This window comes from Antechinus flavipes, chromosome 4 (assembly GCF_016432865.1).
Source record: "Antechinus flavipes isolate AdamAnt ecotype Samford, QLD, Australia chromosome 4, AdamAnt_v2, whole genome shotgun sequence".
NCBI classification, from domain to species: Eukaryota; Metazoa; Chordata; class Mammalia; order Dasyuromorphia; family Dasyuridae; genus Antechinus; species Antechinus flavipes.
The window spans coordinates 175,834,084-176,987,516 of record NC_067401.1 but is presented as its reverse complement, the minus strand read 5'-3'; the positions used below and the strand labels follow the sequence as shown (position 1 = coordinate 176,987,516).

The 1,153,433-nt window shown below is 34.9% G+C and overlaps 3 protein-coding genes and 4 pseudogenes across 6 annotated transcripts; 2 read left to right on the top strand and 5 right to left on the bottom strand.

The window, feature by feature from the left end:
• Positions 1-220,623: 220,623 nt before the first annotated feature.
• On the bottom strand, positions 220,624-494,055 carry MAP2K4 (mitogen-activated protein kinase kinase 4). 4 transcript variants are annotated; one of them, XR_007953396.1, is made up of 14 exons: positions 493,782-494,055; positions 459,378-459,410; positions 386,847-386,943; positions 368,212-368,386; positions 355,276-355,395; positions 343,683-343,802; positions 341,572-341,623; positions 333,416-333,543; positions 310,751-310,828; positions 307,286-307,434; positions 303,140-303,185; positions 301,196-301,296; positions 224,798-225,079; positions 220,624-221,492 (listed from the first exon to the last, which is right to left on the bottom strand). XR_007953396.1 is itself a non-coding variant. In XM_051995559.1 (12 exons), exons 1-12 carry the CDS (start codon positions 493,876-493,878, stop codon positions 301,183-301,185), a joined length of 1,209 nt encoding a protein of 402 aa, XP_051851519.1. In that variant the 5' UTR covers positions 493,879-494,051; the 3' UTR covers positions 298,776-301,182. The 4 variants fall into 4 exon arrangements, 2 of the variants coding, with proteins under 2 accessions (XP_051851519.1, XP_051851520.1); XR_007953397.1 differs by lacking the exon at positions 459,378-459,410 and having other exon boundaries at positions 493,782-494,048; XM_051995559.1 differs by lacking the exons at positions 220,624-221,492; positions 224,798-225,079 and having other exon boundaries at positions 298,776-301,296; positions 493,782-494,051.
• LOC127559219 (39S ribosomal protein L4, mitochondrial-like) lies at positions 238,352-238,871 on the top strand (annotated as a pseudogene).
• A 27,323-nt stretch (positions 494,056-521,378) lies between the features above and the next one.
• ZNF18 (zinc finger protein 18) lies at positions 521,379-546,741 on the top strand. Its single transcript, XM_051995556.1, has 7 exons — positions 521,379-521,457; positions 530,191-530,678; positions 532,038-532,218; positions 532,775-532,866; positions 543,505-543,589; positions 543,999-544,106; positions 545,943-546,741. The coding sequence occupies exons 2-7, from the start codon at positions 530,298-530,300 to the stop codon at positions 546,725-546,727; spliced, it is 1,632 nt and encodes a 543-aa protein (XP_051851516.1). The 5' UTR covers positions 521,379-521,457; positions 530,191-530,297; the 3' UTR covers positions 546,728-546,741.
• A 1,720-nt stretch (positions 546,742-548,461) lies between these two features.
• On the bottom strand, positions 548,462-1,129,527 carry DNAH9 (dynein axonemal heavy chain 9). The gene is made up of 69 exons (XM_051995550.1): positions 1,129,129-1,129,527; positions 1,116,512-1,116,708; positions 1,111,746-1,111,904; positions 1,109,145-1,109,275; positions 1,104,180-1,104,391; positions 1,097,128-1,097,361; positions 1,055,936-1,056,103; positions 1,049,112-1,049,228; positions 1,047,852-1,048,002; positions 1,027,803-1,027,917; positions 998,561-998,629; positions 978,695-978,821; positions 976,397-976,652; positions 974,566-974,807; positions 973,365-973,500; positions 958,270-958,463; positions 957,752-958,176; positions 941,782-942,004; positions 937,412-937,578; positions 935,329-936,199; positions 914,072-914,202; positions 913,672-913,798; positions 903,222-903,374; positions 897,593-897,718; positions 889,315-889,554; positions 888,539-888,699; positions 882,198-882,354; positions 878,553-878,657; positions 870,146-870,303; positions 867,782-867,920; positions 855,082-855,369; positions 853,002-853,212; positions 846,599-846,726; positions 837,232-837,340; positions 836,220-836,367; positions 809,673-809,847; positions 790,241-790,414; positions 789,750-789,957; positions 782,085-782,250; positions 779,769-779,871; positions 777,403-777,642; positions 774,105-774,266; positions 769,744-769,940; positions 736,361-736,523; positions 734,391-734,514; positions 732,642-732,784; positions 730,339-730,500; positions 729,880-730,113; positions 716,013-716,273; positions 705,592-706,017; positions 696,321-696,440; positions 685,769-685,957; positions 676,754-676,989; positions 669,895-670,017; positions 666,834-667,038; positions 646,989-647,153; positions 642,564-642,704; positions 631,515-631,685; positions 622,706-622,828; positions 603,983-604,176; positions 602,712-602,860; positions 585,891-586,018; positions 584,250-584,477; positions 583,155-583,346; positions 577,604-577,795; positions 566,978-567,148; positions 560,645-560,827; positions 554,105-554,494; positions 548,462-548,701 (listed from the first exon to the last, which is right to left on the bottom strand). Exons 1-69 carry the CDS (start codon positions 1,129,525-1,129,527, stop codon positions 548,474-548,476), a joined length of 13,440 nt encoding a protein of 4,479 aa, XP_051851510.1. The 3' UTR covers positions 548,462-548,473.
• On the bottom strand, positions 649,513-651,930 carry LOC127560739 (high mobility group protein B1-like; annotated as a pseudogene).
• Positions 813,972-818,404, bottom strand: LOC127560738 (heat shock cognate 71 kDa protein-like; annotated as a pseudogene).
• Positions 841,611-845,185, bottom strand: LOC127559216 (nucleophosmin-like; annotated as a pseudogene).
• Positions 1,129,528-1,153,433: the final 23,906 nt, after the last annotated feature.

Here is a 1,153,433-nt window from a genome sequence, read left to right as displayed (position 1 = left end):
AATGCTGATGATTTATGTGGATTTATTCTGTATCCTACAACTTTGCTTAAGTTATTAACTCTTTCTAGTATATTTTTAGTTGATTCTCTAGAATATCTGCAAAGGTGATCATTGCTTTCCTTATTATCTATTTTAATTCCTTTAATTTCTTTTTCTTCTCTTATTGTTAAAGCTAATATTTCTAATAAAATATTGAATTATAATGTGATAGTGAGTAATCTTGTTTCTTTTCCCCTTTCTCCTCCTACATTTTTATAAGATGGGTCAATTTTCTATATTAAACTAAAAAAAGATGAATCAATTTGAGCTGTATTTAAGATTTATCTTTATTAAATATACTTTTTTCTCCTGTGATTATGCAAATATATATGTATGTATGTGTATTTTTTAAAATTTCAATGGCACCAAATGTTGTATATAAGGTTTTATTCATTTTAGAGAGGTAGTGGCCAGAAACTGGAAACTGAGTAGATGCCCATCAATTGGAGAATAGCTGAATAAATTGTGGTATATGAATATTATGGAATATTATTGTTTAGTAAGAAATGACCAACAGGATGATTTCAGAAAGGTCTGGAGAGACTTACACGAACTGATGCTGAGTGAAATGAGCAGGGCCAGGAGATCATTATATACTTCAACAACAGTACTATATGATGATCAGTTCTGATGGACCTGGCTATCTTCAGCAATGAGATGAACCAAATCAGTTCCAATGGAGCCGTAATGAACTGAACCAGCTACACCCAGTGAAAGAACTCTGGGAGATGACTAAGAACCATTACATTGAATTCCCAAACTCTATATTTTTTCCTGCCAGCATTTTGGATTTCCTTCACAGGCTAATTGTACAATATTTCAGAGTCCAATTCTTTTTTACATGTATACTTTTGGTCATGTATACTTACTGTGTATCTAATTTATACTTTAATATATTTAACATCTACTGATCATCCTGCTATCTAAGGGAAGAGGTAAGGGAAAGGAGGGGAAAAATTGGAACAAAGGTTTGGCAATTGTCAATGCTGTAAAATTACCCATATATATAACTTGCAAATAAAAAGCTATTTAAAAAAAATAACAAAAATATAGGCTGCCCGGATTAACAGAGGAGGAAGTAAATTGCTTAAATAGTCCCATTTTAGACAAAGAAATAGAACAAGCTATTAATCAACTGCCTAAGAAAAACCCAGGACCAGATGGATTTGCATGCGAATTCTACCAAACATTTAGAGAACAATTAACTCCAATGCCATAGAAACTATTTGAAAAAATAGGGAATGAAGGAGTCCTACCAAATTCTTTTTATGACACAGACAGGTATCAATATCTTGATATTGATACCTAAACCAGGTAGGATGAAAACAGAGAAAGAAAATTATAGACCAATTTCCCTAATAAAATCTTAAATAAAATATCAGCAAAATGATTACAGAAAATCATCCCCAAAAGAATACACCATGACCAATTAGGATTTATACCAGAAATGCAGGGCTGGTTCAATATTAGGAAAACTGTTAGCATAATTGACTATATCAATAACCAAATTAACAAAAACTATATGATCATCTCAATAGATGCAGCAAAAGCATTTGATAAAATCCAACATCCATTCCTAATAAAAACACTTGAGAGTATAGGAATAAATGGACTTTTCCTTAAAATAGTCAGTAGCAATTATTTAAAACCACCAGTAAACACCATATGTAATGGGGATAAACTGGAATCATTTGCAATATGAGTGAAACAATGTTGTCCAGTATCACCATTACTATTCAATATTGTATTAGAAATGCTAGCTTCGGCAATAAGAGTTGAAAAAGAGATTAAAGGAATTAGAGTAGGTAATGAGGAAACCAAATTATCACTCTTTGAAGATGATATGATGGTATACTTAGAGAACCCCAGAGATTCTATTAAAAGTTACTAGAAATAATCCACAACTTTAGCAAAGTTGCAGGATACAAAATAAATCCATATAAATCATCAGCATTCTTATATATCACTAATAAATTCCATTTAAAGTAACTGCTGATGGTATAAAATATTTGGAAATCTATCTGCCAAGAGAAAATCAGGAACTATATGAGCAAAACTACAAAACATTTTCCACACAAATGAAGTCAGATCTAACCAACTGGAAAAGTATTAAGTGCTCTTGGATAGGCCAAGCAAATATAATAATGATGGCAATACTCCCTAAACTAATTGATTTATTTAGTGCTATACCAATCAGACAACCAAAAAAACTATTTTAATGACCTAGAAAAAATAACAACAAAATTCATCTGGAAGAACTAAAGGTTAAGATTTTCAAGACAACTAATGAAAAAAATCAAATGGAAGTAGCCTAGCTGTACCAGATCTAAAATATATTAGAAAGCAATGGTCACCAAAACCAATTGGTATTGGCAAAGAAATAGAGTAGTTGATCAGTGGAATAGGTTAGATTCAAAGGACAAAATAGTCAATAACTATAGCAATCTAGTGTTTGACAAACCAAAATCCCCAGCTTTTAGGATAAGAATTTATTATTTGACAAAAATTGCTGGGAAAATTGGAAATTAGTATGGAAGAAACCAGGCATTGACCCATACTTAACACCATACACCAAGATAAGATCAAAATGGGTTCATGATCTAGGCATAAAGAATGAGATTATAAATAAATTAGAAGAACATAGGATTGTTTACCTCTCAGACTTGTGGAGGAGGAAGGAATTTGTGACCAAAGAAGAAGCAGAGCTCATTATTGATCACAAAAATACAAAATTTTTTATTATATTAAATTAAAAAGGTTTTGTATAAACAAAACTAATACAGACAAGATTAGAAGGGAAACAATAAACTGGGAAAACATTTTTACAGTCAAAGTTCTGATAAAGGCCTCATTTCCAAAATACATAGAGAAATGACTCTAATTACAAGAAATCAAGTCATTCTCTAATTGATAAATATTCGGAGGATATAAATAGAAAATTTTCAGATGATGAAATTAAAACTATTTCTAACCATATGAAAATATGCTCCAAATCATAATTAATCAGAGAAATGCAAATTTAGACAACTCTGAGATACCACTACACACCTCTCAGAGTGGCTAAGATAACAAGAAAAAATAATGCTGAATGTTGGAGGGGATGTGGGAAAACAGTGACACTAATACATTGTTGGTGGAATTGTGAATACATCCAGCCATTCTGGAGAGCAGTTTGGAACTATGCTCAAAACATTATCAAACTGTGCATACCTTTTGATCCAACAATATTACTGCTGGACTTATACCACAAAGAGATCTTTAAAAAGGGAAAAGTATGTGCAAAAAATGTTTGTGGCAGCCCTTTTTGTAGCAACTGGAAACTGAATGGATGCTTATCACTTGGAGAATGGCTGAATAATTTATGGTATATGAATGTTATGGAATATTATTGCTCTATAAGAAATGACCAGCAGGATGATTTCATAGAGGCTTGGAGAGACTTACATGAACTGATGCTAAGTGAAATGAGCAGAACTAGGAGATCATTATACACTTCAACAACAATACTACATGATCAATTCTGATGGATGTGGCTCTCTTCAAAAATGAGATGAACCAATCAGTTCCAATTGTTAAGTAATGAAGAGAATTAGAGAAAGAAGTATGAGAAAGGAGTGTGAACCACAACATACCATTTCCACTCCTGTTTTTGTGTGCTTGCATTTTTTATTTCCTTCTCAGGTTTTTTTTTACTTTATTTCTAAGTCCGATTTTTCTTGTGCAGCAAAATAACTGTATGGATATGTGTACATATATTGTATTTAACATATACTTTAACATATTTAACATGTATTGGTCTACCTGTCATTTAGGGGAGGGGGTGCGGGGAAGGAGGGGAAAATTGGAACAGAAGGTTTTGCAAGGGTCAATGCTGAAAAAGTACCCATGCATTTATCTTGTAAATAAAAAGCTATAATAAAAAAATAAAAATAAATAAAATAAAATCTTCTATAATTTTGCTGATATAAAAAAATTTATTTAACTTTTTTATGAATTGCATTTTTATGCCATTTGAGGAATATAAATTTAGTACTTATATTTTCACTGTAATGATTGATTTAATTGTAATGGTTTTTCCTTCATTTTCTTCTCTTATTGCATTATTGTAATATCTTCTTTTTTTGCATTCCTCTTAATCTCAGATAATTTTGTTGTGGCCTTTCATTTTTACTCCCCTTGATTCTTTATAAGGTTTTGCTGTTTGTTTCTGCTTTTCTTTATTCATTATGGAACCCTTTTTCATTTTGTTGGATTACTTCATTTATTCACATTTGATTTTATAATTGTTAGGTTTTTGTTTTACTCCACGAATTTCTGTTGTATTTCTATTGTGTTTCTGATCTTTTCCTCTTTGAATTAGTATTTTGACTTTGCAATTAGTTTGGTTATGTGGAAGTCTATTCTTCAAAGTCTGCTCCTCCTTACTACCTTATCATAAGTTATTTGAATTTACTTAAGTTCTCCATTTTCTTTCATGAAATTAGTTTTCTAATTCCCCTCTTTTTGTTCCTTCTCTTTTCCTGCTCTATTTCAGAATTTCTAAGATTGTGTTTAGCTATTATTATTGTTTTTATTTCATATATTTACAATTTCTTAGTTTGGCCCGATTAATTAATTAAATTAATTAAAATGCTTAGCTATACATTATCTTTTAAAAACTACTTTAGATTCATTTCCAAAGTTTTTGTACTTTGACTCATTGCTGTCATTTTCTTTAATGAAATTTCCTCATATATATGTGTGCAATCATATGGTCTTCATTTAATTTAGAAAAATTTTTTCATATATTTGTTATTTCCTCATAGTCAATAAATGATGTGTGTAAAATCTTTGTTTTTCTGCATTGCATTTGCTTATAACATTTTATATTTTAGACATGGTTAATCTTTATGATGATGCCATGTTTAGTTGAGAATATGTATATTATTTTGCATTCTTTTTCAGTAATCACCAGAGATCTTTTATATCTAATTTTCCTGCTGGTGTTTTTCTTCTTTAAAACAATAATAGTTCTCTCTGAGAGCAGGTTTCTTGGGGATGTTTTCTGGAGGCAGCCTTAGTTTCAGTTGAAAGTAATAATTACCCAAATGCAGCTAGCTGGCAAAAATGCAAATGTTTATTTTCTCCTTCCAAAATAGCCCGGTTAGTTGAGGCCTATCTATCTGCTTGGTTCTAAGAGCTCTTGCAACTTTGTCCTTTGCTTCTGCCTCTGCTTCCTTCAGCCTCCAGCCAGCCAAGTGGAAAATGGAATGAATCTCTCTTGCCTCTGAGAGAGGGCTTCTGGCTCTCAATCTCCCAGAGTGCTCTTTGTCTGTCCCAGCGTGCTCCTCTCCAATCTAATTCAGCTGAACTCTCCCCGAGAGCCTCTGTCTGTTTCTTATATATGAGAGAGTGGGATTGTGGGATATCTCCCAGTGTGCTCTCTGGCCCTAAGAGCTTCAAGGGAGGTGTGAATTCGATTATCTCATACTAAACCCTGAAATCTCCCAAATGTGTGAACTGGAGTTCTGACATATATGAGTACTGATGTGAACACAAGCATTGTACCAATTAGTTCTACTTAGTACCTTGTTTCAGGTTCTGGCCCAAAACATCTCCTTGTAAAATCAGATCAATAATCTATCAATTCTAATGAATTAGCAGTTTGTAAAGATTCCCACATTTTCCCAAAGGCTTATTCAATTCCTTTAATTGTTTCTTGTTTATTTATTTTTGTTAGATTTTTTTCTAGACTTGAAAGTTGTACATTGATATTCCCAAGTATTATAGGCTACATTGTCTATTTGCAGTTAGATAGAAAAGCTGATAGAATGTTGTACTTGGGGTCAAGAAGATTTGAATTTAATTCTGCTTTAACTTACTAATTAAACTTTGTTGTTGCATTAGGGAAATGCTGGTTCTATCATACAAGGCAATGTAATAGACAGACACAATTTTATTGGGATTTTGCCACAGTTAAAAGATTCACTAAAGCTTCCAAACAATTTTAGAACACCAATTAATATTAAACATCAATTAATATTAAAATTCTTGTCTAGGCACTCTGCTTGGAGTTGGGAAAACAAAGACAAAATAAAGCAAACAAAAAACAAAAACAAAAGCCAAAAGCAAAAAAACAAAAAACCTATCTTCGAAGAGTTTACAACTGATTGGTGACTTTGCAACAAGGAAATATGCATAAAGTTTATGTAAAGCATATAAATAGTGTGTCTACATACATACATATATATGTATGTATGTAGACACACACATATATACATACATGCAAATATATATGAGATAAATCTAGAAGACAACTTTGTATTCTAAGAGATGGAAGTGAGAAAAGAATGCATTCTATGCCTACCTTCCTCTGGAAACAAGGTCCAGCAGTCTATTTCCTCATAATACTGAAAAAGAATGTTAGGAGGCAGGATTCTGGCAGAGTAGATCAGTAAATTTCAAGCTCTCCAAATTTCCCCCACAAACAAAACAAATTTCCCCCTCAGAGTAAACATAGACTGGCAAAAAATCATGAACAATAGTCCTCCTAAGTCCTCCTAAGACAATACAAGAAGTCAGACAAATATCTCCAGGCTACCTCCACAGAAACACCAAGTGGGGAACCCTGGAGCTAACTGAATTTGGCTGGGCCTCTGCAGGAACCGTAGAAACTCTCACCTTCCTGACTGCATGTAGAGTTAAGGGTCAAAATCTCGGAAGATTGAGGGAACCTTGGCTGTTTAGGAATGTCCGGCCCAGCTGTGCTGCTAAGTCAACAACCTGGCGAATGTGAAGGCAGTGGGGCAGAATTACTACTGGCTACTGGCACTTGCAGGAAAGTGGAGCTCTTGGTTTGGGGTTACAGGTTAAAGGAGAGAGCTGACATGAAGGTAGAAGCACAATTTTCCCACCTTATGATTAGAGGTGCTTACACTAATACTTTTCATTTTTAAAAAAGTGAATCAGCAAAGAGAAACGCAACCATGAAAATTTGCTGTGGGAATAGAGAAAACCAGGATTCATTTTGAAAGGACTTTGAAGTAAAATAAGCTGCTTCTTCCCTAAAGAATAATGTTAAATGATTTTCTGCCCAGAAAGAATTCAAAAAAATTTTAAAAATTAAATGAGAGACGTTGAAAGAAACAATAAAAAATAATCCAAGAAAAACAAGAATATTACAAAAAAGAAGTTAACCAATGAGAAAAAGATATATAAAGTCTTAAAAATCAAAATAACTATGAAAATCAAAATTGGACAAGGGGAAGCTATACAAGACCAAGAAATAACAAAACAATATAAAGAATGAAAAAAAAACACAATAGAATGTGAAACATCTTATGAGAAAAACAACAGATCTGGAGAACAGATCAAAATAAAATATAAGCATATTTGAAGTACTTGAAAGCTGTGGCCAAAAAAAAGAACCTCAACCACAACAATGCAAGAAATGATTCAAGAAAAATTTCCCAGAGTGATAGAACATGAGGAGAAAATAGAAATAGAAAAAAATCTACTGTTCACCACCTCAAAGAAATTCTTTGTGGAAAACACATAGGAATATTATTACCAAACATGAAAACTCCCAAATCAAAAAGAAAAAATTCCAAGAAACAAGAAAAAATTTCAAATATGCTGAAGCTACAATTAGAATTGTACAGGACTTAACAGCAGCCATTAAAAAAGATCACAGGTGCTTATATATCAGGAATCAAAAGAACTTAGCCTGTGCCCAAAATATCATGTCCAGAAAAATGATTTGTAATATTGAATTTTTAAAAAGGTATTCAACAAACTTGCAGATTTTGGGGACTTTCAACCAAACCTGAACTCAACAGAAAATTTAACATATAACAGCCAATATCCAAGATTAATTTCAAAAAACTCAACAAGTGTTTGACAAATGTTTGACAAAATGTTCATGTTTTTTACATGGAAACATATATTATATGTTTAAGACTGATATCAGCAATTGGGTAGCTCAAGAGAAAGATTGAGTCAAAGTTGAATGTGATCTTACTTTAAAAAGCAAAACTGACCTAGGAAAAGATAAAAATAGAAATTGTTATATAAATGAGGTGCAAAGGAAGAACAGACATAGAGGCATTAGAGGGGAGAGGAAGGCTCATAATTTTGAAAATCTACTCACATCAGGAAAAGGTTAAATAAGCAACACTACATATATGCCATAAAAAGTATAGCACCTTCCAAAATCTATAAATAAATTAAGGGGGAGGGATGGGTGTGTTGAAAACAAAGAGTGGGTGATGAAGACAAGAGAAGGATTCATGGATGAGTGAGTTAAGTGAGAGCAAGAGAAATTAAGGAGTAGAATTAAAGTAGAAGAGTTAGCAGGGTTAGGAAAGAAGAGATATTCTCAAAAGCTACAACAAGGCTCAGGAGTAGAATTTATTAGAAGAAAAAAAGTAGAGCTCATAGTAATTGATCTCTAACAAAGTCAAACTTAAAGATTCAATCAAGAGAGAAATCTACACTATATGTCAGCCATACTAATATTTTTAGATGCATGTTTACTTATAGATAAATGCATGTATGTGAGTATATGTAGGTGTGCATAGATATACATATGTATAAATATATGTCTATGTGTATGAGTCTGTGTGTGGGTGGGCGTGAATATATGTATATATATGTATCTATCTAAATATATATATATACACATTTATGGGAGCATTTACATGTGCATGAATTTATCTATGTATCTATGTATTTATAAATATACATGTGCTTAACCATAGCCTGCTTGGAGAAAGGGGGAAGGGAATAAAAGAGGGTGAAGAATAATGCAAAAAAAAAAAAAAAAGTATGCAGCAAAGAATAAAAGAACAACCTATAAGGAAGCAAAGGAAAGATGGACATTCATGAATATAATTTCCTCTACTATTGTATATTCTTTCTTGAATAGGATATTCATTGTTATATTGTATATTGTATAATATATAAATAACATAATATAAATAATATATCATATAAAATATGATATATGATGCTATTATTAAAACTATATATTCAAAGTATATTTCTATATGTCCTAGGTTCAAAGGAGTAAGTAATCTGAATCAATGAGGATTTGAAATATCAAGAGTAAAAATAATCATTCATTGTCTGCTATTCATTCCATGGAAATTCCATCCTTCTACAATATATGGCTGTAACAAATTCCATTGTCCTTACTTCTATTATGAAAATTATCATTTGTAGTGGCTAGAAACTGGAAAATGAATGGATGCCCATCAATTGGAAAATGGTTGGATAAATTGTGGTATTTGAATGTTATGGAATATTATTGTTCTGTAAGAAATGACCAGCAGGATGAATACAGAGAGGACTGGAGAGACTTACATGAACTGATGCTAAGTGAAATGAGCAGAACCAAGAGATCACTATGTACTTCAACGATACTGTTTGAAGATGTATTCTGATGGAAGTGGATAAAGAGAAGATCTAACTCAGTTTCAATTGATTAATGAGGGACAGAAGCAGCTACACCCAAAGAAAGAACACTGTGAAATGAATGTAAACTGTTTGCATTTTTGTTTTTCTTCCCGGGTTATTTATACCTTCTGAATCCAATTCTTCCTGTGTAACAAGAGTACTGTTTGGTTCTGCACACATATATTGTATCTAGGATATACTGTGACATATTTAACATGTATAGGACTGCTTGCCATCTGGGGGAGGGGGTGGAAGGAGGGAGGGGAAAAATCAAAACAGAAGTGAGCATAAGGGATAATGTTGTAAAAAATTACCCTGGCATGGGTTCTGTCAATAAAAAGTTATAATTATTCAAAAAAAAAGAAAATTATCGTTTATAACAAATAGATTTTGAATGACTACTCTTGAAACCATTTCAATACATATGCTAGCACAACATACTTTTTTAAAAATTTTTTTTATTTAATAACAACTTTACATTGACATATTCCATGCCAGGGTAATTTTTTAAAATAACTTTTTATTGATAGAACGCATGCCAGGGTAATTTTTTACAGCATTATCCCTTGCATTCACTTCTGTTCCGATTTTTCCCCTCCCTCCCTCCACCCCTTCCCCCAGATGGCAAGAGTCCTTTACATGTTGAATGGGTTGCAGTATATCCTAGATACAATATATGTGTGCAGAACCGAACAGTTTTCTTGTTGCACAGGGAGAACTGAATTCAGAACGTATAAATAACCCGGGAAGAAAATCAAAAATGCAAGCAGTTTATATTCATTTCCCAGTGTTCTTTCTCTGGGTGTAGCTGCTTCTGTCCATCTTTGATCAATTAAGGCTCTCTTTATCGAAGAGGTCCACTTCCATCAGAATACATCCTCAAACAGTATCGTTTACATTGACATAATCCATGCCAGGGTAATTTTTTACAACATTATCCCTTGCACTCGCTTGTGTTTCAATTTTTCCCCTCCCTCCCTCCACTCCCTCTCCTAGATGGCAAGCAGTCCTATATATGTTAGATATGTTGCAGTATATCCTAGATACAATATATGTTTGCAGAACCGAACAGTTCTTTTGTTGCACAGGGAGAATTGAATTCAGAAGGTAAAAATAACTCGGGAAGAAAATCAAAAATGCAAATAGTTCATATTTGTTTCCCAGTGTTCTTTCTTTGGGTGTAGCTGTTTCTGTCCATCATTTATCCATTGAAACTCAGTTAGGTCTCTTTGTCAAAGAAATCCACTTCCATCAGAATACATCCTCATACAATATCGTTGTCAAAGTGTACAACGATCTCCTGGTTCTGCTCATCTCACTTAGCATCAGTTCATGCAGGTCTTTCCAAGCCTCTCTGTATTCATCCTGCTGGTTATTCCTTATAGAACAATAATATTCCATAACATTCATATACCACAATTTACCCAGCTAGCCACTACAAATAGGGCTGCCACAAACATTTTGGCATATACAGGTCCCTTTCCCTTCTTTAGTATCTCTTTGGGGTATAAGCCCAATAGAAACACTGCTGGATCAAAGGGTATGCACATTTTGATAACTTTTTGGGCATAATTCCAGATTGCTCTCCAGAATGGTTGGATTCGTTCACAACTCCACCAGCAATGCATCAGTGTCCCAGTTTTCCCACATCCCTTCCAACATTCCTCATTATTTTTTCCTGTCATCTTAGCCAATCTGACAGGTGTGTAGTGGTATCTCAGAGTTGTCTTAATTTGCATTTCTCTGATCAATAATGATTTGGAACACTCTTTCATATGAGTGGTAATAGTTTCAATTTCATCATCTGAAAATTGTCTGTTCATATCCTTTGACCATTTATCAATTGGAGAATGGCTTGATTTCTTATAAATTTGAGTCAGTTCTCTATATATTTTGGAAATGAGGCCTTTATCAGAACCTTTAACTGTGAAGATGTTTTCCCAGTTTGTTGCTTCCCTTCTAATCTTGTTTGCATTAGTTTTGTTTGTACAAAGGCTTTTTAATTTGATATAATCAAAATTTTCTATTTTGTGATCGGTAATAGTCTCTAGTTCATCTTTGGTCACAAATTTCTTCCTCCTCCACAAGTCTGAGAGATAAACTATCCTATGTTCCTCTAATTTATTTATAATCTCGTTCTTTATTCCTAGGTCATGGACCCATTTTGATCTTATCTTGGTATATGGTGTTAAGTGTGGGTCCATGCCTAATTTCTGCCATACTGATTTCCAGTTATCCCAGCAGTTTTTATCAAATAATGAATTGTTATCCCAAAAGTTAGGATCTTTGGGTTTGTCAAACACTAGATTGCTATAGTTGACTATTCTGTCTTATGAACCTACTTTTTTCCACTGATCAACTAATCTATTTCTTAGCCAATACCAAATGGTTTTGGTGACTGCTGCTTTATAATATAATTTTAGATCAGGTACAACTAGGCCACCTTCATTTGATTTTTTTTTTCATTAATTCCCTAGCACAACATTCAATAAATAACTTTAGTCTACAAGGAACTTTCCTGTTTCAAATCATGGAAAAACAAACTAGAGCTATCTTTAGTTACTGTACTGTTTCACTCACGTCATTCATGGCTCTAAAAATATAACATATCATTGGATTCTTGGGATTCTTTTAGTTACATTCTGAACTGAGTGGCATTTAAGCCTGGATAATTAATCTGTGAGTTCAAGACCATAGCCCATCATTCCCTAGGACTGACTATCAGACTGATTACATTGCTGGCTTGGTTTGGAGCTATAGATTATTTTTTTTAATGACATGTTTGAGCAAAAAGAAAAAAAAAAGTTTTGGGAACATAGACCAGTTCTCAGAGAGCCAAATTTATTCAAATGAAACATATCACGGGCCCAACTGACAGCAACTTTGCTGGGATGTCCCTATTGAATAAGAAGTATTTGTGGTTATCTGAACTGAAGGGGGAGTGGGAATTAAAGAATCAAATAGAAGTCCATAATCAGTGGAATCTCTATGTCATCATGGGGACTTGTCCAACCTGTTTTGTAAAAGTCACTTTTACCTGATTATGTGCCAGAAGCACCAAATGTTAATTTGATCACATTGACCTTGTGGTATATAGCCTGTGTGCCTCAGGATGAGGAGAGAGGCCAGGCTATTTGTATAGCTGATGTTTCTTGGAACCCCTAGGTAATTCAAAAGATAATGATTCACAAACACCAAGGTGACAGCTTTATGCCGAGTGCTAAACAGGATCACATTTTGACTCAGAGTCCTTATTAATATTAATATTTTTAGATTGGATATGTATGTACAAATAAAACTATCAAAAATTGGTTAAAGAATTAGAAAAGTAATAAAAAGTCAATCTCAAGAAGAGTAAAGAAAAGAAATAGGAACAAAGGGAGCATAGTAACTTCACTATATCTAGCCATATCATTCTCAGGATGCTTGCAAATCTAGAAGGTTTTTCTGACACAAAAATATTAGTGATAACCTTATCTTCTGACTTGCCATATTGCCACATTTCTTGGTTAAAATGACTATATTTAAATAGTTGATGATTTGAATACTTACATATTTTTTTTCATGTTTTCTAACAGATACCATAAAGCACAAACAATTCTCAAACTGTCATAGGGTACTACTATGCTCCCTTTGTTCCTATTTCTTTTCTTTACTCTTCTTGAGATTGACTTTTTATTACTTTTCTAATTCTTTAACTAATTTTTTGATAGTTTTATTTGTACAGCATTAAATAAATAATTTAGGTAGTATTGTCATTTTTATTATGTGAGCAATATTTCCCATTTATTTATGTGTGCTTTATTTCTTTAAAGAATTTTTAAAATGCTCTAAATCACTATTGATTAGAGGAATGCAAATTAAAACAACTATAAGATACCACTACATACCTCTCAGATTGGCTGATATGACAGGAAAAGGTAATAAATGTTGGAGTGGATGTGGAAAAACTGGGATATTAATGCATTGTTGGGGGAATTGTGAACTGATCCAACCATTCTAGAAAGCAATTTGGAACTATGCCCAAAGAGCTATCAAATTGTGCATACCCTCTGATCTAGCAATATCTCTACTGGCCTGTACCCAAAAAGATCATAAAAAAGTGAAAAGGACCCAGATGTGCAAAAATGTTTGTTACCGACCTTTTTGTAATGGCAAGTAACTGGAAACTTAGTGGATGTCCGTCACTTGAGGAATGACTGAATAAGTGAATATTCATAACATATAAATGTTATGGAATATTATTGTTCTATAAGAAATGATCAGGAGGATGATTTTAGAAAGGAATGGAGAGACTTTCATAAACTGATGCTAAGTGAAATGAGCAGAACTAGCAGATCCTTGTACAAGCAACATCAGTATTCTACAACAATAAATTCTAATGAACATGATTCTTTCCAACAATGAGATAATTGATGATAATTCCATTGATCTTGTGACAAAGAGAGCCATCTACACTCAGAAAGAGGGCTATGGGAATTGAATGTAAATCACAACATAACATTCTCACTCTTTGTTGTTCTTCGCTTGCATTTTGTTTTCTTACTAATTTACTTTCTTTTTTGATCTGATTTTTCTTGTGCAGCAAGAGAATTGTAGAAATATGTTTACACATATTGGATTTAACATATATTTTAATATGTATAATGTATATTGGATTGTTTGCCATCTAGGGGAGAGAGTGGGGGGGGGGGAGGAGGAAAAGCTGAAACACAAGGCTATGCAAGTATCAATGTTGACAAATTATCTGTGCATATATTTTTAAATAAAAAGCTTTAAAAATTAAAAATAGAAAGACTAACAATTAATAAAACACTTTGATCAGCAAAAAAAACAATTAATTTTGTTTCTTTTTCATGCAATCTTAATTATGTAACATTTATGATTATATATCACATAATTGATTTTAATTTTGTTAATTTCTTAATTTTCAGAATTTCTATTTGGGTATTTATTTGAAGTTTTTAATTTGTTGGTTTTTTTATATTTTTAATTATATTTTCAATATTTTGAGCTATTCTTTAATTTTTTGTTAATAAAAAGATTTTAGAGATATACATTTTCCCTTCCAAATTCTCTCTCTCTACCAAACATTTTAGTATCATCTTGTTATTTTCATTATCTTTAATGAAAGTTTCTATCATTATTATTATTATTGTCCCAACAATTTTAAAGATTATTAAATCTCAGATTAATTTTTAATATTTTTCAATGTTCTTTAATTAATATTTGATTGTGATAACTAAAATATTTATATGAAGTTTCTGCCTTTTTGCATTTGTTTTGAATTTTTAATGTCCAAATAAGCTATTGATTTTGATGTGACATACACTGTTAAGAATATGCATACTTCTTTTACATTACATTCAGTAATCACCACAGGCTGATCACATCTTTTTTTCCCTAAAATTTTGCTAATGTAATTATGTTTTTTTTTCTTTTTTGATGTTGTTTGGATTTATTTGAATGTGATAGGAATAAATTAAGTTAGTCAATTATACTTTTATTGTCTATATTTGTAAGTCATTTACATTTTCCAAGCTACACCATTAAGGATATATATATAATATTAAAACTTGTTCATTTTCAACATTACTTATTACCAAAATGTAATTTCTTCCTTATCTCCTTCAAGTAAGTCTTTTGCTTTGCCTAAAATCACAATTGTTATTCCTCATTTTGTGCACGTGTATTCAGGTGAGGCATGATAAATTTGGCTCAAATCATTTATTTTAATTCTAATTGAACCTTCAGGTTTCAAGTGTGCTTCTTGTAAACAACATATTGTTGTATTTTGCTCTCTCTCTCTCTCTGTCTCTCTGTCTCTCTCTCCCTCTTTCCCCATGTGTGTATATGTGTTTTCTGAACTTCTTTGACAAGTTTGGGTGAAAATAAAGTCCAAGTAAAGTCTACTGCTTTCATTCTTTCCATATTTGTTTATAGCTCTCATTGGACAACTTATGTAAGTATCTAAGTTCATCTGTCTTTTCCCTCTACTTGCTTTTAATGAATCCCCCTCCCTTTGCTTTTTTCTTATGGTATCTTCAAAACATTACCAAATTATGTTTATCTTCTGTCTGGAAGACAGAACTGTTATGTTTCCAAAAGAATGTTTTTAACATCTACCCTTCATTTAAATATAAACAATTCATCCTTATAAAGTCTTGTCTGATTAATCATTTTTAGTTAACATTTAATTTTTGTTCAACTATCATATTAACATTTGTTTCTTTTCATCTCTGTTTTTAATAGCAATATTTGAGAAAACACTTGATTTTATTTTGGAAAAGTGTGTATATGGATACACATACACATACGTGTGTGTGTGTGTGTGTGTGTGTGTGTGTGTGTGTGTATGTAGGTGAGGGTAGGTATATATACTTACAGGAAGATACTTAGTTTTGCTAAATAAATTACTATTTGTCTTTTAAAGTACTTTTTTCCCATATTCTCTACTTTTTAAAAGTGGTAGTTGATAAATGTTGTGCAATTGTGATTGTATTTCTTTGCTATTGAAATTCTTTCTTTCTAGCTACTTATATCTTTTCTTTTGTCTAGAATTTTGGATTTTGGCAATTATATTCTCAGGGAGGAGTTTTTTCTCAAGAAAATAAATTGTAGATTCTTTTTAGTGTTAGCTTGCCATCTTCTAATGTCTAGATGACTTAAAAATAATTTCTTTAATTATTATATCCTGATTCTTTTGGAGCAAAGAATTTAAGGAAGTGTCATAGACTTCAAGTAATCCAGTGAAAGTTATCTATCTTCCAGTTCAGTTTTTAAACTATGAGATATTTTACACTTCTCTCCTTTTTATTTGTTTTAAGAATTTTTGTTGTCTTCTGGATAATTAATTTCAATTTAGTACATTCTGATTTTTAAGGAATTATTGCTAGGATAAGGCTTTGTAACTTTCCCGTTACTATCTTCCAGTTCAGTTTTTAAACTATGAGATATTTTACACTTCTCTCCTTTTTATTTGTTTTAAGAATTTTTGTTGTCTTCTGGATAATTAATTTCAATTTAGTACATTCTGATTTTTAAGGAATTATTGCTAGGATAAGGCTTTGTAACTTTCCCGTTAAGCTGTTGATCACTCTTTCAATTTTCTCCTTCACGGTGTTCTGTCTCTGTCTCTATCTCTATCTCTGTCTCTCTGTGTGTATATGTGTGTGCACATGCATACTTATATCATTATTTCAAAGAATTCTAATTGTTCCTGTATGTAAGTTTTTTTTTTCTTTAAAGTTGTTGTTACAGGTGTTTTTGAGTCATTCTCCTCTTCTCTGTTTGTGTCTTGGTCATCCCTGGCATTACAAAAGTCCTTTATGTATTGGGAGTTGAAGATAGGTATTTGCTTGTTACTGAGACCTCAAACCTAAATTACATGTCTTTTCTATTTTGAGGGCCAAATCACATTTAAGAGCTTTACATGCGCTTTATAATCTTCAGGCATTTTCCTTCAAAAAATGTCTTTTCTTGTTATCAACCTGATCTAAAGTCCTTTCTTTTGATTAAGGAGAGAAAGGAAGGAGTGAACTTTTCTTTAATCCTCAGTTTAATCCTCTTTGATTTGAGAGAAATCTTTTCCCTAGTATTTAACATCTTCCAATTTCACATAAGTCCCTCTAGGGACTACTTCCTGCTAAGTCATTTGTTAAAGAATTTAAACAAACGATCATCTTGAGTTGATGTCTCTTTGTTTTATACTGAAATGTTTCTTTAGTAAAGATCATTTGTTTGTATTTTTACATTAGAAATGCATACTAGAAGCATGTCTTGCTTTCATTTTCCAGGGTCTAATTGTTAGTTGAGGTCTTTAGTGTATTACTTTCATTTTTTCCCTCAAGTGAACTCTTATATGATTCTGAAAGTCTGAATCTTTCACTTTCATTATCACTTATTGAATGCAGTGGAATCAATCACAGATAGAAACAGGAGGCCACATATTGATTTAGTTTTAAAATATAATAATATTTGTTTTACTTTATTTTATTTTGTTAAATATATCACAATTACATTTTAATCTTCTTTAGGTCACAGTTAAGTGTGTTATGGACCAATACGACCAATGTACTCAATGCATATGTGCCAACTTCTATCTAAAGGGTTGTTTGGTAATTGGGTTGGTGGGATAATGGAAAGATAAAGTTGAACATCATCTTAATTTATAATTTAGGGCACAAAGACAACTAGAATTCCTGGAAGAGATGCGATGTAAAAAACTTACCCAATAAGCTCCCTGAGAACTAGGATGGATTAAGTAAAAATTAACTTCATGAGACAACAAGAATATTAAAATACATTTAAAAGACTCAAATAACTGAAAAAAATGAAAGATATCTCTAGAAAAATAAGTGATCTACAAAAAAATGTTAAGAAGAGATCATCTAAGAATTATTTTAGTATATCAAAAACATGAATAAAAAAGGCTCTCTATGTCATGTTTCAAATAATCAGAAAAGAAAACTGTCCAGGTTCCTTAGGATCAGAGGGCAAAACAAAAATAGAAAAAGATCATCAGGTACATCTCAAAAGAAATCCTCAGATAAAAACTCCTGGGATCCAGAGCTTCCAGATTAAAGGAAAAATACTTTTAAGAAATCAAAAAGTAAGAATCCAAGTACCAAGCAACAATAGTCAGTACACAAGACTTAACAATGTCCTTGATGGGGACTTCCGGCCATGATGGCGGAAAGGAGGCACACAGCTCTGTAAGCTCCACGTTTTCTCTCAGAATCCATTTCATTACAAGCCTCTGAATTAATGCTTGACTGAAAAAACCCCCACAAATAGTTACCAAGAGAAGACATCCTTGAAATTCGCCAGGAAAGGTCTGTTTTTGCTTGAGGGTGGGGATGGTTTTAGATTGGGCCCAGGCTGAGGGCAGGCAGTGGCAGCGAGAGCACGGGAGGCAGCTCACAGCAGAGCAGATCGGAGAGGGGGTGGGGTGTGATCTCAGCCATCTCTGCTGGGGGAGCTTTGTTGCAAGATTGGATACTTTGCTCTGGCAGCAAGTCAGTAGCCCAGCAGAGAAGCTAAAAACACAGGGGGAGTGAAGAATACAACCCCAAACAGCTCGAGTCTCTTGGGACCTGGCCACCCCTCTCCCACAGTGTCTCAGCATGCTCTCGGAGTCTCAGAGAGCAGGCTCAGCACAGTCTTGCTAGTGCCTCGCTGCTGCCCCCGCAGTCTGTAGAGGAAGCTCGCTAACATCACCCAGCCACTCCCCGCCAAAAAAGCAGACTCCATTTAGGGATTTTTCTTTTTTTCTTTTTGCTAGTTTGTCTTTGATTCTTCTCTGACAAAATGAGCAAAAAATTGAAAAGGACCTTAACCCTTAACAGCTTCTATACGGATAGAGAGCAGACTCTAAACTCTGAGGAGACTAAAAACAGACTGTCTCCAGGTGAATCCCCAAAGGAGGAGATCATCTGTTCCTCATAAGAGATGAATCTCATAGAGGAAATTAAAAAGGCTCTCATAAGAGAGCTAGAAGAAAATTGGAAAAAGGAGAGGGAGGTGTGGCAAGAGAATCTGGAGAAGTCATCCCACTCATTTAAAGACAGAGTGGATAAAGAAATCAAATCCTTGAAAAATAGGATTAGTGAACTGGAAACAGAAAATAGCTCTCTAAAAAATAAAATTGGCAAAATGGAAAAAAATTCCATAGAACAAAAGAACTCAATTGGACAATTAGAAAAAGATATTTTAAAAGTGAGTGAAGAAAATACTTCATTGAAAATCAGGGTCGAACAAATGGAATTGAATGACTCAAGGAGACAAGAAGAATCAGCCAAGCAAAACCAAAAAAATTAAACAATGGAAAAGAATGTGAAATACCTTCTTGGGAAAACAACAGACCTGGAAAATAGATCCAGGAGAGACAATCTGAGAATTATTGGACTTCCAGAAAAGTATGATGAAAAAAAGAGCCAGGAGACTATTTTCCAGGAAATTATCAAAAAGAACTGCCCAGAAGTCATAGAAACAGAGGGTAAAATAGACATTGAAAGAATTCATCAATCACTTACTGAAAGGGATCCTAAAATCAAAACACCAAGAAATATAGTGGCCAAATGCCAGAACCTTCAGATGAAGGAAAAAAATACTGCAAGCAGCTAGAAAAACCCAATTTAAATATAGAGGAGCCACAATAAGGATCACCCAGGATCTAGCAGCATCCACATTAAAAGATTGAAGGGCCTGGAATATGGTATTCCGAAAGGCTAAGGAACTTGGTATGCAACCAAAAATAACTTACCCAGCTAGAATGAGTATCTTTCCCCAGGGAAGAAGTAAGTGAATTTCACCTATTTTTGATGAAAAAGCCAGAACTTAACAAAAAGTTTGATCTACAAATATAAAACTCAAGAGATATCTAAAAAGGTAAAGATTAATCTTGGGGGAGACTTCTGGCCAAGATGGCGGAGAGGAGGCACACAGCTGTGTAAACTCCACGTTTTTCTCTCACTATCCATTTCATTATAAACCTCTGAATTAATGCTTGACTGAAAAAAAAAAAAAAACCCTACAAATAGTTACCAAGAGAACCCATCCTTGAGACTCGTCAGAAAAGGTCTGTTTTTGCTCGAGGGCGGGGACGGTTTCAGATTGGAAGCAGGCTGTGGGCAGACAGGCAGCGGCAGCGAGAGCACGGAAGGCAGCTCAGAGCCGAGCAGAGTGGAGAGGGGGTGGGGTGTGATAGCAGCAGTCTCTGCGGGGAGAGCTTTGCTACAGGATTGGATACTTTGCTCTGGCAGCAAGTCAGCAGCCCAGCAGAGAAGCTAAAAACACCGGGGGGTGAAGAATACAACCCCAAACAGCTGGAATCTCTCGGGACCTGGCCACCCCTCCCCCACAGTGTCTCAGCATGCTCTCCGATCTCAGGGCGCAGGCGCAGCACAGCCATTGCTGTCCTGTTAGGGCCTCACTGCTGCCCCCGAAGTCGGTAGAGGAAGCTTGGTAACACCACCCAGCCCCTCCCACCTCCCAAAGAAAGCAGCCTCCATTCAAGGGTTTTTTCTTTTGTTTCTTTGCTAGTTTGTCTTTGATTATTAGACAGAATGAGCAAGAAACTGAAGAGGACTTTAACCTTGACAGCTTCTGTACAGATAGAGAGCAGACTCTAAATCCTGAGGAGACTAAAAACAGACTGTCTCCAGGTGAATCCCCAAAGGAGGAGATCATCTGTTCCTCAGCACAGATGAATCTCATAGAAGAAATTAAAAAGACTCTCACAAAGGAGCTAGAAGAAAAATGGGAAAAGGAGAGGGAGGCTTGTCAAAAGAGTCTGGAGAAGTCATCCCACTCATTTAAAGAGAGAGTGAATAAAGAAATCAAATCGTTGAAAAATAGGATTAGTGAACTGGAAACAGAAAATAACTCTCTAAAAAACAAAATTGGCGAAATGGGAAAAAAATTCCATAGAACAAAAGAACTCAATTGGACAATTAGAAAAAGATTTTTAAAAAGTGAGTGAAGAAAATACTTAACTGAAAATCAGGGTCAAACAAATGGAATTGAATGACTCGAGGAGACAAGAAAAATCAGTCAAGCAAATCCAAAAAAATCAAACAATGGAAAAGAATGTGAAATACCTTCTGGGGAAGACAACAGACCTGGAAAACAGATCCAGGAGAGACAATCTGAGAATCATTGGACTCCCAGAAAAGCATGATGAAAAAAAGAGCCTGGAGCCTATTTTCCAGGAAATTATGAGAGAGAGGGTAAAATAGACATTGAAAGAATTCATTGATCACCTACTGAAAGGGATCCTAAAATAAAAACACCAAGAAATATAAGTGGCCAAATGCCAGAATCCTCAGATGAAAGAAAAAATACTGCAAGCAGCTAGAAAAACCCAATTCAAGTATCGAGGAGCCACAATAAGAATCACCCAGGATCTAGCAGCATCCACATTAAAGGATCAAAGGGCCTGGAATATGATATTCCGAAAGGCTAAGGAACTTGGTATACAACCAAAAATAACTTACCCAGCTAGAATGAGCATCTTTTTCCAGGGAAGAAGATGGACATTCAACGAAGTAAGCGAATTTCATCTATTTTTGATGAAAAAAACCAGAACTTAACAAAAAGTTTGATCTACAAATACAGAACTCAAGAGAAATCTAAAAAGGTAAAGATTAATCTTGGGAACTATATTTCGGCTATAAAAATATATAAAGAATACATGTATACCTTGTTCTAGAAACTAGATGTGGAAAGGACATTGTACCAGAAAAAGGGTAAAGTAGGGGTACTACATCTCATGAAGAGGCAAAGGAAACCTATTATATCTGAGAGAAAGAATGGAGGGGGATGAATATGGTGAGTATTTTACTGCTTTCAGAATTGGCTTTAAGACAAAAATTTAGACATATTCAATCTATGGTGAAACTTCTCCCACCTCATTGAAAAGTGAGAAGGGAAAAGTGAAAAGGGAAGGAATAAGCTAAGTGGAAGGGAATACGGAAACTGGGAGGGAAAGGGGTAAGATAGGGGGAGGAACTCTAAGGCGTGGGGAGGGATACTAAAAAGGGAGGTTTTTGAGAAGCAAGGGGTGCTCACAAGCTTAATACTGGGAAGGGGGGTAAGGGGGAAAGAAGGGAGAAAAGCATAAACCGGGGTTAACAAGATGGCAAGTAATACATAATTGGTCATTTTAACCATAAATGTGAACGGGATAAACTCCTCCATAAAGAGGAAGCGGTTAGCAGAATGGATTAAAAGCCAGAATCCTACAATATGTTGTTTACAGGAAACACACCTGAAGTGGGGAGATACATGCAGGATAAAGGTAAAAGGTTGGAGCAAAATCTTCTATGCTTCAGGTGAAGTCAAAAAAGCAGGGATAGCCATCCTGATCTCAGATCAAGCTAAAGCAAAAATTGATCTAATTAAAAGAGATAAGGAAGGGCACTATATCTTGCTAAAGGGTCGAATGAATAATGAAGCAGTATCTATATTAAACATATATGCACCAAGTGGTGTAGCATCTAAATTCTTAAAAGAGAAATTAAGAGACCTGCAAGAAGAAATAGACAGCAAAACTATAATAGTGGGAGATCTCAACCTTGCACTCTCAGAATTAGATAAATCAAACCACAAAATAAATAAGAGAGAAATCAAAGAGGTAAATAGAATACTAGAAAAATTAGATATGATAGATCTCTGGAGAAAATGTAATGGGGACAGAAAGGAGTACACCTTCTTTTCAGCAGTTCATGGAACTTATACAAAAATTGACCATATATTAGGACACAAAAACTTCAAACTCAAATGCAGTAAGGCAGAAATAGTAAATGCATCCTTTTCAGACCACGATGCAATGAAAATTACATTCAACAAAAAGCCAGGGGAAAGTAGACCAAAAAATAATTGGAAACTAAATAATCTCATACAAAAGAATGATTGGATGAAACAGCAAATCACAGACACAATTAATAACTTCACCCAAGAAAACGATAATAATGAGACATCATACCAAAATGTATGGGATGCAGCCAAAGTGGTAATAAGGGGAAATTTCATATCTCTAGAGGCCTATTTGCATAAAATGGAGAAAGAGAAGGTCAATGAATTGGGCTTGCAACTAAAAATGCTAGAAAAGGAACAAATTAAAAACCCCCAGTCAAATACTAAACTTGAAATTCTAAAACTAAAAGGAGAGATCAATAAAATGGAAAGTAAAAAAACTATTGAATTAAACTAAGAGTTGGTTCTATGAAAAAAACCAACAAAATAGACAAACTCTTAGTAAATCTGATTTAAAAAAGGAAAGAGGAAAATCAAATTGTTAGTCTTAAAAATGAAAAGGGAGAATTCACCACTAATGAAGAGGAAATTAGAGCAATAATTAGGAGTTACTTTGCCCAACTTTATGCCAATAAATTCGACAACTTAAATGAAATAGAAGAATACCTCCAAAAATATAGCTTGCCCAAACTCACAGAGGAAGAAGTAAATATCCTAAACAATCCCATTTCAGAAAAAGAAATAGAACAAACTATCAATCAACTGCCTAAGAAAAAATCTCCAGGACCAGATGGATTTACATGTGAATTCTACCAAACATTTAAAGAACAATTAACTCCAATGCTAAATAAACTATTTGAAAAAATAGGGATTGAAGGAGTCCTACCAAACTCCTTTTATGACACAGACATGGTACTGATACATAAACCAGGTAGGTTGAAAACAGAGAAAGAAAATTATAGACCAATCTTCCTAAGGAATATTGATGCTAAAATCTTAAATAAAATATTAGCAAAAAGATTACAGAAAATCATCCCCAGGATAATACACTATGACCAAGTAGGATTTATACCAGGAATGCAGGGCTGGTTCAATATTAGGAAAACTATTAGCATAATTGACTACATCAATAACCAACCAAACAAAAACCATATGATCATCTCAATAGATGCAGAAAAAGTATTTGATAAAATCCAACATCCATTCCTAATAAAAACACTTGAGAGCATAGGAATAAATGGACTTTTCCTTAAAATAGTCAGGAGCATATATTTAAAACTGTCAGTAAGCATCATATGCAATGGGGAAAAACTGGAACCTTTCCCAATAAGATCTGGAGTGAAGCAAGGTTGCCCTCTACCACCATTATTATTCATATTGTATTAGAAACACTAGCCTCTGCAATAAGAGTTGAGAAAGAGAGTAAAGGAATTAGAGTAGGCAATGAGGAAACCAAACTATCACTCTTTGCAGATGATATGATGGTATACCTAATGAACCTCAGAGATGCTACTAAAAAGCTATTAGAAATAATTCATAATTTTATCAAAGTAGCAGGATACAAAATAAATCCCCATAAATCCTCAGCATTTTTATATATCACCAACAAAATCCAATAGCAAGAGATACAAAGAGAAATTCCATTCAAAATAACTGTTGACAGCATAAAATATTTGGGAATCTCTCTACCAAAGGAAAGTCAGGAATTATATGAGCAAAATTATAAAAAAGTCTCCACACAAATAAAATCAACTTCAATAATTGGAAAAATATTAAGTTCTCTTGGATAGGCCGAGCGAATATAATAAAGATGACAATACTCCCTAAACTAATCTATTTATTTAGTGCTATACCAATCAGACTTCCAAGAAAATATTTTAGTGATCTAGAAAAAATAACAACAAAATTCATATGGAACAATAAAAAGTCGAGAATCTCAAGGGAATTAATGAAAAAAAATCAAATGTAGGTGGCCTAGCTGAACCTGATCTAAAATTATATTATAAAGCAGCAGTCACCAAAACCATTTGGTATTGGCTAAGAAATAGATTAGTTGATCAGTGGAAAAGACAGAATAGTCAACTATAGCAATCTAGTGTTTGACAAACCCAAAGATCCTAACTTTTGGGATAACAATTCATTATTTGATAAAAACTGCTAGGATAACTGGAAATTAGTATGGCAGAAATTAGGCATGGACCCATACTTAACACCGTATACCAAGATAAGATCAAAATGGGTCCATGATCTAGGCATAAAGAACAAGATTATAAATAAATTAGATGAACATAGGATAGTTTATCTCTCAGACTTGTGGAGGAGAAAGAAATTTGTGACCAAAGATGAACTAGAGACCATTACCGATCACAAAATAGAAAATTTTGATTATATCAAATTAAAAAGCCTTTGTACAAACAAAACTAATGCAAACAAGATTAGAAGGGAAGCAACAAACTGGGAAAACATCTTCACAGTTAAAGGTTCTGATAAAGGCCTCATTTCCAAAATATATAGAGAACTGACTCAAATTTATAAGAAATCAAGCCATTCTCCAATTGATAAATGGTCAAAGGATATGAACAGATAATTTTCAGATGATGAAATTGAAACTATTACCACTCATAAGAAAGAGTGTTCCAAATCATTATTGATCAGAGAAATGCAAATCAAGACAACTCTGAGATACCACTACACACCTGTCAGATTGGCTAAGATGACAGGAAAAAATAATGATGAATGTTGGAGGGGATGCGGAAAAACTGGGACACTGATGCATTGTTGGTGGAATTGTGAACGAACCCAACCATTCTGGAAAGCAATCTGGAATTATGCCCAAAAAGTTATCAAACTATGCATACCCTTTGATCCAGCAGTGCTACTACTGGGCTTATACCCCAAAGAGATACTAAAGAAGGGAAAGGGACCTGTATGTGCCAAAATGTTTGTGGCAGTCCTGTTTATAGTGGCTAGAAACTGGAAATTGAATGGATGTCCATCAATTGGAGAATGGTTAGGTAAATTGTGGTATATGAATGTTATGGAATATTATTGTTCTGTAAGAAATGACCAGCAGGATGAATACAGGGAGGGTTGGTGAGACTTACATGAACTGATGCTAAGTGAAATGAGCAGAACAAGGAAATCATTATACACTTCAACAACGATATTGTATGAGGATGTATTCTGATGGAAGTGAATTTCTTTGACAAAGAGACCTAACTCAGTTTCAATTGATAAATGATGGACTGAAGCAGCTACATCCAAAGAAAGAAAACTGGGAAATGAATGTGAACTATTTGCATTTTTGTTTTTCTTCCCGGGTTATTTTTACCTTCTGAATCCAATTCTCCCTGTGCAACAAGAGAACTGTTCAGTTCTGCAAACATATATTGTATCTAGGATATATTGCAACATATGTAACATATATAGGACTGCTTGCCATCTGGGAGAGGGAGTGGAGGGAGGGAGGGGAAAAATCGGAACAGAAGTGAGTGCAAGAGATAAAATTACCCTGGCATGGATTCTGTCAATATAAAGTAATTATTAAATAAAAATTTAAAAAAAGGAATCAATGATGAAAAATTACCCATCATATATCTTGTAAATAAAAACCTATAATAAAAATTAATATAAAAAAGAATCTCAACCCTGAAAAAAAACTTACCCTGGCATGGATTCTGTCAATAAAAAGTTATTATAAAATAAAAAAATATATATACACAAATATAAAGGAAATAAAAGCTACCATCCCAATATTATAAGTGATTTTAAATTAAATATAATTAATAGAACAACATCTTTCTTGCTTTGTATTATTACAAGTAATAAAGAACCATGTGATTGAACATATGTGACCCTGAAAAAAAAATGTCCTTGATATAGGAGCAGAGCTAGGGCCTCCACAGCAGTGCAAAGACAGTCAGATTTGGGGGTGACTTTTCTTGCAATATTGTGTCGTGTCTTTGCATATGCTAGGCAAGTCATTATCAATAGTATGGAAAATGGGCAAGAAATATTGAGTGAGCTCAGGTTTGGGATTTGCTTTTTTTAAAAAATCTTTTGGATTCGGGGTGTCCTATACCATTCAGACAATTGAAGTTGCTTTATGTTGGGACAAAATTTCTTTTCAGAGAGTTTTGACAGGTTGTATGTATCAGGGAAAATTTCTAGCTCTCCATCTTTTTCCTTACATGACTTAGAAGTGAGAAGGAAGTCTTAAGAAAAGAAAAATAGACAATGACAAAAATTACAGAAAAGTCAAGAAGAGCAAAAAGTGAGAAAAAGCCTTTGGATTTGGCAGTTTAACAATAATTTGTAACTTTGGAGAAAACCGTTTCATTTAAATAATAAAGTTAGAAGTCAGACTGAAGAGAATGATTAAGAGAGAAACTGGGTTTTTTGGTTGTTTGTATTTTTTGTTATTTTTGTTTATTTTCTTTTTAGAGTTTGCTTACAAATGTGGATCTTAAACATCTCTTTTTCCATAGTAACTTCTAAACATGTGGTCTTATTTGTGCACTTTTGAAGAAAATATTAGCGTCTTGTTTCTTCTTGATTTGCAGTGTCTGTTATATTGCTATTGCTTTCTCTAGATATTGAATGCTGGGCCTGGAAATTTTAGTGGGCCTTAAAGTATTGTATCTAGAGTGAAGTATGATCACTAACACCCCTCCCCATCTGAGCTTTGCATGCTCCTGAACCTAGTTTAGATCTAGGAGACACAATTTCAGGCTTGCTCCTTGTTAGAGATCAATTTGATAAGTGCTGATCCTAGTTCTTATCTGTTAGATGAAAGTTTCAAAAGATTCAGAATTATGGGATTTTCCTTGGTCTCATTTCCCTGTCCTAGTTACTCAATACAGTCACTAGTCTAGGTTTATGGGCTGAATATAGTTCCTACTCAATTTAGTTACAAAGTTGCTGACAACATTCTGTTCCCTACTTGATAGGCCCAAGGTAATATTAGTTGCATGACTCTGCTACTTGGCCTTTTATATAGCTTCAGTCTCTTTCCTTGTCCATTCTCATAAAAAAAAATCCATTCAGAGAGCAGAGTGACAGTTGTCTGCTTTCCACTATTTTCCATATTGGATGTATCTCTGCTTCTTACCCTATGATATAGCCACCTGTCCCAACTTGGTCCTTATGCTAGAAGGCTCCAAATAGACCTTTCTAGATGGAACCTCTCACCAGTGTTTTTAGATTTCTAATTATCTTCCTATGTTAACCTAAGTTGCAATAAAAAATGACCTGCTGTGGTTTCTTCTTGGATTTTTCTAGCATGATTGGCATGGAGCTTCCTTCACCTGTTGCATTTATTAATAGCAAGCTGGAAATTACTTATTCATCTTATTCCACTATCTTCCGCATTATTCATAGGTCTTAAATAGTGTTCTGAAATTGCTTCTGCCACCATGATGATCTTTCTTTCTTAAACAATAATACCTTTTCTTTTATATAACTTACTGTGGATTTCTGATACTTGAAGAATATACTATTATATGTTCTGTCAGAATTATGGTAGTATGTAATACTAGCTTTTAAAAAAAAAGCTCTATTTTAGCATATTAGTTGGATTCATGATTCAATACTTAAAAAGGACTTTCTGAAATTTTAGAGTAAGATGTGCCTATTTCCTTTTCAAAATAATTACTATCATTTTTGTGATCCATTTCATTGTTAGGTAGAATGTAAAGAGTTTTTATTAACTGTGAAGTTTAAACATGTTCTAGTCTTTTAGCTTTTCCTTCTTCACATTTAAATATTACTTAATTTGTGCTCTCATTTCATCTCATCTATATTTAGAAATTTGAGTTTGTTTTTTTTTTTCTTTTTTTTTTTAACAATTGTCCTTTGATGATGTGGAATATGTTGCTGTGTACTTGGAACTCAAAAGATATTATTAACAAAAAGGAGTATAATGTCTTCATAACTAGTAAAATGTTTTCAATTTTGCTATATATAGAATTGTGCATAATAAAATTATTCATATCCTCAGTCTATTTCATCGACACTCATGGTTTGCTTCTTTAGTGGTTAGCATCATCTGCACTGATGTATTTTCAGCTAGTTGGAGATACATTAAATTTTATTTGAACTCAAGACCTCTACAATCTTGCAAACATTTTTAATAACACTCAACATGCTGTCTGGGCTGTCAAGTGACACAACAGATAGAGTGCATGATCTAGAAAGGAAGACTCATCTTCCCAAATTTAAATCCTTCCTCAAACACTTACTAACTGCTAGATAAGTCATTAACCACATTTACTTCAGTTTCCTCATTTGTAAAATGATCTGAGAAAGAAAGGGAACCACTGTAGTATTTTTTGCCAATAAACCCCCAAATACAGTCATGAAGAGCTGGATATGAAGTAACCACCACCACAACCACCTTTTGTTTGTTCAAGCTCATCTTGACTTTTTGTGATGTAAAAATATGAAATAGCAACTCTTCACTTTGATAACATTCTCACATCATTTTATCATTCAAAGCAACAGTCATTTTTATTCTTGAGAGAATACTACTAACCCAACCAATGGTATCATCAGAGTCTGATTGGTCTTTATTTCAAAGTTCTTGCTAAACTTTTCATGTTACTATAGCTGTCTCAAGATAGGAAAGCTTCATTATGTATACACTGGCAAATATAATTTTATTGTGCATTATCAAATCCTCACAATATGGATATTCATTTGGACTTAGAAACATTTGTTACAAAGAACTAGAAATAATTTAAAATGTACACTTAACAAAACTCTTTAATATTAATACAATACTATCTTATTTGTGGTGAAACTATGGGAAAAATAGGGAGAAATTTAAGTAAAGGGAGAAAGTAAGTATTAAGGAATCTTTCCTTAGAAATATATTCATGAGATAAGTATTAACATAGTAGACTAACAATAGAGCATTAAATCCAAATGTGCTTGTGCCAGCCATTAGAATAATTAGAAAGAGAAGGTATTTGCCAAGAATTGCAATAAGGAAAGCAGTATTTTAGAAATAGAAGACTGGCTCCTTTCCTAGTTGTGTGATTATAGAAAAGTCACTTAAACTCTTTGGGCCTTTAGATTTAAGGAGTTGCTCATTTCTGACTTAGAATCCCATGTTCTTTCTAAGCCATAAGATTATAGATATAAACTCTTGTGGGAGTCACACTCTGAGGCCCAGTGGTCATATATGCCCTAGGTCATAGTCACTTTCTTGTTAAGATTTTTAAATGTCAGAGTTTTATGATAAAAGTTGACAAATAGACCCAGGCTGAGGCATTCCAAGCCTACCCTTGGCAACTAATGCTCTTGTCTCTGTGATGCTATCAATAGGCCTGAACAGTACTTTTCCATTTAGAATTTCTGGACTTAACAGGATCCACTTCAAGCTATTTATAACCCACTAAGCATTTACAATGATTATTTTGGCATTATAGATAGAGTACTTTCTTATTCTCTACACACATAAGGGAATATCTTCATAAGTTTGGAGAGTCCACTGTAGAAAAATGTCTTTCCTTCCCTTTTACAGAGACTGGAATCTCTCAGCTTATTAGAGCTGTTTATCACCACAGTCATGTTTTATTTATCGATTAAGTTACTTATCTTGTAACCTTAACTCTTTGGAACATAGCTAAAATCCAAGATATTATCACAGAGGCAGCTAGGTGATACAATGGATAGAGTGGCAGACCTGGATTCAGGAATACTCATCTTCCTGAGTTCAAATCCAGCCTCACTAGTAGCTTTGAGATCTTGGGCAAATCATTGACCCTGTTTGCTTCAGATTTTGCTGCTAGTATTGCAAAAGTGAATTCTGAAAAGGTGTCTATGACAACGTGGATAAAAGACAGGCGACCAAAAAATTTATAATGGGTCACATCCATTTGCCAGATTTCATTGGCTCTCAAATCACGAGTGTTCTTCCCTGGAGGCAGTGTAGGAGCATGGAAAAGAAGGCAAGCTGTACAGGCTTTTACTATACTCCTAGCTTCCTCTCTTGTTATTCCAAATTGTAAATGTAAAGCTCGAGGAGCCTGATGATATTTAGAATGAGATTCTTGGGCTTCTTGAGATAAAGGAGTATTGGCCAACATGGTTAGAAGGCTATCTGCCTTTGAATTACCATAAAAAATAGGACCTGGAAGTCCACTATGAGAGTGGACATGCAAGATATAAATCTTATCCGGATGCTGTCTCACTTGCTCTTGAAGTTCCTTTAAGAGATGATATATATTGGAAGCTACAAATTTTATTTGGGCTGTGGCAATTCTTTGTACCACACCTACTGAATAGGCCAAATCAGATATTATATTTGTATCTCCTGGATGATAAGTAAGAGCTAGAATGATTGCATACAATTCATTCTGCTCAGTGGAGTTCTGACTACTCTCTTTATAGTTAAGTTCCAAGAGTATACAGTACAAGTATTATGTTTGGATGCATCTGTAAAGAAAATTGGTCCTTTAAGAGAAACTTTAGAAATTTTTTCTTCAAGAATCCAATGCCAATTATGTAATAGTCTGGTTATCTTTAATGGAGAACCATGTGTAAAATTTGGAGCCATGGCTAATAAAATTTACCACTCTGGGATGGTCTCACAGCACACAGTAATTTGTGCATTGGTATATAAGGTGTATATCTTGTCAGGTCTTGTCCCAGATAATTGTACTGCTCGCTTAATGGCCTTTAATAAAATTCTAGCCAAAGGAGCAAGGCTTTGTTCTGGTTGTGCCAGGAGGTTCACCCACTCTATCACACTGTCTCCTTGATGAAGGACTGCTGTGGGTGCCTCTTGTGTGGCAAAAACTGACATTTCCAAGGGTTTTTGAGAGACTCAACCACATTGGATAAATCCAATTCAATTTTTCTCAAAGCCTCTTGAGCTCCTTTTATAAGCTGGCGTGGTGAATTTAAAGCACTGTCTCCCCTTAAAATATCACATAACAGTTGCAATTGATAGGTAGTCAAGCCTAACACTGGTTGCATTCATTGGATATTTCCTATCAATTTCTGAAAATCATTTAAGATGTTTAGCTTCTCTGTTCTTAAGGACCTTAGGGTATACTTCATATCCTAAATATTGAAAAGGAGCATGTCTTTGAATTTTTTCTGCAGCTATGTACAATTTGTAATACCTTAGTGTTTCTATGGTCTTTTGTAGACATGCTTCTAACATTTGTTCCTCAGGTGCACATCCCAATATATCATCCCTATACTGTAATAGCATAACTTTTGGAAATGTTTTTCTTACTGGAGCAAGAGCAGCAGCAACATACATTTGACACAAAGTGGGGCTGTTTTTCATTCCCTGTGGCAAAACTGTCCATTCATATCTTTTATAAGGCTCAGCTAAGTTAATGCTGGGCACTGAAAAGACAAATCTTTTCATATCCTCCTTATCCAGAGGGATAGAATAGAAACAATCTTTAATATCGATGACCCAAAGAGGCCATTCTCTAGGCAATTGAGTAGGAGATGGAAGTCCAAGCTGAAGAGTTCCCATAGTTTCCATCTGTTCATTCACCTTTCTTAAATCAATCAATATTCTCCATTTTCCAGATTTCTTTTTTACAGCAAACACTGGGGAATTCCAAGGACTTAGAGAAGGTTGTAAGTGCCCTTGGTCAAGCTGCTCCTGTATTATATCTAATAAGGCCTGAATTTTGTCACTACCTAAGGGCCACTGTTCTATCCACACTGGTGTATCAGTTTTCCATTGGAACAGGTGAAAGTGTTGGCAGGCCTTCAACAGCAGCCCTGCTTAAAAAACCGAAGTACTCATTTTTAACCCTAATTGCTGTAAAACATCTCTTCCCCACAGATTGATGGGGATTTTTTCAACTATAAAAGGAGTAAAAACTCCTGTTTTGCCTTCAAAAGTCCATCTCATAGGGGCAGCACTAACTTCAGCTGCTATTGATCCTCCTATGCCAGACATGTAGGTGTCTGCTTTAATCTTTGGCCAGTGACTGGGCCAATTGGCACCTCTAATGACTGTATGATCTGCACCTATGTCTACTAATCCTTCTAATGGTAGGCCATTTATATAGATAGTGAGCCTAAGTCGGTCAGCTGTCACAGCTGCTGTCCAGTATATTCCTGGATTTTGTTGCTTGGAGCCAGAATCTGGGTGACTATCACCAGCTTGCTTATTAGGATTCTGTATGAGTAAACCTGATGTTACTACTTCTCCTGGGTGATAAGTCACACATTGTCTACCCGTATTAGTGACTGGGATATTATCTACACATTCCCCAGTTTCCCACATCAGTGTGTGGATGGACACTGTTTTGTACGTACAAAAAGGAGGTGAAATGGTCAAGCCTACTGTGTCTGGAGGTAAGAGATCCATAGGCTGGAGAGGAACAGATTTCACCTCTCCAGGGGGTATCTCAGTTGTCCCAGCTGCATACAGCTCTATTCTCCCCAATTGTAATTCCTTTCTGCCATCAGGTTGCTTCCTGGCTGGTTGACTGTGTAATCCCCTTCTCCCATCATATGGCTTTCTAGCTGATTGGTCATGTCTGGGTACTGGACTTCTAAGCACTCTCTGGGTGCACCATTGGCTGCCATCATACCCCAAGTGTTTTTTGCCTGGAGCCCTGGGGCTGGACCCCTCAACCCATTTCCCTGAATCTGTCTACATTCTGAGGCCCAATGGAAACCTCTGTTGCATTTTGGACATGGGGTATTGGGTCTTGTTCTCCCACCCTGTTTTCTCATTCTGTCTCTATGCCAACATTGAGCTTTCAGATGCCCTACTTTACCACACTGAAAGCATTGATGAGTCTCTCTGGAAGTCCCTTGCCATGTCTTCCCATGTTGGGATCTTGGGAAGTCTGCACCATAGCCTGGCTGTAAAAGGCATTTGTGCCCATTGTGGCACAGCGTCTTATGAGCTCCTCTAAAGAAGCATCCTTGCTCAGTTCTAATATAATTCTTCTGCAAACCTCATTAGCATTTTCCTTAGCAAATTGCCTTATCAAAATGTCTGTTACTGCATTTTCCCCATTTGTTCTTGTGATAGCTGTCTGCAAACGTCCCACAAAGTCAACAAAGGGTTCATTTGGCCCTTGTGTTATTTTTGTGAAGGCCCCACCCTTGTCATCTTTATTGTGGAGAGAAGCCCACGCTTTGATAGCTCATATGCTGCTATGGAATAATTAATCTGTATATTCAGAAAGCCACAAGTAGTTTTGTCCAGGTTCTAGGCATACCCTTGCTATAGATTTCCAGTCATTAGGGGTCAAGATTTCAAAAGCCAAATTCTGTAATAACATCTTAACATAAGCTGATGTAGCCCCATAAAGAGTGCAAGCCTTTTTCAGGTCTTTGAGGATTTCTATATCAAAAGGAGTGTATTTTCTACTTTCTTGACCTGAAGAGTTAAACTGTTGAATCACAGGAAAAATGTGATCTTGGAGTTTTGTTACATCTCTCCCTTCCACCTTGGCTTTAATTAGTCCCTTTTGCAATCTACTCATAGGAGCAGGTGGATGCTGGGGGGGGCGCTGGTGCTGTTACTGCCTCCGCCACTACCCCTCCTTTCTCCATCCCGGAGAGTGGAGTTGATGAAAGAGAGTCAATTACCTGCTCCTTAGGTGGGGCTGCAGCTGCTTTCTGGGGTAGAAAGTCACCATACCCTGGAGCCTCACTTACGTCTCCATTCCCTGTGGGGATAAGGTCATTAATGTGTTCATTGTCTTCCTCCTTTATCTCAGGCTTCCCCATTTGGCTATTCCTAGAGCCTTTTTTCTTTCTTCTATAACATACAATTTTTTAAGGCCAACTGTATTATACTGTATAAATAGAATGCCTCGATGGAAATTGAATGAGGACTGTTTTTGTTGTAATATATGGAGAGCTGTTGCCCAATTAATGTCCAATTATCTGGAGAGTTTTGCTCTAGCTCTAGCACCTCCAAGGGGAGGTGCATTTTAATGTACCCAGAAATCTAGCTATCTATTCCCAAGTTATAAGTAGCCCTTGTCCTTCTAGCAGCTTAAGCATGCTTTCTATAGCGCCACTCCTGGATGGGGGTGAGGGGGTTGGGAAGAAATGGAGAATCTTTAGCTAGCATCTGTCCCATTTCAGCCAAAAAAGGTTACTAGTTTAGTCTTTAAGAAAATAAGTTCCCTGTTTGTCTATGATACTTACCTAAGTTCCTAGTCATTGGAGACTTCTTCAGTGAAGTAGAGTCCTTGGTTCCCATGCTTGGGTGCCAAATGTGATGACCATGGATTTTAAAATCAGCTGGAGTCAGGAATTCAGGTTAAGGGAAAATATTCAATCTTTATTCTTTTTGAGGTGAAGGGGGATTAGCAATGTGAGCAGCTACAACAAGATGCCAGCCAGCAGCCTCCTTCCGCTTCTCATTCCACCCCTCTGCCTCCACCCACCAAAATCATAATTTCCTATACAATACATCAGGACTTGCACAAAAAGTGGGTGGGGACCATTCTTTCTCCAAGCATATATATTAATAGAGTATGGTCCAATTACTATTTAGCCTCACGTGCTTGGGACCTCAGTGCATCAACTTGAGCTTCAGCCCATTACAGAATCTGAATTCAAATTTAGCTTCAAACACTTACTTGTTGTGTGACCTAAAGTTAGTCACTTAACCATTTTCTTCCTCAGTTTTTTTTAACTGTAAGAAGAGGATGATAATAGGACCTCCCTTCCAAGATCATTCTAAGGATAAAATGAGATAATATTTGTAAAGTACTTAGCACAGAACCTGGCACATTAATAAACACTATATAAATTCCAGTTTGGAATTATTATAATTATAATAAATTTGCCTGAGATAATAAGCAACAAGGGAATGAGTAACAATTTTTAACTCAGTTCCACTGTTTTTAGGTACAAGACATTTTTCACTATATTATATAGCCTCTTAATTACCTGGATAGATAATCATGTCTTCTAATGACCTGAGAACAAAAGGATGATCACTATATTATGAGATAACTGTGTTTTAGGCAACTTAGATGATCTAAATTCTTATTTTGACTCATAGATAGTTAGACCAATAGAGGATGAAGAAAAATACTGTTCAACATTATTTTTGCTTTGTTACCATGGAAGCAAATTTTATTCTTGTTGTTTCTTCTTTTTATTTTTAACATTTTAATTTGTTATGTATTTTGAATATTCTTTTCTTCTTCAATTTTGAGTTGCAAATTCTCTCCTTCCTTCCAGATTTTCCCAGGCACTGAGGAGACAAGCAAAATTATATCAATTATATATATGAAATCATATAATACATATTTCCATTTTAGGCATATTTCAAAAAATCAAGAAAAATAAAGGAAGTAAGAAAATATACCTCAATTTGAACTCAGAGTTCATCAGTTATCTCTTGGTAGAGGAGACAGGGGAACATAATAGAATTTTTTATTATGAGTCTTTTGAAAATGTTTTAGATTGTGGCAGCTAGATAGCACATTGGATAGAGCACCAATCCTGAAGTCAGGAGGACCTGAGTTCAAATATGATCTGACATTTAACACTACCTGGCTGTGTAACCTTGAGCAAATCACTTAACCCCAATTGCCTCAGGAAAAAAAAAGTCTTAGATTATCTTATTTATCAGAGTAGTCAAGTTTTTCACAATTGATCATCATTACACCCCTGTTATTATAAACAATGATATCCTAGTTCTCATTTCACTTTGTATCAGTTCATATAGTTCTAATCACATTTTTTTCTGAAACCACCTTACTCATCAATTCTTATGGCACAATGAGTACTTCATCACAATCATAGGTCATAACTTGTTCAGCCATTCCCCAATTGATAAGTATCCTCTTTATTTCTAATTCTTTGCTAGCATAAAAAAGAGCTGCTATAAATATTTTTATATAAGTAAATTCTTTTCCATTATTTTATGATTTCTTTGGTATACAGGCATAGCAAGAGTATTGTTGGCTCAAGAGGTATGCACAGCTTGATTGCCTTTTGGTCAGAATTTAACATTGTCTTCCACAATGACTGAACCAATTATACTGAACCTATTTTTCCAACAGTTCTTAAGTATACCTATTTTTCCCTTCTCCCCTTCAAGGATTTGCCATTTCTGATAGGCATGAAGTGATATCTCAGAATTATTTTAATTTTCATTTCTCTAACCAGCAGTAATTTAATACATTTTCTCATATGACTATAGATAACTTTGATTTCTTCTTCTGGAAACTGCCATTTCATATTCCTTGATCATCTATCAATTGGAAAATGGTTCTTTTTTAAAAAAATTTGACCAGTTCTATATTGAGTATATATTTAATAAATGAGACTTTTATCAGATAAATTCATAGTAAAATTTTTTGACGTTGCTTCATTATTTATGGCACCCTTTTAGCATTTTTCAATCTCTTTTAATTCATCCTCTTTTTGCTTTGGCTTTGTCTGAGATCATGATTGCTACATTTACCTTTTAGATAGATAGCTGTTTCAAATACTATAAGGAAGGAGACAGGGATCTCCCATTGTTTGAAACTTCAAGAAATCTCAACTGGTGTTCTTCAAGGGCCCCAGAACTGTTTGCATTTTTAAACAAAGAACTCCACTAAATTTCATTTCTCTAAAGTAAGCTGCAAATATCAGAACTGCACTACTTCATTAAATGTTTTTAATGACCTTTTGCATCTAGTATATTGATGTTTCCTATAGTCTTGCCAGAATTTGACTTTCTTCACTTTTGAAACATACCCCAGGACAATGAATGATAAAATGTTAGTTACAGAACTTTAAATCCCTAATAAATTTCTTAGTTGTGGTTAGCACATCAGACTATTTAGACATAACCCGTAAATTGTTTGGACTGTGATAGGGGTTTTGGCATTCTTACTGCTTAGATGTCTGAGTAATAATTTGCTGACATAAAATGGCAGTCTTTATCTTAAAGGAAAGGGGACCTCAAATGTCATCTAATCCAACATTTCATTCAAATCACCCTCAAAAGTAAAAGAAAAAGAGAAAGGCATCAAACCTGTAGATATGAATACAATCAGTAACATACTGGCATAATCTTTACAATTTTTAAATTTTCTTCTTTCTTCCTTCCTTGCTTCTGGCCTTTCTCTTTCTCTTTTTTTGTCTCTGTCTCTATCTGTCTGTCTGTCTGTCTCTATCTATCTATCTCTCATTGCAAAGTGATACAATTGAATTAGTTGAGGTAAGGGCTATTTTTATTATGGAGATAGTAACTCTTTCCCGAGTTTTTCATAATTAGAAAGAGCTACATAATCAAGGTCATAGTCACTAGAGACACTTTTGGATTAGACAGGATAAATGTTCTGACATCAAGCCTAAAAGATCTCTAGAGGACAGTCATGAAGTAAATTCTGAACTTAAGCTGCTTTTTCTTTGTTAATTCCAGAAGTGGGATAGAGCCTACTTCCCCATTTCTGGGGTCAGGTATCTTTCAGAATTCCAAATCAGTAGTGCTTTCCCTCTGGTCTACAATTGAAGTTTTTTTTTTTTTTTTTTTTTTTTTTTTAAAGGATGGAGTGTTTTAAAGATTATACATGATTTTGTAACAAAATTAGGTTTTCTAGCATGTAGGAAATATAAATAAGGTTAGAAGAGTATTGTCAAAGGAGAGATACAAACCTAGCTAAAAGAGAATAGAAGTGCAGGAGATAGATAAGTATACTTAAAAATGGAATAGGATAATCTCTCAGGAAAGAGATTGTTGTGCTTACTGATCTGTTACGCCATGCTATGTATCTAGTCATGTTAATTTAGCAATTACAAGAGAATTGGTAGAACAAACTTGTGTTCCCTAGAAATTTTGAAAAGAGTGGATAGATATTGTGATGGGTGCCAATAAAGTCATTATTTAATTCAATGTCTGATTTATTTTGTTATCTTCCTTTTATTGTGTCTCCTTTGCTTTGATTATCTGTGAGTCATTCCTGTATTGTCCATATTAAGAGAAAGCAAGTCAAAGAGAGTGTGGGTGCTGGATTCAGAATCAGAAAACTTGGATTTAAGTTCTAAATATATTGTTTATTTAATAATTATGTGGTATTAATTAAGTCTTTTGATGGGAATGCGTCTTTTAATCCTTTTCCTATCTTTCCTATCTTCTTCTGCTAGTTGTTCCCAAAAATTAACATTCAATCTCCATTGTTGTAGGTTTTTTTTTGAATTCCCCCTTATATCCCTTTCATGATAACCACTTGTAAGAATTCCTAGTTTCCTTCCAAGTCAACTCATTACTTATTATGTTAAACTTTTCTTGTCCTCACCTCATCACCCAACTTCACTATACCTTCCTACTCAGTTGTTAATATTCTCTTCATTCTCAAAATACTTAAGATTTGTGTATATAGCATGATTGCAAAAACAAAGCTTTTCCAGCCTTATGTTCTTCATCTGTAAAATTATGAAAACAATGTTTGTAATCTCATATAAATCATAAACTTCATGAAGATATAAAAGGACTTTATAGATTATGTAGAAGCAAAAGAAACAAGTATGGCACTACTAATAACTCCAAATGAAAGGGAAAAAGAAATTGAAAAAAATATATATCCTGGGCTGAGCTTCCCACTTTGTACCACTGGGTATCAATGTAAAACCCAAGAGTCTGTGATCTTCCTTTCCTTTACCTTTACATGGAATTTTTCATCCAGTAACTTTATTGAAGAATTCTTCAGTGATACCATGCTTCAGTTGTTCATTGTTCCAAGGGAAATCCAAGTGAGCCCTGAGTTCAAGTTTTAGGATTCTGCTTGGGAGAGTTAAAAAATCATTCATTAACCTAACTTGTTACTTAATAGCTCCAGGCAGATACTGACCTACCACATCAGAATGTTAGGTTCTGAAATGTTCTCTGGTTTGGTTTTCTGGTGGTCTCTGGGAGCAGCCTTCATTTCAGTTCAGTAATTACCACAAAGACAGCCAGGTGTTAAAGTCCAAAGTCTTCATTGTCTCCTTGCCTGATGCTGGGCAGCTTTCTGGAGAGCCTTTCAGTCTGGCCTTGGTCTTAGTGGGGGAAGTGCAGGAGGCCAGGCCAGCCACCAGGAGCCTGACTAAAGGTGAAATGAATTTTAGAATTGTGTCCTTGGCTCCAAGAGCTTCTAGTGTACTTGTCCTCTATGGCTCTCAGTCCCTGCTCATATGCTCCACACTGAGTATAAACTAATCATTATATCACTAGGAAACCATTACTTGTTGTAAGATAAAATCAATCATACTTCAGTATGCTAAACCAGATAACCATTGTCTCATTAATTCCACTTAGTTAGTACCTTGTAAGCATCCTTATTTCAAGTTCAGAGTTCTGGCCTATAACAGGTTCTTAGCACAGGCTATAGCACAATATAGCACAAAAGTGAAATACAAAATCCCTAAGGGATATCTCCAAACACCTTTCTTAAAAAGAATCATACCAATAAGAAGTAATTGGAAGTAACTAACATGAGCTTCATCTATACTGTCCCATAACAGCTCCCACTTTCTTTTGTTTTAGAACATAGGTGGTCATGACCTCCCTGACTTCTCAAGGAAGTGAGAATCCCAGAAAGGCAGTGATCACACCTTCCCTGACTCCTCAAAAAAGGGATGAAAACACCAAAAAAGGAGGTGATTACACCCTCCCTAACATCTCAGGAAGGGAGATGAAAATCAAAGGAAAATGGAGAATGAAAACAGATTAGTGAGTTTCTGAAGTGTTTCACCGGAAAAAGGTATACATAAATCCATCAACCTGGGAGTCATTACACAAGCTAGTAGTGATATAATATACATGAATCAACATGAGGAATTATACATGTCTATAAGTCCTAGAAATCGTCAAAAACCAATCTATTGTCCATTACTTCATGTGTCTGGGAATCCAATGATTCCTGCAAGTTTTGAAGTTCTTCAATATTCTCATCTTCTGTTAGGGAATCCAATGATTCCTGCAGATTTTGAAGTACTGCAACAGTCTTAACAACAATTTTTCATCATTTTTCATCTCAAGGAATCCAGTGATTCTTGAAGATTTTGAAGTCTTATGTCTCAGGGAATCCAATGATTCCTGCAGATTTTAAAGTTCTGCAATAGTCTTATCAACAGCTTATTATCTCTGGAAATCCAGTTATTCCTGCTGGTTTTAAAGTCCTGCCATAGTCTCATTATCAGCCATGCTCTTTCAGTGTCAGATGTTTCTTAGCTCTTCTCCTTTGTTTCAAAGTTTTTCTCTTTTTCTGTCTCTCTCCAATGGACAAGGTGAATACTGTTTGTTGGCACCCATCTATTTCCTTCTCCATCTGTAGAAATGCAAACAAACCCTGTCCCTCAAGCAGTTAACCTATCTGGTCCCTTCTATTCACCACTTTCTGGATCTCTCCATATCACTGGTGATTATCTAAAGATAGTGGAGCTGCTCACATTGGACAGTGGCCCTTCCAGTGGTTATAAAAGACAGGTTATAAAACCTGTCTGCCAGAGCCAGTGCATCTTTATTGAAAATTAAAAAAATTAATGGTATAGAGAGTTAAATTAGAAGTTCTTTAGGGTTATCTTTGGCTCCCCCATTCTTTTGACATTCTTAATGTCTCTGTTTCTCCTCTCTATTATTGCCTGACCTTGAGAATTAAAAGGTATGCCAGTGATGTGTAAAATCTGATACTATACACAAAAACGTGCAAAATGATTAGAAGTATATGCAAATCCATTGTCTGTTTTTATTGCTTGTAGCACACCCATGATTGCAAAAGCTTGTATAAGGAATTCAGTGACCATTCGGGCTGTCTCTTTGGCTGCTGGTATTGCAAAAGTAAATCCCAAAAAGGTGTTTACTACAACATGGATAAAAGACAGATGACCAAAAGATATATAATGGGTCACATTCATTTGCCACATTTCATTAGGTCTCAAACCACAAGCATTCTTCCCTGGAGGGAGCATAGGAGCGTGGAAAGAAAGGCAAGATGTAGTGTTTTATTATGCTCCTGGCTTCTTGTTTTGTTATCCCAAATTGTAAGCATAAAGCTCGAGCAGCCTGATGGTATTAAGAATGATATTGCTGGGCCTCCTGAAATAAAGGTGTACTGGCTAACATAGTTAAAAGGCTATCTGCCTTTGAATTCTCATCAAAAATAGGGCCTGGGAGTCCACTATGTGAGTGGACATGCAAGATATAAATCTTACCTGGATGTTTTCTCACTTGCTCCTGAAGTTCCTTAAAGAGCTGATATATATTGGAAGCCACAAATTTTATTTGGGTTATGGCAATTCTTTGTACCACAACTACTGAATAGGCTAAATCAGATATGATATTTACATCTCCTAGATAATAAGAGCTAGAATGGTTGCATACAATTCATTCTGCTGCGTGGACTGAAAAGGAGTTCTGACTACTCTCTCTCTCTCTCTCTCTCTCTCTCTCTCTCTCTCTCTCTCTCTCTCTCTTTTTAATAATTATAACTTTTTATTGACAGAACCCATGCCAGGGTAATTTTTTACAACATTATCCCTTGCACTCACTTCTGTTCTGATTTTTCCCCTCCCTCCCTCCACCCCCTCTTCCAGATGGCAAGCAGTCCTATACATGTTAAATATGTCACAGTATATTCTAGATACAATATATCTGTGCAGAAGCAAACAGTTTTCTTGTTGCACAGGAAGAATTGAATTCAGAAGGTAAAAATAATCAGGGAAGAAAAACAAAAATTTTAGTTTACATTCATTTCCCAGTGTTCTTTCCTTGGGTGTAGCTGCTTCTCTCCATCATTGATCAGTTAGACTTTTTCTTTGACAAAGAAATCCACTTTCATCAGAATACATCCTCATACAGTATCGCTGTTGAAGTATATAATGATATCTTGGTTTGCTCATTTCACTTAGCATCAATTCATGTAAGTCTCTCCAACCCTCTCTGTATTCATCCTGCTGGTCATTTCTTACAGAACAATAATATTTTATAATGTTCATATACCACAATTTACTCAACCATTCTCCAATTGATGGGCATCCATTCATTTTCCAGTTTCTAGCCACTACAAACAGGGCTGCCACAAACATTTTGGCACATACAGTTACCTTTCCCTTCTTTAGTATCTCTTTGGGGCATAAGCCTAGTAGTAGCACTGCTGAATCAAAGGGTATGCACAGTTTGATAACGTTTTGGGCATAATTCCAGATTGCTTGCCAGAATGGTTAGATTCGTTCACAACTCCAACAACAATGCATCAGTGTCCCAGTTTTCCCATATCCCCTCCAACATTCATCATTATTTTTTCCTGTCAGCTTAGCCAATCTGACAGGTGTGTAGTGGTATCTCAGAGTTGTCTTAATTTGCATTTCTCTGATCAATAGTGATTTGACCAAAAATACCTTATCCAGCCAAAATGAGCATCTTTTTCCAAAGATGGACGTTCAACAAAATAGGCGAATTTCACCTATTTTTGATGAAAAAACCAGAACTCAACAAAAAGTTTGATCTATAAATATAGAACTCAAGAGAAACCTAAAAAGGTAAAAAGAAATTGTGGGAACTATATTTCTGTAATAAAGATATATAAAGAATACATGTATACTTTGTTCTAGAAACTAGAAGTGGAAAGGAAATTGTACCCAAAAAAGGGTAAAGTGGGGATACTACATCTCATGAAGAGGCAAAGGAAACCTATTATAGCTGAAAGAAAGAATGGAGGGGGATGAACATAGTGTGTAACTTACTGCCATCAGAATTGGCTTAAAGAGAAAAATTTTAGACATATTCGATTTATGGTGAAATTTTTCCTACTTCATTGAAAAGTGGGAGGGGAAAAGTGAAAAGATAAGGAATAAGCTAAGTGGAAGGGAATACAGAAATTGTGAGGAAAAGGAGTAAGATACGAGGAGGAACTCTAAAGTGGAGGGAGGGATACTAAAAAGGGAGGACTTTGAGAAGTAAGTGGTACTCACTAGCTTAATACTGGGGAAAGGGGGAAGGAAGAGAGAAAAGCATAAACAGGGGTTAACAAGATGGCAAGTAATACAGAATTGGTAATTTTAACCATAAATGTGAACGGCGTAAACTCCCCCATAAAGAGGAAGCTGTTAGCAGAATGGATTAAAAACCAGAATCCTACAATATGTTATTTACAGGAAACACACCTGAAGCAGGGAGATACATACAGAAATAAAGGTAAAAAGTTGGAGCAAAATCTACTATGCTTCAGATGAAGTCAAAAAAGCAGGGGTAGCTATTGTGATCAGGTACAGCTAGGCCACCTTCATTTGATTTTTTTTCCAAAGCAAAAGCAAAAATTAATCTAATTAAAAGAGATAAAGAAGGGCACCATCTCTTGCTAAAGGGTAGCATAGATAATGAAGCAATATCAATATTAAACATATATGCAACAAATGGTGTAGCATTTAAATTCTTAAAAGAGAAATTAAGAGAGTTGTAAAGAAATAGACAGAAAAACTATAATAGTGGGAAATCTTAACCTTGCACTCTCAGAAGTAAATAAATCAAACCACACAAAAAAAAAAAAAAACAAGGAAGAAGTCAAAGAAGTAAATAGAATACTAGAAATGTTAGATGTGATAGATTTTTGGAGAAAACTAAATGGAGACAGAAAGGAGTACACTTTCTTCTCAGCACTTCATGGAACCTACACAAAAATTGACCATATATTAGGATATAAAAACCTCAAACTCAAATGCAGTAAGACACAAATAATAAATGCATCCTTTTCAAATCACAATGCAGTGAAAATTACATTTCATAAAAAGCCAGGGGAAAATAGACCTCATCTCATACTAAATGTGATCTTACTAAATAATCTCATATTAAAAAATAATTGAGTGAAACAGCAAATCATAGACATAATTAATAATTTCACCCAAGAAAATGACAATAATGAGATGTCCTACTAAAATGTGTGGCATGCAGCCAAAGTGGTAATAAGGGGAAATTTTAAATCTCTGGAGGCCTACTTGCATAAAATAGAGAAAGAGAAGGTCAATGAATTGGGCTTGCAACTAAAAATGATAGAAAAGGAACAAATTAAAAACCCCCAGTCAAATACTAAACTTGAAACTCTAAAAATAAAAGGAGATCAATAAAATTGAAAGTAAAAAAAGCTTTGGAATTAATTAATAAGACTACGAGTTGGTTCTATGAAAAAAACAACAAAATAGACAAACCTTAGTAAACCTGATTTAAAAAAAGGAAAGAGGAAAATCAAATTGTTAGTCTTAAAAATGAAAAGGGAGAACTTGCCACTAATGAAGAGGAAATTAGAGCAATAATTAGGAGTTACTTTGCCCAACTTTATGCCAATAAATTTGATAAATGAAATGGAAGAATACCTTCAAAAGTATAGCTTGCCCAGATTAACAGAGGAAGAAGTAAATAGACTAAACAGTTCCATTTTAGAAAAAGAAATAGAATAAGCTATTAACCAACTCCCTAAGAAAAAATCCCCAGGTCAAAATAATTCCACATAAATTCTTAGCATTTTTAGACATCATCGACAAAATCCAACACCAAGAGATACAAAGAGAAATCCATTCAAAATAATCATTGATCAAAAGATAAAACAGACAATTCTCAGATGAAGAAATGGAAACTATTTCGAGCCATATGAAAAGATGTTCCAAGTTATTATTAATCAGAGAAATGAAAATTAAGATAACTCTGAGATACCACTACACACCTGTCAGACTGGCTAGAATGACAGGGAGAGATAATGCAGAATGTTGGAGGGAATGTGGGAAAGCAGGGACACTAATATATTGTTGGTGGAATTGTGAATGCATCCAACCATTCTGGAGAGCAATTTGGAACTATGTTCAAAAAGTTATCAAACTGTGCGTTCCCTTTGATCCAGCAATCTTACTACTGGGCTTATATCCCAAAGAGATCATAAAGAAGGAAAAGGGACCTCTATGTGCAAGAATGTTTGTGGCAGCCCTCTTTGTAGTGACTGGAAACTGAATAGATGCCCATCAATTGGAGAATGGCTAAATAAATTGTGGTATATGAATATTATGGAATACTATTGTTCAGTAAGAAAAGACCAACAGGATGATTTCAGAAAGGTCTGGAGAGACTTACACGAACTGATGCTGAGTGAAACGAGCAGGGCCAGGAGATCATTCTATACCTCAACAACAATACTATATGATGATCAGTTCTGATGGACCTGGCTATCTTCAGCAATGAGATGAACCAAATCAGTACCAATGGAGCAGTAATGAACTGAACCAGCTACACCCAGTGAAAGAACTCTGGGAGATGACTAAGAACTATTACATTGAATTCCCAATCCCTATATTTTTGCCTGCCTGCATTTTGGATTTCCTTCACAGGCTAATTGTACAATATTTCAGAGTCCAATTCTTTTTTACATGCATACTTTTGGTCATATATCCTTACTGTGTATCTAATTTATACTTTAATATATTTAACATCTACTGGTCATCCTGCCATCTAGGGGAGGGGGTGGGGAAAAGCAGGGGAAAAATTGGAACAAAAGGTTTGGCAATTGTCAATGCTGTAAAATTACCCATATAAATATATGCATATATATGTATATATACATGTATATATGTACACATAAATATATATAAAACTTGTAAATAAAAAGCTATTTTTAAAAAAGAGTCAATCAAGCAAATTCAAAATGATAAAAATAAATGGAAAATGTAAAATACCTTATGGGAAAAACAAAACAAAAAAAATCCAAAATAACATAATATATTTGGGCTTCTGTCTACTAAGGGAAAGTCAGGAATTATATGAGCAAAATTACAAAACACTTTCCACACAAATAAAGTCAGATTTAAATAATTGGAAAAATATTTATTGCTCTTGGATAGGCCGAGCGAATATAATAAAGATGACAATACTCCCAAAACTAAACTATTTATTTAGTGCTATACCAATCAGATTTTCAAGAAACTATTTTAATGTTCTAGAAACAATAACAACAAAATTCATATGGAAGAACAAAAGGTTGAGAATCTCAAGGGAATTAATGAAAAAAAAAATCAAATGAAGATGGCCTAGCTGTACCTGATCTCAAACTATATTATAAAGTAGCAATCACCAAAACCATTTGGTATTGACTAAGAAATAGATTAGTTGATCAGTGGAACAGGTTACATTCACAAGACAAATAACTATAGCAATCTAGTGTTTGAGAAATCCAAGGATCCCAACTTTTGGGATAAGAATTCATTATTTGACAAAAACTGCTGGGAAATTGGAAATGAGTATGGCAGAAATTAGGCATGAAGCCACACTTAACACCCTACAGTAAGATAAGATAAAAATGGGTCAATTATTTAGGCATAAACTATGAGATTATAAATAAATTAGAAGAATATAGGATAGTTTACCTCTCAGACTTGTGGAGGAGGGAGGAATTTGTGACTAAAGGTGAATTAGAGATCAATAGATCACAAAATAGAACATTTTGATTGTATCAAATAAAAAAGCCTTTGCACAAACAAAATAAATGCAAACAAGATTAGAAGGGAAGCAACAAACTGGGAAAACATTTTTATAGTTAAAGGTTCTGATAAAGGCCTCATTTCCAAAATATATAGAGAATTGACTAATTTATAAGAAATCAAGCCATTCTCCAATTGATAAATGGTCAAAGGATTTGAACAATTTTCAGATGATGAAATTGAAACTATTTCCACTCATATGAAAGTGTTCCAAATCACTATTAATCAGAGAAATGCAAATTAAGACAATTCTGAGATATTACTACACACCTGTCAAATTGGCTAGAATGACAGGAAAAAATAATGATGAATGTTGGAGGAGATGTGGGAAAACTGAGACACTGCTGCATTGTTGGTGGAGTTGTGAATGAATATAACCTTTCTGGAGAGCAATCTGGAATTATGCCCCAAAAGTTACCAAACTATGCATACCCTGTGATCCAGCAGTGCTACTACTGGGCTTATATCCCAAAGAAGGGAAAGGGACCTGTATGTGCCAAAATGTTTGTGGCAGTCCTGTTTGTAGTGGCTAGAAACTGGAAATTGAATGGATGCCCATCAATTGGAGAATTGTTGGGTAAATTGTAGTATATGAATGTTATGGAATATTATTGTTCTGTAAGAAATGACTAGCAGGATGAATACAGAGAGGGTTGGTGAGACTTACATGAACTGATGCTAAGTGAAATGAGTAGAACCAAGAGATCATTATACACTTCAACAACGATATTGTTTGAAGCTATATTCTGATGGAAATGGATTTCTTTGACAAGGAGACCTAACTCAGTTTCAATTGATCAATGATGGAGAGAAGCAGCTACACCCCCCCAAAAAAACACACTGGAAAATGAATGCAAACTATTTGCATTTTTGTTTTACTTACCGGGTTATTTTTACCTTCTGAATCCAATTTCCTCTGTGCAACAAGAGAACTGTTTGGTTCTGCATCCATATATTGTATCTAGGATATACTGCAACATATGTAATATATATAGGACTGCTTGCCATCTAGGGAAGGGAGTGGAGGGAGGGAGGGGAAAAATCGGAACAGAAGTGAGTGCAAGGGATAATGTTGTAAAAAATTACCCTGGCATGGGTTCTGTCAATAAAAAGGTATTATAAAATAAATAAATAAAAAGAAAATTTAAAAAAAAAAAAAGAAAGAAAAGAAAAAAATGACCAGCAGGATGAATACAGAAAGCCTTGGAGAGACTTACACGAACTGATGCTAAGTGAAATGAGCAGAACCAGGAGATCATTATACACTTCAACAACAATACTGTATGAGAATGTATTCTGATGGAAGTGGATATCTTCGACAGAGAAGATCTAACTCAGTTTCAATTGATCAATGATGGACAGAAGCAGCTACATCCAAAGAAAGAACACTGGGGAATGAATGTAAACTATTTGCATTTTTGTTTTTCTTCCCGGGTTATTTCTACCTCCTGAATCCAACTCTTCCTGTACAACAAGAAAACTGTTCGCTTCTGCACGCATATATTATATCTAGGAAATACTGTGACATATTTAACATGTATAGGGCTGCTTGCCATCTGGGGGAGGAGGTGGAGGATGAAACAACATCAGAAGCCAACATAGTGAAATAGTAGAAAAAATTACAACCATGATTTCCCCACCACACTTATTCCAAACGGCTCTACAAAACAAACATGACTGAACTCTGATTAGGAAATTTAATAACAAATCATAATGAGCCATTTCTCAGAGATAGCTTAGGAGAAATAAAGACAATTTGAAATGTCCAATTGGCAGTGGAAATATGAGGCTAGAACTCAAAAGAAAGGTTAGAGCTGGGAAAATAAATCTGAGAATTATCTTCATTGAAATGACAATTGAAACCATGACAGTCAAGGAGATCATCAAATGGAAGACTAGAGGGGGAGAAGAGACTACAGATCCTTGATGGATCTATATACTTAGTGGCCATGATTTGAACAAAGATGCAGCAAAAGACACTGAGAAGAAGCAGTCATGCAGATAGAAGAATTAGCAAAAATAGTGTCAGGAAAATCTAAAGGAGAAATTGACAATGTCACTGGCTGCAGAAAAGCCAAGAAAGCTGAAGTTAAAATACCTTAGAATTAGCAATATGCAAATCAAAGTACTCCTGTAACTTTCATTTCATACTGATCAGATTACCAAAAGAAGGAAAAAAAAAACTATAAATATTTGTGGGGTTTGGAGAAAACAGGCACATTTACACAACTGTGAATTAATGCAAACATTCTGGAAAGCAATTTGGAAATATTCACAATAATTTATTAAATTATTTTTCTTTAATCCAATGATGCTATTAACAAGGCCTATGACCAAAAGATATGAAAAAAGAGAAAAGACATCTGTATTTATTTTTAAAAATCACTTAGAAAAGCTCTTTTGACATTGGAAATTAAGAAGAGGGAGTCGCCTATCAAATGGGGAATGTCTGAACAAATTAAAGTACATGTAAAATATAATTGTGCTGTAAAAAAATCAGAGCCTGAGACTTCTGTAAACTGATACAGAGTGAAATGAGCAGAATCTGAAGAAGAAAAATTGTATTCCTTTATTTTATTTTATTCAATTGTACTTTATTTTCCTCAATACATGTAAAGATAATTTTCAATATTCATTTTTGTAAGACTTTGTGTTCCCTGATTTATTGTTGGTGGAACTGTGAATGGAACCAGCCATTCTGGAGAGCAATTTGGAACTATGCTCAAAACATTATCAAACTATGCATAACCTTTGACTCAGCAGTGTTTCTACTGGGCTTATAACCCAAAAAGATCTTAAAGAAGAGAAAGAGACCCACATATACAAAAATGTTTGTAGCAGCTCTTTTTGTATTGGCTAGAAACTGGAAACTTGAGTGTATGTCCATCAATTGGAGAATGGCTGAATAAATTATGGTATTTGAATGCTATGAAATATTATTCTGTAAGAAACGATCAACAGGATGATTTCAAAGAAGCCTGGAGAGACTTACATGAACTAATGCTTAGTGAAATGAGCAGAATCAGGAGATTATTATACATGGCAACAAGAAAACTATATGATGTGAACTGATGCTAAATGAAATGAGCAGAACCAGGAGATCATTATATACTTCAACAACGATACTATATGAAGATGTATTCTGATGGAAGTGGATATCTTTGAAAAAGAGAAGATCTAACTCAGTTCCAATTGATCAATGATGGACAGAAGCAGCTACATCCAGAGAAGGAACATGGGGAAATGAGTGTGAACTGTTTGTGTTTTTGTTTTTCTTCTCAGGTTATTTTTACCTTATGAATCCAATTCTCCCTGTGTAACAAGAGAACTGTTCGGTTCTGCACACATATATTGTATCTTGCATGTATTGTAACATATTTAACATGTATAAGACTGCTTGCCATCTAGGGGAGGGGGTGGAGGGAGGGAAGGGAAAAGTCGGAACAGAAGTGAGTGCAAGGGATAATGTTGTAAAAAATTACCCAAGCATATGTTGTCAATAAAAAGTTATTTAAAAAAAAAAGACTATACAATGATCAATTCTGATGGACATGGCTCTCTTTGGCAATGAGATGATTCAAAGCAGTTCCAATTGTTCAGTGATGAAAAGAGCCACAGTTCCCTACAACATAACATTTTCACGCTTTTGTTTTCTTTCTCAGATTTTCTTTTTTCTTTCTTGATCCAATTTTTCTTATGCAGCAAGAATAACTGTATAAATATGTTTACATATATTGGATTTGGCATATATTTTAATCTAAAAAAAAAGATTTTGTACTCTAAATTTTTCTTTCTCATTCCCTTACCACTGCTCTCCCTAAGATACCAAGCAATCAAATATAGGTTAAATATGTGCAATCCTTTTAAAGATATTTTCATGTTTGTTATATCAGAAAATGGGGAAAAACCTATAAAAAATAAAAAAACAAACAAAAATGGTGAAATTTCTATAGAGCCACATTCAGGCTTCATAGTTCTCTTTCTGAACGCAGATGGCATTTTCTATCCCAAATCTATTGTAATTGTCTTAAATTAACATATTGCTGAATACAGCCAAGTCCCATCACAGTTAATCATCACAAAATATTGCTGTTTCTGTGTACAAGGTTCTCCAGGTCTGCTCACTTCACTCAGCATCAGTTCATCTAAGTCTTTCCAGCCTTTTCTGAAATGAGCCTGCTCATCATTTCTTTTTTTTTTTCTGAGGTAATTGGGTTTAAGTGACTTGCTCAGGGTCACTTAGCTAGTAAATGTTAAGTATCTGAGGCCAAGGGACACTAATACTTTGTTGGTGAAATTGTGAATACATCCAACCATTCTGGAGAGCAATTTGGAACTATGCTCAAAAAGTTATCAAACTGTGCATACCCTTTGATCCAGTAGTGTTACTACTGGGCTTATATCCCAAAGAGATCATAAAGAAGGGAAAGAGATCTGTATGTGCATGAATGTTTGTGGCAGCCCTCTTTGTAGTGGCCAGAAACTGGAAACTGAGTAGATGCCCATCAATTGGAGAATGGCTGAATAAATTGTGGTATATGACTATTATGGAATATTATTGTTCAGTAAGAAATAACCAACAGGATGATTTCAGAAAGGCCTGGAGAGACTTACACAAACTGATGCTGAGTGAAATGAGCAGGGCCAGGAGATCATTATATACTTCAACAACAATACTATATGATGATCAATTCTGATGGACCTGGCCATCTTCAGCAATGAGATGAACCAAATCAGTTCCAATGGAGCAGCAATGAACTGAACCAGCTACACCCAGCGAAAGAACTCTGGGAGATGACTATGAACTACTACATAGAATTCTCAATCCCTCTATTTTTGTCTGCCTGCATTTTTATTTCCTTCACAGGGTAATTGTACACTATTTCAAAGTCCGACTCTTTTTGTACAGCAAAGTAACTGTTTGGACATGTATACATATATTGTATTTAACTTATATTTTAACATATTTAACATGTATTGGTCAACCTGCCATCTGGGGGAAGGGGTGGGGGGAAGGAGGAAAAAAGTTGGAACAAAAGGATTTGCAGCTGTCAATGCTGAAAAATCACCTATGCATATATCTGGTAAATAAAAAGCTATAATTAAGAAAAAGAAATGAGGTTTTTATCAGAAACACTGACTATAAAAGTTTTTCCCAGCTTTCTGTTTCCCTTCTAATCTCAACTGCATTGGTTTTGTTTGTACAAAACCTTTTTAATTTAATGTAAACAAAATTATCCATTTTGTATTTCATAATGTTCTCTTAGGAGCAATATTTTATGCTAAAAATTGATATTATTTTAGAAAACAATTTTAAAGACAAATATGATCAATTTAATTCTTCATATTAGTAACTTCGTTGAATACATCTTGACTATTTTTCAGAAAAGCAATGATGATGAATACTACCTATCTATAACTAAAGGTGATGGACTAATATGCAGAATAAAATACACATTTCTGAACATGGTTAATAGGAAAATTTGTTTTGCTTGACTATCCTTATCTGTTATAACATTCTTTTTTCTTCTTTTACTTTTCCTCTTTCTTTTTCTTGGTTCAATGGAAAGTATGTCTTGAATAAGAAAGTCCTGGAGTTCAAATTCAGACTCAAACATAGTGCAACTGTGCAACTGTGAACAAGTCATTTTTTTGCCTCAGTTTGTTCAACTGCAAAATAGAAATAATAATAGTACCTTGTAAGAAGTTCAGAGTTCTGGCCCATAACAGTGTTGAAATTTTATTCTGTTCTTCCAGTCTTCTAAATTTTTGTGGATCCCAAAGTTCATACTCTCTGGAAAGAGGATATATACTGTGCTTATAAAAACAACTTATAAAGTTGTTGAGACTCCCCAGCAACTTTTAGTAGGAAAATAGACATAGTGTTCCTATTTTGCTACATTTCCTCCATTTATATATATTTTTGGCCATATTGGATAATTTGATGGGTATGAGGTAGTATATCAGGGATGTTTTAATTTGCATGTATCTAATCAGATAATTTTTTCTTCTTGGCATTTATAGCTTTGATTTTTTTTTCCTTTGAAAACTTCCTATTCGTACCCTTTTACAATTTATCAATTGAGCAAAGGCTACATTCAGTTCCATATATATTTTAGAAATGAGATGGTGTTAAGAGAAATGTATTGAAAAGATTGCTCAGGGTCACTTAGCTAGTAAATGTTAAGTATCTGAGGCCAAGGGACACTAATACTTTGTTGGTGGAATTGTGAATATATCCAACCATTCTGGAGAGCAATTTGGAACTATGCTCAAAAAGTTATCAAACTGTGCATACCCCACCCCCACCCTCCCACCCCACCTCACCCCCACCACTTTATTGCGTTTCTTCTAATTTTAGTCACACTGGGTTTTGTTTGTGCAAAACCTAATTCTATTTAATATAATTTTCCAACTTATCTCCTATGTTACTCTCTCTTCTTTGGTCTTTGGATTTGACAGGTAATTTATTCCATGCTCTACTAATTTGCTTGGAGTAGTGAATAATGTCCTGAATGAGAAAAATGAAATCCTGCCTCTTACACTCAATTGTGTGACTGGGAAATGATCATTTACCTTCATTTTCTCATATGAAAAAGAAAGACAGTAATTTATTATCTACCTCACAGTCTTGATCCAGTCTCAAGTGAAAAAAAAATTTCAAGTTTTAAAGCATTACATAAAGCACAGATATTATGATTTTGGTTGAATTATCGCATTTGTTCACATTGAGCTTAAACCCACTGAAAGCCCCAGGTCTTGGCTTAAGTTTAGAAGGACATTGGGAATCTGAAGCATCTCTTAAGGACAACTAGAATGGTGAAGTTTATGTCACATGGAGATCTTACAAAGGAAAAAAAGATATTTAGACTAGAGAAAATAATTACCAGGGATGTAACAGCTATTTTCTAGTTTTTGTAGAAATGTAACTTGAAAGAGGTATTTGACTTGCTCTCTTTGTCAAAATCAGTAGAATTAGGAGAAATGAGGGAAAGTTACAGGAAGGGAGGTAGAAATTGTTTGAAAAATGCTCCAAGTTTCTACTTAGAGCTACTTATGAAAAAAAGAGAGTGGGCTGCCTTAGGCAGTATTTCCCCTCATTTGAGCTCATCATAGGTTAGATGCCTACTTTGGGGGAATTGTGTAAAGAGAATTCTTTTTCAGGATCAGATTATAGTAAATCAGGATTCTTAACATTTTTGACATTTTCTGCATCTTGCTTTCATGATAGTGACTGTTCCTCCTCTCCCCTTTTAAAATTTCCTTTTGTGTATTGTTTTCTTCCATTAGATTATAAACTCCTTGATGTCAGGAAGTACATTTCTTTTTTCATATTTATATTCCTAGCTCTAAACAAAATGGTTGGCACACAATAGGTGCGTAATAAATGTTTATTAACTGTGTTAGACTTCTTTGTCAGTCTGATAAAGTCCATAGATACCTCAGAATGCTTTTAACAGCCTGAAATAAATAGGATTAGTTGGTTAATTGTTTGGTCATTGTCCTTCTTTCTTAAAGAAGACCAAAATGACATCACTATGTTAGAGTCAAGTTACAGTGTGTCTGACTGTGGCTAACCAGACCAATATGAGCTTGCAGTGCTCTGCCACAGGTTGGACACAAATAGTCCTATGAACATTTGGGGTGATTTCTCTAATTTTGTGTATCTCATGTTTCTTCTGAGCCAATTCAATTCTACTTTGCTCATAGAACACAGCACCTTCTCTGAAGAAGGCATACCATTCTAGGCAGTTTCTCTGACCTTCTATATAATACAATCATTTCTAAAGTTCTTAAGAGAGACCTTGAGAGTATCCTTGTATCACTTTTTCTGACCACCTTGTAAGAGTTTGCCACATGTGAGTTCTCTACAAAATAATCTTTTTGGTAAGCATACATTTGGCATTTCAAAAATGTGTTCAACTCATTGGAGTTGTGCTCTCTGCAATAGAGTTGGAATGCTTGGCAGTTTATTTCAAAAAAAGAATCTTATTTTGCCAGGTGATCTTCAGAATCTTCCTAAGACAATTCAAATGGAAGTGATTTAGTTTTCTGGCATGGCACTACTGTACTGAACAGGTTTCAAAGGTATAAAGCAGTGAGATCAGTATAACAGCTTTGTAGACTTTCAGTTGTTTGATAGTCAGTCTACTGTTTCTCCTCTCTCACACTTTCTTTTGGAGCCTTTTAAACACTGTGTGTCAATCTCATTATCAATGTGGACATGCCTGGAATGTGTACTGTCAAGGTTAGAGAACTTATTCACAACATTTAAAACTTTACCATTTGCTATACCTGATGGTTCCACATATGAATGGTATGGTGTTGGCTGATGGAAGACCTATGATTTCTTAGTAGACCAAAATTAGCACAAGCAATAGAGAATCAATCCATACTTTGTTGCATCTCAACTACAGAGGTTGCATTGAGCACACAACTATCTGCATATAAAAAATCATACACCAACACTCCTTCCAAAAATTCAGAAACTGCTGAATAAAAAATAAGGACTCCATGGGGAATACCAGCAGGATAGTTCATTCATCTCTAAAAAGATAGCATTCAATTCCACCAAAAATAAAGTACAATTGAAACAGGGGATTCTTAGCTCAGTAAGAAGCCAGATGAAATTCAGTTTTTTTGTTGATAGTAATAATCCAATGCTTTTTTATGGATGCATTTAAGGTTATTTATGAGCCAAAGACTTATGTTGTATCTCAGCCATTTAGTATTGATGGTGCCACACTGACTCATGATTAAGAACATTATCCTAGAGATAAACTGAATACTTCCATAGGGTTCCCAACAGACCATCATCAATTAATTCTGAAGCTATTGACCATTTACCTCAAGTTGAAATCAATTACTCCCTAATTGACATTCCAATTTGTGAATGCCATTAGGTTACTTTTGTGTTGCAAAGCACTGAGTGTTGATTCAATTCCAGCTGAGATTTACAAGTTGTGTTTATTTATACAAAAGCTGACTGAAATTTTCCAAATTATATGGCAAGAGGATATTATGCCTCTATTATCCATCTTTATAAAGATAAAAGGAATATATTGTCCTGTGGCAATCACAGGAGAGTGTCTCTTTTAGTCATTGCTGGCAAGATTCTTGCCAGAGTCCTTCTTAATAGACCAACTCTACAGAAAAAAGGTCACCTACCTAAGAGCCAATGTGGATCTGATACTTTGATACTGTCAGTCATAAGAGCTTGTGGAAAAGTATGTCAAAATTTGGTTACCCAGAGAAATTCATCAGTAAAGTACATCAATTTCATGATGTCATGCTTGCTCAGGTTGTGGACAAATGGTCAATGCTCTTGAGTTTTTCCAATCACCAGTGGAGTAAAACAAGACTGTGTGCTTGCGAATCTGGAATTATGCCCAAAAAGTTATCAAATTATGCATATCCTTTGATCCAGCAGTGTTTCTATTGGACTTATATCCCAAAGAAATACTAAAGAAGGGAAAGGGACCTGTATGTGCCAAAATGTTTGTGGCAGCCCTGTTTGTAGTGGCTAGAAACTGGAAATTGAATGGATGCCCATCAATTGGAGAATGGCTGGGTAAATTGTGGTATATGAATGTTATGGAATATTATTGTTCTGTAAGAAATGACCAGCAGGATGAATACAGAGAGGCTTGGAGAGACTTACATGAACTGATGCTAAGTGAAATGAGCAGAACCAGGAGATCACTTTACACTTCGACAACGATATTGTATGAGGATATATTCTGATGGAAGTGGATTTCTTTGACAAAGACTCAGTTTCAATTGATAAATGATGGAGAGAAGCAGCTACACCCAAAGAAAGAACACTGGGAAATGAATGTCAACTATTTGCATTTTTGTTTTTCTTTCCGAGTTGTTTTTACCTTCTGAATCCAATTCTCTTTGTGCAACAAGAGAGCTGCTCGGTTCTGCAAACATATATTGTATCTAGGATATACTGCAATATATCTAACTTATATAGGACTGCTTGCCATCTAGGGGAGGGGATGGAGGGAGGGAGGGGAAAAATCAGAACAGAAGCGAGTGCAAGGGATAATGTTGTAAAAAAAAAATTACCCTGACATGGGTCAATATGTCAATATAAAGTTATTATAAAATAAAATAAAATATTAATTTAAAAAAAAAGACTGTGTGCTTGCTTCTATGCTTTTTAGCATGATGTTTTCAGCTATGTTGTCAAGAGCCTTCAATGAGAACAAACATAATTAAAGTCCAAAAGCCTGGGTTTCAGTGCTAGCTTTGTAATTAATTGTGTGACTATACTTTCCTTAGTGGAAAAAAAAAATGAAAACAAAAATACTTACTCTTCATGGACTTATTTGTGAGGATAAAGATTGTGAAGTTATTTTTAAAACTTTAAGTGCTATACAAAATCAGTTATGCTCATTTGTAGTAGTAGTAGTAGTAGTAGTAGTAGTCGTCGTCGTCGTCGTCGTCGTCGTCGTCGTCGTCGTCGTCGTAATGATATCTTTAGTAATCCTATATAGAGCTAAAAAACATCATCTGGTACTACTTCTTGCCCAATCCATAAAATTGATAAGGGGTCTGCAGTCAACTTGAAATGTAAGAGAACTATGCTTTGTGAAGCATTACACTCTATTTTTAAGAATTTTCTTTCCTTCATACAATCTGAAATCTTCCTCCCTATAACATTTGTCTATTGGAACACAAGAGAAAACACAAGAGAAGAGACAGACTATGTAAAAGTAGCTATTCTAAAGTACTACCCAAAATCCCCAGAATTATTATTTCAGTTTTCTGCATAATTTGGATTTCTAAGATTTAAAAAAATAGTTTAAAATAAGTGATAGAAAAACAATTTTATTAAATACACCCCCTTTAAAAAAAATTTCATTTGAGCTGAGCATGTTTTTCAAAAATGTTTTATGGATTTGCTGATAGAGAAATTAAACCTAAAATGACAGATTTACATGTATTGTGGTTCATGGTTTTGAAGACTAATAAAGCTCTTTGAGAAAGCATGAGTTTAGAAATAAGTATTGGCTAGGGCTGCCAATTATTTATATTAAATCCTTTTGTTAATACTGAGAATTTTCATTTTCAATATGACTACCAAAGGTCCTGAATTTCTAAACTAGAATGCTATGCTGTTGATCTCAAAGATATTTGGTTTTACAACACACTTAGCTCTTACTGATTAAAGCTTCTTTTTAAATACAGTCTGATTTAAGCAGAAGACACAGAGCATGCACTGTTTAGTTGCAGTTGTTAGATTTTATTTTATTTACAAATCTTAAGCACATGTTGAGTCTAAAAGCATGTCTCCCTAAGCAGAATTGCCCACCCAGAGCTGGATTATTCACAGAATAGTTAGGGATGCAATGGATCAAGAGAGGGTTTTAGAGGTGTGTTTGTGGGCAGTAGGGAACAAGCCAGTAGACAAAGAGAGATTGGAGATGAGTGAGACAGTAGGGATAATAGAGGGGTCAATATGCTAGAAAAGATGGAATGCTATAGGATCATTTGTGCATTTAATGGAGTTTGCCTTTACAATGAAAAGAGTCATCTCTTTATGTGAGAGATGAGGGAAGTATCTGAATAAGTAAGACATGGGAATGTTCTTTAAAACATTTACTCAATTTTTTTTTTGTGAAATCTTAGTGAATTCTTAGTTGGGAGGATGAGAGGAAAGAAAGCCATTAGAAATTTAGGGACCATTGAAAAGGTTTAGAAAAAGCACTGTGATGAAACAGATCGTAGACTAATTAGGGAGTTGTAAAGAGAATTTTCTTGCTACAATGAATGCCAAGTTGAAATTGAATCATCTCATGATATGGAAGTTCCAGGCAAGGACTTAGCAATCATTAAAGTTAGCCTCAGACTAGAGTCATCCCAGAACATAGGTATTGTGGATGGGATTTGGGATGAGTTGGGGGGGGGGGGGTTACTGTCAAAGCATGAGGTAAACAAGTAGTATGGAGTTGTAGCATGCTAGAAGAAGTAACAAAAACTTATCTATGAAATTAAGAAATTAAATTACAAAGACAAAAAAGACCCAAAACTATATCAATGAATGAATGAAGAATTTATAATGCAATTATTATATGCAAACCATGTACAAAGCATGTTGGGGATTCAAATAAGATTCAGAGTCTGTGCTCCCAGGGAGCTAACATTTTAATAGAGAAGTCCACTCTAGAGAGTGAAGTGGGTAGAGTAGGGGCCTAACATCAGAAAGATCCGAGTTCCAAAACAACTTCAGACATGTATCATTACTTGATCTCAGGTAATCACTTAAATCTCTCTTTGCTTTAGCTTCCTCTTCTATAAAATAGGGATAGTAATAACTGCTATCTCCTGATATTATGGTGAATATTAAATGAGATACAATTACAAAGCACTTGGTATAGTGTCTGGCATGTAGTAAAGTGCTCTGTAAGTGATAGCTATGATGAGATGATTATAATGATTAAAAAAAATTCTCAGTTGCAAGACATAGAAATATCGTATGGTCTTTAAGATACAATGGCAAAGTAAACTATAATGCTTCTTTTAAAATTTTATTTCCACTGACAAAATCATATTAATTACTGATGTTGAACCTCTTGATAGTGCCAATAACTATGATGATAAGAACTTTCTTTTCTGGGTTTTAAATAGATGTGGCTGTAGCACCTGTGGGAATCTTTAGAATAACTTTCCAGAATAGAGGCTATGAAAGCCTTATTCCAAAGCCTCTCGAGTTTCATGATCTTGTGTTGTGTCTCTCTAGTTCACAGGGAATAAAGCAGTCAAAGTGGTGGTGGTTGTTTGGTTTTCTTAGCACATACTGTCAACTTACCTCTCCATCACCTATCCCATGGAATGCAGTTGGTTTGCATTTGGTGAGAGTGGCTGGCCAGGTCTCCATTATATTTGTTTCCCTGAATCATTGCTATGAGGTAGGAGTTAGGAACAAGGCCTTTGGTCTAGGGGCACATTGATTCTCCTAGAACTCTTGTGCCTACCTGCCTGTTAGCAACAGTTGGCCAGCAGTTGTTGCTAGTGATGATGAAAAAGGGCTCTTTCTCCTTTCAATGATGGTTTTAGAGGAGTGCTAAAAACAATTTTGGCAGTTTAGAAAAAAGTACTCCTTCTAAAGCTCATGGTTTAAGAATCTTGAACTGTTTCCATCTGGTCTGAGAGGAGATGGTGGCCAGGATGATATTTTGACCTGCCAGAGACTTCCATAGGAATAGGTACCATCTGCCAGTTGTGTTTTACACTGGCCAATTGCAGTTGACAGATGAAAGGCAAAGAGAAGCAGTCATAACATTGATCCTTACAGTGTACTAAGATAAGAACAGATGTGAGTCTATATAAACAAAAACAGCAATCTCAGACTAAAGGGGAACCTGTAGTTTAGTTGCCATGAAGTTACTATGAAACTGCCCAGAAAGCTAATAGTGGCAAGCTGCTGAAACTTCCAAACAGGAACAAACTAACAGGTCCAAATCTGGATCAGGAGCTTGGAAAGCTCAGCAATGAGAACAGAAACAGACCTCACTTTGAATCACATCATTTTGAGAGCATTGAATGGAAGTTCAGACCAGATACTCTACCCAGATGTGCACAGAATATTCTTCTGGGAGATTTATAATCTTAAATTGTCTCTATACATCCTGCCTTTTGCTTGTAGGGACAGCGTTTTCTTTTAAGGTAATACTTTTTGTTTCTCTTTTTCTAGATTGTCCTTTATCTCTTTGTATTTGCGTTACCAAACATTTGGCCTCTCTTTTGTTTCTTTGATGAGGTTTGTCAATGCAGATTCAGGTTTTTCTATTCTGCTTATTATTTCTGCTATGAAGAATATAAATTTGACTATCACAATTCTCATTTTTTAAAAAACCATTAAGAACAATGAATTCCAGTTTGATGCTCTCTTTAAATTTGTCTTGTGTTTTATCTGGTATTGAAACATTTCTCTTTATTTTATGATACTGAAAGAGTAAATTCCACCTACTTACTAATCATGAAAATTGATTGACATCTTATTTCACATCCAGAAAAATCTACTCTCCCCATCTCAACTCTCAAAACTCATTCATCTCCCTCCCAAGGGAGAAAGTTTTTTATCTTTCCTCCAATTAGAAATCAGATGGCCCAATCTTGTATCCTAGTTCATATACTGTTAATTGTTTGCTTTAAGGCATAAAAATGTGTCTCCTCTCCCCAACCCTATTCCATATTTAGGGAATAATAAATCTTGAGAAAGCCATAAGATTAGACTGTTTTCTTTAGGAAATATGTTTGTATATGTATACATGCTTGTATACTCACATATATATAAAGGCATAGATACTATATACACATGTGTTCTATGTACATGAGTATGTAATTGATTTCCAAGTATTTCTAATATGGTAATTTAGGTTTTGAGTATGTTTTAGTAACAAGGTGTCAAAATAACATTGATAATTGTGAAGAAAATAAATTATTTTCTTATTTTAAAGTATATGTCTGAAAAATTTAAAAAACAAGAAAGGTTCATTTTGCAAGTACAAACCTTGGGTATTTTAACAGACTCTTCTATTAGGTATAAAGCTTAGGGAAAGAAAGAAATAATAAGTGGCATATAAAAACCGAAACTCTCTGAAACTTCATGTTTGGAAAAGCAAAGAAATTGTAGTAAATTGTATTAGAAGCAGTTATGTGGCTCAATGTATAAAGTGCTAGGTCTGCAGTCAAGAAGACTTCAGTTCAAATCCAGCCTGAGTCACTTATTTAATTATGTGATCCTGGGCAAGTCATTTAATCTCTATTTAACTCAATCTAGTGGAAAAGGAAATGACAAATCATTTTAGATTATTTGCCAAGAAAATCCAATGTTAGGAAGGTAATAATCAACATGCCTTCACAATAGACTGAATTTCGGGGAGGGGAGAAAGGTGATAGTGAGGAGTCAAAAATGACACTTAGATTTTGAGTCAAGAAACTGGAAAAATAATAGCCTTCTTGACAGTAATAGAAAAGTTTGGAATGGGGAAGTATTATGGGCCAGAACTCTTGAACTTGAAACAAGGTTTCTTACAAGATGCTAAGAAGAATTAATAACACAATGGTTATCTAGTTTAGCATGGTGATTAATAGTTCTCTAGTTCGGTATGATTGATTTAATCTTACAACAAATAATGGTTCTCTAGTGATATAATGATTGCTTTATATTCAGTATACAGTAAATACAGTATACAGTATACAGATCTAATTATAATAGAGCGTGTAAACTGGGACAAATTCAGCCAGGATGGTACTGAGAGACAGATTCATTCCATCGTCCACCTTTGTGATGGCTGGAGGCTGAAGCACAAGCTCTCAGACTCAGAGACATTCATTCCATCTTCATCAACCTCATGGGTGGTTGGCTCCTCCTGCTCCCAGAACTGAGACCAAGGCCCATCTGAAGGGCCTCAAGAAAGCTAACCTGGCCCCAGGCAAGGAGACAATAAAGAATTTGGATTTTGGACTTTAACACCTGGCTATTCTCGTGGTGATTTACTCTGATTGAAAAGAAGGCTGCTCCAAAGGTCTCCAGAAAACCAAGAACATTACATTTTGTCATCCAAACATGGGACTAAGGCTCTACATGTGATCCAGAAATTAGGGTGAGTACAAAAACAGACAAGAAGGAAACTTTGTTAAGGGTTAAAGTGGTGTTTCAGCTAAAATGGGACAAATGTTTAGAAAACAGCCTTCTTCTCCACCCCAAGGAAAATGTGTCAAAAGCATAGTTAAACAAATAAAAAACCAGGGTTTGATTGTAACTTAAGTGCAGATCATTGAACTCTTCGAAATATTAAAACATCTCCTTAGTTCCCTAAGGAAAAAGAATTATATACAGATGAGTGAAAGTTTTAGGAGAGCAACTAAATGAATATTATAATGATAATGTCCCTGATTCAATTCCTAAAGAAACATTCTATACATATAACTTAATACAATTGGCTTCAGGAAATTACATAAGTTATAGAATAAGGAAAAAGAAGAAAGTGCAGGAGGGGAAGGATACTGACAAACGAGGTGAAAAAATGAAGAATTAGACCATAAAAGAGTTAAATACAATTCTGATGAAATTAAGGAATGCTTCAGAGCAGGAGCAAATTAGAGCATTCCCCAACCCCTAACCTACCCCCCTCAACCCTTCATGGGTGGTGGAAGGAGAAAGGGGAGGGGCAGTGACACAATCAGCATCATCTATGAAGCAGCTTATGACAAGATTACAAAAGTCACTAGTTAAAGCAAAAAAAAAAAAAATAAGGACAGGATATATCTAATTTAAAAATAAATGCATACCCTGTTATTGAAGAGTTTGATTCTTCAGGTCAACAAAGGAGAAGAAACACTCCTTTTGATCTGGAAAAAATTAAAGATCTGAAAAAAGGTTGCACTCTTTATGGGTCTACATCTTTTTATGTTAAGATGATATTAGAGAATTTGGCTTATGAAATTTTAATGCCTAGTGATGTTAAACCTAAATCTGATAATTACTGTATACAGAATAGCCCATCAAAACCCAATGAAGAATGGGAGTTGGGCAACAATAGCTCAGCTCCTTCCCTGGGGCCACTACCCAACTTTTTAATTTTAAGCTTGTCAGTTTTCTTAAACTTTCAGGATAGAAAAGGACATCATCCTTGAGAGAAGAGACTCTTTAAGAGAAAATATTTGTTTGTTTGGTAAACTTTTGGTGAACTTTAGTAAAAGAGATAATTTATCTAACCTTAAGTTGCAGTTAGTAGAAATTTCATAATTTCTCTCATAGTTTCAGAGAAATGTGACCCTAAACAAATAGGAGTCTGTAATAGGATAGGAGTTGGAAACTTTTGCTTAAAGTGGAATCCTTCTGACTCAATTTCCCAATTCTGTTTCTTTGTTTCATACTTGATCATTCCTGAGTCTGATAAAGTAAAACTATTAGAATTGGATATAAAAATCTAAACGAAGGAAGTTTTATTGTGTCATGTGTATGCTTTCAGGCTGGGGCCTGAAGAATCAGTTTTGATAGTATACCTCCATATTTTCCTTTTATGATAAATTTCTATGATAAGAGCAAATGGTTAACACAAATTCAAGTATATAATATCTTGCTGTTTTCAATATGAAAATTGTAGTCAATATAACCTAAATAATTTGATGACTGAGTTATCCATTTGTTATAGATATATATGTGTTTGGTGAAATACATTTTTATAGGTTTCCAAAATGAAGTAAGAACAATTAACATGATTGTCCATAAGAATGAACAGATATTTTATTTTTCATTTGAAATTAAAACTGAAACATCCTTAAGATTAGTATATACTGTATGTCCTGTGATACAAATATATTTTATTACCTGAAAATTGCTGCTCAATATACATTGGTCTCTTTACATTTTATAGAAGTCCCTGTGGACCTATCTTTTTATCTCAGATCATCCTAACCTCTATTTGTTAGAATTGTTTTGTATTCTAGATTTTGATCAGTTATAACTGCATTGGCCAGCTTCAAAAAATTAAGTCAACCTTTGGACACTTCAGTCAGGGACACTTCAGTCCCCCTCCATAAAAAGATGGGACCCTGCAAGGGACTCAAATCTATGCCCATTTGTAGCAGGCAGCAATTTCAGAAGATCAAATCATTCCCCTGGCTCCCAGAGGATTTTGAGCCCCATTTGTTTAAAGGGGGGAGAATGGAACTGATTGGCAAATAGATCCCCAAATTATCCAGTCTCTGAATGGATTTCCTGTTACATTGTATTTGGGACTTAGAATGGCACAAATTTTTATATTTCAGATATGGGATTTCATGATGCTTTCAGACCCTTCAGAAATATACTATACAGGATATTTAAAAATAACCACAGAGATTTCTATCTGCAGATGCTATTTTAATGAATGGCACTAGAATCCAAATCATGAATGTATTAGAAGGATATATTCTAAAATGTTATAATTGTGTTTATCCCAATGTCTTACTTCTATTCAAATGTTTTTTAAATTCATTATCTATGATTGTTATTATGGAACATCCATCCTATGTGATAATTTCTAATAAGATTGATAACAATTGGTTCAAGTCAGCAGGTGAACAGGTTTGAGACAACACAAGGAAAATTAGAAAATAGTAGCAGAAGAGATTTATGGCATTACTCACTGATGGAATTCTAGCAGATATATTATTACAGCACTTGCTGTTTCAGCTACAGCTTTTTATAAAAACTGTTCAGACTGCTTAATTAGCAGATAAATTAGCAAAAAAAATTATGTTATAAGCCTTTTAGGACAAATTAATATAGATTATGAGTTAAAACGAGAATTAAACTTAGTGGAACAATCATTAATATGGTTAGAGAATCATGTAAACAATTTGGAATGTCAATGACAGCTTTTTAGCAAAAAACATAGCAAGAAGCAATGTCCATGGAATTGATCCTGATAGTGTATCTAACCAAATATTTAAATGGTTAAAAAGACAAATTATATAAATAATCTGACTTCTGTGCTTTTACATTTTGTTCTTTTTGCATGTTTTATTTTGCTATTGATTAGTTTATTCTGCAATTATTCTCAACTATGAGAACTGAAGTCCATAGACTTCTTTTTTAATTTTAAAAGGGAAGAATGATAGAAGGCCATGAAGTAAGAATCCATTTCAGGTCTTGAATCTTAAATCTGACAAGCAGAGACTGCTTGTCAATATAATAAATTAATAATCTAGCTACTGAAGAAAAATGCAAACATTACTCTTGGATTAAAGTCAAACCTTTGAACTTAGGACAGGAAAAAGAGCTCACAATAGAGACTAAAGGCATTTGGGAGAAAGATATTTGAGACAATGGTATGATAAACTTTACCTTGATGTGTCTCTCAACTATTTACATCTCTGTCTAATTAACCAAGATTTGAGGCATAATCATTTATATCTCAGTAGATCTAGTTTGTTAAAGAAAACTATAGGAACTTCAGAGAGTGTATTTTCTATCATTTCTATGAGTATTTGAGATATAATATATATTTGTCTCTCTGATAAATAAACTTTGAAGAGTCCATAATCAAGACTCTTTCTGCCTGGTCCTGGTAAAAGTTACACCCTTCATTTCACTACAGTAGCTGAACTCCAATAATAGAGCAAAAAAGGACTTTAAAATAAAGTCATCTAGCCGAACTCTCTCATTTTAAAGCTAAAGAATCAGAGACTCAGAAAGGCTGACTTGCCCAAGATTTAACAAAGTAGCTGAACTAGAACCTATATATCTATTCTTATGTTATGTCAACATCAGATGCTGATTTGAATATGGATGGAATTTATCTTGAGACTCTATGGATATCATTTCTTTGCAGAGTAATAAGCAAAACAAATGCAAAGCTTGCCTGCCAAGTTATTTACCTGCAGGTTCAATATTTTGACTTTTCTAGGCAGTTTCTCTCTTCACCTGTTTCTTCTATCCCTGACTCTTCCATTTCTATGCTTGCTTCCTTTTCTGCTTTCTTTTTTATCTGCTCATATCTTATATTTTTGTTTCTGAAGTCTCAAAATCAAAGACCCCATATAAGCAGTGACGCATCTCTAATTTAGGAAGTGAAACTCAAATAATTTATCTTTTAATCAAGTAAATACTAGCAATTATTTGATTTGTATTTTATCAGATACCTTCTTTAAAATAGTTATGTTAATGAACTGAAATACCAGAATTCAGTATACCTATCTTTAATATAGTACTGTGTCTTCAAATAGATATTCCCAGAGTTAGTTTTCTCGTAACTCCTCAGAACATTCTATGTCTCTTCTCAGCATTCTGTCTAAGAAGCTTTCATGATTCTTGTCAAGCTAATTTTGTCAGCATTTTTTTATACAACTGTCTTTTGCTGGCCCTTTCAGAAATCAGAATAACCACATTACAAAGGGATAAAAGGTGAAAATGTCATGGAACTGGATCTGTGGGTGACCTAGTGAGTGGAGGTAAAGGGATGAACTCAAGAGATATTATGAAGGCAGAATTTAAAATTCTTTATAAATGATTGGAAATTTAAGATAAAAGGAAATAAGTAATCCGGGATTATACTGAAACTAAAAATCAGCCATCTAACTTAAACCAAAACACAACTTGCTCTCAAGGAGCTGACAGTCTATTTGGGGAAACAAAATGCAAACAACTTCATGCAAACACGATAAATACAGGATAAATTAAGGAAGGGTAGGAAGTCCTTCTGGTAGGAAGTGGGCATGAAGGAAGCCAGGAATGCCAGGAGACAAAAATGAGAAGGAAAAGTATTCCTAGATGTGGAACAATCATTGAAAATACATGGAATTGGGAGATAGAGAGTTTTGTATTTTACTTGATAATTTCCTCAGCTTTCATGATTCAAATATCATCTCTATGCTACTGATTCTCAAACTTATTCAGTTTTTTCCTCTTTGTTGATTTCCAGTTTTACATTTTCATCTCTCCACTAACCATCTTAAACTGGATGTCTTACTAATTATTTCCCATCTTTTTAGTTAAATAAATAAATTCACTTAGTTCTGATTTTAAATCAACAAATTTATCAAATTATTTCAATAAATAAATTTATTTTAATAACTTGATAAATTAATTCAGTTTTTTTCAATGAGAAATCAACCTTAGTTTTACACAGAAATTCATTTTTCCATTTTGTGGATCATCTTTTTCAAAATAGTGCTTCCAGTTATTCCTATTACACTAGGATAAAATTCTGGAAAAGTCAAAAAACACCATCATCAAATTAAGAGTCAAAATTGTAGCACAAACAAGTCCAGGTAAACGTTGGCCATGCTCAAAGTTGTATGTAATTCATGGCATTTGAATTTAATCATTTCCCTTTTATTAGTGAAGTGTTTAATTGTAAGTTTTCTGTTGGGGGTGCGGTTGGTTGATCTAAAGCCAGTGGTTATTAAAATTTATATAGGGATAGGTGCCCTTTATAACTCAACTTATACATTTGATATTCTTGTGCCAAATGCTCAGGGGGTTAAATGCCCATAACATCAAAGAGGAAGTTGTAGTACATTATTCAATCTTTTATTTGAACAAATAAACTAAATTTTTTTCCTATCTGATATGGAAATGTTTATTTTAATAAAAGAATACGTTTGTTCGTTTTTAGCAAACTACTTTTTTACTGTATCAATGTGAGATATAATTGAAAAGAATCACCATATACTTGATAATTTCCTCAGCATTCATGATTCAAATATCATCTCTATGCTACTGATTCTCAAACTTATTCAGTTTTTTCCTCTTTGTTGATCTCCAGTTTTACATTTTCATCTCTCCACTAACCATCTTAATTTGACATCATCATCAAAAATCAATATTAAGAAGTATTTTGTTAAAGCACTCATGCTTTGCAATGTGATTATAAATAGAAGCAAAAAAAGAAAAGAAAAGAAAAGAAAGAAATACCATCCCTGCCCTCAGGCTCTACATTTTGTTTTTCTAAATAAGCTTTTATTGATGTTTTCTGCATCATCGCAATTTTCCTATTGTTTCTATTTCTCTCTCTTCTAGAAAATAATCCCATAAATAGCATTTTCTTTAAAAAAAATAAAGAAGAAATTACTACAACTGATTAATACATTGAAAAACATTTGATAATAAGTGAAATATATGGTACCTGGTGATCTTCCTAAAACAATGGATTGGGAGTATCCTGTCATACTTTTTCATTCAAGTCATGCTTTGCTTTTATAATTTTGTTGTAATCACTTTTGATATTTCATGTGTGACTCTTCTTTTAATTTACATTAAATTAAATGTAAATTAATTTACTTCTATTTCATTTTATGATTTGGAGTTGTTTAAAATATCTAGTTGGTTTAACAATTTTTGTTTTTTATATTTCTGAAAGCATTTTGTTTCTCTGCTCAGTTTGTTGCCATATAATACTACTTATAACATATAACACTTATATACATATAACACTTATAATACTACTTATAATAGGTTCTGATTTTTAAAAAATTTTCTTCTGTTTGTTTTGTGTGTGTGTGTGTGAGAGAGAGAGAGAGAGAGAGAGAGAGAGAGAAATTTCACATTTCTTACTTGATATTTTATTGATTTGATTTTCTACCTTCTTTTAAATCAAAAGCATTAAAATTTTTTTGGCTTTTAGTTTACATTATTTCTGTGGGTTGGTTGGTTGGTTTTTAGTTTATTTATTATCCTCTAATTTTTAATATCTCCCTTTTTTGACTTTTAAATGTTTGTTAATTTGTTTGGGTTTTTGGTTGACTTTCTAATTTGCTATTGTTTGGGTATTTTTGTAACTCAGTAAATTTTCCTTATAAACTTGTATACTAAGGCATTTTCAGAGATTTCGGGTTTATTTACTTCATTTGAGCATAATGTGATTTACTTTTTAATCCTTTTTTTTAAATTTCTTTTGTTTTGTCAGTTATCATGGTTGCAACCACATTTTTTTTTTTTTTTGGATTCATTTGATGCATACTGTTTTTTCCCATACCTACAATTTTATTTTGTATATGTCTTTGTTTAACTTTTTTAATGTGTTTTTTGGCAAACAACAGATGATGAGATTTTGTTTTCTTATCCAATGTGTCATTCTTTTTTCATGTTACTGGATTTGTTTAGTCTATTTGCATTTTTTTGTTGCATGGTCTTTAATATTTTTGTTGAAGCAGGTACATTTCTCTAGACACATTACCAGATCATCTGCAAATAGTAAAAATTTCATTTTATAACTTCCAATGTATTAACATTGTCCTGTCATTCCTGTCATTACAATTGCTCGAATTTCTAATGCTGTCAAATGAAAGCAAGTATCCTTATTTTGCATCTCTTTTTTAGTGAAAATGTTCCCTTTTTTTTTCTTTTGCATGTAAAGACAATTGAAATTGATTTTAAAAAAATTTGAACTCCATATTCTCTTCCTTCCTTGTTTTTTTCTCAACCCCTCATTGAGAAAGCAAGCAATTTATATATGTTATACATATTTTTCATCTATTTATCTGCCTCCTTTCTTTTTACCCTATCCCTCCTCAAAACAGTTTTCATTTTAACTGTAGCTTCCCCAATCTGTCCTTCCTTTTTTCTGCACCTCCTTCTTTTATCCTCTTCCCCCTCGTGCTAAAATTTTTCTCACATCTATTTTATGTCAGATAATTTATTCCATTCTATCTCTCACTTTCTCCTTTTCCCATGGCATTCTTCTTTTCTTCTTTCTCACTTCTTAGTTTTGTTTCTTGGGATAATCATCCTATTATAGTCACTTCACACCCATGCCCTCTGATTAATCTATACTACTAACTGCCTTCATAATGAGAAAGCTTTTATGTTACATGTATGATTTTCCCATGTAGGAATGAATCCCCTGTGATGTTTCTTTTCACTCTTATATTTGAAAGTCAAATATTCTATTTATCTCTGATCTTTTCAACAGGAATATTTGAAAAGTCCCCCTTTTCATTAAATATCTTTTTTTTTTTTGCCCTGAATAAATATATTCAGTTTTTCTGGGGAGGTAATTCTTGGTTGCAATCCTAGTTCTTTTGCCTCACAGAATATCATATTCTAAGCTCTCTGATCCTTTTTTGTAGAAACTGCTATCCTGACAGTATCTCTATTATATTTGAATTGCTTGATTTTTGCTACTTGTAATATTTTTTTCTTGAGTGGGAGCTCTGGAATTTGTTTGGAACAATTCTGGGACTTTTCCCAGGAGTATTTCTTTTGGGAAGTGTTCAGTCAGTTCTTTCCATTTTTATTTTACTCTCTAGTTCCAGAATATCACAGTTTTTCTTGATAATTTTTTGAAAAATGATATCTAGATTTTTTTATTATAACTTTCAGGTTGTCCAATAGTTATTAAATTATCTGCCCTTGATCTATTTTCCAGGTTATTTAATTTTTGAGATATTTTACATTATCTTCAATTTTTCATTTTTTTAAATTTTGTTTTATTGTTTTTTGATGTCTTATAAAGTCATTAGTTACTCAGTTCTAATTTTTAAGGAATTTTTTTTTGAATGAGCTTTTTACCTCATTTTACATTTGGGCAATTCTAATTTTTAGGGAATTCTTTTCTTCAGTGATTTTTTAATATTTTTTTTCCATTTAGCAAGTTCTGTTTTTCAAGACATTCTTTTCTTCATTGGCTTTCTCTATTTCTTTTGCCATTTGATCTAGTCTATTTTTAAGGTGATATTTTCTTAAGTTGTGTGTGTGTGTGTGTGTGTGTGTGTGTGTCCTTTATCAAACTACTGACTCTTTTTTCATCATTTTTGCATCACTCATTTTTCTTCCCTCTCTTACTAGATTTTAAAAATCCTTTTGCATTCTTCTGTATCATGGGGATAATTTATATTTTTCTTTAAGGCTTTGATTGTAGGAGTTTTGACTTTGTTGTTTCTTCTAATTTGATGTTTTGATTTTTCCTGTCACCATAGTAATTTTCTATAGTCAACATCTTTTTCTGTTGTTTACTCATTTTTCCAGCTTTTTTTTAATCCTCAAAGAGTTTCTAAGCTTATTTTTTTTTAAATTTTTAACTCTACATTATAGTGGGGCTTTCTTTTTGAGTGGAGTGATTATCCCAACCAAACTCCCAACCAAAAGGTATTTTTTTTTAATCTAGCTGCTTTCAGAGGTAATTCTGGGAACTATAAGTGTTCACTTCTTTCAAAGTGGGCATGTGACCCAGATCCAAGTATAGGCAATGCAACAGTCCTACCTGTGTTGCCAACAAAGGGAGCCCTATATATAATCTATCTCTTTCTGACCTATTTTTGATCCTTTTACCATCTCTGAGCTGAGAGATTCAGAAATCAATTGTGCCAACACTGATTCAATCCAAGACCTGCTCCTGGTTTGTTGCAAGGGAGCTGTCTGCATTTAGGGTTAGGGTGGTGCAAGAGACTTTTCCTTGCAACTTTTTGAGTTGCCTTGGTCCAGTAAATTGTTTCTCCCCATCCTATTGTGGGTTCTGTTGCTTTTTTTTGTTTTTGGTTTTGTGTTTTTAGGTGAGTCCCTGCCTTTTCTCTATAAATTCTTTCGTGGGTTCTTATCTAGAATTTGTCTTAAGAGGGTATTTAAAAGGTTTTAGGGAATAACTCAGGTAGGAATTCTCTACCATCTCTACTTTGTAGCTGTGCCCCATCCTAAGAATATTTTGAACACCTTTTTATAATTTAAATGCTTATTTAAAAAAATCTATTTTAAGTTCAGATGTGCAGGATATCTCATCCTAGACTACATTCTGAACTTTATTTCTCTTTGGAGAAATGTGTTCTGTTTAACATTTTCTAATGGGTATAGATTAATCTTGTATTATTTGAATTTACTTTCCTCTTTGAAGGTCTTTCTCCTATCTCCCAGCAGAATTTGTTTTTCTTTTTTTTTTTTAATACCTTTTTATTTACAAGTTATATGTATGGGTAATTTTACAGCGCTGACAATTACCTTTTGTTCCAATTTTTCCCCTCATTCCTCTCACTCCTTCCCCTAGATGGCAGAATGACCAGTAGATGTTAAATATATTAAAGTATAAATTAGATACACAATAACCAAACCATTATTTTGCTGTATAAAAAGAATTGAATTCTGAAATATTGTACAATTAGCCTATGAAGGAAATCCAAAATGCAAGCAGGCAAAAATATAGGGATTGGGAATTCAATGTAATGGTTCTTAGGCATCTCCCAGAGTTCTTTCACTGGGCATAGCTGGTTCAGTTCATTACTGCTCCATTGGAACTGATTTGGTTCATCTCATTGCTAAAGATGGCCAGGTCCATCAGAATTGATCATCATATAGTATTGTTGTTGACGTATATAATGATCTCCTGGCACTGCTCGTTTCACTCAGCATCAGTTAGCATAAGTCTCTCCAGGCCTTTCTGAAATCATCCTGTTGGTCATTTCTTACCGAACAATAATATTCCACAATATTCATATACCACAGTTTATTCAGCTATTCTAATTGATGGGCATCTACTCAGTTTCCAGTTTCTGGCCACTACAAAGAGGGCTGTCACAAACATTTGTGCACATACAGATCCCCTTTCCCTTTTTTATGATCTCTTTGGGATATAAGCCCAGTAGTAACACTGCTGGATCAAAGGGTATGCACAGTTTGATAACTTTTTTAGCATAGTTCCAAATTAGCATTTGCTTTTCTTTAATGGAAATATTAAATTTAACTATGTGCCATGAATTTTTAACTTTCTCTTCACCAAAAGGATTCTTTTAATTATGTTTTGTCTTTTGTTTTCAGATGTTCTGGATAGTTTTCTTATGTTATCTTTTCATTATAGTGTTCAGTTTTTTTTTAATCGTGTCATTTTCTTTGGGGGATCTCTATAATCTTCAGATTGTTTCTATATATATCTTGTCTTAGAGAAATGTATTTGCATTCCTAGTTGTCTTTTCTTTTGTTTCTTTGGTGAGACTTTCCAATAGAGATTCAAATTTTTCTATTCTATCAATAATTTTTTTGCAATGCAAGCCATAACTTCTACTCTCACAATTCTTTTTTCTCTTTTAAATCACTCAGCAGTGTATTGTTCCATATTGCAAAATCTTCAGAGTTCTCTCATCAACTTATTTCAATTTATTTTCATTTGTTTTATAATTGCTCAGCCATATTTGACTTTTTGTGGGGTTTTCTTGGCAAAGATATTGGAGTAGTTTGACATTTCCTTCTTCAGCTCATTTTACAGATGAAGAAACTAAGGCAAACAAGCTTTAGTAACTTGCCAGGGTCACACAGCTAGTAAGTGTCTGAGGTCAGATTTGAACTCAAGTGTTCCTGATTCCAGGCCCAGTACTCTATCTACTGTACCATTTAGCTGCTATTGTTTTGCAGTATTTATTCATAGGAATTTGAACTCATTTATTTACATGTGAAGTCCATTTTCCATCTATTTTTAGTGATTTTCCTGTTGTCATACCTGCTTATGCTTAAGGCCTTTGAGTTTTCTCACCTCTTGAGATTTTTTTGTAATTTAGTCTAATCCCCTTATTTCCCATTTTTTGCCTCTTCCAGCCCCCAGTCTGCTTGTTTTCTCTGGCTCTGACTGAATCTGGCTCTTAGTCCCCGTATATATACTCTACATTGAGAATAAACCAATCATTATATCACAAGGAAACCATTATTTCTTATAAGGTTAAAGCAATCATACTGAACTTAGAGAACTATTAATCATCATGCTAAACTAGATAACCATTATATTTATCAATTCTACTGACTTAACACCTTGTAAGAATCCTTGTTTCAGAGTTCTGGCCCATAACACCAATAATCTTGTGATGAAGAGAGCCATATGCACCCAGAGAGTGGGTCTGAGTGTGGATCACAATATAGTAGTTTCAATACCAATTTCAAAACCAATAAAATAGATAAATCTTTGGTAAATCTGATTAGAAAAAGAAAAGAAGAAAATCAAATTGTTAGTCCTAAGAATGAAAAGGGAGAACTTTCCACCAATAAAGAGGAAATTAGAGCAATAATAAGGAGTTAATTTGCCCAACTTTATGCCAATAAATTTGATAACCTAAGTGAAATGGATGACTACTTTCAAAAATATAGCCTTCCCAGATTAACAGAGGAGGAAATAAATTGCTAAAATAGTCCCATTTCAAAAAATAAATAGACTAAGATGGCAGAGAGGAGGCACACAATTGTGTACCTCCACACTTTCTCTCACTATCCATTTCATTACAAGCCTCTGAATTAATGCTTGACTGAAAAAAAACCCACAAATAGTTACCAAGAGAAGCCATCCCTGAGATTCGCCAAGAAAGGTCTGTCTTTACTGGAGGGCTGGGACGGTTTTAGATCGGGCGCAGGCAGCGGGCAGCGGGCAGCGGGCAGCGGGCAGCGGCAGTGAGAGCACAAGAGCAGACGGGAGAGGGGGTGGGGAGTGATCGCAGCCGTCTCTGCGGGGAGAGCTTCGCTATAGGTTTGGATACTTTGCTCCGGCAGCAAGTCAGCAGCCCAGCAGAGAAGCTAAAAACACCGGGGATGAAGAATACAACCCCAAACAGCTGGAGTCTCTCGGGACCTGGCCGCCTCCCCCTTCCCCCCTCTCCCCCCACAGTGACTCAGCACGCTCTGGGACCTCAGAGCGCAGGCGCACACAGTCCTGCTAGTGCCTCACTGCTGCCCCCTGCAGTCTGGAGAGGAAGCTTGGTAACATACCCAGCCCCTCCCCCAAAGAAAGACTCCAGTTTTTTCTGTTTTTCTTTGCTAGTTTGTCTCTGATTATTAGACAGAATGAGCAAGAAGCTGAAGAGGACTTTAACCCTTGACAGCTTCTATACAGATAGAGAGCAGACTCTAAATCCTGAGGAGACTAAAAACAGACAGTCTCCAGGTAAATCCCCAAAGGAGGAGATCATCTGTTCCTCAGCACAGATGAACCTCATAGAAGTAATTAAAAAGGCTCTCACAAGGGAGCTAGAAGAAAAATGGGAAAAGGAGAGGGAGGCTTGGCAAAAGAGCCTGGAGAAGTCAGTTAAAGAGAGAGTGGATAAAGAAGTAAAATCCTTGAAAAATAGGATTAGTGAACTGGAAACAGAAAATAGCTCTCTAAAAAACAAAATTGGCGAAATGGAAAAAAATTCCACAGAACAAAAGAACTCAATTGGACAGTTAGAAAAAGATTTTTAAAAAGTGAGTGAAGAAAACACTTCACTGAAAATCAGAATTGAACAAGTGGAATTGAATGACTCCAGGAGACAACAAGAATCAGTCAAGCAAATCCAAAAAAATCAAACAATGGAGAAAAATGTGAAATACCTTCTGGGGAAGACAACAGACCTGGAAAACAGATCCAGGAGAGACAATCTGAGAATCATTGGACTTCCAGAAAAGAATGATGAAAAAAAGAGCCTGGACTTATATTTTTCAGGAAATTATCAAAGAGAACTGCCCAGAAGTCATAGGAACAGAGGAAAAAATAAACATTGAAAGGATTCATCGATCACCCACTGAAAGGGATCCTAAAATCAAAACACCAAGGAATATAGTGGCCAAATGCCAGAACCCTCAGATGAAGGAAAAAATATTTCAAACGGCTAGAAAAACCCAATTCAAGTATCAAGGAGCCACAATAAGGATCACCCAGGATCTGGCAGCATCCACATTAAAAGATCGAAGGGCCTGGAATATGATATTCCGAAAGGCTAAGGAACTTGGTATGCAACCAAAAATAACTTACCCAGCAAGAATGAGCATCTTTTTCCAGGGAAGAAGATGGACATTCAACGAAGTAAGCGATTTTCATCTATTTCTGATGAAAAAGCCAGAACTTAATAAAAAGTTTGATCTACAAATATAGAACTCAAGAGAAATCTAAAAAGGTAAAGATTAATCTTGGGAACTATATTTTGACTATATAGATGTATAAAGAATACATGTATACCTTGTTCTAGAAATTGATGTGGAAAGGACATTGTACCAGAAAAAGGGTAAAGTGGGGATAGTACATCTCATGAAGAGGCATAGGAAACCCATTATATCTGAGAGAAAGAAGGGAGGGGGATGAATATAGTGGGTATCTTACTGCCTTCAGAATTGGCTTTAAGTGAAAAATCTTAAGACATATTCAATCTATGGTGAAACTTCTCCCACCTCATTGAAAAGTGAGAAGGGAAAAGTGAAAAGGGAAGGAATAAGCTAAGCGGAAGGGAATACAGATACTGGGAGGGAAAGGGGTAAGATAGGGGGAGGAACTCTAAGGCGGGGGGAGGGATACTAAAAAGGGAAGGCTGTGAGAAGCAAGTGGTGCTCACAAGCTTAATACTGGGAAGGGGGGGAAAGGGGAAAGAAGGGAGAAAAGCATAATCCGGGGTTAACAAGATGGCAAGCAATACAGAATTGGTCATTCTAACCATAAATGTGAACGGGGTAAACTCCCCCATAAAGAGGAAGTGGTTAGCAGAAAGGATTAAAAGCCAGAATCTGACAATATGTTGTTTACAGGAAACACACCTGAAGCGGGGAGATACATGCAGGTTAAAGGTAAAAGGTTGGAGCAAAATCTACTATGCTTCAGGTGAAGTCAAAAAAGCAGGGGTAGCCATCCTGATCTCAGATCAAGCTAAAGCAAAAATTGATCTAATTAAAAGAGATAAGGAAGGGCACTATATCTTGCTAAAGGGCAGCATGGATAATGAAGCACTATCTATATTAAACATATATGCACCAAGTGGGGTAGCATCTAAATTCTTAAAAGAGAAACTAAGAGAGCTGCAAGAAGAAATAGACAGTAAAACTATAATAGTAAGAGATCTTAACCTTGCACTCTCAGAATTAGATAAATCAAACCACAAAATAAATAAGAAAGAAGTCAAAGAGGTAAACAGAATACTAGAAAAGTTAGATATGATAGATCTCTGGAGAAAATGTAATGGAGACAGAAAGGAATACACTTTCTTCTCAGCAGTTCATGGAACCTATACAAAAATTGACCATATATTAGGACATAAAAACCTCAAACTCAAATGCAGTAAGGCAGAAATAGTAAATGCATCCTTTTCAGACCACGATGCAATGAAAATTACATTCAACAAAAAACCAGGGGGAAGTAGACCAAAAAATAATTGGAAACTAAATAATCTCATGCTAAAGAATGATTGGGTGAAACAGCAAATCATAGACATAATTAATAACTTCACACAAGAAAACGATAATAATGAGACATCATACCAAATGTATGGGATGCAGCCAAAGTGGTAATAAGGGGAAATTTCATATCTCTAGAGGCCTATTTGTATAAAATAGAGAAAGAGAAGATCAATGAATTGGGTTTGCAACTAAAAATGCTAGAAAAGGAACAAATTAAAAACCCCCAGTCAAACACTAAACTTGAAATTCTAAAAATAAAAGGAGAGATCAATAAAATTGAAAGTAAAAAAACTATTGAAATGATTAATAAAACTAAGAGTTGGTTCTATGAAAAAACCAACAAAATAGACAAACCCTTAGTAAATCTGATTAAAAAAAGGAAAGAGGAAAATCAAATTGTTAGTCTTAAAAATGAAAAGGGAGAACTCACCAGTAACAAAGAGGAAATTAGAGCAATAATTAGGAGTTACTTTGCTCAACTTTATGCCAATAAATTCGACAACTTAAATGAAATAGAAAAATACCTCCAAAAATATAGCTTGCCCAGACTAACAGAGGAAGAAGTAAATATCCTAAACAGTCCCATCTCAGAAAAAGAAATAGAACAAACTATCAATCAACTCCCTAAGAAAAAATCTCTAGGACCAGATGGATCAAAATCATTAAGCATCATATGCAATGGGGAAAAACTGGAACCTTTCCCAGTAAGATCTGGAGTGAAGCAAGGTTGCCCTCTATCACCATTATTATTTAATATCGTATTAGAAACACTAGCCTCTGCAATAAGAGTCGAGAAAGATATTAAAGGAATTAGAGTAGGCAATGAAGAAACCAAACTATCACTCTTTGCAGATGATATGATGGTATACCTAGAGAACCCCAGAGATTCTACTAAAAAGCTATTAGAAATAATTCATAATTTTAGCAAAGTAGCTGGCTACAAAATAAATCCCCATAAATCCTCAGCATTTTTATACATCACCAACAAAACCCAACAGCAAGAGATACAAAGAGAAATTCCATTCAGAATAACTGTTGATACCATAAAATATTTGGGAATCTATCTACCAAAGGAAAGTCAGGAATTATATGAGCAAAATTATAAAAAAGTCTCCACACAAATAAAGTCAGACTTAAATAATTGGAAAAATATTAAGTGCTCTTGGATCGGCCAAGCGAACATAATAAAGATGACAATACTCCCTAAACTAATCTATTTATTTAGTGCTATACCAATCAGACTTCCAAGAAAATATTTTAATGATCTGGAAAAAATAACAACAAAATTCATATGGAACAATAAAAAGTCGAGAATCTCAAGGGAATTAATGAAAAAAAAAATCAAATGAAGGTGGCCTAGCTGTACCTGATCTAAAATTATATTATAAAGCAGCAGTCACCAAAACCATTTTGGTATTGGCTAAGAAATAGATTAGTGGATCAGTGGAAAAGGTTAGGTTCACAAGACAGAATAGTCAACTATAGCAATCTAGTGTTTGACAAACCCAAAGCCCCTAACTTCTGGGAAAAGAATTCATTATTTGATAAAAACTGCTGGGATAATTGGAAATTAGTATGGCAGAAATTAGGCATGGACCCACACCTAACACCATATACCAAGATAAGATCAAAATGGGTCCATGACCTAGGCATAAAGAACGAGATTATAAATAAATTAGAGGAACATAGAATAGTTTATCTCTCAGACTTGTGGAGGAGAAAGAAATTTGTGACCAAAGATGAACTAGAGACCATTACTGATCACAAAATAGAAAATTTTGATTATATCAAATTAAAAAGCCTTTGTACAAACAAAACTAATGCAAACAAGATTAGAAGGGAAGCAACAAACTGGGAAAACATCTTCACAGTTAAAGGTTCTGATAAAGGCCTCATTTCTAAAATATATAGAGAACTGACTCAAATTTATAAGAAATCAAGCCATTCTCCAATTGATAAATGGTCAAAGGATATGAACAGACAATTTTCAGAGGATGAAATTGAAACTATTACCACTCATATGAAAGAGTGTTCCAAATCATTATTGATCAGAGAAATGCAAATTAAGACAACTCTGAGATACCACTACACACCTGTCAGATTGGCTAAGATGACAGGAAAAAATCATGATGAATATTGGAGGGGATGCGGGAAAACTGGGACACTAATGCATTGTTGGTGGAGTTGTGAACAAATCCAACTAATCTGGAGAGCAATCTGGAATTATGCCTCAAAAGTTATCAAATTGTGCATACCCTTTGATCCAGCAGTGTTTCTATTGGGCTTATATCCCAAAGAAATACTAAAGAAGGGAAAGGGACCTGTATGTGCCAAAATGTTTGTAGCAGCCCTATTTGTAGTGGCTAGAAACTGGAAAATGAATGGATGCCCATCAATTGGAGAATGGCTGGGTAAATTGTGGTATATGAATGTTATGGAATATTATTGTTCTGTAAGAAATGACGAGCAGGATGAATACAGAGAGGACTGGCGAGACTTACATGAACTGATGCTAAGTGAAATGAGAAGAACCAGGAGAGCATTATACACTTCGACAACGATATTGTATGAGGACATATTTTGATGGAAGTGGATTTCTTTGACAAAGAGACCTAACTGAGTTTCAATTGATAAATGACGGACAAAAGCCGCTACACCCAAAGAAAGAACACTGGGAAACGAATGTGAACTATCTGCATTTTTGTTTTTCTTCCCGGGTTATTTATACCTTCTGAATCCAATTCTCCCTATGCAACAAGAGAACTGTTCGGTTCTGCAAACATATATTGTATCTAGGATATACTGCAACATATCCAACATATAAAGGACTGCTTGCCATCTAGGGGAGGGGGTGGAGGGAGGGAAGGGGGAAAAAAAAATCGGAAAAGAAACGAATGCAAGGAATAATGTTGTCATTACAAAGTAATCATTAAATAAAAAAAAAAAAGAAAAAAAAAAGAAATCATATAAGTGTTAGAATGAAGACAAAGAGGAAAGAGCAGGAAGCGGAAGTGCCAACTAAACTAGATGAAAAGGAGGAAGAATCAGATAAGAATGGAGGTAAATACAATTTTGAGTGTGACACTTCACAGCAGGAGAAATTAAATCATTCCACAATCTCATGACCCTCCTTCCTCAATTAACCCTTCATGGGTGGAGGGAGAAGGAGGAGGGGGAGAGGCAGAAAAACAATCAGTACCTCCTGTGAAGCAGAATATGACAAGACTAGAAAAGGCATTAATTAAAGCAAAAAATGAAGGAGAAGATGTATCTGATTTTATAAATGCATATCCTGTGATTGAAGAGCTTGACTCTTCAGATCAAAAAAGAAGAAGATACACTCCTTTTAATTTGGAAAAAATTAAAGATTTTTAAAAGGGTTGCACTCTTTATGGGACTACATCATCTTATGTTAAGATGTTATTATATAATTTGTCTTATAAAATCTTAACCCCAAATGATTGGAAATCCATAGCTAGGATATGTTTAGAACCTAGATAAAATTTGTTGTGGCTTTCAGAGTTTCATGAATTATGTAGGATTCAAGTCCAACACAATAGGCAAACAGGAGCTAATGTACAAATAACTTTTGACCAACTAGCTGGTGAAGGTCAGTATGGAGAGAATTCAGAACAGATTTATTATCCAATAACAAGTGTATGAGCAAATTTCTAAGGCTGCAATAAAAGCTTGAGGTTCCCTCCCAGGACAAAAAGATCAAGGGGAAGCCTTCACAAAAATAGAGCAAGGTCCCAATGAACCTTTTGCTGATTTTGTGGGACATTTGCAAACAGCTGTAATAAGAACCATTGGAGATAATGCAGCTACAGAACTAAAGACCAGACATCTGGGTAAGAAAAATGCCAATGAGGTTTGCAAAAGAATTATATGGGAACTAGACAAAGATGCTCCTTTAGAGGAGATTATAAGGCACTGTGCCACAAGTGGGCACAAATGCTTATTATGCCCAAACTATGATGAACATGGAAAGACAGGATCCCTCTTGGCAAGGGACTTCTAGATAAACTCGTTGATGTTTTCAGTGTGGAAAAGTTGGACATTTGAGAGCCCAATGCAGATACAGAGATAGAGTGAGAGGACAGGGTGAGAGAATAAAACCCAAAACCCCATGTCCAAAAGGCAACCAAGGCTTTTACTGGGCCTCTGAATGTAGATTGACCCAGGGAAATGAGAGGCAGGGCCCAGCTCCAAGATATCAATCAAAAGACAGGTGGGGCATGATAGCAGCTGAGGTTATACCCAGAGAGCTTTTAGAAGTTCAGGACTCTGATGTGATCAACTAACAGAAAAGCAATCAGGATTATAGTTGGGGAGAATACAGGTTTTTTAACCCAACAGGTCAGTGTCCAGTGCAAGCAGCTCCAATGTAATTGCCAGTTGAATAAGGAGAAATCCCCAAAGTGGTAAATAGAAGGGAATTAGATAGGTTAACTGCCTGGGAGAGAGTGTTGGCTTGTATTTCTACAGATGGGGAAGGAATCAGATAGGTGCCAATGAGCCTTATTCACCTTATCTATCAGAGAGAAACAGAAAAAGAGAAAAAAACCTCAAAACAAAGGAGATTTAAGAAACATCTGACACTGAAAGAGCATGGCTGACAATGAGACTGTTAAAAGAATTTTAAAATCTTCAGGAATCATTGGATTCCCTAACACAAGATGAGACTGTTTCAGTTCTTGAAAAACAGCAGGAATCATTGGATTCCTTGAGATGAAAAATTGTTGATGAGACTATATTGAAGTACTTCAAAGCTTGCAGAAACTGTTGGATTCCTGGCACATGAACTAATGGACAATGGATTCCTTTTGGACTATTTCTAAAACTTATGGACATGTATAAATTCTCATGTTGATTCATGTTATTTGTTACTACTAGCCTGTGTTATATTGCTATGTGCTTATGTCATTATGTATAATACCTCCCATATTGATGGATTTATGTAAACCTGTTTCAAGTGAGTCCCTTTAGAAACCCGCTAATCTGCTTTGATTTCCCATTTTCTTTGGTGTTTTCATCTCCCTTCCTGAGATGTCAGGGAAGGTGTGACCACCTTTTTGAGCAGTCAGGGAAGGCATGATTGCCTTCTTTTTAGGGTTCTCACCTCTTTGAGAAGTCAGGGAGGTCATGACCACCTATTTTCTAAATTAAAAGAAAGAGGGAGAAGTTAGAATCTTAGTGATAACTCAATGGAGTTGGTAGGAACAATGTTTGAGTTTACATCTTTGAGAATTCACACATTGGTTCACACATTGGAGTTCACAAGTACGGGAGATGCACAAAACTTTGTAACTTTGTGAATTCACACCTCCCATAATCCCACTCTCAGAGGAGGAGTCAACCTTTGGGTTCACACCTTTAAGAGATCATATATAAGAAGCTCTTAGAGCTTCAGTCTGTCAGTCAGTCAGTGGAGGAGATTGAGTTGGAGTTGAGCTAGAGGCAGAAGCTGGAAGAGCCAAAAGATAAGCTGCAAGCGCTCTTGGAACCAAGGAGGGAGACAGGCCTCTAAGAAAGCTATCCGGGCCCAAGGAAAGAGGCAAGAGTTGGAAGAAGAAAATAAACGTTTGGATTTTATCAGCTGGCTGCATTTGAGGTGATTATTACTCTGACCTGAAACTAAGGCTGCCTCCAGAAACCTCCCCAAGAAACCTGCTCCCAGAGAACCATCATATATTATAGAAAAAAGAAGAGAACACCACAAGAAACAAATGATATTTTTAGTCTTGATTTTGCAGAAGAGGTGACTGAAGAAAATAGAAATTAAGTGACTTGCCTAAGTTCCTATGCTAGTAATTATGAGTCAAATTTAAATTCACATCTTCCTGACTCCAAATAAAATATTCTATCCACTATAACATTTATATTAGATCTAATAAAACAAAACAAAAAGAATGAGAAATTGTTCTAAGAAACACAAAGACAAACACAAAAACAAATCAATCCTAGACAGAATATCAATGAGGATTTGAAATAAAATTTACTATGCACCAAGTAAACAAACAAAAACCAAAAGTTACAAGTACACCTTCATAAAAAGCTGAAACAAAGTTTTTCCACATAACAAACAAGAAAATTAAATAGTGATAAAAAGAATCATAAATAGCAATCCAATTTCAGTATTAAACGTATAATTTAAATATCTAATAGATAAAGGAAGATTAACTGAATTACAAAACATAACAGTGGGAAGAAATTTTAATCTCTTAATTTGGGACAAATAAAACAGAAAGATAAAGGAAATAAAGAATTGAACAAAACAAATTGCTGGGGAACTAAGAGACTTATGGAATCTTCTAAATGGTCTACAAAAAAATATACATTTCCCTGTCAAGTTAATGAGACTAGGACTAAGTCACATGACCTCTGTTCCCAGAGCTGGGAGATCCGGACTGGGACCCTGCGGGGGAGGGGTGGGGTCACATGATCTCTGTAGAGTCACATTGCAAGAAGTGATAGGAAGTTGCAAAAAGTGACCTTTGGAGGGTAGACAACATTGATAACCATTGGTCAAGGATGGTTACTTCCTTTTAGTCTATCCAATGAAGGGGCCTGAATCTTTTATTATTTAAATCTGTGAAGGTGGAAGCTGGCTAAGTTCAGGAACACATGGAGGGAGTTGGAATGGCTCCCAGGTATGTGTCTGGTTCTCTCGCTGCAGGGATTAAATGAAAAACACATCTGGTCAAAGTCTTACAACTGTGGAATTGCATGACTCTAATGTCCTTTCTTTTTCTGGAGGCTTCTTACTGTGAGTTGCATCAAGTTATTCTGTTTCTTGTGCTTGGTTCCTTTTGAGTGTGGAATTTCAATTACAGAGGTCAATTTTCTACTTCTGGGTCAAGAAGTTCTCTTGGTTGTGGCATTGGCTTCTCATCAGACATGCCTGATTCTGGGCTGCATTGGGCTAGACTGAATGAACTAGCTGTTTTGCTATTATATATAATGGCTGCTGGTAGAATGGGTTCCCCCAGCCACCAAATTCTCCACTCTACATCTTTTTTATTTAAGTCAATCGTCTAGAATCCATGAGCTCATTTTGTTATGCCACAGTTCTCTTTAACTGTCCTGACTCAGTTTCCCTGTCTCAGTTTCCTTAACTGTTCTGTCTCTGACCCAGTAAAACTAAGGATTATTCGCTCTCGGGTTATGAATTAGCAAGATAAAAGAGTAGATCTCCTGACTCTTTTAGGGATTTACAATATCCCTTAAAATATTCCAAGATAACCCACAATATCTTTACTTCTTTGTCTCTAGAATTTTTAGGTTTTATGGCTTCCCCTCCCTGATTAAAAAAAAAAAAAAAACTTTCCCTCCCTTTCTCTTCTTTGTCTCCAAAAAGGTATTTAAGAAGTTGGGGTTCTTCCATTCATTGATGGAGAATGGCGTCTGGCAGCTGTATGCTGGACGATGGATTCTTTGGGTCCTCCAGCCCTGGGACCAATATGGATTCCTTGGTCCCAGTATACTTATCTCTGTCTGACTGGATAATCTGAGACGAGAGTCCTGTCCAGTCAATCTTACTCTCCCATTAATAAAATATTAAAACTCTCTAATCTCTCTCCTGCCTCAGTTTCTCCGGCTTTACAATTTGGAGGTCCCACCGAGATAATAGAAACTGAGAACTGGATTAGAGATTAGAGACCACTCCGTCTCCATCTAGGCCTGAGGAGGGCTCAGGACCTGGGTCTGTTCCTTGAGGAAAAAAAAAAAAAAAGGAAGCAGTTCTTCAGCCTCAGTCCGGCCTATAGTGGACAACGAAATCGATTCGGCATTTGATTCGGCATTCGGGAGAGTAAGTCTGTCTGGGTACCTTTTGGGGTACCATCTGGTTTTGGTTCTGGTTCTGGTCTGTTCTGTTGCTAGCAACCTGTGGTCTCAGAATAAATACCGACGGGTTTAAAAATTCTGAGACGGGTATTTTCTGGGACGCTGGAAAATATCCTCTGGGTATGTTATATGTTTGCTTAATATTGTAACTGTGTAGTCTGTGTGATATATGTTCTATGTTCTGTGTGGTTTGTCTGTTATGTTGTTGGTTGGAAAACAACGTTGCAACTGTGCATAGTAAATTGGAGCTCCATGTTTGTTTGTGTGTGTCTGTGTTAAAAGTTAAAATAAGCTTGTAAGAGATAAGGATTCAGCCTCTGTGTTGCAGGCTTAGAAAATATCAAGAAGTTTGAAAAATCTTTCACTCTCTTCTGTCTCTGGCTGACTGCAGCAGCCTGTGAGAAAAAGGGAGAAAAGGGAAAGGAAGAAAAAAAGGAAAAAAAAAATAGATTGGAAGGGATTTGAAAGTTCGGAAAGTTATAATGAATGGAATATCTAGGCATTCTCTGTGAAGGCAGAGTAAAGCACTAAATGGGCTTGGAAGTTCACAGAAGCCCCTTTGGATTCTGGAATGGGAAAAGGGAATTCAAGGTGAAACATACCTCTCTCTGGGGGTGGAGATCCTGGAAACAGCCCCTAGTCTGTTTGCTGATTTAAGAGATTTGTTAAGTTTTAAGAACAATGATTAAGAAATTTGGGAATTAGTTGTTTGAAAAATTTGCTAGTGATTTTAAACTTTTTTTAAGGAAAAGCCTACTAGAGTAAAGAGCAATAAAATTCAAGCTTAGCCTGGCCTGGGCAATAAAAAGCTCTGGAGATAAGATGCTAATAGCTGTTAGAAGAAATGTGGTGGAAAAGAAAAAAAAAACTTTTAAAAACAGCTGTATTAATTTGATTCAGTTTGTTACCTTCTGAAATTTGTTAATATAAGTTATACTTTAAATCCAGCTCTGCTGGACATGTGTGGGTTTTGTGGAGGTTTGGGTTATTCACTATAGGGTGAATCTTATAGGTTTTTGAAGGGAAAAGGAAAGAGGAATGCAGGTGATTTAGGAAGGACTGATTTGTAAGGGAAATTAAAGGTTCGCATGGTGTTAGGAAGGTGAAAGACTTTTGGGAGTAGGTGAAGAGGTGGGGGAAGGAGTCACCCACCCCCACTGCCTTCTGCTACTTTACCAAAGGAGCATCTGGGAAGGAAAGTTCTTTAAGGAGATTGTTTAAGTATGTAGTCAGGGGGAAAGAGAAAGTTGGAAATGGGTGGATTTGGGAAGAAACCTGATATTAGGAAACTGATGGGTTAAATCTTGAAAAGGATTCCCATGTAGGAAATTGAGTGGGGTACCCGAGGGAAGTTTTTTTCCTAGGGGTCAGGAGTGGGGGAAGGGTGGCCATGTGGAATCCTCTCCTCCCCTCTCCTCTCTAAGTATGTTCCTGCCGCTTTTTTTCTTATCTGATTGCAGCAGTGCAGCAAAGTGTGATTTTTAAGGACATGCTTACTTTTAGGTTAATTGATTGAATATTTGTTTCTTGATACATAAATGTTTTTTTGGTTAAAAGAAAATGGTCATAAATGTGATCCATACTTTGGTACGAATATTTCTAAGAGTTTAATTGCTATGTTAAAAAAAAAACCTTCTTGAATTCTTTTATGTGGAATTGGGTGTTTTGTATAAGTTTAAATTGATTATATTGGGTCATCCTGAGGTTATTTAAAGGGCCTCTGAACATAATAGTTTTTTTTCTTTGTCCTTTTGAAAATGTTTTTGTTATGGACAATATGCAATTTGGGATGTTTTTCTATGTATTGGGTATTTTAAAAGCAAACTGATTTGTATGTATAACGTTCACTCATGTAACATCTACCTAGATATGATAATTGTTCTAAGTTGTGAACTTACTGAGACAAAATTTCTTTCTGTTGTTACTGTAAAGTTATGATAAATCTTTGTTTAAGATTTATCAGAAATTTGACTAATGACATCTGTTATTGGAGGTAAAAGTTTTGGGGCTTAGAGTTAATTAGTTAATGCTATTTGGGAGTTTTAAAGCTCCACCCTCTGACAGTTACTGGGACAATTGATTGATAAGCTGTTAAAACTCAACTGCTTATGTTATGTTATAGTTGTGTTCTTGAATTTTTCCTTCTGTAACTGATCTCTCTCTGATCAGAGCAATGGTCAATAGAACTGTTACTGCAATTCAATTATGTCATGCCTTGCTATTTTCAGTCTGGTTATATGTAATCATTGTATCCTAAATGCTTGGGCAACTATTTCGCCTGGTCATCTGTCTGTTACTGGATATTTGTGTTTTGTTCCTTTAAGGTTTCTACATGATAAGTGGACAATTAACAGGGGTCTGTAAGACTGCACCCATTTGCTTGGCTTGTAAAGCAAACTCATCTTTTCACATAGGAAACTGCTGGCCAATTTATTTTGGCCTCCTCATGTTTTGCAGCAATATGATGAACTGAATCTTTCTATCTGAGATTGATCTAATCTTTATGTGTTAGATTTGTGTTTTTATTCTAGATTTTGGTCAAATTACAGATATTGGCTTGCTTCTGGAACCTGGATCAGCTTGGATCAGCTTTGATTGTCAGCATGATGCATCCACTCTGCATGGAATGAGAGCCTCCTATCACTTCACAGCCTGAAGCAGCAGTTTTAAATGAGACCATGGACTGGATCCTGCACCTAGTGTACTTTGGACTGATATGAGTGACCGTGGGAATGGTTGATGACTGACTGTTAAACCTTGCCTAGATCATCTATTACTATGTGTTTAAGACTTGGGATGAGATTTGTTAAAACTGTGTAAGTATTATGTTTTGAGGGCTTTTTAGGAAATGCTACTGTATTAGTCTGTTATGTGTAGGGATTTTGATTTGCTCTTGGGATTTATATGGGGAATGGTCATTTGATAATTCCTTTCCGTGAGGAAAAAAAAAAGGGGGAGGTAGAGATAGAACATTGGGGAAACTGGTATATTTTTTTCAAAATACCTGAAAGAATGGGAACCCCTAGCTTCCTATTCACTTTGCCTTAGGCATTTCTGCCCCATCCCCTATCTCACTTAGTTCAGATTGAATTTGGATGCTTTAGTTTTAGAATCCCTTATTTTGTTAAAATTTCCCTGGCAGACTCAGTTTTGAGATTATTTTTTTTTTAGAAAAGTTTTAGAAATCAGACACCTGTCCTGACACTGGCAGTCTCTCTGATCTGTTTTTCCATTCCTGTAACCCCAGTTCATTAAGTATTTCAGCATTTCAAAGGACCTTGAAGTTTGCCTTGAGGCACCTAAAAAGTTTGGAGTTTGCCTGCCTTGATGGTCTAACTGTGGCATAACATTCCCCAATGTTCTGGGTGGGGACGGGTGGAGCTACTACAAGCCTCATCCTTCCCCCATGGGAAGAGGGCTGCCTCTCTGAATGGGCCTTGGACCCTGCTGCTTTGTAAGCAGAGACTGAATTAAGTGCACAAATGACCACAGACCTAACTGTCCATCTCAAACTGGATTCTCTGGATGAGATGGTGCTCCAGAATTGTAGAGGACCTGACATGCTTGCAACAAGGGAGCCTTTGTACAGCTGTTAACTCTGGGGTTATCAGGGAGAGACTTGCTCTTGCCATATGAGTCCTTACATTTTTTCTAGTTTTATTTTTGGCTCATTTGCTTTATATAAGGTGGGTCAAAGACCTCCTGGGTATCTAGAGGAAGGTGCTAAGATTCAAAGATTTGAATATTTAGGAGAAAGAGTGTGGAATGTTATGCCACAGTTCTCTTTAACTGTCCTGACTCAGTTTCCCTGTCTCAGTTTCCTTAACTGTTCTGTCTCTGACCCAGTAAAACTAAGGATTATTCGCTCTCGGGTTATGAATTAGCAAGATAAAAGAGTAGATCTCCTGACTCTTTTAGGGATTTACAATATCCCTTAAAATATTCCAAGATAACCCACAATATCTTTACTTCTTTGTCTCTGGAATTTTTAGGTTTTATGGCTTCCCCTCCCTGATAAAAAAAAAACTTTCTCTCCCTTTCTCTTCTTTGTCTCCAAAAAGGTATTTAAGAAGTTGGGGTTCTTCCATTCATTGATGGAGAATGGCGTCTGGCAGCTGTATGCTGGACGATGGATTCTTTGGGTCCTCCAGCCCTGGGACCAATATGGATTCCTTGGTCCCAGTATACTTATCTCTGTCTGACTGGATAATCTGAGACGAGAGTCCTGTCCAGTCAATCTTACTCTCCCATTAATAAAATATTAAAACTCTCTAATCTCTCTCCTGCCTCAGTTTCTCTGGCATTACAATTTTTCAGTGAACAGCTAGGCTTCACTTTCAGGATCTGATTTGATTGACAGTAATTGCTTTCCTTCTAACTGGAGTGCTACTGGATTCTTTCAGCAAAGAAAATAATCCTCATCTAGAAGCTTTGCTATGTTTCCTCAAAACCTCAGATCTGAAGCTTGTCTTCTCAAGGTAGAAGGTGGTGAAAGTCTACTATATACAAGTGAACAGTTCTTCCAGGTCTAGAGGTGTGGCTTTCCCGAGCAAGGGACACTACTTTAATTTTAGGGAAGCAAGGTGTTACAATGTATAGAATTTTGGGTGTTGCTTCAGGATCTCTTCCTGAGTTCAATTTTGTGACCCTGGACAAGCTGCTTGCTTCAGTTTTCTCATCTATAAAATGAGCTTAAGAAGGAAACAGCAATCTTTGCCAAAACAAACAAACAAAACCCACCACCAACAAAAACAAATAGGATCATAAAGAGTTAAACACAATAGAAAGTACTGAACATTTACCTTTCCTAGTTTGAACTTTTAGGAGGCACACTCTCATGTCTCATCTTGTTCTTAAGCAAGTAAACAGATGAGACAAATGCACAGAAGTACTAGCCTTATTCACTGAATAGCTATTGCTTCAGTCAAAGGGAGACCTGGGAAAGACCTTAACTTTAAAAGGTCATCTTTAGTCATCTAGTTCTATATCTTACCACTAGGCCCAGATGACTCTGGAGGAGAAAGTGAGGTTGTTGACTTTGCATTGCCCTCCCCCACTTAAATCCAATTTATTCACCTTCCTGACAACAGAGTCCTCTTCCAAGAGTGAAGGACAAACTTCAATTGGAGACAAAAATACTGAGGCAATTGGGTTAAGTGACTTGTCCAGGATTACACAGCTAGGAATAAATGGACTTTTATCACAGTCCCACACCCTTGATTGTAGTCTCCAGTAGAATTCTTAGGTAAAGTCTTTGCATTGACAAAACCATCAAAACTCCATAGTTACTGTATCTAATCTCAAAGCCAAGATTTGAGGGTGGCATCATGCCTTCACCCCAGTTATTTTTCTCTTATAAAAACCGTATCTATTTTCCTTTTTCCTTGCTATAAAACCCTTATGGATTTAATCCATTCTTAGCAGCATAAAAAAAATCTTTGTCTCTTGATTTGGAGGTTTAAGCCTACAAATTCTTTTGAGACATCTCATGCCACTCCCCCATAACCCCAATATACTTTTGGGTTCCAACACCACCAGACCCCAAAACTATCTTTCAGGGTTCATAATAGATCATAGATAAAGAGGGACCTCAGAAGTTAACTAATCTAACACAATTACTTTACAGAAGAAGATACTGCAATTTATCCAAATCTATAGATGCACTAAATGTTACATATGGGATTCAGACAGCCATTGGCTCCTTACTATGCTATTTTCATTATCCCAAATTGTTGTGTTAAGGAATTATAGAAAGACTTGTAGTTAAAAATAAATGTGGGGTCACCTAGATGTTAGAGTGGATAGAGCACCAGCTCTGAAGTCAGGAGGACCTGAGTTCAAATCTGTCCTCAGACATTAACACTTCCTTGCTATGTGACCCTGGGCAAGTCATTATGTCTACCACATAAATCTGCTCACTGAATGGTTACATTGTAGATCACACTGTCTCACAAAATTACACAACATCTAAAATATCTAACTTCAAAATTCAACTCTGACCTCATCTCCTGTTCTCTCCCATTTTCTTATTCACCTTACTTGATATTTACTTTTATTATGACTTCTGGTTCCTTGACTAATCCTTGTTCAAGTCTATTTCCTTATTCTAGTTTTATTAATTTCCATACCCAGTCTTGATCCTATCTATTTTTTTTTATTCATTAACCAGCACAGTAGAATCTTTGTGCTCCCTCTTCTGCAGACCTTCTAATGTCATGGTATCATTTTCACACACACACACACACACACACACACCCCTAACCTCTCCACACCCACACCCACTGATTTTTCCGATTCTTTTCCCAAGTAGAAGTCATCAAATAGATCTGCTTTCACTCATTACAAATTTGGGGAGCACATACATCCTCTGCTGAGTTAACATTGCTGCTCAACAATTCTTTTCTATATTATCAGCTTCTTTTCTCCTTTTGCACAAATTGTTTCAAACTTTTCCATATTCCCTTAAGCTCTCAGACATATCCCTAGACCCCATACTTAGTGTTCTCCTCTACTTCTCAAAATTTATCAATATTATTACTTACTTGCTCATACTCCCTAGTTACAGACAAAGTATTTACATTTCCATTAGAAGCAAATCTTTCTATCTATACTCTTAGTTAAATACCCAGTTACTTTCTCTAAGCTCTTACTTGAATAATCATCTCGGACTATTTTAATCTTTCCTCATTTCTTCACATTTGTCTAAAAGCATGCTTAAAGTCACTTTAATATAAATAATAATAAAGTATAATAAATAATATATGTTCATTAATGGTCAAAAGAATAAAAGATACAAAATAAAACAATTAATTATATTGAAGTATAGATTAAGAAGCCTTGCACTATTCCATGCTACCTCTCTGTTGCTATATTATGTCATTGGCATCCAATGATCATGAAGTCAACTAAAATTTGAAGGTTGTTTTCTTTCAGATAAACAATTGTCTAACCTCTCTCTTCTATTAGGGAAATTGATTTTTTGAGCTCAAATATCAGTACTTGAATCCAGTTCTTTCTGCCTCTATTCTAGTAGTAGTAACACAGTATAATAGATAGAGAATAGGCTTGGGGTTAGTAAAACCCAAATTTCAGTTCATTCTCAATACTATAGGCCAAAGGTATCAAACAATCAGTTGGGCATAATGTCTGCGACATTCCCAAGTGTGCGCTGAACCTATGTAGATTATGACTTTATATCCATAAGGACTTTCAAATGTGGCTGAAAAAGAGGAGTGAATAGATATCTCTGGAATGTCACCTTTTTCCAGGGAAGAATTTGATTCCTTCTAGGAAGACAGAAAGATATTGGAATCACAAGGTAAGTTATCTCTGGTCTCTTCAGAGAAGAGCTACATTACTAAAACAATAATATTTACCATTATATTATTATTGTGGGGTGCCACAACTTATATCCAAAAGTTTGATTCCCTTCCCATTAGAATGTCAGTTACATTAAAAAAAAAAAAAAAACATCAAAATTTGAGCAGGAAATGGGCAGGGGAGAAATATTGTAAGTAAGCTCATTGAGGAAGGAATGAAAATGTCCTCAAAAGATCAATAGAAAATACCCAGTACAATTTAGATTGTGTGATATGTTTGAATAATATAAACCTCAAATGAGAGAGAAAACATAGAAAGGAAGATAAAAGGGTTTCTTTACTCCCCACTTTTGCTGCTGTTTCCATAGCTCACCATTCCCTGTGGCCCAAGGTTAATATGGCTTCTCTGTTCTTAAGTAAACCATGTACACTATTATTATCACTACCTCCTTTTCAAGATATTCACTATCTCTTTATTAATTTTATTCTAAAATTGTACTAATACTCAAAATCATTTTCATTGTTGTTTAAATTTCAAACTGTTCTCTCTTTTCCTTTCTTAAAACTGAAGCACAAACACATGTCCTTCCCCAAGTCTGTAACCTCTTCTTTTTTCCAGTCTCTAAAAGAGCCATCACTCTAGCTCTGATTCCAAGTCTCCTGCTCTTTTCTACTATCATGCTGCTTGCCAAGAACCAGTCAAGAAGGAATCCCATCTCCTACCTTCACACTTCACTTTCCTGACACAAAACACCTCAACTTAATGAGCAAGTCTGGCATCTGTCAACTTTTTAAAGCAAGCATTTCATATGGTTTGCAAAAAAGTAAACAGAGTTCTGAGTAACAAAAGAGTGGCATTTATGCATTCTTTGATTCACTTTAGAGGATGGTGTAAACTGACTTTTTAACCAAGCATTAGGCATGATTTGGACCCAAGCCATTCTGTAATAAACAGTGACATAGTTATATTAAAATATTTACTTAATGTGTTGAAGTGACTTATAGGGAGAGTGGCTACTACATAGAAATTCTAAGTATTAAGGCGTCAGGTGCCACGGCCAGCATAAATATTCTGTGTGCATTTGTTTATAGGAAAACCCCATCTGGATTTGGGTAAAAAAGGAGCTACCCTGTTGACCCCAGTTTTGCTATTGGAAAATATAAGTGTTCACTCATCTAGAATAACTACAGTGGTTAAGTGTCAAATGATAGAAGGAAAGGAATTGTTTTCTCTCAATAAAATCCAGGGTCCCCATTCTGAAGGATGTCATCAGAATGACTTTGGCATTTAAAGACTTAGAAAAGATATGCAGCAAAGGATAGTTCATAATTGGCCCAGCAAAAGTCAGTAAAATTCCAGTATAAGCCATATTCAGACACGTAAAGCTAAGCAGGACAAGATTTGGAAGAATGTTTGTCTAATCCAATGGTCCATCAGTACTCTAAGACCTACCACCAAATGAGAGAATGAATAGAATGAATCTCTTCATTTCATGTTAATTGACTATGTGACCTACCCACACTTAATGATTAAAATAATAACAAGAACAAAATTAAAAACACCAACAAAAAATCAAGGACTTTGTTAAAACAGTGGGCATCATTATGGCGATTCAATTTCAATTAACCTAGGGACAGCTAGGTGGCACAATAGATAGAGCACCAGACCTGAAGTCAGAAGGACCTGAGTTCAAATATGGTCTCAGACACTTAAAATTGCCTAGCTGTGTGACCCTGGGCAAGTCACTTAACCCAATTGCCTCACCAAAAAAAAAAATCAATTAGTCTGAAAACATCAAGTCAATTTGTTTGTTGGTCAGTTTTTATTCATACCAGATCATTTCAATTATGTTAAGAAACTGAAATTGATTTGAGATCTTCTACCTCCTATTCCTTTGCATAACTTATCCCCAGCCTTAAAATGGTCTCCTTCCATGCCGCCTCATATTGGGAATTTTGCAGAAAGTAGATTCTGACTTAAATTTTAAATGAAGTAGCCATTCTCCAATTGATAAATGGTCAAAGATATGAACAGACAATTCTCACACGAAGAAATTGAAACTATTTCTAGCCATATGAAAAGATACTCTAAGTCATTATTAATCAGAGAAATGCAAATTAAGACAACTCTGAGATACCACTACATACCTGTCAGACTGGCTAGAATGATAGGGAAAGATAATGCGGAATGTTGGAGGGGATGTGGGAAAACTGGGACACTAATACATTGTTGGTGGAATTGTGAATACATCCAACCATTCTGGAGAGAAATTTAGAATTATGCTCAAAAAGTTATCAAATGCATACCCTTTGATCCAGCAGTATTACTACTGGGCTTATATCAGATCTTAAAGAAGGGAAAGGGACCTGTATGTGCAAGAATGTTTGTGGCAGCCCTCTTTGTAGTGGCCAGAAACTGGAAACTGAGTAGATGCCCATCAATTGGAGAATGGCTGAATAAATTATGGTATATGAATATTATGGAATATTATTGTTCACTAAGAAATGACCAACAAGATGATTTCAGAAAGGCCTGGAGAGACTAACATGAACTGATGCTGAGTAAAACGAGCAGAGCCAGGAGATCATTATATACTTCAACAACAATACTATATGATGATCAGTTTCTGATGGACCTGGCTATCTTCAGCAATGAGATGAACCAAATCAGTTCCAATGGAGCAGTAATGAACTGAACCAGCTACACCCAGTGAAAGAACTCTGGGAGATGACTAAGAAACATTACATTGAATTCCCAATCCCTATATCTTTGCCCGCCTGCATTTTTTTATTTCCTTCACAGGCTAATTGTACAATATTTCAGAGTTTGATTCTTTTTGTACAGCAAAATAACAGTTTGAACTTTTGTATTTAATTTATACTTTAACATATTTAACATGTATTGGTCATCCTGCCATCTAGGGGAGGGAGTGGGGGGAAGGAGGAACTTCTGGAAAACTGGAACAAAAGGTTGGCAATTGTCAGTGCTGTAAAATTACCCATGCATATAACCTGTAAATAAAAAGCTATTAAAAATTTAATAAAAATTTTTAAATGAAGTGAGAGAAGCCAAGAGGTAGAGGCAAAGAGAAAGAACATTCCTATTATAGAGGACAAGTAAAAAGGCAAAGAATCAGAAGATGAAGTGTTGTGTGCCAGGAACATCAATAAAATCAGTGTTAATGGATTGTAGAATGTAAACGGGAGAGCAAAATAAAAAAAAAAAAAAAAAACCTAGAAATGCAGGAAAAGCTTTGAAATACAAGTTTTTCTATTTTGTTCTAGAGGCAATAAGAAGCCACTGGAATTTATTGAATAAGTCAGTGATAGGATCAGAAAAGTCTTTTAGGAATATCAATTTGAAAGGATGGAATGGAATTGGAAAACACTTGAGGCAAGGTGACCAGCTTGCAATAGTCCAGGTTTGAGGTGAATAGGGCATGAATCATGGCAGAATCAGTGCCAGAGGAGAGAATGTACAAGAGATATGATGAAGGTAAAAATAACAAAACTTGATGACTAATTGGCTATGCAGCAGGAGAGAGAGGGAAGAGACAAGGATAGCATGTAGGTTAATAGTTTGGATGAACTATAGAATAGTAGTACCCTCAACAGTAATAGGGAATTTAAAAAGAGGAGAGGAAGGCAGAAGGAAAAATGGATTGTTTTGAATCTGTTAAATTTAAGATGTCTCTGAAATAGACAATTCAAGATGTCTTAATGGAAGATGTAGATATAAGACTGGAAGTCAAGAGAAAGGTTAGGACTAGTCAAATAAATCTAAGAGCCATATAAATTAATATGATTACTAATACCATGACTAATGATCTCACCAAGTAAAATAATATAGAAGAGGATCCAAACAGAACCCTAGAGGACCTCTTCCTTTAACAGGTGTAATATAGATTGAAATTTAGCAAAAAAAAAAAAAAAAAAGAGGAATAATCAGACAGACAGGAAAAAGCACCATAAACAACTAGAAAGGAGAGAGTATAAGGTCAAGAAGGTGATTGAAGACTCAAAGACTGAAAATAAGGTCAAAAAGAATGAAAATTATGAAAAAGAATTATATTTGATAATAGATGATTAATAAATTTGGAGAAAATAGTTTCAGTTGAATTGAAATGAAATTGAAATGAAATCAGTTCAGGTTAAAAAGTGCAAAGATTTAAAAATAGAATGAGAGGGAAGGGAATAAAAGAACATACAAAGCCTTTTCAAGGAGTTTAATCACAAAAAAATTTAACTTTGTGGAGAACCGAGGAGATATAGATATATTTGTACACAGTAGGAAAGCAGAGGAAAACATTAAATGTTAGTGAGAGTGGAAATAATAGAAGGAACAATCTACTAAAGAAGGATGGTGTTAGCTTTAGCAAGAAAAAAGTCCATCTCTTCTTGTGAAACAGAGTTAAAGAAGGGGATAATGGCAGAAGCATCTGGGTGATATGTGATGAAGAACAGAGGGAAGGGAATCTCTAAGAATATTCAAATTTTCCAGTAATTTTATGAGGCAAGGTTCTTAGCTGAGAGGGTGCTCGGAAAGGAGTGAAAAGATTTGGAAAAGCAGATTTGGTGAGTAGAACAGCAAATCAGCCAAGTATGCGTAAAAATATTATCTTGCCATAATGAGAACCCAGGGGAGATGTTGTTGTTGTTGTTATTTGTAATGGGCTGAGGCTTGAGTTGATGCACTGAGGTCCTAAGCACGTGAGGCTAAATAGTAATTGGACCATACTCTATTAATATATATGCTTGGAGAAAGAATGGCCCCCGCCCACTCTTTGTGCAAGTCCTGATGTGTTGTATAGGAAATGATGATTTTGGTGGGTGGAGGCAGGGGAGTGGAAAGGGAAATGGAAAGAGAGACTGCTGGTTGTTTCTTGACACAGCTGCTCGCATTGCTATCGCGACCCCCCTTCACCTGCAATCCCCCTTCACCTCTGCTGGCTAGCTTCCTGTAGCAACTGCCCATATTGCTATTGCAATCCCCCTTCACTTCAAAAAGAATAAAGATTGAAGATTTTTCCCTTAACCTGAATTCCTGACTCCGGCTGATTTTAAATATGCGGTCATCACAGTTATTGTTTTTCCTTCATTTTTCAAAGAGGACCAATAATATCGCAGAATGATGTCTTGGCTCCTGTGTGAATTGGATTTAACTGAGGCAGAGCTGTACAAAGTTTTCAGTTACACTCTCTGTTCTAGAGTTACTAAAGTGCAGTGGCCAGAATAACTGGCAATAGTCCAGGATGTAGTGGATGACCTTAGAGTCTTAGATGTCTGACCAAGCTGTAAGTGCTCTACAATACATGTTTCAATCACTTTCATCCACTGGAACAAAGTGTTCTCACTCATCCATTCCACTGGGAGAAATCTTCACATGGTTGGGGTGGATACCCTCCCTAATTCATCAATAAGTTTGTGGTCCATTAGTTATCTTCAACCTGTGTGGTGAGCTTTTTCTTCTCAAAAAGCAGCCAGGTGATAAAAGTTCAGATCTTTTATTATCTCCAATATAGCCCGGTTAGCTTAGAGGCCTATCTCTCTGCTTGGTTCCAAGAGCTCTCTCTGAATGTCGCCAAATCCAAAGGTCCGGTCCTTCAGCCTCTGCCTCTGCTTTCTTCAGCCTCCAGCCAGCGCCACTCTTCATGTCATTCCGGTGAAATCTCTCCAAGAGCCTCTGTCTGTTTCTTTTATGCAAGAGGGAGGAATTGTGGGATACGAGAGAGAGGGATTATGGGTTTTCTCCCATAGTGCTCTCTGGCCCTAAGAGCTTTAAGGGAGGTGCGAACTCAAAGTTACAAAGTTTTTGTGAAGCTGGCATACTTGTGAACTCCAGTGAGTAAAGGTGTGAACACAAGCCTTGTATTAATTAGTTCTACTTAGTACCTTGTTTCAGGTTCTGCCCAAAACATCTTCTTGTAAGATTAGATCAAATCTAATTAGTTATCAGTTTGTAAGGATTCCAACAAACCTGGTTTAGCCTGTCCGACAAGACAGTTTTACCACAGTGTGTCTGCTGCACATGCAATAGTTTTTTGGTGTCACAGGTGAGAGTTGAGGGGTAGGTGGATGCTAAAAGTGAATGAACAGGCCTGAAAACAGTTTGGTAAGCCTCACATTAGAGGTGCTAGTTTGCCTTGAACACCTATACACCTCAAAGTCTAAGAAAGAATAATGAGGAACTGCACCCAGAGTATTTTTTTATCTAAGTAGAGAAAAGAGAGCATATAGGAGAGGTTTTATGAAGGTAGAAATGATAAAACTAGATCAAAGAATTGGTAGATAATGTGATATAAAAGATAACAGCAAGTTTTTGAGTCTGAGTGACTAGTAATGCTCGAGACAATAAAAGACAAATACTAAAGACACAAGAATTTTGGCAGTAAAATATGTTAAATTTTTAACATATCAATTTAAGATGTCTATAAGACATCTGTTTCAAGATGCCTGGTAAGCAATTGAAGAGTTGAGACTGGAGTAAAAGAAGCTATGGCTCAATACATAGAACTGAGAAACATTTTTATAGAGTTGATAAATGATATATTTCCTATCTATCACAGGATAAGTGAGAGGAAGGAGAGAAAAAACTCAAAATCAAGCACTGGGTCCCCAAGATTTGCATTTTGACCTGGATGAAAATCCAGGAAGGGAAACTGAGCAAAAGAAAAAGTAGAGAACAATGTCAATAAAACCTAGAAGAAAAGAGTTAAAGAAGGAGAGAGAGATTTAAAGAGAAGTCATAAAGATTGAGAAGGATGAAGATTAAGGAAAAACCATTAGATTTGGCAATTAAGACTTCACTTAAAGAGAGAGAACAGCTTCAGAGGAATGGTAAGTTCAAAAAGTAGATTGTAGAGTTTAGAAAAGGAAGAAGAGAGAGGAAGCAAAAATAGTTTACTATGTTAAAAAGTTAAGCCTCAGAAAGGAAGAGATATATTGGATCATAGCTTCTGGAGATGATCTAGATAGAGTAAAAGTATTTTAAAAATAGATGAGAAATGAGGGTATTTGTGCATGGCTCAAAAAGGAGTGAAGGGAAAATTCCAGAGGGTTGTAAGCAACTCTTTTGTGGTGTTTTTCCTTCTTTAAAATAACACTTCTCTCTGGGAGAGAGCAGGTTTCTCGAGGAGGTTTTCTGGAGGCAACCTTAGTTTCAATTGAAAGTATTAATCACCCAAAATGCAGCCAGCTGGTAAAAATACAAATGTTTATTTTCTCCTTCCAAAATAGCACAGTTAGTTGAGAGAGCCCTATCTCTCTGCTTGGTTCTAAGAGCTCTTGCAGCTTTGTCCTTTGCTTCTGCATCTGCTTTCTTCAGCCTCCAGCCAGCACCAAGTTGAATCTGTCTTGCTTCTGAGAGAGGGCTTCTGGCTCTCAATCTCCCAGAGTGCTCTGTGTCTGTCCCAGAGTGCTCTTCTCCAATCTAATTCAGCTGAACTCTCTCGACTGGGCCTTTGTCCGCTTCTTATATCTGAGAGAGTGGGATTATGGGTTTTCTCCCATAGTGCTCTCTGGCTCTAAGAGCTTCAAGGGAGGTGTAAATTTGGATATCCCATACTAAACCCTGAAATCTCTCAAATGTGTAAACTCCAATGAGTACTTAAATACTTCTTGTTTATATGAGCTCTCTAAAGGTGTGAACACAAGCATTGTATCAATTAATTTTACTTAGTACCTTGTTTCAGGTTCTGGCCCAAAACATCTCCTTGTAAGATCAGATCAATGATATTGAACCATGCTAAATTAGATAATTATTGTCTCTATCAACTCTATGACTTAACAGTTTGTAAAGATTCCAACACTCTTTCTTTTTTTTTTTTTTTTTGAGTCAGACTATAAATGAGTAGTAATATTCTATTTGAGAAGAGCCACTGAAACAGTATTGCAATACTTCCAAAGGGAGGAGCATATGTGCAGGGAGAAGTCATAAATGAAATGAAAACTTTAACAGTTGCATTTTTCTTTTGCTGGAAATGTTTGACTAGGTCAAAACAAACTCAGCACAGTCCATGAGTATCATCTATAAAGAAAGGACAAAGCTCTTGATATGGGACTCAGGGATTCAGTCTCCTTATTTTATAGCCACACCTCATATTTCAGTAGTAAAAGATATTAAATTCTGCAGAAGATAAGCATTAGTAAACCATTTGCTTTGCTAAATGGCAATGCAAATAACATGAAAGTAACATGGGAGATCATAATGAATAAATAGTAATGTATCATTAGGATAGAATGTGTATCCTGTAGACTAAACTTACTTTTTCTTGACAGCGCTAGTTTGGAAGCTTTCCAAAAGCTCTCTAAAAGAGCCAAAAAAGTTAGGGAAAATGGGAAAACTATATACTGTGCTGCCTTCAAGAAAAGATTTCAAAGAATAAAATAGTGACAATGAAACTTTCAATAAGGTTTAATGATCTTTATCCAATAAGTGATTTAAAAACTATCAATATTTTTATATCTCAGGATAATAATATGGCTAGTCCCTGTATTTAAAAGTGAAAAAAAATTTTTTTCATCCATTTTGAAACTGTAGCCTTTGACTCTGTCAGTTACTTTCTTCTCTCTTCTTTCTAGGTTTGTGAGACACCACTCTCCTGGCTCTCCTTCTATCTGGCTTCTTCTTCTCAGTGGATTTTCAGTCTTATCATTCCTGCTAATCTTGAATGTCTCCAAAGGTTTTATCTTGGGATAGATTTTCTTCTCCCTTTATACTATTTCTTATGTTGATCTCATCAACTCCCTTGATTCAATTATCATCTTTCCAAGTGATCATCTTCAAAGGCAGAACTAAAATAATAGTGCACTACAATTGCAATTTCCAGACTTACAAACAAACCACACACAATGTTAGAAAAGTTCTGTTCAGTTGTTTGAGAACTTTCTCAAAGTTTCTGTGTTCACTACAGATCATATGCAGATTTTCTTGACTGTTTTCTGTCCAAAAGGATGTCTTTAGTTGCCTGCTGAGTCAGAATTCTTGATGCTTAAAAAAAGGATTCCTCTCAAGGGAACACTAGATTAGGATTTAAAATGGATTTAAAAACTAAAATTTAAAGTATAACTATGTGATCTTAGACAAATTATTTTTTGAACTTTGATTTATTTCCCTTCAAATAGTACTTTCCCCTCCCAATTACATGTAAAAACAATTTTCAATATTCATTTTTTAAATTTGGAGTTTCAAATTTTCTTCCTTCCCAAGACAATAATTTAACATGACTTTTAATTCCCAAGCCAATTCAGTCCTGAAGATAATCTAAATACAGATAAAGGAAAAAATAATCCAACTTGAGTGACGAATATTGCTCCCACATTATAATTGTCAATATCAGCCCTTAGACACCCTTCAACTTTTGATTGGTTTGTTTTTAGTTTTGTTTTTGTTTGTTTTAGTTATTTTTCCAAAATTTTTCCAAAAGGCCTTGAACAACTCTTTGTATATGCTTTCAATAAATGAAGGTTGAATTGAATATGCTAAATAATAACTACTACCACTAATAATAACCTATATTTTATAGTACAAAATTTTGTGGGACATTGATAGAACAAAAGTTTTTGGATCTTCATAATATCTTGAAACATTTTGTTTCCAGAACAGGATTTTTTTCCAGTCAGGGCATTGGTGTATCTATTAATAATGATGTTTGGTGCTTTTAGTAGTTACTTGAAATGCTTTATTTAGCCACCAAATGATAACACAAGTTCTAGTGCCTCCAGCTCCCTTGGGCATGTTCAAACTCAACTGCTGCAGCAACAAGCCTCTTAAGACACCATATGGCATTCAAAGTTGGAACTACCAGACTCCCACCAATTTCACTATTACTTTTTCAACAGGCTCCATGGGTCTTTTCTAGGTATATGAGCATTCAAAGAATTATTTATCCATTGCCCTTGGCTCTTTTGCTCCATCTTCCTGTATCCTAATCCCATGCTTTCCTTTTAAAACATGAAACCAAAGAACTCAGTCTCAGACTAAAGAATGAAAGGAACAGTCAATATCCCATTGCCTTGCTGCATTGAAAAAGATCTGATATTTCAACTCTCTATCCTTCTTTTCCAAAGTCAATATAGGCTTTGAATATACTTAGAGGATTCCCCCAACTAATTTTGTTCTCAAAGATAAAAAGGGTATGATGGATTCTCTTATTGTTCCCTCTTGTTACTTCAATAGCAATTAACATACATGCTCCTATGCTCTCACTAAATAGAGCTATGGCTCAGTGTCTTCATGGCCTAATAAATGTTTCCCAGAATTTCTGCCAGTCAGATATAACTAATTATCAGCTTAACCCCTGGAAGAGAGATAATGTCCTCTGAGAGAAACAAGACAAAAAAAATAATGCACTGTCCTTTTAAAAAATATTATAGTGACTTGTGATCTATCATAATCCTATCAGTCTTTCCACCTCCACTTACCATCACTTTGGTGCCTCAAGATGTAGGCAATGCAGGCCAAAAATATATACTTGTGGCACCAAGGAAGGCTGTTACAATAAGTGACATAACAGTATTATATCCATTTAACAAATTAGGAAACTAAAATTCAAAAAGATAAAAATATCTGCAAAGTTGCATAATTGTTATTTGGCAAAGCCAGGCTTCTGACTGGAGGTACAATATTTCTTCCACTAGACTGGAAGATGAAGTTTCTATTTATTGTCTGGAAAATAGTAGAAGTTCAAAGGAGTTAAATAAAAGATGGAAAATGGGAAAAATGCCATCGCCTAGTCTTGAGCAAATCCAAAAGGTTTCTGTTTGATGTTGGTTTCTATCTCTGGCTGCTGCGCTCAGCCAATGACAGTGTTGAACTTTTGGGGAGTAAGAAACATCTCAGAGAATCTAAATCTTGGTACCTTCCTAGTTCTTTCTGTGCCTCTCTATTTTATCTCATTCTTCTTTTAGTGCACATGTGCACTAAAAAAAAGTCTTTTTTACTCTGGCTATGAAACTCATGTAACATAAAGCAAGACTTATTCTTTTTTATTTGACAACACTCAGATGATCATAACCTGGATCATAAGAATGTTGGCATATTGGCAGGACAGGCCAGCAGCCTGTGTTGCGTGATTATCTTTATGAGTAAGCACCGTTCAGTCTAACATCCTTTTTTGTTAAATAATACATGGTTTCCCAACTTCTCTGTCTCTGTCTCTGTCTCTCTGTCTCTCTGTTGTGTGTGTGTCTTTTTCTGTCTCTGTCACACACACACACACACACACAACCATTAAATTACTGGTAATTACTATGCCCAGTAAATTATAGAAAGCAGTTATCTTTTTTAGCAAATAACTACTCTGCCATGACTATATTGGACTATTTGTAATCTGGGATATACATTTGGCAAGGAGTGCTATCATGGTTGTGTGAGAGTCTCACAATTCATGGAGACATCCTGGAAATAAGTATAGACTAAATGTTTCTGGGAGACATTCAGGTTTTGCTTCCAAAAATCATTTTGTAAATCAACAGGCCCCATGTTGCTTTTTTTAAAGATCTCTCTAAGAAAGGACTAAATGGGCTTTAGAATAACAAAGAAATTCAGAAATAGAATAGACTGAGGGACTGATAGCTCTTTCTCAATTCTTTGAGTGTTGGTGCATGGCTATTTGAATGAGACTCTTGCAAGCTAATTATGCCAACATAGTTGCAGTATGACAGAAACAAGACAAAACTATAAGGGTAACATTTGCAAATATTTTTGCTCCATAAGACACAGAAGGCCCTTCTAGCAATGTCACCTATGCTCAAAATAGGATCTAAGGAATTAAATTCTTTCCTCAGCAAGAATGTAAAAAATATCTTGAAAGGATTGTGGAAACTTTTTGATATGTAAAGACTTAGAGAAGCCCATAATTCCCATAAATAAATCTATAAAAATATATCCAAAAATGATAAAGAAAGATCAAAAGAATCTCTCCTAGTCAATGTAAAAAACTTGGCTGCCAGAATCATGCAGATAACCTATAAGACAAGCCAGGGCAGGTATAAGGCACAGTAGGAAGTGGCTGGTCCTTTAGTGGGAGACAAATCTGGAGGTAGTCCCAGACCCCTGACAAGAGACTGATCCCAAGGAGTGCCCAGTGCATAGCAACAGGAAATAAATGCAGAGCAGTGGATATAGGACCCTTGCTTGGTCCAGCATCCATGAAGTCCAAAACCAATTTAATATCTGAGAAGAAAAGCACAACTCCACAAATCCAAGTAATTTCACAGGGGAAAGATTGTCCTAGCTACAAGGATTGCAAGAGTATATGAAAGAATGAAATAAGATTCAAAATGGAATAACTAGAAAAACAAAGAAAATTAACATCTTAAAACAGGTCATGTTAAACCTTTACCAAAATTAAACATTACAAAAATTAGTATGGGCCAAACAGAAAACAATCCAATGAGACAACAAGAACTATTAAAACTAGTGAAACAAAACTTGCAAGGAGAGGGGGAGAAAAATAAGTAATATAATATCAAAGATAACTGACATGGAAAATAAGTCAAGGAGAGATAGTCCTGAATCACTAAACACCCTGAAAATCAGAACCAAAAAAAAAGAGCTTGAATGCCCCACTTTAAGAAGCCATAAGTGCCTACATCTCTTAGAATGAAGGGGGAAACTGACCAAAATTCTAAAATGAAAATTGTCAGGAATGTCAATCAAAATTCAGACCTTCAAGGTCAAAGGTAAAAAAAATTGCAAGAAATTTAAAAATTCAGTTCTTTGATTTAGAGAGCAAAATGTATTCCTTTCAGGAAGGGGAACAAGAAATTGGGTGCAAAGGTCAACATCCTCAAAAAGAAATGGATTAGCATTACTTTTGTCTGCACCCTTAAATATCATTAATCTAGGGGAAATAATTTTTTAGATTCAATTTTTCTGACTGGATTCTTTTAATGAACTATGAGGCCCTCAATCTGTGTCTTCACTCTCTTCTGACCAAATACCAGTTTCACATTGAACATATAAAGTCCTATTTTCATTTATAAAAACAAACAGAAATCAGATAAAGTGTACATAACAGACTATCCTCCCATACGGAGCAAGCTAATTGACCTCAACCAAGAAAATCTCAGATATTACACATGAGAAAATTTCTCAGTTGCTAGTGTAGTAAACTGGGGGTAGGTATATGACAGATACTGCCAAGCTTCTCTGTATGTCAACTTTCCCCAAAATTAACTGCAGTTTGGAACCATGTCCCAAAAGTTATTAAACCATTTATTTCCTTTAGCCTAGTGATACCATTACTAAAATTAGGTCTTAGGTAAAGATAAAAGGCAAAATTAGGTATCAGAGAATGAAGAAAAGGACCATATGTGTACAGAATTATTTATAGCACTCTTTTATAGTGACAAAATAAAAATACTTTCAAACAAATAAAATGCACATTTAGTAAGGAATGACTAGGAAATTTTGGCATATGAATGTTATAAAGTATTATTTTGTTATAAGAAATGATGGAATGTTTTCAGATTAAAAACTAGGAAGCAATCTCTGAATTGATATAGAATGAAGTTAGCAGAAACATGAGAAAATTTGTTAATAACAATAAAAACATTATAAAGAAAAATCAGCATTGAAATATTAAAGAACCAGGATGAATGCAATAATAAAAGATGTTTTCAGAGGATTAAACATGAAGCATGCTACAAATGAAAAGAAATGTGATGTACTTAAGTTGTAGAATGAGATACACATTTTACAATACAGACCATATAGGATTTTGTTTTGGTTTATGTTGTATAATGTAATGTTTAGCTTTCTGGAGGTCTTAGGACTAGCCTTGATCTCAGCAGAATAATCACCACAAGAATAGTCAGGGATAAAGTCCAAAATCCTTTGCCTGGGGCTGGGCTAGCTTTCTGGGCAACCTTCAGATGAGTCTTGATCTCAGTGGAGGAATGCAGGAGGAAGGAGAACCTCTTTGGCTGAGTTTGTATATACTCTATGACAATTATATCATTACAATATACTGAGTGTAAACCAATCATTATATCACTAGGCAACCATTATTTGTTGTAAGATTAAATCAATCATAACTATTAATCATCATGCTAAACTAGATAACCATTGTCTTATCAATTTCACTGAGTTAACACCTTTCTACAAAGTTTTAGCCCATTACAGTATAATTGTTACAAGGCTTTTCTATTTTGGGGGAGAAGGGAATTAAATAATCAACTGGTAGAAGGAAGCTGAGAGAGAAAATAAATGCTTTTTTTTAAAATAAGCTAAATTGGAAAAGAATAAATGTTCTAAATGAAACATCTTTAAATTATATTTTAAAGCTATAGATCACCTAGTAGAAGAGCTGGAGGGGAAATTAAATATTATCTTGTCTACCCTCCCTTCATTTTGTAGCCAAGAAAACCAAGATCCAAAGTTGTTATATGATTTGTCTAAGGTCCCATATGCAGGAAATAACAAAGTAATGATTCAAATTCATGTCCTTTTTGCTCTGCACTCCATCTCATTTGCTAGACTCAGCACTCTAACTATTGTGCCATCAGCTACATCATAAAAATAGGTCTCATTTTATGATGCTTTAAAATTTATGAAGTGCTTTCCTTACACTAACCCTGGGAGGTAGATAATACATAAACTATTTTGTTTATTACATTTATAAGGAACCTGGGGTTCAAAGAAATAAAATATCTTGTCCAAAGAGGTGTAGCAAAAGAACAGCTGAGGGAATAGCTGAGGGAGAGGCTGAAGCTAGGTCTAGAGCCAGGTCTTCTACGCCAGTGCCACAGTGCCTACTCCACTTAAGGAATGTGAGTTGAACTGGTCTATGAAATTTAAATTTAAACTGTAATGACTTATGACAGTGAATTTCCAAGATGATGTCATCCTAAAGAGATGTGTAAAGGTTCCTGATGTGATTCAATACCCATAGGAAGGTGGAAAGAGAAAACAGGGAGAGACTGAGGAAAATATTTGATCCAAAAAGTCCTGGAGGAGGGTGAGAATGATGAATTACTCACTCATCTGCAATGAAAAACTATTTGGTGAGACAGATATAGCTGTTGAATGTTGAAAGTGAGTAAAGGCAGTTCAGCAAAGCTTCAGAAAAAAGAATGTCATGAATCACTAAAGGCATTCCTAAGAACTTTACAAGTATATCTGGATGTTGCTTAAGTATTTGCTTTGCTGATTCATAGAACCATGCTAAGGAAGTGATCCTAATCCCTCACAAAAGGGAGCTGAAAGGAAAGTGAATGATCCCTGGCACTGATTCTTGGTAGCTAGAGGCAATAGGAATCTTCCTGGATAGTATACTAGAGCTGCAGTCAGGAAAATGTTAGTTCTCAGACAGTTACTAGTTCTGTGACCCTAAGGAAGGGTCCTCATTTGTAAAATAAGGATAATAGTAGTACTATCAGGGGATGAAGATCAAATGAGATAACATATATGCAGAACCTTGCCAACCTATATAAGTGCTGTGTAAATTTTAAGTAGTAATGTTAATTCTTGTAATAGTAGTGGTGGTGGTGGTGGTGGTAGATGGTGTTGAGGGGTAGTAGTAGGAGGATGAAGAGAAAAAGAACAAGAAGGAGAAAAAGAAGTTCTCAATGAGAAAATCTCATGCAAAAAGAAAGATTTTTTTTAAAAAACCAAGGAAATAAAAGAAATAAAGATGCCATAGTTCAGAGATCATACCAAAAAATTGCCCAGAAAGTTGCAGAGAGCAACTGATATAACCCACAGGAGGCTGATATAAATGCCGAATTCATCCAAGAGGATAATCACTAAATCCTAATTTCAATGTAAAAGAAAAGCAAACATATTTTTTAATCAAAAGCATCATTTTGTATAGTTCAAGGTTACTCAACATGTATAAACAATGAGAGAAAAATCCGAGATCTGACAGAGAAAAGGAAGAGAAATAATAACTTAGCTTGATTATTCTGAAAAGATAAGCATACCATGATAAAATATTTTCCCCTGATAATGTCAAGAGATTTTTATTCTTTTCTTCTAAAAAGCTGGGCACGGCTTTTAATGCAAACCATTCAAACAGCACTCACCCCCAAAAGGGCAAACAATACTTGAAAACAATGATAACTGAAGACTCAGAGTTTGTATGTTAGAAAGATATTCTTAAAAACTAATAAAGTTTTGGGGCAGCTCTGTGGCACAGTGGTTAGAGCACTAGCTCTGAAGTCAGGAGGATCTGAGTTAAAATTTGGCCTCAGACATTTAACACTTCATAGCTGTATGACCCTGGGCAAGTCACTTAAGCTCAATCGCCTCAGGGAGAAAAAAAAAAAACAACTAAAGTTTCAAAGTACCACCTTGTCATTGAGGAGTGGGAAAAGATCAAATAATAAACTATGCATAGTTTTACTTGACAAAAATGTAAAAAATCAAAACTAAATATGAGAACAGCATTTGGCATGGGCAAAGGAAAAGATTTCGGTTTTTTATGATTATAAAGATTAAAACTGATGTGTTATGAGCAAAATTGTGCTATTTCATAAATAATGTAACTTATTTAATAAAGGGGAAACAACAAATGTAATCTTTACTGTTTATGATCTCAAAATCATAAAAAGAACTATCATATAATGAATTAGAAGACAAAAATGAATATTTTGTTTCTTAGAAGAAATATGTGTAAATTATAGATTCAAAATGAAATAGTGTAATAAATTTTCCTGTTTCTACTGAAACAAAATTAGATTTGTGATCATGATTTAGAATCAAGCAATGTATACAATTAAAAGACGAACAAAAAATAGATGGATAATTTTTTAAATTTACATTAATAAATATATGATAGATTGTAAATTCTTTAAGGGACAAGATTGTTTCAGTTTTGTCTTTGCTTTCTTGGAACCTGGCATGGAATCTAGTATATTTTTGCTGTTTTATCATTTAGTCATCTGATTCTTTGTCACCCTAGGACCCATGCCAGGCCCTTTTATCCTCCATAATCTACTACATAGTCACTTCTTATCAACTTGCTGAGGTGGATTTAATTAAATGTACCCAAATGGCAAAAGAACCAATTTCTTATAAATAAAATTAACTGAATTCAAAATGAAAGTTAACTGAAGTGAAAACAAAAAAAAGAGATACAGACAGTAAGGCAATAATTATGATTGACTTTAACATTTCAGTTTCAGAGGATAACAAATCTCATATGAAGGAAAGAAGAAAGCAGAAAGAGGAAACAAAGATATAAAATCCAGTTTGATTGACTAACAAAGTCTATTGAATAGTTATCTTAAGAATTACAGACATTTTTGTAGACATATGGAATTTTATGAAAAATAACCTGCTCTAAGAGGGCTTATAAATAAATGTAAAAAGAACTTAAAACAAGCACACAGAGGAAGACATCTTCATAGGTCACAATATGATAAAAATTATAGCGATAAAAAATATGGAAAAGAAGCAGAAATTAATATGTTTTGTTTTGAAATAATTTAAATTCTTAATAATGAGTGGATTGGAATCTAAACCACAGAAGTAATTAAAAACATTCATGAACATTTATACAATATATATTTGAGTGCTATATAAAGGGTGTGATAAAAAGCGAATAATAATCTTTAGGCAGCAGAATACAATTTATGAGATGCCGCTAATAGTAGTCATTATAGGAAATTTTTTGTTGTTTTTGTTTTAGGGCAGGCAGGTGGCAAAATGGATAGAGTGATGGACTTAGGGTAAGGAAGACTCATCTTCGTGAGTTCAAATCTGATCTCATTTACCAACTGTGTAACCCTGGGGAAGTCAATTAAGCTTGTTTGCTTCAGTTTCTTTATAAAGATCTGGAGAAAGAAATAAAAGTGATACGTTAATATGTTTGGTTGTCATTATTATTCTTATTTCTATTTTAAAAGGCATATATCAAGTAATACTTTCTATATCAAATCTTTCCAAATCTCCTCAACTTCTAGTACCATCTATACCTACATTACATTTATTCTATGTATATTTATTCTAAATTTACATTTATGTAATGCTGACTCCATTGATAGAATGCTTGAAAGCAAAATTTATTTCACTTTCAATTGTAACCCTAACAACTGATATGATGTCTGATAAATAGTAGGTACTTAATAAATGTTTGCTGATGGGTTGATTGAATGATTAAATGGCTCATATCCTAAGATGACAGCAGGGCATAGTAGAAAGATTGCTGGTTCTGGAGTAAGAAGAGCAAGGTTCAAATCTTACTTCTCATGTGGTCTATGTGACCTTAACTAAGTTTCATTATGTATAAATTAATAAGATGGAACTAGATAGTCTCTGGGTTCCCTTCCAACTCTAGGTAGACAGTCCTAGAATCTATTATTGTTTATGGTTAATGTCCAATGAACCAATGTATATGTAGGTAAAATGATAGCTTTTTTGTAAATAATAAAATAATAAATAAATAATAAAATAATTTTTAAAAACTGGAGGCTCACTGAAAGCATCTTTTGGTACTATTCCAGTAACAGATAGAGCAGAGCTATCTTTTTTCTAGATAGCTACATGTATGGGATGTTGAGGGAAGACCAGCACCTCTGATATGAAGGTTTACTGAGCCCTTCTCAGAGCTGCTAATCCACCTTTGGTAATCCACATGTCATTCAACCCTCATTGTGACTCCAAGAATCTATAATATATACAGCTGCTACACTTTTGGCAGGTAGGTTAAACCAAGTTAAAGGTAACAAATAGGCTTCAAACCCATTACTGAGTTAGGGGACGTCTATCTCAAGCATATGAAAACTTCATCTAGCAAAATGGGCAACTGAAAACAATTTGTTTCAACAGTGTGGAGACAACTAAAGTAGGCATTGTAGAGAACTTAGAATTTGGTCATTCATCTAAGTAGCTAAGATCATCCATTGTATCTCAGGTCATTGCCAGTTGTCTTGACTTTTGTCCTGGCATTGAATTCCAAATACCCTGAAAGAGAGTAAGGTTATGTATTGTTTTCCTCATTAGATAATTAGCTCCTTGAGAGAAGGATTTATTTCTTTTCCTTGCTTTTATTTCTAAAGTTTAATATAGTGCCTGGCACATAGTGGGCACTTGAAAATATTTACTAAATTGAATTAATGGCTTTTATATTTTCCTTGAAAAGTCTACATTGGCAGTTCTTGAAAGCCTCTTTTACTTAATACTTCTCTTACACTCTATTTTTTCTCAACATTGCTCTTTTTTGAGATATTCCTAACTCTATTTCTTCTCAATTTCCTTTGCTAGGTCTTAATCCAGATCATGCTCACAAACCATGGCTGTGCCCCCAAACTCTACCCTCTTCAATCTTCTCTTTTCTTCCTACATCATCTTACCTTGTGATCTCATCATTGCCCATGGATTCAATTATCTCCTCTATGCAGATGATTCACAGATCATTTTATTCACCTTCAATTTATTTCCTGACTTCTAAACACCTTTTGTATATCTCAAACTGGATATCCCTAAACTTTCCCTAAACTTTATTATCTCTCTGCCAAAACCTCTTTTCTTTCAAGATTTCTTTTGCTATCCTGGGTACCAGGATCTTAAAAAAAAAATTTATAACTGTGTTTATAATGGTTTCTATTTCCATTTTACGCATTTTGTTTTATGTCTTTATAAACATTATTATAAATTTTATCAATATAAAAATTATAAATACGTAAGATTCACAGCCCTTGTGCACAACCTTATAACCTAATACCTGGACTATTGAAATACCTTACTGGTTGTTGTCCCTGCCCTAAGTCTCTCCATTCTAGTCTATCCTTTTCTTTTTTTTTAAACAGAAAAATATCTGCTTATTTAAACTAAATATAAAATAAGAAAAAATATATAAATATAAAACATTTATATTTTTAAATATACTATAAATGTAATTATATTTATATATAAATATATAAAAAGAAAAACAGAAAAAGGGAAAAATATTGTCATGTTCAGAAAATCAGGGAGAATTCAAAATATGTAGCAAATTTCCATTTCAAGAAAGCATATATAATAATAAAAGAGATTATATTCATCTTTTCTTTGCTTCCTTGAAGGTTATTCTTTTGTTCTCTTCTGTGTACTTTTAACTTTATTCCTTTTTTCCCCTTCCATTCCCCCATGTCTCTCAAACAGGTTGCAACTAAGCATGGATATATTTATGAATGTATATATATACATATAGGAGTGAGGTGGAGGTTTATATATATAATATACATATATACACATAAACAATACACACATCTATATATGCACATATATATACCTATATGCAGATATATATACACACCTCCACAAAAATATAAACATACACATTTATACATACATGCATCTAACACAATACTAATAAGGTTGACATATAATGTAATTTTTCTCTTGATTAAATCCATGAGTTTGACTTTCTCTGAGATAAATGATTACTGGTCCTAATTTTTTTTTCTAATAAATTCTACTTGTTATTGTGTTCATGTATATCTCTTCTTTCCTATTCCTGCTAACCTATCTACTTTAGTTCTACTCCTTAACTTGCCTTACAATAGTAAGGCAAGTAATAACTTAACCTCTTCTCACCCATTCTTTACTCCATTATCTTCTCCCCCCACTCTTTCCCTTCCTTTTTATTCCATTGCCATTAATCTACTTTTCACTCTCATTTATCTGAACACCATTCTGTATCCTATCTTTTCCTATGCCACCTTTCCCATTCCCACCCCTGCCTTTATCCCTTTTCAATTAATCCAAAATGCACTTTCTAAAGTACAACTCTGACCACTTTTCAATAAACTCCAGTATCTGTTCCCTATTATATCCAGGATAAAATCCTATGTTTATCTTTTTTTAATCAAATGTTTTCATCTTTCATTCTTTGGCTTTCTAATCATTTCTACCTTTCCAGCCTTCTTACATCTTTTACCCTTCCATATAATCCAATAATAAATCCCTGATTCCCGGAATTATCACTAGTCATACACCATGGCTAGAACTTTCTCAGTCTTCATCTTTGTCTCTAGACAAACATGGTTTTTTCATATTCCATGGCTTCTTCAAGAAGTCTTTGCTAACCTCCCTAAATTTTATTGCATTTCCTCTGAGATTAACTCCAATTTACCCTACACATATCTTGTATGTACATAGTTGTTTCCCTTAGGTTGTCTTATTAGAATGTGAGTTTATTGAGAGAAGGAAATGTATTTTGCCTTTCTTTGTATTCCCCAGTGCTAATACTTGTATATGTCAAGTACTTAATACATATTTCCTGACCTGACTTAAAGATTTCAGAGATGGGGAGAATAAAACACGTGTACTGTTAGGATTGGGATTAACATTAACATCATGTTTAGATTCATTATTGAAATGAAATGAGGCACTGACACATCTTTGAACAGTTAAGACATAGAGTTTTACTTTGCTCTACATAGCAAGTATATGCAAATAAAGTATATTTAATTTAGTTTCTCTGGATGTAGTCCCCTCATCTCCATTTTTATCATATCTAGTCATTGAGGCATGTTATGGTGGCTTGTATGGTCTTCAGAAATCCAGCAAATAATGCTACATTTAATGATAGTGTTATTGTATCTAGATAGCACTATTTTGTCTATTAGCTATGTTTGTTGCTTATGATTGTTATGAATATGTTTGTACCCTTGAAAGATGTGAGTATCATCTTATATGTAGTTAGGCATACTATCAAGGTAATGTTCTATATAGTGCCATGTCCATTTTATATGCTTTCAATGCACGTTTATCTTGGCTTTAATCAGATCATAAGTTGATGAAAGCTTGATAAAAGAGAGAGCCTATCTTCTAGTTTCCAACTTAGAAAGAAAAGATATTCAATCTCTCTTCAAGTGCCTAAAAGGAAAGATACCTGGGAAGAAGACAATAAGCAGAAAACTCAGTATTTCAATCATGCCCCTATCCTTAGATTACTACATTAGAAACTTCAAGGAATTCCCCCTTGAGTACAATCTGCAGCTTTCTTGTTTAAACTGAGTAATCTCATTCATAATGGGAAAACATTCAGGTATATTCTCATATGTATACCCTATCTTATTTTTGCTCTGCTATTGACTTGAATAACTGGGTTTATTTTCTATTTGATGTTCACACATTTTAATATGCTTTGGTGTCTGGTCATCAGGACAGGGTATGTCAACTCTTGAGGTTTTTAGTAATTCACCATATTGAAGTGGTACCAATTTTTTATGGGTATAGGACTTTATATGCCTTTAGACGAGCAGGGAGACTGAGGGCAATCTAATTCTGGGGACAGTTTTATTGCCTTTTAGAGAAAATTAATCTCTTTAGTGAGAAATAGGGGAACTCATCCTACTACCCGCTTAAATAAATATAGTGTAAGATAAATATATCTCTATTTGTTATGTGTATGCATATGTGTATGTGTATTGTGTTTAGACAGGATGTGTCACAAGCATTATGGTTAGTTGCATATCAACTAGTTAGTATCTAGGTTCAATATTTAAGATATGACCCTCAAATTTTTAGAGTTCATTATCTGGTAAATGTAATAGAATACATATCCAAAGAATCTCAGCATTTTTGGACCAACATCCAACATCTACATGTTGCCAACAAGTTCCACAGCAGCTCCTTCTGTTTATTATGTGTCAAATTACAGTTATATCCACTTGTTTGAAATCAAATAAGAAAAACATATCCAGACATTGCTTTTGACCTTGCTTAGGGGATATGTAATTAAATCTGGCAGTGTATAAAAAGTGAGCAAACATGTAGATATGTGTGTATGTGTATATATATATGTGTGTGTGTGTATGTGTGTGTGTGTGTATAAATTCATATCCATGCTTACCTACATATCAATAATAGAGGATAAAGGTTCCTGGTCACTATCACCCAGCCAAGGGGTTTTTGTGATTGGAAATATCTTGTTGCCTTTCTTTCACTATGTCACTGACATAGGCCTCCCTGACAGAGCACACCTATTGCAGCTATTCCCAAATCTAAACAATTTTAGACAGCATGAGGTCAATTGTAATTCTGCCTAAAATCCAAGTGCTATCACAGTGATTCAGAGTGACTGATAATATATTTTCTGAGGTCTAGCCACAGAATTTGAAGACTCCTCATTGTCTTATAAATAGGAGAAATTGTATTGTTGATATGAGATAAGAGGCATGGTTTTGCAGTCCTGGATTTTATTAGAATGATGTTTTAAAAAATTTTAAGATTACCTATGGAGATTCCCTATCACAATTATGTGGCTTTCCCATTTGGTTTTGGTCTTGCTCTTCACTTTCTTTCAAGGTTTACTCTGGTTCTGTTCATTTTATTGGTGTGGACTTTCTATGAGGAAAAGTCCTCTATTCATATCAATAACTGTTCTGCAACTTTCAGTCTTAAAGGGTTACCTACAGACCTACAAGCTTATGTAACTTTACCAAGGTCACAAAAGAGATAAAAGATAGAACAACAATTTTAATGTAAATCAACTTATTCAAGATCCAGTACTTTCTTCCAACAAGACTTTTTAGTCTATAGTCTAAAGAGATGATTAACAGAAAGACCATGGTGGGACTAATTCCAAGAGTATTTTACTTGCTGACATGCTGCATGGGTCAGATCACTCCCTAGCTGCTCAAGTGTCCTTAGTAGCACTCATTGCTTATACCTCTGTTTCCATTCTTTTGGTATTCAGCACAACCATCTTAGAAACCCATTCAGAAATATTCATCTGAAAGAAGAGATAGGAAGAGAGATGGGGAAAAGAGACATCACTGTGGTCTCTTCTTTAAAATATAATGGTTTTCTCTGGGAGCAGGTTTCTTGGGGAGGTTTTCTGGAGGCAGCCTTGGTTTCAGTTCAGAGTAATAATCACCTCAAATGCAGCCAGCTGATAAAATCCAAACGTTTATTTTCTTCTTCCTTGGGCCCGGGTAGCTTTCTTAGAGGCCTCAGCTTTCCTTGATTCCAAGAGCTTTGGTTGCTAGTCTTTTGCCTTGAGACTTGAAGATTTGAGACTGATATTTGCCATAAGACTTGAAAGCCCTCAGGAATCATTGGATTCTCTGAGAAATGATATGACTGTTACAGGACTTCAAAATCTGCTGGAATCATTGGATTCCCTAAGGCATAAAAAGACTTTTGCTGGACTTCAAAAACTTGGGGGGATCATTGGATTCCCTGATATGTGAAGCAATGGACAATAGATTGTTTTTGGACTATCTCTTGGCTGCTGAAAAAGGTGTATGTGTGACTGCTGTTTACATATACTCTCCTTCTAGGATTTCTGGCAATCTTTTACAACACAATGTTGATTTATATTGTTTGTTATACTGTTACTTGGGTGAATAATTCATGTTTGTTACACCACTGTGGGGAGAGTCATCACTAATAGCTTCTGCATTGTTGCTATGTGCTTGTGTAATACTTCCCATGCTGATGGGTTTGTGCATAATAAGACCCTTGAGCCCAGAAACCTGCTAGCAAACCCCACTTCCCTTTGGTGCTTTTCATCTCCCTTCCTGAGATGTCAGGGAGGGCATGATTATTTATCTCCTTTTTAGTTGAGACTCAACTCCGATTCTTAGCAATCTTCCAACTGAGGCTCCTCCACTTTGAATCCTTTCAACTGATCTTGCTGACTGAGCTCAGCTGTCTTTATGCTCTCTCAAAGGTTGACTCCTGCTCTGAGAGTGGGATTATGAGAGGTGTGAATTCACAAAGTTACAAAGTTAACTTTGTGAATCTCCCATACTTGTGAACTCCAATGAGTACTTAAATACATTAGTGAGTTAGAGAATTTGCTAAGTACCATGCTAAATTAGGCAACTGACTTATCACTTTGTAAGGATTCTAACACATCACAAAGCATAAAACTAATTCTTAACCTCTTGAGGGATTCTTTCTTTTCATTCTAACCTCAGAGTGGCAAGGAGAATTCCTTTTCCATGTCAAATTATCAGAATTTGCTGTGTCCTCCTACTTCTGTGAATTATATAAGTAAACCAAAAGAGTCCCTACAGAAACACGGGGAAAGACAGATTCTCCAGTACTACCAAAAAAAAAAAAAAAAAAAAACACAAAGATTTACAAAGTACTTTTATCCTATCCTATTCTATACTATGAAGGAAATAATCATTCATTTATAGTAGAAAGGCATCTCAGAGGCCAGTTAGTCTATATTCCTCCTTTGATAGATGAAGAAATCAAGGCCTGAGGAGGTTCAATAACTTACAAGTTTACATAGGGAGTAAGTGGCAGAGGATGAATAACTTTTATATTAACTTAAAATATTTTTGTACAGACAAAACTAATGCAGATAAGATTGAAAAGGAAGTAATAAACTGGAAAAATTTTTATATTCAAGGGTTCTGATAAAGGCCTCATTTCTAAAATATATAGAGAAATGACCCAAATTTATAAGAATTCAAGTCATTCCCCAATTGAGAAATGATATGGACAATTTTCAGATGATGAAATTAAAGCCATCTGTAGTCATGTGAAAAAGTGCTCTAAATCAGTATTTATTAGAGAAATTCAAATTAGTTAGCAGTTTGTAAAGATTCCAACAAATCTGAGATACCAATTCATACCTCTCAGATTTGTTGGAATCTTTACAAACTGCTAACTAATTAGAGTTGATCTGATCTTACAAGAAGATGTTTTGGGCCAGAACCTGAAATAAAGTACTAAGTAGAACTAATTAGTACAATGCTTGTGGTTACACCTTTTCTCATCGGAGTTCACAAGTATGCCAGATTCACAAAGTTAACTGTATAACTTTGTGAATTCACACCTCCCTTAAAGCTCTTAGGGCCAGAGAGCACTATGGGAGAAAACCCATAATCCCATTCTCTCAAAAGATATAAGGCCAGTGAAGAGAGATCTATTCCAGAATATTTTCCATTTGGTGGCAGAAGAGAGTTCAGCTGGATTGGAGAGGAGCACTCTGGGGAAGACATAGAGCACTTTGGGAGATTTCAGCTGAATTACGCCAGAAGCCCTCTCTCCAAAGCAAGAGTGATTCAAGAGAATATTTTCCACTTGGCTGGCTGGTGGCAGAAGAAAGAGTTTTCAGAGGAAGAAGCTACGAGTCGAGAGTTCAGCGGACAACCAGATTCGTCTTCATCTCACACCACTGTGGTTGGTAGCTGGGCTCCTGCACTCCCCCCATTGAGACCAAGCTGGTCTGAAAGACTCTCCAGAAAGCTAGCCGAGCCCCAAGTGAAGGAGACAAGAGATTCATTCCATCTTTATGCTGGCTGGAGGCAGAAGAAAGCAGAGGCAGAGGCTGAAGGACAAAACCCTTGGATTTGGAGATATTCGGAGGGCTCTAAGCTAACCGGGCTATATTAGAGACAATAAAAGATCTGAACTTTTATCACCTGGCTGCGTTTTGAGAGAGAACCATTCATCTTAGATTATTGTTTATAAAGAAGACAAGAATCACCACACAAATTGGCTAATATGACAGGAAAAGATGACAGATGTTGGAGAGGATGTGGACAAACTGAGACACTAATGCATTGTTGGTGAAGTTGTGAACTAATCCAACCATTCTGAAGAGCAATATGGAGCTAGGCCCAAAGGGCTATAAATTGTGCGTGCACTTTGATCCAGCAGTGTCTCTACTGGATCTGTATCCCAAAAAGATCATTAAAAAGGAAAAAGGACCCACCTGTGCAAAAATGGTTGGAGCAATCTTTTTTTTTTTTTTTCTTTTTTCTTTTGGTAGTGACAAGGAATTAGAAACTGAGTGGATATCCATCAGTTGGGGAGAATGGCTAAATAAGTTATGGTATATAAGTGTTATGGACTATTGATTATAGTTATATAAGAAATGATCAGCAGGATAATTTCAAAAAGGTCTGATGCCTTTGATGAACTGATGCTAAGTGAAATAAGTAGAACCAAGGAAATATCGTACACAGAAACCACAAAATTATGTTACAGTCAATTCTGATACATTTGTTTCTTTTCAACAATGAGGTGATTCAGTCCACTTCCAATAGACTTATCAAAGAGAGAGCCATCTGCATCCAGAAAGAAGACTGTGGCGGCTGAATATGGATCACAACATAGTATTTTCACCTTTTTTGTTGTTTGCTTGCTTTTTGTTTTCTTTCTCATTTTTTCTTCTTTGATCAAATTTTTCTTGTGCAGCATGATAATTGTGGAAATAATATGTATTGAAGAATTGCACATGTTTAACATATATTGGATTACTTGCTGTCTAGGGGAGGGGATGGAGAAAAGGAGGGAGAAAAAATTTGGAACACAAGGTTTTGCAAGGGTGAATGCTGAAAACTATCCTTGTACTGTAATATATTTTGAAAATAAAAAGCTATTATTAGAAAAAAAATAAAGTTAGCAGGCCAAAGGTGGGTGGTGTGGAGCTATCAACCTTACTAATACTTATTTTTTTTCTCCTTTATTCCTGTCAGGAAAGACTAGGTTTCATTTGTAAAGAAATTCATTATGCCTTAAACATCTTTTCCGCGGGCTAACTGAACTCTTTTACCTCCTGACAGAATACAGGTAGAGATCTAAAGAAGGCTTCCTGAGAGGTTTGGTTTTGGGTTTTTTTTTCCTTTCCTTTTTTTTTTTCCTGAGGCAATTGAGGTCAAGTGACTTCCTAGTTACACAAGTGTTAAGTGTATGAAGTCATAGTTGAACTCAGGTCCTCCTGCCTTCAGGGCTGTTCTCTATCCACTGTGCCACTTAGCTGCTCATCCTGAGGTTTTTAATGTACACCATTGCATTGATGATCAGGCAAGATGAGGCAGTGGCAGAAGTAGCCTACTGAGCAATAAGGAGTGGGAAATCTACTTCATATATACCTTGAGTATCCATTAATCTAGTAACCAAAGATTGCCTAGGGAATAGGTACCAGTTGTCCTGCCAGTTGTCAGATCTCAAGACAGCTATACTCAAATCATGTGACTCTCAACTTGTCACCAAATGGCAAAATGGCTCTCTCCAATCTCAGCAGCAGAGGTTTGCCATTAATGATGAACAGCTGCATGATTGTAAACTAACTGCCCATATCAGACATCCAAAGTTTCAGAAGCCATGTCTATGATAAATCAATGCTATCCTGGAAAGGGAGAAGGATGGGACTAAAAATTATATACATTTCTTACTATGTGTCAGGCACACTAAATACTTTTTAAACTACTATATTATTTGATCCTCACAATAATATTAGGAGGTAGGAACTACTATCATTCCATTTTATAGTTGCCAACAAAAGATTAACGAAAGAACACAAAGTTTAACTGACTTATTAAGATTCCACTGCTTGTAGATATTTGAGGCTGGATTTGAAATTAAGCCTTCCTGATATGAGTCCATTGTTCTAGCCACTGTATTATCATATGTCTCTGGAAAAGGAAAAGGATATTTTGTCCTTGTCTAAGGAGACTTAAAAAATGAACTGATTTTGGAAATAGTCCTGACTGACTCTTGTCCAGTCATTCCTTATTCCTTCTTCAGCACAACTGCCTTAATTTCAAGGTTTTTGCCCCCTCAAAGGACTCCATACATTCTAGAAAAGTAGCTCAGAACCTGCTCAATTTTGGGATGGTTTAGAGAACTCCTTCCCAGAAAAGGCTTGAGGGACACCAAGAAATGATATATTATTGGGAGGTGTTTTGCATTAAAATAACATAGAGGAAGTGAAGTTGTTGCTTTTTAACTATGATGTCACTAGAAAAGAAGGAGATACCTTAGCCGACTTGGTGGTAATTCTGAGCCACTCGATAAGTATGAGGGAGAGTTCTTTTAAGTCACTGTGGAAAAAAGCAGCATCCCTCCTATAGTGACCTCTGTCCTTGCTCACCATCACACCTCATGTCAGGAAAAAAAAAATCATGGCCATACTGAAGGTGTCTTCATTTGTGTTGGGATTCTAATGCTCCTAGTGCTGCTCCAGGTCATCATCACCACTTTGTCTTAGGAGAACCACAATAAATTTCAAAGCTATTTCACCCAAAACGTGAACTGAACTATGAGATTTTGAGACTTGGTCTTTCTGGACAGGTTAGGAAAGGCTTCCAATATTTGGCATTTATATTCTTCCGCATTTTTGTTTTTACCTTGGTTTGATTTCCCCCCTCTAGTAAAATCCTTTCTAGAGAACTATATCAGTAAATGCCTTGAGATCTGGTCCTTCTAAAGGAATAAGGAAAAGCCTTTGGGGATTTTGTTTCCCTTATTTTTGTTTTATTTTGTGGTTGTTCTGGTTTGGTTTTTCTTTTGGTTTGTTAAAACCAAATATACTAATACTAATACCAAAAATACTAATACTTGATTAGTATTACTCATTCTAGTAGGAATGTCCAATAAAATATTCAAGACTTGGTTCTTCTATGAGATGTGTGGAAAAGGCCTCCACATTTTATTTGTTCTGTCTGTTTTTGTTCATTTCCTTTTCCCTTTTTTTGCATCTTTTAATATCGCAAGATAATTATCTAGAAAATGTCTTATAAATATTTGAATGTAGAAAGTCCTCTTGGACCAGGCTTCTTAAACTTTTTCTACTTGTGACCTTTTCACCTGAGAAATTTTTACATGACCCTGGGTATGTAAAATACTGATAATAGATCATAATTTTGCAATTCCCACATTCAGTTACAAGACCCATATGGGGTTACAAACCACAGTTTAAAAAATTCGGTTCTAGAAGATCACTGAATCCTTGCCACCAAGGAGTGGTATGGCCTTGGATCTTGCATACTGATGAACCCTTCCCTAATGCAGTTTCCTGGTTGAGAGGCATGAGCGCATATGTGAGTGCACGACACACACACACACACACACACACACACACACACACTCCTATCTGTGACTAATATGGACCTCTCAACTTTAGTGGATATCTGAGACCAGGAGAGCTAGCTTAATCTTTGCTGACTTGCTAATCACATGCATTTCAAGATGAGGGTACCAGTGTTCTTGAAATGATGTAGAAGAGGAATACTGTGTTCAGAGAAGGAGTATGACTGTATACCTGCTATATATTCTTATTCAGTTGGGGCAAGGCAAACTTCCTTTGTTAAATTTCAGTGACACACATATACCTCATTTAATCCTGACATCAAACCTGAATTTAAAAGGTTGCTAACTTTTGAGCTGTACCTACAACAATAACTGTGATAGCACAAAACAATTTCTTTTGCATTTTCTTCTAAAATCATGACAGTACTTTTTCAGGAACAAGCTACTCTTTCATAAGATATGCATTCAAAATTAAGTTTATGTAAGCTTTAAACATAGTGATAATTTATGAATCATGACCATAGAAAGCCATCCCTCAAAATAATCCATCCCTGTTGATGCCTGAATTTTCACCAATAGCAATTAGTTTCAATAAGGATGAGGATTGTGCATAATTATATATTCTTCAAAGGTTTTCAAAGGACTTTATATCCATCACTGAAAAGAGGACTAGCTTTAGCATTAGAGAACTTGGATTCAAATTCCATTTTTCACACTACCTGTAGGACACTGGGTAAGTCATGATTCTTCAACTTAGTTCACCTCTCCTCAGCTACACACAAAAATGACCATATTCTTAATATTATGTCCACAGACTTTGAAATTCCCTTATCTGATCACATTATATAATTCTATCTTTCTCTGTGTCTTACAACTGAAAACCTTGTTTTTTTGTCTTCATTATATTCTCCAAACCTTGGAAGTCTTCTCAGGCCGTCACCACTGAAATAATTACATTCTCCCTTACCCATTTTGACACTGGTGAAACAATTAAACTCTTACCCTATCTTTTTCTCACAAGTCCCTTGCCCTTCTTTGGCTATCCCTGACCATCTATTACACTTTGCTCCTACTCATACATTGCTAAATCAATTTAGAAAAAGTTGTAATACCATGCTGACTGAGTATACTACAAATTTATGTTTCATAAGCCATCCCTAGAACAAGACAATTCTCCCTAAATAACTTCCTTAATAAGCTAACTATGCTTCTCACCACAGCAGCTTTTATATATCCTTCATTCCTTCTCAAAGTTTCCATAGGTCCCTTTTTCTCGCCCTCTCAGTTAAGAACTTTGCCTCATATTTCACTGAAAAATTGAACCTATTTAATCAAAAGTTCTTCTCCCTCCTTTCTCATCTCAATAATACTCATATACCTGCTACTCCTGACAAAGGAAGAGGCCTTTTTCCTTAACAAGGCAAACTTTTTTTTAAAATTTTTATTTAATAATTACTTTATATTGACAGAATCCATGCCAGGGTAATTTTTTTTTTTACAACATTATCCTTTGCACTCGTTTCTGTTCCAATTTTTTTCCCCCTCCCTCCCTTCACCCCCTCCCCTAGGTGGCAAGCAGTCCTTTATATGTTGGATATGTTGCAGTATATCCTAGATACAATATATGTTTGCAGAGCCAAACAGTTCTCTTGTTGCATAGGGAGAATTGGATTCAGAAGGTATAAATAACCCGGGAAGAAAAACAAACATTCGTTTCCCAGTGTTCTTTCTTTGGGTGTAGCCGCTTTTGTCCGTCATTTATCAATTGAAACTCAGTTAGGTCTCTTTGTCAAAGAAATCCACTTCCATCAAAATATGTCCTCATGCAATATCGTTATCGAAGTGTATAATGATCTCCTGGTTCTGCTCATTTCACTTAGCATCAGTTCATGTAAGTCTCACCAGTCCTCTCTGTATTCATCCTGCTCGTCATTTCTTACAGAACAATAATATTCCATAACATTCATATACCACAATTTACCCAGCCATTCTCCAATTGATGGGCATCCATTCATTTTCCAGTTTCTAGCCACTACAAATAGGGCTGCTACAAACATTTTGGCACATACAGGTCCCTTTCCCTTCTTTAGTATTTCTTTGGGATATAAGCCCAATAGAAACACTGCTGGATCAAAGGGTATGCACAATTTGATAATTTTTTGGGCATAATTCCAGATTGCTCTCCAGAATGGTTGGATTCGTTCACAACTCCACCAACAATGCATTAGTGTCCCAGTTTTCCCGCATCCCCTCCAACATTCATCATTATTTTTTCCTGTCATCTTAGCCAATCTGACAGGTGTGTAGTGGTATCTCAGAGTTGTCTTAATTTGCATTCCTCTGATCAATAATGATTTGGAACACTCTTTCATATGAGTGGTAATAGTTTCAATTTCATCCTCTGAAAATTGTCTGTTCATATCCTTTGACCATTTATCAATTGGAGAATGGCTTGATTTCTTATAAATTTGAGTCAGTTCTCTATATATTTTAGAAATGAGGCCTTTATCAGAACTTTTGACTGTGAAGATGTTTTCCCAGTTTGTTGCTTCCCTTCTAATCTTGTTTGCATTAGTTTTGTTTGTACAAAGGCTTTTTTTTTTTTTTTTTTTTGGAGGTATTAGAGATTTCTTTTTTTTTTTTTTTTATAATAAATTTTATTTTATTTAATAATAACTTCGCATTGACAGAATCCATGCCAGGATAATTTCTACACGACATTATCCCTTGCAATCACTTATGTTTCGTTTTTTCCCCTCCCTCTCTCCTCCCCCCCCCCCAGGATGGCAAGCAGTCCTGTATATGCTAAACATGTTGCAGTATATCCTAGATACAATACATATTTGCAGAACCAAACAGTTCTCTTGTTGCACAGGGAGAATTGGATTCAGAAGGTAAAAATAACTCGGGAAGAAAATCAAAAATGCAAATAGTTTACATTCATTTCCCAGTATTCCTTCTTTGGGTGTAGCTGTTTCTGTCCATCATTTCTCCAATGAAACTCAGTTAAGTCTCTTTGTCAGAGAAATCCACTTCCATCAGAATACATCCTCATACAATATCGTTGTCGAAGTGTATAATGATCTCCTGGTTCTGCTCATCTCACTTAGCATCAGTCCATGTAGGTCTCTCCAAGCCTCTCTGTATTCATCCTGCTGGTCATTCCTTACAGAGCAATAATATTCCATAACATTCATATACCACAATTTACCCAGCCATTCTCCAATTGATGGGCATCCATTCATTTTCCAGTTTCTAGCCACTACAAACAGGGCTGCTACAAACATTTTGGCACATACAGGTCCCTTTCCCTTTTTTAGTATCTTTTTGGGGTATAAGCCCAATAGAAACACTGCTGGATCAAAGGGTATGCACAGTTTGATAACTTTTTGGGGATAATTCCAGATTGCTCTCCAGAATGGCTGGATTCGTTCACAACTCCACCAACAATGCATCAGTGTCCCCGTTTTCCCGCATCCCCTCCAACATTCATTATTTTTTCCTGTCATCTTAGCCAATCTGACAGGTGTGTAGTGCTATCTCAGAGTTGTCTTAATTTGCATTTCTCTGATCAATAGTGATTTGGAACACTCTTTCATATGAGTGGTAATAGTTTCAATTTCATCCTCTGAAAATTGTCTGTTCATATCCTTTGACCATTTATCAATTGGAGAATGGCTTGATTTCTTATAAATTTGAGTCAGTTCTCTATATATTTTAGAAATGAGGCCTTTATCAGAACCTTTAACTGTGAAGATGTTTTCCCAGTTTGTTGCTTCCCTTCTAATCTTGTTTGCATTAGTTTTGTTTGTACAAAGGCTTTTTAATTTGATGTAATCAATTTTCTATTTTGTGATCAGTAATGGTCTCTAGTTCATCTTTGGTCACAAATTTCTTTCTCCTCCATAAGTCTGAGAGATAAACTATTCTATGTTCCTCTAATTTATTTATAATCTCGTTCTTTATGCCTACGTCATGGACCCATTTTGATCTTATCTTGGTATATGGTGTTAAGACAAGGCAAACTTTTATAAATACAAAAATTACCCTCATTCTAGTCCATCTTCTGCAATGGATTATTCCCTTCTATCACCCACATACTTTCACTTATCTTCAACTACTTATCTACTGATTATTTTCCTCTGCCTATAAACATGCCCATGTCAAGCTCATTCTCAAAAAAAATTTCATTATTCCTATTTATCTCTACTAACTATTGCTCCATATTTCTCTTCTTTTTATGACTAAACAGCTTGAGAAGCCTTTCTACAACTGATAATCCCACTTTCTTTCCTCTTGTTCTCTTTTTAACTCTTTCAAGTTTGACTTCTGACCTTATCATTTACTTGAAACCTTTCCCAAAGTCACCAATAATGTCTTAATTGCCAAATATAATAGCTCTTTGCAGGCTTTAAAATGTTCTCCTCCTTGAGACTCTATTTAGATTTCCAGTAAACTATTCCATTCTGATTCACCTCTTACTGTCTGACTGACTATTGTCTCCTTTGTTCAGATTATATCTTTCTGCTATCTGAATCTTTCTTATCTTATTATATCTTACTCCACTGAATTCCCTCGCAATTAAGTCACAATGTCTTCAGTGCTATTCCTTATGCACGATACTCCATTTCCTGACTCTTGCATTTTTACCAAATATTCCCCATAACTTGAATCCTCTCCTATCTCATCTAGCTTTCCTGGCTTCCTTTGGTTCCTGACAAAAATCCCATGTTCTTCAAGAAGCTGATCTTCCTTAATTCCATTCCACTTGTTGATTATTTCAAATTTATCTTGATTTTACATAGTTATTAGTATATTGTTTCCCTTTATAGGGAATATATACAGCAGTTCTATTGCTTCTCCTTTTATTCCCAGCACTTAGTATAGTAACTGGCACATAATAAATACTTAATAAATGTTAATGACTGAATGATGTACTCTCTCCATGTCTTAACTTCCTCATATCTAAAATGAAAGAACTGGATTATATAATGTAGGAAACTGTATTTATTATACTGTTCAGGATAAAAATACATACTATTTAAATCCAACCTTATGTGATAAAAGTTTATACACAACCAGAATTTGATCCTAATAACTCTCTAGTAACATCTCAATTACAGATGGCTATAAAGTGTTTCCAGTTCTTCCAGGTCCTGATTCTACCCAAAACATTCTTGTTTTGTGTTACCACATCCTGAGGAATTTCTGTGTTGGATTACAGTTACTCATATTCACTCATTCAACCTTGCTTTCAGGCTTCCTTCTTGGGAAAATTGCTTAACAGTAATTAATATTAGGGTTCCAGTGTGGGAAACCTTTGTCAAAATCCTTCATAATATAAATCTTCCAGAATCAGGAGTAAGGAAGCCATACTTTCTTTCAGATTCACTGTCCTTTGCCAAATGACCTAATAAATTTCTTTCTAAAACTATTTCAGATTTTGGGACCTGTTCTCATCAACAACAGTAACCTGTGAACAACCTTCTAGTTCTACATCTATGATTCTATTATCTTTAAATATCCCCTAAAATAAACTTTGCCTTTGTCACAATTTTTCCTGGGGTTAGAATTCATTCATATTTGTTAAACTTAGATGTACCCTTGTTTAAAAAATATTTAATTATCAGTCAAAAATGGCTTGTCCATTGTCCGAAATATAACTCATTTCAATAATTTCTATATTTTGTATAGAAATAAAATCACTCAGAGACTGAAAGAAATTCTCCAGTGAAAGAAAAACCTGTTTTGGGACCTAGATGCCTCATCTACTGCACTTGTACTACTTCCTCAGTAATTTCCAACAAGGGCTCATAACCCAAGAAATTCTGAAAAACTTTAGAAACCTGAAATGTTCCAAAGACCTAGCCAGTACTTAAAAAAAAAATCAAATGATTGCAAATGCACACCACTTCAGAAGAAAATAATGAGCATGCTATTTTTGTCCACCTGCATTTTTTATTTCCTTCACAGGCTAATTGTACACTATTTCAAAGTCCGACTCTCTTTGTATAGCAAAATAACTGTTTGGACATGTATACATATATTGTATTTAACTTATACTTTAACATATTTAACATGTATTGGTCAACCTGCCATCTGGGAAAAGGGGTGAGGGGAAGGAAGGAAAAAGTTGGAACAAAAGGATTTGCAACTCTCAATGCTGAAAAATTGCCTATGCATATATCTTGTCAATAAAAAGCTATAGTAAAAAAAGAAAAGAAAATAATGAGTATGAAATTAAATTGTACAGGCACCCACTTAGCCATCTACACAAGAATTGTCTTCCTTAATCTTTTATTTTAGAGGATGAAGTGAAAATCTAAAGCCACCCCCCCTTTACAATGGCCTTTCATTCCCTTTGTAAGCCAGCCAAGAGAATTCCCTGCAAATTCAAACTCTAAACTTCAAAGCTCATTCTGTTCTGAGCTCCCTTCTTTGTTTTGAACCTAATTTATATCATCTGTTTACCAAAAGAAATGAAAAATAAAACAAACCTTGCCTACCAGTAGGAGCTACATAAAATCCTGTCAAAGGAAAAAATATACTCACTCCAAAAACTGAAAGAGACTATAAAGAATTTCTCAGGTAGCTGCCACAGAAGGTTAAAATAGCAAAGACAAATGGGGTACTAGTCTCTTTATCCAAGACAAATAGCCAACACCTTATCTACATCTATGAAAATAAAGGGAAATGTGAAAAGAATATATAAGCTCTAAAGTATTTTATATAATATATATACAAAATATGTATATATTATCTAAGACATATACATATACATTATCAAAAACCAATACAAATTGATTTTTTTTTCTACTATGATCTATTTTGGAGAGTTGCCTAGAATACTTAGAAGTGACGTGTGTTGGTCACAAACAAGTAAACATCAAGGGCATTCCTGGATTTAAGAGCTTCCTGCCTTCAATACAAACTGTCCACTAAATTACAAGACAGGTGGAATGTATGCAAATTTTTTATTGTAAAAATGCATCTATCTAAAAGAATGCTAAGACTAGGACCTAAAAAGAATTTCAACTGTTGTACAAAGATTCTTTATATGTAGCGTGATAGAATGAAAAGAAGACTGGCCTAGATCCCAGAGTCAGAGATCAATGTTCAAAAAATAATGTTTTGAATCTTTTTACTGTTAGTGTGATATAGTACAAGTGGACTGACGTAAGTCACAATTTTTTAAGAGTCTCCCAGTGAATGTCATCCCAATCATCCTTATTCAGGTGCCATAGTAGATAGAGAGCTAATCCTGGAATCTGGAAAACCTGAATTCAAATCTAGCCTCAAACACTTACTAACCATATTGATAGGATGCAGCTTCTATGGAAAATATAGCAGTAATTCTGAACTCCCCTTACCTTAGAGTGCTATTGTTCTAACAATCTGTCTAACAATCTAAATCTTCTGGCCTTAGTATAGTCCCACAAACATTGCTGATTGTCAGACAGATAATCTGTTGGTCAGTGATAACCAAGTTCCTATAGTAAATAAATCACCCCTCAAACCTTCCTGTAAGCCATGAAGTTAGCAAATAAATAACATGAAGCTTTGGTCTCTCTAACTTTATCCTATAAATTTATCTTCTTTCTCCTGGCTAATTCTTTTTGGAACATAGCTCGCTGTTATCAGTGTAATAAATCTCTGTCCCGTAACTTAGAGACAAACTGAGTTTGTGAATTCTTTCACCATACCTATAACACTAACCTGGGGATCCTTAAAATGGTTGGGGTGGTTTTCATCTTCAACAATGTGATAATTTCCTCATCTATAAAATGTGGATGACAATATCTCCCAGAATTGTTGTGAGGTTCAAGTTAGACAATGTGCCAGAGTGTCTGAGGGTTTGTAGTTCATCCAAGGTCACAGAGTTAATTAGAACTCTACAGAGGTGCTAACATCATTGAGGGTGCCCATTTCCTTTCCTGGAGCGAAAATACTCTCCTTACTCCTCACTTCCATCTAGAGATATTGTCCCCAAGGCTCATCATGCTCTGTTGGCTCATGATCCTTCAGAGGTTAAGGAAAAAGATCAAACCTAGGTGAGAAATGAGGGAATAGACATCCTGTCAGCAAAAATTAGAAATAGTAGGCCTCTTTTTTTTTCTCCCTCTATATCTATAGTAGGATTATTGTGAGCTTTTTGTTTTTCTTATCAGGTTACAAATATGTTCTAACCCTTTCTTTTATTACTCTTCCCTACAGTATCAAACATATCTAGCAAATGCAGTTCTAATAATCAATCAATCAATAAGTATTTATTAAATGCTAGGAAAAACCTGCCCTCAAGAAGTTCATGCTACTAGTGTTTCCACCTTTTTTGTTGGTGCTGTTGTTGTTTGCTTGTTTTTTTTCCTTCTTGTGCATTTTTTCCTTTTGAACTGATTTTTCTTGCACGGCATGTCAAATATGGAAATATGTTTAGAAAAAAATAGCACGTATTTAACCAAATCGGATTCCTTGCTATCTTGGGGAAGAGATGGAGAGGAGAAAAATATGGAACACAAAGTTTTGCAAAGGTGAATGTTGAAAACTATCTTTGCATGTATTTGCAAAAAATGAAATACTATTTTTAAAAAGTTCATGTTATAATGAGTGAAACAATATGCAGATAACAAGGAACATATGGAATATGTATAGAGTAAACAGATGATCTTTGTGGGGGAACTACTAACATATAAGAAACCTAGGGAAGGCCTTCTGCAAAATGAAGGATTAGAGTTGAACCTTTTAAGGAAAGCAAGAAAACTAAGGTACAGCTGAGGAAGGAGAACATACTAGGAAATGAGACAAGCAATCCATAGGTATAGAGCTGGAAGCATCATATCACATGAGAGGAACAGAACCCACTATGCAGCCTCCCTAAAGGGCTAGATTAAGACAATGGCTTATGTATTTTCTATATCATAAATCAAAAAGATTTGAGGAGAGGATGAGATAGTTTTTATGACACAGACTGATCAAAGACTGTCATCCAATTTTGAAATTGTCATCCAAAAAGACTTCATTTTTTCAAGAATCTTTATAGGTCTTCTTTTCAAGTGTCAAATTGTCCTTGAATATTGACTCAGAAAACCACAAGTTAATATTATCGATGTTTTGTTGTATTTTCATTAATTTTGTCAAACATCTCTCAAGTACATTTTAATCTAGTTCCTGAATCTGTCTTTTCTTATGCTTTCTATTTTAGTGCAGACAGCTTTCTTTTCATAACTTTGAGTATCAAAGTTCCAGTCATTAATTGTTGGTCAATAGTAGTTCATATTTCTCTTTCTGAAACTTTTACTTACGGTTTCCTCTCATATTCAAGCAACTGAAAACAGCAAATTAAGGGGCAATCACAATTATCTGAGTTGCATTTTATCTGATAGTTTCCAGACTAATGACTCAATTTGCATAGAACCTTAAACTCATATAACAAGTTCTCAATATATTCATTAATTGCTGTGACCAAAAAATTTATTTTCTACTGGACACACTGGAGGTTCTAGAAATACCTATGTCAGGGAACACCTATATCCTTCCAGGTTTGAAAGAATTAATTTTGTTTGTATCTTTGTATCTTTGGTTCTATTTCCCTGTAGCTTCTTATCTGTTTTTGCCAGGCTCTCTCTTAAACATATATGCTCAGAAACACACACAAATCCACTCACAGGCAGACATAAGTGCAGTATCATGTATCATGTTGTGGATTCTTTTTTTCTTCTATTCTTCCCATACTTCTCATTCAGCATTTTACATATATTCTTTGAAATTGTATGGGATATTTTAAAGTAGCTAACTCAATCAAGTATTAAAACCACTGAAAACATGAATCTTGAAGGTGTTCAACAAATATTTGTTTGCCATAAATAAGACACAATACTTAAATTTTCTTAGGTTCACTTTTTTTTGTGTATGTACCCCATATATAGAATAAATATACACTATATATACACACACATATTTTTATATATGTATTCACATACACATAGACATATGAGAGTGATGTCAGGTATAAACAAATTCTCTGCTGGATTCTAGATTTATTTTACGTAACTTGTAAATCCAAAAGCCATGAGGCAATTATCATTTTGATTTTCAAATCCTGAAGCAAAAAAGAAAATTGCCTTTCTCTTCTCACTCTGAAAGTGCTGTATACATACAGTATCACTATGTGCTGCTGTCCTCAAGATATATGTCCTCATTGTGTTGTTGCCAAGAGACATTTGACTAGCACCCTTTCACATGACATTTGTTTGTTCAAATGTAACACAATTCATTGTCTGTGCAAGAGAGTGTTGGTGCCATGATATTAAGCAGCCAATTACTCCTATGTTTAGCATCTCATCAGGCACTCTAACTTTTGGCAGACAGCCAGGTCCTCATACAGAAAGGGGCATAGCGCACACACATGCACACACACATGCATACGTGCCCACTTACACATGAGGGATGTAAGTGACAGACACTCTATCTCTGATAGATGCTTCATTTCTTTTAAATTATTTTCCTACACTACAGTCCCCCGTATAGCCATGTTCAATCTTGTCCAATGAAATGAATTTTTTTATGTGGTTTTTGTGCTAAAGAGATTAAGTCGTTTTCAATAGGCACTGCTTTAATGGAGTCGATAAACTTTTATTGAACTTGAGCACATTAAAATGAAATGTAAACAATAGGTGGTTTGAGGTATTGGCAGTAGTCTCTTCCAATCTAGACCAAGACAACATGCCTTTTCTGGAAAACAACAGCTTTAGGTCCAGGACACTGTATATGTTTAATTAAAATCTATTCCAATAGAATAACAGTATTTTTTAAAAGGGGAACTGAATTTCTGCTATTCCATGGAAGTTTAAAAGAAACAGATTGATAGGAAAAAGTTAGTCACCTTTAAATCTAACTATGAAAATAGAGCTGGTAAAAGTACATTTAAAAAATAGGTCTTTGTATTTTACAGAGATAGTAGGTGATATTTGGTGTTTTACAATACCACTGTCTACTAATCTGTGATCTGTTTTGTCTGTGAATAGGATTATGACGGTGGTTTATTGAATAAGGGCCAAAAATGATGTTAAATAAACAGTTTACACAAAGCAACTAGGCTGAAAAATTCAAACTCAGACTTGTTTCAGATTTTAACTAAAATAAACTTTATTATACTTTCAAATGGACATTTGAACCTTTCAAGGTATGTTCCATTTCTTGCATGTTAAAGGGGGAAAATAATCAGCTGTCCTGATTCTATTTTGGGATGTTGGAACTGTGATTCTAGAGGATACATCAGTTGAGTTTGCTTTTCTTATAACTTTATACTGTTTCTTTGGAGTTGGATAAGGCTTTTAGACACCACTCATCTCATTTCTTTTACAGTAAGACCACTTGAGAAAAGGCTATACTGAAGTAAGTCAAGAAGTAGATTTGGGTCTGGTTCCTCAATCAAAGCATTTTCAAAGCTGATTGTAGTAGCTGAGGTTGTTCTAGATCTTTGTATACCTCTACAGATTCAGTGAAGATGGATAATAATTTAATTATTTTATAAAATTTCTGCTCATGCCTGTAAACTGCATCTGTTGGAATCTTCAAAGGTTCTTAATATAAGCTGATGGATTTCAGCAGTTTTGCAGATTTAGTATTATAGAAACATGATATGCACAGATATATGTTGCCATTTCAATACTTGTATTAAATCAATTACTTTGTAATGCTATGGTTTTTTATGTATTTTGAAAGCCTTACTCTGAGAAGAATCTATCAGTTTTATCAGATTTGCAAAGAGATCCATGACACAAAAATATTAAAAAACAAAACAAAACAAAACAAAACAAAATTAGATATAATTTATGTAGATTTTAGGAAAGGATTTAACAAAGTCTCTCATGTTATTCTTGTGGAGAGATATAGAAGAAAACATAGTGTAATTAGATGAATACACAATGGTTTGGATAGTTAACCAAAAGATTCGTCATTAATAAGTGGACATTAACTTGGAAGGTGGACTCATATATATTTGCCTATAAATTGTTTAACATGTTTATCAATGATCTAAATAATGGCAAACTTATCAAATTTGTAGGTGACATAGAGTTTGGAGGTTGGGATTCTTTAAAAAGTTTACAAATTAGGGAGATAGTGGTTAGAAAGAAATTAGATATATGGATAGGGATAGAGTAAAAAGAAAGGCTGAAGAATTATAATGAGGAAAAATAAGATGGAGGGAAATGCACAAATAGCAATTAATACTTTGAATGGGATGAAATCATCCATAAATCAAAAAAAAAAGCAGAATGTATTAAAAATCAGAATCCAACAATGTTGTTTATAAGAGATTCATTTTAAAATGAGAGACACATAAATAATTAAAATAAAGGGTTAGCGTAGAATTTACTATGCTTCAATTGATGCAAAAAAACATTCACAAAACAACAAACAACCAAGGGATAACAATCATAATCTTAAAGTTAAAGCTAAAATAAATTTAATTAAAGGAAATAAATAGAAAAACTATATTATGATAAAAATTATCATAGACAATGAAGCAATATCAATATTAAGCTTATATATACCAAATACTAAAACATCTAAAATTTAAAAGGAATAGTTAAATGCATTATAGATGAAAATAGATAGTAATACTAAAACACTAGGCAACTTTAATCTTCCCCTCTCAGAATTAGATAAATCTAAGCAAAAAATAAATAAGAGAGAATTCAAGGAATTGCATGGAATTTTAGATGACCTAGATATAATATACATCAGGAGAGATGAATGGGAATTGAAAAAAATTTGCCTTTTTCTCAATGGTTACAAACATTGACCATATATTAAGGAATAAAAATTTTATAGTTAAAAGCAGAAAAGCTAATTGCATCTTTTATATAATAAAAATTATATTTAATAAGTAAACACTAAAAACACAAAATAAAAACTAATTGTAGACAAAACAATCTAATTTTAAAGAATGGATGAATGAACAAATCATAGAATAGCAATTTCATCAACAAGAACATCAATAATGAGACAAAATATTAAACCTATGGGATATAGCAAAAGCAATAATCAGAGGAAAGTTTATATCTCTAAATACTTGTATCAATAAATTAGAAAAAGAGCAAGCCAGTGAACTGAGTGTGCAATTACAAAATAGAAAAATAAACTAAAAATCCCCAATTAAACACTAAATTGAAAGTATGAAAAAGTAAAAGTGAGATTAATAAAATTGATTTTAAAAACTATTGAATTGATAAACAAAGTTGGTTTTATAAAAAAATAATAAAATATTAACTATTGGTTAGTATGATTTTTTTAAAAGAGGAGAAAATTGAATCACTAGCATTAAAAATGAAAAGGGTGACTGTACAACTAAAAACAAATCAAGGCAATTATGAAGTTATTTTGTCCATATATATGCCAACAAATCTGACCATTTAAATGAAATGAAAGAGTATACACAAAAAATAAAACTGTCTATGTTAATAGAAGAGGAAATAAAATATCTAAATAAATCTGTTTTAGAAAAAGAAATCAGTCCATAAATGAGCTTCCTAAAAAAAGCACCAAAATCCAAAAAATTCATAAGTGAATTCTATCAAAACTTTAAAGACTGACTAATTCAAATATTTAATAAGTTATTCAGAATAATAGACAAATAAGAGACCTACCAAATTCCTTTTATGAAATAAATATAATATTGATGTTTAAACCAGGAAGAGTAAAAACAGAGAAAGAAAATTATAGACCAATTTCATTTAATGAACATGGATGCAAAAATCCTAAATAAAATTCTAGCTGGCAGACTACAACAATATTGTACAAAGATTGTACATTGTGACCAAGTGGGATTTATAACAGTAATACAGAAATGGTTTAATATAAGGAAAACTATTGAGATAACTGATTATATCAGTAATAAGAGTAACAAAAGCTTATTTCAGTAGACACAGAAAAATCTTTTGATAAAATACAACATTCATTCCTATTAAAAACATTTGAGGTTATAGGTATAAATGAATTTTTCCTTTAATTGATAAGAAGCATCAACCAGATGTTTAGGAAAAAGGGGAAAAAAGGAACTAATATATTCTAAAATGTTTATAGCAGCTCTTTTTTGTGGAAATTTCAGCTATGCCCATCCTCTGGGGAATTGTTGAACAAATTTTTTTATGGTATATGATTGTGCTGGAAAACCACTATACTATAAGAAATGATGACCTCAGTGATTTTAGAAAAGCATGGAAAGACTTATAAGACGTAATGAAGAACAAAATGAGCAGAACCAAGAGAACATTGTATACAGTAACAGTAATATTATTTTAAGTATAACTTTGAGTAATTAACTCATTTTGACTATAAATACCCAAAATAACTTCAAAGGACCTATGAAGGAAGATGCTATCTGAATCCTGAGAAAAAGTGAAAGAGCTGATAAATAGAAGTTATGTATAGTATTACACACACACACACACACACACACACACACACACACGTGTTTAATGGCAGCTATCTCAGGGTGTGAGGAGTAAGAAAAAAGTTATATGATAACTTTATTATATATTTAAAAAGAAAAGTAAGTTGTACATAATGAATTTTAGTCTCACGTGCGATGCTTTCTTTTTCTTTTCTACTTATCAGATTGGCTAAAATGAAGGGGGGAAATGACAAATGTTGGAAGGGATGTGAAAAAATTGGGACATTAATTCACTCTTGGTAAAATTGTGAAGTAATCCAACCATTTTGAAGAGCAATCTGGAAATATGCCCAAAGTTATTAAACTGTCTGTATCTCAATAATACGCAATATAATATTCAATAATACTATTAGGTCTGCTCCCCAAGATGATTAAGAGAAAGGAAAAGAACTTTATATGTTCTAAAATATTTACCATAATGAAATACTACTGTGCTGTAAGAAATTATAAACTAGTTGATTTTTTTTTAAATATGGAAAGATTTGAAAGAAAAAAAAATAAAGGGTGAAATGAGGAGCAGAATGAGGAGAACATTCTGTACAATAACAACAAAATATTGTTTTGAGAACAACCTTGAGTGATTAAGTCATGGTGACTATTAAAAATACCCAAATTAACTATAAAGGACCTATGAAGAATGATGTTATCTGCCTCCAGGGAGAGAGAGCTGATAAAATAGAAGTATGTATTACAATCTACTCCAGAAAACTTAATCAATTCATTGTCCCCAGAAAACACCTTACACTTGCCCATTTCCGTGACTTTAAGGACAGTATCTTTCAAGAACTTGATCAAATCATAGCATAGTATAACAGTAGTCTGATATGAAGAGTCACAGACCAAAATAATTTGAGTATTCCTTAAAAATCACATTATATTTTTCTATTTTCAATTTCCATATCTTTAAAATGAGTCTAATGCTTGTTCTGGACATCTCACATAATTGTTTTGAGAAAAGCACTTTATGAAGCTCAAACTGTCATATATGTTTGAATTATTATTGTGTTCTTGATATCTTTCCTTGTGTCATTGTCAAAATATTCAGCCTAATTCAATTCCACAAATATTTGTTAAACTTATACTATATGCCAGGTACTAAAAATATTAAGAACAATAAAATAGTTGTTCAAAAGAGTTAAGATTCTATAGGAATGGTTTATCTGCTAGTCTAGATTGGGAATATTTTGGAAAAGTATATTTTATGTGGCATACCTTGTCCTTAAGGATATTCAGTTAAGAGTTGTTTGATAGGTTAATTGGTTAGTTGATTGGTTGGTTGGTTGGTTGGTTGGAAGCTTGAGCAAACCCAAATCAATTTCTGAACTCTGTAGATTTATGCATGAGTCTTTGCTCCTTGTAAACATTTATGGGGGTTGTAATTATTGGCCAAAAAAATAAATAAATGTTTAGATTATATATAAATTTCAATGATTCAAGTTCTCCTTAACTACCACAAATAAATAGAAAATGTTATTTCTATGAAACCAAGATATAGAACACCACAATTTTTAAAAATTCCACTAAAAATGAGTTCAGTAAACCTAAGAACCACTCTCTTTTAGAGCCCTAAACCTCTTCATACATATTAGTATTATACATGACCTAGTAAAGTCATATAGCCATATAATCCAAACTCTGTTCATTATTAAGAAAAGAATTCTCAGAAAAACTTCCAGTCAAAAAATAAAGAAAACAATTTGAGATCAAAGAGAAAGACAGACTTTTGAGACTAAAGATAGGCATCCAGAGTCCTAACAATTTGCAAACAAAAACATCACATAAGGAATTAAAATAATTTTTATGAAATAAACATACAACAATTCTCATTCTGAAAAATTCCCCAGTGACTCTATTGCCCTATCATTTGCTGTAACTGATCATCATAGCAGAATTTAGGTCAGAATCATCAATAGCTCTGACTAAAATCACTTCTTATCTCTGTCTACTTGTTAATTTTATCATTAACTGGAAAGTTTTTTCACATTTTATTATGATTAATGACTTCAAAAAATTGATACACTAATTCAAATCTTTTTTGCATAAAGTTGTGAAAATTTAAAGCTTTCTATCATTTTCTAGAAGTCAATCACTTATAACAAGTAATTTAGTGTGTACATGCACCAACCCATGGGAATCACTAAAGCTTACCAAGTTAGCCAGATTGAGAGTTCAGTCTCTTCATAATCAGGTTTTTTATAATGAATTTGAAGTCTGTGTCTTACCTGCATTTCAAAACCTCAGATTCTTACTAATGATAGAAAAATTTCAAGGGAGGTTCAGAAGGAATGCTATGTACTAGGAATAAAAAGGTGACCATTTGTCAAAAAATTGCAAAGTAATGGGAAAATACAAAATGTAAAAAGATTGGAAAGGAAAAAAGGGGCCAGAATATGGAAGACTTTAAAACTCAAAAAGAGGATATCCTATTTGATAATAGAGATAATAGAAAGTCATAGAGTTGATTAAATAGGGGTAGAGGATGACATGATGAGACCTGAAGTTAGGAATCCAAACTGTATTCTCCAACAATTCAGTTACAAAATGATTGGAAATCTTTGAAAAAGCTGTTGAATTTTTCACCAAATTCAGAATAAAAAATCAATTAGGTAAGATGTATCTCATTAAGCTTCTATGATAATTTGTTTTCTCCCCCACCTAAAAGGGTAGTCTGAGTCATTTTCCCTTCAAATTTATCCCTGAGAAATCTAAAACTAACATAGATCCATGATTATTTGAAAAGAATTGACATTTCTCAGTTATTATAGAACTTTTTCTGCATCAATACACCTCTTAGATTAAAAAGCCATTGTTGAAAGGCTAAATTTCCTAGAAGCCATTTGTATTTCCCATGACTTATATTAGCAATAGTGCTAATACAATATAACATTAATATATATAATATATAATATGATGATAATAATATAACATAATATATAATATAATATTAATAATATAATATAATAATATAGCAAGTTCTTGGTGAGTGACCACCCTGTCTCAATTAAGAGGGCTTCCTTATTCTCTCAACAATATTTAGACAGGGAACTAAGGGTCCCTGAATCTCATCAACTGGTTTCTTCTTTCATTTGACAATATAAGTAGAGATTCCCTTTCCCTAATTATGTTGGGTTGATTATGAATGTGTATGTATTTTGCCAGTGTCATACTTGAGGAAAAAATAAATCTAGGACTCAAGAAGAGAGCCTGAGGATAACCTCCCTTTCACCTGTTCATATATAGTCAGTTCTCCTATGAGGTAAGATATGCATTCCTGAAATTGTGCAATAAAAAATACAGGATTTTTGAAGAAAAAAGGTTAGTACATAACACTCAGAAACTTTGTCAGTGATACATAAATAAAGATAACAACCCAATAAAAACAGCGACACTATATTATTCATGTTAAATGATTAAGAAAAAACTGCAATAAATATCCTGCTCAGCGTTGATAACTGTATAAATATGTATACATATATTGTATTTAAGATATACTTTAACATATTTAACATGTATTGGACTACCTGCCATCTAAGGGAGAGGGTGGGGAAAAGGAGAGGAAAAGTTGGAAGAGAAGGTTTTGCAAGGGTCAGTGTTGAAAAACTACCCATGCATATGTTTTGTAAATAAAAAGCTATAATAAAAATAAACAAATAAATGAATAAATAAGAAAATGAATGAATGAATGAATGAATATCCTGCTCAGGCTGCATCTCATCTTGGACTCTGATTTCCATGAGCCATAAACTCACAAAATCCAGGGAAGGGGCGGATGATTATTGCTATGGAGGAAGTTGAAACACTGTGGACCAATCTTCCTCTACCCCTACCTCCCACTAGACCAAATGATTTATAATAAAGATGATTGTAGCATCTCTTAATGCTATCCTAATCTTGTACCTCCCCTTTGAGCTATTCTTAATGCCCACTAGTCCATGGCATGGCTAGATCACACTTACCCATCTTTGGGTACCCATCCAAATAATATAGAGACAGACCATCAGGAGGTAGGAGTGAAGCAAAAGAAAACTTTATTCTTAGATAGCACATATTTATACTCCCCTGAGGATCTGGGGGAAGGGAGAGGTGCTCTAGAAATCTGGCATAATGGGATTAGCCCAAGAAGAGGGAGGAAGGCATGCTAGGCTTTGAGAGCACAAAGGAGGGAGACATGTTACCTGGGGTCAGACACCACCTCTTGGGGCTATGCCCCACCTCCACATAGGACTCATTTGCACCTCGGTACCTCTCATCCCTCAGGTCCTCCCACATGCGTTGAACTGCATTCCTTGCTTCTAGAGGCTTTTTAACCCTTATATCTCCCCCTCTTTTATTAATAAGACCAAGTGTTCTCATGTTGACGAATGAGAAGCTCTTCCGTAAGCAACTCTAAAGAGGTTTGTTTTTTTTTTAAGAATAAGTATAAAGCATCCTAGCAAAGTAAGCAAAAGCAAAAGAAGCAACAATACAAAAATGGCTACATAGAGTCCATGGGATACAATAGAAGGGGTTGGAAAGGGAAGTATGTTGGATCCAGTCACTAAACCAGTCCATCAAGAGTAGTCATCTTTCTGCTATGAAAGGCATATCTTTCTCTTCTTTTTCAGCCCCTGTTTTAATAGGGGAAATTTTCCTTGTTCTTTCTGGAATCCAGTGGCCTTTCTCATCAGGACCTGGTATCCTGGCCTTCTCCAAAGTACAATGTCCTTCCTCGTCCTTCCAAAGGACCTTTTGAATGTTTCCTGGCACTTGAAGTACAGTTTTCATGGAGTTTAGTTTTCTGTCCTGTCTATAAGATTATGCCAAATGTATCATTCTTGGAGAGAGGCTGGTATCCCTATCCAGGCACAAAAAATTGTAAGTATATAAAGTCTTATCCATATCCACCTATGTGAGCCATTGAGGATTCTGTCTATTTCCTCCCCCTTTTTGTTTAAGAAGGGTGGCCTTCAGAGCACAATGGGCCCATTACACCAAAGGCCTAACCCTGTGGATTATAGGGAATCCCTATAACATGTTTAATGGCAAATGTGGAGAGGAAAGTAGCTATCTGCTTAGAGGTATAAGCTGGCCCATTGTTGGTCTTTATAATATTAGGAACTCTGTGAGAGGAGAAGCACCTATACAAATGTTTAATGACCAAAGGAATGTTCTCACAGGAGACCATTGTGGCCCAAAGGAATCTAGAAAAGGTGTCAATACAGATGTGGATGGCCACCCAGCTCCCATGTGTCACGTCCATGTGCCACAAATCATTGGAGAATAAACCCCGGAAATTAACTCCTTTATTAGGTGGAAGAAGGAGAAACTGAACACACTGAACACACTGGTTCACTATCTGTCAGGCTTGTTCCCAGGTAAAGGCAATGTAGAGAATTACTGGGTAAATGGAGAAATTCTTGGGCATGTTCAGGGAGTGTGGCAACTGTGAGAAGGGAGCATTGTAAAGAGTCTGCCATCTCATTGCCCACAAATATGCCTCCTGCACAACATTGGTGAGAGTATACATGCAGGGTGTAAATGGGATGTTTCCTAGTCTGTAAAATCAGCTGCAAGTCAGCAAAAAGTTAGCAGTTGAAGAGTTCTGAGATTGTAAGACAGAATCCTCATGCCTCTGAGCACTTGGACAGCATATAAGCCAACTGATATGATGTTAATGGGCTCTGAGTATCTCTTACATCCTTTCAAGGTGTCATATAAAGACTGCATCAAAGAAATAGGAATAGGGGCATGAACCCTTAACCATTGAATTTGTCCAACTAGTTTCTGAAATAGGTTCAGAGTATTCATCTTGTCTAATTGTGAGATAGGTATCTGATTAGTAACTGTAGAAGTCCCCACACAGAGTCCCAGGTAAATGATGGGATAGATATGTCAGATCTTTTCTGGAGCTACCACCAGTCCATTTTGATCAAGAACACTCATGGTCTCTTTAAGTAGGTCAGAGAGATCTTTTCCACTGTTCATTGATAACAGTATATCATCCATATAATGCAGTATCATGGCATGAAGCCATGGCTTCCTAATTGGCTCTAGCATTTGTGCTACATACACCTGACAAAAGTGGAGCTACAATAGATCCCTTGGGGGAGAACTTTCCATTGGTAGTGAAGATACCTGCATTGTTTATAGAGGGAATGGTAAAAGCAAATCTTTTCTTATCCTCTAGGACCAGAGGGATGGAGAAGAAATTATCTTGTATGTCTATTACTGTAGATGGCATGTTCGGCTGTAGGGCTCCCATAGCTTCAATAGTAGCATGAACAGCCCTAAGGTCCACTAGCATTCTGAATTTTCCAAATTTTTTTCTTTATGAAAAATACAGGGCTATTCCATGGGCTGGATATTGGTTCTATATGTCTGGCCTTCAACTGTTGTGTATAATTTCACATAAGGTTTGGGCTATAAACTGAGAAAGGCCACTGAGGTACCCAATGCGGGGTGTTAGATTTCCATATTAATAGTGTGGGCGTGATATGAAAAGTGGTGCCCAAACACCCAATGACCCCAATTAAAAATATTGTGGAGCTGATATATAAACTGAGGCCCCACAAGCCTTCAATATGTCCCTGTGCCATAGATTGTACCTGAGACCCACAACCACCAGGGGTTGGAATACTGCCTTTTGTATGCAAACTGCCAGGGCATATCTTCTGCTGCAATCTCTTTAGATATAGCAGCCGTGAGGGCATCCATTTGAAAGGCACTGGAGTTGATATTCTCACATCTCTTTATCATCTCTCTTCCAGGCCAGCCTCCCTATCTACAGTGAGCATGGCCTTCTGGCAGTTAGTATTAGCATTCTTCATTGCCAATTTCTGTATAAGGAGGCTGGAGGCTTCTCTGCCCACTGACCTCTCAATATATTGCCGCCTGTAGGTAGGCCATAAAATCAGGAAAAGGTTCATCTGGGCCTTGTTTAATCCTAGTCATTGAGGGCCTCTGCTTTCCAGAAGCTTGAATTTTGCTAAATTCTCATTGGGGACACTGGGATATACCTGCATATACTGCTGCATCATATTGCATTTGATCCTTATTTCTCTTATACTTTCCAGCTTTCTGTTTTATTTGTCCTAAACTTATCTGGGAATCTCAAAAGCCTTCACAAACAGGCACAGAGGGAGTGGACAAGAGACATATCTCCTCAAGGAGAGCAGGGGATGAGGGAGAAGGCCATGTCTTGGAGATGGAGGCGACCTTCCCTCTGTTCACTTTCTCCTCCCTCATCTTATCACTGTCCTTTTCCTCAACATCATATGTCTCTCTGTTTACTTTCTCATTACTCGTCACTGCCCCCTCCTGTTCCGTCATATCCACTTCCTGCTTCTTCCTCTCTACCCCTTCCTTTTTCATCACATCCACCTTCATCTTCCTGTTTACTTCCTGATTCTTTCCCACAGCTAACTTCTGCCAGCTCCATTTTATGGGCACAACTGGTCCTGGTGAGTGACAATTTACAACCCTTATTTGTTTTATGACTCTCCATTTGCACTTCATTATCTATTTTTAATGGATTGTGACTTGTACCTCTTAAAGTGCCCCCAATCACTTGGTGCCATTCTGGGAAGGCTCCCAAAGTTTCCCAAAGTCATAGGAAGCCAGCTGACTACCTACTATCTCCCACTTTTTAAAATCTATTTCCAATCCTGCTTGTTTTACTATTCTATAAGCTTCTTTCCCTGGTACCTCCTGGTCTGGGACCCTCACAACAATTTGTCCCATTTCCTAACTTTCTACTCACTCACTAGAGCAGAGTTCTATCTCTCTTCCCACCTGTAGGCCTGCTACAAGGTGAGGTCCTACCCAAAATTATCCCTGTTCAAGCGCATCTCTTGTAGAATCTCTTAATGCTACTCTAACCTTGTAGCTCCCCTTTGAGCTACTCTTAATGCCCTCCAGTCCATGGCATGGCTAGGCCACACTCATCCGTCTTTGGGCACCCACCTAGATAACATAGAGACAAACCACTAGGAGGTAGGGATGAAGCAAAAGAGAACTTTAGTCTTAGATAGCACATATTTATACCCCCCTGAGGACCTGGGGGAAGGGGAAGGTCCTTTAGGAACCTGGCATAATGGGATTAGCTTGAAAAGAGGGAGAGAGGCATGCTAGGCTTTGGGAACACTGAGGAGGGAGACATGGTACCTGGGAGGAGACACCGCCTCTTGGGGTTGTGCCCCACCTCTGTGTAGGACTCACCCGCTCCTGGGTACCTCTCATGCCTTGAACTGCATTCCTTGCTTTTTAACCCTTACAATGATGATACTTTTACCTTGACAAAATCCTGAACTTTGCTTGTGGAAGTAACCATCATTAAAAAAGATATACTTGGTGAGTTATTGCAAATTGAAAGAAGAAAAGTTATATCAAATGAAACATGAATGAGTATGGCTCATTGTCCTCTTATCTCTAATGAACAAAAATGTGCTTAAGCAAAATGTAGAATTCACATGATGTTCAAATTACTTCCTCATATATTAAATTTATTGCAATAAGCTTGCATTTTGAAAAACAAGTATTGTAAAAAGACCTGATTTTATTTCCAAACATAAGAAGCCTATGGATAGCCTCCTTATAGCTTGGCAATTTCTTAAATGGCTATTACAAACAAATCCTGTAGATAACAACTTTGTGATTCAGACTATATGTTAGCTTCAATCACAAAAAATCATGTGATTTGGTTCAAATAATCTACTAAGCCCATTTAAAATAGTTAATAGTTTCCAATCTAACTCAAGGAAAAAATACCGTTTGATATATGTTGAGGCTGACTTCCGGCCAAGATGGCGGAGAGGAGGCACACTCCTGTTTAACCTCCGCATTTTTCTCTCACTATCCATCTCATTTCATGCCTCTGAATTAATGCTCGACTGAAAAAAAAAGATACAATTACTTACCAAGAGAAACCATCCTTGAGACTCGTCAAGAAAGGTCTGTTTTTCGCGAGGGCAGGGACGGTTATTAGATTGGAAACAGACTGCGGGCAGCAGCTACAGCGAGAGCACAGAAAGCAGCTCAGAGCCAAGCAGAGCGGAGAGGGGGTGGGGCGTGATCGCAGCCGTCTCTGCGGGGAGAGCTTTGCTACAGGATTAGATACTTTGCTCTGGCAGCAAGCCAGCAGCCCAGCAGAGAAGCTAAAAACACCGAGGGTGAAGAATACAACCCCAAACAGCTGGAGTCTCTCGGGACCTGGCCACCCCTCCCCCACAGTGTCTCAGCACGCTCTCGGATCTCAGAGCGTAGGCGCCACAGCACAGTAGGACCCGTGCCTCACGGCTACCCTGTCCCTCCCCCAAAGAAAGCAGCCTCCATTCAAGGGTTTTTTTCTTCTGTTTCTTTGATAGTTTGTCTTTGATTATTAGACAGAATAAGCAAGAAACTGAAAAAGACTTTAACCCTTGACAGCTTCTATACAGATAAAGAGCAGACTCCAAATCCTGAGGAGACTAAAAACAAACAGTCTCCAGGTGAATCCCCAAAGGAGGAGATCATATGTTCCTCAGCACAGATGAATTTCATGGAGGCAATTAAAAAGGCTCTCACAAGGGAGCTAGAAGAAAAATGGGAAAAGGAGAGGGAGGCTTTGCAAAAGGAGAGGGAGACTTGGCAAAAGGAGAGGGAGGCTTTGCAAAAGGAGAAGGAGACTTGGCAAAAGGAGAGGGAGGCTTTGCAAAAGAGCCTGGAGAAGTCAGTTAAAGAGAGAGTGGATAAAGAAACCAAATCCTTGAAAAATAGGATTGGTGAACTGGAAAACAAAATTGGTGAAATGGAAAAAAATTCCACAGAACAAAAGAACTCAATTGGACAATTAGAAAAAGATCTTAAAAAAGTGAGTGAAGAAAATACTTCACTGAAAATCAGGGTCGAACAAATGGAATTGAATGACTCGAGGAGATAAGAAGAATCAGTCAAGCAAATCCAAAAAAATCAAACAATGGAAAAGAATGTGAAATACCTTCTGGGGAAGACAACAGACCTGGAAAACAGATCCAGGAGAGACAACCTGAGAATCATCGGACTCCCAGAAAAGTATGATGAAAAAAAAAGCCTGGACACTATTTTCCAGGAAATTATCAAAGAGAACTGCCCAGAAGTCATAGAAACAGAGGGTAAAATAGACATTGAAAGAATTCATCGATCCCCTACTGAAAGGGATCCTAAAATCAAAACACCAAGAAATATAGTGGCCAAATGCCAGAACCCTCAGGAGAAGGAAAAAATACTGCAAGCAGCTAGAAAAACCCAATTCAAGTATCAAGGAGCCACAATAAGGATCACCCAGGATCTGGCAGCATCCACATTAAAGGATCGAAGGGCCTGGAATATGATATTCCGAAAGGCTAAGGAACTTGGTATGCAACCAAAAATAACTTACCCAGCGAGAATGAGCATCTTTTTCCAGGGAAGAAGATGGACATTCAATGAAGTAAGCGAATTTCACCTATTTTTGATGAAAAAGCCAGAACTTAACAAAAAATTTGATCTACAAGTACAGAACCCAAGAGAAATCTAAAAAGGTAAAGATTAATCTTGGGAACTATATTTCGGCTATAAAGATGTATAAAGAATACATGTATACCTTGTTCTAGAAACTAGTTGTGGAAAGGACATTGTACCAGAAAAAGGGGAAAGTGGGGATACTACATTTCATGAAGAGGCAAAGAAAACCTATTATATCTGAGAGAAAGAATGGAGAGGGATGAATATAGTGAGTATTTTACTGCTTTCAGAATTGGCATTAAGAGAAAAATTTTAGACATATTCAATCTATGGTGAAACTTCTCCCACCTCATTGAAAAGTGAGAAGGGAAAAGTGAAAAGGGAAGGAATACGCTAACTTATTCCTTAGTGGAATTAGTGGAAGGGAATACGGTAACTGGGAGGGAAAGGGGTAAATTAGGGGGAGGAACTCTAAGGGGGGGGAGGGATACTAAAAAAGGGAGGGCTGTGAGAAGCAAGTGGTGCTCACAAGCTTAATACTGGGAAGGGGGGTAAGGGAGTAAGAAGGGAGAAAAGCATAAACCGGGGTTAACAAGATGGCAAATAATACAGAATTGGTCATTTTAACCATAAATATGAACAGGGTAAACTCCTCTATAAAGAGGAAGTGGTTAGCAGAATGGATTAAAAGCCAGAATCTGACAATATGTTGTTTACAGGAAACACACCTGAAGCGGGGTGATACATGCAGGTTAAAGGTAAAAGGTTGGAGCAAAATCTACTATGCTTCAGGTGAAGTCAAAAAAGCAGGGGTAGCCATCCTGATCTCAGATCAAGCTAAAGCAAAAATTGATCTAATCAAAAGAGATAAGGAAGGGCACTATATCTTGCTAAAGTGTAGAATGAATAATGAAGCAGTATCTATATTAAACATATATGCATCAAGTAGTGTAGCATCTAAATTCTTAAAAGAGAAATTAAGAGAGCTGCAAGAAGAAATAGACAGCAAAACTATAATAGTGGGAGATCTCAACTTTGCACTCTCAGAATTAGATAAATCAAACCACAAAATAAATAAGAAAGAAGTCAAAGAGATAAATAGAATACTAGAAAAATTAGATATGATAAATCTCTGGAGAAAATGTAATGGGGACAGAAGGGAGTACACCTTCTTTTCAGCAGTTCATGGAACCTATAGAAAAATTGACCATATATTAGGACATAAAAACCTCAAACTCAAATGCAGTAAGGCAGAAATAGTGAATGCATCCTTTTCAGACCACGATGCATTGAAAATTACATTCAATAAAAAGCCACGAGAAAGTAGACCAAAAAATAATTGGAAACTAAATAATCTCATACTAAAGAATGATTGGGTGAAACACCAAATTATAGACATAATTAATAACTTCATCCAAGAAAACGATAATAATGAGAATCATACCAAAATGTATGGGATGCAGCCAAAGCGGTAATAAGGGGAAATCTCATATCTCTAGAGGCCTATTTGTATAAAATAGAGAAAGAGAAGGTCAATGAATTGGGCTTGCAACTAAAAATGCTAGAAAAGGAACAAATTAAAAACCCCCAATCAAACACTAAACTTGAAATTCAAAAAATAAAAGGAGAGATCAATAAAATTGAAAGTAAAAAAACTATTGAATTAATTAATAAAACTAAGAGTTGGTTCTATGAAAAAAACAACAAAATAGACAAACCCTTAGTAAATCTGATTAAAAAAAGGAAAGAGGAAAATCAAATTGTTAGTCTTAAAAATGAAAAGGGAGAACTCACCACTAACGAAGAGGAAATTAGAGCAATAATTAGGAGTTACTTTGCCCAACTTTACGCCAATAAATTCGACAACTTAAATGAAATAGAAAAATACCTCCAAAAATATAGCTTGCCTAAACTAACAGAGGAAGAAGTAAATATCCTAAACACTCCTATCTCAGAAAAAGAAATAGAACAAACTATCAATCAACTCCCTAAGAAAAAATCCCCAGGACCAGATGGATTTACATCTGAATTCTATCAAACATTTAAAGATCAATTAACTCCAATGCTAAATAAACTATTTGAAAAAGTAGGGATTGAAGGAGTCCTACCAAACTCCTTTTATGACACAGATATGGTACTGATACCTAAACCAGGTAGGCTGAAAACAGAGAAAGAAAATTATAGACCAATCTCCCTAATGAATATTGATGCTAAAATCTTAAATAAAATATTAGCAAAAAGATTACAGAAAATCATCCCCAGGATAATACACTATGACCAAGTAGGATTTATACCAGAAATGCAGGGCTGGTTCAATATTAGGAAAACTATTAACATAATTGACTATATCAACAACCAACCAAACAAAAACCATATGATCATCTCAATAGATGCAGAAAAAGCATTTGATAAAATCCAACAGCCATTCCTAATAAAAACACTTGAGAGCATAGGAATAAATGGACTTTTCCTTAAAATAGTTAGGAGCATATATTTAAAACCTTCAGTAAGCATCATATGCAATGGGGAAAAACTGGAACCTTTCCCAGTAAGATCTGGAGTGAAGCAAGATTGCCCACTATCACCATTATTATTCAATATTGTATTAGAAACACTAACCTCTGCAATAAGAGTTGAGAAAGAGAGTAAAGGAATTAGAGTAGGCAATGAGGAAACCAAACTATCACTCTTTGCAGATGATATGATGGTATACCTAATGAACCTCAGAGATGCTACTAAAAAGCTATTAGAAATAATTCATAATTTTATCAAAGTAGCAGGATACAAAATAAATCCCCATAAATCCTCAGCATTTTTATACATCACCAACAAAATCCAATAGCAAGAGATACAAAGAGAAATTCCATTCAAAATAACTGTTGACAGCATAAAATATTTGGGAATCTCTCTACCAAAGGAAAGTCAGGAATTATATGAGCAAAATTATAAAAAAGTCTCCACACAAATAAAATCAACTTCAATAATTGGAAAAATATTAAGTGCTCTTGGATAGGCTGAGCAAATATAATAAAGATGACAATACTCCCTAAACTAATCTATTTATTTAGTGCTATACCAATGAGACTTCCAAGAAAATATTTAATGATTTAGAAAAAATAACAACAAAATTCATATGGAACAATAAAAAGTCGAGAATCTCAAGGGAATTAATGAAAAAAAAATCAAATGAAGGTGGTCTAGCTGTACCTGATCTAAAATTATATTATAAAGCAGCAGTCACCAAAACCATTTGGTATTGGCAAAGAAATAGATTAGTTGAAAAGGTTAGGGTCACAAGACAGAATAGTCAACTATAGCAATCTAGTGTTTGACAAACCCAAAGATTCTAAATTTTGGGATAAGAATTCATTATTTGATAAAAACTGCTGGGATAACTGGAAATTAGTATGGCAGAAATTAGGCAAGGACCCTCACTTAACACCACATACCAAGATAAGATCAAAATGGGTCCATGACCTAGGCATAAAGAATGAGATTATAAATAAATTAGAGGAAAATAGGATAGTTTATCTCTCAGACTTGTGGAGGAGAAAGAAATTTGTGACCAAAGATGAACTAGAGACCATTACCAATCACAAAATAGAAAATTTTGATTATATCAAATTAAAAAGCCTTTGTACAAACAGAACGAATGCAAACAAGATTAGTAGGGAAGCAACAAACTGGGAAAACATCTTTACAATTAGAGGTTCTGATAAAGGCCTCATTTCCAAAATATATAGAGAACTGACTCTAATTTATAAGAAATCAAGCCATTCTCCAATTGATAAATGGTCAAAGGATATGAACAGACAATTTTCAGATGAAGAAATTGAAACTATTATCACTCACATGAAAGAGTGTTCCAAATCACTATTGATCAGAGAAATGCAAATTAAGACAACTCTGAGATATCACTACACACCTGTCAGATTGGCTAAGATGACAGGAAAAAATAATGATGAATGTTGGAGAGGATGCGGGAAAACGGGGACACTGATGCATTGTTGGTGGAGTTGTGAACGAATCCAGCCATTCTGGAGAGCAATCTGGAATTATGCCCAAAAAGTTATCAAACTGTGCATACCCTTTGATCCAGCAGTGTTTCTATTGGGCTTATACCCCAAAAAGATACTAAAAAAGGGAAAGGGACCTGTATGTGCTAAAATGTTTGTAGCAGTCCTGTTTGTAGTGGCTAGAAACTGGAAAATGAATGGATGCCCATCAATTGGAGAATGGCTGGGTAAATTGTGGTATATGAATGTTATGGAATATTATTGCTCTGTAAGGAATGACCAGCAGGATGAATACAGAGAGGCTTGGAGAGACCTACATGGACTGATGCTAAGTGAGATGAGCAGAACCAGGAGATCATTATACACTTCGACAACGATATTGTATGAGGATGTATTCTGATGCAAGTGGATTTCTATGACAAAGAGACTTAACTGAGTTTCAATGGATAAATGATGGACAGAAACAGCTACACCCAAAGAAGGAACACTGGGAAATGAATGTGAACTATTTGCAGTTTTGATTTTCTTCCCGAGTTATTTTTGCCTTCTGAATCCAATTCTCCCTGTGCAACAGGAGAACTGTTCGGTTCTGCAAATATGTATTATATCTAGGATATACTGCAACATATTTAACATATATAGGACTGCTTGCCATCTTGGCGGGGGTGGGGTGGAGGGAGGGAGGGAAAAAAAAAAAACGAAACATAAGCGAGTGCAAGGGATAATGTTGTAAAAAAAAAATTATCCTGGCATGGATTCTGTCAATACAAAATTATTATTAAATAAAATAAAATTTAAATTAAAAAAAAAGATATATGTTGAGGCTTCAGAGAGGGAGCAAAAATTCTTTGGAACTTCATTTGCTATTTTTTTTTTTAATTTAAAGCCAGTAAGATGACAGAAAAAGATAATGACAAATGCTGGAGGGAATGTAGGAAAACTGAAACATTAGTGCATTGTTAGTGGAGTTGTGAAATGATGCAACCATTCTAGAGAGCAACATGGAACTATACCCAAAGGACTATAAAACTGCTTATCCTTCAATCCAGCAGTGTCTCTACTGGGTTTGTACCTCAATGAGATTATTGAAAGAGGGAAAAGTAGCCACATGTACAAAAAAAAAAAATGTTTGTCGCAGCCCTTTTTGTAGTGACAAGGAATTGGAAATTGAAAGAATTCCCATCAGTTGGGGAATGGCTGTATGGTATATTAATGTAATGTAGTACTATTTTCCATAAGAAATGATGAGCAGGATAACTTAAGAAAGTCCTGGAAAGACGTACATGAGAACTGATGCTGAGTGAAGTGAATCAAGAGATAACATTGTTCACGGTAATAAGATTATGTAATGATCAACTGTTATGAAGTTGGCTTTTTTCAACAATGCTGTGATTTAAGGCAATCCAATAGTCTTGAGATAAAAAGTGCCATCTGCATCCACAGAAGGAAGTATGGAGACTGAATATGGATCTAAGAATAGAATTTTAACTTTTTTGTTGGTGGTAATGTTTGTTTGCTTGTTTTTTTCCCCTACCTATAGTACTGTCCATCAGAGAATTTGATTATTCTTTGCATACCTCTGAATTGAAGAGATTTTCTCCTTATTTTTACCTTTGTTCTCTGTTGTTTAAATACAAGTAGTTATTCCCCTTAAAAGAGCATTAGAAATATAGTCAAATATTTTCTTCCCTGAGACTATGGAGAGAACAATGTTGTATTTCATTTGTTTTTATATTGTACAGAGTGAACTATTAGCATTGTATGTTTTTATTCTTTCTCCTGGTTAAATTCAGCTGTCCTTTTTTCTACTGATCTAACCCGCAAAAGGGAGAAAAAAAAGTAGAGACTGCAACATTTTCAGCTAAAAGTCATAGCTTTCAAAGGTTATACTCTTACTATCTCTATGTTCCTAATACAGTTAAGTTGGGAATGCAGACAGATAGATAAAATTATTGGGAAATATTTTTAAAACTCTTCTTTAATAAAAGCTTAATTTTTTCTAACTTAAAGCCTTTCCCAGGCCTTTTCTTTTCCCAGGTGTTGTAATCTGAATCATGATACCATTTAAATTTTGATGTAAAAAATATTAATACCATATTCTGTATTTAAGCACAAAGCTATCAGAAGCAATCTTTTAATTTTAATTTACTCTAATTTAATTTTAAATATCCAAGAACTTCTAATTGAGAGAAATAATTAATTTGCGTAGTGATACAGAATGGGCATGAAACAAATGTTAAGTCCTTTCTTAAGGAAAATGGATTAAGTTAGTAACCAAAACTTTGAACAAAGTATACTCCTTATTTAGATAAGATCATTTAATTCCATCAATATAGATTTCAATGGATTGTAGATATTTGTCCATTTAGCCATCTAAGAGCAATTTTCCTTTTCCTTATCCTGAAAAGTATTAGCTCTGGAACCCTGCCAAGCAAAGTGCTCTTTCCTGCTTTCAACAGGAGGCTCTCGTACTAATATTTTGAAAAGGCTCTCAAGGAAGAATCTCTTAGAGTCCTCAAACTACAGCCCACTGAGGACGTTTATGTGGCCCACAGCTTATGGCAAAATCAGACCAGAAGTGACATTCAATCTAAACTCGCATTACCAACGCACACTTCTGGCACTGGGTTATGGCGGCAGATATCAAGGTGAGGTCAGTTTCCAGGCCGGGGTGTGTGGTGTGGGGAAGGGAGAGAGATGGAGAAGATGAAGAATTGATGGCCCATGACCTTGTAATGGCAGCCACCACAACAGACAGGCCGGGAGAGGTACAGTGCATGCTGCGCATGTCATGGCCACTTGCAGGGGGAATTCACTGCAGCAGTGAAGGTCGGAAGCAGAAGCACGAAGACTGGGAGAGAGTGCGGGGAAACAGAAGCATCACAGAGTGCAGCTTGGAGGAAGTTGGGCATTGCAATCTGTATGTCTCTGTGTGGGCAAAGTTATTACTAGTATATTGTTTTTATAGCGCTGTATATATGTATGTATGTATTTTACTAATAGAAATTTGGAATCTCTAGGAAATAATAATGTCAAGAAAAAGAAAAATTAACTCGGATTGTAGAATATTCAAAGAACAATGTACTTATGATTACTTTTTCATGCACTACAAGGAAAGAGCTGTATGTCTGATATGCCAGACACTATATTCTGTGTTTAAAGAATATAATTTGCATGGACACTATGAAACTCAACATAAAGATAAATATGATTGTTTGGTTGGAGAAGTGAGAAAACATAAAATATTAAAACTGAAAAATACACTGACAACTCAGCAAAATACTTTTGTGAAGCAGAAGCAGCTAAATATTTCATCACTGTGAGCAAGTTTTTAAGTTGCCAAGCTAATAGCATTCACTGGCAAACCATTCATGGAGGGAGAATATGTTAAAGAATGCTTTTTTTCTGTTGCCAAAGAGATGTGTCCAGAGAAGGCCGATTTATTTAGTACAGTGAGTCTTTCAGGACCTACAATTACACAGAGGATTGAAGAAATGGGAGACAATCTGCATCAGCATTTGCAAAACTCCATTAAAAAAATTTCATATTTTTCCTTGGCACTTGACGAAAGCAATGATGTTCATGATTCTGCACAACTTCTAATTGTTATTTGTGGGATGAATGATTATTTTGAAGTTATAGAAGAGCTTGCTGCACTGCAGAGCATCAAAGGAACAACTATAGGAGAGGATATCTATGAAAAGCTTTGCCAAACTATGAATGGTTTGGAGCTGGACTGGGCTAAACTAGCCAGCGAGACAACTGATGATGCTAGCATGGTGGGGTCTAAGAAAGGAGTAATTGCTTGCATTAAGCAAGAGATGGACAAACATAACCATTCTCATCCAATAGCCATACACTGCCTCATCTATCAACAAGTGCTGTGTAGTAAATCACTGAAGTGGGACTCTATTATGAAAATTGTGGTATCTTGTGTTAACTTCATTAGAGCTAATGAATTGTTTTTTTCTGACTGCTTGTAATATTTTTTCCTTAGTCTGATAGTTCTGAAATTTGGTCACAATATTCCTTGGAGTTTTTATTTTGGGGTCTTTTTCAGAAGGTGTTTAATGAATTCTTTCAATGCCTATTTTACCTTCTGATTCTGGGCAGTTCTCTTTGATGATTTCCTGTAAAATAGTATCTAGGCTTTTTTTTTTTTTCATCATAATTTTCGGGAAGTCCAATAATCCTCAGATTATCTCTCCTAGATCTATTTTTCAGGTCTGTTGTTTTTCCAAGTAGATATGTAACTTTTTTTAAATTTTTCATTTTTTTGGTTTTGCTTGACTGATTCTTGATGTCTCAATGAATCATTCATTTCTATTTGTTCAGTTCTTATTTTTAATGAGTTATTTTCTTCATTAACTTTTTTACTTCTTTTTGCATATGTCCAATTGAGTTTTTAAATGAGTTGTTTTGCTCTATGGAATTCTTTTCCATTTCACTAATTTTTTTTTTACTGAGTTATTTTCTCTTTCCAGTTCCCAAATCCTTCTTTCTTGGGAATTCTTTATCTTTTCCAATTCACAAATTTTACTTTCTTGGGGGTTCTTTGTTTTCCAATTCACAAATCCTACTTTCCTATGAGTTCTTTACCTTTTCCATTTCACAAATTCTGTTTCCCTGCACTTTCTGGGAGTTTTTTATCTTTTTGAATTCACATTTCAAGAAGTTGTTACTCTCTTGCATAGCTTCTATTTCCTTTCCCTATTTTTCTTCTAGCTCTCTTTTAAGATTTTTTATAGTTTCTTGTGTGATGGGGACCAGGTTACATTCCCCCTTTGGGGTATTGTCTGGAGGCTGTCTGCTATTAGTTTCCTCAGGGTTGAAAACCTTCTCTCTTTCTGTATAGAAACTGTCGATTATCCTTTTGATTTTTTTACTCATTTTTTAAAAAGCGCAAGGATGTTATCAGCTTCCTCTGCAGAGCAGGGATAGGTATATGGACAGTAGCTATCCTGCCAATGTGCTACAAAGAGCAGCTGAGTTGTGGGGGTGCTCTGGGAAAAGCTCCACACCAGAAGTGACTCAGGCCTGGGTCCCCCGGGCCAAGTTGTAGAAGTTTCTTGTGAAGAGCCCCACTGTGAGGATTAGTGACTGCCTTGGGTCTGGAGGCTGAGCAGTGAAACTGTCACTTACCCCCTTCCCAAAAGCCAGCTTTGGGTATTAGCAGTTGCCCTATCCCTCATGGCACCAGAAGCATCTCTGCCTGGGGAGCACAGTCACACAGCAGAATTTCTATTGCCCCAGGCCGAGCCCCCCATTGTGCAGATTAGAGGCTACCCTGGGCTGCACCTCCCTGCCTTGTGGATTTGTGACTGCTGAAAAAGCCCCTGCTGCAGAATGCCACTGCACAGATATGTTGTGACCTGTGCTAGTTCATTCACTTCCAATTTTGGGTGGGTATAGCCACATCCTGTTAGGTTCTGGCATTTTTTAGAGTACCCTCTACCTTTGGCTTTAATTTCTCTGCTGATCTACTGCTTTTCAACCAAAGCAGAACAGCCCAATCTATGGAAGAGTCCTCTCTGGAAATTTTCCAACCACAGAGATCACCTCCACCCCTAGTCTGCTCCAGATGCTAGCCTCTGGTTCTATCCCAGCTTGCACTGGTCTGCTCCTGCCCACTCAGGACAAACCTTTTCTGGACATCTTTCTGATTATCTTCAGCTGGTAAGTTATTGTACTTCCAATCTTCGTAAATTTTACCAGTCAAGTGCTGATTTTAATAATTAGTAATGAGGGTATGAGAGAAGCTCAGAAAGTTGTGTGTGCCTTCTGTGCCATCTTGGCTCCACCCCCTGGTTTCTCCATTTCTCAAAGAAAATGGAATACAGTCACTGTGCTGGATTTTTTTAATAAACTAAGCCACAAGCCAAGGAAAGGAAAAGGCTGTAATCACTCTAAGATTTCATATTAAACTTCTGGGAAGAGTCCCCCATTGACTGCTATAATCCTTTGCTGCTATCCCCATTATCACTGCCCTCTTCCTTGTCCTTCACAGAGATTTTAAAAATTCCATCATAATATCACCCGCTAGTCTTGATCTAATGATAGAATTCTTTTTCACTATTAGATAAACAAACACCCCAACAACAATACAGGAACCAGAGTTTTTTTCTATAATGTCCAGGCTAGCTCTTTGGAGGCGCCTCAGGATCAGTCAGAGTCAATATCAGTCAAAGTCCTTGGTCTTTAGGAGACGTGAAGGAGACAGGCAAGCTGCCATGTGGCTTGTCAAAGATAGATCCTGGACTCTAGAGTCTGGAACCTGAAGACTTCCCTGCTGAGTGCGCTGCAGTAGAGAGACTCTGAGTCTCTCTCTCAGCCCTCCAATCCTTCCCTACAATTACCTCACCACACCACATTCAGCAGGTGCCAATCATGAGGAGAGCCATCACATGACCATAACATCTACATTGAGTATGTACTTCTAGGACTTGTGGACATGTTTATTACATCACTCTTAGCCTGTATTATATTACTATGTGCTTGTGTAATACCTCCCATGCTGATGGATTTATGTATACCTGTTTCAAGTAAGACCCTTCAGCCCCCAAATCTACTAACAATATCTTGTGTGACTCCCCACTTCCCTTTGGTGTTTTTCATCTATCCTCCTGAGAAGTCAGGGAGGATGTGACCACTTGTGTTCTAAAACAAAAGAAAGTCAAAGATGTAGAGGGCTGGAACTCTGAAAAGGTGTATTTGAATCCAGAACAGCAGAGTACTTAAGGATAAGTACTACTCAATGTGAATGTGCAGGCTCAATGTGATATAACAAACATGAATTATGAATTATATATGCAAGTAGTGATATAACAAGAAAGTAGTGATTATAACAAGAATATGAATCAACATGGTATTATAAAAGATTTCCATAAGTCCTAGAAGGAGGGTACATAAATAAAAATCACACATACACCTCCTTCAGCAACCAAGAGATAATCCAAAACCAATCCATTGTCCATTACTTCACATATCAGGGAATTCAATGATTCCTGCAAGTTTTTGAAGTCCTGCAACAGTCTTATTATGTGTTAGGGAATCCAATGATTCCTGGGAGTTTTCAAGTCCTGCAACAGTCTTATCATGTCTCAGGGATTCCAATGATTCTGGAGGGTTTTAAAGTCCTGCATCAGTCTCATTAATAATTTTTGATGTCCATGAGTCAATGCTCAAGTCCAACAAAAGCTACCATGCTTTTTCAGTGGTGGGCACAGTCAGTGATGGAACTGATGTTTCTTGGGTCTTCTCCTTCGTTTCAAGGGTCTTCTTCATTTCTCTCTGATAAACAAGACAAATATGACTCTCCATCTGTATAGACACAAATCAAACCGTCTCCCCTAAGCAGAACTAATAGCAGAACTATTGAAGCAATATCAATATTAAACATATATGCACCGAGCAGTGCAGCATCTAAATTCTTAAAAGAGAAATTAAGAGAGCTGAAAGAAGAAATAGACAGCAAAACTATAATAGTGGGAGATCTTAACCTTGCACTCTCAGAATTAGATAAATCAAACTACAAAATAAATAAGAAAGAAGTAAATACAATACAAGAAAGTTAGATATGATAGCTCTCTGGAGAAAACTAAATGGAGACAGAAAGGAGTACACTTTTTTCTCAGCAGTTCATGCAACCTATATAAAAACTGACCATATATTAGGACATAAAAACCTCAAACTCAAATGCAGTAAAGCAGAAATAGTAAATGCATCCTTTTCAGACCACAATGCAATTAAAATTACATTCAATAAAAAGCCGGGGGGAAATAGAACAAAAAATAATTGGAAACTAAATAATCTCATATTAAAGAATGATTGGGTGAAACAGCAAATCATAGACATAACTTCACCCAAGAAAATGACAATGAGATATCATACCAAAATGTGTAGGATGCATCCAAAGCCTTAATAAGGGTAAATTTTATAACTCTAGAGGGCTACTTGCATAAAATAGAGAAAGAGAAGGTCAATGAATCAGACTTGCAACTAAAAATGCTAGAAAAGGAACAAATTAAAATCCCCCTGTTAAGCACTAAACTTGAAATTCTAAAAATAAAAAGGAGAGATTAATTAAATTGAAAGTAAAAAAAAAACTATTGAATTAATAAAACTAAGAGTTGGTTCTGTGAAAAAAAACCAACAAAATAGAAAAATCCTTAGTAAATCTGATTTAAAAAAGGAAAGAGGAAAATCAAATTGTTAGTTTAAAAAATAAAAAGGGAGAACTTGCTACTAATGAAGAGGAAATTAGAGCAATAATTAAGAGTTATTTTGCCCAACTTTATGCCAATAAATTTGATAACTTAAAGGAAATGGAAGAATACCTTCAAAAATATAGCTTGCCCAGATTAATAGAGAAAGAAGTAAATTGGTTAAACAGTCCCATCTTAGAAAAAGAAATAGAACAAGCTATTAATTAACTCCCTAAGAAAAAATCCACAGGACCAGATGGATTTACATGTGAATTCTACCAAACATTTAAAGAAGAATTAACTCCAATGCTATATATAAACTATTTGAAAGAATAGAGATTGAAGGAGTCCTACCAAATTCCTTTTATGACACAGACATGGTACTGATATCTAAAGCAGGTAGGTTGAAAACAGAGAAAAAATATTATAGACCAGTCTCCCTAATGAATATTGATGCTAAAATCTTAAATAAAATATTAATAAAAAGATTACAGAAAATCATCCCCAGGATAATACATCATGACCAAGTAGGATTTATACCAGGAATGGAGGGCTGGTTCAATATTAGGGAAACTATTAGCATAATTGACTATATCAATAACCAAATTAACAAAAACCATATAATCATCCTAATAGGTGCAGAAAAATCATTTGATAAAATCCAACATCCATCCAACTTGAGAGGATCGAAATAAATGGACTTTTCCTTAAAATAGTCAGGAGCATATATTTAAAACCATTAGAAAGCATCATATGTAATGGAGATAAACTGGAACCTTTTCCAGTAAGATCAAGAGTGAAAAAGTTTGCCCACTATCACCATTATTATTCAATATTGTATTAGAAACACTAGCCTTGGCAATAAGAGTTGAGAAAGAGATTAAGGGAATTAGAGTAGGTAATGAGGAAACCAAATTATCACTCTTTACAGATGATATGATGGTATACTTAGAGAACTCGAGAGAGTCTACTAAAAAGCTATTAGAAATAATTCACAAATTTAGCAAAGTTGCAGGAGACAATATAAATCCACATAAATCCTCAGCATTTTTATACCTCACCATCAAAAACCAACAAGAGATACAAAGAGAAATTCCAATCAAAAATACCTGTCGATAGCATAAAATATTTGGGAATTTATCTACCAAAGGAAAGTCAGGAATTATATGAGCAAAATTACAAAACACTTTTTACACAAAGTCAGATTTAAATAACTGGAAAAATATTAAATGCTATTGGATAGGCTGAGTAAATATAATAAAGATGACAATACTCCCTAAACTAATCTATTTATTTAGTGCTATACCAATCAGATTCCCAAGAAACTATTCTAATAACCTAGAAAAAATAACAACAAAATTTATATGGAAAACAAAAGGTTGGAAATATCAAGAGAACTAAAAAAAAAAAAAGAAAAAAAAAAAAAGAAAGTGTCCTGCCTGTACCTGATCTAAAACTATATTATAAAGCAGTGGTCACCAAAACCATTTGGTGTTGGCTAAAAAATAGACTAGTTGATCAGTGGAATAGATTAGGTTCACAGGACAAAATAGTCAATAACTACAGCAATCTAGTCTTTGACAAACCCAAAGATCCCAACTTTGGGGATAAGAATTCAATATTTGACAAAAACTAATGGGAAAACTGGAAATTAGTATGGCAGAAATTAGGCATTGATCCACACTTAACACCATATACCAAGATAAGATCAAAATGGGACCATGATTTAGGCATAAAGAATGATATTATAAATAAATTAGAGGAACATAGGATGGTTTACCTCTCAGACTTGTGGAGGAGGAAGGAATTTGTAACCAAAGAAGAACTAAAGATCATTATTGATCACAAAATAGAAAATTTTGATTATATCAAATTAAAAATTCTTTGCACCAACAGAACTAATGCAAACAAGATTAGAAAGGAAGCAACAAACTAGGAAAACATTTTTACAGTTAAAGGTTCTGATAAAGGCCTCATTTCCAAAATATATAGACAATTGACTCTCATTTATAAGAAATCAAGCCATTCTCCAATTGATAAATGGTCAAAGGATATGAACAGAAAATTTCTACTGCTACTACTTCTCCTGTTTGATAAGTTATGCATTGTCTATTTGTATAAATGATTGGGATATTATCTACACATTCCCATTTTCCACATCATTATATAGATAGACACTGTTTTGTAAGTACTCTCAGGAGGTCAAATGATCAAGCCTATTGTGCCTGGAGGCAAAGAATCTATAGGCTGGACAGAGACAGGTTTATCTCTCCAGAGGATGTCTCAGTACTCCCAGCTGCATACAAGGCTGTTTTCCCCATTGTAATCCCTTTCTTCCATCAGGTTGCTTCTCGACTGACTGATCATGTCAGGGGTACTGAACTTGTAAAGACTCTCTGGGTGTAGCATCAGTTGTCATTATGCACCAAGTATTTTTTGCCTGGAGCTCTGGAGCCAAGCCCTGCTTCCTGTTTCCCTGAATCAATCTATATTCTGATACCCAATGGAAGCCTCTGTTGCATTTTGGACATGGGGTTTTGGTTCTTGTTCTCCTACCCTGTTTTCTTACTCTATCTTTATGCCAACATTGAGCTTTCAGATGCCCTACTTTACCACATTGAAAGAATTCACAAGTCTCTCTGAAAGTCCCTTGCCAATAGGGACCCTGTCTTCCCATGTTCGGATCTTAGGAAGTCTGCATCATAGCCTGGGTATAAAAGCCATTTGTGTTCATTGTGGCACAACATCTTCTGATCTCATCTAAAGGAGCATCTTTGTGTAGTCCTAGTATTATCCTTCTACAAACCTCATTAGCATTTTCGTTAGAGAGTTGTCTTATCATAATTTCTGTTGCTACATTTTCACTAATGGTTCATATTACAGCTGTCTGCAGATGTTCCACGAAATCAGCAAAGGGTAAATTTGGACCTTGTGATATTTTCATGAAGGCTTCTCTTCTATCTTATTTTCCTGGAAGTGTGCCCCACACTTTGATAGCAGCAGCAGCAATTTGCTCAGATGCTGCTATAGGATATCTGTGCAGTGTCTGTACAAGGACCTAAATCTGTTAGTTGGTCAGAGGTGACTGGTATATTAACTCCAGGTTGCCGATTTCATTAGGCTTGTATTCTACAGAGTTCACTATACTCAGAAAGCCACAAGTTTTGTCCAGGTTCTAAACATGTCCTTGCTATATATTTTCAATCATTAGGGGTTAAAATTTCAAAAGCCAAAATTTTAACATAAGATGTTATAGACCCATAAAGAGGGTAAGTCTTTTTCAGATCATTGATAATTTCTAGATTAAAAAGAGTGTATCTTCTTTTTTCTTGACCTGAAGAGTTAAATTCTTCAATCACAGGATACTTTTCTATTCTCAAATCAGATGTATTCTGCTCTTCCTCTTTGGCTTTAATTATCACCTTTTGTAATTGAGTCATAGAGGGTGGGCAGAGCTTCTATATGGTTGGTGGTGACTGTGTCACTGCCCTTCCCACTCCTCCTCCCTCTACCCATGGAGGGTCAATGAAGATGAAATTGATGGAGGAGAGTCAAGAGCCTGCTCAGATGTAGGCAGAAGTGAAATGAAAGGCAGGGGTGGGACATGATACTCAAGTTGATCTGACTGGCCATGTCCTCCAGCTGTGTTGTCAGTCCCATCCCTCTCTTCCTCTTTCTCATCACATTTCATTGTCTAGCTATGTTATGGTACTCAAGACCTAATTCTCCAAACTTTTCAGCTGTTTTATCAGTACCCTCCTCCTCCTTTTTTTTCTTCTTTTTCCTTATTCTAAAACTTATATAATTCCTTAAAGCCAATTGTATTCTATTATATATATATATATATATATATATATATAGAATGTTTCTTCAGGAATTGAATCAGGACCATTATTTTCATAATATTCAAATGATTGCTCTCCCATTAGTTTTCACTTGTCTGATTCTAATCTTTCTTCCTTAGAGACAAGGTGACATGCACTTTAATGTTTCTAAAAGTCTAAGGATCTAATCCTAAGTGACCATCAAATCTTAGCTCTTCATTAACCTAACTATGCTTTCTTTACATTTCCCTTAGGGTAGAGGAGACTCTTTTCTTGGTATTTGTTCCATTTCAGCTAAGAAATGAAAGTTACTAGTTTAGCCCATACCAAAGTTTCCTACTTTTCTATTTTTATATATTCACCCTATTTCTGGGTGACAGGAACTTCTCCACTGAACTTACAATCAAGTCAGTCGAACTGCATGCAGGTCCTTAGTCCAACACCAAAATATAATGTTCTGGCTAGCTCTCTGGAGGGCCTCAAGATCAGTCAGAGTTAGGATCAGTCAAAGTCCTTGGTCTTTAGGAAGAGAAGATAAGGAAGCAGGCAAGCTGGCTTGTCAAAGATGAATCCTGGACTCTGGAGTCCGGAGCCTGAAGTCTTCCTTGCTGAGCTTGCTGTGGTGGGAGAGACTCTGACTTTCTTCCTTAGCCCTCCAATCCTTCCCTAGGATTACTTCACCATACCGCATTCACCAGGCATTAGTGATGAGGAAACCCATGACATCACCATATCATCTAAGTATATGTTTATAGAACCATTATATCACATTGAGTGGGTACTTAGCCTTAAATACTCTGCTATTCTGGATTCAAGTATACCCTTTCAGAGTTCCAGGCCTCTACATTTTCCCTTAACAAGTAGTCAGCCCAAACTTTGCATGGAGGACTACTAGAACAATTTTAAAGCTTCTTACTAAGGATTCTTACCACTTGTCACAAATCCAGCATATGCAACAATTCTGGTGTGTTTTCAGGGTTGTTGTTTTTTTAATGTTAGGTTGATGCCTTTTTATAACATCCCCAAAATTTCTTTCAGAATCCTAACTTCCCCATTCCAAAGAGCAATTCTATATAATGAATATGAAAAAAAGGAAAAATATGAAAAAAGCGAAAAACTCAACATAATTATTCAACACATTGAAAAAGTCTTAAAATATGTCCAATGTGTGAAACTTGTGAACCTTCCATATCTATAATGGAGCTGGAAGTGGGATTGTTGTTTCATCTTTTTCTTATGACTCATGTTTGTCCTTTGTAATTTTGCAAATCCACTTTTGATTTTATGTGTGTATGCTTGTTCTCTCTATTTATGGTGTTATAGTCACATGCATTTTGGCTTTCCTCACTTTATTCTCCACCAGTTCATGAAGATCTATTTATGCTTTTCTATATTATATACATTCATACTTTTATATGGCACAGTAATATTTCATTATATTTATGCATCAAAATTTGTTTAATTGATGGACATTTATTTTGTTTCCAACTCGTTGCTACCATAAAAAGTACTACTATAAATGTTTTGGTGTTTATGGTAACTTTCTTACTGATAGTTTTCTTACTCTATAACACTAGTACAGAAATATCTAGGTCTGTCACTTTATTCAAAATTCCAAATTTCTCTCCAAAATAGTTGTAGTGATTCACAACTCCACCAAAAATGCATTAATAAATCTATATAAGCCCTCTAATTTTTATTATTCCAATCATTTGTCATCTTTGCAAATTTGCAAAATGTAAAGTGAAATCTCAGGTTTGTTCTGAATTGTATTTTTACTATAATTGAGATTTGTTGCATTCTTTTATGTGCTTGCTAATAATTCACTATTCTACTGAGAACTACTCATTGACCACTTATCAATTGGGGAATGGCTTTTGGTTTTGTGTGTGTGTGTGTGTGTGTGTGTGTGTGTGTGTGTGTGTTGTGTGAAAGTATAGGGGAGGTACATTCATAGCATACACATATAACATAAGTAACCTGGGCCTCCATGACTTGAAGGCCAGGTATATTATATTTTCATTCTTCTTTCCAGGGTTCTTTGTAGCTATTAAAGAGATGGGATCAGGATTACAGACTACACTAATGTTCTCCCAAATGAAGGGGGTGGTCACCTGCACTCCAGTTCCATTACCTGCTAATTTGGTCTTTACTAAATTAGTTTTTACACCGAAATATTAACGTCATGAAATATAATAACAAATATACAAACTTATACCTCTAAACATATGAGACACATAATTCTCTGTTTACATCTCAGTACCTGGGGAGAATTTTAGGTTTAGCTATGCTAAAAATAGTCCCAGATCTACGTCCAAAGTCCATGTAGGTTCTATTTCCAGGCATGATGGACCTTGCATTCAGGTCTGGCTGGCTGTTCCTTCCTAACTTGAAATCTGGCTCTAACTCCCAGCTTCTTGGGGGTCTCCTCCAAAAACTCAAACTGGGAACAAATAAAACAAAACAAAATAAATATAACTACCATCACCAGCAGCAGATCTATTTAAAGCCAAGGTAAAGGAAAAAGAAAAAGGGAAGAAAAGTCTATCCTCTTTCACTTGTTCAGTGCATGGGTTCATGTTGTAGATGAATTGTAATATTTCTCTCTGAATGAATCAGACAAGAGGTGCTAAAAAGAGCAAATCAGAAAAGAAAGAGAATAGCTTAGTTTCATTAGTTGTAAAGTATAGAAACCAACTCACTCTAGACATGCTACAAATTCCCTCAAACATACCTCTATGCTATGTGATCCATATATGTCCAACAATTCTCAGGTTATATATACATACATATTTGTTAATCATTTGTATATCTTAGATCTCAAACCCTGATTTGGGAAATTTGATACAAAAAGTTTTCCCATTCAACCTCTTCTCTTTTTATCATCATGCATTAATTTAGCTTTGAGGTTATTTTTCATAATCAAAGTTATTTCCTTTATCTTTTGGAGTTGTCTGTGTTCCTTGTTTGATTAAGAACATATCTGCTGACCATAGCTGTAGGAGATATATGAGCTGCTACTTTTGTAATTTTGCTTTATATTACAATCTTTAATATTAAAATCCAGTATGGTTTTAGAATATTCCAAAATATGATGTTGTGTTAGCCTAATACTAATTGTGCCTAACAGCTTTCTAGTTTTATTGGTATTTTTTATCAAATAGGGATTTATTTCCCATATAATTTTTATTTTCTAGTTTATCAAACATAAGATTGTTGATTTTCATTCTTTCTGGTTTTTTTCTTGTCTATCTTGAGGTCTCAGGGTGCTATTTTGTATTTTGTACTATCTCCTAATTTCCTTTGATATTCCAGATCTTTTTTTTCCGAAATTATTATTTTACCAAGACCGATGAAGTATTTTTAAATAATTATATTGGTGTAATATTAAAAGTATAGTAACCTTTGCTTGTACTGTGATATTAATTATATTTTCACAGAGTAGACATGGGTACTACATATTCCTCTATCTATTTAAGTTGATTTTTCTTTGAGGAGCATTAAGTAACTAAATTTATATACTATTATATAGTATACTTAGAGAATCCTAGAGAATCAACTTAAAAACTACTTGAAACAATCAACAACTTCTATCTATATTGGTCTACTTATTCAAGACATACTATTCAAATTGCCAAGAAATTACAGAACTAGAAAGAATAAGAATAAAATTCATCTAGAATAACAAAATGTCAAGAATATCAAGGGAATTAATGAAAAAGCAAAGGATAGTGACTTAGCCATCCCAGAGCTAAAGCTATATTATAAAGCATCAGTCATCAAAACCATTTGATACTGGCTAAGAAATAAATAGTGGTTCAGTGGAATAGATCAGGTACAAAAGACACAATAGTCAATGACTATAGAAATATGCTTGATAAACTCAAAGATTCCACAGCTGCTGGGATAAGAACTCACTATCTGACAAAAATTGCTGGGAAAATTAGAAAATAGCATGTCAGAAAATGAGCAATGACCAACATGTCACACCATATACCAAGAGAAGGTCAAAATAGATTCATGATTCAGACATAAAAGGTGCCACTATAAGCAAATTAGGAGAGTGAGGGATAGTCTACCTGTAAGATCTATGGAGAAAGGAGGAATTTAAACATTATAAAAGGCAAAATGGATAACTTTGATTATATTACATTAAAAGGCTTTTGCACAAATAAAACCAATGTTGCCAATATCACAAAGGAAGCAGAAAGCTGGGAAACAATTTTTATAGCCAATGTTTCTGATAAAGACTTCATTTCTAAAATATATGGGAATTAAGTCAAATTTATAAGAATTCAAATAATTTCCCAATTGATAAATAATCAAAAGATAAAGACAGTTTTCAGATGAAGAAATTAAAGCCATTTTAGTTATATTTAAAAAATGCTCTAAATCACTATTGATTAGAGAAATGCAAATTAAGGCAACTCTAGGGTACCACTTCACACTTCTCAGCTTGGCTAAGATGACAGGAAAAGATAATGATATTGTTAGTGGAATTGTGAATATATCCAGCCATTCTGGAGAGCAATTTGGAACTATGCTCAAAAAGTTATCAAATTGGATACCCTTTGATCCAGCAGTGTTACTACTGGATTTATATCCCAAAGAGATTTTAAAGAAGGGAAAGGGACTTATATGTGCCAAAATGTTTGTGGCAGCCCTCTTTGTAGTGGTCAGAAACTGGAAAAAGAATGGATGCCCATCAATTGGAGAATGGCTGGGTAAATTGTGTTATATGAATATTATGGAATATTGTTGTAAGAAATTGTGTAAGAAATGACCAGCAGGATGATTCCATAAAGGTCTGGAAAGACTTGCATGAACTGATGCTGAGTGAAATGAGCAAGACCAAGAGATCATTATATACTTCAACAACAATACTATATGATGATCAATTCTGATGCATGTGGCCCTTTTCAGCAATGAGATGAACCAAATCAGTTCCAATAGAGCAGTAATGAACTGAACCAGCTACACCCCGCCAAAGAACTCTAGGAGATGACTATGAATGACTACATAGAATTCCCAATCCCTCTATTTTTGCCTGCATGCATTTTTGATTTCCTTCACAGGCCAATTGTACATTATTTCAAAGTCCGATTCTTTTTGTACAGCAAAATAACTGTTTGGACATGTATACATATATTGTATTTAATTTATACTTTAACATATTTAACATGTATTGGTCAACCTGCCATTTGGGGGATGAGGTGGGGGGAAAGAAGGAAAAGTTGGAACAAAAGGTTTTGCAATTGTCAATGCTGTAAAATTACCTATGCATATATCTTGTAAATAAAAAGCTATACTTAAAAAAGAAAAGATAATGATAAATTTTGGAGTGGACATGGAAAAACTAGGACACCAATGCACTGAATAATAACTGAAGATCCTGAGAAAAAGTTATCCTACAGGATAATGAGTGAAGTAATGTCTCCAAAACCTAAGAGTGGTCAGGAAGGATGAGACTTGAGAAAACACCATCAATTAGGAAGTTATTGGTAACTTTTTAAAAAGAAGTTTCAGATAATGTGGAATGTTGGAGGGGATGTGGGAAAACAGGGACACTGATACATTGTTGGTGGAATTGTGAACACATCCAGCCATTTTGAAGAGCAATCTGGAACTATACTCAAAAAGTTATCAAACTGTGCATACCCTTTGATCCAGCAGTGTTTCTACTGGGCTTATACCCCAAAGAGATACTAAAGAAGGGAAAGGGACCTGTATGTGCCAAATGTTTGTGGCAGCCTTGTTTGTAGTGGCTAGAAATTGGAAATTGAATGGATGCCCATCAATTGGAGAATATCTGAGTAAATTGTGGTATATGAATGTTATGGAATATTATTGTTCTGTAAGGAATGACCAGCAGGATGAATACAGAGAGGACTGACGAGACTTATATGAACTGATGCTAAGTGAAATGAGCAGAATCAGGAGATCATTATATACCTCAACAATGATACTATTTGAGGATGTATTCTGATGGAAGTGGATCTTTTCGATAAAGAGAGCTAATTCAGTTTCAATTGATCAAGCAGCTACACCCAAAGAAAGAACACTGGGAAATGAATATAAAAATTGTTTGCATTTTTGTTTTTCTTCCCGGGTTATTTATACCTTCTGAATCCAATTCTCCCTGTGCAACAAGAGAACTGTTCAGTTCTGCCCACATATATTGTATCTAGGATATCCTGTAACCTATTTAAGATGTAAAGGACTGCTTGCCATCTGGGAGAGGGGGGGAGGAAGGGAGGGGAAAAATCGGAACAGAAGTGAATGCAAGGGATAATGCTTTAAAAAATTACCCTGGCATGGATTCTGTCAATAAAAAGTTATTTAAAAAATAAATAAATAAAAATAAAATAAAACAAAAAGAAGTTTCAATTTAATGATGAGATCAAAAGCTAGACTGTAATAAGAAGAGAATGAAGAGAGATGAAATGGGAAATATAGAATTTAAACACAAAAATTAAGAGAGATACAGGATGATAATAAGGATGCATGGACGGATGGATGGATAAGTCAAATGAAAATTTTTTTGAAATTTAAAGAGCCCTGGTAATGTTTGCAAGCAGTAAGAAAGTAGCCAGTAGAAAAGAGAGATTAAAGATAAATGTATGCTGGGATAACTGGAAATTAGTATGGCAGAAATTAGGCAAGGACCCACACTTAACACCATATACCAAGATAAGATCAAAATGGGTCCATGACCTAGGCATAAAGAACAAGATTATAAATAAATTAGAGGAACATAGGATAGTTTATCTCTCAGACTTGTGGAGGAGAAAGAAATTTGTGACCAAAGATGAACTAGAGACCATTACTGATCACAAAATAGAAAATTTTGATTATATCAAATTAAAAAGCCTTTGTACAAACAGAACGAATGCAAACAAGATTAGTAGGGAAGTAACAAACTGGGAAAACATCTTTACAATTAAAGGTTCTGATAAAGGCCTCATTTCCAAAATATATAGAGAACTGACTCAAATTTATTAAAAAATCAAGCCATTCTCCAATTGATAAATGGTCAAAGGATATGAACAGACAATTTTCAGATGATGAAATTGAAGCTATTACCACTCACATGAAAGAGTGTTCCAAATCACTATTGATCAGAGAAATGCAAATTAAGACAACTCTGAGATAGCACTACACACCTGTCAGATTGGCTAAGATGACAGGAAAAAATAATGAATGTTGGAGGGGATGCGGGAAAACGGGGACACTGATGCATTGTTGGTGGAGTTGTGAACGAATCCAGCCATTCTGGAGAGCAATCTGGAATTATGCCCAAAAAGTTATCAAACTGTGCATACCCTTTGATCCAGCAGTGTTTCTATTGGGCTTATACCCCAAAAAGATACTAAAAAAGGGAAAGGGACCTGTATGTGCTAAAATGTTTGTAGCAGCCCTGTTTGTAGTGGCTAGAAACTGGAAAATGAATGGATGCCCATCAATTGGAGAATGGCTGGGTAAATTGTGGTATATGAATGTTATGGAATATTATTGCTCTGTAAGGAATGACCAGCAGGATGAATACAGAGAGGCTTGGAGAGACCTACATGGACTGATGCTAAGTGAGATGAGCAGAACCAGGAGATCATTATACACTTCGACAATGATATTGTATGAGGATATATTCTGATGGAAGTGGATTTCTATGACAAAGAGACCTAACTGAGTTTCAATGGATAAACGATGGACAGAAACAGCTACACCCAAAGAAGGAACACTGGGAAACGAATGTGAACTATTTGCATTTTTGATTTTCTTCCCGAGTTATTTTTACCTTCTGAATTCAATTCTCCCTGTGCAACAGGAGAACTGTTCAGTTCTGCAAATATGTATTGTATCTAGGATATACTGCAAAATATTTAACATATATAGGACTGCTTGCCATCTTGTGGGGGGGGGGGGGGTGGAGGGAGGGAGGGGAAAAAACGAAACATAAGCGAGTGCAAGGGATAATGTTGTAAAAAATTACCCTAGCATGGATTCTGTCAATACAAAGTTATTATTAAATAAAATAAAATTTAAATTAAAAAAAAGATAAATGTAGATAAATGCCTTGAAGTATCATGGGTTAGGTGTGATCACAGACCTTAGGCTGTGTACTAAGTAAGGAAGTTTAGAGAAAAAAAAATAGCTGTTATACATTTTTCACCCAGGAAATTTCAGTTCCAACTTCTAGTACAGTGTTCAGAAAAATAGCTAGGACAGGAAAGAACAAAGGGAAGCCTGCAGTTCTCTTACTTTAAAGCCCAATTCCTTGGCCTTTCAGTTCTTTTCTAGGCCATAACCCCTACATTAGCTACAATCTTTTTTCTTTACCTTGATACCTTGGTGAACTAGTTTGACTCTACGATGTCTTTTTCTCTTAAATTTCTTGCCCCCTTATCATATTGTTTATTTTACCCTACTAAGTTTCTGCCTTGGATCAGTCCCACCATCCCTTGCCTGCATTACTATACACAAACACACACACACACACACACACATACACACACACACACACATATGCACATTGTTGAACTAAAATGGAGAAAATCATGAAACTGTGCTAACTGGATCCATGACAAAACTTATGGGATATAACTTCAAATAGTCTATCATTGCTATAATGTACCATCCCCCAAATACCCAGTTTTCCTAATGTGTTCTCTGCAATGGCTACCTCATAGGTAACAATATTATTTTCAGCTTAAAACTTATTTTCCCACTACTCTGCCCTTCTGGTTCTCAATGACACTCATTTCCTTCTCATAACATAGGTTGTCTTTTCTAGAACTGGTTGAGGAGGGGAATTAGAATATTCCTTGCTTTCAAATGCCACTTTCAGGTATTCTTTTTATCACTTACATTAAGTAATCTCTCCTTCTTTGAGGTTCATACAGTCCATATCCATCGTTCAAATAAAAATCCTAATAACTATTTTCTAGCTGCTCATTCTTTTATGCCTCCCCAATTAGTTAACTTTCACTATAACAGCTTTTTATTGGTGGTGTGTGTGTGTGAGGGGGGAGGGTTACTAGCCTGTTTATTCTAGTACTATTCACTATACTTGATTGTTCCATTGAAATACCTGCATTTGCTCCTGAGAAGGACTGAAACACAACACTTGTGTCCTGACTAATCCACCAAGGACAGCTCCCTCAGCTAAGTCAGGCCATTCTCTTCTGGCCAACAATTCAATATTAGAGCTGGGAGAGACTCCAAATCTCCCATAGAAAGAAACAATCTACTACCTGCAGAGTTTCTGAGGAACAGGAAAAGCATCTCATGGATGATGAGTGATATCACACAGTAATGATATCTGGTGCTGGTCTCTGACACAGTATCCAAACTCCTGAGGCATTCTCTTTTGGGGGCCTCTATAATGAACTATGCTATACTAAAGTAGGCTTGTTCCTATCAGAACAGTCAAGGATAATCCTAGTAGCTCTGTTGGACCTTTTCTCTTTGGGGGATAGCCCAGAATACTAAATATAAGGATTGGTGTCTTATGTTTTTCAGTGGAGAATCTAGCCTCATATTTTTAATTACTCATAATTAATCACTCAGATCCTCTCTGCTACTATTTTTAATATCATTTTATGATAGTTTATTTTATTTTATGAGGTGAGACTTTTCCTTACTACCAAACCTCTACAACTTTAAAATACTAGAGTAATATTGATGCTGACTATAAGTCTGAAAGACAAAGGAATCCTTCATACAAAAGAAAGATGAAGATGTGCTTGTATAGTCAAAGAAAGTATCATGAAAAAGGTAAGGTTTGAGTTAGGCTTTGAAGAACTGATAGAAATTAGAAAAGATTCTATTTAAGACTGACAGTACAAACACAATTTTATTAAATCTCAGCACTTGGAAAGAAGCTTTCAATTAACACAATGGAAGAACATGGTGGCTATATTGAAGTCTTCTTGGACAGCAGCTGGGAGGTGTAACAATGGCCAATTATGTCATGAAGTTTCTAAGTAAAACAGACCACTGTGTACTGAGAATTCAAGCTCAGGCTTTCTGAGAGGGATATGTAATATCTAATTGAATTTCTGCCTTTTCTCTTCCATAAATACCTAGCAGGTAATGTGGGGTCTTGTGAGAGGTCTCTCATGCTTCTCTAAGGATCTAATCATCATTTGTCTCTTAGTGCTCATGACTCATCACTTGAATTACTAAAGAAACTTCTAAAGAACTGAGGACTCAATTTTTCTGATAATACAACTTAAAATCACTCAGTAGTACTCATTAGAAAATTAAATATAGTCTACTAAATGTAGCCTAGATATAGAGTACAAGGGAAAATACTGCCATATCATTGTAATCATGAATATTAACACAGACTAATAAGTCATGGAAAATATTTGATGGACAATAAAATGCATACACACTACTTTATTCATAAATACTTTTCCAAGAAAATGTTCAGAAATAACTATTGAACTCTTTCTATACAGCTAATCTTAATTGTCATATAATAGAAAGAATCAAGAGAGTTGGGTTTCAATCCTCTGCTGTCAACACACTGTGACAGTAAATCACTTAAACCATCTGGGTTTCAATTTCCTCATCTATCACAGAATTGTTGCATGAGTATAAGACTGGGGTGCTCAAACTAACCATTTCATTTTAGTCTTAATCCATTAACTAGGAGAGAAAAATATATCAACCATGAATAGGATTTTTATTAAAAAGCCTTTGACATTGCAACATAGTTAAAAACATAATTTGAATGTAATAAGATATATTTGGTTAGTATGAGAAAATTTGATCACACTCTAGGGATCATCTATAAATTAATGGAAACTTTAGATAGAGTGGACTTCCAGAAATGGGAAGAAGTACTAGCTGAAAATTCTGAGAAGAAACTGTGGGAGGAAAAAGGGAGGAGAGAACTTAACCAAGTTTCCTTTCTTCATTCCTTTAGGCTTAAGGAGAACCTTCCTACAACTCCTCGCTCCCAATTGGTATCCAAGCATCATATTCCAAAACAACATTGACTTCAATTTTCCCATCAGTGTCTTTAATAATGGTCCTAGATCAGCTAGCACTAGTATCTGCATCATTGTAAGCTAAAAATAGAATGGATTCATGCTTCTAGAAGGAGTTCAACAAATTGAATACACAATGCTCAAGGCTAACTTCTAAAGAAAAAGAATTTCATCAAGAAAGAGTTGTCCTTTGACACATACGTTCTCTAAGCTTGAACCCATTTTCTCCTCTGTGTGTATTTAGGGGGTATGTATCACAGACATTTAAGAGGATATTATACCAATTGTTCTTATTGTACAATCTTAATAAATACCATTTTCTAATGGAGAAGAGCAATAGGTATAAAGGAAGCACATTTTTGGTGCCTCATTACAGAATCACTTCTGACTCCTTGTGGAGAACCCATAGGATATTAAATGAGATGTAGACAATTGAGTTCTACAAAACTGGATCATCTGTTCTGAATAGGTATTGGGATAAAGATACCCAGAGTTTATTTGGGCTACATTAAATTATCTCTAATGAATCACAGAGAATCAGGATTTATGGTTTTAGGAGTTTTTTAGTGAAGATCATCACACCATTTGGAAATATTTTGTGTTCTAATTAAAATACTTTTTAACATATCATCCTTGTTGCTTTCATTTATATAAATTCATATAATAAAAGCAACAATTAAAAATTTATCATCAACCTGCTGGTATCACCAAAAAAAATTTAGTATGGAGGGAGAAAAGAAGACAATGAAGGACAATTCCATGTGGAATTTAATTTAATTTAATACCCATATCCTAAAGAAAAATCCAGCATAGGGGTCTAAAGAAGCTTCAGATCAAGAAAAAATTAATTTGTTGATTAAAATATTATTGGTAACTTTGGAGGCACGTTAGATTGAATAACAAAATAATTTGTCTAACAATAATTTTGCTCAGCTTCCTCTTTTAAGACAATACTTTGATTGTAAAATTATTTTTACCCAAATTACTATTAGATGATGATATTTATTAACCATCTACTTTCTTCTCTTTTGGCAAAACTTTCTCTAGTTTTGAAGTTTTATGCAACTTCTATCTTCTTTTTCAGTTAAGTGGCTGCTGAATCAAAATCCTCCCTCCTCTCTTTCTCTGTAACTTATTTTCTTTGAATTTTGTTTTTTTAATTTGCTTTCTATAACTTTTTCTAAAAGTAATTTTTTTAGTTAACTTTTTTGTGAACTCTATTTTTCATGTTTATGATTTTTTCCCCTTCCTTAGTCTCTTTGTATTCCTAATGGACCTAAAATTTCAGGTGTACTAAGTATGATCTGTTTCTTTTATTTACTTGTAAATCTTTTCTGTCTATCCTTTTAAACTGTTCTATCTCATTCTTTGAAGGACTGATTTCTAACAGACGTAACAAAAATAGAAGCATGACCTAATGGTAGAAATTTCCTGGCATACCAAATAATTCAGTTCAACTCAGTGCTAAGGAATCTCCTCTCCAGATCCATGCTATTAAGTTTTTTGGATACCATTTGTCCCAATGTTTATTACAAAATTGTTCTATATTTTCTTTTTCTCCTTTGTCACATCATAGTTGCGTGATAGAAAGTTTCATATTTTTTCTCTTCCTATTTTTTAAAACAATTCATTTAATAAAATTGCCTATTCTGTTAATGCTTTATAGAATTCATGTATAAATCTATTTGGTCCTAGAGTTTTCCCTTTTTTTCTTTATGGTTTGTTCATTTTCATAAATGATTTCATTTATAGCTTGTTCATTTCCCTCTCATATTAGATTCCTTGAATTATTTATTTCTTGTTTGTTAATCAGTGTGTATTGTGTTTCTGTAAATGTTCATCCATTTCATTTGTTATTAGTTTTGTTGGAATATAATCAGGTAAAATTGTTTCAGATAGTTTCCCTTATTTTAATTTTGGTTGTGAACACTCCTTTTAAATTTATAATACAATTTTTATTTAAATCAACTACTACTTTTAATTTTTATATACTTTAATTTTGTTCATCTATTCATTGATTTTTAGGATTTCTATTTTGGTGCTCAGTTACTTTTTAAAGTTTTATGTTTTTAGTTGTATTCACAATTTTTTCCATTTCTAATGTTTTTTTTTTTATTTTTCATCGAGGAATCCACTTAGAGATATATTGCATCTTATAAGATCTGATGTTATCTCACTATTGTAATTTTGTCTGAAATATTTTTTAATGTTTCTTTGATTTGTGTTCTTGACCTATCTTTTTTAAAGAATTAAATTACTCTACAATTATTTTTTATTCTTCCTCCAAAAATTTGAACTAATGTTTATTTTATTGTAATCCCAGCAAAGAATGTGGTGAATACTTCCATTTTCCTGCATTTATTCATAAATTTTTAAAATCCAAATTGTGGTCAATGAACAGATGAGAACAGAGGGAATATCAGAAAGAATCACAGATCAGCAAGAAGTATGAAATCATAATTTATAGCTTCATACAGTCATTATGTGCTCTTCTGTGTGTGTGAAGATGTGCTTTTTCTTGGTATTTATGGCCTGAATAAAAATAATAATTTGAAACTTAAAAAAGGAAAATGTAGTGACCTATATATTTCACCTTTGATAGAGATTTGCATATTTGTCATCTTGGGTTGCATCCTGAGTTCTTTTGCTCTTTGGAAACATAATACCATTTCCTACTGCATTTTCTGTTGGATGCAAAAGAGAATTGAATTATTCAAAGTTCTTTTTGTTTGTACCTGAAGTTTTTTCTCCTGGTTGCTTGCAGACTTTATTATTCATCATTGGGATTTTCAATTTAACCATTATGTGTACAAGAGTTTACAGAATGGAATTTGTTTTGTTTTATTTTTCTTAAAGGCAGTCTATGTACTTTTTGGTTGGCACTTTGTATTCTGTGTTCAGAAGTTCTAGTAAATTTTCTTGTATTATTTTTTATCAAGGTTTTTTTTAACATGTTCTCCTAAGAAATCCATAATCATCAAGTTTTCTCCATAATAAGCTCCAAAATCAATTATGTTTAGAGCATTTTCATATGACTATAATAGCTTTAATCTCTTCATCTGAAAATTGGGAAATAACATTTATTCTTATAAATTTGATTTAGTTCTTTATATATTTTAGAAATAAATATTTTTATCAGAAACCAACTGTAAAAAAATTGTTTCCCAGATTTCTGCTTTCTTTTTCACCTTGGTTATGAACTTTATGTAAAACCTTTTAAATTTAACATAATCAAAATTATCCATTTTGCATTTTATAATGTTCTCTATTTCCTGTTTGGTCATAAATTGTTCCTTTCTTGAAAGATCTGACAAATAAACTATCCTTTATTGTTCTAATTTGTTTATATTCTCATCCTTTATGTCTAAATCATGAACTCATCTGTTTGTCTCAGTTTCCTCATCTGTAAAATAAATTGGAGAGGGAAATAACAAACCAGTCCAGTCACTCTACCAAGAAAATCCCATCACTAAAAATCAAACACTTAGAGTTACAAAAAGAAATTCCATTTAAAGTAGTTGCCAACAGTGTAAAATATTTGGGAATCTATCTACCAAGAGAAAGTCAGGAACTATATGAGCAAAACTACAAAACACTTTCCACACAAAGTCAGATCTAACCAATTGGAAAAATATTAAGTGCTCTTGGATAGGTTGAGCAAATATAACAAAGATGACAATACTACCTAAACTAATCTATTTATTTAGTGCAATACCAATCAGACTCCCAAAAAACTATTTTTATGACCTAGAAAAAAATAATAACAAAATTAATCTGGAAGAATAAAAGGTCAAGACTTTCAAGGGAACTAATGAAAAATAAAAATCAAATGAAAGTGGCCTAGCTGTATCAGATCTAAAACTATATTATAAAGCAGCAGTTACCCAAACCATTTGGTATTGGCTAAGAAATAGACTAGTTGAGCAGTGAAAAAGGTTAGGTTCAAAGAACAAAACAGTCAATAATTTTAATAATCTAGTGTTTGACAAACCCAAAGACCCCAGCTTTTGGGATAAGAATTTACTGTTTGACAAAAACTGCTGGGAAATGGAAATTAGTATGGCAGAAATTAGGCATTGAACCATTTAATACCATACACCAAGATAAGGTCAAAATGGGTTCATGATCTAGGTATAAAGAATGAGATTATAAATAAATTAGAAGAACATAGAATAGTTTACTTCTTAGATCTGTGGAGGAGGAAGGAATTTATGACCAAAGAAGAACTAGAGATCATTATTGATCACAAAATAGAAAATGTTGATTATATCAAATTGAAAAGCTTTTGTACAAACAAAACTAATGCAGACAAGATTAGAAAGGAAACAATAAACTGGAAAAAAACATTTTTACAGTCAAAGGTTCTGATAAAGGCTTCATTTCCAAAATATATAGAGAATTGACTCTAATTTATAAGAAATCAAGCCATTCTCCAATTGATCAATGGTCAGTTTTCAGATGAAGAAATTGAAACTATTTCTAGCCATATGAAAAGATGCTCCAAGTCATTATTGATCAGAAAAATGCAAATTAAGACAACTCTGAGATACCACTACATACCTCTCAAATTGGCTAGGATGACAGGAAAAGATAATGCTAAATGTTGAAAGGGATATGGGAAAACTGGGACACTGATACATTGTTGGTGGAATTGTGAATACATTCAGCCATTCTAGAGAGCAATTTGGAACTATGTTCAAAAAGTTATCAAACTGTGCATATCCTTTGATCCAGCAGTATTACTACTGGGCTTATATCCCAAAGAGATCTTAAAGAAGAGAAAGGGATCTGTATGTACAAAAATGTTTGTGGCAGCCCTCTTTGTAGTGGCTGGAAACTGAGTGGATGCCCATAAATTGGAGACTAGCTGAATAAATTGTGGTATATGAATGTTATAGAATATTATTGTTCTGTAAGAGATGACCAGCAGGATGATTTCAGAAAGGCCTGGAGAGACTAACATGAACTGATGCTAAGTGAAATGAACAGAACCAGGAGATCATTACATACTTCAACAACAAAACTATATGATGATCAATTCTAATGGACGTGTCTCTCTTCAACAATGAGATGAACCAAAGTAGTTCCATTTGTTCAATAATGAATAGAACCAACTACACCCAGCCAAAGAACTCTGGGAGATGACTATGAACTACAAAGTATTTCCAATCCCTCTGTTTTTGTCCGCCTGCATTTTTTATTTCCTTTGCAAGTTAATTATTTTAAGTCCAATTCTTCTTGTGCAGCAAAATAACTGTATGGATATGTATACATATATTGTATTTAACATATACTTTAACATATTTAACATGTATTGCTCTACCTGCTATCTGGGGAAAGAGGTAGGAGAAAGGAGGAGAAAAATTAGAACAAAAGGTTTTGCAATTGTCAATGCTAAAAATTACCCATGTGTATATCTTGTAATTAAAAAGGTATAATAAAAAAAAAAAAAAAAGAAAAGAAAATCCCAAAGGGACCATGGAGAGTCAGGCATAAATAACAACAAGAACTTCCTAATTTCACCACTAGTCCCCTTTCCCCAGTGCCATGGTGACAGGAATTCAATCTGATGTGGCAATAAAGATCTATGACAGGAAATGGCCTCAGAGGCCATTTTATCCAACCTGCTCTTTTGGCTGAGCAAGAGCATTGAGGCTGGGCAAAGTGAAATTGCTTGCCTAAGATCACAAACATCATGGGCAGCAGGGAGATTTGAACTGACATTTTTGGACCCCAAATTCCAGTATCTTTCCCACTGTATCAAGATGATGCACCCACATTCCCATGCACCACCAGCTATTTGTCCCAGGTAACAGCAAGCTGGCCTCAGAAAGCAGAGAATTATTGAGTGATAATCATCCCAGGGCTATTTTTTTTAATGGAAAAAACCATGGTGGTTAGAGGAAGATAAATCTTCACTCCTTAATCAATCAGTCAATGGGTATTCATGAAATATTCACTTTGTATGATCTTGGTAATGCGAGAACTGAGAAAGAACACTCCCACAAGAAACGTTTCCCAATAAGAGACAAAAAGATGGACCTGACTTCTTATCTGATTCTCCCAGGAATGCCTGAGGTAGAAGGGCCTTCTCAGGTCTCCTGCTGAAATACAAGTGGGACTTCAAGGCTGGGACACCAACAGTGGGGATCACCGCACCTGCCCGTGTAGCTCCTTGCACACTTGGAGAACTCTTGTTAGAAATCTCCTTGGTTCCAGCTTATATCTGCCACTGGCTTCAACCACTACCCTCTAAGTGTGCCGAGATGAGCCAGTCTCAGTGCTGTCTCCCAAGAGGGTTCCTTTCAAATACCTTAACTTAAGCCTCCCTGCCTTCCCTGTCCCAAAGACTCTCTAAACCAAAGCTGAGATCCTGGCTTAAGGACTGGAAAGGAATCTGGAGGTCATCAAAGCCTGCCAGCTTCTGCTCCCAATAACAGAGACAGACTTTTTAAAAGGGAAATACACTGAAAGCTTGAGGGTGTCCAATAAGTTTCAACCAGCTCAGGACCCCCAGGAGGCAGAGTCACAGAGTAGCCTGGAAGCTAGGGAGGGGCCCCTCTGCACTCAAAGGCAGCAGAAAGGGAGAGCACTTTGAAAACAAAACCCACAGACCCATGCTTAGTCAATTAACTTTGACAGTGACTTGTTTATACCTGTCTAGCCCAGAGGAACAGGATACACATGGGTGTACACATATGTACACACATCCTCTCATCCATAACACACATACCCACATACTCAATTACATAGTAACTACTCACATACACACACACTCACACAGATACATATTCTACACACATATCCTCTCACCCATCACACATATTTCATACACTCATAGACATATTTAGACACATCAACATGTCCCTATATATGTCCATGCACATAGATATAGATGAATAACATACAATGCCCCCTCGTATGTGTGTTCACACCATATACACATGTGTATGTGCATACATGCATATACACATACTACACATAATTTATTTCTACATATAAATACACACAAACATATATATTTTTCATTTCCAAATCCAACACTCAAAAACTATGTGAGGTCTGATCTCTGCCCCCAACTACTAATGCCTTCCCTCCAAAATGACTTTTGTGTGTATCGGTGTCTATATAAAAATCCTTTTGTCTATATCTGCATACATTTCATTAAATAAATAAAATAAATCATGAACTCATTTTGACCTTATCTTGATATAGGTTTGAGATGTTGGTTTATGTCTAGTTTGTGTCTTCTTTAATTATCTACTTTTTCCTCTTCATGATCTTATTTCCCTTGACTTTATCAATGTTATACTGATGACTCACAAATTTTTAGTTCTATAACTTAACTTTCTTGGATTATAGTTCTAAATATTAATAGACTACTAAATAGCTTGCTATTTTTTGCCTTTTATGATTAAATCCTTGAGAAGAACATCTGCAAAAAAGTGAGTCTGTCAGGTTCTATACCTGCAGGCAGCCGAGTCTTAGCTCCTTACTGCCTTCAGTGCACATCCAGACCCGACCAGCATGTTCAACAAAGAGAGTCACAAGTCAGGAGAGATGAGATTAGGAAACACTTTATTAATGCATGTTCAAGCAAGAGCTCACATCTTCCCTCCTTCTCTCTGTCTGTCCCTTTCCTTTTATCCCCTGTCCACCAGAATGTTGCAAAGCCTGCACCAACAAACAGAGGTAAGCAAGATGAAACTTGTATATCCTACAGAGGAAGTTCCAAAGTTCTCGCCTGGGAACAGAGCTACTTATCAGAACTGATGCATGAAACACAAGGAACTTTGCCCTCGAGACCATGTCATGGTGTTTGTTCCTTGCAACCTTCAGTTTGCTCCAGGTCTCGTGTTTTTCCAGGGGAATTGCACAGTCAGCTCCTGACAGAAATCTACTTCCTTTTACTTTGCTTTCTTCTTAATTCCCAACAATTCCATTACCACCCTCACATCAACTAAAACTTTCTATCCAATCTGCTAATTGCCAAATCCAATGGCCTTTTCTCAATATTCATTCTTCTTGACTTCTCTTAAGTCTTTGACATTGTTGATCTTCATTTTCTAAATATTCTTTTCTCTCTAGGCTTTTGAAAATCATTCTCTCTGTTTTCTTGTCCTACCTCCATTCTTTCTCCATCTTTTTTATTGAATCTTCATCCAGGTCACATTAACCATGATTATTCCACAGGGTTTTGTCCTGGGCCCTTTTCTCTTTATGATACTTCTCTTGGTGATATCATCAGCTCCAATGGATTTAGTTATTTCTCTATGCTGATGATTCTCAAATATGTTTATTAAGCTTTAATGTCTTTATGGACCTCCAGTCTTAAAATTCCAAATACTCTTCAGATATCTTGAATTGCATGTTGTGACATTTTAAGCATACTTGAATCAGAATTCATTACATTTCCCCCCAAAGACCTCCACCTTCCAAATTTCTCCATTATTGCCTCTACCATCTTCCCTTTCCCAAATGCTCACAACCCTAGAGTCAAATGCAATCTATTGCTAAGGCCTGTCAATTTCTCTTTTGAAACAACTCTCAAATATACTCTTTCTCTTTTCTGATATTGCCACCACTCTGGTGCAACCTTCCTCTCCTCATACTCAAATTTTTATTGTATGAACTTGCTGGTTAGTCTGACTGCCTCAAATTACATCCAACTTTAATCCATTCTTCATTCAGTCACCAGTGTTATTTTTCTAAAGCATCACTTTGACCATGTCACCGTCATACTCATTAAATTCCAAGGCATCCCAATCATATCAAGAATCAAATCAAAATACACTGTTTGAAGTGCAAAGCCTCTCATAAAAATATCATTACTCTATTTTTCCAGTCTTCTTTTACCTTTATGTACTCTTCAATCTAGGGATACTGTAGTCCTTGCTATTTCATTATTTCATTATAGTCCTCTCTCAATTCTGAATATTCTCACTAGCTAATTCTTATAACTGAAATTCTCTCACCTTATTTCTACTCCTACCTTCTTTGATGTACTAGCTACAATGCTAATTTATGCAAGAAAACTTTGCTAATCTCTCTTAATTCTAGTGCCTTCTTTTCCTAATTATGTCCTGTTTTTCCCCTGTATATAACATATTCGTACATGTTTTTCTCCCAAAGGGAAAGAGACTCATAAATGGAGGAAGTTTTTGGCAATCCTTTGCCAATTTAGGCTGTTGCCTAAATTAAAAGACTTTTTATAGCACTCCAACTGACAAGTGAACAGTAATACTCCATCTAAAAAGTGAAGCATTCCCTAGTCCATAAAGTCAAGGGAAGACTACAACTGCCCACAGAAGAGCAAACCAGAAGACCAATGGTTCAATCTGCCAAACAGTGATGCTGGACCTTAAGAAGAATGAACAGGTAGAACATCCTGTAGCAACTGCCAAGTAGCAGAGTAGCTTTCCCAGTCCTGTCTGACAGCCACTGTCCAGTGGCTTTTTGTAATGACCGTGTATTTAATATCAGCCGGAGTCAGGAATTCAGGTTAAGGGAAAAATCTTCAATCTTTATTGAAGTGAAGAGGTGAATAAGGATTGAGATAGCAATATGGGCAAGAAAGATTGCGATAGCAATATGGGAAAGAAAGATTGCGATAGCAATATGGGCAAGAAAGATTGCGATAGCAATATGGGCAGCTGCGACAGGAAGCCAGCTAACAGAGGGGGATCTGAGCTGAAAGCACTGTTGCAATGGTAAATGCAAGCAGTCTCTCCTTCCCCTTCCTTTTCCACTCCCCTGCCTCCACCCACCAAAATCGTCATTTCATATACAACACATCAGGACTTGCACAAAGAGTGGGCGGGGGCCATTCTTTCTCCAAGCTTATATATTAATAGAGTATGGTCCAATTACTATTTAGCCTCATGTGCTTGGGACCTCAGTGCATCAACTCAAGCCTCAGCCATTACATCTCCCGCTTTCTTTTGTTTTAGAACACAAGTGATCATGCCATCCCTGACTCCTCAAGGAGGTCAGAGCCCCCAAGGGGAGGTGATCACACCCTCCCTGACTTCTCAGGAAAGGAGGTGAAAGCACTAAAAAGGAGATAATCACGCCCTCCCTGACATCTCAGGAAGGGAGATGAAAAGCACCAAAGGGAAGTGGGGGTTGCTAGCAGGTTTCTGGGCTGAAGGGTCTTATTATGCACAAACCCATCAGCATGGGAAGTATTACACAAGCACATAGCAACAATGCAGAGGCTATTAGTGATGATTCTCTCCACAGTCAGTGCAGGCTTGATGTGGTATAACAAACATTAATTATACACCCAAGTAACGGTATAACAAACAATATAAATCAACATTGTGTTGTAAAAGATTGCCAGAAGTCTTAGAAGGAGGGTATGTAAACAGCAGTCACACATACACCTTCTTCAGCAGCCAAGAGATAGTCCAAAACCAATCTATTGTCCATTGCTTCACATATCAGGGAATCCAATGATCCCCCCAAGTTTTTGAAGTCCAGCAAAAGTCTTTTTATGTCTTAAGGAATCCAATGATTCCAACAGATTTTGAAGTCCTGTAACAGTCTTATCATTTCTCAGAAAATCCAATGATTCCTGAGGGCTTTCAAGTCTTATGTCTCAAAGAATCCGATGATTCCTGAGGGATTTAAAGTCCTACAACAATCTAATGTCTCAGAGAATCCAATGATTTCTGAGGGTTTTGAAGTCCAATGATTTTCTATGTCCATGAGTCAAACGCCATAACTGCCACACTCTTTGAATGATGAGCTCAATCAGCAACAGAACCACCAGATGTTTCTTGGGTTTTCTCCTTCGTTTCAAGGTCTGCTCCATCTCTCTGCGATGGACAAGGCGAATATGGCTCGTTGGCACCCATCTGATTCCTTCTCCACCTGTAGAGATACAAGCAAACCCTCTCCCCCAAGCAGTTAGCCTATCTGGTCCCTTCCATTCACCATTTTCTGGGTCTCTCCACATCACCTGGCGATTATCTACAGATAGTGGAGCTGCTTGCACTGGACACTGCCCTTCCGGTGGGTTGTAAAACCTGTCTGCCAGAGCCAGTGCATCTTTGTAAAAAATCAAGAAGTTAATAGTATAAAGTGCTAGATTTAGTAGTTCTCTAGGGTTACCTGTGGCTCCCCCTTTCTTTTATTTTTGGAGCAGCGTCTTAATGTCTCTGTTTCTCCTTTCTACTATTGCCTGTCCTTGAGCATTAAAGGGTATGCCAGTGGTGTGTAAAATCTTATACTGTGCACAAAAGTGTGCAAAATGTTTGGAGGTGTATGCAGGACCATTGTCTGTTTTTATTGCTTGTGGCACACCCATAATGGCAAATGCTTGCATGAGGAATTCAGTGACCACTCGGGCTGTTCTCTTTTGCTGCTGGTATGGCAAAAGTGAATCCTGAAAAGGCATCTACCACAACATGGATAAAAGACAGATGACCGAAAGATTTATAATGGGTCACATCCATTTGCCAGATTTCATTGGGTCTCAAACCACGAGGGTTCTTCCCTGGAGGCAGTGTAGGAGCGTGGAAAGGAAGGTAAGCTGTACAGCTTTTTACTATGCTCCTAGCTTCCTCTTTTGTTATTCCCAAATTGTAAACGCAAAGCTCGAGCAGCCTGATGGTATTTAGAATGGGATTCCTGGGCCTCCTGAAATAAAGGCGTACTGGCTAACATAGTTAAAAGGCTATCTGCCTTTGAATTCCCATCAAAAATAGGACCTGGGAGTCCACTATGTGAGTGGACATGCAAGATATAAATCTTACCTGGATGTTTTCTCACTTGCTCCTGAAGTTCCTTAAAAAGTTGATATATATTAGAAGCTGCAAATTTTATTTGGGCTGTGGCAATTCTTTGTACCACACCTACTGAATAGGCTGAATCAGATAGTATATTTATGTCTCCTGGGTAATAAGTGAGAGCTAACATGATTGCATATAATTCGTTCTGCTGAGTGGACTGAAAAGGAGTTCTGACTACTTTCTTTATAGTTAAGTCATGAGAGTATACAGCACAAATATTGTGTTTGGATGCATCTGTAAAGATAGTTGGTCTTTTAAGAGGAACTTTAGAAACTTTTTTTTTCAAGAATCCATCGCTAATTATGTAATAGTCTGGTTATCTTTAATGGAGACCCATGTGTAAAATTTGGAGCCATGGCTAATAAAATTTGCCACTCTGGGATGGTCTCACAACACACATTAATTTGTGTATTGGTGTAAAAGGTGTATATCTTATCAGGCCTTGCCCCAGATAATTGTACTGCTCGCTTAATGGCCTTTAACAAAATTCTAGCCACAAGCACTGGGTAAGGAGTAAGGCTTTGTTCTGGTTGTGCCGGGAGGTTCACCCACTCTATCACACTGTCTCCTTGATGCTGTGGGTACCTCTTGTGTGGCAAAAACTGATATTTCCAAGGGTTTTTGAGTGACTCTTTCAACCACATTGGATAAAGCCAGTTCAACTTTTCTCAAAGCCTCTTGAGCTTCTTTTGTAAGCTGGCGTGGTGAATTTAAAGCACTGTCTCCCCTTAAAATAACATATAATGGTTGTAACTGATAGGTAGTCAAGCCTAACACTGGTCGCATCCATTGGATATCTCCTATCAATTTCTGAAAATCATTTAAGGTGTTTAGCTTCTCTGTTCTTTAGGGACAGTTTTTGTACTGTAAGCACCGTAGGGTATACTTCATATCCTAAATATTGAAAAGGAGCATGTCTTTGAATTTTCTCTTCAGTTATGTATAATTTGTAGTATCTTAGTGTTTTTCTATGGTCTTTTGTAGACATGCTTCTAGCATTTGTTCCTCAGGTGCACATCCCAATATATCATCCATATGATGTAATAGCATTACTTTTGGAAATGCTTTTCTTATTGGAGCAAGAGCAGCAGCAACATACATTTGACACATAGTGGGGCTGTTTTTCATTCCCTGTGGCAAAACTGTCCATTCATATCTTTTATAAGGCTCAGCTAAGTTAACGCTGGGCATTGAAAAGGCAAATCTTTTCATATCCTCCTTATCCAGAGGGATAGAATAGAAACAATCCTTAATATCGATGACCCAAAGAGGCCACTCTCTAGGCAATTGAGTAGGAGATGGAAGTCCAGGCTGAAGAGTTCCCATAGTTTCCATCTGTTCATTCACTTTTCTTAAATCAGTGAGCATCCTCCATTTTCCCGATTTCTTTTTTACAACAAACACTGGGGAATTCTAAGGACTTAGAGAAGGTTGTAAATGCCCTTGTTCAAGCTGCTCCTGTACTATATCTAATAAGGCCTGAATTTTATTGCTACCTAAGGGCCACTGTTCTATCCACACTGGTGTATCAGTTTTCCATTGGATAGGAACAGGTGAAAGTGTTGGCAGGCCTTCAACAGCAGCCCTGCTTAAAAAACTGAAGTACTCATTTTTAACCCTAATTGTTGTAAAACGTCTCTTCCCCACAGATTGATGGGGATTTTTTCAACTATAAAAGGAGTAAAAACTCTTGTTTTGCCTTCAAAAATCCATCTCATAGGGGCAACACTAACTTCAGCTGCTATTGATCCTCCTACTCCAGACATATAGGTGTCTGCTTTAATCTTTGGCCAGTGACTGGGCCAATTGGCACCTCTAATAACTGTACGATCTGCACCTGTGTCTACCAATCCTTCCAATGGTAGGCCATTTATATAGATCGTGAGCATAGGTCGGTCAGCTGTTACAGCTGCTCTCCAGCATATTCCTGGATTTTGTGGTCTGGAGTCAGAATCTGGGTGACTATCACCAGGTTGCTTATTAGGATTCTGTATGAGTAAACCTGATGCTACTACTTCTCCTGGGTGATAAGTCACACATTGTCTACCTGTATTAGTGACTGGGATATTATCTACACATTCCCCAGTTTCCCACATCAGTGTGTGGATGGACACTGTTTTGTACATACAAAAGGGAGGTGAAATGGTCAAGCCTACTGTGCCTGGAGGTAAGGGATCCATAGGCTGGAGAGGAACAGATTTCACCTCTCAGTTGTCCCAGCTGCATACAGCTCTATTCTCCCCAATTGTAATTCCTTTCTGCCATCAGGTTGCTTCTTGGCTGGTTGACTGTGTAATCCTCTTCTCCCATCATATGGCTTTCTGGCTGATTGGTCATGTCTGGGTACTGGACTTCTAGGCACTCTTTGGCTGCACCATTGGCTGCCATCATGCCCCAAGTGTTTTTTGTCTTGGGCCCTGGGGCTGGGCCCCTCATCCCGTTTCCCTGAATCTGTCTACATTCTAAGGCCCAATGGAAGCCTCTGTTGCATTTTGGACATGGGGTATTGGGTCTGTTCTCCCACCTTGTTTTCCCATTCTATCTCTGTACCAACATTGAACTTTCAGATGCCCTACTTTTCCACACTGAAAGCATCTACGAGTCTCTCTGGAAGTCCCTTGCCAAGAGGGACTCTATCTTCCCATGTTTGGATTTTGGGAAGTCTGCATCATAAAAGGCATCTGTGCCCACTGTGGCACAGCATCTTATGAGCACCTCTAAAGGAGCATCCTTGCACAGTCCTAGTATAATTCTTTTGCAAACCTCATTACCATTTTCCTTAGCAAGTTGCTTTATCAAAATGTCTATTATTGGATTTTCTCCATTTGTTTTTGTGATAGCTGTCTGCAAATGTCCCACAAAGTCAGCAAAGGGTTCATTTGGCCCTTGTGTTATTTTTGTGAAGGCCCCACCCTTGTTGTCTTTATTGTGGAGAGAAGCCCACGCTTTGATAGCATTAGCAGCAATTTGCTCATATGCTGCTATAGAATAATTACTCTGTACTGCGGCATCTGCATAAGGACCTACACCTGTTAGTAGGTCACAGGTGATGGAAGCATGAATTCCACTTTGACTATTTTGTTGGGCTTGTGTCCTACAGAGCTCACTATATTCAGAAAGCCACAAGTAGTTTTGTCCAGGTTCTATGTGTATCTTTGCTATAGATTTCCAGTCATTAGGGGTCAAGATTTCAAAAGCCAAATTCTGTAATAACACCTTAACATAAGCTGATGTAGCCCCATAAATAGTGCAAGCTTTTTTCAGGTCTTTGAGGATATCTATATCAAAAGGAGAGTATCTTCTACTTTCTTGACCTGAAGAATTAAACTGTTGAATAATGGGAAAAATGTGGTGTTGAAATTCCAATACATTTCTTCCTTCCTCTTTGGCCTTAATTAGTCCCTTTTGCAATCTACTCAAAGGAGCAGCTGGTTGCAGGGGGGGAGGTGCTGGATGCTGGAGGAGGGGGGTGCTGGTGCTGCCACTGCCCCCCCCCCCCACACTACCCCTCCTTCCTCCATCCCGGAGGGTGGAGTTGATGGAGGAGAGTCAATTACCTGCTCCTTAGGTGGGGCTGAAGCTGCCTCAGATTCACCCCACCCTTGAGCCTCACTTAAGTCTCCATGCCCTGTGGGGATATGGCCATTAATCTGTTCTTTGTCTTACTCCTTTATCTCAGGCTTTCCCATTTGGCTATTCCTAGAGTTTTTTTCTTTTCTCCTAGAACTTATCCGGTATCTTAAGGCCAACTGTATCATATTGTATAAATAGAATGCCTCGATGGAAATTGAATGAGGACCGTTTTCATTGTAATATGCGAAGAGCTGTTGACCAACCAATACCCAGTTATCTAGAAAGATTTGCTCTTCCTCTAAGAACCAAGGGGAGGTGTGTTTTAATGTACCCAGAAGTCTAGCTGCCTGTTCCCAAGTTATAAGTAGCCCTTGATCTTCTATCAGCTTAAGCAGGCTTTCTATAGTGTCCCACCTGGGTGGGGCTGGGGGTGAGGGGGTTGGGGTGGGGGATGGAGAATCTTTATCTAGGATCTGTCCCATTTCAGCCAAAAAGTTACTAATTTAGTCTTTAAGAAAATAAGTTCCCTGTTTGTCTTATACTCACCTAAGTTCCTGGTCACTGGAGACTTCTTCAGTGAAAGTAGGGTCCTTGGTTCCCACGCTTGGGTGCCAAATGTAATGACCGCATATTTAAAATCAGCTGGAGTCAGGAATTCAGGTTAAGGGAAAAATCTTCAATCTTTATTGAAGTGAAGAGGTGAATAAGGATTGCAATAGCAATATGGGCAAGAAAGATTGCGATAGCAATATGGGCAGCTGCGACAGGAAGCCAGCTAACAGAGTGGGAACTGAGCTGAAAGCACCGTCACAATGGCAAATGCAAGCAGTCTCTCCTTTCCCTTCCTTTTCCACTCCCCTGCCTCCACCCACCAAAATCATCATTTCCTATACAACACATCAGGACTTGCACAAAGAGTGGGCGGGGCCATTCTTTCTCTAAGCTTATATATTAATAGAATATGGTCCAATTACTATTTAGCCTCATGTGCTTGGGACCTCAATGCATCAACTCAAGCCTCAGCCCATTACAGCTTTTCTACACAGTCTGGAAGGATCTGCCCAATGACAGAGCAATCTATCTTAATGAGGCAGTTCAAGGGATAATGAGGCCAATACCTGGTCTCCTTGGGTAGAAGAACTGAACCTTGAGACAAGTTCTTTAGCTGTTGAGTCAAGATGATGGTGAAAAGCCTATTTAATAAATGCACTAAAGGCTACATGTCTTTTTAAAGTATCAACTTCCATAGAGAATATAATGATTTATAGTTTGCTGTATCATGTTTTAAATCTTAGTTGATGTACTTTTATGAATTCTTTGTGTTTTAAGCCTGTCAATTATGAAAACAAGGAAGATGTAGATGGAATAAGTAGTTATATTGAGCCTGACCTGAAATCAGTCTTTCCTTTATCTTCCCTTTTGAGGAAGATATGAACTACACACAAGTTCTGGAGTAGCGTGTAAAAGCCTCAGAGAATATGAGCAGCGACTCCTTTAGGATTTAAATCAGACTTCTTGTAGGGAAAGATTTAGGAGCCCTTTAGGACAAGGCAAACTCTCTTGTTTCCCTTTGTCTGGTGCCAATTTGTTGTTACACTTATTTTGCTGTGGCAATTCTTTATTCTTAGACACCTTTCTTCTGTCCATCAATAATATTAATACTGTCATTTCTGTAGCATTTTACATTCTGCTTAACATTTCTTATACATTACCTCATTTGTACTTCACAGAAAGCCTGTGAAGTAGGTAATGTACATCTAATTATCCTGAATTTCCAGATGAGAAAACTGAGGCTCAGGAAAGTTAAGTGGTTTGCTTATAACTAAACACCTAGTAAGCATCAAAAATAGAATTCAAATCTCACTCTTTTTTATTACAATTCCAGTACTTTCTTCATTATATCATGTTACCAGTCAAATGTTTTAAAGATCTTTCTCAAAGAAACCTCTGAAAAAGTTTAATAACTTGGCAGAGCTACCCTGAGAAACAGGTGAGAAGGAAGGAGAAATGTAAAGAGAGAAAATATGTTCCCCTTAATAACAAGAATAAATTGAGGGAAGAAAGAATCCTGCTGCAAGTTGAAGATCTTATCACCAGGAGAGAGGAAAGAAATAGTCCTGATACATCATAATGTATTCCTCATTTAGATAATTTGGGAAAAACAACTCCTCCTTTCAATAAACCTACCAAAGAAGCTTGGGTGCTAGAACTAGACACAAAAGAGGATCTAAGATTAAAAGGAGGTTTGTATTTTTAATTATACAATGAACTTTCAAAAATAAGATCCATAAAAAACAGATTGGTGAGCTAGTCCCCTAGGAAAGAGAATGACTGCTATATATTTGAGAAGCACTGAATTCCAGAAAATAGGGAACAGAGTGAATAAATTGACAAATGGGGGTACTGTAGAGTCTTAGGACTGGGGAGTAAGACAGAAGTCTAGTTACCAGATCAAGTTACAAATGTTGGAGAAATTGTAAATCTCTTCCACATTTTTTGGAGACATACAAATGGAAGAGTTAGTGAAGAGAATGATTAGCAAATGAAGGTCAAGAACCATCTGCTAGAGAAAAGTAGAACTTTGCAATGAGGCAAACAGAACTTGCTTAAAAATTAACATAGATAAGGACTATCTTCTGGAATAAAGCTAAACCAGGAGGAGGAGCAAGGGCCAAGTAATAACATAAGAGAAAGAAGTAATTACACCTTCTAGAAAAAGCAGTTGAAAACAGTCACTATAAAAGGGTTAACACCTCTGGGATAGAGGCCAGCTATAGCAGTTGAGTACTATTGGTGGAGAATAGTGACCAAAGGAGAGTTCAAGAAACATTCAATGTGATGCAGATGGAAAAATTAAGAAGAGGAATTACAATATCAAAGAGCCACCCCAAATGACATACAAAGGAAGGCACTTAATAACTATTCTGAGTAATAAAGACTATATAGGCCTGAAGAAAAGAATTACTGAGATAGGTATAGTTACTTTTTCTGGTCTCAGCTACAAGCCCTGTCCATTTTTATTCTTAAAAATAAAACCGTTTATGTTTCAAACTTTGTAAGTCTGTGTTCCTGTAAGGGGAGCCAATCATTTATGTAGATAATCTTGATGGAGGTCAGAGAAATGAACATCTCCTTAAGGTGTATCTAACTCCTTTATACAAAGAAGAAACATCTGATATAATCATTACACTAAGCAGAACTTGGTCACAAGTAATATAACATGAACCCAGTTATTAAAACAAGAGTACAAATTCAAAGCAGAAATAGCAAGAAAACTGAAGAAAAATTGATTCACTGGAACAGACCATACAAAGGCTTTTATATTCACTCTGCCTAGGAATCATATTTATTTCATTACCTAAAAAAATGTGGAAGTAAATCTAGATAAAGAGACAGAAATATTGTTGGAGAGGAAAACCCTTTCAATTCATAAACCAACTGAATTCAGATCATCATCACCTCTTCCTTAGATAATTATAGTTTAACTGACCTAGTTTTTCATTTCAATCTATGCTATTGAATTAGGACTATTGGACTATATACTATTGATGGACAGAATCTCTACATTCTACACACCATAGTCAGAAGTCTTCCCCTGCACTATACAAAAACTTTCAATATGGCAGTGTCATTCAAGGCCTTCTACAATCTAGTCTCAATATATTTTTGTTATTCCCTTATTCCCATTTCCCTCCTTTACTCATCAAAATCTCAAGAAAAGATTGATCAAGTACTTCTAATTTCATCTACATAGTTGTTTACTTTCTTTTCATCCATTTTTAAAGGTTTAGTTTAGATTAATCCTTCTTTCATTAATTCTTCTATTATCTTCCAAATGAACATCACCTCTCCCTCCTCCAAAGCTCCTAGCAGTTTCCTAGCATATTTCTTCTACTATTTATTACATTCTGCAAGGTGAAAAACATTGTTTGTACCTCTCTCCTGGTTTCTCCAACAAGTTGGTAAGGTCTGTGAAAACTTATTTATATTTGTATTTTGCACATAGTTGGTTGGCACTTAATGTTTGTCAAGTGACTGATTCTATAAAGCTGACCTCAGGGGAAAGTATACTGTGGCAGATTTGTCAGGTAGGAGAAAAAGAAAGATGGGCTCAGTAAGAAAATCAGTTTAATAAAGTTTTCTCCCTTCAGTCAGAGTGGGGGGAAATGACTCACTAGATCCTGCTAACTAAAATTGGCTTTCACAGAGACTGAAATTCAACAGTAAGATGTTTTGTCACTAGAAATATCCCAACACACACTAATAAGTGAAATCAATTCTTTTCCTTCCTTGCATTTCAATGTATATATGTTATGTCTAAGAGCCAAATTCTGATAATGTCCAGCAGGGAAGAATGAATGGCAAACTCATTAATTTTCCTTTTGGTTTATTCTTAAATTCCAAAGGCTAAATATTAGCTTTAGCCAGACTTCAGGCTTTCTGCAGATGTACTTTCACATGAAAGTGTTAACTGAGTTTGGTTCCTTTGACTTTAGATTCCATCATCCCTAGAATAATATGAAATAAGTGAAAATTATTGTGTCCTCTAGATTTCAAGCTAGATTTCATGATGAATTTACATGTTATTCAAATTTAGAAGTCACTTTTTAAAATTGAAGAAATATAGCAATGAGAGCCTATTTGTGAAGCAATACATTGTTACCCAACACAGCAGGCCATAAAATCAAACTCTTATAGTTAGAAGGGAATGTAGAGACTATATAGTTTAAAGAAAAGTTGGATTTAAAATGATTCTTTGATGAACTCCACAAATAATTATAAATTCTTTGACCAAAATCATGAAATAAGGAAGGGAAAGTCAATAGTTCTTCAACTGTGTTCTTGCCTCTGTTACAATGGCACCTTTCTTTCATTGGTGAGTTCTTCATGCACAATGCATAAAAGTTCTGGGTCTAGAGTTAGAAAGACCTGAGTTCAAATCCAGCTTCAGCATTTACTGTGTAACCTTCAGCAAATCACTTAACCTGTTTGTCTTAAGTTTCTTCAACTATAAAATGGGGATGATAACAACACTATCTCAGAGTGTCATTGTGAGGATCATATGAAATATGTATAAAGTGTTAGCATAGTGTTTGGTACATAGTAGGTAAGCTATTCCTTTTGACCCATCATTAGTGAGTTCCTCCATTTTCTGGAGTCAGTCAATAAATATTTTTTAAGTACTTACTAGGTACTAGACACTGTACTAAGTATTAGGAATACAAAGAAAGGCAAAAGACAATCCCTGACCTTGAAGTACTAACAATCAAATGGGGGTTGATAACATGAAAACAAATGTTGGAATCCTTACAAAGTGTAAAGTCATTAGAATTGATAGAGACAATAATTATCTAATTTAGCATGGTTCAGCATGATTGATCTGATCTTACAAAGAGATGTTATGGGCCAGAAGAAATAAGGTACTAAGTGAAACTGATAGAAACAATGCTTGTAGTTCACACCTTTAGAAAGCTCATATAAGCAAGAAGCTCTTAGGACTAGAGAGCACTCTGGGAGAAAACCCATAATCCCCATTCTTGGATCCCACAATCCCACTCTCGGAGAAGGAGCATAAATAGAGCTTCAGTGAGCCAGTCAAGTGAGTTCCGCTGAAAAAATTGAGGGGAGTGTCAAGTGAGTTCAGCCAGAAGCCCTCTCTCGGAGGCAAGAGAGATTCATTCCATCTTCCACTTTTGTGCTGGCTGGAGGCTGAAGAAAACAGAGGCAGAAGCAAAGGACAAAGCTGCAAGAGCTCTTATAACCAAGGAGAGAGAGGGGGGAGGGAGGGGCTTCTAAGAAAAGTAACCGGCCTATACTGAAGGACACAATAAAAGATTTGAACTTTTAGCAGCTGGCTGTATTTGGGTGATTATTACTTTTAACTGAAACTAAGGCTGCCTCCAGAAAACCTCCCCAAGAAACCTGCTCTCTCCCAGAGAACCATTATATATATATATAGAAGAAAATATATATATAGAAGAAAAACACCACAAACAAATATGTAAAACAAATTTTTAAAAGGGTAAATAGGAAATCACTGACAGAAGGAAAGCACTATTAATAAGTTTCCTGTAAAGAATAATGATTTTAGCTGGGACTTAAAAGGAACTAGAGAAGCCAAGGGTTGGTGAAGAGAAAAGAGAACATTTCACGCATGAAAGATAGCTAATATAAAATTGCTCCAAATAAGGAGATAGAGTCTAATTCAAGAAACCGCAAGGAGGCCAGTGTCACTAATTGAAAAGTGAGGAGAAGGTATGTAAAGTGTAAGAAGCCAGAAAAGTGGTGTTGGTAATAAATTCTAAAAGGCTTTGAATACCAGTAGATTATATTTTATTCTGGAGGTAATAAGAAAGCACTGGGGTTTATTAAGAAAGGTATGACATAATCAGAACTTCACTTAGGAATATAACTTTCGATAGCTGAGTAAAAGATAAATTGGAATGGTGAAAGATTTGGAGGAGCCAGAACAAGCTAGACAGCTACTGCAATAGTTCAGGCATAAGGAAATAAGACTTGAATCAAAGTATTGAAAATAGCAGAGGAGAAAAGGGGGTATATTCAAGAAAAATGTTGCAAAGGCAAGAAATTGGATATGAGTAGAAAAAGGAATGGGGAGATGAGATTGATGCCTAGGTTGTTAATCTGGGAAAACAGCAATACCCTCAATATTAAAAGCAAAATTTGGAAGGGGGAAGTGGTTGGAAGGGAAAGCAATAAGTTCAGTTTTGTATGTATTGAGTTTAAGATGCCTATGAGATATTTCATTCAAGATGTCCAATAGGCAGTTGGATATTTGAGACTGGAGGTCAGCAAAGAGGTTATAACGGGATAAATAAATTAGAGAATCATCAACATAGAGATGATCAAGTGAAATAATATTGAAAGAGAATATGAGGGCCCAGGACAAAAATTTATGGGGACACTTGCAATTAGAAAACATGAAATGAAACTTCATCAAAGACATCTGCAAAGGAGTGGTTGGATAGGTAGAGTAGTATCCGAGATTAGAGGTCAAAAAGTTATTAGCTTTGATTGATTCATTTTCCTTTGTTCTCAAAGAGGATCAAAATGACACAATTATATTAGAGTCAAGTTACAATGCCTCTGACTGTGGATGATGAGACCAATATGAACTAGAATTTTCTGCCATAGGTTGAGCAAAATAGTCCATATTTGGAATGGATTCTCTAACTTTGAGCATCTTGAATGCTTTACAATTCTTAAGAGAAACCTTGAGAGTGTCCTTTTTTGTCTTTTCAGATTACCATGTAAGTGCTTGCCCTGTGTGAGTTTTCCATAAAATAGTTTTTTTTGGCAAGCATACATTTGTCATTCAGACAATGTAGTCAGCCCAATAGAGTTGTGCTCTCTGTAGTAGAGTTTGAATGCTTGGCAGTTCAGTTCAACAAGGACCGTAGTATCTGATATTATCCTGCCATGATCTTCAGAATCTTCTTAAGACAATTCAAATGGATGCACTTGTTTTCCTGGCATGGAACTGGTATACTGTCCAGATTGCACAACAAAAGTATGGATAGATTTTCTGATGTTTGTGCTAACTTTGGCTTAACAGTTAACACCAAGAAAATACAGGTATTCTATCATCATCCACATGTGGAACCATCAGTTACAGCAAATGGAGAAGGGTATCTTTAAAGAACTGCGTGAGGCCTCTCTCTTCATTAATCTACCTCAAATTCCTACAGGCTGAGTTCTATTTGTTAGGGGGCCAGTGACTAGCAAAATTCCATTTAACAACAAATTAATGTTTTCAAAAATATATTTACTTCCAAGCAAAAACAAACAAACATCCCCCCATACACACACCCAGTGCCTTAGGGATATAGTTCCCTATGTCCCCTGGGACTATGAAAGAAATCTTAATCCCTATGTAGCATTATTTCCATCATGTTCAAATGTGGCATAACTGCTAGATAAGCCTCTTTCTCTCCTTTGTATAGATTGGGTCCCAAAGGGTATTTAGTCTTCTGGATGATAAATCTAGATTCTGAAATGCTGTGATGCTGAGAGAAGCTTCATTTCCTTCATACACTGGGGGGATAAATGATGTTGCACCTGGCTATAAAGCTGGACTCTGTAACAATGGGATGCTAAGAAGCCTCTGGATCTTTTGAATTCACATGATTACAGACTCTATTTCCTTCACTGGTCATTGATCTCCAACTAAGCAGGCTAAAGAATAAAGATTGATATTTATATGATGTACTTTTTGAATGAATCTTCAGACAAATAAACTTTCTTCACTATATTGTCAGCTGACAAAAAAAAGTTATAAAATATTTACACATGCTCTAAGATTTTTCCCTTACATGTATGTTTGTATATATGTGTGTATACATAATTGTTTCCTCTTTAGAATGTAAGTTCTTTTGAAATCTCAGTGCTCATCACAATGCCTGACATATAATTATTGCTTAACAAATGCTGATTGATAAGTTCTATGTTCTAGAATTATGTCAAGAATTAAAGCTAGAGACATAGATTTGTAAATATAGACTCCTCTCTCTTTTCCTCTTTTTAAAAATCAATAATTTTGTCCTTTTTCAAGTCTGCCAGATAATTGAAAGATTTAAGTGATCTTTCAAAGATTAATGACACTAAGCCCAATAATGAAATCTATAAATACTTTTAGTATCCTAAGATTTTGTGCTTCTTAAATTCACTAAGCATCTTAAATTCACTAAGGGTAGTAAAGTACTATCTTACCTGGAATTTCGAATAGTATTAGCCATTTTTGTTCTGACCACTCATGTCCTAAGATCATTCTCCACAGCGTAGAAAAAAAAGAAGCAAAATAAGAGCTTAACAGCTCCACCTTTTTTCAATCATTATCACTTTTCTATTCCCCTTGAACAGTGATCCTATTCTTTCTTTGATCCTTATCTTTTCCTCAATATAATTATTTTTAGTTCTATATTTTGTAGACTTCACTTTCCTAAGAGATAAGTCTCAGTTCTCAGCACTATTGTTTAAAAATTATACCATGTATTTGTATTTGTAATTTCTACTTCCATTTTCTTTACATTTCTTTTAAAAATCTAAGTTGAGTAACAAGTTCCCTCTACATAAGGAATAGTAGTATCCATCTTCATCATCCTGCTTCCAATCTGTCTCTTCTCACCTTCACCATCAAGGACAGCAATTTTTCACTTTTCAGAAGGAACCTTTCATTTCCTCTCACAACTACCCATAACTGTCTAAAAATTACCACCAGAGGGAAGTCAATTTGATTGAAATAACAATAGGTCCTCAATGAGAGAGAGGCAGCATATGCCAGGGAAGTCAAATACCAACCTCCACCATGACCATTATCTCACCTCATAGCCAAATCAAGAAAGCCCAGTTTAAAAATACTGTGCCCTCCCAAATGGTCACTATTGACACAAATGTACATAAAGGACAATCGTAAGTATAATCCAAACAACAAGTAAGTATTAGGATTAGCTGAATAAATGTTTTATTCTCATTAGGGAAACTTTAGGATGAGGATAAAATATGAGAACTGTCTAGTCTAACTCTCATTTTAAATACATAAAAACCAAGCCAAAGTCACATGGCTATTAAAGAGCAGGACTAAACTGTATTTAGAAAGAGAAACAAATTTATATTGAGTATGTTTTAACAGGAATTCTACTGATCTTTCTTGGCTTCCTATAGGATTCTTAAGTTTTCATGAGCTCAGTAAGTATTTCTGAATTTTCACAATTCCTCATCTACTCATCAACACATAATTCACTCATTCAGAAATGAATTTTCAAAGGTTCTAGAAAATTAATAAAGAAGTAATACTGAGGCTGCATCATGTGATGCAGCTTGTGACTCAATAGCCAGTCTATTAGAAAACAATCTGTAAAAAGAAATTAAATATCTTTCTCAGAATAGTTCAGGCTAAAAATATTATTATAGTTTCTCCTGAAACAGCTACTGGAAGTATAACATTTATTTTATCTAGGAAATAGAATTTTCTATGCCTATAAATTAAAATTTAGCTCTTGGTTGATATTTCAGAGTACAGGTAGGCTAGGCTTCTAGAATTCTATTGACAGAAAAAGATCTTGAGGAAATATATGCTTGCTGTAGAGAAATGATAATTTTTGCATATATATTTATGTGCATAAGTATATAAACATATCCATATAGTATATGTATATATACACTATGAATATATGCATATGTTGTATATTTTCAGACTCTTAAGAACCCCATTTGGTTTAGGGTTTAGGTTTTTTTGGTTGTTGTTTTTTTTTTTTTTTTTGGCAAAAATACTGGAGTGGTTTGCCATTCCAGCTTATTTTACAGGTGGGAAGCTAAGAAAAACATGATTAAGTAATTTGCCCAGGGTCACACAAACTAGTAAGTGTCTGAGGTCAGATTTGAACTCAGGTTTTCCTGTCTTGAGGCCCAATGCTTTATGCACTATGTCACCTAGCTGCCCCCATATGTGCATATACATATAGGTTTCTCTTTATGTATGTGCATGTTTATGTGTAGATATAGATATTATATATAGACATGACTACTTTAGTATTTCAGGGGAAATATTCTAACAAATTAGACTAATGAGATATCCAACTTCATCAGTATATCAAGTATGATGATATAGGATTGACTCTTACCCTAGTCAGTGGCAGTGTAACAGAGGAAATCCATAATTCAATTCAACAAGCACTTATTTTTAAAATATTTTTATTTAATGGTCAAAGGATATGAACAGACAATTTTCAGATGATGAAATTGAAACTATTACCACTCATATGAAAGAGTGTTCCAAATCGCTATTGATCAGAGAAATGCAAATTAAGACAACTCTGAGATACCACTACACACCTGTCAGATTGGCTAAGATGACAGGAAAAAATAATGATGAATGTTGGAGGGGATGCGGGAAAACGGGGACACTGATGCATTGTTGGTGGAGTTATGAACGAATCCAACCATTCTGGAGAGCAATCTGGAATTATGCCCAAAAAGTTATCAAATTGTGCATACCCTTTGATCCAGCAGTGTTTCTATTGGACTTATATCCCAAAGAAATACTAAAGAAGGGAAAGGGACCTGTATGTGCCAAAATGTTTGTAGCAGGCCTGTTTGTAGCGGCTAGAAACTGGAAAATGAATGGATGCCCATCAATTGGAGAATGGCTGGGTAAATTGTGGTATATGAATGTTATGGAATATTATTGTTCTGTAAGAAATGATCAGCAGGATGAATACAGAAGTCTTGGAGAGACTTACATGAACTGATGCTAAGTGAAATGAGCAGAACCAGGAGATCATTATACACTTCGACAAAGATATTGTATGAGGATGTATTCTGATGGAAGTGGATTTCTTTGACAAAGAGACCTAACTGAGTTTCAATTGATAAATGATGGACAGAAGCAGCTACACGCAAAGAAAGAACACTGGGAAATGAATGTGAACTATCTGCATTTTCGTTTTTCTTCCCAGGTTATTTTTACCTTCTGAATCCAATTCTTCCTGTGCAACAAGAGAACTGTTCAGTTTTGCAAACATATATTGTATCTAGGATATACTGTAACATATCTAACATATATAGGACTGCTTGCCATCTAGGGGAGGGGAAAAATCGGAACAGAAATGAGTGCAAGGGATAATGTTGTAAAAAAATTACCCTGGCATGGATTCTGTCAATATAAAGTTATTATTAAATAAAATAAAAGAAAATATAAAAAAAAGAAAAAAGAAAAAAAAATAAAATATTTTTATTTCATTAACTATTTTCCAATTATATTTTAAATTTTTAACATTCATTTTTTAAATTTTGAATTTTAAATTCTCTCACTCCCTTCCATTCCTCCTTTAATCCTTAAAAAGGCAAGCAATATGATATTGACTATACACATGAAGTCACACAAAACATATTTCCATATATGCTTTGTTGCAAAAGGAAACACAGAGACAAAAAATAAAAGAAGAAGAAAAATAAAGTGAAAAAATTATGTTTCAATCTGTTCATTAATTCACTCACTGGGAGTCAATAACATTTTTCATCTTGTGTCCTTTGGAATTGTCTTGACAGAATAGTTAATTTTTTCCTAGTTAATCATCATCATAATATTGCTATTGCTTTCTGTAACAATGTTCTTCTACTTCTCCTAATTTCCATTTGCATCAATTCATATAAAAAGTCCCAGTTTTTCTGAAGCCATCCCACTCATCATTTATTAGACACAATGGTATTTCAGCACAATAATATATCACAATTTGTTTAATAATTTCCCAATTGATAGGCATCCCCTTGGTTTCCATTTCTTTGCCAGCACACAAAAAGGTTGCTATAAATATTTTTGTATAAATAGGTATTTTTCTATGATCTCTTTGGAGAATACGTACTTAATAATAGTATTTATGGATCAAGGAGTATGCACTGTTTGATAGTGCTTTGGATATGGTTCCAAATTTCACTAGTTTAAAACCTTACTAATGGTATGTCTATACCACTATGTTTCTACATACACCCCTTGCATTTATTATTTTCCCTTTCTGTCATTTTAGCCAATATGTGTGAGGTAGTACCTCAAAAGAATATGATTTTTTTCTTCTAAAAATTTCTTGTTCATATCTTTTGATTATTACCAATTGGCTAATGGCACTTATTTTTATACATTTGAATGAAATGAGGCCTTTGTCAGATAAAAAAAATTATAATAAAAATCTTTCCCAATTTCCTGCTTTCCTTTTAGTTTTGGCTTCATTAGTTTTATTTCTGCAAAAACATCTTAATTTCATGTAATCAAAATTATCCATTTTATTTCCCATGATGTTTTCTTTCTCTTGTTTTAGCCATGGAGAGCCAAGTAAATTGCTAAGAAATTTGAAGAGAAAGAAAATGCTTTCACTAGGTTTTGGGGGTAAGGGAAAGAAAATTGGATTTATAGAAGATTTCATAAAGGATATGTCATTGGAATTGGACTTTGAAAAATGTGAGAGATTTTATCAGAGGAAGATGCATGAAGGAAGTGCTTCCTTCTAGACAATGTATTAATAATCTAGGTGAAGATCCAGGCAAAACAAGAGTTGGTAAGTGATAGGGTAAGGAGACAAAGGAAAAAGAGGCAATGATCTTTCTATGAAGATTCATTTACAGGAATGGAGAAGTGGGAAAATCAATAGCATTTATTAGTTGCCTACCTATGATGTAGTCAAACCAATCTACGTATTCATTCAGCTTCCATTCCTCATCTCTATGACTTTGCATAGACATACTTGTAATACATTTTTTCTTTACTTTCTGCTTCTTAGAACCTGCAATTTCCTTTAAAACCCCAATCAAGGGCCACTTACTATATAAAAATTTTTCTGTTTCTTCTGTCCTACAGCTGCCCTGCCCCATTGCATACACAAAATCACCTTTAATTTATGCTATATATTTTGCATATTCTTGGTTATGCATATAATGTCTTCTCCAGAAAAATGAAAGCTGCTTGACACTAGGAAGAACTGCCATTTTTGCCTTTGTATCTCTAATACCTACTATTATGTCCAGATCATAGTAAATGCTTAATAACTGCATTATGATTATTCATTATGCACAAGTCACTTAACCATTTAACCTCAGTATTCTCATGTATAAAATATGAACAAAAACTAAAGAACTTATCTCATAGAGTTGTAGCAAGTGGTCAAGTAATATTATACACATAAAGTACTACTACTAGTAGTAATATGATAGAACTTAAATTTAGAAAAGTAAATGAGATTTCTATTCACAATCAGCCACTAACTAACTCTGAAATTTTGAGCAAGATACTTCCCTTCTCTGAACTTCAGTTTACTCATCTATAAAAAAGGAGAATTGGACTAGATACTTTATATGTTCTTTTAAACTTTAATAATCCTTTTATGCGACAGGCATTATCCAAGCCATTATTTATAATGAGAAAGGATAACTCATCCATAACTCTAAGTCAAAACAAATAGCTTGGATCTGTATACTCCCAAACTTGATGAAAAATATTTTTTTAATTTAAAGAACCTAAACATTTTATCACTTGTTGTCAATTTCATAGACTTAAAGCAAACTTATAACACAATAGTGCCTATAGATATTGGTGACTTGACATGCCATGAGGTCATGTAAGTTCAAAATCAGTTAAAATAAGGAAATTAGGCACTATGTCTTATTTAAACCTTGTAGCAAGTATAGTGTCTTACAGACTATTAACCTTTAAAAATTGTTTCTCATATTATTTTATCTTTATTTCAACCCTAATAATGAATAAATAATGAATGGATTATTTGTAGATTAAGAAAATGAGATGCAGAAAAGGTTATTTGAACAAGATTACATGGTTAATAAATGGAAAAGTTTGGTTTATAATCCAGTTTTCTTGATTCTTAGTCCAGTGTAATTACACTAATTGAAGCCCTTCCCTATCTCAAGAAGAAATTTAGAATAAAGAATTTTAACTTTATAATACTTGTTTTTCAAGAAAATAAAAATCAATACAACCTCCATTTGGACCATTTTCTGTGTTGAGAATCCCTTGCCCCAAATGAGGATTAAACCAACTGAGTTCTATCCAACCCATGCCATTGCCTAGGCCTTGGTTATGGTTCAAAGCTATTTTCAAACTTAAAAGAGATGCTAATCACAAATTTCTAAATAATACAAGTCAAAATATCCAGTCCTCTAAATAGATGGAATTCTCCTCCCTTCCCCTTTCCTACATGGAGAGATCTACAAACATTACAGAGGGCACAAAGCCAAGAACTTGTTATACTTTCCAGTAAACAAACTAAGAAAATTCTCTGTACAAGCAAAATAATATCAGCACAAATTTAAACCCAACTGAAATTCTGTCTTTGATTCTTTCTGTGTATAGTATGGGTATCACAGACTGAAGTTCTCTGGTAGACTAGGGACCTATTATTTGATTGGTACCAAAAACTATATTTCACCATCAGCTGAAAGCTATGTGTATAGGACAAGGACTATATTTTGCCTTTATTTTTTGTCTCCCTCCATGCCTAGCACAGATTCCTGCACTCAATAAATAATTAATGGTGATTCCATGAATGTGTCAAGCTAGTTATAATCACCAACACCATCTACTGCCGGCTTTATTCTCCTGATGATCATTTCTTCTACTTCTCTTTTCTTACCTATTGTCTCAGCTTTAGTAGCTGCAGTGTAGATTTTTCTGGAAACCCCAAAATATAAAGTGTGGATGTACTTATCATGTTATGTATATGATATGTATAGAATAAGTGTGTGTGTATACATGTTTGTGTGTGTGTGTGTGTGGGGGGGTAATGGTAGTCATCTCTAGGGTAGGGGAAAAGAAATGTACATTATAACTTTATTATATATTAAAATGAATAGCAAATTATACACAATAGATTTGTATTTACATATGTAATATTTTTAAAATTATACTGTGTTATGGAAATACTTGTTTTATTCAATAAATTAAAATTAAAATTTTAAAAATGTAAAGAGAAGCTACTTCATTAGTCAAAAATCTCCATATTCAATTATTCAGCTCTTCAATGGATCGCTTTACCTTTTAACTTTTTATATAATGAAAACAATTACAAAAATCTATAGAAAAAGGAGGGAAATTATACTTTTAAGGATAAAGGTTTCTAACAACAATTCCTATTTCTATAATGCTTTAAGAATTACAAAGCATTTTCTTTACCACAATTCTCCAAAGAAAGTAGTATATTATTATTCCTATTTCAAACTCAAGCATGCTGAGACATGAGCTCAAATCCAGAATTCTTTTTTTTTTTTTTTGCAAGGCTACTGGAGTTAAGTGACTTGCCCAGAGTCATACAGCTAGGAAGTGTTAAGTGTCTGAGACCATTTTTCAACTCAGGTCTTCTTGATTCCAAGGCCAGTGCTCTACTCACTTTCCCATCTAGAATTCTTATAAGTATAATAAGCTTCCTCTTTTGTAAAGACATTAAAGTCTAACACATTCATTTTACATATGCTACATTTCAAATGTATGCTGAGAATCTATGTATTTCAGAATTAGGTTAGATAAGCAAGAGTACATAAAACAATAATTTCTCTTTTCTGGATCTCAATCTGTTCAACCACAAATTGTAAGAGTTCAATTGTAGCGACATCTAAGATTCCAAACTTCACTTCCTGGAACTTGTGACTTATAAATGAAGTCCAAAATGCAAAAAGTCCACATTCACCTGAAATAAAACAGAAATCTACAAAATTCATGGCCACTTTTCTCATGTATTTTCAGAGACTGAAACTGTGTAACACTGAGTTCTAACTCACAAAAACAAAAGTCCCTGGGAAAGATGCCAGCTGGCTCCAGTCAGGATTTGTAGAGAAACCTTGGGATCTAAAGATAAAAAATATGTGGGTGGTACAGGAACATGTCAAAGTATTTGGTTAGTAAGGTTAATCTTTTTTTCTGGCTTGAAGAACTAAATGGGGAGAAAGATTCCTAAACATTAAAAAGTGAGAATAAGGGGGAAATGGCCCACTTTTCTGTAAAGCTACTTTTCAAATGAATGTTGTGGTCCACTGAATGGTAGCAGGGTTTCTCTATAAATCTTTATTGTGCAAGACTCAAGCTGGTAAAAGTGGTGAAAAACAAAATAAGACAAAATTTATTTTGGTTCAGTGTAAGGAAGGATTTTCTAACAATTTTTGAACTATCAAAAAATGAATGATCCACCTTAGTTTCCCAAAATTTGAAATTCAGCAAAAATTTAATAATCACTGGTCAGGAATACTGTTGATAAAAATTCTTGCGTTAGACTAGGGTTAAAGGAGGTGAATTCTACAATCCCTTTCAATTCTGAAATTCTTTGCTTAATGATTAAGTAGAGAGTTTACTGTACCAGAGTAATAGGAAAAGAAGTCAGAATGTGAGAGAAAAGATAGGACAATCAATATAAAAAATAATTGATGTGAAAGGTCAAGAAGAGACCAATTCAAAATCATCAAACTTCCTGAAAACCATAATTTTTATTTAAAAGTTTGGATACTATATTTCAAGAAATAACTAATGAAAACAACTCAGAACTATTACAACCAGAAGGGAAAATAAAGACAGAACCCACCAATCATGTCTTGGATGGGAGGAGGGAAACCTTCCTCCCAAATTCTCATTGTCACAGCCCCAAACTCAGAGTTCCTTCATCACTTTTTTTAAAAAATAATATAAACATCCATAACAAAGCAGGTTGAGCACCACATAGTCATAGTCAAAGTTACCCAACACTTGATAGCTTCTATGATAAATAAGAGATTGTCATAAAATACAATACTTCAGAAAGCAAAAAATCTAGGTTTGAAACCAAGGAAAACTTACTCACTTGAGTATAATGTTACAAAGGGAAAAAGATATTTAAGAGTGAGGACTTTCAAACATTTCTGAATAAAGAACAAAGTTACAAAATGAAGAATACACTAGCACAAAAAGGAAGAAAAAATTGGTGTGGTTTCCCATTTCTCAGAATTGGGTAACATGAAAAGGAGAGCAGATAAACATAAAAGAAGTGGAAAGAGAGTAAGTGGGGGCATCAGATGAACTTCATTCCTGTATCAAAGGCCAAAAGAGAATTTGACTCTGTTCATGATTCCTACAGAATTTAAGACAGAAATACATCAAACTCAGTAATAATAATAATCATTATTATTGCCATTTATGCAATTTTTAACTTATTTTACATATGTGTGAATGTTTTGAAGGTCATTTGTTAAAAATTCTAAATTAATATAAATATGAGTTTACAGAATTAGAATTAGAAAACAAGTACTTGAGAAATGATGCCAAGTTGTTCATAAACACAAAACCCCATTTTTTTGTTTTAATATAGCTTTTTATTGACCAAACATATGCATGGGTAATTTTTCAACATTGACCCTTGAAAAAACTTCTGTTACAACTTTTCTTCTCCTTTCCTCCACCCCCTTCCCTAGATGGCAGGTAGTCCCATACATGTTAAATATGTTAAAGTATATGTTAAATCCAATATATGTATAGATATTTATGCAGTTGTCTTACTACACAAGAAAGATAGGATTTAGAAAGAAGGTAAAAATAACCTGGGAAGGAAAACAAAAATGCAAGCAAACAATAACAGAAAGAGTGTAAATGCTATGTTGTGGTCCACACTCATTTCCCAGTGTTCTTTTGCTGGGTGTAGCTGGTTCTGTTCATCACTGATGAATTGGATCTGATTTGGATTCTCTCATTGCTAAAGATAGCCACTTCCATCAGAATTGATCTTCATATAGTATTGTTGTTGAAGTCTATATTGATCTCCTGGTTATGCTCATTTCACTTAGTTCATGTAAGTCTTACAGAACAATAATATTCCATAACATTCATATACCACAATTTATTCAGCCATTCTCCAATTGATGGGCATCCATTCAATTTCCAGTTTCTAGCCACTACAAAAAGGACTGTCACAAACATTTTTGCATATACGGGTCCCTTTCCCTTCTTTAATATCTCTTTGGGATATAAGCCCAATAGTAACACTGCTGGATCAAAAGATATGCACAGTTTGACAACTTTTTGAGTATAGTTCCAAATTGCTCTCCAGGATGGTTGAATCTGTTCACAACTTCACCAACAAACTGTCCCAGTTTCCCTACATCTCTTCCAACATTCATCATTATCTTTTCCTGTCATCTTAGCCAATCTGAGAGGTGTGTAGTGGTATCTCAGAGTTGTCTTAATTTGCATTTCTCTAATCAATAATTATTTGGAACACCTTTTCATATGGGTAGAAATAGAAAACCCATTATTTTTAACATAAATATTCTCTTAATATTGCTATATAGATACAAACCCTTAAACATTAAATCTCAAAAGAATTTAAATTACAGCTGACTGAAATGGTACTGGAAAGTCACATGGCAGGTAGTTGAAGGCATATTATCAAAAAATATTATTTGTACAGGCTGTAACATAAAAGACAGCAATTGATCAATTTGGCTCTTCTCAGCAATGTGATGATTCAAAACAATTCCAATAGACTGGGGATGGAAAATGCCATCTGCATCTAGAGAATTGTGAAGACTGATTGAAGCACAATATTTTTATCTTTTTGTTTGTTTGCTTTTTCTTTCTCATGGTTTTCTCCCTTTTGGTCTGATTTTTAAATATTTAACATTTTTATTTTTCCTTACCTGTAAAACAATTTTTACATTTGCTCTTAAAACTTTGAGTCTCAGATTTTCTCCCAAGTCATGTTGAAAAACAAACAAACAAACAAACAACAAAAAAAAAACATAGCTCTCCCTCCCCAAGGGAAAAAAAAATTCAAATAAATAAAGTTTTTTTTAAGAGTGTGCTTCAATCTGTATTCAGACACAATCAACTTCTCTGAAAATGAATAGCATTTTTCATCACAAATTCTTCAGAGTAGTCTTAGAACATTGGTTTGCAGAGAATAGCAAAGCCATTCACAGCTGGCCATCCCACAATATTGCTATTATCTTGTACAGGTCCCTTTCTTTTTAAAAAATCTCCTTGGAGGGGCAGCTAGGTAATGCGGTTGGTAGATAGAGCACCAGCCCTGCCTGATGTCAGGAGAACCTGAGTTCAAATCTGACCTTAGACACTTAACACTTCCTAGCTGTGTAATCTTGGGCAAGTCACTTAACCACAATTGTTTCAAAAAAAAAATCTCTTTGGGGACTCATGCTTAGTTGTGGTATTGTTAGTCAAAGTATATGCACGATTTTATTTATGCCTTTGGGCATTTGTCAATTGGGGAATGGCTCTTATTTATGTGTGTATATATATATATTTATATATATAAATTTGAGTTAGATCCCTATACATTTAAGAAATGAGGCCTTATCAGAAAAATGTGCTTAAAAATCCTTTTCTCAATTACTATTGCTAATAGTATTTTGCCCAATTATTCTATTCTCTCTCTCCTTTCACACTGATCCTACTCAAATTTGTTTTGCTACTGACCAGTCCTCCCCTCCTTTTTCTATCATTCTCCTGTCTTCCTTATCCTCTTCACCCCTTACTTTCTTGTACTGTTAGATAGATTTCTATATTCATATTGAGTGTGTATATTTCCTCTTTGAGTCAATTCTGATGAGAGTAAGGTTCACTCATTCTCCTTCCTTCCTCCTCTTTCACTGCACTGTAAAAACTTTTTCTTCTTTTATGCCAGATAATTTATGCCATTCCATCTTTCTCTTTCTCATTCTTCTAGCACATTTTCCTATTCCTTAATTTTATTTTTTCAGATATTATCTCTTCACGTTCAACTCACACCTCTTCCCTCTGTCTATACTCCTGAAGAAGAAGAAATTGAAATAATTAGAAGGCAGTGAAGAAACAAAACTATCATCTTTATAGATGATATGATAGCATACTTAGAGAATACTAGAAAATAAAAAATAGTTGAAATAATTGCCAATTTCAGCAGTTATAAAATGTAAAATAAAATCAGACAAATAACCAGGTTTTTTTTAGTACCTACAAAACTCAGCAGAAAGAAGAAATTAGTTTAAAATAACTGCACAGTATAAAACTCTTGGATTTCTATGTACCAAAACAAACTCAGAAACACAGTTACAAAATACTTTTCACACAAATAAAGTCAAGTCTAAACAATTGGAAAATGTAGTAGGTCAATTGTTTTATAGAGCTGGGAAAAATAATAGTTCATCTAGAAGAAAAAAAGAGTCAAGAATATCAAGTAATAACTGAGGGGAAAAATGTGAAGGAAGGTGACCTAACTATGTATATTAGATCTCAAACTGTATTGCAGTTGTAATAATAAAAAAAAAAAAATCTGATACTGGCTAAGTAATAGAGGAGTGGATCAATAGGATAGATTAGCTACACAATATACAGTAGTAAATGACCATAGTAAGTGAAGTTTGATAGATGCAAAGATCCAAGCTTTTGGAACAAGAACTTTATTTGACAAAAATTGCTTAATTTGATAGAAATTTAGTACAGACCAACATCTCACTTCCTATACCAATTTAATGTCAAAAAGGATCCATGATTTAGACATAAAGGGTATGCCATAAATAAATTAGGGAGTATGGAATATTTTACCTGTCAGATCTATGGATAAAGAAAGAATTTGTGACCAAATAAGAAATAGCATTACAGGATATAAAAGAGATAACTTTGATTACAATTGATTACAATAACTTAAGATAATTTTGATATAAGCAAAATCAATGCAGCCAAGATTAGAAGGAAGGCAGAAAACTTTGGGGAGAAGGTGTAAAGGGCTGAAACTTCAAAAAGTTATACTTGAATCAGACAACCAAGCACTTAAGGCTAATTACCTATTCGATTTGAGACAATGACTCTATTAGCATATATTTGGATAAATGACTCTTTTCATCCTTGGTGCTTGCTGAATGTTTGATGTTAAGATAATGAGAGACAAGGATTGGAGGGCAGAGGGAGAGAGGGCAGAATCACTTGGCTGCAGGACAAGGAAGACAGAGGCTAGAGATTCTGGACTCCAGAATCCAGGACAGATCTTTGGCAAGCCTCATGGTAGCTTGCCTATGTCTTTCACTTCTCCCCCTAAAGACCAAGGACTTTAATTCATCTTGACTCTGGCTGACCCTGAAGCCCTCCAGTGAGCTAGCCCGTAGTTTACAAGAAAGAGAGGTATTTCCAGCAAATCTGTAGTTCGGTGTTTACACTGATTATTGTGGAGGGAAGCGATAGTTAAAACAGAGTTGTAATTTTTTTCCCCCAACTAAATTCATGGATTATACTCACTATACATCCAGGGATAAGAATGCCCATGCTAATAGTTTTAGTTCATTTAAATAATATGAATATGTGAATCAATAGTAGTAATAGCCAACTACTCTCAAATCAACTTGTACTTCGACTTCAAAAACAGACCAGCATATGACTTTATGCCCTAAAGACAGGTCCATCATAATTTCTAATCATCTAATCTAATTCTTTAATATCACTAGGGGCATTCTAGAGGTCATGGGAACAAAGGAAGTTTTGCAACCATATTCTTTGGCTGAGTCCCTCCCTTTATACTATCTCAATCTCTGGAGAGGGGAAGAGGATTCCATTCATAGTTTTACTCAGTTTAACTTATTGTCCCACCAAGTTACAAGAATGAACCTTGCATTCCTCATATAAATCCCACCTGGTCATAGTAGATGATTCTTATAATATATTGCTGTAATCTGCTTGCTAACATTTCACTTAAATTTTTGCACCAGAAAGTTGGAAAATAATTTTACAGCATGTATCTCTGATAAAGGCCTAATTTCTCAAATATATAGAAAATGAATCAAATTTATGTGACTACAAGACATTATGTACTTGATAAATGGTCCAAAAGAGTCACTTTTCAGATGAAGAAACAAAAGCTAACTATATTTTAAAATGTTATAACTCACTACTGATTAGAGAAATGCATTAAAACAATTCTGAAGTACCATCTCACACTATCAGATTGACTAATATGACAAAAAAGGAAGATGATGGAGAAGATATGAGGAAACTGAGACACTAATATATTGTTATGGAATTGTGAATTTATTCAACTATTCTGGAGAGCAATTTGGAATTATGCCTAAAAGCTAATCAAATTGTATGATACCGTTTGATCCAGCAATACCACTAGGACTATTTCCCAAAAAGATCATTAAAAAAGGAAAGGATCCACATATACAAAAATATTTATAGCAGCTCTTTTTATGGTAGCAAAGAATTAGAAATTGAGGAGATGCCTATCAATTGGGGAATGGTTGAACAAGTTGTGGTATGTGATTGTAATGGAATACTACTGTGTATTAGAAATGATGAGTAGGCTGAGTTCAGAAAAACCTGGAAAAACTTACTTGAATTGATGCTGAGTAAAGTGAAAAGAACCAGGAACATTGTACATAGTAGCAGCAACATTGGTCAATGATCACCTGTGACTGATATAACTCTTCTCAGCAATACAATGATCCAAAAGACTCATGATGGAAAATCATGAAAAATTGATGGAGCCTCAACAGCAATTGAAGAATACCGTTTTCATTTTAATTTTTTCTTCATGGTTTTCTTTTTTCCTTTTTTGCTTTGTTTCTTCTTTCACAATATGCCTAATGTGAAAATATGTTTTATGTGAATTGCACATGTATAACTGATATCAAATTGCCTGCTCTCTTAGGGAAATGGGAAAGGACAGAAGAAAGAAGAAAAAATTGGAACTCAAAAACTTATAAAAATGAATGTTGAAAATTGTCTTTATGTGTGGGATTTTTAAAATCCCACTATTTACATTTTTAAAAAACTAAATTAAATTAAATGTTTGCACTAATATTTACTAGGTGAATTGTTCTATAGTTTTTTTTCTCTCTTTTTGCCTCTTTGGTCTCAGTGTCAAAACTGTATTTGTATCATAGAAATAATTTGATAGGACTCTAATTAACTGAAATTAATTGGTTTTTGAATCTTTGGTAGAATTAAGTTGCAAATCCATCTGTTCCTGGGAATTTTTTTTAAGAGAGTTTACTTAAAAGTTTTTCAATTTTTTTCTAATATTTATTTATTTGTTTGTTCTATTTCCTCCTGTGAATCTGGGCAGTTTATGTTTTTGTAAATATTCATCTCTTTCACTTAGTTTCATCAACATCAAAAAAAAAAAAAACTCCTAATAATTAATTTCATCTTCCTTGTAGATGCACTTGCTCTTCTAATTTTTGATACTTAAAATTTGGTTTTGTTCTTTTCATTTTAAATTAAATTAATATTCTCTCATCTTATTGGGTTTTTAAAAATAAAATAGCTCCTAGATTTACTTACTAGTTAAATGATTTTAACTTATATTTTTAATATCTCCTTTGATTTTTAAGTATTTCTACTTTGGCGTTTGAGGATTTATAATTTGTTTTTATTCTAATATTTTTAAATGCATGCCCAGCATATTGATCTGCTGATGTTACTTTTGTCCATTGGTGTGAACATTTGGAGAGATAAATTTTGCCCTAATATTGCTTTGGCCACATCTCACACATTTCAGTATGTTATCTCATTGTTCATTATGTTTAATGAAATTATTATTTCTATGAGTTTTTTGATCCACCCATTTTTTAGGATTAGATTACTTAGTTTCCAATTAATTTTTAATCTTTGCTTCCAAGGCTTTTGCTAAATGAAATTTTAATTGCATCATGTGCTGAAAAGGGTGTATTTAATATTTCTTTTCTATATTTGTTTGTGAAATTATTATGCCCTGATAATACAATGTAATATTCTCGTTAGCATACTGGAGGCCTTCAGATCAGCCTTGATCTCAGCAGAATAATCACCAGAATAGTCAGGATAAAGTCCAAAGTCTTTATTATCTCCCTCACGGTCTGTCTCCTTTGCCTGAAGCCGGGCTAGCTTTCTGGAGGTCCTCCAGATTGGGTCTTGGTTTCAGTGGAAGAAACCAGGAGGCAGGAGAGCCACCAGGATGGTGGTCAAGTCTTCTCTCTCAAAGTGCAGGAGGCAGGAAAGACACCATGAGGCTGATCATAGATGGAATCTCTATGGCTGCTTTTGTCCTCAGTTTAAATACTCTATTACAAGTACATCATCATAGAACTATTACATCACCATGCTAAGTACTAAGTATATGTAAACTAGATAACCATTGTCTTATCAATTCCACTGAGTTAACACCTTGTTGTAGGATTAAATCAATTATACTGAGCTTTAAGTATATTTCTCCAGAGTTTCTACCCTTTACATCCTGCCCTTTATAATACATGATCAATTTTTATGAAAGTTTTGTGAGAAATACATTTATTTCTTTTTATTCCCAGTCTCTATTCTCTAGAAATCTATCAAATCTAACTTTTCTAAAATTCTATTCATCTCCTTAACTTCTTTCATATCCACACATATCAACTTTCTGGCTGATATGTTAAAATCCATCTTTCTACAGGAAGTGTAATCCCTCTTAATTCTAAAGGCTTCCCTATGTTTATTACTTTCAATTTTTCTCATCTAATGTTTTTGGATAATTGTTTGTGTGTGTGTCCCCCAATTCCATTAGACTCCAAAGTTTTTATGAGTTGGGAATGATTTTTTCTTTTCTTAATAAATCTTGCACTTACTGCAGCTTCTCACAAATTACTATTGTTCAGTTGTGTTTGATTCTTCACAATGCCATTTTGGAGTTATCCTCACTAAACCAAAAAAAATTGAAAAAGCAATAAACTAATCTCTGATTTATAGTGATTACTATAAATGTTATTTATACTGAAAATGAAACAATCATTGTAAAAGTCAATTAGAGTTGGTTCCAACAAACCTCTAAACTTTCACGCACTTCATGATACTGCTGATATCTGATAATTCTGATTGTGTAACATTAAAAGGTTCTTTACACAAACAAATCTAATAAAGCTAAGACTAAAAGAAAACAATTAGTTTAGGGAGGTGGGAATCTTGAAGCAAATTTCTCTGACAAAGATCTCATTTCCAAGGTACATAGAAACTGATTCAAATTTATGAGAAAAAGAATCATTCCCCAATTGATAAATTACTTGATATAAAAAATTTTTCTTCAAATAAAGAAATCCAGGCTACCTATGACCATATAAAAAATGCTCCAAATTATTACAAGTTAAAGCAATGCTGAGACTGTTGGTGGAAATATGAATAGACATAAACATTCTGGAAAGTACATGGAATTATGCATGTTTTGGGGGCAGAGCCAAGATGGTGGAAAGGACATAAGCTTTATTCTGAGCTCCCCTTCAACACTCACTAGAGAAGATAATCTGGAACAGGGGTCCTCAAACTACGGCCTATGAGCTAGATGCGGCAGCTGAGAACGTTTATCCCCCTCATGTAGGGCTATGAAGTTTCTTTATTTAAAGGCCCACAAAACAAAGTTTTTGTTTTTACTATAGTCTGGCCTTCCAACAGTCTGAGGGATAGTGAACTGGCCCCATATTTAAAAAGTTTGAGGACCCCTGATCTGGAAGATCGCCAGAAAAGGTCTGTCTTAATTGGGGGGAGGAGGCAGCACAGGCAGAGAGGTAGAACAAAGAGGCCAGTGCATGCTGAGCAGACCAGGGGCAGGGTGTGGTCTCCACAGGTGGAAAATTTGCAGGAAGGACTCTACCACAGGTTGGCTACTCTGCTTTAGTTGCAAAGCAGTAGATCAGCAGAGAAGTTACACAAATGCAAAAGGTAGAGTGTACTCCAAAAGGCCAGAATTTCACAGGACCTGGCTACACCCACCCAGCACTGGGAGTGACTCAGCACAATCACAGCGCAGTCTCACAATTACAATGCGACGCACTCCGCAGCATGGCAGCTCTTCCCAGGGCAGTCACAGCCTATTCACAGGCCAGCCACTGTCCATCTGTCCCTGTTCTGTAGAGGAAGCTGGGAACATCCTTGCCCTGAAGGCAGACACCAAGGATTTTTTTTTTAATGAGCAAAAAAACCAAAGTGAGCTCTAACTATATATAGCTTCTATACTGAAAGAGAACAGATTTCCCACCCTGAGAATATTAATAGTAGATGGTATCCAGATAAAACCCCAAAGGGGGGTATAATCTGGTCCCCACCACCCAAGACTCTCCTAGAAGAAATTTTAAGAGATCTTAAAAGAAAGCTAGGGGGAAAAAATGGGGAAAGGAAAGAGAAGCTCTGCAAGAGAGTATGAAAAAGGCATATAACTCATTAAAAGAAAGATTTGAAAAAGAAAACAATTCCCTGAAATGTGAAATGGAAAAAGTAAAGAACTCCCAGGGAAACCAAATTTGTGAATTGGAAAAGATAAATAACCCCCAGGAAAGTAGGATTTGTGAATTGGAAAAAGAAAATAACTCATTAAAAAAAAATTGTGAAGTGGAAAAAAATTTCATAGAGCAAAACAACTCATTTAAAAATTCAATTGGACATAGACAAAAAGAAGTTTAAAAAAAAAGTAAATGAAGAAAATAACTCATTAAAAATCAAAAATGAATAAATGGAAATGAATGATTAGGTGAGACATCAAGAATCAGTCAAGCAAAACTAAAAAAAAGAAAAAAAGAGAAAAAAATATTAAATATCTACTTGGAAAAACAACAGATCTGGAAAACAGATTGAGGAGAGAGAATCCCAGGACTATTGGGCACCCTGAAAACCATGATAAAAAAAAAGAGCCTAGACACTATTTTTCAGGGAATCATCAAAAAGAATTGCCCAGATGTAATAGAATTAGAAAGTAAAATAGGCATTGAAAGAACTCGCTCAACACCTTCTGAAAGAGAGCCCAAAATAAAAACTCCAAGGAATATTGTGGCTAGATTTCAGAACTATCAGATTAATTTAACAATTTTAGCAAAATGGCAGGATGTAAAATAAACCCTCATAAATCATCAGCATTTCTATGTTACCAACAAAGTCTAACAGCAAGAAATAGAAATAGAAAGTCAATTTTAAATAACTGTAGATAACACAAAATATTTGGGAATCTACCCATATTTGGCTGCCAAAACAAAGCCAGGAACTATGTGAACATAACTGCACAGCACTTTTCACACAGGTGAAATTAGATCTAGACAATTGGAAGAATTTCAAGGGCTTGTGAGTAGACCAAGCTATATAATAAAAATGACAGTCCTATCTAAATTAATCTATTTATTCAATGCCATACCAATTCAAGCTTCCAAGAAATTACATTGTAGAGCTGGGAAAAAAATGATGACAAAATACATCTGGAAGAGGAAAGGTTCAAGAGTTTCAAGGGAATTAATGGGAAAAAAATGCCTAGCTGTACCACACCTAAAACTATATTATGAGGTAGTGGTTGTTGGAACCATTTGGAAGTGACTAAAAAATAGAGGGATGGATCAGTGGAATAAATTAGGTTCATAAGACATAATAGTCAATGATTATAGTGATGTGGTGCTTGATACACCAAGGGACTGCAGCTTCTGGGATATCACTATTTGAAAAAATTGCTAAGAAAATTGGAAAATTGGTAGAAACTAGGCATTAAGCTACACCTGATACCTATACTAAGATAAGATTGCTCAAAATGCATTCATAATTTAGACATGAAGGGTGATACTATAGGCAAATAAGGAAAACAAAGGATAGTCTATCTCTTACATCGGTGATGAAGAAATTTATGAGCAAAGAACTGGAGAGCCGTTTGAAATGCAAAATGTATAATTGTGATTATATTAAATTAAGAAATTTTTGTATGAACAGAGCCATTGCAGCCAGAATTGGAGGAAGAGAGAAAACTAGGGGAGGGAAGGAATTTATATCCAAGTTTCTGATAAAGATCTCATTTCTAAAATATATTGAGAATTGATTCAAATTTATAAGACTACAAGCCATTCCCCACTTGATAAATGGTCAAAGGATATGAACTACAACTTTCAGATAAAGAAATTAGAGCTATTTCTAGTTACATGAAAAAATGCTCTGGATAACTATTTATTAAAGAAATGCAAATTAAGACAATTCTGAGTTCCCCTTTCACACTTCTTGGGTTGGCTGGGATGACAAGAAAGGATAATGACAGATGTTGGAGGGACTATGGGAGAGCTGGGACACTAATGCATTATTAGTGTAGTTGTAAACTGATCTAATTATTTTAGAAAGCAATTTGGAGCTAGGTACCAAGGCCTATAAAACTGTGCATACTCTTTGATCCAGCAAGGTCTCTACTGGGCCTGCGTCCCAAAGAGATCATAAAAAAGGGAGAAGATCCACATGTGCAGAGATGTTTGTGGCAGCCTTTTATGTAGTGGAAGGGAACTGGAGGCTACATTCATTTGGGAATGGCTAAATGAATGTAATTATTATTCTATAGGAAGTGATCAGCAGATTCATTTCAGAGAGGCCTGGTGAAATTTATATGAACTGATGCTGGGTGAGGTGAGTAGAACCAAGAACACTGTACATAGCAACAACAAAATTATGTGATGATCAAGTGTGATAGACTTGGCTCTTTTCATCAATGAGGTGATTCAGAGCAATTCCAATAGTCTTGTGATGGAGAGCCACATCCAGGGAAAGGATTATGGGAACTGAATGTGGATCACAACATGATATTTTCACCCTTTTCGTTGTTGCTATTTGCTTGCTTGTTTTTTTTTCTTTCTCATTCAAACCTGCCCCCTCACCCCTTTTTGATCTGATTTTTCTTGTACAGCAATGATAAGCATGGAAATATGTTTAGAAGAATTACACATGCTTAAACTATATTGGATTACTTGCTGTCTAGGAGAGAGAGAAGGAGGAAAGGAGAAAAATTTGAAACACAAGGTTTTGCAGGAGTGAATGTTGAAAACTATATTTGCATGTATTTTGAAAAATAAAAAAAATTATTACTATAAAAACAAAAACAAAAAAACAAAAGAAATTTGTTTTTATTCACTTTGTTTTTTATTTCAGTTTGTTTCCAATGGGATGGAAACTATGAGGGAAAAATCATTTAATGTTTTTTAATTAGAGAGGGGGATTGTATAAATGTAAAATAATATGTTCACTTGTATGAAGTCACTGTAGTATTAATTTTACTTTTAATAGACCTAGTAATATGTAAGTGTAATGGGAAAACAAATACATCAATTTTTTTTTAATGAAAAGAAATGTATTATATAGTCAACATTTGTCAGGGTGAGATTTCTTACAAAGGGAGTCCAACCCTATACTAGAATGAATTGGTAAAAAGGAAAAACTTGGCCTAAAAGCATTCATTTTAGCAGATGACCTTTCTCTTCACTCCTCATGAGCTACTCTTTTACCTCTTCTCAGTTTGACATAAAGATGGGTCATACTCATGGTCTTGCCATCACCTACTTGCCACCCCACTCCACTGTATGGTATTACTACATGAGATGGTTTGAATTACTTTAAGAGTTTTCAATTAATCCTACTTACCAGTAACTGGCATAAAGTTTCTTAGAGGAGAACCACAGATAATGACTCTCAGAATCTCATGATATCCTATCCCTTTCCTTCATAGTCTGCCTTCTGTAGTCTCCCTTGAATCACTCAAATGGGGAGTGGGATTTAAAGAATACCTTAGGTGTTGATGATAAGGCCCTTAGTGCCTTAGTACTAAATCACACTGTACACTTTTACTAGTACCACCCCAAAAGCTAATCAATAATTATTTTCTTATCAACTCCATATCTCAGAAGCTACCCCCAAATCCATCGGAAAAGATGTTACTACCCACTATTCACCCCAGCATGGCAGGACATTCTGTGATTCTATCCTCCCATATTTCTAGTGTCTATTCTCAATAATGGAAGTTTTGCCCAAGTCAAAATTTATCATCTGCTCAAGCTCATAGTTAACTAGCCTATAGCTGTATAGTTATGTAATAGAGGATTCATAACTAAATCATTCTGATGGAGTTCCATTCAAAAGATGAGACCTAATTGAACCTGTAGCAGACCATGGGAAAAGCATATAAATCCAATCTATCATCCATTTTGGATATTTCACCTTATTTGCAGATCCTCCTCAATCAGCCAGTTGCAGTGGAAATTCATTTTTATGGGACTGAATGCAAATAACTTCCCAGCTCAACCACATAAAAAGGGGTAAAATGTCCCGTCCCGCGGGACTCAGTTATTCGGGGGGTCGAGGAGAACCCAGCCTGAAAGAGAAACGGGCGAGAAAGAAGAGGGAGACCAAGCAAGTTCTTGTCAAGGTCTCACTTTATTGTCCTTAGGATACAACTTATATAGCAAAAGCACGAGAAAGAGAAGTAGGGTTGGATCTGGGAAAGGAACATGGGCTATGACTGGTTCAGTGAACAGGAACATTATGTGGTTACAATTCTCAGGATCGTTTTGCCTGATTGCAATTCTCATAATCGTCCCAGGGCGTGATTCCTTTGCAATAGGGGGGAGAAAGGCACATGGGCTGGGGTCGTCAGCTTCCAACATCTCCCCCTTTTCTCTTTCAAAGGCAAAAGAAAAAAGAAAGAAAAAGAAAAAAAAAAAAGGCTTTTGTCAAGGGCTGGTGGAAGGCCTTTCTTAGGCTATGTGGCCTGTATCCATATCCAGTACCTAAATAACCAGGCCCTTGGGGCCAGGAAAAGGCAGGGCCCCTGTCTTAGGCTATGTGGGCAGCATCCATCCCAGCACCCCAGCAAAGACCCGCGGGGGCGTGCATCTGGAGAACGGACCCACAATAATCCCATCATTGGGTAACCCTGCAGCCGTAAGGTATGATGTTCCTAGGTCATGGGGCCACAATATTCCCATCATTGGCTCTTCCACAGCAATAGCCCAAAAAATTATGAATGAGTTTGTGTCTCCCTGAGACACCTCCACACCCTCGAATACCACAGGGACTCAATTTCGATGGCCATGATAGAAAATCGGAGGCCCTCAGGGGTGACAGTGGAGGATGGGGGATCCTCATGAGATCCATGAGTATCAAGACTGTGGTAATGGATTGCAATAGGTTTTTGCAGGGCCGAGTCGACCTGCATTGGAGGGATTCCAGACAGTGCTCCAGCAGAGGAAAATTCCAAAGGTGAGGAGGCTCATCTTGTATGTTCCTGAAAATAAGCACAATTAAAAGGTCTTCTCAGGGGATTCCCTGGGTGGGTTATGAAGTTTTATTAGACGCTCTGGGAGCCATCTGGCATTTTGTGCTTGTGAATCATAAATGCAGGCGTGTCCTTTGCCCCAGATGAGGACCGGGTCAGGACCCTGCCATCTCTTGGACAAGGGGTCTCTCCACATAGCCTGTGCATAAGTATTGGCTGTGGATGAATGCCAAAGGCGGTCAGTGGCAGATTTGCTGTCAATATCAAAAGTAAGAAAATTCAACACAAACATTGCATGATTTAAAAGAGTTTTAAAATTACTCACATTAGGGTATAACATTTCTTCCCCTGATTGTAATTTTGAGATCATATTTTTTAAAGTTTGATGAGCTTTTTCAATGATTCCTTGACCCTGGGGGTTATAAGGTATGCCAGTAATGTGTTTAATTTCCATCTGGGCACAGAACTGTTTAAAGGTGGAACTAGTATAGCCTGGGCCGTTGTCGGTTTTAAGAATCCTAGGTTTGGGGGCAACAGCTAAAGAGGCAAGATCATGACAGATCACATGTTTGGAAGCTTCCCCTGTCTGCAGAGAAGCAAAAATGAAGCCACTAAAGGTGTCTATAGAAACATGAATGTATTTTAATTTACCAAAAGGTGGATGGTGGGTGACATCCATTTGCCATAGGTCACCAGGGACTAACCCACGAGGTTTTATTCCCAGATGAGGCTCAGGCAAGAAGGTTAGACAGCCCTTGCACTGCTGCACGATCTAGCGCACTTGTTCGGGAGTGATAGAATATTTCAGCCTAAGAGTATGGGCATTAAGATGATGTAAGGCATGGGCCTGCTGTGCGGCAGCAAGCGGGGTGACTGAGAGGGCGGCGGCTATGAATTGGGTAGCTTGATCCACTTTGTCATTTCCCTCTGCTAGCGGCCCAGGGAGGCCAGAATGGGCACGAATGTGACTGACAAAAAAGGGTTCAGTGCGGGCAAGGATTAGGTGCTGAAGTTCTGCGAACAAGGGGGAGGCATTGGTCGAAGGGCGAATATACGGTACTGTTTCCAAGAGGGGGACAGAGTGTGCCACATAGGCACTGTCAGTGTATAAGTTGAAGGGTTCTGTTAACAATTCAAAAACTCTAATGATAGCAGCGAGCTCAACCAGCTGTGCGGAGGTAAAGTTTGTTTTGAAGCATGAGACTTGACCATCAATACTGAAAGCTGCAACGCCTGAGGCTGACCCATCAGTGAAAACTAGCAGGGCGCCTTTGATTGGAACAGATGTTGTTCCCTGTGGGAAGACAACAGGCGTTCTTTGCAAAAATTGAGTCAATTTATCAGAGGGGAAGTGGTTGTCAATAGTTCCCTGAAAAGAAATGGAGCTGGTGGCCCAATCATCATCATTTTGAACTAGCCATTGCACTTGGGAAGTTGTATAGGGGGAAACAATGTGATCGAGATCCCTACCAAAGAGTTTCAAAGCGGCCCCCCTACCAAGGCGGAGGAGGGTAGCAACCAAGTGAGGGTATGTGGGTAGAATTTTGGAGGGAGATGTGGGTAAATGGACCCAAAACAATGGTTTTTGCTGCCAGAACAAGCCTATGGGGGCAAAGGGAGTAGGGAATATGAGAAGCCAGAAGGGTTGATTAGGGGTATAATATCCTATGTGTTGTTCGCGGATGGTGCATTCTACCGTGATCAGGGCTTTTTGTGCCTCAGGGGTCAATGAGCGCGGGGAGAAGGGATCGGGTCTCCTCTTAAGATGTCAAAGAGAGGTTTTAATTCCCCATTGTGAGTTTTAGGTAAGGTCTGAGCCAATTGATATCGCCGAGAAGTTTCTGAAAACATTAAGAGTATGCAAACAGTCGGTTTGCAATTGAAGTTTCTGGGAAAGGACTATGTGGAGATTTTAAGTTAGCAGCGGGCCGCGGACTGGTAGTGATCAAAAAAATCTGCTTCCAAGTCAGGAATTGGCCTCGTGACAAGACTGCTTGAACTACACGAACCCATTCAGAGGGGAGCAGGTAGCCGCTGGGAGACATGGCCTCAAGGGCTGAAAGGGTAAAAGGAGCGTTAGGTCCGTAGGCGTTGACTTCGGCATTTAAGTCTTTTAAGGTTTTAAAATGAAGCTTACGGAACTCCCTTGGAGGGGCGCCTTGTGCAGTCTGGTAACTTTCCTCATTTTCATTTACATCTTCATTGTCATTCTCCTCTCCGCTATCTGAATCACCCTGAGAGTCTGTGCCCACAGCGGGCCCCTCAGCAGAGGATGAAGGGGAATCATCAGTGGGAGGAGCAGTGGATTTACTAGAGCGAGTCATTACAGGAAAGGCCAATTTCAGGTTCTTTGATTTGCTAATAGGGCCCTTTTTGTGAGGCAGCAAAGGAGTAGCAGCCGCTGGGCTGAAGGTGGGAGAAGGATGGTCTTTTTAAGTGAACTTTGCAAGGAAGAAAGTTCCGTAGAGAGCTGTACAAATTGCCATTGGAGGTCAAGGACCTCCCTAAGATCATTTACTTGAGTGGAGAGCTGCTTTTTGGCCTCAATAAGGGTGGTAGGGGGCGGGGCAGGAGCGGAGAGGGCAGGTGCGCAAGTCTGGACTGTATAGGGAGGGGGCCAGTTAGGGTTGTTGTAGCGGGCAGCCTCTTCCTCTAGCACGGCCGTGTCCCCAGGCTCAAGGGTATCATTATCGGGATTCTTAGTAAATATAGGGAAGTTCAGCGATTTGCCTGAGGGCGGGGCTTCTTGAGGTAGGGGGGAATAGAGGGGATCTTTTTGAACGGTAGGCATTTCAATGATTACAGAGGGGGCCTGGAGGGGTTCTTATCAGCTGGGGGGATGGAGGCTACAGATGCCGCTCAAGACAAAGGGCGGAGGCAACATTCCACAACTGACAAAAGCTGTTGTTTGGAAAGATCGTTATGTGCCGATTTTACAATATCACGAATCAAGTCCCAATAAGAGAAAACAGTCGCAGGGACTGCTTCAGAGCCTCCTTTTTGTAACTTGTCATTTAAATCTTTCCCAACCTTTTGCCATTTTCCGGGATGGATGTCTGACCCGTTCACAAGAAACCAAGGGCAGACATCGTCAACAAACAAAAAGAATTTGACTAAATCTTTCTTCTTAACTCTAACTCCTCTTTCCCTAAGGGAGGCTTTGAGGTCCTTTATAAAAGCCTGTTCTTTAGATAAAGAATTTAACTAAATCTTTCTTCTTAACTCTAACTCCTCTTTCCCTGAGGTCCTTTATAAAAGCCTGTTCTTTAGATAACTTATGGCCCATTTCTATGAGATGGACGAAATCAACTTACCGAGGACTGAAACTTCCGTGAGCAGCAAAAGAGGTCCTCACTTCGGGGGCCGGGAAGGGGGCTCAGCAGAGAGCCAGCCAAACCACCGTTAGGGAGAGTCGGCAATTTGTCCAGCTTTCTACCGAGTCACCCTCAGCAGCTGAAACTCAGGCATCAGGGGGTCGCGACGACTTCTCTAGGAGGGGGTCCGTCTGGCGAGGGTCCGTGCCTCGAGCCCCACGTTGGGCGCCACCTGTCCCGTCCCGCGGGACTCAGTTATTCGGGGGTTGAGGAGAACCCAGCCTGAAAGAGAAACGGGCGAGAAAGAAGAGGGAGACCAAGCAAGTTCTTGTCAAGGTCTCACTTTATTGTCCTTAGGATACAACTTATATAGCAAAAGCATGAGAAAGAGAAGTAGGGTTGGGTCTGGGAAAGGAACATAGGCTATGACTGGTTCAGTGAACAGGAACATTATGTGGTTACAATTCTCAGGATCATTTTTCCTGATTACAATTCTCATAATTGTTTGCCCCAGGGCGTGATTCCTTTGCAACAGGGGGGAGAAAGGCACCTGGGCTGGGGTCATCAGCTTCCAACAGTAAAGGCTGATGATACCTCTCTGGAAGCTCTATTAAATTAAATACAATTCTGTATAAGCTTCAGAGTACTTCCAAACGTATGGAACTAGCTTTAGAGCCTCTCAGCATTGGCTCCATCTTTCCTTCTCAGTAATCATTGCTTTAGTGCTTCTATTTGAGCTTCTCATATAATTACCCTAGTTCCTTGTTGAAAAGACCCATTAATATCCTGATTCCCTCAGAGCAGGGATGCATCTTCCTTGTGAAAAAGGGGTTTGTTTGTTTATCTTAACCACTGGTGGCAGTTCTTAGATCTTCTCCCTCACTTCAAATCTCACTTAGGCTATTTTACTACTCCAATTGTCAGCAGAAAGCATTGGAAATACAACCTCTGAAACTGAAACCATTGGATCACAGACCACACAATATATCCTTATCTATGCTTGGTCAGTCCTCTTGCTCATCAGGACCCATTTTCAGTGACAAGGCTGTCCCGTGATTTTTGCTGCACAGTTCCTAAAAGCTGAGTTCTTTGTTTCTAGATTCAAGTGGTCTTTAGATATCCATCAAGTTGGAGGGATCTTTATGTAACTAGGAAGATAAGTCAAGAAAGCTAAGACCCAGTAAAATCCAAGGGACAGCATTGTACCCTTTTAGGGAAAACTAATTCCTGTCATGGAATAATAAAGTTGAGGGTGGGGGTGGGGGAGTGATAAAATTCATTCTTTAAAAGATGTGGGTTTTGTAGTTTTTAATATTTTCTTAAGTGTCATTTTGGGGTAGTAATATCTATAATATTTTTCTCTAAAATGTAATGTTCTCTTGTTGGGGTTTTCTTGTGGTCTCTGGTGGCAGCCTTCATTTCAGTTCAGTAATCATCCCAAATGCACCCCAGGTGTTAAAGTCCAAATCTTTTATTGTCTCTTTCAAAGTCTTGTCTCCTTCACTTGGGGCTTGGCTAGTTTTTTTGGAGGCCTTCCAGATCTTGGTTTCAGTGGAGAAGCAAAGGAGGACTGCTTGCCACCACTTCTCTGGTCTTCCTTTGTTCGCCTTCTGGCTGAGTTTGTCTGAGCTTATATCCTCTCTCATCATAGGTGTGAATCTTGTGGAACTATAGAAAGTACACAGGTACTGAACTAGAGAACTGTTAAGCACCATGCTAAATTAGATAACTATTGTCTCTATCAATTCCATTGACTTAGCACTTTGTTTCAAGTTCTAGCTCATAACAAATATCATCTATATTTTCCCCCATTATTTTAGTTTTTTTTTTTCCCTTTCATATCTTGCAAGACTATGTCACCTCTAGTATGGATTTCATCTGTGTACTTGGTCCAGTTACTTTACCCAAATTTGTCTTAAGTACCATTTCAACTTCTTTGTATAGGGCTCCAGGGCCTGAGGTGATAAAGTCCAAATATCGTGGTTCCTTTGCCATGATGATGAAAATTACTCATTATAGAAATAATGACAATTTGTTCTGTTTTTCATCTATTTGTCTTCCTCTTGCCAGTTTCATCTATTAAAGTTTTTTGGATGCTGTGGCTCATTGGATTTCATGCCAAGCTTTCTTTAGACTTGTTTTTGCTTTTACTGATTTTCCTGTTTTATAAAGCAATACTGATACTTCCATCATCCTTCAGAGTTTTACAAATGAATTTGTATTCTAAACCAGTGTTGTTCTTGTTTGCAATTTCTTGACTTTGGCAAGGAAATCAAGTTTTTTTGTTTGGTTTTGTTTTGTTTTGGGGCTAACATGATTTCTAGGTTTTTTTTGGTGTTCTCCTTGAATTGATTTTCACAGGAAATACTCAACCTTATTTTTTGTGATATTGTACAGTGCTTATATTGATTGCTCAGTGTTTTCTGACACTTCTAGACAAGTACATTCATGATATATAGTTATCAACCTTCTGAGTAGTCTAAATATAATAGTCTGTGTAAAATAAACTTTCATAAAATTAAAAAATTATTAATAAAGTTAAAAGGATGAAGAATGCTTATTATCCAAACTATGACACATAGTTTTATGAGCAACCTTTGTAACTAGTCCAAGAAGAGGAGTGAGCTAGATTATCATTGAGAATTTATATAATGTTTTTAATGACCTTAAAATTTCTTCCTGAAGCAAAGGTCCATCATTTTAATAAAATAGTCTTCCAGTAATGATATGTGGTTATAAATCGGGAAAACCACAATCGATTAAGAATTACATTTCAAAACCATCCATACCACCACCATCTTTGCTTTGTTTCATAGATGCCATTGTTAAAGGAACTAAATTTGAGGTTTCCAAAGAGATCCAAAGAGAACTGCTTTCCAAAAAAAAAGAACTGGGACTAGTGGAAAAGCAAGATTGCCACCAACTACTAAGTGAAATACTGCTAGTAAGTTGTTTCTCATGAATAGAATTGTTTTCCTCCTTTACTCTCTAGCTTCATTGGCTTTCTTAAAGTTGTAGCTAAAAATCTCACTCTCACAATAAACCTTTCCCAATCTTTCATCATGATTTGACTTTGTTATGAGATTACCCTAAATTTATCCTGTATGTTTTGTTTGTAATTATTTTCATGTGAAGATAGGGTCTGTTTTTGTCTGTCTTTGTATACCAAACTTTTTGCACAGTGCCTGCAACATAACAGGTCTTTAAATGTTTTTTGATTTAATTTAGCTTTTAAAATGGGAGAACTGAACTACTTAAACTCTAAGGTCCAATTGCCTCTTTCAATGTTGAAACCTGGGATCCTTATAAAGATTTGAAGCAGGAAAATAATATGATTAGATCTTGAGAAGACAAAGATATTAGAGTTAAAAGATCACTGAAGGAATTAAAAAACGTAGGTTCAAATCCCAACTCTGCTACTACTTACTACCTGTATGATCTTGGACAAGTTATTTAATTTTTGTTGACCCAATGGTGTGATAGGTGCACTGTTCCCCTGATATAACTTCTTTCCTTGCACTTGCAACATAAAGAAAATTTACCTAAGACAGAGGTAAAATGGGGACAAGTTGACCTCAACTTCCTTCTCACAGCTTTTTCCTTTGCGCTCCCACTCCCACCCTACACCAACATAGGGTAGGCCCAGAACAAAGCGGTATCTGAGATCTTACTGGCCCAGGCTTCTCTCCCATAGTTTCTTAGTTGCCTAGGGAAATAAACAGCCTTAAATGAGAGAAGGTCTTTTATTTCAGTGGACTTTCCATTATAATCTCACCCTAAATTGGGGTCTCCAAAAACTCTCACCTTTATTTATCTAATCAAAAAGCCAAGTTATGATGTCAAACCCCCAAGGTTATATTTCCCCTATAAAACATCTGCCCATGGTGTAAATCTTTGCTAAGCCCCTTTTAGGATTAGCCTTCCATGGCATCCCAACAGAAGGTTGGCCCAATTTCCTCATGGTGTCTTTCCCCTTGTTACAGTTAACTCTTTTACTCATTAACTCCTTCCCCCACTAACCCTCTTTTAAGATTAGTTTGCTAAATTTCTCTATGGATTTAGCTTACCAGCCAATGATGTACTCCCACTTCTTGGCATCTTCCCTTTAAATAGTTTCTTCCTTCTGATTAATAATGTTTCACTAGGGAACTTGTCTTTCCCCTTGGTAATTATTAAAAATCACTAATTCTGTGTGCTATTCATATAATAAATAGCAAAACTTTGTAACCTGTGATAGATGTCTTGTCATGGTTGCTCCATGTAATGAACTTTTATAATATTCTTTTTACAATCAATTGCTCTCCTAAATCTATTTCTATTTACCCATGTCACATAGATAAAAATGTAACAGTTTTGGAATTTGAATCCAAGTTATTGAGTCCAAATTCAGCATTCTTTCCATTGCATCACACTACATGGGCAGTCCTTTTACTAATTCATATTGCAACCCCCACCTTACCTTCTTACTTTGAGTGATTCCCATCCATGCTGTTGGATAAACACTTTGTAGAACATCCTAACCCAATGCTTTGAAAGCAATAATCTTTCAATACTTAACAGAAAACAGCACCTCTCATTTTTATTACAAAATAACATTCTCTCTGCACTCATCCATGTGACCATCACAGGAAGTATTTTCAAACAAAAATAATTGTGGAAAATTATTGTGTGAAAAAAATTCAATATGTTGATGTTATTTAGTTATTTTAAAAAATTAACAAACCTCTGCTGAAACAACATGATTCTAATGTTGTAATAAATTTCTCTTTCTGATTTCTTTATTATTGCTTTGGTACTTACAGACAATAAATTTGTAATCCAGAAACATTTTTGAATGATTTCTTAGAGTCTACAATGCTTCTTTGACTTTCAATCAAATTAATAATTAGGCATCCAATTGGTATAGCACATAAGACACTAGATCTGGATTCAGAAAGATCTGCATTCAAATCCAGTCTCAGATATTAATTAGTTACGAAATCATAGGCAAGTCACTTGGCCTCTGTCTAACTTATTTATTGCATTTATAAAATGAAAGTAATAATGACACCTATCTCCTGAGTTTACTGTAAGGATAAAAATGAGATATTTATAAAATCTCCGAATTGACAATTACTTCTAGACATTATTGATTGTTAAGAACCATGCCTACGTGAAGGGTCAAATCAATTCTCCTAGAGTCTCCACAACTGTGAATCACAACATCTGGAGGAGTTGCAAGGTAGCCTTTGCTGACGCAGATGTTCCTTGTGGATGGGGAATGAAATAAATTGGAGAGAAGAAGAGAAAGGTCAGACAATTCAACTGCTTCTCAGTCTCCTTGTATTATCATCCTCTTACATGAAGAGACCATTCTATAGGTTTAAGTTAGACTTCAAGCAGCCACTGGCAGGTGGCTCTTGTATCACAACAATTGATAACTTATTTTTATTTTTATTTTTAAGGAGATTGTTTATAGAGGAGAAGAAAATTTTGTGTTTCTCTACAAAGTAGATATGAACAACATGTCCAGATGAAGCAAAAGAAAAAAAAAAGATTTAGACACCCTCATATTTTGCCACACGTTGTTTGTTGAATACTATTTATTTTAATTAAAATAACAAAATTAAATCTATTTAATTTTAATTCAACAAAATGCTAATTTTGTTAATTGGGGATTTTAGACTTCCCTGAGTCAAACCAAGTCTTTTAATTACCATGGATAGTTTGTATGACTATATCCAGCCTGCACATGAGGAAAAGGGGGCTTTTTTAAAAAATTAAATTAAATTTAATTTTATAATAACTTTTTATTGACAGAACCTATGCCAGGGTAATTTTTTTTTTATAATATTATCCCTTGCACTCACTTCTGTTCCGATTTTTCCCCTCCCGCCCTCCACCCCCTCCCCTAGATGGAAAGCAGGCCTATATATGTTAAATATATTGCGGTATATCCTTAGATACAATATATGTTTGGAGAACCAAACAGTTCTCTTGTTGCACAGGGAGAATTGGATTCAGAAGGTAAAAATAACCTGGGAAGAAACACAAAAATGCAAATAGTTTATATTCATTTCCCAGTGTTCTTTTTTTAGGTATAGCTGCTTCTGTCCATCATTTATCAATTGAAACGGAATTAGGTCTCTTTGTCAAAGAAATCCATTTTCATCAAAATACATTCTCATACAATACCGTTGTTGAAGTGTATAATGATCTCCTGGTTCTGCTCATTTCACTTAGCATCATTCGTGTAAGTCTCTCCAACCCTCTCTGTATTCATCCTGCTGGTTATTTCTTACAGAACAATAATGTTCCATAACATTCATATACCACAATTTACACAGCCATTCTTCAATTGATGGGCTTCCATTCAATTTCCAGTTTCTAGCCACTACAAACAGGGCTGCCACAAACATTTTGGCACATACAGGTCCCTTTCCCTTCTTTAGTATTTCTTTGGGATATAAGCCCAGAAGTAACACTGCTGGATCAAAGGGTATGCACAGTTTGATAACTTTTTGGGCATAATTCCAGATTGCTCTCCAGAATGGTTGGGTTCGTTCACAACTCCACCAACAATGCATCAGTGTCCCAGTTTTCCTGCATCCCCTCTAACATTCATCATTATTTTTTCCTGTCATCTTAGCCAATCTGACACGTGTGTAGTGGTATCTCAGAGTTGTCTTAATTTGCATTTCTCTGATCAATAGTGATTTGGAACACTCTTTCATAGGAGTAGAAATAGTTTCAATTTCATCATCTGAAAATTGTCTGTTCATATCCTTTGACCATTTATCAATTGGAGAATGGCTTGGTTTCTTGTAAATTAGGGTCAGTTCTCTATATATTTTGGAAATGAGGCCTTTATCAGAACCTTTAATTGTAAAGATGTTTTCCCAGTTTGTTGCTTCCCTTCTAATCTTGTTTGCATTCGTTCTGTTTGTATAAAGGCTTTTTAATTTGATATAATCAAAATTTTCTATTTTGTGATCAATAATGGTCTCGAGTTCATCTTTGGTCGCAAATTTCTTTCTCCTCCACAAGTCTGAGAGATAAACTATCCTATGTTCCTCTAATTTATTTATAATCTCGTTCTTTATGCCTAGATCATGGACCCATTTTGATCTTATCTTGGTATACAGTGTTAAGTGTGGGTTCATGCCTAATTTCTGCCATACTAATTTCCAGTTATCCCAGCAGTTTTTATCAAATAATGAATTCTTATCTTAAAAGTTAGGATCTTTGGGTTTGTCAAACACTAGATTGCTATAGTTGATTATTCTGTCTTGTGAACCTAACCTTTTCCACTTATCAACTGATCTATTTCTTAGTTGAATACCAAATGGTTTTGGTGACTGCTACTTTATAATATAATTTTAGATCAGGTACAGCTAGGCCATCTTCATTTGATTTTTTTTCATTAATTCCCTTGAGATTCTCGACTTTTTATTGTTCCATATGAATTTTGTTGTTATTTTTTCTAGATCATTAAAATATTTTCTTGGAAGTCTGATTGGTATAGCACTAAATAAATAGATTAGTTTAGGGAGTATTGTCATCTTTATTATATTCGCTCAGCCTATCCAAGAGCACTTAATATTTTTCCAATTATTTAATTCTGACTTTATTTGTGTGGAAAGTTTCTTGTAATTTTGCTCAATAATTCCTGACTTTCCTTTGGTAGATAGATTCCCAAATATTTCATGTTGTCAACAGTTATTTTGAATGGAATTTCTCTTTGTATCTCTTGCTGTTGGATTTTGTTGGTGGTGTATAAAAATGCTGAGGATTTATGGGTATTTATTTTGTATCCTGCTACTTTGCTAAAGTTATGAATTATTTCTAATAGCTTTTTAGTAGAATCTCTGGAGTTCTCTAGGTATACCATCATATCATCTGCAAAGGGTGATAGTTTGGTTTCCTCATTGCCTACTCTAATTCCTTTAATCTCTTTCTCGACTCTTATTGCAGAGGCTAGTGTTTCTAATACAATAGTGAATAATAATGGTGATAGTGGGCAACCTTGCTTCACTCCAGATCTTACTGGGAAAGGTTCCAGTTTTTCCCCATTGCATATGATGCTTACTGAAGGTTTTAAATATATGCTCCTAACTATTTTAAGGAAAAGTCCATTTATTCCTATGCTCTCAAGTGTTTTTATTAGGAATGGATGTTGGATTTTATCAAATGCTTTTTCTGCATCTATTGAGATGATCATATGGTTTTTGTTTGGTTGGTTATTGATATAGTCGATTATGCTAATAGTTTTCCTAATATTGAACCAGCCCTGAATTCCTGGTATAAATCCTACTTGGTCATAGTGTATTATTCTGGGGATGATTTTCTGTAATCTTTTTGCTAATATTTTATTTAAGATTTTAGCATCAATATTCATTAGGGAGATTGGTCTATAATTTTCTTTCTTTGTTTTCAACCTACCTGGTTCAGGTATCAGTACCATGTCTGTGTCATAAAAGGAGTTTGGTAGGACTTTTTCAATCCCTATTTTTTCAAATAGTTTATATAGCATTGGAGTTAATTGTTCTTTAAATGTTTGGTAGAATTCACATGTAAATCCATTTGGTCCTGGGGATTTTTTCTTAGGGAGTTGATTTCTATTTCTTTATTATATTTGCTCAGCCTATCCAAGAGCACTTAATATTTTTCCAATTATTTAAGTCTGACTTTATTTGTGTGGAAAGTTTTTTGTAATTTTGCTCATATAATTCCTGACTTTCCTTTGGTAGATAGATTCCCAAATATTTTATGCTGTCAACAGTTATGTTGAATGGAATTTCTCTTTGTATCTCTTGCTGTTGGATTTTGTTGGTGATGTATAAAAATGCTGAGGATTTATGGGGATTTATTTTGTATCCTGCTACTTTGCTAAAGTTATGAATTATTTCTAATAGCTTTTTAGTACAATCTCTGGGGTTCTCTAGGTTATACCATCAAGGGAGTTTGTTCTATTTCTTTTTCTGAGATGGGAGTGTTTAGAATATTTACTTCTTCCTCTGTTAGTTTAGGCAAGCTATATTTTTGGAGGTATTCTTCTATTTCATTTAAGTTGTTGAATTTATTGGCGTAAAGTTGGGCAAAGTAACTCCTAATTATTGCTCTGATTTCCTCTTCATTAGTGGTGAGTTCTCCCTTTTCATTTTTAAGACTAACAATTTGATTTTCCTCTTTCCTTTTTTTAATCAGATTTACTAAGGGTTTGTCTATTTTGTTGGTTTTTTCATAGAACCAACTCTTAGTTTTATTAATTAATTCAATAGTTTTTTTACTTTCCATTTTATTGATCTCTCCTTTTATTTTTAGAATTTCAAATTTAGTGTTTGACTGGGGGTTTTTAATTTGTTCCTTTTCTAGCATTTTTAATTGCAAGCCCAATTCATTGACCTTCTCTTTCTCTATTTTATGCAAATAGGCCTTTAGAGATATGAAATTTCCCCTTATTACCACTTTGGCTGCATCCCATACATTTTGGTATGATGTCTCATTATTATCGTTTTCTTGGGTGAAGTTATTAATTATGTCTATGATTTGCTGTTTTACCCAATCATTCTTTAGTATGAGATTATTTAGTTTCCAATTATTTTTTGGTCTGCTTTCCCTTGGCTTTTTGTTGAATGTAATTTTCATTGTATCATGGTCTGAAAAGGATGCATTTACTATTTCTGCCTTACTGCATTTGAGTTTGAGGTTTTTATGTCCTAATGTATGGTCAGTTTTTGTATAGGTTCCATGAACTGCTGAAAAGAAAGTGTACTCCTTTCTGTCTCTGTTACATTTTCTCCAGAGCTCTATCATATCTAATTTTCATAGTATTCCATTTACTTTTTTGATTTCTCTCTTATTTTGTGGTTTGATTTATCTAATTCTGAGAGTGCAAAGTTGAAATCTCCCACTATTATAGTTTTGCTGTCTATTTCTTCTTGCAGCTCTCTTACTTTCTCTTTTAAGAATTTAGATGCTACACCACTTGGTGCATATATGTTTAAAAGTGATATTGCTTCATTATCCATGCTACCCTTTAGCAAGATATAATTCCCTTCCTTATCTCTTTTAATTAGATCAATTTTTGCTTTAGCTTGATCTGAGATCAGGATGGCTACCCCTGCTTTTTTGACTTCACCTGAAGCATAGTAGATTTTGCTCCAACCTTTTACCTTTAACCTGCATGTATCTCCCTGCTTCAGGTGTGTTTCCTGTAAACAACATATTGTAGGATTCTGGCTTTTAATCCATTGTGCTAACTGCTTCTTCTTTATGGGGGAGTTTACCCCGTTCACATTTATGGTTAAAATGACCAATTCTGTATTACTTGCCATCTTGTTAACCCCGGTTTATGCTTTTCTCCCTTCTTACCCCCTTACCCCCCTTCCCAGTATTAAGTTTGTGAGCACCACTCACAGCCCTCCCCCTATCTTACCCCTTTCCCTCACAGTTTCCATATTCCCTTCCGCTTAGCTTATTCCTTCCCTTCTCACTTTTCAATGAGGTGGGAGAAGTTTCACCATAAATTGAATATGTCTAAATTTTCTCTTAAAGCCAATTCTGAAGGCAGTAAGATACCCACTATATTCATCCCCCTCCATTCTTTCTCTCAGATATAATAGGTTTCCTTTGCCCCCACTTTACCCTTTTCCTGGTACAATGTCCTTTCCACATCTAGTTTCTAGAACAAGGTGTATATGTATTCTTTATACATCTTTATAGCCGAAATATAATCCCCAAGATTTATATTTACCTTTTTAGGTTTCTCTTGAGTTCTATATTTGTTGATCAAACTTTTTGTTAGTTCTGGTTTTTTCATCAAAAATAGGTGAAATTCACTTATTTCCTTGAATGTCCATCTTCTTCCCTGGAAAAAGATGCTCATTCTCGCAGGGTAAGTTATTTTTGGTTGCATACCAAGTTCCTTAGCCTTTCGGAATATCATATTCCAGGCCCTTCGATCCTTTAATGTGGATGCTGCTAGTCCTGGGTGATCCTTATTGTGACTCCTCGATATTTGAATTGGGTTTTTCTAGCTGCTTGCAGTATTTTTTCCTTCATCTGAGGGTTCTGGCATTTGGCCACTATATTTCTTAGTGTTTTGATTTTAGGATCCCTTTCAGTAGGGGATCGATGAATTCTTTCAATGTCTATTTTACCCTCTGTTTCTATGACTTCTGGGCAGTTCTCTTTGATAATTTCCTGGAAAATAGTGTCCAGGCTCTTTGTTTCATCATACTTTTCTGGGAGTCCAATAATTCTCAGATTGTCTCTCCTGGATCTATTTTCCAGGTCTGTTGTTTTCCCCAGAAGGTATTTCACATTCTTTTCCATTGTTTGATTTTTTTGGATTTGCTTGACTGATTCTTCTTGTCTCCTCGAGTCATTCAATTCCATTTGTTCAAATCTGATTTTCAATGAAGTATTTTCTTCACTCACTTTTAAAAAATCTTTTTCTAATTGTCCAATTGAGTTCTTTTGTTCTATGGAATTTTTTTCCATTTCACCAATTTTGTTTTTTAGAGAGCTATTTTCTGTTTCCAGTTCATTAATCCTATTTTTCAAGGATTTTATTTCTTTAACCACTCTGTCTTTAAATGAGTGGGATGACTTCTCCAGACTCTCTTGCCAAGCCTCCCTCTCCTTTTCCCATTTTTCTTCTAGCTCCCTTGTGAGAGCCTTTTTAATTTCTTCTATGAGATTCATCTGTGCTGAGGAACAGATGATCTCCTCTTTTGGGGATTCATCTGGAGACTGTTTTTAGTCTCCTCAGGGTTTAGAGTCTGCTCTCTATCCAAATAGAAGCTGTCAGTGGTTAAAGTCCTTTTCAATTTTTTGCTCATTCTGTCAGAGAAGAATCAAAGACAGACTAGCCAAAAAAAAAAAAGAAAGAAAGAAAGAAAGAAAGAAAGAAAAAACCCTAAATGGAGTCTGCTTTTTTGGGGGGAGGGGCTGGGTAGCTTCCTCTACAGACTGTGAGGGCATCAGCGAGGCACTAGCAGGACTATGCTGCGCCTGCGCTCTGAGACTCCGAGAGCGTGCTGTGGGGGAGGGGTGGCCAGGTCCTGAGAGACTCCAGCTGTTTGGGGTTGTATTCTTTACCTCTCCACACACCCGGTGTTTTTAGCTTCTCTGCTGGGCTACTGACTTGCTGCCAGAGCAAATTATCCAATCCTGTAGCAAAGCTCCCCTCACAGAGATGGTGGAGATTACACCCCACCTACTCCCATCTGCTCAGCTGTGAGCTGCTCCCGTGTTCTCGCTGCTGCCGCCTGCCCTCAGCCTGTGCCCAATCTAAAACCTTCCCCATCCTCGAGCAAAAACAGACTTTTCCTGGCGAATTTCAAGGATATCTTCCCTTGGTAACTATTTGTGGAGTTTTTTTTCAGTCAAGCATTAATTCAGAGACTTGTAATAAAATGAATTCTGAGAGAAAACGCGGAGCTTACACAGCTGTGTGCCTCCTCTTCACCATCTTGGCCGGAAGTCTGTCTCAAAAATGGGCTTTTTAAAGAACTAATGATTTATTGATATTCTTCTGACAGCATATGTAAATTTTCAGTTATAAGCAGATCAGTGGATAGCATTGTGAGGAGTATGAGAAGTTAGGTTTTCACAGATATTGTCAAAATAGGATGAAGGGAGGAGTGAAATGTCTTGCTAAGGTATCTCTAACCGACCACTTTGTGAGTCAAGAAATTGGCTAAAAAACAAAGTTCCTGACAAAGGGACCCAAGCATAAACCAGCCCAAACTGACCAGTGTCAATGACAAGGCACAAATCTTTTGATATATAGAATAGGCGAATAAAGAGGATTGTAAATCTGACCAGCTGAAACTGACTAAATTTGACCAACTAACTCAATCTGAGTAACTAACTCAGATTATAAACCTGATCAATCTGAAAGTCAGGGTAAACTATGAACTAATGGTATAAAATAAAGCTTGCTTCTGCTTCTGCATTTGCTATATGTCTCACTCATTAATGCACCTGCTTCTCATGAGAATCGTCTAATTATTCTCTCCCTTAGTTGTAACACTACCAAGCTTGCAACTGGGGAAGCAGTGGGCAATGGCAGTTCATCCCAGGCTTGTTCCCCAACCCTGCTGAATTCCATAGGGTCTTTTGTTAACAGAGTGCTAGTCTCAGACTTAGAAAGACAATCTGAATCTTGTCATAGACATACTTTGTTTGAACTCTGAACAAGTCAAATAACTGCTGTAGATTTTAGCTTCTCTATCCATAGCTAATTCTCAGATTTCTTATGAGCATTAATGAGATACTATATATAAAGCATTGTAGATATCTGAAAAAATGGTATATAGATGCTCTTAGAATTATGAAAGAGAGTTCTGGGTGTTGGAGCAGGCTGCTGCTATGCTTCTGACCCAGCTTGAAGCCTTGGGATGCTGGTTGGGGTCTAATCCCTCAAAAGCCTGGAGCATACATTGACTACAGGATCTCCATTTCCCACCAGCATCCCCTTACTCTGCCCTGAGAGTTCCTAGTTCCCATGCACTAGATGCCAAGTAAGCCTGGGTAGAATTCCTTTGTGACTGTGAATAAATAAATTTGGGCCTGGCTGACATGAACCCCAATGTATTCTCTGTGGTACCCCAGCTGGATATTCTACATGAGACTGCCATGTGGCAGAAGAACTTCAAAAGAACTAGTTATGTCAAAATAAGGATATGGACAGATATGAGAGGCAGTAGGAGGAAGCCCTGGTAGCAGAAAGTTTCAGGCCGGGACAGCCTGGGAGTATCCATTCCCAAATTTGGCAAGAAGGTAATATTGCCTGTGGTCCACAGAGTCTTCTACTAGCTACTACTATATCTTATCTATGAAGGTTTGAATGTTTGCCTTCAAGGTTGCCCTTACAGTCAAGCTGATGCAGGATAATCTTCATATGGTAGATTTCTTGGAGCTGCCAGTGTCAGACCCAAGATATTTGTTAGACCTGGTTCGGCACCAGTGTTAGAGAGACTCTGTCATCCTTGTTGATGTAGATTAGGAGACACCTCAGAATGTTATTTCTGCTGTATCCAACCTGAAGAGCATCAATCTGGTACTGATGGGATACAGCTTCTAGGGGATATGTGGCAGTAACCCTTAGACCACAGGGCTTTGGCAGTGCCCAGTTCCACAAACAATGCTGACTATAGTGAGGTGCATATCAAACCACTCTTCAACTCCACCTCTAAGATCACTTCTCAATTCTACCCTTGTCATAAAATTAGCATATCAATGACATGAAGCATCTGATCTCTCTAACTTTTTACTATAAATTTATCTTTTTATCCCTACTTCTTTGCTAAATTCTTTGGAACTTAGCCTGCTTCAATTGGTATTAAAATTAAAATAAACTTTGTCTCTTGACTTGGAGATGGATTCAAGCCTACAATTTCTTTTGAGACATCAATCTGTGATTTCAACCTATTGGGATCTCCTTTCTGAACCTCAAAATTTGGTGGTCCATACAGGGAAAGTCTGGTCTCCCATGGCTTTATCCCCTCCTTGAAAAGGTAAGCTTCCCATTTTTTTCCTCTCTCAAGCCTACTACAAGCAACTAGGAGAAGACTTGTCTGGGCCATCTTAAGCTCCATGCTCAGAAGTTTCCCTTAACTGGGGATGCCCAGACTTGGAAATTCTTACAATTTTCAGCAAAGAAGCTAAGAACTTTGTGACCTTTCCACCTTCTCTGGGCTACCAGAGGATATGAGGTGCTAGAGGAGATGGCTTTTGGCAAAGAAATTTTATGGCTCCTAGCAAAGATGGAACAATCCTCTTTCATCATTTTTGTCTCTATCATGTCTGTTCTGCGGATTAGATTTTGTTACCTGGAAAGATTTAAAACACAACCAGCAAGAAAAAACTTCTATGTTGTAGTTAGAATGCTAGGAAAGATTTTTTAACATCCTTGACTCCCACCTTAAAAAAGGAAAAGGCCAAATTTTTCTGGCCAGGCTGGGGCCTACAGAAATAAAGTTAGCTAGTTAAAATTATAGAATTGCTAAAATAACATTTTAGCAGATTCTCAAAGTTTTGAGAGCAATGATTAAGAAGTCTGGCAATTAGTCATTTGCTTGACCCTTCTGAAAGAAAAGAAAAAGAGAAAAAACACACTAGGTAAATAGCAGCTTTTTGCTAATCTTTCCTTACCTTATCTGGAGTGCCCTTCTCCTTTGGGAAAGTACCCCAGAAGGTATTAAGGGACTCTTTCCATAAGCCCAATCACTCAGCATGCTCAACTCCCCAGAATCCTGCCTCTCAGTTATGGGATTTGCTAACAAGATCAATATAGCCCAAATCTGTTTGCTAATTCCTCATCTCAGATCAGATTTTTTAAAAAGAATGCTAAAGAACTGTAGGGAAACTCAAATTCTGCCTTGCTTGTAGAAATAGGGGAAGCAGCAATAGCCATGGGGACACCATACTACTTTCTCCAAACATTTCCCCAATCTAGCTTGGGGGAATGGGGATGAAGTGAGGGACAAGCCCCATGGTCATTATTCCCTGAATCCTGACACCTGAAAATACTATCAAAGGAGATTCTGGCACCAGTCACTTCAGCCTTCAGAAGTGACTGAGAAGAATCCGAGTGCCCCTTGCAGCACCCAAGATGGCAGTGTGAGGTGAGAGAGCTAGTCAGCCTCTGCATTTGGTAAACCCACCATTGTTTCAATTGCAGAAATGTATTAGCTATGTAATTTATGGCAAATTATTTTATGTCTGCCCAGTTTTCTGATTTGTAAAAAGAAATAGTGATTGTTGTTGTGAAGATCCTATGATTGCAAAAGTACTTAGCATAAAACAAATGCTATATGAATGTTAACTGCTTTACTGGATATAACTGCTTCATATTTGATAACTTTATGGATTTTTAGATGTGACCAATATACAATGTCCATATTGAGATAATTGTTATGGGCCAGAACTCTCCTACTTAAAACAAGGATTCTTATAAGGTGTTAAGTCAGTGGAATTGATAAAGACAATAGCTGTCTAGTTCAACATGGTGCTTAATAGTTCTCCAAGTTCAGTATGACTGATTTAATCTTACAACAAATTATGGTTTCCTACTGACATAATGATTGATATGTATTCAGTGTAGAGCATATAAGCTGGGACTCAGACTCAGAGCCAGATTCATTCACTTCATCTCACACCACCGTGGCTGGCCTGGCCTGCTGCACTTCCCCCATTGAGACTAAGGCCTGTAAGAGCCAGAGACAGACTCAGAAGGGTTTGGAGACAGAGCCAGAGAAGATAAGCAGACTGGAGGCTGAAGCACAAGCCCGCAAATGCAGACAGATTCATTCACTCCATCTCACACCAGCATAATGGCAGGCTGTCCTTCTTAGCTTCTCCACTGAAACCAAGACTTTCATAAACATTAAGGCCTCTAAGAAAGCTAGCCAGGGCCCCAGGTAAGGGGATTGTGAAGGAGATAATAAAGGATTTGGAGTTTAACACCTGGCTATTCATGTGGTGATTAATTCAACTAAAAAGAAGGCTGCCCCCCCCCCTCCAGAAAACCAAACAAGAACACTACAGATAATGATTTCTGTGTGTGTGTGTGAAGTAATTTGGAAGCAAATTCCCCCAGGACTAGGATAGTACATAGAGGAAAGAGAGTCCTCTTTTTTTCATCTTCCCTCCTCTGACTGCAGCAGGAAGACATGGACAAAGAGGTGAAAGGGTAGAGAAAGAAAATATATTTAGTTCAGTGAAATTTATTTGAGATAGGATAGTAAACGCAGTTTTAAAGGAGCTCTAATCAAAGCCCACTAAAGAGATGTGTAAATTGTGATCTATTTACACTGATTGTACAGTGTTAACAAAAGATTTAAGAGTTTGGGAACTTTAGGAAAACAGAAAAGCAGTTTAATGTTATTTTAAAAACTCTAGCAATAAATAGCCTGCTTTTGAGTTATTGAGAGTCAATCTCCTGAGGGCTCTGTCAGCAAAAAAAAATTGGCGCTTTAACCCTTTCCTGGCTCACAAAAGAGAAATGGTTTGTGTGAATTGGAAAATAATCAAATGGCAATTCAGTTTATCTAGAACATTTAATTAGAATTTAGGGAATCTCATAAACTAAAGTTAAGTGAACTTTAAAATCTGTTCTATCTCAATTTTAAGAATTATCTTGTTTTCTCCTTAAAACAAAAAGGAAACTTATTTAAGGAAATAGAAATCCTCCCTAAGAACTTCCAAAGCTGGAACAGTTTAGAGACAGAATAAACTGAACAACTAAAAAAAAGATAGAAAGTTTTTTTAGTTTTGCTAATATCGTTTTATGATGCTTTGTAAATGTAATCTAAGGAATTAAGTATGTTTTACAATACCTTTGCTAGAAAACTAATAGAAAATTACAGCTAAGACTGGCTATTAAGATAATTTTAAAATTCTTAATTAAGGAAGGGGTGGAGCCAAGATGGCCAAGAAGGCACAAGTGACTTTCTAAGCTCCTCTCATTCCCTTCATAATCAACTATTTAATTCAGCCTCAAAAATAGCTCTTCACTGCTTAAATTCATGAAGATTAGAAGCACTACAACTTACCAGCCAAGTCTATCTGGAAGATTGCCAGGAAAGGTTGGTCCTGAGGGGCCAGGAACAGACTAGCACAGGCAGCGAGAGAGGAGACCAGGGGTGAGGGTGATCTCTGTGACTAGAGAAGTTATAGAGACGACTCTGCTATAGGCTAACTGCTCTGCCTTGACTACAAAGCAGTAAACTGGCAGAGAAATTAAAATGTAAAACAGAGGGTACTCTAAAAAACGCCAGAAACGAGATCTGGCTGTAACCACTCAAACCCGGAAATCACTCAGGCAGACTTTAATGCAGCCCTGCAGCCACATCCTGCAGTTGGGCTTTTGCGGGAGCAGTTACTAATCTGCATAGCAAGGGGGCACAGCCTGGGAAGCCTCTAATCAGCACAGTGGTGGACTTGGCCTGGGGCAATAGAACTTCCCCAGCAGATTGTGCTTCCCAGGCAGACACTTCCGGTCCCTGCAAATCCATCCACTGCTCAACTGCTAATACCCACAGCCCTAGGGCGGGCTTTGGTTTGGGGTAGTGAAACTCTCACTGCTCAGTGTCTAGCCCCAGGACAGTCCTTATCTCACAAAGAGGAGTTTCTTTGCAGGGCACTTTCCCAGCTTGCACTGCTGGCCTGAGTTACTTCCTGGTGGGGAACTCTTTCCCAGAGTACTCCAGTACCTTGCTGCTTTTTGTAGCCTGCTGGCAGGACAGCTACCCGTCCATACACCTTTCACTGCTCTGCAGAGAAAGCTGGTAACCCTCCTGGCTCTGAAGGCAGACCCTACAGGCTTTAACAAAATGAGTAAAAAAATCAAAAGGACGATTGATAGTTTCTATACAGAAAGAAAACAGCTTTTCAACCCTGAAGAGACTAATAGCAGACAGTCTCCAGACAACTGTTGGTCCCCAATACAAAAGGCTCTCCTAGAAGAGACTATTAAAAACCTTAAAAGAGAACTAGAAGAAAAATGGGGAAAGGAAAGAGAAGCTATGCAAGAGAGTACAGAAAAGGCATATAACTCACTAAAAGAAAAATTTGATAAAGTGGAAAAAGAAAACAACTTCCTGAAATGTGAATTGGAAAAGGTAAAAAAAAAACTCCCAAGAAGTGCAGGGAAACAGAATTTGTGAACTGGAAAAAGAAAATAACGTACTAAAAAAAAAAAATTAGTGAAATGGAAAAAAATTCCACAGAGCAAAACAACTCAATTGGACATATACAAAAAGAAGTAAAAAAAGCTAATGAAGAAAATAATTCAATAATTCACTGAACAAATAGAAATGACTGATTCATTGAGACCTCAAGAATCAGTCAAGCAAAACCAAAAAAATGAAAGATTGGGAAAAAATGTCAAATATTTACTTGGAAAAACAACAGACCTGGAAAATAGATCTAGGAGAGATAACTTGAGGATCATTGGACTAACCGAAAATTATGATGAAAAAAAGAGCCTAGATTCTATTTTATAGGAAGTCATCAAAGAGATAGAACCAGAAGGTAAAATAGGTGTTTAAAGAATTCATCAAACACCTTCTGAAAAAGACCCTAAAATAAAGACTCCGAGGAATATTGTGGCCAAACTTCAGAATTTTCAGACTAAAGAAAAAATTTTACAAGCAGCCAGGAAAAAACAGTTCAAATACCAAGGTGCCACAATAAGGGTCATGCAAGATCTGGCTGCCTCAACATTAAAGGATCGAAGGGCCTGGAATCAGATATTCCGAAAGGCAAAAGAACTTGGAATGCAGCCAAGAATAAACTACCCAGCTAAGCTGAGTATTTTTTTCCATGGAAGAAGATGGACATTTAATGAAACAGAGGAATTCGATTTGTTTCTAAAGAAAAAACCAGACTTAAACAAAAAATTTGATCTCCAACAACAGGACTCAAGAGAAGTAGAAAAAGGTAAAATGAGCTCTTGAGAACTGTATTTCTGTTGTGGATATACATAAAAACCGTATTATAATTTGATTTTACCGATATAACATAAAAAAAGGGAAGTAGAAATGGAAAGGGGATAGTGTCAGAAAAAGGGAAAAGGGGAGATAAAAAGAGAGAAACTACATGCGACAATGAGGCAAAGGAAACCTATCATATCTGAGGGAACTTAGAGAGGGGGAGGAACATTGTGTGAATCCTACTCATCAGAGTTGGCAAAGAGGAAATAATTGACCTCTTTGTTTTACACTTCATTAAAAAGTGGGAGAGGAAAATGGAAAAGGAAAAAGTAATAAGGGAAGGGTACAAGAAAGGGGAAGGGATTCAAAGGGAGGAGGGAGGAATACTAAAGAGGGAGAGAGCTTATTGCGTGGACCAATAAGTTTAATACTAAGGAAGAAGGGAAGGAGGGCAAGAAAAAGAAAAGCATAATCTGGGGACATTAGGATGGCAGGAAATACAGAATTAGTCATTTTAACCGTAAATGTGAATGGGATGAATTCTCCCTTAAAGAGGAGGTGGATAGCAGACTGGATCAAAAGTCAGAACCCTACAATATGTTGTTTACAGGAAACACATTTAAAACAGGGAGATACATACAGAGTAAAGGTAAAAGGCTGGAACAGAATCTATTATGCTTCGGGCAAAGTCAAAAAAGCCAGGGTAACCATCCTTATCTCAAATCAAGCAAAAGCAAAAATTGATCTAATTAAAAGAGATAAGGAAGGAAACTACATCTTGCTAAAGGGTACTATAGACAATGAAGCAATATCAATATTAAACATATATGCTCCAAGTGATATAGCATCTAACTTCCTAATGGAGAAATTAAGAGAGTTGCAAGAAGAAATAGACAGCAAAACTATAATAGTGGGAGATCTCAATCTTGCACTCTCAGATTTAGATAAATCAAATCACAAAACAAATTAAGAAAGAAATTAAATAGGTAAATAGACTATTAGAAAAATTAGGTATGATAGATCTCTGGAGAAAACTCCAGACAGAAGGTCTTGACAGAAAGGAGTATACTTTCTTCTCAGCAGTTCATGGAACTTACACAAAAATTGATCATATATTAGGACATAAAGACCTCAAAATTAAATGCAGGAAGGCAGAAATAGTAAATGCTTTCTTTTCAGATCACAATGCAATAAAAACTACATTCAACAAAAAGTTAGGTGTAAATAGACCAAAAAGTAATTGGAAACGAAATAATCTCATCTTAAAGAATGATTGGGTGAAATAGAAAATTATAGACACAATTAATAATTTCACTCAAGATAATGACAATGGTGAGACATCATATCAAAATTTATGAGATGCAGCCAAAACGGTAATAAGGGGAAATTTTCTATCCTTAGAGGCTTATTTGAATAAAATAAAGAAAAAGAAGATCAAATGAATTGGACCTGCAACTTAAAAAGCTAGAAAAAGACCAAATTAAAAACCCCCAATCAATTACTAAACTTGAAATTCTAAAATTAAAAGGAGAAATTAATAATATAGAAAATAAAAAAAAAAAACTATTGAACTAATAAATAAAACTAAGAGTTGGTTTTATGAAAAAAACCAATAAAATTGATAAATCTTTGGTAAATCTGATTAGAAAAAGGAGAGAGAAAAATCAAATTAGTAGTCTTAAAAATAAAAAGGGAGAACTTTCCACCAATGAAGAAGAAATTAAAGAAATAATAAGGGGTTACTTTGCCTAACTTTATGCCAATAAATTTGATAACGTAAGCGAAATGGATGACTACCTCCAAAAACAAAGGCTTCCCAGATTATCAGAGGAGGAAGTAAATTGCTTAAATAGCCCCATTTCAGAAAAAGAAATAGAACAAGCTATTAATCAATATCCCTAAATCAATTAATCCCTAAAAAATAATCCCCAAGACCAGATGGATTTACATGTGAATTCTACCAAACATTCAAAGAACAATTAGCCCCACTTAAATCAAGTAGGTTGAAAACAGAGAAAGAAAATTATAGACCAATCTCCCTAATGAATATTGATGCTAAAATCTTAAATAAGACATTAGCAAAAAGACTACAGAAAATCATCCCCAGAATAATACACCACGATCAAGTAGGATTTATACCAGGAATGCAGGGCTGGTTCAATATTAGGAAAACTATCAATATCATTGGCCATATTAATAATCAAATTAACAAAAACCATATGATCATCTTAATAGATGCAGGAAAAGAACATCCATTCCTATTAAAAACTCTTGAGAGTATAGGAATAAATGGACTTTTCCTTAAAATAATCAGTAGCATCTATTTAAAACTAGCAGTAAGCATCATATGTAACGGGGACAAACTGCAACCATTCCTAATAAAATCAGGAGTGAAACAAGGTTGCCCACTATCACCGTTACTATTTAATATTGTATTAGAAATGCTAGCTTTGGCAATAAGAGTTGAGAAAGAGATTAAAGGAATAAGAATAGGCAATGAGGAAACCAAATTATCACTCTTTGCTGATGATATGATGGTATACTTAGAGAACCCCAGAGACTCTACTAAATAGTTATTAGAAACAATCCACACCTTTAGCAAAGTTGCAGGATACAAAATAAACCCACATAAGTCATTAGCATTCTTATATATCTCTAACAAAACCCAACAATTAGAGTTACAAAGAGAAATTCCATTTAAAGTAACTACTGATTGTATAAAATATTTAGGAATCTATCTGTCAAGGGAAAATCAGAAACTTTATGAGCAAAACTACAAAACACTTTCCACACAAATTAAGTCTGATCTAACCAACCAGAAAAATATTAAATGCTCTTGGATTGGCGAGCAAATATAATAAAGATGACAATACTACCTAAACTAATCTATTTTTTTAGCGCTATACCAATCAGACTCCCAAAAAACTATTTTGATGACCTAGAAAAAATAACAACAAAGTTCATATGGAAAAACAAAAAGTCAAGAGCTTCAAGGGAATTAATGAAAAAAAAATCAAATGAAGGTGGCCTAGCTGTACCAGATCTAAAATTATATTATAAAGCAGCAATTACTAAAACCATCTGGTATTGGCTAAGAAATAGACTAGTTGATCAATGGAATAGGTTAGGTTCAAAGGACAAAACAGCCAATAACTTTAATAATCTAGTGTTTGACAAGACCCCAGTTTTTGGGATAAGAATGCATTATTTGACAAAAATTGCTGGGAAAATTGGAAATCGGTATGGCAGAAACTAGGCATTGACCCACACTTAATACCGTACACCAAGATAAGGTCAAAATGGGCTCATGACCTAGGCATAAAGAATGAGATTATAAATAAATTGGAAGAGCATAGGATAGTTTACCTCTCAGACCTGTGGAAGAGGAAGGAATTTATGACCAAAGAAGAACTAGAGATCACTATTGATCACAAAATAGAAAATTTTGATTATATCAAATTGAAAAGTTTTTGTACAAACAAAACTAATGCAGACAAGATTAGAAGGGAAACAATAAACTGGGAAAACATTTTTACAGTAAAAGGTTCTGATAAAGGTCTCATTTCCAAAATATATAGAGAATTGACTCTATAATTTATAAGAAATCAAGCAATTTTCCAATTGTTAAATGGTCAAAGGATATGAACAGACAATTCTCAGATGAAGAAATTAAAACTATTTATAGCCATATGAAAATATGCTCCAAATCATTATTAATCAGAGAAATACAAATTAAGACAACTCTGAGATACCACTACACACCTGTCAGATTGGCTGGAATGACAGGGAAAGACAATGCGGAATGTTGGAGGGGATATGGGAAAACAGGAACACTGATGGAATTGTGTTGGTGGAATTGTGAACACATCCATCCATTCTGGAGAGCAATTTGGAACTATGCTCAAAAAGTTATCAAACTATGCATACCCTTTGATCCAGCAGTATTTCTATTGGGCTTATACCCCAAAGAGATACTAAAGAAGGGAAAGGGACCTGTATGTGCCAAAATGTTTGTGGCAGCCGTTTGTAGTGGCTAGAAGCTGGAAAATGAATGGATGCCCATCAATTGAAGAATGGCTGAGTAAATTGTGATATATGAACGTTATGGAATATTATTGTTCTGTAAGAAATGATCAGCAACATGAATACAGAGAGGACTGGTGAGACTTACATGAACTGATGCTAAGTGAAATGAGCAGAAACAGGAGATCATTATATACCTCAACAACGATACTGTATGAGGATGTATTCTGATGGAAGTGGATTTCTTCAACAAAGAGATCTAACTCAGTTTCAACTGATCAAGGATGGACAGAAGCAGCTACACCCAAAGAAAGAACACTGGGAAATGAATATTAACTGCTTGCATTTTTGTTTTTTTTCCTGGGTTATTTATACCTTCTGAATTCAATTCTCCCCGTGCAACAAGAGAACTGTTCGGTTCTGCACACATATATTGTATCGAGGATATACTGTAACCTATTTAATATGTATAGGACTGCTTGCAATCTAGGGAAGGGGGTGGAGGGAGGGAGGAGAAAAATCGTCACATTAGTGAGTGCAAAGGATAATGTTGTAAAAAATTACCTTGGCATGGGTTCTGTCAATAAAAAGTTATTTTAAAAAAATTCAAAAAAAATAGTTAATTAAGTTATTTGGAGTTATTGCAGGGGTCCTCAAACTAAGGCCCGTGGGCCAGATGCAGCAGCTGAGGATGTTTATCCCCCTCACCCAGGGCTATGAAGTTTCTTTATTTAAAGGCCCCCAAAACAAAGTTTTTGTTTTTACTATAGTCCGGCCCTCCAACAGTCTAAGAGACAGTGAACTGGCTCCCTATTTAAAAAGTTTGAGGACCCCTGAGTTATTGTCATCATGTTAAACCTAAAATTGATACTCACTGTATGCAGAACAAAAAGGATGAGTCAAAAGACTTATCAGTTCACCTCGAAGTACGTCAGCCCCTTCTCTTTCCCTTAATCTGCAAGCTTGGTAGTTTTCTTGAAACCATCAGAGTAAAGCAAGGTCACCAGCCCTGCGATATGAGCCTGTTTAGAATGTATAGTTTCTAAACAAGGAATGTGTTTGAGGAGAGTAAAACTCTGACCTAAGACAGCCCTGTTAAGTTATGTAAAATCACCAACAAAAAGTTATATGGTCTTACATCCTCTGGAGACAGAAAGATGAGTCTTCAGAAAATGTGTCCTTTCATGTACAAACTCAAATAGTCTTATATACAGAATGTCAATTCTTAGACTCCTGTATAAAACATGTCTTCAAAAAATGTCTCTTTGCAAATCACTTCTCTCTTGAGAATGATATTACTTGCCAAGGAAGTCTTTTCTCTTGGTGTCTCTTTAACAATAAAAGCTTTTTATCACAGCCTTTGAGTTAAGCGAATTTCCTTCTCTGGGTACTCATGCCTTGGAGAACAAGGAAAGCCCTCACCCATTCCTGGCACACCTTTCCTTTGGTACTATGCCCTCATCATTTTGGTGCCCCTTCCACAAGGTTTTTTGTCCATGAGTGTTTTTCCCACTGAGGTAAGTACACCATATCACCCTTCTATAGCAGGGGGACAGCTCAAATTCCTGGGGCACACAGGTGGAACTGTCCAGAGCCTTGCGCTTGTGCAGATTTACCTCTCCAAGGACAGACAAATTTCTGTGGATTGACAAATAGCCCTCTTACTGAGGAGAGCTTTTGTCATCTCTTTCTATCTTTCTGGAGATGCCCAGAGCAGTTGAGAACTATAGAATTGGAAAGTTTGGGATTTGTGGCAGGATAGGTCAGCTTCCTTCCTCTATTCCAGAAATTCTCCCTTAGGCTGTCTCTTAAAAAATAGAGACAAATTCAGCTTGAAAGATTTAAAATTGAAAAAGCTCATCCATTTTTGCAATACTGTCTGGTCACAATATAAGTTAGACAACCAAGAGGCATGGCCAATTAATGGCTCGATCAATTTCACTACTATTAAGGAACTGGAGTTATTTTGTGGGTAAATGGACCGAAATTTCCTATGGTCAGGCCTTCATGGGTCTGTCTGAGGGTCCTAAATTAAGGTTAAATTGTAGAATGTTGCTAGCTAAGTCTACCAAGGAGGAACTGGAGATAGAAACTGATCCCCTGAATGACCCCCTCTTTTTCACTCCTTTGGGGGTGCAAGAAGCATCTGCCCCTCCCCCCACCTCCACTGCTGCCCTCAGTAGAATGCTCCCAAATTGCCTCCAGAGCCACTCCCTTATCATAATGGGGACTTCGGATCCCATGCTATCCAATTCCCCTCCCCGCCCAGAGCCTGACTCTGGATCTACCCCACTGCTTAGTCCTTCTTGGACGAGAAGAGGCACTTCCTTCTCCTCTTCCCACTCACTCCCACCTCCTTCTCAGGACATCCTGCTCCCAAGCCTCCATCTGGAGTTTGATTCCACCATAGCTCAGGACTTTGCTTTGGCTACCTCTTCTAAACTCTGCTGATGGGAGGAGGAGGGGGTGGAGGGGAGAGAAGAAGGTGGGAGAGGAACTCTTGGAGTGCAGATGCTCTTCTCCATGTCAGATCTTTCCTAAATTAAGGAGAAACTGGGCAGAAGATCCCACTAAGTATATTGAGGGATTTAAAGCCATTGCCTTCCAGTACGATCTGTCCTGGGGAGATGTTAATATCATTATCTCCTCTTGTTGTACCATAGAGGAGAAAAAGAGGATCTGGCATCTGGCCCAGAAATTTGGAGATGACATGGCTGCCTCTTCCCCTGGTAGATATCAAGCAGGGGCCATAGCTGTGCCCATCTCAGACCTCGACTGGAACTATCAGGAGGGGAGCAGGGACAGAGAGAAGAAGGATCATCTCCTAATTTGCCTCATTGAGGGCATGAAAAGGGATTAAAAAGCAGGTGACTTATGATAAGCTTAGAGAGATCACCCAAGCAGCTGATGAAAACTCTGCCATCTTTCAGGGTCACCTTGTAGAGGCCATTAGGAAATATACTAATCTGGACCCCACTTCTCCAGAGGGGACCCCTGTCCTCGGCATGCATTTTATCAGTCTTCCCCAGATATGACGGAAGCTACAGAAGTTGGCTCTAGGGCCCCAGACTCCCAAGACTCAGTTATTGGAAGTCCCCTTTGGGGTATTCAATAACAGGAACTGAGAGGAGGACTTAAAGGTCAGAGCAAAGAACAAAGAGCAGGCCCAGATTCTGGCTGCTGCTATTTCCAGGGAGCCCCAGGGTTCATGCTTTAGGTTCAGCAGGCAAGGCCACTGGGTGAGGAATTGCCTTCTGAAAAGTTGGCCTCTAGGCCCTTACCCTAGATTCAAACAGGAAGGACACTGGAAGAGCGACTGCCCAGGGAAGGGGAGGGCCATGGCCCCCAGTCTCACCTTTCAGGCCTCTCAAGACCTGGACTGATGAGTACTTAGATTTGGCTATGGCCCCTCCTTCCTCGATCAGTAATGCTGAACCCAAGGAAACAGGCTGGCAGATTCAGCTGCTAAAGCAGGTGCCCTTTTGCCACTGAGGCACCTTTAATTCCCCAGCTCCCTGATTCTTTTACCCCTTCCTATGGTTCACAGGAAAAAGCTCTCGCAAAAGAATGGGGGTACACCCTTTCTCCCTCCCTAGTTGGTTTCAAACACCCTCAGACCACTTCTTAATCCAGAGGCTAGTCAGTAGAAACTGATCTCTGGTCTCCATCAGGCCACATACTTGGGAAGAAAAGCTCTTCATTCCTTGGTGAAATTAGTTTTCACTGGCCACAAGCTGGGAGACACGATCAGATAAGTCTGCCAAGCTTGAGTTATTAAGCCCCCACCTCTGGCTCTGAAGCCAGTCCAGAATAGAGGCACATACCCTGGTGAGGACTGGCAAATAGATTTCACACATATGCCTCCTTGCAGAGATTTTAAGTTGCTTAATGGTATTTATTGATACATTCACTAACTGGGTAGAAGGCTTCCCTTCTAGTACTGAGAAGATTCCAGAAGTGACTAAGAGTTTGCTGAAAGAGATCATACTGAGTTTTGGCTTGCCCAGCTCTTTACAGAGCGATAACAGGTTGGCCTTCATTTCTCAGGTAACCCAAGGGGTAGCCAAGGCACTTAACATTTCTTATCATCTCCACTCTACCTGGCATCCTCAAGCTACTGGGAAGGCAGAAAAAATGAATCATACACTTAAGAGAGTCCTTACTAAACTCTGCCTGGAGACTAGAGAGGACTGGATAAAGAATCTCCCATGGGAGCTACTTAGAGTCAGAATCACACTCCCTCCCCCCCAAAAAATAATTAAACTAAGCCTTTTGAATTTTTGTATGGGAGGCCTTTCTTAATCAATGACATCCTTATGGATTCTGAGCTGAACGGAGTCATTAAGTTTGCTATTCAGCTCAGTAGTTTTAAAAGGCACTCTTTGAATATGCAAATGAGCACCTCCCTAGGCCCTTGGAAGCTCCAACCCGAATCCCATCTCCTGTCAATCCAGGTGGTATGGTGTATTTGAAAACCTGAAAACCCCAGGGATCTGCCCTTTAGGTGTAAAGTGGAAAGGTCTAATGAGCTGAAACTGAGTGGATGCACTGAGGTCCAAGCACTTAAGGCTAATTATCAATTGGACAATACTCTATTAGCATAGCTTGGAGAAAGAATGGCCCTGCCCACAACTCTGTGCAGGTTTGATCTCTTGGCCTATAGAGGGATTGAGGCAGAATTTAGAGGGTGGAGTAGGAGGAGGTAGGTGGCTCAGAGCAGGAGAAGAAAGAGGAGATTCCTGTGTCCGTGAGCTCTCCTCTTCCTTCGATAAAGAATAAAAATCAAGGACTTTTGCTTATCCTGACTCTGGCTGATTTTAAAGTATCCAGGGTGCTAAAGTGGTCTTCACAGAAAGGTCCATACAGGACATTCTGACTACTCCAACAGCAGTTAAACTGGAAGGATCCCCAGTTGGCCTCATATTTCTAGAATTAAAAATGTTGCTTTTGTTACCTCTCCTTCAGATACCCCAGAGTACTTCTGTGAGCCCATGAAGACCTGAAGTTTCTGTTGCACAAGACACCTGGAAAAACTCTGGATAAAGAATCCACCCAGTGCCTGACTCCTTTCAAACAATTCAAGGAAAGTTGAGCTGCACACTGAGAAAATCTTACAGAAAGCTGCCTGAATGCAAGACATCCAGGAGCAGTTTCTCACCCCCTCCCCAGTCCTCCTCTGGATGGAATTCTTGGATATGGTCTCTAATGGACCCTATACTAACTCCTCTTCTGATTATTATCCTTTTGCATTTTCATATTGCTCATGAGATTTGTTTCCTCTAGGTTTCAAATTGCAAACTTCCAGCTTTTCTTGCAACCTGGGGATCCTGAGACAACTGATGTGCAAACTCCACATCCACGGGATGCTGTGGCTGCTGTTTTCAGATCTTGTTTCTCTCCTCCAAGCACAACCCCCCATTAGGATCAGCTCTATGGCCATTTTTTTCAGCAGGAAGTAGCTATAGAAGACCTGAGACCTTCGACCCCTTTCCCAAAAGAATTTGTGCTTATTGCTTGAGGAGGGAGATGATGAGAGTAAAACTCTGACCTAAAACAGCCCTGTATAATTATGTAAAATCATCAACAAAAAGTTATTCAAAATCAGATGGTCTTACATCCTCTGGAGACAGGAAGATGAGTCTTCAGAAAATGCCTCCTTTCACATACAAACTCAAATAGTCTTGCATACAGAATTTCAATTCTTATAAAATAGATCTTCAGAAAATATCTCTTTGCAAATCACTTCTCTCTTGAGAATGATATTACTTGCCAAGGAAGTCTTTTCTCTTGGTGTCTCTTTAACAATAAAAGCTTTTTATCACAGCCTTGGAGTTAAGCAAATTTCCTTCTCTTCGAACTTGTGCCTTGGAGAACAAAGAAGGCCCTCACCCATTCTGCCACACCTCTCCTTCAGTACCATGCCCTCATCATGTTTACTAGGAATGTAAATGTTAAACAAAATCTCCTATAAGTGTAAATCCTGATAAACTTTTAAAAATAATATTATCTAGCCCTAAGCTGTGATAAATAAAATTTGCATTCAGAGATAAAATTTCTTGGGATTAGAACTGATAGAGTTTTGAATTTGATTGCCTAATCATTAAGCCAGTAACCCACCATTCCAGAGAATTGCCATAAGTTACTTAGAGGGATGCCTCACTGAACTATCATAGTTGGACATCTTACAGTCTTAGTCTCTGCATAAGGTCGGATCTTTCTGACTCAGTTTCCCAGTTCTGTTTCTTTGTTTCCTACTTGATTAGTTGTCAAACAGAGCTATGCTTTCTACTCTCATGTATGTCATGTGTGTGCTCTCAGGCTGAAGCCTGAAGGACTTGTTTTAACACTATTATCATGTCCCTGCTTTTTCTTCTTATAACATATTTCTATAATCAGAGCAAGTAATCAATAGAAGCCATGAACACAATACCAGTATATAGATGACATCTTGATCTGCAGCCCAACCCTGAAGGCTTCTTTGGTAGCTGCAATAAAAACACTTAACTTTCTGGCTTTCTGGGGTGATAGTTTCTTTGTCTAAAGGCTCACTTTGCCTATCAATCTGTTAAGAATTTGGGCCATAAATTAACTCCCACCTCCCTTTTGCTCACAGCAGCAAGGAAGCAATCTTATCACTTCCTGAACCTTCCTCAAAGGAACAGTTGTGTACTTTCCATGGCTGGATTTTGTAGAATGTGGATACCAAACTTATTGCCAAGCTCCTCTGATTCTATTCAAAACCCTGACACAATTACCCTCAAATGGGGCCTGAGCTGTTCAAGGCTTTTTAAGACCTTGAAAGCTAAACTGACCTCTCCCCCTGCCTTCTCCCTACCTAAAGCCTTTGGCTATTTCTCAAATTCTTGGTATCTTTGAGGTGATCCTGCTGCCTTAGAGCAGAGGCTGCCACAGCCCTTTTAATTAAGGAAGTTTCAACCACTGGGGGTTCTAACTCTTCACCAGGTTCAGAATCAGATCTTTAGAATTGGAGAAAGAAATGAGAGTGAACATATACACTGACTTCAAATATGCCTTTAATGTTTTGCATGCTCATGGCGTTATATGGAAAGAAAGGGAACTTTTGACAGTAAAAATAAATAAATAATTCCCCCATTAAATAAGCAGGGTAAATTCTACAATTTTGCAAGCTGTCCATGGATTTAGAGAGATTTCTGTTATGTTTTATAATGGACACCAGAAGGGGGATTCACTTCAGGCCAAGGGAAACACACTTACAGATTCAGCTTCCTGTGCTGCTACTTGTTTGCCCCTGACCATGGTTCCCCACCAGGAACAAGCCCTTGCTAAGGAAAAGGGGTACACCCTTTGTCCTTCAGAATGGTTTCAAATACCTTCAGGCCAACTTCTAATCCCAAAGATCAGCTACTGGAAATTTCTCTTTGGTCTATACCAAGCTACTAAGTTGAGGGAAAAAAAAAAGCTCTCCAATTTCTTGTAAAACCTATTTTCACTAGTCACAAGCTAGAAGAAACAATTAAACAGGTCTGTCTCTCTATCCAATACTGAATGCCTTTTAAACATTATGATGCTTGCATCCTAGGCCACTTGAGTACGCCTTTCTTTCACTATTTATAATGTCACTGTTCTACCCACTGCCCCTATTCTTTTGAGGAAACAAAAACAGGGATTTTTGGAAAATGTTCTTTGGTTTTTACCCTAGGAAAAGCTGTCTGTGAGATATTTATGATAACCTCATTTTCTTCCTCCTCCCCAATTTTCCTCTGGATGACCAGATTCTTGTTTACTGTCCTTACTAATTCCATACTATCTCCATCTTTATTTATTTATTTGTTTGTTTTGCTCATTTTTGACACCTTTATCTCATCAAACATTAAGAAGGAAAGGTTATAACCTGAGGCAGAGTAACTAAATAGCACAATTGGGAAACTGGGTCAGGACATTAAAAGGGAACTGTGGCACACCTTGTTGGCCTTAGTGTCCACAATACACTGAAACACTAGACCTCAGACTTGAATCTCACTACTGTTGACTTCCTAGAGAAGTTGTTTTAGCATAAAAATCATTACAACAGCCCCCTACCCATTCTACCTACTCTATAGTGACTTCCCTTGATCCTCCAGAGTGACTGTGCTTCCCCACTCCTGGCATAGCAAGAGTCACTTTTAAAAATTATCAATGAGATCATGTTTCATGCAAATAAAATATATATATATGTAAAATTTTTGTAGGTTCGGAAGTAGTGTTATTTCTTGTATCCTTCTGTAACCTAAGTTGTAGGTTTTTGTGCTTCATGGGACTGTTGAGAGCAATTTTTAACGTAAAAACATTAGCACGTAAGCAAGGGAGGGAGAGCACTTAGGGAGAACTTGGAAAATAAAAGCTCATGAGAAAAAATATGGCCCAGGTCCATGCCTGTGCAGCAATTAGATTGTCCTTAAGCAGCACAGGAAGGACACAGGAGAATACCATAAATTCTATAGTCAAGTTTCCCAAATGTGGGAAAATTGCAGGGGTCAGAATAGGCAATTTGTAATATCTGTGTCTCTTCCAAGGAAAACTACTTTCCTAATCATGGTATACTCACCCTCATTCCCAACTACCCCATTGCTTATGCAATTATCAGTGTTCTAAGGAAATAACTTGACAGAAAGATAAAATCAAATCTGGTAAAGACTTTAGAGACAAGATTAATCTCTCATTTTAAAATTTAGAAAAGTGGGCCTTAAAAGAGAAGTGACTGGTCCAGAGCCAGATAATTATAATGAGGTCTTAGGAGGTGGTTGGTAGAGAAAGCCTAAAGTAGTGATAAGATTATAATAATTCCTAAAGCAAGGAGGGAAAGGAACTTACAAATCCACTCAATCTTAAGTGAGCCTTTTATTTTTAAAATAGATCTTTTGTTCAAAAGACTTTCCATAGTAGTTTCCTTACCCTCTCCCCTGGTCTTTGGTAACCCCACTTTGCAGCCAAATTCTCAAACTTCCAAGCCAATTGTCTTTCAATTAGAAAGACCAACTGGATATTTTTAAATTAATAATTAATAATTTCATCAATAGTAAGGTGATCCTGGGATTTAAATACCTTAACATCTTGCCCATCCAAGATCATATTTACTTTTTATTAGGGGCTTTGTTAAAATACCATACCTTATGCTGTGATGGTTGTTCAGTTGTTTCAGCTATGTCCAACTGGTTGACCCCACTTGGGGTTTTCTTAGCAAAAATATCAAAAATGGTTTGCTATTTCTTTTTCCAGCTTGTTTGATAGTTGTGGAAACTGAGGAAAACAGGCCAGATTAAACTCATTCATGATGCCAGTATTGACATTCTATCCACTGTGCTACTTAACTGCCCAAAATACAATACTTACCCTAGCCACTTGAGCAGTACCCAACAGGAAAGTCCAGTGTTAAGCTGTTCACTTCTTTCCCAAAGAAAGAGACTGAAGCAACATCTACCACAATTGTCATTCCAAAAAACTGAAACCCAGATCTAATCTTCCATGTACTTCCCTCCATTATGGAATTACTAGTTTCTCATGACTATTTAAGTCATCAGAAGCCATTCATATTACAAACAATTATCATAAGGTTGCATTGTGGAAAGGATATTGGACCAGGATGTCTTACCTGGTGGGAGAGAAATATAATAACTCTTTAAGGATGTGAGAAGTTAAGGTGCTGAAGGGGGTTTAGACTTGTTCAATTTAATTCTGAAAGCAAATGGGTAGAAGTTATAAAGAGGACAATTTGCACATTGAGATAACACTTTTTGCTAACACTTTGAACTCTCCACAAGAAGCTATTGACTCCTTGGAAAGGAAGTGATTTCCCTTCATGGGTAATCTTCATTTCAGGAATTACCAGCTGGCCCTAGTACACCACAGTCTCCAATCATGTGTCTGAATCCTCAGTACTCAGTGTAGCACCTGGTAGGGGCAAGTATTTAATAAATTCCAGTTAGCTGATTGATTCATGACCTAAGGCAATCACCTTTTTTTGAGGGGAGGGATTTTAGCCTCAATTTCCAAAAGGATTAAACTATAAGATTTCAAAGGTCTTTTTCCAGCTCTAGTATTTGCTTGATTCTATAAGGACCCAGGAGACTGAAGTCCTAGGAAACCAAAGATACGTCAAAGAATATGTTCCATGTACTATTCATAGGAAAAGAAAAGTTTATATAAAAAATTTAAGCTTAAAATCTGGCAACATAAATAATCTATTTTTCTAGAGCTACAAACCATTCACTGGTTCAAATCCAACCTCAGAATTTTACAACTGCCTTTGTTTACTAATTAAAACCAGGTAACTAAGTGGGACTATTTATTAATGAGAATTTTACAGTTGTGGTGTTTTTCCTCCTTGATGTCTGGCCAGAACAATGTGGCCTTTTCCAGATTAGGAATCACATTTGAGAAACTAAAGAAAAGGAGGCCTATGGGCTTTCCCCTAAGAGTAAAAGTGTCTCTAGGAAGCTTCTTTCTTATGGAAATTTAATCAAATTTAGAAGTAAATCCATCTGAAAGCACTAGCTCAACTAGAAAAAGAGCAAATACAAAGCCTTTAGTCTTCAAAACATAAAACAAAAGGAATTCTGTTTAAGCAGAGAAAAGGAATGACTCACTATAGTAAGCTTCTTGTTTTGTCAGCCCCAGAAACAGCCAGGACTCCCCCCTGACCTTTACTCTGTCATCCACACCCAAGAGACAGCAACTTGGTTCCATTTGTTCTCTTTGGAGGTAATTAATGAAGTGTGTTTATGTGTGTCTTGCCATAATGTGCTCTGAATTCTGAATTCTAGAGCATTGGTCAGTTGACTTACTGAAGACTTTTAAGACAACAGATCCTTTCCATTTAACTCCTTTTCACTCAGCATGTGCTTTTCCCTAAATTGGACTATTTAACTGAACTTAGATTCGATATAAACTGTGTCCCTTTAACCTTTGCAGGGGCCCTGAAACTGTGTCCCCTTAAATTTGTGAGGGAAGGGTGATTTGGGGTCTCAAGCTCTCTCCTGGGAAAAGCACATCTTTCCCAGACTACATCTTTTCCAAGTTAAATTCAATTGGAGATCTTGGCCAAGGACATAATCATCACCCTTGATTGAATTGGAGATTAGTTCCTGGGAGTAGTTGCTCCCAAGTCAGGCCCTGAGTAAACCCCTCAAAAGCCTCAGAAGGCTAAATAAAGGATGACTCTGAACCTTGAATCTCCACAGACATCCTAACAGGACCTTGCCCACTGCTGAAGATATTTTCTTCTCAGTGTAACACACCTTTGCTATATTCCTTGCCCACTAAGAAATCTGTCTTCCTAGCAAGATGGCTTCTTAGTATAATTAAAATCATCATTTGCCACAAACCTCATGACTGTATTCATTGGGATTTGCAAATTCTTTCTCAAAACCTGCCACTGGCCAAGGGGATACCATTGCTGTTAGGGGATCTCTTTCTCTCTAGTCTCACACCTCATCAGATTTGCCCTTTATTTTCCTTCTGCTGGGCCTTTATTCTTCCCTCCCTCTAAAATATTCTTTTCTCCCAGCTGTGCAGTCCAATTCAAATGATCAATTAAGCACCTATATGTTTTTGTTAACTATTGTCACTCTATTCATGAATGACTACTCATCACCTGATTTGGGGTTTTCTTGGCAAAGAGTGCATTGCCATTTCCTCCAGCTCACTTTACAGATGAGGAAACTGAAGCAAACAGGTTAAGTGACTTGCCCAGGGTTACACAGCTAGTAAGAGACTAAGGACAGATTTTTAACTCAAGAATTCATGTTAATTCAATGCTAAACTGATTACATTCCTTATAGGCCTAGCACTCTATTCACTGCCCCATCCAGCTGCTCCAGCTTGCTAGGCACTTAAAACAGAATTGGCAAAAATGGGAAAAGAGGCACAAAAATTCATTGAAAACAATAATTTCTTTAAAATGAATCACCACAAAACAAGAAAACAAAATGAAAATGAATGGGGCAGATGGGATAAAGTATCTCTCAGTATTGAGACTAGGCCTAAATCACATGATCCCTATTTCCAGAGCAGGAAGATGAGATCTTGGGCCTCAGGTTTCAGAAAGTCACATGATCCCTATTCCCAGTCTTGAACCCTGGGATGCAGGAAGTTAGTGAAGATGCAGGAAGTGATGACTCATAGGAAGCAGACAACATTGGTGACTGTTGATCAAGGATGGTTACTTCCTTTTAGTCTATCTAATTGATGAGGTGCAAATGATGAGACTAGTGGTAATGAAGAGGTGTGAGAATTGGGGTGGGGAATCTCCTCTGGTTGGAGCAGGTCCAATGCGAAAGAATTTGAAAACCTGAAAATCTGAGTGGCAGAAAAGGGAATTTTATTGGCACCAAGAAATCAGCTTTGCTAGGAAGACAGACTTCTTAGTTGCAAGGTCCTGTTAGGAAAATGGCAAAGGTTAACACTGAGAAGAGAATATCTTCACAGTGGGCAAAAGTCCTGGCAGGTAGCATTGACAAGAAAAGAGCTTCTTTGGCAAAGCAAATTTTTGTTTCAGACTTCTGCAAAGATTCAGAGTTCAGAGTTGTCTTTTATTAGCAGTTTGAGGCTTGGTACTGGGAGCTATCTGGGCTAATCAATAGTACTCTCAAACAGAGATCTCCAGTTGAATAAAATCACTTAACTGGGATTGTGAAGGCTTTTCCCAGAGTTTGGGAACTTGAGCCACCCCCAAAAGATCTCAGTTTCAATGGAAGATGATTTGACCAAGATCTCCGACTGGATGAAACCACTTAACTTGGGAAGGGCTTGTCTGGGAATGCTTTTTCCATGGGAGAGCTTGAGATCCCGAGTCACCCTTCTTTTACAGATTAAAGGGGACACATTTCAGGGTTCACCCCCATCACAATGAAAAGGTGTGGGTCTTTTCCTATTTAACCAGCTGTTCTACTTTCTGCTGATTGGGTTCTAGGAGCACATGGCAGGAGTTGGGATGGTTCCTGGGAGTGTCTGGGCCTCTCTCTGCAGGTACTAAATAAATGCTTTCTTTTTGTACCTTAAGATGTCTTTGATTAGTTAATTTGGGAAAGAGGGTTTAGCACCTGTCCCACACAAAAAGAATGAAAAGAAAGAAAAAATTACAGAATATGTCATTGAAAAAACAACTGACCTGGAAAATAGATCAAGGATATTCAATTTAGGAATTATTAAGGAATAAAAGCCATGATCAAAAAAGGAGCCTAGACATCATCTTTCAAGAGATTATCAAGGAAAACTGGCCTAACATTCTAGAACTAGAGGATAAAACAGAAATTGAAAGAATTCACCAATTACCTCCTGAAAGAGATCCTGAAAGGAAAATACCCAGGAATAGCACAGCCAAATTTTAGAATTGTAGGTCAAGGAGAGAATATTGCAAGCAGCCAGAATGAAATAATTCAAATATCATTGAGCCACAGTCATGATATGATATTCTGGAGTACAAAAGACCTAGGATTACAACCAAGAATCATGTGCCCAGCAAAACCGAGTAATCCTCCAGCAGGGAAATACACATTCAATGAAAGAGAGGACTTTCAAGCATTCTTGATGAAAAAGGCCAGAGCTGAATAGAAAATTTTACTTTCAAATATAACCCTTAAGAATAAAAATGTAAACTTAAAGCAAAATCATAATGAATTCAATAATGTTAAACTGTTTACATTCCTACAATGGAATATGATAGTTGTAACTCCTAATAATTTAATCATTTTTAGGATATTTAGAAAAAATATACATAGAGGACAATAGTGTAATGGGTATACAGTGAGATAATTATGTAAAAAAAAAAAAGGATAAGAAAAATGGATGGATTGGGAGAAGGGGAAAAGAAGAGGTAGAATGGGATAAATTATTTCATACAAAAGAGGCACAACAGAGTTTTTATAGTGGGGGAGAGGGAAGATGGTAGGAGGGATTGGGAGGCAGTAGTCAAAAATAAAACATTTAGAAAGGAGAAATAGAATAAACAGGAAATAAATAGGATGGAGAAAAATAAAATCAGTAATCATAACTGAAAAAATTTTCACAACAGTTTCTGTGATAAAAGCCTCATTTTTTAAATGTATAGAGAACTGAGTCAAATGTATAAAAATAAGAGCCACTTCTCAATTGATAAATGAACAAAGAACATGAACGATTTTCAGACAGTAATCAATTATCTAGAGTATGAAAAAAAAATGCTTTAAGAGTCACTATTTATCAGAGAAATACAAATTAAAACATCTTTGAGATACTACCCTATATATACACCTATCAGATTGACTAATGTGATAGAAAAGGAAAATGAAAAATGTTAGAGGGGAAGTGGGAAATTTGAGACATTAATACTATTGGTAGAATTATGTATTGATCCAACTATTCTGCAATTTGGTACTATGCTCAAAGGGCTATAAAATTATAAATGCCCTTTGACCCAGAAGTATCATAATTCTGCCAAAAGATTAAAAAAAAGGAAAAAGGACCTATATGTAAATGTTTGTTTATAGAAATTCTTTTTTGTGGTGGCAAAGATTTGGGAACTTGGGGGAGGGGGAGGGAGGAGGCATTGCCCATCAATTGTGTAATGGTTGAACAAGTTGTAAAGTATTATTGTGATGGAATAGTATTGTGCTATAAGAATGGATGATCAGGATGCTCTCTGAAAAATCTTGAAAGATTTATGTGAACTAATGCAAAGTGAAATGAGCAAAACCAGAAAAATACCGTTCAACATAAGAGCAATATTGTACAATGATCAATTGTGAATGACAGCTATTCTAAGGATTTATGATCTTAAAATAATGCTACCTATCTTCAGAGAAGGAACTGGTAAAGTCTGAATTTAGAATTAAAAAAACATACTTTAAAAAAAAAGTTTTTATGTTTTTAGGGTAGTTTTATCTGATTTTTTTTCATAATATGACTGACATGGAAATATGTTTTACATGACTGACTGCACATGTATAACTTATATGAAATTGCTTGCCTTCTTAATAAGAGAAGAAAAAGAAGAAGAGAATTTGGAACTCAAAATTAAAATAAAAAGAATGTTGACAATTATTTTTACATATAATTGAGGGAAATTTTTAAAAATAAATCCTTACAATAAATAGAAGGCTGAATAAATTGAATGATAATTTTTATATTATTAGTAATTTAGATGAAGGTATATAATAGTGTATAAATTAATTGGAATAACATAAAAGAATTTAATTTGCTGATTTAGACTGAAAATCTAACTTTCTGCCTCAGGAGTCTTCCACTGTCAATGGTATATTCTTGCCTTTCTAATCCAAATCCCCAGGATTGTTCCTTTTGGGCATGGTGCATGTACAGCCAAAAAAAAAAAAAAAAAGCTAATATTGGGTCCAAGGTATTTGCCCATCTCAGGAGGAATATACACTCTCCACCTTACTCATAGATGAAGTTCTTAAGTATAATTGTGAATATTCAGTCTCTCTGTAGGAATGTCTTCTATACTTTAGTGAAATTCCTTACCCTCAGAGAGTGGACAAGTCTGAAATCCCCAGGAAAAACTTTTGTCATTTCCTCAGGTATATTTCCATGGTCAAAATTCCAAGGCAGTATTAGAAAAACTTCCCAAGTTTCCTCACCTGTCTTAAAAACAGGAGCCCAAGTAATATACATTCCAAACATTCACTTTTCTGCCCAATAACCTTAAAATATCCTCATTCTTATATTTTGTTATTGGGAGACCTCTATGTTTTTCAATGGGAAATGCAAGAATTCTCCTCAACTATCCTAGTTTTCATTGTTTCTTGATTTGCTCCATGTGTGCCCATATTAACTTGCCAATATTAATACAATTGTCAAATGCATAGTACTTCAGCAAGTGATCTATTGGATTAATGACATACTTAACAATACATGCAAAATGCATGACTTCATGCAAAAAGTACAAATAATTATAGATTCAAACTTTTAAGAAATTCGCCATATTGATAAATAATAGCAATTGCACAATAGTAGTATCTAAGCCAATAAGGATAAACTTTTTGTTCAGCTTTTTAGTCTTTTCTGACTTTTCATGATTCCATTAGGGGTTTTCTTAGCAAAGATACTAGAATGGTTTGTCATTTCCTTCTCCAGGTTATTTTATAAATAAGGAAACTGAGGCAAATAGAATTAAATGACTTGCCCAGGATCACACAGCTTAGTATCTGAGGCCAGATTTGAACTCAGTACTTCCTGACTCCAGGCCCAGCACTCTATTTACTGTATCACCTAGCTGCCTGCCCAACTTCTAATACCAATATAAGTGTGTGTGTGTGTATGTGTGTATTGAGAGAGACAGATATATCGAGACAGAGACAGACAAAGAGAGGGAGAAGAAAAGGAAGGAGAGGAGAGAGGAGATGAGAGAGATAAATTAGAGAAAAAAGTTGGTTTGGTCTTAAAGTGGTAATCAAGTGGCATCATTTGAAACACAATGGACTGGTCCAATGAGGAAAAGACACCCAACAAGCCCAGAACAGATAACAAAATAGTCTCAGCTTTTTTCGGGGAAAAACTTTTTACTTAACTTTGGTTACTTACTTTAACAATGTTTTTGATAATAAGCATAACCTTCCTAAGTTCACTCTGATTCTCAAGTCACTATATAGCTTCCTAATGTTGAAATTGGGGTTTCTATATTCTAAGGAAATTATAAAAGGACCCACATGTACAAAAATGTAGCAACTCTTTTTGTAGTGGCAAGAAATTGAAAATTGAGATGTTTATCAATTGAGGAATGGCTGAATTAGTTATCATATATGAATCTAATAGAATATTATTCTACAAGAAATGATGAGCAGACTAATTTCAGAAAAGCTTGGAAAGACTTATATGAACTAATGCTGAGTGAAGTGAACAGAATCTGGAGAACATTTGTACACAGTAACAATAAGGTAAGGATCAATTGTGATGGATTTGGCTCTTCTCAACAATGCTGTGATTCAATGCAATTCCAATAGACGAGATAGAAAATGCCATCTGCATCCAAAGAGAGAGATGGAGACTGCATATGGATCTAAGCATTGCTTTTTTTTTTCTTTCTTAGGTTTTTTTTTTTCTTTTTGGTCTAATTTTTTTTTTCCACAACATGACAAATATGGTAATAAACTTAAAAGAACTGCACATCTGATATTCCTATATCAGATTACTTGCTATCTGTCTTTGGGAGGAAGGAGATAAGGAAGGGTGGGAGAAAAATTTGGAATACAAAATCTTACAAAAATATTGAAAATTATCTTTATATGTATTTGAAAAATAAAATATTATTAAAGAAAAAAATTACACCACAATTTAACCTACATCTTTTTATCTTGTTCACAAGAATATGTGAGGGAATTTTCCATGTGTTGCTAAAAGTTAAAGTAGACCTTTGGCAATTTCCTGATGAATCATTCTTGTAAACTTGTCAAAGAAAGAAATTTATATTGATGTGGTATGGCCTGTTTCTGGTGAGATCTTGATGACTTTCTGATTACTGTCTCTTTTTCTAGGTGTAAATTAACCATCTACATTCTACAATTTTATTTGGAAGTCAAAATCAAGCTCACTGATTTATAATTTTCAGACTCCCCTTCTTTGAAAATCAGAGAATTTGTCTTTTTTTTTTTTTCCTTCTAGTTCTGGGTCACTTCTCCATAGATTTTCAAAGATCACTGTGCACACTTGTAATTTGTCTAAGTCTAGTGACTTGAATTAACTAGGGGTTTAAAAAAATTTACTATTTTTCAATTTTCCTACTTACCTTGGTTTCAATTTCCTCTTCACAATTTAGTTCTGTCTCTTCAAATTTAAAAATTATTCTCCTTTAAAAAGATAGTAGAATATGACAATAAAAAAAGGAAAATAATGGATATTGAAGGGGGTATAGAGAAATTAAGATTCTAATGCAATTGTTTGTAGAGTTATGAACTGATCCAACTGTTCTGGAAAACAATTTGGTACTATGTCCAAAGAGCTATGAAACTGAATACACCCTTTGATCCAGCAATATCTCTAAATCTTTATTCTGAAGACAATCCAAAAAAGGAAAATCCTTTTTTCCTAGTTATACAAAAAATATCTATAGAAGTTCTTTTTGTAGTGGCTAATAATTGGAAATCAAAAGGGTGTGTATAAATTAGGAAATAGCTAAATGGGGAAACAGAATTTGGAATTCAAAACTTTAAATAAAAATGCTTTTTAAAATTGGAAAAAAATAGTAGATAGGTTGGATTTAAGTCGGGAATGTAACACTGGTTCAGTATTAGAAAAATCTATAAACATAAGATAATGTATTAAGCAAAAATAAAGATCATATGAGTCAACAAAAAAGAAAAAAATAGCAGAAGCAAAATCAAGAGTGAGCAGCTTTGTCTTCTCTGGGGCACCTATTATTGTCTTTACTCCAAACAGGAGTCCAAGTTTTTTCTTTGAATCTCCTTCCCTCCCCTGAATATTATGTTTAAAAAAATACACCACCCTTTTTGTTGTCCTTATAATCAAGCTCAGATCCCCTGTTGCTCTGGAGCAGCATGCTTTCCTCTGCACTGGGAGCTAGGTATTTCAAGTTGAGAAAACAGCTATCTTCATCTGCTGGATATTCAGAAGAGCTGCAAGCAGATCAAAAAATGATTCTTTGCAGATGGCCAGAGACCAGGCATGAAATGCCAATGAAAAAACAATCATGGGAGGAGTAGGAAACACATTAGAGACAGCAAAAATTAGGAAACTTAACTATGAAAGTGATAGTAAAGGATTTGAAGAAGTAAAATTGCCCACCATAGTTTTTTTTTTTTCTTTTGGTTTGTTTTTGTTTCTTAATTTCCCATGATCCCTGATACACACACACACACACACACACACACACACACACACACACACACACACACACATTTTAGTTTGTAAATAAAATGCTTCCTTCTCTGAGTCTTGTAAACAGAACTATCCTTCAATGATGTTTTCTAATTTTCCAGAAGAAAGGCAAGAATCTCCCCTCCCAATTGTAATATTCTTCATGTCTTATCATAGTCTCTGCTATAAAAGCTTCATCCAGTTGAAGATGCGGGCTAGTGAAGTTAAGTAAATTAATCTCATAGCCCAGGAACAGTCCACATTTAAATTTCTATAATCCAATTCTAAATCCAGTGTTCTTGCCATGGCATTATATTGTTCAGAGATAGATAGGTGGTACAGTGACTAGAGCCCTGGACCTAGAGTAAAGAAAGCCTAAGTTTAAATTCAGTTTCAGATACTTACTAGCCCTCCAATCCTGGGCCAATCACTTAATCCCTGCAAGCCTCAGTTTACCCAAGTGTAAATGAGGATAATAATGGCACCTACCTCTCAGGGACATTATGTAGTTCAAATGAAATAACATTTGTGAATTGTCTAAAACATAGCAGACACTGGATCCTTGCTTATTTCCTTCCTTCTTTACCTCCTTCCCTCCCCTCAAGAAATGATTAGTAGTATTCTATCTCCATTAAAGTCTAAATATGAGAAAATAAATAGGGTAACATCAGAATAGATCTCTGAGTCAAGCAGGATCTTCTCAGTACCTAAGAAGTTCCTAAGAAGGAATGTGTAAGATTATCATTAAGTTAAATATAGATCAGTATTATCTAAGAGTAAAGCATAATGAATGACTTCAAGGAATTCTTCCTATGCAAACTTCATAATTTATCCAACATGTTTGAAAAAGATTGTAATCCAAAGAGATGCATAGGCAGAGAACTATATGACTACTTTGTAGATGACTAGTTCACAGAAAAACCATGAACCTCATCCATTAATAAAGTTGCATACTTTTATAATTTCATAAGCATACTTTTCTTTCTCAGGTTCATTTTCTGCAATGAGGCAGGAAAAAAGGCACTGCACCAGGTGCTACAGAACACATAGAAAAGCAGCCAAAGAATGAAAGCAAGGGCTGTGTAAATATTTTACACTTTTCTGCAGAGCTAAGTAGAAGTAGTTTTCCATCTGAAACACTACATTAAACAATCTCCTGCAATATTCAAATACTGAGGCTTTTCCAAGGGTTTCAGGACTGAAGGCTGGGAAAACTGAGAATAGATATGGTAAAGAGGGCTTACAGAAGGTGATGTCCCTAGAGGATGATGCCTCATTGCATCCCAGCTAAAGGGTTATTTTGACTTTCAGATTGTTCTGAGCAAACCAAAATGTCTATATTTAGCAGCTCCCAGTGTGATGCAGATTCTGTCTGGAGATTTCATGGCATCCTGCCAGTGACTAAATTAGTCTATGGGATATCTAGCACCCTGAGTTAACCAATTATCCTGTGATATTTTTAGTAACAGAAATATAATGTTCATTTAATTGTACTTTTTATGACTTTGTAAACTAATTTCTAAAATAGCTGAGTTGTGTCTCTTCTTAACCCTGTAACTGGCCCCAGATATTGGTGATTTCAATGGAAAAATGAAAGTAATTGTTCATCTCAAGATATGAGGGTGGGAAGGAAGAAGATGGAAGAATGAAGTAGACAAGCCATTATAAATATAGCAAGGTCATTACTTTCTGGGTTGGGATGGAGAATTTTTTTTTCTCATCCATCTCCTCCCTTCTGTCCCACCTTCCCCTCATCTACCCAGTTATTTTGTTATTTCATTATGTATCCTCACTGCCACATGTTGCCACTTTGATGCTTACAGATCTGTGGACTTTTAACTACAGAATAATGTTGACACAGAATGAAATTTATCTGTTTTCTCATTCTTTAGTATCTTGCGCATGTCCACAAATGTTCCAGAGAGGATATATGAAACATCCTAAAAGTTTTTCCACTAGATCTTTTGCATTTCATGGTTGTTAATGAAATACTCAAGCAGTCCATTTGTTACTTGCTATGACTGGCCCACTCTTCTGATGAACTCTGAATCTTCAGAGACTGCATTGTTTGCAGAATCTCATATTCTAATTTTCTCTCTACCTCCTCCTTTTATGCATTGTCTTCCTCCTTTAGAAAGTAACCTTGGGAGTGAGTATAGTCTAGTTTGCTTATATTTGTATATTCTGCAATTAGCACAGTGCCTCATAGTAATAAAATAATGTTATCAAAAATAATTATCTAGTTGAGACTTCAAAGACTATAACAAATAAGTATTACAACAGTTGACATTTTTATAGTGCTTTAAAGTTTGCAAAGAGATTTACATATCATATCTTAATTGGTTCTCATAATAACCTCATTACATAAGAAGTGATATTATTTTGATTTCTCTAGAAGAGAAGGAAACTGAGATTCAGAGAAGTCGATGAAAGTGTTAAGAAATATAAATTTTCTCCTCAGGATTATCTTGGCTAAAAGCCCAAAATTTTGGCATATTATCATTTTCTTTGATGAAACTTTCTATTATTTCTTTTATTTATGGACTCCTTGACCCATGAATTAATTATAATTAAGTTATTTAGTCTTCAGTGAATTTCAATCCTTTCTTCAAAGGAACTTTGTTAAATATGATTTTCTTGTGCTGTGATCAGCAGTGTTTTCTCCATGAGATACTTCTGTCACTGAATTGTTGCTGCACAGCTAAAATTTTCTTTTAAAAACACTGCTGGTTCTAAGTCACTAGAACTATTAACATGGTTATTTTTGCTTTCCTTTCCTGATGTTCTACATATTCTAAGTGGTTTACCAAGTCGTGTAAAAATTTACTTCTCAAAGTGGTAGCTCTATGAAGCTGTTTAAAAAGGAAAAAAGAGGGTACACTAATGGTTAGTAAAGGACATTAATTTTTCTGCAACTGTTTGGGAAGTTTTTCTGCTATAGTTAAGGTGCCATGCACAGTTGAAAAATACATGCATTCTATTCTGTTCCTATTCAGTAATTTCCAGAGATCTATCCAAATTTTCTAAAATTCTATTCAAATCTCCAATTTCTTTCTTATTTAGATTTTGGTTAGTTTGTTGGAGAGGATTATATTGAGATTGGCAACTATTTTTGTTTTGTCACTTTCTATGTAGGACACTGAAATATTCTGATCCAGAGTGTTTCCCAATTTCTTCACCACATTTTAGGATTAGACAGAGAGCTGCAGAGTTCTTTCCTAGATCCTGGTCTGGGCTCCTGTCTCCCTTGTCCTAGCACATAGTTTCAGATGCTGGATTTCCTGACTGTTTTGGATTTTTCTGTTCAAGCATTTGAGATGCTTTTGAGTATAGAAGGACTGCATGGACTCTATAAAAAGAAGGATTCACTGAACTACCCCAAATTTAGTTCCCTCAAGGGCAATTCAAAATGTGGGGAAGTTCTGAATCTAGAGGACGTTAGGACCCTTATGGAAAATAGCAATCATCCAATATTGTTCATGGACCATTTAAAGTTCCTTTTATGTTCTTTGAATGTGTTTGTGGACTCATTTGAGTATTTTTTTCATTTTATGCACTTATATCTGGAATGACATAAAAGTTATCTTGAACTCAATGTGCCCATTAAAACCTAGACACAAGCTATATTCTTAAATTTCCTAGAGTAGGGAGCCAGAGAGATAAGTAATTTTGGAGGGCAATCCTCAAAATTGTATCCACTCCCAGAACTTGGACTACTGAGTACAACATTACACTTATACAATTTGTGCCAGAGTTAAATTGGTATTTTAGTCTAGGTTTTCTCTTGGCAACGAATCAAATTTTACTGTCTCTTTATATGAATTCACTAAGTGTTTATACAGACTTTAGTTGTAAACTAAACTAACTAAACTAAAGGAAAACACTTCCTTGAAGTGACTGACTTTTGAGACTTAAAACCATGTATCATCAACAAGAAAAGAGATGTATTAAAAAGAAGCATTTTTGTATCAGGCAGAAGATTAGAATGTATGAAAAATCGCTTCACAATTTTCCAAATACCGTCCAGCATCCACTCTTGCTCCTATTAAATGATTGCTTTAACTTATTGTTCATCTGCTATGCCTGTTCCAGGTATGTATATTGATGGGATTTGTCAGTCAACTTTACATCATTGCACAAACAGATGATTTTCATTTATTTTATTTTTCCTATATAGATTTTCAGGCCAGTTTTTTTTTTTTTTTTGAGTGATCATGGATTTTTGAACTATCCCTTGGTTATTCATACCAGAAGAGTTAGAAAACAGAAAAATGTACACTAGTTATATCATGGAGGCTGTTCCACATAAGACACAGATTGAAGAAGGATTTCTTTAAAAAAAAAAAAACATATATATATATATATATATATATATGTATGTATGTATGTATGTATTTTGAAATCCTTCTCATATTCCTGTTAGCAGATATAATCAAGATAATTAGACCAAGTTCCACATTATTAAAGGACTCCCTAATGAGATTGATGATTGCTTGGAAGAGACTGACCCATCATATTGACACATATGAGGATTAGCAAAAAATAGTTCACATTTACATAATTCTCTAAGATTTACAAAATCTTCCTTACAAATTCTCTGAGGAAAAAGCTTTATATTCTGTACATAAATGTTTACTGAATTTATTTAATTAAACTTAATGTGAGCTATTATGTAAGCTATTATTTCTCTATGAAAAAAGAGATGTTTCTTTGCTCTGGAAACATGAAAATCTTCCAATGATAGGATTGTTCTGATTTGCAACATATTTGTCCTTTTTATTTTCCTTTTGGAGATGTTACAAATGACACTTTCCTTTTGGTACTTGACAATTTCTATATGGAATACTTAACCTGAAATTCCCAGTGGGTCCTTTCACCCATTAAACCATAGTTTCAAATATAAACTGCCTCACCCAAATTGTTTCAGAAATGGAATTAAAATTTTGAAATCTCAAAAGAAAATATTCTACACCCTCCAGTTATGTTTTGAATGCAATAATAGACTTTAAAAATCATACATGTAAAAAAAAAATCCTTTCTTGCTGATCTGTGAACATGTATCCTTATGGTGATATTGAAAGAATAAATAAAATTAGAATTGAATTTCTTGTGCAAACCAGAGGAAAAATGTAGCATTCCAGTAGAGAACTGGACTTTCCAGAGAAAAATGTAGAGTACCTGGCACCAACAAGTGCTCTCAGGTCTCTCATTCTAAAATTAAAAACAAAAAAACAAACAAAACTGATCCTCATTTGACCCTATCACTTCTAAGGGTATTTGTCTTTTAACTCTCCGTTTCATAGCCAAGTTCCTTGAAAAAGCAGTCTACTTTTCTTGACTCTACTTCCTTTACTTTCATTTAGAAGCCATTTGAAGCATATCAAATCTTCTGACAGGATGAAATGAAGATTGACTGATTCAGGATCGAGAGTTTTATCTGCTCATGAGCACTTCTCTTAAGGCAGTAATACAGAAGATGTTCCAATTAAGTGAAGCAAACTCTAGTTTTTGAAGTAGTAGTTCCTCATTTCTTTCAAATAAACTTTCATATTCTGGAGCATTTCTATTGGTATCGTGTCCAAATCCTCCTCTATTTCTAATATCTTTCTTTTAAGATTTTAGATTTGCTCAAAAAATTTGGCTTTATTCTCTTCAAGTGTTGACAAGTAGTTTCTGGATTCCTTAAGGTGCAATAATTGTAAATGTTGATTTTCTTGATTCTGTGAGAACTGGTACATTTTCTAGTATTCAGATCTAATTGATTTTTTGAGAACGTATGCAATCATACGTTCCTTTTTCATTTGGCCAATTTTGTTTTTTAAGACATTCTTCTCATTGTACTTCCTTTTGCATCACTTTCATTTCTTTTTCTAATTTTCTTCTTTTACTTGATTTTCAAAATGCTTTTAAAGGATTCTCCTGAGACAAAATCTTATTTTTCTTGGAAACTTTGGCCATAGGAGCTTTGACTTTGCTTTCTTCTTCTGTTTGTGTTCCAATTTTCCTTGTCATCCTAGTAACCTTTTCCCTCACATTTCCCCCCATTGTTTGCTTATTTTCTCAGTCAATTACTTTACTTTTAATTCTTTGTTAAAATAAGGGTCTGCTTTTAGAGTGGAGATCGCACTATCTCATGCTTCAGAGCTTTTGTGCAAATTTTAAGTTCTTCCAAGGTGTCATGATCTAAGGAAAGGTATGTTTACTAGTCTTTTGTGAGCACTCTTTCCTGGCCTGAGATTATAATAAAGGTCCTGGCTCCACCATGGCCTGCAGTTCTGATTTACTAATGTTTTTCCTCACCCTGAGACTGCCATCTGGTTTTGAGTAAGGACAAAGCAACAGAATCCTGCCAATGCTGGCAAAGAAGCTCCTGTAATCTCCTTCTGATTAGCTGTTCAACGCTTTTACCATCTGTGGGCTGATTCAGGAGTAGTTGGTACTTATTGCTGATTCAGGATTCCCAAGGCCTCCTCCTTTTTTGCCAAGGCTGCCAATGCTGGATTATACTCAACTCACACCTAGGCGTGACAAACCTTTCCTACTGACCTTTTCAGTTGTTTTGGGCTAGAAAATTTCTCCATTCCAACTTTTTTAAAAAATGGATTCTGACCCTCTAGAATTTGTTGAGTCATTATTTAAAAGTATTTGGATGGGTGTAGGGCGAATTCGTGCAAATCTCTGATGTTACTCGAGCATCTCTCTGCTCATTCAAAATGACTGATTACTTAATTGCTAATCTGATGACCAGTCACTCAGAATATATCCTACCCACTTCATTCACCACTATGTGATTTCTCAGTTTAAAGAACATCTCTTTAATGACGCGGAATGTTGGAGGGGATGTGGGAAAACAGGGACACTAATACATTGTTGGTGGAATTGTGAATACATCCAAACCATTCTGGAGAGCAATTTGGAACTATGCTCAAAAAGTTATCAAACTGTGCATACCCTTTGATCCAGCATTGTTACTACTGGACTTATACCCAAAGAGATCATAAAGAAAGGAAAAGGATCTGTATGTGCACTAATGTTTACGGCAATTCTCTTTGTAGTGGCCAGAAACTGGAAACTAAGTAGATGCCCATCAATTGGAGAATGGCTGAATATATTGTGGTATATGAATATTATGGAATATTATTGTTTGGTAAGAAATGACCAACAGGATGATTTCAGAAAGGCCTGGAGAGACTTCCACGAACTGATGCTGAGTGAAACAAGCAGGGCCAGGAGATTATTACATACTTCAACAACAACACTATATGATGATCAATTCTGACGGATGCGGCCATCTTTAGCAATGAGATGAATCAAATCAGTTCCAATGGAGCAGTAATGAACTGAACCAGCTACACCCAGCGAAAGAACTCTGGGAGATGACTATGAACCATTACACTGAATTTCCAATCCCTATATTTTTACCTGCTGGCATTTTGGATTTCCTACACAGGCTAATTGTACAATATTTCAGAGTCTGATTCTTTTTGTACAGCAAAATAATGTTTGGTCATGTATACTTATTTTGTATTTAATTTATACTTTAATATATTTAACATCTACTGGTCAATCTGCTATCTAGGGGACGGGGTGAGGGGGAAGAAGGGGAAAAATTGGTATAAAAGGTTGGCAATTGTCAATGCTGTAAAATTACCCATGCATCTAACTTGTAAATAAAAAGTGATTTAAAAAAAAAAGAACATCTCTTTAGATCATCATTCATTAGTATGGATTTTCTCTTCCTATTAGAATATAATTTCCTTGAGGACAAGAATTGTCTTGCTTTCCCCAGTCCTTAGCACAATATCTGACATATATAAAATGATAAATAAATAAATAATGTATTCAATTCTGCTATATTTCTGACTCTTTCTTTTTAGCTTTCTATTAGATTACTATCCATCTCTCAAATCCCTAACTACAGATGTATCTTATTCTGTAACTTCTCTAGAAGGTAAAATTAAAAAGAGTAACCAACTGAGAAATGACCAAAAATTCAAGAAGAAACAATAAATGAATTTTGCCAGCTCAAATAAGCAAAAAGAGAGGCAGAACTCTTTAACCATTACAGAAATGATGCAGACAAAAAAGTCAATTTATAAAAGTCTTCCAGTACAGAAGGCTATGGAAGCCTCAAATCTGAAGCTGTGTCCTAAGAGCATGCGGATCCTATATCAAGAATATAGGAAGTAAAGAATACGTGGATCCTGAAGCTGTGCTGCTCTGAGCCTAACTAAATCTAGCTCAAAGGAATATTGGGCTCAACCAAGAGGACAATAATCAAGGTCCATCTTGGCTTAAACCACAGCAATACCACCTTCTACAAATTGCCTTAACGAATACACTGATTCTCAATCCCAGTGTTCAGTAATACAGATCAGAACCAAAGAAAGCTTTATCATTCCTTCTCAAAGTCTACCACAACTGGCTCTGATACAAAGTCCTAATCAATGTAGTAGGACTAGGCTATAAATGAGAATAAAAACACAAGAAAATACCAATAGCACTTACAATATAAACCTAGAAGAAGAGATCTACATAGCATCTACAAGAAAAATCTTAAAGGAAAATCAGAGCTCTGCCATCAGATTTCCTGGAATTTATTAAAGAAATGAAGCATTTTTAACAATGATCACAAAATGAAGTTAAATCTCTAGAGGAAAAAAAGAATTTCTATTTTTTCCATACTTTTAAAGTAAATATACCTTTCATATAAGAGGTCTGGAAAAAAAAAGAATAGAAACAGAAATTAAGTAAAGAATGGAAAGGAGAATAAACAACTTGTAATAGGAGAAAAACGTTACGTAATTAATAGTCTCTATGAAAATTAGATTGAACTACAAAGCTATCGATGAATCCATGAGACCACAAGGAATACTAGAACCAAAGTGAAAGACTGAAGAAAAAAAAAAAACCACAAAAATGTATGATATTTCCTATGAACCACAACAACTATTACTACTACTAACCTAGAAAATATCAAGGAGGGATAATAAAATTTAGACTACCAGTAGATGTTAATCATATAAAAAGTCTACATATTATATCTTGAGAAATCAGAAAATAAAGAAAAAACAGAAAGAATATCGTGACCTACTGAGAGAAATCACATTTTAAATTTACACAATATACTGAAGATAAGTGGGGGGATGGGAAGGAAGCAACTGGATAGGCTGCTTCCTATGGTTAAGAGATCTAGATTTAACACTGAAGTATTTTGCTAGAGTACTGGGTCTGGTACTCTGGTACTGGGTCTGGCTGTGGAGAGTAAAGAAAAAAGGAAGAAGATAGAAAGAGGAAAAAACATGGACCTATGAGAAGAGGGATCACATGATCTTCCAACTGATAGCAAACTGGGGTTGCATTGGAATAGTGTTAAGTTCCTGCACAAGCCCCAGTTTTTCAAACAATGAGGGGGAGTTTCTAAGGTAAGCAGAATCGAAAATCAAAGAATTTAGTGGAACAATCCTGGCCCTTAATCTCTACTAATATTGTGAATTGTCTGAATTGTGAGGGTACATGACAAAATAATTTGCTATGAATCCTAAATTCCTTCATCTAGGAGACTTCAAACCCAATGTAATATAAATTGTAAGTGGAGAGCAATCTGGAATTATGCCCAAAAAGTTATCAAATTGTGCATACCCTTTGATCCAGCAGTGTTACTTCTGGGCTTATATCCCAAAAAAATACTAAAGAAGGGAAAGGGACCTGTATGTGCCAAAATGTTTGTAGCAGCCCTGTTTGTAATGGCTAGAAACTGGAAAATGAATGGATGCCCATCAATTGGAGAATGCCTAGGTAAATTGTAGTATATGAATGTTATGGAATACTATTGTTCTGTAAGAAATGACCAGCAGGATGAATACAGAGAGGACTGGCGAGACTTACATGAACTGATGCTAAGTGAAATGAGCAGAACCAGGAGATCATTATATACTTCGACAACAATATTGTATGAGGACATATTTTGATGGAAGTGGATTTCTTGGACAAAGAGACCTGAGTTTCAATTGATAAATGATGGACAGAAGCAGCTACACCCAAAGAAAGAACACTGGGAAATGAATGTGAACTATCTGCATTTTTGTTTTTCTTCCCAGGTTATTTATACCTTCTGAATCCAATTCTCCCTGTGCAACAAGAGAACTGTTCGGTTCTGCAAACATATATTGTATCTAGGATATACTGCAACATATCTAACATATATAGGACTGCTTGCCATCTAGGGGAGGGGGTGGAGGGAGGGAGGGGAAAAATCGGAACAGAAACGAGTGTAAGGGATAATGTTGTAAAAAAATTACCCTGGCATGGATTCTGTCAATATAAAGAAATTATTAAATAAAAATTTAAAAATAAAAAAAAATAAATTGTAAGGATTAGGAAATTAAGGCTCATTTGCCTTTTCCATAGAGACCCAGACACAAATCAAAATTTGAAGCTCCTAGTGGAAAGTCTAGCTGAGCGCATCAGCCCAAAAAAATGGATTATAGAATATGCTCTAATTGACTTAACTCAGTCTATATAAACAGAAAGCTTTACTTTACTTGGTTCTGAAAAATGATCTACATTTAGATTGGAGAAGAAAAGTTTGAGGAGAGGCACATTGAGGAGAGGTAATTAGATTACACAATATTTTTAGTATTAGAAGAGAGATTGAGTATACTGATTGTGGTTGGCCCCAAGGAATAAAACTAGGAAAGTAAATGAAAAACTTAGGGATGTTGATTTCAACTTCACTTAAGGAAAAAATCCTAACAAAACAGAATTAATTGGAGAGATTTGAGTTTTCGAATAGTAGAAGTCTTCCATTAGAGGTTGTTTGTTATTTTTCTTTTCTTCTTTTTTTTATTATTAAAGCTTTTTTCATTTTCAAAACATGCATAGATAGTTTTCAAGACTCACCTTTTTTAAAAATTAAATTAAATTAAATTTTATTTTATTTAATAATAACTTTATATTGACAGAATCTATGCCAGAGTAATTTTTTACAACATTATCCCTTGCACTCACTTATGTTTCAATTTTTTCCCTCCCTCCCTCCACCCCCTCGCTAAGATGGCAAACAGTCCTATATATGTTAGATATGTTGCAGTATATCCTAGATACAATATATGTTTGCAGAACCAAACAGTTCTTCTGTTGCACAGGGAGAATTGGATTCAGAAGGCAAAAATAACTTGGGAAGAAAATCAAAAATGCAAATAGTTCACATTCGTTTCCCAGTGTTCCTTCTTTGGGTGTAGCTATTTCTGTCCATCATTTATCCATTGAAACTCAGTTAGGTCTCTTTGTCAAAGAAATCCACTTCCATCAGAATACATCCTCATACATTATCGTTGTCGAAGTGTATAATGATCTCCTGGTTCTGCTCATTTCACTTAGCATCAGTTCATGTAGGTCTCTCCAAGCCTCTCTGTATTCATCCTGCTGGTCATTCCTTACAGAGCAATAATATTCCATAACATTCATATACCACAATTTACCCAGCCATTCTCCAATCGATGGGCATCCATTCATTTTCCAGTTTCTAGCCACTACAAACAGGGCTGCCACAAACATTTTGGCATATACAGGTCCCTTTCCCTTCTTTAGTATCTCTTTGGGGTATAAGCCCAATAGAAACACTGCTGGATCAAAGGGTATGCACATTTTGATAACTTTTTGGGCATAATTCCAGATTGCTCTCCAGAATGGTTGGGTTCGTTCACAACTCCACCAACAATGCATCAATGTCCCAGTTTTCCCGCATCCCCTCCAACATTAATCATTATTTTTTCCTGTCATCTTAGCCAATCTGACAAGTGTGTAGTGGTATCTCAGAGTTGTCTTGATTTGCATTTCTCTGATCAATAGTGATTTGGAACACTCTTTCATATGAGTGGTAATAGTTTCAATTTCATCATCTGAAAATTGTCTGTTCATATCCTTTGACCATTTATCAATTGGAGAATGGCTTGGTTTCTTATAAATTAGGGTCAGTTCTCTATATATTTTGGAAATGAGGCCTTTATCAGAACCTTTAACTGTAAAGATGTTTTCCCAGTTTGTTGCTTCCCTTCTAATCTTGTTTGCATTCGTTCTGTTTGTACAAAGGCTTTTTAATTTGATATAATCAAAATTTTCTATTTTGTGATTGGTAATGGTCTCTAGTTCATCTTTGGTCACAAATTTCTTTCTCCTCCACAAGTCTGAGAGATAAACTATCCTATGTTCCTCTAATTTATTTATAATCTCGTTCTTTATGCCTAGGTCATGGACCCATTTTGATCTTATCTTGGTATACGGTGTTAAGTGTGGGTCCTTGCCTAATTTCTGCCATACTAATTTCCAATTATCCCAGCAGTTTTTATCAAATAATGAATTCTTATCCCAGAAGATAGGGGCTTTGGGTTTGTCAAACATTAGATTGCTATAGTTGACTATTCTGTCTTGTGAACCTAACCTTTTCCACTGATCCACTAATCTATTTCTTAGCCAATACCAAATGGTTTTGGTGACTGCTGCTTTATAATATAATTTTAGATCAGGTACAGCTAGACCATCTTCATTTGATTTTTTTTTCATTAATTCCCTTGAGATTCTCGACTTTTTATTGTTTCATATGAATTTTGTTATTATTTTTTCTAGATCATTAAAATATTTTCTTGGAAGTTTGATTGGTATAGCACTAAATAAATAGATTAGTTTAGGGAGTATTGCCATCTTTATTATATTCGCTCGGCCTATCCAAGAGCACTTAATATTTTTCCAATTATTTAAGTCTGACTTTATTTGTGTGGAAACTTTTTTGTAATTTTGCTTAAATAACTCTTGACTTTCCTTTGGTAGGTAGATTCCCAAATATTTTATGCTATCAACAGTTATTTTGAATGGAATTTCTCTTTGTATCTCTTGCTCTTGGATTTTGTTGGTGATGTATAAAAATGCTGAGGATTTATGGGGATTTATTTTGTATCCTGCTACTTTGATAAAATTATGAATTATTTCTAATAGCTTTTTAATAGAATCGCTGGGGTTCTCTAAGTATACCATCATATCATCTGCAAAGAGTGATAGTTTGGTTTCCTCATTGCCTACTCTAATTCCTTTAATCTCTTTCTTGACTCTTATTGCAGAGGCTAGTGTTTCTAATACAATATTGAATTATAATGGTGATAGTGGGTAACCTTGTTTCACTCCAGATCTTACTGGGAAAGGTTCCAGTTTTTCCCCATTGCATATGATGCTTACTGAAGGTTTTAAATATATGCTCCTGACTATTTTAAGGAAAAGTCCTTTTATTCCTGTGCTCTCAAGTGTTTTTATTAGGAGTGGCTGTTGGATTTTATCAAATGCTTTTTCTGAATCTATTGAGATGATCATATGGTCTTTGGTTGATTATTGATATACTCGATTATGCTAATACTTTTCCTAATATTGAACCACCGTGCATTCCTGGTATAAATCCTACTTGGTCATAGTGTATTATTCTGGGGATGATTTTCTGTAATCTTTTTGCTAATATTTTATTTAAGATTTTAGCATCAATATTCATTAGGGAGATTGGTCTATAATTTTCTTTCTCTGTTTTCAGCCTACCTGGTTTAGGTATCAGTACCATGTCTGTGTCATAAAAGGAGTTTGGTAGGACTCCTTCAATCCCTATTTTTTCAAATAGTTTATTTAGCATTGGAGTTAATTGTTCTTTAAATGTTTGGTGGAATTCACATGTAAATCCATCTGGTCCTGGGGATTTTTTCTTAGGGAGTTGATTGATAGTTTGTTCTATTTCTTTTTCTGAGATAGGAGTGTTTAGGATATTTACTTCTTCCTCTGTTAGTTTAGGCAAGCTATATTTTTGGAGGTATTTTTCTATTTCATTTAAGTTGTCGAATTTATTGGCATAAAGTTGAGCAAAGTAACTCCTAATTATTGCTCTAATTTCCTCTTCGTTCCTGTTGAGTTCTCCCTTTTCATTTTTAAGACTAACAATTTGATTTTCCTCTTTCCTTTTTTAAATCAGATTTACTAAGGGTTTTTCTATTTTGTTGGTTTTTTCATAGAACTAACTCTTAGTTTTATTAATTAATTCAATAGTTTTTTTACTTTCAATTTTATTGATCTCTCCTTTTATTTTTTGAATTTCAAGTTTAGTGTTTGATTGGGGGTTTTTAATTTGTTCCTTTTCTAGCATTTTTAGTTGCAAGCCCAATTCATTGACCTTCTCTTTCTCTATTTTATACAAATAGGCCTCTAGAGATATGAGATTTCCCCTTATTACCACTTTGGCTGCATCCCATACATTTTGGTATGATGTCTCATTATTATCGTTTTCTTGGATGAAGTTATTAATTATGTCTATAATTTGCTGTTTCACCCAATCATTCTTTAGTATGAGATTATTTAGTTTCCAATTATTTTTTGGTCTATTTTCCCCTGGCTTTTTGTTGAATGTAATTTTCAATGCATCGTGGTCTGAAAAGGATGCATTTACTATTTCTGCCTTACTGCATTTGAGTTTGAGGTTTTTATGTCCTAATGTATGATCAGTTTTTGTATAGGTTCCATGAACTGCTGAAAAGGTGTACTCCTTTCTGTCCCCATTACATTTTCTCCAGAGATCTATCATATCTAATTTTTCTAGCATTCTATTTATTTCTTTGTCTTCTTACTTATTTATTTTTTGGTTTGATTTATTAATTCTGAGAGTGCAAGGTTGAGATCTCCCACTATTATAGTTTTGCTGTCTATTTCTTCTTGCAGCTCTCTTACTTTCTCTTTTAAGACTTTAGATGCTACACCACTTGGTGCATATATGTTTAAAAGTGATATTGCTTCATTATCCATGCTACCCTTTAGCAAGATATAATTCCCTTCCTTATCTCTTTTAATTAGATCAATTTTTGCTTTAGCTTGATCTGAGATCAGGATGGCTACCCCTGCTTTTTTGACTTCACCTGAAGCATAGTAGATTTTGCTCCAACCTTTTACCTTTAACCTGCATGTATCTCCCTGCTTCAGGTGTGTTTCCTGTAAACAACATATTGTAGGATTCTGGCTTTTAATCCATTGTGCTAACTGCTTCTTCTTTATGGGGGAGTTTACCCCGTTCACATTTATGGTTAAAATGACCAATTCTGTATTACTTGCCATCTTGTTAACCCCGGTTTATGCTTTTCTCCCTTCTTACCCCCTTACTCCCCTTCCCAGTATTAAGCTTGTGAGCACCACTTGCTTCTCACAGCCCTCCCTTTTTAGTATCCCTCCCCCCCCTTTGGACTTCCTCCCCCTATCATACCCCTTTCCCTTCCACTTAGCTTATTCCTTCCCTTTTCACTTTTCCCTTCTCACTTTTCAATGAGGCGGGAGAAGTTTCACCATAAATTCAATATGTCTAAAATTTTCTCTTAAAGCCAATTCTGAAAGCAGTAAAATACTCACTATATTCATCCCCCTCCATTCTTTCTCTCAGATATAATAGGTTTTCTTTGCCTCTTCATGAGATGTAGTACCCCCACTTTCCCCTTTTTCTGGTACAATGTCCTTTCCACATCTAGTTTCTAGAACAAGGTATACATGTATTCTTTATACATCTTTATAGCCAAAATATAGTTCCCAAGATTAATCTTTACCTTTTTAGATTTCTCTTGAGTTCTGTACTTGTAGATCAAACTTTTTGTTAAATTCTGGCTTTTTCATTAAAAATAGGTGAAATTCGCTTACTTCGTTGAATGTCCATCTTCTTCCCTGGAAAAAGATGCTCATTCTAGCTGGGTAAATTATTTTTGATTGCATACCAAGTTCCTTAGCCTTTCGGAATATCATATTCCAGGCCCTTCGATCCTTTAATGTGGATGCTGTCAGATCCTGGGTGATTCTTATTGTGGCTCCTCAATACTTGAATTGGGTTTTTCTAGCTGCTTGCAGTATTTTTTCCTTCATCTGAGGGTTCTGGCATTTGGCCATTATATTTCTTGGTGTTTTGATTTTAGGATCCCTTTCAGTAGGGGATCGATGAATTCTTTCAATGTCTATGTTACCCTCTGTTTCTATGACTTCTGGGCAGTTCTCTTTGATAATTTCCTGGAAAATAGTGTCCAGGCTCTTTTTTTCATCATACTTTTCTGGGAGTCCGATGATTCTCAGGTTGTCTCTCCTGAATCTGTTTTCCAGGTCTGTTGTCTTCCCCAGAAATTATTTCACATTCTTTTCCATTGTTTGATTTTTTTGGATTTGCTTGACTGATTCTTCTTGTCTCCTCGAGTCATTCAATTCCATTTGTTCGACCTTGATTTTCAGTGAAGTATTTTCTTCACTCACTTTTTAAAAATCTTTTTCTAATTATCCAATTGAGTTTTTAAGTGAGTTGTTTTGTTCTATGGAATTTTTTTCCATTTCACCAATTTTGTTTTTTAGAGAGCTGTTTTCTGTTTCCAGTTCACTAATCCTATTTTTCAAGGATTTTATTTCTTTATCCACTCTCTCTTTAACTGAGTTGGAGGCCGTCTTCAGACTCTTTTGCCAAGCCTCCCTCTCCCTTTCTCATTTTTCTTCTAGCTCTCTTGTGAGAGTCTTTTTAATTTCTTCTATGAGATTCATCTGTGCTAAGGAACAGATGATCTCCTCCTTTGGGGATTCACCTGGAGATTGTTTTTTTTTTGTCTCCTCAGGATTTAGAGTCTGCTCTCTATCTGTATAGAAGCTGTCAAGGGTTAAAGTCTTCTTCAGTTTCTTGCTCATTCTGTCTAATAATCAAAGACAAACTAGCAAAGAAACAGAAGAAAAAACCCTTGAATGGAGGCTGCTTTCTTTGGGGGAGGGGCTGGGTGATGTTACGGAGCTTCCTCTACAGACTGCGGGGGCAGCAGCGAGACACTAGCCCTACTGTACTGCGCCTGCGCTCTGAGATCCCAGAGCGTGCTGAGTCACTGTGGGGGAGGGGTGGCCAGGTCCCGAGAGACTCCAGCTCTTTGGGGTTGTATTCTTCACTCCCGGTGTTTTTAGCTTCTGTGCTGGGCTGCTGGCTTGCTGCCAGAGCTCTCCCAGCAGAGACGGCTGCGATCACGCCCCACCCCTTCTCCGCTCTGCTCGGCTCTGAGCCGCCTTCCATGCTCTCGCGGCCGCTGCCTGTCTGCCCGTCTGCCTGTCTGCCCGCAGTCTGCTTCCGATCTAAAAACCGTCCTCACCCTCGCGCAAAAACAGACCTTTCCTGACGAGTCTCAAGGGTGGTTTCTCTTGGTAACTAATTGTAGGTTTTTTTTCAGTCGAACATTAATTCAGAGGCATGAAATGAAATGGATAGTGAGAGAAAAACGCGGAGGTTACACAGCTGTGTGCCTCCTCTCCACCATCTTCAACACTCACCTTTACAACACTTTGTGCTCCAAAATTTTCTTCCCTCTCTTCCCCCAATCCCTCCCCTAGATGGCAAGTAATCTAATATATGTTAAACATGTGCAATTCTATTCATATTTCAATTATGCTGCACAAGAAAAATCAGATCAAAAAGGAAAAAAAAGAGAGAAAGAAAACAAAATGCAAGCAAACAACAACAAAAATTGTGAAAATAGTATGTTTTGATCCACATTCAGTCCCCACAATCCTCTCTCTGGATGCAGATGGCTATCTTCATCACAAAACCATTGGAACTGGCCTGAATCATCTTGCTGTTGAAGAGAGCCACATCCATCAGAATTGATCATTATATAATTTTGCTGTTCTCCTGGTTCTACCTACTTCACTAAGCATTAGTTCACGTAAGTCTCTCCAAGTCTTTCTGAATCATCCTGCTGATTTGTTTCTTATATAACAATATTTCATAACATTCATATACCTTGACTTGTTCAGCCATTCTTCAAATAATAGGCATCCAATGAGTTTGTTACAAAGTAGATCAAGAAGTCAAGATAAATAAACTGGACCAGGAAAAACCCTGTGAAGAGGCTAGAGTGTTTAAGACACTGTTTCATGCAAGAAATCTGTGTAAGAAGTCAGGAGTTATGTAAGAAATCTAGAGGATATGAGATGAGAAGGACCCTGTGAGAAAGGCCTCAAATAGAATAGAGAAAATATTTGAAAGAAAGCCAACAGTGAAAATCCTAGGAAAAAATCTACATCCCTCAACATCAAGAGACTGTTTTAGTAAGCTCTTACATGAGGATTATTGTTTTGCTCTCAGAGTACTCTCTAAGGAAAAGGCATTCTGAACATCTCAAAACTAACAAATAGTCTCCTTCACAAGGTAGTAAAACTTTTTGAAGATCAAAGCAGAAATTGTTGCATACAGCAAATATGAGTATTTACACCCAAATCCAAATCAGAGACAGGGCCTCATTTTGGCTTCTATCCAAAACATTTCACACTAACAAGTACTATTTTCCTACTTTCTAAGTACACATTTTTTTTTTTTTCTCATGCACTCACATTTTAGCACACTGAGGTGTAAATATTTAGGATATGTGAGGATAGGGGCCATTCTATATACAGACCAAAAGCCTTTTCCTGAATTGTTTCAATTTTTATATGGATATGTGATTCATATTTACCTCATTTGTTTAAATTCATTAGACAGGGGTTGAAGTCACAATAAAATAAAATAGCTCTTTAAAAGTTAGTGGAGTCATAAAACCTAATGGAACATTTCATTCCTTAGAGTTGCCTTTGCTATGAGTCCAGAACATCAGCTGCTATGCCACACACACTGCCACACAGGTGTGTCTGGGTCAAAAGACACTAATATTCTACTTAATGTACTTAGAAACAGAAGATTGGCTTATAGGCCTGGTTTTACCACTGACTTGCTATGTGACTTTAGGCAAATTACCCTTTGGGTCCTCCAGTTTCCTTATTGAGGGGACTGGAATATATGACCCTAAAGATATTTTAAAAAATTTCAATCCTATGATCTTATTACCTCAAGGCACCTTCAAACTTTGACATTCAAAGGTTCTACTGAAGTCAGCAAAGTCTACTGAGATAGCAAAAAAAAAAAAAATTACTTAAAAAGGTGCATAAGTCACATAATAATGGCTAATTTGCATTGGGAAAGGGAGTTTTCTCACCAGTAGTTCCCTAAACCAATACATGTCTGTGTCAAAAAAAAAAAAAAAAAGAAAAAAAAAAAAGAAAAAAAAATAGGACATTGAAGAAACTTATTTGATGAACTCTTGCAGAATAAAATAAGCAGAATCGAGAAACTGTTCTCTTATCACAATAATATAAAGGAAAATAATAATAAAAGACATGGGAAGTCAGAATAATATATTGAATTGACCTTAGAGCACTGATAATGAGGCACAAGCTTCTTTTCAGAGTACTGTTCAAGAGTAGAATATTGGTCAACAAACTAAATAATTTATTAAACACTTATGTCCCAAGCACTATGCTAAATGCTGAGAATACAAATACAAGTAGAAATATGATCCTTGCCCTCAAGTAGTTTATTATATTATATTATACATGGAAGAAGACAACATTTAAAAGAAAGCTAAAAAGATGGCTGGTTTGGGCACTTAAAAATGGAGATTCTGGGAGGAAACAATTCAGAAAAAGATGTCATAGGATCAAATTTCAAGGATATTAATTATACATTATTCAACATGATAGTTTTGAGTAACTACGCCTCTTCGTTACAAAAGAGGATTTAATGAGGGGGAATAAGGAGGAAGGAACAAGGAGAGTCCTGGAAATTACAACGAAACACAGCAATAGGAGTAAGAGCCAAAATGGCAGAGAAAAGGTTGCAACTATCCCAAGTTCTCACCCAAACTCCAAACACCTTTAAATAATGTCATAAAATAATTCCTGGAATAGCCAAACCCACAAAAGACCAGTGTAAAATAATTTTCTTGTCAAAGACAACTCAAAAAGTCAGAAGGACAGCTCTGTTGCACCTGGCTTAAGATGGAACACAAGCACAAGCACAGGTCCAGACCCAGCTCTGGCAAACCAGGAGCAGGTCAGAACAAGGGTCTCTTTTGCCATCACCGAGGCAGGACTTTTATTGCTTTGCACATACTCTGATCCCAGTCACAGTCCTGAGGTGAGAAGGAATAGAGCAGAGTTTGAGTCACAAAGGAACATTGGAACAGAAACTCTTGTCAACAATTCCAGGTCAGAATAGAGTGCTTTTATGCTCATTCACAGACCAGAACACAGTAGTAGACACACTTCTTCTTAGATTATAACATCCTGGAAGAAATGAAAATTTACAGGTACCTTTAAGTATCTATGAAAATACCTGCACAAACTACCTGAGGCTTGTGACAATGAACCTTCACCCTGAAGCAGAGCCCTACTTTTAACAAAAAATTAAAAGTCAAAAAATAGACTGGGAAAAGGAACAAACAACAGGAAAAAAAAAAAAACCTATGACCATATATAGTCCCTACATGACAAGGAAGATCAAAACACACACTCAGAAGATAACAAAGTGAAAGCTCCTCTATCCAAAGCCTTCAAGAAAGATGTAAATTGATCTCAGGCACTGGTCCCTCAGACCACGGAAAAGCTCAGAAGGGATCTTGAAAATCAAAAAAAGATAAGAGGAAAAATTGGGAAGAGAAATGAGGTCAATGCAAGAAAATAATGAAAAACAAGGAGAAAATGCACTGGGAGAAAGGGAAAGAGAAAGATATAATGGAATAAATTATCTGCCATAAAAGAGCAAGACAAAGATTTTACAGTGGAGGGAAAAGTGGGGTGGTGGTGCCTTGAGATAAAAGGGAGGTGAATAAATGAGATATGTGTAAACTTTACTTTCATCAGAATACAATCAAAGAAGAAATAACATATACACTCAAATACAGAAATCTACCTCACCCTACAGGAAAGTAGGAGGGGAAGGGGATAAAAGAAGGAGGGATAATAGAAGGGAGAGCAGATTAGGTGAGAGGGTAGAAAGAAGCAAAACACTTTTGAAAAGGAACAGGATAAAAGGAGAGAGAACAGAATAAACAAGAAGAGGCGAATAAGATGCAGGTAAATACCATTAGCCATGTAACTGTGGGAAAAAAAATCTTGAAGCAAATTTCTTTGATAAAGGCCTCATTTTTCACACATAGAAAACTGAGTCAAATTTATAAAGAGCCTTTCCCCACAGGTGATAAATGATCAAAAAATATGAAGTTTTCAGATGAAGTAATCAAAGCTATGTATAGCCATATGAAAAAATGCTCTAACTCGCTACTGATTGGAGAAGTACAAATTAAAACAATTCTGAGGAAATATTCCTTACTTATTATAGATTAACTAATAGGACAGAAAAGGAAAATGAGAGGGGATATTGGGGAAATGAGACATGAACATACTTTTGTTGCATTCAACTGATTCAACTATTCTGAGAGCAATTTATAACAACATCCAAAAGGCTATAAAACCATTGCATAGTCTTTAATCTAGCAATGCTACTACTAGTTATATATTCAAAAAGAGATTAAAAAATACATATACAAAAAGATTTGCAACAGCTTTTTTTTGTGGTGGCAAAGAATTGAAAATTGAGGAGATGGTCATCAATTGGGGAATGGCTTGAACAAATTATGGTATATAATTATAGTGGAATATTATTGTGCTATAAGAAATGATGAGTAGGATATTTTTAAACATATCTGGACTTACATGAACTGATGCAAAGTGGAATGTACTGTGTACAACAAAAGAATTATAAGATGATTGATTGTGAATGATTCAGTTATTCTCTGCAACACAGTGTTCCAAGACAACTTTGAAGAACTTATGATTAAAAAATGCTATCCATTCTCACAAAAAGAACTGATGGAATTTGAATATAGATTGAAGGATTTTTTTTAGGGAGGGGTCTATTTTTTTCATATGGAAATGTTTTGAATAACTGCACACGTACTGAAACTGAATTGCTTCCCTTACTAATGGGGAGTAAGGAGTAGAAAGGGAGGGAGAGAATTTGGAACTCAAAGTTTTAAAAACAAATGTTAAAAATTGTTTTGTCATGCAACTGGGGACAAATAAAATACTATGTTTTTATAAATAGTAATAAAGATATTTGAGGAAAAAAATGGAGAAAAAGAAAAAAAAAAAAAAAAAAACAGAAACCCTAAGGTTTTGTCTGTCAGAGCATTCTAGAAGTAGGCTGAAACAATCTGAAGAGGAAGCAGAGAGATTATTACCTCCCTGGGGGCTGTCAAACTGAAATTCTGACTTACTTTGATGACTGGGGGAAATGGACACTTTTCTGCTCTCCTCTAAATACATACTGTTACAGTTGATATTATATAGGGGTAAGAATACGCAAGGTGAGTTGAAAGAGGAGGATCAAGCATTCTACGCTACATTTACATGAAATTAGATACTTGAGTTATGTTAAAGAATCAAGCTACCTTAAGCCAAAGTAGAGCAGAACAGCTTTGTGGGTTGAGAAATAGAAGGCTTGGGTTTCAATTTCAGCTCTCCCAATTACTAAGAGACTGTGGGCAATTCATTTAATTGCTCTTATCTTCAGTTCTCTCATATATGTAATGAGAGCATCAAACAATATTTTCATTGCCTTTTTGTCAGAATTGTTCAGAAAAAGCACTATAATGAATAAGCATTATATCAATGTGAATTAATATTATTCTTTTTAAAAAACATGCATATCACAGTTGAACTTGATTAACTTATATCTGTGCTCATATTGGTCCTTCACCTTTCTTTAGCCTTATAATACATATTACAGAACTCCTTCCAAATATCATCCATTTTCCCTTAACCACTAATTTTCTTGAATAGCAAAAATATATATTAATGTACACACACACACACACACACACACACACACACACACACAGAGTTTTCCCCTAATAAAACATAAGTTCCTTGAGCACAAAAATTACTTCATTTTGTCTTTTTATTCCCATTACCTCACATAATGCTTGTAAAATAAGGCAAAAAACCAGAAATCTACCAGAAAAAAAACAGTCATACCACCACCATCTACACATCCTCCCACACTAGCCCTTCCTCACACCCCAAAAAGTCAATGGTACAGAAATTTGGATTCACTCAAATAATTAGCAGATACTGGCCAGGCAGCCTGGGAGACATTGATCAGATTCTAGAGGGTGGCCCAAATTAAGTCAAAGCACTTACCATAGAAGTTTTCCCCACTTGACAGCACATCTGGCTGATTCTTTCATCACCTAGGATGCAGGTCACGTTAAATTTTTAATGGGTAATAGAGGGATAGAGGGAGCTGCTATTAAAGGGATGACTATGGTGAAGAGGGAATTTCAATGGCAGGGTAGAATTCATTTGCTCCTTCTAGGTTTCAACTTCTTTGGTTGTAAAATAAGGTGGTTAGACATGATAAGTTTTAAGATGTTCATAAATTAAGAAAGCCAAAGCAGCTGACCAATGAGTGTAAATAATAGCTATAAGCAAAAATGTTGAGATTTGCATCAGCCTCTTCCACTGTTGAGGATGCTTACACATCATAGTGTATAGCTTATTTTTGCAAACTCATTGAGAGCACAGACTGTTCAAGAATAACTTACCAAATGTATAAAAGCCAAATGCTTCTGTCATGAGACATCCAAGTTGCCACCAGCTATCACAACTATAGGGGAAGGGAGTGACAGGAGTTATACTATGTTTTGATTAACCATTCATATTGTGATCAATCATTCACAACAAGCATTTATTGTGTACCTATATTAAATCAAATATGATAAAAATGAAATAGTACTTATTTTCTAGATGCTTACGTTCTTGCAGGATAAAAACCATGTATCTTTATAAGTAAATACCCACCATGGCAGATTTTATGTGATGAAATTGGATCAAATATCCAACTTCAAATAAAATTGAATAGTGTTATGGTAGTGCTTTTGATTTTGGAGTCATCTGGAGTTCAAGAACAGATTGTTGAATGGATGTAGGCAGGACAAACACTGGGTTACATGTGCAGAGGAAGGTACCTTGAATCCACTGCCAAGTCCTAGGACATATCTCTTCACCCTGTCCCTTAAACTTTGTGAACACCTGATACTGATGCATCCTGCTGATTTGATTCATTCTCCCCTGTGGTGATTTTCTTCATTTAAAATAAAATAATATGAATGATGGTACTCTCTTGCCTTCTGAAGTAATTCTCTCCTGGCTCTAGCTCAACTCCGTCTTGCGGCTTCTTCTGACTTGACACCCGGTTAGCTTAGAGGCCTATCTTTCTGTTTGGTTCCATGAGCTCCCTCCAAATGTCTCCAAATCCAAAGGTTTGTCCTTCAGTCCTCCAGCCAACCAAGTGGAAAATGAAATGGATCTCTCTTGCCTTGGAGAGAAGGCTTTGTCCTTTGCTTCTGCCTCTGCTTTCTTCAGCCTCCAATCCAGCTCCAAGTTGAATATGTCTTGCCTCCGAGAGAGGGCTTCTGGCTCTCAATCTCCCAAAGTGCTCTGTGTCTGCACCAGAGTGCTCCTCTCCAATCCAGCTGAACTCTCTTCCGCCACCAGCCAGCCAAGTGGAAAATATTCGAATGAATCTCTCTTCACTGGGCTTATATATGACTCTTCTGAGAGAATGGGATTATGGGTTTTCTCCCATAGTGCTCTCTGGTCCTAAGAGCTTCAAAGGAGGTGTGAATTCACAAAGTTACAAAGTTTACTTTGTGAATTTCCCATACTTGTGAATTCCAATGAGTAAAGGTGTAAATACAAGCATTGTATTAATTAGTACCTTGTTTCAGGTTCTGGCCCAAAACATCTTCTTGTAAGATCAGATCAATAATCTACCAACTCTAATGAGTTAACAGTTTGTAAAGATTCCAACACTCCTCCCTCCCCCCTCCCCACCCCCACCCCCAACCATTCTTGCTGTTGCTAAATAGCAACATAACATCAAATGTCTTTTTAAAATGCTGAATTACTTGTGACTCTTTCCAAGTTTACAATTGACATAATGTCAAATAAAAATAGAACATGCATTTCTTGAATTAGGGGACAAATCTCAGAGATGCTATAATTGGTGATAAAACATAATTGGAATTTCACACAAAAAGTCCTTTGTTACTGCTAACTTACAAATTCAATAGAGCTGTTAGATCCTATGAACACTACCAAAGGAATTTCCAGCAGATAATATAGCTGCATAAGAAAGCAATTCTAGAAAAGAATGCAAAATTTTAACTCCAATTTTTGAAAGTCCTAAAATTTGAAATACTGGCTTCTAGAAGAGCCATTTAACAAATGTTTAGGTGTTGCAACCTATCAGAAACAGGATAAAGGATGTCCAGGTCTTTTCCTAAACAACATTCAAGTTTGATTCATAAAAGACATAAGGACAGAACTACTATTAATAACTAAAATGTACCCTGTATACTAAGCACATATAATGGCTTTAGTGGGGGTTAGCCTGAGCAACAACTTTTAAATATTATAAACTCACAGACATCCCCCTCATTTTATGGATCTGGAAACCAGAGGATGACCTGTATTCCAACTCCCCCATACAATACCCTTTCCCATTCCCTGTAATGTTCTGGTTAGCTTTCTGGAGAACTTTGGACCAGCCTTCATTTCAGCTGAATAATCGCCATGAGAATAGCCAGGGATAAAGTCCAAATTCTTTATTATCTCCCTCACAATCTTGTCTCCTTCATCTGGGACTCGATTAGCTTTCTTTCTGGAGGTCAATCTTGTAGAAAAAGTGTCAATCTTGTAGTACTATATCAAGTACTATGTACATGTACTGAACTAGAGAACTATTAATCACCATGCTAGATAACAATTATCAATTCCATTGAGTTAATGCCTTCTTTCAAGTATACTTCTCCAGAGTTCTGGCCTTTACACTTTCCTAAAAGATGTATCTATTCATCTACATCTACAGATATAGATATAGAACCTCAATCAAGAATGCAAGTTGCTTATAAGGATTTTTTTACTTTACAATTTCTCCTGAGGCCTAAAGCAATGTAGTCACATAGTTACTTAGTACTTACTGACTTACTTATGCTCAAACAAATGCGTCTTGAATTTGATAAACTCTTTACACCTAAAGGATTACTTTTAAAGAATTTTTACAGATCCAATTAATTTATAAAAATTTATTAATTTCTAGGTACATAGATTAGGATGACAAAAACAAAAGTTACTGCCCTCAGGGAGCTTATATTCTACTGGTGAAATAAATTATATACACTTAAAGAAAAGAGAATGCAATTTAAGGAGGGAGAGAACACTTAACAGTAAAGAATCAGGAAAGATTGTAAAGAGAAATTGCCACCTATGCTGCTTTGAAAGAAGACAAAAGCCTCAGAGAGGCAGAAATGAGAAAGAGTATATTTTATAAAGGCAGAGGAGATAGTGTAAAAATGAAAGATACAATACTTTTGAGTTCAAGGCGTAGCTACTAGGTCAATTTATTTGCATTTTATGAAGGGGAGCAATATGAAACAAAAGTAAAAAGATTTAATGGAAACAGCGGAGGAGTAGGGCCAGGATAAAGAATTTGCTTTTCATTATAGAAACAACAGAAAGCAATAGAAGATTTCTGAGGCCAACCTTCAGTCTTAGGAAGATATTCTGCCAATGGGGTACAGGACAAATTGGAAGAGACTAGCAGCAGTGAGACCAAATAGGAGGCAATTGCCACAGTCCAAGTCTAAGATAATAACCATAATGTGACTATGCACATAATGGTCACCTGTAAAAGACTTAAACTCTGAATAGGTGCACTAGAATCAGACAACCAAGCACTTAAGGCTAATTATCTACTGGACAATATTCTATTAGCATATGCTTGGAAAATGGCCCTTCTCACTATTCTGTGCTGGCTCAATCTTTTGGTGTACAAAGGTAATTATAGGAGGGATTAGGGGGTGGAGTAAGACAAGCCAGAGTTACTTTGGAGGGGACCGACAAGGAGAGAGGAGGTTGGTGGTGAGCCTCGTGGAGCTTCGTCCATCTCCTTTATCTCTCCCCCTAAAGACCAAAGACTTTTGCTGATCCTGACTCTGGTTGATCCTGAGGTCAACAGGGAGTTGACCCGGACTTCACAGTCATCTGAGAGGAAAAGAAAATAATTAGATACAGGGAATAAAGAAAATGGAAGGAGTTAAGTTTGAGCCTTCTTTGACCACAAATTATTTACTGATATTCAATTCCCTAATATGTTCTGGACTAGTACTTGACTGTGGAAGGGAGAGAAGGAAAATGAGAGAGGGAAAGGGAGAAGAAGAGATAGAGGAGAAAGAAAGAATTCTCATTTTCCAAGAAGGAAATTGAGGCCCAGAGAGAACTGATTAATCTAAAATCCAAACCCCAAAGAGATACTAAAGAAGGGAAAGGGACCTGTATGTGCCAAAATGTTTGTGGCAGCCCTGTTTGTAGTGGCTAAAAGCTGGAAAATGAATGGATGCCTATCAATTGGAGAATGGTTAGGTAAATTGTGGTATATGAACGTTATAGAATATTATTGTTCTGTAAGAAATGATCAGCAGGATGAATATAGAGAGGACTGGCGAGACTTACATGAACTGATGCTAAGTGAAATGAGCAGAACTAGGAGATCATTATATACCTCAACAACGATACTGTTTGAGGAAGTATTCTGATGGAAGTGGATCTCTTCGATAAAGAGAGCTAATTCAGTTTCAATTGATCAAGGATGGACAGAAGCAGCTACACCCAAAGAAACAACACTGGGAAATGAATATAAAAACTGTTTGCATTTTTGTTTTTCTTCCCGGGTTATTTATATCTTCTGAATCCAATTCTCCCTGTGTAACAAGAAAACTGTTCGGTTCTGCATACATATATTGTATCTAGGATATACTGTAACCTATTCAACACGTAAAAGGACTGCTTGCCATCTGGGGGAGGGGGTTGAGGGAAGGAGGGGAAAAATTGGAACAGAAGTGAGTTCAAGAGACAATGCTGTAAAAAATTACCCTAGCATGGCTTCTATCAATAAAAAGTTATTTTAAAAAAAAACCTAAAATCCAAATACAGCACTAAGTTTCAAAACCACAACTTTTAATTCCATTTTCAACATTTTGATTGAGACATACTATTTTTAATCATTACCCTCCATATTGTTACATTTTTCCTTTTTATTTTCTTTCTCCCTCCTCTCCCCCAGCATCTTTACTTTATTCATCTTGCAATTCTCTATTAAAGAAATTTTCCAAAGGGTCTAGTGACTTTCCACTGATTCTAGAACAGGAACAAGGATTCTTAGTTCTTTTTCCTTGCATCTATCATGGGTTCTTTCATTTCATCTTGAAGCCCATGAAATCCCCCCTCTTCCTCTCCCTCATATTTATTTATTTGTTTGTTTGTTTTTCCTTTCAACTTATAGACCATATGAAATCTATCTACAGACCACTTAGATCTGTTCCAGAATCCTTGTTCTAAAATAAAATGCAAATATTTCTTTGATCTTTAAAATAACCTAGCTTTGGCATATTTTTCTAGCCTAATTTCACAGGTCTTATTCTCACATACTCCATGCTCCAGCTAAAGTCTGCTTCCCAGATATACCTACTTCATCTATTTCCAGGACTATGCATAGGATTTCATCCCTGAAATCCTCATCTTTCTCATCTCTACTACTTGGAATTCCAAGTATTCTTAAAAGCTCAGCTGAAGTGCTACTCTCTCTATGCAAGGTTTTTCCCAATTCATCCACTAGTATACTGTCTCATCCACCCCAATTAATTGCCATCTATTTTGTCATTGTTTATCTGTACATGTTGCTTCTTCCAGGAGAACCTATGCTCCTTTAGGCTGTGACTTCATTTTTGCTTTGTGTATCGAACAAAATAATGTGTGTGGCAACAGTGAACACAGTAAAAATTCATTAAATTTTATTTCTTTGACTTTGAACTCTTTCCTTTTTCCCCTCTTTTATTATTATTGTTCTGTTCTTGCTCTTAATGGCCTTTCCCCCCCATATATGTTTTCAGTGCTCCTAGATTCCATAGATTCTCTCTGCAGCTAACTTATTCTAAAAGTTGATAAAGAAATATTGGACTACCTTGGCCATTTTCATTTATGCCCCATATCTGTTACTTTTCAGCTTCCGAGACCTGAAATGGCACATAATAAAGTAGATGCTTTTAAACTGATTTGGGTGTGAAACAGATAGGTAATAGGTCATAAAGGGGAATAAAAAAAGGATCTGGGATAGTGGAGTCAGGGAAGCCTTATTAGGGATCTATGTCAACTTTATCAAGTATTTCTCTGAACTCCATGCATTGCCATTGGACTTTTAAAAAATACCTATGGTGTAACACATTTTCATCCTTATATAACTTATATAAGCAGCCAAAAGTTATAGGGTGCTAAGTTTAATGGACAAGCTAGAGAATAACAAAAAATAAGATTTAGCTATGAGGATTATTTTTTTCCTGTAACAATTAAAACTGACTAATGGGATAGGGGAAAAAAGGTAATTTCTAAAGAAAACAAAAAAAAACTCTTATTAATGCTTTGGACAGTAGCATGAGTAGTTTGCAAAATGACTACTTCAAAGGGGACAAAACACAAATGTAGGGTTTTCTCTCATGGCTACCTACAATTTCCACTACTGCTTAAAAATACTCTAGTAGAGAAAGCCTAGGTTTGAACATGAGATAACTTGGATTCTAGTTGCAAATTGTGTAGCAATGTAATCATTAAGTTAATTTAAAATAAATTTAAAGTACTGTAAAAAGCATTGCACAGATAACACGGCATTTTAATAAAATGTATATACTTATAAATGTAGTTATTCTTTGTAACAATCTAGAGGTAAATAGCTTCTATTAACTGCAAAATAACTAAAATAGAAATTAAAAGTGGCAGATTGACACTCGTTCAAGCAATCTAAGTAATTTTAATACATAACTAGAAAATAGATGTTAATAAGGGTGCTAATATATTGAAGACATGAATTCAAAAATGAACCAGCAAATAGATGTTGTGGTAGATAATAAGTTGGTATTGTAATCTGGCAAACCTACATTTAAGTTCCATCCATGATATATACTAGTGTGTAACTATGGGAAAGTCAGACTGATCTAAGCAACTAAGACTATAAGTTGCAGAGAAGATGCAAATTTGCATTGGTAGAGAGACTTTATTCATCTGGAGTTCCTTATATCAATAAAATCACAGGGTTTGGTCCCATTTCTATTATAGGTTTAAAACAGTCAAAAGAAAGTTAGATAAGAAGGAAATGTGTTGAAGCATGACATTATGGGGTGTGTAATACTCAGAAATGTACACAATGGATATATAATCCTCAAAAGAACACTCTAAATATTGGCTTTCTTAAAATGTGCAACTTCCCATAATCACTGTGATTAATCCAAACTTCAATTCCAAAATAGGCGTATATTTGATTGAGTGTGATATAACTGCAGACGAAGTCAGATGGGCCTTGGGTAAATAAGAACAAGTGTTTTTTATTTCACCAAAGCCAGAAATATTCCAGAGAGCTGAAGGAACAGAATCAAAATGCTTTTTAGGTATGCTTTATGTAAAACTTCTTCTGTGTCATCATATATGATGCATTATCTCTGGTCTTTGGATAGAGAGATGGCTCTTGAAGAATTGTGCATGTATCATTTCTCTAAATGACTGGAAGTACATTCCATACATATACCATATATAATAACATAGAACACTGGAATAAAAAAGATTCCTTTCTAGATATATACTTGTGTTCCTAACAATTTACACATTATATCTTATCTGAGATTAAGACACAATCAAACTTAGTGTCTAAGTTACTTCAGAATATGGGATAAAATATTCCAAAACTTTGAGAAGCAGATAAGTTGCCAAGACACACAATAAACAATTTGCAGAGAGAGATGGTTCAGTATACTAGGTGTTAGGACCTATAAAGTCTGTATAAGAGAATCTGAGTTGCAATTTTTCTTTTTCTGATTGTCACTTAAGGTTGGGCTGCTATGTAAGTATAACTTATAGTTTTATTGGATCCATCCTCCCTTCTTATCAGGGTCCTCAATTCCTTACTTCAAACCATGCTGTGATTTTCTGGGGAAAATGATAGACAGTATCTATTCTCCCTAATTGAAATTGACTATTTGTAGCCTTTTCTCCCAGAGTGTGATAGAACTGTAGCGAAGGTGCAAGTGTTAAGATGCAAGAGAAGTTCCTTGAATAGCTATGTGAAAAGATAAAATAGCTAACTATCCAGATTAAAATAAGCCAATTTGAAGTTCTTTTCTCAAAATACTTTTAGAATTCTTAGTTTTTCTGTGTGCTTCTTTCCTTTAGGTCCAATGGGCTTTATCAACTTACCAATTCTTCACAGGCAGCTGTGAGAGGAAGAATCAGCATATATCCAGGCCAGTACCTGATTCCAGAGTGATTAGCAAAGGCATCACACACAAGAATAAAGATGACAAATAACAATTACATAGGGATACAGCCCAAGATGAGGTTTCAGGGATAGTCAGGATTCAGTACTAGATCAACACTGCCATCCTGATCCATAGACTCTTCAAGAAACAAATGTGAGTGTAAGAGAAAACAGACAATCGATGATAAGTGACAAATGGACTGAAGTTTGCCTGTGTAAGCATTCTATCACCCAAAGCACAAAGTGACTATTTGAGGAGCTTCAGGGATGACAACAGAAATAGGAAGAAGTAATTGTCACTTCTCAAAGGAGATTTTTCTCTTCTAGCTTAAAGGAGATGTTTTATGGATATTTAGTTCATTTTCACTCTAAACATCTGACCTTAGAAAATGAAATAACAAGGTCATGATCACATCCTAGATTTATTACAACTGACCTGCAGGCAAAAAGGATAGAACTATTACATAAACACTTCGATTCCATGATATATCTTAAATAGAGAAGTAATTCAAACCAGAATACAGGATAAAATATTCCAAAGCTCTGAGAAGCAGATATGTTACCAAGATCCATTTTACAGACAAATAAGGCAATATCCCTGCACATTAGCTTTTTGATAATTTTTATACATTTTTCTATGGTACAAGAAAAAAAAATAATCAGAGCTCACAATGTACAGTTCTTACACTATTTTCACAGTTCGTGAACACTGTATAACTCCCCCCCCTTTTTTTTTTTTAAAAATAAAGATACATTGTAATAAACTCCTTGCCCTTAATAGTTTATAATAATCTATGATTAATACACTAATAAATTGCCTCTTATAAGATCATCCACACAAGAGAATAGTCAGACTAGCTCCTAGACAGTCAGAATTGCTTTCATCTCCATTAGAAAAATAGCAAAGTGACCACGTGCTGAACCAGACAGAAAGAAGTTGACAATAGAAAAGAAAATTCCCCTCAGTAGAGATGCAGGAAAGGGCAATGGCTTAATGCAGTGGAAGGAAGACATACATCCTGTCACTTCTTATGTCTCTGACAAGTAGACATAATGATCAAAAAGGAAGGACCATTTTTAAATTCTGAAATTACAGCATGTAACTTCCAATAGCACCATTCTTTCTTTATTATTCCATTTTCTAATATTAATGTCCATCACAAGCTCTGGAAGGAGAATGAGCAGTTGTTATCATGTTTTAGTTCAGTAAAGTATCCCCTGCAGACTCAACCATGTCTAATACATACTCTAGCATGCCTCTAACCATGCACAATAACTTTTGCTACACACAGTCTAATGTTTAGTGACCCAGGATATAGAGAGAAAATACAACAGCTGACACCCAAAATGGAGTGTCAACTTGTCAGCAAAAAGCAGGAGACTTAAATGGCTTTCTAATATTTCCTGTCTTTGGGCTTTTCTCATTTATGAAGAATTGCAATTCTAGTAAGACATTTCAAATTGGCTTCTGGACAAATTTACTTATAGTAGAAAAAAGAAGAGATTCATTTTATCACACTATTCAGTGTGTCATACTTCCTAAGCCCTATAATATTAAAATATTTCATGAGATATATTCAGGGTTAAAGGCCATTGTCAGAAAAGTTTGGGGAATCACACAAGATGTGTGTGGTTCAAATAGCAGATTAAGCAAATTATAATATAACAACTATAGGCAGCCATATAAAGTGAATATTTCAGGAACTAAAATCTGGGAGAAGAGAAAACTAAATGCAAATTTTGTATGAGAAAAATTTCTACCTTATTATTCAAAGAAATTTGTTCCCCTCTCTATCACTGCATTACCTTTAGAAAAGTATCAGGCCTGGGGAAAAGAAAGAGTCAGACCTGAAGTCACTCTAAGTTGCCTGGGAAAAAATCTTAAGATTAAAAAAAAGAAAAAAAAAACCTTGTTCAACTTGGCTCTCTGCATTTTTTTTCTCTTCTTTTAGTCCTGGGGCTTTGTGGTAGGTGGAGCATCATTTTGGCACCATACTGAATTCTAATAAATCAAAGATTCTTAGGTCAGCACCTTCTCTGACATGTGGCAAACTCCTGGATTTTCCCAATTAAGAAAAGCTGTATTGGGAAAGGAGAAAAAAAAAAAAAAACACATTCTGTCCTGTCTCAGGGTTTTAATGTTAGTCTCTTTCAACGTAACATTTTTTTTTTTTTTTTTGGTAAAGACAGTCACTCTAATTTAATATATTTCATTTGAACAAGAAATTCATTTGAGCACACTGACCCAGAACATACATGGTGACTGTAAAGCAACAGAACATCAAATCAATAAATCTATTGCACTTAGTGAAGAAAGTAAATTCCTCCTTAGTTTTTCAACTTCAGAAGGCGCTGCGTGTATCTCACTGGCCTTGTCAATTCTTCTCATTCAGTCCTACACCTCTACATTTGCACATGGCACACTTATGTTGCCTCCTTCTTAAAACATTTGGGAATTTGAAAACATCATTCTAGTAGCTGCATCTCCAAGTTTTGAGTCTAGAAATGAATTTAAAATGCAATCCAATCACTATAAAGAGATCAATTATACTGACTTCCACGTATCATGAATATGCTCATCACAAAAGGGCAAGATGAGGTCTTTCTGACAGCACTAACACTGTGTGATCAATCAGATATTATAAGGATGCACTTTCTATGTGACAAGAGTATACAGACATGATGGAAATGAACACCAATCTTATTGCACATGGTGTCCGGGCAAGCAATAAAAACACTGTGATGGATGAAAATTCTTTACATCGTGTTTTCTCTCAGCCCTTTTTCTAGAGTTTGACGTAGCAGCAATATCAATCAACATACATGGGAGATGTGGGAGTTGCTGGCATTTGATCCAGGATTTTACAAACGTAGCATGCAACCTCCACCGTGCGCTCTTCATACATCAAAATAAAGGGATGTTTCTAAAAGGCAATCAAAAATTCAAGAATTAATACTTCTGGCTAGAAGAATTCAGAACTCTCTATATTTTCAACACATGTAAAACTACAGGCAAGTGTACAAGTTCAAAATGACAAAAATGTTAATATCTGGTATCAGGTAGAGGTGAAAAGTAAAAATGTCTTGTGTACATGACCACTACTGACACCAACTCTTGCATCACTAGTTCAGGGAAGAGAAATAGCTGCTCTCTGCTGGTAACTGAGATTAGGGGCGTGGGGGGGGGGGGAGGAAGGGGGTGTGGTCAGGCAGCATGCTAAGGCATCAAGGGAAGCATTCTGATAAAAGACTTTTCATTTCATTTCTGGGGGAGCAGGCTTATAATCTAGGACCTTTGAAACAATGGTTGGCTTTCTCCAAAATGGCTGCAGCCAACTTACACTAGAGCCACAGAAACTGATCAAATTAGCAGGATGTCAGCAACTTACCAGTATCTTGCTATCCTTATATTTCACCAGAATTTCTACCTCTTTGACCCAAGCAATTTCTTTTCACTTCTAATTTGGCAATGGCTCTCTTTCATTGCTTCTCTAAACTGACTGGTGCCTTTTGAATCAATACCATGGAGAAATATGATTGAACTTACTATTACTCTTGGACTACTAAGGCTAATTTTTCAACATCTTATTGCTGATTTTACCCAGTACTTCCTCTTGTCAATATTTTCAAGTAACTAGACGTAAATGGATCACTAATAAAAGGTGAACAAATGACAGAGACAATACAGTTACTTAAATATTCAAATGGAAATTGAATCTCAAATGAAATGGCTTCCAGTTATAGAAAATTTGAATATTTAAGTAACTGTATTGTCTCAAATGACAGAGACAATACAGTTACTTAAATATTCAAATTTCCTATAACTGGAAGCCATTTCATTTGAGATTCAATTTCCATATCTGTAAAACATTCTATCTTTAGCCTCAAATCTGTGATCCTGATACATATTCTTCATTTGAATATAAGTATTCTTTTAATGAAGAAAAAATATTATGTGACTTTTTTACTATCTTTTCTTGAGGGGAGAAGAATTTTTAAAGGGATATTTAAAATTATTCTATCACTTATAAATGTGAGCTACTATTAACTACAGCTACACACAAATATTCTCATGATTTTTTATGTTATTTACAGTCTAGTCAATTTGGATAATTTAGATTATTCTGAACTCCTTTTCTTTACTAACAAATAGATAGGATTAAGTGACACAGGTATTTATAGCCATAAAAAACTGGGACACATTGACAGACATTTTAGCTATATGTATCTAGTGCCTCCCTCATATAGATGTTAGTTTTTCTTATTTAAATATCCCTGTTGGGGTGTGTGTGTGTGTGTGTGTGTGTGTGTGTGTGTGCGCACACATGCACACACATGTATCTATTTATCTGCAGGGGGGCATGTAGACAAAGAGACAGGGACAAGGTTTAAGTGGGGAATTGGAAAGGGGAATCTTCCAACTAATAGTGGTGCATATAGCTTCTGTTGAAGGTTTAAACTCCTACAACTGCCAGGATGCTCAATAACTGACAATGATCACAAAGGGAGGCTGTTCCTTAATGTCAGTGTTGGAATTTGGAAACACAATTCTAATTCTATGCTAGCACCAACATTTTCTGAAGAAATACATTTTTAAAACTAATATAGGAAAAAAATACAAAAAATTCCCTTTAAAAATACTTTTTAATGACTACATTCAGTGTCAAATTTTACTAAGCATATCTGCCCAAAAATGTTATTTATTATATTAAAGACTTTAATTTTTGCAAACCAAACTACCCATAAGCTCTAAAGTCTCATACTCACCAGAAGTTCTTTATACTTTGGCCTTTTGGATTCATCCTTTGTAAGGCTAAAATAATATAAAAACAGATTGGTTAAAATAGGGAGTCACTACTATGTTTTCTTTTTCTTATTTGCAATAGACTAATCTTTTTAAAATAAAACATCTTCTTTTGGAACAAATATAAAATACAATAAAAATAAAGCTCACTGCTTTTTTTGTGTAATTCATGATGAGGGTTTATATTCTCTCCTCAAAATAATCTTCCACTTCCTTTTTTAAAAATTGCCAGTATAACAGGTACTTTGGTAGGATTAAAAACTAATTCAGTAGTACAAATGAATTCAGCTTTTATTCCAAAAAACTCCTGAGGGCAACTTACTAATACTGAAGTCTAAGACTAATGTCACAGCAAGCAAATGTCAGAGATGGAAATTCAAATTTAGGTCTCTTGCCTCCTAACCCACTAATTTTTTCACTATTGTTAAAAGTTAACTTTTAGCCCTGCCTTAGGTACAAAATTTATTTCTTTTCCTGGGAATTTCTTAAAGAACACTACAGTGACTCTGACATCTTGATCCAGTAAGACAGGGGTTCTTAAACTTTACTGCATCACGAACCCCTTTCTCTGACTAGTGAATTCTATAGATGTCTTCTCAGAATGTTTTTATATTAATCAAATTTAATACTCAGGATTACAAATGAACAATTTAATTCCCATTCTTCCCCCCAAGCCAAGTTCCCAGACTCAGATTAAGAACCCTTGTTATAAGGGATGGGAACAAGAGCTAAAAGGAGGATGTAGAGAAGTAGCTGATAGAAAGACCAGGTTTAACATATTCTTCAAGTAGAAGAGTGGGGATCAATGTCTCCTTTCATTCATTGTTAAGCATAACTCTTTGCTTAAAGTTCCTGTTGAGTTCTTGTAGGTAAGGATAAGCACATTCATTATGCCATTTTCTCTTTAAAAAATAAAATTAATTCCTTTAGAGGCACCATAGTACAGTACAAAATGTGCTAGATTTGGAATCAGAATATCTGGGTTTGAATCCTGAACTCTGTAACTATTACTTAGATGACTTCTGACAAGTAACTTCCTCTCTTTAGGACTCAGTCTCCTTATCTGTAAAACAAGAAGATTAGATGAAGTGATTTCTATTTCTTCTAACTCTAAATCTTTGATTCTATGATCATCATGTAGTGGGTTGGGAATAGGGAGGAAGAAATGTCTTCATATAAATGACATTGTTCAAAAAAAGGAAAGTACCTGAGATAATGATCTCATCTTACAGATGAGGAAACTGCCTCAGCTAGGTTAAGGAACAGACAGGCAGACAAAAGAGCATAGACTGGCTTTATTACTCCAAATCTAGTAGTTTTTTCACTACTTTTTTTCCTCTATCACTTTGTAAGTCCTATTGTATCCAAAAGAACAATGAAACACCCTCCTTATTATAGAAAAGTTATTTTTCTTTGCCAACAAGGGATGGTTCTGGGACTGAAAGAAAGATCAGGAAATATCCATGTGTAAAAAACAAAAAGTCTTATTAAGCTTTAAAGGAATAAAGATTCCTATCTTTTTTAGAAATCTAAATATAGAAAGATCCTGCTGATCCTCCTCCAATAAGAAGATCCCCTTTGAAGTAATCAATACTCATTTAGATGTTTAGACTCCAGTATGTATGCTTAAACAAGCTATATTACTATCAATGTATTCTTTGTAAATTATAGACTGAAAAAAAGGTGAGATATGAAAAAAGTAAAAAGTAACCTCTTTTTTATTAAAGAAAATGAATAAAGTTCTCACAGCTATATGAAGCTTCTGTGCCTCAGTTTCCTAAATTGTTAATAAACAAGGAATTGGACTCTTCTAGTCATGATCTAGTCATATGAAAAAAAGTGCTTTAACTCATTATTTAATGGAGAAATACAAATTAAGACAACTCTGGCAAACCACTACATACCTCTCAGATTGGCTAAGATAACAGGAAAAAATAATGATAAATCTTAGAGAGGATATGGGAAAACTGGAACACTAATACATTGCTGGTGGAGTTGTGAACTAATCCAACCATTCTGGAAAGCAATTTGGAACTATGCCCAAAGGGCTATCAAACTGAGCATATCCTTTGATTCAGTAGGGTCTCTGTTCCCAAAAGATTCCAAGAGATCATAAAAAAGGGAAAAGAATCCACGTGTGCAAAAATGTTTATAGCTGTCCTTTTTGTAGTGATAAGGAACTGGAAACTGAGTGGATGTTCATCAGTTGGGGAATGCTGAATAAGTTATGTTATATGAATGTTATGGAATATTATTGTTCTATAAGAAATGATTAGCAGGATGATTTCAGAGAGGCCTGGAGACTTACATGAATTGATGTTAAGTAAAATGAGTAGAACCAAAAGAACATGTACATAGCAACAACAAGATTATATAATGATCAATTCTGATGGATATGGATCTTTTCAACAATGAGATCATTCAGGCCAATTCTAATAAACTTGTGTCAGAGAGCCATCTATACCTAGAAAGAGGACTATGGGGACTACATGTGGATCACAACATAGTATTTTTACTTTGTTTGCTTGCCTTTTCCCCCCTTTTCTCTTTTTTCCCCCTTTTTGATCTGATATGTCTTGTACAGCATGATAAATGTGAAAATATGTATAGAAGAATTACACATGTTTAAGATATATTGCTGTCTAGGGGAGGCAGTATAGGGAGGAGAGAGAAAATTTGGAACACAAGGTTTTGCAAGGGTCAATATTGAAAATTATCTTTGCATGTATTTTGAAAATAAAAAGCTATTTAAAAATAAAAATCTAATGTGCTTCAAGAGATCTAGGAAAGCCAGTTCAGTATAAATCGTGGAAATGCTCAGAAAATCAAAAGAATGCTTGTATTAGCTAAGCTTTACCCTGAATTTCACCCAAATATTTTGGTCTTGTTCTAGGGCAGTAGAAAATTTTCCTCATAGCACCTGCTAACTATTTTAGTGCTTCCTAAGTAGATATAACATTAGACTAAGCACTGAGGAGATTTTAACAAATGAAAACAAACTCTTTAAATGAAGAGTTAAGCTATAACATATCTAATAGGTAATGATATTAAGTCAAATGAATCAATGAGTCAATGAATATAGTTCCCAACATTTTAAAATATAGGAATCTTCTTCTAAAATAAAATAAAAAATCATACTAAATATAGTGATCAAAAACACTTTCTATAATTTCATCTTTGTATTCCTAAATAGGAGTTAAATCTGTTATTTAATTGATATAGAACTTCCAAATGGGGAAACTTTTTTTAACCATTTCAGGTCTGAACCTTTTCTGCCATTTCAGCCCAAGGTCACATAGCCAATAGATGTCACAGATTGAACTTAACCTAGGTCTTCCTGACCCAAGTCTAAAGTTGTCTATTCACTATATTACAATCTCTTGGGTACAGTATTATTAAAGGCTTATTGGATGAATCAATTTATATGGATTCATGGACCTGTGCAGTCGTGCTACAAATCCTTCAGTCAAAAGAAAGATAAGAGTTGATAAGCAGAAGGGAATGGAAAGAATGTTCAAGTCATAGAGAAAACATAAGAACCAAACATATGAAAGGAATAATAAATTTGTAATATAAAGGGAGCAGTAAGAAGCAAAAACTGGATGAAAAAGAAAGTAATGCTTTTATTCATTCGCTAATTTAACCAACATTTGTTAATCATCTACTATGTACAGAGCACTGTGTTAAACACTTGAGATTCAAAAGCCCTTGTCCTCATGAAGCTTATAATCTGGAAGGGAGATAATAATCAGGTAACTGTAACATGAATTAAATAAGTATACTAAAAATTTGCAAAGTAGTACAAATGTATTACAGTTAACTTCAAATTCAAGACTAAAGAATTTAGATTTAAATCAATAGGCAATGGGAACCACTTTAGTTTCATTTTTTTTTAAACAGGAAAATTAACATGATCAAATTCCTATTTCAGGATTACTAAAAGGTATTGAGTACAGGACAGATTGAAACTACAATGAAGAGGACAGCTGTTGCATTAAGAGAAACTGATATAAGGATGAGATTTCCAGATAAGGTTCTCTCACATTGGGATGAACTTCAGTATAGCAACTACTATAGTTATATCAAGTTTCATCGTGTTAAATACTCACCACAAGTTGACAAAGTTAATGAAGCTTGGGGAAAATTCCCTTTCCTCGGAATTACTCAGCTGTGGGGGGTCTCCTTTTACTACTTGTGTCAGCTGATCAAATACGCTGTTCCACTTTGGGTAAGGGAATCGGCCCGTAGCCAGCTCATACTGAGGAGAGGAGAGAAGTAAAAGCAACACACGCTCGGAATCATTTAACAGCACATATATGTGGCTTTAAAATCCAGGCCCCCCAAACAAAAATTCTGGAAAGGCTCTACCTAGGACCCCAAGACAAGATCCCAGTAGGGCCAGGGTAATCACTTTAAGGAAATTGTAGCATGAAGCCCACATAAAACTACAATTAAAAATCAGGCAAATAAAAGAAATTTCATATCAGACAAATTCCAGGACTTTGGGCTATAGAGCTACTTTAGAAAAAGGACATGCTTATGTGTAGGTAGAGCTCCTTGAGTCAGATCAGAGATCTAAACAAATCTTGAAGGGACCTCAGGGGCCATATAATCCAACCCCTTCATTTTACAGATGAGGAAACTGAGGCCCAGGGAGGGTGAGTGACTTGCCCAAGGTCACACAGGTAGTAAGCATCAGAAGAGATTTGAATTCAGGTCCTCTGACTCCAGAGCCAGTCTTCTTTCCACTGTATCATGCTGCCTCCAGTTCAGAGACTCCTGAGTCCATCCAGAGTCCATCCAGAGTAGATAGCTCTATCGTGAAGGGCATCTGAGAGGTGAGGACGAGGGAGAAGGTAGGGAAACAGAGTCTAAATGGGTACACCCCGAAGGTGATACAAAACATTCTCTCCATTGAGGGGTTCTCTGAAATAGGTCCTAGGGACTTGGTATTAGGCTACTGACAGCAGAGGTGTACCCAAATCTAAGCAAAGGACTCACATACGAGTCTTGGTCAAGCACTTCCATGAAATGAGGAATGAACACAGAAGATGGGAAAACAAAATATGAACTAAATTCAACAAATAAATCTCTGGAATACCTTGATTTCTTGTCCTGTTCTGTTTTGTTACTACTGGACCATTTAGTTACACCCAACCAGAAGCATACCCTCCACCCTTTACCTCAAAGTAGGTTTACAGCACTGGTATTTATGACCATCCCTCAAAACCATGCAAAACAAAATCTGAATATATCTCACATAAACCCCTAAAATACTTGGCAATCTTCTTATTCTTACTCTTCTCCTACAGAATTATTTTAGAAGGAATCTAGTACTAAACAAGAATTCTTTCTAAAAATATGCAACAAATGGTCATCTAGTATATATATCATATAAGAAGATATGCTTTCCAGAAAAACATGTAAATGGATAAAACAAAGTAGTGACAAAATCTAATTTCTTTGTACTGACAGCTAATTAATGTTTTGGCCAAGATATCATTAGACTACTGAAAGATAAGTACAAAAATTATTGGGGAAAAAGATAATAATTGGAGAGAATAGTACACCAGGAAAACTGTTCCACAGTCCTCCCCAATTTAACAACTTAGGAGAAGTGAGTTAGAATGCTAGTATGCCCAAAACAAAAGGGTAATTTATTATTCAAAATCAGGGCCAGCTTTATAGAGAGGAAGAATTTGTCTTCATGATATGTTTACAGTAGGAAGCTCTCCACCCAACTCCCTTTTCTTCGCTGCCCCTTTACCATGTACTTCTCTACATTGAGCTAAATGTTATTAGAAATTATTTCTTAAACTTTAATATTTATTGTTCTGTACTCTGACTGTTTCAATATACATATAATTCATTTGGAAAGCATACTTCCTTCCCCTTCTTTGTTTGACCCAACAAATTCTATCATCTTCATTCCTAATTTCTGAACATATTTCACTTGAATAGTTTTATAGACCAAAAAGTTCACTGGTTTTCTATTTATCAAATATCTGGCTTTATGTCAGGAACTCTTGTGAAATAAGTTCTCTTGCAGCTTAATCTCCTATATTTCACAGTGGACTACCCAATCCCAAAGGCTGATATTTTATCACTCATTTGCACCTTGGTATGAATAAATTTGTGAGATATTTTCCTGGAGAATAGGACTTAGCATAGACAAAGAAAGAAAACATGAAGACATTCCAGTACATGATAAAGACAAAATTAGAATGGATTTGGGGATCAATATGATCACCAGAATTTTTCATTTCTTCTTTACTAACACTTCTATGAAAATTCAGGATCTCCCCATTCGAAATACCTTACTGCTGCTGTTTTAATGATGATTTACACTATATTCATAAGAAACAGTGAAAACAAGAAACATGATTTGCTAGATGAATAAAGCTTAAGCACTACTAAATGTAAATAAATAGAAATATTCTTCAATAGCTCGGTGATCATTCTAGATTGGGGATTTTAGGGAGTCCACTAAATCATACTCCTTACTAGATATATTTCAAGAAGATTATCACTAGGGGCTGGCTACTAAGTGACAAATCTAAATTTGATTATGGACCCTTTTTTGCAAGGGATTTGAGGATTACGTTCAAATGCAGCTAAAATATATGCCTTTCCCCAAAGTAGGGACTAAAGTCTCATATCACCACCTGCCAATTCTTCAGAGAAAGACCTCTTTAATATAACCTAGTAAGAGTCAAGGTAACATGTTAGGAAAAGCATTAAATTTTATGTCAGGAAAGATATGGGTTCAAATCCTGACTCCAATACTTACCATTGCATGACCATGGGCAGGTTACTTAACCACTATAAATTCAATTTTTCCACATATAAAATGAAGACAATATGCCTGTACTACATACATTAAAAATGTCTTTTACAGAGGAAATTAGATAAGAGTGTGGAACAAACAAAATCCTAAGTAAAATGGAAGTATTAGCTATTATCACTGCTGCTGCTGTTGCCACTATTAGCTAGGCTGGCCACTCAATGACAAATACAGTCCCTTGAAGGATCCATAAAATTAACTTCATAAAGCCAGTACCAGAGAATAGCCCTATTGGCAAAGTCTTTGAGAATTCAGGGTAAACACTATACCATGACAGAGCACTGGAGGAAGGCTATAGTGAATAAACCAAGACACGGAAAAAGAAAAACAAAGATGAGAGAGACTCCCTCCCCTTAAAATTTTCAAGCAAGTGACCGTGTGAGTCTTTTCAAATTGTTTTTATGTATGTAGCAAAGAAAATGACTCTTTAAAAAAAAAAAAATAGAAGAAGCATTTGCTTCCATTTGTTGAGATAAGCTAATTTTATCATAATATTGTAACAAAAGGATTTTAAATCCAGGGACATATCTAATTTGACTTGAGATTTACTCTTTATAGCCATGAGTCCACCAAAAAAAAAAAAATTAGATAGAAAGTATTATATGGATGTCTTCTACATGTAGCAAAACATTGTGGAAAATACTTTTTTTCATGCTTTGTTGTTCTTTTTCAGTTAAAAAAGTATTTAACAACTTGGAAATCAAGTGCAAAATGAAATTATTCAGCATACCAGTGTGATTCCCAGACTCCACACATCAGAACGGACATCGTATCCTTGTCTTGATGCACTTGGGTCTATTCTTTCAGGCTAGAATAGAAATGGAAGCATCAAAGTAATATACAATTTTAACATGGGAAAAGAAAATCAGAATAAATAAGAATATTATGTGGCCTTTTACTAGAAGTTACAATCATTTGGGATTCCATTTTTTTCTCCAAGAAACTCAGAATATTTTTATGAAATTACACTCACTGGCACAATCCACCAGGAAGAAACTAAATATATCAAAATAAGTTGCAAGAAAAACAATATGCATATTTCTCATGCCATTATTAAGGACCAAGAAGCAATTACTATGAGGGTTGGGAATTATTATTCAGAGAATTTAGAGAATATCTGAAGACAACAAAACATTGGTCAAGGAAATTTTAAATTTTATCAGAATCTCTAAGAAAAAGTACTAGAAGTAAAAATCTCCTTTCTTAAAAGTACCATTAGAATGTAGGGTGTGATGACCACATTAGCACCCAGGATACCTTAGAATCAGCTGGAGTCAGGATAAGCAAAAGTCCTTAGTCTTTATTCTTGGTCTTTAGAGGTAGAAGGGAGTAGAAGGGTCTTTTAGGAGTAGAAGAGGGGTAGAAGCAGAATCTCGGCAACCTCCTTCTTCCTCATCCACCACAAAAGTTACTCTGGCTAGTCTTATTTGACCCCCTAATCCCTCCTACAATTCTCTGTATACACCAATCATCGAGCCAGCACAGGATAGTGGGAAGGGCCACATTCCAAGCATATGCCCATAGAGTATTGTCCAATTGATAGTTAGCCTCAAGTGCTTGGCTGTCCTGACCTCAGTGCATCGACTCAAGAGTTTCAGTCCTCTACAGTAGGGTTTGTTTAACAAAATTATAACCTAGTTCACAATAATACTACTAATTACAAAGGAATTTTATAAGATTTAATCCAATATATTGAATTCTTTCAATGTGGATAAACAGAATAAAAAAAAAAAAAATAGGACTGACAGTCACTAACAGTGACTGTCCCTCACAGTAATGGTGCAGTTTACTATAGCTAGTTCCCTGAAAGAATGAATGAGCAGACAGGCATCAACAGGAAAACATACCAGAACTAAAACAGACATATCAACTTATCCCCTGTACCTGGAGTGCGTGGCATAGTAAGAAATTAATCATTATTTAATGATTGAAGACTAGATACAGTTCTGGCTGTTGTGGAAAAATGCATAATCCAAAAGCTAGGAATTAATAGTCTTGTTTACTACATGAGAATATTAATTATTGACATCTTTAACTGTATGCCACAGGAAATTATACTTGGTTTAGTAGTAGCTAATATTTTTATCAATGACTTGAAGAAATAATATGCTTATTAAATTTATAGATGATTTAAAATTGTGACATATGGCTAACATGGTTGGCTATAAAAGTAAGAATATTTAAAAAATCCTGACAGGTTAGGACACTCAGCTAAAAATAAGATGGAATTTAATAGGAATAAAGTCTTACATTAGATTCAAAGAATCAATTTCACTATTCAAAAAGACTAGCAGATCATATCAATATCAGATATCAATAATCAGAACAATATCAAAACATATATCAGAACAATAAATGAGGCTACTTTTCCTCAAAAATTTGTTTTTATTTATTTTTAGAATTCCTTTATTTGTAAATTAAATTTCAAATTCTCTCCTTTCCTCCAATCCCTCTCCCACCAAGAATGCAAGCAAAATTATATATATATATTAGACATGTGAAAACAAGCAAAAGACATTTCCATATTAGTCATTTAAAAAACACAGAAAAATTAAAGGTGAGAAAATTATACTTCAATTTATATTCAAAGTCCATCAGATTTCTCTCTAGAGGTGAATAGCATTTTTTTTTAAAATCATAAGTCCTTTAGAATTGTCCTGTATCATTGTATTGATTAGAATAGTCAAGTCTTTCCCAGTTGATCATCATTATAACATTGTTGTTACTGTATACAAAACTCTCTTGGTTCCATTTCTCTTTCCTAGTTTTCCTAAAACTATACCCTTGTCATTTCTTAAAGCATAACAGTTCTTCATTACAGCCAAATACCACAATTTGTTCTGCCATTTCCAAACTGATAAGTATCTCCTGGATTTCTAATTCTTTTCCACTAAAAAAAAAAAAAAAAAAAAAAAAAACCTGCTATAAATACTTTTGTACATATAGGTCCTTCTTTTTCTTTAATCTCTTTGGATTACAAGAACTCTTTATAAGATTATGAAATTAAAAAGTAAGCACCATTTTATAGCCCTGTAGACATAGTTTTTAAATAAGATTCAACCAACAATTCATTTTATGCCCACTTTGCCCTCATACCCTCAAGCATTTGTGATTTCTGATAAGTGTGAGATGGTACCACAGAGTTGTTTCAATTTTAATTTCTTTAATATAGATTTAAACATTTCAAAAAATATGAATATGGTTTTAATTTCTTATTAATTTCTCCTTCTAAAAACTGCTTGTTTATATCCTTTGACCATTTATTAATTAAGGATAAGTTTGACTCAATTCTACATTCAATATCTGGGAAATGAGGTCCACTAGAGAAACTTGCTTTAAAATTTTTTTGTATTACTTCATTGTCCATGGCATCTATTAGCAAAACATGGTTTGCTTGATTTTCTTTTAATTAAGTCTATTTTTGTTTTTGGTTTGTCTAAGATACTATTTGCTAAAATTGCATTTTTTAATTTTTTTTTTTTTTACTTTAGCAAAAGCATAATAGATTCTGCTTCAGCACTTTATTTCAACTCTGTGACTCTGTTTCAAGTTTGTCTCTTTTATAAAAAATACATACAGTTGGATTCCATTTTCTAATCCATTTTGATGTTTCCTTTTTAGGAATGAGCTCATTCAATTTAGTTATGTTTAATAACTATATTTTCTTACAACCCATTTTATTTTGTTTATTCTTCTCATTCTTTTTATTCTGTCCCCCCTCAAAACTCTTATTTTGCTTCTAACCATTGCTTCCTATAATTTACCCTTCCCTTTATCAAAATACCCCTTGTCCTTATTTCCTTCCTTCCTTCTCCTCATATTTTCCTATTGGGTAAGTTACATTTCTATACCCAACTCTTTTTGTGTGTGTGTGTGTGTGTGTGTGTGTGTTTGTTTCCTTCTTTAAACTAATTCCAATGAATGAGATTTAAGCATTGCCTAACACCTCTGCCCACCCTGAATTTTGCCCTTCACTGTAAAAGTTCTTCCTTGTGCATCTTTTATATGAGATAATTAACCCCATTCTATCTCTCCCGTCCTCTTTCTCCCAAGTCTTTTTTGGGGAGTGAAGGAGAAGAAGAAATCATAATTAATTCACATCTATACCCTCTATGTAAATTCCCAACTAACTCGTCTAATAATAATAAAATTCTTAGTAGTTACATGTATCATCTGTGTGGATATAACTCTTTCATGCTTCTTGATATCTGCTTGAATGCAATTGCTCTTTTCAGCTCTAGTATTTTCATCATGAATGCTTGAAACTCCTCTATTTAATCTTGCTATTTAGTCATTACGATTTTATCCAACTCTTTGTAACACCATTTAGTGTTTTTAGGTCAAAGAGGATGGAGTAGCTTGCTATTTCCTCTTCCCAGTTCATTTTACACATGAGGAACTGAAGCAAAAAGTGTTAAAATTATTTGCTCAGGATCACAGAGCTACTAAGTATCTGTGTATGTTCAACTGAGTTTTTAATTGAGTTTAAAAATTAATGAAGAAAATAACTCATTAAAAATCAGAACTGAACAAATGGAAATGAATGATTGGTCAAGACAACAAGAATTAGTCAAGCAAAACCAAAAAAAAAAAAAAAAATGAAAAAATAGAAAAAATGTTAAATATCTAGTTGGAAAAACAACAGACTTGGAAAATAGATCTAGGAGATATAATCTAAGGATAATTGAGCTCCCTGAAAATCATGATGAAAAAAAGAGCCTAGACACTATTTTTCAGAAAATCATCAGAGAACTGCTCAGATGTAATAGAATCAGAAGGTAAAATAGGCACTGAAAGAACCAAACACCTTCTGAAAGAGACCCCAAAATAAAAACTCCAAGGAATGTTGTAGCTAAATTTCAGAATTATCAGAGTAAGAAAAAATATTACAAGCAGCCATTAAAAAAAACAATTCAAATATCAAGGAGCCACAATAAGGAACACTCAGGATCTAGCAGCTTCCACATTAAAGGATCAAAGGGCTTGGAATCTGATACTCCGAAAGGCAAAAGAACTTGGAATGCAGCCAAGAATTAACTACTCAACTAAGGTGAGCATTTTCTTCCATGGAAGAAGATGGACATTCAATGAAACAGGTGGGCTTCATTTATTCCTAATGAAAAAACCAGAGCTAAATAAGAAGTTTGACCTCCAAATATAGGACTCAAGAGAAGCATGAAAAGATAAAAAGAATTCTTGAGAACTGTATTTCTGTTACATTAAGAGTGCCTGTATAATTTGATTTTACTATTATAATGTTTTTAAAAAGGGAATAAGAAGTGTAAAGGGGATTGCATCAGAAAAAGGGAAAAGTGGAAGTAAAAAGAGGGAAATTACATCTCATGAGGAGGCAAAGGAAAGCTATAATATCTGAAGGAAGTAAGGGAGAGAGAGGAACATTCTGTGAATCTTACTCTCATCAGATTTAGCTCAAAGAGAAAATATTAGACATATTTGGTTTACAGAGAAACTTCTTTTACCTCATTAAAAAGTAGGAGAGGAAAAGGAAAAGGAAAAAGGAAAAGAGTAGGCTAAATAGAAGGGAATACAGACAAAATAAGGGAAAGGTATAAGAAAGAGGGAGGGACTCAAAGGAGGTGGGAGAGAGTCTAAAGAGGAAGAGCTGCATGAGGCAAGTGGTGCCCATATTTATTAATACGGTGGAGAGGAGTAAGGAGGGAAAGAAAAAGAAATGTATAATCTGGGGATAATAAGATGGCAGGAAATACAGAATTAATAGTTTTAACCATAAATGTGAATGGAATGAACTGTCCCATAAAGAAGAGGCGGATAACAGACTGGATCAAAAGCCAGAATCCTACAATATGTTGTTTACAGGAAACACATTAAAAGCAGAGTGATACATACAGAGTAAAGGTAAAAGGCTGGAGCAGAATCTTATTATGCCTCAGGTGACATAAAAAAAAGTAGGGGTAGCCATCAAGCAAAAGCAAAAATTGATCTAATTAAAAGAGTAAGGAAGGAAACTATATATCTTGCTAAAGGGTAGCATAGACAGTGAAGCAATATCAATACTAAATATATATGGCGCAAGTGGTATAGCATCTAAATTCCTAAAGGAGAAGTTAAGAGAGCTACAAAAAGAAAAAGACAGCAAAATTATAGTAGTGGGGAGTCTCAACTTTGCACTCTCAAAATTAGTTAAGTCAAACCACAAAACAAATAAAAAAAGAAGTTGAGGTAAATAGAATATTAGAAAAGTTAGGTATGATAGATCTTTGGAGAAAACTGGAGACAGAAAGGAGTACACTTTCTTCTCAGCAGTTCATGGAACCTATACAAAAACTGACCATATATTAGGGCATAAAGACCTCAAAATTAAATGCAGAAAGGCAGAAATAGTAAATGCATTCTTTTCAGATCATGCTGCAATAAAAACTATATTGAACAAAAAGCTAGGGGTAAAGAGACCAAAAAATAATTGGAAACTAAATAATCTCATCCTAAAGAATGAATGGGCCAGACTTCCGGGGCAGAGCCAAGATGGCGGAGCAGGCACACACGACTCTCTAAGCTCCTCTCATTACGCTCATAACCAACTATTTAATCCAGCCTCAAAAATAACTCTTCACTGCTTAAATTCATGAAGATGAGAAGCACTACAACTTACCAGCCAAAGTCAATCCGGAAGCTCGCCAGGAAAGGTTTGTCCTGAGGGGCCAGGAACAGACTAGCACAGGCAGCGAAAGGCTAGCATCCTGAGCAGACCAGGTGCGGGGGTGATCTCTGTGGCTAGAGAAGTTATAGGGACCACTCTGCTATAGGCTAACTGCTCTGCCTTGATTACAAAGCAGTAAACTGGCAGAGAAGTTAAAGCCTAAAGCAGAGGGTCCTCTAAAAAACGCCAGAACCTAACGAGATCTGGCTGTAACCCCTCAAACCCAGAAGTGACTCAGGCAGACTTTACCGCAGCCCTGTGGCCACATCCGGCAGTTCGGGGCTTTTGCGGGGGCAGTTACTAATCTGCACGACAGTGGGGCACAGCCTGGGCAGCCTCTGATCGGCAATGTGGGGGGGCTGGGCCTGGGGCAATAGAACCTCCCCAGATGACTGAGCTTCCCGGGCAGAAACATCGGGTCCCTGCAAATCCATTCACTGCTCAGCTGCTAATACCCATAGCCCCAGGGCAGGCTTTGGCTTGGGGCAGTGAAACTCTCACTGCTAAGTGTTTAGCCCCAGGGCAGTTGTTATCTCACACAGCTGAGATTCTTTGAAAGGCACTTTCCCAGCCCCGCCCTGCAGGCCTGAGTTACTTTCTGGTGGGGAACTCTTTCCCAGAGCACTTCAGTATCTCGCTGCTTTTTGTAGCCAGTCGACAGGACAGCTACCCCGTCCATATACCTTTCACTGCTCTGCAGAGGAAGCTAGTAACCTCCTGCCTCTGAAGGCAGACCTTACAGGCTTTAACAAAATGAGTAAAAAAATCAAAAGAACGATTGATAATTTCTACACAGAAAGAGAACAGCTTTTCAATCCTGAAGAGACTAAAAGCAAACAGTCTCCAGATGATTGTTGGTCTCCAATACAAAAGGCTCTCCTAAAAGAGACTATTAAAAACCTTAAAAGAGAGCTAGAAGAGAAATGGGGAAAGACACATAATTCACTAAAAGAAAATTTTGATAAAGTGGAAAAAGAAAACAACTTCCTGAAATGTGAATTGGAAAAGGTAAAAAACAGAGTTTGCGAATTGGAAAAAGAAAACGACTCACTAAAAAAAAAAAAATTAGTGAAATGGAAAAAAATTCCATAGAGCAAAACAACTCAATTGGACATATACAAAAAGAAGTAAAAAAAGCTAATGAAGAAAATAACTCACTAAAAATTAGAACTGAACAAATAGAAATGACTGATTCATTGAGACATCAAGAATCAGTCAAGCAAAACCAAAAAAATGAAAGATTGGAAAAAAATGTCAAATATTTACTTGGAAAAACAACAGACCTGGAAAATAGATCTAGGAGAGATAACCTGAGGATCATCGGACTACCAGAAAATTATGATGAAAAAAAGAGCCTAGATACTATTTTACAGGAAATCATCAAAGAGAACTGCCCAGAAGTAATAGAACCGGAAGGGAAAATAGGTGTTGAAAGAATTCATCGAACACCTTCTGAAAAAGACCCTAAAATAAAGACTCCAAGGAATATTGTGGCCAAACTTCAGAATTTCCAGACTAAAGAAGAAATTTTACAAGCAGCCAGGAAAAAACAGTTCAAATACCGAGGTGCCACAATAAGGATCACGCAAGATCTGGCTGCCTCAACATTAAAGGATCAAAGGGCCTGGAATCAGATATTCCGAAAGGCAAAAGAACTTGAAATTCAGCCAAGAATAAACTATCCAGCTAAGCTGAGTATTTTTTTCCACGGAAGAAGATGGACATTTAATGAAATAGAGGAATTCCATCTGTTTCTAAGGAAAAAAATAGACTTAAACAAAAAATTTGATCTTCAACAACAGGAATCAAGAGAAGTAGAAAAAGGTAAAAGGAACTCTTGAGAACTGTATTTCTGTTGTGAATATACATAAAAACCATATGTATAATTTTATTTTACTGATATAACATAAAAAAGAGAAGTAGAAATGGAAAGGGGATAGCGTCAGAAAAAGGGAAGAAGGGAGATAAAAAGAGGGAAACTATATGCGACAATGAGGCAAAGAAAACCTATCATATATGAGGGAACTTAGAGAGGGGGAGGAACATTGTGTGAATCCTACTCTCATCAGAGTTGGCTCAAAGAGGAAACAATTGACATTTTTGTTTTACACAGATTCTTCTCTCACTTCATTAAAAAGTGGGAGAGGAAAAGGGAGAAGGAAAAAGAGTAATAAGGGAAGGGTACAAGAAAGGGGAAGGAATTCAAAGGGAGGAGGGAGGGATACTAAAGAGGGAGAGCTGTGCGATATTAGTGGGACCAATAGGGAAGAAGGGAAGGAGGGCAAGAAAAAGAAAAGCATAATCTGGGGATATTAGGATGGCAGAAAATGCAGAATTGGTTATTTTAACCGCAAATGTGAATGGGATGAACTCTCCCATAAAGAGGAGGCGGATAGCAGACTGGATCAAAAGTCAGAACCCTACAATCTGTTGTTTACAGGAAACACATTTAAAACAGGGAGATACATTATGCTTCAGGTGAAGTCAAAAAAGCAGAGGTAGCCATCCTTATCTCAGATCAAGCAAAAGCAAAGATTGATCTAATTAAAAGAGATAAGGAAGGAAACTATATCTTGCTTAAGGGTACCACAGACAATGAAGCAATATCAATATTAAAATATCCAAGTGGTATAGCATCTAACTTCCTTAAAGAGAAGCTAAGAGAGTTGCGAGAAGAAATAGACAGCAAAACTATAATAGTGGGAGATCTCAATCTTGCACTCTCAGATTTAGATAAATCAAATCACAAAACAAATAAGAAAGAAATTAAAGAAGTAAATAGAATATTAGAAAAATTAGGTATGATAGATCTCTGGAAAAAAATGAATGGTGACAGAAAGGAGTATACTTTCTTCTCAGCAGTTCATGGAACCTACACAAAAATTGACCATATATTAGGACATAAAGACCTCAAAATTAAATGCAGGAAGGCAGAAATAGTAAATGCTTTCTTTTCAGACCACAATGCAATAAAAACTACATTCAACAAAAAGTTAGGTGTAAATAGACCAAAAAGTAATTGGAAACTAAATAATCTAAAGAATAATGGGTAAAACAGCAAATCATAGACACAATTAATAATTTCATCCAAGAGAATGACAACAATGAGACAACATACCAAAATTTATGGGATGTAACCAAAGTGGTTATAAGGGGAAATTTTATATCTCTAGAGCAGAGGTCTTCAAACTATGGCCCGCGGGCCAGATGCGGCAGCTGAAGACGTTTATCCCCCTCACCTAGGGCTATGAAGTTTATTTAAAGGCCCACAAAACAAAGTTTTTGTTTTTACTATAGTCTGGACTTCCAACAGTCTGAGGGACAGTGAACTGGCCTCCTATTTAAAAAGTATGAGGACCCCTGCTCTAGAGGCTTACCTGAATAAAATAGAGAAAGAGAAGATCAATGAATTGGGCTTGCAATTTAAAAAGCTAGAAAAAGAACAAATTTAAAACCTCCAATAAAATATTAAACTTGAAATTCTAAAATTAAAAGGAGAAATTAATAAAATTGAAAGTAAAAAAAAAACTATTGAATTAATAAATAAAACTAAGAGTTGGTTTTATGAAAAAACAAACAAAATAGATAAAACTTTGGTAAATTTGATTAGAAAAAGGAAAGAGGAAAATCAAATTGTTAGTCTTAAAAATGAAAAAGGAGAACTTTCCACCAATGAAGAGGAAATTAGAGCAATAATCAGGAGTTACTTTGCCCAACTTTATGCCAATAAATTTGATAACCTAAGTGAAATGGATGATTACCTTCAAAAATATAGGCTGCCCAGAATAACAGAGGAGGAAGTAAATTGCTTAAATAGTCCCATTTTAGAAAAAGAAATAGAACAAACTATTAATCAACTCCCTAAGAAAAAATCCCTAGGACCAGATGGATTTACATGTGAATTCTACCAAACATTTATAGAACAATTAACTCCAATGTTATATAAACTATATGAAAAAATAGGGAGTGAAGGACTCCTACCAATTTCCTTTTAAGATACAGACATGGTACCGATACTTAAATCAAGTAGGTTGAAAACAGAGAAAGAAAATTATAGACCAATCTCCCTAATGAATATTGATGCTAAAATCTTAAATAAAATATTAGCAAAGAGATTACAGAAAATCATCCTCAGGATAATACATCATGACCAAGTAGGATTTATACCAGGAATGCAGGGGTGGTTCAATATTAGAAAAACTATCGACTAATTGACTATATCAAATAACCAAATTAACAAAAACCATATGATCATCTCAATAAATGCAGAAAAAGCATTTGATAAAATCCAACATCCATTCCTATTAAAAACACTTGAGAGTATAGGAATAAATGGACTTTTCCTTAAAATAGTACCATCTATTTAAAAATGTCAGTAAGCATCATATGTAATCATATGGAATAAACTGGAACCATTCCCAATAAGATCAGGAGTGAAACAAGGTTGCCCACTATCACCATTGTTATTCAATATTGTATCAGAAATGCTAGCTTTGGCAATAACAGTCGAGAAAGAGATTGAAGGAATCAGAGTAGGTAATGAGGAAACCAAATTATCACTCTTTGAAGATGATATGATGCTATACTTAGAGAACCCCAGAGATTCTACTAAAAAGCTATTAGAAATAATCCACAACTTTAGCAAAGTTGCAGGATACATAATAAATCCACATAAATCAACAGCATTCTTATATATCACTAACAAAATTCAACAGCCAGAGATACAAAGAGAAATTCCACTTAAAGTAACTGCTGATAGTATAAAATGCTTGGGAATCTATCTGCCAAAGGAAAATCAGGAACTATATGAGCAAAACTACAAAACACTTTCCACACAAATAAAATCAGATCTAACCAATTAGAAAACTATGAAGTACTCTTGGATAGCTCAAGCGAATATAATAAAAATGACAATACTATTTAAACTAATCTATTTATTTAGTGCTATATCAGACTCCAAAACCTATTTTAATGACCTAAGAAAAAATAACAAAAAAAGTCAAGACTTTTAAGAGAATTAAAAAAAAAAATCAAATGAATGTGACCTAGCTGTACCAGATCTAAAACTATTTTATAAAGCAACTGTCACCAAAACCATTTGGTATTGGCTAAGAAATAGACTAGTTGGTCAGTGGAATAGGTTGGGTTCACAGGACAAAATAGTCAATAAATTTAATAATCTAGTGTTTTTGACAAACCCAAAGACCCCAGCTTTTGGGACAAGAATTCACTGTTTGACCAAAAACTGCTGGGAAAATTGGAAATTAGTATGGCAGAAACAAAGCACTGACCCACACTTAACACTGTACACCAAGATAAGGTCAAAATGGGTTCATGATCTAGGCATAAAGAATGAAATTATAAATAAATTAGAAGAACATAGGATGGTTTACCTCTCAGACCTGTGGAGGAGGAAGGAATTTGTGACCAAAGAAGAACTAGAGATCTTTATTGATCACAAAATAGAAAATTTTGATTCTATCAAATTAAAAAGTTTTTGTACAAACAAAACTAATGCAGACGAGATTAGAAGGGAAGCAATAAACTAGGAAAACATTTTTACATCAAAAGTTCTAATAAAAGCCTTATTTCCAAAATATATAGAGAATTGACTCGAATTTATAAGAAATCATACCATTCTCCAACTGATACAATGGTCAAAGGATGTAAACAGACAATTTTCAGATGAAGAAATGAAGAATCTAGCCATATCAAAAGATGCTCCAAATCATTATTAATCAGAGAAATGCAAATTAAGACAATTCTGAGATACCACTATATACCTCTGAGATTGGCTAGGATGACAGGAAAAGATAATGCTCAATGTTAGAGGGGATGTGGGAAAACTGGGACACTGATACATTTGTGAATGCAGCCAACCATTCTGGAGAGGAATTTGAAACAATGCTCAAAAAATTATCAAACTTTAAGCCAGCAGTGTTACTACTGGGCTTATATTCCAAAGAGATATTAAAGAAGGGAAAGGGACCTGTATGTTCAAAAATGTTTGTGGCAGCCTTTTTTGTAGTGGCTAGAAATTGGAAACTGAATGGATGCCATCAATTGGAGAATGGCTGAATAAGTTGTGGTACATGAATGTTATGGAATATTATTGTTCTGTAAGAAATGACCAGCAGGATGATTTCAGAAAGTCCTGGAGAGACTTACATGAATTGATGATGAGTGATATGAGCAGGACCAGATCATTATGTACTTCAACAACAATACTATATGATGATCAATTCTGATGGACGTGGCTCTCTTCAACAATGAGATAAACCAAATCAGTTCCATTTGTTCAATAATGAAGAGAACCAACTATACCCAGTGAAAGAACTATGATAAATGAGTGTGAACTACATCACAGCATTTCCATTCCTTCTGTTTTTTTCCACTTCCATTTTTTATTTCCTTCTCAGGTTATTTTTACCTTATTTCTAAGTGTGATTTTTCTTGTGCAGCAAAATACCTATATGGGTATGTATATTGTGTTTAACATATACTTAAACATATTTAACATTTATTGGTTTACCTGCCATTTAGAGGAGGGGGTAGGAGGAAGAAAGGGAAAAGTTGAAACAGAAGGTTTTGCAAGGATCAATGCTGAGAAATTACCCATGCATAGATCTTATAAATGAAAAACTATAATAAAAATTTTTTTAAAAAGTAAACAAGAAAAAAAAAACCTGTTTTCTTGATAATTTCTTGAAATACACCTAGGGTTCTTTCTTTGATCATGCTTTCAGATAGTTGAATATTTCTTTTTAAAATTTTTTTATTTGAAAAAACAGAATAAGAAAAAAAAGAAAAACAAAAAAGAGCATATACATATACATAATCACACCCACACACCCCCCCCCACACACACATAAGCAGGTCTTTCTTATCTCTGCTGACTCTTTAATTAAATTCTGCTCCATAATTTGCCTTGCTATTATATAACTTCCTCCCACCCACTAAAGAATCCCTTCCTTGTCTTCTTATTTCACCCTTTGCTTCCCCATTTACCCATCCCTACCCGAGATTTTGGAAGGTACTATACCTTTCATGTTATATATGTAGTGTTGCCTATTAAACTCATTCCCGATGTGAGTAGATTTTCAAAACTACAAGCCATCCTCCCCCCTCTAATGCCTTCCTCTCCATTTCATTTATATAACGTGATTATTTTTTTATCTTAATTCTGTCAGCATCTCTTTTGAGCTACCCTATTGTTGTTATGAATCTTAAAAATATAGCATACATTTCCATGTTAAAAAAACAATTTGTCCAGAAAGAGTTTGTCTATGTTGAGATCCTTAAAATTGAAATATGATACTGGCTTTTTTGTGTTATAATTTCTATTATTTTGGTTGACAGAAAGTCCTGAAAATCTGCAAGTTTGTTGAATGTCTGTTTTTCTTATTCAAAATTATAGACAAATTTACAGGATATGTTTTGGTTGACAGAAAGTCCTGAAAATCTGCAAGTTTGTTGAATGTCTGTTTTTCTCATTCAAAATTATAGACAAATTTACAGGATATGGTGTTTTTGGCCGCAGGCCGAATTCTTTTGATTGTCAGTAGAAATGATTCCAAAACCTGCGGTTTTTTATTGTAGCTGCTGATAAGTGCTATACAATTCTAATTGTAGCTCCAGCATATTTGAATTGTTTTTTCTTGTTTCTTGCAAAATGTTCTCTTTGATCTGGGTTTTTTTAAATTTGGCAATAATATTCTTGTGTGTTTTCCACAAAGGATCTCTTTAAGGTAGTAATCTGTGAATTTTTTCTATTTCTACTTTCCCCTCATGTTCTAGCACTCAAGGACAATTTTCTTGCATTATTTCCTGCATTATTGTATCAAGGTTCTTTTTTTTTTTTTAATCAAAACTTCCTAGCAGTCCAATTATTCTAATTATTTTCTCTTCTTGATCTGTTCTCTAAGTCTATCATTTTTCTTATGTTTCACATTCTGTTCTATTTTCTCATTCCTTATAATCTGTTTTGTTATTTCTTGAGCTCTCATATCTTCATTGGCTTCTCCTTGCCGAATTCTAATTTTCAAAGAATTATTTTCATTTTTGAAATTCTAGTTCCTTTTCTAAGTTGATTAACCCTCCCCCCCCCCCCCGCCCCCATACTCTTCTTGTTTTTCTTGGATTATTTTAAAAAGTTTTTCTTCAATGACTCTCATTTGGTTTTTAAATTCTGAATTGTTGTATCTAGGATATACTGCAACATATCTAACATATATAGGACTGCTTGCCATCTAGGGGAGGGGATGGAGGGAGGGAGGGGAAAAATTGGAACAGAAGCGAGTGCAAGGGATAATGTTGTAAAAAATTACCCTGGCATGGATTCTGTCAATATAAAGTTATTATTAAATAAAATTAAGAAAAAAAATAATTTTTAAAAAATCTGAATTATTCTATAAATTCTCTCTCGGTGGAGAGTCACTTCTTTGGGGTAGAAGGTTTTTTTCTTAAAGTGTCCTCTTCTGAAGATGAACCCTGGTCTTTCTTGTTCCTATAACATGTTTCAATGATGGGGCTCCTTTTTCTTTGGAGGTTCTTTTTTTTTTTTTTTTTTTTAAATAAGAGGTATTAGTGTAAGCCCCAATATCTTTCCAGAATCCTCCCCCCCAGTCCAATAATTATAAAATTATTTCTCGTCAATCTATTTTCTATGTCAGTTGCTTTTCTGATGATAATTTCACATCTTCACCCCTCCCCGACACACACCTCTTTTTTTGCATTCTTTTGAGTTTGCCTTATTGTTTATTGATCTCTTGGAGTAGGATTAGCTTCTTTATCTTCTTTGTGTGTTTTTGTACCTCCTTTTATATTTGACCTATTCTGGTTTTTAAAGATTTCTTCTTTTCAGTGAATTTCTGTGCTTCTTTTTAACTATTAGGCCAATTCTGTTTTTAAGGCGTTACTTTCTTCACTATTTTTATCGCCAATTTTTCCTCTATCACTATTTCTTTAACTTTTATAGGAATCCTTGTGAGGTTTGAGTTCAATGAACATTTGTCTCTTTTTTGGTGACTGTATTTACATTGTTATCTTCTGAGTTTGTCCTGATCTTCTCTGCCACCACAGTAGCTTTTCATAATCAAACTTTTTTTTCTTGTTTGCTCATTTTCCCAATCTATTTCTTCAATAGTAATTTTATTTTAAAGTTTGGCTCTGCTCACCTGAGGGTAGTGAGGCAATGTTTCAAACTTCAGAATTTTTTGTGCTATAGTTTTTAGAGTTATTTCCAAGAGTTTGCACATTTTGGGAACTTCTAAGGCAGTATGATACTGGAAGAGGTGTGCTTAATGTTCTCCTAGTCTTCACCAAGGAAGGGTCTCCCTCACAGCTGCATATGCTTGTGCTTTTTGTTGCTTTGAAACTATGACTAGGACCCCTGCTCTCTTACACCCAATCTCTATTGCTTTTGTCTACCATGGAATTGCAGCCCCCAACTGTATATATGTAATATAGCTGACAATCAGCACCAGCTGTATGCAGAGCCATACAGTTTTTTAAAAATGTGTTAATACTTCACTTGCTCTCTGGTGGTGTCCCCTAGTGATCCATGCTTTTCTGTCTTCTATTTAACATTTTTATGAAGGAATGGATGGCATGTTTATAGAATTTGCATGTTCCCCAAAATAAGAGAGAAAACTAATTTAGAGTATGACAATCAGAATTCTAAAACATCTTGAAAGGTTAGTGAATTGTGCTGAAGGTTCCCCTGTAATCTCATTCTTACCAGCTGACTAACCTCCTTATCCTCTCTGGAATGAGATCTCCTGAAAGTGTGGCTGCAACCACTCTTGCCACTATATATGTGGACTTCAGACAGACCTCCACTCTGGTGAAACCAAGTGCTATTGCCTACTTCTTTAAGTTTCTTAGGAAAGAAAAATCTCACCCTCACTTTTTGTGGGCTCTGCCTCTCTAAAGTTGATTTGAAGTGTTATTTTAAAATTAAAAAGTGTTATTTTTTAAAAGTGTTATTTAAAATTTTTAAATTTGTAGGGGAATGTTGGGAGAATTCAGCAAGGTGATTGCCCTTATTCCACCATCTTGGCTGCCCACCAACTGAAGTTTTTAATGGATTGTAAATTCAACAGGAGTTAGTACTGCAACTTGGTGGTCAAAAAAAAAAACAACTTAAGAAACCTTGGGTTTTCATGGAAACTTAAATTTTTTGAATTTTTGAAAGAGAAAGCCTACATGACTTTATCATTGTCTGCAAACCTAGAATATATCATTCAATTCTAAGAAACACATTTCAGGAAGGCTATTTACAATATGAAGAGCAAACGAGAGACTACGTTCATATGGTAAAGGATATTGATCATGAGATCTGAGATCTGAGAAGGAAATGGAGACACATCTCAGAAAAGGTCAAATTTCAGAGGGAGAAGATGGCTCTTTATATATATAAAAACTACTGTCAGATGGAAGGAAACTAAGAAGACATAAGGAAATAACTATTATAGACAGACATTGCACTAGATACTTGGCATATATGTATAAGAAAGGGATAATTCTTACACAAACTGTGCTTATAGACTATAGATGTATTTATTTAGATAATCTCTTGAACCCAAGACTTGAAATGTTTCCCTATTAAAATTTACTTGTATTAGATTCAGCACAATTCACTAATCTTTCAAGATGTTTTAGAATTCTGATTGTCATACTCTAAATTAGTTTTCTCTCTTATTTTGGGGAACATGCAAATTCGATAAACATGCCATCCATTCCTTCATAAAAATGTTAAATAGAAGACAGAAAAGCATGGATCACTAGGGGACACCACCAGAGAGCAAGCGAAGTATTAACACATTTTTAAAAAACTTAGTTCCAAATTCTCTGTCACTCTCTCTCATTTCCCTTCCTGAAGAAGGCAAAGAATCTGATATAAATTATATAAATACAGTCATGCAAAACACTTAAAGAAAACACAAACCAAAAAACTAAGAATAAAGAAAGTTTAAAAAGTACACTTCAATCTTCATTCAGACTCCAGGAAAAAGAACTGAATAGTATTTTTCATCTTAAGTCCTTCAGAATTACCTTGTATTGCTGAGAATAACTATACCATTCACAAATGATCACAATATTGTGATTCTGTATACATCTCCTTTCACTTTTACATCAGTCCATGTAAGTCTTCACAGGTTCTTCTGGAAGCACTCTTCAGCAATCATTTAATAAACCCCTATTATTTGAAGGGGCTAGGATACATGTTGGCAAGAAAGTATTAATTAGTACTCTTTAAATCTAGCCATCTATTAGTTCTAAATCTATTTAATTGTATTATTTTGTGCAATATATCAAAGTATCTCCCATATAGAAACCTAAATCATTCAGGATCCTCTCTTATTCAATTATCCACTGATAATTACCAAATGAGACATAAAACAAGAAATCTTTGTTTGCAAAAATACCATTCACTACTGATCCAGGTACTCTTTAGGATAATTTGGAACTACGCCCAAAGGGCTGTAAAACTTGCATATTCTTTGATTCACCAGGGCCACTACTGGGTCTATTTCCCAAAGAGATCATAAAAGAGGAAAAAAGGACCCATATGTGCCAAAATGTTTATAGCAGTTCTTTTTGTGGTGGCAAGGAATTGGAAATGGAGTGGATGTCCATTAATTGGAGAATGGTTGAATAAGTTATATGTTGTATGGATGTAAAAATTATGAGCAGGCTGATTTCAGAAAAATGTGGAAAGACTTACATGAACTGATGATGAGTGAAGTGAGCAGAGACCAGGAGAACATAATACAGAATAATGGCAAGATTATGTGATGGTCAGTTATGACAGATTTATCTCTTCTCAGCAATAGACTGATCCAAGACAATTCCAATAGACTTGGGATGGAAAATGCCATCCTCATTCAGACAAAGAATTATGGAAACTAATCCATAGTGGATCAAAGCATACCATTTTCATCTTTTGTTCTGATTTTTCTTTCCCAATATGACTAACATGTAAATATTAAAAATGATTGCAGATGCACAACTTATATCATCAAGAGGGTTTGCTGTTTTGGGAGGAGGGGTAGAAGGAAGAAAAAAATTCAGAACTCAAAATCTTACAAAAATGAATGTTGAAAACTATATTTACATATAATTAGAAAAAATTTTAATTTTAAATAAATTAGAAATAATAATTTCCAAAACCTAAAAATAAATAAATGAATGAATCATAGTTCTGTTCACTGTGAGGGAGAAGCTCTTCAACAAAAAAACAAAGAAGGTATTCCTTTGGATAGCAAGGTCACTCCTATCTGATTACAGGATATGGATTGCACCAAATACTGAAGAACTTCCTAAAAGGGATCTTTAATTACCGAAAAGAATTTACCGAGTCTATCCACACAGGAAAGATAAAGAATGTATGTTATCCATATTTCAATATGCATATGAATAGATATCCTATAAAGCTTATTGAATATCTGGGACAGATAGTACAGATAGGCATAAAATGTAAAAGGAAAAGAATAGGCTGGGTTGCTTTGTAGGAGCTGATAAGCACTGACCTCAAACTTTCCCTAATAGCAAAACTGCATCTTTTCAATCCAAATATTTTACTGGTGTTTATATATAACAATGTGGCCTGGAACACCATTGCCATGAAAGAATATGAGCATCACACAAAGGCAGGAATTACCTCTTATTGTACAGGTAACTGAGTTCAATATGTAAGCAATAAGGGACTCTAAGGAAGCACAGTATCAGGATATCATCAAAAATGACAGAGAGGATGGACTTATCAAATGATGAGATATAACAAAGTACATGGACAGATCAAGTACTTCACAATACTTTTACAATGTCAAGAAAAATCATAGTATTCAGGATTTGAGTACTATAGAGTTGATGTTTCTAATCTTTTTCATAGGACAAGCATGAAGCACTTTACTAACATCTAGGTAAACCATATCAAAAAGATTTCTCTGATCTAGTATAGAGACACTATCAAAAAAAGAATATAATTAGCTTTTCTAAATGATATCATTTAGCCCTTTGTAATCACTGCTCAATCTTTTTAATTACTGCTTCATTTTTTTATATGATAATTAATCATCCTATTTAGTAATATGCTCCAGAATCATCTTAGAAATCTAAGTCAAGTTCACTAGATTATAATTTTCAGATTCCGTTCTCTTCTATTTTTGAAAATTGGGACATTCATCTATCTCCAGTCCTAGAATACCTCAACTATTCTTCACAAATTTTCAGATAGTCAAACACAGTATTTGAAAACAAACTGGTAGGTATCTCCTTGAATCTTGAAAAAGATATATTTAGTACAAATAAGAATAAATACTATATTTATACATAACTAAGGGGCAGCGAGGTGGTGCTATGGATAGAATACTGGTTCTAAAGTCAGAAAGACCTGAGTTTCAAATTCAGTCTCAGACACTGACTGAGCAAGTTCCTTCATTTGTTTGCATCTTTTGCCTCATCTGCAAAATGGGCATAAAATAGCACCTCTTTTGCAGAGTTGTTGAGAATTTAAGAGTTAATCACTTTTAGAATATATTCAAAGTCAATGGGACTGATGTTAAGGAGGATAATCATATTTTCGACAATGTATTTATTTCACTGTCAGAGCAGTTCCGGGCAACTTTTAAATTCCACAAATAAATGCTTGCTTCAAATGAGATATACTGCAACAATATATTGCTGATTATTTTTTCCCGTTCTTCTGGGACAAATAGGGATGTGGAGAGAGGGATGAGATTATGGGGAAAGACCAGGTATAGATTTTTTTTTTTTTAATGTAGTAATTCTATGAACAATGTGATCCTCATAGAATGTCTGAATATTCACAGATGGTAAAAGGAAGAATGGCAGCACAGTTTAAAAAGAATCACTTACCCAAAACACAAAAGTATTATACCATCTTCCTTATTCCCATGTATTAAATCTATTTTTTTTAATATTCAATATCATTTTGCGTCACTAGATGGCAATCTTGCATCAACATTATAAAATATGGACTGAATTTGCATGGAGGCACTGGAAAAAATGGATTAGCATCTGACATTTGGGAATATATAAATCAGATATAAATCAGTTTTCTATAACTTCCAATCATTAGTTGGTATTCTGTCACTTGTCAACTTCCTCTTCCATGCCAGCTTTTCAGATAATACTCTGCTCTTTCAACTAGTCTTCATAACAGAGTCTAAATCCTTCACAAACCTATTACTTTCCTTGGAATAAACCCTACCTTGTTAATTGATCTCTTAAAGTATACAGTTTCCTAAACTGAGCTAGCTGTTGGAGAGATCTGAATTTTTCTATCAATGGAGCCAAGTTAGATGCTAATCATTTTCATATCAACTATTAAAGTCTCACCCCCATCCTCTAATACCATATATGTATGCTAATCTTTTATGGCCTACATTTAGAAATTTATATTTATACTTATTTGCTTAATTTTGGAGGCCTGATCCAGCCTATGCATACTTCTTTTTCTTTTCTTCCCCCTCCTCCCCACCCCGAGACAATTAGGGTTAAATGACTTGTCCAGGGCCACACAGCAAGAAAGTATTAAGTGTTTGAGACCACATTTGAACTCAGGTCCTCCTGAATTCAGGGCTGATCCTATGCATATTTCTTTAAAATTTCTACAAAATCACTGATTGCTATGGTTGAATTGGACCTCAAGTTATTGAGTACCATACTATCTGGCTGTAAATTTCCTCTAAATAAACAACAAATAGTCATTTAAAGTGCTCTTTGCATCAAGGCCTATAGTTAAGAAGAAGCTACTATTATAAGCAATGTGATACAACAGAAATTGGAATCAGAGGCCTTGGAGCAAACATAACTCAACCTTTCTGTCTCAGTTTCCTTATCAATAAATAATAGGAAAAGGCAGAGAGGCAAAGGGAGGTGTCTCTTCCAAGGCCACCCACTTTACCTTGATGTCTTCAATTGTCAAAAAAAACTTTACCTTTCATGGAGTCTATACCTGGCTCTCTGTAAATTCTATCCTTTGCTCCTAGTTTTACTCTCTACGGAAAAGGAGACAAAGTTTAATTACTCTTTCACATGATAACTTTTCAAATCTGTGAAGATAACTATAAAATCTTGACTATGTCTTTTCTTCCTCACTTTGCATCTCAAAACTCTTCCCCAAAGGAGTTACTCTCCTAAGGACATGCTCAGGCTTATCATCACTACAGAAATGCAACTGGTAGTAGGACAAAATCCTTTGCATTCTGCTTCTTGGTGAAATTAAGGATAGCATTAGCTTCTTTGACAACCATATCACATTGATGACTAATAGTGAACTTGTAAACTTCTAGAAATCTCATAATCTTTTTCAGATGAAATGTTAAATAAGTATAACTATAGCTGTAAAGTTGACTTTTTAAAAATTAATAAAGGCAAGAAAATTACATTTGTTCCTATTAAATTTCATCTCCTTAGATTATGCCCAGTTCTCCAACAGTTATTCCTAATAGCTTTGTGAAAAGAAAATAATGATATATTTCTATTTTTATCTAAGTCATTGATTAAAAATGATAAATGATAAAAACTCTTCAATATTACTTACATTAGAGACCTTGGAAATGGTATATAATGAGATGTGAGGCCATGTAAGGCTGGATTTGAACTCAGGTTCTCCTGACTTAGGGTGCCACTTCTCTACCTCCAAGACTTTAGATTTCAACCAATTTTAGATTTTCAAGAAAATTTGAAAAAAGATATTTTTTCTAATTCTTATGAGGGACAGATGGGAATTAAAAGAGCAGAGTAAGGAAATTTAACAAAACAACATGGCTTAGATTATTGTCATAAAGGAATACCCAAAGACTTTCATTCATATGGAAATATAATTATATTAAAATTTTAAATAGCAATTAATACCTATGCTACACAAATTATTTTCAAAAACTGACCAGAGATTACTTTTATAAAAGATACAAATATGGTAGTAACACCGAAAATCTGAAAGGGATAATGCAAATCAATGATGAATATTCATGAAAAATTTTTAAATAAAACTTTAGAAAAAATCTATAGCAATATCATTTAGTAGTTGCCTAAAGTTTCAACTTATCTCAATTAGCCTGTCCCATAAAGAACTCTTTAATCCCCTAAAAAAATTTAAAAAGAAAATCAAAGACAATGTAATTTCTGTTTCTTCTCTGTATCATTGTATAATAGTATATGTAATATTTGTATTATTACTAAAAACTCAAGACTACCAAGTCTGTTCTAAATGGAAATGCTTTCAATACTGAACTGAGAAACAAGAACAGAAGCAGCAGCAGCATCTTCAGCAAACATTTGCCAAACACCTGTATGCAAAGCACTGAGGTTGGCAAGCATTCCACAAACACAGAGTCTTATAAAAGACAGTCTCTGTTTCCAAAGAATAAATTAAATTGGAGAAACAGACTAGCCACAGAGAAAGTTAATAAACATTCACAAGACTACATATAAGTGCTAAATAACTGGAAAAGACAGTACATGATATATGGGTGGGTGTCCCAAGGATGGAAAGTTCACTTTGGCAAATGGAGAATTTGAATTGGGTTAGATGAATTTAGTTAAATGAAGAGAAATGGGGCAGAGCATTCTAGGTAAGTAGTACAGTGTGACTAGAGGACAATCCTATAGAAAGTAATGTAGCAAAAGTTATTAGTTCACTGACATGACAATTTACATACACACCAATTAAGACATTAAACTTACTGCCATATATGGCCTGCACCCAGCATCTCTTGTTTTGGCAATGGAGTCCACAAGTTGCCCACTAATGCCAAAATCACAGAGTTTAATATTTCCACTTCTATCCAGAAGAATATTAGAAGGTTTGATGTCTGTTAAAAAAAAAAATCATTATATAATTGTCAATAAAAGAAAAAATGATAAAAATGGCAAAGTTAAGAACTGAAATAATAAACATTAAATTAATATTTACTAATGCCAATGCTTACTAGCTATGTGACCTTAGGCAAATCATTTCACAGATCAATATTTTCTCATTTGCAAAATGGGGGAAGAGACAAAGAAAATATCTGAAGTCCTTTCTGGTACTAAGACTCAATGAATAACATCAAATGCATTGCTTGATCTACTAATCTCAAGAGAAAGGGGGAAAAAACACATAATACTTTAACATTTATGTCTTTCATTTAGTTAAAAAAAAATAGAACACAGCAAAAGTTGACGTTACAGAATAATATATATTCTATAGATATGAATGAAAAGTGATTTTCTTCTCCTTAAAAAGTGTCACCCTCAGATTCTGAAACATGAAGTAAAGATTTAAAATTAGGAAAACATGATTTTTCCAAATTTCTTTCTTTATAAACCATAAAAAGTAATAAAAGCATAGTACAGAAAATATTCAGGCAACGTTTATGCCTTTTTATAGAAATGAAAGTATGAGCTTGGAACAGGATTTTGTAAAAAACCATGACAATACATTTTTATATAAGCATATTAATATATACAAAGCGGAAAAGAAGTATAGTGTATCAAATATACAAGAAGTCAGAAAGATAGATATGTGTTCAAGTCCTGCCTCTAACATTTATTGGCCTAGTAAAGTACTCTTAGTATGCTAGGTAATTCTCAGTTGTTGAGAGGGAGTAATAGCTACATTGATATGAGTTTTCACATCTGGGAACTACTTATTCCAATGAACTCTGAAGTTTAGTCATTTTCCTCATGCCCCCACACACAGACTTTTGTATGATTTTTAACTGTGTGGGAAACCCTAGTAAGGAGAACTTTCTCTATCAAAGGCAGATGAATAACTTTGCAGCAACCTAAATCTTAAGAAATCTTAAGAAAGCTAAAGATCACACTTCTCTAGGATTTACTTAGCCAATATGACCACTCAATTGAAGTTCTCTATAAAGTTAAAAGATAATCGCTTAATTGACAAATCTTATGATCCTTTCTCAGCCTTAGCCTTCTTGACCTTTATACATGTGATACCACTATTTCCTCTGTCTGAATATTCTCTACACTCTGGAATTTAATCAGCTGCAAAAACTTGCCTTTTCTAACTATGTAATATATCTTTTATTCAATTCCTTATTTCTATTCATACAGTCACTACCTTAGTTCAGGTCCCTATCACTTCACACCTGTCCTATTACAACAATTCTCCTAAATTGTCTCCATGGAGCAAGTTTTTCCCCATTTAAATTTATCTTTCAAGTATCTGTTAAAGTGATTTTTCTTAATCATAGATATGATGATTATGTCACTCCCCTACTCAATGGTTTCCTATTCCCTCTAACTAAGATTATATGACTCCTCTGTTTAGGTCTCAAAGTCCTTACCAATTTGACCCTAATCTATTTTTCTAGCTCCATTAAACAGAGTATCCCCAAATTCCTGCTCCCAAAAGACTGTTTTGATAATGTGTATATTGTATATTGTATATTTATAACTCTCTCTTTTCCCAGTTTTCCTGTTAAATTACTGCCTGATGTTATTATTTTTAAAAAAATTACTGCCTGAATTTCCTTCAAATAGCCAGCACAAAAATATAAATGCAGAATAAACTTTTAGCGGAGGCCAATTGAGAAAACTATCCTTGTGCTTTTTCTACTATTATCTTATACCAAATGGCTTAGTTGGTCCTCAATTTGATGGCCTTAGGCTGAAATTAGTTTCTTTTTTTTTTCCTCAGACAGTTACAACACAGATGACTGAGCCCCTGTCATTTCCATAATATTTTTGCTTTTTCAAAGCTACCTATAGTGCTTTCTCTAACTATGTGAGATATCCCTTTGAGATATCTCTAAATAGGAATGGTAAGCACTAGAATCTAAGAGAAAATTTCTGTGTCAATGACAAGAATGCCTTTTTTTCTTTTCAGTGCCAGTTTGTACTGTGGGGCTATATCCTTAGCCAAACAGGTATTGAAAAAGGGAAACGGAGAGGGGGAGGGGAGGGGAGGAATGGAGAAGAAGGAAAGAGAAGGAGAAGAGGAAAAGGGAAAGAAAAAGAAGAACCTCTAGGTAATAATAAATAATTAGTAAAAATCTCTTGTAAATATTTGTGGAGTCATTTAGAATAAGAAAATCACATTTATCTTCAATTGTTTCTTTTCTTGTTCCATCTTTGAAACCAGAAATCCTGAATAAATTTGTGGTCCATGTGTAATAGAGGCAAGCATAGCAAGATGCTTGAAAGATGACATGGAAACCAAGACAACTTTGGTTTAAGATCTGTCTCTGACATGTATTAGTTGTGTGACATTAGGCAAATCATTTAAGCAACTCTCTAAAGGTAAAAACTGCTGAGAACTTGATGAACCTTACTGGAAAAATATTACTCATTTTTGAGTTTCCTATTCCAATGAAGTCTATGAATGAATGAATGAATGAAGATTCCTAGTACTCAGTTTCTATCCCTACCTAATGGGGACAATTCAGGAAATTCCCCAATCTTCCCATGTTACTGAACCTATACAATGGTCTTTTCCTAAGGACTCCATGTTTGGTTAGCATTTAGTGACATAGGGGTTCTAATTCCATGCTAAGGGCATGCACAAAAAGGTTTATTGTTGGTCTCTTGTATCCTGTGATGAAAGATGAGGGGTTTGCCAAAGAAGACTAGTCATGGAGTCAGGAAAATGGTTGCCTAAAAATTTTTAAATTCCATTAAATTATTTAGGACTAGTCCTCCTGTGGCATGAAAGTGACCCCTAGTTCTAAAAGACTACGCTGGAAAATTTCAAGACAGATTCATTATCTGAAGATCCTGTTTGTTAAGTTCAAAGTAATTCATTCAGTACAAGCTTGGCAACCAGATGATGAATTTTTTTGGTCAGGGTAAATCACGAAATGCATAAAAATACAAAATGCCCCCAGTGGTAAGAGTAGCAGAAAATGGAATACAAAGAATCATTGTTTATTTATTTATTTTTTATTCTACTCCTTGTGAACAAAGTCTATCAAATTCACACATGTTATTTTACAGATTACAAAACTGAGGCCTGGAAAGGTTAAGTGACTTGTCCAAGATCACACAATATAGTAATACAAAGAGTTAGTGTACTCAAAGAAAATAAGAAATATCATTTTATGTGATAACTGATCATCTTGTCTTTCGGTTGTCCCAAAGGGTTAAATCAAACAAAAATAATTGAAGTTTATGAGTCGAAAACTATTTCAGTGTATGAATTAGTAGAAAAGTCTAGCTATACTACAATAGGACTTTCTAAATTAAGTCAACACAAAATTGATATTATATCAATATGAAGTGAAACTTTCAATGTGAAGTTTGGGCTCATGGGAAGATTGAGAATATGCCTAAAAAATAGGTTCAGAATTAAGAAAGGAAAGAGACTAAAAGCCTGTGAGTCATTCCAAAGTTCAACACTTGTACCTGAAGAATACATTTCTTCAAGTTGAATCACAAAGTGCTGCCATGGTGAATACTATATAACATAGAATACAAACAAGCAAAAAACCAAAGTTGACTATACCTTAATAGACAAGAAATGACTGGTTACAGAGATAGCAGTCATCTCAGAATCAGCTGTCTCTGTGCAGTCAGATCATCAACTGTTTAGAGCAAAGGTCAAAATAAATATGAAAGTAGAAGAAAAGATTAAGATGAAAAGATACCCTCTGTGATTATAGCTGCTCCAACCAAAGCTATTTTTAAATAAGTTGATGACGATTAAAAGTAGAATAGTAGAACAATGATTAGGATATTTAACCAATGTAAAACTGTTACAAATATTAAGACGACAAAAAAGCCTAGCAATTGTCTCTGCCAGCAAATACAATCTCACTGCCAAGTTACAGCATCACAGCCAAAGACAACAAAGGTATTTAGAATAAAATCTCATTTGTAAAATATAACTTAGGAGGATGGAAATTAGAATCAATCATACATGACAAAATATAGGGAAAAAGAAGCCAAGAAAAAAAACAAACCTGCAGAAACAGCTTGGCATAAGATCTAGCTGAGGCAGATCATCTCAAGAACATTTGTATATTCAAATAGGACAATAAGAATATATCCAAATTTAGCTAATTAAGTTAAGCACTGGTTATATGCAAGGCATTTGGAAACAAAAGCAAAAATGACCCAGTGCTTGCCCTCAAGTAACTTTTACTATGAGGAGTGGGAATGATATAACATGCACCTAGGTAATATAATAAATACAATACAAGGTTAAAGGTAGATTAAAGATAAAGGGGATAACTAGACAAATTCTCAAGGAAAATCTGAAAAAGAGAACACTTTCCCTTGGGAAGGGGACATCTAAGCTAATGTCTTGAAAGAGAAGGATTATGAACAATTGAAATGAAAAAGAGTGCAATACAACCATCCAAGTAGCCACTATGAATGCATGGAAATTGGAAATGTTTTGGTAAGTTGGGCATTTGGATTAAATAGTAAATAAAAGGAAGCAATGTGAATAAAGGCTAGAGAGTAAAAAGGAGCCAGATTGTAGAGTCTTATTTATGGCAGGCTAAAAAGCTAACATTTTATACTATAAGCAAAATGGAACCACTAAAGGTTTTCTAGAGTCACACAACCAATATATATAAAAGATGGTCTTCCTGGTTTTAAGACCATTTCCATTCACTATGTCATACTGCCTCAAACCTTATACGTTAACATACACTTGTTTTTGTAGTTAGTGTTGCAAAAAAGGGTTTTTAAAATTTAAGTTCTATGAAAAAGAACACATTTTTAATGGTAATTTGTGTAAGGATAATTAGAACAGTAAAAAGGAGATGAAGGATGCATAAAGAACCAGCAAATAAAAACAAGGAAATAGTTTTGACCACTGTGATTTAAAAAACAAACAATCAGAGCACTAGTTTTGTGTGATTCATTCCCATGGAATCAAGAGATTAACATTTATATTTTAATAAAATTTTCTCATCATCATTCACTTCATCCTTCTCACAAACACCCAATACCAATCAGCAAGTATTTATTCTGCTGAGAAGGCTCTGCTGTATATTTTGGCGTGCGTGCGCGCGGTGTGTGTATGTGTGTATGTGTATGTGTGTGTGTATGTGTGTGTGTGTGTGAGATTTCCATTCCTGCCTACATAGAAATAAGGCTAAAAAAGATGAAAGAATAGTGAACAATACAAAATGCATTGTGATTTATATATACATATATATGCACACACACACATATAAATATATATGTATGTATGTATATATCCCTGCCTAATAAAAATGAAAAAGATGAAAAACTAGTGAACAATACAAAATGTGTTATGATATATATATATATATATATATGTATGTATTCCTTCCTAATAATGTTATGCCACAGTTCCCTTTTAATGTCCTGACCCAGTTTCTACAATTGTCCTATTTAGTTACTCTGCCTCAGGTTATACCTCTTAATGTTGATGAATATATATATATATGTATGTATGTATTCCTTCCTAATAATGTTATGCCACAGTTCCCTTTTAATGTCCTGACCCAGGACTACAATTGTCCTATTTAGTTACTCTGCCTCAGGTTATACCTCTTAATGTTGATGAGATAAAGGTTTTTATATCTTTAGGCTATAATCATTCCTTCTTAATGTTTGACAGGATAAAGGTCTACCCATTTTAGATATCAGAATATCAATAAGCTCTCTAGTACCTCCCTCCATTGCGTCATCCTAGGTGCCTCCCCCCACTAGGTTATCCCCATCCAGGTACCTCCCCCATTATGTCATTGTTCTTGTTATCCTATAAAAAATCTTGCTGTCTAATACTCTGGGCTGGATTCTTTGAGACTATAGTCTTGTTCAGCCCTGGGACCAAACATGGATCATTTGCTCCCAGAAAATCTCTCCATTTAATAAACTATTAAATTGTTCTCTAATTTCTGTCTTGCTCAGTTTCTCCGGCATTATAATAGAAATGACTAAGAAAGAGGAAAGACTAGTGTACGATACAAAATGTCTTATATTATGTGCTATGAATTAGTTGATACTGTAGCCCTCTAACTAATCTCCTGGAGATTTCCTTATGCTGGTTTCTTCCTTAAGAACTTTCAATGGCTCCACATTACCTATGAGATAAAGAAACTAAGATTTGCTGAATCTGCCCCCAAACTACCTTTATCAAGCTAACTTGGGCTACTTACTTTTCCCTGAGTTTCCTGTCTTCTACTTCTCTGTTTCTGTTCAACTGGTCCAGTACCTAGAATATTTGTTTAGTGTGGGTGTATATGGGTGGGTGGGTGTTTGGATCTTGTCTCCCAATACTGTAAATTCACTCAAGATAGTAAACTTGCAGGTCCAAACTCCCTTCTTTCATTCATCAATTATGAAATTAACATTCCAACAATATTTGTTTCATTTTTCTACTCCAATTTTGTAAAAACTTTGTAAATCAACTTCCAACCTCAGAATAAAGTTCAAACTTTTTAGTCTGAAATACAGAGTCCTTCACAATCTGGGCCCAGTGTACCTCTTTCACCTAATTCCCACCAATTTCTTGCATGAACTTGCCACTCCATTTTATGTGCTCTATTCATATAGTACAGAATTCAGTAAACCTTGACCTTTCCTACTTTTTGTATCCTCTGATGAAATTAGCATAATGCTACAAAATACATGTCAGATGCTCAATAGTTATATAGTAAATGAGTGATTGAGGTCAAAAGCAACCTTTAAGAGCATAATCCAAATAGAATGGTAAATACAGAAGTCAGTTTTTAAGGAGATAAAAGAATAGGTGGAGAGGAATGGAAGCAGCAATAACAAATTACACATGAACTTAGTTCAGCAGTATAGAAAAAGGCAGATAGAGAATACATTTGAAGAGACTGTAAGGCAAAATGAAGGTATTCTTTTTAAAACAATGACAGATAAGGATATATGGAAAATATATTTACATATATGTGCATATATGTATGTATAAATAGTAATTTAAATAGCCGTATACACACATATATACACATATAGATATTTCTAAAGCCAGAGGAACTTAAACGTGGCAACCCTGTCCCTCTATATTCAGAAATAGATCAAAGGCCAAAGTGAAAGGGCTAGCTTCACAGGACAAAGTAGAGCATTATTTCCTTTGAGGCTAAAGGGAAAAACTACTTATGTTTTTATTATAACAATAGCCAGGATTTATGTAACATTTTAGGGTTTACAAAGCACTTTCTTTTAAACAACCTTGTCAGGAAGATAGCACAACTATTACTATTCCCATTTTACAAATGAGCACTTGCCCATGATCACACAGCTAGAAAATGCCTGAGGTTTGTTTCACACTCACTTCTATGTTCATCATTCTAAAAATGAAAGATTTACTGAAATGAAAATGAGAGTAAATGTGTTCATACTGCATATATTTTATAATCTTAGTAAAGAAAATGATTAAGTTGTCCTGAAACAGCTTTTAGACAGATCATAGAAAGTCAATAACAAGAGAAAGAACAGTAAGTTAGGTATCTCAGAAATAGAGAGCAAAGTCTCCTAATTATGAGAAACAATTTTGTCCAGGCTGACAGACTGATGAAGAAATACAACAATAAAACCTTCTTTTTCCCATTTTAACAGTTTGTGGAATTCCTCATTTGGTGATTTTAGCTTTTTGACTTAGCTTTAAATTATTCACTTATATAGCTATACAGTCCCATATCAAGAAAAACTGATTTACAATGAATGAAAAGGATACCTTAAATACAAATGGTAAGCAGGTTTGAATTGGTTTTCAAACTTTGTATTAGTGAGACTGAGGAATTTTTTTTTTTTTAAAGAAAGTAGACTGTATCTGCTGCCAAAAACCCAAAACAGCTTAAGAAAAATTATATCATAATATATGGCATAATTTTTTATATTTCAAATTAAGAAAAAAATTATTTTCCACAAAGAAAATGGCCATGCCCACCTACCTCTGTGAATAATTTTCAAGTTTTCTTTTAAGTGGTTTAGTGCTTTCACAGTCTAGGGGAAAAAAAAGTGGAAAGAGAAATTAAATATAAGTCAATTAGGAGAACAATTACATTTAAGCATTCTAAGTTTTTAAACGTACTTAAAATATTTGTAACTGGTTATTATTTTAGTTAGAAATGATAACTGGTTGCAAAACTTAGCTTCTTATATTTCTTGCATTGTTTGACAGTTATAGAAAATAACTGATGTGTTTAATAAACAAGTCAATGAAAGTTGTACTCATCAACTTCTTCATGATGAATCTTGAAGCATCTAACATAAGGATTATGCCCTCATCCATCTCACTAGATAAGTTTCTACTTATTTTTTAATTTAAATTTAAATTTAAAAAGAGACAATTCCCAGCATCACAAACTTTTTTTAAAAAAAAACTTCCTGTTTCCTTCCCACTCATAAGAAATAACTTTTTTGTGGTTAAAAAGAAAAAGGAAAAAACAAAATTAACAAAGTTGATCAATATATCAAGAAAATGATATATATATCCTATATTCCTCACCTATTGATCCTCCATCCTCACCCCTGCTCTACCTTTGCAAAAAAAAAAAAAAAAAGTGGTATTTGCTCATAAATCCTTGTGGGGTGAAACTGATTATTTGTATTTTGTAATATGCAGCATCAATTGTTTTGTGGAGTTTTTATTTCAATTAATACTGCTAAACTAATTGTCTTCACTGTTTTCCCCACTGTTTAATTCAGTTTGTATATGACTATTTCCATGCTTCTCTATTTATAATATTCACAATTCTTACAGTACAGTTATATTTCATACATTAATGTGCCACAATTTGTTTAGCCATTTCCCAATTGAAAAGCATAATTCTGTTTTTCAACTCTTTGCTTCTAAAAAAATGCTAATATAAACATTTTTATGTATATGGAGGAGACCTCTTTGGTATTAGCAGTGGAATCTTTGGGTCAAAGACATATTTATTTTATTTATATAATACTAATTGTTTTCTAGAATGGCTACACTTGAATACCTAATGGGTTTCCATAACTCTTGAAATACTGATTATTCTCATCTTTTGCCATCTTTACCAATTTGCTGGTTAATGAGGTAAAGCGTCAGGATTGTTTTCATTCTTATTTTCCTAATTAGTGATTGAAGTATTGTTTCATGTGGTTACTAACAGTTTGCAATTCTTATTCTGAAAGTTGTTTGTATTCTTAGACCATTTATCTACCAACTTTTGGTTTTACTTACTTCTGTTGGATAGCTATAAATCTTGGGTAACAAACAAGTTATTCAGGATTTTTTCCCATTCATATGTCATGAACTTTGTATGCTATTGGTGAGCCCCTGAAGTTATATAAATCCACGCATTTTTATTCTTTTATTGTTCTTGTCTCATTTTGTTGGTTGGACACAGTAAGTCACTGTTTAGATTACTATTAATCACTAGAAAATTAAGTTGGTTAAGGAGAAAAGGAATAGGACTATTGAATTAAATCTGATAACATACAATGTACAAAAGCACAATCAAACAATGCTGATCATTTGAGGGATGATAACTGTAAAGAGTATTTCATAAAATTCCAGGACAAGTTAAAAAGCACAGGTGTCAAGAGAAAAAAAAGAATCAACTAAAATTAATTCTTTTTTAAGTCATAACAAGATTTAATTATGATTCATTGAGTCAGGTGCAAAGTGCATGACAGCTACTAATTCTTTTATACAAGATATCTCAGTTTTACTCCTTTTAAAGGAATAGCTAAAATCAGTTTGTCCCAACCAAACTAGTTCTAAAATAGTCATGTTTTAATTAGGATCTTGTATGAAGATAGAAACTCTGCTACAAAATAATTTAGCTGATAGCCCAGTTGTAAAATTGCTTCTAGGAAAATATTATTCCATCTAATATCATGTTTTTATACACTCAGGTAATACTGTTATGCAGAAAATGTTTGTAAATCACAAATTACTCTCTAATAACTTCTTGCAAGAAGATATGTTGCTGTAATACAGTACATTAATATTTTTTCCAAATTTTAAGAGATTAAATATTTGAAATAATTATTGAGGAATCAACAATTAAAAAAAGATACTTACTGCTAAAGTGATTTTGCCTAAAATTTCTTCTGGAATAACATCATCTAATACACTATATACATATTTGTAAAACTTGTCAAACGAGGTAGACATGAGTTCCATACAGATCCAACAGTCACCCTAAAAAAAAAAAAAAATCCATTATCTTTAATTTATCCATTACCATTACCCAAAGACTTTTTATATTAAATTAGTCATGTTCAATAACAATCTGGTTGTTTTTTTTTTTAACAATACCATTTCCTTCTTAAAATTTTATAACATTATGAAGAAAACTTCAAATAATCTCAACTATTACCTTTCTTTAAAAAATTCATTTTTTAAAAAATTCCTTTTATAAAGAAATTAAGTCTATTTTTATCCTTGATAAACCATAACAGGACCAGGAATATATTTTAACAAAAGAAATAAAATTTAGCCAATTTTAATTTTTCAAATAAGAAATACAATGTCTGTAGTCTCTGGAATGACAGAGACTAGTGCCGATTTCATTGTAAAAAGTCAATAAATTAAAACAAATATTTTGAATTGACATTATGACCTGAAGAGAAATAATATAATTTTTAAAAAAAATCAACCCTTTCCTCTTATTAGCTGAATTTTTCATATATAGTTAAAAAAAAAATTAGAAAGGCTCTTAAAGCTTCATTTTCAAAATGAGAAACTGAGATTAAGTGATTTCAATAATTTATTCAGCACTTAAGCACATTTTATATAGATTTTATAGATTTTACACTAAGTGCCAGAAATATAAATAGAAGCCAAAAAGACAGCCTGTACTCTCAAGGAGCTTACATTTTAACAAGTAAAAACAATACATAAAAGGGAGCTAGGTAGAGAAGGAATGATGAATAGGGAAAGATGGAAAGAAGGTCTAAGCTGGAGCAAAGCTTCTGGGGAAAAGTTGTAAAAGTCTAGAGAATAAAGAGGGGGAGCTGGGAGAATGGCCCCAGTATCTTGTAAAATAAGCTTCAGCCCATTTGGGGATTCACCAACAGAAGTGAGGGCAGAGGGCCTCTCTAGGTTAAGAAGGTGAAAAAGCTTATAAAAAGGAGGTGGAAAAGTGATTATCTTGGATGTGTTTTATTAGAAAGTTAGCTGGGATGTTAAGAGACAGACGAGAATGAAGAGACTTTAAAAACACAACTTCCCTCCCTACCAGCTCTGCAAATAATAGGAAATATTTAAGATTCAGAAAATTATTATCCAGATATATTGTAGAAAATTTGTGACCAATGTAGCCTCACTATTACAAATTGTTTTTTTCCTAAGGACAAAAGAAGAGAAGTTATGTTACAGAAATGCTGTCTTGTAAATACTATCAAATACAACAAGGTCTAAATTGCATCTCTCTAACAGAGAACCCAGGCATAGATCTACCACTACCAAATAGTACAACCTGGAAAGGTCACTTCCTCTGAATCTCAGCTCCTTCATCTATACAACTGAGAAAATATTTATAACCTTTTATAAGAAGATAAAATGGACTAATCCATACTAAATATTTTAAGTCACAGTTTATTACACAGATGTAAGCTAGCTTTAAAACACTCCTATGTTCTCATCTTGTGAAGGTTGTGCCAATGGATTAGAATCTCTGATAGACTTTACTAGGCTAGTGAGACTTCAAATAAAGTTCTGTCAATAGACTATATCTACTTTTCAAGGACCAGGTTAGATTGTGGAGAACTGTAGTAGGATAATCACTGGCTCTCAGTTTTGTACAGTCCATTTTCCATTTCTGTAATTATGAAAGGGAACAGGAGGGCCAAGACCCAAAGTTTTTAAACTATTTGTAGGAATTAACTTTAACTGTTGTTACTAAATATGTCAGATCCTTATCTATCAAGAAGTAGTTATATCACTAAAGAATGTTAACATTCTTCTTATAAGTAAAACCAAAATACAAAAAGGACTGCAGTTGGGTAGAAGTTCTCACAGGTTCTTATGAAACTGATTTGACTGTGTATCCTAACATAAAACATAAAACCTGGTTATCTTATATTGTCCTTTTGCTGCAACAGGGAAGAGTATCAAGTGCTTCAAGAGGGAAAAAAACATTTGGAGAAAAATAATTACAAAGAAATGCAGCCTGTGCACCAACACTGCAGAGGATGAGGAGGTAAAGAAATTCGATAGAAAAGTTTTTAAAATTATACAAATTAAATTAATATGTACTTTCTTCAGTGATAATGCAAAGCTGGACATGGGGAAAAACGTGAATAATATACTGGAAAACATGGTTTCAGAATAAGAAACAAGAGGGGGCATTTATCCTATTTTCTTTAAATACAAACTCACAATGCACTTATACCAGGATATTTATGTCAAATAACATCCCCAAAATAAAAGTGATATATTCTAAATGGAAATTAATAGTTATGAAGGTATGTTATTTTTGAGTAAGCTATCTCTTACAATTATACTACTTAATTAGTAGAGAAAACATTGAAATCAATATCAAGTTAAAAAAATTAAAATGTAACTAAAATAGCTCCAACAAACTAAAACAAACAAATGAGTAGCTACCAAAAGATAGCTACATAGAAAATTACAACTTCCTAATAAAATTTAACTCAAAATCAAGCATCACAACCAGAAGACCAAAAAAAAAAAAAAAAAAAAAGAACTGTCCCAGGCCGCAAATTTGTTCTACTTGTCAGATAAACAAAGATAGCAGCCAAAAACAGCGTTCATTTGGAATATAAAGTCAAGTATTATAGAGGGGAATAACAATTATTAAGAGTATTGCATCATAAAAGCATGAAAAGTAATTAAGGAAAAATGTTTACAGAAAGCTTAGTGATAAATCTAATTAATCCAGATCACCTCAAGAATATTTAAGGATAAAACTGGAAAGATGACTCTAAACCAATGAAAAAAATGGAAAAGATTTATCAAGGTTATTCTAATAATTTCTATCATCAATGAGAGATGGACAACCTATTCATACACTTAACACTACAGTTCCTGCACAGCAGGAAGTAAAAATGGCATTGGAGGGGGCAAGGAGGTAAGAGGGGGGAAAAGATAGGAAAAATAGCCAAATAAAATCCAGAGAAGGAACAGTTAGACCAAATATACATGGAAGAGATTCATGTTGGAAGCAACACACAGGCTTCTAAAAGACAGAAAGTGATTCTGCAATAAGGAAGAGTATCAATTGCTTAGGAAAATCTCGAAACCAAAAAAAAGATTCATATGTTCACTTTTTTATTTTTTACTTTTAATTTAAATTTGAATTTTTATTTTTCTGTTATTCTAAATTTGATAAATACTAGAAAATATGAGGGTCCTTATCACCTGTCCAGGATCCCCTTGCCCAACTAGTTCGGACTCTGGTTTTGGAGAGGAGTATAATCTAATTAAGGGCTGGTATGGGCCAGCGCCCATGCCAATGGTAGGTTGGTGGGATGACCCAGGAAGGAAAAGTGTGGGTTTGTGAAGGTCAGAGGAGGCAGCAGTAGCAGCAAACAGGAAATTATTAACTAACCTGTCCAGTCCTATTTTGTCACAGATCACAGTCTAAGCAGTACAGTTGTATATAACAGGATCAGATTACGGGTCAATTAGAGAATGGCATAGAAGGACTGAAGAGTGTTTTGTGCTGGTTTTTTGAAGTTTTGAAGAACTCTATATATTTCAAAGGGAGATTCTCAGAGTAAAGGAACATTATGAGCTTGCAATAACACTAGTTGGTTATCCTAAATTGATGATCCTGATCAGTAAAAACAGGTAACAGAAGAATAAAGACAGCAACTAAAAGTTCCACCAAATGCTACAAACAAACAAGAAAATTCTGCTCCTTTCTTCTTCATATATAATTGATTTCATGCTATCTTCCCATTCAGATTGTGAGTTCCTTGAGAGCAGGAGCTGGTTTTTTGCTTCTTTATATACTCAGCACAGGACGTGCCTGGCACCTAATAAGTACTTAATAAATGCCAGATTTCTGAATGATCGGTATTTCCATACACAGAAAAAATTGCATAAGTAAGAATTGCATATGTAAACAGAGATAACTATCATAAATAGCTTGCAATCTGAAAAAGAATAGAATCAATTCAATTTAGCTTCAAAGCTGTTTTGCAAGGTTTTTAACTTCCTTTTCTATTGTCTTCAGTACCTTAAAAAAAAAAAAATGCTAATGATGATCCTTTCTATTCACTCTTTGTATCTAAGTTCCTTCTTCCTTTGATATGTCTCTTTCTATTGAAATACATACCACCCTACACACACACACATATATGTAACAAATAATCATAGTCAAACAAAACATTGGTCCAAAAATGAGTTCCCATACCTGAAATCTCCTATCTCTGTCAGGCATATGGCATTATTACATTTTATCATTAGTCCTTGGGACCAGTTTAATCAATGTGATTTAATGTAATGATCAGAATTCTTAAGCATTTCAAAGTTCTTTTTCTTTACAAAATTATACTCAACAAATATTGTTCTACTTCATTTTTTTTAAACAAAGCTTTTTCTTTTTTGAAATGCTTTTATTTTTATTTATTTAAAAGAATGATAAGGCCAACTGGTTTATTTATTGTTTACTTTTTTATATAATAGTGTTTTTTTATTTTTCAAAATACATGCAAAGATAATTTTCAACATCCACTTTTGCAAAACCTTGTGTCCCAAACTTTTCTCCTTCTCCTTTATCTCCCCCCTTCTCTAGACAGCAAGTAATCTAATATAGATTAAATATGTACAATTCTTCTACACATATTTCCACATTTATCATGATGCACAAGAAAAATCAGATGAAAAGGGGAAAAAATGAGAAAGAAAAAATAAGCAAACAATAAACAACCACAGCACAATGATGAAAATATTATTTTAGGATCCATACTGAGTCCCCATAGTCCCCTCTCTGGTGGAAATTGCTCTCTACATCACAAGACTATTTATTGCCCTGAATCACCTCATTGTCAAAAAAACCCAAGTCCATTACAGTTGATCATCATATAATCTTGTTATTGATTTCTACAATGTCCTCTTGGTTCTATTCACATCATTTAGCATCAGTCCATGTAAGGCTCTCCAGACCTTTCTGAAATCAGCTTCTGATCATTTCTTATAGAATAATAATATTCCATTACATTCAAATACCATAACTTATTTAGTCATTCCCCAACTCATATATATCAGCTCAGTTTCCAGTTCCTTGCCACTACAAACAGGGTTCATACAAACATTTTTGCACATATGGATTTTTTTCCCTTTTTTATGATCTCTTTGGGATACAGATCCAGTAGAGACATGGCTGAATCAAAGACTATATAATATTGGATAGCCCTTTGGGCCTAATTCCAAATTGCTCTCCAGAATGGTTAGATTAGTTCACAACTCCACCAACAATGTATTAGTGTCCCATTTTCCCCACATTCCCTCCAACATTATTGTTTCCTGTAATCTTAGCCAATCTAAGAGATATGAAGTGTACTTCAGAGTTGCCTTAATTTTCATTTCTCCAATCAATAGTAATTTTGAGCATTTTTTCATATGACTAGAAATAATTTTAATTTCTTCATCTGACAAGTGTTTATATCCTTTGACGATTAAAAATGTTTTAATATAACAAGTTATTTGCTCTCCCTCTTCTACATGAATGAAATGAAAATGAAATGAAATGAAATGAAAAACAGAAAAATAAAACCTTTATAATAAACACAGTGAAGCAAAACAAATTTCCATAGTAGCCACATCCAAAGTACATGCCTCACTCTCTATCAAGTCTATCCTAAATCATGATTGATAATTGCACAGATCAGAATTCTTAAACCTTTCAAAGTTATTTTTATAAAATATTCTCCTGGTTCTGTTCAACTTATACTTATATTTATTAAATCCCATATTTCTATGAAATTGTCCTTTTTGCTATTTCTAACAAAACATTCTATTTTAATACAAACATATAATATATTTTGTCCAGCCATTTCCCAATTGATGGACAACCCCTCAGTTTACAATTTTTTGTCACCATATAAAGAGCTACTATCAATATTTTTGTATATATGGGTTGTTTTTCTTTCTTTGATCTCTTTAGGGTATAGGTTTAGGAGTAGTATTCCTGGATCAATAAATATGTATAAGATTGAAGCATACTATTTTCACTTTTTTGTTGTTTCTTTTTTTCCTCATAGTTCTTCCCTTTTGTCCTGATTCTTCTTTCACATTATGACAAATGTGATTAATGTTTAATATGATATTACAAGGAAAGCCTGTATAATGATTGACTGCCATCTCAGGAAGGGATCAGAGAAGGTCAGGAGAAGAAAAATGGAAATCAAAATCTTATAAAAGTAAATAACAAAACCTAATAAATATTTTTTTTAAGTAGTATGCATAGTTGAATAGAAATAGCAAATCTGAAACTATACTACAATGCAGTAATCATCAAAACTATTGAATATTGTTATAGCACATGCAGAAATAAGTGAACAACATAACATAGTGAAGCATACAACAGACCCCCAACTATAAAAATGACTCATTACTTGTGATGTTCTTTTTCTTCTTTAAAATAAGTTTTCTCTGGGGGAGAGGGTAGGTTTCTTGGGGAGATTTTCTGGAGGCAGCCTTAGTTTCAGTTAAGAGTAATAATCACCCAAAATGCAGCCAGCTGGTAAAAATGCAAATGTTTATTTTCTCCTTCCAAAATAGCCCGGTTAGTTGAGGCCTATCTCTCTGCTTGGTTCTAAGAGCACTTGCAGATTGTCCTTTGCTTCTGCCTCTGCTTTCTTCAGCCACCAGCCAGCCAAGTGGAAAATGAAATGAATCTTTCTTGCCTTGGAGACTGGGCTTCTGGCTCTCAATCTCCCAGAGTGCTCTGCGTCTGTCCCAGAATGCTCCTCTCCAATCTAATGCAGCTGAACTCCCCTGACTGGGCTCACTGAAGCTCTATTTATGCTCCTTCGAGAGAGAGGGATTGTGGGATGCGAGAGAAAGGGATTATGGGTTTCTTCCCAGAGTGATCTCTGGCCCTAAGAGCTTGAAGGGAAGTGTGAATTCACAAAGTTACACAGTTAACTTTGTGAATCTCCCATACTTGTGAATTCCAATGAGTACTGAAATACTTCTTGCTTATATGAGCTCTCTAAAGGTGTGAACACAAGCATTATTGTCTATCAGTTCTACTTAGTACCTTGTTTCTTCTGGCCCATAACACTCCTTATAGGATTAGATCAATCATACTGACCCATACTAAATTAGATAATTATTGTCTCTATCAATTCTAATGACTTAGCAGTTTGTAAAGATTCCAACAATTACTTGATGGAAAGTACAGAGCAAACTGGAAAACAACTGGGCAGAAAGTTTAGACTAATTTTTCACATCATATGCTTGTTTTAATATAGTGCTTTAAATTTTACAAGAAACTGTATGCATATTTTATCTCACTTAACCTCACAACAAAAAAAGTAGTAATACCAGTTTTAATAGAAGGGAAAACTGAAGCTAAAGAAATTAGGAGTACTTTAGCAAGGGTTACACAGTTAATAAGTATCTGAGGTGGGATTAAAACTCAGATCTCTCCTTGCTTTCATAGCTATTATTCATTATTACCTACTAAGAAGCAGAGATGAAAAAAGAGAACCTTCTTCATCTGAAAGCTACTTTCAGTTTCAGCACTCACATAGGCTATGTACAGAAATAAACACATGAAGCTGTCTAAAAATGGAATGGGCTGTCTTCCAAAATCCTGTATTTTCACCTGTCAGAGATGTTGGAGAATACATTCCTACTTTAGGTAGAAAAATGACTAGATGATTTCTAAGGATTTATGATTTGCAGCAAAGTAACTAGATAAAGATTGAGAAAGAAAGAAAAAGGAGAGGCAATAAGGAAATATTCCATAGGTTGGCACATTCTCTGCCTTTCTTAGTCTGTAATTCTTTTTATTTTCAAGGCTCACAATTTATTTTTGAAATGAATTTTAAGATAATTTTACATTCTGAATGTTTCTGTAGCTATGACTATATGACTTGGGTTTGATAACTTAATTTTGAAACCTAAGGTGTTTGACAATTTATTAGCTAGAGTCTGAGAATTCCTTGTATGATATAGATCTATCAGTTTTGTTTCTTTCCTATTTTTCAATGCTTAGAGGTAATAACATGACTAAAATCAAGCACAGTTTTTGAGCATGAAGTAATTTTTTTATTATTTTATTATCTAACTGAATCCTTAATGCATTTAAAATATCACAAAGAGTTTTCAAAAATCATGACATGTTCCCCAACACAAAACCCCATCTTTTAATGGGAAAACAGGTATAATAGGAAAGAGGTATAAAAATACCAACCAGGAAATTTATCAGAAAAGGAAATGAGAACCAGATACAACCAATGGTCAACCTGAGTATGTCAGAGTTCCCAGGATTTTAAAAAGATCTAGAAATAAGGTCTCCAGCATATAATATCTTAATTAAGGAAGATTTTTGAGAAAGGAAATCAATGTGAACACAGAATCTCACACAAGATGAGAATACATTATTTTTAGAATTCTGTACTTAAAATAGCCCTCAAAGTGACTATTTTCATATACACAAAAAAGAAAAGAAGACTACACCTGAAACTGTGACTATTTTTTAACAGGATGTTTGTATTTTAACATGTATATTAAAAAACAAAAACAAAAAAACTCTGTAAAAGAAAAATCATTCCTCAGTGTATAATAAATTCAAAATATAACTTTCACAACTTTCTTGATCTATGATCTTAATTTCTAAATTTGTCTAAGACTTTCTTAAATATTTACAGTTTTTTTCATCCTTTTACTAATTAATTTGGATACATTTAAAACTGTTGAATAAAAGGTATTTAATTTTTGTTTACTTAAACTATTTTCTTATTAAAATAATGGCTCCTTAAAACTCATATTTTGACTAATTGATCAAATTCAATTGTATTCTTTAAACTTGATGATTATATAAAAGTTTGATCATATTTTTGTTTTATGTTAAAAAAACAAATCAGTCTAACATCTTCAGACTTATGTCTGAAATAAATAAGAATTATTTATTTCTTGATTTGTAAAGTTTAATTAAATATAATTTCCCCAACATAATCACACTGAAATTTGTTTGTTTCTCACTCAATTATTTCTCTTTTTTCTCCAATTTGAGCACTCCTTTTTCATGACTGGAACAGTGGTGTTAAATTAATTTTTAGAGTTTTAATTTTCAAGTATATTGATCGCTGCTTCACTGGAAACAAAGAATAAATGAATGAAATCATCAGATACAATCATCTGATGAAAAGGGGGTAAACTTTAATGACCAAAAAAAATCATGCCAAAAAATAATACCAACACCTTTAAGCTATACCAGATCAGATTCAATAAATATTTATTATTTAGTATCTACTGTATCTACAATTCCAGACATTGCACATATAAATAGCTTTCAGTCAATTAAAACAAATTTTTATTGGACATGTACTATGTGTAAAGAACTATGATAGACACAATGGGAGAATTTTTTAAAAAGCAAAAGATAAAATTCCTTCCCTCAATAAGCTTTTGATTTAGTTGGAGAGATAAAACATATACACATTATAATAAAAGCCTAATAAAAGAGTAAAAAAAAGGGAATAGGCATCCATATAATGGGTATTGTGTATCAGGCACTGTGCTAAGCACTTTTCAAAAATATCTACATTTGTTGCTCACAACCTTGTGAGATGAGTACTATTATTATTTCCATTTTTCAAGTGGAGAAACTGAGATATAGGTTAAGCGAGTTTGGTAGATTCTCACAGCTAATATATGAGACCTGAATCCATCCTAGATTTTCTTTATTGCAGCCCCCATTGTTTATCCACCACATCACCAGCCTCCTCTGGTAAAAACAAAACATGAGCTAAGAAGAAAAGGTTTCATTAGGGAAAAAGAGGAATTAGAATAGACCCTAGAAATTTAAGAAAGGCAGGGAAAAAGTCAATGCATATTACAGGGCATGAGAACAAATTCAGCAGCACAGAATAAGGAATTCTTAAGTTTTTATATGAGCAGGTAGATTGACCAATTTGGCTTTAGAGAAAGACCACTGGAAAAGATCTATGACTATCCAAGTCCTGGAAAACTAGACTAGAAACTGAAGCCACCTTGTATACAATGAGAAATAATGGAATGTCTATCAGAACAATTTATATGAGAGCTGAAGTTTAGGAAATTTTATCTAGTAGTACTGTAGAGGGAGAAAGAACTGAAAATGCAAGAGACCTACAGGTAGCTATTACACTGATCTAGAAATAAAGTAATAAGAATTCCATTATCAGGTAATGAAAGTGAAAATTTCTATCTCTTTTCAAGAAAAATCAAATAGAAGATATATCACAATAGCATGAAATTTCATAAAGAAGTTAAAAATGATTCCAAGGTTTCAAGAATAGGTAAAAATACCATTAATACAAAGTTCCTAGGCCCTCAGTTTTTCCATTTTAAAATTAAAGACTGAAATAGATGATTTTGAGATACTTTCAAATTTTAGATCTTGAGGCTATAAGAATAAGAACTGAGAAATAGCTACTAGGAGAATCATTTTATGAATGGAGTTTCAATAGGACACCAGGGACAAAAGTCAGATTTCAGGGCATTAAGGAGTAAATATGGAATAAATCATGTTGTAGAAAACACCTATTAGACACACTGAATTTGTCTTCCTCAAGAAATACAGAGCAGAAACAGATGCATAAAAACAAACAAAAAAAAGAAGCATAAGGTGGGAATTTATATATAGAATTGGAGATTATATAATTGGAAGGGCAAAGGACAGAGAGACAAGGAAGTCTAGGATGGTGATAGGTACACCTAAAGGTGAAATGGTCATCAAAACTAAATAGGTAATGAAAGAAGTTTAGTTCATCCCTAATTTGAGTATAACAGAAATTATCACAGGGTGCAGTGAGCATACATAAGAGATTCTATGGATTTAGAGTTCTCAGTTTCGTTTTAGTTTAGATTGTTTTCAGAGAAGATTCATTCATAAACTGGTAGACAGAATAGTATTTGGTATAGCCAGATCAACAGGGAACCAGGAAAAAGAAAGCCAAAAAGTATATACAATTACAGCCATGCAATGCTGGAATTGGCTGCATCAAGTAGTGAACTGCTCGTTATTACAAGTAGTGAGATATAAGTTGGGTAAATATCTGTCAGAAGTGTTGTAGAAACATTTTTATACTGAGTAGGAAGATATACTAGGTAATCCCTAAGGTCTCTTCTAGCACAAAGATTATAATTTTTTAAGTGAGGCTGAGTTTTCTCAGATGTTAAATGATAGAGTTGGACCTGATGAATTCTCAAAAAATTGATTTTTTTCTTATGAATATCCACTCAATTATCCCCATGCTCTCGAAGAGCACATATCTACTAAAAGTTTTAAGCAAAAAAAAAAAAAAAAAGAGGAGCTAGATATAGTCAATATAGTTACTTAACCTCTCTCTGTCTACTACTTGTCCTAATATATAAAGCAAGGAAGCTAGACTGATCTCTAAGGTCACTTTAGGTCTAAAGCTATGATCTAATTTTCTTTCATCAGTTTTATATTCATTTGTTTAAAACCACAGATGTTCATTCATACCTCTCTGAAGAGTGCTCCATAAAATTGAACAATATATGGGCAATCACTACTTCGCATCACCACATCCAAGTCCATAAGAAGCTGTTTTTGTTCTTTTTCATCCACTGTAGACCGAATCCTCTGAAAAAAAAAAAAATCATGAAAAGTTATTTCACAAAACAAAAAATAAATCTTTTAAGAATCTGTTTTTAAGACTTCTACCACAAAGATTAAAAACAAGCACTAGTCTGAAAGTTCAGAAATGATACCCTAAAGTTATAAGAAAACTTTCTCAAAATGAAAAATCAATTCAGTATTCATGCTAACTATTCATCAATTCAATATACCACAGACATTTCAGAAATTTCTTTTCTGAATGACTATGGAAATCTGACACCAAAGCACATATTGATGATGGTGAGCGTTATGCAACAAGATATATACGCTATGAAAATTAATGCCCTTATGGCAACTATAAAGAAACTAAGGAAAGGAAATATGAGAAAATTATAATAAATTACATTTTTAGAGATTTTCACAGAAGAAACTATGAGCACATGTAGAGACCAATTAAAGAATGTTAAAAACTGGATGGAGAAAACTCAGTTAATTAAGATAATTTGCTTTAGGTCACAATTATTTAAGAGTCAAAACTGAACTAAAATATACTTCCTCATTAGCAGACTTTTTTTTCCTAGACCAGGGTTAAAAACAAAAACCATTGTGACTTTAGGTAAGACTTTAGGCTAGCACAATCTGGATAGGAGAATGTGGAAATAAGGGAGGATGCTTTTTAAAGTCATCTCTTTCTTCTTAAGCTGCTTTAAAATGGCATGATATACTCCTGGAACATTGTGTTGGTTCCTAACTACTGAGTATAAATAACACTTTACTAAACAATTTTAAGGCAACTGTCATAAACTGAAATAATAAAAAATTATGAAATGCCTACTATGAGCAAGTCAGTGGCTTAGATCTTAAGAATAGTAAAAAGACATCAGCAAAAACCCCAAGAGGTCAAAACAAACTCAAAGTCTTTGGAATGAAACCAGGAGGTATATAGTAAAGCAGATAAAAAACAGGGTAATAATGATTTTTTTAAATCAACAAAAGGCACAGTACTATTCACAGTTTCAACTTTATTAATGCATCTTATATAGCAAGCACCCTAATATAATGCACCTTAAATAACAAGAAAACCAGTAATTTTGTTTTGTATTTTTTTTACAAAATGTCTTCTAAAATTTCAAGGCACTGATCCACAAGCGTCTTGAAAGAGGAAGACAATCAAATGAATTTTCTTTCATAGATGAGAAACAAATGCTCAGAAAAAACAACTGACAATCTCAGAGATTAATGAGAAGAATTAGCTTGCACAGACGGAGATGCTTCTTTTGCTCTAAGACATGTCAAATGAAAGGATTATGATTTTATTGTACATGACTTCTTCACCAGCTATTATCTTTTCTGTGTGGGTGAACTGATTAATCATAATAAACTTATATTTGCAAATCATTTTGTATTTTATTTCCCAAATGAAAAATAAGAGAAAAAAATTAGAACAAATCAGACATTATTCTATACCACTTCCTTACTGTCTATGTTTTTATTCTCTTAATAGCTACAAACTTTGCTTTGGGGATGATATTTATAATCATCTCTCAATCAAAAAGAATATTTTAAAAAGATAAAAATGACTAAAACCCAATAATATTGAAAAATGTTCATAAATTTGTGCTAATTTATGCAACAATTTTAATTATGTTTTTCTGGAAACAAATTTTTCTATTATAACTTTATTAGCACCTATATTGGGAATCAGAATTGCAGAAATTACTGAATAGAGGGTTGGGAAGGGTATTGGGTATACACATGTAATGACCAGCTCCTGTCAGCAATGACAATGAATGATCTAGTGGGATTAAGGAAAACGACTAATACTAATTTGTTGAGGTGATGGGGGAAAAGAGGTTTTTCATCATGTTATTTCTTTAGATATATGAAAATATTATTGCCATGAAAAATTTGTATTGCTATGATCAGTATTAATGTCATAATCATTAGAATACTATATTTCCTTAAACTGGCTCTTTATAAAATTGGTGTATGAAACTTTTAACTCTTTCTCCTCTCGCTTCAATTTCATTATGTGTAAAATGAGGGGACTATATTAAATAACATCTAAGAACCCTTTCAGTTCTGAATTCTGAGTGCTAGGAAACATAATACATTACACGTTGTAGACAAAATTTCAAGCTGTTTTTTTTTGGCTAGTCATAAATGGGCATCTTTTCTAATAGTATATCTATGCTTATCATAGATATACTGGACATACACAAGATATATTTAATAAATGTTCTCAAGGATAAATAAATTGGATCAATAGCTTGGAGGCTAAATATCCAAGGAGACTAGATAATATAGAGCAGAGATAGTAAGTTTATGCTCATTATGCACCAGGTTAAAACATACTGGTTAATGTTTAAAAAATAAATAAAAATATAATACAACACAGATCACGTTAATCTATGATTGACCCACTTCTATTTGAATTTGATGGTATACATTTACTGATACTGTAGTGGTGTAGTGGATACAAAGATGGATTTGGGAGTCAAGAAGAATTAAATTCAAATTATACCTCAGCCTCAATTTCTTCATCTGTCAAAAGGGGATAGTAATAACATGTATTTAATAGGATTATTATGAACATGAAATTAAATGTGTGTATATACATGCAGATATTGTGTATAATATATGAGAGACATACACATACCACTTAACTAATCCTTAGGTGCAATATAAATATTAGCTATTACTATCATATCCAAAAATACAGTTCCAGCAGCAGTAGTACTCATTTCAAAATCTTCATAAGCCTTAATTTTTACTGAGGCCCAGAAAGGTGGCAAAATTTAACCATGGAAAATCCCTGTTAAAAATTATAGTCAACTGTGGCAAAAGATCTATTTCCCTACTAAAAATGACAACATAGGATACCAAGATTGAAGGCATAAGCAGATTGAATTTGCCATTTTTAAAGATTTAATATGAAAAGCTAACAGCTAAGTTTAAGTAATACTTAAATTACCTACATTTTACCCATTTTGTACAAAAACACATTTGTACATATTTGATATTTCAAGAGCATTTCTAAATATACAAAACATATACACACATATATGTATATTTGCATATATTAACATCTTATTTCACTGCTCAACTCAATGATAAGCAGGCTTGAATTGATTCAAATCTCATTAATTAGTATTCTATGATAATTTATATTGAGAATTTACTTCTCCCAAGTAATTTTTCTAAATTGGACTAATAAAGTTTAAAAAAAAAAAAAGGTTAAAAAAAAAGGTCTTGAGAAAAGTAAATCAAATTAATCATCAACCAAGTCTGAATATTTAGAACTATATTAGAAAAATTCATTTGCTCACAATGGAAACTGCAACTCCAAATAAGTATTATATATTCTGCATAAAAATCCCATTCATCTCTATTTGCCAACATTTTCATTACCTAAGTTAAACTACTACAAGGAGATGAAAGTAACATTCTTTTAAAATACTTCAAAAATTCAGAATTTCTAGTAATTACAACTGGATATTTCCCTCAATTTAAATAAGTGAAATTTTTATTGAATTTAGAAAAATTTTAAAGTTGAAAACCAAAGCCCTAAACTAGAAACAGGGCTAAACTATACATAGCACAAATAAAACTCAATTCAACAAATAGTTATTGTGTTTAATATGTACAAAACACTATGCTGCCACATGGTGGATATGGCAAAAATAAAGTGTTCTATATTTTTGAAAAAGGTCAGCTTTGGCAAATAGGACAAGGACAAGAACAAAAGACAGATAAACCTTGAAAGAAGAGTATTTAAGTGTGATAAGGAAGTTGATAATGGGTAAACTCCATCTTTTCAGTACATTCCAAGGCAATGGTTTTGGGGAAACCTTAAGAAGAGAAACTTGATACAGTCACTTCAGGGAATATACTTGAATTATTAAGGGAATAATCAGAGGATCAACTAGTATAAGTGACAATTCAGTTAATTCAATTCAATTCAATTCAATTCATCCAAAATTAAATGTCTATTTTGTGGAAGGCACAATTTGGGCACTAAGTATTAATTTCCCCCAATTTGATGAAGCTTATATGCTACTGGGGGAGGGAGGAAGAAATATAACAAAAAGGGGATAAATTGACATAGGAGAGAACATTAAAACTCAGGGACATTTCACAGAGGTGACATCTGAAGGAAAATAAAGATGGTGAGAGGCAAAGATGAAAGAAGGTATTCCAGGCATGGGAAAGAATTCAGTGGCAGGATATGAATTATTGAATTTAGCGAGTACAAGCACAGTTTAGCGAAAATAAAAAGTATAAAGAACAATTATGTGAGATTAGACTAAAAATAAAATTTTAAGTCTGATTGTGAAGGGGCTTAAACACTAAGTTAAAGAATTTGCATTTCATCTTAGAAACAGCTACTGAAAGTTTGTTGTTTTTTTTTTAAACACACATTTTAAAAAAACAACTTTATAAGTGAAAAATGTGAAAGAAATAGGTGGCCAGCAATTTCTCTGTAAAAATTCTATAGTTTTTAATTAACTCTGTGTCAACAATGGGATATGGCAATTTTTTTTTTAATTGCTATATTCAGTTTTATACAGAGAACAGAAGCAGAAGCAATGGAATAGAGCAGCATATAAGCAATTCTGGCTTGATGACTTCCTAATGATTTGTGAGATTGCACTGACTTCAGGAGCTACATTTCCCTCTAGAGCCATCAGCAGTATTCAAGTAAAATTTTTATATCACTTGACAATTATGTTGTAAAAGGGATTCTTTTTTAGCTATGGGTTAGAGTTACGATAGCCACAGAGATCCCTTCTAACTCTGAAATTCTTTAATAAGGGTCACTCTATGAGTAGAGAGAAAAGGGCAAATTCCAGATATCTTCTGACAACATGACGTTAAGATAAAGGAAAGGGAAGATGGAAAGACCATAAGATGAAGAGATTTAGGATTAATTTTAAAAATAAGGACCCATAAACAGAGCAGGAACCTTAGAGGGTCTCAAGTCCAGCCTTCTTATTCAAAAGATGAGAACACTGAGACTTAAGATGTTAAGTAACTTGCCTAGGACCATACAGTTAATAAGTAAATGAAGCAGAATTTAACCAGGTCATCCTGACTCCAAGTCCAATGATCCACTATTACCTGTAGCTTCTTCTAATAGGCACAATGAAATTTTAAGGGCAGAAGAGACTATGGATAGAGTAAAGTGGGTGGAAATGAATGTGTGACAAATGATAGCTTTGGTAAATATTTCCTCATCAGACACCAGAAATTTTAAATTACAGGGATAAGGAGAGCAGAAAACAGGAATTTATCAGCTATAGGATGAGGATAAAAGAGAATTCATAGAGGCTCCTATACAGAACTTATGATAACTGAGTATGATGGAATAGAAGATCAGTTTCCACATTAAATGTTGGAAAGCTGGGTAGAAATGAGGATGGTATGGAGGAAAGATGGTTTGGGTCAGTTATCTAGTCTAGTAAAAATGTGCAGCTACTGTTTCAAAACTAAACACAAACTGCCAGCTCAATATCCTTATCGAGAATGTTAGAGAATAAAGCACAACTGTGTGACAACCCATAAGTAGTACAACCTGCACGACTCTACCACCCAAACACCAGCCCACAGTCTCCTGTCAGAAAAATGAAGATTAGATGGAGCAAGGTCTCTCTTTTCAATTTAATTTTAAAACTCAAGTTTCAACAATGTCACTTACATCCCCATGTTACAATGCTGGTAAAAGTGATCTTTCTTGCCAACTTTCTCCATGTACCTTGATTCCTCTCCCCTCCTTTTCCAAAAATCTGTCTTGTTGGTCAACCCTCTTTTCTTTAATGTTTTTACTGTTGAATCAACTGCTAGTTCCTTCCCTTCTAGTTACACACAGGCTTAAATCTCTACCTTTACTATTCCCACAATAGGTTAACATCCTCAATCTCCCCTCCCTTTCACAGGCAAATCACCTTAGCTACACACAGGGTATATACACAGGTATATACAAGGTATACACAGTCTATACACTTAATCTTGCCATAACACACATATGTTCTACTACTCTGGTTAAAAATTCCTTTATCTGACCATAACCTATTATTCCCAATAGTTCACCACCTCTTCTTTGACCCTATTAAGAATTTCATTCCTGCCATCACTCAGTACCCCAACTCTGCTTTCACTCTCCTCCCTTTCCAAACTCAACTCAATAGTTAGCCACTTTGACTCTATACTATCTTTCACTGAATTCTGTTAAGGACCATGCCTCAATGAAGGGGCAGGTTAATTCTCTGAGAGCCTCCACAGCTATGGATCCTAACACCTGAAGGAGTTGCAAAGCAGGTGTTGCTTGTGGATTGGGAATGAAATAAACTGGGGATAGAGGGAAGAGGAGGGAGATCAGAGAACACAACTGCCTCTCAGTCTCCTTGCATCATCATCATCCTCTCACATGAAGAGATCCAATCTACAGGTCTGAGACCTCCAGCAGCCACTGGCAGGTGGCCCGTATCACAATAGAATTCCTTGTCCCTCTATCCTAGTACCAGTTTTCTCTTACTAACTCTAAACCTTAACCTTGGATTATTCCCACCATCAGCTTTCTCCATTCATGATCACAAGCTGCTGAACAAAGCTGGAAGAGAAAGGAAGAAAATAAGCATTGATTAAGCATCTACTATGTGCCAGGCACTGTGCTAAGCACTTTACAAATATGATCTCATTGATCTCACAATAATCCTTCAAGATAGATGTTCTAATTATCCCTTTTATGTAGGGTTGCACAATTAGTAGCTGGGATCAAATCTGAACTCAAGTCTTCCTGACTCCAGACTGCATCGTCTATCCACTGTGTCTTCTACCTACTCCTCATAGCTATGCTGACTGGATCCATTACAAATTTGTTATTCACAGTCAGTCCTTTTATTCCTGTCTAAACTGATTCCTTCTCTCTCTCCCTTTTAAAGTACTTATCCAAGGATCATCTCTAGTAGTCTGATAACTCTTGTGGAGAGAATGAGGCAGATGACTTTACACAGATTACTTCGATTCACTTGCAAATCAAGACATTATCCTCCGGATATCAGTAGACCTCTTTGAGAATAAAAGACAAATGACAGAACCTATTCCAAAAGCTTCTCATCTCTGCTTAAAGCTTAAAGTTCTCCCCTGAATTTTCTGCCACCTGAACTGCTTTTAGGTTTCTTTGGAATTCTTTATCACACTCCAGAATTGTGTACCTTTTCATCGTCTTTGCTCTCACTTTTCAGCTTTCTTTTAATATTCTCTTTTCTCACTATACAAGTTCCTTGAGGGTAGGGACTAGCTATTTGTATTTGTATTCCTTGTGCTTAGTACAATGGCTGGCTGTTTTAAAAATATTTATTGACTGACTGGTCCTCTCTTCCATCTCACTGATACCCCAATTAAAGACCATTCTTCTTATTTTACTGAAGGAACAAGAGAAAAAAAAAAACTGAGCCATTGACATTCTCTTCATTTCAAAAGCTTTTGACGTGATTTCACACTCTTTCTTCCTTCCCCTAGTCTCTGAAAAAAGGTGGTCCTTCTCTTTTATTTGTAGTTATTCTCTTCGGAGTCTGTGTCTTGGAAGTCTCTTTCCCTCTAACAGCTCTTTAGTGTGGGAGTTCTTATGTAAATTCATTATTTCAAAATTGAAAATTTATGTTAGGGTCCAACTTTGTGCTTTTCTAAGACAAATATCTGGGCCTTGTTTAGTTATGTGATGCATTCTTTGGGAACTAAATGTTATGTTATTCAAGGATCTCAAGAGCAGTGCTAGCCTAGGGCCTAAAAACTTTCATAAACACAAGAATCTGATATAAGATAAAGTCTAATTACTGTTCTCTGGATTAGAGCTTTGCAAATCTCTGAGTCCACTACAACTACAACTTGTATCAGCTACCTAGAAGACTTTGTAAGTTTAGAGCAACAGAACCACAGGCTTATCCTTGGCCTGAGTTCTCTGCTCTGATCACTCAGCTACAAGTTCAAGACCTGGCTAGAGCTTAAATCAACGACTGTTTCTGGATCAATCAATATAGCAGCAACTTGCTTCTGTTCCTGTTCTTGTCTAGTACATAGCATCAATTCTTTTACTGCTCTTTGCCCCTCTCCATCTTCTTATGCTCATCTTGGCTGAAACCCCACCCCCCCCCTCAAAACTCAATGTTCTTTTTTTTCTGTTTTTCCCTATCAATACTTGGTCTGGTATTCTTCCTATGTCTTTGTTGGCATCTATGCAAGAGACATGGACTGTAATGCTTTCTTCTATTATACCTATTTATCAGTTTCCATTCTAGCATTAGGTTTACTAGTAAAAAGAATAACAAAGAATGATCTTACTTATAGTGGATTTATATTTTAATGGGGGAGACAAGTACATAAAATAATAATATAATACTTATATTTGTTTATTTCTTTGCTGCTTATTTTTTCTAGCCTAGTTTTTTCCCTGACCTTCAGTTTATCACTGACTCTTGGATATTTCAACCTGTATTTCTGACACATTTAACACTCAACACATCTAAAATTGTCATTATTATCTTCTCCATATCCCCCTATCCCCCTCCAAAATTTTTTCTTTCAAACTTCTCTATATCTAGTGAAGGCAAACCTTTTTTCCAGTGTGATTAGCATTCATTTCTCTCACCATCCTAGTTAATTCCACACACTATTGCCAAAATAATTTTCCTTAAATGTGGATCTGCCCATATGATACCTTACTCAACCAACTTCAGTATTTACTTGTTACCAAATATAAATTCTTCTGTTTACATTTTAAAATCCCACACAACATGGCCCTAACATTATCTCTCTCCTGCACTGGGATTCAGCCAATTTGGCCTTCTCTGTTCTCTATTTTCAATGTACCATCTTCTGTTTTCATGCTGTCACACTGACACAGTTCCCCATACCTGGAATGCATTTTTCTTACCTCTCACAAAGTCCCTCTCTTTAAAAATTAAAATAAAGCCCAGATGCCATCCTCTGTATGAATTCTGCCCTAATCTCCCTCTTCTCAATATACTTAAATCTGAAAGTATTTGACAATTTTTACATGAAAGTATACACAAATACATACAAATACACACATTTATATGTACATCACAAATATAAGTATATAAGAACATACATTCTAATATTTATACTGTACATTATTATTTTATGTACTTGTCTCCCCCATTAAAATATAAACCCACTATAAATAAGATCATTCTTTGTTATTCTTTTTACTAGTAAACCTAATGCTTAGAATGGTAACTAATAGGCATTTTACAAATGTTTTGTTTATTTAGTAATGCCCTTTCTCCTGCTGATCTCATCAATGCCCATGAGTTTAGTATCCTATCTCTGCAGAATGCTCTTGAAGCTTCAAACAAAATTTCCCTTAAAATTATCTTTATTTGCTTGCTGCATCTTTAATTGCTTGCTGGTTATTTACATGACATTTACATGTTAAAACTTATCACATTCATTCATCTTCTTTACTCTTAAATCCTTGCCTCCTAACTTACCTACTCTGCTGAGAATCACCATTCTTCCAGTCACCATGGTTTAGAATCTAGGAACCAACCTTGACCTTTTACTCTCTCTCACCATAGCCAGGTGTCTTATTGATTTCACTTATTAGATCTTTCCTATCTTCGTCCTCTCAGTTTAAAGATAAAACCATAATTTAGTCCTTCAACGTTGTTTATCTGGACTTATTTGCTTGGACCCAATGAATCTTTTTTAATCCATCAATGCAGATGTCAATTTGATATTCTTAAGGTATAGGTCTTACTTACTATGTTAACTTCTTGGACTTCAGTCCAAGCTTCAGTAGCTCCCTAATGCCTAGAAGAAAAACATATAAACCTTTCTTTTGCATTTAAACTACTTTATAAATCTGACTCCATTCCACCTTAGCTTTTTAGATTATTCATGTTAACTCCCAATTCTACCTTCCACACATTTTTATGTTCTAGCCATACTGTTCAACTTGCTGCCCTTTATATAGCATTCCATCTCTCATCTCCATGCCTTTAAATAAGCTGTTCTCCATGCCTGGAATGCCTTGCTTCCTCACTTTTGTTCCTTGTGACTTGTATCTTCCTTCACAGCTCACTTCAAATAACATCTCCCCTTTCTCAATTTCCCCAATTATTAAGCACTCCCGCCCTTAAATGTGTTTTATACAGGTATCTCAAGTCTTAGTGCTATTTTAAGATATAAAGCCTTTTTATAACAATCTGTATCTTTTATCATAGTGATAATACAATGTAGATGTCATATAAATGAGGATGAGGTTGATTCATATGTGTACATGTTTATTTCTCCCCAGTAGAATGAAAGCTTATTGAGGGCAGAAATTGACTAGTTTTTATATTTGTATCCCAATGTCAGGCAGAAGTGCTAATGTGCCACATAACGAGTCCTTAAGATGAATCTTCTTGACTCCAGGCCCGATATGCTTATCCACTCACCTGGCTGCCCAAATTACTTATCCATAGTCTCAATTTTTTAGAATGGAAAAGAATACTGTTACAGCAACTAGAGAAACTAATGCCAAGAATATAAGTTGAAACTGCTCTTCTACATATAAGAAAGGATGCATCTAAAAGACATTTAAAAATAACTTTGTTCCCATTTTTTATTTTCGGACTCATACTCATTGAAGCAAATTGTACATACAAATGTACAATTGTAGCTGAAAGAGGGACTAAATGGTAAGTTATCTTCACTACTGCTATTATACTAAATCTATGTGAATCCAAGAAGTTGGAAATGATTACATAGCAAGTCAGATGATCATTATGATAGCACTGAATACAACTATCCAGCAGTATTCTGTTTCTATACAGATGACATTCTAGCTACTTACAAGTCCCTGCAAAATTACCAGGAAGGAACTATTATCCCAAAATTATCTCCCCAAAAGCCTCTCAGATCCCTTTACTAACTCCTCTACAATTAACCTTTAAAAGCTTATTTGCTCATTGATTGAGTGATTAACTTAACTATGTGGTATGTTTTAAATGATAAGCTGAAAAACTTTTAGTTTATATCAGAAGTAACAGGGCACATTACCATAGCTTTTCAAGTAGGAAATTAATATGGTCAGAAAGGTGATTTAAAAATATTATTATGGCAGTTGTGTGAGAAATTTAGCAAGGAGAGGAAAGATTAGATGCATGATTGATTAAGAGGATGTTGCATTGCTCCAAAAGAGCCAAAGAAGTTGAAGTAGGGAGGTTGTTCTGCAAATGGAAAAAAGGAGATTAAAAAATATGGGAGAGGTGTAATTCACAAGACTTTTTAACTAATAAAATGAAGGTTGGGATGAAGAGAGAGAAAATTAAAGAATGACTTAAGGGTGGTAAAACTGAATGACCAGGAAGAACAGTGGTGTCCTAAATATAAAAAGGGAAGCTCATTTGATATAAATTTATAACTCACCTTCCTTTCTACAAGTGTTCCTTTTGCTCCAAAATGGAGTACCTTTTTTAGACATATTCTTTCTACCTAAATTGTTCAGTAAAAACAGACATTTATTATTCTATACATTAAATAATATTGCTAGGCCCACAAAAATACAGGAAGCAGAAACCACTTTTGCTCCTTAGCACATAGATGAAGCACATATAAAATCTCAATTCTAAAATGAAATAGCTATAAGTTTCACATTTGGCAAAAATGAAAATCTCTTGAGCTAACTGAAGCTGGTTCACATACATACCTAATAATCTCACTGGAAAAATGTTTCCTTCTCAAGGTAAGATGGCTCACAGCATATATCTCAAGTAAATTAGCACACAATTTAAAATGTTCTCCTAGGGAATTATAAAATACTTTCCCAGATTATTGTTGTTAATTTGTTTTGTTGTTAATTTGTCTTTTTAAAATTTCACACATTCCCAGGAAATGCCAACAAATCATAAAGCTACAACTGGACTTACTTCAGCATAGACTACTATACCTTCTGACCACTAACATCTAGTTACAGTCAAGTGATAAATTGATATTTTCTCATTTAAATATTTTACTATATTTTGCACAATAATTACCTCATTTTTGCTTGTTTGTGGGGGGAAGAGTTTTCCTAATTAAATTCTCTAATTTCTTAAAAAGGAGAAGATTACCACTCAACTAAAAGTTTATATGAAACTCACCAAGTATTTTTAAGAACTCTATCAACAAAAAAATGTTTATTTTTGGCCAGAAAGGAGCTTTATCATTATTTGTGGGCATTGGGGATAGTGGGGAGAAACAGATGGTATATCACTCTCAAACTATGTAAAATGTGACATGAACATCAACTACACATATTGATATGACTCTAAAGGCCAAGTAACAGGGTAGCCTTCAGGAAGTAAAATCTAGTCAGCAAGGACAGTTTAAGGCTTAATTTATTAGTAGCAAGATAAATTTGGTTCCAAAGACACCATTTCTGCTGTTAACTCTTGCCCTGCCTAATCTGTCCCTTTCATTCTTTTGTAGCCCTTAGTTTGGTTCAGTGCAGTGCTAGTCTTCTCTCAAGAAGTCACTATCATGGTCAATACCCACCCATCATAAGTGGTAATACCTTAAGTTTGACACATATTAAGAAATCCAACCAAAGTTGCATCATACATAAACATTTACACATGCAAGCAAATGTGACAAGGCACCTGTCATATATAAGCTCATCTGAGTCAAAATATTGCAAAACACCTTTGAAATAAACAGTTTGTTAGGAACTATATTCACAATAAATATATCCTTCCCTTAGACTATAACTACAACAGAAACAGCATTATTGCCCCATCAAATTTCACCAGCTAATGGATTAAAGTACCAAAAGTAATTATGGGCATCACCTACTTTAACTGCCATTATTTGCCCACTTGGTTTGTGGACCATTTTGTTGACAGAACCATAAGCTCCTCGTCCAATTTCTCCAAGGTCTTTCAAGTCCTCTGCAGTGAAATCCCAGTGCTGTTCGGGGGAGATCTTCAGTTTTCCTGATGATTCAATGCTGTGTGTTCTCAGTCTCTCTCTGTTAAAATATTGGGAAGCAATTTTTCCACATTTTAAATAAGTTTTAACTTTTTCTTTTTGGTAGCACTGAATAAATGTGTGGGAAGGATTGGGTTTCTCAAAAACTACTAGAACATTCTGACCTCCAGTTTTTAAAAATGTGAATAAATTTTAAAAGACCTATATTTATATTTACTTGCTGTTAACTGTCATGTCTCCTCTACCCAAGCACACAAAATTCTATTTCTGCTTCTAATAAAATTAATTCTGCAAGCTAGTTTGCACTTCAATTACAAAGTTATTTTCTAATTTAACAAAGCTAAATCATCAAATACCTACAAGGATTTTCTGATCTGCAGAATCTCAGGAGATGGAAAATCTTCCTTGAAGAGCATTATTACCCTGCTATATAATCCTGGAGGTTCCATTTAATGCCAATAAGAATGCACAAAATTCCCAAGAATATGCAGAACCAACTGGCCTTACCAAACAACTATCATTTACTTTATTAAAGTGTTATATTTCTTTTTCATCAATTAATGAAGAGAATACATATAGAAAGTGAGCAAGTGGCAGGCAAAAAATAAGCAACAGGAAAGAACTCTATCACTGCAAATTCTCATTAAGGGAAAAAAAAGCTGACTAGAAAATTCCAACTTAGAAATCAAGGGTAAATACAATTTAAAAAAAGTGAACAATGCAACTATGTATTGGTAGAAAGAAAAAATTCATGAAAAATAATGTAATTATATGCACAAAAACATCCTCCTTTACCAAGTCAGTAGAATAATATATCAAAAACAAGGATACACTAATCCAGTACTTAATTAATGAAAAAGTTTCCTTTTTTCTTCAAAGTTTTAAGAATGTTGGGGCAGCTAAGTGGTGCAGTGGATAGAGCATCAGCTCTGAAGTCAAGAGAACTTGAGTTCAATTCTAATCTCGACACTGAATGTTTCCTAACTGTGTGACCCTGGGCAAGTCACTTAACCCCAATTACTTCAGCAAAGAAAAAAAAAGTTTTAAGAATGTTTTTACCTTACTGAAGTCTTTCTTTTTTGATCCCTACTTTTATGTTCTTTGGACTTATAACTTTAAAAGTATTGCTCTTGAGTCACATTCTAATGTAATGACTATTTGACTTATTATTAGTAAGTACTTGAATTGAAAGTTTTAAGCTTGAAAGGTCAAAAAAAAAAATAAAGTAAATCAGTAAGTACAGCACATTTTTATTAACTAGCTCCCCAATGACCATACATACCTTCTAGCACCTGGAACCCACAAAAAAATTCAAAAATTACAACAAAGGCTTATGGAGGCTTTACACACAGAAATTCAAACATCAACACTCAAAAACTGCATATGTGAAATGTGGAGGAAGAAACAAAGCAAGACACTTTGAAAGTTTTTAGTTTTTATCAATGATTCAAAAGAACAGAAAATCTATAGAGCAAAATTACTTCAGAAATAACTTTGAAGAACAAACTCCACTTTCTAGAAGGATTAAACTAATTTATTATTTGTTATTAATCTCTCTCTCACCCTCCAAAAAAGTATTTTGTCTTTTTTCTTTCTATAGTCTTTCAACCTAATTTGAGGTAGGGTTTGGACTAGGATTTTATTAGTCTAAGTAACTCTCAATGAGAAAGGTCCTCTACTAATAAAGGTTGGCAACTTCTATGAAACTTCAAGTCTTGAGTACTTGCCCAGGAACACACAGCCAACATGAATCAGAACTTGAATGAGACAGGTCTGCTGGCTTCCAGGTATAATCCAAACCATTCCTTTGAGCTCAGAGATTCTGTGATTCTGAAATTTTACCTTGTATTTCATGGCTAATGAGCCTATATTACAAACTAAATTTCTTCCTACTTCAATAACAGAGAAACCACTTTCAGAGGCAGCATGGCATGATGGTAAGAGAGGTGACCTATGTCTTTCTTCCAGTCACTGACAAAAATGTTAAATACAAGTTTCAGGACACATTATACCAGGGTCCTCAAACTACGGCCTGCAGGCCAGATGCGGCAACTGAGGACATTTATCCCCCTCACCCAGAGCTATGAAGTTTCTTTATTTAAAGACCCACAAAACAAAGTTTTTGTTTTTACTACAGTCCTGCCCTCCAAAAGTCTGAGGGACAGTGAACTGGCCTCCTATTTAAAAAGTTTGAGGATCCCTGCATTATTCCATTACTAAATGAGCTTTATATGCATAGCATATATGCTGTATCTGGTCATTCAATCAGTTCACAAATACTTGCAAATATACTTAAGCCTTTCCATCTTGTCTACAAAAATGAGTATAATGTAGGCTTAAGAGAAGGGGCAGTCAGTGAAGAAAACAGAAAATGAATGGATGTATGAGAAGAACAAAGTAGGACAGTATAGCCACACTGCTGGGATGTGTACAGGATATGGAGAGACCCCAGTGAGACTACTAGAATATGTTTAAGTACATACATGTGTACACATACACACACACACAACACACACACACACATACTCTCCAAAAGATTATCCTAAGGGCAGTGTGGCATAGTGAAAAAAGAACTGGCCTCATAGTCACAGAACTTCAAAATGTTCCATAGCAGGTAACCCAAAATTATAACTCAGGAGAGATTCTGTGGCAGGTTACGAAAATCTGGAAGTCATGGGCACAGAGCCAATTACAATCAACCGTTAGTGAGGCCACATAATGAAAGTATATGAAGAAAAATGTTCCCAGGATGGCATCTAGAGTAGTGTTCCTAACATTATATTTACAGAACCATTCCACTTGTGTATTCATTCTCCATTAGCTATTTTACTTATATTTTTTATAGAGTCTTTCTTTTCTTTTTTTTTCTGGAGTGATGGATAATTTTTTTTTTCATTTAAGTTATTTATAGTGTCTTTAAATAACTCAAATTTTTCCTAATAATCAAAATTGTTTCAGGATTTCATTCTGAAGAAAAGTCGAATCCCTCCTGGGTTTACTTCCCTAAAGTATTTTTGAACATGAGAGTTTACCTATTCTTTCTCGGAACTCTTTGAAATCTCCTTTCCTAAAATAAAAGGATAGCTTTCCTCTCCTTTATTACAAATTCAAAGATGGGAGTGATTACTTCCCACTAAGGCTTGTGTCCTTGCCAAATTAGTAACTAGATCCTCCTGAGAATCAGGTCCTGAAAAGATTTCTCATCTTCTAAAGAATGAAACTATTACTTAAGCAAAGTGTCAATTTTTTTTTATTAGTAGCTCTGCTTTACAATATTATTCTATAATAAATTTGTCTACTTAATTGACATCAACATTACTACTCTATCTTGCTCTACCGACAAACTTTTCAATTGTTTCTCAGTTTTATTTTATTCTCTAGATCTACTTTTTCTGGCATAGTGTACTACCTTCCAAAGATATAATCCAAAGCCATGTTCTAGTCAAGTGTCTCATTTCTATTAAGTCTCAATGATAACTGTGAGGTGAAATTTATTTCTCTGCATTAAGTTCATATTTCTTTCTTTTTTTTTTTTTTTAAATGTATACTGATCAGATATAAAGACATTTTTGCTGGCTCCTTTCTTGGATTTTGTTGTCCAAGAAGAGTAGGCAATTATATTGCTATTCTTTTCTCAACATTATAGTTACTCTCTTTGAAATACATACTGGTAGAAATGTACAAGCAGCATTCCCAATTCTTTTTTTTTTTTTTTTGGGGGGGGGGGGTTAAAGCCATTTTGATTAGATTTATAAGACTTTAGGCAAATACCTTTTTAGCAGCCTTGCTAGTTGTATTGCAGCCTTGGCTGGGGAGCCTATGATTTTTATATTTTTAAGTGACAGAAGAAAAATCAATTCCTATTCTCAAGATAGGAATTTCATAACAAGCTTTCCATTTTACTTTTTTGAATCAGCTAACAATCAGCATCAAGAATGAAAATGTTACTTTTGCTCATTTTCTTTCCCAAAATGTCATAAAATTCCATCTGGCACTATTAACTTCATTCATGTGAATTACTTCAAGTAAACATAAGTCACCAGGTCAAGATAGTGCCAGAAAGGTTTTGTCTAATCCTAGACACATCATCAGAAATAAAGAAGATTTCTTTATTATTATTAGTATCTCCATAGGAGATAGTAAGGAGACAACAACCATCCTTATTTCTTATTCCATGATTTTTTAGTAGATGATCTGACCTTATAAAACCTATAGATTCAGACCATCATTCCTTAGAGGACAAGCAGCTGTTTCTTTTCCAAAGAGTTCAACTAACTTACTTCCTTTTGTTTGGGGGGGATGGGGACAGGAGCTCTTGTCATTTAGTTTTATCTATTAACCATCTTTGCTCTCTTTTTCCTTTATGTAATATTCTTCCATTCTCCAAACTCCTAAATAAGTATTATTTTTTACCTATCTAGGTTCTTTTTCTTTTGTTTTTATACTGAATCCCTTTTTTCCACTTTAAAATAGAAAATTATAGCAAAATAGTCCTTCAATTCTACTTACTTTTCCATTTTATGAGGGACATAAGTCTGAACTTTAAGCATAATGCCTTGGCAAAAACAACAACAACAAAAAACACCGCACATTCTATGTAGGTCATGGAAAAATTTCTCTATGTTCTCCATACTTTCTAAAGGGAAAATTCTTTGGTGTCTCCAAGACTTCTATAGAGCTCTATAAGCTCCCCTAATCTACTGACTTATCATGCCATTGGTATCTTGACAGACAAACTCAACTTGATTTCTTCAGTCCTGATATAGCATTCTCAAATGTTTATCCTTCTTTTTGTGGCAATACTCCTACTACTACTTCTACTTGTCTTTTCTTCCTCCTTCAGCTCAAGTCTAGGGCCACAAAAATATATATAGTAGGCACAAGCAGGCCTACTACACACAATATACACATACTTTAAAAAATAACTGAAAAAATGGAGTAAAGGATCAGGGATATGCATGATCAAAAAAGAAGACAGTATGGACACACAGTAAGAGTGAGGAATAGGAGGTGAATAACTTGAGCAATTTCCTGGTGTCTTGGGTGGATACACTGAGATGAATTAATGGAAGGAAAATGTCAAACAAAGTGGACTTTCATCAGTGGGTTTTGATCATCACCACTGGAGAGAAGATATAGAATGTTAAGAGTGCAGGTCTGTTTAAGTATTATGAATTATTTGAAAAATTTTTGTCTTCAAAAAAATTTTTTAAAATAAAGCTTTACATATTTTGGATAAAGAACATGCCAATTTAAAGGGATAAGAACTAAATTTAGCATTAAAACTTTTTTTGGAAAAGCGTAAATTTTAACTAAATGATACACTGCTGAATTTTCCCCCAAAAGAAAATCGGCTTGAAAAACTCATGTCAAATCTTTTTATATAAAATGCAGACTTCCTGGGCCCAGATACTGAGATTGTTTTCATTGTATATAGATTTTTTCTTAACAAAACATAAATATAAAAAAAAAAAACATAACATAAATATTTAGTATTTATCTATCTAACAACTAACCATGGATAGATCTAATGATTCACATTAAACTCTGCTATCCTTAACAATATTATTTCCTTTTATATCAAGTTATTAATTAGTCATAGCAAGTATAACATGTTCCCTAAAATATTCAATTAAGCCTATCACCTGCAATATGCTTTTGTCATAAGTTAATTGTCACAATCTTTCATCTCATCTTTCTGTGATGGAGATTAGTCTGAACTTTTTTCACTTTTAAGGAATTTTTCCAGATTTCTGTCTGTGCTGATATAAAATTAAGACAATGAAAACTGGTCAATCATTTCCTGGCAAATAAAGGGAAAGAAATGTCAGATTTTATAGTCTTTGACTCAAAGATCACTGAAGACAACAGCTACAGCCATAAAATTTAAAAATATTTGCTTTTTGGAAGAAAAATTATGGCAAAAAGAAACTAGAAACTGAATAGATGCCCATCAACTGGAGAATGGCTGAATCAATTATGGTATATGAATGTTATGGAATATTATTGTTCTGTAAGAAATGTCCAGCAGGATGATTTCAGAGAGGCCTGGAGAGACCGATGAACTGATGGTAACTGAAGTGAGCAGAACCAGAAGATCATTGTACACTGCAACAAGATTATACAATGATAAATTCTGATGGACATGGCTCTCTTCAACAATGAAATGATTCAAACCAATTCAAATTGTTCAGTGATGAAGAGAGCCATCTACACCCAGAGAGAGGACTGTGGGAACTGAAAGTGGTTTATAACATAGCATTTTCACTCTTTTTGTTGTTGCTTGCTCACATTTTATTTTGCTTAATTATTTTTTTTACTGGTTTGATTGATTTTTCTTGTGCAGCACAATAATTGTATGCATACTTTAGACTTAACATATATTTCTACCAAGTTTACCATATATTGGACTACTTTCCATTTAGGGAAGGGCATGGGGAAAGCGAGGGAACATTGGAACACAAGGTTTTGCAAGAGCTAATGTTGAAGAATTGTCCACGCATATGTTTTGAAAAATAAAAAGCTTTAATTAAAAAAAAAAGTTATGGCAAAGCTGGATAACATGCTAAAAAGCAGAAACATCACCTTGCCAACAAAGGTCCATGTGGTCAAAGATATGGTTTTTCTAAGAGCAATGTACAGCTGTAAGATCTGGACTATAAGAAAAGCTGAGAACTGCAGAAATGACATTTTTGAATTGTGGTGCTGGGGAAGATTTTGAGAGTCCCTTGGACAGCAAGGAATTCAAATCAGTCAATGCTTGCAGAAATTAATTCAAAGTACTCATTGGAAAGGCAAATACTGAAGGTGTAAGTGAAATTCTTTGGACACATAATGAGAAGACAGGATTCATTGGAAAACATCCTGATTTTGGAAAGATGGATGGAAGGGAAAAGGGGACACCAGAGAACAAGATGGAAATGTCATGGACAAATTTCAGGAGATACTGGAGGACAAAACAGCCTAGTGTGTTATAATGTGTTAGTTGGACAGTCAAGAGAGTAGAATCAGTATATTTATTCAAATATAGTTGCCAATGGTCAACAGATCATTATGTAACACTATTACTACTATTTATCTAGCAATTGCAAAACCTCAACCTGGTACTCAACATTTTCAAATTAGTAAAACAACTAGTATCACATCATCAAACCAGATCAAAAAAATTTCTCCACACAAAGTGTGGAGAAGAGTTGATGATGGCTAAATGGACCAGCATACCATGAGGAAGCCATGGAGATCAAATTCAAGTATAAGATAAGACAACTGCTAAATGGCTTTTGTTTCATTCTAAATACCGGCCATAAAACGCAATGTTCTTTGATCGTAGATCAGGGGATTTGTATCCACCTAATTCTAATGGACTTAGCTTTTTTCAACAATGAGGTGATTCAAGGCAATTCCAATGGAGTTGTAATGTAAAGAGCTATCCCTAACCAGAGATGTCTACAGAGACTGAAATGTGGATCAAAACATAGTATTTTATCTTTTTGCTACTACTGTTTGTTTGCTTGTTTTTTCTTTTATTTTCTTTGTTTCCCCTTTTGATTTTTTTTACACAACATGGGAATATGATTAGGAATTACACATGTTAAATTTATATTGCATTGCTTGCTATCTAAGGGGAGAGGGAAAGAGAAGAGCAAAAATTTGGAACACAAGGTTTTGCAAAGGTAAATACTGAAAACTATCTTTGCATGTATTAGGAAAAACAAAAAAAAAATTACTTTTCATCAGAAAAAAAGACAAGAATAGTGCTTTGAGGAGCTACTTAATTGTAAATTCAAACTTCAGCAATAAGAATGACTTCATTATCAGACAGACTTTTGGTAGGTCATTCTGTAGACTTTTACTACATCTAATAACAGTTCAAAGGACTAAAAATGTCAAAAATCATTTTGGAGATAACTATCAGAACAACTGGTTTTTGTAACTGAATTGCTTGATGAGTTTGGCTTGATGACTACTTCTTCATGTAGTATTTTAAGAATTTACCAAATCAGTTTTAAAAGAGCAAGGTACATGATAATTTGGAAAATACAAACAGTTTTAAAAATTCTGTCATGAAATGTCTCTAAAAAAAAAAAAACTAAAATTATATATCAATTGCCTTTTTTAGAAGTAACAGTTAATATTGTACCCAGTATTAGCAGATCAACTATGATTGACAGCTCTTCTCAATAATACAATGACCAAGACAATTCCAAAAACCTCAATGGAAAATGCTATCCGCACTCAGAGAAAGAACTGTTAGGAGTCTGAATGCACACTGAAACTACTACTTTCCACCAGCCCTGAAGTCAGGAGGATCTGAGTTCAAATCTGGTCTTAGACACTTAACACTTCCTAGCTGTGTGACCTTGGGCAAATCACTTAACCCCAATTGCCTCAGCAAAAAAGAAAAAAGAAAAAAACTAAATATTGCTCTGTTTCTTCCTTTATGACACGACTAACATAGAAATGTTTTACATGACTGTACATCTATAACCTATATCAGATGGTCTGCCATCTTGGGGGAGAGGGAATAGAAAAAAATTTATAACTGAAAATATTAATAAAAAATCTTTACATGTAATTGGAAAAAATAAATTACTATTTAAAAAGTAAAAGTTAAATGTAAGAACGATTTTATTATCAGAGGGTATCAAAGGAATGAGGACTGAGAAAGGGTCATCAGATTTGGCATTTAAGAAATTATTGATGACTTTGCATAAAACACAAAGTTTAGAAGAGGTTGAGAGGAGAGAAAGCTGAAGCAATGATAACAGACAGCTTTTTCTTTCTTTCTTTCTTTTTTTTTTAATAACTTTTTATTGATAGAACTCATGCCAGGGTAATTTTTTACAACATTATCCCTTGCATTCACTTCTGTTCCGATTTTTCCCCTCCCTCACTCCACTCCCTCCCCCAGATGGCAAGCAATCCTTTACATGTTGAATAGGTTACAGTATATCCTGGATACAATATATGTATGCAGAACCGAACAGTTTTCTTGTTGCAGAGAGAGAATTGAATTCAGAAGGTATAAATAATCCGGGAAGAAAAACAAAAATGAAAGCAGTTTATATTCATCTCCCAGTGTTCTTTCTTTGGGTATAGCTGCTTCTGCCCATCTTTGATCAATTGAAACAGAATTAGCTCTCTTTATCAAAGAAATCCACTTCCATCAGAATACATTCTCAAACAGTATCATTGTTGAGGTATATAATGATCTCCTGGTTCTGCTCATTTCACTTAGCATCAGTTCATGTAAGTCTCACCAGTCCTCTCTGTATTCATCCTGCTGGTCATTCCTTACAGAACAATAATATTCCATAACATTCATATACCACAATTTACTCAACCATTCTCCAATTGATGGGCATCCATTCATTTTCCAGCTTCTAGCCACTACAAACAGGGCTGCCACAAACATTTTGGCACATACAGGTCCCTTTCCCTTCTTTAGTATCTCTTTGGGGTATAAGCCCAGTAGAAACACTGCTGGATCAAAGGGTATGCACAGTTTGATAACTTTTTGAGCATAGTTCCAAATTGCTCTCGAAAATGGCTGGATGTGTTTACAATTCCACCAACAATGTATCAGTATCCCTGTTTTCCCACATCCCCTCCAACATTCCACATTATCTTTCCCCATCACTCTAGCCAATCTGACAGGTGTGTAGTGGTATCTCAGAGTTGTCTTAATTTGCATTTCTCTGATTAATAATGATTTGGAGCATATTTTCATATGTCTATAAATAGTTTCAATTTCTTCATCTGAGAATTGTCTATTCATATCCTTTGACCATTTATCAATTGGAGAATGGTTTGATTTCTTATAGAGTCAATTCTCTATATATTTTGGAAATGAGGCCTTTATCAGAACCTTTGATCGTAAAAATGTTTTCCCAGTTTATTGTTTCCCTTCTAATCTTGTCTGCATTTGTTTTGTTTGCACAAAAACTTTTCAATTTGATATAATCAAAATTTTCTATTTTGTGGTCAATAGTGATCTCTAGTTCTTCTTTGGTCATAAATTCCTCCCTCTTCCACAGGAATAGACAGCTTTTTCAAAAATAAGATAGGAGCATACAAATAGAGGGTGCTTCAAAAGTCTTAGTGGATAAAATGCCAGCCCTGATGTCAGAAAAAACCTAAGTAGAAATGTGGTCTCAAACACTTACGACCTATGTGGCCCGTAGTAGGTGCTATATAAATGCTTATTCATATCCTCTTTTCCTCTGATGTGGTTTTTGGTAGCCCAGATTTCTCAGTTAGGCAAACTAATGTTTGTTATCTGGTAGACAGAAAGATTAAAAAAAAAAAACAAAAAGCATCCTCTACCTTTGGAGACAAAGTATACAAAAAAATAACTGAATTCAAAGTATATGCAACATACTAAACATTTATTTGCTTAACTGAAGTAACAAGTTCCCACAGAATTTGGTATCAGCTACTGTTAAAAAAAAAAATTATAATCATCATTATTTCCTGAAAAATCTAACTCCATTGATTTAATGAAAATCGTTGTTGATAAAATGTCAACCTACTTATGCTCTTTCATTGGTTCTACTGTGTGACTAGAAAGAAAGATCACTTCATGGCACATTTGATAACATCAACTGAACTACCCATGATTGAGTATTAGCAAAAAGATTACCACTTATGGGCACAAGACTTTGACATAAAAAGTAACATCATCAACAAATTTAGGAGAGCAATTACCTTTCAGACCTGAGGATAGTAAAAGAATTCATGACCAAAGGACAGATAGGATCACAGAAAATAAAATAGAAAATTCTAGAATTAATAAGACCATGAATATAAAATTATAAGGGAAGCAGGTAACAGGAGAATCTTTGTATTATGTATCTCTAATAAAGGTCTTATTTCCACAAAGAGAGATTTGAATTATTGAACCAATTCAAAAATACAATAAAATCCATTCTTCAAATGGTCAAATGATCAAACAGGAAGTTTTCTAAGGGAGAAATCCAAGCTATCAAAAACCATATAAAAGGAAAAGACAGGAATAAACATTGTAGCAGCTATTATGTGCCAGCAACTATAATAAGAACCTTACAAATGCTATTTCATTTGATCCTCATAACAATTCTATGAAGAAATAGTGTTGTCATTCTCATTTTGTAGTTGAGGAAAAAGAGACAAACCAATATTAAGTGACTTGCGCAGGGCCATACAGCTAAGAAGCATTGTGTCTGAAGTTGGATTTGAATTCAGGTTCTCCTGACTTCTATCCACTGCACAATCTAGGTGTCCACTAATGCATACTCTTTGATTGAGAGATATCACTGTGGGCCTATACCTCAAAGGAAAAAGATCCAAATGTAGAAAAAAAAATGTCAATAAGACCTTCTGTGATGGAAAAAAACAGGAAGCCAGTTCCCATCAATAGGAAAAAGCAGAACAAAGTACAGCATTAAAGTAATGGATTTTGCATATAAATATATGTATTTTACTATAAGAAATGATGAAGAGGGCAGTTTCAGAGAGATGACTTGCATGATCCAACACAGAGAAAAGTGAGCCAAACCAGGAAAATACCTGATACAATAATAATATTGTGAAGACAAACAACTCTGAAAAATTTAAGCAGTAAGATCAATGTAATGAATAAGTATTCCAGAGGATACATGGAAAAAACCAATATACTACTCACCTCTTGATGGGGTAAGTAAATTCAGGAGTACAGAATGAGACTTTTTTTGGACATGACCAACGAGGAAGTTTGTTTTGCTTGATTATATATATGTTACATTTTTCTTTTTTCCCCAAATGGGGTAAATGGAAGAAAAAGAAAGCAGGTTTTGTTAACTGGAAAAAAATTAAATTGATAACAAAATTGAAAACACTATAATTACAATGATTATTCTTTATTTTAAAGGACCAGTGATGAAACAGATTTCCCTTTTTTTTGGTAGAGATTTGATGGAATACAAATGAAGAAAGCAAAATACTTTGTCTGACACAGAAATTGTACCAGTTGGTTTTGATTAGTCACTTTATTTTTATAGAGAAGTTGAAAAGGGAAAGCAATGTTGAGTAATGACCCTGGCATAAAAAGCAACAAAATCAATTATGAAAAATTATTATTTCTCTCTTAAATTCAGTAACTATTATTATGATAAAAGTTTTTCTTTTTCCAGTAATCAGCCTCTGCAAATTATTCAAATAGCCTTTCAAAGGAAGGATTGATAATAAGATGAATTTTTGGGCAAAATGCAACCAACTGGGAAAACTAATTAAAAGGTAAAGAAATTCTAGTCTAGAGAAAGTGGTGAATTCCAGTCCTTTAATAGTAAAAGAAGATTCCTCTTCACACATACATACAAACACAACTTTTATCTAAACTGCCTTAGGCAGTTTAGGTAATCTGGTATAGTTAGTATTTGTCCAACATTGTCTACTTCATTCCCTTGCCCCTTTATCCTTTAAAAATCTTTCCCTTCCAAGTCCCCAGCCTTAGATTACTACTAACACCTACTACTTTCACTCCTATTTACCTGTTGCTGAATAAAGTCAGAAAAAAACCACAAAACTGGATAGACTGAGTCCACTACAAATTTAGGTTATGTCATCTCAACTGGACCCTTACCGAAGCAAGGCAATTCTTTTATGCATCCTTAATCTATTCACTAAGAACAGCGAGGTAGCACAATGAACTGAGTGTTAGGCCTGAAGTTTGGAACACTCCCTTTCATGACTTCAAATCTGGAAACTGAGAAAATGGCTTCAATTCACTTAAAATATTGGGGCTATTAACACAGGGTATTCTCCTCTTCATCTCCTATCTTGTTCCTTTACTAGTATTTCACAGTCAATCTCTTATATATGTACAAGTGATCCTGTTCCATCCTATTTTCCCCACCTCTACCTCTATACTCTCATTAATTTTCAGGGAGAGCCCTGCCTACATCCCAACTGTCTACAGACATCTGTTACATTCTATTATTCCCATCCTTGAAAAAAGTCCATTTGATTTATCCATTTATGCTAACTTTTGTCCTCTCTTTTCTCCCTTATGACCCAAATTCCTTAAGAAAGCTATACACAATGGATGCTTCCAAGTTCTTTCTTCTCAATCTCCTCTCAATTCTCTATAGTATGATTTCTTAGTCCTCAATTAAAATCCTACTTCTACAAAAAGCCTTTCCTAAAGCCTCAATTTGAGTGATAATTTGTTTGTATCAGAGAAACTTAGTAGATATATGACCTTAGGTAAGCTATTCTAGACTCTTTGATTCTCAGTTTCTGCACTGATAAAATGGGGATCTACTTATCTCATAGAAATGTTTTAATAAAAATGTCAATCTTCAAGTGTTCAAAAATCTTAATTATTATATCATTATTACTACCTGTAATTTGAGCCTGAGAATCATTCTTTTAAATGTTCTAAATGACATTAAAATATATTTCTTTAAGTGTGAATTAAATTTTTTTTTAAGTTTTATAAAAAAGCACAAATTTAAAGTCAATATAACAGTGGAATAGCAATTATCCAGACAAGATTCTTAACCTGAAGTTGGTAAGCTTGTTTTATAAATATTTTGATGAAATTATTTTAATATAATTGGTTTCCTTTGTAATCCTATGTGTTACTTTATTGTATGCTTTTAAAAACACTATTCTGAGCAGGATCCAAAGGTTTCATCAGACTGTCAAAGAGGTCCATGATACAAAAAAAGGTTAAAAATTCCTAAAGAAATCTTAAAAATCTAGTCTGCTCATTCTATCAAGGAGGAAATAAGTAGATATACCAAAAAGGTAAGTAACATGTCAAAGATATACATGTAGCAACAGAATTTCAAAAGTCATAACATTTCAAATTTGAAACCTCCTGTAAGACTTAAATCTCTCTGGACCTTATTCTTCTCATCCATAAAATGAGAGTTAGATAATATAACATTCTCTGCATTAAGACAGAGATGAGGAAGGAGAGAATTCCAGGCACAGGAGACAGCCAGAGAAAACGTAGAGACATTTATGTGACAGTCTGATCTTTCTAAGGAATTATTTTTTTTTCTCCCTTTTCCCCCATAGTTGTAATTGATAGTTGTAGAGATCAAAGTCCTAATCATCATCACTAGACTCCATAGACCTGCTGCTTCTAATCCAAAAGTACTCTGTATGGAACCAAAATAGGAATAGACTCCCAAAGAGGAGTGGATAAGAAAGACACACATTTGCTATATGTCATGAGTTCCTACCCCCTTTCCATTCTAGAAAGTCTCTGAACCAGGTTGCCATCATAGGAGTCTATGTCAATTATCTATCCTAGACATGGTTCAGCAGATTACTCAAATTTTTGGCCTTCTCATGAAGGATGCTGAGCAGAAACTAGTTGGCAAAGCCCACTTTATAGCCAGAATCAGGAAAATAACTAATACTTACATAGAACTTTCCCATTTGCCAAGCACTTTATATTCATCATCTCATTTAATCTTCAAAACAACCTTGCAATGTAGGTACTATCATCCCTATTTTATAGATAAACAAAATGAGATTTAAGTTAAATGACTTGCCCAAGATCACGATGTTGATGATCATGATTCAAATTCAATTCTTCCTGATTCAATAACAGGGGTGAGATAATTATGTGCTATTGCTACAGATGTCCTGGGTTTTTGTTGTTGTTGTTGTTCTTTATAAAACTCATTTAACTCTATAAATGCAGGTCCTTCACATGATCATTTCCAGCACGTCTAAAGATGAGACAAGTCCATACAGAGGTACAGTTACATACTTATGCTATGTACTTCAATTTTCCATTTACTCATCTTTGAACAGATACAAATACATAGTATATTTCACAAAGAACTTTTAGTCAAGGGTCATTACTCCTTGAATACTATTTTTTAAATTAAGTCCTCCTTTTTCGACCCTGGGTACCACTGACTCTTAAGCTGACCAAAGTTAAGAATGTAAAAAAATTTTCATGTTCTTAATTCAAGTAGTTTGGGAGTTAACAAGTTGCAAAACCTATTACAAATACAAGATCCCAATACAGAGCCATATTAAGTACCTGACCATTTTTTAAAATCTGTCTAACGTTGGACAAGTCTTGGTCTGTTTCCTTATATGCAAAATGAAGCAGATGGATAGTAATGGTCCCTTTCAAACAATAAATTAAAAATCTCAGACAAAAAGTAAAATCCTGTGTTATAATTTGGTAAGAGTAAAATGGCTATTTTCTCCTTGTTCAGAATACTATTTAATTAGAAATATATAGGCCCCTATTTCAAGGATCATGAGTGACTTTCCAGTCACATCTGACTAGATTTCTAAAACACTAAGTTCACAAAAGTGCCATATTTAACAACAATCGGTTCCTCAAGACAAAGAGTGATAATGACGAAAAGAAGAAAATGCTTAAAATAACATGCCTATGAATACAATATAGTAGAAAAAATACTAAACACTGATTCAAATTGGTCTAAATTTGAATTATAATAATATGTCATTTAAACCTCTGAGCCTAAGTTTTCTTAAAACTGGAATAATAATAATCCTCAAATAATTTAGGATTCAAGATTATTTTGGTGAGTTTGCAAACCTACATAAGACTGAATTATTAATAGTTAGGAAACATTCTATCACTAAAGTATATGGGCAGAGCTTTCCTGACATCAAGAACAACAATGATTTCAGGAATTGTTAATATAGTTCTAGGAAGCCCAGAAACTCCTTAATTAAAGAATAAAGAAACATCTAAAAAAATTCATTTACAAAGGTCTTCCTCACCGTTCCTGTTGTCTTTGGTTCTCTGGAGCAAATAACGAAATTAAGTTTCCTGCTCTTTACAATTCATCAGTACAATTTCTGTTGTCAATTTTATTACAATACAACAAATCAAGTTACATATCCTATATGAAAATTCCTATTAATACTGTTTTGTTAATTGTATTGAATTTAACAGAAAAAAAAAGAAAACAGTAGAAAGACAAATATAGCAATTCCTTAATCATTAAGCAATTGATCTGTTTTAATAAAAATGAGTATCATATTTATAATGATGGCATTTGAATGATAGTAAAGCTTTGTAAAGATCATGTATATGTATAAATTGGACTTTTAATGAAAGAAGTAGGGGAGATAGTAATATTTAAAGAGCATTCCTTAGTTTTTTTCTAATTTCAGATGAGATGAATATCCTCATTTTGATAGCCTATATAAGAGTTTCCATGCTTTGATATAATCTATTACTAGAAGTTAAAATATGATTAAAATGATAAGGGATCTCTAAATGTCTTATTACTCAATAAAGGTTCACAATATGGAATATTATGACAGCTAGCCATCTAAGAACCAAAAGAAAATTTCCAAAACAGAGAAAATTTACCCTTAATTCCATGAAATATTTTTTGAGTTATACCAAATTAATAGCAATCTAGTCCTAATGTAATCTGCATTTGTGAAAGGAGTTTCCCACAATAATGAAATTACAAATCCTTTACAAATGAAATGAAATTAAAATATTTTATTGTGATCCAAGCATAATAGATGAAGTGAAAGTGTTTACCCTTTTTAGGTTTTTGTAAAAATCTAACTTGACAATAACTTGATATTGTTTTGATGATGGAGTAAACACCATAGGTTTTAATACACTGAAATCTTAGTAAATAATATAGTATACTCCATCTGTCAGTACATATATATGTTAAAAGAGATTTCTTGGATCCTATTGTATTTTTGTTTTTTATCATGACACTTTTTATTTGCTTACAATTATTGAAGTGGTTCTCATAGTCATGAGAAAATTCTAAAGCTCCTGCATATCTCTTATTCTGGATCCATTCCTATAACCAAACTCACTCGGAAAACTTAATATTCTTTCAGGTAAACATTCACTTAGGTTATGGGACTCCTGCCCAGTTTACCACCTTTTATCAAAGAAGAAAGAAAGGGTACTAGCCATGGGGACCTAACTCCTGAGTTCATGCCAAGTTGTGCAGGATATTCAGGGTAGAGATAAGATAAAGATAATGGAGAGAAACAAGTTGATGAAAACTGCTATCAGAGAAAAAGGAAAGAATAGGAAAAAAAGAGAAAAAAAACACAATGGCAGAAAATTGTGATTAAGGAATAAGATTCAAAGAAAGTAGAAACTAATACAAGAAAGAAAAACAACTCATAAAGCCTTTGTAAAAAAGATAAATAGAAATCCAATCCTAACAACATCAACATTTGATATTTTTTGTTTTTGTAATATAAATTTCATTAAACAAATATTTACTGTCTACTATACATTATTAATTCATAGCATTCAAAGACACTAAACACAGTCATCTTTGTTACATAAGCATAATTATCTGTAGCTCACTGAGAGGTAAGCAGAGTGCCTAGGAGGATATAATCTCAAGAGGCATACTTTGCAAATAAAATCTATGAAGTATATCATGTCATCTATATAGACAAAAACATTAACACACATTTCATCTATCTAATAATGAATTTTATGAGTCAACTTTGTAGCAAAGAAATCCAACATCTTGCTAGGAATTAAATAAGTAATTTTCTTAAAAGACAGATTAAAATGAAGTCTCTGACATTAGCTCAATAACAGATTTTTAATAAAATGCTACAGAACTATACAAGTCATACATATACATTAAACACCAACAGTTATGTGGATATGGCTTCATTTTAGTATTAGTCACATGAGAAAAAGGAGTCTTAAAAGAAAGTTATCTTCCTTACAAAACATGAGGGCTTAATAGACTATCAAAGGAGAGCCAGAAGGGAGAAGAATTTGTGGAACATTATGGTTAACTTTTTCTGTATATGACTCTGAATATAAATAATAGATCTTAATGGAGGTTCAGAAATTAGAAAGTAATACAAGTCACTGGTAGGAACAAACACAATTGTCTTTAATCTTTCTGCTTGTTTTCCCCATTTAAATTTAAGAAAATAAATCTTCAAAATACTACAGTATTATAAGTACATGATTCACATTTGGGTTAAAATAGCAATATAATAGAAGGCCTATATAAGATGACTCCTGGCTTCAGAAAATCTTTGCTATATAATGTAGATAGCCAGAACTCTGGAGAAGTATACTTGAAACAAGGTGTTAATTCAGTGGAATTGATGAGATCATGGTTCTCTAGTTCACATATATACTTAGTACTTAGCATGGTGTGATGTAATGGTTCTCCAAGTTTACACATAATCAGGATGCTGTAATGATGTAATTACAATAAGGTATATAAGGGCTAACAAGGACTGGAAGACAGAAATTCCATCTCCCACTATCCTGGTGGCTCTCCTATCTCCTGCATTCCTCCACTAAGACCAAGAACTATCTGAAGGTCCCCCAGAAAGCTGCCCAGCCCCAGGAGAAGGAGACAGACTGTGAAAGAGATAATGAAGACTTTGGACTTTATTCCTAATTATTATTATAATTGTTCTGCTGAAACCAAGGTCCATTAGGAGGACCTCCACCTAGTTGGAACATTACAATATCATTTCAAAATCCTGCCTTGAACTATACTCACATGTGTGGGTTCTGGACTCCTGAAGGATTCAGGGTAAAGCGTGCTGTAGATTTGAAAGGTGGATTTGCAAAATTCAGCTTCAGTGCTTTACGTTTACCTGGAAAATGCAAATAAGAAATAAAATTAGGTACCACAAATAAGGATGGATTATTTATACAGCAAGAGATATGCAAATGCTCAGGATGACAGAAAAAAACTGGTGTGAGAAGAGGGATGGTTAGTCCAATGAAGAGCCTTATGATTTTTTGTTTTGTTCTCTTTTGATTTTGTTTTCAGTTCCAAATTCTTTCCTTCCCCATTGAAAATGCAAAAAAAAAAAGAACTTTATAACAGCATTTATAGTTATTCAAGAGGAAGGGAGGGTTGCTATAATATCAGGTAGGCAATGCCCTTACAAGCAAGTGAACTGGATTTAAGTGAGAGAAGGATGTACAAAGTCACCTGCCTCACTTTTTCCTCCAAAGGCATCTGGATTTGGTTGGTTTTTATTGTCCTTCATTCCCAAAGTCAAGTTATGGTGGTCCAACAGTGGCTGATCAAGCCAATATGAGCTTGAAATGTTCTGCCCAAAGGTTAGACACAAATAGTCCACATGAACATATGGGCTTGTTTCTCTAATTTTGTATATCTTGCCTTTCTTTTGGGCTAATTCAATTCTGCTTTGCAGAACACAGCACCTTCTCCTTGATACACTGGATAGTCCTGGTCCAATGTCTCCTATGTCACACAACTGATTCTAAATTCCTAAGAAAAACCTTAAGAGTGTTCTTGTACACTTTGTGAGTGCTTGCCCTGTGTGAATTCTCTATAAAAAAATCTTTTTCTCAAACATACACTTGGCATTGGACCCAGTGGAGTTGCACTTTCTGCAATAAAGTTGGAATGCTTAGCAGTTTAATTTGAGAAAGGACCTCAGTATCTGGTAGCTTATGCTGCTAGATGATCTCCCTAAGACAATTTAAATGTAAGCAATAGTTTCCTGGCATGGCGCTGGTAAAATGTCCAAGTTTCACAATCTATTAAATTCCAGGTCTACAGACCTGTTGCAGTGGACCTCACTATTGTATGCTTGTGAAACCTGGACAGTATATCAGTGTCATATCAGGAAATTAAATCATTTCCATCTGGGTCCAGTGGGAGACCTTGTTTTGAGTCAGAGTGATTAGGGTTTAAGGCATGGTCCTTAAGAAAGAACTCTAACTCCAAAGCCCAAGATAACTTACAAGTTTTCGACAAATTTTCTTTGGCCAGAGTATGATACCCTAAGTGGACAGAGAAGGGAAAAAAGAAAGAAAAGAAAGGAAGGGAGGGAGACAAGGAGTCAAGGAGGAAATGACTTCAATATTCTAAACTCAACAGTACTCTATCTGGACAGTGATAGAATGTTTCAACATCAGTTCTTTGAAATTATGGTTGCTCAGGGTTCCTAAGTCTTTCAGAGTTGACTGCCCTTACAATATTGTTGTCATTGTATAATTTGTTCACTTCACTTTTGCATCAATTCATAACTGTCTTCCCAGGTTTTCCCAAAACCATCATCTTCATCATTTCTTACAGCACAATAATTGTACACTACATTTATATACCATAATTTGTTCAGCCTTTCCACAACTGGACACTTCTCTAATCTAAAGCTTTGCCACCACACAAAGAACTTGTATAAATATTGTTGTAAATATGGATCTTTGCATCCCTCTTCGAATTCTTTGGCATGCAGACCTATGAGTAGTGTAGAAACTGGGAAAGAAACCCCAAAAGTCTGGGTTCATAGAAAGGTGTCCTGAGGTGTCTCAAAAGAATTTTCAGGCTTGAATCCATCTCTTTATCCAAGGGCCAAAGTTTATTGTAATTGTAAGGCTATTACAAGTGGACTGAACTCTAAGAGAATTTGGCAGAGGAATTTATCCAGCTTTCCGTCATTGACATGCTAATTCTAAGGCTCAAGAGTAGTCTCCAGAATTTGGTTATCACTATTGTCTCAGGAATTTGGTCACTGGGACTATCCAGAGGCCAGAAGCTTATCTGACAGTCAGCAATGAAGTGAAGAGTGGTCAATTTAGAATCTGATAGAATGTTCTTGGATTGGAAGTGTGGGAATTCCCTGAGGCAGACTCCAAGCCAGAAGATTTAGGATTACTGACTTATTGTTAGAACAGAAGCTCCCTCCCCTAAAATTGGGAGACCACAAAATCATAGTACATCAGTAGTACCACAGGGGTAAAAGGTATTTAATAGCTTTCTGGGCATAGTTCCAAATTGCTTTCCAGAATGTTTGGACCACTTTACTGTTGTACCAATAGTACTTTAGTACACTGTTTTGTTTCCCCTTCCCACCTCCCCAAGTGTGATAGGTATAAGATGGTATCTTAAAAGTTATTTTAATTTGTATTACTTTATTAATGATTTGGGGCACTTTTTCATATTGTGAGAAAGGGATGGGGATCTAGTTTCCCAAAATTATGAAAATTAAATTTTTGAAGAAATGAAACAAATTAGAAAATTCAACCCCCAAGGACATCAAAAAATGTATTAAAAAAAAAAAAAAGGAAATAAACAAGGGCTTGGGATATTGCCTCCTTTATCTTCCCCCACAATGTAAGAGCTTCTAGAGGACAGAAAGTGACTAATGAGGGATGGAGATTCACATTCTGTAATATCTGTAACACCCAAATTAATGAAGAATAAGGGGGCAGGGGAAAAGGGGGAGGTAGGGGGGGAGAAGAGACCATAAAGAATTTGTGCTTCAAAATAGGAAAAAAACACTGCCGTTGCAGTTTCAAAAGTTGTATCTACTAACTTAGGCACACATTCACGCAATAGTGTTAAATGAATCTTTCCTGCATTCATCAGTGACTCAGTGGAGCTCTTCATTAAGACATTTTGTTTCTTACTATATGACTATGGAAAGCTTGAGTTTTGTCCTCTGAACACTGCTAATAGACTTTAGTCTGTTTATAAATAAGGGTTTTTATTCCAACAAGTTTGATTCATTTCCCTATGTTTCTTGAAATAAGACTTTTATCAAACTTGCTGGAAATATTTTCTAAATCTCCTGCTTTTCTTCTGAGAGAAGAATTCTTATTCTTGCTATATCGGTTTTCTTTGTGCAAAAATCCTTCAATTTTATATAATCAAAACTGTACATTTTACTTCTTGTGATTCTCTCTCATTTAATGGTCTTGAACTCTTATATATAGATAAGGATATCATAGATCTGACAGGTAATATTTTCCATATTCCTCAAATTTGCTTATAATGTTGTTCTTTCCCATTATTTTTCAATGTTTCCTTGACCTTTTGTTTGATGCCCAATCGGAGCTTGTGTGGAACAGAGAGATAAGGTGAAGAATTTACAGGAATGTGCAAATTCTTTTTCTGTATTTTATTTTCATTATTTCTGTGTTTCCCCTATGACGTGTGCAGGCCCATATTTACTTGAGCCTTGGCCAGCTAAGCCTGAAGGCCTGATTTTCTGTTTCCCCGAAATAACATTTGATTTCGGGGAAACAGAAACCTTCCATTCCAATTTCTTTGGATACCAACAACCACTTAGATGCCTCCCCACCTTCTCAATGCTCTCTTACTTGTGATATAATCTCTTGTATAAAAGCTGTGTATCTTTACTATTTCTTTAGCCCTCCTACCACGAGCTTTCTCTTTCCCTTATCTTGTGATGGGACCACTCATCTTCCAGAGGCTTAATAAACAACCTTTCTACTTTCTATTTTGAGTGATCTCTGAGTAGTCATATTGGGAAAGTGTCTTCTACATCCCACACCGTTGGGGGCTCTCCAGGATGGGGTCTTTGGGGGAGACAGCTGTGTATACCCCAGACAGGGACAGACGCCCACGAAGTAATTTTCTCCATGGTCTCTGGCTCTGGGTGAGCAGTCTCCCTCCCCTCTTAGACAACAACCCAAGACAGAGATACTCAGTGGAAAGCAGAATTAAAGATTGAAAGAAGCAGAGTCCTGATGGCCCGTATCACAGCCTGAAAGACATTTACACATGTAAACTTGAAGTATAGCTCTTGGGAGTCTGGGGAGGTCTTTTGGTGGGTCAAGGGAGACCCTGAGGGATTAGCCCTCCTAAATTTGTTTTTATGTTTGGACTGCTTTAGACCCCAAGGAAAGGATTTTTCCTAAGGAAGCTCTCAGGTGGCTGCGGGGTGTGAGGGTAAGAAGAATCTCTGCCAACACCTGGACTGGGGCCAAGGTGGTAAAACGGGAGAGAAGTTCAAGAATTTGTATTAGGACATTAGTTAGGTAATTCAAAACTGGGATGAACTTCCCAGATATAAAAGGGAAGAAAACTGGAAGGATGTTCCCAGGACTATTTGGGTATATAAGACTTAAATCTGTATGTAAAAGGTGAAAATAGAGTTCTGCGTGTGTCTGTGTGTGTATATCTGCTTTGCATTGTTTTTGTTCTGTGTTAAAAGTTAGCAAGCTTGTAGAGATAAGAATTCAGTCTCTGTGCTGTAGGCTTAGAAAAATACCAGGCCAAATTGTTGGAATTGGAATTCATTCAGAGTAATAATTCTTACAGAGTGGTTCAGAATGTATTGGTTTTAGATCGTGGTAAGGTAATTTGGGAACTAATTTTGGGCTTCTCAGGAAAAGAAAATCTTTTTTAAAATTTCTCTCACTTTGCCTCTAGCTCACTGCAGCAGCTTTGTGGGAAAGGGGGAAAGAAGGGGAAAAAATAAAAACATAGATTGAAAGTTTGGAAATTATTGAGGAAATAGAAGAGCAGTATCTATCACTTTAAAAACTCCTGTAAGCAAGAAGCCTATTATCAGAACTCTGGCTTGTGGAATCCTTCCAGAAAAAAAATCTCAATGTACAGCAAGAATTGGTGCTTAACTCCTTCCTGGCTCACTAAAGAAAAGAAGTTTGAATGGAATATCTAGGTAGATTTAAGGAAATCTCACAAACTAAAGTACTGGTTGATTTTAAAATAAGTTTAAATTGGTATGTGTGTTAAGATTGGAAACAAGATTGGAAATAAGAAATTTCAAATATTGGAAAGGAGGAATAAAAATAGAGTAAGAGAGGTAAATAGCTGAACACAGGGGCTCTCTGACCTGTTGGACCTATGGGAAAACTAGGCATACTTCTAAAAAGAAAAAAATTGTCCCAGGAGAAGAAAGAAAAATCATTATTAGCAAGTTTGCTTTTATGGAATTAGAGAACAGAAAGTTTAAGAAGGCTAAACTTGGTAATTGTTTATCGGCAACATTTGATTAAGAGTTTGGGGAACTTACTATATTTTAAAGAGGTACTATAATTTTGAAATCGGGGGAAATAATTTTACTGTTGTCTTGCACATGTTAGATTTATTCTGAGTATAAAATCTTAAGAATTGTTTGAATATTAAGGCCTTTACAACTGAAGAGAAAAACTTTTTTTTTAAATTTGGTTGGACTCCAAATTAAAATATAGGTTATTAAACAAAATACCAGTAAGTTTACCTTAGGGGAGGTTGTGTTTATATCTCCCTACTTAAATGGTATATTGTTTTTTAAAATTATTGGGTAATTTGTAAACTATATTATAAGTTTTAAGAAATTTGGTTCAAAGTTAATTGTGAATCTTTAAGTTTAAAAAAAAAAAGATGATTTAAAGAAAAGGAACAAGAAAGATCGATTTACAAAAGCAATTAGTCAAGTAGACAGAGGGAGGAGACAGCGAGATGGGACAGGAGAATGAAGGTGATTTAAGAAGGATTGATTAGTAGGAGCAAAAGATTTCAAGAAGAAATCAGTGGGGAAAAAGAAGGAACTGGTTGGAAAGGATAGTCACAGAGAGACGGCTATGAGACTGATTTATTTTTGGATGGGGGAGAGCAGCAGTGAAAAGTGGCAGCCACTTGGTTCCTTTGGCTAAAAAAAGCAAACTGTCATTTAAAGGGACAGGCTGCTCTTACAAGATGTTAATTGAGTGAATATTTGTTTCTTTAGGTACATAATAGTTATGAATATTAAAGAATATGATCAGAAATGTGATCTACAGTTTGAAAGAATTATTTCAAAAAAGTTTGATGTTTTCAAGAACTTTTCAGATTCTTTTATGTGAAAATAGGAAGTTTGAATTAACTGTATTGATGCCAATTATTTAAAGGGACTCCAAGAATAATAGTTTTTGCCTTCGTCCTTTTGAAAATGTTTTTGTTGTGAACAATATGTAGTTTTGGATTTTTCTGTGTATTGGGTATTTTAAAAGCAAAATGATTGGTATAATATTCAACTTATTCAAGATTCAACATTTATTTGGGTATGTAAGAATTGTGTGAATTTTCTGGGATAAATTTCTTACTGTTACCAATATAAGGTCATGGTAAATAACTGTTTGGGATTTATCTGAAACTTTGGAGATAAAAATCTCTTGGACTTATAGTTAATACTATTTGGGAGTTTTAAAGCTCCACTCTGATGTGCTGAAGGCTGAGTTTTTTTTTTTTTTTTAAATAACTTTTTATTGATAGAACTCATGCAGGGTAATTTTTTACAACATTATCCCTTGCATTCACTTCTGTTCCGATTTTTCCCCTCCCTCCCTCCACCCCCTCCCCCAAATGGCAAGCAATCCTTTACATGTTGAATAGGTTACAGTATATCCTGGATACAATATACGTGTGCAGAACCGAACAGTTTTCTTGTTGCAGAGGGAGAATTGAATTCAGAAGATATAAATAATCTGGGAAGAAAAACAAAAATGCAAGCAGTTTATATTCATCTCCCAGTGTTCTTTCTTTGGATGTTGCTGCTTCTGCCCATCTTTGATCATTTGAAACTGAATTAGCTCTCTTTATGGAAGAGATCCATGAAGGCTGAGTTTTAACTGCTTATGTTATGTTATAGTTATGTTCTTGCATTTTTTTTCTTCCTGTGACTGCAATTCAATTACGTCATACCTTGTTGTTTCCTATGTGATTATATGTAATCATTCTATCCTAAATGCTTAGGCAAATAAGTACTTAGTATGGTCATGTCTGTTACTAGATATTTGTGTTTTGTTTTTAAAAGGGTTCCAACTAATGAGAGGACAATTAACAATAGTCTGTGAAATCTAACTGCTGTTTTATTTATTGGGAATATAGCTGACAGCCGTTTGCCTGCCTTGTAAAGCAAACTCAACTGCTGGCTCTTCATGTTTAGCAGCAGTCTGGTGAATCAAGTCTTTCTATCTCAGACTGTTCTAACCTTGTTAGATTTATTTGTTGTTGTTGTTGTTGTTCTAGATCTTGGTCAAATTACAGATTATTGAACCTTTCCCAAGACATGGATTGGCCCATCTGAAGCTTTGATAGCTGTTAGCACAACACATCCACCCCCTGCATGGAGTGAGAGCCTTCGCCCATTTCTCAACCTGAAGCAGCTGAGATCGAGACTATCACCCCTACTCCTGATGTAATTTGGGCTGATATAGGAGGAGTGGGAAAGTGGTTGATAAATTATTGTTAAAATTACAACGGTATTACTGTTTGTTTAACATTTGGGATGGAAATTGTTAAATTGTGTAACTATTGCTGTTATGGATGCATAAGAACTTTATATGTGGGATGGTTATTTGATGCTTTAGCTTTGAAATCCCTTATTCTGTTGGAATTGCTCTGGCAGACTATTCACAGAATAGTCTGATTGCCTGTTTTTAGGAAATCTCCAAGATATAGATACCTGTCTTGGGACTGGCAGTCTCTAGCCCTGTAACCCCAGTTTCTTAATTGGCATCTCAGCATTCTCAAAGGGCATTTCAGGCCTCTAAAAGTTCAGAGTTTACCTGCCTTGATGGTCTAATTGTGTATACTCTGATAGCTGTACTCAGAAATCTGTATCCTAGTAGCAACTCCTCTTCTATCAGAGGGGACAGATGGAGCTACTCCAGGCTCCACTCTTTCCCTCCTTTGAAATCCCTGACAGACTTAGTGAGCATGATTGTCTTCAGCACTGCTACTCCCTATATAAGCAGAAGCTGAGTCAAGTGCACAAATGACTGCAGACCCCCTAACACAATGAACTGTCCATCTCAAACTGGATTCCCTGGCTAAGATGAGGGCCTTTGTACTGCTGATAACTCTGGGGCAAGAGACTTGCCCTTGTCATAAGTTCTTGCATTTTCTAGTTTCATTCTGATTTGTTTGCTTCATATTTGAGTTGGTCAAAATTATGGTGCTGAGACCTCCCAGGTATCTAGGGGAAGTAATTCAATAATCCAAATACTCAGAAAGAGAGTATATAATGTTGTGCCTCAGTTTCCCTGGATCGTCATCTTTATTTATCTTTGTGTTTTTATGTCAACCAAATGCCAATCTGTTCTGTGATAACTGTTTTCAAGACAGTTGGTAGAAGCAATTTTTATGGTATGAACTTATTGCAATCACTGGTATTATCTGTGGTATTATCACACAGGCTTATTTAAGTACACAGTATGAAATTTTTGTCTACAATTAGTTTCTCTTCAAATTTTTATGGAGTAGTGAGTTGATAGCTGAGAACTCTGGGTTTATCAAACATTAAATTACTGTGCTCATTTGCTTCTGCTAATCCTTAAGCTATTTTACTGATCTACTCTTATTTCCTAGCAAGTACCAAACTGTTTTAATAATTAAAGATTTGTAGTATAGTTTTGAGATCAAATATGACTAGGCCACCTCTTTTCCCATTATTTTTCAATGTTGATATTCTTGATATTCTTATTGATATTCTTAACCTTTTGTTCGATGGCTTTTATTATTATCTTTCTATTTCTATAAAATTGTATTTTGATAGTTTGGTATGACACAAAATAACTAAATTTTGTTATATTGGCTCACCCTATTTTTAAGCAATAAATATTATATTTTTTTAGATCTGACTTCATTTGTTCAAACTGATTTTCACATGATCAACAGATTGAGGACTGGACATTTTCTCTAACTCCTATAATCTCTCAAACTGTGAGAACTGAATGACAGCGTTAGTTTCCAGAGCTACAAAAACTGAATTAGAGAAATCCAACTTGAATCAGAAAAATAAAATTAAAACTTAAGAAGAAATGAAGGCCAGGATGAGGAACAAAGAAATAAAAAAAGAAAAGAAAAATATAACTGAGGTAGGAGTCTCATAATAAGAAAGTGTTATAAAATGTTATTAGAGATGGAGGACCCCTTACTCATGGGGGAAGAGGCACAGATGTAATGATATGATCACAACAGGAGACAGACTCATGTGAAGGAATTATACTCTTCAGAGGATAATACCCAGCCAATAGGAAATCAGGGGAAGGACTGAACTATTTCCAAATAAGATGAATGTCAAAGGAGGAGTAATGAAGTAATTGAGGTAGAGATTTACACTCATGTGTGGAACAGTACAAGCAAGCCCTGAACAAAAATGATTACTCAAACATCTCTCAAAGTAACGATTAGAAGTTTTATTAGAATCTCCCAAGAAGTGGAGATCTGTTCCCTGAGTGTGCAAAGAAAGTAAGCCAATTTTAAAGAGGCTAATAGGTGGTTTAATTAATCAAGAAAAAAAAAATTACAGAAACTATTCACCCACCCATCTCCTGTTAATCCTCCTAAAATCATTGGCAAACTCGGCCTTTATTCCTTTATTTGTCTTTGGACTACAGATAGGCTTCTGTGGTACTAGGGTTTTCGTTAAGCAATAAATATTTCAAAATGATATTAAGAAAAAGGGGTTTGTTCTGCTTCAAAGTTTCTAACCAATCAATTCAATAATCAATTTCTAAGGAGACATATTTAGAGGTAAGTAATATATTAAACCAGAGGGGTTAAAGGTTTCCTAGATTACTAAGAAGATTCAGTCTATTTTATTTCAGGCAAGTAAACAAATAGAGATAGTAAGTTTGAAGGCTTCTCAAATCTCCAGGCCATTAAATAATTAGTCAGGTTCTTCTCTAAGCAGTTAGGTAAAGGTCAAGAGGTATTTTCTACTGGAAAAGTAAATTTTTGCTCTTTTTCCCAGAGCCTAATGCTTAAACAGATCTTTGGTGCCAAATCTTGTATTACCCAAAGTTATATTCTCAGAAGTCTTCAGTTTCTTGTCTCACTCACTCATGTAAAGGGATTACATACTCTAGAAAGATTGTACTCTGGTACTCTGGGGCATCAGGGAAGGGACTTGTGTTTCAGATGTAAAAAAGGATAAGTATTAAGGCATTTCTATTTTAAAGGATTTCCACTTCTGTAGTTGTGTAATTAAAGACTTTTAACTTAATCTCTGCAAAATCCAATGGAGTATTTCTCACAAAACCTCTCCACAACAAAAAATTATCCATTAGAGGTAAAGGAAGTTCATTTGTCTCCATGGTCTAAGACACCCACAGTCCAAAAGAAAGTTAAAAAAAAAAAAAAAAAACAAAAAAAAACTGAAGCTCATTGACTCTGAGCTCACTCAACAGTTCTCGTCCAATTCTCATGTTATAGATAGCAAGAATGTACTAGCAGAAAATCTTAAATAAGATATTAGCAAGAAGATTACAGAAAACCATCTCCAGGATAGTACACTATGACCAAGTAAGATTTATACCAGGAATGCAGGGCTGGTTCATTCTTAGGAAAACTATTAGCATAATCGACTATATCAATAACCAAACAAACAAAAACCATATGTTCATCTCAACAGATGCAGAAAAAGCACTTGATAAAATCCAACATCCATTCCTAATAAAAGCACTTGAAAGCATTGGAATAAATGGACTTTTCCTTAAAATAGTCAGGAGCATATATTTAAAACCGTCAGTAAGCATCATATGCAATGGGGAAAAACTGGAACCTTTCCCAGTAAGATCTGGAGTGAAGCAAGGTTGCCCATTATCACCATTATTATTCAATATTGTATTAGAAACACTAGCCTCTGCAATAGTCGAAAAAGAGATTAAAAGAATTAGAGTAGGCAATGAGGAAACCAAACTATCACTCTTTGCAGATGATATGATGGTATACTTAGAGAACCCCAGAGATTCTACTAAAAAGCTATTAGAAATAATTCATAACTTTAGCAAAGTAGCAGGATACAAAATAAATCCCCATAAATCCTCAGCATTTTTATACATCATCAACAAAATCCAACAGCAAGAGATACAAAGAGAAATTCCATTCAAAATAACTGTTGACAGCATAAAATATTTGGGAATCTATCTACCAAAGGAAAGTCAGGAATTATATGAGCAAAATTACAAAAAACTTTCCACACAAATAAAGTCAGACTTAAATAATTGGAAAAATATTAAGTGCTCTTGGACAGGCCGAGCGAATATAATAAAGATGACAATACTCCCTAAACTAATCTATTTATTTGGTGTTATACCAATCAGACTTCCAAGAAAATATTTTAATGATCTAGAAAAAATAACAACAAAATTCATATTGAACAATAAAAAGCCAAGAATCTCAAGGGAATTAATGAAAAAAAAAATCAAATGAAGGTGGCCTAGCTGTACCTGATCTAAAATTATATTATAAAGCAGCAGTCACCAAAACCATTTGGTATTCGGCTAAGAAACAGATTAGTTGATCAGTGGAACAGGTTAGGTTCACAAGACTGACTAGTCAACTATAGCAATCTAGTGTTTGACAAACCCAAAGATCCTAACTTTTGGGATAAGAATTCATTATTTGATAAAAACTGCTGGGATAACTGGAAATTAGTATGGCAGAAATTAGACATGGACCCACACTTAACACCGTATACCAAGATAAGATCAAAATGGGTCCATGATCTAGGCATAAAGAACGAGATTTATAAATAAATTAGAGGAACATAGGATAGTTTATCTCTCAGACTTGTGGAGGAGAAAGAAATTTGCGACCAAAGATGAACTCGAGACCATTATTGATCACAAAATAGAAAATTTTGATTATATCAAATTAAAAAGCCTTTGTACAAACAGAACGAATGCAAACAAGATTAGAAGGGAAGCAACAAACTGGGAAAACATCTTTACAGTTAAAGGTTCTGATAAAGGTCTCATTTCCAAAATATAGAGAGAATTGACTCAAATTTATAAGAAATCAAGCCATTTTCCAATTGATAAATGGTCAAAGGATATGAACAGACAATTTTCAGATGATGAAATTGAAACTATTACCACTCATATGAAAGAGTGTTCCAAATCACTATTGATCAGAGAAATGCAAATTAAAACAACTCTGGGATACCACTACACACCTGTCAGATTGGATGACAGGAAAAATAATGATGAATGTTGGAGGGGATGCAAGAAAACTAGGACACTGATGCCTTGTTGGTGGAGTTGTGAACGAATCTAACCATTCTGGAGAGCAATCTGGAATTATGCCCAAAAGGTTATCAAACTGTGCATACCCTTTGATCCAGCAGTGTTACTTCTGGGCTTATATCCCAAAGAAATACTAAAGAAGGGAAAGGGACCTGTATGTGCCAAAATGTTTGTGGCAGCCCTGTTTGTAGTGGCTAGAAACTGAAAATTGAATGGATGCCCATCAAATGAAGAATGGCTGGGTAAATTGTGGTATATGAATGTTATGGAATATTATTGTTCTATAAGAAATGACCAGCAGGATGAATACAGAGAGCTTGAAGATACTTACATGAACTGATGCTAAGTGAAATGAGCAGAACCAGGAGATCATTATACACTTCAACAACGATACTGTATGAGGATGTATTCTGATGGAAGTGGATTTCTTTGACAAAGAGACCTAACTGAGTTTCAATGGATAAATGATGGACAGAAGCAGCTACACCCAAAGAAAGAACATTGGGAAATGAATGTAAATTATTTGCATTTTTGTTTTTCTTCCTGGGTTATTTTTACCTTCTGAATCCATTTCTCCCTGTGCAACAAGAGAACTGTTCGGTTCTGCAAACATATCTAGGATATACTGCAACATATTTAACATATATAGGACTGCTTGCCAATGGGGGGGGAGGGAGGTGGTGGAGGAAGAGAGGGGAAAAAAATCGGAACAGAAGCGAGTGCAAGGGATAATGTTGTAAAAAAATTACCCTGACATGGGTTCCTGTCAATAAAAAGTTATTATAAAATTTTAAAAAATTTAAAATTAAAAAATAAAAAGGAATAAGGAATAAGGAATATATTTGACATAATAGGCTCAAGAGAATCTGTCACTTGAACAGAGATAAACAAAATCAACACAAATATGCCTAATTAACTTACAACAAAATAATAGCTATGCATAACATTAAATATATGTAAGCATCATTTTTCTATTGATTTTATTCTATTATGAAACTCTACTCTTGTTATATGTGCTTCATTTTCATGCCTTTGTTATTCACACGATATAATAAAGCAGTCATTAAAAATGTAAAAAAAAAAAAAAAAGAATGTACTAGCAGATCCAACCATGTAACACAGAAAAACCCATTCTTATATCAATTCCCCTTTCAGCTGCAGGCTGTAGAAGTTTGCTCAGGCAATATTAGAGTGGACCCAACTTTTCTGAAATAAAAGTCTGCTACAGGAGTGCAACCATGCAATACTAGGACTGTGAGGCTCTGAACCGAAAGTGAGAGAATGAAAGAGCACTGCAAAGAATTGAAGTGCCAATGCAAGGGGCAAAGAAGTCAGGAACAGAGGGAGTAGGATCCAGGTCAAGGATGAGGGGAATGGAAGAGGGGAAGAAAGGGAACAGAGGGTTGTTGCACATAAACCCCAAAAGCCTGAGGACAAGAATATAGCATCTAATTCAGACCAGTTCTGAATCACATAGGCCTTAACTGGTAGCCGTGCATGAAGCTGAGATGTTTTAAGATTTTCAACTTAAAAAGGGACATCAGAACGTGAGTAGGGGGAAATAAAGAAAAATTTTAAACAGCTAAAATTATTAAAGATCTCAAGAAGAAAAAAATTCAAAGACTCTGAAAATAATGAGATAAATCAATGTGAAAAATATTAACAGAAGGAACATAGCCTCCTGATCTAGTAAGTGTAGGCATCGATGAACAAAAAGTACAAAATGAAGAAAAATGATCCATCATATGAGACAGTTATCTACTTGAGATAATGAAGTAACAACATGCTGTTCCTGAAGGGTTCCAAAGAGAAATGGGAGTGATGAAAGCACAATTTATAGCCTGTACAACAAAAATAATAGCATTAAAAAAATGAATTCTGCCAAATTTTACCAAAGAAACAAAAAGAACAGATTGAAAAAGCAAAATAAATATATGTGAAAGGTAATCTAGAAGGCAAAAAAAAAGTAACATTAAAAGAAAATATTCTCAATATGTAAGCAAAACTTTGATCTTGAAGATAAGATCTGTAAAAATAAGCTAAGAATCACAAGTTTTCCAGAAGAATATGACAAAACAAAAACAATAAAGAACAAAACTAACACTCTAAATATCATAATGTAGGAAATAACAGAAAAGACTGACCTAAAATTTGTGATTGAAGAAAATTAGAGAGCAAGTGAATGAATTCACGGAACAACTCTAGAAAAAAAGAACCCCCCCCAAAAAAAATATTGTAAACCCCAAGACACATAGTGGTTAAATTTAACAACTAAATTCAGAAACAAGTAATACAAGTCATCAAAAGAAAAACCTTCAAAAACAAAGGAAAGAAAACTCAAGTAACACAAGACTATTCTGAACTCACCAGAAAGAGTAGGAGGAAACGGAATAAAGTGTTCTAAAGAGTAATGGAGCTCAGGATACAACCTCACAGTGACATTCCCTGCAAATCAGAACTTAATCATACATGAAAAAAAGATGTACTTTTTATAAAGAGGCATTTGAAACATTTTAAGAAAGAAAAACCACAATTGAAGTGATTTGCTTCTAACATACTCCAAAGAAAAACACAAGAAGTGAGTAAATATAGTGGTCAATAACTGCAACAAGGGAATGACAGCAGATAGACTAGTAAGAAACTTCTTTCTAAATGTACACGTGGTAGAGGTAGAAACAGAATTTTGGTTGTAGCAGTAATAAACTTATATACTCCAAATACCTTATTATACAACTGTTTTATGAGATGACAGTGACACAAATATAACAGGATACTTTGATCTAGCTCTCAGTTTTGGAGTTTAATTGAAAGATAAATAGAAGAGAAAATATAGAATTATAAAAATTTCTGGAAAGAGTACAATTAAAAGATTTGGGGTGTCTTCTAACAAAAAGAGCAAAAGAATATACATCTTTCCCAGCACCACACAGAGGAATGTATAATTACTGCAAATAAATGCAAAAAGGCAGAAATAATTAATAGATCCCTTTGACACCATAAGATAATAAAAACAGTAGTGGGTACCCAGACGTTAAGCAAACTGGATACAAACCCAAATAGAGACTTAACAATGAAATCCTAAATAACAAGTAGATCAAAAAAAAAAAAGGAAATTAGAAAAAACAATTATGTAAAGATAATGATGAAACAACATACCAAAATTTCTGGGATGAATTTAAAGCAGTCCTCAGGGAGAAAATCATATCATTACAAACATATTTTAACAAAATAAAAAAAAAAAGATTAAATGAATTTTTTAAAAAATTAAAAAGCCATCAAATCAATGTGAAATTAAGCACAAAAAATTAGATCTTAAAATTTACAAAGGAAACAAAAATTAGAAATAAAAACACATAGAAATCATAAATAAAACTAAAAGTTGGTTCTTTATAAAAGATGAACACAATTGATTTTTAAACATTTTAATCTGATTAGGAAAAGCAGAAAATTAATCAATATAATAAAAAAAAACAAGATGAAATCACAACAAAAACAGAAAAGATAAGAATCAGAACATATTATAAAATTATAATAGTAATTCAAAAAATATCCAAATTATCAGAAGACCAGATTGAGATCTTAAATAAACCCAATTTCAGAAAAAGAAGTCTAGTTGTAAAGGAATTACCTAAAAAAAACAAAAAAAACCCAATACAAAACAAAACAAAACCCTCCCGCTCCTGATAGACTTAAATTTCTTTAAAAAAAAAAAAGTTATAAAAATTAAGCACCCTCCCCTAAATCTTTCAAGAGATGACTATAAATGGCAATACCCAAACCAAGAAAAGATAAAACACATCTTTTAGATTATCACAAGCCATTATCTTTAATAAACAATTAACTCAAGAATTTTAAATAAAATTCAGTCTTCTATTCCTATCCTATGAAGCACCATCCTTATAGTTTTGAAAGTTCAACATCCTATATATTCAATTAGCTACTAAGTATTGTTGATTGTGATCTTTATGACAACTCTCACATCCATTTCTTTCCCCTCCACTTTTGTTCAGGCCTTCATCATTCCTTTCCTGGACTAGAGACTCTTAATTGGTGTGCCTGCTTCAAGTTGTTCTTCTCTATTCTCCACAAAGTTGTCAAGAGATATTCCTAAAACAGAGGTATGATCATGTTTCTCTGCTGCTCAATAAATACTAAAGATTCCTATTCTTAAGATTAAATAAAACTCCTATGGCATTTAAAGCCATTCACAATCTAGACCCAACATCTTTCCAAGTCTTTTTGTGCATTGTTTCCTTTCACACATCTTACAGCAAATTTGGCATTTTTGCTTTTCTTCACAAAACAGTCCATCATTAATAAAGTCATTTCATGAACAAATAAGAAGAATAAGAAGGAAAATATGTTTCCAAACCAAATGGTACTTCTCAATACTAGAAAATTCTTCTGATACATTTTATGACTTTCAAATTATTTAGTAATATGAGCTTTTCTTTTGAACCAACTTTAATGAAATAAACATTTAAATTAACTATGGTAAAATGCTATCTCAGTATTAAAAACAAAGTATTTTTTGCCCTCAAGGGCCTTAGAATTTCCTTGGATACCAAGAAATAATTTATTTATTTAAATCCTTAATTGGAGACTAGAAATTCCAATTTCATTCTTATTTATGGAAGAGATTGTCTCAAGTTTATTAATGAAATTTAACTTCTTATCTCAGTTTACCTTTTCTCCTGGCAATTTTCATTTTTACTATTTACCTTTATGCTGCAGGTTGCTTTGCAATATTCATTGTCAGAGTTCTCCAGTAAAGTAAGAAGAACTAGTTCTTTTTCTTAGAAGGCATTGAACTTATATATTTAGCTAAAATGGTCAGGAACCATCTTAGCTTATGGATTATCTGAATACAAACAAAACATCAGGGTCAACTAGATGGCACATTGAATAGAGCAGTAATCATGGAGTCATGAGGACCTGAATTCAAATGCAATTTCAGACACTTAACACTTGCTAGCTGTGTGACCTTGGGCAAGTCAATTGCCCAATTTCTGTCTTGCCAAAACTACCACCACCAACACAGGAGGAGAATGGGGCCCCTCAAAGTAACCAGCAGCAAAACCAAAACTGAGAAGTAATGTTCAACTTAACAAATTAAAACTTTAAGGAATGTCTTTTGTTTTGGAAGTCCTTCATCTACTCAAGGTAAAGCCCCCTTTGCTAACTGTTAGAGGAACTATCAAATTTCTCATTTTGTTCCATTCTTAAACCTAAATGACCAAACTGGCATAGCCAACCTTAGCTATTAAAAACTTTTATGTCAAAAGATATATATGTATGTGTATATATATATATATATATACACATATATATATGTGTGTGTGTGTGTGTGTGTATATATATATATATATATATATATATATATATATATATATATATATATATATATATATATCTTGGTTTTATTACTGTGAGAGGAAGTAAATTTTTAGAAAACACTTCTACATTTAGTGACGAAGTGCAATAATTCCTCAAAGATATAGTATCATCAGATAATGCATCCACATAAACTCTAAATCTAAAAGTTCTCTCTCTAGAGTTAGATGGTATGCTTTATCATCTATCTTTTGGAATTGTACTGGATCACTGTATTATAAAACTCCTTCTCAGCTGATTATTTTTACTATATGATTGTTACTCTGTAGATCAAAGCTTTTTTAACTGTGGGGTTTCATTCATATAGGGTCATGAAAAATTTGGCAACAGTAAAATGTATCAAACATTCCACCAAGATTTAATTCTTTGTATAAAAATAAATAAAATATGCAAATTGATTTCATATTTAATAAATGGAAATTACATATATGGCTAAGAAATAAAATAAGTTTATTATCAGCAAATGTTTGTTTGCATAACAATCTTACATACCTAGAATTGCATAAAAATTTCTTGGGTAAAAAAGTGGAAAAAGTTTAAGAAGCCTTATTGTGGATTGTTCTAATGGTTCTGCTCATTCATTTTGCTTTAGTTCATGCAAATTTTCTAGGTTTTTTTAAAACCATCATTTATCATTTTTTTTAGAACACAAAAATATTCCATTACATTCATAAACCAAAACTTGTGCAGCCATCTCCCAATTGATGGTTTTCATTTCAGTTTCCAATTTTTTGCCACCACAAAAAGAGCTACCATAAATATTTTTGTACATTTGGATTTTTTTCATTCTTTTATGACTTTTATGTATGGCCTAGCAACAGTATTGCTGAGTTAAAATATATAGAGTTTAAGAGCTTTTTGGTCAAATTTCCAATTATTTTCCAGAATGCCTGGATTAATTCAGTCTTACCAACAGTACATTGCTTTACCTATTTTCTCATATGAACTCCAGAATGTATCATCTTTTCTTTATTGTCATCTTAGTTAATCAGATGGGTGTAAAAGGGTGCCTCAGAATTATTTTCATTTACATTTCTCTATTAGTGATTTAGATCATTTTTTCAGCTATTACTTTTAATCACATTCTCTGAAAATTGCCTTAATAAGCTTTCATGATTTTTTAACTGGGGAATTAATGATTCTTATTCTTACAAATTTGATTCAGATAATTGATATGACATGGAACAAGCAAATTAATTCATGTTTTATATTGGCTCAACCTACCCATGGCTAAAGAGAAGCATAAAAAGGTAAACAGGAAAGAAAAAAAAGTATTCACATTAAACTGTCTACATCCCTATATGGGAAAGATGATACTTACAACTCTTAAGAATAATAGTTCTATGACAGGAAAACATAATAATGTTGGAGGGTATGAGGGAAAACAGAATATTAATACATTGTTGGTGGGGTTGTGAAATGATCTTATTATTCTGGAGAGCAATTTGAAATTATGCCCAAAAGGCTATAAAACTATGCATATACTTTGATCTAGGTCTATATCCCAAAGAGAAAATTTTTAAAAGGCAAAGATCCCATATATGCAAAAATGTTTGTAACAGCTCTTTTTTTTTTTTTAATAGAGGCAAGGAACTGGAAACTGAGTGGATATCCATCAGCTGGGGAATGGCTGAATAAGTTTGATATATGATGGTAATAGAATATTATTGCTGTGTAAAAAATGATTAGCAGGCTGGTTTCAGAAAAGCCTGAAAAGACTTACATAAACTGATGCTGAATGAAGTGAGCAGAATCAAGAGAACACTGTAATGATTCAAGGCAATTCCAATAGACTTGGGATAGAAAATGCCAATCACATCCAGAGAGAGGATGTCTTAGAGACTGATTGTGGATCAAAGAATAATACTTTCACCTTTTTATTTGTTTTTTTCTTTCTTGTGTTTTTTTCTTTTGATATGATTTTTCCTGTACAACGTGACAATTATGGAAATATATTTTAAAAGGATTGCACAAATTTAACCTATATCAAATTGCTTGCTGCCTTGGGGAGGGGGGAGGTGAGGGAGAGAAGAAAAAGAATCTAGAACACAAAGTTTTACAAAAATGAATGTTGACATTTACATTTATTTTAAAAAATAAACTTGAGGAAAAAAGAACAATATCTATATTAGGGCAGTTAAGTAGTATTCTTCGAGGGTGCAGATATAAATTGACTTTGATCTAATGATTAAAAAATTTATTAAGAGGTGAAAAAATAATTGTCGGGAGAAGAGGAAAAAGGGAGGCAGAATGGGGTAAATTATGTTATATGAAAAGGCATGAAAGATCTATTACAGATCTATTACAGTTACAGTAGAAGCAGTAAGCATTGTTTGAAGCTTACTCTTATTGGATTTAGCTCAAAAATGGAATAACACACACTCAATTGGGCATAGAAATCTATCTTACCCTATATAGAACTAGGAAGAGAAGAGTAAAAGGGAAGTGGTAGCGGTTATAGAAGGGAAGGCAGAATAAGGGAAATGGTGTTCAAAAGCAAAACACCACTGAAGAAGTCCAAGGTAAAAGGAAAGAGAAAAGTATAAATAGGGAAAAATAAAATAAAGGAAAATGCACAGTTAATAAGCATAACTACAAGTGTGAATGGGATAAGCAGAGTGAATAAAAAAACAAGAGTCTTACAATATATTTTTCACAAGAAATACATATAAAGCAGAGAGATAAACACATAGTAAAGGTAAAAGACTGGAGCAAAATCTATTATGATTTTGAAGTTAAGCTAATTTGAAGTTAAGCTGAAATTTAAAAAAAAAAACAAAACAGAAGATTCAGCACCTTCAAAGTTGCTTGGAGAAGTACTTTGAGGAAACTAAGCAACTTCTTGTTAAGGAAAAAAAGACCTGTTATTGACTGGTAGGAAAATGATCAGCAGGGAATATCTGGAACAGAATTCCTTCATGTCGGCTGAGGAATGTCATTATCTGGAAAGGATGAAGCAAGAAAAAAAGAACAAGGACAGACTATTCCAGCAAAGGAGAACCTTTCAGGACCTCATGTTAGATCTAAAGGAAGCTGTAATGGGCTGAAGCTCGAGTTGATACACTGAGGTCCCAAGCACGTGACGCTAAAGAGTAATTGGACCACACTTTATTAATTAATATATATGCTTGGAGAAAGAATGGCCCCCGCCCACTCTTTGTGCAAGTCCTGATGTGTTGTATAGGAAATGACAATTTTGGTGGGTGGAGGCAGGGAAGGGGGAAAGGGAAGCGAAAAGAGAGACTGCTGGCTAGTTTCTTGATACAGCTGCTCACATTGCTATTGCGACCCCCCTTCACCTCCAATCCCTCTTCACCTCCACAAAGTATAAAGATAGAAGATTTTCCTCTAACCTGAATTCCTGACTCCGGCTGATTTTAAATACATGGTCATCACAGGAAGCAGACTCCTAACCCAATCTGGATCTGCTATGAGTTGTCAAGCAATTGCTGGAAAGGAGTGAGTCAGTGTTGTCCCAAAAGGCCAAAAGGCCAAAATTGTAAATTTTTACTAGATAAGTGTCACTTAAAAAGTTTCCTTGGGCCTCAGTTTCCTCCTCTGCAAAATGAGGGGGTTGAACTAAATGATCTCTGAGGTCCCTTCCAATTCTAAAGCTAGGATCCTATATGTGACCTTATGCAAGTCTTTTCCTCTCCCTAAACCTCAGTTTCCCCTCTGTAAAATAAGGATCACTGAGGTTCTTTCCAGCTATAGATTTAGGATCCTGTGGACAGTTGTATGTGAGATTCCTTGGTGAGAGAGAGCCCTGAAGATGTGCTAAGCCAATTTTTTTTTTAAAAATAGTAATAACTCTTTCTTTTTCAAAATACATGCAAAGATAGGAAAACTGCCCTTGGAAGTTTGGAACTTTCATTTACCCTCGAATAACCTTGTGTTCCAAATTTTTTCTCCTTCCCTTAATCCCCTAATCTTAATTTTAAAGCAAAAGTAAAAAAGCGATCTGTTTAAAAAAGTAAAAGTTCTCTACATCTTGATAAAAAATATCATAAAAAATGAAATTAAAATCAAACATAAATCAAAAATATGCACCTAGAGGCATAGTATCCAAATGTCTAGAGGAGAAGCTAAGTGACTTTGAGGAAGAAATAGACAGCAAAACTCAAAGGGAACTCAAAGTCGTCCTCTCGAGAGTTGATAAATCTAACCATAAAATAAACAAGAAAAAAGTTTAGGAGGTGAATAAAATTTTTTAAAAGTTGGACCTCTGCTGAAAATTGAATGGGGATAGAAAGAAATATATATATATATTTTTTTCCTCAGTGGTAAATGGCACCTATGCAAGAACTGACCATGTATTATAATAGAAAAATGATACAATCGAATGCAGGAAGGCAGAAATATTAAATGCATCCTTTTTAGATCATGATACATCAAAAATTATATGTAATAAAGGGCCATGGAAAGATAGATTAAAAATTAATTGGAAACTATTCCTAAAGAAATGAATGAATCGAACAACAAATCATAGAAATAATAATTTTCTTCAGTATAAAGGGGAACTCTGGGTAAGGTATAAGACCCTTCAGCCCAAAGGAAACCTGTTAACAATGTCTGGTTCGGCTCCCCATCTCCCCTAAGGGCTCTCAGCCTTCCTGAGAAGTCAGGGGTTAGTGACAACCTGTGTGGAGATTGAGGTAGAGTGATACCAGGAAAACTACATACAACAGCAAGTTATGTGGTCCCACGTGCACAGTGCTGTTTTTGTTACATTATAAAAATGGGAAAGCCCTTGAAATAAATGGACTCCATTTTTCCCCGTCCTTAGGAGTCCCACCTCATCACTTCTCCACTAGGAAGATATATTTTAATCACCTGGTGTGGAGGCTCTAGAAAGCAATGGTATGTTTTGTCACCCCAACATAGGGACTCTAGAAAGCAGGATATTTTAACCACCCCAGTGTGGGGGCTCTAAAAAGCAACAGTACATTCTGTTGCCCCAACCTGGGGACTCTAGAAAGAAGGACTCAATATTTTAATCACCCCAAAGTTGGGGGCTCTAGAAAGTAGGACATAACACTTAAGGATAATGGAAATAATAAGATAAAATACCAAAATTTATGGGTTGCAGTCACAAGCAATACTTAGGGAAAATATTATATTTCTATAAGCAGATCAAGGAATTAGGCATACAACCAAAAAAGCTAGAAAATGAACAAATTGAAAATCCGCAATTATACCAAATTAGACATTCTGGAAAATCAATAGAAATTTTAATCAAACTGAAAGTGAGAAATCCACTTCACTAATAAATAAAAACAAGGGTTTGATTTATTGGGATGGGGGAGGAGAATTAAACTTTTGGTTAATTTGATTTAAAAAAGAAGAAAATCAAAATTAAATTAAATTTTTTAAAAAAGGGCGAATTCACCGATAAGAAAGATGAAATTAAGGCAATAAGCTCTTAATTAAGAGCTATTTTGCCCAATTGTATGCCAATCAATCTTCAATACAAATTAAATGGAATATTTACAAAAAGATAAAATTGCCCAGATTAACAAAAGAGAAAATAAAATACTTAAATAACTTCATTTTAGGGAAAAAAAAGAATTTGAACACAAACTATTAATCAATTTCCAAAGCAAAAATCTCCAGGACTTTAATAAAGAGGGCATTCTACTAAATTCTTATTATGATATAAAAGTGGTGCTTAATGATAACTAAGAAAGATCTAATAGGGATTAAAAAGGGACATGAATACTGATACAAACATATTAAATAAAATATTAGCAAAGAGATCACAGCAATTATCACCAAGATAATACACTATGACCAGATGGGATTTATACCAGAAAGGTGGGGTTGGTTCAATATTAGAAAAACTATTAGCAAAATTGAACATATCAATAAAAGCAATAACAGAAATCATGATTGCTCAATAAATGCAGAAAAAGCTTTTGACAAAATACAGTACCCATTCCTATTAAAAACACCAGTGGGAATAAATGGAGCTTTCCTTAAAGCCATCAACAAGTATTATCTATAATTGGGATAAGCTTAAAAGGCTTCCCAATAAGATCAGAAGCCCATTATTACCCCTTTTATTCAATGTTGTACTAGAAATGTTAGCTTCAGCAATAAAAAAAATAGATACTACTTAAGAAAAGCTCTGTTTATTCCTATATTTTATAATATTAACAGGAATAAATGTGCTATTTTTCACAAAATAAATCCTCTTTATTTAATCTCCAGCTGATTTTTACTCTTGCCATTGAATACCATTTTTATTGCATTATTATCAGAAAAAAGTTACTTTTAATAGTTCTCTACATTTCTTTATAAGACTTTTATGGTCTAATACAGTGTCAATTTTTGTGAAGGTGTCATTTATACACAAGAACTAAGTATATTCCTTATATTTTCATGCAATATTTCTAAGGGTCTATCATCTCTAACTTTTCTGAAAATCTATCTCCTTACCTTCTCTGTTGTTTGTTTTATAGTTAGATTTATTAAGATCTCAGGAATCAATTGAATCTCAGTTGAGGTTCCTTACTATAATAGTTTTACTGTGTATTTATGCTATGTATAGTATTTATTGTGTACTATAAATCACTGAACTTTTCCTTTAATAATTAATAATTCAAATCAATAATTTAAATTTGATAATTATTAAAGCTAATAATAATTTGTGTGTCATCTGGTACACATGTCCAGTACTGCTATTAATTCATTGTCTATGGTACCTTTCATAATGTAGTTTTCCTCTTTATCTCTTATTTATGTCTACTTTTGTTTTTCCTCTGAGCAATTTCTATCCTTGCTTTTTTCACTTCAGCAGAAACTTATTATATTCTGCTTTAGCCCTTTATTTTAACTCTATGCAAATCTGTTTTCTGTACGGTTCTTGTAAACAGCATATTGTTGGATTCTGGTTTCTATTTCATTCTGCTATCCTCTTCCATTTTGTGAGTGAATTTATTCCATTCACATTCACAATTATGATTGCTAACTACAACTATGTAATTCCCTCCAACCGTTCTTTCATACTTAACCTTGTTCTTTTTATTCTGCATCCTCTTTAAGATTTGTTTTCCTTCTTATCACTGCTCCATTTATTGAACCTCCTTCTTATACTTCTCTTCCTTTCCTCTTTTTTTCTCCCACTACTATGTTGGCCAAGATGAACATCATAATCCAACTATTTATAATGTGTATTTTTTTCTTCCTTCAATAGTTCAGATAAGAATTAAATCAAATGTTGTCCACTCCCTATTATACAGTCTTGTTTTTATGTGGGATAATTTCCCCCATTCTTCCTTTCCCTTAACAGATTCCAGTGCTTTTCTTTTCCCTACTCTTTGGGTCTTCTCAGATAATCCAAATATAACAAATCAACACAGATTCTCTAATAATTAGATTCCCTTTAAGACTCCTGATGATAATAACGTTATAAGGGGTTACATGTATCATTCTCTACCATATAAGAAGGTAATTACTTTATCCTGGTTTAAAAGGTTCTTATGGTTCTCACTCTATTTGAATATTACATTTCTATTCTGTTCTGGTCTTTTCATCAGGAATATTTAAAGATCATCTATTTCAATAAATGTCTTTTTCTTCCCTTAGAAGATTTTACCCAGTTTTGTCAGATAGGTTTTCCTTGGTATAATCCCAGATTCTGTTTTTAGGAATATCATATTCTAAGTCCTCCTTCGCTTTATAATGGTGACTGATAAATCTTGGGCGATCCTGACTATGTCTCCATGAAACTTGAATTCTTTATTGCTGATTACTTGGAATATTTTCTCCTTGATCTGAAAGGTCTAGATTTTGGCTAGATCCCTAGGCGTTCTCAATTTTCATATTCACTTCAGCAGGAAAAGTTGTACATTCTACTTCCAATTTGTACTTTGCCCTCTGATTCTAAGATAGCTATTCATTTTTAAAATATGATGTGTAGGCTCCTTTTTCCCCCCATAGCTTTCAAGAAAGGAACAGAGAATCTTACAATATTTCTCCTTGATCTATGATCCAGATCACTTTTTCCTGTCATAATACATTTTTCTCCTTTTCAGTCTTTTGACTTTTTAAAAATTATTTCTTAATATTTCTCCATTTTCATGGAGTCATTTCTTTCCACCTGATCAATTATAATTTTTAAGGAATTATTTTCTTCAGCAAGGTTTTGTCTCACTTATATAATGCTGTTAATTCTCTTTTCATAATTCATCTTTTCTAAAGAGTTGATTCCTCAAATTTTATTATTTAATGTCTAAAAAGCTTCCCTCCTTCCCCCCCCCCTCCCCTTTTGCTCTTTTGAAGAATCTCTTTAGCTCTTGTTTAACCTCTTCTGGAAATTCTTTTTGAGCTTGAGTTCAATCTATATATTATTTGCAGCTTTGCTTGTAGATGTTTTCATGTCTTCTGTATTTTTGTCTTGTTTTCCTGCCACCATAATAGCTCTTTATAGTTGGATTCTTTCTTTCTTTGTCCATTATTCCAGTCTATTTCTTGGCTTTGGATTTTACAGTCTAGCTCTACTCAATTATTGAGGGATAGGAGAGAGAAGTTATGATTCCTGGCCTGAGCTGCTGCTATTTTCACAGCTCAGTGTAGGATCTACATAGTCTAAATGTTTCCAAAGTAGTGTGAACTGGAGGGAAATTTATTCACATCCCTTCTGCTATGATTTCTGCAAGTTTCTGACTCAAAATGGGTTTATTATTTTGTGTGTAATTGAGTTTCAGTGCACTGCTGCTGGATTGTCACCATTAACTTGCCAGGAGAGTCTAAAGAGTCAAAATGACTGAATTGCTTCTTCTCCTTTGCTCGTCATCTTTTCCCTTGGTTTTTCTAGTATAAGCTTATGTGCTGGGGAAAAAGATTAGAGCCAAATGACTTGGATATGAGCTCCTGGGTTCAGAGCCACACAGGTAAGATTCTGGAATCTGTTTTGAGCTCAAAACTCATCTAGAGCTCTGAATTTGGTTGAAGTTGTTCCTCTCTGACCTGGACATGGCTTTTTTTTTTTTTAATTTCTCAATCAAGATTTAGTTTAACATATTTTCCAGCCTATTATAGAGGAGAAAACACTTACTCCTTCCACTGTCCTTTTAACTCCAACTCTTTTTTAACATATATGGCAAATACCACCACCAACAAAAAGTATGTTAAACCATTTGCCCCCTTTACTTTCCATTTTTGTCACTTTATAAATTTAGATATACATCCTATGCTAAAGAAAAATGTTTGCATTCAGTCATTTCTCTATACTTATGATGATGATGTTATTTATCCTTTCCTTTCAAAGCGGACCAATGATATCAGCAAATGATGTCTTCATTTGTTTGCAAATTGGATTTAAGTTAAGCAGAATAGACAAAAATCATCAGTCTCTCTTCTTGAATCATCAAAATCCAATGGCAAGACCAAAGTCAAAACAAATGACAGTGGCCTGGAGATGCAGGGGATGATCTTAGTATCTTCAATGTTTGACCAAGATCTAAGTGCTCTACCAACATGGAGAAAGTCTTTACGTGCTTTGGATAGACATTCTTCTAACTCACTGATGGGTTTGAGGCCCATAGGTTATGCTCAATCTGTATTAGCCTATATACTGAAATGATTTTACTGGGATCTGGCTGCTGTACATATTATAGCTTCTTGTAGCCATAGGTTCGAGAATAGCAGCTCTGGCTTGAGGGCCTGCAGAGAACTTTTCAGGACTGCTCATATTTAGGATAATGTGTCTCCAAAAGCACACCTACAATAACTGAATGTAAAAACAATGACTTTAATCTTAGAAGTAAAATCCTTATGAGAACAAAAAGGAATTGTATCTAAAGTTTAAAATGTTTGTTTTTAAACTGAGAACAAACATCTATCTTTCCTCCATGAATAATGAGTAAATATAAATCCTGAAATTTTTTTTATGATAAGTCATATCTCCCAAAAGTCAGTAGTTACAAAAAGATGCTCATAGTTTTGTTTACCTTAAAAAAAAAAAAAGATTTTATCAGAAAAAAATGTGTGGGAAAAAAAGATTATATTTGAAGAATTAGAGAGCTGAGTTCCCATTTAGTCTCTTTTGGTGGATTTGAAGCTAAAAAGTAATAATAGCAGATCTCAAATTCGGTTGGAGATAAAGGCCAAAGAATGACTGCTGAAGAGGGACAGAAAACAAAGAACTGTCAATGACTGACTACCATGAAAGGACCACTTAAACTATCAGGACTGCAACGCTTCCTTTCTTCAGACTTCAACAAATTATGATAAATATCATTTACTATGCACAGAGCACTTGATGGAATATAAAATTTAGATTTCTATAAAATAAATTTTTATAAAATAAAGATTTCTTCAGAGATTTCTAAGTTTGAGAAACAAAAGGAAATAGTCCTCAAATTGCTCACACAGTAGCTATAAAATTTATACAATCAGAAAGTGAGTCTTCAAGATAAACTCTTATGTGACAGGAGCCTCTTATTTCTATATAGTCACTTTCTATTCTCTAACTCTGTGCCTCTTAGCTTCCCTGACTTCCTTCAGATTCTAGATAAAATTCTGCCTTCTTTCTTAATCCTCTTTAATGTTAGTACCTTTCCCAGATGACTATCTCCAAGTTATCCCGTATGTTTTTTTGAGTACACAGTTCAATCAATAAACATTAAGGGAGCCTACTATAAGCTAAGGGAAAGTTAGATGGCTCAATGGATAGAGTACTGGGTTTGGAGTCAGGAAGCCTGAATATAAATCTGGCCTCAGACACTTACTAGCTGTGAGACCTTGGGCATATCATCTAATCTCTCACTGCCTTAACCCACTGGTAAAGAAAATGGCAAATCATTCCAGTATCTCTGCCAAGAAAACGTCAAGTGGGGTTACAAAGTCAGACATAATTGAAAAACAACTGAATGACCACTGAATGATAGGAAGCCATTGGGGTTTACTGAGGAAAAGTGTGAAGTAGTTGGACCTGTACTTTACAAAAATCATTTTGGCAGCTGGATGGTATAGGAAAATACTTGAGACAGGCAGACACTTCAGCAAGGATTTTTTTTTTTTTTTTGCCTTTATATTCTCAGAATTTAGCAAAGTATCTAACATGTAGTTGCTGCTTAATATTTGATTTCACAGAGTTGAGAGTGGGAGAAGAGCAACTATTTTATCAAATCTCCCTGATAAGGGTCTCCTATACAAAATAGGCAACCAATATAAATATGTAAAACCCAAAACTGTTTCCAATAATAAGTTATCAAAAGATAAAACCAAAAATATCCTTAAAAGGATGGCAAATTATTGACAATCATATGGAAGAATCTCCTAAATCACTAAAAAAGCAAATCAAAGCATTTCTGAGATTTACCTTCAACTAAGCAAAGTAATAAAGGTAACACAAAAAATTAGGAATAGTCCAAATTGGTGAAAATTTGTAGAAAAGCAGGTAAACTAATATACTTTTGATATAGCTATGAATTGGTCCACCCATTCTGAAGTGCAACTTAAAATCATGTAAAGAAAATGACAATTGCCCATAAAAAGATCTTTCTGACCAAGAGATCTCAATGTAAGGTATATATGCTAACAACAAAATCAAAGATAAAAAGAAAGGTTCTACATACATCAAAATATTATGGTGACATTTTACTTTTATAACAGCAAGGAACCACTTAGATTCCTATTGATTGTTTGTGGTATATGAATGTAATAAAATATTACTGCAATGCAAAAAATAGTAAATATGATAACACAAGGAAATGTGAGAAAATATGAATGGTTACAGAGTAAATAAAACTAAAAAACAATATTTGTATTGACAAATACTGCGAATGGAAAAAACAACAAAACATGATCAATTGTTATGAAATTCTAATGACAAAGTTTGGCCCAAAAAGAAGAATTATGAAAAGATACCTCCAAATCTTAGTTTTGGAAGAGGTTTTTTTGGGGGGGAGGTAATATATGTGGTATTGTATAACCCATATAACATCACTCCTTTTTTTCAACGTGTTGTTTTGTCGAATTACTTTTTCCTTTTTTTTAATTAACTTTTTTTGTTATATGATGGTTCTCTGTGAATGAGATGAGGTGATCTCTCAAGACAGTTGTGAAAATCGAGTAACGGTTAATCTACTTCAGAGTTGGAGTAGTAGTGAAGGTCCTTGAGCATTGACTCAAGGGCATTCCTAAGTCCCCTTCCTACTATTCTCCAATGACATTTTCTCCTTATGATCAAATATAAGTAACTATGTACTTATTGGTAGTTCCCAAGTTTAGAATGCAAGACCCTCAACCAAGGAGGATGATAGTCAGTAGTGGGAAGGGTATTTGCATTAGGGACTAAAGTGTAAAATCTATCCCAAAAAGTGCCTCCAGTTGATTGCATCCTCAACTGGAGAGGCACCTACTTCTCCTTAGAATGTACAATAAACTTTTGTTTTGCTCCTAGAGATCTCTCCAGTTTTTTATTAAATGGTGACCACTCACCATTTGGAGCCACACATCTGGGAGATATTCTGGAAAATGCAAATCATGTTAAGCAAAATCAAACTTTATTTAAAAATTTTAAAAAATAAAAAATTTAAAAATGGAAAGGGACCTTCCTGGAAGGATTTCTGGGTTTTAAAAATGGTCTAAGAGGGGCAGCTAGGTGGTGCAGTGGATAGAGCATTAGCCCTGAAGTCAGGAGTTCAAATCCGGTCTTAGATCCCTATCTGTGTGATCCTAGGCAAGTCACTTGACCCCAGTTGCCTCAGCAAAAAAAAAAAGCTCTAAGAGAGTGGTAGCAAAATCTAATGGAAACAGATTTCTATAGCCTTAGAAAAGTACGAATTAATGTTATGTTGCCTTTTTGTTTATTATGTTTAAACATAATAACAGGTCCAAAAAGATTATCTGTCCTCCTAAATCTTGTGGTCTTACCCAAGTTTCCTAATTCTTATTTCAAATTATTCCCCTTCCTACTGAATGGGATGGATTGATTGAAGTATTTCTCAATATTGTCATATGTTCTCTGTTTCCAGAACTGGGACCTTGGGAGGTCATTTGATCTCTGGAGAGATGAACTTTGAAACTGAGATACAGGAAGTTGTAGGAAGTGACATGACCCGTGGGAGGCAGACAGCATTGGCTACTTCCTTTCACTGCTTCTGTTCTAACAATCCGTCAATGATTATAAAAGTCCTTTGGCCTAAGAATATTTCTTCCCTTAGACTTTAGGGAAAATATATTAGTAATACTGAGACTACTGTTCTAACAATCTGCCTGTCAATGATTTAAAGTCTTCTGGCCTTAGAATAGTCCTACAAACATTACTGTCAATTGGTCAGCAGTAATCAAATTCTGGAGACCACTCCTTGGTTCTTCCCCTAGGCCATAAAATTAGCATATCAATAATGGAGAACTAGATAACCTTGTCTCCTAATCTCCTAGCTTCAGTTTCTTTGCTAAATTCTCTTGAAATTTAGACCCCTTCAATTGGTATTATAATTACAATAAACTGCCTCTGTGATCCCCAATCTTTAGGGGCTCCTTCCCAACCTCAACACAAGGAGTTATTTAAATTTCAAGACAGAAAGAGTAACATGATAAATGGTTATTGAATCCTGTAGGTTTTTTTTAAAGGGAATAAAGAAAAGGTTATTCTTACAAAAAAAAAAAAAAAAAGGCAAACATGGACTTTCTTCTATCTCCCCTCCTCCACATATAAAGTGGGAAAGAAAAAGCCAAATTTCATTGTCTGGGACTGGTGCAAGACCCCCTTTGCCAATTAACTAATCAGAAACAAAGAGAAAGCATTTATTATGGTCACGAATGTTGGCTGCCTCCCACAGGTCAAGTCACTTCCCGCAACTTCCTGTATCCCAGTGTGTGGTTCAGAAATGGTGAGGGGGTCACCATTTAATATTAAAAAAAAAAAAAAAAAAGCTGGAGAGATCTCTAGAAGCAAAACAAAGTTTATTATACATTCTCCTAAGAAGGGCATCCCAACCCATAGAGCAGACAACAAAAGGAAGAAAGCACCTTCTGGGGCAGGCTTAACACTTTTAATCCCTATTGCAATCCCCCTCCCACCACTGACCCTCATCCTCATTGGCTGAGGATCTTACCTTCTAAATAACGGGAACTACCCAAGAAATTGAACTTGACCAATAAGTACATAGTTGCCCATATTTGACTGAAATAGGGAGAAAATTATGTCATGGGAGGATAGCAGGAAGGGGACTTAGGTATGCCCTTGAGTTGATTCTAAAAGTCCTTCAAGCCTACTCAGAAGTCAGTAGAATCTAGTGGCTCTACTTCAGAAACTCTGAAGTAGATGAAGCCTTGCTCGATTTTCACAACTGTCTTGAAAGATCTCACCTCATCTCGTTCAGTCTCCTCTTATTTGTACACTGAGATCTCTTCAAATTTTTGCAACATAATGTCACATTCCCTATCAAATTCCTCATCCCCTTCTGGATCCTGTTGGTCTTCTTGGGCCACTGGCTCCCACCATTGTCCTTTTAACACCATCAATCTAACAGACCTTTCAGTTTTCTCTTCCAACCAAATCATGGATAATGATTTTTGGGCTACTCTGGTTATCAATCAGATCAAACAAGGCATGCAGACAAGGAGTAATATAACATCACTAAGAGCTGTAAGGCCAAACCAAAGGAGCTGCTTCCACCAGCTTTCCCCAAACCAGGACCAAGAGGAAGTATTCACGGTGAGGTCTAAGTCTGTATAGGAACATAAGCAAGTTTCCTAATGTTCTTAATGATTTCTTTTACTAGATTTCCATTGTCATCAATCTTTATACAACATGTTGATAAATTTAGTTTTGCACTAAATCCCCCTTCCTCAGCCAACAAATAATCCAGCACAAGTTTTATGCTATAAAATAGCCTCTCGTTTGAATAGTTTGGTCAGCCAAAAGATCTAGTGCCTTAGCCGTCTGATTAGAGATAATCTCTACAACTGCTTGAAGCCTAATTATCCTATTCAACATTATATATATATGGGTTCTATATCCCCAACTTCCATCTTGAGCCCAGGTGGCTAGCCCATACTCTTTAACTATTCTTTCTGGAGGCCAGGCATCACCCCAGCCATTTGCATCTCCAGTCTGAGTAATGGAGGTATCTAAACCCTGTTTCTCTCTTCCCAAATCATCGTACAACTGAATCCCTAAATATTGGTTTGCCTGTTCAGGAAGAAAGAAAAATTTTGGCCTCATTAGTCCAATATAACAAATAACAGTTAAGAGGTAGCTGAGTATAGGCAGTTAAGCCACAGATCCAATAATGACTCTATGGAGCAGGTTGTTCCCTTGAAAATATGTCTGAACTATTCCTTGTAAAAGGGTAATATTGTTGGTCTCTCGTTCCTAGGGGACCTCCCCCCACAAAGGTGACATACTGACATTTCCATAAACCTTGTTCCTTCCTCCAACTATAATTGGCAACTGGCCATTGGTCTGTTAGGTTAGAGTTACAGCAAAATGTGAGAAACAGAGTACCATGTTTCCCAGGTATCCCTAGGGTGACATTGTACCAATTCCATTGATAACTGTACCCAATGTATATGTTCCCTTTCCTCTTATTCTCTTTTATACAACTTAATATATCCCACTCTATTTCATTACACTCAGTTGATAGCAATATCCTTGCTCTCCTGTTTCTGGGAGGACATCCAAGGTACAACTTTTCCAATCCTCCCCACATTTCAATTGCGGATTCCTTCCCACATCCTGCCAATATTTAGACACTTTCGTATAATCAATTATCTTTGGCTTCATGTCAAATCTCGAATAAGTCCATTCACATACAATATTTCCCAGCTTCAAACCTTGTACTGTCATATTCAAGTATTTCCCTTTCCTATCTTCTGTCAATGGCCACTGATGTTTCTCTTCTAAGTTCCAGAAACCAGTCCCATTATGAATTTGGGATCAGTTACTAAGGATCCAGGCTGGGCTTAAGGGGACAGGTACCCATGGCCATTGGTTGGGATCCACCACAGATCCAACAATTTGATAAATTAAAAGTTCTCTCTATATTCCACATGAGCAGGAAGAACTGGTTCTCATCTCTGGAAGGTAAAGTCTGGATTCTATGGTTATCATGAGGAAATAGGTAAACCCAAAGCTCAGGGAAAGCCCCATGAGGTTCAACTATTATTACACTGTGAAATTAAGGTGAAATTCCCAAAGTAATTAATGTAAGAAAAGAAAAGAAAAATCATACAGTTACAATGAACTGGATTCAAAATTTGTGTCCCATTCAGTGGCGGTCTCCTCCTCAAATGTAATTTGAGGTCTCCCTTATCTTCAACTGTCCACTCGGATAAAGGTGGCGCCACAGGTCCTTTTGTTCTGGTGTGGTGTGTCCAGCCTCTTTCCTGGGTGTGAATTGCAGTGTCTGAGGTCAGTATCACCTGGTAGGGTTCGTCCCTGCACGGAGTCAGCTTCTCATCCTTCCAGGAACAGATCAACCCCCAATCTCCAACCTGAATTCTATGAACAGGGAAACCTAGAGGAGGAGTCTGAGCTATTAACCCTTTTGTTGAAGTTCTTGTAAATGCCTTAGCAATGGTTTAACATATCTCTTAAGAAATAAATCCTTTGTCTCTAAAATAGGGACCCAGTTTCCCATATGATAAGCCTGGAAAGGATGACTGTACAATAATTCATAAGGTGAAAGCCCAATATCTCTACATGGCTTGGTTCTGATTCTGACCACAGCGAGAGGAAGGCATTTAGTCCAAGATGGCTGGGTCTCTAAACATAATTTAGTCAGTTGCCATTTTATTTCTTGATTCGTCTTTTCTACTTTCCCAGAAGAGGGAGGATGCCAAGGAGTATGGAGATCCCAAGTGATTTCTAAGGCCCTAATCAGATTCTGCAATACTTGGGCAGAAAAATGTGTTCCCTGATCCGAGTCTATCCTTTCCACTATTCCATATCTAGGAATAATTTGTTCTAATAAGACCTTACTCACTAAGGCAGTTGCTCGGGCTGAGGGGAATGCCTCCACCCATGAGATCAGATGGTCCACTATGACCAGCAAGTATTTGAGGCGACCCACTGGTGGCAACTCAATCAAGTCCACCTGGATGCTTTGAAATGGTCCAATTCCTGAAGGTTGTCCCTCTTTTGGAATCTGGCGTTGAGCAGCCTTGTTAGTCCTTCAACAAACGAGACAGCTGTCCACCAGTTGTCGGGCCATAGTATATAGGCTGAGGAAACATATCTTGTCAGCACAGCCATCACACAGATTTTGAACATCCCAGTGACTGCCCTGGTGAAGCTGCTGAAGGACTTGCCTCATACTTGCTTTGGTCAGTACCTCTCTGCCATCAGTTAAGAGCCATCGTCCTTCTAAGTTCTCAATTGTTCCAAGAGTTGAGGCCTTCTCTTTTTTCTTCTGGGTAAAACTGGGAGATGGCAAACTAGGGGGAAGTACAGGTATCAAGGACATTATATGAGAAATCTCCTGGTCTCCAGCTACCTTGGCCTCCTCATCTGCTAATCTATTTCCCCTTGCCTCAAAAGAATTTCCCATCTGATGTTCCTTTACATGTATTACTGTTACATTCCTAGGAGCCAGAATGTCTTCCAGTACCTCTCTGACTAGTGTATGGTGGAACAGTTCTTTACCCTTACTATTTATAAACCCTCTTTCCTCCCAAATCCTTCCAAATACATGCCCTACACTCCAGGCATATTTTGAATCAGTTTGAATTTGAACCAGACGAGGGACATCTTGGTCCCTCGATAATTTCAACGCTTGATTTAAGGCATACAATTCACAAGTTTGAGCCGACCAATGGGCAGGTAGATTGCCCTTGGTAACAGTGGAAGTTTTATCTCCATCCACAATAGCAAACCCCTTTTTCCTTTTCCCATCTACCATCCCTGAAGAACCATCTATAAACCAATTTACTCCCCGAGGTATTGGTGATTCTTGTAAATTCTCTCTTGTGTTAGAAAATCAATTAACTCTAAACAACAATATTCCTCTCCAGGGAATGGTTCTGTTCCAGGGGACAAAAAGGAAGGAAGCAGGATTAAGATTATGATTTTGAGTGATAACTAGATCATCCTTTTCTAATAGTATTGCCTCATGTTTCAATATTCTGGAATCTGTGAGCCAAATCCCAGCCCTCTGATTTAAAATTTTTCTTACTTTGTGTGGGACACTTACTATAAGACTGCCCCCAAAGGTGAGCTTCCTACTCTCTTCTACCAAGAGAGGGGGTAGCAGCTACTGCTTGTACACAGGTCAGCCATCTTTTGGCTACCAGATCTAATACTTCAGAAAAGAAAGCTATTGGAAAAGGATCAGCAATGCAACATGGGCAGCTGATCTATAAGCCTCCTTCCCTTCACCTGGAGTGAATTCCCCTTCATTTCATTTTCTCGGCATATTTAATGGGGAATTGTTTGGGTGTCAAAAGTTCTCTTTCCATATAGCCCTCCCATGATCATGCAAAACATGAAAAACGCATCCGAAGACAGTATAGATCTTTGATAAGTAATTCAGGGGTCTAGGACTGGAGTTCCAGAGATAGCCTTGCCTTTCATCAATATAGAGTGTAAAAGGCTCTAGGCAGATTAGTTTTACTTTTAGGGTCCTAAAAAACACCTTAACCTAATGAGGGCATGATGAGATTCTCAGCTTTTTCTCAAAGAACAAAAGGCAAAGAGGGAGTGGGCCCAAGTACTTGGGGGAAGTAAGCCTTTAGATAATAAAACTAGCCCCAGGAAGTAAAAGGGTTAAAAAGATATTAATAGCAGCAACCAAAGTCTGGGCTACAAATTAAAATATCTACATACCACACATGATTTAAGGCAATTTTACTACCAGAGTCAGGAATAATCAGGTGAGTTTTCATTCAAAAGAAGACCACTGGGAAATCAAGTCAGAAGGATCCTATCTCAGTCGAGACCAAGATAGTCCTCCCAATTCATTCCCAAATGCCACCTTCCACCTCCCACCTCTAACAGCTTCTTCTCAGTATCCTGTGGCATATTCGTTCAGATGGTGGAGTTTGATGGCCTATGCAAACAGTCATACCTGAATTTAAAATTCCAAGTAAATATTAGCTGCAGTCCCAAAAGATTTTATCTTCTACAGCAATTATCTTAATCATCAATTATGAATCTAGTTCTCAAGAATCACAGTAAAAGATTCATCCTAGAAAGTTCACAATTTATACAGTTTATCTTTCATATCTAAGTAGACGGTTCTAAGTTTAACCATTACACAGATCATTTTGCCTTTAAAATACTCAATACAAACAAAAATTCTAAATTGCGTGCTGTCCATCCTGTTTCCATATAAAAGAAACTTTTAAGATCTTTCAGATTTAACATCAATACTCTCTTCATTCTAAAAAAAAAATTAAATTTTTGGAAATAACCCTATCAAATTATCAGATCAGATTAAAATACAGCTCTAAGTTTTGTTTTGTTTTTTTTTAATCAAACAAGGAGATCATCATGCACGTAAATAAACATTAAATAGTTTGCTTTACACAGATGGGATCTTAGTAGAAATAAATTACTTTCAGAAAAATTTACAGTTCCAACAAACTTCTTAAGAGCAGCTATAGACTTGAAAAATAAAAATAAAATATTCAGTTATTAACAGTATATATATACATACACATAGGCTGTTGCTTTAAACAATAGAAGCAATTAATATCCAAACCAGCAAGGAACTGCAGTTGTTAAAAAGCCACCATATTTAATGGGGGAGGGGGATTAGATTACCTGACAAGGTCCCTGTCCACGTGGCCACCCTTCCCCCACTCCACCATGCTTCCCGACCCCAACTTATCATAGCTAACCTTTCTAGGGTGCCATTTCCTCCAGGACCCAATCTGCTAGTTCAAGACAGGCCCCAATCTCATGGGGTATCTCCTTTTCCCATGGCAAATGGCAAACTCACTAGGGAACTGTGCCTTTTTCTTCCCCATTTCTGGAAAGTTATTTTCCTCTCTCTTGATCAATAATTACATAGTTGCCCATATTTGATTGAAATAGGGAGAAAATGATGTCAAGGGAAGATAGCAGGAAGGGGACTTAGGTATGCCCTTGGATCTATGCTCAAAGTCCTTCAAGATTACTCAAACTTTGAAGTAGATGAAGCCTTACTTGATTTTCACAACTGTCTTGAAAGAGCTCACCTCACCTGTTTACCAGGGTTCAAAGTTCATCCCTCCAGAGATCATATGACACCTCCCTTCCACCTCACCCCACCCTCCCCAGGGTCCCAGTTCTGGGAATAGAAATCAATACTGAGAAATACTTCATCCTATCTATCAGTCCCATTCAATTTTCACAACATAACTTAGCCTAGAATCAGGACATTCCCAAGTCTTAAAAGAAAACACTTTCTAAGTGTGAGCTGTGAACAAGTCACAACTTTTGTCTTCCTCAGTTTCCTGAGATGAACGGAAAAAAAAAAATCAACAGTTTCTGAGTAATTAATAACCAATTTATTAATTAGGCTACCCAATAATCTATAAAGTGACATACCTTTGGAAAAGTGAGTACCCCTGACAGGCAGAGACTAACCTCAGGTGAACAATTAATGAGGAGGTGGATCAGGAAGTGGGCTAAAAACCTTCAGCTTTTCCAGGAAAATGTGGATTGATTATGAGACTCACCTGACTCCAGCACTCAGGACAAAAGTATCACTTCTCCACCCAAACCCATAGAATTCAATAATGTGGAATGAGGGGCAGAAGAGAAGGATTCAAGAGTATAAAACTAAAGCTTTTAAAGCGGAAATGCATTAGATTCTCTGGGTAGGAAGGTCCTTAGGCAATCTATTCTTCACCAATGTCCTTCAAAGACTAACTGCTGTCCTAAGAGGGGTTGATCCCAGAATGAGGAAATAAAGAAGGAAACCCTCAATTCTAATTCTAATTGATTAACATAAAAACAACCATTTCTCTCCTCAAATGCAGTAAAATGCAGTCAAGGATAGCAGCTATAGTTGTTATGAGGATAACATTTATTTATAAATTTATAAAGTACTATAGTAGTAGTATCCTAGAGTTAGCTACTATGTTAGCACATAGTAGGTATTAAATAGACATAGATTTCCTTTGTTTTCTGTCTACAAGTGCCAGACTTATGGGGGTAACCCTAACATTATCCTCTGACTTTGAGGGGATAGGGAGCCATGGAGTAATTCTTGAGAAACTCTCCTCTGGGAGAGACCCATCTCAGGGAATCAAAATAAAATGGTTCCATTAAGTTATCTTGGTGGGACTAGCTGTACTATTTTAAACTATAATTTAGCTTATTATTTATAATAATTTATATTTAGCTTGAATTTAAGTGGTCTCATTTTACTGGAAATCTACTGAAACTTCAGTTTCAGATTTCCAATTAAAGGGCAATTTACTCAATTCTTTGCAGAGGTCCGAAATGCTACCTACCAGAACCCCTGCCCACTGTGAAGAGAAACTCTTCTCAGTGTTAACACCTGTTTATTTCTCTGCCAGGACTGACTTCTCAGTGCCAATAAAATTTCCTTTTTGTCACTAATATTTTGGGTTTGTTTCATATTGAACCTGTGCCGACCAGAAGGGGATTCTCATACCTCAACTCTGCACCACATCAAGACTACATGATGCGGGTGTGGTCCCTTTAAGAATTGATTTATTCCTTTCTTTCTGATTCCCAACCCCTCCTAGTTAATGTAATTATCAATCCAGGACCTTTTGATTCACAAATTCTAGTCCCTTTGAATTCCAACAGAAGACATGGGCCTATCCCAGCCCCACCCGGATCTGAGCCAACTTGGGACTCCACCCACAGGACCGTTAGCTAAATCTCTTGGGACCCTCTCTTTTGTAGAGGTTCCAAACATGCCAGCCTTATGCCTGGTATGCCAGGACTCTCTGTCCACTGGAAGCCTGTTTCTGATGCCCTCTTATCTCTATCTTCACCTATTCCTTAACTATATTTTAACCTTACTTCCAAATCCCATAATAAACCTCTTTATCAATCTAGCTTTTCAGGCCAATGAATTCCTTTATTGGGGACTCTCGTGCTGCTACTAGATTTCATTTAACTCCGTATCCTTGCACCGAATCCAAAGGGGTTGCAGGGGAACTCTATTTGACTCCCTGTACCCCAAAACCAACAGTAGACCTCAATTAAACCCTAATTTCATTTAGGTACCCCATTATCTAGACCTCATCAATTATATCACCAGGAAACCATTATTTGTTGCGAGATTAAATCAATCATACTGATCAACTAATCTATTTCTTAGCCAATACCAAATGGTTTTGGTGACTGCTGCTTTATAAGATAGTTTTAGATCAGGTACAAGTAGTGTTTGACAAACCCAAAGATCGTAACTTTTAAGATAAGAATTCATTATTTGATAAAAACTGCTGGGATAACTGGAAATTAGTATGGCAGAAATCAGGCATGGAGCCACACTTAACACAGTATGCCAAGATAAGATCAAAATGGGTCCATGATTTAGGCATAAAGAACAAGATTATAAATAAATTAGAGGAACATAGGATAGTTTATCTCTCAGACTTGTGGAGGAGAAAGAAACTTGTGACCAAAGATGAACTAGAGACCATTACTGATCACAAAATAGAAAATTTTGATTATATCAAATTAAAAAGCCTCTGTACAAACAAAACTAATGCAAACAAGATTAGAAGGGAAGCAACAAACTGGGAAAACATCTTTACAGTTAAAGGTTCTGATAAAGGCCTCATTTCCAAAATATATAGAGAATTGACTCAAATTTTATAAGAAATCAAGCCAGTCTCCAGTTGATAAATGGTCAAAGGATATGAACAATTTTCAGATGATGAAATTGAAACTATTACCACTCATATGAAAGTGTTCCAAATCACTATTGATCAGAGAAATGCAAATTAAGACAACTCTGAGATACCACTACACACCTGTCAGATTGGCTAGAGTGACAGGGAAAGATAATGTAGAATGTTGGAGAGGAGGCAGAAAAACTGGGACACTGATGCATTGTTGGTGGAGTTGTGAACAAATCCAACCATTCTGGAGAGCAATCTGGAATTATGCCCAAAAAGTTATCAAACTGTGCATACCCTTTGATCCAGCAGTGTTACTTCTGGGTTTATATCCCAAAGAAATATTAAAGAAGGGAAAGGGACCTATATGTGCCAAAATGTTTGTGGCAGCCCTGTTTGTAATGGCTAGAAACTGGAAATTGAATGGATGCCCATCAACTGGAGAATGATTGGGTAAATTGTGGTATATGAATGTTATGGAATATTATTATTTTGTAAGAAATGACCAGCAGGATGAATACAGAGAAGCTTGGAGAGACTTACATGAACTGATGCTAAGTGAAATGAGTAGAACCAGGCGATCATTATATACTTCAACAACGATACTGTATGAAGTTGTATTCTGATGGAAGTAGATTTCTTTGACAAAGAGACCTGAGTTTCAATTGATCAATGATGGACAGAAGCAGCTACACCCAAAGAAACAACACTGGGAAATGAATGTAAACTATTTGCATTTTTGTTTTTCTTCCCGGGTTATTTTTACCTTTTGAATCCAATTCTCCCTGTGCAACAAGAGAACTGTTCAGTTCTGCATACATATATTCTATCTAGGATATACTGCAACATATTTAACATATATAGGATTGCTTGCCATCTAGGGGAGGGGGTGAAGGAAGGGAGGGGAAAAATCAGAAGTGAGTGCAAGATAATGTTGTAAAAAATTACCCTGGCATGGGTTCTGTCAATAAAAAGTTATTATAACAACAAAGTTCATATGGAAAAACAAAAGGTCCAGAATTTCAAGGGAATTAATGAAAAAAAAAATCAAATGTAGGTATAGCCTAGCTGTACCAGATCTAAAGCAGCAGTTACTAAAAACCATCTGGTATTGGCTAAGAAATAGACTAGTTGATCAATGGAATAGGTTAGGTTCAAAGGACAAAACAGCCAATAACTTTAATAATCTAGTGTTTGACAAACCTAAAGATCCCAGTTTTGGGGATAAGAACGCATTATTTGACAAAAATTGCTGGGAAAATTGGAAATTAGTATGGCAGAAACTAGGCATTGACCCACACTTAACACCGTACACTAAGATAAGGTCAAAATGGGTTCATGACTTAGGCATAAAGAATGAGATTATAAATAAATTGGAAGAGCATAGGATAGTTTACCTCTCAAACCTGTGGAAGAGGAAGGAATTTATGACCAAAGAAGAATTAGAGATTACTATTGACCATAAAATAGAAAATTTTGATTACATCAAATTGAAAAGTTTTTGTACAAACAAAATTAATGCAGACAAGATTAGAAGGGAAACAATAAACTGGGAAAACATTTTTACAGTCAAAGGTTCTGATAAAGGCCTTATTTCCAAAATATATAGAGAATTGACTCAAATTTATAAGAAATCAAGCCATTCTCCAGTTGATAAATGGTCAAAGGATATGAACAGACAATTCTCAGAAGAAATTAAAACTATTTATAGCCATATGAAAATATGCTCCAAATCATTATTAAGCAGAGAAATGCAAATTAAGACAACTCTGAGATACCATTCCACACCTGTCAGATTGGCTAGAATGAAAGGAAAAGATAATGCAGAATGTTGGAGGGGATGTGGGAAAACAGGGACACTGATACATTGTTGGTGGAATTGTGAACACATCCAGCCATTCTGGAGAGCAATTTGGAACTATGCTCAAAAAGTTATCAAACTGTGCATACCCTTTGATCCAGCAGTGTTTCTACTGGGCTTATACCCCAAAGAGATACTAAAGAAAGGAAAGGGACCTCTATGTGCCAAAATGTTTGTGGCAGCCCTGTTTGTAGTGGCTAGAAGCTGGAAAATGAATGGATGCCCATCAATTGGAGAATGGTTGAGTAAATTGTGGTATATGAATGTTATGGAATATTATTGTTCTGTAAGGAATGACCAGCAGGATGAATACAGAGAGGACTGGCGAGACTTACGTGAACTGATGCTGAGTGAAATGAGCAGGACCAGGAGATCATTATATACTGGCGAGACTTACGTGAACTGATGCTGAGTGAAATGAGCAGGACCAGGAGATCATTATATACCTCAACAATGATACTGTTTGAGGATGTATTCTGATGGAAGTGGATTTCTTCGATAAAGAGATCTAACTCAGTTTCAAATGATAAAGTATGAACAGAAACAGCTACATCCAAAGAAAGAACTGGGAAATGAAAAGAAACTGCTTGCATTTTTGTTTTTCTTCCCGGGTTATTTATATCTTCTGAATCCAATTCTCCCTGTGCAACAAAAGAACTGTTCGGTTCTGCACACATATATTGTATCTAGGATATACTGTAACCTATTTAACATGTATAGGACTGCTTGCCATCTGGGGGTGGAGGGGTGGAAAAATCGGAACAGCAGAGAGTGCAAGGGATAATGTTGTAAAAAAATTACCCTGGCTTGGTTTCTGTCAATAAAAAGTTATTTTTAAAAATAAATAAATAAAAATTTTTAAAAAGTTATTATAAAATAAATAAAAATCAAATAAATCAAATAAATAAATGAATGAATGAATCATACTGAACCATGCTAAACTAGATAACTATTGTCTCTATCAATTCCACCGACTTAGCACCCCTAAGAATCCTTTGTTTCAAGTTCTGATCCATAACAGAAGTAGGGTTTTGAAAGAGAACTTCCAGGAAGCAGGGAAGGAAAAACTCTGTATTAGAATTAAAAGGAATTCCAAAGGGGAAGGAGAGAGAAACAGAGAAACAAAAGTGTTTTGTCTACTATGTTTTTCTCAGTCAGCTAAATTACAAAGAAAAAGATCTGACCATTTTAGAATTTAAAAGGTCTTATTTGGTATCTCTAGAAGGTCTTTGCATCTAACCTGAATTTTTCTTAAGCTTTCAAGCTTCTCTCCTAGAGAGGCTGAGAAATAGCCAGGGCCAATGCATGAAGACTTATATTCAGTCCAGACTCTCCAAGGAACAATAAGCTCCCCAAAAATATTTCACCTCATGTTCTAGAGGCAGCCTGAGTTTCTCTCTAAATGGATGCCTACATCTCCCAACCCCCCAGAGTCCCAAAATTCTTCTTAGGGGACTATGGAACAAGAGAGATGAGGCTGAAAGCCTTATCGGTTCTCAGGTATATATCGGTATGCAGCACCCTTTTCCTCCTTCACAGAGTGGAAGGGGGTAGGAGATCAAATGGGTTAGTTTAAGTGGGCTCAGACTCTTTTCTCTGGGGTTTCTGTCAACTATCCTTAATTTGTAAGCTTACTAATTTTCTTTAAACCACCAGTGAAGGCAAGTCATCAGCCCTGAGAAATGAGCTTGTTTGGGATGTATAGTTGCCAAACAAGGAATGTGTTTGTTTACTAAGAATCTGTAAGCTTGTTTATTATAGAAATATTTTCTAATTATTTGTTCTTGCACCAGGATGAGTTTAAACTCTTAACATGTTTTTCTTTTCTTCTTGAGAATGTTAAGATGTTAAACAAAATTTCCTATGTGCATGAAGCCTGGTAAACTTTTGATTACTGCAACTTCATAAGAGTAAAAATAATGTTATCTAGCCCTGAGCTATGATTAGAAGAATTTGCTATTAGAGATAAAATCTCTTAGGACTGTAATTCTTTTGAGATTTGAATCTGGGTATGACTATTAAGTTAAACTATTAAATTAACCTACCATTTGAGAGAAATGCCATAAATTACTAGGAGGTTTGTAATCCTGAGCTGTCACAAGTGGACATGGGCAAGAGCTGGGAGGATAATCTTGGCTTCTGCTCAAGGTCAGATCCTTCTGATTCAGTTTCCCTATTCTATTTTTTTGTTTCCCACCTGATTATTCCTGAGTCTGCCTGCCTATGAAGTAGAATTGTTATTACATAATTGGCTATCAACTGTGAAACAGAGCTAAGAAAAGAGCTAAACTCTTAGGCTAAAGCTTGAAGAGCCTGTTTTTATGCTATTAAAGTCCCTGCTTTTTCCTCTTATAGCAAATTTCTATAATCAGAGCAAGTCAGCAAAAGCCATAAGAACAAAACAAGTATGTAAAATCTTGTTTTCGATTTGAAAATATGTATATTTTACACACACACACACACACACACACACACATACACACACACACACAAAATATTACATCTTAAATAAATGATTATTTGGCCTAGTCATCTGCCTGTTACTAGATATGTATCTATATGAAATTAGGTCCCTAAATTGCCACACTGTATATAGGACCTAAATATTATTTTATTGATTATTGAAATGAAAGTTTAGTGTATTCAAGTTTTCTTAGAGGAATATAATTTATGGAATATAGTTTCAATGGAAAAGTAAATTTTATTTATGTTTGTTACTTATGTGGGAATAACATTTTTGTTTGTATAATATGTCCTGTGACACAAACAAGTTTTCTTTTGAATTATCTATATGAAAAGATTTGTGAAGGCTTTTTAAAATACCTCTGCTATTCTGATTGAATTTCCCCCTTTCTCAAAATTGCTTTCTGGTAATAATAGGGTAAAATCCCTATTAAAAGAGATGATGACTAACTAGCTATTTACAGAATCTTCAGGGAAGACAAACACACCTTCTAAGAATGGGGGTACTCTCTCTCTAGTTGTCTTAGGTTTGTTTTAGCAATTCAGATTCAAATGACCAGCGCTAGATAACTATATTGACCAACTTAATGTCTTTGACTCAATCCACTGGATCTTCAATCAACTCAAACGCCTCCAAACAGGACCCTGTAGGATGACCCAATTCAACACCCATTCTCAGCAGGAAGTAATTTCAGAAGATGAGATCATCACCCCATACCCACAGGACTTTGGATTCCATTTGCTTGGGAGGAAACTGGAACTGGTTGTTGAATGGACCCCAAACTACAAAGTGCTTGATTGAGTTCCCTGTAAGGAATTCACTGATTCTATGAAGGGGAGAGGTTATATCGGGTTAATGATACTCCCCTGCTACAATAGTATTTGGGACTCAGAATGGGGGATATCGGATTAAGATTTGGGTTGATATTATTGAGAAAGATACTCCACAAACAATTCAGTTTGGTGCTTTCCAAATTACAAAATTATAGAGGCTTGATTAGTCACAAATAAGTAGTTATAATAAGTATTTGTGTACTGATAGAGAAAGAAGATTTTATGGAACTGCCATCCAATTTGGGATAATATTTGGTTTACTACAAGGACCGGACATTTCGAAAATGAAGATTAAAGAGTAAGTTATATAATAGGTATAGATCTCTTAGGAAGATTTGGAATCATGTTAAAGACTTAACTGGTGTCCAAGGCAACAGACACCAATGCCTGAGAAGAAATGGTAAAGTACTCTGTAAAGAGTCTGAACAAAAAGCAATTTCTGTTTGTTATGGGTAGCCCCATGCCCAGATAGTACATTCCCTTTTAGGTATAGAAAAATATGAGAGTGAATTCTTCCTGTTCCCAGCATAACATTCCTGGGGAGAACTCCAATGCTTTCCATTCAGTGAGAGAATGAACTGGTTATAATATCTCTTAGCTCTGGTGATCAATCAATTTGCTTCTCATGGCAGGATGAAAGATTCCAAAATCTAGGGACTGTTATGGCAAGTTGTTGGCCTGTTGTGTCCTGCTTTCTAGGGTCCCCAAGTTGGGGTGACAAAACATACTATGCTTTCTAGAGCACCTATGCCGGGGTGATTAAAATATACCTTCCTAGGTATGAGGTGGGACTCCTAAGAATAGTGGGAAAATGGAGTCCGTTTATTTCAAGGACTTTTCCCTTTTTATAACATAACAAAAACACTGCGCACATGGGACCACATAAACCACTTGCTATTGTATGTAGTTTGCCACCTGGTATCATTCTTCCACCTAGTATCACTCTGCTTCAATCTCAACACAGGTTGTCACTGCCCCCTGACTTCTCAGGAAGGCCGAGAGCCAAACCAGACATTGTTAGCAGGTTCCCTCTGGGCTGAAGTCTTATACCTTACCCAGAGTTTTCCCACCTGACTATGACCCTCTACACATACCCAAGTCAGGAATGTAACTGAGGATAAGTGAGGGTAACTGTGGCAATTTCTCGGGCATGAGCATACCCCAAGTAAAGCTTGAGTGATACTGTGGAGGCAGCATTCTGCTTTGTCTGGGAACTGAGTGGGCACTTGTGCACCAACCCAATTGGCTATTCCTTTTACCCTGCCATTGGGAAAAAAGAGAATCAGGAAGAATTAAGTCAAAGATAATAACTGATGAATTCAAGACTAGAAATCTAGTTCTGAATTTGGGTCATTCCTACTTTGGTGAGTAAATATTATTGGATAAGTTAAACCAGAGAGAAAGCAAAGGGAATAGAGAGTAGTTAGATGCCACTAGCAGAATGGCATGGGAAAACAGAATGACTCTAGAAAGGTTATTGGCAAAAAGGAGGAAACATTACAATTAAAGGTAGTTTTACTAGTACAGTCCTGTCAGAATAATTAGCAGAGAATTCAGGAATTATCTGTGTAGAGGTTAAAAAACTGAAGAGGGATGTAAAAAAGCATTGGCCAAATTTTAGGGGTTATTATTAAACAAAAGTATTTTTAAAAAGAAAAAAAGGGAAATTGTGAGAAATGGATAAACATGTATTTGGTTTCCACAGAAAATTAAAGTGGAGAAATCAAATTTAAATTGGAAAGGACAACAAAAAATAATCAAGGATGGAGGTATATCCTCCCCTTTCTAGAATGTAAGCTCCTTGGAAGCAGTGACTATGTAATTAGGGGGTACAGATTTATGTCTTATGACTTCTGTTAAAATCCAATTAATAGGGAATCAGGGGAGGGATCTGTGTTTCAGGAGAGGAAATAAAATGCTGCCTTTGGAGTTTCAAAGGTATGTCTACTGACCTAGGCACCCATTCTTGTAAGAATGTAAAACAGGGACAACTAGGAGGTGCAGTGGATAGAGCACCAGCCCTGAAGTCAGGAGGACCTGAGTTCAAATCTGACCTCAGCCATTTAACTACTTTCTAGCTGTATAACCTTGGGGCAAGTCATTTAACTCCAATTGCCTCAGCCAAAAAAAAAAAAAAAAAAGTAAAACAAACTTTTCCTGCAATCATCAGGGAGTCAATGGAGTTCTTGTAAGATATTTTTGTTTCTTACAATGCCCTAAAGGTATTAAAAGAAAACAATGATTCATAGGTACAAAAATATTTGCAGCAGTCCTTTTTGTGGTGACAAGGAACTGAAAACTAATCATTTGGGGAATTTGAACAAACTATGCAATAAGAATGCAATGGAGTAATGGTATGCTATAAAAATGATGAAAAGGAATGGTTTCACACAAACTAAGGAAGACAAACAGCAGGAGCAATTAAGTGGTATAATGGACAGAGTACTGGCCTTGGAGTCAGGAAGATAACACTCAAAATCTGGGTTCTGACACTTTTGGTGGGACTCTAGACAAGTCATCACCCCCATTTGCCTCAGTTCCTCATCTGTAAAAGGGGGATATGCTGAAGAAAAGGATAAATGATTCCAATGTATTTGCGATGAAAACCCCACTATTATGAGCCAGAACTTAAAACAAGATGATAACCCAATGGAATTGATGGAAGCAATGCTTGGGTTTGCACCTTTGAGAGTTCACAAATTAGCTCACACACAGTTCACAAGTTTGAGAGATTCACAAGAATGAGATTCACACCTCCCATAATCCCACTCTCGAAGGAGGAGTCAACCTTTGAGTTTACACCTCTAAAAGAGCATAAAAAGAGCTTCAGTCAGTAAGTCAGTCAGTTCAGAAGATTGCCAGGAGTCAGAGTTGAGCTAGAGGCAGAAGCTGGAAGAGCTAAAAGACAAGCTGCAAGAGCTCTTGGAACCAAGGAGTGAGATGGGCCTCTAAGAATAAACTAATCAGGCTATATTGAAGGAGACAATAAAAGATTTGAACTTTTAACACCTGGATGCATTTGGAGTGATTATTACTCTGAACTGAAATAAAGCTGCCTCCAGAAAACCTCCCCGAGAAATCTGCCCACAGAGAACCATCATATATTATAAAAAAGAAGCAAACACACCCCACGAAAATTTTAAATGGCCCTTGAGAGCCTACTGCAGTATTTCAATGACAAGAAAGGTTAAAAGAACAAATTAGTGCCTCCCTAATACATTCAAAACATGGAGTAGCTCTCATGAGCAATAAAACAATGAGAAAAGGAGTATTGCAGTATAATCTCAAAAATGACAAGATGATATCTGTTCAAATTCAATGCAAACCACTTAATATCACAATAAAAGTCTAAGCTCCAATCACTGATGCCAAAGAGGCCAAAGGTGATTAGTTCTATGAACTATGAAACAAGACCTTTTTCAAATTATATTTTTTGAAAAATTATCATGTTTATCAGAGGATTAGAATGCTAAAAAGTAGGAAATCAAAAAATAACTGGAATAACAGGAAATATGAAGAGCAGGGCAGAGACTTTTTTGTCAAGGTTACTCAATGGTCATGGCAAACCCTGTTTTTCAACACTTCAAAAGGTGACTTTATACATGGATATCACCAGATGGTCAATATGGAAATCAGATATATCATATCTTTGGAACCAAAAATGGAAAAGCTGTATATAGTCAATTAAAACAAGACCTGAATCTGACTGGGGTTCAGATCACAAATTTCTTATTGCAAAATCCAAACTTAAATTGAAGAAATTGGGAAAACCAATTGACCCATATAGATGACCTAAATAACACCCCTTTATGAACATGAAGTAGAAGTAATGAATATATTTAATAGATTAGATCAGGTAGACAGAGAGCCTGAAGAACTATAGACCAAGTTTCACAATATTGTGCAGGAGGTAACAACAAAAAACATTTCAATGAAAAATAAAGCAAAATGGCTGATAAGCCTTTATGAATAATTGAGGAAAAAAGTGAAAGGTAAAGAGGAAGATATACCCAATCGAAAGCATAATTTCTGAAAATAGTAAGGACAGAAGTTTTTCTTAAATGGACAATGCAAAGAAATAGAAGAAATAATAGACTGGGAAAGCAGATTCCTGTGGTGTTTTTCTTCTTTAAAATAATATAAGATGGTTCTCTGTAGGAGCGGGTTTCTCAGGGAGGTTTTCTGGAGGCAGCCTTAGTTTCAGTTAAAAGTAATAATCACCCAAATGCAGCCAGGTGATAAAAATTCAGATCTTTTATTGTCTCCAATAGAGCCCAGTTAGTTTTCTTAGAGGCCCCTCTCTCTCTCCTTGGTTCTAAGAGCTCTTGCAGCTTTGTCCTTTGCTTTTGCCTCTGCTTTCTTCAGCCTCCAGCCAGCACCAAGGTGAAAGTTGGAAATTTATCTGTTTTGCCTCTGAGACAGAGCTTCTGGCTCTCAATCTCCCAGAGTGCTCCTCTCTGACCCCTGGCAATGTTCCGAAGTAAACTAAATTTGACTGGCTCCCTGAAGCTCTATTTATGCTCCTTCTCTGAGAGTGGGATTGTGGGATACAAGAGTGGGATTATGTGTTTCCTCCCAGAGTATTCTCTGGCCCTAAGAGCTTCAAGGGAGGCGTGAATTCACAAAGTTACAAAGTTAACTTTGTGAATCTCCCATACTTGTGAACTCCAACGATTAAAGGTGTGAACACAAGCATTGTTTCTCAGCTCCACTTAGTACCTTGTTTCTTCTGGCCCATAACATCTCCTTGTAGGATCAGATCAATGATAATGAATGCTAAATTAGATAATTATTGTTTCTATCAACTCTAATGACTTAACAGTCTGTAAAGATTCCAACAGATTCCCTTCAACAAAATTAGCATTAGGGGAAAGATTCATACGAAAATGGGCATGATAAAAGACAAAACTAGCAGGGTCTTACTACAAGTGAAAGTGATTAAGAAGAGAAGGTAAATATATACTGAAAATATATTTTCATCCCTGATAATCACAATGGTGTGATTACTGATCAAGAGCCAGACATCAGAGAATGAAGTCAAAAGTGGGCATTAGGAAGCAATGCTAACAATAAGGCTAGATGACACGATGAAATTTCAACTGAGGTATTTAAAATTCTAAAAAATAATAGAAATTAAAATGATGTTGTAAAAAGTACTGCACTCAATATGCAAGCAGATTTGGAAAATGTTCAAACCACTAAACAACTGCATTAATTTTACATGCCAACAAGATTATACTTAAGATTGTGGAAACTGGGTTTCCGCAATATTTGTACTGAGAATTACCAGAAGGGAAGGTTGATTTTCAAAGAGGAACTAGAGACAAAATTGCCAATCTTCAATGGATTATAGAGAAATCAAGAGAGTTCCAGAAAAAACATCTACTTCTGTTTTGACTATATGGATCACAACAAAATGGGGTAAGTTCTCAAAGAAATGGGGATATCAAATTATCTTATTTCTTGGGATACCTGTATTCAGGCTAAGAATTCTTATTAGAGTTAGAATGGAAGTACTATTTAATTTAAGGCTGGAAAAAGACTATATATTATCAACTTATTTACTTAACTAAAATAAAAGTGCCAGCTTGGTGAACAAAAAGCCAGAATTAAGGAGAAATATTAACAATTTCAGATATGGAGACAAAGACCACTCCAATAGCAGAAAGAAAAGAACTAAGAATTTCTTGATGAAGGTGAAAAAGTAGGGTGTAAAAGCTGGCTTGAAGCTTCACATAAAAAACAAAACTAACCAAAAAAAAAAAAAAAAATCCACCATTCCCAAGACCATATTAACTGGTCCCATCATTTCTTGAAAAAGGGAGGGAAAAAAAAGTGAAAACAAAAGAATACTGAAAGTGCAGCTGAACTTTAAATATTTGGCCACATTATGTTAAAACAGGACTCATTGGGAAAGTTCCTCATGTTGGGAATGGTTGAAGGCAAAAGGAAAAGAGTAGAGAATAAAATGAAGTGTCATTGAAGCAACAAATATGAGCTTGGACAGGCTTCAGGAAATAAAAAGTATAGAAGGAGCCTATGATCTATGCAAGGAGGGGAAGTGTCAGAAAGAATCCTACATGACTAAACTGTCAACAACAATAATAAATATTCAAAAAATCCATCAACAGCAATGATCTAAGTAGGCAGTGAGAAATCTTTAGGGGGAAAAAAGACACATGAAAGGATCCTCCTGCCCTATCCCAGAGTCATCATGTAATTCCTTTTATTTTAAATCACTATTCTTCTATTCCTTCAAGGTAGGAAATCGAGAAGTTGCTAGGAAAAACTTAAGCAGAAAATACACCCTTTCCTTTCTCAGAGGTAAATAAGTATAAGGGGAATTTTCTTATGAATCAAGAGGAAATTGAGGGTATCCACATATAACTAATCTCAACACACCTAAGAATATTATTTATAATTTGGAACAAAAATTTTGTAAGAGTAAATGTTGAAAATTATTTTTGTATGTATTTTGAAAAATAAAAAGTTATTATTATTAAAAAAATCAAATAAAACATGTTTCTCATAAAGAAGCCATTCTAATCAAAGGAGAGGAAAGCATAGGAAAAAAAAGTCATAAAAGAGGTTATGAAGAAGTAACAAAAGGAGTTAATTACTTTGCCAAGAGGAAAAAAACTAGTTATATTAATTCTCTTCTCTGAGAAAAATTCACCCTATTCACGATTTTTTAAATTGTATGTTTGGGGAAGAAAAGAACAGACTGGTATTACACAAGTGATGAGAAAGCTAACATGAACCAGTTAATCCTCTTTAGAAGGAGGATTTTACAGTAAAAACTTATGGCTGGACATAACACTGATCATCTTTGGGAAGAAAAATAATTATACTTCATAGAACTAGAAATATAACTGATGAGTTCTCTAATTCTTCCTTCATGTTATGAAAGTTGCTACTTAGTGATCCAATGTAATCATTCTTTTTTAAAAAATGATCTATTACATTTTGTTTTCATTGAAATTTTATATATATATATATATATATATAAAAATAAAAGATGGGGATAATCTCAATTCACATTGTGAATCAACAGCTGCATCATCATAGCAATGAGCCTGATCAATTGCAAATGTTCATCTGAACCATCAACTAGGCACTTTTCTATTTCTATTTCTATTTTTCTATTTCTACTAATTTCTATATGATAAAGGACTGTTATTTAACATTGGAGTATCTTTCCCCACCATCACATCATGAAGTTGGTTTATAATCTGAGTTTTTCCATTTTGCTCTTCTATTAAATTCTAAATCTTCTAGTTTTTTTGTTTTTTTTTTCCCCTAAAAAGCCACTTCAATGAAAGTAAAATATACTTAATGATTTCAGTAAGACAAATTCTATTATCTTCTCTGTAACCTCTGGCTCATTTATCAATCTGAAGAAGTGCAAATAGCTTTTCAAAAGTCTCCAGTCACTTTCTCATAGTAAGATCTCTCCTCATTAGTGATTTTCATATTATCCTTCTCAGAAATTCATAGTAATTTCTGATGTTGAATTTGATCTGACAAAGGCTTGAAGCAGAAGTGGAAAATGTAGAAGTTGAGAACTCTCATTCTACTTACCCATTTACAAGTGAAGCAGAGACAAATCTCTTTAGACATAGGGTTGCAGAAGTCAAAGCTGGTTTCTACCCAGAATCACAATCGAAAACAAGGACACAGATTTCCACCAGACTGATTTCTTTTTTGTTTTTTTCCCTGAGACAATGGTTAAGTGACTTGCCTGGGATCACACAGCTAGGAAGTGTTAATTGTCTGAGATGATCGATTTCTTAACAGTTTAGGAAACATCTTTACTTTCTCTCAAATGACTTGTATTCATTTGATACATTCATTTCAACAACTTATTGTGAGCCTCATCACCTGCCAGAATTGTGGAGGGTTCCCCCCATTCCCAAGAGTTAGTTGGCAGGCCACAGAATAAAAGGCTGTACCTCCATTACTAGGTACAATGGAGAAACAGGAAATGCTTCTTGTAAAAAGTGTTTTGCTGGCACCTGAAGGACTCTAGTGAAGCCAGAGGTGGAAAGGAGGGAGAACACTGCATGAATGAGAGATAGAATTAAAATGTCTCAAGGATGAAGACAGAAGTTTTTTGTGGAGGGAACAGCTTACTGAAGAGTATATAGGGGAGAGTAAGGGAAAATGAGTGGTACAGGTCATAAGTGTGCTCTGAAGACCAAAATGACATCACTATGTTAGAGTCAACTTATAAAGTTCTTTCTAAACACTCTTCCAATAAACTTCCTTCTGGAAAGCAACTTCATTCACACACTTAAAATGATATTTCTCCATTCATGAAAAAGAGTTGGTTTTCTTTTTCTCACCACTACCTCCTGCAGAGGCAATATAAACTCAGTCCTTAGTTGGTAGTGATTTTGTGCTGATGGACAATTAACTTTTAGAGAAATGCTTAGGATTGCTTTCCTACTCCGGGCTCCCCAAAAGTATTTGTTTTTAATTACTTTAATGGATCAATGGAGTTACTTCCTCAAACTGATGACATACATATGAGATTATATACCCCTATACAAATATGGACAAGTAAATGTTTAAACCTAAAGTATTTTCATATGGTTACATAGATTAATGATTTTAGTTGAAGCTATAGTCAATCTGTGGATCCCATAGATGCCTCTTAAGATTCAAGATAGGTTGATAGCTTCTTCTTATGGTGCTAAGCTCATCCCTAATAATATAATTGCTAGGGTTAATATAGGACTTTAAGGTTTGCAAATGACTTTAAAATATTAACTCAATTGAATTATGCACAATATATGGCAATCAGTTCCTAATAGGAGGAAGAAGGGGAAGAGATGAAACAAAAGAAGCAACAAGAACAAAACAATAATACTCTAAGGCATACATGTTGTCTTAAGGTTTGCAAAGTACTTTACAAATACTCTATGATTATATCCTCACAACAACCTAGGGGAGAGGTACTATGATTATTTTACATATGAAAAAATTGAGAATTTGAATTCACTCTTCCTCACTCAAGATTCATGGCTCTATGCACTGTATCTCCTAGCTAAGACAGTCCTTCCTAGGATAAGCATGTTTTAAATTATGCTTCAGGGAATCTTTGAAGCATTCTGTTTTTTTTTCTAAATTGCAATAATCTCACAAGTATTTGAATATGCAGCTATGATTGCTTTCATGCATAAATCCAGTATAAAGAAATTTACTTAACGGAAATTAGACTTTAGATAAAAGATCAATGAAATGTCTCAAGAAGCTAAACAGTGTGACAGTGTGTCCAAGTCTCACAAAACATAAAATGATTGATCAGAACTGGTTTCTTAGGACCTTTAGCTCTGAAGTATATTAATTCTAGAGATCACTCGCTACCTACTTTTCATTATCATATCATAACATATAATACTATCTCTGTCTCCTTCCATTTCACCAAGTCCTTAAAATCTCCAAACAATACAGACTGCTGTTATCAGTTATTAGTCAATAAACACTTATTAAAAGATTATTTTGTACCAGGCACTGTGTAAGTTTATTTATTCATTTATTTAAAAACAGGTTACAAACATACAGGATTTAGAAGATAATATCAGAGGAAAGTTACTAGGTACAATGGAGAAACAGGAAAGGCTTCTTGTAAAAGGTGAGGGTTTTGTTGGCACCTGAAGGACTCTAGTGAAGCCAAGAGGTGGAAAGGAGGGAGAACATTACATGAATGGGAGATAGAGTTAAAATGTCTCAAGAATGGAGACAGAATTTTTTGTGGAAGGAACAGCAAGGAAGGTAGTGTTACTGAAGAATACATAGGGGAGAGTAAGGCATAGAAAGAATGGAAAGGGAAAGTGAGTGGTACAGGTCATAAGGGCTCTGAAGACCAAAATGACATCATTATGTTAGAGTCAACTTATAATGTATCTAACTGGCTGATCAAATCAATATGAGCTCAGAATGTTCTACTACAATTTGGGCACAAATAGTCCATATGAATATTTGGGATGGATTTTCTAAATTAATTTGTGCACCACATTTTTTTTTTGAGATACTTCAATTCTGTTTTGCTTATACAGAAAGCATCTTCCCTCTGATCATGCCATGCTGGCAGTCCTATACCAATGTCTCCCATATATCATGCAATCAATTCCAAAAGTTATTAAAACTATCAGACTGAATAACAAATTGAAAGTCTACAGAGCCATTTTTTTAAAATAACTTTTTATTGACAGAACCCATGCCAGGATAATTTTTTACAACATTATCCCCTGCATTCGCTTCTGTTCCGATTTTCCCCCTCCTATCCCCCAGATGGCAAGCAGTCCTATACATGTTAAGTAGGTTACAGTATATCCTAGATACAATATATATGTGCAGAACCGAACAGTTCTCTTGTTGCACAGGGAGAATTGCATTCAGAAGGTAGAAATAACCCAGGAAGAAAAAAAAAATGCAGTTTATATTCATTTCCCAGTATTCTTTCTTTGGGTGTAGCTGCTTCTGTCCATTCTTGATCAATTGAAACTGAATTAGATCTCTTTATCAAAGAGATCCACTTCCATCAGAATACATCCTCATACAGTATCATTATTGAGGTATATAATGATCTCCTGGTTTTGCTCATTTCACTTAGCATCAGTTCATGCAAGTCTCGTCAGTCCTCTCTACAGAGTCATTTTGCTGACTTCAGTGATGTATGCCTGTGAAACATGGGACAGTATGCCAGTGTCATACCAGGAAACTGAATTACTTCCCTTTAAATTGTATTAGAAAGATTCTGAAGATCACCTTGCAGGATAAGATACTGAGAAACAGAGGTCTTTTCTCAAACTAAACTGTCAAGCATTCAAACTCTGTTGCAGAGAACACAACTCCATTGGGCTGGTCACATTCTTCAAATGCCAAACAGACCATTTTATGGAGAATAGAACACAGGGCAAGTCTCACATGGTGATCAGAAAGAGATACAAGAACACTCAAAGTCTCTCCAAATAACCTTGGGATAGTTACAAAAGCGGGATGAAAGGCAATGAGTTAGTTTTGCACATGATGAATTTAGGATGTCTATTAAACATCCAGTTTTGAGAACTTGGAGAACTAAGGATGAGGAAGGGAGACAGACAATTTGGAAAAGAGGCAGGATAGATATTCTAGAATAACTAGAATTAATATTCTTCAGAGCAAAAGGCAGCTAAAAATGTGAGACTAGAGGTCAAGGAGGGAGGTTAGGGCTAGATAAGTAATTCAGCATAAAAATGATAATTAAATCCATGAAAGCTTATGAGATCACCTAGTGAAATAATATAGATGAATAAGAGAAGAGAATCCAGGACAGAGCCTTACAACTATGTGTGACCTGGATAAGAATCCAACAAATGAGACCGAGACATAAAACAGATAGAACCACCAGAAAAGAGAAATGTCATGAAAACCAAGAGAGAGAAAAAAAGCACCAAGGAGCAGGTGATTAATAGTATTAAAAATTACAAACAAGTCAAGATCAAGGTTAAGAAAAGGCCACTAGATTTGACATGTAAGAGACCACTTCAGTTGAGCAATGAATTCAGAAGTCAAATTGAAAGGAGTTAAGAAGAAGAAAGTGAAAGAAAAGTAAATAGAGGCATCTGTTAAAGATGGTCTTCACAAAGCATTTAGCAAAGGAAGAGAAAGATGGGGCTATAACTAGTAGAGATGAAAAAATCAAGTAAGAGTTTTTTGAGGATAGATGAGACACGGGTATGTTTGTAAGAGATGCAACCAATAGATAAGTAAAAGAACAGAGATAAATAAAGAGGAAAATCTGGTGGAGAAGGATCAGAATGGAATCACACAAAGAGAATGGCTATCTCTTCATGTGAGACAGTGGAAAAGAAGGAGATAAGCAATAGAATGCATCTAAAGTATATGAAATGAGGAGGAGAGAATTAACTTGGTAAAAATCCTCAATGTTTTCAGTGATACATGAGGATAGATTCTCAGTTGAGGGTGAAACAGGATGATCTGTGAAATGTTTAAGGAAGAAGGGGGTTTAGGAAAATTGAGTGGGATAGTGAATTGATTAGAGAGATACAAAAGGCTTACTTTATTTTAGTAAAAGTACAGTTTAGATTATATTACATAAATTTGTCATTAAGAAATATGAATGATTATGATTAAGTTCTAAGCTATATATTGATACACAGCCCAAATAACATATATGACCATATCTGTGTTCACAATGCCAAAGAATGCTTGTTGGGAGCAAAAGGCCCCCACCCAGGTGCCTTTCTCATGACCCCAGCCCAGGTGCCTTTTCCCCCCCTTGCTGCAACAGACGCGCAGGTGGTCAAACAATTCTGAGAACTGCAACCAGGCAAAACGATCTTGAGAATTAATCTTGAGTTGTCACCACACTATGTTCCGGTTCACTGAACCAGCTATAGGCCCATGTATCTTTCCCAGACCCAACCTTAATAACCCATGTATCTTTCCCAGACCCAACCCTGCTTTTCTATATAAGTTGTATCCTGAGGACAATAAACTGAGACCGTGACAAGAATCAGCTTGGTCTCCCTCTTCTTTCTCACCCGTTTCTCTTTCAGGCTGGATTCTCCTCGACCCCCCAATATCTAAGTCCCGGTGGACGGGACAAGTGGCACCCAAACGTGGGGCTCGAGGCACAGACCCTCGCTAGACGGACTCCCACCCCGAGAAGTCGTTGCGACTCCTGCTGTTTGAAGTTCCGGCTGTTGGTAGAAAGCTGGACAAACTGCCAGCTCCCCTTAGTGGTGGTTTGGCTGGCTCTCTGCTGAACTCCCTTCCCGGCCCCGAAGTGAGGACCTCTTTCGCCACTCACGAAAGCACCAGTCCTCCGTAAGTTGATTTCGTCCATCTCATAGAAATGGGCCATAAGTTATCTAAAGATATCTCAAAGCCTTCCTCAGAGAAAGAGGAGTTAGGGTTAAAAAGAAAGATTTAGTTAAATTCTTTTTGTTTGTTGACGATGTCTGCCCTTGGTTTCTTGTGAACGGGTCAGACATCCATCCCGGAAAATGGCAAAAGGTTGGAAAAGATTTAAATGACAAGTTACAAAAAGGAGGCCTGAAGCAGTCTCTGCGACTGTTTTCTCTTATTGGGGCTTGATTCGTGATATTGTAGAATCAGCACATAACGATCCTGACAAACAGCAGCTTTCAATAGCACAATATTGCCTCCGCCCTTTGTCTCCAACGGCCTCTGTAGCCTCCACCGCCCCCCCTCACTCCCCACCTCCCATCCCCCCCCATAAGAACCCTTCCAGGCCCCCCTCTGTAATCATTGAAATGCCTTCCATTCAAAAAGATCCCCTCTATCCCCGCCTACTTCAAGAAGCCCCGCCCTCAGGCAAATCGCTGAACTTCCCCATATTTACTAAGAATCCCAATAATGATACCCTTGAGCCCGGGGACACAGCTGTGCTAGAGTAAGAGACAGCCCTGCTAGAGGAAGAGGTGGCCTGCTGCAACAACCCTGACTGGCCCCCTTTTTCAGCAGGATCCGTGCAGCGGCTCCCTCCCTATGCAGTCCAGACTTGCGCGCCTGCCCTCTCCACCCCTGCCCCGCCCCCTACCACTCTTATTGAGGCTAAAAAAAAGCTCTCCACTCAAGTAAATGATCTTAGGGAGGTCCTTGACCTCCAACGGCAATTTGTTCAGCTCTCTCCGGAGCTTTCTTCCTTGCAAAGTTCACATTAAAAGACCATCCTTCTCCCGGCTTCAGGCCCAGCGGCTGCTACTCCTTCGCTGCCTCATAAAAAGGGCCTTATTAGCAAATCAAAGAACCTGAAAGTCCTTTCCCAGAAACTCCAATTGCGAAAGGACTGTTTGCATACTCTTGGCTCAGCCCTTACTTAAAACTCACAACGGGGGAATTAAAACCTCTCTTTGACATCTTAAGAAGGGACCCCATCCCTCCTCCCCGCGCTCATTGACCCCTGAGGCACAAAAAGCCCTGATCACGGTAGAATGCGCCATCCGCGAACAACACATAGGATATTATACCCCTAATCAACCCTTCTGGCTTCTCATTCCCTACTCCCTTTGCCCCCATAGGCTTGTTCTGGCAGCAAAAACCATTGTTTTGGGTCCATTTACCCACATCTCCCTCCAAAATTCTACCCACATACCCTCACTTGGTTGCTACCCTCCTCCGCCTCGGTAGGGGGGCCGCTTTGAAACTCTTTGGTAGGGATCTCGATCACATTGTTTCCCCCTATACAACTTCCCAAGTGCAATGGCTAGTTCAAAATGATGATGATTGGGCCACCAGCTCCATTTCTTTTCAGGGAACTATTGACAACCACTTCCCCTCTGATAAATTGACTCAATTTTTGCAAAGAACGCCTGTTGTCTTCCCACAGGGAACAACATCTGTTCCAATCAAAGGCGCCCTGCTAGTTTTCACTGATGGGTCAGCCTCAGGCGTTGCAACTTTCAGTATTGATGGTCAAGTCTCCCGCTTCAAAACAAACTTTACCTCCGCACAGCTGGTTGAGCTCGCTGCTATCATTAGTTTTTGAATTGTTAACAGAACCCTTCAACTTATACACTGACAGTGCCTATGTGGCACACTCTGTCCCCCTCTTGGAAACAGTACCGTATATTCGCCCTTCGACCAATGCCTCCCCCTTGTTCGCAGAACTTCAGCATCTAATCCTTGCCCGCACTGAACCCTTTTTTGTCAGTCACATTCGTGCCCATTCTGGCCTCCCTGGGCCGCTAGCAGAGGGAAATGACAAAGTGGATCAAGCTACCCAATTCATAGCCGCCGCCCTCTCAGTCACCCCGCTTGCTGCTGCACAGCAGGCCCATGCCTTACATCATCTTAATGCCCATACTCTTAGGCTGAAATATTCTATCACTCCCGAACAAGTGCGCCAGATCGTGCAGCAGTGCAAGGGCTGTCTAACCTTCTTGCCCGAGCCTCATCTGGGAATAAAACCTCGTGGGTTAGTCCCTGGTGACCTATGGCAAATGGATGTCACCCACCACTCACCTTTTGGTAAATTAAAATACATTCATGTTTCTATAGACACCTTTAGTGGCTTCATTTTTGCTTCTCTGCAGACAGGGGAAGCTTCCAAACATGTGATCTGTCATGTTCTTGCCTCTTTAGCTGTTGCCCCCAAACCTAGGATTCTTAAAACCGACAACGGCCCAGGCTATACTAGTTCCACCTTTAAACAGTTCTGTGCCCAGATGGAAATTAAACACATTACTGGCATACCTTATAACCCCCAGGGTCAAGGAATCATTGAAAAAGCTCATCAAACTTTAAAAAATATGATCTCAAAATTACAATCAGGGGAAGAAATGTTATATCCTAAAGCGGGTAATTTTAAAACTCTTTTAAATCATGCAATGTTTGTGTTGAATTTTCTTACTTTTGATATTGACGGCAAATCTGCCGCTGACCGCCTTTGGCATTCATCCACAGCCAATAGTTATGCACAGGCTATGTGGAGAGACCCTTTGTCCAACAGATGGCAGGGTCCTGACCCGGTCCTCATCTGGGGCAAAGGACACGCCTGCATTTATGATTCACAAGCACAAAATGCCAGATGGCTCCCAGAGCGTCTAATAAAACTTCACAACCCACCCAGGGAATCCCCTGAGAAGACCTTTTAATTGTGCTTATTTTCAGGAACATACAAGATGAGCACCCTCACCTTTGGAATTTTCCTCTGCTGGAGCACTGTCTGGAATCCCTCCAATGCAGGTCGACTCGGCCCTGCAAAAACCTATTGCAATCCATTACCACAGTCTTGATACTCATGGATCTCGTGAGGATCCCCCATCCTCCACTGTTGCCCCCGAGGGCCTCCGATTTTCTACCTTGGCCATTGAAATTGAGTCCCTGTGGTATTCAAGGGTGTGGAGGCGTCTCAGGGAGACACAATCTCACTCATAATTTTTTGGGCTATTGCTGTGGAAGAGCCAATGACGGGAATATTATGGCCCCATGATCCAGGAACATCATACTTTACACTGCAGGGATACCCAATGACGGGATTATTGTGGGTCCGTTCTCTAGGTGCATGCCCCTGCGGGTCTTTGCTGGGGTGCTGGGACGGATGCCGCCCACATAGCCTAAAACTAGGGCCCTGCCTTTTCCTGGCCCTGAGGTCTGGTTATTTAGGCACTGGGTATGGATGCAGGCCACATAGCTTAAGACAGGCCTTTCACCAGACCTTGTGTAGAGAAAATTCTTTTGCCTTTGAAAGAGAAAAGGGGGACATGTTGGGAGCAGAAGGCCCCTGCCCAGGTGCCTTTCTCATGGCCCCTGCCCAGGTGCCTTTTCCCCCCCTTGCTGCAACAGATCACGCAGGTGGTCAAACAATTCTGAGAACTGCAACCAGGCAAAACGATCTTGAGAATTAATCTTGAGTGGTCACCACACCATGTTCCTGTTCACTGAACCAGCTATAGCCCATGTATCTTTCCCAGACCCAACCCTAATAGTCCATGTATCTTTCCCAGACTCAACCCTACTTTTCTTTTCTATATAAGTTGTATCCTGAGGACAATAAACTGAGACCTTGACAAGAATCAGCTTGGTCTCCCTCTTCTTTCTCGCCCGTTTCTCTTTCAGGCTGGGTTCTCCTTGGCACCCCGAATAACTAAGTCCCAGTGACCGGGACAAATGCTAGAGGTTGAAAGAACTTAGTCCAACTCCTTTTTTTCTATAGATGGAGAAACTGAAGTCCAGAACTTGTTCACAGCCATATTTATCATCACACCAGAACTAGATTAGAATTATTTCTACCTCATCATCAAAAGCCTTCTCACTACGTTAGCATGACCTTATTCAGTATTATGCTGCTAAGATAGATAAAATATTCCAGCAACCTTCAAACAAAATCTTCCATTGATAAAGATAAAGAGCGACCAGGTATAAAACTTTTGCCAACACATAACAATAAGGCTTTCTTTCTAAAGGTCATCAGTTCCATAAAGCTCTATGGATCAGATGACTATTAGTAGGTTAACTGAAAATGGTGCTGTTCAGTGATGTGTAACTTATGTTTCAACAAAGGGAAAACTAAATAAATATATTTTCAGTGAATAATATCTGTTGTGTCCTAAATGCTTCAAATTTACAAAGTAGTTTGATACTATAAACAATTCAACTTTAAATAAAACATTCTATATAATAAAAAAGCGTAGAAATTTACACCACCAATATGTCAGCATCTTATTTGTAACTTATAGACTTAGAAAGTAAGCGACTTACCTGTAGCCACATAACTATATATGACAGAAAAGATTTGGTCCCAATTATTTCTGATTACACTTATCAATTCATTATTCCACAGTCTTTTGTCAACAGCATTACCTTCTTCAAAAAGTAAAACAAGAAAGCTAACTTAAATGACTACAATCACTCCCAATTCTTACTAGAATCCTTCCAGTATACTTTCTGAACACATATTATTAGTATTGCTATAGTGCCAGAACTATAATGCTGTTCTACTTCATAATGAAGCACAGTATAATACTTAAATAAAAATAAAGCGCAAAGAACAGTTCTAAGACTTCTACATATCATCCAAGAATGATTAAGTTATGTTTACTATAGGTTAAGAAAATAGAAAAGTATGATGTTTTGATCAGGGAAAAAGCAAAAAGGTGCCAGGAGAAGGAAAGATCTAATTCATTTATTAATATAACTATTTGTAGGGTACAGAAGGGCAATTATAACTCCCACCAGATAGCCAGTCACAAATGATCCAAGCATTACCAGGATTTGTCACTAAAAGTGTTCCAACATTCTTACATAAAGTGTAAAGACACATACATTCTCAAAATCTTCTCATTTTCAAAACACAAAATCCAAAAATGTTCTATCTTAGAAAGTGGAAAAATGTTATACATTTTAATTGAGAAAGAGGGTCCTATTCATGAAATTAATGTCCTTATGGTTTTTAATATGACCAAGAGAAAAATAAACTTTGAAACCAAGCTACTAGATGGTGTGGTGGGCAGATCCTGAAGTAAGGAGGAACTGAATTCAAATTCAGCTTCAGCCATTTACTAGCTGTCAGAACTTGGAGAAGTCACTTAATTTCAATTACCCCCGACCTCCCCCCAATCAAAAACAAACAAAAAGAAAACATTGTATTTTTCAAAATTTAGGCATAAGTATGATCAACTTCATGAAATTTCACCTATCCTACCTCTAAACCATTTGAAATACAACCTAATCTAGAGTATATTCCAAATTGTGCCTTAAGGATGATTCAATTCTATATTGAAAAGTCAAATATACAGGACAAAAATTTACTTTTGCTTTTAAATCTGTAAAATTTACTACAACAGGCAAGAAAATCTTTGACCATATCCAAACATTCAGTTTCATTTTGAGTGAACAGACAAGGTGCATTGCAAAACTCTATAGGAGAAAGCATAAAATAGTAAAACTCTGTGATGACAGAAAGGGAAATAATTTTGATGAGAAGAAAAAATTAATCTTGTCAGAAGACACCAATATGGATGCACAAGGAATTCAACAACCAATTTAGATTTTTTAAAAAGATACTGAAAGAGACAACAGCAGATACAGAAAGTGAATATGAAAGTAGCATAGTATTATTAAAAAATTAACACTGCAGCATGATAAATGTGGAAATATGTTTAGAAGAATTGCACATGTTTACTTATATTGATTACCTGCTGTCTGGGAAGGCAAGGGAGGGAGAAAAATTTGCAACACGAGGTTTTGCAGGGGTGAATGTGGAAAACTATTTTTGCATGTATTTGAAAATTAAAAAAATAGCACTGCCATAAAAAATAACTAAAAAGAATTGATAGTCCAAATAAGTAATTAGATAATAAGAGAAAACCTAGCTTCCCTAGAGAAATGTAAGTCCCTAGGTCCAGATGAGTAAAATATCCAGTAGTGAAAAAAAAGGGAAGATTTTATTTTTGAGCCACTGCTAATGATATGTGAAAGACTGTGGAGAATGGGGAAGTATACCAAGAATGGAGAAGAAAAAAATCCCAATTTTCAAATAATGAAAGCTGTCCCATAACTTTAATTTCTGAAAATTTTTTAGAATGAACCATTAGAGAAAAATGGTTAAGTGAACATTTAGAAAAGGAAAAAATAATTTCAAAATAATTTCATATGATTTTATTAATAATAGGTCATGCCATACTAATTTTTTTTTTTACATCTCTACTAAATTGGTAGTTTCATTTTTGAAGAAGTATTTTTAAAAGTATCTCATTCTATTCGTATGGAAAAAATGGAAAAATGTTCCAAATGATAACAGAATTAGATGGTTTCTGCATGAGAGTTATAACTTAAACTAGATGGCTACTGATAATATTTACCAACTCCAAAGTCATGTAGTTCTGTGAAAAGTTCAAAGGGATATTTTGTATACTGGGAAAGTTTGGAGTGTTTGCCCCTGCTTAAACTTTCCAAAGGAGGCCAAGAATCATCTCACAATAACATTATATAACATATAAATCCACTATAAATCTCTGAGTTCACATCTACTTCCTTTCCCTGAAAGGCTGATATTGGAAAATCTTGCTTATTACGGGAGAGCAATGGAGCCAGGATTACAACCAAAAATCAGCAACCCAGCAAAACTGAGTATAAACTTTTGGGAAAAAGACAGAAATTCAATAGAGGATTTTCAAGCATTCATGATTTAAAAAAAAAAAAAAATCAGAGACAAATAGAAAATCTGATTTTCAAAAAAGGAGTCAAGAGAAGCATAAGGAGGTAACCAAGAACAGGATATCATAAGGAACTTAATAAGATTAATCTGTTTACATTTTTGCATGGGAGGATGATATCTGTAACTCATAAGAAATTCCTCATTATTATGGCAGTTAAGAAGCAGCACATATATAGGTGTCAGTTGAATATGAAAGGAAACTATCTGAAAAATTAAAATTAAGGAGTAAGAAAGGAATTATTATTCTATTGTACTATGGAAAATGATTAGCAGGATGCTCTCAGAAAAACCTAGAAAAGTTCTCCACGAATTCAAGTAAAGTGAGATGTACTATGTACAAAGTAATAGCAATACTATGGGATGATCAGCTGTGAATGACTTTGCTAATCTCAGCAATATAATGATCCGAGATTACTTTGAAGGACTTATGATGAAAAATGATGAAAATGTTTTCCAAGGAAAACATTTTATATATATATATATGTATATGTATGTATATACATTTTATATATATATATATATGTATGTATGTATATATATATATACATACATACATATATATATATAAAATGTTTTCCTTGGAAGGGCAATGTTTTCTTTCACAACTTTCATGGAAATAATTTTGCATAATTTCACATGTGCACTCTTAATGGGGGGAGGGGGAGGGAGGGAGAAAGGGAGAGAATCTGGAACTCAAAATTTTAAAAACAAATGTAAAAAATTGTTTTACATGTAACTAGGGAAAATAAAAACATTTTTTAAAAAAGAAATTTATCTATTTTCCCACTCTATAATACAACTTTCACACCATATATTCAATCCAAGCAAGAATGAATGCTTCCAGATTATCAGAATGTGATCTGATAAAGGTTTTAACTTTTGAGATGAAGCAATCAAAACAAAAATGTCACCTGGAACAAGTTATTGTCCTGGTGCCCGAAGTGTGTCATTTCTCAAGCAATTCTAAGCAAAGCCTGCTTGCTTAGAGAATATGGAGTTCTTGATAATCTCCCCGAGGTGAATCTAAATTCTGAACTCTCTATGAAAAGATTCCATAAATAATCACCAATTTTTATTTCTGCTTGATCTGAACTAAGTAGTTCCTGCATATAGAACCACAAGAGGAAAAGATATTAATATCAATATCCAAAGTAATTTTTATTGTCTGTAAAGGACTTGGTGTTACTGTGAGCTAAATAATAACAATGTTACTCTAGTCTTCCTTCCCTCTAGCAGCTCAATGTTTAACATCAGGTAACAAGAATACTTCCTACACTACTCTGGTCAAAAATAAAGTAAACTTACAGGGAATCTTTTTGACAGCTAGAACAATCATCCTTTAATTGTATCTGACATGAAATTTTGCTGTAGATTAATAACCCTGTAGCTCTGGCCTTTGCTCATCTTTTATAAAAATCTTTTTAAGTTATCATCATAAGTTTAAAGTTTAAGTTTAATCATAAAATCTTTTTAAATTATTATGCCAGAGATTAAAAGATCTCAGGCCCCATACCTGGGAAAGCCAGTATGAGATCATATTATGCCATTCTAGCTTATTGCTGTGATGATGAGGTTTAAAAAAGAAAGGAAGAAATAAATAGAAGTAAGTGGCAAGATCATCATACATGAATAGGAAAACCAGTGGACTAGAAGTCAGAACCCTGTGGTTTATTAGTTCAAGGTCTGTCATTTGTTTATAGGTTTATATAAGTTCTGTATACTCTCAAAGACTAAATTTGCTCATTTATAAATATAGTAAATACCTATTACACTTCATAAATTCATTAAAATAATAATGGCACATTTTTGATACTAGCTTCTTGAAAGTATATCTTTATAAAGTCTAGCATATTTGACTTCTGCAGTGTAGGCACTTAAAACACACTGAATTAAACTATGAGTCCTTGCTCAGAATTGGATTTTTGTTGTTTTACCAATTTATTAAAACTTAATTACTGGAAAAATATAATTATAACTATTATAAAAAGTCTCAATTTACAAAATACTCCAATGCTTTCTAAGCAATTCTGAATATATATTCATGGATTTCTGCAACGAAAAATAAATTCTTTCTTCTTGATTTACTCAAGAAAATTACTAATGTCATGACAGTAAAGTAGAGTCTCTGGAACCCCTTTCTAAGAATGATGTTTGTGGTTTATATTCTTAATGGAAGGAAATGCTAAATTTCAGTAAACATTATAGTAAAAATAAAGATGTACAAATTTTCCCCATTAACATTCATGGACCTTTTGAAATCTATCTAAAAATCCTGGGTGTATAATTCTAAATTAAGCTTAAAACTGTCTTGACTTTAAGAACGCTTAATGCACAAAAGAGCCACATGTATAAATATAATCACTAGATCTTTATAGACTGTTAGATCTTGAAATTATAAGTGTTTTATACCTTAAGAATTTTCCATACTATTCCTCAAGAATTATATTACATTAGGATACAAAATAATTTCACTCAGAATCTTATGGGTTCATCATGTTTACTATTTTTAAAAATATGGAAAAATCTTATTCTGAATATAACCTTCCCCCTTTTTTTCTAATCTAATTAAAATGTCCATTTAATATGTAGGAGAGGTCAACAAACAGGAAGCCTCGGTTTTATGCGACAATCATGTACTACTACAATCTCTATAGTAGAGACTAAAAGACTACTGTATTACTACAGTCTATTTTTTAAAAATAAAAAACATCATTTAGACTCAGTCATTTTCTTGTTAGTGACATAAGCAGAATTATGTGAAGATGATGAATGAGTGATTTTATTAACCAAGAAGGGGAGGGTAATGGGTACTAAGTTCTCTAAAAAATTCTATTGATAATGGTGGTAGTTAATATTTATATAATGCTTTAACTTTAAAAGAGCATTGTCCATACATTTTCATTTTTCTTCTCATAATAATCCTATAAAGTGCTGTTTTCACCATTTTACAGATGAGAAAACTTAACTGTAGAAATACTAAATAGCTGTGGCTAGCATGTGACAGAAACATAATTCAAATCCAAGTAACTCTGGACTTTTATGTTCAGCACACTTTCAACTATAATACATTACCTCTGAAGTATATCCCAATATTCCCAATTAACAGGACTTTTTTTTTCTTTATTAAACCTTTTTATTTTTCAAAATATATGCATGGATAATTCTTCAAAATCAACCCTTACAAAATCTTTTGTTCCAATTTTCCCTTCCTTCCTCGAATACTCTCTCCCCTAGATGGCAAAATCTACAAACTCCTGGAAATAACCCAAAGGTTTGGGAAAAATTCCCAAAAGTTGGGAATCAGTACACTAAAGTAAATGAGATGCACAAATAAACCACATTGATCTGAATGCCATTATGTGATAACCCAAATTTGTCACAAGCAATTGTACACAATAGCATTTTCTTAAACAGCAATTGATCAAACCATCATAATGCCAATTTTTAAGAGGTATACACAATTTTTTTCAGAAAATTTCTTTTAAATATTTAATACCTAACATTCCAACTTCATAAAAATCTCAATATCAGAAAAGCATTTATTATTGTCTTGTATTAGTACTGTATGCCTACAAAACTGTTTAAATATAAGTAAAATGCATATATATATATATATATTCATATAAAAAGGCATTCAAAATGAAATGTTCAGTAGACTTTTATTGAATTCCTAAAGAAATTTAGTACCCAGAAAAAAAAATTGTGCAATCCCAATAAAATTCACCCACTTGAAATTGGTGATTGTGTGTTTTAAATTGTATAACAAAAGAACATAAAGAATAGAAGTTATGTATATTTCAGACAATGAAAAAAAAAACTTCAGAGCTTCCATTAATCATTAAAAATATCTTATAAGTCATTTTAAGTCATTAATATTTAACAATATTTTGACCTTGACTTTTCAGCAATAATTCTGAACCTCTCTGAAATTCCCTTACCCAGCCTATCAGCATTTGATTTTATACATCTAAGAAGGATATATAATACAAAATTAAAATTTTATTCTGAAGAGTTATTTTTTGGGAGGGGGACAGGGAAGGAGAGCTGTGGACAGTTTTTTTTGTTTTGCTTCTGTTTTAGAATTTTTCCACACACTCAAGATAAGTGTAGAAACATTGGTATTAGGCACAACCAGGGTAGAAAATTAAGTTTTCTCAAAATTTCAAATGTCTAAAAAGATTGAAGATCATTAATCTTTCAAATCAGTCAAAAGGAAAAAGGAATGCAAGTATTCTGTGTAACCAACAATAACAAGAAAATCATCCCTGTCTTCCAATGCAAAATGTGAAATAATTTTCCTTGTAAAAATGAAATTTGACTTTAAAATTTTTTAAAACACAGTTATATAAGTTAAAATGAATTAAAAGACCCAGCACCAGAAAGCAATTTTAAAGTATGTAAATTGGGATTTAACAACTTGCATACTGCTCTACATTGCTGATGGTGTGATTTTTCTCAAGCACAGATCTGTCCATGTCACTTCCCTATTCAAAGAGCTCTATTCACTCCCTATTACCTCTAAGATCAGCTATGAAGTCTGCTGCTTGACTTTTAAACATATTTATATTCTGGCTTCTATCTCACCAGCTTTTTTACACCCTCTTCTGCTTCCACATACTCTGTCCAGTTATATCTGTCTACCTGTAATTTTCAGAACAAGACATTTAAGTCAGTGCTCCATGCTTTTGTATAGTTATCTCCTGTGACTAAAGGGGTTTGCTTCTTCATTTCCACCTTGTACACTGGGCTTTCTTCAAGACTGATCAAAAGCTATTTTCTGCAGATCTTTCCCAATATATTAATGCCTCCTGTCTTTTCAGATTACCTTTAGTTACTGTCTGTATCTTTTCTGAATCCAGTTATTTAAATGCTATCTCCACTGTAATATATGCTTCTGGGAACTGTTTTGGGCCTTTCATATAACCCTAGCAATAAGTACAGTGCCTGGTACCTCGTAAGTGGTTAAGAAATATTGACTGACTAATTTCTTCTAATTCTTCCTTCGTCTATTCCTTTTCCATTAAGACAAGTGATTCCTAACCTGTCAACTTTTAAAATACATATATTTCAATAACTATTTCAACATGATTGGTTTCCTTTATTTAATGTTATGCATTTAAGAACTTTATTCTGATTATACAGGCTTCACCAGGCTGACAAAAAAGATCAGATTAAAAAAGATCAAATAATCTTTCACAAATCTATAGCTCTATCGAGAACAAGTGGTCCTGTTGCCAGATCCTAAAGTAAAGGGTAATAAAAATGAAAAGTGAGGTGATCACCAGCATCTCCAAAAGGCCCATCACCTTCATACTACTCATTTCCATTTGCTTGAAGATACCTCTATTTATGACAAATCTCATTCACACCTAAGCAAATAGGCTATTTTTAATATGTACCTATGTAAAGCTAATTTAGAAATATACCAGAATTAGATCATCAGGCAATAACAAGAATGCTAACTCACTTGACATCAAAATTACTAGAAACCTGAAAGATGGAAAAATTACTGAGAAAAGAGAACTCTCTCATGAAAATGAGAAACTAGGGATAGGGAAATTTTTGAATGTTGCAAACAGTAAGTTTGGAGATAATGATAAATAAGTACCTCTCCCATAGTATAATCTGGAATCTAATTGGTTTTGCTGCTCCCAGCTCTTTGCCAGTTCATGTAATTCCCAATTTAGCAGCCATCAAGGATCAGAGATTTAGAGCTGTCCAATCCTCTCTTTTTTTCAAATGAGGAAACTAAGGCACAAAGGTTAAGTACTTTACCCAAAGTTATACAAGTAGTAAATTTGAGAAAAGATCTGAAATCAGGTCTATCTACTATGCTCACAATTTAGAGGAAGACAAGGGAGAAAAAGTGTGCTATTGAACAATGACGATCTGCTATTATTCCCTCGCAGATGAATGGGTTGATCAAGTTTGAATTCAGTAAGAGAACACCTCAGTTTAAAATATCTTGCCAAATTCTGGCACAGACTTTTTTTTAATACAGTCTTTCTTCTAGCTTCTAATCTACCTCACTAGATCATTGATGTTCTTGACAGTATCATGCAAAAAGTGTTAAAAAAAAAAAAAAAAAACTTCATTTTCAGCAAAAGGAAAACAATTATTCTTGTAGGACAAGAAGGGGAGAGGGAGAAAAGAGTTGGTGGTCATTTCTTAAAGTTTAAAAAATTAAATTTGGGTATGATGTGTTTTGGGAAGAATGATGAAAACAATGTCCAATTGTCTACTTAAACGAGACTTGTATGTATAAAAATTTTTTCATTTTTAAAAAGTGTGTCAAGTTTTGCTTTGAAATGTTAAAAGCTCAAAGAGCATCAAAGAAAGAATATATACTAATTACATGTCATTTATGCTTAAAATACTTATGCTTAAAATGCTTAAATACATATGCTTAATGCTTAAAATGCTTAAATGCTTAAAAATACATATATACTTAAAAGTTTTATACATCACATACTACCTTCCACCATTTGGGTGACAAGGGGGAGGTGGAAATAGTCTCAATATCTAATACTACATTCTATTCCTAAACTTGTGTCAAACAGTTGACACAATTGGACAGAGGAAAGTCTAATTTGAAGACAATCTCTCTATTGAGCTTGATTAAATAGCCTGTTATTTTAAGACCATATTTTTATATAATTCATATTTTAAAATTTAATATAAATAACCTTTTTCTTAAAGAGTCTGGGAGTAATTTTTAAGATACAGAATACTTAAGCTTCTCCATTTAGATAAAAACATTTCACTATATTGTATTTGAATGACTGTTTTCCAACACAAACTAGCTAAAAAAAAAAAGTGGAAATATGCCCAATAATAAAATTATCAATTTTGATTTGGCTACAAATTTTTCTAAGAAAAATTGCTTTAAAAATACATTGTATATATCAAAAATTCTGATCTATACCAAATTCTGATCGTATGTACATATATATACACATACATATATGTGTGTATATGATCATATTTGTGAATATAAAAGTGGATCCTAACTGGTGAGCTAAATTATGATTTAATTTTTTTTCTGTGATTCTATGATTTAATATTTAACAACATGAATGTCATATACCTCTATTTTATTATTCCAATTGTGTAAACTATTTTAAGAGAAAACATTTGTACTTGATAAAAGAATGAAAAATGGAAGCTCTATTAAAGTAAAATTACCATGGTTGGTTAGTTGAAATAATAGTGAACACATTCCCAATATCAACATGGATATGAAAAAAAGGAGCATAACTATAAAATGTATAGCTTACTTTGTGCCTTTTCACAGAAGTTTATCTGAAAGCCTAAAGTAAAAGAGATAAGTTCCAGTTCATTGACTGCAATTCAAAGAAATAAAATTAAAATAACATGACATTTAGTTTTCAATTTTCAATAAAATTGTTTTGAAAAAAGAGTTCACATTACCATACTGTGTCTGAAATATAGTACAAAGAGAAATTCCAAAAACATAACTTCAGAGTTCTTGCATTATCTACACATCAGTAAATCTGAATTCATAATACTTTTAATTTCAAATTCACTTAAAAAATTAATGATTGAGAATTAATTAAAAGGAAATTTTCTTGAAAACATATTTTCTCAACATATTTTCCCCCAAAGCCACCCCTCCTCCAAATTTCTCTCTTTTTCCCCAATCACCCAGGCATGAAACCTTACAGCTAGTTTCACATTTTATATATAACCTTCTCTCCATTCAAACATCCACCATCCCAGTGCAGGTCCTCAATATCTGTTTTCTGGATTACTGTAGTAGCTTACTTATTCTACTTGTGTACTTTTTTAGACCACTGTCTACAAATTAATATTCTTTTTCTTTTTGTTTTCCTGAGGCACTTGGGGTTAAGTGGAGTTAAGGGTCACACAGCTAGGAAGTATTAAGTGTCCAGATAAGAACTCAGGCCCTCCTGACTTCTGGGGTTGATGCTCTATCCACTGCATCACCTAGTTGCCCCATGCCCTTAACTTTTCCCTGAAAGGTGTGTGCCACCTCCTTTACAAATAACTATATAAATATTGCACCCTCCATACCTAAACCTTCACTCTCTCCTTACTGTCACCTTTTAAAATCATTTCAAGATTTGTTTAGTTATCACCCAATTGAACCAGCACTCTTTTAATTTGCAATTCTCTCCAGCAACAAAGAGCTGCTAAATATTTCTTTATATGTGAATTTTTTTCCTTTCTTTGTCACTTTGGACTAAAAGTGGTTTTGCTAGATGAAAGTTTAGCAACAGTGGGGATCTAATTAAAAACTGCTTTCTAGAATTGCTGGACCAATCTTCAACTCAAAAGTGAACTAGTCAGTCTGCCTACTCAAAGCCCCTCTAAAAAGTATAAGAAGATTTAGATTTAACTCATCTTTACATACTGAAGAATGAGGTGGAACTTCAGAGTAATTTTAAATGCATTTCACAAATTATTAGTGATCTGAAAATTTTTTCACATGGTTATTGATTGCTTTTGATTTTTTATTTGAAAACTTCTTGTTCATATCCTTTGATCTACTGGGGTATGGAAAGATACATGAATGGAATATAATATACCATATGTATAAAGAAATGAAAGAGGCAATTTTAGAGAAAGAAACCTAGGAAGACTTATGCCCTTTGCTACTGAATGAAGTGAAATGAACCAAAAGAAGAAATCTTTACAATGAACAACATTATTTAAAAAAACAAGTTTGAAAGACTTAAGAATCTGCTGAATGCAATAATCTTCCACCAGTCCAGAAGTAGTATACTGCCTGTCTCTTGATAGGGTGATAGATAAAAGGTATAAAATTAGACAATACATTTTTGGATATAGATATGGCACTGAATTGTTTTCTTTGACTATGCTTCTTTATTACAAAGACTGTATTTTTTTCTTTATCAGGAAAGACTTGGAATGAGAAGGTGGCAATAAGGTTGCAGAACAACAAGAAAAAAAGGCAACAAAGATAAAACAGCCATTTATTCATTTTTTAATGCATAAAAAAGAATGAAGCAAGTCATTTGTAAAATGTAAAAAAAGTAAAAAAAGATCAGGGTTAAAAGTAATGTTACATTTGTTATATTTTTCAATAAACAAGCTAACAATAATATAAAGAAAAATCACTTGGACTTAAAAACTGATTAGTGTCACAACCATCTATGTTTCTAAAATACTTATGATAAAGCATGCCACCTGTATCCTGACAAAGAGAAGACAGACTCAAGATGCCCTAAAAGACACACATTTTTGGACATGGCCAATGTGGAAATCTGTTTTGTTTGACTATGTATTTTTTCTTTCTGCAGTGGGAGAAAATAGCTTTAAGACTTAGTTCAGATATTATTTCCTACAAAACAGTTTTCTTGATCACTCAGTTGTTAGAGGTTCTCTCTCCCTCCTGATATATTCTGACCCACTTATTCTGTCTCTGTATGTGTGTCTCTCTAAAACAAAAACATTTTTTCCTATGGATATATTAACACATATCTAATCACAGGGATTTTTCCCATGTTCATCTTATCTGAGGTTGCCCAAATATCTGAAATTGCCCCATTTTCCTGCTTTACCTAATTCCCCTCTAGTTTCTTACTCTTCCTTCTCAATATAATCCCTTGCCTTACTCTGTGGGGCTACCTCTCTCACCTGAGGAGATCTCTTGATTTGAAGATTGTTTGAACCTGAATTTTTTCAAAGATGATACTGCAACACATACCTGCTACTCTATTTTTTTTTATAATAACTTTTTATTGATAGAACCCATGCCAGGGTAATTTTTTTTTTTTTACAGCATTATCTCTTGCATTCACTTCTGTCCCGATTTTTCCCCTCCCTCTCTCCATCCCCTCCCCTAGATGGCAAGCAGTCCTTTACATGTTGAATAGGTTACAGTATATCCTAGATACAATATATGTGTGCAGAACTGAACAGTTCTCTTGTTGCACAGGGAGAATTGAATTCAGAAGGTAGAAATAACCCGGGAAGAAAAACAAAAATGCAAGCAGTTTATATTCATTTCCCAGTGTTCTTTCTTTGGGTATAGCTGCTTCTGTCCATCTTTGATCTGAATTAACTCTCTTTATTGAAGAGATCCACTTCTATCAGAGTATATCCTCAAACAGTATTGTTATTGAGGTATATAACGATCTCCTGCTTCTACTCGTTTCACTTAGCATCAGTTCATGTAAGTCTCGCCAATCCTTTCTGTATTCATCCTGCTGGTCATTCCTTACAGAACAATAATATTCCATAACATTCATATACCACAATTTACTCAACCATTCTCCAATTGATGGGCATCCTTTCATTTTCTAACTTCTAGCCACTACAAACAGGGCTGCCACAAACATTTTGGCACATACAGGTCCCTTTCCTTTATTTAGTATCTCTTTGGGGTATAAGCTCTGTAGAAACACTGCTGGATCAAAGGGTATGCACAGTTTGATAACTTTTTGAGCATAATTCCAAATTGCTCTCCAGAAAGGCTGGATGTGTTCACAATTCCACCAACAATGTATCAGTGTCCCTGTTTTCCCACATCCCCTCCAACATTTCACATTATCTTTCCCTGTCATTCTAGCCAATCTGACAGGTGTGTAGTGGTATCTCAGACATACCTGCTACTCTAACAAAATTATTTTTTATCTTAATATATGTTATATAGTTTGTATTGTTTTTTTCTACTCCTAAATTTGGAATATTATGATACTTAATTTTGTGGCTCATTTCTGTATGCTTTGAAATTCAGTCCTAAAAGAACAAAGGATAGTTTCCTCTCAGATCTGTGGAGAAGGAAAGAATTTGTGACCAAAAAAGAACGAGTACATTATTGAATACACATATATCTAATCACAGGGATTGATTGTATTGAATACAAAATGGATAACTGTGTTTATATTAAGTTTAAAAGTTTTTGTACAAACAAAACCAATGCCGACAAAATTAGAAGGGAAGCAAACTGGGGCTTATATCCCAAAAAGATCTTTTTGTAGTAGCAAGAAACTGGAAACTTGGTGGATGCCCATCAGTTGGAGAATGGCTGAATAAGTTATGGTATATGAATGTTATGGAATATCATTGTTCTGTAAGAAACAATCAGCAGGATGATTTCAAAGAAGACACGTGAACTGATGCCAAGTGAAATGAGCACAACCAGGAGATCATTGTACATGGCAACAACAAGATTATATGATGATCAATTCTGATAGATGTGGCTCTTTTCAACAATGAGATGATTCAGGCCAGTTCCAATGATCTTGTGATGAAGAGTCATCTACACCTAGAGAGAAGACTTACAGGAACTGAGTGTGGATCACAACATAGCATTTTCACACTTTTTGTTGTCCAGAAAAATGGAAAAAATGCAAAGATTTAGAGGGCAGATCAAATTTGGAGGGCTACAACTTCAGGATTATTGATGTTTTAGAAGGTTTTTTTTTTTTTTTCTAAATAATAGCAACTTTTTTTTTTTTGGGGGGGGGGAATCAAAGAAAAATTCCCTAAATGAACAAAACTAAATAAGAATCTACAAATAAAAGCAATCTATATGGCTCCAAAAAGAAAGAATCCAAGATTCAGCATTATTTGATACAATTAAACTTAAACATGAACATTTTTAGGCAGGGATTCTTAACCAGAAATCCAATTTTTCTTCTCAAAATGGATTGATATATTAATACAATCAGATCCCCTCATGATCTTGTGTATTTTGTCTTAAATATTTAAAGTCTAATTCTGAGAAGAGATTCAGAAGCTTTTCCAAATTTCCAAAAGAGGTACTTAATATAAAAAACAAGAACCTCTACTTTAAAGGAAAAAAAAAATACTCCATACACTTAGAAAAGACAGAAAGAAAAATGGTTTATTAACAACTTAAATCTGGACTATTACCAAAAAATGGAATATAAAAAATTAAAAATCATAGAATTAAAAACCCAGCAAAAACAAGAAATTAATATGTAAGAGGTAGTTCAACACTGAATAGTTTGCAGATATACACAATTCAAAAAAAAAAAAAAGAAGAAGAAGAAGAAGAAAATCAGGAAAAACATTCAGTAAAACTGACTAATACATTGAAAAAACTTTGGCATTATAAGCAGTTATTTCATATCATCCCCACTCCTCTCTGTCAACTTTTGTAAAACAGTGAATCCTGAAGCAATGAAGTATGTCTAATCACTAGACTCATATATTTGATTTATCAGTTCAAAACTTTCATAAATCAGAATTACTGTTCATACACTTAATCAAGTCACATCTATAATTTGAAATCTGTAATAATTAAGGGATCGTATAACTCAGATTTAAAAGAGACTTCTAGCCTATTCACTCCTATTTTTAAAATGAGGAAAATGAAGTCCACAGAGGTTGTGATTTGTCCAAAATAACTAAGACAGAGATTATAATTAGATTTAGAAGCCAAGTTCAGAAAATCACTCTCTTTATAGGGCTGCGGTATGCAAAGTAGAATGATTAAGAAGATCCAATGGGGTAAGAGAAGAAAATCTGAAAGCTTTTATTTACAGGGTTTTTTCCCAAAAATCATAAAGAAATTAAAATTTATTCATATGTAGCCTATGGTTGACAATAGTGTTTTCACTTGCTCTAAAGTCAAACGTTACATGGTTCTTGAGGAATGGTAGCCCCACAAGGTGAAGGAATTGACATTGGCATCTTGACTCATTCATTTTCAGCACTTACATGTGCCTACTAATAAGTGGATTTACAAATATTACATAATTAAACTAACCTAAGCAAAATGAACAAATTGCTCAGAGTCCTAACAAAAACTAGGATCAAAAATACTAATAATTGGAGCACAAGGGAACAACAACCACCACCAAAAAAAAAAAAAAAAAAAAAAAAAAAAAACACTATCTTAGTCCTTTCCCTCAGTGGTTAAAAAATAATGACTAAAAAAAAAAAAAAGCTAAACAGATATATGTTTATATGTGTATGTGTATATATGTGTATATAAAGACATACACATATACACACATACATACACATACAATTATTAAAAGAATACAAATGGAGGGAACCACCAAAAACAAAAAAATAAATGTTTAAGATTTACCAAGAATAAAGCTGACCACAAATTAGAGATGTAAGAAGGTGTCTTGCCTTCCCCAACCTATTTGCCAAGATGGGAAAGGTTTATGGGTTTGGAACATATTTTTCAGAAATTTTTTTAATGTATTAATTAATTTTATTAACTCTTCCCTAGAGAGAGTTGCTGGCAGAACATTGGTAATGTGAAAACAAAAGATTTCATTAAAATATTTATTAAAAAAGAAAAAAAATGAACACTGTAAAATTACTTAACCCAAAGTAGAGACCTGAGAAGGTATCTCCCCCATATTCATTGACAGAGAGGAATGGGAATGATAGGGAATAACTGCATATAATGCCAAAGTTTTTTCAATGCATTAGTTTTACTGAATATTTTTCCTGGGGTTTTTTTCTTCTGTCTTTTTTCTTAAACTCTTTTTTATGATAGATAACACTCTATGGGAGATGAAAAAGAAAGATACAGGGTAAAAACTAAGTGGCACAAAAACAAAAGACCAATATAAATTTATTTTTAAAAAGAAAATGAATAAAAATGACTTGGTAAACATTAATAGGCAAGATGTATTTCCTCCACTTTGTGAAGTATCTTTTTCATCAATAATAGCCATTAAAAGCAATTATTAAAATAAACTGAATTATCACAAAATGTTAAACTAAGATTTTAAGAAATAATAAAGCAAATTCAATCATATTGCTCTCACTTAAAATACTATCAATAATTTAAGTGAAAAGGAAAAGTTTTAAACTATTAATAAATAAAAAGTATTTTTACATTCCATTTATTCTCAATCTTTTCATAGTTAAAGAAAATGGTTTCCATGATTTATACGTAAAGTATATAGAAGTATATAATTTATAAATAAGCATACACATATTGGGAAAAGTATACTCAAAAAAGATTTGCAGAGTTTGGCAAGACATAAAGAATCAGGTAACAGGGTGAGGGACTAGCACAAAATAGGAGTAATCTGATAGCCCATCTGACACACTGGTAGCCCTTAATTAGTATAACAGTAAAAACAAGTCTACCACTGAAACAATCCAGTCATCAGAAACGAAAATAAATTATCACCAGAGGTATATGTGGGCTCAAGGTAGGCCTAGCAATTTCACACTCCTAGGAACTCCTATGAATTCAACAATCTGATTTAAAGCTTCACGAAAAAAATATTGCCCTGAGCAGATGTGGCCTTTATACCAAACTTTAGCCAAAGGGCCAAATACAAACGAAAAGGTTCCTCACACCCCTTAGAAAGACTTATGTCTCAGAAGACTGTATATCCCAACATAAAAAGAAAAGGAGCCAAAGACAATTACCTCAAAGTCTGCAGGAATTACCTCACCCAGCACCAATCCTTTCAGGAACTATAACCTGGAATCACAGTACAACAGGGTCACTCTCCAAAGGGAACTCATACAAACCCTGAAACCAATCACAGAGGGATAATCAGCATCAGGGTAAGGGGATACTAGGAGCCAAACATACCAAGAACTACCATCTATGGTAATTCTCAGCCTCTAAAGGAAAACTAAAATAACTCCTGCTAATTTCCCTTGTCAACCTCACTATAAAATTTCTAACAAAGGATAATGATGAGGGTGTGGTACCTTTAAGAATTTACTTACTACTTTCTTTTTGATTACCAACCCCACCTAGTTAATGTAATTACCTTTTGATTCACAAATCCTGGTCTCTTTGAATGCCTGTCCCAGCCCCCATCCGGATCTGAGCCAACTCAGGGCTACACCCAAAGACCCCTCTAGCTAAATCTCCCATTATAAAAGGGCCACGCTGGGACCCCCTCTTTGCAGAAGTCCCAAACATGGCAGCTTTACACTTGGCATGTCAGGGCTTTCTGTCCACTGGACCCTCTGTCCGGTGCCCTCCTTATCTCTACCTTCGCCTACTTCCTTAACTATGCTTTAACCTTGGTTCCAAGCCGGATAATAAACCTCTTTTGTCAATATAGCTTTTCCAGCCGATAAATGCTTTTATTGGGGACTCCCATTGCTACTAGACCTCATTTACTGCCATATCCTTGCACCGAATCCAAAGGGGTTACAGGGGAATTCTATTTGACTCCCTGTACCCCAGACCTGCCACTAGATCTCAACTAAACCCTAATTTCATTTAGGTACCCTTTATCTAGACCTCATCAATAACATATTTAATTTGAGGACTTTAAAAAGAAATAAGGAGACTTTAAGAAAAAAGGGGAATTGATTATTGTGTTTAATTCAATAGACCCATCATCTGTACCCATCACAGAGCTTTAAAAAAAAATTGAAAATATAATCTCTGCTCTACAGAATTTTGTAGTTAAGATTGAAAAATAAGAAGCAAGTCAATTAAAAAAATAGAGAATATTACCAACTAAAAAGGAATAAAATGTATTAGATAATTAGAGAACAAGCGAGAGATAAAATCCATAAACAAAGATGATTAGTGGGGTGGGGGAAGGCAGATTGAGCAATCACCCCACCCCAATAGAGCCCTAATGTCTTTAACAGGTAAACAGTATCTTGAAATAATCAGGTGTGAACAAGACCTGGAATCTCTACTGACTCAATCAATCAAAAACAACTAGATAAGTAGGGGAGAGAGGTGGAGGGGAAAGGAGAGGAAAAGGAGAATGTTTACTGGGCTTTATCTTGATTTTGGCGTTTCAGAGAGCCAGAGGATTCGAACTTTTTCATCAGCATCCTAGCAGAACTCTTAGGAAAAGAGACACTGAGGAAAAAACAGCTTTCTTTACAAAGGGTCTAGTAGAAAAACTATGCCAAGCTTATAAGGAAATTCAGGAGTATTTCCACAAAGGAGGAAAAGATGTTCCAACATCAGGAGATGAAAGTTATCCCTTCACCAAATGTATGCTCAAAATTTAAACTCAATTTTCTCTGGACTTATATACTGGCAGAAGATTTCATACAGATTTTAGAAAGATATTTTCTACCAACCATTTTTATTATGCTAATTTAGCAAAATACCACTTTTAAAAAATTAATCAAATTTGGCTAACATCCTCTGATAATCACTTATTGGGGTTCCTATGCCACACAAAACATAAGAAAACTCAGCAGGGACCCTAACGGATCAAGAAGCCAAAGGACTACTAGTAGACTTGAAGTTAGGAAAACCCCACTTCAAACAATTTACTAGCTTTGTGATCTTGGGCAAGTCACTTAATCTCTCTCAACTTCAGTTTCCCTATCTGTAAAATGGAAATAATAACAGCAGTAGCTCACACAGTAAGTTAGGAATCATAAGATGACATTCTCAGATATGAAGATATTTCAAATCTCACACATACATACATACACACACACACACACACACACACACACACACACCTGAATACCTTGCCATTCTTAATGAGATTTTCCTATTCATCTCCTTTGAGGCTATTCACACATTGGAGAATGGCTCTTATTCTTATATATTAGTTTCAATTCTTTATATATCTGGGATATTAGATTAGCAATAGCTAAATGAGACTGTTAAAGGAGAATGACTTTGGGATTAGGCTAGAAATTATTTAGGAAAGACTTCAATGAGGAGAGAGACTTTTAGTTAGGTCTTGAATAAGCAAACATAATTAAGGCAAAATTACCAGGTTTTATGAATCAAAAGGTTAAAACAATGAGTAGCTTCCCAGTTATTACTTTGAATAGAGTTTCTAGGAATGGACTTGGGCTATTAGCTAAAAAATATTTTCTCACTGCTTACCCAATATATTCATCAAGAGAACCTGATCACTCAGCAACATCTTTATTTCATTTTATTTTGGTGGAGATTAAGGGCAGAAGAGTGAGAGAAAAGAGAAGCCTGATTTAAAAACATTCTCCTTGGGAAAGGGACCCACATGTGCAAAAATGTTTGTGGCAGCCCTCTTTGTAGTGGCAAGAAACTGAGTGGATTCCCATCAACTGGAGAATGGATGAATAAATTATGGAGAGACCTACATGAACTAATGCTAAGTGAAATGAGCAGAACCAGCAACAAGACTATATGACGACTGATTCTGATGGACGTGGCTCTTTTCAACAATGAGATGATTCAAACCAGTTCCACTTGTTCAATGATGAAGAGAGCCACCTACACCCAGAGAGAGAACCTTGGGAACAGAGTGTGGAACACAACATAGCATTCTCATTGTCTCTTATTTGCTTGCATTTTGTTTTCTTTCAGGTTTTTTTTCCTTCCTTCTTGATCTGATTTTTCTTGTGCAGCAAGATAATTGCATAAATATGTATACATATATTGGATTTAATATGTATTTTAACATATTTAACCTGTATTGAACTACCTGCCAGCAAAGGGAAGGGATGGGGAGAAGGAGGAGAAAATTTGGAACAAAAAGTTTTGCAAAGGTCAATGTTGGAAAAATTACCCATGCATATGTTTATAAATAAAAAGCTTTAATAATAATAAATAAAATAAAAACATTCTCCTTTCATACATAAACCCAGAGCCCCTATAAGGATAGCTCCTTAAAATTGTAGCAATGATGAGGAAATTAATCCCAAAGTCACTCTTCTATAACAATTTCATTTAGCATTCACTAATCTTCTCATTTGAAACTCTTTGAAAAATCATCTGCATTAGGTATCTCAACTTCCCTCTGTTCTCTCTATAATAAAATATACTATGGCTAGGGAGAGAATTCTTACCTAAACAGGGAATAGAGATGAATTTGATTACAAAAAGAGAAAAGTTTCTTCTGCAGGAACAAAATCAGAAGGAAAATAATATTTTATAAAAAGTATTTCAATGAAATGATTCTGATAACATTGTAATAACCCAGATATATAAAGAATTGAAACAAGAACCATTCTCCAATGGATGAATAGCCCCAAAGGAGATGCATAAGCAAGTCTCATTAAGAAACTGAAGTTATCAACAACTACATGAAAAAAACCACTAAGTCCCTAATTAGAAAAATGCACATAAAAACATACCTTACATTACATTACATTCTTACCTTACAGTGGACTTGAAATTAGGAAAATTTAAGTTCAAACCCCATTTCAGACAATTTACTAGCTTGCCTTACATTAAATGATCTAGCTCTTTTGAAAAATACAAATTGTTTGGAAGAGCTGAAAGAGGGCAAGAATTAAGTAAAGTTATCAAGTGATTTTATATCTAAAAAAAAAAAAACCACCTACCTTTTTGGGAGGCAAGTACCCCAAAGGAGGTCAGGGACAAAAGGAAATATGCACAACAGCATTTACAACAGTATTTTTTGTAGCCAAAAAAAAGGAAACAAAATAGATACAAATGAAGAATATGACAGATCCAGAGAAATATGAAAAAAATTGTACAAACTGTAAAATGATCAGAAGAACCAAGAAAACAATTTACATCTTGATCACAATAATGCCAGGGTTAACAATTCTAAAAGCCTTCAGAACTTAAACTAAAATAGCAACCAATTATTATTTCCAAAGACTGGTGTGAAAGCTTATCTTTCACCAATTGGTAGAAAAGCGACTGACTAGAGAAATACAGAACCAGATATGCATTTTCTACAATGTGGTCAAGATTTTTGTTTGCTTGATTATATATTAATCAGGATAAAGTGGGAAATTAGAATCGTTTTGAGTTGAATTTTCTTAAAGACTGTATCTATCTTTATAAGGAAAAGAGGGGAAGCACGTACTTGGGGAAAAGAAGTTGATAGACACTAAAAATGAGAAAAGTTGAACAGAAAAAGAAACAATAAAGCAACTATTACTAACCAGTTTAAATTTATAAATATATTTTAAAAACATGACACATTATAGGATTCCAATTTCTTGAATGGTCCTTCATGTCTGGGTATATTTGTAATTCATGCCATGCCAAGGGACCTGTCTTTGGCATAACTACCTGCCAGGACCCCTGCTCACTATGAAGACATTCTCTTCTCAGTCTTAATCCCTTTTTCTCTCTCTGCCAGGAGTTCTCTGCTAGGACGTTTATCTCTCTGTCAGGACCTGGCCACTGACGAAGTCTCCTAGCAAAAGCTGATTTCTCCATGTCAATAAACTTCCTTTTGCCAAATTTCCCGGGTTTGTGAATTCTTTCAGATTGGATCTGCGCTGACCAAAGAGCGGTTTCTCACAACTCTCTGCACTGCCACTAACCTCAACATAATGGCTGATAAATGTTAAGTTCAGAATAAAAAAAATTTATAAAAAATAAACCTTATATAGCTTTTGTTAGTTTTCAACTAACACTTCTCTTAAAAATTACCACTCACTGTTGGAGGGGATGTGGAAAAACAGGGACACTGATACATTGTTGGTGGAATTGTGAACACATCCAGCCATTCTGGAGAGCAATTTGGAACTATGCTCAAAAAGTTATCAAACTGTGCATACCCTTTGATCCAGCAGTGTTTCTACTGGGCTTATACCCCAAAGAGATACTAAAGAAAGGAAAGGGACCTCTATGTGCCAAAATGTTTGTGGCAGCCCTGTTTGTAGTGGCTAGAAGCTGGAAAATGAATGGATGCCCATCAATTGGAGAATGGTTGAGTAAATTGTGGTATATGAATGTTATGGAATATTATTGTTCTGTAAGGAATGACCAGCAGGATGAATACAGAGAGGACTGGCGAGACTTACGTGAACTGATGCTGAGTGAAATGAGCAGGACCAGGAGATCATTATATACCTCAACAATGATACTGTTTGAGGATGTATTCTGATGGAAGTGGATCTCTTCGATAAAGAGAGCCTTAATTGATCAAAGATGGACAGAAGCAGCTACACCCAGAGAAAGAACACTGGGAAATGAATATAAACTGCTTGCATTTTTGTTTTTCTTCCCGGGTTATTTATACCTACTGAATTCAATTCTCCCTGTGCAATAAGAAAACTGTTTGGTTCTGCACACATATATTGTATCCAGGATATACTGTAACCTATTCAACATGTAAAGGACTGCTTGCCATCTGGGAGAAGGGGTGGAGGGGAAAAATCGGAACAGAAATGAATGCAAGGGATAATGCTGTAAAAAATTACCCTGGCATGCGTTCTATCAATAAAAAGATATTAAAAAAAAAAAATTACCACTCACTCCTTAATTATCAAATCATCCTTCCTGACCTTTCTGACACTAGAAATTTTCCATTTTTTGTTTTTGTTAATCTCCTATTCCTTTTGCTACCAATTTGATGTTCCTCTACAATATCTTTTGCTTATCACTATCTATGTCATACCCACTAGGAAATCTATTGTCTTCTTTAGAAAGATACTCTACATTCTAATTTGGTGACCTCATGACTTTCCATGGGTTCAAAATCTTTTTTATTATAGCTTTTTATTGACAGAACGTATACATGGCTTATTTTTACAACATTGTCCCTTGCACTCACTTCTATTCAACTTTTCCCTTCCCTCCCTCCATCCTCTCCCCTAGATGGCAGGCAGTCTCATACATGTTAAACATGTTAAAGTACATCTTGGATACAATATATGTGTGCAAATCCATACAGTTCTCTTGTTGCACAAGAAAAATCGAATTCAGAAGGTAAAAATAACCCGGGAAGAAAAACAAAAATGCAAATAGTCCACATTCATTTCCCAGTGTTCCTTCTCTGGGTGTAGCTGATTCTGTCCATCATTGATCAACTGGAAGTGAATTGGATCTTCTCTTTGTTGAAGATATCCACTTCCATCAGAATACATCCTCATACAATATTGTCGTTGAAGTGTATAATGATCCCCTGGTTCTGCTCATTTCACTTAGCATCAGTTTATGTACGTCTCTCCAAGCCTCTCTGTATTCATCCTGCTGGTTACTTCTTACAAAACAATACTATTCCATAACATTCATATATCACAATTTCATGGGTTCAAGTTTTACCTCATGCCTCACCAAACCTCAACTCTGAATTAGCCCTGCCATCTGCTCCTGCTTCCAATTTACAGAGTACTGCTAGAGCAATTCCAGCAAATCTGTAGAACTCATAAAAGTGAACTAATATTAACCATATTCTCATTGTTATGCAGCAATCCTTCAGCTCCACCTTGATTGATTTGCATGTAGAATCAGTAGAAAACCTTTTTTTTTGTTTTATAGTCTCCAGAGAACAACACTTCCAACTAAACCTGGAAAACAACCAGTTACTCAAAAGGCATATTAAACACTTGCTTTGTACCAGGTACTGTGCTAAATGCTAGGGACACAAGAAATGCAAAAGACCAGTACCTGTTCTAAAGGAGTTCCCAGTCTAATGAGAGGTAAGAAGAAAATAATTAGATACAAAACAAGATCTACTCAAAAGTAAATTGGAAATGATCAAAAGAAGATGCAACTATAAAATTAAAGGCTTAAGATTATTTTTCTATAAAATAATCTGCAGGATTGTAGAGGGCTAAAACTCATGAGGTGCTATCAATAAACTCATGAGGTGCTATCAATAAAAAGTTATTATAAAATTTAAAAAATCAAAAAAAAAAAAAAGAAAGAAAGAAAGAAAGAAAGAAAAGAAAGTTGTTGGACTGAGGTTGGATCAAGCACTTAGGGCTAATTACCAATTGGACAATACCTTATGGGCATGTGCTTGGGGAATGGCCCTTCCCACTATCCTGTGCTGGCTCAATCATTGGTGTATATAGAGCATTATAGGAGGAACTAGGGGGTGGAGTAAGACTAGCCAGGGTCACTCTCTGGGCAGGAGACAAAGAAGGAAGGTTGTGGAGATTCTGCTTCCATCCAATTCAATCCTACTCCTAAAAACCAAGAATAAAGATTAAGGATTTTTGCTTATCCTGACTCCGGCTGATTCTAAGGTATCCAGGGTGGTCATCACATAGGATGTGGTCATCACATAGGATGATTTTTGAAAGGCCTGGAGAAACTTACATGAACTGATGCTAAGTGAGTAGAACAAAAGAACATTGTACACAGCAACAATGCAACTACAAAACAAGATTATGTTATGATCAATTTTGACGGACGTGATTCTTTTCAAAAATGAGATGATTCAGGCCAATTCCAATACACTTGTAATGGAGAGAGCATCTGCATATAGAAAGATGACTGTTGGAATTGAATGTGGATCACAACAAAGATTTTTTCACCTTTTTTGTTGTTTACTTGCTTTTGGGTTTTTTTCTCATTTTTCCAATTTTTGATTTGATTTTTCTTATGCAGCATGATAAATGTGAAAATATGTATAGAAGAATTGTACATGTTCAGAGGATGGGGGAAGGAAGAAAACGATTTTGCAAAAGTGAGTGTTGAAAACTATCTTTGCATGTATTTTGAAAATAAAAAGCTATTATTAAAAAAAAAATAAAAATAAAAACATTAGGCTAGGCTTCTTCTTTAGCTAGAACCTAAAGGAAACTAAAATATCAAGGAGACAGAGATAAGGAGGGAGAGAATTCCAGGTATGGAGACAACCAGTTAAAATGTTAATAGCTGGGGAAAGGGAATATTCTGTAAAAGAACAGGGAGATCAGTGTTGCTGGATCTTAAAAGAATGTTGAGGGGGGTAAGAGGAATAAGGCTGGAAAGGTAGGCAAGAGTCACATTGTAAAAGACTTTAAAAATCAAACAGAAGATTTGATATTTGATCCCATGAATACTAGGGAACCACTGAAGCTTATCAAATATGGGGAGAAGGTAATTTGAACAGACCTGTGATTCAAAATTGATCTGACAATTGAATATACGTTGAACTGGGGAAAGATTTGAGCAAGGAATCATCTGGAAAGTTACTGTAAAAATTCAGGCATGAGACGATGATAGTTTCTTTAAAAATAATATTATGATTAGATAAAGTAGATAGAATTTTGTAACATATTAGATGAGAGGAAAAGAGAAGAGTCAAGGATGACACCGAGATTATAAGCCTGAGTAACTGGAAGGAGGGTGGTATCCTCAACAATAATATCAAAGCTCAGCAGAATGGAGGATTGAACATTTTGAAAAGCAATCTGGAACTATGCCCAAAGGACTATAAAACCATACATACTCTGATCCAGCAGTGCCTCTATCAGAACTGGATCCCAAAGAGAACAAAAAAGAGGGAAAAGAATCCACATGTGCAAAAATGTGTGTAGCAGCTTTTTTTGTAGTAGCAAGGAATTGAGTAGATGCCCATCAATTGGGGAATGGCTGAATAAGTTATGGTACATGAATGTAATGGGGTATTTTTGTTCTGTAAGAAATGATGAGCAGGCTGATTTCAGAAGTCTGGAAAGATCTATATGAACTGATGTGATGCCAAGTGAAATGAGCAGAACCAAGAGAACACTGTACAAGATAAAAATGGCTTTTTAGCAATGCAGTGATTCAAGATAATTTCAATAGACTTGGGATGGAAAAGGCCTCCAGAGAGAGAACTATGGAGACTGAATGTGGATGGAAGAATAATATTTTTACCTTTTGCTTGTTTACTTTTTCTTTCTTGTAGTTTTTTCCCCCTTTTAGTCTGATTTTTCTTGTGCAACATGACAAATATAGAAATATGTTTAAAAGGATTGTACATGTTTAACCTTTAAAAGATTTCTTTCTATTGGGAAGAAGGGAAATAAAGGAATGAGGAAGAAAAATTTGGAGCACAAAATGTTACAAAAATGAACACTGGAAACTACCTTTATGTGTTTTTTCGAAAAATAACATACTATTGAGGAAAAAAAATTAGGTTGGAGAAGATAAGTTTAGTTTTAGGAAAGTTTAAACTGTTTACAAAACATCCAATTCAAGATGTCTAAACCTTAATAATAATATCTATTTAGAGATAGAGTAGGTCAGAAGATAAGTTAGGGCTGGATAAACAGATTTGAGAGTCATCAGTATAGAGATAATAATTGAATCCATGGGATCCAGTGAGATCATTAAGCAAAACACAGTTATTCCCTCCACAGAGTAGGGGATAGTTCAGCACCAAGCAATCTGGAATAATCACGTAAAATTTCCTGGTACTTCCTTCATACCAAAGTCTGAATCATTTCTTTTTCTTTTGCGAGGTGTTTACAATACCTTATTATACAATGTGGATTGATATTATAGAATACATATATTTTATGCATTTCTGAGTTTCTAAACTTTTTCTATATCATCTATACCTTCCATAAAACTTCCAAAAAAATTTCATCTTAAATTCGATCTATAGTTTGAAAGGGTTATTTCAAAAAGTTTAACTGATGTTTTTAAGAGCTTTTATGTGAATGATGCCAATTATTTAAAGGGCCTCTGACCATAATAGTTTTTGCCTTTGTCCTTTTGAAAATGTTTTTGTTATGGACAAAATGTAGTTTGGGATTTTTCTGTGTATTAGATATTTTAAAAGCAAAATGATTGGTATAATAATCAATTTACAAAATATCTACTTGAGTAAGAATTGTGTGAACATTTTGGGATAAATTTCTTACTGTTAAAAAGTCTTTAAATATGTAGATGATCTTGTGGCAGGGCGGAAAAAGCGTGACCTTGTTCAAGTCACTATCAGTTTGTTAAATTATTTAGGAGCACAGGGACTGAGAATTTCTCCACAAATTGCAATTTGTGGAACGTGAGATAAAATATTTAGGTCCTTGTATAAGTGAAGGGAAAAAAGAAATTAGATCCTGTAAATTACTTGAGGAAAAAAATGGAAACAGTAAAGGTAAAGGTAAGGTATTGGCACACGGGGCATTAGTCACTGAAATGTTAACCAATCTTATGTTACCTAAGAACATTGCAGTGATTCATATGCAGGAGCAACAAAGAAGAGATTCATTTGAGTCATGGGGAAACCACTTTGTTGATGGGGAGGCAAAACGGGCTGGAGAAGAGGAATCTTTAAGTACCAAAGAAATGATGATGCTAATACTGGCATTTCTGTCTCAAATGCCTCCACCTTCCTTTACCCCAGAAGAGAAGAAGAAAATCCAAAGCCTTGGCACTGAGGAGGATAAAGAGGTGGCAGAGAGGTAATGACCACAGCAGGTATGAGACATGTACTCTAATATTTACAAAATCAGGGCAGTCATTGGGGTGTCTAAAAACTGTATGATGCGGTGCTGACTAAGTTGGTGGCACCAGGATTGTACACAATAGCAGGCAACTTGTCAGCAGTTGTCCTGTTTGTCAAAGGACAAATAGGAAGGCCCGATAACAAGTCCAAAAAAGAGGAAGGTTCCCTGGTATCAGGCCTTTCCAACAGGTGGACTTTACCAAACTGCCCTTAGGGGGGCATCTCAAATACCCACTGGTCGTAGTAGACCATCTGACCTGATGGGTGGAGGCCTTTCCCCTTGCCCAGGCAACTCTCAGCAATTGTAAAAGTACTCCTTGAGCATATCATTCCAGAGGATGGGTTGGTGAAGCAGATAGATTCAAACCAAGGCACCCATTTCACGGTTAAGATCCTCTGATCTGTGGCATGAGCTCTAGAAATATCATGGGACTTACATACCCCATGGCATCTGCCCTCATCGGGTAAAATGGAAAGGATGAATAAGGAAATTAAATAGCAACTGATTAAATTGGTGTTAGAGACATTAATTGACCTGGACCAAGTGCCTTCCCCTTGCCTTATTAAGAATTAGAATAAACCCCGAAGAGATTTAAAATTCTTCCTTGGATCCAATATCTGAAACCAAGGATTTGTTTTTAAGGAAATATGTCATGTCTTTACTGCAACATTTGAAAACTTTACAACTAAAAGAACTTATTGCTCAGACTCCTCCCTTAGGATTCATAGTGCATAGGTTCTGGCTTGGAGAATGGGCCCTGGTTCAACATGGAAGGAGGACAAGCTGACCCCAACCTGGGAAGGACTGTTTCAGATCCTCTTGACATCAGATACAGCAGTGCATACACAGGAAAAAGGATGGACTCAGCATACCAGAATTAAAGGATCGGTGGATGCTCCAAGGGTGTGGACTTCCAAACTGAATCCAGAGAACTAGCTGAGACAAACATTGAAAAGGAACTGATGAATTGTGCATATAAAATCTTGATAGTGGTATTGATCTGGGGTACTTTATTGGGGCATTGCCTAAATCAAACAGATACAGGGCCATGGATGGTTGAGAGTAAGTGTGAATGGATTTTTATTCATCAACCAGCGAGGCTAGATATTACAGATTGTAGTGAATATAGAAACAGATGGAGCAAGTCAAATATTGTTTGTGATGATGGGTCAGTGTTTAATTGTGTTCACCAGTATTCATTAGAGGGTAATGAGGAATGTCTGAAGGAACTTAAAAAGACGCCTACTTGTCAAACACCCTGTAATCTACTCAAACTGGTGATGCTAATGGGTGGGGAGATGCCTGGTCCCCAGCACAGGTTATCAAGGAATATGAACTACAGAAATGGGCCCAAGATGGTAGTTGGGGATATCAGACACCTATATCTATCTATCTATCTATCTATCTATCTATATATATATATATATATATATATATATATTAAACAGATTAATTTGACTGAAAGCAGTCTTAGAAGTAACAACTAACCAAATTGCTTAGGCCCTTGATCTATTAGCCGATCAAGCCACCCAGACAAGGGAAGCTGTTTTATAACATAGATTAGTTTTAGATTATCTGTTAGAGGAAGGGAGGGTCTGTGAGAAACAAAACCTGTCCACTTCTGGTATGGAAATTGATAATAACGGGCAAGTAGTAAAAAAAATTACTAAGACATTCACAGGAAGTTTGGAAATTTCCCTTTCACAAATAGCTGGTGATCTGTGGTCTTGGTTTGATGACAGCTGGTAGAAACAGCTCTCATATACCAATCTCATTGCAATCAGTGGTGTTATTCTGTTACCACTATGTTTACCCTGTGTAATTACACTGGTAACAAGAATAGTTCAAAGATCACTGTCAAGAATCTTACATACAGAGGATGCTATTAAAATGATGATTTTACAGAATTTACAGGTTTTACAGAAAGAGGGCGAAAGGGGATGATCCAGATAGAGATTAACAAGCAATGTGTAGAGATGTTAATTGAATTTAACCTCAATGTTAATTCTTCATGAGGAAATACATATATGTATGTGTGTATGTATGTATATGTATATGTATATATATGTATATGTGTATGTGTATATATATATATATATATACACACATATATATATATAAATAAAAATTACAGGGAGGATTGTGTGGAAAAGGTGAATCAGGCACATATTGATCAGTAACTGTTAAATTAGTTGAAGCCTTAAGCCTTGGTTTTGGCTTAAAAAAGTATAGTGGCAGAAGAAGCTATACATTACTTTACCTACTGCATTCCACTGACCAAATAGGGGAATAAAGACTTATGTAACCAATCACAACATATAGAGGGTGGAATTTTTGGGGTTCTTTGTCTGAAATGTATAAAAACTGTGACCACTCTCAAGGGAGTGGTCCTCCTGCTGTGAGCTTTGGCTCACAGAACAGGATGGTGCACTTCTCGAGATTCTAATAATTCTGCTTTCTATGAGTGATCTCTGAGTAGTCATTTTTGGGGAGGGGTCTTTTTACATCCCACACACAACTTTATAAAAAAAAAGTTTATTCCCTACCTTCTACTCGTTTTCCTTTTTAATCTTCACTGGATTTTTGGTATAAAAATTTGATTAACTTTAATTTTATCTCTGTGGTTTTCTTTGTTCCTTGTTTATTCATTAATTTTTCTTCAATTCATATCTTCAATAGATATTTTTTTCCATGTGTCTTTATTATACTTATGACATAACCTTAAATCTAAGTCATATAGATCTAGATAATATATCCATAGTGTTTATTGTGATATAAAATGCTGATGTAATCTATTTTTCATACTACAATCCAATTTCCCCAGTATTTTTTGTTAAATACTGAGTCTCTATCCCAATACTTGAAGTCTTTGTATTTATCAAATACTTGGGTATTAAATTAATTTGCTTCAGTAGTATGTAGTATACTTAATCACAAATTGACTATTTTTTTTTTTAACAGTACCAAATTGCTTTGAAAATCACTACTTTGCTGAAAGTGTGAGATATACTTCTAAGCTCCTTTGAGACTCTCCTTACTCCAATCCATTCTATACACAGGTGCCAAAGTGATTTAAGTATAGATTTGACTATCATCCTAGCACAACTCAATCAAATCCATGGCTTCCTATTGCCTCTAAAATACGATATTAATTCCTATGTGTAGATTTTGAAACCCTTCACAATTGTTCCAGGATTCTCAACTTAGTATACATTATTCTCCCTTCTGAAGTTCGGACATCTCTTATTTTCCTTATTCATAATATTCCATCTCCCATCTTGGTACTTTTGGGTTATTCCCAAAATGAAAATGAACTTTCTCACCTCCACTTGATAGAATTCCTTCTTTCCTGAACAATGTATCTCAAGCACTCACTTCCATAAAAGACCTACCATGAACCTAAAAACTGCTAATGCCTTCCTCCTTCCCAGAAGTTAATTCTCTTCATATTTATTTAGTGTAAGTTTATATATAAACCTCTTGTCTCTCCCCTTAGAAAGAGTTATATTTATATTCTTGGTGTCCAGAGCAAAGACTTACACAGAGTAGAAGTTTAGTTAAGTGTTTGCTGGTAATTGCTTTTTGCTTTCGTTTTCATTTCACTTATCTTAGAAAAAACAAAAGAAACTAACATTGGTTATGTCTCACTGATTGATTCTTAGCTTAATCAATAAAAAAACACTCTAAGTTTATATCTAAAAGTTATATTCAATACATTTTAATTCCTTGTCTTCCCCTAAACAAGCAAATATTTGTTTTATAACACACACAATAAAATTTTTAAATATAATGGTAAAATACAATCTTCTCACTTAATGTTGGTAAAGAGTTCATATGAGGGTAAAAAGGTTTGGGAAATCTATCATTGAAAGACAAATCTGAGGCTCTTGTTGAAATAAATGTATCACACTTTTTGCTAACTACTCTGAAGTTTGAAAATGAAGAAATTGAAGAAGTTATGGATTCAAGGCAGATTTCTTGTAAATTAAGTCTGGTGACTAAAATATTCAGAATTAATTTCATATCAGTATTATTATAATTTGCTGTTTTAATAAATATTTGTCAAATACTACATTTTTTGGAGCAACTCCTATTTTTTAAAAGACAATCACACTTAGAAGGCTAAATTCTATCCATTTTTGGAAATGATAAATACATGGACTTGCTTTGCTTGACTATGCTATTTAGCAATCCTTTGCTAAAAGGATTGTATTTTTCTTTCCTTGGAGGAAAACAGGAGGGAGGAGAAGAAGATAATATCACTAATTATTCCCAATTCAGCATATCTATATCTTGATTTTATAAAATCGTATGTTGTATTCCTCATTACACTAGGATTTCCTTGAGAATGGGGACAGTCCTTTATCATTATTGTATTCCCACTGCTTAGCAGTGTTTGGCACATAGATCCTTGCTGACTTGTAGCTCTTGATACTTTAGTAAACTATCCATAGCTGCTAACTACTTACCTTAGTAGTGATCTAACCCAATGAATTCCTCATTATAACATACCTGACAGGTGATTGTCCAACCTGTGTTTGAAGATATAGCTAAGGAGTGGGGAGAAAGGTGATATCTACTACTTCTCAAGAGAAAGCCAAGTCACTTTTGAATCTAATAACTAAGCAATTTTTTCCAGATATTAGACCTAAATTAGCCTCTTTGCAACTTCCAAACATTACTCTTGAATTCTGCCCTCTGGGGCCAAACAGAGCAAGTCAAATCTCTTACACATAAGGGTTCTTCTTTCAGATATTTGAAAATCATTATTATGTCTCCTAAATATTTTTCTCCAAACTAAACACATAGTTCAATAGATACTTTTTAAAAATTTACTTAAAATGTTTTTAATTTCCAAATTTAGCAAACATTTAATAAAATCAGAGTTTTGATAGAGTATAAGTGGTTTGTATAAGACATTGCAAATTTCCATTATATAGAGCCTGTTTTTCCCTGTAATTTTAAACTCAACTAATAAATTAATGAATTTTATAATAAGCTAATAAACTTTAAAGTCACCTTGTTTATCAGTGATTCCTTCAGGACTTCCCTCAGTTTTCTGCTGTTGTTTTTGGTAACTCAATCCATATGTCTTACCCCATCCCCAAATTGAAAATAAAAAAAAGCAAAATCCTTTTAAGACATGCATATTAACAAATATTCCCTCATTGACCTCATCCAAAAATGTTTTTATCAATCTGAATTTTGAGTCAATTATCTCCCTAAGAGATGGATAGCATACTTCATATCTTCAGTCTTTTGAAACCCTGGTTTGTCATTGCATTGATCAATATTAAGTTTTTCAAAGTGATTTTCCCTTATAGTGATGTTGTTTCTATATCATTCTTCTGATTCTGCTCATTTCATATATAGAAGTCGTCCCAGTTTTTTCAGAAACAGTTTCTTTTCTCATTTTTATAGGGCTATAAATCATATCACATTCATAACAAAATTTCTTCTGCCGTGCCCCAATTGATAGATATCCCCCTTAGTTTCCAATTCTTTTCTACCACAAAAAGAACTGCTGAAATATGTTGTAAGTTTAGATATTCATTTTTGATATCTTTAGGGCTATAGGACTAATAATGGCACCACTAGATTATATAGCTAATTCTTTGGGCATACTTCTAAAATGCTTTCCAGAATGCCTAGACCAATTCACAGCTGCATTAATATATCTATTTTTCCACTGTCTCTCAGATTTCCCTTTTCTTTAATCTTTACTAATCTAATGGGTGATAGATAAAGGCTCAAAGGCATTTTAACTTTCATTTCTCTAATAATTAGTAATTTTGACATTTTTTTCCACATAGCTATTGGTAGTTTAGATTTCTTCCTTAGAATTTCAACATTTTCTTAAACTGAAATAAGACTGGAAACACAAAAAGAAAAAGCAAAACAGTTCACATTCTTGAGAATATTACATTCTATTAATAAAATACAGTATTAATTCAGCGTCTAATCATTTAAATAACTTTTAAAAAACTGAAGAGAAAGAAACCATTGATAACCAGGAAAATGAGGAAAGGCTTTTGCTTATGAGTTTGTACTTCACCTGATCCCTAAAGAAGTAAAAATTCTAAAAGGTAGTATAAAGGAAAGAGTGCACATATAGATAACAGCCTCTACAAAGAAATGGGAGATCAGTTATTCATTTCATATCACTATAAGAGACAAGTCAGTTTGGCTTGACTTTGTAGTGGGTAATACAAAGTAAGCACGGCAAAAAAGGATGGAAGTAAAATATGAAGGTCTTTCTTTTTCTGTTAAGCTGACATCTTAGATAAGGCTCTATATAGGGAACCAGAAATGATTTTTTAGTTTGGGAATTAAATGGTCAGACTTGTTAGTTTTAAAAGATTATTTTGGTAACTTTGTAGAGAATAAACTGGAAAAGGAAATTAGTGAGATTACTAATAGAGAGATAATTAGGAGGCGATTGCAACAAGACAAAAAAGAGACAATGAGCAACTAAAAACAGTTAATGTTTTTAACTGGCTAATGCTAAGAAAGTAGATGGAGACCACCACCCACCACCACCCCCAAAAAAATATCAACAACAACCTTACAACAAGTAAGCAATAAAAAGTCCATATAAGTTTGCTGAGAATTGACAATTTTTAAAATACAAATTTAATTTTAAAAAAGCATCGTCATATACACTATAGAACACAGAAAATGAGAATTACAAATGAAATTGAGTCTCTACTATGGTACAACTCTCTTAAAAGAAAATATATAAGAAATTCAATGGGGGGTGGAGAAGAGGGAGCAGCTAGATGGTACAATGGATAGAGCACCAGCCCTGAAGTCAGGAGGACCCAAGTTCAAATCTGATCTCAAACACTTAATACTTTCTACCTATGTGACCCTGGGCAAGTCACTTAATTGCCTCAGCCAAAAAAAAAAAAAGTATAAAAAATCAAATAAAAAGAAACTCAGTGTGTTACTTTTAAAGTTGTCCTGGCTTGAGAGATTTTTTTAAAAACTTGTTTTCTTTAGTACATTTTTTAAAAATGCCTCAGTAACGCTCATTTCTTTTTTTTTTTTTTTTTTTGGTGGGGGAGGGGAGAAATGAATGATGGCACAATGATCATGTTGGAAGCTAAATTAAAGAGAGTTCAGAAAAGAGGATGAGGAAAGGAAGTAGGATCAAGGGAGGGTTTTTGTGAATGAGGAAGAGGGATATTGGTAGACAATAAAGAATCAGCAGCAATAGATGAAAAGTGATTGAAGATCAATTAGAAAGTAAAGCTCAAGTAGCTGGCTACAAAATAAATCCCCATAAATCCTCCGTATTTTTATACATCACCAACAAAACCCAACAGCAAGAGATACAAAAAGAAATTCCATTCAGAATAACTGTTGATACCATAAAATATTTGGGGATCTATCTACCAAAGGAAAGTCAGGAATTATATGAGCAAAATTATAAAAAAGTCTCCACACAAATAAAGTCAGACTTAAATAATTGGAAAAATATTAAGTGCTCTTGGATCGGCCGAGGGAACATAATAAAAATGACAATACTCCCTAAACTAATCTATTTATTTAGTGCTATACCAATCAGACTTCCAAGAAAATATTTTAATGATCTAGAAAAAATAACAACAAAATTCATATGGAACAATAAAAAGTCGAGAATCTCAAGGGAATTAATGAAAAAAAAATCAAATGAAGGTGGCCTAGCTGTACCTGATCTAAAATTATATTATAAAGCAGCAGTCACCAAAACCATTTTGGTATTGGCTAAGAAATAGATTAGTGGATCAGTGGAAAAGGTTAGGTTCACAAGACAGAATAGTCAACTATAGCAATCTAGTGTTTGACAAACCCAAAGACCCTAACTTCTGGGATAAGAATTCATTATTTGATAAAAACTGCTGGGATAATTGGAAATTAGTATGGCAGAAATTAGGCATGGACCCACACTTAACACCATATACCAAGATAAGATCAAAATGGGTCCATGACCTAGGCATAAAGAACGAGATTATAAATAAATTAGAGGAACACAAGATAGTTTATCTCTCAGACTTGTGGAGGAGAAAGAAATTTGTGACCCAAGATGAACTAGAGACCATTACTGATCACAAAATAGAAAATTTTGATTACATCAAATTAAAAAGCCTTTGTACAAATAAAACTAATGCAAACAAGATTAGAAGGGAAGCAACAAACTGGGAAAACATCTTCACAGTTAAAGGTTCTGATAAAGGCCTCATTTCCAAAATATAGAGAGAACTGACTCAAATTTATAAGAAATCAAGCCATTCTCCAATTGATAAATGGTCAAAGGATATGAACAGACAATTTTCAGAGGATGAAATTGAAACTATTACCACTCATATGAAAGAGTGTTCCAAATCATTATTGATCAGAGAAATGCAAATTAAGACAACTCTGAGATACCACTACACACCTGTCAGATTGGCTAGAGTGACAGGGAAAGATAATGTAGAATGTTGGAGGGGAGGCAGAAAAACTGGGACACTGATGCATTGTTGGTGGAGTTGTGAACGAATCCAACCATTCTGGAGAGCAATCTGGAATTATGCCCCAAAAGTTATCAAATTGTGCATACCCTTTGATCCAGCAGTGTTACTTCTGGGCTTATATCCCAAAGAAATACTAAAGAAGGGAAAGGGACCTGTATGTGCCAAAATGTTTGTAGCAGCCCTGTTTGTAGTGGCTAGAAATTGGAAATTGAATGGATGCCCATCAATTGGAGAATGGCTGGGTTAATTGTGGTATATGAATGTTATGGAATATTATTGTTCTGTAAGAAAAGACCAGCAGGATGAATACAGAGAGGACTGGCGAGACTTACATGAACTGATGCTAAGTGAAATGAGCAGAACCAGGAGATCATTATACACTTCGACAACGATATTGTATGAGGACATATTTTGATGGAAGTGGATTTCTTTGACAAAGAGACCTAACTGAGTTTCAATTGATAAATGACGGACATAAGCAGCTACACCCAAAGAACGAACACTGAAAAAAGAAAAAAAGAAAAGAAACGAATGTGAACTATCTGCATTTTAGTTTTTCTTCCCGGGTTATTTATACCTTCTGAATCCAATTCTCCCTATGCAACAAGAGAACTGTTCGGTTCTGCAAACATATATTGTATCTAGGATATATACTGCAACATATCCAACATATAAAGGACTGCTTGCCATCTAGGGGAGGGGGTGGAGGGAGGGAGGGGGAAAAAAATCAGAAAAGAAACGAGTGCAAGGAATAATGCTGTCAATATAAAGTAATCATTAAATAAAAAAAAAATTTTAAAAAAATAAAATAAAATTAAATTAAATTAAAAAAAAATAATAAAGAAAAAAAAAGAAAAGACCAGCAGGATGAATACAGAGAGGACTGGCGAGACTTACATGAACTGATGCTAAGTGAAATGAGCAGAACCAGGAGATCATTATACACTTCGACAACGATATTGTATGAGGACATATTTTGATGGAAGTGGATTTCTTTGACAAAGAGACCTAACTGAGTTTCAATTGATAAATGATGGACAGAAGCAGCTACACCCAAAGAAAGAACGAATGTGAACTATCTGCATTTTTGTTTTTCTTCCCAGGTTATTTATACCTTCTGAATCCAATTCTCCCTGTGCAACAAGAGAACTGTTCGGTTCTGCAAACATATATTGTATCTAGGATATACTGCAACATATCTAACATATATAGGACTGCTTGCCATCTAGGGGAGGGGTTGGAGGGAGGGAGGGGAAAAATCGGAACAGAAACGAGTGCAAGGGATAATGTTGTAAAAAAAATTACCCTGGCATGGATCCTGTCAATATAAAGTAATTATTAAATAAAAATTAAAAAAAAAAAAAAAAAGAAAGTAAAGCTCATAGATGATGCAATATGAAGGAACACATATGTAAACAGTTTTGCCCAAAGGGCCACCTCTTCATGTGAAATGAATGGCACAAAGGAAAAAGATATATTAAAAAAAAGAGAAATTAAAATTAAAATCCGCGATGCCTCATTTTATGCCCTATTAAACCATATGGAAGACTGTCAATACTAAAGAGGCTATAGGAAAGCAAGCACACTAATATATATAATAACTCTTCTGAAAAAATTATTTGGAATTAAGCAAGAAAAGGCAACAAAACTGTTCATATCATCGATACCAGTGATTGCAGTACTAATCACATACTCCATGAAAGATATGAAACATACCCCCCCCCAAAAAAAAAAAAAATCTATATATACTAAAGTAAATGAGAACTAATCAAGTAGGGAATAGCTAAAGAAAGGTAAGACTTAAAAATATTATTGTAAGATTTTAATGGAATATCATTATGCTATTAAAAAAAAAAAAAACTTCATGAGAAGCTCGGAGAAAAATGGAAAGAATTGTGTGAACCGATACAGAATGATGTAAATCTAACCAAGAAAACAATATACACAATTATTACAAGACTGGGCACTCCACAAGAATAAAAATACAATGAGAAGAACATATAAGTGCAATCTCCAAGACTAGTAAATAGATTCCCAAAAGTAGGAGCCCTCCCAACCTATTCCCTAAACATACTGAGTCATCCACACTAACTTATTCTAACCCAAGATAAATTAATATTCACCCTACCTTTTCTTCCAGGATTCTTTCTACACAGCTGTCCCAAACTATCTTTAATAACCTGATCAAAGCAAAAGATAGGAAATAGAAGGGGAAATGCCCATATAATACAAATTTGGCACCACAGAGAATATCAGAAATGATCAAAACAAATTAGATAACCACTAGGGAAAATTAACATGAGCTATATCATTTATCTATGTTTCACCAGTTCTCCTTTTCTGATCAAAAATCTGTTATCCTTTATTTTGATACTTCCAAGCAACTCTCTTTTGGCAATATATTATAACAGAGATAATGTTGCACTGAATAGGCCAACATTCAAATTAGGAAGACATTTACCCAAACAAATAGTTTGCAACCATGGGGAAATTACTAAACCTCTCAGTTTGCTAGAAAACGCTCTAAAACAGCATAATTCAAGTTATTAAAACAAGTATCTGAAAAGTTCCCTATATTGATAAAAACAGTAATCCATACCACCAAAAAAATGTGTTTATTCATATGTGTATATATGTACATATTTAGTGTGTGTGCATATGTATACACAAATATGTGTATATGTATATACATATACATACACATAAAAAACTACATTATATATACATGCACACACGTATTCTCCTGAAGCACTCTTAAAGACTTAGAACTGTCTTTAAAACATAAGTAAAGATGAGTTCAAGTCTAAAAAGCAGCTCTCCTAATAGCATCATATACCCATTCCACTTAGAAAATCAAAAAATTAATATATATGTATACACACATATATATATAGTGGCAAATAGGAAAAGGCACAGGGCATCTCACAGTGTGGTCCAAAAACCACTCTCTCGGCACATGAAATCTGATACCCAGAGCAAAGGCTAGGGATGTATAGCCCATAATATTAATCTAAATCAATAGGCTGAGTTTTATAGCTAAATTATGATTAATATATCTTCATAATTTCAAGTGCTCACTTTCAGGCAAATAAATCATTATCAAAATTAATTCCTTAAACTTTCCTATTCTTAATATTTAGTGGCAATTCAGAATATATACACCAACCTCAGAACAAAACCTCATATACCTGGATGATTCCAACAGCCATCTAAAAAGATAATCACTTCACAGCGTAGATCTCACCATTATCTATACCCTGGCTATAACTACCTTGGATCATGATCCAAAACTATGAAAATTTTCTTTTCAACTAAACTAATCACTTGTCCTAAATCTATTCTTTGTCATTACAGGAAGCTCCAGAATTATAGATGTAAAGATGAATGGAACTTCAAAGATCTTCCAATTGAACTGCTTCATTCTACAGATTAAAAATCTGATGTTCCATGAGGTTTAGTGACATGTCCGATGTTACCCAGTTAAAAGAATCATGATTTAAATTAAGTTCTCTGACTCTAAATGAGTATTCTTTCCATTATACCAACTCTCTGTATCAATCACCCCCACTTACCTCTTTCCAGTCTTAATCCTAGATTTAATCAGTTATATGATCTAATGTCTCCTAAACTTGATGACCTTACCCTATTAATAGTTTACATGGGCTGCAAAGTTTGCAAATCACTTTATATACATTAACTTATCTGAAGTAAGTACCAAGAAGCAGATGCTATTCTCACTTCCATTTTACAACTAAAGGAAACTGAGGTTAATACAAGCTAATCTATTTGCTCACATTTACACAAGTAATTAAATGTCCCAGGTGGGCAATAAAACCAGTTAATACCTTGACAAACCCCAACCCTGCATTAGCCCTACCTATCCCTCCTTCTTTCTTCCTGGCTGCTAAACCTGATGGAAACAAACTTGCTGACTAGGACCTCTAGAAATTTATGTAAACTAATCTCAACTAGGTCCTAACAGCTGTGGGATAATCCTTTTAATCTCTCTCTACCACAATCAGCTCTTCAAACAGCTGTTCCAAATATGCTCTTCTTAAGTCACCCACTCGATTCTATCACTGTTCCCTCTCAGAGGACCTCATGACCTAATTTACTTGAAAAATAAAGCAATCTCCTATGAACTCCCAATTTCCCCTAAATTCATAACACAAAATCATAGCACATTGTTCACTATTCAGTCCTCTTTCTAGTCTCTAGAAAGAGGTAACCCTTCTCTTGCCAAAGTTATCCCTCTTCTTATACTCTCTGGTTCTTCCCTCCTTTCAAATCCTCGATTTTTCTACTATCAGTTATTTCCAGGTACCTACAAATATGTCTAAGTCTTCCCAAGCTTTAAAAAATAATAATTTGATCCTATTATCCCCTCACTTTATCATCATTCTCTTCTCCCTTTCATAGACTTCTAACCCTTAGAAAAACTTTTCTATACTCTTTTCCTCAACTCCCTATCCTCTCAGCACTTAAAACTTTGCAATTTTGACTACAACAACATCATCTCAATAAAATTGTATTTTGTTTTTCCCAAATTTAACAAGAATCTCTAAACTGCTAAATAAGTCTTTTCCCAGTCTTATCCAACAGATACAGCTAAGTAGCATGGTAGATAAAGCTTTAGAAAAGGAAACAGGAATACCTAAGTTTAAAATCCAACCTTAGGTACTTATTATGTTTACTTAACTTCTATTTCAGTTTACTTCCCTGTAAAATGGGCACAACAGTGACCTCACAGGGTTGTTGGGAGGCTCAAATGAAATAATATTTGTAAAGTCCTCAATACAGTGCCTAGTACATAGCTAAAAGCTTACTTCCAAATTCTTCACTTACCTAACTCTTCCTTCTCAATCTCCATTCATTCAACCAAGAAGCATTTAACAAAGACCCAATATATCATCAATCAACAAGGATTTCCTTCATTCCTCCATCTAATTAGTTGTGGAAGTAAAACTTGACAGTAACACCCTCCTTCCCAGATAACAATTAACACTTTAATTCAGGCCCTCATCACCTATTATAATAACTCCTAATATAATTCCTGCTTCCAGAATATCTCCTTTCCAATATATCTTTAAGATGATAGACTATTGATCCAAACCTTTCATTTTACAGATAAGATAAATAAACCACAGAAAGGCTAAATGGATTGCCCAAGATAATACAGCTGGTGAATGTCTAAGGAAGAATAGGTATAAAACCCAGGTTTTCCTAACTCCAAACCTAATGCATTACATCATGCTGCTTCCTTCATACAACAACCAAAAATAATCTTCTTAAATAATAGGTCTGACTATGTCCATTCTCAAATCAAAAGCTTAAATGTCTCCCTACTCTTTCCCAGAGATAAAATAAATTCCTTACTTTGGCATTAAGGCCTTACACAATGAGGCTCCAGCTTTCCAGTTTCATTTCACACTCTTTCCTTTCACAGATTCTAAGACCAAGAAAACTAAATTACTAAGAATCCTAAATTCAGCATAGTATCTCCTTCTTAATACTTTTTGCCCTTCCCCATTCCTATAATGTACTGTCATCCTATCTTTCAGAATAGCTAATTTTTAAGGTTCAGCTAAGATTCAATCTGTTTCTTAATTTTTCCATCTCTTTCCACATCTCTCCCCCAATATTCTGCTACTTCCTAAACCAGGAACTGCTTTGTTTGATAATTTTTAATAATTATGTCTTCTTAAATTAAAACAACAGAACACTCATAAGAGTCCCTGTGACCTCTTCACAATTAAGGCTACTTTAACCTAAAAAGTCTCTCAGGAATTGCTTAGTCTTTCAAGCTGAAAGAATTATGAGAAGTGAGTAGTACAAATAAAGGCAAGGTTTTATGAATCCTTAAAGCAGGTGTCAAAATATAGGCCCTCCTTGATGCAACCTGAAACAGAATAAAATAAAATAAGAAATATTTAACAAAATAAATTAAAATACAATAAAATATAAGGAATGCTTAAGAATGATATTGGGACCCCATTTCTACTTAAGTTTAACACCACTGCTTTAAAGGACTGGAAAGGATTTGGGGTCATTTATTCCAACATCCTTACTCCCCATTTTACAAATGAGAAAACTAAAGCACAGAAAATTTAAATATTATGTCCAAGGTCATTAGCATTTTTTGCATTACACCATGTTGCCTCTATATTTCATTTGACACTTTAAAATAATGTCTTATTTAACTTTTTAATGTTTTGTTTTTTTCCCCAACTAAAATGTAATGTCATGGAGAGAAAGAAAAATGTATAACAGATAGTTGATCCAAACAAAATGTCTACATTTCCAGTTATGACATAGGCTATTTCTTTTTAGGCAAGAGATATCATCAAGATGTGATCCAAAAAAGGTTCGTGTGTAATGTATTGATAGGGAAAGATAACCAACAGTTAACTCAAATACTAAAATATCCAAATGTAAAAATATCCATAACATTTTTAAAAGTCCCAAAAAATCCCTCTAGCTAAGCAGAATAGATCCCTTGTGGGATGTCTATAGAATAAAAACAAGACTCATAATGGATGAAAAGATACAGATGAGTTGTGATGGAAGAAACAGAAATATTGATGATATCGGAGGATTACAATAAACCCATCTGACAGAATATTTCTGCCTGACAAGCAAAAGTTTACAAATACACTATAGGGACATTTACCATCTAACTTGAATGTTCTCCCCCTTACCTTCAACAACTAGAATTCCTAGCTTCCTTTAAGTAACACCTGAAATCTCACTTTCTAAAAGAAATCTTTCCTGATACCCTTTAATATTAGTACCTTTTCCCTGATGAATATTTCCAGTTTATTCTTTATCTTGTTTGTACACAAGTTTTGTCTTATCCATTTAGATTCTGAGCTCTTGCAGCTGGGATTTGGGACAGTCTTTAGTTTTTCCCTGTATCTTCACCACAGACAATGCCTAGCATATAAAAGATACTTAGTATGAATTTATTGACAGGCTAACAACTATTTCAAGAGAGCAACCAACATTTCTTAATAGTCACACTGGCCACCATGGAAAGTTTAACAAAAAGAAGAGTCTAAAAAGTTACGAGAGATTTCTGAAGATAGCAAAACACAATTCTTGCATTCAATAGCTCCCAAATCCCAAGTGAATATTATTTAAATTATTTCTGTCAAAGACTTGGGGAGGGGAGGGAAGAGAAGTGGCTGGAGAGGATAGGAGGATTCAGACTTGTGAATTCACCCTAGCAATACATATGTAATTTATTAAAATTATAAATGCCCAGAGCACTAATTGGTCAAGGGCCTTGCCCATAGACCTACAGCTATTATGAGAAAGAGGTTTGACTTGAACTTTTGGTCAACCCAATTTCTGCATCTTTAAGATTTGTTAACATGCCCCCCATCAAAAAAAAAAAAAAAAAAAAAAAGCCTTGTTAAAAGATGTTTTCAAAAGCTAAGCAACTATATGAGAGGCAGTGTCATAAAATAATGCACATCTTCGTATTCTTAGGTTTAAATAAAGTTTTCCATTTTCTAACATCCAAGTTCAAGCAAAAAGGCCTGAATGGAAGGAACTGCCACCACAAGCAAAAAATCTCCCACCTCCGCACCTCGTTACCAGGAGCACTTCCTGAGAAAGCCAGGAAACTTGGTTCGATTCCCCCTCCCCCCACCCGCAGCCAAAAAGCCAATTCACGCTAAAGTCATGAAGCATTTGTTCTAAGGAGAGTAAAGGAGAGAGGCAGCTAAGACTTGGCATGGCTTCCGCCGCCTCCTCCTCCTCCTCTCCTTCGTCCTCCCGAAGGCGGGGGCAGAGGAAGAGATTGGGGGGGGAGGGAGGGGTGCGCTGCACCATCCCCAGGTTGGAGGGCACAGCTGAGGGCATTGATCCTTCGGGGGCCTGAGACGCCTGGGGGACAGGTGAGGCCGAAGGCGACCTGAGTCCGGGCCAGAAAGAGGTTCCAGTAGCAGCGGGGGCTGAGGAGCCGAGGCTGCCGGAGGAAGCTGCGGGGCAGTCGGGACAACCAGGCCCCAAATCAGCGCCTACTAGGCCAGGAAGCCCGCGACCGCGATTAGGGAGGGAGGATGGAGAAGGAGGGGAAGCAGAGATTGAGGCCTCGGCCGCCACTGGCAGCTTGGGGGTCTTGGGGCGGGGCGAGGAGGCGCTGCTTACCCTGCATGCTGGTGACGGCCGTGTGGCCTGGCCCAGGGAGCCCCACGGCGCCGGGAGAGCCGCTCCCGCTGCCGCCGCTCGGGCTCGGAGCCGCCATTATTGTCCGGGAGGAGTGGAGCGGCACCGCGGCGGCTGCAATGCAGCAAGCTTGGCCTCTCTCCGCCAGCGAGGGGCGCGGCTAGTGCCCGCCTCCGGCCCGTCCCCCCAGCCCGCCTTCCCAGCCTGCTCCCCAGCGCTGAGGCCGTACCCACTCACGCCCACCTCCGGCGTTCCAGATACCAATCAGTTTGAGCCTCTCCGGTTCGCTCCACCCTGCAGACTTGTACAGACCTGGTTTCCCTGTATTCAGGAAGCCTTTCTGAAGTGTAAAGTAGACACCTACTGTCACTTCTGACCCACATCACTAGTAGTTTCATTCATTCTGTCAACAAACATTCTTTGTTATTAGTATGTGTAATTCTAATGCAGTTCAATTCTGCAGACTTATTAAGCACGTTCTACGAGTGAGGCTAATAGGATACAGACTAAAAGAGTCCCGGTCTTCAAAGAGTTTACATTGTAGTGGATATATTAATATTACTTTAAAATAAGGGGCCCCTCCCTTGAGAAGAGGAGGATTGTGGGTATAGAATGTTATATATGCTGTCAGACTCGATTCATGGAACTAGAATTAGAAGGATACCTATAAATGTCAATATGTCAATAAATATTTCTTAAGCTCCTACTATGTGCCAAACACTTGAATGGGTATACTAAGAAAATTTTTTATAAAAACCATGCCTGCTCTCTAGGAGCTCATAATAATTATTTCCGAGATAAAAAATTTGACGACAAAGAAGTGACTTGCTCCTGGGAACAGAGGTAGCAAGGATTGGATGTAAAAAAATCAAACAAAACAAAACACACACACACACACACACACACACACACACACACACAGAGTCCTCTGACTAAGGGATTCCTGCATATTTCCTATTAGGCTAGGTTTATTTTTTTCTGTTTTTAAAAAATATTTGTTAAAAAGTTCAAAAGGATAACTTTCTCCTCTGAATGAGTTAGAAAGGACAGGCATATATGCTGAAATTAAGGTGATTAATTAAAGCACGTATTTAAAAAAAAAAAAAGGAAATGGAGAAAAAAACTGCTGATTTAGTAAAGAAATTGTTACATTTATGTAATGGGGAAGGATAAGAGTGGGCACTTGCCTAGACCAGCTAAGAAGGCAGAGATGATGGGGACCCGTTTCCAAGATATTCACTGGAGCATACATGGACATTCTGTGTTGGCCACTATGTGGAAACATTTTTCCATTGGCTCAGCTTATTCCAACACCTGGGCTTTTTCCAGTATTCCCATTTTAGAATGAAGGAATCCTTAATATTATGTGGTTAAGGGAAATGGATTTTGGGGCCATCTCCTTTCCTACCCAAAATGAGCCCTAACTTTTGACCTTATCTGTTCTAGATGAAGTGAGTGCAGTGACACTCAAATCACAGAGATTTGTCAGTCCAAGAGCACAGGTAGGACATTGCAACTATCTTGCATCAAAGCTCTATAGAGCAAAGGATTTGGGATACTAGCCAGCAAGACTTTGGCCTTGAATTTGATAGGACTGATGCTACATAGGAACTGATCTACATTGTTAGGAGGGGATTACCCATCCCCTATTCAAATACCAATTCAGAAGAGGGGTGTGTGTGTGTGTGTGTGTGTGTGTGTGTGTGTGTGTGTGTGTATGTAAAGGAAAAGTATGCTCCAGATGTGTTGGGGGAAATGTTGCCATATCTTTGAAATAAATAACCTTGCTACTCTAATATTGACTAGTTAAAAAGCTCTAGGATATTGCTCACTAGGTACCTCTAAAATGGAGCAAATATAGGTGGGGGGAGGAACAGAGAAAAGAGATACATGGTTATAAAATGTAACAAACCTCAGAGGGACAAGAGAAGGGAGAGAGAAATGTTGTTACACTTTTTTTTACTGAGAAAATGTAGGCTATTCTACCTAAAATCCTTCGCCAAATCTCAAACTCTTCTCAAAATCTTCAACTCTCTCTTCCTTTTTCTAAGTCTCTTATAATGCCTGTCCTTCCCAACTCATTCAGAGGAACTTTTAACAAAAATTTTTTTAAAAACAGAAAAAAAAAATAAACCTAGCCTAACAGGAAGTATGCAGGAAGACTACCTTTTCCTTACCAAGCTCAACCTCTTTATATAAGCCTTTTATCATATTCCTCCAAATATTCTTTAAAAGACTGAGATCTCAATCATCCTTAATCTCTCTTAAATCTGCATGCTTTCTCCATTGATTAGTTCCTTCTTGACTTATTTCAAATATCTAAGTCTACTCTTACTGTTTTTCAGTGGAGCTTCCTATCCCCTCAAGTTACCATCTTATAGTTCTCTTCCCTTCTTAGTCAAACTTCTTGAGAATGCTTTCTATATTCACAGCCTCCAATTCCCCTTTTCACATTTATTCATTTATGCTTTGCACTCTGACTTCTGATCTCAAGACTCAATTGAAACTGCTCTCTTCAAAATTATCAATGGTCTCTTAGTTGTTGATGCTCTTGATTGTTTCAGTCCTCATTCTTCTTAAACTATGTGCTTTACTTGACACTGTTGATTACTCATTACTCTCTCCTCTTGGACACTCTACTTTCTGAAGTTCCATGACACTACTTTCTCCTGGATTCTACATCTTGTCTAATCATTCCTCATCCTATTTTGCTGGTTTGTCAAGCATATATTATCTGCTAACTGTAGATATCCCTGAAACCTCTGAGCTAAGCCTCCAAATCATTTTTCTCTCTACACTCTCTCTTAGTGATCTCTTTAGCTCTATGAGTTTAACTATGAATAAATATGCATGTATGTGTACATACACATATACATATACAGGTACAAATATATGTGTATAGACATACTTCTGAACACACACTTGTAAATATATGCATTATGGTCTTTCTATTTCTTTTTTGTCGATCAGTAAGTCTGCTTGTGCTAGAGCCAGGGAATATGTAAAACAAATGAAACAATCTCTCCTTGCAATAAGTTACATTCTAATGGAGGAAAGAAGTAGACCTGTTGAGAGATACAACACAAATTTGAAGTGAACCCATGCAGATACATACAAAGCAGTTGAATACAATGTATTAGTGGGGTGGAGGTGGGGGATACCAGCTTTTGGTGAAATTAGAAAAAGCTTCATTTAAAAGTTTTCACGTACAGACTTTTATCATGTCCTTGCTGATTCCTTTGTTAAAATTGTATCTTCTTCTGGTCCCCCTCACCATCACTATCCCTTAAGAGTAAGTGTAATAAATAAGGTTATATAAAGAAGGAATAGCAGGAAACAATAGCAGGAAAAAATAGCAGATAGAATAGAGCAATAATGCAGAACCTGTACGTCACATATAAACTATCCCAGAAATAAAAGAGCAATGGATAAGGTACTAGACCTAGAGTCAGGAAGAGCTGAGTTCAAATTTGACTTTACCTATTAACTGTGTAATCCTAGGCAAATCACTTAACCTTATTTGTCTTAATTTCCTCGTTTGCAAAATAAACTAGAAAAGGAAATGGCAAACCACTCCACTATTTTTGCCAAGAAAATGGCCAAAAGGGTCAAAAGAGTCAGATGTGACAGGAAAAAAAATTAAACTATAAAATAATCATATATTAGCCAAAATTCATACCCTGGCTGAATCAGAGGAAGCCATCTCAATTTCTGCTTATTAATGTTTCTGGTCCTATAATATATAAATTTCAGGAAAATCTAGACCTCCATTGTTCTAGACTAGCAAAACATCAAAAAGGTGCTGATAATTTTGAAATGTAATTTTGAAGTTATATGGAAAATTTTGATATGCCTTGGATATGTTAATGAATGAACCCCACCCAATTTGGAACAGATAAAAGTTGCTTTGTTTCCCCCCCCCCAAAAAAAAAAAAAAAAAAAACACCTTATAAAATTGAAACTTCAAATTCCTCTTCTCATCTCCACAGGAGAGTTCAGCTGGACTCGAGAGGAGCGACTCTGGTGCAGAGAGCACTTTGATGGATTTCAGCGGAATTACACCAGAAGCCCTCTTTCCGAGGCAAGGCAGAATATATTCCACTTGGCTGGCTGGTGGCAGACGAAGAGTTTTCAGAGGATAAAGCTACGAGTTCAGTGGACAGCCAGATTCATCTTCATCTCACACCACTGTAGCTGGTGGCTGGGCTCCTGCACGCCCCCCACTGAGACCAGAAAGCTAGCCGAGGCCCAAGTGAAGGAGACAAGAGATTCATTCCATCTCTGTGTTGGTCAGAGGCTGAAGAAAGCAGAGGCAGAGGCTGAAGGACAGAACCTTTGGATTTGGAGACATCCGGAAGGCTCTAAGCTAAACCGGCTGTGTTTTGAGAAGAACAAGAACTCCAACATTTGAACTCATAACAGGATAACAACTAATCAACACCTTGAGCATATTGTAGAGAGTATTTCTGTCTTAAAGTGTATTGAATTTAGTGACTTCTGAAATCCTTTTCAATGGTGAGATTCTTCCCTGATACTATGAATCCTATGAGCTGATGTTGGATTTTATCTTTCTTCTCCATGGAGTCAATGCCTAGTGCTCCCAATTCTAATCCATGGTTATTTGAATGATGTGCTCTGCTTTTCTCCAAACTCAACATCGTCCTGACACTGCCTTCCTATCCTATCCTAGCCCGTGTTTCCACACTGTCATCTTCCTTTGTACCATTTTTTTTTTTTTTTTTTGCTGCTTGTCTCTGCTTTTTTGTGCTTTTTATTCCCATATCTTTAGTGTAAATTGAAGTGTTCTTCCATTTCTGGCTGCTAATTGTGAGAATACCCAAAGAATCAAGCATGACTACCTCTATTTCATAATTTCTTAAATTATCAATTCATTTTATTTTCTGGAATAAAAGCTTCTTGCTGGATGGGATTTCATTCACGATAAGATATATCCCCAATATCTAGCGTAGTGCCCTTGCATATAGTAAGAGCTTAATAATTACTTATTGTTTGCTTGATTATGCATTATAACTAAAGATATTGATCTCAGGGTTTATATTTACACTATACGATTTGTGTAATATTCCACATTTGTTTATTTATTTTATTTTAGATGTATTTCACTCATAATTGTATCTTGTTACAGTATTGTAGCAGAATTTATTTAACTATTCCTTTATTTTTCGAGATTTAATTGCTTACAATTTTTTTTCGTGGTTAGAAATAAAACTGCTATAACAATTTTTAAACAGTAACATCTCTTTTGAAGATAGAATAGAGCAGGCCAAGACATGATGACAGAGCAGCAAGAAGAAATATAACTTAGTTTCCCTGAGTGCCTCTTTCTCTAAACAATCTAAAAAATGTACCAGATGGAGTCCTGATCAGAAAATCCAAGGAAAAAATCACAATGAATCCAATTTTAGCCCAGGTCCTCACAGGGAGAGTTCAGTAAACAGTCTTAGCACATAGAATTTCGGTGCAAAGAAACTTGATAAAGGACTGAGGCTATGCAATGCCAACTGAGGATGGTCAAGGATGGGAGGAGATTATATAAAGTCAAAAAGAATGGCAGATAAGAGGCAAGTTCAGAAGCTAAATAGTAGTTGTATGGTTCTGACCCAAACAATGGAAAGGGCCTTAAATGCTATATCTAGCACAATCTAAAATCTGCAGAATAATCAGACTGCAGAACTTCAGATCAAAAGGGACACTGTAGTTACATCACTCTGAATTTGTATAGCTTTCTATTTGTTTGATAGTGGTTCAGTCTAACAACAATCTGCTAAAATTTTCAACAAGTCATCAGAACTGTTGCAAAGGCTCAAACCCAGATCAAGAACTTTAAGAGTTCAGACTAGAAGAGCAATGAGCAAACTTTACTCTGGATCATTTTATAGCACTAAATACTTACATATATCCAGCCTGAGGTATCTCTGAGATCATGAAATAACATTATTCCTCCACCCCCAGCCCCAAATGCAAAAAGATCCAAGAGGAAAAAACAAAAGTAGACATTCTCCCCACAAATATGCAAAGGCCAGACAAAACAGAAAGTTCAAGTTTAGAAAGTAGAATAGAAGAATTAGCAAATACACAAACAACAACAAAGAATCATACTGTAAAGAATTACTATAGTGACAAGGATACTCAAGAAAGAAATCCAGAAGAGGAAAAGGACTTCAAAATAGTTATTAGCAAATCCTCAGAGAAAAATACAGCTTAGGGCCAAGTTCAACCAGAATTCCTGGAAGAGATGAAGCAAAGGATTTCTTAAAGAGTTTAAAAATGAATTAAATTGTTTGTAGCAAGCTTTTTTGTAGTGGTAAAGAACTGGAAACTAAGTGGATGCCCATCAGTTGGAGAATGGCTGAATAAATTATGTATATGAATGTTATGGAATATTATTGTTGTACAAGAAATGATAAGCAGGCTGATTTGAGAAAAGTCTGGAGAGACTTACATGAACTGTTCTAGTGAGCAGAACCAAAAGAACATTGTACACAGTACCAACACGATTATATGATGATCAACTGTGATAGACTTGGATCTTTTTTTCCCCCTCTTTTAAAAACACTTAATAGATTCTTGCATCTGCAACGAAATTCTAAATGGTCCGAGTTTTAGCAGCCTTTTTTTTTTTCTTTCAATTGTTTTATTTTCTTTTTAATTTATTTTTTTAATACACATTGCTTTAAGATAATGTTGGGAGAGAAAAATCAAAGCAAAAGGGAAAAACCGTGGGAGATTAAAATAAAAAAAAAACAGAAAAAAGAAGTAACATAGCATATGTTGATTTACATTCAGTCTCCTTAGTTCTTTTTCTCCATGCAGATTTCTATCCAAAGTCTATTGGGATTGCTTTAGATCACTGAACCATTAAGAACCAATTTTTCATATTTGATTATCACAAATTCTTACTGTTACTGTGTACAATATATTCCTGGTACTGTTTGTTTCACTCAGCAACAGTTTATGTAAATCTTTCTAGGTCTTTCTAAAATCAGCTTGTTGATCAATTTTTTTTAATAGAACAACAATATTCTATTATCTTCATATACCTTGCTTTCTGATTACCACAACTCTACCGATACCTAGAAAAATCTAGCCCTTACAAATGTGGATTTGACCCCTTAGGCTCTGCCCATCTTCCATTCTCAATAAAATTCTTCCTAGTTGCCATTACATTCCTCCTATTTGACCTAGAAATTGCCCTCCTCCTACCACTATCCTGAGCCATCCAACTATCAACTGCCAATACTATATTTGCTCTATCATATTCCCTCATCATCATACTCACTGGTGGCCTAGCATAGGAATGATTCCAAAAAGGTCTTGAATGGACCGAATAGGTTTGTAATCTAATTAAGATAATTGATTTTGACTCAATAAATCATGTTCTACCCCATGAATACCTTATGCTTTCTACAACTTATTCAGCCATTCCCCAACTGATGAGCATCTACTCATTTTCCAATTCTTTGCTACCACAAAAAGAGTTGCTACAAACATTTTTGCATATGTGGGTCCTTTTCCCTCCTTTAAGATTTCCTTGGGATACAAACTCAGTAATGGCACTGCTGGGTCAAAGGGCATGCACAATTTTATAGCCCTCTGGACATAGTTCCAGATTGCTCTTCCAAATGGTTGAATCATTTCACAACTCCACCAACAATGCATTAGTTGGCTCTTTTTAATAATGAAGTGATTCAAGGGAATTACAATAGACTTGGGATGGAAAATGCCATCTGCATTCAGAGAACTATGAAAATTGAATGTGGATTAAAGCATAGTGTTCTCACTTTTTTGTTGTTGTTTGTTAGTTTTTCTTCTTTGTGGTTTCTCCCTTGAGATCTGACATCTCTTGCACAGCATGACTAATATAGAAATAAGAATTGCATATATTTAACCTGAAATTAATTCTGAAATCATATTAGAGCACTAGAGGGAAAAACTAATTGAAACTAAAACTATGAAAGAAATAATTGGAAATTTAGTAGTTTGGTCTAAGAGGTATAAAACCTTGCTCAAACAACAAAATCCCTGAAAATTGCAAAATAAAAGCTAATGATCCCATGAGACAACAAGAAATATTAAAAATAAAGTCAAACGACTGAAAAAAAATAAACTGAAGAAAATATAAGATTTCATATCAAGGACAACTGACCTAGAGCATAGAGCAAGAAAAGAAAATTTAAGAATCATTAAGCTACTTAAAAGTATTACAAAAAAAAAGTCACATATACATATTTCAAGAAATCATAAAAGAAAACTTCCCATAAAAGAAAATTCTAGAAATAGCAGACAAAATGGAAATAGACTCCATTGCTAACCTTCTGAAATAAATTTCAAAATGAAAACTTTTAGGAATATTACCACTATGCATAACTATAAACATGGTTGAGATTAACTCAGAAAATGGAAGAAAACAATAGAATAGATTAGAAACCAAAAGCCAACAATAATATGTTGTTTACATTGAAACAAAGTCACATAAAATTAAAATAATATCCTGGGGCAAAATTTATTATGATTTTGATAAATGAAAAAGACAGAGATAGCAATTATGATCTCAGACAAAGCAAAAACTCATAAATCTAATTAAAAGAGATAAATATTTTGCTGAGGCACTTTGGTGACATAAAAAAGTGCAAAGGTCTCCCACTGCATCCTGGATCATCTCCAGTCAACCTGATCTATATTGAGTCATTGTACCCACTGTACTCTCTCAGAAGGAGAGAGTGAGACTTGGGACTTTGCATAGCCCTCCCTCACTTAATTTTAATTCACATGGATGTCATGGCATCACCAAGTTTATAAATATTATTTTATTTGAACTTCACAACAATTTTGGAAGGTAGGGGCTGCTATTACCCTTCAATCTAAATGAAACGGATATTTATAAAAACATAAAATGCCCAGATTAACAAAATAGAAATTTAAGGTTAAAAGAACTCAATCCTAGAAAAAGAAATTAAAGCCCTAAATGAATTTCCAAAAGAGAACAATATCAAGAAAAAATGAATTTGCAAAATACATCTTATTTTTTCAAAGTGTATATAATATTGCAACCAGTTTCTTACATTGTTTTTTAAAATACAAGAAAGGGTGTCTAATAGAATACTTTCTGTGAAATAAATGCAGTCCTGATAATTAAATCACAAGAGTAAAAATAGAAACTAAAATCTAGATCAATATCCCTAATTGATGCAAACATTTTAAATAAAAAATTAGCGAGAAGAATATAGCAATATATCACAAATCACACATTACATTGTGTGGGATGCAAAAGACCCTAACTCAAATTGACCACTCAAAGGCATGGTACAAATAGAAAATTTCTTTATTTCTATTCTCACGAGAAGCAGGGTAGTCCCTCCACTAGAAAGTCTGGAGCAGGGAAAGCCAATTTTACAGAAGTAAGGAGCATAGTTATATAGCCAAGGCTTACAGAAAACCCCTTCACACTCCCACCTCCTGTTAATAACTCAATTCTTATTCCTTATTTGTCTTTGAAATACAGGTGGGCCTTTGTGGTACCAGGGTCTTGGTTGAGCAATAAATGTCTCGAAATGTTATTAAGAAAAGGGGTCTGTTTTGCTTCAAAGATAAGTAATCAATTAAGTAAGAGAGGTTAAAAGTTTCTAAATTAATAAGTCAGTAACCAAAGAGATCTGGTCTGTTTCAGGCTTTCCTTAATCAATCAGATAGGTTAAGTTGGAAACTTCTTGGATATCTCCAGGCCATTAAACAATTGGTCAAGTTTTTCTCTGAGCAATTGAGCAAGAGATCAAGGAGGTTATTTCAAATATTCTCTGCTGACAAAGTAGTCTTTGCTCTCTCCCAGAGCCTAAGAATTAAACAGAGTCTTATTGCTGAGTCTAAACTACCCAAGATTATTATTCTGAGAAGTCCTCAGTTTCCCATTTCACTCAACATTATTATACTATTTTATATCAGAAATACAAAGATAGTTCAATATGAGAAAAATTAAACATAATTGATCATATTAGTTACAAGAAAAAATAATTTAATTATGTCAAAGATATAGAAAAAAACTTTTGTAAGATAACACCCATTCTTCTTCAAACACACACACACACACACACACACACACACACACCGCTGAAAATCACTATAATAAATATTTCTTCCCTTAATATGATAAATATCAAAGGACAGCATTATATGGAATAGGGATGAACTAGAGACCTTTCCAAGAAGATCAGAATTTAAACAAGGGTATCTATTATCACCATTGCTATTTAATTTCATGCTAGAAAATCTACCATAGCAAGAATGAATAGAGGATGAATGAATTGATGGATGGATGGATGGATGGATGGATACATAGATGGATACATGGATGGATGCATGGATGCTTGGATTAATCATAAAGCAATTCCTTTTAGATTCAGAGTTCTAGGCTGTCTCTAACATAATAAAAGGCAAATTGGTAGTTGGGGCAGTGGCAGGATTTAATTCACTTACCATGATGCCTCCTGACTCTAAGACACTTTGCTAATTCAACCAGGCTGATTTGCCTGCCTATATGTGATAGCTGGTTAACAGTTGGTCAGCTTGAGCTAAGATACTAAATATAACAATTCTACCTAGATTAGTTTATCTTTTCAATGCTATAATACGCAAACTGCCAAAAGAAAGTTATTTTATAGAGCTAGGGAAAAAATTACAAAATCCATCTGGAAAAATAAGAAGTCAAGAATATCAAGGGAGTTAATGGGGAAAAAAAATGCAAAGTAGTCATCAAAATCACCTGGTACTTTCTAAGAAATAGACTGGTAGATCAGTGGAATAGGTTAGAAACACAAGGCATAATAATCAATGACTATATTAATCTACTGTTTGACAAACCCAAAGACTCCAGATTGTGGTTTAAGAACTCATTACCTGACAAAAATTTCTGGAAGCACTGGAAAACAGTATGTTAGAAACTAGCCATAAACCAATATCTCAAACTCCATACCAAAATAAAGTCAAAATGCATACATGATTTTAGCATAAAGGATCATAGTATAAACAAATTAGGAGAGCAAGGGATAGTTCATGTATCTGATCTTTGGAGAAAGGAAAAATTTATGATCAAAGAAGAACTAGATAACATTATAAAATGCAAAATGGACAATTTTCTTTACATCAAACTAACCAGTTTTTGCACAAACAAAACCAATTCAGGGCAAGATTAGAAACGAAACAATTTTTACAGCCAAGATTTCTGATAAAGATCTTATTTCTAAAATATATAGAGAACTGAGTCAAATTTATAAGGATACAAATCATTCCCCAATTGATAGTCAAAGGATGTGAACAGACAATTTTCAGATGAAAAAATTAAAGAAATTCATATGGAAAAATGTTTTAAATCACTATTGATTAGAGAAATGCAAATTAAAACAACTCTGATTACTATCTTACACATATAAAATTGGCTAAGATGACAGGAAAAGATAATAATAAATGTTGAAAGAGATGTGGGAATACTAGAACACTAATGCATTAGTGGAGTTGTGACCTGATCAAATCATTCTAGAGAGTAATTTAGAACTATGCCCAAAGGGCTATAAAACTGTGCATAAGCTTTGATCCAGCAGTGTTACTTCCTGGTTTGTATCCTGGCCAAAATCATAAAAATGGAAAAACTACCGCATGTACAAAAATGTTTTAGCAGCTCTTTTTTGGTGGCAAAGAATTGGAAACTAAATGACTACCCATCAAGTGAGGAGCAATTGAATAAGTTATGGTATATGAAAGTCATGGAATATTATTGTTCTATACAAAATGATGAGCAGACTGATTTTAGAAAAGCCTGGAAAAACTTCTGTAAACTGATGCTGAATGAAGCAAGCAGAACGAGGAAAACATTATACATAGCAACAAGCTTGTGTGATGATCAACTATTCGATGATTTTCAATTCAGTAATCCAAGACAATTCCCATAAATTTTGGATGGAAAATGCCATCCACACCCAGAAAGAGAACTACAGAAACTGAATGCTGATTGAAGCATGTTATTTTCATCATTTTTTTCCTTCTGTTATTTTTTCTCATATTTTTTCTTTTATTTTTCTCCCTCAACATGACCCATATGGAAATATATATATATATATATATATATATATTTTTCTCTTTTTTTTTTTTAAATTTTATTTTATTTAATAATAACTTTATATTGACAGAATCCATGCCAGGGTAATTTTTTTACACCATTATCCCTTGCACTCGTTTCTGTTCCAATTTTTCCCCTCCCTCCCTCCACCCCCTCCCCTATATGGCAAGCAGTCCTATATATGTTAGATATGTTGCAGTATATCCTAGATACAATATATGTTTGCAGAACCGAACAGTTCTCTTGTTGCACAGGGAGAATTGGATTCAAAAGGTAAAAATAATCCAGGAAGAAAAACAAAAATGCAAATAGTTGACATTCATTTCCCAGTGTTCTTTCTTTGGGTGCAGCTGCTTCTGTCCATCATTTATCAATTGAAACTCAGTTAGGTCTCTTTGTCAAAGAAATCCACTTCCATCAGAATACGTCCTCATACAATATCGTTGTCAAAGTGTATAATGATCTCCTGGTTCTGCTCATTTCACTTAGCATCAGTTCATGTAGGTCTCTCCAAGCCTCTCTGTATTCATCCTGCTGGTCATTTCTTACAGAACAATAATATTCCATAACATTCATATACCACAATTTACCCAACCATTCTCCAATTGATAGCCATCCATTCAATTTCTAGTTTCTAGCCACTACAAACAGGGCTGCCACAAACATTTTGGCACATACAGGTCCTTTTCCCTTCTTTAGTATCTCTTTGGGGTATAAGCCCAGTAGTAGCACTACTGGATCAAAGGGTATGCACAGTTTGATAACTTTTTGGGCATAATTCTAGATTGTTCTCCAGAATGGTTGGATTCGTTCACAACATCAACAATGCATCAGTGTCCCAGTTTTCCCACATCCCCTCCAACATTCATCATTATTTTTTCCTGTCATCTTAGCCAATCTGACAGGTGTGTAGTGGTATCTCAGAGTTGTCTTAATTTGCATTTCTCTGATCAATAGTGATTTGGAACACTCTTTCATATGAGTGGTAATAGTTTCAATTTCATCATCTGAAAATTGTCTGTTCATATCCTTTGACCATTTAGCAATTGGAGAATGGCTTGATTTCTTATAAATTAGAGTTAGTTCTCTCTATATTTTGGAAATGAGGCCTTTATCAGAACCTTTAACTGTAAAGATGTTTTCCCAGTTTGTTGTTTCCCTTCTAATCTTGTTTGCATTAGTTTTGTTTGTACAAAGGCTTTTTAATTTGATATAATCAAAATTTTCTATTTCGTGATCAGTAATGGTCTCTAGTTCATCTTTGGTCATAAATTTCTTTCTTCTCCACAAGTCTGAAAGATAAACTATCCTATGTTCCTCTAATTTGGAAATATATATTTTAAAAATAATTTTTTAAATGTTTCAATAAAAAAAAAAGACAATTAGTCAACTTGACTGGCCCTTTTCCAATGGTAGTCACTTCTTCAGATAATGATTGTGAGAGATAGTCTCTAAGAAGGTCTAATGGAAGTTGGTTAACTGTGTTACTAGTAGTGATGGGGAAAGTAGTCACCAGTAAGATAAGAAAAAAAAAAAAGAGAGAAGATAAGTATAAGAAAAAGGAAACATAATTATTGCTTTTTTCAGATGAAATGACCATTTACAAATAACAAAAATTATATGATTTTATTAAAAGATACAGAAAAAGCTTTCAACCAAATATAACACCCCTTCCTAAACAAATGTTAGAGAGTATAGAAATAAATGGAGTTTCCTATAATTGATAAATAATATATATTTTAAACTAAGAGCAAGCATTATCTAATGGCAATGAAGTAGAAGTCTTCTCAATAAGATGAGGGGTGAAGCAAGGCTCTCCATTATCACTGTTACTTTTCAATATAATGCTATCTCAACAAGGCAAGAAAAAGAAATTGAAAAAATCAGAATAGACAAAGACAAAATTATAGCTTTTTAAGAATGATAAAATAATTTACTTAGAGAATCCTGAAGTCAACCAAAAAAAAAAAAAAAAAAACCCCAATAAGTTCAGCAAATATCCATGTTGTGATCAAATTTTATTTTGTTCTGAAATAATAAGTGACTTCTAAGTTTCCCTTTGATATTTACTAACTACTTATAAATTTATTATTGTGATGACTGCATATTTTAAAATCAGCCAGAGTCAGGAATTCAGGTTAAGCGAAAATCTTTGATCTTTATTCTTTGTGGAAGTGAAGGGGGATGGTGATAAAAATGTGAGCAGCGACTACACAAACCTGGCCAGCAGTTTCTCTGCCTCTCTCTCTGCCCCTCTCTCTCCACCCACCAAAATCATCCCTGTGTCATTCCCTATGCAATACATCAGAACTTGCACAAAGAATGGCGGGGGCCATTCTTTCTCCAAGCATATATTAATAGAGTATGGTCCAATTACTATTTAGACTCACGTGCTTGGGACCTCAGTGCATCAACTCAAGCTTCAGCCCATTACAACTATATTACAAATCAATTCCCATCAGGTAATATGGGTAAGTTTATAAGTAGTTAATATAAGGTAGCAATCATAGGAAATAAGATTGAAAAGGGAAACTTCAAGTCACTTAAAATCTCTCCCATAAATTAAGGGAACATAATAGGTACTTCTAAAGTGACATAAATTAGGGGAGCAACTATCTTATAAACTAACTAAGGTTACATTCTGAGATGATATGCTAAATTAGAGGAAGCCAACTTGATTTCAATGTAATAGCTCCTTAGTCTTTCTAACTGCCCTTGATGTGTAAGATTAGCTCCAGACAAGTGCTAGGCTAATGATCAGAGTCTTAATGGAAGTTAAAATAAATTGTTCATTCTAAGTCAGTTAGTGAATGGGAAGGCTAGGCAGAGGAAAGGAATAACAGTTCAAACAACAAAGACTAGCAAAGATAGTAAGAACAAAGACATTTCAAAGACTTTATTTGAGATAAGCATGAGGCCTTCTGCTAGCTAGTTACTTACTATAGGCATGATTTTTGATTATTGCTTGTTTGTGTGTGTAAATACATATACACATATATATTTACATAAATACATACATGAACAAAACACTTTATTTCATAGAACAAAAGGCAGTCAAAAGTTGTTCAATAATATATCACTTTTTGGAAGACATAAGCTACATGGTTGGTATGGTTCTATAGGAGACCAGCAGATAGCATCAGCAGAAAGGCCAGCAAAAAAAAAAAACACCTCTAAGCAACTTTCAAGACCAGTAGATGGAAATAAACTAAAAATTATTCCAACAGTTTATAGTTTAAAAGAAAGCAGTTAGTTCCAGTCTTGGGAGATGAGGGAATCCAAAAGATATGCTACTCTCGGAATATTTAATGCCTTGGCTATGTTTTCTCCAAGATTCTGAATTTGTAAGAGAGTGTAACTTAGGAGAAGGATAAGAAAGGAGAAAATTTCCTTTTTATCTTCCTATGCTGTTTAATTAAAAGCCTTCAGAACTGAACTAATATGCATAGGTGTGCATAAAAAGTCTGTGTAAGAACATTCTGTAAGCTCTCATTAGCTTGGTGTTCCTTTTACTTAAAAGGAATGTAAATAGGAGCCTTTGCTAATATGTCATCTAGTTGTTCTGATAAAGGAAAACATCATGGAAAAGAAGAGGTTTTATTAGCCTTGGTTTTGATTAAGTACAAGCCCAATGTTATTGTTGTTTAGTCTTCTCCAACTCTTCATGACCCCATTTGGGATTTTCTTGACAAAGATACTAGAATTGCTATTTCCTTCTTCAGCTCATTTTACAAATGAGGAACTGAGGCAAAGAGGTTTAAGTGACAAGGTCACACAGATAGCTAGTAGGTGTTTGAGGTCAGATATGAACTCATGAAGGTGAGTTTTCCTGATGTAAGAAATAGTTCCTTTTGGACTTTGGAGGGATGAAGTTAAAATTCTATTTTATTGTGCAACTACAATAGTAGTTGTTCTGTAGAATAGGCACATTTGGAATCAATAGACTTTTTATATCTTGTCACCTTGAATGAAAGTCTTTCTCCTGATTCCCCACTGATTCGGTATTACAAGGTTACAACCTATCCCCAGTGCCTAACATCCCTCTATTTTCCCCCCCAAGAATGTGAATCCCACCCTTGATTTACATCTCCCCTTAGTGGTCACCTTATTTGGAGGTAGTTTAGTTCTTTCCCTAATTCTCTATTGGCTGGGTACCACAAAGGTTATAGCCTAAATCCCCCATGTAAGTCTCCACTCCTAATTAAATTAATTACATCTTCCCTATACTAGTAAGTCTGAGTATCCACCCTGATTATATTTAATAATGTATTTCTTCTCTAATTTATGGTTTCTCTTCATAAGTTTTTTTTTTTTTTACCCTTGTTAGCCTATTTCTTAGGTTTCAGTATAATCTTTTTTTCTGAGTTAAGTTTCACTTCTCTGTATTTCTCTAATTGAAATTTCATAACTCAAAAAGACTAAACCCTTATCTAATTCTCACACCTTACAATAAGCTCAGTACTCTACACACCATGTCACTTAATTCCCCCCCAAACTCAATAAACACAAACTAACTGGGTCTGTATCCCAAAGATATCTTAAAAAAATGGAAAAGGATATGCAAAAATATCTGTAGCAGCCCTTTTTGTAGTGGCAAGGAGTTGGAAACTGAGTAGATGCCCATCAATTAGGAAATGGCTGAATAATTTATGGTACATATTATTGTTCTATAAGAAATTATCAGCAGGATGGTTTTAGAAAGATCTGAAGAGACTTACATGAATTGATGCTAAGTGAAGTGAGTAGAACCAAGAGAACATTGTACATAGCAACAACTAAATTATGTGAGGATCCACTGTGATAGACTTGGCTCTTTTCAACAATGAGGTGATTCAGGCTAATTTCAATAAATTGGTTATGGAGAGAGCCATAAGCCCAGAAAGAGACTATGGAAACTGAATGCAGATCACAATATAGTATTTTCATCATTTTTGTTGTTGTTTGCTTTTTTTTTTTCTTTCTCATTCCCCCCCTTTTTTCTTGTGTAGCATGATAAATGTGGAAATATGTTTAGAAGTGCATATGTTTAACCTATATTGGATTACTTATTATCTAGGGAGGGAAAGAAGGAAGATGATCCCATGACATGCAAGTGAATTGGATTGAAGTGAGGGAAAGGCTGTGTAAAATCACCAGTTTTATTCTCTCCTCAGAAGCCATCTGCATCCAGTGAGAAGATATAGATCAGGATGATTAGAGATGGTACGAGATGCAGTGGGAGACCTTGGGAGTTTTAAGTTAAAGTCTTTTCCAGGTCTTAGTTTGACTGTGCAACTACCATTCAATGATTAAGATTAGGTAAGAAATGAGGCAAAGAGAATGGCCTCTCTTACTCGGTTTTAAAAAGTCAATCCAGGAGAAGACTCACAGTGTTTCTAGCTAAAACAGAAACAATTGCTGTTTATACTCAATTCTGAGCCATTAAGGCCCAAACAATGATCAAGCAACACTTGGGCTGGGACCTATCTCTTTCCAGTCATTCTAATCTATATCTTACCACTGAATCCAGATGGCTCCTCCCTCTCTTCCTCCCTTGACCCAACCCAGGCCCTTCCAGATGCCATCTAAGCCCTTCAACATCATTGTGGAGATAGCCTCGGCAATAAGAGTCGAGAAAGATATTAAAGGAATTAGAGTGTCTACTATGAGGAAACCAAACTCTCACTCTTTGCAGAGGATATGATGGTATACCTAGAGAACCCCAGAGATTCTACTAAAAAGCTATTAGAAATAATTCATAATCTTAGCAAAGTAGCTGGATACAAAATAAATCCCCATAAATCCTTAGCATTTTTATACATCACCAACAAAACCCAACAGCAAGAGATACAAAGAGAAATTCCATTCAGAATAACTGTTGATACCATAAAATATTTGGGAATCTATCTACCAAAGGAAAGTCAGGAATTATATGAGCAAAATTATAAAAAAGTCTCCACACAAATAAAGTCAGACTTAAATAATTGGAAAAATATTAAGTGCTCTTGGATCGGCCGAGGGAACATAATAAAAATGACAATACTCCCTAAACTAATCTATTTATTTAGTGCTATACCAATCAGACTTCCAAGAAAATATTTTAATGATCTAGAAAAAATAACAACAAAATTCATATGGAACAATAAAAAGTCGAGAATCTCAAGGGAATTAATGAAAAAAAAATCAAATGAAGGCGGCCTAGCTGTACCTGATCTAAAATTATATTATAAAGCAGCAGTCACCAAAACCATTTTGGTATTGGCTAAGAAATAGATTAGTGGATCAGTGGAAAAGGTTAGGTTCACAAGACAGAATAGTCAACTATAGCAATCTAGTGTTTGACAAACCCAAAGACCCTAACTTCTGGGATAAGAATTCATTATTTGATAAAAACTGCTGGGATAATTGGAAATTAGTATGGCAGAAATTAGGCATGGACCCACACTTAACACCATATACCAAGATAAGATCAAAATGGGTCCATGACCTAGGCATAAAGAACGAGATTATAAATAAATTAGAGGAACACAGGATAGTTTATCTCTCAGACTTGTGGAGGAGAAAGAAATTTGTGACCCAAGATGAACTAGAGACCATTACTGATCACAAAATAGAAAATTTTGATTACATCAAATTAAAAAGCCTTTGTACAAATAAAACTAATGCAAACAAGATTAGAAGGGAAGCAACAAACTGGGAAAACATCTTCACAGTTAAAGGTTCTGATAAAGGCCTCATTTCCAAAATATAGAGAGAACTGACTCAAATTTATAAGAAATCAAGCCATTCTCCAATTGATAAATGATCAAAGGATATGAACAGACAATTTTCAGAGGATGAAATTGAAATTATTACCACTCATATGAAAGAGTGTTCCAAATCATTATTGATCAGAGAAATGCAAACTAAAACAACTCTGAGATACCACTACACACCTGTCAGATTGGCTAAGATGACAGGAAAAAAATAATGATGAATGTTGGAGGGGAGGCAGAAAAACTGGGACACTGATGCATTGTTGGTGGAGTTGTGAACGAATCCAACCATTCTGGAGAGCAATCTGGAATTATGCCCCAAAAGTTATCAAATTGTGCATACCCTTTGATCCAGCAGTGTTTCTATTGGGCTTATATCCCAAAGAAATACTAAAGAAGGGAAAGGGACCTGTATGTGCCAAAATGTTTGTGGCAGCCCTGTTTGTAGTAGCTAGAAACTGGAAAATGAATGGATGCCCATCAATTGGAGAATGGCTGGGTAAATTGTGGTATATGAATGTTATGGAATATTATTGTTCTGTAAGAAATGACCAGCAGGATGAATACAGAGAGGACTGGCGAGACTTACATGAACTGATGCTAAGTGAAATGAGCAGAACCAGGAGATCATTATACACTTCGACAACGATATTGTATGAGGACATATTTTGATGGAAGTGGATTTCTTTGACAAAGAGACCTAACTGAGTTTCAATTGATAAATGATGGACAGAAGCAGCTACACCCAAAGAAAGAACACTGGGAAACGAATGTGAACTATTTGCATTTTTGTTTTTCTTCCCGGGTTATTTTTACCTTCTGAATCCAATTCTCTCTGTGCAACAAGAGAACTGTTCAGTTCTGCAAACATATATTGTATCTAGGATATACTGCAACATATCTAACATATATAAAACTGCTTGCCATCTAGGGGAGGGGGTAGAAGGAAGGAGGGGAAAAATCGGAACAGAAACGAGTGCAAGGGATAATGTTGTAAAAAAAATTACCCTGGCATGGATTCTGTCAATATAAAGTGATTATTAAATAAAAATTAAAAAAAAAAACATCATCATGGAGAGAGAGTTCTTATCCTTGTCATTCAGTCTGTCAGTTACCCATGCCTTCTGTGTATGCCAGAAGCGCATTTCTAGGATAAAATCCAAGGAATGTGAAAATTGCAGGCAATTACATGTATGTATTGCCACATCTTGTGCAAATCCCAAAATTTCCTTCTCTGTATGCATCTTGGGGGTATAAATAGTCTGTTCGATGATGGCTTGGGCAGTAGGATTATATGGGATGCCAATGCAATGGGCAATGCCAAATTCAATGCAAAAGGACCTAAAGACAGAAGATGTATAAGCTGATACATTAGCTGTCTTAAGTGCATGTGAGAATGCCTACAATGATCTAGGCATTCCTAGATCACATGCCTAACTGCTTCTCCTGATTGGAGTGAAACCATAAGGAATACATTTTGAGAATGTATATCCATGGTTACACAGATGCTCTATCTCTTAACATGAGTGATGTCCATTTGCCATAAAGCATTATCTCAAACCATGAAGGTTTTTCTCTGGAGGGAGCATAGGAGTGTGGAAAAGAAGGCAAGTTGTACAGCCTTTTGCTATGCTCTTAGCTTCCTCTTTAGTTATCACAATTTGCAAATGTAAAGTTCTAGCAGCCTGATGATAAAAGATAGGATTTGAAAGTCCACTATGAAAATGGACATGCAGGATATAATATTTACCTGAGTTCCTTCTCATTGCTCTCGAAGTTCTTTAAAGAGCTAATATGTATTAAAAAATACAAATTTTATTTGGGCTGTGGCAATTCTTTGTACCACATCTACTAAATAAGTCGAATCAAAAATTATATTTACCTACCTATGTGCAAGGCTTGGAGCTGTGGCCAATAAATTTTTCCACTCTGGGATGGTTTCACAACACACATCGATTTGTGCATTGGTATAAGAGGTATATAGTTTGTTAGGTCTTGTCCCAGATGATTGTACTGCTTGCTTAATGGCCTTTATTGAAATTCTAGCCACAAGCACTGGGTAAGAAGCAAAACTTTGATCTGATTGTGCTGGGAGGTTTACCCACTTCATCATCCTACCTGCTTGATGAAGGATTGCTGTGGGTGCTTTTGTAACAAAAACTGATATTTCCAATACTTTTTGAGTTATTCTTTCAACCATATTAGATAAAGCCAATTCAATCTCTCTTAGAGCCTCTTAAGTTTCTTTTGTAAACTGCCTTGGTGAGCCTAAGGCATTGTCTCCTCTTAAAACGTCATAGAATGGTGTTAACAACATAACTTTTAGAGATGCTTTTCTTACAGGAGTAAGATTAGCAGTCACATGCATTTGACACATAGTAGGGCTATTCTTAATTCCCTGTAGCAAAACTGTTCATTCAAATCCTTTATAAGGCTCAGCCAAATTAATGCTGGGCACTGAAAAGACAAATCCCTTCAAATCCTCATATATAGAGGGATAGAATAGAAATAATCCTTAATCCTAAAAGACCATTCCTTAGGCAATTGAGGTAGAAGACCAAGCTGAAGAGCTTCCATTGTCTCCATCTTTCCATTTACTTTTCTCAAATCAGTCATCATTCTCTATTCCCCAAATTTTCTTTTTATAACAAATTCAGGGGAATTCCAAGGACTTAGAGAAGCTTGTAAATGTTCTTGGTTAAGTTGTATTTTTTGCTCTATACTGTCAACCATATCTATTAGCTCTAGATTTTTTCCTTGCTGAGCTGTATTTAATGGGTGTGAGAGTAAACTACTCAGAGCTTGAAAGCAAGCTCCCTGCTGTTCTTCAGAGGTGATCTTTGTTTAAAAAAAAAAAAAAATCATCCACCTGGCACTTTAACCTATTTACTTGAGCTGCATGCACAGCTGTGTCTTCGAGTTTGATCATAGGTATACCGAAATCCATAATGCTTCTCTGCCTTCCCTTCTGAGTGGGGAACTATCGTGCCTTCCCGATTAACAGGGTTCTGGCAATTTATAGCACTGCCCTCACATTTGGGCTGCCACTTATGAATGCCCACTCAGCATTCAGTACTGCCAATCTCTCCTAATTCCCAGGCCCTCAATGAAATATCTGTCACTGTCTTTTGTAGTGCTTACATTAGTTTTACCAAGCTTACCTGTCTCTAAAGTCTTCAGAGATCTCTAGTCATCATTTCATAGACTGATGGTTTAGATGTATGATAGAGTGCTCAAGAACAGACATATGCAAGCTCAAGATCTTTATTTACGTGTTCACATTTTGCCCTTAGCTGAACTGTTGACTCCTACTGAAGTCTGGATGAACTCCTGGTTAAAGAGGACCTGCTTTCTTGTCCCCACAGCTTAAATAGGGTCTATGAGATTGCATGCACAGCCAATCAGAGAAGAAGATGCCTTCTATTAAGGATGCGATCTCAATGAGCCCAGAGTTCCTGCCCATAAGGCGGTCCCTGTTTATTCACAGAAACCACTTCCTGGGGTCTCAGGCAACAATGCCTGTTTACTTCCTGTTTGCATTGTAAGTGACCGACCCTTACAAACAACAATAACAACAACAGTTTGTTTGAACAGAAGAAAAGGAGATAAGCACATCATCTATTAGAGGAATATGGAACAAAATCTAGAAATCATTCTTTTGTTATTTATTGAGAATCAATTATATTCTAAGCACTGTGATTGTGGGGGATTCAGAACTGTATAAAGGAAAGTATTTGCTCCAAAGGAATTGTAATCTGTATAGAAGGTCATAAACTTAGATGTCAGGATAGATCTGTGGACAATAGTCCAATTGGACAGATTATCAATTGAGTGAGTAGTGAAATAGGCAATGCCAGATCCAGAATAGTCTTATATGGCAGATTCAAGATAAGAGTGAAATGAGACACGCTTAACAAAAGGAAGTTTACTTAGCCACTGAAACAGTAAGGAGGGAAAGAAATTTCAGAATTGGAAAATAATATTCAGCAAATATATAGCCTTAATAAAATTACATGTAGCTGTCTTTCCTCTTGTTTATTGCCTATGGTCTTCTGGTAAAGCCTGAAGAAACAGCTGGAGCTAAATAAGCCCTCACTCAGTTAGCTACATCAGTAGCCTGAAACTTTAGTCCCCCAATTAATTCTCAAAAGCTATTTTAATATTATTCTTTTTTTTTAAATTAAAAGATTTAAAAATTTAAAAGAAGTATTCTTTTAGTGAAATTGCTTGAATTGGTTGTAAAATATGAAATCATTTAAGAAAAAACTAATTTTCTTTCATAAAGTCAATATTTTAGGGACACTTGACAAAATGCCTATTATAAGAAAATTATTTTCAATTCAGAATGGTAATCATTTAGAAGAAAAGTAAAAATTTAATAAATGTTTTATCATGGAGTAATAATGTTTGTAGTCATCTGATCTGGAGGTATAAAGATAATGTGAATTGTAGAAGTGACTCCTTAACCACACAGGATAAAAATGTACAAATTGACTTGGACTTAGAAATAGAAATAGAACAGTTTTGTTAGCGATTTCTTGGTTGCATGTCCAATAAAATGAATAATTAGACAGTTTCTCTGATCCTCATGAGAATACAGCTATCTCCACAGCATTGCAATTATCTTCATAGGCTGATACTAAGAACTCTAATTCAACAACAACTTGATGAATTAAAATTAGAGGAAGCTAATAGTGTTCAGTCAGAGAACAAACAAAAGAAAACTAGGGAAGGGTTTCAAGTTGAATGGGGAGGGAGCTCCATCAGGCATAATGGAAAGGGATATGGCATCTAGGTGAAATAGTTCTGTCTCCTCAAAAGTTATTTGACATAGGGATTAAGACTGATGAAAAGCAGATTCCCTACTGTTGGAGGAGGCTGAGAAAGTTTTGAGTTCAAACTTGGGAGATCTACCATTAAAAGTCGGAAAGAGCCTGAATTATAGAGGGATATAAGGTTTTTTTTGTTTGTTTGTTTGTTTGTTTTGTTTTTAGTTTTTTTTTTAAATTTCAAATTACTAAAGATACCAAAAGGAAGGAAAAAATATTAAAAACAATAACAAAAATCCCAAAACAAAAACAAACAAACAAACAAAAAACGAGCATAAGTTGATGAAATAACAGGGAAGATATCAATAACAGAAGGGAAGATGGTCTCCGGGATGAATCCAAACACATCTAATTTTTTAAATTGTTAAACTACCTTTCATTTTTTCCCTCTAAAATAAATGCACTTTGTTAAAATCGTTACAAGGTGTTAAGTCATTAGAGTTGATGGAAACAATGCTTGTGTGCTTAGGATTTACACCTTTGGGAGAATTCACACATTAGAGTTCACATCTTTGACAGTTCATACATTGGAGTTCACAAGTTCGGGAGATTCACAAGTCAGAAACCCACAATCCCACTCTTTCAGAGGAGGAGTCAACTTTTGCTTTCACACCTTTAAGAGATCATATATAAGGAGCTCTTAGAGCTTCAGTCAGTCAGTCAGTTCGGAAGATTGCCAGGAGTCGAAGTTGAGCTAGAGGCAGAAGCTGGCAGACTAGCAACAAGAGCTCTTGGAACCAAGCAGAGAGATAGGCCTCTAAGAAAATAACCGGGCTATTTTGGAAGAGACAATAAAAGACTATACTTTAATCCCTGGTTGCATTTGGAGTGATTATTACTCTGAACTGAAACTAAAGCTGCCTCCAGAAAATCTCCCCAAGAAACCTGCTCCCAGAGAGAACCATCATTATATAAAAGAAGAGAACACACAGCACTTAATACTTTTCCCACAAAATCAAAACCGAGAAACATTTAGAAAGAGTCTAAAGCATTTTATTTTCTTTTGAAATCTAATAATGAAAACATCATATTGTAATTTTCCTCTCTCTAAAAATCCCCTTTCTTCTGGCTTATTTGGTATAAAACTATGTTTCTTCTAAATTTTTCTCACTTGTCACTTATAAGAGATCTGCTATGGTGTTTCTATGGGGCTTATATCCCAAAGAGATACTAAAAAAGGGAAAGGGACCTGTATGTGCCAAAATGTTTGTGGCAGCCCTGTTTGTAGTGGCTAGAAACTGGAAAATGAATGGATGCCCATCAATTGGAGAATGGCTGGGTAAATTGTGGTATATGAATGTTATGGAATATTATTGCTCTGTAAGGAATGACCAGCAGGATGAATACAGAGAGGCTTGGAGAGACCTACATGGACTGATGCTAAGTGAGATGAGCAGAACCAGGAGATCATTATACACTTCAACAACGATATTGTATGAGGATGTATTCTGATGGAAGTTGATTTCTATGACAAAGAGACCTAACTGAGTTTCAATGGATAAATGATGGACAGTAACAGCTACACCCAAAGAAGGAACACTGGAGAACGAATGTGAACTATTTGCATTTTTGATTTTCTTCCCGAGTTATTTTTACCTTCTGAATCCAATTCTCCCTGTGCAACAGGAGAACTGTTCGGTTCTGCAAATATGTATTGTATCTAGGATATACTGCAACATATTTAACATATATAGGACTGCTTGCCATCTTGGGGGGGGGTGGAGGGAGAGAGGAGAAAAATCGAAACATAAGCGAATGCAAGGGATAATGTTGTAAAAAATTACCCTGGCATGGATTCTGTCAATACAAAGTTATTATTAAATAAAATTAAATTAAATTTTATATTAAAAAAAAAAAAGAGAGATCTGCTATGTCCCAGGAACACATGAAACTGGAGGGGAGGGAAGTAGAAGTCAGCCCTCTGAAGATAAAACAGAAACCCAAAGACTTAGACATTTAAGAAAAAATTCTTTTCAACATAGAGTCATTTATCTAAATTTGTTATGAAGTTAATAATTGCCTGCAACTTGGTTCTTTAGATATTTCTTAAAGGGTCATCAATATAAAAGTTTACCAGGCATCTCAATGCTACAGTAGAACTGGAGGGGTTTAGTCTATTCTAAATATCAGGCAGGAACTTTCTGTTTACCTAAAATATCTGAGCAATATTTTAGACAGTGTATTTATTCATTATATAGTAGATAGGTGTCACTGACAGCAGACATAATAATTCCCAAGGAAATTTTGATATCATCAAGAGTGATATTGTCTGTTAGATCAGGCACACGTTTGCCCAAACCTTTGATATTGTGCTTGCTTTTGGAACTTGCTTATGTGAGATGTATCTGTGGGTAACTTGCTCATTTGGTGATGAATTACTTGATCATGGCAACTCATAAAATAAAGAAAATACAAAATGACCCTCAGATCTATTTGGTTCCATTTATTTCTACAACCACTATAAAAGTTGAAGTAAGGGAGGGCAGAGATAATTAAGACTCACACAATTTTTAAACCTTCTATAAATGTTCACTTTCACTGATATACTTTATATTTTGTCCAATAATAAATAAATTTGATAGTGATTTGTTGGAAGTCACTGCAAAAAATTATTATGCCCATTTTGCAGAGAAATGAAGTGACTTGCCTAAGATCCTCAGAGAGTAAGCGAGAAAAGCATAAGTTGAGAAGAGAAAATATTTCTTCTTGGGCATAAATTTTTCCCTCTGGGGAAACTTGCTTTGAAAAGATTAAAATAGGAAAGTTTTGAATAGAAATCTGGAGTAAAGGGAATAAAGATGACTTTAAAGAATATATTAGTCAAAGCATAACATCTTGATGCAATTAATAATGACAGTTCTATTTATAGTTCAAAACCATCCCATTTCCTCAAGAACACTTTTATTTGTACCACACTAATGTACTTAAGGCAGCTAGATAGCTGCTCAGTGATAGAATGGTAGCGCACTGGCCCTGGAGACAGGAGGACCCGAGTTTAAATTCAGCCTCACACACTTATTAATTGTGTGACTCTGAGCAAGTTTTAACCATTGCCTTAATCTCCTGGAGAAAGAAATAGCAAACTGGTATCTTTGCCAAGAAAACCCATAGATAATGTGGGGTCATGGCCACGAAATGAACAACACTTAAGAAAAATCAATTTTATATTATTTTGAGTTTTTTATTCTTCCTATTTCACATTTTCCTTCTCTCCCATCCCTCACTGAGAAAGCAAGGAAAATAAAACTGTTACAAAATATGTCTTCAAGCAAAATAAATGCCCACATTGGCCATGTCCAAAATATGTGTATATATATATATGTGTATGTATATCCATACATATATCTTATGTATAATGTATAGTTCTTATCTCAAGTCTTTTTAAGTTGTTTGTCTTTATAATATTGTTGCTATTGTATAAATTATTATTTTGGTTCTTCTCACTTTGCTCTGGGTCAGTTCATCTGAGTCTTTCCAAATTTCTTTGAAACCTGATTCTTACTCATTTCTTACCTCAAAATGCAATTCTTTCACATTCATATACCACTGTTTGTTCAACCATTCTCCAATTTCTAATGTATTTTTAACTTCCTATTTTGTATTATAGTTCTCTTAATGTTCTTATTTCCTTTTTTGATTGTGAGTTGGCTAAAGGTGGGATACAGAACCCTTCCAGGGCTGGAAGGAAGGAAAGCCAATTAGTGCAACCTGTAAAACTTGCAGATGGGGAAGGCTGAGATAGATTACGTCACCTGTTAAGCCTTCAAGATGACTCCACCTCCTGCGGATGATACTCGGAGCCCACACCCCAATCCCACCTCTCCTCAGGAAGACTCCACCCCTTAGTGATCCTGCCACTAGGCTAGAGGTGCGCGCGCAATCTGGACTCCTTGACCGGAAGTAAGCGTTTGGATTTCTTTCGGCGTGTGAAGAACCTTGGATTTTGAGCCCCAACCGGGAGAATCCAGGTAGGACCCCAGGATATACAATCTTCAATCGCTCCATACACGCAGGGCTTAAGCTTATGTGTCATTTCTTTTTCTTCCGCTTCAGAAGCAGAGAGAGCTCAACTGAGTTATAATCCCTCCATCCTCCAACCCTAATCCTTTACTGCGTCCCCTCTCCCTTCCCTCCTCCCCCACTTCCCCAGCCCCTCTTGGTTTGTGTGGCGAGATGGACAGATAGATGGGGATTGGAGATGAAGGTAAGGAAGGAAGATGCGGACTGCTAGCAGCTTGAGAACCTTGATCTCCAGGGTTTTGGGTTGCTGGAGGAAGGGATGATTTTGCGTCAGAGTTATGGGAATAAAGCTGAAAGGCTTAGTCCCACTGCTTTTATGCTTGCTCATAGGTTTAATTTAACGCTTACCGGTACCCACTTGACCATGTTGAAACGAACCTCAGGGGAGTTTGAATGATATAATGAAAAAATATTCAGCCTAAATTATAGCTTCAGTTCTGCTCCTCGGTCAACAAGCATTTATTAAGCATTTACTCTGTGTCAGATACTGTGCTAAGTGCTGGGCATACAAAAAGACAAAATTATGAATTCTCTCTCGGAGATGCTCACCTTTTAATAGGGGAAATAACACGTGCTCATAAGATTGAATCGGTGGAAGTTAACCATAGATGAGAAGCTGGGATGGGATTTGAGCCGAATCTTAAAAGGAGCCAGAGTTTGGAGGAAGTGAGATTGGATCGTAGAGTGCACATAGAGGATTACAGTTTAAGAAATTGGAAGCTAATAAAAGGATAGGTCGTGAAATGCTACAGGCAGTTATACAATGTTATATACAGTGCCCCAAAAGTCTTAGTGTAATTTAAAGTTTAATTGTATCCATCCTGGAGCTAACAGGAAGCCACTGAAAGTTGATTAAGAGGTTCGGAGAGGATTGGAGTCCAGATTTGAGCTTTTGGAAAATCTCTTTGATAGCTGTGTGGAGAGGATAGATTAGAGTAGATAGGGATATCAGTTAGAAGATCATTGCACTAGTCCAAATGAGAGGTATTGAGGTGTCGGTGTTAATTGAAAGAAGGTGATATAGTGGACTTGTGGAGATAGAAGTGACAAGATTTGGTTTGGGTTCCTTTGCATTGTCTTGAATAGTGTAATGAATGAGATTAGGGAATTGAGGAAACTACTAAGGTTGCAAACCTGGATAATTGGGAGAATTGTAGTTCTTCTCACTGTTTAAGTTGGGGCAGTAATAGACAAATTCTTTCCTAGAGAATTTGAAGGAAAGATAATGAATTCTGTTTGGGGTATCTTGAATTTGAAATGGCCACAAGTTACTTGATTATGTGGAACTGGAGTTCAGGAGAGAGACCAGTACTGTATTTCATTCAGCACTTTATGACCTTGAGTAAATATAGTGTTAAACAATGACTGATTTTAGAGAACTTGGATTCAATTCCCAACGCAGGGGCTTATTACTTTTGAATTTTAGGCAAGCTACATAATGTTTTCTTAGTTTACTTATATGTAAAATGGGAATGGGAATAGATGGCCTTAAAGGATCCTTCAAGCACTAGATCTTTTAGTCAATATATTAAGCATTTATTATTAAGTGTCTACTACGTTAATCAATGTGCTAAGTTCTGGGAAAAGAAAGACAAATGAAATAGTCCCTGTTCTCATAAAGCTCACATTCTCTGAGGATAAGACAACATGTTCTAATTTAAGTACATAAGAAATACATATTAACTAGTTAGGGAGAAAGGGGAATTGCAAGAATCAGGGAAGGCTTCATTTAGATGTTGCTATTTTTTGCTTAGTCTTGAAGAAAGGAAGGATTCAGTTAGATGGAGTGGAAGATGAAGAGGAACAGCAAAAGGTTAAATTTGACTGGTTTGACACAGAAAGTAGAATAATAAAGAAGATCCCAGAAAGGTGGGCAGAGGCCAGATATCAAGGCAAGCAGAAGATCCTAGAGGCATAATTTCTGTTTTGAACAGGTTTGATAGATCTCAAAGAATCAGAATTTTTTTTTTAAATGTTTAGTCCTCCATGTTGGTCATATGATTTGAAAGTAGGAAAGATTTATGAGCAAATCTCTTAACTGTAGAGGGTCGCAGATAATGGGGGAACTCTGCGTGAGGTATAAGACCCTTCAGTCCAGAGGAAACCTGCTACAAATATCTGGTTTGGCTCCTCATTTTCCCTATGGAATTTCACACCTCCCTGGAAGGAGAGTGTAAACCACCTGTGTTCTACTTAAAACAAGGATACTTATGGGTGCTTACTCAGTGTGATTGATGAGATAATACTTCTATAGTTCACATATTCTATAGTTCACATATACTTAGTGTGATGTATCAGATTGAGGTATTTAAAGGCTGAGAGGACTGGAGATGAGACGTCAAACCCGGTCTGGGGACACCAAGATGAGAGACTCAGACACAGAGGAGGCATAGAAGATCGAAACAGAAACAGAGATCCTCCTGGTAGCTCTCCTGCCTTCATCATTCCTCCACTTAAGACCAAGGCTCATCCAGAGATCCTCTAGAGAACTAGTCTGGACATTACAGTTAACTATGAAGAAGTGGAAGGGGCAGGTAGATTTTTGAATGGGACATTTGAATGGTATTGTTGAGGGAGATGGGAATAAGGATGCAGGCCCTTAAGATTAGGGAATAGTGATAGCCAGGGATTCAGAATCACTGAGGTAAGAGAATATAACAGGATAAGAGTATGCTAACTACAATATTGAGGAATGAGTCCAGATATTTTTATTGGCTAGAGAGAGGTCCATTGATGGAGAGAGATTATTAGGATGTTTAAATCCTTCAAAGTCCAATATTAGTTGATTGTGAGTTTATTTTTTCTTGAAACAAACTGTTTTAGCCAAAACATTTCTTTTTTTTTTCTTTTTTTTAATTTTTATTTAATAATTACTTTATATTGACAGAATCCATGCCAGGGTAATTTTTTTTACAACATTATCCTTTGCACTCGTTTCTGTTCCAATTTTTTTTCCCCTCCCTCCACCCCCTCCCCTAGATGGCAAGCAGTCCTTTATATGTTGGATATGTTGCAGTATATCCTAGATTCAGAAGGTATAAATAACCTGGGAAGAAAAACAAAAATGCAGATAGTTCACATTCGTTTCCCAGTGTTCTTTCTTTGGGTGTAGCTGCTTTTGTCCATCATTTATCAATTGAAACTCAGTTAGGTCTCTTTGTCAAAGAAATCCACTTCCATCAAAATATGTCCTCATACAATATTGTTGTCGAAGTGTATAATGATCTCCTGGTTCTGCTCATTTCACTTAGCATCAGTTCATGTAAGTCTCGCCAGTCCTCTCTGTATTCATCCTGCTGGTCATTTCTTACAGAACAATAATATTCCATAACATTCATATACCACAATTTACCCAGCCATTCTCCAATTGATGGGCATCCATTCATTTTCCAGTTTCTAGCCACTACAAATAGGGCTGCTACAAACATTTTGGCATATACAGGTCCCTTTCCCTTCTTTAGTATTTCTTTGGGATATAAGCCCAATAGAAACACTGCTGGATCAAAGGGTATGCACAATTTGATAATTTTTGGGGCACAATTCCAGATTTAGCCAAAACATTTCAATGCATTAATTAAAATGAAAGATAAACCTAGGATTACTATTAGCTTATAATTGAACCCCCTAGAAGACTGGACACTCTTTTTTTCCTTTTTCTTTGAATCTTTAGTTGTTATTTCAATGCTGCCTTGCTCAAGATAGGCATCTTACTGTTGGAATCTTTACAAACTGCTAACTCATTAGAGTTGATAGATTATTGATCTGATCTTACAAGAAAATGTTTTGGGCCAGAACCTGAAACAAGGTACTAAGTAGAACTAATTGAAACAATGCTTGTGTTCATACCTTTATTCATTGGAGTTCACAAGTATGGGAGATTCACAAAGTTAACTGTGTAACTTTGTGAATTCACACCTCCCTTGAAGCTCTTAGGGCCAGAGAGCACTACAGAAGAAAAGCCATAATCCCCCCCCCCCCTCTCATATCCCACAATTCCTCTCTTCTCCTATATAAGAGAAAGACAGAAGCCCTCGGTCAGATTTCAGCGGAATTACATGAAAAGTGGAGCTGGATTGGAGACTGAAGAAAGTAGAGGCAGAAGCAAAGGACAATCTGTAAGAGCTCTTGGAACCAAGCAGAGAGATAGGCCTCAACTAACCAGGCTACTTTTGAAGGAGAAAATAAACGTAAGGTATTTTTACCAGCTGGCTGCATTTTGGGTGATTATTACTTTCAACTGCAACTAAGACTGCCTCCAGAAAACTTCCCTTGAGAAACCTGCTTTCCCCAGAGAGAACCATCTTCTTATATTATTTTAAAGAAGAACAAGAACTCCCACATTTTGGCGCCCTGAATGTGGGACTGATTTTAGTGGAAAAGCTCTGATCCTGATTTAAGTGGAAAAGCCTCTGATCCTGATCCAGTGGAAAAGTCTCCTCAACCCAGAAATTAGAGTGACTGCAACAAAGAAATTGTGTTAAAAGAGTTAAAGTAGAATTTCTAAGCTAAGATGGGACAGATATTTAGAAAACATCCTGTTTCTGTTCAAGGAAAATATTTAGAGAGCATTGTCAAAGTTATGGAAAGCCAAGGTTTAATTATAATTTTACAGCAGATCACTGAACTTTTACAAATTGTAAAGCACATATATTCTTGTTTCTTTCTGGAAAAGGAATTGGATCTAGATGAATGGCAATTAGTAGGAGAGGATCTTTGTCAATTCTATAATAAAAATGGACTTAACTCAATTTCCAAAGATATACTTAATACATACAATTTAATACAATTGACTATAAGAAGTTATTTAAGTGTTAGAATGAAGAAAAAAAAAAGTGCAGGAGGAAGAAGTGCCAACTTTACTAGGTAAAAAGGAGGACGAATCAGATGAGAATGGAGTTAATTACAATTCTGAGTGTGATACTTGGCAGCAGGAGGAATTAGATCATTCCACATCTCATGACCCTCTCCCCTCAATTAACCCTTCATGGGTAGAAGAAGGGGGAGGAAGAGAGACAGAAACACAGTCAGCTTCTCCCGTAAAGCAGAATATGACAAGATTAGAAGAGGCATTAATTAAAGCAAAAAATGAAGGAGAAGATATATCTGATTTTATAAATGCATATCCTGTGATTGAAAAGCTTGCCTCTTCAGGTCAAAAAGGGAGAAGGTACACTCCTTTTAATTTGGAAAAAATTAAAGATTTGAAAAAGGGTTGCACTCTTTATGGGGCTACATCATCTTATGTGAAGATGTTACTAGATAATTTGTCTTATGAAATCTTTACACTGAATGACTGGAAATCCATAGCTAAGACATGTCTAGAACTGGGACAAAATTTATTGTGGCTTTCGGAGTTTCATGAATTTTGTAGGATTCAAGCCCAACGCAATAGACAAACAGGAACTATTGGACAAATCACTTTTGACCAACTAGCTGGTGAAGGTCAGTATAGAGAAAGTTCAGAACAGATTTATTATCCCATAACAGTGTATGAGCAAATTTCTAAGGCTGCAATAAAAGCTTGGAATTCACTCCCTGGACAGCAAGATGGAAGTAAAGCTTTCACAAAAATAGAGCAAGGTCCTAATGAATCTTTTGCAGATTTTGTGGGACGTTTGCAAACAGCTGTAATAAGAACCATTGGAGACAATGCAGCAACAGAAATAATGACTAGACATTTGGCTAAGGAAAATGCCAATGAGATTTGCAAAAGAATTATATGGGGGCTAGACAAAGATGCTCCTTTAGAGGAGATCATAAGACACTGTGCCACAGTGGGCACAAATGCTTATTATACCCAAACTATGGTGAAAATGGAAAGACAGGGTCCTTCTTGGCAAAGGAATTTTAGAGAAATTCGTCGATGTTTTCAGTGTGGAAAAGTTAGACATTTAAGAGCCCAATGTAGATACAGAGATACAATGAGAAGACAGGGTGAGATAATAAAACCCCAAACCCATGTCCAAAATGTAACCGAGGCTTTTACTGGGCCTCTAAATGTAGACTGACTCAGAGAAATGAGAGGCAGGACCCAGCTCCAAAGTATCAATCAAAAGATAGGTGTGGCATGATAGCAGCTGAGGTTACACCCAGAGAGACTTTAGAAATTCAGGACTCTGATGTCATCAACCAACAGAAAAGCAATCAGGATTACAGTTGGGGAGAATATGATTTTTTAACCCAACTGGGCAGTATCCAGTGCAAACAACTCCAATGTAATTAACAGATGATGAGGAGAAATCCCAAAAGTGGTAAATAGAAGGGAATTAGATAGGTTAATTTCTTGGGGAAGAGGGTCTGCTTATATTTCCACAGGTGGAGAAGGAATCAGATGGCTGACAATGAGACTGTCAGAAGAACTTTAAAATCTTCAGTTTTCAGTTCCTGAAAAACCAGCAACAATCATTGGATTTCCTGAGATGAAATAGAAAAAGAGAAAAAGTTCAAAACAAAGGAGAGTTAAGAAGCATCTGATACTGAAAGAGCATGGCTGACAATGAGACTGTTAGAAGGACTTTTAAAATCTTCAGGAATCATTGGATTTCCTAACACAAGATGAGACTGTTTCAGTTCTTGAAAAACCAGCAAGAATCATTGGATTCCTTGAGATGAACTTACAGGAACTATTGGATTCCTGGCACATGAACTAATGGACAGTGGATTCCTTTTGGACTATTTCTAGGACTTATGGACATGTATAAATTCTCAGGTTGATTCATGTTATTTGTTACATTACTACTAGCCTGTGTTATATTGCTATGTGCTTATGTATTTTATGTAATTGCAAGAATTATTGGATTTCTTGAGATGAAAAATTGTTGATGAGACTATTGCAGTACTTAAATTTTCATGTTGATTCATGTTATTTGTTACATTACTACTAGCCTGTGTTATATTGCAATGTGCTTACGTAAATTATGTGTAATGCCTCCCATATTGATGGATTTATTTTTACCATGTAGATCTGTTTCAAGTTCTGGCCCATATTGATGGATTTATGTGTACCTGTTTCAAGTGAGTCCCTTCAGAAACCCGCTAATCTGATTTGACTTCCTATTTCTTTTGGTGTTTTCATCTCCCTTCCTGAGGTGTCAGGGAAGGCATGATCACCTTTTTTGGGGGGTTCTCACCTCCTTGAGAAGTCAGGGAGGTCATGACCACCCTATGTTCTAAAACAAAAGAAAGGGGGAGATGTTGGAATCTCTACAAACTGCTAACTCATTAGAGTTGATAGATTATTGATCTGATCTTACACGAAGATGTTTTGGGCCAGAACCTGAAACAAAGTACTAAGTAGAACTAATTGATACAATGCTTATGTTCACACCTTTACTCATTGGAGTTCACAAGTATGTGAGATCTTACCAACTGTTTGAAGAATTTAAACTGAAACTCATGTCAATCAGTTGTATAGAATAAATAGATCCACACAATGGATAAGTAGTCTTGGAAGACAAAATTAGTTAGCAAAATCCCTGTTACATTAAAAGAAAAAAAAGTGATATTATGAAAATATCCCTAGAAAAATCACTTTTTTCCCCCCTTTGAATTGCCTTTCATCACTCTAGGAATATTTCTACTCAACATATGAGTATCTGTTACTTAGAATCATAGCATATTCTTCCCTTGGACAGTTTAGAGGTTGAAACCTCTGTTAGGCTTTGTTAGACATTTCATAGGCCTCACATAAATTACCTTCTTTCCTTTATAATAACAGTACCTTTGGCATGTTACTTTACAGAGGAAGGAAACAAGTTTATTTAGTACCTCCCATATGCTACATTTAAGTAAAAATACTTACTTTTTTTTTTTTTTTTTTTTTTTTTTTTTTGAGCCTCACAACAATCCTGGGAGGTAGATTAGCCCCATCTTACAGCTGAGGAACTGACGGAAGCAGAAGCTAAATTATATATTTAATAAGTGTGTGAAACTGGATTTGAATTTAGGACTTAATGATTCCAGGTCCAATGATCTATCCATGGTGTCACCTTCTTTAAAGTAAATTGTCATACAAAAAATTGAGTATTAAATCTGAGGCCTAGACCCTGAATTCTGCCTCAGAAACTTTTAATATTGACTTTTGTCACCAAGAGCAAATCACTTCAGTTCTTAGAATTTCAGTTTCTTAGTCTGTAAGGTAAAAACCAATAATACTTGCATTATTTGTCTCACAGGGATAGAAAAGAAATACTTTGTAGATAATGTAAAGAGAAAAATGTTTTGTAGATGTTAAAGGAAGTGTGATTTACTGAATTTTAACTTGATATCTTTTTTGGAAAGTTTTGATAGGTACTCTTAGTTACTTGATAAAAATTTTACCAACAACTTCAGTCTCTTAATTGTGTTTGAGACACATCCTCATCTCATCAAGTACTCATAAATCTGTTAGGATAGATTACTTCTATAACTGACTAATGTAATTGATTTTATTTTCATTCTTATCATTTTCCATTTTGCAATCTCAAACTTTTGTCTACGAAATCTAGGGCTCTTTTGATGTGGGTTTATAATCCCTTATTGATGGCTAGTTTGAATTGTTCTCTCAAAAAAGAGGTTTACATTATTTTAGAAATCTGTAGATTAACCTATTCGATGTAGAGATCTTTGGATAGTGCAGGAGGTTGTACATTCCATTATTTATTTATCATTCTTGACAGTTTTTTGGGTTTCTTTTCCTTCAGGTTTCCTTTTGAAAAGCTCTAAAATTGTTCAGAGGGAGAAAAATTTGAGCTCAAAAATCTCAGCTCTTCACTTCCATTTTCAAGGGTGAAGTAGTATTTTAAATTATATGATGCCTATAACCTTGGGATCCCCTATCCCAACAACACCATTGATGAAGCTTGAGGAGGATTCTTTTTCTGGACATGATTTTCCTCTGAGAGGGGACAACCCTGAGACAGCTCGACAACACTTCAGGCAATTTCACTACCAGATGATGTCTGGGCCCCATGAGACTATGAGACAACTCAGGAAACTCTGCTTTGGGTGGCTTAGGCCAGAGATTCACTCAAAGGAGCAGATATTGGAAATGCTGATGCTGGAACAGTTCCTAACCATCTTACCTGGAGAGATACAGACTTGGGTGCGAAAGCAGTGTCCAGAAAGTGGAGAAGAAGCAGTGACCCTGGTAGAGGGCTTACAGAAAGACCCTGGGAGATTGTGGCATTGGGTAAGTAAAGGAAATTCTAATCTGTTTGGTAGTGAGAGTGCTTACTAAGGATTGTTTTAGGATAGAACATTAAGGAAGAATTCTTCTTTTTAAAATGAGCTTTTAAATAAATTAAAGAAAGACATTGAGAGAAAGCTTTAGAGTTGGATTCTTGTGGTCATCTTGTAAATTGTTTTTATTTGTTAGATTAAATTATGTTAGGTGGGAAGGTACCTTTCAAGGTATTAGGGAAATTCAGAATTGGGAGGAATGGGGCAGGAAGAGCATGTTCTGTTTTGAAACATCTGATAGACAATTGGAGATGTTTTACTAGGGCTTGAGTGAAAGACTGGGGTTGGAGTCTTATGGTCAAATTATTTTGCTCGTTATGTTACTACTTTCTTCATTTTGTTATTTAGTTATTTTTTCAGTCGTGCCTTACTTTTTGTGGACTTCTTGATAGAAATACTGGAGTAGTTTGCCAATTCCTTCTCCAGCTCACTTTACAGATGAGGAAGCAAACAAAGTTAAGTGACTTGGCTGAGGTCATATAGTTAATAAATGTCTAAGGCTAGATTTGAACTCAAGTCTTCCTGTCTCTAAGCCTAGTGTTTTAGCCATTGTGCCATCTAGTTGCCCCCTTTTTCTTTTAACTCTTTACTTGAAAGTTTAAAATCCTCCTAAGTTTCTTTGTGTTCTTCATATTTGTTGTTATGATACAATAATATTCCATTATAGTTATATACCACAATTTATTCAAACATCCCCTATTTGTTAGACACGGATTTTGTTTCTGACTTTTTGCTGTTACAAATAGTGATTCTATGAATTTTTTTTGTATTTGTATTTACTCTTATGGAATAAACTGAATAGTGGGATAATTTTTCTTGATTCCAAAATTATTTTCCAAAATTGTTGGACTACTTCATGGTTCTATCAGCAATTAATTAAAACACTAGTGAGTTGATTTTGTTTTTTGTTTTTTCATTCTTTGCCAAGGTAGCTTACTAAAAGTTTTTTTTTAAATAATCTAAATTTTTCTCTTAGTTTCCCACCTATCTATATGATTATTTAATCACTCCTAAGAACTTAAATTCAGGACATTTAATTTGATTCCTTTGTTTTCCCACAACCCCACTAAAATTGAATTTTATCATCTTTTTTGTCTGTCCATTTTGCAAGATGACACTATGGAATTTTAATTAAAAAATTAAAGATAGTCCTTAAAAAGTAGCAGTTTTGAGCACATTTTTATATAGATCCAAAGCTTGTAATCTGATTTAGAAATGTCTATCCGCATTCCCAATCCTTAACCCCAGTATTGGCTCATCTCACATCTAATCATGAGGATCATGGGGATTGGGCTTGGGTGATTCATAGATCAAAGTCCAAGTGCTTGGACAGGAAGTTCTTTCAGAGGAAATGGAATCATCAGGTGTCTCTGTGGAGCCTCATGCTAAGACAATGCTTCAGAAGGAAGGCGCACAGAATTCACTCTCAGCACAGGAGGAGCATCTGAACCACAGCATCAAAGAAGAGTCTGAAAATTCACTGGAGTTTGGTGAGGAGCAATTGCTTCCTTATGAGAGAAGGCTTGGTGGGGGAGTCCGGGGGATTTGGACAATGGGTCCATGACAGTGGTTAATGAGTTGAAAATTAATGTAAGTGATTTCAATCGTTGAGTAGGAAGTGAGCACAGCAGGAGTTGCTCTCACTGTCCTTCTGGGGTTAGGGAGCAATAGTATAACAAGGTAGTTTTTGACTAGCCACTTTGGTTTGGGGATTTTCATAATGTTTTGCTAGTAGCCTGAAATGGCTTGAGTTTCACAAATTCATTTTGCTTTAGTTGTACCAACAAGGCCAGAGAAAAGATAGTGATGGAGAGGGAAAGTTAATGTACTTTAAGGGGACTTTTTTTTTTTTTTTTTTTTTGAGGTGAGAGATAAGAATGTCTGATTAGAAATAGATGGAGGAATAAACATCAGATCTGTTTTTGCGATTGTTTCTCAGAATTCCCTGATATAAGGTGGTAGAATTTTGTGTGTTTGAGTGTAGCTCTAGTAAGATGAAAGCTGGAAGAAATCTAGTGTTTTAACAGCTCATATCTCCTGCCCTAGGTTTGCCAATTTCCCAGCTTTCTACTTTTCCTGAAGAAAGGCATACTAGAGACAAGAATGAGACAGCTTCATTTCATTTATCTAGTTCTCAGGTGAGTGCTGGTTTGCTTCTCACTGGACCAGGCTTTGACAATTTAAACTTGACTCTTAATTTAATCATCTTGTTTTGTTCTAGGTACCGATTTAGGTATTTGGAATATAAAGATACACAAAAAAGTAGTTAATCAATAAGAAGTTATTAAGAACTTATATGTGCCAGGCACTATGGTAAGCTAGGTAGGAAGTCACATAGAAATAAAAAATAGTTCCTGCTGTCAGGGACTTTACAATTTGCTGGGGGATAGCAGGGGCAGGTTGGAGAAAGTAGGAAGAGGTATGATATAGAAGGTCCTTTGAGATGAGTCAACAGTGCAGCTTAGAGAGGGATGAAGATAACTTTGGTCTGATCCTCCTTCCTAAATTTCTTTCATGGAAATTATTTTCTAATACAAATGAGTATGATATTAGATAAAGGAGCTATGAAGACATATAAGAAAATTTAAGTATTAAAAGATCTCAAGTGTTGTGTGGTGTGTGTCCCCTCTGAAAGAATTCAGGCTTAGACTGTTTCCAATCCAGCAAAAGTATTTTAATAAGACTTACACACTTAGTTGGCAGGCCAAGCTTTCTGAAGGAGTCAGCAATCCAGTTAAGCAAGACAAGGATTTTTATCGAATAAATATTGCTCAATTCTTCCCAAGATAGGTACATTTTGAGGTTATAGAAGAAAGGAGGAACTGCCCAGGTGCCATGTTGGGGGAAAGATTTATTGAGGTTTGTGGTCTAGTGTCCTATTCTGTATCCTGTGGAGCTACTTTCTTATTAGCTGATTTCTATGTTTTGTGGTAACCATCACACGGTAATCTCATAATATAATTACAAAATGTGTTGACATGTTTGTTGTTCTAATAAGATTCATGATTAATGATTTCTGTGAAGCTTGGGATTGGGGGCAACAGTCAGAATCCCATCATTATAAGTAGTTGCTAATAAATATAGCACTTGAGTATATTCTTAACACAGTAAATATACTTCAAAAAAGTTTAATGTAAATTGATCATGAATATAATTTTTAATTTTAATAGATTCTGCTCCAGCCTTTTTTTCTTTACTCTATATCTCTGTGTCTTTCCCTCCATCCTATTGCCTGCTCCCCACCCCATTTATACTTTTCTCTCTTCTTTCATCTTGTCCCTCCTCACTGGTGTTTTGCTTCTGATTGACCTCCCTTAATGTTCCCTCCCTTCTGTCAGTGCCCTTCCACTTTTTCTTTCCCCTTTTCCTTTCTACTTTCTAAACCCAACTGTATGTTATTCTCCTTTTGAGCCAAATCTGATGAGTAAGGTTCAAACAATGCTTACCCCTGTCCCTTTTACCCACTCTATTGTAATAGATCTTTTGCACCTGATGGGATGTAATTTACCCTATTCTCCTTCCCCCCTTTTTAAGCTAGGTGGAAATTCAAATAGAAGTAGAAAGTAGTTCCTGCTATCAGGGAGTTTACAATCTGCTGGGGGTATATAACACATAAAAGACAACTGATAGTGGGAGCAGGTTGGAGAAAGTAGGGAGAGGCATGATAGAGGAGCTCCTTTGAGATGAGTCAATAGTGCAGCTTAGAGAGGGATGAAGATAATCTTTGGTCTGTAGACCAAGATTATAACTTGGTCTAATCCTTCTTCCTGAATTGCTTTCATGGAAATTACTAATACAAATGAACATGCTATTAAGTAAACTTTTCCCCCTATTCCTTAATTTTAAAAAATATTACACCAATGATGATTATACCCATACCCTGTGTCTATGCATACCCCTTGTGACTGCAAGAGAGATACAGTATTCAGGAGTTACAAGTACCATCTTCCTGTATAGGAATGGAAGTAGTTTAAGCTTTTTTTTTTTTTTTTTTTTTTTAAATAATAGCTTTTTATTTTCAAAATATATGCAAAGATAGTTTTCAACATTCACCCTTGCAAAAACCTTGTGTTTAAAATTTTTCCCTCCCTTACCCCCATTCTTCCCCCAGACAGCAAGTAATCCAATATATGTTAAACATGTGCAATTCTATACATATTTTCACATTTATCATGCTGTACAAGAAAAATCAGATCAAAAGAAAACAAACAGCAAGCAAACAACAATAAAAAGATGAAAATACTATTGTGATCCACATTCAGTCTCTATAGTTCTTTCTGGATACAGATGGCTCTCTCCATCTCTTAATAGGTCTTTTAGAATTGGCCTGAATCACCTCATTGTTAAAAAGAGTCCTGTCCACCAGAATGAATCTTATTCTTGCTGTATACAATGTTTTATTTAATTTAGCTTAAATGTTCATGTAAGTCTCTCCAGGCCTTTCTGAAATCATCCTGCTGATTGTTTCTTATAGAACAATAATATTCCATAACATTTGTATACCATAACTTATTCAACCATTCCCCAACTGATGGTCAGTTACTCAGTTTCCGGTTCCTTGCTGTAGTGTTCTTTTTCTTTTCTAAAACATAGGATGGTTCTCTGTGGAGCAGGTTTCTTGGGGAGGTTTTCTGGAGACAGCCTTAGTTTCAGTTCAGAGTAATATTCACCTCAAATGCAGCCAGCTCATAAAATCCAAATGTTTATTTTCTCCTTCCAAGTCTTATCTCTTTCCTTTAGAAAGCTTTCTTAGCTTTCTTAGAGGCCTGTCTCCCTCCTTGGTTCCAAGAGCTCTTGCAGCTTGTCCTTTGTCGCCTCCAGCTCCCTCTGAGTCTTGGTTCTGAATCTTCACAACTGTTGCTTCCACTCACTCCTGGCTCTCAATCTCCCAGAGTGCTCTTTCCCCCTGAGAGCTTCTTGCTTATATGCTGTACACTGAATACACACCAATCATTATATCACTGGGAAACCATTATTTGTTGTAGGATTAAATCAATTCTAAACTAGATTTAAACATTGTCTCCTCAATTCCACTTAGTACCTTGTTTCAAGTTCTGGCCCACAACATCTCCTTGTAGGATTAAATCAATCATACTGAACCATGCTAAATAACAACTTAAGACTTTGTAAGGATTTCAACACCTTGCTACTCCTTTTCCCCTTTTTTTTATAATCTCTTTGGGATATAGACCCAATAGAGACACTGCTGGATCAAAGGGTTATCTATAGTTTGATAGTCCTTTGGGCATATTGCTCTTCACAGTGTTTCAGTGCACAACTCTACCAATATTATATTATTGTCCCAGTGGAAACAGTTTAACTTCATTGAATGATGTTTTTCTTTTTTTTTTTTTCCTGTTTACTTTTTCTGTTTATGGTTCTCTTGAATCTTGTATTTGAAGATTTAATTTTGTATTCATCTCTGTTCATTTCATCAGGAAAATTTGAAAGTTCCCTGTTTCATTGAATATTCATCTTTTCCCCAGAAAAATTATGTTCAGTTTTGCTGCATAGTTGATTCTTGATTGTAATCCAAGCTCTTCTGGCTTCTAGTATGATATGTAAACCCCCTGACCCTTTAATATTTAATATTTAGCTGCTATATCTTGTGTACTCTGACTGTCACTTCTTGAGATTTGAATTGTTTTCCTTCTGGGTGTTTTCTTCTTGATCTGGTATTTTTGAAATTTGACTATAATATTTCTTAGAATTTTTCATTTTGGGATCTTTTTCAGGAGATTCTTTCAATGACTATTTTACCCTCTTATTCTAGGATGTCTGGACAGTTTTCCTTGATAATTTTTTGAAAGATGCTGTCCAGGCTCTTTTTTTTTTGATCATGGCTTTCAGGTACTCGTATGTCTTAAATTATCTCTCCTAGATCTATTTTTCAGGTCAGTTAAGGTATTTTACATTTTTTTCTTTTTGATTTAGTTTGACCAATTCCTGATGTCTCATGAAGTCATTAGCTTCTACTTGCCTAGATCTAATTTTTAGTGAATTATTTTTCTTCAGTTAGCTCTTGTACCTCCTTTTTCATTTGGCCAATTCTATTTTTTAAGGAGTTTTCTTCAGTGGACTCTCTTCCTCTTCCTGTCCCTCAGTTTGACCAGTTGTACTTTGTAAGGAATTGCTTTCTTCACTTAATTTTTATCCTTTCTTTTTCCAGCTGTTGACTGTCTCTTGCATAACTTTTCTTTCCCCAATTTTTTTCTACCTCTCTTACTTGGTTTTTAAAACCTTGTTGAGCTCTTCCCACAAGACTTTTTGGGTTTGAGATCAATTAATATCTCCCTTTGAGGCTTTGCATGTAGGAATCTTTACATTATTATCCTCTTCTGACTTTGTGTTATGGTTTTCCCTGTCAGCATAGTAGTTTTGTATAGTCAAGGCTCCTTTTTTTTTCCCTTCAGTTTTTAGCCTATTTGAAGACTTAAAGTTGAGCTGTGCTCCTGGGGTGAGAATGTATCATCCCAAACTTCTTGTATTGGGGGCCATGGGCCTGATCACTGCTGTTTTGCTCAGTAGCCTCAGGTGATGGAGATTTATTCACTTGGCTGGGGTGGCCTGGCTGCAGTCAGACTCATTGTACTGGGAGTTCAAAGCTGGCAGTTTGCCTGTGGCATTGGATTGGAGGCCTTACAGCTGGCTTTATATGCCACTGGCCTGCTGAATAGGGACTAACTAGCCTCAGTTGCTGATTGGCTGACTTGCTCAGATGTCATCTTTGCTGTGTTGTGTTCCCTTTTTACCCAAGTGAAACAGAGCTTTCCTGAAGTCCTTCTAAGTTATTTTAAAGTGGAAAATCATTTCACTCTTTCCTTTTTTTTTTTTTTTTTTTTTAATCTTCTGTCTCTAGAATCAATTTAGTGGCTTGATTTAATGTCGTTTCTGAGGAAAACTGGGGAGAACTCAAATAACCTTGACTTTTCTCTGCCATCTTGGCTTTGCCTCCCAATTCTATTTTTTAAGGTGTTATTTTCTTCATTTTTTTGTGTACCTCTTTTACTAAGTTGTTGATTTTCTTTTCATAATTTTTTTTCATCACTCTCATTTCTTTTCCCTGTTTTTCTTTTCTCTTTCATATTTCTCTTTTTAGCCATTCCAGTAATTATTAGGTTTGTGTCCAATCTATATTTTTCCCTCCTTTGATACTTTGCTTCTTGCTGTTTTCATGACATTGTCTTTTTTTTGAATTTGTGTCTTGAGCTTCCCTGTCAATGTAGTAACTTTTTTTGGTCAGGTTTTTATCTTGTTTGCTAATATTCCCATCCCATTTCTTGGTTTTGAACTCACCTAGAATTGGGCAGGCACTATCCCAAGATCAATGCTGCAGTTTTCAGAGCTTGTTCTGGGGACTGCAAGTTTTTGGTGCTTTCAGGTTAGTGTTATTCTGCGATTACCTCTCTCTTGGTTTTCATTCTGATCTTTATCTTTATTCTCAACAAAGCCTCTACTCCCTTGAAACTTCTGAGCCTCTTAGTGCTTTTCTTTGCCCTGCAACTTCAACGAGAACTTCTGCTTCACGCAGCTGCAACTATTCCATTCTGCCCTGGAACTGTGACCACATGTGGGCAATGGTTTCGAAGGAGTGCCTGGTCCTGTGTTTAGTGCCAGCTCTGGATTTTCTACAATCTCTTTCTGACTTGTCCTATTCCCTTAACTGTCTCAGGGATTAAAAATCCTGAAGTTGTTGCTACTGTTTTTGTAGTGCCTTTAAGGCCCACTGCTGGTGTTTGTTGTGACATACATGCCAAACCAAATGCTACTCCAATGTCACGCTGGAATAATGTCTGTGTTTTCCAGTATTTGATTTGTTAAATTGTTAAATTTTTCCCTCCAAGTTTTGCACTTCATTCTATCACCTAACTTTGAGGATTTTCCTCAGTCTTAGGTCTGGGGTCGACCTGATCTGAGTTCTGCTATACTCTTTTGGTTGATTTTTTTTTTTTTTTTGTGGCCTACAAGGTCCCCACCCTGGGATTTTCTTATTTCTTTGAGTCTTTCCAGGAAGACTCTCTGTTCTTGTTTCTTCAGGATACAAAGACTTGCAAGTTAAGTTAAACTTTTTTGGCTCATTTGTGGTTGCAGTGGGAGACTGAATTTGTTTATTTGAACTAGTAGGCTCTGTTCCTTTTTCCTCCAGGCTTTTAGTTCATTTTTTTTCTGCAGTTTTGGAGTGTAAAAAGTAACTTAATAGGTTATTGTCATATAGTCTGGTATGAATTTTTGTAGTATATATGAAGTAGGTGGTCAGCCTTGGTTCAAACAGCTATCAAATGAAAGGTCTCAGTGGCTTTTTCTTAGTCCACATTGTGCATGATTTCTTTTTAGATTTTGACACTGAATTATCCTTTTCTTCTGGATTTTCTCTCCTTTGTACTCTGAGACACTTACTTTTCTTTCATTTCTTGTTCTATCTTTCTGCAAATTTTTTCTGTCTCCTAGATCATAATTCGGTTTTTGTACACTAACTATGAATATCTACTGTATTTCTGTGCTGTTCTCTCTTTTGGTTTTCTACATACATTTTGGTCATTTTATCAGCATCTGTGAGTTTTGTCAGATCAGTTACTGTCATTCAGTATCTATATATCTATAACTATATATATAGAGATATATAGATATATGCAATATATATCTATATAAATAATGTCTATATATTCACCGTTCTTCTGTGAGATTAGTCATATCATTATTGCCTGTTGAACTTCTCCAATGTTCTATAAATATCCTGAACTAATGTCATAAATGGCACTCATTTTATTTCTCTCAAAACCTATCACTTATTTAAACCTTTTTGTGTTGAGGTTACCACAATTCTTGGAACTAACCAACTTAACAACTATGGGGTCATTTATAAATTTACTTTCTTTGCTCCTCCCATCCATATTGATTCACATACTAGATTTTAATCTAAATTCTTTGTTTTGGACAAAGACAAAACAAAGACTGTTTTGTATCCCTAACTAGATCAAGAAGATGAACTCAAATTCCTTCTCAGACAATTACTAGATGTATAACTCTGTACAAGACTTAACCTCTGTTTATCTCAATTTCCTCATTTGCAAAATGGGATAATAATAGCAATAATCTCCCAGGGTTATTGTGAGAATAATTAAAAAGAGTGCTTAACACATAGCAATTTTATTATTATAATAGTATTATTGTAATCATTATAGATTGATTAAATTCAAAATCTCTAAAACTTGTAAAAGGCAAAAATGCAGAGAAATTCTACCTATGGATCACAATATATATGGGGCAAAACATATATGGAAATAATAATATATAATGGCAATAAAACATATGGAAACAACATATGGAAAAATTATTTTTATTATGATTAATAATTTTATATGATGTGTTTTTATTACATTGGAGAAAACATTTCAACTAAAACATTTACTAAGTTCCTGAGTAGCAGTGTGGCATAATAGAAAAATGCATTCAATTTAGAGTAAAAGGACCACGGTTCAAAATTCCAATTTTTTTATTTGTTATTTTTATGACTAGAGTCAAGTCATCTTTCTTGGCCTTCACTCTGTCAAGAGTTCTTAAATGTTTTGTGCAATGGACTCTGGTAGTGTGGTGAAGTCTTTGGACTTTTTCTCAGAATGCACTAAAAACAAACAAATAAATACACATACATGCATAATGTATGTGTGTGTGTGTATATACACACATATATATGTTCATGCATACATTTAGGATTATAGAAATAATGAATCATATTGAGTTAGTTATAAAATAATTTTTTAAAAAGTTTATCGACCTAGATTAAGAACTTCTCAAGTGGATGTTCTCTGAGATCCTTTTCCCTTTTCCTGCTTTAAATTTTATGGTCCATCATATAGAAGTGCTAAGTTCTTATGAAGATAAAAGATTTAGGTAAGATATAAACTTCCCTTAAGAAATATATTTCATTGACACCACATATTAGGACTTTTTTTTTTTTTTTTTACTGTAATACATCTGATGAGATAGATAAATTTCATAGTGGGACTTAGTTTTCAGAAATAGAATTAACATATAGGGAAGTATTCCAGCAGTTTATTGAAAAATATAATAACTCCACTTATACTTCAGTACTTATATAAGTACTTGTGACTTCTTTGAAATGGATGCTCACTCCATACATGCAGGTTATAATTATATGCTTTGGTCAAAAACTTCCTAACCGTGTAGCTCATGTGGAGAAATCTTCAAATTCAATCTTGAGATGAGGTATAACAGTATATAATCAACTGATACTTGAAACCTTCCCAGAAATCAGCCCAAGATGATTAAACCTGCAAAGAGGTCCACAGGTATAGCTTTCAAGATCAACAAAGTCATCAACAATGTCATTCAAGTGTACTTTTGATGAAAATGACTTTCAATTGTAATACAAGAAACAGCCCACAAGATGGAGCTATTTCCACAAATCTCTTCAAAAGCAGACTTCCATAACAAGGTGTTGAATATTTCTGCAATTGAAGGTGAAAAAGAGACAATCTTGTCCCGATTTTGTTTCTAATTTTTTAAAAAAGATTATATTGAAACATATTTAATTATCTGACACTTTTTCTAGAGTTTGGTCTAACATTTTATGTGTTTTGTTTCCCAATTCATTCCAATCTCCAAATCTATGTTCCTGAATTTTCCTGCAGTCAGTAAATAAGATGCTATAAGAAACTTGAATAGTATACTCTTTCATCAAATACTTATAAAGTGGAAAGGAGGGGGACCACGTGATAATAGTTTTCTTGAAGTGAAAAGTGATGTGACATCAATACAATCTGCCACTTTCCATTCTCAGCTCTGTGAGGGGAAGCTAGTGGTGTGAAATACTAAAGGATGAAGGAAGAGGTGAGTCCTCTTCATTTGTTCCACTGACAGATTTACAGTATCTTGGAGTTGCCACTCACTCTTTTGATATGCCCATATAGTGTGTTCAATTAAAAATATTTATCACTTTATCTAAGTAGGCTACTCTGCAATTTTTATGTAAGGTGAATTTCTCCACAGACATGGGAAAGCAAAGGAAGAAGAGAGGCAGAAAGGTGACTGTATGGGAATGGAGGGAGAGGGCTGGTACATTTTTCAAGGACAAGTAGAATTTGGAGAAAAAGAAATGAGAGCAGGGGGAAAAACATGAAAGGGCCAGAAGTAGACATAGATGGGAGGGGATAGATGATATGTAGGAGTTGAAGCCAGAAAGATAGTATCCAAATACAAATGGATGGAAAACAAACATGTAGGGATCAGATAAATAGGCAGAATGGAGCAAAGGTCTCTTCTTGTAGCATTGAAGTCTCAAGATAAGTCTCTGATCTGGCAGCAGTAGCTGTTTCTTTGCATGTCTGTTGTTCTGCTTTCACTTTTTTTTTTTTTTAAAGTTTTTCAAATGAAAGTGCAACCAATCCTGAAAAAGATAGCTAAGGAACAAAGAGCTAGGTCTCAGTGAATACAAGATAGTAGAGTTAGAAAGAAAAATAGGGAATCTAATTTATTACCTGTGGAGTAGGTATTTCAGAGAGTGCAGTGGAAGAGTTGGGTTACTTTTGAGTGGTAGGGCAAGGTTTTGGATTGAGGAACATGGGAATAAAGTGGGAGAACTGGGGATTTCAGAATCACTCAGGTGGGGTGGGTATGGTGATGTAAATATTAATTGTTGTGGAATGAGTTCAAGTAGGTCCACAGAGATACATTATTGGATGCAGTTGTCCCAGTTCAGTAGGCAGCTATGTAGAGTAATAGTGTGCAGGGGGCCAGGATTAGGGTAAGACAACCCTTGTGGAACTCTAGGTGGCTTGAGTAGGTACCTGGAGTGTGATGGAAGGACGCTGGATGATTTGTTTGTGTTCCCTCTCATGTAGTTTCTCTCATGTAAACTTCTTCCTGAGGAGTCTGAGATTTTAGCCTAAGAATGAGTCTTAGCCATAAAAAAAAATTCTATAATGCATATATATATATCCAAAATTTTAAGGTAGTCAATAGAAAGAACCAAACTCATTTTAGAAATTCTCAGAGTAGTCAGTCTTGAATAAGGAGGATCAAACATTTGTTAAGTGTTGGAGTTTAAGGGACTTGGCTTTAGTCCAGTATACTTTGAGGTATGCCACATTGCCTTCAGTCAGATTCACATTGTTTTTGAGAGTTCAGTAGTGGCTGGAATCTTTTAACAAACCCTCAAACTTTTTACCATCCAGGAGCATAAATTATTTGAACTTGGAAGTAGAAGTAGGAGAAAGGCAGCTAAGTAAACTCAGGAATATTTTGTGTGGAGTACGTGGCTTTCATCTTCCCATTGAAAAGATTGTCTTTTCCAAGATAATGTCAATTCTGTTTTCAAATGTTAAGTTCTTGCTCTTTAAAACAGGGATAGTGAAGGCATTATAGACTTTTAGAGAGCGTCAGAAAGAATATAGTAGAGAAACAGTAGGTTTTCTAGGAGTTCACTATCTACAAAGGAAAATAAAGTCCTAAATAGTTGCAGTTAAAAAAAAAAATTGAAAAGTAAACTCCAGATTTTCTAGTAGGAGCCAATCATAGATGGATATGTTTTCCTCATTGTTTTAGGTATTGAATCAGAGGCAAGTTTTGTGTATTTTCATTTGGGTCATGTAACAAAAAGCATGCTCTACCTAGAATTAAAAAGACTCACTTTGATTGTGATTGTGAGTAAAAAGCACACAGTGTTGAGAACATTTTTGAAATATTAAGGCAATATAAAAATATGAGCTACTCTTTAGAAACTACTTTTTCCCTCTTTCATACATGTTTATTTCTAGGTGCAGTGGCAATGCCTGAATCAGACTCAGAAAGAGCTTTACTGGGATGCTATGCTGGAGGATTATGGGAAGGTGGTTTCACTAGGTAAGAATTTGAACAGCACAGTTCTGAGGTGGGATTGTCCCAGGTGGGACAAATGTGACTTGTTGTAAAGTGAGCCAAGTAGAGAGGAGTAAGAAACACTGCTCTCTTAGAAATATTACACCCTCAAGGGAGGATGACATGAAGCTCAGCCATCTGGAAAGTTATGGCAGAGCCTGGGCACTGAGTGGCAGACAGAAGCAGTAAATAATTACTAAGGTAATGTTAATTATCGCATAGCCTTATTAGTTGTTTCTAAATCTACTTAATTTCCCATTGGTCCTATTTCTTACACAAGGTAACCAAACAGAATGGGACTATCTCCCCCTACACATAAAAATCCTTCAAATATTTGAAGACATCGTTTCTCTCTTACAACACCCAAAATCATCTTTGTCCTTCCTTGTCTTAGGAATTCCCATTTCTAAACCAAACCCAATTAATCTGGTAGATGGAAGGGAAGAGCTTGATGGATCACATTCCTGTTCAAGTGAAGAGATGGCAAAAAGCATTTGCATAGGTGAGTGAAACCTCATACTTTTCCTAGTCATTTTTGTCTCTCCTCATTCCCTACTTTCATTAAACTTAAGAGAACAACTATTTTTTGTTTTTTGTTTTTCTTATTTGGCTTTTTAGATAATAATCTGCTTTGTGAGTGTGCTTTTTTATCTTTAAGTTAGGGAAATCCCTACCTCCAAGCTCAGAAACTACTATTGCATGTGAGTTATTCTTTGTGTGTTTTAAAATATCAGAAGGCATACAATACTTTTTGTTTTTTGATATTATATGCAACACTGTTCTGGTGTTTTTATTTTATTTTTCTAAGAACAACAATACAGGGTCTAACTAGCTAATAAAAATAGGTAAAATTCCATTATAGTGTTATCTTTTATGGCTATTTTTTTTCTTGACATAACAATCCATGGTAACTATTCTAAAGAAATTGAACTGAGAAGTAGCTGAATTTTTGGTTTTGTGGAAAGATTATTGGACTTTGGTCAGGAGACTAGTTTTTAATTTACAATAAAATATTTTGTAGATACATAATTCTAGACAATCACTTAACCATTCTGAGCTTTGTTTTCTTTCTCTTAAAATGGGAGTAAAACTTTTTGTGTTATTTACCTCAGGATTATAAGTTAAGTGCTTTGTAAACTATAGTGCAGTATTGGCATCAACAAACAATTTGCTTTTAACTCTCTTCACTCCTTTTCATTTACCTCAAATGTTGTAGCTGTCTAAAATATTTCATAAACTTCTGAAGTACTTAGCAAAAAAAAAGTATACATGGAAATTTAGGATCCTGAAAGGTGAAAGAGTTGGGGGGGGGGGGTGGTGATGTGTGTGTGTGTGTGTGTGTGTGTGTGTGTGTGTGTGTGTGATGTCTTTTTCATGGGTACAAAACACTTTCTACCCATTTTCCATTCTACTTTGCACAGAGAGGTATTACCTCTGAAATTTCTTCAGATTATGAATGTGATTTCTAGTAAGTTAGTTATCATAAAATTCTGTTAGCAATTCTGAGAATTTAAGATTTTGCTTGCTCTGATGATTATTATTAGAGAAATGCTCTTTATTAGCAAAATGAATTTTAAGGAAAATTGATCATTAGTTTGACTGATTTTATGCAATATAACTTAGTCATTTCTTCAGATATTTTTTCAAGTCTAGTTTTCTATGAACCCGTATGCCTTTTTAAGGGGGAAAAATGAGAACAAAATGTACTTAGGATCACTTCTACTTAATATAGAAGCATAAAATAATACAAAGGATAAAATGTTGGGGATACATGCCATCATAATGAAATAATAAAAGAATAATTAGCATGACAAATTAAGTATCAAAATCCGGCTTCAGATGGAAATATCTACCCGGACTTTATGTATCCGACATACATACTTCACACCAATATGGTCTGAACATAGGCCATATTTTCTCTCTAAAATCTAGCTGGTATTAAACCTGCATGTTGCCTATTTTTATTTTTTGCCTATTTTCATATTTTTTATTCAATATTTCTTTTCATGTTTTCAGAGTAATATATATTGATTTATCCTTAAATACTAATCTAGAAAAGTTTCCTTTGAATCTAATTGAGCTAGATAGCCCAGCTTCTTTTGAAATCTGAATTAGTACATATTTATTAACAGAGCAAACACATTGGTAAATTTAATAGTCATTTCATAGAATTAATATTTGGAGAATAATCATATATACATGTCTTTACCTCCTTGCTTTCCTACTTAATACTGAATCCACATAGAACTTTCCTCATGATAGTCCTAACATGACTTAGAAAATCAGGCTTATTATGTTTTTTGAGTGATCCATGTTGTTATTATGTTCCTTCTTTAAGGAGACAGGAGGGAGAATGACAAAGAGAATCTTCACCTGAAAATTGCAAGGGGCCAGGAATCTCAAAAGATCTCTTTCTGGCAAGCTTCAGAAAAGGTACCTTCACAGGCCTCCTTGAATGAATTCATTGAAGAAGAACTAAGAAGCTCTGTAAGAAAAGATCTGATTATCCAGGAGAACCCTCAGGATAGAGTAAGGGCAGGGAAAAGCCTTCCTCTGGAAAAGAATTTAGGGAAATCTCTAGGTCAGCATTTTTCTAGTCCAATGGAACAAGATTCCCCATGGAGGGAGGAGAAGAAAGAAGTCTGCCAGAAAGGTCAGTTACGAACCCTTGCTGGACAGAAGTATAATGTTACAGATAGATGCATAGACTGTGGAAAAAGTTTTGCTCGGCAATCTCAACTTGTCATCCACCGAAGAATTCACACTGGAGAGAGATGCTATCAGTGTTCCACCTGTGGAAAAAGTTTTAGTCGGAGCTCAGACCTTAGGAAACATCAAAGAATCCACACAGGGGAGAAACCTTATAAATGTGATTATTGTGGCAAAGGTTTTAGTGATTTCTCTGGATTACGCCATCATCGAAGAACCCATACAGGAGAAAAACCATATAAATGTTCTATCTGTGGGAAAAGTTTTATTCAGAGATCTAACTTTAAGAGACATCAGAGAGTTCACACAGGAGAGAAACCTTTTAAATGTTCTTGCTGTGGGAAATGCTTCAGTTGGAGCTCAAGTCTTGATAAACATCAAAGATCCCACACAGGAGAAAAATCTTTTAAGTAATCTAAGAGAGACTAGGTATCAGTACAAAAATCCCATTTCTAGGCCATTAAGAAAATTCCTTACTACTGAAAAATACTTTAGAAGCAATTGTACCCAGTAATGAATATTTTTATTCTTAAGAATCATTTCCTTCTTATTGGATTAAAGGGGAGGAGCTAGAGTCTGTCTAAACGTAGATAATGTGGTTTAAGATTGGGTATTGGGCTTTCCCTAGATTGCATTTTCTATAATGGGAACAAGACTATAAGCCTCATCCCCCAACTCATCTTCCTGTGTTGCTTCTTCTTCTTCTTTTTTTTTTTTTTTTTTTTTAACTTTTTATTGACAGAACCCATGCCAGGGTAATTTTTTTACAGCATTATCCCTTGCACTCACTTCTGTTCCGATTTTTCCCTTCCCTTCCTCTAGCCCCTCCCCCAGATGGCAAGCAGACCTTTATATGTTAAATAGGTTCCTGTGTTGCTTCTTGCATTCATATGAATTTCACAAGTCACAGTTAACCAAAATCATTTTACTTAGGTTTAACTATCACCTTATATCCTCATTCTCATCCCTCTGAGATATCAGAAATGGTAATGGCACCAAGAAGGCCACCTTCAGGTCCATAGGTGGGCCTGTGGACTATCATATGAATTTGATAGTAGTGAAAGGATGTCTAGGTGTTCCATTTTGTCAAGGCAAAGGTAAGAAAAGCTGAAGAAATGCAGGTTTTAGCAGTTCCCTGTATTTAGTGGGAATGGATCTTTCAAAATTAAGAAAAAAATTTTCATGGATGAAAAATGAGAAGATGAGGTAAGGAATGAGGCATCAGGTAATGGTGAGGAGAGAGAGTAAATATAGTCAGCAACAGAATTTATAGAACATTTGAAATGCTCTTTAAATAGAATTTTTTGTAGGGAAGTAGGGAAATTTTTCCCCCTCTCCTACTTTAAGTAATAAATCCATAAAGAAAACTTTTCCTTTCTAGGTTTCTAGGTTGGTTTTTTTTCTCCAGTTTTTTTTTCTTTTTAAGTTCCAATTTAATTATGAGCATAGGAATCAATTTTTCATGTATGCCCTTGTATCCCCTGTAATACCAAAGACAGTGCTTGCTCAATAAACACTCATTGTTGATCTTTTTTGGTTCCCTATTTGGTTGTATCATTGCTAATCTCAGAATTTGGTGGCGATACAGTCAAATAAAAAATTACTAAATTGTATTGAAGTTAATTTAGTAATGTTCTCCCTTCTGTCTGTACTCTTCCCTAATCCCTTTTGTTCAGATTACTGACTTTGGGGAGTTTCTCAGGGATTCTAGAATGCTAGCAGGGTAAATAAAGGGAATGAGTTATTATTATTAACAATGAAAAGAAGTTAATTTGCTTCTAGATTTGCTCTCATTTCCTATCCAGCCTACTCAGAAATCTCTAAGGAGTTCAAAGAGTTGAGAATAAAAGGAGAGTAATATTTCTTTGTAGACAAAATTTTGAGTGTTAAGTGTGAGTGAATAAATAATTTGAAGCTTCATTCTTCTGATCTTTAGGGGTATTTGTCTCATCCTAGGATAATACTTAGCTTTTCCTCAGCAGGGGCAATGCTTTCACTTTAGAAACTAAAGTCACAAATCCATTTAGATCCATTTTAAACACTTGTTTCCCTTTCTCGCCTTAGCCTGTGATCAAAGCAAGCTGTATAGTCTGCATAGTTGATTCCCTTAAGAAATTTCTCGCCTATGCCTCAATGCCTTCAAGAGCTTCTGACAGAAACTTAAACCTGCAAAAGCAAGGCCACTCCAGCTAATACCCATTTAGATGGGGCTTCTTTAGTTTTCAGATCAAATGTCCAAACATAAGTCGGTCCTCGCTGACGTGTCTTATATACAGGACAGAGATAGGTACTTCGGTTTTCTTGCTTATCCACAGGGATAGCTCTGATGAATATCACAGGCATGGGAGGAGTCAGATCTTTCAGCCTGGCCTCTGTGATGATTCCAGCCTGGGGAGAAGAGAGCATAAAAATAGCCATGAAACGTATCCATTCCAATATCTGTCTGCCAGAAGGACCAAGGAAAAGACTTGTGAGACGGTATAAATATTTGTCCTGAGATCATCCTAACAATTCTATCTCCCCAACATCTATTCCTCCTTTTATTTCTACTGCTGCTACTTAAATAATGATCCTTATTACTATTCTATTAGATGGGGAGAAGTGGGGTTTGTTAGTTTATAGTCTTTAGGCCAAATGTGCCTCATCAATTTTTTTTTAAATAATAGTTTTTATTTTCAAAATATATGCAGAGATAGTTTTCAACATTCACCCTTGCAAAACCTTGTTCCAAATTTTTTCTCCCTCTCCATTCCTCCCTCCTCTAGACAGCAAATGATCAATATATATTAAACATGTACAATTCTATACATATTTCCATAATTATCATGCTGTACAAGAAAAATCAGATCAAAAAGGGAAAAAAATGAGAAAAAACAAAAAGCAAGTAAACAATAACAAAAGAGGTGAAAATATTATGCTGTGATCCACATTCATTTTCCCCAGTTCTCTCTCTGGGTATAGATAGCTTTCTCCATCACAAGTCTATTTGAATTGGCCTGAATTGCCTCATTGTTGAAAAGAGCCAAGTCCATCAGAATTGATCATTGTGTAATTTTTTTTGTTGTTGTTACTATGTATATTTTACTTAGCACTTAACATTTTTCTCTCTGGCTTTTTTGAAATCATCCTGCAACTTGTTTCTTATAGAACAAAAATATTCCATAACATTCAGCCATTCTCCAACTGTTGGACATCCTCTCAATTTCTATTTCCTTACCACAACAAAATGTGCTGCTACAAACATTTTTGTACATGTGGGTCCTTATCCCTTTTTTATGATCTCTATGGGATACAAGTCCAGCAGAGATAATGGGTTTTGCACAGTGTAATAACTGTTTGGGCATAATTCCATATTGCTCTCCAGAATGTTTGGATCAGTTCACAATTCCACCAACAATGTATTAGTGTCCCAATTTTCCCACATCCACTCCAACATTTATTATTATCTTTTTTTGTCATCTTAGCCAATCTGAGAGGTATGTAGTGGTTCCTCAGAGTTGTCTCAATTTTTATTTTTCTGATCAATAATGATATAGAGAATTTTTTCATATGACTAGAAATGGTTTTAATTTCTTCATCTGAAAATTGTTCATATTCTTTCACCATTTATCAATTAAAGAATGGCTTGTATTATAAAATTGAGTCAGTTTTTCTATATATTTTATAAATAAGGCCTTTAGTCAAGAACTCTTGGATATAAAAATTTCCCACAGTTTTACTGCTTCCCTTCTAATCTTGTCTGAATTGGTTTTGTTTGTAATAAAAACTTTTAAACAATATAATCAAAATTATTCAATTTGTATTTCATGATATACTCTAGTTCTTTTGCCACAAATTCTTTCTTTCTCCACAGATCTGAGAGGTAGACTATCCTTTGTTCTAATTTGCTTGTGTCTGAATCATGAACCCATTTCGATTTTATTTTGATATAGGGTATTGGGTATTGGTCAATGCTTGGTTTTTGCTTTATTGTTTTCCAATTTTTCCAGCATTTTTTGTGAAATAGTGAGTTCTTATCTCAGAAGCTGGAGTCTTGGGATTTATCAAACACTAGATTAGTATACACATTAGCTATTGCATCACATGTTTTTGTATGGTTTCTGAACTATTTTTTGGTTTGTTTTTTGAGTTCTGTTTTTTAATTCGTAATAATAACTTACACTTACATAGGTTTTTAGGATTTATAACAAACTTTCCCCACAGAAACTTTAGGTAGTGCATGCATTGCTGTTGCCCTTTTGCAGATGAGATAACTGAGACACAGAGAAACTAAATGATTGGGACACGATCACAAAACTTAGGTCAGAGCTGATATTTTAATTTAGGTTGTTTGATTCCAATGCCTTTCTATTCCAACATGAGTATAGTTGGTACCATATAATCCTTCACACAGTATCAAACTAGCTTACGTACCTCCAAAGGTTAAGTAAGCATATAGTGTTCTAATAACCTGTCTTTAAGGAATTGGGGTGGAAGAAGTATGGAATTCAGATCCAGGTTGTGGCCCAAAGGATACAGTCCACATTTAAGGCATCTCCTCCATCACTGGTCTGGTAGCAGTAGAAGTGGCTAGTGGCTTTCTCTTTGAAAAGGTCCAGAATAATTTTATTACAAATTGGCCATCATATTGCCCTCAGATGGATAATTGGACAAGGCAAATCTTTGGGGTGTATATTTTTAAATACAGTTTTAAGTAGTTGGCTAACCTCTCTTCTAGATTCTAGACATATCATAACATCTTCCATTTTCTATTCCTTCTAATTTATCCTACATATTGTTTATACATGTCTAGCAAAATTCTTTGCCCAAAACTATCAGTTTGTGTTTTTGAAATTGTTTCAATCTAGACCTACACTAACTTTCCATTCTTCTAATATTCCTTCCCATGGAGTCTGTGTACTTACCAAACTAGACTACTATGTTCAGCATATTCTTCTTCTCCAAGTCTTAGCCTATTGTATTTCATATTTTCTTCTTCCATACCTGTGCCTCCCCCCTCCACATAAATTTTTAAAAGTTTTTCATCTTAAATATAGCTTTCCTGATAAGGTCTTTTTATAATTTATTATTCAATAGATACTTTTCTCATTAGGGATCTCATATAAGTGCTTTATTATATGTTTACTATGTAATAATTTGTTTTATTCCACTGCTAGAGTCCAAGGGGAGATACTACCTTATCTAAACTTAGTATTTCCTAGTGCATAAGAAAACTGTTCTAGATATATTAGATGCATGATAACTGTCGAATTGTTTTTTGAAAAATAGGAACATTTCCTACCCTTTTCTCTCTAGGTCCATTGTGGATCTATGAATTTGTATGAATTCTATAAATTTGTATGAATTCTATGTATGAAAAATTCTATGTCTGTGAAAAAACTCATGTCCAGCCTATATCATGAGGAAAAATCATTTTTATTAGACTCATGTCACAGTTTCATATGTGAAAGGTTCCTTAATAGCAATCTAATCCAACCAGCATTAGAAAATGAGTCTCTTTTACAACAACTAGTCTTTGTTTAAAGACCTCCAATCATTGTGAGGTATTGTTATCTTAAGAAAATTTTTCCTGATATTAAGCTTAATTTGTTCCTTTGCAACATCTACCTGTTATTCTTGGTAGGATTCTTTTCTGGGGCCAATCTAATTCCATTCCCACACAATCTTTTATCCACCACTTCAGATTAATATTCCTAGTTCCTTTGTTCCTTGCTCAGAAAAGTCACACAGCTAGATAATCCCTTTTGGATTGGAGAAATACATAGTCACATGTTCTACATGTGAATAGTTTTTAAAATATTGCAAAAGTTCTTAGAGAACCTTTTGTGCAGAGCAGCAAATTAGGTCTGTGTTTTTAAAGGACACCAATGTGATTGTTGAGATTCTTTTTGCTAAGTTATAGCTATATATTTTTTCCATTTCTTCCCATTGTTAAGGGAAAGAGACTTATGAGCAAAACAGATCTTCTGAGAAACTTATAATGAATGAGTGAGGCAAAGCCTAAGTGAAATGTTCCATCACAATGAAGATGGACCAAGCAGTGTTCGATCCCATTGTTTCTGACATATAATGAAAAGGGAGAGTAGAATTGGAACTCTGGTGAATAATTTTATGTGGTGGAAAAACATTAAGTAGCATATTGTTACTAGGAAAAAAGACATAGTTAGAGCATTTCTATAGTATTCTCAGAGAATGGAACCTTTGGTCTTAGCATATCAGTATCCAATATGCTATATGAGTAAGTGAAAATAGTACTTAAAAGTGTAAGGAACAGTGGCTGAATCTGACATTGAAGAAATATACAAATTCTTTAAAAGAAAAATTCTTTAAATAAGAATTTAAAACTACTTGGATTGTTTTTCAAGTGTCTCAAAATGGGGAAAAATCTGCCTCACTCACTGGAAAAGATCATGGATATTTACCTTCCCAAAAGGTGATTAAGAAGACATCAACTCCTGAACTATATTACTAGTTTATCATCCATATAAAATCTTTTAAGAATTGTGTATATTATTTTTTATAGAAATAGAAGGGAATAGTGCAAAAGGACCCTTCAATAAATTGGGTTTCATGTTGTTCAATCATGTTTTAGACAGAAACTGAAAATAAGCTGGCTGTTGTCAAAATAATATAGGGAGAGGAATGAGCCAGATTTAAGTATGAAATGCTTTCAGTAAGTCAAAGTTGCTCACTGATGCAAGAAGTCCACCAATATTCTCATTATATGGCTGCATATCATGGGATATGGTTTCAACCTTTTAACTTTTGCATCATCCTTTGTTGTATAAAATAAATTGGGGATGATCACTGAAGGATGACACTAAGATTAAGAAGGATTGGGAAGCAGGATTTTTTTTAGCCAGACTTGAAAGAAGCCAGGAGGTGGAGCAATTAAGTATTCAGGAGGATATAAGATGTAGGAAGACTGGAAAGTCTTGTAAGTAAATAGACTGAAAGGGACTGCTACATGAAGAGTATTAAAACATAATATGGTATTTGATTTCAAAATCCTAAGAAGCCTCAGGAGTTTATTGAATAGGAGTATGATACAGTCACATCTGTGCTTAAGGAAAATTAACTTGAGGCAAAGAAACCAAGGAACAAGCTATTTCAATAGTCCAATTGCGAAGTAATGAGAGGACCTGCATCAGGGGAATGTCAGTGTCAGGGGAGAAAGCATATATGAAATGCATCAAAAGGCAAAACTAAGAGAACTTGGGTGAAATAACTTGCCCTAGGTCACACAGCAAGTGGCAGAATCAGAATTTGGTCCCAGACATCCTGGCTCCCCTCCAATTCTCTTTAAAATTTTTTGATGCCTTTTTTTTTTTAATACTTTGTAGTAACTTTCTAATGATTCTCCCCACTGCAAATAGAATCATTCTTGTAAAATAACTGTTAAAAACAAATCAATGTGTTGGCCACATCTGACATGATGTCTCATTTTGTACCTATATCCTAATCTATACCTATACCCAACTCCTAACATTAATTTCCTGAGAAAATTCTGGCTCCCTCCCCCTTCCTCGCGCCCCCCCCCCCCCCAACCAAATACACAGAGCAGCATAAAATGTAATGTGAAATATCCTGAAGTCTGGAACTAGCTACCTTTACTCAAAGCAGTGTTCCTTGTTTGGAAAGATACGGCTATAAAGTTTTGTCTGACTTCGATAAGGAAATTAAAATTGACCAGTTAGAGTGATTTATTGTGAATATTTCTGATTACTTTAAGCACTTGAAGACATTTGAACCTCAAATGTCAGTCAAAAATAACTTGTCCCCAGTTATTACCTGTATATCCCAGCAGGCTCCTTCCATGAAGAGACCATGAACATAGGCCCCTTCCCGAGGTGGGCTACTGAAATCTTCCTGGCTCCTCTTAGTTACTTCACACTGTAGGGTCATCTTATCCAGTGGCCACTCATTTTTGTGAGCCATGGACTGCATGATGGCTGTCAAGAATGACTGGGGGTTAAAAAAGCCAGCAAGCCAGACAGTAGAGGGCAATGTGAAATCTCCCATCCATCTCTCCAGCTCTTTGATTCGGTTGAGCAGATCCACAAACCAACTTGCCAGGCCTGTTGTTGATGGGTATGCCTTCTTGGCCCATGACTCTGGTACAATATCCAGATACAGAGCACTCTGTAAACTTTCCATATTACTAGTCATGGTCAGCTCACCCTAAGGATAAAAAAGCCAGAAAATAGACAATGAGAAAAGATAGTCAGGACAAGGACCAATGAATTAGATTCATGCAGGGATCCTATTACAGGAAACCTTTAGTTGTAAAGGATATCATTTACTATCACATAGTAGATTTGGATTTTTGTGGTATGTTTTCTGGAGATTGATTCCCTAATGCCTGCAACTATAGTACTTGGTACTATTACCCTGCAGCATAGTAGTGGGTACTAGATGAATGGTGAGACATGAAATGGTGCATAGACTTCTTATTCATTGATGAGATTAAAGTACATAGGTTTACATACACTTAATTATTAAAAATAAAAAAGCCATTAGAATAAATTATTTAACTGTAGGTTCTAAAGTTTATAAAATGCTTTTCTTACCACAACCATCAAGTAGAAAGCATGAATATTTAAATCTCCATCTGAAAGATAATCTACTATAATGTCTGGCATATATTCACTTTAAAAATACTTAAAATTAAAAAAAAATTATAGCTTTTTACATACAAAACATATGCATGAATAATTTTTCAACATTGACCCCTGCAAAAACTTCTGTTTCAACTTTTTCCCTCCTTCCCTCCACCCCCTTCCCTAGATGGCAGATAGTCCCATACATATTAAATATGTTAAAGTATATGTTAAATATAATATATGTATACATATTTATACAGTTATCTTGTTGCACAAGGAAGATCAGATTTTAGAAAGAAGGTAAGAAAAAACAAAAATGCAAGCAAACAATAACAAAGAGTGGAAATGTTATGTTATGATCCATACTCATTTCCCACTGTTCTTTCTCTGGGTGTAGCTGGTTCTGTTCAGATCAATTGGAACTGATTTGGATCCTTTCATTGTTGAAGAGAAAGAATTGATCATCGTGTAATATTGTTGAAGTGTATTGTTATAGGCCAGAACTCTTGTACTTAAAACAAGGATTCTTATAAGATGATAAATCAGTGGAATTGATAAGACAATCGTTATCTAGTTTAGCATGGTGATTAATAGTTCTCTAGTTCAGTACATATATTTAGTACTTAATATAGTTCTACAAGAGTCACACCTACAATGATGTAATTATAATAAGAATATATAACAGCCGGAAGGTGGAGGCTGAAGCACAAGCCTCAGACTCAGAGAAATTCATTCCATCTTCATGAGCCTCGTGGTGGCTAGGCTGTCCTCCTGTTCCCTCCACTGAGACCAAGGCAGGTCTGAAAGGCTCTCCAGAAAGCTGCCTAGCCCCAGGTAAGGGGACAGTAAAGAATTTGGATTTTATCCCTGGCTATTCTTGTGGTGATTACTCTGCTGAAACGAAGGCTGGTCCTGAGACCTCCAGAAAACCAACCAAGAACACTAGTGTATAATGATCTCCTGGTTCTGCTCATTTCATTTAGCATCAGTTCATGTAAGTCTCTCCAAGCTTCTCTATATTTATCCTGCTGGTCATTTCTTATAGAACAATAATATTTCATAATATTCATATACCACAGTTTATTCAGCCATTCTCTAATTGATGGGCATCCCTTCAATTTCCAGTTTCTAGCCACTATGAAAAGGGCTGCCACAAACATTTTTGCGCATACAGGTTCCTTTCCCTTCTTTAATATCTCCTTGGGATATAGGCCCAGCAGTAACTCTGCTGAATCAAAGAGTATGCACAATTTGACAACTTTTTGAATATAGTTCCAAATTGCTCTGCAGAATGGTTGGATCCGTTCACAACTCCACCAACAAAACATTCCCACATCCTCTCCAACATTTGTTATTATCTTTTCCTGTCATCTTAGCCAATCTAACAGGTGTGTAGTGGTATCTCAGAGTTGTCTTAATTTGCATTTCTTTGATCAGTAGTGATTTGGAATACCTTTTCATATGATTAGAAATAGTAAAAATGCCTTTTGATAGATTAATAAGGAAACAGACTCCGAGAACTGAGACTTGGTCATATATCTAGGAAAGGGTAGAATCAGACACCTTTTATTCCAAATGCAGCCCCATTTCCCCACACTATGCTGTCTAAAATACTTGGCTCATTAATAGCATTCTGACTTAGTTTATACTTTCTTTCTGCATTTATTTAGCAGTTTCACTTCAGAATGAAATAAGGATCAGTTCAGAATTAGAAATCACTATTTTTTTCTGTCCTCAAGAAACAAGATGCCCCTTCAACTTTTGTAGTAACTATTTTTAACTTTAGACATTCTCAAACAACATTAGTAAGTGAAAGTCCTTGAAGAGCAGAGGCTGTGGGAATACATTGACAATCCTAATGATCCAGCTCTCCAAAATGTAGATTTCAAAAGCAGTCAATTTAGTTAATCTCTAATTTAACTCTCCCAGTTAATTAATTCCATGAAGTTTTGTAACTGGATTTAGCTAAAAAGCCTGGCAGTTCCCTTAAGAGAGGCAACCCCCACTTACTTTCCTAATACTTTTTATATTCCCTGACTTTTATAATTCCCTTCTCTTATAAAGCAGGGACTGCTCATCATATCAAGCTAACTTTAACATCAACAATTGTAAGGGTCAAGGGAGGAGCCATGCACAGTGCAACCAGGAAGTAGAAAGACCTTGAAGTCTGAGATCCCCGGATATAGTTTTCTTTTAACAGTGCGGACCGTTGTCATGGGCAGAAGCTCTGGTGGCATTGAGCATCATTTATGGGAGGTGTCTCCTCTAATTGGCTATGCATGTGACCATATAGACCCGATATAAGCTGTGGAGACCAGGAAGTAGGAGGAGTTTTATTAGGAGTTGACTAACAGTGAGCAGGAGGACAGAAGGGCAGGGTGTGAACATGTGGATTAAAGATCTTAAGCTTGCATGTGGCAGTCCTCAAGTGCTCTGTCAAACGTATACAATCACTGCTTGATGAGGTGGACAGAGGTCTGATTGAGGTAAGATTGGTTGAACCACTATGTGAGACAGTGGCCAGAGATTTTTCTGAAAGCCTGGGAATTGGGAGTGACTGTTAATAGTAGTTTCTGGGTGGGAAACCCATTGGAGATATCTGTAAGTATGCTCTGAGTTCTTCCTTCATCCACCCAAAATAATTATCTTTTGGATTCACCCAAAACTTGTGTTTTCCAAATATTACTGAATGTTTTACACTTGCTGAAATAAATCTCAAGCCATCTTGCCTGGAAACTGCCTTATTCTGGAAATTGCCTAATTTTATATGCTGACCATTTAATTGTTCCTTATATAGTCTTGCTTTCTTTCAATATAATGTAATCCCACAAAGACTTGAAAGGGGACATACTTTTTCCAGTTCTCTTCTTTGCCAAGTGACCTACTAAAGTTCTTTTTAAAACTTTTTCAGGTTTTAGGATTTATTCTCAACTGACAAGGTCTAGAGATTTTTGTATTGAAAGTTCAATATATCAGTAGTGAAACATAGCAACCAAAAAATGGAAATATAAGGTTTATAATGAGTCAAGTAGCCATAGGTAGGGATAACAAAAGCTATTGCCCATATTTATCTATATCTATATCTATCTATCTTGGTTACCAAATCATAATCTGAGGAATGTGATATAAAGATTTTCCCAATAATGTTTTCTCTTAAAAAAAACAAATTTATTAATTTTGTGTAGAAGTTGTTCAATTTCATGTAATCAAACTCATCTGTTTTACCTGTTTTAGATGCCAAACCTTGTTTGATTAAAAACACTTCTCCAATCCATAGTTAAGAAAGGTATATATTCTTGCTTATCTTTTAATTTTTTTTATTGTATATTCTTTAATATTAAGTCCACATATCCATTTGAACTTATTGTGAGATATGGTAAATATTTAACAATTTACTGCACAACACACTTTTAAGTTACAACTGCATTATTAACATATTCACCATCATATTTTTAAGTATAGATAATTAATAAAATAACAAGTGAAGCCCTGATTCATAACATTTGCTGATTTCTGAAGTATCAGTGCTCATACTGAAGATGTGACAATTGGTCCAATATGAGTTGGCTCTAGTATATTCTTGAATTTGGTCTAAATCTATTTGGTCTAGGCCTATTTTCTGTCAGACTGTTTTCTAGTATTTCCAGCAGTTTTTATCAAATAAGGAGTTACCTCTTAAATAATTTGTATTTTGCAATTTATTGAATACTGAATTATTGAGCTTCAGCCCCCCCATTTTCCCATTGATCTATTCTATTTTTAAGCAATACCAAATGATTTTTGATCACTTGATTTATATCATAATTTGAGATTTATAAGTGTTAATCCTTCCTATTATTTCCCTTGATGTTCTCGATCTTTTGCTTTTCCAAATGAATTTTGGTATTATTTTGTTGTTGTGTTAAGTATCTGCTATATTGATTATATAGCATTAAAATTAAAAATTTACTTTGGTAGCATTTTAATTTTATTGTATTGGCACAGTCTAGCCATGAGCATTGATTATGTCCCTGGCTATTTAAATTGTTCTTTACATTTTTAGAGACCACATTATTATTGAATCTATACAGTATTTTATGTTCTTTGGTAGATTGATTCACAAATACTTTATTTATTTTGTAGTGATTGTACATAGTATTTCCCTATCTATTACTGCCTATGGATTTTGTTATTACATAGAAATACTGTTGACTTTTCTGGTTTTATTTTGTACCTTTGTTGAAGTTATTTTCTCATTTAATAGTATTATTAGTTTGTAGCCTTTATTTGTTGTTAGCATAATGTAATGTTTTTTGTAGTATAACTGCAATTTTGTTTTTGGATTTACTTGATACACAATAAATTTTCTTTCAGCCCCTCATCATTATTCTATTTATATTTTTATTTTACTGGGATATTTTTTGTAATTAACAGATTTCATGTTGTTTCTGATCACTCTTATTTTATTGGATTATTTAATCCATTTACATTTGAAGTTATGAGAGTTAACTTTATAATTTCCTCCATTTGTCTATACCATTGCTTTTCTGAATTAGAATTTTTTTATCTCTTCTTCTTTCTTCATTAATTTGTTTCCATTTCTGTCTTTTCTAGACTTTTATTCATTGATTCATGGTCTTTATACTTATCCTTTCTTTAGGAAAAATTTAATTCCATGATCCCTCTGGAATTAAAGCTTTTAAAACACCTAATTTGATTTCTCTCTTTTTTGTGGCTTTGTAGACCTTTTGTCTTCTTCTTCTTTTTTTGTTATGCTCAAAAATACTCTTTAAAATATTGTTACTACTTGTTTAGCCTTGGATATACCACTTATTCTCTCTGGACCTCACCTTATCTCTAAAATTGAAGGTTGGATTAGATAATTTATTACAACTCTACATCTGTAAGAATATAGTAGAGAATAAGTCTCAAAGATCCTGGATATAGATTAGGATTCTCAGATTTAAACAAATTATCATGTGTACTCTGAGCAATGTAAAGAAACTTGATAATTATCAAGTTTCTTCTGTGCAAGCACATGTCTACTTTTATAACTACCTTTCACATGCATTTGTCTGTCCTGTGCCTTGGAAAGTTGCCTCTTTTGTTTGTTACTTAATCAAAAGTGGCTGGCCTGGGGAGGAGAGGAGTTAAAGCTGGAGTTCTTTCCCCCTACCTCCTTCTTTGCTGGTAGCTTTGTGATGAAATACTTCGTGTCCTTTTCTTTTGTCTCCTGCATCCAAAGAATTTGGACCAGAGTTCTGGGTTTAATTTTTGTGATTCTATGATCATAGCAAAAGTTAAAAAGGAATAGAAAAAAGTAATTTGATAAAATTAACCAATACTTCAACCATTTCACATCTATGGCTTCCTCATCTTTGTAATGAAGGAGGTGAATTTTTTCAACTTTTCTTTGGGGTCAAGTGTGGTAGCTTTGTAAAAATTTTGTAATTCTTTTGTTTGCTTCTGTGGTTAATTTTTTTTTTTTAAATAGTTTTCTCATTCTGGGATCAGTGGAATAGCCTGGAGCTACTATGAGTTAGCATAGCATAGCATAGCATGAGTTAATAGTCAACTTTAGTTTCACTGCTTCAGTCTTCCTACTATATATCCTAGTTATCCTAAGTTTCACTTATTAGTGAATCATAATCTTGGACAAGTTTACTTTGCTTTGGAACTGTTACTCTTATCTTCCTGTATACAACTTTTTCTTCCTCTGGCAATGACCCCTCATTAGGAGCTCACTTACCTTCAGACCCAGATCTAATTCTTTCAGTGAGTGCTGAATTTCTCTGATAAGGAGGTTCATTCGTTCACATTCTTGGAAGATGACCACAATGTAAGGGTTACGTTCTTCCACCTTAGTCATCAACTCTGCAGTGTTAAACTCTTCAGTTATTCTCTCTAATATTTCATCTAGAAAGGCTTTTACCTGCCCCCAAAAGAGAAACACCAAATCAATAATGGACTAGAATTTTCCCCATTTAAGTAAATTTAAAAAAATTAAGGTGATTGATTTTATTTTAATTTTTTTCACTTTATTTATTTATTTATTTTTGGCTTGACATCTGACCTAAGAATGGCTATGCATAAGTCTGGCAATAATGACAGCTCTCATTAATATTATTTTATGGTTATAAAATACTTTCACTCTTCTAATTTGAACCTTACAATAACAATGTTATCAAGCAGGGAACATGCACAATATTTTATTGGATTATTTAATCCATTTATGTTTCCATTATATTTTAAATGAAGTGAAGTTAGTTTGAAGTGAAGTTGTGACTGGTGCAAAATCATGGTCCAAGTAAGCACAGTTGGGACTTAAATTAAGGTATTTGCTACTGGATCTAGTGTTTTTTCTACTATCTCACACTGCCTGTTTGGGGAGATAGTTGATAAGCATTAGAATGCTCATATGAGTTTGTGTTAAATTAAAATTGAAAAAGATGAGATTTTTATCCTACTTTTCACTCCTGTCACTAACAGCACAGAAATACAGTTTCTAGGGAAAATGCTGATGCAAAAACTCTTCTCATAGTTAGAAAGAAGCCTTTTGGTCTGTCATAGCAAAAAATGGGAATAGGGTTTAAATGACACCTGGAAGCTATTACTGATGATTGGAGAAAATTGCCATCACATTTCTGCTTCTAGAGTTGAATGTGGAGAAAACTTCATAAATTTCTCTGTGCTCATTTGAATATTATCTACAAGGAGATGGGTTTTGTTATAATTTGAGTAAATGGAGTTAAGCCCCATGAGTGAAATATCTTTAATATTGTTAGGGGACAGGCAAGGCAGTTAGAGGAGAGAAAAAGAAAAATGATTGAGTGTAATTGGGAACAATAAGTTTAATACTAGGGAAGAAGGGAAGGAGGGCAAGAAAAAGAAAAGTATAATCTGGGGATATTAAGATGGCAGAAAATACAGAATTAGTAATTTTAACCATAAATGTGAATGGGATGAACTCTCCTATAAAGAGGAGGTGGATAGCAGACTGGATCAAAAGTCAGAACCCTACAATCTGTTGTTTACAGGAAACACATTTAAAACAGGGAGATACATACAGAATAAAGGTAAAAGGCTGGAGCAGAATCTATTATGCTATTATTCAAAAAAGAGGTAGCCATCCTTATCTCAGATCAAGCAAAAGCAAAGATTTATCTAATTAAAAGAGATAAGGAAAGAAACTATATCTTGCTAAAGGGTACTATAGACAATGAAGCAATATCAGAAAAATGATTGAGGAAAATGTGTTTCTTCTAAAATCTGGGTCTCAATAATCTGGAAATCCAGATTTCAAAAATTATTAGGAATACCACCATTAAAAGTAGGAATCCAGATATGGTGAAACTATCATTTAAAAAATCATCATTGTTCTGTTCTTTAAATAGACTTTTTAAATATACAGAAAGCAAAGACTTTGTGTAAGCAGAAAAGCAGATTAAAGTCTCAGAAGCTTCAGAGAAAACTGTTCAGTATTTACTGAGTATTGATAAAGAAGAACAGAAGAAAGATAAAGAAAAATAAACTTTTCTTGACTGAAAAAGAGATATCCATAGAATCAAACAGACAGGAAAAAACAAGGAAAAGAAAGAACAGATATGTACTCTTCTGTTTTGTAAAAGAAAAAAAACTCAGCAAACTGGCCATGGAAAGCAGAGACTCCAGAGATTCATGGAGTTTGCAGCTATTTTTATCCTTAAAGAAACTAATAGAGTGAGATCCAAGTCTTGGATTGTAGCAGTGTAGAGAAATCCAGGTTAGCAATGAATTTATCTGTAAAAAGGCATGCAGTCCTTTAAGCCATTAGGATTTATAAAAAAGATACAGAGGAAAGCCAAGGGTTTGTTAAATACAGATTGAATCAGCTGCGTTCCATGAGTTCAATTAACTTGTATATAATTCATTTCTTTTTTTTTTTTTTTTTTTTGGGGGGGGGTGGTGGTGGTGGAGAGATAGGGCAATGGAGTGAAGTGATTTGCCCAGGGTCACACAGCCAATAGCTGAGGCCAGATTTGAACTTAGGTCCTTTTGATTTCAGAGCTGGTACTCTATTCATTATAACATCTAGCTGCTCTTCTTTTTTCATTTTTTAACTTGTATGCAGTTCTTTAATTCTCCTTCTATCTTTGCAATTAGCAATTAAAGTGAGTACTTATACATACACACATAACATATGTAATTCATATATACAACACATATATAGTTAATGTGTATCAGCTGTTTAGACAAAGTCTTAGAGTGATACTGTGCATATAAAAGTCCCATGTAAGCCAAGAAGATAGAATAGGACTTGGGAAGGCATTAAAGATAGAAATGAGTGGAACCTCCCATTAGCAGTGGAGCTAGAAGCCAGCCAGGAGCAGTTTCAACAATGGTTTTCCTTCTCAGAGGACTAGGAGAGCTATAAAAACTGTTCTATGTTTTTGACAACTTTACAGAGTTAGATTTGTTAGGAATGTGAGAAAACTGAACTACCATTCCTCCACCTTCTTTTCATTAACAAGCTTTGGCTTGCATTTGATTCTCATGAGCTATTTTACTTTATATCAACTTCTGTTCTATAAAAATGCAGTCAATCCAGACATATTTTCTTGTGTTCCTTTGTAGTTTAAGTAAGTTAGCAAAACAGTTCTGCTAGTTTTGATATTGATTAGGAAATTTCTTTCTGGTTGCAAGGCTGACCTAATCCATGGTTAGAGACATAAATTAGAAGTTATTTATGAAGTATTTTTAGTAGTTACAAACTCCTCAAAGCAGAGGGTTCAAGACCTGTCACTCTCTAAGACTAATGAACCTGATTTTCATTGTGATTATCTGGCATTTTAAATACTAATAAGGACACTCTGACCTAGCAGTTCTTTAGGGGCAGCTAAATGGCACAGTACATAAAGTGCTGGGCTTGGAGTCAGGAAGACTTATTTATCTTCCTGAGTTCAAATGTAGTCTCATGCTGGGTTTGTGACCTTGGGCAAGTCACTATGTTTGCCTCAGTTTCGTCATTTGTAAAATGACTTAGAGAAGAAAATAGCAAACTACTCCAGTATCTTTACCAAGAAAACCTCCAAATTATAAGGCCACAAAGAATTGGATACAATGCAACAAGCACCTAGCAGTTTTATTGCTAGGACAGTTATTCTAAGAATGTTGTTAAAAGGGAAGAAAAAGTCTCTGAAATATTTATAATTGCCCTATTATTTAAAAAACAAACAAACAAAAAACCTGGGGCAGCTAGGTGATGTTGTGGATAGATCATCAGCGCTGAAGTCAGGAAGACCTGAGTTCAAATCAGGCCGACGACACTTAACACTTCCTAGCTGTAGGACCCTGGGCAAGTCCCTTAACTAGTATTCTCTCCAAAATGTAATGTTCTCTGTTGAGGTTTTTCTGGGGTCTCTGGAGGCAGGCTTTGTTTCACTTCTTTGTTGAGGTTTTTCTGGGGTCTCTGGAGGCAGGCTTTGTTTCATTCAGTAATCACCACAAGTATAGCCAGGTGATGGCTCCTTAACATGTCCAAATCCTTTATTGTCTCTTTCAAAGTCTTGTCTCCTTTTCTGGGGCCCGGTTAGCTTTCTTTGAGGCTTATCTCTTTCCTTGGTTCTGTGGGCTTGAGCTCCTGTCTTCTTCTCTGCCTTCTGAATCTCTTTGAATGTCTCTGAATCCAAAGGTTTGTATTTCAGCCTCCAGCCACCACAAAGATGGAAGATGGAATGAATCTGTTAGCCTCTGAGAGCTTCTAGTGCGCCTGCCTTTTTTTGTCCCTGAGAGCTTCTCACTTAAATGTTCCACACTGAGTATACACCAATCATTATATCATTAGGAAACCATTATTTGTTGTAGAATTAAATCAATGCTAAACTAGATTTAACCAGTGTCTCCTCAATTCCCCTTAGTACCCTTGTTTCAAGTTCTGGCCCACAACATCTCCTTGTAGGATTAAATCAATCATACTGAACCATGCTAAATTAGATAACTATTGTCTCTATCAGTTCTACTGACTTAATACCTTTGTTTCAAATTCAGAGTTCTGGCCCATAACACTTAACCTTAATTGTCTCAGGGAAAAAAAAAAAAAAAAACAGAAACAACTCACTTATTCATCTGTTGGGGGTAAATAGTGAAATAAAACTGTGGCATATAGGTATAATGGGGTATTACTGTATAGTTAAAACAAATGAAAATATACACTATGTGTAAATTCATATAAAGAGATAAAAAAGAAGGCAGAATTAGAACATATAAAGACTATAATTATGCTTAAATGGGTCACAAGGCTATATAGTTCTCTGAATGCCTCAGAAATCTCTTCAACCTGTAAAATCACTTCAGTCCTGGAACTCACACTTTACTAATATTTCTGCTTCTAGGATTCTCCCATTTTATTGGAGAATGGGGTCATTCTCCTGGAACCTCCATTTAAGGAAGTACCCAAGTTCCATTCCCAAAAGACCATTTAGCCTCTTTGATTCCCATCAGATAGCATTTCCTTGCCTCTCATGGGACCGTGTCAAAGTACCTTCTTCTCTCCCTTCCCCTCCCCTTGCTTCAGCTTCCTTTTACAAATTATCTTCTACTTTAGAATGCAAACTCCTTGATAGGCTGTGTGGTGTTTTTCTTCTTTAATGTAATAAGATCGTTCTCTCTGCAGGAGAGGGCAGGTTTCTCTGGGGAGGTTTTCTGGAGGCAGCCTTAGTATCAGTTCAGATCAATAATTACCCCAAATGCAGCCAGCTGGTAAAAATACAAATGTTTATTTCTCCTTCCAAGTCTTGTCTCTTTCCTTGGGTAGCTAGATTCTTAGAGGTCTATCTTTCTGCTCGGTTCCAAGAGCTCCCTCCGAATGTCTCCAAATCCAAAAGTTTTATCCTTCAGCCTCTGCCTCTGCTTTCTTCAGCCTCCAGCCAGCACAAAGATGGAATGAATCTCTTGTCTCCTTCACTTGGGGCTCAGCTAGTTTTCTGTCGAGTCTTTCAGACCAGCTTGGTCTCAGTGGGGGAAGTGCAGGAGCCCAGCCACCACAGTGGTGTGAGACGAAGATGAATCTGGTTGTGTCTCTGAGAGACCCTTCTCAATCTTCCCCTGAACTCTTGATTCGTAGCTTCTTCCTCTGAAAAACTCTTCTGACTGGCCCCTTTGAAGCTCTGTTTATTTGAGAGAGAGGAATTGTGGGATGCGAGAGAGAGGGATTATGGGTTTTCTCCCATAGTGCTCTCTGGCCCTAAGAGCTTCAAGGGAGGTGTGAATTCACAAAGTTACAAAGTTTACTTTGTGAATCTCCCATACTTGTGAACTCCAATGAGCAAAGGTGTGAACACAGGCATTGTATTAATTAGTTCTACTTAGTACCTTGTTTCAGGTTCTGGCCCAAAACATCTTCTTGTAAGATCAGATCAATAATCTATCAACTCTAATGAGTTAGCAGTTTGTAAAGATTCCAACAAGGCTGGACTATCTTTTTTCCTTATGTACATATATTCCCAGATTTTAGAACATAATAAGCACTAATAAATACTGTCTGATTGATTCTTTTATGTGTTCCCTTCAATAATGAAGATGACAGTCCATCCATGTTTGCCCAGACAGTGCAACTATATCTTCCATAAGTTCTATACAGTGGGTCCACTCAACGTGCTGGGAGAAATTATATATCAAACAATCAAGAGATTAAAGGTGAATAACAAAAATATTTTGTTAAAGCTGATTTTGCTACAGAATTCATTTCTATATTGTTTGTTTTCTATTTGTTGAGAATGTCATAAAATTTGACACAAATAATTACAAAAAATAAGTTCTAGATTGGGAGTAGGAAAAAAAGCCTATGTTGACTGGGTTGTGACAAGTGAACAAAGGGGAGAATGTGTGAATAGGCTTAGCGGACACTAGTCCGTGTGTTTAGGGTCTGAGTAAGCAATAGATATAAATTGTGTACAAAAATATTTTATACTGTAAGGCTAATCAGTTGTATACCTTAGAAAGAATTATATCCAGAATCAAACTTTCTATTTCAATCATTCATTATACCACCAAATAAATTTACTCAATTCCTAGCAAGAAAACAGAGTTGCTTCCCATCATTTACCTTTTCTTCTCTTGTGACCCCTCCTCCATTTCCATCCTGGCTGTCTCGAGGCTGCATCTCTAGCACTGTGTGGAAGAGCTTTTCTGAGGTCTGGGTCAAAAAGCCAATCTCAGCATTGGGGTGGAGCCCATACAGGTATGGTGACTCTGTAGGTAGCATGTCATCAATGTACTGAAAGAGAAGGATATATTCATGAAACCAAGGATATGCCCTTTTTCCCCCCAAGTGATTTGACTTTTTTTTTAATAATAATTTATTGATAGAACCCATGTTCTGTAATTTTTTTTACAGCATTATCCCTTGTACTCACTTCTGTGTGATTTGACTTTTGAAAAGAAATTAAAAAGTCCAAACAGTTTATGAGAAGTGTACTATGTTTTAGGTAGATAAGTGCTTTCATTAAGCCAAAGAATGTCCTCTGGGAAAACAGAACAATGCATAACTATATATTGGGTACTTATGCTCTAGCTTTTCTCTATTTGCCAATCAGTTACATGTACTGAAATGCCTTCTAAATCCTATCTCCATTAGTATCTCCAAATTTTGTTCTCTTATTTGTCTTCATATTCCTACAATAGGCATTCTAACTTAGCTAATATTCTTCAAATCGATTATATTAATTACTTACAATCAATCACATTAATAAGCATCTATAAAGTATTTGCTTTATGCATTATACTGTGCTAGGCACTGAAATAGAAAGAGAAATAATAGAATTTATATTCTAAGAAGGAGATAATCAAATTATATATATATATATATATATATGTAAAATGTGTTTGTGAATACACAGACACATACACATGTATACAAAAGCCTAAGCTCTTGGCAACTGGTCTCATCACTTCTTTCAAATAGAAAGAAAAGAAATGGAAGCAATGTCAGATTTTGTAGATTTGGGCTCAAGAATGAAATCTGTGACAGTAAGAATTAGACAAAAAGAAAAACTGGATGCTGCAGAACCAATGCTTTCAAATTGTGGTTCTAGAAAAGACTTTTGAGATTCCCTTGAGCAGCAAGGAATCAGTAAATACTGTTAGAATCCTTACAAAGTGTTAACTCATTAGAGTTGATAGAGACAATAATTATCTAATTTAGCATGGTTCAGTATGATTGATCTGATCTTACAAGGAAATGTTATGGGCCAGAACTTGAAACAAGGTACTAAGTAGAACTGATAGAAACAATGCTTGTGTTCACACCTTTAGAGAGCTCATATAAGCAAGAAGCTCTTAGGGCCAAAGAGCACTCTGGGAGAGACAGAAACCCACAATCCCACTCTCTCAGAGGAGGAGTCAACCTTTAAGAGATCATATATAAGAAGCTGACAGAGGCTCAGTCAGAAGTTCAGTTGAAAAGATTGAGAGGGGGCACTCTGGGACAGACACAGAGCACTCTGGGAGGAAGCCCACAAGCCCACTCTCAGAGGTGGAGTCACATTCATTCCAACTTTCACCTTTGTGCTGGCTGGAGATATTTTGGAAGAAGAGAAGCCGAAGCTGGCAGAGGCAAAAGATTAGCGGCAAGAGCTCTTGGAACCAAGCAGAGAGATAGGCCTCTAAGAAAGCTAACCGGGCCTAAGGAAAAAGATAAGAAATAAACGTTTGGATTTTATCAGCTGGCTGCATTTGGAGTATTATTACTCTGAGCTGAAACTAAGGCTGCCTCCAGAAAACCTCCCCCAGAAGCTCTCCCAGAAAACCATTATATTTTAAAGAAGAGAACACCACATTCTTCCTTCCTTCCTATCTTTCCTTCCTTTCCCTTCCCTTCCCTTCCTTTTCCTTTTCCTTTTTCTTTCCCTTTTCTTTCTCTTTCTCTTTCCTTTCCCTTTCCCTTTCCTTTTCCCTTTTCCTTTTGCTTTCTTTTCCCTTTCCCTTTCCTTTTCCCTTTTCCTTTCCTTTTCCCTTTTCCTTTTCCTTTCCTTTTCCCTTTTCCTTTTGCTTTCTTTTCCCTTTCCCTTTCCCTTTCCCTTCCTTCCTTCTTTCCTCCCTCCCTCCCTCCCTCTCTTTCTCTCTCTTTCTTTCTTCCTTCCCTCCTTTCTTTCTCTTTCTCTCTTTCTTCCTTTCTCTCTCTCTCTCTCTTTCACTGAGGCAATTGGGGTTAGGTGACTTGCCCAGGGTCACACAGCTAGGAGGTGTTAAGTGTCTGAGGTCAGATTTGAACTCAGGTACTCCTGACTTCAGGGCTGGTGCACTAGCCACACTGCACCACCTAGCTGCATATACATTTCTTTATGAATCATGTTGGGAGAAAAAAATCAGAACAAAAGGGAAAAACCACAAATGAAAGTAAAAAAAAAAAAACCCACAGAAAAAGTGCACATAGCTTGTGTTGATTTACATTCAATCTCCACATTTTCTTTCTGAATATGGATGGTGTTTTCTATCCAAAGTTTCTTATCCAAAGTGGGCTTGCCTTGGATCACTAAACTACTAAGAACCAAGTCTTTCATAGTTGATCATGGCATAATCTTGTTACTGTGTATAATGTATTCCTGGTTCAACTTGTTTCACTCAGCATCAGTTCAAGTAAATATTTCCAGGCTTTTCTAAAATCAACTTGTTCAGCATGTTTTATAGAAAAATAATATTTCATTGCTTTCATATACCATAACTTATTCAGCTCTTCTCCAATCGATGGGCATCTACTCATTTTCTAATTCTTTGCCACCACAAAAAAGCTGCTACAAACAGCATTTTTGCACATATGTGTCCTTTCCCCTTCTTTATGATTTCCTTGGGATACAGACTCAGTAGTTTAATAATTCTTTGGACATAGTTCTAAAATGCTCTCCAGAATGGTTGATCATTTCACAACTCCATTATTAGTGTCCCAGTTTTTCCACATCCTCTCCAATATTTGTCATTATCTTTTCCTGTCATCTTAATCAACCTGAGAGATGTGAGGTGGTACCTCAGAATTATTTTAATTTGCATTTCTCTCAATAGTGATCAAGAACATTTTTTCAATATGACTATAGCTGGCTTTAATTTCCTCATCTGAATATTGTCTGTTCATATCCTTTGATCATTTATCAATTGGGAAATGACTTGTATTCTTACAAATTTGACAGAGTTCCTTATATATTTTAGAAATGAAAACTTTGTCAGAAACACTGACTAAAATTTTCCCCAGATTTGTATTTCCCTTTTAATCTTATTTGTGTTGCTTTTGTTTTGCAAATTTTAAAAAAAGTTAATATAATCAAAGTTATCCATTTTGCCTTTCATAATGTTGTCTAGTTCTTCTTTGGTGACAAATTCCTCCCACCTCCAAAGATTTGATAGGTAAACTATCCCTTGTTCTTCTAGTTTGCTTATGGTATCAGCCTTTCCCAAATTGTATATTCATTTTGATTTTATTTTGGTCTGGGATGTGAGATATAGGGCTATGCTGAGTTTCTAACATATTTTCCAGTTTTCCCAGCAATTTTTGTCAAATAGTGCATTTTTATCCCTAGAAGCTGTTTTTTTTTTTTTTTTAGTTTTTCTAGTTTTACCTCTAGAAGCTAGAGTTTGGGGGTTTATCAAATATTATATTGCAATATTTATTGATTATTGTGTCATGTGTATTTAACCTATTCCACTGATCCTTCACTCTATTTCTTAGCCAGCACCAATGGTTTTGAGGACTGCTAGGCCACTATCCTTTGTATTTTTTTTCCCATTAATTCCCTTGAAATTCTTGTCAAGCTAAGTTTTTCTTAAGTGAGCAATGCAAAGAAATAGAAGAAAACAATAGAATGTGAAAGAGAAGAGATCTCTTCAAGAAAATTAGAGAGTTCCATGATAAAAGATCAAAATTGTAGGGATCTCACAGGAGAAGAGATTAAGAAGAAAAGGTAAGAATACACAAAAGAACAATACAAAAAGATCTTTGTGTGATTAAACAGCTGTGAATGACTTACCTATTTTTTGCAATACAAAGATCCAAGACAATCCCAAAGAACTCATGATGAAAAATGCTATCCACATCCAAAGAAAGATCTGATGGTGTCTGAATACAGACTGAAGTGTACAGTTTTTCCACTTTTGTTCCTTTTTCCTTTTTTCTTTGAATTTTCTTCTACAAAATGACTAATACAGAACTATGTTTTATTTGATTACACATGTATGATGTATATCAAATTGCTTTCCCTCTCAGGGATAGGGAAGAAGAGGGAAGGAAGGATAAATTTGAACACAAAGCTTGAATTTTTTTTTTAAATATGCAATTTGGATAAAAATGAAATATTATTTACTTATTAAAAAAGGAAAGAAAGTTATTCACATCACCAAAAAACACAAGGGTATGGTTACTGATCATTTCTGGAGAATGAAATCACATGGACCTTAGGAATCATGCTAAAAATAAGACTAATGAAGGGATGAAATTGAAATCCTAGATGATAAAGCTTTAAATGTCCTGCACTCAGTATGTTAGCTAATTTGGAAACTCAACAGCGGACACTGGTTTGGAAAAGATCATTTTATGTCTTAATCCTAAAGAAGGACAATGGCAAGGAATGTTCAAATTATTAAACAATTTCTCTCATTTCATATGTCAGCAAAATTATGCTTTTGATTGTGTGAGCTACACCAGCAATATGTGAATCAAGTAATCCTGGAAGAGAGCAGTTAGATTTTCAAAAAGGCAGAGGAACTAGACATCAAATTGCTTGAGTGCTATTCACTGGATTATAGAGAAAGTAAGGGAGGTTCCAGAAAATACACACCCACACACACACACACACATATTACCTACTTCTGTTTCATAGATTCCACTATCACCTTTGACTATGTGGATCACAACAAACTGGCAAGTACTCAAAGAAATGCCAGATCATCTTACTTGTTTCCTAAGGTACCTATATGCAGACCAAGAAGCAACAGTTAGAACTGAACGTGGAATAACAATTGATAGATTTAATATTGGAAAAGTAGTACAACAAGACTGTGGTGTTTTCTTCTTTTGTATAATATATGATCATTTTCTCTGTGAGCAGGTTTCTTGGGGAGGTTTTCTGGAGGCAGCCTTAATTTCAGTTCAGATCAATAATCACTTCAAATGCAGCCAGCTGATAAAATCCAAACATTTATTTTCTTCTTCTAAATCTTATCTCTTTCCTTGGGTCCCGTTAGCTTTCTTAGAGGACTCACTCCCTCCTTGGTTCCAAGAGCTCTTGCAGCTTGTCCTTTGTTGCCTCCAGCTCCCTCTGAATCTTGGTTCTACTCCTCCGAATCCTTTGTTCTGCCCGACTGCAGTCTCTAGCTTGTCAATCTTCTCAACTGAACTGACTTCACTGACTCAGCTCCTTTTTATGCTCTCTCAAAGGTTAACTCCTCCTTCGAGAGTGGGATTATGGGAGGTGTGAATTCACAAAGTTACAAAGCTAACTTTATATATCTCCCATACTTGTGAACAATTGTGAACCTTCCAAACTTGTGAACTAATGTGTGTGAGCTAATGTGTGAACTCTCAAAGGTGCAAACCCAAACACACAAGCATTGCTTCTATCAATTCCATTGAGTTATCACCTTTTTTCAAGTTCTGGCTCATAACATCTCCCTGTAGGATCAGATCAATCTAATGCCAAATTAGATAATTATTGTCTCTATCAATTCTAATGACTTAATACTTTGTAAGGATTCCAACACAAGACTGTATATTGTTACCTCATTTATTTCACTTATAGGCAGAGTAAATCATGTAAAAAAACCTGGTATGTACTGTCCCACAAAAATATATATTGTCATGGGAAGAAAGTAAGTTCATATCCCATGAGTTCTGGGTTCATGCTGTTGAACTTAAAATCAGTCTTGGCACCATAGCTCAGTACCTAATTCATCCTAGTTATTTTATGAGTTATGTCAGCCCTGGAACCCAAACCTCTTCAGCACTCTCTGCTCCTGGGGTTCTACTCCAGGGTGGGAAAGGGTAGAAGTTAAACAGTGGAGAGTTTCTCCCACATTCTTCATTCAACAAGAGGATCAAGACTAGTTGCTTCCTCATCTCCTACTCAACTGCACTCCTCTGGGCTTCATCATACCCCCTACACTAGGCATCTTCTTATGGTTCAACTTCTCTACCATTAGATTGTGAGCTTCTTGAATGCAGTGACTATCTTTTTTCTTTCTTGGTTTGGTATAGTGCTAACACAAGTCATTTAATAAATGGTTATTATTATTATTAAATTATTATTATTATTATTCAATAACCATTTATTGAATGATGAATATTATTTTAGTGGCACAAACCATGTCTCCTATATTTTTGTCGTCTCATAGGATGGTATAAGGCAAAAAATAAGGAAGCATGTATCAAAAACTTGTTGATTGACATTAAAACACATCAGAACTCTGGATAATGTAGTAATTGTCAGTGAAGTGTCAGGGATTTCATGCATTCCTCCCAGTAGAAAGATGGTGTAAATAATGGATGCAGAATGAAGTATTTTATGACATTACCAAGGCAATAATTGTTTTGCTTGATTCTTAATTTTCTGGTTGTAGAAGTGTTCTATTGAGATGAGGATGCCGGGGGACTTCTGGCCAAGATGGCAGAGAGGAGGCACACAGCTGTGTAAGCTCTGCATTTTCTCGCACTATCCATTTCATTACAAGCCTCTGAATTGATGCTTGACTGAAAAAACCCCACAAATAGTTATCAAGAAAAGCCATCCTTGAGATTCGCCAAGAAAGGTCTGTTTTTGGATCAGGCGCAGGGTGCGGGCAGGCAGCTGAGAGCACGGCAGGCAGCTCACAGCTGAGCAGACTGGAGAGGGGGTGGGGTGTGATCGCAGCCATCTCGGCGGGGAGAGCTTTGCTACAGGATTGGATACTTTGCCCTGGCAGCAAGCTAGCAGCCCAGCAGAGAAGCTAAAAACACCGGGGTGAAGAATACAACCCCAAACAGCTGGAGTCTCTCGGACCCGGCCACCCCTCCCCCACAGTGTCTCAGCACGCTCTCGGAGTCTCAGAGTGCAGGCTCAGCACAGTCCTGCTAGTGCCTCGCTGCTGCCCCCACAGTCTGTAGAGGAAGCTCGGTAACACCGCCCAGCCTCTCCCCCCAAAAAGCAGACTCCAATCAGGGGTGATTTCTTTTTTTCTTTTTGCTGGTTTGTCTTTGATTCTTTGACATAAAGAGCAAAAAATTGAAGAGGACTTTAATCTTTGACAGCTTCCTATATGGATAGAGAGCAGACTCCAAATCCTGAGGAGAGTAAAAACAGACAGTTTCCAGGTGAATCCCCAAAGGAGGAGATCATCTGTTCCTCAGCAGAGATGAACCTCATAGAAGTAATTAAAAAGGCTCTCACAAGGGAGCTAGAAAAAAAATGGGAAAAGGAGAGGGAGGCTTGGCAAGAGAGTCTGGAGAAGTCATCCCACTCATTTAAAGAGAGACTGGATAAAGAAATAAAATCCTTGAAAAATAGGATTAGTGAACTGGAAACAGAAAACAGCTCTCTAAAAAACAAAATTGGCAAAATGGAAAAAAAATTCCACAGAACAAAAGAACTCAATGGGACAATTAGAAAAAGATTTTAAAAGAGTGAGTGAAGAAAACACTTCATTAAAAATCAGAATTGAACAATTGGAATTGAATGACTTGAGGAGACAAGAAGAATCAATCAAGCAAATCCAAAAAAATCAAACAATGGAAAAGAATGTGAAATACCTTCTGGAGAAGACAACAGACCTGGAAAACAGATCCAGAAGAGACAATCTGAGAATCATTGGACTCCCAGAAAAGTATGATGAAAAAAAGAGCCTGGACACTATTTTCCAGGAAATTATCAAAGAGAACTGCCCAGAAGTCATAGGACCAGAGGATAAAATAGACATTGAAAGAATTCATCGATCACCCACTGAAAGGGATCCTAAAATCAAACACCAAGGAATATAGTGGCCAAATGCCAGAACCCTCAGACAAAGGAAAAAATATTGCAAGCGGCTAGAAAAACCCAATTCAAGTATCGAGGAACCACAATAAGGATCACCCAGGATCTAGCAGCATCCACATTAAAGGATCGAAGGACCTGGAATATGATATTCCAAAAGGCTAAAGAACTTGGTATGCAACCAAAAATAACTTACCCAGCTAAAATAAGCATCTTTTTCCAGGGAAGAAGATGGACATTCAACGAAGTAAGTGAATTTCACATATTTTTGATGAAAAAGCCAGAACTTAACAAAAAGTTTGATCTACAAATATAGAACTCAAGAGAAATCTAAAAAGGTAAAGATTAATCTTGGGAACTATATTTTGGCTATAAAGATGTATAAAGAATAATGTATACCTTGTTCTAGAAACTAGATGCGGAAAGGACATTGTACCAGAAAAGGGGTAAAGTGGGAGTACTACATCTCATGAAGAGGCAAAGGAAACCTATTATATCTGAGAGAAAGAATGGAGGGGGATGAATATAGTGGGTATCTTACTGCCTTCAGAATTGGCTTTAAGAGAAAAATTTTAGACATATTCAATTTATGGTGAAACTTCTACCTCATTGAAAAGTGAAAAGGGAAAAGTGAAAAGGGAAGGAATAAGCTAAGCGGAAGGGAATACGGAAACTGGGAGGGAAAGGGGTAAGATAGGGGGAGGAAATCTAAGGCGGGGGGAGGGATACTAAAAAGGGAGGGGTGTGAGAAGCAAGTGGTGCTCACAAGCTTAATACTGGGAAGAGGGGTAAGGGGGAAAGAAGGGAGAAAAGCATAAACAGGGGTTAACAAGATGGCAAGTAATACAGAATCGGTCATGTTAACCATAAATGTGAACGAGGTAAACTCCCCCATAAAGAGGAAGCAGTTAGCAGAATGGATTAAAAGCCAGAATCCTACAATATGTTGTTTACAGGAAACACACCTGAAGCGGGGAGATACATGCAGGTTAAAGGTAAAAGGTTGGAGCAAAATCTACTATGCTTCAGGTGAAGTCAAAAAAGCAGGGGTAGCCATTCTGATCTCAGATCAAGCTAAAGCAAAAATTGATCTAATTAAAAAAGATAAGGAAGGGCACTATATCTTGCTAAAGGGTAGCATGGATAATGAAGCAATATCACTATTAAACATATACGCGCCAAGTGGTGTAGCATCTAATTTCTTAAAAGAGAAATTAAGAGAGCTGCAAGAAGAAATAGACAGCAAAACTATAATAGTGGAAGATCTCAACCTTGCACTCTCAGAATTAGATAAATCAAACCACAAAATAAATAAGAAAGAAGTCAAAGAGATAAATAGAATACTAGAAAAGTTAGATATGATAGATCTCTGGAGAAAATGCAATGGAGACAGAAAGGAGTACACTTTCTTTTCAGCAGTTCATGGAATCTATACAAAAATTGACCATATATTAGGACATAAAAACCTCAAATTCAAATGTAGTAAGGCAGAAATAGTAAATGCATCCTTTTCAGACCACAATGCAATGAAACTTACATTCAACAAAAAGCCACGGGAAAGTAGACCAAAAAATAATTGGAAACTAAATAATTTTATACTAAAGAATGATTGGGTGAAACAGCAAATCATAGACATAATTAATAATTTCACCTAAGAAAACGATAATAATGAGACATCATGCCAAAATGTATGGGATACAGCCAAAGCGGTAATAAGGGGAAATTTCATATCTCTAGAAGACTATTTGCATAAAATAGAGAAAGAGAAAGTCAATGAATTGGGCTTGCAACTAAAAATGCTAGAAAAGAGATGAGGATGCCATTGGAAATTAATAAAGATGAAAGAAAAGGACATAGGTAAAATATTTATACAAAATGCCTTTTGATTTCTGAGTAATAAATTGAAATAGGAAATTTCCCTCATCAGATTAACTTGATTACCTATTTTCTCTTCAAGAAAAATTAGGCTTAGAGTACATAAGGAATCCAGGTGTTTCTCAGAAGCCTCTAAGATGATGCTGTTCATTGCCTATCCTCTAGTTGGTGATGTGAAACTCAAATGCAAATGAAGGGCCACTTATCTGTACATAAGGATCCTTGTAGGACAAATCATTTTTGTGTGTATCTAATCTAAATTGATTTAAAATTTATTTTATTTTCCTTTATATAATTCAGTCTCTTTTTGTCCACAGATACTATTTTTTAGAGTTCAGTCATTTTTGCAGTGATCAGCAAGCATTAGCATGGGTAGAAGGTCCACAAAATATTGGTCTATTGAAAAGTTTGAGGATCATCATTATTATGAATTTAGTAGAAGTGAGCTAAATTTTTTATTGGGGATTTACATCTACTATGTCTTAGTCATTTTAAAAATTAAAGCAATGAAATGCATTTCTCTGATATATTTGTGAATGAGAACATATACATTAAGAACAGAAATCCATGTGATAAAAATGAACCAACTTAAGATTAAGAACGAAATATAAAGTTAGGAATTCAATAAGGTTTCTTAAGCAGGAAAAGAGAACTCTTGAGAAACATTCCAGCATGGCTGTTCCAAAATGACTTTGAAAGTACTGCTGGAACATCCTAAAAGCATTATATTTTCCAGAGTATTTTAGGCTGGAGAGAACTTTAGAAACTTTTTAATCTTACCTCCAACTACTTTACTGTAAGGCAGAGGAAACAAACCCAGGGATATTAAGTTCACATAGCACAGCCAGGACTGGAAATGGGGAGATTACCTGGTGATAACTATTGTAGTCCATATTGCCTGGAAGTGGGAATCCTGGAGCCAGAAACATTTCTCCTTCTAACATTTCTGGTTTAATGAATTCCTCTAGGTATGTTCTGCAGAGCCTCCTGTCCCAGTCATCTGTGATGTGGCCTCCATACATAATCTCACCAAAGAGATACCGCAAATCATCATAAGGTACCTGAGAAGTAGTGAAGATGATTTCAGAGGGGAAGAGTGAAATTATTCACCATAGGAATTAATGTGTAGATGAAACAGGTTGATGCCTAAAGAGTGTGATTTCAGGTACAATGAAATGTGGGGAAATATCACAGCTTTGACAGCCCCCAAATGATTCACATTTCACCATTTATTTCCTCTCTTTCTAGTAACATGTGGTTGAATTCTATTGGAGAAAGTCACACACCATGCTGATTCTACTAAAATTTTTGCTCTCTAATTTCAACTATGGCCTCAATCCCACAAAATACTTTTTTACTCTTTCCTAATTGATTCACACATTCTCCAGGGCAGCTGTACTCCTTATTCTCAGCAGAAAATGCCCCTTTATACTTTCCTGAGAAAATAGAGGTCATTCAATATGAGTTCTTTCATTTCCTTTATTCTACATACAAACTCTCTTATATATGAATATATTATTCCCATTATTTATTTTGTTCTTCTTTAGTAAAGAGATGGTCATTCCCATAAAAGCCAACACTTTTACTTAAACCTTGCATCCCATGCTCTCTCTTTCCTCTGGCAGATTGCTCTTTTCTGATATGTGAGGGAAATGTATTTATGAACATTCTGTACTTTGTTTCAGTTGGCCAATTATTTGTCTGAAAAGCTTGGTGGTAAGGTTGGCTATGTACCTGGAATTGTTAATTTTCAAAAAGCCTGAGTCAGTTCCAGCTCTCTCTTAGTATTCAAATTAGAGGAGCAACATCATTCTTTACTCATGACTTTTGATGAGGTAACCTAGAAAAAGGGTTTTGGGGCTTTCTACTCCTAAATCTACATCAACTCCCCAAAACTGAGTCTGGGTCTTTGGTCTTGTTTATTTGTTATTTTCCATTCCAGGTGTTTGGCATGGAACTTCCAACCTTGAAAGTTTCAAGGGCTAGGAAAGCAAAATACAGGAATTTGGGAGTCAGAATCCAGGTTGGATTTTATAGCTAGCTCTACAAATACCCTGAGGAGTCTAGGAGTAAGGAACAATTTTTAGAAGGGATCTTCAGGGTCCCAGTCCAGTGGAAGGACTCATTTGGCAGCAATACTGTCTTTGGATGTGAACTTGATGGAAACAATGCTATGAAAGAACTGAACTAAATAATGAACCTAACTCTTCCTGCCAAGACTAAAGCTATATGGGAGGGATTATGTAACTGAGTTATAAGGAAGAAATATTTGTATCTTTTTTCTTGCCTTATCTTTGAAATAAAAATTATTATAAAAATTGTCAGAGGTTGTCATTAGCCTTTCTAAGATAGGGGGAACTACATGTTGATAGTAGTTAAAGCCAGTGGCAGCAGAGCAAAAGATTGCTTACAAGCCTCAAAATAACCTAAACTTTGAAGGGAGGCCTACTTGCCTTGAGAGAGTGGGTCTGGAATGTGCATGTTACATATAAAAGTTTGTATAAGATGGCAGAGAAAAGAAACATTCCAACACTCTTAGTATATCTGAGAACTGGGGAAGAAAGGGATGTAACTTAGCATAGAGAGAATGGTGTCAGAACATTTGTTACACGAAGAAGATCTGAAAAAGAGAACTATATGAAACTCTGAATATGTCACATAGAACTAGTGTGTATATATGTATGTGTATATGTGTGTAGCTATCTGCATATCTATAGGATACATTTAATGTGGTAGTACCAGCATTGTCCTCCTTATTTGTATCCTCTTCTAAACTTCCTCCTCCTCTCCTCTGGGTGTTATGAAACTTTCATTTTTACTCTTTCCTTTCCTTTCTTCTTTTTTTGCATCACTATCTGTGCTCTACAGCTCTCCCTCAGAAGCATAGCCAAACAAAGTATATTTGTGTTGTATTGAAAATATCTGAAAATATATCAACAATCCATTGCTTCTCTACCAAGAATCTGGTAGCATGCTTCATCACCAGTCTTTTGGAGTCATTCATTATTGGTCACTGATCAGTGCATATTTTAATGTTATTTTCCATATAAAACTATGGTATTAAATAATACTACTTATTCTGCTTACTTCCCTCTGTCAAGTCATATAGGTTTTTTTCCCAAATTTCTCTGTATTTTTCCTTCTTTATCCTCTTATTATAGTAATATACCATAATTTTGTTATCCACTTTCTAGTTCTTTATTACAATACAAGGTACATATTATAATTTTTTTTTTGTACCTCTTGATGCTTTTACACTGATCTTGTTTGAGATGCCTGAATAGTAATGGTATTTCTAGTATACACAGCTTTTAGTGACTTTTTGCATACAATACCACCTAAGATGATTTTCAGAAAGATTGAACCACTTCATAGCCTGATGTTAGTGTATTTGTTTTCCCACGTCTTCTTTTTTCCCTTTCCCTTTTTATTTTGTTATTTTTCACTTATCTACTGGATATCAGCTAAACTCAGAGTTTGTTTTTTTTGAAGTACTTAATTTGGAATATGTTTTAATATAGTTATTTTAGCCTCTCTTTAGAACTGCCTTTCATAGTCTTTATAAATTTATCTGTTACAAGATTTATCTTATGTAAGATTTCCCTCTATGTTGGAATCAAATACCAAATATCTTAGTTATCAGACCTTTACCAGAGAAATTTGCAATTAAGACCCCTCCTCCTCCAACATCCTGCTTTGATTAAGACCCTTCCTCCTATTCATAGTTATGTAAAATATTTATTTTGGTCCTCCTCTACTTTGAATATTTTTATATCTAGGTAGCATATCTTTTTGGAGCTTATTGAATGGCAGGCATATATTAGGAGATATTGCTTTAAATCTATTTTTTCCCTGATTGTTTTCTAATTTTCTCAACAGTGTTTACTGAATGGTAAACTATCCTAGTAGTTTATGTCTTTAGGCTTATTAAAAACTATGTTATTGTGTTCATTTAACTTTTGGAGTTCCTAATATATAATATTTGTCAATTCTTCTATATTTCTAATCCATGTCTGTTATGGGTCAGAACTTGAAACAAGGTGCTAAGTCACTGGAATTGATAGGCATTTCCAGAGATTCACAAGTCAGGATTTACTCTGGGAGATTCACAAGTCAGGTTTCAGTTGGGAGATTCATAAGTCCAGGAGATTCACAAGTCAGAAGGACAAGCCCACTAGAGGAGGCAAGACAGATTCATTCCATGTTCCTCCTTTGTGCTGGCTGATAGCTTTGGATTTAGAAGAAGAGAGACTGAAACTGGAAGAGACAAAGGACTAGCGGCAAGAGCTCTTGGAACCAAAGAGAGAGATAGGCCTCTAAGAAAACTAACCGGGCTATTCTGAAGGAGAAAATAAAGGATCTGGACTTTAACTCCTGCTGGCTGCATTTGAGGTGATTATTATACTGAAGAGAAAGGAAGGCTGCCTCCAGAAGTCCCCCTAGAAACCTGCTCCCAAAGAACAATATATTTTAGAGAAGAGAACATTACATGTCAAATAGTTTTGATTATTACTTTTTAAAGCATATTTGAGATCTGGTGCTTCTAAGTATTCTTACTTCACTCCTGCTCCCCATTACTTCCCTTGAGATTCTTGACATTTTATTCCCTTAGATGAATTTTGTTACAAGTTATCTAGTTTTACAAAGTAATCTTTTGACAATTGGATTGGTAAGGCTTTGAACCTGAAAGTGAACATTGCTACTTTTATTATATTAGCATTATTCAACTATCAATAATTAATTCCTCTCCCAAAATTTGTCTTTAGTTTTTTTAAAGCTTGTTTTGTAATTATAATCATATCATTCCTATGTATATCTTGGTAAATAGATTCTTGAATGTTTTATGATTTCTTCAGAAATTTTGGATGCATTTTTTTGGTCTCTCTCGCTTTTATATAATATTTTATTTTCCTCCAGTTACATGTGAAAACAATTTTTAAACATTAATTTTTTAAAATTTTGAGTTCCAAATTCCTTCCTCTCAACATCCCTCATTGAGAACACAAGCAATTCAATATAGATTATACATGTGTAGTCATGCAAAACATTTCCATATTAAATGTTGTGAAAAAAAACTTAGACAAAAAAAAAAAAAACCTCTTCAAGAAAAATAAAGAAAGTAAAAAACAGAGAGAGAATGTTTCAATGGATTCAAATTCCACCAGGAGATGGATAATATTTTTCATCACAAGTCCTTCAGAGTTGTTAAGAATAGCTAAATTATTCAGAGTTTTATCTTCTCATAATATTAGTTACTTTGTAGACAGTATACTTTGTATCAGCTTATGTAAGTCCAGTTTTTTTTGAAAACATATTGCTCATCCTTTCTTATAGCATAATAGTGTTCCATCCCAATCACATATCACAATTTGTTTCGCTATTTATTCCCCAAGAATAGGCATCCCAATTTCCAATTCTTTGCTACCAGAAAACTGTTGTGATTTTTTTTTTTGATTACACAATTTTTTTTCCTTTTATTTTTTAAATCTCTCTAAAAAGAAATAGTATTGCTAGATCAAAGAGTAGCTATAGTTTTGTATCCCTTTGGACACAGATCCAAATTGCTTTACAAAAAGATTGAATCAGTCTATCAACAGTGCATTAATATTTTATTTTCTCCTGCTCTCCTTCAACATTTGCAATTTTCCTTTGCTGTCCTATTAGTCAAACTAATAGGTATGAGCTAGTGCCTCAGAATTGTCTTAATTTACATTTCTCCAATTAATAGTGAATTAGGGCATTTTTTTCATATACCTATACATACAGCTTTTATTACTTTCTCTGAAAACTATTCATATTTTTTGATCATTTGTCAATTGGGGAATGGCTTTTATTTTTATAAATTTTACTCAGTTCTCTAAATGTTTGGGGGGGAAATGAGGCCTTTATCAAGATTTTTATTATTGCTATTTAATTGTATTGCTAATTAATAAGTTATTATTGCTAGCTGTATTTCCTTCCATTCTATTGTTCCCTGACCCCATTTATTCTATTCTTTTTTTTCACCCTCTTCCTCCTCAAAAGTTTTTTGCTTCTGACTATTCCCTCACTCAATCTGCCCTCCTTTCTATCATTTCCTGCATATTTGCCTGGTATATCCTCCTTTTATTTCTTTCCCTCTACTTTCTTGTAAGTTAAGATATATTTTAATACTCAATTGAGTGTATATGTCATTCCTTCTTTGAGTCAATTCTGATGAGAATAAAATTCATTCATTTCTTCTTACCTCCAAACCTAAATAATACTTCTTGTTAGAAAGTTCTGAGTGGTGATTCATTGGGACTGTTTCTCTTCTTCCACCAAAAAATGGCACTGTATTTTATATCTGAATTAAAATTATGGGAAGGTTTGGACTTGGCATTCCTATCTATATGTATATATTGATCCTTAATAATTAATAATTTCATTCATTATCCTTACCTTGGCATTGGCCTCAAGAAAGTTATAGAGTACATTCACTGAGATGGTAAGATCTCCTGTGTTAAAAGGGTAAGAGCGATTCCAGCCTTGAGGTCCAAATTTGTGTCTTTCTGCCACTACGGCATGGAAATAACAAAGTGCAAATAAGATACTTTTAAATTCTGTCTCTCGGCTACACATCTCCAGAGTATCCTGAAAAAATATAATTGATTCAGATTTCAAAACAGAGTTCAAATCAGGTAGCTTAGTATAAGAATTCAGGAGTATTTGGAGTTAAGGACTTAGACATGAATATCAGCTCTGTCCTTTACTCCCTGTAAGAACTTGGGTCAGTCATGTCACTTCTTTGGACTTCACTTTGTTCATCTGTAAAATGAAGATCTGCATATTTGCCTGGTATCAAAAGCTTCTGCATTGCCTGCTTTGCATAAATCACATAGTAACACTTTGTCACAATGGTGTCCCAATAACACCATTAGAGCACCATCATTTTAAAACATGCTTTGACCTTTGAGCAAGAGCCTAGGGAGACTTAGGGAATTCTGTGAATTTTTTCAAATGACTTCTGAGTAAGATCCTTTGTGTTGAAGAATAAATGAATTAGTGGCAGAGCAGTTTCTTTTGTGGACATATTTTAGGCCAGTCTCATCCATAGGTTTCTTCCAGGGGCAAGTCTACATACTTTTTCACTGAGTCAGAAATAGAGATCAAGAATCTCATAAGAAAAGTTTTCATACAGGTGAAGCTTATGGCTTTCTTTCTAACCTTTAAACTTATCACCCTTATTCTGGAATTCTTTTAGGGAACTATTATTGCTGTATAGTCAACTTGACCCTGTACTATTCTCTTACTTATTTTCAAAGACATATGCATGTAAGATTTCTGATTCCCTTTCCCCTATGAACCAGGCAAATATTGGGTATACAATCGACACAGGCTACAGATCAGTTAAAAAAGAACAGGTACAACTTTCTTTTTCTTTACCAACCAAACATTATCCTGAACACATCCTATAGTTGAATCTCAAATGTGCATTGGAAATATTGAAGCAAATCCCCTTCTCCCTTCCCTCTCTCCTTGTCCCTTGTCTGGTACCTGAGTAAAGTTGTCCAGGGCTTTGTGCAGTTTGGCATGCATGCCCATGGGAGGCTCATTGGTGATCTTAATTGAATTTTCTAGTATGCCTTGGGGAATGATGTGGCCATCAGGAGAGGTTGCAGGCTCAGCACTCATAAAAACCCGGAACTTATGATGGCTACTGTTGCTGTGCTGCTCCAGCTTCTTCTCAAGGGAGTCAAGCCATTTGGCTACCAGGTGGATATTCTAGCAGGAAGAGAGTTATTTGCTATATTTTGCATTGAAGCAGCCACCAACCCTGTAGCTGACAACAAAGGTGATCTTGATTTTGGTTTCCAAGAATTTATACATAGCATAAGGCTGGGAGATCAAATAAATTAGACAGCAGACAGAACCATGGAAAGAACCTTCCCATTCTATTGATTGCCTGGGCCTTCCTCTATGGAATCACCATTAAAGAATCCAGAATTTTATTACCTTGTGTATAGATGATACTAACAGTCACCAAGGTGGTTATACTTATCTTAAGGCTCTACTCTCTTCAAATCATTGCCTTTTGCTCCCAAACTAATTTTCACAAAATTTATTTTCATCATGCTGTTTTCTTAGTCAGGAATAAGTAATGGTATTTCCTATCCATTTACACACCATACTGTTTGCACTCTTGTGCCATCATCCCTTTGACTCCTGATCGGAGAGCTTTTGCTTTATTCAGATCAAAAAGAAAAGCCAAAGTCCCCAGCCCTAGATCAATATCCGGCCCAGATCTCTAATTGGAATTTAAAAGGGTCTGGCATCCCCCAAAGATTAATGGGTTGCTTTTTGACCAAGATTTCTAATTGAATAATGACACTTAATTTACCTGGGGAGATATACTTTCCTAGGAGGGCCTGAGACTCCTATATCCCAAGGGAACACAGTTTCAGAGTGATAATTATAAAGGGAACACAGTTTCACTCCTACTTCAAAATCAATTTCTATTTTGAATATGACATCATTGTTCTAGTCCTTCCTTCAAACAAATAATCAGGCATCCTAGTTGTTTGGAATCATGTAATCAAATTTATACCTCAGAAATGCAAAGTAAACAAGAATTGGAAAACCCCCTAAGAATTCTAAATGAAAAAATTGAGTGTATCAGAACACAAGGTCCAAGTCAAGTTTGTAATTTTTGTAATTTTGTGATTTTGGGTTTTGTAATTTTTTTGTTGCTGTTTGAGAGGATCATTCCTTCATGGGAACAAAAGTGGTTAGTAACAGGCAATTCTCTTATTCCTCTTGCTAAGTGGAGTTCAGAATCACAAGTTCATCACCAAAAGAGTACCTTGCTGATGGAAAAGCCATTTTCTATCCAGCACCATGATAGCCACTATCCTTTTTTTCTACTAGATTTATTGTTCTTTGAGGAAATCCCTCAGAAAGAAGTACATTTCTCAACTTTTGAATCCAAAGATAATATGAACTTAATTGATGGGAGATTCAAAATCAAATTTGATAATCAATTTATTGAAATCAAAAAAAGCATTACTGCTTTATCCCAATGTCCAAGAGATATTGATTTATAAGAGAGGACAGAAAATATACAAGGGGGACAGTAAAATTTATGGGAGTTTCTATAATTTCTATTAATTAGGATTGAGAGAGAAAAATGGATAATACCTGCAAGATAACCCAGTGACCATTCTTGGCAGCTAGATCCAATGCAGTCTCTGCCACTACCTCTTGTCCTTGACCCAAGGACACATTATGGAAGTTTTGATTGTTGAAGGTATAACCAAGTTTTTTCCCTAAAAAGGAATAAGGAGTTTTATTATTATTTCTCTTGTCTTACTGTCCCATTATATCATTTATCTTTCATATGGACATATATACAACAAGATAACACACACATAAATAGATGTCATACCAAATATTTTCTTATTCTGGATCCCCTTAAGTTTTGCTCTGATATGTTCCTAATACAAATTATGTAGTTGTAAGAAGTATTTTAAGAATGCATATTTGTATTTTATATCAATTTAGGTGTTGGACTCACTCTAACTAGTCATCAGGAATCAGCAACTCTGAAAAAGATGTTTATGTTTTAGAGCCCTCAGATCTGGATACATATGAATAATGAATGAAAGAAAGCATTTATAAAAAGCTTAGTATTTATCAGAAACTGTTTAATGAAGAAGATATAAAAACAAGCAAGAGCATGTGTTCTTTTCCCAGTTATAAAAAGTAATAGAAAAATACTGATGAGCAATTATTTAATAAAAGAATTAAAGAATTACTTAAAGAGAGATTGTTTATGTTATAACTACATTGTTTAAATGAATAAATATATAATTATAGTATTGATTAAATTATAAATAAATAGTTCTAAATTATAAAGTGGTTAAGCAAATTATATGTCTAGTAAGGAAGAAAATATACATAGAAAATTTATAACTTTGCTTGTAACTGAGGAGTACATATGTTTAGACAAGAGGGTGGAAGACTGAATTACAAAACAACCAAAAGTTTTCCTTCATAGTATCTCAGGTGTAGAGACCCCAAGAGTATAGATCCTATAGAATCTAGTAACATTGCTGAGACATCCTGGGCTCTTTCCAAGATTAGGTACAGGGGCATATAGTTCAACAGGATTTGCCCCAGATTGGGGGGTAAATGAGTGCTTCTTTAGTGTCTTCCTCTTTTAGCACATGCCTTTTTCTCTGTTATTCCAACTCTGTTATTCCTTACTTATTCCAGTAGGTATCTTCAGTGAAACTAAACATCTTTCACTAACAATGCCTATTGCTTTCAGCATTAACTAACTCATCTAATCCTGTAAAACCTATCTTTTAAATTTTAGGAAACACTGTATTACAGGAATGTATATGTTGGAAACATAAGTAGCATTGTATAGGTTTTTACCAGGTATTGTGAAAAAACAAACAACTTCCCCCAGCTTTATCAGATTATCAGAATATAAAATAAATGCATAAAATAATCACTTTTTAAAATTAGCTCATGATTGCTGTCTAGATCCCTGCCTAGAATTTATCGGTATTGGCATTGTGGAATTGAAGGATTGTAGGACTGCTTCCAGAAAAATTGTGTGAAGTGAGTGAAGAATCAGGTTTGGAATTAGTGTGGCATTCTCCATCTTGGTGCCATGAAGAGTCTAGGCATTTTGCCTGTTCCTCATCTCTCCCTTTCAAATCAAGACTAGGATGAACTGCTGAAATACTGTGGCTAATGAGGATGTTTACTGTGATCATAAGGAAAAATGATTGGTAAATTAACCCCAAATGCCCTCAGGTTTCCAATTCAGAAAAAAAGATGCTATTATACTGTCAACTGAACAACTCCTTCAAGATCTATTTCTCCCTCCTTTCCACAAGAGGAAAGGAATCTAAACAGAAAAGTCATTTTCTGCTTCTGTGGTCAGAATTACTAGAGCTGGCTGCTCCAAATCAGTTTATCATGTTTCTAAATTCTTTTGTTTCCCCCCTAATAATAGCACTAGCAATAGTAGCTAACATTTATATAGAGTACTTAAAAATTTGCAAAGCACTTTATAAATATTTCATTTTATTCTCATAACAGCCCCCTGGGAGGTAGGTATTACTATTATCCTCTTTTTATATGTGAAGACACTTTTTAATTTCAGAATGGGCAGAGGTTAAGTGACTTGTCAAGGATTAAACAGCTAATTTCTGGGCCTAGTTTGAGATCAGGTCTTCCTGATTCCAGATCCAATGCTTTAGCTCCACTGTGTCACCTAACTTCTCCTAAATATTGTACTTTTATTTCACTTCACATAAAATAAATCAGCAGTAGTTGATTTTTTTTGTATAATAATGAGAATAAATGGCATTGAAGAAAAGAAGAGTAGTAAAGTATAGAACAGTCTGTGGACATATGTAAGCAGTTTGAAATGTTGCCAAGTTTTTCAACCTTTTCTGATTTTTCCCTTTCTTGGACAAATGGCAGGAGCAATTTCTTCCTTCACTAACTCAGTCATGGAAGAGAGATAGCTTAAGAGATAGTTGAGATCATATCATTAAAACTGGTCCAATCACCATATCCACCAATTATATTGTTTCTTGGTTCCAAATTACCTTCATTGTTAACACCATTAACTACAGCAGTTGCCAAAGCTATTCTTTTTTTTTTTTGGTAGTATTGTCATCTTTATTATATTTGCTCACCCTATCCAAGAGCATTTAATAGTTTTCCAATTGGTTAGATCAGACTTAATTTTTGTGAAAAATGTTTTGTAGTTTTGCTCATAAAGTTTCTGATTTTCCCTTGGCAATTAGATTCCTTTTTTTTTTAATTTTTATTTAATAATTACTTTATATTAACAGAATCCATGCCAGGGTAATTTTTTATAACATTATCCCTTGCACTCGTTTCTGTTCCGATTTTTCCCCTCCTTCCCCCCACCCCCTCCCCTAGATGGCAAGCAATCCTATATATTTGGTTATGTTACAGTATATCCTAGATACAATATATGTTTGCAGAACCGAACAGTTCTCTTGTTGCATTGCATTGCAGAATTGGATTCAGAAGGTATAAATAACCCGGGAAGAAAAACAAAGATGCAGATAGTTCACATTCGTTTCCCAGTGTTCTTTCTTTGGGTGTAGCTGCTTCTGTCCGTCATTTATCAATTGAAACTCAGTTAGGTCTCTTTGTCAAAGAAATCCACTTCCATCAAAATATGTCCTCATACAATATCGTTGTCGAAGTGTATAATGATCTCCTGGTTCTGCTCATTTCACTTAGCATCAGTTCATGTAAGTCTCGCCAGTCCTCTCTGTATTCATCCTGCTGGTCATTTCTTACAGAACAATAATATTCCATAACATTCATATACCACAATTTACCCAGCCATTCTCCAATTGATGGGCATCCATTCATTTTCCAGTTTCTAGCCACTACAAATAGGGCTGCTACAAACATTTTGGCACATACAGGTCCCTTTCCCTTCTTTAGTATTTCTTTGGGATATAAGCCCAATAGAAACACTGCTGGATCAAAGGGTATGCACAATTTGATAACTTTTTGGGCATAATTCCAGATTGCTCTCCAGAATGGTTGGATTCGTTCACAACTCCACCAACAATGCATTAGTATCCCAGTTTTCCCGCATCCCCTCCAACATTCATCATTATTTTTTCCTGTCATCTTAGCCAATCTGACAGGTGTGTAGTGGTATCTCAGAGCTGTCTTAATTTGCATTTCTCTGATCAATAATGATTTGGAACACTCTTTCATATGAGTGGTAATAGTTTCAATTTCTTCATCTGAAAATTGTCTGTTCATATCCTTTGACCATTTATCAATTGGAGAATGGCTTGATTTCTTATAAATTTGAGTCAGTTCTCTATATATTTTGGAAATGAGGCCTTTATCAGAACCTTTACCTGTGCAAAGCTATTCTTTTAGAACAGCTAAAATTCTTAGATTTTGTAGGGAAGTCTTTATGTGAAACTCCAAAATATACTTCAAAAAGTAGGCATGACTTTTGCCCAAACCTATGCAACTATGGCATAAAGTATGTAGTTGTAATGTTCTCTGTTTCAGTTTTTCTTGGGGCCTTCGTTTCAGTTCAGTAATCAGTTAGTGAAAGATGTTTAGTTTCACTGAAGATACCTACTGGAATAAGTAAGGAATAACAGAGTTGGAATAACAGAGAAAAAGGCAAGACACTAAAGCAGCACTCACTTACCCCCCCAATCTGGGGCAAATCCTGTTGAACACTAGTGCAGCCAGGTGTTAAAGTCCAAATCCTTAATTGTCTCTTTCAAAGTCTTGTCTCCTTTCCTGGGGCCCATTTAGCTTTCTTAGAGGCCTATCTCTCTCCTTGTCTCTGAGAGCTTGAGCTCTTCCTGCCAGTCCTTTGTGTTCTCTACCTCTGCCAGCTTCTTGAGATTCTGAATGTGTCTTGGTTTCTGTGAGGGAAGCAGGAGGACCACCACCATGGTCTCTGTCTTCCAGTTCTGATTCTGGCTGAGTTTGTCTGAGCTTATATGCTCTGTTACCATAGGTGTGAATCTTGTGGAAGTATATTAAATACTAAGTACATGTACTGAACTAGAGAACTGTTAAGCACCATGCTAAACAATCATTGTCTCTATCAATTCCACTGACTTAGCACCTGGTAAGAATCCTTTGTTTCAAGTTCTGGCCCATAACATGTAGTATTATTCTGAATGGAATTATATGCATGGATGGATTTCTTTTTGTTTACTTCTTCATTGCTTTCTGGGCTCCATTCCTGATTTTCTGAACTATTTTTAAAAGTTATACATGTTAAACATATTTCCATATAAGCCATGTGGTGAAAGAAGAATTAGAAGAAAAGGGAAAAGCCAGGAGAAAGAAAAAGCATATAAAAATGTGAAAAAGTATGCTTCGATCTTCATTTAGATTCAATAGTTGTGATGTAAATTGTGTCCCTCTAATTTGTGGGGGAAGGGTGATTCGGGGTCTCAAGCTCTCCCCTGAGAAAGGCATACTTTTCCCAGACAACACCCTTCCCAAGTTAAGTGGCCCCAGACAAGCCCTTCAAGTAATCTCTTTTCAACTGGAAGTGTAGGCCTGGGGCATTGTCAACATTGACTCAAACTCTCAGCTGAGTAATCTCAATTCAATTTTGAATTGAATTGAAGCTCCAAGTCTTAGACAGCTAATAAAAGACAACTTTGAACCCCAATCTTTGCAGATGTCCTAACAGGACCATGCCCACTGATGAAGATATCTTTTTCTCAATGTAATCCACCTTTGCTTATTCCCTGACCACTAAGAAGTCTGCCTTCCTAACAAGCTGTCTTCTTAGGGGAAATAAATCCCTTTTTGTCTCACAGATGAGGGGATCTCCCACCTCATCAGTTCTATCTCTGGATATGGATAGCATTTTCCATCATGAGTCTTTGGAATTGACTTTTATCATTGCATTGTTGAGGAGTCTAGCTTCTTTCTTTACTATTCTCAATCTATCTTCTCATTTTAGAAGATGGCTGTGTTACTGATGAGGGATGAAGGTAGTGATGTAGAGGTTAGGCAGAAATGGGTGAGGTTCCATTCTCCAAGGCACAAGTTCAAGAACCCAAAGGCTATGATAAAAAGCTTTATTGTTAAAGAAACACCAAGAGGGATTCTCTTGGCAGGCATATCATTTTCAAGAAAGAAGCAATCTGCAAAGAGTCATTTTCTAAAGACCCATTTTATGCATGAGTCTAAGGGAAATCTCAGGTGAATGTGAAATCTTGCCTGGAGTTGTGATTTCCCCCAAGAGAATACAAGACCATTTTGGTTTGTAGATCAAAGGAGAAATTTTTTTGGTGATTTTACATAATTTTACAGGGTTTACTCAGGTCATACAGAGTTTTACTCTTATTACTACCATTCTCCAGCAGACTTAATAACTTTGTATTGACAGAATCCATACCAGGATAATTTTTATACAACATTATCCCTTGCAATCGCTTATGTTTCGTTTTTTTCCCCTCCCTCCCTCCACCCCCCCCCCAAGATGGCAAGCAGTCCTATATATGTTAAATATATTGCAGTATATCCTAGATACAATACATATTTGCAGAACTGAACAGTTCTCCCGCTGCACAGGGAGAATTGGCTTCAGAAGGTAAAAATAACTCGGGAAGAAAATCAAAAATGCGAATAGTTCACATTCATTTCCCAGTATTCCTTCTTTGGGTGTAGCTGTTTCTGTCCATCATTTATCCATTGAAACTCAGTTAAGTCTCTTTGTCATAGAAATCCACTTGCATCAGAATACATCCTCATACAATATCGTTGTCGAAGTGTATAATGATCTCCTGGTTCTGCTCATCTCACTTAGCATCAGTCCATGTAGGTCTCTCCAAGCCTCTCTGTATTCATCCTGCTGGTCATTCCTTACAGAGCAATAATATTCCATAACATTCATATACCACAATTTACCCAGCCATTCTCCAATTGATGGGCATCCATTCATTTTCCAGTTTCTAGCCACTACAAACAGGCCTGCTACAAACATTTTGGCACATACAGGTCCCTTTCCCTTTTTTAGTATCTCTTTGGGGTATAAGCCCAATAGAAACACTGCTGGATCAAAGGGTATGCACAGTTTGATAACTTTTGGGGCATAATTCCAGATTGCTCTCCAGAATGGCTGAATTTGTTCACAACTCCTCCAACAATGCATCAGTGTCCCTGTTTTCCCGCATCCCCTCCAACATTCATCATTATTTTTTCTTGTCATCTTAGCCAATCTGACAGGTGTGTAGTGATATCTCAGAGTTGTCTTAATTTGCATTTCTCTGATCAATAGTGATTTGGAACACTCTTTCATGTGAGTGGTAATAGTTTCAATTTCTTCATCTGAAAATTGTCTGTTCATATCCTTTGACCATTTATCAATTGGAGAATGGCTTGATTTTTTATAAATTTGAGTCAGTTCTCTATATATTTTGGAAATGAGGCCTTTATCAGAACCTTTAATTGTAAAGATGTTTTCCCAGTTTGTTGCTTCCCTACTAATCTTGTTTGCATTCGTTCTGTTTGTACAAAGGCTTTTTAATTTGATATAATCAAAATTTTCTATTTTGTGATTGGTAATGGTCTCTAGTTCATCTTTGGTCACAAATTTCTTTCTCCTCCCCAAGTCTGAGAGATAAACTATCCTATGTTCCTCTAATTTATTTATAATCTCGTTCTTTATGCCTAGGTCATGGATCCATTTTGATCTTATCTTGGTATGTGATGTTAAGTGTGGGTCCTTGCCTAATTTCTGCCATACTAATTTCCAGTTATCCCAGCAGTTTTTATCAAATATTGAAATCTTATCCCAAAATTTAGAATCTTTGGGTTTGTCAAACACTAGATTGCTATAGTTGACTATTCTGTCTTGTGAACCTAACCTTTTCCACTGATCAACTAATCTATTTCTTAGCCAATACCAAATGGTTTTGGTGACTGCTGCTTTATAATATAATTTTAGATCAGATACAGCTAGACCACCTTCATTTGATTTTTTTTTCATCAATTCCCTTGAGATTCTCGACTTTTTATTGTTCCATATGAATTTTGTTGTTATTTTTTCTAAATCATTAAAATATTTTCTTGGAAGTCTGATTGGTATAGCACTAAATAAATAGATTAGTTTAGGGAGTATTATCATCTTTATTATATTCGCTCGGCCTATCCAAGAGCACTTAATATTTTTCCAATTATTTAAGTCTGACTTTATTTGTGTGAAAACTTTTTTGTAATTTTGCTCAAATAATTCCTGACTTTCCTTTGGTAGGTAGATTCCCAAATATTTTATGCTATCAATAGTTATTTTGAATGGAATTTCTCTTTGTATCTCTTGCTCTTGGATTTTGTTGGTGGTGTATAAGAATGCTGAGGATTTATGGGGATTTATTTTGTATCCTGCTACTTTGCTAAAATTATGAATTATTTCTAATAGCTTTTTAGTAGAATTTCTGGGGTTTTCTAGGTATACCATCATATCATCTGCAAACAGTGATAGTTTGGTTTCCTCATTGCCTACTCTAATTCCTTTAATCTCTTTCTCGACTCTTATTGCAAAGGCTAGTGTTTCTAATACAATATTGAATTATAATGGTGATAGTGGGCAACCTTGCTTCACTCCAGATCTTACTGGGAAAGGTTCCAGTTTTTCCCCATTGCATATGATGCTTACTGAAGGTTTTAAATATATGCTCCTAACTATTTTAAGGAAAAGTCCTCTTATTCCTATGCTCTCAAGTGTTTTTATTAGGAATGGCTGTTGGATTTTATCAAATGCTTTTTCTGCATCTATTGAGATGATCATATGATTTTTGTTTGGTTGGTTGTTGATATAGTCAATTATGTTAATAGTTTTCCTAATATTGAACCAGCCCTGCATTCCTGGTATAAATCCTACTTGGTCATAGTGTATTATCCTGGGGATGATTTTCTGTAATCTTTTTGCTAATATTTTATTTAAGATTTTAGCATCAATATTCATTAGGGAGATTGGTCTATAATTTTCTTTCTCTGTTTTCAGCCTACCTGGTTTAGGTATCAGTACCATATCTGTGTCATAAAAGGAGTTTGGTAGGACTCCTTCAATCCCTACTTCTTCAAATAGTTTATTTAGCATTGGAGCTAATTGATCTTTAAATGTTTGATAGAATTCAGATGTAAATCCATCTGGTCCTGGGGATTTTTTCTTAGGGAGTTGATTGATAGTTTGTTCTATTTCTTTTTCTGAGATAGGAGTGTTTAGGATATTTACTTCTTCCTCTGTTAGTTTAGGCAAGCTATATTTTTGGAGGTATTCTTCTATTTCATTTAAGTTGTCGAATTTATTGGCGTAAAGTTGGGCAAAGTAACTCCTAATTATTGCTCTAATTTCCTCTTCGTTAGTGGTGAGTTCTCCCTTTACATTTTTAAGACTAACAATTTGATTTTCCTCTTTCCTTTTTTTAATCAGATTTACTAAGGGTTTGTCTATTTTGTTGGTTTTTTCATAGAACCAACTCTTAGTTTTATTAATTAATTCAATAGTTTTTTTATTTTCCATTTTATTGATCTCTCCTTTTATTTTTTGAATTTCAAGTTTAGTGTTTGATTGGGGGTTTTTAATTTGTTCCTTTTCTAGCATTTTTAGTTGCAAGCCCAATTCATTGACCTTCTCTTTCTATATTTTATACAAATAGGCCTCTAGAGATATGAGATTTCTCCTTATTACCGCTTTGGCTGCATCCCATACATTTTGGTATGATGTCTCATTATTATCATTTTCTTGGATGAAGTTATTAATTATGTCTATAATTTGCTGTTTCACCCAATCATTCTCTAGTATGAGATTATTTAGTTTCCAATTATTTTTTGGTCTACTTTCTTGTGGCTTTTTATTGAATGTAATTTTCAATGCATCGTGGTCTGAAAAGGATGCATTCACTATTTCTGCCTTACTGCATTTGAGTTTGAGGTTTTTATGTCCTAATATATGGTCAATTTTTCTATAGGTTCCATGAACTGCGGAAAAGAAGGTGTACTCCCTTCTGTCCCCATTACATTTTCTCCAGAGATTTATCATATCTAATTTTTCTAGTATTCTATTTATCTCTTTGACTTCTTTCTTATTTATTTTGTGGTTTGATTTATCTAATTCTGAGAGTGCAAAGTTGAGATCTCCCACTATTATAGTTTTGCTGTCTATTTCTTCTTGCAGCTCTCTTAATTTCTCTTTTAAGAATTTAGATGCTACACTACTTGGTGCATATATGTTTAATATAGATACTGCTTCATTATTCATTCTACACTTTAGCAAGATATAGTGCCCTTCCTTATCTCTTTTGATTAGATCAATTTTTGCTTTAGCTTGATCTGAGATCAGGATGGCTACCCCTGCTTTTTTGACTTCACCTGAAGCATAGTAGATTTTGCTCCAACCTTTTACCTTTAACCTGCATATATCACCCCGCTTCAGGTGTGTTTCCTGTAAACAACATATTGTAGGATTCTGGCTTTTAATCCATTCTGCTAACCACTTCCTCTTTATAGAGGAGTTTACCCCGTTCACATTTATGGTTAAAATGACCAATTCTGTATTATTTGCCATCTTGTTAACCCCGGTTTATGCTTTTCTCCCTTCTTACTCTCTTACCCCCCTTCCCAGTATTAAGCTTGTGAGCACCACTTGCTTCTCACAGCCCTCCCTTTTTTAGTATCCCTCCCCCCACTTAGAGTTCCTCCCCCTAATTTACCCCTTTCCCTCCCAGTTACCGTATTCCCTTCCACTAATTCCATTAAGGAATAAGTTAGCTTATTCCTTCCCTTTTCACTTTTCCCTTCTCACTTTTCAATGAGGTGGGAGAAGTTTCACCATAGATTGAATATGTCTAAAATTTTTCTCTTAATGCCAATTCTGAAAGCAGTAAAATACTCACTATATTCATCCCTCTCCATTCTTTCTCTCAGATATAATAGGTTTTCTTTGCCTCTTCATGAAATGTAGTACCCCCACTTTCCCCTTTTTCTGGTACAATGTCCTTTCCACAACTAGTTTCTAGAACAAGGTATACATGTATTCTTTATACATCTTTATAGCCGAAATATAGTTCCCAAGATTAATCTTTACCTTTTTAGATTTCTCTTGGGTTCTGTACTTGTAGATCAAATTTTTTGTTAAGTTCTGGCTTTTTCATCAAAAATAGGTGAAATTCGCTTACTTCGTTGAATGTCCATCTTCTTCCCTGGAAAAAGATGCTTATTTTAGCTGGGTAAGTTATTTTTGGTTGCATACCAAGTTCCTTAGCCTTTCGGAATATCATATTCCAGGCCCTTCGATCCTTTAATGTGGATGCTGCCCGATCCTGGGTGATCCTTATTGTGGCTCCTTGATACTTGAATTGGGTTTTTCTAGCTGCTTGCAGTATTTTTTCCTTCTCCTGAGGGTTCTGGCATTTGGCCACTATATTTCTTGGTGTTTTGATTTTAGGATCCCTTTCAGTAGGGGATCGATGAATTCTTTCAATGTCTATTTTACCCTCTGTTTCTATGACTTCTGGGCAGTTCTCTTTGATAATTTCCTGGAAAATAGTGTCCAGGCTTTTTTTTTCATCATACTTTTCTGGGAGTCCGATGATTCTCAGGTTGTCTCTCCTGGATCTGTTTTCCAGGTCTGTTGTCTTTCCCAGAAGGTATTTCACATTCTTTTCCATTGTTTGATATTTTTGGATTTGCTTGACTGATTCTTCTTGTCTCCTCGAGTCATTCAATTCCATTTGTTCGACCCTGATTTTCAGTGAAGTATTTTCTTCACTCACTTTTTAAAGATCTTTTTCTAATTGTCCAATTGAGTTCTTTTGTTCTGTGGAATTTTTTTCCATTTCACCAATTTTGTTTTCCAGTTCACCAATCCTATTTTTCAAGGATTTGGTTTCTTTATCCACTCTCTCTTTAACTGACTTCTCCAGGCTCTTTTGCCAAGCCTCCCTCTCCTTTTGCCAAGTCTCCCTCTCCTTTTGCAAAGCCTCCCTCTCCTTTTGCCAAGCCTCCTTCTCCTTTTCCCATTTTTCTTCTAGCTCCCTTGTGAGAGCCTTTTTAATTTCCTCCATGAGATTCATCTGTGCTGAGGAACATATGATCTCCTCCTTTGGGGATTCACCTGGGGACTGTTTGTTTTTAGTCTCCTCAGGATTTGGAGTCTGCTCTTTATCTGTATAGAAGCTGTCAAGGGTTAAAGTCTTTTTCAGTTTCTTGCTCATTCTGTCTAATAATCAAAGACAAACTATCAAAGAAACAGAAGAAAAAAACCCTTGAATGGAGGCTGCTTTCTTTGGGGGAGGGACAGGGTAGCCGTGAGGCACGGGTCCTACTGTGCTGTGGCGCCTGCGCTCTGAGATCCGAGAGCGTGCTGAGACACTGTGGGGGAGGGGTGGCCAGGTCCCGAGAGACTCCAGCTGTTTGGGGTTGTATTCTTCACCCTCGGTGTTTTTAGCTTCTCTGCTGGGCTGCTGACTTGCTGCCGGAGCAAAGTATCTAATCCTGTAGCAAAGCTCTCCCCTCAGAGACGCCTGCGATCACGCCCCACCCCCTCTCCGCTCTGCTCGGCTCTGAGCTGCTTTCTGTGCTCTCGCTGCAGCTGCTGCCCGCAGTCTGCTTCCAATCTAATAACCGTTCCCGCCCTCGCAAAAAACAGACCTTTCTTGACGAGGATGGTTTCTCTTGGTAAGTAACTGTATGTTTTTTTTTCAGTCGAGCATTAATTCAGAGGCATGAAATGAAATGGATAGTGAGAGAAAAACACGGAGGTTACACAGCAGTGTGTCTCCTCTCCGCCATCTTGGCTGGAAGTCCCCCCTTCATTCCTCTCTTGACTCCACTTCTGACTCTGGACTTCTTTCCCCACCAGGATTTTATATGGATTCCTTCTTTCCAATTTCTTTTTCACTTTTCTGTTTGCCTTTATGTGTTGTCTTTCCCTATTAGAATGTAAGCTCCTTGAGGTCAAGGACTGTCTTTTTGTTTATATTTGCATTCCCAGAATTTAGTACAATTCCTGGTAGGTGCTTAATAATTAGAAATGTCAAGTTTTGATTCCCATTGCACTGTTCCAATGTCTTCTTTTGTCTCAACAATTTCAAGTTCCTGGAATCCTTTAGCATCATTTCCTTGCTTTTTAACTTATATCATTTCGCTTGGTTTTTCATTACCTAATCTTGCTGCAGACATCTGAGAAAACAAAGGTTGGTTCAGTAAAGATTCACACATAAAGTTGGCATGTTTTCTGATAGATGACAATTTTGCAATAATAACTACTAAGTCTTTAAGACTCAGAATTGCTTCTACCTTCTCTGGGTCAGTGTTCATCCCTTGTGACTCATTTAATAACAGAGGTTCTGAAAAAGTGAGGCTATCAATAGGAAAGCTTCAAATGGTTTTTCTCTAGCTGATACAACATTTTCATTAATTCTTATATTGTTTAGAGTTTTGCAAAGATAATGAAGACATCAAGGCATACTAATACTTCCCAGGTAGTCCATGTCTCTGACTACATTCCTCATCAACCACTGGAAAGTGGAAGGTACCTCCAAGATGGCATGTAACATATGAACAGACTTGTAAAATGTCCAGCTGGATAGATAAAAGCAGACTTCTTGCCTATTTCAGCCATACAAAACTGATGATATTTTCATACAAGGCCAAATCTCAGATTTAATTACTAGATACCTAGAAAGCAGTCTAGGATATTTTAAACTCAGTCATTGTGTCTGTATTAGGTTTTGCTGTTGTTTAAAGTCCAGTAGTCTATCCATCATAATATCTTTTTTTTCTTTTCCATCACCACTATAGATGATACATAAGAGCTTCTAGATTGTGATGATGTCATTAACCAGCTTTCTTTAATATGGTTTCTATATCAGGGATAAAGAAATCTTCCTTGATTTTTCCCAGAATGGTCATGAATTAGTGAATTAGATTCTGTGGATTAGGAACATTCTTAAGAACATCCTCCTATTCCATCCATGCAATATGAAAATTCATGATATCTTGCTGAGCTTCTATCTGGACAGTCTTCTAGTATTAGGAAGTCACTAAAGTAAAAAATCTCAGGTCTAGTCCAGAATTTGTAAAGTCAGTATTCTTTTAATGTTCACTATCACTTTTTTGTATTTCTCCTCTTTTCAGCTTCTGTATTGAGTAGATGGTTAGTGTGCCGGAATTGGGACTCAACTTATTGCTTCACATTATTCTTCTAGTATTTTGAATTGGTTCCAATTAATACTGGCACGTCAGGAACTGTTGTTAGATCTGGATATTCCAGAATTACAATGTCCACTGTTCTCCTGATACCCACAAGTTCTTTAAGCAACTTGAAGCTCATTTTGACATATTCTCACATACTTTATTACTCAATCTACCAAGTCCACATCTTTTCATAGATTCTAAAGGCACTTTCCCTCAAATGTTTCCCAATAGAAAGCAAGTCAATTCCTGGAAGAGCTCTAGATGTCATTCCAGTATCATATTAACTATACTAATTGAAAGCAATGCTTGGTACCTTTTCCTTTACTGATGGCTGTCCTGCAATCTCATCAATTAAGGAGTATGGTGTTATATAGATGACATTCTACTAGGTGGCATCTTAAAGGATGCCCTAGCCTAGTACTCATTGGTACTGCAGGAGTTAATCAGTGGCCTCCCATAAAATTATTAGCTCTAAAAAATCTGTTAACTTCTCAGGCCTCTCAGTGGCCTTCATAGCAGTATAATTCTAGCTGCCATCTTGCTTTCTTGGCTCCCTAGGCAATGAGTTTATAATCAGTTCCCTGATGCTGCCCAATTATGCCTCATATAGTTTCTAGTCTAAAACTGATGTAATTATTACCTATGTAAGAAGTGTAAAAAAAAAACCCAACCAACCTTATGTTATGAACCATAACTCTGAAACAAGGATGCTTACAAGGTGTTAAGTCAGCAGAATTGATGAGACAACAGTTATCTAGTTTAGCATGGTGCTTAATAGTTCTCTAAGTTCAGTATGATTTACTTAATCTTACAACAAATAATGGTTTCCTAGTGATATAATGATTGATTTATACTCAGTGTAGAGCATATAAGCTGAGAGCCTTAGGCAGATTCAGAGGGTGGAGAAGACAATGGACTGGAAGTGGGAGCTCAAGCTCTGGGAGCCAAGGAGAGAGATTCATTCCATCTTTGGTCAGACTCTTGGTGCCTCTCCTGGGGGGACCAAGAGGCTCAGAGGCAGAGCTAGAGAAGATAAATGGAATGGAGGGAGGAGCTCAAGCCCTCAGATTCAGAGAAATTCAATTCCATCTTCATTAACTTCATGGTGGTTGTCCTGGCCTCCTGCACTTTCCCCACTGGTCTGAAAGGCTCTCAAGAAAGCTAGCTAAGCACCAGGTGAAGGAGACAATAAAGACTTTTGGACTTTAACACCTGGCTATTCTTGTGGTGATTACTGAACTGAAAGAAGGCTGGTCCCAAGACCACCAGAAAAACAAATGAGAACATTACAACCTTAAAACCCCAATAAATTGTAGGTCCTAAAAAGATTTCCAAGGCCACAGAGTATTATATCCTGCTTACTGGATAGTCATTGGGAAAAATCTTAACTTTTCACTTTAGTTTCCATGATGCACTCAGAGTGAGAAAAACAAAACACTCCTTGATACAGAGGAATCTGTGTCAAGAAACTCAAGCCTTGTCCAAACCCCCCAGGCATCTCCATAAATCAGGAGTTGATCAATTCCCATACCCTGTGGATTGAACAGCTGATAGCTCCAGAGACCAAAGAGACAGTATTTTCATCCTTACGGACATGAAGAAGAGGAGGGGCATCAATCGCAATTGAGGATCCCCAGTGTCCATTTATTTCATAAATGGTACTGCCACAATTATATTTAATGACACAAATGGCTTCTATAAGATGTTAAGTTGGGTTTATCTCAGCAAGTGAGCTATTAAGCAATTGTCAGGCCTATCACACTTGCCCAAGTCTCAGAAAAGGACAGAGTCCAAATCTTACTGATTCCAACGTGGCAGCTGAAGACTTGCAGTCTGGACTAACATTTGAGATAAAAGTAATTTTGTGGTTGGCCAAGGAACACTGAACTTTCTTTAATCGTCTGACTCTAAAACTTTCCTTTTCATATACACCCAAAATTAACTCTTCCTAAAAAAGGTTTTGGTTAAAAAACAATAGGAAGTGTAGGAAAAGTGAGAAGTAGGTGTTTTTTTTTGGGGGGGTGGAGGGGAGGGGGATTGTTGTTTGTTTGTTTTAATTGTAATTATTTTGTTTTTTAATTGCAGGAAGCCTGGAATAGCAGGTTGCTGACATTAAGAAAGCTTTTTGTGGAAACTGTCATGAGATATCTGAGAAATCATAATATCATATCTTGAGTATAAGAGCTAGACAACTTTGCTGCCCTCCTGTATGCCATGAGTTGGGTGATAGTTTCCATCAGTGCCATAGAGAACCACAATTATTCCTCACCACATTCTTTCCATTTTTCTACCTCTTTCACACTAATATTGTAATTCTTGGTATTCTACCATCTGTCAATTATCTACTTTCAAAGGTGGAAAGTAAGTGTGTGTGTGTGTGTGTGTGTGTGTGTGTGTGTGTGTGCGCGCGCGTTTGTGTGTGCACGTGCATGCTTGGTGCCTTGCAAGACACCTCATGCTGCTTCTGGATGAATAACAGGAAAAGATAGCAGGCCTATAACTTCCCTAAGGAACAGGACACAAATAATCCATCAGTGATATCACCACAAAGATCAGAAATATTAGCTTGGGGAAAGAAACTATGAATTAATTCTCCTGGCTTCATCTGGGTTTCTGTGGGCATTGGCTCCAATGGGACTTCTGGGTGGATTGGCTAAGACAGCTATCTCAGGGAAGGCTCATAGAATTCCTATGTAACTGGCTCCTAGCCAGGATAGGCACTTTGATTTTTCTCTTCTCCCCTCAATGCCTTCCTTTCCTACCCAATACAATGCAACTATCATGAATGAGCACCAATACTCAGATTCTCAATCTCTTTCCCATTTGCTTCCCCTTTCCCTGCTCCTGCTTGACCCAATTAAGAATCTTATAAAAACCCATCAGATTTTACTGGAATAAGGTGCCCAATTCCATTCAGAGTCTCAGTGAATCTGACTTGTTTCCATTGTCCCTGACAATGATTTTAAGTATTTCTTGATTGTAAGTATTTCTTCTTATAAAAAGCTGGCTTGTTCTGCTTTGAACATTGCTAAACTTTATAAAAAACAATTGCCTATTAAATATAATAATATTCAATTATATTCTTAAAAGTAAAAGCAAGTTATTATATAATGTTTCTGTATCTAAACAATCCTCTTTTTCTGCTTCATTTTGCACATGGAAATACTAATTTTATTAGTTGTTGGGTTAAAAAAAAAAAGAAAGGCACGATATTGGCTTGGTGTTGTTTCTGATGTGAAGTCCTCTTACCTTCTTTTTCTACATCCTTCAGTGGGTCAACACCTTGAGATAGGATGAAGAACATGGGAACTGCTGGTCCTGATTCTTCAAAGGAGATAGAGAAATCTAATGCTCTGCCTGCCACATATTTACTTCCTAACTTTTCTTCCACAAAATCTCTGCCAGTGAAAAATAACAGGAAGTTATTTCATTTTATAGATGAAAAGGTCTAGTCAGAGGAAGTAACTTTCCTAAAGTTACATATAGTAGTAGAGTGAAGACTAGAATCAAGATTTCCTAACTTTTAGTTTAGAGATCTTTCCTTGAAATACCAATGCAAAATGAGTACTTACTATATTTTGTAAAACCAAATAAAATTTAAAAAATGAAAAGCTAAAAATGTATAAAGCAGGTCAAACACAAAGTCCTAGGATATTTCCACTTAGTTCAATAGAGCATAGAATCTCTGTAATATGTTAAGTTGTGAAGAATGAAGAATGAGAGATATGAATTCTCCCAGGAACATGAAAATCTTAGAAAGGGAGTGTTCTGACTTGGTATGTTGGGATTGCATAGGAAAAAAGAAAACTATCTTGGATTTCACATTCCACCATGACTGGATTTTCACCAATAATTATTGCAAATAATGTATTGTGAGTGGAGAGAGGAACCATCTGATACACACTTTGGAAAGCAGAGGATAAAAAAGTTTAATCAAATTGGGTAATATGTCATTTGACAAACAAAAATTTCATTTGTAAAATGAGGAAATCAAACAATGTAAGGTCCCTTTTAACTCTAAAGCTATGGTCACTTTTGGTAACTTTAGAGAGAGAAGTGAGTAAGTGACAAATGTGACATGGATATGTATTTGATTTTTAGGCTTCATGACAACTTTAGAGTAAATTGACCCATTCTATCAACATTGTTACAATTTTCCACTAATTTTCCACTACTTGTTCATTTCCACTGATCAAAGTTGATTAGTACCTCTTCATATTCTGCTTACTAACCATTCCCCATTTGAACCTCTCAGATCTTAAGAAAATATATTGATACAGCAAAGGAATGTCAACTTTAAATTCTACAAGCAACAACAGGGCTGAGAGCTCTTGATGCAGAGAGTTTATACTACTATACTTATGAGCCTTTATCTTAACCTTTCCTTTGATGGTTTTGAGGCCTGGATGAAGTGGGGATTCTGAGACTACTACTTTGTATTCCATAAGTGTTCACTTGATAGTCTTGATGTCTCTTTCATGACAGTCAGAAGTTAGACTCTATCAAGTTGGGACCTTTACCTCATAGCATATATCATACGGTCAGGTCTCATTGTCCTCATCATACACAGTTGTTGCAGAGATGACTTGTTTTTCCACTCCTGGGGAAATTTTTCCTTCTCAGGGCATTCTGACTCCACAAATTTTTTCCAATGCTTGGCAGATCTCTCAATATCTCGGTCTAGATTACAGAATTCTTCCATTGATGAAAGAGCCTGGGAAAGTTCAAAAAACATATGTAAGAATTATGCATCCTATCTCATAGGGAAAAAAAAAACAACTGATAGGAAAACAGATTAAGGAGAGAGAATTTAAGAATCATTTGGTGGTCTAAATCATTAATTAGAGAAATGCAAATTAGGACAACTGAAGTACCATTTTCATACCTCTCAAATTGGCTAAGATGACAGAAAAAGATAATGATAAATGTCAGAGGGGATGTGAGAAAACTGGGACACTAATGTTTTGTTAGTGGAGTTGTAAAATGATCCAACCATTCTGGAGAGCAATTTAGAATTATGACCAAAGGGCTATAAAACTGTGCATAGCCTTTGATCCAGTCGTGTTTCTGCTGGGTCTGTATCCCAAAGAGATGATAAAAGAGGGAAAAGAATCAACATGTACAAAAAGGTTTGTAGCAACTCTTTTTGTAGTGGCAAGGAACTGGAAATTGAGTGGAGGCCCATATTTGGGGAATAACTAAGTTATTGTATATGAATATAATGGAATATTATAGTTTTATAAGAAATGATGAGCAGGATGATTTCAGAAAAGCCTGGAAAAACTTACATGAACTGATGTTAAATGAAATACATTACAGCAAGATTATGTGATGATCAACTGTGATGGACTTAGCTCTTTTCAACAATAAGGTAATTCAGGGCAAGTCCAATAGACTTGTGATGGAGACTGTCATTCACATCTAGAGAGAGAATTATGTAGACTGAAGGTGGATCAAAGCATAGTATTTTCACCTTTTTTTGTTGTATTGTTATTGTTTGGTTTTTTTCCCTTCCTTTGATCAGACTCTTTTTTTGAGCAGCTTGATGAATTTGGAAATATGTTCAGATGTTTAACCTGTATCAGATTGCTTCCTATCTTGGAGTGGAGAGGAGAAGAGAGAGAAACAGAGAAATATGGAACACAAGGTTTTGCAAGGATGAATGCTAAAAGCTATCTTTGCATGTATTTAGAAAGATAAAATACTATTAAAATAGTTGGAAGGCAAAAAAATCATTTGGACTATGTGAAATCTCCGAACAAAAATATTTTTGACATCCTATTTCAAAAAAAAATGATAAAAAGTTTTCAAATATCCTAGAAATAGAGAACTAAATAAATAATGAAAGAATCCACCATTCACCTTCTGAAAGAGATCCCAAATGGAAACCCAGTTATATTAAAGCCAAAATCCTGAATTTTTAGATCAAGGAAAAAACAGAAATAGAGAGACTAATTTTGCTATAAGGGATCATGTTGTTGTTGTTGTTGAGCTGTATTGTAAGCATCCAGAAATAAAGAATTCAAATGCCAAGCAGCCATCATTATAATCATGCAAGATTTAACAATTACTAAATAAAGGAGCAGAGAGCTTGGAATTTTATGATTCCAGAAGGCAAAGGATGTAGGCTTACAAGCCTACTCAACAAATTGTTGTCTTTTTTTTTTTTAATTAAAGCTTTTTATTTTCAAAACATATGCATAGATAATTTTCAACATTCGCCCTTGCAAAATCATGTGTTCCAAATTTTTTTTCCCTCCCTTTCCCCTAACTAATGGCAAATAATCCAATATATGTTAAATGCATGCAATTCTTTTTATACATATTTCCACAATTATTATGCTGCACAAGAAAAATCAGATCAAAAGGGAAAAAAAATACGAGAAAGAAAACAAAATGCAAGCAAACAATAAAAAAGTGAAAATACTATTTTGTGATCCATACTCAGTCCCCTCATTCCTCTTTCTAGGTGCATTTGACTCTCTTCATCACAAGACCATTGGAACTGGCCTGAATCATCTCGCTGTTGAAAAGAGCCATGTCTATCAGAATTGATCATAGTATAATCTTGCTGTTGCTGTGTACAGTGTTCTCCTGGTTCTATCACTTCATTCAATATCAGTTTGTGTTAAGTCTCTCCAGGCCTCTCTGAAATCATACTGCTGATCATATCTTATAGAACAATACTATTCCATAATATTCATATACCATAACTAACTTCGCCACTCTCTAATTGATGAGCATCCACTCAGTTTTCAGTTCCTTGTCATTACAAAAAGGGTTGCTATAAATATTTTTGCATCTGTGAGTCCTTTTTTCTTTTTTATGATCTTTTTGAGATATAGGCCCAGTAGACACACTGCTGGATCAAAAGATATGCACAGTTTGATAGCCCTTTGGGCATAGTTCCATATTGCTTTCTGGAATGGTTGGATAAGTTCACAACTCCACCAAAAATGTATTAGTGTCCCAGTTTTCCCACACTGCCTCCAACATTCATCATTATCTGGAAAATAGATGATGTTTAATGAAACAGAGGATTTCTAAGCATTTTTGATGAAGAGGCCAGAGCTAAATAGAAAATCTGACATTCAAACACAGGACTCAAGGGAGAAATACAGGACTATGTCAGGTTAAACTGTTTTCCTTCTTGTATAGGAATATGATACATATAATCCCTCCAACTTAATCATCAATGGGGTAAAAGTTGACTTTTTGAAAAAACAATAGAATAGATAAACCATTAAGTGATTTGATTTTTTTTAAATAGAAGAAAACCATTATCAAAAATAAAGAAGGTGAATTCACAAAGAAGAAAAAAAATAAATCCAATTATTAGGAGCTATTTTACTTTCAACCATCTATCAAAAAATCCTAATAATTTAAATGAAATGTATGAATATAAAAATATAATTGTCTTTCATAGGAAATAGAATATTCAAAAAACCTTATGTTAGAAATTGAGATTGAATAAGCTATAAATAAACTCTCAGAGAAGAAGCTCAAGAACCAGATGGATTTATAAGTGAATTCAACCAAACATTTAAATAATAATTAATAATAATCATATAAATTTTGAAAAAAAATTGGTAAAGGAGGGGTCCTATCAAATTCTTCTATGATTCAAATATAATATTGATACCTTAACTGGAGAAAGTCAAAACAGGGGGATAGAAACCTCTATAGGACAATTTCTATAATGAATGTTGATATAAAAATTTTAAATAATATTAAACTTTATTTTTATTTAAAAACAAAATGAAACAAACTACAAAATATAGGACTAAATGGAGCTTTTCTTAAAAGTATTTTATTTTTCTAAAAACACGTAAAGATAGTTTTCAACATTTATTTCTTTAACAATTTGTCTTCAAAGATTTTCTCTCTCCCTCCCCTCTCTTTCTTCCTGAAGACAGCAAGCAATCTGATATAGATTAAACATGTATAATCCTTCTAGACATTTTTCCATATTTGTCATGTTTTGTGAGAAAATCAGATTAAAAGGGGGAAAAAAGAAACAAAAGAAAGAAAAAACAAGCAAGCAAACAAGGCATTTTTTTTTTAAACCACATTCATTGTTCTGTCTTTGAATGTGGATAGCACTTTCCATCCCAAGTCTATTGGAATGCCTTGAATCATGGCATTGCTGAGAAGAGCTAAGTGTAACATAGTTGATCATTACATAATTTTGCTGTTACTGTGTATAATGTTTTCTTGGTTCTGCTCAATTCACTCAGGATCAGTTTATGCAAGTATTTCCAGACTTCTGAAATTAGTCTTGCTCATCATTTCTTATAGAATAATATTCTATTACATTCATATTTTGTAACTTATTTAGCCATCCCTCAAATGAAGGACATCTCCTCAATTTCCAATTTCTTGCCACTACTAAAAGAGCTGCTGCAAAACATTTCTGCACACGTGGGTTCCTTTCTATTCTTTAAGATCTCTTTGTGGTGAAAGCACAGTAGAAACACTGCTGGGTTGAAAGGGTATGTTAAGTTTGATAACTTCTTGAGCATATTCCAAATTGTTCTCTGCAATGGTTGGATCTGTTCACTTTTCCACCAACAATGTATCAGTGTCCCAGTTTTCCCACATCCCCTCCAACATTTGTCATTATCTCTTCCTGTCATCTTAGCCAATTTGGTAGGTGTATAGTGTATCTCAGACTTGTCTTAATTTGCATTTCTCTGATCAATAGTGATTTGGGGCACCTTTTTATATGACTAGAAATAGTTTCAGTTTCTTCATCTCAAAATTGTCTGTTCATATCCTTTGACCATATATTAATTGAAGAATGACTTGAATTCTTATAGAGTCAATTCTCTATATATTTTAGAAATGAGGCCTTTATCAGAACCTTTGAATGTAAAAATGTTTCTCCAGTTTATTGTTTCCCTTCTAATGTTGTCTGCATTAGTTTTGTTTGTACAAAAACTTTTTAACTCAATATAATCAAAATCATCTATTTTGTGATCAATAATGATCTCTAGTTCTTTTTTGGTCACAGATTCCTCCCCCCTCCACAGATCTGAGAGGTAAACTATCCTAAGTTTCTCTAATTTGTTTATAATATCATTATGTCTAGATCATGAACCCATTTTGACCTTATGCTGGTATATGGTGTTAGGTGTGGGTCAATGCCTAGTTTCTGCCATACTAATTTCCAATTTTCCCAACAGTTTTTGTCAAATAGTGAGTTCTTATCCCCAAAGTTGGGGTCTTTGGGTTTGTCAAACACTAGATTACTATAGTCATTGATTATTTTGTCCTGTGAACCTACCCTATTTTCTTAGCCAGTACCAAATGGTTTTGATGACTGTTGTTTTTATAATATAATTTTAGGTCTGGTACAACTAGGCTACCTTCATTTGCTTTTTTTTTTTTTTCCATTAATTCCCTTGAAATTCTTGACCTTTTTTTCTTCCAGATGAATTTTGTTGTTATTTTTTCCTATGTCAGTAAAATAGTCTTTTTTAAAAGTGTGATTAGTATAGCACTAAATAAATATATTAGTTTAGGTAGTATTGTCACCTTTTTATATTTGTTCGACCTATCCAAGAGCACTTGATATTTTCCAGTTGTTTAGATCTGACTTTACTTGTTTGGAAAGTGTTTTGTAGTTTTGCCCATATAGTTCCTGACTTTCTCTTGGCAGATAGATTCCCAAATATTTTGTACTATCAGCAGTTATTTTAAATGGAATTTCCCTTTTGTATTTCTTGCTGTTGGATTTTGTTAGTGATATATAAAAATGCTGAGGATTTATGTGGATTTATTTTGTATCCTGCAACTTTGCTAAAGTTGTGGATTATTTCTAATAGTTTCTTAGTTGATTCTCTAGGATTCTTTAAGTATATCATCATATCATCTGCAAAGAGTGATAATTTGGTTTCCTCATTATCTATTCTAATTCCTTTAATCTAATCTCTTTTTCTTTTTTTTTAAATTATAGCTTTTTATTGACAGAACATATGCATGGATAATTTTTCATCATTGTCCCTTGCACTAACTTCTGTTCCAACTTTTCTCTTCCCTCCCTTCACCTCCTCCCCTACGTGGCAGGCAGTCTCATATATGTTAAACATGTTAAAGTATATCTTAGATACAATATATGTGTGCAGATCTGTACAGTTCTCTTGTTGCACAAGAAAAATCGAATTCAGAAGATAAAAATAACCTGGGAAGAAAAACAAAAATGCAAGTAGTCCACATTCACTTCCCAGTGTTCCTTCTCTGGGTATAGCTGATTCTGTCCATCATTGATCAATTGGAACTGAATTGGATCTTCTCTTTGTCGAAGATATCCACTTCCATCAGAATACATCCTCATCCAATATTGTTGTTGAAGTGTTTAATGATCTCCTGATTCTGCTCATTTCACTTAGCATCAGCTAACATGAGCTCTCTGAGCCTCTCTGTATTCATCCTGCTGGTCTGAAAGGCTCTCCAGAAAGCTGCCCAGCCCCAGGCAAGGAGATAATAAAGAATTTGGACTTTATCCCTGGTTATTCTTGTGGTGATTACTCTGCTGAAACAAGGCTGATCCAGAGATCTCCAGAAAACCAACCAAGAACTTCTCCGAATTTGCAGTTCAATGTAATATATATTTCAGAGTTCATTCAAAGGCTTAGGTTCAAACTAGACCAAAGGCCTTCAAAGCCTTAAGCAGGTGTTAAATCACCTAGCCTTTGAATACATCTAGAAACTCCCAGCCTTGTAAGGGAGAAAAAGGCGGGGAGTCTCTGGGGAAGTCTCAATAAATAGTCTTTGCCTCTAAACTGGAGGGAATCTATCCCCCTAACTCTTAGTTAACACTACAGTATATAATGATCTCCTGGTTCTGCTCATTTCACTTGTTATGCCACAGTTCTCTTTAACTGTCTTGACTCAGTTTCCTTGTACAAGTTTCCCTTGTCTCAGTCTCCCTAATTACTCCCCTAAGCTGTAAATCTCCCTCTGGTCCATGAAGGCTGAAGACCAATTAGTCTAAGGTTATAAATTGTTAGCCCAAGCAAGATAAACAAGAGAGTAGACCTCCTGATTATCTTCTGTCCTTGAGAATTTACAACATCCCTCTAAAATATTCCAAGATATTTCACTAACATCTTTATCTCTGGGTATTCAGACATCCTGTCTCTGGGATTTTTTTTTTTTTTTTTTTGGTTTATAGCCTTTTCCAGCTGGGCTTTCCCGCTCTTTCCCACTCTTTCCCTCTTCTTTGTCTCCAAAAGGTATATAAAGGTTAGAGATTCTCCATTCATTGCTGGAGTATGGCGGCTGGCAGTTGTATGCTGGACTCCTCCAGCCCTGGGACCAACATGAATTCCTTGGTCCCAGTATATCTTTATCTCTGTCTGACTGGATAATTCCAAATGAGAGTCTTGTCCAGTCAATCTTACTCTCCCATTAATAAAATATTAAAAACTCTCTAATCTCTCTCCTGCCTCAGTTTCTCCGGCATTACACACTTAGCATCAGTTCATGTTTTCTCCAAGCTTCTCTGTATTCATCCTGCTGGTCATTTCTTATAGAACAATAATATTAACAGTCATAGATCACAGTTTATTCAGCCATTCTTCAATTGGTAGGCATCCCTTTGATTTCCAGTTTCTAGCCACCATGAAAAGGGTTGCCACAAACATTTTTGCACATACAGGTCCCTTTCCCTTCTTTAATATCTCCTTGGGATATAGGCCCAGCAGTAACACTGCTGGATCAAAGGGTATGCACAGTTTGATAACTTTTTGAATATAGTTTCAAATTGCTCTCCAGAATGGTTGGATCCATTCACAACTTCGCCAACAATGCATCAGTGTCCCAGTTTTCCCACATCCTCTTCAATGTTCGTCATCTTTTCCTGTCATCTTAGCCAATCTGAGAGGTGTGTAGTGCTATCTCAGAGTTGTCTTAATTTGCATTTCTCTGATCAATAGTGATTTGGAACACCCTTTTGTATGAGTACAAATAGTTTCAATTTGATCATCTGGAAATTATTCATATCCTTTAACCATTTATCAATTGGAAAATGGCTCAATTTCTTATAAATTAGAGCCAATTCTCTATATATTTTGGAGATGAGGCTTTATCAGAACCTTTAACTGTAAAAATGTTTTCCCAGTTTATTGCTTCCCTTCTAATCTTGTTTGCATTAATTTTATTTATACAAAATCTTTTTAACTTGATATTATCAAAATTTTCCATTAATTCCAGTAATGATCTCTAGTTCTTCTTTGGTCACAAATTCCTTCCTCCTCCACAAGTCTGAAAGGTAAATTATCCTATGTTCTCTAATTTATTTATAATCTCACTCTTTATGCCTAAAACATGAACCCATTTTGATCTTATATTGGTGTAGGTTGTTAAGTGTGGGTCCATGCTCAATTTCTGCCATATTAATTTCTAGTTTTCCAAGCAGTTTTTGTCAAATAGTGAATTTTTATCCCCAAAGTTGGGATCTTTGGGTTTGTCAAACACTAGATTGCTAGATTATTGACTATTTTGTCCTGTGTCCCTGAGATGAAAAATTGTTGATGAGACTTTTGCAGTACATCAGAGTTTACAGGAACTATTGGATTCCTGGCACATGAACTAATGGACAATGGAATCCTTTTGGACTATTTCTAGGACTTATGGACATGTGTAAATTTTCAGGATGATTCATGTTATTTATTACATTACCACTAGCCTGTGTTATATTGCTATGTGCTTATGTGTTTTATGTAATTGCAAGAATCATTGGATTTCTTGAGATGAAAGATTGTTGATGAGACTATTGCAGTACTTAAATTTTCATGTTGATTCATGTTATTTGTTACATTACTACTAGCCTGTGTTATATTATTATGTGCTTATGTATTTTATGTAATTGCAAGAATCATTGGATTTCTTGAGATGAAAAATTGTTGATGAGACTATTGCAGTACTTAAATTTTCATGTTGATTCTTGTTATTTGTTACATTACTACTACCCTGTGTTATATTGCTATGTGCTTATGTAAATTGTGTATAATGCCTCCCATATTGATGGATTTACATATACCATGTATATCTGTTTCAAGTTCTGGCCCAAAACATCTTCTTGTAAGATCAGATCAACAATCTATCAACTCTAATGAGTTAGCAATTTGTAAAGATTCCAACATGTAGACCAATCATGTCTCCAGAAGACAGATTATGAAGAATAATATCACCCTATTGACACAGAGGTGATAAATATGCAACAGTAAATATTTTGAACAGGAGAATCTGTATTCCTTAACTATGCATCTTTGAAAATTGTCTATCTCTTTTCTCCCAGTTTCTCCCAAGATACTACAAACTTCATATCACTACAGAAAAAATTCAAAGGCATGCTCCTTTTCAATATTTAGGATATGAAATATATCCTAAGGCACTTACACTACAAAAACTGTCTTTGAGAACAGAGAGGTTGAACACCTTAAGTGATTTCCAAAAGTTAATAGGAGATATCCAATGGATGCCTCCAGTGTTAGGTTTAACTACCAATCAATTACAACCCCTATATGACATTTTAAGGGGAGACACTGCTTTAAATTCACCATGCCAGCTTACAAAAGAAGCTCAAGAGGCTTTGAGAGAAGTTGAACTGGCTTTATCCAATGTAGTTGAAAGAGTAACTCAAAAACCCTTGGAAATATCAGTTTTTGCTACAAAAAAAGCACCCACAGCAGTCCTTCATCAAGGAGACAGTGTGATAGAGTGGGTGAACCTCCCAGCACAACCAGAACAAAGCCTTACTCCTTACCCAGTGCTTGTGGCTAGAATTTTATTAAAGGCCATTAAGCGAGCAGTACAATTATCTGGGACAAGACCTGACAAGATATACACCTTTTATACAAATGCACAAATTAATGTATGCTGTGAGACCATCCCAGAGTGGCAAATTTTATTGGCCATGGCTCCAAATTTTGCACATGGATCTCCATTAAAGATAACCAGACTACTGCATAATTGGCAATGGATTTTTGAGGAGAAGGTTTCTAAGGTTCCTCTTAAAGGACCAACTATTTTTACAGACGCAGCCAAACAAAATATTTGTGCTGTATACTCTCATGATTTAACCGTAAAAAGAGTAGTCAGAACTCCTTTTCAATCCACTCAGCAGAACGAATTATATGCGATCATGCTAGCTCTCACTTATTACCTAGACGACATAAATATAATATCTGATTCAGCCTATTCAGTAGGTGTGGTACAAAGAATTGCCACAGCCCAAATAAAATTTGCAGCTTCTAATATATATAAGCTCTTTAAGGAACTTCACTGATCAACTAGTCTATTTCTTAGCTAATACCAAATGGTTTTGGTGACTGCTGCTTTATAATATAGTTTTAGATCTGCTACAGCTAGGCCGTCTTCATTTGATTTTTTTTTCATTAGTTCCCTTGAAATTCTTGACCTTTTGTTCTTCCATATGAATTTTGTTGTTATTTTTTCTAGGTCATTAAAATAGTTTCTTGGGAGTCTGATTGGTATAGCATTAAATAAATAGATTAGTTTAGGTAGTATTGTCATCTTTATTATACTCATTCAGCCTATCCAACAGCACTTTTTTTTTTCATAAAACTAACTTTTAGTTTTATTTATTAATTTAGTAATTTTTTTTTTACTTTCAATTTTATTAATCTTTCAAGTTTATTATTTGATTGGGGTTTTTAAATTTGTTCTTTTTTTAAGTTTTTTAGTTGCAAGCCCAATTCAATGATTTTCTCTTTCTCTATTTTATGCAAGTAAACGTCTAGTGATATAAAATTTCCCCTTATTATCACTTTGGCTGCATCCCACAAATTTTGGTATATTGTCTCGTTATTTTCATTTTTTTAGATGCAATTATTAATTATGTCTATAATTTGCTATTTCACCCATTCATTCTTTAGGATGAGATTATTTAGTTTCCAATTACTTTTTGGTTTATTTTCTCCTGCTCTTATATTGCATGTGTTTTTATTGCATCATGATCTGAAAAAAAAAATGCGTTTACTATTTCTGCCTTTCTGCATTTGATTTTGAGGTTTTTATACCTTAACACATGATCAAGTTTGGTATAAATTCCATGAACTACTGAGAAAAAGTATACTCCTTTCTATCTTCATTCAATTTTCTCCAAAGATCTATCATACCTAACTTTTCTAACATTTTGTTTACCTCCTTAACTTCTTTCTTATTTGTTTTGTGGTTTGATTTATCTAATTATGAGAGAGCAAGGTTGAGATCCCCCACTAATATAGTTTTGCTGTCTGTTTTTTCTTGCATCTCTCTTAAATTCTCTTCTAGGAATTTCCATATTATACCACTTGGTGCATATATGTTTGGTATTGATATTGCTTCATTATCTATGGTACCCTTTACCATATGGTTTCCTTCTTTATCTCTTTTAATTAGATCTATCTTTGCTTTATTTCTGTGATTGCTACCCTTAATTTTTTTTCTTCACCGGAGGAATAATATATTCTGCTCTAGCCCTTTACCTTCACTCTGTATGTATGCTTTAAATGTGTTTCTTGTAAACAACATATTGTAGGATTCTGGCTTTTAATCCACTCTGCTATCTGCTTCCATTTTATAGCAGAGTTCATCCCATATACATTCACGTTAAAAAAAAAAAAAAACTAATTCTGTATTTCCTGTCATTTTATTCATCCTGTTATGCTTTTTTTCTTTCCTTTTCCCCTTCCTTCCTCCCCAGTATTTTGCTTTTGATGACTACCTCCCTCAAACAGTCCTCCCCCTTTAGAGCTCTTCCCCCTTTTTTACATCTTTCCCCTAATTCTTTTTTTTTTAATAGCTTTTTATTTACAGTTTTATATATATGGGTAATTTTACAGCATTGACAATTGCCAAATCTTTTATTCCAATTTTTCCCCTCCTTCCTCCTATCCCCTCCCCTAGATGGCAGGATGATCATAGATGTTAAATATATTAAAGTATAAATTAGATACATAATAAGCATACATGACCAAACCGTTATTTTGTTTTACAAAAAGAATTGGACTCTGAAATATTGTACAATTAGTCTGTGAAGGAAATCCAAAATGCAGGCAGGCAAAAATATAGGGATTGGGAATTCAATGTAATGGTTCTTAGTCATCTCCCAGAATTTTTTTGCTGGGCGTAGCTGGTTCAGTTTATTACTGCTCCATTGAAACTGATTTGGTTCATCTCATTGCTGAGGGTGGCCAGGTCCATCAAAATTGATCATGATATAGTATTGTTGTTGAAGTATATAATGATCTCCTGGCCCTGCTCATTTCACTCAGCATCAGTTCGTGTAAGTCTCTCCAGGCCTTTCTGAAATCATCCTGTTGGTCATTTCTTACCGAACAATAATATTCCATTATATTCATATACCACAATTTATTCAGCCATTCTCCAATTGACTGCATCTACTCAGTTTCCAGTTTCTGGCCACTACATAGAAGGCTGGCATAAACATTCGTGCACATATAGATCCCTATCCCTCCTGGAATATAAGCCCAGTAGGAACACTGCTGGATCAAAGGGTATGCACAGTTTGATAACTTTTTGAGCATAGTTCCAGATTGCTCTCCAGAATGGTTAGATGTATTCACAATTCCACCAACAATGTATTAGAGTCCCTGTTTTCCCACATCCCCTCCAACATTCCGCATTATCTTTCCCTGTCATTCTAGCCAGTCTGACAGGTGTGTAGTTTTCCCCTAATTCTTGTTTTCTCTTCTATTAGTCTTTCCTTTTCTTTTCCCTCTTTCCCTCCTACTTCCCTATAAGATGAGACAAGTTTCTCTGTGGTCTGATATTCTCTTTTAGAGCCAAATCTGATGAGAGTAAGATTCACACAATGCTAATTCCCCTCCCTTCTTTCCCTCATCAATTATAATAGGTTTTCTTTGCCTCTTTGTGAGATGTAATTTCCCTTATTTTACCTTTTCCCCCTTCTAGTATAATCCCCTTTCCACCTCTAGTTTTTTTTCATATTATCATAATGAAATCAAATTATACTCACATTTTCTAAGTATACCCATAACAGAAATGTAGATCTCAAGAGGTCTTTCCTTTTTACTTTTTTATGTTTCTCTTGAGTTCTGTTTGGAGATCAATTTTTTTGTTCAGTTCTGGACTTTTCATTAGAAATAGGTGAAATTCACCTCTATCATTGAATGTCCATCTTCTTCCCTGAAATATAATGTTCATTTTAGCTGGATAGCTGTAATCCACATTCCTTTGCCTTTCAGAAAATCAGATTCCAAGACCTTAGATCCTTTAAATTGGAAGCTTCTAGGTGCTGGGTAATCCAAATTGTGGCTCTTCAGTATTTAAATTGTTATTTTCTGGCTGCTTGCATTATCTTTTCCTTGTGAGGATATTCCTTGGGGATTTAAATTTTGGGGGTCTCTTTTAGGAGGTAATAGGTGAATTCTTTTGATGGTTATTTTACCTTCTGATTCTAAAATAACAGGGCAGTTTTCTTTTAGGATTTATTGCAAGATAATGTCTAGATTCTATTTTTCATCATGGCTTTTAGGAAGTCCAGTAATCCTTAGATTGTCTCTCCTAGATCTGTTTTCCAGGTCAGTTATTTTTCCTAGGAGCTATTTCATATTTTCTTTCTTTTTTTTTTTTTAAATTTTATTTTATTTTATAATAACTTTATATTGACAGAATCCATGCCAGGGTAATTTTTTTTTTTTACAACATTATTCCTTGCTCTCGCTTCTGTTCCGATTTTTCCCCCACTCCCTTCACCCCCTCCCCTAGATGGCAAGCAGTCCTATATATATATGTTACATATGTTGCAGTATATCCTAGATACAATATATGGTTGCAGAACCAAACAGTTCTCTTGTTGCACAGGGAGAATTGGATTCAGAAGGTAAAAATAACCCAGGAAGAAAAACAAAAATGCAAATAGTTCACATTCGTTTCCCAGTGTTCTTTCTTTGGGTGTAGCTGCTTCTGTCCATCATTTATCAATTGAAACGGAGTTAGGTCTCTTTGTCAAAGAAATCCACTTCCATCAGAATACATCCTCATACAATATCGTTATTGAAGTGTATAATGATCTCCTGGTTCTGCTCATTTCACTTAGCATCAGTTCATGCAAGTCTCTCCAAGCCTCTCTGTATTCATCCTGCTGGTCATTTCTTACAGAATAATAATATTCCATAACATTCATATACTACAATTTACCCAGCCATTCTCCAATTGATGGGCATCCATTCAATTTCCAGTTTCTAGCCACTACAAACAGGGCTACCACAAACATTTTGGCACATACAGGTCCCTTTCCCTTCTTTAGTATCTCTTTGGGGTATAAGCCCAGTAGTAGCACTGCTGGATCAAAGGGTATGCACAGTTTGATAACTTTTTGGGCATAATTCCAGATTGCTCTCCAGAATGGTTGGATTCATTCACAACTCCACCAACAATGCATCAGTGTCCCAGTTTTCCCACATCCCCCCCAACATTCATCATTATTTTTTCCTGTCATCTTAGCCAATCTGACAGGTGTATTTCATATTTTCTTCTATCTTTTTCATTTGTTGTTTTTGTTTGACTGATTCTTGAAGTCTTATTGAGTCATTCACTTTCATTTGTTCAATTCTAATTTTTAGTGTATTATTTTCTTCAGTTACCTTTTTTAGCTCCTTTTGCAATTGTTTATTTGAATTTTTTTGTTCATTGCATTCTTTTTCCATTTCACAAATTTTGTTTTTCAGTGGGATTGGTGTCTTTTTCATATCTCTTTTGTGGGTCATTATATGCTTTTTCCATTCCTACTTGAAATGATCTCATTTCACTTCCTCATCTTTCTTCTATCTCTCTTGTAAAGATGCTTTATGCAATCTTTGAAGAAAGCCTTGTGAAATGGGGACCAGCTCATGTCTCTCTTTGGGACTTCATCTAGAATTACTTTGCCTTTAGGAACCTCAGCATTTGAGGTCTGTTCTCTCTGCCCATAAAAGCTGTCTATGGTGAGAGTTATTTTTTGGATTTTATTCATTTTTTTTAAGGCTTGAAGTCTGTTCAATGTGTAGGAGTGACAACTGCTTTAATTTGCGCTGGTGCAGTTCTGCTGATAGATTTTCAGTGCTGGATAATGGTGGCTAGGTCCCAAGTTCTTCCCGGGCTCAGTGGTTTACAATTTGCTTTTTATAAAAGGCAAATCTGCCAAACCATCTGCTTGCAACCAGGACAGAATGGCCTAAGAGGGCTCACCGAAGATTCCCAGGTGTGTGGAAACTAAAATGCCAGGGTTCTTATCAAATGTGTAAAATGTGTAAAATGTGTAAAACTGTAATGTGTAAAATAAATCTATCCTGAAGTCCACCTTGTTCTGAGGCAGCTAATTGTTGCAATATATAAAATGCTGTACTTGGAGTTGGAATGATCTTAGTCACCTACTATTTGTGTGAACTTGGGCAAGACAATTAACCTCTTTCTCAATTTCTTCTTCTGTACAATGGAGATAAAAATAGCATCTACCTTATAGAATTCTTGTGAGGATCCAATGAGATAACATGTAATATGTAAAACTTTAAAAGCTACATAAATGACAGCTTAAAAAACAGATTTCATTAGAATGCTGTTCTGAACATGACATTTAATCACCCAAGTGGAAGAGAGAGAATTTCAGTCTCTTACTAAGCAAAATGAAAAAGTACAACTAATTAAACTAATTATAGCAGATTATGTGCAAAAGACAATTGTGATTAATTGGTAACCATAGTAATTGGAGCTGCTGAAAGGCTAATAAAGTGATGCATTACAGATTAGATTTACCAATGAAATATACAACATGTCTGCTGCATATACACACAGACACAGAGACACATATACAAAGACACACAAACACAGACAGACACGTGTGTGTATATGTATATATATAAAGTTAAAATAAATAATAACAATGGAACCAATTCCATTGTTAAGCTTAATTTCTTAATTTCCATGCTTAATTTCTACTAGATCAGACTCCACATAACATGTCATATAGCATTAGAAGATTTCCTCATATAGACCTTAATATGTAACAATAATTAGATTCTATGATAAATACTCCAAGGTTTTATCCATGTTATGAAAACAAGTTTTCTCTGAATTACTTTCCAATTAGGATACTGCAATAAGGGCAGTAATCAAGGGATATCTTTTCTAGGTTCCAGAATGTGTGTCTTCACAGCCAGTATACTGGATAACTAAAGAATCTTAGTGATCTCAGTAAATTTGAGGATGAGAGAAAGCTAGAGAAATAAATGATATGTTTACAAATTCACATTGATAATGGCATTTATGCTTTGACTAAGAGAAGATCTGAATTCTGAAGAAAGATTTCCCCAGAAATGATTAGGGAAAGAAACTAGATCCAATTCCACATGTTCTCCCACCCCTTAAGTCCTGGGATTTCATCAGCACAGAGGGGACATATGGAATTATTAGACCATAGATTTAGGATAACAAAGAAGTTGTGATCCATGTGCCTGGACCTAGAACTGGAAAAATAGACTTGGGGATCATCTGCAAGGCAATGATAATTTGTAAAAATGGGAGCCAATGAGATCACCTATTATTAAAAGATTCAAAAATATAGAGACCAGGCAGGGAGATCACCAATAATATGGGAATTAAGTCCATATTATTCCTCATTATAGTGTCAGATATTAGAGTGGTCTTAAAGACACATTTAAAGAGTCTATTAAAAAATGAACTTTCACTCCAGTACTTTAATTAATTTACAAAATAGTTATTCTGTCTATTTGTGAAAATGTTTATAGGATACCAATTGTATAAGACATCAATTTACTCCAGGGCTTTTTCTGTGTGGACTCCAAAAGGTGGGAAGAAGATAAATAGTAACACATTTATAGAGTGCTTTAATATTTGCAAAAGAGCTTTATATACATAATTTCATTTTATTCTCTCAACAACTCTTTGAGGTAGATTCTGTTATTATCTCTATATTATACATCAGGAAACTGAGCTTAAAGTAAAGTAAAGTTAAAGTAAGTAGGAGGGTTTGAAACCTGGTCCTCTGATTTCAAACCCAACTTTTCTCACTGCAACTTACTGCAGTGAATGTCTTCCTTAAAAATCTTTCACTGAACCCCACTATCCCTTAACTGCCATCCTTTATTTCTACTTTCCTTCACTGTCAAACTCCTAGAAAAGTCATTCACTATCTTCATATGATTACCCCCTATTCACTTAGCAACCAGTGAAATTTAGCTCCCATTCTCACTATTCTACTGAAATTGCTTTCTTTAAGGTTATCACTGATCTTTTTTATTGCAAAATCCCATGCTTTCCTCAGTTTATGAAGTTATCCAATGATAATTTGTCCTCTCTGAAGAGCCTGATATTCCTTACTTTGGTAGACTAAATCAGCATCCTAAGATCAAGTACCCAAGAATACTAGTCTAATTGAGAGAAGCATTTCTTATGGATAAAGTGCCTGTTATCCTTGATAACATCAACACTAATCTCTGACCACTTGCTACCAATAGACATTTAGTGTCTATGTGACTTTGGGCAAGTTCCTTAATTTCTGTCTACCTCAGTTTCTTTATCTGTAAAGAAGATATGACAATAGCAGCTACTTTATAGGGTTATTGTGAGAATCAAATGAGATTATAAAGCACTTAGCCCAATGCCTGGAATTCTTATTTGATGTTGTTCTTGTTATTTTTACTGTCTCTAAAATTCTCTAAAGACAGAGTTTTACAAGGAAAAAATAAAGCAATATTTTATTTTATTTTATTATTATTTTTTAAAATAACTTTTTATTGATAGAACCCATGCCAGAGTAATTTTTTACAGCATTATCCCTTGCACTCACTTCTGTTCTGATTTTTCCCCTCCCTCCCTCCATCTCCTCCCCCAGATAGCAAGCAGTCCTTTACATGTTGAATAGATTACAGTATATCCTAGATACAATATATGTGTGCAGAACCGAACAGTTTTCTTGTTGCACAGGGAGAATTGGATTCAGAAGGTATAAATAACCTAAGAAGAAAAAGAAAAATGCAAGTAGTTTATATTCATTTCCCAATGTTCTTTCTTTGGGTGTAGCTGCTTCTGTCCATCCTTGATCAATTGAAACTGAATTAGCTCTCTTTATCGAAGAGATCCACTTCCATCAGAATACGTCCTCAAACAGTATCATTGTTGAGGTATATGATGATCTCCTGGTTCTGCTCATTTCACTTAGCATCAGTTCATGTAAATCTTGCCAGTCCTCTCTGCTGGTCATTCCTTATAGAACAATAATATTCCATAACGTTCACATACCACAATTTACTCAACCATTCTCCAATTGATGGGCATCCATTCATTTTCCAGCTTCTAACCACTACAAACAGGGCTGCCACAAATATTTTGGCACATGCAGGTCCCTTTCCCTTCTTTAGTATCTCTTTGGGGTATAAGCCCAGTAGAAACACTGTTGGATCAAAGGGTATGCACAGTTTGATAACTTTTTGAGCATAGTTCCAAATTAAAGCAATATTTTATAAAGAATGCTGTTGATAATATTCATTATTGATTGGATACAGAAGGAGAGAGAAAAGAGCCCATGAGGAATACAGTCAAGTCATGGTAGGTGATAATATTCAGAAGGAAAAAAATGATGCTATTCGGGTATCACGGATAACAACAGTTAGATGGAGCTCACCAGGATGAAATACTATTTTCCCCCTATTTCTCCATTGAGCTTAATACCCAGTTGGGATTCAGATGTAGCCTAATATCATTTCTTCCCACACTAAAATTTTAGTAGGAGAGATCATAGAAGTATGATTACTAACATAAGCATAGTATAGCAACAAGAAGAAATCTTTGGATATGCTAAGTCATTCTTTGTCAAATTTGATGCAGAAATAGAGTAATACCCTTTAACAAATAAAGCAAAGCAGGTGGATGGAACTTGGATAGGAGATATTGCTACTATCTTAAGAAAATCCACTGTCTAAGTGGCAGCAAGTTAAAGAAAAAGCCCTAAGGATGTCACCACCCATTCTTCCATATTGAGGCTGCCTATAGGCAGCTAATAAACATGAGTGCTGCTATAACACAAACTACTACAAGTGTCTCTTATGATAATAAAGGAACACTAAAAAGATTCGGTAATACACTTTGCCTTGGGGTTGAATTTAGTAAATGGGTGAAGGTTACAACTTTTAAAAAAAGATTTAAAAGATTTTAGATGTTAAAAATCTTCATTTTTAAAATGGGATAATACTCACCTTGATGCCACCCCAGGATTGGTGGGAGAGAAAATCTACAGGACTAAGAACATCAGACTGTGCTGGGTATCGAAGAAGGAAGTCCAATTCAACAGCACTGATTTCCTGGTTCATTAAGAGAATCTACAAAATTAAATGACAATGTATTCATATAACCTCAAATACCGTATCTGTATATTTTTAGAAATATCATATGCCTTTTAATATTCAAAGTTATATGTCTCATAATTAGTTCTACTAAGCTGTTCTTTCAAATTCTGTTCTTAAAGAGGGCTGAAGTAAAGTTAGCATCACATACACTGTTTTTGTACTTCTTTGGATCTCTTTCATCATGCCTTCGTTCACTGGGAAATCTTATGTTGCAAGAAGGAATTTGCCACATATCATCAATACCTTCTGCTCCTCTGATTGGATTCTTATGGAGGGCGAGGTTTGGGCTCAAGAACCTTAAAAGAATTTTCTCTCATTTTCTGCATTGCTTTTTTAGAGTTTCATCACACTTTTGCATCAGATATTTTCTCTCCCTTCCATAACTTCTCTAGGTTTTTCAACTTCCTTTTGTGAGTTATCATTCTCATTAGATTATGAGTTCCTTGAAGGCAAGGATTACTTGCTTTTATTTGTATTAAACGCCTACAGTATGTTGAACATTATAGTGGCAGTAGGAGAAAATAGAAAAGAATTTGAAGATATGTTTCCTGTCCTTGAAACCAATAAATATTTATTAAGCATTACCATGTGCATGGCATTATGCTGGATACTGGGATACAAAAAAAAAGGCAAAACCAGCCTTTATCCTTAGGGAGGTCTCATTCTATGGAAGAATTTATGGTCAAATACAGAGCTGAATCATGCATATAAAATGCTTTTGTTATTTATGAAGTAACTATATAAATACATGGAAAATAGAATGAATATATGCATAAATATTGAAGATTACAGCAATGATGAGAATTTGGGGGGAAAAGAAAGGAGCAATAAATCAGGAGAAACTTTTGGAAAGAACTCAATTTTGGGTTAGTGTGGTGATTTTCTTCTTTTAAAATAACATAATAGTTTCCTCTGGGAGCAGGCAGGTTTCTCAGGGAGGTTTTCTGGAGGCAGCCTTAGTTGCAGTTGAAAGTAATAATCACTTCAAAATGCAGCCAGGTGATAAAAGTTCAGACCTTTTATTGCCTCCAATATAGCCCGGTTAGCTTAGAGGCCTATCTCTCTGCTTGGTTCCAAGAGCTCCCTCCAAATGTCTCCAAATCCAAAGGTTTCTCCTTCAGTCCTCCAGCCAGCACAAAGGTGGAAAATGGAATGGATCTCGCTTGCCTCGGAGAGAGGGCTTCTGGCTCTCAATCTCTAATATAGCCTGGATAGCTTTTCTTAGAGGCCTCTCTCTCTCTCTCCTCGGTTCTAAGAGCTCTTGCAGCTTTGTCCTTTGCTTCTGCCTCTGCTTTCTTCAGCCTTGAGAGCCAGCACCAATTGAATCTGTCTGGCCTCTGAGAGAGGGCTACTGGCTCTCAATCTCCCAGAGTGCTCCTCTCTGACCCTAGTCAATGTTCCGAAGTAAAACTCCTCAGAGAGGGCTTCTGGCTAAATTCACTTGACGCTCCCCTCTCAATCTAAATTTAGCTGAACTCTCTTAACTGGGCTCACTGAAGCTCTATTTATGCTCCTTCGAGAGAGAGGGATTGTGGATTTCTTCCCAGAGTGCTCTCTGGCCCTAAGAGCTTCAAAGGAGGTGTGAATTCACAAAGTTACACAGTTAACTTTGTGAATCTCCCATACTTATGAATTCCAATGAGTAAAGGTGTAAACATAAGCATTGTATCAATTAGTTCTACTTAGTACCTTGTTTCAGGTTCTGGCCCAAAACATCTTAACTCTAATGACTTAATAATTTGTAAAGATTCCAACAGGTTAGGTTTTGAAGGAAGGATGACCTTGGACAAATCAAAATCTGTTTGGGCCTCCATTTCTTCATCTGTGAAACATGAAGGTTAGAATAGATCTATTCATATCTATGATTATTTCATCCTTTAAGTAATGGACATGAATTGCTAGAAAGGAGAGGAAGTATATTTCAGGAAAGGAGTGAATCATGTTTCCAAAATACTAGAAGGACATGTTATGCTTGTTATTGTCAGATAATAATTGGGAATGGAGAGAAATTGCTCTGTTTGAATTTAGTTCTGTGAGTTCAAGTTCCCCCTCTAAATTCCTCTTTTGAAGCCTCATCCTGACATGGAAGTGACCTTGTAATCTCAAAGACTTTGTCAAAAGCAGCAAGGTTTTAGAATATTGTCCCCCATTGTCAAGATGTGAAGATTTTTATAAAGAATGCTTTTGATGCCAAATGTTGGATTAGTTTTCTGTCTCCCTATCAGCCCAGATTTGAAGAGGATCATTACCAGATTAATCAGAGAGTGATGATGAATTTTTTGGCTTTGGTAAATCTTTTAGACTGTCTACTACTTAATTGTGCTTTGCAAGGTGAAAGGAAGAAGCAGTTACACCAACACAATCACATATCCTGGAGGAATTAAAATTTAGTCAAATTATCCTTAGAATATTCATGTTTTATCATTTCCTGATGGTGCAGGAACTTCCTTCATGAATACATAGCAGAACTCCAAACTTTTTCATTCTATGCAATTATTGTTCATATTGGCAGTTTCAACATTGTGAAGATAATTCTGATGATGATTTTTCATTCTCCTTCTTTTTAACTAGTACTCTGCCCCTGAAATTGGTTTTGCTTAATCTGTTTTGGTTCTGTTATCACAGACTTTTTCTCCTCCTCATCAACACCTCTTTTCTTTTTGTCAACTCTAACTCTAGTGTTGGAGTTTTTAAAGTTGATTTTTGTTCCTTTAAAAAAATTTAACTATCTAATCTTCTCAATATCTTTCCTTCTTTTAAGCAATGAGTTCAAAATTCCTCTTCCTTTTCTCTCTGCTAATCTCTTTTGTTAGGTTTTTTCCCCCTAGACCTTTCTCCTAAGAATTTCTTTATCTCATTCTTATCATCCATTTTCTTACCTTTGTATTCTGAATCTTTGTTCTTTCATTCATAGTCAATGTATTTATTTATTCCTTTAAAAAATCCCTTTGGGTTTCTTATGGAAATAAAATTTCTGAAATATTAATTTTGAGTTTCTTGTTCTACCTCATTTCTACATTATTACTTTTTGTGAATCGTGTTCCACCAGTCAGTAAACTGACTTGTTCTACCTCATTTCTACATTATTACTTTTTGTGAATCGTGATCCATCAGTCAGTTTTCTGAATTTTTTGTTTTATTTTTGTGGTTTTTTTTATGTTTTTATAAGTATTGATTCATGATGAAGGTGATGAAGAAAAAACATTTTCCCTTGGTAGTAATTACTCTGTGTATGAAATAGTGTGATCAAGTTCTATAATCCTGCCTTCCCTATGATTATTCTGAAAAAAATTTTATTGACCAACTCCCCAAAATTATCTCTTCTAGTTGCCCCTAGGAGCTCTGATTTACTTTCTTATGACGTAAGATGTTGTACAATGAAGTAAAAATACTTTCTCAGAAGTCATCTTCCTGTATACCAATTTCTCCCAGATTAGACCAATTAGTTTTCATCTCCTTTTCCTTTATGGGAGCAGTCTTCTATGAAATTTCTTCTTCTACTGGGTTGCAATCTTCCCATTCATTTTTTTATTCACATTTATATCTCTCCTTTTTATAAACCACCTTCCCCATTTTCTTGTAGACTGTTTTCTTCTTGAGTTAACAAATGTTAGCTTCCTTTTATTGCTCTCCCATTCCCTACATTGCATGTTCTTTTCTATCCTCTATCTCCCACCTTCCAATTTATGCAACCTCTCATTGTGCAATTTAATCCTATCCCACAAAATGTATTGATTTACCCATATTGGGGAGTTTGGGTTCTGGGGACTAAACCCAGTTTTGCTTTTGGCCTGATTGTTCACAGTCACTTCTTTATTTCTTTAAATTCTGATTTTATCTTTATCTAATTTTATCTTAATTTCATTTTGTACTTTTTTTTCAAAAGCAAAACCAAGTTCTTTTTTTCTCCCAAATTTATTTTATTTGAAGAAACAGAATAGGCAAAAAGAAAAATAGAAAAAAAAATACAAAGCAAAATCAAACAAAACAACAGAACATTATCATGTGCCCAGCAGAACATCAGGGAGGATTCAAAATAAATAACAACAAATGCTAATTTAAGAAATTATTTTATAATAATTTAATAATTATTATAATTTTTATATTTATATTATATTATATTATTATATATAATATACATATTATATATAAAATATAATAATTATTATAATTAAATTATAAATAATTTAAGAAGAAATTATATTCATGGGGGTCCATCTTTTCTTTAATTCCTTGTAAATTGTTCTTTTGTTCTCTGCTGCACACCTTATTTACTTTATTCTTCTCCTCCCTTTCATCCTCACCACCACCCCCAAGCAGGCTATAGTTAAGAAAGGATATATTTATATATACATATGTAGATATATACATTCACATACATATGCACACACATAGACAATATTTTTGTCTAGTTCAAGCAAGCTACAGTTAAGAAAAGATATATTTATGTATACATATGTAGATAGACACACACCCATCCCAGACACACATGTCTTTCCTATCCCCACTGACTCTTTCATTAAATTCTACTCCATAACTTGGCTTACTATTACTTAATCTCTCTCCAACCAGGGATCCCTCCCTTGTCTTTTTCCCTCACCTTTTGCTTCCCCATCCACCTGTCTCTCCCCACTTATGTCTTTACAGATTTTGGAGAGTGCTATAGCCTTCATTATATATATATATATATATATATATATATATATATATATATTATATATATATATATATATATATATATATATATACACACACATACACACACACACACACATATATATAATTGCCTATTGAACCCATTACCAATGTGAGTAGGTTTTCAAGTCTATGAGTCCTTCTCCCCTGCTCTAATGCCTCTCTGTCTATTCTACTTCTGTACCTAATTTGTATAAAATAATTACCATTTTTACCTTTATTCTGCTTATCTTTCTTTTGAACTTACCCTATTGTTGATGTAAATCTTAAACATAAAGTATGCGTTTCCCCATGTTAAAACAAACAATTTGTCCATGTTTAAAATAGTTTATCCATGTTGAATTCCTCAAAATTGCTCTTTGATATTGGCTCATATATTAAATTTCTGTTAAGTTCATGGAATGTCAATTTTTTTCTCATTAAAATTGTATATAATTTTGCTGGATATGATTTTTTTTGGCTGCAAGCCTAGTTCTTTTGCTTGTCTATAGATATGATTCTAAGACCTGTGATCTTTTATTGTAGCTGCTGACAAGTCTTTTACAATTCTAACTGTAGCTCCAGCATATCTGAATATGTTTTTTATAATATGTGTTTTACTTGTTTCTTGCAAAATTGTTTCTTGCAAAATTTTCTCTTTGATCTGGGATTTTTGAAATTTGGCAGTAGTATTTCTGTTTTCCACAAAGAATCTCATTGAGGTAATGATGGGTGGATTTTTGTTTTTTTTTCTATTTCTACCTTCCTCTCATAATCTATCACTCCAGGATAATTTTCTTGGATTGTTTTTTTTCATTATTGTGTCAAGGTTTTTTTTTTTTTTTTTTAATTACAACTTTCAAGTCGTCCAATTATTCTTATATTTTCTCTTCTTAATAGGTTCTCAAGATCTGTTGTTTTTCTTATGTTTCCCACATTCTGTTCTATTTTTTCCCATTCTTTATAATATGTTTTGTTATTGCATGGTCTCTCATAGCTTCACTGGCTTCCCCTTGCTCAATTCTAATTTTCAAAGAGTTATTTTCATCTTTGAGACTCTGTATCTCCTTTTCCAGTTGGTTAACTTTTTTTTCTCATAATCTTATTTTTCTTGGATTTTTAAAAAAAGATTTTCTTCAAATCTCATTTGATTTTTAAATTCTTTTTTGAGTTCTTCTATAAATTCTCAGGACAAGGAGTCATTTCACATTACTCTCCTGCAAGTGCCCACAGGCAGCATCATTTCTGCTGCTTCTGCACTCACAGAGTGCTGATTACATCTCACATAGGGTCACATTTCAGTCAAAAAACTATTCTGTTTTCATGAACAATGATTTTTGCTCCTAGAGAAATCATGATTTTTAAAAAGTAAGCATTTTTACCTTTTGTTTTTCCAGACTGACTTTTATTTCAGTATATTTATATTCCAAATCTGTTGTTCTCTCTTTAATTTCTTTGGAGAGATTTGCCACTGTAGTTTCACATTTTTCTACTTTGTTAATTATTTCTGCTATGTGAGCCATAAATTCTGATATTTATTCTCTTCTAACTTGCTCTCTTATGCTTTTCATATTTCTTCATGGTTTTGTGTTTCATCAAGTGTTCATTCAACATCCACTATCTTGTAATTTATTTAGAGAAGTTTGTAATGTTTTTGATATTTGAATATTCAGCTTTCTAATTTTAATATCCTCTCTATTGATTTACCTGCTTATGCTCTAGATCTTTAATTTTCTTTGATTTTGAAATTTTTAATCATTTTAGCTTTTAAATATATTTCCCTAATTCCTTCCTTTTTTACTTCTCTTTTTATAGTTATATAAAAGCCCCATTGATATACTACAAAGCTGCTTTAGTATCTTCTCATACTGGAAAATTTATTTTTTTTCCTTCAAACTCAGAACTAACCCTAAGTAGTTGAGGAAGGAAGAATGAATGGATTTGGGTTTCCAGATTTCTAAATTTTCTTTAGAATTGGGGCAGCTTCACTTATTTCTCTTTGTTCTTTCTTTCTTGGGCCGAGGTAAATCAGCATCTGACACTTTTTGCACCTCAGGTAAGAGAAGGATAGGTATTTGCAATACATGGTCTATAGCCTTTTGGTTCCCAACCTAACGGCTACCCTAGACAAAAGGAAACCTTATTTTTCCTTTCTCTAATTTCAAATCACTCTTCAGGTAGCAGGACAGAATTCTTCTTGTTGCAAAATAATATAAATTGATGGTGGGATTGATGAGGATGGGATATTGACAGAATTTCTGAATCACTAATCTTTGTGTGGTTCTTAAAATATAAGCTAGTGGTTTAGTTTGTGTGTCCTGATGAAGCATGGAGGCAACTAGATAAAGCATACTGAAATGCTTTCCAACATGAACACACATTTAGAATTAGTGTTCTGGAATTTGTTTCAGACTGAAATCTTGTTAGGTTTATTGCATTCCATGTCCTTTTGATTGAATTTTAATTGTTCTATCAATGAAATGTAATCTATAGATTCATTATTTGGAACTGGAAAAAGTGACCAATGCTTCATTTTATTGTTGCTATAATCTGGAACCTGACTTTATGATTCTTAGGAGCTTTTTCCCTTTTTCTTGAGGTCATTAACTTTCATTTTTGTTTTTCTATCCTCATTGCATATAACAATGCCCAGCATATAGTAGGTACTTAATAAATGCTTATTAATTGGTTAATGCTCAGCCTTCAGGGTTAAGCTTAACTAGGTTTGGTCTATATATAACATATACATTTAATTTCTAGCCTCACACTTGCAACTTTTCCATCTTGGTAGGACTTGCCAATAAGAATATATTTTGATAACACAATGCTACCTCCCTGCCTCATAGAAATAGGATTTTCATAAAAGTTCTACTATTAAGAAAGAAAAAAGTTTATAAATAAAAATTTAAAAATTCAAATAGGCATGCCATGGTTACAAAATTTGTTAAGTGAAGAGAGTGGAAAAGATAATAGCTAAAGTTTCTTCCAGCATTATTATTTATGGTTCTATGGATTATTGGGCCTAAAGCAAAAAAGAGTTGCAAAATATAGGTTTAGTATTCATTAGGATGGAAATATAATATGTACCATAAATAAAGTACCATGATGAAAATATTATAATATCCATTTGGCATGGATATATAGAGTGGCTTGGACATAAAGTATGGATTATAACAGGTAGTTTTGCTCCTTACTCCTAGGTAATCATAAACAAGTCAACTTACTTCTTTAGGCCTCAGTTGTCTTTTATTGTAAAATTAGAACATTGCATTAGATTATCTTTAGAATTCCTCCTAACACTAAATTCTATTATCTCATAAGATAGGGTGTGCTTGAACCTTTCAGCCTGACACCTCTGCCTAATGCCTTGAACATTCAGGATATGATCAAGACAAAGACTTAAAAAAAATATAGATATATACATCTGTAGTGGTCTGAAACTCCAAAAAGGTATGCTTAAATCAGACAACCTAGCATTTAAGGCTAATTACCTATTTAATGTGAGATAATGACTCTATTAGCATATATTTGGATAATGGCTCTCCTCACCATTGGTGCTTGCTGAATGTTTGGTGTTAAGATAATCCTAAGCAAGGATTGGAGGGTGGGGAGAGAGAGGCCAGAGTTACTTGGGACTGGAAAAGGAGGAGAGAGGCTGGAGATTCCCAGCTCCAGAATCCAGGATACATTTTTGGCAAGCCGTGTGGCAGCTTGCCTGCTTCCTTCACTTCTCCCCCTAAAGACCAAAGATTTTGATTTATCCTGACCCTGAGGCCCTCCAGGGATTTAGCCCATACTTTACATATATATACATATATAAATAATAAAAATGTCCAATGGTTAGAGTTCTTGATATAGTTACTGTTTATATCCATAAAAAAATCTATTTCTATAGTACCTCAAGCCATAGACAGTTTTACTCACCCCTTTCCCCCCAGATAAACAAAACAAAACAAAAAAACCTAAAATTAAGTTTTGTGCTTACCTGAAAGGTGAGTTGGGTGATATAAGTCAACTTGTCACATTCAAAAAGCCCCCGGGTGGTGTACTGATACACAGAAAAGGTAATATTATCGATCAAACTGGTTATTCTCTGTTGGAGATTTTTATTGGGATCAGTTTTTTGCACAGCTTTCTGGAAGACAGTGCTAAATGCCTAAAGGTGACAGAATTGGAGAAGAGGGGTTAGCTTCAAAATATGATCATGGGATTTTCAAAATGAGCACAAACTTCTTGCTTCTCTTAGAGAGGTGGGGGATGAAAAACACTGTATCTGTTGTTAGAAATGGCTATTGTGTTCACTAATTTTGCCTTAAATGTAGTTACAAGGGATGGGAGAGAGAGTGGTTCAGAAAAGACTGACAAAAGAATAAAAGGCATCAATAAGACATTAAACAAAAAAAACTGCAAACAATTTACTACCTCCAAAAGGGGTTTTCTTAGTTTGCCCTCTTCAGAAGACATTGAAGGATAATTAACACAAATACCTGGTAGCAATTACTATATACTTTGTGATAGATAAGCATATAACTGATTGACTGAGAAGTAGCAAATATTTACAGGAAATTTTTTGATTTCATAACGACTGATTGATTTTCAGGCAAAAACCTGATCACTGTAGAATGAAAGAGACAAGGAAATGTCTAGTAACTGAAAAATTCAGTTAAAATTCAATTCCATTCAAAATTACATCAAAGAAGTATCCTAAGTACTGAGCAGAATAAAAAGGGTTTTTTTTTTAGTAGAATTTTTTCATTTTAATAGTATTTTATTTTTTGAAATATATGCAAAGATAGTTTTCAACATTCATCTTTGCAAAAATCTTGTGTTCCAAGTTTTTCTCACTTTCCTCCCTCCTCCCCTCCTCAAGACAGCAAGCAATTTGAAACAGGTTAAACATATACAATTCTGCTAAACATATTTCCATATTCATCATGCTACTCCAAAAAAATCAGACTAAAAGGGGAAAAAACATGAGAAAGAAAAAAAAAACAATCAAGCAAACAACAACACAAGGAAGATGAAAATACTATACTTTGATCCACATTCAGTCTCCATAGTTCTCTCTCTGCATGTGGTCTCCATTATAAGTCTATTGGAATTGCCCTGAATTATTTCATTTGACAGTTTGGCAAAGATCCAAGTCCATCACAGTTGATCATCACATAATTTTGTTGTTACTGTGTTTTTTTGGTTCTACTCACTTCACTTGGCATCAGTTCATGTAAGTCTTTCCAGGGGCAGCTAGGTGATGTAGTGGATAGAATACCAGCCCTAAAGTCAGGAGGACCTGAATTCAAATCTGGCCTCAGACATTTAACACTTCCTAGCTGTGTGACCCTGGGCAAGTCACTTAACCCTAATTGTCTCAGGAAAAAAATATATTCCATTATATCCATATATACTAATTTGTTCATGAATTCCCTAACTGATGGGCATCCAGCCAGTTTTCCATTCTTTGCTACTACAAAAAAAATTGCTAAAACCTTTTTGCACATGCTGGTCTTTATCCCTCCTTTATGATCTCTTTGGGATACAGACCCAGGAGCTAAAATAAATATATACACACTTTTCTGTTGTAAATACACAATTATAACACTAGTGATCATGTGCTAAGTAAATATGAAAATAAAAACAAAACCTTATGAAAATGAAGAGGAGAAAAATACAGAGAAGAGTTTTCAATGGTAGAGTATAATAGATACAGGAAAAAATACAAAAGCTAAGACAAATTCTAAACTGTAACAGGGTGAGCCATAAAGAAAGTCCAGACATGATGAAAAAGGTTTCCCTTAAAAGTGTAATCAGGAAAACCAAGGTTATATTAAGCAGTATTTGATAATAATATAAGTATAACATGAGAAAACATTTGGAACGTGGTTATGGTGAAATTAGAATAGAAAATTAATTCATGCTTATATTTAAAATAAAAAAACCCACTAATTATATTATTATGATATAAAATACAATATCATAGAATTAAATTAAGAAATATAAAGAAATTGAGTCAAACATTCTCATCTTGTACATAGGAAAACTGAGGAACTGAGAACAGAAGTGATGGACCTAGCATCACACAACTAACAAATGCAATGTTGATTGAATCACAGATTCAGATGAGTGGGATCTGAATACATATCTTGCCTTATCTACTTCATCAAGTTGGACTATTTGCAAGAAAAACTGAAAAGTTGTCATTATTAAAATGAAACTTTTTTATTTCAGAAGTATGTTTAAATAATGTCTAGCAATTTCATAATCAGTCATTACTTTCATTTGTTAACTCCTCTTATCAGGACATGGGAAATTACTTGAATGCATCACTAGTTTTGGGAATAGAAGTATGAACAAAAGCATAATTACTTTTTATTTCAATTTTGATATTTAAATATTATAGAAACACATAATCAAATCTTTTTGAGGGGCAGAAACAATAATTTCAAGAATTGCAATTACACCAAAACTCAAGGTTGGAAGGAACCTCAGATTCTAATTGGTCCAATCTGTATTCAAACAGGAATCCCCTTTACAACATTCTGACCAAATGATCATCTAACATCCTTTAAAGATTTCTGGAGAGAGAAATCCACCACATCCGATTATGGTCTATTTGAATTTTGTGCAATAGAAATTGTTAGGAAGAATTTTCTCATTTTAGTGAGGTCAAAATCTGTCTCTAGAAAACATCTATACTTTGTTTCTACTTCTGCATTCTGTTAAGCAGAACAAATCCAGTTCATCCTCTTAAAAATAATAGATTTTCAGTTATTTCCTTGAAGACAGCGAAGATGTTCCCTTAGCTGGTCAATAAGCATTTAAGTGCCTGCTATGTGCCAAGCATTGTGTTAGTCTCTTATTCAGATTAAACATATCTTCAACTCTTTCAGTTCCTTCAATTGACAACTTATCATAATAATGATAAGCAATAACAGTCAATACTTAGTTTCCTTTCAAGACTCATCTTCAAAAGCTCAACACTTTAAGGTTTGCAAGGTACTTAGAAATGTTATTTTATCTTCATCACAACCCTAAGAGGTAAGCGCCATTATTACTACATTTTATATTTGAAGAAACAAGAGTTCAATAACTTATAAGGTCATATAGCTAGATGGTAAGAATCTGAGCCAGGATTCAACTGCAGGTCTACCTATAGGCCTGGGGCTCTCTTTACTATATCATCTAGCAGCTTTATGCATGTTTTTCATTTTTTTCCTGGTGCCCTCCTCTGGACATACTCCACGGTACACTGGGTATATATTACAACTTTCCCATAAGCAGAATTATAACCTTTCTAGTTCTGTACTATGGCTTTCTTATAAATGTAGCCCAAATGAAAGAAATTTTTTGATTTCTATATTATAAGTCACATCGTATGATAGAATCACATAATATTAAACTCATATTGAGTTTGTTGTCTCTTTCCCATAAACTGTTGTCTAATAATAGATAATATATACTTGGGCTTTTGAGGGTTTTTTTAAAAACACAAGTGTAGGACTTCACATTTATTTTTATTAAATTCCATTTTATTTGATTTGGAGCATTGCTTTAGCATGGTCATTTTGGATCCTGGTTTGGTCATCTAAAGTGTTAACTATCCATTTTAGCTTTATGCCACCACAGACTTGATAAAATGCCATGTTTACTAATCTGAAGCTAAGATCTCTGGGAGTACTCCCCTGGAGACTACCTCTTAGAACAGGGAGTCTGTTAACCTGGAGTCTATAAATGTGTTTTAAAAATACTTTGGTAACTGTAATTCAATATGTTTCCATTGTAATTAAATGTATTTGGAAACATAATTCCACGGAGTCCATAGACATGACCAGACTTCCAAAGGTGACAAAATGACAAAAAACAAAATAAAATTATTTTGTTTTAGAGATTATCTTGGACTTGCTTTTGCTTCTTGTATGAAGAGTCTCCATCTTTTTCTTTGAAGAAAATGACTACCTTTCCTCTCCTTTTGCTTGAAATATGTCTTATGACCTTATCATTAAATTGAAACTATTTCTCCAAAGTTACTAATGATCTCTCTCTCTTTTTTTTTTTTAACATATAACACAAAGATTGTTAATAGGCACATATTAAAATTAACACATAATATATAACACAAAAGTGTTAATAGGCACATATTAAAATAAACATATATAACACACAGGTTGCTAATAGGCATATTAATAAGGGCATTTTGGGTGGCACAGTGGCTAGAAGGCTGGTCCTGGCATCAGGAAAACTTCTCTCTGGTTATTGCTCAATTGTGACAGCCTTGTCCAGCCCTTGTTGTCCCCATTTGGACTTTTCTTGGCAGAGATCTTCCCTAGTGGATCCAGTGGATCCATTTTGTCAGATAGTCAGAGGTAAAATGACTTGTCCAGGGCTAGGCAGGATGTGAGGTTAGATTTGAATTCAATTCTTCTTGACTCCAGGTCCTGTGCTCTATCTATTTTTTTTTTTTTTTTTTTTTTTTTTTGTGAGTGGGTTGGAGAGGAGACATTTATTTGGTCACTCCAAATACAGGATTTGGAGGCACAGGAGTCAAGGGCATGTTACAGTGTGCCTGACCATGGGAAGCACAATGGCAAGTGAAAAGAACATCGACTCTGAAGATAGAGGACTTGAATGAAACACTTGAGTCTTGCAGTGTATCCTTCAATTTCTCATCTTTGTTGAAGTAGTTGTAGGAGGAGTTGGGTTGAACTGTATTCTCTTACTTTACTATGTTGTCTAGTTTCTCCTTTTTCTACTTCTCTTGATTCCTGTTGTTGGAGATCAAATTTTTTGTTTAAGTCTGGTTTTTTCCTTAGAAACAGATGGAATTCCTCTGTTTCACTAAATGTCCATCTTCTTCTGTGGAAAAAAATACTCAGCTTAGCTGGGTAGTTTATTCTTGGTTGCATTCCAAGTTCTTTTGCCTTTCGGAATATCTGATTCCAGGCCCTTCGATCCTTTAATGTTGAGGCAGCCAGATCTTGCGTGATCCTTATTGTGGCACCTCGGTATTTGAACTGTTTTTTCCTGGCTGCTTGTAAAATTTTTTCTTTAGTCAGAAAATTCTGAAGTTTGGCCACAATATTCCTCGGAGTCTTTATTTTAGGGTCTTTTTCAGAAGGTGTTTGATGAATTCTTTCAATGCCTATTTTCCCTTCTGGTTCTATTACTTCTGGGCAGTTCTCTTTGATGATTTCCTGTAAAATAGTATCTAGGCTCTTTTTTTCATCATAATTTTCTGGTAGTCCGATGATCCTCAGGTTATCTCTCCTAGATCTATTTTCCAGGTCTGTTGTTTTTCCAAGTAAATATGTGACATTTTTTCCCAATCTTTCATTTTTTTGGTTTTGCTGGACTGATTCTTGATGTCTCAATGAATCAGTCATTTCTATTTGTTCAGTTCTGATTTTTAGTGAGTTATTTTCTTCATTAGCTTTTTTTACTTCTTTTTGTATATGTCCAATTGAGTTGTTTTGCTCTATGGAATTTTTTTCCATTTCACTAATTTTTTTTTTTTTTTTTTTTAGTGAGTTATTTTCTTTTTCCAATTCACAAATTCTGTTTCCCTGCACTTCTTAGGAGTTTTTTATCTTTTCCAATTCACATTTTAGGAAGTTGTTGCTCTCTTGCATAGCTTCTCTTTCCTTTCCCCATTTCTCTTCTAGTTGTCTTTTAAGGTTTTTAATAGTCTCTTCGAGGAGAGCCTTTTGTACTGGAGACCAATAATTGTCTGGAGACTGTCTGCTATTAGTCTCTTCAGGGTTGAAAAGCTGTTCTTTTTCTGTGTAGAAACTATCTATCGTTCTTTTGATTTTTTTACTCATTTTGTTAAAGCCTGTAAGGTCTGCCTTCAGAGCCAGGAGGTTACCAGCTTCCTCTGCAGAGCAGTTGAAAGGTATATGGATGGGTAGCTGTCCTGCCATCCGGCTACAAAAAAGCAGCGAGGTACTAGAATGCTCTGGGAAAGAGTTCCACACCTGAAAGTAACTCAGACCTACAAGGCCGGGCTGGGAAAGTGCTCTGCAAAGAACCCCTGCTGTGTGAGATAACGACTGCCCTGGGGCTAGACACTTAGCAGTGAGTTTCACTGCTCCAAGCCAAACCCTGCCCTGGGGCTATGGGTATTAGCAGCTGAGCAGTGAATGGATTTGCAGGGATCCAATGTTTCTGCCCGGGAAGCTCAGTCAGCTGGGGAGGTTCTATTGCCCCAGTTTGAGCCCCCCACTCTGCCGATCAGAGGCTGCCCAGGCTGTGCTCCACTGTCGTGCAGATTAGTAACTGCCCCCGCAAAAGCCCCGAACTGCCAGATGTGGCCACAGGGCTGCGGTAAAGTCTGCCTGAGTCACTTCCGGATTTGAGGGGTTACAGCCAGATCTCGTTAGGTTCTGGCATTTTTTAGAGGACCCTTTGTTTCAGGCATTAATTTCTCTGCCAATTTACTGCTTTGTAGTCAAGGCAGAGCAGTTAGCCTATAGCAGAGTCATCTCTATAACTTCTCTAGCCACAGAGATCACCCCCGCCCCTGGTCTGCTCAGGACAGTAGTCTCTCTCTGCCTGTGCTAGTCTGTTCCTGGCCCCTCAGGACAAACCTTTCCTGGCGAGCTTCCGGATTGACTTTGGCTGGTAAGTTGTAGTGCTTCTCATCTTCATGAATTTAAGCAGTGAAGAGCTATTTTTGAGGCTGGATTAAATAGTTGGTTATGAGGGGACTAATGATCTTTTAATTGCCAACTAAATGACCTTTTTTCTTTTTTTAATCTCTTTTTTTAAAAATTAACAATTATTTTATTTTATTTTATTATTATTTTTCACATACACGCATGCACTTTTTATTGACAAAACCCATGCCTGGGTAATTTTTTTTACAACATTATCCCTTGCACTCACTTCTGTTCCGACTTTTCCCCTTCCTCTCTTCACCCCCTCCCCCAGATAGCAAGCAGTCCTCTACATGTTGAATATGTCACCATATATCCTAGATATAATATATGTGTGCAGAACCGCTCTTGTTGCACAGGAAGAATTGGATTCAGAAGATAAAAAATAACCTGGGAAGAAAAACAAAAATGCAAACAGTTTACATTCATTTCCCAGTGTTCTTTCTTTGTGTGTAACTGCTTCTGTCCATCCTTGATTAATTGAAACTGAATTAGATCTCTTTGTCGAAGAAATCTACTTCCATAAGAATACATCCTCATACAGTGTCATTGTTGAAGTATATAATGATCTCCTGGTTCTGCTCATGAATGACCTTTTTTCAATCCTCTTCTCTGCAGCATTTCACATTGTTGTTTACCTAACTAAAACCTGGCTTTTTCTGATGATACAGCTTTTCTGATCTCCCTTTCCATTGTTGGCTAATTCTCTTCAACTCACTAATCCAGGAGATTGAGAGGATTGGAGTATTCCTTTTTCCCCACTGCCACTTCCAGATTTTTCCTTTTCTTCCATCACTCAATAACTTATTTTTCTTTGTGGTTCATGCTATCATATCTATTATCCAACCAAAATTCTGGTAGTTACTGTCCTAAGACCTTGAGGGTACTTCTTTTCCTTTCTTGATGAGCTTGTTGCTTGATTTACAATTTCTCCTCCTTAGCTTCTGCTTAAGAGATTTCAATAGGCATGTTGATTTTCCTCAAACACCCTAATCACTCAGTTCCTCAATTTACTTACCTCCCATGAGCTACTCCCCCATCCTACATTAGCTACATACAAAGATGATCATACCATCAATCTTGTTATCACCCATAAATGTAATCCCTTCATGTTTAAAAATTCTGAAACCCCCTCATCTGACCATAATCTGTTGGCTTTTCACACCTTCCTCCATCTGGTTCCCATGTTTGGAATGCTCTCCCTCCTCTGTTTTGGTTTACTGACCTCCCTGACTTCCTTTAAGTTTCAACTAAAATTCCACCTTCCTCAAGTCCTCTTAATTTCACTATTTTTTATTTTTTAATTATCTCCTATTTATCTTGCTTGTATATATTTGTCTGTAGATTATATCTATTTGTTTGATGTTGTCTCCTCCATTATACTGTATGATCCTTGAGGGTAAGACTTATCTTTTGCTTCTTTTTTATTGCCAATACTTAACACAGTGTCTGGCATATAGACAGGAGGCACTTAATGTCTTGTGTACTCTCTAGGTTTTCTGATCCCTTGGTTTTTTTCCTATCTGTCAGACTACTTCTTTTTAGTCTCCTTTGCTGGCTCTTCATTTTTATTGTGCATACTAATAATAAGTATTCCTTATGACTCCAGAATATGACATTTTAAAAATCTCTTATTTAGTGATTCCATTAGTTGTTCTGGTTAAATTGCCATCCCTATGCAGATAATTTCCAGATCTAAATATTCAGTTCTAGTTTTGAATTCTAGGACTGCATCAGCAACTTTTTTTCCCCCTTTTCTTTTGGGGGCTATTGGAATTAAAGGACTTGCCCTGGGTCACAGATCCTCCTGATTTCAGAGCTGGTGTTATATCCATTGCTTATATCCCAACAACTTCCTTTTAGATATTCTAAGCTATATGTTCCATAGACATTTCAAACTCCACATGTATAAAATATAACATAGTATATTCTGCACAAATCTATCTTTTTCCCCATCTTAACTAGAATTATCTTAGTTACTCAAATGCAATCTTGGAATACTAAGAATAATAAGAGAATAATAATTCTCTTGACTCCTCAACTCTTCCTCCCCTTAATCTTTGTTAAATCTTATTATGTATCACTCATCATCTTGTGTATATGTTTTCAGTCATATAGTTATCCTTGTACAAGTTTTCTCTCTTACCTGAACTATTGTAATAACTTTTTAATTTCCTTAGTTTCCTTGCCTCAAATCTTTTCTCATTTCAATCCATTTTTCATTTAATTGCCAAAGTATGAGTCTTATTATGTCATCATTCTTTACAACAAAAAGAAGGGTTCTTCCTTCCTTTCCAATCTCATTACACTTTACTCTTCTACAATACAATTACAGTGATCAACTTGACATTTCTTGGAGTATATTCTATCTCATCTCTGTGTCTCTGCACTAGCTACCCACATTTTCAGAACTCTCTCCCTCCTTACTTCCCTTTCCTGGCTTTCCTTCAAGACTCAGACTTCTATAAGAGGTCTTGCTTTATTCTTCTAATTGCTCTCTGAGGTTACATTTTTCCTATTCTGTATATGATAGAGACTGTGAGACCTTGGAGCTTGTCCTGAACTCATAGGTACCCAATTTCTGAGTTCCTCTACCGTGTGAGTGGCTTCTTTTGATTACTGCATAGCTGGAATAGGCTGCATCTTTAAAACCTACTAGACTGGGACTCTCTTTCCCATATGCTTTTTCTTGCTGTGCCTAGAGGATAAAGATCACCCACAGTTCACCTATAATTTAAGATCCATGAACTGAACTGGGAGGAGGATAGCTATCTTTGCCTCTCTATTATTTTGGTTCCAAGAAATGAGCCTAGGAGGAGGGTGAATTTGTTTTTTTTTTTTTTTTTTCTATTTTATTTAATTTGTACTCAGTTCAGTTGCTGGTGATAATTTTTACTAGATAGAAGTTTGAGCCATGATGACCTTGGATCCAGGATTTCAGAGAGAATGAAATATGCAGCCTGTCTGGCTGAAACATTTGGAGAAACTAGGATGCATGGGATTTGATTTTGAAGTTGGGGAATGGGATGGATAGATATATAGATGGGGACTGCCCTCTAGAAAAAACTGAGCTAAGTTATGCCCCTAATGCACTTCTCTCCAGAGGCTGAGGTGGTATTGGGGCAAGAGAATTAAGTTCCATATATTGGGGTGTAATCTGTTTATATATTTCTTAAAATGCCTTTGAAGAAAATATTTTATTTTTCATAAAAGTGAGTTTGATTTAGTAATTAAATGAAACATGTATAGGAGATCTCCCCTAAAGTTAGGGGAACTGAATAACCAATGAAAGCTAGAACCATTGGCAGAGAGCCTAGATACTTTCAGATCCTCCTAAGGAAATCAGAGAAACATGTGGTAGGGCTGAAATGTAATATATCTGGCCTTTAGGCAGAGGGATACTCAGTGTAGTCAGTGTTACATTACATTTCTTGCATATGTACCTAGTTATTTGCATGTTGTCTTTCTCATTAGAATGTGAGCTCCTTGACAGCAGGATTGAGGGATAAATTATTTTCTGCTCTTTACCCAAGTAAGATATAGAGAATTATGGAAAGGTAGGAGAAAAGGCCTCACTTCAAGCTGTCCTTAGTAAACAAAGCTTGGTATAGCTTGGAAGAATTTAGACTGTGGACTTTTCTATTGGGTAGGGGAAAGAAGGAGAATTCAGTCAAATGGCTTCCAAGTGATGTTTAGTGACATGTATGTATGTATGTATGTGTGTGTGTATATATATATATATATATATATATATATATACACGATTAAATGCTTATAATTTGTAAATGTCTATATACATATTTAGAGAATAATCTTTTTTTTTTTAATTGATAGGGATGAATAATTAAAAACATTTCTAAGACCATGAATCTAGATCAGATCTCTGGATTTCCATGAGAAAAATAATTTGTGTTTCCCCTCCTAGATTTTCTTTGTTATGCATATATATGTGATTAGTCTTGCAGGCTCTCAAAAACATTTACTAAATGAACATGTAAGTCAACATCATTTTCAGGCTACTTAATGCTGTAAATTCTGACCATATATAACCCCAAGAGACATACAAGAAGGTGGGAAATTCATCAGAGAATTAGAAGTGAAATAGCTGCCAAGCTGGTGTTCATTTTAAAGATTTGCCGTAGACAGCCACTAAAATGAACAAATTCTAGTAGATTGTCCTCTAGCGGAGAACTGTTTTTTTTTTTTTTTTTTAAATAATTAACAAGAAGTTATGTGACCGTGGGCAAGTCACTTAACCTCTCAATGTCCCCTGAAACTATTCAAGTCAAAAGTCTGTAAATTGTATGAAAGTTGCAGATCTGCATTGTGGAGATTTTAATCAATCTCAAAGAATATTAAGGAGAAGTGCTGTCATGAAAAATTACCTTGAGAGAAAACTGATACATGGGATGGATTTTACTGAGGTCATTCATGATGAAGTAGAGCAAAGAGGCACGTGTTGCCACTGGCCGGTAATGTTCTCTAGCATCATTGATTTTTACTTCTGTTATCTTGGCATCCTGAACCTGTTAAAAGAATTAAAAAAGCATTTGTTTTATTTAGACTATTGCTCTTCTTTTTTCAACAAAACCTTTTATATAATCTTGAAGAAAAAAGTTTTAGGGAAATATTTTTTAAAGATTATCTCCAAGGGGGTAAGGGGAAGGAGGGGAAAAATTGGAACAAAAGGTTTGGCAATTGTCAATGCTGTAAAATTACCCATGCATATAACTTGTAAATAAAAAGCTATAATAAATAAAAAAATAAAAATCACCTCCAAATATTACTTATATGCATAAAAATTAGTAGGAACTTATTTTAAAACATTGACAAAATTATTAACACTTTCATAAACTGAACATATAAATAATATATAACGTATCTACCACAATTTATAACAAGTTGTTATAAATAGGCTTCTTTTAACTTTCCTCTTGTCTATTCATCTCTATATGTATACTTTTTTTTTGTTGTTGTTGGAAGTATTCAGAAATTCAATTAGTGTGAGGGATCTTCCTGTGTGAAAATAACCTCCACAATGCAGATCTGCAACTTTCATACAATTTACAGACTTTTGACTTGAATAGTTTCAGGGGACATGAGAGGTTAAGTGACTTGCCCACGGTCACATAACTTCTTGTTATTCAGTCATTCAATCATGTCTGACTCTTCATGACCCCATGGATCATAGCATATCAATCTCTTTTAATCTCTACTGTCTCTCAGATTCTACTTAAGTTCATGTTCATTGTTTCTATGATGTTATCTAATTTTCTTGTCTTCTGCTGTCTCTCCTGCTTTCATTTTTTTTCCACACATTAGGGTCTTTTCCAATGAGTCTTGTATTCACATCATGTGGCCAAAGTATTTAAGCTTCAGCTTTAGTATTTGACCTTTCAGAGAATAGTCTGAATTAATTTTTTCAAGTATTAACTCATTTGATCTCCTTGATGTTTAAGGAACTCTCATGAGTCTTCCAGCACTACAATTTGAAAATATGGTTTCTGCAGAACTCAGCTTTCCTTAACTCTCACAGAAATACACTGCTACTGGAAAAACTATTGCTTTGACTATATGGATCTTTGTTGTCAAGGTTATGTCACTGCTTTTTGGTATGCTGTCTGGATTTTCCATATATTTCCTTCCAAGCAGTAAGCATCTTTTAATTTCATGGCTGCAATTACCATCTGCAGTGGTCTTTGAGCCCAGGAATATACAATCTGACATAGTTTCCAATTTTTTCTTCTTCTATTTACCATGAAGTAATGAAACCCTTTGCCAAGATCTTAAGTTGTTTTTTTTTTTTTTTTTTTTTTTTTTGATGTTGAGCCTCTTTCATTTGATTCAAAAGGCTTCTTATTTCCTCTTCCCTTTTGCCATTAGAAGAGTATAATCTGAATATATGGGATTGTTGATAGTTCTCCTGACAAACTAATTTTGGCTTTTGATTCATCTAGCCTGACATTTCACATGATGCACTCTGCATACAAGTTAAATAAACAATTTGATAATATACAGCATTGAATTATTCCTTTTCTAATCTTCAATTAGTTGTTCCATGGAATCAAAGAATGTTGTTGACTTACATGTTCATTTGGTAAATATTTTTGACAGTCTAATAGTGTAAGCAATGAAATATTCATAAAGAAGAAAAATAGGGGGGAAAAGAGAACCAAATTCCTTTTCTGTTGAGTAAGGAAAATGAGACTTCAATCAAGTGTCTTCCAAATGATGCCTGGTGACATGTATGTATATAAATATATATTTAATATCATAATAGTATTTTCTAACAATTTACTAATAAATCATATTTAGGGATTAATTCTTTTTTCCCCAAACTGATAGGGATGAATAATCAAAAAAGTTTTCAGACCATTAACCTCTCTATCTTGGGAACAATATGAGAAAAAATTTGTGCTTCTTGACCTACATACTGATTCCATAGGAGACAAATAAGATGATTTGGTACTATCATCTCTTTGAGGATTTGGAACATTTTGTTATGATCCATATAGTTAAATGTATTCAATGAAGTGTAGTTAATGAAACAGAAGGAGGTATTTTTGTGGAATTCTCTTGCTTTCTCCACAATCCAGCAAATGTTGGCAATTTAATTGCTAATTCCTCTGTTGTTTTGAAAACTAGCCTGCTTTTCTGGTCATTCTCAATTTACATATTACTGAAACCTAGATTGCAGAATCTTAAGTATAACCTTACTAGCATATGAAAAGAATGGAATTGTTTAGTAATTTGAATATTCTCTTATCTCCTTTGAGAGACTGCCCCTTTTATCATCTTTTTTCTCTTTTTAATCTTTAATTTCTCTTTAGCCATTGTCTACAAACATGCCCAGATCTCAACCATCTCTAAAAAATACTCTTCCCTATCCCTTCAACTCAGTAGGTATAAACCAAAACAAATATACATACATTGCCTCCACTTTCTCACATAACACTCATTTCTTAACTCTTTGTATGCTGCTTATTAGTCCCATCACTTGATTGAAGCTGTTATCGTCAAGGCTACCAAAGTTCTCTTTCTTATTAAATTCAATTGCCAATTTTATTCTCCAGCCTTACTCTTTATGAAACTTTGAGCATTTTAAATCACCTTTTCCTCCTGGATAGTTTATTCATGATAGGTTTCTTTTACAATACTGCTTTTTTCATGATTTTCTTTCCAATTATCTGACTTTTCTTTTTTAGTCCCCTTTGCTATATTGTCATCTATTTCCTGCCCCTTTTGTAAAAACATATCACAGAACTCTGTCCTAGGCCTTCTTTCCTTTTTTCCTCTATTTTCTCTTAGTTTTTCATAAACTCCCATGGATATAATTATGATCTCTAGGAAGGTGATTTCTAAATCTATATAGTGGCTGAAGGAGGAAAGAAAGGAAAGAAGGAAGGATTAAAGAAAGTATTGTGCCACATTTCCCTTTTGATGTCCTGACCTAGTTTCCCTAATTGTCCTATTTAGTTACTCTGCCTCAGGTTATAACCTTTCCCTCTTAATGTTTGATGAGATAAAGGTCTACCTCAGTTGCTCTGCCTCCAAAGTCTAGGCTATAATCATTCCCTCTTAAATGGTTGATGAGATAAAGATTTTATATTTTTAGGTTATAATCATTCCTTCTTAACATTTGACAGGATAAAGATTTATCTATTTTAGATATCATTAGAATATCAGTAACCTCTCCAGTACCTCCCTCCATTGTGTCATCCTAGGTGCTTCCCCTCATTAGGTTGTCCCCATCCAGGTACCTCCCCCATTATGTCATTGTTCTTTTTATCCTATAAAAGAGTCTTGCTGGCTAATGCTTGAGGCTGGATTCTTTGAGATGATAGCCTTCTCCAGCCCTGGGACCAAGATCCATTTGGTCCCAGTATATCTCTCCATTTAATAAACTATTAAATTGGTCTCTCGTCTCTGTCTTGCTCAGTTTCTCCGGTATTATAAAAGGAAGGAATAAAAAAAAGAAAAGAAAAAAAATCTAACATACATTATATATGCACTTAATATTTTAACAATTCAATTCATTCCACATATATTAAACATATAACATAGAGGGGAGTTAGATATTGGGGAAGATACAATGTTCAGATAATATAAGGTTCCTATTCTTAATGAAGCATCCATTCTAATAAGGGGGAATGACTTATATGTATATAAGTATGATGCAAAATAATGCATTTAATTTTCCTTGAGTAGTATAAACAAAGCACTCAATCAATTCTGGGTAGAATTATTGCTTATAAGGGATTAGAACAGTTTTAACATAAAAGGTGACATTTGAGTTGTGTCTTAAAGGATGGGTAGATTTCAATAAGATTTGAAGATCAAGAAATAGAAGCATAGAAGCATGAGCATGAGGCAGAAAAGCCATAGACATAATTTACTAAATGTACAGAAATAATGAATAGCTCAGTATCTAAGAGCTTGTCTAGATGGATAATCTTTTTTAGCTCCCTGAACCTTTAAAAAAATCAGCTGGGCATGGTAGCACAGTCCTTTGGTTCCTAATACTGAGGAAGACAGGGTTAGTAGCTGATTTGAATTATGAAGTTCTTGGTTGCAATAGAACGAAGACTGAGTAAGTGTTTGCATCAGGTCAAGAATCTACATGGTGATCTCCTAGAGAATGGAGGGATACCAGGTATCCTAAAGAAGAATGAATCAACCCTGGTTGGAAAAACAGAGCAGGTTAAAAGTTTCTGTGATAATCAATATCAAAATTGAATCTGTGAGCGCCTAAGGAAAGATTGAGTGATCTATTCTGCAAGACTTCTTCTTGTTTATCAATACATTTTTACCTTCATCTGAATTTCTGCAGCTGTCTTTTTGGTGATCTCTAAATTTTCTACTAATGCTGTATCTCCCAGGAAGTTCCCAGATGCAAAAGAGAGGCGAGACAGCAAATTGTCTTCCAAGGTTTTCAAGGTGATCTTGAACACATTCTGTTGTTTTGTCAGATCCAACTGTAAATATCAAAATGAGATGACATCAATCACAAACCCAGAGTTTTCAGTATATAAAAATTCTCACCTAATGTTTCTTGTCGGGATCACATGGATAATATGGTAGTGTAAAATTATCAAAAGTGAATTTTTTTGAATCTTCTGGCCTATGATCTTACCCTTAGTCTATGAGAGAGAACTTCCTGCTCTCTTAGTGCTTTATCACTATGATTTTTTTTTTTTTTTTTTTTTTGCTAAGACAATTGGGGTTAAGTGATTTGCCAAGGGTCACACAGCTAAGAAGTGTCAAGTTTCTGAGGCCACATTTGAACTCAGGTCCTCCTGACTTCAGGACTAGTGCTCTATTCACTGTACCACTTATCTGCCCCATCACTATGATTTTTAGTTAATTTTTTTTCCATTAAGAAGCTTTGTTTTCCCTCTTTCTCACTTCTTTCCACTCAATCTTCTCACAAAAACAACAACATTGTAATGACTATATAGTCAAGAAAAAAAATTTTTCAGAATGTTCAAAAGTATGTTTCATTCTGCGTCTTGAGTCCATTGTTTCCTTGTTAGAAAATAGAAGGAAGAAATGAATAAAAGAAGGAAAGAAGGAAGGCAACAAGCATTTATTAAGTGCTTTACTATCTGGCAGACACTGTGCTAAGCACATTATATATTTTTTCACAATAACTCTGGGAGATGGGCATCATTATATCCTTGTTTTGTTATTATTACTATTGTTGCTGTTCACTCATTTCAATTGTGTCCAACTCTTTATGACCCCATTTTGAGTTTTCTTGGCAAAGATACTGGAGTTGTTTACCATTTTCTTCCCCAACTCATTTTACAAGTTGAGGATATATGGGTACAGAGGTTAAATGGCTGTCTAGAATCTCACAATTATTAAGTATCTGAGGCCAGATTTCAATCAGATCTTCCTGACTCCAGGTCCAGTGATCTTTTAACTATGCCACCTATCTGCCTTCAGGAGGTGGGTTTGCTATGATTATTAATTCAATTCTCTTTTTTTTTTCTTTTTTTTTTTAATTTAAATTTTATTTTATTTAATAATAACTTTGTATTGACAGAATCCATGCCAGGGTAATTTTTTACAACATTATCCCTTGCACTCGCTTATGTTTCATTTTTTCCCCTCCCTCTCTCCACCCCCTCACACCCCCACCCTCCCAAGATGGCAAGCAGTCCTATATATGTTAAATATGTTGCAGTATATCCTAGATACAATACATATTTGCAGAACCGAACAGTTCTCCTGTTGCATAGGGAGAACTGGATTCAGAAGGTAAAAATAACTCGGGAAGAAAATCAAAAATGCAAATAGTTCACATTCGTTTCCCAGTGTTCCTTCTTTGGGTGTATAGCTATTTCTGTCCATCATTTATCCATTGAAACTCAGTTAGGTCTCTTTGTCATAGAAATCCACTTCCATCAGAATACATCCTCATACAGTATCATTGTCGAAGTGTATAATGATCTCCTGGTTCTGCTCATCTCACTTAGCATCAGTCCATGTAGGTCTCTCCAAGCCTCTCTGTATTCATCCTGCTGGTCATTCCTTACAGAGCAATAATATTCCATAACATTCATATACCACAATTTACCCAGCCATTCTCCAATTGATGGGCATCCATTCATTTTCCAGTTTCTAGCCACTACAAACAGGCCTGCTACAAACATTTTGGCACATACAGGTCCCTTTCCCTTTTTTAGTATCTCTTTGGGGTATAAGCCCAATAGAAACACTGCTGGATCAAAGGGTATGCACAGTTGGATAACTCTTTGGGCATAATTCCAGATTGCTCTCCAGAATGGTTGGATTCGTTCACAACTCCACCAACAATGCATCAGTGTCCCCGTTTTCCCACATCCCCTCCAACATTCATCATTATTTTTTCCTATCATCTTAGCCAATCTGACAGGTGTGTAGTGATATCTCAGAGTTGTCTTAATTTGCATTTCTCTGATCAATAGTGATTTGGAACACTCTTTCATGTGAGTGGTAATAGTTTCAATTTCATCATCTGAAAATTGTCTGTTCATATCCTTTGACCATTTATCAATTGGAGAATGGCTTGATTTTTTATAAATTTGAGTCAGTTCTCTATATATTTTGGAAATGAGGCCTTTATCAGAACCTTTAATTGTAAAGATGTTTTCCCAGTTTGTTGCTTCCCTACTAATCTTGTTTGCATTCGTTTTGTTTGTACAAAGGCTTTTTAATTTGATATAATCAAAATTTTCTATTTTGTGATCAGTAATGGTCTCTAGTTCATCTTTGGTCACAAATTTCTTTCTCCTCCACAAGTCTGAGAGATAAACTATCCTATGTTCCTCTAATTTATTTATAATCTCATTTTTTTTTAAACCTCTGCAATTATTAGTTTATTAGTATCATTCAGGATTCAAATGTTCAGTATTCCTCCTGAAATTATACATAAACAAATGCAAAACTGAAATTAGAATCTGAAAGTCAAAATTGTATAACAAAACAGTACTCCATCACAAAAGCGTGTAAAATTACAAGAACACTATTTTTAAAACACTGGCACTTAAGAGAACCATAATTTCAAAACCACAAAACTGCCAAATTGTCCCCCAAAATGGAAAGCAGGTAAACATATAAATGGTCAGTTTTAATGAATACACTGTTAGCTTTGGTTTTGGAAAGGAAAGAAATTTGATCAAATTGAGACATTTGATCTACATCTTACCTTAATGCCAAATTTTAAGTGTATTTCCCCATCATGGTCTGCTTAATTTATATAGGGTCAAATATTACAATTTTAATGTAAACCCTAATGCGAAAAACATGACTCACTCTAAAAGACTGAATTATAATTTTGTTTTGACTATCAAATCTAGATTTAGAGTTTTAAATGGTACCATATAGAATCTCAAGTTTCCCAAGGGGCCATTCATTGCCAGCTCTTCATACTATAAGCGTACTTAAATCTTCAGTAAGTCCACTGCCAAAGATTAACATGGCAGTCTTGTATTTTTCAACTCACGCTTTTGGGGTACATTCCTCAGCTCTTCTAAAGGATGGGAATTATAAACACAACTTCAGTTACATAGTAATGAAGTTATGAATGTATATCCCCCACATAAAGATTAGAACATACCCTTCTACTGGTCCTTCAAGGACATAATTTTAGTACTTTTCATTCAAATAATTCCATGCTGCAAATTTCTATGTTCTCCTCTTGGTTAAATGTTGTAATTGGATAGAATACTGTACTATGTGAAATTTTGAGTTTATTAACTGGTAACTTTCAATTTCCAGTTATGGAAGATAATTGTTTCTATACAACTTTTATTACCCCATCACAATTATGCAGGGTGTGTAGATCAAAGCTTTTTATCGGCTAACTATATGAAAAGATGAAAACTGTAATAATTCATGTGATCCCAAATGAGCATACAAAAGTAAAGACGAGCTTCCCCTCAAAAAGAAAGTTATGATTTAAGGGCACCTATGAAAAGGACAACAATACTAATAAAAAAAAATTGTATTTACTTAGAAGCATTCAGAATGTCAACAAAACAGCTGCAACTTTTTTTTTTTTGTTTGTTTTTTGTTTTTTGTTTTTTGCAATTACAGAGTGGTATTCAGTTAACAGAACAACAATTATTTCATATGCTGCATCAAAGACAACTGAAGATGAAAATGAACTACATCCCCATATATAACTAATTTGTGCTGTGCACCAATGAGAACCTGCTTTAAATTTCCATGCCAATTTACAACCCCCATACTGTACCAGGCAAGGTTAGTGGCTATTGAAAATACCACTAAAGGACAGGGCTATCTAAAGACACATTCGGTAGTGTGTTAACTATACAAAAAAAGACACTGTACAGTTTAAAAACAAATCTTACACAGCCTTACATTTCAATTTTTTTTTCTTTAAAAGGAGTGAGTTGTGTACAGGGGGGTTAAATGCTTTATAGACAAGAAAAAAACTGCTCTATAACCAACTTATTCATCGTCATCATCATCTTCCTCATCCTCCTCATCATCTTCTTCATCTTCCTCCTTGTCTTCTTCATCTTCTTCATCTTCCTCCTCCTCCTTCTTTTTCTTGCTCTTCTCAGCCTTGACAACTCCTCCTTTTTTTCCCACATCAGGTTTTCCTTTAGCCCGGTATGCAGCAATATCCTTTTCATATTTTTCCTTCAGTTTAGCTGCTTTCTTTTCATAAGGTTGCTTGTCATCTGCAGCAGTATTATTCCACATTTCTCCCAATTTTTTTTGCCACATCTCCAATAGAAAGACCAGGATGCTCCCCTTTGATTTTTGGATGATACTCAGAACAGAATAAGAAAAAGGAGGCCTCTTCGGTGCATTGGGATCCTTAAACTTCTTTTTTGTTTCTCCCTTAGGTGGTATATAGGTTTTCATTTCTCTTTTATAACGAACCTTATCAGCTTTTGCCATGTCCTCAAATTTTCCTTTCTCTTTAGCAGACATTGTCTTCCACCTTTTTGAGCATTTTTTAGAAAATTCTGAGAAGTTCACAGAAGCATCTGGGTGCTTCTTCTTGTGTTCCTCCCGGCAGGTTTGCACAAAGAAGGCATATGAAGACATTTTCCCTCTCCGCTTCTTAGGATCACCTTTGCCCATTTTTGATTACTTTCCCTCAGCGCCACACAGAGTAGCCCAGTGCCCGTCCGGCTCTTACTTGCCCCGGCGCTGTCTCTATGGAGCTCAATGTACTGCAATGGCTGTGAGAGCGCGAGCCAGACGCAGCCTCCTCACTCTCTCCGTTCTGTAACTATAATCTCATTCTTTATGCCTAGGTCATGGACCCATTTTGATCTTATCTTGGTATATGGTGTTAAGTGTGGGTCCTTCAATTCTCTTCTTAACATTATTTAAATACCTCACATGTAAGGCACTGCAATTATACATCTTGGGATACAAAGGTAAAAACTTAAGTAGTTTTTACCTCTAAGATGCTGACATTAATAAATGGTTCATATTTTAAATAATTTTATTACTTAAGAAGGATTTTCTCATACCCCTGAGAGGCAGGTAGCATAAATGTCCTTTTCCCTATTTTATAGAAAACAAAATCCATAGAATTTCATTTTTCATAGAGGTGAAATGGAGTCAAGGCATTGGGTTGAAATCTCAACTTTTCTGAGTACAATGTCAATTTTGTATTTGTTAAATGAGAGGATTAAACTAGATGATTTCTGAATTTCCATTTTGGTCTCAGTTTATATCCCCTTATTTTTCAGTCTGTGTCTATTACTTTTCTGTCAGAAGGTAGGTAGCATCATTTATTATTGGTCTTCTAGAATTGTGGTTGCTCATTGTTTTGAACATATTTCTGAAGTATTTTTAAAAAACTATATTGTTGGTGTAGTATAAGTATTTCTTTTGGTTCTATTCTGAATAGGTTTTCTAAATATACCATCATATCATCTGTAGAGTGATAATTTGGTTTCCTCACAACCTCTAATTCCTTTAATCTCTTTCTCAACTCTTATTGCCAAAGCTAACATTTCTAATACAATATTGAATAGTAATGGTGATAGTGGACAACCTTGTTTTACTCCTGATATTATTGGGAATGGTTCCAGTTTATTCCCATTACATATGATGTTTACTGACAGTTTTACATAGATGCTACTGACTATTTTAAGGAAAAGTCCATGTATTCCTACACTCTCAAATGTTTTTAATAGGAATGGATGTTGGGTTTTATCAAATGCTTTTTCTGCATCTATTGAGATGATCATATGGTTTTTGTTAATTTGGTTATTGATATAGTCAATTATGCTAATAGTTTCCCTAATATTGAACCAGCCTTGCATTCCTGGTATAAATCCTACTTGGTCATGGTGTATTATCTTGGGGATGATTTTCTGTAATCTCTTTGCTAATATTTTATTTAAGATTTTTGCATCAGCATTCATTAGGGAGATTGGTTTATAATTTTCTTTCTCTCTTTTCAACCTGCCTAATTTAGTATCAATACCATGTCTGTGTCATAAAAGAAATTTTGTAGGAGTCCTTCATTCCCTATTTTTTCAAATAGTTTGTATAACATTGGAGTTATAAAATAAATATTTGGTAGAATTCCCATGTAAATCCTTCTGGTCCTGGGGATTTTTTCTTAGGGAGTTGATTAATAGCTTGTTCTATTTCTTTTTCTAAAATGGGACCATTTAAGCAGTTTACTTCTTCCTCTGTTAATCTGGGCAGCCTATATTTTTGAAGGTAGCCATCCATTTAACTTAGATTATCAAATTTATTGGCATAAAATTGGGCAAAGTAACTCCTAATTAGTGCTCTAAGTTTCTCTTCATTGGTGGAAAGTTCTCCCTTTTCATTTTTAAGACGTACAATTTCATTTTCCTCTTTCATTTTTCTAATCAAATTTACCAAAAGTTTATTTATTTTGTTTGTTTTTTCATAAAACCAACTCTTAGTTTTATTTATTAATTCAATAGTTTTTTTACTTTCAATATTATTAAATTCTCCTTTTAATTTTAGAATTTCAAGTTTAGTATTTGATTGGGGATTTTTAATTTGCTCTTTTTCTAGATTTTTAAGCTGCAAGCCTAATTCATTGATCTTCTCTTTCTCTATTTTATTCAAGTAAGCCTTCAGAGATATAAAATTTCCCCTTATTACCACTTTGTCTGCATCCCACAAATTTTGTAATTCTCTTGCACTTGTTTCTGTTCCGATTTTTCCCCTCCCTCCCTCCACCCCCTCCCCTAAATGGCAAGCAGTCCTATATATGTTAGATATGTTGCAGTATATCCTAGATACAATATATGTTTGCAGAACTGAACAGTTCTCTTGTTGCACAGGGAGAATTGGATTCAGAAGGTAAAAATAACTGGGAAGAAAAGCAAAAATGCAAATAGTTCATATTCGCTTCCCAGTATTCTTTCTTTGGGTGTAGCTCCTTCTGTCCATCATTTATCAATTGATACACAGTTAGGTCTCTTTTGACTTCTTTCTTAGTTATTTTGTGGTTTGATTTATCTAATTCTGAGAGTGCAAGGTTGAGATCTCCCACTATTATAGTTTTGCTGTCTATTTCTTCTTGCAGCTCTCTTAATTTCTCTTTTAAGAATTTAGATGCTACATCACTTGGTGCATATATGTTTAATATTGATATTGCTTCATTATCCATGCTACCCTTTAGCAAGATATAGTGCCCTTCCTTATCTCTTTTAATTGGATCAATTTTTGCTTTAGCTTGATCTGAGATCAGGATGGCTACCCCTGCTTTTTTGACTTCATCTGAAGCATAGTAGATTTTGCTCCAACCTTTTACCTTTACCCTGCATGTATCTCCCCGCTTCAGGTGTGTTTCCTGTAAACAACATATTGTAGGATTCTGGCTTTTAATCCATTCTGCTAACCGCTTCCTCTTTATGGGGGAGTTTACACCGTTCACATTTATGGTTAAAATGACCAATTCTGTATTACTTGCTATCTTGTTAACCCCAGTTTATGTTTTTCTCCCTTCTTTCCCTCTTATTCCCCTTCCTAGTATTAAACTTGTGAGCACCACTTGCTTCTCACAGCCCTCCCTTTTTAGTATCCCTCCCCCCGCCTTAGAGTTCCTCCCCCTATCTTACCCCTTTCCCTCCCAGTTTCCATATTTCCTTCCACTTAGCTTATTCCTTCCCTTTTCACTTTTTCCTTCTCACTTTTCAATGAGGTGGGAGAAGTTTCACCATAAATTGAATATGTCTAAAATTTTTCTCTTAAAGCCAATTCTGAAGGCAGTAAGATACCCACTATATTCATCCCCCTCCATTCTCTCTCTCAGATATAATAGATTTCCTTTGCCTCTTCATGAGATGTAGTACCCCCACTTTACCCCTTTTCTGGTACAATGTCCTTTCCGCATCTAGTTTCTAGAACAAGGTATACATGTATTCTTTATACATCTTTATAGCCGAAATATAATTCCCAAGATTAATCTTTACCTTTTTAGATTTCTCTTGAGTTCTATATTTGTAGATCAAACTTTTTGTTAAGTTCTGGCTTTTTCATCAAAAATAGGCGAAATTCGCTTACTTCATTGAATGTCCATTTCTTCCCTGGAAAAAGATGTTCATTCTAGCTGGGTAAGTTATTTTTGGTTGCATACCAAGTTCCTTAGCCTTTCAGAATATTGTATTCCCGGCCCTTCGATCCTTTAATGTGGATGCTGCTAGATCCTAGGTGATCCTTATTGTGGTTCCTCGATACTTGAATTGGGTTTTTCTAGCTGCTTGCAGTATTTTTTCCTTTGTCTGAGGGTTCTGGCATTTGGCCACTATATTTCTTGGTGTTTTGATTTTAGGATTCCTTTCAGTAGGTGATCGATGAATTCTTTCAATGTCTATTTTACCCTCTGTTTCTATGACTTCTGGGCAGTTCTCTTAGATAATTTCCTGGAAAATAGTGTCCAGGCTCTTTTTTTCATCATGCTTTTCTGGGAGTCCAATGATTCTCAGATTGTTTCTCCTGGATCTGTTTTCCAGGTCTGTTGTTTTCCCCAGAAGGTATTTCACATTCTTTTCCATTGTTTGATTTTTTTGGATTTGCTTGACTGATTCTTCTTGTCTCCTCGAGTCATTCAATTCCATTTGTTCAAATCTGATTTTCAATGAAGTATTTTCTTCACTCACTTTTAAAAAAATCTTTTTCTAATTGTCCAATTGAGTTCTTTTGTTCTATGGAATTTTTTTCCATTTCACCAATTTTGTTTTTTTAGCGAGCTATTTTCTGTTTCCAGTTCATTAATCCTATTTTTCAAGGATTTTATTTCTTTAACTACTCTGTCTTTAAATGAGTGGGATGACTTCTCCAGACTCTCTTGCCAAGCCTCCCTCTCCTTTTCCCATTTTTCTTCTAGCTCCCTTGTGAGAGCCTTTTTAATTTCTTCTATGAGGTTCAGCTGTGCTGAGGAACAGATGATCTCCTCCTTTGGGGATTCACCTGGAGACAGTCTGTTTTTAATCTCCTCAGGATTTAGAATCTGCTCTCTATCTGTATAGAAGCTGTCAAGGGTTAAAATCCTCTTCAATTTTTTGCTCATTTTGTCAAAGAATCAAACAAAAACTAGCAAAGGAAAAAAAGAAAAAACCCTAAATGGAGTCTGTTTTTTTGGGGGGAAGGGGCTGGGTGGTGTTACCGAACTTCCTCTACAGACTGTGGGGGCAGCAGCAAGGCACTAGCAGGACTGTGCTTAGCCTGAGCTCTGAGACTCCGAGAGCGTGCTGTGGGGGAGGGGTGGCCAGGTCCAGAGAGACTCCAGCTGTTTGGGGTTGTATTCTTCACCCCTGGTGTTTTTAGCTTCTCTGCTGGGCTACTGACTTGCTGCCAGGGCAAAGTATCCAATCCTGTAGCAAAGCTCTCCCCACAGTGACAGCTGCGATCACACCCTACCCTGCTCCGATCTGCTCGGCTGTGAGCTGCCTGCCATGCCCTCAGCCTGTGCCCGATCTAAAACTGTCCCTGCCCTCGCGCAAAAACAGACCTTTCTTGGCAAATCTCAAGGATGTCTTCTCTTGGTAACTATATGTGAGGTTTTTTTTCAGCCAAGCATTAATTCAGAGGTTTGTAATGAAATGGATAGTGAGAGAAAACACGGAGCTTACACAGCTGTGTGCCTCCTCTCTGCCATCTTGGCCGGAAGTCCAAATTTTGTAATTCTCTTGTTGTCATTCTCTTGAGTGAAATTACTAATTGTGTGTAGAGGGCTGAAACTATTGAGTCGATGCACTGAGGTCAAGACTGCCAAGCACTTGAGGCTAACTACCAATTGGACAATATTCTATGGGCATATGCTTGGAAAATGGTCCTTCCCACTATCCTGTGCTGGCTCATTATTTGGTGTATACAGAGGATTGTAGGAGGGACTAAGGGGTGGAGTAAGACTAGCCAGGGTCACTCTTTGCAGTGGACGAGGAAGAAGGCAGTTACAGAGATTCTCTTCCATCCCCTTCACTTCTACCCCTAAAGACCAAGAATAAAGACTGAGGACTGAGAACTGCTAATCCTAATTCCGGCTGATTCTGGAGTGTCTTGAGTGTTAGCGCAGCTGTCACAATTGTGTCTTTGAGTTACTGTTTCATCCATTCATTCTTTAGGATGAGATTATTTAGTTTCCAATTATTTTTTGGTCTCCTTACCCCTAGGTTTTTGTTGAATGTAGTTTTTATTGCAGCATGATCTGAAAAGAATGTATTTACTATTTCTGCCTTTCTGCATTTAATTTTGAGGTCTTTATGTCCTAATATATGGTCAATTTTTGTACAGGTTCCATGAACTGCTGAGAAGAAAGTGTACTCCTTTCTGTCTCCATTCAGTTTTTTCCAAGATCTATGATACCTAACTTTTCTAATATTCTATTTGCCTCTTTAACTTCTTTCTTATTAGTTTTGTGGTTTGATTTATCTAATTCTGAGAGTGCAAGATTGAGATCTCCCACTGTTATAGTTTTGTTGTCTATTTCTTCTTGCCACTCTCTTAACTTCTTCTTTAGGAATTTAGATGCTATACCACTTGGATGCATATATGTTTAGTATTGATATTGCTTCATTGTCTATGCTATCCTTGAGCAAGATATAGTTTCCTTTCTTATCTCTTTTAATTAGATCAATTTTGTCTTTTGCTTGATCTGAGATCAGGGTGGCTACCGCTGCTTTTTTGACTTCAACTGAAGCATAATAGATTCTACTCCTTTTACTTTTATTCTGTATGTATCTTCTCTGCTTTAAATATGTTTCCTGTAAACAACATATTGTAGGATTCTGGCTTTTGAGCCAGTCTGCTATCCGCCTCCACTTTATTCATTCCATTCACATTTATGGTTAAAACTATTAATTTTGTATTTCCTGCCATCTTATTATCCCCAGATTATACTTTTCTTTTTCTCTCCCTCCTTACCCCTCTCCACAGTATTAAACTTATGGGCACCACTTGCCTCACTCAGCTCTCCCTCTTTAGAATTCCTCCCATCCCTTTTGAGTCCCTCCTCCTTTCTTATACCTTTCCATTATTATTTCTATATTCCCTTCTATTTAGCCTACTCTTTTTCTTTTCCATTTTCCTCTCTCACTTTTTAATGAGGTGAGAGAAGTTTCTCTGTAAACCATATATGTCTAATATTTTCTCTTTGAGCCAAATCTGATGAGAGTAAGATTCACAGAATGTTCCTCTCCCTCCCTTAATTCCTTCAGATATTATAGGTTTCCTTTGTCTCTTTGTGAGATGTAATTTCCCTTTTTTTACCTCCACTTTCCCCTTTTTCTGATACAATCCCCTTTCCACTTCTAATTCCCCCTTTTAAATATTATAACAGTAAAATCAAATTATACACATGCTCTTTATGTATGCCCATAACAGAAATATAGTTTTCAAGAGTTCTTTTAATCTTTTTATGCTTCTCTTGTGTCCTATATTTGGAGGTCAATTTTTTTTTTTTGTTTAGCTCTTGTTTTTTCATAAGGAATAAATGGAATTCACCTGTTTCATTGAATGTCCATCTTCTTCCCTGAAAGAACATGCTTAGCTTAGTTGAGTAGTTTATTCTTGGCTGCATTCCAAATTCTTTTGCCTTTTGGAATATCAGATACCAGGCCTTTTGATCCTTTAATATGGAAGCTGCTAGATCCTGAGTGATCTTTATTGTGATCACTGAGTGATACTTGGTATTTGAATTGTTTTTTCTGCTATTTGTAATATTTTTTCCTTAGTCTGATAGTTCTGAAATTTAGCCACAATATTCCTTGGAGTTTTTATTTTGGGGTTTCTTTCAGAAGGTGTTCAATGAATTCTTTCAATGCCTATTTTACCTTCTGAATCTATTACATTTGGGCAGTTCTCTTTGATGATTTCCTGAAAAATAGTGTCTAGGTTCTTTTTTTTAATCATGGTTTTCAGGGAGCCCAATAATTCTTAGATTATCTCTCCTAGTTCTATTTTCCAGGTCTGTTGTTTTTCCAAGTAGGTATTTAACATTTTTTTCCTTCCCTTCCCCCCCCACCCCCTCCCCCTCATTTTTTTGTTTTTGCTTGGCTGATTCTTGATGTCTCAACAAATCATTCATTTCCATTTGCTCAGTTCTGATTTTTAATGAGTTATTTTCCTCAGTAATTTTTTTTTTACTTCTTTTTGTATATGCCCAATTGAGTTTTAAAATAAGTTGTTTTGCTCTATGAAATTTTTTTCCAATTCACTAGTTTTTTTTTTTTAATAAGTTATTTTCTTTTTCCAATTCACAAATCCTACTTTCCTGGGAGTTCTTTTTCTTTTACAGTTTACAAATTCTGTTTCCCTGGGAGTTCTTTACCTTTTTCCAATTCACATTTCAAGAAGTTGTTTTCTTTTTCCACTTTATTAAATCTTTCTTTTAATGAGTTATTTGCCTTTTCCATACTCTCTTGCAGTACTTCTCTTTCCTTTCCCCGTTTTTCTTCTAGCCCTCTTTTAAGATCTTTTATAATTTCTTCTAGGAGAGCCTTATGTCATGGGGTTTTATGTCTTTATGTCTTTGGAGTTTTGTCTGGAGACTGTCTGCTATTAGTCTCCTAAGGGTTGGAAATAAGCTCTCTTTCTGTATAGAAGCAATCTATAGTTAGAATTTGCTTTGCTTTTTTATTCATTGGCAAGGAGGTTCCCAGCTTCCTCTACAGAACAGGGACAGATAGACAGTAGCTGTCCTGGGAACAGCCTGGGAAAAGCAGCCATGTTGCGGAAGTGCTACTGCCCTGGGAAGAGCCCCATGCTGCAGAAGTGCCACTGCCTTGGGAAGAGTGCCGCACTAAAATGCAACTCTGCAGCTGTGCTGTGATCGTGCTGAGTCACTCCCAGTGCTGGGTGGGTGTGGCCAAGTCCTATGAAACTTTGGCGTTTTGGGGTATATTCTACCTTTGGCATTTGTGTAACTTCTCTGCTGATCTGCTGCTTTGCAACCAAAGCAGAGCAGCCAACCTCTGGTATAGTCTACCACCTGTGGAGACTGTGACCCACTCAGCTTGCGCTAGCCCCCATGTTCTGAGTTCCTGCTTGCACTGGCCTTCTCCTGCCTGATCAAGATAGACCTTTTCTTGCAATCTTCCAGATTATCTTCTGCTGATAATTTGTTGTACTCCCAATATTTGTGGATTCTACCATTCAAGCACTATTTCAGAAGCTGAATTTGGTAATCAGTAGTGAGGGTAGAAGGGAGCTCAGAATGAAGCATGTGTCCTCTCTACCATCTTGGTTCCACCCCCTCTTTCATCATTTCTTAGAGCACAATAATATAACATTTACACAGCATACTTGTTCAGCCATTTTCCCATTAATAAGAATCCCTCTAGTTTTTAATTCATTGTCACCACAAAAAAGCTGTCAAAATATTTATGTATCTATTGATTCTCTTATTTTTCCTTGACTTTTTAAAGAATATATATTTAGTGGAATTACTGGTTCAAAAGGTGTATGTAGTTTACTAGCTTTTTGCTGAACAGCTCCAAATTGCTTTCCAGAACAACTGACACAATCCATAATTCCATCTACAATGTTTTAATGTTCCTCTTTCCCCTCAGCTTCTTTTTTTTAAAAAATATTTTATTTTATTTTATAATAACTTTATATTGACAGATCCTCTCAGCTTCTTTAGCATTTGTTATTTTCTTTCAACTCCACCAATCTAATGAATGTAAAGTGGAATTATAAAGTGGTTTTTAAAATTTTATTTTAAATAGGTTTTTATTCATGTCTTTTTTAATTTAAAAAATACATCATATTTATCCCTTGAATTGTTCCCTCTCTTCTTCCCGGAGAACCATAACATATTAATTAATAAACATTATCTATTTTAAAAGATGAAGAAAAGAAAGAAAATGAAGAGAAAAAAATAGCACATCTTATCAATACATTGAAAAAATCCAAAAATAGGCAATGTGTAGCATTTATAAATCTCCTATTTTTTTAAAGGCATTGTTTAGGGCTGTCCTTCTATATTTATTCATTTGAGTCATACTTGGTCCTTATAATTTTCTTACATTCACTTGATTTATGTGTGTGTGTGTGGGTTGTTCTTTCCATTTAGATTGTTTAATCATTGCGCATATTATTTTCTTTAGTCTATTTCACTCTCCATTAGTTCATATAACTCTTTTTTTGTTACTCTGTATCCTATACATCATTTCTTTTTTAAAAAATTAAAGTTTTTTATTTACAAAACATAAGTAATTATGGATAATTTTTCAACATTGACCCTTGCAAAACCTTCTATTCCAAATTTCCTCTTCTTTCCCCCAACTCCTCCCAGATGGTAAGTAGTCCAATACATGTTAAATATTTTAAAATATAACATACATCATTTTTTATAGCACAATAATGCTCCATTACATTTATGTGCCCACATTTACTTAGCCATTTCCCAATCAGTGAACATCAATTTTATTTCTAATTCTTTGCTATTATAAAAAGTGTTGCTATAAATATTTTGGTTACATAGGGACTTTCTTCATATCAATGGCTTCCTTGCCATATTAGTCCAATGGAATATATAGTTCAATATATGTGGTTATTTTAGTTATTTTACATCATTACAAATTGCTTTCCAAAATGGTTGTACTATTTTATAGCACCACTACCAAAGTATTAAGGTGTTTATTATTTCACAATTAATCCAATATTGATTATTGGATATGTCTTATCTATATCTATATATATCATATATATTTGGTCACCTACCAGCTATGCAAGCTGTGAGGTGAAATCTTAGGATTGTTTTGATGTTCATTTTCCTTATTATTAGTGATTAGAAACGTTCTTTCATGAAGTTGTGAATACTTCACAATTCTTCTTTTGAGAACAGTCTATTCATATCTTCTGACCACTTATCTAGAGTCAGGGATGGCTCTTATCTATTTATTAATTGTTTATATATCTTGAATTTTAAAGCGTTAGGAGAGAACTTTGAAGCAAAGATTTCCCCCCCATTCAGCCACTTTCCTTTTTATACTGAGTGCAAAAGCTTTACAATTCAAAATTACTTATTCTATATTTTGTTTAAGGATATACCTCTTATCAAAGCTGTGAAAAGTGTATGATCTGCTTCTCTTCTAATTTAAAATATCAGTCATGTAATCATTTAGATTGTATTGTGGAATACTGTGTAACTTCTTGGCCTACACTTAATTTCTATCAAATGATTTTTCACTTTTCCTAGCTTTTTTTTTTTTTTTTTAAATCAGAAAGGTATATTTTCCTGAGCTTTATGTTTTCCATTTTATCAAATACTTTGATTTTCCCCATGCTTATTCAGTTCCATTTATCTAACTCTTCATTGATTTATTTTGCTGAGGCAACTGGGGTTAAGTGACTTGTTCAGGGTCACATAGCCAGGAAGTCTTAAGTATCTGAGATCTTCCTGCAGAAGGCAATAGCTTCATCACCACGATTTTTTTTTTTTTTTTTGCTAATGCAATCAGGGTTAAGTGACTTGCCAAGGGTCACACAGCTAGGAAACATTAAGTTTCTGAGGCCACATTTGAACTCAGATCCTCCTGGCTTTAGGGATAGTGCTCTATCCACTACACCAACTAGCTGTCTTTCTTTATTTTTTTTTAAACCACAACCAAGTGGTTTTCATGACTACTGAATTATAATATAATATTAATAATATATAATATTAATATAGAATTATATAGAATATAGAATTAATAATAATATGTTATATAATATTATAATATGGTTTGAATTCTGGAAGTGCTATTCTCCCTTGATTCCTATTTCATCATTTTTCTTTACTATTTTAGGTCTTTTGTTTATCCAAATAAACTGTGCTATTATTTTTATCAAGTTTTCAAAGTATCATCTTGGTAATTGAATTGAGATAGTATTAAAAGTATTAACTAATTTTGGTATTATTGTGATTTTTATTATGATGGCATGGCTTAGTCATGAGTACTGAATGTTCTTCCAGCTTGTTGTTATTCTTTATTTCTTTAAGAAAAACTTTTCATAGAAGTCTTTTATATGCTTTGGTAGGTTGATCATTAGATATTTTAGGCATTTTGTAGTTATTTGGAATAGGATTTCATGTTTATTTTTGTTTTTCATATTCTGATATTTTAATATAAAATGCTATTGAGTTTGTTGTTATTATTATTGTTATTAAAGCTTTTTATTTATAAAACATATGCATAGGTAATTTTTTCAACATTGACCCTTGTAAAACCTTTTGTTCCAAATTTTCCCTTCCTTCCCCTCACCCTTTTCTTTAGTTGGCAGGTAGTCCAATGCATGTTAAGTGTTTTAAAATACATGTTAAATCCAATACGTGTATACATATTTATACAGTTTTCTTGCTGCACAAGAAAAATCAGATCAAGAAGGAAGAAAAAGAAAAACTGAGAAAGAAAACAAAATGCAAACGAATAAGAACAGAGAATGAGAATGCTATGTTGTGGTCCAAATGATTCCCTCTGGGTATAGATAGCTCTCTTCATCACTGAAAAAGTGGAACTGGTTTGAATCATCTTATTTTTGAAGAAAGCTATGTCCATCAGAATTGATCATTGTATGGTCTTGTTGCTGTGTATAATGATCTCCTGGTTCTGCTCATTTCACTAAGCATCAGTTCATGTAGCCTCTTCAAGCCTCTCTGAAATCATCCTGCTAGTTGTTTCTTACAGAGCAATAATATTCCAAACATTAATATACCATAATTTATTCAGCCATTCTCCAATTGATCACTTTCCAGTTTCTTGCCACTACAAAAAGGGCTATCACAAACATTTTTGCATATATGGGTCCCTTTCCCTCCTTTAAGATCTCATGCTATTGAATTTTAATGGCTTATTTTGTAGTCTTCAACTTGCTATTGTCTCAATTAATATGTTTCTTAATTCTCTAAGACTTTCCAAATATGGCATCAGCTTAGCAATTAGGGATAACTTCATCTTTTTTTTATTTAACTTTTATGACAATTTCTTTTTCTGGTTTTATTGCTAGAATTTCAGAAACAAACAGTAGTAGGAAAAGTAATTATCATTGTTTTATTCTAATTTTCATTGTTTTATTCCCTTAATTATTAAATTTCTGGTATATCATCATTGCTTTTGATTTTATATAGATGCCTTTAATGATATTTTTAAAAAAGTTCTTCTAGTTAGTTTTTTAAAAAGTTGAAATGATTATAGTACTTTGTCAAAACTTTTTTGTTTGCTTTGAATCTATTCAGATAATCAAATTGTTTTGTATATGTTGGTTTTTAACATAATTATATTGATTATTGCATACTTAGAAATAATTCAGTTTATTCAATTTGGAAATAATGGATGTTTTCTTGGATAAATGGAGTTTGTTTTACAGAATTTTGTTTAAAATTTTTGAGTTAACAATCATTAATGATATTGAGCTACAGCTTTCCTTCTGTTTTTTTAATCTTTTATAAAAGGATTGGTAAGTTTTTTTCCCTTCTATTTTTAAAAATAGTTTGGGAAGAGTTTGTACCAATTATTCTTTAAAATTTATTATTTTTTGGTAGTTCTTTTACATCTAGTTTAATTTTCTCTAGTGTGGGATAGCTTACATTTTTGAAGATATAATTTAGTATATAATTGTGCCTAGTATATCTACATTATTATTATTTTTTCTAGTTTTGTTGTGATGTCACATTGATTATTTGTTATTTTATTGATTTTAATTACTTTAGCCAACATTTACCAATTTTGTTATCTTTTTTAAGAACCAGCTTTTAGTTCTTTTATTTTCCAATATCTCTATTTTCCTATTTATAATTTTAAATATCTCCTCTTTTGCTCTTATTTTAGGTTTATTTGTTAGTCTATTTTTTTTTTTTTAGTGCACATTCAGTTTATTAATCCTTTCTTTTTCCATTTTGTTAATGTATTTGTTAAGATTCTAATTCTTCACTGAGGAATTCTGCTTTATCTGCATCCCAGAAATGTTGTTTCATCGTTATCACTGTCTTTCACATAATCATTAATTTTTCTATAACTTGTTTTGTTAGCCATTCATTATTTAAGATTTCACTATAGAGTTTCCTTTTGAGTCTATGTCTTTTGCTTGTGATTAAAGAATTGCTTTGGTGTACATTTTCCTCTTAGTGATTTAGAACATTTAAAAATATATGACTTTTGATAGCTTGGATTCCTTCCTCTGAAAAGTGCTTGTTCACATCCTTTTAATAGTTCCTAAGTATACTTAGGGACACCTGTTCATATCCCTGGGTATCTCCTAAGTATCTGAGAAAACTGATATAAAGAATTTTTTCCCCACAGATTTCTCATTTTTCTTATGATTAAGTATTCTATTTCCTGTTTTGTTAATCAGGACATGTTATGTTTTTGTGAATATTCCTCTATTTCACTTAGATTGTTAGTTTCATTGATAAGCTGGATGAAATAATTCCTAACAACATTTTATTCTTCTTCATTGGTCATGAACCTATCTTTTTCATTTTTTTATACTAGTAATTTAGTTTTCTTTATTTTTTGAAAATCAAATTAGCTAATGAGTTTTTTTTAAACTGGGTCCTAGATTTATTTAATAATTCAATGATTTTCTTGCTATTAATTTTGTTAATCTCTTTGATTTTCCAGTTTTAAATTCTGATGTTTAATTGGTATTTTAAAATTTATTTTTGTTCTACTTTTCTTAATTGCATGCTGATAAGGCTAACATTTTCTTTATGCAGCTTTCTTCCCTCCTCAAAACAAATTGAATTCAGTCTTATATTACTTAGATTCATGTTCTAGGGGCATAGAAAGCCCCAGCTATGTAGAATCTGTGCCTCTCAGATTTGGTGGATGCCTGAAACCTTGTTAGCAACCATACTCTGATGATTTACTGACTAGAGATGTTTTCAAATAGAAAGAGGGGTTGCATATCTAGAGAAGCTAAGTGCTATTATATCCTTCATGTAAATTTTCTGCAGCTTTAGGACAAAGTAAATCTCCTTCGTTAAAGTTTAGTGACTTGTGAATGACTAATTTAGAGCCCTGCTTCCAAGATATGCTGAATTTCTTAATTTGCTCTTTTTCTCTTATTGATGAAAGTATTTAGAGATATAAAATTTTCCATAAAGACCACTGGCTATATCCCAGTAAGGTTGGTATGTTGTTTCACTGGTTTCATTACTTTAATGAAATTATTATTTTTAGGGTTTGTTCTTTGACAATCATCTTTTCTTTAGGGTTATTATATCATCTTCAATTGCTTGTTACATATTTTATTAGTAGACCTTTGTTGACTGTAAGTTTTATTGCATTTTGGTCTCTCAACAATATATTTAATATTTTTGTTAATGTAGCCAATTTTTGTAAAGCTGTTACACACAATTTAGAAATATGTATACTCCCTTTTATTTCCCATTCCTTATTTTAACTGTGTATATGTCTTTCTGTTTCAAGTGTATTTTTTCCCAACTTTTAGTTAAGGCTAATCTTATCAGTTTATTACTGAGTGGATAGTTATTTAGAATTGGAGTTTTTCCTAAGCCTGGTACTGTACAGTTGGTAATCTCTATAACAGATTCCTGGTGAACTTTTCATTGAAATTACAGTAGCTTTATTTGTTAGCAACATAGCTAGGAGAATAAATATTTTCAATACTCCATTGTTCTTAAACAAAAAAAAACCCTGCCATATCATCCCAAAATGCATCCCCATTTGTGGCCTACTCACTCTCAGTTCCTCCAAGTCTGGCCTTTCCATGCTGACTACTGTTGCCAGAAGTTGGTCCTCTAAGCCATCTCTAGTCACAGTGAAGTTGATAAGAGTTGCCTGGGCTTGAAGCTCAGGCTGATAGTGGGGATTGGCAAGCTTGGTGTGAAGAATAAGGCGGAATCTGGGATTATATTCACATTCTTTGTCTCCAATTTTAATGAATCTGAAACATAAATGGCTTATATGAATGGATAATACTTAAAAATTTAAAAATATTTTTATTTACAATTTTATTTTTCTCCAATTACATGTAAAAACAATTATTAACATTCATTAAATTTTTTTTTGAGTTCTAATTTCTTTCTCTTTTTTCTTTTTCATTGAGAAAGAAAGAAATTTCATTTTAGGTTATGTTTGTACATTCATGTAAAATATATTTCCATTTTAGTCATGTTGTAAAAAAACAAAGACTTAAAAAACCTCAAGAAAAATAACAAAATAACACAAGTTTTAAAAAGTCTTTCAGAATTGTCTTGGCTCATTGCACTGCTGAAAATAGCTTGAGTCATTCACAATTGATCATTGCATAACAGTGCTATTATTGTGTACAATGTTTTTCTGGTTTTGCTCATTTCACTTTGCTTCAATTTATGTAAGTCTTTCCAGGTTTTTCTGAAATATGTCTGCTTGTCGTTTCTTATAAAGCATAATAATATTTCATCACAATCATATACCACAGCTTGTTAAGCCATCTCCATTTGAGCAATTCTCTCAATTTCCAATTCTTTGCCATCACAAATAAATATCTGTGTACAAAAAGGACCTTTTCCTTTTTCTTAAAAAAATCTCTTTGGAATATAGATCTAGTAGTATTATTATTGGGCCAAAGGGTTTGTGTGGTTTTATAGCTCTTTGGGCATAGTTCCAAATTGTTCTCCAGAATGTTCAACTCATTTCATAACTCCACTGACCACCATGCATTAAGAGTTTTAATTTTCCCATACTGCCTCCAACATTTGTCATTTTCTTTTTCTGTTATATTAGCCAATCTGATAAGTATGGGATGATATCTCAGAGTTGTTTTAATTTGCATTTCTTTAATCAATAGTGATTTAGTGCATTTTTATAAGACTATGGATAGCTTTAATTTCTTCATCTGAAAACTGTCTGTTCATATACATTGACCATTTGTCAATTGGTCAATGACTTATTTTTATAAATTTGATTCAGTTTTCTGTATATTAGAGAAACAAGACTTTTATTAGAAAAATTAATAATTTTTTTACAGTTATGATTACTAACTATATATTTCTCTTCATCCTCTTTTTCCTCCTGTTTATCATATTTTTTCTCTCCTTTCATTCTGTCCTTCCTCAAAAGTGTTTTGTTTCTAAGTATTGCCTCTTTCCCTCCTCCCTTCCTTTTATCAATCCTTTCCCTGTTCTCTTATTGTCTTCCTCTCCTACTTTCTTGTAGAGTAAAATAGATTTCTATATCTACCTGAATATTTTTTTTTTGAGCCAAATTCCAATGAGAAACATTCAAGCACTCTATCTCCCTCAGCTTCCCTTCTTCCCTAAAAGGGAGGGGGAGCCCTTTTTTGCCCCTCTTTTATGTGAAATAATTTACCCTATTCTACTTCTCACTGTGCACTTTTCTTTCTCTTTCCCTTAATTTTATTTTTTTAAAGATATCATTCCAACATATTTGAATAACACTTTTGAAGTTGGTTTGGGATATTAGTGCTGTTGAATGTATTTCAGTGGCATCACAAAACTTTCTAATCATTGTAATGGAACCTAATAATGACTGACACTTCCTGAGAGCGTTGTCTCACCTACCCTAGCATGCTGGGTTGAACCTTGATATCTTTATGCACCCTAACATCAGTAATGGAAGAAGAGAATATATTGTGTTTTAGTATTGACAGATGGCATAGGACTTCCATATCCTGTTTCGGTTTATATTTCTCTAATAAAGAATTCAATAAGCTATCCCAAGTAATAAATAATATATAATCTAGGGATTTAGGACAGGATTAGAGAGCCTTGGAATGATATCAAGACAACTATTAGTGACAACTACCATTCCTTGACAAGTACATTTATTTATCTTCTATGTCTTTTTCTTTTCTTCTATTTTATTTCTTCCTACAACTTTTTTCTCTTTTATAGTTAATGCCTTTGATATGTCATGGCAATTCTTAGTCCTGCTAGTAGCACCTGGGGATAAAAAATCAATGGCCCTTGACTCAAAGAAAGAATGACTAGAATTATAAACTTCTACAGATTGAAAAAAGGCATTATGTTTTCACAGCCAATATGGATGATTGTGTGATTTGATAACAGCACACCTGACTCAGAATATTTCCAAGAATAGAAGCTTCAACAAATGGTTAACTACTAGGGACATAACAGGAGACTATAGGAATATGTTGAGATGGAGGATAAGGAATATATCTTTGATACTGAGAAATTCCCTTTATGGTCTTAGAGTCAAAGGATTAAAATACTGCAGTACTTGTTTTTTATGAGCAGGTATCCCAAGTGATGCCTACAATGAAAATATTCAAATAAATTAATGTAGGAGTATGAAGGTGCCTTATTATTATTACTATGATTCTCACAAATAGATGTAAAAAGGGCAGAATAAAGAAGAAAACCCTGCCTGGATTCTGTCTCATATTCATCATTATTTAGGCTGGCTCTATAAAGTACAAAATCAATAATAAAATGGTACTGGATAAGGTTTCCTCTTCTTTTAAGATGAACTGGATGATATTGACAGATCACTTGTGAAGCCTTAAGTGAAAAATGGTAGAAAGTAAATTAATCTATTATGTTAGTAAAATCTGAATACTTTGGAGGGTTTTCTCTGCTATTAAAACAAAATTAATATCTTCCTTAGCTAGTTTAACCATCGTTACTTCTATACTTTCACCAAAATACTGTAATGTAAGTAGATATTTCCAAGTAACTTTAACATATGAGTTGATAAGAATATATTCTAGGAGAACAAGAGACATCTGAGAAAACTGTATCCATTCTTACAAAAAGCAAACAATGACTATGAAACTTACCTTCCTTTTTTAATTACTTCTCTTCCAAGCAGAGGTCCTAGAACAGGGTCCACTGACTCTCCCATGTTTTCAATCAGTACTACATCACCATCTGCTAGGGCATATTCTATGATATCAAGGTATCTGAGGGTTTGAAGATATATATAGTATAAATCTAGAGCAGGGCTTAAAAAAGGATCTGTAGACCCAACAAGATTATGTTGACTAGTAAAGCCTTAAAATAATTAATTTTTATGCAAGTAATTGTGTGTTAGAATCTTAGTGTTAACTCAACTTGCAACAAGGTGATAACTCAAGGGAGATGTTATAATCGTAGTGTTAACTCAATGGAATTGATACAATGCTTATTGGTTCACATCTTAGAGCAAATCTTTACAAGGTGATTAGTCGCTAATACTGATAGAAACAATGTTTGTGTTCACACCTTTAGAGAGGTCATAATTAGCAAGAAGCTCTTCGGGCCAGAGAGCACTTTGGGAGGAAACCCACAATCCCACTCTCGGATCCCACAATCCCACTCTGGGAGAAGGAGCATAAATAGAGCTTCAGTGAGTCAGTCAAGTTAGTTCAGCTGAAAAGATTGATAGGGGCGTGTCAAGTGAGTTCAGAGAAAAGCCTTCTCTCGGAGGCAAGACAGATTCATTCCAGCTGGCTGGAGGCTGAAGAAAGCAGAGGCAAAGGACAACTGCAAGAGCTCTTGGAACCAAGCAGAAAGATAGGCCTCTAAGAAAAACTAACCAGGCTATTTTGGAGGAAGCAATAAAAGATTTGAATTTTTAGCACCTGGCTGCATTTGGGTGATTATTACTTTTAACTGAAACTAAGGCTGTCTCCAGAAAACTTCCCCAAGAAACCTGCTCCCAGAGAGAACCATTATATTTTAAAGAAGAAAACCACCACCATTGTGCTTATATTTCTTTGGAAAAGAATACCTCTTAGTAGTTGGTGGGACTAAAAAAATAAAAAACAGTACTTTTTTTTTTAAATTTTTATTTAATAATTACTTTATATTGACAGAATCCATGCCAGGGTAATTTTTTTTTTTTTTTACAACATTATCCTTTGCACTCGTTTCTGTTTCAATTTTTTTTCCCCTCCCTTCCTCCCCCCCTCCCCTATATGGCAAGCAGTCCTTTATATGTTGGATATGTTGCAGTATATCCTAGATACAATATATGTTTGTAGAACCGAACAGTTCTCTTGTTGCATTGCATTGCAGAATTGGATTCAGAAGGTATAAATAACCCGGGAAGAAAAACAAAGATGCAGATAGTTCACATTCGTTTCCAAGTGTTCTTTCTTTGGGTGTAGCTGCTTCTGTCTGTCATTTATCAATTGAAACTCAGTTAGGTCTCTTTGTCAAAGAAATCCACTTCCATCAAAATATGTCCTCATACAATATCGTTGTCGAAGTGTATAATGATCTCCTGGTTCTGCTCATTTCACTTAGCATCAGTTCATGTAAGTCTCGCCAGTCCTCTCTGTATTCATCCTGCTGGTCATTTCTTACAGAACAATGATATTCCATAACATTCATATACCACAATTTACTCAGCCATTCTCCAATTGATGGGCATCCATTCATTTTCCAGTTTCTAGCCACTACAAACAGGGCTGCTACAAACATTTTGGCACATATAGGTCCCTTTCCCTTCTTTAGTATTTCTTTGGGATATAAGCCCAATAGAAACACTGCTGGATCAAAGGGTATGCACAATTTGATAACTTTTTGGGCATAATTCCAGATTGCTCTCCAGAATGGTTGGATTCGTTCACAACTCCACCAACAATGCATCAGTGTCCCAGTTTTCCTGCATCCCCTCCAACATTCATCATTATTTTTTCCTGTCATCTTAGCCAATCTGACAGGTGTGTAGTGGTATCTCAGAGTTGTCTTAATTTGCATTTCTCTGATCAATAATGATTTGGAACACTCTTTCATATGAGTGGTAATAGTTTCAATTTCATCCTCTGAAAATTGTCTGTCCATATCCTTTGACCATTTATCAATTGGAGAATGGCTTGATTTCTTATAAATTTGAGTCAGTTCTCTATATATTTTGGAAATGAGGCCTTTATCAGAACCTTTAACTGTGAAAATGTTTTCCCAGTTTGTTGCTTCCCTTCTAATCTTGTTTGCATTAGTTTTGTTTGTACTGTGGTTGATCACTAAAACTTTGCAAATTGTCTCTGACAATTTGCAATTGTCCCTGTTAATAATATTTATAATCATTACTGTCAGGAGAGTTTAGGGAGGTTCTTAAGATCTTATTTCCGATAAAATATAGAAACTTAGTCAAAAGTGTGAAACTTTGGCTCCAAATTTCATTGAATAGGACAGAACATTAAAAGCTGTGGAAAGATACAAACTATTGCTATTGGACATAGCAATATTGGACATAGCAATATCATATAATAATGACAAGTTTAGTAGGAGGGAGAATTTAATGTTAGACGAGATATTTAGATTTCACTAAAACTTCTTCTAGAGTATCTTGACTTAATTTTTTCTTGGTAAATGTAAATAGTCAGAAATTAGTAATAAGGTATTTTATTTTTATAAAAGTCTAAGTGACTGAATAATATGCTAATTCAATTCAATTTGAATAGCAACAAGCAACAAACATTTATTAAATACCTGTTATGTACAAAGCACTGTGTTACTAATTGGCAACACAAAGACAAAAATAAAAATCTTTACTCTTAAGATATTTGCATTGTATTGGAGGGTAGGTAGGTACAATACAAGTCCCAGACCCTGTAATGTTCTTCTTGCTTTGGTTTCCTTGGGGTCTCTGGAAGCAGCCTTTGTTTTAGTTCAATAATCATTACACAAGTAGCCAGGGGTTAAAGTCCAAATCCGTTATTATCTCTTTCAAAGTTCTATCTCCTTCACTTGGTTTTCTTAGAGGCCTATCTCTCTCCTTGGTTCCAAGAGCTTGAGCTCTCTCCTGTATTCTCTGCCCTCTGAATCTTTCCGAATCCAAAGGTTTGTGCTTCAGCCTCCAGCCACCACAAAGCTGGACAATGGAATGAATCTGTCTCAGCGTCTGAGAGCTTCTAGTGCATTTGTCTTCTCTGGCCCTGAGAGCTTCTCCTCTGTGGCTTTCAGTTCCTGCTTATATGCTCTGCACTAAGTATACACCAATCATTATATCACTAGGAAACCATTATTTGTTGTAGGATTAAATCAATGCTAAACTAGAGTTAGCCACTGTTTCCTCAATTCCATTTAGTACCTTATTTCAAGTTCTGGCCCATAACAAGACCCAAAGCTTCAGACACAAAGTCCTACACTGCTTAGATGAAGGTCTCAGACAAAGGGTCTATTGAGAGTACCTACACGTGTAGGCTATCATCTTTATTTTACCCACTGAGGATTTTTATACTAGACATTTACTGAACTAGATGCCTGACCAGATTCTTGACTACTTTCTATCTAGCTCTCTGGTGTATAAAGAATCAATACCTCCCAATTCTGAAGAATGGAGGTTCTAATCAAATTTCCAAATGCAATATGCTTCCTATTTACTAGCACAATCATACTTCCTTACTACTTATGATTTACAATTAGTTACTATCTATTGAGGCAAAAATAAATCAACAAACAGTTAATTAAGTGCCTACTGTGCAGTGTTGGAGTTCTTGTTCTTCTCAAAACACAGCCAGTTTAGCTTAGAGCCCTCCGAATGTCTCCAAATCCAAAGGTTCTGTCCTTTAGCCTCTGCCTCTGCTTTCTTCTGCCTCCAACCAGCACAGAGATGGAATGAATCTCTTGTCTCCTTCACTTGGGGCTCGGCTAGCTTTCTGGTGAGTCTTTCAGACCAGTTTGGTCTCAGTGGGGCAAGTGCAGAGCTCAGCCACCAACCACAGTGGTGTGAGATGAAGATGAATCTGGTTGTCCACTGAACTCTCGACTCGTAGCTTTTTCCTCTGAAAACTCTTTCTTCTGCCACCAGCAGCCAAGTGGAAAATATTCTGGAAAACTCTCTCTTCACTGGCCTTATATCTGACTCTTCTGAGAGAATGGGATTATGGATTTTCTCCCATGGTGCTCTCTGGCCCTAAGAGCTTTAAGGGAGGTTTGAATTCTTTGTAACAAAGTTACAAGGTTTACTTTGTGAATCTGGCATACTTGTGAACTCCGATGAGTAAAGGTGTAAACACAAGCATTGTACTAATTAGTTCTACTTAGTACCTTGTTTCAGGTTCTGGCCCAAAACATCTTCTTGTAAGATCAGATCAACTCTAATTAGTTAGCAGTTTGTAAAGATTCCAACAGTGCGGTTTTCCTCACTACCCCTTTCCATAATCTTACCCACATTGTATCCCTTCAGAAGAATGTTAACTCCTTGACAACTACTTTACTTGTGTCTTTGTGTCCCATAATAGGTATTTAGACATAGTTTTTTGCACATAGTACGTATTTAATATCTATATCTATATATATTTGCTGAATTGAACAGAGACATGAACTGTGCCCTGACACCTAAACACTCAACATAATGAACACAATCAAGATTAACACAATACCAAACACATAATTTGTCCTTAATAAATGTAGATTGATTGATTCATATCTTTCCTCACTAATTTCAAAGAAGTTCAAATGTCATTTCTTCAACTTCAGAGATAAATCCTTGTCAACTAACTGGACAAAAGCCTTCATTTTTCTCCTTTCCAAGGCATTTTTAAGGCCACTTTCATTTACAAGTTCAAATTTCAGCCTTTTAAAAAATTTCTGTCAGTTGTTAAATGTTCTCTTCATTTTCAAATTTCATTATAGTCAACTTATCTGCACTGATATTTTCTCCCAGAAGAATGTAAACTTCTTTGGGCACAGGACTATTATATTTTGGCCTTTGTATCCCCTGTGCATAGTAGGCACTTAATACATTTTTTAAAAAGCTGATGAATTGAGTTGGACTTTGGAGGATGGATAGGATTTAACTTTCTCATGAAGATTTAAGTTTCATTAGAAAGCAGGTACCATGTGTAGTTTAGTTTACCATAAGAGGATAGGGGTAGAAGATCATTTCAGGTAGAATCCCAGAGCTGGAAGAAACTTCAGAGATCCTTTAGTTAAATTTCTACCTGAAAAAGAATTCTTTCAGAAATATACTCAATATATAGTGGCCATATAGCCTCTATTTAATGTCAAGAGGAAGCCCACTCCATTTAGAAAGTTTTTCCTTAAATCAAGCAATATTAAATATGCTCCTTTGAAAAGTGTTGGACATGTATAAGATTAATCAGCCAACAAGCAATTGTTAGTGTGTATTATGTATACTGAAGATGTAAAGAAACTCACATTCTAATAGGAGAAACACGTAAATAGCCAAGTATAACCCCAAGTTAGGGAAAACCAAAAGCAACAAGAGAAAGAAAAAAAAAATTCTAAGCATGAGGACAAAGCAAGTTCAAAGACATGGATATGGCATATTGTGGTCAAGGAACACCAAGAAAGCCAGAGGAACATATATACATATTATACATGACATATACAGAAGATTAAAGTGTAAGGAGACTGGAAAGATTACGGTAAGGATGGGATCAAGTTATGAAAGTGCTTTAAATGCCAAACAAGGAGTTTATCATGGAGTTCAGGGAATTACTAAAGCCACTGAAACCTACTAAGTGGGGAATAAAAGTAAGGGAAGTTAAGTGTGTGTGTGTGTATAATGCACATTCATGTGACTGACATACTCAGACTTGTGATTTAGAAAAATCAGCTGAATTTAGACAAAAGTGGGGGACCAGCTTGTCCTAATTGATGAGGACCTGACTTAAGGCTGTTTTTTCAGTGAATGAAGAGAAGGGGTCACATATAAGAAATATTGTAACTTGTCAAGTTTGATAGTACATATGCAAGAAATAGTATAAGATAGGTTAAAATGATCTTGAATGGCAGTCAAAGAAGTAAGGACTTTATATAGGTAGGTTATGGAAAGTGACTGGAGGGTTTTGAACAAAGGAATGAAATGAATAAATTGTATAATAAAGATTTATCAGGTTGTGAAAGACAAACTTTTTATGGGGAAAGATTAAAAAGGGGAAGATCAGTTAAGAATCTATGGCAGTACCCCACACAAATACTAATAAGGTTTTGTATTTATGTAGTAGTAGAGGGAGGAAAAAGAACAATAATTAGAAAGATATTGTGTGAGAGGATCCAAATGAGTTCCAATTGATCAAGAATGAACAGAACCAGCTACACCCAGCGAAAGAACTGGGAAATGAGTGTGAACCACAACATAGCATTTACATTCTTTTTGTTATTGTTTGCTTGCATTTTTGTTTTTCTTCCCAGGTTATTTTTATCTTCTTTCTAAATCTGATTTTTCTTGTGCAACAAGATAACTGTATAAATATGTATACATATATTGTATTTAACATATACTTTAACATATTTAACATGTATGGGATTACCTGCCATGTAGGGGAGGGGTGGAGGGAAGGAGGGGAAAAGTTGGAACAGAAGTCAATGTTGAAAAATTATCCATACATATGTTTTGTCAATAAAGAAAGATATTGTGGAGGTTGTATAGACAAAACTTGGAGACTATTTGAGTATGTATGGCAGAAAGGGAAGAATTAAATAAACACCAGGGTTTCAACCATCAGAAAATGGAAGCATTATTGACAAAAATAGGGATTTTAGCATTAGGAACTGGCTTAGAGGGTGAGTCATGGGGACAAATCTCCTAATCACTATGATTTCTAGATGGAAATGTCTAGTAGGTAACTGGAAAATAGATTTTGGAGCTTAGAAAAGGCATTTCAATAGGAAATATAGATTTGGGAGTCATCATCTTATGTGATTTTTGAAAAATTGGGAATTCTTTTGCTGAGCACTTACCCTTTCTGGCCAATCTGGGTGACTTGAAGATATTCACCATATTTCTTCTTGATCCATTTGACTCCTTGTAGTTGAGGGTCAACTATAAGTGGCCATCGTTCACAGTTCATAAAAATTGTAGCATTCTCTGTGGACATTCGGTCAGCAGGCAGACCCTCATTTTGCCAGGTGGCTATATCTGCATCATCAGTTAGAATCTTTAGGGGATCTAGGGTGGAGTTAACTGGAATAGGTACCTGATAGAGGAAAAAAAAAACATAAAAAAGGGAGAATAGTAAGTTACATTGACATGTAGATAGACTAGGTCAGCCTTTCTCATGGAGATTTAATTTCATTAGAATGCAGGTATCATATGTATAATGTACCATAGTATAATGCTTTGAAGTTGGGAAGATCTAACTTCTGATACAACTAGTTTATGTGACCATGGGCAAGTCACTTAATCTCATGGGTTTTTCAAAGAACTTTATAAGACATTAGTTACAAAAGAATTACCAATCTGCAGTGTTGGAAGAAATTCACCTGTCAGTGCAAAGATGGAACTATTTTAAAAAAGGCAAAAAAGAGCTTTCTTAAAGATTGCTTATGGGATACACAACCATATTTGCCTTTCTCCCCATTTGGTACAAAAATTATAGCAGAAACAGGTTGTATTTCCAAAGCACTTTGTTCTTTGGAACTCTCAGGGATTTAGGAATCTGTACACAAATAAGAGAAACCATCATTAAAAACTTGTTTATGGTTAAACAAAGGAATATTATTGACATGCAATTAATAACAATGACACATGTTTTTTTCATCTTCTCTTTAGCTATTCATATCCTGTCTATCTTTCAAAATCTAGTTCTGATTCCAATTCTTTACCTAACTATTCCTCCACTTCACTTCAGGCAATATTCACATTCATTGATATCCTTAATCTTGCCATTACCCACAACTATTCCATTTCCTTCTTCATGAAATTCAAAATTCCCTTTTCTGATTATTTTATTCTGTCATTCCACCCTTTATGCCTTACAACATGTCCTCAATGTGATATATTCCTTTCATATCTCTTGTCTTTCCCACTGTAAACTTATTTTGATCATATTCACATGATGCCAAAGAAAGCTAGAGGAAATCACTAACCATATTGATTAATCCATTATATATTTGTGTTACACAGTCTCAACAGGGCTCTTGTTCTATTCTTCTCTCCCTACCTTATTTTCTCAAGCCTTCCATGAGAGAGATTAAAAAAAAAAACACAGAAAAAAGAAGTGAACATAACATATGTTGATTTACAGTCAATCCTTATAGTTCTTTTTTTGGATGCAGATGGCATTTTTGTTTTGTCCAAAGTCTTTTGGGTTTGCCTTGGATCACTGAACCACTGAGAAGAACCAAATCTTCCGCAGTTGATCATCGCACATTCTTGCTGTTATTGTATACACATTGTAATGTGTTCATGGTTCTGCTAAGCCAATTTCTTTATAAGCTTTGATACCATCCTTTCTTGACTTCTGTGGATTGCCCCACTATCATGCTCTTATCCATCACTTTCTATTTATGTTTTCCTTCCCTGCTGTCTATAAGCATGTTTGTTCTTAACCCCCTCAAAGAAATTCTTGTTCTTACCATTCCACTAACTATTATGCTCTATCACTCCTCTTTTTCATGGTTAAACTCCTGGAGAAAACTGTCTGTACTCAGTGCTTCTATTTCCTTTTCTCCTACTCTCTTCTAATGACCTTATCATTCAACTAAAATAGCCCCTTCCAAAGTTATCAGTGATTCAACCATAATTGCCAAATCTAATAGCTTTTCTTAATCCTCATTTTCCTTTTGCAGCATTTGGCACTGCTGATCACCTTTTAGATATTCTCTGTTCTCTAGGTTTTTTGATAGACTAAAATTTTCCTAGTTTTCCTCTTATTTATCTAACTGATATGTATCAATTTCCTCTATTGGTTCTTCTTCCATATCATAGTCATGTATGTATAGGACCAAGACTCTGTCTTGGGCTTCATTTCTTCTCCTCTATGCTAGCTCCATCTATACAGATAAGTCTAAAATCTAAATATCCAACCAATCTATAAGTGTTCATCACACACTTAATATGTACTCAGCACATTTTTGTCTGGATTTCATTTCTGACTTTCTGAATTTCTTTCTCCAACATTTCCCAACAGATTGCAATGTAAAAGATGCTTTCATGATTGTGATCAAGCAATCTTCTCACCCTAGAATATTCCATTTTAAGGAAGGACCCAAGTGAGCCATGTTTACTCCTTCATTTCTTTTCAGACTGTGCTGATGACTCTCTAAATTTTTTTTCACAGTGTTCCATTGTGGATATCTTCCCCCCACTTTAGTTTTTTAAAAAAATGTGTTTTCTTCCCTCATAACAGTACAATCTTTTTGACAACTATCTTTTTTTTGTTGTTTTAGCTATGTGACTTTGGGCAAGTCCTTTAAATTCTGTTTCCTTCAGTTTCCTCAACTGTAAAATGGGGATAATAATAGTGTCCCACCATTGGATGCCTTCACTTCTATATGTGTGCTACTGAATGAAGGTGAAGAGAAAACTGTACAACTGATCTGATTAGATCCATTATAAAACTATGCTATCTAACTTCAGCTGGATCCTCACTGCTGATAGAGAATACTGCTATACTTCCTTAATAATTCACTATCTTACTCTCCATAGTGTTTCTTTCAAAACTTTTCATACTTCCTCAAACCTTTCATGGCTCTCCCTTCTTGACTCTCTTAGATGGATTTCCTAACTCTCTTAGATGGACTCATATTTTACAGAATTGAGGTACTTGCTACTTGCTGTGAGCTCCCTCTTTTCCTCGCTTCTTCATTTCCTATCTCTTGGGTACCTTCTGATATTTTCTCTTCATTTACCATTGGCTTATATGATAAAGTGGCTTTTTTTCTTTACCAAGACTAATCTCGCTTTGTTGTCATGTTCATGTCGCTTCTGTCATCCTCACTCTGTCACTTACTTTCAATTTCTCCCTCTTCATGGGCTCATTCCCTGTTGCCTGTAAACATGCCTATGTATCCCTCATCCTCAAAAAATCCTTACTTGATTCTTCCATTTCTGTTTATTTTCTTTTGCCCTTTACTGCTAAATTCCTTCAAGAGACCGTTTACAATACACCCCTCTGGTTTTTCTCTTCTCACTCTGCTCTTGAGACTTTATCAATCCATTCTATTAATATTTTCTTTTTTCAGTCACTAAAGTGATTTTCCTGAAGCTCAGGTCCAATCACATCACTATCCTTCTTAATAAACTCCAGTGGCTCCCTATTACCTTTAGGATCAAATACAAAATAACTTGTTTGATATTTAAAGCCCTTCGTAACCTAGTTCCCACCTACCTTTTTCATCTTCTTACCTCTGACTCCCCAACTCTTTAGTCCAGTGACATTGGCCTCTGGCTGTTCCCTTAATAAGAAGCTCCATTTCTTGGCTATAGGCATTCTTTCTGGCTATATTTGATACTTGGAATGTTTTCTCCCTCTTCTGCTTTGAGTGATCTTCTTGACTTCCTTGAAGCATCAAGTAAAATCCCACCTTCTACAGGTCCTTAAGCCTTCTTAATTCCAGTGCTTCCCCTTTGTGAATTATTTCCTATCTATTCTGTATATAATTTACTTCATGAACAATTGTTTGCAAATTTTCTCCCACATTAAACTATAAATTCCTTTGGATCAAGGACTATCTTTTCCCCTTTTTTATGGCACTAGAATTTAACACAGTACTTGGCATGTAGTAGGTCATTGTGAGGATCAAATAAGATGACACTTATAAAGCACTTAGCAATAAGCTATTGACTTATTGCCCTGTCTCAGTGCTTTTTGTTGCATATTAAACAAGTTTTGAACCCCATAGATTGGAAATGATCTAGGAGATATAGTTGAATCTGAGGGACCTGATGAGGCTGCATGCACACAGACACATACCCACACAGAGTCAGACAGACAAAGACAGAGCTATACAGACAGAGATAGAGACAGACAGAGACAGAGAGTATAAAACTAAAAGAAAAGAGAGTCAAGCAGTATTTTGAGGAATATGTACACTAAGGGGTTTGATGTAAATGATAGGTCAGTAAATGAGACTGAAAAACAGAAGAAAAACCATGAGAAAATGGTGTCATAAAAACCTAGAGAGAAGAGAGTTTACAGGAGATAAGGATGGCCTACAGTGTTAAATGCAGCGAATGGGTTGAGAAAGATTAAGACAGAAGAAAGATTGGAAATTACGAGATAGTTGTTAACTTTGAAGAGAAGAGTTTTAGTGACTTAAGAGGTGGAAAGCCTTATTGTAAAAAGTTAAAAGTGGAGGCAGCTAGTGTAGACAAAGGATACCACCCAGATCTGGAATTTTGATATCATCCTTGACCCCTCACATTCACTTTATATATCAAATCTATTGAAAGATCTTGCCATTTCAACCTTCCCAATATTTTTTTATTATATGTTTTTATTGACAAAACATATGCATGGGTAATTTTTCAACACTGATCCTTGAAAAAAACTTCTGTTCCAATTTTTCCCCTCTTTCCCTCCACCCCATCCCCTAGATGGCAGGTAGTCCCATATATGTTAAATATGTTAAAGTATATGTTAAATAAATATATGTATACATATATGTATATAGCTGTCTTGCTACACAAGAGAAATTGGATTTACAAAGAAGGTAAAAATAATCTGGGAAGAAAAACAAAAATGCAAGCAAACAATAACAGAAAGAATGTAAATGCTATATTGTGGTCCACAATCATTTGCTAGTGTTCTTTCGCTGGGTGTAGCTGGTTCTGTTCATTACTGATCAATTGGAACTGATTTGGATCATCTCATTGTTGAAGATAGCTACTTCCATCAGAATTGATCCTCATATAGTATTGTTGTTGAAGTGTATAATAATGATCTCCTGGTTCTGCTCATTTCACTTAGCATCAATTCATGTAAGTCTCTCCAAGCCTCTCTGTATTCATCCTGCTGGTCATTTCTTACAGAACAATAATATTCCATAACATTCATATACCACAATTTACCCAGCTGTTCTCCAATTGATAGGCATCCATTCAATTTCCAGTTTCTAGCCACTACAAAAGGGGCTGCCACAAACATTTTTGCACACATAGGTCCCTTTCTCTTCTTTAATATCTTTTTGGGATATAATCCCAATAGTAACACTGCTGGATCAAAGATTATGCACAGTTTGACAACTTTTTGAACACAGTTCCAAATTGCTCTATAGAATGGTTAGAACTGTTCATAACTCCACCATTCCCAATATTTCTTAAATAGGTCTTTTCTTTACTCACATAGATGCAACTCTCCTTGAGACCCTGAACACCTGTTGCATGGACTATTACAATAGCATTCTAACTGAATTTCCTGTCTCAAGTCCTTACTATTTCAATCAATATCTCCCTCAGCTGCCATGGTAATTTTTAGATATTGCAGGTATGATCATATCTTTTTCCTGATTAAGAATTCCAGTGGCTTCCTATTAGCTACAGGAACATTATAAACTCCTCTGTTGGGTACTTCATGCTTTTTATAATTTGGCCCCTTCCTATCTTCCCAATCATGAAAAATTCAAATCTGACCTTAGACACTTAGTAGTTGTATTACTCTGGGCAAATCACTTAACTATGTTGCCTCAGTTTCCTTATCTGTAAAATAAGTTGGAGAAGGAAATGGCAAACATTCTAGTATCTCTGCCAAGGAAACCACAAATGGGATCACAGAGTCAGATATGACTGAAGAATACATACTTAATCCCCTCTACACAGTCAGTGAGCCAGCAAACATGCAAAAAATGCTTTTGTTTTATGTTCCCTTCTAGGACTACCAAGTTCTATTACTTTGAGCTTCCCTTTTTTCTCCTCCCTTTCTATCTATCTCTCTCTCCCTTCCTAAATATTTGCAGGCAAGTATACATTGTGTAAGGAAGGGGCAGTCAAATGGTACAATATATAGAATGTTAGGTCTAGAGTCATATAACATTCCATAACATTCATATACCACAATTTACCCAGCCATTCTCCAATTGATAGGCATCCATTCAATTTCCAGTTTCTAGCCACTACAAAAGGGGCTGTTTTTCTCAATTCCTTATATGGAAAATGAACTGGAGAAGGAAATGGCAAAATATTTGAGTCATAGAAAAATTTGATAGGACCCCTTCTTTACCAATTTTTTTCAAAATTTATGTTATTATTATTATTAATTATTATTTAAATGTTTGATTGAATTAACTTATAAATCCATCTAGTTCTTGAGCTTCTTCTTTGAGAGTTCATTTATTGCTTATTCAAATCTTAATTTCTAAGATAAGGTTATTTGAATATTCTATTTCCCATGAAAGACAATTTATATTTGTATAAATATTCATACATTTCATTTAAATTATTAGGGTTTTTTGGTAGATGGTTGGAAGTAAAATAGCTTCTAATAATTGGATTTATTTATTTTTTCTTTTTTGATTGTGAATTCACCTTCTTCTGGTAATTTGTTTTCTTCTTTCTCTTAAAAAAATCAAATTACTTAATGGTTTATATATTCTATTTTTTAAAAAACTTTTACCCCTATTGATAATTAAGTTAGAGGGGTTATATGTATCATATTCCCATACAAGAATGAAAACAGTTTAACCTGATATAGTCCTGTATGATTTCTCACTCATGTTTATCTTTACATGCTTCACTTGATGTAATGGGCTAAGGCTTGAATTGATGCACTGAGGTCCCAAGCACGTGAGGCTAAATAGTAATTGGACTATACTCTATTAACATATATGCTTGGAGAAAGAATGGACCCTGCCCACTCTTTGTGCAAGTCCTGATGTATTGTATAGGAAATGACGATTTTGGTGGGTGGAGGCAGGGGAGGGGGAAAGGGAAGTGAAAAGAGAGACTGTTGGCTAGTTTCTTGATACAGCTGCTTGCATTGCTATTGCGACCCCCCCCTTTACCTCCAATCCCTCTTCACCTGCAATCCCCCTTGACCTCTGCTGGCTGGCTTCCTGTCGCAGCTGCCCATATTACTATTGCAATTCCCCTTCACCTCCAAAAGAATAAAGATTGAAGATTTTTCCCTTAACCTGAATTCCTGGCTCCGGCTGATTTTAAATACGCAATCATCACAACTTGAGTCCTATGTTTGAATGTCAGATTTTCTATTTAGCTCTGGCCTCTTCATCAAAAATGCTTAGAAGTCCTCTATTTCATTAAATATCTTCTTTTTTTCAGATAATGATGAATGTTGGAGGGGATGTGGGAAGACTGGGACACTACTATATAGTTAGTAGAATTGTAAACTGATTCAGCCATTCTAAGAGCAAGTTGGAACTGTGTCCAAAGGTTATCAAACTGTTCATATCTTTTGATCCAGCAGTGTCTCTAAAGTGTCTGTATCTCAAAGATTTTTCTTGTGCAGCATGATGAATGTGGAAATTTATATAGAGAGGAATTGTATGTTTATTATTTATTGGATTGCTTGATGTCTAGGGGAGGGGATGAGAGGAAGGAAGGGAGAAAACTTGGAACACAGAGTTTTGCAAAGGTGAATATAGAAAACTATCTTTGCATATATTTTGAAAATTAAAAGCTATTATTAGGAAAAAAAGAAAGGGGAGAGGGGGAATCTTTTTCATTGCTGTTCCTAGTCCAATAATTAAAAATGGCAAAAGAAAATACACTTAGAAATAAAGGTGAATGAAAAATCTCAAAAATAATTGTTGCATTGACATTTTTTCCCTTTTCTTTTTGCATCTCTGTCTTCCCCTTATTCCACACCCCATCCAACAAGAACAAAACAAAACAAAACATATAAAGAGTAAAAGGGAGGGAAGTAAATAATCATGTATATAGTGCCTTCCATGTATCAGAAACTGTGCTATACAGTTTAACAAATGTATCACTTGGGCCTTAAAATAACTGGAAATTAGATGCTATTATTATCCTTATTTTATAGTTAGGGAAACTGAGGAAAATAGATATTAAGTGACTTAACTAGGAAGTGTCAGACTGGATTTGTATCCATGTCTTTCACAATTAGCACTTCATCAACTATGTCACTAGTTTTCTCTGTCTTGTGACAGTGGTTATGCTCAAACAAAACAAAATTATACCTTGCTTGTGTCTGAGAATCTATATCTTATTGTATATTTAGAGAACATTTCTTATTTACCAAGAGGTGAGAAGAAGGTTTTATTTCTTAATGGTCATGAATAGTTAACAGTTGCTATTGATTTAATAATATTATAGTGAAGTCAGGATATACTGTATCTTTAGACTCCATTCACTTGAGGGCTTTGTGATCTGCATTTCCCTTTTTTTCAAGCTAAGGAATCAAAACTGTCTAAATTTATTGAACACTTGATGGGAATGGATAGGGACCAAATGACAACCGCATTCAGGAGATCAAGTAGTTATTCAATTTAGGGAAACACAACATATCACTCCGATATAACAATCTAGAATAAAGACTTAAGAGAATTTAAAGAGAAAAACAGTACAAAACATAAAATTCTCAGTTGTAGAACCTCCATTTTTAAAGAGACATCAGTTTTAGAACTCAATGCATACTCTAGATAGTTTTCCTTTTTTTTTTTTCTGAATTAAGAAGAGAATTCTTATAGCTCAAGGACTGTCAAGAGTTTATAGAAAGGGCATATCTTTAACACCTGTAATTAGTCCATACCTTGAAGGAGAGGGAACTGGAATCACTTTTACCAGTGAATACTACTCTCCCTTATTCATAATTTCCAAATGCTATTTAAATGGGAGTTAAAATTAGCAAGAGTATTTCCTATAATTGTTGTTATTACCATTAGTCAGAAATGCTGGAAAGAAGTCGATTCAATAATATTCTTGTGACATTGGGAAGGTCACTTAATCTTTTGAATTGTCAGCTTTCCTAGCATGAAAATGAAAATATCAACATTTATCTCTTCCTAATTTCACAAGAATGAGGTATGATCATCATAATTTATTCTGTTCCTTACTTTTAATTGTTTCAGGTAAGCTCTCCAATTACTATCCATAAGATTTTGACGGTATTTTTTGGTAAAGTATCCCAAGTAAGAAATGAAAGCTGTAATCAGCAAAATGTCTCCACATAATGTACTCATTTGTTGTCTGAAGTTCTTGATAGCTTCTGCCCACCTTTCATTTTCAGAGGCAAGTCCTCCAACCTATAATTTCAAATATTGAAAAGGAATAAAGACTTAATATTAAATACAGTGGCTGTGGTCACATAGTACACTGACTGTAAATAATGTTTTAGAAATTAGAAAAATCTGATCTGTATGTTATCTTTTCCTCATTCACTGTAAGCTCATGTTCTACAATTTTTGGTTCTCTGCACAATTCTGTGGGACACACTACCTTTTTATTTATTCCATAGCCAGACAAAGGGAACTGGATGTCAGTTCTAAGGCTGTAAGGTTAACCTGTGTGTCTGAGGTTTGGGGGGTCAGCTCAAATTTACCTTTTCCACTGTACTAGAAACTATATCATACTGGTTTGAGAAAGCCAACTGTTAAATTTTCACTGTAAGAATTTACACTTCAGAAATCAGTAAATCATATAAACTAGGCCTTGATTTATTGTTTTCTTAACTGTCTAGTCTTAAGAAAGTGATGGGAAAAAACTTTAATAATGCAGATTAAATTCAAAAGTGAATTTTTCCCCCTTGTATTCAGTTATTACTCATTTATCAGTTCATTCTTGGCTGGAAGAGACCTTACAAATCAATTTTCTATTTTTTACTATATTTCAGAAATATGAAGTAGGTTGTCCAAAGTCAAGTAACTTGTTAGTTGCAAAATTGGGATCAGAACCCACATCTTTAATTTCTGTCTAGTGCTGTCTAAACTATATCGTGTGGACTCATTGGTAGACTATTACAAAAAACTCTCTAGTCAGTGAAGTTATATTTATTTATCTCTTAAAATTGAACTTAGGAAAAACATGACAGTTAAGTTTTTTAAATTTAGTTTTCCTTTTCCCCAAGATTTGGTTTCCCATCAATTCATTTTTCACTATGTAAGGACAGAGTCAAAATAACTTACTTATTTAAAAATATATACATATATATTTAATCAGTTAAATTCTACTTTCACCTTTCACCAGCTATACCTTCTACACCTCCAATTAGAACACAAGAAAAACAAAAACCCATTACAAACTTATATCCATATATCATAACAGATTTTCACATTGGCATTGCCCCAATTTTTTTTTGTTTCTTTGTTTCATTATGTATTTTGAGTCCTTCATCTTTCTATCAGGAGGTGGCAGCATGCTTCATCATTAATTGTCTGGAGTATTTGTTGGTCTATTGGAATATTGGCTGGAACTATTGATATTGATAAGAGTATTCCATTGTATTTATATATGTTATTGATATATATCAAATATATATAAATATATATGTACATTTATATGTAACTTATTGATGCTTTCCTCAGTTTATGAGCACTAACCACTTAACAAATGAAGTGTGTACATTTGCTGTGTATATTCTTCCTTTGTTTAATCTGTTCAGATAAGAGTAAGGTCTAATGTCAGCCACTCTTCACCTTGTTTGTATAGATATTTACTTGTGCCCTCTATTTTATGAGATAATTTACCATCACTTTACTTTTCCTTCTTCCCCAGTATATTACTCTTCACTTCTTTTTCCATTTTCCTCTCCTTAAGATATAATAGAACTCCTCTTAAGCCTTGTCTAATTGAACTCCCTCTATGAAATCTGATGATGACAAAATTCAAAGTCTCCTGTATCATCTCCTCATATTTGAATATTTTATCCTTGTTTAGTCTTTTGTTATTGTTCATTCATGTTCTCTTAACTTTTATGTTAGAAATTCAAAGTTTCTTCTTAGCTCTACTCTTTTCACTAGGGATGCTTTGGAAGGCTTCTATTTTATTAAAGATTTATTCCTTGCTCTGTAACATTATATGAATAAGTTATTCTTTACTGCAAGTTTATAATTTTTATCTTCTGGAATATCATAGTTCAAGTTTCCAATTTCTGTTTTATTGTTGTTAAGTTATTCAGTTGGGTCTAACTCTTAATGGCTTTGTAGACCACACTTGTTCATGGGATTTTATTGGCAAGGCTTCCGGAAGGGTTTGTCATCTTCTTCTCCAGTGAATTAAGGCAAACAGAGATTAAATATTTTGCTTATAGTCACATAGCTAATAAGTGTCTGAGAAATGATTTGAACTCGTCTTACTGAGTCTAGTGCTCTACCCACTGAGCCACCTAGCTATTTCCTAGGCACACAGAGTTAATTTGTTTCATGGTGGCTACTAAATCACATACAATCCTGACAGTAGCTCTTTGGTACTTGAATTCTTTTTTTTTTTTTTTTTTTTTGGCTGAAAATTTTTTCTTTCACTTGGTACCTTTTGATTTTGGCTATGTTACTGGGAATTTTCATTTTGGGATTTCCTTTAGGAAGGGTCTTGGGAATTCTATTTTCACTTTGTCTTCTAGTTCTATAATATCTGGGCAATTTTCTTTTAATATTTATTGAAATATTATGTCAAGACCACCCCTCCCTCTGCTTTTTTTTTCCAGTGAGGGAATTCAGATAGTCTAATGATTCTTGATTTTTTTCTTTTCAATCTGTTTCCCAGGATATTTGATATTGCTATATCTTAGAATTTCTTCTACTTTTTAAAACCTTTTTTTTCTTTGTTTTAATAATTCTTGTTGCCTCATGAATTCAGTGTTTTTTATTTGGTCCCTTCTTGTAGTCAGGGAGTTTGTTGCTTTGGCAAGTTTTGTAGTTCTTATGCCAAGTTATTTATTCTCTTCCAATACTTTTTCTCATAGCTTTACATTTTTCATTACCCCCCTCAAGTACTCTCATTCCATTTATTACAATGTTTTTAAACTTTTTAAAAAGGCAAACAAAGTTTCTGAACTGGTTTTGGAGTGACCAATCCACAAATATTTGGAGTACAAAAAATTTCCAGAAGAAGATACTTTGGAAGAACTTCAGAAAATGTCTGTTTCAAATGGGCAGGGGGAGAGGCTTCCAAGTTCAGACCCCAGTGCAAGGAGCTGGGGTGAGGAACTAGGGCTTTGCCATGTTCATGCACTAGGGAATCTACTGGGAGGCTCTTAGGCTACACTGTCCAGATTACAAGCTAGTGGTTCAGCAGATTTGCTGTGAGACACTCAAAGTAAACACAAGAGATTGTTAGAAATTGTTAGAAATTGTGAATCATGGAACCCCAGAAAAATGGGACCTGGCCATGCCTACTCAGCACCAGAAGTCATTAAGCAACACCAGCCCCAGGGCAATCTAAAGCAAACTGCTTTAAGATTTAAGCTATAAGCCCCTTTGCATTAAGAACAGACTTCAACCCTTAAAAATGATTAAAAAAGCAAGAAGAAGTTTGACCATAGACAACTTTTATGAAGAAAGAGAAGAAAAGACCTCAATTCCTGAGGATCCTAAAGGCAAACTAGCTTTAAATGAAGGTTTGAAGGGTGATATGAGTTGGTCCCCATTTCACCAGGCTTTCTTATAAGAATTCAAAAAGGATCTTAAAAGAGAGTTAGAAGAAAAATGGAGAAAGGAAATGAGATCTTTGCAAGAGGGTATAGAAAAGGAAAAACAGAAAGTATCTGAAGAAAATTCCCTAAAAATAGATATGATGAAATGGAAAAAGCAAATAACTCCTTACAAAATTGATTTGAAAAAGAAACCAATTCATTGAAAAATGGAATTTGTGAAATGGAAAAAGAAATCCAGTGAACAAAATACCTCATTTAAAAGTTCAATTGGCCAAATGAATTGAATTGCAATTCCAAATGCAAAGGGAGATTAAAAAAAGCTAAGTGAAGAAAATCACTAAAAGTTAGAATTGAACAAATGGAAGTGAATGACTCAATGAGACTTCAAGAATCAGTCAAACAAAACAAAACAAAAAAAAAAAAAGAAAGAAAGAAAGAAAAAAAAAGAAAAAATGTAAAATGTCTCAATGGAAAAACAACCTGGAAAATAGATTTAGGAGAGACAATCTAAGAATTATTGGACTTCCTGAAAACCATGATGAAAAAAACAACCTAGACATCATTTTTCAGGAAATCATCAAGGATAACTGCCCAGATATCCTAGAACCAGAGGGTAAAATAGGCATTGGAAGAATTCACTGATCACCTCCTGAAAGAGACTCCAAAATGAAAATTCAAAGGACATCGTACCTAAATTTCAGAATCGTCAAATCAAGGAGAAAATATTGCAAGCAGCTAAAAGGAAACAATTCAAATATCTAGGAGCCACAATAAGGATTATCTAAAATCTAGCAGCTTCTACTTCAAAACATTGAAGGACATGGAATCTGATATTCTGAAAGGCAAAGGAACTTGCATTGTAGCCAAGAATCAAGTATAAAGCAAAATTGAGCATCATCTTTCAGGGAAAAAGATGAACATTCAACTAAATTGGTAAATTTCATGTATTTCTGATGAAAAGACTAGAGATGAATAGAAAATTTGATCTTTAACTACAGAACTCAAGAGAAGCATAAAAAGGTTAAAAGGAAAGAAAAAATAACTTTCTTTTAAAAGTTAAAAAGCCTATATCCCTACATAGGAAGATGATAGGTTTAACTCTTGAGATCTGTATCTCTGTTATGAGTATACTTAGAGGGTGCAGGTATAATTTGATTTTATTGTGATGGAGGAAAGGTGATTCTGCTGGAAGAAGAGGAAAATGGAGTTAAGATGAGATAAACGACATCTCATGAGGAGGCAAAAAAGACTTATTGCAAATAAGGGAAAGAGGGGAGGGAGATGAGCATTGTGCAAATCCTACTCTTATCAGACTTGTTTCAAAGAGAGAATATCAGGCACATTTAACTTCACAGAGAAGCTTGTCTCACCTTATAGGAAAGTAGAAGAGGAAAGGGGAGAATAAAAGGAGAGATGAATAGAAGGGAGAACAGAAGTAGAAGGGGAAAGGTATAAAAAAAGGGAGACTGAAGAAGGGAGGGCTGTTTGAGGGAGGAGTGGTCAGTGACAAAATACAAGGAGGGAAAGGGGGGAAGAGAAGAGAAAAGTAAAACTAGGGGTAAACAAGGTGTCAGGAAAATAGAGTTAGTAATTTTATCTGTGAATGGGGATGGGATGAACTCTCCCATAAAATGGAAGTGGATAGCAGACTGGATTAAAAGCCAGAATCCTACAATTTGTTTTTACAAAAAACTCATTTAAAGCAGAATGATACATTTACAGTAAAGACAAAAAGCTGGAACAGAATATGTTATGCTTTAGCTGAGGTAAAAAAAAAAAAAGCAGAAAGAACAATGCTAATCTCAGATCAAGCAAAAGCAAAAATTGATGTAATTAAAAGAGATAAGGAAGGAAACTACATCCTACTTAAAGGTACTATAGATAATGAAATATCAATACTAAACATTTATGTGCCAAGTGGTATAGTGTCCAGATTCCTAGAAGAGAAGTTAAGAGAGCTGCAAGAAGAATTAAACAGCAAAACTATACTAGTGGGGGATTTCAATTTTGGTCTCTCAGAACTAGATAAATCAAACCATAAAATAAATAAGAAAGAACTTAAGGAAGTAAATAGGATACTAGAAGAGTTAGGGATGATAGACCTTTGGAGACAATTGAATGAAGACAGAGAGGAATATACCTTTTTCTTGGCAGTACATGGAATCTATATAAAAATTGACCATATATATGAGAATAAAAACCTCAAAATCAAAAGCAGAAAAGCAGAAATAGTAAATGCATTTTTTCCCAGATTATGGTGCAATAAAAAATTACATGCAATAAAAAGTCAGGGGAAAATAGAGTAAAAATTGATTGGAAACTAAATAAGCAAACAAATTTTTCCTTCTTCTCTTCCAGGAATCGTAGTTGAGTTTGTGTCCAAACTTCATTTATTTATTTATTTATTTTGAGGCATTGCTTGTAGATGATTTGGAGTCATTCTCTTATATATTTGTGTCTTAAGTATGGCATAATTCTTTTTATTTTTAAAAATTTGTTCTTTTTTTTTGGTGTATTTCCTTTATTTGGACTTGACATTAGGGCTGAATTCTGTCATGCTTCTGGAAGAAAGATATGGGTTGATTCCATTGTTTCTTTCTCAAGGTATTGAATGCTGTGTTCCTCAAGGCCCCCAGGAAAACTGGGGATCTGCAAGCTTTCAGTGCTCTCAAAATGGTCTGATTCAGGATGATGTATAATTGCTGGCCTCCTGATCTGAGTTCTTTAAGTTCCTGACCTGAGTTTGAGTGTGCAAGAATGGAATGCTGCCCTCAGCCAGCTGGGAGAGTTCTGTTGGTTCAAAGAAATAGAATTATAGGATCCCTTTCATCAGAGATTCTTACATTGATTATGCCTCTGCTGTTTGGGCTAGATCCCAGAAATGAGATTTTGCTCTGAACTTGGGACTTGAATCATTCCTTTGCTTCTGCTAACTTCTTAACTTCCTCCTTGTTATATTGTCAAAAGTCTCCCTAACTAGAACATTATTCCTGGGCACTCCTATTTTGGAGGATCTTCCTACTTTCACTTTAGATCAGTGACTCAGAACTATAATGAGGGCAATAAAGGTTTCAGTTGATACCTGTCTCTGTCATAGTGATATAGGTCTGGTAGAATCTCAATATGACCCGGGACTTCCTTTTGCTCCAGTGTACAAGCTCTCCTTGATGCTGGGTGTGCTTTGCACAAGTGTGCTCCTTCCCTAAACCCATTTCCCATGTTCACACACCATCCTGTTTGTTTCCCTATGTCAAGCTGAGCTAGACACATGACTCACTCTACTTTTTCTGGATTTCTCCACAAGGATTTGGCCTGTTACATTTTCTGGCTTTGTGTGGAGGAATATGTGGACAGGAGTCTAAAGCACTGATTCCTATCACTCTTTGCTATCCATCTTGACTTTACCTTCTCCCACATACCCATTTTAGCTTAATAATACCTTTACTAGGTAAGACTATGTCTCAATCAATTAATCAAAAGAAATTACACTAAATTTGTTTTTGAAAGACATTTATGAAGTAAAATGATGCAGGCAAAAGATTTATTCAGTTGGCTATGGAATTTCATGTATATATCCTTTGGGTTCTGTCTAAAATAATTAAATGAACTGAAATGGGAAGAAATTCAAGAAATGGAATAAGAATGGAGGTCTAGCTAAAATTCCTGAGAAGGTACTGACTGAGGGAATTTTTGGCTTTGACCAAGTATTCCTCTCATCCCCATCCTTTTCCTCCTTAACTAGAGAGTCTTCTAGTTTTAAAGAGTCTGGAGGATATTGAATTATCACTTTCCATTTTCCCATCTATATCTAGACAATGTCTAAAATAACCAGTGACAAGGGCTGTATCATTGGGAGCCAAGAACTACAAAACCTATGGCTTTACAAGGAGCCCAGTAAAGACATTGTGCCATGCCTAAAGAATACTTCTTGAACACCCCGTGAATAGAAGATGGAAAGAACTTCGAGCAAGTCCTGGAGCTTAATATATTTTCCCCTAGACTCTTGAGAGGGAGTGTGTCACAAACTTTTAGGGGGAATGATTTGTACCTATTGTTCTTAATGAATCACATTAGTGAATACCTCCTTTTAAAAACTACTTAAGTCTGGCTAATTAAATTAATTCCTAATTAACTTTCCAGGGAAGAGGGAAGGACTCTGGTGAGGTTGGGACTGATGACATTAAAGAAAGGCAATACCAATCTCCTATAGCCCTGAGGTGACATTGTGGTTGGTCAAGTTCTGCAAACCCAACTTGTCAGTGAGAATAGGAGCTTGTGAACTGAGAGATGAAAGCTCTATTGGTCAGACCAAATTTGAAACTGTGTGCACAGTTCTGTACATCACATTTTTGGAAAGCCATTGATAAATTGGAAAGCATCCAGAAGAAGGCAACTAGCTTGGAGAGTTTATATCATATGAAGAGAATGATTGGAAAAATTAGGGATCCTGGAAAAAGGGAGATATGGGTGGAGAAAAGAATGATAATTGTCTTTAAGCATTTGATGGATCATTATGTGAAAGTGGGATAAGAATTCTTTTTGCATCCAGAGAACAAAAATAGGTGATTAATGAATGGAATATAAAGAAACCAAATTTGTATCAGGAAAACTACTTAATGATTAGATTTCTCCTCATGAAGAATGCAGAAAATAGTGAGTTTCCTCTCCTTGGAGGTCTTCAAGCAGAGACAAAAATGACCATTTGTGAGGTATATTTTAAAAGTGACTTATTTCATATAAATGAATTAGAGAAGCACTGAAGTCCCCTCAAACTCTGAATTTTTTAAAATTCTGATATATCTCAGCGTGTTAGAAAAATATTTTATGATCTGTAAGAAGTCATGTAAATGTGAGTAGTTTCCTCTTCTATAAAAAAAGGTGAGGATGGCATCTGGATTACTTTATCTTTAAAAACCTTCCAGTTTTAAAATCCTATGAAGCTGTTGTTACTTTTGAGATTGAGCAGTTTCAAGGGAAAACAAACTTTCATGGGAATAAATAGGAACCTATGCAGAGGATATGATGCCATAGATAATTTGCAGAAAATAGTATCCATGTCAGTGATATCATGGATCCATTTAAGTGAAAAAATAAGATAATATTTTATATGGATAGTCCAAGAAAGGGATGACAGAATTGTAGAATATTAGAACTAGAAGGGATGTTAAAAAATATCGTATACAAACTTCTCATTTTGCAGGAAATGATGAGAGTGACTTCCCTAACAGAATTTAGATTACCTGAATACTTGTTCAATACTCTCTACTTCATCAACTTGCTACCTACTGTAGTCAAAGTAAATTATTTCAATCATAGGCCAAATAATTGTATCTGTTCCACCTAAATAGCATATATCAGTCAAAGAAAACTTTTGAAATTCTCTAGTTTCTTTCTTTAGTGATGTCGATATTATTTAAATAATATTCCCTCATTCACTTCCATTAATTCAGTCAACAATGTAAATGTCAGATGTGCAGACTGGATCCTAGGTTTGGAGAAGCTCATTTTTCTCTATCCAGTAATTTTGGTGCTTATGGAGTTTAACTGGAATAGTCATAAAAAGCATCATCTCTTCATACTCCTGCAATGCCAGAGTTTCTCTTTTTTCCTTGCCTTTGATTTTTAATACTTTCTCTTCCTCCAAAAAAAGGTTGATCATCACTGGTTTACATGATTTGACTCATCTTTCCCCCCTCCTCTCCCAAATTAATTGTTTAGCTGTTTATCATTGTATTGACACAATCATGAATTATTTTCTAGGTTCCTAATTTTCTAAGACCTCTTCTCAGGTTCCTTGAGTCATATGAGCTAAGCCAAAGTTTAAGTGGGAAAACAAAAGCCATATAATGAATTTATTTTCAGAATTTAAAGTGAGGGTCACATTTTCATTTATAAACCCAATGACAAAAGACTCCAGAATCCTGCATGAAATTTGTTTGTGACTCAAATACAAAATAATAACCTGAAATTTTTTCATGTGGTATTATGAAATTAGGTGCCTCATCATTCTTCAAGTTAGTTCCTTACCTAACAAAATCATTTCCAGTTCCTACTTCCTACCCTTCTCATTTTTCTTCTCCATAATTTTTTGGGACTCTGACTTGAAAGTAACTGCCCAATAAATATATGAACCACAGGCATGGTATATTTAGCATCGTATCATCAGGGATACGAGGAAAGGCAAAAGATAGTTCCTGATCTCAAGGAGCTCACAGATAATGGGAGAGACAACATGCAAACAACTGTCTAAAAACAAGTTATCTATCTACAACACAAATTGAAGAGAATCTCATAGGGAAGGCACTAGAATTAAGGAGGATTGAGAAAGGCTTCCTCTGGAAGGTATGGTTTTATATGGGACTTTCAGGGATCCAGAAAAACCAAGAGGTTGAGATGAATATATGAGGGAACAGCCAGTGAAAATGTACAGATTCAGGAGATGGAGTACTTTGTTTAAAGAGCAGCAAGAAGCCAGTATCAATGGATAAAAGACTCCGGTCTGGAGTAAAAAGACTGCAAAGATTGAAGGGAGGAGGGTTATGAAGATCTTTTGAATGGAAAACAGCTTTTTCTATTTGATCCTGGAGGTGATAAGAGAGCATTATCTCAGTACCTGCTTTGCTGTCCTACCTTTCAGGGATGCAGGTACAATTTAATAGCAGCTGTCTCAGTGCTTGACAAATTGTCAGCACGTACCAATTGTTTGTCAGTATACATACTAACCCATAGAAGTTAGTGAAAAGAATCCCGACATATACATAAGACCTTGTAGATCTAAATTCTTCCCACATTAACAAGGATATATGTAATTAATATGTAATATGTAATATGTAATTAAAATTAGATTTGAGTATCACTGTTCTTTCACTTAATTTTTATGATGAAGTTTTCTATATTACAGCTTATTTCAAAATATTCTCCAAAGTCAAAGATGTGCTATTTTGTATTTACATATTTTGTATCTCTATTGTAATTGATAAACTGTTCATAAAATTAAAGCTCTGTCTGTTGGAACTCACCAGGCGATTTGCAAGTGAGATGGTACCTGAGGTCATTTCAGCTTCTTGCTGACATTTGAGTTTTTCTGCAGTTGCTATCTCAAATTTGTTTGTAAGTTTTGCCAAGTTTTCATTAAGATTCTGTTGAGAATGAAACAGAAAATACATAAATAAGAGTTCTACTTCCAACACAAATCAGGGACTCATGGTTTAAGTTTCTTGAGAAATATTACTACATTTGTCCTAATGCTCCAATTGCTCAGGACATGGACCTGAATGTCAAGGACCAGAGGAAACATGATGATTTTAGGAGAAAAGGAAACGAATCACAGAATGTCATTTGGTTTCTACTAGAACATTGTTCTGGGACTGGATTGAATGATGATGTCCCTGGGTGCAGCAATGCTATATTCAAACTAGAATATGGACACCTAGTGATAGGGTTGATTTGGATTGCTTTCTGGGAAAACAATACTTCTTATATTCAATTCTCATCAATTTTGGCACTTTAGAACTAACATTTAAAACACATCACTCTAGTTTTGAGAGATATACTTTGGGAACTGGTAGGTGATGCAGTGGATAAAACTCCAATCCTGAAGTCAGGAGATCCTAAGTTCAAATCTGGCTTCAAACACTCAAAACTTACTAGCTACATTATCCTGGATGAGTACTTTATCCCAGCTGCCTCACCAAGGCGGGGGGAAATATCTGTTAAGGGAAAACTTCTTGTTTTGAATATGGATATTTTAATATACCTCCAAAAAACAAAGATTTTTAATTTGGCAGTCATAGCTCAGCTCTGAAGTCTACATAATGATTAGAGATTTAAGGCAAATTTTATTATTAATTTGATATTAAAATATAGTTAAAGAAAAAACAACATATGCTTAGGTTTATGTGCACATTCCCTAAATTGACTAAAAATCTAAAAATAAAGTGGTTATAGTGTCTCTATATCTGTTTTTATCCATGTTGTGTTGCACCAGTTTGGGTTTTACTATGTTTCTCTGTTATGACTTAATAATGTCCCATTATATTCATGTACCAGAATTTACCTAGCCATTTTCTAATCACTGAACCTCCACTTTATTTGCAGTTCCTTGTTACCAGAAAACCCTTTTGTGGTTTTTATCTTTCTGTATATATGTATAGCAGAGAGAACTCTGGATTAGGAGGGAAAAGAAAGTCCTAATGGTTTTCCATAATGGTTGGACTAATTTACAGCTCTACCCACAATATACTAGTGCATCTGACTTTCTGCAGCACTATCAAAATAGACTATATCTTTGTTTTATTATCTTGGCCATTTTGCTGGGTAAAGGAGGAAGATCAAATTATAGAATTTTCTAAACAACCGGAACAGAGTAAAGTGTCTAAACAAAGTGTGAAAAAAATTCCTTAAACAATTTGACGGCATCATAAGGCATTAGCCATTGGATGAAGGGGATTGATAAACACAGCAATTTGTATTGACTAAATGAGATCAGACATACTCTTTGTGGCCTAGGTAAAAAGCAAGTTGGTTCCATTCTAAGTAATTCAATTCTGGAGTAAGGATTCGTCAGACTTCACTCTTATCTTTTCCTTGTCCCTCTTGGAGTTTATAGCAAGGTGGGTTGGGATTTCGCTGTCTTCCTACTTCTCTTCTTTTCTCCATAGACAATGTCATTTGTCAGAGCTGCATTTAGCAGCAATTAATAGAAGCATAGTATATCCATAGAATAAAGTTGATTCAAATTGATGAAAGGATTTGAAAGTCCCATTTCTGAAAGGGGTATTCTACACAGGAGATGGCAGGCTTCATAGTTTAGATTCCTATTGGGCTTAAAGTATGGTTCCTAATACTTCCTGAATGAATATAGCAGTACCTTATGCCATATTTGTAGTTGATACTGAAGCTGGAGAAAGAACTGGAGACATGAAACAAAATCAGAAACATGAGACTTGCTTAGACCCAGAGTTAATAAAGTGATTTGCCCAGTAGACAGATGGGAAGACCAGCTGATGCACAATAGGAGAGGACATTGTTTGGGGTGCGGTGGCAGCTGGCAGCCTATATGTGTACCTCTTCACTTATGATCACTATGAATAGCCTTTTTTCCTGTTGATATTGGGGTATTCTGGGGCGTATATGCCCTAGATTTATGAGGGAAATATTTTATGTTATTTCAGCAAAATGCCTTTGCTTTGAGTTAATTGTGTCATCTGGATGAGTATTAAAGATAGACATAGTGTGAATTTATGAGCTACAATTTTGGGAGGTTTTTGGCAGGAGATTTTTGAAGGGATGAAGGCAGTTGTTCTTTATGGGAACCAAGTTGCCCTGAAAGTTGAGGGATGGTCTGCACTATCCAAACTAAGCTCATGAGCCCACAATTAGCTCAAAAAAAGTAAAATTTACAGAAATAGCAATATAATAAAAGTAGCAACAAAACATCTATTTCAATATCCCATATTAATTTTATCTCCCATTAATTAATATTCTGTATCAGTGCTGTTCCATTAATAACCATACCAACAGAAAGAAATGTACCCATAGAGTCCATAAATGGAGAAAAAAATATTAAGGAACACACATGACTAAGGCAACTTAAACTTTGACACCGCTCAATTTTCATTATGTCTTCTTGTGCTATCTTCTCACTATTCCTCTTGGAACATTTCATCTCTGCAGGCTCTTCTGGACCTACTCTGGAGCAGGTCTTGTGGCTCTGATGCTTAGATTTTGTTTCCACTCTTTCCATATTTGGACTTAGTTGATATTCTGGCATAAGATATGACAATATAAGAAGTATTCAGGATCCAGAATCTAATCTGAAACATCCTTGGCCATAGCTCGTTGTCTTAAGCTTCTAGCTCAGATGAAAAACTGATTTAGGTTACTGCTATGTTCATTCAAAAAGAACCATATTTTTAGGCTCAGAAGGAGAGATCCAGGTTCTAAGGTTTTGGTTCTTCTCATTGAACCAAGTTGATTTGACTTGACTATATAGCCAGACTTGGCTTACCTACATGCTACCAGAAGCTGTTCTACTAGATGTCTAACTCCTGTTGCAGTACTCTACAAGAGAAGTAGGGTAAAACATTAAGAGAAAACTCTAAAGCTGAGTTTTTTCTTTAAGAGTTGACTAACTCTAAGTGGGGTTAGCATTGTTTTTCTCTAGTTTACAAAGATTATATTTGATTCTCTTAGTCATAGGAATTTCCCTGTATCCATCAATAAACTTTTCTTTATTCAATAGACAAAACTCTATAATTCAATGAGGAAACATGCATTTATCAAGCAACACTATGTACCAGGTGCTGGGGAGATAAAAGAAAACTTGAAAATTTATTCAAACAATTTATATTGTACTGGGGGAGAGAATATATCTATGCACAATAAATACGAAATAAACACAAGATAGTTTAGGAAGACAAGGCACACTAGTCATTGGGAAATTAGTGAAGGTTTCATATAAACATGATTCTTAAAATAAAGTAAAAGGCAGAGATAAAAAAAGATCATTATAAGGTATAGGGGATAATCAAAATTAAAGCATGGAAATGGGAGATAAAATGAGTAATAATAAGGTCAGTTTGTTTAGACTATAAAGTACAAGAAGGGGAATAGTGGATAATGAGACTGTGCCCTTGGACCTAACCTCTCTCTTGGGCTGCAGTCTCTTATCATCAATTGTCTTTTGGACATATTAAACTGGATATCTCATAGGCATCTTATATATTATTCCATACTCTCCTTGTTTTCAAATTTCTCCATTACTTGCAAGGGCACCACCATTCTCCCAACTTATAACTTCATTGTCATCTTCAACTGCCCTTTCTTACTTGCTCCACTATCCAATTTGTAGCTAAGTTCTGTCATTCTTACCTTCATCAGAGTTCCTACACACACACACACACACACACACACACACACACACACACACACCCTTCTCTTCCCTCACTTGTGTTTGGTTTGATTCAAATGTTTTCTCACTTCAATCCACTCTTCACTTATAAGCCAATCATTTTGAAAAATGCTGGTCTTGCAAAGTCATCTAGTCTGGTTATGTCTTTACATGACAAACTTAAGTGGTTCCTGTTATCTCTAGGACCAAATATAAAAAGCATGGAAATGGGAGATAAAATGAGTAATAATAAGGTCAGTTTGTTTAAGACTATAAAGTACAAGAAGGGGAATAGTGGATAATGAGACTGTGCCCTTGGACCTAACCTCTCTCTTGGGCTGCAGTCTCTTATCATCAACTGTCTTTTGGACATATTAAACTGGATGTCTCATAGGCATCTTATATATTATTGGTATTGAAATCTCTTCAAAATGATGTCCCTTTTTACTTTCCTACTTGTTTTGTCCATTAGAATGTAAGTTTCTTAAGAGCAGGGATATTTTTGCATTTCTTTCCCTCTCACAGCTAAGAACTAGTAGGTCCTTGACAAATGCTTATTGACTCACTTTTTTGATGGAAAAAAATTAGGTCAAAGAACAAATAACCGAAACAAAAGAAATTTTATCCAAGGAAATGACAATAATGAGACAATATAACTAAACTTAGGAAACACAGCTAAAGCAGTTCTGAGGGGAAAATTTATATCTCTAAATTTTTCATCAACAGAATAAAGAAAGGACAAATTAATGAATTTGGGCATGCTATAAAAAAAGAGGTTGGATAAGAATGAATAAAAAATTCCTCTACTAAAACCTTAGTAGGAATTCTGAAAATAAGAGAATAAAGAAGAATAAATCTAAAAGCAAAAAGACACTGAATTGATAAATATGACTAGAAACTTTAAAAAATAACAGAATAAATAGCTAATCTGAATTTTTAAAAGGAGAGGAAAACCAACTGTTTGACTTAAAAATAAAGAATTCATAACAATTGAAGAGAAATTAAAGGAAAATAAAGAAATAATGTTGATTAAACAGAAAAGTACTTAAAATGTTTGCAAATTTAAAAGGGAAGAAATAGCACATATATATGTATATATATATATATATATATATACATATATATTCACACATATAATATATAACCCAATATAGAAAAAGAGCTAGAATAAATAATAAGAACTCCCAAAGTAAAATCTCTAGGACCAAATGAGATGAATTCTATGAAATATTCAATGAAAAAGGATTCCTTTTCTACAGAAATTGTGCAATAATACAAAAGGAAGGTCCCTTTCCAACTCTTTTTACTATGTAAATATAGTTTTCCAATGTAAACCAGGGAGAGACGAAACAGAAAGAAAAATGCAGGCCAATATCCCTAATGAATATCAACGCAAAAATTTAAATAAAATATTTAATTACAACAACATAAAAGAAATATTACATATTATGATTAGATTATATACTAAAAATGTTGCTTCAACATAAAGAAGAGGATACTTACCACAAGTCATATTATTAATATAAATACTAAAAAACATATGATTATAACAATAGATTCTAAAAATTGCAAAATTCACAGAAATTGTTGGAGCTTTCCTTAATATAGCAATGTTTACTGAATCCTAAAATACAGGTTTGACCATATAAAATTCCTCCTCTACCCAAAATTCAATAAAATCCTCTTTTTAACATTAAAAGCTCTTCATCTCCCCTTACCTTTCCTGTTTTCTTACACCTTACTCTGTGATCCAGTACCACCTGCCTCCCTGTTATTTCTCAAGCAAGGTTCACTCCATCTCCTCAAACAAGACAGTACATTTTTTAATGTTTCCCAGCTTTCCTCAGGTCCCAGCTAAAATTTCATTTTCTCAAGGAAACCTTTCCTAATCCCCTTTAATTTTAGTGCCTTTTCATTGTTGATTACATCTGATTTATCCTGTTTATAATTTATTTGTACATGTAGTTTGCATGCCTTCATTAGACTCTGAGCTCCTACAAAGTAGGGTATGTCTTTTGCATTTCTTTGCCTCCCTAGCACTTAGCATGATACCTGAAATATAATGGTTGCTTAATAAATATTTATTAATGGACTAAGAAAACATTATATATAACATAAGAAAACAAGAATGTCCTTCTGCTTAGACCAGGGTTTACAAGTATGTTTATTATTACTTTTACTTAAGTTTGTAGTAGAAATATTAATTACAGAAAGACAGTAAGAAAAATAAATTGAATGAGATAAACATAAGTAAAAAGGAAACAACATTATCACCATCATGATATGATGGTATATATGGAGAATCCCAGAGTCAGCTAAATATTAAATAAAATAAAAGCAAAATTGCAGGATGTAAAATAAGCTCACTTAAATCATGAGCTTTATGTAGGCAATAAAACCGAGCAAGAAGGGCTGCAAAGAGAAAATCCATTCAAAATAATTCAGAAGCTATAAAATGAAACTTCATCTACTAAAATTCTGGGGACTGTATAAATTCATTAACATGATTTTGTGCCAAAAGAAAAAAGAAGAGAGCAGTTGATCAGTGCAACATATTAGGAACACAATATTCACAAACAAAGTTGCATAATGTTTGAAAAATCCAAAGACTTTAAGTTATTGAGAGAAGAACCTACTATGTCATAAAAACTGCTAGGAAAACTTGGACAGCAGCAGGGCAGAAATTAGGTTTACACTAGTACTTGACCTTTTAAACTAAAATAAGATCACAGTATATACATAACCTATTAAAATTCACATCATAAATTAATTAGAAAAACAAAAAAGAAATTACCTTTAGGATTTATGGCCTACAATAGTTTTCACTCCTAAATAATCAATGGAGAAGATCGTGCAAAATAAAGTGAACAATTCTGATGTTATAAAATTTAAATTCTTATGTGAACAAGTCCAATGTAGTAAATATAAGAAGAGAAATGGATATCTGAGGAAAATATTTGCTACAAATATTTTTTAATAAAGATCTCATTTCCAAGAAATATAAGGAACTAATTAAAATTTCTAAGCTATTCCCAATATTTAAATGTTGGTCAAAGGATATGAACAGACAGTTTCAAAGGAAGATATTCAAACCATGAGCAATTATATGAAAAGAATATAACAGCACAATAGATTAGAAACTAAGGGAATGTCCTCCCATTTGGAAATGGCTAAACAATTTATGTTAAATAAATATAATGAAAAATTGTGCCAAAAGAAATAATGAAATAACTTTAGAAAAAAAATGGAAAACTTCTATGAACTAATGGAGAGTAAAGTGAGTAGAATTAGAAGAATGGTTGTTACAATGATAATAGTGAGAAAAGTCTCTGAAAGACTTTAGAATTCTGAACAATAAAATGATATACTAGGTGTCCAAAAGAAAGATGAGACACATTCTAACTTCCTGGAAGAAAGCTGATAAAATTAAATTCTGAAAGAAATACACTTTTGGACAAAGTCAATGTATGAAATTATTTTGCCAGACTGCAACTATGTACTGAGATCTTCACTTTTTCATTCTTTTTTAAATTACTTAGTTGGAGTTGAGGGAGGTGGTAGAAACGGCAGATTAATTTTTAAAAGGAAAAAAATATCAAATGTTGTCACATATGGTTTAAAGAAGGGGGGAAGATTGAGGGGCCAGTTTGTTGAAGAAGATGGAAGGGCATAGAATAAACAGCAAACAGAAAAGCTGACCATGGCAAGAAGAAGGATCATTTTATTATTAGAGATTAAAGGAAAGGAAGAGGTAACAGGAGACATGTCAAGAGATTTTGAGGTGAAGAAAGAATAAAGTCAATATCATGTTGAGCAGCCTTAATTTTCTTTTTTCTTTCTTTTATTTTTTTAAAAAAAGCTTTTTATTTTAAAAAACATATGCATAGATAGTTTTCAGCATTCACTCTTGGCAAAACCTTGTGTTTCAATTTTTTTTCTCTCCCTTTCTCCCACCCCTTCTCTAGATGGCAAATAATCCAATATATGTTAAACAATTCTTCTATATATGTTTCCATAATTATCATGCTGCACAAGAAAAATTAGATAAAAGAAAAAGAATGAGAAAGAAAACAAAATTTAAGCAAACAACAACAAAAAAGTGAAAATGCTATATTGTGATCCACACTCAGTCCCCACAGTCCTTTCTCTGGGTACAGATGGCTTTCTCCATCATAAATCCATTAAAATTGGCTTGAATTAGTTTGCTGTTGAAAAGAGTCACGTCCATCAGAGTTGATCATCATATAATCTTGTTGTTGCTGTGAACAATATTCTCTTGTTTCTATTCATTATACTTAGCTGGATCAGTTCATGTAAGTATCTCCCGGCATTTCTGAAATCATCCTGCTGATTGTTTCTTATAGAACAATAATATTCATAACATTCAGATACCATGACTTATTCAGTTATTCTCCAAGTGATGGGCATCCACTAAGTTTCCAGTTTCTTTATTTTTCTCTGTGAAGTAAATGGTGAAATAGAGAGGGTAGGGGGAGAGGGAAGTGTGGGAAGCTTGAGGAGAGAAGAAAAAAATCTAGAATAGCTTCTATTTAGAAACAGAGTGAGAAAGAGAACCAAAGATGAAAAAGATTGCTTTGTTGAAGTGAGAAGCCAGTTGAGATTACATCATATTTATTTGAAATGAACCTAGTCAGTATATTTGTGTAACTTCCTACAGCTTCATTGAATAGGATGTAGACATGAACAGATGGGAGCAATCCAGAGTTTGAATTTTGCAAAGCATGAACAGTAATAGGACAAAGGAGCAAGGACTTGGGAGAGAGAATAGTAAGGAGGTCATGTCCTTAATTTTAGGATTTAGTGTGGATAGGGAGGAAATTGAAGTAAGACTGAACACTCAGAAAGTAGAGAGATTAAAGGTCACATTTCTAGGCTTATTATTCACACATTATCCTAGCCAAATTAGTGCCTTACATAAACCTTATTCTATGACCTGCCTGTTCACTTTTACTCAAAGTTCCATTCTTCAGTATGCCTCTCTCCTCTTACTCCCAACTTTTATAATCCTTAACTTTTTTCAAAGTTCAGCTCACCTGTCATCTTTTCCTAGAAGATTGTCTTGATACCTTTCAGTTTTTATTGCTCTTGCAGACATCATTTTGTCCTGTTATTTCATTAGTACTAGCAAATCCAGGATGTATTTTTCTCTATTTATCTTTTTACACACACACACACACACACACACACACACATAGTGTAAAATTTCTGTGCACATTATTTGCACCAAAAAAAATGGAAGCACCTTTAAGGCAGCGACAGTTTTGTTTTTACATTTCCATTACTGATTCCTACTAGGCACTTTAGTAATTAACAATTGATTCAATGATTAAATTAACAATGATAAAAATAATTTCAAAAGGTTTCTGGTTTCAACTTACTTTAATCTTGACTTTAATGGCTGCTAACTTTTCTTGGGCAGTAACAAGATCCAAACTTGCTTTACTCAAGGCTTGTCGCTTGGGTTCCACATCACAGAACACTTCATAAAACCTCACAATATTTATAACCCAGGAACAGAGACCAGCTGCTGCATAAGACTTAGAGGCCACAAACTCAGGTTTAAATTCTGGATCTTGAAGATATGGTTGGATAGCTTTGAGGCAGTTCTCATGTATATCTTCCTTGTTAAAGTTCACTAGGGAATCCAGAAAGCCATCAACTCGGGCCATGGTAACCTTGGCAGCTTTCCAACTTCTATCTCTGGGTACCTTCCCTCCAGGTGCCATGAGAACCATTACTGCAGCAGTGACATTGCTAACTGCCAAAGGTGGTGAGCCAAAGGACTTGAGCTCTGTTAAGTTGGTCTGAAAGGAAATGAGTTTGTTAGAAGTAAATGAATGAGCTTTTTTTGTAACTAGTCATTAATAAAGCTAAGCTTCAGAGTTAGTTTGAAAGAACAGTTTTGAAGCCTGAACCAGCCTTCTGAATTTTAAATATCATGACTCATCAGAGGGAAATCAATGGCAACTCCTTAGTGATTTCACATATTTCCCTGAATGATTATTTGAAAATCAGCTATACATTTTCAACATTTCCACCCATTAAAAATGCAATTATTTTACATTCAACTGGAAACAGAAGTTCAGATTCTTCAAAATATGCAACATGTTATGAATAAAAGATAGGATTATTATAAATTAATTTTCATTCTACATGCAAATGCCCCCTATAACTCAACTAGACGTTATTCTCTTTAATTAAACTGCTTTGTTCCATGGGGTGTTCTAATGATACTTGACTATCTTGATAGCAAAGTGTTATTTTTCTGCACATAGATGTTTGCAAGATAGGAAACCACATGTCTTTCCAGCTGTTTCTGCCTAGACTGTAGGTCTCTATCCACACTTGGAATCTTTCCAAAGCTCCACTTACACAATACTGTATGGTTTTCCATTCAAACATACATGATTATTATAGATGGACATAAACACAAATGGTTCATAAAATTCAATAAGAAAACCCCCTGTGGTGCCATTGCAAGTTTTAAAGTATAAATGCTTGTATGTGACAAAGTACAATTGAGATTGTTCAACTGGTAAGTCCAAAGTTTAAAGTCTTTCATCAAATCAGTTGGAGACTCTTGGATTTGAGAATATATGATATAAGGAATGATTTTTAAACCTTTACAGAGAGTTCCAAAGAAAGAATTTCATTTCCTTTTTAATCTTTTTCTCTCCTGGTTATAATAAACTTGGCAGGTCTTGGCAACAGATTGGATATGGGGGAGTGATGAAAGATAATTAGGAGCTGAGGATGATATTTATGTTACCAGACTAAGGAAGTGGGAGGATAGTGTTGTCCTCAACAGTAATAGGGAAGTTAAGATGGGGGAGAGACTTTTAAGGAAAGAATGATTTCAACTTTGGACATGTTGAGTTTAGCATGTCTATGGACATTTAGTTTGAGGTATCTGACAAATAATTGGATATCTAAGACTGGAGGTCAGTGGAGAGATTAGGACAGAAAAAGTAGCTTTTCAGGTGTGAGTTTCTAACTCATTCTCTAAGTTTATATGGATCCTTTGAAAGGAAATATATTATTATTTCCTAAAGTTCAATCCCACTATTGGAATTCTAATAAAATTTTGGAATATTTTCTAACACAAAGAATCAGGGAATTCTCTTTAATATGGTTTTGAATGAAAGTCAGAGAATGCTAACAGAAAGACTATGCTGGAGGTCTAGCAGCAAACTGCAAAACAGAACTCATTATCTTTCCCCCCAAAACCATCCTCAAATTTTCTATTACTATTGAAGTAAACCATCATACTCATAGTCACTCACAAATCCAGTGTTATACTTAATTTCTTTATCATATTTGGTTCACATATCCAATCCATTGTCAATTCTTATTATTTTCCATTATGACAATATCTTTTGTTCTCATCTTTAAATAGCTATCACAGGCTGAAATCATATCACATTTGAACTATTGCAATTGCCTTGTAGTTGGTCTCCCTGTCTCAAATCTTTCCATATCCCAATCCATCCTCAGTCCATCTGCTAAAGTAATTTTTCTAAAGTTCAAGACTATTCATTTCAATAAACACCAATTATTTCTGAGATCAAATGAAAAAAAATCTGTTTGGCATTTAAGGTCCTTCACAACTTGGGTTCTTTTCACTTTTCTAGTTTTCTTATATTTTATTCTACCAACATAGTCTATGATCCAGCTACACTGGCCCACCTGATGTTCCTGACCCTTCACACTCTATCTCCCAGCCCTATAACTTTCCATTAGCCATCTCTCATATCTAACTTTCCATGTAATCCATCAAGATTTAGTTCAAAACTCATTTTCAGTAAGGGATTAATTTCTTCCCCTTAATCCCCCTGCCTTCTTTATGAGATCCTTCCAGCATTTTTCTTGTATGTATTTAGTTATGTTGTCTTTTCCATTAGAATGTGAGAACTATTTGAAGAAAAGAATGATTATTTTTATCTTTCTTTGTAGTCCATTGTTTAGCACAATGTCTAGAATGTAGTATATTCTCAATACTTATTTATTGACTAACTGATCTTGATAAAACATAGCCTCTAGTTATCATCCTCCTTGCTCATCTCTCCATGCATTGCAGCTAGTTATTATTCCAAGGAACTATAATTCTTTAATTAGTGATTTTATCTTTATTACTAATCCTAATCATAATGCATCTATAACTGAATAGATAGTTTTAGAGATTTGTTATGATATGGATACTATGGATACTCTCTCTCCTTATGGAGCAGACTGCAACCCAACCATGTCTTTTTATCTTTTGCAACTGTTGTCCATGTCCTTCAATAAACTCAAAAGGGGATTTAGTCAATGTATTATGAACCTTTATCTCTAATTCTTGACATACTACTAATGGAGCATATAGATCCCTTTTGTCATCCCTCACTCCGGAAGTGTGCTGGAAACAGCTTGAATTCAGTGTAAACATGTATACCTTAGAAAGTACCACACGACTTCCGGTTAAGATGGCGGAGAGGAGGCTCACAGTTGCATAAGCTCCGCGCTTTCTCTCACTATCCACTTCATTACAAGCCTTTGAATCAATGCTTGACTGAAAAAAACCCACAAATAGTTACCAAGAGAAGCCATCCTTGAGATCCTCCAAGAAAGGTCTGTCTTTACTGGAGGGCTGGGGCGGTTTTAGATCGGGCGCAGGCGGCGGGCAGCGGCAGTGAGAGCACGGGAACAGACTGGAGAGGGGGTGGGGAGTGATCGCAGCTGTCTCTGCGGGGAGAGCTTCGCTACAGGTTTGGAACCTGCAGCAAGTCAACAGCCCAGCAGAGAAGTTAAAAACACCGGGGCTGAAGAACACAACCGCAAACAGCTGGAGTCTCTCAGGACCTGGCCGCCCCCCCCTTCCCCCCCTCAGTGACTCAGCACGCTTTGGGATCTCAGAGCGCAGGCGCAGCACAGTCCTGCTAGTGCCTCACTGCTGCCACCTGCAGTCTGTAGAGGAAGCTCGATAACACACCCAGCCCCCCCCCCAAAGAAAGACTCCAGTTTTTTCTGTTTTTCTTTGGTAGTTTGTCTCTGATTAATAGACAGAATGAGCAAGAAGCTGAAGAGGACTTTAACCCTAGACAGCTTCTACACAGATAGAGAGCAGACTCTAAATCCTGAGGAGACTAAAAACAGGCAGTCCCCAGGTGATTCCCCAAAGGAGGAGATCGTCTGTTCCTCAGCACAGATGAACCTCATAGAAGTGATTAAAAAGGCTCTCACAAGGGAGCTAGAAGAAAAATGGGGAAAGCAGAGTGAGGCTTGGCAAAAGGAGAAGGAAGCTTGGGAAAAGGAGAGGGAGGCTTGGCAAAAGAGCCTGGAGAAGTCAGTTAAAGAGAGAGTGGATAAAGAAGTAAAATCCTTGAAAAATAGGATTAGTGAACTGGAAAACAAAATTGGCGAAATGGAAAAAAATTCCACAGAACAAAAGAACTCAATTGGACAATTAGAGAAAGATTTTAAAAAAGTGAGTGAAGAGAATACTTCACTGAAAATCAGAATTGAACAAGTGGAATTGAATGACTCGAGGAGACAAGAAGAATCAGTCAAGCAAATCCAAAAAAATCAAACAATGGAGAAAAATGTGAAATACCTTCTGGGGAAGACAACAGACCTGGAAAACAGATCCAGGAGAGACAATCTGAGAATCATTGGACTCCCAGAAAAACATGATGAAAAAAAGAGCCTGGACACTGTCTTCCAGGAAATTATCAAAGAGAACTGCCCAGAAGTCATAGGAACAGAGGAAAAAATAAACATTGAAAGGATTCATCGATCACCCACTGAAAGGGATCCTAAAATCAAAACACCAAGGAATATAGTGGCCAAATGCCAGAACCCTCAGATGAAAGAAAAAATATTGCAAGCGGCTAGAAAAACCCAATTCAAGTATCAAGGAGCCACAATAAGGATCACCCAGGATCTGGCAGCATCCACATTAAAAGATCGAAGGGCCTGGAATATGATATTCCGAAAGGCTAAGGAACTTGGTATGCAACCAAAAATAACTTACCCAGCGAGAATGAGCATCTTTTTCCAGGGAAGAAGATGGACATTCAACGAAGTAAGCGAATTTCATCTATTTCTGATGAAAAAAACAGAACTTAACAAAAAGTTTGATCTACAAATATAGAACTCAAGAGAAATCTAAAAAGGTAAAGATTAATCTTGGGAACTATATTTTGACTATATAGATGCATAAAGAATACATGTATACCTTGTTCTAGAAATTGATGTGGAAAGGACATTGTACCAGAAAAAGGGTAAAGTGGGGGTAGTACATCTCATGAAGAGGCATAGGAAACCTATTATATCTGAGAGAAAGAATGGAGGGGGATGAATATAGTGGGTATCTTACTGCCTTCAGAATTGGCTTTAAGTGAAAAATCTTAAGACATATTCAATCTATGGTGAAACTTCTCCCATCTCATTGAAAAGTGAGAAGGGAAAAGTGGAAAGGGAAGGAATAAGCTAAGCGGAAGGGAATACGGGAACTGGGAGGGAAAGGGGTAAGATAGGGGGAGGAACTCTAAGGCGGGGGGAGGGACACTAAAAAGGGAGGGCTGTGAGAAACAAGGGGTGCTCACAAGCTTAATACTTGGAAGGGGGGGAAAGGGGAAAGAAGGGAGGAAAGCATAAACCGGGGTTAACAAGATGGCAAGTAATACAGAATTGGTCATTCTAACCATAAATGTGAACGGGGTAAACTCCCCCATAAAGAGGAAGCGGTTAGCAGAATGGATTAAAAGCCAGAATCCTACAATATGTTGTTTACAGGAAACACACCTGAAGCGGGGAGATACATGCAGGTTAAAGGTAAAAGGTTGGAGCAAAATCTACTATGCTTCAGGTGAAGTCAAAAAAGCAGGGGTAGCCATCCTGATCTCAGATCAAGCTAAAGCAAAAATTGACCTAATTAAAAGAGATAAGGAAGGACACTATATCTTGCTAAAGGGTAGCATGGATAATGAAGCACTATCTATATTAAACATATATGCACCAAGTGGGGTAGCATCTAAATTCTTAAAAGAGAAACTAAGAGAGCTGCAAGAAGAAATAGACAGTAAAACTATAATAGTGGGAGATCTTAACCTTGCACTCTCAGAATTAGATAAATCAAACCAGAAAATAAATAAGAAAGAAGTTAAAGAGGTAAACAGAATACTAGAAAAGCTAGATATGATAGATCTCTGGAGAAAATGTAATGGAGACAGAAAGGAATACACTTTCTTTTCAGCAGTTCATGGAACCTATACAAAAATTGACCATATATTAGGACATAAAAACCTCAAACTCAAATGTAGTAAGGCAGAAATAGTAAATGCATCCTTTTCAGACCACGATGCAATGAAAATTACATTCAACAAAAAAGCAGGGGGAAGTAGACCAAAAAATAATTGGAAACTAAATAATCTCATACTAAAGAATGATTGGGTAAAACAGCAAATCATAGACATAATTAATAACTTCACCCAAGAAAACGATAATAATGAGACATCATACCAAAATGTATGGGATGCAGCCAAAGCGGTAATAAGGGGAAATTTCATATCTCTAGAGGCCTATTTGTATAAAATAGAGAAAGAGAAGGTCAATGAATTGGGTTTGCAATTAAAAATGCTAGAAAAGGAACAAATTAAAAACCCCCAGTCAAACACTAAACTTGAAATTCTAAAAGTAAAAGGTGAGATCAATAAAATTGAAAGTAAAAAAACTATTGAATTGATTAATAAAACTAAGAGTTGGTTCTATGAAAAAACCAACAAAATAGACAAACCCTTAGTAAATCTGATTAAAAAAAGGAAAGAGGAAAATCAAATTGTTAGTCTTAAAAATGAAAAGGGAGAACTCACCACTAACGAAGAGGAAATTAGAGCAATAATTAGGAGTTACTTTGCCCAACTTTATGCCAATAAATTCGACAACTTAAATGAAATAGAAAAATACCTCCAAAAATACAGCTTGCCCAAACTAACAGAGGAAGAAGTAAATATCCTAAACAGTCCCATCTCAGAAAAAGAAATAGAACAAACTATCAATCAACTCCCTAAGAAAAAATCCCCAGGACCAGATGGATTTACAGGTGAATTCTACCAAACATTTAAAGAACAATTAACTCCAATGTTATATAAACTATTTGAAAAAATAGGGATTGAAGGAGTCCTACCAAACTCCTTTTATGACACAGATATGGTACTGATACCTAAACCAGGTAGGCTGAAAACAGAGAAAGAAAATTATAGACCAATCTCCCTAATGAATATTGATGCTAAAATCTTAAATAAAATATTAGCAAAAAGATTACAGAAAATTGTCACCAGGATAATACACTATGACCAAGTAGGATTTATACCAGGAATGCAGGGCTGGTTCAATATTAGGAAAACTATTAGCATAATTGACTATATCAATAACCAAACAAACAAAAACCACATGATCATCTCAATAGATGCAGAAAAAGCATTTGATAAAATCCAACATCCATTCCTAATAAAAACACTTGAGAGCATAGGAATAAATGGACTTTTCCTTAAAATAGTCAGGAGCATATATTTAAAACCATCAGTAAGCATCATATGCAATGGGGAAAAACTGGAACCTTTCCCAGTAAGATCTGGAGTGAAGCAAGGTTGCCCACTATCACCATTATTATTTAATATCGTATTAGAAACACTAGCCTCGGCAATAAGAGTCGAGAAAGATATAAAAGGAATTAGAGTAGGCAATGAGGAAACCAAACTATCACTCTTTGCAGATGATATGATGGTATACCTAGAGAACCCCAGAGATTCTACCAAAAAGCTATTGGAAATAATTCATAATTTTAGCAAAGTAGCTGGCTACAAAATAAATCCCCATAAATCCTCAGCATTTTTATACATCACCAACAAAACCCAACAGCAAGAGATACAAAGAGAAATTCCATTCAGAATAACTGTTGATACCATAAAATATTTGGGAATCTATCTACCAAAGGAAAGTCAGGAATTATATGAGCAAAATTATAAAAAAGTCTCCACACAAATAAAGTCAGACTTAAATAATTGGAAAAATATTAAGTGCTCTTGGATTGGCCGAGCAAACATAATAAAGATGACAATACTCCCTAAACTAATCTATTTATTTAGTGCTATACCAATCAGACTTCCAAGAAAATATTTTATTGATCTAGAAAAAATAACAACAAAATTCATATGGAACAATAAAACGTCGAGAATCTCAAGGGAACTAATGAAAAAAAAAATCAAATGAAGGTGGCCTAGCTGTACCTGATCTAAAATTATATTATAAAGCAGCAGTCACCAAAACCATTTGGTATTGGCTAAGAAATAGATTAGTGGATCAGTGGAAAAGGCTAGGCTCACAAGACAGAATAGTCAATTATAGCAATCTAGTGTTTGACAAACCCAAAGCCCCTAACTTCTGGGAAAAGAATTCAATATTTGATAAAAACTGCTGGGATAATTGGAAATTAGTATGGCAGAAATTAGGCATGGACCCACACTTAACACCATATACCAAGATAAGATCAAAATGGGTCTATGACCTAGGCATAAAGAACGAGACTATAAATAAATTAGAGGAACATAGAATAGTTTATCTCTCAGACTTGTGGAGGAGAAAGAAATTTGTGACCAAAGATGAACTAGAGACCATTACTGATCACAGAATAGAAAATTTCGATTACATCAAATTAAAAAGCCTTTGTACAAATAAAACTAATGCAAACAAGATTAGAAGGGAAGCAACAAACTGGGAAAACATTTTCACAGTTAAAGGTTCTGATAAAGGCCTCATTTCCAAAATATATAGAGAACTGACTCAAATTTATAAGAAATCAAGCCATTCTCCAATTGATAAATGGTCAAAGGATATGAACAGACAATTTTCAGAGGATGAGATTGAAACTATTACCACTCATATGAAAGAGTGTTCCAAATCATTATTGATCAGAGAAATGCAAATTAAGACAACTCTGAGATACCACTACACACCTGTCAGATTGGCTAAGATGACAGGAAAAAATAATGATGAATGTTGGAGGGGATGCGGGAAAACTGGGACACTAATGCATTGTTGGTGGAGTTGTGAACGAATCCAACCATTCTGGAGAGCAATCTGGAATTATGCCCAAAAAATTATCAAAATGTGCATATCCTTTGATCCAGCAGTGTTTCTATTGGGCTTATATCCCAAAGAAATACTAAAGAAGGGAAAGGGACCTGTATGTGCCAAAATGTTTGTAGCAGCCCTGTTTGTAGTGGCTAGAAACTGGAAAATGAATGGATGCCCATCAATTGGAGAATGGCTGGGTAAATTGTGGTATATGAATGTTATGGAATATTATTGTTCTGTAAGAAATGACCAGCAGGATGAATACAGAGAGGCTTGGAGAGACCTTCATGAACTGATGCTAAGTGAAATGAGCAGAACCAGGAGATCATTATACACTTCGACAACGATATTGTATGAGGACATATTTTGATGGAAGTGGATTTCTTTGACAAAGAGACCTGAGTTTCAATTGATAAATGACGGACAAAAGCAGCTACACCCAAAGAAAGAACACTGGGAAACGAATGTGAACTATCTGCATTTTTGTTTTTCTTCCCGGATTATTTATACCTTCTGAATCCAATTCTCCCTACGCAACAAGAGAACTGTTCGGTTCTGCAAACATATATTGTATCTAGGATATACTGCAACATATCCAACATATAAAGGACTGCTTGCCATCTAGGGGAGGGGGTGGAGGGAGGGAGGGGAAAAAAATCGGAACAGAAATGAGTGTCAATATAATGTAATTATTAAATAAAAAAACTTAAAAAAAAAAAAAAAAGAAAGTACCACACACTACAACTCATGTATTGATTTAATATTTTATTGTTTGTTTAGACTTAATAAAATAATTAAGAAAAAGTTAATAATGAAGGCTAACTTTAAAAATGAATCTTCTACAGTTCCAAAGGACTCATGATGAAAAATGCTACTTACCTCTAGAGAAAGACCTGATAAAAGTCTGAATGAAGATAGAAGCATAGTATTTTTCAATTTCTTTATTTTGTATGTGTGTTTTTGGGGGGGCTCTATGTTTTCATTCACAATATGACTAATAATTTCTATATTAGAAATGTGTTTTGCATGAATGCACACCTATACCAAATTGCTTACTGTCTCAGGAGCAGGGAGGCAAGTGAAGGTGGGAAATAATTCAAAACTCAAAATGTTTTTAAAGATGAAAATTAAAATTGTTTTTACATGTAACTGGGTTAAATAAAGTACAATTTTTAAAAGTCATGCAGCTAGTTGTTAATTCCATCTCTTTTTCACTTCCTCTTTTTCCTACATAGTTTTGATGAGAATGTTTCCACTGTCTTTATTTCAAATAATGCCTCTATCAATCTTTCCATCAGTTTTGGGTGAACTGAAATGTTAATTACTCAGATAGTTTATTTTTCACAGCCATACACATAGCCAGAAGAAAACAGATTTTAAAAATATGGATCTTAGTGCCATGACAAAGCTTGGAGTCATTTAAAATACTAACTTTTCAAATGCAATCCAGTATGTTCTTTTCCTCATATTCGATTCTATGCCAGATTCAGTGTTCATCTGCATTATTTGTCCATACCCTATATGCTGGTCCCATCTATTTAACTGTATATCCTAATGTGAGCATTAGAGAATCTTAATTTACTTGATTTTCCTATGTGGCTGTGGGAGGTCAAACTCTTTTGAGTGATTATGAAACTCACTAAAGAACCTATACAGTGATACAGGGTTTAATCCTTTATTTCCCTACCTTATTGAGGGTGTTGAGAGCTGCTTGGGCTGCAGCAAGAGCTGGCTCTGCTTTGGCTAAATCTTCTTCACAATCCTTTTGCTTCTGTTTGACCTCCAACATGATTAGAGCCACTTTCTGTTCCTCTTCATCAGCAATGGCTTTCTCTTTGCTTACTTTCTCTGTCTCCACTCCCACAACTTGAATTAGTTTGTCTGCATCTTCATTCTTTTGTGTGAGCTCTGTTTCCTGGAGGGCCAGTTTTGTTTTCAGGTCATCTACCTGAAATTTGGAAACATGTGATATGATACTTACAAATAAGCAGGAAGAACATATGGCAATAACAACATTGTGATAGTCTGAATTAGAAACAAAGGAACATGAATACTTCAGCAGAATATTCCAGCAGAAGCATGTTCAGTTGACAGTAATTTCTCTTGAATTGGTTAAGTGAATCCAATCACCTTTATGCAGTAAAAACGATCACAGAATAATATGATTTTTGAGTCTCTCCTTACCAGAATCTTAGATCTTAGGAACAGAATCCTGCCTTCAAGCAAGTAAAGCATTATTACCTCTATTTTATTTTATTAAAGTCTTTTATTTACAAAACTTATGCATGGGTAATTTTTGAACATTGACCCTTGCAAAACTTTCTGTTCCAAATTTTTCCCTCATTTCCCCCAACCCTTTCCTCTTGATAGCAGGTAGTTCAATACATGTTAAATATGTTAAAATATATGTTAAATCCAATATCTATCTATCTATCTATCATACACACACACACACACACACACACACACACACACACACACACATATATATATATATATAATATACATATTTATATTGTTATCTTGCTACACAAGAAAAATTGGATCAAGGAGGGAAAAAACACCTGAGACAGAAAACAAAATGCAAGCAAACATCAACAGAAAGAGAGAAAATGCTCTGTTGTGGTTTACTCTCTCTGGGTGAAGAAGGCTCTCTTCATCACTGAACAATTGAAACTGGTTTAAATCATCTCATTGTTGAAGAGATCCATGTCCATTGGAAGTGATCATCATATAGTCTTGTTGCTCATTTCACTTGGCATCAGTTCATGTAAATCTCTCCAGATCTCTCTGAAATCATCCTCCTGGTTGTTTCATACAAAACAATAATATTCCATAACATTTATATACTATAATTTATTCAGCCATTCTTCAATTGATGGGCATCCATTCAGTTTCCAATTTCTAGGTGCCACAAACATTTTTGCACATGTTGATCCCTTTCCCTCCTTTAAGCTCTCTTTGGGATATAAGCCATTCATAGTTCTACCAACAATGTATCAGTGTCCCAGTTTTCCCACATCTCTTCCAACATTCGTCATTATCTTTTCCTGTTATCTTAACCAATATGACAGATATGTAATGATATCTCAGAGTAGTCTTAATTTGCATTTCTCTGATCAATAGTGATTTGGAGCATCTTTTCATATGACTAAAATAATTTCAATTTCTTCATCTGAAAATTGTTCATATCCTTTTGTCATTTTTCAATTGGAGAATGGCTTGAATTCTTATACATTTGACTTAATTCTCTATATAATTTAGAAAAGAGGCCTTTATAGGAATCTTTGAATGTAAAAATGTTTCCCCAGTTTATTACTTCTCTTCTAATCTTGTCTGCATTGGTTTTGTTTGTACAAAACCTTTTTAATTTAATATAATCAAAATTACCTATTTTATGATCAATAATGATCTCTAGTTCTTCTTTTATTACTTCTAGTTTAAAGACAAGAAAATTAAGACCCAAAGATTGAAGCTTATGATTTGGCAAAGTATGGCTGGAAATAGGAAATGGAGGTGAGAAACAGTGTAGAGTTGGATTTTCTAGGTCAAGATTGGAAAGGAAAGAGCTGGATAAAGGCTTGAGAAAGTGTTGGAGGAGGGATGCAGAAATTGGAGGTGTCATTTAAGAATGCTGAGACATATGGAGAGATTGAATGATAAAAAGCTAGGTGAACATAAGGGAATGTGAGAACTTTGATGAAAGAAGCAGAATGCTTGTAGGCAAGGGTGAGATATGGAGCATGACCATCAGGCTGAAGAGTAAAAGAGTAAGTCATAGAATTTAAGGAAACCAAAATGGAAGTGCTATGAGAATACAGCATTACAAGGCTATATGGATAGTATGATAGGTGGTCCCTGATCTTGAAGATGCAAACCTTCAGGAATTGATGAAAAAGCAATAAAAAGGATTTATTTTATTATAGTGTCATAGTGTGCCATAGGAATTCATACAAAAATAAGAAATCTGATTGAAATAATTTGAGAAGACTTCTTGGAAGGTGGGATTCAGGGGATTTCAGAACTGAAAGGGATCTAGTATAACTCTTTCTCTAATCAGAATTCCTCATGATGATATGTCTAATACTCATCCAGTCTTTGCTTGAAGACTACTAATAAGATTACTCTTTTCCAAGACAATCCATTCCACATTTGGTTTGTTAACAATCATTAGGACATTTTCCTTAATATGAAAGCCTTAATTTGCTGCTTTGCCACTTCTCCCCTTTGTTTCTAATTGTGCTATCTGGTATCAATCTCTCTTCTATAAGACAGCCCTTGAAATACTAGAATATAGTTATTGTGTCTCTTCTTTTTTCTAAACTAAACATCTCTAGATTTTTCATCTGATTTTTTTATATGTTATGATCTCAAGGCTGTTATTCTATATCAAATCTCCACATCTTGTGTTGTTTTTTAATGTGTTTCCTTAACAGGGTAAAATTACTTGCCTGCTATAATAATAAGGCCAAGATTGAATAAGTAGACAATTTTTAGGGCACCATTTCTAGCCCTCTCTTCATACCAGCAGGTAAGTAGTATGGTCCTTAAAAGATTGCTGAGATACCCATTGCTGATGAATCCCATTTCTGCTTCCAGTAAGAAGACAATCTGGGTCTCCTTTATGCAAGGTTGTGACTATAACTCTTAGTGTATCCACATCTAATGCTTGATCATTTGCTTGTTGCAATGGGTTTTTGAGATAAGTAAAATGGTAAAATGGTATGGGTAATGTCTTTTGATTCATGCATAAATTGGATTTAAGTAAGGCAGAGTTGCATGAAGTCATCAGCCTCACTCTTTTCAGAATCACAATAGTCTAGTGGCAGGACAGATTCATGACAACCGGTGATGGCTTGAGATTCAGTGGATGACCATGGCATCTTCAATGACTAACCAAATTCTAAGTGCTCTACGTAGTCTGCTTCAGTTGCTGTCATTTGTTGGAACAAATTATTCTCATTCACCCATTCTACAAGCAGAAGTCTTCACATGCTTGGGGTAGACATCCCTCCAACTAACCAATGGGTTTAAGACCCCTCAGTTACCCTTTCCTCAGTTATCCTCAACCTGGTTTTGCCCAGCTGCCAAAATGATTTAATATGGTATGGTTGCTGTGAATGATACAGCTTCTTGGAGCCACAGGTGAGAATTAGGTAGATCAGGTGGATACCAAAGGTGAAAACAACTATTCCAGAGATAATAGTCTTCTCTAAATAAACTTGTTGGTCAAGTGCATAGAGAAACAGGAATAGATATTAAACAGATTTGGAAATTCATTTTGAAGGATGAGAGAAAAGGAAGAGTTGAGGATTACTCTGCAGTTGTGAATTTAAGTGACTGGAAGGATGTAGAGCCTTCAAGAGAAATAGGGAAATTAGAAAAAGGGGAAGATTTGGGGAGAAAGAGAAAGAGCTCTCTTGTATGTGTGATGGAGTTGAGATGCAATGTGGGAACTATAGTTCAGAAGTCTGGGACTAGATACACAGATTTTGGGAGTCAATTATAGTGAGATATTTCAATCTAAGAGAACTAATGTGATCACTAATAGAGTGTGGCAAGAGAACATCCACAAATGTTTGAAAACAATAGAAAAATTCAATTGATAAGTCAGTACATTGCTGAGAAAATCTCTCTTTAAGAGATTGGTGCCTTATAATGTTGGAATTTTAAAATTATGAAACCAATTAGGCAACTTCCAAAGCTGGTGTTAATCAAGAAATTTTTTTGTATTTGGCATTAAGGTTAAATTCTAGGGAATTCAAACATCTTTCTCTAATTTAGGAAGTTAGGGTTAAAGCATAGTACCCTTTATTTCCCATTTCCTGACACCATTCTTGAAGGACTATACCATGCTTTTATATTCAATACTCCATTAAATGCAATTATTTTTATGTTTCCTATATGTGTTTTAAAAATATAAATTAGTTCCCTGTGTTTTCTGCTTCTTTAGATAGACTTTTTATTTGCTCATTCTTGATGAATATATGAGAAAGAAATAATACTTTTATAATAGAGTTTTAGCATAGCATGCTACAAAATTGAAAGTTGAAGAGAATATAAAATTAATATTGAATCATAATTATAAGAGAGTATTTGACTCAGTGAACAAAATACTTCCCAAAAGGATCTCTTCCAAAAAAAGTATATGTTAAATTTTATAGGAGATTTCTTTTTTATTTTTTGAATTTTTACTGAAGACAAAAGAATTGAACACAAAAGAAAACACTGATGTTCAGTGACTTTCAGGGGGGTTTTCCCTGGACTTATGATGAAGGTATAATTTTTTTTCCTTTTCATCTAGATTTTCCTATTCCTATTTGTACATAATTTTAAAATTAGCCTAGCCTTTCATTTATACAACACATTCTTCTGCTTGTGAGAATGTACTTTTTTGTTGTTGTTGTTAATTAGAAGTAGTGATTACTTTTACCTATTATAAGTTTGCAGTAAGGCTTTGAAGTCAGAATTATAAGTCATATGTTTAGAATTTATTTTGTACATTTTACACATTTAATGGACAGAATTAAATACACTTCATCAGTTTATGAAAATTTGGGATATTTCCCTGCTCTCAAAAGTTTCCCTGAAATACTATGATATTCTCCACTAGCAATTAAGAGGGTCTTGGGACTAGAGTATATATGATTGAACTCTGCTAGTGTGGTAAAGGAGAAACTAGCCTACTTGAATATTAATGAAAAGTATATCTTTGAATTGAGAGCCCAAAATTGATATCAGTAGGTAACTAAAACAGAAAATGTTTTATTTTAAAAATATTCATAACTTAAACACAAAACAAAATGAAACTCACAGAGATTTACAAGTCTGAGAATAGTATCTGATTATCATAATAATGATTAGGAGTGATTTCTGGGAATTAGTTTAATCCTCATAGCAAAATAATAGTACTGATAAATAAATGTAAATGAATATTATGAGATGAACCCAAATCTTTGAGTGTTGAAGAGAAATTATAGCAAAAACTATATTCTCTGCCTGGACTTAAGCCAAGGAGACTTCAAGATTCATCATCTAGTTTGTGCTCAAGCCCTATCTCCCTCACATTTTGAAAGAGAAACTATTACTTGGATTTAGAAACTTCATTTTGAGATGAGATATAATGGTCTGGAAAGTTTCTTTAGCTTCTGGCTTTGAAGTCCATGACTTTGTAATGGAGTAAGGATCATTGAAGACAGGTAAATTGGCCTTAGATGTGGGTTCTGACAATGAAATTCTATTTCAATTCTTGCTTTGCATTCATCTATACATTGTTTAATTAGGTCTGACTCTAAGATTTTTGTTTTCTGGCTTAATTTATAATGTACTGCTTTTCTCTGATGGTAATCTCCATCTTCCCCAATGACACCTCCTTGCAAGCCTGAAAGTCCTCCAGTATAAGCTAAGAACTTCTTGTCATGTCTGAGTTCCTCCTGTGTTCTCTTCAATTCTCTGTAAACAGAATTATCAAGATTGGGAAACAGACTGATCACTGATTGTATCCCTCAAGTTTACCCTTCATCCATAGTGCTGGCTTTCATTTATTTATTTATTTATTTCTCAGTTGATCCAAGTAATTTTATTTTTTTTTAAATAACTTTTTATTGATAGAACCCATGCCAGGATAATTGTTTTTTACAGCATTATCCCTTGCATTCACTTCTGTTCCAATTTTTTCCCTCCTTCCCCTCCACCCCCTTCCCTAGATGGCGAGCAATCCTTTACATGTTGAATAGGTTACAGTATATCCTAGATACAATATATGTGTGCAGAACTGAACAGTTTTCTTGTTGCACAGAGAGAATTGAATTCAGAAGGTAGAAATAACTCGGGAAGAAAAACAGAAATGCAAGCAGTTTATATTCATTTCCCAGTGTTCTTTCTTTGGGTGGCACTATGTATTTTAAAAGGATGGCACTAGTATTTGAGGGAATCAAAAAAGGCTTTGTGGAGAAGGTGACTACTTTAATTAATTCAATTATGAAATGCTGGGAAGAAGGGATTGAATTCTTAGCTTGGAGGACAGTCAGTACAATAATATGTGAGGAATAGCAAGAAAGTGAGTTTAGGAGAGTTTAGGAGTTTCAGAGTGGGGGAAGGGGAAAATATATGATGAAGCTGGAAAGGTAGGAAGGGGTGAGAGTATGAAGGGCTTTAAGTTAATTAGTGGAGTTCATGATTTACCCTAGAGGCAATGGGGATCTATTAGAGTTCACTAGGTAAGGGAATGACATTGGCTTATGCTCAACAAAAGTAATTTTGGCATCTTCATGGAGAATGGATTGGGGAGAAACTTGAGGTATGCAGTTAAGAGACCATTGTAATACTTTAAGCTGAAAAGCGTCCACACAAGAAAAATTAAATGATTGGAAAATGTCTATTTTTTAGATTATAATATATAGTTGTATTAATAGCTCACTGAATTCGTTTCTCAATATATATGTCTTAGACAGATTCTGGAGATGGATGAGCTAGATTTAGAATTGAATGAGGAAGAGTGTAGGATAGATTCCGTTTTGCAAACTGTATATGTATATATGTATGTATGTTTGTATGTATATATCAAAGTTTTTTAAAATTAGAAAGAATTAAGAAGATAAAGGGACAGGGAAGGAGGAGAGGACAAGAGAGAGATTTTTAGAGGGACCCCTACTCATATCACGTTTGGATTAAAGAGAGAACAGAATATGCATTTAGAAGGAAATAAAACTTGTAAATTTCTAAAGTAAGAGAGTGAGAGAATAGGATAAGGAATGTTTAGAAGGATATATAGATTTATGGGATGGGACAAGGATGTAGATTTTACAGGAATGGGATAAAGAAGGAATAACATATATTTAGAGGGTTCTAAGTCTTTTGTATTCAAATAGAAATAAGAGGGCAATGTGAAAAGGTAGTAGACCAGGATTAGAGAAGGATTCTTGTAGGGAAGGGGATAGATTAAATAAGTAAGAGGGCAAGATAAAAGAAGTAAAACAAAGCAGTCATGAAGGATAGACAATAAAAGATACGCACAAATATAAAATAAAGTAGAATTTATTATGTAAAAAAAAGCAGAGGTAGTAATCATGATCATATAAAGGAAAAGTTAAAATAGGTTCAACCAAAAAAGAAAAATAGGGAAACATCACTAGTCAGCCATATTAATCTTTTTTTTTTTTTTTTTTTTTTTCCTGAGGCAATTGGGGTTGAGTTGCCCAGGGTCACACACCTATGAAATGTTAAAGGTCTGAGATCATATTTGAACTCAGGTCCTCCTTATTTCAGGGCTAGTGCTATCCACTGCGCCACCTAGCTGCCCCAGCCATATTAATCAATATTGTTTTAGTCTGTTTAAAATAGCTTGACAGTATAAGGTTAGAATATTGCTGTGGTGTACGAAGTGATGAGTTGGTAGATTTAGAAAAACACAGAAAGATAGACTTATGAAGGAAGATATCCATCTTCATAGAGATAGAAAACAAAAATATGTGCATATATGCGTATGATTATAGATATTTATATATATGTATGTGTACCTATGCTCAAATTGTAATCAAGTGAAAATCTTACAAGTAAAAAGAGATATACAACTGTTTTAACATTTCAGAACAATTTTCTTCAATTATTTCTTACATTGCTATATTCAGATTCTTCTTCTTCTTCTTCTTCTTCTTCTTCTTCTTCTTCTTCTTCTTCTTCTTCTTCTTCTTTTTTGATTATAGCTTTCAGGTAGTGTGTTTGTTCTTAAGTTTTTTCTTCTTGATCTGATCTCCAGATCAGTTGTTTTTCTTATGAGATGTTTCACAATCTTTTCTATTTTTTCCATTCTTTATATTCTGTTTTATTGTTTCTTGGCCTCATAACTTGGCTGGCTTCCCCTTGCCCAATTCTAGTTTACAAGAAGTCATTTTCTTCCTTAAGATTCTGAATCTCCTTTTCTAGTTGGTTAACTTTATATAATCTTGTTTTTCTTGGATTGTTTTTATTTTTTTTTAAATCCCCATTCTCATTTGATTTTAAAGTCTTTTTTTGAGTTCTATGAATTCTTTTTTGGGTAGGTAACCATTTGGTATTATTTTCTGGGATAGGAGAAGCTTTTTTTTTTTTTTTTTTTTTTTTTTTGCTTCAGTACCCTACTCTGAAAAGGAATATTAGTCTATTATATTCTCATAGTAATTTTCTATGGTTGGGTTCGTTCTCATTTGCCTTCATTTTTATTTCCTTTAAATTTATAGCAGCTTGTTATCACAATCTTGTTCTGGTATGTGGGAAATGGTGCTTTGGGTCCTCTTTCTGTTCTCCTCTCCTGTTAGTGCTCATAGTCAGCAGTCCTTATCTCACTGCTTGCTTCTGCACTCTTTGGGAGTGAACTGTTTCCTTCTCACCCAGAGCCACATCTCAGAAGCACAGGCTGGCCTGGCATTCTTTATTAACAAAAGTTCCTTCAATTTTCTCTCACCCACATACAAGATACCCCACACTGTCATGACATGGAAATTCCTGTTATTTGTATTGTTTTTTTTTTTTTTTTACCTTCTAACCCACCTAACTCCTTGATATCTCAGCAGAGGTAGCCTGGAGGTGTTTACAATTCACTTGGGTGAGACCTCTATCTTTCTTCAGATCTTCTCTGGTTGTCCTAGGAAGAACACTGTTCTTCCCTAATTCTCATTTATTTTTACATTCACCCTGATGTACTATTTTGTCTTGTTTGTGGGGCAAATCTAGAGAGCTTGGAATTTTACCTACTCTGACATTTTTCCAGAATCCTTTTGGAACTCTTAACTCGACAAAGGTCTTCTATAATCTGGGCGTATGGTGATCAGATTTGCAGTTTTAGGAAAAAACTTGACTGGACTTGTGGAGTTTGCATTGGAACAGGAAGAAACTTGAAGTTGGGACACTAGTTGCTCTTTTTGGTACAGCAAATTTCTAAATCCTTTAAGATCTAGTTCAAATCTTGCTATTTCATGAAAGCTTCTGACCCATTCCAATCTTTAATAATTTTCCCCTTCTTTGAATTACCATAACTTATAATTTTCATTTGTCTTATACAATCCTGTATTGTTAGTTATCTGTTTATATATCTATATTGTAACTCCATAATTCTCTTGTTTTTTGAGTATAGGCATTGTATCATAGACATCTCTCTCTATTACGTTCATCTATCACCTCACAGTACTTTATCACTTAGGTTTTTCATATGGTTGATACTAAACAAATATGAAGATAAATATGGATGTTAGATAATATGGAATCATACTGTGGAGTAGTCTAGAAAGTCATTGAGAGATTAAAAAAAAAAAAAACAACCCAGAAACTGATAAACAGCAGCTGGAATCTATCTGTCTATCTATATCTATCCATCTATCTGTCTGTCTGTCTGTCTATCTATCTATCTATCTATTCATCTATCTGTCTACTAGACCACAGCTGAGTTCTTTATATTCCTTCAGCAGAATCTGGTGACTAGAAAGCAGAAATAGTATACATATCACTAGTCACATAATAAATGATTATTCTCTTTTGAGTAAAGGAAACATTCTCTAACTATTGTCAGGAAAGTTAGTGCTGGAATCCTTCCAGGAAAGGGAAGAATAGTCTCAATTAATTGATTTCTGGAAAGTAAAAAGGACATTTATATTTGCAATACAGAATATATCTCCATAGAGCAGAGTAACCACTGTGTTTCTCATTCTGTTGCTGTTTATTTCATATAATAGTCAAAGATTACTTTAGAGCTCTTGGAACACATCAAATGAATTCAAAGCCTTTATAATGCAAAATGTGTAAGAAGAAGAAAAAATAAAATTGAGGCTTAGACTCTGCTGATAAATCCTCTTTCACACTGCAGACTTTGTGTTAACTTCAGATGGAGTCTTGCTTCTTAGAACTCTCCTTGATGGGTTTTGTTTTGTTCAGCTACAGGTTATTTCCACAAGGACAAGGACACAATTGTATATCAAAATGATTGAGTCACATAATCACTCCTGTCAGCAAACTCAATTTTTTGTTCCTTTTTAAGTCTTGAGGGATTTGAAAAAACTGAATAGGAGTTGTTTTGTGTGCGTTGATTGCAGCTATAGCTTATGACCTTAGATCTAAGTAAGTAATCACAGCCAATGTGAATAGTGCTTTATGGAACTTAAGGTGTATGTATTCTTAGATATATATAACGTCATACTTTTGTAGAAAATCATAGGTGTGGACATAGCAAGAAAACATCTCATTCAAACATGTCTTTTACTTTCTCCTTTAGATCTGCCTGCTTAATGACTATCCTGCACTATTGTCTTCTTCCCTGAAACATATAAACATAGCCACGGTCCCTTCTATCCTTAGAAAACCTTCACTTAACCTTGCCATTTCTTTTTTTTTTTTAATCTTTTTATTATAGCTTTTTATTTACAAGATATATGCATGAGTAATTTTTCAGCATTGATAATTGCAAAACCTTTTGTTCCAATTTTTCCTCTCCTTCCCCCACCCCCTCCCCCAGATGGCAGGTTGACCAATACATGTAAAATATGTTAAAGTATAAGTTAAATACAATATATGTATACATGTCCATACAGTCATTTTGCTGTACAAAAAGAATCGGACTTTGAAATAGCATACAATTAACCTGTGAAGGAAATAAAAAATGCAGGCAAACAAAAATAGAGAGATTGGGAATTCAATGTAGTGATTCATAGTCATCTCTCAGAGTTCTTTCGCTGGGTATAGCTGGTTCAATTCATTACTGCTCTATTGGAACTGATTTGGTTCATCACATTGTTGAAGAGTAACCTTGCCATTTCTTGAAACTATCATCATATATTTTTTATACTCAAATGCCTAGAAATTTTTCTTTATACCAAATGACGAGAAAAAGCTATTTACACTCACTGTGTCCAATTTTTTTTCATATTTCCCTCATTTCTTAATTTTTTGTGTTCTTTCTTCCAGTCCTACCACTTGATTGAAACTACTCTCTCCAAGGCCAATGATCTCTTGCTAAATTCAATAGTCCATTATTAATCTTTATCCCTTGTCAATACCTTTACATTAAAAAGAAAAACTATATTATTTTTCTATTCTTTCCCCCACATAGTCCTTTGTCTATTAGCTTTCATAAAACTGTTTTATTCTGACTTCTAGTCTCAGTCTCTTTTTCTGGATTATTACATCACCATTTAAGTGTGGATGTACTCCATTACTCTTTCATGGGTTCATCACTACAGACTCTCTCTTGGTCATCTATCAGGTCCTTTGGGTTGCTGTCTTCCAAATCTACGTATACACATCAACTTTCTTCCTAAATTTATTATTTCTTTCAAGGATTCAACTGTTTTCTCTCTCAAACCTACTTGGTTACCAAGACTTATTGATTCTATCTCTGCAAACTTTTTTCATTTCCCCTTGTTCCATTTACATGGCCAATCACTATCCTGGGTTCAGAGTCTAATCATCCCTAGCAATACTATGTGCAATAGATTTAAAAAATTTAATAGTCTTTTTTATATCATCAAATTTTCTCAGTATCTCTCCTCCTCTCAGAAAATCATGTAATATCTACATATCTTTAAAGAAAAAAGAAAAAAGAAATAGCAAAGCCAATCAACACATTGAAAAGTCTGAAAATATGTGTAATGTACTACCCTCTATATAGGGATATGTCTATCATGGAATTTATTATCTTTTCACCAAAGTTTTCTTCTTCCTAAATTTTCTAATATTGTTGAAGACATCAACATCTTTCCAGTCAACCAGTTTCAAAACTGGCATGTCACCCTTGATTTCTCACTATATCTCACTTCTTATAACCAATCAATAATTCAGCTCTGTTGTTTTAACACTGGTAACATCTCTTGGATAGACCTCCTTCTCTCTGATGTGGCAAACAACTTGTACTTGGACTACTGCAATAGCCTACTGACTATTAGCCCTACCTCAAATCTTTCCCCACTCTGTATTTATTATTGTTCAGTTATGTCTAACTCTTTGTGACCCGTGTCAGGTCCTTCTATCCACTTTTATCTCCCAAAATCTAACCAATCTCATGGTTTTTGGTTCTATGACACTATCTATCCATGTTATCCTCTACTGTCTCCAGAGTCTTTTCCAATGAGTCCTGACTTCTGATTTTGTGGTGAAAGTTTCAAACTTTAATTTCATTATTTGTTTTTTCAATGATGTTGTTGGTTTTAGTCACATCTGACTCTGTGACACCATTTGAAGTTTTCTTGCCAGGGATACTGAAGTGGGTTGCCATTTCCTTCTTCAGCACATTTTACAGATGAAGAAACTGAGGCAAGCAGGGTTAAGTTACTTACCTGGGATCATAGCTAGTATCTGAAGCTGAATTTGAATTCATTAAGGTGAGTCTTCCTGATTCCAAGACCAAGACTATGTCACCTAGATGCCTCTTTCAATGAATAGTCAGAGTTTATTTCTTTTAAGTATTGATTGCTTTGATCTCTTTGCTATCCAGTGCACTGTAAAATCTTTTTTCTTGCACTACAATTCCCTTGGAGATTTTCTCCAATTTATTGGTGGTATAGTAGACAGTTTTGGATCTGAGGTCAGGAAGATCTGAGTTCAAATCTGACCTCAGACAGTTACTAGTTGTGTAACTGGGCAAATTATTTAACACTGTTTGCCTCAGTTTCTCATTTGTATAATGAGCTAGTTTACTTTGCAAAGTAAACCCCAAATTAGTTCATGAAGAGTCAGCCATAACCAAAAAGATTGAACAACAACAAATATTTTATTCATGCACAATTATTTTCTTGTTGTTTCTTCTTTTTGCTCACTAGTCACCAGATCACAGAAAAGAATCCTGAGTACAGGAGCAGCTAGGTGGTACAGTGGATAGAGTATCAGTCCTGGAGTCAGGAGGATCTCAGTTCAAATCTGGCCTCAGACACTTAAGACTTCCTAATTGTGTGACCCCCCTCCCCACTCTCCATACAAGTCACTTAACCCCAATTGCCTCAGGGGAAAAAAGAATTCTGAGTATAAAAATAGAAGACCTTTATTTTTTAATAGTTATTGCCATCCCTTAATTTATATTCTCTTTGAATTAAGAACAATCTTTATCTGGAAAAAAACAGAACTGAAATACTAATAAAAGTACAATAACAAAAAGATACAAAATTTTATTATTTAAACCTCCACTTTCAGAAAGAAAAGGGAGAATATAATTTATCAGGCAGTTGAATATCCTCAGAAAAGACCAATCTTCTATCTTCCCAGTAGAATTTCATATGATTAGTAGAACTATGACCCAAAGCTTCTAGCAGTTCTGTGCCTATCATATTCCCCATTCAGGTAGTCCTTCTTCAGCTCTTCTATTTTTCAGCCTCTTTTCTTCCCAGTTGAAGAGATATTCAAACTTTTTTGGTCTCTTTTTCCTTTGTCTGGAAAGATTATGAAGTCTTCTTGAGACAATGGATTACACTTTCTAAGATCCTAATGGATCTTTTGAGGATCCTAGAATCCGCAAAGTCCAAAGACTTGGACTTTGAATTCAATTGGGACACTTCAGTCAATCAAATTAAAATAATTGAAAACTATTAAATTCTGCTCACCTGGGCAGATGTACTATGAAGCTTTTGTAGCCCATTCTCAATCCTTTCCATTTTGGATGTCAGCTCTTTTCCATTCTTGACCATCAGGTTCTGATACAGTCTAATCTGCTCCAGAAAGGATTTGGGTGTTGTGTAATTATAACGCCGTTCATATCGCAGGTAAGACTGGGACATTTGGTTGACACTTGTATGTACATAAGCCATGAACTTACTAATTGACTCCTTTAAGGTTGGCTGAAATAAAAGAGAAGATTACAAAACAACTCCCCATACCATAAATTGTTTCCTCCTCTCTTCTCTCTGTGGTTCCCAAAGACTTGTGGATTGGCTTCTATTCCATTATTATCCTACCCCAAAGTTCTGAGGAAAATTCTGCTGTTTAGAACCAGTAAAAAGCTCCCCTCAAAGGTGGGTAAGTTCTCAGAGAGTGCCAGCTTTGTTTTCCTTCCCCAGACTTACATCAATGTTCTTCATGTTTTTTAAGAAGTGCAGGCCAACTGACTCCAGTGCCTGTTGAGGCCACTCATGAAACCAATCAATGGCTGTGCAATTCACAATGGCTGGGAATTTCCTGCTGCGGGCTCTTAGCTTGTTCCCAACAGGGGAGAAACAGAGTGTAACCTGAGAATTCAGAAGTGTCAGAGAATGAAGAAGGAATAAAGGAAATACTAATCAGAGAAACAGAAATGACCTCAAGTTTCTTTATCACCTAATGTTGTTTTATAGCTTTAAAGACTTACTGTAAACCAGAAATTGAGGGCTTGTCTTGTGCTTCCTAGGTAACATTGTTCCCATGTAGTCATAGCTATGCACATCTTTGAAAAAGTCAACTCAATAAGCATTTATTAAGCACTTACTATGTGCCAGGCACTGTGCTAAACACTTTATAAGGATACAAAGCAAGGCAAAAGTCCTTACTCTCTCTTTTTTAAAGTATTAATTTTATTTTAAATTCCAAATTCTCTCCTTCCCCAATCCATTGAGAAGTCAAGAAATACAAAGCTCATTACAAATATGAAATCACACAAAAAATGTCTGCATTTGTGAAAAGTGAAGGAAAAAATGCAACAAGTTATATGCTGAGAACATCAGTTCTCTATCTGGAGACAGATAGCATGTTTCAACATGACTTCTTTGGTTATTATGTTGGTCAAAATTACTGTGTCTTTCATTGTTGATTATCTTTACAATATTGTTAAGTTGTTTGGTTCTGCTCACTTCATTTTCTATCAGCTCATACAAGTCTTGCCTGATTTTTCTGAAATCATCCCCTTAATCATTTCTTTTAGCACAATAGTGTTTATCATATTCATATACCAAAACCTTTTCAGACATTCTCCATTTGATGCGCATCCTCTCAGTTTCAATTCTTTGCAACCACAAAAAGAATTGCTTTAAATATTTTTGTATATATGGTCATTTTCTTTTTTATTTGATCTTTTTGGGGGTATAAACCTAGTAATGATGTTGTTGGGTCAAAGGATATATTTACCATGTTTTTGTAGGTTTATTATGTTTATTATGTTTAATGGCGTTTGGGACAGAGTTCCAAATTCCTCTCAGAATAGTTAGAATAGCTCATAGTTCCACAAACAATGCATTACTGAAACTATGCCATATCCTTTCCAGCGTTGTCATTTCTTTTGGGTAATTTTAGCCAATCTCATGGATATGAGGTAGAACCTGAGATATTTTAATTTGCTTTTTAAAAATTTTCAGTGATTTAGCATACTTTTTCATATGATTATTATCTTTGATTTCTTCCTTTGAAAGCTTTCTGCTCATATCCTTTGACCATTTGTCAATTGGGGGTGATTATTATTCTTATAGATTTGGCGCATATATTTGTGTGCATATGGGTATGTGTATACACACACATATACATCCAACCCACTCCTACCTATAATATATGCATATATATATCTTCCTGTCAGAAAAATATGCTGCAAAGATTCCTGTTAATTTCCTTCTTTTTTTCTACTCCTTTCTTCTACTTTAGTTGTATAGGTCTTATTTGTTTAAAAATTTCTTAACTGTATGTAATCACAATTATCTATTTTATCTCCTATGAGCCTTTCTATCTCTTGTTTGGTTGTGAGCTTTTCTCCTATATAGATTAAGATGGGCACCTGAATGGCTCTGGGTAAGTAAATGAAAGGACAATGCTTATATCTTCTTGGGATCCAGAGAGTCATTTTGGATTGGGATACAAATAATGGGTTCAAAACAAACCCCAGCTGGTAATGGAATCCATGAAGAAACCTTTATCAGTCAGCAAGTCCAGTGCCCCAAAGAATGAGGAAAAGGAATGAAAAAAGGATTTAACCCTGCAGAGGCTGATATATGAACTCATTAAACACCTATGTTGTATTTGAAAGTGAATTTTGTGGGAATAATGCTATGTAAAAATTCTATTACATCTAAGCCCACTCAAGGGCTCTCCTCTCAAGTGGTTTCTAATCAAGGTATATACATAAGCAAGACACATAAAGGATAAATTAAAAATTATCTCAGAGAAAAGGTAATTAAATTAAGGGGGACTAGGAAAAACAGAATGTGGACTTCAGCTGAGATTTGAAGGGAGTCAGGGAGGCCAAGAGACATGGAGGAACAAAGTCCAGGAATCTATTTGTGATTATAGTGAAGATATTGGGCCAGTATTCTCATTAGCAATAAGCGAAAATAACTGCACCTATAACATCTCCCAAGTTATTTCTGCCAGGTCATATCTAGTTCCTAATGGGACTAGAATCTTTTTCTACCTTCAGTTGCCGTTGGACCCTTTCTATGAAGAATTTCCAGCAATTTTCCCTGCTATCAAATAACCCCCGGCTCTTGGCTTCATTTCTCAAAGTGCTTATGATGTTTTCAACTTCATCATCAGAATATAGATCTGGAATCTCTCCTGGGGAAAAACAGAGTGCAGATTTAAAGGTTTTGACTCATTCCCCAGCAGCTACATTCAAAGACAGGGAAGACATTCTTTTTCCATGGCAATGAGCAGATCATTTGACTTCAGATTCACACTCCAGATGCATTTTGCTTATTGAGAATATCATCTAGAAAGCATACCTTCCTATGATACTAATAGCAAGGAATGTGATATAACTCTCTGGACAAAATTGCTTATAGTTTCAATCTTGTTCTAAAATAAAACACTAGAATTATTGGAATGCTCACTTTCTGGGAGTGGATGTCCTCTTCTTAATTCAGGATATTTTCTAGCCTTCATAGTCTAACAAAATGGATTACATCATTGGTTATATCTAAAAATTTTAAATACTTGTTTTTTGACATAATTATTAAAAACAGGTTATAGTTTTTATGTCAGTTTCAGATAGATTTGTATTGCTCAAGATTTTCTCTTTAAAGCATCTTTGTCCAGTTTTCTTTATTAGCTATGATTTCTGAATAAACAAGAGCAAAACACACAGATTATGCAGAATGTCAACAAAACAAGTATTGAACAAAATTGATCAAAAAACTTCCCATTTCCTGCCATTTAGCCAAGAAAGACCCTAGAGTCCCAAATGAGCCTGAAGCTTAACTAGTTCAACCACATCATTTTTACTGATAAAGTTACCAAGGGCCAGAGAGATAATGATTTCCATAAGATCATACCACCAGTAAATAGTATAATTGGGAGTTTAACCCAAGTCTTTGGAGGCTAGATACATAATTCTTACCCTCTATCACAGCATCTTGTTACTCCATCAATATAAAGCACAACTCTCATGTTTAACTTTCCTATTCTATTAATTTCTATTAATTCTCCTAGTTTACACCTAAGGGTCAATGTCCTTAGTAATTTATATCTGACATTTGTATGACTACTTGCCATCTTCAGGGAATGGGCCCTTTCACTTTTTTCCCCTCCTTCCTGCACAAGGCTCACCAGTATCAAGAGTATCAAGACATGGCCAAAAGATTTATTTCTCTGAGACTTGATTGGCATCCACTTTAATTTAGCTTGCTCCTTCCTTGGAGGGCTGCAAATTAACTTCATTCTTTGACTAGCACCTCTTATGATTCTTTAACTTTTACTCTTAGAATGATGATTTCCTTTGTTTCCAAGGGCATAGGGGAGGAAAAAACCCTCAGAAGACAGAACATTCTTAGAGTAAAGAATTCTCTTGTATAAATTTTGTTAAAGAATTATAGGCTCTCAAAGAACTGGAAAAGAATTGGAGGTCATCTCATCCAACTTGTAGCTCAACAAGAAACCTTTTTATAAGAGACCCAAAAAGTGATCATCCATATTTTGCTTAAAGACTTTCAATCAGAAAAAAAAACATGCTAATTTCTATGACAACCTTTTTAAAACAATTCTGATTATTTCTTTTTATATTGACCTTAAATCTTTCCTATTGCTATTTCTATTTATTCTTTCTAGATTGCCTCTAGGACCAAATGGAACAAATTGAATCAACTTTTCATATTATATAAGCCTTGCCCACAGATAGGCAGTGTCTTGTTCCCCCAGAGTTAAGACAATGGAGTTGTTTTCTTACCAGATGCTAACAGATCATTGATGAGGACAAGAAACCTTTCATCAGCAACTTGGGCATCTGTCATGAGAAACACAGAGCTTATATTTTTTACTCCAGCTTTTAGGCACTGGTTGGCCAGGTCCATCTGTGGAGAGAACCAAGAATAACATTAAGAAATGGTGGGTTTTTGTTTTATCTTCCTATTAATATCAGTGAGAATTTTTCAGATGCTAGTAGGTGATAAAAAGGTGTTCATTTTGGATATGGTGAATATGGAAATTTGTTTTGCTTGATGATATATATTTATTAGATGGAGTTGTCTTTCTTTTTTTCCTCTCAATAGTGGGAATAGGAGGTAGAAAGGAGAAAAAAAATCATTTTTTAATTGAAAAAACCCCAAAATTTTATTTTCAAAAATAATGTGCTTAGTACTGTATTTCTGTGCAATAAAAACTCACTCTCATTTGGCCCATCATACTGCATCTATAACAATATCATACTTCTCATTGCCAATTGAAGAATACAAACTGAACCAGTCAGTACTGTCCATTTTAAGATACTATAGTTGTTGATTCCTGTGTAAGGAATCCCGGATGATTTCACTTTTTGTTCTTATGTCCTTGGTACCTGAGAGATAGTAGGCATTACAAAAATACTTCTCGACAGATAGAAATAATATTTTGTTAAGAGTACAGGTATGAAACTGTGTATATGTGTTAGAAATACCCAAAGTCACAAGAATTATGACTCCTAGAATGAGAAATGACATTTTCCTAAAAGGTCTTTTTTGAGATGATATGTAAAATATCTGAATTTTCAACCAATCTAAATGACTCTAGAAACTAGGATGCTGAGCTTTGATTTTAATGAATTTTACATTAATCAATATTGCTTCTTTTAACCAGATCTTCCCTGCATAGGAAGGACATAGGCACATCTATTCCTTTACCATTCACTTTTTTTTTTTTTTTTTGCTCTCAATAGAAACTTTTTCACTGATCTTACTTTCTTACACTAAAACTGACTTTCTATTCCTTTAGCAATATCAGATTAAGTGTAGCATTCCCCTTTGGGCTACTCTAACTGCCCACCCATTGGTGGCATGACTAGGCCAAACTTATTAGTCTTTGGGCACCAACCCGGATAACTTAGAGATAAACTAGCAGGAATAGGGGTAAAGTGAAAGAGAACTTTATTCTTAGGTAGAGCATATTTATTACTTCCCCCTCCCCACAATGATCTGGGAAAGGGGAAGTCTTCTAGGAACCTGGCATAAAGGCATTGACCCGAGAAGAGGGAGGCATGCTAGACTTTGAGAGCACTAAGGAGGGAGATATGGTACCTGGGGTCAGATACCACCTCTCGGGCCTATGCCCCACCTCCATGTAGAACTCACCTGGACCTCTCATCCCTCCGGTTCTTTCACATGCCTTGAACTACATTCCTTGCTCCTAGAGCCTTTTTAACTCTTATAATTAAGATATAATACCTTTCCTCTACAATTTCTTTAGTATATTACTTTTTTTTGATCTTTGGTAGCACTGATACCTGATTTATTTAGAAAAATCACATTAAAGGGAAACCTGGAATATAAAGGAAAACTATGCAAAGAAGAATAGCAAAGACTTATGAAGTATGATAAAAAGTAGGGAAAAAAGGGAAAAAAGTAAACTACAGGGGATAGGGATTAGATCTAGAATTTCGCTGATATAGAAAATTACCAGAGAAGGAAGTTCTCTCTATCAATACAGATTGACCCCTTCTAAGAAACTTAGCACCAAGAAGGTAATTGAACTTGCCAGGGTCTCATATCCAGTGTGTGTCAAGGGTGGAATTTGAAGTTTGATACTTAAGTGCAATCTTGGCTCTGATTACTTCATGCTGCCTCTTGCTGTAGAATATAGACATTTTAAAATCAGATAATCAGAGCAAAGGGAGATAGTGGGAAGAAAAGGTTGTCTATGTTCCTTCTTATTTGACTTTGTTCTTACCTTAAGATCAGTAATAGAATAACCTTTTCTTAGAGTGATCTGGAAAACATCCATAGAGCTGATGAAAGCTGCAAGTCTTGTCAAACTCTGTTTGCCACTCCCACCTACTCCGATCAGCAAAGCATTTCCCCTTGGGGATTCTAGGAGGCGATTGATACGGCAACTAAAGGGAAGTACCAAAAACAAACTTGAAACAAACAAAACTTTAATTTTAATTAACACACACTATGTATAAATATATAAATATTTATTTATAATATTAAATAAATAAATAAATATAAATATTATGTGTATACACACAAACATACATATAATACATATTTAAAGATTTTTTTTCTTTTACATATTGCTAAATGTTGAGATATATAAAAGAGATAGAGATAACTAGGGCTCACTCCATGGTCCAAGAATTTATCTGAGTTAAAACTCATTGATTTTTTTTTTTAATTCAGTTGAGAAACATGGGAAGAGCACTGGCCTAGGAACTATGAGTTGATGAAGCTGAATTTCAATTCCTCCGATAATTCATTTATTAAGTATCTATTATGTGCAAGGTACTGAGTTAAAAGAGTTAAAGACAAAAAGAGAAATAATACCTACTCTCAAGGACTTTACATTTTTTGGAAAATACATTATGTAAATAAATACCTGAGCAAATACAAGATAATTTGGGAGGATACATTGTAGTTATTGTATATTATTTTCTAGGCTTTGCTTGCTTCCTCAGCTTCAGTTCATATGGAATTGTCCATGCTTTTGTGCATTTATCACATTCTTAATTTCTTATAGCACAATAATATTCCATTATATTCATATGCCATAATTGGTTTAGCCATTTCTCAATTGATGAGCATCTACCTTGTTTTCAATTCCTTGTTATCACAAAAAGTGTTGCTATAAATATTTTAGTGTATATGGGAACTTTCATTTTATCAATGGCTTCCTTGGTATTATATATATTGCCATACTGGTAATGTAATGAAATCTCTGGGCTATTAATCTGAGCCATAGTACTATCAAAGTTCCAGTGAGTGCATCTTCCCATACCATTCCCAACACTGAGTATTGTCAGTGTTGTTTAGTATGTACACACACATATATGTATGTATATATATGTATAGGTATGCACATATAAGTATATAATATATGTGTGTAAACATATATCAATATCTATGCGTGCCCATTTTACAAATTTGATTTTTTTAGTCACCACTGCTAATTTGCAAAATCTAAAATAAAATTTAAAATTATTTTGATTTGAATTTCTCTTGTTTGTGATTTGCAGCATTCTTTTATAGGGTTGTTAATAATTTGCAATATTTTTGAGAATTGTCCATTTCTGTAACTTGGTGTGTATTTACATACATACACATGTACATATGTATGTGTAGATTTACACAATATATTTGTATATTAGATACCAAATGCTTGTAAAAGAAATTTAAAACATTTTTTCATCTATTCAGCTGTTTCCCTTCTCATAGTTAGTGCATTAACTTTGTATAAAACCTTTTCAATTTCTTTTGATCGAAATTATCTATTTCATCTATGATAATTACTTCTATCCTTGCGTGGTTAAGAATACATGTCCATAGAAGACTTATAACAGCTTGCTTTCAGTGTCCAATTTTATTGTTCCTAACTACTCTAAGGGGGGACTTTAGAGGGTGGTTTAACTAAAGCATCTTCTTTCCCAGCTTTCTTCTTGATGTTTAGTTTCTTTCTAAAAATAAAATCTCAGTTCAAAAGAAGCTCTGAATGTTTGTAGGTGGTAGTGGTGGGAAGTAGGGCTGACACCTAATTCTGTGGACATAGGCAACAACAATTAAATATCTACTTTTAAAAAAAAATAATGCTGATCTGATGCACAGAACTGCAGTTTTTTTTTTTTGTTGTTGTTGTTTTGTTTTTTTTTTTTAAAGAATACATCTTCTATACAATGTTGCCCTAAGTCATGGTCAGTTTTTTATATCTGAGTGAAGTGAGCCACCTTAGTGAGGAAAGAATTGGGCAGAGTTTGAGGTGAGCAACTTAAAAAAAAAGCAACTGGAATGGTTCTTCTCTTATCTAGGTGCAGTTATAGAAAATGAATTCATAAAAAGAGCTTTTTAGACCTAGACCTTCAATTTGGCCACAGATACTAGGTTAAATAGAAAATAACTCATAGGCATTGTCACTTTTACTTACCACTTCTCTTCCAAGCCTTCCAATTACTTGCCAAAGGAATTGGCAAAGTGAGCAGAAGAGGCAACCCTGTTCTGTAAAGGGCTGAAACTCCAAAATGGTGTGCTTGAATTAGACAACCGAGCACTTAAGGCTAATTATTTATTTGCTATGTGACAATGGCTCAATTAGCATATGTTTGGGAAAATGGCTCTTCTCACCATTGGTGCTGGCTCAATCTTTGATGTTAAGATAATCATAGGCAAGGATTAGACGGTGGGGTGAGAGAGGCAAGACTTCACTTGGCACAGGACAAGGAGGAGAAAGGTGGAGATTCTGGACTCCAGAATCAAGAAGAGATCTTTGACTAAACTCCTGGCAGTTTGCTTGCTTCTCCCCCTAAAGACCAAGAACTTTTACTTATTTTGACTCTGGCTGATCCTGAGGCCTCCAGGGAGCTAGCATAGACTTTACATTGTTCCTGGTTATCAGAATCTAGGTTTTCCCTCTGGCATGCTAGGAGAAGTTATATATAGTTTCTGTGAATTGGCAGGTAAAAGAGTGGCTCAGAATTTCCGCCTTAGGGAAACCCTGTTAACCAGTCATCTGGGAGTTCCTGTCCACTATGTTTATTTGTATGAATTTCATGTGTTGTTTTGTTTTCAGAACAGGCTTCCCTGGGTATTTATAACATCTACTAGTTGAAGATTCATTGATATCTGTTTGTCTATGGGAAAGGGAGAAAATTTGAGGATCCAGTGGAATTAGGAATGATACTTTAGGTACAACATTCCTGGGTACAGATTTTAATGATAAGTCATGTACCCTGAGAGACAACTGAGCTACTACTATGTGTATAAAATTCATGTCCATATTTTTCCTCATTACCTTATACCCTAACTCCTATTTCTTTTTCTGAGATATGAATATGATTCCATTTGTGTAGAGAATTTCTAGTTGAGGAAAATCCTTTTACCAAAGAATATCAGCAGCTTACATTAAGTGACTTGTCCAGTGTCAATCAGAAAGATAGAATTTGAAGCTAGATCTTGCCAGTTTTGAAGTCAGCTTTCTCTATGACATACTATCTTTCTTTGCTCTAGGAACCACAATAATTTAATATTGTTGTTGCTTCTAGAAAAATCATCCCTCAATCTCTGGCTCTAATCATCATTTGCATGACATCTCAGAACAAAACATTCTTCCTTAGCTATAACTTCTTTATATTTATCGGTTCTATAATTAGAATATAAGAATATTCTTTGTGTATCTAAATACTTAGAACAGTATTTGGCACATATTTAATAAAAACCCTTTTTATTCATCCATTCATATTTTGCTAATTCTATTCTTCTTTGTGCCACATGTATGTATATATATGTTATATGCCTCCATTTTTAACTGTAAACTCCTAATGGCAATCTTGGCCAGACAATCTCTGTGTCATTTTGCCTTTCAGTCCATAGCATTGAACTCAGTCTTTTACATTTAACAGATGTTTATTGAAATAAGGTAGAGGAAAGCAGGAGAAGACAAATGAAAGAGAAGATATAGAAAAGGATTTGGAACATAAATTATACCTAAGAAATGGACTCATCCCCAAATGATAAATGGCCAAGTGATATGAACAGACAATTTTGAGATGATGAAATTAAAACCATCTGTAGTCATATGAAAAATTGCTTTAAATCACAGTCGATTAGAAAAATACAAATTAAAACAACTCTGAAGTACCACCTCACAACTCTCAGATTGGCTAAGATGACAGGAAAAGTTAATAACAAATGTTGGAGAGGATGCATTACATTGTCGGGACACTGATGCATTGTTGGTGGAGTTGTGAAATGATCCAACCATTCTGGAAAGTAATATGGAACTATGCCCAAAAGTCTATAAAACTATGTATACCCTTCAACCTAGTACTGCCACTATTGGGTCTGTATCCCAAGGAAATCACAAAGGAAGGAAAAGGAACCACATGTGCAAAAATGCAAAAATGTTTATAGCACACCTTTTTGTGGTAACAAAGAATTGGAAAATGAGTAGATGCCAATCAATTGAGGAAGAACTGAATAAGATGTAGTACATGAATTAATGAAATATTGTTCTATAAAAAATGATGAACAAGTTGATTTTAGAAAGGCCTTGAAAGATTTACATGAATTGATGCTGAGCAAAACAACCAGAACTAAGAATATGTTGTACATGATAACATCAAGAATGTATGATGATCAACTGTGAAAGACTTGGTTCTTCTTAGTAGTTCAGTGATTGAAAGGAATCCCAATAGACTTTGGATAGAAAATCCCATCTGCATCCAGAAAAAGAACTAAGGAGATTGAATGTAAATTAACACATGCTATGTTTACTTCTTTTTTCTATTTTTTTAAGAAAAAATTCTCTCTCCCATGGTTTTTCCCTTTTGCTCTGATTTTTCTCTCCCAACATGATTTATAAAGCAATGTGTATTAAAAATAAACTTCCTACAACTAAAAAAAAATCAATTAATTAAAAGAAAAGAAACTGACTCAGAGAAATTTAGGGACTTGCTCAAAGGCACAGCTATTGTAAGAGGCAGAATTTGAACTCACTAATCAGAATTGGAGGAATGATTTTGATCTCTGATTCAGAATCAAGAAACCTCAATTATATAACAAGAATAAATTATTGCTATGTGGCTCAGTGGCTAGAGTGCTTGGCCTGGATTCAGGAAGAGTTCAAATCTGGTCTCAGATACTTACTAATTGTGTGATTCTGTTTGTTTTAATCCACAAAAGAAGGAAATGACAAAGAACTCCAATATCTTTGCCAAGAAAATCCCATGGAATCATGAATAATCAGACATGATTGGATGACTGAATAATAGCAACAACAATAACCTGATGTGCTATATCTTCTAAACTCCAAACACTAAATATAGGATATAGTCTTCTGGATGTCCTACAAGAATATTAAATTCAACATATTAAAAACAAAATTTATACTTTCCCTTTTAAATCTCTCTCTCCTCTAAACTTTTCTATTTCTTGAAAAGCAAACACCATTGTGACAGATACCCAGTTTCTCAGCTTCAGGAATCACTGACTCTTTCTCTATTATCCTGCCCTATCCAGCATCCAAGTTTTGTTGATTCTGCTTTTACAGGTTTTTTCATATCTATGCCTTTTCTTCACTTACACAGCCATCACTACTTATCAGACCCTCACATTTCTCATCTGAACTATTATAACAGCTCCCTGTTTGGTCTATGTTGTTAATCCCTCTTCCCTCTGCTCTCTTCTACACCAGTGCCCTCCCCTAAATTCCTAAGGTTTTATCATGCTACATTCATGTAAAAATCATCATTATTTAAATAGAATGTTGATAGAATAAAATAAAATTTCTTAACTATGGCATTTTAGGAGTTCCCACCTATATTTCCAATCTGATTTCTTATTTCTTTCTTTCATGAATTCTAAATTCCATCCAAAGGACTATTAGTTATCTATTCACTAAACTCAGTATTTCATCTTTTGTCTCTATGCATTTACTATTTTTTTAAAAATAACTTTTTATTGATAGAACTCATGCCAGGGTAATTTTTTACAACATTATCCCTTGCATTCACTTCTGTTCCGATTTTTCCTCTCCCTCCCTCCACCCCCTCCCCAAGATGGCAAGCAATCCTTTACATGTTGAATAGGTTACAGTATATCCTGGATACAATATACATGTGCAGAACCGAACAGTTTTCTTGCTGCACAGGGAGAATTGAATTCAGAAGGTATAAATAATCTGGGAAGAAAAACAAAAATGCAAGCAGTTTATATTCATCTCCCAGTGTTCTTTCTTTGGGTGTAGCTGCTTCTGCCCATCTTTGATCAGTTGAAACTGAATTAGCTCTCTTTATCGAAGAGATCCACTTCCATCAGAATACATCCTCAAACAGTATCATTGTTGAGGTATATAATGATCTCTTGGTTCTGCTCATTTCACTTATATGCATTTACTATTAAATAACAATGTGACTTTGGGCAAGTCTCTTAATTTGAGCCTAAGTTTTCTTATTTGCAATCATATTTACACTATCTCAGAACATCTAATTCCTCATCTGGCTGCCCTAACCTTGGACATCTCTTATGTGCCAAGAAGTTCATTATTGGGATCCTGCAAGATCTTATCATTCTTAGTATTATGCCTGCACCTCTGATTGAAGAGTGAAGCTATGAACTCCAAAATGTCTATTTAAGGAGGGAGCTCCTCTCTGAATGTTTCATTTCTTACTTGGCAGCACCATTCTGGAATGTATTTTATCTCTTAATCCTTCAAGTTCCAGGGAGTTCATTATTAGGAAAACCTCATGATCCTGCAAGATCTTATGAACAAGGGACTTTTGTGTTGTGTGAGAAATAAGGTGAAGGACTAGGTGTTTTTCCTGTTGCCCACAACCTCTTAAACCTCTTCAAAATGGAAATTTTAAGCCAAAGATTAAGCAACTTCAGCTATCTCCATGGTCTAGGACATACAGAATCCAAAAGAAGGTGAAAAACAACAACAACAAGGAAAAAACCAGACAGCAAACTAATGCTCACTGACCTTGAGCTCACTCAGCCCCATCCCAACTCCATGTTCCATGATACCTCCTTGAGGTAATATTAACAGAACCAGACCAAACATATACATAGGCAGATGCTTTAATAACAAAACCCAGCTCCAAACTCAGATCCTCCATCCCTCTTTCCAGTGCTGGGGAGATCCAGCTTTCTGCATTGAGCCAGAGTATAGGAGTCGGGATGGTGTGTGTGTGTGTGTGTGTGTGTGTGTATGCATGCATGCATGTACAAACCCACATTAACAGTTTGGCAAAACTACAAACTCCTGGGCTGGTATGGAAACCCATATTAATATTGAGTGTGGTAGAACCTGAGTAACAATAAGGGGGAGGGGTGCTGTATAGTGTTTCATTACATCTAAAGGGAAGAAATCAGTAACTAGCTGGAGCAGTTCCATCCATCCAAAAATCAGTTAGGGCAGAGACCTGGATTGATAAACCTTGAATTGTCCAGTATGGAAGAAGGCAGATGATGTGAATTCTGAAACTCTCCCCTTGTCAGGAAATGCCAAAATACTCATCCTGGGAACTTAGTTTCCCAAACTGTTTTGTTATCATAGTTAAGGCAACTATGATGAGCCCAAACTGCCTTGATTAGCATCTTCAAGATACGTTTAAGATATTTATGACAGGAACATAATGAAAGAAATAATAGAAGGGAACTATCTAAAACTTCTGAAAATAAAAAATGAAAAACCAATTGAAAGAATTCACAGATAATTATCAGGAAAACTATCTTAAAGTACAAAGGAAAGGACTTTGGAATAAGAAAAGCTATACTTCTGGGGTGGAGACAAGATGAGGAAGCTGCTTCAGCTCTCCCAATTTTATTCCAAAACCACATGAAACCAAGCCTCTGAACAGAGAGTTTGATGGAATGAAATCACTCTCCAGATCAAGATAGATTGGAAAAACTTCAAGAAAGGTCACTCTGACTGGAGTGAAAAGGGTGTTCAGCCCAGCTTAGAGAGACTCTGGGAAAGCCAGTGAGAGGGTCTTAATCACAGAAAATCAGCAACTCCTTAGTCCTGGCTCAGTAGAGGAGCAGATCAGTGAGGTAACCTCCAGTCCCAAATCAGAAGGCGACTTTGGGAAACCAGGCTGTTTCCTGAAAAGGGTAGGCAAAGCTACTCCCAGGAAACACAAGGAAACCTTATGCTCAAAGCCAAGACTTAGAGCTGTTCAGGAAGCTAGGGACAGCTAGCTCTCCCCCTTCCCCCCCCCCCCCACCTTCACCCCTTTACCTCAGGAGCAGAGTTCGACTATAAAAGTAAAAAAAAAAAAAAAAAGAGGAAATATCAAAAGAAAAGGAAAGAAAATGAACAAGAAACAGAAAAGAACCTTATCAATAGAAAGATACTATGGCGACAGGTGACATCAACTCAGATGAGGACAAAATGTCCATAGAGGGAATATCAAAAAGTAATATGAATTGGACTCAAACCCAAGGAGGCTTCTTGGAAGTGCTCATAAAAGACTTTAAAAGGCAAATAAGAGAAATAGAAGAAAAAAAGAAAAAAGAAAGGAGAGGTATGAAAGAGAAAGTCAACAGCTTAGAAAAAGAAGGCAATTCCTTAAAAAACTACAATTGGTCAAATGCAAAAAAAAAAAAAATCCCTTGAAGAAAACAACACCTTCAAAAATAGAATTAACCAAATGGATAAAGAGACACAAAATCTACCCAAAGAAAACCACACATTAAAACTATAAGGGAAAAATGGAGGCTAATGACTCTATGAAACATGATTGAAGAATCAGTCAAAAAAATTAAAAAGAATGAAAGAAATGGAAGAAAATGTGAAATAGATCTACTTCTCTCACCCCATATCAAAACAAGGTCAAAATGGGTACAAGATTTGGGCATAAAGGAGGATACCATAAACAAATTAGAAGAGACAATTTACCTATCAGATCTTTGGAGAAGGGAGAAATTTATGACCAAAGAAGAACTAGAGAACATTATGAAAGGCAAAATGAATAAGTTTGATCACATTAAATTAAAAAGTTTTTACAGAAACAAAACCAACAGAAATAAAGTTATATGGGGAGTACAAATCTTTACAGCCAGTGTTTCTGATAAAGGTCTCATTTCTAAAATATATAAAGAACTGCATCAAATTTATCAGAATACAAGTAACTCTTCAGTTGATAGATGGTCAAATGATATGAACAAACAATTTTCAGATGACAAAATTAAAACCATTTATAATCATATGAAAAAAGTTTTAAATAAGTATTGATTAGAGAAATACAAATGAAAACAACTCTGAGATACCACCTCATACCTCTCAGATTGGCTAAAATGACAGAAAAAAATAATGATAAATGTTGGAGGGTTTGTGGGAAACCTGAGACATTAATGCATTGTTGGTGGAGTTGTGAAATGATCCAACCATTCTGGAGAGAACTCTGGAACTATGCCCAAAGGTTATAAAACTGTGTATATCTATCCTACAACCCAGCAGTGCCACTACTGGGTATTCCAAGAAAATCATAAAGGAGGGAAAAGGACTCACATGTGCAAAAATATTTGTAGCAGGTCTTTTTGTGGTAACAAAGAATTGGAAAATGAGTAGATGCCCACCAACTGGGGAATGGTAGAATAACCTATGATATATGAAGATAATGTATTGTTTTATAAAAATGATATCTGATTATAGAAAGGCCTGGAAAGATTTACATGAACTGATGCTGAGCAAAACAAGCAGAACTAGGAATACAAGGTACACAATAACAGCAAGAATGTGCAATGATCAACTATGAAAGACTTAGTTCTTCTCAGTAGTTCGGTGATTCAGAGGAAATTTCGGACAGAAAATGCCATCTGCAACCAGAGAAAGAACTAAGAAGACTGAATGTGAATCAATATATGCTATGTTAATTTCTTTTTTTGTTGTTTTTTTTTCTTTCCCATGGTTTTCCCTTTTGTTCTGATTTTTCTCTCCCAACATGATTCATAAAGCAATGTTATTGCTTAAAAATAAATAAAATTAATTAAATAAATTCAAATTAAATTATTAAATGAAAAATAACATAAAATAAATTAAATTGACCAAATGAACAAATTAAATAAATAAATTTTAAATTCATGAATTAAATAAATAAATAATATGTCAGATACTAAATTATAAAAATAAAGAAGTTAAAAATTAAATAAATACATTTTTAATTTTGTATACACTAAAAATGGGAGTGAATGGAATAATGCATTCTAAAAAGCAATAGAATACAGCTCAGGGTGTTCTACCCTCCATATTTAAACTTTTCTTCTCTCTTTTTTTTTAATTAAAGTTTTTTATTTTCAAAACATATGGATGGATAATTTTCCAACATTGACCCTTACAAAACCTTGTGTTCCAAATTTTTTTCTCCTTCTCCTCACCCTCTTCCCTAAATGACAAGTAATCCAAAATATGTTAAACATGTTAAAATATCCCTATTTAAACTTAATCAAACATGACAACTGATGAAGTTCAATAAATAAGAATAAATAAACATTTTTAGAAAAAAAAACTAAAGAGATTATTGTATCTCAAACACCACAAGTAGTAGGAGTGAATAAAAGCAGCAACCAAGAGCAGTGTCAGAGTGACAGTAGAAGGAACAACAAGAGATTTCTTCCTCAATGTACACAAGAAGATAGATGTGTAGATAGAAATTGGGTGAAGATAACTGAAGAAATATAAAAGAGACATTGAGGGCATAACTTGGCTTCATTCTATCTAGAGACAAATTATAAAAAATTTGGGGAGGTGAAAACACTACATTACAACATTGAAGGGTATATGCAAAGCAAAGAGGATGTGCTGGGGTCAAATCAATGACTATCAATGAAGGGGAGTTATTTCTATAGTCTCAGAAGAAAAGAGTCTAGAAGGGAGTGGGTGAGTAGGAGAAAAAAAGGATTGAGTGTTGGGGAGGGGTTCCTTTGATGAATTTCTTATAAATGTAGAAAGATGGTCTATAAAGTTCGATGAAAATCTTATATTGGGTGTGGTCTAGGGGTTTTGTACTTAAAAAGTATCTATAGCTCATTATAACAGGAGTGGAAAGTTGGAATCCTTAAAGGCAACTGGCAGTTGGGGGCGTGAAAAGCTTGGGTCCGAGGAGTTTTTCGGGAAAATGGGAAAAATAAAAATTAATGAAGGAAGGGTGTAAGTTAGTGGTGGGCTGCATAATCAGCGATGTGGTGGGGGATCTCTGCCATGGGATCCTATCCTATCCTCTCTGATACCTGTAACAATTAGCATTATTTTGAGAATGAAGCACAATAGAAAAAAGGGAATTTATGGGACAAGGTTTACAAAACAGTGATAGAAATTGACTAGAAAGTAGAGTCTAGGATGGGTAATGAAAAATATAGAGAAAAGAGACCAGATGATGAATCAAATCAGTCATGAATCAAATATGAGGGTCTAGAGTAGACAGAAAAGAAAATGAATAATTCAAAGAGTGAGAGTTTGAAAAGAGCACAAAATGAACTTTAAGAAGCTAATAAAAAAGAGTAGTTTTACAGAACTTGATAAAATAATAATATTCATTTGAAACATAAAAGATCTTGAATAAAGGAAAATTATGAAAAAAGTAGGGGTGGGGAAATAGCACTTTTAGGTCTATAACTATATAATGGAGCACTCATCAAAAAGTGGTTGAAGAATCTGGTGGTTGAAGAATAAATAGAAAACAATGGAATAGACTACAAAAGGCAAAAACAGGAACAATAGTTTCTGGTTCAATAAGCCAATGTTTGATAAAGTAGAAAATATTATCTAGGAACAAACTCCTTGCTTGATAAAAACTTTTGGTAAAACTAGAAAGTTATCTAATACCTTATATTATATTCTACAATATAGTCTAAATGGACATGTGATATGGGCTAGAACTCTGAAACAAGGATTCTTACAAGGTGTTAAGTTAGTGGAATTGATGAGACAATGATTATCTAGTTTAGCATGGTGCTTAATAGTTCTCTAAGTTCAGTATGATTTATTTAATCTTATAACAAATAATGGTTTGCTAGTGATATAATGATTGGGGTTTATACTCAGTGTAGAGCATATAAGCTGGGACTCAGAGCCAGAGACAAACTCAGAAGGGCTAGGAAAGAGACTTAGAAGGGCCAGACACAGACTCGGAAGGGACACAGAGCCAGATTCATTCACTTCATCTCATAATACCATGGTGACTGGCCTCTTGCACTTCCCCCACTGATACCAAGGTCAATCTGAAAGGCTCTCCAGAAAGCTGGCCCGGGCCCCAGGCAAGGAAACTAGATTGTGAAGGAAATAATAAAGGATTTGGACTTTAACATCTATCTATTCTCGTGGTGATTACTTAGTTGAAAAGAAGGCTGCTCCAAGACCTCCAGAAAACCAAACAAGAACACTACAGATATGCAACCTTAATATTAAAGATCACACTATAAAAAGCTTAAGAGAAAGAGATCATATGCTTCTTAAATCTATGAGTATAAAAGGGAATATATATTTTAATTAAGCAAAAGATAAAGGCAATTATAAAAGAAAATTTTGATTACTTGAAACTGGAAAGCTTCTGAATAGAGGACAATGCATTTAGAATAAGAATGGTGCTACTCAATTGGGAAAAAAAAGTCTTTGAATAAATTTCTCTTATAATGGTTTGGTTTTCAAAATATGTAATCAATTAATAAATATATGTAAGAATAATACCCACCTCCCAAGAGATAGTCAAAGGTTATTAACAAAGAGTTCTCAAGGGAATAATAAAACATAACCATATGACAAAATGTTTGTTAATAAGAGAAATGCAATGCAAATGTAAGAGCAAAAATGATGGGCATTTTTAACATCATATCAAGATGAAAGAAAATAATTTTCAGTAAGGGGCAATTCAGCACTCCTCAAATTATGCCATATTGGTAAAGGGGAGAAAGATGTTCATATAAAGTTGACTCAGTAGGGTAACAAAAAAAAGTGAAAAAAAAGCGTCTTTTAAAAAGTTTTTAATTCTAGTTTTTAAATTATAATTTAAATTCTAAATTTGACACGTGTCAAATTACTCTGTTCTCTATATTTTGGAAGGTACATTTTGATGTCATGGAAAAAAAAAAAACAGGAGTTGGAGTCAATAGACCTACTCTGGAATCTGTGATCGGCTCCAGTTCCTTACTTGTACTTTCTGTCTCTCTCTTTCAAATGTGTTTCTTCTAAACAACATACTGGTTTTTATATGGATAAGTTCATTACATTCACATTCACAATTATGATTATTAACTGTGTTATTTCTTTCTATCCTACTTACCCCATTTATTATTTTCTCCCTCCTTCCTGCCCTCTTTTTTTCCCTTCCTCCTTTCCTCCCTCCCTCCCAGTCTCAGGATCTGTCTCTGTCTGTCTCTGTCTCTGTCACTCTCTTTTTCTCTCTTTCCCCTTCTCTTTCTTATCACCCTGTCCCTTCTCATCACTGTTGTGTTTGTGACCACCACCTCCTTCAATCTTTCCTCCCTTCTGTCAGTCCTCTCCTCTTTCCTTGTCTCCCCCCCCCCGACTTCTCTATAGTTATACTAATTTAAGATGGATTTCTATAGTCAGCTAAGTGTGTATTTTATTCCTTCTATGAACCAATTCCAATGAGAGTAAGGTCCAAGCAATATGGCTGTCCCCCCATTTTCCTCTCTACTATAATAGATCTTTATCATTTCTTCATGTGAGATAATTTACTCAATTCTACCTCTCACATCTATCTTCTCTCAGTGTACATTCCTCTTTCTTTTCCATTAATTTAATTTTATTTTGGATATCATCTCATTAAAGTCAACTTATACTCTATTTTAGATATACTACTACTGACTGTCCTAATAGTGATAAAGTTCTTAAGAGTTACAAGTATTGGTGGGAGGAGATAAGCATACATATTTAATTTGGCATAAAAGTTAGTCTCATCCTATGGAGAAATAGAAGGGAAAGAAGAAAAGAAAGGAAGAGACTAATAGAAGGGAAGGCAGAAAGATAAGGGAAAAGGGATAAGGAAGGGGGGTGCTGAAAAAAAGGTCAGAGAGATTGAGAGAGGTGGTGGTGACAAGCAAAACACTGATGAGGAGAGAAAGAATGAAAGGAGAGAGAAAAGTATAAATAAGGAAAAAATAAGATGGCACAAAAGAGAATCAACTAAAAAATTAATTATGAATGTAAATGGGATAACCTTTCCCATAAAGCAAAAGTGGATAGCAGTGGATTAAAAGCCAGAATCCTACAATATGTTGTTTACAAGAAACATTTGAAGCAGAGTGATATATATAGAGTAAAGGTAAAAGGCTGGAGCAGAATCTATTATGCTTCAGCTGAAATAAAAATAGGAAGGGTAGTGATCCTGATCTCAGAGCAAGCAAAAGCAAAGATAGATCTAATTAAAGGAGTTAAGAAATGAAATTACGTCTTACCAAAGGATACTATAAATAATAAAGTAACATAAATACTAACCATATATTCACCAAATGGTATAGCATCCAAGTTCTTAAAGGAGAAGTCAATTGAATTGTAAGAAGAAATAGACAGCAAAACTATACTAATAGGGGATCTTAACCTCTCTCTTTCAGGACTAAATAAATCTAACTACAAAATAAGCAAGAAAGAAGTTAAGGAGGTGAATAAACATGATAGATCTATGGAGAAAATTGAATGGGGCATAACTTTTTCTTATTAGTACATGGCACCTACATAAAAATTGACCATGTATTAGGGCATAAAAATCTCACAATCAAATACAGAAAGGCAGAAATAGTAAACTAAAAAGCTAGAAAAATAAGAAATTTAAAACTTCCAATTAATTCTCAAAATCAAAGGAGAGATTAATAAAACTGAAAGAAAGAAAACTATTGAACTAATAAGCAAGTTTTTTTTTTTTAAAAGATAAATCTCTGGTTAATTAATTAGAAAAATGAAAAAAGAAAATCAATTACTAGTATCAAAAATGAAAAGAAAGAACTTAATGCCAATGAAGAGAAAATTAAATACTTATAAAATATAGATTGCCCTGATTAATAGATGAGGAAATAAAATATTTAAATAGTCTCATTTTAGAAAAATAAGTTGAGCAAGCCATTAATGAATTCCCCAAGGAAAAAATCTCTAGGCCCAGATGGATTTACAAGTGAATTCTTTCAAACATTTAAAAGAACAATTAATTCCAATAGAATATAAATTATTTGGGAAAATAGGGGAAGAAGGAGTCCTACCAAATTCCTTTTATGATTATAAATATTGTATTGGTACCTAAACCAGAAAGTATCAAACAGAGAAGACAATTATAGACCAATTTCCCTAATGAATATTGATGCAAAAATCTTAAATATATATTAGCAAATAATATTTTATCACTAGGATAATATACTATGCCCCAATGGGATTTATACCAGGAATGCAGGGCTGGTTCAGTGTCAGGAAAATTGTCAGCATAATTTGATCGTATTAACAACAAAACTAACAGAAATCATACGATTATCTCAATAAATACAGAAAAAGTATTTGACAAAATATAATGCCTGTTCCTAATAAAAACACTAAAGAGCACAGGAATAAATGGAATTTTCCTTAAATGATAAGTAGCATCTATCTAAAACCATCAGCAAGTATTATATGTAATGAGAATAAACTAGAAACATTTCCAATAAAATCTGGAGTGAAACAAAGATGACCATTAACACCACTATATTTAAGTATTGTACTAAAATATTAGCTTTAGCAATAAGAGAAGAAAAAGAAATCGAAGGACTTAGAGTAGGTAATGAGGAAATAAAACTATCTTTGTGGATGATATGATGATGTAGTTAGAGAATTCTAGAGAATCAACTAAAAAAACTACTAGAAACAATTAACAACATTAACAAGATTGCAGGATATAAAATAAACATAAATCATGAGCATTTCTATATGTTACCAACAAAGCTCAGTATCACAGAATAGAAAGAGAAATCCCATTTAAAATAATTATAGGCAATAAAAATTATTTGGGAGTCTACCTGCCAAGAAAAACTAAGAACAATATAAATATAATTACACTTTTTTTTCACACAAATGAAATTAATTCTAAACAACTGGAGGAATATCAAATGCTCATGGATAGGCTGAGAGAATATAATAAAAACGACAATTCTACCAAAATTAATTTATTTATTCAGTGCCATACCAATCAAATTGCCAAGAAATTACTTTATAGAATTAAAAGAAGAACAAAAAGTCAATAATTTCAAAGGAATTAATGAAAAAATGCAAAAAAAGATGGCCTAGCCATACCAGGCCTAAAACCATATTATAAAGTAGTGGTATTCAAAACCATTTGAAAAGAAATAGAGTAGTGGATCAATGAAATAGGTGAAGTTCACAAGACACAATAATGAATAACTATATTAATCTAGTGCTTGATAAACCCAAAGACTCCAGCTTTTGGGACAAAAACTCATTATTTGACAAAAATTGATGGGACAACTTGAAAATAGTATAGCAGAAATTAGGCACTGACCAACATCTAAGGCCTCATTTCCAAAATATATAGAGAATTGACTCTAATCTATAAGAAATCAAACCATTCTCCAATTGATAAATGGTCAAAGGATATGAACAGACAATTCTCAGGTGAAGAAATTGAAACTATTTATAGACATATGAAAATATGCTCCAAATTAATAATGATTAATCAGAGAAATGCAAATTAAGACAACTCTGAGATACCACTACACACCTGTCAGATTGGCTAGAATGATAGGGAAAGATAATGTGGAATGTTGGAGGGGATGTGGGAAAACAGGACACTGATACATTGTTGGTGGAATTGTGAACATATCCAGCCATTCTGGAGAGCAATTTGGAACTATGCTCAAAAAGTTATCAAAATGTGCATACCCTTTGATCCAGCAGTGTTTCTACTGGGCTTATATCCCAAAGAGATACTAAAGAAAGGAAAGGGACCTGTATGTGCCAAAATGTTTGTGGCAGCCCTGTTTGTAGTGGCTAGAAGCTGGAAAATGAATGGATGCCCATCAATTGGAGAATGGTTGAGTAAATTGTGATATATGAATGTTATGGAATATTATTGTTCTGTAAGGAATGACCAGCAGGATGAATACAGAGAAGACTGGCAAGACTTACATGAACTGATGCTAAGTGAAAGGAGTAGAAGCAGGAGATCATTATATACCTCAATAACAATACTGTTTGAGGATGTATTCTGATGGAAGTGGATCTCTTCGATAAAGAGAGCTTTAATTGATCAAAGATGGACGGAAGCTTATGCTCAAAATAGCTTCATGATTTAGATATAAAGGATGATAATATAAGGAAATTAGGAGAACAAGGGTTAAAGAAGAATTAGAAAACATTATGAAATGCAAAATGGATAGTTTTGATTATTTTAAATTAAAAAGTTTTGGCACAAACAAAATCAGTGCAGCCAAGATTAGAAGGGAATCAGAAAGCTGGGGATTTTTTTTTTTTTTTACAGCCAGTGTTTCTGATAAAGACTTAATTTCTAAAATATACAGAGACTTGATTCAGATTCATAACAATACAAGCCATTTCCCACTTAATAAATGGTCAAAGGATATGAACAAACACTTTTTAAATGAATTTAAAGCCATATTTGGTCATATGAAAAAATGTTCTACATTACTACTGATTAGAAAAATGCAAATTAAGACAACTCTGGGGTACCACTTTATAGTTCTGAAATTGACTAAGATGACAAGAAAAGATAATGATAATATCAATAAATAACAATCAGATTATGTGATGATCAACTGTGAGTGACTTGGCTCTTTTCAATAAAGAGGAGATTTCTATTGATCAGAGAAATGCAAATTTAGACAACTCAAGTACCACTACATACCTCTCAGATTGGCTAAGATGATAGTAAAAGATAATTGTAAATGTTGGTAATGTGAGAAAACTGGGACATTAATGCATTGTTGGTGGAGTTGTGAAATGATCCAACCATTCTGGAGAGTAATTTGAACTATGCCCAAAGGGCTATCAAACTGTTTATATCCTTTGATCTAGCAGTGTTTGGAATGGATCTGTAGCCCAAAGAGATCATAAAAAGGGGGCAAAGAACCTATGTGTGCAAAAATGTTTGTAGCAGTCCCTTTTATAGCGACAAGGAACTGGAAACCAAGTACATGTTCATCAGTTAGGGAATGGCTGAATAAGTTATGGTATATGAATGTTATGGAATATTATTTTTCTATAAGAAATGATCAGTAGAATGATTTCAGAAAGGCCTGGAAAGACTTAAATGAACTGATGCTAAGTGAAGTGAATAGAACCAAAAGAACATTGTACACAGCAACAACAAGATTATGTGGTGATCAGCTCTAATGGATGTGACTCTTATCAACTATGAAGTGATTCAGACCAATTCTGATAGACTTGAGAAAACCATCTGCATCCAAAAAAAGGACTGTGGGGACTGAATGTGGATCAAAACATAGTATTTTCACCCTTTTTGTTGTTGTTTACTTGCTTTTTTTTCTTTCTAATTTTTTCCCCTTTTGGATCTGATTTTTATTTTGCATCATAATAAATGTGGAAATATGTGTAGAAGAATCATACACGTTTAATATATATTGGATTACTTGCTTTCTAGGGATCGGAGTGGGGCAAAGGAGAGAAAAATTCTGAATACAAGATTTTGCAAGGTTGAATTTTGAAAACTCTCTTTGCCTATATTTTTAAAATAAAAAGCTATTATTTTAAAAAAAAACCAAAAAAAAAAAAAAAAAAACAATGAGATGATTTAAGGCAATTCCAATATATTTGTGATTGAAAGTGCCATCCACATCCAGAGAGAACGATGGAATCTGAAAGTCAATCAAAACATAGAAATTTCACCTTTTTTTTTCTTTTTACATTTTTTTTTGTTTTCTTGTTTTGTTTTTGTTTTTCATTTTTTTCCTCATTTGATATGATTTTTCTTATGCAGCATGATGAATATGGAAATAGGCTTACAAAAATTGCACATGTTTAACCTATATTGAATTGCTTTCTATCTTAGGGAGGGGGAAGAGGAGAGCAAGAGAGAGAAATTTGGAACAGAAGGTATTGCAAAGGTGAATGTTAAAAACAATCTTTGCATGAATTTGGAAAAATAAGATAGTATTTTTAAAATAAATAAAATAAAATTAGAGTTACAAGTATCATCTTTTCATGTATAGGTATAAAAACAGTTTAACCTTATTAAATCCTTTATGTTTTCTCTTTCCTATTTACCTTTTTATGTTTCACTTGAGTATAGTATTTGAAAAATCGGTGTTCTATTCAGCACTGACCTTTTCATCAGGAATGTTTGAATGTCTTCTATTTCTCTAAATATCTATTTTTTTTCACCTGAAGGATTGAACTCAGTTTCTTTCTGTAAGTGATTATTGGTTGTAATCTTAGCTCTAATTCCTTCTGAAATATATTCCGAATCTTTCCATCCTTTAATGTAGGGGCTAAATCCTATATAATCCTAACAGTGTTTCCTTGATAGTTGAATTTTTTTTTCCTGATTTCTTGCAATATTTAATCTTATTTGGGGAACTCTGGAATTTAAGTATCCTATTCCTGGGAATTTTTATTTTTATATCACTTTCAGGAGGTGATTGATTCATTTTATTTTATTCTCTGGTTTTATGATATTAGGGTAATTTTTCTTGATAATTACTTATAAGATTATGTCTAGTGTTTTATTTTATTTTTTGATTGTAGCTTTCAGAGAGTTCTAGGTCATTCCCCTCCTCCAATAAGATACTAGATGGGTTTTTTCTATTTTTTCATTCTCTTGATTTTATTTTATTGTTTCTTGCTGCATCATAATCATTAGATTTCACTTGCTCAATTCTAAATTTTAAGGCATTATTTTTTTCTGTGAACTTTTGTACCTTTTTTTTTTTTTTGTTAGCCAATTCTACTTTTCAAGGGGCTAATTTTTCCCAGTGAATTTCTATAGTCTTCTCCAACCCCGTCTCTGTGTGCTTCCATTACCAACTGTGGACTCTTTTTTTCATGATTCTCTTACATTGTTCTCATTTCTGTCCTCCAATTTTTCTTCTGCCTTTATTACTTGATTTTAAAAAATTCTTTTTTGAATTCATCTAGGAATTGTTTTTGGACCTGGGATCAATTCACACTTTTCACTGAGGTTTCACATATAGTCATTTTTGTCATCTTCTGAGTTTGAATTTTGATTTTCCTTGTCACCATAATAACTTTCTATGTTCAGTTTTTTCTTTTGTTAATTTTCCAACCTGTTTCATGACTTTTAGTTTTGTTTTAAATTGTACTCTGTTCCTGGAGTGGAGGAAGCATCGCCCCAATTTCTTATATTGAGGTATATGGCTTCACTGCTTGCCAACTGTCCTGCTGTACTAAATAGTATGGGACCTTGTTATGGGCCAGAAGTCTGAAACAAGGATTCTTACAAGATGTTAAGTTAGTAGAATTGATGAGACAATGGTTATCTAATTTAGCATGGTGATTAACAGTTCTCTAAGTTCATATGATTGATTTAATCTTACAACAAATAATGGTTTCCAAGTGATATAATGATTGGTTTATACTCAGTGTAGAGCATATAAGCTAGGAACCTTAGCCAGATTCATTCAGAGCAGAGAAGACAAAGGACTGGAGGTGAGAGCTCAAGCTCTTGGAACCAAAGAGAGAGATTCATTTCCATCTTCATCAGTGCTATGGTGGCAGGCCTGTCTTCCTTAGCTTCTCCATCGAAACCAAAATTCTAGAAGATCTCTAAGAAAGCTAGCTGAAGCCCCAGGCAAGGAGACAAGACTTTGAAAGCTATAATAAAGAATTTGGACTTTAACACCTGGCTATTCTCATGGTGATTACTCTACTGAAATGAAGGCTGCTCCAAGACTTCAAGAAAACCAACCAAGAACATTACTGAGGATTCAACTATATATCTAATGGGACAACTTTTAAGAGTGGCTAAAGACAGCATTTAAATTATAAATAGCATTAAAAAAAATCACATTGAAAGTGTGCTTTTGAAAGGATGCTCATCAATTGAAATGGAAACACAAGTACTGATGTATGATTAATATAGAATATTATTGTGCTCAGGAAATGACAAGATGGGATGAAGACTTCTATGAAATAATGCAAAATGAAATAAGCAGTATTAAGATAACATAGTGACAACGATATTTTAACATTGAGAATTGTGAAAGAGGACTTCTGGCCATGATGGTGGAGAGGAGGCACACAGCTGCGTAAGCTCTGTGTTTTCTCTCGGAATTCATTTCATGATAAGCTTCTGAATTAATGCTTGACTGAAAAAAACCCCACAAATAATTACCAAGAGAAGACATCCTTGAAATTCTCCAGGAAATGTCTGTTTTTGCTCAAGGGCGGGGATGGTTTTAGATCCGGTGAAGGCTGAGGGCAGGCAGGCGCAGGCTGAGGGCAGGCAGCCACAGCGAGAGTATGGCAGGCAGCTCATAGCCCAGCAGACCAGAGGGGGGGTGGGATGTAATCTCAGCCATCTTAGCCGGGAGAGCTTTGCTACAGGATTGGATACTTTGCCCTGACAACAAGTCAGAAAACAAGCAGAGAAGCTAAAAACACAGGGGGTGAAGAATACAACCCCGAACAGCTAGAGTCTCTCAGGACTTGTCCTCTCCTCCCCCACAGTGTCTCAGCACACTCTCAGAGTCTCAGAGCTCAGGTGCAGCCCAGCCATCGCTGTCCTATTAGTGCCTCGCTGCTGCCCCTCGCGGTCTGTAGAGGAAGCTCAGAAATGCCACCCAACCTCCCTCCTCCCAGCCCCCCCAAAAAGAAGCAGATTCCATTCAGGTTTCTTTTTCTCTTTTTCTTTGTTAGTTTGTCTTTGATTCTTCTCTGACAAAATAAGCAAAAAATTTAAATGGATCTTAACCATTGACAGCTTCTATATGGATAGAGAGCAGACTTTAAACCCTGAGGAGACTAAAAACAGACTGTCTCCAGCTGATCCCCAAAGGAGGATAACATCTGGTCTTCAGCACAGATGAATTTCCTGGAAGAAACTAAAAAGGCTCTCACAAGAGAGCTAGAAGAAAAATGGGAAAAGGAAAGAGAGGCTTGGCAAGAGAGTCTGGAGAAATCATTCCACTCATTTAAAGACAGAATTGATAAAGAAATCAAATCACTGCAAAATAGAATTAGTGAACTGGAGACAGAAAATAGCTCTCTAAAAAATAAAATTGGCAAAATGGAAAAAATTCCATAGAACAAAACAACTGACTAAAAAGCCTCAATTGGACAATTAGAAAAAGATATTAAAAAAGTGAGTGAAGAAAATACTTCATTGAAAATCAGAATCGAACAAATGGAATTGAATAACTCGAGGAGACAAGAAGAATCAGTCAAGCAAAACCAAAAAAATGAAACAATGGATAAAAATGTCAAATACCTTCTTGGGAAAACAACAGACCTGGAAAATAGATCTAGGAGAGACAATCTGAGAATTATTGGACTCCCGGAAAAATATGATGAAAAAAAGAGCCTGGACACTATTTTCCAGGAAATTATCAAAGAGAACTGTCCAGAAGTCATAGAAACAGAAGGCAAAATAGACATTGAAAGAATTCATAAATCATCTACTGAAAGGGATCCTAAAATCAAAACACCAAGAAATATAGTGGCCAAATGCCAGAACTATCAGACAAAGGAAAAAATACTGCAAGCAGCTAGAAAAACCCAATTCAAATATAGAAGAGCCACAATAAGGATTACCCAGGATCTAGCAGCGTCCACATTAAAGGATCAAAGGGCCTGGAATATGATATTCTGAAAGACTAAGGAACTTGGTATGCAACCAAAAAATAACTTACCCAGCCAGAATGAGCATCTTTTTCCAGGGAAGAAGATGGACATTCAACGAAATAAGTGAATTTCACCTATTTTTGATGAAAAAACCAGTACTTAACAAAAAGTTTGATCAACAAATATATAACTCAAGAGAAACATAAAAAGGTAAAAAGAAATCTTGGGAACAAGATACTGAGGAGACTAAAGATACAGTACAAGATACTCTTCAACCCAGAAATTAGGGTGAGTGCAATAAAGAAATTTTGTTAAAAGAGTTAAAGTAGAATTTCAGCTAAGATGGGACAGATATTTAGAAAACAGCCTGTTTCTGTTCAAGGAAAATGTTTAGAGAGCATTGTCAAAATTATGGAAAGCCAAGGTTTAATTATAAGTTTACAGCAAATCACTGAACTTTTACAAACTGTAAAGGACATATGTCCTTGTTTCTCTCTTGATAAGGAATTAGATCTAAATGAATGGAAATTGGTTGGAGAGGATCTTTGTCAATTCTATGATAAAAATGGGCCTAACTCAATAATTAATACATATAATGTAATACAATTGGCTATAAGAAGTTATTTAAGTGATAGAATGATGAAAAGGAAAGTACAGGAGGAAGAAGTGCCAACTTTACTAGGTGAAAAGGAGGACGAATTAGATGAGAATGGAGTTAATTACAATTCTGAGTATGATACTTCACAGCAGGAGGAATTAGGTGATTCCACATCTCATGACTACAAAGATGTATAAAGGATACATGTATACTTTGTTCTAGAAACTAGATGTGGAAAGGACATTGTACCAGAAAAAGGGTAAAGTTGGGGTACTACATCTCCTGAAGAGGCAAAAGGAAACTTATTATATTTGAGAGAAAGAATGGAGGGGGATGAATATAGTGGGTACTGCCATCAGAATTGACTTTAAGAGAAAAATTTTAGACATATTTGATTTATTTATGAAACTTCTCCCGCCTCATTGAAAAGTGGGAAGGGAAAAGTGAAAAGGGAAGGAATAAGCTAAGTGGAAGGGAATACAGAATCTGTGAGGAAAAGGAGTAAGATAGGGAGAGGAACTCTAAAGCAGAGGGAGGGACATAAAAAGGGAGGGCTGTGAGAAGCAAGTGGTGCTCACAAGTTTAATACTGGGGAGGGAGGTAAGGAGGAAAGAAGGGAGAAAAGCATAAACAGGGGTTAACAAGATGGTAAATAATACAGAATTGGTAATTTTAACCATAAATGTGAACAGGGTAAACTCCTCCATAAAGAGGAAGCGGTTAGTAGAGTGGATTAAAAGCCAGAATCTTACAATATGTTGTTTACAGGAAACACACCTGAAACAGGGAGATACATACAGAGTGAAGGTAAAAGATTGGAGCAGATTCTACTATGCTTCAGGTGAAGTAAAAAAAGCAGGGGTAGCCATCCTGATTTCAGATCAAGCAAAAGCAAAAATTGATCTAATTAAAAGAGATAAAAAAGGACTGTTGGGGTTCTTGTTCTTCTTTAAAAATAATAGTTCTCTGGGAGAAAGCAGGTTTCTTGGGGAGGTTTTCTGGAGGCAGTCTTAGTATCAGTTAAGAGTAATAATCACCCAAAACGCAGCCGGGTAATAAAAGTTCAGATCTTTTATTGTCTTCAATATAGCCCAGTTAGCTTTTCTTAGAGGCCTCTCTTTCTCCTTGGTTCTAAGAGCTCTTGCAACGTTGTCCTTTGCTTCTGCCTCTGCCTCCAGCCAGCACCAAGGTAAAAGTTGTAATGAATCTTTCTTGCCTCCAAGAGAGGGCTTCTGGCTCTCCCAGAGTGCTCTGTGTCTGGCCCAGAGTGTTCCTCTCCAATGTAATTCAGCTGAACTCTCTTGACTGGGCTTATATATGACTCTTCTGAGAGAATAGGATTATGGGTTTTCTCCCAGAGTGCTCTCTGGCCCTAAGAGCTTCAAGGAAGGTGTGAATTCACAAAGTTACACAGTTAACTTTGTGAATCTCCCATACTTGTGAATTCCAATGAGTACTTAGGTACTTCTTGCTTATATGAGCTCTCTAAAAGTGTGAACACAAGCATTATTGTCTATCAGTTCTATTTAGTACCTTGTTTCTTCTGGCCCATAACATCTCCTTATAGGATTAGATCAATTATACTGAACCATGCTAAATTAGATAATTATTGTCTCTATCAACTCTAATGACTTAAGAGTTTGTAAAGATTCCAACAAAGGGCACCATATCTTGCTAAAGAGTAGCATAGGTAATGAAGCAATATCAATATTAAACATATATGCACCAATTGGTGTAGAATCTAAATTCTTAAAAGAGAAATTAAGAGAGCTGCAAGAATATATAGACAGCAAAGCCATAATAGTGGGAGATCTTAACCTTGCACTCTCAGAATTAGATAAATCAAAGCACAAAATAAATAAGAAAGAAGTCAAAGAGGTAAATAGAATACGGAGAAAATTAAATGGAGACAGAAAGAAGTACACTTTCTGGTCAGCAGTTCATGGAACCTATACAAAAATTGACCATATATTAGAACATAAAACCCTCAAACTCAAATGCAATAAGTCAGAAATAGTAAATGCATCCTTTTCAGATCATGATGCAATGAAAATTACATTCACCAAAAAGCCAGGGGAAAATAGACCAAAAAATAATTGGAAACTAAATAATCTCATACAAAAGAATGCTTGGGTGAAACAGCAACTCATAGACATAATTAATAAGAAAATGACAACAATGAGACATCATGCCAAAATGTGTGGGATGCAGCCAAAGTGGTAATAAGGGGAAATTTCATATCTCTAGAGGCCTACTTGCATAAAATAGAGAAAGAGAAGGTCAATGAATTGGGCTTGCAACTAAAAATGTGAGAAAAGGAACAAATTAAAAACTCCCAGTCAAACACTAAACTTGAAATTCTAAAAATAAAAGGAGAGATCAATAAAATTGAAAAAAAAACTATTGAATTAATTAATAAAACTAAGAGTTGGTTCTATGAAAAAACCAACAAAATAGACAAATCCTTAGTAAATATGATTAAAAAAAGGAAAGAGGAAAATCAAATTGTTAGTCTTAAAAATGAAAAAGGGAGAACTCGCCACTAATGAAGAGGAAATTAGAGCAATAATTAGGAATTACTTTGCCCAACTTTATGCCAATAAATTCGACAACTTAAATGAAATGGAAGAATACCTTCAAAAATATAGCTAGCTCAGATTAAGAGAGGAAGAAATAAATATCCTAAACAGTCCCATTTTAGAAAAAGAAATAAGACAAACTATTAATCAACTCCCTAAGGAGAAAAATCCCCAGGACCAGATGGATTTACATGTGAATTCCACCAAACATTTAAAGAACAATTAACAAGATGCTATATAAACTATTTGAAAAAATAGGGATTGAAGGAGTCCTATCAAATTCCTTTTACGACACAGACATGGTACTGATACCTAAACCAGGTAGGTCGAAAACAGAGAAAGAAAATTATAGACCAATCTCCTTAATGAATATTGATGCTAAAATCTCAAGTAAAATATTAACAAAAAGATTACAGAAAATCATCCCCAGGATAATACACTATGACCAAGTATGATTTATACCAGGAATTCAGGTCCGGTTCAATATTAGGAAAACTATTAGGATAATTGATTATATCAATAACCAAACTAACAAAAAACATATGATCATCTCCATAGATGCAGAAAAAGCATTTGATAAAATCCAACATCCATTCCTAATAAAAGCACTTGAGAGGATAGGAATAAATGGACTTTTCCTTAAAATAGTTAGGAGCATATATTTAAAACTGTCAGTAAGCATCATATGCAATGGGGAAAAACTAGAATCTTTCCCAGTAAGATCTGGAGTGAAACAAGGTTGGCCATTATCACCATTATTATTCAATATTGTATTAGAAACATTAACCTCAGCAATAAGAGCTGAGAAAGAGATTAAAGGAATTAGAGTAGGCAATGAGGAAACCAAACTATCACTCTTTACAGATGATATGATGGCATACTTAGAGAACCCCAGAGATTCTACTAAAAAGCTATTAGAAATAATTCATAACTTTAGCAAAGTTTCAGCATACAAAATAAATCCTCATAAATCCCAGTATTTTTATACATCACCAACAAAATCCAACAGCAAGAGATACAAAGAGAAATTCCATTCAAAATAACTGTCGACAGCAAAAAATATTTGGGAATCTATCTACCAAAGGAAAGTCAGGAATTATATGAGCAAAATTACAAAACACTTTCCACACAAATAAAGTCAGATTTAAATAATTGGAAAAATATTAAGTTCTCTTGGATAGGCCCAGCGAATATAATAAAGATGATGATACTCCCTAAACTAATCTATTTATTTAGTGCTATACCAATCAGAATCCCAAGAAAATATTTTAATGATCTAGAAAAAATAACAACAAAATTCATATGGAAGAACAAGAGGTCAAGAATCTCAAGGGAATTAATGAAAAAAAAATCAAATGAAGGTGGCCTAGCTGTACCTGATCTAAAACTATATTATAAAGCAGCAGTCACCAAAACCATTTGGTATTGGCTAAGATCAGTGGAATAGGTCAGGTTCACAAGACAAAATAGTCAACTATAGCAATCTAGTGTTTGATAAACCCAAAGATCCTAACTTTTGGGATAAGAATTCATTATTTGACAAAAACTGCTGGGATAACTGGAAATTAATATGGCAGAAATTAGGCATGGACCCACACTTAACACCATATACCAAGATAAGATCAAAATGGGTCCATGATTTAGTCATAAAGAATGAGATTATAAATAAATTAGAGGAACATAGGATAGTTTATCTCTCAGACTTGTGGAGGAGGAAGAAATTTGTGACCAAAGATGAACTAGAGACCATTACTGATCACAAAATAGAAAAATTTGATTACATCAAATTAAAAAGCCTTTGTACAAACAAAACTAATGCAAACAAGATTAGAAGAGAAGCAATAAAATGGGAAAACATCTTCACAGTTAAAGGTTCTGATAAAGGCCTCATTTCCAAACTATATAGAGAATTGACTCAAATTTATAAGAAATCAAGCCATTCTCCAATTGATAAATGGTCAAAGGCTATATGAACAGACAATTTTCAGATGATGAAACTGAAACTATTTCCACTCATATGAAAGTGTTCCAAATCACTATTGATCAGAGAAATGCAAATTAAGGCAACTCTGCGATATCACTACACACCTGTCAGATTGGCTAAGATGACAGGAAAAAATAATGATGAATGTTGGAGGGGATGCGGGAAAACTGGGACACTGATGCATTGTTGGTGGAGTTGTGAACGGATCCAACCATTCTGGAGAGCAATCTGGAATATCAAACTGTGCATACCCTTTGATCCAGCAGTGGTACTACTGGGCTTATACCCCAAAGAGATACTAAAGAAGGAAAAGGGACCTGTATGTGCCAAAATGTTTGTGGCAGCCCTGTTTGCAGTGGCTAGAAACTGGAAAATGAATGGATGCCCATCAACTGGAGAATGGTTGGGTAAATTGTGCTACATGAATGTCATGGAATATTATTGTTCTGTAAAAAATCACTAACAGGATGAATACAGAGAGGCTTGGAGAGACTTACATGAACTGATGCTGAGTGAAATGAGCAAAACTAGGAGACGATACTGTATGGATGTATTCTTATGGAAGTGGATTTCTTTGACAAAGAGAAGATCTAAATCAGTTTCAATTGATCAATGATGGACAGAAGCAGCTACACCCAAAGAAAGAACACTGGGAAATGAATGTAAACTGTTTGCATTTTTGTTTTTCTTCCCGGGTTATTTTTACCTTCTCAATCCAATTCTTCCTGTGCAACAAGAGAACTGTTCGGTTCTGCACACATATATTGTATCTAGGATAAACTATGGCATATTTAACATACATAGGACTGCTTGCCATCTGGGGGAGGGAGTGGAGGAACGGAGGGAAAAAATTGGAACAGAAGTGAGTGCAAGGGATAATGTTGTAAAAAATTACCTTGGCATGGGTTCTGTCAATAAAAAGTTTTAATTATTAAAAAAAAAAAGAATTGTGAAAGACTTAGCAACTCTATACAAGGATCCACAACAATTCCAAAGGAATCATGACAAAAAATGCTTATCCAACTCCACAAAAAGAGAGAAAGCTAATCAACTATGAGTGCATATTAAATATACTTTTTTTTAGTTTATTTTTATTTTTTCCTTTTTTTAAAAACAACATTGTAATTTTTTTTTTTGGGGGGGGGGTTTCTAGAGGTCTTAGAGCAGCTTTCTTTTCAGTAGAGTAATCACCATGAGGATAGCCAGGTGTTAAAGTCCAAATCTTTTATTATCTCCTTCACAATCTAGTTTCCTTGCCTGGGGCCCAGCTTTCTTTCTTTCTTTCTTTTTTTTTTTTTTCTTTTTTCTTTTTTTTTATTTACAAGATATATGCATGGGTAATTTTTCAGCATTGACAGCTGTGAAACCTTTTGTTCCAATTTTTCCTCTCTTTCCCCCTATCCCTTCCCCCAAATGGCAGGTAGACCAATACATGTTAAATATGTTAAAGTATATGTTAAATACAATATATGTATACTTGTCCATACAGTTATTTTGCTGCAAAAGAAGAATTGGACTTTGAAATAGTGTAACATTAACCTGGAAGGAAATAAAAAATCCAGCTAGCTTTCTTGAGAGCCTTTTAGACTGACCTTGGTCTCAGTGGAGAAAGTGCAGGAGGCCAGTCATCAAGACCCTGAATGAAGATGGAATGAATCTCTCTGAGTCTGAGGGCTTGAGCTCCCACCTCCAGTCTGCTTGTCTTCTCTGGTTCTATCTCCGAGCCTCTCAGTTGCCCATGAGAGCTACTAGGACCCTGAATGAAGGTGGAACGAATCTCGTCCAGTCCTTGCTGGCTGCTATGTACTGAACTAGAGAACTATTAAGCACCATGCTAAACTAGATAACCATTGTCTTTATCAATTCCACTGACTTAACACCTTGTAAGAATCCTGTTTCAGAATTCTGGCCCACAATATAACATGACTAATATAAAAAATATGCTTTCCCCTTTGATTTCTCATGTATAATTGTTGGAATCCTAGTGTTAACTCAACTTGAAACAAGGTACTAAGTAGAACTAATTGATACAATGCTTGTGTTTACACCTTTACTCATTGGAGTTCACATGTTTGGGAGATTTCAGGGTTTAGTATGAGATATCCAAATTCACACCTCCCTTGAAGCTCTTAGGGCCAGAGAGCACTCTGGAAAGAAATCCATAATCCCTCTCTCTCATATCCCACAATTCCTCTCTCTCATATATAAGAAACAGATAGAATCTCTCAGACTGAATTACACGGGGAGTGGAGCTGAATTTAGATTGAGAAGGGAGCATCAAGTGAGTTCATCCAAAAGCTCTCTCCGAGTGAGGAGTTTTACTTCGGAACATTGACTAGGGTCGGAGAGGAGCACTCTGGGAGATTGAGAGCCAGAAACCCTCTCTCAGAGGCAAGACAGATTCAATTGGTGCTGGCTCTGGAGGCTGAAAAAAGCAGAGGCAGAAGCAAAGGGCAAAGCTGCAAGAGCTCTTAGAACCAAAGAGAGAGAGAGGCCTCTAAGAAAAGCTATTGAGGCTATATTGGAGATTGAGAGTCAGAAGCACTCTCTCCGAGGCCAGAGAGATCCATTCCATTTTCCACTTGGCTGGCTGGAGGACTGAAGGACAAACCTTTGGATTTGGAGACATTTGGAGGGAGCTCTTAGAACCAAGCAGAGAGATAGGCCTTTCAACTAACCGGGCTATTTTGGAAGGAGAAAATAAACGTTTGCATTTTATCACCTGGCTGCGTTTTGGGTGATTATTACTTTCAACACAATTAAGTCTGCCTCCAGAAAACATCTCCGAGAAACCTCCTTTCTCCCCCAGAGAGAATCATCACATATTATATTTTAAAGAAGAACAAGAACACCACATATAATTGATACATTTTTTGTCTTCTCAATGGGAGGGAGAAAACTGGAGGGAGAAAGAAAACCTGGAACTCAAATTTTAAAAAATAAAAAATAAATAACTTAAAATTTAAAAAGTCATATTCCTAATGCTCCTGTTGGTTCTTTGACTACAGTGGGGCAAAACCAACAAAGTAGAGATACACAGAGCACAGACTCAGATCAGAAAACTTTGAAATACTCTGCATTTCCGATGAATATAAATGTGACATATAAAAGGAAAAAAAAAAGATGTGAGGTTATAAAGAAGCAAAGGAAAAGGCAACATTAGGAAATGACTAGTTGAAAGCACTGAAAAAATCAGAAATTAGAAATTCAATGATCTGGGGGGGAAAGTAACTAAATAGAAAAATACAATTGTGCTTTTGAGCACAGAATATAAATGCAATTTTGAAAATAAGAACATGGAATATGGCAAACAATAGCAAAAAAAAGAAAAGCTCTTATCAAAGAGCAGAAAGAACACACAAAAAAATCAAAGGCTGGAGATCTTAAAGAATTATCAAGAGGGCAACAAAATTAGAATGACTACTTTTGTTGATCCATCAAATGACTACTTTTGTTGATCCATGAATTCCTTCTAAAAACTAAAAAAAAAAAAAAAAAAAAAAAAAAATCAATTGCTTTAGCCTTTAATCCAAAGAATTTCTGAGTATTCATCTCAAGGACTTTTTTTGGTGGCCTGGAATCTGTTTTGTTTTTAAGATTTAGATTTGTGATTTCATTAACGTGGACATAGATGTACTGGTGCAGATGAGTAATCTGTCTACAACAGTCCAAGAAAGTTGCCTGGGTCATTGAGAGGTTAAGCCCATAGTCATACATAGACTAAGGTGCCTAAATTCAATTCACCATATCCTACTGTTGATTACTCCTTTGGTTCATTCAAAATCATCATTGTTTCATCAAAACCAACCATCTATTTTTAATGTTTAAATGGATTTCATTTTTAGAAAACTACAACAACAAAGGAGTCAAGTCTAGTGAATAAAATGAATAGGTGAACTAGATTTTATCAGATTATATATATGTAGGTGTGTATAAAAATATATGCATATATACTTATACAATAAACAAAAGGATCTTTCTTGTGTGGCCTCCAAATGATGTTAGTCATAGAATCCCAAAATGTATGAGCTAGAAGGTACTTCAGTAAATTCCTAGTCTAATCCCATTATTTTATAGATGATAAAACTAGGACTTTAGGTATGAGATACTTGTCCAGGTCATACAGATAGTAGGTGGCAAAACTAGGACCAGAAGGTGCATGCATAAATTTTGGTAAATTTGCTTTAAAATAATACAAATGATGCTTCAAACTCAGTCATTATTACATAATCATGTCTCACATAACAAGTATTTAACTAGCTATCTCTAGTCCTTTTGTTACAAAACCATAATTATTTATTCAATTTATTATGGCTATATATTTATTTAAGCATCTCCAAGGGAGGGAGGATATTTTCCAATTCTTTTTTAAACGTTGGGAGTACAGTTTGTGCATTCGGTATATGTTGTCTGGAAAATATTCAGTTATTTTCATTAATTCCTTGGGACAAGGTTACAAGACTCCTTTCCATGGCCTGGTTATATAAATGTAGGCAGTAGGATTTTGTAATGGGCTGAGGCTTGAGTTGATGCACTGAGGTCCCAAGCACATGAGGCTAAATAGTAATTGGACCATACTCTATTAATATATCAGCTTGGAGAAAGGATGGCCCCCGCCCACTCTTTGTGCAAGTCCTGATGTGTTGTATAGGAAATGACGATTCTGGTGGGTGGAGGCAGGGGAGTGAAAAAGGAAGGGGAAGAGAGCTCAGATCTCTCCCTCTTGTTGCTCTTCTTCTTTTTGCTTTTGCTGCTTTTGACAACTTTTCTGTTTGTTTTCTCTTCTTCTTTTTGCTGAGGCATAGGCAGTTGGGGTTAAGTGACTTGCCCATGGTCACATAACCAGAATTGTTAAGTGTCTGAGGCTGGATTTGAACTCAGGTCCTCCTGACTTCAGGGCTGGTGGTCTATCCACTGAGCCATCTCCTCCACAGCGAGAGATTTGAACTCTCTTTCCCTTCCTTTTTCACTCCCCTGCCTCCATCCACCAGAATCGTCATTTCCTATACAACACATCAGGACTTGCACAAAGAGTGGGCGGGGGCCATTCTTTCTCCAAGCTGATATATTAATAGAGTATGGTCCAATTACTATTTAGCCTCATGTGCTTGGGACCTCAGTGCATCAACTCAAGCCTCAGCCCATTACAGGATTTAGCAAAAAGTTGGGCAGAGAAAAATACAATGGAACATGTACTTGGTGCTTCAATTTTTTCTATGATTCTGAATATGGGTTTCTGCACTCCAGCATGATTTTTCCCAAGGATTGTGGAAGAAGTAGGTGGAAAAAGTAATGAATTTGGATAGGATCAATTCTTCTTCCATCCTAGAGCTCTCAGGAATCCAAGAAAGAAAAATAGAAAAGAGGACCAAGCAAGCATTCTGCAGTGCCAGGGCTATGGATACAATATAAGTAAAACCTTTAGCAAATACCAAAATTTCCCTTTTATTTAATGAGAAAGGGATGCCAGCTTCTCCAGGATCTTTTCATATTATGCCATCTGTATATAATTGTATTCCCTCCAGGACATGAGTGAAGTCCCCCACAGTCCAAAGCCAAGAATAATATAATAGCATTGCTAGTAGTGATTTTGGCTGTTTTCCTTTATTTTTTATAAAATCTTGCCAAACGCCCAAATAGAGACTTTGAAACTGTGAAGTGAAGGAAGGAAACAACACAACAGAAATATACTCACACATGGCACATGGCATCCTCAAAGAGAACCAGGTTCATCACTTTGTTGATTTCATTGTGGCTCTCTAAGGCTTCCACCAGGATTTGGGTCAGAAGTTCCCATGTCTTCACTGGCATATATTTGGGCTCACCGATACCATGTGCAAAATGGCAGTATATGTTCAGTCTCTTGGTTTCCTCCAGAGTTCTGTCCATATCCTATTAATAAGACACAAAACCCAGGATCCTCTTTTACTAATTTCCAAGGAACACCAACTCAGAGGCTTCACTTGTTTTTAGTTGCCAGAATTTCTTTGGAAATAGAACAGAAATGTTAATTTTTTACTGTCTCTCTTGCGTTCCTAAAAAAATAATGTTTTACAACTTTACTTATAATGTCTTTGAAATGCTATTTCATATTTTTATTCATTAGTATCCTCAAAAGTGATAGTTGTGACGGTTCTTTTTTCTAATTGGGATAGAATGTCATGCTTTTGGACTTTTGAAGATGTAACAGTCATCTTTATTTATTTGCTAGTATCTGCTAAAAGTCTTGTTAGGGACAATTCTGGAGACTGTACAACTCTGGAGAAGGTAGGTAACACAATGAATAAAGGGCCTGGAGTCAGGAAAATATGTGTTCAGATCCATATCTAACTACAGACATTTACTACTTTTTTGATCTTGCTTAGTCATTCAACTTCAATTTCTTCATCTGTAAAATGGGGTCATAATAGAACTTACCTTGCAAGATTGTTGTGAGGAAAAAAATGAGATAATTTTAAAGCACTAAGTATAGTACAGTACTTGGCACACAATAATAATTATATAAAAATTACTATTATTAATAATAATAATTAACATTATATACTCAGACTCAGATCTGAATTCTGTAGTCTGACATCTGGCAGAAAGCACCTAATTGTCTCCTTCATAGATACTCTTTTTTTTCATAGTTTCAAAAAAATGTATCATTAAAAATCATCTTGTGGAGTGGTTGGATTTGATATTTTGTGTGTGTGTGTACATATATATGTAAAATGATGGTCATTTAAAAAGCCTTAAAACATTTATAGATCATAGATTTAGAGTTACAAGTGACCTTAGAGACTACTTAATTTAACCCCCCCTTTTTTTTTTTTTATAAATAAGGTTTCCTAGAAACTTGGAGAGATATGAGTTATCCAGATTATACAGTGCAAATACAGTGTAATTCCTTTATAACAAAGCTTACTTACGGATTCAGGTATATTAAGCAGTAAAGGAATTAATAAATTTCTAATGGAGAGTTGTTACTATTTTAGGGGATGATAAGATGGAATAAAATATCTTGTTTGAGTCCAGATGCTTAAAAGATGAGACATGGAGAAAGATCATAAAGGAAATAGGGTATCCAAAATGGAAGAGCAAGTTTTCTAAGGGAAAGAACGATTCACTAACTTAAATAGTTATAAAGTCATAGACAATCAGATCTATCTAAAAGAGGGAGTCTATGTGGTTTGAAAAGAAAAAACCCACTCATTAGGATACAATTAGTTAGGATTCCAACTTCCTCAAACTAAGACATTATAGACCTAAATCTGAAAGATAAAGAGAACTCTCCAAATTGATGTCAGGGAAAATGATTATAAAACATCCTAATAAATTATGCCAGCTATTTGGAACAAAACAAAGGTTTTATAGAATAGAATGACAGTGCAGGAGTAAGTGTAAGAGAAAATTAATATATGGTTAGCCACAATAGGTTTAAATTTTAGAGAGACAGTCAAATCTAATAAGAGGGATTAGACATTTTTTAATTTGGACTCAGGAGGAAGGACTAGGACCAATGGTTGTAAAGTGGAAAGAGGCAAATTTTGGCTTGATGGAAGAAAAACTTTCTAACATTCTTTCTATTCTAAAGTGGAATGGCCTGTTTAGGGAGGTAGTGGATTTCTCCTTGCTGAAAGTTGTTAGATAAAGAAGTTTAGACAACTACTTGTGAAGTGTGAAATAAAGGGGAATATTGCTCAGTTTCATGTTATACCAGATGATCTCTGAAGTTATGACACATAATAATTTGCACATTAAGAAGCAGTGAAATGCAAAGAATGCCAGACATTTGGATTAATCCTAAATTCAATGCAATAAGAAATGTTGCTATCCTGAGAAAAACACAGGGTCCATTTAATCACTTAAAGAATGATACAACATATAGGACTAATCCTGACCAGTATTAAGCTAATTTATATTAACAAGCAATGTAAATCTGTAGTTCAGAATCTTCAGAACTACATAAAGTTTGGTCAAAATAATGTCTTCTCAGATTTTAATATATGAGCTTGGCTATGAAGAAGAAGGGTTGGCAGTTAGTCCATAAAATTTAGTTGGCACTCCCTTCACTGATGCAGATTACAATTTCTCCATATAGATGACTTAATGACTTGTTGCAGCTAAAATCAAGATAAAGGATATAGATATTGAAGGGACCTCAGAGGTCTTATATTACAACTTCCTTGTTCTATGAATAAGTAAATTGATTGCTAGCCCTTAATTTAAGTAGATGATTGGATTACATCACTTTTATACTTAAAACATTTTCTTCTTGATATTAAAGTTTTCACTTATTTTGAGACTTCAAAGTCATTTCCACATGATGAGGCATGGATTCAGATTTTAGCAAAAAAGAGTGTATATAAAGTGACATCCAAATGGACTTGGGATTAGAGGACATTTAACTTTTAGTCATTCTAAATAATTAGCTCAATTTTAAAAGCAGAATCAGAGTTGAATGGCTTCCTTTATGCAGACTGGGCAAATTTTCATGAATATTAGGACACCTGATTAAGTTTTCACATAGGGAATGAGGTATGGGGAGATGGAACTGAATCTGAAGATCTCAATTTAACTGAAAAATTTAAACTTTGAGAGGAAGTACCCATTTGTAGACCAGACTACTTAACAGTTTCTGGGTATCTGGCTAGGAAAGAATATTCACTAACCTTAAATTATTTTTTTTTAACTTTTTCTTATTCCCTCCATCTTTCCCCGCTCATCATTCCTCACCACAATAATATTTAGACTCGTTACTAATTTTTAACAAAAGTTAGCCTTTTTGAGTGACCAGCCCTCTCATCTTAATTCTTTGTAGCTGTTGTAGCATTTTACCTTGGCATTTCAAATGTTGTAAAGAACAGGATGGCAAGAAGTCTAATGATATACTAAGTATGACTTGTTCCTTTAATTCCTTGAGGATTAAAAAGAGCTAAAAGAAGAGGGTAGGAGGTAAGACTTAAGGATCTTTAGACCAAAGGTAAGAAACATGGTTAAACTGGTAGTGAAGGAAGAATGACTGGAAGCCACTGAGAATGCTACAGAATGCAGAAAGATTTTCTATTAATATATTCCCTCTTTCCACCAGTTCAATTCAAGGCTTCAGATAGAATAGTTCCTACTATAAAATGAAGGGTTCAAAAGAAGACAAAAATGACAAAGACAACCTGCTTATCTGGAATAGTTGTATTTTGTATTATGTATAATAATGTTAAATAACCATCTATTCATCTCTTTCTTTTTTCTCTCCATTCTCTATCTTGTCCCTTTACATATTCCTTCTCTTCCACCTACATAGCTATTCTTTCCTGCTTATCCTGTCTTACTTATCAAATCATATTGTAATTAAATAGTAAATATTTAACAATTACATTTAACATAATTAAATATTCTTATCATATGAAATGATGCAATGTAAAATGTGCAGACCAGGAAAACAATTTATACAATAACAATACTCTTGTAAGGATAAATACCTTTAAAAGACTTAGGAACTCTGATCCACCATGATCAACTACAATTCTAAAATTGTAAACCATGTTCTCATAGCATACATATCAGAAAAAAGGATATCTATGCAATGCTGGAAAAGAAAGGCTGTGTCCAAACTGTGGGTTGAATATAAATCTAAAAAAGCCAAGTACCCCTTTTATTAAGTATAAGGGAAACTGTATACAATTATTCATTATTAACCTACAGTTAAATTCTACCATTCAGGTGGAACAGAATGGGCTAACTCATAAAATAATGAGCCTTTCTTCTCTGCTCTCCCCATCACTGGAAGTGTTCCAGGCAAATTTGTATACACATTTATTAAGGATTTGGTAGAAGATAGCCTTGCATTATATAAGACTTCTTTTTTTATTCTAACTTTTGGTTTCTATGATTAATGCAGGGTTTACTTCGTAGGCTTAGAATTTTCAGATGGGCAATAAGATGGAAAATTGCCCTTCTCTTCCACATAGCTTCAGAATTCTCTCTTCAACCTATGGACTGGATTTAATCATTTGGTCTCACTCTCATTTGCAAAGTTATTTATCTCTTGAACATTTCATAGCAATGAATACTTACATCAAAGAAATTCTTTACTACTTCAATTTGGATTTTATCAAAGATGTCAAAATCTTTTTCTTCAACCATCTTATCCCGATATACCCTATTAGATTCATGGAGATAGAGCTTCACAAGATCTTGAGATGATTTGATACTTTCCACTGTGGAAAAGAGAATGCCCTGCAAGAATAGAATAATCATTATGCTAAAGGAACAATTAGCTTTTTAATTGTATTTCCATTCTCTGAATGCTACCTATAATATCGAGTTTTTTTTCATTTTTCATTGACTTGCATTTATTCAATAATCATCTATTAAGGAGCAACTAATATGCAAACTATAAAGGCAATATAGTATGTTAGAGGAATGCTGGCCTTAAAGCACCTGGGTTCAAACCTTATTCCTGATATAGACTTATTATGTGGTACTAGATAAATCATTTTGATTTCTCAGTATCCTGAGAGAATTTCTGAGAATATTAATTGCAGAACAATTACTGATCTGACTTGATGAAGGGAATTTCTTACAAGAGGAAAGCATAGCTTCAGGCCAGAAAAAAATAGTGCTTCGCAATGCTGTGCTGGGTACTTGAGTGAGGGTAGGGAAAAGAAATATGAAAGTAAGTAAACTATAATCCATATTCTCATGGTTCACAGTCTAATAAAGGAAGTAGGATATCAATACAAATGGAATACCAAAAAAATTAATATGAGAAATTCCCACTAAGTTCTACTGATTATGCAAAATTTGAATTGTGAAACAATGACTTAGACTTAATTTAACATACAATTCTAAACCTGATTTTATATCTAATCTATAAATTATCACCAAATAGTAGATATTTGCATTAAGACCTCTGACCTGATATAATCTTTGGGAAACACAATCAAGACTACATGTAGCTATTTTTAATCAATGTATTTTTTGAATATCCACAATATGTGGAGGTAAAACTCCCTCTTGGAAACTCTGAGGGAAGTAAATTCTGTTGCATCAGTGCTGAAGGCCCACAGATTCTTTTGACAACTGGAAAGCAGCAGCAAAGCACATACAATCCCTTAAAATAATGAATATGGGTAACAACTATAATAAATAAGCTAAGTGGTTATTTGTCCTTTATTCTTGAAGAGGATGTTGACATCAGAGAGATGATGCCGTGGCATGCATGAATTGGATTTAAATGAGGGAGGGCTATGCAAGGTCACCTGATTCACTTTCCCCTCTGAAGCCATCTTTTGTTCCTCCATTCCTTCCTTTTTTCTCTCTCTCTCCCTCTCCCTTTCCTCATTTTTCCTTCCTTCCCCTCCCCTAGTCCACATAGGGTATCATATCCTACTTATAGATGCCTTGATTGGACAATAAAATTTCAACTGCATTAAAGAGATAGGAGGAGTGATAATAGGACTGAGGTAGGGGTGGGGAGCCTTTGCATTTGTGAAACTATGCGATAAGAGGGAACAGAAATTTGCTTATAGATATCTGGAAAATATTTTAAACTCAGCATAAGAAACATTATTCAGAAGCTGATGTGTTGTTGATTTTATTCTTGAAGCATATATGCAAGAAGACATTTGAATAACTATGAAATGTTTGGTAGAGTTTGCCATAGAACTAGATAGACTAATGATAAATCAGAAAAAAAAAATATTCATTCACTAGTGTGTTTAAGGGAAGCCCTATAAAACTCTTCAATGTTAACTTGAAGCACCAACTCCCACCATTCAGGCAGAATATAATGGACTCATAAAATAATGAGCCTTCCATGACTTTATGGGACAAAGCAATGTTGAATGTGTGTGTGTGTGTGTGTGTGTGTGTGTGTGTGTGTGTGTGTGTAATTTTGTAAAAGAGAGCTTTGCACTCAGAATAAGATTAAGGAATGATAAAATGTCTTCAATTAATCAATCAATAGACATTTATTGTGTCCCTATTATGTTCAGGCACTGTGTTAGAGTGCTGGAGATGCAAAAACTGAACTATAAGAACTATCAGAGAAGATGTGTGCATATGTTTGTATATGTGCATAACATTTCTGTAGCTATATCAGGAAGGAGGGATAAAAGTAATAGCATCTAGGGGCATCAGGATAGATCTCATGCAGGAGATGCTACTTGAGGTGAGTTTGAAGGAGGTTAGGCATTCCATGAGGAAGGAGGGCAGTCTAGATATAGAGTAAGAAAATCTTGTATTTGTTGGAAAGACAGAATAAGAAAGAAGTTAGAACTAGATTGTGAACAATATTGAATGTCAAGTAAGGAATTTGATTTTATTTCATTTCCATTGGAGATGGGGGGTGGGTTGTCACCAAAGAGTTTCTGAGCAGGTTAGGGATGCTTGCAGACTTATTTTCTATAAAAATCATTCTGGCAGCTGTATGAAAGATGGAACAGAAAAGGGGTAAAACTGGAAGCAAAGAGAACATTTAAGAGAATGGGTAATAATTAGACAAAAACTATAGAATTCTAGAGTTTTCAGCAATCCTCAGAGTTGTGGGTCATATGTCCAGAGAGAAACAATTGATATATTTTTGGAGGTGCCAAAGTGGAAACAGATCTTTAGGGAGCTCACTCCAAAGATAAAATAGGTTTCAGTGATCTGCCATTAAAAAAAGACAAATGACTTTGGAATCCTCTTATTCCTTGGGACCACTTTAATTCTGTACTCTTACACAGGAAAGAATCCATTAATACATTTTTATTTTACTGAGACAATGTTCTAGAAGCAATATGACATGGTTAATTCTGGCTTTGAATTCCAGATCTGCCAGGAAGTTGCTATTTGATCTTGGGCAAGTCACTTCTTTCTGTGCCTGATGTTCCTCATTTATAAAATCAGGTATTTGGGCAAGATTTTTCCTAGTGTTCTTTCCTATTTTAATGTTTGATGATAATAAATGGTGTCCTTAAAGCTTGTTTGTATAACTCATAGGATTCCATCTGCCTATTACTGATGGCATTAACATTTCCTTTAGTAATCAATGACATAGTCATTGAGGTTCAGGTTCATTCCTTAAAACAACACCATACTTCTCCTTTCCAGAGTTTATGGGGAGGTAATGGGTATACTAGGAAAAGTACTAGGTTTGGAGTTGGGAGAGATTTAGCATCAATTTTTAATTCTAATATTTATTAGTTGTGTAACTATGGGCGTTATTTAACTTCTTTACATCTCAATTTATCAAATGTAAAAATAGAGATATCATTAACATTTACCTTACAGAACTGTTGTGATGATTAAATAAGATGAAATTTGTAAAGCACATTAATACCTATATTATGTAAATGTTAGTTATGATGAAAAAAGAAAACATACTCACTTGGAAAATATTGGAGAAGTCACGGAGATTGAAAATGTAATGGAATTTTATTGCTGTGGGGAGAAATATGGCAGCAATCTTCTGGTGGAAGGTAATGGCCAAGTTGATGAGTTGGGGGATGGACTTCAGCAGTGATGCTGGAAAGTTACCAAGTTTTAGATGCTGAGTCAAGATGGTGCTATAGATTGTAGACAACGCATCTACTCCTGGGAAGGGGAGCACAAAGATGCTAAAATGACGCTGAAAAGAAAAAGGTTGGAAGATTAGATGTTTCTTCTGTTGCCAACACAAATTCCAGACAAAGACGAAACATTTTAAGATGTTACACAACACTTTGCTAAACAAATAATGCACAATGAGAAATCTAAGGTTCTTGTTAATTACCCTTTCTTCCTAGGATACTCTCTGATTTTTGTGACTGTACTGCTGTGTTTTTCTTTCTATTTGATCTATCTTTATGTCTCCTTTGAAAGAGTACATTAGTACATTTTTATTTAACTGAGACCCTGTTCTAGAAGCAATGTGACATAGTTAAATCTGGCTTTGAATTCCAAATCTGCCAGAAAGTTGCTATTTGATCTTGGTAAGTCACTTCTTTTTTGTGCCTGATCTTCCTCATTTATAAAATCAGGTGTTTGGGCAAGATTTCTGCTAGTGTTCTTTCCTGTTTTAATGTTTGATGATAATAAATGATGTCCTTGAAGTTCTTATTTGTATAACCCATAAAATTCAATCTGTTTATTCCTACTTATTTGAGGCTTTCTATGAGCTTGTGTGTATATCAAGAGTTGTGGCATTAACATTTATTTGCTTTAGTAATTAGTGACATAGTTATTGAGGTTCAGGTTCATCCCTTAAAACAACTTCATAGTTATCCTTCCCAGAAACTATGGGGAGGAATGTGGTATACCAGGAAAAGTACTAGGCTTGAAGTTGGAAGAGACTTAGGATCAAATTTCATCTCCTTAGCTTTATTTACTCATTCATTTAAGGGACCATTTCCAGTTGTCCTGATCTATATCTTGCCACTGGACCCAAATGGCTCAGGAGGAGAGAGTTGAGGTTGGTGACTTTGTACAGCTCTCTCTCACTTAAATCCAATTTACTGGCAAGTTATGGCATCTCCTTTCTAATATAGTCCTCTTCCCAAATGAAGGACAAACAAAGAGTCATCTGGGACTTTTTTCCTCATTCATTCTTCATAACCAATCAGATGCCCCAACTCAGTGATTCTACCTTTTGAACATCAACTGCTTCCCACTGTATTTCCTCTACTTATATCATAATCACTTTCCTTCTGGCCCTTCTCACCATTGCAGTAGAATCCTAATTGATTTCCTTCTTTATAATCTTTTCTTTCTTCAATTCATACACCATACAGCTGCCAAATTAAAATGTGTAAAGCATAGGTTTTGATCATATTATTGATATAAACTGAGATCTTTTGGGGGGAAGGGTTGGAAGGGCCCTGATGTGAATTGTGTTCCCTTTCATCTATTGGGGGAAGAGTGATTCAGGGTCTCAAATACTCCTGGCCTCTGGAAGGGGCCACACCCATTCATGATAAATAATCTCATTCAATTGGATTTCTAGTCCAGGGGCATAATCTATTGAATCAAAAAATTAGCCCTTTTTCTCCTCAGCCTCAAATCTCAGAAGGCTAATAAAAGGCAACTCTGAACCCCGAATCTTTGCTAATTCCTGATCAGGAAGGCCTACCCTTCTGGATTTAGCCCACTGATAAAGATATTTTCTTCTCAGTGTCAATTCATCTTTGCAAAAATTATCCTAACAGGATTCTTTTCCCACCAAGACAGCTGTGTTCTTAATGTAAATAAATCCCCTTTTGTCACAAACTTCGGGTTTGCGAATTCTTTCACAAAGAATGTGCTACCTCGACCAGGGGGGATCTCTTACCCCCAGTTCTCACACCTCATCATTATTACCTTGCTCAAAAACCTCCTGCCATTCTCTACTACAGCTAGGACAAAATATATGCTCATTTCTTGGGCCTTTAAAACTCTTTACAATTTTGCTCCAGCTTATTTTTCAGGCTAATCACATATTACATACTTTTTGTTCCTGCCACATTAGCTCTGTACACAATATTCTGTCTCCCATTTCCATGCCTTTGCATAGACTTTCTCCCATTTCAAAACTCAGGTCAAATGCTAACTCCTAAAGTAGCTTTTTTGATTCTGTTATTAGTACTCCCAGTCTCATCACTTTTAGTTTTTTGCATATATCTTGAATTTATTTACCTGGGAACATGTTGTTCCCCATCCCTCTCCTTTCACTAGTAAATTATAAGCTTTTTTGAGGGAGAAATTATTTCACCTTTGTATTTGTAACCCCCAGATTGGTACCTGTAGCCGAGGATTAATGGTGAAGCTTCCAGCTGTGGGGTTCATGCAGGCCACATATTGCACATTTATGATTTCCTTAAGAAACAGTTTATTCCTGTCATACCTGTGACATTAAAGCATGAATGTCAATAGAAAGTATGAAGGAGTTTTGAACTCTCAGGTGAATTTTGTTCATTCAAACATTGTCTCTTTAAGAATGTGGACAAGACAAATATTATTTACCTAAATTTTAACAAATTTGACAGGTTCTCTTTCAATTCTTATGGAATCATAGAGATGAAGTCAAAACAACAACATAGTTAAGTGGATTCATGCTTTGGTAGTGTAAATATTTAACATTGTTATGAATATCTTGAAGAAAGGAATAGATGGAATGCATATGAAATTTGCAGATGATACAATGCTAATATATAGAAATAGGAGTTAAGGTTAAAAGTTATCTTAAGCTAGAACACTGAGCAGAATCTAATAAGATGAAATATAATAAATGACTACAATGTCTTATACTTCAGTTAAAAAATCAGCTTTACAAATAAAAGAATATGTGTCTGGTTAGAATTTAATAAAAAAAATTGGAAGTTATAGCAAATTGTAAACTTAATATGAATCATCTATAAAATGGTGGCTAAAAGCAAAGAGAAATTCATCTTAGGCAACTTTAAGAGAGAGACATAATGTTTGATACAAGAAAGGTGGGAATCTTGTCATGACACACAGGATCAGTTAAAGGAGCTAGAAGAATTTTATCTGTACAAGAGATGACTTAGGGGAGATATGAAAGTTGACTTCAAATGGCTGAAGGAATACCACATGGAAGAGGGATTAGGTTTTTAGCATGAGACTAGAACTGGATGAAATTTAAAAAAATATATAGTTTAGGCTTGTTACAAGAAAAAATCAACTTACTAATAGTTATTCAAAAGCATAGTGTGCTAGCTTAGGAGGCAGAGAATTTTACTTTTATGAAGTGTTCCTCTACAAATTCGTGTTTCTCTTTCTCACTGTGGCATGGAAATGGTTTTGGAGACTCTGGATTCTTGAAGGCAATGCCAGTGAGTCATAAGCTTTAGTAGGTTCTGCCATACTAGTCTTGATAAATGATCAAAAATGATCTTGATAACAGAATACATTTATTTTCTAGGGGCCAAGTTTATTAAGTATGGAGAGGCACATCACCTAGTGATCATTTCTCCCCCTTCTTTTTGTCATGATAACACAAAATAAAGAAAAAATTTAAACTGATTTTGCAGTGATTATATAAGAGTGGTGGGAAAGCTGTGTTTTTCCTTTGAGACTTTGCTTATGAGTGTTTTGGAGTTATTTTCTTATCCTGGTTTTGTGTTGGACATCCTTAGAAACATAATAGTTCTTTATTGTGGGAGTCATTTTTGTTTGTTTTTTGTTTGTTTACTTTTTCCTACAACCTTACTTCCTAAGGGATTGTGGGTTAGATCTACACTCTCTGCAATTCTGGAAGGGTATGATGTTGATTTATATTTCCCAGAGTCCAATTGCTGCTGTCTTCAGGTATTGATTCCTGTTTTTTTTTTTTTTTTCCCAAGGATCACAGTGGTGGCTTGACTCAGTGAGTTGTAAACTTTTAGCATGCTTCAGATCTAATGATTACAACCCATATTTATCTTCCCCTTTCTAAAATCCTATAGAGAATATAGTCTATACTACTTATATTGGCAATTTATTAGCAAGTATATCTTGCATCATTGCTTTACTATATATGTCTTATTTCCCTGACTTAAGTTCTTAGAGGGCCAGGACATTCCATGAAACAATAATTTGCTCAAATCATGCTTTCAACAAAAAAAATCAAGGATACATAAATGAAAGAGAAATTTTCTTTCTTAAAAGGCTGATTCAGACAATGGGAAGGCAGAACAGCAAGAGAAATCACTCCTTCATGGCTGACCATAACTATCAAACCTCAAAACTTAAGCCTCTACAGAAATCACTAATCTTTTCCATCTGACAAGGTGAAGCCTGTTACTCAATAAAAATCATGCCGTTATAAGCTGAATATAACCTTTAAGGATATTTCCTCAATTTTATGCTACTAAAAGGTGAATTTTTTAATGTCAGTTCCCAAACTTGAATAGGAGGAACATGTTTTCAGAAATAAGGAATACAAAAGAAATATAATCAAACTCTCTAAGGGATTCCTAATTACCAAGAAGTGAGACAAAATTTATAACCTCAAATATAAACTATTGTAACACACCTGTACACTTCACATCCCATCTTTTCCTCAAACCTCATTTAATGCATCTTGTCAGTATCTCAATATTATATCTCAGTTCTTACCAGTGTCCATAGTCCATATATTGCCTGATGAGTGTGTGTGGTTGCACTGTTCCATATGCATCTACCTCAGGCATGTTCATGTCATCAATGAAATAGATAAGTTTCTTGGTGCCAGGTGGACCATAATTTCTGCCAGCTTTCTTGTCCAGAGGCTTCTCTAAGACAGCTATTAAGACAACCAGACAGAGAAGACAACTAAGAACTCAAATATCACCTGTGAATCAGTCAAGGGAACATAAATGTCAGTTCTTAGCACCAAATTTGATGGCCATGAGAACGCTGCTTAATCTTTCTGGGTTTCAGTAATGTAAAAGAAGTGGGCTACACTTAGTATATTTATTTTTAAATTCAAATTTATTTTATTTTCAGTTCTGAATTTTCTCCCTCTCTCCTCCTCCATTCATTGAGAAGGCAACCCCCCCAAAAAAACAAAGCCAAAAAATCCTCAAAAGCCCAACACCCAACAAACACATCAAAACCCATAACAAATATGTACAGTCATGCAAAATAGACCTAATTAATTTCTAAGGTCTCTTCAATTATAAAATTCCATTATCTTTTAACTCTGAACTATCCACAGTTCCGAAATCCTCTGTCCTCTTGTTTTATTGTTTTGCCAAACTTGAATTACTTTCATCATATACCTCATTTCCTTCTATTCATGTTGTTATTATCCTTTGTACTCAAAGAGGATCAAAATGATATCACCATGTTAGTCAACATGAGCTCAGAATACTCTGCCATAAGTCAGACACAAATAATCCCTACGAACATTTAGGGTAGCTTTTGTAATTTTTTGCATCTCCTGTTTCTTTTGGGCTAATTCAATTCTGCTTTGTTTATGGTAGAAAACAACAGCATGAAACTGTGCTAATTAGATTTACTACAGATTTGTGTTATCTTTACCAAAAAATTGAGATCATTTGCTGAGCTCTTCTTCCTTCACATCATCTCCTATTCTCCTAAAATTCTCCCCTTTCTCTTCTCTCATCAAGACTAAACTCTCTATGTGCACTCTTGTTCCCATCCCTTTCTGTCTTCTCCAATATCATTTCCACTCTCTATCTTCAGGCTTCTTCCTTGTCGCCTATTATATGTCCATGAATACCTCATTCTATCTCTTCTTGCTATTGTCCTATATCTCTTTTCACATTTATGACTAAATTCCTGTAGAAAGCCACTTATAGTAGGATCATTAACTGCATATCCTCTTACTTGATTCTACAATATGGTTTCTGATCTCATCATTAAAATGAAACTATCCTCTTCAAAGTTGTCAATGGTTTCTTAATTGCTAAATTGATTTTCTCAATCCTGATCTTTACCTGTCTGTAGCATTTGATAATAGTGATCACCTTCTCCTCCTGGATATTCTTTCTCCTTCTAGATTTTCATGACACCGCTCTATTCTGCTTCACCTCCTATCCAATTAGTGCTTTGTTAGATTTTCATCCGTGTCAAATCCATTAACCATGGGTATACTTCAAAGCTCTGTCCTGGTCCTTTTTCTGTTTCCATCTCTATCTGTACTACAGATTTTTACCAAATGTAATGGACAAGTGTTAATTCTTTTAGTCTATAAATCTTGGTGATCTCATTAGGTCCCATGGGTTCAATCATTGAAATTGATTATTCCCAAATCTCATCTCCCTAGCTTTAGTTTCTCTCCAAATTCCAATTTCACATCACCAATTTTTGAGTTATATCTTGAATCAGATATTCCTTAGACATCTCAAATTTAGTATGGCCAAAACAACATAATAAGGCAGCTTTCTTCTAATAAAAACAAAACAAAAACCATAAACCTTCTCATATTAAAAACATCTAATATATATATACAGTATATATATATGTGTATATATATGTGTGTGTGTGTGTATATATATATGGGCAACACCATCTACCTAGTTACTCACACTTCAAACCTCTGTCTTTTTTTTTTACCTCTTTGGTTATTTTCTCTAATATCTTGTCAAGTCTTATTTCTACCTTCAAAACATCTTGTTCCCTTTTCTCCACTGATACAGCTAACATGATAGTTCAGGTCCTCACTGACTCTTCCCCAGATTATTACAATAAACTTTTAATTCTTTTCTCATGCCTAGCACTATTCCAATCCATCTTTCATTCAATTTTCAAAGATATTTTCCTAATATATAAGGTCAGGCTAGTAGAGAGATAGAGGTCAACTCTCTATTCCATAAACTCCATTGATTCCCTTTTATCTCCAACATTAAACATAGAGTCCTCTATTTGACATTTATACTTATTCACAATCTGGACATTTCCTACTTTTCAAATGTTCTTACACTTTAGTTTCTTCCACTTACTCTATAGCCTAGTTAACTGGCCTATTTTCTGTTCCCTGATTATGCCTTTATACTGGCTGTCCTCCATAGGATCTAACTAACTCAGTTCTCTCTCTCTGTCTCTCTCTGTCTCTCTGTCTCTCTCTGTCTCTGTCTCTGTCTCTCTCTGTCTCTCTCTCTCTCTCTTTCTCACCCCACTCTCCCTTCCCTCCTCTCTTTCTCTCTCTTTCCCTTTCCTATATCTCTTAGCTTTCCTGAGTTAATTAAAGACTCAAGTATTACCTTCTGAAAGAGCTCTTATTTTGGTTCCCCCAGCTATTAATATCTTTCCCTTTTAGGTTATCATCTAATTCATATACAGATATGTATACATAATATATATATCTATATCTGTATATATGTATGTATATCAGTATGTATAAGCATATGTATGTATTCTTAGCTATTTACATATTGTCTCCTCCTATTAGAATATGAATTCTTCTCTTTGAATCCTCAGTTCTTAGCAGTTACTGGTATATAACAGCTGATGAATAAATGCTTGTTTGAATGACTGAGTTAATATAAGTCCTCAGGGAAAATTTTAAGTTGAACTTTGATCTCTATCAAGCAAATATAAAGAATAAAAATCCATAGTGTCATTTATGAAAGTACCTTTAGTTTCTTGGATTGCTTATAAAATGAAGAACTGGTGTCCCAGAATAAGTGTTGGTTTTATTGTAGATATTACTGTCAAAGTAGTAATTTTATTAGCGTTTTGGACTTGGTAGAAGGGCAAATAGACACCTTTGTGATTTTCCAGATTTTTATCAGAAGTTGTATTAAAAAATCATTCATCATTATTTCTCTTGCCTACTCACCTTTGATTACCCCCAACCTTTTTTGTTCCCAAGCAAAGTAATACTTTCATATTCTGAAGAGAAAATATAAAAGCACATTGTAGTTTTTTAAATTACAGAATCAGAAAGAATGAACATAACAAGGTAATGTTCTAGTCTGGGCAAAAAATTTTTAAATAGAGTACAAGTATTTTTTATCAATAAAATAATTAAAGATTTATAGACTAAAAGAATCAACACTTGTCCATTACATTTGGTAAAAATCTATTTGATTTCTTCTCTACAGAAGCCTGTACACAAGGGGAAAATGGCAAGAGACATATATTTGAAGGTGACAGGTTGAAAAGATAAGCTCCTCCAAGAAGCCAAAATATTCTAATATTCTGGTATTGAGTTAAATTAAGTGTTTCAAATGTGAATATAATTAGCATTTAATTATGATAAAATAGCAACCAATTAATCATTCAACACTTTCTGCCAACTCCAATTCCTAACAGATTTAATATATACATAAGAGATCTGTCAGATTGAAATATATCAGCTTGATGAATGCAATTCTTTTTTAATAAAGGAGAATATTTTCTTGAAAGGATTTGTTTATTTCTCAAGGCAATGGTATTCAAATCAACCTTTGGAATTAAGAAATGACTATAATTTGGGTTGATTAAGCTCTATTCTTCTAAGAGAAAAGCCTGTGAGAAGTGGCCTTGGAGCACAATTTTGTTATTGTTGATATTCAGTCTTTTCAGATTCTTTGTGACCCCATTTTGGGGGTTTCTTGACAAAGATACTGGAGTGGCTTGAGTTTCCTTCTCTAACTCCTTTTACAGATGAGGAAACAGGGTTAAGTGACTTGTCCAGAATGACACACAAGTGTCTCAAGCTAGATTTGAACTCAGGTTCCTGAGTTCAGGTCCACCATTGTATCCATGTACCCTGGAGTCAACTAAAAAAAATAGGAGTCCTGGAAGATAATAGATTCTAATCCTTCCAATATTAAATGAGCTTTTAAAATTAAAGATTGGACATTTCATAAATGGAACAACTAGATATACTACAATTTCAGGACTAGATGAATGTGGAAGACTCTGAATAGATAGTATGATTATCAATATGAACCACTTCTATTCACCACTCCCACTCCAGTTTTGCAAATGCAAAATGGCTTATGAAAATTAGACTGGCAATTTGAAGTCATGGAATAAGCAGAAATCCAATAAGATATGCCATACTGGCCTCACTTATACTATCAATTAGAAATTGAGGGAAGGCTCATCATTTGGGGAATGAATAAGCTGTTTTATGTGTCTGGGAATATTATTCTGTGGAAAATGATGAGCAGAATGCTCTCAGAAAAAAACAGGAAAGTCTTACATGAACTCAAGTAAAGTGAAATATACTGTAGCTATGATAGCAATATTGTAGGATGATCAGCTGTAAATGACTTTGCTATTCTCAATAATACAATGATCTACAACTACTCTAAAGTAATTATGATGAAAAATCCTATCCATACCCAGAGAAGAAACTGATTGTGTTTGAATACAGGTTGAAGCATATTCTCGGTCTCTCTCTGTCTCTGTTTCTGTGTTTCTGTCACTTTTTCTCTCTGTTTCTCTCTGTCTCTCTCTTTCTATTTCTCACTCTCTCCCTTTATCATTCTCTCTTCCCCCTCAAAATGATGGGGGAATCTATGTTTTCTTTTATAACATGACTTTTATGGAAATGTTCTGCATAACTTCACATGTGGTTTCTTAATTAGGGGGAATAAGGGAGTGAACATGGAACTCAAAAATTTTAAAAACAAATGTTAAAAAAAACTTGTTTCAAATGTACTGGGGAAAATATTAAATAAAAACATTTTAAAAAGAATTAATTTCAAATCAATAAAATGAACTGCCTACCAAAACCCTTAAAGTATTATATAATTGTCAATTGTTATTATTATTATTATTGCAAGTTTATTTCTTTTCTCCTCAACTGGACTAAATTGCTTTATGATAGGTACCATGCCCAATATATCTTTGTATTTCCTACAATGACTATCACAATGCTTTGTATATACAGCATAATAAATATCTGTTATTTTGATATTAGTTTATGCTATCTCCTGTTTTGAAGAAATAATAATCTGAGATAATTTGAATATCTTGTTGGTGCAGAAGGCTTAAGGAGATAACTTCTCAAAGCTCTACCTGATGCTAAGATTATCTTATAGAGGTTACTGAGAAAATATTTCTTACAAAGTTAGAAACATGAGGTCACCACTGTTTAATGTAGAGAGAGTGTTTATTTCATTCAAAAATGCTTATTGAATAAATGAATAATATATTAGAGATTACAGTTGATGTTATAGCTGATCATTAAATATTCAAGTATTAATTATCAAGTCAATAAGTTACCCAATCCTTTTGTTTTTCCTTTTTTCTCTTTCAGTCTTTTATCCTTTTTGCTACTTGCCAGTCAAATGACAGGCAGAGAAAATAAAAAAAAGGAGCTGTATTTAATGTTATTTATTGTCAATCATTGTTGTGAGAGGCTGAATAGAATATGACTAACTTTAAAATAGTGGAATATTCATTTTTTTAGTAATCTTGTGGATAGAACGTTTCACCTAGGATTGGGAAGACCTGAGTTCAAATATTATTTCTGATACTTATTATCTGTTTTTCATGACCAGGTCAACTTCTCTTGAGTCTCAGATTCCTTATCTGTAAGATGGGAATAAAGTTTGTATTCTTACTCCCTAATACTGATGTAAAACACAAATGATACAAAGCATTGCACAAAACTTAAAGCACTGGTTAAAGATTTTATTATAATAATCCTTGAGAAAATGTCTTTGTTATTCATTTCCTAGGCAAAGAGGAAGAAATCAGAGGAGAGAAAAAAGGAGAAACTGAAGATCTGGAGAGAACTGAGGGAATAATTAATAGAGAAAATAGAGGAGAGCTGAATCAAAAGAACATTTTAAGGATTTAGACAGAAAGATTATAGGAAACATTCCCTCTAAGACTGCAGAAATGGAAGAATGGGTGTTGTAACTTAGAAGATCAAAAAGATGTTGATCTTTTAAGTTAAATAAAATGAAGAGGCAAGGGGATAGAACTGAGTTATATAGAAATGACAAAGAGTAAGAAGAGCTCCTATAGGGAATCAAGAAGAGAGTAATAAAATATAGACAAACAACTAACATTAGTCCGCATAAATATGTAATGGGCTAAATGAGTACAGCTTTTTCAACATCATTCATATTTTTATTAAGTTGAACATTTATTAATCTCTTAGTATGTACCAGATACTGTATTAAGGGGGGAGGAGGCAAAAATAGTCCCTATCTTCAAGAACCTTACATTCTAATAAAAGATACCACACAAATTTTATCTAGCAAATAACTAGGCACATACAAGATGTATACAGTGTAGATGGAAGATAATTTCAGAAATTAATGGAAGAATGTTTGGGCTAGCTTTCTGGAAGTCCTCTGGAAGGGTCTTGATCTCAGCAGGATAGACATCATGAGAATGGACAAGAATAGAGACTAAAGTCTTTATTGTCTCTTACACAGTCTGTGTCTGTCATAGTCTGACCCAGTTTCATCCAGCAATCTGCCAATCTGCTAGTCTCATCCAGTCTCCCTCTGAGTCTGACTTCATCTTGGTTTAAATACCCTATTACAATAATATCATTACAGTATACTGAGTATGTGTGAACTAGAGAACCATTACATCACCATGCTAGTATATGTATACTAGAGAACCATTATCTCATCAATTCCACTGAGTTAACACCTTGTTTCAAGTATACTTCTCCAAAGTTCCTGCCCTCTACAAGTAGGAACTGGTGGTCTCAAGAATGACCACCTATAGAAAGAGACATTAAACATGAGTCTTGGAGAAAGTCAGGGAAGCTTAGAGGAAGAGAGGAGGAGGAACTATATTCCAGGCATAAGTGACCAAAGGAGAGAAGATGAGAGATGTGACGAGGAATTATATGATGAATGCCATACAAGAAGTATGCACAAAGTTTTGTGTGCATGAAGACAGAAGTGATCACTTTTGCTTGATGAAGGTTATCAATTTAATTTCAGTTTCATTTTTTTACCATCATGAAGAGGCTAAATTACAACTTGGCTAAATGTTCATACATATTTGTATTTGTCAAACACAGTGGAGAATATCTAACATTGAAGAATGGTGTAAATTATTTCTTAATTTTCCTTACTTATTTTTGATAGAATCTCTTTAGTTTTTATCTTTTAAGCTTTAAGCGGAGATGGAGAAAGAGAAAAATAAGAATTGTAGAAGGAAATGACATTGAAAGATATAGAATAAAGGGGAGTTGAGAGAAAAGAGATGAGAAAAGAAAGATTAACCCTGGAGAATAAAGCAAAGATATGCATTTTATGTTCTAGATATGTAGTTAATGTAACTACATATTTAAATTTAATTTAAATTAATTTAAATTAGATGGAAAAGCCAATACTTTTTATTTTACTTCCTTTTGCTTTCTATTACCTTGTAGCATTGCAGATGTTGTGTAATAATTGAATGGGACATTCTTCACCATGTATTCATCTGCATCTAGGGAGGACAATTTTGCCCCTACTAGCACAGACTTCCCAGTGCCTGCATTCCCCACCAGCATGATAGGTCGTTGGTGTTCTAGGAGCTTCTCCATGAAATAGCACACACGAATGGTCTCAACAGTGTGTACCAGACAGGCCTGAAACATAAGAAAGAAGAATACTTTCACTTTATTACTTTACTAAAAAATACCCTCAAAAATGTATAAATGGTGGGGAATTTCATTGGCTGGGAGAAGAGCCACTTTCTTTCCTGATTTTTAGAGGGATTTCCCTGGAGTCACAGGAACAGGGTTCTATTGAAAATGTGATGGGGAAATCCTCAGTTCCTAGAGGGTCAAAATCTAAATGATATCTAAAGCTAGGGTACCTATAATATCTTGTAAAAAATTATATTAATAATATCTACTTACTCACACTTACCTGTAAAGGTAGGTCTGGGTCAAATTCAAATTTGGGAATGAGTTTGGACCAGGGTTCAAATTTCTTTGTTTCTGGATCTATGTAAAAGTCAAATATGGTTCCCTGGGAAGGAAACTTGATAGTCTTGAATTTAGTTATCCACCATTTACTGAACTCCATTCTGTAATCCACAAGCTGTAAAGACAAATGTATCATGAACAAGATTTAAGAGACTAAGAAAGATGATAATAGCCTGAATTGGCACCATAGAATGAAGAAGAGTCAGTGCCAGCGATCATAAAGTCATCTTGATTGAAGAGTGTCACCAAACTAATTAAAATGGACTAAACTATTTGGTTCTAGACACCAGCTGTGGGAACCTGAGCAAGTCATTCAATCTTTGTTTTCTCCAAAAAAGTAGGCCAAATCTATCTAGGAAGGATGATGAGCATTAAACCACACATTTCTTTCTTGCAAAGTCTTGGCCGTGAAAAAGAAACCTTGAAACTAGACTTTGTGTAAATGTCAATCTCTGAGTTGAAAATTTAAATTTACTAAAAGTTTCTCCCCAAAATATTATTTTTCTATTTTTACAATTTTTTTCTTTTTAAAATTTTGAGTTCTAAATTTTCTTCTTTCTTTCTACTCTCTCCCCCATTTCATGAGAAAGCAAGCAATAAAATATTAACTATACATGTCAAATCATGCAAAACATTTTCATATTAGCTACACTGTGCAAAAAAAATTAATGAAAACAAAAAAAAGTGAGAAAATTATACTTCAAATTACACACCAAATTTTAGAGTTTTCTCTTCTGAAGTGGATATCATGTTTTCTTCATGAGTCCTTTGGAATGATCTTAATTTAATTGTATTGAACAGAGCAGCTAAGTTCCAATAGGTTTTGCCATGTTTTCCTAAAATCATCGTTTTCTTTATCATTTCTTTCATCCTTTTTTATAGGACAATACTATTACATCATGATACTAAGCTACAACTTGTTCAGCTAATTAACATCATTGGTCAATTGTGTCTGCTACCTCTTTATGATCCTTGTAAATCATACAGTCTATGTTTTATTTTTCTTTTTGGCAAGGATCCTGGAGTGGTGTGCCATTTTCTTTTGTAACAGTTTATGGCAAACAGAGATTAAGTGACTTGCTGAAAGTCACACAACCACTGTCTGAGGCTGGATTTGAACTCAGATCTTTCTGACTCCAAGCTTATTGCTCTATATACTAGCTGCTCAAATCTCTTCCTTAATTTTCCCTTCACTGTAAAAACTTCTTTGTGTTCATTCTCTATATGAAAGAAACTTCACCATTTTACCTCTCCCTTTCTTCTTCTCCCACTTCATTCCTATATCTCATTCCTTTCTCACTGTTTCCAATATTTTCTGCTTGACATGAGAATTCTGAAATTTGGCTCACATTCCAAAGAATTTTCATTTTATGATTTTTTTTCAGGAGACAATTAGTGGATTCTTTCAATTCCTATTTTATCTACTATTATCTACTATTTAAAGCATTTTTCCTCGATTGTTTCTTGAAATATAATGTTTAGGTTTGTTTCTCTTTTTTGATCATGAGTTTCAGGTACCCAAGTAATTATTAAATTATTTCTCACTGATTTTTTCTCGATTTGAGTTTTTATATTTTACATTTTATTCTATTTTGTCATTCTTTTGACTTTGTTTTATTGGTTTTTGATGCCTAATATAGTCATCAGTTTTCATTTACTCAACTCTAATTTTTGAGGAATTATTTTCTTCAGTGAGCTTTGTATTTCTTTTTCCATTTGGTCAAGTTTGCTTTTAAAGGAGTTTTTCAATGAATTCTTGTGCCACTAACCATTTGGTCAATTCTGAGTTTTTGTTTGTTTATTTGTTTTTATCTCTTTAACCTAGCTATTAATTCTTTTTCATAATTTTTTTGTATCAGATTAATTTTTAAAATTCCTTCTATTACTCATCTTTTTATTTTACTGTTCCAGGAATTCTTACTGGGCTTGGATCCAACTAGAATTTATCTCTGAGGTTTTGTTTGTAGCTGTGTTTATCTTATTATCTTGTTCTGAATTTATCTTGTTCTTTCCTGCTTTACTGCAATAACTTTTTGAGATCAAGTTCTTTTTTGTTTGTTTGTTTGCTAATTTTCCCAGTGTATTTCTTGACTTTAAATTTTATGCTGAAGTGGGTTCTGCTTAACTGAAGGTAGTGAACCATTGTCTCATTCAAGCTTAAGATTTGTTCATGCTGATATTTTCAGAGCTAGTTCTGGGTATCTGCAAATTTTCAGTGCTTCAGAAGTTGTGTCATCTGGGGAGAAATGTAGCCAAAGCTCTCTTGAGCTTTGGGACCCAGGAATGGCCTCTGCCTCTCTGTAGCTATAAGCACTCTGCACTTCTGTAACCATCTTGCTAGTACTTCTCTTTGTCTTGAAACTTTGACTAGGGCCCCTCTCTGCCCTAAAACTGTGTCTTGGAACTGTAATCTGCTTCTGAACAGTTTTCTGATCTTATTATCTTCTGAAACTGCTACTACTGACAGAGTTGTTGTTGTCATGTTCCTGCAGTCTAGACAGGTCTCCATACCAGTGTCACAGTTCTTTCTTACCAACCTCCTAAATTTTTTTAGGTAAGAAAAATGTCTCAAGAAAAATGACTTTTTGTTGTCTTTGCCACTCTAAAATTTAATTTGCAACATTGTTTTAAAATTGTTTAATATAAAATGTTAAAAGAATTCAGCCTGTAATCTACCATCTTGATCCCAGTCAGAATAAAGATTTTTAAGAACAGGAATGATAATGCTGCTGAGTAAGGCAAGATCTTAGAAAAAGTAAAAAAAAAAAATCCATGACTAGCATATATAAATATACTTGACACAATCCTGAAATGTTTGTCCAATTCTTTCCTGCTAAGGAATTTGTGCTATAAAAATTTCTTTAAATTGAGTGTGATGCCTAACATAATGCAGAAAAGAAGCAGGATCCCCAAAGAATTTAAACAAAAGGACTGATTGTGGAATATATTATATTCTTCTTGTGGCAATAGGGGTTTTTACCTTTGGGTATGACATTTAGTATTTTAAATTCTACAATTCTGACAAGGTCAAAAGACCTTTCTAATCACTGTCAAGTCACCCTTTAGTCTTCTGAAACAAAACTATAAAATTTAAACTGAGGGCTCTTTTAGATTTTCCCTATAAACTTTGATTGTAGCCATGGTATTATTGAGAGTATGAGATTTGCTATCAGTGTCCCTAACCTAAAGACAAAGGAAGTAGGAAGGACAAGAGGAGAAAGTTTACTTCAAACCACCCAGTAGGAATGATTGGTGAGGATTTTGATTATACCTATTTCTCATTGGGGGAGAGGGGAAGATGGTGGAATGGGGTAAACACAAATTCTTATATTCCACAGTGGCACACAAGGTTTACAAAGGTAAATGTTGAAAACTATGCTTTTTTTTTTTTTTTTTTTTTTTTTTTTTTGCTGAGGCAATTGGGGTTAAGTCACAGGGTCACACAGCTAGAAAGTGTTAAGTGTCTGAGGTCAGATTTGAACTCAGATCCTCCTGACTTCAGGGCTGGTGCTCTATCCACTGCACCACCTAGCTGCCTCTATGCATATGTTTTTATTTTTATTTTTATTTTTTTCAGACTTTTTTATTATAAATTTTTATTTACAAGATACATGCATGGGTAATTTTTCAGCATTGACAATTGCAAAACCTTTTATTTCAACTTTTCCCCTCTTTCCCCCCACCTCTTTCTCCAGATGGCAGGTTGACCAATACATGTTAAATATGTTAAAGTATAGATTAAATACTATATATATATATATATATATATATATATATATATATATACACACACACACACACACACACACATACCCGAACACCTATTTTGCTGTACAAAAAGAATAGGACTTTGAAATATTGTACAATTAGCCTGTGAAGGAAATAAAAAATGCAGGCGGACAAAAATAGAGGGATTGGGAATTCTATGTAGTGGTTCATAGTCATCTCCCAGAGTTCTTTCCCTGGTGTATCTGGTTCAATTCATTACTCCTATGCATATGTTTTGAAAATAAAGTGCTTTAAAAATTAAAAAAGGATGCGATAAAGTTAAACTAATATTTAATCCTATAACTGATTAGAAACCACTGAAATTTATTTACTAGGAGAATGACATGGTCAGACTTGTGCTTTAAGAAAATAACTTTAGCAGTTAAATAAGAAAATAGACTGGAGAAGAGAGAGATTTGAGTCTGGAAATCAATTGCAGTCCTCTGGGATAAGAATCTAAGGTACTAAACCAGTTATGTGAATAAATAGAAGATGAATTTTAAAAATAATGTAGAAGTAAAACTAATAAGATCTGATAACTGACTGAATCAATGGGGTTAAGAGAAAATGAGAAACAGAAGAAGACACTTAGGACATCCTGAGATCATTGTGCCATAAATAGTAAAAGGAAAGTTTGGAAGAGTTAGATTTGGAGAGACTCTGTGATACAGCTCACAATCTTATTCTTTCTTCTCTGGCATTACTCAATCTGACTTACCAAAAATGAAAAGGGGGGAAGATAAAGATCTGACTTTGGGTAACTTTTAAGCAGAGAGCCTGATCAAGGGCATCTGCTACAGCCATGAGTTGATCGGAGAGTCAGGGAACAAAGGGGAATTTTTTTTTTTTTAAAGAGATCCCTTGTGGGAGTCAATAGCAAAACTCACAAGGAGACAAGGTTCACAACACCTATCTTTTCACTTTCCATCTGTTTGATCATACATCTCTGGGGGTAAATTTAAACCCTTTGTGACATAAGCCCTACTTTGGTGATCACTTCTCTAGAAGATCACATAGAATGGCCTCCTGCTCAACTCATACAGATAATTTTTCCTGGAACATAGGGATATTTGACACAATTTCTAAAATCATTCCTTCTAATTCTCTCCCTCATTTTCTGGGTTCTGTAATTTAATGCTCTCTTGTTTCTTCTCCTAACTCTTTAATTCTATCATCTAGAGATTTGTCACTGTGATTATCAGAGTCCATTTTGTCTTGGACTTCTCTGGTAGGATATGGACTGAGACTGCCATATCATATTCCTAAATTGCTTTAAAGACAATCTCTTTTTAAGTATATCAATTTTTGTTTTTTGTTTTATCTGAGATCGTGATTGCCATCCCTCCTTTCTTCCCCCTATAGATGAAGTATAATAGATTCTGCTCTATCCCCTTATTTTGACTCTTGATGTATCTTTGTTTCACATGTATTTCTTATAAATAACATATTGTGGGATTCTGGTTTCTAATATATTCTACCATCCTCTTCCATTTTATGGGTGAGTTCATGCTACTAACATTCACAATTATGATTGCTAATTGAATATTTCCCCCAATCCTATTTTTTAAAAATAATTATCTTTTCCCCTCATTCCCTATTTAAGAGATCTTTGCCTCCCTTAATCTACCTTTCCTTTTAAGCATCTTTCCTCCTTTCTCTTAACTCCCTTTCCTGTTGGGTTAAGATTAATTTTTGCATTCAACTGTATATATATATATATATATATACACACACACACACATATATAATATATGTATATTTTTTCCATAAACTAAGTTAGTTGAGATTGAAATTCTAGAGTTGATCATTTCCTCTCACTGTCCCCTCCATTGCATAAAATTTTCTTTGCCTATACCAATTATGTGAATTAAATTTTCTTATCCTTCATTTTCTTCCTCCTCTTCCAGTGGTCTTTTCTCCACATTTCCTTTTTTTTTTTTTTTTTTTTTTTGAGATCATCCAAATATAATATAATCAGACCCAGGCCCTCGAATTAGACACTATAAGATTTCTAGTGATTATAAAAGATCTGAGGGCTTATTACTTGTTTCATGTCTCCTTATAAGGATGTAAACAATATAACTTTGTTTAATTTATTATAGTTTCTCAATCATGCTTTCCTTTTCATGCTTCTCTTGAGTCTTGGTTTTAAATGTCAGATTTTTAAATTTGGGTCTGGTTTTTTTTTATTAGGAATATTTGAAAGACCTTTTGTTTTTTGTTTTTATTAAAGTTTCTCTCCCCCCCCCCTTGGATTATGCTCAATTTTGCTGAATAGATTATTTTTGTTTGTAAGGCTATATTCTTTACCTTCCAAATGTCATATTCTAAGCTTCTACTTTAATGGCATTAGTGTGACTGTTAAATCTTAAGTGGCTTCATAATCTGTGGTGTTTTCTTTTTTTTTATAATATATGATGGTTCTCTAGGAGCAGGTTTCTCGGGGAGGTTTTCTGGAGGCAGCCTTAGTATCAGTTCAAATCAATAATCACCCCAAATACAGCCAGCTGATAAATTCCAAACGTTTATTTTCTCCTTCCAAGTCCTCCGAATCCTTCGTTCTGCCCGACTGGAGTCTCTAGCTTGTCAATCTTTCGAACTGACTGAATTCACTGACTCAGTTCCTTTTTATGCTCTCTCAAAGGTTGACTCCTCCTCTGAGAGTGGGATTATGGGAGGTGTGAATTCACAAAGTTACAAAGCTAACCCATACTTGTGAACACTTGTGAATCTTCCAAACTTGTGAACTAATGTGTGTGAGCTAATGTGTGAATTCTCAAATGGGGTAAACCCAAGCACACAAGCATTGCTTCCATCAATTCCATTGAGTTATCACCTTGTTTCAAGTTCTGCGTCATAACAATAATCCTTGAATTCTTTATTTTGGCTAGTTGTAATATTTTCTCCTTGACCTAGGAATTCTGATTTTGGGAATAATAGTGTTAATTTTCATTTTGGAATTCTTTGAGATGAATGGTAGATTCAATTGCTACTTTGCTCTCTGGTGCTAAACTATCTGGGCAATTTTTCTATATAATTTCTTGAAATGTTATATATAGATTTTTTCCCCTCTCTCCTTCTCTCTCTGTCTCTTTGTCTCTGTCTCTTCGTGTGTGTGTGTGTGTGTGTGTGTGTGTGTGTGTGTGTGTGTGTGTGTTTTCCTGGCTTTTTGGTACTCCAATGATTCTTTTAGATTCCTAAATATTTTATACTATCAGTAGTTACTTTAAATGGAATTTCTCTTTGAAACTCTAGCTATTGGATTTTGTTAGTGATATATAAGACTGCTGATGACTTATGTGGGTTTATTTTGTATCCTGAAACCTTGCTAAAGGTGTGGATTATTTCTAATAACTTTTTAGTAGAATCTCTGGGGTTCTCTAAGTATACCATCATATCATCAGCAAAGAATGATAATTTGGTTTCCTTGTTGCCTACTCTAATTCCTTTAATCTCTTTCTCAATTCTTATTGCCAAAGCTAGCATTTCTAATAAAATATTGAATAGTAACGATGATAGTGGGCAACCTTGTTTGACTCCTGATCTTATTGGAAATGATTGCAGTTTGTCCCCATTATATATGATGCTTACTGATGGTTTTATATAGATGCTACTGATTATTTTAAGGAAAAGCCCATTTATTTCTATACTCTCAAGTGTTTTTAATAGGAATGGATGTTGGATTTTATCAAATACTTTTTCTGCATCTATTGAGATGATTTTTGTTTATTTGGTTATTAATATGGCCAATTATACTGATAGTTTTCCTAATATTGAACCAGCCCTGAATTCCTGGTATAAATCCTACCTGATCATGGCGTATTATCCTGGGGATGATTTTCTGTAATCTTTTGCTAATATCTTGTTTAAGAACATCAATATTCATTAGGGAGATTGTTCTACAATTTTCTTTCTCTGTTTTCAACCTACCTGGTTTAGATATCAGTACCATGTCTGTGTTATAAAAGGAATTTGGTAGGACTCCTTCATTCCCTATTTTTTCAAATAGTTTATATAGCATTGGGGCTAATTGTTCTTTGAATGTTTGGTAGAATTCACATGTAAATCCATCTGGTCCTGGGGATTTTTTTTAGGGAGTTGATTAATAGCTTGTTCTATTTCTTTTTTCTGAAATGGGATTATTTAAGCAATTTACTTCCTCCTCTATTAATCTGGGAAGCCTATATTTTTGGAGGTAGTCATCCATTTCGCTTAGGTTATCAAATTTATTGGCATAAAATTGGGCAAAGTATCCCCTTATTATTTCTTTAATTTCCTCTTCATTGGTGGAAAGTTCTCCCTTTTCATTTTTAAGACTAGTAATTTGATTTTCCTCTCTCCTTTTTCTAATCAAATTTACCACAGGTTTATCGATTGTATTGGTTTTTTCATAAAACCAATTCTTAGTTTTATTTATTAGTTCAATAGTTTTTTTACTTTCTATATTATTAATTTCTCCTTTTAATTTTAAAATTTCAAGTTTAGTAATTGATTGGGGGTTTTTAATTTGGTCTTTTTTCTATCTTTTTAAATTGCAAGCCCAATTCATTGATCTTCTCTTTCTCTATTTTATTCAAGTAAGGCTCTAAAGATATAAAATTTCCCCTTATTACTGCTTTGGCTGCATCCCACAAATTTTGGTATGATGTCTTATCGTTGTCATTATCTTGAGTGAAATTATTAATTGTGTCTATAATTTTCTGTTTCACCCAATCATTTTTTAAGATGAGATTATTTAGTTTCCAATTACTTTTTGGTCTATTTACCCCTAACTTTTTGTTGAATATAATTTTTATTACATTGTCATCTGAAAAGGAAACATTTACTATTTCTGCCTTCCTGCATTCAATTTTGAGGTCTTTATGTCCTAATATATGGTCAATTTTTGTGTAGGTTCCATGAACTGCTGAGAAGAAAGTATACTCCTTTCTGTCACCATTCAGTTTTCCCCAAAGATTTATCATACCTAATTTTTCTAATATTCTATTTACCTCTTTAATTTCTTTCTTATTTGTTTTGTGGTTTGATTTATCTAATTCTGAGAGTGCAATATTGAGGTCTCCCACTATTATAGTTTTGCTGTCTATTTCTTCTTGCAACTCTCTTAATTTCTCCTTTAGGAAGTTAGATGCTATAGCACTTGGAGCATATATGTTTAATATTGATATTGCTTCATTGTCTATAGTACCCTTTAGCAAGATGTAGTTTCCTTCCTTATCTCTTTTAATTAGATCAATTTTTGCTTTTGCTTGATTTGAGATAAGGATGGTTACCCTGGCTTTTTTGACTTTGCCTGAAGCATAATAGATTCTGTTCCAGCCTTTTACCTTTACTCTGTATGTATCTCCCTGTTTTAAATGTGTTTCCTGTAAACAACATATTGTAGGGTTCTGACTCTTGATCCAATCTGCTGTCTCTGCTTTATGGGATACTCCAATGATTCTTAAGTGAACCTTCCTTAATCTATTTTTTTTTTTTTTACTTAGCTCTATATGGCATTTTCCTACATAATTTCTTGAAATATGATATGTAAGTTCTCTATCTTTCTTCTCTGTCTATTAGAATCCTTACAAAGTGATATGTCAGTTGCCTAATTCAGCATGGTACTTAGCAAATTCTCTAGCTCACCAATGTATTTAAGTACTCAAAGGAGTTCACACTTTTGGGAGATTCACAAGTCAGAAACCCATAATCCCTCTCTCAGATCCCATAATCCCATTCTCTCAGTGAAGAGTCAACCTTTGGGAGATCATATATAAGAAGCTCTTGGAACTTCAGTCAGTGAGTTAGTTCAGAAGATTGACAGAGAGGAGGGCACTCTGGGACAGACACAGAGCACTCTGGGAGATTGAGAGCCAGAAGCCCCTCTCTCGGAGGTAAGACAGATTCATTCCATTTTCCACCTTTGTGCTGGCTGGAGGCTGAAGGACAAACCTTTGGATATGGAGACATTTGGAGGGAGCTCTTGGAAGCAAGCAGAGAGATAGGCCACCAAGAAAACTAACCAGGCTATTTTGGAGGAAGCAATAAAAGATCTGAACTTTTATCATCTGGCTGTATTTGTAGTGATTATTTCTCTGAACTGAAACTAAGGCTGCCTCCAGAAAATCTCCCCAAGAAATTTGCTCCCAGAGAACCATTATATTATACAAAAGAAGAGAATACCACATCTGTCTGTCTGTTTCTTCTGTCTCTCTCTTTGTGACTCCCTCTCTGTCTCTCTGTGTCTCTTTGTCTGTCTGAATCTGCCTCTCTCTGTCTCTGCTCTCTGTCTTTCAATCTCTGTTTCTTTCTGTGTGTCTCTGTCTTTGTCCCCTCCCTTTTTTTTTTTTTTCATTTTCTGACTTGGTTTTTATTATTTTTTGATGTCTTATGAAGTCATTAGCTTCTATTGGCCAATTCTAGTTTTTAAGGAGTTATTTTCTTCAGTAAGGTTTTATACCTCTTTTACTATGTTCTTAATTCTTTTTTTTTTCAGAACTTTTTTGCATAACTCTAACTTTCGCCCATTTTCCCCTCTATCACTCACATTAAGTTTAAAAAAAATTTTTTGGAGTGCATTAAAAAAAGAATCTCCTTTTCTACCTCTTTTAGGAATTTTTTTTGGATTTATGTTCAATTTTAATTTTTCTTAGAGGCTTTTCTTGCAGATGATTTTCAAGATATCATCTTCTGTGTTTGAGTCTTGAGCTACCCTGTTACCAAAATAGATTGTTATGGCTGGGTTTTTTTTGTTGTTGTTATTGTTGTTGTTGTTGTTGTTGCTCATTCTTCCAGACTAGATCTTGACTTTGGACTATGCTAATGCTGGATTCTGTATACTTTGGCAATGTGAGTGTGGGGAGGATTTCTGACCTGAGCTTCTGTCTTTTTATGTTCTTTTGCTACTTTTATAGATTAGCCTGGGAGTTTTCAGTACTTCCAGAAAAAGGTCTGTTCACAGTCCTCTTGGTATGAACTCTGCAAGCTCCTAACCCAGGTTGGGGTCTTTTGGGTCTATTATCTATTTGGATCTATTGAGTTATAGCCCACTTGGAAGTTCATAGGTTCAGAACAAGTGAACTGCTAATTCTCCTTTGATCTTGGGCTCCTGTCCAGATTGTTTCACTATATGCTTATGTGCTGTGCTGAAGGTTAGAACTTAGTTGCTGCTCTGCTCTTAAGCTCAGAGCCACACAGCCCAATTTCTGGAATTAACTTCTTGCTTATAATTGCCCATTTTCTCCTTAGAACTGTGATCTAGAATGGGGTAATGAGCAACAGTTATTAGATGATACCTGGTTCTACTTTCAATGCTAGTTCAAATGTCTCTTGGATTCTCTTTTTTTTACCTTGAAGCTTCTTGCCTTGGTATCACTCCATTTTCTGTATTTGGATGTGAGAATCCTTATCCTAGGGCTCACAGATCTCTTTGTCTTCCTAAGCTTCCCTGGAAAAATGACTCACTGTGAATTTTTCTTGCTTTTTCCAATCAGAATGCAGTCTGTAATATTTTCTAAGTTGTTATAGAGGAGGTGAACTGAGTGATTTCTTGAGATAGCCTTTATTTTAAACAAACTACTGTGTCTGATGTAATTATTTTGATCAAATTCTCATTTTTCCATTCATAGAACTATTTTAAGTGCTATTTAATGAAAATTGTATAAAGCTCTTAATAAGAGTGAAATTTCCTGCTGCTAAAAGCTTTCTCATTTGTCCTTTTTGCATGTCTCAGCATGTCTGTTTATAAGTTACCATTCTCTAAATGCAGCAGATATCTTGGATGGATACTTTCTACTGGGTTTTTAATGAAGTCAACTTTTCTTAAATGTTTTTCAAATGTCCTTGTGTAGAAATGGGAGCATTGATTAAGCATCTCTTTCTTCCAATAGACCCTATAGCCTAACAACACAAAATGGGAAAGAAACTTAGAGGTGATCAATATACATTTAAACTGAAAAAGATCAGAGCAGAAATCCATGTTTTAGAAAGAAATAAAATGATAAAAGGCTATGAAGCTTTCACTTATATCCCCTCTACAGCGAGTTTTTAACTCAAACTTGATGATTTTTCTCCTCTTTTTTTCCCCCATAAAATGAGAACCATAGCTTAAGGAAGCTCTATGACTATAATAATCATAATGAAGATAGAGAATCTCAACTTTGAGAGAGGCTTCAGAGGTTATCTAATCTTACCTGAACCTGATCAGTAATCTCCCCTACCGTAGAAAGTCACTTAAACTCCATTTGAAAATGTGTATGGAGGGGAATCTAGTTCTTTTCCAAATTGTTCATTCTACCTTTTTCAACAGTTCCTTACATTCAGTTGCACTTTGCTTCTCTATAATTTCTAATTACTCTCTTATTTTATTCCAATGAGATAAATCAAAACAAGTCTCCCACATGATATTAATGTAGATATTTGAAAATATCTATCACATCTCTCCTCAAGTATTCTCTTTTCCAGGCTACTCTAAAAATTTAATTGAATTTTAATCTCAAAATCCAAATTAAAATAATTAAATTTCATCTTTAAGAACAGTGGCTCTCTTTTCTTTGTAGAAACTAAGACTGTGGTAAGAATGGAGACTAGAAGTCCTTAGACAAGTGAAATGAATGAGATGTTTAATGAGAAGGAAAATACCAGAGTTTATGGAAGCAGAATGGATCTCATAGTTAAGATCCCAGGAAAAGCCATTGCAATAAAAGTTAGAGAAGAATCCTGGAAAAAGGGAAAGACTTAAAGAGTAATTTCATAAGTGGCCCACTTAGTCTTCTAAGATGCTATGCTTATTCAGTATAATAACATGAGGAACCAGCACACTTTCCCATCTGATACTTGTAAGTAAAAAAAGCATATAACAATCATTACTGTTTTATCCCTGAGGCATAAATCTTTCCCCACTCTTTCAAACCAGAAGCAAAATAAAAGAAAAAGCAACTCTTGAACCTCCTAGTAACTTTACCACAGAGTCTGACTGCTTGCTTCTTTATTCCTTTATTCTAGTTACAACACTAATAACTATATTAGGAAAATAGAAAGAACTAACATCAGTTAGCAAATTTTGCTGATTCCAACTCCACAAAATCTCTAGCATCTATCACCCTTTCTCCACTTCTATGGCCCCATTTTTAATACAAGAACTCATCACTTATCATTTGACTTCTGCAGTAGCTTAGTTGATCTTTTTGTCTAAGGTACAGGTATAATCATATTACTTTTCTGCCTAAAAATCTCCAGTGGCTTCTTATCATTTTTAGTATAAAATAAAAATTCCTTTATTTTATATCTGAAGCCCATTACAATTTAACTCTCACCTATTTTTCTAGTTTTATCCATTGTTCCTCTTCATTTAATATATGGTTGAGCCAAACTGACCTCACTGGTCTTATTGTCATCACATGATAATATGGTACTCTATCTCTCATTTTTGCCATTGAACAATGTGTACCCTCTGCTTAGAAATCACTTCCTCCTTATCTCTCTCTTTTATTATCCCTTGTTTTCATCAAATCTCAATTCAAATTTTATTTCTACACGAAGATTTACCTGAATTATTAATGCCTTCCTCTTCTCTCACCCACTCCTCTAAATTATTTTGTATTAATTTTGTTTAGCATTTTAGGAAACAATCAGTGAGTTGCCTTCATCAGATGATCTGGGGATCTGAGCATACATTCTGGCCTCTTTTTACAACCTTACCATTACCAACTCATGGCTGGTCTTGTGACTGTGAGTGATATCAAAAGTGAGTGGGTACTGACCTAAGAACTATATTCAGTGTGTTATAAGATCTATTAAAATTTTCTACATACTTGAGTGTATTGCTTCAGACTCTGCCTATTGTCTTTTGGACTTTCGTTGAAGGGTCTATCTACCAATATTCTGTCTTCTTCCTACAACATGGGATAACTTAGTTTTTCTGTTCTTGCTACTTAATTGGACAAAGGGCCTAAGTTATTGGTGCTCTCTGACTACATTGGTATGACTTCCTGAGCATAACATGGCTCATTCATGTGGAGTCAGGGTCCTTTCACTTGGTAAATGTCCCAAGACCCTTGAATCACCTAATCTGTAAAACAGACATTTCCATATGTAAGTGAGGGGAGCTATGTCTACTTAAAGTAAGTGTTACTTTACCCTTGTTGCCTATTCTTTTTTTGTTAGGGCTGAGTAAACCTACTTTTGTTAACATATGTAAGATCTATGAGTATCTCATGTTTCAACAGCAAACTTCAACTAACAAGGTCCTAACCTGAGTCAGGACTATTACTCATTTGTCTCTTTTCTCCAGGTAGCAATCATGGAACCCCTCAGCATAGCAATGGCATAGTTCAAATAGAACCCAATTACCTCTTTCTTTTTCCTGTTTTCTTCCCTGACCAAAGATCAGTCCTGAGGGACAGATATTTCTAGCCTTGGCAACTATTTGGTTAATTCAAGAGTAAATAATTTTGTGAGTTTGTGTTGGCTGTTCAGTGAAAAATGTTTCTTGTAATTATAATGCATATCAGAGGAGAAAACAGCCCCTATCAGAAGGATGCCACAAATAAAAGGCTAAGAAATGCTAAGCTACATCATGGCTGCCATAATTTGTTTGAATAGAGAAGTCTGATATGAAAGTGAAGTAACAGTTCCAAAGTCCAACAAAATTTGAAAATGGTTACTATTTCATATTTTAAGTATATGTTAATATTATCATATGAACCTTCTGTGAGTTTAAAATTATTTGATTTGTGATAGAGGAAATGAATGGTTTTCCTATCTCTGATACTTTCCATATTATATATATTTTGTATATTGAGTGCCTTTTCTAGAAGTGACCTCATTATTAATCTTTTTGGTGAAGCTATATAATCAATCATATGTTGTTAAAGAGATTTTTCCCACAAACTCTGGGATTTAGCAGTGAAAAAGACACACACAAGGAGAGAGTCAGAGACAGAGACAAAGACTGATGGAGACAGAGAGATAAGAGACCTGCACATAGAGGCAGACAGACTGATAGAGACATATAAACCACAACAGAAAGACAGAAACAGAGACAGAGAAACAAAAAGACACAGACAGAAACAGATTTCTAAGACTTGAATATAGTTTGGTTGAGTGCAGAGCTAGAGCTTCTTGTAAGAGGGGGTTTTCCCAGCATTGTGGGTGCACAGATATATACAGATAACTATAATTAGTAATATTATTTTTATTATAGATGTATATATTATCTCCCCAATAGAATATAAACTCCTTATTGGAAATTGAGTGGAGGTCCATCAATTGGGAAATAACTAAATTATGGTATATGAATCTAATGAATTATTGTTGTTCTTTAAGAAATGATGAGCAGGCTGATTTTAGAAATGCCTGAAAAGACTTACATGGACTGATATTGAATGAAATGAGCATAAACAGTACATTGGGCACAGTAACATCAAGATTATGTGATGATATGGACTTAACTCTTCTTAGCAATTATCCAAGACAATTCCAATAAACTTGAGATGGAAAATGCCATCCACACACAGAGAAAGCACTATGGAAACTGAATGTATATCAAAACATATTATTTTCACTTTTTTTGTATTTTGCTTTTTTTCTCATATTTTTCTTTTTCTTCTGATTTTTCTTTCACCACATGTCTGATATGGAAACATCTTTAAAATGATTGTACATGTATAACCTATATCTAATTGCTTGCTCTCTTGAGAAGGGGAAGTAGAGGAGGAGGGAAGAAGAAAAAAAAATTGGAACTCAAAATCTTACAAAGATGAATGCTGGAAACTATCTTTATGTGTAATTGTAATACTATTGAAATTTTAAAAAAGAATATAAATTCCTTAATGGGCGGGACTAATTAATTTCTGTCATTGTAACCCAGCACTAGTAATGTCCTGTAACACAGAAGATGCTTAATAAATGCTTGTTAACTGACTGACGTGTTGGCTTTAGGAGCTTTATAGTCATAAAAAGATATATAAACATAACTTTTATTGAACCTTATTTTCCTCAAGATCTGATAATATATGGGTTTTGATAGAATAGTTATTTCTTTCTATTTATACTTAGCCCATCTTCTATTTTGTTTATGCTAAGCATTTTGGGAACTTTCCTTTCATCAAGATCTGATATTATATGGATGCTGACAAACATATTTCTTTCTTTCTTTTATGCCCAGCCCACCTTCTACTTTGTTTATGCAATTTTCTGATGACAGTTTTCTATTTTTGAATAATTCCTTGTTTGTAACATGTTTGAACCTACTCACATACTTCCCATTGTCCTTTTGGTGACACTCAAATTTTGTCCTTCAAAGAAAACATTTTTCTATTATTGATACAGAACAACTGGCGGAATATTGTTGTAAACAATATTGCCATTAAAAAATATAGGCTTACATTCAGATATCATTAAAAATCTCATGTAATTTTCTAATGTCATTACACCCTTTGTTCTCCACTTCTATTCAATTCTGGCCCCAGCTCACTCTGTATCTGAAGTCTGCATGAGGTTTACGTAGTACTGGATACTCTATATGGATAATTTATCCATATAGAGTTTGAATTTTTGAACGCAGTTTGGGAAGTTGGTGGGTTTTTTTATCCCTTTGGAGCTTTTTTTGGATTTGGATAGTTAGGCTGAACTCTTTTGAGTGATCATAGATCTCCTTTAGAAAGGTTTGGTAACATTCCAAAGCTTCAAAGAGCCTGTACAATGTCATCTGTAAGCAGGAAATTTTAGAGAACTTAAGCATCAAAAGAATTCCTTTTTTAAAAAAAATTTGGACTCTACTAGATATTTTCCTAAAAAAAGAATTCCTTTTTTTAAAAATTTGGACTCTACTGGATACCTTTCCAAAGTGGCAAAAATATTTATTCAATATACTTTCCCATTTTATGATTCATGATATTGTCAACCATAGGGTAGTAGAGCAAAATTAACTCTATTATTACATCCTTCAAGGAATCTTGTATTATTTGTGAAATATGCATATGAAATATTAGAGGAGAAATTTTAACATTCTATGCCAAATAAAATTATTTTTAATTAGCAAATAATAATAATAATTATATTGGTATTTTATATTCTCTTCATTTTTCAGTAAGTTGGGATGAAAAAATATGTGGTCCACTATGGAATACAGTTTTTGAAAGTTTGTTTCTCCATCTCTTACCTTCATCAAAAATATTTTCTCTGCAATTTATAGTCTTAGGGAATTATTCAAAGCAGTGAGAAGCTAAGTGATTTAAATATTACAATATATAAAACATTTGGTAAAGCAGTTAAAAAAAAGCCCTACTTTTTTGTCCCCTTTGATAGACACTGGAGATTGGGAAGCAGTAAATACCTCTAGAATCATTGGTTCTGCTCCTAATCATGCCTCATGGCAATCATCTGGGGAAGGATATTTTGTGGAGAAGGGGTCAGACATCTCTATCAACTGTCACCATTTGCCACATAAAGGGAAGATAAGCCAATCTACTGGAGCAGTGAGGAAGAGAGAGAGGAGCCAGCAAGTGCTTGGCAAGTAAAGAACCACTATTGCTTTGACTTCCGTCTCCCTTCTGATCTTGCTAGGAACAGCCCAGGACCCTGAACTCAAGAGCTTTAGGAATAACAGTGCTCCCAGTTCAATGATCTTAGGAAACATCCTGAGAAGAATCCCCTAGGGAGACAAAATATAACTATCACTGCAGGTGCTACAACCATAGCTACTAAAGACCCAGAAAAGAAAGTTGTTGCTAATGAAATTTTTGGCATTGTTAAATGGTTCAACATCAGAAAAGGATATCATTTTTATCAGTGGAAATGACTTTATAGAAGAGGGATTAACCTGCTTTGCAAATGAAATCTTTCGTATGTGTTCTCTCTCCCATTAGAATGTGAAATCCATTTTTTCTTCTACTAGTTTACATAGCACTTAGTGTGGTGCTTGGGCATAGTAAGTATTTAGCAAATGTCTCATTCATTCATTCATACATGCATACATTCATTCCTTTCTATACTTCTTGTTTCTTCTGTGAATTAAATTTTTATACTGATTTTTGTATAGATATTATAGATTATATATATTTATTGTATAGATAATTATATATTATATTTTCTTCTCCTTTAACCACCATAATAGGGAAATTCCTGTGCACTAAAATATAGCAGCATTTTTTGTTGTAGCAAAAGAGTTGAAACAAAACAAAAAAAATTATTCATCAACTCAGGAGGAAAATGGGCAAATGGGTAAAGAGTTACTAATATTTTCTCAGATACTTATTTTTGGCAATCATACTCATCAGCATAATTGCTGGCATTTATATAGTGCTTTAAGGATTTCAAAGCATTTTTATTTCCTTTAATCCTTATAACAATCCTGAGAGTTACATTTTATTATTAACTCCATTTTACAGATGCAGAAACTGATAGTGAGAAAGGTTAAAATGACTTTACCAGGGTCACCCTGCTAGTAAGTGTCTAAGGCATAATTTGAACTTATGCTTTTCTGACTCTAAGTTAGACTCTATCTACTATGTCACCTAACTATTTCATATAATAATCCTATTGATGTTATTATTGCATTCATAATAAGTTCTGAATTTTCTCCTCTTTCTTCTGTTCTCCTCCCCCCGCCCCATTAAGATAGGATTCCCTCTTGAGAATAAAGGAAAAAATAAACAAGAAGTCATTTCTGCCATGGATCAAAAAACAATATCAATATTACTGAAGCAACAATGAGTTTTGATCCAACTCTCAGTGAGAAGATATCTGCTTTTGAGATGTGAAGGTAAATTTGGCTCTTGCAGTGAAAAATATCCAGGAGGCTTTGAATTTTATTTATTTAAAATTGGATTTCCCTAGTTCTCCTAGGATGAGGACACAATGGTTACAGATAATCCAATAGCCTTATTGATCAGCATGGGAAAACTTTGACTAACTTCATTTTAAACTTTGGCTAGATAGCTCCTGCTTAGACAACTTAGTCCCTCATTTTTCCATCACTTTCCTCCACCTTCCTATAGGCTTCACTATGTTGATACTGGACCATGAGCAGACTCAATCAACTTAGTCTACTGAAATTCAGAACTCCTAACTTTAAATGATCATCTAGTCTCAACTTCTCTAGTAGCAGGGAGTATGGGCAGGAGCCAGCACTGTGCTTGATAACTCAACGACTACATTGATTATAAGGGTATTAGGAATCTGGGATCACCCTAGAGTAGAGCTGGCTTATTACAAATAAAAGTAGACTGTTTCCAAGGACATATGAAATGTAATTTGATATTTTTAAACATTTATTTTTTAAAAGTGTTTTTTAATGTTATAAAATGTCTAAGGGAATGGCCACTCTATATATGTGAGTCTCTGGCCTGGCTCCTGACTGACTTTTAGTAATCAACAATTATCAGGGGATTTCTCCTAATTAGACATCAATGTATAACAATGGTCCTATGGAGTAAAGTTCAATTCTTTAATCTGATCTTGAAGAATCCTACAAATTTGTGTTAATTCATCTTACTGGTTTTATCACAAACTTTTTTTGTCTTTCTCCTTCCATAGCCTGGGGTTCTGTACTCTGTAGATGCTCAGTACATATTTATCAGAACAGAAGCAAATATATATATCCTCTCAATTTGTTCTCTTACCTGGTCTTGGATCAGTACTCCACCAAAAGCCCAGATAGTAGCAAATACAAAATGAAGTTCATGAAGTTCCTTAGGACAATCTGAGGGATTGCTTTCTTTTGTTAGAAGACACTCAAGAAGGTAACATAACGTTTGAACCAAGTTCTGCTCTGGTATTGGAAGAATCTTTTTAAATCTGAAGAGAGAAAATCAATTGTGTACACATAAAATAAGATAGGGACTGAAGATCTAGATGGTTTCCTGGACAAAACTCATGAAGTTGCTAGTTCTTTGAAACTGTTAATATCTTATTTGATTTCCATGAATTGATAACTTTTTTCCTATCTAGAATTTATAATAATGCATTTTTTACATTTTCAGCAAAAGCCCTTATAACCTCTTCTTGTAGTTTTCTTTTATTAATTCTTCCAACTTCACCTTTTGATTTCAGTAGCCTCATATTACCTCCAAACTATTTTACATCCTAATCCAAAAGTGGTAGCTTGCATAAAAGGCTCTCCTTACCAAACAAAAACTTTTACAATTTGTCTTTATTTCAGAATTTGGAGATAAAAAAATCTCACTTTATACCCATACATATTTTAAAGTGGCTTTTATATATTAATCAATCAATAAACATTTATTAAAGTTTACCTACAATGTACCAGATATTGTATTATACAGTACTATGGGTTGGAAATACTCAGAAAATCAAAAGATAATCTCTTTTCTTGAGGAAACCATAATCTAATAACATGCAAACATACATAAAGACAAGATATATACACAAAAATACAGGAAATAAAAGACAAGAAATAGATTTTAAAAGGCTTCTTGTCGAAGGCAGAATTTTATCCAGAACTTGAAGGAAGTCAGAGAACCAGGAAAGAGAGAAGGTAAAGATAAAAAGGAAGAGCATCAGTGAAAATGCCAGGAGCTGAGAGATAAAGTATCTTGTTTGTGGAATAGTTAGGATTAGATCAAAGAGTTTGTGTCCAGGAATATCATGTCATGTAAGAAGACTGAAAAGATAGAAGACAGTGGTATTATGAAGAACTTCAAATGCCAAGCAAAGAATTTTGTATTTGATCCTAGAGATAACAGGAAGTTCCTGAAGTTTACTGAAGAGGGAAATGGCATGGTCAGACCTACATTTTAGGAAAATCAATTCAGCACCAACTGCATAATGGAATGGAGTGGGGAAACTTGTGGCAAGGATACAAATCATGTTGCTTCTGCAATAATATAGGAGGCCTGTACCAAGATGATGAAAATATCAAAGGAGTTTTATGCAAGAGATGTTGAAAAGAGAAATCAACAGATCCTTGGCAAAAGATTGTATATAAAGGGTGAGAAATAGTTAGGAATTCATGATGAATCTTAAATTGTGAAAGTCTAAGATATGGAGAGGATGGTGGAATTCTAGACAGTAATAGGAAGGTAGGAAATAGGGGAAGTGTGTGTGTGTGTGTGTGTGTGTGTGTGTGTGTGTGTGTGTGTGTGTGTTTGTAGATAATGAATTCAGTTTTGGCAAAATAAGTTTAAGATTTTTACAGGATATAATATTCCACTGTGCAATGTATCCATATCATATGCAAACATTTATAAAGCAGGTACAGGGTAAAGTACCTTAACTTGTATGGAAGGACACTGTCAGTTGGGGAGACCAAGAAATGTTTTCTGCAGAGAATAATACTCTAAGAAGAAAACTAGATATTCCAAGAAACAAAAGTAACAATTGAGAGCATTCCAGACATGAGAGACAGTTACTACATAGTCATGGAGATGGGACAGATCTTTATATGATTTCATTTACAAAGCAAGAAAACAGTTTATGTGATTTTTAAACAAACAAAAGAGGTATTAAAAAACTAAATAGTTGTGCTATTAACTATATTAAGTTTTCATCATACCAAGAATTTTTAAAAAAGAGTTCTTATTAATAGCCATATTTACAAGATGATTCTGTCATGTTGTTTTTAGTTAAGTATTTTGCTTTAAATAAAGTTGCTTGTGCAAACAAGGAAATAAAATAGTATCTTGTAAAAAGAGAAAATAAATAAGAGTTAGCTACATAATGAAGTTTGGATTTAGCATCTTAAAATTTCAAAATCTATATTCTAATGTGATGATAAAATTGTACTTTAGAGTTGTGTTATTTCCAATATTTGGTATTATTATAATAAAAAATCTTTAAAAAGAATGCTAACTTGTAAGTCTGTGGGCATCCCAAAAGGGAGATCTTACCTTTCAGCTTCTTTTTTTTTTGGTTGGCTTTCAGATGTATGGAAGACTCTCTGAACTTCAAAAGTGTCGGGTAAGGGAATACACTTACCTCCACTGTATGTTCAGGGTTTCCTAAGCAAGTTTACTTATGTCTGGCATGAGACTGCCTTAATTTGTGGCTTGGGACAGGGCTTTTGAAATCTTGAAAGATGCTAGCATTTCCTTTTCTATTTTTTATGGTGCCAATTTTAATAGATTTTATTTAATAGATTTTATTCTGCCAGATGAGAATTATATTTCCACTTGTTTATTACAGTACTGATAAAATGCAATGTTGCTTACTTCTCTCCCTCTGCACACATTCAAGTATTCAGATTGCCCACATTTACACAATAGCTTAAATGGTACTTTTAAATTGCAATGCTTTGCCTTCAAATTTGAGTCCTTACATTTTTGGAAAGCTGCATGGAATGCTTTTCTGGTGTGTGTAATCAACCTCCTCAGTGGTGGATCCAGAAGAAGCACCCATAGATGGAGCTTTTCCACCACCTGGGAACCCACCAGGCATGACTTCATATTTTTTTATTATATCTTTTTATTTACAAGACACATTTCCTTGGTCATTAGCAATGATCTACACTTTCCCACAATGGAAGGTAATTTTTCAGCATTGACCCTTGTAAAACCTTCTGTTCCAACTTTTCCCCTCCTTCCCCTCACCCCCTCCCCCAGATGGCAGGTAGACCAACACATGTTAAATAGGTTAATGTATATGTTAAATGCAATATATGTACACATATTTATGAAGTTATCTTTCTGCACAAGAAAAATCAGATTTAGAAATAAGGTAAAAATAACCTGAGAAGGAAAACAAAAATGCAAGTGGACAATTTTAGAAAGAGTGGATGCTGATTGCTGGGAGAATTCCTGTAGCTTAAACTTGCCAAGCATATTATCCTTTGTCATTCATCTCTCTAAAGGAGTTGCATAAAACTCCTTTGATATTTCCATGTTATGTTGTGGTCCACACTCATTTCCCATAGTTCTTTCGCTGGGTGTAGTTGATTTTCTTCATTACTGAACAATTGGAACTGATTTGGTTCATCTCATTGTTGAAAAGAGCCACGTCCATCAGAATTGATCATCATATAGTATTGTTGTTGAAGTGTATAATGATCTGGTTCTGCTCATTTCGCTCAATATCAGTTTGTGTAAATCTCTCCAAGCCTTTCTGAAATCATCCTGCTGGTCATTTCTTACAGAACAATAATATTCCATAACATTCATATACCATAATTTATTTAGCCATTCTCCAATTGATGGGCATTCATTCAATTTCCAGTTTCTAGCCACTACAAAAAGGGCTGCCACAAACATTTTTGCACATACGAGTCTCTTTCCCATCTTTAAGCTCTCTTTGGGATATAAGCCTAGTAGTAACACTGCTGGATCAAAGGGTGACATGACTTCATACTAAGATTTAAGAAAATTCTAGGAAAATACCTTGTCTATTTGCTTCTTATACTCAGTCTTTTATTTCTTAGCATTCACTGTTTCTTTGCTCAAATGACCTTCATCATTGGTGATAGTGATATTGTTCTCCAAAGGTGAAGTTCTCTTTGCCTATGCTTTAAACACAGCAGAAATGTTGAGAATGCCATTTGCATCAGTATAAATGTTACTTCAATCTGAGGAATACCTCTGGTTGCTGGAAGAATTCCTGTAGCTTAAACTTGCCAAGCATGTTATCCTTTGTCATTCATCTCTCTAACCTGAATAAGCTTACCAAGGTGGTTATCAGAATGGGTGATAAAGTTCTGTGTCTGCTTGATGAGAATAGTGGTATTATGTTTGATCAAAACTATTATAAGTCCTCCAGAAATTTCATTTCTAAGGGAAAGAGGAGTGTTATCTAACAGTAGCAAGTCTTGCATATTTTCAGATTTATCTGCAGACAAAATGGTAGCTTGAACAGGTGCACCATAAGCAACAGCCTCATCAGAACTGATATTCTTGTTGAGCTCCTTGTCATTGAAGAAGTCTTGCAAAAACTTTTGGATCAAATTCAGTATATTAGTCTGGGCGCTGGAAGAAAGGATATGCTTTCCATGTTCACAAGCAGTGCACAGATGACAAACAGCTCTCATTCTTTATCATGTGTTTCTTATGTTTTCACTTGAACTTGAAATTAAATGGTTGTCCATGTGGTTGTCAAAGTCCTCTTACCCAAGTGGGCATCCCTAGCTATGGACTTGACCTCAAAAATTCCATCTTCCGTGGTAAGAATGGAAACAGTGAAAAATAGCACCTCCAAGGCCATGGATCAATACATTTCTCTCAGAAACAATATTTTGTCCAAGTCATAAGCAAAAGCAGCATCAGTTGTCTCATTGATGATTTGGAGCAGATTAAGACCAGTGATAGTTCCAGCATCTTTTGTGGCTTAGTGTTGGGAATTGTTGAAACAGGCTGATGCTGTGACCACAACCTTTGTGACAGTTTTCTCAAGGTAAACTCCAGTAATTTCTTTTATCTTGGTAAAGTCCATAGAAAATACTTCTGAGTATACACTTTTGGTTTTCCCTTTGTGCTCTACTTGTACCTTAGGCCTGCCTGTGTCATTCACCACCATAAAAGGACAATGTTTCATATCTGACTGATTGTACAACTGTATCATCAAATCTTTGACCAGTCAGACATTTGGCATAAAAACTGTGTTAGTGGGATTCATTGCAACTTTTTTTTTGCAGCATTGTTAATTAAACATTCTGTGCTGATGAAGGTGATGTAGCTGGGAATGGTCCTGTTTCCTTGGTCATTAGCTAGTGTATAGATCAATCAAAGTGTAGATCACTTTCCCACATTGGAAGACTCTCACACAGAAGTAAATGGTGCCAAGATCAATGCCCATTGCAGGTCCCTTCAACATAATTACTTGAGATTGGGATTGTAGCTGATGAAAAGCTGCTGATGCATTGGGTAGACTCAACTAGCATTTTTTTTAGCAGGATTATGGATATCATAAAAGTTATGGTAGCAAAAACAGCAGAGTTCAAAAAGAGTTTCCTGAAGAGAGAAAGAACTCACTTGTTGACTGTGTCATACTTAATAAAAATTGATTATTTGTCAATCATTCAGTCATGTCCTCTTCACAATCCTAAAGCCCATAGCAGGCAAGGCCCTTTTACCATTCACTATTTCCTGATGTCTTTCCAAGTTGATGTTTACTGTTTTCATGATACCATTTCTCTATCTCATCCTCTGCTACCTCCATTTTCCTTTTGCCTTCAATCTTTCCCAATAAAAATATCTTTTCCAGTGAGCCCTGTCTTTTTACTATGTGGCCAAATGCTTAAACTTCAAACATATTGGATCTTTCAGAGAATTGTTTTGAAGTAATTTCTTTTAAGTATTAAATAATTTGATCTCCATGCTTTCCAAAAATAATCTCAAAAGTCTTCTCCAGCACCATAATTTGAAAGTGTCACTTCTTTCCTTATATTCCAATTCTTTCACAATCAAATATTGCTAATAAAAAAGTCATAGCTTTGATTATACAGAACTCTGTCAGCAAGGTGATGTCTCTGTTTTTAATATGTTATACAGTTTGCCAAAGCTTTTTTTCTAAGGAGAAAATGTCTTTTAATTTCATGGCTGTAGTTGTTGAATGCAATGATCTTTGAGGCAAGGGATATAATATCTGATGTTGCTTCTCCCTTTATTTGTCTCCCTTTCTTCTCCCTTTATTTGTCAGCAAATGATGAGACCAGTCACCAAAATGTATCTTCCTCCTTCCCTCTTTCCCTTCCTTCCTCTTTTCCTTCCTTTCTTCCTTCCTTTTTTCGTTCTTTCCTTCCTTCCTTCCTTCCTTCAGTCCTTCCTTCCTTCCTTCCTTCCTTCTTTTCTTCCTTATTCCTTCCTTCCTTCTTTTCTTCCTTTATTCCTTCCTTCCTTCCTTCCTTCCTTTCTTCCTTCCTTCCTTCCTTCCTTCCTTTCTTCCTTCCTTCCTTCCTTCCTTCCTTCCTTCCTTCCTTCCTTCCTTCCTTCCTTCCTTTCTTCCTTCCTTGCTCTTTTTGATGTTAAGCTTTACTCTTTCCTCTTTCATTCTCAGCATACTTAATTCCTCTTTCTGCTATCAGAGAAGTATCATTTGTGTATTTGAGATTATTCTTTCTCCTGGCAAATTTAATTTAGACTTTTGATTTATCCAGTCTGGCATTTCACATGATGCACATTTCATATAAGTTAAATAAATGAGGTGAGAATATACAGCCTTTTTGTAATCTTTTAAAATCTTAAATCAACTAGTTGTTGTTTGTTGCTTCTTGGTGCAATACAGATTCCTCAGGGAACAAGTAAAAATGATCCGGTACTCCTATTTCTTTGCAAACTTGCCACAATTTGTTGTTTTCCACACAGTCAAAAGCTTTAGTCAAAGTCTATAATGCAAAAGTAGATGTTTTTCTGGACTTCCTTTGCTTTGTCTATGACCAAGCAAATGTTGACAATTGGGTCTTAAACTCCTCTGCCTCTTGGAAAACCACCTTGCTTTTTTGGTAATTCTCATTTCACATATTGCTGAAGCCTTGCTTGTAGAATCTTAAGCATAAGCTTGCTGGTGTGTGACATGAATGTGCTTGTTTTGAAATTTGAATATTTCTTGGCCTTGTTTAGGAGTGAGAAATGAATTGATCTTTTTAAAACCAGAGAAGCCACTGTTCTGTTCTCCAAATCTGCTAGCATATTAAGTACAGTATATCAGTGAGTACAGCATCATCTTTTAAATAGCTCATCTAGAATTCCATCACTTCCACTAGCCTTATTGTTAGCAATGTTTTCCAAAACCCATTTAACTACATTCTCTAGAATATCTAGTTCCAGATCAGTAATCATACTGTTAAGATGTTAAGATCTTCTATATATAGTTATTTTGTGTATTCTTTCCAACTCTTCTTAATATCTTCTGTTTCCATTAAATCCATACAATTTTTGGGTTTTTATCATGCCCATTTTTGCACAAAACTTTCCTTGGATATTTCTAAGATATCTTGAAGACATCTCTTGTCTTCCTCACTCTATTGTTTTTTCCTATTTCTTTGCATTGCTTATTTAATAAAACCTTCTTATCTCTTCTTGCTATTTTCTGTAATTCTGCCTTTAGTTTAGATATATCTTACCTTTTCTTCTCTCCCTTTCCTTCCTCAGCTATTTGTAAAGCCTCATCAGATAGCCATTTTGATTTCTTGCCTTTCTTTTTCTACAGAATGCTTTTCATTGCTCCTCTCCTACACAATATTATGAATCTGTAGTTCTTCAGGCACTCTCTTTATCAGATCTAATTCCTCATATCTACTCATTGCTTCCACTTCATATACATAAGATTTAAGTTATACCTATATGGTCTAATGGTTTTCCCTCTTTCTTCAACTTAAGTATGAATTTTTCAATATGAAACACATAATCTAGGCCCCATCATCTTCAGGATTTGTTTGATTGCATAGAGCTTTTCTACCTTTGGCTGCAATCTGATTTAGATATTGATTACATGGTGCTGTTCATGTGTACAGTCACCTTTTGGGTTATTGGAAAAGAGTGTTGCAACCAGTGAGTTACACTGACAAAACTCTATTAGTCTCTCCCCTGTTTCATTTTGTATTCCAAAGCCAAATTTGCCTGTTATTCCATTTATCTTTTGGTATCCCACTTTAGCAATCCAATTCTTTATGTCTTTTCATCTCTCATTTGACTGCCATCCAAGTTAGCTTGGTTCACAGGTATTATATTCCAGATTCCTATGCAATATTTATTTTAACAGAATTTTCTTTCATTATCAGATACATATGCAGCTGAGCTTCCTTTCAGTTTTGGCCAACCTACTTCATTAGTACTGGGATATGTTGTTTTCTACTCTTCCCTGTAATATATTGCACATCTTCAGACCTAAGGGGCTCAACTTCTTATGTCATCTTATTTATCATTTTAATACTGTCTATGGGGTTAAGCGATTTGCCATTTCCTTATCAAGTAGATCACCTTTTGTCAGAACAATTTACCATGACCTGTCCTTGTGTGATCCTGAATGACACTGCTCATAGCCTCCCTGACTTATGAAAATCCTTCTTCAACCAGTGAATAGGAAAAATAAAATGGTTAATTAATGACCCTCACATAGAAACTGAAAATTTCCCAAGTCATGATTTGTTTGACTTGCAACTAACTGTATTCTATGATTTTTATTGCTTAGATTTTCATTTTTTGTATTAGATTTTTATTTTATTTTGTCTTTACACCTTTCAGATATCCTCATATGTTCCTCCCTCTTCCTTTTCTAGAAAACCATTCCTTATAAAAGTGGTGCCCAGTACTTTTGTTCCATAAACCTCTTTAAATAACAACAACAAAAATTTGCTGTGAGCCTTGGGGCAATTTTATATGCCACTCATAATATTCTCTTGATCTTATTTATTAAATGCTTATAATAACTGTAGTGATAAATTTTGCCCCCAAAGCTTCAAATTAAAGTTTACACTAAGTATGTTTATAAAATATAAAACTTAGGATTCTTATAATATAAATATAAAAATAAAATATTAAAATAATTTCCTATAATATAAATATAAAACATTATATCCTATAAGACTGAAAATCTATATATTAAATATAAATTCATTACAAAAGAATCATGAATATTTCATATGGGTCATTTGGTAAGAATTAAAAGATGTAATACAATTAGACTTGATATGTTAACTGTTTTCTGTAAGACCTTCATAGTAAATTTCTTTATTTTGCAAATTTTGTTGAACATAAAATACATTCTTACTAAAATAAATTCATGTTATAATAATCATGTAAACTTAATCAGTATCAGAAAAACACAGTTTTAAATATGTTTCTGCACAAATTTTATTTCTGTATTCTGAATTAGAATAAAGTAAAAATGTTCATTTGCACATATATATGGTAGGAAATGGTACAACCAATAAATGGAGACTACTGTGCTCATAACTAAGTTTTTTAATGAGAAAAATGGAAAGAAAAATCAGTGGAGAAATCAATAAGTAAAAAATTATGAGTTATTGAAAATGATGCAATGTTTTATATGGATAGACCTCTTTTTTTCTGCAAAAGGCAGAGGCTGTATCTTTACATATCTCTTTGAGGCTAAGCTTTTTTTTTTTTTTAATAATTCTGCAACATTCAATTTTAGTTGTTTTATGGTGTTATTGTCATTTGTTTGCTTTTCTGGTTCATGCTTCTCTATATTCATCATGCTTGCTACTTCTTACATCAAATAACTAATATTCTACTATATTTATTTATTGCAATTTAATCATTCAACTAATCAGACACAAATTTTTTTTCTAGACCTTTGCTACAATTAGAAAGTGTCAATATAGATATTGGAAGATCTGAGTTCAAATCCTAACTTTGTCACTAACTATATAATCATGGCAGATAACAATTTCTGGGAGTTTCACTCTCTAAATATGCAAATTGAAAGTAGTAAAACCTAACTCATAGCATTATTATGACCTGATTTAAAATATAATATTTATAATTTGTAAATATTAAAACACTTTATAAATATCAGTTATTATTGTTAATAATTTTTTTTGGTTAACAACTTTAGAAGTTCAAGTTTTTATCTGAATTTGTAATTTCATTGGTATAAGGAATTCTCAGTGAAGAAAGTGCCTCTACTATCACAGATATTCAATCTTGTTATTCTGTCATTTCAGTTATGTCCAACTTTCTGTGACCTCATTTGGGATTTTCTTGGCAAGGCTAATGGAGAAATTTGCTGTTTCATTTTCCAATTTGTTTGGTAGATGAGGAAACTGAGGCAAACAGGGTTAAATGACTTACCCAAGATAAAAAAGTTAGTGTCTGAAGCCAGATTTGAGCTCAGGAGGATGTTTTCCTGATTTCAGGCCCAGCATTCTATCTACCCTATTACTTAGCTGTTTTCTTTCTGCCCTTTCTCAGTCAAACATCTAGATAGAGTTATTTACCCTTATTGTCTCCAATTCCTTTTATTTTATTTATTCTTTAATCTGTTCAGTCTGGCTTCCTATGCCATCATCCAACAGAAGTTACTATCTTCAAAGATGCTGATGATCTCAATTATAAAATATAATTTTTTTCTCCTCAGATCTCATACTTTCCCCCTATATCTTCCATTTAACTCTATCTCATCCTGAATCCTCTCTCTCTCTTCAGATATTCATGAGACTATTCTCATCTAGTTCTCCTGTTTATCTACTTCTTATCAATCTTTTTTTGCTAACTCACCACCCATTTTATGTCTACTAAATGTAGTTGTTCCCTAACAGTCTTTCATGTCATATCATACCATGTCATGTAATATTATATCTTCCTTTCCTTTCTTTTCCTTTCCTTTCTGTTCTCTTCTTTTCCCCTTTTTCCCTTCCATTTAACCATCATATCTTTGCACCTGGCTTATAGTATGAAGTCCTTGCCAATAACTTATAAGAATTGTGATGATGATGATGATGATGATCTACAATATCTCATTTAGCAAATTTTAAAAGGCTGTTCTAGACAGAACTCTTGAGGTTCTTACACTGAACCAGAATGACCTCAAATAAAATTCCAGAAAAGAATTTCTTTTGAAAATTAGGTTAAGAAAGTTCTGCAAAACATCATAGCAGAAGATTAGTAAATAAATTATGATTTCAATATTTTTGGCCCACAATTATGAAGAATCATTCATTAAGGAAATAAAAGTTTGTAATATGAAGTGGATCATATGGTTGAGAGCTTTTAGAGATTTTCTAACTCAGATCTTTCATTTTAGAGATAGGAAAACTGAGGTGCAGAAATCTTACAAAGTATTAAAAAAAACCTTACTTTTAGTAGTTAAAGTATTCAATAAACTTGATTCTCTGTTCTTTATAGTTATTACATTTTGGTTTGGGGTGGAGAAAGTGGTATGGGTGCATGTTTTTGTAGGTAGGTGGATATCTATATGTGTATGTATGTATATATGTGTATAGTCATTTGTTGTTCAGCTGAAAGATGAAAAAGAAGTAATAGTGGTAAGTTTTACTGCTATGGGGAAGGCCGATTTGGCCACTAAAAGCATTTAAAAATAAATCATCCTTTAATAAATATGCAAAATGCCTATAGGTCTCAGCACATCTTTGATAACCAAAATCATACTGAATTCATTCAATTACATAAGGTAATTTGGCCCAAGCCAAATATTCATTTCCTACAATTCTCTCTCATAATCCTCCAAGGCTTGATTATATTGAATAAATTACAAAGTATAAAATGGAGCATGGGAAAAAATGAACCCAAAGAAAAAAGATCTGAATTCAACATAAAAAAGACACAGGAATACAGGTATTTATTTTCTATAGAGAATGTCTTATGGATGGATATGTGTGTACATGCATACTATCAAATAAAGATGAGTGTCACATATATTTATTATACCTCTCTTTTCATATTAGAAGCAATAAAAGACGTTCATGTGATAAAAGCAATTTGAGACAGATTTAAAGACCTGAGTTAAAAATATCTCTCAGATAATATGCTGAGAGGACTTGTGTGAAAGTAGCTCAAACACAAAAGTAGTGACTAAAAGTTAAGTTGTCTGCAGGGCATTGTTATCCAGCAGTTGGGGGTTTTGAAGAAAAAGATGAGAAACTATGAATCATAAAAATTTTTGGGTGCAATGAGAAATTTGTTTATGATTATTCTTGTTAGAACTATGGGTTTTGAATTTATAATCACTGCTCATTAAGAGAGGTATTAGAAGCTATAGGAAAAGAAAGTAGGTAAGAAGATGAAAAGATAAAATGAAAAGATACTGCATTCACCTCAAGAAAGAATCTGATAATAGATACTGCCTACTGCATGAAAGAATTTCAATGAAGAAGTGGCTGTTTTTGTATAGGTATCTCAGAGAGCTGACAATAGTTAAATAGGCTCTTTTAGTTTCATGCAATTCATGGAGAGAAGCAAAATCTTCCTACTATGTGAAAAGTTGATTGGACTTAACTTTACTGTCTTTTAGTACCCTTTACAGCCTGGGAAAGGTGAAACCTCTCAGGAACTTGCCTGTGAAGCCTTTTATTGCCTTCTTTAACTTGAGAAGGAGAAACAAGAGGTGAAACATGGGCAGTGTTGAGAGCTAATCACAGAAAACAGAATTCTGTATGTTTTGAAGACTTGAGGAAAAGCTGAATTACTCTACAACTACCTATAGTTTGAGAAAAAGGAAATCACTCAGGGAATTCCCTGCATTTCTTTTTCTTGATGTGTATAACTTTCAAACTCCTCATGGTCCATAAAAAACAGACCTGTTTAGTTTGCCAGATTCTAGGCATGAGGGAATTACTCCTTCAGTAAAAGTGTATAACACTGCTTATTTACTAATGAAGTTCAATGGTGCTCGGATGGTGGAGAAATGTCTTCACCCAGCAGAAGAGCAAAGTGTTTCAGAAAAGAAGTAGGTGATGTGTGGTGCAGATTTATTTTTAAAAAGAAATAACTGGGAAAAGATGGCAGAGTAGGTTGGTAAATGCCAAGCTCTCTCAATTTCCCCTAGAAATAGAAAAAAATGTGCCTCAGGATGAACACAGACTGGTGAAAAATCAAGATTTGAAGCTGTTATCACAAGTTTTGAAGAAGGACCCTGAGGAAATCTCTGCTGATCAGAGACACCAGGTTCAGCTGTGCTGCTTAGACATAGCTCTGGATGACAAGGAACTAGCAATTAGTGAGTGCAAAAACAGCAGGGTAGGGATGCTAAGGGTTGGGAGCACTTTCAAAAGGATAGAGCTCTTGGTTTGGGGTTCTCTGTCAGAGGGAAGAGCTGAAGGAAAACTTGAGGCACCATCACCCCCTTAGAGGTGCTCTTATTTTTAAAAATGAACTGGCAAAGAGGAAAGAACTCCACTATAGAAAACTACTATGGGAACAGGAAAGACTGGGGTTCATCTTCCGAAAAGGACATTGAAGTAAAAAAAAAACAAACTTCTATCCCCAAAGGGTGCCATGAAATGGCTCCCTGCCCAGAGAGAATTTATAGAAGAACTCAAAAAAGAACTTAAAAATCAAATGAGTAATACTGAGTAGAAACTAAAAAAAAAATTAAGAGCATCCAAGAAAAACAAAATTATGAAAAAAGTTAACCAAGTAGAGTCTCAAAGATGATGATAATTCTTTGAAAATTAGAATTGGGTAAGGGAAGCCAGTGAAGCTATGAGAGACCAAGAAATAACAAAACAGAATATAAAGAATGAGAAAATAGAACAGAATGAGAAACAAGAAAAAAAGACAGATCTGAAGAACAGTTCGAGAAGACAAAATATAAGAATAACTGAAAGTTGTCATCAACAAAAAACCTTGACACAATAATGCAGGAAATAATCCAAGAAAATTGTCCTAGAGTGATAGAACATGAAGGGAGAGTAGAAATAAAAAGAAATGCATCCCATTGCCACCTCAGTAAGATTCTTTGTGGGAAAAACACAGCAATATTATTGCCAAATTTTGAAACCCCCAAATAAAAAAGAAAAATTTGCATGAAAAAAGAAAAAAAAGCACTTCAAATGCACTGGAGCTGCAGTTATAATTGAACTTGTCAGCAGCTACAATAAAAGACTACAGATCCTGGATCATATCTATTGAAAACCAAAAGAACTAAGACTGGGGCCAAGAATATCATATCCAGCAAAATTATCCATAATATTGAACAAAAAGGATAATGAAATTGCAGATTTTCAGGACTTTCAATCTACCAAACCTGAAATTAAGTTCAGAAAATTTATGATTAAGTGCCAATATCAAAGATCAGTTTCAAGGAACAAATGATTTATAGTTTTTTTTAACATGAGAAATGCACACTATATGTTAAAAATTCATATCAATAGGATAGCTCAAAAGAAAGACTGGCAGAGTTAAAAATAATAATTATATTAAAAAAATCACTGACATGGAGGCTGGAGCTTAATCATGAGTTGCTCTGGTCACATGAATTTTTCTATTTGAGAGCTTCCTATTGAGTAAGTTTGGTCTTCATATTCTAGAAAAAAATTCCGTTGAGTGAAGAAAAATTTTCTACTTTTGCAGACTATGCAAACATTGCACTTTTTAGACTGAACTTTTTTCTTGAACCTCTAGGAATACTATAGCTTTCTCTATATCTGTGCATTATTTAGAAATAATTTCTGGACTTCCGGCCAAATAGCGAAGAGGAAGTACACAGCTGTGTAAGCTCTGTGTTTTCTCTCAGAATCCATTTCATCAAAAGCCTCTGAATTAATGCTTGACTGAAAAAAACCCCACAAATGGTTACAAAGAGAAGACATCCTTGAAATTCTCCAGGAAAGGTCTGTTTTTGCTCAAGGGTGGGGACGGTTTTAGACTGGGCACAGGCTGAGGGCAGGCAGAGGCAGTGAGAGCACAGGAGGCAGCTCACAGCCAAGCAGACCAGAGAGGGGGTGGGGTGTGATCTCAGCTGTCTCTGTGGGGGCAGTTTTGCTACAGGATTGGATACTTTGTCCTGGCAGCAAGTCAGTAGCCCAGCAGAGAAGCTAAAAACACTGGGGGTGAAGAATACAACCCCAAACAGCTGGAGTCTCTCGGGACCTGACCATCCCTCCCCCACAGTGTCTCAGCACTCTCTCGGAGTCTCAGAGCTCAGGCGCAGCACAGTCCTGCTAGTGCCTCGCTGCTGCCCCCACAGTCTGTAGAGGAAGCTCAGTAACATCACCCAACCCCCTCCCCCCCCCAAAAAAAAGCAGACTCCATTTAAGGGTTTTTTCTTTTTTTCTTTTTGCTAGTTTGTCTTTGATTCTTCTCTGACAAAATGAGCAAATAATTGAAAAGGACCTTAACCCTTGACAGCTTCTATACAGATAGAGAGCAGACTCTAAACCCTGAGGAGACTAAAAACAGACTGTCTCCAGATGAATTCCCAAATGAGATCATCTGTTCCTCAGCACAGATGAACCTCATAGAAGAAATTAAAAAGGTTCTTACAAGAGAGCTAGAAGAAAAATGGGAAAAGGAGAGGGAGGCTTGGCAAGAGAGTCTGGAGAAGTCATCCCACACATTTAAAGACAGAGTGGATAAAAAAATCAAATCGTTGAAAAATATAATTAGCGAACTGGAGACAGAAAATAGCTCTCTAAAAAATAAAATTGGTGAAAAGGAAAAAAATTCCATAGAACAAAACGACTCATTTAAAAACTCAATTGGAGAATTAGAAAAAGATATTTAAAAAGTGAGTGAAGAAAATACTTCATTGAAAATCAGAATCGAACAAATGGAATTGAATGACTCGAGGAGACAAGAAGAATCAGTCAAGCAAATCCAAAAAAATCAAACAATGGAAAAGAATGTGAAATACCTTCTTGGGAAAACAACAGACCTGGAAAACAGATCCAGGAGAGACAATCTGAGAATTATTGGACTCCCAGAAAAGTATGATGAAAAAAAGAGCCTGGACACTATTTTCCAAGAAATTATCAAAGAGAACTGCCCAGAAGTCATAGAAACAGAGGGTAAAATAGACATTGAAAGAATTCATCGATCACCTACTGAAAGGGATCCTAAAATCAAAACACCAAGAAATATAGTGGCCAAATGCCAGAACCCTCAGACGAAGGAAAAAATATTGCAAGCGGCTAGAAAAACCCAATTCAAGTATCGAGGAGTCACAATAAGGATCACCCAGGACCTAGCAGCATTCACATTAAAGGATCAAAGGGCCTGGAATATGATATTCCGAAAGGCTAAGGAACTTGGTATGCAACCAAAAATAGCTTACCCAGCCAGAATGAGCATCTTTTTCCAGGGAAGAAGATGGACATTCAAAGAAGTAAGTGAATTTCACCTATTTTTTGATGAAAAAGCCAGAACTTAACAAAAAGTTTGATCTACAAATATAGAACTCAAGAGATATCTAAAAAGGTAAAGATTAATCTTGGGAACTATATTTCTGCTATAAAGGTGTATAAAGAATACATGTATACCTTGTTCTAGAAACTAGATGTGGAAAGGACATTGTACCAGAAAAAGGGTAAAGTGGGGGTACTACATCTCCTGAAGAGGCAAAAGGAAACCTATTATATTTGAGAGAAAGAATGGAGGGGGATGAATATAGTGGGTATCTTACTGCCTTCAGAATTGGCTTTAAGAGAAAAATTTTAGACATATTCAATTTATGGTGAAACTTCTCCCACCTCATTGAAAAGTGAGAAGGGAAAAGTGAAAAGGGGAGGAATAAGCTTAGCGGAAGGGAATATAGAAACTGGGAGGGAAAGGGGTAAGATAGGGGGAGGAACTCTAAGGCGGAGGGAGAGATACTAAAAAGGGAAGGCTGTGAGAAGCAAGTGGTGCTCACAAGCTTAATACTGGGAAGGGGGATAAGGGGGAAAGAAAGGAGAAAAGCATAAACAGGGGTTATCAAGATGGCAAGTAATACAGAATTGGTCATTTTAACCATAAATGTGAATGAGGTAAACTCCCCCATAAAGAGGAAGCGGTTAGCAGAATGGATTAAAAGCCCAGAATCCTACAATATGTTGTTTACAGGAAACACATCTGAAGCAGGGAGATACATGCAGGTTAAAGGTAAAAGGTTGGAGCAAAATCTACTATGCTTCAGGTGAAGTCAAAAAAGCAGGGGTAGCCATCCTGATCTCAGATCAAGCTAAAGCAAAAATTGATCTAATTAAAAGAGATAAGGAAGGGCACTATATCTTGCTAAAGGATAGCATGGATAATGAAGCAATATCAATATTAAACATATATGCACCAAGTGGTGTAGCATCTAAAGTCTTAAAAGAGAAAGTAAGAGAGCTGCAAGAAGAAATAGACAGCAAAACTATAATAGTGGGAGATCTCAACCTTGCACTCTCAGAATTAGATAAATCAAACCACAAAATAAATAAGAAAGAAGTCAAAGAGGTAAATAAAATACTAGAAAAATTAGATATGATAGCTCTCTGGAGAAAATGTAATGAAGACAGAAAGGAGTACACCTTTTCAGCAGTTCATGGAACCTATACAAAAATCGACCATATATTAGGACATAAAAACCTCAAACTCAAATGCAGTAAGGCAGAAATAGTAACTGCATCCTTTTCAGACCATGATGCAATGAAAATTACATTCAACAAAAAGCCAGGGGAAAGTAGACCAAAAAATAATTGGAAACTAAATAATCTCATACTAAAGAATGATTGGGTGAAACAGCAAATCATAGACATAATGAATAACTTCACCCAAGAAAACGATAATAATGAGACATCATACCAAAATGTATGGGATGCAGCCAAAGAGGTAATAAGGGGAAATTTCATATCTCTAGAGGCCTATTTGCATAAAATAGAGAAAGAGAAAGTCAATGAATTGGGCTTGCAACTAAAAATGCTAGAAAAGGAACAAATTAAAAACCCCCAGTCAAATACTAAGCTGGAAATTCTAAAAATAAAAGGAGAGATCAATAAAATTGAAAGTAAAAAACTATTGAATTAATTAATAAAACTAAGAGTTGGTTCTATGAAAAAAACCAACGAAATAGACAAACCCTTAGTAAATTTGATTTAAAAAAGGAAAGAGAAAAATCAAATTGTTAGTCTTAAAAATGAAAAGAGAGAACTCACCACTAACGAAGAGGAAATTGGGGCAATAATTAGGAGTTACTTTGCCCAACTTTATGCCAATAAATTTGACAACTTAAATGAAATAGAAGAATACCTCCAAAAATATAGCTTGGCCAAACTAACAGAGGAAGAAGTAAATATCCTAAACAGTCCCATCTCAGAAAAAGAAATAGAATAAACTATCAACCAACTCCCTAAGAAAAAATCACCAGGACCAGATGGTTTTACATGTGAATTCTACCAAACATTTAAAGAACAATTAACTCCAATGCTAAATAAACTATTTGAAAAAATAGGGATTGAAGGAGTCCTACCAAACTCCTTTTATGACACAGACATGGTACTGATACCTGAACCAGGTAGGTTGAAAACAGAGAAAGAAAATTATAGACTAATCTCCCTAATGAATATTGATGCTAAAATTTTAAATAAAATATTAGCAAAAAGATTACAGAAAATCATCGCTAGGATAATACACTATGACCAAATAGGATTTATACCAGGAATGCAGGGCTGGTTCAATATTAGGAAAACTATTAGCATAATTGATTACATCAATAAAAAAACAAACAAAAACCATATGATCATCTCAATAGATGCAGAAAAAGCATTTGATAAAATCCAACATCCATTCCTAATAAAAAACACTAGAGAGTATAGGAATAAAAGGACTTTTCCTTAAAATAGTCAGGAGCATATATTTAAAACCTTCAGTAAGCATCATATGCAATGGGGAAAAACTGGAACCTTTCCCAGTAAGATCTGGAGTGAAGCAAGGTTGCCCACTATCACCATTATTATTCAGTATTATATTAGAAACACTAGCCTCTGCAATAAGAGTTGAGAAAGAGATTAAATGAATTAGAGTAGGCAATGAGGAAACCAAACTATCACTCTTTGCAGATGATATGATGGTATACCTAGAGAACCCCAGCGATTCTACTAAAAAGCTATTAGAAATAATTCATAATTTTAGCAAAGTAGCAGGATACAAAATAAATCCCCATAAATCCTCAGCATTTTTATACATCACCAACAAAATTCAACAGCAAGAGATACAAAGAGAAATTCCATTCAAAATAACTGTTGACAGCATAAAATATTTGGGAATCTATCTACCAAAGGAAAGTCAGGAATTATTGAGCAAAATTACAAAAAACTTTCCACACAAATAAAGTCAGAATTAAATAATTGGAAAAATATTAAGTACTCTTGGATAGGCCGATCGAATATAATAAAGATGACACTACTCCCTAAACTAATCTATTTCTTTAGTGCTATACCAGACTTCCAAGAAAATATTTTAATGATCTAGAAAAAATAACAACAAAATTCATATGGAACAATAAAAAGTCGAGAATCTCAAGGGAATTAATGAAAAAAAAAAATCAAATGAAGGTGGCCTAGTTGTACCTGATCTAAAATTATATTATAAAGCAGTACCAAAACCATTTGGTATTGGCTAAAAAATAGATCAGTTGATCAGTGGAAAAGGTTAGGTTCACAAGACAGAATAGTCAACTATAGCAATCTAGTGTTTGACAAACCCAAAGATCCTAACTTTTAAGATAAGAATTCATTATTTGATAAAAACTGCTGGGATAACTGGAAATTAGTATGGCAGAAATTAGGCATGGACTCACACTTAACACCATATACCAAGATAAGATCAAAATAGGTCCATGACCTAGGCATAAAGAACGAGATTATAAATAAATTAGAGGAACATAGGATAGTTTATCTCTCAGACTTGTGGAGGAGAAAGAAATTTGTGACCAAAGATGAACTAGAGACCATTACTGATCACAAAATAGGAAATTTTGATTATATCAAATTAAAAAGCCTTTGTACAAACAAAACTAATGCAAACAAGATTAGAAGGGAAGCAACAAACTGGGAAAACATCTTCACAGTTAAAGGTTCTGATAAAGGCCTCATTTCCAAAATATATAGAGAACTGACTCTAATTTATAAGAAATCAAGCCATTCTCCAATTGATAAATGGTCAAAGGATATGAACAGACAATTTTCAGATGATGAAATTGAAACTATTACCACTCATATGAAAGAATGTTCCAAATCACTATTAATCAGAGAAATGCAAACTAAAACAACTCTGAGATACCACTACACACCTGTCAGATTGGCTAAGATGACAGGAAAAATAATGATGAATGTTGGAGGGAATGCGGGAAAACTGGGACACTGATGCATTGTTGGTGGACTTGTGAATGAATCCAACCATTCTGGAGAGCAATCTGGAATTATGCCCAAAACGTTATCAAACTGTGCATACCCTTTGAGTAAGCAGTGTTACTTCTGGGCTTATATTCCAAAGAAATACTAAAGAAGGGAAAGGGTCCTGTATGTGCCAAAAGGGTGCCTGTATGTGGCAGCCCTGTTTGTAGTGACTAGAAACTGGAAATTGAATGGATGCCCATCAATTGGAGAATGGCTGTGTAAATTGTGGTATATGAATGTTATGGAATATTATTGTTCTGTAAGAAATGACCAGCAGGATGAATACAGAGAGGACTGGCGAGACTTACATGAACTGATGCTAAGTGAAATGAGCAGAACCAGGAGATCATTATACACTTCGACAACGATATTGTATGAGGACATATTTTGATGGAAGTGGATTTCTTTGACAAAGAGACCTAACTGAGTTTCAATTGATAAATGATGGACAAAAGCAGCTACACCCAAAGAAAGAACACTGGGAAACGAATGTGAACTATCTGCATTTTTGTTTTTCCTCCTGGGTTATTTATACCTTCTGAATCCAATTCTCCCTATGCAACAAGAGAACTGTTCGGTTCTGCAAACATATATTGTATCTAGATATACTGCAACATATCCAACTTATAAAGGACTGCTTGCCATCTAGGGGAGGGGGTGGAGGGAAGGAGGGGAAAAAAATCGGAAAAGAAACGAGTGCAAGGGATAATGTTGTCAATATAAAGTAATCATTAAATAAAAATAAAAAAAAAAGCCAAAAAAAATAAAAAAATAAAAAAATGAATGTTATGGAATATTATTGTTCTGTAAGAAATGACCAGCAGGATGAATACAGAGAGGACTGGTGAGACTTACATGAACTGATGCTAAGTGAAATGAGCAGAACCAGGAGATCATTATACACTTCGACAACGATATTGTATGAGGACATATTTTGATGGAAGTGGATTTCTTTGACAAAGAGACCTAACTGAGTTTCAATTGATAAATGACGGACAAAAGCAGCTACACCCAAAGAAAGAACACTGGGAAACGAATGTGAACTATCTGCATTTTTGTTTTTCTTCCCGGGTTATTTATACCTTCTGAATCCAATTCTCCCTATGCAACAAGAGAACTGTTCGGTTCTGCAAACATATATTGTATCTAGGATATACTGCAACATATCCAACTTATAGAGGACTGCTTGCCATCTAGGGGAGGGGGTGGAGGGAAGGAGGGGAAAAAAATCGGAAAAGAAACGAGTGCAAGGGATAATGTTGTCAATATAAAGTAATCATTAAATAAAAATTAAAAAAAGCCAAAAAAATAAAAAAATAAAAAAATGAATGTTATGGAATATTATTGTTCTGTAAGAAATGACCAGCAGGATGAATACAGAGAGGACTGGCGAGACTTACATGAACTGATGCTAAGTGAAATGAGCAGAACCAGGAGATCATTATATACTTCGACAACGATATTGTATGAGGACATATTTTGATGGAAGTGGATTTCTTTGACAAAGAGACCTAACTGAGTTTCAATTGATAAATGACGGACAAAAGCAGCTACACCCAAAGAAAGAACACTGGGAAACGAATGTGAACTATCTGCATTTTTGTTTTTCTTCCGGGTTATTTATACCTTCTGAATCCAATTCTCCCTATGCAACAAGAGAACTGTTCGGTTCTGCAAACATATATTGTATCTAGGATATACTGCAACATATCCAACTTATAAAGGACTGCTTGCCATCTAGGGGAGGGGGTGGAGGGAAGGAGGGGGAAAAAATCGGAAAAGAAACGAGTGCAAGGGATAATGTTGTCAATATAAAGTAATCATTAAATAAAAATTAAAAAAAAGCCAAAAAAAAAAATAAAAAAATAAAAAAATGAATGTTACGGAATATTATTGTTCTGTAAGAAATGACCAGCAGGATGAATACAGAGAGGACTGGCGAGACTTACATGAACTGATGCTAAGTGAAATGAGCAGAACCAGGAGATCATTATACACTTCGACAACGATATTGTATGAGGACATATTTTGATGGAAGTGGATTTCTTTGACAAAGAGACCTAACTGAGTTTCAATTGATAAATGACGGACAAAAGCAGCTACACCCAAAGAAAGAACACTGGGAAACGAATGTGAACTATCTGCATTTTTGTTTTTCTTCCCGGGTTATTTATACCTTCTGAATCCAATTCTCCCTATGCAACAAGAGAACTGTTCGGTTCTGCAAACATATATTGTATCTAGGATATACTGCAACATATCCAACTTATAGAGGACTGCTTGCCATCTAGGGGAGGGGGTGGAGGGAAGGAGGGGGAAAAAATCGGAAAAGAAACGAGTGCAAGGGATAATGTTGTCAATATAAAGTAATCATTAAATAAAAATTTAAAAAAGCCAAAAAAATAAAAAAATGAATGTTATGGAATATTATTGTTCTGTAAGAAATGACCAGCAGGATGAATACAGAGAGGACTGGCGAGACTTACATGAACTGATGCTAAGTGAAATGAGCAGAACCAGGAGATCATTATATACTTCGACAACGATATTGTATGAGGACATATTTTGATGGAAGTGGATTTCTTTGACAAAGAGACCTAACTGAGTTTCAATTGATAAATGATGGACAAAAGCAGCTACACCCAAAGAAAGAACACTGGGAAACGAATGTGAACTATCTGCATTTTTGTTTTTCTTCCCGGGTTATTTATACCTTCTGAATCCAATTCTCCCTATGCAACAAGAGAACTGTTCGGTTCTGCAAACATATATTGTATCTAGGATATACTGCAACATATCCAACTTATAAAGGACTGCTTGCCATCTAGGGGAGGGGGTGGAGGGAAGGAGGGGAAAAAATCGGAAAAGAAACGAGTGCAAGGGATAATGTTGTCAATATAAAGTAATCATTAAATAAAAATTAAAAAAAAAGCCAAAAAAAATTAAAAAATGAATGTTACGGAATATTATTGTTCTGTAAGAAATGACCAGCAGGATGAATACAGAGAGGACTGGCGAGACTTACATGAACTGATGCTAAGTGAAATGAGCAGAACCAGGAGATCATTATACACTTCGACAACGATATTGCATGAGGACATATTTTGATGGAAGTGGATTTCTTTGACAAAGAGACCTAACTGAGTTTCAATTGATAAATGATGGACAAAAGCAGCTACACCCAAAGAAAGAACACTGGGAAACGAATGTGAACTATCTGCATTTTTGTTTTTCCTCCCGGGTTATTTATACCTTCTGAATCCAATTCTCTCTATGCAACAAGAGAACTGTTCGGTTCTGCAAACATATATTGTATCTAGGATATACTGCAACATATCCAACTTATAAAGGACTGCTTGCCATCTAGGGGAGGGGGTGGAGGGAAGGAGGGGAAAAAAATCGGAAAAGAAACGAGTGCAAGGGATGTTGTCAATATAAAGTAATCATTAAATAAAAATTTTTTAAAAAGCCAAAAAAAAATAAAAAAAATGAATGTTATGGAATATTATTGTTCTGTAAGAAATGACCAGCAGGATGAATACAGAGAGGACTGGCGAGACTTACATGAACTGATGCTAAGTGAAATGAGCAGAACCAAGAGATCATTATACACTTCAACAACAATATTGTATGAGGATGTATTCTGATGGAAGTGGATTTCTTTGACAAAGAGACCTAACTTAGTTTCAATTGATAAATGATGGACAGAAGCAGCTACATCCAAAGAAAGAACACTGGGAAATGAATGTGAACTATTTGAATTTTTGTTTTTCTTCCCGAGTTATTTTTACCTTCTGAATCCAATTCTCCCTGTGCAACAAAAGAACTGTTCGGTTCTGCAAACCTATATTGTATCTAGGATATACTACAACATATCTAACATATATAGGACTCCTTGCCATCTAGGGGAGGGGGTGGAGGGAGGGAGGAGAAAAATCGGAACAGAAGCGAGTGCAAGGGATAATGTTGTAAAAAAAATTACCCTGGCATGGATTCTGTCAATATAAAGTTATTATAAAATAAAAAATATAATAATAATAAAAAAAGAAATAATTTCTGTAGAAGAATATGACCCAAGTTTGTGGATAAATGATGATATTTTATTTCTGCTTTTCCCTTCTATTGAATGAATATTGCTTTTTGCTTCTTCATTTAGTAAATTGCCATTCATATTTTTTTTTTTAATTTAAGGACCAATGGTGTCATTGTGACTATGTAAACAGGAATTTTACATGAGTAAGCTATCATGAGTAACAGCAAGGTTATTGCTCTTACCCTGAGCATGAGTAGTAAGTACATGGTCACTTCACTTGAGGAGCTAGCATAAATACTGGAATAGAGGGACTGGAAAAGAAAGTTGAGATCAGTACAACCTCTACATAAAATATACATATAATAGATATGGATATAGGTATGTATATGTATATATGTGTGTATATATATATATATATATATATATATATATGATAGATGTGGATATAGGTGTATGTATATTTGATAAATATGGGTATAGGTATATATATGTATCCATATATATGATAGATATGGGTATAAGTATAGTGTTGGAGTTTTTGTTCTTCTTTAAAATAATATAATGGTTCTCTCTGAGAGAGAGCAGGTTTCTCAGGGATGTTTTCTGGAGGCAGCCTTAGTATCAGTTCAGATCAATAATTACTCCTAATGCAGCCAGGTGATAAAAGTTCAGATCTTTTATTGTCTCCAATATATCCTGTTTAGCTTAGAGGCCTATCTCTGCTTGGTTCCAAGAGCTCTTGCAGCTTTGTCCTTTGCTTCTGCCTCTGCTTTCTTCAGCCTCCAATTCAGCTCCGAGTTGAATCTGTCTTGCCTTGGAGAGAGGGCTTCTTGTTCTCAATCTCCCAAAGTGCTTTGCACCTGTCCCAGCGTGCATCTAATCCAGCTGAACTCCCTTCTGCCACCAGTCAACCAAGTGGAAAATGGAATGAATCTCTGTCTCCTCAGAAAAGGGCTTCTGGCTCTCTAACCCGAAATAACTAACTCACCTGAAGCTAAGAGCCTCTTTATATATGATTTCCCAAAGGTTGACTCCTCCTTCTGGAGGCACACTCAAGGGAGGTGTGAATTCACAAAGTCACAAAGTTTACTTTGTGAATCTCCCATACCTGTGAACTCCAATGAGTAAAGGTGTGAACACAAGCATTATATCAATTAGTTCTACTTAGTACCTTGTTTCAGGTTCTGGCCCAAAGCATCAACTCTAATGAGTTAGCAGTTTGTAAAGATTCCAACAGTATAGAAATATATATGATAGAAATGGATATAGGTGTAGCTATATATAGATATATAAAATACATATTATATATGTATGTATCTATATACACACACAATGTTTGTACACTATAGTACTCTATTAGCACACTAATGTGTAGAGGGCTGAAACTCTTGAGTTGATACACTGAGGTCAGGACAGCTGAGCACTTGAGGCTAACTACTGATTGGACAATACTCTATGGGGGTGGGGGGAGTGGGGGGGGGTGGAGTAAGACTAGCCAGAGTCACTTTTGTGGTGGAGAGGAAGAAGGTGGTGGCAGAGATTCTACTTCCATCCCCTTCACTTCTACCCCTAAAAACCAAGAATGAAGACTAAGGACTTTTGCTTATCCTGATTCTGGCTGATTCTTAGGTATCCTGGGTGCTAGCGCAGTTGTCACACTAATGATCTTAGTGTTCATTAATAATAATAATAATAATAATAATAATAAATAACAAAACTAATAAAAAGAACAAAATTAGAGGTGAAGATGCTCTGGGTATGAGCAACTCTGCTGCTAAGACAGTAAGATGAGAAGGGAAAAAACTATTAATATACTGGTACTACTCTAGCTTAGAAAGCTGTTTATATCTATGTAAGAATAATTAATATTTTATGATAGACAAAAGACAAGGGATAGACTATCACAGGGCTGGAATCTCCCATAACTGCTTTAATTCTAAATCCTAAAGGAGGAAATGTTCCTGAATAAGAATTTGGGCATATCCAGCATGAAAAACTAATCTTATTCCAAGCATAGAGCTCCCATTTTCACCTCTAAGTTTGATTTTGGATCAGCTGGTAAGGTCTCTGAGCCCCCTGTTTCTCAGATTAACACTAAAAGAACCTTTAAAACATAAGGATAGACCACCCTTCTTGGCCTGGAAGATCCATATAGTAGTCCTAAGGACGATCATGGTGTTAGCTATGATCCTGACCCCAGTAAATAGCATGAATATGATAAAAATCCCAATATATATATACCACTTATCTGTCATTTGACTTACCTCAGAGAACAATGACTAGGATATGCAGTTTCAAGGATAGGGTAGAATATCTCAGGTATACTAATACCTAAGATAGTTGACAGAATTAGAAATGTAGGATGTATTCCAGCTTCTAAGAAGTTTAAACAACATCTTTCCTTGTTCTTTGATTTACCTTGTTCTGAGTACTTCTAGGCAAGGTGGCAAATATTTGTCAAACAGAATGGTCAGGTTAGCTCGTTCAGATTGTATATCCCTTTTGTCAATCCAGCTACTCACTGGAGGATTCCAACCCAGGTCTGTGGGATTGATGTACAATATTCCTGGTAGTACAAGAAAGAGAAATCTTATATGAATATGTATGTGTATACACATCATATATATTTTATAATACAGCTGACATTACAAAATATATATACTATATATAATATATATATATTATATATGTATACATACACATATATATTCTACAGAAGTGAAACATTTTTTCTTCATACAAGGGACTGTTATCTAGGATTTGAAAGTGATAAGATTTATTCAGTACAAAGACATACCTTGAAGTAACAGAGGATCTGAGGTTAAGAAAGCTTTTAGGAGCCTTTCACATTTCAATGGAGAATACATTTCTCTCCATTCTAATCTCAGGAACAGGGAGAGTTAAGAACTTTAACATTTGGAGACCAAAGAGGTTAAGATTTAATAATATCTAAAATATGATTTTTCTCTTAATCTTTTCTACTAGGGTTGTAACGCTATATTATATTTCACAATAGAGTATCCAGGAACTAATTACAAACTACTAGACACTTGCCTTCCTTTGGTAAATGACCACCTTTGGGTGCAACATCATTCCTTAACCAGAGTTATTTCTGAATATGATAAAATATTCACACTCATTTGTTTAAGATTTTATTCTGCTTACTTCATATCTGATTACTGAAACCTTATGAGCAAGGGGGAAAAAAAAGATAATTCTTCTTGTAGTTAGTATTCTGCAGTACCTTGTACTTTACCTTGAAAAATAACCAAAGTGAATCCAGATTTGGGCAGAATAGGCAAGATGTAGATTTTCCTAACCTTGTTGCCACCATATTCCTTTGCTAAGCACCCAGGAACCCAATGGAAGAATGTGCTAAATTTTGAGAAATCTTTTTCCAACTTGGTATTTCCTTTTATCTGAGATGTACCTGCTCTGGAAACTGTGGCAGGGGTAGCTGTGCACAAGTGATTAATCTCAAACAGGAGCCTCATTGTTGGATTGAGAGAGATTCTTTCATTGCTTGCCAGAGTCAGAACCTGGGAAGAAAAGTGTGAAATTCAAAATGGGCTAAAAAGTTTGTCTATCCTAGAGGTGATTCTTGAAGGAAGAGATATGGGATAATGGTCCTTCTTAGGTACATTCATTAAAACATACTCTAAGGCCAAAGTTGAATTCGTCTGACTCCCTATTGAGACTAGTTAGATTAATAACACAAACTATAGGGTTTTTCATTTAAGATTCAGTTATAGCAAATGATATTTTCAAGATGACATTTATACATTATTTAACAAAGGAAAAGAATGAAAAATATTACCAGGAAATCTACCTGATATTTTGTGAAATTTTCTACTTATCTACTATCTTGTATTACATATTCTTTGGCTTCATCTACTTTTCTTCTTATCAATAACTGGACATTTAGAGGAAGCCTATTTCAACCCCACCAACTAGTCTTTTGAATTCTGGCCTATTCATATTCCATTGGAATTCCTCCAATTCCTCTCGAGTTCCTGATCCATAATCAATGAACTCCCTTTTGTCTTGTATTGTTTCCTCTCATATTCTTTCCTCTTATCAGCTCCCACTGCTACAACTTCTGTTTTCCTCTCCAGCATTAGCTGTATCTTTTTTCATTTACCCAACATAGTGGTTTTGGAGAGGATTAGAGACAGCAAGGTGGTTCAGTGGATAGAGCACTGGACTTGTAGACAGAAATCTTCAAATTCAAATTCGCCTCAGAAAGTTCCTAGCACACAGACCCTTGGCAACTCTCTCTCAGTTTCGTGATCTATAAAATGTGGATAATAATAACACAACTTCTAGGATTATTATAAGCACAAAATGAGATCAATACATATATAGAAGTAAAGAAATGCCAGCAATACTAATAACAGTAAATAATAACAACAACAATAATAACTAAAACCCCTTACTTTACACTAAGTCATTACATCCTTCATTCAACAATCCATATTCCTTTTATTATTAAAAATTTTTATTTACAAAATATATGCATGGATAATTTTTCAACACTGACCCTTGCAAAACTTGTTTCAAATTTTCCCCTTCTTCCCTCCACCTCATCCCCTAGATGGCGGGCTTTACAATACATATTAAATATGTTAAAATCTATGTTAAATACAATATATGTATACATACTTATACAATTATCTTGTTGCACAAGAAAAATCAGATCAAGAAAAAAGAAAAAACTGATAAAGAAAATAAAATGCAAGCAAAGAACAACAGAAAGAGTAAGAATGCTATGTTGTGAACCATACTTAGTTCCCACAGTCCTCTCTCTCGGTGTAGATGGCTCTCTTCATCACTGAACAATTGGAACTGTTTTGAATCATTTCATTGTTGAAGAAAGCCATGTCCAGCAAAGTTGATCATTGTAGTTGCTGTGTATAATGATCTCCTGGTTCTGCTCATTATATTTAGCACCAGTTCATGTAACTCTGTCCAGGCCTCTCTGAAATCATCCTGGTGGTCATTTCTTACAAAACAATAATATTCCATAACATTCATATACCATAATTTATTCAGCCATTCTCCAATTGATGGGCATCCACTCAGCTTCCAGTTTCTTGCCATCACAAAAAAGGTTGTCACAAACATTTTTGCACAAGTGGATCCCTTTCTCTGCTTTGAGATCTCTTTGGGATATAAGCCCAGCAGACATACTGCTGGATCAAAGGATATGCACAGTTTGATAATTTTTTGAGCATAGTTCCAAATTGCTCTCCAGAATGGATGGATATGTTCACAGTTCCACCAACAATTGTATCAGTATCCCAGTTTTCCCACATCCCCTCCAACATTGGTCATTACCATTTCCTGTCATCTTAGTTGCCCTGACAGGTGTGTAGTGGAATATCAGAGTTGTCTTATTTTCCATTTCTCGGATCAATATTGATTTGGAGCACCTTTTCATATGACTAAAATAGTTTCAATTTCTTCATCTGAAAATTTTACATTTCCTTTGATGATTTATCAATTGGAGAATGGCTTGAACTATACAAATTTGAGCCAATTCTCTATTTTAGAAATGAGGCCTTTATGAGAACCTTTGGGTGTAAAAATGTTTTTCCAGATTATTATTTCCCTTCTAATCTTGTCTGCATTAGTTTTATTTGGACAAAACCTTTTTAACTTAAAATAATCAAAATTATCTATTTTATGATCAATATGATCTCCAGTTCTTCTTTGATCACAAATTCCTTCCTTCTTCACAGATCTGAGAGGTAAATTATCCTATGTTCTTCTAATTTGTTTATAATATCATTCTCTATGTCTAGATCATGAATCCATTTTGGTATTAGGTGTGGGTCAATGCCTACTTTCTGCCATACTAGTTTCCAATTTTCCCAGCAGTTTTTGTCAAATAGTGAATTCTTATCCCAAAAGTTGGAGTCTTTGGGTTTGTCAAACACTAGAATTGCTATACACATTGACTATTTTGTTCTGTGAACCTAACCTATTCCACTGATCAATGGCTCTTTTTCTTATCCAGTACCAAATGATTTTAATGACTGCTGCTTTATAATATAGTTTTAGATCTGGTACAGCTAGGCCACCTTCATTTGCTTTTCTTTTCATTAATTCCCTTGAAATTCTTGACCTTTTGTTCTTCCAGATAAACTTTGTTTTTATTTTTTCTAGGTCAGTAAAATAGTTTCTTGGGAGTTTGTTTGGTATAGCACTAAATAAATAGATTAATTTAGATAGTATTGTCATCTTTATTATATTCACTTGACCTATCTAAGAGCATTTGATATTTTTCTAATTGCTTAGATCTGACTTTATTTATTTATGTTTTGTAGTTTTGCTCATATAGTTCCTGACCTTCCCTTGGCAGATAAATTCCCAAATATTTTATACTATCGACAGTTATTTCAAATAGAATTTCTCTTTATATCACTTGCTGTTGGATTTTGTTAGTGGTGTATAAAAATACTGATGATTTATATGCATTTATTTTGTATCCTGCGACTTTGATAAACTTGTGGATTACTTCTAAATAGTTTTTTAGTTGATTCTCTAGGTTTCTCTAAGTATACCATCATATCATCTGCAAAGAGTGATAATTTGGTTTCCTCATTACCTATTCTAATTCCTTTAATCTCTTTTTTTTCTCTTATTGCTAGTGCTAGCATTTCTAATACAACATTGAATAATAATGGTGATAGTGAGAAACCTGGTTTTACCTCTGATCTTATTGGGAATGGCTCCAAGTTATACTCATTACATATGATGCTTGCTGATGGTTTTAAATAAATGCTACTGACTCTTTTAAGGAAAAGTCCATTTATTCCCATGCTCTCTTGTGTTTTTTTATAGGAATGGGTATTGGATTTTATCAAATGCTTTTTCTGCATCTATTGAGATTTTATGGCTTTTGTTGATTTGGTTATTGATATAGTCAATTATGCTAATAGTTTTCCTAATATTGAACCAGCGCTGCAGTCCTGGTATAAATCCTACTTGGTTGTGATGTATTATCCTGAGAATGATTTTCTGTAATTTCTTTGTTAATATTTTATTTAAGATTTTTTCATCAATATTAGTTGGGGAGATTGGTATATAATTCTCTTTCTCTTTTTGTCCTACCTGGTTTGGGTATCAGTACCATGTCTGTGTCATAAATGGAATTCAGTAGAAGTCCTTCATTCCCTATTTTTTCAAATAGTTTATATAGAATTGGACGTAATTGTTCTTTAAATGTTTGGTAGAATTCACATGTAAATCCATCTGATCCTGAGGATTTTTTCTTAGGGAGTTGATTAATAGTTTATTCTATTTCTTTTTCTAAAATGGGACTATTTATGTAATTTATTTCCTCTTCTGTTAATCTGGGCAATCTATATTTTTGTAGATATTCCTCCATTTCATTTAGGGTGTCAAATTTATTGGCATAAAGTTGGGCAAAGTAACTCCTAATTATTGCTCTAATTTACTCTAAATTGGTGGAAAGTTCTTCCTTTTCATTTTTGAGACTAACAATTTGATTTTCTTCTTTCCTTTTTCTAATCAAGGGTTATATCTTAAGGTCTAATCAAAATAATTAACAAAATAGATTAGTTTTTTTTATAAACCAACTATTAGTTTTATTTATTAATTCAAATTTTTTTTACTTTCAATTTTATTGATCTATTTTTAGAATTTCAAGTTTGGTACATGCCTGGGGTTTTTTAATTTGTTCTTTTTCTAGCTTTTAAAGTTGCAAACCCAATTCATTTATCTCTTTCTCTATTTTAGGCAAGTAAGCATCTAGAGATATAAAATTTTCCCTTATTACTCTCATTCTCACTCTGCATTATAAAAAGGACAGCCAGATATCAACTGTTACAGAAATAAGACGGAAAATTTTAACAAACTGTTCAAACTTATTTTCTTAAAGAGATTTCCTCCACAGCCAGAGATCTTGAATAGCCTCCTGATCAGACATCCGGAAGCAATTCTTTACATAGTTGATGAATTTGCCTTCCACTTTTGGGAGGGAACCATCCTTTTCAATGCTTGCCTGCATTTTTGCTTTAATATCCTCTAGAGAAGTGGGTCCTTTTGGAGTCTTGGGAGTCTTGTCCTGCTTTTTGAAGGATTCTTGACCTTTTGATTTTGGTGTGGATGGCTTTGAATCTTTTCCATTCTGGTTTGACTTTTGTGCATTTTTTTGCTGCAGTATCACGAATAGATTTCTTTACTGGAGGGGTCTTTTCTTCACTTTCCTCATCTTCAAAGTCATCATCATCATCTTCTTCATCATCATCATCTTCATCTTCTTCAGACAATTTGACCTTTTTCTATGGAACCTTGCTAGCAACTCTAGGAGCATTTGTGGGCTGCATCCCACAAATTTTGGTATGTTGTCTCATTATTGTCATTCTTTTGGATGAAATTATTGATTGTGTCTATGAATTGCTGTTTTGCTCATTCTTTCTTTAGGATGAGATTTTTAGTTTCCAATTACTTTTTGGTCTATTTTCCCCTGGCCTTTTATTGAATGTAATTTTTATTGTATTGTAATCTGAAAAAAATTGTCTTTCTGCATTTGATTTTGAGGTCTTTATGTCCTAATATATGATCAGTTTTTGTATAGGTGCCATGAACTGCTGGGAAGAAAGTATACTCCTTTCTGTCTCCATTTAATTTTCTCCAGAGATCTATCATACCTAACTTTTCTAGTATTCTATTTACCTTTTAAATTTCTTTCTTATTTATTTTGTGTTTTGATTTATCTATTTCTAACAGTGTAAGATTGAGATCTCTCACTATTATAGTTTATTATAGTCTATTTCTTCTTGCAACTCTCTTAACTTCTCCTTTAATAATTTAGATGCTACACCATTTGGTGTTTATGCTTAATATTGATATTGCTTCTTTATTTATGGTACCTTTTAGCAAGATATATTTTCCTTCCTTATCGCTTTTAAGTAGATCAATTTTTACTTTTGCTTGATCTGAGATAAGGATGGCCACCCCTGGTTTTGTTTTTTTTTAACTTCACTTGAAGCATAATAAATTTTGCTCCAGCCTTTCACCTTTACTTTGTATGTATCACTCTGCTTTAAATGTGTTTCTTGTAAACAACATATTGTAGGATTCTAGGTTTTAATCCATTCTGCTATCTGATTGTGCTTTATGGGAGAGTTTATCCTATTCACAAAGTTAAAACTACTAATTTTGTATTTCCTGCCATCTTATTAAACTTAAATTATACTTTTCTCTTTCCTTTTCTCCCTTCCCTCTTCCCCAGTATTTTACTTATGAGCACAACTTGCCTCAGGCAGTCTTCCTGCTTTAGAGATCCTCCCCCTTTTTTATATCTTTCCTCTACTATTTCTGTTTTCTCTTCTATTTCCCCTTTCCCCTTCTGCTTTTCTATAAGGTGAGAGAAGTTTTTGGTGAAAACTAATATGTCTAATATTCTTTCTTTGAGCCAAATCTGATGAGAATAAGATTGTGAAAGCATGAGAGGATTGTACAACCTTCAGCATTAACCTTCCCTGATTCTTCCAGTTGCTAGCAGATATCCTCTAAAACTACCTTGTATTTAATCCCCTTGAATACATTTGTGTTTGTTAAATTTATGTTTGTGTTGTACATATAACAACATTTCATATGGACTTGTCTGCCCCATTTGAAGTTCATTTGAAGCTCATTGGGAGTGGTTCATCACGCTCCCTTTTTTCCCTCAATTATAATAGGTTTTCTTTACCTCTTCCTGAGTTGTAATTTCCTTAATTTTGCCTCCATTTTCCCCTTTTTTCTGGCTTCTAGTTTCTTTTTAACAATAGTAAAATCAGATTATTCATGCACTCTCTATGTATACCCATAACAGAAATACAGTTCTCAAGAGTTCTTTTCTTTTTACCTTTTTATGCTTTTACTTGACTGATTCTTGTTGTCTCACTGAGTCATTCATTGCCATTTGTTCAGTTCTGAATTTTAGTGAATTATTTTCTTCATTTACTTTTTTTTAAACTTCTTTTTGTATTTGTCCAATTAAATTTTCTGAGAGTTATTTTCTTTTTCTGTTTCACAAATTCTGTTTTTCTGGGAGTTGTTTTCTTTTCCCATTTTATCAAATCTATCTTTTAATGAGTTGTATGTCTTTTCCAAACCCTCTTGCAAAGTTTTCATTTCATTTCCCCATTTTTCTTCTAGCTCTCTTTTAAGATCCCTTTTAATTTCCTCTAGGAGAGCCTTGTGTGGGCACCAATTTATATCACCCTTTGGGGCTTCATCTGGAGACAATCTGCTTTTAGTCTCCTCAGGATTTGAAATCTATTCTTCTCTTTCACCATAAAAACTGTCTATTGTCAGAGTCTCTTTGCTTTTTTACTCATTTAAAAAAAATGTTAAGGTTTGCTTTTAGGGCAGGGGAGGTTTTCCAAGATTCCTCTACAAGCTGTAGCTTCTTCTATAAGAGGCGGCAGCTGTGTTGGGTCAGTGCTGACTCACTCCTGGTACTGGGTGGGTGTGGCCAGTTCCCATTAGATTCTAGCATTTTGGGGTTCACTATTTACCTTTTGTGTTTGTGTTGGATGTTTTATAATTTCTCTGCTGATCTATGGGCTCACAATCAGGGCAGAGTAGTGAACACTGCTGTAGATTCCTCCCCATACATTCTCCACCACGTGGAGTCTACACTGCCCTGTGAAGTCCGCATTGCCCAGGACTCTATCCTGCCTGTGCTGGCATCTGTGCTCAGCCTGTTGGCGCTTGGCCTGCCTCTCTCTATTCCCAATTAAAATAGACCTTTTCTGGCGATCTTTCAAATTATGTTCTACTGATAATTTGTTGCACTTCCACTATTCATGGATTCTGTCAGTCCAGAGCTAATTTAGAGGTTGGATTTGCTAATTAAAGGTTGGAGGAGAAAGTCAGAAAGAAAAGTGTGTCCTCTCCACCATCTTGGCTCTGCCCCCCCAAACTTGAGTTTTTTCAAATATCAACCTTTTAGGTCCAGATTGATTTAGATTTAATGTGTTCAGATGGTTCCACTGAGTCCACTGAAAATATTCTTTATTTTATAATGAGTAGGAAATTGTTTTAATGATACTACTTTATAGTATAGTTTGATATCTGGTACTACTACATACTGTTTCTTCCAAGTTTTTTTTTTTTTCATTATTTACCTTGAGATTTTTTTTTGACCTTTTCTTTCATGAAAAAATTTTTATTAGGAAGGAGAAACAAGCATGTATTAAGCACTTAAGAGACAAGGACAAGGATAAGTACTTCAGAATTATTATGATCCTCACCATAATGTTGGCAAGTAGTTGCTTTACTTCACTGATGATTGTGAAAGCATGAGAGCATTGTACAACCTTCAGCATTAACCTTCCCTGATTCTTCCAGTTGCTAGCAGACATCCTCTAAAACTATCTTGTATTCAATCCCTTTGATTACATTTGTGTTTGTTAAATTTATGTTTGTGTTGTACATATAACATAGCATTTTATATGGACCTGTCTGCCCCATTTGAAGGTAAGCTCATTGGGAGTAGATGATTTCAGTTAATTAATCAATGAACATTTATTAAGCATCTACTATCTGTAAGGCATTGTATTAAGTAGTGGGAATTTAAATAGAAATAAAAAAGATATCCAAAAATTCACAGTCAAATGAAGGGTATATAAAATATTTACAACCAAATTTTTTCAGGATAAATGGGAAAAAATAACAGCAGTAGGGCACTAAAATGAAAAAGGATTGGAAAAGGCTTCCTAGAAAATGGAGTTTCGGTTCAGACTGAAAGGAATCCAGGGAAGCCAATATTATAGATATGAGAGAGAACATTCCAAGCATGAGGGACTGCCAGAAAAAAATGTCAACAACTGAGAGATAAACATGTTTTATTCATAGAACAACAATGAGGCTAGTGTCACTGAATTATAGAATATATGGTTCAAGTCCTTCCTCAGTCACTAGCTCTGGGAATGTCAGAGAGTAGCTCTGTTTCAATTTCCTGATCCATAAAATGGGGATAACAATAGTACTTACCTCACAGGGTTGTTGTGATGATCAAATATATCTTGAGCAATAATAAATATATTGGCTATTCTGAAGGGGACAGTTTTATTAATTTTGAAACACATGTTCTGGAGCTGCTACATGGTGCAGTGGATAGAGCACCAGCCCTGGAATCTGAGATATGTGTTGAAATTTGGCCTCAGGATACATACTTGCTTAATATATATACTATCTGTGTGATCCTGGGCAAGTCACTTAACTCCAACCACCTCACAAAAACCCAAACCAAATCAAAACAAACAAAAAATATGCTCTGCTAATTAAAATAAACTGTGTTATAGTCATAGCTAGTGATCCTAGGAAAAGCTATTTTTAGACATACTTCCTTTAAAGCAATTTCCATGAAACATGATAAGGCTTGTATGAACTTATGCAGAATAAAATAAGCAGAATCAGAAAAATAATTTATACAATGAGAACATTTAGAAACAAACAATTCTGAAATATTTAATATCTCTCATTAATAGGAGAATCATTCATGATTCCAGAGAACTGATGATGAAGTATAATACTGATCTTCTAATTGAGAGGTGATGGACAGAAGAATTGCCAATGGGTGACTTTATTTTGCTTGACTATACATATTTGTTATATAGATTTAGTTGTTTTGTTTACTATGAATAGAGAAAAATGGGAGGAAGAGAAAATTTTTTGTTGGTTGAAAAATTGAAATTCAATTAAAAATAGAGATATCAATTGTATTTCAACACTTAAGGATGACTTAGAGAATTTTTTTTGGACCTCAATTATACCTTGTTGTCATCCATGACAGTGTTCAAAGACTCAATCCACATTGGATCAATGTCACCATCCAGTAAAATCCACTTAGGCCCTTCATGTGTTATATTGCCAAGTTCACGCAAGATTGATGAAAAAAGTCCTAAAAAAAAAAAAGTCATCAGTCTATCAACCAGTCAATATTTATAAAGCTCCTATTATGTGTCAGGAACTATGTAATGCACTGGAGAAACAAAGATAAATGAAATAGTTGCTGCTGTTATGGAGTTTATATTCTATTTGAGGAGGCAACATGTATATCCTGAGATATAATACGTATTTATATGTTACATATATGTATACATATACATGAGTATAGTATAAGGTATGTTCAAAGAAGATTAGTATCTCTAATACGAGGGCTGCTAAGCTCTTTTAGGGTTGCTCATCCACATTTGGTGTCCAACTGATCCATCCAACTCTCACTTGTGGCTCCAAGAGGCTGTAGAATGTTCAGTGGTCATACCCTCTATAAACTATTTCAGAAGATGGACTAAACCAGATTGAGGGTAACTGAGGAGTCTTAAACCTCTTGGTGAATTAGGGGATGTCTACCCTGTGCATATTAAAACTTCCCTCTGTGGAAGAGATGGATGAGAACAATTTGTTCTATTGGCAGTAGGTGCTATGGAGTGCTATGATCATCTTCTCACTAGACTGGAATAACCATAGGACTCAGCAACTCTCTGAATGACTGAACAGCTTTTTACGTACCTCATTGATGTAAGGAAAGGGCTTGAAAAAGTGTCCTAAAATTTTATGCTTCTGTAACCCTAGCCTGCTTTGTGTAGGAGATGGGGATTTCACTCTGCAATTGAAACACAAAAACATGTACAAAAACTTTTGGAAAGATGATTCAACTCACCATTAGTATATAGAATGTGTGCATGCTTATGAACAACATGAAATTCAGGAGACTTCAAAGATAAATAGCTCTTGTAAGAGAATTCAGGTATCGCATCCAAATAGAAGCCCTGAATAAAACAAAGCTGGCCAATCAAGGCCAATTTACTGAAGTTGGAGTTGCATATCCCTTTTTCTGAAGAGACTGTAGTGAAGGGGACCACCATCAAGCTAGTTAGTATTGAGTCAACAAGCTTGTATGCCTACCAAAAGGCCTGAACAACAGGCTTATTATGGTAATTGTCATTTGCAAAAAAGAACCACATTACAATCAGCAGTGCATATGTTTTTATGGTAAGGAACTCTTAGGTCAAAGAAAATTTTATGAATACCTGGAGATTCTTATCATCAAAGTGCTAAAAGAGAATAAGCTTGTAATTCTGGATGACTTTGTTGTAAGAGTACTAGACATAGCAGGAAGTCCTTAGGCAGAATAGGGTCAGAAAGAGCAATAGCAACAGTATATTACTACTACTACTACAGACTTGTGCATCTCATGATCTTCCCATGACCAACACTATGTTCCATTTACCTAAACACAAGGAAATGGCATGCACATATTGTTGCAGCAAACACTGACATTTAAAAGACTATATTACTATAAGTAGAAAAGATAGACAGATGTGAGAGGAGCAAAGACAATGTATGGAGTAGAATGCTAAACTGATCAGACTTATTTTTTCTAAGCCAAACAGCTGCATTAAATAAAAGCAGTGACTCCAAGGCAAGATGACTACAAAAGATGTGAACCAATTAGAGAGCTTCTCTGAGAAGGTAGAGTTTCTTGCTAACTTGGAGAGAAAGCTGAGCCAAAATACAGTGGGCAATAGTGGAACAGAAAAGGAGTGAGCATCATTCAGAGAACTGATGTGCAGCATTGCATTTACTTATTTGGGGTCAGAATATTCACAAATATCAATATTTGGTTGACAAAAATGATGGGAAAATTCAGAAGCTGCTAAATGAAAAACAAGAATTCTACAGGATTTAACAATTGGTTGTCTCTAAGAAAGCAATGCTTAACTTCATTAAAAGTAAAGTACAAGTGAAAATCAGATGAAGGGGTCTTGATTCAACAAGAAGACAGATAAAATTTATTTTTATGCTGATATTAACAATCCAAAGTGCTTTCATGATGCCAACCATTCAGTGTTAATGGAGTCCTATTGATTAGTGATAATGACATGATCCTGGAAAGATGGGCTGAACACTTCCATAGTGTTGTCAACAAATCATCACAAGCACTCCTGAAGCCATTGACCACATATCTCAAGTTGAAGTCAATCCTTCTGTAGCTGAATTTCTATCTGAAGAAGAGGTTTTGAATATCATTAGGCTTTTATTATATGAAAAAGCACCTGGTGCTGATTCTATTTCAGCTGAGATTTACAAGGCAGGAGGTCCATTGCTTATAAACAAACTGACTGAAATCTTCTGGATTATATGTCAAGAAGAAATTATCCCCATGTAACCCCTATGATGTTAAAAGATGCCTCCATTAAAAGAAAAATTATCTTTTGACAGTCAAAGGAGGGCTCTCTCTCTTAATCATTGCTGGCAAGATTCCTCCTTAATAGGATTATCCTTCACCCGGAAGATGGTCATCTATCTGAGAGCTAGTGTGGTTTCAGAAAGGGCCAAGGAGTGATCAACATGGTGTTTGCTGCTCTACAATTCCAGGAGCAGAAGAAAGGTCCATATACAGCATTTGTAGATCTGTCCTTGGTCTGTCATACTGTCAATCATGAGGGTTTATGGAAAATTATGGTGAAATTTAGTTGTCTGGAGAAGTTCATTAGTATTGTATGTCAATTTCATGACAGCACACTTTCCTGATTTCTGGATACTGGACATCATCAATGAAGTAAAGCAAGTCTATGCTTGTTCCTATGCTTTTAGCATTATATTTTCAGTTAGACATCTTCAGTGAGGATGAACATAGCATCAAAGTTAGTTAACACACTGAGGGTAAATTACTTAGCTTGAAAAGACTACAAAATCATGATTAAAGTGGAGGGGGAGTTGATGTACAACTTTTTGGTTACAGATGATTGGGCACTCAGTGCAGCCTTTTAAGCTGTGATGCAATAGAGTATGGATTGATTTTCTGCCTCGTGCTACTTTTGGACTAACAATACCAAGAACAGAAGTTCTCTACCAGAAAACACTGCATGATAACAAATATTTGTTACAAGAATTGGAGAAATTTTGAATTTTGTGGATAAGTGTACTTTCCTTGGCAATATATATTTCAAGGATGTACATACAGATAATGAGGTTGATGTTCACATTGCTAGAGCGAACTCAGTGTTTTGAAGCTCCAAAAGAAAGTGTTGCAAAGAGGTTTTAGGATGTCTACCAAACTGAAGGTCTCCAGAGCCATTATACTGACTCCATTGTCATATGCCTGTGAAAGCTGGACAGTATACCAGTATCAGTTTAGGAAATGGAATCACTTTCAATTGAACGGTCTTAAGAAGATTCTGAAGATCACCTGGCAAGATAAAGTACTGAACACTGAGGTTCTTTTTCAAATTGAACTGCCAAGTATACAAACTATCACAGAGCACAGTTCTGATGCACTTATCACATTATTTGAATGCTAAGTATATGTTTTCCTAAAAGACTATTTTACAGAAAACTCACATAAGGCAAATGCTCTCATGGAGATCAGAAAAAGCAATATAATGACATTTTCAAGGTCTCTCTGAAGAATTTTGGAATATATTGTGTCATGGGCAACACTTGCAGAGAACTGTCCAGCATGGCATGTCTACATCAAAGAAAATACTGCTCTCTATAAGCAAAGTAGAATTGTAGTAACTAAAAACAAAGACAAAAACAAACCTATGAGATTTGCAAATTTAGAGACCTCTCCAAATATTTATACGGGATATTTGTGCTCAACCTGTGCCAGAATCTTCTGAGCACATCTTGGTGTACTCAGTCACAGTTGGACACATTGTAACTTGAATCTAACATAATGGTATTTTGGTTTTCTTGAAAAACAAAGGACAACAACCATGTATACAAATTCCTGGATAATTTTTCTTTTACATGAGGACATTAGCAGTTGAGGGCATAAGAAAATATTTCATGTACAAAGTGAAACTTTAATTGAGTTTTGAAAGAAAGTTCTTAGAGGCAGAAATGAGAAGGAATGAATTCTAGGCATAAGGGACAATCAGTACAAAAAGAAAGAAAGGAGGTGGAGTGGTTGAACTATTGAATGCAGGAAGCAGAAAAGTAGGTTAGGACTAAATTATAAAAGGCTTTAAAAGCAAACTTCTTAGCTCCCAATTCCCTCAACCTTAAATGTGTGTGTGTGTGTGTGTGTGGGTGTGTGTGTGTACTTTTCTAAATGATAAGCAATGGGTTTCTCTGTCTTCAATTGGAGGATTAAATAAATATGAATAAAGCACCTTCTCTCTGTTACATTATTTTAAAGGTTGTAGGTTTTAGTGTCTCTCAATATGAAGTGTGTGTGTGTGTGTGTGTGTGTGTGTGTGTGTGTGTGAGAGAGAGAGAGAGAGAGAGAGAGTGAGTGTGTGTGTATATGAGAGAGAGAGAGAGAGAGAAAGAGAGAGAGAGAGAGAGAGAGAGAGAGAGAGAGAGAGAGAGAGAGTGTAAAGCTATATATTGGGGGAGGAAGAGGGCAAAGATGTGTATGTGCCATTTAAACTTGCTCCTCCTATGTAATATTGATATTCTACCCTGTATTTGCCACATAAAAGTGACCAAGAAAGTGGCACCTCTTTGTGCCCTCTTTTTATTTTTTTAAACTAGATATGTGATTTTATGGGCATCAGTGTTTTTACTTAGTAAGGAAGGTCCTCCACTAGTAAAGATTTGTATCTTTTTTTCATCTTACAGTCTTAGAAAATTATCTCAGAGTATTGAAAGGTTATATGTTTCCCCTAGAATTATATAGCCAGTATACGCCAGAAGAGGATTTGAACTTATATCTTTATGACTCTGAGACCAGCAATCTATGGACTATACCACATTGCCTCTTTCTAATATCAGTCTTTATATGATATTGACTTTCTATATTGCATAGGCACTGGTGAATAAGTTCATTAGTTTCCAAAGGAATTTGTGGCACTAAAATGGGATCATTGGATAAATAAGTGAAAACAAATAAAAAGTTTAGAGAAACATCCTGAGATATTTCATTCTCCATAGTGTCAGCCCTTGAAAGCATGTTCATTAAATTAAATCAATCTGATTAAAGAAAAGAAGTAACAAGATGGTGCAGTGCTCAGAGTGCTAGACTCAGAATTAGGAAGACCTGGGTTCAAATTTTGTCTCAGACATTAACCAACTATGAGATCCTGGATAAACTGCTCACTTGCCATTAATCTCAATTTCCTCATCTCTGAAATAATGATGTTAATAGTTGTTGTTCACATGGTTGTTGTGATGACTAAATGATGTAGCATGTAAGGCATTTTTCACATCTAAAATTTCTATATAAATGTTAACTTCTATTAGAAATAGTGGGAGTGATTGACAAGTGCTGAGAAAGTCAAACAGAAAAGCTGTTAAGAGATTAATATATTTTCATGATAAATACCCCTCATTTTCTTCCTTATAAAACCCAATTCAGAGAAGAATTTCTCCAAATGACTAACAATTGTCCTCAGTAAGAGAATTGAGATAAATGTGAATAAAACTCCAGGAAGCCTCTCTGTTAGCTTTTTTTAGGTGGTTGTTTTCGGCACTTCTCAGTATAAATCATTGTGGGAATGTATTCTTTGTCAATTTTGAAACTTTCTACTTGTTAACAGCCTCTTGGTTTGTGGGAGATATAGTAATTGATAGGAAGATGGACTACAGTTCAGAAGAATTAAACTCATGGCCTCAAACTTTCCAAGTGCTGCTGAACCAGATTAAAATATGTTAAATAAAATAAGTTAAATAAAAATATGATATATATATAATTTTAATTTAAGTTTTTCTAAGTCAATATATTGTGTTCTGTAGAAATCCTTCTCTATTTGAGTTTGACATCACTGGACTACAGTGCTCTTCAATACCATTAAATTTTCCAGCACTTAACAGCATGTTTATCTCTCATCCCTAACTGCCACAGATTCTCAGTGACATGGCATGACTAAAGTATAGGGCAACTGCTTTTTATGTATTCTATATCTCCTTCAATTTCTTCTTCCACTCAAATGAAGGCTTAAGAAGATTACCCAGAAGGAGAGAAAGAATAAATATAATATAGCTTAAAGGAACAAATAGAATTTGTTGAAAGTTCTCTTTCCAATCAGAATGGCATCTTTCTCCTTCTGTGTCCTCTTTGTACCTTCATTGGGCCTATCTTATGTTTTTTCTTCTTTGTAATTCATGCCAATATTCCTAACTGATGAATATAAAGAAAATTAATTCAGTCTGGCAGTAGCTAAATAACAATATACTATTTAGAGTAAGTATAGTGTTTTCCCTCTGGTCTCAGGCATTTCTTACCATCTTTCCATTCTCGCGTGGCTGGGTTGATGATGCCAAACAATTCATCATTAGTAACAGCTTTGGGGTTGAGGTCAATGCAGACTGGTCGTCGTTTCAAGTTCTGATATGTTTTATGCAGAGACCTCAGCACCTGGGACTTGCCTGTACCAGCATTCCCCACAACAAACACAGAGTGTCGCACTGCCAAGAGTTCTTCTAGCTGTACCACCTGAAATAATATTTGACTTAGGGAATCCATCAAGCAATTCCACAAGCATTTATTAAGCCTAGTTTGTTTCCAAGACCAAGCTAGATGTTAGAGAAATAAATACAAATTCTCTTCAAGGAGCTAATATTCTAGTGGGAAGTATGAAGGGGAAGGAATTTAACAATTTCAAAGCTACTTGAGTACTATATCTATATAAAATGTAAAAGGGCATCAGGAGGATGAGGCAATAAGGATGCATATTTAGAAAGAGATGGCACTTGAACTGAGCCTTGAAAGAAGTCCTGGTTCTAAGAGATAGAAAGTAAGAAGGAAAAGCATCCCAAGCACAGGGAGTCCTATGCAAAGTCATGGAAGCAGCAGGTGGAATGGCAGATATGAAGAAGGAGTAAGTCAGTTTGGGTTGGAATTAGATGATGAAACACTTTGAATACCAAACATAAGAGGTTCTATTTATCTCAAAGGCAATGAGAAATCACTGAAAATTTCTGAGCATAGTCAGACTTGTGTTTTAAAAATGTCAGTTTGGCAGTTTTGTATAGGATGGATTTGAGAGGGAAATATCAAGGTAGGGTGACCAAAGAGGAAGCTATTGCTATCAGGTGAAAAGTGATGAAGACTGGATCTAGAGTAGTTATGGTGTTTAAGGAGGTGGATGGAAGAGTTATTTTAGAGATAGTCAAAAGTTAGAAATGGTTCTGAGTTTATGAACTTAGATGACATAATGAATGGTGGTGCGATTTTGTTTTAGATGTACTGAATGAGTTATCTATGAAATACTAGATGTTATTTTGGCACTAGAGCTCAGAAGAGAGATGAAGAGAGAAGTCATGTAAAAATTTTTTCAATTTCTTCTTAGAGATGATAGTGGAATCCATAAAAAATAATGAAAACAGTAAAAGAAGAGAAAAGAAGGGAGAAGAGAGAAGTGGGAAGGAGAGAGAAGATGCTATAGGAAAGTATTTGGGACCATAATCATATGTAGTTAGGACATAGATAATGCTCTAGAAAGTAGATTGAGAAGTTCCAATTAGGTAAGAAGAGAACCAAACAGATCAATGTCATGAATAATAGAAGGTAGAGAAAATTCCCAGAGCAGAGTAATCAAAAAGGCCAAATGTGGCAGAAAAATCAAGATTGAAGATTGAAAAAAAAGCCAATTGATTTATCAATGAAGAGATCTTTGGTGGCTTTAGAATGTAGAATGTTGGGGATAAATCAGATGGCAAAGAATTGAGAAGTGAATGGAAAGTGAGAAGTGAAGGCAAATAGTATTGACAGATTTCTCTAAGGGTTTGAGTGTAAAAGGGAGGTAAAAAATAGTATAATAGCTTGAAGGGATGGGCAAAATAATTTTTTAAAAGACCAAGGAAGATCTAGACATGTTTGTAGACAGAAATGGAGACAACAGATAAGGAGAGGTTGAAATTTAGGCCTGGGGAATAGATTACTGAAGGGGAAATTTTTCTCTAGAGGAGATAGGAGAGGATGAGATTAAAGGCACAATTAGAAAAACTGATATAGTCAAGAAGAAAGACCTCTTTTTCTGAGTCTAGAATAAATGAAGAGAAAATGAGGGATAAAGTTGAAATGATTTGAACTATAAAACTAAGGAAGAAAAGAAACTCTTCAAATGCCAACCACGTGTCATCTATGTCTGACTGGATATGGGATATCTTAGTGCCACAACTTCCTACCTCTATAAAAAAGAGGAGGTGACTTTTCTTAAAACTTCATCATTAATCAAATATTTGTGTATCAGCTTACCCTTAGAATCCAAAACCAATAAAAATTCATGAGCAAAAGAAACATTTAAGAAAAAGATAGAATTTATGAATTCTGAAATTATGAAGGGAGAGTAATGTCACTTACTTTGAGCACAAAGTTGTCCTCAGCCTGAAGTTTTAGTTCTAAAACTGCCTGTTTTATAAAACCTTCAAAGTCGATGTCTCTCTTCCTGGGAATATCCAGGGCAGGAAAGATATCTCCAATCAGTCCCATAAACACAGGCATGTCATCAGTTGTGATCTTGGGGATGTTGAAGTCTCGGAGAGAACGCATTAAGACTTGTTCCTCAGGTCGGTTGGGGTCTCCTCTCTTCAGAGATCCAGCTAATACAAGCACAGATTTAATAGCTCGCAGACCCCAGTCATAATGATCCTATGAAGATAAAATGACAGTGTTACTCAGAGATAATGGGAGTAAATGTGATATTTGGAAGCAAAGATCTTTGTTAAAGAGTCTCAGTGGAATCCTGCTAATGAAGAAATGGCAATGGGGGTGGTAATGGTGGTAAAAACTGACTCAGTCTGGTTTAAAATAGATATTATTAGAGGGATGAGCTTCCAATGATTAAATTACTTGTTTCAGAAGAATGGAATTTAATAAAGAAATGACAAACATACTATATGTTAGAGCTAAACTAAAATGATTTTATACTGAGTCATGTGAGCAACAAGATAGGAGACTAGGCAATTTCTTTGATTCCCTACAACCTCTCAAATCACTATAGAACAGGAATAACATACCAAAGAAAAATGACTTCAGCTTGTCTTTGTCTCTTTGGACATCTGGAATTAAAAAAAAAAAGTTAACCCCTCTCCCCCAACAATGAATTGATGTTCACTGAAATTGAGCTCGCTCAGGAGCTCTCCAACCTGCCACATTGCTAGCCCTGAGGCTGTACTAGCAGTATTAGAACCAAATCTCTCTCTGTCTCTGTCTCTGTCTCTGTCTCTGTCTCTGTCTCTCTCTCTCTTTCTCTGTCTCTGTCTCTCTGTCTCTGTCTCTCTCTCTCACTCTGTTTCTCTCTCTATTTCTCTCTCTGTCTCTCTGTTTCTCTTCTGTCTATTTGTCGCTCACACCCACAAAGAAACAAACATAGAGATAAAACCCAATCTCCCCCTCTTTCTTTTCAGTGCTGGAGAATATCAAGTTCAGGATATATAAATGTGCTTATATACATAGCACAAAAGGTAGCACCATCCTTCAAGGGAAGGGTCACAGCTAGTGAGCACTTTAGCAGACAAACATATACGAACAGCTGTGACCTACAGGGGCCAGTATGGACAATCCTATACCTATAGTATAGAAACTCTCTGAACTAACTGTGGTGATGACCCAAAGAATCTAGGAAGTGGTGCTGGACATCAGAGGGGAGGGGACAGAAGCCCAAGCAGCTTTCCTTCAAGTATCCTGAAGGAAAGTGTGGTATTTTTCTTCTTTAAAATAATAAGATGGTTCTCTCTGGGAGAGCAGGTTTCTTGGGGAGGTTTTCTGGAGGCAGCCTTAGTTTCAGTTACAAGTAATAATTACTCAAATGCGCCAGGTGCTAAAAGTTCAGATCTTTTATTGCTTCCTCCAAAATAGCCCCGGTTAGTTTTTCTTAGAGGCCTGTCTTTCTGCTTGGTTCCAAGAGCTCCCTCTGAATGTCTCCAAATCCAAAAATTTGTCCTTCAGCCTCCAGCCAGCCAGGTGGAAAATGGAATGAATTTCTCTTGCCTCCAAGAGTGGGCTTGTAGGATTCCCAGAGTGCTCCTCTCCAACTCTTGGTAATGTTCTGAAGTAATTCCAACCTGAAGCTAAGAGCCTCTTTATATATGATCTCCCAAAGGTTGACTCCTCCTTCTGGAGGCAGGGATTAAGGGAGGTGTGAATTCGGATATCTCTTACTAAACCCTGAAATCTCCCAAATGTGTGAACTCCAATGAGTACTTAAATACATTAGTGAGCTAGAGGATTTGCTAAGTGCCATGCTAAATTAGCACTTTGTAAGGATTCCAACAGGAAAGTACTAAACAACTGGCTAGAAGCAGTTCTGTCCACTCAAAAACTTTGGGGAGAAAAGGCAGAAACCTACACTACTGACCTCTGAAATGCTCAGTGTAGGAGAAGGCTGAGATTCTTTGAGATATGGAAAGAAACTACTATTAGAAGGAGATAATCAACAAGTGCACACTAGTAGAAAATAAGCCACATACAGAGATAATCATTTGAGACTCTTAATCCAGCTCTATAATTCAAAACTATAATTTTTCTTTCTGACCAGAACTTTAAATCTTTCTAATTCCTTCTTATTCCTCACCTTTCCTAATTTCAGATTTCAGAAAGAAGGAAATTCAAAGGACCTTGAACATAAACAAATAAATCAATAAGAAAAATAGGAACCACAGAAGGAAATATGACCTCCAGAGCTAGTAAGCAAGTTCAGATATCTATGAATAGACATTGCAAAATAAAGAAAAAAGAATGCAACACTTGATGAAGTAGGATACCCTGTGGAACTTGACAGAAAAATCACAGCAGTCAGTTCTTGAGTTTTTCAAAAGAGAAGTAAGAATTATGAGAGCACAATTTATGGCATTCATGACAAAAATGAACAGAATAAAAAAGGACTCTACAATGGCTATTCTCATCAAAGAAATAATAGTGAGAGCAAAAGATTAGAAATATAAGTCCACAGAAATGAAGGATAATCTATAAGAGAAGATGCAAAAAACAGTAACATTAAAGAATAATACTCTTTCCAAGCAAAACATATAAATACAGGATGCATAGAAGCAACTTAAGAGTCATAGATCTTTCACAAGAACATGACGACAAAAATCCCTGATATCATAATGCAGAAAATAATAGAAGAGAATTGCCCAGAACTTCTAAATATAGAAAATGGAATACCATTTAAAAGAATTTACAGATCACATCTCTACCCCAAAGAAGCAAACCACTTAAATGAAAATTATAAAACACATAGTGATTACATTTAACAATTCAATTCAGAAACAACAAGATTCTAAAAGCAGTTGGGAGAAAGATCTTCAAATACAAATGAAAAGAAATTCAAACAACACAGCATGAGAGAATGGAATAATGTATTCTAAAGAGCAATCGAGGTCAGAATGCTCCTGTGACATACTGTGAAAATCTGAGTTTAACCACACCTGGAAAAAAAAAACAACAACAGGATTTTCAATAATAAAGATGCATCCTGCTGATCATTTCTTACCAAACAATAATATTCCATAATATTCATATACCACAATTTATTCAGCCATTCTCCAATTGATGGGCATCCACTCAGTTTCCAGTTTCTGTCCTCTATAAAGAGACCTGCCACAAACATGCTTGCACATACAGGTCCCTTTCCCTTCTTCAAGATTTCTTTGGGATATAAGCCCAACAGAAACATTGCTGGATCAAACAGTATGCACAGTTTGATAACTTTTTGTAGCTTCTCTGTTCTTAAGGAAAGTTTTTGTATTGTAAACACTTTAGGGTATAATTCATGTCCTAAATATTGAAAAGGAGCATGTCTTTGAATTTTTTCTGGAGCTATATGCAATTTGTAGTTCCTTAGTGTTTCTATGGTCTTTTGTAGACATGCTTCTAACATTTGCTCCTCAGGTCCACATCTTAAGATATCATCCATGTAATGTAATAACATTACTTTTGGAAATACTTTTCTTATTCTAGTAAGAGCAGGAATAACATACAGTTGACACATAGAGAGAAAATACATGTATAATAATAGAAGACATTTTATTCATAACTTGCTTTTCCTGCTGTCCATTCGTATCTTTTATAAGACTCAACTAAGTTAACACTGGGCACTGAAAAGGCAATTTTTTCATATCCTCCTTATCTAGAGGGATAGAATAGAAACAATCCTTAATGTCTATAACCTAAAGAGGCCATTCTCTAGGCAACTGAATAGGAGATAGAAGTCCAGGCTGAAGAGTTCCCATAGTTTCCATCTGTTCATTTACCTTTCTTAAATCAGTCAACATCCTCCATTTTCCATATTTCTTTCTTACAACAAATACTGGGGAATTCCAAGGACTTAGAGAAGGTTGTGAGTGTCCTTGGTCAAGTTGCTCCTGTACTATATCTAATAAGGCCTGAATTTTATCACTAGCTAAGGGCCACTGTTCTACCCACACTGGTGTATCAGTTTTCCATTGAATAGGAAGTATGTTGTAAAATGTCTCTTGCCCACAGATTGATGGGAATTTTTTCAACTATAAAAGGAGTAAAAACTCCTGTTTCACCTTCAAATGTCCATCTCAAAGGGGTAGCTACTATTGATCCTCCTATGCCAGACATAAATGCCTGCCTTAATCTTTAACCAGTGACTGGGCCAGTTGGCACCTCTAATGACTGTACAATCTGCACCTTTGTCTACCAATCCTTTTAATGGTATGCCATTTATATAGCTAGTGAACATAGGAGGGTCAGCTGTCACAGCTACTGTCTAAAATATTCCTGGATTCTGTTGCTTGGAGTCAGAATCTGTGCAACTATCTCCAGATTGCCTGTATCAATAAACCTGATGCTACTACTTCTCCTGATTGATAAGTCACACATTGTCTACCTGTATTAGTAATTGGAATATTATCTACACATTCCCCAGTTTCCCACATCAGTATATGGATGAACACTGTTTTGTAAGTACTCTCAGGAGGTGAAATGATCAAGTCTACTGTGCCTGGAGGCAATGGATCCATAGGCTGGAGAGAATTTCACCTCTCCAGGGGATATCTCAGTAATCCCAGCTGCATTATAACTCTGTTCTCCCCAATTGTAATCCTTTTCTCCTTCAGATTGCTTCTTGGTTGATTGATCTGAGTACTGAACTTCTAAAGACTTTCTGGGTGTAGCATTGGCTGCCATCATGTCTCAAGTATGTTTTGCTTTGGGCCCTGGGGCTAGGCCCCTACATCCCATTTCCCTGAATCAGTCTACATTCTGATGTCCAATGGAAGTGTCTGTTGCATTTTGGACATGGGGTTTTGGGTTCTGTTCTCCCACCCTGTCTCTATGTCAACATTGAGCTTTCACTTGCCCTACTTTACCACATTGAAAGCATTGACAAGTCTCTCTGAAAGTTCCCTTGCCAAAAGAGACCCTGTCTTCCCATGTTCTGATCTTGGGAAGTTTGCATGATAGCCTGAGTATAAAAGGTATTTATGCCCACTGTGGCACAGCCTCTTATGATCTCCTCTAAAGGAGCATCCTTGTGTAGTCCTACTATAATTCTTCTACATTCCTCATTAGCATTTTCTTTAGCAAGTTGTCTTATCATAATTTCAGTTTCTGCATTTTCACCAATAGTTCATATGACAGCTGTCTGCAGACATCCCACAAAAACAGCAAAAGGTTCATTTGGACTTTGCTCTATTTCGTGAAGGCTTCTTCTCTATCTTCTTTACCTGGGAGAAAGCCCCATGCTTTGATAGCAGCAGAAGCAATTTGCTTATATGCTGCTATGGGGTAATTAATCTGTACTGAAGTGTCTGCATATGAACCTACACCTACCTGTTAGTTGGTCACAGGTGATTGGTGTATTAACTCCACTTTGGGCTTGTATCCTACAGAGTTTGCTATATTCAGAAAGCCACAACTTTTGTTCAGGTTCTAAGCATGTCCTTGCTATAGATTTACAGTCACTAGGGATTAAAATTTCATAAGTCAAAGTTTGTAATAACGTCTTAACATAAGATGATGTAGACCCATAAAGAGTGCAAGCCTTTTTTAGGTCTTTGATAATTTCTAGATTAAAAGGAATGTATCTTCTCCTTTCTTGACCTGAAGAGTTAAGCTGTTCAATCACATGATACATTTCTATTCTCAAATCAGCTGTATTGTGCCCTTTCTCTTTGGCTTTAAGTAGTGCCTTTTGCAATCAAATCATGGGAGAGGGGAGGTTCATCATGGTGGGGTTTCATTGCTGGGGGGGGGGGGAGGTGCTGATGATATAACTTCCCCTCCTCCATTTCCTCTTCCCTCCACCCAGGAAGGTAAAGTTGATGGGGGAGAGTCAAGAGCCTGCTCTGGTGTAGGCGGAGTTGAAGCTGGGCTGTGAGAGTAAGAATCACCAAGCCCTTTAAATTCACTTAACTCCCCATGCCTTTTGGTGATATTTTCATTACCTCTTCCTTTTCTTCCTCTTTCTTCACAGGCTTCCTTGTTTGACTGTTCTCCTTAGAACTTTTCCTTTTTCTAGAACTTGTGGGATTCTTTAAGGCCAATTATATTATGTTGTATATGTAGAATGTTTCCTTAGAAATTGAATCAGGACCTTTATCATTATAATCACATAGTTGATCTCCTACTAGTTCCCAATTATCTGCCTCTATTTCTTCCTCTTTGAAGAAAGAAGGGGCATTGCATTCTAATGTTTCTAAGAGTCCACCAAATCTGCTCCCAAGTTGCCAGCAAACATTGTCTCTTTATTAGTCTAAATATGCTTTCTATAGGGAGAATATTTTCCTAATATCTGTTCCATTTCAGCTAGAATAGGAAAATTACTAATTTGGTTCTTAACAAAGTAAGTTTCCTGTTTGTCTGTTTTAATACTCATTCTATTTCATGGTCACAGGGACTTCTCCACTAAAATTAGGGTCCTTGGTCCATGTTGGGTGCCAAATGTAAAGTACAGGCTAGCTCCCTGAAGGGCCTCAGAGTCAGCCAGAGTCAGGATAAATCAAAGTCTTTGGTCTTTAGGGGGAGAAGTGAAGGAGGCAGGCAAGCTGCCACATGGCTTGCCAAAGATGTATCTTGGATCCTGGAGTCTGGAGTCTCCAGTCTCTCTAAACAGTTTGTTGTTATTGAATCCCTTGAAATTAGTCTTTGAGGATGGCTCTTATATTTCAAATTCCATATTAAGTTAAGTTTATTTGTGATAAATCCTGAAAATCTGACAGTTCATTGAATGTCCATTTTTTCATTCAATATTATACTTAATTTTGTTGAGTATGATATTTTTAGCTGTATTATTTTCTTTTTATTATTGATATATAATATTCCAGAATATGTGGTCTTTTATTCTAGCTGCTGATAGGTCTTATGCAAATCCAATTGTAGTGCCAAGATATTTGAATTTTTTGGTTTTATTATTTGTTGCTTGTAAAATATTTTCTTTGATCTTGAATTCTTGAAATTTAGTGATGATGTTTCTGTATGTTTTCCTTGTAGGATCTCTTTCAGGTAGTGATTAATGCAGTTTTTTATTTCTACTTTTTCCTCTTCTTCTATAATTTCAGGACAATTTTCTTTAATTATCTCTTGCATTATTGTATCAACATTGCTATTTACTTTTTTTTTAATTGGTCATAGATTTCAGCCCAATTATTTTTATGATCTCTCTTACTCTTCTCTAGATACATTGTTTTTCTTTTGAAATGTCTCAATTCTCTTCTATTTTTTCATTATTTATGTTTTCTTTTATTATTTCTTGGTCTCATAACTTCACAGGCTTCCCCTTGCTGCATTCTAATTTTCAAAAGTTATTTTCTTCCTCAAGACTCTGAATCTCCTTTTTTAAACTTTAATTTAAACTCCTTTAATTAACTTTATTTTCATCATCTTGTTTTCCTTGGATTGTTCTTATTTTTAAAGTTTTTCCTCAGTCTCTCTTATTTGATTTTTAACATCTTTTTTGAGTTCTTCTATGACTTATTTTTGGGCAGGTAACCATTTAATATTATTCTTTGGAGGAGAAGCTTTTTTTTTTTTTTACTTCAATATCCTCTTCTAAAGACAAAACCCTGCTTTCCCTATTCCATTGCCTGCTCATTTAAAAAATATGAGCTAGTTAGTGTATTCACCTCTAGTCCTGGGGGCAAGAAGGGGATAGTGCCTCTTGCCTCACTTCAGTTCTTTCCCTTACCTGGAAATCATAACCAAGAATTCCCACCTCCTATAAGTGTTTGCAGCCAGCAGCCACTCTGTCTCACTGCTTCCACACTTACTAGAGATATACTGGTTCCTTCTCATCCATAACTGGGTCTCAGCAGTGCAGCTGAGACTGGCATTTCTTATCTGAAGAGGTTCCTTCAATCTTCCAGGTCTCAGACTCCCTGACTCTTGCAGTTTCCAGGAGATGAAAGTTCTTTGGTTCAGACTGAGGCCAGCTCTGGACCCAACTAGCCCCATATCTCCAGACCTGCTATTTCAGGGGAGCTAGTCTGCAGGTGTTTATACTTTATATGAGACAAACCTTTATTCTGGGGTCTTTCTTTCATTGTTATGCCAAAATGTTTGTGGCAGCTCTTTTTGTAGTAGCTAGAATCTGGAAATGGAATGGATGTCCATCAATTGATGGTTGGATAAATTGTGGTATATGAATGTTATGGAACATTATTGTTCTGTAAGAAATGACCAGCAGGTTGAATATAGAGAGGCTTGAAGAGACTTACATGAACTGATGCTAAGTGAAATGAGCAGAACCAAGAGATCATTATACACTTCAACAACAATACTATATGAGGATATATTCTGATGGAAGTGGGTATCTTTGACAATGAGGAGATCCAATTCAGTTCCATTTGATCAATGATGGACAGAACCAGCTACATTCAGAGAAAGAACACTGGGAAATGAATGTGAACTACTTGCATTTTTCTTTTTCTTCCCAGGTTATTTTTACTTTTCTAAATCTGATTTTTCTTGTGCAATAAGAGAGCTGTCGGATGTATACACGTGTATTTAAGGTATACTTTAACATGTTTAACATGTATGTGACTGCCATCTAGGGGAGGATTGCAAGGGACAATGTTGAAAAATTACCCATGCATATGTTCTATTAATTAAAAAGTATACTAAATATATATATATATATGTATATATATATATATATATATACACATACATACATACACATTTATGTATGTACACACACACACACACACACACACACACACATATAAAGGGCCTTTGACGAATGGTTTAAAATCAATTAGTTACTGAATGATAATCTTAAGGAATTGGTGGATTAAAGAAACAACCATAAAAATACACACAAAAAATATGTATTCATAATTAAATTAAAAACAATCATAGATTATAGACTAATATTTATGGGATGCAGCCAAAACAGTCCTTATTTAAAAATTTATAATTTTTAATACTTTAGTCAACAAAAGAGAACGAGCAGATCAAAGAAATGGGCTAAATTAAATTAAAAAATTAATTCAATTAAACATTAAAATAAAAATTTGGAAATGCAAAGAAGAGATGAACAAAACTAAAAGCAAAATAATTGTTTAAAACCTTTGAATTAATAAACTCTGAGCTATTCTTTTGAGGAATAATTTAGCTAATATGATTTTTTTAAAAAAAGAAAAATTATTAGCATAAAAAGTGAAAAACAAAAGGAGAATTAACAATAAATGAAGAAGAAATAAAGAATATTTGAATAAATATTTTGAAAACTATAAAATTCTCAAGTTAACAGGAGAGTTTACATAGTCTAATATCAGAAAAGTAAATTAAACAAGCCATAAATGAACTAAAAAAGTAATTCTGGGTTAAAGAGATTTATAAGAGAACTCTATTAATTTTAATCATATAAATTGGTAGAAAAATAAGAAAAAGAAGGCATCCTACTAAATTTTCTTTTGGTATAAGCAAGATATTGATATAAGGCAAAAATGAGGTACATTAAAACAATATTAGAATTAAGAGCAGAAGAGTGGTTTAACTCATTTGTAGCAACAGCCTGCCTCTATTCTTTTTCTGCTCATAGCCCTTTCCAATCAGGCAGGCCTTTCCAACCTCCCTTGGTTTGTATAGTTGTTAACAACTAAAGTAAAATAAAAATTATTTTAAAATGGTTTGCTTCATCTTTATTTCATCCCTCTAAGGTTTCTTTTTTGTGTTTCTAATATACATATTTTAATAAATCAAACATATAACCATTAAACACCTAGCATGTACAAGATCCTGTATTAAGTATAAGATTTAAGGCAAAAATGAAACATTCCCTACCATCAAAGGAGGGAGCCACTCTTTCTAGGGAAATGGTGTAGACATAGAATCATATATATATATATATATATATATATAACAAATACAAATTAATAAATACAACAAAATGTTGAGATAGAGGGCATTGTAATTGGAGGGATAAGGAAAAAGCTTCAGGGAGAAGGTAACTCATGAGCTTTGTTTTGAAGGACATAAGCAATTCTAAGAAGTCAATGTAGGGAGAAAAAACAGTCCAAGTGTGGGGGACCCTGGATACAAAAGCATAAAAATGGGAGAGAAAGCTGGTGAGACTGGTAATACCAACTTGTTTAAGACATTGAGATGGTGCAGCAGGTAGAATGGATGAAGTTAGGCCTGGATTCTTCAAGACCTGAATTCAAATATGGTCTTAGACCCTAATCATCGGTGTGATGCTGGGCAAATTATTTAACTTCTGTGTGTTTCACCTTCCTAATCTGCAAAATGAGGATAATAAAAGCATTTACCTTACAGAGTTATTGTGAAGATCAAATAATATGCTTAAAATAATAGGCACTTTATAATAAACTAATAAGTACTTCAGAATAATCAAGGGCTTGTATGGTGCTTAGCATAGAGCCATAGTAGGCACTATATAAATGCTTTTCCATTTTCCAAAATGGAAGGGAGAAATAAATTGGGCCAGATTGTGAAAGGCCTTAAAAACTAAATAGAAGAGTTTTGATTTGATTCTAAAAGTGATAGGGAACCATTATAATTTACTGAGTAATGATGAGATATCACAGATGTGTGCTATATGAAAATCACTTAGGCATCTGTGTGCAGTATGAAATTGAGTGGGGAGAGATTTGAAGTAATGAGACCTCGTTGGAGGTCTCTGCAGTTTTCCATATAAGAGGATATAAGGGCCTGAAGTAGTTTTATCATATGAATAACAAAAAAAAGAAAATAGGATAAATGTAAAAAATTTGTGGAGTTATAAATGACAAAAATTGGTGACTGACAAAGGATATGAACAGACAATTTTCAGATGAAGAAATTGAAACTATTACCACTCACATGAAAGAGTGTTCCAAATCACTATTGATCAGAGAAATGCAAATTAAGACAACTCTGAGATATCACTACACACCTGTCAGATTGGCTAAGATGACAGGAAAAAACAATGATGAATGTTGGAGGGGATGCGGGAAAATGGGGACATTGATGCATTGTTGGTGGAGTTGTGAACGAATCCAGCCATTCTGGAGAGTGATCTGGAATTATGCCCAAAAAGTTATCAAACTGTGCATACCCTTTGATCCAGCAGTGTTTCTATTGGGCTTATACCCCAAAGAGATACTAAAAAAGGGAAGGGGACCTGTATGTGCCAAAATGTTTGTAGCAGCCCTGTTTGTAGTGGCTAGAAACTGGAAAATGAATGGATGCCCATCAATTGGAGAATGGCTGGGTAAATTGTGGTATATGAATGTTATTGCTCTGTAAGGAATGACCAGCAGGATGAATACAGAGAGGCTTGGAGAGACCTACATGGACTGATGCTAAGTGAGATGAGCAGAACCAGGAGATCATTATACACTTCGACAACGATATTGTATGAGGATGTATTCTGATGGAAGTGGATTTCTCTGACAAAGAGACTTAACTGAGTTTCATTGGAGAAATGATGGACAGAAACAGCTACACCCAAAGAAGGAATACTGGGAAATGAATGTGAACTATTTGCATTTTTGATTTTCTTCCCGAGTTATTTTTACCTTCTGAATCCAATTCTCCCTGTGCAACAAGAGAACTGTTCGGTTCTGCAAATATGTATTGTATCTAGGATATACTGCAACATGTTTAGCATATATAGGACTGCTTGCCATCCTGGGGGGGGTGAGGAGGGAGGGAGGGGAAAAAAACGAAACATAAGTGATTGCAAGGGATAATGTCGTGTAGAAATTATCCTGGCATGGATTCTGTCAATGCGAAGTTATTATTAAATAAAATAAAATTTATTAAAAAAAAATTGGTGACTGATTGGATATGAGGGTTGAAAGTGTGACAAGTTGAAGATATTGTCAACACTGTGAATCTGAGTAAATGGAAGATTTTTGTGCCATGAAACAGAAATTGGGAAATTCAGAAGAAAGGTGGGTTTTGGCCATTAATCAATCTGCAAGTATTTATCTATGGTACTATGTGTCAAACACTATGAAAGCTACTTGGGATACAAATACAAAGAATGAAATAATCCCTGCCTGTGAGAATTTACATTCTATCAAGGAAGACAAATTGTATTATGCTATATTACATGTAAAAAGAATAAATTTAAATGGAATATAAATGAAAACAAATTAGTTAAACTAAATTTAGTGGTGGAGGTCAGGAGTATTTGGGATAATCAGGAAAAATTTTATATAGAATGATGATTGAAATGACTTTTTTAAGGATAAGAAAGATTTCATAAGTTGGAGACAAGGTGGGAGTCTATTCTAAGGATAGGAGACAGTTTCTACAAAGACTCAGAAATGGAAAAAGTCCTATGTGAATAACATAGAGAAGAATAATTTGACTGGATCACAGGTACCATTATATCTGCTTCCTCTTAGACATAAAATAATGATGTAAAGATAATTTTACGAATATTATAAAAGTTTACGGGATAAAACCCATAGTTGGAACATAGACAATGGAAAAATATGAGAATACTCTTCAAAAGAAACAAATAGATATTGGTGTAAAATCACAATGTTTTAAAGAGTATGGAAACCTATGTCTGTAGCAATCACAGAGGATGGTGGTGGTATCACACAAAGGTCTTTTTCGAGTTCTCTGAACTTACCTGTTTGGACAGGAGCTCTTTACAAAGCTGGTAAAGAGTAATGAATTTTTTGGCCAGTAGTCGTGCCTCAGTGAATCCTTCAGCCACCAACATAATTTCACAGATTAACTCAAAATCTGGTACCACCATAGCACAAGGTCTAAGCACAGACAGGAAAGAAACGAAACAGTTTTTGAATTAAACAAAACAAAATATTTTAAATTATAGTGGAGGGAGTTGAGGTTAGACATAAAGAACTTTATGATGAAGCAGGGTGCAGCAACTGAATTTAGTTATTAAGTGAAGGGATAGCACATCTTTCTCTGAGAGATTTGAAAATAGAAGATTTCATATCTTTCTTATTTTCTATTCATAATTGTCTAGGCCAATTTATTTAAAAAAACATACTTCCAAGTCTTTTCTGAATTCCTTATGATGGTAGCCACTATCTGACTGCTATTCAAGAACTATTTCTTTTTTTGACCTTTATACATTAGGAAATGACTAGAAATATAGTCATTTCTACTAATGAGTCCATAAAAATGGTAAAGTTATTTTGTCTTATCAATGGAGCCATTGATTAGAAAGAGGTCTAATTGAAACTGGTTTTGAATTCTATAATAGATTGCAGATAGCATCATGCTTTTAATTAACATAATTGCATTTTATTATGTCTAGTTCTATAAAAAAGTTGTTATATAGTGGAATTCTGAACAATATTTATCATTTCTCTTTTGAAGTCCATGCCATTTTTCTGTACATGTTCTTTAACTCACCACCAGTGTGTACTGCACACAAAGTTTCATATATTCTTTTTTGGAGGAAGCTCTTGATGGTGGTTAATAAACTGGTGAGCAATTTCTATTTGTAGACTCTAGGAAAAAAGAGCTCAGTACACGTTATTAACTGCTGATATTTTATGCTGCTGTAGTAGAGATGGCTTTGGGGGCAGGTTGGGAAGGGAAGATGTATTCACACATCATACCTCTCATCTATTTCATGAACATTTGAAATGCCAGGGAATCAGATCTAACTTTTCCCTTCTTTCACATTTAATTTGAGTAGGATATAATTAAAAGTAGGATATAATAAGTGGTTGTAGTTCTACAACTGACCAAATCAAGATATACTATTGACTGGTTGCTTATGAAAATATTACTAGGTATTCCTGACCTAATCCAATCTCCTTATTTTATAGATGAAACAGTGATATGATATTTGATATGATTTTAGCAATAGAAATAAGTGAAGATATAATGAGGACATGGCATCTGAGTTGAGTCCAAAAAATGTCAACAGTTAGAAAAAACAAAAAAGCACAAATCTTTTCCAGGAATGGAAAATAATGTGCACAAAATCACATAAGTGGAAAATGGAGGACAAAACAGGAACTGCAAATAGCCGTTTTTTATTGTTTAGTATCAAAAAGATAAGATATATGAAATGATATTAAAATTCACACAGTGGAAGAATAGGGACTAGAAACAAGATCTTCTGATTCCTGGTACAAGGCTTTTTAAAAATGCTTATTGTTTATTGTTAATAGAGTCACCATATTTACTGTACTATAGTGTTTAGTAGTAACTGACTTCTATTGCTAAAAGTAATCCCTCTCTATTAGAATCTCTGAGCCTACATTGACCTTTGAACTTCATTTTATAGCTTTTAAAGTTTTTTTTAAAAATTATATTAAAGTTATTTAAACTCCTTGAAGACAGTAGTCTTCATTTCTATAGTTCCCATGTCTGATGTTTAGTAAGAACTGGAAGGCCATGTAAAAAGTGGGGGAATGTGGTATAAGTCTAGCATTCCAGGGCCTTATCTCATAATAGTTAAGATATAAATATAAAATAGTAAGTACAGATAACTATAAAACAGCATAGAATTCAATAGTAGAATAAAAGAGGTGGAAAGTGTTATGATATTTAAAAGGAATAAAAGATTTCTTCCTACTGGAATAATCTGAGAAAATTTTATGAAGCAGACTTTGAGGGATTGTCAGGAATTGGACCTGTGGAACCATTGATAAGAAAGAACATTTGAGATAAAGGGTTCAGTATCAGCAAAGATGTGGAAATGACAAAATAGGTTGTACTCAGGGAAGGACACATAGGACAATATAAATGGAATAAAGCAGAATAATAGGAAATGAGGCTGAAAAGTTCAGTCAGAACTATTTTGCAATGGATTTTGTATATAAGGGTAAAATTCAGGGCAGACACAAAAGTAGAGTTTGCAGTTTGAGGCAATTGAGAAACCATGGAACATTTTCAGTAGGAGTTAAAAGTGGATTAACATAATCATGATGGTATATCATACATGCTTTTCTTCAAAGATGAAGAGACTATAAAATATAACTGTGCCTTAAAAAATTATGAATTGCACCTGAAGAGAACTTTGAGATTCTCTGGAAGATCTGTACGACCAGCATAGCCAGGGTTCATGGTTATGAAGATTCCCACTGAGGGATTCAGTTTAATCTCCTCCCCAAGGAAGTTGAAATACAGTTTTTTATCCCTGATTGCATCTTGGATACATTTCACCTGATAAAAAAAACACATTTTAATCAATGCAATGTATAAATAGATCAGATACCATTTTGTCAGGAGAAATTATCCCTTCTATACACAGTATGTTTAGTTCTTCTCAGATTTCAGCCTTGATTGGCATGGAATACTGAGTCCCTAACTTCTTCAACACAGAGAAATAACATAAGCACATATATACATATACACATGTATGTATTCATATATATTGTATATATGCATACATATCTACTGGGAGTTGCAGCATAATGTAATTTTTAAAATTCTAGATTTAGCATCAAGGATATAGGTTTAAATTTCAATTCTGTTATTTATTACCTAAATGACCTTGGGTAGGTCACACAATCTCTCAGGACCTCAGTTTTGTCTCTGCTAAAATGAAAAGGTTGAACTAGGTACTATCTAAGGTTTCTTCTAGCTCTAAATCTGTGGTTTCTGCATGTGATAAATGTAGTATTCCATCCCACTTGAGTAGATTTTATCTGATCCTTTCTGGATCCTAGGTTAGTTTTATATAGTTATCACCCAAAATTTTTCCTTCCTTCCTTCCTTCCTTCCTTCTTTACTTCTTTCCTTCCTTCCTTCCTTCCTTCCTTCCTTCTTTCTTTCCTTCTTTCCTTCCTTCCTTCCTTCCTCTCTCCCTCCCTCCTTCCCTTCCTTCCTTCCTTCCTTCCTTCCTTCCTTCCTTCCTTCCCTCCTTCCTTCCTCTTTTCCCCTCCTTTCCTTTTTGTCTCCTTCCCTTCCTTCCTTCTCTCCTTTCCTCCCTCCTTCCTTGGTTCTCTCTCTTCTTTCCTTTCACCTTCCCTGCCTGTCTTCCTTCCCCTTTCCTTCCTTCCTTCATTTCTTTGTTCTTTCCTTCCTTCTTTCCTTGCTTCTTTTTCTCTCTTCTCTCTTTTCCCCTCTCCCTCCCACCCTCCCTTCTTTCTCTCCTCCTTTACTTCCTCCCTTCCTTCTTTCCCTGAAAGTATATAAGCTACTCAAAAGTCTTATTTACTATTAATCTATACAAAATTCTATTTTTCTCACCTGAACCAGCATTCACTCCTCCCTAGACAGTCTAGGGATTTTTCTGCTCCTTGGATTTCACCATATCAGCACCATACTTGGACACTCAGTTATCTTTAATCCTACTGAAGTTTAGAGTTCATGAACTTAAGCAATCCACTGTCCTCCCCAGTAAGAAGGAAGAAAGGTATAGCCACCATGCAGGCTATCAATCAATAATTCGTCTTTTTTATTTAGGCTCCAAACTCTAAAATATGTATAGCACTTGCCTTGTTAGGAAATATATTTAATTTAACATTTACAAATTGCTCTGAGACTGGAAGCTGAAGCAAGTGTCAACTACCCTTTCTGATGTTTAGCCTGATTCAACATTCCTTTATGCTACAAAGGATCTGCAAAACAAAGCAGTCAGCAAAAAATGTACTTGTTGAGAATAGACATCTGTATTTCTGTGTAAAATCCTGTGAGAGAAGCTTTATGAAGAGTCAGAGCAAGTTTGAAAATGCAATAACTCATAAATATTAGCACTTAATAGAGGTGTACATATTTGCAGATTTTCTTCATCAATTTTCTCCATCACTGTGGTGTTCTTCTTTGAAATATAATGGTTCTCTCTGGGAGCAGGTTTCTTGGGGAGGTTTTCTGGAGGCAGCCTTAGTTTCAGTTAAAAGTAATAATCCCTCCAAATGCAATCAGCTGATAAAATGCAACTGTTTATTTCTTATCTCTTTCCAAGCCCGGTTAGCTTTCTTAGAGGCCTTTCTCTCTCCTTGGTTCTAAGAGCTCTTGTATCTTTGTCTCTGCTTTTGCCTCTGCTTTCTTCAGCCTCCAGCCAGCACAAAGGTGGAAGATGGAATGAATCTCTTGTCTCCTTGCCTAGGGCTGGGCAGCTTTTAGGAGAGCTTTTCAGACCAGCCTTGGTCTCAGTGGGGAAAGTGCAGAGACCAGCCACCACGGTGAAAGTTGGAATGAATCTAACTCCATTTCCAAGACTGGGCTTGTGGACTTCCTCCCAGAATGCTCCTGCCTCTCAGTCTCCCAGAGTGCTCTGTGTCTGGCCCTGAGAGCGTCTTGCTTATGTACTGTTCACTGAGTACACACCAATCATTATATCACTGGGAAACCATTATTTGTTGTATGATTAAATCAGTGCTAAACTAGATTTAAACATTGTCTCCTCAATTCCACTTAGTACCTTGTTTCAAGTTCTGGCCCATAACATTTCCTCGTAGGATCAGATCATTCATACTGAACCATGCTAAATTAGATAATTATTGTCTCTAGCAACTCTAATGACTTAACACTTTGTAAGGATTCTAATACATCACCACAGAAGCATCTGAGTCTAAAGACTAAATAAGTGATTCAATTGCATGTGAGCTAGGAAGCTGAGAGAAAGTGCTAAGTGCTGTGAAAGATCTTGTTGAGATCTAATGAATAAGCGTTCAGTTTGTGTATACAAGAACTAACCTGCAAAGCTATTTGAGTGTAGGAGAAGAGACACTGCCAGCTACAACCTGCTATAAAAATATTCTTAGATATTATGTAATATAATAGAACAAAAACAAATTTACTTGAAAACCTTATTATATATTTAAAAGAAATAGGATGTACATAACACATTTGTAATGTTGTGTAACATGTCCCAGGGCAGCTAGTGCTCAAATTCAATCAGTTATCCTATTTTATTATACTCTTTATTTATCATATTCTTATTTATTATCTTTATTTTGGACTTTTATAAAAGTCTGCTAACTGGTTATTCTGTCTTTTAGGCTCTCTACTTTTTAATCTGTCACAGAAATAATAAAATAATCTTCCTGGTTCACAGGTATGATGACATAATTACCTTGCTCAAAAATTATTAGAGGCTTCCCATTGTCTAAAGGTACAATACTAACTCTTTAGCCTGGCATTCACATTCTTGTAGCATTATTTCACAGTACTTTCCTTCATGTACTCTGTGCGAGCAAAACATAACAGTCCCCATATCCATCAATTCACTGAAAACGTACTCTCTTTTCACCCTCACCTTTTAGAACATTGTGATTCAAAACTCAGTCCAGATACCAGACTTCTCCATAAAGCTTTCTTATATCCCTTCAAATGTATAAGTTCTTTTGCTCCTGAAATTTTCTTAGTGCAATTTTTTTTTCTAGACCTTTCCTTTGCTTCCATCATATTTTAAAGGAGAAAAATTATATAGGCTAAAGGAAAAGATAAAAATAAGATGAAGAAAAAGGAAAAGAAGATGATAAAAGTGTTTAAACAAATATATAAGGCCAATACATAGGATGAATGAATAAATCCAACTTTCTCCTCAGATTGCTATACTATTTTAAGTGAAAGTTATTCAAATATTGTTTGTGCCCAACAATAAGAATACTTTTAAAAGGTTAAGTATTTACTTGTTTTCTCTATATTAAAGTATGAAACTATTAGGGATTCCAACATGAACTTTTATTTTGTTAAAAATAATGGAAAGGATCCCCTCTTCTATATATTACTGTTCTGTATAGTTTCAAAAAATGCAGATAATAAAGTTTACATTGACAGCTGCTACATGGAGGCAAGATGATCATATTTTTCCTATCAATGTCCATCTTTTCGCTTGAGTTTCATGGAATAGTGTTGGATCTTATAAAATCTGTTAGAACCCATTTAAAATCAGGGGTAAGTGCCCAATAGATGGCATGAGAAGATATAATTAGTCAACCTGGAGTATAAATCCTGGCAGTATACAAACAGTATCTGATTGCTGTTCCTCTGTATCCCTACTTTATCAGTGCTATCTCTCCAAATATTACTTATTTCTTTCAAGACTCAAACCAGGGTCTACCTTAACTAACTTTACTATTTAACTAACCTTATTCCACACTCATTTTTTCCATCTTCAAATTTCTATAACAGTTAAGAATTTTTCTGTCAGGCAATTTTTGTATCACATACTTGATTTGCTGTTGCTTTTTTCTTCTGTTTAGTTATTTTGTCATGTAACTCTGATCTTTTCAAGTGACTAGAAGGTAATAGGCATAGCAGAAATTGTTGTGTTTGAAATTAGAAATCATATTTTTACATTACACTTATTATATGTGTTACAATGAGCAAGAATCCTAACATTCTTGAGTTAGTTTCCTTTTCTGTAGGAGAGTTTACAAAAAATAATAAGAATATGAGTCGGTTGCTTCCTCTTCCTCTTCTATCACTCACTTGGCCACTTTGCAGCTTAGATTCTGATCTTATCACTCCACCAAAACTTCTCTTTCCAAAGTTAGTTGTGATCTTTTAATTGCAAAATATGGTGGTCTTTTCTCAGTCTTCATTCTTTTTTTGCAGCCTTTGCAACTGTTACTATTCACTCCTGGATATATTCTCTTCTTTGGGTTTTTGTGATGTTTTCTTTCTATCTATTTGGTTGCTTTCTCTCTAAGAGTAATGCAGAGGACTGTCCTGAACCCTCTTCTTTATCTCTCTTTTGCTTACATCAGTATATCATTAATCCATGGAATCAAATATCATCTTTATGCAAATAACTACTAGAGTTACATATCTACTCCTAGGCTCTCTACTGATCTCTGTATCACTAATTGCCTATTGGACATTTCCAAATAGAAGCCATATCTTGCTTAGAAAACTTCTGTTGCTCTGGGATAAAATGCAACCTCTTTGTTTTTTCCTTCCTTTTTGTCATTCCTTTATAGAATTTATTGCAAAATATTTCCCTTCACACACTCCATATTCCCACTAATCTAGCCCATGACACTTGCTATCTCTCATTGGATAATATTTGATGTGGTGCAGTGAATAGAGTAATGGGTACAGAGTAAAAAAAATTTTTGATTTTTCAGCTTGCCTCTGACACTTGCTAGCTGTGTAATCCTTGGTAAGTCACTTGCCCTTTCAGTTTCCTCATCTATAAAATAGAGATTATAATAGCATCTACCCCCTTACCCCCCAGGGTTATTGTGAAGATAAAATAATATAATATTTACAAAATAATTTATAGAATGCTATATAAGTGCTAGTTATTATTATTCTATGTATCTTTGCAAGGGTTGTTGTCTATACTTTAAAAAGAGCTCTTTTCTCATCTCCACCTTTTTGAATCCTTTGCTTCTTTTGAAACTCATTTAAATTTTTGAGCACACAAACTGTACATAGTGTAGTAGTATTAGGTACTTGAGCCTTGAGTTCAACATTAATGATTCTAAGCTCAAAAAACTCTTAATCTAAATGGAATATATAATTATAAAAAGCTTAGGCTAGTAGAAGTTGTCCCATTTTCTACATGAATTCTTTCATATAATTTTCCCAGTTGTTATCGTTTCCCTCCACAACCTTATCTTGTATTTATTTTTACATATTTATTGAATTTACATATATATATATGTATATATACATATTTATTGATATATATATATATATTATATATATATGTATATATACATATTTATTGAATTTACATATATATATATATGTATATATACATATATATGCTTTACCATAATACCTCATCATAATGCTAATTACTGACATTCACATAGCATTTAAAGGTTTAGAAGCACTTGATATGAGTTATTACAAAGGCAATGTAGTATAATAGAGCACTGACTGAGCTTAGAGCCAGAATACTCAAATTTAAATTCTATTTTGAGGTGCTTTGTGATCATAGGCATATTACTCAATATTAAATATACCTATTTTCTTATCTTCAAAATAGGAAATATGACAATAATGTTACTTGTAATACTATTACTAACAATAACCAGGATTTACATATCCCAGAGCAACAGAAGTTTTCTAAGCAAGATATGGCTTCTATTTGGAAATGTCCAATAGGCAATTAATGATACAGAGATCAGGAGAGAGCCTAGGGGTAGATATGTAGCTCTAGGAGTTATTTGCATAAAGATGATATTTGATTCCATGGATTAATGATATAATGATATATACAAAATACCTTATAAATATTATCTCATTTAACCTCACATCAGTTTAGGAAGGGCTGGTGCTATTAATATCCCCATTTTACAGATGAAGAAATGGAAACAAATACTGGTTAAGTAAATTGCTTGGGATCTTACAGCTAGTGATTGAGCCTGGATTTGAACTCATTTCTTCCTGAAGTCAAATCTAAAACTGGATGCTGCCCTACTAAGTGCTATTTATTAATACCATTTACTTCATAGGAATTGTGTAAAGAAAGCAAATTTAAAATCTTAAAGTTCTATATAAATTTGTCAGTGTTATTTCTTTTCATCCTCAAAACAGAACTTTAAACTAGATAATTTGAGTATTGTTACCCCCATTTTATACATCAGGAAGCCAAAATTCAATTAGTCAACTAGCAATTTGCCTAAGGTTATGTAGCTATTAAGTGATACAAAGGGATTTAAATCTGTTTCCTGAAGTTAAACTCAATACATTTGCCATTGTCCTCCACCATCTCTAATTAAGACTATAGAAATTCACTTAATCCCTTAAAGCCTGATTCTAATGCCATTTCTACTAATACTTGTCTTTTCTAATTCCTCTCTACTTTCTAGCTCAGAAATTAAAAATCTTTTTTTTTTCTAAGGACACATAGAACACATTCCAGAAATATTTATCACAAATTATTTTGTATTCTAGGATTTTGTGTGTGTGAGTGTGTGTGTGTGTGTGTGTGTGTGTGTGTGTGTGTGTCCTCTAACAGATTTAAAACCCTATGAAGGCAGTGTTTACATCTGATTTAAACTTTGTGTCTTCCCTATAATCTTTAGATACTTTATAAATGTTTGTTGAGCAGAACCAAAAATCACAATACATATAATGTATATGATAACATAAAGAAAAAGGTCACAGAAAAACATGTATGATCTACACACAGAACATAATAAATACTTTTTGAAGTTAAATTTAGGAAACCTAGATTTACATTCTGGCTTTAATTCTTATTAGTGATTTTTACTAGCTATATGACTGTTGGGAAGTAACAACCTCTCTACAATTTTCTCCAGTGGGGAATAATAATTCTTCTCTTACATAATGGAGAATACAATGATACCTTATTGTCATATTGACGAGGGGAACTCTGTTGAGTTGGAGATTAGTCCTGGGACACTCATTCAATTCAAAGATTCTCTATTCTGATTTCAACTCAAACTGCTCCTAGCCCCCACCAAGCCCCAACAAGCTTTCTTCAGCTCAATTCCTTGCAGAGGCTCAAAAGCAGGAATCATGCCAAGGAATCTCTCTCTCCTTGGCATAGTTGCAACTCTCTGACTGCTGAAAAGAGAATGTCTTTCTCTTTTCAGTGTTACTCCCTCTTTATTTCTCTCACTTATTTTCCTAATAGGATCTTATTTACCTCTCTGTTGGGATTTCTCTGCTAGATCTTTACTTCTCTATTGGGACCTTGCCACTAAGGAAGTCAGTCTGTAAAAGCTGATTTCTCAGTTCTAATAATAAAGTTCTTTTGCCAGTTTAACTTTTCAGGTTTGTAAATTCAATTACGAAGGATTTGCACTGAGCAGAAGGGGGTTCCCACAAGTCCCTGCCCTGCACTGAACCTCATCAATATTATAAAGAAAATGCATCTTAAATTGTAAAGTGCTAGACAGATGTCAAACAAATGAATTTTTAAAGGAAGGATGAGGAGACATAACATACTTCACATACAATCTAGATCACTTCTCAGATCAGTCTCTCAGGTGTTGGCCCCTCCCAGCCAAAGATCAAAGCAAGCCCCCAATATATTTAGGGCTACAGGCCCAAATATTTTTTGCAGACATCTTAATAGACCATGCCCACTGGTAAAAATATTGTCTTCTCAGTGTCAATCTTTGCTATCTTCCTAACAGGACCTTTTGACTAAGAAGTCTTCCTAGCAAAGCTTCTCAGTACCAATAAATCTCTTTTTGACACACAAATTTCAGGTTTAGGAATTCTTTTGCATAGGACCTGCCCCTCAGATCAGAGGGGATATCCCTCCCCAACTATCATATCTTCTCACAACTACCATTAACCTCATCATTTGTACTTCATCACTCTCACTAGAATATAATTCTTTGAAGCCAGGGATTATTTCATTTTTGTGTCTGGCACAAAATAGGCACTTAACAATATTTGTCCAATTGAATTGAATTGAAGGGTTAAAAGGCTTTCAAGATAAAGAAAGAACATGAAATTGAAGTCTTTATTGATGTAAGGCTAAAGATTTTGGCACAAAGAATGAGACTTCTCAGCTTTTGATTCCATACCTGTACTGCCACCACAGAAAGGACCTCCACAGAAATTCTGTTAAATTCATCAAAACAGCCCCAGGCACCAGTCTGAGAAAGTCCTTTGTAGATATTGCCACAGGACTGCAATGCAATATAAAAAGATTAAATTATCAATAGAATTATTTCTTTTAATAAATGGATAATTGTTAATATTTATGTACTCTTTTGTTATCATGCAATAATAAAATTTCATGTGCATTGCATTTTTGATGGTTATACAATTGCAACAAACAAAACCTTTTCTTCAAATCTTCTTAAAATATCAGTAGAACAGAATTGTTGTTGGTCTTGTAAATTCAGAAACCCCCCCAAATAAACAAAAGATGATTCCTTTGTGGCTCAGGCAAAATTCTTTCCATTTAATCTCATGTCACACTCTGAGGAAAAAGTCTATCTATATTATTAAATATATGCATAGCCTCTATGCTTTCCTTTAGAGAAGCTAGGAAGTAAAGACAATATAAATCATGTAAACAGAGAATTTAAGGAGGGATACAGAATGTACAGAGCAACTAAGGCCATCTTTAATAAATAGAGATAAAGGAGGAGATAACCATAAACATAAAGTATACTTAAACAAAGAATCTAGTATTCCTCTCAGGATTTAAGTTTCCTCATGGGTAAAATTTGCTAATTAGTCAAGAAATGGTCAAGAGCTATGAGGTTCCTTCCAGCTCTAATGTTTTTATGATTTGATTTTGTTTTTCCATTTTCTTAGTATGGGGTGAAACTGTGTCCCCTTTAATCTGTAAAAGAAGAGAGATTCAGGGTCTCAGATCCTCTCCTGGGAAAGCATACCATCCCAAACAAGTTAAGTGATTTCATTCAATTGGAGATTTTGGTCAAATCACCTTCATTGATCTTTTGGGGATGGCCCGGATCCCCTTCAGGAAATTCCCAGACTCTGAAAAAAAGCCTTCAAAATGACTTTATTCAATTGGAGATCTCTATCTGATGGTCCTTTATTGATTAGCCCCAATAGCTCCCAGCCCCAGGCCAAGATGTATCCCATATAATCATGACTTGTCAATCCATCTCTTGACAAACTTCTAATGAGGAGTTTTGCCCTCTAAGAGAGCTCCTTCTTAGTGAACAATAAACTTTCCTTTTCTGCCATGCAGACTTTTGGGGCTTGTGAATTCTTTCCTGTTGGACTGTGTGCCAACCAGAGGGGATTCTCACCTCAATTATCACACCTCTTTATTACCACTAGATTCACATTAATAGTTTTATAGATGGAAAGGGCTATAAGGTTATCTAGCCTAAGCCTGTCATTTTACAGATGAGGTAGCTGAAGCTCAGGGAAGGTAAAGGAGGTCAAGGCCACAAAAATAGCAAATGTTTTGAGTAGATCCTTTGTCTCCAGAACACTACACTAATCTGTAATAAAGGACCAAAGGGATAAGTTACTAGTAATTATTCTTATGATCATCTGCTGGTTGATTCAGGTACCAGACTGGAAAAATCTATGGATAGTGGAAGGGATGTTATTCATTTTTCTCATTATTAAATTAACATCTGCTAGGTATTGAAAGTATTCTACTGGACACTAAATGAGATGCAGTGGGGACAAGATACATATACAGTACATAGTTGAGCAATAAACCAAGATTTAAGTGGACAAATGAGTGATATTCTATATTATTATAGTATACTATAGTATTATAGTGATATTCTATTGTATATAGAAATGCAGAGAAGGGAAGGATTGCTTGGATAGAGGAGTCAACCTTAATGGAGAAAATGACCTAGACTGAAAAGGATGAATAAGGTTTAGGAAATCTGACCGACTGGAAGGATATTTTGGAGGGGAGGAGAAACATCATTTTGAGAAGAGTAAGGAGATCAGGATGTGTGCTGTGATATATTTGGAACTAAGTGAAGAGACAGAATGGATTGTGGAACACCTTGAATAACAAGCCTGGGAGTTGGGCATACCCCTAGCCATTGGACTTTGAATATATATTACATGATAAATTCAGGATTATAAATCCTAATCCTAATAATCCTAATTATAAAATTATTCTGATGTGGTATATATCACAATTTGGAGTAGGTGGGGGTGAAGGTTGGAAAGAGGCAAACCAATAAAAAGAAAATCTTGTTTATAATGAAGACAGAATATTTCCTCCTCTCCCATTCCATGGCCATAGCTTTAATTTGCATCTGAATACAACCTTCTAATTGGGTTTTCTTACCTCGAATCTTTTCTCTCCCCAATACAACCTCCCTACCCACCACTGGACCATTTTTTAAAGAATGCTGATTCCAGTCTCTTTCTCTTTTTAATATAATCTATTACCAAGTTAATTTTATTCAGTATTAATTTTAATCATGCCATTGTCCTTTTTAAAACTGTTAGTGATTTCCTTAATGAGGATTACTGACTAATCCTCACCTTCCCCATTCCTTTCCCTTTACTCTGCCTAGAGAATGTTCTCAGCCTCATGTTGCTTTCTGTCAAAATCCTACTCATTCTACCTGGTTCTATATTTTACCAAATTTAAGTAGCCTTTCCTTAACTTTTTCCCAGTAGGAAGCAAGCTCTCCTGACTCTACATTTCCACAATATCCTGTCTCTGTTTTTATTATTTTAGTTTTCATTATCACAGCATTTGGGTATGCCATATTCCATATTAAACTATAAAACTTTTCAAGAACAGAGACTTACAAAATCTAAAAAATTCCTCATATGATTGAACAAACTAATACATAAATTTATTTTGAAGTCTACATTTTTCTATAACATGGCAATGGAGAAAACAAACAAGCTAGCCCTTTTTACTATGTTAATTAGTAAAAGTCACCAGATTAGGATGCCATTTAATGGAACAGGAGCATTTTTAATCTAAAATTTCAGTTCAAACAATAGCAGGAATTCCAATTGCAACCCTCTTCACTATCTCATAAGTAAGTCCTTTAAAGATGATGTAAACAATTAAATTCATTTCCCCCTTCCTTAAGTTTTTATAACTTCATAAATGGAATTCCTAGAAAACAGTCAAAATATATAACCTCTCTCTTTAGTTTTTTTTTTTTGAACGATCTTTTTTCTCTGTTGTGATCATCATACTCTGTATGCTAAGTATACTTTATATTAGATAGCTTATAGAACCAAACAATTTTATGCTTTATTGGAAAGCCAGTGATGTGGTTATATCTTTAAAATAATTTTTTAACTGTATCTTCACATTGGCCTATTAAGACCAATTAAGCATTATTAGCAGGCATTCTGGATTCTAGAACACAAAATCTTGGAAACTAAAGGATTTTAGACATGATACAGTCAAAACTGAATGTGAGGAAGGTCATATAACTTGCCCACAGTTAGTGGCAGGGACAAGATTAAAATCAAGTGCTCTAAATCTCAGTCCAATGCTCTTTTTACCATACCATCAACCTTCTTATATTAGAAAAGATTAAATAAGATATATTTTTAATCTTAATACTTTTAAAGGCTTACAAAAAGTTCCTAAGAAGTAAATATGAAATGACAAGCTAGTTCCCTTCCCACAGCCCAGGGCTATGCCTATGGTGTAGAAGGAGAAGGAAAAAAAAGAGCTAGTTATCTATTGTTGCTTCAATCTCTTTCTCCTCTAACAAGAAAACAAGACCATGTACCTTATAGTCCATTTGCTCAGAGCAGTTAAACACATAGACCATGATACCCAATGCTCGACCCAGGTCCTTGGTAGTCTCAGTTTTGCCAGTGCCTGCAGGTCCTGCTGGTGCTCCACTCATGGTCAGGTGCAGAGACTGTGTAAGAGTGATATAACATCTACCAAGAAATAAGAAGTTCAGAATCAGAATGAATATGAGGTGAAGGAAATGGCATCAGGGTGGTAAATCAGAGGAGCTTTGCAGATACTGCTGTGTCCTGGGGACACACAGTTTGTTAATATCATTCACAAACAGGAAATTTCAGTAATCCTGAAAGTTTCCTCTGTAAATCAGAGCATTTCTTTGGGGAAAATAATTTTTGATTGTTCTCTCATGTCTTGTTTCATATAATTGCCTATAAAAGATACCTGGCATCAATTCTGATTCTCATCCTTCAAAATGGACTTACCACATCAATAGTATACTATTTTGATGGTATAAATAAAGGTGTTTTTTATTACTTTGAGAACAACAGAAATTATGGTAAAAATAATACATTAAAAAAAAGAGAGAGTATCCTATTTAGATGCAATGTCTGAACTTACAATTCAAAAATGTACAAAAGAGATTTATCTATTGTTGGAATCCTTACAAAGTGTTGTCATTAGAATTGATAGAGACAATAATTATCTAATTTAGCATAGCTCAGTATGATTGATCTGATCCTACAGGGAAATGTTATGAGCCAGAACTTGTTTCAACAAGATGATAACTCAATGGAATTGATAGAAGCAATTGCTTGTGTGCTTGGGTTCACATCTTTGAGAGTTCACACATTAGCTCACACATTGGAGTTCACAAGTATGGGAGATACACAGTTAACTTTGTAACTTTGTGAATTCACACCTCCCATAATCCCACTCTCAGAGGAGGAGTCAACCTTTGAGTTCACTCCTCTAAAAGTGCATAAAAAGGAGTTGAGTTAGTGAAGTCAGTCAGTTTGAAAGATTGACAAGCTAGAGACTGCAGTCAGGTAGAACGAAGGATTGGGAGGACTTGGAAGGAGAAAATAAATGTTTGGATTTTATCAGCTGGCTGTATTTGAGGTGATTATTACTCTGAACTGAAACTAAGGCTGCCTCCAGAAAACCTCCCCAAGAAACCTGCTCCCAGAGAACCATCATATATTATGAAAAAGAAGGGAACACCACAATCTATAATTAGGATTTATCTGGTGCCTAAATAGAATCTGGGACTTCCACCAACATACTATCCTTGTTTTTAAGCTTGTTTCCTTGACCCAGTACTCTTTGTAATAACTGTACTTTAATGACTGGCAGTGGGAACAAATGCAGAATAAAGGACTACAAGAAAGAATATAAGCTAAAAGGAAAGGTGGGATACTGGGGATTCACTTAAACTAAATTCCCTAAAGGACATCTTACTCAGGATAGAGTGGAAAAAGCTATAGCTATACAATAGAGTTCTTTCCACATCACACCATTATCTCATAAATGGTACAAGAAAGCTACTAATACTGGTAGGCTACTTCATCCTATGAGTACATGTGAGACAGTACAAACAGCTTTTCTTGGTTCCCATACTAGCAAATGTCTATAAGAAATGCAAGACTTATGTCTTATATGTTCAAAGGAAAGTATTATCAATTCATACTGCCAAATAAGACAATATAATTTTTATTTCATGAATGTAAAACATAAGAAAATATAAGCATAAAACAGCAGACATTTGTAGTTTTTTATACATGTGTTCTATTTATGGAAGAAGTTATTAAGAATATAAGCTGTATTTTAGTGATGATTGATGATTTCACCTGGTATGCAAAGGTCTATCCAACAACAAAGTTTCTACAGTGGGTAAGGTATAGTGGGAGGCTTTTGTAGATTACTTTCCTGACAGGATCCAGTATAATCAAAGATGAGAATGTGGGAAAAAAAAGCACTTAAAAAGGTATTGTTCTTGAAACTAATTGAGAACTAGGACATCTCAAGGCAGAGGAAGCTTATTGTTTAATTATAGCTTCAGCTTAGAAAGCTCTAATATGCATCAAGCAACAGTATTTGCTTAAGTTTGTTTTCAAGGTCTTCAATGTGGTGATGAAATTTTGGTAAGGAATGCTGATGTGCATAAATTTATTAGTTAATATATTGATAGTAAGTCATTTCATGTCCAAAGGTTGAAAGACTGGGCACTTTCTTTGCCTAGAAAATAGTCTTGGAAGATGGCTGAAGTCACCTCCAAGTCAAGCAACAGACAAAGTTGAGGACTAGACATTTTCTCTTATCCTCAAACCTCTCTTAAGCAGTGATTATGTACAAGAGATACAGTAGTTTTAGCTGCCCAAGAGTCTAGGACAACAAAATTCTTAACCCCCAAAAAACCCACTCAGCATATCCTCTCTTTTTAAATTTTAATAAATTTATATATTTTAAATACACATTGTTTTGTGAATCATGCTGGAAGAGAACAATCCAAGTAAAAGGGAGAAACCATGGAAGAGATAAAAAACAGAAAAAAAGAAGTGCATATGCCGATTTACATTCAGTCTCCTGAATTCTTTTTCTGGATGAAGATGGCATTTTCTGTCCAATGTCTATTGGGATTGCTTTGGATCACTGAATCACTGAGAAGAATCAAGTCTTTTGTAGTTGATCATTGCACATTCTTGATGTTAATTTGTACAATGAATTTCTGATTCTGTTTGATTTACTCAGCATGAGTTCAAGTAAATCTTTCTAAGCCTTTCTAAAATCAGCTTGTTCATCATTTTTTATAGAACCATAATATTTCATTATCTTCATATACTACAACTTGCTCCATCATTCCCCAACTGATGGGCATCTACTCATTTTCCAATTCTTTGCTACACAAAAAGAGGTACTGCAAACATTTTTACATATGTGAGTCCTTTTCTCTCCTTTATGATTTCCTTGAGATACAGATCCAGTAATGGCATTGCTGGATCAAAGGGTATGCACAGTTTGGGCATAGTTCCAGAATGGTTGGATCATTGCACACTTCCACCAACAATGCGTTAGTGTTCCAGCTTTTCCACATCCCTTTAATTATAAACGATAATTTATCATTATCTTTTCCTGTCATCTTAGTCAATCTGAGAAGTATGAGATGGTGATATGTTGATTAATTTTAGTTAATTAATTTCAATAATTAATAAAATTTAAATGTCTTAATTTGTATTTCTCTAATCAATTTTGTTATCTGAAAACTATTCATATCTTTTGACCATTTGTCAATTGAGGAATGACCTGTATTCTTATAAATTTGACACAATTCTTTATATATTTTAGAAATGAGACCTTTATCAGAAACATTGGCTTTAAAATTTTTTTTACCCAGTTTTGTACTTCCCTTTTAATTTTTTTTTGGTTTTGTTTGGGCAAAACATTTTTAATTTATTGTAATCAAAGTTGTTCATTTTGGCTTTATAATGTTCTTTAGTTCTTCATAAATTCCTCCCTTCTCCAAAGATCTGATAGGTAAATTACCCCTTGTTCTCTTAATTTGTTTTTGGTATCACCCTTTATGCCCAAATTATGTACCCATTTATATTGATATATTATTTTGGTATGGGGTTAGCACACCCTCTCTTGATGCCCACCATGCTTTTGCAACAGGATTGTACAAGCTAATTCATGAGCTTACAATAGAACAAAACTTTACATCCTTCCCTTTTACCCCTATGTTCTGGTACCATGGAAATAGCAGTGTGTCAATGTTTTATGCCACGTCAGAGCTAATCTAAGAAGTAAGAAACAGCTGAAAATGGGGCCGGAGAGATGGGTAGTACTGCACAAAATTTGAGAAAAAATCCAGATTGAGGCAGTTCAGTTTCCATGGAAGTCACCTGAGGCAGAGATTGAAGACAGTAAATCACGAATTGTCCAGCATGGGATGAAGTTAATACAGCCTTGAATTCTATCCCCCATGGGAAATTCACCCAAAGGAGAAAAAGACAGAAAATGAGGAATAGAAGAGTATTGAAAAAAAAAGACTGAAATTAGCAAAGATCATATTAAGAAGAAAACACAATTAAATATCTTGAGCAGACAAATCAATAGGAGAGATACTAATAACAGGAAGGAATATATTCTACATGTTAAGTAAAAGACTCCAGGCATCTATTAATGAGTACTGCAAGATAAAGAAAAATAAATGACAATGAAAGACTTACTAATCACCTTCAGAAAAACAAAACAAAACAAAAAATTATTTGAAATCCTCAGAAAAACAGTGGATAAATTTAATAATTTGATTAAAAAAAACAAACTCTGTAAGCAAACAGGAGAAAGATCTTTAAACACAAAGAAAAAGAAACTGGAATAATGCAAAGTAAATTTGTACTCCCCAGAAAGTGCAAAACTAGAAGTGACAAAAAGAATAATCAGAACATATTATGCACAGTTCTGTGCTGAAATGAGAACAAAAACAACTAAGAACACAAAAGAAAAAAAGGAATACTTTTAAAAATATAAAATACCAATATTGTCTGAAAACCAAATAGAGACTTTAATCTAAACTCAGAAAAGGAAATAGAACTAAATGTAAAGTTTATGAAGATTACTTTGAAACAATGCTTGTTCTAAAGGGCTTGCATTCTACTGGAGATTGTAACATGTATACACACATGTAACAGGGGCAAGCCAATGAGAAGTCCATCTCCAGAGCTTCTGCAGCATGCTCTGCCTGCTGCCAGTCCATTTGGAAGAGGCAGAGGAACCTGCTTCTGGAAAGGAAGGAAACTACTTTCAAATTTAGAGCTTGAGCAGGTATTTTGATTCTTTCTGGATTGGAGAATACTTACAAAAGGCATTAAATAGACAAGGTCTATACCTTGTTTTTTGCCTAACTGTGATTAAGGGAATACAAGTTGCTCTAAAATTCTGCACAGGCCTATGACCATGTGATCCAAAGTTTTGTTCTTTTTCTCTTCATGCTCATTTTTTTTAAAGTAAAGAAATACTGGAGATTGACTATAAACCTTGAACTTCAAAAATTTGCAGAAAGAGAAATCCATAAATCTACTTAACAAAAGTCCATGCTTGCATTTGTCTGAAGATAAACATGGATGAAGACAGCTCAGGAGTAGTGAGACTAGGACTCTTCCAGTGGCTAATGCCACATATGAAAATAACTTGGTGGAACAAGTAGCTTTGGCTTTAAATGAACTCATTCTTTCCAGGGACTGAGATGATAAATGGAAGACTGCCATATTGCCTTCCTCTCTACTATTTGCTGCCACCCTTCTCTCCTCTCTTTACTTAAGCAGAAATGCTTTGTGATTTCTCTTTTTGTTTTATATAACTATATCTGTATATCTATGTAGATAATTATATATAAATATAGATGATAGATGCAGATATAGATATGTACATATATGTAGCAAATATTGTTTTATGTTAATTAGTTAATTTTAAAATTTATGTTAATTAGTTAAATAAAACTGAAGTGATAGTTATTGCAAAGAACACACTAGAATGGGGCCTTGAATTGCCAAAGATATAGGGAAAGGAGCTAAAACATTAGTTGTGTGTATACAGAAAGGACAGTTTAGCTAGACTGGTGTACATGAATGGGAACAATGTATAATGTAACTGGGAAGATACTTTGGATCCAGGTGTTGAAGTGCTTGAAATACCAAACAGAAGAGTTTGTACTTGATTTTAGCAACTACAAGGAATCAGTGGATTTTAATAAGCTGAGCAACTACATTATCAAATACACTTTAGGAAAATTACTTTAGTAGTTTGCGTAATGGATGAATTGGAAAGGAAGGAGAATAGAGGTAAGGAGATCATTTTTCATCATGCCATTCGATGGTCACAAGATCACAGAATTTCATAATTGAACAAGATCTTAATAGCTATCAGTTTCAATTTATATACGAAAATAATCTTCATTGAAATATACCTGACAAGTGTTATTCATCATCTGCCTAAAGAAATCCAAATGAACGAAAATTTTCTTGAGCCAGCTATGTATCAAATTTGCTGTTTTTCCTATACATTATTCCTTTTCCTGTCTCTTGAATCAAATAGAACAAGTCTACTCCTTTCACATGACAGCATTTCAATTCTTGAACACAGTTATCTTTACTTAACTCTTATTAACCCTAGACCGTAAGTGCCCAGTTCCTATAACATATCTAAGTAGACATGGGCTAAGATTTTATGTAGAAAATTATTTGCTCCCATATCAGGTGGCTTTGTTTTACAAGATATATGGAATTCAACCTACAAAAATATTGACAAACCAGAAAAAACAGTGGTCAAGGCATGCTGACAAATTCTGCTTATGAGAAAATAGAGGAATCTGGCACTCACCTATCTGTCAGGGGAGTAATCACCAGTCGGGGTGTGTTACCTAGGTATTCATAGGAGTACAGAAATTCAGCATCACAAATGTTGGCAAAGCAGTGTTTCTTCTCATCATCCCACCGATGGCGCAGCTGGGACAGCCAGAGGAAAGCCTGGGTGCTCTCTATCTATAGAAAGCAAGAGAGTAATAATAGAAGCATATGACTGTAACCACATAGTAATTAGTATTTTGGGTACATAGCACACAGACTTAGATTTATAAACTCATAGTCATAGAACATTAGAGTTGTAAGTGACTTTAATTGGATTGAATCTAGCTCCCTTATTTGATAAATGAGGAAAACAAGTCTCAGTGATGTTAAGTACCTTGCTCAATATCACAAAGTGATCTAATTCTAGGGCTAAAATATCATCTTTTGACTAGCTTTACAAACAGTTGTTTTCAGTATATAATAGCATCAGCAAACAATTGCCATTGTCAGGGAAAAACACAGGGATTGCAGTATAGTATTTTTAATATATTATTCAGTGACGGAATTTTCAACAAATGACCATACTCATATAACTGTTCTCCATCTCCTTCCCTTTAGTTCTCCCTTTAGGGAAGAACAATAATATGAGTATGCACAGACTTAGTTTATCTAATATGACTAATATGACTGCACAGACTTGGATTACCTAGTGCTTTTCTAGGCTTATAGCGCTCTACAACCCTAACCTCCATTTGAACAAACTAGGCATAGTTCCCAAATGCCCAGGTGCCCATGGTGCCTGAAGCCAACCTTTTGAGAGATCATCTTGGCTACTACATCCCGAGCATGTACATCAATAGTACAGATGGTCATGATTTTTTGTCGGTCACCCTTGGAGAGCTGGCCGATTAGCATGGTGATCAGGGTGTTAAGCTGAGTAACTTGCTTCTTATAATACTCCTTCATGGCATTTTCATACCCTTCTTCCAACCTGGCAAAAACAATGCCCACCTCAGTGGTCCACCAGATCTGGGTGCAGGTCAAAGCCACCTATAGAGTGAAGAATAATTTTGGTGACCTGATTAAATGTCCAAATCCTTAGACGAGCTCTCTACCAAATAGCGAACATCTAGGATGTTACAAATCCTTCTCTTGCCTAGTTAATTGAGTCTTTGCATTATTATATTATTTTTATTATTATTTCATTATTATATTATATTTCTGTTATGGGCCAGAACTCTGAACTTGAAACAAAGGATTCTTACAAGATGCTAAGTCAGTGGAATTGATAGAGACAATGGTTGTTTAGCATGGTGCTTAACAGTTCTCTAGTTCAGTACATGTACTTAGTACTTAATATAGTTCCACAAGATTCACACCTATGATAAGAAAGCATATAAGTTCAGACAAAATCAGCCAGAATCAGAACTAGGGAAGACAGAAACCATGGTGGTGGTTCTCCTGCCTCCTGCCTCCCCCACAGAAACCAACACACATTCAAAAGGACCTCAAGAAAGCTGGCCGGTCCCAGGCAAGGAGATAATAAAGGATTTGGACTTTAACCCCTGGCTACTCCTATGTTGATTACTGAACTGAAATGAAAGCTGCTCCCAGAGACCCCAAGAAAACCAAACCAAAAAGAACATTACATATTTCTCGATAATGAGCACTTGATAAATTGAACTACTTAAATAAGCAGCAGAAAAAAATCTGTGCTTCTAGGAAGTTTGTAGAGTATGTGAAATGATACATGGACTATTTACTGGACTATTTCATTGGTCATAAGGTTGTTCTCTTGGAATATTACATAGTTATATTCCATTAAGTGGTACTTTATTTCAATAAGCCACATTTTTTTCTGCTCGAGAATACCAATGTAATAATAATATATAACTTTATGCAATAATTTTATTTCTTAAAATATGCTTTCAAATGCTACTGTTGGAAATTAAATTTTATTTTGAAGGAAACTAGATAAACTCAATTTTTAAAATAAAACTGAGGTGACTTTTTTGGACCCATGAATACAAATAGTTGCAGCCAATTTATCTGTTTTATCAATTAATATTTTTGTACATTGATTCCATATATTTTGTAGGGCCACCTGGGTATAGGTAATTAGAATAACTAGCTCTGAAGAAACTGAGAAATGTAATTGAAGGGTGGGGAATGAGATAGTTCTGCCACTTGAAGATTAAATATACCTGAAGTTCATCCACAAATAATCAGGTCATAATTTTATTCCTCTCAAACCTCAAACTCAAATGCAGTAAGGCAGAAATAGTAAATGCATCCTTTTCAGACCACAATGCATTGAAAATTACATTCAACAAAAAGCCAGGGGAAAGTAGACCAAAAAATAATTGGAAACTAAATAATCTCATACTAAAGAATGATTGGGTGAAACAGCAAATCATAGACATAATTAATAACTTCACCCAAGAAAACGATAATAATGAGACATCATACCAAAATGTATGGGATGTAGCCAAAGCGGTAATAAGGGGAAATCTCATATCTCTAGAGGCCTATTTGTATAAAATAGAGAAAGAGAAGGTCAATGAATTGGGCTTGCAAATAAAAATGCTAGAAAAGGAACAAATTAAAAACCCCCAGTCAAACACTAAACTTGAAATTCTAAAAATAAAAGGAGAGATCAATAAAATTGAAAGTAAAAAAACTATTGAATTAATTAATAAAACCAAGAGGTGGTTCTATGAAAAAAACCAACAAAATAGACAAACCCTTAGTAAATCTGATTAAAAAAAGGAAAGAGGAAAATCAAATTGTTAGTCTTAAAAATGAAAAGGGAGAACTCAACACTAATGAAGAGGAAATTAGAGCAATAATTAGGAGTTACTTTGCCCAACTTTATGCCAATAAATTCGACAACTTAAATGAAATAGAAGAATATCTCCAAAAATATAGCTTGCCTAAACTAACAGAGGAAGAAGTAAATATCCTAAACACTCCCATCTCAGAAAAAGAAATAGAACAAACTATCAATCAACTCCCTAAGAAAAAATCCCCAGGACCAGATGGATTTACATGTGAATTCTAGCAAACATTTAAAGATCAATTAACTCCAATGCTAAATAAACTGTTTGAAAAAATAGGGATTGAAGGAGTCCTACCAAACTCCTTTTATGACACAGACATGGTACTGATACCTAAACCATGTAGGCTGAAAACAGAGAAAGAAAATTATAGACCGATCTCCCTAATGAATATTGATGCTAAAATCTTAAATAAAATATTAGCAAAAAGATTACAGAAAATCATCCCCAGGATAATACACTATGACCAAGTAGGATTTATACCAGGAATGCAGGGCTGGTTCAATATTAGGAAAACCATTAGCATAATTGACTATATCAATAACCAAACAAACAAAAACCATATGATCATCTCAATAGATGCAGAAATAGCATTTGATAAAATCCAACAGCCATTCCTAATAAAAGCACTTGAGAGGATAGGAATAAATGGACTTTTCTTTAAAATAGTCAGGAGTATATATTTAAAACCTTCAGGAAGCATCATATGCAATGGGAAAAAACTGGAACCTTTCCCAGTAAGATCTGGAGTGAAGCAAGGTTGCCCACTATCACCATTATTATTCAATATTGTGTTAAAAACGCTAGCCTCTGGCAATAAGAGTCGAGAAAGAGACTAAAGGAATTAGAGTAGGCAATGAGGAAACCAAACTATCACTCTATGCAGATGATATGATGGTATACCTAGAGAACCCCAGAGATTCTACTAAAAAGCTATTAGAAATAATTTATAATTTTAGCAAAGTAGCAGGATACAAAATAAATCCCCATAAATCCTCAGCATTTTTATACACCACCAACAAAATCCAAGAGCAAGAGATACAAAGAGAAATTCCATTCAAAATAACTGTTGATAGCATAAAATATTTGGGAATCTACCTACCAAAGGAAAGTCAGGAATTATTTGAGCAAAATTAAAAAAAAGTTTCCACACAAATAAAGTCAGACTTAAATAATTGGAAAAATATTAAGTGCTCTTGGATAGGCTGAGCGAATATAATAAAGATGACAATACTCCCTAAACTAATCTATTTATTTAGTGCTATGCCAATTAGACTTCCAAGAAAATATTTTAATGATCTAGAAAAAAATAACAACAAAATTCATATGGAACAATAAAAAGTCGAGAATCTCAAGGGAATTAATGAAAAAAAAATCAAATGAAGGTGGTTGTACCTGATCTAAAATTATATTATAAAGCAGCAGTCACCAAAACCATTTGGTATTGGCTAAGAAATAGATTAGTGGATCAGTGGAAAAGGTTAGGTTCACAAGACAGAATAGTCAACTATAGCAATCTAGTGTTTGACAAACCCAAAGATTCTAACTTTTGGGATAAGAATTCATTATTTGATAAAAACTGCTGGGATAACTGGAAATTAGTATGGCAGAAATTAGGCAAGGACCCACACTTAACACCATATACCAAGATAAGATCAAAATGGGTCCATGACCTAGGCATAAAGAACGAGATTATAAATACATTAGAGGAACATAGGATAGTTTATCTCTCAGACTTGTGGAGGAGAAAGAAATTTGTGACCAAAGATGAACTAGAGACCATTACTGATCACAAAATAGGAAATTTTGATTATATCAAATTAAAAAGCCTTTGTACAAACAAAACTAATGCAAACAAGATTAGAAGGGAAGCAACAAACTGGGAAAACATCTTTACAGTTAAAGGTTCTGATAAAGGCCTCATTTCCAAAATATATAGAGAACTGACCCTAATTTATAAGAAACCAAGCCATTCTCCAATTGATAAATGGTCAAAGGAAATGAACAGACAATTTTCAGATGATGAAATTGAAACTATTACCACTCATATGAAAGTGTTCCAAATCACTATTGATCAGAGAAATGCAAATTAAGACAACTCTGAGATACCACTACACACCTGTCAGATTGGCTAAGATGACAGGAAAAAATAATGATGAATGTTGGAGGGGATGCGGGAAAACTGGGACACTGATGCATTATGGTTGGTGGAGTTGTGAACGAACCAAACCATTCTGGAGAGCAATCTGGAACTATGCCCAAAAAGTTATCAAACTGTGCATACCCTTTGATCCAGCAGTGTTTCTATTGGGCTTATACCCCAAAGAGATACTAAAAAAGGGAAAGGGACCTGTATGTGCCAAAATGTTTGTGGCAGCCCTGTTTGTAGTGGCTAGAAACTGGAAATTGAATGGATGCCCATCAATTGGAGAATGGCTGGATAAATTGTGGTATATGAATGTTATGGAATATTATTGCTCTGTAAGGAATGACCAGCAGGATGAACACAGAGAGGCTTGGAGAGACCTACATGAACTGATGCTAAGTGAAATGAGCAGAACCAGGAGATCATTATACACTTCAACAATAATATTGTATGAGGATGTATTCTGATGGAAGTGGATTTCTTTGACAAAGAGACCTGAGTTTCAATGGATAAATGATGGACAGAAATAGCTACACCCAAAGAAAGAACACTGGGAAACAAATATGAACTATTTGCATTTTTGATTTTCTTCCTGAGTTATTTTTACCTTCTGAATCCAATTCTCCCTGTGCAACAAGAGAACTGTTCAGTTTCGCAAACATATATTGTATCTAGGATATACTGCAACATATCTAACATATATAGGACTGCTTGCCATCTTGGGGAGGGGAGGGAGGGAGGAAGGGAGGGGACAAATCGAAACATAAGCGAGTACAAGGGATAATGTTGTAAAAAATTACCCTGGCATGGATTCTGTCAATATAAAGTTATTATTAAATAAAATAAAATAAAATAAAACAAAAAATAATAATTTTATTCCTCTCTATGCCCTGCTCCCATCACCAAGGCAAAACAAGAATAATGGGACCACAAGGTTAATTACTCACACTCTCCCAGACTTACATTGCCCTTACGTAATTTCTTTTTCCTCTCAAGACTAACACTATTTTTAAATTTTTTATTTTATTTTAATAGTGTATTATTTTTCCATTTACATGTAAAGAGGGTTTCAATATTTATTTTTGTAAGATTTTGAGTTCCAATTTTTTTTTCTCCCTCTTTTATCTCTCCTCTCCCCAAGATGAAAGCAATCTGATACAGGTTATGCATATATAGCCATTTTAAAAATATTTCTATATGAATCATATTGGGAAAGAAAAGTTAAAACAAAGGGGAAAAACCATGAGAAAGAAAAAAGCAAAGCAAAACAAAACAAATAAAAAAGGGGCTAATAGTATGCTTTAATCCATACTCAGTCTCCATAGTTCTTTCTCTGGATATGAATGGCATTTTCCGTTCCAAATCTATTGGAATTATCTTGGATCAATGTATTGCTGAGAAGAGTGAAGTCTATCACAGTTGAACATCATACAATTTTAATATTGCTGTATATAATGTTTTCTTGATTTTCCTCACTCATCAGTTCATGTAAATATTTCCAGGTTTTTCTAATACCAGTCTGCTCATCATTTCTTATAGAACAATAATATTTCATTACATGAAAATGTAATAATATGTACAATTAAATGTAATAATAACTTATTCAGCCATTTACCAGTGTATGGGCATTCCCTCAGTTTCCAATTCCTTGTCATCACAAAAAGAGCTGCTACAAACAGGCTGCATAATGGCAAGATCAAAGGGAATGCATAATTTTATAGCCCTCTGAGCATAGTTCCAAATTGCTCTCCAGAATGGCTGGATCAGTTCACACAACTCCACCAGTAATGAATTAGTGTCCTAGTTTTCCCACATCCCGCTCCCCCCGATACCAATCGTTACCTTTTCCTGTCATTTTGGTCAATCTTTTAGGTGTGAGGAAGTACCTTAAACATGTTTTAATCATCATTTCTCTTATCCATAGTGATTTAGATTGATTTATATGACTACAATTAGCTTTCATTTCATCATCTGAAAACTACTTGTTCATATCCTTTGACTATTTATCAATTGGGAAATGACTTGTATTCTTATAAATTTGAATCAGTTCTCTATTTTAGAAATAGGTGTTTATCACAAACATTGACTGTAAAAATTATTTCTCTGCTTTATATTTCCCTTCTAATCTTGGTTGTATTGGTTTTGTTTGTGGAAAAACTATTTTTTATATATAATCAGAACTATCCATTTTGCATTTCATTATATTTGTACTTCTTCTTTGGTCATAAATTCCTCCCTTTTCCAAAGATCTGACAGGTAAACTATCCTTTGCTCCCCTAATTTGTTTGTAATGTCACCTTTTATGTCTGAATCACTCATTTCAACCTTATCTCTTAGTATAGGGTGTAAGATTTTGGTCTATATCTAGTTTCTGTCATGATATTTTCCAGTTTTCCCAGAAATTTTTATCAGATAGTGAGTTGTTATCCTAGAGGCTGGAGTCTTTGTGTTTCAACAATTTTATTATTATAGATTATTATAGAAATTGACAATTGTATCTTGTTTACTTAATCTATTCCACTGACCCACCATTATCTTTCTTAGCCAGTACCAAGTGGTTTTGAAGACTGCTGCTTTATAATACAGTTTTAGATCTTGTATGGCTAGGATACCATCCTTTGAATTATTTTTTATTAATTCCCTTGATAGTTTTGACATATAGTTCTTCCAGATATATTTTGTTGTTGTTATTATTATTAATATTATTATTATTATTATTATTATTATTATTTTTGCTGAGGCATTTGGGGTTGTGACTTGCCTAGGATCACACAGTTAGGAAGTATTAAGTGTCTGAGGTCAGATTTGAACTTAGGTCTTCCTGACTTCAGGGCTGATGTTCTATCCACTGTATCACCTAGCTGCCCCGTGAATATTTTTTCTAGCTCTATAAAACAATTTTTGGTAGTTTGTATGGTACTGAGCAAGTAGACTAGTTTAGGAGAATTGTTTTTAAATTTTTTTTTAATATTATATTATTCATTTTTATTATATAAGCTCATCTTACTTATGAACAATTGATATTTTTTTTGTGTAGATGTGACTTTATTTCTGTGAAAAGTATTTTGTAATTGTGCTCATACAGTTCTTGAACTTGCCTTGGCAGATAAACTTCCAAATATTTTATTGTCTACAGTTATTTAAAATAGAATTTCTCTTTCTATCTCTGCCACTAAGCTTTGTTGATAGCATATGGAAATTTGGTGATTAGTGTTACATCATTATAGAATGATGATGATAGAAATGGTGAATTTTGTTAATTGTTTCTAGTAGTTTTTTAGTTGATTCTCTAGGATTCTCTAAATATACCATCACATCCTTTGCAAAGAGTGATATTTTGTTTTCTCATTGTCTACTCTGATTCCTTTAATTTTCTTTTCTTCTCTTATTGCTAAAACTAATATTTCTTGTACAGTATTGAATAACAGTGGTAATAATGAGCCTCCTTAATTCATCCTTGAAATTATTGGAAAGCCTTTCAATCACTAATTGGAATTAATTCTTATCTCTAATGTGTATAATGCTTGCTGATAGTTAGAAGGATGCTGCTTATTATTTTAAGGAAAATGTCATTTATTCCTATGCTCCCTAGTGCTTTAAATAGGAATAGTTGCTTTATTTTGTAAAAAAGCTTTTCCTGCACCTATTGAGATAATCATATGATTTCTGTTAGTTTTGTTATTCATAATCCTATTCTTTTAGCTTTATCTCAACTGTAAAGAATAGTAAATATGTTTTATTGCATCCATGACTAGTCATGATTGTCTTGTCAATATCAAGTGGAATTTGTCCACAGGGAGATACAACAGATTTGAATATGAATGTGAATATGTTTCATTCATTTAATCTTATTGACTTACAGAATATTTTCATCTCACTACGATGAGGAAACAGCCCAAAATGACAAGCAAAGCTTGGTTTTGTTCTATGGTTAGATCTAGGCATCTAGGTCCTTCCTCTTTCTAAAAAAGATATTTTGCATATTTGGAGCATCTCAGTTATGGTTTGATAGATACCCAGTGCTTTGAGGCTGAAAATAGAGGAAAGTCACTTTTGAAGTCACAATAAGGGAAACAACACAGAAAAGTCCTTGTAAGCAAAATACCTGAGCAGGGTAGTCAAAGAGCCACTGTTCCCTAGGTTTCTCTTCATAGGCAGTGACACCTTCAGTCATTTCATGTCTTATGGTGGCCCTCATGTGATCAAGAATGTGATTTAACCATATTTCAACCTAAAAGAATTCAAGGTCAGAGATTGTTTCTATACATTAAGATGATAGTGATTAACATGATATAATAATAAGGAGACATGATATAATAATAAGGTTTGTAAGTAGTGAATCTATTAGCAGATAGCTAGAGAACAGAATACTTTAACAAAATTTATTTATTACTTTACCATTTTTCTTTGACAGTATATTTTTAGTTTAAGGAAATACAAGGGGATCCAGTTTAGCTTTCATTTATCTTTGGGGAATGAACCAAAAACAGGAAATTCAGGGATTTAGGTATGCTGGCCCTAGAAATCACAGTATTATAGATTTAAGAACTAGAAAGAAGACCATCTAATCCAAGCCTTTGTTTTAAAAATGAAAGGAATTAGACCCAAAGTAGTTAAATGACTTGTGGTTATGGCTCAAATTGGTTAAAGTCACAAATCAATAAAATGTGTGCTTTAGTTAACTTGAAGCTTTCAACTGTATCAAGTCATTTAGTATATAGGATAGAAAATTGTTAAAGGGAAATAAAGGGTGTAAATGTCTTTGAATTTGAAATAATTATGGATAAAAAGTTACATTGGAGGAACAAACAGTAAGCAGGGTGCTAAGAATAAATGAAAGAATATTTCTTAAGGGATTACTATGTGCTGGGCACTGTGCTAAGTTACAAAATAAAAGCAAAAGAAAAGGATTACAAAAATAAAAGCAAAGACAGTCCCTGGTCTCAAAGAATTGCATTTGAAAGGGGGAAGATAACAGACATAGAGGAATGGTAGATAATATTTTGGCTTGGAAAGTTATAAAGGAATTACAATTTTATATTTCTGTTGACTCCAGATTGATTCAGAATTCTGCCCCCGATCAGACGGAACCATCCGAGTGAGTTTCCCCAGCTTTAGTTAATTTTCTGTCAAGTGAGTCTTGGGCTTTGTAACAAAAAGATATAGTTTATTTATTTCTTTAATTTTATTTTTTAATTCTGTGGTCTTCAAGAGTAAAAATTAATGCAAGGAAATGAGAGAAATCATTATTTTCTATTACATTAATAATCAATTATTAAATTAAGTTTGTCTTTTTCTATTTCTTCCTTCAGGCACCATCTCTGTAAATCAGTAAGTCTCTGAAGGATATTGCTGATAGATGAGATTGCCCAAATTCTCTGGGAACATGTTCCATGATCTTAAGTGGGGATCTCAGTCATCTAGAGATCTTAAATAGAATCTAATTACTAGAACAGTAAAATAGAATCGAATCTAGGTGAATTCCATTATCAAAGCATTAAGCCCATATACTTGTACCTCTCTATTGGAGTTTAGGATAACCCAGCTCATGAAGGAGAAAACTACCCAGAGTAGTTTGGATAGAGATGGATTGCTTTGTCCACATTTCTAGATAGCTAAATGTGATGGGTAAATCACATTCTTAGCAGGAAGAGCTGAAGGCTTTCAGCCCATGTCCTCATTTGAAGGCCCATCCTCTCATTAATTTCACCAATCCAGATTTTTCACCTGTCGGGGTATCCCCTTTTCCAAAAGTATTTAAGTACTTTTGGAGTATAGTCCATGATTTGAGTGTATTACATGATTTGTCTTTGGTTGTCAAGAAAGCCAAGAAAGGCATCAATTTAATTATTATTAGCTAGCCTAATTAAGAAATTGATTATTAATTACCCAGAAACTGTCTCTCAGGCTTTCTATTCTTCTTAGAAACATGTAAAACTTGTACATATTGAATATCAGACTACAAAGATTTAAATATTGCTACAGCTATTTCAAACCCACACTGATAGGAACAGTCACAACAAAGATGACAGTAAAGTGTGACTCAAAACAAACAAAATGCAAAAAAAAACCCCCAAAAAACTAAAAACTAATACTTTTTTTCTTATGAAACAGCAAAAATAGTCTTCAGAAAATATACAAAGATCTTTAGAGGGACCTGGAGTGTTGCTAATTCTTCTACACTATAACATAGATTTCTTGAAATTGGATGAACAGTGAAAGCATTGTCATGAAGGCAAATAATTGTCATGGACAAAGCAATACAAAGAGTAGAGTATTAAAGATGAGAAAATGGTAATTTTTAAAAATGAAACTAAAGATTTCATTCAAAGTCATACGCAAACCATTGTCATACCATACAAGCCAGATAAGCTTTTAAGATCTGATTATAGGTTGCAATACATTTATCCTCAAATGTGTCAGGGAATCTATGCTTTCAAAGGGAAGAAAAGTTCTGTTCTTATTGAAGGAATGATGAATTTTGATAAATATATTCATATGTTGAGACGCAGAATTGTTCTGGAATTATAGAAATTCCTAACTAGACATATAATGATTTAACAGCAGCTTGCACCATATTCCATGTCTTCAATAGTAAAAATAATTATCCAGAAGATGGAGATAAATACATTGCAGTGTCTGGGAACTCCCCTCATTTAAGTCCATGTGAAAAATTATCATCTAAAATCAAATCTAGATATGGAAAAACCAAATGTTAATCAAAAGCACAAAGTATCTGATGTAATACCTAATTTTTTGAAGAGTTAAAGATATGTATCAAAAATTTTGTGAACTTAATGCCAAATCACACAAAACAATGCTAGCAAATGGAAAGCATCTTGCATATCAAAAGTTTTATTTTAAAATGTAAAAAAGTTGTAAGATTTGTTGTATAAATCAAAGTTGCATTATATAATGTGCATCATTACTATAAAAATTAATAAATTTAATTATTTTATTTTGCCCCAGTAAAGTTGCACATCACTACATGTCAGTGGACGAATTAGCCAAAAAGTGATATGTTGGAAGCTTTCCATAATTTAATCTAAATTATGTAAAGGTAAATTTTGAGATTTTAGACCATTATTATAAATGTAACTTGTTCACACTTTAGCTGTGACTTACTAAAAGACTAGTTTCTGTGCCAGATGTTGACTGAGACTATTACATGCCATTCAGCATGATTATAATGATACCATTTTATTTAGCACTTTGAGTGCTTGATTCAGAATGATTCTTTAAAATAGAAGTACATTGCAAATCTTCTTAATTCCATTTTAATGAGACTCAGAGAGGTAAGTGAATTGACTATGACCACACAGCTAGTAAATATGAGAAGAAAAATCTTTTGATTGTGACTACTGCTTTTCCCATTCTATTAGGATGACTTAAGGTAGAGATTCCTTTTCATGTGGTTGGAAAGACCCTATAGGAGGCCATAATTATAAATCAGGAAAAATAAAAGTAATTGGAAAAAAGAATCCTTGAAAGACCAAATATGGGCTTTTCAATAAGGGAGTTGATTACTATATTTTAAAGAAAGAGTACATTTACATAAGGCTTTGAATATTTTTCTACACAGCAAATTCCACTTCTACCTTTGGAAGAAAGAACAGAGTGCCAGGAATTGATGAAGCTCCCTTAAAAGTCACTTGGTATTAGTATACACAATCCATGGTAAGGTAGTCAAAGAGGAAACAGGGATTGTGTACATGTCAATTGGGCTGTAGGAAGGCAAAAGACACATTTTCTCTTCAGGAAGACAGATGCAAATTCAGGCCAATTTGCCCAGGGAATATATCTAAGTCTAAATGGCAAACCAGAGTAAAGCAATTGGTCAGACTCCTCAGTAAAAGGAGATTGACCAAAAAAGAAAACAAAAATGGTTTAAACTGGAATAAACACATGGATCCATTGCTTCTTCATTCTATGGTGAGTTGGGGAGATGACTTAGAAGTAAATCTTCTTTTTAAATCCCTCCTTTAGCCCAAGTGGTTAAAGTGACCAAGTGACATATTCTGGCTCATTCTTGATCTAATAACTAAAAAAAGATTTCTTTAAGTGTTTGGGGGACTAGGTGCAATGCAGGGACAAGCCTGGTGCTATTGCAATTATGACTCAAGAGAACATACACTCAAATTAGTTCTAGAGACAACTGTCATGCTGTTTTCAGCATTTTATTGGACCACTCAGAGAGCAAAAGTCTTCAAGTTTTCCTAAGGGAATGAAAATGGCTTATACTGTGGCAGAAGTATGAAAGGCTGATTAGAGTTGATTACCCAAGGCTAACTTGTATCCCTATAATCATTGTTACTTGTTGGGATCTTTACAAACTGCTAACTCATTAGAGTTGATAGATTATTGATCTGATCTTACAAGATGTTTTGGGCCACAGAACTGAAACAAGGTACTAAGTAGAACTAATTGATATAATGCTTGTGTTCATACCTTTACACATTGGAATTCACAAGTATGGGAGATTCACAAAGTTAACTGTAACTTTGTGAATTCACACCTCCCTTGAAGCTCTTAGGGCCAGAGAGCACTATGGGAGAAAACCCATAATCCCTCTCTCTCGTATCCCACAATTCCTCTCTCTTGTATAAAAGAAACAGAGGCTCTTGGACAGATTTCAGCGGAATTACAGGAAGAGTGGAGCTGGCTGGTGGCTGAAGAAAGCAGAGGCAGAAGCAAAGGACAATCTGCAAGAGCTCTTGGAACCAAGTAGAGAGATAGGCCTCAACTAACCAGGCTATTTTGGAAGGAGAAAATAAACGTTTGCATTTCTACTAGCTGACTGCATTTGGGGTAATTATTGATCTGAACTGATACTAAAGCTGCCTCCAAGAAAACCTCCCCGAGAAACCTACCTTCTCCCCCAGAGAGAACTATTCTACTTATTTTAAAAGAAGATCACCACAGTTACTTGTGCAAAGATGGAACATGAAGATATGGAAGGTTTCTCAAGACTCTAGAAAATCTTAAGGGAGTAATATCCCTTAAAGAGTGGAAGTATCCTAGAAAATAGGATTTTTTTCTTGGGGATGAGGAATATTTGCTATTAGATGGGAATTTGCCAGGGTAAGATGGTGTGGTGGATAATGAGCCAAGCCTACAATCAGAAAGACCTAAGTTCAGATGTGGCCTCAGATACTTACTAGCTATGTGACCTTAGAAAAATCATTTAAATTGATTACATCAATTTCCTCATCTGTAAAATGGATGCAATAATGATATCTAACTTCCAGGATTGTTGTGAGGCTTAAATGAGATAATAACTGTAAAGTACTTGGCACAGTGTAGGTACATAGTAAGTGCTATACAAATGATTGCCATAATTTTTTTTTTTTCTTGGAATCTCTACTGGGACAGAAAGTGGTTTGTTCCAAAATTACTAATCATTGATATTTTATACATCTTACTAATTTGGGTTGGATGCTTTATAAAATTCCTTTTTCTCTAGGAATAATTCCTTGGCCAGAAAGACATGAATTTGTGAATAAAATCTTGTATTAAAGGGGATATTAACAAAAGTTTAAGTCAAATGAAGCCGAATATTTAAAGGAAGGATATAGTCTTGAGGGAAAGTATAAAATAGTTCTGCTTCTCTCATAAATGGCCAGCTGTCTAGATTGCTATTAATCATTTTAGAATTTAGCTGCCTTTTAGAACTCCAGCAAAAGGAGAGGATAGAAAGGAAGGGAGGCTACGGAGTAAGTGCTGCTCCACTTTACCTGGCCATTACAGTCACAAGGCTCACTGAAATTCACATACTCCTCCTCTTTACTATACATGCCAAGGCTTTTCTTGGTTGTTTTTTTGTTAGAGTCCACCTGGAATTTCATCCTAGCCATGCTATCAAACAGCTTGGAAAGATGGCGCTGAACCTACAAAAGAAACCATAGAAAAGTTAAGAGCATGAATAAGAAAAGAAAAAGAGATTAAAGGAATTAGAGTAGGTAATGAAGAAACCACATTATCACTCTTTGCATATACTTAGAGAACCCTAGAAAATCAGCTAAAAACTATTATAAATATTCCACAACTTTAGCAAAGTTTCAGGATACAAAATAAATCCATAATCATCAGCATTTTTATACATCACTAACAAAATCCAACAGCAAGAGATACAAAGAAAAATTCCATTTAAAATAACTATCAATAATATAAAATATTTGGGAATCTATCTGCCAAGGGAAAGTCAGGAACTATATGAGCAAAACTACAAAATACTTTCTACACAAATAAAGTCAGATCTAAACAATGGAAAAATATCAAGAACTCTTTGATAGTTTGAGCAAATATATTAAAGATGATAATACTACCTAAATTAATCTATTTATTCAGTGACATACCAGTCAAACTCCTAAGAAATTATTTTTCAGAGCTAGAAAAAAACAAAATTCATCTGTAAGAACAAAAGGTTAAGAATTTCAAGGAAATTAATGAAAAAAAAATACAACTAAAGTGGCCTGTATCAGTTCTAAAACTATATTATAAAGCAGCAATCATCAAAACCATTTGATACTGGCTAAGAAAGAGAATAGTCAATTAGTGGAATAAGTTAGGCTCATAGGACAAAATAGTCAATGCCTATAGCAATCTAGTGTTTGAGAAACCCAAAGACCCCAGCTTTTGAGTTAAGAACTTACTACATGACAAAAACTGTTGGGAAAATTGGTAACTAGGATGACAAAAACTAGGCATTGACCCATACCTAACAGCATATACCAAGATAAAATTGAAATGGTTCATGATCTAGACACATAGAATATTATAAATTAACTAGAAGAATATAGGATAGTTTACCTCTCAGGTCTGTGGAGGAGGAAAGAATTTGTGACTAAAAAAGAACTGGAGATCATATTGATCACAAAATAGATAATTTTGATTATATTAAGTTAAAACAAATTTGTGCAAACAAAACTAGCTCAGAGACGATTAGAAGGGAAGCAATAAATTGGGAAAACATTTTTATATTCAAAGGTTCTGATAAAAGCCTTATTTCTAAAATATATCTAGAATTGACTCAAATATATAAGATAAGCCATTCTCCAATTGATAAATGGTCAAAGGATATGAACAGACAATTTTCAGATAAAGAAATTGAAACTATTTTTAGTCATCTGAAAAGGTGCTCCAAATCAATATTGATCAGAGAAATGCAAATTAAGACAACTCTGAGATACCACTACACATCTGTCAGATTGACTAAGATGACAAGAAATGATAATGATCAATGTTGGGAAAACTAGGACATTGATACATTGTTGGTGGAAGTATGAACAGATCCAACCATTCTGGAGAGCAATTTGTAAGTATGTTCAAAAAGTTATGAAACTGTGCATACCCTTTGATTCAGCAGTGTTTCTACTTTTTAAAAATAATTATAATAATTATAATTTGTTTAATGATTATAATTTTTTATTACAGAGCCCATGCCTAGGTAATTTTTTACAACATTGTCCCTTGCACTCACTTCTGTTCTGACTTTCCCCCCCCTTCTCTCCACCCCCTCCCCCAGATGGCAAGCAGTCCTATACAAGTTAAAAATGCCACAGTATATCCTAGATACAATATATGTGTGCAGAATTGAATAATTCTTTTGTTGCACAGGAAGAATTGGATTCAGAAGGTAAGAATAACCCGGGAAGAAAAACCAAAATGCAAATAGTTTACATTCAATTCCCAGTGTTCTTTCTTTGGGTGTAGCTGATTCTGTCCATCTTTTATCAACTGAAACTGAGTTAGATCTTCTCTTTGTCAAAGAAATCCACTTCTATACATCCTCATACAGCATCATTGTTGAAGTATATATAATGATCTCCTGGTTCTGCTCATTTCACTTAGCATCAGTTCATGTAAGTCTCTCCAAGACTCTCTGAATTCATCCTGCTGGTCATTTTCTTACAGAACAATAATATTCCATAACATTCATATACCACAGTTTACCCATTCATTCTCCAATTGATGGGCATCCATTCATTTTCCAGTTTCTAGTCACTACAAACAGGGCTGCCATAAATATTTTGCCAAAGAGATCTTAAAGGAGGGAAAGGGACCCACATGTGCAAAAATATTTGTGGCAACCCTTTTTGTAATGACAAGAAACTGGAAACTGAATAGATGCAACTACAATGATCAACTTTGCTGGACATGGCTCTCTTCAACAATGAAATGACTCGAAACAGTTCCAATTGTTCAGTGATGAAGAGAGCCATCTACACTGAGAGAGAGGACTGTGGGAATACAGTATATTGTATTGTGTATAGTTCACAACATAGCATTTCACTCTTTTTTTCTTGTTTGCTTGAATTTTATTTTGCTTCTCTTTTTTTCTTGTGTGGCATGAAAATTGTATAAATATGTATACACATATTGGATTTAACATGATTTCTACCATGTTTAACATATAATGGCCATCTAGAGAAGGGCATAGATTAAGAAAGGGAATTGGAACACAGGGTTTTGCAAGAGCTAATGTTGAAGAATTGTCCATGCATATGTTTTGAAAAATAAAAAGCTGAGAGCATGTCAACAAGGATAATTATCAGTTTAAAAAGTACCTAGTGAAAAATTTTCACTAAGCTAGAGACTGTGGTGTATACACCAAAAAGAGATAAAAGATACAGTTTTTATCTTTTGTAAAGTTATAACTAGGGAAAGATAATTGGGAAGAATGATAGTAGCATGTGGGGCACTAGTCAAGAGACTGGTAGAGATGTGAGAAACAAGAGAAGTGTGACCAACATGCCATTACCAAAAAGGTCACTGACTCATTTTTGTTAAACAAACTGGCTTTCACTAGTAACTCATGCTTTTTTTTTTCTTTCAGAAGTTTTCCTGTCTTTGCTCCATATAGAACTCTACTTTTGCTCGGAGCCTTATTTTTCAGTAAACATTTTAATATATAATTTTTTGACACCCTCTGGACAATGGTCTTTGTGGATTCATAGACTTGACCTTATCGTGATATTTTCTGTTTGTTCTTTTGTCATTGTTGTTTTAATGTATCTTGCTTCCTTTTGTTTTCATATCATCTTCATTTTCAAATACATCTTTCATTCCTCCATAAATCTTTGGATATCTTCTTTTCCTTGTTTCTGAGTGCTTGGTGTTCTGATAACTTTTCAGTATCAATTAAATTAAACCTTATTATCTGGGACAAAGAATCTGGTATGCAGGTTAGGACAGGGAAGATCCTGGAGTACAGCAACAAGATGAATTAAGATTGATAGATTTCTTTGGATAACTACCTTGTGACTCATCACAAGACATCTCTGTTTGTAATGACAGCAGCAGCATCTTTTCAGTCACCCAGACTTATAGGATTCTTTCCTCTCCATCACTCTCCTCTATTCAATCAACTGCCAAATCTTATTGATTCTATGTTTACAAATTCTCTAGCATTCATCTTTTATTTTTTACTCATGATGTCTCTATTCTAAATCAAGCTTTCCTCATCTTTTACCTGGACTCTTACAAAAACCTCCCGATTGAGCTGTCAGACTTCAGTCTTTCCTCTCTCTAATCTAGCTGCTAAATAACATCCTTAAAATGCATTTTTTCCTACCTTTCAACTAAAAATATTTTAATGTATTTTAATTTAATATTAAATATTTAATATTAAAATAATTTTAATCTTGCCTTTACAATAAAATACAAAGTACCCAATCTGGCACTTTACATAATGTGGCTTTCATCTACATTTTCTGTCTCCCCTTCACATATTCTCCATAACCAAAATGCTTCCCAAAGCTCAATATTCTAGTCTCTATCTTCTTGCTCTTGCACAAGTAGTCCTTAGTTTTGTAATGTTTTCCCTTTTCAAGTGTGACTTGCAGATTCTTCATCCTGCAAATCACAGTTGAGCTATCACATTTTGCATAAGACCTTTCCTGACTCTCCCAATTCCCAGTACTATTTATCTCTTCAAATTACTTTGTTATATTTTGTAGATTATTGGGTATATCTAATTTGGTTATATCCCCAAACACATAGAGAGAAGAAAGTTTCCTTTCACTCTTTCTCCTTCTTTCTTTCATTCTTTTCTTTCTCTCTTCTTCATCCTCCTCCTTACATGGTTTCTGGATATACTAGGCATTTATTAAATTTTTAATAATTGAATGGAATTTGATAGCAAGGAAGATTTTGTTATGAGTTGTACAATAGAATGTATTGTTTTTGTGGTTTGAGTTTTATTTTTTTCCAATTTCAATAATACTATGCAACACCTATTTTTTATTTTCCTTGGTTATATGTAAATAACATTTTTGGGGGGATGTTTACACATATTTCCATATGAATCAGAACAAAAGGGGAAAATCACAAGAGAAAAAAAAGAATAAAAAGGAAAAAAGTGAATATAGCATATGTTTATTTACATTCAGTGTCCACATTTTTTTTTTTGTAAATGTGGATAGTGTTTGCCATCCAAAGTTTATTGGGATTTCCTTCAACCACTGAACTACTGAGAAGAACTGTCTGTTACAGTTGATCATTGCAAAATTTTTCTATTCCTGTGTATAATGTTTTCCTGGCTTTGTTTATTTCATTCAGCATCAATTCATGTAAATCTTTTCAGGTATTTCTAAGAAGTCTGTTCATAATTTTAAAATAAAACAATATGCCATTCCCCAATTGAAGAGCATCTACTCATTTTCTAATTCTTTGTCATCCCCAAAAAGCTGCTACAAATATTTTTGCACATGTGTGTCCTTTTCCCTCTCTTCTGGGATACAGATCCAGTAGTAGCACTGCTGTATCAAAAGATAAGTACAGTTTTATAGCCCTTTGGGCATTGCTCCAATTTGTTCTACAGAATGGTTGGATCATTTCACAATTCCACTAACAATGCATTAGTGTCCCAGTTTTTTCACATCCCCTCCAACATTTTTCATTAGCTTTTCCTGTCATCTTAGCCAATCTGAGAGGTATGAAGACATCATCTATATATTTACAAAAGTAAAAACTGGTCTCTAAGAGGAATTCATTTTTATTTTTTAATCTATCAAGGAAAATAGAAATGTTCCAACACAATTTGTGGGCCTATAACAGGTATGAAGTTCTTCCTACAGAAATAAAAGCTGGATCTCTGGAGGAAGCAGCACTTTTTTTTTTTTTTTTTTTGATCCAAGAAATGCTAATGGGGATCCATAGGTAGCATTAAATAAAATGTCATCTATCAGTGGCTAATCCATTAATCAGCAGGCATTTATGAAGAATCTACTACTGAGGTTAGCTAGATAGCTTAGTGTGTAGAGTGCTTGCCCTGAAGTTAGGAGGGCCTGAGTTCAAATCTGACCCCATACACTATTTCCTAGCTGTGTGATCCTGGGCAAGTCACTTAACCCCAATTGACTCAGCAATTAAAAAAAAAGAATCTACTATGGAAAACCAAAAAGAGCTTATCATGAAATAGAGTTTGGCTGAGAGATACAAAGGCAAAAATGTAGTAGTTCCTGTAATAAGGAGCTTATATTTTATTAGGGAAAGCAATATGGACATATATAAGTATATATAGGGATTCAGTCTCCTTTACCACAAAGAGTAATGTTAGATAACTACATGCCCCAAAATAATTTATAGAAGAATTTTTGAAAAAATTCTTTAATATCAAATGAGAGAGATTGAGTAAAAATTTTTTAAAAGAGCAAAGCAAGAAAAACAAGAAGGCTATTAAAAGAAAGTCAATAGTAAAAGAGATACAGAGTTTTAAAGAAGAAAATGACTTTAAAAATTATAATTGGGCAAGGGGAGGCCAGGGAAATTATAAAAGACCAAAAAATAATAAAACAAAATATAAAGAATGGAAAATTAGAAGAGAATATCCCAAAGAAAAACAACATATGTGGAAAACAGATAGAAGAAAAAAAATAAGAATAATTGGACTATCTGAAAGTTTGACCAAAAAAAATCTTTGACATGATGTAATATAAGAAATAATTAAACATAATTGTCCTGAAGTTATAGAACAAAAGGGGAATTAGAAATAGAAAAAAATCCAGTGATCACCACCTAAAAGAGATCCTACAAGAATAACACAGAAATATCATTGCTAAATTTCAAAAACCCCAGATCAGAGAAAATTTTACAAGCAACAATAATAGCAGCAACAACATCAATTCAAATTTGCTTGAGCTACAACAAGAATGAAGTAGAATTTATCAGAAGTTATAATATAAAAATAATAATAAAATAAGAAAAAAACAGTTATAATAAAAGATACTATATTAATAATTAAAAGAACTAGGGTTGCAACGAAAATATCATATCCTGCAAAATTAAATTAAATTTAAAAAGGACATTAAATGAACTCTCAGATTTTAAAGATTTTGTCACAAACAAAATTGTACTCAGTAGAAATTTTGACATAGGAAAGTCAATATTATGTAGGAAAAGGTAAAAATACTACTTATGCTGTATGCTATATAAATATGTGATAGCAAGAACAAACAAAAAACAATTAGTAAGGGAGGTGGACTGATAATTCTGAAATCCTATTCACATTGGGAATGGGTTAAAGAAGAAATAATACATATATAAACCAAGAAGGATATAGCACTCTCCAAAATCTATAAAGAAATGAATAGGGAAGAAATAGGATGGGTGGGGTACAGAAAAGTGTGTAGATTAACAGGAAAGGGATAAAGAGAGATAAAGAAGGAAGGAAAGAGTGAAGGGAAGAGGATAAGGAAGGATCCTTGAGAGAAGGGAGTTTGGTAGGTATGGGATTTAGTAATAGTAAGGCAAGTTAATTAATAGAAGTAGAATTAGCATAGATAGGAAAATAAGACACACACACATACACACACACACACAATAATAATCAGTAATAGAATTTATTAGAAAAAAATTAAGGGTAGTTGTAATGGGCCAGAATGCTGGAGAAATATACTTGAGGCAAGGATTCTTACAAAAAGGTGTTAACTCAGTGGAACTGACAAGACAATAGTTATCTAGTTTAGCATGGTGATTAATAGTTCTCTAGTTCAGTATGATTGATTTAATCTTACAACAAATAATGATTCTCTAGTGATATAATGATTGGCTTATATGTTGAATTGATTTATTTGTAATAGAATATATAAACTAGGGACAAACTCAGCCACAGAGAAAAGATTTGACCAGCCTCATGGTGGCTCTCCTGCCTTCATCACTTCTCCATTAAGACTAAGGACTTGGGCTGGTCTCGAGATCCTTCAGAGAGCTAATCTGCACAGTATATTTTAATCCGCCTTGGTGTGGGGGCTCTAGAAAGCAATGGTAAATTTTGTCACCCCAACTTGGGGGCTCTAGAAAGCAGGACATTACATTGAGATGTGCAGATTGCTGACTGACTGAGATTGCTGATGCAGACTAGGAGACTGAAGGAGACAATAAAGATCTTGGACTTTCTTCCGACTATTCTCCTGGTGATTATTCTGCTGAAACTAAGGCTGGTCCCAAGACCTCCAGAAAGCTAACCCAAACATTACAGGTAGTAATCATTGATCTCAGACAAAGGCAAACTTAAAAAAGACTCAGTCAAGAGAGAAATCTTTATTATATGTCAGCCATATTAATATTGTTTTAGAGGTTTGTATATGTATATAAATATATATGCATATATGTAGGTAGATAGATATATGCAGATGTGTCAATATGTGCATGTGTGTGTATACCACATGTGCTTTGGAAGATGCTTCAGGAACTACATAGAAGGTAGCAAGGAGACCAATTAGTAAGCTATTGCACTATCCCAGCCGAGAGAGGCTGACCTAGAGTGGGGGGACTTGTGAATAAGGAGAAGAACATGCATACACTCTATATTATTGAAAATGGGAGAAGCCAAAGACATAGCTCTAAGGTATCAGTTAGTACCTATTAAGGAAAGTGGGGATAAGGGGACAACCTCTAATATTCTCTTTTATGGTAGGTTGATATCATTCATCATCATGCCCAATATGTAATCTCAAATTGGAAAAATTTAGGACGTTAATATCAAAGTATTTTTTTCAATTTTAAGGAGATTTCTTTTGCATTTCTATGACAACTGACATGTTTACAGCATATTAAAGTTTGCAAAGTACTTTACATACATTGTCTCATTCATCATATCATGTATCATTGTGGGGTGGAGACCTTTATAGGTTTTATTTTTATCATCTAGATGAAAAATCTGATGCTGAGACCACAAATTATGGATTCATGATCAAATTACTATGAAAACCGGCATTAAAAGCTAGTTCTTCCTTACTTACTCTTTCCGCACTACACCTGTTCTATCATAGTTTCAGTTGTAGGAGCATCACTGATCATCACACATTCTTGCTGTTATTGTGTACAACATATTCTTGATTCTGCTTGTTTTGCTCAGCATCAGTTCATGTAAATCTTTCCAGGCCTTTATAAAACCAGCTTGTTCACAATTTTTTATAAAATAAGACTATTCCATGATCTTCCATATACCACAACTTGTTCAGCCATTCCCCAATTGGGCATCTACTCATTTTCCAATCCTTTGCTACCACAAAAAGAGCTGCTACATTTTTGCACATGTGAGTGCTTTTCCCTCCTTTAAGATTTCTTTGGGATACAGACTTAGTAATGGCACTGATGGGGTCATAGTAATGTGATAGAGGACAGGAGGAAACTAACTAAGTGGGTTCCAAGTACAAATGGGTGAATCAGATTGTACTCTATGCTAGAGAATGAAAGCTGTTAGGGGATAGAGAACTAAGTGAGAGCATTAAGGATTAGAACTTGTCATTGTTTATTCTTAAATCTGTTGTTGAGCTTCTTGCTTTATTGTCCTATGGATTCAGATGCAATTGATTTACTGTGGGGTATAATTCTTTTGGGCAGTATTTACAATAGTTGATTGGGGTTAGATAAAATGACTAGACTACCATAATATTAGTCATATGATCACAAAATATGGAATTTATGTTCTTGATTTAAGACTTACAAATGATGAAGAATTAATTGCGTATTAGGAATACCTTGAATCTTGGGATCAAATAATGCTGGGTTTCATGAAAGGGGAAAAAAAAAGCTGGACACACACATCTTTGAAAATAGTATATCTTTAAAAATACCTGAAAAAAGTATGAAATCCAACTACTTGCAAATATTTTACAGGGGAAGTTGACTTAAGAAAAATGGGAACAATCAAGAAAAAGAATCAAACAGAAATTATTCCAAGGAGAAGGAAAGAGAACAATCTAAAAAAGACAAATGCACATACAAAAGAAACTGTTACCCAATTCATAATTTATAAAGACATGTCCAGAAAATGAAGGTAAATGCAAGAAACAGGATAAAAACAAAAACAAGCATAGTCCTATAAAAATTATGTCATTAGCATCTAGTCTAGAAAAAGCTGAGATTGATAATATGTGTGAATTTTAATTTCAGTTGTTATCTTTTTAAAGGTAAATTGGGAACAAGGAAGGAATCACAAAAGGGAATTAAAAACTGTTGTCACGGTGTTATTGGGAGGTAATATTAAGAGTCATGATGTTGTGAAGGCTGAGTTATCCAACTCTTGCTTCTTTGGACTGGAAAGAATAGAAAAAAAATTGTAGTACAGTGTTTCACAAGTTCAAGATTTCACAGCCAGCCATCAATTTTTCACAATGGATTTACGTGGTGGATATTACCATTTTCCTATGGCAAAGGAAGATTAGGAGATAACAGATATCATCTATCTAATAGAATAATAATTGTTAGAATACAAGAAATTTCAGGAACAACTGTGGCTTATGAAGAAGACAACATGAATTATGAAGTATTTGAAAATACTGTTATACCTAGACAACATCATTGTCTCTGGAAAGATCTTGAAAGAGAAGGCCAGCTAAGAGGAAAAGATTAATGTTCTTCAGCTATTCAACCTAAAAATTTCCTAGCAATGAAATAGAAATATCCCAAAATGGAATAGCTAACTAAATGTAAAAAGGTCTTTTTTATGGGAGGCTTTTAGTCAGAAGCAAGAGGACCATTTAGGGATAGTGTTAAGCGAATTCTCAGTAAAGTATGTTTTGGACTAGATTGATTCTGATGGTCTTTCCAGATCATGTGATTCTGTAATTGTGTCTTGAGGAATGAAAGAGAGAAAGAATCAACTCAAATAATGATTACATGGTTTACTCATTCTTCACAAATTCTCTGATGCTTTATCAGAGATACTCAATAGCTTACTTGTTGTGGATTCGTGCCATTGGAAAGGACATCTAACAAATCCGAAGAGGACAGGAAGTAAAACCTGGGGAAGGCCAGTCTCTTGGTGTCTAGATATTCAGTCAAGGCTTTCTCACACTGGCACAATCTGAGGATACAGAGTTTAGACTTTATAAACATATAGATAGAATTACATATATACAGAAAGAAATATATATCTAAACACAGAAATATATACAAATATATTAATATTTATAGAAATAACACATATGGAAACAAACATCTAACATCTATATTATGGAAACAACACATATACCATCACACAAGATGCTGTCATAAAATACTCACAGGGCCCAGAAGTAGTCAGCTGGAAAAAAACATCAAATTCGTAGATCCAAAAGAGAGAAAAAAAGGAACTTACCTGTTCTGAATGTTTTCTAATTGATCATGAACACCTGGTTTGTTAGTAACTTCTATAACATTTGGTGTCTTCTGAGCATCATAAACTAGTTCTTTAAAATCAATATCAATACCATCAAAATGTTTAGAATCCTATAAAATGGAAATATGAAAAAAAATCTTATTTTAATTTTTTTTCCCATGTGGATTCCTTAAGCACATGAAAATAAACCTAGTAGGAATAAAAATATTTATCTTCGCCATAGAACTTTAGTACTGAGGAAAGCTCTATTAAAAAGAATTCAACTCAATTATGTCTATAAGAACCATAATATTTATTTCTGAGAATGTAAGGTCATTATTCTGTCCCTATTGTATATAGAGTCCATCTAAGTCTTTCCTTTTCAAAAGCAAATAATGTTTAAATTATACTACCATGTCATGATAAATAATCTTAGCATAGATTCCTTTTTTTATTTTTAAATTTTATTTATTTATTCAGTGTTTTCTCCCAGTTACATTCAAAACAATTTTTTACATTTGTTTTTAAAATTTTTGAATTTTAGGTTCTCTCCTTATCCCCACCACAATTAAGAAACAACTTGTGAAATTATGCAAAATATTTCCATAAAAGTGAAATTGTCTGTGTGACCCTGGGCAAGTCACTTAATCCTAATTTCTTCAGGGGGAAAAAGTGAAGTTGTGTGTGGAGGTTACCCTCTCTCACCCTAATGAAAATAAAGACCCTTGAGGAAAATTTCATTAAAAAGACAGAAAGAGAGAGAGAGAATACTTCAATTTGTATATACAATCAATTCCCTTGGGTACAGATAGAATTTTTCATCATAAGTCCTTCAGAGTAGTCATGAACGACTTTGTATTACTGAGAATGACAAAGTCAGTTTGGTCATTCCAGAACATTACTATTACTTTGTATACAGTACATTTCACTTTGCTTGAGTTCATGGAGGATTTTCCAGATTTTTTTTTTCCTGATAGCATCCTGCTCATCATTTCCCATAGAGCAATAATATTCCCTTTTCGATCATAAACACACACCAGTTTGTTGAGCCATTCCCCAAGTGATGGGCATCCTTTCAATTTCTAATTTTTTGTCAGGTCAGATTTTTGAAGAAGGTAGTTAGAAATTAACTCATCTTAGTGACTTTGCATGATTCTAGATACAGAAGCTACGTGATTTTTGAACTATGTTGTCACACAACATTAGTATCTTCAGAAACTGCTTCTGAGCCATACACATAAAAAAAAAATTATTTCCTATCTTGATAACTATTTTAGTTACAATCTTGGGCTCTGAATGACTTCTGATAATTTTAAAAATCACAGCCTAATCACCAGTCACTTATTAGTTGTGACCTGTTTACCTCAGTTTCTTCATTTGTAAAATGAACTGGAGAAGAAAATGGCAAACCACTCCAGTATCTTTGTCAAGAAAACCCCAAAAGGGGTCACAAAAAGTCAGACGTGATAGAAAAATGACTAAACAATAACCTAGCTCAACGAAGTTTGCTTTAAGCAAAGATATCATTGTTGGACATGTGTGTGTGTGTGTGTGTGTGTGTGTGTGTGTGTATAATACATCACAAATAACACATCATATACATAAATATACACACACATGCATGTACATATACATACATGTAATATGTACTGCACACCTCTACTGTAAAGTTAGGTTACTTACTAGCAATCATCAAATTAATAGATAAAAAAAAGGAGAAAATAGTCTATTTATTAATTGAGAATTTTTAATTCTCCTGGTTTAACCCAACAAATTCACAAATTGTTTTGTTTGCTCCTTTTGTGGTAAAATCATTTTTAAAATATATATATATATATATGTATATAATTTTTGGCTTCTCCCCTTGCCTCTTTCCCTGGATCTAGGCCATTCTACAATCCATCTAGGACAGTTAGTCATCAAGAAGATCAACTATCCCCAGAATCATCCATTTTCCTTTCTCCTTCTTGGGCTGGGGTCTAGATGCAAGACTGCTCCGTGGATGAGATGTCATCAATTACATCATTCCTTTTTATTATTATTAAAACTTTTTATTTTTCAAAGCATATCTATAGATAATTCTGCAGCATGAATCCTTGCAAAACCTTGTGTTTCAGTTTCTTCCCCACCTTCTCGCAAACCCCTCCCTAGATGGCAAGTAGTTCAATATATGTTAAACATAGTAGAAATATATGTTAAATCCAAGATATACATACATATTTAAACAATTACCTTGTTGTATAAGAAAAATCAAATCAAACCAGAAAGTGATGAAGAAAATAAAATGCAAGCAAAAAACAACAAAAAGGGTGAGAATGCTATGTTGTGAACCACACTCAATTCCAACAGTTCTCTCTCTGGATATAGATGGAGATATTTCTTTAGGGAGTTGATTAATAGATTGTTCAATTTCTTTTTCTAAAATGGGACTATTTAAGTAACTTCTATTAATCTGGGCAATCTATGTTTTTGCAAGTATTTCTCCATTTCATTTAGGTTATCAAATTTATTGGCATAAAGTTGGGCATCATAACTTCTAATTATTGATCTAATTTCCGTCTTCATTAGTGGAAAGTTTCCCTTTTCATTTTTGAGACTAACAATTTGATTGTCCTCTTTCCTTTTTCTAATCAAATTAACTAAAAGTTTATTTTGTTGGGTTTTTTCATAAAAACAACTCTTAATTTATTAATTCAATAGATTTTTATTTTCAATTTTATTAATCTCCCCTTTTATTTTTAGAATTTCAAGTTTGGTATTTGACTGGGGGGTTTTAATTTTTTTCCCCTAGCTCTTTTAATTGCAAGGCCAAGTCATTGATCTTCTATTTCTCTATTTTATGCAAGTAAGCAAATACAGATATAAAATGTCTCCTTATTATGATTTTGGTTGCATCACACAAATTCTGGTATGTTGTCTCATTGTTATTCTTTTGGATAAATTATTGATTGTGTCTATACTTTGCTGTTTCACCCATTCATTTTTAAAGTTTAGATTATTTAATTTCCAACTGATTTTTTTTGTCTATTTTCTTTTGGTCTATTATTGAAAAAATGCATTTACTATTTCTGTCTTTCTGCATTTTATTTTTGAGATCTTTATGCTCTAATATATGGTCAATTGTTGTATAGGTTCCATGAACTGCTGAGGAAAAAATGTATTCCTTTCTGTATCCATTCAATTTTCTCCAAAGATCTATCATACCTAACTTTTCTACTATTCTATTTACCTCCTTAATTTCTTTCTTATTTATTTTGTGGTTCAATTTATCTAGTTCTGAGAGAGCAAGTTTGAGATCCCCCACTATTATAGTTTTGGTATTTCTTTTGTCTTACAATTCTCTTAATTTCTCCTTTAAGAATTTAGATGCTATACCACTTGGATCATATATGTTTAGTATTGATATTTCTTCATTACCTGTGGTATCTGTTAGCAAAATATAATTTCCTTCCTTATCTCTTTTAATTAAATTTATTTTTTGGTTTTGCTTGATCTGAGATCAGGATGGCTTCCCCTGCTTTTTTTTTTTTTTTCATTATTATTTTTTACTTCACCTGAAACACAATAGATTCTGCTCCATCCTTTTACCTTTACTCTGTATGTATCACTCTGCTTTAAATGTGTTTCTTGTAAACAATATATTGTGGGATTCTGGCTTTTAATCCAATGTGCTATCTGATTCCATTTTATGGGAGAATTCACCACATTCACATTCACAGTTAAAATGATTGATTCTGTATTTCCCACCATCTTATTTACCTTCAAATTATGCTTTTCTCTTTTCTTTTCCTCTTTCCTTCGTCCCCAGTATTTTGCTTATGAGTTCCCCCTACCTCAAGGAGCTCTCCCCCTTTATAACTCCTCCCCGTTTCTTATGTATTTCCCCTTCTATTTCACTTTTCCCTTCTTTTATATTGGGTTTTCTTTGCCTCTTTGTGAGATGTAATTTCCCTCATTTTACCTCCACTTTCACCCTTTTCCAGTACAATCCCCTTGCTATCTCTAGTTTTTTAATACTATAATAAAATCAATTTATACATGCACTCTTTTTTTTTTACAGAACTTGTAAATAAGTATATTTATTTATGCATGTACTTACAATTACAATTATATTTGTAATTACAATAATTACAAATTACAATAATTTGCAATTACATAATGAATAGAACCAGATATCTTTAGAGAACAATTTCCTTTTTAAAAAAATTTTTATTATAGCTTTTTATTTACAAGTTAAATGCATGGGTAATTTTACAGCATTGACAATTGCCAAACCCTTTGTTCCAATTTTTCCCTTCCTTCCCCACATCCCCTCCCCAAGATGGCAGGTTGACCAATACATGTTAAATATGTTAAAGCATAAATTAAATACAAGTATACATGTCCAAACAGTTATTTTGCTGTACAAAAAGAATTGGACTTATAGTGTACTATTGGACTAATAGTGTACTATTAGCTTGTGAAGGAAATCAAAAATGCAGGTGGACAAAAATATAGGGATTGGGAATTCTATGTAATGGTTCAATCATCTCCCAGAGTTGTTTTGCTGGGTGTAGCTGGTTCAATTCATTACTGCTCTATTGGAACTGATTTGGTTTAGCTTATTGCTGGAGAGGGCCATGTCCATCAGAATTGATCATCATATAGTAGTGCTGTTGAATATACATGCACTCTTTATGTATTCCTGTAACAGAAACATAGTTCTCAAGAGTTCTTTTATTTTTACCTTTTTATTTTTCTCTTGAGTTCTATATTTGAAGGTCAAATTTTTTGTTTCACTCTTTTCATTAGAAATAAATTAAATTCACCTGTTTCCTTGGATGTCCATCTTCTTCCTTGAAAGAAAATGCTTAGGTCAGTGAGGTAGTTTATTCTTGGCTGCATTCCAAGTTCCTTTGTCTTGTGGAATATCAGATTCCAGACCCTTCAATCCCTTAAGGTAGAAGCTGCTCTCTCCTGGGTAATCTTTATTGTGACTCCTCGGTATTTGAATTGTTTCTTTCTGGCTGCTTATAATATTTTTTCCTTAGTCTGATATTTCTGAAATTTAGACGCAATATTTCTTGGAGTTTTCAGGAAATGATCAGTGAATTCTTTCAATGGCTATTTTACCTTTTCATTCTAAAACATCGGGACAATTCTGTGATTTCCTGTAAGATGATGTCTAGGTTCTTTTTTTTATCATGGTTTTCAGGAAGTCCAGTAAGCTTTAAATTGTCTCTCCTAGACTTATTTTCCAGGTCAGTTGTTTTCCCAAGTAGGTATTTTATATTTTCTTCTATTTCTTCATTTTTAAAAATTTTGCTTGATGGATTCCTGATATCTCATTGAGTTATTCATTTCCACTTGTTCATTTACTTTTTTAAGTTCTTTTTGAATTTGAGCAATTGAATTTTTGATAAATTGTTTTATTCTGTGTTTTTTTTTTTTCTATTTCACAAATTCTGTTTTTCAGGGAGTTGTTTTCTTTTTCCATTTCCATTTTCCAATTGTCAAATCTGTTTTGGTAAGCTGTTTTATGCTTTTTCCATTTCATTAAATCTATTTTGTAAGGATTTTTTTTCAGAGGATTTCTGTGTTTCTTTTTCCAAACCCTCTTGCAATGTTCTTACTTTTCCCCCCATTTTTCTTCTAGCTCTCTTAAGATCCTTTTAATTTTCTTCCAAGAGAACCCCATGAGATGGGAACCTATTTATTTCCCCCTTTTGGACTTTATCTGGAGACAATCTGCTTTTAGTGACCTCAGAGTTTGAAATCTGTTCTCCTCTATCATAAAAACTATCTATGGTAAGAGTTCTTTTTGCTTTTTTGTTCATTCTTTTAAAAAGGTGAGATCTGCTTTTAGGACAGGGGAGATTATCCAAGCTTCCTCTGCAAGCAATGGCAGAAGCTGTGCTGAGTCATTGCTGACTGACTTCTGGTGCTGAGTGTGGCCAGATTCTGTAAAATTCTGGTGTTTTGTGATTCACTATTTACCTTTTGTGTTTGTATTGGATATTTTATAAATTCTCTGATGATCTACTGGCTTGCAACCAGGGCAGAGTAGCCAATACTGTTGCAGATTCTTCCCTGTAGATTCTCTGGGGCATGGAGCCCACACCACCCGGGGATTGTGCACTGCCTACAGTGGTGTCTATGCTCAGTCTGCTTGCACTTGGCATGTCTCCCTTTGTGTCCAATTGAAACAGACCTTTCCTGAAGATCTTCGAAATTATCTTCTGCCTGTAATTTGTTACACTCCCAATATTTGTAGGTTCTATCAGTCCAGAACTAATTCAGAAGCTGGATTTGCTAATTAGTCTGAAGGTCATGGGAAGAGCTCAGAAAAAGATATGTGTCTTCTCTGCCATCTTGGCTCCGCCTCCCAATTATGTTATTTCAATGAGATGAAAGACGACCAGAGTTTGCCATTTGTCCTCTATGCCCTATAGACCTTCAGGCTACTATCATTTCCAATGAAATAACTCAAGGATCCTGGTTCTTTCCATGTGATTCATCCACTATTGCATTCATAGGACTTTTTAGAACTCCATTATACATAATCTTTGTAGTGGAACTTTTTTTTTTAATTTTATTTTATTTAATAATAACTTTATATTGACAGAATCCATGCCAGGGTAATTTTTTACAACATTATCCCTTGCACTCGCTTCTGTTTAAATTTTTTCCCCTCCCTCCCTCCACCCCATCCCCTAGATGGCAAGCAGTCCTATATATGTTAGATATGTTGCAGTATATCCTAGATACAATATATGTTTGCAGAACCAAACAGTTCTCTTGTTGAACAGGGAGAATTGGATTCAGAACGTAAAAATAATTCAGGAAGAAAATCAAAAATGCAAATATTTCATATTCGTTTCCCAGTGTACTTTCTTTGGATGTAGCTGCTTCTGTCCATCATTTATTCATTGAAACTCAGTTAGGTCTCTTTGTCAAAGAAATCCACTTCCATCAGAATATATCCTCATACAATATCGTTGTCGAAGTGTATAATGATCTCCTGGTTCTGCTCATTTCACTTAACATCAGTTCATGTAGGTCTCTCCAAGCCTCTCTGTATTCATCCTGCTGGTTATTCCTTACAGAACAATAATATTCTATAACATTCATATACCACAATTTACCCAGTCATTCTCCAATTGATGGGCATCCATTCATTTTCCAGTTTCTAACCACTACAAACAGGGCTGCCACAAACATTTTGGCATATACAGGTCCCTTTCCCTTCTTTAGTATCTCTTTGGGATATAAGCCCAGTAGTAGCACTGCTGGATCAAAGGGTATGCACATTTTGATAACTTTTTCGGCATAATTCCAGATTGTTCTCCAGAATGGTTGGATTCGTTCACGGTTCCACCAACAATGCATCAGTGTCCCAGTTTTCCCACATCCCCTCCAACATTCATCATTATTTTTTCCTGTCATTTTAGCCAATCTGACAGGTGTGTAGTGGTATCTCAGAGTTGTCTTAATTTGCATTTCTCTGATCAATAGTGATTTGGAACACTTTCATATGAGTGGTAATAGTTTCAATTTCATCATCTGAAAATTGTTCATATCCTTTGACCATTTTTCAATTGGAGAATGGCTTGATTTCTTATAAATTTGAGTCAGTTCTTTATATATTTTGGAAATGAGACCTTTATCAGAACTTTTAACTGTAAAGATGTTTTCCCAGCTTGTTGCTTCCCTTCTAATCTTGTTTGCATTCCTTCTGTTTGTACAAAGGCTTTTTTATTTGATATAATCAAAATTTTCTATTTTGTGATCAGTAATGGTCTCTAGTTCATCTTTGGTCACAAATTTCTTTCTCCTCCACAAGTCTGAGAGATAAACTATCCTATGTTCCTCTAATTTATTTATAATCTCGTTCTTTATGCCTAGGTCATGGACCCATTTTGATCTTATCTTGGTATATGGTGTTAAGTGTGGGTCCTTGCCTAATTTCTGCCATACTAATTTCCAGTTATCCCAGCAGTTTTTATCAAATAATGAATTCTTATCCCAAAAGTTAGGATCTTTGGGTTTGTCAAACACTAGATTGCTATAGTTGACTATTCTGTCTTGTGAACCTAACCTTTTCCACTGATCAAATAATCTATTTCTTAGCCAATACCAAATGGTTTTGGTGACTGCTGCTTTATAATATAATTTTAGATCAGGTACAGCTAGACCATCTTCATTTGATTTTTTTTTCATTAATTCCCTTGAGATTCTCGACTTTTTATTGTCCCATATGAGTTTTGTTGTTATATTTTCTAGATCATTAAAATATTTTCTTGGAAGTCTGATTGGTATAGCACTAAATAAATAGATTAGTTTAGGGAGTATTGTCATCTTTATTATATTCGCTCAGCCTATCCAAGAGCACTTAATATTTTTCCAATTATTTGTCTGACTTTATTTGTGTGGAAACTTTTTTGTAATTTTGCTCATATAATTCCTGACTTTCCTTTGGTAGGTAGATTCCCAAATATTTTATGCTATCAACAGTTATTTTGAATGGAATTTCTCTTTGTATCTCTTGCTCTTGGATTTTGTTGGTGGTGTATAAAAATGCTGAGGATTTATGGGGATTTATTTTGTATCCTGCTACTTTGCTAAAATTATGAATTATTTCTAATAGCTTTTTAGTAGAATCTCTAGGGTTCTCTAGATATACCATCATATCATCTGCATAGAGTGATAGTTTGGTTTCCTCATTGCATACTCTAATTCCTTTAATCTCTTTCTTGACTCTTATTGCAGAGGCTAGTGTTTCTAATACGATATTGAATAATAATGGTGATTGTGGGCAACCTTGCTGCACTCCAGATCTTACTGGGAAAGGTTCCAGTTTTTCCCCATTGCATATGATGCTTCCTGAAGGTTTTAAATATATGCTCCTGACTATTTTAAGGAAAAGTCCATTTATTCCTATCCTCTCAAGTGCTTTTATTAGGAATGGCTGTTGGATTTTATCAAATGCTATTTCTGCATCTATTGAGATGATCATATGGTTTTTGTTTGTTTGGTTATTGATATAGTCAATTATGCTAATGGTTTTCCTAATATTGAACCAGCCCTGCATTCCTGGTATAAATCCTACTTGGTCATAGTGTATTATCCTGGGGATGATTTTCTGTAATCTTTTTGCTAATATTTTATTTAAGATTTTAGCATCAATATTCATTAGGGAGATCGGTCTATAATTTTCTTTCTCTGTTTTCAGCCTACCTGATTTAGGTATCAGTACCATGTCTGTGTCATAAAAGGAGTTTGTTAGGACTCCTTCAATCCCTATTTTTTCAAATAGTTTATTTAGCATTGGAGTTAATTGTTCTTTAAATGTTTGATAGAATTCACCTGTAAATCCATCTGGTCCTGGGGATTTTTTCTTAGGGAGTTGATTGATAGTTTGTTCTATTTCTTTTTCTGAGATGGGAGTGTTTAGAATATTTACTTCTTCCTCTGTTAGTTTGGCCAAGCTATATTTTTGGAGGTATTCTTCTATTTCATTTAAGTTGTCAAATTTATTGGCATAAAGTTGGGCAAAGTAACTCCTAATTATTGCCCTAATTTCCTCTTCGTTAGTGATGAGTTCTCCCTTTTCATTTTTAAGACTAACAATTTGATTTTCTTCTTTTCTTTTTTAAATCAGATTTACTAAGGGTTTGTCTATTTTGTTGGTTTTTTCATAAAACCAACTCAGTTTTATTAATTCAATAGTTTTTTTACTTTCAATTTTATTGATCTCTCCTTTTATTTTTAGAATTTCAAGTTTAGTGTTTGACTGGGGATTTTTAATTTGTTCCTTTTCTAACATTTTTAGTTGCAAGCCCAATTCATTGACCTTCTCTTTCTCTATTTTATACAAATAGGCCTCTAGAGATATGAGATTTCCCCTTATTACTGCTTTGGCTGCATCCCATACATTTTGGTATGATGTCTCATTATTATCGTTTTCTTAGGTGAAGTTGTTAGTTGTGTCTATGATTTGCTGTTTCGCCCAATCATTCTTTAGTATGAGATTATTTAGTTTCCATTTTTTTTTTGGTCTACTTTCCCTTGGCTTTTTGTTGAATGTAATTTTCAATGCATCGTGGTCTGAAAAGGATGCATTTACTATTTCTGCCTTACTGCATTTGAGTTTGAGGTTTTTATGTCCTAATATATGGTCAATTTTTGTATAAGTTCCATGCACTGCTGAAAAGAAGGTGTACTCCTTTCTGTCCCCATTACATTTTCTCCAGAGATCTATCATATCTAATTTTTCTAGTATTCTATTTACCTCTTTGACTTCTTTCTTATTTATTTTGTGGTTTGATTTATCTAATTCTGAGAGTGCAAGGTTAAGATCTCCCACTATTATAATTTTGCTGTCTATTTCTTCTTGCAGCTCTCTTAATTTCTCTTTTAAGAATTTAGATGCTACACCACTTGGTGCATATATGTTTAATATAGATACTGCTTCATTATCCATTCTACCCTTTAGCAAGATATAGTGCCCTTCCTTATCTCTTTTAATTAGATCAATTTTTGCTTTAGCTTGATCTGAGATCAGGATGGCTACCCCTGCTTTTTTGACTTCACCTGAAGCATAGCAGATTTTGCTCCAACCTTTTACCTTTAACCTGCATGTATCTCCCCGCTTCAGGTGTGTTCCCTGTAAACAACATATTGTAGGATTCTGGCTTTTAATCCACTCTGCTAACCGCTTCCTCTTTAGGGAGGAGTTTACTCCGTTCACATTTATGGTTAAAATGACCAATTCTGTATTTAATTGCCATCTTGTTAACCCTGGTTTATGCTTTTCTCTCTTCTTTCCCCCTCCCCCCTTCCTAGTATTAAGCTTGTGAGTACCACTTGTTTTTCACAGCCCTCCCTTTTTAGTATCTCTCCCTCCGCCTTAGAATTCCTCCCCCTATCTTACCCCTTTCCCTCCCAGTTTCCGTATTCCCTTCCCGCTTAGCTTATTCCTTCCTTTTTCATTTTTCCCTTCTCACTTTTCAATGAGGTGGGAGAAGTTTCACCATAGATTGAATATGTCTAAAATTTTTCTCTTAAAGCCAATTCTGAATGCAGTAAAATACCCACTATATTCATCCCCCTCCATTCTTTCTCTCAGATATAATAGGTTTCTTTTGCCTCTTTGTGGAATGCCTCCACTTTACCCTTTTTCTGGTACAATGTCCTTTCCACATCTAGTTTCTAGAACAAAGTATACATATACTCTTTATATATCTTTATAGCCAAAATATAGTTCCCAAGATTTCTTTTTACCTTTTTAGGTTTCTCTTGAGTTCTGTATTTGTAGATCAAACTTTTTGTTAAGTTCTGGCTTTTTCATCAAAAATAGGTGAAATTTGCTTATTTCATTGAATGTCCATCTTCTTCCCTGGAAAAAAATGCTCATTCTGGCTGGGTAAGCTATTTTTGGTTGCATACTGAGTTCCTTAGCCTTTCAGAATATCATATTCCAGCCCTTCAATCTTTTAATGGGGACACTGCTAGATCCTGGGTAATCCTTATTGTGGCTCTTCTATATTTGAATTGGGTTTTTCTAGCAGCTTGCAGTATTTTTTCCTTCGTCTGATAGTTCTGGCATTTGGCTACTATATTTCTTGGTGTTTTGATTTTAGGATCCCTTTCAGTAAATGATTGATGAAGTCTTTCAATGTCTATTTTGCCCTCTGTTTCTATGACTTCTGGACAATTCTCTTTGATAATTTCCTGGAAAATAGTGTCCAGACTCTTTTTTTCATCATACTTTTTTGGGAGTCTAATAATTCTCAGATTGTCTATTCTGGATCTATTTTCCAGGTCTGTTGTTTTCCCAAGAAGGTATTTCACATTCTTTTCCATTGTTTGATTTTTTTGGATTTGCTTGACTGATTCTTCTTGTCTCCTCGAGTCATTCAATTCCATTTGTTCGACCCTGATTTTCAGTGAAGTAACTTCACTGACTTTTTAAAAATCTTTTTCTAATTGTCCAATTGAGTTCTTTTATTCTATGGAATTTTTTTCCATTTCGCCAATTTTGTTTTTTAGAGAGCTATTTTCTGTTTCCAGTTCACTAATCCTATTTTTCAAGGATTTGATTTCTTTATCCACTCTGTCTTTACATGTGTGGGATGACTTCTCCAGACTCTTTTGCCAAGCCTCCCTCTCCTTTTCCCATTTTTCTTCTAGCTCCCTTGTGAGAGTCTTTTTAATTTCTTCTATGAGATTCATCTGTGCTGACGAACAGATGATCTCCTCCTTTGGGGATTCACCTGGAGACAGTCTGTTTTTAGTCTCCTCAGGGTTTAGAGTCTGCTTTCTATCTGTATAGAAGCTGTCAATGGTTAAGATCCGTTTAAATTTTTTGCTTATTTTGTCAGGGAAGAATCAAAGACAAACTAGCAAAGAAAAAAAGAAAAAAAAAACGAATCTGCTTTCTTTTTGGGGTTGGAGGGTATTACTGAGCTTCCTCTACAGACTGTGGTAGGGCAGCAGTGAGGCCCTAACAGGACAGAGATGGCTGTGCTGCACTTGCGCTCTGAGACTCTGAGAGCATGCTGAGAAATTCTGGGGGAGGGGTGGCCAGGTCCCAAGTGACTCCAGCTGTTTGGGGTTGTATTCTTCATCCTCTGTGTTTTTATCTTCTCTGTTTGTCTGCTGGCTTCCTTCCAGGGCAAAGTATCCAATCCGGTAGAAAAGCTCTCCCCCATAGAGATGGCTGAGATCTGCCTGCTGTGCTCTCACTGTCGCTCCTGCCCTCAGCTTGTACCTGAGCTAAAACCGTCCCTGCCCTCGAGCAAAAACAGACCTTTACTGGCAAATTTCAAGGATGTCTTCTCTTGGTAATTATTTGGGGGGGGGGTTTCAGTCAAGCATTAATTCAGAGGCTTGTCATGAAATGAATTCTAAGAGAAAAATGAGGAGCTTACACAGCTTTGTGCCTCCTCTCTGCTATAATTGGAGTACTCTTTAAATGTTCGGTAGAATTCCCATGTAAATCCATCTGGTCCTGGGGATTTTTCTCCTTAGGGAGTTGATTAATAGCTTGTTCTATTTCTTTTTCTAAGATGGGACTGTTTAACCAATTTACTTCTTCCTCTGTTAATCTGGGCAAGCTATATTTTTGAAGGTATTCTTCCATTTCATTTAAGTTTTCGAATATATGTCATAAAGTTGGGCAAAGTAACTCCTAATTATTGCTCTAATTTTCTCTTCATTAGTGGCGAGTTCTCTCTTTTCATTTTTAAGACTAACAATTTGATTTTCCTCTTTCCTTTTTAAAATCAGATTTACTAAGCGTTTGTCTATTTTGTTGGTTTTTTCATAGAACCAACAGTTTTATTAATCAATTCAATAGTTTTTTTTTTTACTTTCAATTTTATTAATCTCTCCTTTTATTTTTAGAATTTCAAGTTTAGTGTTTGACTGGTGGTTTTTAATTTGTTCCTTTTCTAGCATTTTGAGTTGCAAGCCCAAATCATTGACCTTCTCTTTCTCTATTTTATTCAAGTAAGCCTCTAAGGACATAAAATTTCCCCTTATTACCACTTTGGCTGCATTCACATATTTTGGTATGACTTCTCATTATTGTCATTTTCTTGGGTGAAGTTATTAATTGTGTCTATAATTTGCTGTTTCGCCCAATCATTCTTTAGTATGAGGTTATTCAGTTTCCAATTATTTTTTGGTCCATTTTCTCCTGGCTTTTTATTGAATGTAATTTTCACTGCATCATGATCTGAAAAGGATGTATTTACTCCTTCTGCCTTTCTGTATTTGAATTTGAGGTTTTTATGTTTTAATATATGGTCAATTTTTGTATAGGTTCCATGAACTGCTGAAAAGAAAGTGTACTCCTTTCTATCTCAATTTAGTTCTCTCCAAAGATCTTTTATATGTAACTTTTCTAGTATTCTCTTTGACTTCTTTCTTATTTATTTTGTGGTTTGATTTATCTAATTCTGAGAATGCAAGGTTGAGATCTCCCTCTATTATAGTTTTGCTGTCTATTTCTTCTTGCAGCTCTCTTAATTTCTCTTTTAAGAATTTAGATTCTACACCACTTGGTGCATATGTTTAATATTGATATTGCTTGATTATCTATGCTACCCCTTAGCAAGATATAGTGCCCTTTGTTATCTCTTTTAATTAGATCAATTTTTGCTTTTGCTTGATCTGAGATGAGATTGGCTACCCCTGCTTTTTTCACTTCACCTGAAGCATAGTAGATTCTGCTCCAACCTTTTACCTTTACTCTGTATGTATCTCCCTGCTTCAGGTATGTTTCCTGTAAACAACATATTGTAGGATTCTGACTTTTAATCCAGTCTGCTATCCCCTTCCTCTTTATGGGGGAGTTTACTCTATTCACATTTATGGTTAAAATTTTTAATTCTGTATTACTTGCCATCTTGTTAATCCCTGCTTATGCTTTTCTCATTTCCTTCTCTCTTACCCCACTTCTCAGTATTAAACTTATGAGCACCACTTGGTTCTCACAGCCCTCACTTTTTATAATACCTCCCCCACCTTAGATTTCTTCCCCTTCTCTTACCCCTTTTTCTCACAAATTCTGTATTCCCTTCTGCTTAGCTTACTCCTTCCCTTTTCACTTTTCCCTCCCACTTTTCAATGAGGTGGGAGAAGTTTCACAAAAAAATCGAATGTCCAATATTTTTCTCTTTAAGCCAATTCTGAATACAGTAAGATACACACTATGCTCATCCCCCTCCATTCTTTCTCTGAGGTATAATAGGTTTCCTTTGCGTCTTCGTGAGATGTAGTACTTCCACTTTACACTTTTTCTGGTACAATTTCCTTTCCATCTCTCGTTTCTAGAACAAAATTTACATGTGTTCTTTATATATCTTTACAACAGAAATATAGTTCCCAAGATTTCTTTTTACCTTTTTAGGTTTCTCTTGAGTCCTATATTTGGAAATCAAACTTTTTGGTATTCTCTTCTTTTGTAAAATATAATGGTTCTCTGGGAGCAGGTTTCTTGGGGAGGTTTTCTGGAGGCAGCCTTAGTTTCAGTGCCATGTAATAATCACCTCAAATGCAGCCAGGGATTTAAGTATAGTCTTTTATTGTCCTTTCCAAAATAGCCTGGTTAGTTTTCTTTGAAGCCTATCTCCCTCCTTGGTTCTAAGAGGTCTTGCAGCTTTTCTTTTAGCTCTTCCAGCTTTTACTTCTGACTCGTGGCTTCTTAATCTTTTCAACTGAACTCTCCTGATTGAGCTCAGCTCTTTTTATGCTCTGTTAGAGGAGTAAACTCAAAGGTTGACTCCTCCTCTGAGAGTGGGATTATAGGAGGCATCAATTTGGATATCTCATACTGAACCCTGAAATCTCCCAAATGTGTGAACTAATGTGTGAGCTAATGTGTGAACTCTCAAAGGTGTTAACTTAAGCATTGTTTCTATCGATATTAGTAACTTAACACCTTGTAAGGATTTGCTCTAATATGTGAACCAATAATTATTCTATCAATTCCATTGCGTTAACACTAGGATTCTAACAAAACTTTTTGTTTAGTTTCGGTTTTTTCATCAGAAATAGATGAAATTCACCTATTTCATTGAATATTCATCTTTTTCCAAGGAAAAAAAATGCTCCTTTTGGCTGGGTAAGTTATTCTTGGCTGCATACCAAGTTCCTTAGCTCTTCAATCCTTTAATGTGGATACTGCTAGATCCTGAGTAATCCTTATTGTGGTTCCTCTATATTTGATTTGATTTTTTTCTATCAGTTTGTAGTATTTTTTCCTTGGTCTGATAGTTCTGGAATTTAGCCACAAAATTTCTTGGAGTTTTTATTTTAGGGTCCTTTTCAGTAGGTTATCGATGAGTTCTTTCAATGTCTATTTTACCTTATATTTCTATAACATCTGGGCAGTTTTCTTTGATAATATCCTGGAAAATAGTGTCCAGGCTCTTTTTTTCATCATATTTTTCAGGAAGTCTAATAATTCTCAGATTATTTCTCCTAGTTCTATTTTCCTGGTCTGGTTTTTTCCCAAGAAGATATTTGACATTTTTTTCCCATTGTTTCTTTTTTTTTTTTTTTTTTTTTTTTTTGGTTTTGCTTGACTGATTCTTGGTTTCTTCTCAAGTCATTCAATTCCGTTGGTTGAATTCTGATTTTTAATGAATTATTTTCTTCATTCACTTTTTTTTAAAATAACTTTTTATTGATAGAACCCATGCCAGGGTAATTTTTTTACAGCATTATCCCTTGTACTCACTTCTGTTCCGATTTTTCCCCTCCCTCCCTCCACCCCCTCCCCCGATGGCAAGCAGTCCTTTACATGTTGAATAGGTTACAGTATATCCTAGATACAATATATGTGTGCAGAACTGAACAATTTTCTTGTTGCACAGGGAGAATTGAATTCAGAAGGTATAAATAACCCGGGAAGAAAAACAAAAATGCAAGCAGTTTACATTCATTTCCCAGTGTTATTTCTTTGGGTGTAGCTGCTTCTGTCCATCCTTGATCAACTGAAACTGAATTAGTTCTCTTTATCGAAGAGATCCACTTCCATCAGAATACATCCTCAAACAGTATCATTGTTGACCTATATAATGATCTCCTGGTTCTGCTCATTTCACTTAGCATCAGTTCATGTAAGTCTCGCCAGTCCTCTCTGAATTCATTCCGCTGGTCATTCCTTACAGAACGATAATATTCCATAACGTTCATATACCACAATTTACTCAACCATTCTCCAATTGATGGACATCCATTCATTTTCCAGCTTCTAGCCACTACAAACAGGGCTGCCACAAACATTTTGGCACATACAGGTCCCTTTCCCTTCTTTAGTATCTCTTTGGGGTATAAGCCCAGCAGAAACACTGCTGGATCAAAGGGTATGCACAATTTGATAACTTTTTGAGTATACTTCCAAATTGCTCTCCAAAATGGCTGTATGTGTTCACAATTCCACCAACAATGTATCAGTGTCCCTGTTTTTCCACATCCCCTCCAACATTCCACATTATCTTTCCCTGTCACTTTAGCCAATCTGACAGGTGTGTGGTGGTATCTCAGAGTTGTCTTAATTTGCATTTCTCTGATTAATAATGATTTGGAGCATATTTTCATATGTCTATAAATAGTTTCAGTTTCTTCATCTGAGAATTGTCTGTTTATATGCTTCTTCATTCACTTTTTTATTTCTTTTTCTAATTGTCCAATTGAGTTTTTAAGTGAATTGTTTTCTTCTATAGAAATTTTTTTCATTTCGCCAATTTTATTTTTTAGAGAGATATTTTCTTTTTCCAGTTCACTAATTCTGTTTTTCAAAGATTTGATTTCTTTATCTACTCTATTTTAAAATGAATGGGATGACTTATCCAGGCCCTGTAGCCAAGCTTTCCTTTCCTTTACCCATTTTTCTTCTAGCTCTCTTGTGAGAGCCTTTTTAATTTCTTCTATATGAGTCTTGTGTGTTGAGGAACAGATCATATACCCCTTTGTGGATTCATCTGGAGACAGTCTGTTTTTAGTCTCCTCTGGGTTTAAACTTTGCTCTCTCTCCATATAGAAGCTATCAATAGTTAAAGTGTGCTTTAATTTTTTGCTCATTTTGTCAAAGAAGACTCAATCTGCTTTTTGGGGGGATTGGTGGGGTTGAATGGTTTTACCAAGCTTACTCTACAGACTGTAGGGGGCAGCAGTGAGGCACTAGCAGGATAGCAATGGCTGGGCTGCATCTGCACTCTGAAATTCTGAGAGTGTCTCAACACTCTGGGTGGGTATGGCCAGGTCCCAAGAGACACTAGCTTTTTGGGTTATATTCTTTTCCCCCTGTATTTATAGCTTCTCTGCTGATCTACTGGCTTGCTGCCAGGGCAAAATAGCCACACTCTGGTAAAGTTCTCCCTGCAGAAATGGCTGAGATAACACCCCACCCCACTCAGGTCTGCTCAGTGTGAGCTGTCTTCAGTACTCTCACTGCCTGCCACACTCTCCCTGCCTGCTTTCAGTCTACCCCTGATGTAACCGTCCCTGCTGTGAGCAAAAACAGACTTTTTCTGCTGAATTTTGAGATTCTGTTGGTAATGTATTTGTGGGGTTTTTCAGTCAAGCACTAATTCTGAGGCCTTGTTATGAAAAAAATATTCTGAGAGCAAGACAGAGCCTAGATAGACGTATGTGTCCTCACCACCATCTTGGCTGAAAGTTCCTCTAAACATCCTTTAAGTGAGCTTTGTTGTTCAGTTCTATTTGACTCTTCATGATCCTATGGACCATACTGTTTGTTCATGAGATTTTTTTGGAAAAGATACTTGGGTGGTTTGCAATTTCTTTTTTCAATTTGTGTGCTAATGACACTTAATAAAAAAGGCCCTTTTTTAAAGACCATGAATTTGATAGAGGTATCAATCATTTAATAAAGGGTAATAACATCTAATATATACAAAGAATTTTGTTGAATCTATAAGAAAATGAGCAATTCTCAAAATGATAATTGGTCAAAAGATGTGGAAGGCAGATCTCCAATATTTAAGAAATCAAAATCATTTATAGTCATATGAAAAATGATATAAAAATATATCATTATTGATTAGAGAAACTTAAAATAACCTTGAGATATCATTTTGCTCCTACCAGATTACCTAAAATGATAGAAGGCAACAAATGTTATCAGAAATGCAGAAAAATTAGGACACCAATTTATTGTTGGTTGGAATTGTGAAATGAGCTAATCATTTTGGAGAACAAACTGGAATTATACCTAAAGTTCTTAAACTATCTGTATCTTTTGACCAAGCAATACCACCACTTGATCTGTTTCCAAAGATGATTAGAGGGAAAAGGAAAACAGTCTCTATGTTTTAAAATGTTTATAGCTGCTCCCTTTGTGGTGGCACAAAAACTGGAAATTGTGGGGATGCTTGTCAATTGTGGGTGGTTTATGATTGTGATGGTATATTATTGTGTTGGAAGAAATGATGAATTCAATGATTTAGGAAAACACAGAAAGATTTGTACAAAGTACTGAAGAGCAAAATGAATAGATCCAAAAAAACTGTATGTAATAATAACAATATTTTAAGAATGATTTTGAACAAATAATTTATTTTTATTATTATAAATAGCCAATTTGAAAAAAAGATGCTATCTGCATCTTTAGATTCTTTCTTTAGAAAGAATGAATAAATAAAAGTATTTATAGAATAATTATATATATATATGTATACACATATATACACACACACACACACACACACACACATATATATATATATTTGTATGTTTGTATGTAGTTGTGTCTAATTGTAGCCATCTCTGTGAGGGGAGAAGTAAAAGGAAAGGAAAAGAAATTTATGTGATAATTCCAAAGGAATGGCAAATTATGCATGGTCGATTTGTATTTTCTTTTGTAATCATCTTTTTATTGTATTATGTTGTGGAAATGCTTATTTTATTCCATAAATTAAAATTTTAAATAAAAAAGAGGTTAAAAGATTGCTTGTTCTATGAGTGACTAGAATAGGAGGTTTTCATCTTGCCTATGAGAAGCAGGTTTTAATAAACAATGATGGTGGCATGTAGTATCTAAGAGAAGCAGTAAGGGAGAGAAGAAAAAATATTGCAATCAAAATGAGAAGATCTGAGTTCTAGTGCTAACTTAGTCACCTAGCAAATGAGTGACAATGGACACTTAACTTCCTAGGCCTCAGTTTTCTTCTCAATAAAATGGACATATTATATTAGATGTTATCTCAGATCACATCTCGGTCTAAATTTCATGTTCTTGCACAAGAATTATTTTCTTATTGGTGTTGGCATGTTGGTATCTCCTAATTAATGATATCTTTCAATCAAGGTTGTTTTGTCCTTCATCTAAGACTCTATAAGGAGTGAGATAAATCAAAGATAAATAAAACATATATATATATATATATATATATATATATATATATATATATATATATATATTTACCAAGCTATACCTCTAAGCTTTCCCCAACTTCATGTAAGGTGTCAGCTTTCTGTGTGTTTATGACTTGGGCTAAAGGAAATGAGAAGAAAAGAGGGAGAATTTTAAAATGAAATAATTTGATCTTGATCTTGAGAATATATATTGAAAAATAATTTGTCTCTCTCATCTCATCTTCCTCACAATGGCAGGGCAGTTCTCTCATCTGCAGACATATCTCTAAACTGGCTTGGAATCTTCAGCAGCTATTTTGTTTTCCCTTCCATCATCTATGTCACCTAATATTCCTAATCACTAGTCTTTTGGCATTGAGTTTAGGATATGTATTATTGGCATTGCAACTCTATTGCCTTTTATTATTTTTTTCATTGTACTTATGTACATGTACAAATTAGTGGTTAAATGGCATTCTGTGGACTAACTGAGATAACTAACCACTATTCATGATATTGTTTCTATGGGAAAATGTACTTTAAGGTCTAAGCAACTGAATGATGTTTTAGAACACAACCATTTGCAAGATGGAGTCTTCTGGACTGAATTAATCAATAAGTGACATATATACTAACAGTCTATAAAAAAGTGGCAGCACAACTTCTATAATGTACACCTGAAATAAGGAAATTAGAGAATCAAAGAGGATAATTAAAGATAAGGATAAAGGTGAAAACTCAAGGAAGGAAAGACAATATGTAATAATTGGCAGAGAATATGTACTTGTGGTCTTTGGCTGTGTATAGTGTACAATTTATCATTTAGTGCATTTTATAAACTTCAGTACTTTGGAGAAGTATCTAATTATGAAGTAATCATGAATTTGGCTACTTTGAATTAGGAGTGTGGAATTAGAACTGGGTCTAGAGTCAGGAAGATCTTATTTCAAATCCAGCCTTGGATACAAGCTATATAACCTTGAGCAAATTAACTTTACCTCTTTTCCCCTCAGTTTCTTATTCTGTGATATCAAATACAATAATATTTGTAAAATTCCTGGCACAGAGTAGGCACAATATAAATGCTATTATTTCGTTATTATTTCAATTGTTGGCATAGGGCATTCCAACAGCCCACAAAGTCCAAAATATAATTAGATTTTATTTCCAACTTCCCTTTCTACCCAAAATTTTCCAATTGCTAGCTATCAGTCATGAATTTCACCTCTTCTATTTCCTTTGTTCATTTTTTGATGGTGTCACCCTTTGATGGAAGCAATTCTGACCTGGACCAAGTGAAAGGAAAATAAAAAAGGAATAGGAATCTAAAAATGGTATAATTTGATTCTGATCTCAGTGAAAAATAATTTTTCTCCATCACCATGTACCTTAGGAAGTTGTGCTCGTATATCTTCAGACCCAATAAAAATGCTTTCCAGATGAGACCATGTGCGCTGTACTTCAAACCAGATTGAAATGACAGTATCACTTGTTGCAAGCTTCTTCTGCCAGTCAGACACTTCTTCCAGAAAGAAGGCTATGCACTTGGATGTCATCAGGTTCTGCAATTGGACTTGGTTATCTTCAAGTGTCTCAATAAGGTCTTTATCAAACTTTAGCAGCGGGACAGTTGTCCGTGAATGGGGCTCATACTGAAATTCCATACCTAGCCAAGTACTTTTTAGTTCCTTTAGAATTTTCTCCATGGCCATCTCTTTCACAGCTTTGTCCACAATACCCTGAATCTCCTCCTCAAAGTTGTGTAGTTCAAGCTTAAGTAAATCATTAAGGGTGGTGTCATCATTCATGATGAACTTCACACCTGTAGCCTGCATCAACTGGTTCCAATGCCTCTCTTTGATAGCTGGATTCTGCAGTTCAGCCACAGCTCTCAAGGATGTTAAAATGTTCTTCACAGTGTTGTCCAGCCCTGTGAAAGCATCCCAAGGCCTCATCTCCTTGTCAAGTTTCCAGATTTGTTTAGCAAAAGTTTTGCATTCTGAGTCCATATTCTCCACATTGATATTCTTCCATTTGGTTACCTTCCAGTTATTAATGCTAGAATTCACCAGGTCAATCATATCCCAAAGTTCCTTCAACAGGCATATATCCTTCCTGCATTGCTTTAAATGTTTATAATCAGGAATGTTGACTTCAAACAAACTTGTAGAATCAGAAATGGAAGACATGAAAGATTCCATCTGTTGGATCTGAATGTTTTTTGCATCCAAGACTTGGTAAGGCTTAATGCTATCATACCTAAAAAACATAATTTATTTCCTTATTAAGTAAAAAAAAAGCAACTGCTTTAGTTTACTACAGAAAATTTTCCAGAATCTTCCCTATAATACTGATCTGAAATTCAAGCTGCTATTTTTAAAGGTTGAAGAATTGCAGGGATTTCTTAATATTTTGAAGCATGGGAAGAAATTATAGTAAAAACAAATGGGAACCTGAATTAGGAATAGTGCTAATTCAAAATAACACTATACTTGACATTTTTCCTTATTCCTAGAAGGGCAGAAGCTATATATACATAGAATATATACATATATAAGAGAAACTATAACATATGCAGAGGCTGTAATAGTCAATAGGAGTTCTAATTCAATAAGAACCTATTATAGAGACACTGAATGTGGTACCAACAGTACTAAGATGAAAAAGGGCACAATATTTGCCCTTAAATAGTTAACAAACAATTAAGGACATAAGATAAGTATGAAAATAAATATTTCATTTTTATTCAGGGAGAACAATTACTAATCCAATAATACAGATGAGAGGTTATAAAGGTCTGGATTTAAATGGCTATAGTGTTAATAGAAAAAAAGAATGTATTAGGGAGAAACTGCCAAGTAATTGGAGAAGAGAGATCAGAAACAACAAAAAATAAGGAAATCTTTATGGTTTCAAGACTGAGAAAATAGGGAAATTTTGATAACATCAACAGATATATGGAAGTTAGAAGAGGCACATTTTAAAGGAACAACAATACATTCAGTTTGGGATATAAATCTACAACTGGATGGGACCTCCAAGGCAATCTAGCTCTTCATTTTACAGATAAAGACATTGAGGCTAAATGAGGTTAAATGGTTTGTTCAAGGCCCCATAGGTCTTAAAACACCTGGAATTTAAATATAAATCCTCTCTCTGTGGAGTGCTCTTTTTCCAACACAGCCTTCCTTAATCCTCATTATTAGACTGAAAGGTGAGTGGTCCTTGAGAGTAGTAACTGTGTCATTTTAATCTTTTTATCTTCATGGACTTGCACAGTGCCATGCCTAGAGGGGACATTTCATACATATTTGTGGAATTGCTGGTTACCACTGATTAATCTTTATTCTAAAATAGATTCTACAACAGAAAGGTCACCAATTCACAATAATTGCAATTACCAAGAATATTTTTTAAATTTAAAATTGGAAGGCAGGCATCAAGACACAGCTTAAGTGGGTCTGTCAGTACCTGAAGGGGGCTTCTTTGTGGAATTGCTCTCGGAATATATATTGTTCCACACCAAAAGCAGCACATTTTTGACGTAGAACTGTTACTTCATCTTCCTGCAGTGGCACTACATGCTGTTTCACCATGACTGCCATCTTCTTTATATTGTTCCATTTCTCTGGTAATTCCTGCAAGGAACATCTCAGTGTGATTATACTATACTTTCTCCCCTGCCTTATCATGTAAGGAAACAACCTGGGTTTCTTTTACTTAACTCTATCAAAAAAATGTTTCCATAATGGGATTCTATTATTTAACAATTGTCTTATTGTTACTTTTTTTTTCTTTCCTTTTCTTTTTTTTTCTTTTTTTTTACTGAGGCAATTGGGGTTAAGTGACTTGCCCAGGGTCACACAGCTACGAAGTCTTAAGTGTTAAGTATCTGAGAACAGATTTTGAACTCAAGTCCTCCTGATTCTATCCACTGAGCCATCTAGCTGCCCCGACTTACCTCTTTTTAATATCATTTTTTTTCTTTTTCTAATTTCCCTATGTCAACCTCAGTCTGTTTTTTTTTTTCCTTTAACCTTTAACACATTTCTTTATGCATTCCCCAATATTCTATCTGATGAGGTATTTATCTATCTTTTCACATAACTTTTTTATATTTTATTTTTTACACTTACATCTAAGAACACTTTTTCATATTTATTTTTAAAATGTTGAGTTCCAAATTCTCTTTTTCTCTCATCCCCACTCATTGAGAAGACAAGCATTTTGATATGTTATGCAAAACCTATTTCGATATTATTAATGTTGTGAAAGATATCAGACCAAAAAAAGAACCAAGAAAAATAAAATTTTTAAAAAGTATATTTTGATTTGCATTCAGACCTTTTCAGTTTTTTGTCTAGAGGTGGATAGCATTTTTTAGTGTAAGTCTTTTAGAATGTCTTTGGATCATTAATAGCTAAGTCATTCCTCATTCATCACCATCAATATTGCTGTTACTATGTGTGATGTTTTCCTTGTTCTACTTCATTTTGCATCAGTTAAGGTAAGTCTCTCCAGGTTTTTTTGAAAGTATCTTGCTTATCATTTCTTTTTTTTTATTTAATATTTTAATTAATGAAATAAAATAAGCATTTCCCTTATATAATACAATAAAAAGATGATTGCACATGAAATTGCAATTCATGTATAACTTGCCATTTCTTTCAAATATACATTTCATTTTATTCTCCCACCACAGAGATGATTACCATTAGATTATTTACATACATACATATATAAAATGATTTTCTAAATAATTCTATTTATCAATTCTTTCTTTGGATGCAGATAGCATCTTTCTTCATATGTCCTTTATATTTAATTCAGGTATTTAGAATAGTAAAAATAAATTATTTGCTCAAAATCATTCTTAAAACAAAATTATGGTTACTATATACAATGCTTTCTTGGTTCTGCTCATTTTAGTTTTCAATACTTTATGCAAGTCTTTCTGTACTTTTCTACATCACTGAGCTCATCATTTCTTCCAGCACAGTAAAATTCCATCACAATCATATCCACAGTTTATTTAGTCATTCCACAATTGACAGGATCCCATAAGTGACAGGCTTCCACAATTTCCAGTTCTTTTGCCATCACAAAGAGAGCTGCTATAAATATTTTAGAACATACAGATTCTTTTCCTTCTTCCCTAATCATCTTTGGAAATAAATCAAGGAGTAGTATTGATAGTTCAAAGGGTATAGGTAGTTTAAGTTTAATAATTTGGGGCACAATTCCAGTTTGTTCTCTAAAACGGTTGGTTCATTTCACAATTCCATGAATTAGTGTCCCAATTTTTCCACATCCTTGCCAACATTTGTTGCTTTCCCCTTCTATCATTTTAGGTAATCTGCTAAGAGTAAAATGGTATCCCACGGTTGTTTTAATGTGCATTTTTTAATCAATAATGATATATAGAGCATTTTTCATATAACTATGTTATTTTGATTCTTCAATTAAAAAATATATATTCATTATTTGGTAAACATTGTTGGGAAAACTAGAAAGGAATATGGCATATTCCTGGGTATAGACCAATGTCTTACATAATTTATCAAGATCATACATGTTGATCATTTATCAATTGGGAAAAGGTTCATATTCTTATAGATTCAACAAAGTCCTTTATATATATACTAGAAATGAGAATCTTTATCTGATAAGCTATTAACTTTTTTTCTCCAATTTTCTGCTTTCCTTTTGGTGGTCTTGCCTATACTTGTCTTATTTGTACAAAACCTTTTAAATTTATGTTATCAAAATTATAAAATTTACACCTAACTTTGCTCTTATCGCTTGTTTATTTATAAACTGCTCACCTATCTATAAGTCTGTACATAATATGTTCTGTATTTTTCTAATTTTCATGTAAAATCTCTATGTCTAGATCATGTATCCACTTTGATCTGATCTTGATAAATTATGTAAGACATTGGTCTATGCCCAGGAATATGCCATATTCCTTTCTAGTTTTCCCAACAATGTTTACCAAATAATGAATTCTTATCCCCAAATCTTAAGTCTTTATACTTGTCAAATAAATGATTATTATGTTTATTTGCTGTTGTAAATTGTATTTCTATTCTATACTGTCTTATAATACTATAGTATGTGGTATAGCTAATTTAATTTTTTATTACTTTGAAATTTTGACATATTATTTTTTCCAAATGAATTTTTATTATTTTTTCTAATTTAATTAATTTGATATTGAATTTGGGTAAATTGTCATTTTTATTATATTGGCCCTGTTTACCCATGAAGAGTTAATATTTCTTCAATTATTTAAACTTGTTCTTATTTGTATAAATTAAAAAAAATAATTTTGCTTATACTTCCTGAGTTTTCTTTGACAAGTATATGTCCAGGTATTTTATGCTATTGAGTTATTTTCAATGGAGTATTTGTTTTTTACTATCTCTTGTTATAGACTTTTCTTTATGCCACATAGGAATGCTGATAATTTGTGTGGATTTACTTTATATCTTGCTACTTTGCTAAAATTATTATTTCAACTAACTTTTTAGTTGCATCTTAGGGAATTTATAAGTATATCATATCATCTACAAAAACAGATAGTTTTATTACTTCATTCTCTACTGTGATTCCCTCTATTTATTTTTCTTCTCTTATTTCTAAAATTTCCAATAAAATATTGAATAATGTTGGTGACAGTAAGCATTGTTGTTTCATATCCAAACTTACTGAGAAAACTTCTAGTTTATCCCCATTACAAATAATGCTTGCTGATGGTTTTAGATAAATTATTTTTTTTTTCAATTTAAGGAAAATTCATTTATACCAATACTTTTAATTTTTTTAAAATAAAAATGAATGTTGAATTTTATTTAAAAAGTCTGCATATACATAATAATATTATTTTTTGAATTTTTAATGTAGATGTAATCAATTATATTAAAATGTTTTTCTTATCTTAAATCATTCCTGCATTACTAGTTTAAATCTCACTTGATTATAATGTATAATCTTTGTGATATAGTATTGTAACTTTTAACAAGTATTTAAGATTTTTGCATCCATATTCATTATTCCATCACAATCATATAGTGCAATTTGTTTAGCCATTCCCCAATTGATAGACATCCACTTAATTTCTGATTCTTTGTTACCACCAAAGAACTATTATAAATATTTACCCAATAGAGTAAGATAAGTCTCTATACCCCTCTGAATGTGTATGTTATTCCTCTTTGAACTTTCATCTTCAATCCTCCATCTTCCCTCCACTGTAAAAGTTTTTTTGGTCTTCTCTCATATGAAATAATTTACCCCATTTTATTCTTTCCCCCTTTAAAGTTCTTATGGGTTACTAATATCATCTTCTGATATGGGAATGTAAACACTTTTACCTTATTGAATCCTTTTTGATATCTCTTTCTTGTTTATCTTGAAAGTTGTTTCACCATATCCTTTTGTTGATTCTTCTCCAGAATTCATTTTGAGCATTATTTTAAAGTTCTTTGCAAAAGAATTTAGGAGAGCTCATTTAAGTCCCTGCCTTTATTCTGCCATCTTGGCTCTTCCCTTCTACCTTTTAACATTTGATTGTATATTTTCTGCTCTTCTGATTGTTTCTTTTTCTTTTTGACATTTATTTCATACTAGTATTAAAAAGTTTTTCCCACCCCAAAACCAGATGCCTTCTACAGTGCCTCTATGTTCACTAAATAGTTTTCAAGTCTTGAATTAACCCTCAAATCCTCAGTTTCTCACCTTAAGCCACCTCATCATTAAATTTTGCAATATATATATATATCTTCCTAATCATATTTTCCTTCAATTTGCCCTTAGTGATTAGAAAAAAATATACTTACTTCTAGCTGCTTAAATACTGCATCAGGCAATTCTTGTTCATAGATCTTCAGTAGTTCAATTGTGTGTTTCAAGGGCTCAAACATTTCATCAGTGCTACTCTGTCGTTCTTTAAGAGCCATGAGAAGTCTCATAATCTTGACCAAACCAGTGAAATCACCTTTTTCTATCTTCTTGTTCAAACCATTCTCACCATTTCTTATGAAGACTTCAAGGTCAGCCAAGCTAAGCAGAATTAACAGTATCTCTATTTATGTATCATATTATGCTTCAATAAGCCTATCACATAGTAGATATTTAATAAATGTTTGCTTTAGTAACCAATTCAAAAACTATATCAAGCAATATAGAAGATGTGTTAATAGAATGGCAGAATATTAGAATTGGAAGGGTTCTTAGAAATCACATAGTTCAATCCTTTCATTTTACAGAAGAGTAAATAAAGGCCTGGAAAAATTAAATAAATTGCCAAAGGTCAACAGATAGTGACACAGGTCTTATTCTAGATGGAAATTCAACTACAATATATAGCACCTAACTTCCTTTTAATACTTTGAATGCCTTGATAAATGGGGAAATAGGTTTAGAAGAATTATACATGTTTAACATATATTGAATTATTTTCTGTCTAGAGATGGGCCGAGAGGAGGCACACATCTGTGTAAGCTCTGCATTTTCTCTTAGAATTCATTTCATGACAAGCCTCTGAATTAATGCTTGACTGAAAACCCCCCCACAAATAATTACCAAGAGAAGACATCCTTGAAATTCTCCAGGAAAGGTCTGTTTTTGCTCGAGGGCAGGCACGGTTTTAGATCGGGTGCAGGCTGAGGGCAGACAGGGGCAGGGAGAGCACAGCAGGCAGATCACAGCCAAGCAGACCAGGATTGCTACAGGATTGGATACTTTGCCCTGGCAACAAGCCAGCAAACAAGCAGAGAAGCTAAAAACAGAGGGGGTGAAAAATACAACCCCAAACAGCTGGAGTCTCTTGGGACCTGGCCACCCCTTCCCCACAGTGTCTCAGCGTGCTCTCAGAGTCTTAGAGTGTAAGTGCAGCACAGCCATCACTGTCCTATTAGGACCTTGCTGTTGCCTCCCCATCACCACCCCCTTCTTGCAGTCTGTAGAGGAAGCTCAATAACACCCAGCCCAAAAAAGAAAGCAGATTCCTTTTTTTTTTCTTTTTTTCTTTGCTAGTTTGTCTTTGATTCTTCTCTGACAAAATGAGCAAAAAATTTAAACAGACCTTAACCATTGACAGCTTCAATACAGATAGAGAGCAGACTCTAAGCCCTGAGGAGACTAAAAACAGACAGTCTCCAGGTGAATCTCCAAAGGAGATCATCTGTTGTTTCTCAGCACAGATGAATCTCATAGAAGAAATTAAAAAGGCTCTCACAACCGAGCTAGAAGAAAAATGGGAAAAGGAGAGGGAGGCTTGGCAAGAAAGTCTGGAGAAGTCATCCCACACATGTAAAGACAGAGTGGATAAAAAATCAAATCTTTGAAAAATATAATTAGTGAACTGGAGACAGAAAATAGCTCTCTAAAAAATAAAACTGGCAAAATAGAAAAAAATTCCATAGAACAAAACAACTCACTTAAAAACTCAATTGGACAATTAGGAAAAGATATTTAAAAAGTGAGTGAAGAAAATACTTCATTGAAAATCGGAATCGAACAATTGGAATTGAATGACTCGAGGAGACAACAAGAATCAATCAAGCAAAACCAAAAAAAATCAAACAATGGAAAAAAATGTGAAATACCTTCTTGGGCAAACAACAGACCTGGAAAATAGATCCAGAATAGACAATCTGAGAATTATTAGACTCCCAGAAAAATATGATGAAAAAAAGAGTCTGGACACTATTTTCCAGGAAATTATCAAAGAGAATTGTCCAGAAGTCATAGAAACAGAGGGCAAAATAGACATTGAAAGAATTCATCGCTCACCTACTGAAAGGGATCCTAAAACCAAAACACCAAGAAATATAGTGGCCAAATGCCAGAACTATCAGACAAAGGAAAAAATACTGCAAGTGGTTAGAAAAACCCAATTCAAATATAGAGGAGCCACAATAAGGATTACCCAGGATTTAGCAGCGTCCACACTAAAAGATCGAAGGGCCTGGAATATGATATTCTGAAAGGCTAAGGAACTTGGTATGCAACCAAAAATAACTTACCCAGCCAGAATGAGCATCTTTTTCCTGGGAAGAAGATGGACATTCAATGAAATAAGCAAATTTCACCTATATTTGATGAAAAAACCAGAACTTAACAAAAAGTTTGATCTACAAATATAGAACTCAAGAGAAACCTAAAAAAGTAAAAAGAAATCTTGGGAACTATATTTCTGCTTTAAAGATATATAAAGAGTACATGTATACTTTGTTCTAGAAACTAGAGGTGGAAAGGAAATTGTACCACAAAAAGGGTAAAGTGGGGGTATTACATCCCATGAAGAAGCAAAATCTGAGAGAAAGAATGGAAGGGGATGAATATAGAGTGTATCTTGCTGACATCAGAATTAGCTTAAAGAGAAAAATATTAGACATATTCGATTTATGGTGAAACTTCTCCCAACTCATAGAAAAGTGGCAAGGGAAAAGTGAAAAGGGAAGGAATAAGCTAAGAGGAAGGGAATATGGAAACTGTGAGGAAAAGGAGTAAGATAGGGGGAGGAATTCTAAGGCGGAGGGAGGGAGGGCTGTGAGAAGCAAGTGGTATTCACAAGTTTAATACTGGGGAAGGAGTAAGGGGAAAAGAAGGGAGAAAAGTGTGGTGAGCTTTTTCTTCTCAAAAAGCAGCCAGGTGATAAAAGTTCAGATCTTTTAATATCTCCAATATAGCCCGGTTAGCTTAGAGGCCTATCTCTCTGCTTGGTTCCAAGAGCTCTCTCCGAATGTCACCAAATCCAAAGGTCTGGTCCTTCAGCCTCGGCCTCTGCTTTCTTCAGCCTCCAGCCAGCTCCAACTCTTCATGTCATTCCGGTGAAATCTCGACTTGTAGCCTCTTCCTCTCTAGAGCACTCTCCGACTGGCCCATTGGCCTATTTATGCTCCTTCCAGAGAGAGGGATTATGGGTAGTTCTACTTAGTACCTTGTTTCAGGTTCTGCCCAAAACATCTTCTTGTAAGATTAGATCAACTCTAATTACTTAGCAGTTAGTAAGGATTCCAACATCTCCCCCTTTCTTTTGTTTTAAAGCATAGGGGGTTTCTGAGGGGGTACACATAAATCCATCAATATGGGCCAGAACTTTGTAACAGGTATACATGGTATGCATAAATCCATCAATATGGGAGGCATTATACATAATTTACAAAAGCAAAATTTACATAATATACATAAATTACAAAAGCAATATAACACAGGCTAGTGGTAATGTAACAAATAACATGAATCAACATGAAAATTTAACTACTGCAAAAGTCTCATCAACAATCTTTCATCTCAAGAAATCCAATGATTCTTGCAATTGCTTAAAATACATAAGCACATAGTAATATAACACAGGCAAGTAGTAATGTAACAACATAAATCAACCTGAAAATTTACAAATGTCCATAAGTCCTAGAAATAGTCCATAAGGAATCCATTGTCCATTAGTTCATGTGCCAGGAATCTAATAATTCCTGTAAGCTCTGAAGTACTGCAAAAAGTCTCATCAACAATTTTTCATCTCAGGGAATCCAGTGATTCTTGCTGGTTTTTCAGGAACTGAAAGCTGAAGATTTTAAAGTTCTTTTGACAGTCTCATTGTTAGCCATCTGATTCCTTTTCCACCTGTGGAAATATAAGCAGATCCTCTTCCCCAAGCAGTTAACCTATCTAATTCTCTTCTATTTACCACTTTGGGGATTTCTCCTCATCATCTGGTAATTACATTGGAGCTGTTTGCATTGGATATTGTCTTGTTGTCTTAAAAGGCCTGTATTCTTCCCAACTGTAATCCTGATTGCTTTTCTGTTGGTTGATGACATCAGAGTTCTGAATTTCTAAAGTCTCTCTGGGTGTAACCTCAGCTGCTATCATGCCCCACCTGTCATCATAGTCTGGGCATAATAAGCATTTGTACCCACTGTGGCACAGTGTCTTATGATTTCCTCTAAAGGAGCATCTTTGTCTAGCCCCCATATAATTCTTCTGCAAACCTCATTGGCATTTTCCTTAGCCAAATGTCTAGTCATTATTTCTGTTGCTGCATTGTCTCCAATGGTTCTTATTACAGCTGTTTGTAAACGTCCCACAAAATCTGCAAAAGGTTCATTGGGACCTTGCTCTATTTTTGTGAAAGCATTATTTCCATCTTTCTGGATGGAATTCTGGAGAGAATTCCAAGCTTTTATTGCAGCCTTAGAAATTTGCTCATACACTGTTATGGGATAATAAATCTGTTCTGAACTCTCTGCATACTGACCTTCTCCAGTTAGTTGGTCAAAAGCAACTTGTACAATAGCTCCTGTTTGCCTATTGCATTGGGCTTGAATCCTACATAATTCACGAAACTCTGAAAGCCACAATAAATTTTGTCCCGGTTCTAGACAAGTTTTCACTATGGATTTCCAGTCATTCGGGGTTAAGATTTCATAAGACAAATTATCCAGTAACATCTTCACATAAGATGATGTAGCCCCATAAAGAGTGCAACCCTTTTTCAAATCTTTAATTTTTCCCAAATTAAAAGGAGTGTATTTTCTCTCTTTTTGACCTGAGGAGTTGAGCTCTTCAATCACAGGATATGCATTTATAAAATCAGATATATCTTCTCCTTCATTTTTTGCTTTAATTAATGCTTTTTCTAATCTTGTCAAATTCTGCTTTACAGGAGAAGCTGACTGTGTTTCTGTCTCTCTCCCTCCCCCTTGTTCCACCCATGAAGGGTTAATTGCGGGGGGAGGGTCATGAGATGTGGAATCACCTAATTCCTCCTGCTGTGAAGTATCATACTCAGAATTGTAATTAACTCCATTCTCATCTGATTCGTCCTCCTTTTCACCTAGTAAAGTTGGCACTTTTTCCTCCTGTACTTTCCTTTTCATCATTCTATCACTTAAATAACTTCTTATAGCCAATTGTATTACATTATATGTATTAATTATTGAGTTAGGCTCATTTTTATCATAGAATTGACAAAGATCCTCTCCAACCAATTTCCATTCATTTAGATCTAATTCCTTATCAAGAGAGAAACAAGGACATATGTCCTTTACAGTTTGTAAAAGTTCAGTGATTTGCTGTAAACTTATAATTAAACCTTGGCTTTCCATAATTTTGACAATGCTCTCTAAACATTTTCCTTGAACAGAAACAGACTGTTTTCTAAATATCTGTCCCATCTTAGCTGAAATTCTACTTTAACTCTTCTAACAAAATTTCTTTGTTGCACTCACCCTAATTTCTGGGTTGAAGTTTTTTCCACTGGATCAGGATCAGAGGCTTTTCCACTTGAATCAGAATCGGAGCTTTTCCACTGAAATCCACTGAGGGGTCTGTTTGCCCCACGTTGGGCGCCAAAATGTGGTGAGCTTTTTCTTCTCAAAAAGCAGCCAGGTGATAAAAGTTCAGATCTTTTAATATCTCCAATATAGCCCGTTAGCTTAGAGGCCTATCTCTCTGCTTGGTTCCAAGAGCTCTCTCCGAATGTCACCAAATCCAAAGGTCTGGTCCTTCAGCCTCGGCCTCTGCTTTCTTCAGCCTCCAGCCAGCTCCAACTCTTCATGTCATTCCGGTGAAATCTCGACTTGTAGCCTCTTCCTCTCTAGAGCACTCTCCGACTGGCCCATTGGCCTATTTATGCTCCTTCCAGAGAGAGGGATTATGGGTAGTTCTACTTAGTACCTTGTTTCAGGTTCTGCCCAAAACATCTTCTTGTAAGATTAGATCAACTCTAATTACTTAGCAGTTAGTAAGGATTCCAACAGAAAAGCATAAACAGGGGTTAACAAAATGGCAAGTAATACAGAATTGGCAATTTTAACCATAAACGTGAACTGAGTAAACTCCTCCATAAAAAGAAAGCGGTTAGCAGAATGGATTAAAAGCCAGAATCCTACAATATGTTGTTTACAGGAAACACACTTGAAGCAGGGAGATACATACAGAGTAAAGGTAAAAGGTTGGAGCAGAATCTACTATGCTTCAAGTGAAGTGAAAAAAGCAGGGATAGCCATTCTAATCTCAGATCAAGCAAAAGCAAAAATTGATCTAATTAAAAGAGATAACGAAGGGCACTATATCTTGCTAAGGGGTAGCATAGATAATGAAGCAATATCAATATTAAACATATATGCACCAAGTGGTGTAGAATCTAAATTCTTAAAAGAGAAATTAAGAGAGGTGCAAGAAGAAATAGACAGCAAAACTATAATAGTGGGAGAGCTCAACCTTGCATTCTCAGAATTAGATAAATCAAACCACAAAATAAATAAGAAAGAAGTCAAAGAGGTAAATAAAATACTAGAAAAATTAGATATGATAGATCTCTGGAGAAAATGTAATGGGGACAGAAAGGAGTACACCTTCTGGTCAGCAGTCCATGGAACCTATACAAAAATTGACCATATATTAGGACATAAAAACCTCAAACTCAAAAGCAGTAAGGCAGAAATAGTAAATGCATCCTTTTCAGACCAAGATGCAATGGAAATTACATTCAACAAAAAGCCAGAGGAAAATAGACCAAAAAATAATTGGAAACTAAATAATCTCATACTAAAGAATGATTGGGTGAAACAGCAAATCATAGACATAATGAATAACTTCACCCAAGAAAATGACAATAATGAGAAGTCATACCAAAATATGTGGGATGCAGCCAAAGAGGTAATAAGGGGAAATTTCATATCTCTACAGGCCTACTTGCATAAAATAGAGAAAGAGAAGGTCAATGAATTGCAACTAAAAATGTAGAAAAGGAACAAATTAAAAATTCTCAAACACTAAACTTGAAATTCTAAAAATAAAAGAAGAGATCAATAAAATTGAAATTAAAAAAACTATTGAATTAATTGATAAAACTAAGAGTTGGTTCTATGAAAAAACCAACAAATAGGCAAACCCTTGGTAAATCTGATTTAAAAAAGAAAGAGGAAAATCAAATTGTTAGTCTTAAAAATGAAAAGGGAGAACTTGCCACTAACAAAGAGGAAATTAGAGCAATAATTAGAAGATACTTTGCCCAACTTTATGCCAATAAATTCAACAACTTAAATGAAATGGAAGAATACCTTCAAAAATATAGCATGCCCAGATTAACAGAGGAAGAAGTAAATATCCTAAACAGTCCCATTTTAGAAAAAGAAATAGAACAAGCTATTAACCAACTTCCTAAGAAAAAATTCCCAAAACCAGATGTATTTACATGTGAATTCTACCAAACATTTAAAGAACAATTAACTCTAAGGCTATATAGATTATTTGAAAAATAGAGAATGAAGGAGTCTACCAATTCCTTTTATGACACAGACATGGTACTGATATTTAAACCAGATAGATTGAAAACAAAGAAAGAAAATTATAGACCAATCTCCCTAATGAACATTGATGCTAAAATCTTAAATAAAATATTAGCAAAAAGATTACAGAAAATCATCCTCAGGAGATTTATACCAGGAATGTAGGGCGGGTTCAATATTAGGAAAACTATTAGTATAATTGACTATATCAATAACCAAACTAACAAAAACCACATGATCATCTCAATAGATGCAGAAAAAGCATTTGATAAAATCCAACATCCATTCCTAATAAAAGCACTTGAGAGGATAGGAATAAATGGACTTTTCCTTAAAATAGTCAGGAGCATATATTTAAAACCTTCAGTAAGCATCATATGCAATGGGGAAAAACTGGAACCTTTCCCAGTAAGATATGGAGTAAAATAAGGTTGCCCATTATCACCATTATTATTCAATATTGTATTAGAAACACTAGCCTCGGCAACAAGAGTCAAGAAAAAGATTAAAGGAATTAGAGAAGGTAATGAAGAAACTGAATTATCACTCTTTGCAGATGATATGATGGTATACTTAAAGAACCTCAGAGATTCTATTAAAAAATTATTAGAAATAATTCACAACTTTAGCAAAGTTGCAGGATACAAAATAAATCCCCATAAATCCTCAGCCTTTTTATACATCACCAACAAAATCCAACAGCAAGAGATACAAAGAGAAATTCCATTCAAAATAACTGTCGATAGCATAAAATATTTGGGAATCTATCTACCAAAGGAAAGTCAGGAATTATATGAGCAAAATTACAAAAAACTTTCCACACAAATAAGGTCAGACTTAAATAATTGGAAAAATAATAAGTGCTCTTGGATAGGCCGAATGAATATAATAAAGATGACAATACTCCCTAAACTAATTTATTTATTTAGTACTGTACCAATCAGACTTCCAAGAAAATATTTTAATGATCTAGAAAAAATAACAACAAAATTCATATGGAAGAACAAAAGGTCGAGAATCTCGAGGGAATTAATGAAAAAAAAATCAAATGAATGTGGCCTAGCTGTACTTGATCTAAAACTATATTATAAAGCAGCAGTCACCAAAACCATTTGGTATTGGCTAAGGAATAAATTGATCAATAGAATAGGTTAGGTTCACAAGACAAAAGAGTCAACTATAACAATGTAGTGTTTGACAAACCCAAAGATCCTAACTTTTGGGATAAGAATTCATTATCTGACAAAAACTGCTGGGATAACTGGAAATTAGTATGGCAGAAATTAGGCATGGACCCACATAACACCAAATACCAAGATAAGATCAAAATGGGTCCATGATTTAGGCATAAAGAACGAGATTATAAATAAATTAGAGGAACATAGGATAGTTTATCTCTCAGACTTGTGGAGGATGAAGAAATTTGTGACCAAAGATGAACTAGAGATCATTATTGATCACAAAATAGAAAATTTTGATTACATCTAATTAAAAAGCCTTTGTACAAACAAAACTAATGCAAACGAGATTAGAAGGGAAGCAACCAACTGGGAAAACATTTTCACAGTTAAAGGTTCTGATAAAGGCCTCATTTCCAAAATATATAGAGAATTGACTCTAATTTATAAGAAATCAAGCCATGTTGCTAATATTCTAATAAAAGAAGAGGAACTAGTTGGCTCTTAAGAACCTTAATGTTCTCTGTATCCATGGAGCAATAAAACTATATATACCCTTTGACATAGCTATCCCACTACTAGGACTGTAGCCCAAAAGAGATTTTTTTTTTAAAAAGAAAGAAAAGTACATATATCTGTACATATATATATATATATATATATATATATATATACATATATATATATGAAAATATAGCAGCTCTTTTCTGATGGCAAAGAATTGGAAATTGAGTGGATGTCCATTAGTTGGGGAATTGTGCTATGTGATTATAATGGATCCAATACTATTGTTCTCTAAGAAAGGATGAGCAGGATGATTTCATAAAAACCTGGAAAGACTGATATTAAATAATGCAGAATGAAATTAGAATCAAGAAAACATTGTACACAGTAACAGAAATATTATAGGCTGATAAACTATGAATGACTTTATTATTCTCAGCAGTATAATGATCCAAGATAATTTTGAAGGACTTATGTTGAAAAATTCTATCTATAAATTCTATCTATACCCAAAGAAAGAACTGGTGAAGTCTGAATATTGTTGAAAGCACACTTTTTAAAAATTTCTAATTTTTCATGTCTTTTTTCAGTCTTTGTTTTCTTTTCCTAATATACAAATATATTTTGCACAACATAACCCATGTGCAATGTATATTAGATTGCTTACTGTCTCAATGTGTGTGGCACAGGGAGGAAGCAAGAGAATTTTGGAACTCAAAATTTTAGAAATGAATGTTAAAATTTTACATATATTTGGGGGAATATAAAATACTAACAAAATAATAAAAAAATAAACTCAGTGTTCTCAAAGGTCATTGAAAGATATATTCATTCTTTTCTGAGGGTTTGAAGAGGAAGGATAAAAGGGATACAGTGGTATAGAATGGAGGAAGAATAGAGTGGAACGTGTTATTTTTCTGTTGTACGAATGAGAAGAGTATACAAACATGAGGAAGAAGTGGGAAGATGACTTCACTGCTATCTGAAACAGATAATTAAGAGTTGAATACACACAGAGTTAGTACAGAAAATAGAATTAACAAAATAGAAAATAAGCTGAGATGAGGAGGGGGAGAGAGAATGTTAAAAGGGAAGATAATATCAGGGCAGAAAAAGTAAAACAAATTTCCTGATCTTAAGAGAAGATTAGAAGGATGGGGAAAATCATAGAACTAGAATCCTAAGAAGAGAATAGGTGAAAAATTATGGCATATTAATGCAATGGAATATTATTAAATTGTAAGAGATGAGATGATTTTGTAGAATAGAAATATTATGAACTATTTCAGTGTGAAGTGAACAGCATTATGATAACAATTTATACAATGACAGCTACATTGCAAAGAAAAAAATTTTTGGAAGACTTAAGAACTTTGATAAAATGATCAACCCTGTAAAAATGTCTCCAGGAAATCATGAAGCATATTACCCACCTACTAATAGAGAGGTCATGGATTCAAAGTATGGAAAGAGACATACATTTTTGGACATGACCACTCAATGGGTTTATTTTGTTTGACTATTTGTTACAAGGCTGTTTTTTTTTTCTTCTTGATTTTTAATGGGGGAGAAGAGGAAAGATAAATAGATTAGAGAAAAAGAAGTGTTACAGGAGAAGGAAAGATTAGCCATACTGTTAAAAAAAAAAAAAGCCATGGAAACATTTTTAAAAGCACACTAAAGAACAAATATTCAGAAACACAAACAAGATACTTTTGTAACTAATGTGTAGAATTTATATACTATTTTTTTCTTTAAAAAAGGAGCATGAAATGGAAATTTTTCTTTTTTGTGTTCTGCTGAGTGTCTTTTTGGTGTCTAATTCAGAATAAAAAATTAAATAATGCCATAAAACAATTTCGGAAGGGGAAGAAACCACAACAGGATGGGGTGAAGTAACTTTCCAGCCAGAGACAACTTAGAAGATTTTAGAAGAAAAGGTCTGCTAGAAGAAAAGGAGGGTAGAGTAGAGTACCACCTAGTGCAGATCCTAGAAAACCAGGAGCAGATTTTTGGGAGTCATTGAATCAGCTGCTTCTCTTGAAGCTCTCACAGATAATAAGGGTGTTGAAAAACTGATCAGAAAGCAACAATTAGGTTCTTTTCACTATAATGGAGGCAAGACTCTTATTGCTTTGCCCACGCTCAGATCTGGGAATGCAGTTCTGAGTACAATTTCAGGTAAGGATGAACTCTAGCACACTGGAGTTTAACAGCCCATTGAAGGAGGGATTTTTGTCACAATTTCAGGGCAGAAAAGTGCTTGTGGTCACTTACTGACCAGAGCATTGGTCAGGAGAGTAACAAATGTACATCTTCTTAGATCATAACAAAGAAAACTGGAAGAACTTAGAAAAACTGAACACTTGCAGGTCCCTAGAAGTATCTCTGAAAACAACTTCCCCAAACCCAGGAAATCTGAGAGTGTGCTCTCCACCCTGGAATCAGAACCCCACTTGAAAGTCAAGAAGTAATGCCCTAATATTTTAGAACCATAGGGTAAAATAGAAATTGAAAGAATCTACTGATCACTTCCCAAAAGAGATCCCCAAATGAAAACTTCCAGGAATATTATTCTAAATTCCAGAGCTCAGGTCAAGGAGAGAAAAATGCAGGCAGTCAGAAAGAAATGATTCAAGTATCATGGAGCCACAATTGAGATAACACATGATTTAATAGTTTCTATATTTAAGGATAAAAGAGCTTAGAATTTGATAGGGCAAAGGAGCTAGGATTACAACAAAAAATCACCTATCCCCAAAATCTGAGTATAATCCTTCAGGGGAAAAAATAACACTCAATGAAATAGAGAACTTTCAAGTATTCTTGATGACAAGACTAGAGCTGACTAGAAAAGTTGGCTTTCAAAATACAAGATTCAAGAGAAGTACAAAAAGGTCAACAGAAAAGCAAAATTATTAGGCATTTATTATGGTTGAACTGTTTATATTCCTATTGGAAAATTATACTGGTAATTCATAAGAACTTTCCCATTACTACAGCAGTTGGATGGAGCATACATACATACATACATATATATATATGTGTGTGTGTGTGTGTGTGTGTGTGTGTGTGTGTGTGTATGTGTGTGTATATATATGTGTGTGTATATATATATATATACACACACATACACACACACACACACATATATACATACAGAGAGAGAGAGAGAGAGAGAGAGAGAGAGAGAGAGAGAGAGAGAGAGACAAAGGGCACAGGCATGAGTTGAATATGAAGGGATGACATCTAAAAATAAAAATAAAATTAAGAGATGCGAAAGAGGAATAAACTGGGGGAAGGGGAAAGGGAGGGGTAGAATGGAGTAAATTATCTCATAAAAGAGATAAGAAACAATCTTTACAATGTAGAAAGATGGAGACATAGGCAGACATGGTGCAAGGAAAGTGAGTGAACCTTCGTCTCATCAGAATTGGCTCAAAAAGGGAATAAAACACATTTAGTTGCATATAGAAAGCTATTTTACCATGGAAAAGTAGGAGGGAAAGTTCATAAGAGAAGTGGGGGAGTTAATAGAAGGGATGGCAGACTGGGGGAGTCAGAAGCAAAATACTTTTGAAAAGGAACGGGATGAAAGGAGAGAATAGAATAAATAATCAAAAGATATGAACAATTTTTAGATGAAGTAATCAAAGCTATTTATATCCATATGAAAAATACTCCAAATGACTATTGATTGGAAAATGCAAAGTAAAACAATTCTGGGATGCTACTCTTTTCCATTAGATTAGCTAATAGGGCAGACGAGGAAAATGACAGATGTTGGAGGGGATGTAGGAAAAATGAGACTTCAATGTACTTTGGTAGAGTAATTTGGAACTATACTGAAAGGATTATAAAATCCTTTGATCTAGCAATACCACTGCTAGGTCTCTAACCAAAACAACAACAACAACAACAACAACAACAACAACAACAACAAAATAAAAGGTCTTTTTGTACAAAAATATTTATAGCAGTTCTTTTTGGTGCTGAATTGGAAATTGAAGGGATGCTCATTAATTAGGGAATGCTGAACAAATTGTGCCATGTAATTGTAATGGTCTACTATTTTGCTATAAGAAATGATGAGTAGCTTTTTTTTTTATTAAAAGCTTTTTTAAATTAAAGTTTTTATTTTCAAAACATATGTACAGATAATTTTTCTACATTGATCCTTGCTAGCTTTGTGTTCCAAATTTTCCTCTTTTTACCCCTACCTCATCCCCTAGATGACAAGTAATCCAATATATGGATTACATGTTAAAATATATGTTAAATTCAATATATGTAAATCTATTTGTACAATTATCTTGCTGCACCAGAAAGATCAGATCAAAAAAGAAAGAAAATGAATAAGAAAACAAAACACAAATGAACAACAACAAAACAAGTGAGAATGTTATGTGATGCTCCACACTCAGTTCCCACAGTCCTCTCTCTGGGTGTAGGGGGCTCTCTTTATCATGAGATCATTGAAACTGTCATATATTGTTGTTGTTACTGTGTACAATGATCTCCTGATTCTGCTCATTTAACTTAACATCAGTTCATGTAAGTCTCTCCAGACCTCAATGAGTAGCTTTTTGTGGTAGCAAAAAAATGGAAAATTGACAGAGCACCAGTCCTGAAGTCAGGAGAGCCTGAATTCAAATCCAATCTCAAACACTGAATACTTATTAACTGTGTGATCCTGGGCAAGTCACTTAACCCCAAATGCCTCATTAAAACAACAACAACAACAAATGGAAAATGAGTGGATGCCCATCAATTGTGGAATGACTGAATAAATTATGGGATGCACAACATAGCATTTCCACTCTGCCTTTACTCTCTTCCCTATAAACTATTTTAATGCTGGAGGAACTGAGGCAAGATAGAGAGTTTTTAATAATTTATTTGAAAGGGAGAGATTTACTGGGACCAAATGGTTCTAGGATCCAGTCATCATCCAGCAGCCAATGCGAGTTCTCATTGACATATTTATACACAGTAGCTAAACAAAGGCAGGGGGTGGAGTCCAAACTCTGGTGAGCAGGAATCTCCAGGCAGGAATCATCAATTCGATTCTGACAGGTTGGGGGGGTAGGACCATAAATTCTTACTAGCTGGGAATTTAAAAAGTGTCTAGCTACAGACAGAATGTCTGGAGTCCCCCTTTCTGAGTTTACACATTGACAATTTATAACCTTATAGGAAATAGCCCTGAGTTATAGCAGTCTTCATGAACTGCGGGGGGGAGGGGGGAGGGGAAGGTTGCAACTAAGGGGATTGAGGCAGAACAACTAGGGAAACTGAGGCAGAACAATTTAGGGAAACTGAAGCAGAACAATTTAGGGAAACTGAGGGAGGACAATAAAAAAGAACTGTTGCACAATACTATCTGATCTTTATTCCTTCCCTACCTACCTGTTCCTTTATTGCTGCCTGCAAGAATTCTTCTCTATCCTTAAAAAAAGATCCTTACTTGATCCCATTATATTACTAGCTACTGTCCTATATTCCTCCTCCTCAGCAAAATCTGATAAAACTGTCTGCACTCTGTGTCTTTACTTCTTCTCATCTTACTCTCTTCTAAATGCTTTGTAACCTGGCTTCCGATTTCATCATTCGACTTAAACTACTGTTTCCCAAGTTACAATGATCTCTTAATTGCTAAATCTAATCATCTTCTCTCAGTACTGGTTCTCCTTGATCTTTATGGAGCATTTGACAATATCTATCCCTGCCTCCTTCTGGAAACTGAATTTGTCTGAAGTTTTAAAAAATCTCTTATATGTCTCTACTCCCTTAAAGTCTCCTTTGCTGTTCCTTTATGTCATGCCAGCTAATCATGGATATCTATCTCTCAAGGCTTTGTCCTTGGTCTCCTTTTCTTTTCACTTCATATAATATTATCTATTGATTTTAAAAGATCCTACAGATTTAATTATGACTTCTATGCAAGTAATATCTAGATCTACATATCCATATTGTAACTTTGCTGAGTTACAGCTACATGTTTCCAACTGCCTCTTGGATGTCCTCACTTAGCTCAGATCCCATCTTCTAAAGGATTCTCTGAAATGCTAATTCTTCATCTATTTTGTGCATCTTGTGTTTACATAACACTCATATGTTGTCTCCCCAATTGAGAGGTATGCTCCCTGAAGGTGGGAACTGGTTATTTTATTTTATCTTTTGTCTTTCTTTATATTCCCAGAACTTTGCACAGTGCTAATACATGGTTAGTGCTTGACAGATGTTTCTTGATTGAGTAAAAAACAAACAAACCATTTCCATCAACCTGTTTAGTTTTTCTTCTCTGGATTTTTAGACCAATCCATTTTAAATAATTATTGATCTCAACCAGGAGGTTTTGTAATGTTGTTGGGCTTGGTGCAATGAACACAGTATGATCCACAAATATCACCTGCAGGACCCGATCTCTCTTCTAAATGAAGTATGCAAAGGACATTTTCCATAAAAATAGTGAATGTCGCAACTTATACTTTATTGAATATTAATGATCGATGATTCACTGAGTTATCTTTGTTGCATTTATCAAGAAGTCTTCTCTGATCTGATCATATATATGATTCTCTCTGTTTTCCAATAGGTATAAGAGCTGAATTTTGCTCTCTGAATCAAATATTTTTTTTAAAAATAAACAAACACAGGTATATTCACTATGCCTTTCAATTAACTGTGTGACTATAAATGTGATTATTTTAGAGAAATATTTCTGAAATCCTGACTATTTTTAAATAAATAGGTTTCTAGGAGCCACAGACAAGGAATAAAATGGAAAAAGGGAAAAGGGAAAGAGCCATAGCCAAGATTACCTGTGGGTGACATGATCAATGAGATGCTGTTTAAGCATGAGACTCCATTTCTTAATTACATTGAGGAGAGACATCTTAAATGGGCGAATATCAATTTTCATCCAATTGTCAAAAATCTTGAATGGCTCTAGCTGGTTCACCTCTTCATAGAGTTTTTCATAGGAATCAATCTGTAATTTAAATTGCTGAAGAGTGGGAGGATTTTCAGGGATCCGATCTTCTCCATGAGCTTCTAATTCCTCTGCAGTGAGCATATGTCCATATAACAGAAAATGTCGCATAAATTCCTTACGGTTATCCATGTAAAGGAAAGAGTAATGTTCAAAAGAGTTCCGATAGTCACAGCAGATGGTCATCATATTATTGACTCTCTCCATTAATAGATTCCTAAGGTATGACAGATCTCCTATGTCTTCCATGTCAGCCTAGAGAGATAGAATTAGAAATTCAAAATTACAAATACATTGGAATATTACTCCAAATATGAGAGAGTAAAATGATGACTGCAGAGGCAATACCTGATAATGAGGAAAAGTTTTCTGTGCAAGTCGTGGGACCATAGAAGATATTCTGAAAATGTCATTGATAAGTCCCTCAACAATAGTATGGAAGCCATCTTTAGCAGTGGGGTCCAGAGAGGGATAAAAGATTGGTTCTGGTATAACTAGATCCAGCTGTGCTTCAAAAAAGGGAGGATGTCTGACTTTAGAATCTGAAAAAGCAAAAGGAACCAAAGTGAATGGATTAAAAGAGGAAAATATAAATCTGTTCAAAAAGATCAAAAAGGATATATTAAAGTAATATATAGTATACAAAGAGATGAAACACAATTCCAAAGGGGATTCCTTTTATTCCTCCCATGAATGAAGAATTCTAAACCATATGCACACAGAATCATGAGTAGGATTTGCTGGAAGAGAAAAAATACAGGAAACTAAGGAGTTTCTGCATAAAGTATCTATGTGAGAAAGGTGAGTCTGTAGCTGGACTAAAGTAAATCCACTGCTGCTTGAATATGAAAAATTTGTAGTCATGAGCATCTATAAAGTAGTGATACCATTTAGGTTCCACAGGGCAGCAAGGCAGATAGAGACCAAGAGAAATTATCATAGCAAAAGAAGACACAGATCACCAAAAAAAAGAAAGGAGTTGATTAAACTTGTCCAAGGACCTCTGAGAGCAGTGCATGAAGTAGACCCAACCAACTGACACTTTTTTGGTTGTTGTTTTATGTAAAGAAGTCTAGGTAGGTGAAGGGGAGAGAAAGGAGGAAAGACACTACTTGGAAAATATGTTGAAACTTCCTGTGCTAGCAGCATTTGGATGTGAATTTAATCTTTTGGGGTCTTCATATGAAAGAACACAGAAGACCTCTAACAGAAAGGTAGAATTCAGTCAAATTCAGAAATTGTCTGAATCAGTGCTAAGTTATCACTAAGTACTATTGCAAAAGATTATACCTGGTCTGTGTGAACCCAAAACTTGTATGAGCCATAAGGTAGTTCTCATTCTTGTAAAGATAAATGTATTATTTGTTAAAACTCTAAAAAATATGGGTGAGATCTTATGAACCATTTAGGTTTGGTTTTAGAAGACCAGATATAAGAAACTTTTACTAGAATGTAATGTACTGTAACAGGAGAATTGAGTCATCTTTCTAATTCTACCATTATGTGATCTTTAATATGTCAATATCTCTCCAGAGTCAATTAATTCAACTAGAAGATAAGAATTTGGACGAAGTATTTTTTCACATTTAATTTTCTGTGGTACTCAGCAGGATGAGGATATATTCTGATGGAAGTGGATATCTTCGACAACAAGAATATCTAATTCAGTTTCAATTGATCAATGATGAACAGAAGCAGCTATACCCAAAGAAAGAACACTGGGAAATGAATGTAAACTGTTTGGATTTTTGTTTTTCTTCCCGAGTTATTTTTACCTTCTGAATCCAATTGTACAAGAGAACTGTTCAGTTCTGCACACCTATATTGTATCTAGGATATACTGTGACATATTTAACATGTATAGGACTGTTTGCCATCTGGGGGAAGGGGTGGAGGGAGGGAGGGGAAAAGTCAGAACAGAAGTGAGTGCAAGGGATAATGTAAAAAAAAATTACCCAGGCATGGGTTCTGTCAATAAAAAGTTATAATTATTAAAAAAAATTCTATGGTACTAAACTATTTCCTCTGCAGTTCCACTAATCAATGTGAATTATGCTATGTATTAATAACTTTATATATCCAAAAGACATTAGATGTAGAAAATTAAGAATAACAGAAATAATGTAATCTAATCAATCTTTTTTTTCAATAAAAAGAATGCAATTAAAATAATTGTTTAAGGCAGGGGTTTCAAACATGATGAAGACTCCTCAGTGCTGTCTAAACCAAATTAAAATATAATTGGAAATGTTTACCAAAATGAATAAAAATACAATGTAATGTAGATAATATGTATTTTTTTAAGTCAATGTGCAGCCTTCAAGATCATTAATATCCTATTTAGTGGCCCCTTTTTTGTTTGAGTTTGACAACATTGGTTTAAATAGAACCAAGAGAGCTCTGCACACAAAAAGATTATATGATAATCAACTGTGGTGGATGTGGCTATTTTCAACAATGAGGTGATTCAGGTTAATTCCAATAGACTTGTGACAGAGAAAGCCATATGCATTCAGAAGACTATGGGGATGAATGTGGATCACAACATAGTATTTTTTTACCATTTTTGTTGTTATTTGCTTGCTTTTTTCATATTTTTTTTTTATTTTTCTTGTGCAGAATAATAAATGTGGAAATATCTTCAGAAAAATTGCAAATATTTAACCTACATTAGATTACTTGCTGTCTAGGAGAAAGGGATGGGGGAAAAGAAGGGAAAAAATTTTGGAACATAAGGTTTTGCAAGGGTGAATTTTAAAAACTATTTGCATGTATTCTGAAAACAAAAAAAACTATTATAAAAATTATTATCAGATATCTATTAGATTATTTTAAAAACTTAAAAAGAAATGTTAAGATGTGAAGAAATATTAAAGAAAACATTAAATATATTAATAAGTAAACAGCAATCATTGTTCAATTAGTCATTCATTTATTCTATTCACTCATAAATAATTATTGAGTCTAGAGGCTGAGCTAGCTAAGCCCTATAGAGAGAGAATACAAAGATATATAACACACAGTCCCCAATAATTCATGAATAACTACAATGTAAGGCAGTATGTTTTAAATGCCACAATTATGTATGCATAAAAAGCCTGTATGAATTTGGAAAAAGGAGAGTTCCCTTATATCGATTGTAATTAGAGAAGGCCTTCACTGAAGGAGGTAACATTTACCTTGAAAAAATGAATATGATTTCAAATAGATGGAAGAGAGAAAATGCTTAAGAGGAAAGAATGGGATGAGCAAGATCAAAAATAATTTGTTATTTATTACAGTTTGGTTAAAATATAGGGTATTTATTCTGACTCTTGTTAGGAACTATGTAGTTCCTTGTTTTTTATCTTTTATCCCCTTTATGTATAAAAACTTATCCTTACCATTTATGGAAATTACATAATTATATATATAGTGAATTATTTGGGGTACATAATAAAATAATATGTATTTCTCTAATATTGCAGCTAGGTAATACATTGGGTGGAGCCCTAGGCTTGGAATCAGGAAGACTCATCTTCATGAGTTAAAAATTTGGCCTGAGAAAATTTCTAGCTGTGTTATCCTAAACAAGTCACTTAATTCTACTTACTTCAGTTTCTTCATCTGTGAAATGACCTGGAGAAAGAAATAACTCTAGTTTCTTTGTCAAGAAATCTCAAATAGGATCACAAAGAGTCAGATATGATTAAATAAGAACAGCAACTATTAACTTCAGTTTCAACTAGAGGAGCAAACATACTGGGGACCTTTTCCTCAAAAAGACAACATCTAAATCAGACTCACTGCCCTAATCTTCACCCTTTAGCTAATGTCCAATTCACTTATGTTGGATCTGAGTTCCTATTCCTCTGTTCTTAGCCTCTTTATCCAAATCTATTCTTTAGTTTAAAAACTTTCATTGTCTCTCTATTGCTTCTAGACCAAATTTTCATTTTAGAATTAAAAACTCTTCACAACCTAGTTCCAGCCTTACCTCCTGCTGTTTCTCTTATATGATATCAATTTTTCATGACTATGCCTTTTTATAGATTATCCTCATACTTAGAAACAACTCCTTCCTTATCTCCACCTTTTTTTTTTTTTTAATACTTCAAGACTCAAAAACATGTCATATTCTACAGGAACTTTTTCCTAATTCTTCCTAGTTATGTATTCTACCTCTTCAAATGTTGTTTATTTTTAACACCACATTATATAATATTTTATATATTTATACATTACACATGATGTTTGATATATGTATTAATAATAATCATCATAATAGTTCATGTTTACATAGTATATATTATTTGCCAAGCACTGCACTAAATTTTTACAAATATAATCTCAACTTGATCCTCACAAAAATCTTGTGAGATAGGTGATATTATCCCTATTTTACAAATAAAGAAACAGAGAAACAGGTTAAGTGATATGCTCAAGAGTCACCCAGCTAATAAGTGTCTAAGGCTGAAGTGGAACTCAAGTCTTCCTGATTTCAGGACTAGTGGTCCACCTGTGCGACCCATATTTACTTGCTTGTAAGTTCTTCTCCCAAGAGAATGCAACCTCCTCTATAGATGAATCTGTCTTTTACTTGTCTTTGTCTATCTACCTGAGTTGTCCTGCTGAGTTGCACATAAGTACTTAACACGTGCTTATTGATTGGGACAGGTCCTTATCCTTGTGGCATTCTTGGACCAAAGTATATGAAAATTCCCATCTCACTACATGTTATCTGGGCTGGAATTCTGGAGATTAGCTTCTGTACACTGCTCATTTTCCATCTATTGTGGCCATGCCACTCCATAAAATAATCTTAGTCTTGTTGAACTTGGTTGTATTGTGGTCCTCATTTTCCTTTGATCTGACTGATCTATTCTTTTCCATAGCTACATCCCATCCAAATTTGCATCCTGATATGTTTCAGCTTTCATAAAAACCTTTAACATATTTTAGGTGAAGCATGGCCACAGCTTCCTAACAGTTCATTGAATCTGTCATTAAAGCCTATAATTATCTAGTTATAGCTTTAGAGTCATTGATTGACTTCTTAATTTAATTTTCCCTTTCTTTTTTCAAAATTTTAAATGCTTTTATTAAAGTTTCTGAATTATTCAATTATCATGATTTCCACCAGCATCCATCCCTCTCTTTCTCTGAAAGAGAGTCACCCCTGTGTTAAAGAAAAAATAATTAATTATTAATTATTAATGCACAAAACAATGAAAATATATGTAATTTACAACTATTGGAGATTTTTTAAGTCTGCAAAAGTGTGAGGGAGGGTATCTTCTCAAATTTCTTAGAGCAATACTAAATTTTATACTAACATTTGATTTGTGTGTGTGTTGGTAGTTCTTTGTGTTTACACTGTTGTAATCATTGTGCATATTGTTTTTATGGCTTGGCTTACTTCACCCAGTGTTATATCAAGTATTTTCCCTGCTTCTCTGTATGTATCACATGCACAGTAATGTTACATCACATTCACATACCAGAATTTTTTTGATCATTTCCCCAATCAATGGGTATCTGTTTTATTTCCAATTCTTTGCTATCATGAAAGTGTTGCTATAAATATTTTGGTGTATATGGGGACTTTTTTCTATTAAATAGCTTTCTTGGATTTTATAACTAGTCAGGGAATTTCTGCATAAAAGAATATGACCATTTTAGCTATTTTATTTGCATAATTACAAATTACTCTTCAAAATGGTTGTATTGGGTTCATATATCCAGCAACAATGCACTGAGCCTAATTTCTAATAATTGCTCCAACACCAACTATTTTCATCTGTTTAATTTTTACCAATTTGTAGGGTGAACTATCAGAATTGTTTTTATTTGATTTTCTCTTATTAGTTTATTCATTTTTTAAATTACTTTGAGAACTATTTTTTCATATTTGTGTTTGTTTATGCATGTCTATTAACTGTTTCTATATCTTGGATATTAAGATCTGTGATAAATCGAATGGAAATATTTGCTTCCCATCAGATTACTTCTTTTTTATCTTTGGTGCACTATTTTCTTTATGCAAAAGCTTTTTAATTTTGTGAAAAGTTATCTACCTTTACTTTTGAAATGGAATCTGTCTTTTATCTGGTTAAGAATTCAGTTATCACCCATAGCTGTGAAAGGTATATGACTTGGTCTTTTACTAATTATTTTAGATTATGATTAAGGTTATTATTCCATTTAGAAAGTATTATAGAAGATAGTGTAATGTGAGAGCCTAAGCTTAATTTTTTCCAAACTGCCTATTAACTTTTCTAGTAGTTTATAAAATAGGAAGTTTTTTTCCTAAATAATTTATGTTTTCCTGGGTGTTGAACATGATGTAATTGAGTTCCATTGCTGCTGATTCTCCTTTATTCAGTCCATCATTTTATTTCTCTAATTTTTAAAGACAAAAATAAATGATTTGGATGATTTTTGCTTATGTAGAATGAGGTCTAGAAGTACTATCCTCACTTCTTCCTGACTTATTTTCATCATTTCCCTTAACATTCTAGATGTTCTACTTTTTCTAAATCAATTTTGTTATTTTATTGAGTTCTGGAAAGTTCTGGCATGGCTAAATGTAATTAAATTTGGTAATATTGTCATTTTTATTACATTACCATGGGCCAGCCATAATCACTAACTAAATATTCTTCCAGCTATCTATTATTAATTTCTTTAAGGAATACTTTGTAATTGCATTAATACAAGGATTTTTAGAGCTGTAGAAAATCAATTCTTAGATATTTTCTGCGTTTCATACTTTTTCCTGGAATGAGATTTCCTTTCTATTATTTCCTCTTGGTTTTTATTTTTATTATAAAGAAACACTGTTGATTTTTGAGGGTTAATTTTATAGGGTGTATTGTTTCAATTAATGTCTTTGCAAATAACTGTGATTTTTCTAAGTAAATTATTTTATCAACAATAAATATAGAGACTTCCGGTTAAGATGGTGGAGAGGAGGCACATAGCTGTGTAGCTCCGCGCTTTCTCTCACTATCCATTTCATTACAAGCCTCTGAATTAATGCTTGACTGAAAAAAACCCACAAATAGTTACCAAGAGAAGCCATCCTTGAGATTCGCCAAGAAAGGGAGAGCTTCGATACAGGACTGGATACTTTGCCCTGGCAGCAAGTCAGCAGCCCAGCAGAGAAGCTAGAAACACTGGGGGTGAAGAATACAACCCCAAACAGCTGGAGTCTCTCGGGACCTGGCCGCCTCCCCTTCCCCCCCCCCCCCCCCCACAGTGACTCAGCATGCTCTGGGATCTCAGAGCGCAGGCGCAGCACAGTTGGGCTAGTGCCTCACTGCTGCCCCCCACAGTCTGTAGAGGAAGCTCGGTAACATCACCCAGCCCCTCTCCCAGAGAAAGACTCCAGTTTTTTTCTTTTTTTCTTTGCTAGTTTGTCTTTGATTATTAGACAGAATGAGCAAGAAACTGAAGAGGACTTTAACCCTTGACAGCTTCTATACAGATAGAGAGCAGACTCTAAATCCTGAGGAGACTAAAAACAGACAGTCCCCAGGTGAATACCCAAAGGAGGAGATCATCTGTTCCTCAGCACAGATGAACTTCATGGAGGAAATTAAAAAGGCTCTCACAAGAGAGCTAGAAGAAAAATGGGAAAAGCAGAGTGAGGCTTGGCAAAAGGAGAGGGAGGCTTGGCAAAAGAGCCTGGAGAAGTCAGTTAAAGAGAGAGTGGATAAAGAAATAAAATCCTTGAAAAACAGGATTGGTGAACTGGAAACAGAAATAGCTCTCTAAAAAACAAAATTGGCGGAATGGAAAAAAATTCCACAGAACAAAAGAACTCAATGGGACAATTAGAAAAAGATTTTTAAAAAGTGAGTGAAGAAAATACTTCACTGAAAATCAGAATTGAACAATTGGAATTGAATGACTCGAAGAGACAAGAAGACTCAGTCAAGCAAATCCAAAAAAATCAAACAATGGAAAAGAATGTGAAATATCTTCTGGGGAAGACAACAGACCTGGAAAACAGATCCAGGAGAGACAATCTGAGAATCATTGGACTCCCAGAAAAGCATGATGAAAAAAAGAGCCTGGACACTATTTTCCAGGAAATTATCAAAGAGAACTGCCCAGAAGTCATAGGAACAGAGGAAAAAATAAACATTGAAAGGATTCATCGATCACCCACTGAAAGGGATCCTAAAATCAAAACACCAAGGAATATAATGGCCAAATGCCAGAACCCTCAGACGAAGGAAAAAATATTGCAAGCGGCTAGAAAAACCCAATTCAAGTATCGAGGAGCCACAATAAGGATCACCCAGGATCTGGCAGCATCCACATTAAAAGATCGAAGGGCCTGGAATATAATATTCTGAAAGGCTAAGGAACTTGGTATGCAACTAAAAATAACTTACCCAGCTAGAATGAGCATCTTTTTTCCAGGGAAGAAGATGGACATTCAATGAAGTAAGTGAATTTCACCTATTTTTGATGAAAAAGCCAGAACTTAACAAAAAGTTTGATCTACAAATATAGAACTCAAGAGAAATCTAAAAAGGTAAAGATTAATCTTGGGAACTGTATTTCGGCTATATAGATGTATAGCAAATACATGTATACATTGTTCTAGAAACTGATGTGGAAAGGACATTGTACCAGAAAAAGGGTAAACTGGGGGTAGTACATCTCATGAAGAGGCATAGGAAACCTATTATATCTGAGAGAAAGAATGGAGGGGGATGAATATAGTGGGTATCTTACTGCCTTCAGAATTGGCTTTAAGTGAAAAATCTTAAGACATATTCAATCTATGGTGAAACTTCTCCCACCTCATTGAAAAGTGAGAAGGGAAAATTGAAAAGGGAAGGAATAAGCTAAGCGGAAGGGAATACGGAAACTGGGAGGGAAAGGGGTAAGATAGGGGGAGGAACTCTAAGGCGGGGGGAGGGATACTAAAAAGGTAGGGCTGTGAGAAGCAAGTGGTGCTCACAAGCTTAATACTGGGAAGGGGGGTAAAGGGGAAAGAAGGGAGAAAAGCATAAACCAGGGTTAACAAGATGGCAAGTAATACAGAATTGGTCATTCTAACCATAAATGTGAACAGGGTAAACTCCCCCATAAAGAAGAAGCGGTTAGCAGAATGGATTAAAAGCCAGAATCCTACAATATGTTGTTTACAGGGAACACACCTGAAGCGGGGAGATACATGCACGTTAAAGGTAAAAGGTTGGAGCAAAATCTACTATGCTTCAGGTGAAGTCAAAAAAGCAGGGGTAGCCATCCTGATCTCAGATCAAGCTAACGCAAAAATTGATCTAATTAAAAGAGATAAGGAAGGGCACTATATCTTGCTAAAGGGTAGAATGGATAATGAAGCAGTATCTATATTAAACATATATGCACCAAGTGGTGTAGCATCTAAATTCTTAAAAGAGAAATTAAGAGAGCTGCAAGAAGAAATAGACAGTAAAAGTATAATAGTGGGAGATCTCAACCTTGCACTCTCAAAATTAGATAAATCAAACCACAAAATAAATAAGAAAGAAGTCAAAGAGGTAAATAGAATACTAGAAAAGTTAGATATGATAGATCTCTGAAGAAAATGTAATGGAGACAGAAAGGAGTACACCTTCTTTTCAGCAGTTCATGGAACCTATACAAAAATTGACCATATATTAGGACATAAAAACCTCAAACTCAAAAGCAGTAAGGCAGAAATAGTAAATGCATCCTTTTCAGACCACGATGCAATGAAAATTACATTCAACAAAAAGCCAGGGGGAAGTAGACTAAAAAATAATTGGAAACTAAATAATCTCATACTAAAGAATGATTGGGTGAAACAGCAAATCACAGACATAATTAATAACTTCATCCAAGAAAACGATAATAATGAGACATCATACCAAAATGGAACAATAAAAAGTCGAGAATCTCAAGGGAATTAATGAAAAAAAAATCAAATGAAGGTGGCCTAGCTGTACCTGATCTAAAATTATATTATAAAGCAGCAGTCACCAAAACCATTTGGTATTGGCTAAGAAATAGATTAGTGGATCAGTGGAAAAGGTTAGGTTCACAAGACAGAATAGTCAACTATAGCAATCTAATGTTTGACAAACCCAAAGCCCCTATCTTCTGGGATAAGAATTCATTATTTGATAAAAACTGCTGGGACAATTGGAAATTAGTATGGCAGAAATTAGGCAAGGACCCACACTTAACACTATATACCAAGATAAGATCAAAATGGGTCCATGATTTAGTCATAAAGAATGAGATTATAAATAAAGTAGAGGAACATAGGATAGTTTATCTCTCAGACTTGTGGAGGAGAAAGAAATTTGTGACCAAAGATGAACTAGAGACCATTACTGATCACAAAATAGAAAATTTTGATTACATCAAATTAAAAAGCCTTTGTACAAATAAAACTAATACAAACAAGATTAGAAGGGAAGCAACAAACTGGGAAAACATTTTCACAGTTAAAGGTTCTGATAAAGGCCTCATTTCCAAAATATATAGAGAACTGACTCAAATTTATAAGAAATCAAGCCATTCTCCAATTGATAAATGGTCAAAGGATATGAACAGACAATTTTCAGAGGATGAAATTGAAACTATTACCACTCATATGAAAGAGTGTTCCAAATCATTATTGATCAGAGAAATGCAAATTTAAGACAACTCTGAGATACCACTACACACCTGTCAGATTGGCTAAGATGACAGGAAAAAATAATGATGAATGTTGGAGGGGATGCGGGAAAACTGGGACACTAATGCATTGTTGGTGGAGTTGTGAACGAATCCAACCATTCTGGAGAGCAATCTGGAATTATGCCCAAAAAATTATCAAATTGTGCATACCCTTTGATCCAGCAGTGTTTCTATTGGGCTTATATCCCAAAGAAATACTAAAGAAGGGAAAGGGACCTGTATGTGCCAAAATGTTTGTAGCAGCCCTGTTAGTAGTGGCTAGAAACTGGAAAATGAATGGATGCCCATCAATTGGAGAATGGCTGGGTAAATTGTGGTATATGAATGTTATGGAATATTATTGTTCTGTAAGAAATGACCAGCAGGACGAATACAGAGAGGACTGGCAAGACTTACATGAACTGATGCTAAGTGAAATGAGTAGAACCAGGAGATCATTATACACTTCGACAACGATATTGTATGAGGACATATTTTGATGGAAGTGGATTTCTTTGACAAAGAGACCTGAGTTTCAATTGATAAATGATGGATAAAAGCAGCTACACCCAAAGTAAGAACACTTGGAAACGAATGTGAACTATCTGCATTTTTGTTTTTCTTCCCGGGTTATTTATACCTTCTGAATCCAATTCTCCCTATGCAACAAGAGAACTGTTTGGTTCTGCAAACATATATTGTATCTAGGATATACTGCAACATATCCAACATATAAAGGACTGCTTGCCATCTAGGGGAGGGGGTGGAGGGAGGGAGGGAAAAAAAAATCGGAACAGAAACGAGTGTCAATATAAAGTAATTATTAAATAAAAATTTAAAAAAGTGTTCCAAATCATTATTGATCAGAGAAATGCAAATTAAGACAACTCTGAGATACCACTACACACCTGTCAGATTGGCTAAGATGACAGGAAAAAATAATGATGAATGTTGGAGGGGATGCGAGAAAACTGGGACACTAATGCATTGTTGGTGGAGTTGTGAACGAATCCAACAATTCTGGAGAGCAATCTGGAATTATGCCCAAAAAGTTATCAAATTGTGCATACCCTTTGATCCAGCAGTGCTACTACTGGGCTTATATCCCAAAGAAATACTAAAGAAGGGAAAGGGACCTGTATGTGCCAAAATGTTTGTAGCAGCCCTATTTGTAGTGGCTAAAAACTGGAAAATGAATGGATGCCCATCAATTGGAGAATGGCTGGGTAAATTGTGGTATATGAATGTTATGGAATATTATTGTTCTGTAAGAAATGACCAGCAGGATGAATACAGAGAGGACTGGCGAGACTTACATGAACTGATGCTAAATGAAATGAGCAGAACCAGGAGATCATTATACACTTCAACAACGATATTGTATGAGGACATATGTTGATGGAAGTGGATTTCTTTGACAAAGAGACCTAACTGAGTTTCAATTGATAAATGACGGACAGAAGCAGCTACACCCAAAGAAAGAACAATGGGAAACGAATGTGAACTATCTGCATTTTTGTTTTTCTTCCCGGGTTATTTATACCTTCTGAATCCAATTCTCCCTGTGCAACAAGAGAACTGTTCGGTTCTGCAAACATATATTGTATTTAGGACATATAGCAACATATCCAACATATATAGGACTGCTTGCCATCTAGGGGAGGGGGTGGAGGGAGGGAGGGAAAAAACGAGTGCAAGGGATAATGTTGTAAAAAAATTACCCTGGTATGGATTCTGTCAATATAAAGTAATTATTAAATAAAAATTTAAAAAAACATAAATATAGTTCAATTTCCTTTTTGCCTATCTTTATGCCTTTATTTTCTTTATTGCCATTTTCCCAGCATTATATTTAATAAGAGTGGTAAGAGTAGACATCTTTGTTTTATATTTATATTTATTAGGAAAATTCTAGTGAATCCCTATTGTTTTTATTATTTTATTATTATATTATTTATTATTATTATTATAGCTTTTTATTTACAAGTTATATGCATGGGTAATTTTACAGCATTGACAATTGCCAAACCTTTTGTTCCAATTTTTCCCCTCCTTCACCCTCTCCCCTCCCCCAGGTGGCAGGTTGACCAATACATGTTAAATATGTTAAAGTAAAAATTAAATACAATATAAGTATACATGTCCAAAGTTATTTCGTTATATGAAAAGAATTGGACTTTGAAATAGTGTACTATTAGGCTGTGAAGGAAATAAAAAATGCAGGTGGACAAAAATATAGGGATTGGGAATTCTATGTAATGGTTCATAGTCATCTCCTAGAGTTCTTTCGTTGGGTGTAGCTGGTTCAATTCATTACTGCTCTATTGAAACTGATCTGGTTCATCTCATTGCTGGAGATGGCCATGTCCATCAGAATTGTAAATCCCTATTGTTTATAAAATTTATACATTTGGTTATTAGATATTCTTATGATCTTAAAAAGGTCCATCTATGCCCATATTTCATAGGATTTTTAGAATATATTTCATCAAATCACCTTTTCTGAATCTATTGAGATGATCATGTGGCTTTGGATTTTTGCTGTTTTTGTTCTAAATATGATTGAATGAATTGTCCTAATGTTGAATCATTCTTGCAGTGCTAGTACAAATCCAATTTGTTCTTGGTGAATAATTTCTTGAATGAATTCCTATGTTTTGTTTAATAGGATTTTATTAAAAAATTCACAGTTTTTGAATGTTAATTTAAAGTAGATATGAATTTAGTGATAACTAATAATATTTTTCTATAATTTATTCCATGTTTTTATTTCTCTATCAGTTTAAGTGTAAGAAGCACTAATTGTTTTTAAAAATTATTATAAAAGTCATAATTCTTTTCTTCATTCTTTTTATTATTTAGTTTTCATTTCTGTCTAGTTTAACTTCTTCTAAATATCTATAACATCTATGTTATAATCTTGTAGAGTTTGCTCCTATAACTTTTTCTTCTGTTCTTTATTCTTAAAAATACTAATTCATACAGGTGATGAAGAGAAATTGCCCCTCTTTAAAAATTTTTGCTATATGTCCACCTGATGGACATAAAGGACACATGCCCTTCCCAGTTGCCTTAAAATCTCCTGCCTGGGTCCATGCACTCCCACTCACTATTGCCCCATTTTCATTTCTCTTCTTAGGCAGGATGAGAGTATGCACTAAATCCTTGAAGATTATATTTAATATAAGGTCCCTATCTCCCTTGAAAGATTTCTCTTCGGGGGAAGGAATGCTTATCAGTGACACCTCCTCCCATTGTTGTTTCTCCTTTTTGTAGTCTTCTTACCCTGTACTTCTTCACTTTTGTGGAAAAGGGTGGGAAGCTAATTTCCAGAAAGGTTTGATGAGGTAGATATAATAGAAAGGCTATGGAAAAGTAAGGAATACACTGAGACAGATATTCTGAAATTGATTTTGATTTGTTAATCCCCTGATGAATAGAAACTTTCTTGTGTAGCTATAGAGTCCTTATTGGTGTATTTTTTTAAGTAAATCATTTTATTTTCTATATATATGTATATATATCAAATTTATGGATAATTTTCAACAACCTTTTAAAATCATGTGTTCTAAATTTTTTTATCCCTTCCTCCCACCCCTTCCCTTAGATGGCAATGAATCCAATATATATTTAAAAAGTGAATTCTTCAATATATATTTCAACACAAGAAAAATCAAATCAAAAAGGAAAAAAAAATAGGAAAAAAACAAAAAGCAAGCAAACAACAACAAAAAGAATGATATTATGTTGTGATCCACATTCAGTTCCCACAGTCCTCACTCTGGGTGCAGATGACTGTCTTCATCATAAGATTATTATTAGAACTGGCCTGAATCATTTTTTTGCTGAAGAAAGCCATGTCTATCAGAATTAATCATCCTTACTGGTGTATTTTGAAAAACACACTAATCAATCAGAATTTGTTCTCTTGTGAACTTTCTGAATAGTCTAATGTTGGGAAAAAAAAAAAAACACTGAGTGAGGGTTGCCACACAGGGCAGACTTCAGTCCCTCTTATTTTCAACCAGCACAAATCTAAGCACACATGGACCCAAGTTGTTTTTTTCATTACTGTTTACATTCTTTCCTGTCTATAAAAGAAGGATATTGGAAATGTTTATGATTTTTTGAGTGTCAGAAGGTCAGAAAAGCAAACCACTAGCAGATCTGGGAGCAGAGTACATACTAGGTTTGAGAGTCAGCCAGTTCAGTACCAATACTTGTCAGAATAGTGCTCAGGACATGGCCTCAAGGATAGCTGTGTTAAGTCTGTAAGATTTGGACATGAACTTAGTGGAATGATATATATAGAAATCTACATTAAGTTGAAGTCTAATCTCCTAAGGGACAAAAGTAGTCCTGGGGAGAGTATATCCTTCAGGTACTGGACATGGGGGAAAATGTACTTCTGTGCTTGCAGTATTCCTTTGGAAAAGCTAATTGATGTTAATTACTTAAATGGCATTAAGGAATGAATTGCTGTTGAGAAATAGTGGGAGAAATACACTAGGAATATGATTACATGAGACAGAAACTGAGGTTAGTGAATAAACAGATTGAAAGTAATGAATAATACCCTGAAGTGGAGATGTAGCTAATTTTGCTGTAGACCTCTTTGAATTTGTAAGGAATCCAAGATAGAGTCACTAACTGAACTTTCATTTAGTTGATACCCTAAGTTTCAGGATGTAATTTACCATTTTCTTCTAGCTAAGATATTTCATCAGCATTCATATTCCACAATAATCACCCACAGTGAAAAAGTCATTTACCAGTACTTTCCAGCAGATATTTAAGGGAAGATTCAATAGCAAGGAAGAATCCGTGATGTACCATGTTATCAAGATAGTCAATGTATGCCTTCCAACTACTGGATGTTGGGTCTGAAAGGAAAAGATTCAGGTTTTCCTGGAAAGGAAAGAAAGCATGGAAGTATTGGTTAGGGCATTAGGACATATATAACAAATAAAAAAATGTCAAGTACTCATGAAAATTAGTTACAAAGGCATGAAGAAGTTAAAATCTGTATTAATTCAAGGTATGTGCACAACAATGAAATCACAGATCTTTTAGAGTATTTGAAACATCATCCCCATATTTAATCCTTGATTTATGATATCAGGACAGATAGCAACAATCATTATAAAATTATATTACATTAAAAGGATTTAAGGTCCAACAATTACATTATCCTTTCATAGGATAATGTTCAAATTCCTGATGCTTTTTTATAAACACAAGGCTGACTTTTCAGACTGGTGAGCTATCATTATTAGCCTAATGCACAAAGAAAAGAATCTTTGGTCTGTGTCTATTGTCTTCTAGACCTTTTTCTACTTATAGCTATTTTGCTTAGTTTTATGAATAAAATCAATTATTCCAAAATGAATCTTCAGGCTTTGAGGGCTGCATATATTGATTTGCCATGGATATTTCCTACTGCTTGAAATGATTCATTATAATGTTCTACCATGCTATCTCTTTCCAACCCAAAGACAGATGCTCCCAAAGACATAAGCTTACAATTCCTTAAATATCATATCTATATCGTTTCTCTTTCCTTGTTTGTTTAATTGGTTTTATGTTACCATGAGATTTATGGAGATGGAATAATTTGATAGATTTTAGGATTATATGATTGATGTCTTTTTAAATTTATTCTTTGATGTTTTTTTCATTTAGTTTTCTTTGGGTTTTTTTTATATCAGTTGAACCATGCTTTAGTTCTTTTTTGTTTCATATAAATAAGCCTTTACCAATTAACAGAGAATTATAGAATTCAATGATTTCTTTCATCTCTGAATTACCTATAGAATACATATGTATGTATGTGTGCATACATATACATATACAGAAATTTCTATTTATCTATCTGTCTATCTAAAACGCAAGCCTCCCTCTCAAATTTCTTAATACAACTTCTCCCTCTCCCCCCCCCCATTCTTTGTAGGTTTCTCTTAATATAGTTGTTACCTGCACAAGGGCATGGATCTTAAGGCCAGACTCTTTGATAAAAGAGTAATATTTTTCCAGTTGTTCTTGATGTTCTTGTAGATGAAGTAGAGATTCCTTTTTTCCATCTTTCCTCTTAAAAATGGGAGATTCCCAGGTTTTCATAATATTTTGAATCTCATTTACATTGTCTTTTGTTTTCTGAATCCTTTGCTCAAGATCATGGACACTAGCAGTGATTTTTATAATATAATCCCAAATACCTGCTCTCCCCCCAAAAGAAAGAAAGTCCATTGAAGTAGCTCATCTATATATCTATATCTATATATCTATATCTATGTTTCTCCAAACTGTTGACTGGAGTGATATAGTTGCTCCGAACCCACCCTTGTCCATTTTTGGTTTGTGCTTCACACCATTCTCCATTGTGATTATACTAGACAATACTAAAACAACAGACACAAGAAGAACAATAACAAAATAGTTGGAGCAGGAGGTACCACCAATTAGGACAATCAGGAAAGGCTTTAAATGGCACTTGGGCTGATATGGTGTCACATAAATCAATTAGAGAAAAAGCATGTAATCTATAAAATTCAATTTATACACATTATATGTTGGTGAGGTCTTACATTCATCTGTACTTTTGCATACCATGATGTTCTTTATGTCTTAAGACAATGTTCTGCAAAGAATCAACCAAATTCACATCATTTGGGCTATAGAACTGCTTGCCCTTGCTGTTGTTATATGGTTCACCTTTTCTGACCCTACTTTTCCTAGATTTCTAGGACTTTTACTTTCTAACTCTTTTTAAAAGAATATTTATTCCTTGGAGTTCAATGCCATTTAATTTTGCATAATTTTTCTATGAGGCAAGTGGGTGTAAGCACAATTACATTTTATAAATGATCAAGGTTAAATAATTAACAAAGTTAATTTTCTCCCCACCTTACCTATTTTGCCACATAACGGGTAATAAACAAATACCTATGAATTAGTTAATCCAGTAAAAAATGATATAAGTTACCTAGATCTCAATTTAATGCTTATTGAATATGAAAGCCACAAATAAACATTAACCATATTGTATTTTTAAAAATTAATTAAAAAAATATTTCCAAATTACATTTTAATGCAATTCAGGTTGCATTTGGGAATTTTGTAAGCCTAATTACATAGCTTGTCTAGTCAAATTCCCTCATTTTATAGTGGAAGAAACAGAGGCTCAAAGAAAGTAAAGTAAAGTAAAGAAAATGCCACTGACTCTACAGAAATGGATTAGAAATCCAGGTTTGCTGACTCCAAATGTAACACTCTTTCCATTCAGTTGGTTATGTGGTATTTACTAAATGACTTTCTAACTACTGACTCTAAGATAAAATACAAAGTCCTTAATTTAGCATTTAAAGCTCCATTTTATAGTATGCCTTCCACTGATCTTGGATCATTCCCTTTGATGCTGTCTATGTCCCAGTTAAACCAGTTGATTCAATACCTTTGCAGTGGTCTCTCCCCATTTCCCATCCTACCATCATATCTACTCCACCTGATACAATGTCTAGAATTCATTCCTTCTTCACCTCAATTTCACAGAATTTTTAGTTTCAATTTTGGCAAGATTCACATTTGAACTTTTGTAAACTGATTAATGTTTCATGACCATCACAAGCATTCCAAGTCTTTCTAAATAAAAAATGAATTAATTGTTCTGTAAAAAAAAATACACAAAAAGGAGGCTAATTTCAAATCCTAAGCCAGTTTACTTATTAGGAGAGAATGGAAAGCATTAACAGAGCTTTCCTAGCCTCATTAATTTCCCTCAAACTTCTATCAGAGTGAGTTCTATTACCTTCTGTCTTCCAGTTCAGTGTTTCCTCTGCTGTTCTTAGTTGGAGGTCAATATCCTGCAGCTTCTCCTCCACTAAAGGAAACTCCACTTCTAGCACAGTTTTTAGAATCTTGTTGTACCAGTTTGTCATCAATTCTAAATTAGCAATAAGTTGTTGATAATACTCCCTGGAAGAAAAGATTTTTGTTGCTGTTTCAGGAATGTATCTTGTCTGTCTCATTTTGAGGTAATTTACTTCTCTCAACACAGAAATCAGCTGGAAAAAAAGAACCAACACAAGTAGGGTAAGATTTGTTTGCATTTTTCAGAGACAGTAAAATATTATCTGGAATGAGAGTGGGGGGTTTTCTTTCCCTCAGTTAATATGAAGAGGCCATGGGACTAGGTAAGTGACATAACACACTATGAATGAAGAGTCCCAAAATTGTTTAGATTCTGTTACTTACTTTGAAGCCATATTCACTTTATGGTAAAGAAATGAATTATATAACAATAACTAGGGAAACTCAAAAATTTGGATCAGAATATTCATGTGCCCTCTTAAAGATCTCTTAAAATTTTAGCCTCATAATTTTGGAAGGACAATCACTTTATTTAAAAAACAGTTAATAAATTCCCATGATGTCCTTGGTTGCAAAGATATAAAAATAAAATTTTCCTCAAGAAACTTATAAATTTGTTGAGCAAATACCTGTAATGCCTGTACAAATACCTGTAATAAAACCAGTGTATATAAGAAGTCCACATAAAAGTACTATGAGAAATTTGGAAGGAGATCATTTTCATCTGGGATAAAATTAGGGAAGGCTTCATAGAAAAGGTAAATCTTTGAAAAGTTTGGGCCTTGAAAGGAAAGTTTCAATAGGTAAAGTTGAAGATGGAAGAAGAATACAGATGAAGGGACTCCATTACATCTAAAGGTATAAAGTTATAAAGATGGCAAAAGGCAATTTGAAATTAGTTACATCACAGAACTGAAAACAACTATTCGGTACAAATGTAGAAAATCTAACTAAAAAAATTCCTATGGCCTCTCCCACTTTTTATTTTTTAGCTGTATGAATCATAACTACAAAGCAGGAGGAAGAGGAGGGACAGCAAGAAAAACAGAAACAGCAATAATAACAGAGAACTTTGTCACTTGGGATATACACCTCATAATATAGGGATTGGCTGAGTAGCAACTTGAGAAGAAGGGGGTGATTTGACAGTCAGGAGATGGATTTTTGGAGACAATTTTATATATATATGTATATATATATATACATATATATGTATATATATACATATATGTATATATATATACATATATATATATAACAACAGTGATATTATGCTATGTATAATTCCTGTGCTTCCATGTTAAGCTCTCAAGAAAAAAAATGAATGAACTAATGAGTCAATGAGTGAAATGAACAAAAACAAAAAAAAATTTATAATCACTGAAATGGCAAACTACTGTCCTTTTATTTTTAAGATTTTTCTATCATCATGAAAGTAAGAAATATATTGAGCATAGGTTTGATTTGAGAAGGGAGGATGTGAGAGTTAGTTACCTACTTATGTGCATATTCTTAACTAGAATAAAACTTTTTATATTTGACTTCATTTACATATTATTTAGCATAGAATCTTACACATAGTGGGCTGGTTGAATTAAATTGTCATTGTATGATTTTTGACTATCGTGATCTTTATGAAACTAGATCAGTGATTTCACTAGTATGGGGAATTCCTGGTGAGGAATCACTCTTTACTGATGCAAAATGATTCCTTCCCTGAAAAGGAAAATGTCTGTGACCTTGAGAGATCTTAGATGCCTGTGGCCTTGAGAGATTAAGTGATTCACCCAGAGCTGTACATCACCACATGTCAGAGAAAGGACTCGAACCCAAATCTTCCTACTTTTGATCTGCTCTCAATACACTATACCACACTGATGTAGATCTACAAAAGTCAAAATTTTCTTAAAGATTTTTGTGAACTTACATGAATGCAGAACCATGTAAAAATACTGGAGAAACCCTAAAAACTAATCAATCTATTAACAAATAGTCATTAAGTATTTACTATTATATCTCATATACTCTTATGTCCAAAGACAAAAACAAAAGTCTCTGCCTTCAAATATCATATATTTGACTAGGAAATGATAAGATCTGACTACAGGAAGCAAGCAAAAGAAAAGACCTTGCTTACTGTGCTTGACTCATTTTGTCAATAAAATTAGAAATATTAAATAAATTACTTTAGAGTCTCAAAGTGGATTACCATTAGTTGTCTCTATAGCTTGTTTACCTGTGGATTAAAGTTGACAGTGATCTGCTTGGTTTCTGGATCATGACAGAGTAGTGGCTGAGTGAGATTATACTGTGACTTCTCTGATACTGTCTGGCACCAGTTGTCATAAAGCTTTCTCTCATACCTGCAAGGATATAGCAAGATTCTAATTAATATCTATACCAATACCTCCCAACACTTGGTGCTGACAAAGACAATTTAATATATAATGGTTCCAAAATGAGGAGAATCTGTACTGGGTAAATCAGTAATATTATCCTAAAGAGATTAAAAGGGAAAAGGACCATATATATAAAAAAATGTTTGTAGCAGCTTTTTTGTAGTGGCAAGGAACTGGAAATTGAGTGGATGCCCATTGATTGGGGAATGGTTAAATAAGTTATTGTATATGAAATTAATGGAACATTATTGTTCTATAATAAATGGTGAGCAGGCCAATTTCTGAAAAGTCTGGAGAGACCTACATGAATAGATTCTAGATGAACTGGAAAAAAGCAGGAAAACATTGTACACAGTAACAAGAAGATTATCTGATGATCAACTGTGAAGGACTTCTCATGCTGTGATTCAAGACAATTCCAAAAGACTTGGGAGGAAAATTGCCATCCACATCTAGAGAGAGAACTATGGAGACTGACTGATTTGTAGCATAGCATTTTCACCTTTTTGTTGATTGCTTCTTATTTTTTTTTGGTTTTCCCTTTTGGTGTGATTTTTTTTTCCCACAACATAAAAAATATGGAAAAATGTTTAAAAGGATTGCAAATATTTAACTTCTATCAGATTGTTTGCTGTTTTAGAAAGGGAGAAAGAAGGAAGAGAGGGAGAAAAATTTGGAACACAGAGTCTTACAAAAATAAGAATGAAAACTATCTTTCACATATATTTGGGAAAAAATTGAGATATTTTGATATTGAGATAAAATAAACAAAAATAAGTGAGAAAAAAAATAATTCTTCAAATAGAATTTGGCAGTGGCAAAACAAACAAAAGGTAATAGTCAAAGATAACAAGGAGGTTAGAAAGAAAGATCTGCAATATAGAATAAAGGCTGATACAGAACCAACGTAAGTGAAAAAGTGGCAGGACTAGATGGTGGTGAAAGAAGCAGCAGCAGCTTCTGGAACTCCCAAGACTTATTGTCTCTGGAAACCTGGAAACTGATTATAAAGAAATTATATGGCACCCCTGTACTAGAACCAAACATTATTTGGCAGTTACTCTGGTTAGATCCACTTCTGGATCATATTTCAAGGGTAAAATGGTACATTTTCAGTCAAAAAATAGCGGAAGTCCTGGGGGACAGTATCAATATGAATCAGAGTGCATACCAATAGAGCAGTGTTCACACTTTTCTTTAAATCATACTACCTCAGAAGCACTGAAAACTTTAAAGCTCCCAATATTAGCTTTTAAAATAACAATACACAATGTTTGAAGTTTGAGAAAATGTGCATCTTTCCACCCCTGTGCTGGGAATAATGCCCAAAATTAACATTAAGTTTCAAATCAAAAAAGAGGATAGAGAAAAAAGATAGAAAAAAAAATTAGCAAAGAAAACAAAAGAACCTGGTCATAAAAGGTTACTATGGTAACAAGGAAGCTCAAGACACAAACTCAGAAGACAATGAAGTGAAAATAGCTACAAAGAGATCCTAAAAGAAAAATTGGACACAAGCCCAGAAAGAATTCCTGGAAGAGCTAAAAATTCTTTTCAAAATCAAATGAGAGCAGTAGAGGAAAAATTAGGTAAAGAAATGAAAGCCAAGGAAGAAAATTAAGAACAATTAGACTAGTAAAGAGACACAAAAATATGAAGAAAATAACACCTTAAAAGCATAATTAGCTAACTAGAAAATGGGGTACAAAACTTCACTGATAAAAATAATTTAAAAAGAATAACTGGCCAAATAGAAAAAGAAGTTTAAAAATGTTCACTAAAGAAAACACTTCTTTAAAACTTAGAATTGGGCAAGTGGAAGCTAATGACTCCACGAGATATCAAGAAACAATAAAATAAATGGAAAAAGGAAGAAAAATATAAAGTATCTCATAGGAAAAAAGAACTGACTTACAAAATAAATCAAAGGGAGATAATTTAAGAATTACTGTATTAGCTGAAAACTATAATCAAAGAAAGAGCATAAATATCCCAATTAAAGAAATTATTAAGGAAAATTGTCCTAATATCTTAGATCCAGAAGGTAAAGTAAAAATAGAAAAAAATCTATTGATCACCATCTGGAAAAAAAATTTTAAAAAAATTGCAAAAAGAAAACATATTAATGGCCAAATTCCAGAGCTCCCAGATTAAAGAGAAAATACAAGGAAAAAACCATTCAAATATCATGGAACCACATTCAGTATTATACAAAATTTAGTAGCAACATTTTATGGGATGGAGGGCTTAAAAGATGTTACAAAAGGTTTAGAAAAACACTAAGCTTAAATTGAAAAATAACCTATCCAGAGAAAACTGAATATAATTCTTTAAGGACAGAGGCAACACTTGACCCTCATTCACATCTAAAATGGTTCAAAGAGGAAAATACAAATGGAAAGAGAGACACACAATATACACCACATACACATATGTCTGTTGTTGTTCAATCATTTTTCAATTATTTTCAGTCCTTATGACCCCATTTGGGGTTTTCTTGGCAAAGCTACCAGAGAAATTTGGCATTTCCTTCTGGAGAAGTAAACTTACTTATAAGGAAACTGAGGCAAATATGTGACTTGCCTAGGGTCATACAACTATAAGTATCTGCAGCCAGATTTGAATTAGGAAGATGAACTTCCTGACTTCAGGCCCATTACTCTATTTCTATTGGCACCCATCTGATTCCTTTTCCATTTGTAGAGATACATGCGAACCCATTCTCCCAAGCAGTTAACCTATCTAGTTCCTTCCATTTACCACTTTTTGGATCTCTCCATATCACCTGGAGATTATATTGGAGCTGCTTGCACTGGACACTGCCCTTCTGTCAGGTTAAAAAGCCTGTATTCTCCCCAATTGTAATCATTTTCTTCCATTTGATTGCTATTTGGCTGATTGATCATATCAGAATATTGAACTTTTAAAGACTCTCTGGGTATAACCTCCACTGCCATCATGCCCCACCTATTTTTTGTTAGAGGTCTTGTAGCTGGGCCCCGCTTCTCATTTCCCTGAGTCAATCTACATTCCGAGGCCAGTGGAAGCCCTTGTTGCATTTTGGACATAGGGTTTTGGGTCTAGTTCTCTCATACTGTCCTTTCACTCTATCTCTATGCCAACATTGAGATTTCAGATGCCCTACTTTACCACACTGAAAGCATTGATGAGTCTCTCTGGAAGTCCCTTGTTAAGAGGGACCCCATCTTCGCATGTTCTGCACCATAGCCTAAATATAAAAGGCATTGTGCCCACTGTGGCACAGCATCTTATGATCTCCTCTAAAGGATCATCCTTGTGTTGTCCTAGAATGATTCTTCTACAAACTTCATTAGCATTTTCTCTAGCAAGTTGTTTGATCATTCATTATTCCTGGAACTGCATTTTTCACCCATAGTTCATATGACAGCTGTCCGCAGACTTCCCACGAAATCAGCAAAGGGTTCATTTGGGTCTTGCTCTATTTTCGTGAAGGCTTCCCCTCTATCTTGTCCTGAGAGGGTGCCCCATGCTTTGATAGCAGCAACAATTTGCTCATAGACTATCAAAGGGTATAATCTGTGCAGAAGCATCTGCATATTGATATTTACCTGCTAGTTGATCAAAGGTGACTTGTATATTAACTTCAGTTTGCCTATTTCATTGGGCTTGTATTCTACATAGTTCATTATACTCCAAAAGCCATAAGTTTTGTCCAGGTTCTAAACATGTCCTTGCTATAGATTTCCAATCACTAGGGTGTAATATTCTCTCTAAAACTAATATTCTCTGTTGAGATTTTCTTAGGGTCTCTGGAAGCAGTCATCGTTTCAGTAATCACCACACGAGTAGCCAGGGACTAAAGTCCAAATCCTTTTTTGTCTCTTTCAAAGTCTTGTCTCCTTTCCTGGGGCCCAGTTAGCTTCCTTGAAGGCCTATTTCTCTCCTTGGTTCCAAGAGCTTAAGATCCTGCCACCAGTACTTTGTCTCCTCTACTTCTGTCAGCTTCCTCAGGTCCTCCTGAATATGTCTTGGTTTCTGTGGGGGAAGCAGGAAGACCACTATCAAGGTCTCTGTTTTCCAGTTCTGATTCTGGATGAGTTTGTTTGAGCTTATATCCTCTCTAATCAAAGGTGTGCATCTTGTAGAACTAAAGTAAATACTAAGTACATGTACTGAACTAGAGAACTGTTAAGCACCATGCTAAATTAGATAACTATTGTCTCTATCAATTCCACTGTGTATCTTGGAAGAATCCTTTCTTTCAGGTTCAGAATTCTGGCTCATAACACTAGGGGTTAAAATATCATAATCCAAATTCTCTAATACTATCTTAACATAAGATGATAAAGCCCCATAAAGGGTGCAACCTTTTTTAAAATCCTTAATAACTTCCAGATTGAAAGGAGTATATCTTCTCCTGGCTTGACCTAAAGAATTAAATTCTTCAATCACAGGATACTCTTCTATTAATTCAGATACATCTTGTACTTTTTTAGCTTTAACTGGTGCCTTTTGTAATCGTGTCATAGGCTTTTCCTTAGGTGGTGCTGATTGTGTCACTGCCCCTCCCCCTCCTCCTCCCTCCACCCATGAAGGGTTAATTGAGGGGTGTTGGAATCCTTACTAACTGCTAACTAATTAGAGTTGATTTAATCTTACAAGAAGATGTTTTGGGCAGAATCTGAAACAAGGTACTAAGCAGAACTAATTAATACAAGGCTTGTGTTCACACCTTTACTCATTGGAGTTCAATGAGTTCACACCTCCCTTGAAGCTCTTTGGGAGCATAAATAGAGCTTCAATGGGCCAGTCAAGGGAGTTCTTCAGAGGAAAACGCTACAAGTCGAGATTTCACCGGAATGACATGAAGACTGGAGCTGGCTGGAGGCTGAAGAAAGCAGAGGCAGAGGCTGAAGGACCAGACCTTTGGATTTAAAGACATTTGGAGAGAGCTCTTGGAACCAAGCAGAGAGATAGGCCGAACAGGGACCGACAAAATCCTGATTCCAGGGAAGGCACCCAGAGAGAACTTTTATAATATTTTATAGAAGAACAAGAACACCACATTTGAACTCACAACAGAGGGGGATTGGTCAGGGGTTGGGGAATGCCCTAATGGCTCCTGTTGTGAAGCATCACATTCCTTAATTTCATCAGAATTGTACTTAACTCCATTCTTGTCTAATTCTTCACCATTTTTACCTAGTATGTCAGTATCCTCTCCCTCCTGCACTTTCTTCTTTTTCCTTATTCTATAATTTATATAATTCCTTAAAACCAATTGTATTAAGTTATATGTATAGAGTGATTCTTTAGGAATTGAATCAGGGCCATTACCATTATAATATTCACATAGTTGCCTCGTACTAATTTCTACTTGTCTGGATCTAATTCTTTTTCCTTAGAGAACCAAGGAGATGTGTATTGTAGTGTTTCTAAAAGTAGAATGATTTGCTCCAAAGTTACAATCAAACCTTGGTTTTTTTATGAGTTTAACTACTTTTGACACATTTTCCCTGAGATGGAAAAGAATGCTGTTTTTTAAAGATTTGCCCCATTTCAGCTGAAACACTACTTTAGTCCTTAACAAAGTTTCCTTATTGTCTATTTTTGTATGTACCCTAATTTCTGGGTCATGGAGACTTTTCCACTGAAATCAGGATCAAAGACTTTTTCCACTGAACTCAGGATTGGAGGCTTTTCTACTGAATTTGGGATTGTGTCAATCTGGACTGCTGATTGTAAATCCTTAGTCCCATGTTCAGATGCCAAATATAATGTTCTGGTTGCTTTTCTGGAGATCTTGGAGCCAACCTTCCTTTTAGTAGAGTAATCATCATAAGAATAGCCAGGTGTTAAAGTCCCAAGTTCAAATTCTTTATTGTCTCCTTGTCTGGGACCCTGTTAGCTTTCTGGAGAGCCTTTCAGATAGACCTTGGTCTCAGTGGGGAAAGTGCAGGAGGATAGCCACCACGGTGGTGTGAGATGAAGTGAATTTGTCTCTCCTTGACTCTGAGAATTTGAGCTCCACCTCCAGTCTTCTTGTCTTCTCTGGCTCTGAGTCTGGCTGAGTTTGTCCCAGCTTTATATGCTCTATTTTACTTACATCATAGGTGTGAATCCTGTAGAACTATAGTAAATACTAAGTACATGTACTGAACTCAGAGAACTATTAATCACCATGCAAAACTAGATAATCATTGTATTTATCAATTCCACTGAGTTAGCACCTTGTAAGAATCCTTGTTTAAAGTACAGAGTTCTGGCCCATAACACAAGACTATGTGAGAAACAGCAAAGCTCAAAGTCAACTGGACCTTAAAGAGAACTTATTGTAGCCCTGGAAAGGGAACTAGAATCTGGTTGCGAACATTTTTTAATATCAGTTAGAAGAGTTTGCATTTTATCCTAGAGAAAATGAGTGAAAAGACATGTAAAAAAATCTCTAATTCTGTTTTTTATACTTGAAAATATATAGGTTTATTAATAGACTTTTTTTAAAGGAATGACAAACTGTCTTTTCTTCTTCCTCTTCTCTGTCTTTACCAGCTCTATTCTTGATACAATTGGGGTATTATAGGATTATTTCCTTTACCAAGACTGCTGTAGTTTTTTTTTTTAATTATTGCTTTTTGACAAAACATACATGGGTAATTTTTCAACATTGACCCTTGCAAAACCTTCTGTTCCAACTTTCCCCCTCCTTCCCTCCACCTCCTCCCCATACATGTTAAATATGTTAAAGTACATATTAAATACACTATATGTATATATATTTATACAATTGTCTTGCTACACAAGAAAAATCAGATTTAGAAAAAAAAGTAAAAATAACCTAGGAAGAAAAACAAAAATGCAAGCAAACAATAAGAGAAAGAGTGCAAATGCTATGTTGTCGTCCATACTCCTATCCCAGCGTTCTTTCGCCAGATGTAGCTGATTCAGTTCATTACTGATCAACTGGAACCAATTTGGATCTCCTCATTGTTGAAGATAGCCACTTTCCTCAGAAGTGATCCTGTTGTTGAAGTGTATAATGATCTTCTGGTTCTGTTCATTTCAGCTAGCATCAGTTCATGTAAGTCTCTCCAAGCCTCTCTGTATTCATCCTACTGGTCATTTTTAACAGAACGATAATATTCTATAACATTCATATACCACAATTTACTCAGCCATTCTCCAATTGATGGGAATCCATTCAATTTCCAGTTTCTAGCTACTACAGAAAGGGCTGCCACAAACATTTTTGCACATACAGGTTCCTTGTCCCTTTTCCTTTTTTAATATCTTTTTGGGATATAAATCCAGTAGTAACACTGCTGTATTGAAGGCTATGCATAGTTTGACAGCTTTTTTGAATATAGATCCAAATTGCTCTCCAGAATGGTTGGATCTGTTCACAGCTCCACAACAATGCTTCAGTGTCCCACTTTCCTCACATCCCCTCCAACGTTTGTCATTATCTTTTCCTGTCATCTTAGCCAATCTGAGAGGTATACTACTGTAGTTTGTTTGGTAGTAGAGTGACATGCTAAGACCTGTGCTTTTAAAAGAAAATTATGTTGGTAGTTGGATTAATATGGGAAGGAAGAATTCTGAACAGGGAACCAATTAAGAACCTATTGCAACATTTCAAACAAGAGGTGATAGGGCTTGAACTAGGACGGTGGCTAAGAATAGAAATAAGGTGATGGATCAAAAAAAAAAGAGGTATAAATGATAAGATTTGTTTGGGGACTGAGTAGATATGTGTAGTAAGAGAATGACAAGTTAAGAATGCCTCCAAGGATGTGGATTTATGTGACTGGGAGAACAGTATTGTCCTTGACAGAAACAGGATGGATTTTAAGGAAAGGGAATTTTGAATGTGTTGATTTTGAGAAGCATAGGTAGAGGCTCTAACTTGAAATATGCAACATACAGTTGGTGATGTGGAAGCAAAGCTCAATTTATCCCAGATAAATTTATTGTAAAATCTTATACACAGAAAAACTACTAGTATTCTATGCCATTTTCTTCCAGACCACTTTCTGTGAAAAAGTGACATGAGTAGTAATATAAATTAAACTTTGCTAACAAAACAAATTTCCACATAGATTATATCCAAAATCTATGCCTCATTCTACAACTAGTGATCTGTCCACCATTCATTGAGTAGCATATTTCATCACAGTCTTCTGAAATTGTAGCTGGCTATTCCTATTATCAAAGTTCTCAAGTCTTTCAAAAATTTTTTGTACTTAGAACTTTTGTTATTATTATTATTATTATTCTACATGTGTACATATACACATATATATTGTTTGTTTTCATAGCATTGCTCATTTCATACATTATTCATGGGTCTTTCCAAGTTCTTTTGAAAGCATTTACTTCATTTTTTTCAGCACCATAGTGTTCCATTATATTCATATACTATAACTTGTTTAGTACATCCCAATTAAAGATATACTTCTTTAGTCTCTATTTTTTCCCCCTACCACAAAAGTGCTGCTATAAATAATTTTGTTCTGATGAGTTCTTTTCTTCTTTCTTTGATCTCTTTAAGTATAGATCAAAGAGTAGATCAAAATACAGTTATTCTTTTTAAAGTATGACATCTTTTTAAAAGCTTTTTTTCTGTATCTACACAAAAGGCTTTAAAATTTCTCGATGTTTCAAACAAAAATGTGTTGTCAATGTGCATGCTCCATAAATTTCTACTTAATAAATTGAAGCGCGTCCTTACTATTTTCAAAATCAAATGTAAACTCCTCTGTTTAAAGGTTTTCACAATTTTCTTATCTTTATGACTTTATTATTCCTTAATTCCATCCTTATATACTATGGTATAGGCAGCCAGACAGTTGGTCAAGAAGTACTTATTACCTGTCTACTATGAGACACTTGGATACTGTGCTAAGTCCAGTCCACCTAGACTATGGGCAAAGCATTTAACATCTTTGTCTGTTTCCTCATCTATAAAATGAGGATAATATTGATACCTATGGTACTGTATAAATGTTATTGTTATTGATTGATAATGGAGAGAGTACTAGACTTATAGCCTACCTATACTTTTTTCTTTGTCTATATAAAAGCAATATTATCAGGATTTAAGGAAATCATGCAAGTAAAAAACTTCCTAAGCTTTAACAATCTAAATAAATGGCAGTTATTATTATGATGATCATTAATAATGAATAAACTGGGGCAGAGCCAAGATGGTGGAGAGGACACATGCTTCATTCTGAGCTCCTTCTACCCTCACTTACTGATTACCAAATTCAGCCTCTGAAAAAGTTCTTATGGTAGAATCCATGGATATTGGGAGTACAACAAATTACCAGCAGAAGATAATCTGGAAGATTGCCAGAAAAGGTCTGTGTAGATTGGGTGGGAGGAGGCCAGCCCAAGCAGAAAAGCAGAACATGGAGGCCAGTGCGCTCTGATTGGACCAGGGGTGGGGTGCACTCTACAGGTGGAGAATTTGCAGGGAAAACTCTACCATAGATTGGCTGCTCTGCTTTGGTTGCAAAGCAGTAGGTCAGCAGAGAAATTACACAAATGCCAAAGGTAGAGTGTACCCCAAAACATCAGAATTTAATAAGACATGACCACACCTACCCAGCACAGAGAGTGACTCAACATGAACCACAGCACAACTGCACAGCCACATTTCACAGCTTGCGGCTCTGCCCAGGGCAGTCACACTTCTGCACAACAGGGCTCTGCCTTTGCAGTGGCACTTCCACTCTGTAAGACTTTGCCTAGGGCAGTAGCACTTCTGCAGCAAGAGCTTTTCCCAGGGCAGTAGCACTTCTGCTACTTGGGACATTCCCAGGGCAGTTGTACTTCCAAAGCGTGGTTATCTTCCCAGGGCAGTGTCACTTCTGCCCTGTACAGTGGCATTTCCACTGCTCAGCCACTCTTTGCAGCCCATTAGCAGGCCAGCTACTGTCCATCTGTCCCTGATCTGTAGAGGAAGCAGGTAATCTCCCTGCCCTGAAGGCAAATCCCAAGGGCTTTTAGAAAAATGAGTAAAAAAGCTATCTATAGTTATATAGATAGCTTCTATACAGAAAGAGAGCAGGTTTCCAACCCTGAGGAAACTAACAGCAGACAGTCTCCAAACAAAACCTCAAAGGGAGATATAGTCTGGTCCCCATCACACAAGGCTCTCCTAGAAAAATTATAAAAGATCTTAAAAGAGAGCTAGAAGAAAAATGGGGAAAGAAAAGAGAAGCTCTGCAAGAGAGTATGGAAAAGGCATACAATTCATTAAAAGAAAAATTGGATAAAGTGGAAAAACAAAACAACTTCTTAAAATATGAATTGGAAAAGGTAAAGAACTCCCAGGAAAGTAGGATTTGTGAATTGGAAAAGGAAAATAACTCATTAAAAATTAATGAAGTGGGAAAAAAATCCATAGAGCAAAAACAACTCATTTAAAAACTCAATTGGACATACACAAAAAGAAGTAAAAAAAGGTAATGAAGAAAAAATGAGAACTTAACAAAAAGAAATGAATTTGTTGAGACATCAAGAATCAGTCAAGCAAAACAAAAAAAATTAGAAAAAATGTTAAATATCTACTTGGAAAAACAACAGACCTGGAAAATAGATCTAGAAGGGATAATCTGAGCATTATTGGATTTCCTGAAAATTATAGAAAAAAGAGCCTAGCAGTATTTTACGGAAAATCATTAAAAAGAACTGTCCAGAAGTAATAGAAACAGAAGGTAAAGTAGGCATTGAAAGAATTCATTGAACAACTTCTGAAACAGACCCTAAAATAAAAATTCCAAGGAATATTGTGGCTAAATTTCAGAACTATCAGAGTAAGGAAAAAATATTACAAGCAGCTGGGGGGAGGGAGGGGAGAACAATTCAAATACTGGGGAGCCACAATAAGGATCACTCAGATCTAATAGCTTCCATATTAAGGAACAGAGGGCCTGGAATCTAGTATTCTGAAAGGCAAAAGAACTTGGAATGCAGCCAAGAATAAACTACCCAGTTAAACTAAACATTTTCTTCCAGGGAAGAAGATGGACATACAATGAAACAAGTGAATTTGATTTATTCCTAATGAAACAAACAGAGTTAAACAAAAATTTTGACCTCCAAGTATGCATAAAAGATAAAAAGAACTCTTGAGAACTCTTTTTCTGTAATTGACAGACATAAAGAGAGCATGTATAATTTGATTTAACTGTTATAATTCAAAAAAAGGGAATTAGAAGTGGAAAGGTGATTGCAACAGAAACAGGGAAAATGGAAAATAAAAAGAGGGAAATTACATCCCATGAAGAGGCAAAGGAAACCTGTCATATCTGAGGGAATTAAAGGAGGTGGGAAGAAACATTGTATGAATCTTTCCTCATATTTGGCTCAGAGAGAAAATATTAGATACATTTGGTTTACAGAGAAACTTCTCTCACCTCATTAAGAAATGGGAGAGGAAAAAGGAAAAGAAAAAGAGTAGGTTAAATAGAAGAGAATACAGAAAAAAATAAGGGAAAGGTATAAGGGGAAGTGACTCCAAGGGGGTGGGAGGGATTCAAAAGAGGGAGATCTGTGTGAGGCAAGTGGTACCATAAGTTTAATACTGGGGAGAGGGATAAGAAGAGGGAAAAAAAAAGCATAATCTGGGGATAATAAGATGGTAGGAAATAGAGAATTACTAGTTTTAACCATAAGTGTGAATGGAATGAATTCTCCCATAAAACAGAGGTATATTAAATATGTTAAATATCTACTTGGAAAAACAACAGACCTGGAAAATAGATCTAGAAGGGATAATCTGAGCATTATTGGATTTCCTGAAAATTATAGAAAAAAGAGCCTATTTATTATACATATTTATATGTAATTTATATAAATTTTCATGTTGATTTATGTTATTTGTTACATTACTACTAGCCTGTGTTATATTGCTATGTGTTTATGTATTTTATGTAATTATGTGTAATGCCTGTCATATTGATGGATTTATGTATACCCGTTTCAAGTGAGCCCCTTCAAAAACCCACTAATCTGATTTGACTTCCTATTTCCTTTGGTATTTTCATCTCCCTTCCTGAGATGACAGGGAGGGTGTGACCACTTTCTTTTTATGGTGTTTTTACTCCTTTTTTGAGCAGTCAGGGAAGGCATGATCACCTGGTATATAGCAGACTAGATTCAAAGCCAGAATCCTACAATATGTTGTTTACAGGAAACACACTTGCAGCAGGGCGATATGTATAAAGGTAAAAGACTGGAACAGAATCTATTATGCTTCAGGTGAAGTAAAAAATGCAGGGGTAGCCATCCTTATCTCATATCAAGCAAAAGCAAAAATGGACCTGATTAAAAGAGATGAGGAAGGAACCTATATCTTGTTAAACAGTAACATAGATAATGAAGCAATATCAATACTAAACATATGCACCAAATGGTATACATCTAAATTCATAAAGGAGAAGTTAAGAGAATTGCAAGAAGAAATAGCAAAACTGTGGGAGATCCCAACCTTGCACTCTCAGAATTAGATAAATCAAACCACAAAATAAATAAGAAAGAAGTTAAAGAAATAAATAAAATATTAGAAAAGTTAGGTATGATAAATCTTTGGAGAAAACTGAATGGAGACAGAAAAGAGTACACTTTCTTCTTCAAAGTTAATGAATCCTATACAAAAACTGACCATGTTAGGATATGAAGACCTCAAAATTAAATGTAGAAAGGCAGAAATAGTAAATGAATTCTTTTTAGATCACGATGGAATAAAAACTACATTCAACAAAAAGCTAGGGGTAAATAGACCAAAAAGTAATTGGAAACTAAATAATCTTAACCTAAAAGAATGAATGGGTGAAACAGGCAAATCATGGACACAATTAATTTTACACAAGAGAATGACAACAATGAGACAATATATCAAAACTTTGTGGGATGTAGCCAAAGTGGTAATAAGAGGAAATTTAAATGTCTAGAGGCTTACTTGAATAAAATAAAGAAGATCAATAAATTGGGATTGCAATTTAAAAAGCTAGAAAAAGGCTAAATTAAAAACTCCCAATTAAACACTGAATTTGAAATTCTAAAATTAAAAGCAGAAATTAAGAAAATTAAAGTAAAAAAAAAACTATTGAATTAATAAATAAGACTAAGACTTGGTTTTATAAAAACAACAAAAAGTTGATTAGAAAAAAGAAACAGAAAAATCAAATAGTTAGTCTTAAAAATGAAAAGGAAGAACTTTCTACCAATGAAGAGGAATTTAGAACAATAATTAGGAGTTCCTTTGCCCAATTTTATGCCAATAAATTTGATAGCCTAAGTGAAATGGATGACTACCTTCAAAAATATAGCCTTCCCAGATTAACAGAAGGGGAAGTAAATTGCTTAAATATTCCTGTGGTATTCTTTTTCTTTAAAATATAATGGTTCTCTCTGAGAGCAGGTTTCTTGGGGAGGTTTTCTGGAGGCAGCCTTAGTTTCAGTTAAAAGTAATAATCACCCAAATGCAGCCAGGTGCTAAAAGTTCAGATCTTTTATTGTGTCCTTCAATATAGCCTGGTTAGCTTTCTTAGAGGCATCTCTCTCCTTGGTTCTAAGAGCTCTTGCAGCTTTGTCCTTTGCTTCTGCCTCTGCTTGCTTCAGCCTCCAGCCAGCACAAAGGGGGAAGATGGAATGAACCTCCGAGAGAGGGCTTGTGGGCTTCCTCTCAGAGTGCTCCTCTCTGACCCCTGGCAATGTTCCGAAGTAACTAACTTGACTCCCTGAAGCTCTATTTATACTCCTTCTCCGAGAGTAGGATTGTGGGATACAAGAGTGGGATTATGGGTTTCCCCCCAGAGTGCTCTCTGGTCCTAAGAGCTTCAAGGGAGGTGTGAATTCACAAAGTTACAATGTTAACTTTGTGAATCTCCCATACGTGTAAACTCCAATGAGTAAAAGTGTGAACACAAGCATTGTTTCTTAGTTCCATTTAGTACTTTGTTTCTTTTGGCCCATAACATCTCCTTGTAGGATCAGATCAATCATACTGAACCATGCTAAATTAGATAATTATTGTCTCTATCAACTCTAATGACATAGTTTGTAAAGATTCCAACATCTCCCACTTTCTTTTGTTTTAGAACATAAGGTGGTCATGACCTTCCTGACTTCTCAAGGGAGGTGAGAACCCCCAAAAAAGGTGATCATGCCTTCCCTGACTGCTCAAAAAAGGAGTAAAAACACCATAAAAAGAAAGTGGTCACACCCTCCCTGTCATCTCAGGAAGGGAGATGAAAATACCAAAGGAAATAGGAAGTCAAATCAGATTAGTGGGTTTTTGAAGGGGCTCACTTGAAATGGGTATACATAAATCCATCAATATGACAGGCATTACACATAATTACATAAAATACATAAGTACATAGCAATATAACACAGGCTAGTAGTAATGTAACAAATAACATAAATCAACATGAAAATTTATATAAATTACATATAAATATGTATAATATATAACATAATATATATGTAAAATAATATAAATAAATATAAATATATATGGACCTATATATGTCCATAAGTCCTAGAAATAGTCCAAAAGAAATCATGTGCCAGGAATCCAATAATTCCTATAAGCTCTGAAGTACTGCAATAGTCTATCTCATCAACAATTTTTTATCTCGAGGAATCCAATGATTCCTGAAGATTTTAAAAGTTCTTTTAACAGTCTCATTGTCAGCCATGCTCTTTCAGTGTCAGATGTTTCTTAAATCTTCTCTTTTGTTTTGAGGTTTTTCTGTCTGTCTCTCTCTGATGGACAAGGTGAATATGGCTCGGTGGCACCCATCTGATTCCTTCTCCACCTGTAGAGATACAAGCAAACCCTCTTCTCTCCTATTTACCACTTTGGGGATTTCTCCTTATCATCTGGTAATTACATTGGAGCTGTTTGCACTGGACACTGCCTCGATGGGTTAAAAAAACCTGTATTCTCCCCAACTGTAATCCTGATTGCTTTTCTGTTGGTTGATCACATCAGAGTCCTGACTTTCTAAAGACTCTCAGTGTGTAACCTCAGCTGCTATCAAGCTCCACCTATCTTTTGATTGATACCTTGGAGCTGGACCCTGCCTCTCATTTCTCTGGGTCAATCTACATTCAGAGGCCCAGTGAAAGCCTTCGTTACATGAACATGGGGTTTTGGGTTTCTCTCACCCTGTCTTCTCATTCTATCTCCATATCTACAATGAGCTCTCAATTGTGAAAATTTTCCACACTGAAAACATCTACGAGTTTTTCTAGAATTTCTTTACCAAGAAGGACCTTGTCTTTTCATGTTCATCATAGTTTGGGTATAATAAGCATTTGTACCCACTGTGGCACAGCGTCTTATAATCTAGTAACAGCTTAACATAAGAGGATGTAGCCCTATAAAGAGTGCAACCCTTTTTCAAATCTTTAATTTTTTTCCAAATTAAAAGGAGTGTATTTTCTCTCTTTTTGACCTGAAGAGTCAAGCTTTTCAGTTACAGGATATGCATTTATAAAATCAGATAGTCTCCATTTTTTGCTTGAACTAATGCCTTTTCTATTCTTATCATATTCTGCTTCACAGGAGATGTCTTATTAGGTGGTTCTGATTGCATTACTTCCTCTTCCCCTCTTACTTCTTCCTCCACCCATGAAGGATTGAGCGGGGAGGGTCATGAGATGAGGAATGATCTAATTTCTCCTGCTGTGAAGTATCATTCCAAATTGTATTTAACTCCATTCTTATCTGATTCTTCTTCCTTTCCACTTGTCTATATCCAAATCTTTTTGATTTGCTGCAAAATTATAATCATCAAACCTTGGCTTTCCATAACTTTGACAATGCTCTCTAAACATTTTCCTTGTACAGAAACAGAAGGCTGTTTTCTAAACATCTGTCCCATCTTAGATGAAATTATACTTTAACTCTTTTAACAATATTTTCCACTGGATCAAGCTAACAGGCTTTTCCACTGGATCAGGATTTTGTCAGCCCCACGTTCAGATGCTAAAATGTGGTGTTTTTCTTCTTTAAAATATAATGGTTCTCTCTGGGAGCAGGTTTTTTGGGGAGGAGGCAACCTTAGTTTCATTTAAAAGTAATAATCACCCAAATGCAGCCAGGTGCTAAAAGTTCAAATCTTTTATTGCTTCCTCCAAAATAGCCTGGTTAGTTTTTCTTAGAGGAAGTTGGAATGAATTTCTCTTGCCTCTGAGAGAGGGCTTCTGGCTGAACTCACTTGACACTCCCCTCTCAATCTTTTCAGTTGAACTCACTTGACGCTCCCCTTTCAATTTATTCAGCTGAACTAACGTGACTGGCTCACTGAAGCTCTATTTATGCTCCTTCTCTGAGAGAGTGGGATTATGGGTTTCCTCCCAGAGTGCTCTCTGGCCCTAAGAACGTCTTGTTTATATGAGCTCTCTAAAGGTGTGAACACAAGCATTGTTTTTATCAGTTTTATTTAGTACCTTATTTGTTCTGGCCCATAACATCTCCTTGTAAGATCAGATCAAGCATACTGAACCATGCTAAATTAGCTAATTATTGTCTGTATCAACTCTAATGACTTAACAGTTTGTAAAGATTCCAACTTATTCCCATTTTAGAAAAACAAATAGAAAAAGCTATTATTCAACTCCCTAAGAAAACATCCCCAGGACAGATGGATTTACATGTGAATTCTACTAAACATTTAAAGAACAATTTACTGCAATGCTATATAAACTATTTGAAAAAATAGAGAATGAAGAACTCCTTCCAAATTCCTTTTATGACACAGACATGCTACTGATACCTAAATAGGTAGGATGTAAACAGAGAAAGAAAATTATAGACCAATCACCCTAATGAATATTGATGCTAAAATCTTAAATAAAATATTACAGAAAATCACCCCCAGGATAATACACCACGATCAAGTAGGATTTATACCAGAAATGCAGGACTGGTTCAATATTAGGAAAACCATTAGCATAATTTTTTATTAATAACTAAATTAAAAAAAATGATCATTTCAATAGATGCAGAAAAAGCATTTGATAAAATCCAACACCCATTCCTATCCTACACTTGAGAGTATAAGAATAAATGGACTTTTCCTTAAAATGGTCAGTAGCATCTATTTAAAACCAGCAGTAAGCATCATATGAAATGGGGATAAACTGGAAACATTCCCAATAAGATCAGGAGTGAAACAAGTTTGCCCATTATGATCATTACTATTCAATATTGTAGTAGAAATGCTACCTTCAACAATAAGAGTTGAGAAAGAGATTAAAGGAATTAGAGTAGGTGATGAGGAAACCAAATTATTACTCTTTGCAGATGATATGATGGTATACTTTGAGAAGCCCAGAGATCCTACTAAAAAGCTATTAGAAATAATCCACAACTTTAGCAAAGTTGTAGGATACAAAATAAACACATAAATCATTAGAATTCTTACATATCACTAACAAAATCAAACAGAGATACAAAGAGAAATTCCATTTACAGTAACTGCAATAGTATAAAATATTTGGGAATCTATCTGCTAATGGAAAGTCAGGAACTATATGAGCAAAACTACAAAACTTTCCACACAAATAAAGTCAGATATAATCAATTGGAAAAATATTAAGTGCTCTTGGATAGATTGAGCAAATATAATGATGACAACACTACCTAAAATAATCTATTTATTTAGTGCTATACCAATCAGATTCCCAAAAAAGTATTTTAATGACCTAGAAAAAATAACAACAAAATTCATCTGGAAGAACAAAAAGTCAAGAGTTTCAAGGGAACTAATGAAAAAAAAATCAAAATGGAGGTGGCCTAGCCATACCAGATCTAAAACTATATTATAAAGCCACAGTCACCAAAACCATTTGGTATTGGCTAAGAAATAGACTAGTTGATCAGTGGAGTATGTTAAATTCACAGGACAAAATAGTCAATAACTTTAATAATCTAGTGTTTGACAAACCCAAAGACCCCAGATTTGTGGATAAGAATTCATTATTTTACAAAAACTGCTGGGAAAATGGGAAAATAGTATGGCAGAAACTAGGCATGGACCCACACTTAACCATATACTAAGATAAGGTCAAAATGGGTTCATGATATAGACATAAACAAAGAGATTATAAATAAATTAGAAGAACATAGGATAGTTTACCTTTCAGACCTGTGGAGGAGGAAGGAATTTGTGACCAAAGAACTAGAGATCATTATTGGTTACAAAATAGAAAATTTTGATTATATCAAATTAAAAAGCTTTTGTACAAACAAAACTAATGCAGACAAGATTAGAAAGGAAGCAATAAAGTGGGAAAACATTTTTTACAATTAAGGGTTTGGGCATAATGGCCTCATTTCCAAAATATATAGAGAATTCACTCTAATTTATAAGAAATGAAGCCATTCTCCATTTGATAAATGGTCAAAGTATATGAACAGACAATTTTCGGATAGAGAAATGGAAATTATTTCCAGCCATATGAAGAGATGCCCCAAGTCATTATTAATCAGAAAATGCAAATTGAGACAACTCTGAGATAACACTACACACCTCTCAGATTGGCTTGGATGACAGGAAAAGATAATGCTGAATGTTGGAGAGGATATGGGAAAACTGGAACACTGATACATTGTTGGTGGAATTGTGAATGCATCCAGCCATTCTGGAGAGCAATTTGGAACTATGCTCAAAAAGTTATCAAACTGTGCAAACTCTTTGATCCAGCAGTGTTGCTACCAGATTTATGTTCCAAAAGATATCTTAAAGAAGGGAAAAGGACTTGTATGTGCAAAAATGTTTGTGGTTGCCCTTTTTGTAGTGGCTAGAACTGGAAGTTGAAAGAATGCTCATCAATTGGAGAATAGCTGAAGAAATTGTGGTATATGCATGTTATGGAATATTATTGTTCTTTAAGAAATGACCAGCAGGAGGATTTCAGAAAGGTCTGGAGAGACTTACATGAACTGATGCTAAGTGAAATGAGAAGGACTAGGAGATCATTATATACTTCAACAACAATATATATGATGATCAATTCTGATGGACGTGGCTTTCTTTAACAATGTGATGAATCAAATCAGTTCTGTTTGTTCAATAATGAAGAGAATCAGCTAAACCCAGTGAAAGAACTCTGAAAAATGAGTGTGAACCCACAACATAGCATTTCCACTCCCTCTGTTTTTGTCTGTTTACATTTTTGATTTCCTTCTCAGGTTAATTTTACCTTATTTATAAGTCCAATTTTTCTCATGCAGCAAAATAACTGTATGGATATGTGTATATATGTTGTATTTAAAATATACTTTAACATATTTAATATTGGTCTATCTTCCACTTGGGGAGGATGTGGGGGGAAGGAGGGGAAAAGTTGGAATAGAAAATTTTGCGAGGGTCAATACTGAAAAATTACCCATGCATATATCTTGTAAATCAGCCATAATAAAAAATAATGAATAAACCACTTTAGAATCATAAAAATAGTATAACATTCTAGGCCTCCTGAAATTTGTTACAAAACCAGCAATAACATAATTTAGAAAATAATGTGAGCAGCTGAGCATAACAGTGGACATCTATAATTCTTAATAGGTTTTTGTGGTTGCTTATCTCTCCTCAAAGAGGACCCATATGATGTCATTATATTGTAGTCAATGTACTGTGTATCCCACTGTAGCTGAAAAATAAAACAGAGAATAACTGGTCATGTAATTTACTTACTTTTCCAGTAACTGAAACATGTCTTCATACTTTTGTAGCATCTCTTTACCTTCAGAGGCTTCCATACAACTAGTAAAAACAGATAAGAAGAAACAGCATCTGATTAGTGAAGTTGAAACAATGTTTACGAAACAAAATGACATCTTTAAAAGGATTAGTGGATGAAAGAATTGCTTTAAATATTACATTTCACAAAATTTTCAAGTAAATTAGCTCTCTATCATCTGCACCTCCAGAGATAACCACCATATATGATTTGTGGTTTGGTAGCCATTCTGATACTTCTAAATTAGTAGTCTACTTTAACTATAGTTTCCAACAGAAACCCCAAGTGGGTAGGTGAGCTCATGTCAGACTAAAATCCCAATTACTTTAGAAAAACCTATCGTGCAATAGTCAGTAGGACTACCAATCAACAAATCCATAAATCAAAATCCCATTTATATAATATTTTATGGTTTGCTATAACACTTCATTTGAGATAACCCTTGACAGGCAGATGTACAAGTATTTTACAGATGAAGAAACTGAAGTTCAAGAAAGTTACAAGATTTACTCTTTTCTACATAATTATCTAAATATCTGATCTGTCCTCTGAATAAAGTCTCTTATCTCCTGACTCTATGTCCCAGTTTTATTTGAACAGTATTATTTTTACAAATATATTATTTGGATCAATTGAACGTTCCTCATCTCAGGGGGTGGAGCCAAGATGGAGAAGAAGGCACACATTTCTTTCTGACTTTCTCCTACAACCCTCAGACTAATTAGCAAATCCAGCCCCAAAATTAGTTCAGGACTGACAGAATCCATGAATAGTGGGAGTGAAACAAATTACCAGCAGAAAAGAATTTCAAATATCGTCAGAAAAAGTCTGTTTCAATCAGTCATGGAGGTAGGTGGGCCATGTGCAAGCAGGCTGAGTACAGATTCCAGTGTGGTTGTGCAGACCTTGGGCTGCGGGAGCTCTCCTTGATGGAGAATCTATGTGGAGGAATCTCAATAGATGTAGAAAAAGCATTTGATAAAATCCAAGATTCCTTCCTATTAAAAAACTTGAGAGTATAGGAATAAACGGAATTTCCCTTAAAATAGTCAGTAGCGTCTATTTAAAACCATCAGCAAGCAAATGGGGATAAACTGGAACCATTCCCAATAAGATCAGGGGTGAAACAAGGCTGCCCACTATCACCATTACTATTCAATATTGTATTAGAAGTGCTAGCTTTGGCAATATGAGAAGAAAATGAGATTAAAGAAATTAGAGTAGGAAATCAAATTGTCACTCTTTGCAGAAGATATGATGGTAATACTTGGAGAACTCTAAAGAATTAGAAATTATCCATAACTTTAGAATCCACATAAATTCTCAACCTTTTTACACATCACTAACAAAATCCAATAACAAGAGATAATAAGAAAAAAACCTATTTAAAATAACTGTTGATAATATAAAATATTTGGGAATATGTCTGCCACAGGAAATATTTGAGCAAACTACCAGACATTGGAAAAATATTAAGTGCTCTTGGATAGATTGAGCAAATATAATGAGGACAATACTACATAAAATAATCTATTTATTTAGTGCTATACCAATCAGACTCCCAAAAAAGTATTTTAATGACCTAGAAAAAAATAACAACAATTAATCTGGAAGAACAAAAGGTCAAGAATTTCAAAGGAACTAATAAAAAAAAATCAAATGAAGGTGGCTTAGCTGTACCAGATCTAAAATGATATTATAAAGCAGTACCATTTGGTACTGGCTAAGAAATAGATCAGATTATCAGTGGAATAGATTAGGTTTACAGAACAAAATATTCAATGACTATAGCAATCTAGTGTTTGACAAATCCAAAGACCACTAGCTTTTAGGATAAGAATTCACTACCTGACAAAAATTGCAGGGAAAATTAGGAACTAGTATGGCAGAAACTAGGCATTGATCCACACCTAACACTGAACACCAGGCAAAGGTCCAAATGGGTTCATGTTCCAGACATAAAGAATGATAGTATAAACAAATTAGAAGAACTTAGTATAGTTTACCTCTCAGAACTGTAGAAGAGGAAGGAATTTTTGATCAAAGAAGTACTAGAGATCATTATTGATCACAAAATAGATATTTTTGATTATATTAAGTTAAAAAGTTTTTGAACTTATAAAATTAATGCAGACAAGATTAGAAGGGAAGAATAAACTGGGGAAACATTTTAATATTCAAATGCTCTGATAAAGGCCTTATTTCTAAAATATAGGGAGAATTGGCTCAAACTTATAAGAATTCAAGCCATTCTCTAATTCATAAATGATCAAAGGATATGAACAATTTTCAGATGAAGAAATTGAAACTATTTTTAGTAATATGAAAAGGTGCTCCAAATCATTATTGATCAGAGAAATGCAAATTAAGGCAACTACACACCTCTCAGATTGGCTAAGATGACAAGAAAAGATAATGACGAATATTGGAGGGGATATGGGAAACTAGGACACTGATGCATTTTTAGTGGAACTGTGAATTGATCCAACCATTCTGGAGAGCAATTTGGAACTATGCTTAAAAAGTTATCAACCTTCTGACCCAGCAGTGTTTCTACTGGATTTACTGCTAACTGAAATGAGCAGAACCAGGAAATCATTATAAATGAAAAAATACTATTTGATGATCAGTTCTGATGGACATGGCTCTCCTTCACAATGAGATGTTTCAAACCAATTCCAATTGTTCAGTTATGAAGAGGGCCATCTATAACCAAAGAGATGACTGTGGGAGCTGAGTATGGACCACAACATAGCATTCTCACTCTTTCTATTGTTGTTTGCTTACAATTTGTTTTCTTTCCCAATTTTTTTCCTTCTTGATTCAATTTTTCTTGTGCAGCAAGATAACTGTTTAAATATGTATACTATTTAACATGTATTGGACTACCTGCCATCTAGGGGAGGGAGTGGGGGGAAGCAAGGGATAATTTGGAACAGAAGGTTTTGCAAGGGTCATTGTTAAATAATCACTCATGCATATGTTTTGTAAATAAAAAGCTTTAATTAATTAAAAATAAATTTAAAATAAAATTATATATGTGTGTGTGTGTGTGTGTGTGTGTGTGTGTGTGTGTGTGTGTGTGTATAATTTCATATTGAAGCTATAAACAACAGGTTTCCACTTGGTCAGTGAATCTGCATCTTTGCTCTAATATGAGTCTTGTGGCCAAATAAAACATATTTCTAATACATCACCAAGGCAAATAAATTTTTTTGTGATCTTGGGCAAATCATTTAACCTCCAAGGATCTCAGTTTTTTCTGCTATTAAAAATAGGTTGAACTATATATAACCTCCATTGGTCTCTTTCAGCATTTAAGATGAAAGGTAGAATTGTATTATTAGCACGCATACTGTCAGTTGTTTTCCTCGAAGCGACAGGCTTACTTCATTAATTTTTTTTTAATTTAATTTTATTTTATTTAATAATAACTTTGTATTGACAGAATCCATGCCAGGATAATTTTTACACGACATTATCCCTTGCAATCACTTATGTTTCGTTTTTTCCCCTCCCTCCCTCCTCCCCCCCCCCCCGCCCCAGGATGGCAAGCAGTCCTAGATATGTTAAATATGTTGCAGTATATCTAGATACAATACATATTTGCAGAACCGAACAGTTCTCTTGTTGCACAGGGAGAATTGGATTCAGAAGGTAAAAATAACTCTGGAAGAAAATCAAAAATGCAAATAGTTCACATTCATTTCCCAGTATTCCTTCTTTGGGTGTAGCTGTTTCTGTCCATCATTTCTCCAATGAAACTCAGTTAAGTCTCTTTGTCAGAGAAATCCACTTCCATCAGAATACATCCTCACACAATATCGTTGTCGAAGTGTATAATGATCTCCTGGTTCTGCTCATCTCACTCAGCATCAGTCCATGTAGGTCTCTCCAAGCCTCTCTGTATTCATCCTGCTGGTCATTCCTTACAGAGCAATAATATTCCATAACATTCATATACCACAATTTACCCAGCCATTCTCCAATTGATGGGCATCCATTCATTTTCCAGTTTCTAGCCACTACAAACAACTTCATTAATTTTTAAGAAAATGTCTGTCAAAAATACAGAAATGAGTAATCAGATTGTCAGTCATTTTTACAATTAAAAATGGTGTTCCATGAAAAACAGTGCCTAGTTTAACTTGCAACTCAATTGCTTTCAAGACTTTAATACTTTAGCAGGTAACAAAAGTATCTCAGGTATACTTCCTCTTTCATCACAAAGAATATTAAAAAGATGCATACTCAAGATATGAAATTCTACAAACGTGAATGATTTTTATTGCTTCATCAAGGACATTCTTAGATAAAATTGGCATTAAAAAACTGTGGATGATTGTAGATAGGACAATGATTATTAATATAATTTAGTGCTGTTGTGATACTTTTACCTCCTTCAATTGTTGCAGCATTAACATAATTGTTGCTATTGCTCCATTATTTTTAGTCTTCTCTGATTCTTCATGAACCCATATGGGCTTTTCTTGGCTCATTTCACAGCTCATTTTACAGATGAATAAACTAAGACAAACAGGGTTAAGTGACTTGCTCAGTCACATAGTTAAGTAAGTACGTGAGGCCAGATTTAAACTCAGGAATTGAAATTTTAATCATGAAATTAATCATGAAATTTAAAAAAATGTATTCCATACTCTATTTCAACATCACTAGTATGCATTGCCAAGCATCCATATAAAAGATTTTCTTTAGTGATTAGTTTGTGTTGGTACTGGATGAATACAAAAAAACAGTGAGTGCATCCACATTTGTAGATTAATTTATTTATAAGAGAAAATTACAATTCTGCAAATAAGATATTAACTTAGTCTGCATGTCTGCACATAAAGCTTATTCTCTTCCTCTTACCTCTTCCTAAATCTTTCATTCATTTGCAAGAGAATGAAACTAAAAAAGACAAAATACATGTTAATGTTATTTTAAAAGTATGCTTGTTTATTCTAGGGTTATCAGGGACTCAAAGGGATACTCAGTCCACACTTTGAGAATTGACAGCACAGGGAAATCCTCCAAATTATTACTAGTTATAGATGTTATGATTTAGAGAACCCTAGATAATCAACTAATGTTAATTGAAATGGTCACTTTAGCAAAATAGAATATAAATAAACAATATAAATGATTAGTTTTATGTTTCTTAATATATATTTTTTGATGTGTGCAGGAAGTAGTTTAAATAGAATATCGGCTTTGGGTGTTGATGGTGGGGTGTAGTGCCTTCTTCCTGATGGGTCCTAGGAAGGAGTTTTACCTTCATAGCTGGCTTACAAGGCTAGTATTTTGGTTTAATTACTTGGACTCTTCACTTAGGTTTTAGTATGTGGTTTTCAAATAGGCCTGTAAGAGGCATAAGGATGAGGATTAGGAGGAAGTAGAGTATAGAGGCTAGTTGGCCAATGATGATGAAGGGTTGTTCTATGGGCTGTCCCCCGATTCATGTGAGTGTGATTAAGTTGGCAGCGAGAATTCAGAATAAGGTTTGAGAGACTGGTCGGAATATCATGCTTCTTTGGTTGGCTGTGTGAAGTAGTGGGATGATTAGGAGGATTAGGATGGAGGCTAGTAAAGCAAGGACTCCTCTTAGTTTGTTGAAGATTGATTGGAGAATTGTGTAGGCGAAAAGGAAGTATCACTCTGGTTTGATGTGTAGTGGGGTATTTAGGGGGTTGGCTGGTGAGAAGTTATCTGGGTCTCTGAGTGAGTCTGGGGAGAATAAGGCTAGCAGGAGGAGTACGAGTAGCAGAAGGATTATTCCCAGGGCGTCTTTGATGGTGTAGTAGGGGTGGAAAGGGATTTTATCTGAGTCTGGGTTAATGCCTGAGGGGTTATTCGAGCCTGTTTTGTGTAAGAAAAGGAGGTGGATGATGGCTAGCGCTATGACAATAAATGGGAAGATGAAGTGGAATGCAAAGAATCGAGTCAGGGTTGCTTTATCTACTGCGAAACCACCTCAGATTCATTCGGCTAAAGTAGTGCCGATATAAGGGATAGCCGATAGGAGGTTGGTGATTACGGTAGCTCCTCAGAATGATATTTGGCCTCATGGGAGAACATAGACTACGAATGCGGTTGCCATTACTGTTAGAAGTAGCATTACTCTGATGTTTCATGTTTCTTTGTAGAGGTAGGCTCCGTAATAGATTTTTTAACACACTCCATTCACTTAATCTTCTATCAATCCTTGCTCTTTCTCTTATCTTTTCCCCTAGTTTTTTCTGCCCTTCCTTCTATCCTCTTCCTCCCTCTTCTTTTCTTCTTTATAAAGTTAGATAAATTCCTATACCTAACTGAATGATTAGTATTCCCTCAAAGCCAAAATTGATGAAGCCAAGTTCAGACAATGCTCATCACCTCTCCTTTCTTTTTCTTTATTGTAATAGGTCTTTTGCACCTCTTCTTTTAAACTAAGTTTCCCATTGTATCTTCCCTTTCCTATTTTACCAACATAGATCTTTTTTCCACCCCTTAAATGTGTTTTTCTTTGATGTCATCACATGAGAGTCCATTCACAAAGACACTCTTGAGTCCATGTGATGTCCCAATCTGTCTGCCCTAGTGGCAGATGCAATCCTCAAGCATTACAGATATCATTTTCCCATTTAGGGATATAAAGAGTTTAACATTTAAATAATAGATAGATAGATAGGTAGATAGACAGACATATATGTTATTAAGAAATATAAAACTAATCATTTATATTGTTTATTTATATTCTATTTTGCTAAAGTGACCATTTCAATTAACATTAGTTGATTATCTAGGGTTCTCTAAATCATAACATCTATAACTAGTAATAATTTGGAGGATTTCCCTGTGCTGTCAATTCTCAAAGTGTGGACTGAGTATCCCTTGAGTCCCTGATAACCCGAGAATAAACAAACATACTTTTAAAATAACATTAACATGTATTTTTTTTTTTTTAGTTTCATTCTCTTGCAAATGAATGATTTAGGAAGAGGTAAGAGGAAGAGAATAAGCTTTATGTGCAGAAATGCAGACTAAGTTAATATCTTATTTGTAGAATTGTAATTTTCTTTTATAAATAAATTAATCTACAAATGTGGATGTACTCACTGTTTTTTTGGAGGGAGGGAGAGGAAAAATAGGAACAGAAGTGAGTGCAAGGGATAATGCTGTAAAAAATTACCCTGGCATGGGTTCTGTCAATAAAAAGTTATTTAAAAAATAAAATAAAGATATTTTGATAACTGACAAAAAAAAAAAAAAAACTGAAGCACTAAGGCATTGTCGGTAGAGTTGTGAAATGATCCAACCATTCTGGGGAGCAATATGGAACTATGCCTAAAGGGCTATAAAACTGTACATTCTCTTTGACCTACGGTGCCATTACTGGGTCTATTATCCAAGGAAATCATAAAGGAAGGAAGGAAAAGGACCTACATGTGCAAAAATTTTGTAGCACCTCATGGCAGCAAAGATTTGAAAAAGGAGTGGCTGAACAACAGGGGAATGGCTGAACAAGTTGTGGTACAGGAAGATGATGGAAAATATTTGTTCTATAAAAAATGATGAACAAGCTGATTATAGAAAGGCCTGGAAATATTTACATGAACTGATGCTGAGTGAAACAAGCAGAAGCAGTAATACATTGTACACAGTAACAGCAAGAATGTGCAAAGATCAGCTATGAAGGTTGAGTAATTCAGTGATCCAATAGACTTTAGACAGAAAAAACAACTCTGACCACATATAGTTTTTAGGATGAAAGAGATTTCAAATTCTGAGGTCACTAAAAGCAGATCATCTCCAGATGCAGACCCAAAGAATGATATAAATTGATCCCCATTTCACAAGGACCTCTTGAAAAAAATTAAAAAGAATCTTAGAAGAGACCTAGAAGAAAAATGGGAAAAGGAAACTAGATCTTTGCAAGAGGGTTTGGAAAAGGAAACATAGAAATTATCTAAAGAAAACAGATTTAGTGAAATAGGAAAAGCATATAATTCCTTACAAAATAGATTTAACAAAATGGAAAAAGAAATCAACTCTCTGAAAAATAAAATTTGTGAAATGGAAAAAAAAAGTAATTCCTTAAAAAAACAGAATTTGTGTAATTGTAAAAAAAAAAAAAAATCCAAAGAACAAAACAACTCATTTAAAAATTCAATTGGCCAAATACAAAAAGTACAAAAAAAGATAACTAAAGAAAAAAATTCACTAGCAATCAGAATAGCATAAATGGAAAATAACTCTAGGAGCCATCAAGAATCAGTTTAGCAAAATCAAACAAATGAAAAAAGAATAAAAAATGTAAAATACCTGCTTGAATAAAACCAACTGACCTGGAAAATAGATCTAAGAGAGACAATCTAAAGACTTTCTGAAAACCATAATGAAAAAAAAAAAAACCCTAAACATTTTCTTTCAAAAAATTATCAAAGAAAACTGCCCTGATGTCACAGAATCAGGAAGTAAAATATCCATTGAAAGAATTCACCAAGAACCTTCTGAAAGAGGTCCCAAAATAAAAACTCTAAGGAATATCATGGCTAAATTTCAGAACTATCAGCTCAAGGAAAAATATTGGATGTAGACAGAAAAAAAAAACAATTTAAATACCAAGTAGCCATAATCAGGATTACCCAGGACCTAGCAGCTTCCACTATAGTGTTATATGTTATTATTATATGTTATAAAGACTGATACTCTGAAAGGTAAATGAACATGGAATGCAACCAAGAATAAACTGCCAGCTAACTTAAGCATTTTCTTTCAGGGAAGAAGATGGATATTCAATGAGGCAGGTTAATTTCATTTATTTCTGATGAAAAAAAAAAACCACAGAGCTGAACAAAAAATTTAACCTCCAAATATACAACTCAAGAGAAGTATAAAAAGGTAAAAAAAGAAAGAAATCTTGAGAACTATATCCTTGTTATGGGTATACATAGGAAATGAAGGCATAATTTGATTTTAACATCATAATATAAAAAAAGTAGAGGTGGAAAGAGAATTATACTGGAAAAAGCCAGAAATTGGAACTAAAATGAGGGAAATTACAGCTCAGGAAAAGGCAAAGAAAACCTATTATAAAACTAAGGGGGAAAAAGAGAAGGGGAGAAACATTGTGTGAATCTTACTATCACCATATTTGGCTCAACAAGAGAATATTAGGCATATTTGATTCACCAAGAGAAAGTTTTCTCACATTATAGGGAAGTAGGAGGAGAAAGGGAAAAGGCAAGGGGGAGCCTAATAGAAAGGAAAACAAATAATAGGGGAAAAGCAAAAGAAAGAGGGAGGGGCTGCAAGGGGGGAGGGCTCCTTGAGGCAAGGGTGCTCATGTAAAATACTGGGGAGGAGGAAAAGGGGAAAAGAAAAGAGAAAGGTATACTTTGGGGAAAATTAGGTGACAGGAAATACAGAATTAGTCATTTTAAATGTGAATGTGAATGGGGTGAATTGTCCCATAAAATGAAGATGGGTAGCACACTGGATTAAAAGCTAGAATCCTAAAATATGTTGTTTACAAGAAACACATTTAAAGTAGAATGATACACACACAGTAAAGTTAAAAGGCTGAAACAGAATCTATTATGTTTCAGGTGAAGTTAAAAAAAAAAAAAAAAGCAGGGGTAGCCACCCTGATCTCAAATCAAGAAAAAGCAAAAATTGATATAATTAAAAGAGATAAGGAAGGAAACTATATCTTGCTAAAGGATACCATAGATAATGAAATAATATCAATACTAAACCTATATACATCAAGTGGTATAGCATCTAAAGTCCTAAAAAAAAGTTGAGAGATGCAAAAAGATATAAACAGCAAAACTACAATAGCAAGGGATCTCAACCTTCCTCTCTCAGAACTAAATAAATTGAACCACAAAATAAACAAGAAAGAAATTAAGGAGGTAAATAGAATATTAGAAAAGTTAGGATCTTTGAAAAAAAACTGAATGGAGGGAGAAAGAAATACACTTTTTTCTCAGTAGTTCATGGAACCTATACAATTTGAGATATATTAGGGTATAAAAACCTCAAAATCAAATGCAGAAAGGCAGAAATAGAAGAAGCATTTTTCAGATCATCATGCAATAAAAATTACATTCAACAAAAGATTAGGGGAAAATAGAACATAATTAATTTTAAACTAAATAATCTAAACTTAAATAATGAACGGATGAAAAAGCCAATTATAGACACAATCAATGATTTCAACCAAGAGAATGACAATGAGACAACATAGCAAAATTCGTGGGATGCAGCCAAAGCAGTTATTACTACTTTTTATATTTTATATTTTTAAAATTTTATATTTCTAAATGCTTACTTGCATAAAATAGAGAAAGAAAAGATTTATGAATTGGGGTTGCAAATAAAATGCTACAAAAAAAGCAAATTAAAAACCCTCAACTAAATACAAAACTTAAAATTCTATAAATAAAAGGGAAGATTAATAAAATTGAAAATAAAAAACTTGAATTAATCAAGCTAAGAATTGATTCTATGAAAAAAACCAAATAGATAAACCAAGTAGATAAATCTTAAATTAATTTAATTAGAAAAAGAAAGAAGAAAATCAAATTGTTAGTCTCAAAAATGAAAAGGGAAAACTTTCCACCAATGAAGAGGAATTAGAGCAATAATTAGAAGTTTTTGTCCAACTTTATGTCAATAAATTTGATAACCTAAGTGAAATGGAGGAATACCTGCAAAACCATAGATTGCCCAGAGTAACAGAAAAGGACATAAAATACTTATATAGTCCCATTTTAGAAAAAGAAATAGAGCAAGCTATTAATCAGCTCCCTAACAAAAAATCTTCAGGACCAGATGGATTTACATGTGAATTCTACCAAACATTTAAAGAACAATTAGTTCAATACTATACAATCTACTTGAAAAAATAGGAAAAGAATGACTCTTACCAAATTCCTTCCATGACACAGCCTTCGTACTGATACTTAAACCAGGGAGAATGAAAATAGAGAAAGAAAATTATAGACCAATTTCCTTAATGAATATTTATGCAAAAATCTTAAATAAAATATGTAATTTTCAGGGTAGCTTTCTGGAATTCCTTCCGACAGGCCTTGGTCTCAGCAGGATAGATATCATAAGAATAGAGAGGAATAGAGTCTAGAGTTTTTATTGTCTCCTTCATGTCTCCTTTACAGTGCGTGGCTGTCACAGTCTGATCCAGTCTTACTCTGTCTCTCCCAGTTCCTCCTGCAGTCTGTGACAGTCTACCAGTCTGACCTAGTCTTGATCTTGGGGGAGTGCAGGACATAGGAGAGCCACCAGGAGGATGGTCAAAGATGCTCAATGTCTCATTTCCTTCTCAGCCCTCAAATATTTCAGTATGCTTACATCATTGCAACATACTATGTATGAACTAGAGAACCATTACATCTCCATGCTAAGTACTAAGTATATGTATACTAAAGAATCATTATCTCATGATGAGTAATTGCATAATCAAGTAGGATTTATACCAGAAATGCAGAGCTGATTCAATAGTAGGAAAACTGTGCCTCTCCAGGAAACAATACCTAGCTAGCAACATCTGCTTAGCTGCAGGATTTAAGGTCATCTTAACCTGGCTTTGAACCCCCTTTGAACTCACCTAAGTGTCAGCCAGCAGACTGGCAAAAATGGAGAAGAATTAGAAATGTGTGTTGAGCATGTATCATAAATCAGAATGGCAAGGAGTAAAGCTGTTTCTATAGGGGATGCCTAATTTCTATTAGTATACAAAACATTGTCCCTTCATGTACTGATTGATTTATTTGCTTCATGTTTCCTTAGTAATTTTGTAGTTTTAGGGCTTAAATATAGAGAACGAAGATACAATAAACTTGTCTTGAACACATACATCGATATTTTTCTTTTTTCTTGCTCTCATGGTCTTTGCAAGAGCCGATACAGCTTGCCTGTCATTGGCACTTCACAGAAAACTGTTGCATAATTGACTATGTCAATAACCAAACTAACAAAAATCATATAATTATCTCAGTAGAAGCAGAAAATGCATTTAATAAAATCCAACACCCATTCCTATTTAAAAAACACCAGAGAACATAGGAATAAATGGAGTTTTCCTTAAAATGATCAGCAACATCAGCAAGCATCATATGCCATGAGGACAAACTAGAACAATTCCTAATAAGATCAGGACTGAAACATATTTGCCCACTTCACCATTACTATTCAGTATTATAGAAATGTTAGCTTTGGCAATAAGAAAAGGAAAAGAGATCAAAGAAATTAGAGTAGGTAATAAGGAAACCAAATTACACTCTTTGCAGATGAAAAGCTCTCTACACTTAGAGATCCCTAGAGAATCAACTAAAAATATATTAGAAACAATCCACAACTTTAGTAAAGTTGCAGGGTGCAAAATAAATCCACGTAAATTATCAGCATTTTTATATATTACCAACAAAGTCTAGCAGCAAAAAATACAAAGAAAAATTACATTTAAAATAACTTTTGATGATATAAAATATTTGGGCGTCTACCTGCCAAGGCAAAGTCAGGAACTATATAAAACACAACTACAAAACTCTTTCTACACAAATTAAGTCAGATCTAAACAATTGGACAAATATCAAGTGGTCTTGGATAAGCCAAGTGAATACAATACAAATGACAATACTACCTAAATTAATCTAATTATTTAGTGCTATACCAATCAAAGTCTCAAAAAATCATTTTACAAATCTAGAAAAAATAATACCATAGTTCATCTGGAAGAATGAAAAGTCAAGAATTTCAAGGGAATTAATGAAAAAATGTCAATGAAGGTGGCCTACCCGTAGCAGACCTAAAACTATATTTTATAGCTGCAGTCATCAAAATCATTTGGCTAAGAAATAAGAGTAGTTGATCAGTGGAATAGGTTAGATTCACAAGCAAAATAGTCAATGACTATAGTAATCTAGTATTTGTCAAACCCCAAAGCTCCAGCTTTTGGGATAAGAACTCACTATTTGACAAAAACTGCTGGAAAAATTGAAAAGTAAGTAAAATGGCAGAAAGTAATCATTGACCCACACCTAACAAAGTATACCAAAATAAGGTCAAAATGGGTTCATGATTTAGACATGAAGTATGTTATAAATAAATTAAAAGAACATAGGATGGTGTTTACCTCTCAGATCTGTGGAGGAAGAAATTTGCAACCAAAGCTAGAACTGGAGATCATTATTGATCATAAAATTGATCATTTTGATTTTATTAAGTTAAAAAGTTTTTATATAGATAAAACTAAGGACAAGATCAGAAGAGAAGCAATAAACTGGCAAAACATTTTTTCATTTAAGCTTCTGATAAAGGCCTCATTTCTTTCTTTTTTTTTTAAAGGCCTCATTTCTAAACTGTATATAGAATTGACTAAATTTTTAAGAATTCAAGCCATTCTCCATTTGATAAATGCTCAAAGTATATGAACAGACAATTTTCAAATGAAGAAATTGAAACCATTTCTAGTCATATGAAAATGTGCTCTAAATCATTGTTAATCAGAGAAACGCAATTTAAGACAACTCTGAGATACCACTACACACCTCTCAGAGTGGCTAAAATGACAGGAAAAGATAATGACAAATGTTGGAGGGGATGTGGAAAAACTGGGATACATACATTGTTGGTAGAACTGTGAATGTATCTTGCCATTATGGAAAGCAATTTGGAACTATGCTTAAAAATTTATCAAACTGTGCATACCTTTGATTCAGAAGTGTTTCTACTGGGCTTATATCCCAAAGAGCTCTTAAATTAAGGAAAGGGATCCACATGTGCAAAAATGTTTGTGACAGTCCTTTTTGTAATGGCAAAAAATGGAAACTGAGTGGATGCCCATCAGTTGGAGAATGGCTGAATAAGTTATGGTATATGAATATTATGGAACATTTTTGTTCTATAAGAAACGATAAGCAGGATGACTTCAGAGAGGTCTGGAGAGACTTACAGGAACTGATGCTAAGTGAAATGAACACAACGATCATTGTACATGGAAACAAGAGTATATGATGATCAATTCTGATGGACATGGTTCTTTTCAACAATGAGGTGTTGATCTATATATCCAGAGAGAGGACTGGGACAACTTAAATGATTTAAATTCATCAAGGGCAGCTAGATGCTTTATAACTATCTCCTTACTTATTTTGGATATCAACTTCCTATTAGTTAATTTTATCCTGTGATTTTCAATCCAAAAGCTTTTTTTAAAATAGAAAATAGAAAATAAAATATAATTTTAATATCTCTGACTTATTACAATTATCAATTATCATTGTCCTATGCATCCCAAGTAAGAGCCTTTCCTTACTTCTTTTTTCCTCTTAATATAATTAAAAAACAAAACAAAATCCTTTATTTTTTAGAATTCATAACATTTTATAAAACCATAGAAAGTTCTTATATTCATGCTCTTTTACTTGGTAATCATGTCCATCTTCTATACATTTTAAATTCCAAGTTGGTTGTTGAGTTTCTTTTGTAGCTATTAGTTCTTGCAGACAAATCCTAATTTTTTTCCTCATTAGTATTGTTTTTCTTTGTGCCTTCAGAATTTCATTCATGAGCATTTCTTATTCATCCTCAACTGACTTACCCTGTAGCATTTTAATGGAATGCCATGTATTTTCTCTGAGCCTTTTAAAATCTACTTTTGAAAATCTGGAATGCATATTTTGATATGATTTTATTTATCACAAACCCTAAAAGAGAGTGGTTACTTTGCCCCTATCCTCAAGGTTACCATTATATTGACCTTAGTAACCAGTAACCCTTCATCCTAATAATCAAATTCAGTGTAGAATTTCCCTTAGTTTTTGGTTTTACTTTTTGAAGTATGAAATGATAATTGTGGTATGTCAAGAAATTATTAGCCACTCTGATTTTGACATAAAGAGAATTCTAGCAGTCAGGAAAAGAGACTTCCCCCCATCACTAATATGTTTCTGTTTCAAGTTTGTGATTTGTTTCCGTATCTATTTCTAACTTTTGCACATGTGGTATATAGTATACTTCAAAGACAAATCCATTATTAAATCCCTTCAATGATCTTCACAAAAAATTTCTCTGTCATGCCTTCTTCCTCTGGCTCCTGGATCTCATCACAAAGGTATATCTTATTTGTAACACAGTGCTACTCCTTCCTTACTCTTTTATCGTTATGTATCTTTTAATACATCCTATTCTGACTGACATTTATAAACATAGTCCAGTCATGACTTTCATTACATCACATACCCAATGATACCTATGACTTTAAATTTATTTTTTTGTTTTGGGACCTCTAGTTTTTATTGCTTAATAATTTTGGTGTTTGTAAATACATATTTAAGGATATGGGTTTTTACTAACACTAGTTTTGCTGGAGTTATTTTTACCTATTAACTTCTGGTGTCTCAAAAAGCGTCTTTCTTCTTTATAGTTATTCTCCATGATATCTAACTCAGGAGATTTATATAGGTAAACGTTTCTCTTCTCCATGCTTTTTAGTTTAATTTTTGCCAATAATCAAAGTCAAATTTCTTAGTCTATGAGTTCACAGATTTTAATTCTCTTTCATTTTTAGATGACTGGCATATTTGCTTTTCTCAGGGTACCTCTTCAGTTCTCTTAGTGAAGGCTAGCATTTCTTTTAATAGTCAGAAATGAAGATCATCTGGACCTGGTTTTTTGAAGAAAGGGGAGGGAGAAATAGGGAGCAAGAATGACAGTGATGGGGTAAACCCTGAAACTATGTTTGACTTTTGGGGTGAGTCCTGAAACTCCCCTGACAGATACCCACCCTTGGGGCAGTTAAGTGGCTTAATTCAGATTGGCCAAACTCAATTTCCAAAAATATATTTTATACATACAATTTAATACAACTGGCTATAAGAAATTATTTGTGTTAGAATGAAGAAAAAGAAGAAAGAGCAAGAAGGGGAGGTGCCAACTATACTAGGTGAAAAGCAGGAAGAATCGGATAAGAATGGAGTTAAGTACAATTCTGAGTGTGATACTTCACAGCAGGAGAAATTAGATCATTCCATATTGCATGACCCTCCACCCTCAATTAACCTTTCGTGGGTGGAGGAAGAAGGGGAAGGGAGAAAGGCAAAAACACAATCATTTCCTGTGAAGCAGAATATGACAAGATTAGAAGCATTAATTAAGGCAAAAAAATGAAGGAGAAGTTATATCTGATTTTATAAATGCATATCCTGTGATTGAAAAGCTTGATTCTTCAGGTCAAAAAGAGAGAAAATACACTCCTTTTAATATGGAAAAAATTAAAGATTTGAAAAAAGGTTGCACTCTTTATGGGGTTACATCCTCTTATGTTAAGCTGTTACTAGATAATTTGTCTTATGAAATCTGAACCCCGAATGACTGGAAATCCATAGCTAGAACATGGTAGAACCGGGACAAAATTATTTCGGAGTATCATGAATTATATAGGATTCAAGCCCAACACAACAGGTAAACAGGAGCTAATATAACTGAGGCTTTCACTGGGCCTCTGAATGTAGATTGACTCAGGGAAATGAGAGGTGGGGCTCAGCTTCAGAGCCCCACGTGGGGCAAGATGGCAGCCGAGGTTACACCCAGAGAGTCTTTAGAATTCGATAGTAAGATATGATCAATCAACCAAAAGGCAAACAGATGGAAGAAGGAGATTACACAATCACTCAGCCAAAAGGCAATCAGAGGGGAAAAGCGGATTGCAATTAGGAAAAACAGAGTTGTGTGCTAATAGAGACTACTGAGATATTCCCTGCAGAGGCGAAATCTGTTCCTGTCCAGCCTGTGGATCCCTTGACTCCAGGCACAATAGGCTTGACTAGTTCACCTCCTGGGAATGCTTACAAAACAGTGGCCATCCACACACTGATGTGGGAAACTGGAGAATTTGTAGCTATTATCCCAGTCACTAATACAGGTAGACAATCTGTGATATATCAACTAGGAGAAGTAGTTTCATCAGGCTTACTGTTACATACCCCTAATAGACAATATGATGATAGTTGCCCAGATTCTGACTTCAAGCAGCAAAATCTAGGAATATTTTGGACTGCAATTGTGACAGATGATCAACCTATGCTCACTATGTATGTGAATGGAATACCATTAAAAGGCTTGGTAGACATGGGTGCAGATCGTACTGTCATTAGAGGTGCCAGCTGGCCCAGTCACTGGCCAAAGATTAAGGCAGACAAAGATTAAGACATGTCTGATGTAGGAGAATCAATAGCAGCAGAAGTTAGTGCTGCCCCTATGAAATGGACATTTAAAAATTAAACAGGAGTTTTTACTCCTTTTGTGGTCGAAAAAATCCCCATCAACCTGTGGGGAAGAGACTTTTTACAGCAGATATGATTACAATTAAGTACTTCAGCTTTTTAGGCAGAGCTGCTGTTGAAGGCCTGCCAGCACTCTCACTGGTTCCTATTCAGTGGAAAGCTGATAACACCAGGGTTGGTAGAACAGTGACTCTTAACAAGAGATAAAATTCAGGCCTTAGTAGATATAGTGCAAGAGCAACTTGACCAAGGACACTTACAACCTTCTCTAAGTCCTTGGAATTCCCCAGTATTTCTTATAAAAAAGAAATCTGGAAAATGGAGGATGTTGACTGATTTAAGAAAGGTAAATGAACAGATGGAAACTATGGGAACTCTTCAGCCTAGACTTCCATCTCCTACTCAATTGCCTAGAGAATGGCTTCTTTGGGTTATAGACATCAAGGATTGTTTCTATTCTATCCTTCTAGATAAGGAGGATATGAAGAGATTTGCCTTTTCAGTGCCTAGTGTTAATTTAGCTGAGCCTTATAAAAGATATGAATGGACAGTTTTGCCACAGGGAATGAAAAATATCCCTACTATGTGCTAAATGTATGTTGCTGCTGCTCCCGTTCCAGTAAGAAAAGCATTTCCAGAAGTTATGCTATTACATTATATGGATGATATATTGGGATGTGCACCTGAGGAACAAATGTTAGAAGCATGTCTACAAAAGACCACAGAAATGCTAAGAAACTACAAAATTCATATTGCTACACAAAAAATTCGAAGGCATGCTCTTTTTCAATATTTAGGATATGAAATATATCGTAAAGCACTTACAGTACAAAAACTGTCATTAAGAACAGAGAAGGTAAACACCTTAAATGATTTTCAGAAATTAATAGGAGATATCCAATGGATGCAACCAGTGTTAGACTTGACTACCTATCAATTGCAACCGTTATATGACATTTTAAGGGGAGACACTGCTTTAAATTCACCACGCCAGCTTACAAAAGAAGCTCGAGAGGCTTTGAGAGAAGTTAAACTGGCTTTATCCAATATGGTTGAAAGAGTCACTCAAAAACCCTTGAAAATATCAGTTTTTGCTACAAAAAAGGCACCCACAGCAGTCCTTCATCAAGGAGACAGTGTGATAGAGTGGGTGAACCTCCCAGCACAACTAGAACAAAGCTTTACTCCTTATCCAGTGCTTGTGGGTAGAATTTTATTAAAGGCCATTAAGCGAGCAGTACAATTATCTGGGACAAGACCTGATAAGATATACACCTTTTATACCAACACACAAATTAATGTATGCTGTGAGACCATCCCAGTGTGGCAAATTTTATTGGCTGTGGCTCCAAACCAGACTATTGCATAATTGACAATGGATTTTTGAGGAGAAGGTTTCTAAGGTTCCTCTTAAAGGGCCAACTATCTTTACAGATGTATCCAAACAAAATATTTGTGCTGTATACTCTCATGATTTAACCATAAAAAGAGTAGTCAGAACTCCTTTTCAGTCCATTCTGCAGAATGAATTATATGCAATCATGCTAGCTCTCACTTATTACCCAGGAGACATAAATATAATATCTGATTCAGCCTATTCAGTAGGTGTGGTACAAAGAATTGCCACAGCCCAAATAAAATTTGCAGCTTCTAATATATATCAGCTCTTTAAGGAACTTCAAGAGCAAGTGAGAAAGCATCCAGGCAAGATTTATATCTTGCATGTCCACTCACATAGTGGACTTCCAGGTTTTATATTTGATGGAATTCAAAGGCAGATAACCTTCTAACTATGTTAGCCACTACTCCTTTATTTCGGAAAGCCCAGGAATTCCATTCTATATACCACCAGGCTGCTCGAGCTTTATGTTTACAATTTGGGATTACAAAAGAGGAAGCAAGGAGCATAGTAAAAAGCTGTGCAGCTTGCCTTCCTTTCCACTTTCTTACGCTCCCTCCAGGGAAAAACCCTCATGGTTTGAGACCCAATGAAATCTGGCAAATGGATGTGACTCATTTTAAATCTTTTGGTCGTCTCTTTTATCCACGTTGTGGTAGATACCTTTTCATGATTCACTTTTGCAATACCAGCAGCAAAAGAGACAGCCCGAGTGGTCACTGAATTCCTCATCCAAGCATTCGCAAGTATGGGTGTGCCACAAGAAATAAAAACAGATAGTGGACCTGCATATACTTCCAAACATTTTGAACATTTTTGTGCACAGTATAAGATTTTACACACCACTGGCATACCCTTTAATCCTCAAGGTCAGGTAATTGTAGAAAGAAGAAACAGGGATATTAAGACGGTGCTCCAAAAACAAAAGAAAGGGGGATCCAGGGGTAACCCTAGAGAACTTCTAAATTTAGTTCTCTATACCATTAATTTTTTAATTTTTGATAAAGATGCACTGGCTCCAGCAGACAGGTTTTATAACGCACCAGAAGAGCAGTGTCCAGTGCAAGCAGCTCCACTATCTTTAGATAATTGCCAAGTGATGTGGAGAGATCCAGAAAGTGGTGAATGGAAGGGACCAGATAGGTTAACTGCTTGGGGAAGAGGGTTTGCTTGTATCTCTACAGGTAGAGAAAGAAACAGATGGGTGCCAAGGAGCCATATTCTCCTTGTCCATCAGAGAGAAACAGAAAAAAAGAAAAATCTGGAAACAAAGGAGATTTAAGAAACATCTGACACTAAAAGAGCATGACTGACAATGAGACTGTTAAAATAACTTAAAAAATCTTCAGGAATCATTGGATTCCCTAATACAAGATGAACAAACATTAGCAGGCATTATTGATTCTTTGAGATGAAAAATTGTTGATGAGACTATTGCAGTTCTTCAGAGCTTATGGACAATGGATTCCTTTTGGACTATTTCTAGGACTTATGGACATGTATAAATTCTCATGTTGATTCATGTAATTTGTTACATTCCTATTAGCCTATGTAAAGTATGTGTAATGCCTCCCGGTGGAGCCAAGATGGCAGAGCAGACACACATGACTCTCTAAGCTCCTCTCATTCCCCTCATAACCAACTATTTAATGCAGCCTCAAAAATAACTCTTCACTACTTAAATTCATGAAGATTAGAAGCAATACAACTTACCAGCCAATCCGGAAGATCACCAGGAAAGGTTTGTCCTGAGGGGCCAGGAACAGACTAGCACAGGCAGTGAGAGACTAGCGTCCTGAGCAGACTCTGTGGCTAAAGAAGTTATAGAGACGACTCTGCTATAGGCTAACTGCTCTGCCTTGATTACAAAGCAGTAAACTGGCAGAGAAGTTAAAGCCTAAAACAGAGGGTCCTCTAAAAAACAACAGAATCTAACGAGATCTGGCTGCAACCCCTCAAACCCTGAAGTGACTCAGGCAGACTTTACCACAGCCCTGCGGCTACATCTGGCAGTTCAGGGCTTTTGCAGGGGCAGTTACTAACCTGCACGGCAAGGGGGCACTGCCTGGGCAGCCTCTGATAGGCAGAGTGGGGGGGCTCAGCCTGGGGCAATAGAACCTCCCCAGCTGACTGCTCTTCTCGGGCAGACAATTCCGGTCCCTGCAAATCCATTCACTGCTCAACTGCTAACACCCACAGCCCCAGGGCAGGATTTGGCTTGGGAAGTGAAATTCTCTCTGCTCAGTGTCTAGCCCCAGGGCAGTCGTTATCTCACACAACTGGGGTTCTTTGAAGGGCACTGGGCCCGGCCTTGCAGGCCTGAGTTACTCCCGGGTGGGGAACTCTTTCCCAGAGCACTCCAGTACCTCGTTGTTTTTTGTAGCCGGTTGGCAGGACAGCTACCTGTCCATATACTGCTCTGCAGAGGAAGCTGGTAACCTCCTGGCTCTGAAGGCAGACCTTACAGGCTTTAACAAAATGAGTAAAAAAATCAAAAGAACGATTGATAGTTTCTACACAGAAAGAGAACAGCTTTTCAACCCTGAAGAGACTAATAGCAGACAGTCTCCAGTCGAAAGTAGGTCTCCAACACAAAAGGCTCTCCTAGAAGAGAATATTAAAAACCTTAAAAGAGAGCTAGAAGAGAAATGGGGAAAGGCACATAACTCACTAAAAGAAAAATTTGATAAAGTGGAAAAAGAAAACAACTTCTTGAAATGTGAATTGGAAAAGGTAAAAAACTCCCAAGAAGTGCAGAGAAACAGAGTTTGCGAATTGGAAAAAGAAAATGATTCACTAAAAAAAAAAAAAAAAAAAAAAAAAATAGTGAAATGGAAAAAAATTCCATAGAGCAAAACAACTCAATTGGACATATACAAAAAGAAGTAAAAAAAAAGCTATTGAAGAAAATAACTCACTAAAAATTAGAACTGAACAAATAGAAATGACTGATTCATTGAGACATCAAGAATCAGTCAAGCAAAACCAAAAAAATTAAAGATTGGAAAAAAATGTCAAATATTTACTTGGAAAAACAACAGACCTGGAAAATAGATCTAGGAGAGATAACCTGACGCTTATTGGACTACCAGAAAATTATGATGAAACAAAGAGCCTAGATACTATTTTACAGGAAATCATCAAAGAGAACTGCCCAGAAGTAATAGAATCAGAAGGTAAAATAGGCATTGAAAGAATTCATTGAACACCTTCTGGAAAAGACCCTAAAATAAAGACTCCGAGGAATATTGGGCCAAGCTTCAGAATTTTTAGACTAAAAAAAAAAAAAAATTATACAAGCAGCCAGGAAAAAATCAGTTCAAATACTGAGATGCCACAATAAGGGGTCACGCAAGATCTGGCTGCCTCAACATTAAAGGATCGAAGGGCCTGGAATCCAATATTCCGAAAGGCAAAAGAATTTGCCAAGAATAAACTACCCAGCTAAGCTGAGTATTTTTTTCCACAGAAGAAGATGGACATTTAATGAAATAGAGGAATTCTATCTGTTTCTAAGGAAAAAAAACAGACTTAAACAAAAAAATCTGATCTCCAACAACAGGAATCAAGAGAAGTAGAAAAAGGTAAACGGAACTCTTGAGAACTGTATTTCTGTTGTGGATATACATAAAAACCATATGTATAATTTAATTTTACCAATATAACATAAAAAAGGGAAGTAGAAATGGAAAGGGGATAATGTCAGAAAAAGGGAAATGGGGAGATAAAAAGAGGGAAACTACATGTGACAGCAAGGCAAAGGAAACCTATCATATATGAGGGAACTTAGAGAGGGGGAAGAACATTGTGTGAATCCTACTCTCATCAGAGTTGGCTCAAAGAGGAATCAATTTGCATTTTGTTTTACAGAGATTCTTCTCTCACTTCATTAAAAAGTGGGAGAGGAAAAGGGAGAAGGAAAAAAGAGTAATAAGGGAAGGGTACAAGAAAGGGGAAGGGATTCAAAGGGAGGAGGGAGGAATACTAAAGAGGGAGAGCTGCGTGACATTAGTGTGACCAATAAGTTTAATACTAGGAAAGAAGGGAAGGAGGGCAAAAAAAAGAAAAGTATAATCTGGGGATATTAGGATGGCAGGAAAAACAGAATTGGTTATTTTAACTGTAAATGTGAATGGGATGAACTCTCCCATAAAGAGGAGGCGGATAGCAGACTGGATCAAAAGTCAGAACCCTACAATCTGTTATTTACAGGAAACACATTTAAAACAGGGAGATACATACAGAGTAAAGGTAAAAGGCTGGAGCAGAATCTATTATGCTTCAGGTGAAGTCAAAAAAGCAGGGGTAGCCATCCTTATCTCAGATCAAGCAAAAGCAAAAATTGATCTAATTAAAAGAGATAAGGAAGGAAACTATATCTTGCTTAAGGGTACTATAGACAATGAAGCAATAACAGTATTAAACATATATGTACCAAGTGGTATAGCATCTAACTTCCTTAAAGAGAAGTTAGTTGAGAGTTGCAAGAAGAAATAGACAGCAAAACTATAATAGTGGGAGATCTCAACTTTGCACTCTCAGATTTAGATAAATCAAATCACAAAACAAAAAGAAAGAAATTAAAGAGGTAAATAGAATATTAGAAAAATTAGGTATGATAGATCTCTGAAAAAAACAATGGTGACAGAAAGGAGTATACTTTCTTCTCAACAGTTTATGGAACCTACACAAAAATTGACCATCTATTAGGACATAAAGACCTCAAAATTAAATGCAGGAAGGCAGAAATAGTAAATGCTTTCTTTTCAGATCACAATTCAATAAAAACTACATTCAACAAAAAGTTAGGTGTAAATAGACCAAAAAGTAATTGGAAACTAAGTAATCTCATCTTAAAGAATGATTGGGTGAAACAGCAAATTATAGATACAATTAATAATTTCACTCAAGATAATGACAACGGTGAGACATCATATCAAAATTTATGGGATACAGCCAAAGCAGTAATAAGGGGAAATTTTATATCCTTAGAGGGTTATTTGAATAAAATAGAAAAAGAGATGATCGATGAATTGGGTGGGCCTGCAACTTAAAAAGTTAGAAAAAGACCAAATTAAAAACCCCCAATCAATTACTAAACTTGAAATTCTAAAATTAAAAGGAGAAATTAATAAAATAGAAAGTAAAAATACTATTGAACTAATAAATAATACTAAGAGTTCGTTTTATGAAAAAACCAATAAAATCGATAAATCTTTGGTAAATCTGATTAGAAAAAGGAGAGAGGGAAATCAAATTAGCAGTCTTAAAAACGAAAAAGGAGAACTTTCCACCAATGAAGAGGAAATTAAAGAAATAATAAGGGGTTACTTTGCCCAACTTTATGCCAATAAATTTGATAACCTAAGCGAAATGGATGACTACCTCCAAAAATATAGGCTTCCCAGATTATCAGAGGAGGAAGTAAATAGAACAAGCTATTAATCAACTCCCTAAAAAAATCCTCAGGACCAGATGGATTTACATGTGAATTCTACCAAACATTCAAAGAACAATTAGCCCCAATGCTTTATAAACTATTTGAAAAAATAGGGAATGTAGGAATCCTACCAAATTCCTTTTATGACACAGACCTAAACCAGATAGGTTGAAAACAGAGAAAGAAAATTATAGACCTATCTCCCTAATGAATATGGATGCTAACATCTTAAATAAGATATTAGCAAAAAGACTACAGAAAATCATCCCCAGGATAATACACTAACGATCAAGTAGGATTTATACCAGGAATGCAGGGCTGGTTCAATATTAGGAAAACTATCAGCATAATTGGTCATATTAATAATCAAATTAACAAAAACCATATGATCATCTCAATAGATGCAGAAAAAGCATTTGATAAAATCCAACATCCATTCCTATTAAAAACTCTTGAGAGTATAGGAATAAATGGACTTTTCTTTAAAATAATCAGTAGCATCTATTTAAAACCAACAGTAAGCATCATATGTAATGGGGACAAACTACAACCATTCCCAATAAGATCAGGAGTGAAACAAGGTTGCCCACTATCACCGTTACTATTTAATATTGTATTAGAAATGCTAGCTTTGGCAATAAGAACTGAGAAAGAGATTAAAGGAATAAGAATAGGCAATGAGGAAACCAAATTATCAGTCTTTGGTGATGATATGATGGTATACTTAGAGAACCCCAGAGACTCTACTAAAAAGTTATTAAAACAATCCACACCTTCAGCAAAGTTTCAGGGTAGAAAATAAACCCACATAAATCATCAGCATTCTTATATATCACTAACAAAACCCAACAGTTAGAGTTACAAAAAGAAATTCCATTTAAAGTAACTACTGATTGTATAAAATATTTAGGAATCTATCTGCCAAGGGAAAATCAAAAACTTTATGAGCAAAACTACAAAACACTTTCCACACAAATTAAGTCTGATCTAACCAACTGGAAAAATATGAAATGCTCTTGGATTGGGTGAGCAAATATAATAAAGATGACAATACTACCTAAAGTAATCTATTTATTTAGCGCTATACCAATCAGACTCCCAAAAAACTACTTTGATGAACTAGAAAAAATAACAACAAAGTTCTTATGGAAAAACAAAAGGTCAAGAGTTTCAAGGGAATTAATGGAAAAAAAATCAAATGAAGGTGGCCTAGCTGTACCAGATCTAAAATTATATTATAAAGCAGTAGTTACTAAAACCATCTGGTATTGGCTAAGAAATAGACTAGTTCATCAATGGAACAGGTTAGGTTCAAAGGACAAAAGATCAAGAGTTTCAAGGGAATTAATGGAAAAAAAAATCAAATGAAGGTGGCCTAGCTGTACCAGATCTAAAATTATATTATAAAAGCAGCAGTTACTAAAACCATCTGGTATTGGCCAAGACATAGACTAGTTGATCAAAGGTTAGGTTCAAAAGACAAAACAGCCAATAACTTTAATAACATAGTGTTTGACAAACCTAAAGACCCCAGTTTCTGGGATAAGAATGCACTATTTGACAAAAATTGCTGGGAAAATTAGAAATTAGTATGGCAGAAACTAGGCATTGACCCACACTTAACACCATACACCAAGATAAGGTCAAAATGGGTTCATGGCAATGGGACCTAGGCATAAAGAATGAGATTATAAATAAATTGGAAGAGTATAGGATAGTTTACCTCTCAGACCTGTTAAAGAAGGAGGAATTTATGACCAAAGAAGAACTAGAGATCACTATTGACCACAAAATAGAAAATTTTGACTATATCAAATTGAAAAGTTTTTGTACAAACAAAACAAATGCAGACAAGATTAGAAGGGAAACAATAAACTGGGAAAACATTTTTACAATCAAAGGTTCTGATAAAGGCCTCGTTTCCAAAATATATAGGGAATTGACTCTAATTTATAAGAAATCAAACCATTCTCCAATTGATAAATGGTCAAAGGATATGAACAGACAATTCTCAGATGAAGAAACTGAAACTATTTATAGACATATAAAAATATGCTCCAAATCATTATTAATCAGAGAAATGCAAATTAAGACAACTCTGAGATACCACTACACACCTGTCAGATTGGCTAGAGTGACAGGGAAAGATAATGTGGAATGTTGGAGGGGATGTGGGAAAACGGCGACACTGATACATTGTTGGTGGAATTGTGAACACATCCAGCCATTCTGGAGAGCAATTTGGAACTATGCTCAAAAAGTTATCAAACTGTGCATACCCTTTGATCCAATAGCAGTGTTGCTACTGGTCTTATACCCCAAAGAGATACTAAAGAAAGGAAAGGGACCTGTATGTGCCAAAATGTTTGTGGCAGCCCTGTTTGTAGTGGCTAGGAGCTGGAAAATGAATGGATGCCCATCAATTGGAGAATGGTTGAGTAAATTGTGCTATATGAATGTTATGGAATATTATTGTTCTGTAAGGAATGACCAGCAGGATGAATACAGAGAGGACTGGCGAGACTACATGAACTGATGCTAAGTGAAATGAGCAGAACCAGGAGATCATTATATACTTCAACAATGATACTGTTTGAGGATGTATTCTGATGGAAGTGGATCTCTTCGATAAAGAGAGCTAATTCAATTTCAATTGATCAAAGATGGACAGAAGCAGCTACACCCAAAGAAAGAATACTGGGAGATGAATATAAACTGCTTGCATTCTTGTTTTTCTTCCCGGATTATTTATACCTTCTGAATGCAATTCTCCTTGTGCAACAAGAAAACTTCGGTTCTGCACACTTATATTGTATCCAGGATATACTGTAACTTATTTAACATATAAAGAATTGCTTTCCATCTGGGGCAAGGGGTGGAGGGAAGGAGGGGAAAAATTGGAACAGAAGTGAATGCAAGGGATAATGTTGTAAAAAATTACCCTGGCATGAGTTCTATCAATAAAAAGTTATTTTAAAAAATGTGTAATGCCTCCCATATTGATAGATTTATATATACCATATATATCTGTTTCAAGTGAGCCCCTTCGGAAACCTGCTAATCTCATTTGATTTTCTATTTCTTTTGGGTGTTTTCACTTCTTTGAGCAGTCAAGGAAGGCATGATCACCTTCTTTTTGGGGTTCTCACCTCCTTGAGAAGTCAGGGAGGTTATTACAACCTATGTTCTAAATCAAAAAAAAGGGGGAGATGTTAGAATCCTAGTGTTAACTCAATGGAATCGATACAAGGCTTATTGGTTCACACCGTAGAGCGAATCCTTATAAGGTGATAAGTAGCTAATACTGATAGAAACAGTGCTTGTGTTCATACCTTTAAAGAGCTCATATAAGCAAGAAGCTCTTAGGGCCAGAGAGCACTCTGGGAGGAAATCCATAATCCCACTCTCAGATCCCACAATCCCACTCTCAGAGAAGGAGCATAAATCGAGCTTCAGTGAGCCAGTCAAGTTAGGTCAGCTGAAAAGATTGAGAGGGGAGCATCAAGTGAGTTCAGCAGAAGACTTCTCTTGGAGGCAAGAGAGATCATTCCATCTTGCACCTTTCTTCTGGCTGGAGGCTGAAGGGAGCAGAGGCAAAGGACTAGTGGCAAGAGCTCTTGGAACCAAGGAGAGAGAAGTCCTCCAGAAAACTAGCCGAGCCCCAAGTGAAGGACATAAGATTTTGGAAGAGACAATGAAAGACTATACTTTAATCCTTGGCTGCATTTGAGGTGATTATTACTTTTAATTGAAACTAAGACTGTCTCCAGAAAACCTCCCCAAGAAACCTGCTCCCAGAGGGAACCATTATATTAAAGAAGAAAAACACCACACAGGTCCACTCCCTACTTAGTCAAACTTAAATGGTCTCATTTAGCTGGAGCTCTGGGCCTGATTTTTCTATTAAGTAGCTGTCTGTCCACACTATTGAGCTGAAAATTAATCCAGACTTATTTAGCTTGAACTTAAGTGATCTTATTCAACTGGAAATCTAGGCCTAGGGCTAGGACTATTATCTCTCTGCCAGGACTGACTTCTCAGGGCCAATAAACTTCCTTTTTGCCAATCTAATATTTCAAGTTCATGAATTCTTTTACATTGTCCTGTGCACCAACCAGAAGGGGATTCTCATACCTCAACTCTGTACTGTCACTAACTGCATCATTTGATTCCCTGACTGCATCAAGAGGAAAAAAAATAGTGAGAGAGACAGACATAGATATACTCACAGAGAGATAGACAGAGAGAAACAGATATAGACAGAGACAAAGAGAAACAGAGACAGAGAAAGAGACAGAAACAGAGACTGATTTAGAGAGAAACACAGACAGAAATAGAGACAGACAGAGTGACAGAAAAACAGAGACACAGAAAGGACATACACATAGAGAATGAGAGACAAATGGACAGAAACAGAGACAGAGATAAAAAGAGAGACACAGAGATGGACATATATAGAGAGAGACAGTGACAGAAAGACAGGGAGAGACAGAGAGGAGACACAGAGAATAAGAGACAGAGAGAAAGAGAAGGGAAGAGACAGTTCAGAAAGTACCTGAAACATGGGAGTGGTCACTCTATCTGGGGAGAGTTTTCATACTTGTAACTGTTGAATTGGGAGATAGCTCACAGAGGATATTAAAATTGACTATCTCTTTGTGGCTAGAATGAGTCCTTATTCACCTTTATCTTCTCCCTCAATTACTTGGATAAAATATCATCCCTAAGAATCTGTAGGGCAAGGCAGAAATATGTGTGAGAGAAAAAAAGGAATGAAGCCAAGAAAATCCTCAGGGATTAGATAAAATTTAACTCATATTCTTATAAAAATTGAGACAGTATTATAGAGCAGAAAAAGATAATGTTAATTAAATATCTATATTATCTAATCTCAAGTTGATCTTTAAGTATATCAACATCATTAATGTTTTGGCAAAGGTGAATATTGGTAAAAATGACAAAAGATGATTTTTGTCTAGCAGGTTAGTTACACTTTCACAACACTGAAAGTTCATAAAACAATATAATATCTAAAAAAAACCAAAACCTTGTCCTAAGGTACTCACGGGTGACTGATATGTCTCAAGTTATTGAATGAAACTTCAATTCGTTCCCTGAGTTCTTGAGCCCAGCAGAGACCACCAGCTACTGTTGGCATATTTTTGTGTGATTGGGAAAATCCTAAAGAAACAAAAAGATACAGCTTAAACCAAAGATCCAGAATCATTTCATTTCTCTCTCACCAGCAATGTATATACCTAAGAACTCAACATTTCACTTTTTAGTTCATTTATTTTCCATGATCCAAAATTATCCTGGAGGCAAACAGAAATGAAGAAGGTTTGAGACATTCTGCTGAAAGATAATTCATGACATGGACTTGTTGTTTAGCCATTTCAGTCATATTCAACTTTTTGTGACCTCATTTGGAGTTTTCTTGGCAAAGACACTAGAATAGTTTGCCATTTCCTTTTCCAGGAGGCAAATTAGGTTTCGCTATTTTCCCAGAGTCACACAGTTACCAAGTGTCTGAGGGCAGATTTCAACTCAAAAAAGATATCTGAATTGTTCCGACATTGTTGATCACTCTTTTGACCTTGACATTCTCTTCTCGCTAGGTTTTCTGGACACCACTCTCTCCTAGTTCTCTTCCAATCTTTTACACTGTTCTTTTTCAAGGTCCTTTGCTGGATCTTCTTAAAATCATCCTCCATAAATATGGAGTCCTAGCATTCTGTCCTAGGTCCTTTTTCTTTCTCCTAAACTATGCACTTGAAAATCTCATCAATTCCCAAGAATTTAATGGGAATTGCTAATGATTTCCAAATCTAACTATCCTACTCTAATCTTTCTACAGACCTTCGCTCTTGAATTTCCAATTGCCCTCCAGATATCTCAATTGAAATGTCCTGTAGGAACCTTAAATTCAGTATGTCCAAAACAGAAATCATGTTTCCTCAGTCTCTATTTCCTTATTGTCAGACTCAAAATCTGTCATCATTGATTCCTTATTATCTCTCATCCTCTTTATCTGATTGATTTTACCTTTATAATATCTCTTAAGTATGTCTGTTCTCTCCTCTGATACTTCTATTGTCCTCTCAAGTCTCTCTCTGCTCCAATACATCCAGCATGTGGTTTAGTACTAAAGTAATTTCCTTAAAGCATAGGTCTAACCATGACACCTGCTGCTCAAGAAGTTCCAATGGCTTCCTATTGCCTCCAGCATCAATACAGTATTTTCTATATGGTATTCAAAACTTTCATAACTTAGTCCCTTTTTACTTTTCAAGTCTTTTTATACATTGTTCTCTGACAGGTACCCTTCAATCCAGTGACAGACATCCTGGCTGTTCCACATATAATACCTACATTTCTTAGTTCTGCATATTTTCTCCCTTATACCTCTAATGCTTTCCTTCTTTACTTTTGCTTATTGGCCCTGGCTTCAGATCTCTTTCTTGAATGTAGTTTATTTCCTTGCATATTGTCTTTTAACAATAAACTATGAGCACCTTAAGAGCAGGGACTTCCTTCTACCTCTTCTTGTGTCTTCAAGCTTACACTTCAAGCCTAGATACTTAATAAGTGTTTATTGACTGAGCATAATGACTTTTGGAGTCATTTTGTTTTTAATTAACAAAACTCATTTATTTTCATATCTCAAAAAAACAGTTGACTCGTTTGAGTTAATTATCCATTTTTGCATTATCCAGTCACTTTTACAGCCTCCCCCCCCAATTTTTTTTTCTGTAGTCCATTTCATTTCGACTTAGTATTCACCTATTGGGGGCCTATTATGTGCCAAGCATGGTGCTGAGGTTAGAAATGCAAAAATGTCCTCAAGTAAATTACCCTTTCCCTCTTCAGTAGCTAGTCGGATTTTAGGCCTATTTATTATACTGTCTGAAATAGATGAGAAGGAATTGAACAGAACCAGGTGAAGATATTTAAAAACATCTACGAGATGGAATGGATTAGACCATAGGCCTAAATTTTGGGAAGTTCTGTGGCCCCTATTCTCAGAGGTCTGTAGGACAGAAAAAGTCAGACCCTAGGTCTAAGCTTTAGGAAATTACTTGACGCTCAGGAAGTAGACAACATTGCTGACCATTGGCCAATGGTTACTTCCTTTTCAGTCCATCCAATAAACACAAGTCTTTTGTTATTTAACCAATCACTATTTCTGGCTCACTAAGCCAGGCACAACCTTGGGAGATAGGAGCTGAAAGTCTCTGTGTGTACTCCATTGGTGTGCTTGGACCTCTCTTTGCAAAATCCAAATAAATGCTACCTGTTTGTATTTGAAGATACCTCTGACTAGTCAATTGGATAAGGGGGGGGGGGTCTAGCACCCATTCCACACATGTTCTTTAATTCTGGTCATTTTCTAGAAAGAATATGGTCTAGAAGGAGCAACAATTGGTTAAAATGAAATTTCTAAGCTATTATTTTGGATTAGTAGTCTACTTAACATGAATAACTACTTTTTTGCTTATAAAACCCACAGTTAAATTTCAAGCATAAAAATCAGCTGAGATCATTCCATTTCTAGCTTGTGCAGTTGTTGGCAGAACCTAACTGTTTTCCTACTGATAGTGTCATTTTCTTGCTTAGAAGCCCATTTTCTTGCTTCACTTTGCATTTAAAGTTCCAACTCACCTAATCAATATACTTTGAATACTGACTTGCTCCACAGTTCTATCTGCCCCTAAAAGACCCAAGTCAAAAGTCACCTGGAGTTATATCTTCCTGTCAGAATCCAACCAAAACACCTAGAGGAGCAACTTTTTAAGCTTATATCCCTTAAGCCACTGAACAAAACTGAGTTTCCTGTCAATCATACCATTACTGAAAAGATGGTGCAGGCACCAGTGCCACCCTTTATCTTCTCCAGAAACAGCAAGAGCTGGGTTGTTGAAGCTCTTGTTTCAGCAAAAGGGAAGCCTATTTCTTCTAAAACACATAAATTGCTGACCAGGCCTAAGATTAAGATCTTTAGCAATCATACTTTCTAGGAAGAATTTACTGCCCTCCTTCAAGAAATCAAGATCTGAGTAATAATCTCTTCCTTTCCTTTAGGTTTTTATATCACTGACTAAAATTAGGACTAAGACCTTTGGCAGTTGTGTCTTCTCATGACTTTCCTCACTGAAGTGCCAGGAAATTCTCTTCTCTACATAACCCTTAGATATATGAATCACTGAGCAGAGCTAGGAAAGACTTTTAGTTCTAATGTCCATGCCTTTTTTCTCTTCTGATTAAGATGAGGCTTGTAACTCTAGTGATATGAAGACTTTTTGCAAGACACAGACGTGAATTATATCTCTTTTTCACTTACTCTGAGAGCCCCTATTGGCTACAAAGAATATTCTTCACTATCTTTAGGGATCTCTCGCCCTTGTTATCTATCCTGACACTCAATTTCCTCACCTGTAAATAGGGAAAATAATATCATCTATTTCCCAGCACTATTGTCTGGATCACAGGAAATAATGTAAAATGTTTAGCATGGTGCCTGGAAGCTATTGTATAAAATATTATATAAAATGCTAGCTATTATATAAATGATAGTTATTATTATTATCTCACTGTAAGACTAGCATTCCATTACATTTGTGAACTTCACAAGAATGGCTAGAAAGGCAGAGAAGAAAAGGACTCTGACCCTAAGGCTTAACTTTAAATAAGAGGTGGGAGATAGGAGAGGATGTCTTGTAGTGCCAGAGAAACTGAGACAAGACAGAGATTAAGTTTTTAATATTTTAATAGTGGAGAATTTAGCCTAGCTGGGCAATCAAGGCTCTTGCCCGAAATATATCTGACCTCTAGCAATTAAAATACAAACCTTTTATAGGGCTCCAGCTATAAGGTAAACAAAGGCAAGGTGGGAGAAGATTTGGGAAGTCATGATTTCAGGAAGGGCCATAAATTCTGATAAATTAGGGGTTGAAAGCAGGAGACAGAAAGTCTAAGCCAAAAAGATAGTGACCCAGATACTGCTCCAGATAGATCATCTAGAGTTTTATGATTCTTTGGAATGTGAGAGTCCAATATATCTTGAAACTGGGCCCCTTATAGGTATGATCACAAGTTCTAAATTACAGGGAATCAATGTGATACAGCAGAAAGAATGTTGGATCTGGGGTCAGAGGAATTTGATTCAGATTTAGATTCTTCCATCTTGTGACCTTGGGCTACTTATTCAAACTCTTCTGTATCTCAGTTTCTTTATCTGTAAAATGAAAAGCATCCTTCCTGCTTGAAATCAATGCACATGGAATTACCAAATTTCTAAGACACAGCACTCTGCATTATCAAAGCACTTTATAATTCTCAAATTTCATAAATATATTATCTCATTTGGAAGTGGAAATCATGTCTGCTTCTGTTTACAGAAAGCTAATCATATCTAAGGAGGGAGAAGGAAGTCTTTTATGCCACTTCTTACATATAACTCATTGTTGCTCATGAAAGTAGCCAGAAGCAGGATAGTTAAAAGTTGAGCTAAAGAAAATGAAGAAAAGTACAAGGAGGAAAGAGATAAAGAATTTAGAAGTGATGGAATTGAGAGGCTTTGCTTTTAAAAGATGCTATATTTCAAATATTGTATCAAAAAAAGGAAAGAAAATGACTTTTTTTCTATCATTGCATTGCTCTTGTCTTACTTTATAACAAGGTGTCACTTTTAGGATATTTAAGGAAGAGCACAGATTAGGAGAAATTTTTCTTTAGAATTCTGAGGTGAGATTTGAAATAGAGTGGAAAAGTATTGTCAATTTACAAATAATTACTGCAGTAATTAAAACGGTTTAAGAATCTGTTCATTCATTCACAAATATATACTTATTAGGGATCTACTATGTGCCAGGGATTGATACAAAGGAAAAAACGAATACTCAAGGAGCTTACATTCAATTTTATTGGTTCAAAAAAAAATCTTATATAAATTTTATTCAAAATGTTCAAATTGATCTGTTGCATCAATTTGCAAGGTAGAAAATAGTTTCTAAAACTGGGTTACTGAGTCTCTTAACACAGTATGTTATTAACAATAGGTTCTTTAAAATGAACTAATAAAGCAGAAGAGCCTTGGGCTTTGGAGTCAGGAAGAACCGAATCAGATACTATTTGACTCTGGGTAAGACCCTTATTAATACCTGTAGAGAGCTGAAACTTGAATAGTTGCACTGAGGTTGGTTCAAGCACTTAGGGCTAATTACTGATTGGACAATACTCTATGGACATATGCTTGGAAAATCATCCTTCCCACTATCCTGTGCTGGCTCAATGATTGGTATATACAGAGGATTATAGGAGGGACTAGAGGGTGGAGTGAGATGAGCCAGAGTCACACTTTTGGCTGTAGATGAGGGAGAAGTAGGTCGCAGCGATTCTGCTTCCATTCTGTTCAATTCTATGTCTAAAGACCAAAAATAAAGACTAAGGACTTTTGCTTATCTGACTCTGGCTGATTCTAGGGTGTCTGAGGTGCTAGCGCAGTCATCACATTTGGCATCCAACGTGGGGCACGAAGACCCTAACTTCTGAAGAAGTCTCTGGTGACCAGGAAATAGGGTGAGTATTTTAATAATCAAACAGGGAACTCCAAAACCCCACCCCAAAAGAGATCTGCAGGAAGCATTCTCAGATTGATGTAGAGAAAGGGGTTTATGTATGACTTTGGAGCAGATTGATGGATTCCTGGATACATTAGAACATACATCCCCTTGATTCTTAGGAGAAGAAGAGATAAACCTAAATAATTGGAAACTTGTAAGAGATCAATTATGTGACTATTATAATGATAATGGTTCCAAGTCACTTTCCAAAGAAACTATATAGATATAGATACACACACACACACACACACACACACACACACAGCATAATACAATTAGCCTTCAAAAAATCCTTCAAGTTATAGAAAAAAGAAAAGTTTTCAGAATGGCCAGATGAGGAAGTATGAGGGAAATGAGGAGGACAAAAGAGGGATTTAAAGTGATATCTCCAGAGGACATGGGAAGTTAAGTGAGGATGAAGGGCGTGGTGAAGGGCCTGGTGATTTTCACTCTCACAAAGCAACTTCAACCCTGCCTAAACTGGAACTGGTTCGTGACATGCCCCCATCAACTTCACTAGCACCTGCCCCCCCAAAATCACCCCCTCCTATGACTAGATTGCAAAAGGTAGTACTTAAAGCCATGGAAGAAGGCCAGAATTTAAGTGATTTGCAACTGGAGATGTATCCTGTGATTCAACAGTTTAACTCTTCAGGTCAAGAAAGTAGAAGATACACTCCTTTTGATATAGAAATCCTCAAAAACCTGAAAAAGGCTTGCACTCTTTATGGGGCTACATCAGCTTATGTTAAGATGTTATTACAGAATTTGGCTTATGAAGTCTTAACCCCTAGGGACTGGAAATTTAAACAAGGACATGCTTACAACCTGGACAAAACTTGTGGCTTTCTGAATATAGTGAGTTCTGTAGGATACAAGCACAACAAAATGGTCATAGTGGAGTTAATCCTCCAATCACCTGTGACCAACTGACAGGTATAGGTTCTTATTCAGAACTTTCAGTACAGATTAATTACCCCTTAGCAGCTTATGGGAAAATTATTGCTGCTCCTATCAAAGCATGGACTTCGCTCCCCAATAAAAATGATAAGGGTGAAGCCTTCACAAAAATAACACAAGGGCCAAATGAACCCTTTGCTGATTTTGTGGGACATCTGCAGACTGCTGTCATATGATCTAATGGTGAAAATGCAGTAACAGACACTATGATAAGGCAACTTGCTAAAGAAAATGCTAATGAGGTTTGTAGAAGAATTATACTAGGACTACGCAAGGATGCTCCTTTAAAGGAGGTCATAAGACACTGTGCCACAGTGGGCACAAATGCTATGATGCAGACTTCTCAAGATCCAAACATGGAAAGACAGGGTCCCTTTTGGCAAGGGACTTCCAGAGAGACTCCTCAATGCTTTCAATGTGGTAAAGTAGGGCATCTGAAAGCTCACTGTTGGCATAGAGATTAGAGTGAGAAAACAGGGTGGGAGAACAAGACCCAGAACTCCATGTCCAAAATGCTACAGAGGCTTCCATTGGGCCTCAGAATGTAGACTGATTTAAGGAAATAGGATGAGGGGCCCAGCCCTAGGGCCCAAGACAAAAAATACTTGGGGCATGATGGCAGCCGATGCTACACCCAGAGAGTGCCTAGAAGTCCAGTACCCAGACATGACCAATCAGCCAGGAAGCCATATGATGGGAGAAAGGGATTACACAATCAACCAGCCAGAAAAAAACCTGATGGGAGAAAGGGATTACAATTGGGAAGAATAGAATTGTATGCAGCTGGGAAAATTGAGACACTTGAGTGTACTTACAAAACAATGTATTAGATATAGTACAGGAGCATCTTGACTAAGGACACTTACAACCTTCTCTAAGTCCTTGAAATTCCCCAGTATTTGTTGTAAGAAAGAAATCTGGAAAATGGAGGATGTTGATTGATTTAAGAAAGGTAAATGAACAGATGGAAACTATGGGAACTCTTCAGTCTGGACTTTCATCTCCTACTCAATTGCCTAGAGAATGGCTTCTTTGGGTTATAACATTAAGGATTATTTCTATTCTATCCTTCTAGATAAGGAGGATATGAAGAGATTTGCCTTTTCAGTGCCCAGCATTAACATAACTGAGCCTTATAAAAGATATGAATGGACAGTTTTGCCACAGGGAATGAAAAACAGCCCTATTATGTATCAAATGTATGTTGCTGTTACTCTTACTTCAGTAAGAAAAGCATTTACAAAAGTAATGTTATTACATTACATGGATGATGTATTGAGATGTGCACCTGAGGAACAAATGTTAGAAGCATATCTACAAACGACCATGGAAACACTAAGGTACTACAAATTGCACATAGCTTCAGAAAAAAATTCCAAGATGTGTTCCTTTTCAATATTTAGGATATGAAGGTGTTCACAGTACACACACTTTCCTTAAGAACAGAGAAGCTAAACACCTTAAATGACTTTCAGAAATTGATAGGAGATATCCAATGGAGAAGGAAGCAGATGGGTGTCAATGAGACCTATTTGCCTTGTCCATCAGAGAGAGACAGAGCAGACCCTTGAAATGAAAAATCCTTAGTCTTTATTCTTGGTCTTTAGATGTAGGATTAAACAGGATGGAAGCAGAATCTCCCTGACTGCCTTCTTCCTCATCTACTGCAAAGATTGACTGTGGCTAGTCTTACTCCACTCCCTAGTCCCTCCTGCAATCCTTTCTACACACCAATCACTGTGCCAGCACAGGATAGTGGGAAGGACCATTTTCCAAGCATATGTCCATAGAGTATTGTCCGATCAGTAGTTAGCCCTAAGTGCTTGAACTGACCTCAGTGCAATGACTCAAGTGTTTTAGCCCTCTACAGCAAAGAATATGAGAGGAAAAGTTGGAATTCTGATCCAGCACCTGGAGATGCTCCGAACTTCCCAGAGATGAGGTACATTTGCTTCAAGATATGCTTCATCACAAGTACCTACTTTACAAAATTCCTGTGAGAACCAAATGAAATAATATTTGTTAAAAGTCCTTAGCAGAGTACCTGGCACACAGTAGGTGTATACATTTACATATAAATTTTATAAAGTGTTAATGGAAGTTAAGTTTAAGAAAAGACATTAATATTGAGAACAATCAGATGAAGTAGATTGGAAAACCCTTGCCCAAGAAACTAGCAGATGGAGGTGAGAGAGCCATGGGAAATAGCTAGTGAAAAGGCACAATCAGTTGAAGGAGTGAAATGTGTGAAGAACAATAAGAAGAGTAGCACTATGGTTGCTTAGAGAACAGGGAGGAAAGTAAAGGGTAAGAAGAATGGAAATGTGGCAAGATGTCAGACTGTGAATGACTTTAAAAGTCAAATCTAGAATTCTGGAGGTAATAGGGAATGACTGGAGTTTACTGAGCACAAGGAAGAGAAAATGACATGGTCCTGATCTGCAATTCAGGAAAATCATTTGGGCAAATGGAATGAAAAGACACTTGAGAAAGGGAGAGAGACCAATTAGAAGACAACTGCAATAATTCAGATAGGACATAATGAAGACTGACAAGATGGAGGCTGTATGAGTAGGAAGAAGGGATTTTGTAAATGTTGAAATGACAAGATTTGTCAACATATTAGAGTGAGTGTGACAAAGAATACACTGAGGTTATGAAGTGACTTAGAGATTTATGGTACACTCCACAGTATCAGGGAAATTCAAAATAGGGGATGTTCTGTACCAAAGAAAATTAGTTGTTGACTTAAGTTTCTTGATGAGAAATCCTATTGGAGAATTCTAAGAGGAAGTTGGTGATGTGAGAGAGGCTAGAATTGGATACAGGGATCTGGGAGTCATTTGCCTAAAGATGAAAACTGATTCCATGAAAACTGATATAAAAATATGAGGAACCATTTATCATATCCTCAAAGAATGCCCCAAATGAAAACTCCTAGTAATGTCAGAACCAAAATCCAGAATTCCAGATCAAAGAAAATATTGCAAATAGCCAGAAAGAATGAATTCAAGTATCAAAGTCAGAATAACATAAAAGTTGTCAGACACTAGAATAAAGGACAGAAAATCATAGAACAAAAACATCCTCAAAAGCAAAATATAAAAGGGTTTTATAACCACATAAATCACATATAATGAAAAACTCATTTTAGAGAGGAAAAACTGGAGTTTAAAGGAAGTCTTCCTCATTAAAAGATCAGAGCTTAGTAGAAAATCTGAGATGCAAACAGAAGAATTAAGAGGCAGATGAAAATTTAAATACCTTTGAGCATTGGAATAGACCAAAACAATGATTGAATTCTTATATTCCATTAGTGTAGTAATTTGTCAAAAAAAAAAAAAAAAGGAAATGAGAGTATTCTAGCATGACCTGCTCTTTTCTCTTTAATCAATTGTTTCCCTATCTAAATGATTGTCATCTTTATTATCCATTTTATAATTTTTCCTGAAAGCATGACAAGTGGCCTATAGTTTTTAGGCTCTGTTTTCTTCCTTTTTTTAAATTGTAAGACATTTGTCCTCCAATTTTCAACTTCTCCTATTTTCCATCTTTGTTGTATTACTGAAAATGGTTTAACAATCAGATCTGCCATATCTTTCAAGACCTGAGGAATGTAGTTCAAGTGACCTAAATTCATTAAAGGAAAGCTGTTGCTATCTTAAAATTCCTTAGTATCAACTCCTTTTAGTAATTTTTTGGTCATTTTAATGTAAAAGAAAACATTCTCTTTGGAAAAGAAAATAGAAGCAAAATGAGAATTGAACAGTAAATTCATCAATTAACAGATAAGCACGTGGGAAATAAATGTCAAAAAAGGTGTCTGTTTAAAGGGAGTTCATACTCAATTTAAGAAGACAGCATACAGCTATGTACAAATAAGATCTTTATATAGGATAATTAGAGATGGTTTCAAAGTGAATTATGGAGGACAGTGAAAGGATTCTTGCTCAAGATGATCCTTTAGCTGAGATTTGAAGGAAGCCAAGGAAAACAAAGAGAAAGAGATGAGGAAAAAAGTTTCAAATTTGAGGAATTGTCTGTGAAAGTGCTCAGTTGGAATATGGATTGTCAAGTTCATAGAACAAGAAGACTAATATCACTGGATTGCAGAAGATGTGGATGGGATCAAGATATAAGCATGCTTAAAAAGTAGGAAAAGGCCAACTTATGAAGGGTTTTAGACTCCAAATACATGCACTGTTCTTTTTTTCTTCTTAGTTATCTGAATCCAATCCATCCCAAGCAAAAGTACTATGTCTGCTTCAATCCTCTTTCTTCTTACATAGTTTTAAAGATTTCTTTTTTGTTGTACTTAACTTCCTTCATCAGCCTCAACTAATTCTGAATTTTAGTGATTCTGTTTTTAAAGGTCCATACTATACTCAAACTCACTTTCTATGATCTGGACTCACTTTAAAATTCTTTTTTTTAATTTAAATTTTATTTTATTTAATAATAACTTTGTATTGACAGAATCCACGCCAGGGTAATTTTTTACAACATTATCCCTTGCACTCGCTTATGTTTCGATTTTTCCCCCTCCCTCCCTCCACACCCCCGCCCAGATGGCAAGCAGTCCTATATATGTTAAATATGTTGCAGTATATCCTAGATACAATACATATTTGCAGAACCAAACAGTTCTCCTGTTGCACAGGGAGAATTGGATTCAGAAGGTAAAAATAACTCGGAAGAAAATGAAAAATGCAAATAGTTCACATTCGTTTCCCAGTGTTCCTTCTTTGAGTGTAGCTTTTTCTGTTCATCATTTATCCATTGAAACTCAGTTAGGTCTCTTTGTCATAGAAATCAACTTTCATCAGAATACATCCTCATACAATATCGTTGTCGAAGTGTATAATGATCTCCTGGTTCTGCTCATGTCACTTAGCATCAGTCCATGTAGGTCTCTCCAAGCCTCTCTGTATTCATCCTGCTGGTCATTCCATAATATTCCATATTACAGAGCAATAATATTCCATAACATTCATATACCACAATTTACCCAGCCATTTTCCAATTGATGGGCATCCATTCATTTTCCAGTTTCTAGCCACTACAAACAGGGCTGCTACAGGTCCCTTTCCTTTCTTTAGTATCTCTTTGGGGTATAAGCCCAATAGAAACACTGCTAGGTCAAAGGGTATGCACATTTTGATAACATTTTGGGCATAATTACAGATTGCTCTCCAGAATGGTTGGGTTCGTTCACAACTCCACCAACAATGAATCAGTGTCCCAGTTTTCCCGCATCCCCTCCAACATTCCTCATTATTTTTTCCTGTCATCTTAGCCAATCTGACAGGTGTGTAGTGGTATCTCAGAGTTGTCTTAATTTGCATTTCTCTGATCAATAGTGATTTGGAACACTTTTTCATATGAGTGATAATAGTTTCAATTTCATCCTCTGAAAATTGTCTGTTCATATCCTTTGACCATTTATCAATTGGAGAATGGCTTGATTTCTTATAAATTTGAGTCAGTTCTCTATATATTTTGGAAATGAGGCCTTTATCAGAACTTTTAACTGTTACTTCTTCCTCTGTTAGTTTAGGCAAGCTATATTTTTGGAGGTATTCTTCTATTTCATTTAAGTTGTCGAATTTATTGGCATAAAGTTGGGCAAAGTAACTCCTAATTATTGCTCTAATTTCCTCTTCATTAGTGGTGAGTTCTCCCTTTTCATTTTTAAGACTAACAATTTGATTTTCCTCTTTCCTTTTTTAAATCAGATTTACTAAGGGTTTGTCTATTTTGTTGGTTTTTTTCATAGAACCAACTCTTAGTTTTAATTAATTCAATAGTTTTTTTTTAACCTTCAATTTTATTGATCTCTCCTTTTATTTTTAGAATTTCAAGTTTAGTGTTTGACTGGGGGTTTTTAATTTGTTCCTTTTCTAGCATTTTTAGTTGCAAGCCCAATTAATTGACCTTTTCTTTCTCTATTTTATACAAATAGGCCTCCAGAGATATGAGATTTCCCCTTATTACTGCTTTGGCTGCATCCCATACATTTTGGTATGATGTCTCATTATCGTTTTCTTGGATGAAGTTATTAATTATGTCTATAATTTGCTGTTTCACCCAATCATTCTTTAGTATGAGATTATTTAGTTTCCAATTATTTTTTGGTCTACTTTCCCGTGGCTTTTTGTTGAATGTAATTTTCAATGCATCGTGGTCTGAAAAGGATGCATTCACTGACTTACTGCATTTGAGTTTGAGGTTTTTATGTCCTAATATATGGTCAATTTTTGTATAAGTTCCATGAACTGCTGAAAAGAAGGTGTACTCCCTTCTGTCGCCATTACATTTTCTCCAGAGATCTATCATATCTAATTTTTCTAGTATTTTATTTGCCTCTTTGACTTCTTTCTTATTTATTTTGTGGTTTGATTTATCTAATTCTGAGTGCAAGGTTGAGATCTCCCACTATTATAGTTTTGCTGTCTATTTCTTCTTGCAGTTCTCTTAATTTTTCTTTTAAGAATTTAGATACTACACCACTTGGTGCATGTATGTTTAATATAGATACTGCTTCAATTATTCATTCTACCTTTTAGCAAGATATAGTGCCCTTCCTTATCTCTTTTGAATAGATCAATTTTTGCTTTAGCTTGATCTGAGATCAGGATGGCTACCCCTGCCTTTTTGACTTGACCTGAAGCATAGTAGATTTTGCTCCAACCTTTTACCTTTAACCTGCATGTATCTCCCTGCTTCAGGTGTGTTTCCTGTAAACAACATATTGTAGGATTCTGGCTTTTAATCCATTCTGCTAACTGCTTCCTCTTTATGGGGGAGTTTACCCCGTTCGCATTTATGTTTAAAATGACCAATTCTGTATTGCTTGCCATCTTATTAACCCCAGTTTATGCTTTTCTCCCTTCTTATCCCCTTACCCCCCTTCCCAGTATTAAGCTTGTGAGCACCACTTGCTTCTCACAGCCCTCCCTTTTTTAGTATCCCTCCTCCCCCTTAGAGTTCCTCCCCCTATCTTACCCCTTTCCCTCCCAGTTACCATATTCCCTTCCACTTAGCTTATTCCTTCCCTTTTCACGTTTTCCTTCTCACTTTTCAATGAGGTGGGAGAAATTTCACCATAGATTGAATATGTCTAAAATTTTTCTCTTAAAGCCAATTCTGAAAGCAGTAAAATACTATATTCATCCCTCTTCATTCTTTCTCTCAGATATAATAGGTTTTCTTTGCCTCTTCATGAGATGTAGTACTCCTACTTTCTCCTTTTTCTGGTACAATGTCCTTTCCACATCTAGTTTCTAGAACAAGGTATTCTTTATAGATCTTTATAGCCAAAATATAGTTCCCAAGATTAATCTTTATCTTTTGAGTTCTGTACTTGTAGATCAAACTTTTTGTGAAGGTCTGGCTGTTTCATCAAAAATAGGTGAAATTCGCTTACTTCGTTGAATGTCCATCTTCTTCCCTGGAAAAAGATTCTCATTCTCGTTGGGTAAGTTATTTTTGGTTGCATACCAAGTTCCTTAGCCTTTGGGACTATCATATTCCAGGCCCTTCCATCTTTTAATGTGGATGCTGCCAGATCCTGGGTGATCCTTATTGTGGCTCCTCGATACTTGAATTGGGTTTTTCTAGCTGCTTGCAGTATTTTTTCCTTCGTCTGAGGGTTCTGGTATTTGGCCACTATATTTCTTGGTGTTTTGATTTTAGGATCCCTTTCAGTAGAGGATCGATGAATTCTTTCAATGTCTATTTTACCCTTTGTTTCTATGACTTCTGGGCAGTTCTCTTTGATAATTTCCTGGAAAATAGTGTCCAGGCTCTTTTTTTCCTAATACTTTTCTGGGAATCCGATGATTCTCAGGTTGTCTCTCCTGGATCTGTTTTCCAGGTCTGTTCTTTTCCCCAGAAGGTATTTCACATTCTTTTCCGTTGTTTGATTTTTTTTGGATTTGCTTGACTGCTTCTTCTCGTCTCCTCGAGTCATTCAATTCCATGTATTCGACCCTGATTTTCAGTGAAGTATTTTCTTCACTCACTTTTTAAAAATCTTTTTCTAATTGTCCAATTGATTTCTTTTGTTCTATGGAATTTTTTTCCATTTCGCCAATTTTGTTTTTTAGAGAGCTATTTTCTGTTTCCAGTTCACTAATAATGTTTTTCAAGGATTTGATTTCTTTATCCACTCTCTCTTTAACTGAGTGGGATGACTTCTCCAGACTCTTTTGCCAAGCCTCCCTCTCCTTTTCTCAAGCCTCCCACTCCTTTTCCCATTTTTTTTCTAGCTCCCTTGTGAGAGTCTTTTTAATTTCTTCTATGAGATTCATCTGTGCTGAGGAACAGATGATCTCCTACTTTGGGGATTCACCTGGAGACTGTTTGTTTTTAGTCTCCTCAGGATTTGGAGTCTGCTCTTTATCTGTATAGAAGCTGTCAAGGGTTAAAGTCCTCTTCAATTTCTTGCTCACTCTAATAATCAAAGATAAACTAGCAAAGAAACAGAAGAAAAAACCCTTGAATGGAGGCTGCCTTCTTTGGGGGAGGGGCTGGGTGGTGTTACCGAGCTTCCTCTACAGACTGTGGGGAGCAGCAGTGAGGCACTAGCCCGACTGTGCTGGGCCTGTGCTCTGAGATCCGAGAGCGTGCTGAGAAACTGTGGGGGAGGGGTAGCCAGGTCCCGTGAGACTCCAGCTGTTTGGGGTGTATTCTTCACCCCCGGTGTTTTTAGCTTCTGTGCTGGGCTGCTGACTTGCTGCCGGAGCAAAGTGTCTAATCCTGTAGCAAAGCTCTCCCCGCAGAGACGGCTGTGATCACGCCCCACCCCCTCTCCGCTCTGCTTGGCTCTGAGCCGCCTTCCGTGCTCTCACTGCCGCTGCTGCCCGCAGCTTGCTTCCAATCTATAATCGTCCCCGCCCTCGCGCAAAAACAGACCTTTCTTGACGAGTCTCAAGGATGGTTTCTCTTGGTAACTAATTGTATGGTTTTTTTTCAGTCGAGCATTAATTCAGAGGCATGAAATGAAATGGATAGTGAGAGAAAAACGGGGAGGTTACACAGCAGTGTGCCTCCTCTCCTCCATCTTGGCCGGAAGTCCCTGCTCTCTTTTTTTTTTCATTCCCCTTCAGAATTTTGACTTTGAGTTCCTCCAGTTGAATTTTTTCTAGCTTTTTCATGATTTAGTAAGGCATTAAATAAGTAAATTAATTTAAGCAATATTAAAATTTTTATTATATTGGTACATACAAACCATGACCAATTAATAGTTCTCCATTCATCAAATTTATCTTTATTTCTGTAACTCTTTACAGAACTTACAAAATTTTACAGAAAAAAATTTAAAAAAAAATGTGTAGTTATTTTCTTGGTAGATAGACTCAAATATTTTATTCATTCCATGTTACTTTGTATTTCATTTTCAAAGCATAATACATGAGTCTAGGTAGCATGAGAGGTATGCAGGGAAGCAGATAGAGACTGAAAATTACAATTATTCATTAGCAGTGAAAAAACATTAAATAAAAATATGTCCTCTCTAGATGAAGTTTCTTTGTGTCCTTATTTCTGTTATTTTCATAGATTCTCTGTTCTAAAAAGCTTAATTCTAAAAAATGTAATAAGAACCTGAGCTCGAGTCCTAAGCTGGGTCTGCACATTTTCTAAAGTGACTAACTAGCTCTCACTCATACAGAGTGACCATTATATCCTTTCAGACTTTTAAAGTTATTGGAGTTATATGTTATATATCTCACAGGCCTCCATCAGGATTTCAACCATGATAACTAATCATTATTAATTAGTCAGGTAGACTTAACTTTTAGAAAGGGATAGTTACCAAGGTCGTTTAGTTGTACAGCTTGTACAACTACTAGATTCTAGAAATCTCTTTGCTAGAATCCTCAAAAAGTTTGCTTTGGTGTAATGTAGCTTTTCTGCTAGACTGTGAGAACAGCTTTAATCTACTGTCTTTTGGTTCCAAAGCAAATACAATCATCAGCCATTCTGAGGATGGTGCCAAGGATTCTAGAGGGAAAAAAAGTCTTAATCTTTCAAATCCTTCAGTTTTCAAGACTCCTCCTGCCAAGGTGAGGGAGGTAGGGAGATAGATGGAGGCTGAGATGGAAGCTGAGTCCACAGATCTACAATTACTTCTCTCTCAGGGCTTTAGCTGGAACTCTTCACTACTAATAGACTCTTGACTACTCTAACTAGCTCTACATTTTTACATTGGCCTCAGAGGATATGAGCCAATCTTAATAGCAGTCTGCTTCCAATCTAATAACCATCCCTGCCCTCGAGCAAAAACGGACCTTTCCTGACGAGTCTCAAGGATGGTTTCTCTTGGTAACTAATTGTATGCTTTTTTTCAGTCGAGCATTAATTCAGAGGCATGAAATGAAATGGATAGTAAGAGAAAAACGCGGAGGTTACACAGCTGTGTGCCTCCTCTCCACCATCTTCTACCACCTCACTTTAAAATTCTACACATTTCTTTTTAAAACTCAAAATTGGTTGGGGAATCTCCTATGCATCTGTCTGCTCATTAAACAATCTCATTTTTCTTTCTAACTGAAATTGTTTCCCCTTTATGTGTGTTTTACTTTTGAATATCTAACATCCTTCCTGGGTTAATTTCTCCTGTATCACTTAATCCTAACAGAGCCTGTTTTTCATAGTAGACACCAAAAATACAGATCACTTGGAGAAATAAATAATCACTTGATATTTGAATAAGAAAAATTGTTAAGTGACAACAATGTCACATTTCTATCACCAAACCTAATAATTTAAGAAAGTCTGAAGTATTTTCATAGCCCATCAAGGAGCTTGAATCAGAATGGAGAAAATCCCTTCATAATATTTCTCTGAAACTAGGCATTGACCCACACTCAACACCGTACACCAAGATAAGGTCAAAATGGGTTCATGATCTAGGCATAAAGAACGAGATCATACATAAATTGGAAGAGCATAGAATAGTTTACCTCGCAGACCTGTGGAAGAGGGAGGAATTTATGACCAAAGAAGAACTAGAGATCACTATTGACCACAACATAGAAAATTTTGATTATATCAAATTGAAAAGTTTTTGTACAAACAAAACAAACGCAAACAAGATTAGAAGGGAAACAATAAACTGGGAAAACATTTTTACAATCAAGGGTTCTGATAAAGGCTTCATTTCCAAAATATATAGAGAATTGACTCTAATCTATAAGAAATCAAACCATTCTCCAGTTGATAAATGGTCAAAGGATATGAACAGACAATTCTCAGATGAAGAAATTGAAACTATTTATAGACATATGAAAATATGCTCCAAATCATTATTAATCAGAGAAATGCAAATTAAGACAACTCTGAGATACCACTATACACCTGTCAGATTGGCTAGAGTGACAGGGAAAGATAATGGAGAATGTTGTAGGGGATGTGGGAAAACAGGGACACTGATACATTGTTGGTGGAACTGTGAACACATCCAGCCATTCTGGAGAGCAATTTGGAACTATGCTCAAAAAGTTATCAAACTGTGCATACCCTTTGATCCAGCAGTGTTTCTACTGGACTTATACCCCAAAGAGATACTAAAGAAGGGAAAGGGACCTGCATGTGCCAAAATGTTTGTGGCATCCCTGTTTGTAGTGGCTAGAAGCTGGAAAATGAAAGGATGTCCATCAATTGGAGAATGGTTGAGTAAATTGTGGTATATGAACGTTATGGAATATTATTGTTCTGTAAGGAATGACCAGCAGGATGAATACAGAGAGGCTTGGAGAGACTTACGTGAACTGATGCTGAGTGAAATGAGCAGAACCAGGAGATCATTATATACCTCAACAACGATACTGTTTGAGGATGTATTCTGATGGAAGTGGATCTCTTCGATAAAGAGCAGTTTCAATTGATCAAGGATGGACAGAAGCAGCTACACCCAGAGAAAGAACACTGGGAAATGAATATAAACTGCTTGCATTTTTATTTTTCTTCCCGGGTTATTTATACCTTCTGAATTCAATTCTCCCTGTGCAAGAAGAAAACTGTTCAGTTCTGCACACATATATTGTATCTAGGATATACTGTAACCCATTCAACATGTAAAGGACTGCTTGCCATCTGGGAGAAGGAGTAGAGGGGAGGGAGGGGAAAAATCGGAACAGAAGTGAATGCAAGGGATAATGCTGTAAAAAATTACCCTGGCATGCGTTCTATCAATAAAAAGTTATCAAAAAAAATAATATTTCTCTGATAATACTATCTATCCAAAGTAGCCAACTAATTTAATTACTTCTATAATCATCTAGGTACAGTGAACTTGGAAGTAGAAGAAAAGGATGAGAAGTAGTTCTAGCTGAAATTTTTTTTTTTTGACAGCACAGATAGTCTCACTCCCAACCCCAACATCATTGTTGTTCTTGGTACGGAGTCAGAAAAACTTTGAGCAATTGGAATAACAATTGAGGAATAGGAAAATTTTCATCTTAATTCAGGAATTGTGGCTACCTTCTCTTAATCTTGCAATTTATGTTCTCTTCAGTATATGATCAAGGCCTCTACTGACCAAAACCAATGAGTAATCCATGTGCTCATCTTAGACATAGATATGGACAATTTACTGGTTCTGAGGTACTCAAGAATTCAAATAAATGAGAACTGTATTTGCTTATCCCATTTTGTTTTTATCACAAGTCATAGTGAATAAAACCTGGAGAGGTGAAATCTGCCCCTGTCGGCCTATGGATCCTTTGTTTCCAGGCACAGTGGCTTGACTATTTCATCTCCCGAGAGTGCTTACAAAAGAGTGTCTATACATACACTGATTTGGGAAACTGGGGAATGTGTACTAATACAGGTAGACATAAGTCACACATTGTGACTTATCGACCAGTAGAAGTAGTAGCATCAGGTTTACTGATACATATTCCTAATAGGCAATCTGGTGATATTTGCTCAGATTTTGACTCCCAGCAATAGAATCCAGGAATATTCTGGATTGCGGCTGTTATAGCTGACCATCCTATGCTCACTATCTATGTAAATGGCATACTATTGAAAAGGATTGGTAGATACAGGTGCAGATTGCACAGTCATTAGAGATGCCAGTTGGTCCAGTCATTGGCCAAAGATTAAGGCAGATACCTATATGTCTTGGCATAGGAGGATCAATAGCGCTGCCCCTTTGAGATGGATATTAGAAGGTGAAACAGGAATTTTTACTCCTTTTGTAGTTGAAAAAGTCCCCATCAATCTATGGGGAAAAAATATGTTGTAAAATGTACAACATTTTACAACAAGTAGGATTAAAAATGAATACCTCGGTTTTTTTAGGCAGGGCTGCTTTTGAAGGCCTGCCAACACTTTCACCTGTTCCTATCCAATGGAGAACTGCTATACCAATGTGGATAGAATAGTGGCCCTTAGGTAGCGATAAAATTCAGGCCTTATTAGATATAGTACAGGAGCAACTTGACCAAGGACTTAAAGACATTTCAAAGGTCTAAAAGAGGTAACAGAACATTCCTCAGAATTTCTTGAAAACTAAGATCATACCAAGTTCTGACTCCTCCTGGACCCGTTGATAATAGATTGTTTTGATGGAATCCAAGTCACTGTTGAACATAGTGATCAGGATAGGGTATTTATCATACGCATCCATGGCTACTACTGGTCTTTCAAGCAGACTTCCAAATATTTCAAGCAGCTGCAGAAAAAAGGTTGAAATAAAGGAAGGAAATCCAAAAGATTAAAAAAAAAAATCAGTTCCAGGAATTCTAAAACTGCAACTCTCAGTCAGGGGTTTTGCTAAAGTGTGGCATACCTCTAAGACTCAGGAAGAGTTCTAAGGCATTCTAAAACTTTCCTGAAGTAACTACAAATTCAGAAGAGGTACCAAGAAACCACAATTTCCTTGAGGGATCTCTGATGTTTCTGATTTTACCTTGGAAGAAGTTACAAACCAAACCAAACCAAAAGCTGGTTGCTTGCAGCTGCTCTCATTTAAACCCACATGTTGGGATGGTAATAAAAAATCCCCAATGTCTTCTTCCCTGGGCATAGAATTGTAGGTTGGAAGATTCCTTGCAGCTTTGACCATGGCACATCAGAATTATTTAAGTCCTTCTGCTGTCTAATAAATAGTTATTAAAGCCAAGTTCCTTATTTTATAAATGAGAAAACTAAGGCCGAGTCATTACGTGACTTAGCCCAGATAACAAAAGTGATAAGTGAAATAAATGCAAATTTTTTTCTACTCTACCACACTTCCTTTCTTCATCATCTTAAGAATCACTGTGTCTAGATGGTGACAACAGTGTGTGTCTCTCTCTGTTTCTTTGTTTTTTCTCTCTCTTTGTTTTTGTCTCTTTCTGTCTGTCTATGCTGTCTCTGTTTCTGTCTCCCTCTCCCTCTCTTCCTTCCCTCCCTCTCTCTCTCTCTCTTCTTCTTCTTCTTCTTCTTCTTTTTCTTCTTCTTCTTCTTCTTCTTCTGCTTCTTCTGCTTCTTCTTCTTTTTCTTCTCTCTCAAAAACATTTTACCTGAATATGAAGATTGAACCAACTGAAGAGGGTTTTAGAGAAAACTTTTTCAGCCACATTCAGAATTTTCAGGATATTTCTATACATCCAAAATAGACAAAAAATACTTCCAGTACAAAAAAATCCCAATTATGCCCTTATCCAGGAGTCTTAGTGGATCAAGAAATCCTAACATTGTAAGAACACAATAATCACACAGATCCTTCCTAACAGGGTCTTCTGGATAGTATTTGAATATCACACAGTTGGAGATGATTCCTTAGCAACAGATACAGACCTTAAAAGCATGCTCTAAGCCAGGTATATCATCAAAAGCTTGGACAAAGACCATCCCTAATCTTCGATCCAAATCTTCTACTTTCTGGTTAAATTCAGAGACATAATTTTCAAATTCCTGATGAGATAAAAAAGCATAAACAAAAAAATTAACAATGAAGACGATGATAGCTAACATTTATATTGTATGTTAAAGCTTAAAATCATTTATATACATTATTTAACTTGATACTTATTACAACCTTGTGAAGTAGGTCTTAATAATCTCATTTTAGATGAGAAAACAGGCTTAGAGATATTATGTGACTTACCTAGGGATAAAGAGCTAATGAGCAGTATCCAATGCAGGATTTGAACTAAGGTCTTCCTAACTTTATTCTCTCGCTTTATTGGAGTACTCATGCTTAAGCACTATATTAAGGATTTCTTAATTTTCCCCAAACTACTATAATATGGCATGATTTGCTTTTTATTAATATATATGGCAAAACTTGAAAATAGGTGGTTTATCTTTGGAATACTCCCACTTTCACTTCTGTACACTCTTTTGACCTTTCTATCACATAGATACCTCCTTAGGAAGTCCTTTTCCTGCCAGTGCCACTCCCATATCCTACTTTATGGCATCCAAGGCCTAATCTATTTAGCAGTTCTTCATTTTCCAAAATTAAATTTTCATCTTTCCTATCAATCAAAACTGCCATTCTTTCACCAAAAACTACTCTTAGGATCAATGTGACAAAGTAATTCATATTAAGACATGAACAGCCAATAACCTCCATTAACTGCATCTGGGATAAACCTATATTAGAAAGGAGTTATTAACCCCAAATTATTGATCTGTCTCTATATCTTTCTTTTTCTCTCTGAATCTGCCTTTGTTTCTCTCTATGTCTCTTCCCTCTGTGTGTCTTTTTCACTTTCTGCCCCCTTCCTCATGTCTTTCTCTATCCTCCTCTCCATTTCCTCTATTCCAATTACTACCACTCTTGTTGAAACCTGTATTATTGACCAAGTGGTCAACTACTTTAATAATCTACTAATCAATCTTTCTTCTCATACAATTACTCTCTCTCCCCTCCAATCCATCTTTCCTATTGCTGCCACATTCAATTTAACAATTTAATTTAGTAAGCAGTTATTAAATTCCTTTCATGTCTTAGGAACTATGCTAAGGTTAGCTAGGGTAACAAAGACAAAAATAAAAAAATCCCTATTATCAAGGAGCTTATAGTCTATTAAGAGAAAGGAATGTGTACAAAGATAAATACAAAATATCTCTTAACAGATGGGGAAAATTAAAAGCATTTAAGGAATCTAGGGATTCTCAGACATGGAAAGGCAAAAGGATATTCTAGGAATAGGGAAAGGCTTCTGTAAAGGCACAGAGATGGAGCATAGAATAGGGCGGCAGTTCTCAAATGTTTTGATCCCAGGACTCCTTTATATTTTCAAAAATTATTGTGGATAATAGGTATTGATATTTACTGTATTATTATGTTAGTGTTAAGAAAATTGTTTTGACCTTGCAGACTGCCTAAAAAGGGAACCCACAAGGGTCCCTGGACCACATTTTTAGTGCCAAATGGCAGAATTTTAAGTTGACCAGTTTAATGGTTACATAAAAAGCATGAGGAGAAAGATGAAATGATCCTAAAAAAGTAAGGTTAGAGGAAGGTTTCAAGATTTTAATTGACAAAAAAATAAGTTTACATTGATCCTAAAGGTAAAAAGGAACAATTGCTGTTTATTGATCAGAAAATTGTATGGTCAGAATTAATTGTGCTTTATGAAGGTCACTTTGGCAGTGTATGGAAGATGGATTGTAGAAAAGACTTCTAGGAAAACTGGAAAATCATTTGGCAGAAATCAAGCTTAGATTAACACTTTATGCCACATAGTAGAAAGAAGCTTTAAAAGATTTTGCAAACTAATTATCAAAGGTCATACAATTTTCAAAAACAGACAAGGACTTTGCTCAACTGTAATTAACAAAAGGATTTTTAATCAAAAGGATAGAAAAGATCACAAAAGCTAAAACATAATTTCGATAGCACAAAATTGAAAATATTTTGCACAAATTAAATCAAATACATGTAGGATAAGGAGGGAAATCCCATACTGAGGAAAAGCTTTGTGTCAGTTACTTAAGCTATAGAGAAAGTTAACAAAAATATATAAGACCAAGAAGCCATCCCAGAATGGGCAGGTGGTTACAAAATGGGAAGATAATTCCCAAGCGAAAAACTGTGAGTGCATCAATCATATCTATAGAACAAAAGAGATCTCAGAAGTTATCTAGTCCAATGATGTCAAACTCAAATAGAACTATGTCCCTATAGATGGCATTAGATGGCCTTCTAAGATGACTTAAAAGCCCACAAATTAGCATTATTTGTGTCGAATGATATTTTTATTTATTTTTTAACATTCCAAAAATTACATTTTAATATGGTTCAACCTTGCCCATAATATACAAATTTAATGCTTTTGATCAAGCCCTCTGTCTTAAAAATGAGTTACTAAGGTCCTGAGAGGTTAAGTGATTTGCCCAAGGTCACAGAAATATTAAATAGCAGAGCCAAGATTTCAACCTGGAGCCTTTGACTTCAAATATAGCACTTTTTACTCTACTATATACTTAAAAAAAATCAAAGTAGGTACATATATGCCATGATATGCCCAGTTGCTCTTTTGGTAATAACAATGAACTGGAAATTTGGGAATGGTTAAATATACTATGAGAGAGGAAATAATGGAATATACTTGTGCCTTAAAAGGTGATGAATATTAGAAATTCCGGGAAACATGAAAAAAATCACACAAACTAAAATAATATAAAGTAAGTAGCATTAGAAATTAATATATACAATGACTACAACAATCCCCTTGTAAAACTCATTGCCATAACTCTATATAATATTGCTCTTATTGCGTTTATGTCTAGCTACAGTGCCACCACTCTTGAAGAGGACCTCATCCCCTCTAACTCCTATTATTATTAGTCTCCTAATCATTCATCATACAATTCACATGGTTTTGTTTCTTACTTTTTTATTCTATTCTGATCAACTTTTCTACTTTTTGCACCAGTATTAAATACTTCTGATGATTAATGTTTTATCATATAATTTGAGTTCTGTTTTTTTTCAATCCCACTTATTTTCATTATTTCCTTTGAGATTTCAGATCTTTGGCTCCTTCAAATGAATTTTGCAATTATTTTTCCTAGCTCTATAAAGAAATCTCTTGGTAGCCTGACATGGAACTACATCTATAAAATTATTTTATGAAGTAATATCTTAACCCTGTTGCTATAGGAACTAATATGCATTTGATCAGTTAAGTAATACTTTATTTCTCTAAAGAATATTTCGTAATATATATTTATATGTATATATTTGTAATTTTGCTTACATTCAAAATTGTAATTACAATTACAAATTATAAATTTGTAATATAAATAGTTAGACTGAATACCAGATACTCTTTTCATTTTGTAGTTGTTTGAATGGGATTTTGTTTTTGCTTTCTTTCCCATTTAGAGGGCTGAAATTCTTGAGTCAATGCACTGAGGTCAGGACAGCCAAGCATTTGAGGTTAACTAGCAATTGGACAATACTCTATGGGCATATACTTGGAAAATGGCCCTTCCCACTATTCCTGTGCTGGCTCGATGAATGGTGTATACAGAGGATTATAGGAGGAATTAGTAAGACTAGCCAGAGTCACTTTGGCAGTGGACAAGGAAGAAGAAGGTTGCGGAGATTCTGCTTCCATCCCCTTCACTTCTACCCCAAAGGACCAAGAATAAAAACTAAGAACTTTTGGTTATCCTGACTCTGGCTGATTCTAAGGTATCCTAGGTGCTAGTGTGGTCACTATATCTCCCAATTCTTATTAATACCAGTATCTTTCTCCTGATATTTTCTTCAATTTGTACTGTCTATATCTTGCATGTACATACTTGTTTACACAATGTCTCCCCCCATTAGTCTGGGAACTTCTTGAAAGAATGAAATGCGTTTTGCCTGTTGTTGTTGTTGCTTTGAGGGTTTTCTTATTTTGTTTTTGTTTTTTCGTATCTCCAGTATATAGCACTGTAGAAAAAAGTAAAATCACTATCTTTTCATGATATCCTGATAAACTAACAATCCCTCAACTACTGAGAGATCTAATGTTAGAGAGTTTTAAATCCTTCTGCAAAATCATAGAAAACTAGATGGTCTCAATGACCATTGTAACAACTACTTGTTATTAGATAAGAGACACTGCAATTTTACCTTAAAAGACTGTTTTCACAATTGTAAAAGTCTTTGTTCTCTTCCTAGCATCTCAAACTTGAACAGGGAATGTTTTCTTTCAGGAATTTCAAATAATCCTTTTTTACCCTTTTCTCCTTTGACTGATCCCCTGTTTCTTTTCTCTTCCTTCTCTTGTTATTTATCTATTCTAAGATTCTGCAGAATGCTGGTAATTATGTACTCTAAATATGCATGAAAGGGTATAAAAACCAAATCAGTATCCGATGGAGCTAGATTTCCTGTTAGTGAGAGCAGATTTCTTAATATGCTAATGGATCTTTTTAGTTTCTGTCTAGTCTCCTATTTGGAACTAGTCAATTGCTGACAGGTACAATTCTCCCACAAATTTGAGGGAACAGCTCAGCAGTATTGTACCTGGCACATAGTAAGTCCTTAATAAATGCTTTTTTTATTTGACTACTGGATTTTGTTGTTAATATATTAAAATGCTTATTGTTTTTGTATGTTTAATTTATATCCTACTACTTAGTAAAAGCAAATGACCAAATCAATTGTTTTTCCTCTTCTGTTTCTAAGCAAATATTTATTTCTACTTCAAATGGGTTAATTTTATTTCCTTTTGGCTAATTCTTTCTTACCCTCACTGTTATCACTAGTATTTCTACAACTGTGGTAAATAATAATGAGGAAAGGGACATCCATCCTTTACTTTTGTATTAATTGGAAAAGATACTCATTTTTCCAATGAAAATAATAGCAGCTTTTTGTTTTAGATATTTTATATATATGTATAATAATCAATATATTATATATAATATTTATTATTTAGATCTTCCTAGGACTACATTTTTTCAGTTTTACCATAAGTGGATTTTGGGCTTTGTCAAAAGCAGATGCCTGAATTTTTTTTTAAATTAGAAAAAAATTTTCCTGAATTAACTGATATAATTTTGTGATTGTGAATATATGATTAGGTCAATAGTTTCCCCAATGTTGATTTATTTGCATCTTTAGGATAAATCTAACTTAATAATAGTGGAGTTTTAAAAATTAAATAAATAAATAAATATATATATATATATATAGCTATAATAGCTAGAAAATTATAGATCAATATCACCAATGAATACATATGTTAAATAAACAAAATTCTAGCTATTATAGCTATATTATATATATATATATATATATATAGCTATAATAGCTAGAAAATGTGCTACATTTTGTTTATTTAACATATGTATTCATTGGTGATATTGATCTATAATTTTCTTTCTTTGCTTTACTATATTTGTCTCACAAAAGAGATTTGGGATTGTGATTCCTCTTTCTGATTTTGAGTATAATTTGTGTCACATAGGCATTAATTACTTTTATAATGCTTTTTAGGATTCATTTGCAAATTCATTTATTGAAATATTTTTTTCCCAAGTAGTTTCTATTTGACTTGTTAAACTTCATTTTCTGGACTTGGATTCTTTAAGATTTTTACATGTTGTTCTAAGTATTTTGTGTTTTTGCAGATAATCCTCTACTTCTTATATATGATCAATTTTACTGGAATATATTTGTCTACACAAATAGTAAGTTAGGCTTTGATAATTCTTTTTTACTTCTTTGTTGTAATTTCATCTTTAATTTTGATAATGTGATTTTCCTTTCAGTTTTTTAAAATGAAGTTTTTCAAAGTCATCAATTTTCTTAGTCTTTCAAAAATTTGGCTTTTATTTAAGTAATTGTTTATTTTTTCTATAATTGTTTTACTTCCATTTTTATCTCTTCTCAAAAATTAACATCGGGGCAGCTAGATGGCACAATAGATAGAGCACCAGTCCTGAAGTCAGGAGAACCCAAATTCAAATCTGGCCTCAGACACTCAACACTTCCTAGCTGTGTGACCTTGGGTAAGTCACTTAACCCCAATTGCCCCACCAAAAAAATTAAAAAAAAAATGTTAGTATCTAACTTTTAAAAAAATTTCATCACTTCATTAATCTTTCTTCTAATTTTTCATTGTATGTAGTTCTTTAGGTGTCTCTTAGAAATGTTGTTAGCTTTATCATTATCTTTCATATACTTATTATTTCTGTGGTTTGTGTTTGATATACTCATTATACAGTGTCATTATTAAGTCTCCATTTAGTTTTGTATCTTTTGCTTGTGTTTTTATCAATAAATCTTTTTACAGTGTTTTTATAGTATATATACTAAACAAAAGGCAAGAAAAAGGCAATTAGGTTTTATTAAATGCTTCTTATATGCCAGACATTGTGATAAGTACTGGGGATACAAATAAAAGTAAAGAGAAAGACAGTCCCTGTCCTCAAAGAGTTTACATTTTAATAAGGGAAAACAACATACAAAAAAGATAGTTGAAAAGGGAACTGGGGCTCCTTCTCACTCTGGTAGTGATCTATGATCATAAGCAGTATTTTAATGTCTTTTTTAAAAAAAATACTGGAAAGTTTCCTTTTATTATTTCCCGAAGTATAGTTTGTAGTAGGGTTATTGTGTCATTCTTTTGGGACACTGGATATGAAACTATGAACCCCTTGCTTACTGTGTGTGTAGGGTCCAAACAGTCATAGGAACATTCTGAAAAGATTTTATACACATTCTGGAATTCCTCATACATGTTCTGCACTTGTTGACTCAAAGTATTCCCTCGAATTCCACTGAATTCAATCTTCTCTAAGTTGAGAAAATCCCAAGCTGTCTTCAGAAGATTCTGTGGAAATAGTAAGCATTGGAATAATTAAAGACCATTAACAGAGATGACTGGACTTTTATTGGATGAGAAAAAGAATTAGGAAGCTAGTTATCAGGAAAAATCTGATAAATTATAAATTTTAGAAATACTACAAAACAGATTTAGCATCAGCAGTTCTTGGTTATAGGTGCTACTGGAGCACACAGAAAAGCAAAAAGAATTAAATCCATAGAAAACTTTATTTTTCCATTAGAGTAGTCCAACATTCTACATTAACATATTAAAGAAAGGGAATTCAGAAAAGAATGGTGGATTTCAAAAGTGAGTAGCTGGTTAAGAAGATTGTTTGAAATTAAAATTTGGATTTCTATAATTATGGTTTCAAATAAAGAAAAGGCAACCTCTTGCTTAGTCAAAAGTGAGTAAGGGTTGATAAAAATGCTTTTGCCTTTATCCTACAAAATAAAAAAAAAGGAGAGTGGAGAAATTGTTTTTGTATATACAATAACCAATATACCCTAAAAGTGTAAACTGTAGGAGAAAGATAGCAGTTATATTTTTACAGGAGTTTACAGGAGAAAAAAAATTACAAAAATCAAACCAGCAACTGAATGAAAAATAAAATCCTTGGATTCAAATGTACATGCATAAATGAACAAATTATTAGTGATGAAAAAAATATACTATGCTTTCTAAAACACCCAAATTTCTCTCCATTCACATAATCACATCTTTAATTGAGGCCCTCATCACTTTTTGCCTAAACATTTAATAAAGGACTCCAAATTGGTCTTCCCATCTTCCCATTGGCATTCCTTCTCAAATGTACTCTTTCTCTTCTTCCACACAATTGTCAAGATGATCTTTAAATACAATCTGATCATATCAGTCCTCTAATAGTCTATTAGTTATTTATATTCTCTTTATGAAATATGTATATACAGAAGAGTTTTATTTCATAAAGTGAGGACTCTTTCCACACTCTATAGTCCACCTAATCTTACCTTCTTTCCTCACAGATCTCTGCCTTTACACTAGCCATTCACCATACCAGGAATGCATAGAATTAACAATTACCCTGAATTACTACTTTTTCCATAAAGCCTTTCCTGATTCCCACAACTGTTAGTACCCTTTTTTCAGTCCTCATTAATGGTTTTCAATTTGACCAGGACACACCACAGACTCCTGCCTATCCCCGCACTTTTATGTATCCTTAATTTTGTACTTTAGGTTCCCCCAAAAAACCAAACCAACCAAAAAAATATTAATTCGATTGTAGGCAGGTTGTAATGAGGTTCTGTCCATATTGTTCCAGACCTTTCTTTTCATTATCTCCACCAGATTTTCTCTTTTATTTATCTCTGTGTGCATTAAAAAGAAACCTCTTGCTTATCTTTCTTCTATCATTCTTTTGCTGTCCTTAGCTGCGGCATTTGTTCACACACACACACACACACACACACACACACACACACACACACAGTCCATTTTACATTACTATTGTTTGAGATATTTGAGAAGCAAAAAATTTCTTTAGGTCTGGCTTCTTTCCTAAGAAAGTTTTGAAAACCTCTTTATTATGCAACATTTATATTTTTTCATTTATGGTTATCAGATTTTCAGCATGTCAGTCTCAGCTGTATCATAAGCACTGTTGCATTTTAGAATATATTATGCCATTTCCTTCTGAGTCTGGAAGTTTTCTTGTATTATTTCTGGTATTATGGTATTTAAATTTTTTTGATTTACATCATTCTGCAAAGACCTATTATCCTTGTTTTTTTATGCATTTATGAAATACAAACTCTTCTGTATATACATATATATTATTCCTCTTTCCACACTTTATAGTCCACCTAATCTTACCTTCTTTCCTCACAGATCTCTGCCTTTGCACTAGCCATTCACCATACCAGGAATGAATAGAATTAACAAATACCCTGAATTACTACTTTTTCCATAAAGCCTTTCCTCCCTATTACTCTCTTTCAAATAATATCACCCCTCTAATAGTGAAGCTATTCAAGTATTATTGTTTGTTGCTTCTCTTTTAGATTGTCATTCACCTTTTTGTATTTCCATTCCCAATTGATTGTTCTCATTTTTGTTTCTTTGGTGAGATATTTTCAGATTCAAGTTTTGCTATTTTGTCAATTATTTCTGCTGTACACCTCATAAATTCTCCCACAATTCTCATTTCTCCTTTAAATCATTCTCAAATAGTGGGATATGGTTCCATGTTCTCCTTAAAAACAGCAATATCCTCTGTATCATTACATATCAAGTGATTTCCCTTTATTTTGTAGTATTTATTCATAAATACTTGAACTCATTTACAGGATCTGGAAAGCATATTTCATTTTGCTGTTAATGCTTTCCATGTTGGTTTATTTGCTAATGGTCAAGGTCCTCTAGTTTCTTCCTTTTGAAATTTTTGTTGATTTCAGGGTTTCTCCCTATTACTCTCTTTCAAATAATATCACCCCTCTAATAGTGATTTCCTCGGGGACTAGATCTCAATATAACTTACACTCCTTTCTATGTTGGGCAGTTTATGGTTCACTAGTCTAGTTCAATGAATCAAGTGAATTGGGAGATGAGGGTGGAGATGATTGTTTCCAGTGGGCTGCTGGAATCTTTTCCTCAAGTTTCATAGAAGGATGTACATCCCATATGTTTTATCTTGCCCCATTTCCCTTTGGTTTTTAGTTCTTGACTCGAGTGCAGAGTACTACTGTATTGATGCTATTATAGCTTAGAGTAATTTCTGTCATATGAAATATGGATCCTCAAAAAAGTAGTAGTTCTATGTATGAAGATAGCTCTATTTCAAGTCCAGACATATGACTTGCCCTGTTCTCTCTGTTCCTGTTTTCTGGAGATCTTTTATAGAACAAAACTGTGCTTCTCTACTATGGAGCTACTTATTGAAAGAATTTTCTATTTTAGAACTTGGATATCCAAGGTACTAGAAAAAGGAAGGGTCGCTAGAAATGTGAGTTTGAGCTCTGTTGAAAGTCTGTGGTCAATGATTATAGTAATCAAATAGCTGGACAATCCCAAAGACCCCAGCTTTTGGAATAAGAACTCACTATTTGACAAAAATTGCTGGAAAAATTGAAAAATTGTATGGCAGAAAGAAGACAGTGACTCACCTAACACTGTATACCAAGATAAGGTTGAAATGAGTTCATGACTTAGACACAAAATGATATAAAAAGCAATCTGACGATTGCTGGTAACTTGGTTGACAGGAGGGAAGGAAGAGGTCCAGAACTCATGAAATTTTTACCTTCTTTTGGACTCTTGCTGTCTCAGATCAAGGAGAGAGATAAAATTGCTTTATATTAGGTACATAATTTCTGTTTTGGAGAGTTTTGAGAGGTCATATAAGCATTAGAGAAAAGGTCTGGTCCTCCATCTTGGAAGTCATGTGATCCAGTAGGTTTACTTTCCATTGTCAAAGACAGATCAAATAAAGACATTTAATTAAATAATAAATACAGCAAATATTTTCCTCATAAAACAATGGGGTAGGGCATAAAACACCAATGATAAAAGTAGAAATAGTAAGAACTCATAGAGAGGCACATTACAGGGAACATACATAGTAAAGACAATATACCTATTTGCTTCAGCAGAACCCCAATGTCTTTTATTTTCTTGAGATATCTTCAAACTGACTGTTCTCTCTGGCTGAAGGGTTTCTGCTAGAAAGATCACTTCATTGGACTCCCTGGGCCTGCATCTCTCAATTTGACCATGAGATTGGACTCAACTCACTAGACCTATCTACTCTTTGCTGGGCAAAACATCTCTTAATGGACAAATTACTCATGGCAATTACTCATTACAAATGGCAAGATGCCATTTTTAATGGTGAAAAGAGAAAAGAGAAATTCCCTTGGCATACTTGCTACACTCTAAAAAAGAAAAAAAGTTAAAGAGGGATTACTTTAAAAAGAAATGTTCTCAAAAGGTTAAGAATTTCAAGGGAATTAATGAAAAACAATGCAAATGAAGGTGGCCTAGCTGTTCTAGACCTAAAACTACATTATAAAGCACCTGGGGAGAGTATTCAATAAGTGGAATAGGTTAGGTTCACAGGACAAAATAATCAATGATTATAGTAATCAAATAGCTGGACAATCCCAAAGACCCCAGCTTTTGGAATAAGAACTCACTATTTGACAAAAATTGCTGGAAAAATTGAAAAATTGTATGGCAGAAAGAAGGCAGTGACTCACCTAACACTATATACCAAGATAAGGTTGAAATGAGTTCATGACTTAGACACAAAATGATATAAAAAGCAAAAGAAGAACAAAGGATAGTTTATAGCTCAAATCTGTGGAAAAGGAAGGAATTTATGACCAAAGAAAGAACTGGAGTACATTATTGAATACATATAAAGGTTCTGATAAAGGTCTCCTTTCTAAAATATATAGACAATTGACTCAAATTTATAAGAATACAAGCAATTCTCCAATTGATAAATGGTAAAAGAATATGAACAGATGATTTTGAGATGAAGAAATTTAAACCATTTCTAGTTACATGAAAAGATGCTCTAAATCATTATTGATGAGAGAAATGTAATTTAAGAATTTTGAGGTACCACTACACACCTCTCAGATTGGCTAAAATGACTTAGCTTCAGTTTGGAAGCTAAGTGAAGTCAGCGAGCCCAGGATATCATTGTACATGGCAACAACAAGATTATATAATGATCAATTCTGATGGACGTGGCTCTTCTTTGAAATGATTCAGATCATTTCCAATGATCGTATGATGAAAAAAGCCATTTGCACCCAGAGAGATTACTGTTGGAGCTGAGCATAGTATTTTCACTTTTTTGTTGTGAAAATATGTATTTTTTTCTTACCACTTTGGCTATGTCCCACAAATTTTGGTTTGTTGTCTCATTATTGTCATTCTCTTGGATGAAATTATTATGTCTATGATTTACAGTTTCACCCATTCATTCTTTAGGATGAGATTAGTTTCCAATTTCTTTTTGGTCTATTTTTCCCTGGCTTTTTATTGAATGTAATTTTTATTGCATCATAATCTGAAAAAAATGCTATTTCTACCTTTCTGCATTTGATTTTGAGGTCTTTATGCCCTAATATATGGTCAATTTTTGTGTAGGTTCCATGAACTGCCAAGAAGAAAATGTACTACTTTCTATCACCATTCAATTTTTTCAAAAAATCAATCATACCTGATTTTTACCTCTTTAACTTCTTTCTTATTTATTTTGTGACTTGATTTATCTAGTTCTGAGAGAGCAAGGTTGAGATCTCCCACTATTATAATTTTGCTGCCTATTTCTTCTTGTAACTCTCTTAACTTCTTCAGAAATTTAGATGTTATACAACTTGGTGCATGTATGTTTAATATTGATATTGCTTCATTATCTTTGGTACTCTTTAGCATTTCCTTCCTTATCTCTTTTAATTAGATCTATTTTTTTGCTATTCTTGATCTGAAATCAGGATGGCTACCCCTGCTTTTTTTTTTTTTTTACTTCACCTTAAACATAATAAATTCTGCTCCAGCCTTTTCCCTTTACTCTGTATGTATCGCTCTGCTTTAAATGTTATTCTTATTAACAACATATTGTAAAATTCTTGATTTTAAACCAGTCTGCTATCCACTTATGTTTTGTGGGAGAGTTCACCCTATATATATTTACAATAAAAATGACTAATTCTGTATTTCCTGCCAAATTATTAACCCCAAATTATATTTTTCTCTTTTGTCTAAATAGGTAAAGAAAAATTGCACATGTATAACATAATTACTTGCCATGTAAGTGAGAGAGTGGGGTGAAAGGAGGGAAAAATTTGGAACACAAGATTTTGCAAGGGTAAATGCTGAAAATTATCCATGCATTGTTTTGAAAATAAAAAGCTTTAATAAAAAAAGAAATGTTCTCTTTTATATCTGGCTTTCTTCTTAGCTGCCAGAGATGACTTTGTTGATTGAGTATAGAGACTCTAAACTTGGCTTTTAAAAAAAGATTGATTCTTTTGTCAGATAATAGCTAGCCATCCTACTATTTCAAGAAATTGAAGCAGATTCTTTGTGATACTTTGTATGAGAGAAATAAAACATTAGTACCATTTTACACTTATTGGAATCTATGAATGGGCTCATTCAGTTTTGTACTTTTTACAAGAGCAGTCATGGTACAAATTACTCTACATCTCATAATCTTTACAAGGTACAAAATAACTCAAAATATGAAAATGGTCCACTTTTTACAAGGTAACAATGCAAGCTCAGGCCAAATCTGGAAGGAAGGCAATATCTTAATACCTAATTTTTCTATAACCTCTCTCTGACATACAATAGTTTCATGAAAGGAGCTATGAGGACTCTATTGTTTAGAAGTCACCAAATAATCTATACTACACTTTTTCATGAAATTTTTTTCTTCAAGACCAATATTCCTTTGATTATTTTTTCATATCTTCTCTTGAAGTTGCATCTTTTTGTTTTGTAGAGCTCTAGTATCTGTCTAATTATGTTGTCTTGAATTTATTTTGTTATTTTAATTTTCCTTCTGCCTCTGCAGGATTGTATTCTAATTCCTTCTTTTCTCAGAGAACCCACTTATAAGGAGAGGCTTTGTTTTAAATTCTCTATTCTCTTATTAAACTTGATGGTTTCTTCCTTACATGTTTTCCATTTCTATTCTTATTTCTTTAATACTTCCACTTGATTTTTTTTTTCCTGAGAGATTTTGGAGCTTCTTAAATTGATCTATTTTCATGTCAGGGAAATGCAGAATCTTTTCTAATATTTATACTTTAGGAGATTTTGACTTAAATTTCTTTGTTATAATATTCTTACTGAAATCTTTTTCTTTTTTTAAAAAAAAGTTTGTTGATTTGCCTGCTCAGGTAATTTTCATTTTTATAGTAATTGTACTGTGTTTTCTATAATGTTTATTATATAAACAATGTAAAATGTTTATTGTCATTTCATATGTATTTTTGTAGAATGATATCAAACTGAAGCAGGTTGTGTCCCTTTAAGAAACTATTTCCTATTAAGCTGTGATTCCTTTCAGATTCCCAGCCCTTCCTGGCTGAGGCATATCCTCCCCAAACAAGTTGTCTTTCCAGGATGCCAGAGCCTTTGATTCAATGACAAATCCTGGTCAAAAAAGCTTCCCTTTGAATTCCAATAGGAGACTCCAGCTTGTCCCAGCCCCCATTCTGACTTGGTTAGGCCTTCCAGCCCCCACTGGTTCTGATCTGCTTGGGCTTCCCAACCCCTACCAAGACACCCCATATAATAAGCTTCCATCAACTAAAGTCTTTGCAGATGGACCTTGCTAGTTCACTCCATTGCCAGGAATTTCTGTCCATTGAGAACTGCATTCTCCGTGCAAAACTCCATTTTCCATAGATCTACCACTGTAGAAGTCAGTTTCTGGGTAAACTGAATTCTATCTAACAATAAACTTTCATTTTGCAACTAATATTAGGGAATGAGTGAATTCTTTCACTCCTAAAACTTGTGGCCGATTTAAAGGAGGCTCTTAATAACTCTCTTATAGCCACTAACTTCTAGACCACTCTAAACCTCATCAAAACCATTGGTTTGAATGACTATTTGGGACACACTGCAAGAAAAATTAGAGAAACTGCCGTATCTGGACCTATTCACCACTTGTCCCAATCCACTCTTCTGTATTCAACCTTTCTCTCTAAGTTTGACTTATTTCAGTCTCTTAGAGTGATGAGGGTCGGGGGAAGGTAGGGATGTGAAGGGAAAAGAATGATGGTGATGGTCATGATGGGCTAGAATGGAAGAGAGTTTGTCAGAACATCACTGATTAGACATTTTTACAAATGGTTTCCTCATATCTTTCTCTGACTCTTCTGGCTGCCTATTTCCTTTTGTATAGTATTAAAAGAGAGGCAGATTGGTATAGGGAATACAGAATCCACCTCAGAGTCTACAAGGCAAATATTCCAGCCTAACCTTTGACCAGTGGCAATGACTTTAGATGAATCATTCAACCTCTCAAGCACCTTAGGCATTTCTAAGACTGCAAGGTGCAGAGCAGGATCTATATTGGCAAAGAGAGTTTCTTATGAAATTATAGTTCTAATCAAAAGATAAAATTCAGTCTTAAATAGTTATAAGCAGCAGCACATTTCCAGCTTCCTCTCTCCTTTACAATATTCTTGTTTTAGATTCTGAATTCCTTTCTTTTGAAATTCAAACACATTTTTCTTCCCTGATTTCAACCCACATCAGGAATGGGACCCCATCCATCTACCACTACAATACTGACATGCGTTTAACTCCAAAAACCACTAACAGTGCAGAGACATTGAAGTACATGGGATTCCTCAGGCCACCATAATCACCAGCTAGAGAAGTAGATGACACATTAGCCATTAGAATAATAAGCTGATGATCTTGTTTTCAGCTATTAATTTTTTTTCTTTTCAAAATGATCTTGTGATTGGTCCTTTCTGTCTTCCTCATTTTGTTATCATTATTATTTGATCTAGGGATTTTTTTTTGTTTATTTATGAGTGTGTGTATGTATATGTATGTGTGTGTGCATGCATATATGTGTGCAGGCATGGACATGGATGCCATGGGGTAGAACTATGCCCTGGGTTACCTCTAATCTTCTGAGGCTCAAGCAATAGCATTATTGCTATGCTATCACACAAAGTGCTTAATGTCAGAGATGTAACATAAGATTAAATGTGCAATTGCCTGAGCGAATGTGGTATTGGTTTTATTCTTATGAGAGGTTATTAAATATTCAGTGGAAGGTAGTTAAATTTGTTGTCAACTCATGTGATGAGAAAATAAAACTACAAATGATGGAAGTCTTTCATATTGTAGCTATATCTTCAAACTATAGAACAAACATACCAACATAATGAACTTTCAAAAATTCATGGTAAAGGCTAGCATCAGTCAAATATTTGCTGATGAAAATCTGCAAAGATCATTTGAAAGAATTTTTTTTTACATTTTTACTGTTATCGACCTTATGAATATAATGGTTTTTCATATAGCTATGTGGTCCAGAGAAATGAGGCCCAATTAGCCTAAAAATGAAAGGGAATATAATAGCTCAAAATTGTGAAAAGAGCAAAAGGAAACTGTGCATGTGAGGTCAGCTTTTTGCTTTGCTCCCTAGTAATGATTATTCACAAAAAAACTTAGCAGGAAATCATTTTTTCCCCAACAGAGAAATTTTCTAATGAATGAAATGGGAGCCTATTCAAAGCTGCTTACTGCATTGTGTGGAGAGATGTGGGCAGGAATAAGAATTTAAACTATAAGCAGTAAATCAGCAGATTTTATAATACTATTACTAAAATTGTAAGCTGTGTTTTAGAAGAAGTGTACAGGAAGGCAATAGAAAGATAAACGTATTTTCCTCCTTAAAATTAACCTATTCATTGAAATTAATACAATAACTACAATCTCATTCACAAACAAATGCATTTTGAAGAATTTACTGTACTTAAACTGCACATTATTCCTAAATCTTGCAAACCCTTCTAGTAAGCATTCATTTTCCATTTTATGCTTCTGAGAGATTTAAAAGATTACATATCCACATGTTTTATGTTATACTTGATATAATAATCAGAGAGCTGCAGAACTTGGAATATACATGAAATTCATACTACCAGATCTACTAGATCTAATTTTTTTTAACATTAGATAATATAAATATGTAGGATCCTGGATCCCTTATGCCTTTGTGGAAAAATGGTACAGCTGTTGATTACTATAAAATTTCACTTGTGAATGTCTGCCTATTTCCTTCTCATACCTCTTATTAGGACTGTATTTACTTTGTTTTCACTATTCTCTTAAAATATGTGATGAAAAATTAGTCATATGGCATTAGTAGCCACTTACGCCATCTTAACTGTAGTTTTCAGCATTAAATATGATCATAGCTTTTTTTCACAAATGTTCAATATCCTTCCCTCTTTCATATATACTCAACACTCTAAAAACTATCCATAGTACAAACCTCTACAATGTATACTTCACTGTTCAGCTAAACCAATTTTGTTCTCACAATGCTCTTTCCACATCTTCACATGACAATCTGGGACTGAGTCCAAACATGGTATGCCATCCAATTGTCCCTTATGGAGAAAACTAAAATTGGTCAGAGAAAAATCTTTGCATATCTTTCCTATTTGTTCTGTTATCTTCATGCTATTTTCATGGCCTCTGAAATTAAATGGCCTTTGAATAGGTACTTAAAGCTCTGACAAGCTTTCTTTAAACAAATTTAATTATCCATCTTCTGCTGGATGATACTACTTGTAAACATAATCCACTTATCTAAAGTTTACAAATTAGTTTTTATTCTTCACGAGTATTAGTATTGACTGCCATCTCTCTGCTTGACAAGTAAAATAAGTGTTTGCTCACTGGGAGATGTTTTAAGTTCTATGTGTGGAACTTATATTTATATGTGCTATACGTACAGAATTTACACATGTATGGAATTATTGTCACAGAATAAATTTACTCATTATTTAGGATTAAAATATTTATAGACAACCAAAGGAAAAAAAATCACCAAAACAACAGAAATTTTCAACAAGGAAAAAAAAAGTGATGCAAATATCAAAACATTTAAGATTAAACTGATAAAGTCCTTGAGGGAAATTTTTTATCTTTAGGTACTTTCCATCAACAAGAAAAAGAAATAAAAGATCAATTAATGGGGCATAGAACTAGAAGAAGCTAAAGAAAACTATCAAATTTATCTAATTATTTGTCAAAAAACACAAGTGAGAATTTAGATGATGTTAGTCGATATTTACAAAAATATAAAATGCCCTGACTAAATGAAGAAGAAACAGATGAATTAAATAACCCATTTTCAAGAATAAATCAAAAAAGCCATAAAAGGACTCTTAAAGAGGAAAAAATAAACAGTATAGATGGATTGATAAGGAAAATTCAAGTGAATTATTATCAAGCATTCAAAAAAAAATGATTCCCATGTTGCACAAAATAATTGCAAAATAAAAAGAAAGAAATAATTCTACTGATTATTCCAATATAAACAGTCTTCATAGCTAAAATAGGAAGTAACAAAACGGAAAAAGAAAACCATAGACCAATATCCCTAAAATTTACTGACACAAAAAAATACTAAATAAAAGGTTAGCAAATAAAGTACAATAACATATTAAAATGTTATAACCAAGTTGCTTTATAACAGCATTCTATAGTTGATTCAAAATAAGGAAATGTGTCAACATAATACATGATATTGATAAAATCAATAATAAAAATCACAATTACAGGAATGCTTCAGAGATATCATAGGCTCTGTTAAAGACTATCACAATGAAGCTCATAGCTCAATAAAATTATAAACATGAATTTGTTGGTTTCTGAAAGCATATAAAAAGTTCTATTTATACTATACTATACTCCATTAAATGTGCAATAATATGTCTAAAAATGTGAGTGTCCTAATTTAAAAAATACTTTGTTTCTTAAAAAAATGCTAAAAAGACATTTAAGCCTATAGCAAGTCATAATCTTTTTGCTGGTCATAGGAGCAGGGTGGAGGCTTCTGAGAGTTGAAGTGTATGTGACAATTTTTTAAAACAAGACAACAATGAAATTTGCAACATTGATCCACTTTTTTTTTTCATAAGAACATTAGCAGCCATTTTAGAGTTATTACTTGGCTTAATATTTCTGTCAGATAATAGGAAGGGATGAGGAGAGGAGAGAGCTGAGGAATGACTTGTCTATGAAGCAGTCAAAACTTGCTTTTATCAATTAAGTTTTCTATCTTATATGGATGTGGTTTGTAGAACCCCCAAAACAATTACAATAGTAATGTTAAAGGTCACTGATCATGGATCACCATAATGAATATAATAACAAGAATAAACGTTTGGAATGTTGCAAGAATTTTCAAAAAATTGACACAGAGACATGCTGTTGAAAAAAGTGGCACCAATAGCTAGCTCAACACAGGATTGCCACAAATCTTCAATTTGTAAAACACACAATATTTGCAAAGACCCTTGTCTTTGCATGTCTGCATATCAATAGATACAAAAAACATAATAAAAATTTTTTTCTTTTAAAAATAATAAAATCATAGTTATGAATGACCTTTTCATATATATGCTAGATGGTAAACCAAGAACCCACAAATGTAATGAAGAAAGAATAAAAGCCTTTAAAAGAACCATCAAGGATTCAGTAAAGAAGTCTATTATCACTATTATATAGTTCCTGAAATGCAAGCTGTAACAATAAGGAAGAAAAAGAAATTTAGGGAATAACTATAGGAAACAAAACTATTTTTATTGTGATTTATTTAAAAATTATCTCTCTATATTTATCTATATAGAATAAACTAAAATATAATTGAAACAGTAACTTTAGCAGAATGTCAAGATATAAAAATAAACTTGGATAAACTCGAATACATTTCTATTTATTACCAAAAAAACAAGAAGTAAAAAGAAAAATTTAATATAAAATAAGTACATATGTAGCAGAATGTACTAAATATTTAAGCATCTATCCATCAAAATACACATAAGAATTATATGAACATATGTACAAGACATCTTATAGAAATATAGACCTAAGTAATTGGAGAACTGTTAATTGTTGTGGTTAGTCATTATCTAAATAAATTAATGACAATACTATCTAAATTAATTTACTTATTCAGTGCCAATCAAACTACCAAAGCATTGGTTTAGAGAGTTTGAAAGATCATCAAGAGCAATAAAAGGTAAAAAGTAATTTTTAAAATGGGGGAGTGAGAAGGGAACTAGATAGTATCAGATCTATACTACAAAGAAATATTCATCCAAATTATTTGGTACTCGCTTTAAAAAAAAATTGAATTAGTGGAATAGCTTAGGAACACAACAAACATAAACAAGCAAAGCAAGTAGTTTATTGTTTCATAAACACAGCAGTTCCCAACTTCTAAGATTTAAAAAAAAAATTAAACAGCCAGAAAAAAAGGAAAACATTTTGGCCAAAATTAAGACTAGACCAACATCTCACATCATATTCTAAGATAAACTCTAAAGGTATAAATGACTTAGATGTAAAAATTCACATAAAGAATAAACTAAAAAAACAAATAATTAAATGCTTTTCTCAATTGTTGAAAGGAGACTTCCACACAGATCAACAGGATCTTGGAAAATAGAATGTAGCATTCCGGTTACATAAAATTAATCATTTTATGTAAATAAAAACAAAATACTAAAAATTAGTAGAGAAAGTTAAATGTGGAAAAAAGAATCTTTGTAAAAAGCTTCTTTAATTAATTTAATATCCACAATATAAGAAGAACTTATTCAAATATTGAGAAGTAACAACCATTCTTCAATAGCTAATGATCAAAGAACATAAACAAAGTTCTCAAAAAAAGAAATTTCAACAACCTTATGTTCCAACTCTAATAATTAGAAAAAATGCAAGTTAAAAAAAACTCTATAAATCTGCCTTCTACCTATTAGAATGGCAAAATGATTGAAAAAGAAAATGGCAATTAAAGGGACTGTAGCAAAACAAATACAATGATGCACTACTGGAGCTATAAATTGGTTCAACCATTCTGGAAGGCAACAATGTATGCTTTCTGCTGAAGCAGAATAGGGGGAAGTTATTAAACTTGGAAGCATCAATAACATCAGCAGAAATATTTTTTCAAAGAAAAAAACTATTTAGAGCAGATATTTTTAAAAGCCAGGGCTTTTTTCTTAGCTATAAAAATTCATTTTCTCTTCCACCCTCTCTTACTTAAACTGAAAGAAAAAAAAAACAATATGCTGTAACAAATACAGTCAAATAAAACAAACCCCTATATTGACCATGTCTAAATATGTAGCTCTCAATATACAAATTGAGTCCAACATCTTTTTGTTTAGAGGTAGAATATTTAACCTATCATGTCAGTTAGAATCATGGTACATCATGAACCAATCAAGATACTTATGTGTTGCAAAGTTATTTATCTTTAAAGTGTTGTATAAACTGACTTATTTGGATGATTTTATGCTATGTTCATGCGTGTTTTCCCATAGTAGTGTTCCATTACGTTTTTATACAATAATCTGTTCAACTATGGCTATTCCCACACTTTAGAGTTTACAGTTCTTTGCCACCACAAAAAAAAGCTGCTATAAATATTTTTTTTTAATCTATGGGTCCTTTTTTACCTTCTTTGATCTCTTTCTAGTATAGAACTACTAGTAGTTCTACTAGTACTAGTACTACTAGTAGTATCATTGCATCAAGTGTACATCCATTTTTTTTTTTTTAATTTTAGAGGCTTAGGTCTAAATTTCCTTGCAGAATGGACCACTTCATCAATAGTGCATTAATATGTCTATTTTCCCTCAGCCTCTTCAAGAATTTTACTTTCCTTTTGAGTTTTTCTCCATAAAAATTGCTCTTTCATAGCTTTTGGTTATCACTTGAGAAAGTCATTCTTATTAATTAGAATCCTTACTTATCATGGAAATGAGTTTCTTATCAAAGAAATTTACTGCAAAGGATTTTCCCTTTCTAGTCCTTTATAAATTTATCTATATTAGTTTTGTTTGTGCAAAAACTTTTTAATTTTATGTAATCAAAATTAATTTTACATGTTGTGATTCTCCCTCTATATATTATTTGATCACAAATTCCTTTCCTATCCGTAGACATGATTTTTTTGCCCTTTCTCCTAACATTATATCATTTTTAAAAGTGATAATTTTGTTTTAATTTTCCTCTGCTTATTCCCTTGATTTTTTATTGTCTTGTTAAAATTAACACTTTTAAAAAATAATATTAAAAATAGTGGTAATTATATAAATCTTTGTTTTATACATGAATTTAATAGAAAAATTTTCTAATTCATCTCCATTTATAAAATGATAATTAAATTTTAGAAAGATGCTACTTATTCAACTGTAGAAATACCCATTTATTCCTATGTATTATAAAAAATTTTTAAAGAAATGGACTTTGTACCTTGTTAAAAGCCTTTTCTGTATCTAGTGGTATATTGTTTTTATTGTTCTTGTTTTGTATGTGTGTGTGTGTATACATATATGCATGTATATATGTGTGTGTGTGCGTGTGCTTGTGTGTGTGTATATATGTGTGTGTGTGTGTGTGTGTGTGTGTGTGTGTGTGTGTGTATATTCTTATTTTTCAAATTATTTATGTAATATTGGAATAAGTTGTTGGTGGAATATTTTTTAGATATAATATTGGAATAAGTTGTTGGCTGAATATTTTTTTAGAACCTGTTTATCATCCGGGGATTTTGCCTTTCGGATCTCATTAATGTATTGTTCAAATTCTTTTTAAGAGACTGACTGGATTACTTAAGTCTCTATTTCTTGTCTGTTGATTTAATGTCTATTTTTACTTTTGTAAATATAAATTCATTAAATTGATCAGATTTATTGAAATATATATAAAATAGGTTTTAACAATTTCATTTATTTATTCAATTGTGAACTACTCTTTTATTTTTGACACTCCATTTTATTTTCCTTTTTTAAAAAAGGCAAATTAGTTCATGTGTTTTCTATTGTATTCTGATAGCTAGTTTAATTTATAAATTCAATGAAGTTTTTTGCTTTGTTTTTAATTTTGAAATGTTTTAGATTTTACAAGATTGTTGGTTTTCTGAATTTTTAAAAAATCATTTTGTTCTGTTTTGATCCACCACTCCTAAATCAAAAGAATGAAAAAAACAGAAGAAAATGTGAAATATCTCATGTATTCTTATGTATAGGAAGTCATGTATAGGATGGTTTATTTGTAAGATCTATGGATAATGGAATAATTTAGAACGAAAGAAAATTGAGAGAATATTACAAATGTAAAATAATTAATTTTGATTCCATTAATTAAAAAAAAACTGAGAAAAATTTGCAATAATTATTTTTGATAAAGACTTCATTTCTCAATAATACATAAAACTGAGTCAAATTTGTAACAATATAATCCATTCCACAACTGATAAAAGGTCAAAGGATATGAATAAGCATTTTTCAAAAAACAAATTAAAACTATCTATAGTCATATGAAAAAATTCCCTGAATCTCAAATAAAAAATAACCCAAGTAACACCTGATACATCACATTGTCTAATAGGACAAAAAATGGAAAACGAGACAAATTGGAGATGTGGGAAGACTGGAACACTAATACAGTATTAGTGGAGTTGTAAACTGATCAAATCTTTCTAGAGAACAATTTAGAACTATGCCCAAAGGGCTATAAAATTATGCATACTCTTTGATCCAGCATCGTTTGGGCAATGGGTAAACAAGCTGTGGTATTGTTTGTATAGTTTGAAAAGCAAAAAAACTCAATAATAACCCAAAATCATGTACCGTGAGAACTTGAATCTAAACATCAATGAATAATGATGTGGAATGAACAAAATTTTCACTTGAGGCAATCATGGAAAGAAAAAAAAAACCTATATTTGAGCAATAAACCAAAATAATTATTAGAAAATATTTTTCCCAATTATATGCAAGTAAAAATGACAGTCTAAGTAAAACAGATAAATATTTGTAAAAAATAATTTCCCAGATAATAGAAAAAGAGGAAAAGAGCTGTTTTTGCTTGAGGGTGGAGACAGTTTTAAATAGGGCGCAGGCTGAGGGCAGGCAGCGGTAGTGAGAATACTGCATGCAGCTCACAGCTGAGAAGACCTGAGGAGGGTGGGGTGTGATCTCAGCCATCTCTGGGGAGAGACCTTTACTATAGTATTGGATACTTTGTCCTGGAAGCAAGCTTGTCTACTGACAAGCAAAGAAGCTAAAAACACAAGGGGTGAAGGATACAACCCCGAAAAGCTAGAGTCACTTGGGATCTGGCCATACCCACCCGCAGTGTCTCAGCATGCTCTCAGAATATCAGAGTCTCAGAGTGCAGACGCAGCACAGCCATTGCTGTACTGCTAGTGCCTTGCTACTGCCCCTGCAGTCTGTAAAGGAAGCTCAGTAATACCATCCAACCTCCCCCCCACCACCCAAAAAAAGCAGATTCAATTTGTGTTTTGTTGTTTGTTTTTTGCTAATTTGTCTTCTTTGAGCCTTCTCTGACAAAATGAGCAAAAAATTTAAATGAACCTTAACCATTGATACCTTCTATATGGATAGAGAGCAGACTTTACCCTGAGGAGACTACAGACTGTCTCCAGATGAATCCCCAAAGGAGGATATCATCTGGTCCTCAAAACAGATGACTCTCATAGAAGAAATTTAAAAGACTCTCACAAGAGAGCTAGAAGAAAAATGGGAAAAGAAAAGGGAGGCTTGGCAAGAGAGTCCGGATAAGTCATCACACTCATTTAAAGACAGAGTGTATAAAGAAATCATATCCTTGAAAAACAGAATTAGTGAACTAGAAAAAGAAAATAGCTCTCTAAAAAAAAAAATTGGAAAAAATTCCATAGAACAAAAGAATTCAATTGGACAATTAAGAAAAAGATATAAAAAAAGTGAGTGAAGAAAATACTTCATTGAAAATCAGAATCGAACAAATGGAATTGAATGACTCAAGGAGACACCAAGAATCAGTCAAGCAAAACCAAAAAAATCAAACAATGGAAAAAAAATGTCAAATATCTTCTTGGGAAAATAACAGACTTGGAAAATAGAATCATGAGAGACAATCTGAGAATTATTGGACTCCCTGAAAAATACAATGAAAAAAAGAGCCTGGACACTATTTTCCAGGAAATTATCAAAGAGAACTGCCTACAAGTCATAGAAACAAAGGGTAAAATAGACAATGAAAGACTTCATCGATCACCTACTGAAAGGAATCCTAAAATCAAAATACCAAGAAATATAGTGGCCAAATGCAAGAACTATCAGACGAAGGAAAAAATATTACAAGCTACTACAAAAAATCAATTCAAATATAGAGGAACGCCAATAAGGATTATCCAGGATCTAGCAGTATCCACGTTAAAGGACTGAAGTGCCTGGAATCTGATATTCCAAAAGGCTAAAGCTAAAATGAGCATTTTTTTCCAGGAAAGAAGATGGACATTCAACAAAATAAGTGAATTTCATCTATTTCTGATAAAAAAAAAACCCAGAACTAAACAAAAAGTTTGATCTACAAATATAGAACTCAAGAGAAACCTAAAAAGATAAAAAGAAATTTTGGGAACTATATTTCTGCTATAAAGATATATAAAGAACACATGTATAATTTGTTCTAGAAACTAGAGATGGAAAGGAAATTGTATCAGAAAAAGGGTAAAGTGGGGGTATTACATCTCATGAAGAGGCAAAGGAAACCTATTATATCTGAGAGAAAGAATGGAGGGGAATGAATATAGTATGTATCTTACTGACATCAGAATTGGCTTAAAGAGAAAAATTTGAGACATATTCGATTTATGGTGAAACTTCTCCCATCTCATTGAAAAGTGGGAGGGGGAAAAGTGAAAGCAGAAGGGAATACAGAAATTGTGAGGAAAAGATGTAAGATAAGGGGAGGAACTCTAAGGTGGGGAGAGGGATACTAAAAAGAGAAGGCTGTGAGAAATAAAATGGCAAGTAATACAGAATTGGTAATTTTAACCATAAATGTGAATGGGGTAAAGTTCCTCCATAAAGAGGAAGCTGTAGGACACAAAATAAACCCACATAAGTCATCAACATTCTTATATATCACTAACAAAATCCAACAGAGTTACAAAGAGAAATTCCATTCAAAGTAACTACTGATAGTATAAAATATTTAGGAATCTATCTGCCAAGGGAAAATCAGAAACTTAATGAGCAAAACTACAAAACACTTTCCACACAAATTAAGGCTGATCTAACTGACATGAAACATATTAAATGCTCTTGGATTGGACGATCAAATATAATAAAGATGACTATACTACTTAAATTAATCTATTTATTTAGTGCTATACCAGACTCCCAAAAAACTGTTTTCATGATCTAGAAAACATAACAAAGTTCATATGGAAAAACAAAAGGTCAAGAATTTCAATGGAATTATGAAAAAAAATTAAATGAAGGTGGTCTAGCTGTATGAGATCTAAATTTATATTATAAAGCAGCAGTTACCAAAATCATTTGGTTTTGGCTAAGAAATAGACTAGTTGATCAATGGAATAGGTTAGGTTCAAATGACAAAACAGCCAATAACTTTAATAATCTAATGTTTGACAAACCCAAAGACGCCAGTTTTTGGGACAAGAACTCACTATTTGACAAAAATTGCTGGAAAATTGGAAATTAGTATGGCAGAAACTAGGCTCTGACCCACACTTAATCATATACCAAGATAAACTCAAAATGGGTTCATGGCCTAGGCATAAAGAATGAAATTATAAATAAATTGGAAAAGCATAGGATAGTTTACCTCTCAGACCAGTGAAAAAGGAAGGAATTTATGACCAAAGAAGAATTAGAGATCATTATTGATTACAAAATGGAAAATTTTGATTATATCAAATTGAAAAGTTTTTGTACAAACAAAACTAATGCAGACAAGATTAAAAGGGAAGCAATAAACTGGGAAAACATTTTTACAGTTAAAGGTTCTGATAAATGCCTCATTTCCAAAATATATAGAGAATTGACTCTAATTTATAAGTAATCAAGCCATTCACCAATTGATAAATGATCAAAGGATATGAACAGACAATTTTCAGATGATGAAATTGAAACTATTTTCACTCATATGAAAGAATGTTCTAAATCACTATTGATCAGAGAAATGCAAATTAAGACAGCTCTAAGATATCACTACACACCTGTCAGATTGGCTAAGAGGATAGGAAAAAATAATGATGAATGTTGGAGGAGATGCTGGAAAACTGGGACACTGATGCATTGTTGATGGAGGTGTGAATGAATCCAACCATTCTGGAGAGCAATCTTGAGTTATGCCCCTTGGATCCAGCAGTGCTATTACTGGGTTTATAATCCAAAGACATACTAAAGAAGGGTAAGTTACCTGTATATGCCAAAATGTTTCTGGCAGCCCTGTTTGTAGTGGCTAGAAACTGGAAAATGATTGGATGTCCATCAATTGGAGAATGGTTGGGTAAATTGTGGTCTATGAATGTTATGGAATATTATTATTCTGTAAGAAATGATCAGCAGGATGAATACAGAGAGGCTTGGAGAGACTTACATGAACTGATGCTAAATGAAATGAGCAGAACCAGGAGATCATTATATACTTCAAACACGATACTGTATGAGGATGTATTCTGATAGAGGTGGATTTCTTTGACAAAGATCTAACTCAGTTTCAATTGATCAATGATGGACAGACGCAGCTACACCCAAAGAAAGAACACTGGGGAAATGAATGTAAACTGCATTTTTGTTTTTCTTCCCGGGTTATTTTTACCTTCTGAATTCAATTCTTCCTGTGCAACAAGAGAACTGTTCAGTTCTGCACACATATGTTGTATCTAAGATATACTATGACATATTTAACAAGTACAGGAGATTTGCCATCTGGGGGATACGGTGAAGGGAGAGAGGGGAAAAGTTGGAACAGAAGTGAGTGCAAGGGATAATTTTGTAAAAAATTACCCAGGCATGGGTTCTGTCAATAAAAAGTTATAATTATTATAAAAAATTGAACAACAATAACAAAAAAAAAACAGAAAAAAAATCCCTGATCATAGAAAACTACTGTGGCAATAGGGAGATCAAAGCACAAATACAGAGGAGGACAACTATGTCAAATTTCCTATATGCAAAAGGGAAATATTAATTAGTCTTAAGTCCCAGCATCTTTCAAAAAATTATCAAAAACTGCCCCGATTGGAATGGATGTTGAATTTTATCAAATGCTTTTTCTGCATCTATTGAGATGATCATATGGTTTTTGTTAATTTGATTATTAATATGGCCAATTATACGATAGTTTTCCTAATATTGAACCAGCCCTGCATAAATTCTACTTGATAGTGGTGTATTATCCTGGGGATGATTTTCTGTAGTCTTTTTGCTAATACCTTATTTAAGATTTTAGCATCAATATTCATTAGGGAGATTGGTCTATAATTTTCTTTCTCTGTTTTCAACCTACCTGGTTTAGGTATCACTACCATGTCTCTGTCATAAAAGGAATTTGGTAGGACTCCTCATTCCCTATTTTTTCAAATAGTTTATAAAGCATTGAGGCTAATTGTTCTTTGAATGTCTGGTAGAATTCACGTGTAAATCCATCTGGTCCTGGGGATTTTTTTTTAGGGAGTTGATTAATAGCTTGTTCTATTTCTTTTTCTGAAATGGAACTATTTAAGAATTTACTTCCTCCTCTGATAATCTGGGAAGCCTATAATTTTGGAGGTAGTCATCCATTTCACTTAGGTTATCAAATTTATTGGCATAAAGTTGGGCAAAGTAACCCCTTATTATTTCTTTTAATTTCCTCTTCATCGGTGGAAAGTTCTCCCTTTTCATTCTTAAGATTACTAATTTGATTTCCCTCTCTCCTTTTTCTATTCAGATTTACCACAAGTTTATCAATTTTATTGGTTTTTTCATAAAACCAACTCTTAGTTTTATTTATTAGTTCACTAGTTTTTTTATTTTCTATATTATTAATTTCTCCTTTTAATTTTAGAATTTCAAGTTTAGTAATTGATTGGGGTATTTTAATTTGGTCTTTTTCTAGCTTTTTAAGTTGCAGGCCCAATTCATTGATCTTCTCTTTCTCTATTTTATTCAAGAAAGCCTCTCAGGATATAAAATTTCCCCTTATTACTGCTTTGGTTGCAACCCATAAATTTTGGTATGATTTCTCACCATTGTCATTATCTTGACTGAAATTATTAATTGACAGAAACTAGGCATTGACCCACACTTAACACCTTACACCAAGATGAAGTCAAAATGGGTTCATGACCTAGGCATAAAGAATGAGATTATAAATAAATTGGAAGAGCATAGGATAGTTTACCTCTCAGACCTGTGGAAGAGTGAGGAATTTATGACCAAAGAAGAATTAGAGATCACTATTGACCACAAAATAGAAAATTTTGATTATATCAAATTGAAAAGTTTTTGTACAAACAAAACAAATGCAGACAAGATTAGAAGGGAAACAATAAATTGGGAAAACATTTTTACAGTTAAAGTTCTGATAAAGGCCTCCTTTCCAAAATATATAGAGAATTGATTCTAATTTATAAGAAATCAAGCCATTCTCCAATTGATAAATGGCCAAAGGATATGAACAGACAATTCTCAGATGAAGATATTGAAACTATTTATAGATATATGAAAATATGCTCCAAATCATTATTAATCAGAGAAATGCAAATTAAGACAACTCTGAGATACCACTACACACCTGTCAGATTCGCTAGAATGACAGGGAAAGATAATGCGGAATGTTGGAGGTGATGTGAGAAAACAGGGACACTGATACATTGTTGGTGGAATTGTGAACACATCCAGCCATTCTGGAGAGCAATTTGGATCTATGTTCAAAAAGTTATCAAACTGTGCATACCCTTTGATCCAGCAGTGTTTCTACTGGGCTTATACCCCAAAGAGATACTAGGTATGTAGGTTTCTAGGATTCTATTAATCTCCCTAGTTTCGGGCAAGAGATACTAAAGAAGGGAAAGGGACCTGTATGTGCCAAAATGTTTGTGGCAGCCCTGTTTGTAGTGGTTAGAAGCTGGAAAATGAATGGATGCCCATCAGTTGGAGAATGGTTGAGTAAATTGTGGTATTTGAATGTTATGGAATATTATTGTTCTGTAAGGAATGACCAGCAGGATGAACACAGAGAGGACTGGCGAGACTTACATGAACTGATGCTAAGTGAAATGAGCAGAACCAGGAGATCATTATATACCTCAACAACGATACTGTTTGAGGATGTATTCTGATGGAAATGGATCTCTTCGATAAAGAGAACTATTTCAGTTTCAATTGATCAAGGATGGACAGAAGCAGCTATACCCAAAGAAAGAACACTGGGAAATGAATATAAACTGCTTGCTGTTTGGTTCTGCACACATATATTGTATCTAGCATATACTGTAACCTATTTAACATGTAAAGGACTGCTTGCCATCTTGAGGAAGGGGTGGAGGGAGGGAGAGGAAAAATCGGAACAGAAGGGAGTGCAAGGGATAATGTAAAAAATTATCCTGGCATGAGTAATGTCAATAAAAAGTTATTTTAAAAAACACTGCCCCGATATCCTAGAACCAGAGAGTAAAATAGTTATTGAGAGAGTTTACTGATCAAACCAAAACTCCAAGGACTATTATAGCCAAATTCAAGCATTATGGAGTCAAGAAAAAAAATACTGCTAATTCAGGGGAAAATTCAGGGAAAAATTCAGATATCAAATATCAGTCAGGAATACACAGTACTTAGTAGAGTCTATATTAAACAATCAGAGGGTTTGGGATATGAGATTCCAGAAGACAAAAGAGTTTAGATTATAACTAGAATCAACTATCTAGAAACACTGGAAATTTTTCAGGGAAAAAGATGGATATTCAATGAAAGAGAAAACTTTCAAACTTTCTTAATAAAAAGATCAAACCTAAAAGGAAAATTTGATCTTCAAATAAAAGTGAATTGCAGCATTAAAAGGTAAACAGGAATTAAAAAAACAAACCTATTATTCAATAAAATTAAACTGTTTACAATCCTTACATAGAAAGATGATGCTTATAACTCTTGACAACTGTATATTTATTAGAGAACTTAGAAGGGGGTATACATAGACAAAAAGTGTGGGTATAAGTTGACTTTGATGTGATGATAGGGCAAATTACATCATAGATAGAAGCACAAAAATTTTGTTACACTAGAGGGAAAGACCAGAGGGAGAGAACATTGTTTGAACCTTATTCTTATAGGATTTGGCTCAAAGAGGGAATAACATTGGGTATAGACATTAATCTTATTAATAGAGAAGTAAGAGGGGGAAAGAGGCTGATAGAAGAAAGGACAGATTAAGGGGGATGATGACCAGAAGGAAAACACTGATGAGGAGGGACAGGATAAAAGGAGAATTAAAAGTATAGATGGCAGAAGGAAGAATAGAGAAAAATATATAATTAGTAATCATAACTTTGAATGTGAATGGAATGACCTCTCCCATTAAACAGAAGTAGCTAGCAGAGTGGATTAAAAACTAGAATCCCTATGATATGTGGTTTACAAGAAATATTTTTGAAGCAAAGTTTTTTATATATATAATAAGAGGCTGGGGCAGAATATATTATGCTTCAGCTAAAATAATAAGAAAAAACAAGGCTAACAATTCTGATCTCAGTCAAAGCAAAAACCAAAATAAATAAGATTTTTAAAAGATGCTACATTTTGCTAAAGGGTACCAAAGACAGTGAAGTTATTATGCTAGGTACATATACACCAAGTGGTATAATATACAAATTCTTCGAGAAGTTAAGTGAGTTACAGAAAGAAGTAGATAGTAAAACTATACTAGTGGGGAGTCTCAACCTATTTCTCTCGGAAATAGATAACGCTAACCACAAAATAAACCTGAATAAAATTAAGGAGATATACAGCATTATAGAAAGGTGAGATATGATTAGACCTCTAGAGAAACCTGAATGAGCAAGGAAAGAAATATACCTTTTCTCAGCAGTACATGGCAATTACACAAAAAACAACCATGTATTAGGGCAGAAAAACCTCACAAAGGCAGAAAGACAGAAATTTTAAATGTATCCTTTTTAGATTATGATACAATAAAATTATATATAATAATTTAATCCTAAGGAATGAGTAGGTCAAACAATAAATCATAGAAATAATAATTACATCCAAGAGAATGGCAATGATCCAACATACCAAAATTTATGGGATGAAGTCAAAGCAGTTCTAAGGAAAAACATGAAAAGAACAAAGAATGAGGAAATCTAACAATTGGTCATGCAACTAATTCATTTTTATGAACAAATTTAAAACTCCCAATTAAATACCAAAATCAAGGGAGAGATTAATAAAATTGAAACAATTAAACTAATAAATAAAACTAAGGGCTGATTTGATGAAAAATAGATAAACCTTTGGTTAAGTTGAAAATAAAGAAAACTTAAATTACAACAATAAAAATGAATGGGATGAATTTACTACTAATAAAGAGGAAATAAAAGCACTAATTAGGAGCCATTAACTCACTTGTATGCCAATAAATCTGACAACCTAAGTGAAATGGATGAGTGTTTGTAAAAAGATAAATTGCCCAAATTAACAGAGGAGGAAATAAAATACTTAAACCCATTTTTGAAAAAGAAATTGAAGAAGCCATTAATGAACCCCTTAAGAAAAAAAATCACTAGGGTCAGATGGAATTACCAGTGAATTCAACCAAACATTTAAAGAACAATTAATTTCAATACTAAACAATTTGGGAAAAGAGGCAAAGGAGTCCTACCCAATTATTTTTCTGATACATGCAGTGCAAACATCTAAACCAGGAGGAGCCAAGATGGAGAAAGAAAATTATAGCCCAATTTCTCTAATGAATATTGTTGCAAAAACTTTAAGTAAATATTAACAAAGAGATTTCTTTAAAATGAGAATCAGTATCTATGTAAAACTATCAGCAAGCATTATCTATAATGAGGATAAATTAGAACTATTTCCAATAAGGCTGTGGGTGAAGCAAGGATGTCCATTATCACCACTATTATTTAATATTGTACTAGAAGTGTTAACTTTAGCATTAAAAGAAGAAAAATATTAAAGGAATTAGAATAGGCAATAAGAAAACAAAACTGTCACTTTTTATAGATGATATCATATGATGGTATGCTTTGAGAATCCTAGAGAATCAACTAAAAACTAATGAAACAATTAACTTTAGCAAAGTTGAAAGATATAATATAAAAGCACATAAAGCATCAGATTTCTGTGTGTTACCAACCAAGTGCTTTAGCAAGAGACAGAATGAGACAATATAATGCAAACAATATTAAATATTTGAGAGTCTACCAGTCAAGATAAACCCAGGGACTATATGGACATGATTACAAAACTCTTTTCACACACATACAATCAAATATAATCAAATGGAAAAAAAATTAATTGCTTATGGATAGGTCATGCTAATATAATAAAAAGGGCAATTTTACCTACATTAATTTATATATTCAGTGCCATACCAATTGAACTACTAAAAAATTATTTTATAAAATTAAAAAAAATACTGACAATTCATCTAGAAGAACAAAGGTCAAGAATATCATGGTGATTAATATAAAAAATGCATAGGAAGTCTTACCAATTCTAATACAATATTATAAAGTGGCAATCATCAAACCTATTTGGTACTGGTTATGAAATGGAGTGTTGGATTTGTGTAATAGGTTAGTACACAAGTATTTAGTAATAAATAACTAAAATAACTATAATGATCTACTATATGCTAAACCTAAAGATTCCAGATTCTGAGATAAGAACTCATATTTGACAAACACTGCTAGGAAAATAGGAAAATAGTATGACAGAAACTAGATACATACCAATATCTCACACTGCACATCAAAATAAGGTCAAACAGGGTACATAGAAGCTGATTCCATAAACAAATCAAGATAGCAAGGGATAGTTTAACTTTCACAAGGGAAGAATTTATGGCTAAAGAAGAGATAGAGAACATTAGGAGATGTAAAATGAATAACAGCCAAAATTAGAAGGAAAGCAGAAAGTTGGGAAACAATTTTTACAACCCATGTTTCTAAAAAAAGCCTCATTTCTAGTATCTATAGAAAACAGTCAAATTTATAGGAATACAAGTTATACCCCAACTGATAAAGGGTCAAAGCATATAAACAGGTAGTTTTCAAGAACTTTCTCTACACATCAATTAGAAAAATGCAAATTCAAACAATTCTGAGGTACCACCTTATATCTACCAGATGAACTAATATGACAGAAAAATAAAATGATAAAGAAGTGAAGATGTCGGAAAATTGGAACACTAATGCTTTATTGGTAATTTGATCCAACTATTCTGGATAGAAATTTGGAAGTATTCCCAGAAGGCTATAAAATATGGGTTACAGCCTTATATATAATATGTATAATATTATAATTATTTTTTATTATAATATATTAATCTAATAATATTAGGTTATAGTCTAATTATAATATTATAACATTATAATATATATTATGTTATAATATTATTATATAGGTTATATTATAACCTATAATAACTTATTATATCTTATAACCTATAATAAGGTTATAACCTTATAATCAGTTATAGCCACTGATGCTAATAGTGGCATTAATCAATGCCACTAAGTCCGTGTCCTAAAGAAATAATAAAAAATGAAAAAGGACCCACATGTATGCAAAAATATTTACAGCAGCTCTTTTGGTGTTGTAAAAGAATTAGAAATTGAGGGAATGTCCATCAATTGCACAATGGCTGAACAAGTTGTCATATATGAATATAATGAAATACTATTTTGCTATGAGACTTATGAGCAAGTGATTTCATAAAACCTGGAAAGACTTACTTGAACTGAAGCGGAACAAAATAAACAGAAACAAGAGAACATTGTACACAGCAACATTGTCTGATGATCAAGTATGACAGACTTAACTCTTCTCAGCAATACAATGATCCAGAACTATTCCAAAAGACTCATAATGAAAAATGATATTCACATCCAGATAAAGAACTATGGAGTTTGAAGATAAACTGAAGCATAGTTTTTTCACTGTGTTCTGATTCTTTTTTTTTTTTTTTTACAACATGAATATTGTAGAAATATGATTAACATAACTATATAACTATATGAATAGTCTGTATCAGACAATTTACTATCTTGGGGAGGGGGAAGGGAAGTGAGGAAAGGAAAACTTTGGAACTTAAAATCTTATGAAAGTAGATATTTATAAAAATAAAAAAGTTTATTATTATTCTTTGTTACAAACCTCCTCCAATTTGTCTTCTTATGATAAAGATAACTATGGACTTTCAAGGTCTGTTCCAGTGAAATAAAGTTCTAGAAGAGCTTTTGGAAGAGCATCAACTCATCAACTCTTTAATTCTCACTGATATTTTATATATTTGTTCTCTGAGGACTAACGAGGCCAGAGTGACCTAGTTCCAGGAAGGTTGTGGGATGATGAATTGTCCAGCTACAACAACTATCAAAAACCACCATTAAGACACCACAGGGACTGTGATCCATAGCATATAAGAAGTACTCATACCAAAGAAATATCTGGACCATGAGAGATTGAAGAAGTGAAAATAATTAACCATAAAGTAGTTATGCTTATGGCTTCAATATCACATTTGCAGCCAAATTTAGATTAAAACAGCAAACTGGGGAAAAATTATTTTAGTAGTGTTATCTAATTTTATAAATTCTCATATATATGTAAGGAACTAAGTCAAGAGAAATGAACAGGAAGTTTTCAATAGAAGAAATAAAATAGCTCCTGCAGGGGAAAAAATATATTTAATGAAATAGATTATTTTCCTTCTGAAAATACCAGAATTGAAGAGAAAATTTGACATTCGAACATAAGATTTAAAAAAAAAAACAAGAAAAATAAACATGAAAGAAGTTTAAACAAAAGTCTAAACAAAATTCAACTATTTACATTCCCATATGAAAAGATAATACATGTACCCTTCCCCCAGAATTTTATCACTTAGTATGGCTGTTTGAGGGAATTTAATCAGAAGGCATGGCTGTGATTCTACTGTTAGAATGATCTCAAAAGAAGAATACAAAGGTGAATAGGAAGAATGCACTGAAAAAGTAAATTGAGGGAAATTATCTCACATAAATCAGGCATAGAAGGAAGAATTTATAAAATGGATGGGAAAATGTGGAGACTTGGTGATACTTCAATGTTTATTTAAGGAGGGAAGAATATACATACACACAATTTTATATAATATTCCTGATAGTTTTCATTTGGGGATTTCTTTTAGAAGACAATCAGTGGATTCTTTCAATGGCTATTTTGTTCTCTAAGTCTAAACTGTCTGGGCAGTTTCCTTTATTATTTTTAAAAATATGATACCTAGCAAGATGGAAAATGAAAAACATCTGGAGAAAGTACTATATACATGGAATGCACATCAAAGAATACTTTTTAATATTTTTGCTGTTTTTTTTCTTTCCATTGGGTTTTCTCTTTCATTTGGTTTCTTCTTTCACAACATGAGTAATATGGAAATATATTTAAAATGATTGTACATATATATTCTATATCACATTGTTTGCTGTCTTTGAGAGGGTGGTGTTAAAGCGGGGAGAGAAATATATGGAACCCAAAATCTTACAAAAAGAATAAAAAATGAAGAGGGGAAAATACATAACATGAATAGCATGTGTTGATTTATGTTCAGTCTCTTTAGTTCTTCTTCTGGATGAAGATGGCATTTTCTGTCCAAAGTCTATAGGAATTACTTTGGATCACTGAGTCAGTGAGAAGAACCAAGTCTTTAATAGTTGATCATCACACATTCTTGTTGTTATTGTGTACAATGTGTTCCTGGTTCTGCTAGTTTTGCTCAGAATCAGTTCATGTAAATCTGTCCAGGCCTTTCTCATCATTTTTATAGAACAATAATATTCTTTTATCTTTATATATCACAGTTTATTCTGCCATTCCCCAATTGATGGGCATCTACTTATTTTCCAATTCTTTGCTCCCACAAAAAGAACTGCTAAAAATATTTCTGCACATGTAGGTGCTTTTCCCTTCTTTATTATTTCCTTGGAATATAGAACCAGTAATGGCACTGTTGTGTCAAAGGATATGCAGTTTTATAACTCGCTCTTTGGGCATAATTCCAAATTGTTCTCCAGAATGATTGGATCATTTCACAACTCCACTAACAATGCATTAGTGTCCCAATTGTCCCACATACCCTCCAATATTTTTCATTATCTTTTCCTGTCATAGCCTATCTGAGAGAGGGAGGTGGTACATCAGGGTTGTTTTAATTTGCATTTCTCTAATCAATAGTGATTTAAAACTGTTTTTCATATAACTATAGATCATCTGAAAATTATCTGTTCATGTCCTTTTACCATTTATCAATTAAGGTATGACTTGTATTTTTATAAATTTGACATAGTTCTTTTTATATTTGAGAAATGAAGCTTTTATCAGAAACAATAGTTGTAAAGATTTTTTTCTCAGCTCTGTACTTCTCTTTTAATCTTGTATTTGGTTGTGCAAAATCCTTTTATTTTTATGCCATCAAACTTGTCCATTTTGCTTTTCATAATGTTGTGTAGCTCTTCTTTGGTCACAAATTCCTCCCTTTTTTCCTTAGGGAATTCATTAATGGATTTTTCAATTTTTTTTTTGTCTAAAATGGACTATTTAAGTAATTTATTTCCTCTTTTGTTAACCTAAACAATTTATATTTTTGTATATTCATACATTTCATTTAGATTGTCAGACTTGCAAAATTCTCCTAATTATTGCTTTAATTTCTTTTTCATTAGTGGTAAATTCATTCTTTTCATTTTTGATGCTGGTGTTTGGTTTATAGCTTTTCTTTTTCTAATCAAATTAACTAAAGGTTTATCTAGCTTTTTTATATAACCAACTCTTAGTTTTAATGATTAGTTCAACAGTTTTCTTAGTTTCAATTTTATTAATTTATTGAATTTCAGAATTTCTAATTTGGTATTTAATTGGGAATTTCTAAGTTGTTCTTTTTCTAGGTTTTTAAATTGCATGTCCAATTCCTTGATCTTCTCTTTCTCTGTTTTATTCATGTAGCTATTTAGAGATACAAAATTTCCCCTAAGAACTGCTTTAGCTATATCATATAGGCTTCAGCATTTTGTCTCATTATTATCATTCTCTTGAATTAAATAATAGATTGTTTCTGAGATTTATTATTTGATCCACTCATTTTTTAGAATTAGATTATTTAATTTCCAATTGGTGTTTAGCCTATCTTTCTCTGTCTCTTTATTGAATGTTATTTTTTGCATTGTGGTCTGAAAAGGAAGCATTTACTATTTCTGACTTTCTGCATTTGATTGTGAGGTTTTTATGCTACTACATGATTAATTTTTGTATGTGTGCTATGTCCTACTGAGAAAAAGATGTATTCCTTTTTGTCCCTATTCAGTTCTCTCCAGAGATCTATCATATGTAGGTTTCTAAGATTCTATTAATCTCCCTAGTTTCAGGCAAGAGGTAAGAGGCAGGAATTCTGGCCAAAATGGTGGAGATAACAATCTCCATCTTTGCTCTCAGAATTTATTTCATGACAAGCCTCAGAATTAGTGCTTGACTGAAACACCCCCCCCCCACAAATAATTACCAACAGAAGACACCATTGAAATTCACCAGAAAAGTCTGTTTTTGCTTGAGGGCGGGTAAGGATAGTTGAGCACAGGCTGAGAGCACACAGTGGCAGCGAGAGCATGGCAGGCAGGTCACACTAAGCAGAGAGGAGGGAGGTGGGGTGTGATCTCAGCTGTTTTGGCGGAAAGCACTTTACCACAGTATGGCTATTTTTCCTTGGCAGAAAGCCAGTAGACCAGCAGAGAAGCTGTAAACACAGGAGATAAAGACTATAACCCCAAAAAGCTAGGGTCTCTCAGGACCTGGCCACACCCACCTAGAGTATCTCAGCACACTCTCAAAGTCTCAGAGTGCAGATGCAGCACAGCCATGCTGCCACCATCCCCGCCCCCGCCGACCCCCCTGCACTCCCTTCCCTCCCCGCAGCAGTCTGTAGAAAAAGATCAGTAATACCATCCAGCCCTCCCCTCCACCAACAGCAGACTGCATTTGGTTTTTTTCCTAGTTTGTCTTCTTTGATTCTTCTCTGACAAAATGAGCAAAAAATTTAAAAAGATTCTATTGATAGCTTCTATATGGACAGAGAGCAGATTTTAAATCCCAAGGAGACTAAAAACAGACTTTCTGCAGATGAATCCCCAAAAGCGGATATGATCTGGTCTTCAACAAGACTCTCATAGAAAAAATTAAAAAGACTCTCACAGTAGAGCTAGAAGAAAAACGGGAAAGGAAAGGGAAGCTTGGCAAGACAGTCTGGATAAGTCATCCCACTCATTTAAAGATAGAGTGGATGAAGAAATCAAATCCTTGAAAAACAGAATTAGTGAACTGGAAAAAGAATATAGCTCTCTAAAAAATAAAATTGGTGAAATGGGGAAAAAATTCCATAGAACAAAACTCACTTAAAACTCAATTGGGGCAGAGCCAAGATGGCAGAGAAGGCACAAGCGACTTTCTAAGCTTTCTCATACCCTCACAACCAATTATTAAATTCAGCCTCAAAAATAGCATTTGACTGGTAAAACCTATGAAGGTTAGGAGTACGACAACTCACCAGCAGAAGATCATCTGGAATTTTGTCAGAAAAGATTTGTCCTGAGGAGCCAGAGCAGATCAGTGCAAGCAGGGATAGAACTAGAGGCTAGCATATTGTGAAGATTGGGCAAGGGTGGTCTCTGTGGTTAAAATAATTACAGAGATGACTCTGGCATAGACTGATTGCTCTGCTCTGCTTGCAAAACAGCAGATCAGCAGAGAATTCAAAGACACTCTAAAAAAAAAAAGCCACCCTCTAACAGGATCTGGCTATACCCACCCAAAACCATAAGTGACTCAACATAGATCACAGCACAACTATGCAGCTCCAATCTACAGTACGGGGCTTTTCCTTGGGGCAGTTACAAACCTGCATGGCAGGGGGGCACAGCCTGGGGCAGCCTCTAATCAGCAGAGTGGGGGACTTGGCATGGGGCAATAAAACTTATTCAGTTCTTTCTTTTTGTACAGCAAAATAACTGTTTGGACATGTATACTTATTTTGTATTTAATTCATACTTTAACCTGTTTAACATGTATTGTTCAACCTGCCATCTAGAGGAGGGAAAGGGAAGAAGGAGGGGAAAAATTGGAACAAAAGGTTTGGCAATTGTCAGTGCTATAAAATTACCCATGCATATAACTTGTAAATAAAAAGGCATAATAAAAAAATAAAAACTCAATTGGACAATTAGAAAAAGACATAAAAAAATGAGTGAAGAAAATAATTCATTGAAAATGAGAATCGAACAAACGTAATTGAATGACTTGAGGAGACATCAAGAATCACTCAAGCAAAACCAAAAAAATCCTACAATAGAAAAAATGTCAAATACCTTCTTGGGAAAACAATTGACCTGGAAAATAGGTATAGGAGAAATAATCTGAGAATTATTGGACTCCCTGAAAAATATGATGAAAAAAGGAGTCTAGACACTATTTTCCAGGAAACTATCAAAGAGAACTGCTCAGAAGTTATAAAAACAGAGGGTAAAATAGAAATCAAAAGAATTCATCGATCACCTGGGACCCTCAAATCAAAATTCCAAGAAATGTAGCGGCCAAATTCCAGAACTATCAGACAAGGGAAAAAATATTACAAACTTGTTGTGAATGAATCCAACTATTCTGGAGAGCAATCTGAAATTATGCCCCCAAATTATCAAACTGTGCACACCTTTTGATCCAGCAGTGCTACTACTGGGCTTACACCCCAAAGAGATGCTAAAGAAGGGAAAGGGACCTGAATGTACCAAAATGTTTGTGGCAGCTCTGTTTGTGGTGGCTAAAAACTGGAAAATGATTGGATGTCCATCAATTGGAGAATGGTTGGGTAAATTCTGGTATATGAATTTTATGGAATATTATTGTTCTGTAAGAAATGACCTGCTGGATAAATACAAAAAGGCTTGGAGAGACTTATATGGACTGATGCTAAGTGAAATGAACAGAACCAGGAGATACTGCAACAACAATACCGTATGAGGATGTATTCTGATGGCAGTGGATTTCTTTGACAAAGAGATCTAATTCAGTTTCAATTGGTTATTTCTACCTTCTGTTCTAGGATATACTGTGGCATATTTAACATGTATAGGACTGCTTGCCATCTGGGAAAGGAGTGGAGGGAAGGAGGGGAAAAGTTGGAACAGAAGTGGGTGCAAGGGATAATGTTGTAAAAAAATTACCCTTGCGTGGGTTCTGTCAATAAAAAGTTATTGGAAAAAAAATAATAGGAAAAAAAAGACAAAGGAAAAAATACTGCAATCCACTAGAAAAAAATCAATTTAAATATAGAGGAGCCACAATAAGGATTATTCAGCATTTAGCAGTGTCCACATTAGAGGATCAAAGGGCCTGGGATATGATATTCTGAAACGCTAAGGAACTTGGTATTGCAGCCAAACATAACAGCCAAAATGAACATCTTTTTCTAGAAAAGAAGATGGATGTTCAACAAAATAAGTGAATTTCATCTATTTTTGATGAAAAAACTGGAACTAAACAAAAAGTTTGATCTACAAATATAGAACTAAGAGAAACCTAAAAAGGTAAAAAGAAATCTTGGGAAGTATATTTCTGTTATAAAGATATATAAAGAATACATGAATAATTTATTCTAGAAACTAGAGGTGGAAAGGAAATTGTACCCAGAAAAGGGTAAAGTGGGGTACTACATCTCATGAAGAGGCAAAAGAAACATTATATCTGAGAGAAAGAATGGAGGGGGATGAACATAGTGTGTATGTTACTACCATCAGAATTGGCTTAAAGAGAAAAATATTAGACATATTTTGGTGAAACTTCTCCCACCTCATTGAAAAGTGGGAGGAGAAAACTGAAAAGGGAAGGAGTAAGCTACGCAGAAGGGAATAGAGAAATTGTGAGGAAAAGGGGTAAGATAGGGGGAGGAACAGTAAGATGGGGAGAGGGATACTAAAAAGGGAGGGCTGTGAGAAACAAGTGGTGCTGACTGGGGAGAGGAGTAAAGGGGAAGGAAAGAAGAAAAGCATAAGCAGGGGTTAACAACATGCCAAGTAATACAGAATTGGTAATTTTAACCATAAATGTGAATAGGGTAAACTCCCCCATAAAGAGGAAGCAGTTAGCAGACTGGATAAAAGCCAGAATCCTACAATATGTTGTTTAAAGGAAACACACCTGAAGCAGAGCGATACATACAGAGTAAAGGTAAAAGGTTGGAGAAGAATCTACTATGCTTCAGGTGAAGTGAAAAAAGCAGGGGTAGCCATCCTGATCTCAGATCAAGGAAAAGCAAAAATTGATCTAATTAAAAGAGATAAGGAAGGACATTGTATCCTGCTAAAGGGTAGCATAGATAATGAAGCAATATCAATATTAAACATATGCACCAAGTGGTGTAGCATCTAAATTCATAAAAGATAAATTAAGAGAGCTGAAAGAAATAGACAGCAAAACTAAAATAGTGAGAGATCTCAACCTTGCACTCTCAGAATTAGATAAATCAAACCACAAAATAAATAGAAAGAAGTCAAAGAGGTAAACAGAATCCTAGAAAAGTTAGATATGATAGATCTTTGGAGAAAAGTAAATGGAGACAGAAAGGACTACACTTTCTTCTCAGCAGTTCATAGAACCTATGCAAAAATTGACCATATATCAGGACATAAAAACCTCAAACTCAAAAGCAGTATGGCAGAAATAGCAAATGCATCCTTTTCAGACCATGATGCAGTGAAAATTACATTGAATAAAAAGCCAGGGGAAAATAGATCAAAATTAATTGGAAACTAAATAATCTCATACTACAGAATGATTGGATGAAACAGCAAAACAGATATAATTAAAAACTTCACCCACGAAAATGACAATAATGAGACGTCATACCAAAATGTGTGGGATGCAGCCAAAGTGGTAGTAAGGGGAAATTTCATATCTCTAGAGGCCTACTTGCATAAAATAGAGAAAGAGAAGATCAATGAATTGGGCTTGCAACTACAAATGCTAGAAAAGGAACAAATAAAAAACCCCCAGTCAAACACTAAACTTGAAATTCTAAAAATAAAAGGAGAAAAAACCAACAAAATAGACAAACTCTTAGTAAATCTGATTAAAAAAAGGAAAGAGGAAAATTAAATTATAAGTCTTAAAAATGAAAAGGGAGAACTTGCCAATAACGAAGAGGAAATTAGAGCAATAATTAGGAGTTACTTTGCCCAACTTTATCCCATGAAATTCAATAACTTAAATGAAATGGAAGAATACCTTCAAAAATATAACTGGCCCAGATTAACAGAGGAAGAAGAAAAAATGGCTAAACAGTCCCATTTTAGAAAAAGAAATAGAACAAGCTATTAACCAACTTCCTAAGAAAAAATCCCCAGGACCAGATGGATTTACATGTGAATTCTACTAAACATTTAAAGATCAATAAACTCCAATGCTATATTAACTATTTGAAAAAAATAGGGATTGAAGGAGTCCTACCAAATTCCTTTTATGACATAGACATGGTACTGATACCTAAACCAGGCACGTTGAAAACAAAGAAAGAAAATTATAGACCAATCTCTCCCTAATGAATATTGATGCTAATATCTGAAATAAAATATTAGCAAAAAGATTACAGAAAATCATCCTCAGGATAATTGACCTATGACCAAGTAGGATTTATACCAGAAATGCAGAGCTGGTTCACTATTAGGAAAACTATTAGCATAATTGACTATATTGACTATATCAATAACCAAATTAGCAAAACTATGTGATAGATGCAGAAAAAGCATATGATAAAATCCAATATCCATTCCTATTAAAAACACTTGAGAATATAGGAATACATGGACTTTTCCTTAAAATAGTCAGGAGCATGTATTTAAAACCTTCAGTAAGCATCAAATATAATGGGGACAAACTGCAACCATTCCCAATAAGATCAGTAGTGAAACAAGGTTGCCCACTATCACCATTACTATTCAACATTGTATTAAACATGCTAGCATCGGCAATAAGAATTGAGAAAGAGATTGAAGGAATCAGAGTATGTAATGAGGAACCCAAATTATCACTCTTTGCAGATGATATGATGGTATCTTAGAGAACCCCAGAGATTCTACTAAAAAGCTACTAGAAATAATCCACAAGTTTAGCAAAGTTGCAGGATACAAAATAAATCCACATAAATCCTCAGTATTTTTATATATCACCAACAAAATCCAACAGCAAGAGATACAAAGAGAAATTCCATTCAAAATAACTGTCAATAGCATAAAATATTTAGGAATCTATGTACCAAAGGAAAGTCAGGAATTATATGAGCAAAATTACAAAACACTTTCCACACAAATAAAGTCAGATTTATATAATTGGAACAATATTAAATGCTCTTGGATAGATTGAGTGAATATAATATAGATGAAAGTATTCCCTAATCTATTTATTTAGTGCTATACCAATCAAACTCCAAAGAAACTATTTTAATGACCTAGAAAAAATAACAACAAATTCATAAAGAAGAACAAAAGGTCGAGAATGTCAAGAAAATTAATGAAAAAAAAAATCAAATGAATGTAACCTAATTGTATCTGACGTAAAACTATATTATAAAGCAGCAGTCAACAAAACCATTCGGAATTGGCTAAGAAATTAATTGATCAGTGGAATAGGTTCAGTTCACAAGACAAAATAATCAATAACTATAGCAATCTAGTGTTTGAAAAACCCAAAGATCCCAACTTTTGGGATAAGAATTCATTATTTGACAAAAACTGCTGAGAAAACTGGAAATTAGTATGGCAGAAATTAGGCATGGACCCACAATTAACACCATATATCATGATAAGCTCAAAATAGGTCTATGATTTAGGCATAATAACTTAGAGGAACATAGGATAGTTTACTTCTCAGACCTGTGGAAGAGGAAGGAATTTGTGACCAAAGATGAACTCGAGACCATTACTGATCACAAAATAAAAAGTTTTGATTACATCAAATTAAAAAGCCTTTGTACAAACAAAACTAATGCAATCAAAGTTTGAAGGGAAGCAACAAACTGGGAAAACATTTTTATAGTTAAAGGTTCTGATAAAGGTTTCATTTCCAAAATATATAGAGAATTGACTCTAATTTATAAGAAATCAAACTTATTTAATTGAGAAATGGTCAAAGGATATGAATAATTTTCAAATGATGAAATTGAAACTATTTCCACTCATATGAAAGAATGTTCCAAATCACTATTGATCAGAGAAATGCAAATTAAGACAACTCTGAGATACCACTACACACCTGTCAGATTGGCTAAGAGGATAGGAAAAAATAATGATGAATGTTGGAGGGGATGCAGGGACACTGATGCATTGTTGGTGGAGTTGTGAATGAAGCTAACCATTCTGGAGAGCAATTTGGAATTATGCTTAAAAAATTTAAAAAACTGCATACTCTTTGTTCTAGAAGTGCTACTATTGGGCTTATATCCCAAAGAGATACTAAAGAAGAGAAAGGGATCTGTATGTGCCAAAATGTTTGTGGCGGCCCTCTTTGTAGTGGCTAGAAACTGGAAAATGAATAGATGTCCATCAATTGGAGAATGGCTGGGTAAATTGTGGTATATGAATGTTATGGAATATTATTGTTCTGCAAGAAATTACCAGCAGGATGAACCAAGAGAGGCTTGGAGAGACTTACATGAACTGATGCTGAGTGAAATGAGCAGAACCAGGAGATCATTATATACTTCAACAACAATATTGTATGAGGATGTATTCTCATGGAAATGGATATCTTCAACAAAGAGATCTAATTCAGTTCTAATTGATCAATGATGGACAGAACCAGCTACACCTAGAGAATGAACACTGGGAAATGAGTGTATACTGTTTGGATTTTTGTTTTTCTTCCCTGGTTATTTTTACCTTCTGAATCCAATTCTTCCTGTGCAAAAAGAGAACTGTTTGGTTCTGCACACAGATATTGTATCTAGGCTATACTATAATATATTTAACATGTATAAGACTGCTTGCCATCTAGGGGAGAGGGTGGAGGCAGAGAAGGGAAAAATCGGAACAGAAGTGAGTCCAAGGGATAATGTTGTAAAAAATTACCCATGCATATGTACTGTCAATAAAAAAGTTATAATTATTTTTTTTAAATCTGCTTAGTTTCTTTCTTGTTTATTTTATGGTTATATTTGTCAGATTCTGAAAGGGGAAGGTTGAGGTCTCTAGTACAGTTTTGCTGTCCATTTCTTACCATAGCTGGCTTAAAATCTTTTCTAGGTATTTGCCTGTTCTATCACTTGGTACATACACATTTAGGATTAGATATTAGGATACACATATACAGTTATATTACCAGTTCTATATTTCCCTCCATCCTATTTTCTCTCTTATGTATACTTTTGCTTTCTCTTTCCACCCTATCCTTTGTCATGTCATGTTTTTTTACCCACTTCACCTACCATCTTATTTCCTATCACCACTCCTCCCTTTTCTTAGTAGTGTTTTTTAAAGCTACTGTACCCATCACCTTATAGTCTATCACCCCTTCTTCCCTTCTCTTTTTTCCCTAGTGTTCCCTTCCTCCCTTCTATCCTTTTCCTTTTTTTCTCCTTATATTTATTCAGAGGATCAAATAAATTTCAATACTGAACTGAACGATGACATTATTCCCTCTTAGAGCCACAATCTGATGAGATCGTTTCAGACAATGCTCAGTCTCCCTCCTTCTTTCCTTGGTTGTAATAGGTCTTTTGTACCTCTTCATGTGATCCAATTAGCCCATTATGCCTCTCTCCTTTTTTCCTAAAACAGAACTTTTTCCACCCCTCAATGTCCATTCAAAACCACACCTTCTGTCCATGCGATGCCCCTACCTCTGTCTGCCCCAGTAACAGATGCAATTCTCCAGAGTTACAGATATTGTTTTTCCATCTAGAGATATAAAGAGTTTAACCTTTAAATGGGATATATTTTCCCCTGTTTACTTTTCTATGCTTCTCTTCCATCCTGAGTTTGTACATGAAATTTTCTGTTTAATTCCAGGGTTTTTTTTCGATAGAAATGATTGAAAGTCTCTTACTTCATTGAAGATTTATTGCTTCCCTTGAAAAATGATGCTCAATATCACTGGGTAGTTAATTCTTGGCAAAGGCCTTCTGAAATATGGTATTCCAAATCCGCTAATCCTTTATTGTAGAAACTGCCAGATCCTGAGTAATCCTGACATTTGAATTGTTTTTTGTCCGGCAGCTTGCAGTACTTTTAACTTGAGTTTGTAGTTATGGAATTTTGAAAAAATGTTTCTTGGGGTTTTCTTTGTGGGATCTCTTTCTGAAGGTGATTGATAGACTCTTTTTATGAGTATTCCCTCCTGTATCTAGAACATCAAGGCTGTTTTTCTTGATGATCTCTTGAACTATGATAGCTAGGATTTTTTTTTTGTTTGTTTGTTTTTTGGTTATGGCTTTCAGATAGGACAACGATTTTAAAATTATCTCTTCTGCATCTGTTTTCCAGGCTGGCTGTTTTTTCTATGAGGTACTTCACATTTTCTTCCTTCTTTTTTTCCTTCTTTTTAGTTTGATTGACTGATTCTTGCTGTCTCACAGGTCATTAGCTTCATTTACCTCATTCTCATTTTCAGTTATGTCCAATTCTTTGTGACCTCATTGGGGTTTTCTTGGCAAATATAATGTAATGATTTACTCTTCATTTTACAGATGAGGAACTCACACGGGGTTTAATTGTCTTGTTTAAGGTCACACAATTAGTAAATGTATGAGGCCAGAATTGAACTTAGGAAAGTGTATTCTTGATTCCTGATTCCAAACTTCAATGTTCTATCCACTGAGCTACCTAGGTGTCTATACTGGGATATCAGCTGCAAATAAATTTGACAGCAAGTCAAGAACATATCAAATAAAAGTAAACTCTTCTTTCACATATTGTAAATTACTCAACTTTTTGAGTGTTATTAATATCTATATAATATCTATGAATCTCTTTAGTTGAATTGTGTTTTCAAGGTAATATCTATTTTATGATAATGAATAAATCTATATATTTATTGAGCAGCTACTTACATATTTTCCCAAATAGAAGTTATGTGCAAATTATTTTTCTAAAAAGCTGTGTATTCTTTCCTTTTTTAGCTGGGATCCTGATAAGTACTCACCTCTACCATCTTGAGTCTTCTAAGGAAGCCATTCATTCGCACAAAGATTGTAGACGAATTGAAATTCCATTCCCTGACCTCATGTTCCTGCTTGAAGTATGTTTTAAGATTATCCCTTCTGTCTTTAAACATCTCTTTGGAAAAGTTAAGGATGTCCTTTACCACCTGTATTTTTCTCTGACTCTCTTCTATCTCACCTTTCAGGAGATCTTCTGGGCTAAGATAAATGCATGCCTGTAATGACAAAAGGTAAACATTAAACCACCAAATTGCAAGGACATGACATTTTGTTATATTTTTCTGACACAAATGCATATAAAATACTTTTCTAGATTATCATTCTACCTTCAACACCACTGCTCACTGAAGAAGTAAGGTCTTCAAGCAGGAGGATGAACTAATATTTCTGAAAGACAAAAGCTGTCTCAATTTTGTCTTCAGTGTTCTCATGCAGAAGCCTCCAAATAAGTTTTTTTCAACCATTTTTATTTTTCATTTTTTTTTTTTTTTGTGGAGGCAGTTGGGGTTAAGTGACTTACTTGCCCAGGGTCACAGGAAGTGTTTAAGTATCTGAGATCAGATTTGAACTCAGGTCCTGCTGACTTCAGGGGTGATGCTCTATCCACTATGCCACCTAGCTGTGTCCATTACCATTTTAAAAAGAATATTTAATCAGTAAAAATTAATCAATACAAGGAGAAAATCAAATTATTCTAAAAACTGTCTCAACTTGCAGACACTTTTTTTATTATAGCTTTTTATTGACAAAATATATGTATGGGTAATTTTTCAACACTGACCCTTGAAAAAACTTCTGTTCCAACTTTCTCCCTCCTTTCCTGCACCTAGATGACAGGTAGTCCAACATATGTTAAACATGTCAAAATATATGTTAAATACAATATGTGTATACATATTTCTACAGTTATCTTGTTGAACAAGAAAAATTGGATTTAGAAAGAAGGTAAAAATAACCTGGGAAGAAAAACAAAAGTGCAAGCAAACAACAGAAGCAAATGCTATGTTGTTGTCCACACTCAGTTCCCAAGGCTCATACAGATCCCTTTCCCTTCTTTAATATCTTTTTGGGATATAAACCCAGTAGTAACACTTCTGGATCATGGACCTATTTTTATCTTATCTTGGTGTATAGTGTTAAATATGGGTCAATGTCTTGTTTTTAATACTAATTTCCAATTTTCCCAGCAATTTTTGTCAAATAATGCACTTATCCCAGAAACTGGTGTCTTTGGGTTTGTCAAACACTATATTATTAAAGTTATTGGCTGTTTTGTCCTTTGAACCTAACCTATTCCATTGATCAACTAGTCTATTTCTTTTGCTAAGATTTTATTTAAAATTTTTGCATCAATGTTCATTAGGGATATTGGTCTATAATTTTCTTTCTCTGTTTTCCTCATACCTGGTTTAGGTGTTAATATCATATCTGTGTAATAAAAGGAATTTGGTAGGACTCCTTCATTCTCTATTTTGCCAAATAATTTATGTAGCATTGGAGTTAATTGTTCTTTAAATGTTTGGTAGAAGTCACAAGTAAATCCATCTGGTCCTGGGGATTTTTTTCTTAAGGAGTTGGTTAATAGCTTGTCCTATTTCTTTTTCTAAAATGAGACTATTTAAGCAATTTACTTCTTCCTCTGTTAATCTGAGCAACCTATATTTTTGAAGGTATTGATCCATTTTATTTAAATTATCCAATTTATTGGCATAGAGTTGGCCAAAGTTACACCTAATTATTGTTCTAATTTCCTCTTCATTAGTGGCAAGTTCTCCCTTTTCATTTTTAGGACTAACAATTTGATTTTCCTCTTTCCTTTTTCTAACTTACGAAAGGTTTATCTATTTTGTTGGTTTTTTCATAAAACAAACTCTTAGTTTTATTTATTAAATGGTTTTTTACTTTCAATTTTATTAATCTCTTCTCATCTTTTTAGAATTTCCAGTTTAGTGTTTGACTGGAGGGTTTTGATTTGCTTTTTCTAACTTTTTTAGTTGCATGAGTAATTCATTGATTTTTTTCTTTCTCTATTTTATGCAAGTAGGTCTTTAGAGATATAAAATTTTCCCTTAATACTGCTGTGGCTCCATCCCATACATTTTGGCATGTTGTCTCATTATTGTCATTCTCTTGGGTGAAATTATTGTATCTATGATTTGCTGTTTCACCCAGTCATTCTTTAGGATAAGATTAATTAGTTTCCAATTATTTTATGGTCTATTTTCCCTTGGCTTTTTATTGAATGCTATATTGCATGTGATTTTTATTGCATCGTGATCTGAAAAGGATGCATTTACTATTTCTGCCTTTCTGTATTTGAATTTGAGGTCTTTATGTCCTAATACATGGTTAGTTTTTTTATAAATTCAATGAACTGCCAAGAAAAAAGTGTAATCCTTTCTGTCTGCATTCAGTTTTCTCCAAAGATCTATCATGCTCAACTTTTCTAGTGTTCTATTTAGCTCTTTAACTTCTTTCTTATTTATTTTGTGGTTTATCTAGTTCTGAGAGTGCAAGGTTGAGATCTCCCACTATTATAGTTTTGCTGTCTATTTCTTCTTGTTGCTCTCAATTTCTCTTTTAACAATTTAGATGCTATGCCACTTGGTACATGTATGTTTAATATTGATATTGCTTCATTATCTATACTACCCTTTAGCAAGATATAGTGCCCTTCCTTCTCTTTTAATTAGATCGATTTTTGCTTTTGCGTGATCTGAGATCAGGATGCCTACCCGTGCTTTTTTAATTTCACCTGAAGCATAGTAGATTCTGCTCCCTATTTTTACCTTTACTCTGTATGTATCAAGTGCTTCAAGTGTGTTTCCTGTAAGCAGCATATTGTAGGATTCTGGTTTTTATTCCATTCTGCTGTCTGCCTCTGCTTTATGGGGGCATTTACCCCATTCATATTTATGGTTAAAAGTACTAATTCTACATTTCCTGCCATTTTGCTTTTCCCCAGATTATGCTTTTCTCTTTCTTTTCCTCTTTGCCCCCCTCCTCAGTATTAGACTTATGAGCATCACTTACTTCATGCAGCCCTCTCCTTAACGTCCATCCTCTTTTCTTAAACCTTTCCTTTATAATTTCGGTAATCCTTCTATTTAGGGTACTCCTTCCCTTTTCCCTTTTTCCCTCCTACTTTTCAATGAGATGGGAGAAGTTTCTCTGTAAATCAATTATGTTAAATATTTTCTCTTTGAGCCAATTCTGATGAGAGTAAAATTCACACTATGTTCACTCACCTCCCTTCTTTCCCTCAGATATAATAGGTTTCCTTTGCCTCTTTGTAGTACCTCCATTTTCCCTTTTTTTTTGGTTACAATTTCCTTTCCACCTCTAGATCCTTTTTTATATTATAACAGTAAAACCAAATTATTCATGTTTTTTATGTTTATCTTGAGTCCTATATTTGGAGATCAAACTTTTTGTTTAGCTCTGGTTTTTTCATTAGAAATAAATGGAATTCACCTATTTAACTGAATGTCCATCTTCTTCCCTGGAAAAAAATGCTCAGTTTGGCTGGGTAAGTTATTCTTGCTGCATACCAAGTTCCTTTGCCTTTTGGAATATCAGATGCCAGGCCCTTTGATCCTTTATTGCTAGATCCTGAGTAACCCTTATTGTGGCTCCTCTGTATTTAAACTGCTTTTTTTTTTTTCTTCTGGTTGCTTGTAGTATTTTTAATTTGGTCTGGTAGTTCTGGAATTTAGCCACAATGTTTCTTGGAGTTTTGATTTTGGGATCCCTTTCAGTAGGTGATTGATGAATTCTTTCAATGTCTATTTTACCTTCTGTTTCTATTACATCTGGGCATTTCTCTTTGATGATATCCTGAAAAATAGGGTCTAGGCTCTTTTTTTCATCATGATTTTCAGGGAGCCCAAAAATTCCTTAGATCTATTTTCTAGGTCTGCCATTTTCCCAAATAGGTATTTAACTTTTTTTTTTCATTTTTTTTGGTTTTGCTTGATTGATTCTTGTTATCTCCTCGAGTCATTAATTTTCATTTGTTAAATTCTGATTTTTAATGAATTATTTTTTTCATTTACTTGCTTATTTCTTTTTTTAAATTTTCTTTTATGTTCTTTTTATAATTTTCCAATTGAGTTTTTAAATGAATTGTTTTGTTCTATGGAATTTTTTTTCCCCATTTGCCAATCTTATTTTCTTTTTCCAATTCACTAATTCAATTTTTCAGGAAGTTGATTTCTTTTTCCACTCTACATTTTAATGATTTACATGTCTTATCCTGACTCTCTTGCAAAGCTTCCCTTTCCTTTCTCCATTTTTCTTCTAGCTCTCTTCTAAGAGCCTTTTTAATATCTTCTATGAAAGCCATATGTGGTGAGGACCAGATCATATCTATCTTTGGGTTTTTAATCTAAGACAAACTGGTTTTAGTTCTCCTCTGGGTTTGAAATCTGCTCTCTTTCAGTATAGAAGCTATCTGTAGTTAGAACCTACTTTGCCTTTTTACTCATTTAACAACAACAACATCCAATGTTTCTTGTGCAGCAAGATAACTGTATGGATATGTATACATATATTGTATTCAACATATATTTTAACATATTTAACATGTATGGGTCTGCCTGCCATCTAGGGGAAGGGATGGGGGAAAGAGGGGAAAAGTTGAAAAAGAGAGTTTTGCAAGAGTCACTGCTGATATATGCAGTGCTACCCATGCATATATCTTGAAAATAAAAAGCAATAATAAAAATATTAAATTAAATTAAAAGCTTTAATAAAAAAAAGAATAAAATCACTAGCCCTTTAAAACTAGCCCAAAAAATAGAGAAAAAAATTAAATTTAATAATAAATTTATGTTACACAATTTCAATGGGACCCTCAAATACTACTGGGCAATCACTATATAGCTATTTTATCAACTTCTGCCACCTTCTCCTCCTTCATCCCTGATCCCATTCCATCTTAACTCCTCTAACAGATTGCCCTCTTAGTCACTCTCACACTTTCATTTATTTTAAAGCTCTTCCTCTTTACTAGCTCATTCCTTACAACCTACAAATATTCCCATGTCTTCTTCAATGTGAAATATAATGAAAAAAAAAGACAACAAAATAAACTCACTTTCTCCTTCTATCCCTGCTAACTACTGACCTATATCTCTTCCATTCTTTCTACCTAAACTCCTCACAAAGGTTATCTACAGCAGTAGCTTCTGCTTTCTCTTATCAGTCTCCTCTTAACCCTTTATAATCCAGCTTCCAATTTTATCATCCACTGAAACTTTTCTCTCAAAAATTTCCAATTATCTTTTCATTGCTAAATCAAATGGCCTTTCCCTAGTCCTCATTCTATTTGTCCTCCCCAAAGCCGCTGATACTATTGCTCACTCTACCTGCTTGTTATTCTCTTCTCTCCAGGTTTTCAAGAAACCATTTTCTTATTTTCTTCCTACTAATGTATCTGGTCACTCCTTCTTATTTGACGGATTTTCCTCAGACTATGGCTTCTAAACATAGCTATACCTCAATTCTGTCCTGAGTCCTTTCCCCTTCTTCATTTTGTAGAGGAAAAACATCAAGGCCAGGAAGCTTAGTGGCTTTTCCAACATCACAAAAGTTGTGAGTAAGTGGCATTCAAACACAGTTCCTCTGATTCCAAATTCAATATCTTTTCTATTCTATCATGATAGAATTATGTAACTTGAGAGAAAAAATGATATTTTTGTTACTCTAAGTCATATTTTTGAATTTAATGTTAACTGTTAATCATATTTGGAAGTAATATAATCATAATAATTATCTTAAATAGTATGTCCTGAAAGTACTCAGCAGGGACATTCCCAGAAACCTAGCATGTCTTAACAATAGGGAAGACAAGACTGAAGTGAGTGGGAGGAATAACTTAGACACTGTATCAACAGTCACTGTGAGAGATCAAAAACCACAAGCTAAATTCTTTGTTAAATTTAGGGTTCAAACATAGAGATCACTCTAGTTAATAGGACCTTAGCACATAAATGAAGGAAGAAGGGTAGGAATTCATAAGTCAATATCACCAATTTCTACTACACCTTTGTTTTATAGAAAGCCTATTATCTAATGATTTACCTTATGAAAAAGACAATTGGTAGCCAAACCTCATAAGAGAGGATATAGTTATCTTCCAATCTGTTGCTGAGAAGGGAGTGAAGAGGCATACTGAATACTGATTCAGATACTGATTGCAGTGGAAGTAAAGAGCAAGACTGATTAAAGAAGAAAAAATGAAGGGGATAAAAGGGACAGAGGTAGAACAGAGGAGTCATAATTCACAGAGAGTAGCCACAAGTTAAGCCAGGACAAGAACAGAAGCCAAACAGGAAAGGGATGAGGAGTGGGGGGGGGGGGTGGAGTATGATCTGAACTAGGAAAGAAATAAAAAATCTAGAAGTTGAAAGAGGATAGATGGGATATAGGCAGCATAATGAAAAGGCGGGGAGTATTAAATAAAATCCAAAGGAGTAAGAAGTGAAAACTCAAAGTTGATCAGGCAAGAGAAAAGGATTAAAAGAGGTGAAAGTATGGATAACAAGCAGAAAGTATGGGTGGTACACAATAGGAACAGATGGAGATAGGATGGATAAGGCAAGGAATAAACAGAAAGATGGAAGAATACACAGTGAAAACTAGATAGATAAGTAGAGAGGAAGGGAAAAGAGAAATGTAAACACCAAGTGTTCCCTGGAATTCAAAACACTCACTAATACTGCTTCTAATGATAATAATGAATCATTGCAAATATCTGTGGGCCATAAGCATTTTCACCTGCATGAAAATGTGCACTGCCTCCATAGACTACAAATATCCCATTTGATGCAACAACCATAGGTGGGAGGTGATATTATCACCTCCATTTTACAGTTGAAGAAACTGAGGCAATAAGAGATTAAGTGATTTAGATGAGATTACACAGCTAGTAAATGTCTGAGGCTGGATTTTACCTCAGGGTCTTTCCAACTTCAGGTTTGTTGTACTTGCTAAATTCTCTTAAGTTTTTAGAGACATTAGTGTCACCCACCTGTTGAATGAAGAGATTATTCATCTCCTGCAGCAGAACTATGATCTGCGCTGGATGGCAGTAGTATTTGGATGTGGCCCAAATCAAGCAGATTATGTGAAGTAGAGGTCCCACTAGTGGCTTCACTTCATTGAATTCCATATTCTCTATGTTTTCCACATGGTGTTGTAGGGGCTTTAGGTGTATGTAGATATCCTGAGCCTCTCTTAGAGCTAGAAGGAGAGTCAGAAACATAGTCATACTTCTCTGTCAAGGACACATGTATATATTCGAGCCCTATTGCAATACTATCCAGAATCTAAAAGTGATGATTTGAGATACTCCTTAAAATTAAAATGCAAACATAATATTACTAAGCCTAATTCTAGAACCCTTACAGAAAGAGAATTGTAATTGAAATCACTTTTAAAATCTCTCTCTAGTGTAAGGAAACTGGGAAATTTCTAGACTTCTAGACTTCTGTTAGGCTCCTAGTTTCATGTTTCTTAAAACCATTAAGCAGAATGATATATACATATATATATATATATATATATATATACACATACATATATATATATATATATATATACACACACACACACGCCTTATAGAAAGCAGTATCTGCTTTCTGAGCTATTCTGTTACCCTTCTCCATTTTATGGGTAAATCATCTCATTCATATTCACAATTATGTATATTTTGTATTTGTATATTTGAGCCCATCATGTGCTGAATACTTTTTCTCTCTGATTTCTGTTTCCTTCGTCACGAGAGAGATTCTGAGAGACAAAGTTCTGAGCATTATCCATTTATTATTAAGCTAGCAATCATCAATAAATTGGATGAAAGACCTCTATCACTAACCAAATATCCCAAGTGAGGTCTAAGATGGTCTTTTAAAAATTGACAGCAAAATTCTAAACAATCTAAATGTGGAAATGAATTACTACAATAATTTAAATTGGCAAGATTTGATCTTTTATATTCGGTTTCTCTGGAAAGTGGGTGATGGGTGGAGTTGCAAAGAAGTTGCTCATCCTTTGCAATAAGGACCAATGACCAATGTTTTGACTTTTGAGCAAATTGGATTTAATTGAAGCAGAGTTGGACAGTCATCAGCCTCACTTTCTCTTCTAGAGTAATCAGAGCCCAGCGCTAGTACAAAAATAAAGAAGACAGGCCCAGGATGCAGTGAATGATAGTGACTTGATGTCTAACCAAGCTCTAACCACTCCACAGTGCCTGCTTTGGTGACCTTTATGACTTTTTGGAATAAATAGTTTTTATTTACCCTTCCTAGCAAAGGAAACCACATATTCGGGGTAGACATCCTCCTAACTCATCAACTAGTTTGAGGCCTGCTAGTTCTCCTCACCTGGCTTAGCCCAAATTGCAACTGTACATGGTACAGCTTCTTGAAGTCACAAATGAGAGAGTTGTGTGAGAGGTGGACATCAAAAGTGAATGAATAGCCCTGAAAAGGCAGGTTCTTACAACAAAGGTGCTAATCCTCTCTGAGTACCACATATGCTCCCAAAGGTAGAGGTAATTACAAGACAAAAGATTGATCTTTAAAACATGTTTCTCTTGTGATGTAGGTGGTGAGTGAAGTTTTTAAGGGGTAAGAATCTCAAAAGGGAATAATAAATTTGTCTTAAGTCTTAGCAAAACAGAATTAAAATCAATTTTCAATTTTATACCTTCACAAAGATGACATAGAAATAGAATACTAACCATCTGTATTTGATGCAATTAATTACTTTTATTTTTTCCTATATCTCTGATCACAAATTTTTACCCTATAATTATTTCCTCTAACCAAAATATTCCTTTATCATTTCTTTAAGTCCTTTTTTCATCCTTATTTCCAGATTTGATGCTTTCTGTAAGAGTCAGACAAAAAACTGTGAAATGAATATTTTGATATTCTTTGGTGCTGACCTATAATATATGCAGGATTGTAGAAAACGATGCCAAGAATAGTTGAGCCCCTGGTCTCTGACAGTGTGATGTTTCACCTATAGTCTATATCAGAGTGACCTGTCTGTTCCAGATCACTGCTCACCAAGTACAATTAAGATCAGAGAAACATACTTGCATGATCCAGATATCCTTGTTTAAATTCTGGCCCAGACTCCCAACTCCCTGATCCCATTACACATTTTCAGATCATATACTGGCTTTTTCCTGGATTCCTAAACTAGAAGACTTTTATGAGCTGTGCTCCTTGGCTGGGATTTTTCTATTAGACTACTTCTGTAATGACCACATTTTTCTGGCTATTTCTATATGTGATGGGGACTACCAAAAATGTGCTTAACTGTAGTTTCTTAGATTTCTTGACAGTTTTAACTATATGCCAGGTACTATACTAAATACTATACTAAAGCTATATGTATACCTATGAATAAAATATGAATCACATATACATGAATATGTTTAGAAGGGTCCCTCCTAAAAGGGTCCCTCTTTGCTACTGGGATGTTTTTTTATTTTATTTTAGGAATGAAAATGGTATCTATTGAATTTGACCTCATATTAGATATGAGGAATGAGTCATGGTAAGAAATCAAAGATGACATCCAAGTTGCTGGCAATAAAGCCTCAAAGTCACTATTTTAAATGAGAACAAGGGGAAGGAGGGGAAAATTTGGAACACAAGGCTATGCAAGGGTCAATATTGTAAAATTGTAAATATAATGTAAAATGCAATATGTTTTGAAAATAAAAGGCTTTAATGAAGTGCTTTTTTAGAAAGATAATTTTAACATGGAATTTGCAGGAGTTTTTCTTGTGTTGTTCCCTTGGCTAGATTCTGAGTTTTCTTTTTCCTAAAATATAACAATAAAGATAGTTGTAGTATCCCCTTTGTCAACCAGTTCTTTCAGACAACGTAAGTCTGTACATATAAATACAGTGCCTTTTTCCTTATACACAGACTCAAGGTCTTTTTAAAAGCAACATTATGGTTTAGAGCTTGGCCCGCTCATTCAGAGACTTTAATCTAACTTATTATTATTAATAATATATTTACCAAATCCTCAACTTTGCAGTTTGGGGAATGCCAAATCTGGTGGTTTAAGATTTTTTAGTTTTTAATAATAAACTTCTCCTATGGGTCTTAAGCAAATTGGAGGCTGAGAAACAAAGCTCAGAGACAGTATTTGCCTTTTTGTCCTGATTAGATTTATTGCCCTGTAGGCCACTTCTATTTTAGTATTTTTCATGTATAAATTTCAAATGTGTCGTGTTTCTCTTTTTCAATCAGCAAAATCACTTGAGTCTGAAAAGCCTATTCTCTTTTTCTAGAAATTGAAGAAATACTTCAGGAGTCAGGGTACAAGAAGGATTTGATTTGGAAATAGTCTAAAATTATATGGTTGGCAAAAGATGGAGTATTTCTAAATAAAATTTTTTTTCTTAAACTAAACAAAGATTTAGTATATACTTGTGTACCTGCAGTAACCCACTTATGGCCTAAGGGTATGTTGCCGTCAGCAATCCTGGAAAAAGAGATGGAACAGAAGATGAAGACAAGAAACCCATGTTCCTTAAATGGTCCGAGGTGATCCAAGAGCCAAGGTGATTACAACAAAGGCAGGAAGTCTGGCCATGCCCTCATTATGGCTGTGACTAAATAGCACAATCCATGACTATTTTGGTCTAGATATACCCATTTGATAACTACTTTAAATTTGAAGCTACAATTATACTTAAACTTTAAAATAATCTTATAGGTTTGGAAGCCTTGAAATATAATCTGATACCCATTTCTCTAAATACAGAATTCATTTTTTTGCATTTTCTTCATTAAAAAGGTTTATTTTGTTTTTAACAAGAAAAATCCAAATATGGAAGAACCATAGGCTGTTTCATGAGTTACTTTGTCACTCTATTTATCCTCACAATTAATAAATAATTTAGTACCAAACTTAATTATTGATGCCAACCACCTGACAACTGATATCCAAGGCCTATACTTTAATCATTTGGGGTTATTAGAACCTACCAATTCTAATTGAACTCATATTTCACTATAAATATAGCCTTAAAGAAATGAGGATTTAGGGCAACTAGGTGACACAGTGGATAGAGTACCAGTCCTGAAATCAGAGGATCTGAGTTCAAATCCAGCCTCAGACACTTAACACTGCCTAGTTGTATGACTCTGAGCAAGTCACTTAACCCAAATTGCCTCAGCAATAAATAAGTAAATAAATAAAAAGAAAGAGACCCGGGTTGTTACCACTACAGATATTAAAACATGAGAAATTGGCCTTCATGAGTGAATTATATTTGGGGGTAGCCAATGTGTGATTATAATCATTATTTCTAGACATATAAAGCATGATGTTCTGAGATGCTATAATTATTTTCTTTTTATCAATAGGAGAGGCAATAAAAGACATATAGCATACTGGAACAAAAAACACTTACCTTTCCGAAATCAGGAAACTGTTAGGTAACTAACTAATTATGTGATTTCGATTAAGTAACTTTACTTTGATGCCTCAGAGAATTAATCCATAAAATAAGAAGGTTATGATCTCTAAAGTCTTTTCCAGATAAAAAATTCTATGATTCTAGATAGATCTTCAGAGATAAGAGCCACTATTTGTGGTTTCTCCTGGTATAGATGATATAGGAGATTATCCATTTCAAATCCATTCCAAATAAATAAGGAAATTATATAGTCAGACTGAGGTGTAGAAATACCTTGAATACTCCAGATAGCAGATGGCAAGAATAAACAAACACAGATGCTTTAATTTGTCTAAATTGAGGTTAGGATCATAGGATCATTTGAAAAATAGTTGAACATCTTCACTTTGAAGATGAACAAAGGTCAAAAGTGACAGAACTAAAGCAAGGTATTAACTCCAAAACCAGCAGTCTTTTCACTGAACAATGCTGATTATTTGAACTCACCATTAAATCAACTATTTGTATCAGATCATTGTGAAATTTATTGCTGAAACTCACCTGCTAATACATCCCTGCACATGGCTTTGAAGGCTGGGACATAACTGCTTTGAAGTCTGTTTAGAAGTGTAGCCATGCCCCTCACTTTTATGGCTCTCAGCTGATTATAAATATACTCTAGATCATCACACCTAAAACACCACAGTGGAGAGGAAATTTTAAAGTTGAACATCAAAAAAATTAATGAGACATGTATTACTTATATTGATTTAGATGTGGATGATACAAAAGTGTCTCTTACTAGACCTATATCAATGCCTACTCTGACATCCTTTCCACCCCAAAAATAAAGATCTGTTCTTGGAACCAAAGGTATCATTGGTTCACAGGACTGTGACAAAATCCTGTATAATGAACTTGATGTTAAGGTGCCAATTTGAGGAGGTTAATTGTACACACTTGAGAGACTGCTCTAAGATATTAAACAGGATAAAAAAGAGAGGAATGAGAAAGTTGAGGAAAAAGCAGAATTTATGATTTTTAAGTAATAATTTTGTGCTGGAACTTACCCCACTGAACTCTATTTATAGTGGAATATAACTTCACCTGGGAAAGACCACTGTACAGTCCCAAATTCAAATATGTCTTAATTTCTTCCTGGTTTCTAATTTATTTATATAACCATTTTTTACTTGCGAATACTGTCTTCTCTCTTGGGTTTCATTATATTATTCTCTTCTGGTTCTCCTCCTGCCAGTCTTACCAGTTCTTTTCCCTTATTTTTGCTTGCTTAACATTTATATCATTCCCCTTAATTGTGGTTGTTTCCTTAGATTCTTTTCTTAGCTTTTTTCAGCTCTCTCTATTGTCTCTTTTGGTAATTTCATCAATTCCTATAAGTTGCACCATCTATCCATACAAATGATTCACAAATCTATATCCCATAACCAATTGTCCCAGTTTTCCCACATCCCCTTCAACATCTGTCAGTATCTTTTCCTATCATTTTATGGTATGCATTTCTCTGATCAATAGTGATTTGGAGCACCTTTTCATATGACTACAAATAGTTTCAATTTCTTGATCTGAAAATTGTTCATATCATTTGACCATTTATTAACTGGAGAATGGCTTATAAATTTAAATCAGTTCTCAATATATTTTAGAAATGAGGTTTTTATCAGAACCTTTGAATGAAAAACTGTTTTCCCCATTTATTGCTTCCCTTCTAATCTTGTCTGCATTATTTTTGTTTGTGGAAAAACTTTTTAACTTAATAGAATCAAATTTATCTATTTTGTGGTCAATAATGATCTCTAGTTCTTCTTTCATCACAAATTCCTTCCTCCTCCACAGTTCTGCTGTTCTATTGGATTGCATCTAGGTCACATAGTCAACACTGTTGTAGATTCCCCCTGTAGATTCTCTGTGGCATGGAGCCCCCACCACGTGGGTCTGTGCTGCCTGCACTGGCATCTGTAGTCAGCCTGCTTATGCTTGGCCCACTTCCCTCTGTGCCCAATTGAAACAGACTTTTCCTGGTGACCCTTCTTCTGCTGGTAATTTGTCACACTTCCAATATTTGTGGATTTTACCAGTCCAGAACTAATTCAGAGGCTGGATTTGGTAATTAGTGTGAGGGTCATGGGAGAAGGTCAGAAAGAAAAATGTGAACTCTCCACCATCTTGGCTCCACCCTCCATAATTTTTTTTTTCTTTAAGTGCAGACCCATGTCATTCCTCCACTCAATCAACTTTATTTACTCATTATTGACTTGAGGATAAAATAGAAATTGCCATTTATAGTCTTTTACCACCCAGCCAAACCCATCACTAAACATTATTACTTTCTCACTCCCTCGACAATCTAACCAAACTGACCTTCTCTGTATTATTCACAGATCTCTGATCGCCATACCTTTGTGTTGGTCACACACCACCACTCCCTACCCCTCTCCCCCACACTCTTACAGTTTCTTCTCAGTTCCATCTCAAAAAATGCATTCTTCCTTCAAGAAGGAAATTAAAGTAAGCAACTACATGAGAACTTTCCTGATGCCCCCCCAATTTAATACATTCCCCATCAAAGAATGAAATAATTTTTTTGAATTTAATTTTTATTTATTCTCTTTATATATGTATTCTGTATTTACTTATGTTATTTGTTATCTTCCTTACTAGACTATGAGCTCCATTTGAGTAAGACTGTTTTATTGATTTTATTTGTGTCACCAGAGTCTAGCACAGTGCTAGATACTTGTTGATTGACTGATGAATTTATGATCCTATAAAATTAATGTCTACATTTCATAGAATAGAGAAGAGCTTAGGATCACATTTGCATCAGGACAAAAATGTTAAAAAGTTTTCATATATACATATAATGAAATTAACTTTGCAGAACATACAATATGATATAAAGTAGGTAATACTGTCTCTTGGAGAAAGAAGTATATTTTCATTTTAGTGTTTTAAAGGACTTGAATCCTGGGAAGCACATGTAATCTTCATACATGTGCGTAAATCAATAGAAACATACTAAAGACATAACTTGTCCATGCTGGATGATAATGAAAAGAAGATCAATGCAAGGCTTGCTAAACAGCCTCAATGGATAATAATTCTATCCCTTTTTTCCATATGCATATCTTCCACATTTACCTTCTCTTCCAGAACTCCACTTCTACTTTGGGGGTAGGATTTTCTCCCTGAAGGAGTGGCTCTGAAGATTCCTTCTTTAACACCATTTGGATCTGTTGACTCCATTTGATCACTGTGGACTCAATGGTATAGACAATTGATTTGTCTATAGGATCCAAGCTGTAAATAACAAAAAAATAAAAAATAATAAAATAAAATAAAAAATCCCTGGGAAAATCTGGCGAATGATACACATTTGTTGGAGCATAATTTTCGACTCTCACAGAGGACAAGGTGAGGCATTAAGGGAAAGGAATATACCCATATGTTCTCTGGCCACTCTCCTCTTACAAGTGACTTTGCTTACACATTGTAACTACTTAATATTTGCTAAATTTGAAATATATTTTATTTAGTACCTACAGTTCAATATACTGTGCTAAGCATTAGAAATAAAAAGACAAAAACAAAACCTAGAGATTGCATTCTATTGGAGAAAAAAATATGTGTACAAATAGGAAATACTTTCATGAGGGAAAATACTAATATGGAGGCTAGAAATAGAATATTAAATATATGGGGAAAGAGCTAACAGGCCAGTATAACTTTTTTTCTGCCAATATCAATAAAAAGAGTCAAAAAAAATCCATGGACATAAAATATGTTGTTCTAACCAGGGAAATATACTAGAAAGCATTCCAGTGCTCTGTAAGTGAAAGAAGACTGAGACTATGTGCTTGAGCAAGAAAAAATACCACATGGAGCCTGAGCTTGTTCAAGGATAGGAACAGGTGCCAATAGGTAACTTACTATCCAGTTCCACAGTATAACTCCAGGGCCAGTATAGCCCCAAGGAGATCTATGACTCAGAGTATTTTTTTCAGGATAAGGAGCAGTCCTGAGACCCAGGCTTTGTTCTGAGTCTGTAAGAGATTCAGAAACTAAGAGCAGTTATTTGGCTTTCTCTCCTGCCAATGACCTACTTGGTCTGTGGTCAAAAGGCTAATCTTGTCCAGGTGTATAACTCATTATAGTACCTTCCAAATATGAAATTCTGAGATACAACGTTTGTTGTATAAATGATACAGAAAGATTAGGAGAGACTTAATGGCCTATTTGAGAAACTGGGAATTCCATGGTCGTGCTATGAATAATTATAAGAAATAGCAAAGGGAATGGGGAAAACAATTCCACCTGTTCCCCACCTTCTCCTTAAAGAAGTTGGTATAAAGACTAATGAGGAAGACTCAGGAGAGTCCTTATAATTGAAGAGTGTGATTCTGAAGTTCTACATACAGCTTTAAAATTAATGCATGCTTACTCATTCTATGATTTCTCTTTTGCTTCCTTTTGATACCCTGTTCATTTCACTAAAATTTCCTTCTATACTTCTGTGCAATACCAATGATGAGCCAAGAAAATAATAAAATTCCTAAGTAAATAAAATAACATTTTATATATATACATATATATTCATATATATATACATATATACACATATATACATATATATACACATATATACATATATACATATATACACATATATACATATATATATACATATATATATATACATACACACACATATATGTATTACATATAATAAAATTCCTGAATACAATGACTGGGCTTTTGATGTCATGAGATTCTTTCATATTTATTTCATACTGCTGCCCTATACATATTTTACTCTTTAGGCAAATTGGACATTTTCCTCAGACTATGTACTTTGATCTTTTCCTACTTCCATAACTTTCCTTAAACAACCAGTATCTACAATGTCTACCTTTCCACTGCTCATCTATTGATGAATCTCTTAAATGTCAAATCTGATAATCTTTTCATTTCTTATTTTTCTGAAAAGATCAGGAGAAGGAATGGAATAAGCATATATTAAACACCTACGATATGCCAAGCAAGATATTAAGCATTTTATAATTATTACCTTATTTGATAAGTATTATACTTTACATTGTTGACTATCTTTTCTTACTGAATACTCTTTCCTCTCTGGACTTGTGCAACATTGTTTCATCCTGGTTTTCTGCTTACCTGCTCTTTCTCAGGCTTCTTTGCTGATTCATCATCCATATCATGTCTCCTGATTATATTTTCCAAGAACTTTTTACTGTTCTCTTCTTTCTATATATTCTCTCTCAGTTAATCAGCTACTATAATTTGATTACTATCTCTGAACCCAATGACTCTCAGATCATTATACCCAGTTTCTCTCTTGGGTTCTAAATGCCCTTTATCAATTGACTACTGAATGTTTTAAATCAGATATTCCAGAGTTATCTAAAGCCAACATATACTAGAGAAAGCATTAATTTTTTTGCTACAAAGTTAGGCCTAGAGAGACTTAAATGAATTGATGTTAAGTGAAATGAGCAGAACTAGGAGATCATTGTACATGGCAACAACAATATTGTATGATGATCAATTCTAATGGACATAGTCCTTTTCAACAATGATTCAGGCTGGTTCCAATGATCTTGTGATGAAGAGAACCATCTACAGCCAGACAGAGGGCTGTGGAAACTGAGTGTGGATCACAACATAACATTTTCACTCTTTTGTTGCTTGCTTGCATTTTATTTTTCTCCATTTTTTCTTTTTTGATTTGATTTTCCTTATGCAACAAGATAATTTTGTAAATATGTACACACATGTTGGATTTAATATATATTTTTACCATGTTTAACATATATGGAATTACTTCCCATCTAGGGGAGGGGATGGGGGGAAAGAGGAAAAATTGGAACATAAAGTTTTGCAAGGGTCAATGTTGAAAAATTATCCATGCATATTTTGAAAATAAAATCCTTTAATAAGAAAACGAAGTCATCTCTTTCTCTATTTCTGTCAAAGACATCAACATTCTTCCAATCTCCCAGATTCATGATATTGGGGAGATTCACTTCTCATTCTCCTCCACCCTACATATCTAATCTTCTGACAAATCTTGCTATTTCTCTTTCCATATTTCTCATGTCCAAACCCTTTGCTCCACACATATAATTACCACATTTGTTCAGACTCTCTTCACCTTTTCCATAGGTCATTATAACAATCTCATAATTGATCATCCTGCCTCAAGTATTTCTCCATTCCAATCCATCTAACACATAGCTGCAAAAGTGACTGATTCTCAGATCTATTTCTCCTGCCCAAACCTCTCCCCTAACTTCCAGATTTGGATCTTCAAGTGCCTATTAGATAACTCAAACTGTATGTCCCATAAATAATTTAAATTCAATATATTTACTATCTTATCTTTAAAGCTTTTTCCCTTCAGTTTTTTTCAAGGGTAGCACCATCCTCCTAAAATCATCTAGAGTCTCAAAATTTGATTTCATCCTAAACTTCTCACTCTCTCTCATGTTCCATTCTATTGCTAAGTTCTTCCAGTTTCACATTCATAACAAGTCTCCTTTTCTTCTCTTACATTGCTTCTATCCTGCTGCCATATCACCTCTCACCTGGACTATTGCGATAGTCTACTACTTGGTCCCCTTGAATCAAGAATCTTCCCACTCCAGTCCATGCTCCACTTTCAGACTGATCTTCTAGTCTAACCATATTCAATCAATTCCAGTGATTTCCTATCATCTCTAGGATCAACTAAAAAAATCTTGGTACTCAAAATCCATCACAACCTGTCCTTCATAGCTTTCCAGTCTTCTTATACTTTACAACTTATTGTGTACTCCTTGAGTCAGGGATACAGTGTTATTCCATGCTATTTCTCCCCAAAAAAACTATTTATCTTTAAAGTCCTAGTTTTTTTTTTTTTTTCTGGCTGATTACCTTGCCTAAAATGGTTTCTTTGTTTTCTTTCAAATCCTAGCTAAAATTCCACCTTCTGAAGGAAGGCTTCCTTGATTGCCCTTATTTCTAGAGCTTTTCCTTTGTTGGTTATTTTTTGTTTATCCTCTACAAATCATATTTTTTCATAATTTTTTAATGTTGTCTCACTCATTATAACGTGAATTTCCTGAGAACTGAAACTATCTTTTCCCTCTCTTTGCATTCCCAATACAATGCCTGGAACATGGAAAGTGCTTAATAAATGCTTATTAAGTGAGTGACTCTGGCATGTGCTTAAAATTTCTATCAAATTGAATGATGTGATATCTACTGCTATCCAATTATATATTGTATACTCCCATTATACAAACATTCTGGTCAAATTTTAAGGGAATAATCGACATGTGTTTGGGTTTTGTGTTTGTGTATACTTTAATTCTTTCCAAAACACAGATATTCAGATGCAAAAAGATTCACTGATAATTGAACTGCAACCTGTTCTATAGTGATGGTGGAGAGTAGATATACTTCTTCATAAGAAGGCAAGAAGATTTAATCAAAGAGATGTGTATATAAACACACAGACCCATATATCTTCAAATATGTGGATGCCACTTGAAAGAAAGAAAAGATGTATTCTTTGAAGCTCTAGAGACTTGAATTAAAAGGGAGGTTATGTTTCATTTCCCAATAAGCAGAAATTTCCAGAAATTAGAGCTATGCAACAATGTAATGGGATGCATGAAGAAATAATGATCTTGAGCCAAACAAAAGTTTATGTAATTCCCTGCCAAGAATGTTATAGAATTCCTTCTATATATGAGAATTCCTGAGTCAGATAGAGATAGGTCAAATTAAATTGATTGATCTCTAAGATTCCTTCCTTTCAATCCTAAGATTTTATTAAATCCTGAATGAAACCAAAGTCAGCATCTACTATATCTCAGAGGCCAAAATTAACACATTGTTCATACCCTTTCTCACTTTCATAATCCACAAATTTTATGTTTTCTGAATCTATTGGAAGAGGCAGCAATGTTTTCCCTGTCACTTGCCCCAGGAAGACAATAAGATCATTCTGTAGGTTGTGGATGTGTCGTCTGACATCTTTATATACAGCATTTGGCCAGTCTTGATGATTCTTCTCATTGGTCAAGACAGGCATCACTACCTACAATAGGCACAGAACAAATGAGGCAGTTATAATTAAGTCTGACAAACACAGAACACAAAGCCAAGTTTTAATTCTCATTCTAATTCTTTAATTCTCAGCTTTAATTCATTCTATGACCATATTTCAAAATAAGAAAAACTGTTAAGGAGGTAAAATAGTGTAAAGGATAGAGGGAGAAGAGAGAAAGGAAGGGAATAAATCTGTTACGATGCCAGTTTAATAGTTCAGGCCTATACATAAGTATGTACCAAACTTATACAAGTAATGATGTATTAGAGAACAAGGAACAGATTGCAGAGTAGTGATCTAACTAATTGGACAGAGCTTGTTATTTATTGTTTGTACTTCCTTCTTGAAGAGAGCCATGATATCAGGGAGGTGATGCCCTGACATGAAAGTGAATTGAATTTAAATGAGGGAAGGCTCTGCAAAGTCACCTGCTTCACTTTCTCTTCCTGAGTCATCTCAGTCCAGGTAAGATACAGATTAAGACAACTGGAGACAGCTCTGGATGAAGTAGGAGACCCTTTTAAGCTAACATTTCAATTGGTCTCATTTTGACTGGGGCCAAACCCATTCAGTGATTAAGGCTAGGTAGCAACCAAAACAAAGAATCTCCTCATCTTTCACCTAGTCAAAAATATATATCTAAATAAATAAATGAATGAATCTGGGAAGGGAAGACCCTCAGGGTTTCTGGCCAAAGCAGAAATGACTACAATATACATTCAATCTGAGTCAATCAGGACCCAATAATGACCAAATAGGGTGGCCAATTAGAATCAGATTTGGTTTAAGGCCTGGTACAAAAGAAAAAAAATCTAGTCAGTAAACCCCAAGATTGTTGAGAGGGTTTAGAGGTGCAAAAGGGGAAAATGTTTTCAAAAGCATCTGGTACCATATGTGAACAGGGAGAGGGAAAGAAGGAAGAGAGGGAGGGAGGAAAGAGAGAGGGAGGGAAAGAGAGAGGAGGAAAGGAAGGAAAGAAGAGAAGGAGTCTTCAAGTTGACCAATTCCAGTTTGTGGGCCAGCTTAACTCACAAAGATTGTTGTTTGTCCTTCATTATTGAAGAAGAACATAACTTCAGGAAGGTGATGCCATGACATGCAAGTGAACTGCATTTAAGTGAGGGAGGACGGTGCAAGGTAACCTGCCTCATTTCACCTCCTGAGCCAATTTTGTCTAGTAGCAAGCCATTTCTACCAATTGAACTATAAAGACATATGCATGATTGCCATGGTAGCAGGGTGAGATAGAAGGAAGGTGAGGACAAAATCTTGGGAGGGTTTTCTACTAGAAGAAAAATTGTGAGTACTTGAATTCTAGCATAACTAGTGGGTCTAGGCTAGGCCAATCCATTGCAATGGGAAAACCTGCAGCATAGCCTGCCCAACACAGTCAGTGAGAGGCCTAAAAACATTGCTTGGGATAATCTCCCTTGTGTCCTAGAAGCAGAGTTCAACTCTTAAAAATGAGTAAAAAAGCAACAAGAGCTCTGACCAAAGAAAGCTACTATGGTGACAGAATACAAACTTGGAAGAGGATAGCAATGGCAAAATGCTTACATGTGAAGTCTCAAAAGACAATATGAACTAATCTCAAGCTTAAAAGTCCTTCTTGGAAGAACCTCAAAAGAATCTTAAAAGAGAGATAGAAGACAATGGGGAATAGAAATAAGGACTATACAGAGGAGTTATGAAAGTTTTGGTAGAGAAAGCCAACAGTTTGGAAAAGGAAGCACAACATTTTTTGTTGTTGTTTGCTTGCTTTTTTGTTTTCTTTTTCATTTTTCCCTTTTTGATCTGATTTTTCTTGTGCTACATGATGAATGTGGACATATATATTTTTATTTTTATCATATTTAACATATATTGGATTGCTTGCTGTCTAGGGAAAGGGAGTGGGGGAAGGGAGAGAGAAAAATTTAGAACACAAAATTTTACAAGTATGAATGTTGAAAAACTATTTTTGCATACATTTTGAAAAAAAGCTATTATTAAAAAATGGAGTGTACATAGACAGAGGTTCTAAGTATAATTTGATGATATAAAAATTAGGGATGGAAAAAAGATTATATTAGGAGAAGAGGAAAACAGAGGTAAAAAGGGGTAAACAATGTTACATGAAAAGGCACAAAAGACCTGTTACAGTAGCAGGAAAGAAGAGAGGGGGATAAGCATTGTTTGAAGATTAATCTCATTGGATTTCCCTCAAAGAAGAATAATTTACATACTTGGTTTGGTGTAGAAATTTGTTTCCTTCTAAAGGGAAGTAGAAAGGAAAAAAGAAACAAAAGGGGGAGGCTAACAGAAGGGAAGGCAGAAGTAGAAGGGGTAGGAGATAAGAAATGGGGAGCTAATAAAAGGGAGAACAGATTGATGGAGGTGATGATCTTCTGATCTGACCAGCAAAACACTGGTGAAAAGAAAAGGGGTGAAAGGTGAGAAAAAATATATAGGGAGAAAATAGGATGGCAGGAAATAAAGAATTAGTAATCTTAACTGTGAATGTGAATGAAATGACCTTTTCATAAAGTGAAAGCAGATAGCAGAGTGGAAGCAGATAGCAGAGTGCATTAAAAGCCAGAATCCTACAATATGTGTTTACAAGAAACACATGAAAAGCAAAAGATATATAAAGAGTAAAGGTAAAAGACTGGAGCAGAATATATTATGCTTCAACTGAAATTTTAACCAAGCAAATGCAAAAGTATATCTAATTTATTATTTGACAAAAATTTCTGGGAAAAATTGGAAAATAGTATGGCAGTAACTATGCATTGACCAACATGTAACATTCTAATATATCAAAATAAGAGTGAAACAGGTTCATGATTCAGACATAAATAGTGATACTATAAGCAAATTAGTGGAGTAAGGCCTTCATATCTGTGAAGAGAGACATTTATGACCAAAGAAGAATTAGAGTACATTATGATATGCTAAGTATATAACTTTGATTATATTTCATTTAAAAGTTGTTGCAAAAACAAAACCAATGCAATCAAGATTAAAAGGGAAAAAGAAAAGTGGGGGAAATTTTTATACCTAGTGTTTCAGATAAAGGTCTCTTTTCTAAAATATATAGAGAACTGACTCAAATCTATAAGAATACAAGTCATTCCTCAATTTGTATATAGTCAAAGAACATGAACAATTTTCAGATGAAGAAATTAAATCTATTTCTAGTTATGATAAAAATCCTCTAAAATCATTACTGATCAGAGAAATGAAAATTAAGAAAACTCTGAGGTACCACCTCATACCTCTCAGATTGGCTAAGATGACAGGAAAAGATAATGACAAATGTTGGAGGACATGTGGGAAAACTGGGACACTAATGCATTGTTGGTGGAGTTGTGAAATGATCCAACCATTCAGGAGAACAACTTAGAACTATGCCCAAAGGGCTAACAAATTGTGTAGACTCTTTGATCCAGCACCCTTACTACTCGGTCTATATCCCATAAGAGAGGAGAAAGTTCATACATATGTGAAAATATTTGTAACAGCCCTTTATATAGTGGCAAAGAATTAGATATTGAAAGGAAGCCCATCAGTTGGGGAATGGCTGAATAAATAAGTTATAGTATATTAATATAATGTAATATAATTGTTCTATAAGAAATGATGAGGGGTCAGAGACAAGATGGCAGAGAAGGCACACATGACTTTTTAAGTTTCTCTCATAACCTCATGACCAATTTTAAATTCAGTCTCAAAAATAGCACTTGACTGGTAAAACTCACAAAGATTAGAAGTACAACTTACCAGCCGAAGATAACCTGGAAGTTTGTCAGAAAAGGTTTGTCCTGAGGGGCCAAGCAGATCAGTGCAAACAGGGAAATAGGAGAGGCTAACAAATGGAGCCGACGAGGTGGCCTCTGTGGTTAGAAAAATTACAGTGACAACTCTGGCTGATTGCTCTGTCTACGTTGCAAAACAGCAGACCAGCAGAGAAATTAAAGCCAAAGGCAGAGGGTACTCTAAAAAAACATCAGAACCTAACAGGATATGGCTATACCTACCCCAAACCAGAAGTGACAGCACAGATCACAGCACAGCTGTGCAGCCGCATTCTGAAGTACGGGGCTTTTCCTGCGGGCAGTTACAAATCTGCAAAGCAGGGGAGCATAGCCTGGGGCAATCTCTAATCTGCACAATGGGAGGCTTGGCCTGGGGCAATAGAACTTCTGCAGTGTGACTGTGTTTCCCTGGGCAGAGATACTTCTGGTGTGTGTGGGACTATTCCCTGGTTAGCTGTTAATATCCACAGCCCCATGGTGGGCTTTGGCCTAGGGTAATGATACTTTCACTGCTCAACATCTAGACTCAGGGCAGTCATTAATCCGCACAGCTGGGTTCTTCACTGGGCACTTTCACAGCTTGGCCCTGTGCTACCTAGGTCTGAATCACTTCCAGTAGGAAACTTTTTCCCAGAACACTCCCATACCTCACCGCTCTTTGCAGCCCATTTATCAGACAGCTACCATCCATATACCTATCCTTGCTTTGCAGAGGAAGCTGGTAATCTCTTTGCCCTGAAGGCAGACCTTAGGCTTTTAAAAATGAGTAAAAAAATCAAAAGGACAACAGATAGCTTCTATACAGAAAGAGAGCAGGTTTGAAACCCCGAGGAGACTAATAGCAAGCAATCTCCAGACAATGCCCCAAAGGGGGAATGTTACCTGACCTCCATCACATAATGCTCTCTTAGAAGAGACTATTACAAATCTTAAAAGAGAGTTAGAAGAAAAATGGGGAAAGGAAAGAGAAGCTATGCAACAAAGTAACAACTTTTTGAAATGTGAATTGAAAAAAGGAAGTACAGGGAAACAGAATTTGTGAATTGGAAAAGGTAAAAAAAATTCCAGGAAAGTAGGATTTGTGATTTGGAAAAGATAAAGAATTCTCAAGAAAGTAGGATTTGTGAATTGGAAAAGATAAAGAATTCCCAAGAAAGTAGGATTTGTGAATTGGAAAAAGAAAATAACTAAAAAAAAAAAAATGGTGAAATGGAAAAAAATTCCATAATGCATAACAACTCATTTAAAAACTCAATTAGACATATACAAAAAGTTTTTTAAAAAAGCAATTGAACAAAATAACTTATTAAAAATCAGAACTGAACAAATAGAAATGAATAATTCATTGAGACATCAAGAATCAGTCAAGCAAAACCAAAAAAATGAAAAATTAGGAAAAAAAACATTAAATATCTACTTGGAAAAATGACAGACCTGGAAAATAGATCTAGGAGAGATAATCTGAGAATTGTTGGACTTCCCAAAAATTATCATTAAAAAAAGAGCCTACATACAATTTTACAGAAAATCATCAAAAAGAACTGCCCAAATGTAATAGAATCAGAAGGTAAAATAGGCATTGTAAGAATTCATTGAACACCTTCTGAGAAAGTCCCTAAAATTAAAATTCCAAGGAATATTGTGGCCAAATTTTAGCACTCTCAGACAAGGAAAAAATATTACAAGCAGCCAGGAAAAAAAAAAATTAAAAGACCGAGGTGCCCCAATAAGGATCACTCAAGATCTGGCTACCTCGACATTAAAGGATCAAAGGGCCTGAAATCTGATATTCTGAAAGGCAAAAGAACTTGATATGCAGCCAATAATAAACTACCCAGCTAAGCTGAGCATTTTCTTCCATTGGAAGAAGATGGACATTTAATGAAACAGATGAATTCCAATTGTTTCTAAGGAAAAAACCAGATCTAAACAAAAAATTTGATCTCCAATCATTGGACTCAAGAGAAGCAGAAAAAGGTAAAAGGATCTCTTGAGAACTGTATTTCTGTTGTGGATGTACATGAAGACTATATGTATAATTTGATTTTACTGATATAACATAAAAAGGGGAAGTTGAAATGGAAGGGGGATAGTGTCAGAAAAAGGGGAAAAAGGATATAAAAAAGGGAAACTACATCCCATGAAGAGGCAAAGGAAACTTATCATATCTGAGGGAATTTAGGGAGGGAGAGTAACATTGTGTGAAACTTAATCTCATCAGAGTTCGCTCAAAGAGAAAATAATTGACAATTTGTTTTACATTTTCTCTCACCTCATTAAAAAGGGGGAGAGGAAAAGGGAAAAGGAAAAGAGTAATATGGAAAGGATAACAGAAAGGGGAAGAGATTCAAAGGGGGGAGGGAGGGATCCTGAAGAGGGTAAGTGGCATGACATAAGTGGGGCCCTTAAGTTTAATACTGGGAAAGAGAGTTGGGGGGAGGGGCAAGAAAAAGAAAAGCATAATCTGGGGATAATAAGAGGGCAGGAAATACAGAATTAGTAATTTTAACCATAAATGTGAATGGGATGAACTCTCCCATTAACCAGAGGTGGATAGCAGACTGGATCAAAGTCAAAACCCTACAATATGTTGTTTACAGAAAACACATTTAAAGCAGGGATATTAGAAAAATTAGGTATGATAGCTGTTTGGAGAAAACTGAATGGTGACAGAAAAGTGTATGCTTTCTTCTCATCAGTTCATGGAACCTATACAAAAATTGACCATAAATTAGGACATAAAAACCTCAAAATTGAATGCAGGAAGGCAGAAATAGTAAATGCTTTCTTTTCAGATCACGATGCGATAAAAACTACATTCAACAAAAAGTTAGGGGTAAATAGACCAAAAAGTAATTGGAAACTAAATAATCTCATCTTAAAGAATGATTGGGTGAAGCAGCAAATTATAGACACAATTATAGACATAATTTCACTCAAGATAATGACAATGATGAGACATCATACAAAAATTTGTTGGATGCAGCCAAAGCAGTAATAAGGAGAAATTTTATATGCTTAGAGGCTTATTTGAATAAAATAGAAAAAGAGAAGATCAATGAATTGGACTTGCAACTTAAAAAGCTAGAAAAACACCAAATTAAGAACCCTCCATCAAATACTAAACTTGAAATTGTAAAATTAAAAGGAGAAATTAATAATATTGAAAATTAAAAAAAAAACTAAGAGGTGGTTTTATGAAAAAAACCAATAAAATAGATAAACCTTTAGTAAATCTGATTAGAAAAAGGAGAGAGGAAAATCCAATTATTTGTCTTAAAAATGAAAAGGGAAAACATTCCACCAATGAAGAGAAAAATTAGAGAAATAATAATGAGTTATTTTGCCCAACTTTATGCCAATAAATTTGATAACCTAAGTGAAATGGATGACTACCTCCAAAAATATGTTTTCCAGATTAACAGAGGAGGAAGTGAATTGCTTAAATAGTCCCATTTCAGAAAGAGAAATAGAACAAGCTATTAATCAACTCCCTAAGAAAAAATCCCCAGAACCAGATGGATTTGGAACTGTTCTCAAAAAAGTTATCAAACTGTGCATACCTTTGATCCAGCAGTGTTACTACTAGATTTATATCCCAAAGAGATTTTAAAGACCTGTATGTGCAAGAATGTTTGTGGCTGCCTTCTTTATAGTGGTCAGAAACTGGAAACTGAATGGATGCCCATCAACTGGAGAATGGGTGAATAAATTGTGGTATATGAATATTATGGAATATTATTGTTCTGTAAGAAATGACCAGCAGGATGATTTCAGAAAGGCCTGGAGAGACTTCCATGAACTCATGCTGAGTGAAATGAGCAGGACCAGGAGATCATTATATACTTCAACAACAATACTATATGATGATCAATTCTGATGGATGTGGACATCTCCAGCAATGAGATGAACCAAATCAGTTCCAATAGAGCAGTAATGAATTGAACCAGCTCCACCCAGTGGAGACTAATAGCAAGCAGTCTCTAGACAATGCCCCAAAGGGGGAATGTTACCTGACCTCCATCACATAATGCTTTCTTAGAAGAGACTATTACAAATCTTAAAAGAGAGTTAGAAGAAAAATGGGGAAAGGAAAGAGAAGCTATGCAACAAAGTCCAATTTTTTTTGTACAGCAAAATAACTGTTTGGACATGTATACTAATATTGTATTTAATTTATACTTTAACATATTTAACATGTATTGATCAACCTGCCATCTGGGGGAGAGGGTGGGTGAAAGGAGGGGAAAAAATTGTAAAAAAATTGTCAATGCTGTAAAATGAATAAAAGCAGAAAAACCAAGAGAACATTGTATACAGTAATGACAAGATTATGATAATCAACTGTGAAGGACTTACCTCTTCTCAATGCAGTGGTTCAAGACAATTCCGATAGACTAGGGATAGAAAATGCCAATCATGTTCAGAGAGGGAATTGTGGAGACTAAACATGAACTGAAGCATAGTATTTTCACTTTTTGTTTTATTTTTATTTTTCACATTTTTCACCCTTTTGGTCTGATTCTTCTTGCACAACATGACAAATATAGAAATATATTGAAAAGAATTGCATATATTGAATCTATATCAGATTACTTGCTCTCTTGGGGAGGAGTGAAGTAAGGAAGGAGAGAGAATAATTTGGAATGCAAAGTTTTACAATGAAAATTGAAAATTATTTTACATCTATTTGGAAAATAAAATACTATTGAGATTTAAAAAAAAAACAGTAAAAAAAAATCATTTTGAAACATTAGTAGGGCGATGCAGAATCTAAATTTCTACCGTATGGTTACATTGCAATAATTATGTGCCAAATGTTTGTGAAACAATGTATTAAAGAAAATTGAGGAAAATATGAATATATATTAGTAACTTCAGCTTACAAGAAAAGATTGTTGAGCTGTTCACATGAAAGATATAAGGAAGAAAAAACTAACAAATCAGCTTCACTTCAAATCTCACTTTCATTTCTCAATTAGTTGAGAATCTATGTTTTTCTTCTCTTCCTTTCTATTTTCTCTACCATTCATATAATACTCAACAAAAACATCTAAGGAAGGGTCACTTGAAATATTTGAAAGCCAGCAAGGAGAATACTATACTAACAGTATAATATATTATCCTAACTCTGAATCCCTCTCACTCTGGATTTCAGTATTTGGTTGACTATACTACTATCTTTGTCTGGGCACATTTCTACTATTTCGAATTTAGATATTTATGATACTGGGGAGAAGGCTGGGGTGAACATGGAAAGTTGAGTTTGTTGTCCCAGACACATATCCTGCCCTACTCCCTCTGTTCTTCTACTTTCCTGTCCTGAAGAATATTGAAACTTCAGAAGTTTTTTGTAAATTTTAGGGTTTGATCTCCATGGCAAAGGGAGGATAAAGGAAGGATCAGGATATATAATTGCTTTTTGTCGCAAGCCTGTGAGTTCTTTTGGCTAGTGCAATCCTGTGTCCAAGTGTTTGAGTGGTGGGGAAGGGAATACTGATTTAGTAAGAGTTAGCTATTAGTTTGTGGCCTGAGACTGAGAAACAGAGGCTATGGATGAGGAAGAAAAGGATGCAGGGTGACACTTGAATAAACCTTAAGGAAAGAGCCTAGTATCCATCTGGGATCAGTTCTGTCTCCACAGAGAACTAAGATTAGCAACCATGATTTATCCAGTGTGGGAAGAGGCTAGAAGATATGGGAATTCAGCCCAGGGAAACTACATCAGAGGGAAAGGAATAAGAAAGTGAACAATAGGATATGGGGGAGTTAGGAAGCTGAAATTATCATAGAACTCTGGAAGAAGAAAACTCAAAGACCCATAAGTATAATCAGATACACCAAAAGAGAAGACTTTAAAACAGAAAGAAACTCCTGACATTAAATAAGATCAAGCTTCTATAAATAAATATTGTAAAACAAAGGAAACTTCAATACCAGATAAAGCAGGAGGCCCTGTGAATTTTAAGAAGAGCATGGAGCCACACCATGAAAAGCCATACTGGTTTAAATGAAAACTAAAAATTGAAATACCAAGATATGTAACCTATTGTTGTGCCAGTTTCCTTTTATTGTCCTGCCTCAGTTTTCCTAATTGTCCTGCCTCAGTTTCCCTAAATTATTCTGCCTCAGTTTCCCTAAATTGTTCTGCTCAGTTCTTTGAATTGTTCTGCCTCAATCCTCCAGGATACAATCCCTCTTCCTGACCATTAGGACTGAGATAATTAGGATTGTAGAGATCTGGCATTCTAAAAGGTAAAACTTCAGATGTCCTATCTCAGATACCTAATGGGTATTCTCCATCTCTAAGTTCCAGACTTTCTGTCTCTAACTAACTACTCCCAATTTATCAGAATTTATGTCCTCACTCACTACCCTGTTAGAACTGGACTGATGGTCCGTCCCTGGAAATTCCCACTCTCAATGTTCTGACTCCTCCCCTGCCTCTGTCTTCCCTGATCTCTCAGAGCCACATATATAAAAACCATTGGAATCTCACATTCGATGCTCCTGCTGCTGCTGAATGCTTTGAGACATCAGCCTTGGGACCAAAATGGATTCTTTGGTCCCAGAAAATCTCTTCCTCTCATAAATCCAAATAAAATATTAAAAACTCTCTAATCTCTATCTTGCCTCAGATTCTCTGGCATTACATTATATAGTAGAAATAATGTGTAGAACAGAAAAATTTGAATGTATGAAATCAAGTTTCACTAAAAACAAAAAACAAAACTTCAAAATAAAAGATGATGAATGCAAGTTCACAGAAGTGAAAGACAATCTGGAAGAACAGAAGCAAAACCACTACCATTAAAAGAAAACATGCTGTCCATATAGTGGATGGTTAAAGAAGATGTCTTTGGGGAAGCAGGAGCTGTTTATGTAACTGGGCTTTGACCCAATTCTGGGTCATTTTGCATGCTGCTGTTATGTGCAAGGAGATATAGTATTGCCAGAGAATGAAAAGATAACGCTGCATAGTGTGTAATGGGTATAGTTGGTTCAGTGCTGCAGGGGAGAGAGACATTTAGTTTCAGAATCTCTTTGTAAGAGACACAAAGACTTTGGAATATGCAAGCATGTAAAGAAAGCTCCTTAGGATGTCTCTGACCTCTAACTTGTCTCCCCTGAGACTTCAGAAACTTTCCCTTGGATGAGATCAAGACCTCTTTTTTAGTTTGGAATGAGAAATCTCAATTTAAGAATTTATTCATTGTGTGTATTTTCTGGTATTCTGATCTCTAGAAGATCTTCTATTTCTGTTAGATTAGATAAATGAGTTTACATGCTATTAATTTTTTATAATATTCTTTTAAGAATATCAGTATTTGGTAGAAAAAAATTACTAGTATAATTAGTGACTAGTGACTAAGAGCTATTTTTGTTCTTAAAAGCAATGGCCGGGGGGGTGGGGGTGGGGGAACTAGGTGGCACAGGCACCAGCCCCGAAGTCAGGAGGACCTGAGTTTAAATTTGGTCTCAGACACTTAACACTTCCTATCTGTGACACCCTGAGCAAGTCCTTTAACCGCAATTGCTTCAGCAAAAAAAAAAAAAAAAAGTAATGAGGAAAACATATTTTGGTTTCCTAGGGTGACACTAAACCACAAATTTAGGAAGGGAAGGAAAAAAAGAGATATATTCCTCTTGAAGCATCCACAACCCTTATTCTATTCCTCACAAGTCTCTTCTGAAGTATGGTAGACTAAATTCTAGAAGTATCTATCCAAAATACTTTCAAGTTACATATCTAAAATGCAGAAATATGTTTAGAAAAAATTCATGTTTAACCTATACTGGAATACTTGATGTCTAGGGGAGGGGGGAGGTGGAGAGGGAGGGAGAAAAATATGGAACACAAGGTTTTGAAAGGGGAATGTTGAAAATTATCTTTGCATGTATCTTGAAAAATAAAAAGCTATTATAAAAAAGTTACATATCAGTATATTTAAAGAACCTATGTGGAAATACATATTTATCTGGCTAAATCTTTAGACTGGCTTGAGTTATAACTGGCCTAAAATAATCTGAATGTGAACTAAAAGAGACAGCCACACAAAGTTGGTAAGATGATTTAAAACTCAGTGGGAAAGAAGCAAACATGGGCAAAATGAATTATGAAATACCGTAAGGAAGATTCATTCCATTTAGACTAGACTAGAATTGGATGGGACAACAATGGAAAAAGGAAAAGTGATCCCATCTATACTTGCACAGAAAGCCTAAAAAGAAACTTTGATCAGGAGGGAGCCGGAGGGAGCAGCTGAAGCTTAGCTTACCGGCTGGTGGCTTGTACAGAGTTTGAACCCTATGTGACTTCCAGCCCCACTTTATAAAGTGCTCCTGTAGAAGAGCAACGTCACTACCACTACTCTTTTCAGTTTTCCGTGTCAAATTTAAATTTTCCTCTTTAAAATTTCTATTCATTGTGTATAGTTTTTTTTTCTTTTTTCTCCAGGATCAGTCCCTAAGTCCGAATTCTATGGGTAACTATACTTTATAATTCACAGGCCCATGGTGATTACGCCTTCCACCCTCCCAGGCCAGGCCATCCAGAGGTTCCTTTCCCACAAGCTTCTCCGGGGCTCTGCCAGAGAATAGGTTCCCTCACCTCAGCCACCACGGTGGCCAGATGCTCCAATGGTGCCGGGGCCAGCTCCCCACAAGACACTGCTCCTCTGGGGCCCAAGGGCCCTGCGGGATCAAGGGACCCGCGCAGGAAGATAAGTACTTTGGTTCGAGGCAGGTCCGAACCAGGCCCCGAGCTCAGCTGCAGCTCCCCACCCCCTGGCCTCACTACCAGCATTGGCTCCTGGGGACTCTTGCCCGCCAAGAAGTCCTGGAGCAAGAGTCTCGATTCAGTGGTGCCTGCGCAGCGTTTCCAAGCTCCTGCGGCAGGCCGCAAGCATGGAATCACATAATTGCCTAGCCGCTGAAACTTAGGGTCAGGTCCTTCTTCGTCATCTCCATCCTTAGTCTCAGAGGACACAGCCGCCACCTTCCCCTGCATCGTGCTGCAGGCTCTGGCTTGTTGATATTCTGGTTTCCATAGAGACAGAGAAACCTCCCAGTTTTTCTTCCCTTCCCCCGCCTCCTTCTCCTTCCAGATCCCCTGTGCTCCCCTACTACCATTCCAGTATACTCCCCGCCTCTAACTCCTCCTTCCAGTTCCTCTATGCTGTAGGGAATGAAGAAGATGGAGTCCTCTTAATTCACAAAGTCCTGAAGCAAAAATAATAGAAATTCTCTAGTCCTCTAGAGAATTTGTCCTCTAGTCTTTGTGCAGCAATAAAACATATACTCACTACATCTGTGATGGTAGGCTGGTTTGTTTTGATATAAAAAATGTGCATTGACATGCAAAGATCTAAACCTTTACCAAACAGGCCACACAGTCTATTCTCACTTTTAAAAGACAGGGCTTAGAACATCTAATATTACCTCCATGTATTTTGGCGTTCAGAGCCTTTCTTTACTCAGTCTCAATATAAGTCGACACAGCAGTTTAGGCACCCAAAGGTGACAACTATTAGGATGCTTGGAAAGTGAATAATATGAACATCATGATCCAGGGGGCTGCTCTGAGCTTCTTTCCTCCCCACCAGTTCACAAACTCCACTAATGTGATTAACCCCCAAGGAGGAATCCTTTCTAGGTTAAACTGAATATTTATAGTCAGCTTCAAAGAAATATGAACAGAACAATCTCATATCAGAGGCAGACTAGTAAGCAGGGAACCCCCTCAGGAAAACTTTGTGGCAGGTGGTATAATTGACCTCATAATAATTGGGACACAAAAATTGCTCTGCTGAGAAAGTCCAGGTTTTAAAAAAAAAGAATCAGGTTACTAATTAGTGTTTTATCACAAGAACAATCAGGCAGTTATCTATACAATTGCTGTGGCTAAATATGACATATTTATGATGGGAAGATAAATTCTTAAAACAGAGAAGACATAACTGGAATCAAATATATGAGATTATAACAAATTGTCAAAATTACAATAAAATAAAAAACTTCAATCCCCATAAAAAGAATACAAATTGGGAAAATTTGCATAAGAATACATATGAACTTAAAAATCCAACATCCCCAATTCCCACTTTCTTTTGTTTTAGAATATAGGGTGGTCATGACCTCCCTGACTTCTCAAGGAGGTGAGAATGCCCCAAAAAAGGTGATCACGCCTTCCCTGACTGCTCAAAAAGGAGTGAAAACACCATAAAAAGAAGGTGGTCATGTCCTCCCTGACATCTCAGGAAGGGAGCTGAAAATACCAAAGGAAATAGGAAGTCAAATCAGATTAGCGGGTTTCTGAAGGGTCTCACTTGAAACAGGTACACATAAATCCATCAATATGGGCCAGAACTTTGAAACAGATATACATGGTATACATAAATGGGAGGCATTACACATAATTTACATAAGCACATAGCAATATAACACAGGCTAGTAGTAATGTAACAAATAACATGAATCAACCTGAGAATTTCACATGTCCATAAGTCCTAGAAATAGTCCAAAAGGAATCCATTGTCCATTAGTTCATGTGCCAGGAATCCAATAGTTCCTGTCAGCTCTGAAGTACTGCAATAGTCTCATCAACAATTTTTCATCTCAAGGAATCCAATGATTCTTGCTGGTTTTTCAAGAACTAAAACAGTCTCATCTTGTGTTAGGAAATCCAATAATTCCTGAAGATTTTTAAAAGTTCTTGTAACAGTCTTATTGTCAGCCATGCTCTTTCAGTGTTAAATGTTTCTTAAATCTCCTTTGTTTTGAAGTTTTCCTCTTTTTCTGCTTCATCTCAGGGAATCCAATGATTGTTGCTGGTTTTTCAGGAACTGAAAGCTGAAGATTTTAAAGTTCTTTTAATAGTCTCATGGTCAGCCATGCTTTTTCAGTGTCAGATGTTTCTTAAATCTTCTCCTTTGTTTTGAGGTTTTTCTCTTTTTCTGTTTCTCTCTGATGGACAAGGCGAATGTGGCTTGTTGGCACCCATCTGATTCGTTCTCTGCCTGAGGGAATGCAAGCAAACCCTGTTCCCCAAGCAGTTAACCTATCTAATTCCCTTCTATTTACTACTTTTGGGATTTCTCATTATCTGGTAATTTCATTGGAACTGTTTGCACTGGACACTGCTCAGTTGGGTTAAAAAAAAAAAAAAACTATAGTCTCCCCAACTGCAATCCTGATTGCTTTTCTGTTGGTTGATGACATTAGAGTCCTGAATTTCTAAAGACTCTCTGGGTGTGACCTCAGCTGCTATCATGCCCCATCTGTCTTTTGATTGATACCTTGAGCTGGGCCCTGCCTCACATTTCTCTGGGTCACTCTACATTCAGAGGCCCAGTAAAAGCCTCAGTTGCATTTTGGACATGGGGTTTGGGGTTTTTTCTCACTCTGTCCTCTCACTCTATCTCTATATCTACACTGAGCTCTAAGATGTCCAACTTTTCCACATTGAAAACATCAATGAATTTCTCTAGAAGTCCCTTGCCAAGAGGGACCCTGTCTTCCCATATTCATTATAGTCTGGGTATAATAAGCATTTGTGCCCACTGTGACACAGCTTCTTATGATCCCCTCTAAAGGAGCATCTTTGTCTAGCCCCCATATAATTCTTTTGCAAACCTCATTGGCATTTTCTTTAGCCAAATGCCTAGTCATTATTTCTGTGGCAGCATTATCTCCAATGGTTCTTATTACAGCTGTTTGCAAACATCCCACAAAATCAGTAAAAAGTTCATTGGGACCTTGCTCTATTTTTGTGAAAGTTTTACTTCCATTCTTCTGTCCAGGAAGAGAATTCCAAGCTTTTATTGCAGCCTTAGAAATTTGCTCATACACTGTTATGGGATAATAAATCTGTTCTGAATTCTCTGCATACTGACCTTCATCAGCTAGTTGGTCAAAAGTGATTTGTCCAATAACTCCTGTTTGCCTATTGCATTGGGCTTGAATCCTATATAATTCATGAAACTCCAAAAGCCACAACAAATTTTGTCCTGGTTCTAGACATGTTCTAGCTATGGATTTCCAGTCATTCGGGGTTAAGATTTCATAAGATTATCTAGTAACATCTTAACATAAGAGGATGTAGCCCCATAAAGAGTGCAACCCTTTTTCAAATCCTTAATTTTTTCCAAATTAAAAGGAGTGTATTTTCTCTCTTTTTGACCTGAAGAGTCAAGCTTTTCAATCACAGGATATGCAGTTATAAAATCAGATACATCTTCTCCTTCATTTTTTGCTTTAATTAATGCCTCTTTTAATCTTGTCATATTCTGCTTTACAGGAGAAACTGACTGTGTTTCTGCCTCTTTTCCTCCCGCTTCTTCCTCCACCCATGAAGGGTTAATTGAGGGGGGAGGGTCATGAGATGTGGAATGATCTAATTCCTCCTGCTGTTTAGTATCACACTCAGAATTGTAATTAACTCCATTCTTTTCACCTAGTTTAGTTGGCACTTCTCCTTCCTACTGTTTCTTCTTTTTCCTTATTTTAATACTTATAAAATTTCCTAAAGCCAGTTGTATTAAATTATATGTATTAAGTATGTCTTTGGAAATTGAGTAAGGCCCATTTTTATTATAGAAATGACAAAGATTCTCCCCTACCAATTGCCACTCATTTAGATCCAATTCCTTTTCCAGAGAGAAACAAGGACATATGTGCTTTACAGTTTGTAAAAGTTCAGTGATCTGCTATAAAATTATAATTAAACCTTGGCTTTCCATAACTTTGACAATGCTCTCTAAATATTTTCCTTGAAAAGAAACAGAAGGCTGTTTTTCTAAACATCTGTCCCATCTTAGCTGAAATTCTATTTTAACTCTTTTAACAAAATTTCTTTGTTATACTCACCCTAATTTCTTGGTTGAAGTTTCCATTGGAAATCAGGATCAGAGGCTTTTCCACTGAAATCCACTGAGGGGGTAGGGGGGTGGGGTCTTTCAGCCCCATGTTGGGTGCCAAAATGTGATGGTTTTCTTCTTTAATATATAATGGTTCTCTCTGGGGGAGAGCAAGTTTCTCGGGGAGGTTTTCTGGAGGCAGCCTTAATTGGAGTTCAGATCAATAATTACCCCAAATGCAGCCAGCTGGTAAAAATGCAAACGTTTATTTTCTCCTTCCAAAATAGCCTGGTTAGTTGAGGCCTATCTCTCTGCTTGATTCTAAGAGCTCTTGCAGATTGTCCTTTGCTTCTGCCTCTGCTTTCTTTAGCCACCAGTCAGCCAAGTCGAAAATGGAATGAATCTCTCTTGCCTCTGAGAGAGGGCTTCTGGCTCTCAATCTCCCAGAGTGCTCCTCTCCGACTCAGTCAATGTCCCGAAGTAAAACTCCTCACTCAGAGAGGGCTTCTGGCTGAACTCACTTGATGCTCCCCTTTCAATCTAAATTCAGCTGAACTCTCGACTCGTAGCTTCTTTACTCTGAAAAACTTTGGCCCATTGAAGCTCTATTTATGCTCCTTCGAGAGAGAGAGATTGTGGGATGCGAGAGAGAGGGATTCAAGGGAGGTGTGAATTTACAAAGTTACACAGTTAACTTTGTGAATCTCCCATACTTGTGAATTCCAATGAGTAAAGGTGTAAACACAAGCATTGCATCAATTAGTTCTACTTAGTACCTTGTTTCAGATTCTGGCCCCAAACATCTCAACTCTAATGACTTAACAATTTATAAAGATTCCAATACCCAATTAAGAGGAACTGATAAAAATTTGTAAGGGCAATATCCAGTCTCTATTAATCAAAGGATATCAATAGATAACTTACAAAGAAACACAAATTTTAAGATTTGAAAAACAACCAACATCAGTAACAACCAAAGAATTGATCATTAAAACAACTTTGAAATATCACTTTAATTCATTAAAAAAAAATGAATTGACAAAAGTCAGTGGTATTGTGGAGAAACTATACATGGCCCAAACATTTATCATTTCTTTGTTTGTAATAGAAAAATTTTGAAAGTAACCTAAATGTATAATCTTTGAGCACTGATTGAACAAACTAAGCTAAACAAATGTAATGAAAAGTATTTCTCCATTTAGATATTGAATGATCTCTCATTTCAACCCTATGTGTGTTCTTTCCACTTGAGTAGTTTACAACTTTCTTCATAACAAAGTTGACTTTATGAATTGCTATAGGGTAAATACTGAAAGTGGTGGCCAATTCTTGAATGATGACCTATTGAAGTTATCTATGCTAATCCTCAGATGACACTTTGTTTATAATAATCTTTAGTAGTCTTTTGTACTATCTTATTTAAAGCCTACAGGAAGGCAATGTTTCATGCATTAATTGTTCAATAAAGAAGTTTAATATTTGAATTGTTCAAGATATTGTCCTATATTGAAGCTGTGAGGGATGTAGAAGACCCTTACCCAAAATGACTACTCAGAGATCACTCAGTAGAAGGCAGAAAAGTTGTTTATTGAAAAACCTCCGGAGGATGAGCCGTCCCATCGCAAGATAAGCTCGCGGTAGGAGGGCTAAAGAAGTAGTAAAGATACATAGCTTTTATACAAGAAATTACATCACAAGTAAGAGAGCATTGAAAGGGGAGGGGGAGGCATCTAATTGGTTGTTGCTATTTGGGGAGATTGGAATGGAAGGTTTCTGTTTCCCTGAAATCTCCTGATTTCTGGGAAACAAAGTCAGGCCTTCAGGCTTAATCAAGCAGACAGTGGTCCAGCTAATAGACTAAATATTGATAAATGTCAAATACCAATAAATGTCATCAGTTCAGGTTAAGTAAATATGTTTCTAGCTGTCCAAGGCTCAAATAGATATGAGCCTGCACATATTATACAGGTCATAGGGGAGACACAGAAATAATAAAATACAGAAAAAGAATGCATACATCCCTGTAAGTTCTTCACCTTATCTATTCCCCACAGCTCCCCCCTTCTAACATGTAAATGATTTTTATCATATTTCTATGAAGAACTTACACACTTCAAAATCAGTTAATATATCTATACATTGTTTATCAAGTTCACAATCAAGATCATCCCTCTTTAATACATTCCAGTCTTTTCTCTGAAGAATCATCATTTTAATAGTATTTTCTGTATGCAATATTTTGATAGGGACCACTGAACTATTCTGGTTACTAATGTAATTATGCAGGATAGACATAGCAGCAACAGGATAATACCATTGATTGCAATAAGTTCATACCATAAAAATTGCTTCCACCAACTATCTTAGAAACAGTTATCACAGAACAGATTGACATTTGGCAAACATAAAAATACAAAGATAAATAAAGATGACAACTAGGGAAACTGAGGCACAACATTACACACTCTTCTTCTGAATATTTGAATTATTGAATTACCTCCCTAAGATACCTGGGAGGTCTCAGCACCATAATTTTGACCAATCCAATGTGAGGCAAATAAATCAAAATGAAACTAGAAAATGCAAGGACTTATGGCAAGGACAAGTCTCTTCCTGACAACCCCAGAGTTATCAGCAGTACAAAGTCCGTGTAGACTGGCTAAATCATTATGCAAAAGGTAGAAGATTTAATCTTTGCTTTTTATTGCTTTCAGGATGAGATCTTTCAACGTTCCCTCACGGTACTCTCTCTATTGTGCCAAAGATTTAATCTGTTCTATCACCTATACTAGGATAATTATATGAATGTTTTGAAAGTTAGTTTAAATAGTTATATTGGTTGAATAAATAGGACTAGACCTAGCTCAAAATGGTCAGGGTTAGCTGAAATCTTTTAGGTGTAAGCTAAATGCTTTGTTTTCTCAGCCAGAGAATCCAGTTTGAGATGGACAGTTCACTGTGTTAGGGGGTCTGCAGTCATTTGTGCACTTAACTCAGCTTCTGCTTATAGAGGGAGTAGCAGGGCTCGAGACAGTCATACTGCCCATTCAGAGGGGCAACCCACTCCAGGGGAGAAGGGTGAGGCTTGGAGTAGCTCCACCTGTCCCCATCCAGGGGGACAGACAGGGCTGCTACTAGAATACAGATTTCTGAGCAGAGCTATGAGAGCATGCACAGTTAGAACATGAAGTTAGGCAAACCCCAAACTTTAGAGGCTTGATCTCAAAAGGGCAATGTTATTAAAAATGCTGAGGTACCAGTTAAGAAACTGGGGTTACAGAGCTGGAGATTGCCAGTCCCGAGACAAGAGTCTTTATCTTAGAGATTTCTTTAAAACAGAATAGTTCCCAAAACTGAGTCTGCCAGGGCAATTCCACAGAATGAGGGATTTCAAAGCTAAAACATAGTAAAAACAATAAAGATTGCTTAAGGACTTCCGATTTAATCTGAACTGGTGGTATAGGGGATGGGGCAGAATTACGTAAGGCAAAAGTGAAAGAAAACTAAGGGTTCTCACTCTTTTAGGTATTTTGAGAAAAATCCACCAGTTTCCCTAGTTCCCTATCTCTTCCTCTCCATTTTTTTTTCCTCATGGAAAGGAATCATCCAAAAAATAATAATAATAAATAGTCAAATAACCATCCACATATAAATCCCAAGAGTGAATTAAAGTTCCTACATACATAACAGTCTAGTACAGGAGGAGTTTCCTAAAATCAATCAAATCAAATCAAATCAAATACCTTAAACAATTACATATTCTGAAGTGAACATAGATATTATAAACATATTATAACTTCCTTAACAGCAATAGTTACCATTTTTAATAATTTCCATCCCAAATCTTAAACACACAGTAATGTTTGCATTTTTTTTCTAACTCTAGTAATAGAATTGTAATTTTAACAATAATTCATCAACCACTTTCCCCCATATCAGTCCAAATTACATCAGGAGCACTGGCAATGGTCTCGATCTTAGCTGCTTCAGGCTGAGAAATGGGCGAAGGTGCTCAATCCATGCAGGGGTGTGGGTGTGGTGTCAATCTAAGCTTCAGATGGGCTGATCCATGTCTCAGAAGAGATTCAATAATCTGTAATTTGACCAAAATCTAGAACAACAAAAAACCAAATCTAACAAAGTTAGAACAGTCTGGACCTGCAACAACATGTGGGGAGGCCAGTGCAGTTCCTGTGTGAAGGAATAAGTTTGCTTCACAGGACAGGCAGACAGCTATAGTTCCAATAAATAGCAGTTAGGTTTCAAAGATCATTGTAAATTGTCCTCTTAGCATTTAAAAAAAAAACATTTTAAAAATAAAACACAAATATCCAGTAACAGACAGATGATCAGGCTAAACACTTATTTGCCTAAGTATTTAGGATATAATGATTACATATAACCAGATTGGAAACAGCAAGGTATGGCATATTTGAATTACATTAACAGTTCTTATTAACTATTGTTCTGATCATAGAAATCAATCACAGGAGGAAAAATGCAAGAACATAGCTATAACATCATATAAGCAGTTAAAACTCAATCTTCAGCACATCGAAGAGTGGAGCTTTAAAACTCCCAAATAGCATTAATTACAAGCCTAAAGAATTTCATCTCCAAAGTTTCAGATAAATCCCAAACAGTTATTTACCATGACCTTATATCAGTAACAGTAAGAAATTTATCCCAGAAAATTCACACAATTCTTACATACCCAAGTAGATATTGCATCTTGAATAAATTTAATATTATACCAATCATTTTGCTTTTAAAATACCCAATATACAGAAAAATCCCAAACTACATATGGTTCACAACAAAAACATTTTTTAAAAGGAAGAAGGCAAAAACTATTATCCTTGAAGTCCCGTTTCAGATAATTGGCATCAATAGTTAATTAAAACTTCCTATTTTCACATAAAAAGAATCTGAAAAGTTCTTGAAAACATCAATTAAACTTTTTGAAATAACCCTTTCAAACGATATACCACATTTCTGATCATATTCTTTAATATTCATAACCATTATGTATCTAAAGAAACAAATATTCAATCAATTAACATCTTGTAAGAGCAATTTGTCTCTTTAAATAACCGTTTGTTTTCTTCAGCCAAAGGAACCAAGCGGCTGCCACTTTCCACTGCTGCTCGCTTGCTCTCCTCCCACAAAAACACATCCCTTCTCACAGCCATCTCTCTGTGACTACCCTTTCCAAAAAGTTCCTTCTTTTTCCCACTGACGACTTCTTGAAATCATTTGTTTCTACTAATCAATCCTTCTTAAATTACCTTCATTCTCCTATCCCATCTCTCTGTCTCTCTCTCTTCCCAATGCTTACTTGCTCAAAATTTATTATATACTTTAAACACTCCTAAACCAAAAATCCTTCCGACTAGATGCTCTATTTAAAACTATTAATTGCTTTTGTAAATCAATCTCTTTTTCCTTGTCTTTAAATCATCTTTTTTTAAAACTTTAAACTTCAAGATTCACAATTAATCTTGAATTAAATTTCATAAAACTTATAATATAGTTTACAAATTACTCAATACTTTAAAAAAACAACATACCATTAAGTAGGGAGGTACAAACACAAGCCCCCCCCCCAAAGTAAGCTACTGGCGTTTTGTTTAATAACCTATATTTCAATTCGAAATCCAACCAAATAATAAAAAAAAGAAAAGTTTTTCTCTTCAGTTGTAAAGGCCACAATATTCAAAAAATTCTTAAGATTTTATACTCAGAATAAATCTAACATGTGTAAGGCAACAGTAAATTATTTCCCCCAATTTTAATTTTATTCCAATTTCAAAATTATAGTACCTCTTTAAAATATAGTAAATTCCCCAAACTCTTAATCAAATATTGCAAACAATTACCCAGTTTAGTCTTCTTAAACTTTCTGTTCTCTAATTCCATGAAGGCAAATTTACTAATAATGATTTTCTTTCTTTTCCTGCAAATTTTTTTTTCTTTAGAAGTATGCCTAGTTTTCCCACAGGTGCAACAGGTCAGAATGCCCCTGTGTTCAACTATTTACCTCTCTTACTCTATATTTATTCCTCCCTTCCAATATCTGCAGTTTCTTATTTCCGATCTTAAATTTTCCAATCTTAACACACACACCAATTTAAAGTTATTTTACTTCAGTTTGTGAAATTTCCTAAAATCTACCTACATACTTTATTCCCATGTCTTTTCTTTAGTAACCAGGAAAGAGTTAAGCACCAATCCTTCCTTTACCTTGAGAATTCTTTTCTCTGGCTGAGTCCTGATAACAGGCTCCTTGTTTACAGGAGCGATAGCCACTGTTCTTCTATTTTCTCAAAACTTTCCAAACTTTCAATCTATGTTTTTATTTTCCCCTTCTCTCCCCCTTCCTGCAAAGCCACTGAGAGAGACAGAGGGAGAGAAAGAGAAAAATGATTTTCTTTTCTTGAGAAGCCCAAAACTAGTTCCCAAATTCTAAGACCAATACATTCTGAGCCACTCTGAAAGAATTACTACTCTGAATGAATTCCAGTTCCCACAATTCAGCCTGATATTTTTCTAAGCCTGTAACACAGAGCTGAATTCTTATCTCTTATGAGCTTTCTAACTTTTAACACAGAACAAAGGCAATGCAAAGCAGACATACACACAAACATTCACAAAACTCTTTTCACCTTTTACATACAGATTTAAGTCTGATATACCCAAATAATCCTGGGATATACATCCTCCCAGTTTTCTTCCCTTGTATATCTGGGAAGTTCATTCCAGTCTTGAATTTCCTAGCTAACGTCCTGATACAAATTTTCGGACTGCTTCTATACCACCCTGGACCCGATCCAGGTGTTGGCGGAGGCCCTATGTTACTCTCACGCCCCCACAGCCACCCGAGAGCTTCCTTAGGAAAAGTCCTTTATCGTTGGGGTTAACAGCAGTCCACACCAAAAATAAATTTAAGAGGGCTAATCCCTCAGGGTCTCCCTCAACCCAGCCAATAAACCCCCAGACTTCCCAAGAGCTTTACCTCGAGAACATATGTTTCTTTTCAGGCTGCAAATGCCGGCCATCAGGACTCTACTTCTTTCAATCTTCAATTTTGCGTTCCACTGAGTATTCCTGCTTCGGGTCCTTGTCTAAGAGGGGAGGGAGGCTGCTCACCCAGAGCCAGAGACCATGGAGAAAACTACTCCGTGGGCGCCTGTCCCTGTTCGGGGTACACATAGCCATCTCCCCCAAAGACCCTATCCCGGACGAGCCCCCAACTGTGAGGGATGTAGAAGACCCTTACCCAAAATGACTACTCAGAGATCACTCAGTAGAAGGCAGAAAAGTTGTTTATTGAAAAACCTCCGGAGGATGAGCCGTCCCATCGCAAGATAAGCTCGCGGTAGGAGGGCTAAAGAAGTAGTAAAGATACATAGCTTTTATACAAGAAATTACATCACAAGTAAGAGAGCATTGAAAGGGGAGGGGGAGGCATCTAATTGGTTGTTGCTATTTGGGGAGATTGGAATGGAAGGTTTCTGTTTCCCTGAAATCTCCTGATTTCTGGGAAACAAAGTCAGGCCTTCAGGCTTAATCAAGCAGACAGTGGTCCAGCTAATAGACTAAATATTGATAAATGTCAAATACCAATAAATGTCATCAGTTCAGGTTAAGTAAATATGTTTCTAGCTGTCCAAGGCTCAAATAGATATGAGCCTGCACATATTATACAGGTCATAGGGGAGACACAGAAATAATAAAATACAGAAAAAGAATGCATACATCCCTGTAAGTTCTTCACCTTATCTATTCCCCACAAAGCCATTAACACACTACTGTTTTCATCATGATCATGTGTGCATAAATAAAAGCTTTCTGTACCACCAAACAGAAAAACTCTGTTCAAGGGACAAGATAACATCTGTATTATGTAGACTATCATACACAGCCTACAATAATTACCAAAACCAGAAAATTTATCAAAGAACAGAAATCATCAACATTATTGCCACACAGGTAGAGGACTGAAACTCTGTATGATTGATTTAAACAAGGTGTTAACTCAGTGGAATTGATAAGACAATGGTTATCTAGTTTAGCATGGTGATTAATAGTTCTCTAGTTCAGTATGATTGATTTAATCTTACCACAAATAATGGTTCCCTAGATCTAATGACTGGTTTATACTCAATATACTGTAAATGATCTAATTATAGTAGAGCATATAAACTTGGACAAACTCAGCCAGGGTTATTCTCAGAGAAGATAAGGGAACTCAAGCTCTCAGAGCCAAGGAAAGACATTCATTGCATCTTTGTGGTGGCTAGAAGCTGGCGTGCAAACCCTCAGATTCAGAGAGACATTCCATCTTTGATCAGGCTTCTGGTGGCTCTCCTTCATTTCTCTATTGAAATCAAGTCCCATCTGAAGGACCTTCAGAAAGCTGGCCAAGTGAAGAGACAGACTTTGAAGGCGATAATAAAGAATTTGGACTTTACCCCTGCTATTCTTGTAGTGACCACTCAGCTGAAACAAAGGCTGCTCCAAAGACCTCCAGAAAATCAACCAGAACATTACAAATCATAGCAAAATTAAACCAAAACAACCCCCCCCCAAAAAAAAATAACAAGCTTAAGTGCTCTGCACAGGAATCTAGATCTCCAAAGGATACTTACCTAAAGATCAGGGGAAGGAAATAAAAAAGGTGTTTATGTATATAGGGCAATAGCCTGAAATCTCAGAATATAAGCTTCACCAGACTTTGTAAAACCTAAAAATCTTGCTTCCATAACTGTTCCCAATTGATTTAGATAGAAAACAGAGTTCTAGCAGCTGGCAACCCAAGAGACTAACTTCTGAAGTTCATGTGGTAGACAAGAAGCCTCAATTCAAATCCAGTGGCTCTCTGATCCCTTCCAGAAAACAGAAATCTCTCTGAAGGGCAAATGAAGGAAAAAAAAAACTCAATTCAGCATCATGCCAGCATTCATATTTGGTCTCTCTCTTCCTGTCACACAATATCCTATTCTATAGCATATGACCTCTGAGGCAGCACTACTTTGATGCCTCTCTTATATCTTCTTACTCACCATGAGTGTTCATCCCTCTAAAATTCAGTAAAAGGAGATAGGCCTGGTCATCTTCATTGCTCTATAAGTCCTATATCTGGCCTAAAATCACAAAAATCCAGGAACTAGGTAAAGAATAATTCTGGACAGATACGGACATCACATAGGCATAGGTAATAGGTGTTTTTAAATATTTGTGGAAGTGATGAGAAATATCAAATCAAAAATTTGTTGCATATTATGCTATCATTAAAATTTTTATTCATGACATTGCTCCCCAAAAAAGGGACCTTGGTTTATGGGACTCAAATGCTGTTTTTTAGTCCACAAAACTATAGCATGACACTCTATTAATTAACCATTGAGAGAATTTAATTATCTGAGTGTACTATCTCAATTACAAATCAGGTAAGGCATTTGCTAGAGCCCTAAGCAAGCTGAGCCTCCAGCCTTGTCAGTTACTCTAAAGCATGTACAGGGAGACCCTTTTTCTTAGAGCCTGCATTATCCCAACTGGTCACCAAAAAATACTGACCCTGCCAACACTAATGATGTTCTCCACTCCACTCCTCTCAAATCCCCAAGAAGCCAAGAAAAAGATAGAAACCTTGATTAACTCCTCCTTGCTGTATAGTTCCCAGTTTAATCTTGGGTATTGCCAGAGATAGATCTAACATCAGCACTTTTTAAAGTTTGAGATTTGATAGAAAAAATGAGGTACTCACAAGTCAGTGAATAATTAACCAAAAAAAAAAGTTTTACTTTTCCTGAAGACAGGGCTCCCCTCATCTTCATGTGGAAATGTTTCTGCTTATTAGAGGTCAGGATATGGTAAAAATAAAAACAAAAATAAAACATGGTGACTTGTGGTGTTCAGAATAGTCTTTCACCAAGTCTTAGAAGCCTTTATTGTCCATAGCTGAGAATTTATATGCCTTTAGTTAACCAAGAAAGTAATATAGGGAAGCCAGAGCAATCAGGTCCAGGCAACAGCTTTGTCCTTTAGAGAAAACTAATCTGTAAGGATTAGGGGAAGACTTATATATATATATATATATATATATATATATATATATATATATATATATATATATATATATAAATTCATGCTTTTTATTGACAGAACATATGCATGGGTAATTTTTCAACATTATTCCTTGCACTCACTTCTGTTCCAACTTTTCCCATCCTTCCCTCCACCCCCTTCCCTAGATAGCAAGCAGTCTCATACATGTTAAACATGTTTAAGTATATCTTAGATACAAACAGTTTTTGTCAAATATTGAATTCTTATCCCAAAAGTTGGGATCTTTGGGTTTGTCAAACACTAGATTGTTATAGTTATTGATTATTTTATCCTGTGAACCTAACCTATTCCACTGATCAACTAGTTTATTTCTTAGCCAATAGCAAATGCTTTTGGTGACCTCTACTTTATAATAAAGTTTTAGATCAGGTACAGCTAGGCCACTTTCATTTGATTTTTTTTTCATTAGTTCTCTTGAAATTTTCGACCTTTTGTTCTTCCATATGAATTTTGTTGTTATTTTTTCTAGGTCATTAAAATAGTTTCTTGGGAGTCTGATTGGTATAGCACTAAATAAATAGATTAGTTTAGGTGGCATTGTCATCTTTATTATATTTGCTTGATCTATTCAAGAACAGTTATATTTTTCCAATTGCTTAGATCTGACTTTATTTGTATGGAAAGTGTTTTGTAGTTTTGTTCATATAGTTCTTGACTTTCCTTTGGCAGAGAGATTCCCAAATATTTATACTATTGACAGTTATTTTAAATGGAATTTCTCTTTGTGTCTCTTGCTGTTGGATTTTGTTAGTGATGTATAAAAATTCTGAGGATTTATGGATTTATTTTGTATCCTGTGACTTTGCAACAGTTGTGGATTATTTCTAGTAGCTTTTTAGTAGAATTTCTGGGTTGCCAGTTGACAGCTATTCTACTTCCAATACTCCAGTACAGGTTTGAGGATATGATAGAATATCTGGAAAACTGACTTACTGAAGATTTTTTTTTTTTTTGGATTTCCCCATATGGTGAATTTTCTAAAAATTTTTTTTAAGGAAGTTGAGAAGCTCAGAACTGTTTCCTACTATTCTATAATCTTGGCTTAGAATTATAATTCTATAATCTATGTAACTTTGGGAAACTAAGAACTTCAAAGTGTAGCAAACATTCATTTTAGCTACTTCTTAATACTTTCAAAAGGCTCCACACAGATGGGGATTGTGGACAGAGACCTCTGTAGAAGGTCACAGATAGTGGGGGTACTCTGTGTAAGGTATAAGACCTTTCAGCACAGAGGAAATCTGCTGACAATGTCTGGTTTGGCTCCCCACCTCCCATGCCAGCTTACAAAAGAAGCTCAAGAGGCTTTGAGAGAAGTTGAACTGGCTTTATCCAATGTGGTTGAAAGACTCACTCAAAAACCATTGGAAATATCAGTTTTTGCTACACAAGAGGCCCACAGCAGTCCTTCATCAAGGAGACAGTGTGATAGAGTGAACCTCCCAGCACAACCAGAACAAAGCCTTACTCCTTACCCAGTGTGTGTGGCTAGAATTATTAAGCGAGTAGTGCAATTATCTGGGATAAGACCTGACAAGATATATACCTTCTATACTAATATACAAATTAATATATGTTGTGAAACCATCCCAGAGTGTCAAATTTTATTAGCCATGGCTCCAAATTTTATACCTTGGTCTCCATTAAAGATAACCAGATTATTACATAATTAGCAATGGGTTCTCGAAGAAAAGTTTCTAAAGTTCCTCTTAAAGGACCAACTATCTTTACAGATGTATCCAAACATAACATTTGTGCTGTATACTCTCATGACAACTATAAAGAGAGTAGTCAGAACTCTTTTCAGTCCACTCACAGCAGAATAAATTGTATGTAATCATTCTAGCTTTTACTTATTATCCAAGAGATATAAATATAATATTTGATTTGACCTATTAAGTAGGTGTGGTACAATGAATTGTCACAACTAAATAAAATTTGTAGCTTCTAATATGTATCAGCTCTTTAAGGAAATGCAAGAGCAAGTGAGAAAGCATCCAGGTAAGAATTATATCTTGCATGTCCATTCACATAGTGAATCTCCAGGTCCCATTTTTGATGGTAATCCAAAGGCAGATAGCCTTCTAACCATGCTGGCCAATATTCCTTTGCCCAAGAATCTTATTCTAAATATCATTAGGCTACTAGAGCTTTCATCAACAATTTGGGATAACACAAAGAGGAAGCTAGGATAGTAAAATTCTGTACAGCTTGCCTTCCTTTTTCATGCTCCTATGCTCTCTCCAGGGAAGAACCCTCGTGGCTTGAGACCCAATGCAATTTGGTAAATGGATGTGACCCATTATAAATCTTTTGATCATCTGTCTTTTATCCATGTTGTACTAGACATCTTTTCAGGATTTACTTTTGCAATACCAGCAGCAAAAGAGAAGCCTTGAGTGGTCACTGAATTCCTTATACAAGCATTTGCACTTATGGGTGTGCCACAAGCAATAAACACATATAATGGATCTGCATATGCTTCTAAACATTTTGCACACTTTTGTGCACAATGTCAGATTTTACACACCACTGGTATACCTTTCAAATCCTCAAGTACAGGCAATAGTAGAGAGGAGAAACAGAGACATCAAGGCACTCCTCCAAAAACAAAAGAAAGGGGGAACCACAGTTAACCCTAGACAAATTTTCATAAATTTAGCTCTTTATACAATTAACATCTTGATTTTTGATAAAAATACACTGGCTCTGGCAAACAGGTTTTAGAAACCACCAGAAGGGCAGTGTCTAGTGCAAGCAGCTCCACTATCTTTAGATAATCCGCAGGTCATGTGGAAAGATCCAGAAAGTGGTGAATGGATGGGATCAGATAGGTTAACTGCTTGGGGGAGAAGGTTTGCTTGTATCTCTACAGATGGGGAAGGAATCAGATGGGTGTCAATAAGCCAAATCTGCTTTGCTAGAGAGAGAAGGAAAGAGAAAGAGAGAGAGAGAGAGAGAGAGAGAGAGAGAGAGAGAGAGAGAGAGAGACAGAAAAAGTGAAGACCCTTGATACAATGGAGAAGATCAAGGAAACATCTGGTGGTTCCATCTCTGACTGTATGTGCCACTGAAAGGAGCATGGCTGTTAACCCAATGTGTATGGCAATTGATTCATGAACATCAAAAATTGTTGATGCGACTGCTGCAGGACTTCAAAACCTACAGGAATCATTAGATTCCTTGAGACATGATAAGACTGTTTCAGGACTACAAAAACTTGCAGGGATCATTGGATTCCCTGACACATAAAGTAATGGCCAATAGATCGATTTTGAACTATCTCTTGGCTGCTGAAGGAGGCGTATATGTAATTGTTATTTACATACCCTCCTTCTAGGACTTCAGAAAATCAAAATACCATGTGGATTCATATTATTGGTTATATCACTACCTGCATGTACAATTCATGTTTGTTACACCACATTGAGCCTGTACCAGCTGTGGGGAGAATCATCACTACTAGCCTGTGCTGCTCTATGCTTTTGTAATACCTCCCATGCTGATGGATTTGTGTATACCTGTTTCTAATAAGGCTCTTTAGTCCAGAAACCCGCTAACAATATTTGGCTTGACTCCCTACTTCCCTTTGGTGTTTTTCATCTCTCTTCCTGAGAAGTAAGGGAGGGTGTGATCATCTTTTTAGTGCTTTCACCTCCCTTCCTGAGAATTCAGGGGGGTTGTTATCACCTCTTTTTTCGTGTTTTCAACCCCTTTCCTGAGAAGTCAGGAAGGGTGTGATCCCTTCCTTTTTGGGGTTCTCATCTCCCTGAGAAGTCAAGGAGGGCATGACCACCTGTGTTCTAAAACAAAAGAAATTGGGAGATGTAGAGGGCTGAAATTGAATCAGACAAAAGAGCACTTAAGGTTACCTATTTGATGTGAGACAATGGCTCTATTACCATATATTTGGATGATGACTCTCCTCACCATTGATGCTTGCTGAATGTTTGGTAGTAAGATAATCATAGGCAAGGAGTGGAGGACAGAGAGAGAGAGAAGTTAAGAGTCACTTGGTGGCAGGATGAGGAAGAGAGAGGATGGAGACTCCAGACTCCAGAATCCAGGATACATCTTTGGCAAGCCACATGGCAGCTTGCTTGTCTCCTTCACTTCACCCCCTAGTCTGCTATCCACTTCCGGTTTATGGGAGAGTTCATCCCATTGACAGTTGAAATAACTGTATTGCCTGTCATCTTATTACCCCATTATGCTTCTCTCTTTTCTTTCCCCCTTCCCTCCTCCCTAGTATTTTGCTTCTGACCATCACTTTCCTCAAATAGTCCGCTTCCATTTCTTAAATCTTTTCCCTACTACTTATGTTTTCCCTTCTATTAGTCTTCTCCTTTCTTTCCCCCTTTCCCCTTCCACTTCCCTATAAGGTGAGACAAGTTTCTCTGTGAAACCAATATGTCTGATATTCTCTCTTTGAGCCAAATGTGATGAAAGTAAGATTCACACAATGTTCATCCCCCTCTCTTCTTTCCCTCAATTATAATCGGTCTTCCTTGCCTATTTATAAAATGTACTTTTTCTCAGTTTCCCTTCATTTTCCTCCAATACAAACCCCTTTCTACCTAGAGTTTTTTTTTCATATTATCATAATAAATTCAAATTATGCCTAGACTCTCTAAGTATACCTATAATAGAAGTATAGTTCTTAAGAGTTCATTCCTTTTTATTTTTTTTTTTTATGCTTCTCTTGAGTTCTGTTGTTGGAGATCAAATTTTTTGTTTAGCTCTGGTCTAAATATCAGATATATCAGATATAAATGAAATTCACCTGTATCATTGAATAGCCATCTTTTCCCCTGAAAGATTATGCTCATTTTAGCTGGATTGTTTTTTTCTTGGCTATAATCAAAGTTCCTTTGCTTTTAGGAATATCTGATTCCAGGTGCTTCCATCTTTTAATGTGGAAGCTGCTAGGTTCTGGGTAATCCTGATTGTGACTCCTAGATATTTGAATTGTTTCTTTCTGGCTTCTTGAAATATTTTTTCCTTGCTTCAATAGTTCTGAAATTTAGCCATGATATTCCTTGAAGTTTTCATTTTGGGGAGTCTTTTTCAGGAGGTGATTGATGAATTCATTCACAATGACTACTTTACCTTCTTGTTCTAGGTCATCATTTCTTTGATGATTTCCTGAAAAATGATGTATAGGGTTTTTTTTCTTCGTGGCTTTCAGGAAGTCCAGTAAGCCTTAGATTGTCTCTCCTAGATCTGTTTTCCAGGTCAGTTGTTATTTCATATTTTCTTCTAATATTTTTTCATTTTCTTGGTTTTGTTTGACTGATTTTTGAAATCTTATTGAGTCATTCATTTCCATTTGTTCAATTCTAATTTTTAGTGTATTATTTTCTTTAGTTACCTTTTTTTAACCTCCTTTTGTATTTGGCCAATTTAATTGTTTTATTCATTGCATTTTTTTCCCTTTCACAAATTCTGTTTTTTTTTTTCCTTTCTTTTCTTTTTCTTGCTGAGGCAATTGAGGTTAAGTGACTTGCCCAGGATCACACAGCTAGGAAATGTTGTGTCTGAGGCCAGATTTGAACTCAGGTTCTTCTGACTTCTTGTATCATGCTCCATCCTTTGTACCACCTAGCTGTCCCACAAATTTTGCTTTTCAATGAACTGGTATTTTCATATCTATTTTGTAAGGCATTATATGCTTTTTTCCATTTCATCAAATCTATTTTGTAGGGAGTTATATGTTTTTCATATTTCATTAAATCTATTTTTAAGGAGTTTTCTTCTGGTAATTTCTGTTTTTCCTTTTCCATATCCTCTTGCAAAGATCTCATTTTCTTTCCCCATTTTTCTTTCCTCTCTTTTAAGATCCTTTTTGAAATCTTGCAAGAAAGCCTTGTGAAATGGGGACCAGTTCATATCTCCTTTTGGAGCTTCATTCATAGTTGATTTGCCTTTAGGAACCTCAATATCTGAGGTCTGTTCTCTCTCTCAGTTTTATGGAGAAAACAGTCTATGGTAAAAGTAATTTTTACTTTTTTGCTCATTTTTAAAGGTTGAGGTCTGCTATTAATGCAAAGGAGCAACAGCTGCTTTAGTTTGCCGTGGAGCAATTCTGCTGACTGACTTCCTGTGCTGGGCAATTATGACCAAGTTCCATGATTCTTCTGAGGCTTAGCAGTTTACAATTTGCTTTTTATAGAAAATCTGCTAAACCATGCACTTGCAAACAAGACTTGCAAACTAGGAGCCTCACAGAAGATTGTTTGGAATGTGGATGCTGCAACACTGGCTTCCCACTCCAGCTCCTTGCCCAGGGCTCTCTACATTGTGGTCTGGGTTCTGCAGACTGTTTTCCTGCCCAATTGAAACAGATTTATTCTGAAGTTTTTCCAAAGTATCTTCTTCTGGAAAAGTGTTGTACTCCAAATGTTTGTGAGTTCTGTCGCTCCAAAACTAGTTTAGAGCCTTAATCTGTTGTTAGTTTGAGAGAAGGTCAGAGGAGGTCACAGAAAGCCATATCTGCTCTCTATCATCTTGTTAAGAGATTTTTTTAAAGCATGAGGAAATTGACCATTTTTAATCTCCTCTAAGTAGAAGGTGCTTAGATTAGAATAATTTAATTAATACAATTAATTTCATCATGTTTATGCCCACAACACTAAGTACATCACTTTTCCCCCCTTCAACACCTTGTAATAGCACTTCCACAGTGATTTAAGCTTTCCTAGAGCAAAAGGGAACTTTCAGTTGAAGAGAATGTAAAAAGTTTTCTCTGGTTGTATGGATCTTTGGGATAGTGATTAGAAGAACAGAGGATAGGAGGTGGGGGAAGGGATATTGGATCTTGGAGACTTTGCATTAAGGATGGAGAGTGTCATCTAGAACTATGCCTAAAAGGTATTTGTTCTTTCTAAGTAAGTTTTCCTAGAAGCTGAATTGTTAGACCTCTGTTCTATGTAAACTCCTTTCAAGGATGGCATTGATTTGAAACATGGCTTTTGGGAAATGGGGCACCTAACATTGGCAGTCAGCATCATGATAATGAACTTGTTGGTTAGCAAGTGCAAACTCTTGTCCTGAGATAATGTAACAGGACCTTTTGGAGACAGATTGTGAGTTATGTAGTTTAAGTGGACCCTTTGATTGACATAAGAAGTTCAGTTGATCAGGAATATCTATTTCATCCGTAGTTGGGAGGAAAGAACAAAGATATCACTGATAAGTACATTCCTCTCTCACCAATTTCTTATTCTTTGTAAAGAGGGCTATATCAGGCAAAGAGAGGAGAGAAGAAAAAATATCATATGGGAAAAGATGTGCAATATAGTTAGACATGTCTCACTTCCTCCATTGCATTCAGGGAAATATCCAGTCATAGCTAAATGTGGTGGCCCACATGGCTTCCAAATCTTCCAAATCTTAAGGCTTTGTCTCCATATGAGTAGGGCATTTTTAATACTCAGATGACAAAAAATCCATGTCAGCATAGCCTGAGGCTATGGGGCCTATGTCATCTAATTCTATTAGAATTAATTATTTCTAATCTGTACTGTTTTTTTTTTCTTTTTTTCTTTTTTTTTTTGTTAAATGAGATTTTTGAGGGCAAGAAGCTTAGCAGAATGTCTGGCAAATAGCAGATGTTTAAGAAATACTTGTTGAATCACTGAAGCACCAAAATTAGGGACACTGAACTATTTGTTATTGATTTGGACTATGTGGGAAGAAGATTATCTCCATCTAAAATTCAGTCAGATCTTAAGTTGTAATGAATTCCATTCTATGACCTGAATTAAGAAGAAGTTCTTTCTCTACCTCTATTCTTTTAAGAGCCTTTGAATGTGTAATGTTTAGAGATTTTGTTTATCCAAATGGAAGATCAGAGAGGGAAAATATCATAAAAAGAAAAGGTGGATAGACATTATACTCTTACTATAGTAAAACATGTTTGTATATTTTCCATTTCACTTTAATTCTGTGTTTGTTGCAAGTTTAAATCAATTGGTATGTAGTATCCAGACTAGAGGATCTCTGGACAGGCCTTGGTCAAAATGGGTTCATGACCTAGGCCTAAAGAATGAGATTATAGGAGAAGTGATGAACGCAGGAGAGCCACCACTAGGATGGTCAAAGATGGGGTCTGTAGTCTGTAATCTGTAATCTGTAGTCTGTGGTGTGGAGTCTGGAGTCTGAGCTCGAGCTTGAGCACACATACTCTCTTCTTTCTAATCCTATCAGCCATTAAATACCTTAGTACAATTACATCACTACAGCACACTAAGCATGTGCCAACTGTAGAACCATTACAACACCATATCACGCTAAGTATATGCGAACTATAGTTCTCTACCATTATCTCATCAATCACACTGAGTAAACACCCTGCTGTAAGTATCCTTGCTTCAAGTAGAACACAGGTGGTTACACCCTCTTTGACTTCTCAGGAAAAGATGTGAACATTAAGGAAAAAGGGGTGCCAAACCAGATATTGTCAGCTAAAGTGTCTTATACCTTACCCAGGGTTCCCCCACTATCTGCAGCCCTCTACATCAGTGTCACAGGAAAGGAAAAGAAAGAGATGGGTTTCCAAGGGATAGAAATGATATCCAGATAATTATAGCAATTATTATTTTAAAATATTAAAATCCCAACTCCCAGGAACCAAATGCAAAAATGGCAAAGTACCATTATAGAAAAGTCCTGACTTTTCAGTCTTGGAAGATTGTTTAGATTGTGATTGTCTTCTGGGGATGGTAAAACATGCTGGAAGGTTGTTAATGACACATGTGTACAGTTTGCAGAGGTACCAACTCTAGTAAAGCACAACATTGTACCAATTCAGATATTGTATTCTTAGCTACTCCAACTTATTTTGATCGATTATTGCATAAAATTATCATGTGAAGTTATAGTCCATCCATTGTATGTATCTTATGCTCTTGGTTATATGTATAAAATGCTTTAATATGTATCTTTAATCATATGCTACATATTATGTTGTTTTAGGTGCTCATACTTGCTATATGCAATTCACCTGTGAATACTATATCTGAATGTATAGTTAAGATTTCTATCTGTGACTTTTTTGCTAAATAATTATGATTACATTATATAAATGTGTTGGACTCCTAGTGTTAACTCAACTTGAAACAAGGTGATAACTCAAGGGAGATGTTAGACTCCTAGGGTTAACTCAACTTGAAACAAGGTGATAACTCAAGGGAGATGTTAGAATCCTAGTGTTAACTCAATGAAATTGATACAATATTTATGTTCACACCTTTACTCATTGGAGTTCACACATTTGGGAGATTTCAGGGTTCAGTATGAGATATCCGAATTCACACCTCCCTTGAAGCTCTTAGGGCCAGAGAGCACTCTGGGAGAAAACCCATAATCCTATTCTCTCAGAAGAGTCATATATAAGCCCAGTCAAGAGAATTCAACTGAATTACATGAAGAGTAGAGCTGAATTGGAGGCTGAAGAAAGCAGAGGCAGAAGCAAAAGAGCTCTTGGAACCAAGGAGAGATATAGGCCTCTAAGCTAACCGGGCTATTGAAGGACATAATAAAACATTTGAACTTTTATCACCTGGCTGCATTTTGAGAAAAAGAACACCACATAAATGTCTTAATATTTCCCATCTATGGTTTAAATACTATTTTTCTTTTCTTAGGATATTTGCATGCTTATCTTCTCTGCACTAAATCTTTCTGAAGTCTTTGGGTGCACAATGATGACTTCATAAAATCCAAAGTTATTCTTTCCAATGGTCTTTATATTACAGAAGAATATCTCTGGATTTTTGAAGGTGAAAAGAACAAACACATGGTAACCATGGGAGACTCTACACGTCTTGACTTGCTTTTGCACTAATGAAGAAATTTCCTGTCTCAAATAAGTCAGTGTATGCAAACAGTGGAGTGATTGAGGGTTTTTTTTTTTTTTTTTTTTTGG

Coding starts and splice junctions, on each gene's coding strand:
- MAP2K4 (XM_051995559.1), bottom strand. CDS start 493,878: ATGGCGGCTCCGAGCCCGAGCGGCGGCAGCGGGAGCGGCTCTCCCGGC. Junction 368,387..386,846: donor GGAGTCCAGAACCCACACAT/GTGAGTATAGTT, acceptor ATATTTTAACAG/AGAGAGACTGAGAACACACA. Junction 303,186..307,285: donor ATTAACTTTGTCAACTTGTG/GTGAGTATTTAA, acceptor ATATTATTTTAG/CCTTACAAAGGATGAATCCA.
- ZNF18 (XM_051995556.1), top strand. CDS start 530,298: ATGATGCCTATAACCTTGGGATCCCCTATCCCAACAACACCATTGATG. Junction 530,679..532,037: donor CTGGGAGATTGTGGCATTGG/GTAAGTAAAGGA, acceptor GGTGATTCATAG/ATCAAAGTCCAAGTGCTTGG. Junction 544,107..545,942: donor GGCAAAAAGCATTTGCATAG/GTGAGTGAAACC, acceptor TCCTTCTTTAAG/GAGACAGGAGGGAGAATGAC.
- DNAH9 (XM_051995550.1), bottom strand. CDS start 1,129,527: ATGCAGGGGAAGGTGGCGGCTGTGTCCTCTGAGACTAAGGATGGAGAT. Junction 730,114..730,338: donor AAAACATGAAGAACATTGAT/GTAAGTCTGGGG, acceptor CTTTTATTTCAG/CCAACCTTAAAGGAGTCAAT. Junction 584,478..585,890: donor GTCACTGGGTTATCTTGCAG/GTATTATCCATT, acceptor TCTTCCTGCTAG/AATATCCACCTGGTAGCCAA.